Consider the following 1,153,433-nt stretch of genomic DNA (forward strand, 5'->3'; position numbering starts at 1 on the left):
TGCTGCCATCTCGTTCCGAGCCCAGGCCACGCCCCCATGTTTTGACGTTTCATACCTCATATTTAATTATGCATTTTTTTATTTCCTTCATTGGGTTTATATCTAAAACTGCTTGCAAATGCTGCTTATCTCTTGTATGAAGCCTATACCAGCCATCCCTTTCTAATCAAGCCCAGATTTTATGTGGCTGTCCAATCACAGATTTCCCAAAGTAGCTCATTGAGAAGTATTTGTAAGACAGATGCTCTGAGCAACTGCTGCCTCTTGAGTTGAGCTCCACTGTGCTAAACAAACCCGGAAGTAATAGAACTGTGTGACTGCAAGGGGGCATAACAAGGTTAAGTTATAAAAGTGACAATTTCTAATAAAATACGAATTAACTTTTTTTGTAAAACATAAAAAAAGCATAAAATAAAAATAATAAATAAGAGAATCAAATATAATAATCAGTGAAAGGGCAGTTTTTTTGTGATAAAAACTTTTAAAGTAAGTTACATCTGATTGAAAATGAAACAACAAGTCAGTCACAGCCATAGGAGATGTGGCTATGGCTGCATAAACTTAAAACAACGGGGATTTAACTCCTAAATTACATGCTACTGTAGATGCATTTTATTTATTTATACTAATAAAGGAACTTTTTAATACCTTCTTAATCTGGCATCCTGATTTTACCATCTCAAACAAGGACTAATGAATCCTAGGTGGGGATTATGCCACCAGTGCCCCAACTCATCGATCAATAAGCCTGCTCAAATAAATATGAGGACATTTCGTATACTGTGAATTATTTTAAACATCTATTTCTACAGTAAGGACTATATTTGACATTTTTTTATCTTCCCAGTCTAAAACATCTATCATTGAAAATATCTGAACAATCTATCTTCGACATATATCCCAGAAGTGGGGATCATTCCATTTTCACGTCATACACACCAGAGCAGGATATAGCTCTGGTAAATGTGAGTAGAATAGACTCTATATAGAATTTAATATATCTCACTATATACTGTAGCATTGGAGTCTTCTCTCTTATGTCTTACATGTACTTCTGGAATCACAAGAACTCTACCTCCAAGAACTTTTGATTTTATCCAGTTTGGCTGTTCCCTTCAAGACTTTTATGCTTTATTCTATACCATTATATTTGAATTATATCTGTTTTATTTGATATTTTATTTTTATAATTTTGGTATATTCCATTTTTTTTTTTAAACACAGCCTTGTTCTCTTTTCCTTATTTTTATTTCAAATTATGGGGTATCAAGGGGGAACCCCTTTCCACCTTGAGGTGTGCTGCCTTGTAATACATTACTTTTTTGTGACCTTATCCAGCACGGATCCTTCTGTGACAACACTTAATATGAAAGTGGCAAAATATGGTTGAATAGACTTATAGTCAAATTCCAGGTATTGTTTTGGTTTTGTTTTGGTCAGAACCTGTACAATTTCCTCTATCCTTGAGGGGTTAACTTTATTGATACCTGCTTAATACCATTCCATTACTGCCTACACACAGTGTTATTTGACTACTTTATGTTAATTATTTATTTTATCTCTAATTACCTAAGCTTATGGTGTAACATATGAAAAGTATAAATGAGCATACTTGTACAATTGTCACCACAAAGCGATAGTCCAGCATTTATATATATTATATATAAATGCTGGAATATCGCTTTGTGGTGACTTTTTGTTTGAACTTCTTAAAGACTTACCATAAAAGGGACTCTGCAATGAAGGGACTCTGCTCCCAAAGTGTCATTATTTAGTCATAATCATTCTCTCCCGCTTAAAGGCCAGAAATATTAATGTGTAACTACTGAATGGCGTTATTGGCACATTACGTGTCATAAAGGTGTTCATTTGAGATTTTTTTTTTTTTTTAAAGAACTAAATGGTAACACCGCGGAAGGCACTGAATCTAGCAAAGATCAGTTAGTTTAAAGTTCCTAGATAATGATGTGGTGGACTGTTTACCTGGTAATAAATAGATGAAAAAGGGAAATAAATAAACATTTAAATCATTGAAATGGGATGTCTCTAAGGAATATACCAGAATTACATAGAGTAGCAAAGAGACAATAAACAAAAAATCTTCCACATTCTAGAAGTCACAGAACTGATTAGATTTAAAGCATCATGAAAGTTGGACAGTTGAGAATCTACCTTTTGGACACCTTTCTGTGACGACTAAAAGATAGATCGTCAACTGTTCAACTCTTGTAGTAATTCACCAGGTATCATTTGCCATCCTTGCATCACTTCCTTTGTGTGCAGAAGTTTGTTTGAAAGCAGGTTTGCTTTTGTAAAAAGTCTACCTGTAAGACACAGATGCACAATGCACACACATGGATTCAAGTGCCTCCACACACAAATAAGCTTCTAGACTCATAGTTACTCATAATTGGGTCTAAATCAGAATTGATTAATATTTAATGATAATATGATAGATTAAGACTACTTTTTGATCCAGTGACCACAATGTTTTAACCCCTTAAGGACACATGACATGTATGCCATGTCATGATTCCCTTTTACTCCAGAAGTTTGGTCCTTAAGGGGTTAAACACTAAATATCTGATGTGTTTTGATGTTGATTTACCTATAGCTTAATTTGTATGAAGTGAGCTATGTATATAGATATATGCTTATAAAATAACTACTTTGATTGCCTCTATTCTTATTTAGGAGTAATTTAACAGATGTATATAATTTCACACTGTAGTACTATGAAAAAAAATTAGAATGGCCAATGAGCTGCACAAAAGATTTATTTATTAATTACAATATTGTAATTTTAATTTAGGTAAAGATTATATTAATCTGCTAACAGCTAATATGTTAATGCCATTGATAAAACAGTTCAGCAGATATAGATATTTGCCTGGCTTCATTTACATACAGATTATTTTCTTGTCACTTTCAACTTGGTGTAATAGCCTGCTGAGGGAGCCTTATTATAAATATATAGAAAAATAAAATTTGTATCCATAAACAAAAAATAAAATGTGCTTATGTTTTCAGCCTCCATATTTATGACAGCACATTTGGAAGGATTGTACCCATAATAGTCATAAGATTTGAAAATTATGGAATAAGACAGGATAAATTAAATGCAATGAAACAACAGCTGTTTATTACAGAGAAATTTCAGTGCTGTGCAAACATGAAGAAGAATATTTTAGCTTAACAAATATCTAATCTGCATTTAGCTCTACAAATTGCTTCCCAGGTTGACAGGTTTAGGATATATACCTACTTTGTACTGTTTTTTTTGTTTGTTTTTTAAAGTTTAGTTAGTTGTGTCATATGCCTACCCGAGCACTGCTAAATAACGGTATATGGTTGTTTAAACAGTTAATGGATATTTACTTGAGAGGGTGGGAGTTTTATGAAAGTTTTATGTTCTAAAAAGTGGTCTAAATTACTGAAAGTTGGGCAATCACTTTGGAAACCAAGTAGAACCAGCAGCCACATTCCATTGATAACTCCTCCTTTTTCACATATTTGCACCACTTTTCAGAACAAAAATACTTTCATAAATTTCCTCCTAAGTGTTCAACCCTCATTTGATTACCTTGCCTTCTGTTACTCTGGATTCAACTTGTAATCTCATGTATCTGACCTCTGTGCTATAGACCTTGACTTGTTCTTTGGTATTACCCCTCAGCCTTTCTATGGACACTCCATTAATCCAGCCACTAATAACAGTTAATATGGACTATCCTGTATTTTCCTATACATTTTCATTCGGGATTTCTTAGGACGACATCCCTTAATGTTATGTTCTGCTCCCCCTCCCCTCAACTTTATCAGACCCCATACCCTCAGAAAGTTCCTCTAAATCAGTGACCTTGTTCTACCATGTGCTCCAGCAACCCTCAAAGAAATCCTGTCTTCCTCGTTCAGGTCTCACTTTAGCAACATCATCCATTTCCTCTCCCTTGCTTATAAGTCCAGCTACTCTCTTCAACACATCTTCTTACCTCCTGACACCAGTTTTGTTACTGCAAAATGTTTTCATACCTTCTCATATTACATCAGTTCAGCAGCCAAGAAGAATACTCTAGTGAAAAGGAATAAATATTTGTGCAAATAATTGAGTCCTTCTTTCATTTAAATTTAGACTTTTGATTTGACGTGGAAAAGGAAGGTAAGTACATGAGCAAATGCAGAATTCTGTAAAAGTAAATGGATCAAGCCGCAAATACACTAATCCAATAAGCAGATATCCCACCATGAAGTTCTTCTGAATGCCACTCATATCTGTAGTTTGCAACTGTTATCACATCAGTATGAGGTTAAGTAGAATTCCTAGGTCAATGAATGGCTTGTGTTTGCAGTTAATATGTTGTGTGGTTGAAAGGGGAAATTAATTTTATTTTACCATATTGGTCACAGTGAAAACAAGTATGCATCAGATGCGGAATAAGTGATGTGTTCTTTTCAACTGGCTAGATTAGAATGTTCAGCTAATGCATTCTACTACTATATAACTTTGTGCTGCATGTATGCAAATACAAAAGTACAAAATGCGTTTTGTAATTTGTGTAGGGAATTGTCTAATATATGAATGGGTTATCTAATTTTCCATATTTAGCTCATATACTCACTGTGCCATTTGCGATAACACAGAAGATGCAAAATGACAAATGTTTAGACCTTGAGGCATAACTAAGAGCTATGTTATTCACATTATGAAACAACATTTCTCTCCCACTAGTGTTCCATCATTGTATTGTATTTTACTTTAAAAACACATGCATTATTTAACAGGAAGACGACTGTTTATGTGCTATATTTGAGAAAAACAAGAAACACAAATAAAATAAATGATAACCAGATTGTAAACTTAATTGGATATGGCCAACATTAATTATACCATAAAATAAAATGTTGAACAACATATAAAAAAAAGAAAACAAAAAACAAGAAAACAGGTATTAAATCCCTGTCTTTTGGCATCATTATAGTAAATTTTTTTCAGAAAGAAATGTGTATATAAAATAACCTGTACAACATTCTTTATGGTAGACATAAGATATTACAATATATTTTAGATATATATGAAATCTTGTTAGATGAAAACATTTACACCTGGATAAATTCTAGACTTGGCTGTTCGGTAGTGATGACAAGTAAATATAGCAAAACATAACAGAATATAGAAGCTGTAGTACAGGGGTCCTCAAACTTCATCCCCCCAGATGTTGCTGAACTACAACTCCTATGATTCTCTGGCTATCTATGTAATTCAAAGAATCATGGGAGCTGTAGTTCAGCAACATCTGGGGGGCTGGAGTTTGAGGACCCTTGCTGTAGTATATAGTTATTGGTGGGAGGTTTTTCTATTGCCATGTTTTATTTCATGTTTGTATCTAAAAATCTGCCAATATTTTTTTTACATTTAAACAATAGCTAACAGTATAAATATGCTAAAAAAAAAAAACTAATGTATGATAAAATGGGAAAAAAGTGTGTTTTAAGTTTGCGAAAAGATGGAATTACCTGTATATGATTTTGTTTTACAGTTCAAGGGATCTTGTGTAATAAAGAGTTATAAGGGGTATAATGTCAGCTAACGCCTTTTGCTTACCATAACAAAAATATTAATGAATTAGCCACTAACATATATAATAATATATATTGTAGATTGGATTAGCAGTATCAGTCCAGTAAACAAGATGCCACAATACCAGAGTATTGCAGTATGCAATGATACCTTTCTTTTTTATTGGACTAACATGATATTTGAAAGACAAGCTTTCGAGAGTTTTCCTCTCTTACTCAGGTCTGAAGCAATACTGATCAACAACTGATGTTAGAGCAGGGGAGGTGAGTGGGGTGTCATGAGCAGAAGATGTGCCTGAAAGTTAAAAGTGCAGGTTGGCTGAGAATAGCCAGAAGAAGGAAATAAACAGAGGCGAGTCAGTAAGCTAGTTAAAAAGAAGAAAAATAAACCACAAAAAAAACCCCCAAAACAGAGCAGGGCATGCAAGTATATAGTTGCATTTTAGGACCCCCCAATACAGTAAAACTGCACATTTTAGAGTGGCCTTTTATTGTGGCCAGCCTAAGGCACACCTTTGCAATAATCATGCTGTCTAATCAGCATCTTGATATGCCACACCTGTGAGGTAGATGGATGATCTCGGCAAAGGATAAGTGCTCACTAACACAGATTTAGACAGATTTGTGAACAATATTTGAGAGGAATAGGCCTTTTGTGTACATTGAAAAAGTCTTAGATCTTTGAGTGCAGCTCATGAAAAATGGGGGCAAAACAAAAGTGTTGCGTTTATAATTTTGTTCAGTGTATGTATATAAATTGATCCGATAAAGGTAAAGTGAAAATATTGAAAAAGTACTATAGGAGACATTAAGATGTGTGTTTTATAAAAAGTTTGGTGGTTTGTGAGAAAGCCCGAGTCTCCATGAAGTCCTTCATTTCTGGTGTTGAAATGTGTGATCATTTTAATCTCAAATGTCTTTTGTTCATGAGAGTCTTTGAAATTCTCTTTAGGAACTTTAATCCTGAGGTTTTGGATGGAGTGAGCAGTCTTGGTGAAGTGATGACCAAAAGGGTTCAATATCTTTTTCCTTTTTCTTGATTGAGTTTCTGTGTAGATTCACTCTGAGATGCAGCTTAATCCAGTTTCTCCAATGTAGCAACCTTTGTCACACACTGTACACTGTATCATGTACACTCGCAGATATGCGCAAATATGATCCTTTAATGCTGTCTGATTTGTTATTGTGTCTGGCTGTGTTATTGACACATATATGCTGACATGGTTTGCAGAGTGATTTGTTGCAGCGTACAGTGCCATTCTTTGTGAGCTCCTGTTCTGTACATTACTGCAGAGATCCCCAGATAGAAATGATTTCCCCAAGTAGTGGGTTAATCTCATAAGAGACATAGGTTGTTAGAGTAGGACCTCCCAAAATGGGATACATTGACCTTGTGGAAGGCTTATTCAATATATGATCATATACTGTAACTTAACCCCAATATTTTTACTAGATTAGATCTGTGAGCACTGAAGTTGCTGTTTAGTGGATGAGTGAGTTTGCTGGATCTTGTGTATTGTATGAATTGGCCACAGCAGCACCCCATTTATGCATGTTCAGTTGAGTGCAGCCCTGGTTTTATATATATATATATATATATATATATATATATATATATATATATATATATATATATATAAATATATATATATATATATATATATATATATATATATATATACTTACAAGAAACTTGGTACTTGCCTTTAAAATATATATATATCTCTTATAACATTGATCTTGTTTTGATCTTAACCCTGATATAATGTTTCAGTTACACAATTTCTTTTCATACAATACAGCATCATAGTGATGGAAGTTGCCTCCTAACATGGCCATCTCAGATTTATCTCACTTTCTTTTGGTTCACATTTCACATATTTATGACATGAGTATGGTGTACGTTTCACTGCCACAGTTTTCACACCACTCACATACATTCATCTCTCTGATTAAGGTAATCATACATATGTTTCACAGTACTTAGATCTCCTCTGTATAGTATAACCTATATTTCTTTTTTGCTGTATTTCACTTTGTTTCCTTTGCTCCTGTACACTATAGGTATTCTGACAGTTGTATACATGCGTTAGCTCTACGGAGGTCTGCTTCCCATGTCATCACGTTTTACATTGGTGTCACAAGTCCCACATGAGCACTTCCAGGTTTGATCGGACAGGGAGTCATCACAGGGATTGGTAAGTCACGTTAATGTTTTGTCTATAAATTGATTTATAACACATCACACTGTTGATCTTGAAAAAGACCCTCAGGGGTCGAAACATCAATCAGGACTTTGAATTTTTGAAGAAGTAAATTAAACTTGTCACATTGATTGACAATCCTTTGAGTGCACCCATTTCTTCAAATATATATTATATATAAATATATGTGAATCACACCTCTTACACACACATAATCAGCAACATACACACTAATGAGAAGGTAGCTGTGTATCAATACATTATACCTACATAAAACATAGCAGAGTCATTCGTCAAAGGTTCTGACTTATCAAAGTGATCCCATCATCCATCATTTGTATTTTATTAGTTATAGGTTCAATTTATCCACTGTTCTATGTAAATTACCAATAAAAGTATAGGTTCAATTATCATAAATAAATAAATACATGTAAAGCTTAAAAGAAAGTAAATACCCCATCACAGAATAATGTGTTTCTGACCCCCAAATGATTGATATATAATAGCAAGGGCATTAAGGTTTACATTTACAATGTTAAGTAAAGTGTATTATTACAGTATAAAGAGAACTGTGAAACGAACAATCTATTAAAATGTAAATATTAATAAAGATGGACTTTTATAAAGTGTGAGGCTGAATGATAATCAATTGATCAGATGTTGTGATATCAATCAGTGCAGAAGACTGTAGCAAATGAATACACAACAGCTGTTAATTAAAATATAAACAATTATCTTTATTATAAAACTTTTAGTAAACCAATGTTGGATTGTACACTAATATATGTTTTTTTCTCACTTTAAAATAAGGTAAAAAATAAAAGTAAATACACAACAGCAAGTATATTAGTATAATTAGGTATAATGAACAGCATAACAGAGTAGCACAACATACAAACATAAAATGTCAGTGTAACCCTACCATGATCGTTACACATAACCGGTTACCTAACATTAGCAAACCGCATAGGTAAAAAAAAGTAAAGTATAAATGTACAAAAGTATGGCTAAAAATAACTTTCACAAAATGGTTTCAGTGGAAGCTTACTAAAAGTGACAATTGCAATTGCCCAAAACATTGAGTCTACCTATTCATATGAATTGGTGTTGAAGTCTATAGAAGAATACATCATTTAATTGTTAAAAACTTATTTTCCAGCTTGGAACAGTATATGACTATTGCAAATATTTTTTTTTTTATCCTTGCAAAATTTTCTATTTCAGTAAATACATAGGGAGTATGAACTCAGATGCATCTCTACTGCAATATTGCTTTGTTTCTTATAATAATTGAGAGAATGGTCCCTCTAATATGATTAGGATCCATAATCCAGGAACAACCTGATACGTTTTGGTAGTGGCAATTCTGTCATTGGGAGTGTATGGAGATGATCCAGCACTTGGTCCACAATAATAGCAATGATGCAATCAGACAAAGTGGAGGATCTTAAAAGATGATTTAATTGAGTCACCTCAAGTCTTCTGTGAATGGGAGGTAAATGTCTAAACTTTTAATTAGAAAAACAGGGCAATGTTAAAAGGAGTAATATGTAGAAAGTATCAAATGGAGGACAAATCTTACCTCTGGTCCAGAGCTTGGAAAATGGCAAATAATTATTCAAATTACATGAAGAAGCCTTTGGGTAGGTCTTCATATATATATATATATATATATATATATATATAGAATCTACAGCTTGAATAAAAAATTCTAGTTGCACTAATGTCATGACAAATTATAAAAAAAATTAAGACAGAATATGGGTTAGTAGTAACAAAATATCAGAGCGCCATTACACTCATAACGGATATAAAATTAATAATGTGTTGGTATAGTAAAGATCAAAGTAAACGATTAGCTAGAAAAGATAATATGAGATAGTTTTAAATAAAAGTAGATAAAGAGGCAGTAGTCCCACATTGATCAGGAGGTGTCCGTTAAAAAAAGCTATCAATTGCACTGTTTATGGTGATCTTAAAAAATCTACTCATCAATATGATATATATATATAATAAAAAACTTTGTATGATGAACTAGAGTTATTGGAGAAACATAGCCATGCAGTTGACATTAGAGAAACTTCATGACATCCAATTTAAGAATGAGCAATTATTTTATGCTGTTATATACACTTATAGGTGATGCAGTGACCAGAAATTGTAAAGGATTACATTTATCTTTTAAAATTTAGCCGAATACTGAATATATATAAAAAAATTGTTACATGGTGACACTTGTTATCATTTAAAACTCTTACAAAATTAAAATAACAAATTCAGTAGTTGTATGAATTTCCCAAAAAATAAATCCCTAAACATTGTATCAGTTAATGATTGTTGATATCATAATTTGTGATCTACAGAGTCCTTTAAAAAAATATAACTAAGGATTATTTGCGCAATAGTTAATGTAACAGTATGCTATATGATCTAAAAATTAAAAGTTATGTAACAAATTAATATGTGATGCATTTTAATGCCAAATTTTATGCAGGTTAATTCAGCATTAAGGACTTTTTAAATTATCTGCCTTGGTTATTATTTTCTAAGAACATACACTGAGGTTTGATGTATATTTTAGCTAAAATTCTATAAATTTAGTAATAGCAACAAAATAAGTAGCGTAGTGAATTTGGAATATAAGAAAATGTTGGTTAAATGATGTATGTATGCCAGCACAATAATACCTAAATACAAAGATAACAGAGGAAGTCAGGAAATTACATTTATATATTAGAAACTAAGAAACCAAAATCATTAAAAAAGGGAAAAAAATTAAAATACAATAATGCAAAAAAATAAATAAAAATTATGCCCACTAACAATTTAATTTAGTAAATGGACTACAGAAGATGAGGAAAAGAGAGACACTTGCAATTAAGGTTTTTCTTAAAAGGACACTGTAGGCACTGTAATTGCTTAATTTCATTGAAGTTGTTACAGTGTCTTGAGACCCCTGGAATTATCCAACAGAGTTTTGGGAACCAGTTTTTTGAGACGGACATTATAGAAGTAGAAAATGATTAGAAAGGAATTAAATATTTTATTTTTGAAAAAAAAAAACACAAGAGAATGTTTACACCAGAAAGAAAAAATCTATGTAAACATTTAGAGATCTATACATGGATAATACAATTTCCTTATTAACAGGACTGTGCAAAGGGAAAGGAGTCTCCCAATGAGGAAGGAGATGAGATTTAACTTAACAACAGAAAGGCTTCTTCACAGTAAGAATAATAAATATATGTAATTCAATTTCTGTAGATATTCTTTCATTAAAATAAATGCATTTACGTTTCAGTGCTTTATCAGCAACACAGAATTTATAGAATAATCACACTGTGGGAAATGATTAATTATAACTCATTGATCCAAAGAGATATCTAATTACTATTTTTTTTGTTTTGCAAACGTGAAATTCTATCATGTTTTTATTTTTCTCATGAGCTGTTGCAAAATATAAATTGTAAAAAGGTTGTACTTGTTGGTCTCTTGTTGCTGTTTTACTTTGTCACTAGCTTCTCCCAAACATGAACTGATTTTAAAATTTCATAGATTGCATTACAATGATTCAACATTCCTAGATTGCATCTTTATCTACTCATTTATAAACAAGTAAGGGATCTACATGATCATGTTATGTTGATGGTTTTTATTTTTTCAGATTGAGACTTATCAGCACATAAGAAAACAATAACAGTAATTCTATGTTTTAATGATTGATATCGGGTGCAATCTATATTTATTGACTTTATTTTTATTCCCATAAATAAAACTTTTTTACTGAAAATGATATGGTTTTCTACTATTTTTATTGAGGCAATTATTTTCTTTACTTTCCTCAAACATCCTATGCTCAACCTACAACAGATCCAGAGGGACTTATCCTTATTGGCTATGAAACACAGAAAAGTAACATAATAGACAATTTGTCAATTGATTCTAAATGTTATGTTTGCGTATACCAATGATAAACATGTAGTAATGATTGTACCTTTTTTATAACTAAATATTTCATTTATAAGAAAACATATTGGACTTTTAAAACTGCTGCACGAATCAGTCTTCTCACTAATAGTGGAGTAAGATTACTTCCAGTAGGAAAGTGTTGATGCATACACTTGGCACATTGTATTTTATTTTCATGTATTTTGCAGTATAAAATGTAATCCATAAAGTCTCACTTACCATCATATATACTCTAGTTACGATTACCAGTGTGTAGATGAACACATTTATCTGCCAGAACCCACTAGCCATTGATGTAATGCTTGTATGTTTGCTTAAATTATAAGCTTACCCCCTGCTTTCAAACAGTACAGAGGGTTTCAGGGGATCATATTATTCCTACAGTCGGGGAGGGGATGGAGTGAATGAACTATTTCTCTGTTGACATTACATTAGGAATCCAAGATATTGATAAATATTGTGAGATGCTTAAATGCAGACATTCTATTTAAATTATGTTGCCATTTTTTGTAAACTGTATTGCTAATAGTTGTATCCTTACAAATACATTAAAGTAAGATATTTTACCTATTTTATTTATCTACTTTTGTCGTATATTCTGTGCGAAAACGTGAAATTTTGATTTTATACTAAAATTTTTGACCTTATATGAAGAAAAGATAAAGAGCACTGTATACTGTCTAAAACCTTTCATTTCCCAAATATTTTGTAAAGGATGAATGTGTTAGTAAAAAATAAGCATTGTGTAAATGTACATAATTCAAGTTTTTAAGTTTATCTGCAAAGTAATCTATACATAAAATAGCAGTGTAATGATGTTTATGTGCTAGCTATGCATGCCTTGTTTTAAATAAAAAAATCTATTTTTTTCAATCAAAAAGTGATTAATAATGAAGGGGTTAATATTTCTCTCTCAGTACAGTACACACAAAGGATAATATTGGGTCGGATCAACGGGTGTATTTCTAGACTATTCTATACATCTTCATACAGGTACATTAGAAAAAACTCTGGCATTGACTAATTGCATGGAAAAGGAATGCTTTGCTGGATGCCCTGTTGATTTACTAGAAATCTACGGAATTTGTCTAGGTGTCTCGTTCCCATTTGATTGTTTTGGGCACAGTAACAAATGAGCTGTTCCAATAATCTAAACTTCTTTAGACAATCAGATATCATTCATCAACAAAACTTAGTATGCTTTTAGTAATTTTCATTTTTCTAAATGGATCAGCAACTCTAAATAACATTGCTCCATTTTCATTTAAATAGCTTGTTTCTTGAATTTAGCTCAAAATATTAGCCAGAATACAGCTTTCTCACTAAATTTGCTTTTTTTTTGTAATCAGCTTTATAAATGAAAGATCAAGTTGAAACTATCATTTCAAACATCCTCAAAAGGGTAGAGAATGTATTAGAAATGCTAACACCATATTTAACTGTATTTTAAACTGCTTTGATTATTATCATTACTTGGTGATCTTCGCTTTCCCATACAATACAATTTAAAGGGACACTATAGTCACCAGAACAACTACAGTTTAATGTAGTTGTTCTGGTGAGTATAATCATTATATGCAGGCATTTCCATGCAAACACTGCATTTTAAGGGGAAAGTCAGTATTTACATTGCACCTAGGGACACCTCCAAGTGGCCACTCCCCAAATGGCCACTGGATGTGCTTCCTAGATCAGTGCTGCACAGTAGGCAGCTCTGCCATTCAGCATCCCCGCGCTCTGCACGGGGACGCTGAATTTTCCTTATAGAAATGCATTGATTCAATGCATCTCTATGAGTCTATGAGGAGGTGCTGATTGGCCAAGACGGTATTTGGCCCTGATTATTGCTGATTTTAGCCAATCCAATGCTTTCCCCATGGGAAAGCATTGGATTGGCTAAAAATTGGCAATTCTGATGATGTCGCCAAGGGGGAGGGGGCGGGACCAGTGTCGGTGGACCCACACAGCGCTGGAAATAAGGTGAGTTTCTCATGCTTTAGAGGGGAGTAAGGGGGAGAGGGCAAGCCACCTTAATGGTGGGTTTTGCTCTATAGGGTCAGGAATACATGTTTGTGCTCCTGACCCTATAGTGTTCCTTTAAAAAAAAAAAAAAACAATATTAAAAAGAAAAAAAAATCACTAAATGTTCTTTGAAAAAGAAGTGAAATAAAAATAAACATAGTGGAACTTTACTGTGAAATATTGTTTTGATTCTAAATGGGTCAAAGAAGAGCAATAAGCGGATTTTTTCTTTATTTTATATGCTGGTTTTCTAGACATGTCTAACAAAACATGTTTCTACATTCTCTGCTGGCATAGAAAATATATGATATACTTTGAGCCCTTTTGTAAGAAATATTGAATAATACATGACGAAAAAGTAGACATTTCTATTTTAACATAGATTTTTTGATTGGGTATTAAATCAAAGATGCCATGACACAGTGAGTATAGTTCTTTGTTTCCTTTAACAACTGCTAAACTCATTTTAAATTTTATAGAGATTAGTTTTAGCTTCGTATGTTTAGAGTGACCCAGTTCTGCAAAATGAATCACAGACTTGTCATAGTAACCAACCAGTTATGTGCGTAAAGTCTTTCTTTAATATTTTCTTTATGCTACCCATCCTAATATAATTTGGTGTACAAGTTTTGCATTAAATAAAGGTTATCAGATATAAGACATACCAATATAAGAATCTGTACAAATGCATATTAAGCATGATTGTAAGATAAATTAAAAATAAAAATTTCTGCTACAGCCGAGGAAAAATTAAATGTTTTAAGAGAAGTAATCAATCGGTCACCCCGGATTGAAGATTCACTATATCTCCAATCCCTGAGCAGAAACTTATATAATGTAAGTAGAGAGGTAGAAAAGACAAATCTCAAAATTCTATTGCCAACCTAGAATATCATGTTTGAAAAGTGCTCTTGACCCATAGCTAAACTACAAACTATTCAATATTTTGAATTACGCACCCTTTCTTTTTAAAGGTATAATGCTGCAGCAAACTTGTATTTTTGTACTGTGTTTTATAGTTGCAATCATAATTACTATTCACATTGCATTTGCATTAGATAAATAATTAACTTGATGCATCATTACGTAACTTGACCTTACAAACTTGCAAATTGCAAAAAGAACTGTTACAAGTCTTTAGCCAATAAAACTGATCATGTTGATAACAATAAACTCTGCAATACTTATTTTATTAGTGTACATTTCACCCATGTAATCACTGGTTTGGAGAAAGCAAATTGCCTGTCTAATGCTAAGATGTAATAACACAATCTGCAAAGGTTCATTTTTTTCCATTTTTTGAGGTTCTATGTACTTAATCATCATAAAAAACAATGAGATGTTGATTTTCTCAAATTCCCCAGCATACTGTTTTGCATACTAGACAATTTTGACTTGATTCAGTAAATTTAACAGCTCCTACCCGTAGGCTATATTGTTATATTGGCAGTGAAAAGCACAACTGTGGAGTTAAAACTGCTAGTGCATGGGCAGAACTGCTTATTACACTTTAACTCATAAATGGCATATTTTGCTAATAAATCGCGTGAACTATTTTATAAAAAAAAGTATCAACAGCCAAGCTAAAAGTTATAAAGCTCTCTATAATTTCCATTAATTCTAGATAATTTTGCAGTAAAAAAAGGCTAACATTTTGAATTTTTGAGTAGCAGCTAAAGTCGACACTGAAATACCATTGTATTGATAATTACACAAATTAGCAGCATTTTTATGTCGTTTATTTGCAATGATTGGTCCTATAGAAATGTAAATACTGGTTCTGATTTTGCTTTTATTCAAATGTGTATGCATGTAAAAGTTAAAATAATAAGGTACTGTCCTGCTATAGCTATCTATATGATTTATATGAGTTAACAGAGATATATCGTTATCAGATTTATTTATTGTATGGTCAGAGGTTCTCTGACTAAAATAGAAATTTTCCCCCAAAATTTTTTATTTGGAATTATTCACTGTGTTAACTGTTATTTACGGAACCTTATACTTTTCAAACTTTAATGGAGGTTTCAATATTTAAAATTAAATTATGTTTTCAGAGTTCTCGAGGTTAAGTCATTTGTCTTTCCTCCTTTTTTCTGTTGTGTGAGACATCAGCCTCTATTCAAATGTACAATGAAAATAACAAAAGTTGTAATATACAGTGGGACCTCGGTTTACGAATTTAATGCGTTTTCCGGGACATTTCTTACTGCGAAAATTTAGTAAACCGAAAAGTGGTTTCCCATAGGAATGCATTAAAAAAAACAATTAATCCGTTCTGGAGGTCAGAAAAAAGTCAAAATGAGCTGGCATGGAAACCAACCCACAATGCAGAACACACAATAAAAGTAATGCAGACGACAAAGCTCAGCTCCCTACCTTTCCACCGCTTGAGAAATGCACCAAAAAGTCCCAAAACAACTTTAAACAATTTCCAGAATGGCTCCAAAGCTCGATGCAACAGCTACTCCAACACCACATGCTACCCACAGGCTCCAGCATGCAGGGGGCGGAGCTATAAACCGCCCAGGTGCAATGCATCCTGGGGAAACTTGCTTTGTATTGCAAAAGAAAAAATTGTAAACCAAGGCATTATTTTCAATGGATTTTCATTTGTAAACCAAAAATTATGTTAGCCGAGGAGTTTGTAAACCGAGGTCCCACTGTATGTTAAAATTTTAAATTCTGTCAAGTTATAGATATTGTTACATTTGTAAAAACCACAAGATATTTTAGATTTCATTAACTTCCACTAGCATATTTACCTTGGTTAGTAAAACAAATGGACAATATGGAATTGCAATTATGTAGATTGGACAATTAACAAAGCACTCATGTAAAAGTAAAAAAAAAAAATAATACTTATACATTTTATAGATTTTAAATGGCACCTTGTTCCTAAGACTAAATACAAAAGCACGTTTATACACTTTGATGAACTAATTACAGGAATTTTCAGAAATACTGAATATTTTTTTATGAGAATTTATGTAGCATAAAGTACTTTTATGACAAATATATCTTACTAATTATAGTAATATTTACCTATGTTTGGAAACAATACTAGCTCAAGAGAAGCATGTTTCCATAGGATCTTATATATATCTGATAGACTGATATCATCTTTGCATTTGTCTTATATATTTCTTGACAAATACTGATAAATACATAACGATTTAAATAAAATAATAACCACAATATTTCTGTTATTTAAAAGACATACAAATGCTGATATTTGTGGGGCTTGTTTGTTGGTGCTGACACAACATTATGTTTATACAGAACATAGTTTGATGAGTTTGTAAATACACAAAAAAAAGGTTATTTATTATATATTATATGTCTTTTCTTGGCATTCTGTACACCCTAAGCATTTCATGGCCATGGTAGAAAAGCAATAAAAATCAATTTAATATGCATGTTTACATTACATTATTTAACTTTCAAAATGTTTGTCATTGTCATACTTGAAATATCAATCACTGCTAAATCGTTAATTTTGGGGAATTACTTTTTATAATTACAGCTGTGTGTAGTCATAATTTCTGCTTGACATAATATTTTGTATGTTGATTCCATCCTCATGTTTGACTTCCATTTGCAATGATTGTCATATTTAGTCATTGTGCTTTTGCATAATGCCTGCTATTTGATGTAAAGGCAGTTCAAACGCAAAACAAGGACATTGAAGGAAAGCATGCTGGGATATATAAGCACACTTTACGACCATGCACAAAATAGAACTTGAAAAATATACAATAACATCAACATGCGCTTCTTATAGAATGTTTCCTGGAATGACTTCTCACAGTCACTTCTCTTGAAAAAGTTTCTTCAGTTTTGAAAAAGAGCCGAGTGCAAAAATAGAGAAAGGCATATTGTGCCCCATCTTTGCTGTTATTTAATAATTTTACAGCATGCATTCTGGTCTCTTCCAAGAAATGTGTCTTCGTTGATTAATTAAATCACTGTCTTTTGTTTCAAAGTTTAATGTTTCAAGGTTTTTCTTAACCACTGAAATAGTTCTTCTCTGTACAGTAATTGCCATCGGACATTGGCATCGACTGTTTCCACTGCCCTGGATAGAGATGATACAGATGACCCTCCTTTGTGGAGCTGTATAAAGTTTTTAAGCTGTGGGAAACAAATATAAATGGTTATATGTACAAGTCAAGACCTATTTGAACTAACAAATATGTATCACCTTTGTAGGTTTAGCCATCCTATTAAAAAAGCATTGCCAGCTATTGAAATGTGTTGCAAAGTCACCTATTGCAACTGACCCTTAGTGTATGTGTCAATTTGGTGTTAACATTCATCTTGGTGCTTGTGGAAACAAAAAAAAAACAGGAAGAGTATAATTGGAGAAGGGAAGACGAGTAACAAAAAGTTAGAACTTTATACAGCATTTTGTGCACATGAGCAAATGCTTGTTTGATTTGCTTGTTGACTGCTAAATTATGTTCTAGAACAGTCTAATTGTGAAAGCTGAGAAATTAACAAAAAATAAAGATTGTCTTCAGGACATACACAGATATATATTTTCCAGAGGCTATGCCAATAGAGATTATTGATCGCCTTTTCGGCCGATTGCCAGTATACAGTGCAGATATTCTTCACATTTAATGTTTTGGAAAAGCAACACAATTTCTGCACAAATCTGGCATTAACTGAACATGCTGACAGCAATCACACTCATATCACTCTCAGCCCAGCCCAGTACATTACCATAGATTATTCACTGCCTCACCTCCCTGCTTTTAGCTGAGCTCAACATGCAGGTAATTCCAAGGATGGGTGACATGAGGTTGTGATGTTGTGCCTCATTGGCTGCTGGGTGACGTTTCTGGATGCATAATATGGTGTGTGGTGACTGGGATAGGTGAGTATGTTATTGATAAGATTGCTATAAGACTGATATTGATTATCAGAAATATGTTGGATATTAGCTGAGGGTCCTTACAGGCAGTGGAGGGAGGAGAGGTTCATGGATCACTAGCCATGCCTAAATTTCCACTCACAGAGCAGAATGTCCACTTTCCAATGTCTTGTGGCTGAAAGGGAACTTTGAGCCAACCCTAAATCATGCACTTCTCTAAAACAACTGTGGATACCATCATATATAAGCACACAGCCCACATAATGTATTTAAGCTGCTATTTGTAAAGAAATGATTCCTGCATTTCATCCTAAAACAATAAGCAAGAACTGTGACTAATGTAGATTGTATTCTTTGTAATTCTCGGATGTGTAGTTGTGTACGTGTAAATATTTAATGCTAAATAACTTTTTGTTATTAAGCATTTGTTCATCATTTGATTACCACAATATATAGGTAAAATGATTAGCATTCTGAAAGGAGACACAAGACTAAGAAGATGATTCAACCCCATATTTTGTGTTCCCCACTGTTTAATAACTATAACATACAATAATAGTTAACTTTATTTTTCTGTAATAATTTTTAAAGTGCAAAAGTGTATTAAACTACCATTTAATAATAATAATAATAATAATAATAATAATAATAATAATAACAATTATATGAATATGCACTAAATGATGCAACATTGCAGTATAATGTTTTACTGTGCATGTATTTATATGTCCATAAGAAAAAAAGGTTCCCCTTTCTAAAGATTTTTTTAATATGCTATATATCAGAATGCAGAAATACATATTAAGCATTTACCTCATTCAGCTCTTCTTCAGTGTTGAGAAATTCTGTTACTCCACTTATAAGTTTGGAATTCATAAACAATGCTTCTCCATATCTTGAAAAGATTAAAAAAACAGTATTTAAAGACATATAAGAGATTAAGCTCCTGTAACATCAAAACGTTACTGCACAATATACCCTATTGTAGTATCTAACTAAAACAAAACAACAAAAACAGACTTGGTTCATTTAGAGTTAAAGCAACATTATAGTTAGCAAAACATCAGTAGCTTAACCCCTTAAGGACTGAACCAAATGTACACGTTGTGAACAGAACAAAACGTAAACAAAACCTGGCATTTGCGCTATATGTCTGTCCAACCGCAATTCACCTCTTTTATATTAAATGCACCCCCCTTATTATATATCATTTTATTCAGGGGAAACAGGGATTTCATTTAATATTAAATATTTAGATATGAAACATAATTTAATATGAAAAAAATGGAAGAAAATAAGAAATGTTATTTTTTTAGTTCTACGTGACATTTTAACTGTCAATGTCATAATACTGTTTGCTTTTACTGCAATAAAATACACATATTTGTATTCAGCAAAGTCTCAAGTGTATAAAAGTACCCCCCATGTACATGTTTTATGGTGTTTTGGGAAGTTACAGGGTCAAATATAGCGTGTTACATTTGAAAATGAAATTCGCCAGATTGGTTACGTTGCCTTTGAGACTGTATAGTAGCCCAGGAAATAAATTTATACCCATAATGGCATACCATTTGCAATAGTAGACAACCCAATGTATTGCAAATGGGGTATGTCTAGTCTTTTGTAGAAGCCATTTGGTCACAAACACTGGCCAAAGTTAGCGTTAGTATTTGTTTGTGTGTGAAAAATGCAAAAAACGCCAATTTTGGCCAGTGTTTGTGACTAAGTGGCTACTAAAAAAGACTGGACATACCCCATTTGCAATACCTTGGGTTATCTACTATTGCAAATGGTATGACATCATAGGGGTAATTTTCATTCTTGGGCTACCATAGGGTCACAACGGCAACGTAAGCAATCTGGCGAATTTTAGTGTTAAAAAAATGAAACACAAGCCTTATATTTGATGCTGTAACTTTTGAAAACAACATAAAACCTGTACATGAGGGATACTGTTGTACTTGGACTTCGCTGAAAACAAATATTTGTGTTTTAAAACAGTAAAAAGTATCACAGCAATAATATCGTCCGTGTAAGTGCTGTTTGTGCGTGAAAAATGCAAAGAAACGTCACTTTTACTGGCGATATCATCGTTGTAATACATTTTACTGTTTTGAAACACTAATATTTGTGTTCAGCGATGTCTCCCGAATAAAACAGTACCCCCCATGTACAGGTTGTATGGTGTCTTGGAAAGTTATAGGGTTAAATATAGTGCTAGCAAATTAAATTCCCTATACTTTCGGCATGGGTTGTCAGGCAGGTCCCGCTAATTGTAATTAATTAGGATACCTAATTATGTAAAAATATTACATACATATATGTGTAGAATTAATATATATATATATATATATATATATATATATATATATATGTGTGTATATATATGTATATATATATAATTTTTTTAAATGTTTTTTTTTATATATAGGTGATATATACGTATATATTTATGTATATAGATATATATATATATATTATTTTGTTCTACGTGTATTTGATATAAATATATATATATTAATATCAAAATACAGTTAGAACGAAATAACACACATCTATATATTTTTTAATAATTTATTTTTATTTATTTTATTATTTTATTTTTTTACGTATTTACATATTTATTTTTTTGTATTATATATAAATATATATATAACAATAATTATATATATATTTAATCAGTATCAGCCTACATGTAATTTGATAGTAATATATATATATATATATATATATATATGATCTAAGTATATATATATTTTTTTACACTTATTTTAATTTAATTTAATTTCCAGCCAGCAGAGGGACTAACTGTCATTACAGGCAGTGCCCCTGCTGGCAATGCCTGAGCCAGCTATCCCGGCCATGTGATTGTGAGGTCCTGACAAGGACCTCACTCTCACATGGCAGGGGGGCTCCCAGGAGGGATGATCTGCCACGGGGGGCTCCCTGGGAGTCCCCCAACCGTGATCGCCGGCGTGGAATCGCCGGCGACTGGGTAAGTAAGAAAAGACCGGAGGCGTTTAGAGCAGCGTTTAGAGCCGCTTAAAATAGGGCGTAATTGTACGCCCTCCGGTTTTAAAGGGTTAATGAAGCAATGTTTGCGTATAGATCATGCCTCTGAAATCTCACTGCTCGATTCTTTGCCATCTAAGCATTAAATTACTTTTGTTTTTGCTTATGCAGTTCTAGCCACACCGCCCCTGTCTGTGACTGACACAGCCTGCGCGGAAAAAAGTTAACCTAATTTAGAAATTTATCTCCTACTCTGTAAATGTAACTTTAATTACATACAGGAGGCTCCTGTGAGGTATGGAAGGTTATTAACAGAGCAAGAGATGATATTGTAAATTAAACAGATTGCAATAAGGGAAGTGAACACATTGGATGCCTCTTTACAGGAAGTGTTCACAAAGGCTGTGTAGGTCACATGCAGGGAGCTGTGGCAAAGGCTGCATAAACAAAGTGATTTAACTACTAATCGGCAGATAATTGAGCTGTGAGACTGCAGGGGTGGGATCTATACATCAAGACTGCTTCATTAAGCTAAAGTTGTTTTGGTGACTATCGTGCCCGTTTAAGAACAGTTCTTCCTTGAACATTAGGGTAGTTGCAACAATTTATACTAATAAAACCAATGTCAGGGTCTAAAACCTACTCCTCTTACATTCAGTCACTTTTTAGAACTACTAAAAGTTTTAACCATATAAAGTGGGAAAAACAGAGGATGGAAGGAGATGGAAGGATTTATAACAGAGTACCACTTAAATAGTACAGATGCCCAAACATTAGATCCCCAGATGCTATAGAACTAGAACCCCCATCATGGTTTGGTAGGTATTAGAATGCCAAAGCATAATGGAAGTTTTGTGTTAAAACTTCACCTTTTGGGCACATCTGCTTTGTAGTCTGGAAGTCTTTCTATTCATTCTCATCACCTCTATTATTGTCTACCAAATGTCACAGGTGAAGATAAAGAGCGTCAGGTGAGTTACCAATCTGGATTGGATAATTCATTCAATCACTAAGTCTAATAGCAAGATAAGCCAAGCATAAGGAAAGAGATTATCAATAAATATTTATATAAATAAACAGTATGGCTTATTTAGATTTTTGTATATAATAATGCAATCCTACCAGCTAACAATTTTTGGGCAGCTTGAGGTAGTTAGATGTGTTTCATAGTGAATCCACAAAAATATAGGTAATAGCAGTAGCATGTAAAGAACCCAAGCAATATGAGAACCTAACTCCTCTGGTTTGTCTTCCCTTGAAATTATGTGAGTAAATCTAAATTGTCTTTTACTTATCTAAGTCTGTGATGCAACATACTACATTTTCCAGGCCTTACTTAGGATCAGCATGTCACTAGACCACGGAGTTGAATTTAAGAATATGTAAGAAGTGTATATGTTTCCCTTTGTTTCACTCTTTTAACATCTTGACCTTGTGACCAGACCATTTTTCAATATATTACCGTTAAGGACCAGTGCTGTTTTTACATTTCTGCTGTGTTTGTGTTTAGCTGTAATTCTCCTCTTGCTTCTTTACTGTACCCACACATAACTGCAATCTTTAAGTTTGGATTCCAATATTGTTGAATGGGTGAGGCAGTGGCTGAGTGACAGACAACAGAGGGTTGTAGTCAATGGAGTATATTCGAAGCTTGGGCTTGTCACCAGTGGGGTACCTCAGGGATCTGTACTTGGACCCATTCTCTTTAATATTTTTATTAGTGATATTGCAGAAGGTCTTGATGGTAAAGTATGTCTTTTTGCTGATGATATTAAGATATGTAACAGGGTTGATGTTCCAGGAGGGATAAACCACATGGCTAATGATTTAGGTAAACTAGAAAAATGGTCAGAGTTGTGGCAACTGACATTTAATGTGGATAAGTGCAAGATAATGGATCTTGGACGTAAAAACCCAAGGGCAGAGTACAGAATATGTGATAGAGTCCTAACCTCAACATCTGAGGAAAGGGATTTAGGGGTGATTATTTCTGATGACTTAAACACAGGCAGACAATGTAATAGAGCAGCAGGAAATGCTAGCAGAATGCTTGGTTGTATACGGAGAGGTATTAGCAGTAGAAAGAGGGAAGTGCTCATGCCATTGTACAGAACACTGGTGAGACCTCACTTGTAGTATTGTACGCAGTACTGGAGACCGTATCTTCAGAAGGATATTGATACCTTAGAGAGAGTTCAGAGAAGGGCTACTAAACTGGTTCATGGATTGCAGGATAAAACTTACCAGGAAATGATCTTAACATGTATAACTTGGAGGAACGACGAGACAGGGAGGATATGATAGAAACATTTAAATACATAAAGGGAATCAACACAGTAAAGGAGGAGACTATATTTAAAAGAAGAAAAACTAACACAACAAGAGGACATAGTCTTAAATTAGAGGGACAAAGGTTTAAAAATAATATCAGGAAGTATTACTTTACTGAGAGGGTAGTGGATGCATGGAATAGCCTTCCAGCTGAAGTGGTAGAGGTTAACACAGTAAAGGAGTTTAAGAATGCATGTGATAGGCATAAGGCTATCCTAACTATAAGATAAGGCCAGAGACTAATGAACGTATTTAGAAAATTGGGCAGACTAGATGGGCCGAATGGTTCTTATCTGTCGTCACATTCTATGTTTCTATATTATGTACTGTTTTTCTTGCCATTAAATCATATTTCTAAAGATACCATTATTTTCATCATATAATTTAATTTACTATATAAAATATGATGAAAAAATATTCAAATACACACTTTTTCTACAACCACCAAAAAACACCCATGCTACATAGTTTCTAAGTTTTGTCATGAGTTTAGAAATAACCAATGTTAACATGTTCTTAGCTTTTTTTGCAAGTTATAGGGATATAAGTACAAGTAGGACATTGCTGTTTCAAAATATATATATTTTTAATTTATCGATAGTGACATTGTAACACTGTTATCTGTCATAAATCTTTGAATCACAACTCACATGTACATATTTTTTTTTAAAGTAGACAACTCAGGGTATTTAATATGGGGTATGTCCAGTCTTTTCTAGTAGCCACTTAGTCACAAACACTGGCCAAAGTTAGCATTTATATTTGTTTGTGTGTAAAAATGCAAAAAACTATTATGAACCATAACTTTGGGCAGTGTTTGAGACTAAGTGGCTACTAAAAATGACTGAACAAACTCCATTTGCAATACCTTGGGTTATCTTCTTTTGCAAATGGTATGCCATCATGGGGGTAATTATCATTCCTGGGCTACCATACGATCTCAAAAGCAACAACCAATCTGGCAAATTTCAATGTGAAAAAACGGAAAATCAAGCCTTATATTTGACCCTGTAACTTTCAAAAACACTATATAACCTGTACATGGGGAGTACTGTTATAATCGGGAGACTTTGCTGAACATAAATATTAGTGTTTCAAAATGAGGCATCCCTACAATACCGTTAGAGGGGCTGTAAGCCATCACGATCGCTTCCAGTGATCGCTTCCAGTGATCGCTTCGAGGTTTTTAACGACCATTGTTTTACCCATAAGATCTTTGAGTTAGTAAGATACAAGGATATTTTTTCTGAGTATATGTTTATATTTGGTAATGTTTGATAATATCCATAGATTCATCTCCAATCAATAGTGCATAGAACCATTAATGTTTATTAGTGACGTACTTCTATTATTAACTATAGATTAACCTTCTTTCACAAATCAATACTGGCTAAGGATTTTGTGAAATTTAGTGGATGGTTTTCTATATTTAATAACTTTATTACTGATGGGCTATGTTGTTGATTAATTATTAACCTTATACAATCATAATACCTTCAGACATGCTTGCAAAAGAGTATGAATGCATCTCACACTCTTGGTCTTCAATTTCCTAAGATCTAATGTCATTTTTCTCCTTCTGAATCTGAAGCTGAAGCTGAACTTGGCTGTTAATAAATGGTCTGATAATGTGACAGTAGATCTTTCACAAAACTTGCTGTAATTGCTATCTGTCTTTTTTTTATATTTATATATATATATATATATATAAACTTTAAAATGTGCTGCTTGCATAATAACCATACATACAAGTTCATGTGTCGTTTTAAGTCAAGATATTGGACCTTTTGTGTCACCCATTATATGTGGAAATTTGGTATTGCTTGTGTACTTTTTAGCATTGTCTCTGTAAATATAATTAAAAGGACACTCCAGACCGCTAAAGCACATCAGCTTTCTGAAGTGCTTAATGAGTCTATGTTTTTATAAATTAACCTTGTTACACTCCCCTGGCTGTCAATCAGATAACATGTTGTTACTTCCTGGTTGTATAGGTCAGTGGAGCTAAACTCAAGAGCATTGGGAAGTCTATGATTGGACAGCCACAGAAAGCCCAGGGTATGTCAGAAGAGGAGAGCTTGCAAAGGCAGTAGACAAGAGCTATGTAGCATATCAAGCTGTTTTATATTTAAAAAAATAAATAACAAAAAGGCTTAATTAAATGCACACGTGTATCATATTTCCTAAAATATGATTTTTATTTATATATACAGGTGTTTATTGATACTAAACAGTATAATAAAACCTACCTCATCTAGTTTTACTGAAGAAGAAAAGGAGGACTTGCAATGGCTTCAGACAAGAGATTTTTGTTTTTGCAAATTGTTTTTGATAAACCCCCCAAAAAATGCATAATTAATAGTTTAGTAGTTTTTATAAGGGGGATATTCCCTAAACAGCAGTGGTGTATCCTGGTTTTGTGACAAAACTCAGGCGCCCCCTCCCCACCCGCGCCACCCTCACCCAACCCTTCCCCCCGCCTTCTAAATACACACACACACACACACACATTCACTGACAGATACGCATACACTAGCTAACAAAAACACACAATCAATAACAGACACACACACTCACAGGCAAACACACTCACAGACACACACTCACTCACTAGCAGACACACACTCACTAACAGACACACACACACACACTAACAGGCAAAAACACACACAGTCAGAGACACACACACACACACACACTAACAGACACACACACTCACACTAACACATTTTTTTTAAATGTAACCCCCCCCAAGCCTCCTTACCTTTGGGAATTCTGGGGGGGTCTCTATCTCCCTGGGGTCTAGTGGGGCTGCCGTTCGGGCTGCTGGGCGGCGCAGGCGGGCGGCTGGCGAGGGAGCACTTCCTCTGAGCTGTCTGCTCAGCTCCCTTGCGCACTGCAGAGTGAGGCAGGGAGCCGGAAGATGACGTCAGAGCCTCTCTCTGCCGCGCGCGAGGGAGCTGAGCAGACAGCTCAGAGGAAGTGCTCCCTCGCCAGCCGCCCGCCCAGCAACCAGCCCGACCAGCATGTCGGTTAGCGCAAGGCTAACAAGACATTTGCCCTGGGCATTTGGGGGCGGCTTTTTTGACGCCCCCTGGAAAATGCTGCCCAAGGCAAATGCCTTGTTTGCCTCGTGGCTAAAACGTCCTTGCTAAACAGTGAGTTTTCATGTATTTTATTAATTCTTTTATTCATTTATTTTAAGCAGTGGAGTATCACCTTAAGACTTCACCGTAAAAACATTTTAAATTATTTCTTAACATTTTAAGTAAATGACAAAATAATAGACTATTAGCATTTGTTTCTCATACCTTGCATTCAGAATTTTCCACTTGTCTCTGAAGAATTTCCATGCTAGATCTCGCCCGTGAGGGTTTCGTGCCACATGAATGATAACATCAATTGCATCTTGATCCAAAACTACTTCTGAATTCAAGGATAAGTTAAGAAGCCTTAAATGGATAGATCAAAGAGAATAATTAAGTAAATTTAAAGAAGAAAAAATGAGCTTTAAAGAATACAAATATTTATGCATAGAATACATACCTGTTCAGCAAATTTCTATTATCACTGCAGGTAAGAGCTTCCAATAATATTTTCTTTTCTGACACAGCTGTGGAAGAATGAAATTTCATCCAAATAAATTCCCATACGTCTTCATCCATTAAGGAAACTCCAGTACAGTAGACAATATCTCGGACATTTGGTGGAATTCTGGGGAAATAGTAAACATTAATAATGTATGCATATAATATAAAAAGTTATACATGTAAAGTTATATTAAATTGATGTTACACCTAAGCCCCTTCGTTTTTTGTTTTTTTTTCCAAAGGAGACAAAATCACATGCTAACTGGCTTAAATAATAATATAAATAAAAACTAATTTACTACAATTTTACACAGCCCATGTAGACAAACACATTTTATCAGCATAATAAAGAAAAAACAATGATGTCACTCTAAGAAATATAATCTGGAACTGTAAGGTTCAAATAGTAGACAGATTTTATAGTAACCAGTTGAGATGATCATCAACACAGTGCAGTGGTGCATATACAGAATAACTGAGCATTGCTCTATGTAATAATTACATAATTAAACAGGCTTTTAGGAAATGTATCCTCCTTTTATTAAGTGTAAGTCAATAGTGAGCAGTAGGTGGTATAGTCAAGGATCAATGTGCACAAATGAAAAGGAGTGCGCATTACTGATTTTTTTTTTTAATAGACTCAGTAAATGAATTTCCTTATAAAAGATATGACAGTTTGCACAAGGACAGAATGAAGGACAGAAAAGTTTCAAATCTCTTTTTATTTAAAAGAAAACAATTCATATTATTCAGGGCTATCATAATTTTATATAATCTCTTATTTCATATAAAAAAAAATTACCATTTATTTCATGAGTTTTATCCCTGTCTTTAATGACTGCAATGCTACTTATGTCTGTTTCCACTGGTATGACCAACCTTTGATTTTACTATACTTGTGCTTTAATGCTTTTAAGCTGGTATGAACAAATCATATTACATTTAATCAAACTAAAGACTACATAAATAAATAATTTGATAGATTTCTTGAGAGTATACAGTCCTCTTTACACCTTGTTGAAGTAGATGAATAGAGTTGAATGAATTACAAAAATCACAACCAGATCGGGATACGGCTGTAAATTCTACAAAGAGAACATACAAAAAAAAACACAATAGTGTAATACAGTATGTACAATAAATCTTGCGCTAATAATGAATGCACTCACAAGATGGTGTAGAAAAAAAGCGCTCATAGGGTGCCTCCCCTGATGGTATGGGGGGCTAGTAATCCCCTTTCCAATACGAAGTAGCTGAAAGCTACACGGGACTCCGAATAGGATCAAACTTCAGATGTTTTTATTGTATAAAAGGTGAAACAAACACCATTAAGATCAAAGCTAACTTTGATCTTAACTTTGATCTTAATGGTGTTTGTTTCACCTTTTATACAATAAAAACATCTGGAGTTTGATCCTATTCGGAGTCCCGTGTACCTTTCAGCTACTTCGTATTGGAAAGGGGATTACTAGCCCCCCATACCATCAGGGGATTCACCCTATGAGCGCTTTTTTCTACACCATCTCGTGAGTGCATTCATTATTAGCGCAAGATTTATTGTACATACTGTATTACACTATTGTGGTTTTTTTTGTACGTTCTCTTTATAGAATTTACAGCCGTATCCCGATCTGGTTGTGGTTTTTGTATTTTGTAAAGATCGTTTGTTGTGGATAACGATCCCGGGAGGCTGCATATTAATTGAAGCTAAGTAATTTACACTATTTTGTGGTGTTTATATATTTTTTTTCTTTAGTTGAATGAATTAGTAATTGTATTGTGGTATGGTATGGACCTGGTGTTAGTTTTTGCCATATAGCAAGCCTGTGGCCGTTTTTTAAACTTATATTACTTTAATCAATCTCTTTGGGAGACATTCAAACTTACAGCAGCCAGCTGCTCTTAATGGTTATTAGAGAAATATTGCAGCATGGAAAAAGCCAGGAGCTGCTAACTTCACCAACAGGTATTCTAAAGATTAATCGCTTGTCAGTAACTGATTGAGACAAGTTTAGAAATGTGATCTCGGTTATCATTATCAGGGATTTGGATTCAATTACATGTTTTCATAACGGTTTCATTTTGCCCAGTTGGGTCAAGTTGGGTACAGTTATGAAGCTAGCTGACTTGCTATGGTAGTCTGTCTCTATAAGCACCCAAGTTGTACCTAACTCAGACTATTGAGCTGTATTGGAAAATATGGATATTCTTTTACTAACTGTGGTGGGACCTAGATAATAGAAGGATGCCTATTCCCTTACTCCCTTTGCGTTTTACTCACTTTAATGTACTGTCTGTGCTTCTCAAATAATGAAAATGAGAGAAGTTAGTGAAAATATTAACTAGATATTTTTCACAGTAGAAACATTTGTAAAATAAATCAGTGGTGATGAGCACGCTGTGGCTGTTGTATCAAATTATAATATTTTGTGAAGGCAAAATTTAAACTATGGTATATTGTGTCATTAATGGAACAAACATCTTTAATTAGAGTATTATAGTCACCTGTCACTAAATAGTTTTCATCCCTCTTTTTGAAATACCAGAGGAATCTCCAGTCTCAGCAGTACAGTGATGGCTAACCTTGACATCATAAATTGTTTCTGGACTACATTTCCCATGATGCACAGCTAGCTTTTACAGTCTAAAAGCTAGCTGAGCATCATGGGAAATGTAGTCCAGAAACAATTTATGGTGGCAAGATTAGCCATCACTGCTCTAGTACTATTAGTGCTCCAACTAATTAATAGCATACCAAAGGGAGGGTCAGCCCTCCGTATAAGTACTTCAAAAGAGCCCACCTCTACTTTCCATTTTACTGTTTTATACATTATATTGTCTCTTTTAGTTCTCTTCAAATCCGGTGCATTTCAAGTACTATGTAAACAGAACAAAACAACTGTGTGATTAGTTTTTGCATACAGTAAAGAGGAGCCACCCTGTTACTTAATATCATGCCATGGGTTGTACATTTTTTTTTTTTAATCATGCAAACATACAAGTTTGCAATATTTAATAAGATATGAACAATTTAAATGAAAATAAATTTGGCAGCAAGTCTATGAAGTAAACATTGTGAATCAAATATATTTACACATTGGGCTAATCAGTCTAACAAAAGTGCTAAGCTGAACATTCCAGTTAACAAAAGCGATACATTAATAATTGTCTAGAAATATGCACAAACATATTCGTTAGGTGATTTCTGAGGCGATTGCATTACAAAAAAATAAAACATATGGTGTGACAGGTTGAAAGCAGAGGAATGCAATGAAGGCTGCTTGATCATGAGTCCATCAACAGATGGAACACCAAGGTTATCTCCATACAGTCTACTCTAATGGTGTTTCAAGAATAAGCATTGCAAAACATATAAAGTCATATTGAATATATGTTTTTTTTCCCCTAAACATTTTCTTTGGGCTGGGGCTATATGTGCTATGAAAACTGTTTTCATTTTTTGGGGTGCTATTTGCATGTCAAAGGAGCTAAGCAACTGCCGATAGCTTCCTTTACACCAAGCATGTCAAACTAAAAGGCTAGCAAGGGCCAAATAAACAAGGTTTATAAACAAGGCCACAAAAAAACAAATGTAAATTTTCACCCCCTCTACTAAACCCCAGCCCCCCCATGTCTACTAAATTTCAGTACCCCCCTTGTCTACTAAATCCTATCCCCCCCTCGTCTACTATATCCCAGTCCCTCCGTCTACTAAACCCCTGTCCCTGCTTAGAATAAATAAATACATTAAAAAAACAACAAGCAGTGTCTGGAGTCTGGCCTCTGGCATACCCCCAATGGCCCCTTCCACACCTTTAAATGTGGATCCTCCCATTACTCCTTGAAACCCTCACACACACTCACTGACAGACATACACACACACTGACAGACACACAGAATCACTCTGACACACACATACACTCACAGACACACACATTCACTGACAGACACACAGGCTCCCTCACAGACACACACACAGACACACACAGACTCACTGACAGACAGACACACACACACACAGTCATGCACACAGACAGTCATGCACCTATACACACAGACAGCTATACAACTTTACACAGACAGACACACACACACACACACAGCCATACACATACACAGCCATACACTTATACACACAGACAGCCAGACACATATACAGTCATATGTAGACAGCCATACACCTATACACACAGACAGCCACACACACACACACACACAGAGCCATACATACAGACACACACCTACACACACAGACAGCCATACACACACGGCCATATGCATACACAGTCATGAACCTATACACACAGACAGCCATACACAGACACAGCCATACACACACAGACAGCCATACACAGACAGCCATACACATACACAGCCATACACCTATACACACAGTCATACACACACAGCCATACACCTATCCACACAGACAGCCATACACCTATACACACAGACAGCCATATACACACACACACAGACACACAGCCATACACACAGACTGGGTTGGTTTCTTACCTGGGGTCTAGTAGGGCTGCTGGGCAGACAAGCAGGCAGGGGAGCAGACAGGCAGTGAGGGAGCGTTGAGTGTAAGCTCTCCCTGCTCAGCTCCCTCGTGCGCTGCAGTGATGCCGGGAGCCGGAGTGATGTCATATTCTGGCTCCTGGCATCACTGCGGGGAGCTGATCAGGGAGAGCTTACAATCAGCGCTTCCTCGCCGTGGCCCAGAGGCCGCATAAATATTAGTTGTGGGACTCATGCGGCCCATGGGACGCATGCGGCCCATGGGCTGCGAGTTTGACATGGCTGCTTTACACATTTCACATACTACAAAATGATAATAGGTATTTATATATCTTCTGTTATCTGGATACAATAACAATTACCAGAAGAACCTGAACTTAAACATTCATAGATAACTCCTAACAATGAATGCACTTATGATAATTTTTACTTAGACCTTAAAGTCCAGCTTACTTTCTTCACTGTCCTCTTTTATGTACAGTGTAAAACACAGTGCTTTTGTAGGGCACCATTCTGTCCCTATGAAACTCTGCAGAGGTACTGTAGTTGGCATCCCATCTATCTTCTGTCACACTCTAGAGAAACTGTGGTTGGCTAAAATGTATGACTGCATGCTGACATTCGTGGAAAGAGGATGGATTGAGGGCACATTGAGCACAGTAGAAAATCAAATGTATTCTACAGATGCTAGATGTGACTACACTTAATGTATTTGGAAAATATGCCCACACACAAAATATATTTTTTACATTATATTGGCATTTTTACCAAGCCCTGAAATTGTTCATTTATTCTCAAGACTACTGTCAAAATAACCGTCATTTTCCTTCTTTGCAAATATTTCAGACTTTTTTGAAATATGGCTCAGCAAGTAATACCCTATTATCCTCATAAAATTACTGGTTTATACTATATTTTTGTGATAGCCATGCACTTCATGTTTCACAAAAATGCTAAGCTAAAGTTTTTAAGCACAAAAGCTTGGTTTAAATTGGTGAAATTTGATTATAATGAAGGCTTATCAGATGACGTAGAAACTGAACTATAAACTATAAGGTCCTTGATCTTCCACAATTTAAGTTAATCAAGTTTTTATTGAACAGCAATAAAAAAGCAAAGCAGGTGGGCGCGCAGGCCCTCAATTATTCAGTGTCAGATGAAATACAAAGATTATTAACATTGAAGTCGACCTGACAATCAATAGAAAATTAGTGTCGCTTTTGATAGTATTTATACAGGTATATTTTAACAGCATATGTCCTTTCATACAGTTCAAGTGCGTTATCGTGTCCCACATGAGGGGGTGATGATGTGGTGCGTGAGAGAAGTGTCATCTAGTGTTGTGTTAATATGGTAGGTATGTTGCGTGTGGTACAGAGAGGGTCTCATGCCCCATAGTGAGTGGTAAGTGTCGTGTGAGTGCCATTTGTATGGTAGCGTCGATGTGTGCGATATCCCATTGATCTCCGTCATACTGGAGTCGTTATTATTGGAATAGCGTATGTGTGTGTAGGGTCGAGTGCCATTGTGTGGTGGGTATTTAACAGTCACAGTATAAACTTCGGTGGGCACGCAGGCCCGCAACATTAGGATTTGAACATGATGCCGTAACACGAAGGAGAAAAGCTATCGTATCATCTAAAGTCAACAATAGTATCATCTCCCACAATAATGTAACGTTTACAATTTACCAAGCGTGATCTCCTATGTATCCCTGGTGTGTTTTCATTCTCCCATCGGTATGATGGTGTCATAGTGTTTGAGCAGTGTGTAGTTGTCTATTAGCTCTGACGTAACTGTGAGGTATTAAACCCCCGTTTTTAGGGAGAGCAGGTCTTGAGAGCACGGACTCGTGATGGAGCTCAGGCGCGCGGACCCATCCTGTGAGTGATATGTGCCTTAATAAAAGTTGTGAGCTAAGGTTCCGGGGTTTCTCGCGGTGGGTCATTCGTGGTCAGTGTGATGTTTCGGTATACTCGATGTGTCCCCGGAGGCGAGCTATCTCGTTGTGCGCTATGGGGTGAATGTCTAGTGCCAACCCCGGTTTGCTAAATCTAGACCTCTATGGTTAGTTCCAGGAGTGTGCTATCCCCTATTGCGCTGTGTTGTTGCCCTGTATTATTGTCTACGGCTGGTGGCCGAGTGTGCGCGTGTAGCTCCATGTGTTGCGTCCTGCGTGGCTCTATGGGTAAGTATCAGTATAGTGGTGGTGTACAGGTATGGTTCGGATCCCGGGACCAAGTCTGGGGGGGGGTTGTGGCGTGGTTGAAGCATACGGAGGCGGACCCCTACGGGTCTGAAGTTATGTTACCCGTCCGTGGGATACTATTGTGTCCGTACCCCTCCCTGAGGTCGTCCGTGTTAAGTTCCTTCAAGTCAACGATGGGAGCTCGTCATGAGGGTGGTTTGCGGGGTCTCCAGGTTGGTGGGGTGTCCTTCTGTGTTGTCCATGTGTCTAGTGGTGTGAGTCCCTTCCTAGTCAAATGTTTGTGAGCAGGTGGAGGGTCGGCAGTCATGTCAGTCAGTACGTCGCGGGGTCTGGTATCCCGGTGTGTTTAGTGGCTATTATGGGGGCCGCGTCACCCCATCAGCTCCCGGGTCCCAGCGCACCCCCCCCCCCCTTATTGCCCCGCGCGGAAGACAAACCACGGCGTCCACATTTCTGTGTGTTTTGTCATCCTGTCCATCAGGGTTGCCTGGACTGCCTCGGCTGCCCGAATGTCCTCCACCCTGTGGAACCATTCTTCTCGGTCGGGGATGTCCGTCTTCTTCCAGTACAGTGGAATGAGTGATTTGGCAGCGTTCAGCAAGTGTCGCAATATAGACTTCTTGTAAGCGGGCAGTGGTTGTGCAGATATATGGAGTAAGGCCAGTTCGGCCGACCACTCCACATCGTCCCCGAGGATCGTCCGGATGTCATATTCGACCTGGTTCCAAAACGGGGCGATGAGCGTGCATTCCCACCAAATGTGGAAGAGCGTGCCCCTCTCCCCCGCACACCTCCAGCACATTGGTGAGGCATCAGGGAAAATCCTCCTGAGCATGGCCGGAGTCCTGTACCACATAGCTAGCAGCTTATAATTCACTTCTTGATAGTGTGAGCTGGAGGAGCTTTTGTGCTGCCATATGAGGGCTTTGTCCCATTGTGTTGGTGAGAATGTTTTGGACATCGCCTCCTCCCAGCGTCGCTGGAACGTGGTATTCTCCACGGTAAGGTCTGTCAGCAGATATTGGTACAGGCTCGAGATGGCCTTTCCCAGTGTCTCATTGCGAGAACAGAGGTCCTCGAACCAGGTAAGATCTCTCCGTAGTTTATCTTTGTGGGGGAGGGAGTCATAGAAGTGTTTGAGCTGCATGTATCGAAAGATTATCATCGGAGATCGCGGTCGTCCGCCCAGCAGCGCGTCCAGTGTGTCTAGGTTGCCGCCATGAGTGACCTTGTATATCGGGATGTATGTCATATCTCCGATAAAGGACCAGGTGTCGGTTGGTAAGCCCCCCCCTATATCTGGGTTATGTGCTATCGGCAGTAGGGGGCATGGGGTCGGGGATATTCGCGGGTCCTCCCTGAGGGTTTCCCAGGTGAGCAGAGTTTGGGATACTGGGTCTTCATCATGTTGTCTACCGTTTCTAGTCGCTCTCCTCCGCCACACCGTAGCCTTCAGCTTTGCGGCGTTCCCCTCCTGGTCCAAGTGTACCCACTGCTTAGGCGAGTCCGCGTTATGCCAGTCCAGAATTCTTTGTAATACTGCGGCCTGGTGGTATTTTCTGAAGTCCGGAAGCGCCAGACCTCCCCTGTGTCTGGGTCTGCAGAGGAGGTCATGGCTTATTCTGGACTTTTCTCCTCGCCACACGTATTTAATAACCATTGTCTTTAGCGTCGAGAAGAACGTTGCTGGTAGTGCGATTGGGATCGTCTGAAAAAGATAGAGAATCCGTGGTAGAACGTTCATTTTCAGCACCGCGACTCGGCCATGCCATGTGACGTGTGGGTATGCCCATCTTGCCAAGTCTAGTGCGATTTTTTGGAGTAAAGGCTCGAAATTACGTTGGTAAATCTCCCCTGGGTCTGTGGGAATCCAGATTCCGAGGTATTTCATTGCTCCCGTGCACCAGTGAAACGGGAAGAGCGACTGAAGATCCTCGTATTCCGTTACGGGCAAGGTGATATTTAAGGTCTCGCATTTCGCTAGGTTAAGCTTGAACCCAGATATTTGGCCAAATTTGTCGAATTCCGCCAGTAGGCTCGGGAGTGTGAGCCTCGGTTGGGAGACAAAGAATAAGAGGTCATCCGCGTACGCGGCCACTTTGTGTTCCGAATGATGCCATGAATAGCCGTGAATGTCAGGGTTATCCCGGATCGCCTGTAGAAGAGGCTCCAAGGAGAGGGCGAAGAGGAGTGGCGAGAGGGGACAACCCTGCCTCGTCCCGTTCGTGATGTTAAAGCTCGTGGTCAAGGCTCCATTTACGCGTATCGCTGCTCTCGGTGAGCTGTATAGGGCAGAGATCCACGCCAGTAACCTCTGCCCCAGCCCCATGTGTCGGAGGGCCTGGATCATGTAGGCCCAGTTTACCCTATCGAAGGCCTTCTCTGCGTCCGTGGACAGCAGTAGAAGGCGCTTCCGATATTTCCGGGCATGGTGCTGTATAGAGAACAGGCGTAGTGTGCTGTCCCGCGCTTCTCGGCCCGGGATAAATCCCGTCTGGTCTGCGTGGACAAGACTCGGCAGGAGACGCTGTAGTCTGGATGCCAACGTTTTCGTGAAGAGCTTCGTGTCCACATTCAGCAGGGATATCGGCCGGTAACTACCGCATTGTTCTGGGTCCTTCCCAGGTTTCAGTAGGACCGTTATTGTGGCCGATAGGGATTCTGTGCCAAAAGTTCCCCCCTCCGCCACCTTGTTCACCGATTGTGTTAGCCAAGGTAGTAATATAGTGGCGAACTTTTTATAATAGCCCGTAGAAAGCCCATCCGGGCCCGGTGCCTTCCCGGTTTTCGTGTTTTTTAGGGCAGCCGCCAGTTCCTCTGTGGTGATTGGGTCGTCTAGTGTGGAAGCCGCCTCTTGGGTAGCCCGTCTCCCTACGTGCTCCTGTAGATACGTTTGGGCCCTTGTTGACATTTCCCTTCGTTGGATCGGGTTTTCCTCTGAGTGTAAGTTGTATAGTGAGTTATAGTATGTCCTGAATTCCCCAGCTATGTCCTCCGGGTGTTGTGAGACTCTGCCGGACGTCAGGCGAAGTTTCCTCACCTGGGTGCGGACCACGTCGCCCCTCAAGAGGCGAGCGAGGTACTTCCCTCCCTTATTCGCGTGGGTGTAAAAGAAGGATTTCGACGATTGTACTGAGCGGAGGTACCGTTGTGTGAGAAGGGCTCTCAAGTTCCGCCTGGCTTCCATCAGATCTCTATAGATGGCAACCAACTGAGATCGCTTGTGTTGTAGTTCCAGGCGTGCAATGATGTTATAAAGTTCGGTCATAGCTCTTGTGGCCTCTTTCCGTTTGCGGGTAGCAATTCCGATGAGAGAGCCGTGAATGACACTTTTGTGGGCCTCCCACACCGTCACTGGGGACATATCTCCCGATCCATTCTCCTCAAAGTAATGTTCTAGCGCCTGAGAGATCTCATCTCTCACTGAGGGATCTTGTAACAACGTTTCATTAAGGCGCCATGTCCGAATCGCTGGTTTAAAAAGCGGGGATTCTAGCTCCACCTGGACCGATCCGTGGTCTGACCACGTCGCAGGGGCTATAGAAGCCTTTCGTAGTCGGGATAGCCCGTCTTGTTTGATTAGAATATAGTCGATCCTGGAATAGCGATCGTGTATAGCAGAGTAGTGGGTGTAATCCCTATCGTCCGGGTGCATGGCCCTCCAGCAATCGACTAGTGTGAGCTCCCCCAAGGATTTGCGGATGGATCTGAGCTGCGTTTGCGGGATGCAGCAGTGGCCGGTGGAGGAGTCTATGAGTGGTTCCAGGGGGACATTGAGGTCTCCCCCCACTATTAGCGCCCCTTCGGAAAACCCCTGTAGTTTACGTAGCGTGTTTCTAAGGAACATCGCTTGCCTGGAGTTAGGTACGTATATAGACGCCAGAGTGTACACTCTATCGGCTATCACCCCCTTCAGGAAGAGGAATCTTCCTTGGTCGTCTGTCAGTCTATCCAATTCTCGAAACCCCAAGTTAGCCGCGATCAGGATAGCCACTCCCGCTCGGCGAGCTAACGGGTGATTATTGCAATAACTTAGAGGGTATTGTGCATTGCGAAGCCTAGGAACAGCTCCTTCTTTAAAATGCGTTTCCTGTAGTAACGCTATTGATGTGCCTTGTCGACGCAGCATCCTCAGGAGGTGGGTGCGTCTTTCCGGGATGTTCAATCCCCTGCAGTTGAGTGTCAATACAGACATGGGAGCGCTGCGGTACGCCATGTTGTCTCCTCTCTAGGGTCGGGCTCAACCACTAGGGGGGCCGCTGAGCGACACCCAGCCCCGATGCGGCGGCGCGGCCCAGGTGTGTTGTGAGTTTCTGTGTGTCTAGCGTTTTATCTGTAGGTCACCCGCACTGTTTTGTGTGGGTAAGGGTCCAAACGTCTCGTCTGTTTCTGTCTACAGGTGTACCGGTCAAGCAGTTGGCAGCCGGTGTCCGAACCAAGTACCTGTATGTGTTGTGTGTGAGTGTGTGTGTATTAGTGTATCTGAGGAGTGAAGTAAGTGGGAATGGTAGGTAAAAGTTAAAATGAGGGTGGTCCGTCACTACCCCCCTCCAGGGTTAGTCCCTGCAGGGCTAAAAGGTGGTGGCGCCCCGAAGTCGCCTTCCGATAGGAAGGACACCTGCGCCCCGTTGGGAGTGGCCAGACGCCTCTCGCGATCGCCTGATCAGCGTGAGAGTACGCCCGTGGCTCCGTCGGGGGAGTCGCGCAAGTGGGTGTGTAGAGCAGTGATTGGCGTCTACGCCAGGAGTATTACAATATGTGTGAGTGAGATGTAGTCCGATCCGTCCAGCTCCATCCGAGTCCGAGCCCAAGTGCGACATGATTATGATGTATGGGTCACGCTAATACAAAGTCAACTGTATTGCATCAAATAAGTTATATCAAAAACAAGCATAACGTTATTAACAGTTTTACCCAACCGGTAACTAGAGTACATCTAACGTGTCCTTCCGGGCCATCCCGCCCCGTGTCCCCCCTCTTTGGTTCCCCGGACCTGCACATCTGTTTCCCCCCCCTTGAACCTCCCCTCACCCGCCAACACCCCCTGCGCCCGTTATTATGCGGAACCTATGGGTGATCTGGTTAGCTACGTCAGGTGAGTGGGCACCCGCCCATCCCCCCCCCCACCCCACCCCCCCCGTAGCCGCATAGACGCGGGGGAGCTGCCTCAAAGTCCATGAGCCGTGAATCCCCAATGAGGAAGCTCGTATCCCGCCCCCCAGCCCCCCCCCACCCCCCCCCACCCCCCCGTACAATATTAAACTTGGTGGTATTCAGCTCCCAGTCCTAAACACTGTGCGTGATGGTGTACAGCAACATATCTCCCGACTATGTCTACCCCTATTAACGTGACGTATGTTTCCATTTATAAAAATTACAAACCCCACATAATGCTTACAGTAACAAGAATATGACCGGAGTAGCAAGATGAACATTTTACGTTACATGTCCGTAGGAGGTGGACCCTCTCGACCAGGCGATTCAGTGCTGTACGTGGCCAGTATCGGTGATGGCTGGTAGAGAAGTCTCATGTCCCCGCCCCTGAGTTAGATGAGTCCCGGTGGGCCACCTCCAGTGTATAGCGGAGCAACATACCCACAGCCACCCCCTCTCCCCCCTCCCAAAGGTCCACCATGGGAGTCCCAGCTAATGTCCCCTCGGGGGGAGGGGGGGGGGAGGAGCGCTCCACGCCGTAAGTTCTCCAGGAAAACAACATGCATGGTGATAACCTCTGATCGATTGGGGGGGGGGGGGGGGGGCCCGAAGCCATAGGTAGGATATTGCAAAATCACCCCTCAGCCCTCCCAAAATGCAGGCAGTCTCAGATCCCACCCGTTGGCAACCCCAAGCATGGCCTCTCAGGAACATAAGTAAAGAGGGGAAGGTGGAGGAAAGAACGGAGGGGGGAGTCGGGTGAGGGGCAAGCGAAAGCGAGAGCCAGCCCGCCAGAGCTCTTGCTTGCCATGTCTTATGTCGGGGAAACAGTACCTGTGTAACAGGGCAGTCCAGAAGGGGACTTGTTTCTAATGTTGTGCTCGGGCCTCATGGTCGTGGTTTGCATGCTCTCGTGGTGAGCGGCCTCTGCAGCGGCGGAGTGCGCGTTGTGGTCCCCGGCCTGCCCCCAGGGGACCCAGGATCCAGTCCGGGATCTGCACAGGAGGGAGATCCAGCGTTTCCAGGAAACCGGGAGCTTCTTCTGGTCCGCGGAGTGGCACCCAGCCATTCCCGTGTCTCGCCAACAATGCGAATGGAAAGCCCCATTTGTATGGTATGTTGTGGGACCTGAGCAATGCGGTGATGGGCCGCAGTGCGCGCCTTGCTTCTAGAGTTGTTGGGGACAGGTCATTAAACAGGGAAATAGGTGTGCCGTGAAAGTCCCATGTAGGTTGCGCCCTGGCAGCTTTCATAATGGCATCCTTCGTGGCAAACGAATGGACGCAGCAAACAATGTCCCTCGGGCCCTCCTCGGCTGAGCGAGGCCTTAGGGCTCTGTGTGCTCTGTCATACCGGATTTCCAGCGGGGCATCTCCAGGTAGGATCATCCGGAAAAGTGCAGTTAGGGTGTCTTCAATGTGTTCCTCACCCTCCGCCTCCGGCATGCCGCGTACGCGGATATTACATCTGCGGCCACGGTTGTCAAGATCTTCCACTGCTCTGCGCATTTGTAAGAGCAGTTCGCCTTGTCGGGATAGGGCCGTGTCGGTTGCCGCTTGTCTGTTTGCATGTGTCTCTCGGGAACGTTCTAGTTCCTGTATCCGGGTCCCTTGTGCGGAGACCTCCGTCCGGAGGCCCGCTATCTCGGCCCGAAGAGCATCCTGGATTGTAGTGGTGTGGACCAGGAGGTCGGCCTTCGTGGCCATGGACGCCATAGATGCCGCAATCGTGCGGATCTCCTCACCGATGCTCTCTAGGGTAGAGGCTGGGGGATCTCCCTGTATCTGGGGAGCGGTCGCCATCTTGGGGCCTCCGGCCTCTCCTCGTGCGTCCGTCATTGTAACTAGGAATCCGTCCATCGGACCTAGGGATTGGCTATTCTGCGTGCCTCTGGGGGTCCCGGGAGGGTCACCCCGACGATTACGACCCATAAGAGCGAAAGTAAGCTTATAAAAAGGGCTTTAGGCGGACCGGTGGAGCGGAGCTCACAGTTTATGCGTCCATCCTGGTCGACGTCCAAGCCACGCCCCCGATCTTCCACAATTTAAATGCTTACACATACTTGGGCAGGATAAGTTATTCTTGCTTTATAATGTCTTTTCAAATAAAATGTATAAGTTATGAATTCTTTGACAGAAATTCTTGATGTATAGCCCACTATTTTTTTTTTATTTTTTACAATCCTACACATGCAAATGATATGACTGAAAATTGTCCTAATGATAGGTAAGTGCACACATGTTTTACCCTGATTCAATAATCATTATATATTAAAAATAATTTTGATGATTTACTTTATATTTTATGTTTATTTTCACAAATTCTTTCTTTGTTCACCTTTGTACATTTTGTAATCAAACATATATTGAGTCTATATTTATTTGTTTTATAGAACTGTGGATGTACTTTCTCCAGTACTGAGATGTTAAGTTCTAAACCAAACCTCACCATTATTTAGATTATTATACCTTAGTAGATATGTGTCATTGCTTACTGAATTAAATGCATTCAAATCAGAGAATTGCAGTGGTTTATTTTTCTCTCTGAAAAATGTTGCATTGAAACCCGTATATTGTACAAATGTGTGCTAATAATTTATTTTGGTACAAACAGAAAAGGAATCTCAACTGTCTGCTTTTAAGAGATATTGGAAGGAAATAATACCACCTTTCAAATTGTAAGCAGGCTATGCAGAGAAAATTAGGACTTTGCAAAAACACGCTGTTAGTGTTCCTAACCACTTATCATCAGCTGGAAAATGTATTACGTAATTTCATGTCTCCATTCGTTTACTATATATATTTATATATTTTTTTTACATTTTTTTTTTTTACTTTATATGAGCCTCCATCTGTAATTCCAATAACAGGCCAGCTAAACAGCTGCATAAGCAACCCTGAAGCAATCCTGACATCACCAGTCTTTCTTGTCCATCTCCTTTTATCTACCCAAGCTTACATGAACATCTTTACTGCATGTCAGACACAGAATGTTTCAGCAATTTCATTCGGATTACAGGATTGGCTTTGACATATCTTTACATAAGCGATATTGTGCACATTATGTGTTTTTTAGAGTAAAGTTTATTCCACTCTATATTATCTGCAGATCCTTTCATTTGAAATATATTTTAGCAACTGCAATCCAATTTTTTTCTTTCCGCATTATGTTATCACTTTTTTTCAGTTTACAGCAAATGTTATATTTGTTATGAAAGTAATAAATAAATATATATATATATATATACATACACAACAACTTTTCCTGGTTAAAATTAGGTTACAAAACTTATATTTTACAAATATAAACATCTCATATATTATTAAAGGAATGCATAGGTGTATGTATAAATGTACATGATACATATTGTAAAAAAATCTGCCAGTTATTTTTACATACTTTCTGGGTTTCACACTCTATTATTCACGGAAATCATGTTATTTTGTGAGTTATTTTCCATAATACACAGAGTTGAGGTTAACTTGTGAATTATAGTTTAGTGCATAGTGCTGGCCTAGTGGAAGAGGTATGGTACAATAGGTATGAAAGTCGAAAAGAGACCTACACCTAAAAAAAAGAGGATAACCCTAATATTAAATATACTGATAGAGAAGGCTAAGAACAGTGAAAAGAGCAAATACAATAGTTTTATTAATGGGACTATTTAACACAAATATTAAACAAATGCACACTAGATGAAAACCAATAATGACAATTCTTTAAACTTGGACAAAAAAGTATCTCAAAATTCCCTATCCCCCCAATTAGAAACTCCCAACTGGTATAAGATGATTGATTTGAAGAAGGTAACAAATGGAAAGAAAGAAGTCCGAATATATGTATAAACTCCTAGATAGGTAATGAGTGTGAAGGTAGTCACCATCACCAAGAATTTAAGATGGACAATTCAATTAGGTATCTGAATAATTCCTATGTTTAAGTTATTATATGTTCATTGTTGGTGCAGGGTGTGTGTGTGCGTGTAATGTGGTTGTTTGGGATTAAATGTTAGTGTGCTCTCCTGTCTTGCCAATGCTTGCAATCAACTAGGTGAATTTAGCTGTGGAGACTGTACAGCACCACCTGTTGGTTGCAAGAATCTAGCAACAGCAATATGCACTACCTGAATAACAAAGATTGCTAATTTGCATATTCGGGTAGATTTGCATATTGCTAATTCTGAAGGCAGGAGAGATAATTAATGTCTTCCCTACCTCTTTATAGATATGTAATTGTGTTATAATAAGTTGCTGTATGTTGTATATGATTTGACTGTTTGTATTTTTATTTAGCTGTCACATTAATCTAAATGTTTTGAGCATATTGGCTAGTCACGACTAAAAGTAAAGAATTTTATATTTGTTCCTTTTGGAGCTTGTGTCCTGTGTGGATTTTAGGGATCCCAGTGACAGAGTCTTCGGACCTGTTTGCTGGCTGAAGGAACCCTCTAGTTAGAAGAGCTACTCCTGAGAGCCGCAAGTGCCTTTGTAAAGGTAATAGCAAGCACTGTAAGAAGAGCTTTAGAAGAATAGGCAGAGGGGACAATACCTGCCTGGAAGGAAAGCTGAAGAGGAAGTGGGAGAGGGGATGATCCCTGCCTGGAAGAAGGGAAGCAGCGGGAATAGATAGAGGGGACAATACCTGCATGGAAGGAGAGCTGCAGCTTAGTCGGGTGGAAGAGCTCCAGAGGGACCCCAGTCAAGCTTTGACAAGTGAGGCTGAAGGGTTCCAGGGTCCCTGCAAGCGACTAGTAAGCGGACTGGGCGGAGGTACTCGATTGGAGTACAGGACCTCCATCACAATGAGCTTATACTGCATATATGCTCAGGAGTTCCTCATCCTTTAATAGTATAAATGGGTGGTTAATATACCAAATCTACATTGATTCTGCACTTAACTCATAGTCCAACACATCTATATAATGATTACTAAGTGGGTGTGAGAAACAAGTCCCCAAGACTACAACAGCACACACTAAAAAATATCTGCCTACCATACACAGAGACAAAAGGACCAATGTGCAAGGACAAACAGAAATTAATCAAAAAACTGTGTATTAAAATGTGCTACCCATTGCGAAAAAAAATACACAAGTGAGAGACAAGGTCCTCAAAACCTCACTGTTCTTATGCTTCTCTCAGCTTGGACAGCCTGTCCTTGTCACTATCATTGCTCCTCTCTCTACTTGTTCACCAGGTAGCAGAAGTAAGTAGAAGTGTAGACCATTTGAGTTTTCCAAGGCATTCGATATGGTTCCACACAATAGGTTTTGGTTAAACTTAAAGACATTGGTTTGTTCTTGGTTAAAATATTGGCTTAAAGATAGAGTACAGAGAGTTGTCATTAACGTTCAAGTTGGACAAAAGTGGTAAGTGGTGTCCCTCAAGGTCCTGTTATGGGACTGCTTCTATTTAAATGATCTTGAAATAGGCATTGAAAGTAGAGATGTCCCGAACAGTTCGCCGGGAACTGTTCGCCGGCAAACATAGCTTGTTCGCGGTCGCCGCGGCGGGCGAACATATGCGATGTTCGATCCGCCCCTATTCGTCATCATTGAGTAAACTTTGACCCTGTACCTCACAGTCAGTAGTCACATTCCAGCCAATCAGCAGCAGACCCTCCCTCCCAGACCCTCCCACCTCCATGACGAATAGGGGGCGGACCGAACATTGCGCGTGTTCGCGACCGCGAACACGCTATGTTCGCTGGCGAACGGTTCCCGTCAAACTGTTCAGGACATCACTAGTTATAATGTTTAAGTATTTACTTACCTCCATTACACTACTTTGTTCAGGGTGACATTATAACCCCGTGATGCACCTAGTGAGCTCATGCACACATGGGAGTCTGCCAAGATGTGGTGTATAAGGGCTTGCAAGCTCAGAAATTTCTTTCACAATGCTATACAAGCAGAGTTTAAACAAATGTATAAGGATGTGGCACAACAGTCACGCATGCAATATAAATTATAAAAGAAAAAAATTATGTGAATTTATAAAGGAACAAGCCACCATTACCTTCTGGTTATCTATTAGGGTTTTAAAAAAGTTACACTTTCTCTATGAAAGCATTGCCTTTCTTAAAGCTTAAATGAGATCCCCTCTTGCATTTCTAAAAATGTTTAGTGAATATAATAGTGCACAAAATGCATTTTCATACATGACTGAGAAAGGTCCGCCACTGAATATTTTACCAACAATGTCAATCACGTTGTGATTTAAATTACACAAATTAATTTGAATCCATATTTATGTAATTTAGCTTTGTTAAATAGATCTTATATAAAGAGATCCAACATAAAGAAAGACTAAAATCTGCAAAAGATTTGATTAATTAGCATCTTTTTAATTTCAGCCAAGTTACAATAGTAAGTTATACATTTGTAAAATACAAGCTATAATAACGTATCTCATGGACAAATTGTGCTCTAATTTCATAAAACTTAATTGAATGCATTTTATACCATTTTTTAATTAAATGGTATATTGTAATTCCTCTTAGAACTGCAACTTTTTAAAACAAGAAAGAAAATATGAATCTGTAAACCATTCTTTAAATAGTTTAAAACGATGTGTCAGTTTTAAAAATTATGAATAACATAGATCATTAATATGTTAGGCTAGGAACTGCAAATTGTGTAATAAAAAAATAAATGGAAAATTCAGTCTGCTTATTACAGATGGGGGACTTCTCAATATATTACTTCAGTAATAAACTTGATATCCAATCAAAAAAATAGTATAATTGCTAGGGAGCTGATAGGTACTAAGACTCTATTGCTGCAGGGAGAAAGTATAAACTAAGTAGTTTAAAATATTTTTTTCCATGTAATTGTATTATATCTCTGCTGTGAATACCAAAAGGTTCCTCACATATGTAGATTGTGCTATCAACAGAGAGGTAAACAGACATTAGGCAGAAATACATACTGTAAGAATGTTACTTAGGCCTCTATTCACTAAACTTAGTTGTAGCAAACTGAAACCAGAATGGCAAAATGTATGCAAAAATATTTGATCTGGAAAAACACTCTGACTCAAATTGACTCTAAAGAAAAACATCAGCAAGCATAACCACTTCATCTCTTTGGTCATAAAAGCAATAGGCAATATACCAATAGGAACTGCACTCCTGCCACATAAGCCAAAAGGTGCTAAACTAGACCATGGGCCAGCACAAGCCTAACAACAGTAAATACCAGTAAAAGAGAAAAGGTCCAGGTACTCCATTAGCCTCAGGAGCATTTATTAGAACCAATGGAACAGGCCGAACACGCAGAACTATGTAAACACAAAATACTTATACCAGGCCTTAGAATGGCCAGACTTAACATAAGAGAATAGTCAGAAACAATCCGAAGTCAAGGGTACAGAAATATACAATAAACGTAGAACTAGCCAAAAGTCAGGATACCAGAAGTAGGGAATGTAACGGCTACCCAGATAGAGAGAGGGTTTCTGCCGTTGAAGGTGTCCTTTTTCCCTGCAAGCTGCTGTGGAGAAGTAGGCTGATGTAATCCCATCCACGATATCCAGAGTGAGGAGCAGGTTCAGCTGTAAACAGGAGCAGAATAATATTCCCAAATAATCCCCTTCCAAGAACGAGACGAGGCTACGTTTTGAAGGGTCAAGATGAACTGAGGACTGGAACACCCAGCCTGCTTTTTATTAGAAATAGATACACACAGAACACTCCCAGGGGGAGGATGAAAACAACCAATAATACAGATGGTAACACCCCCACGTCTCCTCCCCTCAGATAACTACATAACCCAATTAAAATGTCCACATTTTTCCACCAGTTCTGGATGTACCCCAAAAACAGGGGGTACAGCTTTAAATCCGGTAGCGCTGGATAGCTCTCCTTCAGGGGGACAATATATCCAAAAATCACCCCATTCGGATGTACAGTTCGGGAGATACAACGTTCCAAAGTTTTGACCGACCGCACAGACCAACTAGCCGAAATTAGTTCCATGAGTTTTGGCCTTGCGGTCGGTCTCCGTTCGCACGGTAAAAAGGTATGATACTCTGGCCATCCATGCGAATCGCGGGGTTCGCTGGAATCCCCATAGATGATTGCATATAACTACCGAACGAGGGGACGTTCGGTAGTTTCCGTACGAACTTATGGAGGTCTGGAGGATTCAGCGGTGTTCGCCTGTTTGCGTATCCGTTTTCAGTTCCATGCGGTTACAGGCAAACACCGCTGTTCGCACACAAGATGGCCGCGAACACGTGGAAAGTCCCGAAATGGCGGCCACCTCTGCATTACACGTGAAATTCGCACGGAACCAGACGAACAGAGGAATGGAACGAATGGATGTGTAAGTTGTAATTCCCTTGTTTGTTTCACATCCACCAGAGGTTGGTAGGGATCTGTTACACTGCTCCCCTTTTGTGGAACACTCCGGCAGACCCGGATTGATCCTTTTCGGGTCAACTTGGGGCTGTCCGGTCCTTTGTTAGGGCAATAGTTCTGTTTGTCTGGACAGACCGTCTGCGTTCCCATTAAACTTGCCAGGGCGGTATTGGATGGAGAAATTGTATGGCTGTAGTGCGAGACTCCATCTCAGTAAGCGTCCATTATCTCCAGCTACTCTGTTCAGCCATACAAGGGGGTTATGATCAGTAATTAAGGTGAACTCTTGACCGTACAGATATGGGGTTAATTTCTTTAGGGCCCAGACCAGGGCTAAGCACTCTTTTTCCACTGCCGCGTAACTCACTTCTCTAGGTAACAGTTTTCTGCTGAGATACGCGACAGGGTGTTCGCCCCCGTCTTCGCCGACCTGGCTTAGCACTGCCCCCAGTCCGTACATGGACGCATCTGTGTGGACGACAAATCTTTTGTTAGGGACGGGGGCAGATAAAACAGGTGCATTGATCAAGGCTTGTTTCAAGGTTTGGAATGCTGTTTCACAGGCGGGAGACCACAGGACTACTCTAGGTAAATTCTTCTTTGTTAAATCTGTCAAGGGTTTGGCGATGGCGCTGTAGTCAGGGACAAATCTCCTGTAGTACCCTGCTGTCCCTAAAAATGCTAACACTTGTGTCTTAGTGTGGGGTGTGGGCCAATTGGCTACGGCCTCTACTTTAGCGGGTTCTGGTCGTTGTTTCCCACACCCCACCCGGTGTCCCAAATACTGGACTTCAGCCATGCCAAAGTTACACTTCTCCGGCTTTAGAGTTAGGCCGGCGGCCCTAATCTGATCCAACACAGTCTCTATGTGTTGTAGGTGTTCCCCCCAAGTCTCGCTATAGATCGCAATGTCATCCAGGTATGCGCAAGCGAAGTCCTGGAAGCCATCAAGGAGGCGGTCCACTAAGCGCTGAAAAGTAGCTGGGGCGTTTTTCATCCCGAAAGGCATGACCTTAAACTGGTACAGGCCAAACGGGGTGACAAACGCCGACTTAGGGATCGCGTCCTTGGCCAGGGGAATCTGCCAGTACCCCTTGCACAAGTCAATGGTGGTCAGATAGCGTCCCCTGGCAATGCGATCCAATAGCTCGTCTACTCGGGGCATGGGGTATGCGTCTGTCACAGTCCGGTCGTTGAGGCGTCGGTAATCGACACAGAACCGGGTCGTCCCGTCCTTTTTGGGGACTAGGACGACGGGAGATGCCCAGGGACTGTCGGATGGCTCTATAACCCCTAGTTTTAACATCTCCTGAATCTCCTTCCTCATCTCTTCTTTTACAGCCTCGGGAATTCTATAGGGGGTTTGTCGGAGCGGGGCTTGTCCTGGGGTTTCTACGTAATGGGTCGCTACAGGTGTGTAACCTGGCTCCTGGGAAAAGGTTAATCTCTTTTCAACTAGTAGTTGCTGGAGTTGTTCTCGTTCTGGGGGAGTTAATCGCTCCCCTAGCTGTACTGTATTAAGCAGAGTTTTGGACTCGGGGTTGGCTAATAGATCAGGGATGGGGAGACTGTCAGGGTCCTCAGTGGCGGGGATGCATATGGCGGCTATGTCTTCGGGCCGTTCTTGGTATTCCTTTAATAGGTTTATATGAAAGGACTTCTGTATCTTTTCGTCCTTGCTACTGGCAATGATATAGGTGGTGTCACAGACCTGGGCTACTACTTTGTAGGGGCCTTGCCAGGAGGTCTGCAATTTATTTCCTCGAACGGGTTTAAGTACTAGAACTTTCTGTCCTACCTGGAATGTTCTCAGCCTAGCGTTCCGATCGTACCAATGTTTCTGCCGACCCTGGGCCGCATGGAGATGATCCCGGGCCATCCGGGCTAACTGTTCCATACGGTCCCGCATTTCTAGCACATATGGTACGATGGGGACACCTTCGTGTTCCGTCTCTCCCTCCCAGTGCTCTCGGATGAGGTCGAGAGGGCCTCGCACCCTCCGTCCATAGAGCAGTTCAAAGGGAGAGAACCCAGTGGACTCCTGCGGTACCTCCCGGTAAGCAAACAGGAGGTGTGGCAAAAATCGCTCCCAGTCTCTGTATTCCGCCGTAAAGGTCCGTAGCAATTGCTTTAGGGTACCATTAAAGCGTTCACAGAGACCGTTAGTCTGGGGGTGGTACGGTGAACTAAGTAGGGGCTTAATACCACAGACCTTCCACAACTGCTGGGTTAAGTCTGCGGTAAACTGGGTCCCTCTGTCCGACAAGATTTCCTGGGGAAATCCTACTCTGGTGAATATCCCGACTAGCGCACTGGCGACAGTGTCAGCCTGGATATTCGTCAGAGCGACGGCTTCTGGGTAGCGGGTGGCATAGTCCACCACGGTAAGAATGTATTTCTTACCAGAGGGACTGGGGTTAGGTAGGGGTCCTACTAGATCGACTGCCACCCTGCTAAATGGTTCCTCGATCACAGGCATAGGGGACAGTCGAGCTTTCGGATGATCCCCTCTCTTCCCCACCCTCTGGCATACATCACACGTGCTACAGTAACGGCGCACGTCCTTCGAGATTCCTGGCCAAAAGAAGGTCTGAGTGATTCTGTAGGTTGTGCGGTTACCCCCTAGATGTCCTGCTAACGGAATGTCGTGGCCAATTCGGAGAAGCTCCAATCGGTACTTTCTAGGTACCACTAATTGGCGCTTCTGCGAAGGAGCACAGCCTCTCTTCCTGCCTTCGGTTAATCTGTATAATCTGTCCCCCTCCCATATAAAACGTTCCCGCTCATCCCCTCTATTGTCAGCTAGTTCTCGGTACTTTCGGAGGGTGGGGTCCTGTCTAGTTTCCCTCCCAAACTCCTCTGGGGTGTCCCAAGTTAGCGGTCTATCTGTAGTGTCACTGCTAGGTGTCTGTCGGGGGCTTACCTGGGTCTCCCGACCTGTTGGCGGATCGTCCTCGATACGGGTCTGTGAGCGGGTGGTCACGGGGCAAGCCGCAGCAGTAGTGGGTAAAAAGGCCGAGGCTAGAGGGCCAATATCATTGCCCAACACGACCTCAGCGGGTAGGTTGTCCATAATGCCCACCGTGGTCTTTCCTGACCCGACTCCCCAATCCAAGTGTACCCGGGCGGTGGGTAAGCGAAAAACAGCCCCCCCTGCGACCCGAACAGCAACAGTACGGTTAGACACAAGTTCTGGTTTCACCAGATGCTTTTGTATTAAGGTGATGGTAGCGCCAGTGTCCCTTAGGCCTTGTGCTATCTGTCCATTTACACGCACCTCCTGACGGTGGTGCTGGCGATTATCTGGGGAAGCCGCTTGTATGGGGTTGGCCTCATATAATATTCCCAGGCATTCCTCAGGGCTCCCTTCAATCTCCAGGCAATGAGCAGCAGCGGGGCGTGAAGATGGGCTTTCGGTGTTAGATGTGCGCCTCCAATTATTATTGGCTGATCCCAACGGGCAAACACGGGCAATATGTCCCAGGTTGCCGCAGCGATGACACGTCACTCTGTAGGATTCCCGGGGGTGGTTGTTAGACCCTTGAGGACGTGGAGGTCCTGGGGGTACCGGGGCCCGGAATTCTGTGCGTGCAGCGTGGGTTGGGTTGCGGGCCTCTGTTCTAGGTGCTGGTCGCGTAGTACCTTGGCTCACTTTTCTCGTTTCCACATATTCGTCCGCTAGTCGTGCTGCCTCATTTAAGTTGGCTGGGCGGCGATCTCTCACCCAATCCTGTGTATCTGCCGCCAAATCTTGGAAGAAATGTTCCATCAGGAACAATTGTAGCACTTCTTCTCCGGTGTTAGCATTGCACCCTTGCATCCAATGTGATGCCACCCTTTGTAGCTTGTTTGCCCATTCCATGTGGGAGTCCGCTGCCTTCTTTTTGGACTCCCGGAAGCGACGGCGATACGCCTCTGGGGTGACTGCGTATCGGGTGAGTAGTGCGGCTTTCACCCGCTGATATTGTGTGATATCTTCGGCCGTGAGTGCCCGAAAAGCCTCATTTGCTTTTCCTGAAAGTTTTCCAGCCAGAATAGTAACCCATTGGTCTGGGGGTATCTGGTGCAGTGAGCACTGCCGCTCAAAATCTGCCAAATACCCATCAATCTCTTCCTCATTTTCTGCAAATGCTTTAAATGCAGTAAATGGTATTTTCCTCCCTGCAGCAACGGGAGGAGGAGTAGGAACTATATGTGTACTAGCTTGTTGCGCCAATACATGTTCCGTGTCTTGCCTCCTCTTAGTCTCGATCTCCTCTTTTGCGTTCTTGAACAGTCTGTCTAATAGCTCCGTGGTCCTTTCCGGATATAATGCTAATCTTCGCTGTACAATAGCAGTGAGTACATCGTTCTCGCTGACCGGTGCAATAGGTTCAGTTACCTCCATGGATCTATCCATTTCGTCCAGCTCCAGTAGGTCAGCTATCAGCTCTCTCCTTGGTCTGTTACTGGCACTCCTACCACGATTTTCCAATAGATCTTTCAGTGTGGGTCTTTTCAGCTTGGCATACTGAGACTCCATTCAGCACTTGCTCCTTGGGCAAAAAGAACCATCCCACCGCTGCCAACCAATGTAACGGCTACCCAGATAGAGAGAGGGTTTCTGCCGTTGAAGGTGTCCTTTTTCCCTGCAAGCTGCTGTGGAGAAGTAGGCTGATGTAATCCCATCCACGATATCCAGAGTGAGGAGCAGGTTCAGCTGTAAACAGGAGCAGAATAATATTCCCAAATAATCCCCTTCCAAGAACGAGACGAGGCTACGTTTTGAAGGGTCAAGATGAACTGAGGACTGGAACACCCAGCCTGCTTTTTATTAGAAATAGATACACACAGAACACTCCCAGGGGGAGGATGAAAACAACCAATAATACAGATGGTAACACCCCCACGTCTCCTCCCCTCAGATAACTACATAACCCAATTAAAATGTCCACATTTTTCCACCAGTTCTGGATGTACCCCAAAAACAGGGGGTACAGCTTTAAATCCGGTAGCGCTGGATAGCTCTCCTTCAGGGGGACAATATATCCAAAAATCACCCCATTCGGATGTACAGTTCGGGAGATACAACGTTCCAAAGTTTTGACCGACCGCACAGACCAACTAGCCGAAATTAGTTCCATGAGTTTTGGCCTTGCGGTCGGTCTCCGTTCGCACGGTAAAAAGGTATGATACTCTGGCCATCCATGCGAATCGCGGGGTTCGCTGGAATCCCCATAGATGATTGCATATAACTACCGAACGAGGGGACGTTCGGTAGTTTCCGTACGAACTTATGGAGGTCTGGAGGATTCAGCGGTGTTCGCCTGTTTGCGTATCCGTTTTCAGTTCCATGCGGTTACAGGCAAACACCGCTGTTCGCACACAAGATGGCCGCGAACACGTGGAAAGTCCCGAAATGGCGGCCACCTCTGCATTACACGTGAAATTCGCACGGAACCAGACGAACAGAGGAATGGAACGAATGGATGTGTAAGTTGTAATTCCCTTGTTTGTTTCACATCCACCAGAGGTTGGTAGGGATCTGTTACAGGGAACGTCGAATACAAGCGAAAGTCAAATACCAGAAAATTCAAATGAACAGGAACGCACTCTCAGACAACCAACAAGTGGAAACGATGACAGGGCACTGAGAAAAGGCATAAGAGGGTTTAAATATGCCTCTCAGTGCTGTAATTGGTCAGTACATGGCCTTTGACCCCAAAATGTGCATGTGTGTCGACATCGTGACGTCAAACGCAGGCCGGCGCCATCTTTAATGTGCCCTTTTTCATTAAGAACGGGACCGCAGCAACAGGCGTCCTTTAGAATGCTGCACCAGCCGGGACCCGTCTTCAGGGTGGATCGGGCGGCAAGCCGCCGTGATCCAGGCAAGGGATCCTTTCCCCTGTTGGCGTGACCGTCCAACCGAGGACTTCAGTGCGGCTAGAGTATCGGCGTGATCGTACTGATCATGCGCCATCACACTGATACAACCTTCCAGCTTTGTAACAGCATGGGAAGAACAACAAGTGGCTATGGACCCTAGTTCAATGTTAAACCACAAGTAAGTGGTTTGAGGGACGGCACCAGGGTACTCTAGCCATCATAACCACTTCAAAGCAGTGAAGTGGTTATGATTTCCACCCACAGAGTTACATTAGATTTGGATATAAAAGCAGGAAAATAAGGTTATCACATGATGAATTCATAAATTATATCATCTCTACTAAATAGTTGATAAAATAGAAAAGAAAAATAGAGTTTTGCCTAATCCAATAGTTAACACAAAGTTAGTGATTGGTTGTGCATTTGTGAAAGATTATCTATTTTTGTTTTTTATTTTACTTAAACAATATGCCAGAGCATATATAGCATCAATGTATCCCTTATATCATAATCCAATAGATGACCATGGGATGATGGCATTGCCCTGGACATGTGTTTAAAAGGTAAGTTCATTTAAATCTGCACTATTCACATTAAGTCAATATTTCCAGGGGTGAGGGATAGAACATGCCATTTGTCTTTCTCTGGGGTTTGCATTTCACTTAACAAATCCCAAATACTGTGATCCTGCTAGAGAAGGGATCCACCAAAACCTATGCTCCTCTTCTTACAAGTCTACACTAACATCAAATGTTAACCTGATATCTGTCAGAATGTGTTGTCTTGTTAAGTAGCAGAAGGAGCAAACGGTCTTTTTTTTAATCTCTCTAGAAGTCGTTACTGACATTAGTTATCAGACTGATGTTAGTTGTTAACCTCTTAAGGCTCATTGACTGTCTATGCCATCATAACAATCTCTTCTTTAAAAGGACAGCCAAAAACACTAAAGGCGAGTATATTTGTGCTGTCTATTTTCTCTGAGAAATTGAAATGTTTACAGTTTTCTGAAAATAAAACTCTAGTGGCTGTCAACCATACAGATACTAAAACCACTTCCTCTTCCAGATCTTTCTGTTTTTGAAGCATGCTTGGTGTCAACATGCACCGCACAATGTACTGTATTTCATTTATTTTTATGATATACCTTCTTTATGCTGATATTATCCCACCCCTATCTCCACTCTTCTTGGCCTCTACATTCTGTTCTATATGAATTATGTAATCTTCCCCTAGTATTCTCAGTTTAAAGTCCCCCACAACCATCTAACTATCGTGCAACCCCAGCACAGCAAAACCTTGTCCAGTCAGGTGCAATTCATAAAAGTTGTACATAAATGCAAAATGATCGCAGTAATCAAAAATCCCTAAATTCTCCTTCCGTCTCCTTATTCTCCAACTGCATTTAAACTGTAGCATATGCTACAGGTAATAAATGTTGCCTTGGAAGTCCTCTTCTTCTGATTACTTCCTTATTCCTTTAATTTATTCTTTAGGACTCTCCATCATCCTCTGACTGTCAGGGGTACCAGTATGAACCACAAAAGCTTGGTTATCTCTAGCCTGTTTTAGTATTTTTTAAAGATGAAAGTCTCCAAAGCTCTTCAACTTTTCAGTAGATAGAGAAAATAGAGAATCAGCTTCTCTCTCATAATTATAAGATGGATCATGTCAACCAAGGATTTCTGTGGTTCAAGGTATATTCAGGCTTCCAGAGACTGCAAGCAGAGTCTACCAGAACACAGACATTCTACTGTATTTATAATATATATTTATATTATATATTTCTAATGATAATTATGATATTTTGGGTTATTCAGTATTGCACATTTTGAGATGAAAGCAGGAAAATACCTTATATTTAATGGAAAAAACATCGAAATAACAAGTGGGAAGTATAACCTTATTACCAAACATGCCTCAGAAGGGTAACATTGAGATACCTAAAATTCAAAATTGGATGTGAACACATTGCATTTCAGATGTATATTCAGAGATTAGCTCAATATTTTCAAATTATGCTCAGGGCAGCTTCATGTATGCTAAAAAAAATATCTGAATCTCATGCAAAGTAAAGCAAAGTATTAATCAAATTTGTCAACCTTGATGCATTTGTAGACTGATTTGAAAAACCATTTGCTCTATTTTAAACCATGTGAAATAATATCTTTCACTCAAAAGTGTTATTAAAATATTCATTTAATAACACTTTAATCCATATAATGAATCCATATAATTTAGAATGTCTGTAAATAACACCAATCCGCTATTGGCTGTTTGTATCTCTATGGCAAAACAGTGAATTCATATCACTGATCTTTTACGACATCCTAAGAAATGTATTTCGCGGGTACAAAAATATTTAGGTTGATTAATGACCAAATAAAGAATAATTGAATTATCAGTTTGTAAACATATTGTATTTGCGTAGGTTATATAATTTATTATTAACCCACTATATCAACATTATTGTGACATTTTAAGAAGCACATCCTTATGTCACAGTGGAAAGTAAAAACATAAAATAATCAATAACATGGCAAAGAAGACTACAGGATATTTTTACAATAACCTAGAGACAAATATGCTGATTTATGAAATATATGAGTAATGTGCAAATGTAACAGAACATGAAAACATAAAAAAACATAAAAAAAACAATACAAAATGTACTGCAAGTTAAATCCATTACAAATACAGAACACAACCCATTAATGCTGATATGAAAAGCATGAAATGAAAAATGCTGATCACTTGCTGTAAAAACTAAAAAGGGGCAATCACAGTTTTGACATTTTATTCACAGAATCCAATCTGGTGACTAGAGGACAATAGACCTCAAAGCTACATATCAGCTCTAAATATATCTGAGTTTAGGTTGACAGGAGGTTCACAAGTACAAGAAAGCATAATGGTATAAATGATAATATTACATATTAGTATATATACTCGGCTTCAAATAATGTTTGATATATAGAAACATAAGAATATATATAGTAATATTATCATATTTTACATATATTATATATTTTACATATACTTGGCTTCAAATAAGGTTTTGAGATATATATATACACCTAGTAGAGAGCACTCTGGAGTCTTGGTAAATTAAATTTAAACTGCTGCTTTATTAAGCAAACACAGTGATAAACACAATAGTTGACGTTTCAGTCTATGCAGACTTTTTTCAAGACTTCTGACTATTAGTCAGAACGTCAGAACGTTGACTATTAGTTTGAATTTACTTTACCAAGACTCCAGAGTGCTCTCTACTAGGTATATATATTTTGGTTGGAGATTGTGTACCAGAGCACAAAAAGACGGGGAACATCGAGTGCTGGGATCTGGAAATATATATATATATATATATATATATATATATATATATTTATTTGAGGCCAAGTATTAAAGTGTTAAAGAAAAGTCAAGTGTTAAAGAAAAGGTATGTAATAGTGATACAGGTGAGAATGCAGAAGTCTTAAGAGAAGAAATTTGCAGGAACCAGGGCATGTTCATTGATAGTAGAATTATGATACAAACCCCCAAACATACGCACCAATACTGGTGGCAAAGAGCAACTGCTATCTTAAGTTAATACAGTTTTTCCCTGAAAATAAGACATCCCCTGAAAATAAGCTCTAGCTTATTTTTAGTGGATGCTTGTAATATAAACTCTACCCTAAAAATAAGCCCTAGTTGAGATCAGCACTAGTTCGCTAATCTATGTTAAGGGAATTTTCCCCGAACATAGATTCACAGGATTCCATGCGCTAGTAAGCTAATCTATGTTCAGGGAAGTTTCCCTGAACATAGATTTGTGGGATTGCATGCACTAGTAAACTAATCTATGTTCGGGGAGTTAAGGAATCAGTTTTGGTGTATAGAGCATGCCCCTGCAATCTCACTGCTCAATTCTCTGTCATGTAGGAGTTACATAATTTTGTTTCTGCAGCCCAAGACACACCTCCCTGCATGTGACTTGCACAGTCTTCCTAAACACTTCCTGTAAAGAGTCATATCATGTTTACACTTCCTTCATTGCAAATTCTGTTTAATTCATAATTTCTTATCTCCTGCTCTGGTAATAGCTTGCTAGATGCTGCAGGGGCCTCCTGTATGTAATTAAAGCAGAAGATTACCTTTTAAAGTAAGTTACATCTGATTGAAAATAAAAACCATTTTGTTTTCATGAATGCTGTGTCAGTCACAGCCAAAAGAGGTGTTGCTAGGGCTGCATAAAGAGAAACAAAAGTGATTTAACTCCTGAATGGTAGTGAATTGAGCAGTGAAACTTCAGAGGCATGATCTATTCACCAAACCTGCTTCATAAAGCTAAAGTTGCTTTGGTGACTACAGTGTAATCACTCTAAGGCACATACAATTTATAATTATAATATTAATTATAGGGACACTTCCAGCACCCATAAGTACTACAGCACACAGTAGTGGTTAGACATGCCCAAGCATCCTCCAAAATGTAGGTATTTTAATTAATTGGTAATGGTTTTACTTCTTACCTGTTGTACACCAAGCTGTTGCTCCCTGCGTCCTCACAGCTGGAAAAGAGAGCTAGAACCTCTTGCAATGAGCTAAACCCCACTCATCTGATCACTCATAGACAGGGAGCTAAGCCCTGCACTGCAGGGAGTAGCTCACTGAAGATAGCATTTGACTTCCTAGGAGGGTTCACCTAGTGGGCCCCATGTATTTAGTCAAGTCATTAGAAAACACACAGTATTTCCTTAAACAAAAACAATATAACTAATAACAATAAGATACATATATTTTTTTTTAATATTTAAAGTTTATTATTTTTTTCATTATTCAGAATGAACAGGGTACAGAAAGGAAGAGGGGAGGGGGTAAATATCCATTCACAATGTATTTCGAACAGTGTTCCACATACAGTCATATGAGCCTTTTCCTTTTTTTTTTTTTTTTCTTCACAGATCATATCACAGTTGCTATACCTAATCCTTGCTGCAATACTTTGATTCAACAGAGCTGTTGGTCATGGTTAGTGTGAGTTTACAAAGTCATAATTAGTGCGGGTTTACAAGGTCCTTGTTCATGAAGAGACCTCTCATCTCAGAGCAGTTTCTGCAATAGCATAGTTCTATAGTACCTGGGCAGAGGTCCTAGGTCGTAGATCCTATATGAGTCTGATAACTCACTCCTAAACCTAAGTGTTTCATGTGTGGGTTTGCTCTGCAGGAGGGATTTTCTGGTTTGCGAGGGATATCCACCTTTGCCAGTTTGTATGTGTGAGTGTTCTATGTTTGGAGGTAGATGTGGATAATTTTTCATATTTAAAAAATTGTTGGACTTTGTTGTATAATTGTGTTTTTGTCGGACATTCTTTTTTTTTCCAATGGCCTGCTATGAGATTGCGTGTCGCTAGCATGATAAGTATGATTAGTTGTTTATCAGTAGGAGAGGTCTGTTTGGGGATCAGTAGAAATAGGCTTATTTCTAGCGGTATACTGCTCTTGAGTATTCCCAAACTATTACATAGTTTTTGTGTTTCTTTCCACAACGTTTCAATATTAGGACAGTGCCACCATATGTGGCTCATTGTGCCTCTATTTGCTTCGCATCTCCAACACATTGGTGAGGAGAGTGGGTATATTTTGCTCAACCTATCTGGTGTGAGATACCACCTATATATCAATTTTTTATGGGCTTCCGTGTGGGAATAGCAAGATGTGGAACCGTTTAAGGACAGTAGTGATTGTAGCCATTGCTCCTTAGAGATGAGGAGATGGCAGTCTTTGTTCCATTGACCTATGAATGAGAATTCAGGGTGAGGGGTGTGGTAGTCCAAGGCTACATAGCTTAGAGATAATGATTTAGTTTTGACCGGGGCCTTGTGGCATCTATCGTAAATGTGGAGTAAAGCTTTGCTATCTCCAGTCTCTCGTTCTGTGGGTTGCAACACCTTATCCATATATATGCTCTTTAATTGAATATATGGGAATATAAAAGATGGTGGAAGGTTGTACTTGGTCTGTAGCGTAGGGAACGTTAGGAATTTATCTTGGGAGCATAGATCTGTAATGTGGGTGATGCCTCTCTCCACCCATCCATTTAATGATAACCAGGGTGAGATGGAGTGTAGTGCTGTTAATGGCGCCCATTTCAAAAATTTGGTATTATTGGCGTACGGGCGGTGTAGCTGGTCCCATGTCTGTATCGTCAATTTAGTAAGTGGTAAGAACACACTGGATTTGTCACGGAAATTTATAGGTGTCCATATATAATTAATAGCTGAGCCGGTTGGGAGGTATTCATTCTCCATATCTACCCACTGTAATGTTCCCTTGGGAGCATGAAGTTTAATGGCGTTTTCTAGGATGGCTGCTTTATGGTAACGTTGTATATTTGGAAAGCCAAGGCCTCCCAAGCGTGTGGGTGCTTGTAATAGATAAAGAGGGAGACGAGGTTTTTTGTTACCCCAAATATAGGTGGAGAGTATTTTTTGTAGTTGTTTGCCCAGCGCCGGTGCTAATGGTAGCGGTAACATCCTAAAGATGTATAATATTTTCGGTAAGATTATCATCTTAACGGCATTTATTTTACCTAGCCACGTAAGAAAGGCATCGTTCCATTTAGAGAGTTGGTGTTTGCACATTTGGGGTAGTGAGGATACATTTTGTGTTATAATCCCTCTTGTGGTGGCTGCAATTTTAACTCCCAAATATAAGTGGTGTGTCTGACTCCAATCAAAAGCGAAGCGGTTTTTTAGAAGTTGGACCATGTCGTGTGGGATTCTGATGGGGAGTGCTTGGGTTTTTGTCTGATTCAGCTTATAGTATGATATATGGCCATATTCCTGCAGGGTTTACATTAAATGTGGTAGTGATAGTGCTGGTTGTGTCAGCGATATGAATATATCATCTGCGAACATAGCTAATTTATATACAGCGGATTTGACCGGGACCCCTAAAATATTCGTCATGTTTCAGATTTTATATGCTAGAGGTTCAAGAGATAACACGAACAACAGGGGTGACAGAGGGCACCCCTGTCTCGTGCCATTCGTTATAGCGAAGGGAGTGGACAGAAACCCTCCATTCATGACTTTGGCAGAAGAGCTTGAGTATAAGGCTAGGACCCCCTTTATGAACGGTCTAGGAAATCCAAATTTCTTAAGGACCAGTTCCATGTATTTCCAATTTAGCCTATCGAAGGCCTTCTCCGCGTCCAGCGCTAAGAGAAGACCTTCCATTGAGTGTGTTTCCATATGGGCTAGAATATTTAGGATTTTTCTTGTGTTGTCCGACCCTTGCCTATTTTTAATAAAGCCTGATTGGTCATTATGAATTATTCTCGTTAGTATGTCTTTCAGTCGCTCTGCCAGGACTTTGGCATAAATTTTGGTGTCGCAGTTTACCAGGGAGATAGGGCGAAAATTTTGACAAACATCTGCCGGTTTGCCTGGTTTCGGTAGTGTGGAGATATGTGCCAAGAGCATGTCAGGTGGCATGGACCCTGTGGTAAAGCAGTGGTTCATTAGGTTTGTGAGGTGAGGTACCAATATATCTGCGAATGTCTGGTAGTACAGGTTAGAGAAGCCGTCAGGGCCTGGGGATTTGTGTTTAGGCAGTTTGATTATAATTTGTTGTAGTTCTTGACTAGAGATAGGACTTTTAATTGTCTCAATTTCTGCTTCTGTGAGTTGAGGTAAATCAATCGTTGATAGGAAAGCCTGGATCTGTGCTTCTGTAGGTGTGTGAGTGTCAATTTGTTCGTTTAGATTATAGAGCGTGCCATAGTAGTTCGCAAACTCTTCTACAATATCTTGAGGGTTCAATAACTTCCCTTTTGTTTGGGACGTAATGTATGCCACTCGGGAATGAGCGTCGCGAGCTTTGAGTTTGGACGCTAGTATTGCTCCTGATTTATTGCCTTGTGCAAAAAATTTATGTTTGTGCTTCTGCAGGATGTAATTTGTTTTATCTAATTCTATTTCATTGAGCTGAGATTGCAGTGTCCGTAATTGATCATATTGTGGTTTTGTCGGGTTTTGTTTGTTGGCATGGGTAATGTTCTGTATTTGTTGTATAAGGTCATTGTATGCAGTCAGTCTTAGCTTTTTGGCATGGCTGGCGTATTTTATAAGCGAACCTCTAATCACCGCCTTGTGCGCCTGCCATAACGTGTCTATGTTCATAGATTCAGAGCAGTTAGTATCAAAATATTGTGTCATATCATCTTTTATTTTTCAATTATTTGAGGGTCTCGTAGGAGTGAGTCATTAAGCCTCCACGAGCCTCTCCCTTTGTGTGGGAATTGTTCAGTTAAGGTCAGGGTGATGGGAGCGTGGTCAGACCACGTTATGTGTCCTATGCGTGTGGTTTGTACATGTGGGATGAGGGATGTGGGGATAAGAAACCTGTCTATTCTAGAATATGAGTTATAGACATGTGAGTGAAACGTGAAGTCTTTGTCTGCAGGGTGAAAAATGCGCCATGCATCTACTAGGTATGCGTCGTGTATACATTGTCTGAGTCGGGATGAGGCGGAGGATCTCTTTTGTCTGGTTTTGCGAGATACTGTTGCATCTGAGGACGTGTCCAGAGTAGTGTCCAGTAGAAAATTTGTGTCTCCGCCTATTATCAATTTACCATATACATGTTGTTGTGTGAGTAGAATGATCTTGTTAGTATATTCTAGTTGGTTTTCCTGAGGGCCATAGATGTTCACAAGGGTATACTGTTCATTATTGATCTGGCATTGGAGAAGGAGGAATCTACCGTCTCTGTCGCCAATTTTTTTACACAGTGAAAATGAAACCTCTTTACTAATCAAGATTGATACACCTCTTTTGCGTTTCTTATATCCCACGTGATAATTGATAATGTTTAGAAAATAATTTAGGCGTATTAGATTTTAAGAAATGAGTTTCTTGGAAGAAGGCTATGTGGGCATTCAATTGTTTAGCTTCCTGTAATGCTAGTCTCCTTTTATGAGGGGAATTTAGCCCTTTGGAATTGAGTGAAATAAAGTTCAAAGCCATCTTTTTAATGTTGTAATATGCGTTATACGCCCTGAGCTTGTGGTTAGGGTAGGGAGTATCATGGTATGTAGTAAATCTGTCTGCTCGAAGTTTCTATTCAGTCTGTGAGACCATAGGATATGTGAAACGGATGAGGGATGGATGTTGGGGGCGGAGAGGGAGAGGTACTCAGGATTAACTATATACAGAGGGAAGAATGGGTAAATACCCTTCTTGTTCCCAGTAAGATTTAGTGGCTCCATGAAGCCTATTTGGGGGGGGAGGGTGCATAGCTTTTCCGTAAATAACCACTCTTAATGCGAGTACAACCTGTTATACGGCATTTCAATAAGCCCTGCCTGAGAATTAAACATTTGCGCCAGTCACACATTTGCATTCATGGCGTCTCAATTGTGGACTGGAGCAGTATAGGAGTAAATATAAAAAAAAAAAAGAAAAGAAAAGAAAACACACAAACAAAAACAAAGAGGAACATATAAAAGGAAACTAAACCATTAATGTGGCATCAACAATTTAGATCATAATCTCACGTGTCTTCACAACAGGGGACCTAGGCCCTGTATTGTTATTCGAACCATGAGAGTCCAGTGTTGACAGTCACTTATGTTTGGACATGAAAGACCATTCTCTTTGGATCTTCATAGGTGACTTGCGACGTTTGTCATGTGGGTCTTTAGCTTCTTGTGGAGTTACATTCAGGTTCCAATCTTTTAGCAGGTGAGCGCCTTCAGCGGGTGTACGGATTTGGTGTTCTACGCCTTTATGTTTGACGATTATTCTTGTCGGATATCCCCATTTGTAAGGTATGCCCGCGTCCCTTAGTGTTTTGGTTATAGGAGCCAATTCTCTGCGTTTAGCCAGTGTTTGTGCGGAGAGATCAGTAAATAGTTGAATGTTCGCATATTCTCTTGGGATGGCGTTTGTGTTCCTCGCTGCTCTCATGATGCTTTCTTTTGTGGTATAGTAGTGCACTCTAGTCAGAGTGTCTCTAGGTGCCGTGGCCGTTAAAAACCTCGGTCTGGGTAATCTGTGTATGCGGTCTAGGCGTAGTTCCTCATCTGCGAGGTCAGGGCATAGTGCTTTAAATAGTGCTGTGGCATATTCGTGGAGTTGTTGGGGAGTAACATCCTCTGGTATGCCGCGCAGCCTAATGTTATTCCGCCTGTCACGGTCTTCATGATCGGCTATTTTATCTGTTAAAGCTGCTAGTTTTTCTTCAAAAGAGTCAGAAGCTTCCACTAAATTGTTGTGGGCTGTGATTATTTCGTCTGTTTTCTCCTCTAAGAGGGATGTGCGTTCTGCTATGTCTTTAATGTCTGCTCTGATGTCACAAGCCAGTTTTGTGAATTCTGTTTGCAGGTTTACCTGTAAATCATGAAGCATCCTCTGCAGGGCTGTTTCAGAGGCTGGGGCAGTGTTCCCTTGGGAAATGGAAGTGCTGTCACTTCTATCAGATCGTGCCGCTGGGGATGAGGGGCTGCCGCCGCCATCTTGATTTCGGCTTCTGGTAGGGGTAAGCGCTTTAATTTGTAGCGCCGCCGGGCGCAGCTTAGATTTTTTCGCCGGTTTTTGTGACATCTGCAAACCGTGAGGGTGGATAATGCCTTCGGTGATGTTTTAAAGTGGAAATTGCTGCTCTAATTGCTGTAGATCGCTGCACCCTCGTTGGAGCTAAGCACTCAAGCGACCATGTCCGCGAGGTGCTAGGCCACGCCCCAAGATACATATATTTTAATGACATAGATATAGAGTTTTTATTAAGAAATCAAACTATTAAGAAAAATAGGTAAATATAGTACAATACATTTTACATAAAATAATGAAATTAAGTATATTTAAAATATGCTAAATAAATCATTAGCATCTAAAATTTTCAACGTTTGTCAAATTTCCCTAAATTGCTGGAGTGCAGGATTATGAGAATTTCCATCCCATTATTAATTATTAGAATAATGTTATTGTGAGAAAACAACGGCACAAGTAATTGATACTATCTGTACTATCTGTAAAAATTACAACTTTCAGAAGATGGCCATTTAATAAATTTAACAAATGTCCAGTTTACATATAAATAACTTATACACTAGCACTATTATACTAACACACCTGTGGCGAAAGGGACCTCGCCACTTATTTTTGGAGGGGACTGATTGCCAGCCTCATGCCTTGGGACGATGGCCCCTGGGAGATTGGGCACTTTAAAAACAGCATTTGGGGCTTAAGGACTTCTATTGGACTGTGTATGGCCCTTGTTAAACTTAAACACCATGGCGATTTTATATTATTCTGTTCATGGGATCTGAGCACTGTTCGGATATATTGAGCGCTCAGATCCAAGCTATCTGGAGATAGGTTGAATGTGGGGGATCTGTTCAGTATGATAGGAATTATGTATTTTTGTGTGTTTTTGCTGTTGTTGTAAATGGAGATATTTTCTGTATGCTGAAGATAATTGGCTTACCACACCCAAGCCATGCTTGCAGTCGGTCAAATAGGTCTTCCATCTATCTTTTGAACCACTGGACCAATTTGTATGATTTTGACATATGTTTGTATTTGGAGTATGCTGATTCTGAAAATGTAAGTGAATGTGATGTATACTTTTAAAGTTATGAATATTGTGCAAAACGGTGTATTTTCCTGCCTGTGATAATTAAGTTAGCCCATTGTGTTCAGTAATTGTATCACAGACAGAGGGGAGGATTTATGCTGGTATGAATGGTAGTGTTTCGCTGTGTTGTAATGTATTGATTGGTTGTTCTTCAAAACCCTGTAGGCGGTACTATGTTTGTAAAATGGGCATTGTGACGAGACCAATCTCGCCACTGTGCATTGGAGGAGCCTGGTTGCCCACCTGCTGCCTTTAGATTATGGCCCCATGTTGAAACGCTTGATTTTCCCCTGCAAAGACATAAAAAGCCGGGTCATTCGGTGCTTGCCCTGTTTGGGGATACCCCAGATAGCTATGCCATGGAGCCCATTCATATAATGAAAGACTATGGGAAAGACTTTGGCTCCATGGCAATTGAACTGTATGTGTGTGGTCTGAGCGCCATTCAGTAATAATGTGTGCTCAGACCTAAGCTATCTGGGGATATGTTGCATGTCTGTATTTTATGTAATAAATGTAACCTTGTGTATTTTACTGTATGTTACTGTATTTTACTGCCATGTGTTCAATGGAGTTTTGCCTCTGTCCTTGGAGATAATTGGATTACTTCCCAATTATCTCCAGGATAGAAGACTCTGTAGAACTGGTTTTGGGCAGAAAAGCCATGCTTCCTTTGGTCACAAAGGACTATAATCTATCTTTTGAACCACTGGACCAATTTGTATGATTTTGATGTATGTTCGTATTTGGAGTATGCTGATTCTGAAAATGTAAGTTATGTGAATGTGATGCATGCTTTTAAAGTTAAGAATAATGTGGAAAAACATGTATTTCTCTGCTTGTGATAATTACATTACCCATTGTGTAAGGTAATTGTATCACAGGCAGAGGGGAGGATTTTGTGTGGGAGTGTCTGAGTGTATTGTACGTGTTTATTGGTTGTTTTCCAAAACCCTGTGGATGGTACTAATGTGTATATAAGAACAATAAACCCACAGCTCTGTCTGTTCCTGCTTGACCCTCAAAACGGAGCCTTGTCTTGTTCTTGGGGGGATTTACTGTATGCTGTTCCAGTTTGACTGCTAGGAGTGAAAACCTATTAGTATGTTTTTTCCTATTCGGCTGTTTACAGCATTCGTATGGTTCCGGTTCAGCTGTTTACGGCATTGATATGCTTCTCCGGTTCGCTGTATTGGTGTCTACAGTAGCTGTGCCTGTGTCTCTGGAAGGGAAGATCTACTAAACGGCTTTTAACCACTTTTATGCCTGGGTGTGCCGTTACAGGCATAAAAGCAGAGTGTTTGATTAAAAGCTTCAGTTCTACTTCACCCTCAATTTGGAGTGCCGTCTCTTATTGGGGGAATCTGCTACAAGGGACTGCTATGCTCTGCATATTTCCTTGCTATAATCACTACTAAGCTCTTTTAAGAGCTTGTTCCTGCTTCGCTCTGAAGGAAGTGAAGTTCGGCCTGTGGTGGTTGTGGTGTCTGCTAGAGTGCGTGGAGCCCTCAGGAAGCGCTATGAGCATCCTTCAATGGGGTACCCAGTCGGGGTGCCAGGTGATCCGTTACAACACCCTGCTCTCCTTTCCCTAGTCAGTATATCTCTTGCGTTTTGAAGGAGCATTCCAATAATAATAATTATCATCTTGTCCTGCACTGACACCAGGTAAGACAGTCAAACCACTACTAAACCTTCTGATTACTTACATGGGGAGGGGTGCTGTTTGCACTCCTGGAATCATATACAGTACAGCAAGCTACAGCAATATCTAACATTAACACTTATACAGGGTTATTCCTTATATTCTTCTGGTTATGAGTGAGAATTGACAGACATATTTGCTGGATATTCAAATTGAATCAAAAGTGAATTTCAAATTAAAGAACAAAATAGTGAGACTAAAAACAAACAGAAATAACTTTTTTTTTCTAAATCCTCTATTGTGGCCTGAATTTTGAAATTCACTTTGAATTCATGGCAGTTGTCACTAGTGAATAATCTTGTAAAGTCCATTAAATTGATCAACAAATTATAGAAATCCTTTTTTATATGTATTGATTCAATAAAAAAAATATCACTTGGTATTGCATAATTTAGTTTATATTGTAATGCAATACAAGAACAAAGATGCATATAAACATGACTGATAATTAAGAAGGGTGGAGCATATTTCCCCCAGAATTGTTGTGAACATAACTAATATTTATATAACTAGTATATAATTTAGTTTTGCTTGAAGATGTAACATAGTGATAAATCTATTTAAATGTTTTGTTATGTAGTTAAATGTTTTGTTAGAATGTTGCAATGTGCATTATAACTAAATAGTGTTTTGCTCAGTGGTACAATGTTTGATGTGCTAATTGACTGCAGCCAATTCAACATTCTCTTCCCAATGGAACATATCATCAAAAGGGTCCAACTTATATATATTTCTACTTTATATAAACAAAAGCATAAAAACATCATTGTCTTAAAATATTTTGTTCCATAGCAAATTTGTAACAAAGCTGCACAGGCGTCCTCATGAGAAATAAGAATTGTTGTTTTGCATGCTGGTATAGATCTCTAATATACATAGACTTGTGTGTTTGCCACAAAAAAATAAACTGGGGGTCTTTTGCTTACTAAACCAGAAATTGTTGAAATTTGGCAAGGAAATAAAAAAATGTCGCTCATTTTTTAATTTATTTTTTATTTCTGTGACTTTGACTTACAATTCAAAAATTTACAATCTCCATATTTGTGGCATGAACATTTTTGGCACTAATAATCTAGATTTTACACAAAATGACAGCTTGCAATAAACATGATGAATTATGTTAATTACTCTCTGGGATCTATTTACTAAACAGCTGTTGTGCAAAACTGTCAAATGCTTTCTTTGGGCACAAATTACTGAAATTGAAAAAGAGCTGCAATTTGGCTGATTTTGAATTTTATTTTTTTTCTGACTCGATTGGTATTTCAATGTAGATTTTGCAAGGAGAGAAACCAAGAAAAGTGTGTGCTTCTTCTTGGTTCTGTGATATGTGGATGGTCGCCACACTGAGTAGAGGGATATTATACTAATATAATGAGCTCAGCCCTTGTGGATTGTTTTTGTGTGGGGAGTATTGCCAAACTCTTCCTCAAAGCACCTGTCAAAAGTGATAAAGTATTCCATTATGGAGGATTTTTACACCTGAGCTGGGGTGTATTTGGTTTATGCTGAAGTTCTGCACTATACAAAGGGGCAGGCATCAGCTCTCCTATGGCCCAAAAGAGATTGACATATTTTTGTTGCTGCAGACCCTAAGGACCTTTAGAATGATCTAAGAAAACAGAAACAGAAGGGGATTGGTCAGGGCATTTATCTGCACAACCCTAAAGTGTACCCCCAGGTGGATTGCTATTCCTAATAAATGCTCGGTAGACTAGAAATGTGCACCGGTGAAATTTTCATTTCGTACAAATTAATTCGTACTAAATAAAAATGTAATTTATCCATTCCAAATTTCATCCGTAAACCATTCGTTTTCGGATGAAATTCAGTAAAAAAAAATATGTTTTCAACCATTAGGACGAAAATACCATTGCGCATGCGCAAAAAAAAAGCAAGGAGGGAGCTGCCAGCGCTGCCAGCTCCCTCCTTTGAATAAATAATATTAATTCCTAACCCCCCTTCATTAAAAAGTATGGGGGTCACTATGACCCCCATATTAATAAAAGGGAGGTTAAATCCTCCCGCATGCCCCTACTCATGGCATGCAGCATGTAGGGGCATGTCACCTAAACAGTGAGCACATTTAAAACTATTAGTGACTATTGCTATTCCCCCATGGTGGGGAACCACATTTAAAACTATTAGTCGCTATTGCTATTCCCCCATGGTGGGGAACCTAAATAACAAAATGGGGGGGACAGTGCCCCCCAACCCCCTTCCCATGACACGTGGGTGGGGGCTATTAATATAAACAGGGGACATAGTTTCCCTCCAGGCCCCCACCCATGAATGGCGGGTGGAGACCTAATTAAATAAATAAGGGGGGGACCTATTGTCTCCCCCCAGGTTCCCACCCATGAGCAACAGGTGGGGGCTCTAACAGACAATGGGGGTACCTATTGTCCTCCACCCATGGCCCCCACCCATGAGCCGTGGGTGGGGGGGCCCTAAATGACAATAAGGGGGGACCAATTGTCCCCCTGACTCCCACCCATGAGAGGCGGGTGGGGGGCAGTAAATGACAATAAGGGGGGATCTATTGTCCCCTTCGGTCCTAACCCATGAGCGGTGGGTGGGGACCCTAAGTAACAAAAGGGAGGGGGAGATATTGTCTCCCCCTAGGCCCCAACCCATTGAGCAGCAGATGGGGGCTAAATATAAAAAATACCCCCCAAAAGTGACTAGGGGTACACAAACCCCTAGTCACCCCCCTCCCCAATAAAATTAAACCCTACCTACCCCCTCAACCTAAAAATAGTGAGGGAGGAACATAAAACTAACACCCTGTAAAATAAAATTTCAAACTTACCATTAGATGTTTTCTTTTTTCTCTTCTTTTCTTTCTTCAGTCCCAAAAAAGGGCAAATACAAATCCATAATTGTCTTGTCGCAACTGTTAAATTTAAAAAAAGGAGCGCAAAAAAAAATACGCAGAAAAAAACAAAACCCGAAGCCAACAAAAATAATACATCTTCACCCAGCGAGGGCACTGCACAGACTGAGCTCTGCAATTTGACTCGAAATGCTCTGATTGGTTGGTTTATGCAAACCAATCAGAGTGCTCTGACAGGTAAATTAAGAGACTGACAGGTAAGTCTCTACATTTATCTGTCACAGCACTCTGATTAAATGGCTTGGAATCCAACCAATCAGAGTGCTCATTTACACAGTGTGGGAAAGTTCTTTCGATTTTTTTTTTTAAATGCTTGTAGGAGTCTTTTTGCAGCCCTGCACGGATTAAGTGTCCGACTGTAGGGAGAACCAGTGGTGTTAATTTCTCCTCTGTGCTGTGGTGGTTAATTCCGGAGTCTATTAAATTAAAAAACTGAAACAAAAAAGTAATGCATTCGGCATTTGCCCTTTCGTTTCATTTATATTTCACATGCAGGACTTTGTTTACGATTTAGTAAATGAATACAAAGAAGTCTGAAATTTCAAACAAACTCAAATTAGTCTGAAAACGAATGCACATGTCTATTCTAGACTAAATGCTGCTAATTACTGAAGAAGTTAACAAAGAAATGCACAAACACAAAAACTAAAATTGAGGAGTTTGAAACTAAATAACAGCTTGAGTTAGCTGCTCCTTAATGTTACAAATTGATAAAAACATCAGAGACCAATTTGAATAATGACAAGCAAGATCTTGTGAGATTCAAGATTCCAGAGACAGACACTACAAAAAGTTAACCAGTTTTATGCAGAGCACTAGGTTTACTGCTGGCTCTCTAAAAGCTTCGCTTATCCTATGTTTTATAGACTAAGGCAGATAATTAGGGAGTCCTTGGCATCTACTATTGATCTAACATTTGGAGAGTTGGGCTCCAACACTGACACTCAAACAGCAACACCCGGTGTCTCAAAACCCTCCTCAGACAAACACAAGACTGGACATATGTCTTTTTTCAGATCGTGATCTAGGGCTAATCCAGGAGGTTCAATACCTCTGCCTGGTGATCATGAAAGAGACCATTAAGAAGAGGCCAGAAGAAGCACAAGGTGGGCACAAAGAGGCAAGCCACACAGGACTGCAATATGGTTCCCATATTTTACCTCTCCAAGAGATATTTGAACCCATTTGAGATAAGCATATTGTCTAAAAGTATATAGAAACATTTAAGTTCTCATGGACACTTCACTTGGATTAGTTTTTCAAGTTTAATATTCACCCTATGAGTGATGGGGATAAATTGATTGGACATGCTTGAAAACCACATTTGATCCACTGGCCACCTATTGAGATTTTTTTCATCACTGCTTCACATTGAATAAAATACAATCTTTAATAGCAAAATACTGATGCACTCCAGTATATCTGAAATGGGAAGGATGGTATTATATGATATTGCAAACAATGATTACATCTGCATTTGCCCTGCAGACACAGGAGAGGAAATTGTGATCCTTGGTTATACTCACTACAGACAAGAGCTTCTACACCAGTTGAATGACCATCATGTACACCGACTTGCCAGTGAGGACCCGGATCAACAATTCAGTAAAATAATTGAAAAACTCTCACTGAAGGGCTCTAGACTGAATCAACCTTTGTTTAAATATTTGCTACAAAAGCATTCTAAATGTCCACTGATTTACACATTGCCCTTGGACAAAAACATTGTAACAACCCCAGGGAAGCCTACAGTAGCTGCTATGGGAAGCCCATTTATTACAACCCAAGGAACATTGCCTTGTATTACCACTAATTTATAACAAAGTGTCCAGTAATATCTGCATGAATTGGAGAATATTGATGGAAGACCAAACTTTGCTGCATATCTTTAGGAGTCCACCACTCATCAATTATAAGAAAAACCCTAACCTATGGGGTATTCTATTAATTACAGAACAGCTTAACCACAAAAGCTGCAATTACACTAATGTGGGATGTGTGAGACGTATTGGCCATGTAATCTGCAGCCACATGATCCCAGGTAAAATCTTACACCACCCACATATGGGTCAACAGTTCAGGATTCACCGTCAAATAACATGAACAACTAAGTTTGTTACATACAAACTGCAGTGCCCATATGGATTGGTGTATGTGAGCAAGACAGTAAACAAACAGAACATTTCTTCCACATGCTGGTTATGATGGGATTTGGCCATGTTCCCTCTTGCCCTGTGGTCACAAGTGTGAGAGGGAACTCTAAAGTCATAAGGCATTATGGGTTTTCAGTCATAATAAAGTTACCCACTAGGACAGGCATAGGCAACCTTCGGCACTCCAGATGTTTTGGACTACACCTTCCATGATGCTTTGCCAGCATTATGGATGTAAGAGCATTATGGGGGATGTAGTCCACAACATCTGGAGTGACAAAGGTTGCCTATACCTGCACTAGGATATAAAGGGAAAAAAAACACCTCCGCTGCTTCTTAGACAGTAGATCTCAAAATAATTTTCGCTTTAATATAACTTGAACATCTTCCATGTGTAGAGGGTATTTTATCTGTTTTATTTATTTTGAATCACACATTCTTTTTGGATTGGTGTATTTTCACATCATCTATTCACACAGATTTTTAAGTACCCATGGATATATCCAATTTATATATTTCCGTGTCCTGCATTAACAGATATTTGTTGAAGTAATATTTTAATCTGTCTCCTTTTCACATGTGTTCACTTCTTGTTGTCACTTTTGTCTGTTGACAAAGGTCTCTTGTAGAAACAGCATTAAAACAAATAATTCATAATTCACTATAACACTAATCAACAAGTGGCAATTTATTGGACATATCAAAGCAGGAATGCTGTTTCTCTGTGATCTTCTTAAAATAGGTCTTATTAAAAATAACTTGCGATGAATTGTGAAAGAAAATTGTTTTTTCATATTTTCAATATCAGAAATCTTTTCTTATAATAAGTCTAATTTTTATGTGATTTAAAAAAAAATATTTATATTAAGAAAATCAGGAATCTATAAGGTATTGATTTGTTTAAGGGCAAGAATGAATTACAGAAGCCACGAAGTGTGAATAACATGACATAATCAATATTCAGTCAACATGAAAAATGTCACAATATTTCCTATTCTTCATACACAATAGTATGCCTGTTGTTTTACGCAGCATAGCTATCAGAACTGAGAAGGAGTGCAAATATATTGCTTACAGTAAGTAAACTCTCTCTGCTCATTTTTTGCAGTATGCAAATAGAAACTGCTACCTTGTTTACCGTACAGGATTATATAAAAATAGAACGAACAAGCAACAATCCTATAAATGCTGTTTACATCCTTTGTAAAATAGAAAATAGTTTATATTGAGCTATTATGTCTTGATAATAATTTAATACTCTATTTATTTGACTGACTAACGAACAGAATACGCTATATTTATGAGTTAATTGGATATTTAAAAAAGGGTACTTTGATATTTAAAAAAAGGGTACACCTCAATGACTTATGTGGTATGCAACGAAGGTGTGATGGAAAAAAGACAGAACATGGTATTCCTAGCAGATGTAGGAACTCAGGGTTCCAATTATATAAACCAATACAAAATAATACAAATAATGGTTCATAAGGTAAACAAACATTCATAGTAATGCTTATAGAGCAGATAGCATAAAAAGCATCATCATTGTGGGATATCATTTTGATGTCTTATTCTTACCCAAATGCCTCACCAATGTCTGTTTGCAATGGATGCCCAAACTATTAATATTGCCACAAACATATCTTAATCAGAATCTTTCTGCTGTGCTGCGGATGCTATGGCTCTACTTTGTTTAATCTATAATTCATAATCTCCTTGTAAATATTAAATATAAACATACCTCACCTTATCACAAGGTTTATCGTTTCAAATTAAGGTAATATATTCCACCATTCCTGCTTGTACATGTTATGTATAGTGAAAACCAATATAGTTTAACCCCTTAAGGACCAAACTTCTGGAATAAAAGGGAATCATGACATGTCACACATGTCATGTGTCCTTAAGGGGTTAAACAAGTTATACAGAAATATGGAAAATTTAACTTTGATGATCCCTAAAACGGTTTCTTGAAATTTGTTCCACTAGGAAACAACCAGACAGACGGATCCTCAAATGACCACACAATCTGTCTGAAAAGTCAATTCCCTCCCTGTACAATGACCCCATTACAGAGTGCTGCAGAAGGGTATGGAATACCACTGGAAACCAAAGTCTGATTGAAAGTTCACAACTGCCCTTGGATATTTTCTAAGGCTACACTAAAGCAGTCTTGAGTAATATGAGCTGTCATGTCTAAACTACAACCAGAATGTATAATGTATGTCTTCATTCTAATTTAATAAACTTGGCATCTCTGTTATACAATACATTGCCTAGTTTATTAAATGGAAATACAATTTTTCCACTGTTACCATTGCATCCTGAAAAAAATGTCTGTCTCCTAAAAAAATGTCTGTCATGTGCGTCATGTTCTGGGTTAAAGAAAATTAGTAATTTTCAAAAGTATGTCTGCTCTTTCACTCTGTCGTTTCCCTACCCCAATGAAAGGATACATTTAATATGGCTATTAATCAAAGGCATGTTTAAGTGTGGGGTAACAGGTGCAAATGCTACTGATCTGATTATTAATGCAAGTTCTTTATCTTTTCAGATCCACAACAATTGTTGTACACAGATATATTAAATAATCTTAGTTTTTCCATTGTAATTTGTCACTGCCTACTAGAGGTCAGATTTGTGTATGCTCAAATACTAAATTGAAAAATAACACAGATCCTCTTTTTTGCTTCTTGATACATACTGGTACATATGAGAACATATTCTAAAGCACCTACAATTTTAAAGAATCTGACATTTTATTCTCAATAATTATGTATTGGCAGTTTCTCAACTCCCAATAAACATTTTATTGATTAGAATCAATTCCATTAACACAGTTAAAGGCTTATTGGGAGCCATAAACATTGGTGTGAATAATATACATTTTGAAAAAATATAGAAAATTGATAATATACTTATGGTTGAGGGATTCAATGCCATTTCTCAAGGACATAATCCTCAATAAATTGCCTTGAAAACATTGTCATTAAGAAACATGTCAATAAAGGTGCTTCTGATGCACAATTATCAGGGTTTTTTTATCCCAAAGCTGAACCATTTATCAAGCAAGGCTTCTAGAATTTTGGCTCAGATTAATACTGCTTCTTGGCTAGGACTATCAATAAAAACTTCCTGGTTAAACAGGTTAAACAGTTGTGGTGGTCTAGGAACTGGCTGTAATACAACAATAAGGAACACATTAAGATCAAGATTTTGGTGGTAGTGGGGAAAGAGAAATAAGTCAAAATCAAGAGCAATTGGTGTCTATCCCAGTAACATAACCAAATAGAGGAATACAGCATTGTTCACAACAAAATTAAGAAATGGAAGGAATTAATATAGTCATTGCTCAAATAGCTCTACCTCAGCTTAAAGTAAAAAAAAGCTGATATCTCTCCTTTCCTCATCTCGACTCCTCGTGTTAATGAGCAGAAGGAGCATATGTATTAGTATTGCAAATGGGAATAGACTATCCCACATTATTGTACCTTTAGGATTGAGTATTGAGGATTTATGGGCACATATATAGACTTGTTGATTTACACTTTAGAAAGTCACTCCATAAAAAAGTCCATAAAGTGCCTTGATGTGACTGTTGAAATGTTATGTTATTAACCCATAGATGGTTAATAACCAAAAATGACCACAGCTGACAGAGGGGAGCATGCGTCTCTAGGTTACCTGGGTCTCCTGCAAGGATTTAACATTGCAGTCAATGGGCATTTAACACCCCAAAGGGGTGTACATTGTTCAATTTGAGCACTTCATAAAGGATATCTGACAGTCTGGGGCCATTAACAATTACTTCAGTTGACAAAGGGTGGCCCCAGGTATCAATTAAGAGTTTAACCTTGCTCACACCAAACTTTTATAATATATCTATATGTCCTAATGGCATGAAAGCCTGATATTGTTAGGACATAATTGCATGACCTAATGTTGTGAAGTGTTTAAATAGTTGGATTAAATAGAACTGCTTTAATCATAATCAGAATGTTGAGACTGTCAGGAGTGTTTTTAGTTGGCTAATTAATTGTCTGAATGTCCCTAGAAGTTTCCAATGTTAATAAAACCTGACATGTTAACATTCATAATTTGAAATACTAGAATTTGCATTTTTTAATCTAATTGTGCTTCCTTAGTGACTCAATACGTAGACATAGTATTAAAGTGTATATTTACTATTTTACATTAAATTATACTGGGAACTCCAGGATACCCTGCTCTGCATATTATGATCTTAAGACTGTATACATGTGATTTATCATGAATGCCTTTTCAATGTTTTCACGGATTGCACATTCATAGTGTGATTAGGATGGGATAACAGAGAAGTGATGAGTTATGTATAAAAATTAAGAAGTTCCAACATATCTGGCCCAGTGTTCACTTTATAATGCTTGCCCTTGTGTGTACTTTCAATGGAAATTGCAAAACATTCATGGTCTCTCGATATGACATTGGTGTATTATATTTACATTGAAGAGTTACTAAAACAAGAAACTAGGAACCTAGTAAGGATTTAGGTATAGAAAGGTAAAATAACATTTGGAAAGTATCAATGACACATGACAATGTGAAGTGCAGATATTTGGATGTATGTACACAGACATTTCTGGTATTTTGCTTATATATGTTAATTTGCTATAAAATAGTTAAGTCCAAAGAAGATCAACAGAGATCAAAAACAAAACAATAGGAAAGGACCCTGAAATAGACCTTAACACTGGACGTAGGACTGTTGAGAGGTATGTAGTGTGCATCTATCACTGCAAAAAGGTGTCTTTATGATTGGCTGCATAGGACTATATCTAATATTGCTTTTTTTTTTTTTTTTAAGGAAGGGCTTAGTTTTTAAACTATTACAAGCATTTAAAAAAAATGCCAACATATTCTGCAGCACTGTACAATTAGGGAAAAAGACAGTCAATATAAACAGACCAATACAAAAGGTAAATGAGCAGAGATCTAGTCCCCGAAGATCTTTTATAAAGAGTACATTTTAGTGACCTTTATAATCAACATGATCATTGATCATTGATCATATTGTTTACTGCAATGATTCCTGGTTTTCCTGCCCAGTCTGCTTGCCAGCTAGCAGCAGACATCTTTCCTATCACCCGAAGCATTGCTGTAAATTGGAAGGTAGAGCCTCCATTACTGTGGCACAACAGGTGGGTGGAGACTCGGCAAAGACCAGCCTCCTTGGGCATATGCACACTGGAGCAGTGCTCTCCTAAAGAAAGGGGGGCAGTCCTAAGCAGGATGTGTTTGGGACATGGGGTGATGTTGTGGGATGTGCCTTTTCTTCCCTATTTGACATCATTCCTCTTGAACCTCTTTGCTCAGTTATACTGTACTAAAAGTGGTGTATATTTCTATTCTGACTGTGCTTGTAATCTCTGGTATTTGACCCTTGCCTGTTTGACTCTGTCTGACCTGACCTACTGCATTCCTGACCTTGTTTTTGTCTGATCCCTACCTGATCTTTGTATTTTCAATCCAGCTTCCTACTGCATTGAGTGCTTCTTCTGCTAAACAATACACAAATTCAATTATCTATGATTTTGTTTTTTAAATAGGGCTGCCTAATTTTTTTTTCATTAATTCCTCAACAACTGAAAACAGGTCCAAGTTTCCTTTAACCTGTAGTGCTAATCCATTACTCTCTTCTCTTGTAATGCATTAGACCTGAAACAACATTAAAATAAGTAAAAACATAAATTGTTGAATGAAGCAATGTTCATTCTTCATTCTTTAACACAATCAATAAACAAAGGATTGAACTAAAGGGAGAGACGGACAACATAAAGAATTGAGATGATTCTATCTCTATGCTATATGAACTAAGTATATCACTCCTTAAATCTCAGTTTCTGTTTCTAGGAAATATTTGCTTTCTAGAAAGCAATGTATTTATGTATTATTATTTAACCTATCCATTAAAAAGGGTTAATAAGCGTTCTTGCTCTTTTTGCAGTTTCCCAAATTTTTTTTTTCGTATTGAGCCTTTTTAATGTATCATATGACATGCATGATGCTAGTCTTCTTCTGTTGCTATGGGACTACTAACAAGCAATTTGTATGTATACTGCAGAATTCAATTTGAGTTTGGTATGGATTGGTCAACACAAAGTGCATATATATATATGGGAAAGGTTGATGAGAATGACCTGAATATTAATTTAGCACTTACATTTAAAATATAATGCATGAGATAAATATTGAACAGTAAAACAACCGATAATATATTTAATAACACACCAAGAGAAGGAAACTAAAGAATGCTACTAATCATTTATTTTAAGTGCAGGGAATTTTTATTTTTATTATGTACTTGTTAACTTTTCGTGATATATTCATTTTTAAGAAATTAAAATGAAAGATTATAAATCAAATTTAAATATATTGTAATAATGTATTCATTTTATATCAATGTTTATTCATATCTAAATAACACATCATTTCAACTATATGGAAAACAACTTCCTAGATATGTTAATTAAATCTAGCATGTACATATCTTTATATTTTTAATACTTAATACAAAAACCATAAGCTGTAATTGGAGACAAGGGATATGTAAAGGAAAGATGTAGCTGGGGAGATACACAAATACATAAATAGGATGAGAATATCTGAAGAGCACCAAGAATAAGCAGAAACGTATTCAAATTAATGCAAGTAAGTTGGAGGAAGAAAAAGTAAAATTAATAGTTCACCTTGGAAATGGGGAGGGGAGTTTAAATGAATATTCTAGTCACCCCAAAAAATGAAGCAGTTTTGGTGTATAGATCATGCCTCTGACATTTGACTGCTCAATGAACTGCCATTTAGGAGTTAATTTACTTTATTACTCTGTATGCAGCCCTAGTCACACCTCTCCTGGCTGTGACTGACACAGCCTGCATGAAATAAAAAAATGGTTTCACTTTAAATCAAATGTAACTCACTTTAAGAGTTTTTATCTCCTGCTCTGTAAATTGAACTTTAATTACATACAAAAGGCTCCTGTAGGGTCTGTCAAGCTATTAACAGAGCTGGAGATAAGAACATGTAAATTAAACAGAATTTACACTACAGGAAGTATAAATATTAGATGACGCTTTACAGGAAGTATTTATGAAGGCTGTGAAGTCACATGTAGGGAGGTGTTGCTAGGGATGTATACAAGTGATTTAACTTCTAAATGGCAGAGAATTGAGCAGGGTGACAGCATGGGGAATGATATATACACCAAAAATTGCTTCAATAAGCTAAAGTTGTTTTAGTGACAATAGTGTCCCTTGAAGTGGATAAAACAGCATATACAAATTGAATGGGAAAAGCCAGAGTTGAGATAGGGACTAATAGCTAGAAACATGGATGGATGGATTTACCTGTTTCTGTTGCTAGAAATCCAGTCTGAGATCATTGTTGCTGCTTTTTGATGACATTGCTTGTTCCCAAAACTGCAAGCCAACATGATAACTTCCCGTCTGAGTTCTCTGTGCAGTCACAGAAAAAGAAAAATAGTATATATTAATCTTTAATCTAATTCTTTGAAAGATTTTTTTTAGAAAGCAGTACTGAGTTTATTGTGTTCGTTTTATTGTTATGCATCATTATGTTCTAACTACCTCAATTATGATTATAAAATATAGTTCGCATTGCAGACTTTTTCCAGCATTTAACTTGTTTCTAGACTTGTTTTATGTTATTATTGTCATTGTTTAAACACAACAACTATGAAGAGTTACTGTTTTATGTGTCTCGAGCCTTCTTTTTAATTAACAATTAGTAGAAAGCAATAGGGTCCATTAATATATTAATCTCTTGATATTACTTTGTATTTTATTAATCTTACAGGTATAGCATTAAAACTACAGTTAATAACACAGTACGCCTATAATTCAGATTTTGTTTGCATTCAATTACAATCTAAATATGCTGTTTGCCAGACAACAGCTTTGACAAAAATGTGTTTGCTAAATGCAAGTATAATCTAAATGTACAAAAACGAATTGCTGAAATGTCAATATTAATTCCTGAAAGAGAATTATGACTACAATGGTTTAAAAAAAAAAAGGGCTTCATTTGTCTATAATTTGCTCTAAAATACAAATCATCACTGGTAGAAATGTAACAGAAAGCAACCTATTTTAACAACATATTTGATTAATTAGACATAAAATGTACCTTTAAAGTTACAATTTATTATTATAACTATCACAGTTTACTATCATATTACTATTGTATCTAGCTATTTTGATGTTCCAAAATCAGATGATTCCAAATAACTGGTCTTTTCAGTTTTAATATTTTGGGGGCATTACTACTATATTAGTGTTTTCTTTTTTTTTAAATGCCAATGAAAGGGAGGTATAACATACTTTGATTAATAAATAAAGGATATCAGCTGTTACGTTTAGTCGTGAAAAATTTATATCAGAAACCATGGAGACATGTAGATTGTTGTAAAATATATTTCACAAAACATTTCAAAACAATACTTTAAAAGATGTTATTTTGTGACATGTAATGGTATAGCCAGCTAACATGTCGTGAACATGCACAGGATAGCATAGAATCCGCAGTTGAGAGAAATTTGAGTACTCTTAATATTTTCACCTACAAAAACTGTGCTCTTGAAGGGTTGAGCAACGAAGTTTATGGAATAGCTGTATATAGATGTACTGAACAAATTAGAATACAACTCAATGCAGTTCCTCTCTAAAGGATTTGCATGAATATTTACATGGATTTACAAAGAATACATGTAAAATAAGTATTCTGTCATGATGTCTAACCTACGAAAGGTGCTGCAATATTTGAGAGGACAGAGGTACATTGTCCTTTGTACTCTTTATGTACAATAGAGATGCAGATGTACAGAGTGTATCCCTTAAGGAGAAAATAGTCTCATGTTTGGTGAAAACTATTTTTGGAGCAAAATGAAAGGTAAATGGGGATTCAAGTTTAAACATATTACTGAGAGGGAATGGTGACTGTAATTATACTTTAATTATATAATTAGTTTTTTTAGGAGCCTAAAAAAATCTTGCATTTACGATTTCTTTCAATTAACAATTAAAGGCAGGCAGCATTACTTTCTTGCCTTTCCAATTTGAAAGGGATCTATCTTAACTCATTTGGTACCAATGACATTTTGAATTGTCATCACAGTAATATCAAGAAATATGGGATATTCATTTAGGATAAAGGTTCTTTAAATACAGATTACGGTGATGGAACTACACCAATATCATTCCTCAAGGAGTTAAAGTGGATTCAATTGGAGGCACATGTGGAATGTTTATCACAATACAAGTCTAACAGTAATTTCACAAGCAGCAGGGAAGCAATCAGAAAACAAGACATATGTGTTAGTCCAATTTATTTTAGGCTGACATTTTTCTAACTTGAACCTCAAAATCGGTATTAATAATAATGATTTCTCTGGACGCACATTACACAAAGTAATGCATTATAGATAATATAAATTTCTATGTTGCAATTGGACATAAATCATTCATAATTCATTCTAATGAATTTTCACAAGATGCTTAAGGTAAGACAAACATTAATGGACATTTGCTTTACATAAGTATCGCATAGTTCAAAAACACTAGTTACAGAGATAGATACAGATAGTGAAAGACAAAGTTCAGGCAACCTAACAGCTTTATAAAAGTAAAGGTCTCTAGGTTGATAAAGGAAGCAACATCTCTTGTACGCGCTGGCATTCTGGTACCCAGTGATAAGCATAAGATCAAATCTCAACACCACTTTGAGTTTGTAACTAAAGAGATAAGCAGAACATTGTTTGCTTTAAAATGTCATGCAGGGGAATATAAATCTCAAAGATGCAGGGCCTTAGAGAAATGAACTATCAAACAGGAAAGACAGGAGAAAGGTGGATCATGCTGCTCCAGTCACACTGTGTAACAGTAATGGAGCTTTTTTTCTTTTGAAACTGTGTTGTATGGCTTAGTATAAAGGATAAATTCTCTTAGGAGTCAGAAGAGTAACTACAGAAAAAAAGGAGGAAGGGTATATAGGATGCTTTTAACTAATCCTGTCAAAACATTTTTCTCCTGACTCTCTATGTTTGATTTGCACATAGAGGTGAATGGTTTTACTATCTTTCCCTTTCACAGAGATCAGTATCATATTGAGGTACATCACTGGGGAGAGGAACACAAATTATATGAATATTTTTGTATTAATAATTGCTTCATGTAAAACACCATTTTGATATGAAAGGAGATTTAACAACAGGGGAGATATTCTGAATAGAATCCGCTATCTTCTAATCGATTCAGTGGGAAATTTAAACAGTCAAAAGTAGCTATAATTCACTCTGTAGTCTACCACCTCTACACTACTGAATGAATGAATGAATGAATGAACGAACGAACGTACTCAGCCTGGTAGGAAGTCTGAACTATTGATCCATTGTGTCCATTAGATGGCCATCCAAGTCGAAAGTACATTGTTGCCACTTGTTTTAATATGTATTCCTAAAAATAATACATGATTTGTAATAGCAATTTGCACAAGTTCTTCAGTTTTTCTACATACTTCTTTAACTGAGCAGACATTAAATACAAAAGTAACCTGTTAATGAATTAACATCTCTAAATGTGTTTTCTACCATTAGACATATAAAAAGCCTGAAACAGACATAAAATATCTTATCTTAAAAACCTTCATCTGATACATTTACACATTATTGTGAAACTTATGTTGCAGATGTCTCTATTCCTTGGGGGATTAGGGTTGGTTAAATCTGCTTACACTGCTGGTAAATGTTTTTACAATACTGGGATGGGTTAGGGTAAGGTCATATATATCTAATAATGGATCTATACATAATAGTAATAATGGGATGTATACATCATTATGTGTCTTACAGACATTTGCGTACCACCTGCCTTCTGACACCTTGTAGAATAACTGGAAGTCTGAGAACAGGCACATCTTAAGAATTTAGTTGTCCAAAAATCTTTTGCTAATGAATGTAAAATATAGCGAACAATTAAGGATGTGTAAATTATTTTTAATACCTCAGCAATGGGACTTTAACACATTGAATTTCTTTACATGTGTAGTATCTCTATAGTAATGTTAGCACATCAATTTAATTTTAACAAAACAACATCCGACACTCTTATTAGTGATTAAATCAGCGTAGTGATTAAAACATTTTTTAAGTAAGTATTAATAAAGCATGTATCATATATGTTTAATCAAATTAGGGTAATATATTGACATTACATAAATATTGGATATAGCTGTTGTAGGCCGTATCATTTATAACATGAATTGTTTTCTTCAAGTATGACCCACAGTCTAATATAAAATAATCTTAACCCCTTTGCTGCCTTAGTGTTGTAAATTAATAAAGTTTAATATTTGTTTGAATCACTAAACAGTTTGCTAAACATATAATTAGAACAAAACCAGAATTTTACATTGTTATCCAAGGATAGCTATTTAGATTTAAATATGAACATTTATAAATATCATTTGGCTTGGAGTTCTTCAGAAAGGTTCAGAAATATTAGTGTAGAAAATAAATATATCAGTGTATTGATGTTATATAGGTGTGGCACACTAACAGAAAAACATTTTCTTGCTCAGTAGTATTTGCAAACAATCTTAAGGTGAATGAGCATAATTACTGACCAAATGCAAGAAGCGTGTTTCTATGTGGACATCCTCTCTCATACACAAAATGTATTTTTCAGAATAAAAACAGGTAAAGTATTCCAAGTTAACGTTTAATCTGACTCTGGTAATTTTCTGTTACATTTGACCACTTCATAGTAGATAAGATGCAACAAACAGGAATGAGGGGGGAATCAATCAATGTACATTAAATATTAACTAAATGATCACAAACCATGCAGTAAAATCACAACACTTTTCTAAAGGAACATATGCAGTTGCCATACAATTCCCAAAATTCTAAAGTGGAACTGTCGTGTCCCAGCATTTAAAATTTTGTGTTTATTTAGTCCTTATAGTTAAAGAAAAAATATAGTAATACAAACATGTATTTCTGTCACTATATTCACTATTTAGGCTCCTGGCCCCCCCTGTAATCAAAGTAAAAGGTGAGTTTACTTACCTGTAGTCCAGCGGCTGAACGTTTGTCACGTCTTGCTCCACCTACACACCGCCTCCTTGCGATCTCATCCAATCTAATGCTTTGCCACAGAAAAGCATTGGGAGCCTAATGCGCACCCACAGCAAAATGCTGCAGTGCACCAATCAGCATCTCCTCATAGAGATGTATTAAATCAATGCATCTAAGTGGGGAATGTTCAGTGCCTCCATGGAGAGTGTGAAGACAATGAACGTCAGTCCTGCACAATGCAGTGTTTACAGCAAAAAGCCTGCAGGGACTGACTATATTCACCAGTATAGCTATATTAAGCTGTAGTTGTTTTGGTGACTATAGTGTCTTTTTAATACATATGTCTAACAATGTTTGTGAGCTTGGAAAGATAAAATAAAACGTAGAAATCTAGAGAGAGATATTTGTTTCTATTCTGGTGCATCCATATTGGCGCCCTATCAGTCATTGTTAAAAGCACTGCCCTTTCCTGACATTAAAGGGACACTCCAGGCACCCAGACCACTTCTGCCCATTGGAGTGGTCTGGGTGCCAACTCCCACTACCCTTAACCCTGCAAGTGTAATTATTGCAGTGCTTTTTAAACTGCAATAATTACCTTGCAGGGTTAAGTCCTCCCCTAGTGGCTGTCTATTAGACAGCCACTAGAGGGAACTTCCTGGTCCCTAGCACAGGTTTTCTGTGCTAGAGCGTCGCTGGACGTCCTCACGCTGTGTGAGGACCTCCAGCGTCGCTCTATTCCCCATAGGGAAGCATTGAAATTCATTTTCAATGCTTTCCTATGGGGTGCGCTAATGCGCATGCGCGGCATTGCCGCGCATGCGCATTAGGTCTCCTCGCCGGCGGGCGAGATCAGTCTCGCCCACCGGCCGACGTAAGCAGAAGGAGGAGCGGCGGGGGAGGAGGAAGCAGCGACGTGGGACCTGTCGCTGCCTCTGGTAAGTCACTGAAGGGGTTTTCACCCCTTCAGCAACTGGGGATTGGGGGGTGGGAGGGAGAGGGACCCTCCAGTGCCAGGAAAACGGATCGTTTTCCTGGCACTAGAGTTTCCCTTTAAACATATAGGCACAATAATTATGTTTGTCCTTTTTGAATTCAATTTGTGTCTTGGCTGTTCCTGACTTGAACTGGATTGCGATATCAATTGTTAACTCTTTAATATATATTTAAAAGACAATGGAGCATCATATAACAAAAAGGTTAACATAGGTCATTTTTAAAGTTTTATTCAATGGTTTAATTCCCAGAAACTTTTTTTTTTTTTTTTTTTTAACAGGACTGTAAAGCCTGTTACCTCTGTATGATTTGGCCTACAAGTCCAATATTTCTCTACTAGATACATGATACTCTAATGGACACTAGGTTTAAACAGTATCTAATCTATGCAGTTTCATAAATCTGACTAAAGTCACAGTAAACTGGTACTTCAGGGGAGAACACATATATTTTTTTTAATCATTAATGTTTTTTTTAGCCATAAGTATTTATATGAACAACATACTTTGACTACATTTTGCTATGCATTTGTGAAATTTTAAAATAGGATATTGGTCTTATGCTCATGTTTAAGTTTGCATTAGTATTTTCTTATCATAGCATTTTACATAAGTCCTATTTTTAAGTTCTTAACTTTCTCTACCTGGAATTCTGTGCGTAGGATGTTCTTTAAATTGTTTTTGTTTTAAATTGTTTTTGTTTTAAACTTCATCTAAATATTAGTTAATAAAATATTCTTTTGAATAATAAAATATACCTAAATTACATATCTGTTGTAGATCAAGTCTTCTAGAAATGAAAGAGTATGAAATTAAAATTCAAGGTTCTACGTGAGAAAAACTAAAACATTACTTCATAGTAGAAAATAGTTTATCTTTTACACTGAATATACTGTAGTCCTCGGTTCTGTCTAGCAATTTATCTAGAGGATAAAGAGCTCTGCTTGCTGCATGCCACGGAAGAAAATCCTTCTCGTCGGAAAGGTATCTTAAAATCTCCAGGGGAATATTTTGAGTCAGATAGCCAGCTCTGTAAAATTAAAAAAAGGAATGTTAAACATGATTTGTAGAGTTGAATTTGAGGTTATTTTTCATTGTTTTTAAAATCCATTCTATAAAACAAATATAATAGAATAAAAAACAAAGAAAGAAACTAAAAGAAAAAAAGCAACAGAATACATAAAAACAAACAAAAAACATAAACAATAAGGCTTCCATTCAGATTTACAAACCTACAGATTTGACCATCAGTTCATCTAAAGATCCATCTACCCCTCTATCCATCAAAACAACTGATAATTCATATTTTTTTCTATACATTTGCTTGTCAGTTTATTTGATTTTCTTTTAGTTAGCTTGATGGAATGGTTCAATCCAGTGTGTGACTACTTTAACCCAATCAGAATTAATTGCATGTTGCTGTTTTCATGATAACCTGAGATTTGATTACCCTTCGTTTTAAGCACCAAAAAAACACGTTCTATGTGCATCTATCCATGCTATACTATGATTAGTCCACATTGTCATATTGATAAATAAATCAATAGAATAACACAGTGAACACACTTAAGTGGTTTCAATGCCATAGCAGGATTGATGGAAATGATAAAACAACTTTGACCTTTAAAATGTTACACAACTGTAGCTATAACTAGTGAAATAGAATAATTGCTCCGTATCTAGTGCCATTATTTCCATTGAATGGTAAATACATAAGTGTATCAACTAAAGGTCAAGATGCACCCCCTGTCAGCCGAACGAGTCATGCTGAAGAAGTGAGTATTCATGAGCTTGTTATCAACTCTAGAAACTGAAGAAGGATTTCAAGTTTACATGCTTCTGATATCTCAAACCAAACAAGCATACAATGGAAATAAATAAATGTGAACAAAAATAATTGTATTAATTTAGATAAAAAGTCAAGGATGTAGCAGTTCCAAAACTATAATTATTATTTTTTTTTTTAAAGACCTGGGATGCCCAAATAAACATTATAATTGTTTTGCTCAAGTTTTCAAAATACCTGTCTTTAAAAAAAATGTGTTAAGTTGGTGAATATAAAGGGTACTTTAGTGACATTTTAATAAGTTTGTGAATATTTATGTGCTGGTAAACACATATGGAGAATTTTTCTGCAGTCAAAAATTCTCAAACTGTAAATGCTGTTTTCATACAGTGTCTAGACTCTAGAGTATCCTCACTGAGGAATTTGCATTATTTACCGATATAATACTTGAGAAATTAGAAAGTGAAAGGCATTTTAAGGATAGGTCTGTCTAAGGGAGAACATGTAGCTTTGTTTCAAATATATATGAGCAGTTCAGAAACTATATAAGTAAGGATTCCGGGTTGAAACTTTCCAGTCAACAAAAAAGATGTCCTATTAAATAAGTTTGTAGAGATGTTTTGGGTAAGCTTGAAGGGCATATACCGCACTCATGTTGGTAGGATACCGAGTTAGGTCTTATCGTCTCAGAAATTAAGGCACAAACAAAATTGGTCCCCAGTACAACAAGTAAGCTGGAAACTAGCATTTGCTTTACCATTCTATAAACCGGGGTGCCTACTAGGTAGATCCCCAGATGTTGTAGAACTACTACTCCCATGATGCTCTGCATGCCTTTAGAATGCTTTAGAATGACAAAGCATTGTGGAAGCTGTAGTATAAAAACATCTAGAGATCTACCTTTTGGACACGCCTGCTCTAAACCATTCATTCGCAAAACAGTCATCAAGACACAGCAATAGCCTAAAAACCTGAACTGTTTTTGACTGAGATCCATTGTTTTAAACTATACATGTAATGCAAAGGCTGAAAAAATTGTCATACTCCATTTAAAGTAGTATGCTATTATAAGAATAGTTTTAGCCAATATAATCAAATAAGAACTATCAATGTATTGGCAACTTTTTATAGGTAACTATTCTTTACACATATATTCGTTATTAAAGCAAGCCTGAAGATGGTTTATGTGTGACTTGAACTACCTAATTATATTTAAAAAATAAATCAGCTTAAGACAGTGTTTAGTAGATCATTTTCATTAATGTACAAATCAAAAGAACAAGCACAATGTCAAATATTTCACATAGTTATTAGAAATAAATGTTAATGTTATAATTTTATGAAATAGACACTTTTATATTAAGTTATAAATAGTGTAAAATATCCTACATTATTACTTTATGAGATATAATTATCAGAATTAAAGTGCTTCTTCATTTATTCAGATTCATTTGTGAATGTAATCATATATGCAGAAGTGTTCAATGAAGCAGTAGCGCATTTGTTATACTTTTTATCATCTCTCTGCAGCAGGTATGAGGGCTTCTTTCACACCACATTAAAGGCACATTGAGGAAGATTTCTGACAGATCCATGCAGATATCCAGATATCATTAGGAGTTTTTTTCAATAAAATTTGAATTGTACTCTTAATAGTTGATAAGAATGAGAATGAGAATTCTGCTGACTGTTATTTACATCAATTATTTAGGTAAATGAGAAAAATATAATTTACATAATAATTTGGAACAGGGTGTAAAGTGAAAAGTGTCCTGGGAATGAAAGTGATACAAACAGTGACTTAATATAACCTTTTTTTTTTGGATAGTCTAATTTCGCCTATATTTTTATCGGTTTGCATTTCATGAATGGAGAGCAACTTCTGCCTGACCCATTTACTGCTTAAAATGTCAGCCCTTATTCGATAGGATAAGCTAAGCATGATAATTAGTGATGTCCCGAACAGTTCGCCGGGATCCATTCGCCGGCGAACATAGTGTGTTCGCGGTCGGGAACATGCGCGATGTTCGGTCCGCCCCCTATTCATCATGGAGGTGAGAGGGTCTGGGAGGGAGGGTCTGCTGCTGATTGGCTGGAATGTGTCTGCTGACTGTGAGGTACAGGGTCAAAGTTTACTCAATGATGACGAATAGGGGGCGGACCGAACTGCGCGCGTGTTCGCAACCGCGAACACGCTTTGTTCGCCTGCGAACGGTTCCCGGCGAACTGTTCGCGACATCACTAATGATAATTTTACTTACGCTTTTGCTTTTTTTGATGATCATATATACTTGTTTCTTTTCTCAGATTAATGTACAATGCAACAATTGAATCCAATTTGGGAGGGGGGCGTAGCTAAGCAGCGAGCATTCAAGTCGCATGGCGCCTGAACTCCCGCTCAGACACACCGAAACCACGCATTCTACAGTGGTTTGGCGGTGCACCAACTTACCAAAGCCCACCTATTGCTCTAGGCTACAATAGGGAAAAACCCCAAGAAATCTCGGGGGCTCAGCGACTGGCAAACCCAGGATATCGGGCAGCTCCTATCCCAGCCGAGTAGACATCCTCCGTGACTCACTATCAGCTTCAGAAGAGGAGGACTGAGAGCTAGAGGAGGCTACACCTCCACTGCAGCGGAGCAAAGTGCCACACGCACGATGGTCAGAACCACTCACGGTCACGAAAGTAGACCTGAGCTCCATGGTCAGGGAGCTCAAGACCTTCTTTGCATCTGAAATGGCGGTCCTGAAAGAGGATCTGAGTGCTCTGACATCACGTATCAGGGCCACTGAAGAAGATGTACACAACCTCAGGGTCAAGCAAGACTCAACCACGGTGCAACTACAAGAGGTACAGTTTACATGTGCACAACTAAGTACCAAGATGGCGCACCCTGAACATACAGCGAGACAATGCAACCTGAAGGTTAGAGGGGTCCTTGACACCACTGACCCAGCGGAATGGCCACAGTTCATGAGGAGACTGATCTCCGCAACTCTGCCACCTAAGCAGGTCAAAAGCCTAATCCTAGATGGAATGTACCGTCTCCTGGGCCAACCTCACAACAAATCCCCCATATCTTGGATGTCATCATGAGATTCAGGTCCAGAGGCGACAAGGAAGCATTCCAAAAAGCAACCAGGGACCAAATGCCTTTTATATTTGAGGAACACTCTCTAAGATTCTTCCAGGACTTAAGCCGCCCCACACTGCAATGGTGGGCCTTCTTAAAGGGAATGATGACGAATCTACGGGCAGCAGAAATACCCTATAAATGGGGTTATCCATGGGCTCTGATAGCCAAACACAACAGCCAATTATTCAGTCTCCCAGCAGCAACAGAAGCAGCTCAGTTTCTGCACTCGATAGGACTGGAAGGGAGACATTGCTAAACTTGCCCTACGGGCATCTTGACCCACATTTAGGCTTTAATGCATAACTCCCCCAGAGTTCCATGGTTAAGGATCTTATTAACATTGCACTCCACCGTGCTTATGACTATCCAGGCACCATGCCAGAATGTCACACCGTGTATACTCATAACCCGCATAGCATAAAATCTCTGCCCCCTTAGTCCCCCTTTCAGCCCTACACGGGCAGTAACTGACAAAGACTGTTCAGCAAAACTCTACCTTTAGTACCTGGGGTAGGGTGCAGCCTACCAGGTCATGGGTTTTCCCAGCACGGACACACCATACAACCCATGCACCCACATATAAAAAAAGGGGCCCTCAACTAGTACCAACGTATTTCTCACAACGCTATGTCGTACCTTCACAATGTTATTTTACTATGCTGCCATCATTCCTGGCGTACTGTACTTACCATACCCTTGTAACCATGCCATGGCACTCTATCCTATTGTTAATTGTTGTCGCTGTCGACAGTTACTATTTGTGCAATGCTTATGCCTTGATAAAAATATTACGATTACATTTTTTTTTTTAAAGAATCCAATTTGGGACTTTCATTATTGTCAATCAATAGTCAATGAGTTCAGATATTTCAAGCCTGTCAGATTTAATCATTAAATATATGTGCCTGAATGAACATATATGGTGAGTTTGGTTGATTATTTACATCAGATATACCAGCTTACAAAAATAAATATGCAAAAACATGTTCATCAAAACACTTACATTTGCAGTGTAAAGTCTGCAAAAGTTTCATGCTGCTTTTCAAAAGTTTAGCACCATGATAATTAAAATTGAAAACTTTCCAATCATTAAAAAATGTAAACTCCAACTGTTTTTGGCAAGCACCCGTGCCTATCACTGTTGTCAAGCTAAGTTGTATAACTAAGCATTAACAAAACACGAAAGAAATGATCATTACATTTTGTAAATAAATATATATCTCATCCATTTTTAAAGACACATATTCCTTACTACTCCCATATCAAACAGTGTAGATTATAACATTTTATTTGTAGAAGGCATTAGTCAGCATTTTGCAACAGGTGCAAAAGATTTTGGTAATTTATCATTTAATTTACTAATTAAGACTATAGTTTAAGTTAGTAAAATCTATTATGAACATAACTGTTTAACTTTTTTTTTATTTATTTTTTGAGTACAAGGGATTACAGACGATCTTACATTGCCACAATAGCTGTAGTAAGCATTAGATTGTCATGAAATATGGAACAGTAATATGGCAAACGATGAAACTGCACATTTTTATAATTGCAGTGGAAGCCTATTAACATACATAGAGATTGCTTAGGCAAGATATAAGAGGCTAAAATAAAAAGCTGTACTCGATTGGGACATGTTAAGTAAAGAGAATTAGGTTACATGCTAGGCAAATAGATTTTATAGTAGTAAAGACCACTGGGTTCGAGCTAACTGTTGTATAGATATTGAAGTCTGTGGAGGATCATGCTGGAGATGTGGTTAGGTGAGAGCCGTAACAGGGGTTGGAAAATGGCTGGGTCATGGGCTGTCAGTGGCATCCCCTACACCGCTAGTCTCTTGTTGTGTGTACCTCTGTGGTGTCTTGAGGTGCCTGGGAGTCGTCGCTGGAGACTGAAAGTCCGAGTAGAGATTGCAGGTTTGGTGAGGTAATGCAAAACTGCACTTCTTGGTGGGTATTACTGGGTTCCCGTTGCTCATTATTGTTGACAGGGCTTCCCCTCCTCGGTTGTGAGGCTTGTCGGCAAAGTTATTGGCTGTCTGGGGTTGCCTGGCTTTTGCCCTGCTGAGCTCTCCCTCTCGAGGGTTAACGGTCTGGGTTGTGCAGGTTGGTGAGCTGCAAGGCTCCTCTCCTCTGTGGCCTCATGAGGCAGGGACCATCAGTGTTGGGCTTCATCCTGCCGCCATCTTGGAAGACAGGTCTGAGGGGTGCCGTGCCTCTCCTTCTCCATTCCTCCTGATCTACCCGCAGTGGGGGGCCAGGATAACCCCCCACAGGGGGGGGAACGGGACCGGCAGGCGTCTCAGGGAGTCGGCGTGTGGCAGCCGCGAAGGGAGACAGGGCAGCTGCCGTCCACCCTTCTCCCCTCTTGAGTAGGCCGCAGTTCTCAAAGCTTCATTCAGGCCCCAGGGTCTCAAAGCTCCAAATCTCGGGGTCTGCCACCTCGACCACCGCCGTGTGCGAGTTTTTCGGTCTCTTTGCGGGTGTCAAATCTGCAGGATTTGCCTCAGAAGCCAGATTTCTCTGGAGCCTCTCCTGCATGTGACCAGTCAGCATGGCGGTCCGGCCCCACCCCCCAACTGTTTGCTTTTAATGTGTGTGTTTTATCTAATTTGTCTATTCTTCTATCAATCCTTTATTACCAACAATGTATGTACAAGCAAACTTTTATTTTCATTGTAAAGTACAGCAACATTAAATTTCACATCCCTTTTCACATCCCTTTTTGCATCTATTGACTACTTTGTGTCCTACTGATTTCTGGAAAAATATAAGCTGTAGCTCCTCCCATCAACGTTTGTAAGCCACACTGTATGGGCTTCATACCTGAATATATATTGATAATATTTCTTTTTCTCTTTCTCCGCATACAGAACAAGTCAGATAATCTCAATTTTTTTTACAAACTGGACACTAACTCCCTTCACTGAGATTCAATGGCACTGAACATATGGCTGAATCCTCTCCTCCTGATAGAAAGAGGTCACTGGAATTACGGAAGAAAAGCAGTTTGGATAACACCGCAGATTGTTTGTTTCCCACGGGTTCAAACAAAAAGTATAATTTTCACAAATTCCTGCTAAAATATTAATTGATATATTTATTTAAAGTCTGAATTTATGTTTTTTGCTCTTTTCTCTTGCATAATTGTGCACACTATGTGTTTCCAAATTTTTTATTTTATTTTATTATTTAGTTATTATTTAGTTTATTTATTTTTCCCTTGCTCTAGTTTGGCAACAGGTACTTAGTTTATTATCGACATTGATCTCTCTTTGCTCACTTGTCATTTTCTCTTTCCATTTTGTTACTATGATGTTTCACCTTTTTTTGCTGATTATTTTTTGTTTGTTTCTTAGCATTATATTTATTAAGTTTAAAAGTGAACCATGTAACCATGCATCAAGTGGTTCTAAAGACATCATAATAAATCATAAGGCCAAAGGATTAGTTGTTTATGAATTTCTTCAGACCCATATTCCCCTGATTTACCCTTCACTGTTTTGTCTCTTTTACGACAAGATATTTTTCTGTATATACACATTTATGGTTGTGCTCCTTATTCAATCTGTTTTTGTATGTATTTGGGCTTTTGGGAATAGAGCCTTATGTAAGTGAGCACCCTATATCTAATTTCTTTAGAGAGCTCCATTTGGGGACAGTCTGTATTTAATATTGGAGTGTGCCTACCTTGGTTCATTTTTTTTATTGTTTCTTTTATGTGACAGTGTTTCTACGCTTGAGATAATGTTTTAGAGTTTGGAATCGGGGTTAGTTAACGGAATGTAACTACGACTTCTCATTCAGACCATCGTGTTGTGGATTTCCTGGACCTGTCCAAGATTAGGGCCCTCTGCCCTGTATAATACAACATCATCAGGATATATTTAGGTATATAAATACCTGCTTTTCAAGTCTAATAAATATTTGGTGTTGCTTAAATTTAATAACCTTTTAAAAGACACTTTTAGAAGATTAGTTAAAAAAAAAAAAACTGTGCTGCTATCTTTTATGCCAGATTTCCCAGCAGTTCGGAGATGCATTTAATTGTCTAAAATTGGAACTGCCCAATATTTTCGATGCAGACACAACTTGAACTGAAATACTTTAAAGTTTCTATATTACTCTACAGCAATTTTTTTAATGCAGAAACACAATCATAAAAGCTATAACTATTGAATAAAATAAAGGCAAACTGCATAAATCCATCTGTATTATTTGCAACAATGTGATTGCCGGAGTATCTAAATTTTGTGACTTTGTAAAGCTCATTGAAGTCAAAATCCTAGGGTGCGTTAAGAGAGCAGTCTTTTTGTCATTCTTTGAAAAGCAAGAGCTTTATTGCTTTGAAATGAACAATTTGAAAGCTATTACAAACCTTTTGCTCATTTTCATACAAATAGGAAGCAATTATGAGAAAAGCTTGAAAACATCATCATTTCATTATATTATAAAAGAGCACCATTAATTGTGATGAGCACATTTCTTACATATAATGCAGCAGGAATATGAGACCACTCCAACTTTACATACCAACCCCTATGGCTCTTTAGAGTTTATTTTTAAATGTAACTTTCTGGCACATGAATGTGCTCTTTGCAAATATGTTTAGTTAATTTAGTTAAAGGGACACTCCAGATCCCTAAATCATTGCTCAGTTTGCATAAGTTCTTTAGTGGTTAACTCAATGTCCCCTTTATCCCAGTTCGTGAAGATGCTAATTTCAAGAGAAATTTGCACTTTTATGAATTAATGAAGGAACATCCCATGATGGACAGACTGATAGTCAGCAAAGCTTCCTTATGCACTCCACTTGTTTTTAATACATGTTTATTTTAATGCAAAATAAGGTATAAAATGATACAGGGAGATATCAAAGTCAGTCAAATAAGTAGCATGAAGCAGATACTCTCAGTTATGTGACCAATATCGTCACAAATTAGAGTGCAAGTCTGCACGCAAAATGGAAAATAAAACCAAGACATCCAAATTGAAGAATTCAGATTCTATTATAAGGCCACTCAATCACAGAAGGTGGGAGACACATATATATATATATATATATATATATATATATATGCCTAATATGCCAACAATCAGAAGGAACCAATGTAAATCACAAACGTACATACAAGAGATACAGGGACACAAAAGAAGAGAAAGAGAGAAGAAGACTTAAAATTAATTATTCCCTCCACTTGAACAATTGTGAGAGCTTCTACAGGGAAGCATTAGTTCAATACTTCCCTATAACAAGCATACTGTTGAGTGGTCACTGTGATTACTGCATTTGCTGTGAAGGGAGGTGGGTGGAGTAAAGAAGTGTTACGAGAGGACTTGATACCAGATAAAAAGATACATATGTATACTTATATTTAATGTTAAAACTAAATATTGAACTTTTAAAGGAAATATAATATATATATTATATATTATATTTCCTGATAAACATGGCAACATCTACTCATGGGTTATCTCCTCCCCTCACAGCAGAAAGGACAGGAAATAACACTTAGAAAATGATATAAATAGATCCTCCCCCTTCCCATCAGGCAGTCTTTTTTCACGTCCTTCAAAGCAGTCTGGAAGCAGTCTTCTTAAGCAGGCCTAGATTTTTTCTTTCATGCTCACGAGGACAATATTTTTGTAGGCCCAGCCAGGGTTCAGCCTCTAATTCCTGAAGACCCAGCAACAGCACTGATGTTGCCTACCTGGGTACCCCCTTTAGTGACTGAGGGTCTAACCTAACTCTCTCCCTGAGGGTTACTCCTATATTTATTATTGTGGAATAAAGCCATAATTTCTTTACAGAAAAGTAGACCTGGAAAAAGATCCCATGGAATTTGGACATTGTGATACTTAGTTTTTTACATTCTGAATATGCATTTATTATAGTTAAATACCAACTTATTGTCAATAAGTAGCACAGAAACAATACATTCTGGCTAAAAATATGACACAATGACTGGAAGGTATAGGGCATAACACTTCTTATGTATAAATGAATATACAATTGCTTCTAAAATGCTTTTTCTAGAAACACTTGACCTCTTAACATTCTATTTTCAAACTGTGTGAGCTGCTAATGAGACAGACAGAAGCAGAATTAAGCCTCAATATATTCTGCTGCATTTTGACCTTGCTTTGTTATTTAAAACAAGCTACTGAACTCCAGGATTTATCCTAGTGAATTCATTTTCCCTCTGGGGACAAAGTACCAAATGGTGGTATAATTGTTAAAATAAAAGTTATCATTCACGTACGAATTATCTGTTCCATAAATGCAGACGATGTAAATCACACCCTGTCATTAACCCCTTAAGGACACATGACATGTGTGACATGTCATGATTCCCTTTTATTCCAGAAGTTTGGTCCTTAAAGGGTTAAACTGAACTACACATGCACTATAATAGACAATATGCAACAATGCACCAGCCTTGTATATGTTACTGGAGGAAATTGATATTTTGATACTGATTATCATTCCATCATGTATATATATCCCCTTCAAAACCACGGACGTATCAGGTATGTCCGAAAAAAAAACGGTTCTTAGGGACCACGGACGTACCTGATAATGTCCGCTGCAAATTTGAGCGCTGGAAGCGATCGTGACATTTAATAGCGAGAAAAATGGTACATAATATGTGTGGGTACAGTAAATGAGTAAGAGGAAAATTACAGCTAAACACAAACACTGCAGAAATGTAAAAAGAGCCCTGGTCCTTCACGGTAAGAATATTGAAAAATAGTCTGGTCACTAAGGGGATGAATGTAAATTACATATATTATATACATTTTATTTTACACATTATAGAAATTCATTATAGAAAACAATAATTTATCCTAGTTTTACCATTTCTTATTAATAAATTAATATTCTATAGTTGTAGCTAGCCAAAAATGAAAGGTTTACTTAAAAATAACATTAGAAATAATCATTAATATAAGCACAAGAAAACCATAAAACAAGGACATATAAGAAGAATATATTATGTTGTTAGTACAAATACGTGTTCCATGTGGTCTCTTTATAATGCAAAACATTTGACAAAGTGGGCAGCTTGAAGACCTAAATCAAATACAAAATTGCCCTGTACATGTGATTTCAAATGTTGGGTCACTACCTTCAGGGACAGAAGAATTCAGTTAAGTGGAGCACTTCCTCAGAATTGGAGGGTTATATGAACAGCACTCAGTCATTGTACTTTATGAAAGAAATAACTAATCTGAATAATTATATAGACATATTAGTCAAACCATGCGCCAGGTCTGTAGACCAGGTATCAGTTAATAGATATTTGATTATAATCCAAATTTGACAAATATTAAGAAATATCAACTGAGCATTGGGATCTCATTAGTTTTTCTTAATATATTAAATCTCCGTAACGTTTAAATGCATCCTTATGGTACAATATAATACTCCCGCAGCGCTATTTGCTTATCTAAATGAAGGCATTAATACAATGCTGAATTCGAAATTAACAGAGGCGTAAAAAACAACACATAATTAATTTAATTTTCACACCTTTCATTTATTTCTTGCCTATAGGCACCCAATGTCACCTACTCGTGTCTTTTTTCTCACCCGAGACTGAGGAAATGAGAAAGACAAATATAATGTACATGGAATGATTGCAAGAGTAGATCTTAAAAAAAATTGCATTTTCTGCTATTTTCTCTCATTGTGATGATTTTTCTTAGTCACCTCTCCCATGTAAACGTTTTAATTGCTTTGAAATGTTATGAAATATATGATATATACAGTTTGATTAAATTAGGTCCAAGCTCTGCCTGACATTTACATAAAATTACATTTACTTACACTGGCACAAGACCTGTGCAATTATAAGTTTAGTTAACTTATATTGTACAATTTTCTTATTTAGATAGTAGATAGTAATGACTTGTTTGCTCTGTATACCCATCAATATCATCATAATACTATGATGCAGTTTATATATTTTTTTAAATAACCACTTAAGGACCATGTCTTCACACAGTGCAAGGCTTAAACACCTGACTACAGCTTTAAGTATATTATGCCGACATGCCTTTTAAATATCAGCACATTTAGTCCCTTACTTGTAACTGGGAATCATAAATCAAGGTTTCATTTGAAACTTGGGGCTCGTCTCAACTCTGTCTGCTGGGGTAAGATCTAGTGGCCCTTGCCTGACTTATGAACTGTGGACAGAGCTCACACACTTAGTGCTGCATACAGTCCTTTAAAGTATCAGTGAAGGAATGCAGACATTATCAATGATGTCCCTCTCTCAAATAGCCTGTAGCTAACCACACATTGCAGAGGGTGATTGGTTATATAGTATGCATGCAGATGAGGCTGGTGACAGGTATGATTTAGCAGCTAAGAGGGAATTATGTGATTGCACATAACAGAGCATTCAGTGATCGGTTAGTGTAAGGATAGTGTTGGTGTTAGGTTTAGTGCATTTAGGATTAGAGGTGGTTTAAGATTAAGAAATGATTTCTAAGATTTCGAAAATACCTGCCTTAAAGAAGCAATGAACTATAGCTCCCATTAACTCACAATATTCTCAGTAAGTGATGGGAGTTACAGTGTTCATCATCTTTAAACTGGGCATGACTAAGCATCCTATCAACAAACCCTAATGATATTGTAAGGACATCGGACTACAAGTTTATAGGTACACCGTTGAACCATGTGTTATTTCTAGACTTGTGACAGTAACAAATGTTGGTTTCTGTTAATCAACTTTTAAGAATAAAATTAATTTTGGGCTAAAAAAAATAGTTTCAGTTGCAAAATTTAAGGAAGCCTCAAAAAAAAAAAAAAGAAATTGAGGAATTCTGAAATTAAAGGAAAAAAATCCCTTTGACAAACAAACAAAAAAAATCTCATACTGTAAATTAGTGATTAAACGTTGATGATAACTGACTCACTCCTATGAAATTCCAAGTTTGAAAGCTGAAATTGACAGGTATCTAATTTAATCAAGTAGCATGTCAACAATCTAGCAAAGGCATACAAGTGGAATATTGTTACAGGTAATGTAGATAAGCACAACACATGTGCATGTCTGTGTGTGTGTGTGTGTGTGTGTGTTTGTGTGTGTGTGTTTATGTGTGTGCATGTGTGTGTGGCTGTGGGTGTGTGTGTGTGTGTGTATATATATATATATATATATATATATATATATATATATATATATGTAAATATATACTTTTGTGTGTCACTTTTCGAAACTATAGGGTCAAAAATCCCAAATTCTGAAATGGTTAAACTTTGAAAGCTTATTGTGCTCCTCAGAATATGGGTCTTGTAACTAATTAGAATAGCCTGATCATAGGCAGATGATAAACTGCCAACTATAGTAAACTACAAATAAGGATAAGTACGTGAATTTATTCTGAAAAACTTTTCTTCAACACTTTAATTTGTGTCCTTAAAAACAGTATATATGGGGGGCGTGGTTTGACCACCAACGAAGATTGCCGCATAGAGCGAGTGCTCCGCACCCCGGCGCTCAAAAAAGCACAGAAACCTGCTATTTTTCCCGAATACGGGTACACACACCCTGACCTGAACACCCCACTATCACTACCGGACAAGGGGACCGGAATGACCAACCGCAGACCGGCGAAAAGAGCCTGAAAGAAGCTCTGTCAGTTGTGGACATGCTATCAGCACAGAGGCCTACAGCACGTGGGGCGCCTGCGGCCGCGAGCCCGAACTCCACAGACCCCCTAGACCGATCTGGCAAGGGAGACCCCCCCACGGAGGCATCCTCAAGTGCCATATTGCAATCCCTGGCCGAGGTAAAGGGCTACCTAGCCAAGGAAATTAAAAGAACGGCAGCTGAAGTCAAGGACGAAATTGCCGCGATAGCCGCGTGGAGAAGCAACTGGGCACCGTGGTTGAGGCCCACAATACAGCAGCAACCCTTACGAATAAGCTCCTAACAAAAATGACCAACCTGGAGCTGGAACTGGAGGATATATCAAATAGATCACGGCGGAATAATCTGCGCTTTCGAGGCCTGCCGGAATCAATTGAGGAAGCAGACCTCGAGAAAACCCTGGTAGAATGCTTCAAGCAAAGCCTGCCTGACATACCCGACCACCTCTGGGTCGTGGATCGCCTCCACAGGGCGCTGAGGGCCAGAGGGCCTAAGAACAGCCCGCCGAGAGATGTTATAATGCGGCTGCATTATTTCAAGACCAAGGTGGCCATACTGCGTCACAGCAGAGTTAAGGCCTACGAGCCAGAGGGCAACGCCATACAGATCTACCAGGACATCGCGCCAGCCACCCTCCTTCGGAGAAAGGAATGGAAGCCTGTTACAGACCTGCTGAGGACCAGCAGAGTCCGATTTTCCTGGGGATATCCCTTCAAAATCCTCGTCTTCTGCCCGGCCATTCTAAACTCTATAAGAGTCTGGAACACCACGGCACATAAATACGCACTTACCTACTCCACATCACCCTTAACTCCATACCTTCAAAATAAAGCGTTCCCACCGGGTATGTCCCCGATGGACTTTCGAGGTCTGGAGGACACGGAAGTCAAATGCTATTGCCACCTCTTTCAGGCGGACACGTTCCGCACATTTGACAACTTGAAAACTCTGGCCCCGCTTGCCTGCAAAGACTACTTTCGATATATCCAGCTCAGGGATTTTGCTAGAGCACCCAACATCGCAGAGACAGCTAGACTTAAACCCACATTCTTTGAAACACTCTGTATGGCCGAAGGACCGTGTACCGGCCTCATCACACGCCTTTACATACAACTAAGCGCACCTACAAAAGAAACTAAAACACCCTCTTACATACTGCAATGGGAAGCCGACCTCCAACAGACACTAGAGGGAGGGGTGAGTGGCAGGACATATGGGAAGCAGCAGCCAAATCCTCAATATGTGTTATACACCAAGAACAGTGCTACAAAACGCTCATGAGATGGTACACGACCCCAGTGAAACTGCACAGAATGGGTAAAACTCCCACAGACACATGCTGGAGGGGTTGCGGGGAAAAGGGTACATATCTAGAGATATCGTGAACATCAAATTTTCCGTTAACGAACTGCGAACGCGAATTTCCACAAATGTTCGCGAACGGGCGAACCAGGCGAACCGCCATAGACTTCAATAGGCAGGCGAATTTTAAAACCCACAGGGACTCTTTCTGGCCACAATAGTGATGGAAAAGTTGTTTCAAGGGGACTAACACCTGGACTGTGGCATGCCGGATGGGGATCCATGGCAAAACTCCCATGGAAAATTACATAGTTGATGCAGAGTCTGGTTTTAATCCATAAAGGGCATAGATCACCTAACATTCCTAAATTGTTTGCAATAACATGCTTTAAAACATCTGGTATGATGTTGTATCGATCAGATAGTGTAAGGGTTACGCCCACTTCACAGTGACAGACCAAACTCACCGTTTAACGCACCGCAAACAACCGCAAACAGTCCATTTGCACAACCGCAAACTCCCCATTTGCACAAGGTTGGATACCAGGTGAGCCATGTCCTGTTCCTTGTCCTCACTGATGTCATTGAAGGTCTCTTCCTCCACCCAGCCACGTACAACACCAAGGGTCCCCGAAAGGTGACAACAAGCCCCCTGGGATGCCTGCTGTGTTTGGTCTTCCACCTCCTCAAAGCCACCTTCCTCCTCTGACTCCTCTTCTTCAGACTCCTCTCTCTGCATTGCCTCTCTCTGCATTATTATAAGGTGTGTTAAGTAGTACTATTCCTATCAGTTTAATCCCTGTTACGTCCCCTATCAGGGGACGTGTATATGGCATCGATTTTAGGAACCGGGAGATGCTTGGTTGGTCCTCCTACTTTAAATTTGGGGCACTGCGCATGTAATCTAATGTGCTACCAGATAGGAGTGGTGTGTTAAGTAGTACTATTCTTATCAGTTTAATCCCTGTTACGTCCCCCTCATTAGGCATTTTTTAGTCAAATGTATCGCCCACTGTCAGTCCCTTCGGGATCCATCCCTCATTCATCTTAATAAAGGTGAGGTCATCTAAACTTTTTTGACCTAGGCAACTTCTCTTCTCATTGACAATACCTCCTGCTGCACTGAAGGTCCTTTCTGACAGGACACTTAAAGCGGGGCAGGCCAGAAGTTCTATCGCAAATTGGCATAGCTCAGGCCACAGGTCAAGCCTGCACACCCAGTAGTCAAGGGGTTCATCGCTCCTCAGAGTGTCGATATCTGCAGTTAAGGCGAGGTAGTCTGCTACCTGTTGGTCGAGTCGTTCTCTGAGGGTGGACCCCGAAGGGCTGTGGCGACGCGTAGGACTTAAAAAGCTCCACATGTCCTCCATCAACAACACGTCTGTAAAGCGTCCTGTCTTTGCCGGCGTGGTCGTGGGAGGAGGAGGATTATTTTCACCTCTTCCCCTGTTAGATTCCCGTTGTGCTGTGACATCACCCTTATACGCTGTGTAAAGCATACTTTTTAATTTATTTTGGAACTGCTGCATCCTTTCCGATTTGCATTAATTCGGTAACATTTCAGGCACTTTCTGCTTATACCGGGGGTCTAGTAGCGTGGACACCCAGTACAGGTCATTCTCCTTCAGCCTTTTTATACGAGGGTCCCTCAACAGGCACGACAGCATGAAAGACCCCATTTGCACAAGGTTGGATGCCGAGCTACTCATGTCCCGTTCCTCGTCCTCAGTGATCTCACTGAAGGTATGTTCTTCCCCCCAGTCACGTACAACGCCACGGGTACCAGATAGGTGACAACGAGCACCCTGGGATGCCTGTTGTGGTTGGTTTCCTCCTCCTCCTCAAAGCCACATTCCTCCTCTGACTCCTCTTCCTCACAATCCTCTGGTGGTTTCTGGTGGTGATGGTGACCACAACTCTTCCTCTTCACGCTCATCTACGGCCTGATCCAGCACTCTTCACAGGGCACGCTCCAGGAAGAAAATAAATGGTATGATGTCGCTGATGGTGCCTTCGGTGCGACTGACTAGGTTTGTCACCTCCTCAAAAGGACACATGAGCATACAGGCATTGCGCATGAGCATCCAGTAACGTGGCAAAAAAATTCCCAGCTCCGCAGAGGCTGTCCTAGCAGCCCGATCATACAAATAGTCGTTAACGGCTTTTTCTTGTTGGAGCAGGCGGTCGAACATTAGGAGTGTTGAATTCCAACGTGTCAGGCTGTCGCAAATCAAGCACCTCACTGGCATGTTGTTTCGCCGCTGGATATCTGAAAAGTGCGCCATGGCCGTGTTGGAACGCCTGAAATGGCCACACACCTTCCTGGCCTGCTTCAGGACATCCTGTAAGCCTGGGTACTTATGCACAAAGCATTGTACGATCAGATTACACACATGTGCCATGCACGGCACATGTGTCAACTTGCCCAAATTCAATGCCGCCAACAAATTTCTTCCATTGTCACAAACCACTTTGCCGATCTCCAGTTGCCGATCCACCTGTGCGTTCAGGGCGGACAGGAGTGCTGGCCCGGTGTGACTCTCTGCTTTCAGGAAAGTTAACCCCAAGACGGTGTGTGGAATAGTACCTGGGGAGCTGGGGGGGTGCCGTTGATGTGGAGCAAGACGCAGCAGCAGAAGAGGACTCAGCCGAGGAGGTTATGGAAGAGGATGGAGTAGGAGGAGTAGAGGAGGTGGCAGCAGGCCTGCCTGCAAGTTGTGGCGGTGTCACCAACTCCTCTGCAGAGCCACGCATTCCATGCTTGGCAGCCATCAGCAGGTTTACCCAATGCGCAGTGTAGGTGATGTTGTTTTTAAATGTACACTACTGTTACACCAGATATGAGTTGCACTGGTGTGACACTGTGCCCTGGCAGGCCCTGAAACGCACACGTGTGAAGGAAACTGACTGCTATTATATTACAGTCAAAAAAGTTTTTGTTTTTGTTAAATGCAAGCTATTGTGACACCAGATATGAGTGGTGGCACTGGGCAAGTGGGCACAGTATAGGCTCTGAGCCTGACACACATGCTGGCAGGCAGGCAACTGCAATAAGATTACACAGGAAAAAGAAAAAAAAAGCAGACTGATGTTCTAGTCCTAAAAAGGGCTTTTTGGGGTGCTGTCCTTACAGCAGAGATCAGATGAGTCCTTCAGGACTGTAGTGGACACTGAATACACTAGCCTAGCTATCGATTTCCCTATTAAATCAGCAGCAGCTACACTGTCCCTCCTCTCACTAAGAATGCAGCTTCCGGGGTGCGGGGCCTAGCTGTCATGGAGGAAAGACGAACTTCGTGTGAGCTCCCTCAATATCTCACTTAAAGCAGCTATCAACAAGCGAATTTCACCCCAGAAGGGGATGACCCAGCAATGTTGCTCCTACCTGACCGACCCGACATGCTTAATAGCGGTCAGCAACTCGACAGAGTCTTACTTACCTCCGCGTGGCAAGTGTGGCCTGGTGCTCACCGGGCAGGAGAGGCGGCCGATCTCCCGATCCTGGGAAGCCCAGGAGCAGCTACTTCCCGGCAGGAGCTCCTTTACCCCCCCCTCGGACCGGTGGGGGTTATCCCGGTCCACCCCTGAAAGTCTGCCTGGAGCTAATGGACCCACAGAGCACAGCCGCCCAGGCTGACATACTCATCAAGCATGTCCCACTATAGCCGATCCTCCACACCATGCCTTTGATCACATGAACTGCTCTCTGCACATTAACTAATCATAAAGTAGCAAGCGTTTAAACATGTCATCATTTCACCTCCTAAAGAGATTATTGTGGTAGTTCCTTACATGCCTTTACCTTAACCGTTCATGCATTATGTTATTCACTAGTCTCATCTCATGGGGCGACTCACACTTGATTTATAACTAGTGGTGGAGCTGCGGATATAAATACACAGTTGATAACGTGCAAGCTACACCCTAAACATGACAGCCATCTTTCACAACAATGTACTGCTATATACTCATACCCTCAGTGCAACTAGCCATGATATACGCACGTTCAGCCTAGCATGCTCAAATATATCACACTTCTAGAGTAAAGAAAAACAATACACAATACGTGGGAAAAGAAAGTGTTAGCAATAAGGGAACCCCTTATACCACTCTAAATATCAAAATACAAATACATACAGTAGGTGGAACACTTTAGGAGGATCTGTAGAGGAAATATATCACATAGGGTAATACCATAAGATTGAATGAGATTATAAAGAATCAAGAATAAATACTCTCAATCATGGAGCCAAATAGAATCATAAGGCTCTCATGAATAGCACAGGAGGACTCTTTTAGGACGTCCTCAATCCTGCTTCCTGAAGGATTAGGTGGAAGTAATAGATGAAAAAAGACATCTTTTCAAAAATAAACAATTCTTTATTGGAAAGATGTGCACATATATCTATGTGCTTATAGTGCATAAAAAGATATATAATGAATATCTGTATATGGGTGCTGTCTATAGCCAGATCAGACCCAACAATAAAGTCCCAATAAAAGTCCAGTATATAATAAAAAAGTCCAAATGGTACCTTTGGTAGCTTCTGTACCAGTGCCGATACGCGTTTCGCCCCTATAGGGGCTTCCTCAGTCGGTGTAGTGTTGTGACGAGTCCTCTTCGCTTTATGTACCTGGTTGCTGGCATTCATTTCTGGATTCTGTTCTTCTACTCATTACTTCCGGGTTTCGGCATTGCGAGCACGTGGAACGCATTGTGCGTTCCAACTCGTACGTCGTGCGCTCCCTTTCCTGGTCGCACAGGGTGACTTATTAATTGTTGCGACCCTTGCGTCTCTGGAACGCACAACGTATCTAATGTGCGTTCCAATACATAATCTCTACCCAGATAATATATGGTGTAGTTACAGTAATACATATTACAGTTTCTTATTTCCAAAGGGCAATAGCAGTAATAAAATCTAAATTTCATGTAATTATATAACTGAATATTTATGATATATATTAAATTGAATCTTCTCCATCTATACTAAAATGCATATGTTTGAAATAATCTTATTGGTATAATATTAATTTAAATACAAATGTGATATACCAAGATAACTATTAGATAAACATGTTGGTGTTTAAAATAACATTTGATCCTGGACTTAATTGTCATATATTTAAAAATAAAATATAAAGTCTAACTATATACACCAATAATAAAACACTAAGAATTATTAAAAATCTCAAAAATATTATAATATAGTTATTATAATATTTGGGTCCCTATGAAAACCAAATCACAAAAAATAAAAAAATAAAAAACATTTTAATTTTTTTTTAAAGTGACACAATTCGAAATCTGAATTAAGACCATGTGGTATTAAAGTATTAAAATTAAAAATAAACTTAATTTCCTCCTTTCCTAGTTTGGTGATATAATTCCTCCTTTCCTAGTTTGGTGATATAATCTCCACCTCTCCACCCAGAGATTTTCTGGGTTTTGGTTGTAATGTATTTTGAAGTGGTTAGAGATTTAATATATATCATAAATATTCAGTTATATAATTAAATGAAATTTAGTTTTTATTACTGCTATTGTCCTTTGGAAATAAGAAACTGTAATATGTATTACTGTAACTACACCATACGTAGTGCGTTCCAGAGACGCAAGGGTCGCAACAATTAATACGTCACCCTGTGCGACCCGGAAGTGGAGCGCACGACGTACGAGTTGGAACGCACGATGTGTTCCACGTGCGCACAATGCCGAAACCCGGAAGTAATGAGTAGAAGAACAGAATCCGGAAATGAACGCCAGCAACCAGGTACATAAAGCGAAGAGGACTCGTCACAACACTACACCGACTGAGGAAGCCCCTATAGGGGCGAAACGCGTATCGGCACTGGTACAGAAGCTACCAAAAGTACCATTTGGACTTTTTTATTATATACTGGACTTATTTTTATTGGGACTTTATTGTTGGGTCTAATCTGGCTATAGACAGCACCCATATACAGATATTCATTATATATATTTTTATCCACTATAAGCACATAGATATATGTGCACATCTTTCCAATAAAGAATTGTTTATTTTTGAAAAGACGTCTTTTTTCATCTATTACTTCCACCTAATCCATCAGGAAGCAGGATTGAGGACGTCCTAAAAGAGTCCTCCTGTGCTATTCATGAGAGCCTTATGATTCTATTTGGCTCCATGTTTGTGAGTATTTATTCTTGATTCTTTATAATCTCATTCAATCTTATGGTATTACCCTATGTGATATATTTCCTCTACAGATCCACCTAAAGTGTTCCACCTACTGTATGTATTTGTATTTTGATAACACACTTCTGTCTAAAAAAAAAAAAGAATGCAGCTTCCGAATGAATCTAAAATGGATGCTGTCCAGGAGGTGGGAGGGTCTGGGAGGGAGGGTCTGCTGCTGATTGGCTGATATGTGTCTGCTGACTGTGAGGTACAGGGTCAAAGTTTACTCAATGATGACGAATAGGGTGCCTGCCGTTGCGAACGCGAACACGCTATGTTCGCCAGGAACTACTCGCCAGCGAACTATTCAGGACATCTCTATACATATCTGCACATGTGGTGGACATGCCCAAAAGTTACCCATTACTGGAACGACATAGCCAGACTTTTAGCAACGATACTTAAAACACCAATCCGACCAGACCCCTGGTCTTTCCTCATTGCCAAACCAATAGATAACTTAACCAACAAAGAAACAAAGCTACTAAACAAAATAAACCTAGCTGCCAGGAGGGCTCTAGCACTGACGTGGCTCCAGGTTGACACCCCACACATGGACAAGGTAATTCACAACATCAATGAAGCCTCCCTCATGGACAAGCTGACAGCTCAGGTGCGAGAGACATACCCGCGCTTCCTTAAAGTGTGGGAACCCTGGGAGGAATATATTGACTCACTGGAAACAACACTGATGTGCAGCCGTCTCCCCTCCCCCCCCCCCCCGACAGCAGAGTCCACACCCCCTCCTAAAGGGCACAACTTCCTCCGCCCGCTCACTGGCCTTCCTCACCCCCCATCCTAAAAACACATACGCACCTCAAATTGAAGGCCCCCCTACAGAGATGCCTGAGCCCAAGAACCCACATAGACAAAAACGTAAAGGGTACATGGCCATAACCCACTCTCGCTAAGATATCTAGACAACAAAGAGGTCGGCCTGCTCTCCCCCCCACTGAGCCAAGATGGGAGAGCGACGTCTACCCCCCCCAATCCTTTTTTTTTTCTCTTCACTCTTTGCAGATTACTTTCATTTTCATTATTTCTTCTCCCTTAAGTTGTTCATAAGGCATGTAATATGCACCTGATTGTTACTGCTTGTTACCTAAAACACAGAAAATGACAGACGATGGCGGTACTTGTCATGCTCCAAACAAACCGACCACGATACAAGCAAAATAAAAGTATGCTTAGGCTTCTGCGTAAGCCTTGAACTTATAACTGTTACTGCAAAGTTTCTCATGATAAGGTTGGTTTCTGCACAAACCGAAATATTGTACAAGAGATGACTCTCACTGTCTGTCACAACCTAAATAAAGAATAAAAAAAAAAAAAAAATAGTATATATAATGTGGGTGCAGCATATCAGTATAAAGAGAGAGATGTAAATTATGGTTGAACAAACACATAGCAAAAATTTCAATATTGTTTTGATGTTTATGTAGCAAGTAGGAAAAATTAACTAATCACTGTGTCAGTATATTTCATAGTCTTGTACAATAGGTAAATATAAAAATAGTGACAACACAAATATGACATACACAAGGAGATAAGGGCCTTGCTCAAACAAGATTACAATTAAAAGAAAATGGGCTGTAATTATGCAAATGTAACGGTGAAATTGCAATGTGTCCAGAGGGAAAGTTAAATATATATTTAAGGTTAAGAACATTCCATATGAATAGAGCTGTCTTAGAGGAATACTGTATGAGATATTTGGGGATGCAAGTGTGAACAGAGGACAGATGGAATATACTTGATTACTTAAGATAAGTAGACCTACTTTGAAGGTGATCACCAAGGACTAAATTCTCTTAACAGAGTAGGGGTTTACTATTCTTTACTTTTCTCACAAAGTTCAATGAGGGAATTGCTATTCAGAAAGCAGAGTAAAGCCTTTTGTTTGTTATGTTTAAGGTAAAAACAGACACATTTAGAAATTCAAGAAGCAAGGGAGATACGTAAAAAAATATGTTGTTGCAATTTGCTTTATACATAACAATCATAAATGAAGCTGCAGAACAAGATAATGCAGGGCATGTCGCAAGTACCATTACTTTGCACAAATAACTTTCACATTTTGTGAGTAAAGTGAACTGTGTCTCTGTTTACCTTGCTTTATAGAGCATTACAGAAAGAAGGACAACTGAGTTACAAATCTAATACAAATATTAAAATACAGAGTTATGAGAGCTCCGGAGCTGGCTGTAAGGTTTCAGTCAATTCCTCACCTTATGAAAACTTGTAAAAAACCTTTTAGCTAAGGCTCACAGCAAATATTGTAAAAGTAAGATCATAGAAAAAAAGAAAGAAGGCACGATAATATTTATAAACTGGTTATAGCCTGTACCTTAATACATTATATTCATTAACAGATTTCATTAATATTCTACTAATCTATATCAGTATTCTTAGAATCAATCTGATATGCTTGCTGACATAGTAATCATTTTATTATGGTCATACTCAATTTTACCGTCTTAGTAAAAAGATAACAAACAAAAAAAACTACAGTAAAAAGACAACAAAAAAGAGTGATAGGCAGACAGACTGGATACATTTTGTTACAATGTTTTTATTGAAAAGTAGAAAAACAAAATAACTTTAGCCTCAATTTTCTCCTGGAAGAGATATGTCTCAACTGAGATATTAAAAGGATTAACCATTAAAGCGAAAAATCTAAGTGAATTTCAAATTTAAGGCCAGAATAGCTAAACCGAAAGCATAGCTGTCTTAGAGAATGTCTCCAGTTTGGTAATTTGACATAAACATTTGAATTTATTTGGAAATCTTACTTTAGTGAAAAACCCTGTATGTTCTCCATATTTGACAAATAGACTGAAAAAGAAAGAGATAGAAATATAAGGCAATTATCCTTTCTCCGTGAGCCTTTGGATTAAAGCCAAGTTTTTATTTATTTTGTAGTATTTATAGCATCCTCAATATGCCACTGTATTTATCTAACATTCACAATTATCTCTGCTAGTATATCTTCTTTTTTTTTATTGTTATATGATGAGCTTCCTCTTTTTTTTTTTTTTTTTTTTACGTTTCAAAATTATTTTTATTAGGTATATATATATATATATGTTGTACATTACAATTTAGAAAATTACAAATGAAAAGATACATTTGGCAGGTCTAGTCGGAAATGTGAAGACGTGTCACAAATTTATCGAAATTACATTATGTGGATAACATACATTACATAAAGAAAGTACAAGTACAGATGACTGTATTAAAAATATGTCTACCAATTCACAGCAACCTTGGTTAAGTTGTATAGACTTCTAAAAAGTTAGATTTGCAGTCTGCGTGATGTTTCTGTGTGTTAGTCAATAGTTTGCAATTGATTAAGTGTAAGATTGCGAGATTATAGATTAATACATTAATAGATTAATTTAGCCTTTAAATAGAAAGTGTATTTCGAGAATGTAAAAGTCATATCATATTAGTCATTTAACACGTTTCAGACAGGAGTCCGAGATCTTAGGTTTTTCTTAGGGTAATACTGACTGAGAAGTAGTTCCTTCAGCTAGGAATGTAACCCACTTTTCCCATATCTGCGTGTGTGTTGTCATGTTTCTGCGGTAAGCGGCCGAAATTTCTTCCATCTGCCTAATGCTTTCCACTTTGTGGATCCATTCTCTAATGGTTGGGGCCTCAGCTTGTTTCAGTGAATAGGGATCATGAGATTTGCCGCTATCAACAAGTGTGTAAGTAAGATAAGGTTTAGTTTCCTCGTGTTGCTGTTTGAAGGGGGCAGCAGGAACAGCATATATTCTGGGGCATAAGGATACTGTACGTCCATTATAAGTTGTGTTAGTGAGTGGATGCGTAGCCAGAATTTAGAGATAACTGAGCAAGACCACCACATGTGTGATGAGTGAGCGTTAGGAAGCGTACATCTCCAGCATTTGTCTATGAAGTCCCTGTGCATAAGGCTAAGTTTTGTCGGGGTGTAGTGCCAACGAGTCAGCCTCTTGTAATTACTTTCTTGAGTCGCTAGATTTTGAGATGTGGTGTGTATCCTACTGATAATTTGTTGCCATTGGGAGTTAGATAGTGAAATCGGCAATTCTGACGACCATTTGTTGATATATGTTGGGAGTGTGTTGGGTTGTTTTGACTGTAGTAATTTATACATTGTCGACAAGGTTTTCTTCTTTAATGGGTGTGTTTGACATAAACTTTCGAAATGCGTGAGGTCTCTTGCTCCTCTAGGGAGAAGAGAGAGGTGTCGGACAAAGTGGCAGATTTGATTGTGGAACAGGTGATGTGTGCTTGTGAGGGTGGAGTCAGGTAGAATGTCTTGTATGTTCTTGGGTGACATCCTGTAGTGATCGATATGAGGGTGTCTCGTGTATTTGTTGTGTCCAACGAGGAGTATCTATTGGTAGAAGTGGGTTGTGAGTTATTGGATATAGGGGTGAGGGAAATGGGGCTATTCTAAGGCGGTTTCCTGATGACCATGTTTTGAGCGTAGCTGTTATAGTGGGATGTTGTTTGTGAGATAGTAGTAACTGCCCATTTTCGTGCCAGGGGATTGTGCAGATGGGAGCTTTCATAGATGCTTCCTCTATTGAGACCCATTGATGAGAGGGAGTTTGTTTTGACCATTCATAAATTCTCACTAAGTGGGTGGCTTTGTGATATGTTTCTATATTGGGAAGGCCAATACCCCCATCTCGTCTTGTATGCGTGAGGAGGGAATATGCCAACCTCGGGTGCGTGTCTTTCCATAGATAAGAAGAGAAGGTTTTTTTGAGATTGACAAAGAACTTTCTGGGGATGAGTATAGGCAGGGCCTGTATAAGGTAAAGGATGCGTGGAAGAACGTTCATTTTTAGAACGTTTAGCCTGCTGAACCAACCGTGTTGCAGATTTCGCCATTTAGACAGGTCCCTATTTATGCTTGTTAGTAGTGGCGGGAAGTTTAAGTGATAGGTTTGGGATAAGTGACGGGGAATTTGTATTCCTAGATATCTAATGGAGACTGCAGCCCAGGAGAAATGGAATTTGTTTCTGAGTTGGTTCTCCACATCTTGCGTGGTTTGGAGTGGGAGTAATTCACATTTCGTGAGATTGGCTTTGAAATTAGAGAGTTTCCCATATGTTTGCATTTCCTGGAGAATGTTTGGGATGGCTTGTGTGGGGTTTATGACCGAGAAGAGGATATCATCGGCGAAGGCCGATACTTTATATTCCAATTTGTCTATTCTTATTCCTTGAATTAGGGGGTTTTCTCTTATACCTTGTAGAAAGGGTTCTAATGTTAGGATGAAGAGCAGAGGTGAGAGAGGGCATCCCTGTCTTGTACCGTTCGTTATCATGAAGGGGGTAGAAAGTTGCCCATTAATACGTAGTCTCGCTGTTGGTGTGGAGTATATAGCTGACATCCAGTCTAGCCATCTAGGTCCAAATCCTAATTCTCTAAGTGTTGTTAACATAAAGGACCAGTCCACTCTATCAAAAGCCTTCTCGGCATCTATAGCTAGGAGAGCACTCTGATAGACGTCTTGTTGTGCCCAGTGTATTAGATTTAGAATTTTTGTGGTGTTATTTTTTGCCTCTCTGCCTGGAACAAAGCCAGCCTGATCTGAGTGAATCAAGTTTGGGAGAAGATTTTTAAGTCTGGATGCGAGGATTTTGGTGAATATTTTGACATCTACATTTATTAGCGATATGGGTCTGTAGCTACTGCATTGAAGAGGGTCCTTCCCTGGCTTTGGAATGAGTGCAATTGTGGCCCCTAGAGTGTGTACAGGTAAGGGTGCATTAGGGGAGATGGAATTGTAGGCGTTGAGGAACGGAGAGGCTAATACCGGAGCTAGTTGTTTATAGTATTTAATGGTGAAGCAGTCTGGGCCCGGACTTTTACCTAGCGGAGTGTGTTTAACAGCTTGAAAGAATTCGTCTTGCGTGATCGGGTCATCAAGGAATGAACTAAGATTATTTGGGAGTGTGTGTTTAATCCTTTTTTGCAGGTAGGCCTGAATCTCGGCATGTGAGGCTGGGGTTTTTCTAAGATTGTAGAGTTGTGTATAAAAGTTTTTGAAGCCTTCAGTGATTTCAGGTAGGATGTGAGTTAATGTTTCTTTATGCCTTGTATAAAGGTTGTTTGCCTTTCTGGTTTAAGGGATTGTGCCATCATTCTGCCACATTTGCCTCCTCGTGTGTAGTATGAATGTTTAGTTAGTTGGGTTTTCTTTTTCGAGTGTAAATGTAATAGGGTGGTTAGTTCCGTCCTTTTGGCAATCAAGTTTTTGTACGTCACAAGGTTGTTGTCTGTGATATGTTGGTTCTCTAAATTTTTAATATCAGTGGTTAGTGTTTTAATCTTGGCGTCCCTTTTTCTTTTTTGAATGGACGCCAGTTTAATAAGTTCCCCCCGCAATACACTCTTGTGGGCTTCCCAAATTACCGTATGTGGCGTGTCTGGGACTGTGTTGGTAAGGAAGTATGACTTTGCTGTCTCGAGGAGTTTTGCATTTATTTCTGACACATTCAATAAGAGGTCATTTAGTTTCCATTGTGCCTTAGTCTAGGGTAGGGAGGGAATGGTCATTTCGAGGATCAGGGGAGCATGGTCCGACCAGGTGATCCCGCCATAGGAGGCCGAGACTATCAATGGCAAGAATCTATGATGTGTAAATAGCATATCTATGCGTGTGTAGGTGCCTGTGGGGGGCGAGTAGAAGGAGTAATCCCTGCAGGAGGGGTGTAGTGTCCGCCAGCAATCGAATAATTGTGCGTCATATAGGGTTTGCCTAATTTTGTCTCTTGTGGTTGATAGGTAGGCACTGGAGGGTGCTGTAGTGTCTAGAGAACCATCTATCGAGATGTTCATGTCGCCCCCTACCAGGAGTTGGCCTTCCTGGAAGTCAGAAAGATTCCCCAAAATTCTGGTCAGTGTGCGGTTTTGTTTCTTGTTGGGGAGATAGAGGTTAGCTAATGTAATTTTGGTATTGCCTATGGTCCCTACGAGAAAAATATAGCGGCCTGCATCATCTGTTTGTTTCTTGTGGAGTGTGAAGGGGACCTGATTACCTATCAGAATTCCCACTCCTCTGGATTTTTCTCTGGTGAAGTGGCTAAAGTATCTCACTGGGTAATGCTTATTACGTAACTTTGGGGCTGAGTCTTTCCGGAAGTGGGTTTCTTGTAAAAATACAATCTCCGCTCTGTGTCTATGGAAATCTTGTAGTGCCAAAGACCTTTTTTCTAAGGTGTTAAGGCCTTTTACGTTTTGTGATATAAAGCGAAGTGTAGTCATGTTGTTTGAGGTGCGACAATGATATTGATAGATTTCAGTACAGTCAGGATGCGATGTAAATTGTGTCACTTTGTTACAATTTTATGGTTACGACTAGTAAAGTATATAGATAGAAAACAATAGAATATACAATACCAAATAGTATCTGAGTAGTAGATGTTATAGTACAACAAGTGTAGTTAATAAGGTAGAACAATTAAAACAGGATATAACAATTCAAACAATTGAGTGCTGCTCACTCCCCCTCCCCGACAGAAGGGCCTGGTTGAGGTGAGAGCAGATCCACTCCTGGACCTACGCCTGACAGAAGCTGTAGGACCACCAGCTAATGTGCCGGATCTGGGTACAGCCCCTGCCCTGAGCTGCTCCGTTTGTGGATAAAACCTGAGGACCAAGCAGGGATTAAAGCAGAGGGCCTAAAACAGATTAGTTAGTAGATGAGATTCGGGTGTTATAGCCTCTACTATGGTCCTTCACTTACACCTATGAGGTGTTTTGCGTCTCCAATCTCTGTGCAGGAGATAGGGACAGTTTTCACGTTTAGTTGGACTGATTGCAATCCTTAATGGGCTTTATCAGCTATATGAAATGATGAGTATAACGGCTGACAGGGCATAAAGTCTTGTCTGTGGTTTGTAATTTGTTAGTAATGGGAAGTGGGGGGGAGGTGGGGAGAGGGGGGGGAGGAGGGTAAATCATATTGTTGGAGTTAGTTCCCCAAAGATAAAGATACAGTTATAGTACTGGTAAAAATATTATTATATGTTAGGGACTCTAGCAACCGCTATCTAGCAAGACGATATCCGAAATCTAATTTATGTAAAATTAAAAATCAGGATATATATTTATATATGTATATCTCATCCTAATATCACTACAGGCCTGTAGTTTTTCTATAATGTTTGTAATAGTTTAGAGTAAGGCAGGGGGGAAGAGGGGGGGGAAGGAGTGGGAACCAACGGGAACCAGATGGGAGGGCAGGTAGAAGGGCACATCAGTGGAAACATATCTCAAGGGTGAGTTTTGTGAAACACGGGTCAAGAACAAGAACCAATAAGACTCTTCGATGTGTCCGCCCAATATTCTGGCCTAAACAAGGTTACCGTTCCCCTCTATGGTTAGCACCCACCCCTCCTCCATAACTGCGGAAGTCCATAGTGAATCATAATACATTTATAGAAACATACGACCTGTCTCTGTAGAGTGAGATAAGGACTTGTATCTGTGTTGTAGTGCCATCAAAATCTCTAAGTCAAAGTCCCAGGTGTGGAGGTCGGTCTCTTGGGCCGAGTTTCAGTCTCTGAGATGGTGACTATATCGCCCTATGATTTCCATGTAGACGTCGATCCTGCTTCTGTCTTAGCAATTGCGGTTGTTGATGACAGGATGAGGTGTGTCCCAATAGAGTTTATGGTGGGTGATAAGTAAAGGGAGACTGCATAAAGAAGGGGAGGGGAGGTGGGAGGGGGGGGGAATATATGGGTGATTGAATACAGCGACTGGGTTACTTCTGCACCAAACCGTCTATTTCTTCTCTCGTATCGGCGTCCTCATTGGGGAGGTGAGTCTTGGGTCCGCTCTCCTTTTCTTCATTGGTGTAATTCCCTTTGTGCGGTGCAACGAGTCCTGATGCGGATAGGGGGCATACCAGTCCATTACTGGCGTTTCTGGAATCTCCAATGCTCTTAAAAATGGTGGGACGTCCAGGTGTGACGTGATTGAGTGTGTAGTACCTTTGTGGGTTACTATTAAAGCAAAGGGGAATCCCCACCTGTATCGGATGTCACGGTTGCGTAAGTGTTCTGTTATTGGTTTCAAAGCCCGCCTCGCTTGTAGTGTGAGCCATGACAAGTCTGGGAAGATTTGTACTGTGTGTCCTCTGTATAGTAGGGGAGGATTGGTGTCTCTCAATGCCTTCAATAAATTTTCTTTTTCTGTATAGTAGTGTAACCTACAGATAACATCACGTGGCAGTTCTGCTGCAGGGCCCCTTGGTTTTAAAGATCTATGCGCTCTATCAATGATAAATATATTACCAGGCTCTTTTCCTAGTATTAAATTGAATAAGTCAGTTAGCGTGGTTGTAAGATCTTCCCCCTGGGATTCAGGGAGCCCTCTTACCCTCAAGTTATTGCGCCGTCCTCTATTATCGAGGTCATCTATTTGTCTTTGCATGTCAGTCATAAAATGCATTTGAGAATCTACCAGGGAAGAAAAATTTACCATTTGGGCTTGTTGTGCATCTTTCTCTTCTTCCAGATCAGTAACTCTGTGATTTATCTGTTGCAGATTGGAGTTGATCGCATCCAGTTTAGCTTGGAAGGAAGTCTCCATTTTGTTTATCATAGAAGCTATATCTGCTTTGGATGGTAAGTTTTTAATAAGTTCTCTAAGTTCCAGGTCCCTAGGGTGTTCATTGGATCTATCGGAGGTATCCGATGCCGCTGGACTTTGTGGTATGGAGTCTAAATTAGTGTGAGTGTCGGCCGGCGCCATTTTGTGGTTTGCGGCCTCCGTCTCGCGGTCTGCCGACTCGGTAAAATAACCGGTTAATGTGCCCAATTTATGCCCACAGGGCTTCCCTGGGGTGCGCTGTGTACCTTGATTCTTTTTAGGGTTTCCCATTTTCGCTTATTGCCTCGGATTGATGCGGATTGCCCGACGGATTGCAGGGAGCTGTATCAGTGCACAGCCATTCAGCTCCGCGGTCAGGCCACGCCCCCTGATGATGAGCTTCCTATACTGCTAGTACATCTTCTATATCAGACTTTATGATAATTATTTTTTTATTACTCTTGGAGCTATTTTGTGATATAGTTACACCATCCCTTTTAAGTAATGGAGTAGGCAGACTCTAGACTAATTATTTAACTCTAAATGCAAAATGGGCTTAAAGGCCAAGACGTCATTCATTCAGGGTTAATCACTAAAGTGTGGATTCAATGAGAATTCAAAGTGAATTTAAAATTCAAGGTCAAAGTTTTCAAACTGAACAAAATCTCTAAGTCAGCTATGATTCCCATTCAGGTACCCCAGCCTTAAATTTTAAATTCTCTTTCTGTGTTTCTGTTACTTCTCTTGTAGTTGAATGCCTGCCTCTATTATACAAATGTCACAGTCTACTTGACATGTTCAGGTTGAAATCTAGATGGTTACTCTTGCCACTAAGCACTATCACGTTTACAGATAAAATGTTCCTCTCACGTACCACCAAAATAAAGAATGTCAAAAAAGTTAAAATAATAAATTTGAAATTCACTCTGAATGCACTTGTAATTCTTACATTAGTGAATAATCCTAATTATTTTAACCAGTCAGGATTTGGAAAACTGTTAGCTGTCCCCTGTGTATTTGGTCTTTTGAGGGATATGTACTTTGTGAATTGACACATGCACCAGGTAATGTAGAGCAGAGGTGCCCAAAAGGTAGATCCCCAGATGTTTTAAAACTACATCTTCTATGATGCTTTCTCATTCTTTAGGCATGCAAAGCATAAAGGGAATTGTAGTTCTACAACACCTGGGGATCTACCTTTGGGGCACCCCTGATGTAGAGCAACACAGAAGTGTTCCAGAGAAGACAACATCGTAGGAATGCTTCTACGATGAAAGTGTGCTTTCATACTGAGATATTTGTACAATAGTGATTTTAATTAAATCTTAATAATCCAAAATGCCAGGTGAAGCATGGATGCCTAGAACTACTTAAATAAGCTCTGGTGATTGGTGGAAGTATCCAAAATTATGGAATATTAAGGATTTTGCTTTAGTCACAGCACATTCTATGGAATCTAAAATCTGTTTGGGATGGATCATGCATTTCCCAGTGGATGCTGAGTTGCCTTTCTACTACTTTCAGTTCCTCTTTATTGGAAAGTTATTAGCACACCATGGAAGTTAAGTAGTAGTAGTAATATAATTATGACAGTAATAATCCGTTTTTTCCTCAGTCTCAATATAAAACTATTTGCTTCAGGAGAATGCCATTAACTAGAATCGATTTAAGTAATTTTTTGCATTTCTGATGTTTTGAAATGTAAAAAAAACCCAGAAACAAATAAAAAAAAGTTCATTGACTTGACACTGTTATTTTGTTCATATGGAACGCTAACATATGGTATGTGCAGCTATAGCTATTGCCATGTATGTCCAATAGGTTTAGTAAAGTAATCGCAGCCAAATTAAAAAAAAATTACAGATTTTTTTTAAATAAATGTGTGCCTGGGAATAAAAAAAAATGGACTTAAAATTTGTAAAGAAAGAGAAAAAAACAACATTATTTTTCAGCAAAAAGTTGTAACTCCCCTACTGCGGCATCATTGGCCAGCCTGGAATGAGAGTTCTGCACTGGCTAATGGGAATTCTATAAATGAGTTTGCCATCTATGGTAACAGACAACCCCTCTGTGCTGCCACTAACACTAACTTCCTTTGCTCGATCTTATCAATAAATTTACTGCTATCAGCCTCATCAGTATATCTGCACAAGGTCGGTTCTTGGCAGCATGTCCAGATTGCATACAAATACATATTGACATGCATTCTCTATTCTCTGAATGTTGATCATGTTTTATCTCTCACAACCCAAAGTCCTGAGCCCGGCTGCAAGGTTGAAAAGGACCAAACATTCTGAAGCCTCACTATTCCAATTTTAAAATATTAAAAAAAGATGTTAGATAACCAAGATCCTTAAATTTGCATTGCAAAGTATCACAAGGTCTGACAAGTAGGGTCATAATTTGTATTTATGGCATTTAAAGAGATACTTTAAGCACCAAACCAACTTTATCTTAATAAAGCAGTTTTGGTGTTTTGATGTAGTCTCACTGCTCTATTCTCTGCCATTTGGGATTTAAATTACATTTATTTCTGTTTATGCAGCCTCAGCTACACCTCAGTTGACTTTGACTTACGCAGTCAACATTATTTTATTTTTTTTAAATTTCAACAAGATGTGATTGTGCAATTTGTTTACTTTAGGAGGTTTTATTTCCAGTTATGTAAATTGAACTTTAATCACACACAGGACGTTCCTGCATGCTCTAGCTGGGTATTAACAGAGCAGGAGAATATAAATTCTGAATTAACCATATTATGCAATAAAGAAAGTTACTGTGTAAGTTCAAACATTAGCTTTCTCTTCACAGGAAGTGTGCATGGAGACTGTGTTGGTAACTCCTTAATAGCAGAGAATTGAAGTCAGACTACAAGGGCATGATTTATACACCAAAACGGCTTAATTAAGCTAAAATTGTGTTAGCGCATTTAGTATTCTTTTAACATACACTGCATGTTATTTTATTTGTGGTACTGCATTATTACACAGCTAAGCAGAACAGGTTTCTACAAAAATGCATAAAGTTAAATAGATTTGAATAGAACATGAATAGATATATTGTATCCCATAGTCTACCTAGCGTAAATCAAAATAGCAATGAAAAAGTTGCACCTGTTATGAATATATTACATCACAACAATATGTTTTACAAAATAAAAAAATGCGATCTATACTTTATACTTACCATTCAACTACCATGATAAGCCCACAATATTCTGTAGGCCACGATAGGAATGGTTAAAAAGAGCTTTTACTAAAAGATGCGCTAATCAAAATTATGGTAAATAATTTTGTGCTGGTGCTTACAGCGTCCATTGAAAATACACTGCATGCCATTGGCCATTATATTTGTGACATTGTACTATTGTAAGGCTTAGCAAAAACAGATTCCTATATAAATTCATAAAGTTGAATAGAATTAAAATGAATTGATAATAACATAAACCTAAATAGTAATATAAAATTACATACAATTGCACCTGCTACAAAAATATGTCATCATTACTCATTTTTTTTACAAGAAAAAAATTGGATCTATATTTTGTGCTAACAATTCATCTACCATGATATCAGTAACTACACCCACAATATTCTGAAGACCACAATAGGAAATGATAAAGGAGCTTATTCTAAGACTTGCACTATCCAAAATTATGGAAAATGCAGAGAAAAAAAATTACATTTTATTTTAACATGTTTGCTCATATTATGTTTATTGCTGTGAGTATGTCTCACATGGTACTTAAAACGGAAAGTGAAGGTGAGCTTATTATTTTTTTATTTCTACATCAGTATGACATTTTACTAGAAAAATATAAACAGTATTTTTTTTATCTGATGCAGACTTTGCCATTTATATATTTTGAATACAAGTCTACTTAAAGGGAAACTGTTACTTCACAGTTTTTTAATTGTATGTTTACTAATCCCTTATATTGAACAAATATGCATTTGTAAGGCCTGAAAAATAAAATTAAATGTAGAAGTTCACACTGCTATGTTTTCCCTTATCCATCTCAATGTATGGCTTCATGTCAATAATCATTATAAATGTTGCTCTTTTCTGCCTTTGAACATACTATAAGAGAAGAAACAGAAAAAAAATATTATTTTTTGTTCTCCTCCTCATTTGCATTGTATGTCCTGGCTATTCTTGGACTGAACTGGATTGGGATGTCTTTAATATAACAGATTAAAACAAGTTATACTTCATTTTTAATGGTGGAAATTCCAGAGAAGTTGCAATTTCCCTTAAAAAAACAATATATTTATATAAAATTGAGATGTCATAATGAGAATATAGCACTTCTGTCCCAGTATCTGAGGGCAGGACAGGACTGAAAAAAAAATCAACCAGGGCACTTATTTGCCCCTCCTTTGCCAGCTTCATCAAGTATTCCCCATAGGCCCATTCTGCTTCCTTCCATTCATTCCAGCGCATATGGTGTTATCAAAAGCACTGTAGGGAACACTATGGGCCTTTATTGTTGCACACATCATGGCTGCAGTAGGCAGAGGAGTAAACCGTGGCCCAAGATGGAAAAAGCCAGCTGATTAACAGACTAGGAATATCGAGTCCAGTTTCAGATGGCCCTTGACCATTTCACTGCACATTTGCACAGTTAATCCCAAATCCTGCCTGGGCCTCTTTGTATGAGGTGATCATGATGTGCTTGTGCACACTGTCTAATGAAAGTTTCTGACTGCCAGGGTATAGGTTGATTCAGTTTAGTGCAGAATTAATTACTGGAGCGATTTCAAACTGAATCAACCTGTACTACAGCAATCACTGACTCTCACTGCTCTGAGAAAGCATTCACTGTATTGTCATCCAAGTGAAACACTTGGATAATGAGGAGTGGCAATCCTCAATTTTGATAACTTAGATTTAGGGGATGGGCCTTAGCAGCTGTGAAATCCTCAGGTTTTTGAAAAACAGTTTGCAAGTGAGAAATAAATACCATCTGTCACAATTCCTCTGTAAACGCCAAAAACAAATCAACATGTTAATGGATTCCCGATCTATACCAAATAAGGCCCAGTAGAATTAGCTTACATTTTTGAACAAAGTTACACTAATATTGTTTTGAACCCCGTGTTTTAAACAAACCTCCCACACAGGTGATTTAAAGACAATGACTACATTCTACTATTATGTATGTAACGAGGACTGCATCTTTTACATGTGCATTATTCAGTCTAGTTAAATAAAATTGATCATTTTCAGTATTCATAATAATGAAAAACTATAGTTGCCTTTTTTATTCTAGAACTGAAACACAGGAGAATACAAACAGTATGCAGACAGAAAATGGGTTAACGGAACATCAATTTCTTATTATTTCAGACATGTGTTAAGTACCAAACTGGGCAAACAAGACCACTGTGTATTGAAATACGGATAGGGAAGTGGAAGAGTGTGAGAAAGTGGAAAGATCTATATTCTCAGCCTGCCATGCCCTTGTCAAAGAGCCTTCACTAACAATAGAAAACAACTGCAAACATTAGAAATACAGAAAGAATATTGCTTTACATGTTAATTAGGTCATCTTAGAATAAGTTTATAAATGTTGAAACACCAACAGGTCTAGATCCATGTACTTTCAACCCTTTAACTTAAACCATCTAGTATTTTACTATTTGGTGAAATTTAGTTGAAATAGTTTTATTAAAATAGTTTACTGCTTGCCGAAAAAAAAAAATATATATTTTTTTTTTAGACGACGCCGCTCTCATGAATCAAACGAACATGGTTGCCCATTGTGCAAGTCATATGTTTCAGGATTAGTCCATATGCAGGTTCAGAAATTGTAAATTCAGATGATTACCCGATCTGTAAAATTTGGACACATTGCACTTTAAGGTGAAACAAATATCCACATCTCCTAGTCCACTATTAACCACAAAAGGGGAGACCTATGGTCTCTCCTCCTCCTCCACAACCAGGGAGCAGCAATCCACTGTGCTCCATCCAACACTTCTTCCACCCTAATTACAGTGCATTTTCAGGCAAATCTAACTCCTCCGATCCTTTACCTAGACATACCTGATACTTGCTTGGGAATACCCTTACCTTCGTTGACCTTGTAAGCCAACCAGTCACATTGTGCTAAAAGCAGGGACATATAATTGCCCTTGCTGGTTGAATAGCTCTTCAATAAGCTGAAAGGTCTGGATTCATTTTGTTTCTCAATTTCTTTTTTTAAAGAGGTTTTTGTGATTGCTTTTTAATTGAATTATATTTTACAGTTGTGCCAGGTTGTGATATTTCTTTTGCCAATGTTTTGCGGATGAATATAGAAAATATTTTAGCAAGGCTATGATAGGGAACTACATGTTTTTTATTATAACAACTCCAGGAGGCAAGATATAGATTCAATAAATGCTTATTGGTGGTTAAGGTAAGCTGGGTGTGCTGGTGGCTTAGAGATTTAAACTGACTGAGTGGTCATCTCCTGGTTTCATTTAGGTAAGAAGGTTGGTGAATTGTTCTGGCTCAGTAGGGGCAAAGGGATTGGGGGATATGCCCCTTTAGCTATTTGGTCCATTGGAACTGTGCACTTCCTGGTTCAAATATTATTGTCTCATTTACAATTGGTTTGCCTATACCTTGCCTATACCAGTTGGGGAGAGAAATGCATACAGGCTATGCACTGGGTTTTCCTCTACCCCTGCACATTTGGTGAAGAAATAGGGGAATGATTTTCCATTATCTTCTGATAGTGGTTCTAAAGGGCCCCACATTTTTACCTTTAAAAAAATAGCAAGTAAGAGAGCAATTTGGTTCTCTTTTGTTAAGTACCGGGACTTATAAACCACAGACACATATGCATTTATTAATGAGCATGTTTCTTTTCAATTTCAGCAACACAAAAGAGAATACAAATCATTCTGCTATCTGATATGGCACTAAACGGGGTACTTTTAATACAACATACATACCAAATGCACAATAGGGAGGGCTCTCCTAACTGGAGATAGTTGAGCTGCAGACTGTCAACAGTCCATGGTTTACTAAATTAGTGTATAAACTTATGGCAGCCACAGAATGGCTGCTATCAGTTTACAATACAGTTGTAATCAAAATGATTCAACCACCATCCAAAATCAGTTTTATTGTCAAAATGTACATACTTTCAGCTGTTTGCAATGAACAAATCAAACAAAAGTAAATTGAAATAGCTCAACACAACAAATGCTTCAAGTGGTTTCCCCAAATTCAATTGAAAATGCATCTTATAATGATGTCTCCAGTCTCAAAATGATTCAACCTGTTAATGGCAAGTATCTTTAGTGCATAGTAGAGCACCTTTTTGCTGTTATGACCTACTGACACCAGCTTCTGGCAGTGTTCCTGAGAAGTCTTTGCCCATTGCTTATGAGCAATGGCTTTCAGTTCAGTAATATTCTTGGGTATGCTTGCTGCAACCACCTTCTTCAAATCCAACCAGAGAAGTTCTATGGGGTTCAAGTCAGGTGACTGTGATGGCTACTGTAGAATTTTCCAGGACTTCTTCTAAAACCAAACCTTTGTGAAATGTAAGGTATGCTTGGGATCATTGGCTTCTTGGAAGGTCCAATGACACCCTAGTGCCACAGGATGCAAAGCAGCTCCAGAGAACCACCAAGCCACCGCCATGCTTAACTGTAGGCAGAGTGTTTTTTCAGCATATGCTTCATTCTTCTTCCTCTCTGATCAGTTGGGCCGAACAGTTCCAGTTTTGCTTCATCACTAACAGAACAGAATCCCAAAACTTCTGTGGTTTATTTTTTATAATTTTGAGCATATTAGAGCCAATGTTTATTGTGCTTTAGGGTCAGTAGTGGTGTACATCTTGGAGTTCTGGCATGGAAACATTCTGCGTTTAGTACACGCCTTACTGTTCTCACTGAAATATCTGTGCCAGTTGCCATTAAGTCTTACTGCAGGTCTTTTGCAGTCATTTAAGGGTTTTTCACAAGCTGCCTTCTCAAAAACTTGGTTGCAGCCATTGATAGCTTTTTTTTTTCTGCCCTGTCCAGGTAGTGTAACCACTGTTTCTTCAACTTTAAACTTGCAAACTATGCTTGCAACGCTGTCTCTAGGTACATTCAGTGCCTTCGCTATCTTTTTGTAACCTGTTCCTTGTTTGTGAAGGGCAATAATCTCTTCTCTTTACTATGTGGACCATTTTTTGTACTTAGCCACATTTCTAACATGCAGTCAAATGTGATACTCCACAAACCTCTAGCCAGTTTAGGTATTTCAAGTGTTCCAGTTTAAGCACACCTGGTGTGTGCTTGAGCTGGAACACTCAATCAAGCACTTGATTAGTTGCATCAAGTGTGCTTGAGACAACACCTGTTTTGGATATTTGTGCTGTTGTGAGGGATTCTATTCAGGAGATTGAATAATTTTGAAACTGGAGAAGTCATTATAAGTTAATTTTTCAGTTGAATTTGGGGAAACCACTTGAGGCATTTGTTGTGTTGAGTTTTTTCAATTGCCTTTGTTGGATTTGTTCGTTGCAAACAGCTGAAAGTCTGCAAATTTTTACAATAAATTGCATTTTATGGAGGTTGAATAATTTTGATTACAACTGTACAATCATCCAATGTGATGATTGGAATTGTGGGTAGAGGATAAACTACTCATCCCATAAACCTCCCATAAATCAGTCACCATAGACCAGAATAAGCGACTTGTGATTGGAGGGACACTTTAAAGGTAATGTTTTATTTTTTTCTTGTTTCAATTTTCAATATTGTAATGCATTAAAATAAAATACATTTTTTGTTACATATATTAACCCTCTAAGTAAAGGCATGGCTTATCAGAACCATTTAGAGCAATGGGTTAAAGTATTTTTGCTAATAAACTAAAAAATAATTATATGCAGGTTATGAAACTGGAAACAAAACATCAGTAAATTAATAAATGTGTTGTAATAACAATTAGTTAATGCTTGAAGCAAATTTAATTATGGTTGCAATGCAGATACGCTTTCTTAGTCTCACACAGCGACACAATCATTGTAATATCTATATCTGTCTGCCTGTTTTTTTTATTTTATTTATTCTGAATAAATGTATTCCATTCATTCGAAAACATCCTGTCATCCTGTTAGAAATGCAAAGCACTCCTAAAGTATACTGAATAATTCACTATCCTAGGTTTATTTATCACTTACACTTTATTATTATCATTATATTGTTAAGCTCTGTAATAATCAAATGAAACAATCAATCTTCGGAAGCTATGTGTTATGCAAAAGCAAAATACAATAACTGGAGCTTGAAGGTGATTTCCCTTGAAAAAAATGTAATACAGCAACATGGTCATTTTTAAAAAAGTTCATTAGCAAAGGAAAATAGGATAGATCATTAATCTTCAGAACAAACCTGCTGAAAAATTGATCAAGCCTTTCCAACCACGGAAATACCCTGAAGCTGTTATTGATCAATATTGTGGATGGTGCTTCAGACAGTGGTAGCATGGTGTAGAAAGAAAACCTCATGTGTGGAGCGCCTACAGAAAACACTTTGTCTCATCAAACGTGAAACCCCTGTGTAGAAGTTGAAAGCAGCAGAGGTGCAGACCCATTCCCCACCGAAGCATCCAAACAACAGTTGACAAGACTGCTCATTAAGTTGGACATTTGCAAGAAAACATACCTTGCCAAATTGAAAGCATCATCGATCAGTCCTGCTCGATTACTGACAGAGATGACCTATGAGAAAAATGGTATCATTTAAAAAAGATAATGCCACTAGGGAGTTTCAGATCAAAACAAATACCCGTAAAAGCAAACATAATACGAACTTACAGTACCTCAGAGTTCTTCATTAGCTGGTCAATTAGTAATCTCCAGTTCTTCACATCGTAGTTAACCCTAAAGTAGCCAATCTGATCAATGTTGCCCAGCACCCAATTATTTTCCTCTAGTGTGGGAATTCTGTGATATTCTAAAATGTAAAGAAATTGTAAATCATTAGACACACCTTCACATCAACAGTTTTCTAAACAATTAGTAAAAGCAAGCTACATTAGGAACAAAAATGAATGATTAACAGTACTTTATGCTCATTAAACTTACTAATTGTCTAAGGTAATTACTTAGTCATTAAGGAAGAACATTTTCTCAGCCCAAATAACAGTGTATTTGAAATTATTTGTACAGCAGCTGTCTCCACGATCACAACAGTAAATACTATATTTACACTATTTCATGAAGCAGTGAAATTATGATAACACTAGTGCTAGTTTTATGTTATTGGAAACGAAAATGAACTGGCAGCTATATTTTACACTGAATAGCTGATTACTGATTAACTCTGAGTTAAAAGCAAATAAATGCAAAAGGAAAAAAGACACATTGGTCACATTTGATAATCCTATCATGCTGCAAATAATCATAAAAACATGTGAAGAGCATCTGTAAATGGAAACACATGCTTAGCAGTCAGGTGAAGAAAGCATCTATCTATCTATCTATCTATCTATCTATCTATCTGTCTGTCTGTCTGTCTGTCTATCTGTCTGTCTGTCTGTCTGTCTGTGTATCAGTCTATCTATCTATCTATCTATCTATCTGTCTATCTGTCTGTCTGTCTGTCTGTCTGTCTGTCTGCATGCCTGCCATTCTGTCTGCCTCCCTGTCTGTCTGTCTGTCTGTCTTTTCCTTTTTTTAACAGAATGCTGAATGAAACCTATTATTAGAGTAAATGAGAGATAGGGAATTGTGTCTACATACTATAGAGCTGCAATACCTAGAGGTAATCTAGCCATATATGCAGATGAGATATTATTAAAACATCATGACATTAACTACCGTTTGTTCTGTCATGTTATTTTTTAATTGTAATGACCCAAGGTCTTACCTTAGTAGAAAGTCAAAAGAGGTCATGGCATAAGGGTAAAACAAATGTATGCAGGTGATGAACTGTCAACCTACGTTTGCATTATAAAAGGGTCACAAATTTTCAATGCCTATTCTAATAACCTGGAATGCAATGAGCCGCAAACATGCAATGACCTGCAATTATATGGCCATGTAATAAATGGTCTTGAAAACCCAATTAGTTTTGATACATTGTGGGATTAAAAAAGGAATACTTTGGGTTGCAGAGGGTTGATTTGGGAATAAGATAAATTGAAGTTTCAGGTTAATGTATGCTTTCCTGTTGCATAATCCTCAACCAATCAAATTGTGTTTAGAAATTGTGTTTAGCAAAACATGGGATACATAGTACATAAACACCATAAAACATCAGATTGTTGTTCAGACAAACATTAGAATTCAAATTATGCAAATTAACTAAACAAAAAAACATGCATTTGTTAATCTTTACATACATATGTGGGGAAGGAAAACCTAAATAGTATACAGAATTCCTTTTCTTGCAACAGTAAATGCTATAATATAATATAATAAGCAGTGAAATTATGATGACACTAGTGCTAGTTTTTCATTATTGGAAATGAAAATGAACTGGCAGCTATATTTTACACTGAATTGATGATTACTGATAAACTCTGAGTTAAAATCAAATAAATGCAAAACGAAAAAAGACACATTGGTCACATTTGCCATTCCGTTCTTGCATATTTTTTCTAACATACAGTAGGTGTGACAAAAAAAAGATCAATTACACCCTGCTTGTAAGTATTTGTAAGTATTTGTAAGGACAAGACCTGTGTATGGTGAGAAAATGTTGCTTAGATTAATTAATTTACCCAAATCAGAAAGTTCTACAGGAAGATCTAACGTTCAGCCGAATGGCAGTTTTGCTCGGCTAAATTTTTTTGTAGCAGAAAACTGATTTGGATCCGAATCAGACATAACAAAGGGACCCAAAATGGTCCAATAAGTGTACTGCAAGATATATACACAATGTAATATTTGGCTTAGATTTTTCCGAGCACTGATTTGAGTATTTTCCTGCTATTTGGTTCACAGGTGAGGAGCAGTAAAAAAAAAATGTCTATCTATATATTATATAGTTATTAAATATATAATATAAAAAAATGTATATTTTTACCACTTCTTCTTTTTTCCCCCTTCTGCACACTTCCTAACCCATATCCATAATAACTTTTATTCCCATTAATCATCTCTTTTTTTGGAGCCAAAGGCAGAATTCAGAATCACAAACCGAAAAGGATATGCTCGGCCGTTGTGTGTTTCGGTTGGTTCATCATTCGGATACATTTTGACTCAGAGTTCAGGAATTTGAGCAATCACCTGATCAGCCAAATTAGGACAAATTACAGTTTGGACTGAAAGAAATCTCAAACTCTAGCAAAGACCTAATGACAGAAGTGCAGCTACTAAAATAGAGACAGAGTATCACAGGGATGTCTGTATTTGGGAATGATAAAATATAAAAAAAATTGAAATCTGTATCAATAGTTTTTACAAGTATCTATAGAACTAAATGCATGTGGTTTATAAAGAGTAGGGTTTAAATATATACCTTTCAAAACTTCAGCATTTTTTTGCCTTTCAAAACCTTCTATTTCTATTTATTTTGGTGTAAAGGTACTTGTATTACATTTTTGAAATCTTTTTATTTTTTTAATTTTTTAATTTTTTTTTAATTTGACAATTTTTATTGTTTTATAAGAACAAGGGAGGTGGGGGGAGGGGGTACAGAAGACAAAATAGGTGGGGGGGTTAGAAATCTTTTTAAATGTGTTTTATTTATTAATTTGGCAAATCAGTTAGTATAATTTGTTTTGATATAAATAATGATTCGCTTAATAAATCATTATAGAACTAGTTAAGTGACAAAACATTTAATGTCCCATAATTAGTAGTCATTAAATGGATTAGTGATCGAGACACATATTTAATGTGTTGTAGCAATCAATGGCCATATTTAAGTGAAGTGCCTAATTAAACAAATTGTATATGATTGTTCAGTTGTTAAACAAAACTAAATGAAATTTACTATTGAGTTAATTTCAAAATGAAGCTTAAAATTAACCTGTCATGGCAGGTGAATTGTAACATAAATCCCTCATTTGCATTGAATACATAATTTATCATGGAGATAAATTACGCATTAAATTAAAAATATTAAGATATAGAACTCCAATTGCAGACATAGATTCAATACCCTTGAAGGTTAACTTGGACTTTCATCATTATGAGCTTAATAAATGAGTACCAGACAGTTTGCTAACGTTTTGATTCCAGGACATATTTGAAAACTTGCAAAACATAAATATATCTTTCTTGGTTAAATATTTTATATAATGTGTCATTAAACATGGGGAACTAAAGTGTCAGGAAAACAAAGTTGTAACAAAAACATTGTACCAAATGTCACCTAGCGACCTGCAAATCCCTCTTGTGGCTGTCTGGTAGACAGCCACTAGAGGTAGAGTCAACCCTCAAAGGTAATTATTGCAGTTTGTTAAAAAACTGCAATAATTACCTTTGCATGCTAAGGGACCTTCACCCACATCAATTCAATGAGCTAGAGCGGTCTGGATGCCTACAGTGTTCCTTTAAAAACTGGAAGACCATGTATAAAAATAATAGGATAGTCCAATAAGTCATGCACATTTGACATTACCATAAAAACATGGTACTGCATCAGAAACATTATCAATCCGTTTACAATTTCTATCACTTCTTGTCTTAATTAAGATTAGAATATTAATTTAAGCTTTAATATTTATATGGGGTTTGGATCATCTATCTATCATACCAAATAACTTCAAATTATATGTAAAGTTAAATAATTTTTTGACAAACATGTCTTTCTAGTTAAACAATGTTTTAACAGCACCACCAGATTTTGTTTAAATGTTTAAATCTCTAAGTATACAATAACCCCTCCTCCCCCCCCCCCAATGGGGAGGGATATTCTTAATGCAAGTGCTTAATAGTAAGAGTGAATATAACTGTTAATGGTAGAAAAAAAAATCACCTCTAACTGATGAAATATATAAGGATTTACTAATTTCCCACCTACATTAGATACATCCTGCTGCACATTGAGGGTATGGAAATAAAGGAAGATCCCTGGGAACTCAAGTAATTCCATGAGTTCTTCTCACTGCACAGAAACTGGCGGTAGGAACAGGTAAAGTAGAGATTATCCCTCCATTACTTTACCACCCTCACCCAGATAGGCAATAGAAGGGCAATGCCACCAGGCCCTCAGTTATTAGTGAATAATATTTCTAAGGGTTCCACGATGATATGACATAACAGGCTAGACAAAGTGTGTGTGTGTGTGTGTATGTGAGTGGGTGTGTGTGTGTGTGTATGTGTGTGTGTGTGTATGTGAGTGGGTGTGTGTGTGTATGTGTGTGTGTATGTGTGTGTGTGTGTGTGTGTGTGTGTGTGTGTGTGTATATTTTTAATTTAAATTGTTCCAAAATTAATTGACCCTCTTAAATATAATGTGTTACTTTTATCCAACTTACAATTGTCAGAGGGTAAGGCTGCATTCTGTACCTGGATGTCGGATTAGATTAAGGCAATCCATAAATTGCTATAAATACTATGCAGTATTTCAGATGTGCCACATTTCATTATAAAGTTGCTGCTCTTAGCTCCAATCACAAGAATTTTTTAATGTCACAAGTCTGCTGAAGCACATTTTGGCTTCGTGTCAGAGAAGTTTAAACATAATTTATCTCAATGTCATGTTGCCTATCTCACTGCTGCATTTCTTAAGACATAAATATATGAATATTTAACTCTGCCTTGTCATTTAACCATGTACGAACAGATAAACCCCAGTGGTTTTTTTATGGTTTTAATCAATTATATAACTAAAAAAAAAAACAGCTGATAGGCTGATGGGATGAAAAAGGTAATTTTTCAATTCACAAGGATCATTTACAAGTTCTCGTCATCCCATAGCAACACATGTAACGACAACTTTTTTTTTTTAATCAACATTTATGCATAGTTTTTACTACATTAAACCTAATTTAACTCGACTAATTCCAGAGTTTCAACAAATCTCTGGAACTTTAGTCATTCAGTCTGCGTACTGCATAGAGGCTATAAATGAATGTTACCTTTCTTCTCTTGATCCTAATAGAACTCATGTATATGATCTGGGTTGGTAAAGGAATAATATTTTATCTCACCACCCACAGTATTGCAGAAGTCAAGCAAGTGTCATCATTATTTATAAAAAATAAAAATAAATACAATACAGTAATAATAGTGTATATGTATATAATTTAACATAAAGCAAGCTCTGCTGACAGCAGTGCTTATTTTTATACAATATACTTTGTTTGAATACTAGCACTTTGATAAAACCTAAGGGAGATATATGTAAGTTCTTTTTAATATATGTATTAGATTTATTTTCATTATTTTATTTTTTTAAATAAAGTGTTGCAGACACTTTATGTGGGGAATAAATAATCCTGGATTGGAGTGATTTTGAGTTGCTGTTAGAAGCATCTGTATAGAGGAGATTTAACTCACCTAAGCACTATTATTCTGAGTACAATTTAGTGCTCCAGAAATTGTGAGTATAACACATATTTATTTAGAAAAACCATCCAAAACTATTGGTGTTTTATGTCTACCTTTTGTGGGTCTCCGAATAAGCTGCAGCTCATTGCATTTCTAAAGGAAATACTGCACATAAAACTTAATACTGAGCTAGTCAAATAGCTCTTTTTTACGTGAGTGTGACTTCTTACACTTGATACCAGATTTAAACTATATTTACTTTTGGTTTTTGAGGTTGATACAGAATTCATACTTTCAACCAACATGATCACAAAACGTGTTACTTTGGAAAAATTTAAATGTTTGTGATTTTGCATTTCCTACTCTTTGTGACAAAATTATAAGGTTTAATTTGTCTTTGATTTTGCTTCTAAACCACACAATAGTGCTGTTTAAAAAAAAAAAAAATAGGTTAACTGTTTATATATATTTTGATGTGAAAATAATCCTTGAGAGTACTTCTACAACAGTGAATGATAAACTTAAAGGACACTATAGCCACCCAGACCATTTCATCTCATTGATGTGGTCGGGGTGCAATGGCCCTGTCACCCTTAGTCCTGCAATATAAATCTCTGCAGTTTTAGAGAAACATTGTAGGACTAAGACTGCCTCTGCTGGCTATCAATCAGACAGCCACGAGAGGCACTTCCTGCTTGATCAGTGGGTTTTGGCCATCTAACTAAAGCTAGACGTCCTCACGCTCTGCATGAGGACATTCATATTCAGTAAAATCCCCATAGGAAAGCATTGCAGCAATGATGTCCTATGGGAAGGGCAAAAAGTTCTTGCACATTAGCCATAATTCCGCTTACGTCAGAGGAGGCGGAGAGCTGACCCAGCGCCAAGGGAGAGCAGCACTGGAATTGCCTAAGTGCAACAAGGGTTTTCTAAGCATTGCAATGTCGGGGGAGGGGAGGGCTGAGAGGGACGGGGATGCCAGAGGGAACTATAATGTAAGGAATACAGCTTTGTATTTCTTACACTATAGAATATAGACTTCGGCTTTGTAATTAGTAGATTTGAAAACATTGCAACCACTTACTTTGAGAAGTATGCCACAAAATAAAGTCTTCTATTATTTTAAACCTAGCGGTTACAGACAGGCCGCGAATTATGTGTTTTGTAGAGGGTTTAAATAGTGTAGAATACATTTTATATATTAATATTTTTTATATAAATATATTTTTATATATTTTAATATTTTGGAAAAATACCTTTAAAAGTTTATATAAAAATATTAAATAATTTGAAACGTGTATCCAAAAATGTTAAATTAAGGCCCTGTTCAGGCATTGCACTGAGTGCATACAATAAGCTGCATAAACAGACTTTCTGATGTGGTTTGAAAATCAGCTTACATTATTTTCCAATACAAATATACCTTGTAAGTGTTCCTAGCAAGCTACCCTCATTGCCAATATGTATGGAAATCCATTAATGGATTTATTTAACCAATCATTGTCAACAGGAGTAGTGGAAAGAAGAATCCAGAAGATTGGAATGTTGTACTATCTTGTACTAATTCAGAAGAAAGGTAGTAGGGAGGAGTCAGGCAACAATAGGTCAGTAAGACTTACTTCCGTAGTGGGGAAAGTAATGGAAACCATGCTGAAGAATAGGATTGTTGAACATCTAAAATCACATAGATTTCAAGATCAGAGACAACATGGGTTTACTTCAGAGAGATCATGCCAAACTAATCTACTGATTTTTTTGATTGGGTAACTAAAATAATAGATCAGGGTGGTGCAGTAGACATTGCTTACCTAGATTTCAGTAAAGCTTTTGACACTGTTGCTCATAGAAGGCTTATCAATAAACTGCAATCTTTAAGTTTGGATTCCAATATTGTTGAATGGGTAAGGCAGTGGCCGAGTGACAGGTAACACAGGGTTGTAGTCAATGGAGTAAATTCAAAGCAAGGTCTAGTTACCAGTGGGGTACCTCAGGGATCTGTACTTGGACCCATTCTCTAATATTTTTATAAGTGATATTGCAGAAGGTCTTGATGGTAAGGTATGTATTTTTGCTGATAATACTCAGATTTGCAAGAGGGTTGATGTTCCAGGAGCGATATGGCAAATGGCAAATGATTAAGTAAACTAGAAAAATTGTCAGAGCTGTGGCAACTGACATTTAATGTGGATAAGTGCAAGATTATGCATCTTGGACATAAAAAACAAGAATATTTGATACAGTGCTAACCTCAACATCTGAGGAAAGGGATTTAGGGGCGATTATTTCAGATGACTTAAAGGTAGACAGACAATGTAATTGAGCAGCAGGAAATGCTTGCAGAATGCTTGGTTGTATAGGGAGAGGTATTAGCAGTAGAAAAAGGGAAGTGCTCATGCCATTGTACTGAACACTGGTGAGACCTCACTTGGAGTATTGTACACAGTACTGGAGACAAAAAACTATCACAATTAGAGGTCATAGTCTTAAATTAGAGGGGCAAGGGTTTAAAAATAATATCAGGAAGTATTACTTTGCAGAGAGGGTAGTGGACACATAGAATAGCATTCCAGCTGAAGTGGTAGAGGTTAACAAAGTAAGGAAGTTTAATCATGCGTGGGATGGGCATAAGGCTATCATAGACTTAAGATAAGGCCAGGGACTAATGAAAGTATTTAGAAAATTGGGCAGACTAGACGGGCCAAATTGCTCTTATCTGCCGTCACATTCTTTGTTTCTTTGTCTCTATGTGTCTAATTTATGTAGCAAGTGGACAAGCTCTTTTTTGCTTTAGAAAATAGTAATTCTGAGTTTTTGGATTTGCAACATAATTACAGTGAAATAGGAATTAAACATGAACAGTGCAAACATGTATGCTACTTTTAACAAAATTCTTGCTGTATTTATTATATTGTAGTGTTATTAACGAGCACAGTGTGAGTTATGCTCTATTACATTTCTCATTGTACAATGTAATATTTTTGTAATTCAAGCCTTATATGAACAAAAGTTGGTTTGAAAGATGCACAGTTCTTTCATATTTTAATGAATACAAATTATGAATAGACTTCAGACTTCAAAATGAACACTATAAAATGATAACCAAAATAAGAATATGACAGCCTTCGGAAAAAAAAACATATTTAATTAACTGTACTGAAAGAAATGAATGACAACTTTTTAAGAAATAATTTGTCACATATACAAAGTAAAATCTCCCTCACATACATTCAAGTATGAACAACAAATGGAGGGAGCACATCAGTACTGTTTATGGGTCAATTAAACTACCCCACAGTTGTGGAGATGATAAATTATTAGTTATACTTCCCTACTTATGTGATCTTGTCCTTGCATGTGTGTGATCTCACTGGGCTAACTTCATACTTTGTGGGTGTTTGACATTGGCTATCAAGCTAGTTATTTTCACTTATAGCTACTGAGTAACCTCTATTTCTAATGGCTGTGTATGGATTCTGGGTTAACATTACTGCATTTCACATCTCAGTTGCATTTGACTCAAGAGAAGACCCAGTTTTAGGTCCACAGCATGTCATGTCATGATTTTACATATTCATGCTCTGTAACTATGCTAGAGAACTTGTCATCTACAGTCCTGTGGTTCATACACTTCATCGCCATGAGACCCTAGTTATATGACCCAATATATGTGCTAAATAAAGTAATTGTAGTTAAAAGAGTTGCCATTATGTGCAAAAACTAAATTTAGCATTTCTAACAAATGGTAACTGTAGAATTAATGGGCTTGTGTTGTAACCTAGCATAGAAATATGCAGTTATGGTATTTAAAGGACAACAAGACCCCAGAATATTTTTTGCTATTACTCCCGACCCAAGTAATATCAAAGGATGTAAATAATCTCTTTCTCCATATTTTAAAAATAGCCAAACTGTGTAATGCCAGAACTTGGAAACCCCAAGAACTTCCTTCCTTCCAGCAAGTGGTAGAAGGAATTAATGATAGCAGGGCATGGAACATAATGTCTTTCTACCTTACAACAACCAGATGTTCTACAGCAGTCCACAGTCTACTGGGACTTATGGCAGTTATATGTAGCAACCCAAACGGGCACATAGGGATTGCTTCCACACGGTTCTGTACCGGGCTGGGGCATTATTGATAGATGATAATTAACTACACAGGGTGTAGCTTTCTTAGGGAAGGACAGGACCAAATTTATACATTCAGTCTCTGGTCATTTAAGTATATGATCAAGGGAGGAGCGTGTTTGTGCTTGGTATACTGGATGCTTTATTTAATTTGTTTTGTGCGATTTTGTGCGATTTTCAGTATGTATGTAAAATAAGACTTGATATTTTTTCATGGCATTATTGCATGCCCACATATGTTCTTGACAGAATTGTGTATCTTTATTACTTTCTATATGCATATCCCACTAGTCTTTGAATAAACTAAAAGTTATAAAAAAGTACCAATTGGCTAGATTATTTAAGCAGAGTAAGAGTTTACCCTGCTAACCAAATGGAAATTTTCCTATAGGCTTTAATAAAGGACTTGTTATTCAGTAAGCAGAGTAAACCCTTACCCAGCTAAGTGAATTAAAGGGACACTATAGTCACCTGAACAACTTCAGCTTAATGAGGTTGTTCAGGGGGGGGGGGGGGGGGGGGGGAACTATAGCTCCCTGCAGCCTTTATCATGTAAACACTGTATTTTCTGAGAAGAAAAACGTGTTTACATTGAAAGCTAGGAACACCTCCAGTTGCAGTCACTCACAGTGAACCAAAGGGACTTCGGATTTGATGGAGGCATAATATGCCTCCATCCACTCAGATCTGCTGGCACGAGCATCCTGTGATTCAGTATCTCCTCCCACTGCATGCAGACACTGAACTTTCCTCATAGAGATTCATTGATTCAATTCATCTCTATGAGGAGATGCTGATTGGCTAGGGCTGTGTTTGAATCAAGCTGGCTCTGCCCCTGATCTGCCTCTTTGTCAGTCTCAGCCAATCCTATGGGGAAGCATTGTGATTGGATCAGGCTACAACTTCTGATAATGTCAGCAGACTGGATTTTTTTAGGCAAACAGCAGAGTTACAGCTTCTGGCTTGAATACTATATTTATGGAGACATGAGGGGCCCAGGGGGGATAGATGGTGGTGTTAACACTATAGGGTCAGGAATACATGTAGTTGCACTGGTGACTATAGTGTCCCTTTAAGCACAGAGAAGCAGGAGTACACTTTTGCTCTGCAGCATTTGGTTAATCAGATACTTTAAAATTAGGATATTCTTAATTGTCAAATTATAAATAAAGTAATATAAGCTTCCAAAAGAGTTTACAAAGTTTCTCTCATCACTCCACACATATTGTGCTATTATTTATCTTTATTATTAACTTTATAGACAGGAGCATGTGTGAAAATAGCAATCAGAGAAAAAAAAGTTGTATGCAATTACTGACAGTAAAGTTTACATGTAATGATCCTAAATACTAATAATTATGGTTTTATATCAGTCTTACTTTTTATTAAACAGTTGCATCTATCCTCATTTTTTCTTGCTGAATATGGCATAAACAGCCTCCTACATAGTTGTGCTATGGAAACTATGTTCCTGTGTAGAATAGCTGTGATTGAAAGAAAAAAAAAAAGTCTACTAAAATAAATAAAAACACATCTAGCTAAGGCAGTTTTACCTTTTCTGCTTCCTCTTATGTGTTTATTGAAAGGTCAAAGCCAGATAGCTTTGGGTGCAACTAGAGAAGTGCCACCTGGAACCCTCTTCCTAAGTTATTTATATTTAAGTTAGTTTTTTATTTGATTAACTCATCCAGTGTTGTAACCTATCATAGAAATATGCAGTTATCCACTGCACAGGAGTAGAATGTACACAAATACAATTAACATGTTGTTTAGAGTCTATAGGACCTGCACAAGACCAAAGCAAACCCATAACAGGTCCCCACTAAAACTAGGGTGATGTAAAATTAATAAGGTAATTCGGAATAAACTAGAAATGCCCCTATTTTATTAAACATTACCAAAACTGTGGAGTGGAGGGCACTAATACATAATTGAGTTCAGGTTCCCCTAGTCCTATATGCACAAAGGTTGAGGCTTATTATTCAATCATAGATATGATTTTTGCATTCCGATTTCAAAAACATTGATTTGTTTGTGAAATATTTTTGGGAAAACACAGCATGTGCACTTTTATAGATGGCCAACAGAGTGTGTAATAAATGCCTCAGTTGGGTTTTAAATCAACAAAAACAGATACACAGTTGGTAATGTTGCCACTGCAATAAAAATAAACAACTATCAACGTGAAAGCTGGAAAAATACAAAGACGTATGCAAAACATAAAAGCTACAAATAACTAAAATTGCCATTTATACATGGACAAGGTCTATCTTGTTACTGTGAATAAAACAAAAATAAAATAAAGAACATTGGATCAATATATTCAAGTGCTGGCAGGACTCCAAATAGTGCATCAATCCATTTATGGCACTTAGAATCCACTGTATTGAGATGTTAATTATAGTGAGTGTTCTTCTATTCAGTCAAACAAGAAAGCATCCAACTTTCAAGTATTAGCATGATAATGCTGTTAAAATGTTCTACTCTGTAATGTTTCCACCAGATATGTCTGTGTGGATAATTAATATCTTCAAAACAATGGAGTAAGAGTAGTGAATGACTGATACCGTACAAGAACACTGTGTCTATGTAAAGACAATATTTATTGGATGTATGGTAGCACAAATAATGTAATTGAAGACAAATAATGTTTTAATTATTAGAGCAAAATGTAAGGTATGTTTGGGTAATATCTGATAAAGGTCTTAATTTAACACTTCTGGATACTTTTTTTTAGTTTGATGTATATTTACTTATTGATGGATAGTTTAAATATGGTTTTGATACTTTAACATAATAATCATAATAATATGATATGGAATCATTTGAAATGCTTATCCCAAAAAATTAAATCGAGCCTTAAATCTGCTTATCTAATGCAGATATTTATATAGATAGACAGCGGACTCCGGCTAATAGTACAAGATGTGAAAAAATGAAGTGATTAAATATATAGAAACTTTAAGAAAGGGCATAAAATGTGCAGGACTGGCATATCAATAGATCCTATATCTCAATGCAGTGGCCTAAATGCCATATCTGTCTGTTTAACCCCTTAAGGACCAAACTTCTGGAATAAAAGGGAATCATGACATGTCACACATGTCATGTGTCCTTAAGGGGTTAACCCTGTGACTGAAAACATTGTCATTTTGCAAGAACAGCACCGGTTTCATTGCAGGGTTAACATGCCTCTAGTGGATGTTAGGAAGACAACTGCTTGATGCACTACCACATCCATAGCCAAGTTAAACCCGGTTATAGCTCAAATTACACTCATTGATAGTATTTGATTGCTGCAGCACAACATTTTTCTGCGCAGTAGCGTCCCAAATCTTTCCTATGGGGATACTTTGGATTGTCTAAGATCATCTAGACTGATGATATCAGCCAGGTAGGTGGAGCACCAGCTTGAAGATCACCGTGCTGCTGGATGTAAGGTAAGTAAAACTTGCCTAGGGGCGTGGACACCTACCAAAGTAGGGGAACATTATATCATTAGGAATACATGCTTCAATTTCTAATGCTATATTATTATTTTATCTGTTAAGACACTGCCCACCAGATCAGATGTCATCACTCACATCTCATCTGATGGTGTTGTGTTATTGACTCATTACTGAATTTCAGATAGGAAATCATCATGGATTTATTTATTTATTCAGCTCCCAAATACAAATATCATTGTGGTGTGTCTTTGCTATGTACCAGTATCATCTAGTTCTGTTTAAGAAAAAAAAAAAAAAGTACAATTTTAAGTCCCTTCTTAAGGGTCCCTGGTAATCATGCTGATGTTCTTCTTCAGCACTCAGAGAATCACAGAGGTTGAGTCCTGAAGCCCGTGTTGGCAACACATTTGTGATCTATGTGAATATGAATATGTATATAAACATTTATGTAAATTAGCAGAAAAACTCGTACATAATTATAATTCTATGTTAAGTGGGTTCAATAAGTATGACTTTATCCTACCATCCAATGCAGATCACTTTATTATCTAATGCCCTGGAAACGGTTTCAACAATAATGTAAATGAATACAGGAATAGCTCACTTTCAAGCTAATAAACAGTATAAAAAGACATTATGAGGAGAAAGATTTAGAATTTGTAAGAATAATTTAGAATAGGTTTTAAATGACATTAATTGATTATGAAACAATATGCAATCATATTTTTGCACTAATAGTAAAAAAAAAGTTAAACGTTAAAAAAGTACTGTATGTGAGTTAATTCTGCATAGTTTAAATTAGTATATGTGAGTGGGATAGTGTAAGCATCAAAACAACTTTAGCCTATTGAAACATTTTCAGTGTGTAGATCATGCATTTGCAGTGTTACTTTTGATGCCGGTCTAGCCACATAGTCTCTCGTAGTAACTTGCATACCCTCCACACACACAAAAAAAAACCTTTCATTTTCATAGCACAGTGTGTTTACTTTAGAGGTTCTGATCCCCTGTTCTGTTAATTTAACTTCAAATACACACAAAAAGCTACTGTAAGCTCTAGCAAGCAATTGTCAGAAGAGGATGTATGGAATACGAAATTAAATACACGGAAGCTAAGTAAATAAGTATAATTTTAAAGAAGACTAGAACTGCATACATAAACAGGGTTATTCACTAAAGTGAGAATTGTCAAAAATGTAAATGAATCCAAAGTACATTTTAAGTTTAAGAGCAAAGTAGTTAAATAGCAATCATTTTCCAAGTCAGCTGTGCTCCCAGTTCAGTTAATGTGGTCTAGAATTTATTCAAAATTCCCTTTGAATTCCTGACAGTTCTCAGTTTAGTAATTAATCCTGTATGTTATTTAACTTCTCAATGGTAGAAAATTGAGAAGTAACACTGCAGACACCTAAACAGTGTAATTATGCTAAAGTTTTGATGCTCAGAGTGTCCTTTCAGAGGAGAAATCTCACATACATTTTTGGGAAGAGTAAATCTTGAGTTCATAATGGATTAATTGTAGGGGACAAATAGATTAAACTGAACAGTAATTCAGCAACATCTGGGGGGACTGAGTTTGAGGGCCCCTGGATTAAACTGAACAGTAATTTTGATAATATTTCACGTTTTATATTGCTGATAAAAATGCCATTATACTATTCAGAAATCTTCCTGGAATGTACAAATCATCCCGGGTGCTGTGAAATGTCACAATAAGTGACATCAATTTCTCCAAAAGATGTATTTAAACATAGGCTTGTCAGCTATGTGAGATAGTTGTGAACTAAAAGGTACACAGTAGCTGCTTTAGAACAGAGACCAATGCTTTGCTAGTTGTGAGACTAGACAGATTTAACTTTTTAACATTGTTGGAGACTTCCCTAAGTGATTTTTTTATTTTTTATTTTTTTTTGTCGTGCATGGGATTACAGGTATTAACTCATCCTCAAGTGGATTTAATGTAATCCCGTGTTGTCTACAGAGCTTGTGGCTTCTGTTATAATATGTCATCAAAAAACATGAAACAAAAAAAAACCGCAAGATGTCTTATCATTAATCTCCTACTATGACTTCAAAGTTCATAATGACCTTTAGTGAATGAAAACCCAATAATGCTTTATCAACATCTTGCCATTCATCATCATACATTCTGAAAGTCTTATGGATTTTTGTTTTTATTTATTTATTTTCTTTGGTGGTGACTTGATGAAGACTCGTAGATCTTTTTATTTAGGATAATGCAACAATGACATATACAAGTTGGGAGTTTTACTTAATTATACATTTCTGGATTATTTTTTTTTAAATATAAATTACTTGTTTTTTCACTTTTAGGTATTGCTCTATAAAAAAAATATATCTTGATAACCTAGTATATAACAAGAGAGACTCTCTTAATGATGCTAATAAAATATATTAAAAAGTGTGAGATCACCTAGACCCCACTTTTTATCTGGGGATGGTCTCAGCTCTCCATTCATATTTTGTGTGGAAGGTTGAAGGGAAGGTGTAACTAGGTATAGGTTAAATTAATATCTACTACCCTTACAGCCACCCCACTGGCAGGGCAATTTATTACTGGTGCAGCACCTCAGCTTGATAGTATAATTGTCATTATTTGCCTATTGGAACCCTATACCTGGTCTCACTAAAAGCACCATTCACACCAAGCAAAACCCTTTTACACCTGCAAAATTCCAACTATATCTGTTATATATGAAATACCATTGAGACTTTATGGTTTTCAATGTAACGTTTTTTTTTTTTCTCTAGTCAGTCAGGGTAGTCAGAAGTCTTTTTGGGGTTTTGCAGATAAATTATGGCAGCTAGTAAGTTTGCAGAAAAGTATAAAACAAACAAAAAAATAAATAAATACATAAATAAATAATAAAGGGCAAACAGAACAGTACACCTTTCAAGTAAACTTTGCATTTTATATAAGGTCCTACTTGTGTATGAAGTGAGTACAATTATTCCCTATGTAATAAGAATCTTGTTTTAGTATCCATTTTTTGTATGGAAAACATTTAAAATATGATATACTTATATGAGAGCAACACTTAAAAATATGAAACAGATCTGTGTGTTTGGTATGTACCGTATATGTTTGATGGATATATATGAGATATGATATAATAAAATGAATATTGAGCTTGGAATTATAATCTAGAATGAATACCTTGATATGGCTCATGTTTATTATGAATTACAGTATTATGTTTTCCAAAGAGATTTAAACACTACAACATATTTTCGCAGTGTGTTTTCTAAGCAAGTGAAATATTAGCAAAATGACAATAAAATTTTATGTTAACATTTCCTGTAAACTATTTTCCATTATTCCTCATTGTTTTATTACTTTAGTATATTGGCCAGTCTCTTCTCACCTGATTTGTTAGACACCCATATAATTGTCTGTGGAGAGATGTGACTTGTATTTCCAACTGCAATTGTTAATGGAATCTGCCAAAGGTAACTGGAAAACAAAGAACATTGAATAAAAAAACACTCGAATGGAAGTGATTATTTTCAGCGAACATGAAACCAAGAAAAAAAAAAAAATCAAATCTTATTTTCTCACAAAATGTACAGTAGCCACTCATGATGTGAAAATGAACCTCTAATAACTTAGAGAACAAATGTGAAAATAATCTCTAAAGAAATCAGAATGATATAAAGATGTCATGCTGCAGCTCAAACTTCCCATAAAATTTTCTGAAATAATCTAACAGCAGAGATATAGCATGTTTGGTCTATCAAGGCACACAGCTGAAATTAATTTAAGAAAAAGGAAATTAAACATTAGTGAAATGCCCGAGGCACAACATGATGAAAGTACAAGACACTAAAAGAATTAGAACTTACAAATGGCACAAAAGCAACAGAATGTTTCGAAGCTTTATTGTGATTGATACGTAACCGCACACCAAATATCTGTGATATCTGGTTTTCAAAAGATAGTTTCAATATTTAATCTAATGGTCTACAGGGAAAAGCAAGTAATAAACCGTATAGCTTACCATGTCATTTCAAAACATGTAGTAGCTATTAGAATTTGAAGAAGTAGAGATTGAAAAGAAAATAGATGCACTGTGGCCATGGTTAAAATAAAAATAAATAAAAAAACATATATATATATATTGACAGGCAGATCTTCATTTAGATCTGATCTTTTGGCATGTTTGCCCTGCCAATCACAATTTTTAAACCTAGGACATCCATCTTCTAAAATCAGTACTGATATTAACATAGGGAATCCCTTAAGTATACTTTGCATTAGAGGTATGGTTAGGTATGGTTAGAGGTAAGACTTGTGCAGCTATACTGTTAGAATTAGTGTAAGCATAGGGCTAGGGATGGTATAGCATTGAGGGTGGTTGTTATAGGGTTAGCATGAACTAAATATAAATGTATTTTGAGTTATTTTTCTATAGTTGCACTAGATGTGTTCAAATTATTATAAGAAAAATATGAAAATAATGATTCTTATTCACAATCTTTTCCGTATTTTTTACATTTTGTGCACACTTAATGTTGTGTTAGGTATACATATAGAAGAATAACGAAAGCAATTTCTGTCCTTTAAAAAACAATATATAATATGTATGGGGGCACTTAAAGAGAACCTTTAATTTAGCAGAACAAACACAAAGTAAAAATTATAGGTTTTGTTTTGGTTCAGAATTTGGACAACAGTCTCCATCCTTAAGAGGTTAAAAAAAAATAACCTTATCATATTCTACAGCATGCTACATTGCTCTAAGGAATGGTTTATACTGGATATACAGGAGTTAAGCACAGTCTTGAGGACATAAGGTCAGCAATAGCTGCTGATAATGAGAATGAATTCATAGATATAATTGGCTCCATAAGGAAGACTTGAGGGAGAAGGAATGCGTATGTATTTCTTGTATTAAAGAAAATAATATACCCAACAGATTTTTGAAGACCAAACTGTAAGTTTTGCTTGAGAAACAGTGCGAATCTCCCAAAAGCAGGAGTAAGAAAATAAAAAAAGGGTTAGTTTAATGAACTTTGACACAAGGATAGTTCTGAATAGAGGAACTATTAAGACACAGGAGACCCACACAGAAACAGATCGTGCAATGTGGCATGGAGCAAGATAGGTCAATGCTGACAGGAGGTAGATGAACCTTCCAAACTGATACACAGATGAGACAAACATAAAATGTTGGTCTCTAGGTCATGTTTCTTCATTGTACTTATTCACTAAAACATTAATGTTTATACTATACAATAATTTCAGTTGGTTATTTTTTATTGTATTAGAAGCATGAAACAAAAACTTAAATAAAGGCAATTTTGAAACATCTTTCTAAAAAAACAAAACCTATACATATACATTATAATTTATATATACATATATATATAAATCACAAACAAGTCATCCAATTAAAAGTAAGTGTAACCTATGAATGGATGTATGTGATGTGACTTTCTAGTATATGGTAGAATAAATCTCATTATTATTATACTTATTTAGTATTTTTCACTGCCATTTCAGTACGAATTTAGACTGCTTTATCAACAGATAAAGAATATATATCTTGTAGAATAATGTATTAATAATAAAATCTATTCAACTGCATATTTATCAAATTGACTATCAATGTATCAGTCCCCATATACTAAGGCATTATCTAGCTACATATAGTTTGTTTGTTTTTTTACCTTTTTTTTTATTTGACATTAACAGTGAATTCATTCATGTAACACAACCAAACATACAGCTTTGCACACTGGATCTTGTCTCTTTATGATTGCAGAATCTTGAGGGAACGTGCACCAAGATAGATTACTGTAAAGTGAAACATATGATCTAGCTATTCGACAGAGAATACCTTGTGCCAATAGAATAAATAGTGCAAAGAAGTGGTGTTAAAATGTAAAGTATAAAGCCTAAAATAAAGTAGATAGAATTGCACATAGTAATTCTTACTAAGGATAAATTCATAATGGGTGAAAGAATAAGACAATCACAAAAAAACTACAAACTAGAGGATGGGCGACTGTCCTGCTCATGAAATTATGAGATACATGCTGACACGGACAGCTTAGTGCAGGGGTCCTCAAACTGTGGCCCTCCAGATGTTGCTGAACTACAACTCCCATGATTCTTTGAATTACATAGATAGCCAGATAATCATGGGAGTTGTAGTTCAGCAACATCTGGAGGTCCACAGTTTGAGGATCCCTGGCTTAGTGTCTGAAATCATTATCAGGTAGTGAATGTCATCACCAAGCATGCCATCTTTCTCATAAAGCAATCACTTGTTGGGAAATGCTAACAAGCACATATCACTAATCATGCAGTGTGTGCTTTTTCGCTAGTATACTTACTTCCTCCTAATTATTATAAGTGAGCAGGGAGGCTTGGATTAAAGTGTATAGCCTCTTAGTCTCCCTTATCATACAAACAAACTAATATTTTGGTCACAGTATAAATTACTTCAAAAGAAGTCTAATTCTAGTGTTACCAATTTACAGTTTTTTTTAAGTTTTTTTTTTTGCAAATGGTTTGTATAAAGAAAATATGTTTTTTGTGGGAGTGTGTTTGTGAAGGAATACCACATCACTTTCAGCTCCTTTCATTTGATTGGATTCTGTCACAGTAGTGTACCCCAACACGCAAGATTTAGTCCAACAAGAGACAAGATAAAGAAGATACGTCTTACCGGGCCTTAGAATGGCCGGACTACAACGTAGTACAGAGAAGGGAAACGAGCTGAGGTCAAGGGAACAGAGAGACAGCTAAAACAAGAACTAGCCAAGGTCTGGTACACAGGAGTCAGGAAGTCAGCAAACAAGACAAAGCAGGGATAAAGAGAAAAACGGAGTCAGGTATAAAGCCAAGGTCAAGCACGAAAAAAACACCACTGAACGATACAAACACTAAAGGGAACTGAGGCAGAAACCACAATAGGGCAGGGAGCTAAGGGAAAGGTGAGTATAAATACCCAAGTGTTCAATTTGATTGGCCACTGTCATATCCACGCCCCTAAAATGTTAGTGTATGGGGAATGTGGAATGACATGGGCCAATGGGAGACCGTTTCACATTTCGGCTCCCACTGTCCCTCTAAGAGCGCGCCCAAGACGCGTGGCGCGCTCTTAGAGCCAGGCGAGTCACGTGACTGCGTCTCGCGGTCAGTGCTTGCCTTTCTGATAACTCCGTCGGACGAAACCGCGCGTGGCTCGTGCAGATGCAGGACTGCGCGCGGCAGGAACAGAGGACCTTGCCCACCCCCCGGAGAGGGTAAGTACCACTACAGACTCGTGCTTACGTTTACATTTATTCCATCTATTTTGTTCGGTTCCGAAACCGAGACCACCCCAGAGACCAATTAGGACGTGGAACATTATGTATCTTGTACGAAAACCGCAAAGGTAATAACTAATAGAATTCTCCACTGGGTGGCCGCCATTTCATGCATGCGAACGCACGTGGTTGGGACAATGGATGGTGGTCATTTTGTCTCCTGAACGCTGGCAGCGGGACTTGGTCATCGAGTGCCTTAAACTAATTTTAGCCAGGCACTCCTGTGAACACCGGTCATCATGGATCTACGGCCGTTTCACTTTCAGTTCACCTATACGATTGGCTTTCGGGAGTTACAGACTACCGAACATGGGGAGCATTCTACACGAACCAGCTTCCATCTACCTTGTGTGGTTTTAGTACAAAACCCCATGAACAGAGACTGGCTATTGCCACAATTTCCCTGGAACAATTTTGGGCTTCAACCTCATGGCAGACCGGTCAGAACTTCCCCGCGATGGTGATCCAAAACTACCAAAGGGATCTGGGTGATTTTTGGATATATTGTTTGACCAGATCCAGGCTAGCCAGGAATGTGACTTGTGTGGGGTTTCCATGTATTTTGGGGGTACTTTTGGGGTGGTTAGGAAATGCTATTTTCTGTCCTGATAGATAATTTAATTAGTGATGTGTATTCCAAAATGTTATCTCTCAGGCACAGACGATCATTTTAGGGATTTCCTTGCATTTTCTGTCTGAGAAACCCTGTGTTGGGGCTTTTGCATTAAAAAAAAACATTTGTGGCTTCCAATAAACCTGTCTTCTCCCAGCATTAAGCCTTGGCTCCTTTGTGGGGGGTTATGGAGCAGCTGTGATATTCTTACCATTGGGATTTTTCGGGTTGTGTATTGGGAAAAAGACATCCGTGGCAGTGATATTCTGGCAGAGCGGCACAGTGTTGTTCAGTAAAAAGAAAAAGGTAAAAAAAAAAGAAAAAAAAAAAGAATGTTTGATTTGTCTATTTATATCATATTAGCAATCACTCAAACTTTGCGTGGTAGATAGCCTGCTTCATTCATCCTAGTGTAAGACTGGTAGTTATGATTAGTGCAGTGTCCTTCTGCTAGAAACTGCCATTTTACAAAGAACATAGAATATTCAATGTACACAGTTTGTTTTGTTGTGTTTGTTGAATTTGTTTATTTTATTTTATTGTCTGTGTGTTCAGTGCAATGTTTGCGGTGCAAGTATGCAAGTATCGTGCAGTGACTGTGTGCTATGTGCAATGTAATGTGCAGTGTAAATTTTCTTAGAGTCAAACACAATAATGTTGCTGTTGTAAATCCACCTAGTACCAACCCAGTTTGTAACACAAGCATCTATATTTGCTGAACAAAATTGTGTTAATTTACACAATACACAATTGTACATATGTTGTAATAAGAAAAACAAACCCACCATCATCAATATTTCAATATAATTCCAAGAAGAAATTGAGGAAGGCACAGGAAGGGGTTGTGTTCCCTAATCCACCATTAGCAGTAATGCCATGGCTTCTGAGAGTCTGAAAAACTCTTCTTTGACCATGAGGCATGCTTACATATGGTTTCCCGGAGCAAGGGATCGGTTAAACTTTTTGCCTTTGCCTGTGTTGCCCTCTCATTCTTGTAGCCTCTCCAAAAAGTAAAGCAAAGAAGAGTCAGTGTCATCAGAACAAATATTTACTGAAAGGGTAGAGCAGAGTACCCAAGTAGTGTTTTAAACAAAAATGAGAAAACGGCTAAGAATTAAAATTATATACTTGAAAACTGAACATTTTTTTGCTTGAGTGACTTAGAAGCACACACATGGTAGTTTATTACTGCAGCAGAATAAATTAGGTTCACTAAATTCCTAGCAAAACTGCAACTTTGTGTTTGTATATGTTAATAAAACTATCTGCATTATGGCTGCATTAATCACATCAAAAGCCCCATTGGTAGATATCTTGATGTATCTGTTTTTAAAAAGAAATATACACTATTGTTATAAATGTCAGGTTCAATGGCCCTGATTGAACCTGAAATTGTATTAATCCGAGCTACTCTCTATATATATAATTTGAAAACGTTCATCTTGAAACGGAAATGCACTCATTTTGGTAGAAAACAAATGTTTGGCAAATAAAAAGAAAAAAATATAATTTTAACATATCTTACTTGCACTATCTGTGGACTGGGCACTTTTAGACTACTTGGTTTATGGATTATCCTTCAGGATAGTCTTTCTTGTTGCGCCTTTCCTCAGGGTTCTGTGATCAGGGTAGCACACAACCATGACTTGGATTTTGTGAATAGTATATCATTTTTCTATTTGTACTTTATTTGTAGATAGGATTTATAGTCTTGATAATTGTATCATGTTCTAAGAACCAAAAACAATTATATCTGTCTTAAACAAGCTACAATACGAGTTATATTCGAATTCTACAAAAGATTCCTAATTTTCTCTATTCTCTCTCTCTTTATGGTGGATGTATCTGTTGCAGTGTTTATTAGCTTCAAAACATCTGTGTTCCCTATTAAAATGAAGTGATCAAAGTCAGCGTATCACCAAGTCATTTGATATTTTATCATTGAGTTATTTGTTACTTGTTTTCTCTTCTTTTTCTGACATTTATTTTATATCAGAAATACAACCCAGTACCTACAAGAAATCAAGATTTCTCCCATTTACCTCTTGGATTGGCAGATAGATGTGTGCAACATAGAAAAAGGTTTAGGAGAGTATGAACTTTTAAAAAAAAAAGAGCAGATAATAAGCTGTCATGTTCTTTGGTGGCATAAGACAAAGAATATATGCCAAGTGACAGCTGTAAAAAGTGAAATGGGACTCTATGATCGTATTGGATAACAGAACATTTTTTTATATACACCACAGATTTGGACTTCCAACATGCATGTATAAAGACTAATATTTTAAAGTAAATATATTTCCTGAACTGTTCTTAACAGCCTAAAAGTATCCTGAACTAATTTTTACAACATAGACAACTATGATGTAGACAACTTAGCAGTTATTTGCATATTTGCCATTGTACAGAGTAGAGATGTTATCTTTAAATTGAATTACAATTCCAATTTTCAAATTCTCATTGATGGCTCAAACATGCTGCACAGTACTCATGTGAGAAATTGACAATGGTCAGCTCATTCCTGTATCTAAAGAAGAAGGAATCTCGTTGATGCAATTAAACACTAAGTATACCCATAGGAATCTCCAATTTATTTGAAATTATGTATTCCTTTTATCAAATTATGTTTATTAAATGTGAATTTATGAATACTACGTTTAAGGAGTAGAACATAATACCTTGAAAAAAATGTTTGTTGGCATGGACAGTTTAAAGATAATTTAAGAGATCTAAGAGAATAGTTTTTGTCTTGCTCAATAAAAAAAAAAAATTATCGTATCTTTAATTTATAATCTGGACCACTATAAATACCTTTAGTCTAATAATTCTGATTCGTGTTGTTTCGACCCAACCGTTTCTGAATATGCCGTTATTAAATCAGATATTGATTACCAATATTGAAAATTCTGCCCGTTACTAAATTACTAAACGTTCCGTTAATTGTTGCTCAATCGTTTTGTTATTTTCATCCAGTCTTGCTCTCTTACTATGCACTATTATATATTATTGTAAAAACAATACATTTCTTTGTGGTAAGCATTATTTATCATTGAAGAAAAAAAGCTATTACTGTAAAAATACTACAATTTATACACGAGGAAAGTACGTGCAATGGTGCAAAAAAATAAAATAAAATATATTTCTCTGGTAGACATAATAACTATTAATAATAAATAGTCCAGCCCTGCTTGGGATGTTAACAACCAGGAGGGTATTCTGCCCTGTCACAATCAGAAAATTTCAATCAAAGACCTTTAGTGTCTATAAAAAATCCCATATATATCGTTTGAGCAAATCAAACAATATGATTGAAGCAGTTGATTATGGCAATCTGCCTGAATTGACAAAGTGACAGACTGGCAAATACTGTGTTACTATTGCCAAATGTTGTTACATGGTATAATGTCATCATAGAAAACTTACATAACACGGAATGATTATTAAACAACGGAATAATTAATGGGACAATCCACTAATGTGTTTGCAATCTTGCAATCATGCAAAATAAACAGGCTGTACTCTCAAAGCAAAGTGTTTATTTCAATGCATTTCCTTAATTGTATACTCAATGGATTTAAAAGAGATTGTTTTAGAGATGGGAACGTTTCCTAGACATAGCATCAGGTATAATGTTTTTCCTAAATTAGTACAAACTATTAATGACTTTTAAATTAGCATCTTTTTGTCTTCATCTATTTATTTGTATACTTTCCTAACACATGAAAAAAACATCTGTAAACACTATGCCCTAATTATTTTGCTATTACCGAAAAATAACTATCATTATGCACTTTTCTGCGTAGTTTGCTGGGCCATTAACATTTACCTTGCACTCACGTGGCATAGATTAAGATTTTCACAAGATATGAAGAAACGATTGTAATGTGTCAGCATAAAAAGTTGAGTTTACTAATGCTAAAAGAAGAAAGATATGGGAATCATTTATCATAATTAACCTGGGAAAAACAAAATCTAATTAGCTCATTAAAACACTCACATAACGTATTTTAGTGCATCGTGATAAAGGCATGTGTACTCAAGCCTTATACCGCGATGATTCAATGCCTTCCACATAAAGGTTAAAACATACAAATCTGATGTTACAATAGTAAAAAAAAAAGGTTTGTGAGTCTCTTAGGATTATCACATTGTCTCAAAGTATGTGTTGAAATCTGTTTCTTAATAGTAAAAATATACATAACATATATTATGTAGAACAAATAATGGGGAGCCATGTATTATGGGAAAATAATGCCATAAAGAAGTCCCTGGACTGTTTGACATTCTGGCTTGTGGTTTATTGTAATGTCTTCTGAATCTCAGAATGGCATTATTTCTCCAAAATATGCGGTTCAACTTCATGTATTCTCTTCATTTATCCATCTGCATTCTGAAACAAAATCAAACAAATCCTGCTCATTTGGATGAAGCACGTACAATCGTTTTTGAGATCAAATATCCCAATATTTATACGTTTCTTTAAAAGGATACCCCTGGCCCCTAAAGCACATTAGCTTGCTGAAAAGCCTTATGTGTGAAGAGTGTGTCTTTTTTTTAATTTTATTTTGGAGAAAAATGCAGATTTCAATAGATATTGACACTTTTATAAACTATACTGGTTTCACTTCCCTGACTTTTTAAGCACAAAACAGGTCTTGTTACTTCCTGGTTTGCTTATCTTATTTGCCCTGAACTTGAGAGGCAGCAATTGCACAGAGCACCTGCATTGCAAAGGCTTCTCATTGAGCTGCATTGGGAAGTCTGTGATTGAACAGTCACATAAAGTCTGGGCGGGGTTAGGAGAGGAGGGCTTGCAAAGGCAGCAGACAAGAAAAATGCAGTTTTTGAAAGCTGTTTTTAGAGATAATCAATTAATGAACTCCAATGAAAAAATGTTTAATTAAATGTACTCAAGTTTTAATTTGGGGTATATCTGCTAAATTGTGATTTGTATTTATTTTGTATTTGGGTAGTGGAGTGTACCTTTAAACAAAAAGGTAATCTGAATATTTTGACTACAAAACAATTTTCTTGAACAAAAAAAGTTTCCTTTAACCCCTTCAGGACCGGCCTGTTTTTGCGATGTTTGTACGTTAAGGACCAGAGCAGTTTTAACACTTTTGTGGTGTTTGTGTTTAGCTGTAATTTTCCGCTCTCTCATTTACGGTTCCCATACAAGTTATATACTGTTTTTTTCACGACAAGAAGGGCTTTCTTTACATACCAGTATATATATTATGTCATATATTGTATTTAAAAAAAATAATAAAATATGGTGAAAAATAAAAAAAAAACATGTTTTTGGACTTTTACTTGAAAAATCTTTTACTTATCTACAAAAGCTAATGAAAAAAACTGCTAAATAGATTCAAAATTTTGTCCCGAGTTTAAAAACACCCAGTGTTTACATGCTTTATTGCTTTTTTTTGCAAGTTATAGGCCTATAAATACAAGTAGGAAATTGCTGTTTCAATATATATATATTTTAAATGTATCAATAGTGACATTGTTACACCGTTATCTGTCATAAATCCCCGAAACACACCTAACATGTACATATTTTTTAAAGTAGACAACCCAGGGTATTCAAAATGGGGTATGTCCAGTCTTTTTTAGTAGCCACCTAGTCACAAACACTGGCCAAAGTTAGCATTTATATTTGTTTGTGTGTTAAAAATGCAAAAAACGCTAACTTTGGCCGGTGTTTGTGACTAAGTGGCTACTAAAAAAAGCTGAACATACCCCATTTGCAATACCTTGGGTTGTCTTCTTTTGCAAATGGTATGCCATCATGGGGCTAATTCTCATTCCTTGGCTACCATACGCTCTCAAAGGCAACCTAACCAATCTGACAAATTTCAATAAAAAAAAAAAAAGTAAAATCAAGCCTTATATTTGACCCTGTAACTTTCACAAACACTATAAAACCTCTACATGTGGGGTACTGTTATACTCAGGAGACTTCGCTGAACACAAATATTAGTGTATCAGAACAGTAAAATATATCACAGCAATAATATCCTCAGTGAAAGAGCTGTTTGTGTGTGAAAAATGCAAAAAACTTCACTTTCACTGACAATATCATCGCTGTGATATGTTTTACTGTTTTGAAACACTAATATTTGTGTTCAGCGAAGTCTCCCGAGTAAAACAGTACCCCCATGTACAGGATTTAGGGTGTCATAGAAAGTTACAGGGTTAAACACAGTGCTAGCAAATTAAATTATCTGGACTTTTGGCCTGGGTTGGCAGGCAGGTCCCTCAAATTGCAATCATTAAAATTACTTAATTAGGTAAAAATATTACATAAATATGCACGTAGAATTTTAATATATATACATATTTATATATTTGACGTCTACGTGTATATTTATGAAATTATTTATGTAATTATGTATGTGGACATATGTATATTTCGTATTATTTTTATTTATTTATTTATACATAGATATATATATCATTACATTCTAAGTGTATTTTGATATAAATATATATATATCAATATCAAAATACTGTTAGAATAAAACTGAATATATATATATATATAATTTTTTTGTAATTATTAAAAATTATTTTTATTTTTTGTTATTTATTTTTATTAACATATTATTTGTATTTTATAATAATATATATATACCATATATATAGTTATTATATATATTGTATATATCCGTGTGTAATTTAAATATAAGTGTATTTTTATAATTATATACGTATATATAAATATAAAAATACACTTAGTGTGACATTATATATATATATGATATATATACATATATTATATATAGGTATATATAGATATAATACATGTATATATAGCATATATATATACACATATTATTATTTTTTTTACACTGATTGTTTTTTTTTTTACACTTTATTTTTGATTTTACAGATGCAGGGAGACTGCCTGTCAGCACAGACAGTCCCCCTGCAGGCAGATACACAGACCCCTATTGCGGTCATGTGATCGAGTGATCACATGGCCGTGGGGTCCTGATCTGCCGAGGGGGGACTGCCCGGGCAGACAGGCAACCCCCCTGGACCGGGAGGAGAGCTGATCGCCGCCGTGGGACCGACGGCGATCAGGTAAGTAGCCCAAAACCGTTATGACGGTTCAGGACCGTCAGCGGTCCAAACGCACGTTTTACCGCTGACGGTCCTGAACCGTCAGCGGTCCTTAAGGGGTTAATGACAGTATTTGTATTTATTTAGTATTTGGGGAGTGGAGTGTCCCTTTGAACAAAGAGATAATCTGAATATTGTGACTACAAAAAATTTATTGGGGGGGCGGGGCCGGCTGCCGAGCCGAGTGGCCGCAGGAGAGACCAGCTTCTGCACAACACGATCCAATATACCCATTAATCTGCTTTCTCGGGAGAAAAAAATACTCACCATCTGCGGCCCTCGATACACAAGGACTACCGGAGCCGAGGAGAGGCTTGCCGCGAGGGTTTTAGTCCCTCGGAGGAGAGGCCCCTGCTACACCAGGTGGGCGCCTGCCTGGCGGTGAGTGGAGTGGACAGCCACTGCTCCACTATCCTGCCCAACGGAGCCCGACAAGCGCACGGAACCCGGCGGACCCAGTTCGCCTAGCCACATAGCTACGCTTGGAGGCTCTGCCCGATCACCAAGCAGGCCCAGGGCCCAACCTAAGATGGCGGCTGCCGAGACAGCAGGAACCAGACTACAGAGTCCACTGCAGTATACGTGCACCATCTGGCCTGGCACACGCGACAAAAAGCACCAAGCAACCCATACCTTGCAGAGGCACCCAGGACCGGAGACACACCGGGAGCAAGGCGCTGGTAATCCGGCTTGTACTGGAGCAGACCTGCATCCCAGCAAAAAAACAAGCGACAATCACCCCGACACACAACGCAATGCCCCGACGAACAGAGCCAGCAAAGGACGCCAAAACGGACGGGGCTCCCGGCGGGCCCTTAAACCCAAACGACTGAACTTGCTACAGACAGGGCACCGACGAGACAACCACCCGACACACTCCAGCTCACAATATAGGCAAGCAAAGAGAACCCTCCGGGCCCCACACCCAGCCCAGCGCTCGAAACCAACACCATTGAAGGGTCTCGGGCGGCACCCTCCATGCCTCCTCCACTTACCACGCACAGACTCTACCGCTCCACCAGATATGCAGCTGGACTCATCTCTGGTGCGACCACTGGACTCTAAAACACCCCAACAGGATATCGTCTGATCCTGGCACAGTGCGACTGACCCCCACAACTATAACTCGCAAGGACTACACCGCTTTGTTATATTTACTTTAGTCTCAACACATTTTGTTTCGCAAAGTTTTTCATAAATTGAGTTGCTCACACTTGGAAAATGCCCTAAGCGCATCCTAAAAGTTAGCCTAGATCTCCCTGGGGGTCCCCACAACTGCAGAAACCCCAAACATAGTATAACATGTGTGTCCCACGGTGCCAACTAGCCTGATATTCAACAAATGTAGTTATGCAATACCTGTTCATTTTTGTTCTTCATACATTGAAAGCCTACTTTAACATATTTGAACAGGCATATATGTCTCTTGACAAGCTTGTTGCTCCAACGTGACCCACTACATTAGACATATTAATTCAGCTTGTACCACATCTAATATTGCATGTTTACTTTAATACATCTCTCTACTGCAAAACACAGCTCACGCACTCTCTCAGTGTTTTCAAGTGCTGGCTAAACCCAGCCTGTATCCATCTATTTCTATATTACAAAAAAGTGGCAGTCTTTCTTTGGAGTCTACTCCAACGATTGTAGATACATTTATTTTGTTGTACCCTGCAATGACTCTTTGTTCTGTATGTAATGAATCAAATGCCACAATAAAAGAAAGATTGCCAAAAAAAATGTATTGAACAAAAATGTTTCCTTTAAGACAGTATCAGTTCCACACAAATGACTAACATTTAATTAGAGTTGACCACTGATTGAATTAAAATCTAACCTCTATAATCTTCAAGAAAAACAATTGTTTAAGATTAAACAGTTCATTAATGTAAAGGAATTAGTTTTATTAATAGTTGGCACAATTTGTAATTGTTATATTCACTAATTATTTTTTAATGACAAGGTAGTGTAAGTGATGGATTTACATCCCATGAGAAACATGGCTACATCTGTTCAAGTACCTACATGACTTTTAAAAAATAGATAGAATTTGAGCAGTTCTGGGCACAACCACAGGTAAAAAAAATCTTCAATGTAGTTTCACAATGAAATTTACAAATTGTGTTGTAGGTCTTTAATGTGTCTTAAATCCTGGATAGTATGCATATAGGTGGCATGCCTGTTTTCTTGACAAATTATACAAATTATTATCTTGATTTGCACTCTTAAGACACACATCATTTAAACATATACTATACTATAACTTTCATCCCTACTTTGCCATTCTCACTATGGGCTAAATTTTGTCAGGATGATTTTGTGTTCTTTTGAACAAAATAAGCACATTATTGTGTTTCAATAACAGTGGGGACAATCTACCATATGATAGAACACTTAGGGAATAAAGTGGAAATTATTTAACTGAGTTCACAAGACAACTGTTCGTTACCTTAAAGCTAGCTGGTTCATTTATTTTATTAATCTAAAATGAATCCACTCGGTTCCGGTCGCTGTATATATCTGCCAAGGAAATCTTGATGGCAAGTTAGCAGTTATATACATTAGTAAGCATTTAGGGTTTTTGACAAACGCAAAAAGATAAATATTTTCTTTGAAATATATCAGCATTCATTGTATACTAAGTCATTAGTATAGATTATGCACCATACAAATCAACAATAGGTTTAATTCTTAAGTGATAGAATGTACTTATTAATGAATTAATTGATCACGATGTATATAATTAGTGTATAACTAATAAACCAGATTTCTAACATGCAACTTGGCTTGTTTATACCCAACTTTACTCTTGGCTTCTAGATGCCCATTTTTTTGTTGCCATTTTTTCTTGCACTTTCACTTATCATTTTTACACTCCTTTTCTTTTTCTTTAAATACAGACTTTTTTTTTCTTCTCTATCTTTTTTTTTCTTCTATCTACCTTCTCCATGTCCATTCACTTTGCAATGTCATCTTTTGGCTTATCCTAATTTGAAGTAAAATCTCACACCAGAGATCTTATGTCACTTACACTACCGTACTCACAGTTATAGGCATGAATATGATATAAATACAATATATATAAGGCTCACATAATAGCTCAGTGAAATAAAGCATGTTCACTGTCTACTCTTTACAATTTTGGCTGAAGGGATCTTACAGGATACACTCAGTAAGGAGGTGTCACCTTTAAATAGACATACTACCCTGTTTTGTGGGTAATTTTTTTCACGCTCACTAAAAATGTGAGTTCAAAATTGTTTCGTAAATCTGCAAATTAGTTAAAGGATAAATTGCGCAAAAAATGTGCTTTCTGTATGTTTTATTTTCATATATCAAAACTCAGACAAAATCCAACAAAGAGAGCATAAGAGAGAGAGCATAGAAATATTCCAGATCTACTCACCATAGTGGGTTGCACCTCCCTCAGATAGGTATAGAACAGTAATAACTCTTGATCTGAGCTGAACTTAAAGAAACACTCCCGCTCCTATAACAACTTAAGCTCAATCAAGTTGTTATGGGGTAGGAGTGTCTAGGCACCTACTTGCAGTCAGAGGTAAACTGTTTGGCAAAGGCTTAATCCCACATTTAAGGCTCCAGCACTACTGGTTATCACCTTCCTTCCTCTTTGTGCTGCTGTATGAGGAAGGTTTGCCACGCAGACTGTGATAGGCTGAACCAGACAGCTAACACTCTCAACCTAATATTGCTCGCCCTCTTAAAAGAGATAGTGCATAGTAATTCTCTCAATGGGAAGTCAGTGATCTCCTGAAAGCATCAGTAGTATATGATGCCTGAATGAAGAAAGTTATAAAGTTAGCAATTCATTAAACCCAAATACGTTTAACCTTTTAAAGACCAATGACAATATAAGTCATCACAGCAATCGGTTCAATAAAGATCATATGCCAAAATGGAGAGACATGCTTAGTGAACAAATGCAATGCTATATGGAGCAGCAAATGCTGAGTACACAGAGCTTTCCAAGCTGGCATTAAATGTATTTTAACCAATTAGGATGTCAGCAAAATATAATTTGGTAGTTAAGGAGTTAATATATTCCTCTATTTTTCATGGTATTGTTTCGACAATGACAAATATACCTATACTCTTTGTGCTGTTTTTTTTGCTTTGTTTTGTTGCCTGTGATGAACTATGAACAGCTGCTCATAGCTCTTTAAAAACCATGACTGAGTGATTCTCAGTATTTCTTTCACTGTCAGTCTGCCACTTAAAAAAAGGGGGCCATAGTCAGTTGGGGCTGTAGTTTGCGCTTAGTTAGTTAGTGAGTGCTGCTAAAAGCCCTTTACACAGTTGATGATCGTGCCCTGCCTAGAGCCTGGATACTTTACTATATTGCGATCTTAATCAGGATGTGGGGGGGGGGGGGGGAGGGGTTGCCTGACAACCAGCAAATCTCAACCTTCAATGTATTGTAATCGCAATCACACCATGATCACATGATCAGATTGGCAGTTTACATCACTGCCTGCAGAGGGACTGCCTGGGTTGTTAGGCATATTCCCCAACATGGAAACAAAAAAATCACTGACAATATAATGTTTGTGTGTGGGTGTGTATATTAAAGGAGTTGTGGTGGGGGGAAAAGTGTGGTAAGCAGATAATTAATGCATTGTTACACACAAATCTACACACAGCAGTCAAGCAATAAGACTTGATTTTCCCAGATGAATCTCACCTTAACACTACTGCAAGGGATTCTGGTTAGGTGCATGCAAATTAGTTCAACAAAGAACCAAATTTTTGTCTCATAATTCCACTTTATACATTGATTCCATGGGGTATGTGTCTGCTGTATGCAACAGCTTTGAAACACTACTTCAGGTGTAAGAGGATTTCATCCACACTTTTTTCCCCCACCACAACTCTTTTGGTATGTGTCACGGGTTCACTAGGCTATTGTCGCCGTTCCTTCAATCCTCCACTAGTCCTAGTTCCAGATGTGCTGAATAGTGTGATAGCTCTCTCGACAGTGTAAAGTTTCCCCAATATAGTGGATGCAACCAGTCATATTGGGTAGAAGATAAACTGTTTTATTAGGGCCAAGTTGCCTGTTTATATACATGACCCTCAGCATGGGGTCTCAATACAATACAACAGCAATCCCGCCCAGGCGTCTCTGTGTCTGGGAGATAAGTGAGTTTTCCTTTGCTTAAACTAATTATCTCCCTGGCACTAGATACAAAACATTACAGCATAAAACACCCCAAAATACATATAAGACAGATAGTAACCGCCACAAATATTATATCCCAAGATTGCCCAGATCTGAGTGCCGAAGTTGTCCAAATAGTGCTCAGATCCATGTAGTATAGCCAAATCACCACCGGGGTAAAGTTTTGGCCGACCGCCCACGTGACTGTTGCCTAAATTAGTTCCACATGAAAAGAGGTAGCACCTGGTCAACTTCCTAGATGTTTCTAGATTAATGTAACCGAAGGCTCCCCCTGGCTCGTAGGGAGCAAATGGTCTCACCATTCAGGAGAGTCTTTTCCCTGAAGAGCTCTCTCCTGGCTTGTCTGGGGACGGAGCAGAGCAGGCAACGGTATGATTTTCCCAGTGTTCAAGAGGCAAAGCATCTGAATTATAGTTCCATGCACTTGTTGATCAAGTACCGCTGCTATCGTTTGGGATACAAAATGTCCACCATTTACTAGAGCACGTGTTTTATATATATGTGTTCCATGACAGCACTCTAGGGACTTCTCAAAATTGTAGAACATTAAAACATAGCTTTTATTTACATATTGAAAAATAATCAATGTTTCAGTTTATAATAAACTTTCATCATGATTATCTGAGCTAAGTTTTAATATTCTGCCCTTTTGAGAAGTCCCTGAAGTGCTGTCATGGAACACATGGTTTTGTATTATTGTGGATAAGCACCAGGCATTGGAAAAAACTGACTCTGTAGTGCAGGCATTTTGTTTTGGTCAGAACTTGTACAACTGCCTCCATCCTTACGGGGTTAATATATTCCAGCATTGTTAGGTTTCATTCAAAATGTATTTTTATTTAAATGTATATTGTTTTTTATGTGTTTGTGAAGCTGAGACCTTGACAAATCTGAAATTTAAAAATCTTAAATAGATTAAATTGATTTGTAAATGTTAGGATTTTTTGCTAGGTACAGTCATTTGCCAAAGGGTCATTGCCTTTCCTTTTATAAAATAGTATTGCTTTGCACTTGAAATATTGGTTGGCATTGAATGTGCCTCTTGTTTATATATTCATAATTTAGATGTTCTAGAGTGCTAAATACTTCGGAATTGTCATCTTAAATTCCTCACTTGTAAAAGCTCTACACACAAGGCTAGCATGTGCTTCTTTCTAGCTTGTATGAAATATCACCTTTTTGCCCTAGCTTGTCAGAGAATGTGAGAATGTAAGTTACATTATGTAACATGTGATCAGTAAAGTACTTGTATACACAAGCAGAAAAAAAGTTGCATGCTTGCTATCCTCAATCCTCACGCACATTTAATTAACAGAGATTTTTAGTACAACTGCAATGGTATTAGGAAGCCTTAATGTACCTTGGACAGCATCTTCATTGATGGTTGCACTCATGACACTGTCTGTACTAGCCAAAGTGGAGTGACAGTGATCTCGGAAGCCAAATTCAGTGCCAGCGACAGCTGTAGTGAACTTATGGTAGTGTGAACTTATGGGCAGAATTATAACTGCCGAAATTCACAATCAAACTAACGTATGTACCCACTGACACCATAGACAGTGCCTTATCACAGTTATTACTATTTTGTAGTGTTTTTGAGTCTTAGTATTTTGGTTTTGACCCAGCTTAACTGACTTCCTTATTTCTTTTTTTTTTTTACTGAGTATGATATTTTATTTGACACGTTATTTTATTTTTAAGGATTTACCATCTTGGCTAAAATTTACTACAGGAGGTTTTTAGTTGCACTCCAATGGCCAATAAAGTGCAAGTTCACCTGCCCAGCCAAGGCAAACCTCTCGGTTGCTGATTTCAACTAAAAGACAACACTTCTACTGAAATAGAAAGGGGTATTTTATGATCCACAAGCAGTTGTAGCATTACTGCTGCAAGGCTGTGTAATACAAAAGCAAATTAAAAAGAATAAATAAATAAAAATACAAACATTTATATACAGCCAAGGGGGTACAGCGATGTGTGTGAAATGAATGATGCTCAAAATATTTGACATGATCTCTAAATACGGTAATCACACTAAGGATCCCTACTATCTAATTACTGTGCATTAAATCTGTATATTACACTCAGATTTCCAATATTATAAATGCTGGTCAACAACCACGGAAGCAAGACAAAGATGTTTTATGTGAATATTGTAAGATGATTTAGAAAAAAAGAAAATGAAAGAAATATAATCTTCAACACTACAATGTAAGCTTATTGAACAATGCAACACAAAGAGTTTCGTACAGGAAGAATTAAAAGAGTTTATTTTATTAGAGAGAAAATCCCTGCTGCACTGTTGTTATGGTGTCAAATTCTGGATTAGTAAAGAATGGAAAGAAATAAGATTTGTACAGATTATGTGAGTGGGCAGAAGGGTATTTGAACCACTGAACCTAGAAGCTCATTAGCAGCCTTGAGACACCGACATGAAGATTCTTAGCATTATCACCCAACTTTGACATCTTTAAGTGTAATGGAGTGACACATCTTTTACTATGATATAAAATGTCCTTCTTCCTTATAAAACAAACACTAACCTGAAGAAGGTGAAAAATATATTTCTTATAATTGAGGTTATACACAGTCATAGTAGTAGCAAATTCAGTACCATATCACTCCAAATTTAAGGAGATGTTTCTGATTTATGATATATATTTTTTTGAAATAAATTAATTTGATGTGTATTAAAATATATTGGAAACAAATGTATCACATATGGGGATTGAAAATATTATATTTCACTAAAAGATAGAAAAAAACATAAATGTGGATTATAGAAGTACATGAACAATTTTCTATTTAAAAAAAAAACACACCAAACAATAATTGTTTAAAGGTTTTAAGGAAAGTGCTATTTCACAGTATTTTGAATAAGAACAATTGAGCTACCCTGAAATATCCATAAAGCTTTATGGGGATGCTGATTTGCACTAAATTGTTTTAATAAAACTATAGACAAACATCAGAAGTGTAATTAGGGTGCTTCAATACGCACTTTAATTTTGAACACATAATAAAGGCAATGATTTTGGACTATTGTAATGCAGCTCCGCTTTGTTAAATTGCTTGTAATTTATTATGCAATGCCTGGCAAAAGTATTCAGACCCTCAACCATTTCTCACATTTTATTCATTAACTTGTGTTACGTGAAAACAGCTAAACCTGCAAAAAAAACTGTTTACATTAGATTTTGTAATTAAAGAAATATATGTGCTAATATTTGTTTGCTTTTATTATGAAAGAAAAAAAGTCAATGTTGCACATTTATGTAACTTTACTGTGAAAGCTCTATATTTACGCAACAGAAAAAAAAAGTCTTAATGGCAATACAATTCACTAACAACTGGCCCATATCAATGAGCCATTAAGGTACTAAGCATTTTCTCTGAATAAAAGTCTCACTCTGGATAAGGTTTATTGGCTAGGCTGCAGATCTGACAGAAGCTATGACAATGAAGAAGAAAAAGTATTCTACAGTAGTACAAGAAAGAGCACTCAAACTGTGGTATATCAGTTAGGAAAAAATAAAAAAGTTACATTACAGTGTTTGAAAATCACAGTTAGCATTATTGGATTCATTATCTGTAAGTGGAGACCTTATCACACCACCCAGACACGGCCAAGGAAAGGTTGTCCTCAAAAATTAAACGACCAAGCAAGGGAGATCTTTGTAAGGGAAAGTAATCAGCCACTTTAAATTAATTGCAGAGGTCAGTAGATTAGACAGGAGTAAATGAGCACCATGCAACTTTTTCAAGAATGAAACTGTCATGTGTAGGAAGGTGATAAAACTCAAAATCAACCATATGAAAGCTCATCTAGATATTTTTACAAAATCTTGACTCAGACCGACTCAAGATATAGAAAAATGGTTTGTGTTCAGAATGTTTATGTGCCATAAACAAATCATTGGCAAAATCTCAACAAACACTATCCTAACAAAGGAGTATCATGCCGTGGAGGTGGTTTCATGGGAATCTTGTAATAATTGAAGGGAGGACTGAAAAAGACAAATGTTAGGAATACTGCAGGCAAACCTTTTTCAGTCTTCTAAAAAGCTGAAACATGGAAGAAAGTTGACCTTCAAGCAGGACAACAACCCCAAGCACAAAACAAAAAACAAAAAAACTTTGAAATGACTCAAAACAAAAAATGCCAAGGAACAAACTGGTAGATACCTATCATTAATGACTTAACATGTGGTTCAATTGACTGTTCACATGAGCAATTTACTAATGATTAGTGATGTCGCGAACATAGACTTCATTCAGCAGGTGAATTTTAAAACCCACAGGGACTCTTTCTGGCCACAATAGTGATGGAAAAGTTGTTTCAAGGGGACTAACACCTGGACTGTGGCATGCTGGAGGGGGGATCCATGGCAAAACTCCCATGGAAAATTACATAGTTGAAGCATGTCTTCCCCCCGGCACCCACCCCTGAGCGGTGGGTGGGGGCCCTAGATAAGAATGGTGGGGGGGACCTACCGTCCTCCCCCCCAGCCCCCACCCCTGAGTGGTGGGTGGGGGCCCTAAATAAAGAGAGGGGGGACCTACTGTCATCCCCCCGGCCCCCACCCATGAGCGGTGGGTGGGGGCCCTAAAAAAACAATAAGGGGGAGACCTACTGTCCCCCTAGCCCCCACCCCTGAGCGGTGGGTGGGGGCCCTAAAAAAACAATAAGGGTGGGGACCTACTGTCCTCCCCCCCTGGCCCCCACCCCTGAGCGGTGGGTGGGGGCCCTAAATAAAGAGAGGGGGGGACCTACTGTCCTCCCCCCGGCCCCCATACCTGAGAGGTGGGTGGGGGCCCTAAATGAAAATCCCCCCAATCAAGGTCACTAGGGGTCCCAAGCCCCTAGTCACACACCCCCACCCAAATCAAATTATCCCCTACCTACCCCCCTCACCCTAAAAATAGTGAGGGGGGAATAAAATAACTAACTTGTAAAAAAAATAAACTTAACATTTGCCGTCTTTTTTTTTTTTTAAATCTTCATTTTTCAGCCCCCAAAAAGGCCAAATAAAAAGCCATCATACCCTTCTTACTAGACACTGCTTACTAGACATGCCCCTACTCGCGGTATATCTAGTAGGGGCATATTATTTACTAGTACTAAGTAATCTTTCGGTTACTGGCTATGGGGGGATAGTGTATAATAAACACAGGTTACTGGCTATGGAGGGATAATGTATAATAAACACAGGTTACTGGCTATGGGGGATAATGTATAATAAACACAGGTTACTGGCTATGGAGGGATAATGTATAATAAACCCAGGTTACTGGCTATGGGAGGATAATGTATAATAAACACAGGTTACTGGCTATGGGAGGTTAATGTATAATAAACACAGGTTACTGGCTATGGGAGGATAATGTATAATAAACACAGGTTACTGGCTATGGGAGGGATAATGTATAATAAACACAGGTTACTGGCTATGGGGGGATAATGTATAATAAACACAGGTTACTGGCTATGGAGGGATAATGTATAATAAACACAGGTTACTGGCTATGGGAGGATAATGTAAAATAAACACAGATTACTGGCTATGGGGGGTAATGTATACTAAACACAGGTTACTGGCTATGGAGGATAATGTATAATAAACACAAACACAAAAAAAATAATTAAAAAAAATGAATGCAGCTTCAGAATTAATCTAAATTGTATGCTGTCTAGGAGGTGGGAGGGTCTGGGAGGGAGGGTCTGCTGCTGATTGGCTGGAATGTGTCTGCTGACTGTGAGGTACAGGGTCAAAGTGTACTCAATGATGACGAATAGGGGCAGACAGAACATTGCATATGTTCGCCATCCGTGGCGAACGCGAACATGCTATGTTCGCCTGGAACTATTCGCCTGCGAACCGTTCGGGACATCACTACTAATGATATAATGCAAGCAGCATATTTCAGTTTTTCTTTTTAATATTTCTTAAACATCTACTCAAAAAATACATAATTTTGACTTTAAAATATGCACTTAGAAAAGTTGATTTTGCAGTAACAATATTAGGAATTTATCATTTATTAGGAATTTATTTATCATTGTAAGCAAGAAAAAAAAGGATATTGGGGGGGCGGGGCCGGGCCGCCGAGCCGAGCGGTCGCATGAGAGACCGGCTCCCGCACTACATGCCTAGATAGACACATTAATCGGCGGTTATGGGAGAAATAACTGCTCGGCATCCACGTACCTTAACGCGCATGGGCTTCCAGAACCGAGGAGAGGCTTGCCGTTGGGGCTCTAGTCCCTCGGAGGAGAGGTCCCTGCTGTACCGGGTGGGGGCCTGCCTGGCGGTGAGTGGAGTGGACGGCCGCCACTCCACTATCCTGCCCAACGGAACCCGACAGCCAAACGGAACACCGGCGGATCCGGTCCCGACCCCCCCCCTCTGGACCGGGGGGGTGATCCCGGTCCTGGCCATAAAGCCATGTGGCCATAAAGCGGAGACACTGCCACCGTGCAGGCCCAAAGCCCAACTTAAGATGGCGGCAGCTGCAAGAGCGGGAACCAGACTGCAGAGACCACTGCAGTGTGCAAGCACCACCAGGCCTAAGCAACAACCAGCACCAAGCAACCCACACCCTGAAGCGGCACCCAGGACTGGAGATGTGACAATCGCCCCGCAGAACATGCAGGTTAGCACACAAGCGGGCCCCGCTGGGAAACGCAGATCTCCAAACACCCAAGATGGCGACAGTCCTCACCAGGCTACCTCACATCAACAAGCAACACCGTCGATGCATGGACTGATCCAGGGTTTAAACCCTCCAGAACAGCGAGGAAAGCTTGCAAGAGGACTGTACAGCTACATGTCCAAGCGACTGTTATCGGGACTGCTATACTAAGCTCTCAGTGTCAGCAACAGTAAAGGAAAGCATGCATGCATAAGCTAAGTTAACTTGAGTTAGCTTATAACCAATGTCATTACGCATAACCTTTCTGCTGACCATGCGTTTACATCTTGTTTAAAACAAAACACGTGCAAATCAATCCTATCAATCTGTGATATACGTGAGCATAGCTAATCTAGCACAGTTAAGCGATGATTATCGTACGACATAGGCTCATATGCCTAACCTGTAATCCCCAAGGATACGCAATTACATTGACCGGATTGCCCATAACAGGGTTATTGCACTATTCTAGCAACGCTATTGAGTTTCAGTCTCATACGTATAGGCGTAACTAATCTAGCAACGTGAAGCGATGAATAACTAAAGTCATATGTACATGTTTCCAGCGTGTTACTACTACTGATATGCAATTACACTACTCAGATTGTTTATAGCATTGTTATAGCAACATCCTAACATACTTATAATTTCCATCTGTGTTTAAAGCTAAATGTTTAAGCCTGATTTAAAAACAAAAATGTGCCTGTCATTCATGTGCCCCGCATGTTAAGCGTGTAAGAAGCCGGAGGATTGCTTTTGGGGCACCTCTCGCCAGCCTGTACAATTTACGTGCACAGTAAAAATAAAGAATTAAAAAAAAAAAAAAAAAAAGGATATTTTTCAAGTGGTCTGTATATTTTTATTGAACGCATATAAAGTCAATGTTAATATGATACCTGCCACTCTATTAACAGTTTGTCACAATACACACAGATTATGTAAATCTATGTCATTTATTTTTGTTGATAATTATAAGCAGATGTTCTGCAATGTCTCCCTTGATTTGAGCAAAGTCAGCAAATGGGAAATAACACTAATCATTATTTGACAAGCAAGATGCATTGGAGAAAACAATTTGAATATTTCTTCCCCCAATACATTAGTGGATGTGGTTGTATATTTTTTTATTTATTGATAATCCCTGTTTTTGTTTGTACTTCACAGGACTGATTTACATTTTAAAAGTATTTTTTTAAACATTTTTTTTGTTCTTTTGTCTATCCATCAAAAAGTGTGGTGCTAAATTTATATCACACATATTACATAAAAATATGAAGACTGAAGAAATGCATACTATAAAACTGCAATGTTTGGTATTTACTGATGTTCATGGATACACAAAAAGCTTATGGGCATTTGCAAGGAACCTTTTTAACTTCCTAAAATTACATTAAAGGTAAAATATAAGTAGGTGTCATGCTCATGTGCAAGAATTTTCATGATACAGGGCATTGCAGGTTATTATTGCACCCTGCAAAGAATTATGTAGTGTACAAATAATCATACTCAATGTAACCATACTCCTTCCCATTTATCACAACATACAAGGTTTACTATCGAGAGTGAATTGAATTATAAAGAACAACAGTTACAATATCTCAGCAGAGATGTAGAGAAACAGAATGTAACACGGGCAGAGACGTATTTCTCTGCAGGTTAAAATATTGTTGGAGCAAGTGAAATATGGTTTTGATGGTCTAAATTCACTTTACTGTTGATCAGTGCAAAAATGTTTTTAACATGTGCATACACATTATTGAAAAGTATAGGGTTAACAGTCCATTTAAATTTCACTTAAAATGCAAATTCTGACAGAAATAGCTTAAACTTGGCCACCTCTGGGGGTTGTTAGAAAATCCTGGCTACATTCCAGTTGATAGAATGTGTTATATTTCAGAACCAGCTTGAGTCATATCTTGATGTATATCATAAGATGTTTGCTCAGTATGGTGTATTTCACTGAATAAATACGTGACATGAATGCAATGGGGTGTATTCACCAAATTGGGAATTGTGTAGAATTAGAGCTAAGCAAGACATTATAAATACACAGCCTTCTCAGATTTACTATGAGAATAAATAAAACACTAAATTTAAGGACTGTTTCCAGAGAATAGAACTGAGATTCTTGTACAAAAAATATAGAAACCAATACTATAAATATATTTATTTTTGTTAGAGAAATGCAGCGTGCTGTTTAACAATACTAGCCATATATTTGAAGTAAAAAAAAATGTTTGACTTTCATTACTAACCTAACTAGACTTTCTAACATGTTCTTCTAGCAATGATCTAACAGGTGTGGACAGTTTTGTCTTTTAGGAGGCAACCATTGTGACCGTGGTTCTCTGTAAAGCCCTGCTGGTACCAAGGAACCCCAGGTGTCTTTCAATACCTGGGAGCAGGGCCGGCCTTAGGCCATTAGGCGCCCTGTGCGAAAATTCTTCACGGTGCTCCCCCCCAATCCTCCCCAGTCATACACGTTCATCCATATATGTGTGTGTATAGGGGTGTAGGTTTGTATTGGGGATTTATGAAATTAATAATGATTTAAAAACAAATATTCATTCCCCCTTCCCTGATGTTACCTTGCAGTGAGGGAGGAATGCAGATCTCTGGTGCTCCAGTGTGCTGGGAATCTGGTCTGCCCCTTTACCAGGTGCAGACTATGAGTAACTGTCTCGTTAGCTCAGGCATTTACATTGTCAGAGCTTTCCTCTGGTAATCCGCAGAAATGCACCAATTGGCTGGAGCTCGGAAGAAAGCTATATGATCTGCAGCCAGCAGAGAAGTGTAGGCCAGAAGTGCCTGACTGCCTCTGCTGCATTACAGAGGGGCAAACTAAGTATGTCACATAATACTGTGATGTACAGTTACAGGCAGACAGTCACACACACACACACACACACACACACACACACACGAACAGGCAGACAGTCACACATGCTCAGTTACAGGCATTGAGTCACAGAGACAAACACACAGTTACAGGTAGACAGTCACACACGCTCAGTTACAGGCACACAGTCACACACAGTTACAGGCAGATAGTCACACACACAGTTACAGGCAGACAGTCACACACACACAGTCTCAAGCAGACAGTCACACACCCTCAGTTACAAACAGATAGTCACACACACTCAGTTACAGGCAAGCAGACACTCATGCCCACAAATAGGCACACACACACACTCGGTGAAAGGCAGAAAGTCATACACACAGTTGAAGTCACACATACAGGCACAGGCACACACAAAGGCACAGCTTCAGCCACACACACAGTTACAGACACACACATATACAGTCACACACAAGCAGACAATCACACAAAGGCAGACAGTCACACACACACACACACACAGGCAGAAAGTCACACACAGGCAGACAGTCTCACACACACACACACACACACACACACACACACACACGCACGCAGGCAGGCAGGCAGACAGTCACACACACACAGACAGGCAAACAGTCACACACACAGGCAGACAGTCACACACAGACAGGCAGACAGTCACACATACAGGTAGACAGTCACACTCACACACACACACACACACACACACACACAGGCAGACAGTCACTTACAGACAGGCATGCAGTCACATACACAAGCAGACAGGCACACACAGGCAGGCAGCCACACACACAATCACACACACAGGCAGACAGTCACAGGCACACAGGCAGACAGTCACATACACTTACCTTGTTCCAGTATGGCTAGAAGAGAAGAAGTGGAGGGAGTGCAACTGTAGCCTAGTTATTGGGGAAGCAGGGACTCCTTCCTGTGCAGCAGTTACCAGGAGCTTCTGGGAGCTTTTAGCTTCACAAACATCTAACCCTGCCTCTCCCACTCACAAGCCCCGCCCCTGCTGCCATCCTATTTACTTTCATAGTCCCGGGTGGAGAATAATGAAATCCTCCACCTGGGTATTTAGCTGCACTCCTGTCACCCGGCCATGTGCGAACTGTGCGGCTGCACAGCTCACACAGCCCTGAGGCTGTGAAAAGAACAGGAATTCCTCTTAATCACTTAAAAGGTAGGAAGACAATGTAATAGAGCAGTAGGAAATGCTAGCAGAATGCTTGGTTTTATAGGGAGAGGTATTAGCAGTAGAAATAGGGAAATGCTCATATCATTGTACAGAACACTGGTGAGACCTCACTTGGAGTATTGTACGCAGTACTGGAGACCGTATCTTCAGAAGGATGTTGATACTTTGGAAAGAGTTTGGAGAAGGGCTACTAAACTGGTTCATATATTGCAGGATAAAATACCAGGAAAGGTTAAAGGATCTTAACATGTATAGCTTGTAGGGAAGACGAGACAGAGGGGATATGATGAAAACATTTAAATATATAAAGGGAATCAACACAGTAAAGGAGGAGACTATATCTAAAGAAGAAAAACTACCATTGTCTTAAATTAGAGGGGCAAAGGTTTAAAAATATGCACTACATAGAACTATAGTTGTAATTTTACCTCTTATTCCTGGCATCAGGGTCTCTGATATTTGCATCCATGTTATATAAGAAGTGTTCCTGAGTAATTGTTATTACATCATCAGTAGTTTCATTCCTTAGGATCGTTATGACAGGATAACCCATTTGTAGAGTCCACTGGTCCATTACTTCCTGGATGTTCACAGATTTACCTTCATTCTTCATGGCCTAAAAGACACAATGCGGTAAATTATCAGAGAGCTGCAGGCTCAATTAAGATGCAAGAAAATAAAGCATCCATTTGTGTGTCATGTTTTTGTGTTGACACACATTTTTCTACTATGATCCAATTAATGCAATGTATCTGGTGGGTATTTGGTTTTAAAATAATGTTAGGGCATTTACCATTTTCATGTATATGAAGAAACACGGAAAATATAAATAATATAAACTAATTTACGCAAATTAGTAAATACCATTATATATTATGTACAGTTGTGTTCAAAAGTTTGCATACCCTGGCAGAAATTGTTAAATTTTGGCATTGAATTTGAAAATATGACTAATCATGCAAAACATGTATTTTATTGAAGGGTAGTGATCATATTAAGCCATTTATTATCACATAGTTGTGTGGCTCCTTTCTAAACCATAATGATAACAGAAATCAACCAAATGACCCTGATCAAAAGTTTACATACCCTTGAATGTTTGGCCTTGTTGCAGACACACAAGTTGACACACACAGGTTAAAATTGCAATTAAAGATTAATTTCCCACACCTGTGGCTTTTTAAATTGTAATTAGTGTCTGTGTATAAATAGTCAATGAGTTTGTTAGCTCTCAGGTGGATGCACTGAGGCTAGATACTGAGCCATGGGGAGCAGAAAAGAACTGTCAAAAGTCCTGTGTAACAAGGTAATGGAACTTTATAAAGATGGAAAAAGATATAACAAATATCCAATTCCTTGAAAATGCCAGTCAGTACTGTTCAATCACGTATTAAGAAGTGAAAAATTCAGGGATTTCTTGATACCAAATCAGGTAGCTCAAGAAAGATTTCAGCCACAACTGCCAGAAGAATTGTTTTGGATACTAAGAAAAAAACCTCAGGAGAAATACAGGCTTCTCTGTAAAAAGACGATGCAGTTATTTCAAGAAGCACAATACAACAATACTGGAACATAAATGAGCTGCATAGTCGAGTTGCCGGAAAAAAGTATTTACTGAGCCAATGCCACAAAAAAGCCCAGTTACAATATGCCTGACAACACATTTACATGCCTCACAGCTTCTGGCACACTGCATGCTTTATGCTCACAACCATAAGCACTATGTTTAGAGAGGGGTCAACAATGCCTATAGTGAAAAAAATCCCATCTCCACTGTGAAGCATAGTTGTGGTTGTGTGATCTCTTAAGGCACGTGGAATCTTGTGAAAATTGATGGCAAGATGAATGCAGCATGCTATCATAATATACTGGCAGACAATTTGCATTCTTATGCACGAAGGCTGCACATGGGAGGCTCTTTAACTTTCCAGCATGACAATGACCCTAAGCACACGGCCAAGTTGACTCTCCAGTAGTTACAGCAGCAAAAGGTGAAGGTTCTGAAATGGCCATCACAGTCTCTTAACCTTAAATGGACACTGTAGGCACCCAGACTACTTCAGCTAATTGAAGTGGTCTGGGTGCTGTGTCCCTTTTGCACCTAGTGCTGCAATGTAATACATTGCTGTTCCAGAGAGCTGCAATGTTTACATTGTAGCTCTAAATCTTCCCTCTGTGGCTGTCTAACAGAAGGCCACTAGAGAGCTTTTGGAATCCAAACAGACTTTTGGTCTGTTATCTGAGGCTGAACGTCCTAACGGACCTCAGGCATCAGATTTTTCCCATAGGAAAGCATTGAATAATGAAAGCATGCGCATTAGGTCTTATTAGCCGGCGGGGGAAGAGCATGGGCAAAGCCTGACCCAGCACCGAGGGCGCTGGATTCAGGTAAGTGGCTGAAGGGATTTTAACCCCTTCAGCCCCACAGAAGGGGGGTGTTAGGGAGAGACCGTTTAACACTATAGTGCCAGAAAAACGGCTTTGTTTTACCTGGCACTATATGATCCCCTTAATATCATTGAGCCACTCTGAGGAGATCTCAAATGTGTGGTTCATGCAAGACAATTACAGACTTTGCATGACCTGGAGGCCCTTTTCCAAGACAAATGGGCAGCTATACCACCTGCAAGAATTAGGAGCCTGCACGCTGTCATTGATGCTAAAGGGGGCAATGCATAGTGTTAAGAACTAAGGGTATGTAGACTTTTGAACAGGGGTCATTTAATTATTTTTTTATTCATTCCCATGTTTTGTTTTATGATTGTGTCCATTTTGTTATAACCCACAGTTGAATATGAATCCCATAAGAAGTAAAATAAATGTGTTTTGCCTGCTCACTCATGTTTTCTTTAAAAATGGTCCATATATTACAAATTCTCCAAGGGTATGCAAACTTTTGAACACAACTGTGTGTTTCAACATGTGTAATGTCTATGTGTGCAGTGTCTCCTTGGGAACTGTTACCAAGAACAAGCCATGAACCATTTGTGGAAATTAAAAGACTGGACTGCTGTGAAAAGACCTGCGAGAAGTAAACCAGCTCAGCCTTTAGTTTTATTAATTTATCTGCAGATTTACTTAACAGTGATCTGTATTTTTTATTTTATTTTATTTTTTTATTTGGGCAGTGGAGAGTCCCTTTAACCCCTTAAGGACACATGACGTGTGACATGTCATGATTCCCTTTTATTCCAGAAGTTTGGTCCTTAAGGGGTTAATGCAGGGTTGACTAGAAAGTAGATCCCCAGTGCAAAAACTTATTATAACAACCAACCTAACAACCAGCTTCCCTATACTTTATAATTAATTATGTTACTTGGGAGCATTGCAAGGAACAGGTACATTTTACAGGTGTTAATTCCTTCACTACCAAGCAGTTTTTGTTTGAAGAAATGTTTGCATAATATGTATTTGAAACATGCATTGCATAGTTAGTGCATAAATGTATGCCAAATCAACAATTTTCTGTATAGATTGCTGTTCGGCCAAAAATAAAATGTAAATATGCAAATTTACTCAATGCATTCATTCAACCATCATGGATATGTTGGGAGTATCCCTCATCTTGCAATATTTCACACAGGGTCCGAAATATAACTATAAAAGGAAAAATCAGTTTTTCTCACATATAGCAGGTTTGACAAATATATAAATAAATACTGTCAAATACTAATCTCGTCTGAAGTACAGTTAAAACATATATTTCTAAAATAAGATTTTTTTAAAAAGTGTTATAGAAATCTCTGTGATGTTAATGTAATGCTAAAAGGCATATGAGCGATACCATTGACTTTTCCCCCTTTCTGACTATAGTACGTTTATTTTACTGTTGAGAGAAAGGGTTGTGACTTCTATTTTCAGGATATTAGGAGTTTAACTTGGTGGAATGGCCTCTTGGCGGAGAACCACTCATGGACAGCTGTTTATGAGTGGTTCACTGGCTTTGCATCTCTTACTGAGTTGCGTTTTAAAGCTGTTGTTTGCAGCACACATAAACTCCAAAGAATCCATGTTTAAAATGGAATAATGAGGCAAAAAAGGTGATTCTTTGTTGAACCTATTTGCATATGCCCACCCAGAATCCCTTGCAGTAGTAAAATCACTACAAAGTTGAGATTTCTGTGGGAAAAGCAAGTCTCATGACTTGACTGGTGTGCAGATCTGTGTTTAACATTGTATTAACTATCCACTGACTTCAGGTGGAAGGGGTTTTCAATCACATTTTCTCCCCACCATAACTTTCTTGATATATTCATAGACTTACTTCCTAAAAAGAATGTATAGTTAGTCAGGAAAAGTATTTTGTTAAGGTGTTCTATGGAACAAGTATATGTTATATGCATTAAAATATGAATATGAATATGAATGTGAATACACTACAAAATGCTAAAATGTTAAAATGTTTTCACCGTTATTCTGTCACTATGATCAAACCACATTTTTGTGAGCAGTGTTTTTGCATGACAAATCATCTTTCAAGGGAATTTCACTTTGCCCTTAAAATAAATAGTATTCCAAAATAGGAATATAGGGAAGGGCACAATTATTTGTAAATTGTTGATTTTGTTTACCTTGGAGAGTGTGTTCCACAGATCTTTTCTTGCCGCATTTCCATATTTGTGTGTTGTTAAGTAATCCTATGGAGAAAATTACATTGAATATAATTAAAACAATAATACAACTTCTAATCATTCTATATTGTTATTGTAAGCAGACGTTTCTCCGTCAAAACACACAGTTTGATTTTTTTTTTTTCAGTGTTTCTTTTTGACAGGGACCCAAATATGTATGACAGCCTGGTAATCAAGAGAATCCTGGCAGATGGGGCACCTCAGGAAAAAGCAGGGTCGGGGGGAGAGGCAAAAATCCCTTCCTGGCTGCGAATTGTAACAGCTTAGCCAAGTGGGACAACAGCAGAGAGGGTGAGCATGTTCTTACTTCTGGTTTATCAGAGTAGCACAGAGTGCACAGTGCCCGCTGTGAGTGAAAGGAGCATAATATAATATCCTACCTCTTCCTATTCACTGTGTGCATTATGTGCAAAGACATGTACCCAGGGCCGGACTGGGAATTAAAAGCAGCCCTGGAAAAAAATTATTTACCAGCCCCATAATGCGTCGCGCCAGCATAGTGTGCAGATACAGAGTTAGAAAAGATAACTTAAAATTAAAATTATTACTCCAACGTGAAAAAAGGCACATATAGGCTAAAAAAAAAAGAGTGCAGATTTATTTTAAGCAGACGTGCCTTTGCATATAACCAATGTTTCAGTCCAACTACCATGACATATTAAGGAAAGCTTGGTAATGGGACTGAAATAGTGAATGTATGTAGGGCACAACTGTAAAAAATTACGTTTATCTTGTTTATTTTGAAGTCCTGTGGGTGCACTCTTCACTTTAAATATGTTATTGTGCTGGATTATGCACCTAGAAACAAGACTGGGCCAATATCTGCTCATTACATATGGTACATATTAATGACATTTCTTAGTGTATTATGCATATATAAATGTACATTAATATATGTGTAAATATTATAGGCATAATTATATATATATATATATATATATATATACACACATATAAAATCAGTGGCGGATCCAGAGCCTGATCTCAGGAGGGGCACTTATAGATTATTTAAAGAAATAATCCATGCACAATAACCACTACAGCTCTGTGTAGTGGTTATGGTGCCAGGAGTGCCGGGACCCGCTCCCAGAGTAAATAGTCAAACCGTTGGGATATGGGGCTGTAGTAGGGTATAGGAGCAGTGGTGCAATGTGTGAGGGGTGCAATGTGTGTAAGGTTTAGTGTGTAGGGTGTGTGGGGCAATGTGTGTATAGGTGGCTGTGTGTGTGTGTAGGGCAATGTGTGTGTGGGGGGTCTGTGTGTGTGTATGGGGGGCAGTGTGTGAATGTGTATGGTGTGTGTGTGGGCAGTGTTTGTATGGGGCTAGAGTTCACTCTCACCACTGGGAACACCAGGAATCCCTGGTGGTCGCAGTGGTGAGAGTGAACTCTAGCCCGTAGCTCCAGGGCTAGAGTTTCCCTGTGGCACTCTCCCTCCCCCTCTGTCTCTCTCTATTCGCCCCTCTTTCTCCCCTTGTGTCTCACTCTCCCCCCTCTCCATGTGGCACTCCCCCCCCTCTGTCTCTCTCTCTATTCACCCCCCGTCTCTCTCTCTCTATTCACCCCCCATCCCCTCTGTCTCTCTCTCTATTCATCCCCCCTCTGTCTCTCTCTCTATTCACCCCCTCTGTATCTCTCTCTATTAACCCCCCTGTATCTCTCTCTATTAACCCCCCCTGTATCTCTCTATATTAACCCCCCTCTGTATCTCTCTCTATTAACCCCCCTCTGTATCTCTCTCTATTACCCCCCTGTATCTCTCTCTATTAACCCCCCCGTATCTCTCTCTATTAACCCCCCCTCTGTATCTCTCTCTATTAACCACCCCCGTATCTCTCTCTATTAACCCCCCCTGTATCTCTCTCTATTAACCCCCCCTCTGTATCTCTCTCTATTAACCCCCCTCTGTATCTCTCTCTATTAACCCCCCCTGTATCTCTCTCTATTAACCCCCCCGTATCTCTTTCTATTACCCCCCTCTGTATCTCTCTCTATTAACCCCCCCTGTATCTCTCTCTATTACCCCCCTCTGTATCTCTCTCTATTACCCCCCCCTCTGTATCTCTCTCTATTCACCCCCACCCCACCCACCTTAGAGGAGTCGAGGAGTCAGGGGGACGGCCGCGTTCCACACTGCAGCCTCGCCGGTCCGGCTGCACTCCTACTGCTGAGGGCTGAAGGGGGAGGGAGCATATCTCTACCATGCTCCCTCGCGGTTCCCACAATTCACAGAACGGATGCTGCTGTGAATTGTGGGAACCGCGAGGGAGCATGGTAGAGATATGCTCCCTCCCCCTTCAGCCCTCAGCAGTAGGAGTGCAGCCGGACCGGCGAGGCTGCAGTGTGGAACGTGGCCGCCGGCCCCCCTCTGAGTGTGCCACCGGACCGGCCACCCGGTGGCACATACTTGCGCAGCCCCCAGGTGCCGCGGCCCACCGGGAAATTTCCCGGTATCCCGGTGGGCCAGTCCGGCCCTGCATGTACCAATCCTCTCTGCTGCAGTCCCATTCAGTCACAATGCAATATGAGTTAGTGATAATAAGTGTAAAGGTTTCGTGGGTCAGGGATGATGAGAAAGAGGAGGGGGTGACTGATGGGTAAAGAGTTGGAAAAAGGTGAGGTGAAGGGAGGTTAATTTGATAGAAGAAATAAGATTTGGAGAGAAAAGGGGATTAAAGGTAGAGAGAGACACACACACTAGGAGCTAGGGATGAAACAATTAAGGGAAAAGGTCAAAACTGGGGGAAAGAAGCATATGCAGGGAGCAAAAGTGGAAAGAGATGGGTAGGAGACGGATGTGGGAGTGAGGTACAAATGGGGGGGCATAAGTGAGGAGATGGGGTGTTGGAGACAAATGTGAAGGACAAAAAAGGGAGATAGATATACGTACAAAGGGGTGCGCTTTGAATGGCAGAGAAACCATTTATTTTTTTTACAAATCATTTCAATGTGCTTTGGCAAAACAAGAGAGACCACACCCATAGTCTTTCAACACCGTAACAACTACAAATAATTGTAGCTGCAATAGATGTTTAGGTTGTCCCTTCAAAAGTTATAATTAAAGGGGAAAGAGGTGCCTTTGGACATATTGATCCCAAGTGCCAAAAATACAGAGTTCTGTCACTAGGGCACTTCAATTCCCAAATAGCACAGAATCAAAAAGCAGAGCAATTGCATAACTGATTGATAATATAAGATTTATTAAGAGACCAATAGCCAAAAATACATTGTTTCAGCTAGCTAGGTCTTCTCATGCATCAGCTGTGCCATCTCTACTTTAGCATGTTATAACATTGTAGATTTTACCTTCACCTTACTGGTTGTTACCCAAAACTAAGTATGTATTTCAAACAAGGGAATACTTTATAACAATACCTTAGTCTCATAGTTAGATACACATATCCAAGAGGCAATATTTGGGTAACTCTAGCTGGGTGATCCTCATAGTAACAGTTAAAATAGACAAAACATATAAATAAATGTGAGCCTCTAAGAGCTCTGCCCTTCATAAAGAGTTAGGATTTATATAATAATGACCCATAAAAACAAACATACAGAATTTACAATAAATAATTGCATAGTATATTCTATATTTACTATTTCTACTGATGTGAATTCAACAATGTATGAGATAAAAATATGTTTTCTTTCTCGAACTTACTTAATCCAATATATTCTAACCCGTGTATAAGTTCAGAGCTTTTCATGAGCATAGCAGCAGTAATAAATTATATTCACTGATTGACCAGTTCAAATAACATATGTGAGCAATCAGAGGAGGACTATATTTGAGGCACACTATCATTGACATAATAACCATGATAAAAGCTATCCATCACAATTCATTCTGGGTTTTTTAAACTTGAGTATGCATTGTTATTGCAATCCACTTATAAGGATGAATAAAGTAAACTGATTTAATAATATTAAAATCAAGGTTTTAAATGGTGCTGAGTGCAATGTTTTCAAAATGCACTGCTTAAATCATGCATATTTATACACAAACATATTGTGTTTTTGTAGCGTTACTTACCTGGGCCTCGAGCCAGCGGAGGTCCTCTGTTCAGGCCGCACACAATTTCACAGCCATCGCAGGGAAGGGATCTCTGATCCGTCTGCCATCGCACAGCTTGCCCCTTAAAGTAGTAAGCGCTGCTCTCAGTACGAGTGCATTCTTAAAGGGGAAATGGACACATCTGGATTCTAATCAGGCCGTGCCAGTTCGGCGCCTTCATTCACATACATTTTGGGGTCGCCGGCATGACATGGACCCCTATATGACGACCCTATTTGCCCTATTGTGGTTTCTGTTCCCAGTACCTGTAGTTTGTTCCTTGATTCACTCCATCCAAAACCTCAGGATTAAAGTTCTTACAGGGAATTTCAAACACTCCCATAAATGAAAGACATTTGATATGAAAATGATCACACATTTCAACACCAGAAATGAAGGACTTCATGGAGAATTTGGCTTTCTCACACACTACCAAAACTTTATATAAACACACATCTTAATGTCTTATATAGTTCTTTTTCAATATTCTCGCTTCACCTTTATTGGATCAATTTATATACATACATATATGCAGCTATACTTGCATGCCCTGCTCTGCTGTTTTCTTGTTGTTGTTTTTTTGTTGTTTTTTGTTTAGTTTTTTTCTTTTCAACTAGCTTTTTGGCTCTCCTCTGTTTATTTACTTTTTCTGACTATTCTCAGCTTTTCTGCCAGAGGACCTGGACATTTTGTATTGGAATGGCCATGGCAAGACCTTGCTTTTGTGGTCAGTAAACTATTTCTGTGATTATGATGTATGTTTTGTTTCATTGTCCTGCTGGAAGACCCAATCACTGCCCATGTTAAGCTCTCTGTCCGATGCAGTCAGGTGTTCATTTAATATCTGTTGATATTTGATAGAGTCCATTAAGCCATGTATCCTAACAATATGTCCAGGTTCTCTGGCAGAAGAGCAGCCACACAACATTAAAGAGCCACCACAATATTTTACTGTGGGCTTTTATTACTATATATCTGTGTGCGTGAAACCCAACATTGGAATAGAGCCAAAAAGTTCTATTTTATTTTCATCTAACCACAGAACCTAATCCCTGTTGAAGTTCCGGTAGTGTTTGGAAAACTGAAGATGCTTGAGTTTGTTTTTGGATGAGAGTAGAGGATTTTTTCTTAAAACCTTTCCAAACAACCTGTGGTGATTTATGTGACGTTGGATTGTAGTTTTGGAGACTTTATGATCTCAAGATGTAACTAAAATCTGCAATTCTCCAGCTGTGATCTTTGGCCACTCGTACCATCCTCTTCACTGTGCATTGAAACAATATAGAAACATGTCCTCTTCCAGATTGATTCATAACATTACCAGTTGACTGGAACTTCTTAATTATTATTACTGATGGTGTAAATTGGCATTTTAATGCTTTTGCTATTTTCTTATACACTTTTTCCACTTTGTGAAGCTCAATAATCTTCTGCCGTGCATCACAGCTATATTCCTTGGTCTTCAGTAGTGGGGAAAGTGATGGAAACCATGTTAAAGGATAGGATTGTTGAACATCTAAAAACACATGGATTTCAAGATCAGAGACAACATGGGTTTACTTCAGGGAGATCATGCCAAACTAATCTTATTGATTTTTTTGATTGGGTAACTAAAATTATAGATCAGGGTGGTGCAGTAGACATTGCTTACCTAGATTTCAGTAAGGCTTTTGACACTGTTGCACATAGAAGGCTTATCAATAAACTGCAATCTTTGAGTTTGGATTCCAATATTGTTGAATGGGTAAGGCAGTGGCTGAGTGACAGGCAACAGAGGGTTGTAGTCAATGGAGTAAATTCAAAGCAAGGTCTAGTTACCAGTTGGGTACCTCAGGGATCTGTACTTGGACCCATTCTCTTTAATATTTTTTATAAGTGATATTGCAGAAGGTCTTGATGGTAAGGTATGTATTTTTGCTGATAATACTCAGATTTGCAAGAGGGCTGATGTTCCAGGAGCGATATGGCAAATGGCAAATGATTAAGTAAACTAGAAAAATTGTCAGAGCTGTGGCAACTGACATTTAATGTGGATAAGTGCAAGATTATGCATCTTGGACATAAAAAAACAAGAATATTTGATACAGTGCTAACCTCAACATCTGAGGAAAGGGATTTAGGGGCGATTATTTCAGATGACTTAAAGGTAGACAGACAATGTAATTGAGCAGCAGGAAATGCTTGCAGAATGCTTGGTTGTATAGGGAGAGGTATTAGCAGTAGAAAAAGGGAAGTGCTCATGCCATTGTACTGAACAATGGAGTATATTCGAAGCTTGGGCTTGTCACCAGTGGGGTACCTCAGGGATCTGTACTTGGACCCATTCTCTTTAATATTTTTATTAGTGATATTGCAGAAGGTCTTGATGGTAAGGTGTGTCTTTTTGCGGATGATACTAAGATATGTAACAGGGTTGATGTTCCAGGAGGGATAAGCCAAATGGCAAATGATTTAGGTAAACTAGAAAAATGGTCAGAGTTGTTGCAACTGACATTTAATGTGGATAAGTGCAAGATAATGCATCTTGGACGTAAAAACCCAAGGGCAGAGTACAGAATATTTGATAGAGTCCTAACCTCAACATCTGAGGAAAGGGATTTAGGGGTGATTATTTCTGAGGACTTAAAGGTAGGCAGACAATGTAATAGAGCAGCAGAAAATGCTAGCAGAATGCTTGGTTGTATAGGGAGAGGTATTAGCAGTAGAAAGAGGGAAGTGCTCATGCCATTGTACAGAACACTGGTGAGACCTCACTTGGAGTACTGTACACAGTACTGGAGACCATATCTTCAGAAGGATATTGATACCTTAGAGAGAGTTCAAAGAAGGGCTACTAAACTGGTTCATGGATTGCAGGATAAAACTTACCAGGAAAGGTTAAAGGATCTTAACATGTATAGCTTGGAGGAAAGACGAGACAGGGGGGATATGATAGAAACATTTAAATACATAAAGGGAATCAACACAGTAAAGGAGGAGACTATATTTAAAAGAAGAAAAACTACCACAACCAGAGGACATAGTCTTAAATTAGAGGGACAAAGGTTTAAAAATAATATCAGGAAGTATTACTTTACTGAGAGGGTAGTGGATGCATGGAATAGCCTTCCAGCTGAAGTGGTAGAGGTTAACACAGTAAAGGAGTTTAAGCATGCGTGGGATAGGCATAAGTATATCCTAACTATAAGATAATGCCAGGGACTAATGAAAGTATTTAGAAAACTGGGCAGACTAGATGGGCCGAATGGTTCTTATCTGCCGTCACATTCTATGTTTCTATGTTTCTATGTTTCTACCCATTAGGAATGTGCATGGGCAAAAAATTTGGTTCGGTTCGGCACTTCCGAAATTCGGTACTTTGGCAACTCGGCACTTCCGAAATACGGGACTTAGGGTTAGGGGTAGGGTTAGATTCCTGTCAACATTCATGTAATTTTCCCTCCCGCTCTTGTTTTGACACTTTTCAGAAATCCGAAGCACTTCCGCACTTCCTCAAATCGGCACTTCGACAGTTCGGTTCGGTTTGCACTTCCGAAATTCGGCACTTCGCAATTTGGTAATTCGGCAATTCGGTTCGGCACTTCCATAATTTGTCAATTTGCCAAAAATCAGCAATTCGCCAATTCGGACATTCGGAAGCATCCGAATGTCCAAATTGCCGACATTCGTCAGAATTTACATTCAGAACTAAACGAATTGCACATGTCTATTACCCATTGTAATGGAGGACTAAGTAAATTTGGCCTGTGTGTTAACTCTTATTTATACCCATTTGAAACAGAAAGACATATTTGAACAATTTCTTGTTCCTATTCATAGTTACATAGTTACATAGTTACATGGCTGAAAAGAGACTTGCGTTCATCAAGTTCAGCCTTACTCACATTTGCTTTTTGCTGTTGATCCAAAAGAAGGCAAAAAAAAACAGTTTGAAGCACTTCCAATTTTGCATCAAGCTAGGAAAAAAAATGTCTTCTTGACCCCAGAATGGCAATCAGATTTATCCTTGGATCAAGCAGTTATTACCTTACATTGAAAGATTATATCCTTGAATATTCTGTTTTTTCAAGTGTGCATCTAGTAGCTGTTTGAATATCTCTATGCACTCTGATAAAACCACTTCTTCAGGCAGAGAATTCCACATCCTTATTGTTCTTACAGTAAAAAAAACCTTTCCTTTGCCTTAAACAAAATCTTCTTTCTTCCAGTCTAAACGCATGACCTCTTGTCCTATGTAAGTATTCAATTTCATTTTCCTATTCACCCAAAAAATGTAAAATATCAACGGGAATGTACTTCAAATATATTTTTGTCATATTCATAGGAGTGCCAATAATTGTGCCAGACATATATCTGCAAAGATTTTTTTTCATAAACCTGGGTTGTGTTTGCAATTGTTTGATATCCATGAGATCCATGATAACAGAACACAGACCATAGAATATAAATAATAACTAAACTAAAAAAAAAAAATTGAAAGTTTTTTTAAAATGGTCAATAAAAAATATATATTTGTATTATATTCTCACTAGACTATTACTAACATCTAATAATGATATGATATAAGCTATTATAAAAATGTAAGGTATAATGTAAATCATATTGGGCCAAACTCAAATAAATAATTGCAAGCTTTAGGGTTACTCATGGTGGGAATTAAGACTAGTTTAAATTCCACCACTTAAATTTCAGGTTTGTATTTTTTGCCTTTAGCTTTACATTCTAGTCAATTATGTTGTTCATTGGCTAGCATATAAGAAAATGAATCTACCCTCAGTTCTGTCTTTGCATGTTACAGTTGACTATTAAATAAGTAGTGAGTAGTGATGACATGGGTACTAGCTTGTGAAATGTATGCCAAAAATCTTTTTTTTAGGCTAATTTAGATTAAAATTTTAAAGTTAATTCTGGAGTGACCAACATTTGCTGCATATAAAATAGATCCCATTCGGCTTATGCTTTGAATTGTACAGAAAAAAGAACATTAATCTGAAAGTTCTAACTCTACCCCATGAGAAAGTAATCAGGGTACAACTATACAAAGCCTTTATGTATGAAATATTTATTACTTGCTGACATTAGGCTTTTCCCATCTTTCACTCTCTGTACTGAGATTTAATTTTTAATAAATGTCACTAATGGATAAGTAACTCAAAATATATTTCATGCAGCCATATGTATGTCACTAAGTGATATGTAATTCCAAATACAGCCATTAATTAACAAGCATTGTAAATCCAGTTATAGGTCACCAAATGACTGGTAACAAAGGCTTAACATTGATAAAATATATCAGAGTTTTTTATGCTATCTACACACGCAGTTGAAAAAAATCATTTCATTTGGATGTATCTGATGGGAATCTCTTTAGTGAAGTGTGCACACGTTATGTCCTGTTTTGTGGTCTATTGCCAAGTGCGTTGGCCTTCCACCTATATCTTATTGCCTTTCAACAGACCAAAACTGAACAACTCGACTCACTATTGTGTTATGACAATTAGACTCTCTTTTTTACAATAAACAGGATGCAAGAGAATACTGAGAAAGGACAGCAACTGAAATAACGTGCTGCCGGTACCAAAATAGAGAGAACCTAAACCATTTATAAATCAGACTGATTCCTCCCAAAAGGGTGGTCCAAATTGAAAATGCAGGCTGGCACCCTATGCTTGAGAGATAGAGCAACCCAACTCAACATTGTTAGGCCTCACCAGTGAGATGTGGATGATATCCTGCTAGGTACAGTTAATAAGCGGCCCAAGTTGGAATTACCCTTTTACATTAGGAAGACCCTATGCAATTTGCAAATAAACCAAAACAAGGTGCATAAGAACACTGAGAACTGACAACTCAAATAACTTTCCCTTTGGTAGATGCCCACCCAGTTCTCAAGATGGTTTTTGCTCATCTTACAGAGAGAGTTTAAACAATTTGCATATCAGAACAAACCAACCCAAATGGATCTCCCTATGGTAAAAGAGTAATCCACACATTGACCCATCACTGCACTCACTGTGTGACGAGGAGTCCCTGCTACACTTCATTGATGAGGCCCAACATGGCTGAAACAACTGTCTGATTTGCTGTAACTCTCATGCAGGGGGGACCAGCTTGCATTTTGCATCTGGACCACCCTTCTTATTGAAATTCACATACATAACACTCAATACATCTGATAATGTTGCAGTACAGAGAATATAAAATGAATAAACAAAGATTTGTTACATTATAGACTTTACTTTTTTTAGTACCGTGCTTACAATTAAGAACAAGCCTTTAACCCCTTAAAGACAAAACTTCTGGAATAAAAGGGAATCATGACATGTCACACATGTCATGTGTCCTTAAGGGGTTAAACAAAATGCTTTGTTTCACATAGTTACAATTCTAATAAGTTCCTTGTATATTTTAGTCATTAACCAGACTGATAATCAGGAGACAGTGTCTCAAGGGAAGCAGAGGAAAATAATTCACTCTCCACATTAACAGTCTGTGTGCCTGCAAAGGGCACGCTGACTGAGTACCACAAAAAAGGATATGTAATGTAGTTCTCCAATAAGTGTTATATGTAGGTTACCATAGCACTAAATAGAATCCAATCCAATTATGACACTACCCTTAGGGTAATTTGGGGATCAATGGCACAAGACTGTGATTTAATTTTAATTAAATTAGCAACAACACAAGGAAAAAACATACACACGGTCAGCACATGTTTCACATACATACATAACCTAAACTCTTGAAGGCAATTAATGATCAATATTTCTCTTTATTATTCTTACTATTACTCTATTGTTTACTGTATAATAATTATAAATATTTGTAAAATATCTATTTTATTTATGTTTATTTTTTACTAAGAAAAAAATATTTTAATATATATTGATAAAAACAAAATTATATATACTTAACTCTCTTCCTTTTTTATTTCCTTATATATACCAGTAGAAGAGATGACCAGCACTCACGGATTCCAATAGATGATTAAAAGTTATAAATTTATTAATCCATTAATCCAAGCTGCTTCAACGTTTCAGTCCACGTTTGGGACTTTCATCAGGAACCTATATATATATATGTAGTTAAAGGAACACTATAGTCACCTAAATTACTTTAGCTAAATAAAGCAGTTTTAGTGTATAGACCATTCCCCTGCAATTTTACTGCTCAATTCACTGTCATTTAGGAGTTAAATCACTTTGTTTCTGTTTATGCAGCCCTAGCCACACCTCCCCTGGCTATGATTGACAGATGAAAACAAAAAACTGGTTTCACTTTCAAACAGATCTAATTTACCTTAAATAATTGTATCTCAATCTCTAAATTGAACTTTAATCACATACAGGGGGCCCTTGAAGGGTCTAGCAAGCTATTAACATAGCAGGGGATAAGCAAATCTTAATTAAACAGAACTTGCAATAAAGAAAGCCTAAATAGGGCTCTCTTTACAGGAAGTGTTTATGGAAGGCTGTGCAAGTCACATGCAGGGAGGTGTGACTAGGGTTCATAAACAAAGTGATTTAACTCCTAAACGGCAGAGGATTGAGCAGTGAGGCTGCAGGGGCATGTTCTATACACCAAAACTGCTTCATTAAGCTAAAGTTGTTCAGGAGACTATAGTGTCCCTTTAATACATTGCTAAACACAAATACACACCAGTCAAGCCATAGGACTTGCTTTTCCCAGAGAAATCTCACTTTAACATTGCTCTCACTACTGCAAGGGATTCTGGGTAGGCGACCCACCACAACTCTCTCGGTATGTATGTATAGTATTACCCTAACATTTGATATATCAATATCAAATGATAAGGAAATAAAAAAGGAAGATAATTATATATTTAAAGATTTCCCAGACTTCTATAAATAATAGACAAACCACAATTTTCTCAGTCTCTATTTACACTGTGCATATTCCCTTCATATATACACCAAGAACAACAAACTAATTAAATAGTGGAGCTCTTCAAATACAGTAAGCTCTTATATATCTTCTTTGAGAGCAAAAATGTAAGCCAAACTGTGCACTTAAAGTGCAATATGAGTCTTATATAGTCTTATAATCAAAAAGTGTTCAAAATAAAAATAAAGTGCTATAGTAATTTTAAAATAATCTGTGCAGCAATAAATTAATTAACAAATATTACGCATGTGCAAAATTAATAGAAAAATTAGCATGGCTAAATATAAGTGCAAATCTAGAGAAAAAAAAGTGCTTACATTCCTTAATAACACACATCTGCAAAACCCCAAACTGTGTGCAAATATATGTGTACAATTGTGTAACAAGTAATAAATAGATATAACACCCATGTTGCACTCTTCTTATTTGGAGGATATACCTCAAAAGGAAAAACACATACAATCGTATAGAAAGTCTAGACAGTTTAAAAACAATAAATTTTAGTAAAAAATATTTAAAATGTTTCCAGTACGCCTACTCACATTCTATAGAGTCCCAAATTGACTCTAAGATAACAGTGTTGGAGTTTATTTGGTGTAATTCCCCCCTCCCTTTCGACCAAATATGATAAAAAATACCATGAAAAAGAGAAAATTGAAACAGAAATAGTGCAATACCATCAAATAATAGGTAAGTAAATACACAAGCAAGTTAAACTCATGTGTACCAGAGCCTACACACCAGCTCTCTTAATGCAACTTCCACAGTTTCTTCTAAAAACAATGAATTCTTACCTTCCTCTCAGTGACCAGTAACTTGTATTAATACATTTTAAATGGCTAGCTTACTCACAACTTTAAAAAAATAAAATAAAAAGCAAAGAGATAAAAAGAGTTTCACCGTATGAAAGCTTCCTCAGTTAGTAATTTTCTCTGCTTTCTGTGGTTTAAATCCATTTTGTTTTGTATCAGCACACATTCCACGCCTCAATATATGGCCAGCTTAAGTTCCTCCTGGATTCTAAACCTAACTTCCGGTAGCATTTCTGGTGGTGATTCGCTGGTAACCATCCTCCCCTCTTCCCTGACAAGGGGTGTGTGAGAAAATCAAGATTTTCTAACTTTGTTCGTGTAATATTTCGGATTTTTGTTTATATTTCAGTTAGTTGTTTGGAAGTTTCAAACTACCGAAGGACCGACCACCCCTCTGGCTCATTATTACTAGAGAAAACCTTTAATTAGGCGCTCTCTATGTGTGGCCGCCATTCTTATAGTCGAACGCCATGTGGAAGAGAAAACGGCGGCCATCTTGTTTGCACGAAAGGAGGATGCGGAACTTGGTCGTTGTCAGGGTACCTGAAGTCTCTACCTCGGAGGAGGTTAGACTTCCCGACGGCCGTTCTCTCAGGGGGGCTGATTCATCCAATCCTCACAGCTCTCTTAGTCATTCCCACGCCGGCCGCGATAGCCCCGCTTCCTTTTATGACACGACGCTCAGGAGCCGACGTCATGACGGCAATCACATCCCGACCTGTCAATCTAGTTCGGAACAACGAATCAGGGCTCGGCAAGGGCGGAGTCATCAATTAGAGAACCAGGGTATAAAAGAGGGATGTGTGTAATGGTTCATTGCCCTGTCGTGGTTCTAGCTTCTCTGGTTCCTCAGTGCTCTTATGTCTATTGTTCTATTTGGTTTTGACTCGGCTTGTACTATCGTTCCTGTTTACCTCTCGTGTCCTTTGACCTCGGCTTGTCTCTCGCTTACCTGTTCTCTCGGTCCCTCGACCTCGGCTTGTCTCTGACCATTCTTTGCTTTCTCCTTACGTTAGTCCGGCCATTCTAAGGTCCGGTATACGTACTCCTCTCCTGTTCGTACTCTGCGTGTTGGGTCCCTGTCCCGATCCTGACAGTCGTCTAGTGTCTGGAACTAAAATCGGACACTTGACTTCCCAAAACACCGGTCAAACTGACGAACGCCTGCTTCCTTTTCCTGAACAACTAGGAGAGTGCTGTTCGGTAGTTTGGTTCCTACGAACTAGGGGAACAATCACTGCTATGAGCCAAAGGGATCCATTCGTGCATTTGTTCGGTTTTGTGACTTAACGAAATAGACTGTCCGCACAGCCTAAACACATGGAACTGTTCTAAACAGGAGCCTCGTGTGCGGTCGGTCAAATGTTTTGTTATTGGTTGTAATAAGTTGTGTCCCTGTTTTCCACCAGGTCCAGGGGGTGTTCCTCTGTCCTGGAGAATTGCATAAAAGCCCATGTGGCACAATAAAAGTTCTTTCCTGTTACACCCTTCATCATGATTCAGCTGATGTTTGGGTACCTGATTACTGCTCTGGGAAATTCTGCTTGAACGCTGCTTCTACTCTGGAATGATAGACAAATGGAAATCCAAATGGCAAGCTATAATCACTCTTGTTCTTAGCCGTTCAGGTAAAAAACGACAAACCCCTAGCTACCACTTCAGGGTTCATCACAGGGTGCAACCAATTCCATTCTCCACTCCCATATGCGAACGGAACTACTGTCTCTAATTTCGTCACATTGACAACTTGACAACTTCCATCTTATTTTGTTTTTCAATAGTTAAAGTGGCCATTCTGATTTGTGTTTGAGTGACTATGGTAACTGTTATGATCTTGACAAAAAGTCTTAATGACAGTTTTAAACAGTTCCATTCATCTGTATATAAATATTTTCAAACCATTTCTAGTGCTCTGAATTTGTACATGTATACATGATCAGTCCATAACCAATCAAGTCCATATTATTTTCTAAAATGTTTTGCAATTATCATAATTAATTGTATTCATATATTTATTCATTCAGCATAACATTATAGCTTAAAACAACAAAACACATTTTCTCTATTTTTTTTTTCTTCCTTCCTTCTTTCCATTTTTTACAGGAAATTTGAAATCACTATTAAGACCCTTTGGTATTAAAGTGTTGAGCTCAAAGTTCCACCTAATTTCTGCCCTTCCTAGTGTTTAAAATAAAAATCCTCCCCCTCCAGTATTTTTTAACTTTTTAAAAGCAAAAAAAAAATAAGACCAATAGGATTTCTATTGTGCTGATTTTTAAAGTGAGACAGGACACTATGCTTCTCCATTCCATTAAGGATTTCTTATTTTCCTTGATTCTTAAATATAAATATTAAGTGGTTCTATTCACACAAAACAATCCACATGGGCAAATTAGCAGATATTTTTTTTTTAAACAAAAAGTAATTAACTCTTCAATCATATTTATTTTTTTTGCCCTCCAAAAAAAATGTCTTTTAAATTACTTTTTATGTTTCCTGTTCTTTTACATGTTAAGCAATTTTTGCACTCCCCAAAAAATCTGATGTCCTTATTTAAGAAATGCATATGGGGTGGATAAAATGCACAACTTTTCACTGTCTTTTTTATTTGACCCTCTAAAAATTATTGATGGTTTCTCTGGTAAAATACTTATGAACTATGTTTTTCATTACATAGTTACATAGCTGAAAAGAGACTTGCGCTCATGAAGTTCAGCCTTCCTCACATATGTTTTTGTTGTTGATCCAAAAGAAGGCAAAAACCCAGTCTGAAGCTATTCCAATTTTGCAACAAACTGGGAAAAGATTCCTTCTTGACCCCAAAATGGCAGTCAGATGTCTCCTTGTATTAAGCAGCTATTACCCCACTAATTAGAAATTATATCCCTGCATGTTATGTTTTTGGAAGTATTTATCCAATTGCTATTTAAACATCGTATGGACACTAATAAAACCACCTCATCCGGCAGAGTATCCCACACCCTTATAGTTTTACTGTAAAAACGCCTTTTCTTTGCCTTAGATGAAATCTCCTTTCTTCCAGCCTAAATGTGTGACCTCGTGTCCTATGTATAGCCCTGAACAGATTTCCAGATAATGGTTTGTACTGGCCCCGAATATATTTGTGTAATGTTATCATATCCCCTGAGGAGCCGTTTTTCCAAACTAAAGAGATTTAAATTTGTTAATCTTTCTTTATAACTAAAATGCTCGATTTCTTTTATCAATTTTGTAGTCCGCCTCTTCACTTATTCCAGTGCCAATGACATCCTTCTTTAGAACAAGTGCCCAAAATTGCACAGCATATTCAAAGTGTGGTCTTACCAGCCATTCATAAAGAGGCAAAATTACATTTTCATTCCAAGAATTTATGCCCCTATTTATACAGGACAAAACCTTACTGGCCTTAGCAACTGCAGACTGACATTGCATATTGCTGCCTAATTTGTTCTCTATAACAATTCCCAAATCCGTCTCGTGTGTTGTTATCCCTAATACACTACCATTTAGGGTGTAAGTTGCTTGTGCATTCTTGACCCCGAAGTGCATAGCTTTGCATTTCTCTACATTAAATTTCATGTGCCATTTTAGTACCCTGTCCCCCAATCTATCTAAATCCCTCTGCAGCAAAGCAATATCCAGCTCACATTTTATTACTTTACAAAGTTTTGTGTCATCTGCAAACATTAAAACATGGCTTTCAATGCCTATTTCAAGATCATTTATAAATATATTAAATAGAAGCGGTCACAAAACCAAACCCTAAGGGACATCACTTACCACTTTTGTCCATCTTGAAAATGTACCATTAATGACAACTCATTGTACTCTATCCTTAAGCCAATGTTCTACCCAAGAACAAGAATATTCATCTAGACCAATTTCTTTAAGTTTGAAGACTAACCTATTGTGAGGAACTGTATCAAATGCCCTGGCAAAATCCAAGTAGATCACATTCACTGCAACACCCTGATCTATACTTCTACTTACTTCTTCGTAGAATGCAATTAGGTTAGTTTGACATGACCTATGTTTCATAAAACCATGGCAATTATTGCTATAAAGTTCTTTCCGGGGGGGCGGAGCCAGCGCCTGAACGAGACAGTCGCAACTCACTGAAGCTCCGTGAGCTGACCCGATCAAACTGCTGTAACGGAGGGAAACCAGCCCCGTGATCCTGAGGAAAAGGTCCCCTGCGTGCCCCACGCCATGGGGAAAAAAACAAATAAACATAGAACGGACCCCTGCTCCGGATCAAAAGATATAGGCATTTACATGCGCCCGACTCAGCGGCAGGAGCACGCAAGATGGCGCCGGCTAATGCCTACACCACACAGTCGTCGGATGAATAAAGCCTGTCAGACCTCCTGCCTGCACAACCTAAGGTACAATCTAAGCCCCTACAGCCTGCAGACTTAGGTGACCTGGCACCATCCACAAAAGCTGACATTAAAGCAATAATGCAGGAAATTAGGGAGATGTTTGACGCTGATATGGCGCTGGTACGCAGGGACATTAACGCGCTCACAGGCCGTGTAGCCTCGGCAGAGGAGGCTCTTACCAGCCCCAAGGTGGCACAAACTGCTACAGATGCAACCTTAAGATCCCTACAGAAACAATGCAATACACTGACAGCACAGATAGCAGGCACAGAAGATAAAGCTAAGGCTCGAAATGTGCTCATACGGGGGGTACCCGAAACGATCAACGCAGGGGAATTACCACATCACTGCAGAAGACTCATAGCCACGATGCTGATCCCAAAGCAAGCTACGCAGGTCGGAATTGACTCATGCTTCTGTCTACCCAAGGCCATCAAGGCACCGCAAGATTCCCCAAAAGATGTACTACTTAAATTGGTTCGGGACTCTGACCGAGGGGCCCTTATGGGAGCAGCACGTGGCTCCCCCACGATTACCTTTGAAGGCTCGAGTCTGATCCTGTACCAGGACTTATCATGCCACACTCTCACATGGCGCAGAGCATTCAGCCACATAACACAGCACCTCTGAGAGAACTCCCTTATAAATGGGGTCCCCACAGGCTGATGGTGGACCATGATGGAAAGACGCACCTCCTGATAAACGCTTCAGAGGCCCCGACCTTCTTCCAATCATTGGGTCTTCCAGCGCCAGAGAGCATCACAGATGCCCGTCCAGTGTGGAACATCACAGCCATCACACCCTTTGCGCCCAGAGGAACGGTGCCAAGAGCTGCAGCCCTCCCAACTTGAGCCGAGCAGAAGCTCACCTCTATAACATATACGCACAACTGCAGGACGTTTTCTTATGTTTTTTTATTAGATACAACATTTATGTTTTTTTTTATCTTGATCTCATATTGTCTCTGTTTAGGAGATACATTCTCAACCTGGCTCCGTAAGCGGACAGCCATTGACGTGACCTATGCAACTCCAGTACCCCCCCCCCACCACTCAACCCAGACCATGTTGGGTCCTAAACTATTAGACGACAGCCCTCACCCCGAGGCAGACAAACTACCTGACAGAAGGGGACCGACTGCGAAGCACGCAATGGCCATGGGCAACCACAGGCCACACTATCTATAGATCCCCACGTACTCACCCTAAATAAGACATATTGCCCAACATCCTCTTGCAGGGTACATCAAGCATCCCGCTCAAACCTTCCTCGACAAGCCCACTGACCTTCTTCCACACAGACTAGAAGGGGATTAGCCGACTCTTAAAATAAAAACCGGGTAGACATAACTGTGTTAACTGTGTAACTCCAAGTCCTACAATGACCATTTAATATATAATCTGTTAAATACCGCTCTTTCGAGTACATGTTGTACCTTGATTTATATGCTTGCTTTCAAAGTGCCTCAAAGTATCCTGCAGAGCGTTTTTTGGATCTTTCGGTCTAGTCTTCGTCTCGCAATTGGTCATGTGTGTAGCTATCAACCATGGTTTCCATATGGATTCTAGTCTTGCAGTTCTAAGATGGGACTCCGAGGAGAGTATTTCATACCTGTAATATTGGTGTACTTTCCGTGTTAGCTCTTTGTTTGTCGGACAGTATGTGGATTTCCAATTGAGTGCCAAAAGGTTTCTAGCTGCTAGAATAACTATAGTAGCCACTTGTTTGGAGTTTCTTGGCCATTCATCTGAGAATAGGAGCAGCAAACCGGTTTTGGGGGTGAGAGTGCGGCATCTCCCGATGCCTAAAGTTATCAGGGTTTCGACATGTGTGTCTATAACGGCTTAATCAACTCGCACTCCCACCATATGTGGGTCATGTGCCCTAAGGCTTTCTGGCATCTCCAGCAATTAGCTCCGATTGTTGGATAGATCTTGTGCAAACGTTGTGGTGTGAGGTACCATCGGTACACGATTTTCTTGTGAGCTTCAATGTGTGTGAGTGAAGCAGGTTGTTATACCCCTCAAGGCATCCAGCGATTTGAGCCATTGGTCATCTGGAAGCTTGGGGATACCCTCCTTTTCCCATTGGGAAGTATATTTGAAGAGTTGCGGTGAACGGCAATCTAGCAGCGTTCGGTAACATGTTGATAGAGTTTTTGGTTTTGTCGGGTTCTTTTGGCATCTGTTAATAAGATTCGCCTTACACATCTGACTAAAGTTAAGCCCTATGTGCGGGAACTCTACTTTAGTGTTAATTATACTCTTCAGTTGTAGATATGAGAAGATAAAGGAGTTCGGAATTTTGTATTTCTCTTGGAGGTCGGAGAATGGTAATATCTGGGCCTTATCGCATAGGTCATCAATATATTGTAAGCCCTTTTCAGACCAAAGCTTCAGCGACAGCCAGGGAGAAATTGCTTTCAACGCCAATAGGGGAGCGCGAGAATCGAAGTGATTGAGTTCGGTTGAGTCTCTGTGGATCAGGTCCCAGACTCTCACCGTCAGTGCAGTTGTGGGGTATAGTGAGATTCCCTGTGGGCGATATGGCTTGGGGGTCCATAGAAGATTTTTTGGAGAGAGTGGGTGCATCCTCTCTCTTTCCATATCTACCCATTGGTATGTGTTTTGCTGTGCATGGAGTCGGACTGCTGATTCCAGTATGGCTGCTCTATAGTATGTGAGCAACTTGGGTAATCCCACCCCTCCTTCCCTGGGAGTCATTTGCAGTAGGGATAGTGGCAAGCGCGGTTTCGTTTTGCGCCAAATGAATCTGTTTAGCTTACTTTGCAAGTTCCTAAACCACATTATTGGGACTTGTAACTGTAACATCCTGAATACGTAGAGTATTTTCGGAAGTATCATCATCTTAATGGTTTGTATTCTACCTAACCAAGAGATGTGGGCTGCCTTCCATGCTTGGAAACTCGAGATGCGCATGTTGATCAGCGGTGTATAGTTTAATGAGACCATTTTCTGGACGTGGAGTGCCAATTTGATTCCCAAATAAGTGACATATTCGCGCCTCCATTCGTATTGGTAAGCGGACTGTAGAGCTTGTAGGCGGTGTATTGGTATGTTAATCGGTAATGCTTGTGTTTTTGCTGTGTTTAATTTATAGAACGAGACTAAGCCGTATTTGTGTAACAGACTCATGAGTCTAGGTAACGAGGATTCTGGTTGACTGAGGGATAGAAAGATGTCATCCGCAAACATTGCTAAGCGGTAATTATGCGTGTGAATCTGGATGCCTTCGATCAGCGGATCTACTCTAATTTTATGTGCCAGGGGTTCTAGTGATAAAATAAACAATAGTGGTGATAGCGGGCAACCCTGCCGTGTGCCGTTGGTGAGGTTGAAAGGGGTGGATATAAACCCCCCATTTGAAACTTGAGAGGATGGTGAGCCATAGAGTGCCATTACACCTTGTATGAATTCTTGGGGGAAGTCGTACCTTTCTAGGACAGTTGTCATATAGGACCAATTCAGACGATCGAAGGCCTTCTCTGCGTCTAACGCCAGTAGCAGGCCTTCGGAATTGTGTGATTCCATGTGTGACAGAATGTTTATTATCTTCCTTGTATTGTCGCAGCCCTGTCGGCCTCGAATAAAACCTGATTGGTCTGTGTGTACAATTCTGGGGAGGATTGGCGCTAGTCTGTTAGCTAAGAGTTTCGCGTAAATCTTCGTGTCACAATTAAGCAGAGAAATAGTCCGGAAGTTAGAGCATTGGGTGGGGGATTTTCCTGGTTTCGGGAGTGTCGATATATGCGCCTGGAGCATGTCAGATGGCATCTTACCCGTGCAAAAGCAATGGTTGTATAGTTTAGACATATATGGAGCTAGGATATGACCAAAGGTGTGGTAGTACAGGTTTGAGAACCCATCTGGCCCTGGTGATTTGTGCTTTGGGAGTTGAGCTATGGTTTGGAGAGTTTCTTCTACTGTGATAGGCTTGGTTAGGCTCAGGCATTCCTCTATTGTTATCTGGGGTAAGTCGACATCTTGTAAAAAGTCATCAATGTCTTCTTTCCTAGGTTGGGAGGAGGGATCCTCTGTGCCCAGATTGTACAGTTTGCTATAGTAATTGCTAAATTCATCAACTATGTTTTGTGGGTTCGTTAATTTGTGACCGCTAGTTGTTTGAAGATAGGCTATTCTTGTGGCTGCCATTCTAGTCTTGAGTTGTGCAGCCAAAATCTTCCCAGCTCTGTTGCCTTCTTTAAAAAATTTGTGTTTCATTTTCGTGAGGTAGAAAGTGGTCTTTGCTGTTTCTAAGTCGTTCAGTTGTGTTTGTAATTGTAGGATCTTCGACGTTGTTTCGAAGGATGGGGTTTGTTTGTTTGTGCGTGTTAGGTTATGGAGTTCTGTGAGTATATTTGTATATAACATGAGTCGTTGTTTCTTGTTGTAGCTTGAGTGCTTGATGAATTGGCCTCTAAGAACGGCTTTATGTGCTTGCCACAGGCTTTCGGTCCCGACTTCTCCATCGTTATTTATTTCAAAGTAGGTTTGTAGTTCTTCTTTGATTTGTGCTACTAAATTGTGGTCTGTCGTTGAGGCGCCATGTTCTTTTGCCATGGGTAGGGTGCTGTGTCAAGATTGCTAGGGTAATGGGAGCGTGGTCAGATCACGTTATATCTCCAATGCTGGTCGTTGCTACTTTTGACAGTAACGTGACTGATAGAAAAAATCTATCTATACGAGAGTATGAGGTGTGACTTACAGAGTGGAACGTATAATCTCTAACTGACGGGTTTAGTGTTCTCCACACATCTAAGATGCCATGGTTTGTGAGTGTCTAGTCTATCAATGATGCGGACCTTAGTCTTGTCTTATTAGTTTGTGTGTCTACTGTGTCTGTAGATGTAGTGTCTAAGGTGGGGTCTAGTAGACAGTTAGTGTCTCCCCCTATGATGATATCTCCATACTTGTGTGCCTCGGCGATGGTGAAAATTTTATCTAGAAATGCGTGTTGGTCATTGTGAGGGCCGTATATGTTAACTAAAGTCATTTGAATATTGTTTATTATGCATTGTATAAGAAGATATCTGCCTTCTTTGTCTTTGATTAGTTTGATTAGTTGAAAGGACACTGTCTTGCTTATTAAAATTGATACTCCCCTTTTTTTTGTTTTGTATGTGCTATGAAATCCCAAGGGGAAGTATTTGGAAGTAAATTTCGGTTTCTTGTTTGTTTGAAAGTGAGTCTCTTGGTAAAATGCAATATGGGCGTTCTGTTTTCTCGCTTCCGCAAGAGCTAATCTCCGTTTATGGGGTGTATTCAACCCTTCGGTGTTTAGGGAGAGGATGTTAAGCGCCATTGTGTCTGTGTTGGGACGCAGTAAATTTTTTCGGCGTCATAGGGGATACGGGTTTATTGAAGCCAGTGATGCGGGCCCAAAATCTTCTTGCCATGGTTCGTTGTCTTAAAGTTGCGGTCTGTCTGTAATTACGAGTATCGATTTAGCAATTGAGTTTCTTCATTTTCATAAGTGCGCTCTGGAGGACGTTCTGATTCTGGAATTGTGGTCCTGAGAGAAATGGAGGGGGGAGGGAGGGAAAACAAGGAACTAGAAACAAACTATATACATTAAACAATAAGCCTCTAAGGTGAGGCTGGAAATAATTTCGGCTTGCGCCGATCATATACATAGGTAAGGTCTCCAGAGTGGGACCTTTAAAAACTTAATTACCTGGGCGTTGAGGCCCACAGTGGGGGTATAGACTCCCCAAGTTGCAAAAAGAGAGACTATCCTTTGTTTCATACATTACTACGGTCAGTTAGGTACCTGAACTAGTGTAACTGTTGAAGTGCCGATTTGCAGTGGTGGATGGTGGTGATCTACTAAGGTGACAGACAGATAGGGTGTAATTAGTTATGAATTAGTTCGAATTTTTTTTTATTTATTTATTGATGTATTTTTAATTTTATTTATTTATGTATTTATTTATTTATTTTTATTTTTTTTTATGTTTTTTTTTTTTGTCTTTAGAGTTAATTTAATAGATAAGCTTTAAACATTAAACATTCCCATTAAAGCCACCACTTGGATAATTTCGCCAGTGCTTCAATATCGCATGTGGATCATTTATCCCATCTCTATCTGGGCTTCTAGTATTATTCTGGCTATTACAGCATGCACAGTAAATACACCTCTATTGTCAACCTCCGAGGCCACCGATCTCTATGTTGCACGGCTAAAAGTTCAAGCTGAAGGGCTTTGTGTGACTATAAACCCTTAAAGTCAATTAGGTAATCTGTGCTGCTCCCATCCTGGGGTTATTTTCTGGGGTGTTTTAGCTGCCAACTGGCTTCCTGCTGGTGCTCTCGGGTCTTCTGGTATCGGTATGTTCCATTCTGCTAGGGTGCGTTGTCCATCTGCTGTTGTAATGATGTGTGTTTCGGCTCCATCTTTCTTCACAATGAGACGTGTCGGGAATCCCCACTTATATGGAATCTCCGCTGCTCTCAGCGCTCGAGTGATGGGAGTGAGGGACCTTCTTGCAGCTAGGGTGTTTGCTGATAGGTCTGTATAAAGTTGGATCTTGTGGAAAGCTTCAGGGAGAGTAGGATTCTTCCTGGCGGCCAGCATTATTGATTCTTTGGTGGTATAATAATGCCCCCTTGTGATGGTGTCGCGGGGTGTGGAAGCTGGCAGGTGTCGAGGTCTGGGTAAGCGATGTGTCCTGTCCAGCAGCAGGTTTGACTCGGGTATATTCGGCAATAAGTGTCTAAAGAGAGTAGTAACATAGGTGCCTAATTCGCCAGGGCTGACCTCCTCTGGAATCCCACGTATTCGAATATTATTCCTCCTATCCCTATCCTCTTGATCTGTTAACTTAGTGAGAATATATGACAGTTTAGAATCCACGCTTTCAAATGATGCTACAGCATTGTTGTGTGCTGCGATTATCTCCTCTGTCTTATTCTCAAGACAGTCCGTGCGTTCTCCCAGTGATTGTACCTCTGCTCTAATTTCCCTGACTAATTTGTCAAAATCCGCTTGTAGGGATGATTGCAGGGCATTAAGCATTTTTTGTATAGAGGCTTCAGTGGCTGGCGTTTCCCTGCGTGAGATGGAGGTAAGATCACTCCTGCCGGAACTTGAGGCCGGTGATTGAGGCCTACCGCCGCCATCTTTGAGGTCTCGCTGCGATGGGGCCATGGCTGCGATCTGGAGGGTAGGTGTTTCTTTTACCTTCCTTTTAGAGGATGAACGCTGCGCCATGCTGACGGGTGATTTCTCCGGTGTGTGTTATGGTTTTGAGGGTTAGTCTCTCGGTAAATGCTCGTTTATTTGCTGTGTTAGGGGAGTTTGACTCGGAGCCCGTCTCTCACACGTCCATTCACGTCCGCGGTCAGGCCACGCCCCTACATTAATTTTTTTTAACTGCTGTAGCACCTTTTCTCGAGTCATCAAATCACAAGTCATCAGCAAGTTTTTTGCAGCAATCATTTGCATATCTCTTGCCATAGGATCCTCATTAATACATGCTGAAGAAAAATAGTTATTTAAAATGTCTGCCTTTTCCTGATCTTCATTAACTGACAGATCCATCTCTATTTCCTGTGTAACTACACTTTCATGTTTTGTTTTTTTAGAATTGATGTACTTGAAAAAAATGTGAGGGTTGGTTTTGCATTTTTTCTCTCTCAATTTCTCATTTTCTAGTTTAGCAACTTTAATTGCCTTTTTGCAAGCATTATTGGATTCCTTACATCTTATATTGGATGCCTCTGATTTGTCCAATTTAAATGCTTTAAATGCCCTTTTCTTATTTTTAATCTCTTGTTTTACTTCTCTACTAAGCCACATTGGTTTTAATTTGTTTCTTTAATATTTATTACCCAATCGCACATACTAAAAAATGTACCTTTCTAATATTTGTTTGAAGAGTTTCCATTTATTCTCAGTGTTTTTTTCACTAAGGAGTTAATGTCAATCGGTATGTTATATAGCTGCCCTAATCTCATTGAAATTGGCTTTTAAATAAATTATACGTTTTTGCTTTTTTGAGTTTATTTTAAAAATTACCATATTGTGATCACTATTTCCGAAATGCTCCTCCCACTTGAATGTTGGTCAAAATATCAACATTGTTTGTTATAACGAGATCCAGACAAGCATCCTTTCTAGTTGGTGCTTGTTCCAGTTGTGACATAAAGGTGTTATTTAACACATTTAAAAACCTGATTCCCTTTGCTGAAGTGCTAGTCCCTCTATCCCAATTTATCTTATAACTGTGTCGGTTAAAATCACATATAAAAGATACTCTCATTTTTCTCCCCTCTCTTTTTATACTTGATTAAATGATTTATATATAATAATACAAATTCATCCTCTAAAGTGCTCAGTCTATCTTTATATCATTTTTCTATAAAATCTAATTTTACTTTCCTAATCTGATTTTATGCTACCTTTTTATCACTACAATTATGGACTATTCTTATAAACTGACTCTTTGGAACACTTCGTAACCATGTTTCATTGTGACAACTGGTTATATCTATATAGCTATTTGTATATTTCTTTTAAAAAGTTTTAGTTTTTATTTCATTATTTTCTATTGAAATAGTTAAATCTAAACACTGAACTTCTTGATTCAATTTACTTAAAGGACCACTATAGCCACCCAGACCACTTCAGCTCAACTTCAGCGTAATCCAGCACAGGGATCTCTCGGCGCTGGTGACTTTGTGACCTCTCCTCTTCAGGGAGACAGCCACTAGAGGCTGTTTTAACCCTCAATGTATGTTTCACTGAAACTGCTATGTTTTCAGCTGCAGGGTTAAAACTAGGGGGTTTAACCCTGCAGCTGAAAACATAGCAGTTTCAGTGAAACATACATTGAGGGTTAAAACAGCCTCTAGTGGCTGTCTCCCTGAAGAGGAGAGGTCACAAAGTCACCAGCGCCGAGAGATCCCTGTACTGGATTACGGTAAGTGGCTGAAGGGGTTTGAACCCCTTAAGCCAAGCAGGAGGGGGGCCCTGAGGGAGGGGGACCTAATAACCCCATAGTGCCAGGGAAATGAGTTTGTTTTCCTGGCACTATAGTGTTCCGTTAATTGTATTCCCCAATCAATTTTTTAAAAGGTTCAAAAAACATTTAAAATACTAATACTTCCCTTTCTTATAAACAATAGGCCATATAAACAAATGCCATATATAATAGGACATCCTGTTCCGTTCTGTTCAGCTGTCTGGACTTGGCTTCTGGTATCCAGTACTAATTTTGCAATTCTTCTTTCATTTTTCTGGTTTTCTATTCTATGTCTTTTTTTGTTGCCACATCCATTCCTGTGCCATTAATCCTTTTTTGTTTTAGTCTGTTCCTGCAAGCAGTGGTCTTATTTCCTCTGCTCCTTTCTTTGCAGGTAAGTACTGTGTGTGTTTTATTGTTGTTTATTTAGTCATGCATATCTAGGCAGTTAGGACCCACCGTAATTGGAGTACTTTGGCGCCGTAGTGGGCTGCATACATCTTGGACATTTATGTATGTCTAAATCTCCAATGTTTATTACATAGTATAGTTTTGTCTCCTCTTGTTTTGCCTTGTATCTTTGTCTCGTTTTATTTGTCTTGTATTCCCAGTTCATGTACTCATGTACAGTTCTGTCCTGTCCTGCCCTGTCCGTGTTTCCCTCATGTATTGTGTACATGTTCTGGGTTCTGCTCCGGTTCTGGTTTCTTCTAGTCTTGTCTTTTTTGGTGCCTGTTCTAGCCTTGCCTTGTTTCTAGTACTGGATACATATCTGCAATATATCTTGCTCCTAGGATCTGCAGAAGCTGCATCAGGGCCCTGGTATGTGGTCGCACAAACCCTGGTGTTCAACACCAGGGGGCGTGTGGTTACCCTGCTCCAGACCCTGGAGACTCCTATCCTCTTCATCAGGCGCGCAGGGATCCCGGTCTTTGGACCGCCACCCGTGACAGCTTGTTGGCATCTTTGTGGACCTAAAAATCTGGATGGGCTATATTTAAAAAAATCAATTCCTGCTTTGTCAGGATACCAATTAGTTTCTCTATCTAAGTATTCTACTATTTTGTTCTTAACCCGTTAAGGGTGGAGGCAATTGTACACGTTCTAATTAAAACAAAATGTAAATGAGCTACATATCTGTTCCACTACCTCTTTCAGTACAACACCTCTTGTACAATTACCTCTTTCAGTACAACAGTACCCCCCATTTACAGATTTTATGTGGTTTTGGAACGTTACAGGATCAAATATAGGACTACCCATTTTAAATTTTAAACATTGATGTTGCTAGATTGGTTATGATGCCTTTGAGACTGTACGGCAACCCAGAAATTAAAACTATCCCATCATGGCATGCTATTTGCAAAAGTGGACAACACAGGGTATTCAAAATGGCATGTGTCCAGTCTTTTGTAGTAGCTACTTAGTCACAAATTGTGGCCAAAGTTAGTGTTCATATTTGTTTTTTGCATTATCTCACAAAAAACTCAACTTTCACTGATGATATCATTGTCATTATACATTTTACTGCAATATATGTGTTCAGTGATGTCTCACAAGTGCAACAGTATCCCCCGGAACATACTTTTTGTTTTTTTTGGAGAATTACAGGGTCATGATAGAACTTTGCCCATTTCACTTGTTACATATGAAATTTACAAGATTGATTTGCTGGGCCTATGTTGCCTTTGAGACTGTATGCAGCGCAGAAATTAAAATTATCCCAATTATGGCATATCTTTTCCAAAATGGTGTATTTTGAGATGTTTCCTAGCCACTTTATCAAAAATGCAGGGCAAATATGGCAGTTATTGTTTTATTTGAGCTTTTTCACACACATTAACTCATTTTTTTACAGAACATTTCATATTCCTGATATCATTTAGTGCAAAAAAAGCCTCAGTATTTTGATTTAACATTGTCTCCTGAATATAACAGTACCCCCCTGTTATGGACATAAACTATGACTATCATTTTAACACAATATTTGTGCTTTTACGCCCATAACTCTCAAAGTTATTAGTTCACCATTTAACAGATATTCCCTGCAAAATGCCAGTATTAAGCACTAAAAAGGTTAATTATAAAACGAGTTTAACCAGTTCAGAGTCAGGAGGCAGGCTGATGGGTAGGGAACAGGCTGGAAGGAGGGACATGTTACTATGGTTATTGTGAAGCTGTTTTGTGGATGTTTGAGAGTTGGTTTTTGGAGTTCGTTGGGGATAGCAGCGATGTAGCAGTACAGGGGCACAGGCAGCCTTACTAATTTTTTAAGGCTGCAAGTTTGTGCTCTAGCCCCATATTTTTATCCTGGGTCATGAAGTTTGATCTATCCAGAGCAGCAGAAACCTTGATCTCCATTTCATCTGAGACCCTGGGACATTAACTATAAAACTGTATAATTTTGTTATAGCTTTTATACTTGAATTTAGATTAAATTGATTGGATAGCCTTTTATATGTTTTAACTGCAATCATGGGGATTATACAATTAGTACTGTAAAGGATAATTGTCTAGTTAGTATTACACGTGTTTAGCTAGAACATGTTTATTAATATTTGTTATACCGTATATACTCGAGTATAAGCCGACCCGAATATAAGCCGAGGCCCCTAATTTTATCCCAAAAAACTGGGAAAATGTATTGACTCGAGTATAAGACTAGGGTGGGAAATGCAGCAGCTACTGGTAAATTTCTAAATAAAATTAGATCCTAAAAAAAATATATTAATTGAATATTTATTTACAGTGTGTGTATAATGAATGCAGTGTGTGCGTATGTGTGTGTGTATGAGTGCAGCGTGTGTGTATGAGTGCAGCGTGTGTGTATGAGTGCAGTGTGTGTATGAGTGCAGTGTGTGTGTGCATGAATGCAGTGTGTGTGTGCATGAATGCAGTGTGTGTGTGTATGAATGCAGTGTGTGAATGCAGTGTGTGCAGGGCCGGTGCAAGGATATTTGCCGCCGTAGGCAAAAAAAATGTTGCCGCCCCCTCCCCCCCCATATGTCCTGACTTCCCCTCCTCCTCCCTCAGTGGTCCTTACCTCCCCACCCCCGGGTTCCTTCACCCCCCCCCAGTGGTCCTGACTCACCCCTCCCCTAGTGGTCCTTACCCTCCCCTCCCCTAGTGGTCCTTACTTCCCCCTCCCCTCCCATAGTGGTCCTTATCCCACCCCCTCCCTCTCATAGTGGTCCTTATCCCCCTTCTCCCTCCCATAGTGTTCCTTATACCCCCCCTCCCTCCCATAGTGGTCCTTATCCCACCCCCTCCCTCCCATAGTGGTCCTTATAACCCCCCTCCCTCCCATAGTGGTCCTTATACCCCCCTCCCTCCAATAGTGGTCCTTATCCCCCCCTCCCTCCCATAGTATTCCTTATCCCACCCCCTCCCTCCCATAGTGATCCTTATCCCACCCCCTCCCTCCCATAGTGGTCCTTATCCCCCCCTCCCTCCCATAGTGGTCCTTATCCCCCCTCCCTCCCATAGTGGTCCTTATCCCCCCCCTCCCTCCCATAGTGGTCCTTATCCCCCCCCTCCCTCCCATAGTGGTCCTTATCCCCCCCCTCCCTCCCATAGTGGTCCTTATACCCCCCTCCCTCCCATAGCGGTCCTTATACCCCCCTCCCTCCCATAGTGGTCCTTATACCCCCCCTCCCTCCCATAGCAGTCCTTATACCCCCCTCCCTCCCATAGTGGTCCTTATACCCCCCCCTCCCATAGTGGTCCTTATACCCCCCTCCCTCCCATAGTGGTCCTTATACCCCCCCCCCCCCTCCCATAGTGGTCCTTATCCCCCTTTTTTTGTTATTATTAATTTTTTTTTATTATTATTAATTTTGTATTATTATTTCGTATTTTATTTATTTATTTATTTTTCGTCCCCCCTCCCTGCTTGATATATGGCAGGGAGGGGGGCTCTCCTTCCCTGGTGGTCCAGTGGCAGTTCAGTGGGGGGGAGAGGGGGGCTGGCAGAGCTGTACTTACCTGTTCTGCAGCTCCTGTCAGCTCTCTCCTCCTCTGCGCCATCCGTTCTGCTCTTCTGTCAGCTCCCAGTGTAAATCTCGCGAGAGCCGCGGCTCTCGCGAGATTTACACTGGGAGCTGACCGAGGTGCTGACCGGACGGCGCGGAGGTGGAGAGAGCTGACAGGAGCTGCAGAACAGGTAAGTACAGCTCTGCCAGCCCCCCTCTCCCCCCAGTCTGTATTATGGCAATGCAAATTGCCATAATACAGACCTTGACTCGAGTATAAGCCGAGTTGGGGTTTTTCAGCCCAAAAAATGGGCTGAAAAACTCGGCTTATACTCGAGTATATACGGTATTTATTTATATTTATCTTTTTAGTAAATATTATCTTTTGCTGCACTCTAAGCGATTGTCATTTGTTTTTTACCTATTAGGAAATAACACTGCCCAAATATCTTATGCAGCCAATAATCTAAATTTATAGCTGTACAAAATTAAAGGGTTGGTTTTGAATGCTTGCAAATATAGATGGGCTCCCATTTCCTCTATTGTTAGTGTAACTAGGTGATGTCTATTGTTAGTGTAACTAGGTTACATCAGGATATATGACTGGTGGCCATCTTGATGCTCTTTGAAGCACATAGTCGGCAGCCATATTGGTTCTCCTAAATGTCTAACACAGTAATTATTGTGAAACTCTTTGAATCGCGTAAACTAATACATCCAAAACCACGAACCACAACACCCCTTGTATCAGTTTTCCAGGTTTTTGTTGGAAGTCACGGGGACAGACGAATTAGATGCCCATTTCAAAGTTGGAAATTTGACAGTGATTTTATGGGCCTATGTCACCTTTGAGAAAGTATGGTGGCCTGAGTAATAACATTTCCACCATTATGGCATACTAAATCGAAAACGGTATTATTTGAGATACACTTTTTACAAAACAAATGAGTTATTGCAATAAAGCCTTAGTATTTTGATTCCATATTGTTTCATGAATATAACAGTATCCTCACATACCATTTTTCAGTCACACGGCTATATATATTAGATGCCCTTTTCAACTTGTAAAATTGATACAGTGATTTTCTGGCCTATGTTGTCGTTGAGAGAGCATAGCACCCTAAGAAAGACATTTTTCCTCAAGATGGCATACCATTTTAACAAGTACTACAAATATCCTATGTTGTGTTGTTTGGTGTAACCACTTTAAAATGGCTGAGCATACCATAAACAGGGGCAGGCCAAGTTCAGGGGAATCCAAAAGTCGGAGTAGTCAGTAAAACAAGCCAATAGCTTGGTACAGGCAGCTAACAAAGCATCGTCAGGACAAGTCAAGGTCATAAATCCATAAAAATCAAACAGACTGGCAAAATCCCATACAGAGTGATTTAATTAATAAATTCAGCTCTGCATGATAGACTTTGAAACAATTTGTTATGCTGAGAGCATGCCAAGATGGGCAGGAAGGGCAATAATAAATGAAGTGCTTTCTGACTTTTTTGTAGCAAACATGGCACTTTCTCTGGGGTGATTATTTACAAGGTGTGGGGGGATTCCTTTTAAATCTGTTAAGGTTTATATACAGTATTTTTCAGGCTTATTAAAATTAGTTGTGTGAGCAAACTTTAAACCCTTCTTTAAAACTGCCATTTAAAACCTATTTAATAATTTGTCACTTTTAAAAAATAATACCTTTTTCCTTTTCCCATTAACTGATCCCAATCATCCCCTCTATCTCTGTTCTTGAGAGTATCCCTTCTGAAAAGAATCTTCCTCGGTCTAACTGCTTAGTCTTTCAAATCTATGTATTAATGGAACTCTATCTGGGGAATATTTCCTTATTTTATATTTTTCTTTTTTGATGTCTCTATCTTGTATTCAACTTCTTCATCTAGCTCTTCAACTTCTTCATCTTTCTCTTTCCCTGCGGTATGTTGTGTATATCTACGGACTCCAATAATTACTTCTAGCATTTTCTCTTAGCCAAAAATATTGATGGATGGGTTGATCATCTGCTTACCTTCTCTGATTTTGTATCTTTTCTTCCCTCTGTCTATCTTGTCTATAATGTTCTCTTTCTACTCTATCCTGTCTCATTTTACTTTCCATATCATTTTCGGAGTGAGATATTTCCAAAAATATTTTTTGATGTATTTATTGCTACAAAGATTATTTCAAAAGCACTATAGCACTTATTTTTTTTGTATTTTTTATTTTGAACACTTTTTGAGTGAAATACTCATTTTGCACTTTATTTAAATTTGATTTCCATTTTGGAACTGAAATAGATTTGTAAGAACTAAGTATATTTGAAGCACTCAACTAGTTTATGTATCTTGTTAAATATATATAAAATGGTCTAGTGTTTCAAGAAAATTTTAAAAATGCAGTAGACTAGTTTAGATGTTGCAGTTTGTGACAATTCTAAAGCAACTAGTATCCAGACGGCAGATTTTTTTTTTACGTGCAAATTGTTAAGTAGGCTAAAAGATTTGGCTTTTATGATCACACTCACACAGACACTCCCACTTAATCACTGGTTAGAAAAATAAAACAACAACGCTTCCTCAGGTAACTGTCACTGGTGGTTTTAACATAATAACAGTAAACATGTATCTTATTTCTGTTTTATCATTAACCAATGATTGGGGGCAGAAACTTTAAATTCTTTGATTCACTGATTCACACATATTAAATGTTCTGGTTACTAGGTGATTGCAGGAATTGTTTACATACACATGCATAGTGAAAGGATTACACAGTAATGGTAATTTTACCATTTCTCAATTTTTGGACAGACAGACATACAGATAGACAGATAGAATGGCAAGATATTCCAGAGTAAGAGGCGTCTTTAATCACATATTGTTGCTACCTAGCATTACTTATGCAATATTACCAAATGTAATTGAGCTTTTTAATATCATCCATAAAGTTAAAAACTAAACATTGGCACCCTAGATTCTACTTCATTATTTTTTGGCAATTTTTCCTCTTTGCCATAGCTGTGTCATTCTGCAGCTTTTATTTTGTGATCAATTTATTTTTATTATAGTATTATGACTGTTGATATACGTTGCCTATTTTTGGCTGCAGAATATACAATTGAATAAAAAAAAAAGAAGATAGAAGAAAAAAGAGAAAATATAAATCAGATGGTAGATGTAGAAAATCTTTAAGCAAGACATTACAGAAGATCTTCAATTAAGACTTTAACCCCTTAAGGACCAAACTTCTGGAATAAAAGGGAATCATGACATGTCACACATGTCATGTGTCCTTAAGGGGTTAACATCGCCTTCCTGGTCAAGGCAAAACTCCTATGTACTACTATAATAATGCACCTTGCTTTCGAATGAGACAAAAAGGAGTAGTTTTATGAACTCCTACTACACACTTTTATTAACCCTTAATAGGGTACACACTGGGTGGGCTACAGCACTGCAACCTCATGTTATTTAAATGTGCATTGGGGTTTGGCATAGTGAACAAGTAACTTTTTTGCTTTTGTTCTATGTATTTGGGCTGATGTATACTGTAACCATTGCTGCCACCCAGGAGTAATGGGAGTTTGAGGGCTTAATTCTGTGTGTTAATATTTATTACATGAAGAAAATATGGAGGGTAATTAGTAAATGGAAGAAGAGAACTAGGGACTTTGGAATCCCTATCCACTGGGGCAAGACATGTTAAGGTGGACTGGGCACAGTCTGAACCTATTCCATTTAATTCGGCCTTAATAAAAAATAATGGAGTCAAAGGGATTGGTACCTTATGGCTATGGGTTTAAGGGCTTGTGAATTATCTTCCCCAATTAATGTTATAATTACTCAATCCACATAAGCATCGCCTACACTCAACTGCACACAGGGTGAAGGAGGGACGAAAGAAGACCATTCTGATACACAACTTTTTTTAAATTATAAAAGTGTGTTAAAGACCCTCGTGTCTATCTTGCTCAAAGACCTCAGGGTGTTTTACTGTAACATCTTATATTTAACTTTTAGTGGCTCAGCATAGAGTCAAACAACATGATGCTTTTGGCTGTAGCAGTGAAAGGGTTAATTCAATGATACACATCACTGGTTATATTCTGGTGGCTTTCTTACCTTATAGATTTTTTTTAAGACTTGTTGGTGTAATAGCTGAAAACCGCAAAGATGTTTTGTTGTTTGATGCTATAAATAAAATTAAAAAATTTTCATGCATGTCAACAATATTTGACTATTTAAACCTTTGCTGTGAAATGCTTTGTAATTGTAAGAGTTAAGGAGCTGCGCATTTAAGAAAAAACATTTTATTACTTAACACTGTACTCTGGATTTTTATAAGTAGCTTCTGTTTTATAAAATGCTTTTTAAGAGAAATAAATTATACTGCATTCATTCAGTTTTAATACTGTTCTAAACACAATCTTGTTACTAATTGTTTTAGTTTCACCCATGAGCATAGCCTCTTCTGGACCATAAACTTGATAGATTAGTGTGAAAGACAATCAAGGATAAACTATAGAATAAAAAACAACATGGACTATGCTGCAGCTGCTCCCAGTTTGCCCTTCTTGCAATCCTGAAGAATCCTTTATGATATATATATATATATATAGTATTGTTCTATTTTTTTTATATACTACAAGGTGTATATACTGACTTAAGTAAAATATTACCTATATTTTTCTCCATGCCACAATGCAAATATTATATAAAGTCTAAAGCATCCAAAGTGGAATATAAGGATTATCATAAGCCGTTTATAGAAAATTAAGAAGCTCCATTTCCCTGAAATCCCTCCCCCCCAAAAAAATACAGACATTCTGAGAATATGATGTAGTGTGACAAAACATAAAGGGACACTATAGTCACCAGAACAACTACAGCTTATTATATTTGTTCTGGTGAGTATAATCAGTCCCTGCAGGCTTTTTCCAGTAACTGTCTTTTCAAAGAAAATGCAGTGTTTACATTACAGCCTAGGAATACCTCCACTGGCCACTCCTCATATGGCTACTAGATGTGCTTCCTGGTGCAGTGCTGCACAGTGTGCAGCACTGACATTCAGTGTTTCCACCCTCTGCATGGAAATACTGAACTTTCCTCATAGAGATGCATTTCTATTAGGATACACTGACCTGAAAAGACAGTGTTTACAGCAAAAAGCCTGAAGGTAATGATTCTACACACCAGAACAAATTCAATAAGCTGTAGTTGTTCTGGTGACTATAGTGTCCCTTTAAACTCAAAGTTTGCAAATTTGGGTCAATATGGTGATTATATCAAGTCCAGAACACCGAGCCTAAATGTAGCCACTAACCAAATGGAATGCACAATAGATGCGCATATTTGTTTTTGATTACTGATTCAGATTTCTACCTGTAAAAAAGATGATTGTTTGGAAAAAAGATGATTAATATCTAGGACACAACCACCAAGTGTTTATTTAATTTACAATTACTTGATTTTATTCAAGTAAGAAGTGACTTACAAAGGTAAAAAAGTAGGAACAGTAAACAATTTCATTTCTCTATTTATATATTGTATATTTAATAATTGTATGATTTATAAATATGGACACTTTTTTAACTTTTTCTCCTCTTTTCCATTTTATTGATTACTTTTCTCACTTGAACTATGAACGAAAAGGTGGATAATATTTGTATTATGTATATATTTTGCAGTACAATGATTGGCCCTTTCCACGCCCTCTTGGTCTTTCTAATCATTTTCAGAATCTTTTTTTCTTTAATGATATTCAGAGGAACAGAACTGCCAAATGGTCGAAATTCAGCCGTCCCAAAAAACGTATTTTTGGAGGCAGTGCTTTAAACAAAACACATTGTTTCACCATTTGCAAGACTATTAACTTATCAAAAACTTGGTAACTGTGCTGTTTATTCTGGTTCTATACACTGTGATCTCTGATTCATAAAAATGAAGCCAAGTATCATTTTCATTAAATTTATGATTCAAGTCAACATAAAATTATTTGTATTTTTAGCCATTATTGTGAGCATATGATATTTTTTTCTTTTCCTGTAACAAATACCAAGAATTTCTAAACTATAAGTAAATCTATAACTCTCATATAAATACACACACACACACACTCCTCTCTCTCTCTCTCTCTCTCTCTCTCTCATTCTTCTTTCTCTCTCTCTATCTCTCTCTCTATATATATATATATATATATATATATATATATGTATATATATACATATAAAATTCATATTTATTACATTTAATCATACATCAATTTTCAGATATACTGTTTAAGTCATCCTAATCAAAACAGAGAGGAAGGGTATCTACAAGTATGCCATTTATATGAAAACCCTTTCATTCACTACCGCATTATTCATGCTTATAGTCATAGAATTACTCATAACGCAAAAATCATAATCTACCTCTCATAATTGGAAAAGTGCATCTGTCTATCAAATAATGGACTATGAAGGTTATTGCTATAAGCAGGTAAAAAGGAAATATACAATAACAATACTAATAAGTTAATTGAATATATATATTTTTTTTATAGTTGTCCTTGTTTCTCCATTGTAGCAAAGTATGCTTCAGTAGCACCAATACGGGTAATAGAATTATATGATATTGTTCAGAATATATTGGTGGGATGTTTTAGGGAAATATATCGGTAACTTATCAACATGCCAGTGCACAATGTCACTCCGTAACATGTTATCAAGCAAAGATGATTTATAGTGCTCTTCCTGGTTTAGAGCAAGACATAAAAATCAGCGTGGGGGATTCTAGACTATTATTATGATTGCTATTTTATATTCCACAGTACCTTACAAATAAAGAAAAGGGATATTTAGAGGGGAAGATGTCTCTGCACAAATGAGCTCACAATCCCAATTCTAATGCAGTAACATTTCCACTGTTCCAACCAGCCTACATATAAACTAATATAAAATAGTAAACAAATAAAGTACAAATTTTTTATTTATGTAAAGTTCACCATAACATATTGCAAATGCAAAGAATTAACTAAATGCACAGTAATGTCAATGAAAAAGTTCTTAATTAAACTGCAATCATAAGCAAGAAATTAAAAATATATCAACACTTAGAAAAAAACTTCTCAATTTTATTTTGTGCATTTTGTAGTTTATATGTGGAACTCCCTTGCCTTCTCTGTTAGACTTTCACTCAGTCTCCACTCCTTCAAAAATTCTTTGCAAATTCACTTCTTCAGGAAAGCATATTCATTAAACAGGTCTTTGCCCCGGCCCCCCAATGAGTTATCTTCAGCAATTGTCAAAAATAACCTACTAAGCCCTCATTGAATACTTTTCTAGCAACCTACTTCGTTAGCCCTACTTATACCCTTTGTGTCACTATACCCCACTCGCATGTAAGCTCATTGAGCAGGACCCTCAACCACTCTGTTTATGTGAGTCCACTTGTCTAGTTACAATTACATTCCCCTTTGTTAGTCCACCCATTATACAGTGTTATGGAATTTGCTGGTGCTATAAAAATAATAAAATAATAATATTTTTAATGCACCAGAGGAAACATATTTAATTCAAAACTGATAGTGTTACTGATTGCAGCTTTGCATCATGTCGATCGGCAGATGCTAATGCTAGTAAGGTATTGTCATGCATTAAAAAGAGCATTAATTCTCTTCATAAATGGTAAGACCATACTTTGAATATGCAATGCAATATTGGACACTTTTTCTAAAGAAAGATATGATCGAACTAGAAAAATTGCAGAGGCGGACTACAAAAATAATAAGGGGAATGGCAGATTTTAGCAATGCAGAAAGGCTTAATAAATGTAAATGTTTAGTTTAGAAAAACAGCACCTCAGTGAGGATATAATACCAGAAATATATTTAGGACCAATACATACCATTGTCTGAAAATCTATCATAAATTGGAATATACATAGGACTCAAGATCACTCAAATACACTGGAAGGAAGTCAAAGGAAATGGTTCTTTACAGTAAGAACAATAGTGGAATTATCAGCCTGAAGAGGTGCAAAAGTGGAAAGAACTTCAAACTGAGTTTTTTGCTTAATTTTAAAAGAGTGACTCTACAAAACTGCAATGTTTTTCATTGAAGGTTTGAAACTGCAGGACCAATGCACTTGGGCCACTTTTTTCAGATGAAGATATCTAGGTGGCTTTAGTGGTCCTTTAAATAATAAATAACGAACCGACAGGTAACTCTGAACAAATCCCACAGTATAGCTTGAAAAACGATATATTATTTTAAAATCAAATTCCAAAGGCTGCACAGAGTAGTGCGTATAGAAAGGAGTTTTATTCAGGATCAGGAGAACAAAATTACATACTTGACGCCAAAACTTTGTTTATAATTTAGTTCTCCTGATCCTGAATAAAACTCCTTCCTGTTTATACTAGCCTGTGAAGCCTTTGGAATTTGATTTTAAATACTTCTAAGGGACAGCGAATCCCTTCCATGGTGATACAGGTGTGGCAGTAGACTTTACTGGGTTCCCTGAGTGCAACACTGCATTTGGAATTGGAAACTATATATTAATTGTTCATTAACACTTTTAATTTAAAGCATATCAAATGAGATATATGGGAAAAACAAGTATCAAGTGAACTCTTATAAAGTATTTTATATTCATAATTATTTATATAATTAATTGCACATTTCTGTTTCCCTTTCATAGTAAAAGGAAAAGGAGAATGCACACCAGAAACCATATAGAATCTCTATCTTGGTTTAATAAGCCAATATGAGGCTTACAAATGTAATACAACAATGAGTGATAGTAAACAGGCTAGACATAATAATCAACAGTAAATATTTACCAAAAATCCACAAACATAATATGGCAGCAATATGGATCAAAAGAACCCCCTCCCCCCCCCATGTTTCGGCACCTCCTGGCTGCCTTTATGAAATGCCCATGATAAAGGCAGCCAGGAGGTGCCGAAACTTTGGGGGGGGGGGGAGGAGAGGGTTTCTTTTGATCCGTGTCTCTGCCCTAATATCAAAAGAAAAACCCCTATTAACCCCTCTGCCCTATTATCAAAAGAACCAACCCCCCAATGTTTTGATGTTTCGGAACCTCCTGGCTGTCCTATTATCAAAAGAAACCACCCCCCCCCCACTAATGTTTCAGCACCTCCTGGCTGGCTTTATCAAGGGCGTTTATGAAACATCTTGATAAAGGCAGCCAGGAGGTGCCGAAACGTTGGGGGGGAGGGTTTCTTTTGATCTGTGTCTCTGCCCTATTATGTTTGTGGATTTTTGGTAAATATTTACTGTTGATTATTATGTCTAGCCTGTTTACTATCACTCATTGTTGTATTATATTTGTAAACCTAATATTGGCTTATTAAACCAAGATAGAGATTTCATATCGTTGCTGGTGTGCATTCTCCTTTTCATTTAACCATTGTTTCTTTCGGTATTTGAGGGAATACCGGTGTTGAATAGCACCCAAGTGTTTATAGTTTATTGTTTATACCATTAAGTAGTCTCTCCATACTTTATATATTATATTCCTTTAATAGTAAAACATGCATTGCTGGCAATATAGCATCCACTTTAGCTATTATCCCTCTCTCCTATTTGTTTTTCCTTTGATCCCTTTCACCTAAGTTCCATGGTTTTGCTTCTTTCTGTGTTTTTTGCCTGCCTCTATCCCATGCTCTCTCCAACTTATCTCAACTGTGTTGTGTCGTGTGTGTGTGTGTGTGTGTGTATGTACTCATGATGGAATGCAGGACTGTGAGGGAATTGTAAAATTTGTCCTTACCAACTAAATGTGTTAGTACATGTAGACTATTTATTTTGACATTCCTCCTTGAGATTGTTCAAACCTCTAGTCAACAGTGGAAAGACGTTTTAATCTTCTCACTTGACCCACAAATCTGCAGAGCACACTTAATGTAGCACAGTCTATGTTCACAATACAAAATTGGTTTTCCGTCCTTAACTCTTACTTGAAGCCACTCAAACTTGTGGCATTCTAAAAAAAAATGATTTACACACCAATTGTGAATCATGACATGCACATAATTTATTACATTCACATTATGTTATATGAGACTCACGGATCACAAAATGCAAGTTTTAAATGCCTGTATGATAACCACAGACCAAATTGCAAAATATAATTACAGTAAAGCAACATGTTTATAAATTGAGCAAAAGTTACTCACTGCAAAATCGATGTAAATGGACGACCGTTATTCAGATGAAACATTTTATAGAAGCTGAACCTGTTTGCTGAACTATTTCTGGCTATTCTACCTGCTTACATAAGGGTGATGATAGTAAATAATATCCTTTTTTTTTTTGTCCAGTGAGACTATAAATAAGATATGTAATAAAGAATAACTTGCAGTGCCCACAGAAGCCGCTGTCATATTGAAACATGTCTGGCACAATGGTTACTCTTTGCTGTGGAGAATCAATCAAACTACCCAGTGCCCAGTGGTATTCATCATACTGACTGATACCATCTAAGCATAAAAAAACTAAAATCTGGAACATGTCCCACTGTTAAATACTAAGAAAGAATTTGTGAAAACACAGCACTAGTAGAAAAAAGTACTTTTCTTAAAAATATAACCAATTGTCCTATCATGAAGTTTCTTCTCTTCTCCTCTGAGGACAATAAGTACTTTTCTGTAATTTATTCACGCTAGTTCATTTGGGGATTTATCCTTAAAGTCAAAATAAACTTGTAGCTACTAAAAAAAGAGAAAGGAAAAGTGGCAATTATGGAACAGGTCAAAAATGTAGTCTACATGTAGAATGTAGATATAACATGTACTTGTATAGTTCATTACTCTCACAAAAATAAAGGAGAACACTGTATACTTTATATGAGTAAACCTTCTTAAATTAAACAGTGCCAATGATAATAAGTGTGCCCTAGATTATAATACATTTAATGAAGAAGTGTGTATTTTGATTATGGCAGCAAACATAATTAATTATATACTTTCCATTGTTATTTATTATAATCAAAGAAGAATGATATTTCAATTTTTTTTTTAGATAGAATACAAGTTTGTTGTTATAATTTCACAGAATCGTTCTAATTCTAATTTTTTAGCATTTCTGATATTTAAAGGCCAACTTTTTAAAATGAGAGAACATTATTTTGAAACTCCTGGTTTAATATCAGGCTAGGATCTGTAAAAGCTTAGGTATGGTATTTGGAAAGGTAACTCAAGCAATAGATTACTAAATAAAGAAAATCAATAGAACTTTTTACTTACACGGAAAATATAGATATCACTTACCGTATATACTCGAGTATAAGCCGACCCGAATATAAGCCGAGGCCCCTAATTTTACCCCAAAAAACAGAGAAAACTTATTGACTCGAGTATAAGACTAGGGTGGGAAATGCAGCAGCTGCTGGTAAATTTCTAAATAAAATTAGATCCTAAAAAAATTATATTAATTAAATATTTATTTACAGTGTGTGTATATAATGAATGCAGTGTGTATGAGAATGCAGTGTGTGTATGAGTGCAGTGTGTGTATGAGTGCAGTGTGTGTGTATGAGTGCAGTGTGTGTGTATGAGAATGCTTTGTGTATGAGTGCAGTGTGTGTGTATGAGAATGCTGTGTGTATGAGTGCAGTGTGTGTGTATGAATGCAGTGTGTGTGTATGAATGCTGTGTGTGTGTATGAATGCTGTGTGTGTGTATGAATGCTGTGTGTGTGTATGAATGCTGTGTGTATGAGTGCAGTGTGTGTGTATGAGAATGCTGTGTGTATGAGTGCAGTGTGTGTGTGTATGAATGCAGTGTGTGTGTGTATGAATGCAGTGTGTGTGTGTATAAATGCAGTGTGTGTGTATGAATGCAGTGTGTGTGTATGAATGCAGTGTGTGTGTATGAATGCAGTGTGTGTGTATGAATGCAGTGAGTGTATGTGTGTGTAATGCAGAGTGTGATGCAGAGCCTTGGTGGGGGGTGGGCATTTTTATTTTTTAATTATTATTTTAATATTTTTTTTGTTTCATTAAATTTTTTTATTATTATTATTTTATTATTATTTTTTATTTTATTATTTTTATTTTATTATTTTTTTATTTTTATTTTTTTTATTATTATTAATATGTATAAATTTTTTGTCCCCCCTCCCTGCTTGCTAGCTGGCCAGGGAGGGGGGCTCTCCTTCCCTGGTGGTCCAATGGATGGGCACTGTGTAGGAGGGGGCTGTGGGGGCTGCAGAGAGATGTTACTTACCTTTCCTGCAGCTCCTGTCAGCTCTCTCCTCCTCCGCCGGTCCGTTCAGCACCTCGGTCAGCTCCCAGTGTAAATCTCGCGAGAGCCGCGGCTCTCGCGAGATTTACACTGTGAGCTGACAGAAGAGCTGAACTGAGCGGAGGAGGAGAGAGCTGACAGGAGCTGCAGGAAAGGTAACATCTCTCTGCAGCCCCCACAGCCCCCATTGTCTGTATTATGGCAATGCAAATTGCCATAATACAGACTGACTCGAGTATAAGCCGAGTTGGGGGTTTTCAGCACAAAAAATGTGCTGAAAAACTCGGCTTATACTCGAGTATATACGGTATGTCTCTCCCAAAACAAAGATATCTGGTATTTCATATCTGCCTACAAAACAAATTTATCTATTGCATTTGTAGTATTAAAGCGGTACTGTCATGGCTGAATTCTTTTTTTTTACCCCCCTCCCGACTCTACTACATCTAATTGTCCCCCTAGTCACCCCCAAATACCCCTAAGCCCCCCATATTACCTATTTTTTTATCTTTACATTCTGCCCTGCCTAGGTCCTGGGCGCCGCCATCTTTGTGTAGGTAGATGAAGTCCCTGTGGGACACGTCATCTGCCCACACTAGATAGCACTGTGAAATTACTGCGCATATCCAGTTAAACACTTGGGCATGCGAACAGGAATTTCATCTATTCATTCTTCAGAAAGACAAATAAATCAATAGAAATTTCAAATGAATGAACAAAGACTTCTTGGTTCGTTCGTTTGGTTTATTACAAGGAGGGAGCTACCGGCGTGCTTCTGTAAAAATAGAAGCGTCAGGGAGCAGTGCTCACCGCCACTTCCTAAACTGCCCATGTCCTCTCTCACTCCATGGGGGTCAGTATGCCCCCATAATAGCATAAGGGAAAATAAAATCTCCCAAATGCCCCGACTCGCTATGCTGGGAGTAGGGGCATGACTACTAAACAGTGAGCATACTGTTGTAAAAAAAACAATAAGCTCACTGTTGTAAAAAAAAAGCCTCCTCCTTCAAAAAAATGGCCTCATGGTGGGGCCTCTATTAACTAGCGGGGGAGGACATAGTGTCCCCCCTAACACCCACCCGTGTCCCCAACCGTGCCCTGTGAGTGGTGGTTATGCAACTAAACGGGGCCCCCATGAGCGGTGGGTGGGGGCCCTGAATGAAAAGGAGACGACAACCTATTGTCATCCCCCTGGCCCCCACCCCTGAATTAAAATTAAAATGGGGGGGGACTTATTGTCCTCCCCGAGGCCCCCACCCATGAGCGGCGGGAGGGGTCCCTAAGTGAAAATGTGGGGTGACCTATTGTCCTCCCCCCCAGTCCTATCCCATGGGTAACAGATGGGGGCTAAATGTGAAAATATCCCCCCAGGTGACAAGGGATTCCCAAGCCCCTAGTCACCCCTTCAACCCCCCCAAAAAATGTTTTTTGAAAACAACCAATCAGAGGATTATGAGTCTAATTACACAGCATGGGAATTCAAAGCCAACCAATCAGAGTGCTGTGACAGGTAAATGTAAAAACTTAACTGTCAGTCTCTTCATTTACCTGTCAGAGCACTCTGATTGGTTGGCGTAAACCAACCAATCAGAGCGATCTGAGCCTAATTGCAGGGCGTTTCCCTGCCCTGCGGAGCTCAGTCTGCACAGTGCCCTCGCTGAGCGAAGATGGATTATTTTATTAGCGTCGGGATTTTTCTTTTTTATCTGATTTTTTTTGCACTTGTTTTTTTTTACGGGTATTATGTTTTTTTATTTGGCCTTTTTTGGGGATGAAAAAATAAGGTTTTAGAAACAAGAAGACATCAAATGGTAGGCATTTTATTTATTTACAGGGATTTAGATTTATGGTCTCCCCCCCTCACTTTTTTATGGTGAGGGGTGTAGGTAGTAATTTCTTTTGGGGGTGGGTGACTAGGGGTTGGGGACTAGGGGTTCCAAGCCCCTAGTCACCCACCACCAAAAAAATTGTGGGGACCAGGGGGGAGGACAATAGGTCCCCCCCACCATTTTCATTTAGGGCCCCCACCTGCCTCTCAGGGGTGGAGGCCTGGGGGAGTAGGACAATGGGTCCCCTCTCCATTTTCATTTAGGGCCCCCACCCGCCACTCATGGGTGGGGGCTGGGGGAGAGGACAATAGTTTGACACCCCATTTTCACTTAGGGTCCCCACCTGCCACTCATGGGTGGGGGACGTGGGGAGGACAATAGGTCCGCCCCCCTCATTTTCAATCAGGGCCCCCACCCGCCGCTCATGAGTAGGGACCGGGGGAGGACAATAGTTCCCCCCCATTTTCACTTAGCCTGTGGCTGCTCACTGTTTACTAGACATGCCCCTACTCGCGAGAGAGTAGGGGCAGATTAATTACTAATACTAAGTAATCTTTACTTAGTATTAGTAAAGTTGGCTGAAAGACAAATCTTGGTCTTTCAGCCTTTTAGTAGATTGCTCCCTAATACCCTGGTATCAGGGAGCTATCTACTAAGCGGCTGCAAGTCTTGAATTTTGTCCTAATACAAATCGGCGAACTGCTCTAATTCTGTTAGGACGAAATTCTGTAGTTTGGCCAGCGTTTGGGAATAAGGAAAGGAGGCATTGCGAGAACACGTAGTAAAGGGTACTCCCCTGGGTCAAAGCTGGTCAAGAGTAGGAAAAAAATACAAAGACAAAATAGTCCCTACTTTGTCTTATGTTTTAAAGAAAACTAGAGCAAACAGGAAGAAATGAAGAACAGATCCTGAGAGAGGGAAACAAAATGAAGATATTGGGGAAAGGTAAGTTCGGCATTACAGTGCCGCTTTAAGCAAGTTAATTTTGAGAAAAAAATGTATACAAGCCAAAAGTAAAGTGGAAATAAATTAGGTCTATACAACTTTTTCAACTGGTGACATCCATAAAACACTCAACTTTTGTTTTTATAGATTATGATGTCTTCAGAGCTTATCGATGTCATTATTGGCCCATAATACATTGTCTCATACATTATACACACTAACACAAATATTGTATTGCACATTGTACTCTGCTTTATTATTTACTTTAGCAACATGAAAGGCCAGTATATTCTCATATACCAGTGCTATGTTGTGCCTATAACAGTACATAAATAATTTAGAAGATTGGTCTGGTAATCATTGTATTTGCACTCAATTTATATCTAGCAGCCAACTTAGTTTGTAATTGACACATCTTGTGCACAAAAGGAATTTATTTATAAGGCTTCTGGAGCCTGTGTCATTGTGCATTAACCATCTACCAATGTAATTACAGTAGGACATCAGAGACCAAATCAAATAAACATAAAGACACAAACCAAAAATACCTAACAAAAGCATATTTACTCAGTTTACAAAGGAATTATACTAATTAACAATGTTAAATATTCCCAAACTGTTAGAAAGCTTTATTTAATATTTATGTATGGATGATTATCATAAATATTTGAGGACATAAATTAATTAACTACATTTTATAGTTTGCCTTGAGATTGCAGAATCAGATGAATGGAATTTCATTTTGTGTAAAAACCATTACGACGAAGGGTTCTGGCATAATTTAATTGTATTATAATCACTTATGGATGATCCAGATTTGGATAGAAATATTGGAGTTTAGTGCCCTGACAAATGACTTTAAAATTAAGAACAAATAGCTCATTTTTATTTTTTTTATTTCCACCATTCTTATATTGCAAACCATGAACATTTCTAAAATATGTAATTTTGACACAAATAAAAAGTGTGTCAGCTGTAGATAAAACTGGGAGTTATCTACTAAACAATTGAAAGATAAAAAAAAGGCTTTTCCTATTTTTGATCTTTCAGTTATTTAGTAGAAAATTTGGTACCCTTACTTAGGAATTCCATACATTAGGGTACCATTTTAGGGCAATGTTTAGCAGATAGCTACCTTATCTGGAAATGATAAAACAATTGAAAGATCAAAATTGTTGTTAACCAGTCAAGAATTCTGGGTGGCTAATGTAAATTCTGTGCAAATATGTTGCGTGAATGTACATGCTAGCGCCAGACAGCCAATGGCGGCAATTTACCTCACCCCCTAGTGCAAATTATTAGTGCACTCCCCTCGTACCCCCATATATTATGTGCCACCCCCTATATATTGTTCCTAGAGTTACCACTGGATGAGTGGGTGTGAAAGTGACACACAAAAGTTAAAAATTTGGAGGAGTGGTGCTGCCACCATAGATTTCCACCCCTGGGGACAAGTGGCCACAGAGATACACCTCTTTTGAGAGACAAGTTCTTACCTTCTTTAATTTGATCTATAGGGTTCTCACACTTTTAAAATACCCTAATATTACCATTCGATAGTAGTTTCAGAGAAGTTCCAGTGTTCTACCTATCTGTGAAAACATTGTGCCATATTCCTGGTTAATTAAGCATCTACCAAACTCTTGTACTTAATTATTCTACATCCAACAGGAAATAAGATGTGGAAAGTAGAAAATGGAAAACCATGGCACCTGCCCACTTATATACTGTCACTCAGCTCTTAACATATTTGTCTGGGTGACTATATTAACAGGGAGTCATATTTTTCAACAAACCTGCACGATGTGGTGTTTCTGAAAAGCCAAATTAAAGATTATTTTTAAGACGGCCGATTCCATTCACAATCTGCTAAAAAGATGCCACATTGGTGCACCTCAACCTTTGTTAAGTAGTCCCCTAAATGTTTTTATATACAATCCTTGTAATTGTTTTAAAGGGCAGGCTAGCAGATATGAAAAAGTCAATTAAATAGTCAATGCTGTTGAAAAGCACAATACAATTTCAACAGAACACTCACTGCTTCATCATATATCCTGTTCAGAGTTACTATACAAGATCAAAGCATGCCACAGAAAAAATATCCAAAACCATTTTAACCCCTTCGCTACCATAATTGTGTATACAATATAAAAAGTAATCTTCAAAGCTACATATTCATGCACACACACCTGGCAAACTTGCAAAGGAAATGTGTTTACTGCAAACAAAGCTCAAATGCCATATATGTACTCACTAAATCTAGGCAGCTCACAGCACTGTGACACCACGGGTTGTGGAAATGTGAGCACCGGGCTGACCACTGTACACAGTGAAACAAGATTTCTGTGTTCTGGCAGATCAAATTTACACTGCAAATAAGATAATGAGAATCTGTCAGGATTCTGGACGAGGGATGTTGTCTCTTTGTATTTATTGAGACCAGCCTCTTTAGTGCTTGGTCATGCAGATAATCCTACTTGCAGTACGACTTGCGTGAACAGGATCTCCATCACAGTGCTGCCTGGACACAGAGAGAGGATCTCTCTTTTTTTGTACCACATTTGTGAAGGTGGCTTGTAGCGTGAGATACAGGGAGTGAGGAGAGACAGAAAGTGTGAATGTCTCTTTCTGTGTGTATATGTGTGTGTGCCCAAAGAGACAATGTTGCAATGTTAGACAGTGTAGGATAATGAAATGGCAGTGTGACAACATTTTGTCTTTATACACAATTTAAAAAGTTGTTGAAAAACTTCCCACAGTACAAATAGAGAAATTACTTTTGTGCATCACTTGCATATCTTAAGACTGTTTGATATCGAACAGGTGAATAATACCGTGCCTTTATAACCAACCGGATATATCAACACACTTACAAGAGACAAAAAAGGTGCTCAAAATAACTAGAGATATTTTGGTTCAGTTTTATTTCACAATGGAATTGTTATAGAATCAGTTCTTTATAGTCAACAATTGTAGATTATACTAGCTTTAGTGTAACTATAATCTTAATTTTATTAATGACAGGAGGCGAATATTTGCTTAAGTCTCTCTTTACTAGAACTCCACAGCAGCACATTAACATAGAGAGATAAACACCAAAGACAAAAACATAAGGTATCTATATAAGGCTCCTCCTAAGCCACCATTTCCTCTTTCACGCTGCGACAAAGTAACGTACACAACAATAACAATAACTAAAGAAAGACAAATTTTAACATAACAATGAAAGCCATCTGGAAAAAAACTTCGGATAATGGATGAACTTGATCTTCATCCTGCCAAACAACCGATTCTATGAACTGAAGTCGAACCATTAAACTGAAACGAAATAAACAGAGTCGAAAACACTGATTAGTGAACGAAATGTACTGATAAAACATAAATCCCACGACCCAGTACTGATAGAATAAAGGCATGAAAATCATCACCAATGACCGTCAATACAATGTAACATGCACTTCCCATAACATCACCCCAGACTACCAAACCTAGCCCAGATAATCAGACAAATCAACAGAAATACAATCAATGCAATCCATGCAAAACAAGGGAAGGGAGAAACCAAACTGGGTGGGAAATATTCGCCTCCTGTCATTAATAAAATTAAGATTATAGTTACACTAAAGCTAGTATAATCTACAATTTTATAGCATGACAGGAGGCTTCATATTTGCTGTTTTAATGCTCCGACAGCAAAGCAAAAGAAACATAGTCCGACGGTCCAAAACAAACTGGCGCAAAAACTCCTCACGGGACCGGACCGCCACCTACAAAAAACGTCCCAAGGAAAAACGCCCATCAAGGAAAAAACTCGGAAGCCGTAGCGCCGTTAGCCGAATGCACTCCAAGAGTCGCATTCACCCCTGCCAGAGACAATAACCATCTCATCCGCCGAGATTGGACAGGGGCGAAGGATCGGACATCAGAAACACGTCTGAGCGAAACCAGACATAACAAGAGGGCAAACACAGTAGAAAGCTGGCGAAGGGAAAAATCAAGGAACTCCGGTCGGATCTCGAAGAAAAACGCTAAAACCATACTTACCTCCCAGAGGGAAGAGTATCTAGGCGCCGGAGGACGTGCCAGCCTCATCCCACGTAGAAATCTGCAGACCAGCGGGTCCTGACCGATGGGAAAAAACCTCCAAACGGAACACGCGCCGCCTAAATAAATGACTAATCACCAGAAACAGACGGCACAACCGTCCCAAACCATCGAGGAGGGACAAGACCCTCAGCAAGTTGGTCACGGGCCGGAAAAAAAGGGTTCAGCATCCTGCCCTAAGCACCAACGACACTATGAAATCCATGCAGAGAGGGGAACGTCTCCTCGTCCCGGGAGCTCAGGGATCCCAGAGAAGGTCCCTGGCCGATAGTGACAACGCCTCGACATACCAGGCACTCCCGAAAGAGTCCAAGAGGAGTATTCGAGAGGACGGTAAGAGAAGAGGATCCCGACAGGAAAACATCCAGAAACTCCGTGAAACTGACCGAGTCAACAACACAAAGGACACGTCGACCACCAACTAGTAGTAACACCCGGGGAACAGAGGCGAACGGAGGAAACACCTATGCTTCCTGAGAAAAATAACCGCACCAGTCGAAGCGCGACCACTACCGCGTACGCTGGATCCGAGAGCCAACCAAAGCACGTCCGAATCCGATGGTCGTCCCGGAAGTGAGTAGACCCACCATGAACAAAACCTAGCGACGCACGAGTACGATGAAGATGGGTCGAAAGAGTTCCCAGTCACTGGCATCCTTCCAAAGTCTGGAGAAACGAATCCGCAGGCAGGTTCGACTCACACGGTAGATACTCTGCCTGCAATGCGATGTTGCGCTGGAAGCATAAGCCGGAAATCTCCTTCGTCACCTCCAGTGTGCGAGACCGAGCGCCTCCCAAGTGATCGGTATATTGTACCGTTGAGACCTCGTCCCTCCGAGGGAGGGCACAACAGTCCGACAGGTGACTTGTCAGGCTCCGAACTGCCAACAAACCCGCAATCAATCCAGGCAACTGACGTGTAACTCAGATTCCTTGTCCGACCATGGGCCACCCGCGGACCCGGACGTGTACGTGGCACCCCAACCCCAATACTTGCAGTCGATTCCAGAACGAAATCTGGGGTCGGTCTGAATATAGCCTTGCAGTTCCATGCGGCCATGTGCAGGAGCCACCAGCCCAGTCCGGCCTTCACGTCCGGGAACAGGGAAACCATCAGGTCTGAAGAGGGTCACATGCGTAGAACAGGGGGCGTCAGCTTTTGCATGGTCCCGCAGTGTAGTGGGTCCGTGTATATTGCCTGTATCGAGGCTGAGAGAAGGTCTACCATGCGAGCAAACATTTGATGGGGAATCCGGACTTGCCATAATATTCTTCTCACCTCCTGGGCGGATGCCATCAGTGACAAAGGCAGACGAAGAGCGCAATCCGTCGCATTGACCACGACACCCAAGAACTCCACCGTCTGGGAAGGTTCCAAAGCCGACTTCCTCCGATCAAATACGAATGCCAGGATCTCCAACAAGGATATTGCCGAACGCGTGTAAGATCTGAGCCCGGAGGGATCTTCGTAGAGGATCAGCAAATCATCCAGAAAAAACAGGGAGCGGGCGCCCGCTGGCCAGGATCGGGCGACCACAGGCGACAGCAGCTCGGTGTAGCACAAAGGGGCCGAGCTGAGGTCGAACGGGCGGCATGTGCATAGGCGAGGGACGCCCTTCCAGTCGAAGCGAAGCAAACCGCGACCACTCTTGTCCACCAGGACGGAGAGGTAAGCATCCGTCAGTTCCAGTCGCAAGAACAAGACTCCCGGCCGGGGAAGGTCCCGAAGGAGCTGAATGCCCTCCAACTTGAAGTGGGTGCAGACAACAAAGGTGTTCCAGTCCCGAAAACTGACCACCGGGCGGAGCCCCCCGACTTAATCTCCACTAGAAAAAACGAGCTGGGAAGGCCCCCCAAATCCGGGGCTCGCTGGATAGCGCCAGTGGCGAGCAGGGTCCGAACCTCCGAAGCTATCAAAGAACGTTGAACTCTCGCGATGAAGGAGACACTCAGAGGTCCAACCTGTGTCGGTGGGGAGGGGAAGTCCATGACCTAATCCCGTACCGTCTGACGGGTCCCTGCATTGGAAGGCACTTCCTGCCACCTGTCTCTGCAGGGAAAACAATCCGAATGTATGCAATAGAGGTGGATTGAAAAACGGCAGGAGATCTACTGTCCCGTAGGAAATCCTGCCCGTCCTCTTGCACAGTCTCCACGACCTTCACCCGCTCTTCGAGTGTAGGGAGGTCTGGGCCAGTACGACGGGAAAAGGGGATGGGCCACGGGATCTGTGTGGTCCGAAGACCAGCCGGGATAACAGTGAGCGAAAACACCTTCTTTATAGAGGACTGTGCTTTATCCAGGGATGCAAAGAAATTGAAGCGTTTCTGTAGCTCCCTAATGGCAGGTGCCCTGAGCAGTAGGTCTCATTGCCAGAGGGGCCCAATTCTTTAGATCCTAGTTCCGATTGGTTGGCGTCCATACGGAACAGAGCCGTTTACCTGCGTACGGTGAAGAACCACAGTAGCATCGCCCAGAAGGCACATGGGGCGTAATGCCCAATCCCGCATGATGGTCGGGTCCAGGTAGGTACTTACCATGTAGACTCCGTCCGCCCGGGCTCACATTCCGCACAGGGGACCCAGCATATCCCGTTGTCTATCCAGCGCTGAGCGGAGGCTTTCCTGGGGTCCCGACCCATGGGATTCACGTACGAGGCCACCAGGGGTTCAAAATCTGGGGCCGCTGCCACCTCGTCCGGCAGGACGGGTCTGGGGCATTCCGCCGGCAGCTTCTCGCGGGCCTCCTCTTAAGGGATCTGCGGATCCAGTAGCGCATGAATCGTGCTGAGTGGTCGGGCAGGGACCATTCCGAGGGTCTGTGGTGTCTGATAGACCGAGGGATAAACAGAGGCACTCCTGTAGCATCCAAGAAGCATCGTTCCCCAGCAGCGCCGTGGGGGCCTCTGTCGCCGGCGCGTCTTCATCCTCCCAGCGCCAACCGGGACCCTCCCCACGGTCCTCATCCAATCAACTCCCTCATCCGAGGGAGACTGGTCTGCCCGCCACTCCTCCAGCAGGCCAAAGTAAGGGGGGTAAGGAGGCCACCTCCCCTGCGCCCGAAAGATGGCGGCGCTTGGCCGGTGAGGTTCGATAACCTCGAATCATGCAGCTTCGCCGGAGACTTTTCCTTCCGGGAGCGTGGTTCAGGGCCTTCACCCTTCCAATAGCGCATTTGCGCACTTGCCTGCTCTCTTCCGTGAGAGTCTGACTCAGCCGAGTCGTCTGCCAAGCAGGGGGAACCTCTCGCACCCCTGTCCAGTCGTGATTGCGGGAGGGCCCTAGCCAGGGCTTTCTCCACAGTGGCGGGCACCGCCGCATTAATCAACGCCTGCAAAATCTGCTCCTGTGCAGAGGCCTCCATAATGTCCGAGATGATTGTAGGTGATACCGGAGGGATAGATAACAGGTATCCCTAGCAGGCAGTAGGGGCCGCACCCCTATAATTGGCAGAGGCAAGTATTAATGCATGCAGGCTCAATAACAGGGGCCAGGAATGGGTCCGCCAGGCCAGTAGCATGCGTAATATGGCACAGACAACGCAGGCCAAATCATGGGGCACAGACAAAGCAGGCCAATCAAGGGGCACTGAAAAAACAGGCCAATCATAAGGGCACAGACAAGGCTGGCCAGTATATGGGCACGGGTTGAACCGGCAGTGACAAATGGAGGCAGGGGAGCAAATCCCAATAGTTGACATGCAGGTAAACCATGATATAGGGTGTACAGGGTAAATGTACCAGGTCCCCAGGCCATGCCCAGGCCAGTGCGGGGGTAGAGTCCCCAAGCAGGGTCCCATGTAGGAAACATGCAGATGCAGGGCAGAAATCAATCTTCTCTAAGTCCAGGCAGCTTGCATAGAGAAAGTAGAAAAGGCACAGAATCCATGACTGAGTGTGACTGCAGTTAATAGAGTTACCAACAACGTGCATGCTATTGCACATGCATAGAGACAGGGGACACCAAAAAAGAACATATTTAACCCAGTATAGCAGGGTATATGGGTAACACAGTATGGGTGCAGAAAGGGATAACTGAACGATACAGGGCTGCCTGGAAGGCAGAATAACGTTTCTAAGCCACAGCAGAAAGAAAAAGGCTACCAGGAACACTCTACACAAGCCTTAACGAAAATACTCATGGCCTAACCCTCTAAACACCAGGGAGAATAGACCCCAGTGACGTGAACTGAGTAAAACGAAACTGAAGGAAAAGAGGCCCTGCGCCTTTAAGTGCAGGGCGCACACGCGGCAGGGACAGCCGAGAGCCGCGCACCCCCGGATCCGACCATGCGGTCACGGGGGAGAGGGCGCACGGAAGCCGCATCCCACGGCACCAGCGAAGCTCCCTGTACCCTCCCCACGCCGTCCGTGAATAGCCTTAGGAAGCGAGGCGAGGGAGGGACAGGGGAGCAAGTAGGGGATTCCCGCCCGGCGGACGAAGCCGGCGGGCGGGAATCGATACACAGCGCACGAGGGACCGCCGGAGTCTTTCACCGCGGTCCCGACGGTCGGCACGGGAGGCGGTCGAAAGACCGCTTCCCGGCGACCGCAAAGCAAACAAGCACAAGAAAAGGCAAAGGGAAAAAACCAAAGGCAGAAAAGAAAACAGAAAATGGAGGAACAAAAATACATATGAAGGACCCAAAACATAAAACGGCATACAGAAAAATAGAAATCAAGCAGTAAAATAGGACAAATACAATTCAGTAGGATGGAGGAATAAAATTATACACATGAATAAATTGCATTTCCCAAAATGTCATATATAAAGACCCACAGCCACCCATATAAAAACAGGAGGCAGTGGTACTCTGACCTGTACTGTTCTGCGGAGCAGCAAAGAAAGAGGAAATAGTGGCTTAGGAGGAGCCTTATATAGATACCTTATGTTTTTGTCTTTGGTGTTTATCTCTCTATGTTAATGTGCTGCTGTGGAGTTCTAGTAAAGAGAGACTTAAGCAAATATGAAGCCTCCTGTCATGCTATAAAATTGGAAATAAGAAAGATGCAAAAATTCAGAGCATTTTCTTAGCATTGAAATCAATAATCTATGTCAATACAATAGTTAAAGTTTGGAAAACAAATGAAGAAAAAATAAAATGTTTTATTTTAGGTGCTCTTTTCAATATGTTTAGCACCTTTTCTAGAAATATGGTATATGCATGTAATCTAATCAGAAATGTTCTGAACAGACTGCCGTATAGAGATAAACACACATATTATTATAGATAATTACTTATGCCACATGTTTTAGTTACTTGCTTATAATTAACAGCTATATTATTCAAATGTATGTTTAGGGATTGTATAGTATGCCTTATCGTGTAGTCTGCTTTACAAACCTGTTGTCAATTTATGCATATACATTATTGGAAATGAAAGGATTAACTCAAATAATATTAGATGTAAATTGTTATTGTGTATCTTTAATTGGGTAGATATTTCTTGTTTTTTTCCCTAGTATTGTGCCTTGTTATATTAAAATCCATTGTTGCATCAAATCCACAAGGACCATTTTAGATACAAATTAAAACTAATTGGGAACACACAAATCTACTATTCAGAGAACAAATATAAACAGTTGGAACTAAAAGTAGAACAAAGTGGGACATAACACATTACACTTCAGATTATTTTATACTAACATTTTTGCTATTCTAAAAATTAAAAAAAAAAATTACAATGTTTTATATTGCAAGATTAAAAGGACATGCTCACTGTACAAAGAGAACTTTATTGAGATGAATACATTCTAAATGCAAATAGATAGAAGATTGTGGCGAAACAATAGTTAAAAAGTAACTTTTAATATATAGAATTAAAAATAGTTTGCAAACAAATGGGTACTAATGGGTAATGCAATATATACTCACAATATAAAAATGTTAAAAAAAATTGAAAAAGAAAATGTGGGGGTACATAAGTGACGCCTGTGATACGTGCAAGTGAAAAAAACAAATAATAATAATAGTAGAAAAAGATAAAAGGTAGTATAAAACAATCTGGTTTCTCCTAGAAGGTTTGGGGACTACATAGGTAAGAGATAGTTTGATACAAAATCAAACAAACTATCTGAAAGGAATTAGAGCAATGACAGGGTATATATATACATCTACCTCCTGGATTGGGGGGATAACCCCTAGTGAATAAAATTCAGCAACAATGACAAAACTAGAAGGAGAATATTAGGAGGGGAGGGATAATCGGGTAGATAATGACCCTAAAAAATGGAACCAGATATCTGCTAAAATAAAATAAAACATAACTTTTAATAGTAAATATGCTAAAATGTAGTAGAACATCATACAGTGCCGCCACCCTACATACCAAAATGATGAAATATGTACATGTATACAAGGGGAAAAACACAAACATAGAAATAGTAATAAATCATGGACTAAATGTGGCAGATGTCTAGACAGTAACTGCTATAGGATACTCAAAGGATCCTCGAACAGCTGGGCAAAAACAGTAACTGGCAGGTCCAAAATAACAATGTTGCCGACCTAGGGAGATTATTCACTCCACAGTGCTTTAGCAGATGTCTAGACAATACCTGCAAAAGGATATTCAGTCTCCTCAAATAGGTAGGCAAAACTACCTGAAAGGTATCTAACTGTAAGTATATAGATATAGATAACAATGTTTCCAACACATTTTTTTACATAATAATTGCCATAGAAACACAAGCATTAAAACTGGTGGAAAAATGTTTACAAGTTTATCCTTACACACATACTCATTTCTGCAGTGTGTCTGTAATAAAGGAAACATTCTAAATGAAGTAAAGTTAATTTTTTTTTCTCCAACAATTATATTTTCCCTGGATCAATTTATTATTGATATCTAATGTATGTATGTTTAGAAAGTGTCATACAAAGGATACATTCAATGCTTCTTGTTTTTAAGCATGTCCTGGGGCACACAAACAATACAATGCAGTTACAAGGTTACACATCTGAAACAAGAATGTAAAGTAACAGCTCTCAGGTGTAAAAGAGTAAAAATATCTTCCTTAATCAGAAATATGTAAAGAAAGATATGCAAGGATAGTCTACTGGGGGAAAATATTGAACATGTTTCATGTCCAAGTGTATGCTTAATAATAGATGCTCCCACTAGACCCTCCTTGCTTTCACTGTAAAGCAAACACACATATACAACTCAATTACTTTTAACTTTTTGAAAACCAAGGCCTTTGACTAAATAAATCTAACCTAGTAATTATAATTATTAACACTCTGAGCACCATAACAACAACTTTCCTTAACCATTTTATCTTATTTAGGCCTCAATTGAATATTTTTGGATACACTTTCAAAATGATTAAATATTTTGAAAAATATATTAATTTTGCAATATCTTGATATTTTTCTAATATATTGTTTATATATGATATATTATTTGATATATTATGTTGGAAATCATTTTAAAGGTTTATTCAAAAATATTTAATCATTTGGAAAACATTATACCAAAATATTAAAAGGCCTAATTGGTTATAATGCCCGGAGGCCCCTGGCACTCTCTCTCTCTATTTAGTGTTAAACCATTTTTAATGAGTTTGACACTAAATAATGGTCCCTGGCCACTCACATCCGAGTCCCCACTGGAGGTATGGCTAAGGCAGTAATTACACACTTCCTTCTAGCCATACCAATTTATAATGGTAATGGGAGTTGGATAGGCAGAAACACTCTTCCACCCTCATATTATTGCTATGGCTAATGCTTCCTCTTTATCCTAAGAAGCCTAAGTAACCAATCAGAGTGTTATGAGTCAAATTACACAGCGTGGGAAAATTCCAAAGAACTTTCCCACGCTGTGTAAAATGACACAGAGCACTCTTATTGGTTGATTTCAAACCAACCAATCAGAGTGCTGTGACAGGTAAATGTAGAGACTTACCTGTCAGTCTCTTCATTTACCTGTCAGAGCACTCTGATTGGATGGCTTAAACCCACCAATCAGAGTGAGCCTAATTGCAGGGTGGGACAAGGCTTTATAATACTTCCCCCGCCCTGCAGAGCTCAGTCTGCGCGGAGCCCTCCATGGGTGAAGATGGATTATTTTTTTTTATTTTTTTTTTTAAGTGTGTCGGTTATTATGGCTCTTTATTTGGCCTTTTTGGGGGTTGAAAAAATAAGATTTTAGAAGAAAGAAAACATCAAATGGTAAGTTTTATTTTATTATTTTTTTCAGGTACCCCATTAGTTTTAGGGTGAGGGGGGTAGGTATTGGTTAATTTTTTGGGGGAGGGGGGTGACTAGGGGACCCCTAGTCACCCAGGGGAGGGGTTGGTTATTTTTTTTTATTTAGGACCCCCACCGACCGCTAAGGGGTGGGGGCCAGGGGGGAGGACATTAGGTGGCCCCCTAATTAGTATTTAGGGCCCCCACCCACCGCTCAGGGGTGAGGGCCAGGGGGGAGGACATTAGGTCCCCCCTAATTAGTATTTTAGGGCCCCCACCCACCGCTCAGGGGTGGGGGCCAGGGGGGAGGACATTAGGTCCTCCCCTTCATTCTAATTTAGGGCCCCCACCCACCGCTAAGGTTTAGTGGCCAGGGAGAAGGACATTAGGTCCCCCCAATTAGTATTTTAGGGCCTCCACCCACCACTCAGGGGTGGGGGCCAGGGGTGAGGACATTAGGTTCTCCCCCTAATTAGTATTTTAGAGCCCTCAACCACCGCTCAGGGGTGGGGGCCAGGGGGAGGACATTAGGTCACCCCTAATTAGTATTTTGGGGCCCTCACCCACCGCTCAGGGGTGGGGGCCATGGGAGAGGACATTAGGTCCTCCCCCTCATTCTAATTTAGGGCCCCCACCCACCGCTCAGGGGTGGGGTCCAGGGGGAGATCATTAGGTAACCCCCTCATTCTAATTTAGGGCCCCCACCCACCGCTCAGGGGTGGGGGCCAGGGGGGAGGACAATAGGTCCCCCCAATTAGTATTTAGGGCTCCCACCCACCGCTTAGGGGTGAGGGCCAGGGGGAGGACATTAGGTCCCCCCATAATTAGTATTTTAGGGTCCCCACCCACCGCTAAGGTTTAGTGGCCAGGGGGTAGGACATTAGGTCCCCCCAATTAGTATTTTAGGGCCTCCACCCACCACTCAGGGGTGGGGGCCAGGGGTGAGGACATTAGGTTCTCCCCCTAATTAGTATTTTAGGGCCCTCACCCACCGCTCAGGGGTAGGGGCCAGGGGGAGGACATTAGGTCACCCCTAATTAGTATTTTGGGGCCCTCACCCACCGCTCAGGGGTGGGGGCCATGGGAGAGGACATTAGGTCCTCCCCCTCATTCTAATGTAGGGCCCCCACCCACCGCTCAGGGGTTTGGTCCAGGGGGAGGACATTAGGTAACCCCCTCATTCTAATTTAGGGCCCCCACCCACCGCTCAGGGGTGGGGGCCAGGGGGGAGGACAATAGGTCCCCCAATTAGTATTTAGGGCTCCCACCCACCGCTTAGGGGTGAGGGCCAGGGGGAGGACATTAGGTCCCCCCATAATTAGTATTTTAGGGTCCCCACCCACCGCTCAGGGGTGGGGGCCAGGGGGGAGGACATTAGGTTCCCCCTAATAAGTATTTTAGGGCCCCCACCCACCACTCAGGGGTGGGGGCCAGGGGGAGGACATTAAGTAACCCCATCATTCTAATTTAGGGCCCCCACCCACCGCTCAGGGGTGGGGGCCAGGGGGGAGGACAATAGGTCCCTCCCAATATTTTACTTTAGGGCCCCCACCCGCCGCTCAGGGGTGGGGGCCGGGGGGAGGACAATAGGTCCCCCCCATTATTTTACTTTAGGGCCCCCACCCGAGGCTTAGGGGTGGGGGCCGGGGGGCAATAGGCATTTTTAAAAATATTTTTTTTTTAACAGTGAGCAGCCACTGGCTGCTCACTGTTTAATAGACATGCCCCTACTCGTGGTATAGCGAGTAGGGACACAATTTACTAATACTAAGTAATTTTTACTTAGTATTAGTAAATTTGGCTGAAAGACCAATTTTGGTCTTTCAGCCTTTTGGTCGATAACTCCCTAATACCGTGGGAATTAGGGAGTTAACTATCAAGCGGCTGCAAGAGACATTCCGAAATTCCGAAGTGTCGAAGTTGCCGAAGTTGCCGAAGTTGCCGAAGTGCCGAATTGCTGAATTGCCGAAGTGCTGAAATGCCGAGGTCCCGAAGTTCCGAAATTTCCAAAGTGCCGAAGTTCCGAAGTGTCGAAGTGTCGAATTTCGGAATGCCGAACCGAACTGAAAAATGTTCCCATGCACATGCCTACTTTGAACTGGATATTTGTTCTCAGTGCTTTTCTATGAAGTATTTGATTGGACATTACGCAACAGTAGGAAGGAAGGAAGTGCTGGCCATAAAGTGACCTGTTTTGCAGCGAATGAAATGTAAGGTTATACGGCTTCAGAAACATGTTTGAAATTTTTTGTTAATGTATCATTTTTTAATGATTAATTCTTTGAGACATAAAATATGGACTTTTGACATGGAGTTTGCATATAAGCATTCATTGTTTCTCGCACAAAAATAGATATATAACTGAATGCTCATTATCAGCCACTGTCTCACACATACACAACTAAGCACACACACTGCCTCATGCAAACCTAGATATACTAACTTTTACACAAGGAAGCACTCTCGCAAATTACCACTTAAACATCTTAGCAATGGGGGCTAGGCAGTGCACTGACCGGTGGCTGCATGGCACCTTGTTATAGAGTTTGTGAGGTCCTGGTGGGACTGTTACTGATTACATCAAGTTGACTCATTGAGATATAGCAGTACTATGTTAAAAACAAAACAATCCTGTCAATCACCTCTACTCTTCAACCCTGGTATCTGAATATGGGGCTAGTGAGCAATGCTTATAGGGTTTCCTCCCCAACTAGTGACACCTCTGCTGGACACACTCAATGCGGGTCTCCAGTACAGATATAGAAAACAATGTTTTCTGATTTAATGGATAATTTTTTTTGAGATACAAAACTTTTGAACCTTTCCCTGTTTTAAACAATAATGTCATTATGCACTTATCAACCTACCTTAATAAAAATGTTTTCATTTACCCTTTAATCAATTCTTGCTACTCTGGATGACTCATATTGTATTATAATTTAGCTGGTTCCCAAGCTACACTTATTTCTCTACCTGTGGATTATAATTGTTATTTGTATATTCTTCTGGTTGTGCTCTGACTGTATTCAGATCTAGCCTGTTAATCTTTTATCCATCTTTCTATTCATCTTTGCATTCCGTATTTTTTATAAAACAATCTCCTATATACCATACAGACTTTAGATAATGTGCATACAGGACTTATACCACTCAGTTTGCAGATGTGCTTGTGTGGATTGTTAAGGTAATCTCTAATTTAGATGGGGCATAGGGTATTTGAAAAGAACAACTAACAAGTTACTACAGACTGGGCAACATTACTGGCCCACTAAATGTTTTATTACAGTGAGCAGCCACTGGATCCTTGCTCTTTAGCAGTCATACCCTCACTTGTGGCCTGGCGAGGGGGGAATTGGGTAGGTATATCAGTTTTATACCTACCAATGCCTCCACTTGCCATGCCACAAGAAGGGGTATAACAGCTATCAACGAGCAGCCAGTGAGTGCACCTTGTGTGTACATTGTATCCTCATATTTTGAAAAGATTGCATTTCAATTTTGCATGGGACCCAATACATACTGTTGTAATAATTTATTAAAAAAGATAGATGACCTTTCTTTCCAACAGAAAGAGTTGACAAAAAATGACCCCTACTACTGATGTAGAATTATTATAAAATCTTTATTGTACTTGTGTTGAATTATTGTACTAACTCCATTTTAACTTCATACTGTGACAAATCCTCCATTTTGTCCTCCTAACCTGACTTATTCATTCCTCCATTTTGTCCTCATAACCTAACTTCTCCATTTTAAAACTACATTACATGACAGAATTTCCCAGTACATTTAACAATGGACAAAGACTGTATTTTCTATAAAGACATGACTAACTCAGGAACTGCTGACTTTCCCCTAACTCGCAACATAGTATAATTTGAAGGCCATGAGAACACAGTAGTAATGAAATGTTCTATTCATAAGAGACCTTGCACCTGGCCACGAGATCTGAGATCACTGACCGTGTAAAATGACGCTCCAGACCCCCTTGTCCCCACCCGTGTCCAAAATAATACCACCTCTTGGTGGGTGGGCACGGGACTAACCACTTAGTTTTTGAGCCAATTAATTATATTGATAGGAGGACACTAATTCAGACACTTAACAATTAACCCAATTAATGATGTTTATTCACTAATATATTGATAATCAATGATGACGTAAAATGCCTCTTAAAAGGGCCTGCGCGCCCGCTTTGCTTCACTTGCCAATAAATTTTCTCGAAGTTATTTTAACCTGAACTCCGTGTGTCAGACTTAATTACTTCAGCGTATATACGCAATTCAATTTTCTTAATTTGGACAGGAACAGATAGACATTTAAACATTTTGGTTTACTGCTAAAAAGTACCATAACACTACTATCATCCTTTACATCACATAATACATACATATATGATACAAAGAAATCATACGCATCCCTATAAATATATAATAGTGTGTATGTGCATTGCAGTGATTATAATTATGTGTTAAGGGCATTGAAAGTTCAAAGGTTGTTTTCATGCATGATGCTATGATGCAACTTATACTGCAGTCATTTTACATGATAGAAACTGACTCATATATATAAATTACATCTTTAGGCATGGTGTATCTTCTAATATATTTATAACATTTCCTTGCCAGTTTATTAATAAGAAATTATCTGAAAGGCAAAAACCCAGGTAGATTCTAGCAAGGTGTAGAAAAAAATAAAACTATATCTTAGGAACGTCAAGAATTGCAAACATGAATTTAAAAATAATACCGCAATACATCTATCTGTACTGACAAATGTCAATATTTCTATAGAACATAAATAACAAGATAAATAATGTATTTTTTGGCTTATTGATACCTATATTTGTGCCTATTTGTTTCTGATGTGCCTCTTTCAAAGGATTGGGGTCATGTGTCTCTGTTTCTCTTTTGAATGAGCATAGAATTCATTGTTTTTACATCATTCTATAAAAAACATATACTATACGTTCAAAATAAAAATTGGTTCTCTGAAAAATACACAATACAAACTTGAATGAATTGTATAAATGTCATACAGCAATGTACTGTAGCAACGTGAGACTCAACACAACCTATAACTATTTTTACATGAAATTAGAGGATTCAGTCAGGCTAAATGTATAGAAGGGAAAACGAGGGAGTGAACGTAAGAACAATTCATTTAAATACAGGAATCATACAGAGTTAAATACACTTCAAGTTTAAATGTACGAAATGCTGTATGAAAAAATTAAAAGAGAGAAATCACTTGGAAGCCCTCATTTATATTTATAGGTAAACTTGATTTATATTGCTGCATTTTTATTTCCTTATGCAAGTTCTTTTTGTTAGACTTGCTGTCAAGTTTTTATTTCTATATATAAATACAAATATATGTTTGTTTTTATATGGATCATATATACCTATATTTTATAGTATATACATGTTCTATTTGTCATGGAATGTCTGACAAGTATATACTAGATAGGCAGGCAGACATGCAGACAGGTTGATGGATGGATGGATAGATGGGTGGATGGGTGGATGGGTGGATGGGTGGATGGGTGGATAGATAGATAGATAGATAGATAGATACTTTTTTTGACATGTTAAAGTTCATGTTGGACACAGATAATTATGTTCAAAGTCTTTTCCATGACGAATCTTCAAGTTAGATTTTCCATGGAGAAATATACTTATTTAACCAACACACCTTTCTATCATTAATTTCCTATTTTACAGACTTAGCAAAGAACAACTCTCTTTTGTTGGTTGTGAAAACCCATTTCCTCTTATCTCAAAAGGATATGTTCGCTGAACAGCCTCTGAAAGATACTTATTGCACATTTTAAATACTTGAACACAATAATCATAAAATCAAAATGGTTTATAGGTTATTTTATATTTTACCTAATCGGTTACGTCCGCTTCACAATTATTACCATGACTTTCATTTAATAGTCTGTCTCTCCCCTGTGCCCAGAAAGTGTACATCTAAGTTGTATACCACAATGATGCAAAATAAGATGTGAAAAATAATTTTTAAATGGTCCAGATTAATGCTTCTTATCATATAGCCATTTTTGGAATTAGGTTACTGGCCCTTGATGTAGTTGTAGAGTTAATATGCTGTTTTGCTCCTTGCTGAGTAATGAATAGCACAACAGAGAATGGAATGTTTGATATTCATATTGATCATTTCGGTATAATGACTCCTGTGGGGCCAATAAATATAACATGTGCTACAAATGTATCACCCTGTCATTACAGCTTATGTAAGGGAAGCTACATATTCATGATCAGCAGAGGTAAATGTAATATGATTGAAGTAGGTCTGGCAGCTCAAACTAACAGGAGCAAATGTGCATGTATTGACTTATGTTGTGAATATTGACTTTGTGTCTTTCCACAAAATCACAAAGCCCCATCAGGGATATGAATATGTATGTACAAAAAAATATATATCTATACATTTATATGTGTGTGTGTATTTAGTTGAAACATTAGTTTTATTAGATTATTAGACTGCTTCAAATTTAAAAATGAGTTAATTGTCGTATACCTTTTTATTTAAATAACTGAATTTGAGAGCACCGAGATTTAGGAGAGGATCACTAGAAAGCTTGCCGGTATAACATTTTGGCAATCCAATTTTTTTAATGTGATCAATACAATTACCTGTAATTCTCCTGCCATTGCAATGATAATAACACCCACTATTCTCAGGCAGGACTGGTACATGTATATTTCAATGTTGCCCTAACAGTAAAAATCTCTCCTTAACCGTTACACTACCCTACATACTATACTACTCGTTAATGCCTACTCTGACACTCTACATCAGGGGGTAATGCAAACCAGATGTTGTGGACTAAATCTTCCATAATGGTCTTTGGTTTTTATTGTATGTATTGGGGGCTGATGTGTACTATGGTCATTGCTGCCACCCAGGTGTATTAGGAGTCTGAGCGCAAGACTTATTTTTGTGTATTTAAATCTCCCATAATGGTCTTAAAAAAATACTGCTGGCAAAGCATCAAGGGTAATGAAGTCCACAGCATCTGGAGTGTCAAAAGGTTGCCTACCCATGTATTATACTATCATTAAACATTTATTGAAACACTACACATTGACCCCCTACACTGCACTAACACTAAATATTACCCCCTCAGCTATACATTAACCCCTTGATTATACCGACTCTTAATATTAATCCCTACAGTACCCTAACACTAACTATTAAACCTCTCACTTAACATACTAACACTAGCCATAACCTAAATATATAGTCTATATTAATATATTTGCAATTATTTGTATCTATTTTTTAATTTTAAAATAAATGGGAATCAAAAGCAGTATTTTGCGGCTATTGATGTTCCAGTCATTTGGTTTACATTATAATCTTTGTGTAACATATTGTAACAGTGTTAATCACTTAATATTTCATCTCACAATGGATTTTTAGGAGTTAGCAAGGAACACTATATTTTCCATCATTATATTATACAGTTCGTAATCGGCTTATAATAAACTAGCTTTGCAAACAATAGACCTTTATTCTTGTTAGTTTCCTTATTGAAATACCCTTGTGCAGAAAATTGGATTCTCATATTGCTTAAAACAAGGCATTAGGATGAAATAAGGAGTAAACACCAGTAGTCACCACTTAAATGTGCCACTTCATCCAAGGAAAGAGACGCAATTAAATTAGAGATAAGCTAGTTCGGAAAGTTTTCTAACTAGCTCAAACAGCATCCTGTCCTGACTTGCTACAGTATTATTTGCAAGAAACAAGTAAACATGTTGAAGGTTTTGACAAATGCATCATTCTATTTCAGACATATTTATTATACAAGTTCTCTCTGTTATTGCCATGGAAATATCAAGTTTAAGAATACCATATTGCTTAGATGAAGAATGGGCAATGGGTAACAAGGCATGCATTATCAGCTCTGTACTGTTCAGGGACCCTAATTTTGTGCAGACCTGGACACACATTCTCTTCACAGTCTGCCTGAGATTAGTGGGAATTACATTCCCAAGTGGTAACCCAACATTTTAATGACTGAAGCTGAAATCTCTACCACCCATGATTGCAACTCTCAATAATCCCAACCAGCACTTAGACATGTTGCCCTTACGTTAAAGACATCCCCCTAACCTCTCCCTATCCTAACACACTAAGCTGCACATTAAACCCGTCATTACCCTACCACACTATACTAAAGCCCTCACGCATCCCTACATTACGTTAGCAAACCACTCTACACATTAACCTCTATGTAAGCCTAACACATTATGCTATCACTAAACATATAGTGGTACTAAAAACCTCCTGTTATTTAAATGCACTACGTAAATGGATTTTGGATAGTGCTCAAGTAACCTTTATTTCTTTTTCCTCTTGTTCTGTGTATTTTGCCTGAATGCTGTGCCATCGCTACGACCCAGGAGCGGTGGGAATTTGAACACCGGGCTTAATTTTTTATGTCTGTATTTACACTCTGAAAGATGGTCTAGAATATCGTGGAGAATGGCATGTTTTCTTTCAAGACTTAAAAGCAAGCTGTGGAGGCAAGCGACACAGCTAGAATGCTAAAATTAGAGCTTCAGTGTAAGATAACATAACTGTATCCATTTTTAGTACGGTTTTAGTATCAAATCACATAGGTAGCACTGTATCACCAATTAATTCTATCTGTACACATTATATCATTGATAATTTATAAAATTCATAGCCAGTAATGTTGCATACTTAGTACAAACTGGGATTAGAGGAAACAGTTTATGTAGAATTAGGTCCATGGTAGTTGCATTCATTAAACATTGTGTAAATTGAATGCCTATGTTTCATTAGTCTATCCAACTAATACTATTAGAATAATTAAATCAAATAAACATCATTCACAAGAGTGCCAGGTATAATATTTCTATAACAAGATATACTAGTTTGCGTGATTTCTTTGCTTCCAAAGGTGAAGAAAGACTTTTTCTACCATTTTTATAAATTATATTTGTACCATGCCTTTGTTTTAAATTAGAAATAAACATTCATGTTTAGAATGTAAATTGGAAAGTATTTTTTTGTTAATTAGGAGTTAGTTAATTAATTGATTTCATAATTAAATCATGTATTTTTGTCTTGGTGTAACCAAGTGAATCTTGCACAGATTATACATATAAAGTGAATTTGGAAAAATATTGATTAAATCAATTCAATAACATAATGGCATGGAGGACAAAAAAATAAAAATAGCTAATTAAATTGTTAAGTGTAAAACCTCATAGCCTACTGGGACAGAACACGAGTCACCAATCCCCCAACGTTTCGGCAACACTCCTGCTGCCTTTCTCAAGATTAAATCAAATCCAAACATTTTTAAGTCATTAGAAAAATATTTACTAAAGTTAGGTTTATGGAAGTGAATACAATCAATTTATTGTGAAGTTCCTTCCCGTTATATAATAAATTCTATCAGCAGCTTGACTGTGTTACTCTGTAAACTTGTCATAAACTTGTTCATGAATGTCGGGTATCACGGTTGATACGATTATTCTATAATAACTCAAGGCATTTCAATATTATCTATGGGAAAAGGTAGAGTGACTGACATTAGGTGTTGATACATTTTTTGAGTGACAGTTGCAAGTGAAGTATTGAAAGAAGCTGAGCTGATTGTCTGCACCATGCTTTGTTGTATAAAGGAAGCTGTGAATGCAAGTTTAATGTCTCCTAAAAGCTCATCGGCAAGATGCAGAATGTCTTAAAGGGATACTATAATGCTAGGAATACAAAGTTGTAATTCTAGCAGTATAGCTTCCTCGCACCTCTCCCCTCTCTCGTGCCCCTTCGCCCACACTATAAGTGTTAATAATACCTTACAGTACTGTACTCAGTTCCTGCACCGATCTCCCTCTGCATTGGTTGCGCTATACCTCTTCCGCATTCACCCAGTAGGGGGCACTAATGCGCTTGCTCTTATTAGTTGTGTCCTGTGCTGCTCTGTCTACGCTTATTTGTTTTTTACAAAGAGAGGAGCAATAATCTAAAAGTAGGGGATGCTAACATTCCCAATAAATAGATTTGTTTTAAGTGTTTTTAGTGTTACTTAAAGGAGTTAGAAAAACTCAACAGGTAACAGTAACATTTTGCTAATTAAACATAAAGAATGCTGCAATAGTGATGTTCAACAAGTGTTAATTTTAGAAGGGAAATGTATGTCAAAACAAAAGTTGAAACTTTCAAAGGCAAAGTATATTTTATAAGGATAGATAATTCCACCAGAACACCATACAAATTAAATACATTTAAAGCATCAGAGAAGTAAACTCAAAGTATCTCTCATTGCCATCCCTTTCCTGTGATTGATATATGGACCCATTAGGTATTGCTCTCAAGATGAAAGCTTTTCAATAAAGAAGGAGTATTCTGCAGATCACAGAGGGAACATAGTAACTGCATATGATAGAGCAGAAGAAATCATACATTTTGCTCAAAGGTAAGATTTTTGTTTTATTATAAAGTAACAAAAAACACAGAAAGAAAGTTTTTCAGCATATGCAATAGAATGAATAATAAATGCAGTCATTGATACAGTGTATCCACATTGCACACACTGTTTCCTCATTTAACTCAGTTAAAGCTGCATGTGCATATATACACTGATCAGCCACAAGATTAAAACCACTGGCAGGTGAAGTGAATAACATTGATTATATTGTTACAATGGCACCTGTCAATGATTGGGGTATTTTAGGCAGCAAGTGAACAGCCAGTTTTGAATTTAATGTGTTGGAAGCTGGAACAATGAGCAAGTGAAAAGATCTGGGTGTATTTGATAAGGGAATAGAATCTCCAAAACGGTAAGTCTTGTGGGATGTTCCGGTATGCAGTGGTTAGTTCCTACAAAAAGTGGTGCAGGGAAGGACAACCAGTGATGCACATGGGGAACAAAGGCTAGTCTGTCTGGTCCAGTCCTACAGATGAGCTACTGTAGCTCAAATTGCTGAAAAACCCAATGCTGGCCATGAAAGAAAGATGTCAGACCACACAGTGCATCGCAGTTTGCTGCATATGGATCTGCGTAGACTCAGACTGGTCAGAGTGTCCATGAAGACCCTTGTCCACCACTAAAAGCACATTCAGCAAGGACATGAGCATCAGAACTTGACCATGCAACAATGGAAGAAAGTTACCTAGTATGATAAATCATGTTTTCTTTTAGATCAGGTGGTTGGCCGGGTGCGTGTGCATTATTTACCTGGCAAAGAGGTGGCAGCAGGATGCAGTATGAGAAGAAAGCAGTTTGGTGGAGGCAGTGTTATTCTATAGATAGTGTTATTCTGAGTAATGTTCTGATTGGAAACATTGGGTCCTGGCATTCATTTGGATGTTACTTTGGCATGAACCACCTATCTAGAGAATGTTGAAGACCATGCACATCCCTTCATGGCAATGGTGTTCCCTGATGGCAGTGGCCTCGTTCAGTAGAAATATGCACTGTGTCACACTGCAAAAAATGTTCAGGAATGGTTTGAAGATCATGACAGAGAGTTCAATGCATTGCCTTGGCCTCCAAATTCCCCAAATCTCACACATCTTTACAACTTGCAGGACTTAAAGGACTCGCTGCTAATGTCTAGATGCCAGATACCACAGGAAATGTTCAGACATCTTGTGGAGTCCATGCCTCGACACATCAGAGCTGTTTTGGCAGCACAAGGGGAACCTACATGATTTTAGGCAGTTGGTTTTAATGTTGTGTCTCATCAGAGTATATAAGTGGTTCACTTGGCTTTGCATCTCTTCCCGAGATTTGTTTCAAAGCTGTTGTTTACAGTAAACATAAACTTCAAGGAATCCATATTTAAAATGATTTTTTTTTTTAAACTTATTTGCATATGTCCACCCAGACTTCTTTGCGGTAGTAACATCACTGCAAATTTGAGATTTCTGTGGGAAATGCAAGTCTTATGGCTTTGACTGGTATGTGCAGAAACTATGTATTTATTTATTTTGTATATATTCATATTTATTGACTTTGAAATAACTGTATGGTACTACAAGAAATTCAAGTAAGCCTTAGTACAATAATAAAAAACTTTAATTTCCTTTCCGATGGTTATTGATATCTTGCCAAGAAACACAAACTTGTTTCTTAAATATTTCCTAGAGTGATTTATGATCTTCGATCTTTTGGCTTACATGTGTTTTACAGTTTTATAGTATTCTTTCCTTGAACTTTACAATGCAAACAGTGTTACACTTCATTTCACATGCACTTTCATAAATCTCATCAACAATCTTCAATATTTTTTGTGGTTCCAGAATGTAGATGTGCACTACTTTTAGCGTGTTGTTTGAGTACACATGATTCTACACCGTTAGGTGCAGATTGAAATTGTCCAGATGCCAAAATTCTGTTAATTGCTTCCTTTACCTAATTACTGTTCACCTTTTTCTTTTGCTTATTCTAAAGTTCATTTTAAGTATTCTGCTACACTCAATAATACTAATCGGCATCTGTTCTATACTATTATCTGGTATTTGTTATAACATGGAACCTCCCTTTAAACATTGCCTTCTCATCACAAAGATAATGTCCTTGGTAATCTGAGAAGCATAATTCACACAGTTAGTTTATTTGTTCTTCCTATTTTCTTCCTAAATTAATTGTCTGCAAGGCATGTTTCCCTGTTCACCACATTATGGCTCAATTCAGCTATTGCAGAACTACAACCTATAATGCAATGGTTGCCAGTGCCAGCACAGTCCTCAAGGCACATCAAGAGTTTTGTTTTTGTCAGTATCCCCATGTGAATGTAATTCAGAAATAGACTTGAGCACAGTTAAAAACTATTTGGTTGATCTGATTTGGTATATACGAAGTTATCAGACAAATTATCAGACAAACTGAATTTTGTTGTTAAATCCATTCAGGTCATTTAAATTATATTCAACAATTTTAATCATTACCAAAATTCAGAAATACTAAATACATTTTAACCCCTCACCCATTACTAGGGTTAAAAACTAAAGAGGCAGAGGTCAAAGTTCCTTCATATTTACAATAACAAACAACAAATAATCAAGTTGCATCGTGAAACTTCCACCATGAATCAATTGTTTTTATTTTTTTAATTAATCAATTGATTTGTTTATTTGTCTTTTTGGATACATTAACAAAATCACCCAGAATTTGAAAGTTTCGTATTTATCCCAAAACAAGTAATTTATGAAGATTTTTTCATACTGAAATACTCTAAAAAGTGACCAGGGATGAGAGCCTTTTTAATTAAGTGCATGTTTACTGGGCAGCACACCATAATAAACTCTTGTTTTCCCAAGCTTTTCTCTTTTTTTCAAAACAAAAATTAATAACACGCCTATTTTTTCAGTTTATCTATTTTTATTCAACATTTTCAATTAGCTGCTGAACATTTTGTAATTATTATAAACTGGAGAAAAAAGAGCAGTCAATTCAATAATAAATTCACAGGTAAAAAAGGCACACTAAATTGATCTTTGGTTGAATTCTTACTGAATGATACTGTGATACATTTTGAGACATATGAATGAAATATGTGATTTACAGAGATGCTCTGCGTACACGGTACCAGTTATCCCCATTGTGCCTATACTTCTCTGTTATAGTCCAAGTGCATAAAAAGTTTAGAACATCAGTCCAAGTAACTGACGGACTTTATGACTACATCATTTTCACCTCCTCAGTAATCGGGAATCCAATTTATGGGTTGTTATTTTAACTATATCTTACAACTTGTAATGATTATATTTCACTGTATGTTTTATAATGTTCACGTTTTTTATACATGTTTATATTGTTGCTGATGGAGAAATGTTTTTCCCTAATTGATGCTCCCAAAGTTTTTTGAATTTTTTTTATAAAAATGATTGTCTGCTTTTACAGTGTGGCAATGAATACAATTACCCTGACAAGTAACACATCTCATCTGAACTAGTGGACCCTGCAGCTACTGCACAGTTGTCTACTCCAGTGTAAGAAAAAACGTGAAGCAGAAGATGAACAATTGTGCACAACATATCTCTAGAAAATGATTATTTTATGGTAGCAGATTAAGTGAAAATTGGAGTGTTAAGTTATTACAACCTCCTAGTTATGCTTTTGTGGGAATGGTATGATTTATAATACTGAGTACAATAAAGTTTAATAATATTCAATGTATAATATAAATTGTATATTTTCAAGTACCATAAAGTGTGGAAGAAATAAATATATATATATATATAATAAATTCACGACTCAGGCACTCACCATTAACGTTATAGCTGTTCAACCGGGAAAACCCGGGTGCTTCCAGCGCATATATAAATAAAGAATAAATAGAGCACGCCTTGGTAAACTTTTTCAAAGTGTATTAAAGTTTACAATCAACGTTTTGACCCTCCTGGGTCTTTATCAAGATCTTGATAAAGTTCCAGGAGGGTCAAAATGTTTATTGTAAACTTTAATACACTTTGAAAAAGTGATATATATGTATATATATATATGGCTTGGCACTCACCCTCTCTTTACATGAAAAAATAAAGATTATTGCCCTGGTGCAATCCCAAGTTGAAAGTATATATAAAACAGAAAAAAGAGATGCTCTCTGCGGTCTTCAATAAATGAAATGGTATTTAATCCATATAAGAGTTTACATATATGTCAGATCAACTTTTCGACCCATTAGGGTATTCATCAAGATGCACAGGAGTGCAGTACGATTCTTCTTTGTGGCGTTTAATGGAGTGTCTGTGCATATTCATTCTGCCATTTAATTGCTGGATGGTTTCCCAAATGAAGCATCCTAGGTGGCATTTGGTGCATTGACTCATGTATACCACATTGCTGGATGTGCAGAAGTATGAACCTTTAATGCTGTAGATTTTATTGTTGTGTTTGGCTGTGTTGTCTGTGCATATGTGCTGACACAGTTTGCAGCAAGGCTTTTTGCATTGACTGGTCCCGTTTTCTTTATTCTACCCATCAGTGGGTAGCTTCCTGTTGCTTAATTTTTTGTTGGAGGTTTGGTGGTTGTCTAAAGGCAAAAATAGGTGTTTCAGAGAAAATGTTTTTCAGAGTATCATCTTCTGTTAACATTGGTTTCAGGTCTTTAATTGTTTTCCGTATTTCTTCAAGAAAGAAGTTTAGTTGTCCTCCATAAGATATAATTAATCAGTTCTTTCTTCACTTATTTTCCCAGTGGGCTGCGGCACCTGGGGCCGGCAGGAAGCCCTAATGTTTTATTTAAATAATTTTCCCTCAGACTGGGACAGTTTCTGTCAGTCCGAGGCAATTCAGGAGGCAGGTGCTGTGGGCTGGTGTGGCCGCATTAAGGCCACTGACAGCCAGAGGGAGCACTAGGTCTCCCTTCTGATTCCCAACACCTTCCTTAGCACTTATGCCCTGGCCCAGCATTGAAGCTCCGCCCCCTGCATGGAAACTCCACCTCCACATGGAATCTCCGCCACGGTTTGGAAGCCCACCTCCGCACATAAGCTCCACCTCCTGCACTCAAGCAGTAGACCTTGCTGCGGGAAGAGGCCTTGAACTTGCCGAATTCATTATAGTTTATACTGCCAAATGTTCTTGTCACATCTTACCAGCACTAACACTATCTGCAATTCCAATTCGTTATCTCAGCATCAAAGAATGTGCTTGAGTAAGACAACAATTGCAAGTGGTACATGTGAATTTAAAAGTGCAGACAGAATTGAATCTATAGTAAATGTTTACATATAGCTAGGGGTACACTCTATAAACTTCATAGATTATACTATAAAATCCTTGTAAAGAGGAAAGATAATTCCATGTGAATTCTCAGTTTTGCATATCTTCTATGGGGTTTAGAACAACCAAGACACAGACAGCCAGAAACAATGAATTCATTATTGCTTTTCCATTCTTAAGCAGAGAAAAAGCACAGTATGTGTCTGATGTAACAAACATTAAATATGCAAAACTGCATCGACCCTGTGCTGGGCACATATGTAATGTGATGTGCACACACATACATACTAAATTACTTTTACTTTTAAAATACTTTTCAATAAAAGATAATTATTTTTGTGAAAATCATTAGAAACTAGTGTGCCTATTAGAGATGTCCCGAATAGTTCGCCGGGAACTGTTCGCCAGCGAACATAGCTTGTTCGCGGTTGCCGCTGCGGGCGAACATATGCGATGCTCGGTCCGCCCCTTATTCGTCATGGAGGTGGGAGGGTCTGGGAGGGAGGGTCTGCTGCTGATTGGCTGGAATGTGTCTGCTGACTGTGAGGTACAGGGTCAAAGTTTACTCAATGATGATGAATAGGGGGTGGACCGAACATCTCATATGTTCGCCCGCCGCGGCGACCGCGAACAAGCTATGTTCGCCGGCGAATAGTTCCCGGCGAACTTTTCGGGACATCTCTAGTGCCTATTTTACATCTTGTACTTAACACATAGTTATGATTATTATAGTTATGATTATATAGTATTAATTAATTGGCATATGAAATTTCTTTTATGATTGTAAAATATATAGCCCTTGCTGCTTAAATATTTTTTATATGGTCTCATCACTTCCCACAAGTAAAATATAATCATCTGACAAATACTTCATAATTAATTCCAGGAATAAAAATATGTACATGGTGGTATGCAACACATCACTTATGTTTTCTTATTGGAAATTGTAATATTTTGCATATTTACATCTCTAGCGATACAAAAAATCTCATATAAAACAATGCAGACAAAAATATCTAAGACATTTTGAAAATTGCTCCAGTGCAAAACTAACCAAAAGGTGACCTTAGAGAGTCACCAAGGACCCAGCGGTAAGACAGAGATTTGGTCGATGAATTTGCTTGGCCCCATTCACCATTCAGGTGAAGAATGAAGGTGGAGTCTCAAACCAGTAATCTACATAGGGCCCTGTGGAACTTTAATTCTTCTCTGAATTGCTCACAAATCAGAAGGAAAATTAACGGACTATGAATTGGCTATGCATTGATCAAGTGATTGCTACCACAAAAAAAAAAAATCAGAAATGCGGCAGCTGATTGCAACCTTGATTTATTATTTTTGGATAAACTTCGCAAATTATCTAATATATTGAAAAATATTTTAATAATTTGATATTTTTTTACCTGTGATATATTTTGCTATATTTTTATATTTAGATAAATACATTTTAAACGTTAATCCAAAAATACTGAATCATTTGAAAATGGAATCTAAAAATATTAAATTGATGCCTATGTTGGAATGTCGATGTGTAGTGTCAATCTTATATAAGATGCTGCTTTGTAATGTATGTTCTTTGTTGTTAATCAAAGGCGTGGATAGACTCCCACTAAAATTTAAAAAAGCTCTAAATATTTTTATAAATGTTTTAACTTACATACAACTTGTTTTAACAAAGTGTTCATAAAAATGATCTTTTCTCCCTGTCTTTTGATTGTACTTGAAAGCATGAACTGCACACTAGAATAGATTTAAGAGAGAAGAAAATAAGCACAATAGCTTTTGTGTTTTAGTTTTACCCTTTTTGTAGCACGTGAGACAAGTATACGCTATGGGATTGAGTGTAACATCATAAAAGAATGTAGTTCTCATGATATGTGCCTATAAAAGCTTTAATTAGGCTTAGCTTATCAGAGATGCTTATTTCTACTGCCCCCTTCGGGAAACATCTAATAAGCAGATTTATACAGCAATTGCTGCAATGTATTCCAAGAGATTACTGGAAGCAATTCAACAGCAGTCTTAGCAAATTATATTAAAATTGTAATTTTACACAAGCAACCATTTCTCATTTGGTATAGACCTTTTGTGTGATTGACATCTCCAATCCCATTTTGTTTTCTATTTTATTTAGCATTGCAATAAATTTTAAAGGCTAAAATAAGGGTGCTGAATTGCAACCTGAACCCAGGTGTAGTTTATTTAAATTTTAAAATGAAAGGCTTAGTAAGAACAGATAAGATTGATTGCTCTCTCCATCTTAGAATAATTGTGTTTCAGGTGAACATCAATTTACTTTAAGGGACATTTCTAAGTAGCATACCGCATTATAAATAATTCATCATTCACTGCTGCCTATAAAATGATTTCCTAAAAACAGATTTCAACAGAATAAATGACTTTCATTGTTTTTGTTTATTTTTTAATGTTTTTTTTTTTTTGTTTGTGTTCAGATTGGTTAAAGTATATTTGTTCATTATGAAAAAAAATAGTCTGGAAAAGAGAACAGAAAACAATCACAAAGTTAACTTTTAAAAAAATCATGCTGATATAAAAAGGACAGCTAAATTGGAATAAGTAGCATTTTTATCTAGTTATTTATTTATGTTTAGATGTAAGCAGAATCACACTGCTATGCTTACTACAGGAATAAAGTTGTACCATTTTGTATAGTTTATTTGATGGTTTAATTTAAAGAACAACATACGAGGGTTACATTTTTAGGATATTGGTTTGTCTATGTTAGTATGTTATGGTTTATATTGTATTAATGCTATTGACAAATTCACAGAATGAGTTGAAATTCTGCTTCAGGTGCAAAAATACTAAATAGCTTGAAACATTTAAAACCGCCAGTAACCAATCAAAAGCAAAAAGTAGAATGTAGAATGTACCTATGGTACCAAAACTAGAAAGCAAATTGTGACTTTAATGTTGCTTTGCTGGCAACAACACTAAAGGAAAGAAACATTTTTCTCAATATTTAAACGCATTTAAAGCAAGCACATATTGCTGTAAAGCATACGGTAAAGATAACTGCTGATCTGTTGTAATGCAGAGGGATTTTAAAGGTTGCAAACAAAAATCAGGAGTGTGCATTGCAAACATAGCTGGGGAGGCATGTTGTGCCGTCCTTATTTTAGACAAACTACCGCCTCTATTTCTGGCATGACAGTAAGCAGAAATAACCAACGCCCCTGCCCCCGTTCACTTTTAATATGTTAAATAGATAATAGTATTTAAAAATATATGAAAAAAATATATATATTTGAGCTATGTAACTATGAAACTATAAAAAAGGAAGCAGCTCCACCAATCAGAAATCTATTATTCTCTCACGTATTTATTTATTTGTCATAAACCCATGCCTAGTACTCTACTTATAAGCCACTATCCTCAAGAAGGCTAGGTACAGTGTAAAACCATATAAATCAGGGAAACCTCGTGTGATAATCCCTGGTTTGGTATTTCGTAAAACTAAGTAATTGAGTGAATGAAATGTCTTCAACAGTAAACAATGTGTGAGAAGATTGCGTCAAAAGATAACCATTTAACCGTCTATTCAATGATATAACAGGCTTTATTATCCATGGCCAAAAATAAACATAAAACTGACAGTTGTATCTATATGCTAATTAGATATAGTGATCCTAAAATTCAAGCCAACAGGTGATATATTGTGTCTCTATATATTCCTTATTAGTATAATAAACATCCCTTCAGAATCATTTCATAATTACAATGTCCAAATAATCTGGAACAATCATTAAAAAAGGAGAGAGGACATTTAATTGAAAAAAAAAAACAGTATTATAATAAGGAGAGATCACCTAAATTGTCAGTTGGCTGTAACGGTAGTACAGGGGGTTATTAGAGTAGAAAAGTAGGGTAATAATTGTAAGATAAGTATACAAAGCGAGATGATATTGGAAGATCTGGAGAGGTACAAGGAGGGAGAAGGTAAGTAACTTTAGACACTGCTTAGGTAAGTAAGACGGTAATCAAAGGTAGTAATTATCTGGAGGCTTAAAAGTGTCTTATTTTATACATATATGCTGCTCCGTATCCTGCAAAATGTCCACTTATCTATAGTCTGGACTACTAAATACAATCGCCAAAATCCCTCAATTACTGCAACTTTAAGGGTGCAAAAAAACAGAATTAAGTTGAATCTCCTGCACCTATATGGTTCTTTTAGGGCCTGATACATATATCCTATAGCGCCTTCATGGATGCTAATGGTATAAATCCCTGTATAAATGGCTGCAATTGAGTCTCCTATCTCCTAGAATACATAGGTAAACCCTAAATTAACCCCCTGGAGCATCCTCACAATAAAAACAAAAGTAGTGATCAATCTTAGTGCATAGTGAGTAAAGTGCTAAGTGAAAAAGTAAATAAAAATAAAGTCCCAACACACATTTTGGTGCTCTAATGGCACCTTTGACAGTGTAAAACCACCATCACAACTTTTACAATAATACAAAGATGTTTTGGTATTTAAAATTACCTTTCAGGTTACGGAGTCTGACTCTTGAAGTGGTTGGTCGCATGTCTCCAGAGCCCTGAGACAATCAGCTTAATATAACACTAAATTTGCTTTCTTGTCTGCTGTAGACTTCACCTGAAGGACCCCAAAACACACCCAGACCACATGGGACAAAAAACAAAAAAGCCTAACCCCGACAGGCCCCTCAAGAACATGACCATCGGGGACATGTGGCAGCAGGCCAATAGCGCACTTAAGCCCAAGATGGCGTCCCTAGAGGGAGACTGCTCAGACCTCTCAGATGAGCTGTCTTTAGACATGGAAGACAATCTGCAATGCCGCCGTGGACCCCTCAACTGCTGACACAGCCAGGCCCTGACAGTGCGCCGGTGACAACGGCAATCGTGAAGGAGCTCCTGGTGGACCTGTGGAAAAGCATCTCGTCGGATGTAGCCACGCTGCGCGGGGACCTGCAGTGCCTGACAGGCCGCATCGGGAAGCTGGAAGTTGTGACCCACATGGGAGCTAAGCAGATAACATCGCTCCAGCGGGAGGTTGAAACTCTGCCACAATAGACCCTAAGTTATGAGTCATGATTAGCGGCACAGGAAGATTGGCGTCGCCGTAACCACCTTAAGATCCATGGGATCAAGTAGAAGATCCCAGAGGAAGAAATACCACACCTGGTCAGACTTATTTTGGTGGCCCTACTTGCACCTAGACAGGCTAAAGCAGTGATATTTGAGTCCCTAGACCGACCAAAGCCATGTCTACACCCGGGACCTGGTGGTCCAATTTCAGTATGAAAGGGACAAGTCAGCGGTTATGACGGCAGTCCGCGGACAACCACACTATTTATTTAAAGAAATGACACTCGGATTCTACGCTGACCTATATAACAGCACCCTGGCGTGGCGCCGGTCGATGCAACCACTAACCCCCCTTCTGCAACAACAGGGCATTTAATACTGCTAGTGCCCCTCTCGTGAGCAGGTGATCATCCAAGGAGATACACAGCATGTACTCCAGGACCTTCAGGGAGCTGCACAAGTATTGGCAAACTTGGGTCTACCACAGGATTCTATGTGTCAACCTCAGTCAAAAGCACCCTCCAAGCAACAACATAACTGGGACCCAGCGAGGGTAGCGGCTTTCGTGCCCCAACCATCCACATCGGACCTTTACGCACTTGCGACGACCTGACATGGGACTGATTGGCAAATCTTGGGACTAGTCTCAGTGGAACCTCAAAGTTCCCCACCTACCATGGACATACCCCATATGATTTACCACACTCGGTCCATCCCCAAAAACCATCCAGGGAGAGAGGCATGCTGCCCAACTACTATCCATCACCCCCCTAGCCTTGGGGTCATTAAGGCTGGACAAGGTTCTGTCCTCTTTTATATAGTTCATCGTTTTTGTTTTCTAGTTTCTTTCTTGTTGTTCTTATTGTTGTTACTGAATCTATTTTTAAGCCTTCGCCGGGCAAAAGAAGTGTAGCTCTAGTGGCTTACTTTGATCCTCATACCCTGTTGTTTTCTATCTTTTTCTTTCTCTTGATTTGATAAATGAAAGTTACTCCATTAAGGCATCACTTACCCGGTTACTCCATACATTGTATAACATGATGCTAACACTGTCTAGCATTTCTATTCTGCGGGTCCGAATTGCTAGTCTACTGCACCTAGACACGTTGACTTAGTCTGCTTATTCAAACACAAAAAATGTCTCTAGCGTTCAGGATTTTTTTTTTTTTCCTTTTTAAACTGCATTTAACTACAATGCAACTTAGTGCACATAAGCATCTCCTACTCACTATGTCTAGTATTTCTGTTTTAGTATAAATATAGCCTGGTTCTCAGACATGATAGACTAGCTTGTTTATTACATTTATTACATTTATTACATCTATATATAAAAATTGTGCTACATCATCAAAATGCCACGAAATGTACCGTCACTCAATGTAAATGATTTCCTGCAACATGTTTCTTCTGTGTTGATTATTATTCTTGTACTCGCTGTTGTGGCATTGGAAGATTCGCTGTACATTCAAGAACAGCAAAAATAAAGAATTATAAAAAAACAAATTACCTTTCAAACAAACACTATTGCTTTAGGAATGCAAACAAGTATTCCTAACAAGTATTGTCCTCACTAGTCAGATACAGTTTTTCCCCTAAATTAAATCATAGTGGAAAAAAAGGTTTTTAGTTACCTTTTCTTCCAGTACCAAGACTCACTTAACGTCCTCTCTTGCAGGTTATCCTCAAGGCATCATTTACTGGCTTCCTGTCTAGTACAATGCTTCCCACAGTGAGGCATTGGGGAAGTGATGCTTATGTGCAGAGAGTACCACTCTCATTTAATAAATTGCTTCTCACAGGGAAGCATTGACTCCAATGCTTTCCTATGATCAGCATTTGATGAGTCGAATGTCACAGAACCGATTTAGGCTCAGTTTTTAATGGGATTGTACCTCTATGCTGATAAGAACACAGCCACTCGAGATGTGTTCAGCCCTGCAATCATGACATTGCTGTATCTACTGAACAGTGTTTTAGAATGAAGGACTGAAACTCCAGGAGCACTACACCCAGTTCACATTATTGATAGGAATTGGTGCATTTTGTGTACCTTTGAAAGGAAGAATTAGGCAGTATGAATCTTATAAGCTGTTTGTGGAGAAATACCTTTGTAGCAGAGGACCATATTGACTTTTTTTCAGCCAGCAGATGGAGAGCAGCAGGTTGTCTACTCTGCATTACAATATAAACTGCAGTTCAGAAGATCACACAATTAAATTAGAGAACGCTGTGAGTAGGGATACTATTATATTGCATGCCAAAGAGATACCTTGTGTGTATCCTTAAAAAAAATGAATACATTTGTAGAAAACAATAAAAGATAATGGTAAACTGAGATTGGAATGATGAGATACACACAACATACACATAGGATGTAACAAGTAAACAGATTGGAATTTAGTTTTAAGGTTAGAAGGAAATCCGAAAGGCAGCACATGGAAAAATTGGTTTGCAAATTACTTATATATATTTTCACTCATAAAGTATGATCATAATTTTTGCTTAACAACCATATCACATTATAACGTTGAGTTTGTTCTAAAGATTAAAATAAAATGTATTTTTGACATGGTACATACACTACGTGACAACAATCACATGGCCACCTTTTCTAGTTAGGGGAGTCAGCAAGGTCAATGATGCCTATTGCTAAGATGCGCTTAAACAGACCATGCCCAAACAACTGAAGTGATCAGTGTTACATTCTCAAAGCATGTCATCTCTTTAATTCAAGAGGATTGTGAACTATGGGTCATCTGGCTGGAGTGAATACGTTTAAAAAAAAGTGAATTTGCGGAGTTTGCTTTAAAGTTGTTTTTTTGTTCTGTTTGCATGCATTATATTATCTATATGAAAGCATAGACAGCATCTATGCATAAAACAAGAATGACAATGTACTAATCACCATGGACTGTATTTTAAGAGTGAGAACAAGGGTATGCTATCAAATATGTTATCTAATTTTTACAATGACTGGTTGAAGACAAAAATAAATACCCACAATAATGTATTACTAAGCAAAATATATTATTATTATGTAACTAAAAACTTGTATAAATGGTGAACACTCGATGTAGGACCAAATTACTCTTCGTATCACCTGTTTAGGTCGCTATTAGCACTTTTTTCGTGAGTTTGGGTTAGCTTGTTTTTTTTATTGTTGTTTTCTTTTCCAATGACTATCTCTTTGAACACCTGGTTATTACCAGAGTAAGATTGTTTCCTTTTTTCAGCCTAATTTTTTAATAGAATTGTAAACAAAGTTCAGATTTACTCTGGGTGCACATACTCATGTAGTTTAATGTGCAAACCTGGACATGCAGCATACATTTTACAAGATTCTGTGCATAGAACTTTGTGACAATTATTTGTAAAATTCCATAATTCAGCTTGACAGTGCTCCTGTGCACAAAGCAAATCCCACTCTTTCTAAGACTGTACCAAGTCTGTAACAATGCCAAACTCCATATTAATTGTATGATTTTTTTATGTAGTGTTTTTGTTTATATTTGACATGCAGGAATGCACAATATTTTACCATATAGCGTCCTCTTTCTGCAAATGCTACCTGTGTTTATGTATGTAACAAGTTACTATAGAATTGCCAGGGTTCTTGCTAAAGAAAGTTTTAGATTTTTTTCTTTTTTGGAAAACACTCCATTAAAATAGCACTCAAAGTGGGGCAGAGCTTGACCAGCGAGCAGAGAAGACGTGCTCTGCAACAGCTCCTGGAAAACCAGCACAAAAAAGACAAATAAATCGAGATAAAGCGCGCTCACCCTCCTGTAAGTGTGCTCACTGGACCAGAGTGGCCGGCCCGAACCCTGAGACACCAAATCCGATGTCTGGGACAACCAGGTACCGCATCAGCGGATTGAGGCCTATCAAAGGAGGAGGCGGAGAAAGACGTCCGCTTTCCCGCCAGACGCACACATCCAAAAGTAAGCTGGGAACACTACCTTCCCCCCCCCCCCATGGACCGGTGGGAGACATCCCGGTCCCCGCCAGTCGGAGAACCCAGCACCCGGCACTCACCGAACAAGCCTGTGGCCTCTACAAGCAGTACAGGGGCAGGGGCCTCCAAAATGGTGGAAACGTGCACCTCAACCCTGCGACCCAGACATGAGCCTGCATGGTCAGACACTACAACCCGATCCCCGCCGAAAGGGTTGACCCACACACAACTAAAGGGACTTACTGCAATAGCAGATCTGCAAACTCAAAGCCCAGTAAACACGGCAGAGATAGCAAGGCTCCCGCATTTCAACGACATCCTCACCCGGCTGGACAGCCACGTTCAAGCATTCTGGCAGCAACTACTAAGCAAACAATGCCCACCTGCATCACCACAACACCGGGAGGCCCTGCAGTACCGACGCATACTCAAACCGGCACAACCACGGAGGGCAGAGCGGAGAGATGAGAGCCGGAGGGCGCAAAGAACCTCTCGGGCCCAGCAATCTCACAAATGCATATTTCTCCCACTACTAGCATACCCGGGTCTCGCAGCCCCGAGACATCGCCCACGGTGGAGGAGGGCTCGCCGACGCACTCATCGGCCGACCACCAGAACCCCCACCACTCCCAAAGGGAGGGAGACTCGGCCCCTCGTGAAAGCCGGGTCGGTGGATCCAAGATGTCGGCCTTACCACTGGCCTGGGGCAGGAGGGTGGACTTACCCAGCTCCCAACGAGCCGCCTGCTCCGAATGCAGCCCAACTACCTGCGACTCCTGCCATGAACAGAAGAATGCCACACCGTTGCCTGACAACAGGGCACTGCCCAAAGGACTTACCTGGAGAGCAACGCCCAACACGACCGGACTCAAAGGTCCTCAACCTGTTTGGATCCTGCAGGGCATCAGCTGAGTAGACTGTGGAATTCGGGACCATATTCATGCTTTACTCTCGCCATGTACCCACATGACAGGCAATAGCGATGATCCCACTGTACCTCTCACTAATTAAGCACCACCTTCTGTATACTCTGATGCTAGGCCCGTAAGAACACCATGATGTCCTAGTATTGCATGAGTACATATAAATCTGTATCTGACGCAAACTTACATAGCCTATAATCCATTATACTTAAACCCTATTACATTCTAGCTCCTTGTTAATAGTGAGCATGTTACGTTAACTCCTTTCAGCTAGTCTAGCCTGTGTTTAAAGGCTTGCAGTATACCAGCCCACTTTGATGAAGTATAAATGGTAACCCCTCTTAGATAAGCAATGTCATGTACCTCATCATACTCTTAAGCGTAAGTAACTTCATCACATGCATGTCTAGCGTAGAATGTTTACCACGACTACTAATGTTAAAAAGCCTGTAATTTTACAGTTAACCAATAAGCCTGTTTAACTTTTAATGAGCACTCGACATGTATTCACCTGTTAGAATCATTCCAAATAGACAAAGCGGATTATCAATCTTACGTTTAACTATTACAATGCCTGAATACTTCAGCATATTATACCATATAAGCAATGTTTACTAGCCTGTTATAGGCATTTTTAACAAAAAAATGTGCAAATGTAAAATGTCACGGACATGTCTGCATGAACCTGCCTGTGTCTGCTGTCGTGGCTACACAGGCCTGCCTGTAAAATCTTTTGCACCAAAAATAAAGAAAAAAAAAAATAGCACTCAAAGTCTTCTTTTAAAATACAATGATGCAGGCAGCATCGATAATTATGCAGGCAGCATCGAGAAAAGTTAGGAGAAAAGGTTTAAATAAGAAGTAACATAAAATTTGTAGCAAAGGAGGAAAAAAGTATATAAAGACAAACGGTAAAATAATGGATAAGTAAATTGCAAATAATAATATTCTAGAGACAGACTTATTGTTAAATTTCAAACATCAACTCTTTGCAACTTATTACAAATGCATTACAGATATCTGCATCTTTAAAATAATCTTGCATTTATAAGTATTAAAACTTTAAAAGCAAGAAAGATACGTGAAACAAAGTGGAACTACGATTCTCTCATGCATAGATGACCATTTTATATTGGGCAACTTTACATTAAACTAAAACACCTAATCCTAATAAAAAACACACACACATTTCAGCTACATCCTGCAGTTTGTTTGTTTTTTATCCTATAACATCAGAGTTTTAGATTATTATTTTTTTGGAAAACACTCCATTAAAATAGCACTCAAAGTCTTCTTATAAAATATAATGATGCAGGCAGCATTGAGAATGCCATTTGAAATTTAATCAAGATTGATAAATAGTGCCTGCTAACACTTCTACGCCCACATGCATTCCTAAGATGAGACTTTTACTTGGACTCTAATACAAGTTAAGTATTATATTTTTTTTATAAAATATGTTTTAAAAGTTAAATATTATGTTTTATAAGGTGTGTTGTGCTTTCCAAAGAATGAATCATAACTCTGACCTTACAAAAGTTTACATCGAAAAAAGGAAGTATATTTGCTAAGAAAAATAGAAAAATTTGAATGGATCACAAGATGGTGAAATGTCAGAGAGAGACCATAGAAAAGTTAGGAGAAAAGGTTTAAATAAGAAGTAACGTAAAATTTATAGCAAAGGAGGAAAAAAGTATATAAAGACAAACAGTAAAATGATGGGTAAGAAAAATGCAAATAATATTCTAGAGACACTGGATATGCATCTGAGTAGTTCCTGTTCCATAGCAAATAAAAACTTAAATAAATTAAATAAAAACTTTCTTTAAAATAGTTTCTCCTGAAGGCAGTAACCTGAAAAAGTCAGTCAGTCTTTTATGGTTTATTATGACATAATATAGATAATGATCTTTTACATTCCATATAGTAGAAAACCTATTTGACTGATTGGATGTGTGGACCATGTCCGGTGCTCCCATAAACTTTTCAGACTCATCAATATATGATGAGAACTCTCTATTTCTCAAAGATACAATGAGGCAAGAAAGTAACATATGTCAGCAGTTTTGATTATACAGTCAGGTCCATAAATATTGGGACATCAACACAATTTAGCTCTATACACCACCACAATGGATTTGAAATGAAATGAACAAGATGTGCTTTAACTGCAGACTTTCAGCTTTAATTTGAGGGTATTTACATCCAAATCAGGTGAACGGTGTAGGAATTACAACAGTTTGTATATGTGCCTCCCACTTTTCAAGGGACCAAAAGCAATGGGACAATTGGCTGCTCAGCTGTTCCATGGTCAGGTGTGTGTTATTCCCTCATTATCACATTTACAAGGAGCAGATAAAAGGTCCAGAGTTAATTTCAAGTGTGCTATTTGCATTCGGAATCTGTTGCTGTCAACTCTCAATATGAGATCCAAAGAGCTGTCACTATCAGTGAAGCAAGCCATCATTAGGCTGAAAAAACAAAACAAACCCATCAGAGAGATAGCAAAAACATTAGGTGTGGCCAAATCAACTGTTTGAAACATCCTTAAAAAGAAAGAACGCACCGGTGAGCTCAGCAACACCAAAAGACCCGGAAGACCACGGAAAACAACTGTGGTGGATGACCGAAGAATTCTTTCCCTGGTGAAGAAAACACCCTTCACAACACCCTTCAGAACACCCTTCAGGAACACTCTCCAGACTTCACCAGAGTGAATACAGAGGGTTCACCACAAGATGTAAACCATTGGTGAGCCTCAAAAACAGGAAGGCCAGATTAGAGTTTGCCAAACAACATCTAAAAAAGCCTTCCCAGTTCTTGAGCAACATCCTATGGACAGATGAGACCAAGATCAACTTGTACCAGAGTGATGAGAAGAGAAGAGTATGGAGAAGGAAAGGAACTGTTCATGATCCAAAGCATACCACCTCATCAGTGAAGCATGGTGGTGGTACTGTCATGGCGTGGGCATGTATGGCTGCCAGTGGAACTGGTTCTCTTGTATTTATTGATAATGTGACTGCTGACAAAAGCAGCAGGATGAATTCTGAAGTGTTTCGGGCAATATTATCTGCTCATATTCAGCCAAATGCTTCAGAACTCATTGGACGGCGCTTCACAGTGCAGATGGACAATGACCCGAAGCATACTGTAAAAGCAACCAAAGAGTTTTTTAAGGGAAAGAAGTGGAATGTTATGCAATGGCCAAGTCAATCATCTGGCCTGAATCCGATTGAGCATGCATTTAACTTGATGAAGACAAAACTGAAGGGAAAATGCCCCAAGAACAAGCAGGAACTGAAGACAGTTGCAGTAGAGGCCTGGCAGAGCATCACCAGGGATGAAACCCAGCGTCTGGTGATGTCTATGCGTTCCAGACTTCAGGCTGTAATTGACTGCAAAGGATTTGCAACCATGTATTATAAAGGGAAAGTTTTATTTATGACTGTTTATCTGTCCCATTACTTTTGGTCCCTTAAAAAGTGGGAGGCACATATACAAACTGTTGTAAATCCTACACCGTTCACCTGATTTGGATGTAAATACCCTCAAATTAAAGCTGAAAGTCTGCAGTTAAAGCATATTGTTTGTTTCATTTCAAACCCATTGTGTTGGTGTATAGAGCCAAAAAGATTAGAATTGTGTTGATGTTCCAATATTTATGGACCTGACTTTATATTCTATTCTAAAACAAGCTCAAAGTAAGCTTCTTTTTGCAGCTAATATGGACATTTTTCTATGTTGCAAATTTTTCCCAAAAGGCAAGAGTCCTTATTTTTAACCTTGGCAAAAGCAATATTAAACCAACCTTTCTTTCTAATTTTGCTCTCTAACTCCCAGAGGTGACACTAAAATGGCTGTTTCAGGGACAGGGAGCAACGTTTACAGTGTCAGACAAAATCATGTGGGAGTCTAAGCCAAGTGAAAAACTGATCTGAGCCTTTGCCTTAGGCAGAGTGTAGCAAGCCAAGTACCAGACTAAACACGACTTACAGTAGATTATAAATGTTCATAGTGTAAGTTCAGGTTCGAGAAATCTGTGAGCATTATCCTGCGTGAGGAATACAACAGATCTGTCTGCTTCCATCTTTTATTCCCTGCCCTGTCAGAGGACATTAAGAGATTAAAGATTTCACCTAACGCTGCATTCCCGATACAAACGGATGTCCACATGTTTACAGTATATTAAAGTTACATGCACATATATTCATCAATAATAAAAGTTAAGATAATAAAAGTTTTGCATACAACCTAATTCTTAATATGAATGGATGTATTTCTCTGTTCCAATTGAATAATACAATATGTATTATAAATGTTGCTTCAAAATTAGCTACTGCATTTTTGTATTAAAGGTTAGTAACATGCAGACCATTTTATGGATAATAATTTTGTGAATTTACAATAATTGTAATATATAGTAAAAAAAAAAAGGGGGGCGGAGCCGACCGCGAGCCGAGCTGGACGTGCACTAGCCGAGCTCCGTAGGGGACCGCGGGCAATCCTCGACCATCGGGCACACAGAGCAACATGGGACACCCCAAAAAAGGTACCACCCCTGCCCAAGCATCCCACAAACAGTCCGCTGTAAAAACGGGCACCCTAAATAATTTCTTTAAAGAAAATCCGGCGCAAAACGCCGAAGAGATAGGCCCCAAAATGGCGGCGGAAGCTCTATACCAGCACCCTTCGTCCTCATCCCCATTAAGCCCAGCCATCTCAGACAGTGCTTCCACCAACATAGATGCTGACCTGAAAGCTATACTCAGCAACTTACCAACTAAACAAGATATAGCAGCTTTGATCCAGAAAATGGAATCCTCCTTTAAAAAAAAATTAGACAACATGGCGGCGGAAGTTAAAGGGGTAGAGGAACGAATTGAATCATTATAGGATAATCAAGATCACACACTTACACAAGTTAAACAGGTCCAACAAGCACTAGAAGCACAAAACACGCAAATGGCGTTAATGTACAGAGCTATTGACGACCTAGACAATAGGGGGCGACGTAACAACTTAAGGCTGAAAGGCATGCCAGAAATAGAAGGGGAAAATCTCCCTAAAACACTCCAAGAGCTATTCAATTACCTACTACACAAAGATCCAGCGGAACATATCCTCTTTGACAGAGCTCATAGAGCACTTAGACCAAGGAGTCCAGCCTCAGATGCCCCAAGAGACATAATTTGTCGCCTACACTATTATGGGGTGAAAGAAGAAATCCTCCGCGAACTCAGAAAAACGACTCAACCGCTACTATTTATGGGGGCCCAAATACAAATATACCCGGACCTGTCTTGGATGACGCTGCAAGCGAGACGAATCCTTAAACCCCTGACAGATATCCTGCGTACTAGGAACATCAAGTACAGATGGGGTTTCCCCCTTTCCTTAACAGCCACTTACAACGGGACCTCCGCTACCGTAACCACATCGGATGATATTGCCACGTTCACCTCTACTTTAAACCTCCCGGACGTACAGATCCCAGATTGGTACGGCCCGATTCAAGCTCCTCATAATTATCCACGTCCTCAGAGAACAAGATGGCAAACTCCATCAAAGAGGCGTCGCAACGACAACCAACCTCATCTCCGAAACACACAAAGGCAACAGGTGGAACCACACCGAATCTGAAACCTGAGACGGAAAGACGACATAGAAAAGAACTGAAAACCATATAAACTGCCAGAAATGCATCTTTATTCACAGGTTACCACACTTTTTGGAGCCCGCTCAAGACTGCTCACAAAGGGACTGAGACATTGGTCTCAAACAGTACATGGCTTTATCGGCCTTCCCTCCGAACAGCACGTCTCCCGTTCAAATAGACTTCTCGGGCCTCACATGAAGCCTCAACTCTTAGAGAATCCCGTCATGACTTGACCCACGTGAAGCCTGGGCTTAAGACGTGGCAGCTCTTCTACAATGCCTTGTACCGAGCCGGAGAAGAGACATCGGAACTATCCCAGTGACTTTCACCACAAGGCCGAGATAGGCACCACAGAACTTGGCACCCACACCTGAAGGGCTCCACTCACCCCCGAACTTACCTGACCAGGGAGCATACGATCTTGCTGTATACCAAAAGGTTCCTGGTTGTGGGGTTATGCAATCCACTAGATAAACCTAATGTACTCCTCTGCTCCCTCTCCTGTCCTCCCTCCCTGCCCTTTGGGCCGCAGGCCCGCTCTCCGCCCTGTTTTTTTTTCCTTGCTTCCCACGGGCGGCGGGGGGTCGGGGTGGCCCCGGGGGGGACCCCGGTTCCTCCCCTCCCTTCCCCGCTCTTTTCATCCTTCACACCTTTCCATTAATGTATTTTGACATGTATATGGGGGTGTCGGGGTGGAGGGGGTGGTGAGGGGGGGGGGGTCGGGGGTCCTGAGAAGTTACTACCAGGAGAAAGCTTTCGAGAGTGCTGACCATAACTGAAGCCACACACAACATAACACACAAACGGGCCAGGTGACCCGATCATGGCAAATAAAGCCCACATATGTCCCAACTCCTTACTAACACTTTAACTTAACACTTAACACCCTAAATCCATCTCCAAACATAAGTTGACAGGTGGATTGCTCGCCACCTCTCCCTAAACCACTCAAAACAACTTAGACTTACCCCCCCACCACAGACTGCGAGATACTCTGCAGCAGCATTACAAGCCCCAGCGGTGCCGTTTCTGTATCCCCGAGACCACCCAAGACACTCGGGGAAAGCCACCGGCTAAAAGGGCTTACCCACCCACAAAACAAACGCACTCTCAATTGCTCGCTCCAGAGTTTATCCAAAGTCTTTGTATATAGTTGGATTAATCCGTTTTTTTCATTGTTACATTGGAATCTGCACTTAATACTCTTTTTATTTCAGTCGATCTCTCTTATATATTGTTTTTAGTGTATCCACTGTTACCACACTTACATTAATCAATACTCCCGGAAGCAGTGACATCACATAGATAACCAAACATGGCAACCATTCACATAACGACCCTAAACACGAGGGGGCTTAACTCACCAACCAAAAGATCCCTAGCTCTACGGGAACTTCACACTCTCAGAACGGACATAGTGTTTCTACAAGAAACACACTTTAAAGCTAACTCAGCCCCAACCCTTCGCAATAAACACTACCCAACAGGGTACTTTAGCAATTATGAAAGCTCCAAATCTAAAGGGGTAGCCATTCTGATAGAAAAACACGTACCCTTCACATACCTATCACACCAATCAGTCTCAGATGGTAGGCTTTTGATAGTCAAAGGGAAGATAGGGAACACCGTAGTGACACTTGCCAATCTATACCTCCCTAATAGCAAACAATGCAAACATACACGCAAATATCTTAATGCAGTGGACAAAGCCACGGAAGGGATTCTTATAGTGGGGGGAGACTTCAACATCTCATTAGATTCTGACTTGGACACAACCTCCAAATCCACTAAATACAACGAGACCTCCAGGTCTAGAATCGTTCAAATCCTAGACAATCATCACCTTTTTGACTGTTGGCGAATAACACACCCCACCTCCCGGGATTACTCCTTTTTCTCAGCGGTTAAACACACATACTCGAGACTGGACATGCTCTTCCTACAGCACAGACACCTACACCTCATACATTCATGCGAGTACGGCCCCATTACATGGTCCGATCATGGTCCCCTATCTATGTCAATTCGGATACCTAACCTGATCCCATCTAGATCACAATGGAAACTTAATGACTCACTACTCAACGACCCGACACATGTAGCCCAAATACGAGAGATGCTCAATAACTACTTTGAGGAAAACAGTACACCTACAGTTTCACCCACAGTAATCTGGGAGGCCCATAAAGCCGTAGTAAGGGGACACATAATTGCCCTAGCGTCCAGGCACAAGAAAGCGAGGGAGGCCCAAATTGCCTCTCTCACAGCGGCCATTAGACGCTTAGAAAACGCTCACAAACGACACATGAACCTAGATACCTACAAAGAACTCATAGACAAGCGCTATACCCTCCAAACACTTCTGAATGCGAAAATTCAAAGGTCGCTCTTATATACTAGACACAAGTACTACACCCAGAGCGGAAAATGCGGCCGCATGTTGGCCAGGGCGATACAAAAAGAGAGGCAACAAACGTACATAACCCACGCTAAAAAATCCTCAGGGACAGTAACCCATCTACTGCCAGACATAATGCGGGAATTCCACTCTTACTACTCAAGCCTATATAACCTAAGACCCCAACCACCAGATCCAGGCGACATCCAAAATTTCCTCACAAAGAGACTAGCCCAGACAATTCCCCCAAATGCCAGGCAAATACTAGACTCTCCACTCACATCCGAAGAAGTCTCCCTAATTATAAGACAACTACCGCTGGGAAAAAGTCCCGGGCCAGATGGCTTTACAGCCAAATACTTCAAAACTTTCTCCACAATCCTGAACAAACCATTCCTAACGGCATTCAATTCCTTAAACCATGGGTACACTCTACCGCGAGAAACATTAGAAGCGCACATTACACTTATTCCCAAGCCAGGCAAGGATCTCACGGAATGTGGCAGCTACAGGCCCATTTCGCTAATAAATATTGACCTAAAATTTTTTACAAAGATATTGGCTGTCCGCCTCAAACCATACTTGCAGGGACTAGTTCACCCCGACCAGGCCGGGTTCGTGCCGGGGCGAGAAGCCAAAAATAATACCACCAAAGTGCTGAATCTCATGTATCATGCAAAGACGAAAGGGGACCCGAGCCTTATCCTCACGATCGACGCCGAAAAGGCGTTTGACAGGGTGGACTGGTCCTTGCTAACAGCCACAATGCAGGCCATGGGCTTCGGTCCCAACTGGCTATCGTGGCTCTCCGCTATTTACTCCAAGCCCGGTGCAAAAATAAGGGTCAATGGCCAACTCTCGGACACAGTTCTCATCTCTAATGGCACGAGACAAGGGTGTCCTCTATCCCCCCTTCTTTTCATCCTAACACTAGAACCCTTCCTTCAGGGAATCAGAAACAACCCGAATATCCAAGGCATACAAATAGCCGACCGGGAATACAAAGTATCTGCCTTCGCAGATGATTTACTATACACAATAAGAAACCCTGAAACATCACTACCCAACCTGTTACAAGAGATTGACCTATATGGCCTAGTGTCCAACTACAAAATGAATAGTAACAAAAGTGAGATCATCCCCTTGAACATTTCAAAGGGGTTGGAGACCAGACTTAAACAGACATACCCCTTCCATTGGCCACAGAACTCTGTGAGGTACCTGGGAATACAATTGACGAACTCCCTAAATAAAACATATGACCTCAACTTTCCCCCACTAATGGCCAGCATAGACAGGGACTTAAGAGCTTGGAACAAACCTTGGAACAAACCTCAATTCAGCTGGCTCTGCAGAGTACACATCTTAAAAATGGCCATCTTGCCGAAATTCCTTTACATTTTACAAACATTACCCATAAAGATTCCAACCTCATTCTTCAAGACGGTAGAGCACTACTTCTCCAACTTCCTGTGGGCTGGAAAACACCCAAGGACTCAATACACAAACTTAACAAGACACAAAACACAAGGCGGCCTGGGGGCACCAGACATAGAGACATACCATAGGGCAGTAATTCTATCCCGAATCTACGATTGGACAAACAATTATAACCAGAAACAATGGGTACAAATAGAAGCGACCAGCTTACAAGTTCACATTAGAACACTACCTTGGCATGACTCAGGCCTAGAACTAGTCCGCCCGCACCACAAGAACCACCCGACAATAATCCCTACACTAAGATACTGGAACAATATCAAGAAACTCGACCATATCGCCCCGCATCCATCCCCATTGTACCCAATTAGGTGTGGCGGAACCCACCTCGCCACTGGGCATTGGAGGGGCCTGGCTGCCTGCCTCTTACCTGCTGACTATGGCCCCTGGAAAATTGGTACATTTAAAGAACTATATTTGGGCATGATGTACTTTATATTGCTGCGGCTGGCCCTTTTAAAATCATCTATGGACATATTGGGACTTTTGGGACTACTGTCCCTTTAAGACTGTGGAGCATATTTCAATATACTGCCTTTAATATTACATATGTTACAATGTGTTCGGTTAACCTGGGTTATATATATGCAGCATTCATCTGATTGTTCGGTAGAATCACTCCATTCATTATATTGAGTGAAACTACCGAACAACCAGACCACCCAGGCATAAGTGTGCCTCCAATTACCGGGTAATTGGCAATCCGTGCAGTGTGGTCTTTGTCCTCTGGGTGGCCGCCATTCGGGAGCCGAACACGTGGCGGCGGCCATCTTAAACTCCCGAACAGCGGTGTTTTGCCGTCGAGTGTCTGGAACTAAAATCGGACACTCGACTAGGCAAGCACCGCTGAGACCTCCAGACTTCCAGGATTTCGTGGGGAAACTACCGAACAGCCCGCCGTTCGGTAGAAAGAAACCCACGAACTAGGGGATTCAGGCGAATCCCCCTTAGGCTACATAACACAAGTAATTCGCCTGTTTCGATTCCCTTGTTTGTGACCGACCGCAGGGCCAAAATGCATGGAACTGTTTTCGGATACTTTACCCATGCGGTCGGTCAAAACTTTGCCTGCTCCTAACTCCCAAACCCCTGGTCCGATCTGGGTGATTTTTGAGTATGTTGCTCACCCAGATCAGGGCTATCAGGGGATACCTGTTTTAGGGGTGTATCATATGTATTTGGGGTACATCCAGGAATTGGGGAAAAGTATGTACTGTATAATTATGTTAAGTGTTAATCTAAGGGGAGGAGATGTGTGGGAGGTAACATCTATGCTATTGGTTACTTTATGCCTCCCCCTAGGTGTGGCCTGTATGTGTATCATTGTAATAAAAGCCAGGCTGGATGTGCCAGTCCAGAGTTCCTGTTTTACCCTCAAAGTGAAGTGTCGTCTCATTATTGGGGGAAGGATTGATTGCATGCTGTTCCAGTTGACTGCTAGGAGTGTAAGCCTATTCGTATGGTTCCTATTCAACGGTCTACAGCATTCATATGCTTGAAGATTCATATGCTGAATCGGTTCGGTGATTGTGGTGTCTGCCAGAGTGCTTGGAGTCCTCAGGAAGCGCTAGGAGCATCCTTTAACGGAGGTACCCAGGCGGGGTGCCAGGCGATCCGTTACATTGGTGGCAAGTGGTGGGATGGCATCCTGGTGTGAGAGGAACAACACCCTGGAGACACAGGAATTATTATGGAGTGGCATAGAACCAGCGAGTCCCTGGACAGTGCTCCAGGGGGAAGAGGAGTTTAACCGGAGGTTACAGAACCTCTTGGCGCCACTGGTAAAGCCAATAGTAGAGGCAACCAGGTTGGACTGCAGTGAGAGCGCCCGACAAGAGATGTGGGAAGAAACCCTAGAGGGTGTCCAGCGTTGGCGAGGGGAGCGTCTTCCCAGCAAGGAGCAGCGATTACAAGCCAGAGTGGCCCTACGGATACCTATGCTGGGAGAACAGGCTCAGGAGGAATGGGTGATGCAACTTGATTCACTGGCATGGAGGGAACTGGGTCTCGAGGATGCATACCAAGCGCTACGTTGGTATGCGGTTCAGCGGGTTCCCGGAATGGCAAAATTTGACAAACCCAAGGGCAAGGATTATAATGGCCCTGGCTTATTATGGGGGACATTTGCAGAACTGGAATTTGGGAGTGCAGCAGAGTCACGGCTTTGGGACATATTTGACCACAGAGAGGCCGTACTGGATCTCCCTATGACCGACGACCTAAGGCCAGACCTGACTGAACTGGCTGTCCAGGAATGGGAACTGGAGCAGGATTACCAGCACCTGTTCAGCGCCAGTCAGTTACCCTATACCCCGCAAGTACCACCAGAGCAGTGGGAGATCGAACAGAATTATGCGGACTTATATGATCCAGTGACACCGCCTGTCTCTAACCTGATGGGGCTTATGGACTGTACACCATTGGGAGCAGTGAGTTTTGTTTCCCCTCCCCAACAACTAAGCCCGTCAGTAGGAGACCTGCATTTAGTATCTCCTACTACCCAACCAGCCCCAGAAATGAGGGACCTTATCGACTGGTCCTGGGAAGACCCACAGATGGCAGGTGGAGATGGGACCGTGGTCTCTCTACCGGCCCTACAGAGAGGCTGGGCAGTTGGCCCAGATCCCCAGCGGCAGTGCGTGTTACAGGGGGCTGAAGGTGCCGTCCTTGCTCCCCAGCGGCAGCCTAACACACCAAGGGGAGACAGTAAGCCCCACACCAGCACAGATGGGACCGTGGTCTCTGTGCCCAAGTTACAGGGAGCTGAAGGAGCCGTCCTTGCTCCCCAGCGGCAGTCTACGGTTCAGGGAGAGGAGTTTGTCATTCCCTCTCCCCAGCGGCAGCACAGCTCACCAAGGGGAGACAGTAAGCCCCACAACAGCACAGATGGGACCGTGGTCTCTGTGCCCAAGTTACAGGGAGCTGAAGGAGACGTCCTTGCTCCCCAGAGGCAGTCTACGGTTCAGGGAGAGGAGTTTGTCATTCCCTCTCCCCAGCGGCAGCACAGCTCACCAAGGGGAGACAGTAAGCCCCACAACCATGCAGATGGGACCGTAGTCTCTGCACCTACACCACTGGGGATAGGGACAGGCAGTCCTGGTCCCCAACAGCCAGTCAAAATATCGGAAGGGGAGACAGTCGTTTTTCCCCCACAACAGCTGGGTTCAACCAGGGGAGAGGACACCCTGGTTACTTTTTCCCCAAACCTTGGACCTACAACTGGACACAAGTGGCAGGGGGCCATCTGGACCACTACCCCCTGTGAGAAAGGACAGCCGACTATCAGAGCCCCAGACCGACTGGAGGTCTGGAGTCTGGATAGTCTAAATGGGAAAGGGGAGAAATGTGGCGGAACCCACCTCGCCACTGGGCATTGGAGGGGGCTGGCTGCCTGCCTCTTACCTGCTGACTATGGCCCCTGGAAAATTGGTACATTTAAAGAACTATATTTGGGCATGATGTATATTGCTGCTGCTGGCCCTTTTAAAATCATCTATGGACATATTGGGACTTTTGGGACTACTGTCCCTTTAAGACTGTGGAGCATATTTCAATATACTGCCTTTAATATTACATATGTTACAATGTGTTCGGTTAACCTGGGTTATATATATGCAGCATTCATCTGATTGTTCGGTAGAATCACTCCATTCATTATATTGAGTGAAACTACCGAACAACCAGACCACCCAGGCATAAGTGTGCCTCCAATTACCGTTTGCAACAATGTTGCAAATGGGTAATTGGCAATCCGTGCAGTGTGGTCTTTGTCCTCTGGGTGGCCGCCATTCGGGAGCCGAACACGTGGCGGCGGCCATCTTAAACTCCCGAACAGCGGTGTTTTGCCGTCGAGTGTCTGGAACTAAAATCGGACACTCGACTAGGCAAGCACCGCTGAGACCTCCAGACTTCCAGGATTTCGTGGGGAAACTACCGAACAGCGCGCCGTTCGGTAGAAAGAAACCCACGAACTAGGGGATTCAGGCGAATCCCCCTTAGGCTACATAACACAAGTAATTCGCCTGTTTCGATTCCCTTGTTTGTGACCGACCGCAGGGCCAAAATGCATGGAACTGTTTTCGGATACTTTACCCATGCGGTCGGTCAAAACTTTGCCTGCTCCTAACTCCCGAACCCCTGGTCCGATCTGGGTGATTTTTGAGTATGTTGCTCACCCAGATCAGGGCTATCAGGCGATACCTGTTTTAGGGGTGTATCATATGTATTTGGGGTACATCCAGGAATTGGGGAAAAGTATGTACTGTATAATTATGTTAAGTGTTAATCTAAGGGGAGGAGATGTGTGGGAGGTAACATCTATGCTATTGGTTACTTTATGCCTCCCCCTAGGTGTGGCCTGTATGTGTATCATTGTAATAAAAGCCAGGCTGGATGTGCCAGTCCAGAGTTCCTGTTTTACCCTCAAAGTGAAGTGTCGTCTCATTATTGGGGGAAGGATTGATTGCATGCTGTTCCAGTTGACTGCTAGGAGTGTAAGCCTATTCGTATGGTTCCTATTCAACGGTCTACAGCATTCATATGCTTGAAGATTCAAATGCTGAATCGGTTCGGTGATTGTGGTGTCTGCCAGAGTGCTTGGAGTCCTCAGGAAGCGCTAGGAGCATCCTTTAACGGAGGTACCCAGTCGGGGTGCCAGGCGATCCGTTACAACAAGAAACCCTTACTTCGAACCAGGCATTCCACAGAATGCATACCGTGACTTTGGGAACCAACAGGAGCAATTACTGAAAGACGTACTAAATAGCCAGGGAATGGTCCCAATCTCAGATCTAATCCCCACACCTACGCACACACCAATGCAGAGTTACAAATACACGCAACTCACGCACTTCCTACAAACGCATCCTACCCTCTCACAGGGTGACAGACCATTGACGGTATTTGAAGCTAGATCCTTTTTGGGGACTATGACAATGAAACACATCACCGTGTTCTATAAAATCTTACAGACGGATCTCCACGCCCACCTCCCAGAATTCACAAAGTCCTGGGAAAAAGACTTAAAGATCACACTAACACCTGACGATTGGGGAACTATATTTAGAAATACCTTTAAGTCCTCTAGCAATACTACCACCCAAGAGAGTAACTATAAGCGCATATCTAGATGGCACTTTACCCCAACCACAATTTGCAAATTCTTTCCAAATTCCTCCAACCTCTGCTGGAGATGCAAAAATGACACAGGGACCCCAGGCCACATCTGGTGGTTCTGCAACATAATACAATCATGCTGGAGCAAAATAACCACCATAATAACACTTATAACTGGCTACGCAATCCCACAATCTCCTGAGGCTCTCCTATTCATGCTCTTCCCCAACCCTCTACCAAAATTAACGCGCATCTTGCTCTATCATCTGCTTACAGCAGCAAATAGTCTAATTCCTCTCAAATGGAAGCAAACCAAACCCCCATCCATCAGGGAATGGATAACCAAAGTAGACACCATCAGGCAGATGGACGAGCTCTCACATTCCTTCGCTGGCACGTATGACGTGTTTACTTATACTTGGGCACCTTGGGACAAGTACATTAAAGACTCTGCTTTATCTCCACTCCACGATACATAGCCCACTTGGTCTTCTGTGAGATAGACCGATGACTACCTAATCTATCTGTAGCCACACCATTGCACACTACTTTTTCTACCTCACCGAACTAATGTTTACTGTTATCTAAGTTGACATCAATGTATTGTAGAAATTTGTCATGCTATGACCACTCCAAAGTACGAAACTTCTGTAACACTCGTGCACATTGTAACGCATTACCTGTTATGAGATTTTTGACTCCTTCTTCCTTTTCATACGATGTAAAGTGCAAAGTTAAACAATAAAAGTTTATAAATATTAAAAAAAAAAAGTGAAAGACTAGTGCTGGGTTTTAGCTAGGCAACTATATTTAGAATATATGGACATAATATCTATATAGATTCATAATGCTACAATCTTGAGAATCTGCAGTCCCCAAATAACATATAAGTACTTTATTACTGCAAACATTCTTATGTGCATGATATATGTATCTCATACATAGGGTATTGCAAGACTATGGCTGCTATATCATTTCAAATATTTATAAAATGGATCTGATAATGGTATCAGGGAGTCATATCGGACTTGGGAAAATGATGTTTGTATGCAGTAAATGGGAAATAACGTTCAGAAAGCTGTAAAATCAATCCTTGATAATTAATTACATGTTAATTACATCCACAACAATTTTATCCACAACTTTGATCACATTTACTTAATATTTCCACTAATTTATTGTATAATATTTCATCTCAAATACATAATGCAAGGCAAACATTTGAAGGCTCAATGCTTGGCAGACATATTGAAAATTAACCCTTTATTTTCTCTCTATATATGATTTTATATGATTATCAATCAACTTATATGATCTCAAATGTGCACATGTAGGCTGACAACACCATGATATATACAAGAATAATTAAATCATCATAACTTGAAGCTGTGATACAAAAGGCTTTCTCAGATCTTGATGTCAAACTGTTCTTAAATACTGACAAACCATCTTAGTAGACCATCTGACAAACTCAGATTGTAACATGAACCCGGATAATATCAGATACTAGACCTGGACCATCTGTTTTCCAAACTTTGTAATAAAAATGATGGTCTGCACAGGAACAAATATTGTCTAAATTCAGTGGTGGAGATAGCAGCATTGATTGGCATTATGGGTGAGGAGTTTGCAGTATTGATTCCAGGGCTGAGTGTTCTCTGATATTTGTTTTTTTAACCTTTATTAAAAACATTGTTTTAAAATGTACAAACAAAGATATTGTATGAACTATTGCATAATATATGTTCTATGATTTTTACATAGTTATATTATTATTATTATTATCTTGCACGTAATGTCGGTATTAACAGTAAAGAGCATATGATGTTGAATCAGATAAGAAATTATAAACATAATATTGGTTACATGGTTAAAAGGAAAACATGGATTTAAATAGCTCAATGGACATTAGGGAATGGAGGTGCCTTTTGCCCCATAGTGTTGATCCCAGCTGACCAGATTTGTGTGAAATTCTGGGCCACCTCTTCGTGAATGCATTGCCTATTCATGAAAGTTGCTTGTAGTGCCTGCACTACAGTGTAGATTGACGGTGGGTCGTGAGATTCCCAAAGTTTAGCTATGGCATTCTTGGCTGCAGTAAGGATGTGGAGGATTAGAGCTTGTTGCACCACTGAAATGGACTGAGATAGCATGTCTTAAAGAAAGCATTGATGTTCTTGTGGTAGCTTTGTAGACACGACCCTCTCAATAAGAGACTTTATTTCTGACCAGAATTGCTTGAGGGAAACACATTCCCAAAAGACGTGGGTTAATGAGCCATTAGCTGATTGACACCTCCAACATAATCCCATTAGTCACAGAAATTTGGAAAAATGTGTTACAGACATGCAGAAGTCAGATATCAGCAAAACCACAGCTTACGACTGCTTTTCCAATAAGTCATGCACTTGAATACTCTCATAGACCTTAGGGACTTCCTCCGCTTCCCCATAAGGAACAATCTTCAAAGTTATTTTTCCTATTGTTGAATAAAAATGGTTTCTGGTGGAGTGTCTCATATATGAGAGCTTGATAGCCAGTGGAGAGCGTGTTAATCTTTAATGAGGAACCCATGCACAATTTGTATTTGAGAATGAGCTGATGCTAATGAGCCATACAAGAGGCAATAAAATTCTGTATATTCAGATAAAAAAGTAATGATTTGTTCAATATCCGAGAACTTCTCCCCTTCCCAGGGAAAGCTGCAGTCATTTCGATCAACAGAGGAGGATGGCAGGACCATATAACTGTTGCTGAGAGAACTGGTTAAATTGTGGGCATGAGGCATAAATCTACGAGGGAGTAGTGTTTGCTAGTGAATAGTAAGAGTAATCTCTGCCTTGTGGAAAGCATTCTCACCTTGTGTCATGTAGTTAGTGTGCAGTCAAAACTTTGCTAGTTCTGATTTGTTTTTAAGTCAAATTCAAAAGGCTTCACAGAGTAGTGCAAATAGTACGGAGTTCTATTCAGGATCAGGAGAACAAGATTATATACAACATTTCGGCATCATGTCTTAATCATGTGTTTGATAAATTAGAATCCATACTCAAATTCAGAAGTTTTTACTTGAATTTCAGTAATGCATTTAATGAATTAAAATGAAGAGTTTTCTCTGGAAAACCAAACATAGAAAGTGTGATCTCTTATGTCGTTTCAGCAAACAACAGTTTAATACAATCTTATGCATCTCCAGATTTTACCTTTTGTAAAAGAAGCACAGGTTATTTTCTAACTTTAATAAATGTTTAATTATTTAAGTCGTTGCATAAAGGAGAATATATATTTCTTACATTAGTACATTTCAATGGTAATTGAAAGTATTTTCAATAATTTTAATTTCACATTCTCCTTTGAAATTTTTAATTACAAATATTCTGGTCTAGGTTTGTAAAATGGGTTATTCATGTAACAGTTTAAATAAAAGAAAAACATTTGTAATTTAATAAAAAAATACCTCTCCAGTCAAATGCTCAGAAATACGTTAAAATCGTAAGTAAACTTTTGACTTACTTGTAATCCTCTCTGAAATACTTTATGGCCCATAAAATTAGCCAACATTCGAATTAAGGCTGCCCCCTGTGGATAAAATATACTGGTTAGTATTTTATATTCAGCATCGTGGAGACAATATATCAACTCTATTCGTTAATAAGAATGCAAACACAGCTGGCTGTATTCCAGAACTCATTGCAATAGATTGCCGTAACTCTTATGCCCTGCAGGCATTCTTACAAAGAACTCTATGATGCGTGTGGGCTGGATATCCTGCTTCTTGCAGAGATATTGGATACTAAAACCAATTTCAGGATAGAGAGGACATCAGACCAGGTGAGTTGAAATAAAAGAAAACAACTGTATTTGCTGATCTGTAAAAGCAGATCTATCAGCATGTACAGTAATTAAATCACACAATAATAAGAAATAACCAAAGTAACACTCAACGGCAAATAATATACCGCTGATAGCTTTATCGGCGGTAATGATATATAATGGTTTCTTAAATATTTACCTACTTCTAAAAGAGTAATGGATTTATTAACCTTAGAAGAGTTTATAAAATCAATGAAAATATTTTTAACAGTGAGGTCATATGTATAGCATTTATTTGCCTAATTAATCAATTAGTAGAAAAATCGATATCAATTTCTAGAAACCATGCATTATTTTGTGTCTTTCTGAGCAGTTAGGTCCATATTAAGACCATATTTTAACCCACTAAGAAGACCACAGAAGTTAATAGCATGACGTAAGGAGACAGTAATGCATTCTTATAAATAGCTTTTTTATGAAAAGGATAAAGTTCAAATATGTGTATAAAACATTAGACACTAGTGTAATACATTTCAGTGCTCTATAAAGCTGGGATTTAGAGAAAGCAAGCAACGAGAGCTGCAAGGAGACTTGGAATAAAATAACCTTTTCCATTTAAAACCACAGCTGATTGGGTGGGCAGGGTTCTAAGCCGATCTGAATCCAACTAAAAACAGTTAGTGACAAGAAAATGCATAACTGATAAACTAAAAAAAAAAAATAAATAATAATAATAATAATAATAATAATAATAATAATAATAATAATAATAATAATAATAAGTGCACATGCCCTATTCTTTTTACCATAAATGTAAATGTTATTTTTTTTTTATTTAGATTTAAAAACTATGAATATTTTATTTGATTTCTTTTTTACATTTTGACAATTTTGAATTAAAAGAAGAAAACGGAAGCAAATTTATGGAGTCAGAGGCAGACATTTTTCTTATCTCTATTATGTTACATTTTAAAGGGTTAATCTGGCCTTCTTGATGGCTTCTGCTTTTAGAAGTGAGCATGTAGTCATACAGAGAAACGTGCCTTTTTGTGCAGGTGCCCAGTGAACTGGTAACAAGTCCTGGGAGTGTGCCTGAAGGGGGAAGCCTATTTATCCTTTCCATACCACTATCAGCCCTCCAATGCCCTCACTGCTATGCCTCCCTCCCTATATTTCTTATTATTCCTCCATTTTTTCTACTCCCTTCCCTCCCTTTTTCATCCCCATTCCCTCCCCGACTAAATAGTTACTTCCCGAGTAAATAGAGATTTGACTTTATTTTTGTCTAATTCGTCACTGATAAGATAACACCAGATGCCTAATTCAAAGCACCAACCAGAATGGATGATTGTCTGAACCTCATAATAGTTACTAATGTGATATGGAATCACTTGTAAAATAGTGAACATAATATGACGACATTTGAAATTAACTAAAAAAACAAATTCATAATTTTTAAGGATATCTTGCCAACTCATTGACTGCTGTGGATTTTTCTCTGGGACATAAATGGATTGTATTTCCCATTAGGAATTAAATATAAAACAAATAAATTAAAACTGATATGACTTATTTGGCATTAAAAATTAAGAAAAAGCCATTTAAAACATTTAAGTTAGCTGTTTTGATGGCAACACATGTAAAATGTCCCTCTACCATTATAGTGTGAAGTTGGACATTGATGAGAATGCACTTTGGTTAGTCCCTGGTTGGATCTCAAACAAGTTTTTGCTCACTCAATTAACAGTTATATTGTTTGATCCTAATAAGATATGTGGGATTATTAATTATAACAAATAATTTATATTGTTGTTTTTAAATATTTGAGAAGTATTTTGTGAATATATATATATATATATATATATATATATATATATATATATATATTAAGTTTCTAAAGCACTCATACCAATTCTGATTTTTTTTTAAAAAAGATTGAGCTAATGCACAGTTTGGTTATTTTTTTCTTTTTTCTTTTTTTTCTTTTTTTTCATTTTTTTTTTCATTATGCACCTTCAAGGGGCTTTGACTTTTTCCATTCTGTGAGTGCTTCCAGTGGCATTCCAATAGCATTTGCTTTTCCTTTCTAAGTGTGTTTTGTTCTTACCAGTAAACTAATGAGGGTGCCACTGTGAGGTTAATGCTAAAGGAATATTAAAGACTTCTCTAGGGCTGCACCATTCTTGTGAAACTCCCTTCCCTTTTCCGTTAGATGCTCACCCAGTCTCCACTCCTTCAAAAAATCACTAAAAAAATCACTTTTTCACAAACGCATATCAATTAAACTGTTAATGGATCCTAACTAATTCCTCTCCTGCAACTGTCATTTAAAAAAAAAAGCACCAAGTCTTCAGTGAATACTATTCTACCAATCTACTTCCCTAATACTATCCTTCCTTTTGTCACTTTACCCCACTCCGTCTAGCACGTAAGCTCATTGAGCAGGGCCCTCAACCCCCTCTGTTCATGTGCGTCAAACTTGTCTGGTTACAACTACATGTCTGTTCGTCCACCCATTGTAAAACGCTATGGAATTTGTTTGCGCTATATAAAAAAAAAAATAATAATAATAATAAAGTAAAATAAAGTTTAAGCAACCCTGCTTGACATCATAACCTCGGAGAGATAAGAAATATGCAATGTTTTACACATACGATCCTGCAGATTGCCCCACTTTCCCAGAATATAGTTGGAGGAAGACAAATAGTACCTCGTAACTATGACCCAGATCTGCACTCATAGTGCTATCCAACAAAATATTTCCATGACAAAGGAAGGCTTACTGAAAGGAATCCATTTTTCCCACTGGAAAATATCAAAGGACGGCTATCTGAGCTAGTGCTGATCCGATTAGATTTTCTGCATATTCAAAGAATGTTATGATAGCTTCTTTCATGGTATCAAAAACCGTGTTGTGTTTGCATTTTTTTTTTACTTTTTTTTTATTTTACAAAGAAACCTGTAAAAGGCTGTTTTCACAATACTACGGTGAGAATGTACACATGTTATCCATTACCAAAGCAAAATATCAATTAAATGGATTAAAAATAGGTTTCACACAGACAGCATTAAAATTTAGGTCAGCAATAGCTAGCAGAGAACTCAATGGTTATTGTTATCATGTATTACGCATCATTTTAAGGATGCTAAAGGTGATTTTAGATATGTAAAAAGGTCTTAGAAATGTGGGTATTTTGATATGAGTTTGCTATTCCAAACTTTCATCAGGACAAAAAAAAATTTGATATATCAAACGGAAACAATGATTTTTATTTGGGAGCAATAAAAGCTACGTTTTAATACTATATAAGTCCTGGGTATCAAGCTATCTGAATACTGGCTGTTATACTCTGACTGACAAGCACCGGGCAAGTAGCCTACAATACATGGAGTGCAGGATCCTTTGGTTTATATATATATTTGCTAATGGCATATATTAGCATAATGGTAATATTGTTTGTGTATTTTATCTAATTAAAGGTTTTTTGGTTACTACCCTATGCCAATTATCTTTTTTATACACAATTTAATGTTTTTTATATTTTTACCTGGCTTCTATTTATTTTATCGTTTAAATACAAGTTTATCAGAGGTGGAGATCATACCACCAACGCTGATATCACTTGCTGATCGCTGATACTTGTAAGTACATTTTTATTTACATTCATTTTATACCATGAGAGCACAATCAGTTGTTTTTTATATACCCTTCTCCTCAGTGTCGTACATCACCCCTTCCAGAAGACTACCACCACATATCCTATAAGTGGGGATCATACCGCTGTACGCCCTTCCCACCTGAGCTGGCTATAGCGCTTTCAAATGTCAGTTGAATATATATATATATATATACTTATTTCTCTTCACTCATATTGGTCCATGCATTCTATACGATTGGTCTCCTTCACTTTTTGTCTTTCAAACAAGGGGAACAATAGGACTACTAGATGCACTGAGGATATCACATCTCTAAAAAGCACCCTAAAAGACATTTATCTCTAGAGTGCAATTCTGAACCGTTTGAACTATTTAAGTGTACAACTAGTATCCTCATTATTACTCCTCATATTGCACTTAATTTATATACTTTATCTCTTTGCTGTTATAAGATACAGTGCATTTTATTATCTGCTGATACATTTTTAAATACATTATATTATTATCATATTTGGCACAGCCCTGCACTACTGTTTTCTGTGTTTTACATTTGCTCCACTTAGCCTGCTATTTGGAGAATTTCTGATCTAATAATTCCTGTTTTCTGACTCTCAATTTTCTGACTGTGATCCTTTAATGTCCAATTTTTTGGGCTCTTCTTCCTGCCATTATTCTTTATTTACGATGTAGATGTCTGTTCCGCATTCAGTCTCAAGATGTAGATGTCTTTTCCGCATTCAGTGTTTTACTTGTAAATGTTTATTGGACTCTGCATCTGTTCTTCTGCATACATAAGCTAAGATTTACATCACTTTTCCTAGTAAACGTTTGACTCAACTCTAATCTGTACAGAATTCTGCTTCCTGCCCTCTACATGTTCCTCGCTGCACAACTTTCTGTCACTCAGCATTCCACTAAGAATAAAGTTTAAACCCAAGCTTCTACAGACAAAGCCCTCTATGCCACTATCAAGTCTAACACCTACAATTATTAAGTTGACTAATAGTCATTTCCACTACTCTTCACGGTCCAAAACTCTTTACCTGTCTTCTCAAATACTCTCTTTTCCAAATATGCAGAGGGAGAGAAACGTGCCCTTGCAGAGAAAAATATTTGAAAACCAGCAATGGTAGACAAGCTGTACTTTATGAGCTAAATTTTAAACAGTTGTACTACTATGCACATTTTTGGAAAGGGCTAGCCTAGGTTACAAATTTTGTTACGATAAAACCCTAATATAAAATATATCCCAAGGTATAATTTGTACAAGATAGGTAACTACTGGCCTAAAATAATGTTTCAAATAATAATATTATTAATAAATAACCATTTGTTTTCACGTTCACCAGATTTGTGGTCTTTTACCAAGTAAACATGAAAACGGTGTTAATACAAATAAAAATGGGAAGATGCTTTGCTGTATGTCAAAGAATATAATAAGATATAATAACATAGCTATTTTTTACAATGTTAAAAATGCTTACTCTACAATCACAGAGAGAACATTTTCCAATATCGAAAAAGTAATAAAAATGTAGTAGAATATGCCCAGAAAATTAAACAAAACAAAACAAAGAAATCTTTGAACAACAAACAAAATTTCAACTACATATTGTCATATGTAGTTTTCAAGATATGGACATTTTAGTTGTCATATAGTAGACAAATGTATGCCATTTTTCTACCTGTATAAATTTGTTTAGCTTATAATAGTTTCAAATAAGTTAGTTGTTTAGTAAATATATAAAATATATTTTCCTAATGGTATAATTTATACAATTTGTTCACATGCCTGGCATTATAGTCATTAGATGTTACGTTTACGTAACAGTAAAACTTTGTAACATGTATTTTTTTTTTTACATTTAAGGAAATACTGATGCTAAAATTTATAGTAACATGTTTTTAATAAAAATCTATTCTTGAGCTTTATTTGGGAGACTAAATTTGATACACACAGGAAGCCTTTGAGAGTGCTTTGATACAGTCCATAAGGCAGTCTTAGCTAAACAGTTATAATTCAGAAAGGTACATCATTTGAGTCAATTTGAGTGACACTTTATAGATAGTTAACCCACGATGCAAATAACTAAAAATAATAAAGTTACATGGCATGGCACACATACTCCATGCTCCTTTTAAACAATATAAAATTCCATGTATGCACTGTGCCAGCAGAATTTCTACCAAATATGTAGATTGAGAGAAAAATGTATTTCAACATATGTCATTCTCCACCTGTCAAGCAATTCTTTGGCATTGATTTCCTACATAGTGGCACATGTGCTATATTTATTCTCGTTATTCCTCCAGCCAGTAGTGTCTTGCTTAGTCTAGAAGAGTATAGGAATGGAGAGAATGGAGGAATGGAGTGAATGATGCCACTCTGTTCAGGCACAATATCCTGGTAATGAAGTGAGCATGTCAGAATCATGTAGAAGGATTGTCCTGGGGATAATGGGGAAGACAAGGTGTATACTTTTTCATCAGCAATCACCAGCATCCTCCTAACAAAAGGACTATGTTACTTTGATGGATCTCCAGTGAATCCTATGTGCAGGTCCCACTTGGTAAATGGAGCTGTGAAGGTGTAGGAAGGCTGCTTGTCGTTTTGTATTTGTTCAGTGTATGCCTGTGGGATTGTGTGTGTGTAGATGGGGTGGTTTGTGATGTAGATCATGCAGTATATGTAAAGGGGCTCTGGGTTTATATATAGGGGGTATAGAGTGTGTATATAGGGGGTAGCATGTGTGTATGTGGGGGGTGTAGTGTGTGTACTGTGACAAAATACATTTATTTGCCATCCCTGCTTTTACCTTGCAGGTACCTGATTGTTAGGTAGCTGTATATCTGGTCTGCACCTCTGCTGAGGACAGACCATAAGATTCTCTCTCATAAGCTCCCACACCTACTGTGTCAGAGCATTGCCTTGGTAACCTGTTGCAATGCTCTGACACTAACCTCCAGATCTGCAGAGGTGCTGGCTCGCCCCTCAGCCTGGTATTAGGGCATCATCCCAGCATTAACATTTGGTGGGGCCAGTGAGAGAGATGTGTGTTTGCCTCAACCTATGGCCACTGCAGTTTGCATGGAGGCCAGTACAAACCTGAGACTACTAATCCAACAAGTAAAAACATGACTTAGCTACAATCCAGAACAAGTGCTGGGTGGCTTATTAACCCCTTAAGGACACATGACGTGTGTGACACGTCATGATTCCCTTTTATTCCAGAAGTTTGGTCCTTAAGGGGTTAAAGAGTATCAAGTATTCCTGCTTATGTTTTTTTTCTGCATAAAGTACAATTCTTTAATTTTGTTTGCTGGGTCCCTATCATTGGTAAAACAATAGCAAAACATCTGCTAAATTATTTACATTTATTTTTATCCAGAAGATGCAAAATAATTAAACATGGAGGTCATTTCTACATCAGCCATCGCCAAAATACTGTACATTCTGTAGGTATTATCTACAATACATCACACAAATGGCCTACCTATCCTCCTGAGTGTACTGCAAAAAAGCTTCACTAAAGACGTATTTCATCAGATGAACTCTAAGCAGGTTTTGTCACTGCCATGTACTGCTGTTACTGACCATTTTAATCTGTACAGAGGGATACTGCAAGCTGTTTTTAGACAGCAACAGAAGGAGATATTTAAAATTAATGATGATGCCGAGTAAGCGTAATGTAGTTTCTAGCCAATTGGCGAGAATACTAACCTCCGTGTAACAGTCACCTTGACACCTCTTGAACCTAATATGTTTGTTATGTTGTATATAAAAAGGTAGGGAACACATTTGTGTAAGTGCCAGTTGTAAAATAACCACTTGTCAGAAATCATGCAACATTTCCCCTACCTCTTGTAACAAAATAACTGACATGTATCAATCAGCATATAAACATTTCAAATTTCCATTCTTGCCAGAAACAGAATTTTATTTTATTCTTGATTAGACAGACAGGGGTGTATTCTGGTTATGTGCGGCCTAAGGCATGACTAAACGTGGCAACCCCTCCTTCCAAATTTTTCTTCCTGACCCGCACCCTCACTGATGCATGCACTGACATATACTCACTGACAGATACACAGTCATTGTCACACACACTGTTTAACCAACACACACTTTCAATGAAACCTACACATTCACAGACATACTCACTCATTCACAGTTACACTCACTCACAGTTACACACACTCACATTCACCGACAGACACACATGCACACTAAGTGACAGACACACATTCACTGACAGACATACACACTCACTGACAAGATACACATGCACATTCACTGACAGACGAACACATTCACTGACAGACACGCATACACACATGACAGGAACCCTGAGGTGGCCAGCCAGGGCATTTGAGGGGCGGCTTTTTTTGCTGCCCCCCCAAAAAAAATTACAGCCCAAGGTAAATGCCTTGCCATCCTTGCGCTAAATACAGTGCTGCATACAGACTTTATTTAAAATAATATACAAATGTAAATAAATATAACTGAAATATATTTATCTCTAAATATCCCACATTGTGCAAGTCTGTATGGAAAATGGTATATGCTCCATCTTTCATACAGACACCAGGATTTGGCAAAGATCTCTGGGCTAATTCCGGCTCTCTGGCTTTCTGTCAATCCTTTTCCACAGTGGTGCTCAGTTGGGAAGAAGATATAGTTACCCGAACCTCTCTCCCTGGAGCTGCTGTATTCCTCTTCTGCCCCATCTTCAGCTCCTGGAGGTGTCTCCAGCCAGGAGTACATATCTCTAGTGTGCACCTGTGCCTGAGCTAAAATATAAAATATAGGCTCTATAACAGATCCTCCGAGGCCACATGGACCACCATAAAATATCTCACACACTCATACCCTACAAACGTTTATGTCAACTCCCTATTATTATCTTTACATTGAAAGCTCACAAGTTATCTTGCTAAGCACTTTGTATGAACGTACAGCATTTGCAAGATTGCAAGCTCACGGGCAGAGCCCTCTGTTCCTTTTGTATCAAGTATGACTTCATTATTTGTCTCTATTACCTTAATTGAACAGTGCAGTGATATATGTTGGCACTATAAAAATGCCAAATAATGATAATAATAATAATAATTATAAAGAAATACCAAAGCCATTTATTTATAACACCAGAAGATGCCTGCTCACATCATTTGTTATAGGTGGCTTGGGAAATGGCAGAAGCTGCTTAAAGGAATACTATATCATTAGGAATATAAACTTGTATCCCCAAAGCCATATTGTCCAGCTACCTATCTAGAATCCCCCACCCTGTGTGAGTGTTTGGAAGGTGAGATTAAGTTACCTTACAGCCCTCGCTGTGCCTATCTCCACAATGATACTCCACATCCTCGGCTGAGATCATCAAGATTGACGATCCCAGCCAATTCAATTTTTCTGTATTAGGAAGCATTGGGAGGCTAGTGCCCATTCGCTGCAAAATGCTGCACTGCACCAATAAAATGCTGCTCTTGGAGCATTTGATCTATAACTAAGTTTTACTCAGATATAGCAGAGGACAGCCACAAGACAGTTCATGAGAGCCACTAGAGGCGTGTTAACCCTGCAACGTAAACATGTTTTACACTGCAGTTTTTTTTTTAAAAAAGTAATACTGCACCCAGAATACTTCATTAAGATGAACCTTCATGAAGTATTGGCAGAAATCAGCTCTTATATGATGCAAACTAGTCATTACTTTGTATCAGAATTTTTCAAGCTGTGTTGGAATTTCAACACAATAAAAATGTATCAATAAAAATGCTATGTTTATTACACATCAGATGACAGTGCTCAGAAAAATGAATACACACCTCCAGTAACTTAATTTTATTTTATTTGCACAGGTGCTCTCATTCATCTTTCCTAATGAATGAGGTGCAGCTCTCAACTAAATTTCACATCTTTTTCTTCTATTAAATCATAAAATCTTTTAGAAATCAACAAACTTGCTTTACTTTTCTTTTCTTTTTTTAAGTGAGATACTATAGAACAGGATTTTTAATTTAATTTAATTGTATTATGTATGTTATGTTTTATCTTCTTTTATTGTTCTTATCATTTATTATATTATTCATTTTAGTTTTGTTTCTTTTCAAAATGTGTCAAACTGCATATTATACCAAGTGAGATATGCTTTAATTTGCATCAGCGTTGTCTAGGTGACTGTAATTTTCGTTTACTGAGTCATTAATGTATTGTTGATCTTTCAGAGACAGTGTCCTCAAAAACGATCACACAAAGTCTCTGTAAGTGAGATGTAAGAAATTAATTGGTAATGTATTATTCTTCGTATTTATTAGTTAAAGCAGCACTGCCACGTTCATGCGTTTTTTTTTTTTTTTTAAACAAATCCTTTTTTGTCCCTCTAGTTTTCTCTGTGTTTATTTATTGAAATTCTCCTTAGTTTTCAGTTATATCAGAAAATGTGGGGACTACTTTTTTTTTTGTGGTCTGTGGGAGTGTGGTCTATGGGACTCTTTTGAAATGGACAGAGGTTAAGTAAAAGTCCATTTCACTTGCTAAGTTAATTTACCCACAATCCATCAGTAAAAAGAATCCCACAGATGGGCAAACCACAGACATAATTGATAGAGGATAGCAAAATGGTGGTACCAAGGTTATTGAGATCTCTCCAAAGGAAGAAAAGATAATAAGTATAAATAAAGAAAAAGTTTCAAGGGGTGAGTATATTCTTTAAAAATAAGGAAAGAAAAACTGAAACAAAAAAAAACACATGACAGTACTGCTTTTAAAGTGTAAGCACCATAACAACTTTGCAGCTTCGTAAAAGTTATAATGGAGAAAAAAACCTATTCTTTCCAGAGTGGCTTTATAATAGCAGTCATTTTCAAAAATTGCTGCAGCCAAAAGACTGTCTTATGAATCAGTTATCTGGAAATTATAAAATTGACTTCCGTTTTTTGACAACCAACATCTGTTCAATATGTACATTAGATGCACAATATGAATGGCCAACAATTCTACCGCATACTCCTGAGAGACCGAGAGCCACAGCCACAAGCATGTGACAGTGTGGAGATTGCTGCAAAGATCCTGGATTACAAAAATATGAACCAGATTAAGAAAAGATTGATAGCTGCCGCAGTTGGGTTGCTTTTAACCTATTCAGTGGTTTCACGGATCTTTCTGGTGAGTTGAACATTGACCGGGGGATAACTTAAATATATTCGATAAGAAACAAAAACATAGTGCAGAATGAAACTTCTGATTGGTAGACCTTATTTCTGATCTGCAAAGAGTTTGTCTTTAGAACTTGTAGAAATTAGTATTTTTCACTTTTATCTATTTATTTATTTTATGTATTATTATTATTAAAATGATTACTTTTTATTAAATTATTTATTTATGCAATAAATCAAAATGATCCTGATGAAAGTCCTAAGAGAGGACTGAAACGTTGATCCTAGACCTTATGTTTTAATTCTTGTTGAATAAAGAAGATTTTTAACTGAAGACCGTGAGTGCTACCATCACTACTTTTCACTGGATATTTAAAGTCCCAGGTTAAGCACCCGGCAAGTATACTTTATTATTAGAGCCTGAGTGTAAGGATTCTTCATTATTTTGTATATATATATATATATATATATATATATATATATACCAGGTTTCTTCACTTTAGCTAGCCTTGACATTCATTAGTTATTCTTCTTTGAGTGACATTTAAGAAGTGAATAGATGAGCTATACATATGGCTCCAATTGCATTATTCAATTTGGAAATACTTAATAGTTTCAATCAAATGGGAAATCATTCAATATTGAGATAAGATAAGAGTAATCAGCATTAGATATGAGTGTTGTAGTCTGTTTTAAATGTTTCAGCACTCTAGTACCGAAACCACACATGAACATGGCACAAAAATAAGGAAAATTGGACACAAACAAGAGAAAAGCAAGTCTGATTCAGACACCCTGTTCTTTTGTTCTCTTATTTGTGTTATAAATTACCTGCTACAATACTGGAACTAGGGATTTGTAAAAAACTAACTTGATACAATATAAAAGCAATGTATTTTTTGAATCACTGGTCTTGAAAGAATTGTTTCTGTGAACCTTCAATACTTAAAGTACTACTCACTTTGGAGGGAGAATTCTAAAATGTGTTTTTGTATTCAACTACTCTTTCTTTATTTTAACTCAATTTCCATTAATGTATTTACTATTCTGTTTATTTTATTCATTGTACACTAATTTTCTCAAACAATATATTTCTATTTCAGTTTTGTTTCTATTACTCAAATATTAAGGATATTTGAGTATTAATTATTTCTTCTGGGTCTTGGGTCCCTCTATATATAAATGATTCACAATAAAACATAATGAATTTACTTTTTATAGCAATTTAGTTAATATTTGCTTCAGTAGCAACAGTAAACATTTTTAAAGGTAATAGTAATATATAAAAAATAACTATCCATTGCTATCATCATGTTATAATGACATACCCTACAACCAAGTAAGGCAATGACTCCCCCCAAATAATATAAGCAGACCAAGGCCTGATTTAATATTGTTGGATATGTTTTTCAAATAATTTTACATTTTTTGGACACTTTAAAAAATATATTTTTTGAAAAATATTAAAATATCATACAATATAGCATATATAAAAAATATGCCGCAACCTGAAACATTTAGCAGCTTTGTTCACCAAAAACAAAATTAGGATTTGGGGGTGTGTGTGGGGGGGGGGGGGGGGGGGGTAGGGAATTGAGCTAAAAACATTAAATATGTATTATTTGTTTTTCATAATATTTCAAAATTACTTTAAAAATGTTAACATTTATCCAGCAATTCTAAAAGGTTGTACAGACCTGCCACTGTAATCAAAACAAACTCTTATTTTGAAATTTCAATAATACTCTTTTATTATTACCCAAATCTACACACTTCAAATAGTAACAAAATGGAGTAATAGATCTGCTTCCTGTTATTGTATGTACTAGGTGGCTGGACATCGTACTGGGTGAGGAGAACAGTTTACTCAGAGAGTCTGCGTATGGCCATTCATGGCTAATGGTGGCCAATGGTCTGGAGACCTCTCGGACCACTGCCGAACATGACTTGGAATGCACTGTTATATTAACCGCTAACTATACCCCACATTTCTTTCATAAAAAATTTTGATTTTTAATTTAATAGTGGTCCAAGATCAGAGGGAGATCTGTCCTGTACTAAGGAAAAGCATCCATAAGGCAGTCTGTGCTTTAAGTAGTCTACAGGACTCTTTCTCTACATAATTTATAAAATATTTAAAGTGTGCAATACAATACAGCTGCTGTCAGACTGCTGTTTTCTGTATGAACTGCATTAATTCTTTATACGTATGGCTTTACTTTAATAAGATGATGATTTATACCTTTTGTGAACACAAAGCATGATAAATATAGTGTGTTTCACATACTTAAGAAAAAAGCTCAGAAGAATAACAGGCTTTAAAATGATGTCAGTTGCGCATACTAGTAATTGTATACCACTGGGAAATAAATTCAAGATAAATAAATCTAAACCAATGTAGTTCCATACTTTAGCTCTGTAAGATGCAGTAAAAAAGTCATAATGGAAAGATATGAGGAATATAGTGATATAAAAACAATCACAAGTTGTCTAAGATGGGAAAGAGAAAATTATTACAAAAGAAAGTAGGTCAAATTGTTAAATGGTCTGCAAATATACACTGGACATAACAAAAGTATACTTGTTTTAAGCACTTAATGGTTTATTTGATTAACAGGGAGTTATAGTGAAATCAAGTTTTAAAGGGATACTGCAGTGCCAGGAAAACAAATAGTTCTCCTGGCACTGCAGGTTCCCTCTCCCTCCCACTCCCCATCCCATGTTGCTGAAGGGGTGAAAACCCCTTCAGTGACTTACCTGAGACCACCGCTGATGTCTCTCGGCGCTGGTTTAGGGTCCACCCATGCTCCTCCCCCGCCGATGTCAGCCGGTGGGGGAGACCAATTGCACATGCGCGGCTGTCGTCGGGATGAGACCCAACGCGCCTTAGACCTCCCCATAGGAAAGCATTGAAAATGCTTTCAATGCTTTCCTATGGGGATTTTAGCGACACTGGAGGTCCTCACATAGCGTGAGGACATCCAGTGACGCTATAGCACAGAAAATCTGTACTATAGACCAGGAAGTGCCCTCTAGTGGCTGTCTACTAGAGGAGGAGTTAACCCTGCAACTAGAGGTGGAGTTAACCCTGCAATGTAATTATTGCAGTTTATGAAAACTGCAATATTTACAGTTGCAGGGTTAAGGGTAGTGGGAGTTGGCACCCAGACCACTCCAATGGGCAAAAGTGGTCTGGTTGCCTGGCGTGTCCCTTTAAGAAAATTCTGGTTAAAATAGCCAAGATGAGAGTAACATGGAGTATTATCAACTGACATGAGCTAAATGTTGTAATTTGACTCTCAGTTTAAAAAACAGAAGGGGGGGCGGGGCCTGACCGGGGAGCTGAGCAGTCACGCTTTCTGTGAGCTCCCGAGCCTGGGCCCAATTTTCAGCAGAAAACGGAGGAAAACTCACCCAAATTGGTCTTTCAGCCCACCGCAACTGGCACTGTGAAAGCATACCAACAAACCCACTGGGAGTCCGGGCCGGGAACTTGGGGCCTACAATGCATGGTGGTGGGGAGAGACGGCTGCTCTCCCGACTCGCCAAACCAAGCGGCACCCGAAGCATCGGGCCTCCCTACCCCCCCCCCAGGACCAGTGGGGGTTATCCTGGTCCCTAAAAGCATGTACCTTAAGCCTAAATTAACTGCAATTGTTGAAGACAGCCAAAAGCACGAAACACAAAGTCAAGCGGACGCTAATAAAATGGTGACCTCAGGCCTAACTGCAGAGCATGCTTCCACACAGCCTCTACATGAGCGTCTAGATGCACTGCTCAGCTGGTTCTGGGAGAAGCTGGAAAGACGGATGGCACATTAAACCTTTAAACACCAAGAAGAGGTGAGGCAGACTCAGGCTGTAAGGCAGAGCGGGCAGACCCAGGGAAAAGCCGCCGCGCACCGACGGGCGGAACACCCATCCAGGCAGGGGAACATTAGGAGACTCCCTCCTATCCACCAACCACACCACAGGAGAGCCGCCCGTCGCTGGCAGTGGACAACCACCAGGGCCCTCCACAGTGCCCATCATGGGAAATACCCGGCCCCGAGAGGCAACCGAGTCTGTGGCCACATGGTGCCAACCCCACATGATGCTGGGAATATGGGAGAAGCCCCCTGCCGCAACCACCTCCACTCCTCGCTGTCCCACCTGAAAACACTGCCAGAACTCCCGCCCAGAGGGAGCCTGAGCGGCCTACGCTTACCCAGTCGCACAAGCAGAGCCACCAGAACGGGCATAGGGTGAGGCAACCCGGACTCATGCAGGCCGCAGCCCGCAACCAACAACCCAGCCCACAACAAAGAGACTAAACTATTAACCCACCGAACTATAGACTTTAATGTATGCCACCTACCATGGTAATCAGACCCAGCCATAAGCAACACATACTTCATCCCTGCCAAGGAAGTACACTCACCCGGCACAGCTGGCTGTACGCAGGCACCACACATAAGACCAACACTACCCTCGCCACCTGCATGGCGGACACAACAGCTTATAACCGCACACATATATCGACATACCAGCCTGACCCCGAGAATGTCCATCACAGCAGTCTCGGATAGTACAACTCCATCCTCACAAACCACTATAGTGCCGAAGCATGTTTCCACACTATAACACACACCTGTGTTACTTTCATTGTCATGCAATGCCTCAACCCACTCTTACTTATGACTGTGATTTTTATCAATATGCAGCAGTTCAATAATCATAACGCAATAGCTTGTTATAAACTACCCTAATGATTGGCAAAGGCACACCAGCTGACTCATGGTTTAACCTACTCGGTATCATACTGTTGAAATATTAAGATGAGTTCATGCACTGTTAAGTTAGCATGTTACATACTGGATCTTATAATCCATAGCCTGAATTTCCATGCTACAGTTTAAACTTAAAAAATAAGGCATCGTTACCCTGGAAATGATACGTAATGAGTGCTCATAAGTCGCAGATATGTCTATTCTGCACAACTACGCTTACGCAAATTGTGTTAGTTACTTTGAAATCGCATGTTTACTACCTACATAGTGTATCAGCAGGTTGCTTCGTACTGAATAGCTATCTAACAAGTTTCTAGACACGCTGCACTCAGACGATTCCAACGTATTAACTAATATCTAGGTGAATAGCATGACTGTATTTGCACTGTATCAATGTTGATTGCAGGGCTCCAAGCGTGGCTCCAGTATTATGTTAGTAACTTAACATAACCGTTGTTTGCTTACCTTCAAAATGCTTTATATATGTTTTCGTTAATCGACTTAACAACAAAAAATGTGGCATTACTAAACAAGGAAATGTATCTACCTAATGCTAACGATGTATTAACCCCATCCTGTGAACAAACCGTACATTTCCCCTTTTCTCTCTTCTGTATCCCATCTCATATGCCTCAATAAAACAAAGATTGACAAAAAAAACAGAAAAAAAACAGAAGGACCACTGAAGGCACCAAGATCACTTAATCTCTGAATGCAGTTTTATCCAGACACTTTATTATTTGTTACACCTTTAGTGGACTTATTCCTGACAGCCACTAGAGGCATTTGAACCAAGTCAAGCTAATTTCTGAATCACATGCTCCAGGAGACCATTAGATTGGTGCAGCAGAGCAAGTTGCTGTGCATGCACACTAACCTCCCAGTGCGTCTCTATGGTGAAGCATTGAATATGCTGAAATTACGAAGATTGAGCAATTCAACTAATGAGGCAGGACCAGCAACATGAAGACCAGCACTGCTAGGACTACTAAGTGAGTAAATCAGTTTTTTTTATTTTTATGAAAATGGTGTGGGGCTGGACACCTAAATAATTTGTAAGATATATAGCAATAGAATACATGTTTGTGTCCTAAAAGCTATAATGTTTAAATATGTATAGTAGCTCAAGGCTCTTTCTGTAGAAACCAGTTTTTATTGCTGTATAATAATCTTGAAGATGGTAGGAAGACTTATTTTACTTCTTGCATAGGGCACGCAATTATGTAAGATAATAAAACCTGAGCAGGCTAACATATCTATCTATAGAATGACAAACAAGCAGTTAGAACATAAGTTTGGTTTAACGTAAAGTTATGAATGTAAGAAAGGAAATGTAGCCTGCTAATTATAAACTAAATGAAGAATAGAAGAATGATCTGGAAGTTCTACTGTGCAGAAATTAAAGGGGTTTCATTACTGAAATCCAAGTTGCACAATTTAGGCGTATACTAGACAATATATGAAGGTGAGAATTTTTTCACAATAGTATACTTTGTAAAAAAAACTTGCAATTCAGTTTTTAATTCACTTTAATTCCGGGTTAATTCACTTACCCGGTTACCCGGCCCAGGGAGCCTCCCGCGGCACGTCCGCCCTCCAGGAGCCCTCCCGGCCATGTGAGAGTGAGGTCCTTGCGAGGACCTCACAATCACATGGCCGAGATAGCTGGCTACTGCAATGCCAGCAGGGGGACTAACTGAAATGACAGTTAGTCCCCCTGCTGGCTGGAAATCAAATAAAAATAAGTTCAAATAAGTGTAAAAAAATATATATATATATACTTAGATCATATATATATATTATATATATGTGATCTAAGTATATATATACACATATACACACATACACATACACTGTCTAGGTGTATTTTACTATTAATATATATATTATTATATATATATATTAATATCAAATTACACGTAGACTGATACTGATTAAAAATATATATAATTATTGTTATATATATTTATAAATAATATATAAAAAAATATGTAAATACGTAAAAAAATAAAATAAAAAAAATTATTAAAAATAAAATATTAAAAAATATATAGATGTGTTTTATTTCATTCTAACTGTATTGTGATATTAATATATATATATATTTATATCAAAATACACTTATAACGAAATAATATATATATCTATATACATAAATATATACGGAAATATCACTATATATATACCTATATATAAATAAAAATATTTAAAAAATTATATATATATATATATATATATATATATATGTATATATACATATATGTATATATATATATACATATATTAATTCTACACATATATTTATGTAATAATTTTACATAATTAGGTATCCTAATTAATTACAATTAGCGGGACCTGCCTGACAACCCATGCCGAAAGTAAAGGGAATTTAATTTGCTAGCACTATATTTAACCCTATAACTTTCCAAGACACCATAAAACCTGTACATGGGGGGTACTGTTGTACTCGGGAGACTTCGCTGAACACAAATATTAGTGTTTCAAAACAGTAAAATGTATTACAACGATGATATCGCCAGTAAAAGTGACATTTTTTGCATTTTTCACGCACAAACAGCACTTACACGGACGATATTATTGCTGCAATACTTTTTACTGTTTTGAAACACAAATATTTGTGTTCAGCGAAGTCTCCCGAGTACAACAGTACCCCTCATGTACAGGTTTTATGGTGTTTTCAAAAATGACAGCGTCAAATATAAGGCTTGTGTTTCATTTTTTTCACTTTAAAATTCGCCAGATTGCTTACGTTGCCTTTATGACCCTATGGTAGCCCAAGAATGAAAATTACCCCTATGAGGGCATACTATTTGCAATAGTAGACAACCCAAGGTATTGCAAATGGGGTATGTCCAGTCTTTTTTAGTAGCCACTTAGTCACAAACACTGTCCAAAATTGGCGTTTTTTGCATTTTTCACACACAAACAAATACTAACGCTAACTTTGGCCAGTGTTTGTGACCAAATGGCTACTAAAAAAGACTGGATATACCCCATTTGCAATACCTTGGGTCGTCTACTATTGCAAATGGTATGCCATTATGGGTGTAAATTTATTTCCTGGGCTACTATACAGTCTCAAAGGTAACGTAACCAATCTGGCGAATTTTAATTTCAAATGTAGCCTGCTATATTTGACCCTGTAACTTCCCAAAACACCATAAAAACTGTACATAGGGGGTACTGTTTTACACGTGAGACTTTGCTGAATACAAATATGTGTATTTTATTGCAGTAAAAGCAAACAGTATTATGACATTTACAGTTAAAATGTCATGTAGAACTAAAAAAATAAAAAAATATTATTTTCTCCCATTTTTTTCATATTAAATTATGTTTCATATCTAAATTTTTGATATTAAATGAAAGCCCTGTTTCCCCTGAATAAAATGATATATAATAAGGGGGGGTGCATTTAATATGAAAGAGGTGAATTACGGTTGGACAGACATATAGCGCAAATGCCAGGTTTCGTTTACATTTTGTTTCGTTCACAACTTGTACATTTGGCTGCGGTCTTAAGGGGTTAAGCAGGTTTTTTTTTATCAGACTTATAAACATTTAAAGTTCTTGCAACTTGCAATCTTTAATCAGCTTTGCATATGATTACAGATGAGCTATAATTTACCGGTATTGGTTATATACATTATTAAATGAGATAATTAAATCAAACATTTAATTAATAATAAAAAAGAACATCCATTTATTTAAATGTGCACATATGCATGTATTTGTTTTTGCTTGTTTCGTACAAGAAAAAATGCTTAATTAATATAAAACACAGTTATTAGTCTTCCTACCTTTTTATATGCGATCCAGTCAAACACTCTGTCAATATCTGTCGCTTTCAATACTTCTTGGGAAACTGGATGAGAACTGACTAATCCATCAAGCAGCATTACCTCATGTAAGACATCAGTTAAAAATCTTTGTTTTTCCTGAAATCATATAAAGAAATATATTGTGGATATTTTATAACTTAAATAACATCATTATTTTTTATTGATAATTGCATTTAGCTTCCCTCAGGGATCAAAATGCTGAACACAGAATGTGACATATTCCTTTTCACACTACAACTCTCACACTCACACTGACACTCATGTATGGTTCCGTAAATTAAAAAAAAGTGACTTGTTCACAATGCAAATATTTAATAGATAGAGTAATATATATAGTATTTTTTTTACAGTCTTTATTTTTTTTTTTTTTTTTTTTTTTAAATTCTTTATTTTTGTAGTGCAGGGATACAATACAAGTTGGCAAGAGGTGCCCCAAAAGCAGTCCTCTGGCTTATCCACGCGTAACATGCGGGGTACATGCATATCAAGCACAATTTTTGTTATTTAGTCAAGTTTAAACATATAAAATAATACTTAGAATGGAAATATGATTAAGTTAGAACAGTGCAATAACCATGTTGTGAACATTCAGATTAATGTGGTTAAGTTAACAGGTAGATTTAATAACGGACCTTGCGCTTTGTAAGATAGGTATGCACGCTAAGTAGATACTGTTCTAGCAAGTAACTGTGTGAACCATAAAGTGAAAGCACTAAGTTGAAAAGCGCAAGTAAAAGTGCTGAACGGTATTCGCAAGGGTGTCGCTTGTAAGTAAATCATACGTTAATTTATGTTATTCTAGGCTGTATTCTGTTGTGTCAGGCAGAGTTTCAAGTGCAGGTGTGTACATATAGTGGTTTACTGACATATGGTAAACTGTTAAAATAACAAGCTCAGCTGAATCAAGCATTTAAAGCAAAACAATATTAGTGTCCACCCCATGTTGGGCCAATACAGTTAGTCCTGCTTCCTTGCCGGGATGCCGGACGATCCGCCTGTTGGTAGTGCGGTCTGCCATAGTGGGAAGATCGGATTGACGTCTTGGTGGCAAGTGCAGTCTCCTTAGGTGTCCGTGCAGGGAAACTATCTTCTACCCAGGGGTACGTGTTGTCCAGCCTGATGCCCGCCGTGTACAGGGGGAGAGAGTTGTCGGGCAGTATGTTCCAGCCCCTCTGCGGTGAGTGAAGCAGTTCAGTAGGGTAAGTTAGGGCCTTAAACCTTGGTCCCGTGGTGTGGTCAGTACCCGCTGATGCTGTGGGTGGTAGTGCTGCTCCCCCCTGGCTTGTGGTACCTTGGAGTTCCTTCTTTGGCTCCTGTCCATTCAGGTCCTGTAGTCCGCCTGTGCAGTAAGAAGGGGATGCGTCCGGCAGAGTCGCCTGCCACGCGGTCTCCGCCATCTTGGAAGCGGACCCTCAGCAAGTTAGTGGCACTCCGGTGGGACACAGGGTGGGGGCCGGGATCACCCCCGCCGGCCCATAGGGGGGGGAACAGGGCCGGACCCGCCTAGCTTCTCGGTTCCGCCGTACCTCTGGCGGGCAGGATAGCTGGGCAGCGGCCGTCCACCCCGCTCACTCAGTCTTTATTTTTTTATTTTAAATTTTCGCAAAACACAAAGACAAGACAAAAGAAAGATCAACAAAACAGATCTCGATTAAGAAATAGATTATTGAGAAATATCGATCAATTGTAAACCCATAAACCATCTTAAGTAGGAATCACAAACTCACCACTGTGCAAGGTTAAGCTGTATTCATATTCATAATATTAATGTAAATATAATGTAAAATACAAAAACGTTTCTGAAATGACTTAAGTCCAAGTTATTTAAAAGCCTAAAATCTGTTAAAAAAAAAGAGTTAGAAAATTGTCTTAGGAACGAAATGTTCGTCTTAGATGGTCTCTGAGCAAGTAGTAGGGCAGAGTAAATGGTCTTTAACTATTATGGCAAAGACCATCAAATTGTTTAAAGTAACTGGCATTCATAAGGACCAAATAAGGACAGAATAACCAAAGGAGACCACAGTATGAAAAGTTGGTTCAGGTTGCTTCTGTGCAAACCAGAGATTAAGCAATATTACAATGAAGATCAACTACATTTTGCTCGACATGATTTAATATGTGTTATCTGGTATAGTATGAATGATGCAGCCCAATTTTTTTTTTATAATTATAAAACTTTGATAAGAGTTAAAAATAAAAAGACATATACATAATCAAATAAATCATAATCAACTAAGAAAAGATACCAAATATTTGAGAATTGGAAACGTGTCTTCTACATTGAATCACCATTTGAAACATGCTGGTTCAACCAAAATATGAATTCGTAGAAAGGGTGAGGAATATGTTTCAAGACTCCTCAATTCATGAGAGTAGGTACCATATATCATATATATTTGCTCATATTCTGTTTCATGTCTACAGTGTCTGTGTTCGAACTTAAGCAAATACTTGCAGTGCTTGCTTGTCATTTATAAAAACGGTCCTTCTTAATTTTTCAGGAGGATCATAGTATAGGTAAAGTATTATCCCACATTGGGCAAAAAACAGTTATTAGGAGCTGAAATGTTATCTCTAAGACAATAATATGATGCTCAGTATGATGCTCAATTAGGTAAGTATCCATGACAAGTGTCTACGCTGTAAAAATATTAAGCACAGCTCACACTATTTAGCATTGAATATAGGCACCCTGCTACTGTTACTTATACATTGCTAAACCTTTTACTAATTTCCTCAGCAGCATAACCTGTTTTAATATCTATACATTTTATTGCTCACCAATATTGATCATCACCATCAATATTTTTGTGTCACCACCACCACCACGTCTGTCCTGAATAAGTCTTCCTTGGATCTGATGTTGGTCATAATCCAGGATGTCAGGGAGGATTTACAAGAAGTCCGTATCAAAATACAACAGATAGAAAGTGAGCATGCCGTGCTCCTCAACTCACAAGAAGGTATTGGTCAACAATTGAAACTCAGTGAGGATATTCTCAAATATAAAAACCAACTAGTAAAGTTCAAACGGCAAAAGATGGAGAGGGTCAGAATGGATTACAGTGAGAATCAAGTATACAGATGGTTGATGGGGGACCAAAGACAGAGACCTAGACGCTTCCGCAAAAGAATTATCAAACCTAACGTCTCCACCATAGATATAACTTCGGGAGAGTCGGCCTCAGAAAATGAGGGATCTTCATCGCAAAAGTCGGTCACTTTTTTAGGGATAAGCGACCAAACAGAGACGACTTCTCCTCCACGCAAAATCACCAGGAGTACGTTAAGAAACGAAAGAGACATGTCACACGGAGGGGCCAGAGGGGGCATCCCCACTGGACTCAGGGACAAACCACCCCTCCGGAAATAATTCCGGTCTTTAATTTATCGGATAGGGAGATGTCAAGGGAAGAAATTGATATCCTTAATAAAGGTCTCTCCTACATCCCCACCACATTACCCAACCAGTTTCTATGGGATGTGGAACTTTTCAAATTTGGTAGACAATTAAGATTAAAAGATTTTTTTTCAGAAACCATCAGTAGAACGACCATTGGAACAAGAGCAGGGTGCCATGCACAGATTTAAAATTGCGAGCAAATTTGATCCACCTGTTTGTCATCCGACCATTAAAACTTTCCTTACACTAATGAAAACTGAAATGGAGGAAATAGTATTGAATCAGCGTCCAACACATTCTAACCTCTCAAAAAAACAAAGAGCGATTGTTCGACAACTATCTCAAGATGCCTCAATCATAATTCGACCGGCGGATAAAGGAGGGGGAATTGTGATACAAAACTACAAGGATTATGCTCTGGAGATATACAGACAGTTGGAAGATACAAACACCTATCAAGTTCTTGAAGGCGATCCCACGAAAGAGATAGCGCAGAAAATTCAGGATACTCTGAGATTTGGAGTGATGGCAGGGTTCATCGATATACAATTATCACAGTTTCTGGAGAAAAGAAATCCCCGGATACCCGTCATTTATACTCTCCCGAAAATCCACAAGCACCCCTCCAAGCCCCCCGGAAGACCGATTGTATCGGCAGTGGATGGAATCTTAGAGCCCATAGCTAAATACTTGGACTTTTTATTTAAAGTACCGGTCTATGCAATTCCTACATGCATAAGAGACACGGCACAATTGATAGAAGAGTTGAAAAAGATAAAAACGGTGAATGAACACATCACTTTAATCACTTTGGATGTCTCCAGCTTATACACAGTGATACCCCACGATGGGGGCATTGAGGCCATGAGAACACTATTATGTGAAACTGAACACTATCGAGGTCCCCCTATAGAGTTCACGTTGGACCTGCTAGCCCTGGCTTTGGAAAATAACTATTTTAGATTCGAAACCAAGTGGTATCTACAAAAAGCGGGGACGTCCATGGGGGCGGCTATGGCCCCCATGTACGCGAACTCATATATGTACCAGTATGAGAGGGAGCATATCCTCACAAAATATTCGGGACACATTCTCAAGTATTTTCGATACATAGATGATATCTTAATCCTATGGAAGGGGGTACCTGAGGAGGCAATTAAATTTGTTGAAAATATTAATGGGTTAGAATCACCAATCAGAGTGACATCACATATCAGCAATGAGAAAATACAATACCTTGATTTGGAGATCATACTCGACCAAGGAGTGATAGAATACCAATTATACACGAAACCCACGGACCGAAACACGTTACTTCATTACGAGAGTGCGCATCCTAAACACGTGAAGGACTCATTGCCTTATTCACAATTTCTGAGAGTTATCAGGAATAACTCTAGGGTAGCCCAGTGTGAAGTACAGCTACAACAAATGTACAACAAATTTTTAATTAGGGGCTATACACGGAAAATTTTGGATAGAGCCCTTAAGAGAGTGAGGGACCACGCAACAGAGAAAGCGCAGCAACCAAGCGATAGGATATCTAGGATCCCTTTCCCGATGACATATAACACTTCCACCTCTAGGGTTTGTCAAACGGTGACCAAGAATTGGCATATGATGGAAAAGGACTCTAGCCTCCCGGAAAGCATCCGAAAGAAACCAATGTTTTCCTACAAAAATAGCAGGAGCCTGAGAAATCTGCTGGTACATACGGACCCAATTCAAAGTTACATGCCTACCAATAAGAACAACATCAGTAACGGATGTGTGAGGTGCTTGGGGTGTGTCACTTGCGGACACCTTATCCCATGTAAGAGCTTTAATCATCCTCATACAGGTCAGGTATTTAAGATTCTACATAGGATAGGTTGCCGAACAGATTTCGTAATATACAAATTATCATGCCCATGTGGACTGCATTATGTGGGCAAGACAGAAACTGCCCTATGCGAACGGATAAGAGGCCACAGGTCGAGCATTCGCCTGGCCTATAGGGATAAAAAGTCGGACAAACCAGTGGCTCGCCACTTTTTGGAGAAGGGCCATCCTCTAGCAACACTGAAATGTGTAGCGATTGACCATCTCCCTCCCTCTAGAAGAGGAGGCAATAGACAGGAAAAATTGCTACAGAAAGAGACGTGGTGGATCAAAAAGTTGGGAACTCTTGCTCCCGATGGACTCAATGAAAAATTATCGTATATCTCTTTTCTTTAAACATATGGGTCCTAATAGGTATATGTTATATGTATTTCCATTTTTATATCATTTTTATTCAAAGTGCTGGAGCTTTTAAATTTTCCCCATTATTGTATATTCAATCATGGTTCCAATGTTTTTTTCAGTTTAGAACAAATTGATACATCTTTGCACGACATACGAATATACAGATGCTGATTTACGAATCAGGTATATCGGGATACATTAGAATCTGGATTCTCCCTGCTTTCCCTTCTTCCTTATGTAGGATACAGTAGTACCATGTTTCACTCGAAAGGAGACTAGTGTCCATGATGACAATCTCCTGTTATAGTATTTACCACATGTTAGATGTGGGCATGACAGAAGCCATAGGCTATATGTACACTTTTTTGCACATGACAATATTTTCACCTGTTTTTATTTTTAGATCTTTCTTTGTTCACTTGTTTACACTATTTTATATATATATAATAATACATTTGACATTGGCCATCAGTGGTCGTGCATTTCACGTCCAATCCTTTTTTCTTTTGTTATACTATTTTGTATATATGTAATCATACACTTGATACTGGCCATTAGTGGTCGTGCATTTCACCTCCAATCTTGGAGATTGGTGGGTTATATTATATTCTATGGCACTGAGTTCCCTGCCCCTGTAGGATCCTTAAGATTTTTTTGATTCTGATTGTCCAAGAGCAGGCTATACCTTACAGATTAGATATATTCTTATTTTTCTTTATCTACCTTACAGTCCGTAGCAATAGGCTATGGTCTATGCATACACATTTTTTTGGAACACATAGGTAGGGATATGGGTTTCTGTTTGATACATGGAGGATATGGGGATGGGTAGGGAGAACTGCTATAATCCTGTGTATGACTTACATATGATGTGGCATCTGGTTAGATTTCAAATCCGTTCCGGGTACTAACACTATACCGAGGGTCTGTCTCAGACGCATGCGCGTCAATCTCCGTGGTTACACAGAATGCAGGAGCTTGGAGAATTAGCCAATGGGGGAAAGTTAGACGCCTCGCGTCAATATCACCCTGGCAACCAGCCCGCATACGAAATGATACGGCGCTCGCTGAGACTTAGACCTCAGGTGGTGCTGACCCAGGGGTTCGGCGATCGGAATCACCAGATAGCACAGATAGGACAGGGTTGCATCCCTGACACATGAAGGTACAATACTTGCATGTAAGTAATGTGTGAAATGGCTATATTTCAAATCCACATCGGGTAGTGGATACTATATCGCAGTCTCTTGCTCTATACGCATGCGCTTATCACACGTAACGTCATCACTGGGAGAGTTAGCCAATGAGTGAAAGCCTGGCGTTTCACGTCAGACTCACCTTGGCAACCAGTGTATACACGGAAGTGAGCGGTGCTTAAGGAAACATTGACTGCAGATGGTGTCAGCCCGGGAGTGTGGTAATTGGAATGGCCGGCCCCCCCACACACAGCTGATCTGTAAGTATGTCGTGATTGTTGTTCTTATTTAAACACAGTTTTTGCTTCATTTGTTTGTTGCTTGCTGTCCTGATGAAAGTTCCCTAGAGGAACTGAAACGTTGACATTTTTCTTGGAATAAAATAGAGATTTTTCTACAAATACCTGGGAGTGCTGATTATCATTTACTTCTATATATATATATATATATATATATATATATATATATATATATATATATATTGTGAATACATTTGGCAGAATGGAAAGAAATATTGATTTTTTTTATATTAGAAACATAAAACAATATTAACAAAATTTAAATATGTGATAAGGACAAAAATGTAAATGTAACAAAGAAAAAGTGATTTAGTTACAACTTGAATTAATTAGGTTTGGGGCAGCCTTAATAGATCACAGTTATTGTTAATTTGGATAGTGAAAAACGTATGAAGAACAGACGTCTTAGTTAAAATTTTATAATGAAAAATAGAAAATAAAACGTTGAATAAGACCAGTTAAATATGATGAATTATGATGAATTTGCAATTCTACTATATTCGACATAGCCTAATGACAAATTATAAAACAGCAATAAATGAAATACGGCTGCCCAGATATTCTAGAGAAACATTTACCTTTGCTTATTTTTGCAAGTATACTTGAGACTTATTGAAACCTTTGCAGCTACTTGTATTCTGACATTTTCCCGTATTAGGGCTCGTAGTGCTTATATTTAAAACTATGCTTTTTCCCAGTTCTACCTGTTCTGTGCTGGGCAGTTAGAATAATGTGCTCCTCTGAAACATCTGGTGTCTTTAGTAATCTTTGTCAATGCCACAATTATTTCACACAATCTTGGATACTTGTTATCTGTATATGTAATCCTTCCTTTAAATCAAGTTGTCTCTATTTGCCTTGGGATTTGAAACATACCAAGTCTATACCTAGTACATAGAAAGTAACTGATCCAAGCACATCAGATGAGAATTGCAGACCTCAATAGGAAACAGTACATAAAGTTTAGAGAGGAGCCAAAACATTGTCTCCATTTCCTTGTTTCAAATAAAGACTATGTTTTAGAAGAAACCTTAGGTGTGCCTAGATATTTCTTTTTTTCCCCATATGTGTTTTTTTTCCCCATATGTGTGCCTGGATATTTATTTTTTTCCCCATATGTTGCAGGTAGTAACTTCTGTTATTTGTTGCTAGAGTACAGCTTTGTGATATACTCCATTTACTCCAAGTTTCTGTGCCTTTTAGTTAATTTTTGTTACAGGCTATTGGTGCTATCATTTTTGAGCCCGAAACGGCTATTCCAACTGCCAGGCTAGACAATGAGGTCAAAGTGCCACCCAATGTCCAAACTGGTGTCCTGCTAGGCTATTGCCTCCAGCTAAGTCCCCATATTGTACCAGCAACCAAAGCAGTCGTTTATTCATTGCAATCTTTTCTAGTTTTCTATATAAAGAATATATTAGATCCAATGTCTGAACGTGTAGGAAAACTGCTTTTGAATGTAAATATCAAATAAAATGTAAATTGAAAGAAAAAACACGTGACAGTGTTAGTACTTGATTAGAAATGCATGCCTTGTAACTAAAGAACACTACAGCAATTCAAAATATGAGCTGATAAGAATTCATTTATAACAGTTTTCTTGTGAAACGCACAGTAGGAACCTCTGGAAAAAAAGTTTTATATTTGCTTAATCTATTTTTTTCTTTGCATTGTAAAGTAGCTTTCAGATTTTAATGTGAAGGTGATTTAAAATGTGAGAACAAATATTGCAATTGTATTTGAAAACATAAAATCATTGATGAGTCGTTGGGTTTGATTAACCATACTATAAATTATTTTAGTTTAGTTAACAGTATGTAGAGGTACTCAATTCTATATTTTACTGCTTTTATATTATAGATATCCCTACTGCATGCGTATATTTTATTTTACATTTTTATAGTCAGACTTAGCCCAAAAGCTTTGGATTACTATTCTAACCACAACCACGTTGTGGTGAAGTGTTTTAAACTTCAGTATATACACTTTAGTTTCCTCTCTGGTGGGAGTTATAACTTTATTTAATTGATGAATAGGGTTAAGCCCCGAGACACTACGGGAGTGTCTTTTTGGTGCTCTAGTTTCAGAGTGGGAGACTCTGCATGAGCAGACCTCTCTACTTTGAACAACCTTTTGTATATTTTTCTAGCAAATTTAAACATCATATTTCAGTCTAATGTTAAATAAACCTAAACCTATAGACATAAAAAAACCTTAATGAAGCATTTTTGGTGTACAGATCATCCCCTTTAGTCTGACTACTCAATTATTTGCCATATAGAGGTTATATCACTTTTGTTTCTGTTTATGCAGGTCAAGCCACACCTCCGACACAGCCTGTATTTATTTTCAATGAGTTGCTAACTAGCATTACAATTTTTTATCTCCTGCTCTGTAAATTGAACATTAATCACAAACAGGTTGATCATGCATGGTCTAGCAAGCTATTAACAGTGCTGGAGATAGGGAATTCTAAATTAAACAGAATGTGTTATAAAGGAAGGTTAAACATTAGCTCTTTCTTTACAGGAATTGTTTAAGAAGGATGTGAAATTCATATGCAAGGAGGTGTGGCTAGGGTTGCGTAAACAAAGTGATTTAACTCTTAAATGGCAGATAATTGAACAATGAGACTGCTGGGCATGATCTATACACCAAAACCACTCCATTAAGCTAGCATTGTTTTTGTGCCCATAGTGTCCTTTTAAAATGCCAATTAAGACAAAATTCCAGATTGTCAACATGTAGTTTTAGCATTTCTTGACTAACTAGAAAATATATTTTTGGATTACAACATCAATATCACAAGCAGAGTATCTAATAGGATAATAGAACATAGGGTCAAGATAATAAATAATAAATATGTTAAAGGAAAAATACATAGCAGACAACATACTTTGCAAGCAGTGGCATGTATGCTATTTTTCCTATAATTTCATACACTCCAGCTCCTATTCAAACTTTATTATTTGTCTATGTATGCCCTAAGATGTATTTTTTCATAGATAAAATATAACTTTTTTCAGGTTTCATGAGTGCCTTTATAGCTTCTATGAAAAGTATCTCTTAGTAATACTCTTTTCAGTTTAATCATTCTGAAATGTTGAGCCAAGTTTGGCTGTTGTGTAGGATCAGCCAAGTTCTGATGGAATCACATTATTTAGTATATTTAGGACCATCTGTTTTGAGTACCTTAGATGCAACTCAGAAAAGATGTAAGTTCTCTTGCCATCACATCACAAGCAATGAATAACCAATTAAAAGCAAGTTTGACATCCCATTCACATCCTGCTATTATTGTAGTGCAGTTTGCTCTACTGTCAAATGTCAATGGCTTATGTTCTTTCCTTCCCTAATAGGGTAAATATAAATTATGGAAGAAGTACATACTGTGAAATTTCCAGTGATGTGCTTGGAAGCATTAAAAGGTTTTCTATATATTTTTTTTTATATAATAAATATGTTAGTTTACAGTCAGCCATACTATTGGTCCTCCTTGTAAAGGAATTATAAATCAATCTTTTTTTTAGTCAATCTTTATTTAGTCATTTCAAAAAATATAGAATGTATTATAGAAATAAAAGAGACATCACACACAGGGGATGATATAAGAGACATACCATGTTGGAGCAATATGTATACTGTAGTAAACAATGTAAACAATGTAAACAGTATAATAGAGGCTCACAAGAACAATAGCAAAGAAACATACAAATAAGAAGTAGCAATTAGTGAACAATATAAATTGAATATTGCAGAAGTAGCCCTAGATCACGCTAAATCCTAGAGGTATATGTGCGTTATATGGGTACCAAGAGCAAAAGAGAAACAGCAGTGAAAGAATGAAAACAAAACAAGCAGAGGAAGAATGTAAAAAAAATGGTGGGTAAATGGGAGGAAAGAAAAAGAGTTATGTGTAAATAGAATCAAGGAACAGGAAAGGCAATGTCTACCCCCTCCATGGCTCCAACACCAGTCTCTCCACACTACAGATGTCTCTCAGCAAGGAACTCTTGACAAGAGGCCCAGGTAGAGTGATAACTCTTCTGTCTCTGGTATATGGAGGTAGTCATCTCCTCCATTGTCCTAATTTCCTCAACCTTTTCCACCCATTGTTGAAATGTGAGTGCTCTGCCAGGGTACTGGGCAGCATTCAAAAGGTGTTTGATAAGAGATTTTTTGTAGATGCAAATTAGCAATGTGGTGTAGTGAAGTATTCAGCAGGGTGGAAAAGAGGTGGGCTTTGCAGTAGATGGCATCAGGAAGCCTGAATACTCTTCAAAATAGCACTATATCTGAATACTCCCACAAGATTTTAGTTCCCCCTCAGCACCAACAGGGATCAAATTTGTTGAGATGTATAGGATGCAACATGTTTTGAGTTCTGTACCACCCAATAGGAGTTTATAATTTGTCTCCTGTATTTTTGAGGACATAGCGCTCACACGTTTAAAACTATTCTTTTGCCCACTGTTTTTCATAAATCAATCTTTAATGCAGACCTGTCACATTTGAGATTTATATATAAACCATTAACACAATACAAGTTCTGTACGGTTTTGCTTATATTTTGTTTTAATTCCAAGCATACTTTATTTGTTAATTTACATGATATATCTAGCTGTTGTGGTACAGCCAGATCATTCCATTCCATTAATTTAACCTCCACCTTCACTATAGAAGATATACCCAAAATGTTCTTGTGTGGCATTTCTGTGCAGATACCCAAGCATGCATGAGTGCACCTGGAACATCATGTGATGATGATGTCCCCCTAATACAGAAGGGCTATGGAGGTAATAACGTTTATAATCATCTCCACTACATAACTTACCCCACCCAGAACTTCAACTGCATTTACTGAGGTGAGGAAATGAGGAAATGTCACTTAGAAAGCAGCGATGGTTCCACTTTAAACATATTGTTGCTTCTCTAGTGATTTCAATCATAGTTTGAACACTCCAGAGTGGTAACAGATATGAACAACATCAACTGTGATAAGCATCCACTACCCTGTGGTAGAATTGTGAATAATATGTATTGTATATTAGAGGAAAACGGAAATGACTTCCAGATAACAGTACCTAGATTCATACCATTCCTGGAAAATTGGAAATGGTGAGGTCGAATATTTACAATCCTAAAAAAAATGCAATCTCTATTGTTTTTGGTGGCACATAGCAAATTGCTTGGTTATTAAAGCAAATATTAGCACTGTTAGAGAAAATGTGTGTCATACAGCTTTAATGCAGATAAAATATATGTACAAATAGTTACAATGCCCAGACATATGAAGTGTGGTTTCTGTAGAACAAAAGGGGACAATACACTTGTTATTTAGATACTCAGAGAGTGCAGCACTGCCTGCTTTGCCTACTGATTACAATATGAAGATGAATGGAATGGAAAAAGGAAGGTTAGACAGAAGTGTGGCATACTAAAAAGCTTGCAATTTGTTTAATGGTTGCTTCAGGAAAAATCTCCCAGTATTATCAAGGATAAGGGGTTTTATCAGTAAGTAGTACAAAGTAGTGAATTGCAGAAATTCCACGTTTTGTATTTTGCCAATAATTTTACAGTTTGGTTTTCATATGTATAGTAATTACATGAGCTAACATGAATAAATAGTCCAGACACCATAACCACTTCAGAGTGCTGTTGTGGTTAGGAAACCAGGAATGTCCTGGTGCCTCCATTGCAAGAATTCAAACTGTTTTACAATGGTTTGACTTCATACTTTGGCTTTGCCAGGCATCGCTCCCAACCACACTACATTCACCAGAGGGTCAGAAGCTCCAGCTGTTAGCAGTAGGTCCTAAGCCCTGCAGCGCAGGGCTAGCTCATTGGCTGAGACTGTCAGGAAATTGTTCTTAGCCAAAGAACTAAGCCCTGTATCACATGGCTTAGTTAAGACAGAAAGCTCACAGTTTTTTGTTGATTGTTGTGGAGGCGGGGGCCAATGCCCAGTATACCCCAGGTAGGAAGTCAAACCATTCTAAATTGGTTGACTACTTACAATGAAGTGATGCCTGTACAATCCTGGCAATATAGCCCCTATAGCATGCTGTAGTGGTGATGGTACATGGAGTGTTCTTTTATTTCTTTATATGTTACAGTTATTTATGATTTTTTTTTCTTTCTTTCTTTCTTTCTTTCTTTTTTTCTTTCATTCTTTCATTCTTTATTTAATTAACCTCATCCCAACCGCGGACGTACAAGGTACATCAGACAAAAACGGTCATTAAAGACCTCGGACGTACCTGGTATCTCTCTGACAAATAATGGACTTACCTGGACTGGCGATCCCGGTCAGGGACGACGACTGCCCGAGACCCCAGCTGTCCCCCTGGAGCAGTTTCAGTCATATATATATATATATATATATATACACATTCTACATATATGATTAACTATTAACTACATAATTATTTGATATTATTAATTATTTGAGGGTTCTGTCTGACAACTCAGGCAGACAGTCCAGAGAATTTAATGGGCAAGCCCTATATTTTACCCTGTAACTTTCCAAAACACCATAAAACCTTCACATGGGGGTATTGTATACTCAGGAGACCTCGCTGAACACAAATATGAGTGTTTTAAAAAGTAAAACTTATCACGGCAATGATATCACCAGAAAAAGTGAAGTTTTTGTTTAAAAAAAATGCAAAAAACTAAAACGCTGAATGTGGTCAGTGTTTGCGACTAAGTGGCTACTACAAAAGACTGGGAATACCCCATTTGGAATACCCTTGGTTGTCTACATTTGAAAAAGCTATGCCATGATAAGGTTAATTCCCATTCCTGGGATACCATATGGTCTCAAAAGGCAGCATAGACCCAGCAAACAAATTTGGCAAACTGAATTGGGCAAGCCCTCTGTTGACCCTGTAACTTTCCAAAACACCATAAAACCTGTACATGGGGGGTATTGTTATATTCAGGAGACTTTGCTGAATACAAATATGAGTGTTTAAAACAATGATCACAATGATAAAATAACCAGTAAACCAGTGCTGCTTTTGTGTAAAAAAATGCAAAAAAAAAAAACGAATATGAATGCAAACTTTGGCAAGCGTTTGTGGCTAAGTGGCTACTACAAAAGACTGGGCATACCCCATTGTGATCAGTTGTCTACTTTTTAAAATGGTCATGGTGGGGTTAATTTTCTTTTCTAGGTTGCCATACTGTCAGTCTGGCAAATAGCAATTTACAAAAACAGAAATTGGCAAATCTTATGTTTGATTCTGTAACTTTCCAAATCACCATAAAATCTGTACTTGAGGGGTACTGTTGTACTCGTGGAACATTACTCTACACAAATATGAGTTTTTTTAGAGCAGTAAAATACTATTGTACTGATAATATCATCGGTGAAATGGCAGTTTATGTGTGGAAAAAAAAATGCAAAAAAGCAAAAAACATGGAAAAGGTGAATGCCCTACATTTGACCCCTGTAAGATTGCAAAAAAACATAAAACCTGTACATTGGGGGTACTGTTGTACTCATAAGATGTTGCTGAACACATATTGGTGTGTTCTTTGTCAGTAACACATAACAGAAACTGAGAATCCATGCCTAACTACAATGTGAGAGGAAAATAACACAAAAAAAATTACTACTTGACAAAGACTGGTGGTAGAATTAGTGCATGGAAAATGTTAAAATACCACCATTTGAAATACCCTAGGGTGTCTACTGACTTACTAAAAATATATGGTTTGATGGGGGTAAATTACATTGGTCGGCTTCAAAAAGGTCCCAAAAGGACATGGGTGCATGATGACCAGCTGTGAAAATTCCAAGTTGGAAAACTGGAATGCGCACCCTCCAAATAAGGTCTTTTAGCCCCCAGAGAACCCGACACACCTATACATGGGTGGTATCACTGTACTCAGAAGATGTTGCTGAACACATATTGGGGTTTCCTTTAGCAGTAACCCTTAACGTTCTCAGTAAATGTATTCTTAAATTGCTGTGTGTGTAAAAAAATCACCAATTATTATTATTTTTAAAAATTTGGTATAGATTGGTGGTAAAATGGTTGCATGAAGAGAGTCCAAATACCCCAAGTTTAATACCTTAGCTTGTCTGCTTTTAAAAAAAATATATGCATGTGAAGGGTTATTCAGGGATTCCTGACATATATCAGTGTTACAATGTAACTTTCCATAATTTTGAAATAAAATGGTTTGGGAATAGCAAGGTGCTACTTGTACTTATTGCCCTCTAAATTTCAAAAAAGCTAAGAACCTGTTAACATTGGGTAATTCTAAACTCAGAACAAACTATTTATCACGGGTGTTTTCTGGTGGTTGTAGACGAATAACAGATTTTGGGGGTCAAAGTTAGAAAAAGTGTATTTTTTTAAAATGTTTTCATCATATATTATAATTTTTTTATAGTGAATTATATGATATGATGAAAATAATGGTATCTTTAGAAAGAACATTTAATGCCGAGAAAAACGGTATATAATATGTGTGGGTACAGTAAATGAGTAAGAGGAAAATTACAGCTAAACACAAACACAGCAGAAATATAAAATAGCCCTGGTCATTAATGGTAAGAACATTGAAAAATGTTCTGTTCACTAAGGGGTTGATATTCATCAGTATTTTGTTTTCGTGCAAGCTGAGCCTTGTTTCACTTCCCTCAAAAGTCCCTCTATTATATCCTGGAGTGTTTAACTTTTATCTTCAAAAATACTTCTGTATATGATGTCATGTCTTATAAAGTAGACAAGTGACTATGGAAAACATTTCTGAAATACATGCTGTGGCCATAAAGGTACTGTTTATGGGATAGGCTCAGCAATGCAAATTAAATTGACACTATAGTCACAGAACAACTACAGCTTAATATAGTTGTTCTGGTGAGTCTAGTCAGTCTCTGCAAGCTTTTTGCTATAAACATTGCCTTTTTAGAGATAATACAGTGTTTATATGGCTGCCTAGGGACACCTCCAGTGGCAGGTACTCAGACTCAAAAAGCATGTTTGCATTTCTGTCCCAATAGTGCTCCTTTAAGCATGGATAATTGGCTGAGTCACTCAGTTTAATTATAGCACACTTCAGAAATTGCAGAGTATATCGATTTACAGCGAATAAAGCAACTTCTGATTTTTATTTTATTTTTTTGTAATTAGTTGTTTATTGTTTTTGCCTTTATATACAAATGCATTATTTTTATAATACCGGTAAAATAACAGGTTTGAACCTATAATTACCAACTTCAACTTTAACTTCAAATCTCTTATTAGTGAATAAACTACAGCATAACTATTTGTTTAAATAAAATTGTTATTACTAAAGTGATCATCTTGACAACTACCCCATCCCTTTCTTTAAAATGTTGTCTCCCTTATAGCCCCACCCCTTTCAAATATAATTTTGCCCCTCTAATTATTGTATTCTAAGCACAGAAACTATATAAGCAAGCAAATCATAAATGGTATCTAAATGATGAGGTTCAGCGTAGTGTGCACAACAGGAGCAGCAGCTTATATTAGTCATATTTCTCTGATGTTCATTCATGCAGACTCTCGGAAATAGAATCTCCATGTATAATTATTATGAAAATGAATCACAATCCCATTCGTTTCTTTAAAATCAGAGGAATTGACCAAATCCTATTAACCTGCCAATAAATAAAAATAAGATGAATCCCTCAAGGAACATGGTTAAGCAAATCCTGTGTTATAGTGACAGTATTGGCATGTATCTCCGCTGAAAGGGTTAATGACTAAATTATTCTAGAATCTATATTACAGTGTGTATAAACTCGATACAAATGTGTTACACTCTCTCTTATCACATTAATACATACTCTCATGAAACCTGTTTCCCCCATGTTTTTTGGGGTGTGAAATTTAACCAATCAGTTGATTTGACTAGTTCAGTTCTACACTAGAAGATTTAAAAAATCAATAAAATTGGCTTTACCAACCTCATAAGAAAGGTATTTGTTGCAGTATATTATTGTAAAAACTTAAGAAAATCAGATTACATGCCCTTGACTTTGAAGACATGAACTGCTAAGGCAAAACACAATTTAAATACTTGTGGACACTATTTAAGCAAATTCACTGAATATGTTGGGGCAGATGTCTACGGCACCTCTGAAAGTTAGCAGTGACCACATTTTTAATTATTTAAAGTCATCTAATTTGAATAAGCCATGAAGAAAATGACTACATAAACATCTTTTGCAGATTGGATGAAAATTCTTGCCTTGATATATTTGAAATGACAGACCACTCTACTGATGAATTGTCTAGCTACACTTATATAATCTAAAGACAGGTAGGTAAAGCATTTTAGTTGGTGGTAACATTTATGTTTTTGTCATGTGGTTGTAGACCCAGTGGCTAACTATAGATGAGGATATAAATAATATTAAAAATAAATCAAAGACCTAAGGTGAAATTTGAATAGCCACTTGCAGCAGTATAGTACTGTTCTAAAGAGGATATGCATTTTAAAAGATATCATACGCTCTCTGAAAACATAGAGTCTAGGACAGGTGCACTGCTCACTCTTGCTGAAGGACAACCCTATTGAAGAGAAACTATAGTGCCAAGAAAACAAACTTGGTTTCATGGCACTATAACTTCCACTTCTGTCAAGCCTTCCACCCTCATTTGGGTTAAAAGCCCTTCCTATCACTTATCTGGGTCCAGCGCGATGTACCTCGGCACTGGCTCAGGTCTGCCTTCATTTCAATGGCTGCGCCCGCATTTGAATTAACTTTTGGAAAGCATTATACAATAGCAAGAGGATGGCCAGCATCAGTTAGGAACCAAAATAGTTTTTTAGGCAGCCACTAGAGGAGGAGAAAACCCAGGGCAAGCTATTGAGTCTCTCTAAGCGCATTGCCTGTTCTCAGAGTTCTTATCCTTTCTTTTTTGCTTTAATTCATTAACTTGGCTCACCACAAGTTAAAAGGGTAATCCATGCGTGGACCCAATGCTCACTGTGCTTAGAGTGATGTCAGCTACACCTCACTGAGAGGCCCAAAGGAAGGCCGAAATGATTGTCTGGGGTTGCTGTATCTCCGTAATGGCACAAGTGAGCAAAAACTATTTTGAGACCTGAGCGGAGACGTACTGCAGGGCAAGCTATTGAGTCTCTCTACGTTTTTGCCCGTTTTCAGAGTTCTCATCCTTTCTTTTTGTTTTCATGCATTAACTTGGCTCACCCCAAGTTAAAAGGGTGATCCAGACGTGGACCCAATGCTCACTGTGCCTAGAGGAATGTCAGCTACACCTCACTGAAGAGGCCCAAAAGAAGGCCGAAATTATCGTCTGGGGTTGCTGTATCTGTCATTTGGGATCTGGAATGCCTGTACGGGTGGGACCAGTCTTATATGCTTCAGATATGTTCTCTCTGTAATGGCACAAGTGAGCAAAAACTACATTGAAACCTGAACGGGGACGTACTGCAGGGCAAGCTATTGAGTCGCTCTTAGCTTTTGCCCATTCTCAGAGTTCTCATCCTTTCTTTTTTGCTTGAAAACCCATAAAGGTAATTATTCCAGTTTATAAAACTGCAATAATTACCTTTGCAGGGTTAAGGGTGCTGGGACACTGTGCCCAGACCACTTCAATGAGCTGAACTGGTTTGGGTACCTATTGTGTCTCTTTAAATGTATTGTAAAGAGCATTATTTGTGAAGTCAGTCAAAGAACATGTAAATTATATGGGATAATACACTGATAAGTTAGACTGATTGTTAAAAACATTTGTATAGTAAAGACTAAAGCTTGATAACTATATGGAAGATACAACATCATGATATGATATAGCTATAATATGGAAGTTACGATTATAAATATTTATGATGATAAATAACGGTTGGTAAGGGCTAAGGGTAGGGTAAAGGTTAGAGGCATAATTAGATGTGAAGGATTGGAATTATATTTATATCTTGAGTTTAGAAGTAGAGTGAAATATATGGATATAATCCGATCAGAATTTGATTAAAAGGTAAAGTGCTAAATCAATTTAATAAAGTAAAAAAATTCTCCATGGCCAAAATAGTTGTAAATCACAGGTACTTAGGGAGCTTAGGGAGGAAATAGCCATACCTCTGGTTTTAATTTTCCAGGTCTCCATTCTTTTACCAGAGTATTGAAGAAAAGTAGATACAGGAGTCCTGATTGGAGAGTCTCTACTTGGTGTGGGAGGGTTCTGTCTACAAAGGGAAACTTTACAGGAAAGTCCCTTTATGTATTTATTTTTGCAGTATTTTTAATGTGTTATTGATTGCAAACAAAGGGGGGATTTTTAACCTAGGCTAACTCTTACATGGAAAAATGTGAAGCTATGGTAGAAAAAAAAACACACAGCAAAAGCACCAATAGGTCTCAGTTTTAGAAAAACCTCACTTACTAATATGTGTAATTTCTTATTATTTAATCAAGACAATATATCATACTGTTTTTGCATTTTACATTTTCAGTTTTTACTATCCAGTATAGCAGTATAAAAGTTAGTAAGTTCAAAGACACTCTATTTTACTATTGTAAAACTATCCAGAGATATCAATTTATATTTTATTCGGAATTAAAATGATAACATTGTAATTCAGGATTTGTTCTCCATAAAAATGAACAAGAGTAATATTTAAACTTCAGTAAATTAAACACAATCACCTGGAATATATGCTGATGATATGGTATCTAATAATGACTTCTTAATGCATTTTTTCCAAAATCCAATTATAAATCATTAAAACACCTAAAAAGGAAAAAGCCATAAAGCAAATCAGAAATCAATCCTCATAAAACAATGGCAATGGCGTTAAAGTTCAGACTTTCAATTATCCAAGGTTGTACAGCATCATTTGTGTTCACCTTCATTCTACTAGATATTTTTCCCATATAAATACCACTTTGCAGTGTAATTGTATATGTGAATAAATGTGTCATTTGAAAAAGGGACAGTGCAAAAAGCTGTATCTGTAAAAATAGTTTTATTTGCTGACAGTTATTATTTTTTAATATCTAGAACAGCAATGCATCATCAAACCAAATCTGACATAATAACTTGTGTCCTGTTTTTCTGTAAGATTCCATAGATACAATCTTTGATAAAAGAACGTGTGAATAGTGAGGTACCAAATTGCTTTGTCATGGATATCACTTAAATGCCTATTATAATTCAAAGTGAAACTGTCCACTAGGTCACAGGAAAAAAACAGCAAGTAGATTACATACCTACCTGAAGATCTCTTCAACTTCTGTCATTGAGACCAACATTTATACAAAACACAGATTAAGAAACAGTGGACACACAAGCATCATTTAAGATCTTACAAGGCTACTTAAAATCACCTACCTCAGCAAACAAATATGGGGATTCAGATCCACCATAGAGCCATATTGTGTTAATTACACCACTATGTCACAGTATCCCAATATTGGTGTGTCCTATTCTAATTTTAACTTTTTGCTGAGATAGGCTACTTAAAAACTTTTTGCTGAGATAGGCTACTGATGTGTCCTATTCTAATTTTAACTTTTTGCTGAGATAGGCTACTTAAAATCACCTATCTCTGCAAACAAATATGGGGATTCAGATCCACCATACTGCCATATTGTGTTAATCCCACCACTACGCCACAGTACCCCAATATTGGTGTGTCCTGTTCTAATTTTAACTCTTTTTTTTTGTGCTGAATGAACTAAAATATATTAATTAATATGTTTTTAAGAGCATTCTGAATATATATAATGCAAAACAAATGAGCTAAAACTTCAATTAAAAATAATATAGTGTCAAAACCAAATAATTAAAGTGGTAGCGCTTTGATGTATATACGCACAATGCAAATATCTGATTTATATCAAATAAAAATGATTGAAGTGACATTGCGATCCAAAACCTGTCCTGTAGTCACCTCCAAAGTGACATCTATAGATGCCCCTTTGGAGATGACCACAGCAAGTATAAATCAGATGAAGTTTTAGATGCAATATTAATATTCATTTTTATGATGGTGGTGATTTTAAGTAGCCTTGTAAAAAAAATATAAAAACTGTATTTCTGTGTGCACTGTTACTTAATCTGTACTTCAATGGGTGAGATGACTTTCCATTTGACAGTGGATGAGATGATAAAAGAACCTTAACTGTGTTTTTTACACAGACAATTAACATGTGTTATTTTGCTTTTGTTGCTATATACAAATTCTATGGTGACCAGTGATGTTGGCAGGGAGAGTGGGAATAGGGACAGATTTGCATCAGTGCAGTTTTCACATTACCTAAAAGCTGCTTACATCATTGCACACCTTAAGGATTTATGGTCCAGCTCTTCTGAAATGATTATACCTCTATTCGCAGCTGTGGCATGTCAAAACATTTACCAGCTCTTGAGTCATCATTTATCCACCTGATACTTTAAATAAAAAGACCTTAAAGCAGGTGAAATTACAACTAGAATAACAGATTGAGTGTCTGGGACTTTTGGTTGTAGACCTCTCACCTAGACTATGCATAGTACCTCAAATTCTGTTCTATCTTCTAAAGCTGGTAAAAGCGTCAGAGGATGCGATCAGACCTCTTGAAAGTGGTTATTGCATCCCAAATAAGTATATGTAAATGTGTACAGTGATGAATAGGGTATAACCTCTTACTGTGATTGACTATATAGAAATAACTCAGAAGCAGCCCCCCATCATCTATACATTTTACCAGCCATCACTGATAACGCACTCCTTCAACAATGCGTATTAATTAAACTGTTAAAAGCTTTCCTTCCTGTCACCCTGATTCCTCTCCTGCAACTGTCACAAATGGCAGTACATACTTTTCTAGTAGCCTACTTTTTCCCCTAACCTTACCCTTTGTGTCACTTTACCCCACTCCCTCTAGAATGTAAGCTGACTGAGCAGGGCACTCAACCCCTCTGTCCCTGTGTGTCCAACTCATCTGGTTACAATTACGTGTCTGTAAAAATAATAATAATAATAATTAATAAAAACTAAAAACACTACAAAAATGATTGAATAGGCCACCACTATAGTTACCACAAGCACACACCTCATTTTAGTATTGTGTCTTGTTGAACATATTTCTACAATACTACAGAATACAGCCTATGTCAACAGTGGGCAAAGAACTCGACTGACTGACAATCCTATCATCAGCTACGTTTTTCTCATTGCCTCCTTTGTTCAAGCCTCACTAGGATGTCCATAAATGTGGGGCAACTTTCAATGCCTTTTAAAATGACTTTAACAAAATGCCTTCGCTGGGTTAATTCACAATTTGGACTCATTTGCTTATATGATAATAAACAGGTTTTAGCTTATCTAACATCAAGTCACTGGCCCTCTTGCCATGGCTGATGATATATAGTGTAATATTGCAATGCAAATGGTTTACCATAGCAATAACGGTTTTATTCTCAGAATACCATACAACACTGTTAATTAACAAATAGCCTCTTCACTAAAATGTATTCAGCAAGTTCAGGGTAGCTAAAGTCTAATGGTTTTCCTTTATTTATATCCGATAATAAAAGTGAAAGAAATTGTAATATTTTACATTTTAACCCCCTCCTCATTACCAAAAAATGATTTACACATTTTGACTCTCATTATGAGTTTTAGAACATCTCAAATTATTTTATTTTAGCAGTTAAAGCACAATATTGATTACAGAGATTCACATACGTACATATTTTCCCCATTTTGTCTTTCTTTTCGTCTCGATCAGAAATATTTAATGTTTCTTCAATTACAGTAATTTATTAACGGTACACTGTAATTGTATTCCTTGTATGTACGCTATAGTGCTAATGCCTACGTTTCCATACTGAACATTAATTTCAATTTATTTTGTTATGAATTTCACAGCTATGTGCCATTGAACACATATAATTGAAACAATACATTTAATCATATATCTAAAATGAACACGAAATTCTGAAACAGTGGGTGTGCATAATATACTTCAATATTTTTGAGCGACCTCAAAAGAAATATGAAGATATATATTAACAGAATTTCCATCTCCTATATTTAAAGACCACGTGCATGTCTAAAGCATCAGTTAGTCAACAAATTTATAAATTATTAAAATAAAATAAAAAATCAGAAAAACAGTGAATAGGGTATATATCCCCACAGGCACAAATCTCGATCTAGGAACAACTGAAACATGACATGTTAATTTTAGGAAACACCTTTTTTAAATAAATAAGATAAATGTTCACATTATCATGTTAATTTATGCCAGATGAGGTATAGAGGATGTAAAAGAAACCACAACATCTCATTGTGGTACATATGTCTGTGTATATATACATGTTTTCATATTTCCTTTCTGCTAAATTGTTAATAAAGTATAAAGAAAACAACCATAAAAAAAACTTGTTTAGATGGGTAGACAAGTTTGCATCTACCTTGTTTGAATTATGCGTTTGTGTTGAGCTACAATCCCATTAATAATGTTCTGAATTAGGATGATGTGTGTAAAAAGCAAAATAATAACAAACATTTTAAAATTAGAATTAATATTAAATAGTAACCACATATATAAATTTTAGACTTATGACCTAAAATACCCTGAAGAAATGCATTGAAATGAAAAATGACAAACTATTTGAATCGTGAGAATTTAAGGAAAACATGATTACTTGATTGCTTTTAGTTCTTTCATGAGTTGTGAATCTGTGCAAATTCATTAGTAAAAGTTAAAGGGACACTATAGTCACCAGAACAACTACAGCTTATTGAATTTGTTCTGGTGAGTAGAATCAATACCTGCAGGCTTTTTGCTGTAAACACTGTCTTTTCAGAGAAAATGTAGTGTATACATTACAGCCTACATTACTTAACTGGCCACTCCTCAGATAGCTGTTAGAGGTCCTTCCTGGGTCATGGCTGCCTAAAATGCATCCAAACATTCAGTATCTCCTCCCCCTGCATGCAAACACTGAACTTTACTCATAGAGATTCATTGATTCAATTAATCTCTATGAGGAGATGCTGATTGGCCAGGGCTGTGTTTGAATCGTGCTAGCTCTGCCCCTGATCTGCCTCTTTGTCAGTCTCAGCTAATCCCATGGGGAAGCACTTTGATTGCATCAGGCTACCACTTCTGATGATGTCAGCAGACAGCTTTTTTTTTTTCGGCAAACAGCATGCAGATCCATAGCTTCTGGCTTGAATACAATTTTGCTATATTTATGGAGGCATGAGGGGCCCAGGGGGGCTAAATGGTGGTTTTAACACTATAGGGTCAGGATTACATGTTTGTGTTTCTGACCCTGTAGTGATCCTTTAAGTCAAAATATAATTTACTAGTTTCCATATTTAATTACTTATGCTGATATGAAAAACTCTCTGAGTGACTTGAAAAACTTTCAAAATAGTAAGAAGGAAATTTGATACATTTACTCTACAAATGCCTACTTAGCTGTCAGATCTGCGTACCTGTTGCTACATTCTGCTGGCAGGCTGCTAGATACTAATGTATGTGTTGATTTTTTTAAACAAGCAGTGGCTGTTTCACGAGTAGCAACAGGAAATTACCGGCAGCAGGAACTACAAAAAATACAGCAAATCAGGAAAAGGTTTTTGCCAATTGTGAGCAAATGAGTTTCAAACATTAAAATAGTAAAACAATAAAACAAATAAACAAAGAACAAGTAGCAAATATAAAAGTCCAAAGTCAGTGTGTAAACTTGCAAAGGTAACAGCCAAATCCCATAGAGGAGTCTTTTTGCCCTTTTCTATAGGGATACCAGATCCAAAGTTTCTTGGGAACCATATAGATATATAAGATAAAACAAAGAAGAAAGCCAAGTGTAATATGTTCCAATATTTTGTGGTTCTTTTAAAGTGCAAGACGTATATGGTACCACTCACGTTTTGTAGAGCTAAGTCCAGCTCTAGTTTGATGGGTGTACAGTGGTATGATCCCCACTTGTAGGATATGTGTAGTAGTGAAGTAAGTAGCACCGTTTTCACATGTATAAGGACCATGAACACAAAAAATGACAATAGTGATCACTGTGTACACTAAATCAGGAGTAATAAATAAAAATAAATGTACTCACATTTGATTGAGCAGACACACCACTCAATGAATAAGGTGTGATTGGTATAATCCTCACCTAGGATTCTTTTGTGAGATCCTCTCTGGAGTGATGAACAGGATGCCAGGCCAAAAAAAATGCAAAAGCAATAAAAAAGGAAAATAGCACAATCACAGCATAAAAGTAGCCCAAATCACTTTAATTAAAATGCTTTAAAATCCACAACATGTTCCACTGCATAGGGCTTTATCAAGTGGTTTCCTAATTTTTTTCCACTTGATAAAGTCCTATGCGGTGAAACTTTCGATCTAGTAACCCTATAGAAAAGGACAAAAAAAATGCTCTGTGTGATTTGGCTGTTACCTTTGCAAGTTTACACACTGACTGTGGACTTTTATATTTGCTACTTGTTCTTTGTTTATTTGTTTTAATATTTTAAACTCATTTGCTCACAATTGGTGCAACATTTTCCTGATTTGCTGCATTATTCTATTTCTGTTGGGTCTTTAGGGAGCCCCATCTTTTAGGTTTGCTGACGCTTTTTCTTTATTATTTGGTTGTACAGCGTTGATCCTTCTGTACAGTTGCCAATATATAATTACATTGTAACATAGTAATCTAGGTTGCAAAAAAGACTCAAATCAATCAAGTTTAACCTCTAAACATATTTTTATGGTGTTGATCCAAACGAAAGCAAACAAAAAAACAACATGAATCAATCTGCCAAAAAAGGGGGAAAAAATCTTATTGACTCTATAATGGCAATCAGATTTTTCCATGGGTCAAGAACCTCTTCACATGAATATTAATTATATCCTTTTCCATTATTCTTCATGGGAAGAGTTAGCACCTAGTTTCAATCCAGTTGCTAACTTTACCAGCTGCTGTTACGTCTCACATTGACTAATTCATAGCTTGTGTCTAATCTCACTGTTGGTAAAGTAGTGAAGGCAGAGTTTCAGAATTCCTTTGATGAATACAAGGCTTGTCTGGTGTATCTAATATTATAGATACCTTGAAGGCTTAATGCGGGGAAAATTATTATGCTGGAGCTGTATATTTATTAGACAGGTGCACTTATTGCACTCTTGCTTAAAGCAATCAATTTGTTTGATGACTAATCTACTTGATAGGCATAGAATCCCTTTTGAGTAATTTTTAGACTGATGAATCGGTTTTAATATGAATCGAAAGGGGTTCTATGGTAGATTCATTGCCAAACTAATAAATTTGTTTAAGGAGGAGTGCAACAAATGCAGATGTTTAATATTTATGCTATTTTCTGATACCGCAAGCTAGTATATCTCACAGATCTTTTAAAAGAAATACGAGTGTAATTATTTTTCTTGCTTCTATGTTGGTTCATGCAGTACACGTGCTATTAAGCCAAATGTAACAAGGGGTACCTTATATAAGGTTTAAGAAAGGTTAAGAAATTTTTGAAAATTAAGTCCAATTAATAAGAAAAAATAAAATTATTATACCCTTCCTTTACTTCATCCTACACTGAGTACAGATGATATTTTCTATAGCTTGTTTTATTCCAATTTTTCGCAGCATGTTTTATCATGGAAAATAATATATATGGGATAATCATTCCACTAGGGAATGATTATCTCAGCTAAGGAGGTGGAGGCCGGAGACAAATGCCTCCCTGGCCAATCAACATCTCTATGGGGAAAATCCAGCGTTCAGCACGTTGTGCAGCACTGACCCAGGAAGCACCTCTAGTGGCCGTATGAGTGACTGCCACTGGAAGTGTCCCTAGGGAGGAATATAAACAATGACTTTTTTTCTGAAAAGGCTGTGTTTACTTTAAAAGTCCTGCAGGGATTGACTCACCATAACAACTAGATTAAGCTGTAGTTGTTTTACTGGCTATAGTGTTCCTTTACAGGTTTTGGGACGAATACCACAATTTTTTTAATTATTAGAAGTGAGATGTAGATAGATACATATATATATTTGATATATGTTTTATAATTAATAAGGAGGTATGTTTAAATGAAGGTCAATGGCTTGGACAACCACCACATAACATCACACAAGTGATGAAGAAGGAATGACCATGTCTTTCATTATTACTGGAGTCTTCTGGAGACCTCAACACAAATTGCAACCAAAGGTGAGGAGTGCTATTAAAAAAATACAATTAATAGTACAATATCATCACTCTGGTCTGTCTACTTTAGCAAATATTTATTCAGAGAAAAACACTCAGCAGCATACAAGAAAACGCCACACAAACTAAATGGAGCAACAAACCCACTATCTACAACTAATCACAAAACATACAGCACCATGCAAGTAAATGGCACATACACTAAAGAAACACACCTAGTATTTACAAAAAAATCACATAAAGCACTATTATACCAAACCCACAGCAAGACTTTATTATACACAAATACCTTTCCATTATTACACACAGGGAGAGAGAGAGAGAGAGAGAGATAAAGGAAGTGTGCAGGTATACTTATCGGCTCTCTGACCTAACTAGAGGTGTCACTGAGTTTAGCTCATTTACATATGTCAAGTTAAGAAGTCTGAAGCAAGAAGACTCATATCCATAACATGCCATGCCATTAGTTTGACAAGAAGTCACCTCACAGGGTTCTGTGGATCCCAGCTCAGCTTTGTTCACTGATAGATTCCCTCTGCTGATATATAGATACTGCTGAACCACAACACGATTTGTCATTGCATTCATTTACTTTCTGTGACAATTTCAGTGATGCCATGTAGAGCTACACCATGTGACTTTTCATCGCAGAAGAGGTTGTGGAATGACACATAGGTATTTTATAATTTAGAAGTGTAGACCAGGTTAGAACAGACTCAGATTTGGCAACACCTGTATGGAATGTTTTGAGTTAGACATTGGTTCAATGCATTGAATGGTTTTTGCCTCTTTATTTTCTAATGAAAATGTCTGTGTGTTTTGAATTTGGAGGATAAAGTCGTAGCAGGTGGTATTAAATAGCAAAACTCAAGATAAGTTTGTAATAGGGGAATTTTTTCTCTGTCGACAGAACACACTAAATAGACCCCCTGGTCTTATGTTTAATAAGCTTTCTAATCAGGTTAACATAATAGAACATTTCAGCAAGTAAACAGCAATGCAAACTCTGATCAAAATAAATGTGTATTAGTTCTTCCAGATTATGTTATGCATGATGTTTCCTCGTGAGAGGAAGAGAAACATGTTAGCAGCTGGTGTTTGTCATTTTAGACTAATGATAGTGAAGACCTGGAAACGTTTTTTTGCCATTGAGTAAAATAGATCTCCAGTGCAAAACATAGCTTATTTTAATTTCCTTCGATCGAATTTGGGTCTCTGCCGGCATGGTTGACATTTATAGACTGGGTAAATTTCATGTTTTATTTTGTTTGTTTACTTAGTTGATCAAAAACAAATGTAAGTACTTAACTGGGATTGTGTATGGTCATATGGGAAAGAAGACACTCATCACTGAAGAACAATTAACAAACAAGAAGGCATTTTAGAAGATTTGATTTATTGCTACATTTCAAATTCTTGCTCATACTCGATAGTTATAAGGGTATATTGCATAATTTGTAAAAAATCACAATCTGTTATAAATGAAAAACATTTTTTAACATAAATATATATATATATATATATATATATATATATATTAACACTTTAAGGATAAACGACAATCAATGTCACCATAACAGGACATCCATATCCCATATTATGCTCATTTAACAACAGGGCTATTTATAGATCTGCCGCAACTAAGCAGGATATTATGTTCTACAATAAATAAAGCAGCACTGGAAGAAGGCTTATTGCCGAAACGCGTTGGCTGCATATTGGTTTTATTCATTTGTTTTTATACTCACTCTTGGTTACTAACTATAGGGGTAAGTGGAACTCCAGCCTTTCTTTATTATATTGTATTTATATGCTGGGTTCCACTCCCATAGTACCTTGAGGTGTCGTTTTTAATACCTATAATAATTTTTTTTAAAAACCTATCTGGAGTCTCATCATCATCTTCTACTAGCATCAGTGGGATCGTTAGCCTGTATTGGCACCTTTGAATCTGTCATACAGAGCCTGGTACAGCTCTGGAAAATGTTACTGGTAGTTGAATATCTGTTCACCACTTTGTTATATTATACAGTTCACACTATGCTGTATTTTATTTTTTCATTTTAGGTACCATTCTATTACAGCTCATCATATGGTGATATTATCTGATTTTTATATTTGCACTGGGTAGGGTTTATACACTGATATATTGTATTTATTATTTGTTTTCTGTGTTTGGCGTACATGGGAAGCACCATTATATCAGTCACCCTGGCTGCAAAGTATTTTAGCTATGTATAAGGTTTATTTTAATACTGTGAAGCGCCTACACACTATCTGTTTTTACTATACAATAAATAAAAGTCTTCAGGAATGGAAAAATGTTAATGGTCCTTAAAGCGTTAATAAGTTGTCCATATGTTGTGTGTATATAAACAGAGAATCGAGCACTACAACATTTGCTTTTTGTGATGGAAAATAACATATGTTGGTGCCAGATAGGTTAGCTGAAAGCAAAATATATAAATGCATAGAGGTGGTTTTATGCTGAAATCATGATTTGTCCCTCCTGCACCATTACTCCAACAGAGTTTCTGCGTTTTGTTATATAGTAGCTATGCAGATGGTTGCTCTCAGAATGGCTTAGCTATAGCACACACTGCTAGGGAGCATTTAATTTTATTTCCATGTGTAAAGCTTACTCTCATTCAAAAGAAATGTTCACCCCCTGCTCTCGGCTGACTGCAAAGTGAACCAGAAATATCACGTAGCACAGTAGGGAACACTGAGAGATTTTAAAATGCCTAAACAAGTGCATTAAACCATGCACCCAAATGAACGGATACCAGCATCATTTCTTTTTATTAAATTGTGTACTAAATTTAAAAAAAGTCTATTTAATGCTTTAAAAAGCCTAGCTTTGGAGATTACCTTTGTCTTATTGTATATCTGGCGTGTCACTGGTACTTTAAGGGTTCCTTTACATTTGAATCTCAAGTACATATGCTTCTAAAATCTACTATTTTCATTCTGATGTGTAAAATAAAAACCAAATTGGAATTGTCCTGCAAAGCTCTGCTAAACTATAGACTTTAAATGTTCATTGCAGTCACTTCATGATTTGTTTATATTTTTTCATTTAATTTGCAAGGCATATTTAGATAGATAGATAGTTAGATAGATAGATAGATAGATAGATCTTCACCATTTCTACTATGCTGAAAGAGCACCATAATTATTTTTTTTTTGCAAAGCACTAGCTATCATATTGAATACGGGCAAATGTATCATCTCTGCAAAATTCAATCAAATCCACTGATATCACTCTACTAAAGCCAATCAGTACAAAATACATCCTATTCAAACTCAGAATAATACTCTATTATTACTTGGATTAGATTTAGATATATGGAATTTCTAGCTTCTGAAAGTGATCTGTAACCTAGATATCCTCTGCAATCTGCACATCTAAACATTGACTGTTTAACGGATTAATTGTATTATTATTTCTATCTGAATTCTGAATCTGACCTTGGATTGGAATATTGAATTTTAATGCTTTATGATTATTTGCCTCTAAGGCAACTTGAATTGGGGTATTGCACTGTGCAGGTTGTTGATTTCTTTGACCTAGTCTGTATTACATAGTTACATAGCTGAAAAGAGACTTGCGTCCATCAAGCTCAGCCTTCCTCACATATGCTTTTCCTGTTGATCCAAAAGAAGGCAAAAAACCCAGTCTGAAGCGCTTCCAATTTTGCAACAAACTAGGAAAAAATTCCTTCTTGACCCCAAAATAGCAGTCAGATAACTCCTTGGATCAAGCAGCTATTACCCCACTAATTAGAAATTGTATCCCTGTATGTTATGTTTTTGCAAGTATTTATCCAATTGCAACTTAAACATCTGTATAGACTCTGACAAAACCACCTCTTCCGGCAATGAATTCCATATCCTTATTGCTCTTACTGTAAAAAAACCTTTTCTTTGCCTTAGATGAAATCTCCTTTCTTCAAGCCTAAATGTGTGACCTCGTGTCCTATGTATAGCCCTGTTTATGAATAGATTTCCAGATAATGGTTTGTACTGGCCCCGAATATATTTGTATAATGTTATCATATCCCCTCTAAGGCGCTGTTTTTCCAAACTGAAGAGATTAAAATTTTTTAACCTTTCTTCATAACTAAAATGCTCCATTCCTTTTATCAATTTTGTAGCTCGTCTCTGCACTTTTTCTAGTGCCATGATATCCTTCTTTAGAACAGGTGCCCAAAATTGCACAGCATATTCAAGGTGTGGTCTTACCAGCGATTTATAAAGAGGCAAAATTATATTTTCATCTCGAGAATTTATGCCCCTATTTATACATGACAAAACCTTACTGGCCTTAGCAACGGCAGATTGACATTGCATATTGCTACCTAATTTGTTGTATTGTTTTTATTGTTACCCAATCCCTGTCAACTGAAGATCAGTATCCAGATCATCCTTATTTAAAGTAACACTCTGCTCCAGTGACCTTCTCATATACCTTCACCAAGATTGCAGAACGTAGTATGTTGTCCATCCCTCCTGAGATATGTGCAGTGTTATACATTAAAAGCTTTAGAAGGGCTATGGTATCATGCAAGTTCAATCAGGTTATCCTTAAAAGAATTTAGGTTAAAGGCAACCTACAGGTCAGCATCTATGAGCTTGCTCCATGGAGGAGGAGAAACAAGTAACATGTAACATTTGTAAAATCTATATTTATGCTTTATTGTCGTGTTTTTACAATATATATTTTACAATATGCACAACAGTAACATATACATTTGAACAAATAATATGCATTATGACTGCAAGTATCAAATGTGTTTTAATTATTAGTTTTGGTCTTACCATATGCCATCCTGGATAGAGGAAGTCGGTCCCAACAAATTCAAAATAGTGTGCAAGTCCTTCTTTTAACCAAACATCTTCCCACCACACCGGTGTCACCAGATCTCCAAACCACTGCAAGACACATTTAGTAACAAATTAGTTAGATACTTTAAATATTTTTAAAAATTAATATTTATTCACAATTTTGATTCAGTTTCATAATTTATCTTTCTCTAGGGAACAATTCACAACAATTTGGCAGCAATATTTTTTCAGGAACAGTTGCTTCTTCAATTTGATATTTTCCAAAAATTAGACCAATACAGTTTACCGTATATTAAAAACATGCTATGTCACCATCACTTTCACCTTTATAAAACTGTGGCTAAGAAAAAAAGTCCACAAAATGCATAGGTCCAGAGAGAGGTATAATAAATTTAAATCAAAAATGAAAAAAACAAACAAACAAAAAAACACTGTTTAGCAGATATACCCTTAATGAAAGCATGCATGCGTTTAATTATGTATCTTTTCATTGGGGTTCATCTAAAAAAAGAGCTGCCTCTGCAGACCCTACTGAACTAAACTACCAGGAAGTAGCAGGACTACTTGTCTGATTGACAGGAAGGGGATGTAACAAGGTTAATTTATAAAGCTATTGAAAATTGCACTTTTTGTAAAATAAAAAAAAGAGGACACTCTCTTTAGACGTAAAGCACATACAGTTTCCCTTTAAAGTCACCAATTTAAATGAAAGAAAGCAAGGTTGGTGATTTTGAAAGTGTTAGATCTTCGGCATATATACCAGCGAGATGTCAATTCCCTTTTTATAGTGAGGGTCTTGTTATCCTGCAGTACTTTCTGAGCTTGTTACGCAGTGTTAAGAAAAGAAAACACCTGACCCCAGGATATGGAGTGTGGGGCTCATCCAAAATGGGGACCTTTAGTACCTTGGATTTTGTACTGTACACTCTAATATATTTGTTTTCTCATAATGAAATCTAACGTAGCATGAACATCAAGGGATGGGCACATATGTTTAATTTGTTTATAACTGTTCTTCCCCAGGCATCCATACTTTTCTCGTCACTCATGAAATAGGCAGATATTGCTTGAATTTAAAACATGAGGAATCTCACCAATTTTCCACCAAGCAGGAACCTTTTCAGCAAAAATGGTATATTACATTTTTTTAAGAAAGTCCTTGTCTCACATGTAGTGAAAACCTTAAGATGTCAGAAATATATAACAAAATGTAGTCTATTTCTGTGATTCTTCAGTAAATGAACAAATCCACAAACCTTTCCTTTCTTGCCACTTGGCTTCAGTTTTAAACATTAAGTAATGAAGGGAAAGAAATATTTTAACGAAACAGGAGCTGGATCGCATGATCAGTTTATCTCTAAAAATTGAATAGCAATATTCCATTTGGTCTCAATGAACAAATTGCTGTTCAGTTTTAAATTCATCCTATCATTTTTAATGTAATAAATGCCCTAGATATGCAAGTAACATATATAACTATGTATCTATTCTATACCAATTTAAATTTTAAAAGTAATGTAAAAGGCTTTAGTTGATTTTTAAATGTAATGACATGTCACCAGACCACCTAACTACTGGGGACCCTCAAAGCTTGATGGAGATCCAGCTAAGAGGCTAAATTGTCCGTAAATGTTTTGCCCCATTACCAGAGAACCAGGCAAGGCTACGAAAGGCATCAAAACCACTACGGTTAGAAAAATTACTTAATAATTAACACAAGTATTGCTCAGATAAAAAAAGTTGAAATTCTGATTTCTTTTTATTCCTTTCTTTAAATATTGGTTGAAGAGTTAGCTTTTTGAAAACATAATCATATTTCCCTGCTTTCACATTTAGTGCATCCATAAGAGTTATGTACCACTATTTGGAGGGGTGAAAAAGGCTTTCATTATAAAACATGTATCTATTTAGCATGGATAAAGATTTTTTTTTTTTCATTCTTTATTTTCTTTTTTTTATGATACAGTAATAGCATGATGTGACACATATGCATCAATGAAACACGTAACAATAAGCAATAGGTGTCATGGTTAGGTTGCACATTTTTTAAATACATGGCAAGATTATGACCCTAGGTGACCCTGATGAGATAGACATTAATTACTTTAATGTAAAGGAGATTGTGAGGTGTCTTCCTAGGGAGATCTTAGTGGCATATGTGTGGTTAGAGGCAGGACGTAGAGGCATTATATGCAAGATTGCTAACTTGTAGGTAGTACATTACAAGATGGTGTCTTGAGGTGATTGGGTTGTATGCTTGTGTCGACAGATTGACTAGGAGTTTGCCTTGCAGGGTTCTCGCCTTTGTTAGAAGGCATGGTAGTTAGGGTCTATTGTGGGCTTGCTCGTGAGGGGTGGTCATCCCTGACCAGGGGGGGTGTGCGTGTTGGCTTAGATTGGCATGGGTTGCGAGACTGGTATGGGTCTGTGTGTCATGTTATTCAGGGGGGTCACCATTGGTAGATGTCTCCCCGTAGTTACGGAGTGCATTTTGGTGCTCTAGAACAATAAATGAGGAAGAGGTTTAAAAGAACAATGTGAACATGTAAAAATCATAAACTTAAACAAACAGCTTGGGTTGTGGCTTGTGCTGCTGATTTTCGGGGTCGTGGTCTGCCTCCTCAGTCGGGGGCTGCGGGGTGTCCGGTTCCATTTCTAGGCACAAACGGCACCACTCGGGTTGGGTCCCAGGTCTGGGTAGGCATCTGGGCAGGGGTAGTGGGTGTTGAGTCCATGAGGCCCAGAGCGGAGAGGAGTGCAGGAGCCTCAGTTTCAGAGGAAAGTTTGTGCGTGGTCCCATCGTGGGTGACGATTAGCGATCTTGGTGCCCCCCATCTATATGTCACTCCTGCGGAGCGCAGTTGCCCTGTAAGTTGGCTCAGTGATTTGCGCCACTGAAGTGTGGCTCTGGTTAGGTCCTGGTAAAAGGATAAGTTAGAGTCCTCGAATGTGAGTGGGGTCCGACCCCTCAGGGCAGCCATGATTTGGGCCTACTCCTGTGGTAAGGAGCAGCGCAGGATTACATCCCCATCCAGGGGTGTTGTTGGTGATGCCCTTGTAGGGAGGCGGTATAACCCTGCCAGGGTGATCTTTTTGGCTACCTATGGAGGCAGTACGGAAGCCAAGAGCCTCCTGATGTAGTGCGGCATTTCTTCAACAGTTACTGTTGCGGGTATGCCCCGGATTTTAATGTGGTTCCATCTATATCTATCTTCATAGGCTGCCAGCTGTAGTGAAAATGCCTGCTGGGTAGATTGTAGTTGTAGGGTTGTCTTGTTCATTGTAGCCATTCCATTCTGCATATCCTGGATGGCACCCTCAGCTGTATGCACCCTGTCTGTGACCTGCTGTATACCTGTATGGAGAAGTGCTAGCTCTGCTGCCAGGATTCTCTGGAACTCATGCAGCATATTCTACAGGTCTTGTTTTGTAGCAGGAGCTGAGCCATCTGATGTGGCAGTAGCTGGGAGTTGGGAGCTCCGAGGTGCAGGCTGTTCCGGTGGCTTGTTCGGGACTGGCTGTGGAGAGGGAACAGAGGGGACTGGGCCTTCTGCGGCAGCCATCTTGGGGCGCACTTGGCGTTGTAGTAGTGTCCCTATATCCCCCTGTTCGGCCGGAGTACCTGGCTGAGATTTTTGGGATCGTCTCCCCATTGCTGCTTCAGTGCTGTGGGGGGCTGTCGCAGTCTTCCCTGTAGTAGCGGGAAGGTCGGTCAGACGGGACCCGAGGAGGAAAGTCTCCAGGCAGGGGAAGGCCGAGGGCGTGCAGGCTCCTGGCGTGCATTTCACTTTGGTCTGCTTCGGTGCGTACTTAAAAGGCATCGATCGACGCGGCAAGGGTTCCTGAGATTGATGAGGGTGGTTTGGAGGGTGAAGGGCTCCCGTCAGAGGTCTCAGTTTGTGGATTAGTATCGGCAGATCGGGAGCCGTTGGAAATGGCGTCTGTCTCGTCTCGCTCCCAAGCTCCGCCCCTGGATAAAGATTTAATGTATATACACTGAACAAAATTATAAACGCAACACTTTTGTTTTTGCACCCATTTTTCATGAGCTGAACTCAAAGATCTAAGACTTTTTCTATGAACACAAAAGGCCTATTTCTCTCAAATATTGTTCACAAATCTGTCTATATCTGTGTTAGTGAACACCTCTCCTTTGCCGAGATAATCCATCCACCTCACAGGTGTGGCATATCAAGATGCTGATTAGACACCATGATTATTCCACAGGTGTGCCTTAGGCTGGTCACAATAAAAGGCAACTTCAAAATGTGCAGTTTTACTGTATTGACTTACATTTGCCTTACACAGTGCAACACATATCCTTCACATAAAGTTGATCAGGTTGCTGATTTTAGCCTGTGGAATGTTGGTCCACTCCTCTTCAATGGCTGTGCGAAGATGCTGGATATTGGCAGGACCTGGTACATGCTGTCGTGTACGCCAATCCAGGGCATCCCAAACATGCTCAATGGGTGACATGTCCAGTGAGTATGCTGGCCATGCAGGAACTGGGATGTTTTCAGCTTCCAGGAATTGTGTACAGATCCTTGCAACATGGGGCCGTGTATCATCATGCTGCAACATAAGGTGATGGTCGTGGATGAACGGCACAACAATGGGCCTCAGGATCTCATCACGGTATCTCTGTGCATTCAAAATTCTATCAATAAAATGCACCTATGTTCGTTGTCCATAACATACGCCTGCCCGTACCATAACCCAACCACCACCATGGGCCACTCGACCCACAACGTTGAAATCAGCAAACCGCTCACCCACACAACACCATACACGCAGTCTGTCATCTGCCCTGTACAGTAAGAACTGGGATTCATCTGTGAAGAAAACACCGAACACCTCTCTAAAGTGCCAGTGTGAGCATTTGCCTATTTAAATAGACGTGCCGGTGTAGGGCTTATGTGAACAAAGGAAGGTGTGAAATAAAGTAAAATATTAGAGCCTATACCTTAGACTTTAAAATCCTCTTTTAGTATTATTAACCTTCCTGTATGTACCTTAAATAATGCATAAGAACATACATAGTGCAACCTATATAATAAAATTGAATAGGTATAGAACGAAATGCCAAATGGCAATTTACACTTTTCTGAGCTAATACATTTAGCTCAGATTCTTGCGCTTTGGGGTCCGTTAAGGCGACCCTCTCCCTTCTTTGTTATCCAGTGGTCCAGTCCTAGATAGGCATAGAGGGTGGCATATAGTGTAATACAGTTTTAGATTTAGTAATTAAATAAATATAGTGAATAGGTACTTACAAACCCAGAGCCAGAAATTAGGGTCACTTTTTTGACTGTAATATAATAGCAGTCAGTTTCCTTCACACGTGTGCGTTTCAGGGCCTGCCAGGGCACAGTGTCACACCAGTGCAACTCATATCTGGTGTAACAGTAGTGTACATTAAAAAAAAAAAAAACTAGAAATTTGACTGTGAAATAATAGCAGTCAGTTTCTTTCACACGTGTGCGTTTCAGGGCCTGCCAGGGCACAGTGTCACACCAGTGCAACTCATATCTGGTGTAACAGCAGTGTACATTTAAAAAAAAAAATACAGGGGCTTGTTGTCACCTTCCGGGGACCCTTGGTGTTATACGTGGCTGGGTGGAGGAAGAGACCTTCAATGACATCAGTGAGGACAAGGAACAGGACATGACTAGCTTTGTATCCAACCTTGTGCAAATGGGGAGTTTGCGGTTGTGCAAATGGACAGTTTGCGGTTGTTTGCGGTGGTTAAATGGGGAGTTTTGTCTGTCACTGTGAAGCGGGCGTAACCCTTACATTACCTGATTGATACAACATCATACCTGATGTTTTAAAGCATGTTATTCCAAACAATTTAGGAATGTTAGGTGATTTATGCCCTTTATTGATTAAAACAAGACTCTGCATCAACTATGTCATTTTCCATGGGAGTTTTGCCATGGATCCCCCTCCGGCATGCCACAGTCCAGGTGTTAGCCCCCCTGAAACAACTTTTCCATCACTATTGTGGCCAGAAAGAGTCCCTGTGGGTTTTAAAATTTGCCTGCCTATTGAAGTCTATGGCGGTTCGCCGGGTTCGCCCGTTCGCGAACATTTGCGGAAGTTTGCGTTCGCCATTCGCGAACGGAAAATTTTATGTTCGCAACATCACTATCCCTCAAAACTTGAGACATCTGTGGCATTGTGCTGTGTGATAAAACTGCACATTTTAGAGTGGTCTTTTATTGTGACCAGCCTAAGGCACACCTGTGCAAGAATCACTCTGTCTAATCAGCATCTTGATATGCCACACCTGTGATGTGGATGGATTATCTCGGCAAAGGAGAAGTGCTCACTAACACAGATTTAGACAGATTTGTAAATAATATTTGAGAGAAATAGGCCTTTTGTGTTCATAGAAAAAGTCTTAGATCTTTGAGTTCAGCTCATGAAAAATGGGGTCAAAAACAAAAGTGTTGCATTTATAATTTTGTTCAGTGTATATATATATATATATATATATATATATATATATATTTAGCTCTGGTTTCCCCCTCTGGATGTTTTTCTTCCAACAGAATAGATGCCATAGATGTGTGTCATATTGTATCTGCAATGATTCATTTCAAAGCATTCTATCGTCAGTCAGAGTGGGAATGCATGCTGATTGCACAGCAGGGTTTATTCTTTTCAGGTTTTAAAAACTGTGATTATGGTTGCAAACCAGTAACACCCATTCCTATAGCAATTTCACTAGATAACATGTGTGTTTAACTCGAAATTACTAAATAGTCACATAAAATGAAATGGGTTTAGCTGAATAAAAAAAAGAACAAAACTTACTTTAATAAATCACTTTAGTCAAGTTGGAAAACTTGCATGAAGTCAAAGGTGGAACATCTTGTACATGTAGAAGAATGATGTCCATCAATTATGGATGGGTTGGATAGATACTGTAATAATTCAATATAAATTTCTGCTTTGAGGGTGGGCTGATGTCAGACTGATTGCAGCCAAAACAAAGTTTGACATGTGCCCAAAACTTGGCCAGCACATAGTGTAGCAATAAATCATTTTCTTATGCTACCCTGGTACCTTTTCTAAAGCACAAGCACCGTAATTGGAAAAAAGTTTTTAAAGAGTATTGATTTAAGTCTATGGGGATTGGTGCATAGTAATTCAATCACATTCTCATTTTAACGCAGACACTCCATCTCCCTGAAGAGCTATTAAATTCTAGAATGTAATAGTTTAAAATGAATTAACAATTATCCTTTACATCCTTTTAAAAATTCAGCTGCAATTATGAACTACCAGGTGAAAATTACTTAATTTATCATTAGTGGGTGTGTTCGTGAAAGATGAACAAAAAATTATATATATATATATATATATATATATATATATATATATATATATATATATATATACACAGTGAGGGAAATAAGTATTTGACCCCCTGCTAATTTTCAAAGTTTGTCCACTGACAAAGACATTATCTTTTTTGACATGCGTTTTTCTTTTTTTTGTTGTTATTCTGTCTCTCACTGTTAAAATACACCTACCATTAAAATTAAAGACTGGTCATTTCTTCGGCAGTGGACAAACGTTCAAAATCAGCAGGGGATCAAATACTTTTTTCCCTCACTGTATATATATAACTAGAGTTGTCAACAGGGCTGGTGTACAAAAAAAAAAGCAGAGTGTCAAATATTTTTTATTTATTTAAAGTGTCACATAACAGTTTTGAAAGTTTGCCTAAAAGTTGCTTTGGAATTTCATCAAAGTTCCACTGCAATTATAATAAATACATAAAGCGTAAGCCTTACAACTTCATGTATGATTTGGAAAATGGCAAATATGGCAAAATTGTAATATGACTTAATTTTCAACTGCCTTGTTTAGTCATTGTTACTGATATCTGATGGGAAAAGGTCTTGAAATGCTTGCTTGAAGTGTATATACAAGAATATCTATAAAATAATATCCTCTAAGACCCTCTAAGACCCCCGCTTTTCTCAAGTCTTTACCAGAAAACATTAACAGGTGGCGAGCAGTTAAATTTTTTTTTAAAAAGCACTTTCCTGATTGGTTGGGGACACCAACCAATAAGGGAGAGTTATCTTGCTATCGATCTTCTAAACTAGGGTTCTCCAAACTCTGGCCCTTCAGATGTTGCTGAGCTACAGCTCCTATGATTCTCTGGCTCTCTATTTTATTCAAAGAATCATGGGAGCTGCAGTGCAGCATCATCTGGAGTGCCATTGTTTGGAGAACCCTAGTTTAGAAGATCGATAGCAAGATAACTCTCCCTTATTGGTTGATGTCCCCAACCAATCAGGAAAGTGCTTTTTAAAAAATATTTAACTGCTCGCCACCTGTTAATGTTTTCTGGTGAAGACTTGAGAAAAGCTTGCTTTATAGACATTGTCTGTATGAGGGATGGCTTCAGGCAACAATAATTTATACTGAATGGATGTGTGCTGGACCATTTATTTTTGTTTAGTTCTTCTTGGAGCGGAGCGCTTGTTGAGAGCTGAAATTATTTACTATTAAAAAAAATGTATAAAGAATAGCTAACATGTTTACTTACCTGAATATCTATTCCCACAACATCTGATATGGCACCAACAAGAACATTGAGAAGCTCTATCCAGTCCTGTCCATTTAAAAACGATGGGCTTGGCTTTCTACAATTCCCAAGTTGCACGCATACCCTAGAACTATATCTATATATTTCTAGTGAATGAGTGCAACTTGAGAATTGTAGAATTGTAGAAAGCCATGTCCATCAATTTTGAACAGACAGGTCTGGCTAGAGCTGTTCAATGTTCCATGTCGGATGTAATGAGAATAGATCTTTAGATAAGTAAGATAAGTAGATAAGTAAACATTTTAGTTATTCTTTATATATTTTCAATAAGAAACAATTTAAACAACAGAATGTATTTTTTTTTACTTAAACATTTCATGGTTTAAAAAAAATATGTATAGGGTATGGTGGCATTTGGAGTTACAATTAAGCACCCTAACAAATATTTATGCTGTTTTCCTAACACTAAAGTGTCCCTCGGCTCCTGCAGCCCCTCACCAGTCCCTCGTGCGGCCATGTAAAGGTTTTTTTAGTGCAAATGGCCCTTGGTGCAGGGTCAGGCTTTGCCACCTCCAAAGTTAGACAGTTGGGAAAATCTAATTTGACCTTCCATATCCTGTGGCATCCCCAGTATTCATCAAAACACAAGGTATAGAGAGCACAATATAAATCAAAATAATCTAGTGGAATTTCTAAGTCAATGCTCCAATTCTATTATCCACAAGTAAATTGGTGTAAAGAGCTGCTAAATACAATAAAAAACCTTCCCAAGTTTTAAAACATCTTATAAGACACAAAATAGAATCAACTATGTATCAGCGATTAGTGAATATACCCCTATCTTTGAACTTAGGGGTTAGCACAGAAAATGTCTATCATACAAAGAGTTCCAATTCCAGTCTTATTTTGTGGGTATTTTCAAAAGTCCGCAGGGATTAGTTGCTGCAACAGTAGCTTTAGTAGTCTTTATACGTATCCAAAACCTTTAAAATAGAAAAGATACTGACATAGCGTAATATAGTTGCAACTTTATTTCCCATATGAAAAAAATCCCACATAAGAAGAACTCTTACTTAAGTAAAACAGTCAATTCTCTACTAGCGAACGGCGAATGCAAACTTCCGCAAATGTTCGTGAACAGGCGAACCAGGCGAACCGCCATAGACTTCAATAGGCAGGCGAATTTTAAAACCCACAGGGACTCTTTCTGGCCACAATAGTGATGGAAAAGTTGTTTCAAGGGGACTAACACCTGGACTGTGGCATGCCGGAGGGGGATCCATGGCAAAACTCCCATGGAAAATTACATAGTTGATGCAGAGTCTGGTTTTAATCCATAAAGGGCATAAATCACCTAACATTCCTAAATTGTTTGGAATAACATGCTTTAAAACATCAGGTATGATGTTGTATCGATCAGGTAGTGTAAGGGTTACGCCCGCTTCACAGTGACAGACCAAACTCCCCATTTAACGCACCGTAAACAACCGCAAACAGTCCATTTGCACAACCGCAAACTCCCCATTTGCACAAGGTTGGATACCGATCGATGGTTCGATATTCTAAGCCCTCTCTGATTTACTGTACACGACTATTCGATATTCCCACAAATTTTATATAGCATTTTATGTTTGTTTGAGACCACCTTAAAAATATTGTATATCGCTAAAAATCATGATCACTATATACTTTCTCTACAAACCTCTAAAACGAACCAAACTACTCATCCATTCGCTATACCACTTTATCCCACCTAGAACTAGTGCCCAGTTAAAATACTTGACTCTTACTTACCCACACTCAGTCATGCCACACACATTTCACCACTACTCTCACTGAATCCCTCTGACTATGGCTAAATTCATCTTCTACATCAGAACACTACTCCTAAGATTGGGTTGTATCCATGTCTCGGGTCTTTCATTTAGAATAGGGGCAGCTTCGGTCTCCTTCAACACTGACACTCCAGTGCATATTATTAAAAGATTGGGCAGATGGAAATCCTCAGTCTACAACCGATATATTCCTCATCCCGAGAAAGAAATGAGGAAAGCTTTTAAAAGTTTGGCTTTGTAAATTTTATGCAATAAGTGTGTTTTTCTTTAATACCTTTTCACCCTCTTTGCATGAACCCGATTTACATATATTACTAATATGTTTCTGAACATTTATATTATATTATTCACTCACTCACTCTCTTGGCCTGCCTAAGACATCATGCTGCCTAGGTCCAACAATAAATGACTATGGGGATAATGTATAATAAACACAGGTTACTGGCTATGGGGGGGATAATGTATAATAAACACAGGTTACTGGCTATGGGAGGGATACTGTATAATAAACACAGGTTACTGGCTATGGGAGGATAATGTATACTAAGCACAGGTTACTGGCTATGGGGGGATAATGTATAATAAACACAGGTTACTGACTATGGGAGGATAATGTATAATAAACACAGGTCACTGGCAATGGGGGGATAATGTATAATAAACACAGGTTACTGGCTATGGGGGGATAATATATAATAAACACAGGTTACTGGCTATGGAGTGATAATGTATAATAAACACAGGTTACTGGCTATGGGAGGATAATGTATAATAAACACAGGTTACTGGCTATTTGGGGATAATGTATAATAAACACAGGTTACTGGCTATGGGGATACTGTATAATAAACACAGGTTACTGGCAATGGGGGGATAATGTATAATAAACACAGGTTACTGGCTATGGGGGGATAATGTATAATAGACACAGGTTACTGGCTATGGGGGATAATGTATAATAAACACAGGTTACTGGCTATGGAGGATAATGTATTGCAACTTTCATTGAAGTTGGGCAAGTTGACAAATGTGCCGTGCATGGCACATGTGTGTAATCTGATCGTACAACGCTTTGTACATAAGTACACAGGCTTACAGGACGTCCTGAAGTAGGCCAGGAAGGTGTGTGGCCATTTCAGGCGTTCCTACACGGCCATGGCGCACTTTTCACATATCCAGCGGCAAAACAACATGCCAGTGAGGTGCTTGATTTGCGACAGCCCGACACGTTTCAACACTCCTAATGTTCGACCGCCTGCTCCAACAAGAAAAAGCCGTTAACAACTATTTGTATGACCGGGTTCTAGGACAGCCTCTGCGGAGCTGGGAATTTTTTGCCACGTTACTGGACGCTCATGCGCAATGCCTGTAGGCTCATGCGTCCTTTTGAGGAGGTGACAAACCTAGTCAGTCACACCGAAGGCACCATCAGCGACATCATACCATTTGTTTTCTTCCTGGAGCGTGCCCTGCGAAGAGTGCTGGATCAGGCCGTAGATGAGCGTGAAGAGGAAGAGTTGTGGTCACCATCACCCTCAGAAACAGCCTTATCAGCATCGCTTGCTGGACCTGCGGCAACACTGGAAGAGGATTGTGAGGAAGAGGAGTCAGAGGAGGAATGTGGCTTTGAGGAGGAGGAGGAAGACCAACCACAACAGGCATCCCAGGGTGCTTGTTGTCATCTATCTGGTACCCGTGGTGTTGTACGTGGCTGGGGGGAAGAACATACCTTCAGTGAGCTCACTGAGGACGAGGAACGGGACATGAGTAGCTCGGCATCCAACCTTGTGCAAATGGGGTCTTTCATGCTGTCGTGCCTATTGAGAGACCCTCGTATAAAAAGGCTGAAGGAGAATGACCTGTACTGGGTGTCCACGCTACTAGACCCCTGGTATAAGCAGAAAGTGCCTGAAATGTTACCGAATTACCGCAAGTCGGAAAGGATGCAGCAGTTCCAAAGTAAATTAAAAAGTATGCTTTACACAGCGTATAAGGGTGATGTCACAGCACAACGGGAATCTAACAGGGGAAGAGGTGAAAGTAATCCTCCTCCTCCCACGACCACGCCGGCAAGGACAGGACGCTTTACAGACGTGTTGTTGATGGAGGACATGCGGAGTCCTACGCATCGCCACAGCCGTTCGGGGTCCACCCTCAGAGAATGACTCGACTGACAGGTAGCAGACTACCTCGCCTTAACTGCAGATATCGACACTCTGAGGAGCGATGAACCCCTTGACTACTGGGTGTGCAGGCTTGACCTGTGGCCTGAGCTATCCCAATTTGCGATAGAACTTTTGCCTGCCCCGCTTCAAGTGTCCTGTCAGAAAGGACCTTCAGTGCAGCAGGAGGTATTGTCACTGAGAAGAGAAGTCGCCTAGGTCAAAAAAGTCTAGATTACCTCACCTTTATTAAGATGAATGAGGGATGGATCCCGAAGGGACTGACAGTGGGCGATACATTCGACTAAAAAAGGCCTGATGAGGGGGACGTAACAGGGATTAAACTGATAAGAATAGTACTACTTAACACACCACTCCTATCTGGTGGCACATTAGATTGCATGCGCAGTGCCCCAAATTTGAAGTAGGAGGACCGACCAAGCATCTTTTTCTATCTCCCGGTTCCTAAAATCTATGCCATATACACGTCCCCTGATAGGGAACATAACAGGGATTAAACTGATAAGAATAGTACTACTTAACACACCACTCCTATATGGTGGCACATTAAAATACACGCTCAGTGCACCAAATTTGAAGTAGGAGGACCAACCAAGCATCTTTTTCCATCTCCCGGTTCCTAAAATCGATGCCATATACACGTCCCCTGATAGGGGACGTAACAGGGATTAAGCTGATAAGAATAGTACTACTTAACACACCACTCCTATCTGGTGGCACATTAGATTGCACGCGCAGTGCCCCAAAGTTGAAGTAGGAGGACCGACCAAGCATCTTTTTTCTTCTCCCGATTCCTAAAATCGATGCCATATACACGTCCCCTGATAGGGGACATTACAGGGATTAAACTGATAGGAATATTACTACTTAACACACCTTATAATAACGCAGAGAGAGGCAACACAGAGAGAGGAGTCTGAAGAAGAGGAGTTAGAGGAGGAAGGTGGCTTTGAGGAGGTGGAAGACCAAACACAGCAGGTGTCCCAGGTATGCTTGTTGTCACCTTTCGGGGACCCTTGGTGTTGTACGTGGCTGGGTGGAGAAAGAGACCTTCAATGACATCAGTGAGGACAAGGAACGGGACATGGTTAGCTTGGTATTTAACCTTGTGCAAATGGGGAGTTTGCGCTTGTACAAATGGACTGTTTGCGGTTGTTTGCGGTGCGTTAAATGGGGAGTTTGGTCTGTCACTGTGAAGCGGGCGTAACCCTTACACTACCTGATCGATACAACATCATACCTGATGTTTTAAAGCACGTTATTCCAAACAATTTAGGAATGTTAGGTGATTTATGCCCTTTATGGATTAAAACCAGCATCAACTATGTAATTTTCCATGGGAGTTTTGCCATGGATCCCCCTCCGGCATGCCACAGTCCAGGTGTTAGTCCCCTTGAAACAACGTTTCCATCACTATTGTGGCCAGAAAGAGTCCCTGTGAGTTTTAAAATTCACCTGCCTATTGAAGTCTATGGCGGTTCGCCCGGTTCGCCTGTTCGCAAACATTTGCGGAAATTCGCATTCGCCATTTGTGAACGGAAAATTTGATGTTCGCGACATCTCTAATTTGAACGGATCAGGTCCATCATATGTAAAAGGACGGTCTGATCTCAATTAAGTAAAAACAGTTAATTGTATTTCAAAATGTATGTAAGGGGAATTAATCTGAGATCTATGTTTCAATATATGCACATGTATAAATATGAAAGCCGTAAGGATGAAAATGTATATTTATATGTAATTTTGAAGATGAAAATATAACTGCAATTATGGAGCATAAAGAATTACAAAATACTTAAATACATTAACGGTTTTCTAATTGAAAGGTGTTTATATACACCTACAGTCCCCCAAGACACTTCATCTTGAAAAAGCTCAGATTAACGAGCGAAACGCGTAGATCGTGTTTTTGGCAGGACTTTTGAATCTGCAGTGATTATAGTAGTACCTGGGAGTTGGCGTTTTCGTGAGAGACCGATCTAAGTGCACAAGACTGGTTTGAAAAATCTACATCCACGAAGCGGTAATAATCAACTCTCCAACCAATACTCTGTTTAAATCACGCTTTTACTGTGAATCTTAGAAAAAAGCTTCACCATATTTCATTGTAAGAGTTCTTCTTATGTGGGATTTTTTCATATGGGAAATAAAGTTGTAACTATATTACGCTATGTCAGTATCTTTTCTAATTTAAAGGTTTTGGATACGTATAAAGACACATATGTGCTACTGTTGCAGCAACTAAACCCTGCGGACTTGTGAAAATACCCACAAAATAAGACTGGAATTGGAACTCTTTGTATGATAGAGATTTTCTGTGCTAACCCCTAAGTTTAAAGATAGGGGTATATTCACTAAGCGCTGATACATCGTTTATTCTATCCCCAGTATTCATATTGGGGGGGTGGGGGCACATGAGGGGCCAAGGACAAAAGTAGGGGGGCAATTATAAAACGTGTATATATGTGTGTACATATATATATATATATATATATATACACACACACACACACACACAGGGTTTGACAAATTCCAGGCACCAGGTCACCATGACGATGACGCTAAGCTGTGCAGGAAACACTGAAGCTGGCCGCCGCTTGGAGCAGTAACCTTCCTGCAGTTCCTCTCTGCTCCCTTGCATGCTGTTTAGTGAAATTACGTTACTCCAGCCTGGGCATCACTACAGAGAGCTCGCAGGGGAGCAGAGAGAAACTGCAGGAAGATTAGAGAGGAGCCCCACTGGACACCAGGGAAAGATACACTCAGCTCTCCCAAAGGTATGGAGGCTGGGTGGATTTAAATTAAAACAAAAATAGCAATTTGTAAGTGTGTGAGAAAATGTGTGTGTCTGTCAGTTTGTGTGTGAATGTGTCTTAGAGTGTGTGTGTGTGTCTCAGTCAGAGAGTATGTGCCTGTCAGTGAGTGTATGTTTAGGTACCTGCCTCCTCTGATCGCATGAGGAAGGTGTTTTTGCAAACCTTTTTTCTGACACCATGCCAGTTTCGTTGCGGCTGGACCCGCCTCCATGGCTGAGTTTATCAATGACAAGACAAGCTCACTGATACACACACAAGCTCATTAAAGACAAGCTCACTGATACACACACAAGCTCAGTAAAAACAAGCTCACTTACACACACACACTCACTACAGACAAGCTCACTGACACACACACAAGCTCACTACAGACATGTTCACTGACACACAATCTCACTACAGACAAGCTTACTGATACACACACAAGCTCACTACAGACAAGCTCAGGTACAGGGAAGTTCACAAGATGAGAGGTATCTCTCTTGGAGCTCAAGCACTTACACAGACTGACCCATACAAACCTATACAAACTCACCGCATGATGAAGGGGGGCCATGGCCCCCTCTGCCCCCCTCCCCCCTAGTGACGCCCCTAAATACTTAAATACTTCTACTAATAATAATAGTAGTAAAAGTAATAATAATAATAATAATACCTGCAACCCGGAGAGAGCACAAGAGAACCAAACACGATCCTCACTGATCAAGCTGACTACACAGCAAGGCTAAATAAAATCTTTGTGGCATTCTGGCGCAGGCTGGCACGGCGCCTACACATCCCAGACGAAATCAATCGTGACAATCACTCCTCACTGCAACCACGAGGTGGGCACAAAATGGCCTGCGCAAAGCGAGTACAACAGAGCATACGTTCCTGTCCACCCCTACAAGCCCGACCGCAATCTCGCTTAACCACTCGGAGTAACAAGTCTCCTTCTGGGCAGGGGAGCATACCGGAACGAAATCCGACCCACCGTCCACATACCCACAGGAGCATCGGGAGAACGAGGCTCCGGAGGGCCCACGGTCCCCCCACGTATGGGAAAGGGACCCGAGGACACAGGGAAGTGCTCTCTGCTACAACCCGGGCAGGAGGATCTGAGCAGGTGCAGCCCCTTTATGACAGCCGGTCGGGACGGAACCGACCGAGGAGTCCACGCAATACACCCACAGCACCCTGGAGAACACTCACCCAAGAGACTGTACTACTCTGCAAGCAGTTGACCATAACAGCTCCCAGCCAGACACCTGCATCACCTGCAACACCCACGCACAAGCGGGGCATCGGCTGAACGGGCCACACTGGTAAGGCTCCAACCCTCCAACGCGAGTAGAGGGCAGGTCGGAGGACTGACACGCGAGCCATGCATACTCGCAAGCCGGGACTTTCTCCTGCAGACACCGCTGACCAGGTCTTGCCTAGTATGCACCCCTCAGAAGCACCTGAACTAATGCTACCTTACGTTAGTTTATATTTTAGGTTTGCATATATTACATGTTTAGTTGATGACAATATGTCGCTGATTTAATGCCATGCCTACAAGGAACCGTGTTCACACTTTCCGCCAGCTAGGCAGGGTAATGACCGACCTAATTGCACATTAGAATTAAAGCTTGTTGATAGACCAAAGCAGGGTGACTTAAACCGTAACCCGACTCAGTGGATGGGCGGTGCTAGCCTGCACTCGGAATGTTTATGTACCTATAGTATGTTGTTAGCCTATGTTTTCCATGCCTAATAGCCTAAACACGTACAGTAAAAAGTGTCTAGACATAGCTATGTAATCTTAAGGATATAACTGTTCAAACCTGTTTATAGCTTAAATACACTACTGATAATAATGCTTAAAGAACATATCTCCTAATGCTGATACTTGTATGTCGAATCACTAGACTGACTTACGTTTTAAAAATGCTAAAAAATGTGCTTACACTCTATTGCCACATATGTGGAAACCTGTGATATTGCTGTGGTTATGCTTGCTGTTGTGGCAATGTATATCATCTTGTCAAACCATGCACAACAAAAATAAAAAAAATAAAAAAAATAATAATAATAATACCTGTGAATTATATATGTAATTTATTTAAATACACGTACCTGATGGCAAATCTCATGCACAATAACCATAGTGACGTCAAGTAAATAGGAAATTGAAGAAATGCTTGCATCAAGTAGTATTCTTTGCTCCACAAACACACTTAGACCCCAGTTTTCCATAGCAGCATACGGATGTTTAGGCACAGCTAGTAAATCTATAAAACATTAAAAAACAATGCAAAATACATTATTCAGTATTTTTAACCTATACAAGTGGTAATGAAGATGTTAAGTGACATGTCTACCTATTTTCACACAAAAAACGATAGTTATATGATGTATTTCAACTAGCAATTTGAAGAATATGCTAAAAAAAATATGTATTACGTTAATACTAAGAAATCTATGGGGTCACATTCATGAACAGATCTTCACAGAAAATGAGATATTTTACTTACTAACAGTACTTACTTAGTGTATAATGTGCTATTACCAGTAAATAAATAACACATTTACTAACTATTGAGAGCATTCTATTAAATATAATAAATATCTAAAAGTCCTGTACATTTGTTTTGTGTAACATGATGTAACACAGTACAATTTAGCAGAATTTAGTATATAATCTCCCAAATTGTACGCAAAGACATAAACTTTTTTTTTTGTATTTGTATTTTTTTACTTATAAGATTACATAAGAAAATCTAAAATCACCTTTGGTCTCTGAGTACTGCTAATGTGAAAAAAAAAAAATTATCACAGTTGTAAGTCTCAGAACCTTGTCTATTTTCTGCATTAATATATATTTATCAATACATATATTTTATGTATGCATTCATATATATTTATTAGGTAATATGTATCTAAATACATATTACTTTATAAATAGTAATATATATATATATATATATATATATATATTTATATTTGCGGTCGGGAACCAAGGCCATGCAGCTACCAGTCCAGGACACCAGTGGTAGACGGTGCCAGGTACCAGGAGAGTGACAACCCATGATAACTGGCCTCAGATTGCACAGATACTAGTGGTAGAGGCAATGCCGTGCCTTGAGAAAACATTGGGGAAAAGACTCGCAATGCAGGGAGTCTTCTCTACACACCACCTTGCACAGTATGCCATGACCCTTAAGCATTGAGGACTGGAAGTGAAGTTTGCCCAGGATTCCCATGGTCTCGAGATATGAGCCATGAGACATGTTTAAGACTGGATTAACAACTACAGGGCTACAACCTTAACATGGATAAATACTTATATACTTTTATGCCTCTAAGGATTTTTTGTAACACGATTAGTCACTAAGGAGAGAACGGCTTGAAATTCAAAGTTTAAGCAAAAATAAATGTAAAATCGAAAAATTCTCTGAGTCAATTCTGTTTCAGTTTGTCTATTTTAGTCTTACATGGTTATTCACTAAAGTGATAACTCAAAGTGAATGCAAAGTGAATATCAAAATTTAGGACGAGTACAAAGTATCACTGACTTTTTCCAGTTCCTTGCAGTCACCATGAATTCTCGGTTACATGAATAACCATGTTAAATATGAAACTCACTTTGAATTCTCACTTTATTAAATAGCCATGCAAGTGTGATACAGCTAGGATTCCTTCCATCCAATGAGATGGGAAGATAATAAAGAATCCAATGGTGTCCTAAACTTATTTGTAACTAAGGGAGAGCAATAAATGACTGCGTAATGCTTTGCCTTATCTGTATAGCTCCTTGTTTCCCCTCCCCCCCCCCCAAAAAAAGATATCAAACAGTATTCTAAGAAAAAATGAGAAATTAATGCAGCAAATAGGAGATAGAGATCACTGCAAGTGATTTTTGTAAAGACACCAGTCTGTGCAAAATTAGACTTGTTCAACATCTGGATCATGGCAAAAACCAACAAGCGCTGCCGAATAAGCTGGCATTATATAAATACCAATAATAATAATAATAATAATAATAATAATAATAATAATAATAATAACAATAATAATAATAATAATAATAATAAAAAAGAAGCTGCAAAGTTAAAAGTTACATTATGTAAATGAGAGGATAGAACTGGATGGGATCCTTACATTTAAAGTCAGAAATATAACATGCAGGTAGTAATTTGAATTGTAGTGGGAAAGGAAATTCATCTGATTATGCCTATTATTGTTACATCTAGTATTTGCATGGTTTAAATTCCAGAAGAAATTAATGGAGTGATAATGTAGAGTGTGTTATGTGAATAAAGTGTTACAGTTTATAGATTACACATATACACAAGATTTAGTATGCATGGAACACTAGTTTAAGGACCACTGAATGTACATGTACAACTTTAATAAATATTAAAACAGGAAAATTGCCTACCTTAATTGTATGTGCAAACAAATATTTAGTTAGTAACTTAGCACACCACACCTTGGTTTCTCACTCCCTATGGACAATCAAACAGGCTTTCTAGAAACACAGTAAATTTACCATATCAAATAACCCCTTGTTTTAAAACTGTACTTAACCCCTTCAGGACGGAGTCAATAGTGCACGTTCTGATCAAAACAAAACGTAAACAAAAACTGGAATTTGCGCTATATGTCTGTTCAACCGTAATTCACCGCTATCACATTAAGTGCACCCACACTGCATACTGCATACTGCACAAAAATGCACATATTTGTAATCAATGATGTCTCACGAGTACAACAGTACTCCACATAAAGGTTTAATGGTGTTTTGGAAAGTTACAGGGTCAAATATAGAACGTTCCATTTTCAAATTGAAATTTGCCAGATTAGTAATGTTACCTTTGAGATGGTGTGGTAGCCCAGGAATGAGAATTAACCCCATAATGGCATACAATTTGAAAAAGTAGACAACCCAAGGTATTGAAAGTTGGGTATGTTTAGTCTTTTTTAGTAGCCCCTTAGTTACAAACACTGGCCAAAGTTAGCGTTCATATTTGTTTTTGTGTGAAAAAAGCAAAAAAATTATATTTGGCCAGTGTTTGTGACTTAGTGGCTACTAAGAAAGACTGGACATACCCCACTTGCAATACCTTGGGTTGCCTACTTTTGCAAATGGTATGCCATCATGGGGGTAATTCTCATTCCTGGGCTTCTATACGCTCTCAAAGGCAACATAACCAATCTGGCAAATTTCAATGTCAAACAAATAAAATGTAAGCCTTATATGTGACTCTCTAACTTTCAAAAACAACATAAAACCTGTACATGGGGGGTACTGTTATTCTCAGAGACTTCACTAAACACAAATATTAGTGTTTTAAAACAGTTAAACATATTACAACAATAATATAGTCCATAAAAGTGCAGTTCGTTTGTAAAAAAATGCAAAACATTTTTACTTTAAATATCATCGTTGTAATACAATTTACCAGTTTGAAACACTAATATTTGAGTTCAGCGAAGTCTCCCAAGTACAACAGTACCCCCTATGTACAGGTTTTATGGTGTCTTGGAGAGTTACAGGGTCAAATATAGTGCTTGCAAATTAAATTCTCTGCACTTTCTCCCTGTGTTGTCAGGCATGTCAATCAAATTTTAATAAATCAAATCACATAATTATGCTAAAAGATTACTTAAATATACATGTAGAATTTTAATATACATGCATTTATAGGTATTTAAATTCTACGTGTATACTAATGTAATCTTTTATGTAATTATATGTATTTATCTATATATATATATATATATATATATATATATATATATTTGCGGTTATTTGTATTTTATATATAGATATATATATATATATATATATATATATATATATATATATAGAATGTCATTGTGAATGTATTTTGTTACCTATATATATATATATATATTAATAACAAAATAAAGTTAGAATAAAATTACATATGAATATATAATTTATATTCAATTTTGTTTCAATATTTTATTTATTTATTTTATTATTTTATTTATTTTTATATTTTAATTATACATATATATATATATATATATATATATATATATATATATATATCTATTATATATATAATATATATATATACATATTATATATATATGTAACGTCATTCTAAGTGTATTTTAATACTAATATATGTACTTATATTAGTATTAAAATACACTTTGTATGACGTTACATGTATATAATATGTATATATATTATATATATATATAATATGTGGATCTGCCAGTAGGGGGATTGTCTGAAATGTCAGACAGTCCCCCTGCTGGTGGGAAAGTAAAAAAAATAAAATAAACATGTTTTAAAATAAAATACATTTATTTATATATATATATAATATATATACACATATATTTTATATATATATATAAATACATTTATTTTATTTTAAAACATGTTTAATTATTTTTTTTTTACTTTTCCACCAGCAGGGGGACTGTCTGACATTTCAGTCAGTCCCCCTACTGGCAGATCCACAGCCAGCTATAGGGGGCCATGTGATCGCTCTTTGAGAGCGATCACATGGCCCCCGGGGGCCTAATTTGCTGGGGGAGGACTGCCTGGGCTGTGAGGCAGCTCTCCAGAAGAGGATCGTGGTGGAGGTGAGTACGCCGGACCTCCTGGGGGCTTAAGCCATTACGGGGTTCTATGCTGTCGCAACGGCTTTAAAGTCCTTTTAATGCGGGATGGCATAGAACGCCGTAACGGCGTTAAGGGGTTAAACATTTACTATAAGGTCAGCCATGACTCCCGCCCATTTTCATTAATTTAAAGAACAATTAACATCATTCACAGAAATGAAAGGAGGTTGCTGCATGCTTTCATTCAACTTGCACAAATCAAATTGCACAAGCTGGTGAGGTAGCTCAGTTGGTAAATATCCTAACTACAGAGCCTGTTCAAAAAAATACAAAGTCACAAGTTCTAATCCTGCCAGGGTCAACTCAGCCCTTCATCCCCCTGAGGGCAACCAAATGAGTACAATTAATTGGGTAATAATAACATCTATTATTATTCAGCTGCCGCTTTGGTTAATTCTGAGAGTGTGCACTAAAAAAGTGCTTTGAGTCCCACTGGGAGAAAGGTGCTATATAAATTGTTAATTTATTGATTTTGTTTTTCAATGACTGAAAAAGCAGTATTATAACATATGGCATGACTTATTTTTTATTTAGCGTGTATGCAAATAAAATATCCAAAGAGTTGAATTGAGATAGCTAAAAGAACTTAGCCACTCTCTGGTGTCTGAGACAAAGAGGAGAGATAACAGATCTTGGGGAAACAACAATTCTATCTATTCACCAAATAGAGAATATTATTGTTACTATTATTCTTATCGCTTTAACTAATATATTTCATGCATGCATTATAAAAACACTGGAGTAAAAAGAAATCCCTCTCAGTCTAGTGGTCCTTACAAAATATTACATTCTGATTGCAAACACATAACTAGGGATATTTCATTCACGCTGTTTCAAGAAAATCCCAGATGGATGATTCATTAACCTGTGGAAGCAAAAGTATTTATTCCAAATGATTCTGATTTGCTTATGAGCATCTTAGGAGTGGAGCATTGTACTTGATCTGACAAGCTCCTGCCAGAGTTAAGGTTATTAGTGAGTGCACGGCAAGTTCATCTTGCTGTTGCATTAGTGTGTACTTATCCATTCCATATGCTTTTAAAAATATATTTTTTAACCCTTTAGTGACCAGACCGTTTTTCAATTTTCTTACCGTTTCGGACAAGGGCTGTTTTTACATTTCTGTGGTATTTGTGTTTAGCTGTAATTGTCCTCTTACTCATTTACTGTACCCACACATACTGTTTTTCTCGTCATTAAATGGTCTTTCTAAAGATACCATTATTCCCATCATATCATATAATTTAGTATAATAAAATCATAAAATATGATGAAAAATGTATGACCTCCAAAATCTGTTACGCATCTACAACCGCCCAACAATACCCATTATAAATAGTTTTTAAATTTTGTCCTAAGTTTAGAAATACCCAATGCTAACATGTGCTTTTTTTTGCAAGTTATAGGGCAATAAGTACAAGTAGAACATTGCTGTTTCAAAATATATATTTTTTTGAATTTATCAATAGTGACATTGTAACACTGTTATCTGTCATAAATCTCTGAATCACACCTCACATGTACATATTTTTTTAATGTAGACAACCCAGGGTATTCAATATGGGGTATTCTCAGTCTTTTTTAGTAGCCACAAACATTGGCCAAAGTTAGCATTTATATTTGTTTGTGTGTTAAAAATGCAAAAAACAATTATGAATGCTAATTCTGGCCATTGTTTGTGACTAAGTGGTTACTAAAAAAGACTGAACATACCCCATTTGCAATACCTTGGGTTGTCTTCTTTTGCAAATGGCATTCCATCATTGGGGTAATACCCATTCCTGGACTACTATACGCTCTCAAAGGCAACATAACCAGTCTGGCAAATGGAAAATTATGCCTTATATTTTACCCTGTAACTTTCAAAAACACTATAAAACCTATACATGGGGGTACTGTTATACTCAGGAGACTTCGCTGAACACAAATATTAGTGTTTCAAAACAGTAAAACGTATCACAACAATTATATCATCAGTGAAAGTGCCGTTTGTGTGTGAAAAATCCACAACATTTTACTTTCACTGACAATATCATCACTGTGATATGTTTTACTGTTTTGAAACCCTAATTTTTGTGTTCAGCAAAGTCGACCGAGTAAAACAATACCCCTCATGTAAAGATTTTAGGGTGTCTTGGAAAGTTACAGGCTTAAATATAGTGCTAGCAAATTACATTTTTTGGCCTGGGTTGTCAGGCAGGTCCCCCAAATTGCAATCAATAAAATTACTTAATTATGTAAAAATATTACATAAATATGCACGTAGAATTTAAATATATACATATTTATATATTTGAAGTCTACGTGTATATTTATGAAATTATATATGTAATTATGTTTATGGACATATGTATATTTCATATTATTTATTTATATATATATATATGTATATTGATATCAAAATACAATTAGAATAAAATTATATATATATATATGTATTTTTTAAAAAAAATATTTATTATTTTTACATTTTTTATTTCTTTTTAATTATTATTTATTTTTTATAATATATATATATATATATATATATACAATATATAGTTATTACATATATTATGTATATACGTGTGTAATTTTACTCTAAGTGTATTTTATATTAATATATGTATCTATTAATAAAAAAAATACACTTAGTAAAAAAATACGCTTAGTATGATGTTATTATATATGTTAAAAGGCCTGAACTTGTGGAGGCCTGAATTTGTGGGAGGAGTAAGTCCCCTACTTAAACTCCCAGCCCCTACTCACCTCTGCCGTTCAGCTGATTGTCTTGTCTCCATAGCAACCAGCACTTCCGGTCCAGCTTCCCGCCAGAATTTCTCGTGTTTCCAGCAGTCAGACGTCCTGATACAGCTCTCCGTCCTTCAAGGCCCTCCAATCGGTTTTCCGGTCGAGGTACCCGGCTTCCGGTCACGAGACCGGCACGTACACGTGAGTTAGGCGAAAGAAATAGCGCTTCCGCTATTTCCCGCCGTTCGGGCCTAAAAACGTGGGGGTAGGCTCCCTCTAAACTTACTCGTACTATTACATGCTCATTCAAACAATTCAGCTTTCACACTAAACAGTCAAACGCTCGGCACTTTTCTCACCTCGTTTTACATTTTCGTACGTAATCTACCGAATTAGCATATACAGTCATACTCCATATTATTACCGGTATTCCGTTCGGTCAACCAGGACCTATGTATTTCGTATTAATTAAGCTCGAACACTATGCTCTAACACATATTCAGTTAAATATTATTATAATTGGCTACGGTATGCACTTAGGCGTATTTTACACGATTTCTACCTGCTTTTACGTATATTCCCTGTTCGGTTACTACTGATACCTACTCACCAGTTTGAAGATATATTTAACTTATTTAAATACCAGCCTTTTGATTTTTCATCTATGTTAATCAGTTACAATTATTTTACTAAACAAACATCCACTACCATTATAAAACTTACGGTTCTTATATATATATTTAACCTATAAATTCATACTGTCATACGTAACATATACAAATAAATTCTTTGTCTAAACATAATACCCGGTACATCGACATATGCACTAATCATTTCCCATATAATCACGCTGTCACATATTTTTGGGTTTTACAGAGTGCATCGGTTTCTCGCTTTTCTGCGCAAAAATTGTTATTTCAAGGTCTTTATTACAGGAACAGGTATGGTATTTTTATCACTTTGAGTCATCAAGGTCTAGGCCTAAAAATTTAATTTAAACTATTAAGCTTTTATTACATACTACCACATCTGTTGTTAACTACTATAATTTTTCTTCGGTTAACCCTTAGCTCCTTTATTTACCTAGGCTTCCACCGGTTCTACACTGGTAAAACCTACTACGTTTAACACAATCTCTGTACGTCTAACCAAGGTATAGTTCTCTATTCCAACTTACAACTGTTCATACTAAGACCTCACGTGGTCTCAATTTTTATTACTACTTTGTCAAAGGCTTACGCCCACGGTACGTTAACTCTTTTATCTTCTACCCAGACATACGGTCTTACGGCCTTCATGCTCTGGAAAAACACCAAATCCTGACCCGGTACTCAGCCATACCTTCAGGTAATTACGCCCTTCCCAAATACGTCCATTGTCCAACCCAAGGCCTCATTCAGCCTTCTCAAAATATCTAAATCATCCAATTCACACACCCCAAACCTTCCAGATCCCTCAACGCAGGATCACGCGTCACGCCCCTTACAAATACAAATCATCCGCCACCACGATACGTTTAAATACACCAACATTTGTCTTAAATCCCCAGGATTCTTCCTCGAGGACAACTACAAGACAAGACTCACTACATTAATATTACCAAAAGGTTCCAGGGACCATTTGCGACCAGCCAAGGATAGTATCCACATACCTCTCCAGTCCTCGCACTTTACCCTTTAGTATACAGTCGAACTGGCTACAAGGGTCTAGGCTAATGCCTTAGCTCACCCTATTAGGAAATCCAATCCCGCGAGGCATTCCACCCCCACCCCACCTCAACACGGAGGTACGGCCCCACGCCCAAATCATAGTTAGAAACCTCGCATGCCCTACTATAGGGCTCTAGTCAGGGCCTCACCTGTCATGGCCACACGACGTTTTGAGCTCTCTTTACTGTCACCGAGAGGCCAACATCCGGCCACCACATCTGTGGCAACTACGTCATAAGCCAAATCATAGGTAGAGCCTCTCACCGCCACTTGGCATTAGCAGGGCCTCACCTACCCAAACATTCAACAGTTAAACTCTTCGCTTCGGCATCTAGCATTACAGTCCAGTTCTTCCTTTTACTCCACCCCCCACACACCCCCAACTTCCTTACTCCCTCACTAATATATCTTCACATAATAATTCCAATGCCAACTGAAGAACTGACAGAAGATATACCGTTCACGACAACCAGACCCGAGTCTCCAGGCGATTCACTCACCCTTTCAACCCCCACGTCCTTGAGAGCATGGACTATTCCCAAAATTACAGCCGAACTTAGGCTCAGGGAAATCCCCTTTCCGGCCACAGCCAGAAAGGCTGAACTTTATAGGCTACTGACCCACCAAGCCCCCGAGCCTAGGCCAGGCACTAGCTCTCAAGGACAACCACCAAGCTACAGCTTGGCCAACCAGGATACCCTGGCAGAGATCTTGGCCAATCTACAGACCCTCAATAACAGGCTATCTAAGGTGGAGAGCGCCATCTCCTCCCCAGGTACTACCATGGTAGTCCCAGCCCCTATCACGGTAGTCCCAGTCCCTATCACGGCTGTACCCGACATACCAACAGGTCCTCCCATACCCCCCCCCCCAGCACCAGGCACAGCCATTACACCATTTGAGTCACCAGCACACTCCGTTCCTGACTCTATCAAGAAAGATATCCTAGACGGGAAGGATGTGTGTCTGGTGTCTCTGCTCATAGCCTCTCAGGAGGTTCTTGAGAACAAGGCTTTCAACTATGGTGACATTTATGTGGTGCTCAAGACAAGGGATCCCAGGCTTAATAAAAAATTGTCAATACCCCAGTTTGTGATAGCCTTCGGGATATATCGAGATGTTATTTGCACGGTGTACCCCCACAGGAGAGAAGAATTAGACCTTTATCTGCACAAGGTGGTGGATCTAGGCATCAAGTACGGGGGCTCCTCTTTCTATGACTACCACAAGTCAGTGTCAGCGAAGGCGGCGACCCATCTGAAGCAGTTCAATATTAAAATGAACTGGGGTCAGATGGACACAACAAGCCAGTACTAAGCTGGACACAACAATCGACAAGAACGCCCAAACGACCACCTAAACCGGAGAGACAAGCAGGAGAAGCACATGAGACTCCCACTTACAAAAGGGGCAGAAAAAATCGTACCTCACGACCCGTACCACAAGCCCCTCACACACGCAACAGCAGAGGGGTTCCATCCAAGCAACCAAGGACGGCACAACGCTCCCCAGTAAATGGGGCCCAAACTCCTCCACAGAAACACCACCGGGCATCCCCCAGAGGGACACTGACCTGCACACCACTCACTGAACATGGCTGTCACGGAACTATGGGCCCAATATCGGGAACCTCGGACTGGTGGATCCCCCACACAAAGCCAGCGGCCTACACGCACTCCCAAAAGACCCACAGAGCAGGTGTTGGATGACTGCGGACCGAGAACGGAGATCTGAGAGCCGCACCCGAGTATGGGGGAAAGTTTCCAGAGCTGTAACAAGAACTCTCAGTCTGTAACTAAATGCTGTTTTGCTGTCTCCTTTTAACTATTCTCACATCCTCTCCATGCTTAAGACCAAATTGTTAGCAACTTTACTAATGTTAATGCTACTCCTAGCTTACCTTACCTAATAACAGCACAGCCTTAAGATGTCTCTCATAGTTTATTTTGTCATACAAATGGGGTACTAGGACCAGTTTTAGGGGACACCGCTCCAGATAAACATCAAATCTGGCAGTTTTTTTGTTTGTTTTTTATATCATGTACTTTGAGCAGCTGAATTTCTCTGCAAGGTTTAAACTATACCCTGCAATGTATATCCTGCGCATAATACCCACAAAGGGTACCTCTTACTATTACCTTAATTGCCAAACAACGCTAAACATCATAGGCACAGGATAGCCTTCGGCGGGCTTACAGAAGCACATAATGTACCCTTTACAAGTGAGTGCCTAGACCACTACCCTACGTTTACCTATGCTTTTTTATTCTTTATGTTTTTTGCTTTCTTTTTTCCCCTACTGCATATATGAACTTTGGACACGTTCACTAAGTTGTAATAACCCACTCGCCTCATAAACGACTCTGTTATCTGGACAGTTAGTCCCCCATTCTCTAAGAGCAGGACACAACAGAATGATCTGCAACACTATTATAGTTAACATCTACTAAACTGTACAGTAATCACATGGGTGCCTGGCTTGCTGACTCTCCCATAGTGCCAGACTGCGCTAAGTTAGCAAAACATCGTCTCATTCTTGATTGCACGCTATACCTTCTTAATAACGATGGTCCCCTAGCCTGTTATTATTCATATGTTACACTACTATCTATGCTGAAGCCTGTCTCTTAAACTTAAAAAAGTGCAATTGTCTATCTTGCCATGACACTGTATACAAATGTTTGACCACATTGAGCCTGTAGCTGCTGTTGTGGCGCTACTAGCCTGTATGTTATTTCTTTGTTGCACACCAAAATAAAGAATTAAAAAAAAAAAAAAAGGCCTGAACTTGTGGAGGCCTGAATTTGTGGGAGGAGTAAGTCCCCTACTTAAACTCCCAGCACTTCCTCACCTCTGCCGTTCAGCTGATTGTCCCCACCCACCTACACCCTGTTATAATTACATTCTCCTCGGTGGGCCCTCTTTTATTTACAGGCCCACTCGTACGTTGGTTTCGGCACACCACAACCAACTTTGCTCACAGTTACTATCCATTACGTATTTAAATTCCGAGCACAAATATATATATATATATATATATATATATATATATATATATATATATATATATATATATATATATACAGTTCCAAATGGATGCTAGCACTCAGGGACTCTTCATACAGATAAAAAGTAACAAAGCCTTTTATTCCAGTGGTCAACGTTTCAGTCCACCTCTGTGGACTTTCATCAGGACATGAGGTACATAACAAAATATTCAACTTAAATAAAGGAAAGGATAAACTTACCGAACTCCCTTCACCTGTGTGTCGGCGTGGTCCGCCACCCATTGCGCATGCGTGTCTGATCACACTCCCCTTCCGGTGCGAAAGTGTTCGTCACCCGTTGCCATAGTGATGTAAATAAACAGATCGCGGATAGCGATATATTGCATGTGTGGACACATACTTCTTTGTGTGAAATAAATAAATCACTAAGTGGTGATCTATAAGAGTATATTAATGTATCTGCCTTAGGTGGTGTGAATCTTCAAGCTCGATCTAGATTTCGAGCGGAGAAGTGAATATACTTCAAGAAATCTCTTATGTGGACTGAAAGTGCCCATATTATAATGAGTGTGTCAGGATCGGGTCAGGGATCCAACACGCAGAGTACAAAGAGTAGCTGATACGTATACCGGTCCTTAGAATGGCCGGACTAACGTATAACTACAATAGAATGGTCAGAGACAAGCCGAGGTCGAGGATAACAGAGGACAGGTAAGCGAGAGACAAGCCGGGTCAAGGATAACAGAAAGGTAGGAGAGTAAACAACAAAGCCGGGTCAGAACCAAAAGACAAGTGAATAATAAAGCACTGTGTGACTAGGCGGACTAGAACCACGACAGGGCAATGAGTGAATGAGAGAACCACCGTTAAGTATCCTGGCTAGGGAGAGGGGACACGCCTCCGGCGAGTCCTGATTCGTCTCCCGAGATTTGAGTGGCAGGATGTTTCGGGTTAGCGTCATGACGTCTACCTCCGGTCCTTCTGTTATAAAAGGAAGTGACTCCCTCGCGGCCGGCGTTAGCAAGACCGAGTGAACCGCGGGAGACCGAGGAGACATGGCGTCCGGACGGATAACCTTCTAAGTCTCTACCTCTCTCAAAGGTAGAGACTCCAGGTACCCTGACAGTACCCCCCCCCTCAGATACGCCCACCGGGCGGAAGGAGCCGGGGCGAGATGGAAAGCGGGAGTGAAATGCCCTGCGAAGACGAGGAGCATGAACATCCTCTTGTGGTACCCAACTCCTCTCCTCAGGACCATATCCCTTCCAGTCAACTAAATATTGTACTCGTCCCCGGGAGACACGAGAATCAATAATGGAGTTAACCTCATATTCCTCCTGACCCTCCACCTGAACAGGGCGCGGAGGGGCGATTGTGGAGGAGAATCTGTTACAGATTAGAGGTTTCAACAATGACACGTGAAAGGAGTTCGGGATGCGTAAAGTAGCTGGAAGAGCTAGACGATATGCCACTGGGTTAATTCGAGTCAAGATCCTGTAGGGACCAATATAACGAGGAGCGAATTTCATGGAAGGAACTTTAAGACGAATATTCCTAGTGCTCAACCACACTCTATCGCCTGGAACAAAATTCGGAGCCGCCCTTCTACGTTTGTCAGCATGTTTCTTTACCAGTACAGAATTGTGTAGAAGAATCTGTCGAGTCTGATCCCACAACTTCCTCAAATTGGCCACATGGACATCAACCGACGGCACTCCTTGGGAAGGAGAAACCGGGGGAAGAATGGATGGATGAAAGCCATAGTTCATGAAGAAGGGACTTGAATGCGTGGAGTCACAAACAAGATTGTTGTGCGCAAACTCTGCCCAAGGAATCAAACCGACCCAATCGTCCTGGTGTTCGGAAACAAAACAACGTAAGTATTGCTCAATCTTCTGGTTAGTTCGTTCAGCAGCTCCGTTAGACTGAGGATGATAGGCGGACGAAAAATTCAATTTGATGCCTAATTGAGAACAGAACGACCTCCAAAAACGTGAAACAAATTGGGAGCCTCTATCAGAAGTGATCTCAGAAGGAATCCCATGCAAACGAAAAATCTCTTTAGCAAAGACCTCCGCCAATTCAGGAGAAGTCGGGAGTTTAGGCAAAGGTACGAAATGTGCCATCTTGGTAAACCTATCGACTACGGTGAGGATAACAGTGTGTTTTTTAGAAACCGGCAGATCCACAATAAAGTCCATTGCCACACAGGACCAAGGTTTGTCAGGAATTTCCAGCGGTTGTAGAAGGCCACAAGGAAGCGTATGCGGTAGTTTGGTTTTAGTACAGACCACACAAACTCCGATAAAATCCTTAATATCCTTCCGTAACGACGGCCACCAGAAATCCTTGGAGATCAAAGAATACGTCTTGCGGACACCCGGATGACCAGCCACCTTACTCTCGTGAAGACACTGTAAGAGCTCCAATTGAAGTTCAGGGGGAACGAAAAGTCTGGAAACCGGAGTCAGTCTAGGTGCCAGATGCTGCAAGTTCCTTATCTGATCAAGTAGCGGGGAATGAACTTTGAGAGTAGTGTTAGCGATAATGTTACACTTGGGTACTATAGAGGACAAAACCGGCTCAGATACGGCAGCAGGTTCATATTGGCGAGATAAGGCGTCGGCTTTAGAATTCTTAGAACCTGGCCTATATGTGAGTACGTAGTTGAAGTGAGTGAGAAATATGGACCAACGAACCTGTCTAGATGATAGTCGTTTAGCCTCCCCAATATAGGATAAGTTTTTATGATCCGTCAAAATAGTAACAGGATGCAAAGTACCCTCCAATAAATGTCTCCACTCCTTCAAGGCCATTATAACCGCTAGTAGTTCCCTGTCACCAATGTCATATCTGCTTTCAGTACCGGACAATTTTTTGGAAAAGTATCCACAAGGATGTAATGGTTTATCTACACCCAACCTTTGGGACAGAACAGCACCTATACCTGTCTCAGAAGCGTCTACTTCGAGTAGGAAAGGTAGAGTAGTATCAGGGTGAACTAAAATTGGTGCGGAAGCAAACAGCTCTTTGAGTGTCTCAAAAGCCCGAAGAGCTTCAGTAGACCAATTCTTAGTCTCAGCCCCTTGTTTGGTCATGTTAGTGATGGGAGCAATGATAGAGGAGTATCCCTTAATGAAACGTCTGTAGTAATTAGAGAAACCAATGAATCTCTGGATAGCCTTGAGACCCTGAGGTAAAGGCCAGTCTAATATGGATTGGAGCTTCTCCGGATCCATTTCAAACCCTTCCCCAGAAATCACATAACCAAGAAACGTAGTTTGGGATTGGTCAAAGCTGCATTTCTCTAGTTTGCAGTACAAGCCATGCTGAAGAAGTTTGTGTAAAACCCTCCTGACTTGCCTGTGGTGAGTCTCAATATCCCTGGAATGTATAAGAATATCATCAAGGTATACAATTACACAGTCATCTTGAAACTCCCTAAGAACCTCATTAATAAGGTCCTGAAATACTGCCGGAGCATTGCAGAGACCAAAAGGCATTACAGTATACTCATAGTGCCCATATCGAGTATTGAATGCAGTTTTCCACTCGTCACCGTCGTGGATTCTCACCAAATTATAAGCACCTCTAAGGTCTAACTTAGTGAAAATTTTAGAACTTTTTAATCGGTCAAAAAGCTTGGTGATCAAGGGAATCGGATAAACATTTCTGATGGTTATCTTGTTAAGACCTCGGTAGTCAATGCAAGGTCTTAAAGAACCATCCTTCTTTTTAACAAAAAAGAATCCAGCCCCAGCAGGAGAGGAGGATCTTCTAATGAACCCCTTGTCTAGGTTTTCACGAATATACTCTTCTAGAACTAAGTTTTCATTCGTGGACAAAGGATATACATGACCCCTGGGGGGCATGGTACCAGAAAGTAAATTAATTTTGCAATCAAAAGGCCTATGTGGTGGTAAGGTATCAGCCTTTCTTTTGTCAAATACTGCCTTTAAATCTTGATACAAGGACGGTATCTGTACTTTGGTAGAGTCAGTAGCGTTATTAAGTGGGTTGACACTACAAAGAGGTGACACTTTCTTTAAACAACTCTCTTGACAATTCTGGCCCCAAGAAACTATTTCCCCTGATCTCCAATCTATAACGGGGTTATGTTTCTTAAGCCAGGAGTATCCCAGGACTATGGGAACAGAAGGGGATGAAATGAGTAGTAGGGATATTTCCTCCTTGTGTAGAATACCAATAGTTAAGTAAAGAGGTGTGGTCTCCCGGGAAATCACAGGCTCAACTAAAGGTCTACCATCAATGGCTTCAACAGCCAAGGGTGTCTTCCTTAACTGGGATGGGATAGTGTGTTTGGTGAGAAACTTTTGGTCGATAAAACTCTCAGCAGCGCCGGAGTCTATCAATGCCATAGTTTCTAAAGTTCCCTTCTCCCAAGTTAAAGAGACCGGTAATAGGAGTCTATGTTCTTTGTAGCTATGAGTAGAGGACAAAATCGAAACACCCAAGGTCTGTCCTCTAGAGAAACTTAGGTGCGAGCGTTTCCCGGACGGCTGGGACAGCTCAAACGTACATGACCTCTGAACCCACAATACATACACAGTCCCTCTCTTCTCCTGTACTGTCTCTCCTCCTCTGAGAGACGAGTAAGGCCTAACTGCATAGGTTCTGAAACCTGTGGATCTTTGGTTTCAGCAACTTGAAATGATGGTACTAGTCTAGAGAAAGATTTAGCGGTTCTATCTCGAGTATTCTGTCTCTCCCTTAGGCGTTCGTCAATACGAGAGATAAAGGAAATTAAGTCCTCCAGATTCTCGGGAAGTTCTCTTGTAGCTACCTCATCAAGTAGTACATCAGATAATCCATTTAAGAATACGTCTATATAGGCCTGTTCATTCCATTTTACCTCTGCCGCCAAAGACCTGAACTCTAGTGCATAATCCACAAGTGTTTGGTTGTCTTGTCTAAGGCGCAACAGTAATCTGGCTGCATTGGCCTTCCTGCCAGGAGGGTCAAAAGTTCTTTTAAAAGCAGCTACAAAGGAATTATAGTTATAGACTAATGGATTATCATTCTCCCACAACGGATTCGCCCATCTCAGAGCTTTCTCAATGAGTAAGGTAATAATAAATCCCACCTTTGCCCTATCAGTAGGGTATGAACGGGGCTGTAGCTCGAAATGAATACTGATCTGGTTCAAAAAGCCACGACACCTCTCAGGGGAACCAGCATAACGTACAGGTGGGGTAACTCGGGAAGAAGCACCTACAGTAGCTACCTCTAACCCTGAACCCACAGAAGAAGCAGAAGTGTTACGCCTCTCCTCAGGTGGATTAATAGGGCGAGACAGCAGCGCCTGTAGTGCCAGAGCCATCTGATCCATCCTATGATCCATGGCGTCAAACCTAGGATCAGGAGAACCAAGCTGACAATTTGTACCTGCAGGATCCATGGCCCTGTCGTAATGTCAGGATCGGGTCAGGGATCCAACACGCAGAGTACAAAGAGTAGCTGATACGTATACCGGTCCTTAGAATGGCCGGACTAACGTATAACTACAATAGAATGGTCAGAGACAAGCCGAGGTCGAGGATAACAGAGGACAGGTAAGCGAGAGACAAGCCGGGTCAAGGATAACAGAAAGGTAGGAGAGTAAACAACAAAGCCGGGTCAGAACCAAAAGACAAGTGAATAATAAAGCACTGTGTGACTAGGCGGACTAGAACCACGACAGGGCAATGAGTGAATGAGAGAACCACCGTTAAGTATCCTGGCTAGGGAGAGGGGACACGCCTCCGGCGAGTCCTGATTCGTCTCCCGAGATTTGAGTGGCAGGATGTTTCGGGTTAGCGTCATGACGTCTACCTCCGGTCCTTCTGTTATAAAAGGAAGTGACTCCCTCGCGGCCGGCGTTAGCAAGACCGAGTGAACCGCGGGAGACCGAGGAGACATGGCGTCCGGACGGATAACCTTCTAAGTCTCTACCTCTCTCAAAGGTAGAGACTCCAGGTACCCTGACAGAGTGAAAGGTGGTAAAAAAATAAAAAGTGCTATGCCCAAATAAAGAAAAAAAAGTGACTGTGCTCCAAAGTGCTAGTACATACTGTGATAAGTTAATCTCTTAAAGTGAGAAGTGCAGATATTACTGGGATGAATTCATCTCTTAAAGTGACCAGTGCATAATTCCTAATACTTTACTAACACTTAAACATCAGATGAAAATAGGAAGGGGGGACATTTCGCTAATTAAAGGGTGGCGATATAATGTATAATAATTACAAAAACAATTTCTATTTAACTGATTAAAAAACGTATTGTTGTACTGCTGCGTATCAATAGATCGACTTAATAGGGGACATTTGATCTCTATTCAACATAGACTCATGGGATAATCCCTTTTGATGAGTCATAAGATTATCCTTTTTCCGCTACCTACTCTAAATATCAAATAGAGAAAATTTTAGAAAATAGCATTTAGAGTACTGATCCTGCCCCAAGTACTATGTGGCCAAGGTCTATGAGCCTATATTCACATTGTTATAATTTCCATACTGGGAAAGTTTGTTGATATGCTTGCAGAAGCTAACATAAAATAGAAACTTGCTTATCAAAAATGATTAAATAAAAGAAATAAATGTCAATTTCTCATTGAGGCCCAAGGGAGCCATGGTATTCAGTTCTCGAATCCAAAACACTTCTCTTTGCAACAGTGCCCTAGATCGATCTCCTCCACGTCTGGATAATGGGACATGGTCAATAGCGATGCATTTCATTGCCGTCAAAGGATGTTTTTGTTCCAGGAAATGGCGAGCGACTGGTTTATCCGTGGTACCATCTCTGATCGCCATCCAAATGCTCTAGCGATGTCCCCTTATTCTCTCACATAACTGTGTATCCGTTTTGCCAACGTAATTTAATCCGCATGGGCATGATAGTTTGTAGATAACATGATCTGTTTTACAGGAGATACGGTGCCTAATAGTATATTTTCTCTGGGTATGGGGGTGAAGAAACGATTTAGTTGGGATGAGATGCCCACATGTGACGCACCCTAAACACCGATGACAGCCTAGATTGAGGAATTTCTTCTGATCCCGCAGATAACTCTGTTCCGGATCAGTGTGGACTAACAGGTCTCGTAAATTCTTCTCTCTCTTGTAGCATATCATCGGTTTCTGAGAAAATATTTTTGGCAATGTCGGATCCCCCGTCAGAATGTTCCAATTCCCCCTCACTGCTTGAACTAGTTTAGTGCTAGCTGAATTGAACTTCATGGGGAAAGTCAGTCTCGGTGTCTTGGGTTGTTGCTGAGTATTCATAGGTTTCTCACTTTCCACTCTTGCTTTGTGTAGAGCAGAGTCAAGTACATACCGGCTGTATCCCCTCGTTAGGAATCTATTGTACATGGCTTCTATCTGTTCTTCTGCCATTTCAGCTAGAGAATTATTCCGGAAAACTCTTAAAAATTGAGTATATGGCAGAGATTTTTTACTATGCTCAGGATGTGCACTTCCGAAGTGGAGTATAGTGTTTCTATCCGTCGGTTTTGAATAGAGTTGGTACTCAATTTTATCCTCTTTGATGTAAATCTCCAAATCAAGATATTGTACAATTGTCTCGCTGATATTAGCAGTGATTTTTATGGGGCTGGATAGACTGTTTATGTCCTTAACAAATTGTTCGGCTTCAATAATCGTACCCCTCCAAAGTATTAATATATCGTCGATGAATCGTACGTATTGTGCAATCTTATCGTTGTATGGTTGTAGGATATTTTCCTTCTCGAATATATACATGTATGCGTTAGCATACATTGGCGCCATTGCTGCGCCCATCGATGTTCCTGAGCATTGCATATACCACGAGTTTCAAATCTGAAGTAGTTCAATTGTAGGGTGAGCATGAGTAGTTCCATCGTGAATTCTATTGGGGGGCCTTGGTAGAGTGGGGATTCTGAGAGTACTTGTCTCATCGCCTCTGTGCCATCCTCATGGGGAATTATAGTATAGAGGCTTTGCACATCTAGTGTGATTAACACCAGATTCGTAGGGAAATGTTCGATCTGCCTCAACCTGTTGATTAGATCCTGTGTGTCCTTAATGCATGTTGGCAAATGCTGTACCGGTTCTTTAAACAGTGAGTCGAGATACTTGGCAATAGGCTCTAACACCCCGTCAATCGCCGATACTATCGGGCGTCCTGGTGGGGATTGTAGGCTCTTGTGGATTTTAGGCAGTGTGTATAGGATTGGTGTTCTAGGGTTGCTTTTTTTCAAAAAGTTAAAGAGATCCAATCCTATATATCCAGCTCTTAACCCTGTGGTGAGCGAGTCTTCAATTTTACACATCACTGTCAAAGTAGGATCATGGTTCAAAGGGGTATATGTTTTTTGATCTGCCAATTGTCTATTGATCTCAGCTACATAGTCCTTATAGTTGAGAAGCACGATCCCCCCTCCCTTATCCGCCGGTCTCACTACGATAGAAGAATCCTTAGATAGACCCTGTATAAGGTTATGTTGTGCTCTAGACATATTACTATGTCGAACTTGATGCTCCTTCAATATAGTATCAGTATTGGTCTTTAGGGATGTAAGGAAAGTCCTAATCGCAGGATGGCTTGGGGGAGGGTCAAAAGAACTTTTCAATTTAAATCTGGATATTTGGTCCCTCTGGTCTTGTTTGCTCTTGCCTTTTTCAAAAAATTCTTTGAGTCGTAAGTTCCTACCAAATTTGAACATTTCTACTTGCCATTGAAAAGTATTCGGTTGAGAGGTGGGGATGTAAGTGAGTCCTTTGCTCAAGATGTCCAATTCCGAGTTCGTAAGTATTCTATCAGAAAGATTAAATACCGGAGTTAAGGCCGTATTGGGGGTTTCCCTCCTTGACCAATGCAAGTGCCCCTTTTGACCTCGCCTGGTGTTCCATCGTTTGCGTTTCTGTTTCTGCTCCTTGTGATCGTGCCCTGTATCTCTTGCGGGCTGCCTGATGCTAAAATATATATATATATCTCAAGCGATAAACTGGAGCACTCAAAATGTATATGTATATGTATATGTATATGTATAATTATATTTAGATTTATTAAGAATTTTTTATTTTACTGATGCAGAATATTTTTTATATTATTTTTTCACCAGCAGGGGGACTGCCTGTCTGTTCAGGCAGCCTCCCTGCAGGCAGTACTATGGACACGATCACCTGGCCCGCGGGGTCCTAATTTGCCACGGTGGGATTGTCTGGGCTGTCTGACAGTGCCCCTAGATGGAGAGGAATACCGATCGCCGGCGGGGGATAAGAGGAGATCGGGTAAGTGAATAGGCATACAGCAGATGTACTAGGTACGTCCGAGGTCCCCGGCAGTCACTCGGCAGCCCGGCAGTCAGGAGAGGTATTGCAGGATGCCTCGACATCGAAGCGATCACGATTGCTTCCAGCGTTCACACTTGCCATGGAGGGCATACGTCCGAGGTCATTAATGACCATTTTTTGTTGGACGTACCTGGTACATCTGCAGTCGTCAAGGGGTTAAAGGAGCAAAACTATGATCTCATAACACTTACTGATAGCAATTGAACTTCAGTGCTATGGACACTGAAAACATTGTGAATAATAAATCATTTAGATTTTACGATCCCTAATGCATTTATAATTATTTTACTGCAAAGGTGAATACTTAAAAGTTTAGTGCAAGATTCTCTCCTTCTGTCTGAAATTTAAAATGCTACAATATAAAAGAATACTGATTATAAGTCTTTATTTTGATTTATGTACAACTTTTGAGCAAGTTGACACCAAAAGATTTACAGATTTAATTTTATAAGATTTTATAAGATTAGAATCTAACTCCGAAAGAATATATTTTCAGTGCTGGTATTAAACTTAGTTATGTGTGATTTTATCGACATTGTCTTTATAACTGTTGATTAAAGTTGGTTTGCTATAAATATTAAAGATTCAAATTTTATAGAAGTGATGTAGTTGATGTGCTTAGAATTAAAAGTACGCACCTCTACTTTGTGAGATGCAATCTGCTTTATCCTCGGACTTTGCCTGCCTAAAGCAGTAAGAGACCTAATGATGAAACCTTAATAGCAACGATATCAACTACATATGTCATGTATATACACCATTGTAGCAAGTGTTCAAGTGTAAGCTACTATTGAAGATAATGTGAAGCTAATGAAAATGTCATTTAATACCAAAAACAATGCAATTTCTGAGAATTGCCACTGTTTACATTGCAATTTTTTACTTCACTATCCGACAGTCAGTCATTAGAGGCCTTGGACTGACATACATTCAACAACTGATATTTTTGATCTGCAGCATTGGATTTGATGATCCTCATAGATATACATTTGGTTGGATATTTCCGTGCATCTATTGTAAGTAATCAATGCTTCTTTATGAGAAGCATTTGATTGGATACAGAACATCACGCTTAATAATATCCACAGAGGAGGACCAGGCTGCAGTGAGAAGATCATCCTGGTGACTGTCTAGATAGCTGTAATGTTTTTTTTTTTATTTGTTTTTTTTTTTTAAAATAGAGGACTTTGCAATCTAAAGTAGTAAAGGAACACACTAGCCACTGGTGGGTGAAAATTTAGCCCTGGCAAGTAAAAATACACCTCTGAAATGCATACTATTGCTGGCAGTGGCTTTTTAGTAACTGATGTGTCTCGGAAGAGGATACTGTTCACCAGACAACCTTTTTTAAGTTTTTATTTATGTCTTATTTTACATTGTTTACATGGTTGGTTTTATTAATAAATATGTGAAGGTATCTTGCCAGTCTGGTTGCATCCACTGTGTCCAGGTGACAATGCTGTATTTTGACACAATACTCATACCTTATACAAGCCAGGCATCCCTTTGTCTCCTTATAAGGTGAGTACATTTTTTGTCATCTATTTAATTTTGGATTAGGAACATATTGCACCATTGGTTTGACCTATGTCTTCTGTTCTCTTGAGATCCAAGAAGTTATAACTAGAAGGTAGGTGGGGTGCTACCAGAAAAGCACAACAGTACACAGAGCCAATCACATATAGACTGATATATATGTAAGTATAATTCCACCTTGTTTTATAAAAAAAAATAACTTTTACAGTTAGAGTCTACACTATTTTTATGTGTTTTTCTTTATTTTTATTTACAATTTGTGAGGAGCTTACCCTTACAAATTACAACTATAAAACTATTTTGTTGGAATTAAAGGTGTGGGTTTGAGAAGGTATACCTACGCAAGTGGTTTTTGAGCAGCTAGTCCATTCCAAGGTCAGACTTAAAAACTGGAAATATGTCTGAAGCGTGTAAACAGAGAGGCAAATCCTAGTAACACAGTCAGGGTTTGCAGGTTAAGAGTCATAACGGGAATCATATACATAAGTACAGACTAATAACCTATTTGAGAGCACAAAACAACTGAGAAACTTGCTCAGGTCATTCTGTGCATTTGAAGAGAATGCCTTTTAAGGTCACTCCCCCTGAAAGCCTCCCTGTACTACCATCAACTCGCAGCATGAGCCGGGATTGGTGCATTTTTGTCCACTAATGCCCCGCTCATTGTCCTCAGTGGCAAGAAATGCACCAGTCTGGGTGTAGGTTTGAGCCCTGCCTCCTAGAGAGGTCCAGGACCCTGCCAGATGCCCCGCTCCTCCTCCATGGGAAGTATACTGTCCCAGATGAGTCCTCAGACTTATAATGAAAATAATGCAACTAAAAATATGGAAAGAATATAATAATAATATGTAAATTCACCTATAAGTGTCTCTTACTTGCAGCAAATATATTGGATTTGCTACATTTGTTGAGTAACTCTGTATAGGCTTATTAACTAGAAAGGTAGCTTCATTAATGTTTTTTCAGGAATTAAACTACAAAAAAGCTGTCTTATACAGGTGTGAGGAAAGCTACAGCTCCACTGGCTGACATAGATAGATGGATGTCCAGGTGCTTCTCCTAAAGTAATTTTCTTAACTAACACACTACATTAAACAATAAGCCTTCAATATAATACAGTAACTTTACTAACCAATAACATCTACACTAACCTCATTCTAAACATTACATTCTACACTAGGGTAACTCTAACCACTAATCTTTATAGGACCTTAACATTGTCCCTAACCTAAAATATCATGTAATATGCCTCATACATTATGGTGAAAGAGTGTTAGAAGAATATAATTCCATCTAAAGTTTCTGGAGACATTTATAAACCACTCAGCCAACATATACATTACTAATTTTGAGGAAAAATTCCCAGTTATCCAGTAAATATTTTATTTTTACAGCTAATTTATTTAGGCTTTTAAATTCAGCACAGAAAACCCTGTTTGCAATGCAATTTACTAACACCATTGGAGAGACAGCTTCTCTACAACCATTAGACTCAATATTACACAAAATGAGGCTATAAATTGAAAAGGAATGGAAACAGAATAACTTAATTTTATTAGATTACCTTAGAAGCGCTTGACAGTGGGGGAGAAGCTTGAAATATTGCAAAGTGCACAAATGGAGCAATGTTGTTTATAGTGCTGTCATTTCATTTCCCTTATCATCCCAACTCCTAATATCATGTTTATTGAAGTTATGACATTATAAACCGCATGCACAGTTAAAAGAAATCATTCAAGTGATTTGTGTTACCGCCACGTAATATATTACACATTTTATTACTAATATTGTCACTAGTGACAATCCGGTTGATCATCTGAAGGACATATCATTATTATTGTGAGTATATCATATTGAATTATTTAACAAAAAAAAGGATATACCGGTATTTAACTTTCACTAAAATGTGTCCTGGGCTTTAAATATTATTATTGCCCAGCTTAACACTATTTATATGATCATCTCTACATGGATAAAATGTTTTGCTCACACCTCTGCCTATATCAGAAAAATAGCCATATATTTTGGTCAGATAACGGATATGGAATTCTAATGGAAAAGAAACTGCATCATTACCTAATCATATTATTCTTACTATTCTTAATATTTTTATTACTTTTATTTCTAATTAGGCTTTTATCTCTAGTAATAATAACAGAAAATTAAATCTGAAATTCCATGCCCCATCCTTGATATTTGAGGTTTTATGACTCCTTGCCACAAAACAGAAGGGATGTCCCACTCTAATCTACTTAAATGAATGGGAACTAACTCTCTGAAGTCGTACAAGAAAACTGTCATTTTTTTTTTTTTTTTACTAAATGTAAAAGATCACATTATATAGCCTTATAAAAGTGCTGTTTATTATTGTGAAGTGAATAACTAAATAGTGGATCTCTAAGATATTATTATTATTATTATTTTATTATTTATATAGCGCCAACAAATTTCGTAGCGCTGTACAATGGGTAGATATATATTGTATCATTGAGGCACACGTCAATAGTCCTCTTTAGTCAAACAAACCACCTATCTGGTAAAACCATGCAAAATTTAAAGATCTGAAACTGCCCCAGAACTTGCAACACATATGCTAAATATATATTTTTTTATATTTTAATTGTATTTATATTTTATTTTTAATATTTAAAAAAAATGATGACAGTTTTTCTTTAAGCAAAAGAAAACTGTGAAAGAAATAAGTAACAGAGCTGTTCCTTGCACCATAACTTATGAAATGAACATAGGTTGTTAAGGTTTATGGAGTGTTCCTTTATCTTCTAGAATAAAACAGGTTGAGAATCATACTGAGTTACCATGTAAAATATAAAGACTGAAGACAGTAAGACAGTATATTAACAGACTGGAATGAGTTATTTTTTTTTATTATTATTATTTATGTTTTTCGCTAAAAAAATTTAAGCAAATAGAAGTATCAATTATCTTTCTTGTTTTTGCTGTGACATTGTTTTAATGCTCTGTTAAAATTTTAGATTATAACAATTTAAAGAATGCATAGCATGGTAGATTAGTAAAATCACCATACGCATATTTCTAATTTCCCAATACTGTAGCATTATTATTATTATTATTACCTTGTTAATTTTGTTCATATATAACAAAAGACAGCAACGAACATAAAGTGCTTTAAAGTACAAAATGTATTAAAAGACTCAATAAGTGTTTAAGAGTTGGCTTTAACATTCCTATCTACAATACACATAACAAGGATTATCATTTGAACAAGAGAAAGGAGTGAATGGGGGAGGGGAGCATGCGACAATATTTCAGGAGGTGTGACAGTGCATTACAGACATTTAGGAAATAGTAAGGTCTGCAGAGATTGCCTCCTCTTGTTAACTATGTACTGATGGTATGTTTTCACCAATAAAGTGATCATGTTTTTATTTGCTGTCTACATACTGAAAGGAACATAATGTGTCCTTTTGACTCCCTTTGGGAAAAACATGTTTCCTTGTTAATATGTTGAAACGTTCAACACATTCCCAAAACGGTCAGTAGGAGATGTAATTGTAATGAAAATGAACCCACACTATCAGATTTACTAGCGTACAGAGTGCAAATGCAGACAAGATACTGAACAGAACCACTGTAACTTTTAAAACAACTCCATTGGGAGTGCTGCAGAGCTAACAATGTAACCAGAGCAGACACATGAGTACCAATATTTTACAAGTGTCTTTTATCCTTTACACCTCCCAATTCACATGTGTATGTTACTTTATAGTAAATCAATGATACTCGACAACTCTGTAATTGAATTTTTTTCACTCTAACAAACAGCCACCAAGCTAACTTTTCAAATATGTCTCTTGGATAGCTGCCCATAGTCCACTGTGATATGTTTTGACCTCTCCTTATCATATTATGTGCCATTACTCACTTTTACATATTCCCCTGGATACAAACTCATGCCATCATCCATTATTAATTTATATAAGATAAATAATAGTTTTTTTTGTTTTTTTCTGATGTTGTTATATAGATACTTTTTTTTACTGTATCCCGCTTGGCATTCCATAATTGAGGCACTTAGTCAAACATAGTTTTTATTGATAAAATACATTTGTACTCTTAAAGGGACACTCCAGGCACCCAGACCACTTCTGCCCATTGGAGTGGTCTGGGTGCCAACTCTCACTACTCTTAACCCATGCAAGTGTAATTATTGCAGTTTTTTATAAACTGCAATAATTACCTTGCAGGGTTAACTCCACCTCTGTCTACTAGAAAGCCACTAGAGGTCACTTCCTGACTCATAGCACAGATTATCTGTGCTAGAGCATCGCTGGACGTCCTCACGCTGTGTGAGGACCTCCAGCATCGCTCATTTCCTCATAGGAAAGCATTGAAAATCTTTTTCAATGCTTTCCTATGGGGAGCGCTAATGCGCATGCGCGGTTTTGCCACGCATGCCCATTAGGTCTCCTCGGCCGGTGGGCGTGATCAGTCTCGCCCACCAGCCGACGGAGACAGTAGGAGGAGCGGCGCGGAGGAGGAGACAGCGACGAGGGAAATCGTCGCTGCCTCAGGTAAGTGACTGAAGAGGTTTTCACCCCTTCAGCAACCGGGGATTGGGGTGTGGGAGGGAGAGGAAACCTCCAGTGCCAGGAAAACTGATTGTTTTCCTGGCACTAGAGTTTTGCTTTAATTATGAATTTTTAATTATTTTATAGTATTTATCGTGTCATGTAAAAAATTGACTATATTATTTTATTGATAAAGCTACTACATTGCAAGAGGAATAATTCGAATATACTTGCAACCAAAGCTGTATGGCTTTCTCCTTTCTCAACAACAAATCAGAAGCCCAAATAGCTCAGAATCCTATCACAATTTAGTTGGAACATTACCTATTATGCTATGTAGAATGTAACCCTTTTACTAGAAGGCATTATGTGTTAAAAAATATTTCTTTGGATTTTATTAGAAACATGTAATGCATAGCTAACACATAAATGTCAGCCACAAAATACAGTTTCTACATTTAGACCTGTTTTTGAAGTTTCTTTTGAATATGTATATTTTTAGGTGGGACTATTTTTATTTTTAGGTATGGATAGTGCAATCACAAATCTCCCAACCTCCTAGCTGTCACAATCCTAAATGTAACTCCTATCCCACCATCCAAAGTTTGTTAAGTGCTTTTCCCAGGTAAAACCACATGGCAATTGTAGCTAAGTATGATCGGTGAGTTTCATTTTGTCCCAGCTCTAGAGCTTACAGCTAATTTCCTTCCAGGTTTCCTCTTAAGGGAATACTTCTAACATTATTTTTGAAAAAAATAAATACCAATAACCAATTGATTCTACGTCATCATGTCACACTTTTAATGGAAAGAAAATGCACTGCCACGTATCAATTTATAAAACACTTTACTCATGTATGTTATTGAGGGTGTTTTACCAATCCATCCAATGTGCCAATTGTGCTTCTTATGAAAAAAACCCACAAGAAGCGATTATATGGTACCACTTTATCCACCTCTCTGGTTAAATTAATATCAGTCACATACATACCCCTGTTTGTCAGTTGTAGAAGTGAGATACATTGTCACTAACAGTCGGTCTTTTCTTCTTGACATTTTTAAAGTGTATGAATTATTTTTACTTTTAAGATATGTGTATTTTAATTCTGCTATGCCAGCAAAGTGGTACCACAATTATAGTCTTAGCCTGACAGACTGTATGAATTCTTTAGAGCTGTAAAAATAGAACAGGATAAGCTCATGCCTCCCAGTGATTAAGAATTATTTAGCAATTCAAGTGGATACAGTGGATTGTACAAAGAGTTTGTTCAATATTAAATGATGAATGTAACCGTTTCACAACTAAAGACAATAAAAATAAAACATACAAAAATCACTATCCTACTTGTAGCTATTGTAAGAAGGACAAAATCCTCTCAGAGATAAGAATGTTTTGAACAAATCCCAAGGGGGGAAAATAAATAAAACTAAGAGTGACAAATCATGTCTGGTGTGTTGAATATGTGTCCACTTACAAAAGAATGGTATATGGAAGGATTGTCAAAATATAGACAATGACATTTTCTTCAGACAAGTTTCTCTTCAATAGCCATTCCTATAAAACTCAAAGACACGTGAAATATATTTAAATGTCAAGCACAATTTGCATGATGCAGAAGTGACTGTTGAAAAAAAGAGTGCTATGGTATTAAATCCAATTAAAACAATGCAGCTGGGGTAAAGATTTGGGTTGGAATGCATAGCTTTAGGAATTGTGTTATGTTAGCAGGACTATGTGGTGTTTAAGGTTAGGTTAGATAAGAAACATAGAAACAAAGAATGTGATGGCAGATAACAATTGTTTGGCCCATCTAGTCTGCCCAATTTTCTAAATACTTTCCTTAGTCCCTGGCCTTACCTTATAGCTAGGATAGCTTCATTCCTATCTCACGTATGCTTAAACTCCCTCACCTCTACCACTTTAGCTGGAAGGCTATCCCATGAGTCCACTACCCTCTCAGTAAAGTAATACATCCTGATATTATTTTTAAACCTTTGGCCCTCTAATTTAAGACTATGTCCTCTTGCTGTGGTAGTTTTTCTTCTTTTAAATATAGTCTCCTCCTTTACTGTGTTGATTCCCTTTGAGTAGTTAAATGTTTCTATCACATCCCCCCCATCTCGCCTTTCCTCCAAGCTATATCCTTTAACCTTTCTTCATAAATTTTATCCTGAATGGTTATCTGCTTATGGTTACTTATGGTTTTCTGCTTTTAAGATGCTGTGGAGTGGACTAGAACACATTTGCATACATACTTTTGTGTCCAATATCAGTACAGCACTAGGTATAGTAGTTTACCCCATGATGTCTAGGTGCAAATTGTTTAAAATGGAGCTCTAATGTAGACTGTCTGTTATTAAGGTACTAACATTAATGTCATTACTTTTTAAAGTAACAATTTGCAGTGCATAAAAAGAAAAAGCAAAGAAATACGTGTGATTTTGTGGAAATCTGAGATATTATTCTTTATGGTACAAGGTATGCATTTCACATTTATGAGATGTGTTCGAAAGAAAACATGTTTTAAGAATTTTTTATTTATTTTTTAAGAATGATAAAATATTTAAGCATACACAGTGCAGCACATGGATCACAGTATTTGAAAAACAAAACGAAAAAATAAAACAAAATCTCTTGTAAAGGCGTTCTTATTAGTTCCCAAATATTTCTGTGTTAAGTGTTTCTAATATTTTGTTAACTAGTGTAGGTAAATTTGTATTGCCAGATTTTACAAAGACTTATTACAGACTCATTCACAAAATTGTTTGAAGAAAACCTTTTAAAAAGCAATTCTGTCTTGATTCGGTTTTATGAAGCACAAAATACACTGTTACATAATCCAAAGAGCAATTAAACAGTGACTTAAAACAATGAGCAAAAAACACCTGTCATGATAGTGACATGAACCACAGTGACACACAGTAGACAAAACATTATCATGGTCATTAAAACATTAAATGACAACTCATGTCTCAGAAGGTGAGTCCCTAGCAGAAATAGAAAAAAACATTAATATGTTCGCCATATAGAGATGAAGATTGTGTGCATATCAAGATTAATAGCTTTAATAGTTATATGAATATAGAAAATGAAGAGGACAACCCCCATAATAGGTCCGGGCACCAATCCAAAAAAAACAGTACCTGTTTAATATCATTAAATAAATTAGACCACATCTACTCATAGTGGACAATAATAATTATAATAATAATTAGCGATTTTTATAGTGCTTTTCTCCCTGTGAGACTCAAAGCACTTTACAAATAAACAAACATAAAGGCATAAAAGTTAGGAATTTCTGAAGGTCAGATGAGTGGACTAAATGCATGAAGGAAAGGTAGGTCTTTAACTTTTTTTTTTAAAAAGACTGTAAGGATGGTGTCTCTCTGATTGTGCATGGTAAAGAGTTCCAGAAGGTAGGAGCAGTGTGGCTGAATGCCCTGGAACCTGAGTCTGTCTTTATTCTTGGCACTGACAGGAGGGATTTGCTGGCTGGCCAAAGTGAACGGGATGGAATGTAGGGTGTCAGGAGCTCTTTCAGGTACTGTGGGCCTTGATTGTTTAAGGCTTTGAAGGTTAGCAGGCCAATTTTAAAATATATTCGCCATTTAATTGGAAGCCAATGGCGGAGTGGAGAACAGGTGTTATGTGGCAGGAGCGAGTTTGATTGTTCAGTAGTCTGGCTGCTGCATTTTGTACCGTCTCAAGGTGATGGAGTCCTTTTTCTGGGAGGCTTAAGTAAAGTACATTGCAGTAATCTAGCCGTGAGGATACAAATGCATGGATTAATTTTGGCATATCATCCGGGGAATTAAGTGTTTTATCCTGGCTATGTTTTTCAGATGAAAGTAGGCAGATTTTATTAGAGGAAATCTGCTGTTTAAATGATAGTCCAGAGTCAATCAGCACTCCAAGATTTTGTACCTTTGATGAACTAAAGTTTTCAGAGGCTCCAAGCTCCAGGCCAGTTGGGTGATCATGGGCTATTTTTGTTGCCCGGGGTCCCCTCAGCAAGACTCTGTTTTGTCCGGTTTCACTTTAAGCCAACTAGCATTCATCCATTCTATGAGGTCTGCTAAGCAACTGTTGATGCAGCATATTAGGTTTGTGGTATCTCGAGCAAAGGAGAAGTAGAGTTGTGTGTCAACAGCATAACAATGATACCTTAGGCCATTTCGCCTAATGATGTCCCCCAGTCGTAGCAAGTAAATTGAGAATAGCATGGAAGACAAGATGACCCTTGTGGAATTCCACAGGTCAGTTCCATTGGTGCCGATGACCTTGATCCTGATGTTACTCTCTGTGATCTACCAGTGAGGAAAAATTTAAACCAGTTAAGGACTGTTCCTCCTAGACCACAGATCTGCTGCAAGTGCTCTATTAAAATTTAAATGGAGTCAAATGTAGCTGAGAGATCCAAGAGGATTAGGATGGATCAATCCCCTTTGTCTCTCGCCATAAGGAGATCATTTAGCACCCGGACTCGGATGTAGTATGGTGTAACTTTTGCATGGTTCTTTTAACTCCCTCTATAACCACATTTGTAAAAGTGGACCATAAACTGGGGCAATCTGGCATTCCATTGTAGTAATTCTGGTGTGTAACTGGTTGGCCTGCTATGGTAGAGGTTTGGATTGAGGTAATCTTGTCTCTGAAGAAGATTGCAAATACTTCACACTTATCCTGAGAAAAGCTGGTGGAGATATGCATGCATGCTGTGCAAAACAGTTGCCTGGGTCTATTGTGGGAGAGTGCAGTTATCTTGAATTGATATTCATTTAGATGTTTAGTAAGATCCTTTATCTTCTGGATCATATGTCCTGCACCACTTTCTCTTGAGTTTACGGCCTGCTCTCTTCATTTCTCTGATGGTGCTATCAAATCAGGGTGCATTGTCGTGGGTTTTGACAGTGCGTATGCATGTTGGTGCAATGCTTTCTAGGGTGTCTCTCATGGTTTTGTTGTAGAGTCAGACTAAGGAGCTGGGGTCTTCACAGGTGCCCATTAGTTCACTTAGATCTATATGTGATGTTACATCCAATAGCGTCACCCCTTTTAATGAGCTGTGTTTGACCAGGTTCTGAGGCTGGGGTCTGGTTGATTGTGATACAATGGAGAAGTAAATGGAGTTGTTGTCTGACCAAACAACGGGATTTACAGTTACTGGTGACACTTCTAGTCCAGACTGGAACACTAGATCAAGTGTATGACCTTTTCTGTGGGTGGAAGTGGCGACTATTTGTGTAAAGCCAAGTGCACTCATCAAGCTGAGGAGATCCTGCCCAAGCAGGGATAGGGTGACATCAATTCAGGTGTTAGGGTCTTCCAATATAAGCCATCTGGGGTGTTCAAGGATTAAGGCAGCAAAAAGGTCTGAGAGTTCCTAAAGAAATCTCTTCCTATCTCCTGGGGGTCTGTATATTAACAGTATCCGGAATCCTCTATCTATTGAGAGGCTAGCAGCTATGCATTCCAAAGATTGAGGTTTGTGGACTTCTATTGGTATGGGATGTGCGGATGATTTTGCACAGATCAAAACTCCACCTCCCTTGGAATCTTGTCTCGACCGGTGGAACAACCTGTAATTGCCTGGAATAGCTGCCTCTAGAATACTCCCCGCATTTTCAGCTAGCCATAATTCAGTAAAGCATGCTAATTTGCATGTTTCTATAAGGTCTACAATAATATCGGTTTTGTTCCTTATTGATCTGGCATTGCACAGGATTGATCTGACAGGACAGTCTTGGGATTCCGAGTTTTTGCTCTGTACTTTGGAAACAGCGTGTCTTCTAATGGGGATCACACAAAGAGGTTTCCTTGATTTTAATGGTGCGTTTTTTGTGGCTTCTAGGTTGAATCACTTGAATTGGGCTTGCAGGTAGACAGGGTGGTGGGGCAGCTGTGATAGTGTCAGGAGATTGAACTTTAAGTTTTGAGTTTCCTCCACGACAGCCCCTGTCAGTCCCTATGAAGATGCCAAGCGATTTTAGGGCAACCACTAGCGAGGGAATGAGTGCATTGACTGTTTTTGGGGGTCTTAGGGAATACAGCTATGAGGGAGTATAGGTGATCATTCCCTCAGCAGTGAAGGAGTTAAAATAGCTTCTAGTTTTTGTAGGGATGTTAGCAGTGGGGGCTGGTTACATTGCCATGCCCTATAGGCTTCAGGCCAGAGTGAGTGTGAGATTATGCACTTCAGGCTGCATTGTAGATAACAGATAAGACAGAGAAACTGAAATGTAAAAAGGAACTGTAGAAAGCAGGAAAAATGAATGATGCTTAAGACCTCTGTGGCCGCCATAGAAGTCTTAAGCATCAGAGAATAACGGGTACGAGTTTTAAAGCCATGCGGTGCTATATTTTATGGGAATCTTTAGACATGTCTTGTACCAATGCTATCAGCCTGTCTATCTCAGCTGCCAACTTTTGTATAACAGTAGCTAGACTAAGTATTTTAGTTATCCCACACAATTCCCCTTCTAGTGGAAATCCCTTCTTTCACCACCAACTTGTAAGAAACAAATTGGCATTAATCATGCTAAGCAATAAGCAAAACTGATTTTTTTTTTGTATTCTAATTTTAATATTCTTTTCCTCTGTCTCACATGATTAGAATTAGAATCATTAGGAATTCAACTGACCCAATTTACATTAAATTAACTTTTTTTTTATTTTGTTATTTTGGGATGGAAATGAAAGAATGTGCAAGAAAGTCATATCTGATTTCATCCAAATACAGTTAGTTTGAAAATGCAAAAAAAAAAAGTGTTGCAAACATTGAATATATATTCCTCTGTATTTCTAATAAACTTTATAGTTTTTTTTTCTTCATATTTTCTTATAGCATTCTAAAGCAAAGCCCTTTTTGATACAATTTTAACTCGGTATATGAGTAGAGTTATGCAAGATTTCTGGACTTTTTATATTTTCACGCATTAATGTCAACTCCATTCTATTTACTTTCAAAGCAACCAAATCCCGGTATGTTCATAACTATATTCTATCATATCAAGTGAAATTTGGTGTAGCATATCCAGAAGAAATAGTAGTGACACAAAGGAGTTTATGGGTGCATTTTTATTGTTCCTTATTACAGCACAAATGTATTACCCAACATTAAAGGCAGAAACAATGGATTGATTTCTCAAAGCTTTTGATATAAACAGCAGCTGCTGTATGCATTGTGAATTTTAAAGGTCTCCGGAGAAATACCTAAAGTGGAAAAAAGCCATCAGGATAGAAAATAAAATAACAACAAATAGTCTGTAAAGGAAAAAAAAATATTCAATGTCATGCCACAGCACTGAATCTATGTCTTTGTAAACAAAATGCAGTGTAGTCGTTCGGGCGAGCGAATGTTGATTAATTCCATGTTCCTTTACTTAGATTCACTTAGTGAATGGGTATAATAATAATGATATACTGGCATATTTGAAACATACGTAGTGTAATACTGGATGACTATATCAACTAACCAATTAGTTTCTTTCCCCAGGGACATTCTCCATTTTGTTTTTATTCACACTTGCTGCACTCATATACTGCTCACATACTGTGTTGTTAATACACAAGTCATTTTTTTATTTTTTTAAATAGAATGTACACTACCATTAAAGGACCACTAAAGTAAGCCAGACTACTTCATCTCACTTCAGCAGTCCTTGAAGGAACACTATAGTGTCAGGAACACAAACATGTATTCCTGACACTATGGTGGTAAAATAACAATTTAAGTTACTGGCCCCCCTCTCGTTACTTTAAAAAAGTTTAAAACGTATCTTATTTCTCAAAGTCGTTGGCCCCGCCTCTCTAAACCTGTGTGGCTGAGATCATCAAATTTGGTTATCTCAGCCTACCCAATGCTTTCCCATAGGAAAGCATCATGAGGCTATTGCACATGCATAGCAAAATGCTGCTCTGTGCCAATCAGTATTTCCTCATAGAGATGCAATGAATCAATGGGGAGTGTTCAGCATTGCCATGCACAGCGTGAAGACGGTGAATGCCACTGCTGCACTATGTGCAGCACTGACCCAGGAAGTACATCTAGTGGCCATCTGAGTGACTACCACTACAGGTGTTACTAGGCAATAATGTTCCGATAAAGTAATATATTTTTTTGAAAAGGTAGTGTTTACATTAAAAAACCTGCAAGGATAGGCTATAGACACTATAACAACTACATTAAGCTGTAGTTGTTCTGGTGACTATAGTGCAGTGTAAAGTATTGCTATTTATTAGATATGACACTGTCTACATTGCAGGGTAATACACCTCTAGTTACTGCCTTGGAGACATCTACTAGAGGTGCATCCACTGTGAGAACCAAGTTAAAATCATTTCTCACAGCTAACCTCATTTTTATTGGAGGCGTGCATTGTTTGTGGAGCTTTGGAGTGGACAAAGTGAGGTGTCAGTATGATGTCATGGGAGGCAGAACAAGTAGATGCAGGAACTTTTATGTTTTATTTAGATTTGAAAAAACGATCTTATGGTACACACAGAGGAGAACACTAAATGAATGCTATAGTGTTCACTTAATTTTGTGTATTTTTACTCAATTTCATTTACATTAAAAGTAAATGTCGGCAAGGCCATCACTATATAATCTTGTAAGTAAAAATGCACATTATTAAATTATCTTTTAAATTTATGTTTCGTGAACCTGTGTACAATATATTTGCTTTATAAATAATACTAATAATAATGATTTTTCCAGCTGACATACATTTATAATATATAAAAATAATATGTGGACACTTGCTCACCATAACATCTTGTCCAAAAACTTTAATGTGAAGTTAGTCCTCTTGCTGCTATAAAAGCCTCCATTATTCTTGGACTTCTTGTGAGATATCATAAAAATTGTATTTAACGTACTTTAAGTCATAGCTTATTACAAAGATTAGGTGTGCAGCTAATTGTGACAATTAGGCCGGGCTTGTACTCAGCATTGCAATTAAATATGTTTAATATAGATTAGGGTCAGGATGGACAAGTTAACTTCTTCCACAGGGATATCAACAACAAATTCCTAAATATATGTTGATCAGTGCAACACTGCAACAGGAAAGGACCTTCTCCAAACTGTTTTTAGAAAGGTGGAAAAAAAAGTCCCCTATAGTATGTTGTCGTAGTAGGATATCCCATCACTGCACCAAGAGAAAAAATGCCCCACACAATTATTCTTCCTATACCAAGCATAATATGGAAAGGGAGATAATAGCTATAATTCAAGACAGAAGCATGATTAAAAGAATAATATAGTGTTAAGAGTACAAACATGTATTCAGAACACTATAATGTTGCTCTACTTGTAGGTGGCCGCCCCCCCCTGCTGTCATTGTGACAGCCACTAGAGGCATTTTAGCCCTGCACTCCAAACATTGCCATTACTGGAGAACAGCAATACTTGCAGTTGCAGGGCTATACGACAGAGCATGACACATAGACCACTTCATCTCAATGAAGTGGTCTGGGTGCCTATAGTGTCTCTTCAATTGTTCCATAAACTACATTGCCATTGCTCCAGAGTCCAATCATGCAAATATTGTTAAAGCATCTTTGATATTATTAAAAACATTATATTAATACATTTTGCCTTATTGTAACATATGGGCTGCAGAAAAAACGCTATAGGCCATTCTTTTGAGAGTCAGGGGAAGGATAAAAGAGTAAGAGAGACACAAAGAGACAAACATAAAAAATTACAACAGTGCGGAATTTAATGATCAACATCTGGATGTTATGGATTTGTCAGTTTGAAAAATGTAAAAAATAGTTTTCCTGAAAGATTTCATTTCAGGAAACAATAACCATATTTTTTATTTTTCTGTTTGCAAATGACATATTTTTATGTGGTTCAAGATGTTGAAATGAAGCTGTTCTTAAAATAAAGCATGAAAAATGGACACAGCAAATACTAAAATTGAATTTGAACTGGTTCTTTTTTTCTTCGGTGAGAAAAGTTTTAATACAAAAAAAGAGCAAAAAGGATAACCACAACATATAAAAATAGTTATTGTTATAAAGAAGTTATTTGATACAAAAAAAACAGGTTTCTGTAATGGCATAAAGGGTCCATTTCGAAAGACGTGTGATAGGTTACTCTCCCCTGACTTAACAGAGCTACCAACAAAATAATGAACACACTGGAAGGGGAACCTACAAAGGACATCACTGCCAAGGCTTCTATAAAGAGTTAGTGATCATTAAGCATTTGTATACAGTGCAAATGGGTGGTAATGATTTTGATGCAATGATTGTCATTTAATGGCTACAGGAAAAATGAGCTTAAATAAAGAAATACATATTGTCTTCCCAAAAATGTGTCTGGTCATCCCTCTATTTCTGTTAAACTCCATTTAATTTTACTGTTAAAAGGAAGTGAAAGACTTCCTTCTAGCCCAAACCCTGTGGTTTTCTGATGGTATGTGAGATGCTGTCTGCTGCTTTCTTTCCATAAATGTACGTGCTGTGGGATTAAGGGTTAGGTGATTTCATATATTAAGAACTTAGTGTAAGGTACTCCATGCCCCTCATTCATTCTAGTGAGGGATACATTTTGAAACAGCAAAGCAGTTTTACATTGAAAATGTAAATGCCACACCTTGCAGACAGCAGTGTTGCCAGAGTGAGAGGGCATGCCACTCTTTCACTCCTAGTATTTGAGGGTGAGGAATTTGACCTGGTCCCAGATAATTTTGTTTTGTTGTTTTTTTATTATATTTGTTATTTGTGTCAGGCAGCAAAATCAGACAATTTCAATAATCATAGTATTATACCAAATGTATGGGCATGCATCGCTGTCCTGCAATTTCATTATAAGAGAAAAGGGAGAACCTTGCAGGCAAAAAAAGGGTAGGTATAGATTGAAGGGAATGTTGATTGAAATAGATATGGATAGATTAAATGGGCAAACAGAAGAGAGAAAAAGGTGCACCAGTGCAAGGAAAGAAATCCAAGAAGCACCACCCACCTACTGGAGCCATATCTTTTGAAATGAGGAATGGGTAATTCCTTATAAGAGCTTCCAAATCACACACAGAAGAGAAAATAGCACAGTCAATAAAAAAGGGGACAAAACATTTTTAGATACATAAATGAGAAAAGGAAAGTAAAACAAGGATTAGTTAGATTAAAAACAAAAGAAGGAAGGTATGTAGAAGAGGAGAAAGGTCTATCTGACTGCCTCAAAGAACATTCTTGTTCAGTATTTGCAGATGAAAATGAAGGAAAGGGGCCTCAGTTAGGAAAAGTCATGAGTCATTTGTTACATGTCAGTCTACAGAGGAAGAGGTTCTATTTCAACTGTCAAAAGTAAAGACAAATAAGTCAATGGGACCTAATGGAATACACCCAAAGTTATTAAAAGAGCAAAACCATTAACATATTTATTTAACCAATCATTGTTAACAGGAGTAGTCACAGAAGATTGGAAATTAGCGAATGTTGTGCCTATTCACAAGAAAGGTAGTAGGGAGGAATTGGGCAACTATAGGCCAGTAAGCCTTACTACAGTAGTGGGGAAAGTAATGGAAACCATGTTAAAAGATACGATTGATGAACATCTAAAATCACATGGATTTCAAAATCAGTGACAACATAGGTTTATTTCAGGGAGATCATGCCAAACTAATCTTATTTTTTTTTTTGATTGGGTAACTAAAATAATAGATCAGAATGGTGCAGTAGACATTGCTTACCTAGATTTCAGTAAGACTTTTGACACTGTTGCACATAGAAGGCTTATCAATAAACTGCAATTTTTAAGTTTGTATTCCAATATTGTTGAATGGCAGTGGCTGAGTGACAGGCAACAGAGGGTTGCAGTCAGTGGAATATATTCGAAGCATGGGCTTGACACCAGTGGGGTACCTCAAGGATCTGTACTTGAACCCATTCTCTTTAATATTGTTATTAGTGATCTTGCAGAAGGTCTTGATGCTAAGGTATGTCTTTTTGCTGATGATACTAAGATATGTAACAAGGTTGATGTTCCAGGAGGTATAAACCAAATGGCAAATTATTTCGGTAAACTAGAAAATTGGTCAGATTTGTGGCAACTGACATTTAAGGTGGATAAGTGCAAGATAATGCATCTTGGACATAAAAACTCAAGGGCAGAGTACAGAATATTTGATAAAGTCCTAACCTCAACATCTAAAGGAAAGGAATTTAGAAGTAATTATTTCTGATGACTTAAAGGTAGAAAGACAATGTAATAGAGCAGCAGAAAATGCTAGCAGAATGCTTGGTTGTATAGGGTGCTCATGCCATTGTACAGGACACTGGTGAGACCTCATTTGGAGTATTGTACGCAGTACTGGAGACCGTATCTCCAGAAGGATATTGATACTTTAGAGAGAGTTCAGAGAAGGGCTACTAAACTGGTTCATGGATTGCAGGATAAAACTTACCAGGAAAGGTTAAAGGATCTTAACATGTATAGCTTGGAGGAAAGACGAGAGAAGGGGGATATGATAGAAACATTTAAATACATAAAGGGAATCAACACAGTAAAGGAGGAGACTATATTTAAAAGAAGGAAAACTACCACAAAAAGAGGACATAGTCTTAAATTAGAGGGGCAAAGGTTTAAAAAATAATATCAGGAACTATCAGGGTAGTGGATGCATGGAATAGCCTTCCAGCTGAAGTGGTAGAGGTTAACACAGTAATTGAGTTAAAGCATGCATGGGATAGGCATAAGGCTATCCTAACTATAGGATAAGTCCAGGGACTACTGAAAGTATTTAGAAAATTGGCAGACTAGATGGGCAGAATGGTTCTTATCTGCTGTCACATTCTATGTTTCTATGTTTCTATGTTTCTTACTTGAGCAGTGAGTTTATCCTTCAGAAAATTGTCAATTATTTTAAGCAGAAATGACAATAGGAGCCACATTCAATCTCAGCAATCCCACAACGATAAGGCAACACAAGAAATTCTCCAGGCACGCAAGGTGTTAAAGCCACAGGCAGTTTTAATAGAACAAAAAAAGGAGCAGCAATGTTTCAATCTGCAAAGAGGTCTTTGTCAAGCTGAAAATTTATTGAGTTGATTTATTTTAAGCAGAACCATCTTCCTAGAGGGTAATGCTATTTGTAGCAAAGATTGGGCCAAGACTCATCTATGCGCCAGTATAATTTATTAAGAAATATTTGCTCTAGAGAGCTCATGCCTTCCATTGGTCTGAATAAGAGATATACCAATAGATCATCATGCACTTATCTATTAAAAATTATTAATACAAAAACAAAATGTTATAACCTTAGGATGTGACCACCACATATGCACGTATGTGCTAGTAATGAAACAGTATTTTGTAATATTGTTCTTGAATTGTAATACATACAGAGGTTTTTGGGCTAGTTGTGAAAAAGCTACCCTGTTTTATTTGTTAACTTGGAATTTCTCGCTCAGTAGATAAAACTACCGAACACTGACCACCCCCCTGGCTCATTAACTACAAAGGAAACCGCAAATTAAGTGCTCTCCCTGTGTGGCCGCCATTCGAATGGCCAAACCCCAAGTGTTGGAGAAAATGGCGGCCATCTTGTTCGCACAAAAAGAGGCAGCAGAACTTGGTCATCGAGTGTCTGGAACTAAAATCAGACACTCGACTTCCCGAACACCGGTCAACTTCGTGAACGCCTGCTTCTTTTCACCGACCAGCCAGGACAGCGCTATTCGGTAGTTTTGTTCCCACTAATTAGGGGAACAAACGCTACCCATGAGCCAGGAGAACAGTTTGTTAATTTGTTCAGTTTTTAGACTTCCCGAAATGGACTGATCGCCACCTCTGAAACTGTGGTACTATTTTGGGCACAAGATCTTGTGGGCAATCGGTCAAAGTTATGACTTCCATGGAAATTCCGAACCCCTGAACTGATCTAGGTCCTTTTTGGATATGTTGGTCCCCCAGATCGGGGCTTTCATGGAAAATTTACTTATGTGCGGTTTCCATGGGCTTTAAGGTACTTTCTGGGTTTTGTAGAAATTTATGTTTTTTTGTGCCTGGAGATAATTGAGTTTAGTACAATTATTATTATTTCTATTATTGCTCTCACATCATTTGTTTATTTCCAATATATTTTACATTTTAAATTTTACATTGTGAATATAAAAAAGACAATACACAAACAAAATAATATCGGCAGAACCAAAATACGCAGATCTGTGCATAAAAAAACTGACATAAGTGTTTTTGTAGAAGACACTCGCATGGATGCATCAATGGGAAGACACAATTTATGCAATGAAAACTAAACATGGTTTTGAAAAAGGTCTGTAATATAAAAAGATTGTCATATTATTGTTTGTTTATTTTGTGCTATTTACATTTAGCTTGTTTTGCCACACATCTGAAGTTCTAGTACTTGATTTTGTTTCCCACTGTTAGATGAGAAAATAAAGCCTCTTACATTTGTATGTCAATTAAGGCAACCAATACTGAATACTTACAAGGTAAAGACTCATGCTGTCCAACAAAAGATAAACAAAGCCCCAAGGGAACCATTTACCAATTATGCCTCACAACAAAGAACTCCTATCTGGCTTTAGTAAATAGCAGACAACTCCATAATCAATGCACAGCACTGGTGTTAAAGTATTTAGTACATCCCATATACCTCTCTAAATTATGTGTTTTATTAGAAATACAACATCATTCTACACCAATCTTATGATACTATATCTGTATGAACTGGGTTATTTAAATATTTATAAAAATAATAATCTGGACTACCAACCAAGCTTGAATATGTAATGTAACGATCTGGTTATAACTACATTTAAATGAGCACTTAAGAACTCCTGGGCAAAGGTCATTGGAGTCAGGTGCTTCATTTGCATTGATTTTCTAATTCACTCTTTGAATATTTTGCAGCTGCTGGTTTATTCTTTGTTCCTCTCTTTCTCTCTCTGAGTCTGTGTATGTAAGAGCCTGTGTGAGTGCATAAGTATATACACACACACACACACACACACATACATTGACACGCACACACACATTTAAGGCCCATTTAAGGTGAATTATATATGTGTGTGTGTATTCAAGTTATAGGTAGATTATGTTTTAGAATCCCATACTATATGCATTTTGATATATTCCATGTGGTTATTCCTTGTAATTATTATTATTATTTATAAAGCACCAAGAAATGTAATACCATAGGTGGACTATGGATGCACAGAAACAGACTTCGTTTATTTTTTGTGAATGTCACAGTTGCAGGAGAGGAAGCAGGTGGGGTACCAGGGTTTGGGGAGGGTATATAATAATAGTTTAATTGATATCCTTTATAAAGAAGTGCATTGTCAATGCATCTTTGAAGAAATGGAGACTGGGTGAGAGTCTAAAGGACCAGGGAAGGGAGTTCCATGGAAATGGTGCCACCCTAGCGAAATCTTGAATGTGGACATCAGAGGTGCAAGTATGTACAGAGGACAGACACAGATTTTCAGCAGAGAGCAGGGACCTACTTGTGTGCAGATAGGCAGGTAGGAGTAGTGTTATGTAGAGATGTAGAAGCAAGTTCCAGAATTTTAAATTGAGCCCTATATCTTACGGGAAGCCAATGCAGGGACTGAGAGCGCAGGGTGGTGTGGCAGGTGGGGGCAGACAGGATGATAAATCTTGCTGCGACATTCATTACAGACTGTAATGGGCCAAGCTGTGAATGAGTAAGCCCAATAAGAAGTGGATTACAGTAGTCAAGGTGAGAGAGGATAACCAGCACCTTAGCTTCATTTGGCATTATATAGGGATGGGTGTGGGCTATATACTTAAGATGGAAGCAGCAGGGTTTGGTGATTGAGAGAACACCTCTCATGAAAAGCAAACTCAGGTCACCCTGCTTAAATAATTAATATTCTTCTGATGGAATTTTGCAGAGCAAGATTAAGAAGTAGTTAAATTAGTTATGTTGTCTTACAATAATAATAAATGTGCATATGGCGATTCATTTAATGGCAAAAAACAAGACAACAAAACATCTACCCAGATTAAAAGCTGATTTCTTACATGATTAGCTGCAAAATACATCTGAAATAAGCCGGGGTAAATCTGAGGAAAGAGTCCAAATAGAAATAGCCAATCCTAAGCTCATCTCCCCTCACTTTACCATAAGCAAACTGCCTAAAACTGTTTTGTTAATCATTGAGTTCAGTTAAAAAAGCATAGCTCTGCTTTAACCAGTAGAATTTAAATGCTCCAATTACCCTACAAAATGTTAGTAAAAATAAAATACCTTACAGATCAAGTTCCTTACAGATCAAGCAGGAAAAATAATATATCAAATTGCACAAACTTGTCCTGGCAAAAAAAAAAAAACATGAAGGTTTTTTTTTGTTTTTGTTTTTGTTTTTTTAAAACAGACAGTTTGAATCAGAACCTGATTTTGAACAAAATAAAGAAAAATAGAAATCAGCCCTTGCTAAATAAAATAGGATGTTTCACCTTGTAAATTAATTAGCCAATTAGTAGTAGTAAAACAAACAAAGTTCATTGAAGTTTGTTCAAATGTAAAAAAGTAACAGAAAATGGGGATTTACCCAAATCTTGAGTCAAATCAGTGATTCCTGCAAAATAGTATAACATATGGAAAGCAAAATCGTCTGGCTGTAGCTGAGTACAAAAATAGAGTTACTTTAGCTTTCAGCAGCTGAGTTGGAAACATTTCAAGCCCGATGGAGAAATGCAATAAACAAGATGAGTATAAGGATCAAATTTGTAGATTCTGAAAGAATTCCCCGTAAAGGTAAGTGGAAAAGCAGTGCTGAGTTAAGCTGGATATTCTGAGACCCCAACAATTGGTTAGTAGAAACATGCAAGGCACATAAGCTTGACAGGTTGGTGCCAGCTCATGAACAGTGCACAGGCTCATTGACAGGGTGGTCTTAAACAGGTTGTTTATTGTCAGTGGACCTGTGAACCTAAAGGAAAAAAACTGAATTATTTAGAGACAATTACATTAAAATACACATTCATGACTACACAGCTGTCATGGTAACTATAAAACCAGAGAAGAGAGAAGAGGTTCTTTGCCCTCTATATCCCACCTTAACATATACAAAGAAGGTAGAGGAGTAAATAAAAGGAGTAGTTCCCTGCACCCCTTTTTAGACAGAAGAGGCCCGGCCTATTATTGTGAAGGTTGGCAATTAAAGATGTTAAAGTGGGCAGAGAATGCTTTCAATTTCCCTAAAAAAGGGTATTATATTATGGACTATTTTTTTATTGCCCAACAGAAACAGTCATTTCCAGTGAACTTCCAATGTATCTTCGCTCTAAAAAATCCAAACTTTAAAGTCCACAATTAGTGGATTGGGAAGTTACAACCACATCCCATCCTGTAAAAAAATAATCAAGATATGACCTACGCCCTTCTACTGTAACCCCCAAAAAATAAGTTACCTACTCCTATACAACCTTATTGTAGTTAGAAAGGAACTTTTTTATTGTTCACTGTGCATTAACCATTTTAAATCTTATGATGAATAATAATATGAATTATATTGAAGTCTAGAAGGGTTTCTGGTAATTGCTATCTATTTTAATTTGGAAGCACAAATTTCTTATGCAATTTTCACATTTAAGCTGTGATTAACATTTTAGAAGTTGTTCACAGTAAAATAAAAGCACTACCAACCAACAGTCCAATTATTATTATTATTATTTGATTTTATATTTAATTAATGTTTTTATTCATAATTTTTTTGGATACGTGTGTGTGTTAACCGTGTAAGAAAACATGCATTAAGTGTCTAAATAATAGTAACCCAAAGCTTTGTCCTACCCAAGAAAGGCAAGATAGCTTTTTAAAATTTGCAAATAATCAAGTAGTGGTGGATAGTCATACATGAATGCGACACTTCTATAACAAAACATGTTGTGCTAACATTGGAAATCTGTGACAACGTGATATTACCGTACATTTTTTAAAAAATAATTAATAGCTGACAAAAGACTACAAGGTACAATGCAGCCAATGTGAACATCTCTAAATATATTTATTAAATTCATTTCATGAATTAAAAACATATTACTTTGTTTAAAAAGCACATGCTTAGGGGTATTCCCCATTACATTTCTTGAGACTTTGTATGCTAGGAAGAACAATTTTTCTTTTTGGTTTGAAATGAGAACATATTACTTTGTTCCCCAAGCACCTCACCATGGCTACTACTTTTAGCATAGATATACACTTTGTCTCTCGAGATGTGTTAGTTTGGTATCCATCAATGAGATGCTATCAACCCTGTGAAGGTGATGAGTAGCATAGGCTAAACTATTAAAACTTTGGTATTGTTTGTTACATAAACTATAATTGCAAATAACCGTATTCAAGGTTGAAAGTACATGTTGAAGGTTTACAGACAGGTATTACTTCTTAACAAATGCTTAAACTAGAATATAGCATGAAAGTTTCAATGAAGGCCTTGAAGACCATTTTTACTCAATTCACCCAAATTTATGGGGGGATTCTCTAAACTTTGACTTTTCAAAAATTGATTAGGGAATTTAACATTTTAATCCAAAATATTCAAATTACAAAAAAAAATGTATCAAGTACTTAAATATTAAGTTCTATAAGAAACCACAATACTGTCAAAGAATGCATGTATTACACGTTTCTCTTGTAATCAATTATTTATATTTCCTAGTACATTTTGATACAGTCCATTTATAAAACTGGCACCTGCAGTGACTTGTTGTAGGATAATATAGGAGAGATTGTAGTCAATGTCTTTACCTTAGTAAATATCAATAATGACGTGTTATCACCTAGTAAGTGCATCAGCACATTGCACGTAAAACAACTAACTGGTGGTGCGCGTAATTAAAGTCTGCTATAGAATTTGTTTTCTATTGAAGCACACAGAAAATAACTGTTTATTTTTCTACCTACCTAACTAACTCATACTATATATAATTCAAGAATTAGAAATTTTAAGAGTATCTACCTGACCACTTATTTTGAACTTTCAAGGATTTTGCCTAGCATTAAAAGTATTAAATATATTTTGTTTGAATACATATCAAAAAAGCATTGCAATACATATGAATGTTTACCTTCACACAGGCTGTCCTAATAAAAAAAAAATAAAAAATATAAAACTGCTATTTTAAGAGTGCAAGATTCTACAAGTTCCGTAGATATTTATCTCATTGTGATATTTACCTACATCCTCTGGTAGATAACCTCTGGTAGGTCTAAATACTTTATTATTGATTTACTTCTTAATCACATATTGTCTCAAATTCTTATCTTTTGTTTTTCTCCCTGATCACAGTGTGACAAACCCTCTATACAATGCCATGCCATATCCAATTAGAAGATAATTATTAGTTTCCCTTTAAATGGTTTTAATTGACTCATGTAAGCCAGGTAGTGTATGAGTAACTCCATCTAGAAGTCTGGGTTAAAAATTGCGTGACCTGGGATATTTTAACATTTTAAAATAATCCCAGACCGCACTGCTAGTATTAGTACATTCTCTATGGTGTCAGGGCCCAGATGACTGCATGAAATGTTCCAGACAATTTCTGTTGTATATTTTGGGCTTCACGTTGCCTGAAGGTCTACAGTTGTAGCTTAAGTCATGCTCTCATAACTTTGGGTGCGTATGGGTCAATAGCAAGTGAATTCACCCACTAAGAAACTGATGATTGGCTGAGAGATACACACCTACAGAGGGAATGTAACTCTCACTATTCAGGAAGTTAAATACAGGTCTATGGGAGCTGGCAAAATACATTTTATTCTTTTTCAATTAAGTTTTTAATTAAATGTGTTCTTTTTGTTTTTATTTTTGTTGTTTTTATTTTGTATGGAAGTCAATTTTTACTTTTTTTAGTCATCTTTCTGAAGGTTGAAGGTCTAGCCTACTGGATTTGTTGAGCAGTGTAACCCTTTTTACCATAGATATATTAATATATTATTGTGTTAGACGATAATCTGCCATATAATACTATATATCTATATAATACCATGAATATATACAGAAAAAAATAGTCTTGCACTCCAACTTACTGGTGTCTTTGCCTGGTGCTTGTCAGCATAATATAACCAAGTAGCATAGAGATAGCACTCCCAGGACTCCAAAGGTATTAAAAATAAAATGTAACTTTTATTTTCTTAAATTAAGATCAACGTTTCAGTTTGTCACCCAAACTTTCATCAGATTATCCTTCAGGAAGACAGCTACTAGAGGTTGAATTAACCCTGCTATGTAAACATAGCCGTTTCTCTGAAACTGCTATGTTTACATCTGAAGGGTTAAAACCTTAGGGACCTGGCCCCCAGACGACTTCATTGAGCTGAAGTGGTCTGGGTGACTATAGTGTCCCTTTAAGAAAATAAAGGTTACATTTTTTTTTAATACCTTTGGAGTCCTGGGAGTGCTATCTCTATGCTACTTGGTTACACACACAAACACACATATATTTATTTATTTATTTATTTGTTATAATATATTGTGTTTGTAATTTTTCACAAACCTGAGGACACTTTAGTATACCTTTTAGATAAGGTAATCATACTACTATATGTTTTGTATTTGCTCCATCTTTTTGGTATTCACACTTCTGCATATTGGTTCAACAATTCCGGAGGAAAGTGTTAATTTGTTTACAGCTTAAATATTTCAGGAATGTTTATTACTATTTGTTCTTGAGCATCGTGGTGTCATTAAATGTTCTGTACAACAACTACATGCATTTCAATGGCTAGTAATACCTAATAATAAACTCTTGTGAGCTGAATCAATGGGGATATTTATTCTACCCAAATTTCATTACATTACAGTAAGTTATACAGAGTACAAGCGACACGTATAATGGAAAATCACATTCAGTATATGACGGTACGAAATTGACATCGGGTACAAGATAAAAAGCTGTAGTTTAATAAGTTTAATAAAGTATAGCATTGTGTAATTGGTTTGATAAAATGTAAATAGAATTAATTTAAACTGAATTCCTAAGTATGCTTGGAAGACTTAATACAATTCGTGAAAGCAGGACAAGATAAAGGAAAGAGTCAGCGTGATAAAAGCCATAAAATAAATTCATTAATTAAATAAAGAGGAAAGAAACATTCATTTTAAGTTTTAGTTTGGAAGACTCTAAAAAGAGGTAATAGGTACCTGAAATACCCTAACATACTGAATGCTAACAGTGTATGTAAAACAAGTATGAGATTTAAAAAAGTGACGGCCAAAACGAATCGGTGGGTTGTTACCTAGTACCACAATCTATGTTCAGTTTATATAGATCAAAACAAACAGCTTTCTGGTCTTTTACTACCTGTAAGATTGTGTGAACATTACCACTGTTTCATACTATCCTCTTAGAGAGTGTTAATGATCTGTGTAGCTAACACAAAAGAGCAAAACAAATTAGGTTGTGCAAAAAATATCAAGTTGGATGCGAAATACAAAAAGTGTATTGGGTCAACCCAAAGTACTAACTGCAAACAAACAAAGGGGTTCTATCAACAAAATCTAAATTTTTTTTAATTGCTTTTATAGGAATGTCTTAATAAAATAATTTATGTCAGATCAAGCAAGGTGCTACATAGCTGATTCATTTTGTATTTGTTCTGTTCAGTAACAAAGACTGAAAGTTAAATTTGTAACAGTTTCCAGAATCCCAAAATGGCATTATTTTTAATGCACTCTTAAGACACCATTTTGTATTCTGTATTATCTTTGTATCCATAGTATATTCTTTGTGGCTCTGCAGCTTTTATATCACGAAATAACTAAATTAGGGCAAGTTTTTTTTAAAAAAATAAAAATTTAGGGTTGTGGTTAGAGCTAGTGTAAAGGTTACCGCTAAGAATCTGGTTTGGTTTCCTTAATCTCAAAGTAGCAACAGGTCATTGGTTCCAGGAGAAATGCTGCTGCATCATACTGTACCTGTCTCACCCCACCCCTACCCTACACCCCGACCACCATTCTGTTCCACTATCAGCATATCATTAACTGCGAATATTGAAGCCCACTTATCTTGCCAAGACGAGGACATGAATGCATCTACTTTAGTTAGGTTTGGAGAACACAATCTAGCTGTTGAAATAATAGTCCCATCATATATAGAGATAATATTATATTATAATATTTTAACGTTGGCACACAGATTGAAGGAACTAACATTCCCGACCTTAATCTTTAACTTTGTATCTCCAATACATGTTTTTATTTTAAGTAGCACGCAGCTTATTAATGCAGTGTTAACATTTCATTAAGAGGTATATTTAACATGCACATTTTTTAATGGTTACTTTTTCAGTTAGAGGTTGCGCTGTTTTAGTATCAGACAAATTACTTAATGAGGTGAACAGAAACAGATTTCTTAATGTGACCTACGTATAATCAAGGCAAGCAAACCTAATGAATCATGAATGAACTGAGCACTGCATGCATAACATCCAATATCTAATTTTAACAACTTTTAAAAATTAGATTTTTGTTGAATCAGTGGCCAAACATTAATATCATACTAGAAGGGTGTGCTATTACAATATGCTAATATAACCAGCACTGGGAAATATATTCTCTTCAATATGAAACATCAGCTCTCAAATCAAAGTGTACTTGCTATATATACATATGCAGCTTAATACTGAAGAATCTGCTTTAGTTACCATACAGTGAATCCACCCTGACGATACATTGGGGCTTATTCACTAAAAATGAAATACTAAGAATCTAATGTTATTGTTTAGATTACAATGGCAGACTTGAAGGCAATCTCTAATTTAGCTAGCCTAGAAAACGGCAAAGGCATGACAAAGATCCATTTGGTTGGTCCAAATGTTGCCGGGTCTAGAATTTAGTCGAACGTCTGATCTGAAAATAACATGCAGTGTTTTTCCATTACTTTTATTCTGCTGTTTGATGTCTTTCAACTTCTTCAATGCTCTCACCCTACCAAATTTCCTTGATCCCCTCACCTCCCAACTTATTGTTATCATAATTATTATTTTAGCATTTATATAGCGTTTAAAGAGCTGTACAATGGGTGGACTAACAGATACGTAATTGTAACCAGACAAATGGACGCACAGGAACAGAGGGGTGGAGGGCCCTGCTCAATGAACTTACATGCTAGAGAGAATAGGGTATAGTGACACAAAGGGTATAAGTAGGGGTAAAGAAATAGGTTGCTAGAAAAGTAATCCCTGAGAACTTAGAAAGTTATGTTTGACAGTTGCAGGAGAGTAGTCATGAAGGGGGGTTGAAAACTTATCCAACTTCATTCCCCTAGTCTGGTCCTGCCAACACATATTTTTAACCTCTCTATTTCTACTGTCAACTTCCCTTCTCCCCTTTATAATACCTGAATAAATAAAGAAAAAGATAATTCTGAAAGTAAAGATAGAAGTATTTTTGAGCAAAAGCTTTAACTAGAGAAATGCCAGCAACGTCCCAAGGGAATGCTTTTCAAGTAATTTACAGTATGTTTGTGGGATGATGTATTATTTGCTTGTCATGATTAAATCATTTAGCATATTTGCAAATGAAAGTGATCTCTCAATCTCACACATATAAGCAGACAATAATGTAATCAAGATAAACATATTTTATTTGTGGGTTGGCTTTAATTGACACAACACAAATGTTCCTGTCTGCCTAATTCGATATATTAGCATTTTTTATACATACACATTTCACTTTCATTCAGCTTTATATATTGGCTATCTTGGAATGGAGGGTTTTATAATATAATCATTGTGAGGTTGTTTTTCTTTTTTTTAAGATCATAATAATTGCTTTCTGTAGCTAATTCTCCAATCCAATAAATAATTGAACATAAAAACCACAGTCTCTAAAATGACATTGATGTAAAACATAATTAACCCATTATCCTAAATTTCTTGGAGACAAAAAAAATCAATTAACCTGACCTTAATGGACCATTTTTTTTTCCTGTTACTTACATTATTAATAAGCCTTTTTTAAGATCTGTATGTATTAAATATTTGGATAGTAGTTATGTATTCAATTGAACAGCCACCTAATGCTTTGATGTTTTCGTATGTTAAATTCAATATAATTTTAATAAATGGTGCTCTACATTTTGTGACATGATTACATTTTAAAATGCTAACAATATAAATTAGTAGAAATAAAATATACTTAAAACTTAATAAGTAAACCTAGTTACTTTTTTCTGTTCAACGTATCTTATTTGGATGACAGAGGTGTCACAAACATTTTGAAAACAATGGTCATGAATATAGCCTCTGTATATTATTTTGCAAGACATACATATAAGTAAAAAAAAAAAAACTCATCTCACTGGAATTTATGGTTTACCCGTGTTCCACAGAGGCAGCAATTTGGAATACTCTTTGATCAGAAACAACCCTCACTTGATCAAAAAGTGTAATTGTGAGCTAATGTGCCTTCACAAATCCCAACATCTTTTGCAAGTGACTGGCAACTCAAAAATGTACCATGGGACCATTTCACAACTTCAGATTGTGCATGGTATCATTTCTAACCAAAGATGGTATAACTGCCTCCATTGAGCAGGGGTAAGTCAAGAGATATGTTAAAATAATTTCTAACGTACATGTATTCAGTACACAATAATACACAAAGAGGATAAATTACATGTAATGTTTTATTTTACAGTAATAAATAAAAATGATGACGGGTCTTATCTTTCAGAAGATACAGCTTCCTCTCCTTAGAAGATGACAAAATGATTCCCTTTTGGGGAATTGATGTGTTTGTTTTGATTACATGGCCCAGTTTTTGACCAGTTCAGTTGCAGTTCAATTTTTTTTTTTTATTGTGAAATGGCCATCTCAAAAATACAGAGTACAAACTGGAAAACATTTATATAAGGAAAAGGTACTAAAACATAGACATGTCTTATATACAACAATTTGCTCTAACAGACTTGCGGTATTTTATAAAGAAAATCCCTCCAGCTGAATTTTATCTAGGGTCCCATTTGAGTTAATGATGGTCTATTCTAGCCAGTACATATGAATACAATTGTTAAAAAAAAAAAAAAAAAGAGGGCTATTGTGCTTCCTAGCAGACTGTAGCTTGCATGTTGATGTTACTGCAAATTAGAAATTAAACAATTATTCTTTTTGTCATATCATTGGTCTACTGATGTTAATTATCTTGCAGTCCATATATAATCATTAAAACAATATTATAACGTAAGCTGCTAAAATGATTTTTAAGGAACATAGAACAACAGCATTTTTTGTGGTTGGTTTATTAAATAGCGATTTACTGCAAATGTAACATTTTGTTGCATAGTTCTGCTACTTCAGTTTTAAGACAGAAATAATGATCTTGAAATATTTATTTAACAATACCAAGGCTTTATCAAAAATATTAAATCAAGGGCAAAGTATCTTATTTCTAATCTATAATTTTTTTAATCTTCTAAGAATTGAAAAGGTATTTTAGTACTATATACTTTTAGCTAAAGTGCCCCACCCTTCGCAGAAGAATATCTGATACACAACCTGCTGTATAAAGTGAGAATGACCCATAGTCCAAAATCTTGCCTCTAGTGATGTAAGGTTAGACTCTGTCCCAAGACTAAATATATTAAGTCCAACATAATCCCTAGACACACCGGTAAAGTGTGTCATATAATATATTTCCTGGAGACCTTTATTTTCTTTAGTATTTAAAACTCTAGGTGCCCAAATGAGTTCAAATTTTGAGATTTTTTATACAAGATTTTTTAATTCTATTGATCCAAGGGAGAAAATTATATTTGGAGTCTAAACTCTGTATTAGTTTATTTGGTATCATTGTTTGTTAGTACGCTTAATTTACATACAGTTTTTGCAGCTATATTCATGTTATTGTGTGTTATTTGTGAGACGTTTGGCTTGATAAAGATCATGTAGAAGTTTAAATGATGCCTTTCTGTTACTTGCTGAGCTATATTCTTATAAATCAAACTTTCTCTATGGGATCCTGTTGAACCTAAGTGGAGAAGTAAATAGATTGCTGTGAAAGGTTTGAAATACACCTATAGGTCATTGTAGGTCATAGGCCCGCTTAGGCCTAGGAGTGATAGGGGCGGTGAAGGCCCTTTCCTGCAATATAGTGCATAGCTTTAAACAAAAATGAAACGAATTATTCGGCAGATATGAATATGAGAAAGGCTGGCACCATGGGGGTCATGGGCTCTAAAATATAAAAAGATAAAACATAAGAAAAGATAACCGCCAAAGTCAGGTAGCTGCCCGGCTAGTTGAGTTCTTGGTCGCCTGGGTGAATGGGCCGATTTTAGCTGGGTCCCACATTGTAGGTGCAGGCGTTGCATCAAGGCTTAGGCCTAGAGTAGTAAGAATTGCTTCGATCTCTGATGCCTCTGTCACCCTGAGCTCCGTGTTCTGGTGTTGAATGAGGAGAAAGCATGCTGATCCCCAGCTGTACTTGATACCCTTAGATGACAATATTCTGATCTATATGCTTTTAAAACATAAGGCGACATAGAAAGTACTTTGTCCTATATATTTTTCCTATGCCTGGCAAATCTTGACAAAGTGTGGGCCTTAAGGCAAACTCTACTTGCTTGGTTAGCTTAACAAACTTGACAAATTAAGTAGCGCTTACCTTAAACACCATCCTTTGTCAAGATTTGTCTCTACTACGTAATATGTTTTATAGAGAAATAAATCAGAAATGAAGAACAGAAGAACATAGTCTGAGAGAGGAAATAAAGAGGAAGCAGTATGAGAAAGATACGTTTGAGGTGACAGAGACACCCTTTAATTGTCACAGATTTTCTTTATTACCAATTACATCTGTGTTGCTCAAACTCGTCCCCTTCTCTCTGATATTGTGAGAAAATCTAGATCACATATTAAGCCTTTAAAATATGCTTAGCTCACATTTTACAGGAATTGGCTAAAACTCAATTATAGAATATGAGATAGAGGGTAAGGTACACACAGTTCATGGTCACAAATTCATGACTTAAAATTGAGGTAGTTAAACAAATTTTGGAATTGGTAAAACTTTTAGTAAACAGTCATTGTAGGTAAAATTACGTGTCAAAAATATATCACATTTTGTAGGATCCACTTTCTTTTAAACCTTTTATAAATTATTTTAAACATTGTTTATGGAAACATAGAAACATAGAATGTGACGGCAGATAAGAACCATTCGGCCCATCTAGTCTGCCCAGTTTTCTAAATACTTTCATTAGTCCCTGGCCTCATCTTATAGTTAGGATAGCCTTATGCCTATCCCACACATGCTTAAACTCTTTTACTGTGTTAACCTCTACCACTTCAGCTGGAAGGCTATTCCATGCATCCACTACCCTCTCAGTAAAGTAATACTTCCTGATATTATTTTTAAACCTTTGTCCCTCTAATTTAAGACTATGTCCTCTTGTTGTGGTAGTTTTTCTTCTTTTAAATATAGTCTCCTCCTTTACTGTGTTGATTCCCTTTATGTATTTAAATGTTTCTATCATATCCCCCCCTGTCTCGTCTTTCCTCCAAGCTATACGTGTTAAAATCCTTTAACCTTTCCTGGTAAGTTTTATCCTGCAATCCATGAACCAGTTTAGTAGCCCTTCTCTGAACTCTCTCTAAGGTATCAATATCCTTCTGACGATACGGTCTCCAGCACTGCGTACAATACTCCAAGTGAGGTCTCACCAGTGTTCTGTACAATGGCATGAGCACTTCCCTCGTTCTACTGCTAATGCCTCTCCCTATACAACCAAGCATTCTGCTAGCATATCCTGCTGCTCTATTACATTGTCTGCCTACCTTTAAGTCATCAGAAATAATCCCCCCTAAATCCCTTTCCACAGATGTTGAGGTTAGGACTCTATCAAATATTCTGTACTCTGCCCTTGGGTTTTTACGTCCAAGATGCATAATCTTGCACTTATCCACATTTTATAGTTTACCTAATTTATTATGTATAATGTACATACTTAAAAACATCTGTTACAAATATATATTATTAATTCATTATTTTATATACAATACACAAAATACAGGTAGCGGGGCTGTTTTGGGACATCTCGTATAACTTTATGACTTAGTAGTAACAACATATTTAAGAAAATGTATTTACACACCGTAATTTCTAACAACATTTAAAAATAGTTTAAAGACTCATTACTGTGAACTTTATACTATGAAACTCACTAGTACAGTAAGTTATGCCAAGAATCCAGAGTTCTTAGAAAAGAGGGACAAAGTTAAAAAGGAGGAAAATATTTGTTTTGGGTAGCCGCTGAATTACCTCCCACATGTTCCAAGTTTCAGAAGGAGTCTATTAACAATAGAAAACTAAAAACAGATAACATCGAACTTTCTGTATTATAAATATGTTGTTAATGTATTTAATACTTCTATGCCAACATACTCTGAATATATATTGAAAATTAAGTATAAAAAATAACTTAAATGCTATAGGAAAACTACAACATATATTATTATTACAGTTGTGTATCAATCTATTAACATTATTTCTCTTCAGTTTTAGGCCTTTATTTGTACTGTTCTTTATACAAACTGAATACTATAACGTTTAAACAACACAGTTAATTACTATGTCTAAACATCCATTTAGTTGCATGGAAAGCTGCCAATATGAAAAACAGATGTAAAGCTTACAGAATTACGTGTAGCAAGCTAATAAATGTTTGAGCACCTCCTATGCATTTGCAAGAATAGCCTAAGATTGGTGTCAGACAACTCTAGAAGTTTTATGTTTGGTGATAGAATTATATAAATCACCACCATTTAGTTTCCTAATCAGTCAGTGTCAACAATTAAACAGCACTTCAATTCTTTAACTAAATATAGATGAACAGTAGATTACATCATGATACCAATTCAGACTGAATACAAATGAATATAGTTGACTACTTCACAAAGGACCAGTTGTACACACTTTTTGTACAAACTGCCTTATGTCAGATGAAGCTATCTTGGAGAAAAATCTATGAGCTTCATCTGACATCAGGCAGTTTGATTGAAAGCTTGTACAACTGGTCCTAAACTCCACGATTAGCTATTAAAGCAGCCATGTTACTTCTACATTTTAGAGTCTCAACAAATAAACTGTGCACTTAGGAACTACTTTGTCTTACAGGTGCACCCAAAAAATGGCATGACTAATTGATCTCTGCCTGACTTACTTTGTCATTTCACAAAGCTTCGCAAAGCTTATAATGAACTACAGGTTTCCGAAAAGCCTTTTCTGAGCAGACCTTGCGGATGTTCACAGAGAGACTTAAAATCAGCCCCCGACACAAATTAATTGGCCATGTTACTTCTAGGAGTGGAATAAAGCTGATTATGTAGAATTACAATACAAATTACATTTATTCCACAACACTGTACAACAGGTAAAGCAAGACAAGCCATTCAAATAAAACACATTTGATTTACAGGGACAGTAGATGAAGAGGGCTTTGCCTAAGCACGTGTATAATCTAAAAGGCTGAGGGACAAATACACAAAGGGGAATAAGGGAATTATATAATCTGCATATATCTGAAATGATGGGAGGGTTGTTTGGAGGAAGGAGCACAGTGGATGGGAAACAGCAGAAGAAGGTTGTCAGGGATGAGGCGTTAAGGGACCAGTCGATAGGCTTCTACAAACAAAACTTGCTTTGAATTATTTATTTCTTAAGGAAGGCTGTCATTGGGAGTTGAATAAGGCAAAGAAGGGCATTCCATTTCAAAGGGGCAGTCCTGGAGAAGTCCTGCAGATGAGAGTCTATGGTGCAGGGTGAAAAAGGCCAGGCACGAACCTATCTGCTAATGAGGGAGGAGATATAAGCAAGAGCACTGTTATGCAGAGCTTTGTTAGTAAATACAAGAACTTTGAACTGAATTCTAAATGAAACAGGAATCCAGTGAAGAGACTGTCAGAGGGCTGAGGCTTGAGAGTTGTTTTCTGAAGTGTTCATTACAGACTGTAGAGGGACAACCTGGGCAGCTGCCAGGCCAATAAGCAGAGTGTTACAATATTAAAGGAAAATAGCAACAAGACAATGGACTTGTATTTTACTCATATCCTGAGTTAAAAAGGTGTAAATGTGAGAAATGGCTTTCATGGAAAAGCATTTGCTGAAAGACATTAATTAAGGTGTAAAAGAAAGATCAGAATCAAAGACCACATCAAGACAACGTGCTTGTTGGGTAGAGGTTATGGTTGTTCTATTGACCTTAGAGGAAGAAAGACAAGGAGTTTAGTCTTGGAGAGGTTGAATTATAGGAATCATTATGTCATCCAGTGAGAGAAAGAGAATAGGCAGTTGGTAACACAATCCAGCAGATGGAGAGAAAGACGAGGCAAGGAGAAATCGATCTGGATTTCATCAGCTTACAGGAGATATTAAAAGGTATATGATGATATCAGGTAACCAATAGGGGTCCAAGTACAGAGCCTTGAGAAACTCCATCAAAGATAGGTAGAAAAGTTAGAGAAGAATCAGACAAGGAGCTACTGAAGGAGCGGTTAGAGAAGTAAGAAGAGAACCAGTAGAGAGCAGTGTCACTGAGGTCAAGATTGTGGGGAGGAGAAGCAGAGGATTAACAGTGTCAAAAGTGGCAGAAAGAAAAATAAGTGGGGAATAATGGCCTTTTGATTTTGCAATCATTAAGCCATTTGTCACTTTGGTTAGAGTAGTTTCTGTGGAATGTTGGGAGCGATAGCTAGATTAAAGGGACATTCCAGGCACCCAGACCACGTCTGCCCTTTGGAGTGGTCTGGGTGCCAACTCCCACTACCCTTAACCCTGCAACTGTAATTATTGCAGTTTTCATTACCTTGCAGGGTTAACTCCTCCTCTAGTGGCTGTCTACTAGGCAGCCACTAGAGGGCACTTCCTGCTTCATGTGCTAGAACGTCGCTGGACTTCCTCACGCTGTGTGAGGACCTCCAGCATCACTCAATTCCCCATAGGAAAGCATTATATGCCTTTTCAATGCCTTCCTATGGAGAGCTCTAATGCACATGCGCGCCATTGCCGCACATGCGCATTAGGTCTCCTCAGCCGGCGGGCGGGATCAGTCTCCTCAGCCGGCGGGCGGGATCAGTCTCCCCGCCGGCTGATGTAATGAAGAGGAGGAGCGGAAGCAACCCGAAACCACCGCCGAGGGACATCGGCGGGGGTCTCAGTTAAGTCACTAAAGGGGTTTTCACCCCTTCAGCAACCGGGGATGGGAGGAGGGAGAAAGAGGGGACCTGCAGTGCCAGGAAAACGGATTGTTTTCCTGGCACTGGAGAGTCCCTTTAAAGCAGGTCATGCAATGTAATCTGAGATGTGCAAGGCAACTAATGTAGGAATTTGCCCAAAAGATGGAACTTTAAAGTGAGTATTTCTGTTTAACTTTTTTTTTTAGTTTTCGTTGGTTATTTTAGATAGTTTTGCATTTTCTATGGTGTTTAATAAGAATGGATCAATTCCAACCTGGTGTGAACCTTCAGACTTTGACCTCATTCAGTGTGAGCTCTTCTTACTCCATTCACTAGAAATAATTTATTGTCTTCAGACCAATGGGAAACTAATTTAGCTTATATTGCACAGCTCTTGAATTAAATGTCTTCGGGCAATTTCCAGGTATTGATTTAGATGTCAATTTGATACAGACACACAAATATGCAAAGGGTTATTTTATGTTTGCATATAGATGAAAACAACATAATTAAAGATAAACATTATTTACTAAAGTTAAAATTGTTGGAAATTCTAAATTAATTTTACATTTAAGGCAAAACCGCTGAATTAGAAAAATTATCCATGTCAGCTGTACTTCAGGTTTGGCTATTTCATCTAAAATTACTTTTGGTGATTGGAGTGTCCTTCTACACATATAGGTCCTAATTAGAGGCAGATAAGCTATTGCAATTGATAATAATAGAATAGCAACAATGCTATATACACACATTAAAATTATCATAGTTATTCACAACAGGGAGAATTGCCAGGAATTCAAAGTAAATTTAAAGTGAATTTTACATTTAAGGCTAGTGCGGCCAAAATGAAAATAGACTTGACTTGGAGTATTTTGATATTTTGGCCTAAATTAATCCACTTTGGATTTACTGCAACTAGTGAACAACCATGAAAGAGTTTACTAATTGCCCCAAAAAAGACAACACATCTCATAAAATAAGCTATTGATGGGGGATAGAAAAAAAACAAACAATTTAGTATAGTTTTACAGGATTCAAAGTATAGCTGTAACACAGTTGAAAGAGATACTTATAGTTATAAACAGCAAAATAACCTTTTTCTGTTTATATCTAGAACACACTGAGTCTAATAAACAGTCTAATAATCTGTAAATATGGTGGATTATGGTTAAAACAAAATATAAAATCACATGGACCTAATTATTAACCCTTTCTCCAGCCTATGGTTGGTTTGGTGTAAGGTAATGATATATCATGTAGGGAGCCCAGATAATGGTTCATACCCTTTCACCCATGCCTAGGTTGGTGGGGGAGGGTAATATAATTACAGCACTAGGCAGTCCCCAAACCTTCTTGTTAATTAATAGCAGGCATTGAGGATGTTCAATCCTCTGGTCCTAATACCAAAATGGCTAAAGAGATCTTGTTAAATTATCTCAAGCCTATCTAAGGCCATAAATACCTGAACTGTTAAGGTCACAAAGATCAAACATGCTCTTGCAATCTTATTGTTAGCTCTGAAATGCTCAGAGGTATTTTACCTGCATTTCTAGAGATGAATGGTGGTTTGTGATGTGATTTTAGCTACATTATTTATAGGCATATATTGACACAATGTTAATAGGTTTAGATGGATGGTTACCTGCTGGGAAGGGTCATCTCCATTAGGCAAGAATGCAGATCAAAACCAAACCACTAGCATTGCTCATCAAATAAATCTATTGATATTTATTGATGTATTTTCACAAGTAAAGGTGGCAATTGTTAACAAAATTTGGTCAACTTACATGCAGAAACATTTATATTAAAGAACTAGTTTCAAAGTATAGGTATATGTTTTACTAATTGTTGCACATGTGCAGATACTTTATATCTAAATTTGTAGTCTGATATATAGATAATGCATTAAATATTTGCAAAGAATGTAGTGAAATGTAAATTTAAATAATACTACATTCATAAACAGGGAAGCACCACTTGTTTAGGTATGTATCAAATGTGGGGGTGATATTACAACGTATTATTGTTATAAGGGTAGTAGGATTATTCACTAAAGTGAGAACAGTCAGGAGTTCAAGTGTAAGCCTGAGTATCTGAACTGGAAAAATCTGACTTGGAGAATATTTCCCATTCATTTACTTTGGCCTTAAATTTGTAATTCACTTTGAATTTTCTTTGAATTTATGACATTTCTCAGGTAAGTAAATAAGCCTGTCAGTGGTTTTTGAAAATTACAGCAGCTTTATTTTTTGGTGTAAAAGTAGTCCCTTTAAAAAATGAATATACACAGCAAACATTAAAGGAACACTATAGTGTTTGGAATGCAAACCCTTCCTCATGCCTCTACCCCACATGCAAAGTGTGAGGATGTCCAGCATGGTTTCACAGAATCAAACTCTGTGAAACAGCAGGAAGCGCCTCTAGTGGCTGTCTGGCAGACAGCCGCTAGATGCATTTTAACACTGCAATATTTAAGCTAACAGAGACACTGCACCCTGACCAATTCAATGAGATGAAGTAGTCTGGGTGCCTATAGTGTCCCTTTAATAGTACCAGAAATTAGAGGTGTCTCAACTGTCCTCAGGTGAGTGGGGATTTAAATTTCTTAGTTTAAAGGCTTACTATTATAACATGTCCTATACACAATAACAGTGCATTTGGAAAATTGTCAAGGCAATAAAAAGCAATATATTTTGAACATAATCTCAATCCATATTTTTTTTTATATTAACTGGAAACAGAGAACAACAGAATCTGTTATAAGAGATTTCAAAAGTAACATCCATGCTTTATTACTAGGACAATATATTCAGGTTATTTCTAATTGACATTTAGCTTGAAGGATGGATGAAAGTTGACTTCCATTATCTCAGGGTGAAACCTGCACCTCTCGCAGAAGAGAAGTTAACATTGTGTTCAAATCAGGGGCCCATAATAATTGCTATAAAGCATGGATTAGATTTATGGAAAGGTCATGTCAGGTTATTATAAGGTTAATTACTAGCACTTCACATTGTGTGTGGCACTGGCTCACTGACAGCACCAACTTAGCGTGCAGTATTTTAATAGTTCCTCCCGTGTTTCGATAGTGGACACACAAGGCCAAAACCACTTACATTTGAAAGAAGAGGACAAAGTAATGCTGACATACAGTCTTATAGAGAAATAAGGTACTTCATCTTTGATTTATCAAGCATGACTTGCTAAAGTATTTGAACAAAAAAGCTGTTCTGTTTTGCTGTGTGCATTGTATATTACAAATATAATCAATAGTTGCATATCAAATAATATCGAAAAAAATATAAAACAGTAACAATATCTTATAATATTACATGTTGAGCAAAGATTTGTGTATATTTACTGAAGTATATTTATTTAATGAAACATTGATTTGTTTGATGCACATAATAATATTTACAATAAATAAATCCCCTGCCAAATAATTTAAAATTTTAAGTAAAATCTAATTTCAAGCATTTCAGTTATGAATATGTTGTTTTTTATGTTTCATGACTTATTCCAGTACAGAGTAGATCACAGTAATCAAGTTGAACATTACAATAAAAAGAAATGTCAGACATGTGTCACACCTTAGTATAACAGACTGCTGGAATAAGGTTTTTCAAGCTAAAATATATGCAACGCAAAACAGTAATCAGCTGAAAGCTATAAAGCCAACTTGTGAAATCAGTCGAAATAGAGGTGGGAGTATAACAACATAATGCTAAATTCTAAAGAGTAACAGTAACGAGGGGGAATAAAAAGAAAATTACAGGTTATCAAAGATATTCAAGATATGCTTGCTGTCCCCGAGCCAATATCCACCAATACCTAGGAGGGCAGAGCACAGTCCTAAGGTAGAATAGCAGTGCAGAAAGGTACAGTCCCGTTCCCTCTGAAGTGTGTAACAGTGAGTAATATTTCAAACAATGTATGGTGTATGCCAGGACCCTATTCGCCACCACGTACTTGCAGTATTGCTATAATTTTCTGAGGGTTGGCAGCGTGTTTCCAATTCACTCATTCTTTCTCTTCATAAGTGATGACCATACCTGGCACTGGATAACTCAAAGAGCTGGCTGGCCTGTACAAGGGATGCCCATACCTGGCACTGGGGACAGGCAAGTCAGCTCTTTGAATTCTCCAGTGCCAGGTATGGGCATCAATTATGAGGAAGAAGAATGAGTGAATGGGAAACATGCTGCATGGGCACAGAGGTAAGTTAGGAATCTGCTGCAATGGGAGGCTGTAGTTAGTGGGAGAGCTTCAGACAGAAATCCACAAATTATTCCAAGCAGCTTTTCTACCACAGGATTATTTGGAAAGTATTGCCAGGATTACCCCACCAGCAAGGGGGTAATGGGTTCAGAGCAGTGACTATGAATTACAGGAAACCACAAAGCATCCGGTAGGCAACAACACCTGAACTGAAAATGATGATCTTATCTTGGGTATAAATGCTGCCAGAATGCTTGCCTGCTGAGCACACAAAGTTGTTGTTTAACTTTAGTAGGTAGTATGTCTGCTAAATCAAGGAACCAGTCCTCCATAAACATAAAATTTTACTTGCTTCTCAGAGCTCAGACAATGTATGGCTGTTCAGTAGGCAGCAAAGACCCACTTACTAATATAGTGTGTTTTAGTACTCACTGTCCAATATTTAATCATTCATAATGTGAAAAATTCACTAAAATCTTATGTGTCTTTTTCATGTAATAATTAAAAGAAAATTACACATCATGTGGTGCAGTTCTTGTATAGGGATATTTAACCACTGTTTCATAAACAAAATGTAAGGTCCTCATAGTTAATAATGTAAGTCAAACATCAGAATCCACCAAAAGTCTGTAGTGTGAATATTTGAAGTTAATAATCAAATTGAAGTAAAACTCTGGGCACTATAACCACTTCACCTAAATGAAGGAATTATGATGCCTGAAGCCCCAAGTTGCTGTCTTACTTTCTTGTGTTTTAACACAGAAGCTGTTTTCCCAGGTGCCCATCATCTGACTCACATTTGGTGCTAAAGCTAATGTGGACGTAGTAGTTTGAGCAATAAAAGGGCAGCGGGGATTAGTGGCCACCCATCTCAAGTACCTGTTAATATATGTACATATATATGCTTGTTATGGACAGCCAGTAATAGGCCAAGATCATCATTAAAATGAGGCTTCCTTTAATTTTAGTCTCTAAGATATATGGTGGCACCTTGCAATATTACCAACAAATAACCTGGATACCCATTGTATAATATCAGATTTTTAGCGGTTTCTTCCTAACATTCGATTCACCCATATCACCCCAGAAATCTGTAGAAACATTTCATAAATGATCAGCAGCTGTGATAGATTTGTATGAAAAGATGTACATGATGAACATGAGTCTTTTTTTTAGCCTGTATTGTTATTTAACTATGTATAATCACGTACAGATGTTATTCTGTGTTACGTCTAGTTAGCTTAGACTCATTTTAAGCTCTTGTTTCTCCTAAAATAAATCAGATTCTCCTTTTGACATGTCTGCAAGGTTGTGTCACATTGGAGAATTTTAAAATTATCCTTGATTAGTTTAAAGTAATTTGATAACATGTAATTTAAAAAGTAATGTGATAATTTTACAATATTTCTGGATTTTTCTTTTTTGTGATCTTTGATAGAAGTCTTCACTAAGCTTCAAATGTGCTTCCATGTTGCCAGAAATTGTGGGAATTCTTTAAATTAAACCCCAAATTGCAATTTGCACCTTGGGTATTCACTAATGACAATTGGAGGATATAGCCCTAAAAATGCTGAATATATCTAGAGCAAAAAAAAACAACAAATCCCACATAAATTATAGGAATTTAAATATTTATCAATCAAGAATTGGTTACAAAATGGCAACTGGATTTAAAAAAAAAACGTACAGTGCATTCAGATATCTTTTTAAACAACTTGTTCAGCAAGAGATGAATATGAAAAGTAATATCTTTATTTAAAAAAATGGTGGCCCTTTACTTCCTAATACCCATGGGAGAAGTGTATTTATAAAGTTCTGAGTGGCTAGGCAAGAAATTGTCAATATACACATTCCTTTATCCCAGGCTAAAAGAGAATAAATTCAACAAAGCAGATTTGCTTAATTGTTCTCTGCACTTTTACTTTATACAAAATCTCATTATCCTTGAAGGTATTCTGTAAACCTACAAATTATATACAGGGAGCTTTTTCCTTGTACAGTGCATGCACATTACAATGTAAGTCAGATAATGGAGTGTTTGGCTTGTCTATACTCACTGCTCATTCCCTTAATACATGTCTCCCTATTAGAGTGCAAAGAAATGCTTATTCTACCTAGGCCAGGGGTAGGCAGCCTTTGGTACTCCAAATGTTGTGGACTACATCTCCCATAATGCTCTTACAGACCTAATGCTGTCAAATCATTAGGGGGGTGTAGTCTACAACATCTGGATAGCCGAAGGTTGCCTACCCCTGCCCTAGGTATTAGTAATGCCAACCTTGCATTAAACAGTCCATGACCAAGTTGATGTGCTTTCTAACTCAGTCTCTACATACCCCGAAATACTCACTGAGCTATCTCTCATTCTTACTCATTGTCTGCTATTCAGCAGAGTTGTAACTCATCAGCTAAGAAGGCTCTTGTACATTGCAGAAGTGAGGAGACATTGTTTACAGTCTCTCTGCATAAATTATAGGAACAACTTGAGCTGTTGCAGAGATACATTTGTCTACTGGATAAAGAATAAAACATTAGGGAAAGAAAGGGCAATTATGGTTTTCTTTGTTTTATTGTCTAATAATGCAATAAATAAATAATAATTCCAATTCATAGAAGATAATTGGGAACTGGGCTAAAGGTTATAGCATGACTGGTTTTGAAAATATGTATGTTAAGGCATAATAATACATTAAGAAAAAAAAGTTTGGTTATGTAATAGTCTCGTCCCGACAATGCAATAATAAAAAAAAAAAAACGTTATTTTGATTTAGAAAAAATAAATAGCACATCATATATTTTACATTTGCATTCTGTATGAGATTTTACACGTTCACTGTGGAAATATGGAAAACCATATTATAATTTCATTAGTATGCATTACGGCAATAGTCTGTGTGAAGTGTTCACAAGCCTTTCTTCATATGAAATGCAGATGAATTTATTTAGAAGTATGCATTTTACGACTATCACTGAATTGATCTCTCTATTGACTGATAGAGTTGTTTGTATTATTTTATGTGTCATCTTTCTCCTCAACTGTGACATTTCTCAGTCCAAATAGGTACTTTAAACAGCAAAATCAATGTGTACCTTGCTGCAGTCCCGGGAGACCTACACTGACATACTGTTCTAGCTGGTTATATTTTATCTGAGCAAACTAATCACATTTTTCACAAACATGCAAGAGCTCTTAATTGTATAAAGGTTTGGAGGTGAACCAAAACATAAAATTTTATATCTTCTTCTGTAAATCACTCTAATAACATTAATTAGTGATATTAACTGTCAACATTAAATATCACCAGATGAAAACAAATTACAAATTGTTTTTATAGTGCAAACGTAAGCTAAAAAAGTAAACTTAAGGATAAATGTAGGTAGGCGGGTGATTGAGATTGTCTTCAATTTAGATGCTTAAAGGAGCACTGTAGTGCTAGGAAAACAAACCCATTTTCCTGGCACTATAGGGTTTGAGGTCCCCCCTTCCCTTGTGGCCCCCCTCCTGATGGGCTGAAGGGATTAAAACCACTTCAGCCACTTACCTTAAACCAGTGCCGGGCTCCGGTGCTGGTGACCTCTCCTCCCCCTGTTGACATCAGCTCCCGAGTGGAGCCAAGTGTGCATGCGCGGCCAGAGCCGCGCTCTCATTCAATCTGCCCATAGGAAAGCATTACTCAATGCTTTCCTATGGGCATCTGAACTCACGCTCCATGAGTTCAATGTGATTTTCACACTGAGAATCGGGGAAGCGCCTCAAGTGGCTGTCAGGGAGAAAGCCACTAGAGGCTTGATTACCATGCAGTGTAAACATAGCAGTTTCTGTGAAACTGCTATGTTTACAGCTGCAGGGTTAAAACTAGGGGGACCTGGCACCCACACCACTTCATTGCGCTGAGGTTGTCTGGGTGCCTATAGAGGTCCTTTAAGTGTGTTCTCTATCTGCAACACACACAAAAAAAACATCAAAACTACAGGCAACACTTATTTTTGCCACACTTGAAATGTATTTTTAACAGTCTAAGCCATAATCCTTCTGAAGTTCACATAATGATCATGCATCAATTTCAGAACATGAACAGCAATTATGTTCTTATTGTTCTGATTGCCATACTTTTATTTATGATATTATCCATATTTCTTCAATTCCATTACACCACTAATAGAAACAATATTTTTTGTAATTAGGTTTGAAAATCAACTCCATGATTATAACTTTTCTTTCTTTAAAATTAAACTTTTTGTATTACTTGGAAGTGTTTTGTTCTGTTTTAAGGTTATTCTTCAATTTCTGTTTCTTTTTTTGTTTTGTTTTTTGATGCTCACGAACCTTCACTTTCATTTTGCATAAATGCTTTAATAAAACTGCCTTTCAGCCATGCTTAGTGTGTATTTATGTCATAACTGTTTTGAATTGCAAAGCAATGCAAAATGAAACCTAGCTCATAAAGTCCTGTTTTTTTAGGTCTTTGCAGGTTAAATGGTATGAATGTATTCTAACTAAACACATTTTCAAGTCTAGATAACACAGCAAAGACTACTTGGTCTCCAATTTTTAACACAATGTAGTTAAAGCTTCTGCTGCCACATCCTGACACTTTGCATCAGATGTAGATTGAGAGATTGAAATAAAAGTATCATCTTGTGCAATATGCAACAGATACCTATAGCATCTCGCTGCTCAAACACAATATTATCTACAGAAAATGCTGTTATCTTGTTGTATATTCCATAGATCCTGGTTAGTACTCCCAGACATACACAAGAGTACTTGGAGCCACCAGGAGCTGAATATATGAAGATGGAAGAAGATGGTAGCACTGAAGTGTGAGAGGTAAAAAAAATATATATATCTTTGGGGGCTTTTTCTGAAATGCAAAGACTCCAATATTTAGAGTGCTTTCTTGATACTGATGTGGAATTATTAAAAATTACTATTGTACTTGTATTGAATTATTGTACTAACTCCATTTTAACCTTATACTGTGACTTCCTCCTCCATTTTGTCTCCCTAACCTGACTTCTTCAATCCTCCATTTTGTCCTCATGACTTAACTTGTTCATTTTAAAACTACATTACGTGACTGAACTTCTCAACCCAATTAGTACAGTAGACAAAGACTGTGTTTTCCTACAAGGACAAATACCAGGAGGTGCTGGTTACTCCTTAAGACTTGCCGGCTACTCCTTAGAATTTGTAAGATAGTATAGTTTGAAGGCCACAGAACACAGTGGTAATGAAATGTTCTATTCATAAGAGACCTTGCACCTGGACATGAAGTCTGATATTATTGACCGTGTAAAATGACGCTTAGGACCCCCTTATCCCCCCCGTGTCCAGAATAATCCCACCTCTGATGGGTGGGCACGGGACTAACCTCTTAATTTTATGAACCAATAGGTAAGATACTAACCCCGTCACTTAACAATTAATCCAATTGATGATGTTTATTTGCTGATATTCTAATAATCAATGATGACGCAAAATGCCTCTTAAAAGGGCCTGCGCGCCCGCTTTTACGGCACTTGCCAATAAACTTTCTCGAAGTTATTTTAACCTGAACCTCGTGTGTCAGACTTAATTACTTCAGCGTATATACGCAATTTAATTTTATTGATTTGGACAGGAACAGATAGACTTTGAACATTTTGGTTTACTCTCAAAAAGTACCATAACAACTTGGCGCCCAACGTGGGGCATCGGGCTATGTCCGGCCGGTGAGCCGTCCTAAGGAAGACAAGGGTGGACGGAGGAATCCGGGGGGAAGGAAAGGAGACTGATCACCTCCAGATACACGGTAGAGACTTCTGCAGAGCCACCGGTACGTTCCGGCCCCTTTGATTGACCCGTCCACGTGTCTGTGACTGCTTCCCGGGAGGACATCAAAGACAGGTAATATCTTGCCCGGTGTCTCGTTACTCACTTGTTTACCTGCATTTTAGTCTATCTGTTGCCTGGGTGTGTTTGAATTGTGTTTGAATTGTTTGCCTGTTTCCCCATTTTGAGATAAAGGGGGGGTGGACCTGCAGGGGATTTGCCTGGGGTTCTGTCTTGCTTGTTTTCCCCTTTTTGGGATAAAGGGGGGTGGACCTGAGGGGACTTGCCTGGGTCTTCAGTGTGTCTGTCTATCTGTTTGTATTTTACCCCATTTTGGAATAAAGGGGGGTTGACCCGTGGATGTGTTCCTGGGGGGTCTTCTGTTGCCTGTTTTACCTCTTTTAGGAACCACGGTGCTGTGGTTGTAAGGAAAAAGGGGGGTTGACCCGTGGATGTGTTCCTGGGGGGTCTTCTTTGCCTGTTTACTTCTTTTAGGAGCCTCGTGGCTGTGGCTGTAAGGAAAAAGAAGTTTGTGGAACTGTGGGATCTGTGTAGAATCATAGTTTCCTGTGATCCAAGTTTGTGTCACTTTGATAGCCTAGCTAGCTTCACTGTGCGCGTTCGGACTATCCAGCTCTAGTTGAGTTGGGGACGTCCTGACCCGGACCATCCAGCTCTAGTTGAGTTGGGGACGTCCTGACCCGGACCCTTCGGCTCTAGTTGAGCTGAAGGTCCACTGATTATTTAATTGTGGTAGGAGACCTAGCCTTGTGGCAGGGGACTTTGTTTCCTGGGGGAATTCAGGCAGGTATTGCTTGTTTTTCGCATCACGTGGTAGTGAGACTTATAAAGTGGGTTTTATAGGGGCACTACGGGAGTGAGGATAGACGTGGCCACATTCTTGTGGACTGCAGAGTAGAGAGAGGCTGACGGAACTCGGACCGGTGTCAGTTGTTTTCCGTGGCCGCTGGTAGTGAGACTTATGAAAGTCGTTCTCCGAGCGGGGACACTACGAGGTTGAGAAAGGTGACTTTGGAGTAAGCACATGTAGAAGGAAAGGGATTATTGTTGATTTTATTTGAACTGTAATGCATGCACTGTATTTCAATTGTATTGTTGTCTTGTCTGGTTTATTAGGAGTCTTATGAACTCCTGTGTCTGTCTCTAAGGATTTTTCCTTGCCTTTCATCTTTTCTAAACTTCCTATATTATTATACTATCCACTCCCATTTCTCTTGAAAAGAGAAGTGATTGGTCACACACTTCTCACCTCGCTCCAATCCGTGTCTACCACCCCGGGTAGGCGGATTCAGTAACTAGTCTACGTTTTGGGAAGACGCACCTGAGAAAGTCCCACGATTCTCGGGTGGCAGTCGAGCATTGTAGACGTTCTTGTTCTGTTTTCCTTCTCTCTCCCTATATCTAGGACGCTGGTATAGGGGTAAAGGGATTATGGGACAGGATTTAAGCAAGCCCAGTAAGGGCTGGTTAGCATGTGATTTAGTCGAAGACAGAGAGGGTGAGGAAATGGTTAAAGGTGTTGAAAAGATTGCGAAAGTATGTAGAATTGCTGTACCGACATGTGGAAGATTGCAACCAGAAAGTTGGCGTAGGTTACTGACAGAAAAGAAAGGCAAACTTACAGATAATGGTTTATTAAAGACTGCTGAAGCATGGTATAGAGTAGCGAAGGCTATTCAGCTAGAAGGTTGGGTTGAGGAAGAGATAAATCACAAAGGTGTGAAATTGTTTGTGTATCATAATAATTGTGTTGCTGGGGTCTACCCTCAGCCAGCGCCCAAAACCGGCGCCCAGGGAATGTCTATCCCCAAGGTTCAGTCAGCCATAAGTGATAGCCAGCTGACTATGTTCCCCACTCCCAATCCTCCTAACACCCATCCCATTACCTCCCCTGTCTGCCCAGTCCTGAATTCTGATGGATCTTTCTTTTCCCCTTCCCCATCTTTGACATTCCCATCATCCTCATCCATCCCTACGCTACCTGCTATACCTTCCCCTAACATTTCATCTGCCATTCCTTCCCTACAATCCCTCTCCATTAATGATCCCCTCCCCTCTGCATCCGCCCAGCTAACCACCTCTTCCACCCTTACCCCGGCTCCTCCCTCTACACCCACCCCTACCAATCCCTCTCCGTCCCCTCCCATCTCCGCCCCAGTCCAATACCCCACCTCCTTTCCCTCCCCAGCCTGGCCCTACCCCTTCCCATATCCCATGGCCCTGCCCTATCCCGGATATCCACTACCCCTTCCCCAAGCCACTCCCCAGGTTCCGGTTATGCCCAGTCCGGCACAGGTTGCTCCAGGTGTGCCCACATCTAACATGGCCGCCACTCCTTCCCTTAACCCTAATGTAACACCTTTTCCGGCCACCAATATGGCGGCCCCCAGTTCGGCCCTGATGCCGGTAATTCCCGGTGACTAACTATCCCCAGGTTATGACTCGCTAGCCACCCCTGCATCTGGGGCTCGTTCCCAACCACCGACCCTTTCACCTCATGCGGGCCCTGCACCGCGCAAAAGAGCCAATATCATAGAATTCGATGATGACGAGATGGACAGGGTGTCCCATGTCTCATCGGAGCTTGCCGCGGGAGCCCCAACTCATCGTTCTATCGATGACCCCTTTGGCCACAAGGGTCGGGGAGAACAGGCCCCTCCTAAATATGTTGCTTTCAATCCCACTCAAGCTAGTGCTCTAATGAAATCACTCCCTGACCCAGAAAAACAGCCTATGCCCTTCTACCGAGGGATAGTTCAAATTCAAAAGACTTATTCCGCTGCATGGCGTGATCTACTGAGCATTTGTGCTATAAAAGCAGGGGATGCATATTGGCCAAGTATGGCCCGACACCTCAGTACAGATCTGCTCAGCAGTGATGTTGATTACCCCTCTGGAGTAACTTTTTGCACCCAATTAAGAGAATGGGCTAAGGACAAACTTGCAGATCAGGCTGCTGGCCTTACTGATGTTATTCAAGATAAAGGAGAATCAGTGGAAAGGTTTCATGCAAGACTGTATCAAATGTTCACAGATTTGGGGTTTGATCTTACAGACAAGATTCATTCACAAATGCTGTCAGGTGCGTTTGTCCAAGGTGTTAAAGACTCTATACGCAAGGGAATCATTGCTGCACGTCCTGAATACAAGGTTGTTCCCTTGGATACCCTGCTTTTAGTTGCTAGAGGTCTGGAATCTGTTCAGACCCCAAGAAGACCCAATCCAGCTCCACTCATGGTGGCCCGCGCTACCCCCATCACCTCTGGCACCAAGGGTGTCAAGTTAGAGGATGTAACTTGTTTTAATTGTGGGGCTCAGGGACACTACAGAAGTGATTGTCCGGAACCTAAAAAGGAACCTGGGGCACCCAGAAAGTTCTCTAAGCCTGCCCCAGGCCCCAAGACCGAGAAAAAGATTCCAATTATTGAAGAACCAGATGATTAGGAAACTGGCAAGCCTGTGTCTGTAACCCCTGTAATGGCAGCGTCTACAGGGGATAAGGGAGGGCCACTTGCCACAGTGACTTTGCCCATTGAAGACCATCCTACTACATTTCTAGTTGACACAGGTGCAGCCCGTAGTGTTCTACGAGAACAAGACCTGCCAGACCCATCCTTCCTGTCCAGTATTGATGTCTCTTGTGTTGGAGTGGATGGCCAGCCAAGACGTAGCCCTTTAACAACTCCACTACGAGTTGGCTCTAGCCTGCTTGCTCGCTTTGTAGTATCCTCCACATGCCCCATTAACCTGTTAGGTGCTGATGTTCTCTCACGCCTGCAAGCATCCATCACCTTTACCCCGGATGGGCAGGTAGAAATGTTTACACCTCTATCTGTATCAGACACTTCAGCCCTGTGCTCCTTGCCTCTGATGCTACATTTAGAAAAGCCCCATGAGGAAGCAGCAGAATTAAGGTCTAACTTCCCAGAGGAGTTAAAAACACAAGTGCCCGCCAAGTTATGGTCCTCAGGCCCAGAGGACATAGGTCACCTAAATGTTCCCCCTGTGGTGGTAAAACTTGTTTCAGGAGCTAAACTACCAAGAAAACCACAATATCCATTAAAACCAGCACAGTCTGCTGCAATTTCTGTCCACATCAAGGCACTCTTGGAGAAGGGTGCCCTTGTCAAATGTAAATCTGAATGCAACACCCCGTTATTTCCTGTGAAAAAGAAAACTCCAAAGGGTGAGCCAGAAAAGTACAGGATGGTCCAGGATCTCCGTGCTGTTAATGAAGCTACCGTCCTGGACACCCCTCTTGTACCAAATACTCATACTCTGCTCTCTGGAGTCCCACCATCTGCAAAATTCTTCACAGTTATTGACCTGGCCAATGCCTTTTTCAGTGTCCCACTGGACCCATCCTGTCAATACCTGTTTGCTTTCACTCATGAGATGCAGCAGTATACCTGGACTGTCATGCCCCAAGGGGCACAAAATTCTCCAAGTCAATTTGCAAAGGCCATGGGCACCATCCTTGACCCATGGCAAGCTGACCACCCAGAAGTTGTCCTGCTTCAGTATGTGGATGATCTACTGCTGTGTGGAGATGAGATGCCCACTACTGAAAGGTGTTCACTTAGTCTTCTTTCCTATTTGGCAGAACAAGGATGTAAAGCTTCACTCATCAAGCTACAATTCTGTCAGTCTTCAGTGATCTTCCTTGGACATTGTCTATCTCAAGGTACCAGACATCTTACTCGGGACCGGGTGAGAGCTGTGCTGGACATTCCGCCTCCAAGGACTTCTAAGTCTCTTCATGCCTTCCTAGGCCTCATTTCCTACTGCAGAGCATGGATCCCAGAAGCCTCTCTGCTTATGCAACCTCTCTATGATGCTCTTAAGTCCGACCCCTTCGGTCTGACCAATGAAGCTCTGGACAATTTTAATGCCCTCAAACGTGCCATTGCTTCTGCTCCTGCCTTGGGCCTACCTGATTACTCCAAACCTTTCAAATTATTTGTCTCTGAAAGACAAGGCCATGCAACAGGAGTTCTCACCCAAACTAATGACCTAAGAGGCCGCCAGAGACCTATTGGATATTTCTCATGTCAACTGGACATTGTGGCCAGAGGGACTCCTTCCTGTCTCAGGGCTGTTTTTGCTGCGAGAGAACTCATAGAAAGAACCTCAGACCTGGTCCTTGGCCACCCTCTGGTTGTTTTGGCCCCTCATGACATCTCTGCCATCATCAACCAAGTCCAGCTCAAGCACGTGTCTCCAGCCAGACACCTGCGCTTACAGTGTCATCTTCTTTTGCCTGACAACATTTCCATCCAAAGATGTCAAGTGCTTAATCCGTCCACTCTTCTTCCACTCCCTGAGGGGGGTATCTATTATGGATTTATCACAGATGAAACCTACATCTACCTGCTCTGTGGATGTATCAAGAAAGTCATGCATCCACACTTGTCATTTCATGAAGATGAGACACCTCTTTGTGTAAGCCCGGATTACGCCTTCTGCACCATGTGGTACAAACCGAACATTACTCCTGAACCTTGCTATGAAGATGAGCTTTACCACCGGACCGATGTAAAGCTCACTGCACAAGACTTCTATTGTGACTCTGAAGGCAATAGCATGGTCTTGATCCAGCTACCTCAACAACTTAACTACCTTTACCGTCATTGGGATACTGCTATCCCACATATTCCTGTTACCAAGTTGAAGACAAGGTCATGGAATGATCTTGGGCCCATGGCAAAACTATGGGCCACCATGAATGAAGAACAGCTACAGGAAAATGGTATTGTCAAATACCCAACAACTGACCTTCTAGAAGCATGGCCACGCCACTTCCTGGAAAAGGAATTTCAAGATCTGGTCATAAAGAATGATTATGACCCAGAAACACCTCACGACTGTTTTGAACAGATGAAAATGGAAACAGTGCACTTACCAACTGTGCATGAGAACCCATTACCAGATCCGGATTTTACCCTGTTTGTGGACGGATCGAGATATGCCGATGAAGGAGGAACATATCACACAGGATATGCCGTAACCACAACAGATGAAGTTATTAAATCATCATCCTTACCGCCAACAATGTCTGCACAAGAAGCTGAATTACAGGCTCTGACTTCAGCATGCAAAATTTCCGAAGGAAAACGTGCCAACATCTATACAGATTCAAGATATGCTCTGGGTGTGGCACATGACTTCGGCCTAATTTGGAAGACTAGAGGATTTCTTACCACCGCCGGTACACCAGTCAAACACAGCACTGCAATCAAGGAGCTAATGGATGCCCTCCTACTCCCCAAAGAAGTGGCCGTTTTGAAAATTAAGGCCCACGGGAAATTGGATACAGATGAAGCAAGGGGCAACCATTTGGCTGATCAAGCTGCTAAGTTAGCGGCCAGGGATCTGCAGGAAGTGGATGAAGAAGTGTCCGGACAAGAAGAAGAAGAAGAAGAAGTCCCTATTTTTGCTTTGCAAACTCTTCCTACTGATTTGCGAATTTTACAAGAACAACAAGCTGCAGTCACTCCTGAGGAAATCCAGAAATGGAAAAAGAAAGGAGCTGTCCAAAAGGACGGAATATATTACAACAACTTCAAATTTTGTCTTCCCAGAAATTTATACCCAGCAGTGGTCCAATGGGCACATGGGCCTGCACACCTGTCAAAAGAACTGATGGCCGCCCTCATACAGAAGTATTATGAAGCACCCGGAATCACAACATTGATAAGCAACTTCTGCAAAGCCTGTGTTATTTGTGCAAAATGCAATCCGGGAAGACCAGTCAAGGTGCCTGCAAAGAACCTGGCAAAGCCCATGTACCCCTTCCAACGAATTCAAATTGACCACATCCAAATGCCCAAGAGTGGGCCCCATGAATATGCACTAGTCATAGTGGACATGTTCTCAGGATGGCCAGAGGCATACCCAGTGGCCAATATCACTGCAAAAACAACCGCAAAGCGCCTACTTACAGATATTGTATGTAGATTCGGACTCCCAGAAGTCATTGAGAGTGATCAAGGCCCAGCCTTTACAGCAACTGTGACTAAAGAAATTTGGACTGCTCTAGGGGTGACTCTAGCCTTCCATACCCCTTACCACCCACAAAGTAGTGGTAAAGTGGAGCGCATGAATGGCACTCTAAAAACCAGAATGTTAAAAATGTCACAAGAAACAAAGATGCCCTGGCCAGAAAGCCTACCAATAGCTCTATTTAGTGTTAGGCACACACCTAGAGGGAAGCATTCACTGTCCCCATATGAGGTTCTATTTGGGACAGCACCCAGACTAGGTTGTTATTATCCGCAGCAGTTGCAGCTCCAATCAGATGTTTTAGTAGACTATGTAACTGAACTTGCAAATGTCCTAAACAAAATACATGCCCAAGTTTTCTCTTCAATTCCAGATCCCGAATTGGATACAGGTTCCCATAACCTACTCCCCGGAGATTGGGTCCTGGTTAAGAAGTTTGTGCGGAAAAATACCCTAGAACCGAGATTTGACGGTCCATTCCAAGTTCTCCTGATTACCGCAACCTCCGTCAAATTGGCCGGTAGGCCAAATTGGGTCCACGCTTCCCACTGCAAGAAATCTCCTGCCCCAGAGGAAGCGAATATCGCACAAACATGTATCTCTGGTACATCTTCTCCTTAATCAGCCTTATGAAGGCCCAGCAAGTAGCCATTACCAAAGACATTAGTGGGTACACCTTCTGGTATAATTCATCATGCACCCAGGTGGCTACTTATACCTTTGACTACTGTGATATTGTAGAATGCCCATTTCCCACACCACAAATCCAGAGCATCTATAGAGATATCCCTCATTCGAAAGACCCATATGTTTGTGTAGTTGACAAGCAATGGGGGCACAATTGTGACCATTGGGGGGCGGCGGGGTGGAATGCCGGACCTGCCTGGGGTTACAAACCAAAAAGTGCCGTAGCTAAAGTAGATGATCATGGTAGATCGCTTCTCCAGAGAATGACTTTAAGAAAGCCTGGGGGGAGCACACCAATGAAATTAATCCTTAACATTGAGCACCCAAGCCCAACAGATGCAGACCAGTATGTGATGGGAATGTATTGGAAAAGGGGTTCCTACCAGAAATTAGGGCATTTCTACCTCAAAGATATGTGCAACTCTTCTGAGTGGCAAGGGGCCACCCATATGGTCCCTAACCCATTAAAACCTCATATCCAGACCTTTCAGGACATGATGGCCATTGCTAACCCCACTTTTGAAGATACCATGGCCGCTGAAACAGGTTTTAATGATGTAAATTTATGGTTAGAATGGATGAAATATAATGCTAATAAGCATAATAGAACCGCATGTTATGTGTGTGGCGGTGCCCGGCCTCACCTGGGTACCGTACCTTTAATCCTACCCGTAGATATAGAAGAATGTGTTTTAAGCCTTTTTGCCTATCACTATAATTTTAACAGGTCCATATGTATTGCATGGACAAAGGAGTATCCTCTTCTAGCCAAAGACGTCAAACCCCCTGATGGTATTACCGTATATAAAGGTAATTACACTTGCTATGCCATGTACGATGGTATTGGTAAATTTGTAGGTAACTTTTCCAAAGGTTATTGTGCTACATACAGAACTGTCCCTGTACGCTTGCTGCAACATCACACTAGGTCACTAGGAGACATTTACTGGTTGTGTGGGGATTTACAGCTAAGATCCAGAATGGACACGGAATGGTGGGGGGAGTGTACTTTGACTAAGGCCATTATGCCTATACACATTATCTCTGACACACACCTCAACACCCATGAGTCCAGCCACACTAAGGTTAAACGTGACGCCCCAGTGAAAGGAAGTTTTGATCCTCATGTGTATATTGATGCCATTGGAGTGCCTAGGGGGGTGCCCAATGAGTTTAAAGCAAGGGATGAAGTTGCTGCAGGATTTGAATCAATTTTTACCATAGTTACAGCAAACAAGAATTTAAATTGGATAAATTACATTTATTATAACCAACAGCGTTTTGTTAATTACACCAGAGACGCCCTCCAGGGGTTGGCCGAACAGTTGCAGGCCACATCCCAAATGACTTTCCAGAATAGAATGGCCCTAGATATGATCTTAGCCGAAAAAGGAGGGGTCTGTAAAATTTTGCCCGACACCATGACATGTTGTACCTACATCCCAGAAAACACAGGCCCTAATGGTAAAGTCACACTAGCCATAGAAAAATTAAATGACTTGTCTGAAGAGTTAAAAAGGAATTCTGGGATAAAAGATCCCTGGGAAAGATGGTTTGGTTGGATGACAGGATGGCAAAAGGCTTTAATGCAGATTGGTATGGCTATACTAATTTTTCTTTTTATTTTTGCTCTTCTCTTTTGTTGTGTCCTCCCATGTCTGAGAAAATCCCTCATGAAGACTGTTGACCAAGCAGCACCCACTTTGACCCATCTCGAAGTTGATGACCAAGAATTCCAAGACATCAACTCACCCTGTCTGCCGCTGCAAACATTCCCTTTTGTTGATAAAGTGCAGGAATTCTAGGAAGGGACTAGCTCAGGGACAGCATCTGTCAGTGAATGGTAAAGGCCCCGTGCGGAGAAGTGGTGGGTTAGCTGCCATGGGACACCCATGGGTGTGAAGTGTTCGAGAGCCATACTGATGGATGAGTTAGCCTATTAGGGTCAGTTCTAGGGACAGACTTGCACTTTGCATTAACACCTAGCTAGCGGCCACGGGGTTTCTGTGCCTTTGGGTTAACACGTCTTCTGATACTAACATAATAAAGTTTTTATCTCTTAGAATCTAACATTTCATAGGGGGGACTGATGTGGAATTATTAAAAATTACTATTGTACTTGTATTGAATTATTGTACTAACTCCATTTTAACCTTATACTGTGACTTCCTCCTCCATTTTGTCTCCCTAACCTGACTTCTTCAATCCTCCATTTTGTCCTCATGACTTAACTTGTTCATTTTAAAACTACATTACGTGACTGAACTTCTCAACCCAATTAGTACAGTAGACAAAGACTGTGTTTTCCTACAAGGACAAATACCAGGAGGTGCTGGTTACTCCTTAAGACTTGCCGGCTACTCCTTAGAATTTGTAAGATAGTATAGTTTGAAGGCCACAGAACACAGTGGTAATGAAATGTTCTATTCATAAGAGACCTTGCACCTGGACATGAAGTCTGATATTATTGACCGTGTAAAATGACGCTTAGGACCCCCTTATCCCCCCCGTGTCCAGAATAATCCCACCTCTGATGGGTGGGCACGGGACTAACCTCTTAATTTTATGAACCAATAGGTAAGATACTAACCCCGTCACTTAACAATTAATCCAATTGATGATGTTTATTTGCTGATATTCTAATAATCAATGATGACGCAAAATGCCTCTTAAAAGGGCCTGCGCGCCCGCTTTTACGGCACTTGCCAATAAACTTTCTCGAAGTTATTTTAACCTGAACCTCGTGTGTCAGACTTAATTACTTCAGCGTATATACGCAATTTAATTTTATTGATTTGGACAGGAACAGATAGACTTTGAACATTTTGGTTTACTCTCAAAAAGTACCATAACAATACTAAAAAACTATTTAGATATAAAATCAGAATATTAGAACTAAAATATTTACTAAGCCTCCAACTCAGTGGCGTACACACAACCCATGGGGCCCCGGTGCGAAAACTGATCCGGGGCCCCCCATCCCCCCGTGCGAGCGCTTACTCTGCGCAGGCTGGGGCCGCAACACATGGCGGCGGGCACCTGGTCGCAGGGCTGCGACCCGTGCGACCGCGGTATGTATGCCAGTGCATGCATAAACACATACACTTAAAGGACCACTACAGACACCCAGATCACATCAGCTCAATGAAGTGGTCTGGGTGCCAGGTCTCTCTAGTTTTAACCCTGCAGCTGAAAACATAGCAGTTTCAGAGAAACTGCTATGTTTCACTGAGGGTTAATCCAGCCTCTAGTGGCTGTCTCATTGACAGCCGCTAGAGGATTTTCTGCGATTCTCACTGTGAAAATCACAGTGAGAAGACGCTGAACGTCCATAGGAAAGCATTGAGTAATGCTTTCCTATGGGCAGTTTGAATGCGCGCGTGCCACGCATGTGTATTCGGAGCTGAGAGGCGGATGGGGATGGAGAGATCCCAAGCGTTAAGGGAGTCCGGCGCTGGAGAAAGGTAAGTGCTTAAGACACACACACACACACACTCTCATGAACAGACGCACACATTTACTGACAGACACACACTCAGTGACAGACGCACACAAACATACTCAGTAACAGACACACACACTAACACACACACTCTAACTCTAACACATGTCTAACACACACTCTAACACTAACACACAATCACTAACACACACACACACTCACTAACACACACACTCACTAACACTAACACACACTCACTAACACTAACACACACACTCACTAACACTAACACACACACTCACTAACACACACACACTCACTAACACACACACACTCACTAACACACACACACTCACTAACACACACACACTCACTAACACACACACTCACTAACACACACACTCTAACACACACACACTCACTAACACACTCACTAACACTAACACACACACTCACTAACACTAACACACACACTCACTAACACTCACTAACACTAACACACTCACTAACACACACACTCACTAACACTAACACACACACTCACTAGCACTAACACACACACTCACTAACACTAACACACACACTCACTAACACACTCACTAACACACTCACTAACACACTCACTAACACACACACACTCACTAACACACACACACTCACTAACACACACACTCACTAACACACTCACTAACACACTCACTAACACACTCACTAACACTAACACACTCACTAACACACACTCACTAACACTAACACACACACTCACTAACACTAACACACACACACACACTCACTAACACTAACACACACACTCACTAACACTAACACACACACTCACTAACACTAACACACACGCACACACTAACACACACACTAACACACTCACTAACACACACTCACTTACACTAACACACACACTAACACACTCACTAACACACACACACACTCACTAACACACACACACTCACTAACACTAACACACCCACTAACACTAACACACCCACTAACACTAACACACTCACTAACACACACACACACACTCACTAACACTAACACACACACTCACTAACACTAACACACACACTCACTAACACTAACACACACGCACACACTAACACACACACTAACACACTCACTAACACACACTCACTTACACTAACACACACACTAACACACTCACTAACACACACACACTCACTAACACTAACACACCCACTAACACTAACACACTCACTAACACACACTCACACTAACACACACACTCAAACGTTTTTTTTTTTTGTTTAATCCCCCCAGCCTCCTTACCTGTGGGAGAGCTGGGGGATTCCCTGGGGTCCAATGGTGTTGCTGGCCAGGCTGTCACCCGGATGGCGGGCGCACGAGGGAGCACTGTCCCCTGGGTGCTCCCTCTTCAGCTCCCTCGCGCGCCGCGTACTGATGCCGGAGCCGGAAGATGACGTCATCTTCCGGCTCCGGATTCAGTGCGGTGCGCGAGGGAGCTGAAGAGGGAGCACCCAGGGGACAGTGCTCCCTCGCGCGCCAGCCAGCCGGGTGACAGCAGGGCCAGCCTCGGGGGGCCCGGAGGTGGCCGGCTCCTGGGCCCCCCAGCAGAAGAGGCTGGCCCTGTGGGTACATACCTGGGTCGCAGGGCGGCCGGGCCCCCTGGTGGGCCGGGCCCGGTCGCAGCCGCGACCCCTGCGACCCTGGTATGTACGCCACTGCTCCAACTGTTGCAAAGTAAAAAACGCAAATCGTTTTCTCAGTGAAATTCAGGCATGGATTTCGGGAGTTACTGATTTGAACTCTAATCGGTGTAATAGCCTGGTGCCAGAATTGGGCTTCCAATTGGCATAAAGTTAAAAGTTATGAAACTAAATACAAAAGAAAATACTAAGCTAAAACCTGAAGAAACAGTAATTATTGTGTTCATGGGAACACATTTAGTTAGCTTGGATGGTTAATGTTAATTTTGTGCAAAATTGGCATCTGACACCAGGACACACATTATGCTGGTGCCACCCCTGTGTTTTTCTCAATCCGTCTTCCCTAACTCCCCCTCCTGTTTGATTTTTTTTTCATGTTTGAGGGGACAGATCAGCAGGGTTACTTTAACCAAAAACAGTGTTCTAAGTGACATTAAATTCCCATGCTTGACTCATTTCACTTATTTTGTTTTAAGAGTTGGGGCTTTATATGCCAAGCACAGTGCAGATTTTGCGAACAGGGCATTTGATCTTTTTTTTTTTTATATACTTTCTCAATTTCTTAATACTGCAGTGTTTTACATGAAATTGATGGTTTGAACCTATATCAAATCCAGTGAAAGTGAATTTCAAGTAAGTTGTATGCAATATGTCTCAAGGCACTAAGGAACAATGCTTCAGAAGATTGTTGTTTTAACATGCATGTTAGTTAAAGGGTTAATACCTTTGGTGTATGCCATCTGGTCCAACTCTTTATCTGCAGTTTATGCACAGAGTTCTAAAATATCTCATCTTCACTGAATAGATTTGCACATCACGCTTAGCTTTAAAAGATCTCTCTTTTAGCTTGAGTTATCTACCTTCACATTACTCTATAAAATCTGAGAATAAATAACTGTTTAAGCAGTCTGCTATACCTCTGCATTTATTGCATTTTTGACTTTCAGTCTCAATATATTCAGTATATTTCCTTTTGATTTCTTTACGCCGCCTTTTCAACTTATGTCTATGTTTTGATTCCCAATTATCAACAGACATTTCAAGTCTGGTTATGTATATTATACCAAAACTATTATCATACATTTATAACTAGTATTCACGTATATGTGTCATTTGATTGTGAAAAGATGATTCTTAATTTAGTTTTAACATGCACATTTGCAGGCCAGGTCAAAAGATTTGGTTAAGAATATATGCACAACCAAATTACATAATAGTTGGAAAAGGAACAGCAATATAATAAAAATGATTTAACCCTTCTCTCTGCGATAATATTTATTCTCACGTTAAAGTTTATTTAACATTGCAAAACACTAGAAAGGTAAATTTAGCACATACAAACAAATTGTCCTTTATCTTTGATTCTGTGTTGTCTTTTTCCCTGCTGATGAACTATTTTCTCTGCCAGGAAGTTAAGGCTGTTGAAATAATATGTGACCTCTTAGATTGTGAGGATTGAATAATGCCCTGATTACCTCCCCTCTGTGCCAACACTGGCATTATCTACTAAGGCTCTAAAATAAATGAAAGCATTAAAAAAGAAATACTGACTTATTTTTACAAAAATACAATTATCCTAGTATACAAGCAGACATCAGCAGTATAATATGAAAAAAACCCTCACAAATAACTTAAAGGTAAAGCTCTAAATAAAACTCTAGAGCTCTAAAAGCTCTAAATAAAACTAGAAGAACCCTTTAAAAGGAGAAAAAATAATAGAGAGAAAAGGGAAAGTAAGGGAGAAAGTCATGTCGGGGAAGCTAAGAGGTTGCAAAACATATGAAAATGTATAAACAATATGTAAGTTTCAGGTGGAGGTAAAGAATAAGTAGGAGAGAGACTCAGTCAATGGGAATTAAATTAGGCCAACCAGACTAAACAACCCTGAATAGAAACAGTAAGAAACTCTGTAGAACACAGTTCCTCAACTATGGCGTTCCACCGCTGGATGGTGGGAGACACAGATGTCCTCCAGAGAGAGAGGTTAAATAATTTAGCAGCATCTAAAAGATGTTTGGTTAGGGAATTTTTTTGTAATTAGCTATTGACATGGGAGAAAGGTGAAAGAACTTGGCTTCTGGAGTGAATGGGGAGTTCAGATTTGTAATGTCATGTATCTTTTTTATGTATTGCTTTCCAGTAAGAAGTGGTGAGAGGACAACTTCAATAAATATGAAACTGTAACAGTTGACTTTGTAACTTGCCACCATACTCAACATTTTTTGGAATTCATACTTTATTGTTTCCTTTCTAATAGCAACAAGATATTTGACCATTTGTATTTTATTTTGCTTGTGGCATACCTAATACATTATTATTATTATTATTATTATGATATTTATAGAGCGCCGTCAAATTCTGCAGCGCTTTACAATGGGTGGACGAACAGACATGTAGTTGTAACCAGACAAGTCAGACACACAGAAACAGAGGGGTTGAGGGCCCTGCTCAATGAGCTCACATGCTAGAGGGAGTGGGGTAACATGACACAAAAAGGTAAGGATAGTATTAGACTAGTGACAGTTGCAGAAGAGGAATCAGTTGGGAGCTATTAACAGTTTAATTGATACGCTTTTATGAAGAAGTGGGTTTTTAACGATTTTTTGAAGGAGTGGAGACTGGGTGAGCATCTAATGGAGGAGGGAAGCAAGTTCCACAGGAACGGTGCATCCCTCGAGAAATCATGAAGTCGAGCATCAGAGGTGGGAGTACGGACAGAAGATAGACGTAAGTCTTCAGCAGATCATAAGGGCCTAGACGGGTCATACTTGTATATAAGGAAGGATAGATAGGTGGGAACAGCATTATGTAGAGATTTGAAAGCAAGAACCAGAATTTTAAATTGAGCTCTATATTTTATAGGAAGCCAATGTAGGGATTGACGGAAGGGTGAGGCATGGAGGTGCGGGCGGACAGGAAGATGAGCCTCGCCGCCGCATTCATTATGGACTGTAACAGCGCAAGTTGGGAGCACGTAAGACCACTGAGAAGCGGATTACAGTAGTCAAGGCGAGAAAGGACAGTAGAATGGACCAACACCTTAGTCGCATCTGGCGTTAAGTAGTGGCGGATGCGCGCAATGTTTTTGAGATGGAAATGACAGGTTTTGGTGATAGATTGAACATGAGGCTTGAAGGCGAGGTCGGAGTCAAAGAGAACACCTAGGCAGCGAGCCTGCATGGTGGAGCTGATGGTAGCACCATTGACTTGGAGGGAGACAGACACAGGAGTAACAACACTTGAGGGAGGAAAGACCAGAATTTCAGTTTTGGTCAAGTTTAGTTTAAGGAAGTGGGCAGCCATCCAGTTAGAAACAGCAGAGAGGCAGTCAGAGACACTCGTCAAGAGGGACGCGGAGAGATCAGGAGAGGACAGGTAGATTTGTGTGTCATCTGCATAGAAATTATATTGGAAGCCAAAGGAGCTAATTAGTTTACCAAGGGAGGCAGTATAGATGGAGAATACATCAATGCAAATATTTGATACCCAGTCTAAAATATTACAAGATAAAGAATAACAGATACTTTCTAAAACATTTAATCTTCCAAATATTTATGTAAAGGATGAACAAATTAATTAAAAATCACAACTTTTTAAATTTAAAAAGTCAATTTTCTTTTTGTATGCCAGACCAGCAGTCTGTGTTAAGCCTATGTTCTTATGGTGTACATGTATATGATTTTAGCATGTGAATAGTTCAATGGCAGGGAAAATGCACCAAGTCTGCTGTCACTTCCATTTACCAGACATAATTACTCTATTGCATTATATAGGATTTAACCTGGACTTGGTTTGTACATGATACTTCTCCCAGGTGATACCTCTGCAATTTGCACCACTGAATAAAACATTGAAAATTTCCTATAACTTGTGTTTACCCTTTCTTCATCAAATACTCTTTTTATTTATTTTGAACATATATGAAAGATTTAGCAGGTCACATCATAATATTCACTCTATTGTACAGTGCTCTAGGGTATGTTGGTGCAGCATTTATACCAGATAATAATAATCTAGTTCAGACAAGGCAAAGCCAGGACAAACATTGCAAAGGGGGAAGTTAAATGAAAAGGTTGAGGGTCATGTAAAAAAGGGCCATGTTCACTGTTTTGGCAGTTTTTCTGAGGTTTCTCCTATTTGCACCCATTTATTCATATATTTGCATCAAAGTATATTATAATATATTCCTTACTGTGCCTCATTCATTGTTCTTTTCATGTTTCATTTTGGTTCTTTTTTGGGGGGGTTCACAAAGTTGTTGCTTCCAATATATAAAAATAGGTGCAATTGTGCCTTTTCTTCCAACATTTTTCCGCCATTGTCAGATTAGTGGTTTTCTTAAACAGGTCAACATTTTTCATTGTCTTCTTTTTTTTTAAATTCTTTATTTTCAGATTTTATCAATGGTATTTATGGAGTACAGAATGAAAAATAGGGAGGGGGTACAAGTCTTTTTACGTCATAGAATTTTTCAACAATTGCGTTAACAGTGGTGGTAATCACTTTGTTTCAATTTCTAGTTGAATTTGTAGAGGTGGGTAGTATCCCCATGGGATCTTTGGCATACAGCTCGTCTCTTCTGAAGGTGTAGGAGAGTCTCCCTGAGTTATGTGAGCTTTCGTTGCGTTCAAGTGGTATTTGAGATGGAGTCTGGGGTATTGGGTTCGTATCAGTTGAGTGTTGGGGGGTGGAAAAATAGACTTTGGCCCCCTGTGAAGTTGTCTTCAGGGTCGGGTGGTGTGTACTGGGTATTTTCAGGGCAGTTCCTGCCCTCTATCTATGTGGGCGGTAGTTCATGGCAATTGTATGGGTTGTAGCGTGTTGGGTGTGGATGTTGTGTTTTATTGTTTTTGCATGTCTGATTAGGAGTCGTTATTTAGTCAATTATTCTCTGGGAGGTTGTGTGTTAATTGGGTAGGGTTTCGGTCTTAAAGTGGGATTGGTAGGTTTGTGTTTTGAGTGGGGGGCTTGGTGTTTGACATAGGGGAGGGGATTGGAGATTAGGGGTATTGGGGGCAGGGAGAGAGGTAGTGTCGGGGGGGTCAGCAACGGGGTGTTTCCCGGTTGGCGTTCAGTCACCCCTCTCAAGTGACAGGTTGGTGACCCAGGATCCATGGGTCCCAGATTTTGTGGAAGTTATGTGTCGTGTCGTGTAGTAGGGCTGACAGTTTATCCATCTCCATGGTTTCTGTTGCCTTACGGAGTATGGTCGTTAGTAGAGGTGTGGATTGGTTGCCCCATTGTTCCACGATCATTCTCCTGGTGGCCAGTGCAATTTTTGCCACCAGTTTGTTTTGTTTTGTGCTCTGGTGAGGGGCTTGGATAGCAGCCAGGTCCACGGATCTGTGGGTATGTCTGTATGTAAGATTCTGGAGGTGAGGTCGGAGACTTCAGCACATAGTTGGGAGATGCGGGGGCACTCCCACCACAGGTGAATATATGTACCTTTATTTCCGCAGCCCTTCCAGCATGTGTCTGAGTCCGTGTGGCCCATCTATTTGAGTCTAAGGGGTGTAAGATACCAACTGAGTATCGTTTTATAAGCTTGCTCTTTGTGATTTACACAGAACGTGAGTGAGTCCGTGGCCTCCCAGATGTCACCCCAGTCCGAGGGGTCGTTTGGTGGGCCTATGTCTCTTTTCCAAGCTTTCGTGTATGCAAGTGCATCAGCTGGGGAGTTGGAGTTTATTTGAAGGTAAATATTGGAGATTTGTCCTTTGTGAATGGGGGCGTGTCTACAAGCGTATTCAAATTGTGTTAGTTTGGTGGTAGCTGTGGCTTTTTTTGTTGTTTTGTTTAAACAATATTACATTTTTCAAATTACAAATGTGTCTTTTTTTCCTAGTTATGTTACTCATCTGTCTTTTTTGTAATCAATGGTAAAATCATCATAAAAAAATGAGCAAAACATTAAAAATGGAAAAAAGACGATTATCACGGGGCATTAACCCCTTAAGGACACATGACATGTGACATGTCATGATTCCCTTTTATTCCAGAAGTTTGGTCCTTAACCAGGCTAGCGGTATTCCCGAGCGTGACTCGGGGTTAATTTTCACTGCCAGAAGCGGTAACCCCGAGTCACGCTCGGGGTAGATAACAGAGCTTACCTTCTCCTTGCGATCCAGCGATGTCCCCGCGCTGTGATTGCCGGTGAGAGCCCCGGCAGATGCCTCCATCTGACTTCCTGGTTCCGTCTCTGTGAGCCGCAGAGGCTCATGGAGGCGGAACTGGGCGGGTAATTCAAATGTTTCAAGCATAAAAGTGACACACACACATAAAGTTAGGTGATACAGTGAAATCCTGTCAGATTACATTGTATCACCTCAGATTTGACACAGTATCACCTCAGATTTGAAATTTGATCATCCTACACTGCCCTGCCTGCCCTTTTTGCTGTAATTTCTGCCCATAAAATAAATGTTTTACCATGGCATCAAAGCGTCACTTTAGCATCTCCAAAGCGGGTTTGGATCAGATGAGTGACAGCGGCAGCGACACAGAGCCCCTCGCAGAATTGAGCGACTGCGATAGCGATTCGTGGCAAGATTCGTCATCCGACTCTGACAGTGACCAGAGAAGTGGCGACAGCGCCGATTCTGCACCCGAGCTCAGTGATGTGCGCACTTGGTGCCTTATTGATTGCGGTATGGATGAGGTACCGCCGCCAAGATTTCCGTTTACTGGATCACCTGGGATGAAGGTAGACGTTGAGCACAATGATCCTTTGGCATACCTAAAATTATTTCTCACAGATGACGTCATTGAAAAGATTGTCACGGAGACAAATCGCTACAACGAGCAGCAATCAGCTACTCTGCATAGCAAGTTTTCCAGGAACAGAAAATGGGAACCGGTATATTATTTATTAGATTATAATTCATGATTTTATGTTTTGAACTTTATCACATCTGAGAGTACTTTTGGTCAGGTTTAAGAAAGTAATTACTGGCCTACAATACATAACACCAAATTTCCATGCAAAAAAATGTTACCGCTTTTGGTACAAAATTCCTGACATAATCATACCGCCAGGGAGGTTAAGGTGTTAAGAAAAATAAATCAGCAATAATGAAAGGTTGATTAAGAGTTTTATACATAACAAAATGGCACACATGCACAAACATGAAAGCAAACATGAAAGCGAATGAGACAATTATTATAGATAGACCCCCATTCTTTCATATATCATTCTTGCTTCCTTGTGCTGACTGCAAGATGCAAAGGGCAGAGTTTATAATGATTGGCAGGGGATAAGATGGAGAATAAAGAGGTGTGGATTTATAAATGTAATTTTATTTTTCATACACTACCGATACATATTTCTCAAATATAAGGATACGTAAACATAATATTAAATTCATGAGAAGTGGCCATTCCTATTCAATAAAAAGCTACAAAAAAGTAGTTGCTGCCTAATTCTGTGACAATTATACATTGTTAAATGAGGGTGTGAATAATTACAATTCTAAAATTACAATGTGAGCACTCCCTGCTAAAAGATGGTGCTATATCCCCTACAATCAACCATAAAAATTAAATTTCTAATCAGAAAGAAAAAAATCTAACATACGCCATGAACTCAAAGAGCTGAAAGCAGGAGGAAAAGGCCAACAAAAACTTTGAAAAGAAAAAAAAAAGAAACAAAAACTTGAGAGTCCTCCATACTGTTAAGCAACACATTTTCTTGTTGGTTACATATCTTAAAACATCTGTGCATACACACAAAGAAAATAAAGCCAGTTGTGAAAACATGGAGGGCCTGTGGAATCGATATTCGGAAAATGGGACAAACAGTCAAATAACTGCATGAGCCTGTTGGTTATTCATGGAATGCAGCTGTGTAGCTGAGCATGTGGAGGAAAAGAAATTACGTTAAAATAATCAAAGGTTATTTGCAAGTTATTCAGACCTATGTAGGTTATATGTAAATGGCATTTGACGGCTTGTGCCTAAATCATTGACGCTCAGAAAACATCACACTTCAATTTTAATTGACCTGGTATTTTTTTATTTATTTTTTGTAGCTCATGTGTATAGAATGCTTCTTTGTAAACAGAGTGGAGATTAGTATTCTATTATCTACTCACGTTGTGCTCAGATAATAGCAAAAAGCAGCGATTTCAATAGACAGATGCACCTCTGCATGAATGAATGTAGTGAACCCCATAGTAAGGTTTAATACACACTGAGTCATAGACATTTATGGCCACATTTACTAAAATGTGTTATGTAGAATTCTCATTATTCTGCTGGATCCCTGATGGTGCTAGTAAGCCCATGAACTGATATCTCATAGCCATGCTGTCTTGAGCTTGCATTTTGTGTTCATAAAAACATCCATTACTGCATAGGGGCATTTGTTTGGCAATTTTCAGTTCTATTTGTTATATTTTGGTAAAAATATTCCGGATTGTATAATTTTGATTTTCTTAAAATATGTGCTGGTGTTAGTCTGGTTTGTAAAAATGCTGGTTGCAATATTCTTTTTCTTTGTAACATTAGTCACAGCCTTCCCGGCTACTTTTGCAGTTTCTGACAATACATTTTTTAGTACATGACCTGAAAAAACTAGCTCCTTTGGGATGATTGACAAGCCATGCCAGCATCACAATCTAATCCTTAACGTCTTAATTATCAATGACACACCATACACGCCATGATGAATTGCTTGCTTTGAATAGGTTAAAGGATTTATGCTGACATGGAGCACCTTACTTTTTACCATTATCTGTTCTACAACTGCTGATAGTAGGGCATTTCATGTCAAAGTATTGTTTGTAAGGAACAGAGCGTTATGAGAACATAGACTGGTATTGTTCAGAAAACAGATAATATGAGATCGTAAGTGAGTCTATATTAATTATAGAGCAATATAATACATTATTTTTTATAAATGAAACTAATAAAGTTTCTTGGAATATATATTATCATACTTATAGCTTTTTTTTATATAGAACAGCTTCTCTTTAAAATACATTAAAGCATTTTAAGTGCATTCTATTAGAATTATCCATACCAAACACAGCCTCACTTTAATCTTTTTGGATAAGATTTTCAAATAATCTAATATTTTTGATAAACCATTAAAATTATTTAATATTTAAAAAAGAAAAAAGTTAATATAATTTTATATATATTACATTTAAAAATAAAGAAGATTGTGTACGTAGTAAGTTAGTAAGACAAGCCTCTTGTCTATCCGCCAGGGTAAAATACATTTTAGCTTGGGTATGATTTGGTTGAACAGATGTAGAACTTCTGCTGCTACCGCTACAACTGGTTTCCAACACCTTTGCTATTCTAACCCCAAAATCTTAACACCAACCTCTGACCTGTTGTACAGAGGTTAAAATGGCTACATCCCTATACATCCTGTTGAAACTAATAGCATTGTTCTAAACGGTGTGATATTTGTTGTGTCCTAACAATGGGGTGGATTAGTAGGTATTCAATGCAGAGCAGGCTTGAGTAAGTCATGTGCCAAGCCCCAATTCCTCAACATGGTCACTGCATCATGCCTCGTGGGACAAAATATGGATGTGTGATAGACTTCAGCAGTATTGAATAGCATGTGCTCTCAGTAGATTTCTTCTAAGCCAGGGTGTTGCTGGAGAGATCCCAACCATCTCCACTGATGATAATCTCTCAGTTATGAATAAACTATTTAAACTTCTTCCAGTCGCTCAATACTAAGTGATGACCTATTCAAACCATTTTAAGTGTGGGGACATGACATACGCCACTGTTTTTCGGGATGTGCATGGATCAGAGTTTTGGCGGGAGGTGTGAGAATACCTAGAGTCCATGCTACAATTTTGAATACACTCTCCCTATAGCTGTCCATATTTAGAATCTTTCCTGACAGCACCCCAAGACACACTAGCTTTATCCAGATGGTGTTGGCAGTGGTCAGGAAAACCATTCTGGATGCATATATCTCAATTGACAAGCCAACCCTGACACTGTTCCACACCAAGCTATACCATCTATTTAGATTGGACTAGATTGAAGCATCCCAACAGATATAAAATAATATCTTAAACATTTGTTAAGAACTGGGAACTCTACATACAAACCTTAGACATTGACTATAGAGCACTCATTGAAAAAACATTTGAATGTACTAGATGGTACTAGCTGGCCCCAATCAGATTTTGATGGTGAGGAGGGATGGAGCACTAGGACATGGGTCTTGATGGGGATGCTACCACATCCTCTTTTCCTAACTTGGGGACAATATTCCGATATTCTACAAAGGGGCCAAACTTGTTCAGCCTACCTATGTTATCCTCTATGAACTGGCACATGGTTACTGTTTGTTTGCTTGTTTGTATTTGTTTCACTACAATTTCCCTAGGGTCTCCCTTACGGAGTCCCCAACTTCAGATAGATAATGTATGATGTTTTGCTTTGTTCTGTTTGTTTGTTTATCTTGTTTAAATTAAATCAGTCATCTAGGGTGTTCGGTAATATAATCCCAAAAACCATACTTCTGCTGACACTCTGCATAAATTCCAATAAATATTTTGAGATAATTAAATGTGTAGTTTTTTGCTAGTCTTTAGGCAGAAAGGATACTTTGATGCTGAAGTCCTGATGATCCTGTGCATGAAGCATGCAGTCTGCAATTCCAGTGGATGCTGATCACAGTCAATGTTCCTTCTCGTCTAACACACCAAAATGACAAAGGCACCCAGCAGCCCTCTGAGTCATTCAGAGGCTTTGGGACTGTGATGGAGCACTAACAGTGAGCTACATCCATCAGAGGAGCAGATCATATACTTTATTGCAGTTGTAGCAAAGGTCCTTATTAAACCTCAGAGATTGATTCAGTTTTAGCTAAAGGCACTTGTAGTTCCTCTTTTGCTAGAGAAAGTGAATTTTACAGGATATATTCTTTAAAAGATTAGATGTTCTGACCATTATGTGTTTGAAGGCTTTTTCATATTTACATGTTTATTTCACACATTATTTTTGCTGCAATAACATTACCATGAAATCCTACTTATTGGAAACATTTTAATCTATTACACTTATTTTGTACTACATTTACTGAATGCTTTTGTATTATGTGAATGCCCTAAAATACTGTTCCTTTCCAGTGCATATTCCAAGTATAATCTGCTTTTGAACAAATGCAATCAATATCCTTGGACATAAATAGACTTCATGAGATAAAAAGGTAATAAATACCTTAACAGCATAATAGAACCAATAGCTTTTCCTTAGAGTTAATAAAGAGGTTTCATCTGATTTATATGAAAATGAGATGGACATGCTCTCTAAAGCAGAAAAGTGTTTAACTAATAATATTAAATATGTACTTCAATGTTTAATACATTTGCAGATAAGAAACCATACAAAGTGACAAAATAACCTAATAAAAAAACAAGCATATCTTGAAGAAAAATAACCCTTCCAAAATGCTAACTTGTAAATGTGTAAATATGTAACAGTAAATCAAAGCTAAATCTATATGCATGTTATGATTTATGGTAGCTGTTTAATATAGAAAAGGCTGCCAAATCTCTAGCAAGTGTTTCTACTATCAACTTGAAAGAGCATCATTCATAATTAACTTTTGAATAAGTTCTATGTACTGTACGCCAAAGGATGATTTGAAAAAAAAAATGTCTATTTAATTTTCTTATCCGCAGCTGTATGAAACAAAGAATAAAACAAAACAGTTCTCATACTTTTAATTGTTCTGGAAATAAGGGGTTAATACATTTGCATGTATTTGTAACTGATAGCACTTTGCATTGAAAATAAATCGATGTATAGAATTTAAATTTTTTTCTGTAAAAACTGACTTAAAAATTAGGATACAGGGTAAGTTTAAAAAAAAAAGTAAATATCCAATTCAGATCATTTGTACATTTTTATTAAGAACTATTTAGCTTACATTTCGTATGTCATCATAACTTCTAGAGCAGTTGGCTCTTAAAAATAATAAAGCGCTTGTCTGGAGTTGAATGGATTGAATGGATTCCAAGTGATAAATAGAAGTTAATCATCTATTTTATTGCATTTGAAATATATTTTTAAAGGCCTTTGTGTTTTAAACCGGTTATCAGGACCCATAAACAGTCACGGGATTTAAGATATTTCTGCATTTTTTTTAAATTGACTTTTTATACAAAGGTTTCATACCGATAGTATTACTTTACATCATAATAAGAATTGAGAAGAGGCACTGGATAGTTTTAAATTGATATGGTATCCCTTATCTTGCAATATTTTAGACAAGTCTTGAAATATTTCTATAACCCTGCTTATATTAATAAGTTTTCAAATATTAGCATAGTAGCAGAAGTATCATTTTTGTCACAAAAAAAGTCCTAGATGATACCTTGCCTATAACTTTTTTTATTTATATAAATGTATATGTCATTCACTTTGACTGTGTTTTAATATCTTTCTTTCTTGAAACTTATATAGCTGAAGCCTGAGCTACTTTTTTTTATCACTTGATATTTTATTCCAAAAACGATCTACTGGAATTGGTGAATCCATCTGATACATTCTTGAATACTTTATATTGCATCTATAATTTGTTTGACATTTTTTGGTTGTTATCATCTCTCTTAAGGGAATTTTGACATTCAGGAAAAAACTCTGAATGTACTTCCAGATTAATTTTGAGACTTAATATTTTGAGTTCAAGTTGTTTTAATTCATATTAAATTTTGGATACAGATCCAGTAGTAAGTTTTTATTCCCCAAAATTTTAAAAATAAACAGAAAATATATATTGAAACCATGAACCATAAAATTATTTTTAATACTAGTAAACTACTAAATCAATTGAATTACTGAAAATGTGGTACATTGCGAGAATTAGCCCAAAATTTTGCAACTTGTATTTTAATTTTATAATTCCATATCCCATGAATGACAGCTGTCTTTTTATTGCATATTTTATCTCGGTGCAAAATCTCATTTTCTCAATTTTACATTTAATAAACGTGTTAAGAATACTAACACTTTTTACTGTCATAATAGTCTTTTTCACATTTGGATTACGATTTTTAGAATTTTTGACTGAGTATTAAGATCAATCACATAATTACACTTGGTTTTAATTTACAGAATTACACTTAGTCTTAATTTACACTTGGTCTTAATTTATGTGAAAATAACTCATTTAGGGTACTTATATCAGAGGGTGTTTTTTACACTCAATAATGAGAACACCAAAATGAAATTAAAGCATTCTAACTAAGTGCACAGAGTTCAAGTGAGACGTTATTTTTTTGATCCTAGTTTAGAAGGCAACCTGGCTCTTAGATCTGTAATTAGTTTTTTCACACTCTTTGTGAATAGCATAAAGGTAAGCCAAGCTGAAATCCTAAACTAACCTGAATAACAACTATTTTTTAGCTGTCATCTCTTTAACAGTCAGTTAAAATATCTGGGTTTCGTGGATAACCCCCAAAGTCTCCACATTGCCCTTAGTTATTCATGACTTTGTAATTTGCTCCTGAAACATTTTTTCAGTTGTTTACAGACCATGTTAACAAATGTATTTGTTCAACTGTTTCAAAGCACTAAAACATGAGATAAATTAAGACATCCATTACATCACTGCTAACAAAGCCTTTGTTATATTGGAAGGCTTCAACATCTACTGGTATATACTTTTATTTCAAGCAACGAACAATGCAGGAGCTGCCATATTTGTTCTTATGACTTAGGTGAAGCACTACTGTTTAGAGTTCTTATTCAAAAACAAGTAAAAAATGACCCTAAGCACACCACAAATATTTTTATGAAGCTTATTCTACTATCAATAGAACAGACAATATTTCCACATTCGGGGGTGTCTTTTGAAGTCTTTCATAAAAAAGAAACATCAGGGTGATATGTCGGAGTGCTGAAACATTGTCTGTTCTATTTTTGGTTGCAAACATTTTTTAAATTATTTTTTTAAAGTGTACTAAAAATGCTGATGCCACATTTGGTATTTAGAAATGGTGGCTGCTCTATTTTCTCTGGCAAAGATCAGACTCATCAAACCTCTATTCTCTTTTTTGACATTTTAGCGCAGTCTCCCATGTTTCACCAACTTAGTTTTTGCTTCGTAGACTTAGTCATAGTCCTCATTATCACCACCACTGTTCCACACACTGATTACCTACAGCCCCTTACATTCACTGCTGTTAACCATAGAAGTGTCCTTACTGTAAGGTACATTATATTATAGATTATATTATACTAGCAATATTCTCAGGATAATAATTACTGCTAGGGAAGTTTAAAAAATATGAAGTAAAAATCAGTGCAGGAACAGCAAGTTTCCTAAATCAAATGCAATAGTTTTGTAAAAATCTTTTTATAGATTTTAGCCAATATATATTACAAAGTTTGAGAACCATTTAGCTTATCTCTGACTGTGTTCTTTTTTTACTTCTTTTATTCATTTATGGCACTGTAAACCATTCAATGTGTGCTTTGACTCATCCTAGCTTCAAACTGGCAATTGAGATTATTACCTTTAAGTGCAATGGTGAGCATTCAGTAGCAAAAGTACAGTAAATTAGCTACATTAAAGATGTAATATTTAGGGCGAAAATCTACAGAACTATTAAAGAATCTTAACTATATGTTTTAGCCTATTTTACATGCTAGCAATAGTCATTGCTCCTGTTAAAATACCACGATCAAGAAATAAACATTTGTGAATCAAACTACAAATAAATAAAATCTTAATGAATAAAGACCAAAATGTAAAAAATACATTTGTGAATAGAATCACAATTAATGTAATCTCCATAAAGATAAATAGTATTATTTGTTGGCCTCACAATGTGGTCCCTAAAACTGCATTTTGCTTGGAATGCCCTCAATTAGAATAAGCAGAGCTAAACAGTCCAGTTGTCTACAAAAGAATGGTGTTTTGTACTTTGCATTTCCACTTTGGAATCTAATCCTTAAAAGGCCAGATTGCTTTGATACATCGGACGTCATAGGTGCTTATGGGGTTAAGGAAAGGATCATTCTAAATGTTAGTGGTAACAAGAAATTAAAGAGTTTTAGCAGAAGAGTCCTTTTATATACAAAACAGGTATATCGAGATCTTGAGGAGATGTACTTATCTGAATAGGAGCACACAGGTGTGAAGCAGAAAATATTTGTGTAAAGTAACACTTTACTGTAAGAGGAAACCGGATTATGGCTTACAACGCGAGAGATAGGGAAGTACATTTTAAAATTGAGGTTATAATCATTTTTAAAATGAGAAAAAAAATAGTAATGTTTGGTGCAATGCACGGCTCTATATAAATGATCTGCAGAAATGTGAATATAAAAAAACCTGGCATGGCTGCCTATTCAGTATGTGCACCTAGATCACCAAGGATAAAGGGATTATGAAGTTTAATGAAACAGTCAGGAGAGCAGAGCAAACCCCTATTGGATGCTGAATAAACATAACTCCTACCTCAGCGGGCGATCACGGAATTCTCCTTCTCCCCCAAAGCTGTACAAATACAGTCGCCATACTAAATAACCAAAAAATGGAGGTGGAAAGAAAAGAAACACTCCATAGAACATGGTTAAAAAAAAGTGCAAATAGTAGAAAAATGTTAAGTTCAATAAAAACACTTGGCACACAAAAATAGGAAAACACAATCTTAAGTATACAAAATCAAAAGAGCTGCCTAACGCCTTTCATGCCAAATGGGGCACTTACTCATTATTAAATACCCCACTCTACTTACCTCCTATTTCTGTTTGCCATATATTATTACTGAACATTACATTTTCTACTATTTGCACTCTTTTCCTTTTCTTTAACACCCCCTGCTTCCCTTTTGCATGCATTTTTTACTAGGTTAGTATAATTTATTATGATTAAATTAATCAATGCTTCATAAATTAAGTATGAAGTGTTTTATTCTTTTTTTTTTATGTATGAAAGAGATATATTATTCTGTCTTGAGTTTAGATATTTGAATAATATTGGTTTTATTTCTATAATTAATACAATTCTATAAGCAGCCTGGAAGAATGGTATTATAAGTAGTCTTAATTAGGTTCTGGGGAACTGGCCTGGGGTTCTTGCCTTCCTAATTTCTATCTCTTGGTAACAAACCATGCTACACACTAATGTAATACACATATGGAATATAATTAATCTCTCCAGCATTAGTTACCATATGAACTGTACAGTGTCGTGATGTATAATTACACTGAAGTTCTGTTTTGATTTTTGTAGGTATGAATATTATATGCTTTGACGTCAATCGGTGTCAATTTTAGTATTGTCCCTGATATGCTGACAAATACAGAATAAGAGGTAGTGTTGTTCTCTAAAGTGGGGATTGTCAGGAATTTCAAGTGAATTCAAAGAGCATTTAAAATGTAAGGACGAAAAAGCTACAAAAAAACTGAAAAAAATGCACCAAATCAGACCTATTTCTAGTTCGGCTAGATTGGGCTAAAATGTAACATTTGCTTTGAATTCACGACCATTCACTTTAGTTAATAAGTCTGTTAGAAACATACATGTGTATACATGGTATAATAAGTCTTGCAATCAGCCAGAGTGGCTTACATTAAAAAGAAATAAATAGGTAATCTAGTTTCATTCTTTTAATGTCCCATTAACGCTGCATTGCTTGATTGTCGTGTTTTCAACTAATTGACTTACGTAACATTTTCTGAAGATAAAAACTACAATATGTCACAAAGTTGCCCCTTGAAGTTAGAAACAATTTTAATTGAGGTAGCGTCCATGCTATTTAATTACAATGTAGCTCCGTCAAACCTCTTGTCCTGCACCTTGTAGGCCTTAATTATATTACACTACACATTATAATTATCACTCTACCTACCATACCCATGACTTCTCCTCTAATCTGCTTTGTGTTCACAATACCTATTTACTTTTGCTTAATAAATCTGTAATCAGCAATATATTGTTTTCATTTTATGCAGTCTTATAGAATATATGAATCCCGGTGATTTATTCACTAAATTGGAATTCTAAAGATTTGAGATAAAAATGTTCTCATTTAAAACAAAATAGCTGAACTGGAAATATTCTCCAACTGAGTTATTTTTCCAGCTTATCTAATTTGACCTAAAAAGTTCAATTCCTTTGATAATTCTCTACAATTAGAACTTTAGTAAATTTACCTTTTTTTGCAAATATATAATACAAATTTCTTAATTAAACATGGCATAGCAACTCCATAGCAACTACTGAACATTTACTATTGAACAGGTCACATAAATGATAACACCAGGTTGATATAACCAAGAACATACAGGGGTATTTACAGTCTGAATATAGTGTAGGTTAGAAACCAAATAATGAGAATTTCTGAATTTTCACATTTGAATGTTTACAAAAGGCAAAACCTGTGTAAATTAATTGATTTCCACCAAATGAACACATCTTGTTCAATAGAATCTTATGTCTGGTTTAAAAACAACATTTCACACATGCAATCCAACACAATATATAGGTTTTGCAGATTTCTATGGATTTCCCTCAAAGACGTGGTAGATCTAAAATAAAAACATTAACCTAATAACCATCCCTATGGTTGGCAATCGGTGTGGGAGTAGAGAAAGACTACAGGCAGGTTAATCCTGTTAAAAATTAAATGCCTCCATTTTAAAATTAATGGATCAGACTGTAATTAACAGGTGAGCCACCAATTATAATTATTTATATAGCAACAACATATTCCACAGATATATAAGACAATGATTTAATTCTAACAAAATATGTTTGGCTTACAGGAACAGTAGGTCAAGTGGGCCCTACCAAAATGTGCTTACAATCTAAAGTGCAGGGTGCTCATCTGTTTCTTTAGCAAGTCCTTCAACCCACTGGGCACAGGGAGGTCTAAAAGGAAGGTCGGGAGATTATCCATCCTATTTTTTATTCATATCCCATCCCACTACTTTGGGCTAGCGGATCCATCATATAGTATTTAAACCCCCACCCACTACATAATGGTTGTGTAACGACACTACTTAGTTGATTTGCCCTCGTGCAGTACTCATACTCACCACTGTTTCTGTTTGGCACTGTTCCTGATTTCTTTTCATTAAGCACTTCACCTGGTCCTTGTTTAGCACCTATTTAGTTTGGGTTCTCCCCTCACTCCTTGCCAGATCATTGCCTTTTGTTTCCTGTTTCCCTGGTTTCCTATGTTCCTGGCTCCTGGCTCCTGGCTCCTGCATACTGTGACTTGGTCCTGTGTCTCCTGGTCTTCATCCTGTGTCCTCCTGATCCTGCGTTATTGTGTCCTCCTGGTCCTTCGTTGCTGTGTCCTCCGATCCTGTGTTCTGGTTCCGTGGTCCTGGCTTTACTACCAGTGATCCTGTCCCTGCAGACTTGTTCATTTATTCTCCTTTTGATCTTGATGTCACTATATTAGTCTTGTGACTCTGGATCTGTGCCCTACCTGATACTCGTGGTAGCTGCACAATCCTACCCTTATACCAAAGGACTGTTACAGTATTTGTTGCCTGCACAATTAGTGCTTATTTTGATTTACTGTATATATTTTGTGGCCTTGTCTGTCTGTGTATGTGTGTGTGTGTGTGTGTATGTATGTGTGTGTGTATATATATATATATATATATATATATATATATATATATATATATATATATATATAAATATATTGTTTTGCTTTCTCCTTTGGTTCCCTGCAAATATATATATCTCTCTTGATTTACCCTATTCATTTGTGTCTTGGAATTTATTTCTCTGCTGTATGGGTTCCCACATTTAAAGTGACAGTGCTGTTCCAGGGCAGCACCCCTTCATGTCATTACTGGTTGGGGCTTTAGGAATGACCAGATCCTCTTGATAGTTACTTAGGGTCATCTTAACCCTGTATAATTTTTTAATATTAAAAGGGGCTGGATAACAGTAGCTGGCAAACTGCATATATTTAACCCACTGAGAGGTGGGAGAGTAGAGGGAATATCACAAAAACTGGTCTTACCTGGTTTAGGGGAGTGACTGGAAAAAATGTATAACCGGATATGTAGTTTAGTTGTGAATTTAGCCATTCAGTAATATACAGATGGGGCTGAAATTCCATGGACATTGATGTCTAAGTAGAAGTTCCTTTGCTAATTCTGCACTTTTATAAATATTGTTAACAATGTTGATTTTAGCTTTGGAAAACCCTTAGCTGAAGGTATGCAAGACCACCATCCATATCCTGAGTCTATAGCATATTAAACCTGCTTTTCAGGCCATTGTGCTTTTTAAAACTTTTTAAAGTTAGGACGTATTAAACCAAAAATCTGCAGCTCAATATAAAAACATATATCAGAAGCCCTTTATGACTGTGTCATTAAAAACCCTCAGTCCTTAGTGCTTATCTCTAGCTATATATGTCAATGGGTTACTCCAAACACCACTTCAGTGACTTAAAGTCACGTAGCTGCCGTATGTGTAACTCTACCAATAGTAGCATAATTGGCCAGCACGGAATGAGAGGTAATGTTAAATGTAATCATACTGTTGAGGTGAGTATACCCAAACATGCAAACCCAGAGAAAAAAATACAAAAACAGCATATGACCAGTCCTTAGAGTGGCTGGGTTTTATAAAGAAAAAAGACAATCTTAGAACATATTGAGAAAGTAGTCAGAGCCAGACTTGTTACAAAAAACATAATGTCAGTGACCATGCCAAAGTCAGGGAGCAAGAGATAAGAATAAATGACAGACAGAGCCATTCCAAAACCATAAACACCACTAACTAAAGGAACTCACTCTCAGGTATCAAGCACCACGTCAGGGATAGGAGCAAGTCATGGTCTTAAATATTTCCTAAAATGACACCATCGGCTAGCATCCAAAGGGACACTAAAACGCATCGAAGTAGCATCACTGGAAGCACCCCAATCACTGCATCACCAGAAAATGGTGTGGGTTCAAAATGATAAAAGATGCCTGAGGAGTGAAGTGTTCTACATCAAAACTGACTCCAGTGTGATGCATAGTTTCAATTAGTATGCCATAGTGATGTCCTGATGGAAGGGGCTTTACTGGGAACAGATGACCACACACCCCTATCTGTCCTCCCCTCAGCTCATCTTTGAACCAAATGGCGCAACAATGCACCAATCAAAATACTCCAAAATACAAGTCATTAAAAGTGGCATTTTCAGTTGAATTTGGGAAAAAAAATTGAATCATTTGTTGTGTTGAGTTACTTTTAATGCTTTTGTTTGATTTGTTTACTGTGAACAGCTGAAAGTCTGTAGATTTTGACAATAAACCTGATTTTCAAATGGGGTTGAATCATTTTGATTACAACTGTGCATACATAATAATTATGGTATGTTTATATTTTACAGTACATTGAGTGGACAATTTTTGCATCATTTTATTTCGATTGAAAATTGTTTTTTTTTTTTTTTCAATTGCATAAATGACATTCTTCCAAGCCAAAACATCAAATGAATGGAATCCGAACCGACCCAAATCCATAAAAAAATTTGGAAAAACTGATATTTTTTTTCACCAGGCACAAGCCTGAATATCAGTATATGAAGATGCTGCAAAAACAAGACATTTAACATCAAGTGGTCCTGTTCTTCCATATCTGAAGATGTCATATATATGACATAAAGCACAGCATGTGAGAGATGTTATGTTGGTGCAACAAGTAAAAAAATGCAATTAGAATGAACACCCACGGATATTCAATCAAACAACATAATGAAAGAGACTCTGATGTCCATTGAGGAATGACATCTCCTTGACTGATCATTCAATAGAATATCTTAAAACCTAGGTAATTAAAGAGAATTTCAATATGACCCAAATAGAAAATTAATAAATAAGTGTCATTTTATTTAATTCCAGATTTTCTAGTGCCAAAGTAGATCTTATATTTTTAGACAATATATTTTAGTAATAAATCTCAGCAACTCTTTTACATTTTAACCTTTTTATGTTCAATGCATGCTCTAGCGCAAATATAGATGTCTTCTGCTTCTACCACTCTGTATGCAAGGGGTTTATCAAAGCTGTCATATTTTTTTTTGTATTGTAAATTAATTGATTTTTTCTATACTATAAATATGTGAATTAGCTTTTTGTGCATCAATGGTCCTCCAATTTTCACACAACCCACAACACTTAAGTATTGATTTATTTATATGTATCATGTGTATAAGAATGATGTATGTATATCTATGTGGGTGTTATCTATCTATATCCTTTATCCTTTTAAACTTTTTGACCCAATGACGGTTATTAATATTTAAACTGCTAAACTAAAATGTGTGTGTCTTTCTTTCTTTCTTTCTTTCTTTCTGTCTGTGTATTAGTTTACATTTTACATGTTACTCAAATATAAATGATGGATTGCTATATATATATATATATATATATATATATATATATATATATATCTCCTAAACTTGTATTTCTTTTTCTTTTATTTTCTTCTTTCGGCAAAGCGAGAGAGAAGTCTTTTAGAGAAAGTTTGTTTGGCACTTTTTTTTTTAATGAAAATTAGTCACCTGCAGACACTCATCATCCCTTTAATCTCTCTTAATGATGAAAGTGCACATTTTTTTAGCTAAATGGAGAAGATAGGCCTTTGACATTGTGGAAGGTTATTTTAAGCATTGCTCTTGTTAGCTTGTAACTTATTTAATAGCTTTATGGGGATGCCTGCTGAGAATAGAATGAATGGCTGAAAATATTTTATAACAAGAAGGAATCTTGCCAAAAAGTAAAGGTAATGATATATGGGTATCTTGTGAGGTTTTAATAGAGTGAAGCCAAAAATAAACACGGGTAGGTCAAATGTTGCCATATTTAACTCTTAACCACCTTGATGCTGGAACTCATGTATACGCAATTCCAAAGGTATGCACACAAACCTCAGAATCATGTATACACAAGTTTTAACATGGCAAATGAAAATATTTAGTGCAAACAAATTTAATTTTCCAAATTTAACCTTTGCTATAAAAACTGCAAGGGACATTGTGTGCTGAGCTGCCATGGAGAGATTAGCCAGGAGGTGGTGGATCCAGAGTCTGGTGGTGAGTGCGAGAAGAAGCATGAAGACCTAGTGACAGAGGAGAGGAAGGAGAGCAGCAACTGAAGCCACAGCAAGGACGGGTAAGTATTTTTTTGCCACTTGGGTAGTGGATGGCAAGTGGGGGTGTAAGGAACAATGAAAAGTTGGGGACAAAAAAAGTTTGAGATTGATGAAAACTGTATGGAGGTGGACAGTCACCTCCACACACAGTCACCCCCCCCCCCCCAAATATCCAGTCACTCCCATACACACATTCTGTCACCCCCCCTATATACATATACAACTCATACACAATTCACAGCATTGCAAAAAAAAAACCTACACAGATATCAAGACTACAAACAACCCCCCACATGCACAGAAGACAGCACAACCAGCTCCCACACGTAAATATACACCCAGACACAGACATACACTGACATTGATATGCACATTCACAATCATACACACACACAAATATACATTCCATACACACTCAGAGATATACAATCGCAGACACATACACACAAGAATATTCACTGCCAGACACACACTCTCAAGCACATGAACAGATACAAAATGCTAGACATGAACACATCAATACTGACACAAGCTGCCAGACATACTCTGTCAGTATGTGTGTATCAGTGTGTGTCTCTGTGCATCAGTATGTTTGTGTGATGCACAGTGGCATCTGTTATATATGAGAGGTAAATTATACAGTATATAGCAGGAAATATTATTTATTTACAACACTGTTTTCATATCTGAAGTTTTATAATTTGGTAAGCTGTGTTTTTAAATATTTTTCTTTCTTATTAAAGTTGTAGTTTTTTGTTTAAATTAAATATTGTGTTCCTGAAACAGAAAATGTATTTAGGCATTATGTTTCAGAACTGTGGGTGTTTTGTTTTTTTCAAGCAGCTTAACAATGAAGGGGTTACTGCCAGTGGTTCAATATACGCTTACTAAAAATTCTGTAAAAAATCTGAATTCTGTAAAAATTTTGAATAAAAGGACTAATACAAAGAAATAAATCAATTAGCCCATGCATTGTGGGGGGAATTATATAATCAGGCTCTAAATTACTTGCATATTTTACCACCACTAGATAATTGCTGCCAAATATTTGTCATCGAAAAACAACTGACAGATTGTTTAGGAAATGGTTAAATAAAATCAACTTATGGTATTTTAATTTTTGTCACACTTTGGGGATTATCTTTATTTTACGTTATTATTAATTAGTTATTCGCTTGCTTAAAATAGATCTGATGAAGAATAACAAATAGAAATATGGAACATTGTTGAAGAAAAATGCACATAAACAATTTCTATGAAACCTTGTAAAAAGGCAGAAATGTTTTGTTCTTTGAGTTTGACATGCAAACATGAAGAACCTTTTTCTCTTGACAAAGAATGTACAATTCTCAAAAAACAAAAAAACAAAACACAGGGTTATAACTAAATTCTGAATTTTATAGAATAAAACCTAAAAGGCAAAAATAAGCTAATTTGTATAAGCAAAATTCTCAAACTTATTTTCACAGCTTGGCTAGCTTCACAGCTTCACAGGCTAGTTCAGCCTAACTTTTGACGTTTAGATTTAATTCACTAAAATTCTATGTTTAGTTAACAATCTTGTTAAAGGGATATCCTAAGTAACATAAGTAATACCACACTCTCAATTAATGATGTACAGGTTCTACATTATCAAAGTGGCTGAGAAAAGTACAGCCCAGAGTGTCAAGAAGAGCACCAGCTTTTTCAACAAATCATTTTTTAATGGTTTGATATTAAATTGAAGGAATGTGTTCAAGTAATACAAGCTACATAACGACTACATTGAGTTGTAGTGGTTATGTTGCTTGCAGCACCACTTTAAGTACATGAAGATCAACCTTTCAGGGATCCCCCTGCTGCTCTGGAACCAAAGAATGCAATACACCTATTTTTTTCAAGCAATTTCCAAGTGTAACTCAAATAGAAGAACAACACATCTTCTTGAGTGTAAAATTGTACTGGTATTTCTCTCTTGGTCTACAAGTTGTTATTATTTCTCTTATATGACCAATTACAACTAATACTATATCTGAAAATTGGATCTTGCTCCTTTTTGGATTTTACATCACAGTTTACCTAGGTAGTGATTTCCATAAATGTATACAATGTAAATGAATGTTCTTCATTCACATCAGCATCTATTTTATGTATCATAATAAGTTACCGGCCCCTGTAGTTTATCATCTGAACACTTTTGTTTTTTGTCTTGTGATATTTATCAGAGTTATTTACTAAATTCAGAATTCAAAGTCAAAATAAGCCAAACTAGAAAAATTATCTAAGTCAGTAATGCTTTAAGTTTGGTTACTCTGACCTTAAATTTGAAATTCATTTTGAATTTTCATTTAAGTAAATAAGACTAGTTAGTTTCCATAGCATCAAAACATTAAATGAACACTTTAGGGTCAGGAACACAAACATCCCTATAGTGTTAAAAGCGCCATCTAGCCCACTGCACTCCTAAATATAGTAAAATCTTACCTTTATTGCAGTCTGCTGCTGCTGGCTCTGCCTCTGATCTGCCAGCTTGACTGACATCATTAGAAGTGGTGATCTGAGCAAATCACAATGCTTTCACATAGGAAAGCACTGGATTGCCTGAGCTTGTCAATGAGGCAGATCAGGGGCAGAGCCAGCTCAAGCCAAACACAGCCCTGGCCAATCAGCATTTCTTCATAGATATGCAGAGGGTGAAGACATTGAATGGCACACTGTGTTGCACTGACCCAGGAAGCACCTCTAGTACCCATCTCAGGAGAATCCATAGGCTGTAATGTAAACACTGCCTTTTCTCTGAAAAGACAGTGTTTACAACGAAATGCCTGAAGGGAATGATTATACTCACCATTATAGTTAAGCTATAACTAAAATGCTATCTAAGCATTTATAGCAAAAACAAATATTCTATAATTTATACAGCAAACAATATTGTAGAAGGTGCATTATACAGTGCATTTAAACAGATTATCATATTTTACATCAATTATGTTTTTTGTATATAGAGAAATATCTTTAATAAAGGTATGCTAATCTGTCCTCTTAATTATGCATTAAATTGAACAAATATAAAAAGAAAATAATAGAAAGAGTCAACTTTGCAAGAACTGTTTTTAAAAGTATGAGTTGCTTATACACATAATGCATATACACCTATGTGAAGTTCATATCAGGATACATTGTATATGCCAAACACTACAAATATACTTATGTACATATCCAAGGTAACATTATGAATCACCTGGACCACACGTGACTGAATATGGCAAACCTCAAACACCATATTCTATAGCTTCAAAATAACTGCTAATTTGAAAGACAGAGGAAAACGATACTTATCATGTGGATCTTCTTTGCGTAACTTAAGGGATGTTTAGAGTATGCACAGCCAAATTAAGACTGGAGTGTGGAGTGTCTTATTTTAAAAATAAAGATTTACTCTTCCACTACAATATGGGGGTGGATTTTTGACCCCATTCCACCAGTATTATACTTTTATATACATGTTTACCATATCACAGTATTTGTTTTTAAAACACCTTTACAGATACTGTTTATTTGAATAATAATTCTTCCAATTAAAGTACTGTATAGTCAGATACTGTGAAACTCTGTGCTTAATTTACACCTCCAAGAATGAGAGCATCCCTCACTAATTCTTCAGCATGCCTTGTTGTTATTTATCTGCTTGCTAAAATGATATTACCCATCTATTGCTATACTCTAATTACTACTTTGGGATGGTGGTTTAAAGCTTTAATGCTCTTTAGTTTGCTCACCACTTCCTGCCTCTCTATAGTAGAAGCCAAAGCCAGTATTTATTTAACCACCATTTTATTTTGTTTTTAAATATTGCTACGTATGTTGACTCAAGCTGACCTTGAATTCTGAAGCTACTTCTTAATTGCCGACTTTCTGCCTTGTGGTTCTGCTCCACGCCACCATGAGACTCTTTCCTTCTCATATGTAGGAACATCACCATTGGTGGTGGGACAAGCAGTGGGCCTGGTATAAGTGCCTTACTGGTAAACATACATTTGCGTAGGGCATGAACTTCTTTTTTCTTTCTTCCTACTGCTACTCTTTATGATCTTATGGTTATGGATGTCTGGACAAAATCGGGCTGCTCTTCACTTACAATTGCGTTTCTTTTTTTAGTTGTGTATTTTTGTTTCTTAACTGCTCTACTTGCATTTTATATGCCATTATTTAATGGAATGTTTTCCTATTACATTAGTACGAGTGGCCTTTTTGTGATTCATTTTGCATTTTGATTTTTATGTCTAGCACTGGTTTGGGTAATTTAATTATGTGCTTTACACATGTCTGTGATAGTCATAAAATTATCCAATAAAACCTAAATTACAATAGAAAAGAAAATTGTGTCTAGCAGCTGAGAAAAAGGCTTGGCACAGGGAAAACAGCAGTTTCACAGGGGCCAAAGGGAGGTAAGGTCTGTTTGTGGGTAGCATTAAAGGACCACTCTAGGCACCCAGACCACTTCAGCTTAATGAGGTGGTCTGGGTGCCAGGTCCCTCTCGGATTAACCCTTTTTTTAATAAACTGCTATGTTTATACTGAGGGTTAATCCAGCCTCCAAAACATCTAGTGGCTGTCTCATTGACAGCCGCTAGAGGCGCTTGCATGCTTCTCACTGTGAAAATCACAGTGAGAAGACGCCAGCGTGCATAGGAAAGCATTGTAAATGCTTTCATATGCGACAGGCTGAATGCGCGCGGCTCCTGCCGCGCATGCGCATTCAGCCGATGACGTTGCGAGGAAAGAGGAGAGAAGGAGGAAAGCTCCCTGCCCGGCGCTGGAGAAAGGTAAGTGTTTAACCCCTTCCTCTCTCCAGAGCCCGGCGAGAGGGGGTCCCTGAGGGTGGGGGCACCCTCAGGGAACTATAGTGCCAGGAAAACGAGTATGTTTTCCTGGCACTATAGTGGTCCTTTAATATGGGTGGTTTTGATTTTCAATGACAAATGGAAATATGTCCATTTGTGTCTGCTTTTTGCCACTGTAGCAAAAAGCAATATTAATGAACAATACACTGTTCCTTATTATATTATATTCTTAGCCACACTTTATGGTGATACAAATGATTAACATTCTATCTGTATTCTGGTAGCAACAAGATGCTAATTAGAACACAGCTTTCATTTCAAATGTGTCTGTGATTTTTCTCTGTCTGCCTTTACACCTACCATTACTGGCCTTTACTAAAAGATGTTTCGCAGCAGTAAAAGTCAGAACAAGCTAATCCTATAACATTTACACGCATATCTGAACTTCTCTGTGTGCTGTTTCATACAAAAAACTATTACGTTGTACTGACACTGACTTTAAAGAGAAGATATGCAATTTTCCTTTTTTGTCTTACTGTAAACAAAGACATATACTTATTTTTTTCCCCTGGCTCTCTAGGTTGGACGAAATTATTGTTTACTGGTCAGATACCCAATTACATAATGTTAGGAGCTTGCCACTCCTAATGCCAAGTTGGAGAGACAAGGTACTATAATGTTAAATTAAATTCCTCTGTATATTTACATGTTAAACAGAGCTTCCATATTGAAAAGTACACACAGAATAATTTGTGATAGGTCAAATGGACTCAAATTAATCATGGATTTCCCAGCTCAGTAATTAATTATCATTACCTCTAAACATATTTAAAAAAAAAATCCCAGGTCTCTGGTCCAGTAACCTCATTTAACTATCACCAGTCAAAGTCCAAAATAAATAATTCCGACATGGATCTCAGCTGATCAAAATTGACAAACTGTAGGTTAATTTCTTTAATACTGAGATAAATGCAGAAAGTTAACCTTGCGTATCAATACAAAACCACATTGCATAAGCAATATCAATGTGAACCTAACCGCCCCCCTTTTTCCTTTCTGTATTCCCCTCCCTCTATGCTATCTTTCTATGGTATTCTTACGTTTTAATGAAGCTAATAAGGCTACAATTATCGAAAGGACAACAGCATAATATGTTTAAGCAAAGCTTTGATGTGAATCTAGGAAAAATTGTTGAAAAATTGTCGTATAGCAATTGTTTACTCTATTATATGAAAATGTTACAGTTTTGATATTATATGCATTGATAACATTCTCTAATAAAAATGATATATGGAAAAAAAATACAAAACCACAGGGACCACAGCAAAGATATGACTGCCTCTGTGTGCCAACTTGTTTTATATTACTTGCTTCTTCATTCGAGATTAAACCTTTTTCAGTTATTATACATTTTAAGTAAAACATACTTTGTCCCATAACAAATCCCATTTTTTGTTTTATTAAATAGTGTCTCCACTAATAGAATTAAAAATATTATTGTAATCAAGATCTTGTATCATAATATACTGTGCCATACATTTGTAATTCCCTAGTCTCAAAGGTTTCCCTCAAACCCTACTATATACTTTAGAGATTATCCTATAGGAACTAACTTAAAATTCAAGTGTTTGCAATGAGTACAATTGCTCACATCAAGACTTTTAGAATATAATGATGTAATATTCCACTAAAATAAAAACCACTAAAAACAAATCTGTAGTTCTGTTAAATTTACAGGCAGCATTCTACCAAAGCCCACCTCTACAGTTATTCTTCATTTGTCAGTAAGTCACAAGGCTAAGCCAAAATACAAAAAAAATAGCCAGTTCCAGTTGATAGGCGTATTTTATATTTTGTCGATTACAAAATACCATCTACTTGTTTCTGTAAACAATCAGAATGTATAGCAAACATATCTGAAACAAGGTGGATCTATAGAGACTATAAAACTGAGCCTTAAGCAACGTTTCATAAATTATTTCTGTGTAACACCATATTGGTTATTTATAAAGAGTAATTCTCGGGAAAAGTTCTAAAGTGGAGCAAATAGCAAGAACACATTTGTTACCATGGTGACTGCTCCGTGCTCAGGCATTCACCCACAACTTTGCTAATATCTGTCCAATTTTATGAGTTCAGTAAATTTCATATTAAATAGGTTTATCTACAGGGGTCTTTTCTTGCATGCCTTTGCATAAAAAGTCAATCTGAATGTTCATTATATGCCCATGACTAGGGTCATTGGATTCTTCGGGAAAAGGATGAAGACACGGCATGAGCATTTGAAATACCGTAACTTGGGTTTTAATGAACCTCATTGAATCCACCCCCTGGTTGCTACATCTATGACATTATCATTTGGATGTCTCAAACAGTGAAGACAATCCCAGTGTGTATGTTAACTATTATTCATGTACACTTGCAATCCCTGCTAGTTTAGGGGAAAATCTTATACATCTTATACCGTGCCTTCGCATAACTAAAAATTAAGTGGCATATCAATGATTTAGCTGCTTTTTATAGCATATAACTGAAATAATTTGAGCACACAGCTGGGAAACACATTCCTTGTCAAGAAGATAAATGTTTACAACTGCATATAATAATTGTATTGAAATCTTCTAATTCTAAATAAAATGCAGCACTTTTGAAACAGAATGAGTGGTGCATTTGTTATATTTGCCAGTACTGTAAAATATAAACATCTGTGACTTGCATTCAATGAAAAATATTCTGGGATGAGTATTTTATTTTTACTATGGGGATAAACTGTCATGAATACCATAAACAAGTTTTAGTCATGTAGTTATCACAGGGGAAGCATTTCCATAAGTAAACTTGGCAGCCTCAAATTTGCAAATCCACTACTCAAGAGAGAGATAGTAAACGGCAATTTACATGTGTCTGTTTGTCTGTTCTGAACTATTGCTTTCATCAGATCGAGAATCTCCCATGTTTCTGATAATCTGGTCTAGAGTCTGTTTTTAATAATATATTTTATTGCCATTTTTGCATTTATCCATTTGGGTGTCAACCACATGATATTTGCATAGTCAGCACAGGTTTAGATCCAGAGGTGCACTTTTTTGGGGCAGAATTTAAAAGGTGGGTACACACTACATTCAAATAAACACAGATATACACACGTAAACATACGTAAAATGACAACTATTTATACCCACACCAAAATTCATGCACAGACATATACAACAATGCAGATATAGGTGCACAGATTCATACATGCAACATAACTTCAGGCATTTTTGGATACAGAAAATATCTGCTCATTTATTCAGCCTTTGCCAGCCAAACATACGTGACCATGGCTTCTCAGAAGAGTCTGCACTGGTACCCCTCTCAGGATCAACCACCAGACCAGCAGAGTGTGACTAATAGGCAACTATGAAACTCTCACATTGCAAACTTTTCTAAAAAGTGTTTCCCATCTCAGCCACAATCAGATTCTTGTCTATCATGCAGAAGTGGTAGAAGGACTTAAACAAAAAGTTAAAGATTTTTAAAAACTGTATTTTATTTAAAAAGTTAACTTTTTTCTTAATTTATCTGTATCCTGTCTGCTAATTACAGAATAGTGATTGTTAATTGTATTTGCTTATGCGATGAGTGGGACAGATAGAATCACATTGTCTGATAATAGAGAGGCACCGACACAATAAAGTGAGCTGTAAAATTGCAGATGTTGCTTAGAAATGTAACTCCCACTAATCTTGGGCTGGCATGTATATTGTAATATTGTCCTACAATGAGATTATGGGTCGTCCACTTTATGGTGATGCAACAATAAACTTCCAAGTTTCAATTCTTCTTCAAGCCTTGCAGAAAAATAATATGCAGGTTTGTTTTCTATACATACACATACATGCACAATGACGTGAATAATTCTGTGTAGGTTGTGATGATACATATCACAAACCTATTTGAAACTGAGCTTGCATTAAACCTCTTGTAAAATAGGCTAAGCATACATTTTGATATATTCTGCTAGATAGTACATGCATGTCTATTGATGCTACTCTTTAATTGATGCCTTCAGTGATTTAAGACATTGTCCATACAGTTTTAAATAGTGAGTCCAGTACTTTTCAACATCAAGATTTTGTTAAAACGGTTCATTTATTTTTTTAATTATTAAAGCAAATACACACAGGTCATCAAATACACATCAAACATCTTGTTACAGTAAATAATGATGTAAAATAGGGAATTAAAGTGCATAGTCACTTTTGAATTAGATGTTTTTTTTTTATTTATTTTTATAAATATAGTATCTTTAAAAAAAAAAAAAAAAATAAAGCTCTGACTGTATTGGAATGGCAATATATCTTAAAACAATCAAAATATATCCAAAGACAAACTAGGGCTACTTTCTTTTTCTTAGTGTTTGGCAAAGTTTGATCAAAGGCATCTTCAAACACCTTCCACTACAACATGTTGCCATTTCCCACAAGAAATTCGGTTTAAGAGTACAAGATGTTCTCACAAGGTGTGCAATAGTGGCATGTGAGAGCATGTGAAGAATCCCAAGGTCTCACAGTATCTTCTATAGATATTTGTTTGTACTTTTGAGCATAAGAGTACACCAGTGATGCATCTCCAGGCTCCTGGCTTTAAAAAGTTCAGCTGAGTAAATCTACACTCCCCTTTGTCTTCAAGTTTTCAACACACATGCAGACACGTCACTTTGGTGGATATTTGCAAAAGACAAACTTGCTTTAAGAAATAAAAGTTAAAACTTAATGGCATTAACAGGTTATGTTTCCTGTGAATTTCAGATAGACCTTTTTCACTCAAAAACATTTTGGGAAATTATTAATGATTTGAAATAAATTCCATTGGTCAAATCAGTAGTACAAGAAACAGAGGTTATCTCAGCCGCAGAAGTTATCTTTTACAGTATTTTGATCCTAACTTTCAACTCCTCACTGCTTAGTTTCAAGCACCCTAGAAAAAAAACAACAACTGTGTTATAACTTTACAGTTGAATGCTGTCTTAGTGTGTCAGATTTTGACAGGTCAAGGTAACACACGGCTAATTTGACACTTGGATAGGAAATAATTTGTGAGCAATTCCTGAGATACTTGACCCGAATGTATTGCATATTCAGGAAAATTCAGCAGGAGTATCAAATTGTCACCCCCAAATATTGTTGGACTCTCAGAATTTTCCAAAACACTGTGACTCACAGCTTGGGATCAGTAAATCAGCAACACCACCCCCATGACTCAGATTTTGGTGTTTTCTATTCACATGACAGTAAATATGGTTTGGGCCATAACTGAACTCTAGAAAAAACATGCCCTAATATGTTCAGTTAATTTATTATCATAAATATTTGACCTTTAGTGAAAACTTTTAGGGTGATTTAACCCCTTGAGGACCGATGACAGTTCAGGACTGTCATCAGAAACATCCCCTTGAGGACTGATGACGGTCCTGAACCTTCATAAGGTTAATTATTACTTACCCGATCGCCGCCATTCCTCCGCCGGCGATCGGTGTTGCTCCCGGTCTGGGGGGGACTGCCTGACAACCCAGACAGTCCCTCCTCGGCAAATTAGGCCCCCACGGGCCATGTGATCACTCTAACATTGGTCACATGGCCGCAATAGGCATCCAGGCATCCAGGGCCAGCCTTAGGCCTTTGGGCGCCCTGTGCGAAAAATCTTCACAGCGCCCCCCTCCCTGTCCCCTCCTCCCCCACTCCTTCCCCCCTCCATCCCCCTTCCCACACACCCTGTCACACACACACACACACAGGCAGACAGCCATACACACGCACACACACAAACACACGCAGGCAGTCACACACAGACAGCCACACACAAACACACACACACACAGACATAGAATGTGATGGCAGATAAGAACCATTAGGCCCATCTAGTCTGCCCAGTCAGTCACACATAGGCAGTCACACACACACACACACACAGGCAGACAGCCACACACAAACACACAGGCAGACAGCCAAACACACAGAGGCAGACAGACACACACACACAGTCACACACACACACACAGGCAGACAGTCACACACACAGACAGTCACTGTCAGGATCGGGACAGGGATCCAACACGCAGAGTACAAAGAGTGGAAAGGTACGTATACCGGGCCTTAGAATGGCCGGACTAACGTACCGAGAGTAATAGAGAATAGTCAGAGACAAGCCGAGGTCGAGGGAACGAGAAGACAGATAAGCGAGAGGCAAGCCGGGTCAAGGGATAACAGAGAAGCAGGGTAGTACAACAAGCCGAGTCAAAACCAATAGAGCAAACTAGAATACCAGAGCACTGAGTGACTAGACAAGCTAGAACCACGACAGGGCAATGAGCTGAAGTGAGAAGTAAGCTTAAATACCCTGGCTCTGGATAGTAATCACGCCTCTGACAAGTACCGATTGGATATCGGACACTTGAGTGACAGGTCGCTCGTGATAGCGTCAAGACGTCACGTATTGAGCGTCCCGCTAGAAAAGGATGTGGACTCCTCGCGGTCGGTGTTTAAGTGACTGGATGAACCGCGAGGAACGAAGGAAACAGCTCGTTTGGACGGATAAACTACTAAGTCTCTACCTCTTTTAGAGGTAGAGACCTCAGGTACCCTGACAGTACCCCCCCTCTCAGATACGCCCACCGGGCGGAAGGAACCGGGACGAGATGGGAAGTGGAGGTGAAATGCTCTGCGAAGGCGAGAAGCATGAACGTCCTCCTGAGGTACCCAACTCCTCTCCTCAGGACCATATCCCTTCCAGTTGACCAGATATTGCAATTTTCCCCTTGAAATTCTGGAATCAATGATGGAGCTGACCTCGTACTCCTCCCGACCCTCCACCTGAACAGGACGAGGTGAGGAAACCTTAGAGGAGAATTTGTTGCAAATAAGAGGTTTCAACAAGGAGACATGAAAAGAGTTAGGAATGCGTAAGGCAGGTGGCAGAGCAAGGCGATACGCAACCGGGTTGATACGAGTGAGAACCCTGTAAGGACCTATGTAGCGAGGAGCAAATTTCATAGATGGAACTTTTAGGCGAATATTCTTAGTGCTCAGCCACACCCTATCCCCAGGAACAAAGACCGGAGCCGCTCTTCTATGCTTGTCAGCGTGTCTCTTGAACAACGAGGAATTATGTAACAGAATTTGCCGAGTCTGATCCCATAATTTCTTCAGGTTGGCGACATGATCATCAACCGACGGTATCCCCTGAGAAGAGGAAACCGAAGGAAAAATTGAAGGATGAAAGCCATAGTTCATGAAGAAAGGGCTAGAGCGAGTTGAATCACAAACAAGGTTATTGTGTGCGAACTCCGCCCAAGGAATCAAACCGACCCAATCGTCCTGGTGTTCGGAAACAAAGCAACGTAGATACTGCTCAATCTTTTGATTGGTGCGTTCAGCAGCTCCGTTAGACTGAGGGTGATAGGCAGAGGAGAAGTTCAATTTGATTCCCATTTGAGAACAAAAGGATCTCCAGAAAAGTGAGACAAATTGAGAACCTCTATCAGAAACAATCTCCGAAGGAATCCCATGTAGGCGAAAAACTTCTCTCGCAAAAATCTCTGCCAATTCAGGGGAAGTCGGAAGTTTAGGTAATGGCACGAAATGGGCCATCTTTGTAAATCTATCCACCACCGTGAGAATAACAGTCTGTCTCTTGGAAGCAGGCAAATCCACGATAAAGTCTATGGACAGGCAGGACCAAGGTTTCTCAGGAATGTCCAAGGGGTGTAACAGACCACAAGGAGATGTATGAGGTTGTTTAGTCTTAGCACAAGTTTCACAAGCTGCGACGAACTCCTCAATATCTTTTCGTAGTGAAGGCCACCAGAAATCCTTGGATATCAGAGAGTATGTCTTGCGAATACCAGGATGGCCAGCTACTTTACTTTCGTGAAAACATTGTAAGAGCTCCAGTTGGAGTTCAGGGGGGACAAAGTTTCTTCCCTCAGGAGTGTTTCCGGGTGCCAGATGTTGTGACTTCAAGATCTGGTCAAGTAGCGGAGAATGGATTTTGAGACTGGTATTAGCAATAATATTGCATTTGGGTACAATGGAGGACAAAAGTGGTTCAACTGAAGCAGAAGGCTCATATTGGCGAGATAGCGCATCGGCTTTAGAATTTTTTGACCCAGGTCTGTAAGTCAGAACGTAATTGAAATGGGTAAGAAATAACGACCAACGAGCCTGTCTGGAGGACAAACGCTTGGCCTCTCCGATATAAGACAAATTTTTGTGGTCCGTTAGAATGGTAACAGGATGTAATGTACCTTCCAATAAATGTCTCCACTCTTTCAAAGCCTTGATAACCGCTAGTAATTCTCTGTCACCAATGTCATATCTGCTCTCTGTACCAGACAATCTTTTAGAGAAAAATCCACATGGATGTAATGGTTTATCAACACCCAACCTTTGAGATAGGACAGCACCTAAACCAGTCTCTGATGCGTCTACCTCAAGTAGAAAAGGCAGAGAAGTGTCGGGGTGAACTAAAATTGGAGCGGAAGCGAAAAGTTCCTTGAGAGTTTTGAACGCAAGAAGAGCTTCAGTAGTCCAATTCTTAGTATCAGCCCCCTGTTTGGTCATATTGGTGATAGGTGCGATAATTGAAGAATAACCCTTAATAAAGCGCCTATAATAATTAGAAAAACCAATAAATCTCTGTACGGCTTTAAGACCTTTGGGTAAAGGCCACTCTAGAATGGACTGGAGCTTATCCGGATCCATCTTAAATCCCTCCCCCGAGATCACATAGCCGAGAAAGGTTACCTGGGTTTGATCAAAGCTACATTTCTCCAACTTGCAGTATAAGCCATGCTGGAGAAGCTTGTGCAAAACCCTCCTGACTTGCTTGTGATGAGTCTCAATCTCACTAGAATGTATGAGTATATCATCTAGGTATACAATGACGCAATCTTGCTGAAATTCCCTAAGAATCTCATTTATCAGATCCTGGAATACAGCTGGTGCATTGCATAACCCAAAAGGCATGACAGTATATTCATAGTGGCCATATCGAGTATTGAATGCCGTCATCCACTCATGTCCCTGCTGGATTCTCACCAAGTTATATGCCCCTCTGAGATCTAACTTGGTGAAAATTGTAGAACCCTTCAAACGATCGAAGAGTTCGGTGATCAAGGGAATCGGGTAGGCATTCTTAATGGTTATCTTATTTAGGCCTCGATAATCAATACACGGTCTTAAAGAACCATCCTTCTTTTTAACAAAAAAAAATCCAGCCCCGGCAGGGGAGGAGGACCTCCTAATGAATCCCTTGTCTAAATTTTCGTGAATATACTCCTCTAGAACTGAGTTCTCTTTCGTAGATAACGGGTATACATGACCTCTGGGCGGCATGGTACCAGGGAGTAGGTTAATTTTGCAATCAAAGGACCTGTGTGGAGGTAAGGTATCGGCTTTCTTTTTGTCAAACACTGCCTTTAAATCTAGATACTGAGACGGAATTTGTGTCACTGTAGGATTGTCAGAGTTAGTCGCGGTGTTGGTTAAGCAGAGAGGTAAGACCTTCCGCAAGCATTTCTCTTGACAATTCTGTCCCCATGAAACTATCTCCCCTGACTCCCAATTAATAATAGGGTTATGTCTCCTCAACCAGGAGTACCCCAGGACTATGGGAATAGACGGAGACGAAATGAGCAGTAAGGATATGTCCTCTCTATGTAGGATGCCAGCAGTTAAGTTAATCGGTATGGTCTCACGGAAAATGACAGGCTCAAGTAACGGTCTACCATCGATGGCCTCAACAGCCAGTGGTGTCTCTTTTAACTGGGATGGAATAGCATGCTTGGCAGCAAAACCCTGATCTATAAAACTCTCAGCAGCTCCAGAATCGATTAGTGCCATAGTCTTGACTACTCCCTTTTCCCACTTTAAAGAAACGGGTAACAGAAGCCTGAACTCTTTGTAGTTGTGAATAGAGGACAAAGTAGAAACACCCAAGGCCTGTCCTCTAGAGGAACTTAGGTGCGAGCGGTTCCCGAACGATTAGGACAATTTAGGCGTAAATGACCTCTGACTGCACAATACATACATAAACCCTCCCTTCTTCTGTACTGTCTCTCCCTCTCTGTGAGATGAGTACTGCCTATCTGCATAGGTTCAGAAATACGTAAGTCCTCGAACTCAGAATTTTGAAAGGTAGGCGCTAGTTTAAAGGAGGGTCTACGGGTCCTATCTCGAGTGTTCTGCCTCTCTCTTAGGCGTTCATCAATACGAGATATAAAAGAAATTAAATCCTCCAAATTCTCAGGGAGTTCTCTAGTAGCGACCTCGTCAAGAATTACATCTGATAGCCCATTCAGAAACACATCTATATAAGCCTGTTCGTTCCACTTAACTTCTGCCGCCAAGGACCTGAACTCTAGTGCATAATCCACAAGTGTTCGATCGTCCTGTCTAAGGCGCAACAGTAATCTAGCTGCATTGACCTTTCTACCAGGAGGGTCAAAAGTTCTTCTAAACGCAGCTACAAAGGCATTATAATTATAGACTAGTGGATTATCATTCTCCCATAAAGGATTGGCCCATCTCAGAGCTTTCTCAATGAGTAAAGTAATAACAAATCCAACCTTCGCTCTATCTGTAGGATAAGAGCGGGGTTGTAATTCGAAATGGATGCTAATCTGGTTCAGAAAGCCACGACACTTCTCCGGTGACCCGCCATAACGTACTGGTGGGGTAATACGGGAAGAAGCACCTACAGTGGCTACCTCTAGACCTGAGACTGCAGGAGAAATAGAAGGAGTACGTGTCTCCTCAGGTGGGTTACTAGCACGAGACAAAAGTGCCTGTAGTGCTAGAGCCATCTGATCCATCCTATGCTCCATGGCGTCAAACCTGGGATCAGAAGAACCAAGCTGACTGTTTGTACCTGCAGGATCCATTGGCCCTGTCGTAATGTCAGGATCGGGACAGGGATCCAACACGCAGAGTACAAAGAGTGGAAAGGTACGTATACCGGGCCTTAGAATGGCCGGACTAACGTACCGAGAGTAATAGAGAATAGTCAGAGACAAGCCGAGGTCGAGGGAACGAGAAGACAGATAAGCGAGAGGCAAGCCGGGTCAAGGGATAACAGAGAAGCAGGGTAGTACAACAAGCCGAGTCAAAACCAATAGAGCAAACTAGAATACCAGAGCACTGAGTGACTAGACAAGCTAGAACCACGACAGGGCAATGAGCTGAAGTGAGAAGTAAGCTTAAATACCCTGGCTCTGGATAGTAATCACGCCTCTGACAAGTACCGATTGGATATCGGACACTTGAGTGACAGGTCGCTCGTGATAGCGTCAAGACGTCACGTATTGAGCGTCCCGCTAGAAAAGGATGTGGACTCCTCGCGGTCGGTGTTTAAGTGACTGGATGAACCGCGAGGAACGAAGGAAACAGCTCGTTTGGACGGATAAACTACTAAGTCTCTACCTCTTTTAGAGGTAGAGACCTCAGGTACCCTGACAGTCACACACTCACAGACAGTGACACACACACTGGCAGGCAGCCACACACACACAGGCAGACAGCCACACACACACACACACAGTCACACACACAGGTAGACAGCCACACACACACACACACACACAGACAGTCACACACACACACAGGCAGACAGTCACACACACACACACACACACACACACAGGCATACAGTCACACACACACACACACACACACACACAGGCAGATATTCACACACAGGCAGACAGTCACACACACACACACACACACACAGTCACACCTAGACATACAGTCACACACACACACAGTCACACACACAGACAGTCACACACACACACAGGCAGACAGTCAAACACACAGACACACACACAGACACACACACACACAAGCAGACAGTCACATAGTTACCTCTGTTAATTATGGAGACAGACAGGCAGTGCAGCTCCTGGATTCTGGTTGTTGGGGGAAGCAGGGACTCCTTCCTGCTTCCCCTGCATCAGTTTTCTGGTGCTTTTAGCTCCGCCCCGCCGCACAGTAAGCTCCGCCCCCGCCGCACAGTAAGCTCCGCCCCCACCGATTTTTTTTTTACATAATTAAGTAATTTTATTGATTGCAATTTGGGGGACCTGCCTGACAACCCAGGCCAAAAGTCCAGATAATTAAGTGTTCTTGCATAGCAAGACCACTTAATGTTATCTCACATATATATTATTATTATAATTTGCCACCCTAACTCCTCCCACAGTTTTTACACTACATAGACAAAAATATACCAAAACGTGCAGATTGTTCCGATCGGATTGCTATTACTTTGTGGAATGTTTCGCCGAATGGTTCTCGGAATATCGTCGTTCTTGTGGTGAAATTTGTCCCATAGGAATGAATGGCAAAGCTAGAGTGGGAGCTGGCAAAAGCTGAAAAATCAGGACAACTGCCACCACTCCCTCATTTTCAGGCCCACCTACACAAATCTTATATCAAAACGTTCAGCTATCCCTGCTGCCACTAAAAATGTCCACAGCTAAGTCATAGTCCTTATAGCTTTCACAATATGACCATTTGTTTGTAACTCACGCAGTCCATTGACATTCATTGAAACTCCACTCTGCAAAGCTCACATTTGAAGGGCAATTTCTAAACTGCGACTGTGCCTTCAGTGTTAATATCTCAGAGACATACTATACATCAAAATGTAGGGCTGGGTCTTGTGATTCTCACAATATAAAGCTCTTCACTGTAGGATTTATAGTGTTTAAAATACGACCGTTTGAAGATGGCAACCGCAAAAATACTCTGACCTGTGCCAGGCTGCAGCAGCAAGTGATGTCATAGATAGGGCCTTTTGCACCTGCGAATGTTTTTATTACTGTATGTTTTAACCCCTTAAGGACCAAACTTCTGGAATAAAATGGAATAATGACGTGTCACACACGTCATGTGTCCTTAAGGGGTTAATGTAACTGTGAAGAACTTTGGGCAACAACGTTGCAATTAAATGTGCTATATAAATAAATTATAACAGTTACTCCGCCCACTCCAGTTGTAGACTACTGGTGGAGGCAAGAACACTTCACACAATTTCCCAAGAAATTGTAGCTTTTCTAGTTTAATTTGCTAGCACTATTAACCCTGTAACTTTCCAAGACACCATAAAGCCTTTACATGGGGGGTACTGTTTTACTCGAGAGACTTTGCTGAACACAAATATTAGTGTTTCAAAACAATAAAACATATCAGAGCGATGATATTGTCAGTGAAAGTAACTTTTTTGCATTTTTCCTACACAATTGGCACTTTCACTGATGATATCCTTGTTGTGATACATTTTACTGTTTTGAAACACTAATATTTCTGTTCAGCGAAGTCTCCTAAGTATAACAGTACCCCCCATGTACAAGTTTTATAGTGTTTTTAAAGTTACAGGGTAAAATATATGGCTTGATTTTCCATTTGGTCACATTGAAATTTGCCAGATTGCTTATGTTGGCTTTGAGAGCGCATGGTAACCCAGGAATGAGAATTACCCCCATGATGGCATACCATTTGCTAAAGAAGACAACCCAAGGTATTGCAAATGTTCAGTCTTTTTTAGTAGCCACTTAGTCACAAACAGTGGCCAAAGTTAGCATTCATAATTGTTTTTTGCATTTTTAACACACAAACAACTATGAACGCTAACTTTGGCCAGTGTTTGTGACCTAAGTGGCTACTAAATAAAACAGGACATACCCCATATTGAATACCCTGGGTTGTCTACTTTATAAAAAATATGTACATGTGAGGTGTGATTTAGAGAATTAAGACAGATAACAGTGTTACAATGTCACTATTTATACATTTAAAAAAATATATATTTGGAAACAGCAATGTCCTACTTGTACTTATAGCACTATATCTTGCAAAAAAAAAGCAAAACAGCATGTAAACACTATGTGTTTCTAAATTTTTTTGTTTTTTACATTAGCTTTTGTAGATGAGCAAAAGATTTTTCAAGTAAAAGTCAAGAAACGTTTTATTTTTCAATTGTTCACCATATTTTATAAAACAATTTAAAAGTAAATTACATGACATGATACAAATAATGGTATATAAAGAAAGCCCCTCTTGTCCTGAAAAAAACAATATATATCTTGTATGGGAACAGTAAATGAGAGAGCGGAAAATTACAGCTAAACACACACAACACAAAAATTTTAAAACAGCCCTGGTCCTTAACGTACAACATGGCCTAAACAGTCCGGTCCTTAAGGGGTTAAAATGTTCTGTTAATTCGATTGTCACAAAGTCTAAGTATAGCTAATGTTTCATAACATAGTATAATATTCCCACAGCAACTTTATGGTCAGATAATATGTAAAGCTAATGTGATCTGTCCAGTACAGGTTAATTCCCCAGTTGATCCTAATTTGAAGTCACAGTTGAGTTTAATTAACTCAGTCTGGAAATGGATTAAAAAAAAAGAAAAGAAAAAGAAAGGCAGATGATTCTTCTTGTGGCATTTTATTATTTCAGACAAATTTTATGGTCATGTATTACAAAGGCCTTCTACATATGAACTGTATCACATCTGTCCTCTTATTTGCCAGCTAGCAAAAATTTAACATAATGCTCTTTACTGCTGATATAATCATTTCAATGACAATTGTCAATGACAAAGTAAGTACTGCTTGTTCTTCAAAAATGTCTCATCAAGTGTAACAATTAATAACTGCATGGCTTTTCGAGCAGATATATGTTCTGCTAATTGTTTCTATGTCCTGAAACAAAATCATAGACGTTTCAGTGAATGAGAGAGAGGCTTAGAGAGCACATCAAACAGTTGGACTGGAAAAATATCCAACTCAGATCATTTCCATAATTCCCAGTTTAAAGGGCCAATAAAGCCAGCCAGTCCTCTTTATCCAAATGAAATGATTTGTATACAGAGGTCCTGTAATTTTAACCCTTCAATGTAAAATATTGCAGTTTTGTTGAAACAGCAATGTTTATATTGAAGGGTTAAATGTGTCTTTCTCACAGTGACTACAGGTGCTTCCAACTCCAGAACCAAGCCAAACTTGGTCGTGCAATCAAATGCTGTTCATAGCAGAAGTTGACTGGAGGAATTCGACATTTGGCAAAACATTTGTATGTCATCTACCAATGCTTCACTGGGAGAATTGGATTGGATGAGACGAAGACGTCAGCAAGTACGCTGCCGAAGATGGATGCAGAGTGAGGCGGCTGCAGCGAATGAGTCTAGGTGTTGGAAACAAGATGAGTAATCTCTAGTTAACACTAATTTCTATTAGCAAAAGCTATAAGGCAACCTGTAGCACTGAAAAAAAGCAATGTTATTTTCAGGACTATAAATGTCATTCAAAAACCATTTTGTCAAGGTTATTCACTAAAATAAGACTTTTCTGAAATTAAAAGTGAGTGCCAAGTGAAACAAAATTGAGGGTGGGAGGAGTAGGAGGGGGTATTTATAGGTATTATGTCCTGTCTAATTAGGGATATGGAGGAACGGCACTTTGTTGTGCTGCCATGGCCTATGATCAGGAAAAGAAAAATACAGTAAGTAGAAATACATTTTCTGTTATATGCAATGTTTTATGTGTTTACAGTCTTTTATGCATTTACTGTGGAGAATGATTTGTGATAAAATAACTAAATATACAATCCAGTTGTAAACATTTAATAAACTAGAGATTCCAACAGAGCTCTGTTGACCCCTAAATTATACATTACACTTACAGTACAGTTTTACAAAACAACATGTACTCTACATGAAAGCACACTTTAGCTTAAAATTATTGTAAATGTAGTATTAAGATAAAATTGTATATTCCATAAATAAAGTCTTAAAATAATAAAGGGTGAAGAAAGGATTGAATTTGGCATCGTAAACAGAAGGACGGATAGTCAACAACTTGATATCCGCTTAACCCCTTAAGGACACATGACATGTCTGACATGTCATGATTCCCTTTAATTCCAGAAGTTTGGTCCTTAAGGGGTTAAAGGAACCCTATAGCATATGTAATAAAAACTGGTACTCCTAATGCTATAGAGTACTTCCCTGCCTTTATTTTAGGTCCTTCCAAAATTGAAATAAAAAATGGATTATCGGGGACAAAGGCAAATGTGCACCTCCATTGAAATGGAAGTTTACTGTGAGACCTGAGTTTTTACAACAGTTTTTGTCCACTAGACACAAACTACAGTCAGATATAAGGGGACACTGTATACACCCAGACCACTTCAGCTCATTGAAGTGGTCTGGGTGCAATGTCCCATCACCCTTAACCATGAGCATGTAATTCTTGCAGTTTTATAAACTGCAATGATTACCTGCTAGAGTTAACTCCTCCTCTAGTGAGCATCTACTAGACAACTTTGTACCGCTACCTGCTTCTATTCCCGACAAGCCAGGAGAGTGCTATTCAGTGGAAAGGTACGCACAAACTAGACAAACAATCGCTACCTATGAGCCAGGGGAACAGTTCAGTATTTTATTCATTTTGGTACTCCCAAAAGTGACCTACCGCTACTACTTTTCTTCTGAAACTATTTTGGGCAGACGCAAAGTGTGCGGTCAGTCAAAGCTTTACCCTGGTGCAGATTCATCTGTATTCGCGGGATCTAAGTGCTATTTGGACAGTTTGGGCATTTAGATCCAGGCTATATGGGGATATAAGACTTGTGGGGGTCCCTGTTAAAATTATGTATGCTTTGGGGTGTTTTATGTTTTATTCATTGTACCTCTACTGCCTGGAAGATAATTAGTTTAAGTAAAGTAAACTCATTTAGCTCCCAGACACAGATGCCTGGGTGTGTTTTGCCCATATTTTTGCTGGAGACCCCCTGCTGTCTGTGTATAAAAGTGGGCCATCTGGCCATAATAAAACATTTCTGTTGTACCCTTCGTCAAGTCTCGACTGATGTTTGGGTATGTGAATGGCGAAGGGCTATTAATCAGATGACCTTGCTGGAGTTTCGGGAGAGGGCGAACGAACGTACTATACAAAGTACAGGGGGTTCATTACAATCTCCCCTCCATCTGACGTTAGCGAAGGAGGAGCATGGGTGGAGCCGAGCCAGCACCGAGGGACAGAAGGGGTTATTGACTCCTTATGCACCATGGGGTGGGCTTTAACAGAGGGGGAAGCTATAGTGCCAGGAAAACAAGTTTGTTTTCATGGCACTATAGTTTCCCTTTAAAACTGCAGAGTAATTATTGCCATATTTACTAAATGGCAATGCTTTAAATTACATGGTTAAAACTGAAGGAACACTGCACCTAGACCATTCCATTGAGACAAATGGTCTTGGTGCCTTTATTGAGCCTATAAAATTAATTTGATGGTATTTTCTGAGAATACTCTGTACTTATGCAATCTTCTTTTATTTTCTTTTTTCTAATCAGATAATTTATTAATCATCAAGATGTACTGAATTGGAAATATATTTATAAAATGTAAGCGGTAATAGCTAAACTGGAAAACAAAATGTAACTAATTTTTTTTTTCCCCATTGATTTTTCCCTTTCTGCAACTTTCCGTTTTGTGAATAGACTCTAAAATGTTATGTTTGTTGTTGTAATGGTATCACGACATCTTTATATTCAGGTATTGTTTTCTCTTCTGTTTATTGTGTTACCTACAATAAATTTATTGCTATCACTCTGCGAAATAAATTAATGGAAAAGAATGAAAATGAAGCAGGTTTCAATAATTTAGAAAACTTGGCTGTAAACAACAGAGTAATGCATGGCTTGTTTAGAATTAGAAAAGTTCAGATTCACATGACATTATGAAAATGTAAAAATAAATTGTTCCTTTTTACTTTGAAAAATATTTTCGAAATGCATCATATAATATTCATAAACCGTGAATATTATTTCAGTTCTCAGCTTCAACAGAGAACGGCAATATGTAATTTGCCTCTGCTTTCTGAAAATTATAGTTATTATTGTTGATTAGTATGAATGCGACTGCAGCAGTCCCTAATATAGAATTCCTTAATATTTTTTTTCAAGCTGAAACAACAACATTTAAACTGCTAAAATGCTTCAAATTTCTTTATATACAATTGAATTCATTAGCGATTGTGTAACACCAGGCATGTCACAGACAGAGTTGAAAAAAAAAAACATTGAAATATAATAAGTTATCATTTAAATGATTTACTGATAATTTATGTTTATGGTATAGGATTATGTTTATGGAACATTTTAATAATTGATCTGCACTTTATGACTGATTTTAATTGATTTAATATTCTGTGCACATATTTGATATTCAATGTAAAATTACTAGTTTGTTTCATAACCAGATACGATTATGCATATTGCCCATTTCCAGGTGCATGTTTATCTATTTAAATTAAAGGGGTAGACTGAACGCTGTAACCACTAAAGCACAATGTAGTGATTATGGTATCAGTGTCCCCAAATGGTTAAGACTCAAACAGTTTTTGAGCCGTTTGACACTTACCTGGGTCACTCAAATGCAATTCCTGAGTAATTCATCATTACAAAGCAGGTGTGGTGCTTAGATCATCCCTTAAGGTATATAAGTGCTGTACATTTAAAAAGGAATATTCACTTTAATAAGTGAAATAAATAAAATGAAATCATTATTACCAGGTACTATTTGTATTGTTCCATCTGTAACAACAGCAATGTGAAAGCAATGGACAATCCAGGTATCCACATACCCACATATGTTAGTTGGTGTGGGTACATATGACTGAAATTCTGTGCAATTAAATTTGCACAAAATCAGCATTAGCCATGCTAGAATTCTAATAGCAGACTAGGTGATGACACCCTAATGTCAGTTCTGTAGGTGGAGTTACCCCGCTGCCTGCAAAGGAATAAACTCCGTATATGCAGCGTAACATAGCAAAGCATTGCACATGCAGACTCATGCAGACTCATGCAGACTCCAGGCACCATGACCACTACAAATAATGTAATTAAATTGTCATAATTTAATGGCTTTCCAGTCACTAATCATCAATGATTTAAACCTTATAGTATTCTGATTGTTTACATGGTTTTCCAGACAACTAGGACATCACTTAACCCCTTAAAACTGGAGGGCGTACTATTACGCCCTATTCTAAGCGGCTCTAAATGCCGCAGGGTGTAATAGTACGCCCTCCGTTTTTTTTTTCACTTACCCAGTCGCCGGCGATCACGGTTGGGGGGACACCCAGGGAGCCCCCCGCGGCAGATCCGTCCTCCTGCAGCCCTCCCGGCCATGTGAGAGTGAGGTCCTTGCGAGGACCTCACAATCACATGGCCGGGTTAGCTGCCTGGTGCATTACCAGCAGGGGGACTAACTGTAATGACAGTCCCCCTGCTGGCTGGAAATAAAATAAAAGATTTAAAAAAAAAAGTTAAATAAGTGTAAAAATATATATATATATACTTAGAAGGCTTGGCCTGTAATTGTGGGAGGCACTTAAGTTCCATATATAAACCGAGTGAGCCCCTGCTTACCTGTCTTCGACGTTCTCGGAAGTGCTTCAGTGTACTTCCGGTTCAAGCATCCGTGACGTCAGTTTCCCGCCCGCCGGCAGCCCGGTTCAAACGCTCTGCGGCTGGACTTGTGAGTATTACTGCTTAGCTTTACACGGACGGAAAAGAAAACGTAAGTTTAGCCCTGACTCTCGCAGGCTCGGGCTTTTTCTCCGCTCCGTGCAATCTCTCGGTCTGTGTAACACGTTCAGTTACACGTTCACCTCGTAGTCTCGTTTCGCATGTTTCACCCGGCCTGGGTTGTCGTACGTTTTTCTACAAATGTTGCCAGTTCGTCTATACTGTTACATTTGCGTGGGTAGTGGTCACATTTTCACAGTAGCATAAATAGATAATTTTGTTATCCGTATTAACTTGGTTTCTCTCTGTTGTCCGGTCTAGTATTTCTAAACTTTCGTTCTTAAAGTTATTTAAGTGATCCCCTTAAAGGTATATAATAAAAAAAAAAAATAAAAAAAAATTATATACAAATAATTGAATGGCTGTTTGTGTCCCATTTTCTGTTATAGTCCTTAATAAGTTCTGACACTACTTGCAAGTGGCCCTTCGCGGGTATACGTGTTCGCAGTGTTATTAAAGAGGTAGGCCTCCAATTCACCTAGTTCGTTTGTGTGTTTGTTTAAAGTAACAAGTACTTTACATAAATAGGTCACGTTTCTTCCCCTTTAGTTCCGTTGGTTCCCTTCAGGACAAGTAGTCAAATATTAGGTCAAGTAAAGTCTATTCCTTCCTCTACCCATCAGCAGGTATGTTTACTTGTGCGCCCTGGGGGGTTTTAGGACTAGTTGTAGTTCTCCCGCCAATTTAGGTATGTTCCCATAGGCCTCTTTGCCTATAAGTTTAGTGGTCCCGCAAGGCATTAAGTCAGCCCTTCCGTTCGGAGGTTCAGGCCAATCGTCCCAACGCTTAGTTAAAGCCTTGCTTCAATTTATAGTTAGGGCCTCACCCGTCACGGCCAAACGTTTTGTACATTCTTTTACGTGTCACCGAGAGGCCAACACCCCGCCACCCACCTCAGTGGCACAAAGGCCCCACGAGCCAAACCATAGGTAGTGCCTCTCATAGCCACTTGGCAAGTAGTTAGGGCCTCATCTTCCACCAACTTAAGCTAGTTAATACAATTTCACCGGTAGGCACTTATCTAGTTAGCGGGGTCCCTCCGGTGCTGTACTAATTCAACCTCTCTGCCTCACACCCTTAGAATGTCCAACGCTTCTGTACTAGAAGACAATCTGTCGGTTACCAGCACCCCTCTCAGGTCAGGCACGCAGAGAAGGCAACCCATACCTCCGAGTCCAGCTTCCAGCTATCGGTCCTGGACTATCCCTAAAATCACCGCAGAACTCAAAAAGAGGAATATCCCTTATCCGGCTACAGCCAGGAAAAATGAACTTTTTCGTTTATTGAACTCTACTGAGGATAACGAGAGGCCTGGCCCTAGTTCAGAGGTCAACGTACTAAATAGCCTGGCTGAATTGCACGCCATGATGTCCTCCCTAGTGTCCTCAGTAGCTACTATAAATAATAGGTTGGATAACCTGGAGGCTAATAATGTTCCAACAGTCCCCGAGGTTCCCGGGCCGGTTGCTCAGCCCGCGCCTAACCCTAGAGGTAACGATAACCCTCTACCGGCTAAAAAAGCTACTAATGTAATCAATCCTATTCACCTCATACCGCAGACTCTGAGACGGGACATCATAGAGGGCAAGGACGTTAACTTGGCCTCACTACTGATAGCAGCTCAAGACGTGGTAGAGAACAGGGCGTACACGTTTGAGGATCTGTCAGTAGTGATGAAGACTAGAGATCCTAGACTAAATAGGAAACTTAACATTCCCGAATTTGTCTTGGCATTTGGTCTGTACAGGGACGTAGTCTGTACAGCTTTTCCCCTCCGCAGAGAGGAGCTAGACTTATATCTGCACAAAGTGATAGAGCTAGCTTATAAGTATGGGGGCTTTGCCTTTTACGACTATCACAAGTCTTTCTCCTCCAGGTCAGCCGCATCACTATCTCAATATAATACAGTCACAGACTGGGGACAGTTAGACACTGAATTATTTCTCATGCATTTCGCAGGTCTCAAAACTCCTTCCTGTGCCATTTGCTCATCTGCAGCTCATTCGATTAATTTCTGTCCTGAAAATGTAGCTATCCCTTCTACCAGTAGCGCCAACTCCGATTATCAGTCCACCTCTACCCAGAGGGAAGTAAGAGACAAATTAGGCAGGCCAATTGTGTTTTTGGGTAAAGCTCAGGTCTGCAATAATTTCAATGCTGGGGGTTGTAGTTATAGTGCCTGTAGGCTGCTACACGTGTGCTCGCTTTGTTTCAGGGCACATGCCAAGACGATGTGCCCAAACAGATTGTACCCTAAAAAGGCTTCCACTCCAATAAACGTACCTAATTTGCAACGTTACCTGTCTAATCATCCTTCTTTACATCTGGTGGAATTTCTCATGTCAGGGTTCACTCACGGGTTTCACACAGGCTTTGTGTCACTCCCCACAGGTATCTTGGAATGCCCCAACCTTCAGTCAACTCTCACAGACCCAGACGCCTTACAAGAACTCTTACAGAAAGAAGTCACTAATGGGTTCATGATAGGCCCTTTTTCTACACCACCTTTCTCCTCCTGGAGAACTAACCCACTAGGTATCGCCACAGGGAAGTTTAACAATAAAAAGAGACTAATTATTGACTTTTCTGCACCCCACGCATCTCCCACACCTAGCCTGAATGCACTAATCCCATCAGAAGACTTTTCACTACAGTACGCCAGAATCGACGATGCCATTCAAGCTATCATTAACTCCGGGAAGGCGTCCTGGTTAAGTAAATCAGATATTACTAACGCCTTCAAGTTACTTCCCATTCATCAGTCACTCTGGCATCTGCATGGAGTTAAGTGGCAAGACAGCTACTATTTTGCTACCAGGCTTACTTTCGGCTCCAAAAGTAGCCCCAAGTTATTACCTTAAAGGTATATAATAAAAAAATAAATAAAAAAAAATTATATACAAATAATTGAATGGCTGTTTGTGTCCCATTTTCTGTTATAGTCCTTAATAAGTTCTGACACTACTTGCAAGTGGCCCTTCGCGGGTATACGTGTTCGCAGCGTTATTAAAGAGGTAGGCCTCCAATTCACCTAGTTCGTTTGTGTGTTTGTTTAAAGTTACAAGTACTTTACATAAATAGGTCACGTTTCTTCCCCTTTAGTTCCGTTGGTTCCCTTCAGGACAAGTAGTCAAATATTAGGTCAAGTAAAGTCTATTCCTTCCTCTACCCATCAGCAGGTATGTTTACTTGTGCGCCCTGGGGGGTTTTAGGACTAGTTGTAGTTCTCCCGCCAATTTAGGTATGTTCCCATAGGCCTCTTTGCCTATAAGTTTAGTGGTCCCGCAAGGCATTAAGTCAGCCCTTCCGTTCGGAGGTTCAGGCCAATCGTCCCAACGCTTAGTTAAAGCCTTGCTTCAATTTATAGTTAGGGCCTCACCCGTCACGGCCAAACGTTTTGTACATTCTTTTACGTGTCACCGAGAGGCCAACACCCCGCCACCCACCTCAGTGGCACAAAGGCCCCACGAGCCAAACCATAGGTAGTGCCTCTCATAGCCACTTGGCAAGTAGTTAGGGCCTCATCTTCCACCAACTTAAGCTAGTTAATACAATTTCACCGGTAGGCACTTATCTAGTTAGCGGGGTCCCTCCGGTAATTTACAGTGCTGTACTAATTCAACCTCTCTGCCTCACACCCTTAGAATGTCCAACGCTTCTGTACTAGAAGACAATCTGTCGGTTACCAGCACCCCTCTCAGGTCAGGCACGCAGAGAAGGCAACCCATACCTCCGAGTCCAGCTTCCAGCTATCGGTCCTGGACTATCCCTAAAATCACCGCAGAACTCAAAAAGAGGAATATCCCTTATCCGGCTACAGCCAGGAAAAATGAACTTTTTCGTTTATTGAACTCTACTGAGGATAACGAGAGGCCTGGCCCTAGTTCAGAGGTCAACGTACTAAATAGCCTGGCTGAATTGCACGCCATGATGGCCTCCCTAGTGTCCTCAGTAGCTACTATAAATAATAGGTTGGATAACCTGGAGGCTAATAATGTTCCAACAGTCCCCGAGGTTCCCGGGCCAGTTGCTCAGCCCGCGCCTAACCCTAGAGGTAACGATAACCCTCTACCGGCTAAAAAAGCTACTAATGTAATCAATCCTATTCACCTCATACCGCAGACTCTGAGACGGGACATCATAGAGGGCAAGGACGTTAACTTGGCCTCACTACTGATAGCAGCTCAAGACGTGGTAGAGAACAGGGCGTACACGTTTGAGGATCTGTCAGTAGTGATGAAGACTAGAGATCCTAGACTAAATAGGAAACTTAACATTCCCGAATTTGTCTTGGCATTTGGTCTGTACAGGGACGTAGTCTGTACAGCTTTTCCCCTCCGCAGAGAGGAGCTAGACTTATATCTGCACAAAGTGATAGAGCTAGCTTATAAGTATGGGGGCTTTGCCTTTTACGACTATCACAAGTCTTTCTCCTCCAGGTCAGCCGCATCACTATCTCAATATAATACAGTCACAGACTGGGGACAGTTAGACACTGAATTATTTCTCATGCATTTCGCAGGTCTCAAAACTCCTTCCTGTGCCATTTGCTCATCTGCAGCTCATTCGATTAATTTCTGTCCTGAAAATGTAGCTATCCCTTCTACCAGTAGCGCCAACTCCGATTATCAGTCCACCTCTACCCAGAGGGAAGTAAGAGACAAATTAGGCAGGCCAATTGTGTTTTTGGGTAAAGCTCAGGTCTGCAATAATTTCAATGCTGGGGGTTGTAGTTATAGTGCCTGTAGGCTGCTACACGTGTGCTCGCTTTGTTTCAGGGCACATGCCAAGACGATGTGCCCAAACAGATTGTACCCTAAAAAGGCTTCCACTCCAATAAACGTACCTAATTTGCAACGTTACCTGTCTAATCATCCTTCTTTACATCTGGTGGAATTTCTCATGTCAGGGTTCACTCACGGGTTTCACACAGGCTTTGTGTCACTCCCCACAGGTATCTTGGAATGCCCCAACCTTCAGTCAGCTCTCACAGACCCAGACGCCTTACAAGAACTCTTACAGAAAGAAGTCACTAATGGGTTCATGATAGGCCCTTTTTCTACACCACCTTTCTCCTCCTGGAGAACTAACCCACTAGGTATCGCCACAGGGAAGTTTAACAATAAAAAGAGACTAATTATTGACTTTTCTGCACCCCACGCATCTCCCACACCTAGCCTGAATGCACTAATCCCATCAGAAGACTTTTCACTACAGTACGCCAGAATCGACGATGCCATTCAAGCTATCATTAACTCCGGGAAGGCGTCCTGGTTAAGTAAATCAGATATTACTAACGCCTTCAAGTTACTTCCCATTCATCAGTCACTCTGGCATCTGCATGGAGTTAAGTGGCAAGACAGCTACTATTTTGCTACCAGGCTTACTTTCGGCTCCAAAAGTAGCCCCAAGTTATTTGACCTTTTTGCCGAAACGTTAACGTAGCTTCTCCTGAACTTCTGCAGATGTCCAGTTGTCATACACTACTTAGACGACTTCCTCACCATTGAACCACACCACTGCACTCCACACAGCCTTAATCACATGCTCACTCTCTTCAAAGATTTAGGAGTCCCTGTAGCCCAGGACAAAACTGAAGGTCCCAACACGGAGATTACTTTCCTGGGGATTACACTCAATTCTGTCTCCATGCAAGCCAGCCTGCCCCAGGAGAAAGTAGACAGAATTCTTTCTTACATTAACACCTGCACGTCACAAGGCACTTGCACCAGGAAACAGCTACAGTCACTACTAGGTTCACTTAATTTCGCTATGAGAATAATTCCACAGGGCAGGTCTTTTATTTCCAGAATCCTCTCACTTTTGCACGGTCTCCCTGACGATGACTCCACGACACCCATAGACAAATTAGCTACAGCTGATCTAAATATGTGGCAGCTGTTCCTATCCTCTTGGAACGGCAGGTCGCTGTTTGTTCCCCCCATTTCCGACGATTCCCCAGTACTCTGGACTGACGCTTCAGGTGCCATAGGTTATGCGGCCATTTTTGGCGATGAATGGCTATACGACTCTTGGCCGATCGAGACCGCATCGCTCGAAAATTTCAGTACCACCTCGGCACTTTTCGAGATTTACCCTATCGTAGCAGCAGCACACACGTGGGGGGTAGAGTGGAGGGGGCAGTCAGTCAGATGTTTTTGTGATAACTTAGCTACGTGTAACATCATTAACAAAGGCCGCTCTCAGTCCCTCACGGTTATGAACCTGGTCAGGAGACTCACTTGGCTAGCAGCTAATCTCCAGTTCTGCATAACCTGTGTCCACGTCCCAGGTGTACAAAATACTGCTGCTGATGCTCTGTCACGCTTTAATTTTCAGGAATTCTTCAGACTGCATCCTACAGCAACCCAGCAACCCAGGGTACCTCCAAAATTCGAAGACCTAATAATGCGTTAAGCTCTCTCTTACAACATAGTGGGACGCTCGCTCAGGCGGGTTTATCCCTTAATACAAGGAAAGCTTATTACAGAGCATATGAACTGTTTAAAAGTTTTGTTCGTAATTACTGTATAATAAATGTTTTTTCCATTGAAACCATGGTTGCTTTTACAACTTTTTGCCACTTTTCGCTTAATCTAGCTTACAACACTATCAAACTCTACTTAACGGGAATTCAACACTACATGTTAACCTGCTTTCCCAACAAATATCCATTCCTAGCTTCCTACCCAGTTAAAAGCGTCCTCAAAGGTGTTCAGAAATTATCAGTACACATACCCACTAAGCGTCTTCCCATAGATAGTAAGCTATTTAAGAATATCTCCGATGTACTCGACACGTCCCCTTTCGAACAAATCACAAATCTAGTTATCAAATCCGCGGCTTACTTAGCCTTTTATGGTTTCTTGAGACCCAGAGAATTTACTGTAGAGAAAGCTTCCGACTCCAGCTCTTGCCTCCAAAAGAAACACTTAGTAAAAATACAGGACCACTACATATTGTCTCTTACTCATACCAAAACGAGCCAAACAGGTCCACCAGTGCAAATGAACTTTTATCCCACATCGACCAAATGGTGTCCCGTCCGAGTATTGGATAAACTAGTAGGTTCCCAATTTAATTCCAACCCTGATTGCCCACTTCTAGCTATTTTAGGGAAGCCCCTAACCACTAAAAACTTCATGCTTTACATACGCACGTTACTACTCCGGTTGGGACAAAATCCACATTCATTCTCGGGCCATTCTTTTCGCATTGGAGCAGCCACAGCTGCCTCCGGTAATCATGTACCAACACACATAATTAAAAATATGGGGAGGTGGAAATCGTCTGAATACAACAGATACATCCCCAATCCGGAAAAAGAGATAAGGTTGGCTTTCTGTGAAATGGCTAAATGATGTATTGCTTAATAAACGCATTTGACTTAATCGTTTCTTATTTTTGCCCTCTTTTACAGGCCTAACCTCACGTCAGTTTCGGCACACCTCAACTGACTTGCTCTTAAGGAACTACTTATTTTAACTTTGCTTTCCTTACGTCCTCGGAATGTGCCGGACACAAATAGAAGGCTTGGCCTGTAATTGTGGGAGGCACTTAAGTTCCATATATAAACCGAGTGAGCCCCTGCTTACCTGTCTTCGACGTTCTCGGAAGTGCCCCTCCCACCGCACCCTCAATTTTATCATTTTACCTAGGTGGGCCCTCTTTTACAGGCCTAACCTCACGTCAGTTTCGGCACACCTCAACTGACTTGCTCTTAAGGAACTACTTATTTTAACTTTGCTTTCCTTACGTCCTCGGAATGTGCCGTACACAAATATATATATATATGATCTGAGTATATATATATACACATATACATACACACACATACACTGTCTAGGTGTATTTTACTTTTAATATATATATAATTATATATATATATATATATATATATATGTGTGTATATATATATATATATATATTAATATCAAATTACCCATAGACTGATACTGATTATATATATATAATTATTGTTATATATATATATATATATATATTTATATATAATATTAAAAAAATATGTAAATATGTTAAAAAATAAAATAAAAATAAATAATTAAAAATAAATAATTACAAAATATATAGATGTGTGTTATTTTGTTCTAACTGTATTGTGATATTAATATATATATATATATATATTTATATATATATATATATATATACATATATATACACATACGAAAATATATACATATATTAATTCTACATATATATTTTTGTAATATTTTTACATAATTAGGTATCTTAATTAATTACAATTAGCGGGACCTGCCTTACAACCCATGCCGAAAGTATAGGGAATTTAATTTGCTAGCACTATATTTAACCCTATAACTTTCCAAGACACTATAAAACCTGTACATGGGGGGGTACTGCTTTACTCGGGAGACTTCGCTGAACACAAATATTAGTGTTTAAAAACCATAAAATGTATTACAACGATGATATCGCCAGTAAAAGTTACGTTTTTTTTTGCATTTTTCACGCAACAGCACTTACACGGACATTGTTATTGCTGTGATACTTTTTACTGTTTTGAAACACAAATATTTGTGTTCAGCGAAGTCTCCTGAGTACAACAGTACCCCTCATGTACAGGTTTTATGGTTTTTCAAAAGTTACAGCGTCAAATATAAGGCTTGTGTTTCATTTTTTTCACATTAAAATTCGCCAGATTGGTTACGTAGCCTTTGAGACCCTATGGTAGCCCAAGAATGAAAATTACCCCTATGATGGCATACCATTTGCAATAGTAGACAACCCAAGGTATTGCAAATGGGGTATGTCCAGTCTTTTTTAGTAGCCACTTAGTCACAACACTTGCCAAAATTGGCATTTTTTGCATTTTTCACACACAAACAAATACTAACGCTAACTTTGGCCAGTGTTTGTGACCAAATGGCTACTAAAAAAGACTGGACATACCCCATTTGCAATACCTTGGGTTGTCTACTATTGCAAATGGTACGCCATTATGGGTGTAAATTTAATTCCTGGGCTACTATACAGTCTCAAAGGCAACGTAACCGATCTGGTGAATTTTAATTTCAAATGTAACACGCTATATTTGACCCTGTAACTTCCCAAAACACCATAAAACCTGTACATAGGGGGTACTGTTTTACACATGAGACTTTCCTGAATACAAATATGTGCATTTTATTGCAGTAAAAGCAAACAGTATTATGACATTGACAGTTAAAATTTCATGTAGAACTAAAAAAATAAAAAAAAATCTTATTTTCTCCCATTTTTTTCATATAAAATTATGTTTCATAGCTATTTGATATTAAATGAAAGCCCTGTTTCCCCTGAATAAAATGATATATAATAAGGGGGGGTGCATTTAATATGAAAGAGGTGAATTACGGTTGGACAGACATATAGCGCAAATGCCAGGTTTTGTTTAGGTTTTGTTTTGTTCACAACTTGTACATTTGGCTCAGTCCTTAAGGGGTTAAAGTCAATACAAACTCAACAGATAATCGCCAAATATGCATAGATTTTATGTAAATGTCTGAGCTTGTCCCAGTGTGACTTGTTTAAGCAAAATCCATTTACATTAAAATATTATTGATACTTTCTAATTTTTAATCAATCAGCTTATTGTTTGTTAGATTCTATGACAACCCTGGCAGCATTTCTGCACTAATCGGCTGTTAATTTGCTTAAATGTCTATATAAAAGTTACAGAACATAACCAATTTCACTCCTACTACTCCAGAAAGTCTCAGTTCTCTATCACACAGGCTTACAATTATTCTGACCATGTTATCAGTTCTCACTGCATTCTTGTTGTCTGCTCTATGCTTTCAGATATGTTCTAACCAGAATACAGTTTTAGCAGTTAACAGTAAAATGTCATAACTTTTCAATGCATGCCCAAACTTGTCTCATTGTGGCATTTCAATCCAGTTATTTGAAGGCATTACTCTCTCTTATTATTATTTATTTTTAACTGTTTTTTTTTTCTGCCAGCTGGTGTAGCCACCACTCCACTAACAAACTAATGATGAATCAAAGCTTTACAATTGGAAATGCAGAATGATACACGATAGTGATAATTTTATTTCATCTTACATTTCAACTTTTTCAATTTCACACAGGGTCTGCAATGTTAGTATAAAAGCAACATTGTGTGGGGGCGTGGCCTGACCGCGAGCCGAGATGGACGTGTAAACGATCGGCTCCGAGAGTTTCATCCCAATACAGCGATTAGCACAGCGTTACACGGGAGAATTCCGCACACAAAATACTCCAGCCGTCGAAGATTAACCCTGACACCATGGCACAAAGATCGGCGCTGAAAAAAACCCAGAAAGAAACGCCTATACTCCAGATTTCAGCGATGGCGTCGCCACCGCGAAGCAATAAAGATGGCGCAGATAGGCCTCACTCACCGGCCTCGAGTTCCGGACGGAGCGACATCACAACGATTTCGACTAGAGAAAACCCAGCTACAGAAGCCTCCATACAAATAATGCTAAATCATCTGCAACAGTCGATACAGGCAGACTTTGCTAATTTAGCCAAGGAAATCAGAGCTGATGTCAGAGCGCTGGGAGAAAGAACAGACTACTTGGAATGCAAGACAGAGGAGATTATCACCGCTCACAACAACATGGCGGCGTCTTATGAAACTATAGATGCTAAAATATCCTCCATACTTACCAAGCTCACAGATCATGAAGATAGAGATAGGAGGAATAATGTCCGCGTCCGCGGTATCCCTGAGGAGGTCGGCCCTGCCGACCTGGGCGCATATATCACCAAGCTATTCCATCTTATGGTACCAGACCTCCCGGAGTCGCAACTACTGCTGGACAGAACACACCGCCTGCCCAGGCCCAGACATCTGCCGGCGACTGCGCCTAGAGATACCATAACCAGACTTCATTACTACCCCGCTAAAGAATTGATCATGGCGGCATCCAGAAAAGACCAACCCTCCCTGATCTATACAACAAAGTCCAATTATACGTAGACTTATCAGCGGCGACACTGGCGGCAAGAAGAAACCTCAATCCCATCACCCGAGCACTAAGAGCGGCGGAGATACCATACAAATGGGGTTTCCCGACCCGGCTGATTGTTAAGAGGAATGGCATAGAAAAACATCTTACCACACTAGCGGAGGGGAAGACCGTCCTGGAGGAGTGGAATATACCGATGCTGGAAGAACCGCCAATGTCCTCGGAAGGCAAACCGACAGCCAAATCACCATTGCAGATCACACAAGGATGGGTCAAGCACCAAAATGCCAAATGAACTGGTATCAGTTTCAGTATTGTACCATTGATTCACCCATGAAGGGTCACAGTGTCGATCACAGACTCTTCGGTCCTGGCGACAAGCAAGTAGTCAATACGTGTGTAATCAGCATGTTGTGCAAAGTTAATTATATTGTTGTTAATTGAATGTTATAGAGGGGGAAGTGGCTAGGCCACGGGACAAATGCCTTTATTCTATGCAATTTATGTATGTCATGTTTGTGGTACACACAACCTGGGAACATACTTTAATTCTCAAGGTAGAACAAGGAGAGATCGTACTACCCCATCCACTTGTTCGATAATTAATGCGCCATATAAGCCACATTGTCCATAACAGAGAGATAAAACAGACATGCGCATTGCCCATAGATAATTCGCCTAGACATCTCACGTGTCAGAAAAGTAAGAGACCAGGAGATATAATTACACATGTCCCCCCCCAACGAAGATCATAGGAGTACAGTCCCAGACTGGAATAAGAAATGGCAAGGAGTAATACGCTCCACCTGGAAACGTACTGTTAAATACTCTCCCCACCGAAGTGGGAGCTCTCTACCCCCAATAGGACTCTAGTGCCCGAATAACACCGATTGCAAGGGCCCCGATTAGAGTCCCGGACTCAAGTTTACAGTTGGTTTGATCCAACATATGACCAAGTCTCACGTTAGAGACCTTCTGGTCGCTGTACATAGTTTGTTTATGGTTGTATACCTTCCCACCCCCCCCCCCTCCCCTTGTAGCAGGAATGCGATTTTGTTGGATTGACGACACCCAGCTCTTCTTCTCTACCCAGTGCAACTATGTGATAACCACCATTATAGGAGCACACCTAGGGGTCGATAAACAAGTGAACTTGTGCGATAAAAGTACCGACACAGCCCTCCCGCACAAATGGAAAATAGACAAAACACTTAGGATCAGTTATAGGACGCTAGGTAACTGTGAGATCCTATACAGTTGTGATGGCACTTAACATTTTATCATTAAATACAAAAGGGTTAAATACACCCCATAAACGAAGGTTAGCTCTTCAGGAGGCCAAGAAACAGAAAGCGCATGTCGCATTCTTCCAGGAGACCCATTTTCAAACTAGACGGTATCCGAAATTTGCCTCTAAAAACTTCCCCCTGGGTTTTCATAGCACATTTAAATCGAAGAAACGAGGAGTTACGATTTTAATAAGTAAGGAAGTCTCATTCCAATTGGTCAAGCAGCTTAAAGACAAAGAAGGCAGATACCTCCTCCTACAATGTATCATAAATAACACACAGTTAACCCTGGTCAATATTTATGGTCCGCATAATGATCACCATACTTTTCTAGATAAAATTCTCACTCTTGCAAAGGCCCATAAATATGGGGACATAATAGTGGGAGGAGACACTAACTGCCTGTTAGATGCCACTTTAGATACTTCATCCGCCCACACAGTTAATCAAAGTACCATACGTACCAGACTACGATCCACCAAACTTTTGGACAAAACACTTACAGACCACGGGTTCTTAGATGCCTGGAGAACAACTAATCCTAGTCATAGAGATTATACCTACCACTCAATAAGCCATTCATCTTACTCGAGAATAGATAGGTTTTTGATACCCAAATCACTAACAATGAAAATAGCTAACACCCTCATTGGAGACTTCTCATGGTCAGACCATGCCCCTATAATCTTGGCATTTACAATGCAATACCCCACACAGGGCAGGAGACCATGGCGCCTCAATGATACGCTGCTAACAGACCATAATATAGTTGCACAACTAACGGAAGAACTCGACACATATTTCTCACTTAATAACGATGGGGAGATAAGTACTGAGAGTTTATGGCAGGCACATAAAGCCGTCCTTAGGGGGCAACTCATTAAACACTCTAGTTATAATAAAAAACAGAGGCTTTTGAAATACACAAATATTCTCACAGAACTTAACACTCTTACCAACAAAAACAAACATAAACCAAATCACGAAACCACATCGGCCATCCTTCGACTCCAGCCACAACTAAACGACCTCGAAACGGCAAAAACCACTTATCTGCTCACAAGAATGAAGCATAGATTTTTTAAAGAAGGAAACAGGGCTGGAAAAATCTTAGCCTCACAACTCAAAACGAGAATGGCGGCTTCGAAGATAGCGTACCTTCAATTGAAAGGAGGCAACAAAATCACGAACCCACAGGACATAGTAAATGAATTCAGTAAATATTACAGTAAATTATATAACCTTGCCGAAGACACTTCCTCTCCTACCCCCACACAAGAAGACATTGATGACTTTTTACGAGATGTCGACCTCCCACAGATCTCTAGGGAAGAATTTTTGATTCTCACTCAACCTATCACAATAGAAGAAACGCTGCAAACCATAGCCCAGTTGCCTGCCCACAAATCACCGGGCCCGGATGGTTTCTCCAATTTATATTATCGCACATTTAGCAATATCTTGGCCCCCCACATGACGAACCTATACAATCACTGCTTCCGAACTGGCAGAATGCCCAATGAAATGCTACAAGCGCACATCTCTACGCTCCCTAAACCCGGGAAATCTCCCATCCATTGCTCCAACTTTAGACCCATATCTTTGCTTAATTGTGACAAAAAAATCTACGCCAAAATTATAGCCAATAGATTAGCTCCGATCCTCCCCAGAATAGTCCATAATGATCAGTCAGGCTTTATTCGGGGTAGACAAGGCTGTGATAACACCAGAAAAATCTTAAACATCTTGTCACATATAGAAAAACACAATACAGAAAGCCTCCTGTTGGCCTTAGACGCAGAGAAGGCCTTTGATAGACTCAACTGGGCATACATGACCACAGTCCTAACCAAATTCAACTTTCCCCCAGAATTCATCCAGGGAATCATGGCACTCTATGGCAATCCCTCGGCACAAGTTTCTAACTCAGGCTTTATCTCTACCCCGTTCAATCTCACTAATGGCACAAGGTAGGGATGCCCACTGTCTCCCCTCCTATTCATTTTATCATTAGAACCATTAGCACATAAAATCAGACGAGACCCGCTGATCACGGGAATACAAATCCACACACACAATTACCGTCTAGCGATGTTCGCAGATGATATCTTTCTCTCCTTAAGCAAACCAGACTCTTCACTACCACAATTGTTGCGCTTATTGAACTCCTATGGTCAAATCTCCTATTATAAGCTAAACACCTCGAAAACCCAAGCGTTACCGATCCATATGCAACCGCAACAACTGAAAACCCTGCAATCCTCATACCAATTTGAATGGAGACAACACCATATTACATATCTCGGAGTTAAACTAGCGTTACATAGGCAGAAGATGATATCTCTAAACTATGCACCATTCAATAACATATGCATCTCGAGCTTCCAAAAATGGAAAGATGTCCGAATTTCATGGATGGGACGTCTACAAGCTATCAAAATGATGGTACTTCCAAAAGCCCTTTACTTATTTCGGATGTTGCCGCTTCCTATTCCACCTCTATGGTTTAAAAACATGCAGCGTACATTAAATACGTATGTATGGGATAAGAAGAAGCCTCGCTTACCCCTCTCCCTCCTACAGTTGAACCCCAGGGAAGGGGGACTGGGCCTACCTAAGCTTTATACATACTACAAAGCGACATTACTCGAGGCAGCAGTTCGACTTCACGCACCTAGCAACACCTTCCAGTGGGTGGATATGGAAAGGGCAACCGTAGAGACGAAATTATTAACAAATGTCCTATGGACACCGAAACATTACAGAAAACAAGGGACATCACTATACCCGACAACTGCTTTAACCATGAAAATTTGGGACAACCTTCGCATCAATCACACACTAGACAAACACTTCAGCCTACAGGCCCCTCTGACAGCACTAGAGGCAATATCACCGTGGCTCTCACTCAAACCATGGTCGGACCTAGGTGCACAACGTATTAAAGACTTATGCTACCATTCGAAAATATTGCCGTTTCCTGAACTACAAAACAAATTTAACCTACCACACTCCTTCATCTTCCCCTATCTTCAATTGAAAAGTATCATCAACTCCAAAGTCGACTTATCAACTAAAAAATCTGACCACAGTCTGATACACCAAAACCGAATCATTAATAGATGTTTTTCAGCACCGACAGCACCGAAAACTTTAACTCTATGTTACCAAGCCCTACTTGAGAGACACCCACCACGCCACTTTAAATATGTTTCACAATGGGAACAAGAAGGAATACCCAAGCTCACAGAAGATCAGTGGCTGAAATCATTAGATGCATTGCGAGGTACCACAGCCTGCTTCTCTCATATAGAAGCCCATAAGAAATTAGTTTACCGCTGGTACCTTACACCGCATAAGCTTCATAAGATATATCCAAAAGTAGGAGACGAATGCTGGAGATGCAACGCTGAAACGGGCCATATGACGCATATATGGTGGGATTGTGACCTAATCAAACCACTGTGGTCCTATGTTTCGACTGTGATAGCACTGGGTACGGGAGATAACGTCTCCCTCACCCCTACAATTGCCTTACTACTGCTATTCCCAGACACTTGGTCACGGAAAGACAGGCGACTAGCTACTATAATAATTTTGGCGGCCAGAAACCTCATAGCACTCCGATGGAAGTCCACCTATGGCCCGACAAACAAAGAGTTGAAGGACAAAGTGTACCAGTACTATCGATATGAAATCCTCTCCTCGGACTCTCACACCCAAAGGAAGAAACTGGAAGAGACGTGGAGACCTTGGCTGGAAGCCACACATCTAATTAACTTACAAAGCACTGTGGGATAGATACCATAGAGGAGACAGGCGGATATCTCATGAAGATGCTTCTCCATAGGCTCTAGAAACATACCTACCCAACTTACATGGCCTTGAACAAAGGAATACATAGACAGACAGGGATAGACAAGCAAACACACCAGCGTAGTCATAGGATTAGGTCTGACCAGAAAGGTACGCACACACCAATATAGCGCAATCTGACTGTTAAGCCATTCATTTGGGATAAATGGAGCAGACTGCAACAATACTATGAGGAACACATATTTATCTAAGCCACACAAACTAGGCCATTTTCGAATATACTACTTCAGTTGCTCCTTTCGGAACACTTCTCCACAAAGGTAGCTCCTGTACTTTCACCTGTATTTTCACTTGATATAGATTGTAACAAAGACATTCCCACTTCTTATAAAAAAAAAATATATTAAATAAAAAATAAAAATTGCAAACATCATCAGAAATATGAAAAAGTTAACAAAATAGGTATCCCGTACAAGCCTAGGTATCCCAATAGCAACGTTGTAGGCAAAAGTGACTGTGCATAAACAAGGATTGTGCAGGGGCGGGAGAAAAAGTTTGGAACTATACTGCACTACTCTGTATCGCACTATATTGTACTATTGCACTGTTGTCAGTAATTTATGTAACGATCTCGGTCATTGCCTGCTATTCTTGTCTTATTTTGGCTTGGATTATTGCAATGTTTCCCCCCCCCCCCTATTTTCCTTTCTGTACCCCCTTATTTTTTTGAAAAAATAAAACAATTCATGGAAAACATTACAGAAAACAAGGGACATCACTATACCCGACAACTGCTTTAACCATGAAAATTTGGGACAACCTTCGCATCAATCACACACTAGACAAACACTTCAGCCTACAGGCCCCTCTGACAGCACTAGAGGCAATATCACCGTGGCTCTCACTCAAACCATGGTCGGACCTAGGTGCACAACGTATTAAAGACTTATGCTACCATTCGAAAATATTGCCGTTTCCTGAACTACAAAACAAATTTAACCTACCACACTCCTTCATCTTCCCCTATCTTCAATTGAAAAGTATCATCAACTCCAAAGTCGACTTATCAACTAAAAAATCTGACCACAGTCTGATACACCAAAACCGAATCATTAATAGATGTTTTTCAGCACCGACAGCACCGAAAACTTTAACTCTATGTTACCAAGCCCTACTTGAGAGACACCCACCACGCCACTTTAAATATGTTTCACAATGGGAACAAGAAGGAATACCCAAGCTCACAGAAGATCAGTGGCTGAAATCATTAGATGCATTGCGAGGTACCACAGCCTGCTTCTCTCATATAGAAGCCCATAAGAAATTAGTTTACCGCTGGTACCTTACACCGCATAAGCTTCATAAGATATATCCAAAAGTAGGAGACGAATGCTGGAGATGCAACGCTGAAACGGGCCATATGACGCATATATGGTGGGATTGTGACCTAATCAAACCACTGTGGTCCTATGTTTCGACTGTGATAGCACTGGGTACGGGAGATAACGTCTCCCTCACCCCTACAATTGCCTTACTACTGCTATTCCCAGACACTTGGTCACGGAAAGACAGGCGACTAGCTACTATAATAATTTTGGCGGCCAGAAACCTCATAGCACTCCGATGGAAGTCCACCTATGGCCCGACAAACAAAGAGTTGAAGGACAAAGTGTACCAGTACTATCGATATGAAATCCTCTCCTCGGACTCTCACACCCAAAGGAAGAAACTGGAAGAGACGTGGAGACCTTGGCTGGAAGCCACACATCTAATTAACTTACAAAGCACTGTGGGATAGATACCATAGAGGAGACAGGCGGATATCTCATGAAGATGCTTCTCCATAGGCTCTAGAAACATACCTACCCAACTTACATGGCCTTGAACAAAGGAATACATAGACAGACAGGGATAGACAAGCAAACACACCAGCGTAGTCATAGGATTAGGTCTGACCAGAAAGGTACGCACACACCAATATAGCGCAATCTGACTGTTAAGCCATTCATTTGGGATAAATGGAGCAGACTGCAACAATACTATGAGGAACACATATTTATCTAAGCCACACAAACTAGGCCATTTTCGAATATACTACTTCAGTTGCTCCTTTCGGAACACTTCTCCACAAAGGTAGCTCCTGTACTTTCACCTGTATTTTCACTTGATATAGATTGTAACAAAGACATTCCCACTTCTTATAAAAAAAAAATATATTAAATAAAAAATAAAAATTGCAAACATCATCAGAAATATGAAAAAGTTAACAAAATAGGTATCCCGTACAAGCCTAGGTATCCCAATAGCAACGTTGTAGGCAAAAGTGACTGTGCATAAACAAGGATTGTGCAGGGGCGGGAGAAAAAGTTTGGAACTATACTGCACTACTCTGTATCGCACTATATTGTACTATTGCACTGTTGTCAGTAATTTATGTAACGATCTCGGTCATTGCCTGCTATTCTTGTCTTATTTTGGCTTGGATTATTGCAATGTTTCCCCCCCCCCCCCTATTTTCCTTTCTGTACCCCCTTATTTTTTTGAAAAAATAAAACAATTCATGGAAAAAAAAAAAAAGCAACATTGTTTTATACATATAGTAAATGTGGCAAAAATAGACAATGGTGATGGTTATATACAATGGTAAAAATGGTCAAATACCTTGCATAAGGGAATTCATAAGGACCCTAATGGTATTATTAGCCGTACAGCTTAATGAAAATGGTAGCAGGATTTAAAAAGAATGTCTACATTTGAGCATAATGCCCACATAGAGTAAATATAGTTAAATGGTATATGTCTAAAATAAAGGTATTTTAAACTACTATAGTATAGTAATCACTCTATAAAAAATTAATGTAATGCTAATAGAGAAATTTTAGCATTCCATTCGTTCCTTCCTCCCCCTTCCTCCCCCCTGCTGACTGTAGGAATAATACAATCCATTGAAACTTTCTTTACTGTTTGGAAGCAGGAGGTGAGCTTAATTTTTTTGCAAACCTATAGGTATTATATCACAGTGACTTGTGGCTTTTGACAGAGAAACGTATTCCTCTACAGGCAGGTTATCTTAAGAGTATAAATGAGGGTGAGTGTGGTGTTACAGACCAAATTTCAGTTAAACAAAATAAATTAATATACTCAGATACTCTATAGTCTTTGTTTATTGAATAAGCTTTAAAGCTCTATTGTTCATTTAGTCTATGTATGTATATGTACAAACATGTAACCCTGCTTATATATAATACTTGCAAATAATAACAAAATATATACACTATTCTTTACTGACTATTTTTTATCTTCTTTACTAAAACATTATACATTCTAATTATGGCGCTAATATGTACCATCGAAACAAAACAATATAATGGTTTTAGCTCTGTTACCAAGCAGAAGATAGTGTAAGAATAAATGAGTTTAACTTAATTACAGTTAAATTAAAAGAGCTATCAAAATGGCATAAAGGATCTTGAAGATGCAAAAAGCAATGCTGTGGAAAATTATCTAAACAAGAATCCCTGTAATTGCAAAACACCAACACAATATTCTTTCCCATTTATATGAAGGTATCTTCGTGGCATCACTAAATAGTGTACTGGGACATGGACAGTTCAATAAAAGAACATATTCCTGGTTCATTAAGAGTTTGTTAATTATTATCATTAACTGCAACTTCATTGCTCTCACTTAAACAACAATTTAACCATACAAATTTATTCAGAGACTTTACATTTCTTTAATGAACTATCACCCACATAAGATGTTTTGCTGACATCTGTAGGTCAGAAAATCTTGTAATTAAACTAGTTCATATATTTACACAGTGTTAAAGCTCAGATCCAAAAAGAAATGATGTGTAGCTTGAGTGTAGCTTATAGGTTAGCTTATTTAGAGATTGCATTTTCTGCATTACCAGCAGAGCAGAGAACATCATTTTATTTTTTAAGTAAAATCATATTTGAGGACACCAATGTCAGGAAGTATGAAAAAAAAAACAACTTCAGAATACTACAAAAAATATAAAGAGCTCCAGTCCCCTAAAGCACTTTAGCTTGCTGAAAAGCTTTAGGCGTGTTTTTTTTTTTTTTTTTTTAATTTAGCAAAAAGTGTAGATTTTAATAGAAATTGAAACATTTATAAATTAATCTGGTTACAACCCCCCTGATGGTTTTCAAAGAGACAACATGTCCAGTTACATCCAGGTGTGGCTACCACGGTGGAGCTAAACTCAAGAGGCAGCAATTGCCTAGAGCCCCTGCCTTGCAAACAGTTCTCATTAAGCTGCATTTGGGATGTCTGTGATTGGACAGCAACTGGTAACCTTTTTGTTTGAGTACATTACACATGTTTGTTTGCTTACAAGAATAAGACATTATACAGGTGGCCTAGAAATTATACCATGTAGAAAAGGAATCCAGGCACTCCAACAAATTCCAAGAATTTGAAAAATACCCTGAGGGGTTGAAATGTCGCTGTGTAGCTGCTGGTTCTAATAAATTGCCTATTTCTTGGAATTTGTTGGAGTGCCTGGATTAATTTTCTACATTTTATAAGTTTATATTTGGTCCATTCTGGTACTGGGACTTGTCCAGTGAAAGCACCCTGGATCTCTGGACAAAGGGTTGAGTGCACTTCCATAATTTCTCTATATCTAGATATTATACCAGTCACTAATAATTTGTTCTGTCAGCAGCGGGTCTGACATGTCTAGCATTATTATAGGACTACTGTATCATTCTTGTTGAGTGAGGTTTGTCACAAAGTGTAGGTAACACCCTGCCTTCCTGTGTGCCTCAGCTGAAGGTGTGTGTCAGTTTGGTGAGGGGTTGTGGTCTCTGGTATCTCGGTGATCTGCAGGTTGCGCTGGTCTGGCTTGTTCTAGCTAGGGTACTGGCTGTGTGGGTTTTAATTTGGTGCCCTCACCTACTTTTTGGGTGACCAGGGCAGGGTGTGCGTGGGTTGGGCAGTGTCACGAACGCACCCTAGTCCAAGAGTGTGCGTGACATAGTTGTGGTGGTGAAAGGGTTAAAGTTCACTATTTGTCTGCACTAGACCTGAAATAATTACAAAATCCCCCTTTTACACCACCCACACTTAAACATAACAATATACCTATTACTATTTTAACGCTGCCACCACCAAGACAATTTATAAATGGGGTGCCTTGGTCCCCCAGGTAAATCAATAATAAAACCCACCAAATATTACTTATTACAATATTTAAGGAATTGCCAAAAATACTAACTAGTCTCTTCAGGTAATGCGATTCTTAACCAGACAAAGGCAGAATTTAAATGAATGTTTATTATGAGCAAAAAATAGTCACACTGCACATAAAAATATATGATAAAAAATTATTTACACCAACTACAGATAAAAACAAAAAGGATAAAATACAGAAGTCCTAATTACTCACTTATGTTTTCAAAGTACAACTACTGCCCAAGGGGTCTCTGGCAAGGAAAGATGGTGACTCACTTAAAATTAGATTCTGACCCCCATGCAAGTACACCAACCCCGCTCCAAATCATTAGATATATACCCTGTGGATTATCAAGTCTTGCCCAGGGGTGGAGTTAAGGCGTACCTACAGAAATAATAAGTGACCACCTAATTTCTTCCAGACCACCGTCAATCCAAATGGAAACATTTGGCTCTATCTTCTCTTATGTATCTGCCATAGAAATAATAATTGCATCTACAAATTTGTTATTATTTTCCCATTCCATAGACATGTCGCAAGCCCCACCCACGATCCAATAGGACGGATATCACAATTCCTGCCACGCGGTTTAAGTTGTGCAACTCATGTATAGGCTTAATTAAGAGATTGGGCTTGTCCCATTCCAAATATAATAAAAATAATGCTTAATTATTAAGCTGTGGGTAAGTATTAATGTTTCTCTTGGATATGATACTGGAACACAAGAAAGGGTCTTCATGAAACTAATATCATTACCATATCAAAGTATTGCACTATCAATTTTCCAGAGTTTCCAGACATATGGTCAAAGTCAGTTAATTTACATTGAAACTAGTCATACAGGTGGCTTAAGTGTAAAATGTCTCACCTTGCAGGACCTTTAAAAAGTCAAAAAGGGCAATCTGTGTCACACCTTGCAGAAGCCCCTTTTGATCAAAAGAGAAGTTTCTTCCATTTGTCCTCCAGTTAGGGGTCCAATTATTGATGCACTGCACAAGTTATATTAAATAGCAATATTCCATAGTGCAATAATAAATTATGCACCTTTGCCGTGGCAGGCAGTATGCTGTTTAACTAACTATTGTCAACCCCTAACCAAAGGGGGTTATGGGGGGAGATTAAGGTGCTCAGGCTCGAGCCGCAAGCTTGGGAGGTGTTGTCTCCTAGACGGGCCTCAGGTGGCTACCTGTTCATGGTGTGACAGCTGAAAACAAAACAAAAAACAATTAAGGATAACATTGCATGCAGATAACATAAACAAAGGTGAACATGAGTAAAGGGGAGCTGTATGGCTCTGTCGCTGCCACAATTCTTAAGTAACTGCCTCCTTAATCCTTTCCCTTCTAGGGATGAATGGGACTGTTCTGCTAGGGTCCACAGTGTGTGTTGGTGTCGATGTTGTAGGAGTCAGAGTCCTTTGTGTAAGTCATAATGAGTTGAGGAAGGTTGAAGCTTTAGATGCTGAGGTTAGCTTCAGATCCATGTTGTTCCGAGTGACTGCTAGGGTCCTAAGCAGGAGCTACCTATATTACACCTTAGCTTTGCGGAGTTGGTTGGTGATGTGCATCAGCAATTTCCTCCACTGGAGAGTGTTGCGTGTGATGTCCTGGAAGAAGATGAGCTGGGAGGTTTCAAACGCATATGGGTTTTTATCTCTGACCGCTGCTAGTATGCAGCGTTTGTCTGACAACGAGTGGCATCTCACGATGACGTCCCTCGGGAGTGCCTGCTTAGCCTTGTTAATTTGGAAATGTCCATCAAATTCCAGTTTCTTGGCATGTGTGTGTGGCAGGAGCCCAGCAGTGAGTCGTCTCCATGCTGTCCAGTTTGCCTTGGACCACTGTGTCGACAGAGTGCAGTTGTCAGAGGGTGTCCCCGATGCTATTTATCTGTTGCCGTAAGTCCATCAAGTCTTCATCCGTGGCTTGGATCCTTGTGGTTAAAGAGTGTATCTCCATGTGGTCTAAGTTTATGTCGGAGTTGAACATTTGCTTCATCTCCTGTAGTAGTTGTCGGATGTCGTGCTTTGTGGCTGGAGCCAATTCATCATTTCCGTTTGGCGTGGTTGTGCCTGTTGGGGTTGGTGGTAGTCCTCCAGGTCCTCTGGACTCACCTCCGAGCTGTAAGAGCTGGTTTCTGGGTCGGGTCCAGCCACTATTTTATGGCCTATGGGGCATTGGAAAAGGGTTCTGATGTCTCAGGTGTCTTTGGGTGTTCCCAAAGGCTGTTTTTGTGTTTTTCTCCCCATAGTGTTGCTGACAGGCTGTGTCTGCTCGCTTGTGGGTGGTGATAGGTTTGCGAGGTCTCACTACAACCTCAAGGCCTCTGCTGTTTGGGGGGCTGGGTAGGCCCGACCTTTGCGGAGGGTTTTTCTGTCTGTTTGGGCATTTAAGAAAGGTGTCAGTGGGTGGCCCTTGGTGCCTGGATGGTTTGTGTGTGCTGCTCGCCTGAATTTGACCCTGTGGGGCCCTGGATGGCTGTGGATTTGTCATTAATCTTGAGAAGCTCTGCGAGGTCGCGTCCATGCGTCCATGCGGCTCAGTTGTTAAGCTCCGCCCTCCTAATTTCAACACTTTTAGCCAGGTCTAAAAATTACTCACCACTGCAATCCTGGAGGGTCAGTGGCACACTCAACAGGAGTGATTTTTTATTCTCCAAGGCTGAATTTCCACTTGCAATAGCCAATAGATGAGTGGTAGTTTTGAGCTCTGCTACTATTTTATCAGGAAAACAAAAGATGGATACGTATTTTTAATATATGAAGATGGTAAATACATTATATCAACTCTGAAATATAAATGATAAGTAAAGAGCAGGGGTATAATTGTAAACTCAAAATTTGTTTATTTGAATTCTACATTAAAGAGAGATTATCCAGTCTACTGCCTAAAGTAGTACTGTGTGGAGACGTTTAACAAATGGCTTAGAAACTCCTTGATATTTTTATTTTGTTATATACTAGTATTTTTATTTCAAGATCATTTGCCATACCTTGTCTTCTTGTTTTATTTGGTGGCAACTACTTGACACATGGGATCGGGCCATCCATTGCCCATTATTATCTCCTGTCAAAAAGCCACATTGGTTCAGAAGAAAATGTGAGTTACTTGGGGGTCCCTGACTTATTATTGAGTCCTCCAAACTATCAATCATGGAGGGAGGATGGAAGAGGAGAATTATTCGACTACATGAGGGTTGCCTGAAGAGGACACCTATCATTGCATTTTATTAATAGTGGGATGAATACACGGTCTAGGAAACTATTAATCTAAATAGTCAATGCCAGGGTTTTTATAACACCTCTGCTGTCCAGTCTGCTTTTTGATTTAAAGGAATACATACTGTTGTTTTAACTTTTGATGGGTTTCAGTTCTTCTGTAGATTCAACCTGAGAGTAGTTTTATTAAGTCCGCTAAGGATTTGAAGGAAACACATTAGTGCCCAAAAGATTTTCCATGATTAATTAAAGTACTTAATTAATCTTAAATTATTATTATTTTTATATACTGGGTGCATTTGAGTAAAAATATCTGAATCACTACAAGGTCTCTTTAAAATCAAAGCAGGTAGATATTGAGACTAAACACCAAGGGAGATTAGCATCAGAGCAACCTGCAGAGATTTAAGGCATTTACCAAATGTCACTACATGAAAAAAATAACATTTAGCATGGATTGAATGGTCAATAAAATAAAACTGTGTTTGTTATCATAGCAATAAATTGATTGGTAAAAATCAAAAAGATAAACTGGGATGTAGTAATCTCTGCTTAAAAACAAACAAACCTCTTATGAGAAATAATAAATAATCTACTGGTTCTAAACAAAAAGGAACTGGTAAAAAGTTTGATTTAAGTATTTACACAATATAATATATGTCCTATATTATTTTGACATATTGCCAATGCAGATATTTATTTATGATTGTTGACATTCATTTTGCCCTTACTGAAAATGGCTTAAATGTTTGTATATGTTTATTTCTCAACATCAAACACATATAGAAACTATGTTTGATAACACCAAGACCGCAGTTAAATCAGCAATTATTGAATTTGCCCTTACATGGTGTCCCATAGACAGCAGTGCTGTATTTTGTTTGTCTTCCAGATTAAAATACCTTGCTGTCACCTCATTTAGCAAACTTTATCCCACCTGTAAATTTACTATCCTAAGTCCACCATCTGCACAAGCATTTCATTAGATGAACCAACGCTATGCTCACGGCATCAGGATCCTCCGAGCATGGTTCACCCTTGGTAGGCTGGTCTACTTGATTGGCAGGCAGCCTGTCATGCTTTAACGCTAGGTTGACCTGTCAATTCTACGGGCAGTCCTAACCCCTCTTCAGTGCAGATCTACTCCCTTTGGGCAGAGCTAGTGATACAAAGCATGTCACTCGCCCGTACCCTTTTACACCTTCCACAGCATCACTGGATGCTGCAGTCGAGAGGTATGAAAATGTGGGAAAGTCATCAAGAACATTTGTGGCTAGTTAAAGCTTGGACATAACTCTTGGAATAGTAATTGTTCAATAAAACAACATTCTGTAGTAAAAGACATACATTCAATTTGACCCATGGCTGGTCAAATAGTCTAGTTTAATATTCACTGTAGAATGGATCTTCAAGGATCAACAGATATTCCACAATAATTATATCCAGTTTATTTACCAATGCTATAAAAAATAAACCTACCTGACCATTATATTATACTAGAAAAATTATTTAATCAGACTTTCCAAATTCAGAGAAAGAGTGTGTGGTGTGTGTGGTGTGTGTGAGTTTTCCTCTCTTCCTCAGGTAGGAAGCAATACTGATCAATCTGAGTTTAACGCTTAAAGCAACTGATGTAAGAGAATGGGAGGGAGGGAAGGCTGAGATGTGTGTCATAAATGACCAATGAAGAAAAATATATATATAGTGTAGATTGGATTAGCCGTATTATAAAGTAAACAGGATTCTAGCATATATTCAGCCCGACATAGCATAGTTTGCTATTTATTTCATCTTAATTAAATTTAATAGTAACTGCATCTTATTAATACAGGGGAATGAAAGTAAATGCTGGTTAAAACATGGCATTCCATTACAGAGAAAATCAGAACAATTGCAGGAATGTTACCTATAATAGTTTATTGCAGGCTATTACCTAGCTATATCCTATTCCATACTGTATCAATAGCGAACTTAGATGTTACAATTCATCCATAATAAGAATGTAATGTCCCACATATAATGCATTTATTGCATCTTATATCTGTATATTATAGTTTCCTAAAATCAGGAAGGTTAATATTGTCATTTATTTAGACAGTAATACTTAGCCAAGCACTAAATTATATTTGCCCAGCCAGAAGTACAACTCACATGCATTCAATTTAAAGTGTTCAACCTCTGTGTTATGTCAACTATTTTTAAGCCATGGGTTGCCTGCCCTTTACTTTACATTTGCTTGTTGTTCCAGAAGAAAAAACAAACTGAAATGTACTAATCTATTTATAAAAGGACGTTATTGTAACTGTATTTTGTTCTTTTCAATCTAAATATAACAATTCCATTACAATCATTAAATATTAGATATAATTATAAAGTTCTGTAAAATTTAAAAATGTAAAAGGAATTTAAAAATGGAATTGTTCTTTTTGTTAGATATTCCTGTTGGATAAAACAAATGAAATATAAAAAAAATGTCAAAAATAAAACAATGTAATATAAATGCTTAATATTTATAGCCAAATGTAGTAAATAATTTTCAGATACAGCGTGCCAGGAGGTTTTTGTATGGCCCCCACCTACATTAAATACCTGTTTTTTTATTGCGTATTTTTAATGCAATATTCGGCCATCCACTGCTGTTCTATATACTATATAGAAGTGATAAATACTAGTTCGCTTAATAAAAATTAGTAGCTTTATTTATATAATAAATAATATAGATTAAATACTATAGTACTAGTTAAATTAACTGAAACATTTTTAGCAGCGATGCATATGAAAATGTTAATTGTCATATGCAAATAGACATTGAATCTACAGATTCAAATTCTGATACCAAATATTGTTCATGGGTAGTGATGTCGCGAACATGAAATTTTACGTTCGCGAACAGCGAACGCGAACTTCCGCAAATGTACGCGAACAGGCGAACCTGGCGAACCGCACAATCACAATAGCGATGGGCCCTAAACAAGAATAAGGGGGTGACATAATGTCCTCCCCCTTGGCCCCCACCTCTGAGCGGTGGGTGGGGGCCCTAAACACACCTAATGTCCTCCCCCTGGCCCCCACCCCTGAGCGGCGGGTGGGGGCCCTAAATACCAATGGGGGGGACCTAGTGTCCTCCCCCCGGCCCCCACCCCTGAGCGGCGGGTGGAGGCCCTAAATACCAATAGGGGGGGACCTATTGTCCTCCCCCCGGCCCCCACCCCTTAGCGGCGGGTGGGGGCCCTAAATACCAATAGGGGGACCTAATGTCCTCCCCCCGGCCCCCACCCCTGAGCGGCGGGTGGGGGCCATAAATACCAATGGGGGGGACCTATTGTCCTCCCCCCAGCCCCCACCCCTGAGCGGCGGGTGTGGGCCCTAAATACCAAAAGGGTGGGGGCCCTAAAAAAAATGTCCCCCCAGGTGACTAGGGGTCCCCAAACCTCTAGTCACCCCCCCAAAAAAAATGATCCCCCTACCTACCCCCCTCACCCTAAAAATAATGAGGGGAGGATATTGGTTACTTAATCCACCAATCAGAGTGTTATGAGTCAAATTACATAGCGTGGGAAAATTCCACAGAACTTTCCCACGCTGTGTAAAATGACACAGAGCACTCTGATTGGTGGATTTCAAACCAACCAATCAGAGAGCTGTGACAGATAAATGTAGAGACTTACCTGTCAGTCTCTTCATTTACCTGTCAGAGCATTCTGATTGGATGGCATAAACCCACCAATCAGAGTGCTCTGAGCCTAATTGCAGGGCGGGGCAAGGCTTTATAAGCCTTCCCCCGCCCTGCAGAGCTCAGTCTGCGCGGAGCCCTCGCCGGGTGAAGATGGATTATTATTTTTTGCGCTCGTTTTTTATTTTTTTTTATTTTTTTTATTGCGTCGGTTATTATGGATATTTATTTGGCCTTTTTTGGGGCTGAAAAAAGAAGATTTTAGAAGAAAGAAAACATCGAATGGTAAGTTTTTTTTTTTTTTTTACAGGTTCCTAGTTAAATGTCCCCCCCCCTCATTATTTTTAGTGTGAGGGGGGTAGGTAGGGGGATCAATTTTTTGGGGGGGAGGGTTGATTAGGGGTTTGGGGAACCCTAGTCATCTGGGGGGACATTTTTTTAGGGCCCCCACCCTTCGCTCAAGGGTGGGGGCTGGGGGGAGAGGACAATAGGTCCCCCCCTACTGGTATTTAGGGCCCCCACCCACCACTCAGGGGTGGGGTCTGGGGGGGAGGACAATAGTTCCCCCCATTGGTATTTAGGGCCCCAACCCTTTGCTCAGGGGTGGGGGCCTGGGGGGGAGGACAATAGGTCCCCCCATTGGTATTTAGGGCCCCCACCTGCCGCTCAGAGGTGGGGGCCGGGGGGAGGACAATAGGTCCCCCCCATTGGTTTTTAGGGCCCCCACCCACCGCTCAGGGGTGGGGGCTGGGTGGGAGGACAATAGGTCCCCCCTATTGGTATTTAGGGCCCCCACACGTCGCTCAGGGGTAGGGGCAGGGGGGGGGATAATATGTCCCCCCATTGGTATTTAGGGCCCCCACCTGCCGCTCAGGGGTGGGGGCCGGGGGGAGTACAATAGATCCCCCTATTGGTATTTAGGGCCCCCACCCGCCGCTCAGGGGTGCAGGCCGGGGGGGGAGGACAATAGGTCCACCCCTATTGGTATTTAGGGCCCCCACCTGCCGCTCAGGGGTGGGGGCCGGGGGGAGGACAATAGGTCCTCCCCTATTGGTATTTAGGGCCCCCACCCGCCGCTCAGGGGTGCAGGCCAGGGGGGGGGAGGAAAATAGGTCCACCCCTATTGGTATTTAGGGCCCCCACCTGTCTCTCAGGGGTGAGGGCCGGGGGGGAGGACAATAGGTCCCCACCTATTGGTATTTAGGGCCCCCACCCGCCGCTCAGGGGTGGGGTCTGGGGGGAGGACAATAGTTCCCCCTATTGGTATTTAGGGCCCCCTCCCTTTGCTCAGGGGTGGGGGCCTGGGGGGAGGACAATAGGTCCCCCATTGGCATTTAGGGCCCCCACCTGCCGATTAGAGGTGGGGGCCGGGGGGGAGGACAATAGGTCCCCCATTGGTATTTAGGGCCCCAACCCGCCGCTCAGGGGTGGGGGCTAGGGGGAGGACAATAGGTCCCCCCCTATAGGTATTTAGGGCCCCCACCCACCGCTCAGGGGTGGGGGCCGGGGGGAGGACAATAGGTCCCCCCTATTGGTATTTAGGGCCCCCACCTGTCTCTCAGGGGTGAGGGCCGGGGGGGAGGACAATAGGTCCCCACCTATTGGTATTTAGGGCCCCCACCCGCCGCTCAGGGGTGGGGTCTGGGGGGAGGACAATAGTTCCCCCTATTGGTATTTAGGGCCCCCTCCCTTTGCTCAGGGGTGGGGGCCTGGGGGGAGGACAATAGGTCCCCCATTGGCATTTAGGGCCCCCACCTGCCGATTAGAGGTGGGGGCCGGGGGGGAGGACAATAGGTCCCCCATTGGTATTTAGGGCCCCAACCCGCCGCTCAGGGGTGGGGGCTAGGGGGAGGACAATAGGTCCCCCCCTATAGGTATTTAGGGCCCCCACCCATCGCTCAGGGGTGGGGGCCGGGGGGAGGACAATAGATCTCCCCTATTGGTATTTAGGGCCCCCACCCGCCGCTCAGGGGTGCGGGCCGGGAGGGGAGGACAATAGGTCCACCCCTATTGGTATTTAGGGCCCCCACCTGCCGCTCAGGGGTGGGGGCCGGGGGGAGGACAATAGGTTCCCCCCCTATTGGTATTTAGGGCCTCCACCCATTGCTCAGGGGTAGGGGCCAGGGGGAGGACAATAGGTCCCCCCATTGGTATTTAGGGCCCCCAACCGCCACTCAGGGGTTGGGGCCGGGGGGGAGGACAATAGATCCCCCTATTGGTATTTAGGGCCCCCACCCGCCGCTCAGGGGTGCAGGCCGGGGGGGTGAGGACAATAGGTCCACCCCTATTGTATTTAGGGCCCCCACCTGCCGCTCAGGGGTGGGAGCCGGGGTAGGACAATAGGTCCCCCTATTGGTATTTAGGGCCCCCACCCACCGCTCAGGGGTGGGGGCCGGGGGGAGGACAATAGATCCCCCCTATTGGTATTTAGGGCCCCCACTGCCGCTCAGGGGTGGGGTCCGGGGGAGAGGACAATAGGTCCCCCCCTATTGGTATTTAGGGTCCCCACCCACCGCTCAGGGGTGGGGGCAGGGGGAGGACAATAGGTCCCCCCTATTGGTATTTAGGGCCCCCACCCGCCGCTCAGGGGTGGGGGCCAGGGGGAGGACAATAGGTCCCCCCTATTGGTATTTAGGGTCCCCACCCACCGCTCAGGGGTGGGGGCCGGGGGGAAGACAATAGGTCCCCACACCTATTGGTATTTAGTTCCCCCACCCGCCGCTTAGGGGTGCAGGCCGGGGGAGGACAATAGGTCCACCCCTATTGTTATTTAGGGCCCCCACCTGCCGCTCAGGGTTGTGGGCCGGGGGGAGGACAATAGGTCCCCCCCTATTGGTATTTAGGGCCCCCACCCACCGCTCAGGGGTGGGAGCTGGGGGAGGACAATAGGTCCCCCCCATTGGTATTTAGGGCCCCTACCCACCGCTCAGGGGTGGGGGCCGGGGGGAGGACAATAGGTCCCCCCTATTGGTATTTAGGGCCCCCACCTGTCTCTCAGGGGTGAGGGCCGGGGGGGAGGACAATAGGTCCCCACCTATTGGTATTTAGGGCCCCCACCCGCCGCTCAGGGGTGGGGTCTGGGGGGAGGACAATAGTTCCCCCTATTGGTATTTAGGGCCCCCTCCCTTTGCTCAGGGGTGGGGGCCTGGGGGGAGGACAATAGGTCCCCCATTGGCATTTAGGGCCCCCACCTGCCGATTAGAGGTGGGGGCCGGGGGGGAGGACAATAGGTCCCCCATTGGTATTTAGGGCCCCAACCCGCCGCTCAGGGGTGGGGGCTAGGGGGAGGACAATAGGTCCCCCCCTATAGGTATTTAGGGCCCCCACCCATCGCTCAGGGGTGGGGGCCGGGGGGAGGACAATAGATCTCCCCTATTGGTATTTAGGGCCCCCACCCGCCGCTCAGGGGTGCGGGCCGGGAGGGGAGGACAATAGGTCCACCCCTATTGGTATTTAGGGCCCCCACCTGCCGCTCAGGGGTGGGGGCCGGGGGGAGGACAATAGGTTCCCCCCCTATTGGTATTTAGGGCCTCCACCCATTGCTCAGGGGTAGGGGCCAGGGGGAGGACAATAGGTCCCCCCATTGGTATTTAGGGCCCCCAACCGCCACTCAGGGGTTGGGGCCGTGGGGGAGGACAATAGATCCCCCTATTGGTATTTAGGGCCCCCACCCGCCGCTCAGGGGTGCAGGCCGGGGGGGTGAGGACAATAGGTCCACCCCTATTGTATTTAGGGCCCCCACCTGCCGCTCAGGGGTGGGAGCCGGGGTAGGACAATAGGTCCCCCTATTGGTATTTAGGGCCCCCACCCACCGCTCAGGGGTGGGGGCCGGGGGAGGACAATAGATCCCCCCTATTGGTATTTAGGGCCCCCACTGCCGCTCAGGGGTGGGGTCCGGGGGAGAGGACAATAGGTCCCCCCCTATTGGTATTTAGGGTCCCCACCCACCGCTCAGGGGTGGGGGCAGGGGGAGGACAATAGGTCCCCCCTATTGGTATTTAGGGCCCCCACCCGCCGCTCAGGGGTGGGGGCCAGGGGGAGGACAATAGGTCCCCCCTATTGGTATTTAGGGTCCCCACCCACCGCTCAGGGGTGGGGGCCGGGGGGAAGACAATAGGTCCCCACACCTATTGGTATTTAGTTCCCCCACCCGCCGCTTAGGGGTGCAGGCCGGGGGAGGACAATAGGTCCACCCCTATTGTTATTTAGGGCCCCCACCTGCCGCTCAGGGTTGGGGGCCGGGGGGAGGACAATAGGTCCCCCCCTATTGGTATTTAGGGCCCCCACCCACCGCTCAGGGGTGGGAGCTGGGGGAGGACAATAGGTCCCCCCCATTGGTATTTAGGGCCCCCACCCACCGCTCAGGGGTAGGGGCCGGGGGGAGGACAATAGGTCCCCCCTATTGGTATTTAGGGCCCCCACCCGCCGCTGAGGGGTGGGGGCCGGGGGAGCGGACAATAGGTCCCCCCTATTGGTATTTAGGGTCCCCACCCACCGCTCAGGGGTGGGGGCCGTGGGAGGACAATAGGTCCCCCCCTATTGGTATTTAGGGCCCCCACCCGCCGCTCAGGGGTGGGGGCCGGGGGGAGGACAATAGGTCCCCCCATTGGTATTTAGGGCCCTTACCCGCCGCTCAGGGGTGAGGGCCGGTGGGAGGACAATAGGTCCCCCCCTATTGGTATTTAGGGCCCCCACCCGCAGCTCAGGGGTGGGGGTAGGGAGGGAGGACAATAGGTCCCCCATATTGGTATTTAGGGTCCCCACCTGCCGCTCAGGGGTGGGGGCCGGGGGGGAAGACAATAGGTCCCCCCACCTATTGGTATTTAGGGCCTCCACCCACAGCTCAGGGGTGGGGGCAGGGAGGGAGGACAATAGATCCCCCCCATATTGGTATTTAGGGTCCCCACCCGCCGCTCAGGGGTGGGGGCCGGGGGGGAAGACAATAGGTCCCCCCACCTATTGGTATCTAGGGCCTTCATATGTTCGCCGTCCGTGGCGAACGCGAACACGCGATGTTCGCCAGGAACTATTCGCCAGCGAACCGTTCTTGACATCACTATTCATGGGTCCTTCAAAATTGCTGTAGAGTTTTGGATCTTGTTATTCGGATAGATTTCTTCTACTTTAGTTTTATTCTCTTCATTTTTTCACCAAATAAACCCAACCAACAGTGAATTTTTTTTGTACTTTTTCTGTACACTTTCTCCAACTCCTGTGCTTCACCTATTAAAATTTATTTGTTCCTTCACCATCTGACCTATCTCACCAGGAATGGTACAGCAGAAACCTATACACCAGGTGTAATATGTTTCTATCACATATGGTGAAATGGAGCAATAGCAACACACATTCACGTATATTACTATCATCCGTTAGGTCCTATTTAATGTCAGAGGGAAACAAAAACCATCCTTCCACTCTTCACATTCTCTTCTCCAAAACTCCTTACCACCCCATTTTCCTTACCAGTTTTTACTACTGAAATTATTTCCTTTTTTGGCTTTCTTCAATATTCCATAAACCCATATTAACAATTCTATAAGAATGTCCATCCTTACCTCACCATCTTGCCTTCGAAGATTGGTGGGATCCTGCTAATTTTCTCCCCAGCTTGCCTCAGACTGCTCATGTCACCCCTTTAGTACAAAACCTTCACTGGCTGAGATCACAAAGAAATACTTTTACAATCTCACACCTCAATCCACTTTCTTAACCCCTTTGTGACTGATACGCATTGGATATCAAAAGGAAAAAAAATCTCAGGCACTCACTGTGATAACTTTAAGCAGATTTAATGGACACGGCAACGTTTTGACCTGTTCCCAGGTCTTTATCAATCTACAAGCTATTCCCAGGTCTTTCTTAAGATTTTTCTTCTGATATGGATGTCATGGTCAGTTCAATACTTAGTGACCAACTGTGTATACTGTACGCCAGAGATCAAAGGTGTACTTAGAAACCCAACATTGCTGTTGTTAGCTAGACTATGCTATGTCTTTATGTCACACTAATGAAATATCTCTGAATAGCCATCTGGAGGTTGACTTAGGCAAGCAGGACAATCAAACCCAATGATCACATGTTTATCAAATACAGACACCCTGGGGTTTCCCATTTAAAATTATTCTCTTTGCAATTGTCACAATGAAGGCAAACTAGAACATGAACGTTTTCCAGTAATAACTCCATATGACCACCACTAACATAGGATTATAGTTACAGCTAATTGAAATGACCCCATGATGTGATGGACAGTTAATGTCCACCTGTAGTAGTGCAAACTGTAAAACAGTAAAACAGTAAAGCAATAGTGACTGTAAAATAGTCAAGCAATAGTGACTGACTGGCTGATGGGATGTTTGATTGTCCTGGCAGTAAGTCATAGCAATTACATACCCTGTTAGGGTTTGTATTTTCCAGAATGTATTGCCCATTCCTCACAACTAATATATTCACCCAACTTATCTCCTACACATTCATCATTCTACATTCTACTTTATCTGGCATTATTAATTCCCCTTTTATCCTCTTCTCCCCAATGGAGTACCTAATACCCTGACCTCAACATTAATATTTTTTTCTTTGAGGGTTCCATTAAGATACAATCAATGTCAAACACTCAGGTTGACTACATTAGAATTTAATTGAAATAGCATAATAAATGGATATTAAAAGACAAAGTAAGGACTACTTGGTCTTATGGCAAAACCCAAAACTGGCAAAGGTTAAAGGGACACTATAGACACTAAAACAACTTTAGCTTAATGAAATAGTTCTGGTGTATATACCATGCCCCAGCAGTTTCACTACTCAGTTTTGTGGCCATTTAAGAGCTAAATCACTTTGTTTATGCTGCCCTTGTCACACTATCCTGTGTGTGAGTTCCACAGTCTTCCTAAACACACTGGAAAGATTCATCTAATGCTTGTACTTCCTTTATTGCAAATTCTGTATAATTTAGAATTTTTATATTTTTTTATCTCCTGCTTTGTTAATAGCTTGCTAGACCCTGCCGAAGCCTCCCCCATGTAAATAAATTTATAGAACAGGAGATAAAAACTTTTAAAATAAGTTACATCTGGTTATAAATGAAACCATTTTGTTTTCATGCAGGCTGTGTCAGTCACACACAGGGGAGGCAGAATTCCCAAAAGGCAGAATTCCCACAATCATTAGCGATGGCCGTTGGAAAGAGATATCTTCTCACACATCACACAAATTGGTCAATGGATCCTGTGATCTTGCAGGATTCTCAGTAGACTTTTGAAGAATCATTAAACATTTTCCTACACTGCAGTGAATATTGTCCTGCTTATCAGACCGTAATACACTACCCTCACTGACTGTAAATATAGCGGTAATTACTAACAATGCAATGTGTTCTCCAGAGTGGACTATATGTTACAGTCTTTTAAATGAACTTAAATTGATAATGTGAAGTTATTTACATCCTCCAGTAAACACTGGTAGACACAAACTTGCACTAACTGCACATGCAGCATTATTAAAATACATAAAAAAGAAAACTTAAAATATAGTGTATCAAATAATAAGAATAAAGGCACTCAGTTAATGATGACAAAACCTTTAAGGAATCACCTTGAAAACAGGAATTCCAATTGGTGTCTCAATTGTATATTCTGTTACCAGTAAGTGTTACTATGCATACTAAATGGGATTTTTACCTTCAAATTGTAAATGAGAACACAGAAAACATTTTAGTCAATTGCTCTGAGAGCCATTAGAGTTTCTTCATTAGTGGGTTTTGTTGATGTCTGCTCACCACACTAATGAGAAATGTTAGTATAAGGAAGAATACATCAAACGTGACAATGCAATGGTTTAATCAAGCAAGTTCTCTCCATTAATCTTTTAACTTAGATTTGCTAGTCGCTACATTCATTAACTCTGTTTCTTCTAAAACAGAAAAATATATATGCATAAAACAAAATGAGCAAAAAAGCTGCCATGCTTTATGACCAATAATTGTATCTATTTCTTTCAATCAATCATAAAGGGATCATACAAGTAAATTTTAGAGGAGTACTCACTAAAGCAAGAATTTTGTTAAACTAAACAAACTTAGGTATATTTCTACACGTTTCTTTCTTTATGAAAGGGAGACTCCACTGTCCAAATACAAATAAATAAAAAAATCATTGTTTAGTAGATATAACCCCAATAAAAAATTGTATGCAGTTAATCGTGCATTTTATCATTGTGGTTATATCTAAAAACAGCTTACAAAACCTCAATTTCTCTTGTCTGTCCAATCACAGACTTTTCCATGCAGCTTAATGAGACATCTTTGCAAGGCAGGTGCTCAGGGTAATTGCTGTCTCTTAAGTTTAGCTCCACTGAACTAACCAAACCAGGAAGTAAAATTACCTGTAGTCTGCTTGAAACCCAGGGGGGCGTTACTTCATAAAAGTGAACATTTTTATTAAAATCTAAAGTTTTTCCAATTTTTTTTTAAAAAGGACACACTTCAGATATAGAGCAAGTTCACATGCTTTAGGGGTTTGGAGTGACCCTTTAAGTAGATTTCTACATTTCTACACTATAGTTGGTTGTTATGATTATTCACTAAACCAAGAATTATGTTAAACTGAAAGGAAAAGTAAAAAAAGTAAAAAAACAAACAAACAGGTGTATTTCTAAATACATTTCTACACTACAGCTGGTTATTATAAGAGTACAACGAATTTGTGGACACTATCTGCCTTTTTGGTTCCAACTATTTGTGAGATGTTTGATAAAAATAATTGAGCCTCCCTCGTGGCTAACGTGTACATCAGGGGTTCCTGAAAGGAAGATCCCCAGGTGTTCTAAAACTACAATTCCCATGATGCTTTGCATTCATTTAGAATGCCTTTAGTATGACAAAGCATCATAGAAGCTGTAGTATTAATGAATCTGGGGATCTACCTACCTGTACAATTTTGTTTGGCAATGATAGTCTGAGATCATGGGCTAATTCACATCCACTGTCTCAGCTAATTATTCCTGCACAGAATTTTAAAGACTAACGTAGAAGTTAACTTTTACTTTAGCCAAGTGGCAAGTTATGGTTCATCTGCAGATGTCAGGAAAACCTTGTTTTTGGCAAACAACTCTCAAGCAATTTCAATTAAATGGGGCCTGTTCACTGACTTATACTAGAAGTTGTAGTGTTATTGCACTTAAAGTGCTCTTTTAATCAATTTTTCAGATTTAAATTTAATTTTACAAGTGAGGACAAGGGAAGCAAGACACTGTGTAAAGTAAGCTTTAATAATTGTAATATTACAGGTCTGGCATTATTTGTATTGACAATTAAAATATCTGGTCCTTGTCTAGAGAAGGGGATATAATGTAATGTGATGTGTTCAGTCAATCATCGCAAATTTCTCAGTTAAATTGTTTGAGATATTGATGTCAACTTTTTTTCCTTTAGCTAAATATTTAAGTAGGTGTATTTTTGTGTGAAAAAAAAATTATATATTTCCATTTCACTCAAAATACAATCAACGAAGAAGCAGTTTTGAAGTTAGCAAGGGAAAAGATCAAATAGTGTTTTAATTAATCTATAAAGATACAGAACACAGGCTCGCTATGAAGTACTATACGAAGAAGCATTTAGAAGACTGACAGCATCTGAAATTAACCCCTTCAACTAGAGTACTTTTACTTTTAGACATGGGCTGCATAAATTGCATTTAACAATGAAAAAAAGGAATATTGTGCATAGATTACTTTTCAAAGATAACTGAAATATTAACACTTGATCTAATTAATAAGTGATGAAGCAGATAACCATATAACCAATACTGAATGCTGGCCCTGTACATCTAACAGAATATTTAATAGTTTGTTATATAATATATAATGTTTTATTTTTGTAAATCACTTAAAAATAATACTATATTGTTCTAAAATGTCACTATTTTGTTCTAATATATATGTATATATATATGATAATGATATATTATATTTGTGTACAGCACATTTAGAGAAACGTATGGTTATGATATGATGTAAATTAATAAGAACAAACGTCGGTTGAGGTGTGTCGAAACCGACGTGAGGTTAGGCCTGTAAGAGGGCCCACCTAGATAATATGAAATAATAAAGGATGAGGTGGAAGGGGGACTTCCGAGAATGTCAACGACAGGTAAGCAGGGGCTCACGGTGTTTAAAAAGGACTAATAGTCCCTTCCACAATTTCAGGCCAAGCCTTCCATTTGTGTATGGCACATTTAGAGGAACGTATGGTTAAGATATTATGTAAATTAATAAGAACAAAAAGCCGGTTGAGGTGTGCCGAAACCGACGTGAGGTTAGACCTGTAAAGAGGGCAAACAAAACAACAATTACACATCTTCTATTATAACTCTAATAAACACACATTTCAACAACCCTGATCTCATCCTCTTCTGCTTGTTTTCATTTTCGGTTAATTCAGTATTACTTTTGCTCACTTAGCCCTACACTGCCTGATGTATCTCTCTCCACTATCTTCACTTACTCCCTCCCAGCAAGTCTATTTACTCGTGCCTCTCCCTCATCGATATGATATCAAATTAGTAACTTGGTACTTCTTGCTCCTTCAGTCTCTCTAGAACCATCTTCTGTGACATGTGTTTGTTTTACTGTGCTGTTCCTAAATTGTTTTCCTGATTCCTCGTTAATTTCTATGGTTTTGATTTTCTTATTTTATTTGGGTTCAGCCTGGATCCTTCCATGGTTCCTGTCTCCCGAGTTCCTGATATCTGTTCCTGTTATTGTGCTCTCTGCTGTGTTGCTGTTTTACCACTGATGACCAGTTTCTAACAGTACATAATGGACTTTGCAATTTACCTCAAATTAGAACATCTTTCAAATGCAAGACATGGCAAGAGGGCCATCGCTAATTAGAAGGCTTAACTTGGGTTGAATGGTGGCTGCTATGCAAGACAAAATATGCCAAGCCTTTCCCTACATCCTGGGTTTCAATTGTTTCTTCGTGTCTGTCATCTCTTGCATAAATATTAATGCCAGTTTATTTAAACATTAAAATAATAATTAAGATTCCATGTCCTGTTAGATACCATGTATCATGCTGACAAGTTTTCACACATTATCTTTAGAAAGAGAAATGTTTTCAAGTGACTCGGTCATGCATAATATGATAGACTCGAAAATTCTATTACCCTGTAATAATTTTTAATAATTTAGCAAAACTCTTAATCTTGCAAGATTTTTCTATAACGTTACCACTCTACTTTTGGAGTCTCCTGCCTTCTTTCAGTTGTGTGTTCTGTGACAAAAGTAACCTCATTACTGGCCTTTGGAGAGGCCTGTTTGCCAGCCTCCTACCCTGTGATTATGGCCCTGTGACAAACTGAACCTCGAAAAGGGTTCTTGGAGGGGCCTGCTGCCCAGCCTCTTGCCTCAGGACTATGGGCCCTGTAATATACCTTGCCCAATGCACTTTAAAAGACTCTGTTCCTGTGAAGTATATACTTTTGTACTCCAGACAGAGAGACCGACCGGTAGCCCTAATTCTCTGGAATTGTTTTGGGCATGGGACCATGTGCAAGGTTGGTCAAAAAGAGACTTCCAGGAATTTCCTGAACCCCTGCTCTGATCTGGCTGAGACTTTATGGGGATATGTTATGTTTTGAGGTACTTTCTGAACTTTATGAAAATGATAATTGAGTTACTTACAGGCCTTTACTCACTTATCTCCCAAGCAGAGGGGAGGGATTGTGTGCTGTACATGAGCGTGTCACAGGTGGTCCGTCACATGTTCTATTACAAGTTGTTATATAAACTCATACAGAATCTATGAACCTTCCACATTGATAATTTTGAATATGGAATGATATCACTTTGGTTACTGCATATGCATTAATTAAAGGTTATTCCCTCTTATATTTTCAATAACTTTTATCTTTACTGATATGTTCCTGGCATTTATGGGTTGTAGCGTACTGGCAGAATCTACAGATGTAGGATATTGTTGGGCTATATATTGGTAGTTCATAGCCAACCAATACATTCTCGTTGGCCAGCTTGACAGAAGAGAGAGCAATTTTCAAATCTATACATTTGATTTTTATCTTTGGATCATATGCTTTATTTGTGATCTTTAACACAATGTGTTTTTACGTAACATTAACAAAAACTGATCAGATAATGTTAAGTAAAAAACAAGCAACAAAACAAAGAACTTGAAAAAAATAGTTTTTACAAATAGCCTGGTAGTCCGGATATTATATATTCTGTAGAGAAAACAGTGGGAGAACTAAGCTGCCAAAATAGCTTAATTAACATATGAGAGGCAGTTTAAACTGTCCTAATTATAGTGAAATTAAATTAATGACATTATTTAATAGTGTTAAAGCCACATCATAAACTAACTGAATGGCCTAAGAAATATTAATATATGAGGTATCACAGGATTTTTGAATCTCTACATTTAAATTAAACAAATTACATATTCCAATTCACTTTCACATGTGTTCCTATTAGGTAAACATAACACTATGGAACCATAAATTAGCACGTAATAATTTCTCTGAATTTGATATAGAACATCTTAAAGTGAAAAAAAAAGTTTATGTTTTTTAAACTTTTTTAATGAAATTGATAAAACATGTATTTGCCTCTAAGTTTGAGGTATGTTATTTTACTAGTAATTTCCATATAAATACTATTAGAGTAGCCTCATAACTGAAACGTCAATCTCTGTATTGTGTATTTAGTGATGTGGATTAAAAAAAAATCTAAAAACTCACTATGAATTTTCAACTGGAAGACTGAGCCATTTAAGAAAATACAATAATTGATGTTCTTTTTAAGTCACTCCATTTTAGCTTTAGATTCGTCCTGCAAAGTATGTACATTTGATCGTTGGGTGACTCAAATGGATTTTTAAATAATTCTCCTGTATGTGTGATTGTTTCTTTCCCTTTCAACACTTCTATCTCTAGAAAATGCCACTGCAATTTCTGTGCTGTTAGACTGAGTATGAAAGTTCGGGTTTTTAGTAAGATTTTAAGTGCTATATTTTATTTGAAATAAAAAAAAATGTATTTCATGCTGTACATATGAAATTATTCTATTTACAAACATATTTGTTTTACAGAATTTCAAAATAAGAAAATTCTAAATTTGCAGCATTAAGTCAAAAACCAATGTTTTCTATTTTGAAAAGTGTTTGGAATGAGGTCATATTTTTGAATGTGCCTGTTTTCTGAATCAGTACCTATACTAAACTGAGCCTTTCTTGCGGGTTCGTTAATAGCATGCCTGTCTATAGTGTTAATTTTTACCGGAGTTTAAAAGCATCCTAGAAGCTATAATGTCATCACTGGCTGCAAAATCACCACAAAACAAAACAACCGGTAGTGGAGGTTATTATATATTCATAATATTAACTTGGATATGATACAAGTCATAGCTGAGGTGAGTTGAATGAAATAGGTGACTTTGCACCTGAATTGGCTTTAATGGATAGTCAAGACAACTGTTTAACCCCTTAAAAAACACATGATGGAAAAATTCATACTCAAAAAAAAATAAAAAATACTCGTTTTCTGGCACTATAGTGCCCTGAGGGTGCCCACACCCTCAGGGACCCCATCCCGCCAGGCTGGGTGGTGAGGAAGGGGATAAAACTTACCTTTATTCCAGCGCCGGGCGGGGAGCTCTCCTCCTCCTCTCCGCCTCCGATCCTCCCTTTCGGCTGAATGCGCATGCGCGGCAAGAGCTGCGCGCGCATTCAGCTGGTCTCATAGGAAAGCATTTACAATGCTTTCCTATGGACACTTGCGTGCTCTCACTGTAATTTTCACAGTGAGAATCACGCAAGCGACCTCTAGCGGCTGTCAGTGAGACAGCCACTAGAGGATTTGGGGGAAGGCTTAACCCATTTATAAACATAGCAGTTTCTCTGAAACTGCTATGTTTATAATAAAAAGGGTTAATCCTAGAGGGACCTGGCACCCAGACCACTTCATTAAGCTGAAGTGGTCTGGGTGCCTAGAGTGATCCTTTAAGGGTTTAACCTGGAATTATGCAAGTCAATTACACAGTCTTTATATCTTTAACTTATTTAAATTATAAATTATATATATAGCCAACCTTTTGACTAGCACATCAAATATAGCTAAAAGACATGTACACAACTGTATTATTTTGTGCAGCTCTTAATGTTATTTTGTATGTACATAATGAACACTACTTAGTGCTGCTATTTTCAATCTTTATAATCAGAATGTGTTGAAAGTGAAAGATAGCAAATGTAGATGTTGTTATAAAACTGTGTAATAATATAAGCTTACCCAGGATTTGCATATGAATATCAAAACTTCAAAATCATTTGTAGAATATTAAAAGGTATATGTATTACTCACAAGTAAACTATTAGTTTGGTGAATATTGAAAAGGTATAGGTATTACTCATGAATAAAATATTCATTTGATGAATACTAAAAGGTAAAAGTATTACTCATATGTATTTATAGATAAAAAAATTATTTGAGCAGAGCCTTCTTCACTGTTAATATTTTTTGTATGTTAACTACTTGTTGTCAGTTATTCCCATTCTATGATTGTAAAGTGTTGCATAATATGTTGGCGTTATATAAATAATAATAATAATAATAATTTAATGCTGATACCTTGTGTGAGAGACACTAAGGAGAGAGGAACGAAGACCAAAACAATTGTAGATATTAAAGTTGCACTGCCATGAGAATGTTAATTATATTTCTTTATTTATATATCAAAACATTCTATTCTTTTTAGAATGTGTGTTATTCTATGAATTGTGGTATTAAAGTATTTTATCAATTCTATTTTATTTAATTGTTATTCTTACTCTTTTCACATTGGTGTTCGTTCACCCGGTTCAATGCACTTCAACCTTACTAGACTCTTTTAACCACAACTAAAGAAGCTAACATGGTTCACATACACAGACACATACTAACATTCATAGACAAATACTAACATTCACAGACACATGCTATCTACAGCAAAGAAGTGGGGCTTACAATCAGGATACAGAATGAGCCTACAGCAGCCAGGCTTGTTTATCCTGGAACCATCTAGAATATCTCAGGGAAAGCACTCTTCATTTAAGGTATACACGCTGGTTTGAGTTTACAGTGCCTACACTGGTATTTTATATAAACTGAGAATTACATGAAATGACACAAATACATTAATACACTTGCATCCATTCACAGACCCATACTAACACAGATCCAGTCACATTATAGCATGCATAAATAAACACACTTACCATCATTTTCACAAACTCTAACACATATATAGACACACACATATACACTTTAGCACACATACTTGTACAAATACATAGAGACATTTTCAGACACATACACATTATAGAATGCAAACACAAACTGTACATTAGCATGTATTCATAAACATAGACAAACATATATACACTATCATGCATGCATAGACACACACTAAAACACATTCATATGAATACACGAGCATACATACACAAACAACAACACAATACATACTCTAGCACACATACATAAACACACGATTGCATATATACACACTGTTGCACACATACAGAGACTCACACCAGTGTTTATCCATTGACACACACTAGCACACAATTAAGCATACACACTAGCATAGTTTCTTAAACACATATTCGTAGATTCAACGGGCATCTACTAGCAGATATCCAAAGGCACAAACTAGCACATGTCTATGCACACTGCAACACTTGCATACACACTCACACACACATATTATAGTACACACACTAAGACATATACATAAACTCACTCAAACTGCTCCATAAACAACATACGCCCCCAGACAAGAACATGTACCCTGTTTGCCATGTCCAGAGTTCATGCCTCATTTTATAAAGGGAACTCATGTTTTAATGTTTAATGGTTAAATTGCTTTGTATATGTAGTGATTACATATCAGAATTAGAAACAACATTTGTCAAATTGCCAACACAACCGTAGTTGACGTGCACACTATTGCTATTTATTGAAAAACTAAATGGATAAAACATTTTGTCCCTTTTAGAATATTTGTGTACTGTGTTGCAATGCATTTAAGTTTCAGCATTGCACTTTCATTGTTGTTATTTATCCGAAATCTTTACTTGTATGGATTAATTTGTTTCTCTAAGATCAATGTGTCTAGCATTCCTTCTCCCTGAGGTGCTGTCTGATTATCTTACTTAAATTAGTGTATGGGTCACTTTGTAACATTTAAAATTCCCCAGACTTGATCTTTTTCAATACCACCTTAATTAACAAGGAACAAATGCTTCTAAAATTTTACAAAATAATCATTAATCATAACTGAGTTGTAATTATTTGTAAATAAATAATTGATCAATATAATTGATAAATAATACCAAAACATTTGCAATAACGTGATTAGAAAGTATTCTAAAATACAGCCATACTTAGCAAACTGATACCATAAATTACAATCTCTTTCTAAAATAAAGGTCAAATCCATTAGGTCTGGGGTGCCCAGAGGGTAGATCCCAAGATGTTTTAAAACTATGGTTCCCACGATGCTTTGTCATTTTAAAGGCATGCAAAGAATTAAGGGAGTAGTAGTTCTACAACATCTGGGGATCTATCTTTTGGGGACCCTTGCTTTATGTTGTCTATTCTCGGAAGTTCAATATTTTGATCACCTATTGGAACAAAATGAGCTGGTCTCTTGAAGGGACCACAGAAAATTCAATCTAGACAGACCAGTGTCCTTGATAAGAATAGGCACTTTAATATGAAGTAGCAATGTTTATGCTAAGGCAGGCAATAACATTGTTCTAATAATTTCTTATTAGCTATTTTTTTTTCAATGTGGATTTTATCACTAATGCCTTCTTCAGGTCAGGTCATCAAGAGCATCTGGCCGTAGATACATTCTAAGTACAAATTATCTACAACTTAATAACAAATATGTTGGAGTATAGATCCCGTGTCTGCAGTCTTATAAAAGTCAGAATGTCTCTCGTGGTTGTGATCAGGAAGCCACAAGAGGCACTTATTCGTGAAGACTTTCAATAAAATATTTATTTTCACCATGGCTGATACTTTGAGCAGTGATTCGATCTATGGATTGGACAACTCAAATTATCCAGATGGATGACTCGGAAGAGGAAAAGCAACTTCCAAATGGACTTCTAAAAGGACTGTTCAGTGCTAAATAAAATGTTATTAAAAATGTTTTGCTTTTCATTTTATAGATTGGGGGGTGGCATACTCTAAACCTGAATAACGCTAAGATAAAAATACATATATTTATAATGTTAAAGTGTTCTAAACTCTAAACAATGTTACTATTAGACTCTTGAAGGCAAGTTAAGTAGTGCAGATGTCAACTGGAAATTAGTTACATTTTGTTTTTTAAGTACATATACCAATAAACCAAACATATTTTTTTTGTTCTAATGTTCGTTGTATTGAATTTTGATTGATGAACTTTTATGAAGTATTTTGTGTATACATTTTGGATATATAATTCTAAAAAATATGCAACACATTATTTTACATTGATTGATTTTTTGGGGTGGTATAGAGCACATTTGTGTTTAGTGTCTTTTAATATAGATTGGCAGCAAAATCATTTCATATTCTTTTTTATATAAATATAATATGTTTCAAAATAATATGCAAAAAAAAAGGATTGCATATATTTATTAACTCTTAAATATAAACTTTAGTATAACTCTTTAAATATTAAGCACAAGTAAAAGCAACATATGCCGCAGAGAACTACATTTATTTGTATAACAAGTAATGAAGGTAAAAATAAATTATAAAAAGAAATTAAAAAGAAAGCTAAAACATACCTCCATTCCAGCGCCATAGAAGTTCTACCAGTAGCCTGATGCTCTTTTGTTGATATCACTTACTCTTGGAGACTGTCGGCAACGCAATCTAATAGGAGGACATGGGCAACATGTAGGTAGGTGGTGCCGCCATTGAACACCTGTCCCCACCAGTTTGTACACTGTGATGTTGGACGTTCAATATGGACAGAATTGATATAAGCAAGCCCAGAATAATATATTAAAACTTCACATTTTTAAATAAAGCGTCTTATAAATATATACAAACATAGATGGTTAAATGTTCAAATATCATCAAAGAACAGTGTTGTCACTCAAGTAACAATAGTTTGAGGACAGTTATCACATATACCTGCAACTTTGCTGCATGATAAATTAACGCAGTACATATTTAATGAGAGGAGTTACAAAAATAAGAGTTGTGAACATGGAGTAAAGAAATGCAAATAAACACATCAAAGTTTTTGCTAACTTACACTAAAAAAGTTTTTAAAAAAAATTGGACTGTGTTTAAATGGGAGTATATTAACACATGTGCCATATGATAAGATTTAAAATGCCAGCCACACAGTTTATTTGGTTTATGATTTATATGCTAAAATTATATTAATAATGGATAGTTAAAACTGGTGTTACTTCTCTGTAAGTGAAAGTTTCTCATATCCTCACCTAGTTAGCTCAATTAAAGTATTTCTTAGGGTGAGCAGTATTGCAGAGGTAAGTAAAAATCATACCTACATTCCTTGCATGTACAGATCGTGCTAATATTACCTAATATATGGCACTGCAGAAGTTGATTTACGTTAAATGTACAGGTTTTAATTACCATTAATTAACATGGTATGCCTTGACTGTGCCCTGAAAGTAATGATGCCCTGTGAATTGAAAATTAAATTAATGAGCATTTTAGAAAAATAAAAGCATGAATGCCTTCTCCAATTTCTTAAGTCATGAGACATGTGTAGATATATTATATATTGTTCATGAATATATTTGCAAATAGATGTGCAAGGACGTCTCTAAGGACTATGGAGGCTACTTCCTTCTTCAATAAAGGGACTATAGTCATCTTGGTTTCAGCACCTTTATTATTATTATTATTATTAGTGACATTGTCATTGCTCTTATGACAATGCAGGCAATTTCAACAAGTTAAATTAGATTATCAAGACTATCATAACCCAGTAGGATGCAGGGAATTCGACTGCTACTGGCAATGTAGGAACTGATCTAAGTTTCAGAATGGAATTCTGTTTTTTCCTGGGGTGAACCACAATGGTAACATCCAAGTACATCCAAGTATGCATTTTGGGACCTCACACAGTTCCCCCAGTGTCTCTTCCATTGTTCAAAACACTCTGCAAAATCCATGGTTGGAATTGCCATCAGATGAAATCTCTTCCATTTCAAGGGTGATTTTAGTTTTGGGAAAAGCCAGAAGTCGCAGGGCACAAAATCTTTCAACAGATTCTCGACCATCTTTGAAGCATTTTAATTCACTCATTGCACTCATTGAATCGTCCCCGAAAGCCTTCTGAATCAACTGAATAGTTTCTGCAGATGAATGTTCAAGCTAAATACAATATTTTATGCAGATTCATTGTTCTACTCACCCATTCATTTTGAATTCAACAGCCTCACAGTACACATGCTCACTAAACAGTGTCTAGCACCCCCACTGACTAGTACAATGAAGTCGCCATTGGTCACGCATGCACATTCCAGTCAACTGTCCTTGTCTGCCGGTTATATTGATTTTTCGCAAACCGTTCTCGTCAAATTAACAATGGCTGGACTTTTTCTGAACAGACCTCGTATATTTGCAGCAAAGGAGCTAAAGAAAGGTATGTGAGTCCAGTTCAGCAGTCAGATCTCACCTCTCACAATTCAAAGATAGCTACTGGGTTGTTCAAACATATTAGAAGTGACGGTTACCTTCCAAACATAATGGGAAACTGGTAACTAAGATATGATATGATGAATAGATATGTTATAGAAAAATGATATAGAGAATTAACATGTGTATTTTTTTTTCTCCACTATTAACAGAGTTTTTTTTTTGTGTATCCAACATTGTCAATGTTTACAAAATCCAAAGAAAATGTATATCTAACTAAAAAAAATAAGTCTGAATTGGTTGATACAGTCATACATTATATATGTATATATAAAAAAAAAAGAATACAAAGTTTTATAAAAGTGAAATATTATATTCTCACCCAGTTTTGGTAGGGAATAAGGAACTTTGAAGTAATCTTCATAAAATTCCAAGAGTCTCTTTGTGATGTTGAGGGCATAATCACCAGACCCTCTTCTGATTGCATCAGGGCGTGCATACAGTCTCACCTAATAGAGAAAGATAGATTTTTGTAAATTAATTGAAATACCTTCCACTACAGGAACAAAGTAAAAGAGAAACCAATCAGCAAGTGCACTTTCAAATAAATAGTAATATTGTTTAGTTTTTTGGTTTTTTTTTTTGTATTAGCACCAGCTTGATTCATCCAAAAGAGCATTGCAATATATACTTTTTTCGGTTGCCAAAAAAGGATTAACCAGTTTACAGTCAAGAAAATATTTCAAAGGAATTATTTAAATGTGTTTGCAAAAGATATGATGCTGCTCTGGATTACTAAAATGGTTGTCATTTTAAATGGAAATAGGGTGTAACAGAATATTTTAAAAAGGAATCTTTTTTCCGAAGATTGAAAATAACACTTAAAACTTAAGAACAATAATAAAAATAATAAAAAAAAACAGGAAACTAAGGATACCAGGTTGGTTGTTGTTTTGTTTTTTTTTCGTACGTACAAGCTAGTTACATTTCGGATTAAAATACTGTTGTTATTCTACTATTTTAAATAATTTTACAAATGTAAATGTAAGCAGTCCGGGTGTGGTGCAGGTTCCCAGGGAACCCTTGTTGGTTGTCAAACCACACTAAAACAGTTTGACTAATTGATGTAGAATAGTAACAGGGCACTTTTGGCACCATAACCACTACAGTGGGCTGTAGTGGTTAAGGTACTTGCAGTGTGTTCCTTTAATATACGTATAATATTTGGAGATAATACTGTTTACGATCGTCTCCTGCTGCTTTGATCGGAGAGTGGAATGTTGTCCCCATAATTTACTTCTCTAATTTACTTCTACCCAGATCATAATGATATTTTCAGCAAATTAAACAGATTTTAGTTTGATATGCACTTCTACAAGGAAACTAAAGGATGCGAGTAACGTAGTCACAAACCCATAATCGATTACCCATCAAAGAGACATTGTTTTTGTTTGTGGTGTATTTAAACATTTCAGTAGTGGATGAAAAAACAACAAATCACTTCCAAATATATTTACAGCTCTAGTTACACAGAGAAATATATAGAGGGGATATTGCCAGCTTGGAATACAGCATAATTATAGACATGCTCTCTGCATTTAAGCAAGAGCAGTTGTTATATGATTAGCCATGCCTTTACTACCTCCAGCAGAGAAACTATCATCAATGGCATTCCATTTGTAAATACTATCTGGAAACAGATCAACCCAGTGCAAAACACAATGGCATTAAAAGCATATATAATAATAAGGCTCTTAAATGTATTTGCATTTACAACAGTTCACAGCTGGATATAGCATTTTACTGATATTTCACAAAGCCAAGCTCACAAAGATAATTAAAGGGACACTCCACTGCCCAAATATAAAACAAAACACACTGTTTAGTAGATATACCCCCATGGAAACATACATGCATTCAATGATTTTTTTTTTCATTGGGGGTATATCTGAAAAAAACAGTTTGCACATGCTGCACTTCTCTTTTTTAAAGCCTTTGCAAGCCCTCCCCTTTTTCCCCAGCCCAGACTTTTTGGGACTGTCCAACACAGACATTCCAATGCAGCTCAATGAGAAGTCTTTCCTACGCAGGTGCTCTAAGCAATTGTTACCTTGAGTTTAGCTCTACGGAGTTAAGCAACCAGGAAGTAACATAACCTGTTGTCTGCTTGACAGCCATTTATAAAAGTGTCATTTTTTTATTGAAATCTGCACGTTTTGTAAAATAAAAAAAGAGGACACACTCTTCACATATAAAGCATGTCAGCAAGGTACAGTGCTTTGTGGGTTTGGAGTGTCCCTTTAAATGTATGACTGCACTCAGTATGTGGTGTATTCACCAAACTTTATGATGAAATGGCAAGAAAATTGCAAATGTAGGCAAAACTAGATGGATTTGAAAACTTCAATTTTAAATGTGACAATTTTCCATAATTCACTGCGTCAATATAAACATCTATGGATTGTAGGATAAAACTTACAAGGAAAGGTTAAAGGATCTTAACATGTATAGCTTGGAGGAAAGACGGGACGGGGGGATATGATAGAAGCATTTGAATACATAAAGGGAATCAACACAGTAAAGGAGGAGACTATATTTAAAAGAAGAAAAACTACCACAACATAGTCTTAAACTAGAGGGGCAAAGGTTTAAAAATAATATCAGGAAGTATTACTTTACTGATAGGGTAGTGGATGCATGGAAAAGCCTACCAGCTGAAGTGGTAGAGGTTAACACAGTAAAGGAATTTAAGCATGCGGGGATAGACATAAGGCTATCCTAACTGTAAGATAAGGCCAGGGACTAATGAAAGTATTTAGAAAATTGGAGCAGACTAGATGGGCTGAATGGTTCTTATCCGCCGTCACATTCTATGTTTCTATGTTCTATGTTTCTATCTATTTAATCTCATAGTGATCGTAAAGAACATTATCTGTGTTTATAGCACCAAGACATGGCTAGTAGTCACCCTAACCTGTTTCTAAACACTTAGTGAACAAGGTGTCAATGTTTGAATTTCACTTCAGGCTTAAAGGAACCAAAAAATATAAAAACAAGCCGAAACAGAATATACAACAACACTAACTAACTAGCTTGTCCTTCAGTTATGGAACTAGTACTCCCCGGGGCAGATTTATCAAAATATTGTGTTCTAAAAAGTGGAGCAAAAATGTTAACTGGGAGGAATCACCAATGGTCTTTACTTGTCGATTCTACTGGTTTCTATGGTGATTGCCCTGCTTTTGGAACTTATAGTAGTACAGAAGACTGATAATTATCCCCACTGTGTCAATAGGGGTATCCGTTATACTTCACTAATGAGATTGAGATAAGACTACACCTGTGGTTGCTATAGCTCACCTACATGTTAAAATTAGCATGATTTTTTTCTATAATAGCACAAGTTAAATAAAACCTGTTTGAGCCGTGAGAACAAACTAAATGCTAAGCTACTGAGTTTTTGTTCATGTTCTGTGTTCCCATATAGCTACATTATATCCTACATTATATCCTACATGTTCATAATATTGCGAATCCAGAGCTTGATAACTGTCATAAATGTTTCCGAGCATTATAACCGCTGACAACACATGACGCGCGGGCTCAGGATGTTTAAATAACAGGCGGATCATGTCATACACATTAGGGGTTATTACAAAGTTGCATATAGAAAATGGGTGCTATGTATTTACAGTTGTCATTTAGATTAGTGTTTTAGCATTGTATGCGTTGTGGATAAGTGGTGTGTACATGATTTGAGTGATTATGGGTTGTGTGTAGTATGACTGCACTCTCTGTTAGCGATGACTGCTGATGCATAAATGACACATAGCAGGTGATGTACAATCCAGAGGGATACGCCATTTTGGGCTGGCTCTTATATTCTTTGAATTAGGCAGATGAAAATAGAAGAAGGAAGAAAAAAATAATAGAAGAGGTTATACGCCATGCAAAAACTAAGAAGGAGAGACACGCACCAAGGCACCCGCGCTTTGCTCAGTTTACCCTGTGGATGCACATGCTATGGACTAGGGACTTCATAACATAAATATGATCTGGCAAACATAATCAAAACTGACATTACATGTTGACTCCAATATAAGGGTAAAAACCAGCAATTAGACAAATACGAGGACCAATCATCAATCACGGAGGAGTTAACGTATTCAGAAATTATTTAGTAAGTGGTGTAAAGAAATCATTTTCACCAAGCTCCAAGTCTGCAGCCAAAAATATGCTTTAGAAAATATGGACCGTTCATATAAACAAAGAATTACCGCATTTAACTGAGAATGTATCATTCCATTTACCGTTTCTCTGCTAGTTGGCAACTTTCTAAGTCTTTTCTATCTACAATCTGCTTCTGTTATTTGGAATGTAAATAGCATTTTGGTCATCTAGACTATTAAGCCTTGTTTGAACAATATATATCTTATAAATATGCTATTATTTATTTAATAATTTTCCTCTACAAATGGATTTATCTGGCTGTTATTTGCAGGATAATATGGAAGTTATTTACCCGTAATAATTATTTTTGGTGTATTTTTGTTTGCTTTACACTTCTTGAATATTGTATTTTATTTTATTATGTGTCTATATATAAATATATTTCTCTCTACCTATTTATCTACACACATACACAAACCAAAGTGTAGATGTCGCACATTGCTTTAAAACTGTATTTTGAGTTTGTTTTTGAATATTTAAGTCAAATAGACAACCAGGGAAACATGTTATATTAATTGATCTTGTGTTCATCTTTTACAGTTTAAAATAATTACCATTGAATATTAAAACACAATGTAATAATAATAATAATAGTCCTAAAAGCATTCAAAATTGCTTTCTCTTCTCTAAATATGAGAAAAAACACATACGAAATATAATTGACTCCACACTTTAATTCTTGGATTAAAAGTGTCATTCAAATTAAGAAACAGACGTTGTTATTTAACACTATGAAATGATTCTGTTAGCACCCTTCATGCTTATTTAATGTTATGATCAAAACTGAAGTTGGTAGTTATGGAATAATCATTGACTATCAAAACTACTTCTCATGGTCTTTCCATTATGCTGAGTAAATTGTCAGGCACTGACCAAATGAAAGTCACATATAATTTTTGCATAAGAAAATTAGTAGAAGCCAATGGTTCTTGGATCCACTTAGCTAACAATGGCTGCTGAAACTTTCAAAACCCTTGTATGTAAAATAAAATTATTGCATATTGATCAGGGCTTAAAGGGACACTCCAGGGCCTAAATAAAAAAGTAACATCCCTCTTTAGTAGATATTCTGTCCAATCACAGGCTTCCTAATGCAGCTCAATAAGAGGTTTTTATAAGACAGATGCTCTGGGCAGTTGCCTGCCTCTTGAGGTTATCGTCACAGAGCTAATCAAACCAGGAAGTAAAATAACCAGTTATCTGATTGACAGACAGGAGGGTGTAACCAGGTTCATTTATGAAATTTTCAATTTGTGTTGAAATCTGCACTTTTTAAAAAGTTGTAAAATTTCTCAGCAAGTTGAAGTGTTTTATGGGTCTGGAGTGTCCCTTTTTAAATTCCACTTGCCACTAGACATTAGCAAGTGAAAATGTATCTCTGCCAAGTAGAAATCCAACCCTAGGGAGTGTGCAATGTACTCTCCAGGCATGAAGGATAGGTCTTTAGATTTTAGGCCTGGTTTATATTACTTAGCATTGTCAAAGGAAACATGTTTTCTTTGTCTGCTGCTCATTTATTCTCTACTTTCTGCCATTCTTTTATTTTGCATTATGAATTTTATTAGGTTGAAGTTATTTTAATTCAGAGATTCTGGTGCCAGGAAAAAAGGAAATCCATCTGACATTGTTCTTCTGATAAAGTTTGTAAACTAAGCAGCAGTTTGGGCAACCCATGGCACTGTAGTTGGGGATGATGTTAACAATACTTATTCATAACATATTGATCTTCAAATCAATTATTAACTTAAAATCTCCACCCTTTAGGTCAGAGGTCAGGGGTGGGCTGGTCATTTATATATTAACCTTTGCCCATTTACTGAACCGCATAGAGAAAAGCAGGAGGTCATTAGCTAATCACAAACATAATTTATCTGATCCCTGCATAAGCGTTGTCAGGATACCCTTGATTACCCTTGATTACCATGCACATCTTTACATAGAATTATGTCATACTGCTGTAGGCCGGTTAGATGGCCAACAATCTTAGATGTCCTCTTAGTGGTCATTTATCTCCAAATCATAGAAATTAAGGTCAAGCATGTGAAAAAAATAACATTTGAGTTAAATTAAATCTATAAATGTGTCATCAATTTGCCTAGCAAAATGTCCATGTGAAATGTTATTTTCCATACTATGCCCCTATGCTATTTTTTCCACAAGAGAAGCAGTTTGAAGTTAGCCAAAAAAACAAAACATATTCCATATTAGCAGGTAGTTTAAAAGGCAACTATTGAGAAATGTTTATCTCACTCCGATTAGAAAAATGTGTGTATAACTGATTAGCACCTCCAGAAAATGCATGCATTAATACTAAACAGATGACATTAAAATAAAACCTGTCAACACCATTCACTTCATGAATGAACATTGACTACGAAACCGAATACAGAGAACATCCTGTGCTGAATATTTTTGGTTATGAAAGAAATTGGAGACAGTCAATTGTAATATAAAACAACGTCTACAAATTTAGTAGACAGAAACAACCAACTTTAAGATACTGGAACACTTGTGCTGCATACTTTGTTTGTCACAGCGTTCGACTGGGACTACTTACCACATGAAGGTTCGTAAAAAAACACTGCATTCCTAATTATATCGCTCTGGTTGTTACTGATTCCATTATTTTTACATAATGTATATGAGCATATAAAAGAACTCCGTATTCCTAATTACATATACCAGTTGTTACTGTACTCATTCCCTCAGTGCATTCTTTTTAGATGGGATACCTTTGAGAATGCATATCATCACTACTAAACTAAACTTCCTTCTCTATTTGTAGCTTAAATTGTTTTTTATTAATGTTTGTGTTTGCATTTTTTATATAGCAGTGTAAATGCAATCTTTTTATATATGGGTGTGGTATGTACTGTAACTATTTGTTATATATATATATATATATATATATATATATATATATATATATATATATATATATATATATATATATATATATATATATATATTACCATTTTATATATAGATGTGGTACTGCAATTATTTGATTTTTAATTAATTTAGATGTTAATGTATTTTTTTCACAACTTAAATGTTACGTGCTGTGATTTTTTTATATATCCATATATCTCATTTTCTTTTTTTATGGCTTCTTTTAAGAAAAACATACCATACACTTTTCATCCCTTTACATAGTATATTTACCAGTGTTTAAAATGAAAAATTCTAAATCAGTTTGTTTCTGTCCCGTCTATTAAAATACATTTATAATACTACCAACACCTATGCCCCCTTCAAGAGGGTCCCCAGCACATTAAAGGCATACTCAAAGGCATATTAAAGCATATATAAGGCATGTAACACCAGCTTGGCTTTTTTTTACTTTTCCGTAGTGCTGTTAGAGAATCACATTTCTCTAAAGATTCACCTTAATGCGGCACTATCACGACAAACTTACCTTTCTCCTATTGTTTCCCCTTCTCTCCCTTTCTCAGAATCTGTTCTTCTTCTCATTATTTCTGTTTTTCCTATGCTTGAAAGAACTCACCCTTCTCTTTGACACAGAAAATGGAGCTTACTTAAGCTCCTCCTTTGGTCATAGAAAGTCATGCGTAGGAAATATCCATAAGACAAAGTAGTCCATACTTTATCTTATGTTTTTAAAAAACTATATCAGAAATGAAGAAAAGAAGAACAGATTCTGACACAGGAAGAGAAGAGGAAACAATATGAGATAGATAAGTTTAACGTGACAGTGCCGCTTTAAGTCAGCACATTTCTTATAAATGATGGCATGTGACTCATGTGTGTTATGACTGCATAATAATCTTTGTATTTCTGCCTATGTATAATGTATGTCATTGAGCTTGTCTGTGATGTGTTTATTTTATTCTAGGTGGCTCAATCTGGCTGGGTGGATGTGGACCCGTGATTGGGTAGATGAATGTGACTGGATTAGTGGATGAATGTAAGTGCATCGGTATGTAGCTGGATGAATGACTGTGGAATATTGGATGTGTAGCTAGGTGGGTTACTGTAGCTAGGTATTTTGGTATGTGACTGGGTGAGTGTATGTGAGTTGTCAGATTAATGAGATTGGGGGAGTGACTGCCTGGTTGGTGGTTGTATGTGATTGAGTGGTTTTAAAGGGCTATAACTGAGCCATCCCTTAGACTCTTGTACTCTCAGTGATCTACAACCTAGTACCCCTTACTCTTTACCTTCCTTTATATACTGCTCCCACACTCACAGTCTGACACCTACCCATAAGCATGCAACCTTAAACCTACTTACACCTACACATACACACATTTTCTTACTATACTCATACACTGATGACTATCCATTGTGACACCTAAAATATATACATATACATAGACTATTTTACCTTCTTCTACACACACTGACACTTACACACATTCATGTATTTTCACACTGACACATCAAAATACATGTTTATTAATATAGTTTGTAGCAATAGAACCCATCATCTAAAACACATCCTAAATTACTGCTTCCTTCAATGTCTGACCCTGATATAACACCAATAAGGCAGACTCACTGTTCTTATGAGTGGCAGTCATGTTTAAGTTGTGGAGATTGAGTGGAGGGGAAGGGACTGCACCCTAGTATACCCACAGCACAAAGCTGGTGACAGGGGTCACTGAGATGTGACCAAGTCATATTTATATATATATATGGAAAAAGTTTAAAATAGTCTGATCACTATCAAGACTTAATGAGAATTGGGCCTTAATAAATCAGGGGCACAGTGGAATTTATTTTATTTTAATGTTTTCTTGCACTAATATTTGTACTTAAAATTACTCTATCCAATTGTATATTGATTCTATTTCGTTGTTTGTTTTTTTCACCACAAATTCACCCAAACTAATAGTTTTATTTCTGTGTAACATTTATCTGAAATTAGACCTTTCCATTATTAGAAACATCACTGCAACATTAATTGATTTAATTTATAAATAGAAAAAAAAACAATCTGTAAAATAAAACTCCTGCTTGTAGACTTAATCTGTCGTGCGACTTCTGCATACAGACACAGACATACAATAAATGTCTAAAGATTGGAACAATGAAAATATTTTAAAATCTAGTGTTTGATAACATCCTTTTATTTACTTTCATTTCCTCAAATAAACGTATTATGCTTCTGATGGGAATCATTTGTACTTTTTTTCAGACTTTATTACAACAAAACACTTTGTAAGGGAACAAAACAATCCAAGTATTTCTAATTGATTTTGGTCAGTGACAATTTGCACAAAAGCATGAGCCATAAACAATTTTTATGATAAAAAATACATACGTTACATACATAAAATATTTATCATTTTGTGTAAACAAACTTAAGAATACACACACCATAAGATGATACCACCATTCCATTGTAGTCAAAAGATATCATAAGGCAAAGTAAGGACTACTTTTTTTGATGGTAAATACCTAACTCGACAAAACTTGACAAAAGGCTGAGTTATCGCCATCAAGTTTTATTACTTCCAACTTCTATCACCAACGATGGTTGTAAGAATAATACTTTATTTCGCTAATCGCGAGACTCCTGCAACCTCGGGGCATCCTCCACAGACATCAGTGTTAGAGTAAGGCACTGATATGGGCTCCTTGCAGTTGAAGAGACTGGAACTGAAAATCAAAGATAGTGACAGCCATTGGGGGAACTGCAAAATATGCAAAGACTCCCAGAAGATAACAAAGCTGCTTTAACCCCTTCAGGACGGAGTCAATAGTGCACGTTCTGATCAAAACAAAATGTAAACAAAAACTGGAATTTGCGCTATATGTCTGTTCAACCGTAGTTCCCCTCTTTCAAATTATATGCACCCACACTTATTATATATCATTTTGTTCAGGAGAAACAGGGCTTTAATCTATCATTAATTATTCATATATGGAACATAATTTATTATGAATAAAATAAAAAAAAGGATGAGAAAATAAGGTTTTTTTTTTAAATTTGTATTTCCGTCTGCCATTTTAGCTGTGAATGTCATAATACTGTTAGGTTTTACTGCAAAAAAATGCGCATATTTGTAATCAGCGATGTCTCACGAGTACAACAGTACCCCCCATTAACAGGTTTTATGGTGTTTTGGAAAGTTACAGGGTCAAATATAGAACGTTCCATTTTCAAATTGAAATTTGCCAGATTAGTAATGTTACCTTTGAGACGGTGTGGTAGCCCAGGAAAGAGAATTACCCCCATAATGGCATACCATTTGAAAAATTAGACAAGCCAAGGTATTGAAAGTGGGGTATGTTTAGTCTTTTTTAGTAGCCACTTAGTCACAAACACTGGCCAAAATTAGCGTTCATATTTGTTTTTGTGTGAAAAAAGCAAAAAACTAATATTTGGCCAGTGTTTGTGACTAAGTGGCTACTAAGAAAGACTGGACATACCCCACTTGCAATACCTCGGGTTGTCTACTTTTGCAAATGGTATGCCATCATGGGGGTAATTCTCATTCCTGGGCTACCATACGCTCTCAAAGGCAACATAACCAATCTGGCAAATTTCAATGTGAAAAAAATGAAATGCAAGCCTTACATGTGACTCTCTAACTTTCCAAAACACCATAAAACCTGTACATGGGGGGTACTGTTATTCTCGGGAGACTTCACTAAACACAAATATTAGTGTTTTAAAACCGTAAAACATATTACAACAATAATATAGACCATAAAAGTGCCGTTCGCTTGTAAAAAATGCGAAAAACTTCACTTTTACTTAAAATATCATTGTTGTAATACAATTTACCAGTTTGAAACACTAATATTTGAGTTCAGTGAAGTCTCCCGAGTAAAACAGTACCCCCTATGTACAGGTTTTATGGTGTCTTGGAGAGTTACAGGGTCAAATATAGTGCTTGCGAATTAAATTCTCTGCACTTTCTCCCTGTGTTGTCAGGCATGTCAATCAAATTTTAATTAATCAAATCACATAATTACGTTAAAAGATTATTTAAATATACACGTAGAATTTTAATATATATGAGTTTATACGTATTTAAATTCTACGTGTATACTAATGTAATCTTTTCTGTAATTATATGTATTTATCTATATATATATATTTGCGGTTATTTGTATTTTATACAACGATAGATATATATAGAATGTCATTCTAAGTGTATTTTGTTACCGATATATATATATTAATAACAAAATACAGTTAGAATGAAATTACATATGCATATATAATTTATATTAAATTTTGTTTCAATATTTTATTTATTTATTTTATTATTTTATTTATTTATTATTTTAATTATACGTATTTATATATAATATATATATGTACATCTATTATATATAATATATATACATATTATATATATATGTAACGTCATTCTAAGTGTATTTTTATATTAATTTATATACTTATATTAATATTAAAATACACGTTGCATGACGTTACATATATATAATATGTATATATATTATATATATAATATATATACATATTATATATATATTAAAATATATTTAATTTATTTTTAAACATGTTTATTTTATTTTTTTTACACCTCCTACCAGCAGGGGGACTGTCTGATATTTCAAACAGTCCCCCTGCTGGCAGATCCATAGCCAGCTATAGGGGGCCATGTGATCGCTCTTTGAGAGCGATCACATGGCCCCCGGGGGCCTCATTTGCCGGAGGGGGGCTGCCTGGGCTCTCAGGCAGCCCCCCAGAAGAGGATCGCGGCGGAGGTGAGTAGTTGCTGGCTCCTGGGGGCTTAAACCGTTACGGCGTTCCATGCCGCCGCAACGGCTTTAAAGCCCATTTAAAGCGCGACGGCATGGAACGCCGTAACGGCGTTAAGGGGTTAAGCAGAGTTAACACCAACCTATAAAATATAGACCATAACAGAAAAGTTTAATCAGGTTTTTTTTTTTTTTTCATTGCAGTTATTTTAACTTACATTTTGTAAGCTGGTTGTCAGATCTCCACAACTTGCTGTTTAGTCTCTAGACACCTTTGTTTGAATTTCCTATTGTTTCTTGTTTGTTATAATGATACTTAGACAAGAGACTGTCTTCTTTCTGTCTCAGTGTTTTGCCTTTTTTAACATCAGTCAATGAACTGAAAGATATCTGAAGTTGTTTCGCATCCACAATACTTGCCATGTCAGGATTACATATTCACCGTATGATGCCATAACCCAATTTCCTCTATAAAGATTACCTATTGTGTCTGTACCTGCTAATAACATCGAGAAGTCTATTCGAATCATCTTTCTATTGGTGTAAAAGATTTTTTTTAAATAAGTACCACATAATTACATGAGGATATGAAACAAGCTCCAGCATATTTATTGTCATTGCATTTAATGTCAGAGCATGGGGAGTTGTAAATCAAGTGCCATATTCATTTTCACTTCAAGAGGTATTTAGCAGGCAGATAATATTACCTCGTCTAATTTAATAAAAATTACATTGGGTTGAATACAGATTAGAGAGACCCTCCAATTGATCTAGCATATATTTATTATGGAAAAATAATTCCACTCAGAGACACCATCCTTTATATTACATGATAAGTATTTTTAAGAAAATGTTAAACTTTGTATGAGTTGAGTACCAGAGACTAGGGTATGTACTGTAATAAGGCAGATCAGCTGATATTCTGTTTAATATCTGGCAACAATCTGAGCAATTTCCTCAAACTCCCCCAAAATATATGTGATATCAGGCTCACACATCATGAGCAAATGCTTTGACAAATTTCTGTGATGAGCTCTCACAGACGTAAAAGGAAAAATGCAAACAGACCTACACCTATAAGCAGATCTTAAAAACGGTTATATGATAATCAATCAGAATGGATACATATAAACACATTTCTAATGTACTGTTATTACTAAAGTTGTGAAATTCTCTGTGTTTCCTGAGCACATATAACATGAAGCGTGACATTTTCATTTAATACCCATTAGCATAAATAAGTTATAGGTACATAGCTACATAGGCTGAAAAGAGACATGTGTCCAACAAGTTCAGCCTTTCTCACATTTTACTTTTGCTGTTGATCCAAAAGAAGGAAAAAAAACAAGTCTGAAGCACTTCCAATTGTGCAACAAATTAAGGGGAAAAAATCATTCTTGACCCGAGTATGGCAGTCAGATCTCTCCTTGGATTAAGAAGCTATTACACCACTAATAAAAATGTATATCCCTGTATATTGTGTTTTTGTAAGTATTTATCCAATTGCTATTTAAACATCTGTACAGACTCTGATAAAAACCACCTCTTCTGGTAGAGAATTCCATATCCTTATTGTTCTTACTGTAAAAAAAACCTTTCCCTTGTCTTACACTAAATCTCCTTTCTACCAGTCTAAATGCGTGAAGTTTTACTGTAAGTCAAGGAAAGCAACTGGAGTTGTTATATCACTTGTGTTGCGGTCACCGGCCCGCCGAGCCTCACGGTCGTGCCCGACCGGCACGACCGCTCCGACTACACGAGCTTACCTGCTCGTCGGCGAGCCGGGAACCGCGCGTGTAGTTCTTCCGGGCATCACGCCCGAATCCAATATGGCGCCGACCACGTGGTCGCGTCTATGGATAGCCCCGCCCCCGAGAATTATACTAACGTGTGCGTGACGTCACGACGTCAACGCACACGTACGTTCTGGGGTCAGAGGTCGCCCTCTGACCAATCATAGCTTAGAGAGGGGTATTTAAACCCCTAATTCACCCTAGTACTTTGCCATGTCGTGGTTTCAGTTTCCTGGTTTCCTGAGAGTGCTGATTCTGTGTTTCTGATTTCCTGGTATCCTGATCCTTGGCGTTTCCCTGGTTATTCTGATCTCTGGTTTCCCTGACTTGGCTTGTTTTATCGGTATTGAGTATTTTCTGGCTTCCTTGACCTCGGCTTTCCCTTTGACCATTCTCTGTCTCTAGCGTATTAGTCCGGCCATTCTAAGGTCCGGTTTACGCTCTATCCTATTATTTTCCTTTTCTTACTTATGTATATGTTTACATAAGTTCTGCGTGCTGGACCACATTACTAGTTGTGACATTACGACATGGCCATGGATCCTGCAGAACTATGCAAGCATATGATCGCATGTGAGAGTAGGGTGGAGGATATGGACCACAGGTTAGACCAATTTGCCCAGGCATTTCAGACCTTGCTCCAGAGGACTGCCTATTTAGAGGTTCCTCCGGTACCACCTGTGGTTCCGCCACCTGTAGTGGTTCCCGTACCACATAAACCACCGTCCATAACCTTGTCACCGCCCCCTCGCTATGGAGGTGATTCCAAGGAATTCAGAGGTTTTTTAAACCAAATTGAATACCACTTTGAGGCCTCCCCAGGTTCATTCCCAACAGATAGATCTAAAATAGGCTATCTGATGAACCAATTAACAGGAAAGGCCTTAACCTGGGCTAACCCCTTATGGGAAAGTGGTGACGCAGTAGCCCGTGATTACAATACTTTTCTTACGGCCTTTAAGGCTACGTTTGAACCTAAAGGCAGGGAGAAGAACGCTGCCAAAGCCCTTATGAGAATCAAGCAAGGCAGTCGTTCTGTAGCCGATTATGCAATAGAGTTCAGGACATTAGCATCTGAGGTTGATTGGACCAATAGTGGTCTGGTGGCTGCTTTCTCTGAGGGTCTAGCTGAGAGTATACAAGATGAGACTGCAGCTAGAGACCTTCCGGTTAATCTTAACGAATTTATTGCATACATGATAGACATTGATAACCGGCTCAGAGAGAGAGAGAAAAACAAACAACGTAACAGACGTTCTAATTTGTCCATAGCCCCTCGTTTCTCTAACCCAGTGGTGAGTAGCCAAACGCCTCTTCCGGAACCTGAACCCATGCAATTGGGTAGCGCTAAACTCACTGAGGCAGAGAGACAACACAGACGTAACGAGGGGTTATGTATGTATTGTGGCAAGAAGGGACATCTAAGATCGTCATGCCCGGTTCGGCCGGAAAACTTGCACACCTAAGGCACGTACGGGGACCGACCTTAGGTGTGATGTATATGTCCCCTAAATTGACTAAGAACCGTTTCCTTGTCAAAGTAACCTTATCTTTCAAGAACACTACTGTTCAGTGTGAGGCTATGATTGACTCTGGGGCAGCGGAGAATTTCCTAGACAAAGAATTCTCTGCAAAACATCTCCTGCCCTTAAGACATAAAGAGAAACCTATAGCAGTCGAGGCCATTGATGGAAGGCCTCTTACCCAGCCTTTCATCACACACGAAACTCTGCCAATCACTGTTTCAGTGGGTATTCTCCACTCTGAAGAAATGACCTTTCAAATTATATCTTCACCTACAGTTCCGATAATACTCGGTTTCCCTTGGCTCCTGAAACACAATCCACATTTGGATTGGATTGAAGGAGAGATTGTGAGTTGGGGTGAGAGATGCAAAGGTGTTTGCTTTAAGCAAATCCCACAACCTATTGGCACCATTAATGTTCCTGTTACACCTCCCTTGACCACACAAATTCCACAGCAGTATATGGATTTGAAAGAGGTATTTAACAAGGTCCAGTCAGAAGGGTTACCTCCTCATAGACCTTATGACTGTACTATAAACTTATTACCAGGGACTATGCCTCCCAAGGGAGGAGTCTATGCCTTGTCCCCCCAGGAAAATCTTTGTTTGGAGGAATATATTAAGGATGCTCTCAGAAAGGGTCATATCCGTAGGTCCTCCTCACCAGCCGGGGCTGGATTCTTCTTTGTCTCTAAAAAAGAAGGAGACCTACGCCCTTGTATTGATTATAGGGGTTTGAATAGGATTACCATAAAAAATGCCTACCCTATTCCCCTTATATCAGAGCTATTCGACAGATTAAAGGGAGCTCGAGTCTTTACCAAGCTCGATCTCCGTAGTGCCTACAATCTAGTCAGAATTAAGGACGGTCACGAATGGAAGACCGCATTTAACACCAGAATGGGACATTACGAATACCTGGTTATGCCGTTTGGATTATGTAACGCTCCAGCGGTATTCCAGGATTTTATCAACGATGTCCTAAGAGAGTACCTTCACATGTTCGTTCTAGTGTATTTGGACGACATTCTCATCTATTCCCCAGACCTAGAGACACATCACGAACATGTGAGAATTGTACTGAAAACCCTGTTACAGAACGGCCTTTACTGTAAACTGGAGAAATGCCAGTTTGACCAAACGGAGATACAATTCCTTGGATACGTTATATCTCCGTCTGGTTTCCAAATGGATCCTCGTAAACTGGAGGCAGTCTTACAGTGGCCATTACCCAAGGGCCTTAAAGCTACTCAACGCTTTATAGGTTTTGCGAATTACTACCGCAAATTCATAAGGGGATTTTCCTCCGTGATTTCCCCTATAACCAATTTAACAAAAAAAGGAGCAAATTGTATATCTTGGCCCAAAGAAGCAAGAGAGGCATTTGAACGATTAAAATCTTTATTTTCCTCAGCACCTGTCCTGACCCATCCTGATACATCCAAACCATTTATCCTAGAGGTGGATGCATCAGAGACAGGAGTTGGAGCCATTCTGTCTCAAAGAGAGAGTCCTGATACGCCTTTACATCCCTGTGGATTTTACTCTCGCAAACTCACACCTGCAGAGAGGAATTACGACATAGGGAATAGGGAACTTTTGGCCATTGTACTTGCCCTTAAGGAATGGAGGCATCTCTTGGAAGGTTCCAAAGAGCCACTTTTGATCTTTACTGATCATAAGAATTTGGCTTATATTGGGGACGCTAAGAGACTGTCCTCTCGTCAGGCTAGGTGGTCATTGTTCCTCTCCCGATTCAATTTCGTAATTACATACAGACCTGGTACTAAAAACACCAAGGCAGATGCTCTTTCTCGGCAGTTTGAGACAGATGAAGTTCCGGAACAGGTGATATATCCTATTGTACCTCCTGAATGCCTCATTGCCACTACAGTTTCCGAAGTGTCTTCTCCACTCTTCTGTGCCATAATAGCAGATCAAACTCAGGCACCTGTGGGAAAACCTCCGGACAAACTGTATGTGTCACCTCAGTTTCAAAAGAAGGTACTAGATTTGTTCCATGACAGCCTCACAGCGGGCCATCCTGGAGTCCATAAAACTCTCTCTGCCATCTCCAGGAGATTTTGGTGGCCTGCTCTTAGAAACGATGTCAAAGATTATGTTGGGGCATGTCAAATATGTGCTGTTTCTAAAGTTCCTCCCAGGTCACCTCCTGGACTATTACAACCACTGCCCATACCTGGTGCTCCATGGACCCACTTGGCCATGGATTTCATTGTGGATCTACCCAGTTCAAACGGGTTTAATACAGTCCTTATGGTCATTGATAGATTCACGAAGATGGCACATTTCGTCCCACTTAAAAAATTACCATCTGCTCAAGATCTAGTTCAAATATTCTTGAGAGAGATCTTTCGGTTGCACGGTGTACCCAAAAGCATAGTATCTGACAGAGGTACCCAGTTTGTTTCTAGGTTTTGGCGTTCCTTTTGCAAACAATTGGGCGTCGAACTCTCCTTTTTGTCAGCATATCACCCTCAAACAAATGGAGCAGCAGAGAGGGCGAATCAGTCTTTAGAAGCCTATTTACGTTGCTTTATAAATGCCAATCAATCTAACTGGTACGAGCTCTTACCCATGGCTGAGTTCGCCAGAAACAACGCCACTCATGAATCTTCTAATCACAGTCCATTCTTTGTTAATCAGGGTTATCACCCCACTGTTTTTCCTTCTGCATTCTCAGACACAGAAATCCCCGCTTTGAACACCCGTTTAGATTCGATTCATGATACTTGGGATTCCGTCCATTCAGCTCTGCAAAAAGCCTCATTACGAGCGAAGGTCCAAGCTGACAAGAAACGGGGCGCTAATCCTGTCTATATTCCAGGTGACAGGGTGTGGCTCTCCACAAGACATATCAAGCTTAAGGTCCCGTCCATGAAATTTGCCCCTCGGTACATTGGTCCCTTTCGAGTTACCCAACGTATTAATCCAGTGACCTATACTTTGGCACTACCGGCTCATATGAGAATAGCGAATACTTTCCATGTGTCTCTGCTCAAGCCCCTTACTTGCAATCGCTACACAAGGGTATCCACTCCTCCTCCGCCCTTGGTAGTGGGTGATCAAGAGGAATACGAAGTCCGTTCTATCATGGACTCCAAATTATCCAGAGGTGTCTTGTCCTATCTCGTTGACTGGAAGGGTTATGGTCCCGAGGAACGTTGTTGGGTTCCTGCTGACCGGGTCCATGCGCCCCGTCTTATCCGGTCGTTTCACAACCGCTTTCCTCTTAAGCCGGGTCCTTCCCGCTCGGTGCGCGGTCTTCGAGTGGGGGGTACTGTTGCGGTCACCGGCCCGCCGAGCCTCACGGTCGTGCCCGACCGGCACGACCGCTCCGACTACACGAGCTTACCTGCTCGTCGGCGAGCCGGGAACCGCGCGTGTAGTTCTACCGGGCATCACGCCCGAATCCAATATGGCGCCGACCACGTGGTCGCGTCTATGGATAGCCCCGCCCCCGAGAATTATACTAACGTGTGCGTGACGTCACGACGTCAACGCACACGTACGTTCTGGGGTCAGAGGTCGCCCTCTGACCAATCATAGCTTAGAGAGGGGTATTTAAACCCCTAATTCACCCTAGTACTTTGCCATGTCGTGGTTTCAGTTTCCTGGTTTCCTGAGAGTGCTGATTCTGTGTTTCTGATTTCCTGGTATCCTGATCCTTGGCGTTTCCCTGGTTATTCTGATCTCTGGTTTCCCTGACTTGGCTTGTTTTATCGGTATTGAGTATTTTCTGGCTTCCTTGACCTCGGCTTTCCCTTTGACCATTCTCTGTCTCTAGCGTATTAGTCCGGCCATTCTAAGGTCCGGTTTACGCTCTATCCTATTATTTTCCTTTTCTTACTTATGTATATGTTTACATAAGTTCTGCGTGCTGGACCACATTACTAGTTGTGACAACTTGATTATGTTGTTCTCTGTTTCCAGTTTCACTCACGGGTTCTGTCTTATTGACTCCTGTCATTAAAAGGGACATCATATTAGCTACAGGCACCCCTATATTTTCCATTTAAAGCGGCTCTGTCACAGAAATAAAATTGATCTACTCTACTTTCTGAGCACTCTAAAATAACAAGGAAAAGCAGGGACCAATTTAGTCTTTTCTGTAGTAGCCAAGTTGATAAAACTTGACAATGGATAGAGCTTAAGCAAAGTTCTTTTTCCGCTACAAGTCTAATGTATCCATAGTCCATCAGTACAAACAATCTCACAGCAGGGAAAACTGCCGACAACATGGATAGAGAATAATAATATGGTTTTGCCCAGATATTGATATTCAGCATGAAGAAAAGATAATAAATATCAATAAAGGTAAGTGGAAGGGGATGGAATACAATTAGTAAGATACAGGAGGCATAAGGAAAAGAAAACCAAAAGCAAAATGGATGTTTTCTTATGAAAAGTTTTTAACGTTGACTTAAAGTTTGATAAAAAAAAACAAGTTCAAAAATGAAAAATTCAAAACCCTTTCAGCGTTTTTCACAATTCACTTACAAGCACACAATCGCAGTTAAAAATTCGTTAAATACCTCAAAAAAGTGTGAAAACAAAAACTCAACATCAAAAATAATTGTCTTCTTCCCGCTGTAGTAGAATTTATCAGTCCCAGTCAGGATGTCCCCTGACTGAGAAGATTTTCAGGCTGTACTGAAATTTGCAGAGATGGAGCAGTAAGAACTTGGTTTGACTGACATATCCACCTGTGTTCCTGAGGCTATATCCTAAAAACTCCTGCTTGAGAGCTCGAGAATGGCTTTGAAATCCAGCCTTTTCAGATTATTTTGTATAGATCACACGTACCAACTAGTAACATGACCTCCACAGTCAAAAGATCAAACATGGCCAAAAATTATGCATATGGCTTTGAGGTTTTATTTTTATTAATGTTAGATTCCAACATCACAAAAGTCATCCAAATATTCTGAGCAAAGCAAGAATCCCATGACTCTTGTTGTGTTATCTATCTATCTATCTATCTATCTATCTATTTATCTATCTATCTATCTATCTATCAATATCTTGCTGTTGTAATTTAATTTGCAAATTGTTGCATTTTAGTAAATTTAAAAGGTCGTCTAAGCATTATAACTACTACAGCATGTTGTTGGGGTTATGGTGCCAATAGTCCTTTAATGCTGTCCTGCACTATGTAGTATAACCTTTTTCTTAAAAAATGATTTAACACTTACATGGGTCAATTGGGTGCTTTTGGGCTGACTCCCTCATCAGATAACACCATCTCTACTTCTTCATTAGTCACATAATTCCACCCGTCTTTGGATTCTTTCAGCCACTGAATTATATCTAAATAAGGATGTAATCGATATAGGTAATACAGAAGGGGGATTTTAACTTTAGTTTTTACTGAATAAGGGCCAGACCACAGGTGTTTGAGAGAGGTGAGACATTTCCAGGAGAGTGGAAGAGGACTCCTGTCTGTACATGGTATCTCTTTAATGTATACTACATTCTGTAGACATGTTTATTCTGCTGTGGTGAAACTAGGGAAAATGTCTGTCAAGAATTATATATAACAATTTTCTCATGTTTTCCCTGACATGTAATTACTTAAATGTATTAAAATAAAATCTTTATATTTATGGATAAATGTCAGGATATTCTTAAGTAAAAACTTGCAGCAAATTTATTTTGATAAATTATCTTTGTCTTAATGCCACATTGATGAACAATCGTTGAGCAAATAAACCTCAACTGTTCTCTTAACTTGTCATTGTGGTTTTCAAGATATATTGTGTCCTGCTTATAAATACAGTTAAACAATTCTACATGATTTATCATTAAAAATAAAGTATACTTATTTATGAAATACTACTTTGTTCTTTGCAAAAGGATAGCATATACTATAGACTATATTAAACGGATACCGTAGGCATCAAAACATCTTCAGCTTAATGAAGCAGTTTTTGTTTATAGATCATGTCCTTGCAGTTTCACTGCTCAATTCTCTGTCATTTAGGAGTTAAATAACTTTTGTTTCTGACACTTTTTACTGAAAACAATGGTTTCATTTTTTAGTCAGATGTTAACTTGTTTTAGAAATTTGTATTTCCTGCTCAATAAATTGAACTTTAATCACACACAGGAGGCACATGTGAAAATGTCAAAAGAAATTACATGGGTGGAGAAGTTAGGAAGACAAACGTATGATTTGAATGAAGCTCAAATTTCCACTTGCAGCCTAGCAAATGTCACGTGGGAATTGAGTCAGAGCATGCTAGGTGTGGAGTAAACGTTTCTGCTACTTACCACTCACAGCAACTGGATCTATAAAATTTGGTAGGAAGTCTGGAATCTCGAGGACTAGAGTTGCTTCTTGCAGCATTAAGTTTAGTGTAGATGTTAGGAGTAGAACTTATGGAAGTTTTAAACAAATCTTCCAATGTAGTTATGCATTATGTCATTACAGTGTAAGCTGTGAGGGAGATATCCTTAGAACTTGCTACTGGATACCAGTCACACAGCATCCAGAAAGCCAGAAGGAGAGCACATCAAAGAAAAACAAACAAAAAACAGGAAGGTGAGAGATAAAGACATGGATAGGAGAGATGGTGACATGAACAGGGACATAAGCATGGACAGGCAAATGAATGGGCATGGAATGGGAGGTTAAGGTGAATGGGAAGAAGTAATAATGGGGAAAAATTACAGAGAAAAACAAGTGGAAAATGACCTGGAAAAGGGCATCCATACATATATATGCACCCATGCATTCAAACACATACTGACACCCCACATAGATACAACCTTGCTTTAACACACACTTATACACTGACAGTCCACAGAGATAGATACACATCTGCTTTTACACACACACAGTCATTCCACACAGATAGATACACTCATGCATTCACACTGTCTCTCCACACAAATACACACTTCAATTTGTGTAATAACCTGAGATACCCTTTCAATACAAAGCAGTTTGCAAAAAAAAGAGCACACACTGATGGTCCACAGACTCCAAGTATTTTAGGTGTCCTGGAAAGTGATGTTTAATTGTATTTTTCATTTCAGTATGTACAGATTTCACACCATTTAATAAAAACTAACATTTGGGTAGGACAGAAAAACTTGAAAAAACTAATTTACTAAATAATGAAGTTACAGGCAAGGAAAAAGTGTTGTAAATAAATATATACATATTGTATGATTATAACATATGATGTCACATTGTCATGACGTTGCCCATACTATATCACCCCCATACAGCTATGTTGCTTCTTTGAACACACACACACTAATTTATAGACATATAAAAATACATATGCACACCGATATATGCATGTATAGACACAAACAATAGATGCACATATATACATATGTTCATGTTCACACACATACATATACACAGATATTCCAGGCACACTCAATAATACAACTGCTAGAAAGACAAACACACATTCATTCACTGCCACTACACAGACTGACATTCTCAGGCAATATATATAGACTTTATTGCCTGAGAATGTCAGTCTGTGTAGTGGCAGTGAATGTATGTGTGTTTGTCTTTTTATATATATATATATATATATATATATATATATATATATATATATATATATATATATATATACACACACTCAAATAGATACCAAAGTACACTGTCAGACGCACACACAAATATGCTGACAGACACAAACACTGACACACAGACACAGTTAAAAGCACACACAGATTTACCACTGTGGTGTTGTGGTGATATTGTGTAACTCCTGACAGCAGCCATCAGGCAGGCAGCACATTGCATCCCTGCTCCATTATGATGTAATGTGTAGCTTGAGACATAGTAATGAAGCAGGGGCAACAGTGTGCTTCTGGTCTGGTGGCAGTTGTAGGATTTACAGTACACTGTGCCAGCACCCTATCAGCCTCAGTCACCCTCCACTTACCCACTTTTCCTGGAGGGTGGCTTGGTTTTCTTTTTTTTCCAGCAACTCCCCGAATGAGCCCAGAATGGATAGCACAACAGCCAGGCATTTTAAACTCCTTCCATAACTGGTGAATGGAGAATAGGTCCACAACGATATACGGCAGGTTGCTTCCACATTGTCATTCTCTGAAGTTCTGCCTGTGCATAACACTCAGAATGACAGGCGGATGCGTATTAGGGACTTTAACTTGTGGCTTGGTGAATGGTGTCGGGAGCAAGGATTTGGCTTTATTGCTCATGGTAGCTCTGTTTGGAATGGAAATAAACTGTACAAAAAAGATGGTTTGCATCTTTCTCAAAAGGGAACAAATGTTCTCAGTGAGCAGTTCAGAGGTTTTGCTAGGATGTATTTAAACTAGGAGGGGGGGTCAAAAGGGTGATAAAACATCAATCCAATTGTCCCCCAAAACAAGGACAGAAGGTGCCTGTAGCAAGTGTGTTAAAAAATGATAAGCTTAGAGTCATGTCTACAAATGCTCGCAGTTTAGGGAATAAGATCCATGAACTTGTGGCAATAATGGCAACTGATAGTGTAGATTTAGTCGCTGTTACTGAGACATGGTATAATGAGAAAAATGACTGGGACATAGCAATACCAGGGTACTCTTTATATAGAAAAGAAAGGGAAGGCAAGAAAGGGGGAGGGGTGGCCCTGTATGTAAAGAATAGCATAAAATCTAGCCTAATAAAGGTTAGTGAGGCGAACATAGAGTCAGTTTGGGTTACGTTAGAATTTGGTAATCACACAGTAACTCGTGTAGGTGTGATTTATAGGCCCCCAGGACAAATTGAAGAGTTAGATAATCTACTAGTTGAAGAAATAGCTAAAATGACAATGAAGGGGGAAGTTATCATCATCGGTGACTTTAATCTTCCTGATGTAAATTGGAAAACAAAAATAGCTACTTGTGCCAGGAGCACACATATTCTAAACTCCCTACTGGGATTGTCTCTAAAACAAGTCGTTGAGGAGCCAACTCGTAAAGAGGCCATACTAGATTTAGTGTTAACAAATGGAGATTTGGTATCAGATATTACTGTAGGTGAAAGTTTAGGATCCAGTGATCATCAGTCAGTGTGGTTTAATATAAGAACAGTGACTGAGTCACACCACACAAAAACAAAAGTTTTAGACTTTAGAAAAACAGACTTTTCCAAAATTAGAATATGTGTAAAGGAGTCATTATCAGACTGGAGCAATTTAAATGGAGTCCAAAAGAAATGGGATTATTTAAAAGTTGCACTACTGAAGGCAACAGAAAATTGCATTAGGCTTGTCAGTAAAAGCAAAAAATTCAAGAAACCACTGTGGTACTCCACAGATGTAGCCAAAATAGTAAAAAACAAAAAGTTAGCATTTAGTAATTATAAAAAAACCCAGAGTGAGGAAGACAGAATGACCTATAAGATTAGGCAGAAAGAGGCTAAGCAAGTTATAAGAGCTTCCAAATCACACACAGAAGAGAAAATAGCACAGTCAGTAAAAAAGGGGGACAAAACTTTTTTTAGATACATAAATGAGAAAAGAAAAGTAAAACAAGGATTAGTTAGATTAAAAACAAAAGAAGGAAGGTATGTAGATGAGGATAAAGGTCTAGCTGACTGCCTCAATTAATATTTTTGTTCGGTATTTACAGATGAAAATGAAGGAAAGGGACCTCAGTTAAGAAAAAGGATAAATGAGTCATTTATTACACGTGAGTTTACAGAGGAAGAGGTTCTATTTCAACTGTCAAAAGTAAAGACAAATAAGTCAATGGGACCTGATGGAATACACCCAAAGCTATTAAAAGAGCTTAGTGGTGTACTAGCAAAACCATTAACAGATTTATTTAACCAATCATTGATAACAGGAGTAGTCCCAGAAGATTGGAAGTTAGCGAATGTTGTGCCCATTCACAAGAAAGGTAATAGGGAGGAGTCGGGCAACTATAGGTCAGTAAGCCTAACTTCAGTAGTGGGGAAAGTGATGGAAACCATGTTAAAGGATAGGATTGTTGAACATCTAAAAACACATGGATTTCAAGATCGAGACAACATGGGTTTACTTCAGGGAGATCATGCCAAACTAATCTTATTGATTTTTTTGATTGGGTAACTAAAATTATAGATCAGGGTGGTGCAGTAGACATTGCTTACCTCGATTTCAGTAAGGCTTTTGACACTGTTGCACATAGAAGGCTTATCAACAAACTACAATCTTTGAGTTTGGATTCCAATATTGTTGAATGGGTAAGGCAGTGGCTATGTTCTCAGTGAGCAGTTCAGAGGTTTTGCTAGGATGTATTTAAACTAGGAGGGGGGGTCAAAAGGGTGATAAAACATCAATCCAATTGTCCCCCAAAACAAGGACAGAAGGTGCCTGTAGCAAGTGTGTTAAAAAATGATAAGCTTAGAGTCATGTCTACAAATGCTCGCAGTTTAGGGAATAAGATCCATGAACTTGTGGCAATAATGGCAACTGATAGTGTAGATTTAGTCGCTGTTACTGAGACATGGTATAATGAGAAAAATGACTGGGACATAGCAATACCAGGGTACTCTTTATATAGAAAAGAAAGGGAAGGCAAGAAAGGGGGAGGGGTGGCCCTGTATGTAAAGAATAGCATAAAATCTAGCCTAATAAAGGTTAGTGAGGCGAACATAGAGTCAGTTTGGGTTATGTTAGAATTTGGTAATCACACATTAACTCGTGTAGGTGTGATTTATAGGCCCCCAGGACAAATTGAAGAGTTAGATAATCTACTAGTTGAAGAAATAGCTAAAATGACAATGAAGGGGGAAGTTATCATCATGGGTGACTTTAATCTTCCTGATGTAAATTGGAAAACAAAAATAGCTACTTGTGCCAGGAGCACACATATTCTAAACTCCCTACTGGGATTGTCTCTAAAACAAGTCGTTGAGGAGCCAACTCGTAAAGAGGCCATACTAGATTTAGTGTTAACAAATGGAGATTTGGTATCAGATATTACTGTAGGTGAAAGTTTAGGATCCAGTGATCATCAGTCAGTGTGGTTTAATATAAGAACAGTGACTGAGTCACACCACACAAAAACAAAAGTTTTAGACTTTAGAAAAACAGACTTTTCCAAAATTAGAATATGTGTAAAGGAGTCATTATCAGACTGGAGCAATTTAAATGGAGTCCAAAAGAAATGGGATTATTTAAAAGTTGCACTACTGAAGGCAACAGAAAATTGCATTAGGCTTGTCAGTAAAAGCAAAAAAACTCTTTACTTAAAGAATGGAGAAATATGCAGATTACCTGGTGGGGCCGTATAAATGTTATTAATTCCTATATTATTCCTAAATGGAATTATGTATTCCAAATGATTCCTTTAAAGATCCCAGCAATATGGCTGACGTTACTTCAAAACAATTTGGAAAATTTTATCAATAAAGCAAAAAAAAATAGAATTAATAGAAATATTCTCTCACTGAAAACCAAGGAAGGGGGATTAAATTTCCCCAATATAAAAGTGATGTATTGGGCAAATGTGATCACACATATGTACAGGGCCCAACTAGCGGGTGCCATAGAAGAAAGTTGGTTTAATATTGAAATGGAAGATCTAGGTTTGAAAACCCCTGAGGGCATGATATGGAATACGAAAAGTCTAGATAAAATGGGGATCGACATTAACAATAATAGGATATGGGCCCAAATGATGCCAGTTTGGGAGGAAATTAAAAAGAAACTAGATTTGAAATTTACAATAATGGATTCGGCAAATCTGAGGATTGTAGAAGCCAATCTGTCCAATTTGTCTTTAGAGAGCTGGCGAGTACATGGTATAATTAAAGTGTCACAGATATTATCTTCAGACAAAATAATGACTTTTAGTTCTATTCTACAAAAATATCACCTCTCTCAACGAGAGAGCTTTAATTACCTGAGGCTTAAATATTTTTTGCAAAAACATCTTAGTAGAAAGATAGGAAATTTATTTACTATGTTGAAACTAATATTCTCAAATCAGGCCATACCTAAAGTCCTGGCTAAAGCTATAGAGGTAATTAGAAATATTAAAGAAGTGTCTAGTTTTCCACAAAAGGATAAATGGGAAAAAGACTTAAGCTGTACTTTGGAACACCAAGATTGGTGTAAAGCCATAAATAACACACGTAGTCAGGTCCAATGCTTAAATCTCTTGGAGACCCACTATAAGGTGATTTATAGATGGTATTTAGTCCCGAGTAAATTATCTCAGATATACCCAGGAGTTACAGCTAGATGTTGGAGATGTGAAAAAGAGGTTGGTTCATTTCTCCACATATGGTGGAGCTGCTCAAATATTCAGCTCTCAATTGTGAGATTGATAAGGTTTATTAAAGATTTAACAGGAATAGAACTCGAAAGGAAACCAGAGGTAGTTCTGCTACATATGCAGTGGCCGAATATGTCACACTCAATAAGAAGTTTTATAATTCACTGTTGTATCGCATTTAAAATTGTGGTGGCACGGAATTGGAAATCAAATCAAATTCTGCCCTGGGAGGTTATTAAAAATCAAATTAACCTCCAGGCGAGGATGGAAAGAGATTTAAGTATACCATATCTGAATTCCCCAAAAAGATTTGATCTATGGCAAAGTTGGGTTAATAATTTAGAAACTATTCCCTGAATCATTGAGCGAAAAGAGCTCAGTTGTTTCCCATTGAATCAGTGGCCTGAGTATAGATAACCCCCCCCCCCCCCCGGTTTACCCTCTGGCTTACCCCCGCAGATAATGTTGTACTATGTATTGGGTTTGTTTGTTGGAATAAGTACTGACCTGTTTTTTATGTTTATTATTATGCAAAACAACCCATGTTTTGTTTGTCGGTCTTTTTGTATAAGTGTTTTGAAAAAACAATAAAAGAATTTATAATAAAAAAAAAAAAAAAAAAAAAAAGCAAAAAATTCAAGAAACCACTGTGGTACTCCACAGATGTAGCCAAAATAGTAAAAAACAAAAAGTTAGCATTTAGTAATTATAAAAAAAACCCAGAGTGAGGAAGACAGAATGACCTATAAGATTAGGCAGAAAGAGGCTAAGCAAGTTATAAGAGCTTCCAAATCACACACAGAAGAGAAAATAGCACAGTCAGTAAAAAAGGGGGACAAAACCTTTTTTAGATACATAAATGAGAAAAGAAAAGTAAAACAAGGATTAGTTAGATTAAAAACAAAAGAAGGAAGGTATGTAGATGAGGATAAAGGTCTAGCTGACTGCCTCAATTAATATTTTTGTTCGGTATTTACAGATGAAAATGAAGGAAAGGGACCTCAGTTAAGAAAAAGGATAAATGAGTCATTTATTACACGTGAGTTTACAGAGGAAGAGGTTCTATTTCAACTGTCAAAAGTAAAGACAAATAAGTCAATGGGACCTGATGGAATGCACCCAAAGCTATTAAAAGAGCTTAGTGGTGTACTAGCAAAACCATTAACAGATTTATTTAACCAATCATTGATAACAGGAGTAGTCCCAGAAGATTGGAAGTTAGCGAATGTTGTGCCCATTCACAAGAAAGGTAATAGGGAGGAGTCGGGCAACTATAGGCCAGTAAGCCTAACTTCAGTAGTGGGGAAAGTGATGGAAACCATGTTAAAGGATAGGATTGTTGAACATCTAAAAACACATGGATTTCAAGATCAGAGACAACATGGGTTTACTTCAGGGAGATCATGCCAAACTAATCTTATTGATTTTTTTTGATTGGGTAACTAAAATTATAGATCAGGGTGGTGCAGTAGACATTGCTTACCTCGATTTCAGTAAGGCTTTTGACACTGTTGCACATAGAAGGCTTATCAACAAACTATAATCTTTGAGTTTGGATTCCAATATTGTTGAATGGGTAAGGCAGTGGCTGAGTGACAGGCAACAGAGGGTTGTAGTCAATGGAGTATATTCGAAGCTTGGGCTTGTCACCAGTGGGGTACCTCAGGGATCTGTACTTGGACCCATTCTCTTTAATATTTTTATTAGTGATATTGCAGAAGGTCTTGATGGTAAGGTGTGTCTTTTTGCGGATGATACTAAGATATGTAACAGGGTTGATGTTCCAGGAGGGATAAGCCAAATGGCAAATGATTTAGGTAAACTAGAAAAATGGTCAGAGTTGTGGCAACTGACATTTAATGTGGATAAGTGCAAGATAATGCATCTTGGACGTAAAAACCCAAGGGCAGAGTACAGAATATTTGATAGAGTCCTAACCTCAACATCTGAGGAAAGGGATTTAGGGGTGATTATTTCTGATGACTTAAAGGTAGGCAGACAATGTAATAGAGCAGCAGGAAATGCTAGCAGAATGCTTGGTTGTATAGGGAGAGGTATTAGCAGTAGAAAGAGGGAAGTGCTCATGCCATTGTACAGAACACTGGTGAGACCTCACCTGGAGTACTGTACACAGTACTGGAGACCCTATCTTCAGAAGGATATTGATACCTTAGAGAGAGTTCAAAGAAGGGCTACTAAACTTGTTCATGGATTGCAGGATAAAACTTACCAGGAAAGGTTAAAGGATCTTAACATGTATAGAATGGAGGAAAGACGAGACAGGGGGGATATGATAGAAACATTTAAATACATAAAGGGAATCAACACAGTAAAGGAGGAGACTATATTTAAAAGAAGAAAAACTACCACAACAAGAGGACATAGTCTTAAATTAGAGGGACAAAGGTTTAAAAATAATATCAGGAAGTATTACTTTACTGAGAGGGTAGTGGATGCATGGAATAGCCTTCCAGCTGAAGTGGTAGAGGAACCCATTGAATTGAAAAACCCATTGAATTGATTTCAAATGTTGTAACAAATTAAGAAAAAACTATTCTTCAGTTAAGGGGGTGGTTATAGAAACATAGAAACTCCGGAGTTTAAGCATGTGTGGGATAGGCATAAGGCTATCCTAACTATAAGATAAGGCCAGGGACTAATGAAAGTATTTAGAAAACTGGGCAGACTAGATGGGCTGAATGGTTCTTATCTGCCGTCACATTCTATGTTTCTATGTTTCTATAACCACCCCCTTAACTGAAGAACAGTTTTTTCTTAATTTGTTACAACATTTGAAATCAATTCAATGGGTTTTTCAACTTCAACAGTAATTAAGATGTGTGAAAAATTGACCTTGATCAACTTGGCCAATATTACTATGTAACTATGCAAGAGAAAAATATTTATGATTAACTGAGTATGTTTGTGTATGTATTCTCTGTTTTCCATAATGTCAGCACGAGAATGATTTTATTACATATAACAGCTAGTTATTAACAGAGATCACAGTGAGATCAACATAGGGGATCTTCAAGCAGTAACTTCAAGCCCATGCTTTGAAATAGGCATAGATAAAGCAACATCATTATTTATCTATTGTATTTGTCTATTTATTATGTCTAATGTATTTTCTATTAAATTGGCTGTTGCTGTTACAGTGGTCCTCCACTTGCATTAGACTGTCTATTTTATTTATTAATGACTTCTTAGTACTCAGCTTGTACAGTGCACGAAGGCTGGGTATCAAGTCGTATCCTGGACCAGTAGAAATGTAACATATGTAACATGCGACACATGTAGTCTATAACTACTATGAGAACATACATTTAACAACACCTACCCTCATTAGATTCATGAGTTTTTTTCTCTCCCTATATACGTAAACCTATTAACATCAATAAGGGACTGTTAGTTTAAAAATAAACTGAAAAAAATACCTCTTGTGCCAGTTTACCCCACTCACTCTAAAATATAAGCTTGTTTGACCAGTGCCCTCTACATCCTCTGTTCTTGCTTGTTCAGCTCGACTTGGTACAAATGTCTGTCTGTTAGTCTACCTATTGTACAGTCCTGCAGAATTTGTTGGCACTTTTTAAATAATAAAAATACAAATTTTAAATGCTTGATACCATTTAAAAAAATAAAAAATACATTTAAATTGATGAAGTAGACTAATTTAATTCCTTTATGAAATTTCCTGTATATTTCTAACATCTTAGTTTGCTAAATATGAAACTTCTCAGAACTAGACGTGATCAATGTGATTTATGTGGGCATCTATTAATTTGTACAAACTGTTCTGATAATAATAATAATAATAATAATAATAATAATAATTATTATTATTATTATTATTATTGTTATTATTATTATAATAATATTAATACAATGGCTATTATTCCTTTATAAAAAAAAGTATTACTTTATAAAATAACAATTATATTTTCTATAATCACATTTAATACACGGATGAAGCATTTTTTGTAGTCCTAGTGTTTGGTTTATGTATAATAATAAAAAATGTCATCAAATCCCCACGGATGTATGAAGTGTTGAGTCCTGTTAGCTGACAAATAGAAGCTTGTTGTACAATTTCCATGATACATTTTCAGTACAGAATAATATAATAGTTTATTAAATTCACCAGATACTAAATATGCGCTACTGGAACACTTTTCTCAAGCAAAATGGTTCAAAGGTGCCTTAAAATCATTTTATTTATTTAGAGCACTGTTTCTACTTCCACATACATACAACAAAACCTAGTGAAGAAAATTATGATCCATATACCCAGTGACACAGATGTCTCTCTGTACTGAAATATATCAAACGTGACAGACATTGATGTCAGATGTTATATATGTAGTGTTTCAAGCCGCGAGACATATTAAAGGTGCAAGAATTCTGTGGAAACTTTAGCTGAATTCTAAATACTTTGCAGTGAATTGTCCGATTCACATATTGTTCAATTGGTAAAAAAAACAATGACAGACTTTTTCATTAAAGTAAAGTTAATTTTTGAGGATTCAAAGTGAGTTCAAAGAACATTTCTAATTTAAAGTCAAAATGAACACAAAACAAATTAATTGGTCAGCAAAGTGAACTTAAAAGTAACTTGAGCTGGATTCTCTTAGCAGAGCAGCTAGTTACTAAATGGCAAATCCTTAATTTAAGTCTATGGGAAATCTGCTATTCAGTACGCATCTAAATTTATACCCTGCTAAAAAAATCCAGCAAATTTAATTCACTTTAAATTCAAAACAATCCACACCTAAGTGAATAACCTTGTTAGTTTATACATATCTGAAGACCTCTTTCATACATTCAAAAATTACACCTAAACATATGTAAACTGATTTGGTTGGTTACTCGTGTCTAGCAACAGGCATATTCTATTGACTCCTGTAGTCAAATAAATTAATAAATAATAAGAAAAATAATAAAGGGTCCTGAAGAAAGTCCCGGCAGAGGACTGAAACGTATATATATATATACTCAAAATATTATAACAGAGCACTGAGTAGTGTCTCTAAGATTCTATTAGTTTAGCTATAGATTGAGTGCATCCAGAGGCCTCACACTGAGATAAAGAGATAGGCAGGACATTAAAGGGTTATCCAGGTACCATAACCACTTCAGTGATTTAAAGTGGTCAAGCTTCTTGTTTTTTTTGTACAACGTTTTTCTTTGAAAAGCTGCACATACCAAGTTTAACCCTATTAGAGTTATATCTTCAGAAGCATTATTGGGGTGTCATCAGCCAGCCTGGAACTAGAGTTCTGGGCTTGCTAATGTCATAACAGAATCATATTCATTGGGTGAGAGTGGTCAGCTGATTCTCACAACCAATGAATGAGTAGCAGAATCGGCATCAGGCTTTTGCAGAATCCGGATGTTGTGAACTCCGGATGTTACTTCAGAGGATACCCGGAGCCATGCTTTGACATAAGCATAATTAAAGCAACCACAGTTTAACGGTTTAGTTTTATTTAGATTTTTATTGTTTTCATTTATTTTCTATGAAATTGGCTGCTGCTGCAACAGTGGTCCTCCACTTGCTTTAGACTGTTTTTTTTTTTTTTTTTTTTTAATGTATTAATGACTTCTTAGTACTCAGATTGTACAGTGCATGGAGACTGGTTATCATGTTGTGTGCTGGACCAGTAGTCTAACACATGTAGTCTATAAATACGATGATAATAGAAATGTAACTACACTTGTCCATCATTAGGATCTTTCAATTTTTCCTCTGTCGAAATACCTAAATTCATCAACAACAATAAGGAACTGTTAGTTTGCAGATAAACTGATAAAAATTACCTCTTGGTCCTCTTTACCCCACTTCCTTTAGAATGTAAGCTCATTTGAGCAGGGCACTGCACGTACAACTCATAGTGTTACAAATATTTGTCTGTTAGTCCATCTATTTTACAATGCTGTGAAATGTGCTGGTGCTTAATAAATAATAATAATAATAATAATAATAATAATAATAATACAAATTTGAAGTGCATGATACCATGTTTTTTTTTAAAAAAAAATGCTGGTGTAGATTAATTTCTACTTGTGAAATTGGCAGATGATAAAGAGTCTCCTACTAAAAGTAGTGGGGAATACATTAGCATGAAGAGGCTGACTGGTGAAAAGTAATGATGGGTATGAGATAAGTTAGTCCAACAACTGCCTAGAGCAAGCATATGATTTCCGGCCTAATCGTAGGATTTTTTTTTTTATACGTAAGTTGCTTAGTCTGTCTAGGCTGTTGCTGTTTCTTTTTTTCTTTATGAAAGTTTTTCAACTAACTCAGAGATTTTTCTATGCCAGCGTAATTGATTTGGTACCAAGACTAGTAAATGTCGTTTTTGTGAATCTTTTAACATGTGCTAAAAGTTTTTAAGCTAGACTCTAAGACAGGCATTGGCAACCTTCAGCACTCCAGATGTTTTGGACTACACCTCCAATGCATTGCCAGCATTATGGGTGTAAGAGCTTTATGGGGGATGTAGTCCACAACATCTGGAGTGCCGAAGGTTGCCTATCCCTGCTCTAAGAAATCAAAAAGACCCCAAAAAGACTCTGTGTGGATTTGAGCATGACCTAAACAAAATGAGAGATTAATAAGCACATACCTAAAAATATTGCTAGATAAATATTAATGTTTTACTAATGTACAATGGATAAAACCTTATATCATGAAAAATAAATAAATACATTGTGTTTATTTAACATATATTTATATTTCTTATAAATACATAAATATATCATATAAATATATGTCCCATCCCAATTTAAATGCACACCACATAAAGCCACCACAAGCCTCACTCATACAACATTGTCCACTGGTCTAAGTGAACAAGAAAAGGTTTGTAGTAATTTCAGTAAGATTAATAATGCCTAATAGAATTCTAGTACATAGTTAAAAAGCCATTACAGCCCCGGCTGTACTAATTTTAATTAACTTTTTATTTTTAGCTACTGGACTTAATTAATTTGTAAGCATATACCCTGTCAAATCAAATGTATTTTATATAGGACAGAAAGTGAAAAGAGAACTGGGAAGCAAATTGCTATGACCATTACATTACATTATTGCCAATATTGCCGTATAGACAGTAGTAAAAGAGCAAAGACCAGCGAATGACGCATTTATCAAAGGCAGCCAACATTGTTTCCGGGTCCATTCTTGCTAATGTAAATGTGAAAATTGCACCAAACAGAAATATTGTTAGCATGCGTTGTGTTTTTTTTTTTTTAGATTATAAATGACAAATGATTGGAGGGTAAGATATGTGAATGAAGCTAGAACAACTTATTGGATTATCGGAAAAAATATATTTAATCTATGTCCTGCAAATACTTTTTGTGATATTTAATCTCTGTTTGGACATATTTTGTTAGCTAAGAAAAATGGCTGCCCAAAAACGGGGCAGAATTGATGTAACTTATGGTAAATATTAATTTCTGCTTTAGTAATTTCAGAAGAAGAAGCCAGACTAGAGAAATCTGGGGATCGAGGTATGTGTTAAATTATCTGAAAACATTTTGACTTCTCACCATGTGATGACACAAGGAGACTCCCTGCAACATAACCTACTACAGAGTGATAAAGTAGTTCTGGTGCTTAGAATATCTCTTTAAGATACTAAGAGCATACGGGGGCGTGTCCGGCTTCCGGTGTGAGCAGCCGCATGGAGTAGGAGCTCCGGCGATAAACCGTCCTGAAAGCCACAAATCAAGCTACCTAAAGCGATAACTCAACTACCTACCTTGCCCTAACATAGCAGAACCTCGGCGTCGGCAGTATGTCTTATCCCAAGCAGCCGAGAACTCGTGAATCGGCCAAAATAAAGAAAAAAGACCGCCAAGTACTTATCCAAGATGGCGGCGAGGAGACAGAAACTATGTCGGACGGCGCTTCCGACCAGGAGTCGATCTCCTCCAAATATACAGACTCTCCAGTAACAGAGAAGAGTCTCCACAAAATGTTGCAAGAGCTGAGAGCTACCATAAAAGCTGATTTCCAGCGTATTGATAAAGAGCTGCGGAAAGAAATTACAAGCCTGGGCGACCGGACTAGCCACTTAGAAAACAAAACGGGCGACCTATGCAATGCCCATAACGAAGTTGTGGACAAGCTCCAATCACTATCGGATGAAAATGAAGCACTGAAATTGAAGTTGGCTGACCTGGAGGACAGGTCCAGGCGGCAAAATATCAGATTCCGGGGTATTCCCGACGACATTTCCCATGATGCTCTCCCAGCGTATATTCTTTCTATTTGCAAGGCCTTGGTCCCGGACTTACCCAACTCTGCATGGGCCTATGATCGTATGCACAGACTCCCTCGACCATCTCGATTACCTCCTGAATCGCCCAGAGACGTGATAGTCAAATTTCATTACTATGTACACAAGGAATCCCTACTGTCAGCAGCGAGGAAAACGGCGAACCTTCCTGACCCACACACCACAATTGCTTTATTTGCGGACTTGTCTGCCGCCACCATGGCGAAACGCAGAGAATTTATCACCATTACAAAAACTTTGCGGAACAACAATGTGAATTACAAGTGGGGTTACCCTACAAAATTGATTGTCTGGAGACAGGGAACAACCCGTGTTATAAGCGACCCTAAAGAAGGTATGAAGACTCTCTCTGAATGGGGACTCTGGCGACCAACAGGAGAACGTCAAGTGGCACCCGGGGAGGGTTCTCCGAAGAAAATCCAAAATGAGTGGCATATGGCAGGAGCCCAAACTACAGCGAAATGAACTTTTACAATCATCATGCACCATATATTTCGAGCAATATTGGTATAGTATTACACTGTATGCTCCAGTGGGGTTTTTATCCCGTCTGTAAACACCCACCTGATAACTAATTGCATATACCAAGCCTAGGTCTGTTGAGGGGACATAGTAATGAGAGTAAGAGTGATTGTCAGCATTTTCACCCTGACCATATGGTTAAGGCCTCCCTCATTTATTCATTTATTTATCTCTTGGTCAGTAATGTTAATTCACTTTGACGGCCTTGGGTTGCAGCTACCATTGTATGTTATATCAATTATATTGTCCCTGTAAAAGGTGTGTAGACGCTTAAGTCGGCCCGTACCCTTTGCCATGCTGAAGGTTTAACCTTAAGCAAAAGTGTTCATGCTTTATTTATATTGTTTTATTCTCCTGCTGCCGTGGTATATGTAACATGGGTCCTTTCAGTGTGCTCTGCGAGTACATAGGTCACGTTATAACTCATGAACTATACCCTTAAGGCTACGTCTGTTATCCAGACTTTTCGTTTAAATTTTAATTTCCGTTCAAATTTTAGGTCTAAATTTAAGGCTAAGTTTAGTCAGAGAGCCACTTCGACCAATACAAACTAACGATTATAACTACTCCGTACTCAGTCCAAAATTAACTTGTTGCAATATACTGTAGTTCGACCCAGGCTTATTTGTTGTGGCTACCAACTGCACTCTATTCCAATCACTCGTTATGCTGATGTTTAAGGTTGTTGTTTCCAATCATGCTTAGGGCACGGCATATCCGCCATGATACTACCCTTTATGATAATACGTTCTCTCTTTTTCTGCTTTTGAGTTATACATCATCAGGGCGGTAGGAGCTCCACGTTCCCACGTTCCCGCCAACTTTCAGGTCACCTCTTGAGTTCATCTTTCGGTGTACTCTATATGACCTTTTCTCATCTCCGTCCCAATGGAGATAAATGTATATACTTTTGTTTGTTGTTTCCCCTTATTTTTCCCCCTTCTCCCCTCTCCCCCGTAATTTCCACACTCTTATACATGTTACCAGTGGAAGATGCATTCATCACCATTGGCTTAAAAGGAAAGCACGAGCACAGCCCGACCACTTTGCAGGGCGGTTTATTTGTAAAGCAAACGTTCACTCAGATTTTAGTTCAATATTATCATTTGTCCATTGGACATTATGGACATGTCTTTAGCACTTTCTATATACTGTTGTTGATATGACTCGTAATACAATGAAAATTTTGTCCCTCAACGTTAAAGGGCTTAATAGTCCAAACAAACGTCGGCAGGTGCTACGGGACATGCATGCCTCTAATGCAGCAATCGTTTGCTTACAGGAAACTCACCTCCAAAAAAAAGGCCCGCCTAGGCTATATTCAACACGTTACCCTACTGGGTTTCACGCACATGCACCAAATAAAACCAAGGGAGTTGCCATATTCTTCCATTCAGACTGGGCTTTCTCATTGTATAAACAATATGCAGACCCAGCGGGTAGATTACTAATTTTAGTGGGTGAATTGAACGGTATAAAAGCGACAGTAGTATCCCTATATGCACCTAACGAAGCTCAATACCCTTTCTTAAAAAAAGCCTTGAATAAAATCTCCAAGCTTAAACAAGGACATTTAATAATTTGTGGCGATTTCAACTGCGCCTTAGACCCCCAGTTGGACACCCAACGCACCCATAACAAACCCCCTACTAAGACATCTATACATAACGGCAAACTATTTACCCACCTTCTCCATTCATCTGATTTATATGATGTCTGGAGAAATTTATATCCTACAGGCAGGGATTACTCCTAATTCTCACATGTCCACACGACTTACTCGCGTATAGATCTTTGTATCATAGACAAATCTACTCTACCACATCTGGTCAGCCAAACAATAGGTCAGCGCACCTGGTCTGACCATGCCCCAATTGAAACCATTATTGAGGTCCCATACCCCGCCAAGGGTCGGGGAAAGTGGAGGTTAAATGAATCACTTTTAGACTATCCGGAAAACCACAAAGCGATTGCTGCTGAATTAGACCACTATTTTCATACTAACTCTACCGAGCACACCTCCGTTGAAACACAATGGCTTGCCCATAAAGCAGTCATTAGGGGTGCATTCATAAAATTGGGCTCAAAAAACAAAAAACGCATCCAAAATTCCATGGTTAAGCTTACCCAACAGCTGGAATCATTGGAAAAATCCAATAAAGCCTCCCCCTCGAAGTCCATATCTAAACAAATAGCCAAAATACAAGAGGCCATTCACCATCTACACGCAGACGACTACATTATTCACGCCCGTAAACTGAAACAACACTTCTACCATATGGGTAATAAAGCTGGCAAACTGTTGGCGCGCCAATTAAAATCTAGATATATCCAGACTAAAATTCCCTATATTACATCCAAAGACGAAATGAAATTGTATAATCCTAATGATATTGTCAACGAACTGTCTCACTATTACGAAGACCTATATAATCTGGGAAAACACACTGACACGCACACACCTACTATAGAAGAAATTCAGCACTTTTTAACACGGATAAATCTCCCACACGTCACACCGCAGCAAAACGAGTTGTTGAGCACACCGTTCACGACCGAAGAAGTTGAATCAGCTATCCGCTCCCTCCCCAAACATAAAGCCCCTGGCCCTGATGGCCTCTCCAATTATTATTACATTAAAATGGCATCACATCTGTCCCCTCACATTACAAACATATTTAATGCAGTACAAAAATCTGGGTATTTCCTGCAAGAAATGTTGGAAGCATTCATCATAACTCTTCCCAAACCAAATAAACCCCCTACGATTTGCAGTAACCTTCGGCCAATCTCACTCCTAAATGCTGATGTTAAATTATATGCTAAGATCATCGCCAACATATTGAAACCTTTACTGCCCAATCTAGTCTCAGAAGAACAGGCAGGTTTTGTTCCAGGTAAACAGGTGGGAGATAACACCAGATATTGCATAGATATACTGGAATGGGCTATGAAGAAAAAAGAACAAGGCGTTTTTATGGCATTGGACGCTGAAAAGGCGTTCGATCGCCTCAATTGGTCATACATGGAAAGCACATTATTGGCGTTTCAATTCTCCAGCCCCTTCATTAATAGCATTAAAGCCCTATATTCAGCGCCCTCTGCCAAGGTGTTCAATACCGGCTTTCTCTCTCGCAGCTTTCCTATAACTAATGGAACCAGGCAAGGCTGTCCCCTTTCTCCCCACATTTTTATCCTATGCCTGGAACCACTGATCAGAGCGATCAAACAAGACCCCTTGATCCCTGGCATACTCACGCCCGCAGGTGAAAAAAAGGTAGCACTTTTTGCGGATGATATCATGCTATTTCTTACCAAACCGTCTCATTCGATTCCGCATGTTATAAACAATCTGCTAGAGTACGGCAAAATATCGTATTATAAGAACAATATAGTTAAAACACAAATTCTCCCTTTTAACCTAGATACACAGCTGTTAAACACACTTCAGGCCCAATATCCATTCGAATGGCGCAAAACTTCTATCTCCTACCTAGGTGTCAAGATAGCTCGATCAACGAAACAAACTATTCTAGAAAATCATGAAGTGGTTCTAGCAAAAATTTCAAAACAAATTGCATCCTGGGACGGGGCAAATGCCTCCTGGTTAGGTAGGATTAACTCCCTAAAAATGATGGCTCTACCGCATATCCTATATCTGTTCAGAACATTGCCTATAGCCCTTCCTAATGCCCTTTTGAAACGTTTTCAAATGACCTTAAACGCTCATGTATGGAAAAAAAAGCCCCCAAGGGTATCCTTCCGTTCCCTGTGGTACCCCATTAAAAAAGGTGGCCTTCAAATTCCTAACGTTAAAAACTATTATATAGCGTCTGCTTTAGCTCAAGGTATAGATATAATGACACTCAAAACGACGCCTGTGTGGCTGGATCTAGAAATAAAGTGTGGTACTTCACTCCCCCTAAGTTATAATTTATGGTCAATGACACATCCAACATCACCAACCATGTTGTCTACTACAACATTTTTATTAAAATCGTGGTTGTCTTGGAGTTCATTGCTGGGGCCCTGTTCGGAGCTACTCTACGCGGCTCCTCTGCAGGCGCTCACGGCTATCTCCCCGGATTTACCATTAGCACGTTGGGTCTCCAGCGGTATTTCACATGTGTCTTCTTTATATACAAAGTCAGGTTTACTGTCGTTTCCTACCATACAAAAACTGTTCCAGTTGCCACCAAAAGACCTTTTTGTGTACTTACGTTTGAAACATATTCTGCAATCCAGATCCATCAAATATATCAACCCACTAGAGTGGAGTAGACTAGGGCATTTGTGTTTTTTGGCCCGCCAGAGCACATCCCCTATAAAATCTTTATCCTTTTGCTACTCGTCCCTATCATCAAATCCAGGCGAGAATAAATTGCCATACATGGTCCGTTGGGAACGAGACCTAGGTGAAATATTTCCCCTATCTACTTGGGAAGCTGCTATTACATACACTAAAAAATCCTCACGATGTGTTACTCACTGGGAAGCATATTTTAAATTATTAATGAGGTGGTATTTGACTCCTTCCAGGCTAGGTTTAATCTATCCAGGTTCGACCCCTAACTGCTGGAGATGTGCCGATCCCAATGGTACGTTGAAACACATATTCTGGGATTGTACAGCTCTACACACATTTTGGGACTCAATACGACTTTTGATCAAATCAGTTAGTGGTCACGATATTCCACTTCAACCAGCCAGTTACATTCTACATTTATTACCTGATTTAGGTGACCTCTCATCAAGAGCAGCAGTATTAAACATTCTTGTAGCAGCGAAAACTAGCATAGCCGCTCATTGGAAGAGTGTAAAATGCCCCATAGTTCAGGAGGTGATAAACAAAGTTAACTCCACTTATGTCTTTGAAAAAAAGTGGGCAATGGGAAAACACTTAGATTCCTTTAATGTATTGTGGTACAACTGGGAAGCCATTGGTAATCCGACTACGGACTTCACTTAATATCTGGTATTAGAGTGTAATTCCATTCTCTCCCCCTCACCCTCTTTTCTCCTTGTTCATCGCCCTATTTAAGTAAAAATTTTGTTTCTGTTTAATCTCTCGTTCAGCTTTTGCAACGTGCTCTGGAGAACTAAGTAACTGTTAGGTCAGAACTGGTTACACACCAGACAGCCTTCCTACAGAGGAAGCAAGTTAACGGCATTACAGCCGCAATACATATTCCAAGGTACAATCTATAATTAGGCCATGTGGATTGTTCATCCTGTTCTGCAGACTTTAGGCCCACCTTGTACACCATTAGACGTCAGACGTCTCATGCAGATTATACTTCCCAATTTGAAGCGTCATTGAGCTTCACATGGTAACATTGAAATTTTTTTTTTTCTACCAGCGAACAATTACGACAGATTGCTATAAAATATTGTAATTGTATATTTGTAATTGTATATTTATATTGTTTATAATGTATGTCTACTTCGCTATGTTGTCATACACTGAGAATTATCAGTCACCATACTATATTCTGCTGAACAACTTGTATCTTGTATTGTGCATTGTATTCCTCATATTCATGTCAATTTTTGAAGTCTCTGTATGCATTATAGTTTCTCACTACAGTATTGTTGTACTACTGATGTGATTGTTCTTCCTTTGCACATTTGATTTCAATAAAAATTATACATTGAAAAAAAAAAAAAAAGATACTAAGAGCATTGCGCTTCACAATGCAAAGATAGAAAGATTATTAAATATCCAAAATTACTAGTATCAAAATACCAGATTCAAAATTATGGCCATGAATCTGTGTAGTAGGGTCATCAGTTCAGTGTCTAGTTGAAACAATGTTGGTTCTTACGAATAATGCTTATGTATTTAATAATATAACCAGAATAGTTTCCATAAATTGTGAAGGAAATTAATATTCTCTAGCAGGATTCTTTGAACTTACCCCAGACTTATTACATTCATGGCACATAGTACCTTGACCTTATTATTATGGCTTTCCTATAATATTTAAAATGGTAAGCATATTTACTTCTTACTCATTACTTAATACATTACTTAAGACACAATCTTTCTGATTTGTGGAAGGGTATAGAGGGATCCCCTTCACTAGGGTTGCTGCCCACCCATATAGGGTTGCTGCCCACCCAGGACATACTTAAAAACCCCAGGGTATACTTGAAAAATCCAGGACATACTTAAAAACGAGAGAAATCTCAATGAATCATTCCTGGTAAAATATTTTATAAATAAATAAATATAAATAAATAATTATAGTTTGTAGATTAGCACTGGCCCTCTGTTGTATTGTGTATATTACTTAAGCCACGCTGTTTTACTTTGCAGAAATTACTTACGATTAATAACTACCGTATATACTCGAGTATAAGACGAGTTTTTCAGCACATTTTTTGTGCTGAAAAACTCCCACTCGTCTTATACTCGAGTGAGTGTCTGTATTATGGCAATTTTCATTGCCATAATACAGACTGGGGGGAGAGGGGGGCTGGCAGAGCTGTAACTTACCTTCACAGCAGCTCCTGTCAGCTCCCTTCTCTCTCCTCCGTCCGTGCAGCTCCCAGGTCGGCTTCCTCTGCAACTCTCGCGAGAGCCGCGGGGTCAGAGCGTTGCCACGGGTTACCGTGGCAACGCTCCGCGCGGCCGCGAGAGTTGCAGAGGAAGCTGACCTGGGAGCTGCACGGACGGAGGAGAGAGAAGGGAGCTGACAGGAGCTGCTGTGAAGGTAAGTTACAGCTTCCTGCCAGCCCCCCTCCTACAGCCCATCCACTGGACCACCAGGGAGTGAGAGCCCCCCTCCCTGGCCAGCTAACAGGCAGGGAGGGGGGACGAAAAAATAAAAATATTAATAAAACAAATAATAAGAAAAAAATATATTAAAATAATAACAACAAAAAAAAAATAATACAATTAATAATAAAAAAAAAATAATTACCTAAAAAAAAATAACAAAAAAATATTAAGATAATAATTAAATAATAATTAATAAAATGCCCAACCCCCACCAATGCTCTGCACACACACACACACACACACACACACACACTGCACTCACACATACACACACTGCATTCATACACACACTGCACTGCATTCATTATATACACACTGCATTCATACACACTGCACTCATACACACTGCACTCATACACACACACTGCATACACACTGCACTCATACACACACACTGCACTCACACATACACACTGCACTCACACATACACACTGCATTCATCATTCATTATATACACACTGCACTCATATACACACTGCACTCATATACACACACTGCACTCATATACACACACTGCACTGCATTCATTATACACACTCATATACACTGCACTCATATACACACACTACACTCATACACACACTGCATACACACTGCATTCATACACACACTGCATTCATACACACACACACACACTGCACTCATATACACACACTGCACTCATATACACACACTGCACTCATACATACACACTGCACTCATACATACACTGCATTCATACACACACTGCATTCATACACACACTGCACTCATACACACACTGCACTCCATTCATTATATACACACTGCACTCATACACACTGCATACACACACACTGCATTCATAATATACACACGCTGTAAATAAATATTCAGTTAATATAATTTTTTTAGGATCTAATTTTATTTAGAAATTTACCAGTAGCTGCTTCATTTCCCACCCTAGTCTTATACTCGAGTCAATACGTTTTCCCAATTTTTGGGGGTAAAATTAGGGGCCTCGGCTTATATTCGGGTCGGCTTATACTCGAGTATATACGGTAATTATAATAATAAATTATCAGCTATATAATGAAATATTTTTTTCTGTAAATACCATGGGAAGTGTAATTAATCCTAAGGTTATTAAAATACTCAGAGGAGAGATACATGTAGCAGGTCTTATGGTAGTTAAAATATTAAATATCCAAAGAGTTTTATATCAGATATTGACCAATTTTATTTTAACCCCTTCACGACGGGTGACGGACGAGGTCCGTCATCCTGGGGATGCCCTTAACGACGGGTGACGGACCTCGTCCGTCACGCGGTAAAATTAACCCCAGATCGCCGCAATCGCGGCGATCGTGGGGTTAATGGTGCTCCGGTCTGCCTCTGCATTAGAGGCAGACCGGGAGCACCGGATCGGGCTGTCAGAGTACATGTGCCCGCTCTGACAGCATGCCAGAGCGGGCACATGTGCTCTCTATACTCACCTCCGCCTCCCTGCACTTCCGGGTTCAGTGTGAAGTGCAGGGAGACGGATCTTCAGTGATCCTGCCCCCTGCTGTTAAAAAAAAAAGTTAAATTAAAATCCCACCCCCCCTTTACCCATATTAATAAAAAATTAACCCCTTCCCTGCCAATTGATCACTGACTACAGTGATCAATTGGCAGGGATTACATTTTAATATGATCTGATTTTTTTTTTAACCCCTGAGGGTTAATTCTTTTTTTTTTTTTAACCCTCAGGGGTTACATTTATTTTATTAATTAATTTAAATATTTTAAAATTATAAATTTAGCTAGCTGGGGAGGGTGGAAGTTAGTGGGGAATTGGGGGATTTAGTGTTAGGCTAACTAGGGGTTAACGTTAAAAAAAGTTTGAAAATAAGCTTTAAAAAGTTAAAAAATTAAGTAAAAGTTTTAATAACGTTTAAGTAAAAAATAAAAAAAAAATAAACCCTTTACCCAGTCCAAATAAAAATTAACCCCTTGCCTGCCAGTCTATCACTGCCTACAGTGATCAAAATACAGATCACAGTATTATACTGTGATCTAATTTTTTTTTAACCCCTGACGATTAACTTTTATTTATTTTTTAACCCTCAGGGGGTAAATTAATTTAATTAACTAATTTAAATATTGTATAATTCAATATTTTGCTAGCTGGGGTGGGTGGGAGTTATGGGAAAATGGGGAATTTACTGTTAGTGCTGCTTACTGCTAGTTAGGGGTTAACGGTAAAAGAAAAAGCTTAGAAAAATGTTAAATCTGTAAAAAAAAGTTTTACGAAAGTTTAGGAAACTTTAAAAAAATGAATAAGCAAAACAAAAGTTTAAAAAATAGTTTTAAAAAGTAAAAAAAGTTTTAAAAAGTAAAAAAATACATTTAATAACGCTCATTACCACTACACCTGGTACAAGCTAGCGGAAAAATGATCCCACGCTAAGGTTCAAAATATGCCTTTTGAAATACCCTGGGATGTCTTCTTTAAGAAATGGTATGGCTTTATGGGGTATTTGGATTATATAGCCTGGTAAAATACTCTAAAATGGGACATGGGCACAGCGTAAAAATTTAAAGTTTGAAAAAAATGGAATGGCTGTGTCCCAAATGTGCCCCTCCGATGTCCACATATACCTGGCAAAGGTACATACGGGGGTATTTTTGTACTCAGCCGACATAGCTGAGCAACATATAAAGTATTATAGAGTGGTGGTACACAAAATGTTTGCAAAATATACTGTGCAAACTCACTTTGTGTGTCAAAAAGGCAGAAAAAACGCTTATTACCACTACACCTGGTACAAGCTAGCGGAAAAATTATCCCCCACTAATTTTCAAAATATGCCTTTTGAAATACCCTGGGATGTCTTCTTTAAGAAATGGTATGGCTTTATGGAGTATTTGGATTATATAGCCTGGTAAAATACTCTAAAATGGGACATGGGCACAGCGTAAAAATGTAAAGTTTGAAAAAAAATTGAATGGCTGTGTCCCAAATGTGCCCCTCCGATGTCCACATATACCTGGCAAAGGTACATACGGGGGTATTTTTGAACTCAGCCGACATAGCTGAGCAACATATAAAGTATTATAGAGTGGTGGTACACATAAGGTTTGCAAAATATACTGTGCAAACTCACTTTGTGTGTCAAAAAGGCAGAAAAAACGCTTATTACCACTACACCTGGTACAAGCTAGCGGAAAAATTATCCCACGCTAAGGTTCAAAATATGCCTTTTGAAATACCCTGGGGTGTCTACTTTAAGAAATGGTAGGCCTTTGTGGGGTAGTTTGAATTTAAAACTTACGAAGATGCTTGGAAATTGCACATAGGTCCAGCGTCAAAATTCAAAGTTCTGTAAAAACTGATATGGCTTGGTCTCCAATATGCCACTGTAGCTTCACAAAATAGTGCCAAAGACATTCATTGGGGATGTCTTTTTACTCAGAAGACTTAGCTGAGCATAATTTGAAGGTTTTGAACTTAGTGGCACATATGAAATATACAAAATGCCCAGCAAAAATGCAATCCGTATGTCAAAAAATGCACAAAATTATTTTTTACCACATACTTTGGCATATATTGGTGAATAAATGGGGGCATGCTAAGGCACAATATGCACCTTATGATATACCCTGGAGTGTCTACTTTTACAAATGGTAGGCCTTTGTGGTTTTTTTTTTGAACAGTCAAACTGTTATAATACCCCAAATGGAAGCATAGGCTCATTAAATCCGTCTCTCAAAATTCTACTGTGAATACTGAAAAGGACAGGTCTCCTGTATGGCACTGTAGCTTCACGAAATAGTGCCATAGACATACAATGGGGGTGTCCTTTTACTCAGAAGACTTAGCTGAGCATAATTTGGGGGGTTTGAACTTAGTGGCACATATGAAATATACAAAATGCCCAGCAAAAATGCAATCCGTATGTAAAAAATGCACAAAATTATTTTTTACCACATACTTTGGCATGTAATGGTAAAAAAATGGGGGCATGTTAAGGCACAATATGCACCTTATGAGATACCGTGGAGTGTCTACTTTTACAAATGGTAGGCCTTTGTGGGGGTTTTTGAACAGTCAAACTGTTATAATACCCCAAATGGAAGCATAGGCTCATTAAATCCGTCTCTCAAAATTCTACTGTGAATACTGAAAAGGACAGGTCTCCTATATGGCACTGTAGCTTCACGAAATAGTGCCAAAGACATACAATGGGGGTACCGTTGTACTCAGCAGAAGTAACTGAACACATAATAAAACTTTGTACAGGAATAGCACACACCAACTTTACAAAATACACATGAGAAGTTCTTTGTTATACGTTTGTGTGCGAAAACCCCCAAAAAACACAATTTTACTCCAATATTTAGCAGAGGTTGGCGGTAAAATGGCTACGTAGAAAGTGTCAAAACAACCTTAGGTAAATAGCCTGTGATGTCTACTTTATATAAATATATACTTTTGTGTGGCAATTTTGTTTTATTTTATGGCTATTAGGCTTACAAGACAAACATACCAAATTCTAAAATCGCTCCACATTAAAATTTTATTTTACTCCTTGTGCTTTGTGACCTGTAACTACCAAAAAAAACTTAAAATCCCAGACACATTATATATTCTGTAAATCAGAACAAATAAATGAATTTATTTTTAATTACTTTCCTTAACCTGCACTAATTATGCACACATTATGATTGCAAAAACTGTAAAAAAAAACCAATATTTTTCTTTTTTTTGCATTTTTCTGTATTTTTTTTTATAATAAGTAAGCATTTATATATATATATGTTATATCAAATTAAAGCCCTTTCTGTCCTTTAAAAAACAGTATATAATATGTGTCGGTGCAATAAATGAGAGAGATGCAAATTGCAGTTGAACGCAAACAGCAAGAAAATGCAAAAATTGCTTGTGTCATTAAGCGTAAGTCAAGCTTCTGAAGCTCTGTCCTTAAGGGGTTAAAGAGTGTTTGTGTAGTTATGATCATGAGTGAAATATGTACAAAATGAAATTATGGTTCTTAGAAACTGTTGGGACTTTTCCTGTGGGTTCACACCCTCTCCCTTTGTGCCATGGACTTTAGATTCGCCCAAACTGAAATTCTCCACACAAGGCTTTGGGATACCCCTTGAAACAGACACTAAAACAAGGTGAAAGTTCACAGAATACCACATTTTATTGTAAAAAACACAGCTTATATAAGCTAGGGGCAATATGTGGTGCAAGCTATGCTTCCCAATAGAAAACAAATACATTTATTACAAAGGAAGTGTGGGATGCCTAGTGCTTGCTTAATGTAGTGTATGGGATTAAGGAATGCAAGCCCATCCTGTGGATGTGTTTATTATTGTTATGATATTTATAGAGCGCAGTCAAATTCCACAGTGCTTTACAATGGGTGGACGAACAGACATGTAGTTGTAACCAGACAAGTTGGACACACAGGAACAGAGGGGTTGAGGGCCCTGCTCAATGAGCTTACATGCTAGAGGGAGTGGGGTAAAATGACACAAAAGGTAAGGATAGTATTAGACTAGTGACAGTTGCAGAAGAGGAATCAGTTGGGAGCTATTAACAGTTTAATTGATACGCTTTTATGAAGAAGTGGGTTTTTAACGATTTTTTGAAGGAGTGGAAGTGAGTTACACAGGAACGGTGCAGCCCTCGAGAAATCTTGAAGGCGAGCATCAGAGGTGGGAGTACGGACAGAAGATAGACGTAAGTCTTCAGCAGATCGTAAGGGCCTAGACGGGACATACTTGTGTATAAGGGAGGATAGATAGGTAGGAGCAGCATTATGTAGAGATTTGAAAGCAAGAACCAGAATTTTAAATTGAGCTCTATATTTTATAGGAAGCCAATGCAGGGACTGACAGAATGGTGAGGCATGGGAGGTGCGGGCGGACAGGAAGATGAACCTCGCCGCCGCATTCACTATGGGCTGTAACGGCGCAAGTTGGGAGCACGTTTAGAATAAGTTATTCTTTAACTGAAGGAAGGTGGTCAAGCTGGCTCAAACTAACCACAAGAAGTGTCCTTGAAGGACATTGCAGCAGAAAAGGATATTTAAGCTTCAGAATTAATTCTCCAGGGAAGTGGAGATGGGCACACAGCAGACCCAATGCAAGTTTGTAAAGTTGTCACACTGTTTGCAAATAGTTAGATTACTTACTATGAGAGGGTGTCATGACACTCCTGACACCATAACAACTACAATGTGCTATAGTGGTTATGGTGGTTGGAGTATTTCTTAAAAAGACATGTTCAGCAACTTTCAATATGTGAAATTACTGAAAAGAGAGTTTAGGAAGATAACAAGCACCTGGAGAAGAATGCACTAAAATAGGTGGAAAATGGTTGGTCAAGAGAAGGGTTGGTTAGATACTATAATGCTTAAGGAAAATAAAGTATTTTTGCTGTGTGATGGAGTGAAAAAAGGATAAAAGCTAGGTGAAAGAGTGTACTTAATGCATGGAAAAAGGAAGGTGTAAGAAAGTGATTTAATAAAGGGTTTATATTTACACCCCAATATCAAATACAGAGTGAACTATATATAATTCCTTTAAGGTCTGACATGACAAAGAACATTTTCTGCATCATCACTGAAAGTCTTTTGAATATTTAGACAAATGCATCTATGTATATCACAGGTATATAAATGGTTATATAATGTCTGTCTGTCCGTCCGTCCATCCATCCATCTATCTGTCTATTGGTCCGTTTATCTATGCCTGTCTGTCTGTTTTTTTTTGCTTTTTTTTATCCAAGTGCTCATACATGCTTGAGTTATTATCGAGTGTTAATCATTTATGTACATACATAAACATTTAAAAACAGAAAACATTAAAATTTAATTGTTCAAGCAATATATCACTATGCTTTTTTCATATTTGTTGCATATGATTGCATCTATCGAAGAATAGTAGTTTGACACATTTATTTTCTATAGACTCAAAATATAAATTGTGCAATCATTACTACTATAGCACCGTAATAAAATGTGTCAATGCTTAAATTATTATCTTAAACTGCATTATTTCTTGCTATGCTTGCCCGATGCCCTTCTGTAGGTTTGCTGATCTAGATTTATAGTCCTTACCACAGCTCAGAAAATGCCATTAATTGTGTCTATTTGACAGGTCTATCAGAGCCCTATATCCACTCCATCTACACTTCTATTTAGAAAATCTGATGTGTATCAGTACTGCCCATGTTTTCCTGTACACATGGTGTTTGGTTGCACTAATAGAACAGAACCTTCAATTACATTATCAGTTTCACAGTAATTACATTATCAGTTTCATAGCGGTCCCAGTAAATCTTGGTAATGTGCATTTTCTAAGATTGCCGTATAATAATGAAATTAATGCATTATGACATTAAAATACATGCCGTAAGTTAGAAATTCAATAGCATTGCATGCATTTAAAAAAGAGCAAATAGAGAATGAAAAGATGGAAATTAAAAAAAAAATGACAGAGAAACTAAAACAAAGAAAGGCAAAAAGGGCAGCATTAATGAAACAAATAGGAGACTGAATAATGTAAAAAGCAGAAGGTAAAAACTGTGAATCAGTGACTTGATAATGAGAAAGGAGAGAAGATGAATATCAGTGAGTAGGTCATTAAATGATAACAGAAATGAATGGGAATATATTAGTTATAAAACACCAAAAAAGTATGTTTGGGGGATAGGGGGGATATATATTACAATGTGCAATGCAAAGAAAATGACTATATACATGAATTGCACATCTAATTACCTTGTGTAGTCCATAGAATATTATGTTCTAGAGGTGCATTAAATGTTCTATTGTCATGTAGAATTTCTAAAAAGTTTACATTACAATCTACGTCTGTTTTAATTTTCCTGGGATATGAAAGGATTCTATTTTGTATAGCTGTGGGTATGTCATGGGGGTGTTACCTCACTTGACTCACATGGTCACCCTTCAAAAAACACTGGGTAGCACAGACAACACCTCCAGCACATCAGATTCAAAACACAGTATCCAGATATCAGAAGATAAGTTTATTTTACAAACCCAGCAAACTTTCAGAGGGTCTACTTCCACCAAACCATCCAACATAAAAAAGAAAAAAAATAATTCACAAATCACCCTGAAAACTTTCAGACGCCTTTCATCAACTAAACTTCCAAACCAAACAAATAAATAAACGTTATTTATTTAACCTCACCCCGCAAATGTTCAAAAGCCTTTCATCAACCAAACCACCCAACAGAAAAAAGGAGAAACTAAATTTTCATCTCACCCCACAAGCTTTCAGAAGCCTTCCATCAACCAAACCTCACAACTGAAAGAAAAGAAGCTACGTTTCACCTCATCATCAAAAGTTAAGGTATTAACAAATGCTTGGAAGATAACCCACTTGTTATATTTCCTGTCACCATACTTGTAACAGATCTCCCTGTACCCCTGGCTGGGTACCTCTGACAAGGACCACTTCCTAGCTGGAACAGGGGACAAACCACAGCACTTCTGCCCACAGTTGCTGTGGCTTGACTGGGGTCCTGAAACTGCTCCCTCCTGGAGCCAAATGGGGGATTCGCTGTAGACACCCCCAGGCACTGGACAATACTTAGTCCTGGGAGCTCTAGTCTTGGAACCGCTCCCTCCTGGAGCCGAATGGAAAATTTGCTCTAGACACCCCCAGGCACTGGACGACACTCACTTGGAGCTCTTGTCCTTACAAGGACTTTCCCCCGTTGAATCCTCCACACTGGAACAGTGATTAAAGAATAGCCCTTTCCCCCCCAGTAACCAGACGACACATAGCTCTGGAAGTACAAGCTGAAATATGTTTATTGGAAGCCACAACTGGCCTTATATGCAGGTCCCCATGCAAGGGGCACTCCCCTCTGAACCTGAGAGTAGACCACATTAAAAACATACACACAATTACATTGGCTCTTAGGTTCAGGACACTTCCATAAAAAACAAGATAATCCCTCCCCTGTGCCTGGGAGATAATTGAGTCAGGAACTGTACAAAACACAATTATCTCCAGGCACAAAAAACACACATTTCACAAACACCCCAAAAGTACCTTAAAAATACATCAAAACCCCACAACATCCCCTGATAGCCCTGATCTGGTTGACCAACATATTCAAAAATCACCCAGATCGACTGTTACTACAACAGCCAATGGAAAAATGGAATTATGTTATTTCAGTGGTTAAATTACATTTTAGCCAACTTATCCAATCTGAACATCTACATAGCTAAATGTATTTCTTAAATGCTGTATTTGGTCTTTTTAGATCTTCCTTTTTTATGTTTCTCTTTTCTTTACTTAATTTAGCCAGAATCAGTAACATATTTGGAAAGACAGAGCCAAACAATTATTTTGAATATAGCTTCTTTGTAACTATGCAACAGTTCAGGAGGCAATTTTACTTATTTTGGAAACAATTGTTATACATTATGTTACCTTTTTGCATTTAGATTACATTTTGCATTAGGGTTACTTTAACTACTAACCCATTCATATATAGTACCGCATCTTGTTTATTCCTGAATAGTATATTGCATTTGTTGATTTACTGGCTGATTGCATTTCCTCACTTTACACCATTTGATTTTCCAATTTAATCTACATCTGAAATTTCACTGAGTAAAACTATATACTAAGCCTGACTAGACTGACTTCTAGCATCTTAAATATCTGTGCGAAGTCACTGTAATAGTTATCTAGTCATCTCCTAAAAAAGAATGGAGGGAGAAATTAAACCAAACCCTTAAGGATGGAATAATGGTCAAATATTCCTTTGTTAGTTGAAATTATCGAAAGCATGGCATGTATAGTATCTGCAAGTAGATTTAAAAAGCAAATAAAATTTTTTGAGATTTTAACTGACAAACTGACGTTTTGAATCTTTACTCTATAGCACACGAAAAGAAGGTAAAATTGAAGCTAGCAATTAGCAGCATGTGATCTGATAAGATCTAAAGGGAGTTCTATTCTAAAGGTATTTACATTTGAAACATTCAAAAGATCCATTTTCACAGATTCATTTCCTAACATCAGAAACATTTTTTAACACTATTTACAATATCGGTTAAAAATGACAGAAATAGACTAGCATATAGACCACTATAGCACCCAGGAGACTGGGCTTTTACTGGAACTTAAAATGGCTATTATTAATTAATATTAACCTGAGACTTTTGATAAAATAATAAAATTTATCTTTCTACTGCCTCTTTAGTAGGAGCTACTGAAGAAGCAGTAGAAAGATAAATTGTATTATTTTATCATAATACTCCGGTTCCTCCTCCCCTTCTGTACCTCTCTCTAAAGTGGGACTCTCTACTGGGACCAGGGACGTATTAGCCGCGAGGCAAACAAGGCATTTGCCTTGGGCGGCATTTTCCAGGGGGCGGCAAAAAAAAGCCGCCCCCAAACGCCCAGGGCAAATGCCTTGTTAGCCTTGCGGCTAACTGGCATGCCGGCTGGGCTTGCAGGCTGCTGGCTGCTGGGCGGGCGGCTGGCGAGGGAGCACTTCCTCTGAGCTGTCTGCTCAGCTCCCTCGCGCGCCGCAGAGTGAGGCTGGGAGCCGGAATATGACGTCATATTCGGGCTCCCAGCCTCACTCTGAGGCGCGCGAGGGAGCTGAGCAGAGTGCTCAGAGGAAGTGCTCCCTCGCCAGCCGCCTACCCGCACTGCTCAGCAGCCACTGGACCACCAGGGAGAAAGATATCCCCCCCCCAGCATTCCCAAAGGTAAGGAGGCTGGGGGGGTTAAATAAAAAAAATTTGTTAAATATGTGAGTGAGTGTGTGTTTATGTCTGTTAGTGTGTTTCTGTTAGTGTGTGTGTATGTCTGTTAGTGTGTCTGTGTGTGTGTGTGTGTGTGTGTGTGTCTGTTAGTGTGTATGTGTGTGTATGTCTGTTAGTGTGTGTGTCTGTGTGTGTCTGTTAGTGTGTCTGTGTGTGTGGGTGTATGTCTGTTAGTGTGTCAGTGTGTGGGTGTCTGTGTGTATGTCTGTGTGTGTGTATGTCTGTGTGTGTCTGTTAGTGTGTTTGTGTGTTAGTAAATGTGTGTGTGTCTGTTAGTGTGTGTCTGTTAGTGTATGTGTATGTCTGTTAGTGTGTCTGTCTGTGTGTGTGTCTGTTAGTGTGTGTGTGTGTATGTCTGTTAGTGTGTGTGTGTGTGTGTGTGTCTGTTAGTGTGTCTGTGTGTCTGTGTGTGTCTGTGTGTGTGTGTGTGTGTGTGTATGTCTGTTAGTGTGTCCATGTGTGTCTGTTAGTGTGTGGGTGTCTGTGTGTATGTCTGTGTGTGCGTGTCTGTTAGTGTGTGTGTTAGTGTGTGTGTGTGTGTGTGTGTGTTAGTAAATGTGTGTGTGTGTCTGTAAGTGTGTGTGTGTGTCTGTTAGTGAGTGTGAGTGTGTCTGTTAGTGTGTGTGTGTTTCTGTTAGCGAGTATGTGTTTCTGTTAGCTAGTGTATGCGTATCTGTCAGTGAATGTGTGTGTGTGTGTGTGTGTATTTAGAAGGCGGGACGGGGGAAGGGTTGGGTGGGGGTGGCGCGGAGGAAGGGTTGGGTGGGGGTGGCGCGGGCTGGAGGGGGGCGCCTGAGTTTTGTCCTGCCTAGGGCAGCACAAAACCAGGATACACCACTGACTGGGACCTCTTCTTTTCTCAATTTACATTGCCTCTCTGACCTGATATCATCCTATGGCTTTTAATATCACATGCACGCTGATGATACCGAACTCTGCCTCTCCTTACGTAATCTTTTTCTCCACCTGCTGGATCATGTCACTAACTGCCGGTCCTCTGTTTCAAGCAGAATGAATTCACGAGTTCTAAAGCTCAACCTCTCCAATGTTGAGCTATTTGTCTTTCCTTCCTATGACGCTCTGTCTGTGGCTGTTTCCCTTATGATCAATTGAGCACGTTGCCTTGGTGTTCTCGTTGTCTTTGACCTTTCCTTCACCTCTTACATAAAATTTATCCAGCCTTGATTATTGTAATCATTTGATTGCCAATAAGAAAAGTGATCAAATTGTCCCGTTTGTGGTTTGTAATGAATTCCTCTGCCATACTCACCTACCTAATGTCCAACAATTTCTACACCTACTGTTTAATTTAGGTTTTGGTTCAAGGTTCTCACTTACAAAGATCTCCATAACCATACCACCACCTTCATCTTCTCCCTGATTGACAGATGTGCTCCAGCCTCTTTGGTATGACAATCACCTGTAACTGTCCCATTCTCGCACCGCTACCCCAGACTCTTGCCTGCAGGATTCTTCATGGTTGCCCCCTCCTTATAAAATACCATCCTATAGGACATCTGACTCTCTCTAGAGTGGCTTCTTTCAGAGGGAGGAAAGCGGCCGTCCCTCCTCCACTTGGTCTCCAGTAGGCTGCAGCCTAGCGCTGCAATTCTCTGTGCCTCAGGGGGTCAATTTCTAGTGTCAAAAGGTATTTCAAGGAGCTCCTAGAATGGGGGTCACCTTGGGTTGAGGTCTCCGATTTATTAGCTTGGAATATCACAGTGTAGACAGGGTTGGCAGCAGGAGCTCATGCGATGCATGTCTTGCCAGCTTGCAGGTCAAGCTCCATTTCTCTTATTCTTAAGGCTCTTATAAGAACATCTTTCATGGTGTCTGCAACATATATAGCATAGTTTCCAATTGTTCTTTAAATTGTGATAATGTTTCCTCTATATATCAAAGCATAATGAAGCAGTAAGAAAAACTATCGCTCTAAAAGGTTTTATATTCAATGTCTTTTAAATGTTACATTGATTGTCATATTACCTTGATACTTTTACACCCATGTGTCCATTTCCCTTTGAGCTTATGAATATGTGCGCTCTTATGCAATATGTGTTAGAATAGATAAAGATCCCACATGTACAGCCTCCTTTTATAGGTTTACAATTCTTCAGTACTCGTAGCTTTCATGAGACCACATTCTCTATATTTTCTGTGCACTTCCCACTTTTACTGATTTGCTGTATAGAAGCATCAGGAACTGTGGTTTGTGATGTCCAACAGGAACTGATACACACATTATTAAAGCATTGGTCTAGTATGTACAAGAATATCTATCATGCTGGCTAGCATATAATAAAATGTTTTCTCTGTGTAACAACCCTCTTTTTTAACTTCCTATTTAATAAATCCCTATTTAAAGTTTTTGGTAAAAGAGGGAAGCTAAGGGAATATAAATAGTTATTTGAACTATTTAAAGTGGGCCTATCATAGTATACACAATTTCAGTTAAACTAACAGTTGAGAAAAGTAATCTTTAGATTGTGTTAGCAGAAGCGCCACAAAATAAATGTTTATTCTGTTTGTTTTTTTAAAACGTTTGTGAAATTATAGTGCCACCAACTGTCAATCAATTGTTGGCATAGTTCCAACAAAGACCTCAAAGTTAATAGTGACATGGGAAAACAGGAGACATATTCCTCTTGTCACTCCATTTTGATCGTTGTGCTGGCAATGAAGCTGCCATATTGGCATCATCAGATAGTATTTCCCTGCTTGGGGAAGTGTCCTTAAAGGGACACTATATGCAGCCAGAGAGTCAGAGAAGCTGCAATATTTACATTTCATGGGGTAAGACAACTCTTAGTGTCTGTCTTCCAGACAAATGCTAGAGGTGCTTCTATCATTTTCATGGAGTTTAACTCCATTAAACTATGTTGAATGTTCTCACGGTTTGAATGAGGATGTCCAGCATCTTCAAAATCCCCATAGGAAAGCATTGATTCAATGTTTTGCTGTGGGGAGGCTCTAATGTGAACACAACACTTGCTGCGAATGAATGATTCTACTCCCCCGAACAAATTCAATAAGCTGTAGTTGTTCTGGTGACTATAGTATCCCTTTAATGTAACATCAACAAAGATGGCTGTTCTGCTGCTGCAAGATGGGTGGTAAGTATTCACCTAACATTTCCTAAAGCAATTAAATATATAATTCATCACTACAAAAATGATATATTCAATGCATAATTGAATTAAATAATGCAGGTGGAGGAGCATAAATACTGTTCAGTTATCCTAAAAGTGTTAGCTACTGTTGTGACAGATTGGGAAAGATTATTTCAGAAGTGATGCTTTTACTGTTAGGAGTGAAATGGGAGGTATGGAGGAGCTGCAGGTGGCTCTGTGAGGTAGTCACACTGGGAACAATTAGGTTTAAACTCACGAACACTGCAGTTTACTAATTTTAGATGCACACATTAGTAGAAATTTGAATTAAGCTCATGCAGACTGCATTATCACACAGGATCTAGATCCCACTGCGGTTACAGGCAGGATTTTGTGAAATGCACAATGCTATTGATGTTTTATGGCAGGTATTAGTATATATTAAAAAAAAAAATACAGAACAAAACCGAGAGCTTCATTGGAAGTTTGAAATATGATTTCACAGTGGTAATTCTACATCACACAAATGTACATGTAACATTAGTATGATTTGAAAGGGACACTATAGTCACCAGAACATCTACAGCTTAATGTACCGGTTCTGATGTCTATAGTCTGTCCCTGCAGGCATTTTCATGTAAACAATGCCATCAGAGAAAAGTAAGTGTTTACAATGCTGCTTAGGGACACCTCCAGTGGCAGTCACCCACACAGTCACTAGTGTGCATCTTGAGTTGACGTTCAGCGTCTCTATGCTCTGCATTGAGGTGCTGAACTTTCCCCCACATTATGCTGATTGGTCAGGGTGGCATTGCCCCCCCCTCCCCCTGCTTCCTTGGCTGAGATCATCCAAATTGAAAATCTCAGCCAATCTAATGCTTTATTATGGGAAAGCATTGGATTGGCTGAGATTGTCAATTCTGATGATCTCAGCCAAGGAGGCGGATAAGGCGCAAGGCCAAAGAAGGCAGGCCCATGCTGTGCTGGCATAATGGTGAGTTTTAACACTATTTAAGAGGCAAGAGGGGTGGGGGCCTAATATGTGTTTTTAAAACTATATGGTCAAACAAACAAGTTTGTAGGATGTATAGATAATTAGCTGTTAATTTTTTTGTACTAGGCAAGAGACTGTTTTTATGTTTTAAGAGTTTGTGGCAGCCATTAAAAGTAGCAACAGAGTCAGAACCAGCCAATAAGTGGTAGCAGCTGGATACTACATCATTTTCAAGGAAACTATCTGGTTATGACACTGCTAACTGTAGATTTTAAAATTTACTCACTTCAATCAAAAATGTTTGTCTAATTAACTTTTTTTCTACTAAAACCCCCTAATCAAGGGTTTAATTAGTTGCACCAGATGTGCTTGAGCTGAAACACTTGAAATACCTGAACTGGCTAGGGGTTTGTTGAGTGTCACATTTGACTGAATGTTAGAAATAAGGCTACGTCATAAGAATGTTCGACAAAGTTAAGATAAGAGATCATCACCCTTCACAAACAAGGAGCATGATACAAAAAGAAAGCAAAGGCACTGAATGTCCCTAGAGACACCATTGGAAGCATAGTTCAGCAATGTGGGCTAAGATTCCACAGGAACGCTGCCAGAAGAAGGGGGCTCTACGAAGTACTAAAATACTTGCCATGAAGGGGTTAAATAATTTTGAGACTAGAGAAGTCAGTATCAGTTCCATTTTCAGTTGAGTTTGGGGAAACCACTTGAAGAATTCTTTGTGTTGAGCTATCTACAAGGTAGATATATTTATGTTCATGTGCAGTGCAGGGTTCTATGAAATGTGTGTATAGAACACACACATTTCACAGAACCCTGCACTTCACATGAATCACAGGTCTGACAGCACACATGCAATTACTTCTTAGTTATGGAACTTTTTTTACTTTTTCTATCTAGTGATACACATAAATCTGTAGACATAAATCTGTACAGGCATTTTTTTTTCTAATGTTTTCTTTACTCAAGTTTAAATCAGATTTTTTTTTTATAAAATAAAATGTAACATTTGGGATTTATAATCAGTCACCAATTAATGCACTTACCAGAGTTTCTTGTAAACAAATAAGTAACAGTTTAGTATTAATTAGAGCAGCTGTAAAGCGATAGGGAAATTTACCACTAGTATAAATTAAATAAAAACATCACAATACGAGAATAACTGCGTACAGTCTGCAATGTGCGAACTCTAGATGTTATTGAAGAGACATATAAAATTGTTGTGACCACAATGGTTATTTCAAAAGAAAAACATATATTTAAAGATTCCTGTTTATAAAGTAGTTAAACTGTGTAAAGAATTTTGACAAATGTTAAGAAATGCCAAGGAATAGTAAAAGTCTATATTTGTAATGAGAAGTCAGTACGCAAATAAATATTTATTATATTTGAAAGTAATGAATACAAATCAACATCAAAATAAACCTATTGCAGCGTTAATACTCTCCAATAAGTGAAGATGCATGACTGGATTTAATCCAATGATTCAAAATATATTAACAAGAAGAAAATGAGACGTGAATATCAAATCTAAAGTGTTTGCTGACCAGAACACACAAACATACTCCAGAACTCCTTTACAGATTTTTGCAATACATTTACGATTGGCTGCACATATTCTAAATGTTCAGATTATAATTTGCATGCTGTTTGGCACAGAACTACATTATTCTTAATCCATGCTAAACAACTCAGGACATTAATACATGATTCAGTTATTTCAATTGATCACGTAATCCCCACAAAATAAAGAACAATGTGTGTTCCGCAATGTGATCAAAAGTCAAACTTTTTAACCCAGTGAGAGGTGTCTAAAATAAAAAAGATAGTTTCAGGTGGGTCCACATCAGGTGCTTCAAGACGGCTAATTAGGGTTCTCTACACTAACAAGCATGTATAATATTGATTTATTAAATCATGCTGATTTAAGTTGTATTAGACTTATCCTGACAGTCTTCTTGATGCTGATTGGTTGAAAGCTATGTTTTGTTACAGTTACCTGTTGGCTGTTAATGACCAGCTAATTAAAGAGATATTCTATTCCAGATTTATCACCTATTTTTAGCCTTGTCTCTAAATTTGAGGCAAATCCCCAAAATATTATTTTAATGAACTCTGCCCAGGCCAGGAGAAAGGGGAAAAGTGTTCATCAAATCCTGGCTCTCCAATTATATTCATTCACATAGTCGATTAAATTATTCCATAAACCTTTGCCCAGCAGGCGCTTATATGACATGTAGTCTATCACTTGAAGCAGTTTCAGTCATAAACATGCCCAGTCTTCTCACATGAATAGGGCCCATACCCCATCAACAAAATAAATGTATGTATAATACCACTAGCACATGACACGTTAAAACCTCCCTAGTCTACCACCATGCATCTAAATTTATGTGGGCATGAGTGGGTATCCTTCCAAGTCTTTCCCTGTCAAATAGATTAATGTTAGACTATAAGAGCCTGTTTCAAACCCTTTCTCTTCACAGAAAAGGCAGTATTTACATGTGTCTCTAAAAACACCTTTAGTGGCTGATACTCATATAATTACTCAAAATGCTTCCTATTACAGTTCTACAATATTTTGTAGGCCTGGCATTTAGTGTCCTCACACTCAGCATGAAGACCCTGTACACTCCCAATAGAGATGGGTTGGTACTGTGTAATGCATCTCTCTGAGAAGATGTTGAGTGGACCAGTACTGCAATAGTTACATATGTGCAGTAGACCCTCAAATGCTTCTCTAAGAAGAAGTATGGGATTATGTATGATTATCAGTACTAATGTTCGTAGTGAGTGGTGGAGAGGTGTTCAAAGCAAGGCCAACATGATGACGGAACTTTTTTTATTTTGCTCTAATAGGGGAATATTTAACCCCTTAAGGACACATGACATGTCTGACACGTCATAATTCCCTTTTATTCCAGAAGTTTGGTCCTTAAGGGGTTAAAATGCAGGACACAAACTCTAATGTTAGAATGAACATTTGTTAGAGTTCCATTTCAGTAATATTTACATTATTTACTTATCTACCACAACAGATATACTACCATCTTCAGTCCATGGAAATAGACATCTTTTTAAATATGGTGGCAATATGGGTATTTATTATACACTTAAAAATTTACTAACATGTAGACTTTAACACGTCTTCATAATGGTGCCTAAAAATACTATCATTCACGGAGAAGATTAATATGTATAAAGCTCGAGGTTCAACATTAAAAGAACAATCAGAACTATTAAAGCACTTCAGTAAGCTATTTTAGTTATATTTCCAATGAGAAAAATCAAGATTAAATGCATGCATGTTTTCAGTGTGGGTATATATACTAAGCAGTGATTTTTTTTAACTTGGGCAATGGAGTGCCCATTGAATCAATTAAATTAGATTCATACACTCCTCTTTTGGGGTATTCTGTCACACTGGCAGGCAACAAATTATAAAACATATAATATAAACACATTTAACTTAATTCTCATTTTATTTCTGGCTATATATCAAAACATATACACACACTTTGTGGTGCAGTGAGGATGTGCACATATTGCAGGATACAACTGGAAAAAGCCCCAGCGAGAATAACTAAGCCTTTCATCTTTCTCGGGTTTTTAAAATCAGTAATACCGAGTTAAATAATAAAAGCAATTAGGCCTCAATGCATACTTCAAACCAATCAAATTCTAAAGTTCTACTTGCTAGCAATGTTTTAATGTATTACTACTGCACACCATACATACACAAAGAATATTATATCCGATTAAAAGCCAGTTGTAAAAATAATGTTGGTAGTGATAAAGTGGACAGTTCAATATGATCAGTTTGTGTATGTTCTGTCAGTCACCAATAACAATATGCATCAGTGAAGTTTGTCAGTCTTAAATAAATGTCTTCCTTTGAATAATAATTTCATAACTCCGAATTGATAGCACACACACTGTATCATTATGCATGAACTTTTTAAGTATGTTCAAGTTTTGTTTTAATCCAGTTTGGAATATCATGATATAAAAAGAATCCACGATGAAACAGAACAGTATTATTTCAGGAAAGGGGGAGAGGGTAATTCTGGTTTACAAGATATTTAAAAAAATGTCTACAATTTTAATTCTAGTACTGATCTATTTAAACACAATGTTATTTTGAACCTCTTAAAATAATTAAGATTAATGTAATTTTCATAATTAGAATAGAGATCAATACATACCTATACCTAATGTCATAATGCATGTCATGTGACTCTATCATCGAACCATGTTGACTGTCTATTTTTGAAATATATAATAGAAGTCATTTTTAGGAATCAAAATATAGAAAACAAATGTAATATTAATTGTTTACTTCATATATGCTTGTGTTTCTGCTAAAATATACATTCCATAATATAAAGTATACTTTATGGGACATGTAGCCAAAGGAACACTATTTAAAAATAAATATGAAACTTGTGTGTAGCAATCTCTACGCTCCACCAATTAGATGCTTCTTAAAGAGTAGCATTCAATTCAGCATTTCCTTATGGAAATCTTTAACATTGTTTTGTGTCATCATATTCTGTGATTTTTCAAGGTTATAAATGGACACTTGGAGCACCAAAAGACAACCTCAGCTTAAAGGAACACTATAGTCACCTAAATTACTTTAGCTAAATAAAGCAGTTTTAGAGTATAGATCACTCCCCTGCAATTTCACTGCTCAATTCACTGTCATTTAGGAGTTCAATCACTTTGTTTCTGTTTATGCAGCCCTAGCCACACCTCCCCTGGCTATGATTGACAGAGCCTGCATGAAAAAAAAAAAAACTGGTTTCAATTTCAAACAGATGTAATTTACCTTAAATAATTGTATCTCAATCTCTAAATTGAACTTTAATCACATACAGGAGGCTCTTGCAAGGTCTAGCAAGCTATTAACATAGCAGGGGATGAGAAAATCTTAAAATTAAAACAGAACTTGCAATAAAGAAAGCCTAAATAGGGCTCTCGTTACAGGAAGTGTTTATGGAAGGCTGTGCAAGTCACATGCAGGGAGGTGTGACTAGGGTTCATAAACAAAGGGATTTAACTCCTAAATGGCAGAGGATTGAGCAGTGAGGCTGCAAGGGCATGTTCTATACACCAAAACTGCTTCATTAAGCTAAAGTTGTTCAGGTGACTATAGTGTCCCTTTAGTGAAGTATTGTTTTATAAACCATGCCTCCAGTCTCACTGCTCAATGCTCTATGGTTTAAGAATCATATCCCTTTTGTTGGTTTATACAGCCACACACCTCCTTTGGCTGTGACAGACACAACTTTCATGAAGATATGGCTAATTTTTTTTGTCACATCTTACAGCACAGTGAGTTGTTTACTTTAGAATTTCTCATCTCCTGCTCTGTTAACTTTAATCATACACAGTAGACAGGAAACTAACAGAGCAGGCGATATGAAATTATAAATTAAACACATTGTGAAATAAGGGAAGCTAAAACAATGATCCTTTTTTTTAGGATGTATGTAGGGTGGCTGTGTGGGTCTCAGCCAGGGCTGGATAAACAAAGTGATTTAACGCCCAAATGGCAGAGAATTAAGAAATGAGACTATAGTGGCATAATTCTTCCACTAAAAACATTGCATTAAGCTAAAGTTGTTCTGGTGCTTAGATGGTCCCTTTAATGAGGAAATGCCTTTAGTGGCTACCAGATTGCTAGCCAGTAGATTTCTCTGCCACTAATATTATCTCTTGTATATTCTCTTACAAATGTAAACAAACAGCAATGTTTATATATGTGAGAGAAAAGGGGAGCATATATGCACTAAATCCACTATATTTAGCTGTAATGGTTTTGCTACCTAGATTGTTTCTATAGACCTAGATTGTTTCATATCACTGTCCATCTGCATTTCCACCCACAATGTATCCTTCTCAGTCCATGAGTTGCAGTTGCCCCGTACAAACCCTTTTGAGGTAACAAGTAATCTGAGCTAGCATTACATAAGGCCTACTTACATAACCCTCACAGTTCCTTGCATTTATTTATTTCTTTTGGCAATTATCGAATATTCTCAATAGCAAATACTGGTAAATATCATACGTAGATGCAATATAACTCAAGTAAGTTATAATATATATTTTTTTAATGAAAATGGTCAATTTCTTACTTTGGATTTTTATTTGTTTGGCATTGTTTCCGAACTTTATTTCACATCGGATATAATATTATTTTAACTGCAGAAGCGTTTTAAGCCTCTGGGCGTGATAGATTATTTGCACAAAAGTATAAATATAAAATACACTGTTAAAGGCAGAAAAAAAATAGTTCAAACTAATCAATACACTATTCCAATTAATCCTTGTGTCAAAAATGGGTTATTTAGTCATAGAAAACTCTTATTTGCAAAAGGCGACAAGCTGGTTTGAAAAACTGATTTAATTTGCCTATATTAATTGACTTTCTGTACAAGGTTTGGATTTTAGGCTCTCGAGGGGATATAAATCATGACTTATTTGCAATGATTATATTTCTCTGAACACCTGAACAGCAGACTTTTTTAAATATTGTCAGCATTTCTTGTATTGCTTACCATAGAACAGATTAAGCCCTTAAAATGCATTCTACCAGAATACTAAACTCAGCTCATGAAGAAATTGGCTCTTTTATTGGTAAAAACTGTTAAGGCTAAATTTTATCTTCTAGCATTTTGTTTTCTTTTTTCTTTCTTTCTTTCCTTTCTTTTTTTTTTTAAATTTGACCTTTTTATTAAAAGTCTATAATATTGTCAGCATGTAATATGGCAAGAATGTGGAACTGAACTCAAACCCATTTGAAATGTATCCGGGTGCACCAGACCTGTCCGAGTACCAGGAACCAAGTATTTGATGAGAAAAAATAGAAGTCCAGGCACTCTCAGGATACAAATCTGAAATCTGATCTGTATTCAAGGTGATTTGGAAAATTAGAGGTATTGATACATCTTGAGAATAGTGTCTGTATTGGCAGTTTAAATGCCTCCATATACAGGGCGAAACTTAAACATAAGGCCCCACTAACACCAAAAGTGAAAAAAAAAATAATAAGGTTGCATTTTATGTGACAGGATTAGAGGCATTAATGTGACAGGAAAGTGTGGCAGGGTTGGGGGGGAGAGTATGACAGAGTGGTGAGTTTGGAAGGGTTGAGATAACAATATTAGGAGTGGTTAATGCGAGTGTAGATGCGTATAGGGGCTGTAAGTGTGGGGGGGATGACAGTGTGAGGGGAGGCAGACAGTGTATATGGGGAGTCTGGCTATGTGAGAGTATGGTGACACTACTTTGTGGGGGTGACAGTGTGTGAGGGGTATGACAATATGTGTGAGGGAAGGTGACAGTGTGTGTGAGGGGGTTACTGTGAGAGATGGTGGTTGATACTGTGTGAGAAGGGGGGATATTGTGTGGGACAGTGGCTTGCTGGGGGGTACTGGGAGAGAGAGGGTTAATGCTGGGGGGAAATTGGGAGGGAGAGGGTTAATGCTGGGAGGAATTGGGAGGGAGAGGGTTAATGCTGGGGTGGGAATACTGGGAGGGAGAGGGTTAATGCTGGGGGGGATACTGGGAGGGAAGGGTTGATTAAATATTTGGATAGCTAATCTTATAGCTAATCTTTTAGGCTCTCTGGCGGTCCTGTGCGCTCCCTGGTGGTCCTTTGGCCATGGCCACCAATCTGCAGCTCCACAGTGTGCAGAGCTGCAGACCATGTATCTTGCGAGCTGCGGAGCTGCAGACCGGTGTTTGTGATGGGAGCTCTCCTCCCGGGCAGAAACCCGGCGGCATATCGAGCAAGCCACCGGGCTCCCTCCTGGTGTCGGCCCTCGGTCACTGACCGAGGACCTGACACAGTCTTCCCTAAGGTGGTTTAGGCGGCCGCGAGGCCCCAGACAGCGCAAGGCCTTAGGCTGCCGCCTAAACCGCCTAATTAGAGAGTCGCCTCTGCCCTTATAGTACTGCATTATTTTTGATAATCTGGAATTGGGCGTTCAGACTTTAATAAACAACCCTATTACACAAAAAAAAAAAAAAAACCTTTGGATTTAATTATTAATCTGTTTAATGAACTATTGTAAACATCCAAACAGATTGGAGATTGTAAAATTAATGGGCTTCATATCAGAGAATAATATAGAAACAAACTGTGAAAATAACTATTTTGCACCTCTGCATTAATGAACATGTAATTGTATCCTTGTTACAATTATCTAATTAGATAGACCCAGGTCATTTTACCTCTAAGCAGGCATTCCATCACCATAGTTAATCACCCCTATCTTACATTGATTCTGCCTTGTTCTGATAAATTACTTTATATAGCACCTTTACATAATATTCTGTATAAGTATTACCAAAACTTTTTTTGTTTAAGGGATAATCCCGGCACTGATATATGTTGGATGTGATGGCAAATTAGGTTATATATATTTTTATTTTTATTTTATTTTTTATATTTTTTATTTGTTTGTTTTTTCTAATAATTTACACTCTGTTTCTTCTTAGTAGGAGGATGATTAATTCATCAGGCAAAGAACAGCAACAAAAGACTATGGGAACTCATACACGTGTCCCCAGATATTAATATTTTAAAAGGCAAATACACTATGCAACTAATGGAATACACATTGTATTATACAACATAACAAGTCACCTCAGCAAAGACTTCTTTTTAAAATCTTTTGGGAATAACAAATATAAAAGCAATTAAACTATTTATAATTCACTTTACTATATCCATATTAAAACATCAGCAGTCTTCCCATCATAAACATACTGCAAACATATATGGTCTATTTTAGATCAACAAACAGCAAAAAAACAGATGTAAGGAAGGCAGAACTTGATGGACACATGTCTCTTTTTAGCCTATGGAACTATGGAACTATGGAATATTTATGGTCTCATATTTATCTTTTCTGTAATTTTGAAGTGATCGTACTTAGTTCTCGCAAAAAAGACACATTACTTTGCCAAAGCTTTATTTAACCATTCTTCCAACGTATCTCAAGAAGAGAGCATCGGCACACAGCGGAGTGATAAATGGTGGTTTATTCAGCCATTAAACACATAGTGTCAACACTAAACGTGTATTTCTCAACACTATTCTTGACCATATCACATTTCCCATCAGACTGCCACAGTCATATACCTAATTCCCTTATAATTATTATTATTATTATTATTATTATTATTATTTGTTATTATTAGCATGTATATAGCACCAACACATTCCACATGTTGGGGATATAAACAACAAACAAAGTACTGACTTAAAAAGTAGTATTGGCAAAGACAAGAGGTGAAGACGTCCGTCTTCAAATAAGTTTGCTCGAATTCATTTCCCTTAATATCAACATTACAAAAGCATTGCCTCTTTTAATATCATTGCCATATTCCCTGCCCCCTCATTGTCATATACCATAATGTATTCCCCCAAGGTCATACACCTGCATTTCTTCTCTCTCCATGTACATTAGGTTAAACTAAATACATGTATAAGGCATGAGCTAATTTCCAACAGTAGTTCAGACTGAATGGGGTTACTTAACAGATAGACGTTGAGTATATTAGCTCTTCAACAAGGCATAAAATGTACTCTTTGTATCAAAGAGTTAAACATGGTAGGTGCCAATGAAAACTGCACATGTTTAACCCCTTAAGGACCAAACTTCTGGAATAAAAGGGAATCATGACATGTCACACATGTCATGTGTCCTTAAGGGGTTAAGGTAGTGACTATAGAAAGCAACGATTATATGCATAATTCATCCAAAGTTATTATTTTCTTCCAAAGTATGTTGCTTGTTTTTACATGTTCAAGCACGTTTTGAAAGCTTTATGTGTAGATTACAGCTGGGTGAGCAGTTTAAATTTATTTCTATATAAACATTATAAAACTGATCATAAAAAAGCAACTTCACCAGCAATATGCAAAGCTAGCTATTAATGGACCAAGGGAATCAAATTTACCCGAGGCAAAATGTCACTGAAGAATACATGACTGCATCTGTAAATTAAAAGTAGAAATAAAAAATAAAGCCTGGCAAATGTGCATCCAAATTCTAATTAATGTAGAAAGAATTGTTTGACTGCATAATCATCTGGCGTTTTATAAGGGCGTCAAAGAAAACGTTTAATCATTTTTCTTTCTTTCCTTTTTTTTTTTGATTGCCATAATTTTCTTGTTCTTTAAAATGCAGACTTCTTACAATAGTCACTTAGTCATTCTTTGAATTAATATATTGTAAGAAAAAAAATATAATAATCTACACTGACAGCTATAGTGTTTGAAATAATTATCAATTGGAAATTCCTTTCTTGTTCTCCGATAATTGATCACTAGGGATGCTGTTAGTTGTGTTCTAGGTAGCTGCTGTTACAGATTCTTTTATGTAAAATCCTTCATCCATATATATTTTTTTAATTTGTCATGCTGTGGTTTATATTCACTCGCAATGTTTTTTTTTTTTTTTCATTTCAGTATGATTAACATTAGAAATGGCAGTTTTATTGTTTTGATTTTTTATTCAAGTCAGTGTAAAGTATGAAGCCTATCCAATACGATGAATGGCATCAAAAGCCCATAACGATCGGAATCATATTTACCATTTTATGACAATTGAATGGTTTGTTTGAATGCTGTGTTAAATTGTTCGTTAGTGGGATGACCACCCACACCTGTTTATAGCTGTTAATGCTACACTGCATGATCAAACTTATGGACACCTGATCATGGGTATTTCATGGCGTTGTCTCCAATATACCAATTGTCTGGTAAGTATTTTCACTGGATATTAAAACATTGTTTAGGGCTTAGCTTCCATTTAACTACAAAACCATAACTGAGATAAGACACTGAAATTAGGCATCTGGGAATGCCTATTGCTAACTGATAGCAGGTGGTTAATGGGATAAATATGCTTCTCTTGGTGGGAGTATTTTAAATCACTTAATTCTGCATATAACATTGAGTTGTCAGACTTAGCAAAAAAAAAAAAAAAATACTTCATGCATTTTTGCAAGTTACAGCGGTTTCTCAATCTCTCTAGACATCTCTAACACTGAGTATTCAAATACCAAATCATTACGAACGTGTTTGATAATATTTTGTATAGGCCTTTGTGCGAACCAGTTAGATTCGTTCACACCAGTCTCAACATTCCATGAGGGAGCTAATCTATGTACATCTACAGGTGCATCCTCCTCCTCCCCCACTGTGATGTGTCTGGGAGGAAATCTTGTTGAGGAAAAAAGCAGGTTTATGTTGCCCCCCATCCCATGCACAAAGCACACCAAGATAGCAGTGACAGAAAATGCACCAAGCCTGCCTCTCACTGCCTCCTTGTTATACAAGTCTCGAAAGAGGGTAAGGTAAGAAAAGGATGTAAGCATGGCATCAATGCCACTTACAACTAATGCTGGTGCTGATGCACAGTCAAACTGAGGATCATTTATAAATCCTACCCTTCTTCCCTCAGACAAAATGAAGCCTTGACCTCTCACAATTCTCCTGGCATCCCCTCCACGAAAGCACATAGTCATTAATCTGCTGTCAGATAATGATGTATACTCAAGCACTCCAGAGTCCAATGGTAATGGGTTTTGCACACTGCTTGTGTAATGTTTGTGGATTTCTAATATATCTTAATGCAGTGTCCCACAACCCAGTCCTCATGTACCACCAGCAGTCCAGGTTTTGTCAGTATCTCCATTGGAATAAAACTGGTAAATACATAAATTATGGACTGTTGGTGGTCCACGAGGACTGGGTTAGGGAACACTGTCCTAAAGGACATTACTAATATTGGTTGCAGAGGTGTTGTGGAACTCAGCTGTTAGTATTGCAAACTGAAATAGTTTGTGAGCTTTACACTTTAACATTTGTCAGAACCATTCTGTAAGCTGATGGATAGCCTACAGCTTTGTGACTGAGGTCATATGTCAGTTCAGCGAAGCAGAATTTTGTTAATGAGAAACTGATTTAGGGATCAGAGGAACCAAAACAATACAACATTGGGCAAATCAGTGTGCTTCAAAATATATAAATAAACTATATACACGGATTACACTACAAGGAGCATTTTCCCACCATTTGGTTCACAGACTAAGTGAGGAAAAAAGTAACTAATAGAGAGAAAAAAGAAGGATCAGTAAAAAAAATATCTATACGTATACAATATATTTACTTAATATATACCATAAAAATATATATTGTATTTACTTCCCCTTTATTTTTCTCTTTTGGTTACTTCTCATTAAATCAACATTGAGAGAATCTCCCCTATCTTCTTTTCCCATCAAATCAAAACGGACATACTCGGCTATTGCCTATTTTGGTTGGTTCATGATTTGGCTACATTTTGGCTTTAATCACCCAATCTGCCCAAATTCAGACTATAGAATAACAAGGCAAAATAATATGATTAATATTTTATTACAAATATGCATTGGTAAAAAATAATGACTCATTTTTGTTCACCTAATGTGAAAGTACCCTGGTTCTGGTTGATCCTATCCCAATTCATTTATAATAGTTACAGTTGTACACTTAGAGATTTATTTAACATGCACCACATATCCCTAGATTTATGATAGCCTTGAGCCTTCTGCTAGACATCATGATAGCCCTCCTATATAATTGAAGTTATCACATAAACCTACTCAAATGAAGAGCACAACTTCTTTATTCTTGTTGATTTTTGGATTCCTGTTAGCAAATGGCCATGGTACTACTGGTACCCATTCACAGAGGGCATACACGTTTTTAAATCATATGCTTCATGTAACTATTTTTTTTTTCTACAAGAAAAAAAAAAACATTGAGCCTCATATTTTGGCAGTGTGTCATTATACAGTTGAGTTATTATTTCCCTAAAGTGAAAATCCAAAGTGAATTCAAAGTGAATTTAAAATTTATATTTTAGAGAGGGAGAACATTTCCTGTTTACCTTCAATTTAAAATTCACTTTGAATTCTCACTTTAGTGAATTACCCTGATATTTTATTTATGTAAACCATGTCTTACTCCGCTTTACATTTCTTTCATAGGTTTCACTTCACTTTGTCGCTTTTCATAATTATTCTACTATATTTGTTCAACTTTATGTTTTATTTATTTTTTATTTTTTTCATCATTTATATTAATTCATTATTGTAGATTCCAAACATATACCAGTGTGCTTTGTGTTAAACATTACTGAAGAGATTTATCAAAACGACTGCTATTTGGGTCATAACCTGCTAAATGTAGAGAAACATTCTTTTGGTTTCCATGGTAATTGGGCCCTATTTCACACTTTACCTCCGTACATCACCTGTTATTGACTTGATAAATCTCCCTTTACATGTAATTAGTTTACTTATATGACCTTTTCACAGTCATTTAACTACAGCCAGAATGAAATGGATAAGTTACAGTGATTCCTTTTAAATTGGCCACATTTTTGACAGTGACCATTAACTTTTTACAATCTGTAATATGTGGTCAGAATGAATGACTAATTTTTGTTCATAACGTAACAGATCTTCAAATAATTATTTCCAGGCCTGCACTATTTCTTTTTCTTTTTTTTTGCTCAGCCTATTTGGATATGTTAGAAGTTGTATTTGTTTTGCTAAGATTTCTTCTAATTCATTTCATATTCAGGCATTCCATTCTCATGGCCAAATACACTCATCACCATCAGACTTAATTTCTTTTTTTCTGTTTATTGATTGTGTGAGCATCTTGATAAAAGGATATAAATACTGATCCCCCTGATTCTGCAAAAAGAGATATAATGTGTTGAGGCATGGACTCCACATGAACTCTGAGCATGAAATATTGTAGCTGGCACCAGGAATTAAATGGCAGATCCTTTAAGTCCTGCAAGTTGCAAGGTGGGGCCTCCAGGGATTGGATTTGTTGTCCCAGCATATCCCACAGATGTTCAATCAGATTGATCTTGGGGATTTGGAGGCCCTAGCAACACCTTGAACTCTGTCATGTTCCTCAAACTATTCCTGAATATTTTTTGCAGTGTGGCAGGGTGCATTATCCTGCTGAAAGAAGTCACTGCCATCCGAGAAAAACATTGCCATGAAAGAGTGTACACGGTCTGCAACAATCTCAAGGTAGGGGGTACATGCCACCGTAACATCCACATGAATGTCAGGGCCAAAATTTTTCCCAGCAGAACATTGCCCAGAGCATAACACTGCCTTCTCCCCATTGTGCTTTCTGCTGCCATCTTATTCCCAGGTAAACAACAAACATGCACCCGGCCATCCACCTGATCAACTTTCTTCCATTGCTCCATGGTCTTTTTCTGATATCCATGTCGCCATTAAAGGTGCTTTCAGTGGTGTATAGGGGTCGTCAAAGACTATTCTGTGGCTACATAGCCCAATACGCAGCAAATTGTGATGCACTGTGGCCAGCATTAAGTTTTTCAGTTTGAACCACAGTACCTCTTCTGTGTTATGGGACAACTTGTCTTTTTTCCTCACATGCATCAATGAGCTTTGGGCACCCATGACCCTGATGTCCGTTCACCAGTTGTTTTCCTTGCACCTTCATTGCCGTAACTATTTGGCCCTTGTTAAAGTCACTCTGATCTTTTCTCTTATTCGTTTTTCTTGCTTAGAACACAATAAATACAAGAATTAACTATTCACTTGCTCCCTGATTTACACCATCCCTTGACAGGTGCCAAAATGTAAAGGAATAATCAATGTTATTCACTTCACCTGTCAGTGGTTTTTCTGTTGTGGCTGATCAGTGCATATATATAGATGGGAACGTTTGCATGCCATAAAAAAAAAATAACATTAAAAAGTAAGTACGGTATGAGATTTGCATAAAACTATTCTGTAAATAAAATAAGAAAGAGGGATAAAAACAGGAAGACAAGATGGGCCAGTTGATTACATGCATTTACAGTATATTACTTTTAACTATGATTTTGAATGTACACCATCTTTATATTATGGTAATACATATCATACTTTGTACGTGTAATTGAACTATCAAATCTTCATGCTGACTTATAGGGATTATCTGCCTTAATTAATTATATTATCCACAAAGGTTTTACAATAAGAGAGACAAGAGCTGTCATGTTAATTACACATTTTGTTTTATGGATTACATTCTATGGGAAGTACATCATTCCAGTACATTTGGATGTTTTTGACAATTTATTTCTAAAGTTTACATTAATTCGTTAAATCTAATGAATGGTAATTCAACAATATTCTCATGTATCCTGTCTGGATTAATTAGTGTATTATTCTGTCAATATAAGTAAAAGAAACAAATACATCTAGTATTCCAGATACAATTTTTTAGAGTATCTAATACAGTATGGTCCAGTAGGGTTATTGATAAAACTTGGAATTTTGTAGAAGGTATACAGGAATGGTAAACTGTAATAATAAAGTAGCATCCTGGAATAATGCTCTATCACAGCTATATTTCTACCTTGACTATTTTGTACTAAAATTTAACATTTTTATTCCAGTTTTCGACAAAATTCATGAGTCAGCTTAATAAACACACAGAACATCTACATTAGTATTTTTAAGTCACTCTTTTACATAGAAAATCGATGTCTTATTTATGAAAAGTAAAACATGATTTGTTGCAAAGTTAAAAATTGAGAAACGTTATAATGTCTTTCATGATGACAGCTCATTATTTATAACACTTCTCCAGAAGAGCACTTGAAAAATGTGGTGCAAAAACTCTAAAAACACTTCCTGTGTACCGTATCTCTGTTTGTAATGAAATATATTTTCACATTTGTTTTTAATCCCTTTACTTGTTTGCCTTTAAGTAGCATTATTAATATTTTTTTTTTCCATTGTACCATTTATAATTAACTGTAAATCCGCAGGTAATTGTTCGGAGTTTTCTCTGTTTAGCGCAGATTTTGTCAGAGTCATTATGTGCTGTATTTAGGTTCATGAGTAATTCCAATAATCAAGATCCATACAGTTTTTATTTCATTTCCCTCGTCCATCTTAGTTATTGTCTGTGGCAAAAAAAAAACTTTGATCACTAATAAAGTGGCTCTTCACATTATTCTGAATGCAAACCTAGGTCTAGATGTTCCATTCCACTTCCTCTCAGGCCACCAAGAGATGAGTGGAGGATCAAGAACTCTTATTTTCTTCTACTATCCTGCCATTTGACCTGACATTGAATTTGTTTGCCCTTTTAGGGCAACAAATTACGTCTTCTCTATCCATCATGTAGAAGTTCAGAAGATGTGGAGGAAAGATCTAGAAAAGATACCTTGGTGAGGTACATATAGGTTCCCCTCATCCTTCTGCAGTGTTAGGAAAGCTTCATCAGGGTCAAGAATTCTTCTATTGTATTTAGACACTGTGACCCTGTGATCCATGTAGCAGAATGCAGGTCTAGTGGTCCCTTCATAGGTTTGCAACAGGTCTAAGCTGGATCAGCTTTCAACAGGTATTTTTTTTAGAATTACACTTGCTGCATAGAACAATTTTCCATGGGAAAACAGTCAGCAATTAATTACCACTAATTTGTGTAGTTCACACAATCCAACATGAAGAAAGGTTTTACCTAGAAACTTAGAACTTCGATCACACCTAAATGAGGTACTAGATGTCTAGATATTTAGGAAGAATAAAATGGTGAAACATAAAATCAGAGTTTAGTGGAAATTCTTAATTTGTTCACTTGTCCTTATAATTCAAAAGAGACTGATAATATTTGCCAATATCACATCTATGGTCAGATGTTCTTTTCATGTTCTTTTTTTTATTGATTTAATTCATCTTGTGAAGCATATTTCATATTTTAATGGTACAAAAAAATGATATATGTAGTACACTTCTATTTATGTCAAATGTGCTAGCACTGTTTATGTGCTACATAAATCCAAGCATAGATAGACATACAAATGACAAATATAATTCCATCTGCTAGATTGACTGAGGATATTGAAAGTTTATGGCAATAAATAATACAATATATAATAAAAGGGACCCAGACTGCCAGGATGTAATATCCTTAATACACATGTAAAGAGGTGTCCAGGTTTCAAAATGCAAAGCACAAAAAAAAGACAAAAAACAAATAACAATACAGGCAGACAGACAGTCGGACAGACAGACAGACAGATATATAGATAGATAGATAGATTAATAGATAGATAGATGAGGCAAAATATATACTTTAGCCCATCAGTTGTACCGAGTACAATTACTATTAGTGCATAGAAGAAGAAAAAAGACAGTAAATGGCTACATTGTTGATATAAAATACATATATCCAGCGAGATTTGCATGTATTATTCTGGAGACACTGAAAATAATTTTGTAGTTGGAACTAGGTCAATGTTTAGTAGCACCATAGATCTGTGAACATTCATTAGTCTACATATTTTCATAGCTCCACGTGCATCAGGATGAAAGTGAATAAACTCTCTCTTATTTCTGTGTCATTAGCTCCTCACGCTCATTGTTGTTCGAGGCCTGAAAAAATGGTGGTAGTTCCAAAAACTCCTGCTAATGTAGGGCAGATTGTGGCCTGAATGTAATCGTTTAAAACCTGAAAGGCTTTATAATAAACAAGGAAGTGCCAGCTATTGACATATGTTAGCCCAATCTATCCAAATTGAAAGAAACTTTTCATTGTCTGAAGCGTCACAGAAATTAACCAATCACAGAGCTCTATTCTAATGCAATAGAGGTCTCAATGTGCAGAACTGCTCTAGAACCACAAGAATACACTGTAACTGCAGCAGCTTACATTGTAAAATATTACAATGCAAATATGTATTAATGACATGGAAACTCCTCTACCAAAGTCATCCTATGTCCCTTATTGCAGGAAACAACAGTGGGAATGATTGTGTTAACTTTTTCCCTCCAACCCTTTTTTAAAAGGAAGAGGTTAATGCAAAATATTGGGTTCATTTCATCCTGCTTTTAACTTCCATACAAATAGATTTAAAAAAATTCCCATTTACCTTCAACTCCTTCGCTGGCAAAAAAAAACACATTCTGTACATCTAAAGTATCTAATTTCGTAGTATACACTGAACTTTGATATATTGAGAGTAAGTGCATCAAACAATGTTATAACTATAATTTAATTTAATATGCTGTTACTAATGTATTCAGGTTTAAAAGATTAAAGTAATTTCTTAATAGAGTCAATAAATAGAGAAGAAAGAAAGAAAGAAAGAAAGAACGATAGAAAGAAAGAAAGAAAGACGATACGTGTCTGGCAAGATTTTAAGAAGAAAAACAACTCAAATAGATACTTATCTCGGGGGACATATACTACCTTATACTACCTTGATATAATTTTCTTGTACAAATCTGCTTTCTTGCCTTTACAGCAGATATTGTTTGAAATTGTTCCCCATGTCGGCAACTACCAAGTTTGTAAGCTAAATGATTTTAACTGTTTCATGATCGTAACTAAACATAGTCAAAAGTAGAAATACTATACTTGAAGTCTTACTTTTATAATTTTCCTATTTGCTATTCAAAACACACAGAGGTTTATTTATTATATTACTTACATTTTATATATTAGGGATGGTCTGGGCACTATAACCATTTAATCTCATTATAGGATCACTATAGTGTCAGGAAAACAAAGTTGTTTTCCTGGCACTATATAATTTTTAGGTCCCTCCCACCCCCATGCCCCCCCTCCTGCTGGGTTGAAGATGTTAAAACCCCTTCAGACACTTACCTTTATCCAGCGCCGGGCTCCCTCGGCGCTGGTGAGCACTCTTCTCCCTCCGACGTCAGCTCCCGAGTGGAGCTGAATGCGCACGCGCGTCCAGAGCCGTGCGCATTAATAAAACGCCCATAGGAAAGCATTTCTCATTGCTTTCCTATGGACATTCTGCGTGCTTAATGCAATTTTCCCATTGAGCATCGGGGAAGCGCCTCTAGCGGCTGTCAGGAAGACAGCCAAAGGAGGCTGGATTAACCCTGCAATGTAAACATAGCAGGTTCTCTGAAACTGCTATGTTTACATCTGAAGGGTTAAAACCTGGGGAACCTGGCACCCAGACCACTTCATTGAGCTGAAGTGGTCTGGGTGACTATAGTGGTCCTTTAAATTAACTATAGAGAAGTCCCCTGTCACAATCCCTCCATTCAGTGTGAAACAATTTTCGAATGGTTTAACACTGAATGAGGGTCCCTGGCTGCTTACAAACCAAAACCTCTTCTCCCCCAGAGTTTTGACTAAGGCAAAGATCATACTCTTCTTTATGCTTACCAATTCGACTGTGATAGGCTGTGATAGGCTGAGAGTGGTCAGCTGACAATCTCGGCTAGTCATCTCTATAATTTACTGTCCAAGTTAATACTTCCTCTTTAGCCCAAGCATCACAGAGGGTATTGGGTTGTTGGCGACTTAAGTGTAGTGTTTAAACAATTAAAAAACAGTTAAACACTAACTGGAAGGATGGCTCCTTGTAAGTCCAGACACTGTAATCACTTCAATGAGGTGAAGAGGTTACAGCACCAAAAGTATCCCTTTAAACTGTAAATTGTATAAACTGAAAATATATTTGCGAAATTTGTGCTAAAAAAACAAGCTGTAGCAAAAGCTGAAATGAAGATTTTTTTTCAGTTTATTTCTTTAATTGGACTATGAAAAAGAATCTACATTTGATATTAATAATCAGCTAGCAATTGAATGAAAAAAAGAAGAATCCTTATTATTATTTTTTTATAAACCGACATAAATTCAACAGAACTGTACAATATGACATTTGGGCTTAAAAACTAAATAATTTGTAAATGACTGTAAAATATATATAATCAGCTGAAATTATCACAATAGATGAGAAATATATAGTGATATATAACCATAACAATTTATAACATCGCTATTCAGGTACCTGATTATGGATTTATGAGATATGCCTTCAAACTAAATTGTGTCTACATTTGCAGAGGTTTCTGCAGTGATATCCCCACATCCAGTTGTTTTATTAAACTCCTGTTTTGTGACTTATTTTGACTTTAAACTGTCACTTTCTAGGATTTTAAACTTTACGTTGACTTATTCCTATAATTAAGACGTGTGTTTATGAGGTGTGGGGATAAAATTAAATGTAGAAAGGCACACAGCTGCATGTATCTATATTCTATAACTTAGTCTATCCATCTTTGCTTGCTGCCAATAAGCTCTGCCCTTTTCAGTAATTGAACATGATGTGTGGTTGATGATAAATAAAAATATTGTTTCTATTCCAACAGAATTTGCAATTTGTGCCCTTCCCATGACTGGACTTAAAGGAACACTATAGAGTCAGAAATACAAACATGTATTCTTGACCCTACAGTGTTAAAACCACCATCTTGCCCCCAAGACCCACCCTTGTCCCTCTAGATATAGTACAATTTTACTTTTATTCCAGTCTTCTGCTGCTGGCTCTGCCCCTGGTCTGCCTGCTTGGCTGATATCATCAGTGTTGATCAAAAGCCAATTACAATGCTTTCCTCTAGGATTGGCTGAGACTGTTAAGGAGGCAGATCAGCGGCAGAGCCAGCACAAGCCAAACACAGCTCTGACCAATCAGTATCTCGTCATAGAGTTTAATTGAATCAATGCATTTTGATGAGGAAAATTCAGTGTCTCCATGCAGAGGAAGGAGACACTAAATTACACTCACACTGTGCAGCACTGACCCAGGAAGCCCTCTGAGACGTGGAAGTGGAGGTATCCCTAGGCTGTAATGTAAACATTGTATTTTTTTCTCTGAAAAGACCGTGTTTACTGCAAAAAGCCTGAAGGAAATTATTCTACTCACCAGAACAAATACAATAAGCTGTTGTTGTTCTGGTGACTATATTGTCCCTTTAAAATGCTGCAAGGAGACAGTTCCCCTTTAATGTCAAGGTTTGTATATCAACTAGAGAAAACATGTTCATTCTTACCTTAGCTGCATTAATTTGGATGAATTGACTTCTCAGCTCTAAATGGAAAAATAACTATTTAAAACTTTGCGAATCAGCCTGCTAAATAAAGCCAATGTAAATCTAACACTTTATGTTGTTGTAGGGTGTTTGTACGGTTTATTTATGGATGTGAGTTTTTAGATGTGTGCAGGAAACTCTAAATATAAATTATTATTTAAGTCTTATGTAACTAGTAATGTGGAATGTTGCAGAGGTACTGTGAGGTAAAGATTCCACTAAGCCAAGAGGCATAATTTATGGTTACATTTATGTTACTGTGGTCATAACATTCATCATCTTCCATCATGTTGCAGTTTTTTGCAATACCTAGAAACTGCTCACTTGTCACCATCTATTCTAGCCTCTGTCTGATTCTGGAGATTATTTTCATTGTCAGCTCTATATGATCACTACTCTTTCTGTGGTCCACTTATTAAGGACATTCTATAAGATTTCTACAGTACATTTTCATTATTTAAAGAGAAAGTATTTTGGGACATTCTTCTGAGCTCTATCTAGTCTCCTAAATGGGATAATATGTCTTGGATTTTTTTTCTTCTGAGTTCCAATTTTAAGGGTAAATATTTCATTAAGTACAATGTAAGTGTGTTAATAAGTGTGCATGTGTTGTCTGACTTTGTCATGCTATTTTCTACATACCAAAGCTCTTCAGAAGAGTTTGTCTAGGAGTAGATATGATTCAGATTTTTAGGGATGCATGTCCACACTAGGATGCTTACCATCTTACAAACCACACAGCATCACCAGTGATTAATTACATGCCTTGCTCATCCCACTGCCTACCACCCCATATCCCCTACCACCCAAATTACAGACCTCCCAGCATTGGTGTCCATGCTCTGAGAGTGGTATCTTTGCATTTAAAGATTTGTTTAAGTAATCTCAACTAATTCTCTACTAAAAAACAAACAAAAATACCCTATTGGTTGTTATGGCTAATTTTTCATTCATTTCACTTTCATTTGATTTGCCAATTTTTCTCTAAAACGATTTAATGTTATTGTACTTATTAAATCAATAGGAGCACAATGACCTTCCCTTAATCCAATATTCCAACCCAAATTGAATGTTTTAAGGAAAACACATTTTTGAAGATCCAGTGCAGTTAATATTAAATGGTGAAATACCATCTAAAAGCAAATCAAGGAAATAATACTGAAATACAATGCATGTTGAACAAAGAGACAGCACATGGTTCCAGCTCTGCCAATTTGCTAGGCTTCTTAAAAGCCTCTTGAAGTGGAGGCAAAAGATAAAGAAGCCGAGGCAATCAGCAAAAAGAAAAGCTAGGATGTAATTGGTAGTTTGATATTTCTCTGGCTTATTCCTCTGTGAAAAAATACATTCTTTGTTGTATTTTGTGCAACTTTATTATCAGATTAAAACCCACATTTTAGTACATTTTCGATCACTAATAGAAGATTTATAATATTTATAACATTCATGAGTCCAGCACTCTTTCTGATAATGGATTGATTATGTATGATTCTAGAACAAAAAATTCCCAAACCTCAGGAATCCAACTCTTTAAGACTGGATGTAAATCTGCAATAGGCATTAAGAGTTATTAAAATATGTAATACTTCTGGTGCAAAGAGGCACTTAGTTTACAGCACTTTCAGTATTTAAGTCATTCTCGTAAATGCTTATTGTAGTGAAGAAAAATATTAATGTGATAAAATATTGCATATAGTGATAATACGTTGTGCGTAGAGGATCGGGCCCTTACATGGTACTTTAAGTTTAGAGGAGGAGTACTAGTATTTGTTTCCAGGATTTTCATTCCTTTGTAGGGAGTAAATAGGAGGGTGATCACGTATCCCTGCTTCATTGTCCACAGGAGAACACATTATTTTTAATCATGCAATGGGGAAGAAGGGGCTACAGTATCCCATTTTCTGCCACTTACAAGGAAATAATGTTTTTTTATGTATGTTTTGCAACATCAGATCTCCTATATAATAAATAAAATGTACAGACTAGACAGAACTGATACATATCTAGGACCACTCTTGATCTTACTCTCTGGTTCTGTTCATGATCTAGTCCCCGTTGTTTTTTCTACCTCCAAAGCTTACTCCTTTCCAGTGTTGAGCCCACACTCTTTTTTAGGGCCACCTCACTTTTTAACCTTGAAACTCTACTACTTTTTCTGCTTATCAGCTGTTTGAACTTGCTTCCCATGTTACTCTTCTTCTTGTGTTTTTATGTTCCACCTTTTCTAGTTTGCAATTCTATTAAAGCAGATTCCTCAATAACCTATTGTTTCTGGTTAGCAATTATGATCGTATGTTTCTTATTGTTTCATATACACTTTTATATCCCCACATTAAATTTGTGGAAAATGTTTGCACTACATGAATACTAACAGTAATAATAATTATAATAATCTCATTACCCTAGAACAGGGGTTCCCAACCCAGTCCTCAAGTACCCTATACCAGTCCAGGATTTAGGGGTTGCCCTGTTGTGTCTAAAGTGTTTTTTGTCTTTTCCCAAATACAACTTAGACACAATTGAGTAATCCTTAAATCCTGGATTGTTAAGGGATTCTTGAGGACCGGGTTGGGAACCACTGCCCTAGAACATACTTTTGACTCAAACTACTAAATTCCCCTGCCAGACCTGGGACACAAACCAAGACAACACCATTACAGATAAACAATTTGATAATATCTGTGTATTAGAACATCATTCTTCCATTTTGACATATATGAAACATACATAAGAAATGAAATAAGCTATGATACATTCAAACCAAATTCTCACATATCTTCACTGAATCGTACATGGAAATGTAAAGGAAAGAATGGTATTATCCTACAAATTCAGTGGAACTGCTTAGCTATTCAGCCCTACTAGAAATATATCCACAAAATTAAAGTTACTGTAACAGTTTTAGACATGGCATACACACAAAACACTAAGCTGATAAATCACAACTCAATATGCCACTCCACCTACAAAATATTACTTACAATATGACGAATGAGGAACCAAAATCCCCAAATGCTGAAAGAGTGGATAAACAAAGTGGAATTGGCAAGGATGTCAGACAAACTAATACACCTATCAAATGGAACAATACGAACTTATATTCAAAGTTGGTACCTTCCATAGTTTTTGGATGTTGTACAAAAACACTGCTCTAGGCTATAACACCCTTGCCCTCAGCCACTGACAGTGATACCTTCAATACATGTCTAGCAGAGAGGGTGATCTTCACTTAATATAACTGCACAACAAAAGTGATATATTGTTTACATTTGTTACAGCTAAGACACAAGTGGATGTTACATTTATTTGGTGGGAAAAAACAACAGGACACAAATTGACTTCAGTATGAGGATAAAGTCTTCATTGGTGATGGGAAGACCAAAAGCTATTGATTTTTTAGTGCATCACACTATCAGAGTTTCTTATCACCAGTAAAATATATGTATTTATTATAAAAATGTTCAAAGAAACATGTTACAACAACAAATTAGGATGAATAATTAGTTTTAGAGGTTATGGTTATGAATTGATTTTAACTAGACCATTTTTTAATTTTCTTACCATTAAGGACCAGGGCTGTTTTTACATTTCTGCGGTGTTTGTGTTTAGCTGTAATTTTCCTCTTACTCATTTACTGTACCCACACATTATTTGCCATTTTTATCACCATTAAATGGTCTTTCTAAAGATACCATAATTGTAATAATATCATATAATATACTACAAAAAATATAAAATATCATGAAAAAATGTAAAACATTTTTTAAAAACACACTTTTTCTAACTTCGATCCTCAAAATCAGTTATGCATCTAAAACTGTCAAAAAACACCCATGCTAAATAGTTTCTAAATTTTGTCCTGAGTTTAGAAATACCCAATGTTAACATGTTCTTAGCTTTTTTTTGCAAGTTATAGGGCTATAAATACGTAGGACATTGCAGTTTCAAAATATATATATTTTTAAAATGTATAGTGACATTGTAAAACTGCAATCTGTCATAAATCTCTGAATCACACCTCACATGTATATATTTTTTTTAAAGTAGACAATCCAGGGTATTCAATATGGGGTGTGTCCAGTCTTTTTGAGTTGCCACTTAGTCACAAACACTGGCCAAAGTTAGCATTTATATTTGTTTGTGTGTTAAAAATACCCTTAGAGCATCTGGAAGTGATCACGATTGTACCAGGTATGTCCGTACCAGGTATGTCCGAGGTTGTAAAGACCATTTTTGTTGGACGTACCCGTAAACATTTTTACATTCTTTAAGTATGACTGAGCTTTAAATAGAAGAAAAAATAAATAAAATAATACAACTGAATGATCGAAAAGAAACTCCTCCAGATTACTCCATGAAAAACACAAAAGCAAAAAAGATAAAAATAATAATGTTAAAAAATAGATATTCGGTGTTCAAGTATTTTGACTTAAATGTGTTGAGTACATTACATTTTTGACCTCATGAAACTGGGAACATTCACAATGGATTCCTTCACAATGCTCTGTCATTTACTAGATCTTTATTTTACATATGTTAGTTCAGTACCATATTAGTACATGTAATTAACCCCTTCAGGACGGAGTCAATAGTACACGTTCTGATCAAAACAAAACGTAAACAAAAACTGGAATTTGCGCTATATGTCTGTTCACCCGTAGTTCCCCTCTTTCATATTAAATGCACCCACACTTATTATATATCATTTTGTTCAGGAGAAACAGGGCTTTAATTTCATATAAAATATTTGTATATGAAACAATTTATTATGAATAAAATGTAAAAAAACTGTGAGAAATTTTAATTTTTTTTTACATTTGTAGTTCCGCCTCACAATTTAGCTGTAAATGTCATAATACTGTTAGGTTTTACTGCAACAAAATGCACATATTTGTAATCAGCGATGTCTCACGAGTACAACAGTAACCCCCATTAACAGGTTTTATGGTGTTTTGGAAAGTTACAGGGTCAAATATAGAACGTTCCATTTTCAAATTGAAATTTGCCAGATTAGTAATGTTACCTTTGAGACGGTGTGGTAGCCCAGGAATGAGAATTACCCCCATAATGGCATACCATTTGAAAAAGTAGACAACCCAAGGTATTGAACGTGGGGTATGTTTAGTTTTTTTTAGTAGCCACTTAGTCACAAACACTGGCCAAAGTTAGCGTTCATATTTGTTTTTGTGTGAAAAAAGCAAAAAACTAATATTTGGCCAGTGTTTGTGACTAAGTGGCTACTAAAAATGACTGGACATACCCCATTTGCAATACCTTGGGTTATCTACTTTTGCAAATGGTATGCCATCATGGGGGTAATTCTTATTCCTGGGCTACCTGTCAGGGTACCTGAGGCCTCTACCTCTAAGGGAGGTAGAGACTTGGTGGTTTATCCGTCCAGGCGAGCTGTTTCCTCCGTTCCTCGCGGTTCATCCAGTCACTTAAACACCGGCCGCGAGGAATCCACGTCCTTTTCTAGCAGGACGCTCAATACGTGACGTCATGACGCTATCACGAGCAATCTGTCACTCAAGTGTCCGATATCCAATCGGTACTTGTCAGAGGCGTGATTTCCATCCAGAGCCAGGGTATTTAAGCTTACTCCTTACTTCAGCTCATTGCCCTGTCGTGGTTCTAGCTTGTCTAGTCACTCAGTGCTCTGGTATTCTAGTTTGCTCTATTGGTTTTGACTCGGCTCGTTGTACTACCCTGCTTCTCTGTTATCCCTTGACCCGGCTTGTCTCTCGCTTATCTGTCTTCTCGTTCCCTCGACCTCGGCTTGTCTCTGACTATTCTTTACTCTCGGTACGTTAGTCCGGCCATTCTAAGGCCCGGTATACGTACCTTTCCACTCTTTGTACTCTGCGTGTTGGATCCCTGTCCCGATCCTGACATTACGACAGGGCCAATGGATCCTGCAGGTACAAACAGTCAGCTTGGTTCTTCGGATCCCAGGTTTGACGCCATGGAACATAGGATGGATCAGATGGCTTTGGCACTACAGGCACTTTTGTCTCGTGCTAGTAATCCACCTGAGGAGACACGTACTCCTTCTATCTCTCCTGCAGTCTCAGGTCTAGAGGTAGCCACGGTAGGTGCTTCTTCCCGTATTACCCCACCAGTACGTTATGGCGGGTCACCGGAGAAGTGTCGTGGCTTTCTAAACCAGATTAGCATCCATTTCGAATTACAACCCCGCTCTTATCCTACAGATAGAGCAAAGGTTGGATTTATTATTACTCTACTCATTGAAAAAGCTTTGAGATGGGCCAATCCTTTATGGGAGAATGATAATCCACTAGTCTATGATTATAATGCCTTTGTAGCTGCGTTTAGAAGAACTTTTGACCCTCCTGGCAGAAAGGTCAATGCAGCTAGATTAATGTTGCGCCTTAAACAGGACAATCGAACACTTGTGGATTATGCACTAGAGTTCAGATCCTTGGCGGCAGAAGTTAAGTGGAACGAACAGGCTTATATAGATGTGTTTCTGAATGGGTTATCAGATGTAATTCTTGACGAGGTCGCTACTAGAGAACTCCCTGAAAATTTGGAGGATTTAATTTCTTTTATATCTCGTATTGATGAACGCTTAAGAGAGAGGCAGAACACTCGAGATAGGACCCGTAGACCCTCCTTTAAACTAGCGCCTACCTTTCAAATCTCTGAGTTCGAAGACTTACGTATTCCTGAACCTATGCAGATAGGCAGTACTCATCTCACTGAAAGGGAGAGACAGTACAGGAGAAGGGAGGGTTTATGTATGTATTGTGGAGTCAGGGGTCATTTACGCCTAAATTGTCCCAATCGTTCGGGAAACGCTCGCACCTAAGTTCCTCTAGAGGACAGGCCTTGGGTGTTTCTACTTTGTCCTCTATTCACAACTACAAGGAGCTCAGGCTTGTGTTACCCGTTTCTTTAAAGTGGGAGAAGGGAGTAGTTAAGACTATGGCACTAATCGATTCTGGAGCTGCTGAGAGCTTTATAGATCAGGGTTTTGCTGCCAAGCATGCTATTCCATCCCAGTTAAAAGAGACACCTCTGGCTGTCGAGGCCATCGATGGTAGACCGTTACTTGAGCCTGTTATTTTCCATGAGACCATACCGATTAACTTGACTGTTGGCATCCTGCATAAAGAGGATATATCCTTAATGCTCATTTCTTCTCCGTCTATTCCCATAGTCCTGGGGTACTCCTGGCTGAGGAGACACAACCCTATTATTAATTGGGAATCAGGGGAGATAGTTTCGTGGGGAGAGAATTGTCAAGAAAAATGCTTGCGGAAGGTCTTACCCCTTGGATTAACTAATACATCGAATACCTCTGACAATCCTACAGAGACACAAATTCCGCCTCAGTATCTAGATTTAAAGGCAGTATTTGACAAAAAGAAAGCCGATACCTTACCCCCACACAGGTCCTTTGATTGCAAAATTAACCTACTCCCTGGTACCATGCCTCCCAGAGGTCATGTATACCCATTATCTATAAAGGAGAACTCAGTCCTAGAGGAATATATTCACGAGAATTTAGACAAGGGATTCATCAGGAGGTCCTCCTCCCCTGCCGGGGCTGGATTTTTTTTTTGTTAAAAAGAAAGATGGTTCTTTGAGACCTTGTATTGATTATCGAGGCTTGAATAAGATAACCATTAAAAATGCCTACCCGATTCCCTTGATCACCGAACTCTTCGATCGTTTGAAGGGCTCTACAATTTTCACCAAGTTAGACCTCAGAGGGGCATATAACTTGGTGAGAATCCAGCAGGGACATGAGTGGATGACGGCATTCAATACTCGATATGGTCACTATGAATATACTGTTATGCCTTTTGGGTTATGCAATGCGCCAGCTGTGTTCCAGGATCTGATAAATGAGGTTCTTAGGGAATTTCAGCAAGATTGCGTCATTGTATACCTAGATGATATACTCATTCATTCTAGTGAGATTGAGATTCATCACGAGCAAGTCAGGAGGGTTTTACACAAGCTTCTCCAGCATGGCTTGTACTGCAAGTTGGAGAAATGTAGCTTTGATCAAACCCAGGTAACCTTTCTCGGCTATGTGATCTCTGGGGAGGGATTTAAAATGGATCCGGATAAGCTCCAATCCATTCTAGAGTGGCCTTTACCCACAGGTCTTAAAGCCATACAGAGATTTATTGGTTTTTCCAATTATTATAGGCGCTTTATTAAGGGCTATTCTTCCATTATTGCACCTATCACTAACATGACCAAACAGGGGGCTGATACTAAGAATTGGACTACTGAAGCTCTTCTTGCGTTCAAGACTCTCAAGGAGCTTTTCGCTTCCGCTCCAATTTTAGTTCACCCTGACACTTCTCTGCCTTTTTTGCTTGAGGTAGACGCATCAGAGACTGGTTTAGGTGCTGTTCTATCTCAAAGGTTGGGTGTTGATAAACCATTACATCCATGTGGATTTTTCTCTAAAAAATTGACCGGTACTGAAAGCAGGTATGACATTGGTGCAGAGAATTACTAGCGGTTATCAAGGCTTTGAAAGAATGGAGACATTTATTGGAAGGTACATTACATCCTGTTACCATTCTGACAGACCACAAAAACTTGTCCTATATCGGAGAGGCCAAGCGTCTGTCCTCCAGGCAGGCTCGTTGGTCGTTGTTTCTTACCCATTTCAATTACGTTCTGACTTACAGACCTGGGTCAAAGAATTCTAAAGCCGATGCGCTATCTCGCCAATATGAACCCTCTGCTTCAGTTGAACCACTTTTGTCCTCCATTGTACCCAAATGCAATATTATTGCTAATACCAGTCTCAAAATTCATTCTCCGCTACTTGACCAGATCTTGAAGTCACAACATCTAGCTCCCGGAAACACTCCTGAGGGAAGAAACTTTGTTCCTCCTGAACTTCAACTGGAGCTCTTACAATGTTTTCATGAAAGTAAAATAGCTGGTCATCCTGGTATTCGCAAGACATACTCTCTGATATCCAAGGATTTCTGGTGGCCTTCACTTCGAAAAGATATTGAGGAGTTCGTCGCAGCTTGTGAGACTTGTGCCAAGACTAAACTACCTCATGCATCTCCATGTGGCCTGTTACACCCCTTGGACATTCCTGAGAAACCTTGGTCCTGTTTGTCCATAGACTTTATCGTTGATTTGCCTGCTTCCAAGAGACAGACTGTTATTCTCACGGTGGTGGATAGATTTACTAAGATGGCCCATTTCGTGCCATTACCTAAACTTCCGACTTCTCCTGAATTGGCGGAGATTTTTGCGAGAGAGGTTTTTCGCCTACATGGGATTCCTTCAGAGATTGTTTCTGATAGAGGTTCTCAATTTGTCTCACGTTTCTGGAGATCCTTTTGTTCTCAAATGGGCATCAAATTGAACTTCTCCTCTGCCTATCACCCTCAGTCTAACGGAGCTGCTGAACGTACTAATCAAAAGATCGAACAGTATCTGCGTTGCTTTGTTTCCGAACACCAGGACGATTGGGTCGGTCTGATTCCTTGGGCGGAGTTCGCACACAATAACCTTGTTTGCGATTCAACTCGCTCTAGCCCTTTCTTCATGAACTATGGCTTTCATCCTTCGATTTTTCCTTCGGTTTCCTCTTCTCAGGGGATACCGTCGGTTGATGATCATGTCGCCAACCTGAAGAGATTATGGGATCAGACTCGGCAAATTCTATTACATAGTTCCTCGCTGTTCAAGAAACACGCTGACAAACATAGAAGAGCGGCTCCTGTTTTTGTTCCTGGGGATAGGGTATGGTTGAGTACTAAGAATATTCGCCTAAAAGTTCCATCTATGAAATTTGCTCCTCGCTACATAGGTCCTTACAGGGTTCTCACTCGTATCAATCCGGTTGCGTATCGCCTTGCTCTGCCACCTGCCTTACGCATTCCTAACTCTTTTCATGTCTCCTTGTTGAAACCCCTCATTTGCAACAAATTCTCCTCTAAGGTCCCCTCGCCTCGTCCTGTTCAGGTGGAGGGTCGGGAGGAGTACGAGGTCAGCTCCATCATTGACTCCAGAATTTCAAGGGGAAAATTGCAATATCTGGTCAACTGGAGGGGATATGGTCCTGAGGAGAGGAGTTGGGTACCTCAGGAGGACGTCCATGCTTCTCGCCTTCGCAGAGCATTTCACCTCCGCTTCCCATCTCGCCCCGGTTCATTCCGCCCGGTGGGCGTATCTGAGAGGGGGGGTACTGTCAGGGTACCTGAGGCCTCTACCTCTAAGGGAGGTAGAGACTTGGTGGTTTATCCGTCCAGGCGAGCTGTTTCCTCCGTTCCTCGCGGTTCATCCAGTCACTTAAACACCGGCCGCGAGGAATCCACGTCCTTTTCTAGCAGGACGCTCAATACGTGACGTCATGACGCTATCACGAGCAATCTGTCACTCAAGTGTCCGATATCCAATCGGTACTTGTCAGAGGCGTGATTTCCATCCAGAGCCAGGGTATTTAAGCTTACTCCTTACTTCAGCTCATTGCCCTGTCGTGGTTCTAGCTTGTCTAGTCACTCAGTGCTCTGGTATTCTAGTTTGCTCTATTGGTTTTGACTCGGCTCGTTGTACTACCCTGCTTCTCTGTTATCCCTTGACCCGGCTTGTCTCTCGCTTATCTGTCTTCTCGTTCCCTCGACCTCGGCTTGTCTCTGACTATTCTTTACTCTCGGTACGTTAGTCCGGCCATTCTAAGGCCCGGTATACGTACCTTTCCACTCTTTGTACTCTGCGTGTTGGATCCCTGTCCCGATCCTGACACTACCATACGGTCTCAAAGGCAACATAACTAATCTGGCAAATTTCAATGTCAAAAAAATGAAATGCAAGCCTTATATGTGACTCTCTAACTTTCCAAAACACCACAAAACCTGTACATGGGGGGTACTGTTATTCTCGGGAGATTTCACTAAACACAAATATTAGTGTTTTAAAACAGTAAAACATATTACAACAATAATATAGTCCATAAAAGTGCCGTTTGTTTGTAAAAAATGCAAAAAACGTCACTTTTACTTAAAGTATCATCGTTGTAATACAATTTACCAGTTTTAAACACTAATATTTGAGTTCAGCGAAGTCTCCTGAGTAAAACAGTACCCCCTATGTACAGGTTTTATGGTGTCTTGGAGAGTTACAGGGTCTAATATAGTGCTTGCGAATTAAATTCTCTGCACTTTCTCCCTGTGTTGTCAGGCATGTCAATCAAATTTTAATTAATCAAATGACATAATTATGTTAAAAAATTACTTAAATATACACGTAGAATTTTAATATATATGCATTTATAGGTATATAAATTCTACGTGTATACTAATGTAATCTTTTATGTAATTATATGTATTTATCTCTATATATATATTTGCGGTTATTTGTATTTTATATATAGATAGATATATATAGAATGTCATTCTAAGTGTATTCTGTTTCCAATATATATATATTAATAACAAAATACAGTTAGAATGAAATTACATATGAATATATAATTTATTTTATATTTTGTTTCAATATTTTATTTATTTATTTAATTAATTAATTTATTTATTATTGTAATTATGCGTATATATATATATAATATATATATGTAGATCTATTATATATATAATATATATACATATATATATGTAACGTCATTCTAAGTGTATTTTAATATTAATATATATACTAATATTAATATTAAAATACATTACGTATGACGTTACATATATATAATATGTATATATATTATATATATAATATATATACATATTATATATATATATATAAAAAGGCATTTATTTTATTTTATAACATGTTTAAATTTTTTTTTTACACTACCTACCAGCAGGGGGACTGTCTAATATTTTAGACAGTCCCCCTGCTGGCAGATCCATAGCCAGCTATAGGGGGCCATGTGAACGCTCTTTGAGAGCGATCACATGGCCCCCGGGGGCCTCATTTGCCGGAGGGGAGCTGCCTGGGCTCTCAGACAGCCCCCCAGAAGAGGATCGCGGCGGAGGTGAGTACACCTCTGCTCCTGGGGCTGCAAGCCGTTACGGCGTTCTATGCCGCCGCAACGGCTTTAAAGCCCTTTAAAGCCGCGACGGCATAGAACGCCGTAACGGCGTTAAGGGGTTAAACATATTTCTATTCTTTACAAATTAGAACTATATAATGATAGCAGTATTCCTAGTATGAATGCAAAAACAATGCAGAATATTTGTTGAAAGATTTTTCTGGGTGTTGAACTGAGACAAAAGTGCTTTGTAGGAAAGAAGAAATTGCAAAAAAAAGATTACATTTTCTTTTTAATTACATATATTTGTATATGTGTCATCGAGATGGTTTATCACTATATACCAGTTAGCTGTAAGCTTGTATTTACACATATTATCTCAACATTTTTCTTATACCACATTTATGAATGCTCTCCATAAAATGTGTTAAATATTCCCTTTGAACATTTAATAATTAAGACTTTATGAGCGGTGACCAAGCAAACTGAAAATTAGCACAAAAAAATAGGTGTCAGAAAATAATTGACAATAATTAGATACTGGTTTAAAACAAGTGGAACAATAAATATTAAAAATGTGGTTTGTTTTTAAAACAATTTATTACAATCTACAGTTGTGCTCAATAGTTTGCATACCCTTGGAAAATTGGTAATATATGGACCATTTATTTAAAGAAAACATGAGTAAGCAGGCAAAACACATTTCTTTTACTTCTTATGGGATTCATATTAAACTGTAGGTTATAACAGAATGGCACAATCATGAAACAAAAGATGGCAACAAAAAAAATAATAAAATGATCTCTGTTCAAAAGTCTGTTCCTAATACTGTGTATTGCCCCCTTTAGCATCAATGACAGCATGCAGTATTTTGTAATAGTTGTCTATGAGGCCCCTAATTCTTGCAGGTGGTATAGCTGCCCATTCATATTAGCTAAATGCTTCCAGGTCATGCAAAGTTTTTGGTCGTCTTGCATGAACAGCACGTTTGAGAGTGATACAATGATATTAAGGTCAGGAGGCTGTGATGGCCACTCCAGAACCTTCACCTTTTTCTGCTGTAACCACTGGAGGGTCAACTTGGATTTGTGCTTAGGGTCATTGTCATGCTGGAAAGTCCAAGAGCGTCCCATGCGCAGCCTTCGTGTAGAAGAATGCAAATTGTCTGCCAGTATTTTCTGACAACATGCTGCATTCATCTTGCAATCAATTTTTACAAGATTCCCCGTGCCTTTAGAGCTCACACACACACCCAAAACATAAGTGAGCCACCACCATGCTCAGTGGGGATGGTATTATTTTCACTATAGCCTTGTTGACCCCTCTCTAAACATTGCGCTTATGGTTGTGACCATAAAGCTCTATTTTGGTCTTGTCACTCCAAATTACAGTGTGCATGAAGCTGTGAGGTATGTCAAGGTGTTGTCCGGCATATTGTATTTGGGCTTTTTTGTGGCATTGGTGCAGTAAAGGTTTCTTTCTGGCAACTCGACCATGCAGCTAATTTTTGTTCAAGTATTGTCGTAATGTGCTCCTTGAAACAACCACACTGTCTTTTTCCAGAGCAGCCTGTATTTTTCGAACAATTCTTCTGGCAGTTATGGCTGAAATCTTTCTTGGTTTACCTGACCTTGGCTTGGTATCAAGAGATCCCCGAATTCTCCACTTCTTAATAAGTGATTGAACAGTAGTGACTGGCATTTTCAAGGCTTTGGATATCTTTTCATATTATTTTCAATCTTTATAAAGTTCCATTACCTTGTTACGCAGGTCTTTTGACAGTTCTTTTCTGCTCCCTATGGCTCAGTATCTAGCCTGCTCAGTGCATCCACGTGAGAGCTAACAAACTCATTTATACACAAACACTAATAAAAATTTAAAAAGCCACAGGTATAGGAAAGTAACCTTTCATTGCCATTTTAACATGTCTGTATCACCTTGTGTATCTGTAACAAGGCCAAACATTCAACTTTATTTGGCTTTATTTCTCATGGTAGCTCTGTTTGGAATGGAAATAAACTGTACAAAAAAGATGGTTTGCATCTTTCTCAAAAGGGAACAAATGTTCTCAGTGAGCAGTTCAGAGGTTTTGATAAGATGTATTTAAACTAGGGGGGGGGGGGGGGGGCAAAAGAGTGAAAAAACATCAATCCAATTGTCCCCCAAAACAAGGACAGAAGGTGCCTGTAGCAAGTGTGTTAAAAAATGATAAGCTTAGAGTCATGTCTACAAATGCTCGCAGTTTAGGGAATAAGATCCATGAACTTGTGGCAATAATGGCAACTGGTAGTGTAGATTTAGTCGCTGTTACTGAGACATGGTATAATGAGAAAAATGACTGGGACATTGCAATACCAGGGTACTCTTTATATAGAAAACACAGGGAAGGCAGGAAAGGGGGAGGGGTAGCCCTGTATTTGAAGGATTGCATAAAATCTAGCCTAATAAAAGTTAGTGAGGCGAACATAGAGTCTGTTTGGGTTACGTTAGAATTTGGTAATCACACAGTAACTCGTGTAGGTGTGATTTATAGGCCCCCAGGACAAATTGAAGAGTTAGATAATCTACTAGTTGAGGAAATAGCTAAAATGACAATGAAGGGGGAAGTTCTCATCATTGGTGACTTTAGTCTTCCTCATGTGAATTGGAAAACAAAAATAGCTGCTTGTGCCAGGAGCACACATATTCTAAACTCCCTACTGGGATTGTCTCTAAAACAAGTCGTTGAGGAGCCAATTCGTAAAGAGGCCATACTAGATTTAGTGTTAATAAATGGAGATTTGGTATCCGATATTACTGTAGGTGAAAGTTTAGGACCCAATGATCATCAGTCAGTGTGGTTTAATATAAGAACAGTGACTGAGTCACACCACACAAAAACAAAAGATTTAGACTTTAGAAAAACACTTTTCTAAAATTAGAATATGTGTAAAGGAGTCATTATCAGACTGGAGCAATTTAAATGGAGTCCAAGAGAAATGGGATTATTTAAAAGTTGCACTACTGAAGGCAACAGAAAATTGCATTAGGCTTGTCAGTAAAAGCAAAAAAATAAAGAAACCACTGTGGTACTCCGCAGATGTGGCCAAAATAGTAAAAAACAAAAAGTTAGCATTTAGTAATTATAAAAAACCCAGAGTGAGGAAGACAGAATGATCTATAAGATTAGGCAGAACGAGGCTAAGCAAGTTATAAGAGCTTCCAAATCACACACAGAAGAGAAAATAGCACAGTCGGTAAAAAAGGGGGACAAAACTTTTTTTAGATACATAAATGAGAAAAGAAAAGTAAAACAAGGATTAGTTAGATTAAAAACAAAAGAAGGAAGGTATGTAGAAGAGGATAAAGGTCTAGCTGACTGCCTCAATGAATATTTTTGTTCGGTATTTACAGATGAAAATTAAGGAAAGGGACCTCAGTTAAGAAAAAGGATAAATGAGTCATTTATTACACGTGAGTTTACAGAGGAAGAGGTTCTATTTCAACTCTCAAAAGTAAAGACAAATACGTCAATGGGACCTGATGGAATACACCCAAAGCTATTAAAAGAGCTTAGTGGTGTACTAGCAAAACCATTAACAGATTTATTTAACCAATCATTGATAACAGGAGTAGTTCCAGAAGATTGGAAGTTGGCGAATGTTGTGCCCATTCACAAGAAAGGTAATAGAGAGGAGTAGGGCAACTATAGGCCAGTAAGCCTTACTTCAGTAGTGGGGAAAGTGATGGAAACCATGTTAAAGGATAGGATTGTTGAACATCTGAAAACACATGGATTTCAAGATCAGAGACAACATGGATTTACTTCAGGGAGATCATGCCAAACTAATCTTATTGATTTTTTTGATTGGGTAACTAAAATTATAGATCAGGGTGGTGGAGTAGACATTGCTTACCTAGATTTCAGTAAGGCTTTTGACACTGTTGCACATAGAAGGCTTATCAATAAACTGCAATATTTAATTTTGGATTCCAATATTGTTGAATGGGTAAGGCAGTGGCTGAGTGACAGGCAACAGAGGGTTGTAGTCAATGGAGTATATTCGAAGCTTGGGCTTGTCACCAGTGGGGTACCTCAGGGATCTGTACTTGGACCCATTCTCTTTAATATTTTTATTAGTGATATTGCAGAAGGTCTTGATGGTAAGGTATGTCTTTCAACAGGGTTGATGTTCCAGGAGGGATAAGCCAAATGGCTAATGATTTAGGTAAACTAGAAAAATGGAGTTGTGGAAACTGACATTTAATGTGGATAAGTGCAAGATAATGCATCTTGGACGTAAAAACCCAAGGCCAGAGTACAGAATATTTGACAGAGTCCTAACCTCAACATCTGAGGAAAGGGATTTAGGGGTGATTATTTCTGATGACTTAAAGGTAGGCAGACAATGTAATAGAGCAGCAGGAAATGCTAGCAGAATGCTTGGTTGTATAGGGAGAGGCATTAGCAGTAGAAAGGGGAAGTGCTCATGCCATTGTACAGAACATTGGTAAGACCTCACTTGGAGTATTGTACACAGTACTGGAGACCGTATCTTCAGAAAGATATTGATACCTTAGAGAGAGTTCAGAGAAGGGCTACTAAACTCTACTACACTGGTTCATGGATTGCAGGATAAAACTTACCAGGAAAGGTTAAAGGATCTTAACATGTATAGCTTGGAGGAAAGACGAGACAGGGGGGATATGATAGAAACATTTAAACACATAAAGGGAATCAACACAGTAAAGGAGGAGACTATATTTAAAATAAGAAAAACTACCACAACAAGAGGACATAGTCTTAAATTAGAGGGACAAAGGTTTAAAAATAATATCAGGAAGCATTACTTTACTGAGAGGGTAGTGGATGCATGGAATAGCCTTCCAGCTGAAGTGGTAGAGGTTAACACAGTAAAGAAGTTTAAGCATGCGTGGGATAGGCATAAGGCTATCCTAACTATAAGTTAAGGCTATCCTAACTATAAATAAGTATTTAGAAAATTGGGCAGACTAGATGGGCCGAATGGTTCTTATCTGCCGTCACATTCTATGTTTCTATGTTTCATTCAAGGGTATGTACTTTTGATCAGGGCCATTTGGGTGATTTCTGTTATCATTATGATTGAAAATCATAACTATGTGATAGTAAATGGCTTGATATAATCACTATCCTTCAATAAAATAATTTGTTTTTGCATGATCACACATATTTTCAAAATCAATGCTAACATTTCACAATTTCTACCAGGGTATGCAAACCTTTGAGCAAAACTGTAATAGTTTGACAAACTGGCATAGATTTAGGGTTGTAGGTAGCAGACAAAAAATAAAACACATTTAAACACAACTAAATACAACAAAAAACAGCTCAATGTACAACAAATAATAATAAATCACTCCCACCTGTGTGTATCCCCCAAAAGTAAATATCGCTGCAAACAACCCACGTGTTTACTATCAATCAAAACAATTCTATAAATTATTGCAAGTTGTGTTGTTTAATATTTTCTTTTAAACAAGCATTAGTACATGCCAAATACATGCAGCATTGACGTTCAGCATGTCCACGATTTGCATGGAGATGCTGAACATTCCAGATAGAGATGCATTTATTCAATGCATCTCAATGAGGAGATGCTGATTTATCAGGGTGGCATTTGGCTCCACACCCAGGCTACCTCCTAAGGGAAAGCATTGTGATTGGCTGAGATCATCAATTCTGATAATGTCAGCCAAGAAGGCAGATCGGAGGCAGAGCCAGCGGACCTGCACAATGCTGGAAATACAATGAGTTTTTACTCTATTTAGATGGGCTCATCATTATAGGTTGTAATCAGTGGCAGAACTAATGTAGAGAATGCCCTGGTGCAAGAAATGTTTTTGCTGTCCCCCCCCCCCCCCCAGCTCAAGGGAAGCCGAAAGGTAGATCCCCATCTGTAGTACAACTCCCATGATGCTATCCCAGTTGGGGATCTACCATTTGCCCATCCTTACAGGGTTATATTTGTGAGCAGTGTTTGTTCGTTTGCATGTAAGCATGCTTTTGTAAAGAGTATATGTGTGCATGTAAATCTGTGTTTGTATGTATTGTTGCCATTGGAATATGGTGGTGTGCTAGTGCGTAGAGTTTACGTTTGAATACTGAGGTGTATTTGTATGTAGTGTATGCTTTTAAATGCAGGTGTATATTTGTATGTAGTGTTGGTATGTGATTGAATGTAATTTTGGTGTTTTAATACATGGGTGTGTTTGTATGCACTGCATGCGATTGCAGGAGTGTCTTTGTATGTTGTGTTAGTGTTTAATTGCTGGGATGTATGCATATACACATATACATACACAGATAAACATTCACATTTACCTGCACACAGATATGCACATATAAACACACCGACACAGACACCTCCAGATGCACACTGAAATGCACATATACACAGACTGACACATACAAACATTAGCTTATACAAACAACCTGAAACACACATACACACACACAAACACCTTAACGCACAGATACACAACCTGACACACAAATACCTACTGACACATACAAAAACATTTACACATACAAACACCCTGACACTTAGATACACACATTGACACATACACCGACACATAGATACATACACACATATATGTCAGAATTTCTAACCTGCCTCCTGTTATTATAACTTTTATGTGCAGGAGGCTGGCTTTCCTGAGTCTTGCTGCTGGCTGAGTTTGATGGGAGTTTCGGTCTAGAGCTGGGTCACCCTTTGATTCTTCCCCTCCTTTTGTGCAGCCTTACCTAACTTCTCCTTTGCCTTCTCTCCCTCCCGCATGGCTGCTCCTATAGCTGGGAGGAAGTTATCTGAACTCACTATTACTGCAGATGTGACAGGGGCCAGGTTTTGCTGTTAAAGGGCCAATTTTCACCCATACTCATAAGGTAGCCCTAAGTGCATGGGCCTCCTGATGGGCCCCTTCAGTGTTCAGGCTCCTGTGCAGCTGGTAAGGCTGCACCGGGGCCTGCACATGTAGGGGTGGTAGTTCTGCCACTGTTTGTTATCTTGGTGGGTGGTGGGTGACATGTTTCGTCAGAAGTCATGGTTTGCCTTGGTTTATCTATCGTAGAGCCCTGCTGAATATGTTGGCACTATATAAATAATTGTGAACATAATTGAGCCTGAGGGTTTGGGCATGTACACATACGTAATTAAATTAGCTTCCAACGCTCCAGCCAGGCTGTCCGTGGCTTAAAGTTAGTTACTGTCAGCTTTTGTGGTAATACTGAATTCCATAGTGCAGAAAAGAATGAAAATGTTTCTTAATCTATTATGCAGTAACCCACTCATACACTAAGCTCATGAACAAGATTACAAGTTACAAGTGCCATACAATATGCATACAATTCACAACAGCAATAGGTAGTTCAAATATCAAAAATAAATCATTACCAAACTGCTGATTTCAGCAGCAGGATCAGTGTTATATTAGTATGTGTTTTGTGTTAGAACAATAATGTAATAATGTCTTCATGACTTGGAATATGAATTACCATTATTCACTGAACATTGAGTTGTGATGAATCACAAACCAACTGGAATCATAAACACAAAAATAGGTTAGGCTCTGACAATATACAACTCTCTTGACCTGAGGTATTTATTCGGCTATTTTAGTGTTAATTTTACAAGCTGGCAGTCAATGTTAATTATGCTTGTTCAAAGAAACTGAGTAGGACTTTAACTGAATTCAGGGCACTAAAGGGGCACTATATGCATCCAGATCACTTCAGCTTTTAAAGTGGTCGGCAGTGGTATATTCTGGTTTCTTGCTGCCCTAGGCACAACAAAAGTCAGCCCCCTCTGCCCCCCCTCCAAGTTTATCTTCCTGACAGACACATGCCCTCACTGATGCCTGCACTGACATACACTCACTTACAGATACACAGCCAGTGTCACACATACTGTTTAATCCACACACTTTCACTGAAACATACAAATCTACAGGCATACACACTCACATTCACAAAAAGACACACATATACACTGACAGACACATACACACTCACTGACAACACACACATGCATACTCACTGACAGATGCACACTCACTCAGTGTCACACACACACACACACACAGATACAAATATACTCGCTGACAGATACACACTGACAAACACACATTCACTGACAGACACACACTCTCAGTGACAGACACAGATACACACACTGACACATGCATACACACACTGATAGACACACATACATACACACCCACTGACAAACACATATACACTCTCAATGACAAACACACATACACACACACTGACAAACACACATACACACTCACTGACAAACACACATACTCACTAACAGACACACACACATTCACTAACGGGTACACACACTCTAAGAGGCACACACACACACTCTAACAGACACACACAAACACACACTCTAACAGACACAAACTCTAACAGACACTCCCTAACACTCTCTTATAGACACACACTAACACTCACTAAGAGACACACACTCTCACAAACAGACACACTAACACACTCACTAACAAACACACACTAACACACTCACAATTTTTTTTTGCTTAGATTTTAGATTTTTCTTTGTGGTCCAGTGGGGCTGCTGCTGGCTGGGCTAGAGGGCGGTCAGGGAGACCGGAGCAGAGTTCAGACAGGCAGTGAGGCATCCTCAGCTCCCTCGTGCACCTCTCAGTAAAGACGGAGCCGGAGTGACGTAATAATCTGGCTCCGGCAGGGAGAGCTCAGGGGACAGTGCTCCATCACCACCCGTCTACATCAGGAGATGCTAGCCTCGGGGTGGGCACTGAGGTAGCTAGCCGGCCAGTTGTCTGGTCTCACAGGGCAAGAAGCTGGCAAGGCATTTGTCAGGGCGTTTGGGGGGTGGCTTTTTTTTTGCCACTTCCTTGAAAGGGCTGCTCAAGGCAAATACCTTGTCAGCCTTGCGCTAAATACTGCGCTGGTGGTCTGTGTCCAGTGTCCCCATTGCTCTTAGTGCTGTAATGTAAAACATTTTTAAAGAAACTGAAATGTTTACATTAGCGCCTCCTCGTCAAGTGATGTCGGAGTAGGCAGAGCCATGACCCAATGCCGAGGTCACTTGGGGATCTACTAAGCAGCATGCAAGAGGAGTGAGTTAGGAATAGAGGCCAGATAGGTTTGGGTACAGCAGATTTTGGTAGATGAAATATATTTAGTGAACTTTAAATATTTAATGTGTTGTAGGATTGTCATTGTGATATGAATATTATAAGTTTTTATTCAAACTACTTCCAGAACACAGAAACTGAGAGGCACTACCTGTTAAGAATGATGGCTGAAGGCCTGTTGATAGTAACCTTTGACCTAAGCTTTGCAAGCCAGACTCCCTGTGAAGGCTCACATTTATTCATTTAACCATGTATATAGAACTTTGTTGTGTAACTTCTATTTTACAGACTAAATATAATGTATGGCTTAAATTATAGATTGGACAACCCTTTTTCTATAATAGCCACTTATTTTAAAGTAGCAGGCAAACCTTGTATATGCCCCGATGTAACTAAATTTTAAACATATAAAAAACCTTTGCAGTTAGAATTTTTACCAATACATTTTAACATCAAGCTTGGATTTGATCTAGAAGTGAATATACATTGCCTATCGGTTCATATGTGTTAGATAAGACGTTTGTTAGTACCGGATGATGTGTATGTTTGAATTAATATATGTTTTTAGCTGCAAGACATTCCGATTCATTTATTAGAACACTGGAGTGTGAAAAACAAACATCTCAAGAAAAGCTAATTTCCTAGAGTAGAGAGAACAGTAGAGAGAGACATGCAGAGAAGCAATTCAGACCATGAGTGAAACAGAGTCTATAAAATGAATGGATATAGCAATAAAATAACAATGGAGTTTACCATGAGTGGAACACCTAGAAACAATGTTTGCAATAGTAAGACAGTGGTTGAATGGATGATCTAAAAGTATAATTATTATTATTATTATTATTGCAATTTATATAGCGCCAACAAATTCCGTAGCGCTTTACAATATTATGAGAAGGGATTTAACTATAAATAGGACAATTACAAATAAACTTACAGGAACAATAGGTTGAAGAGGACCCTGCTCGATCGAGCTTACATTCTATAGGAGGTGGGTGTAAAACACATTAGGACAGGATCACAAATTGTGAGCTGGGGTCTGATACCAGAGTTGAAATGACAAAGTATTCTATAGCATAGACAGATAGTATAGAGCAAGGTCTGAATCCTGGAGGACGACAGGCATAAAGAGATGATCAAAAGAAGTTGTCAGGAATGAGATCCATGTTCAGGAGCCATCACCGGAGGACAATGACAATCTGAGAAAGTAGTGAGAAACATGAACCAAGGTCTGTAGCCAATAGCAAACAGGGTCACTAGACATGGTACTGAGATAGCAAGGCAACGAGGTCACACAGGACACAGGAAAGACAGGGTAACTCATAAACTGAGCAATGAGGCAAGCCAGGGGCAATGGCTAAGAAGGTAACCATTAATTTTAAGAGTCTAAATCGATTAAACATAGAATTGTGACATAACAGAGCAAGAAACATAAGTCTAAGTTAGTCCTTCTTTGGGCATTCTGACACAAACACACTCATGATATATGATGGCTATTGTTGCTACTCCAACACCCTTTGTCATTAGTTTATCCACCAACATCTCATTTTCAGCTATGTCTGTCACTGTCAGTTGTGTTTTACTTTGAAAGAGCTCCCAATAGTTCAATCAGTAGTAAGCTGAGAGATTTGCATGGGGCGTAATGTGTGATTGGTCTAGTCTGTGAAACTCTTTTAAATTCTCTTTACAGTCAGCCACCAAATTAATATTAAAATCCTATATGGCTGTAACATGAACCCTATGAAAAAGTGCAAAATCCACCTACATACACCAGTAAACTAAATTGAATACATACCAAAAATGTTTATATATTTGGTATATCTTTCATTATTGTTTCCTGTCTAATTATCACGTGTGGGGTTTTCATTGTCTCAGTACTGCATGTTTCCCAAGAAGTTTAAAATCACTGAGTAGAGGTACTGAAAATTAACTTAGTCAGGATGTGCACACTCACTGCCCTGGTGGAAAGTGTAAACCTGCCATGTCAAGAGTGATTACCTAACCTGCACCACCTTCACTCAAGATAAGGGATTGCTGTATACATGGCATATGTATACTGGGGAGTGGGGACCTGTGTCCTACAGCCAGAGCTGGCTTACTCATTAGGTGGTACTGCTGGGACACCTGGGTCCCAGATCAACAGATGGACATGCACTTATGAAAATTATTCCATGGTTTTCCATATTAATACCCCCATGGTTCTGTCAGTCTGTGAAATAGTGAGGGCACAGCCTGATGGATTCCAAGCATACCTTCTGACATCCTCATAGAGCATTGGACAGGAATCAGCAATTAATATCGTCTGCTCCATGCACTCCATCACAGACCCCACCAGACCATCAAGGATCCCACCAGACCACAAGTAAATATATTAATGCCCTTCCTGCACAGGAGGCAAGCAGGAGGGAAACAAATGTTATATACACTTAAAAAAGGCCTTTATGTGTGGGGGAACTGTGTGTCCCCACACATTGTCACGCCTCACTCAGCTTGCCACAGTCACCCCCTTCACCCTATCACACTCACCCCCAATTCTCTTACACTCACTCCCAACCCTCTTACATTCACCACACAACCTTTTCACACTCACCCCCAAACCTTGTTATACTCACAACCCTTCTCCCTGCCACACTTCAATTTCCGCAATGCCAGTGACAGACACACTCTCAAGCAAATGCACAGGTACATAATGCTATACACACAGATACACTCAGCAACCCCCCCCCCCCCCCCTCAAAGCAGCTATCATGCTATCATCTGCCCCAAGATGGCTTATATAATACACACACACACCATTCACAGAAACAGAGCCAAGGATTCTAGGAGGGGTTGAATTCTAACACCCTGTCTAGGGCCCTGGGCCTTAATCTGGCTCTGCCTACAGCCTTTACTGTAAGGTATGTACAAGTGCATATTTGCTAAGACTTCCCTCTTGTTTTTAAAGGGACACTATAGGCAACTAGACCACTTTAGCTCACTGAAGTGGTCTGGGTCCAGTGTACTTGTTGCCCATAGCCATGCAATGTAAAACATTGCAGTTTTAGAGAAACTGCAATGTTTACATTGCAGCACTAAGACAGCCTCTAGTCGCTGTCTACTAGATAGCCTACTAGAGTCGCTTTTGGAATCTTACCAGACTTTAGGTCCCTTAATTGGCGTTGGACGTCCTCACGCTGTGTGTGAGAACATCCAGCGTCAGTTAAATATCCATAGGAAAGCATCGCTCCAATGCTCGCCACGCATATGCATTATCAGAAACTGTCAAACACTTTGGCCTTGATTTAATACTTTTGTATAAACTTTTCACATTAATTCATAATTTGAACAATATTGTAATATTTTCATATTTTTTATATTTTGATATATTTTTAGATAGTATATATTCTATAATATTTGTTTTGATATGACACAATACATACTTGTTATATTTAAATATTTTGAGATTTTAAAAAAAAGTAGTTTAAAATGTTTATCAAAAAATATTACATCCGAAGGCATATCCAAAAATATTAAATTGGGTGTTTGATAGCTGATATATAACTGTTGTTGTGTCTACTTAGTTCATCTCATTTATTATTTCATAAATCTCTAAAAATGGCTCTGGGAATAACACTGGAAATATCACCACATCAACAATTACTATTAATGCCTAGAGCAGATCCAGAATTAATTAAATCACACAGATATTTTGCACATTACTATTTTCTCTGAGCCAAATTAATTTTAGCATCTAGACGTTTGACACATGGAAAGGGCACTGTTTGGTTGAAGGCTGTTGACCTAGCAGTAGCAAAGGGCCCTTCAAATGCAGTTTTTTATGGTTCTAAAACTAACGAGAAAGGAATAAAACATATAATTTATTTTCTTAACATACTACAAAATGATATGTAGTTTTATCTAGATAATACAAAACAATACAAACCGACTTTTTCCATCTAACTTAAATATAGGCTTGATGCTGTTATCTGAGGTCCTTATATATTAGTAGCAACCAAAATCGGGGTGTTGTTTCACCCAGGCTTGATGTGATGCTGGGGATAAAGTAATAACAACAGCTTAAAAAATTGTTAAATTGCAATCTAGAATCAGGCAATTAGAATTGTTATGATGTAATTAGGATTGCTTTCCATGTAACTTTTTATCAAATTGCTCGTACAGGACAACCCCCAGAGCGAATAGGGAGGGGAGAGCATGACTGCTGCCCTGGAGGGTTGGAATAGCAACCAAATGGATACAGTTGGTTTTACATTTGGAATCAGAGGATTTTGGGAAAATTATCAGACTACTGGTGAACAACGTTGAAGGAGTCTGGCATTGTCTTTCCCCACCCACGTTCCTCAATGGTTTTGCTCTGGAATTGTTGTTTTGTGTTGTGTTTTCTCTGTTGTGTTGTGTTTTCTCGCGCCAGAGAGCCTCAGCCTGAATTTGGTTGATGACAAAGGACAAGCTGAAGAGGCTCGGGAGGAAGTTTTAAGTGTACCTGTCTGTTAAAACCAGCAGCTGACAGTATTTGGTTATGCTAGTTTCTATAAAGCTGTGGCCGTTGCCCTTACCCACTTTTCATGGTGTTGTGTTACTTATTGGGAATGGAAGGGAACCAGGATTTGGTGATTGAAGGAGTCAGCAGTCAAGCAAAAAGAAAAATCATGGCATCCCACTTTTTCTTTTATTTATTCATTATTAATAAGATGATGGGCTCAACTGATACCTATCTCAAGTGTCCTGATTTTATAATTTTAACTGTACCAGGATATTTAGTTGTAGATGCTCCACCTCTTCACTACCCTGTCTCTACACATTGTTTTATATTCATTTTTCATTGCATAGCAATTTAAAACATATTCGTTTCTAAACCCCCTTCCTTTATACAACAGGATTTTCAGCTTGGAGAGAACAAGTTTAATTGCAGGACTCCATTATAACCATGTGAACGACTGGAAACAGACTGAAAATGGCGCAACCACACATTTTAAGGTAAGTTTCAAAGTAGAAATACCGTATATACTCGAGTATAAGCCGAGTTTTTCAGCACATTTTTTGTGCTGAAAAAACCCAACTCAGCTTATACTCGAGTCAATAGTCTGTATTATGGCAATTTGCATTGCCATAATACAGACTGGGGCTGTGGGGGCTGTGAGAGAGCGTTACTTACCTCTCCTGCAGCTCCTGTCAGCTCTCTCCTCCTCCGCGCCGTCCGTTCAGCACCTCGGTCAGCTCCCAGTGTAAGTCTCGCGAGAGCCGCAGCTCTCGCAAGACTTACAGTGGGAGCTGACAGAAGAGCTGAATGGACGGCGCGGAGGAGAAGAGAGCTGGCAGGAGCTGCAGGAGAGGTAAGTAACGCTCTCTCACAGCCCCCACAGCCCCCCCCCACTGAACTACCAATGCCACTGGACCACCAGGGAAGGAGAGCCCCCCTCCCTGCCATGTATCAAGCAGGGAGGGGGGACGAAAAAAAAAATCTAAATAATAAAATATTAATAAGTAAAATAATAATATTACAAATAAATAAAATAATAAAAAATAACAATACAAAATATAAAAATAATAAAAAATAATAATAATTAAATAAAATAATAAAAAATAATAAAATAAAATATTAAAATAATTAAAAAAATTAATAATAAAATTGCCCACCCCCCACCAAGGCTCTGCAACACACACACACACACACACTGCACACATACTCATACACACACTGCACACATACTCATACACACACTGCACACATACTCATACACACACTGCACACATACACACACACTGATCACACACACTGCACACACACACTGCACACACACACTGCACTCATACACGCACTCATACACGCACTCATACACACACACACACACTGCACTCATATACACACACTGCACTCAAACACACACTGCATTCATACACACACACTGCACTCATATACACACACTGCACACACACACTGCATTCATACACACTGCACTCATATACACACGCTGCATTCATACACACATGCTGCACTCATACACACACGCTGCACTCATACACACGCTGCACTCATACACACACGCTGCACTCATACACACACGCTGCACTCATACACACACACTGCACTCATACACACACACTGCATTCATATACACACACTGCATTCATTATATACACACACTGTAAATAAATATTCAATTAATATAATTTTTTTAGGATCTAATTTTATTTAGAAATTGACCAGTAGCTGCTGCATTTCCCACCCTAGTCTTATACTCGAGTCAATAAGTTTTCCCAGTTTTTTGGGGTAAAATTAGGGGCCTCGGCTTATATTCGGGTCGGCTTATACTCGAGTATATACGGTAATTAGATGCTAGATTATGTGTGAAATATTGCAACTTAAGTAATACTGTATAGTGTCTTAAGTGTTCCATCTCCCCCAACATTTCTGCAATGGGTGAGCAAACAAATAAAAAATAAAAATATTTGTATGTTTTATGTACTTTATGTTTCAAATAACGGTTATGCTGCTAATGTTATTAAATAAAAGGGCCTTGACAATGAAAGAGTTATATTTTCACAAGTTTAATGATTAAAATATGACACATTATCACCAATAGAAATTCATAATTCCAATCTTCTGGTTTGTGGACATGTACTCATCCATTATATTTAACATAATATTTTTTCTTTGAAGGAAAAATTAAGTAATTGTTTTATTATAATTTAAAATAAAAGTCTACACATATTATAGTCTCTGTGTGCATTATTTCGTAATTCATATGTATACAAGTAGATACATCTTTTACGTGAATCTCATGGCTGACCCATGCTCTATAAGGGAGACCATTTTCCGGGACTCTTTGGTCAAAAGCACCACTTATAAACCAGGACTATTTGTAATTTGAACAGCTGAAACCCACTCACAATGGATTTTTAAAAAATGCCATGAATTTATGAATGTGCACTCACTTTCAATAACCAGCACTTGGGTGGATAAACAGTGCTTTTGACCTCAGAACACATAAAATGGCTGTCCACATGGAGCAAAGGTAAGCCAGGAGAAATAAGGAAAATAGATATCTAACTAACATGTATGTGTTAGAATCTTATACATATAGAGGTCATAGTATACATAAAACTTTATTTAAAATAAAAATAGAAAACAATGACAGTTTTTCCTATGCTATGTTGCCAATAAATGAGAAATAAAAAAAAAGCTATGTGCAAAATCAGTGTTTATATTTACCAATAGAACACACAGCAATGAAGAAATATGCAATATGGTTGAAATTCATTTCTGATGGGACAACTGCTGTGAAAAAAATAAATTTACCCATTTTCCTTCATAAGGTGCAATCACACATATGTAAGACTGAAGTGGGAAGAATCACATACTGCTGCAGTTATTTATTTTCTACCGAGGCCACCCACAGTGGCTCACTGATCTATCAAAATGCAATGAAGCCTAGATCCTTAGAAATTATGTTGGATATAAGGTAGGCTAGCAAAGGTTTCAAACCCGTTAGGTATTCAGTTCTATAAAATGTGTATAGCATGAATTTGCTTAGTGATAGATTTTATATTTCACGTGCATTCATGAGGAACATTTGAAATGCAAGCTATAGGTTTGCATGAGTGATTTTCAAAGGGACACTATAGTCATCTAAACCACTTCATCTCAATAATGTGGTCCTGGTGCAGTGCCCCTGTCCTTTTAACCCTGCAAGGCAAAACTTAGAATTTTTTTAGAAACTGCAATGTTTACATATATCGTTACATTGCAGGGTTAAGTTCACCTCTAGTGGCTGTCACTAGAGGTGGACTTAACCCTACAATGTAACAATATATGTAAACTTATTTTTATTTAAAGGCAGACACGGAAGGGGCAGACCTAATACAAGTAAGGTCAGGGATACTATAGTGTTAGGAATACAGGTTCGTACTTCTAATACTATAGGGTTCCTTTAACCCCTTAAGGACCAAACTTCTGGAAAAAAAGGGAATAATGACATGTCACACATGTCATGTGCCCTTAAGGGGTTAAATAAATATTTAACAAACAATATGTATTATGATTTGCCATATATGATATAAGTGTAATGTCACCATATTTATAGGCGTTTGAAAAAAAAATATATATAAAAAAAGAAAAAATTCTTGGATTAAACCTGACTGCAAATAAAAAATAAATAAATAAAAATCAATAAAACATTTGATTCAGCGTGCTTTGGGTTTTGTTACTTGATTTGGAAACCAGCTTTATATGGCCACTGGTTCCTAATTGGTATGTGATATAGAAGTAATTGTATCTGCTAGCCAATATGTGAAGGTGCTTAGATCATGCTTTTTATTTGAACTTTTTCCGCAGCTACCCCAGCACATAAAGACCGACTCGTAAAAAACAGCATCAACTTTTCACTAATGATGTATAAGGTTTAATGCTAAAAAGTAAAAAGTCAGCAAAATACTTTTTTTTTGCTATCTGGTGGATGTTGTACAAAAAAAGGTATTTCTCATTGCCTTGACACCTCTGCATAACACGCGCACATCTATCTATTAATTCACAGTGTGTGACTATTTAATTAATAGGCAATATTCATGGTGATGTAATTATTAAACACTGACTTGATATGTGTTAAGTAGTTACTCAGAAAAAAGAATGTGGGCTATGTACACATATGGTCAGATGGTAATAATTACACATAGGAGATGTCTTGTAAAACAAATTCCCGTTTAGAAGGGGGAAAAAAGCATTTACTGAATTCTGTTACTATTAACATCCTGTATGTGACCTCTTTAGCGTGTAATGGCTAAGGAGAAGTCAATCATTTCTTACTGACACATTTCTCTTACAACAAACAGAGATTCATTATCCTCTCCAACGTTCCTGGTTTCATTTCTTGACATACGTGTTCAGATTGCTAAGAAATTAGGTGCTGCCTTAACCTGCTTTTTGGAATTTCTTAACTTGTTTTATATACTGTTTGTACAGTGCTGAATGTTACCTTGCTTTTCTAGAATAGTGAATTATTATTTTTATAACATGTCTCATCTCCCCATTCTGTACATTAACACTTCCACCTTCTTCTTTACATATGCATAATATTTATATATTTATATATTGTAAATACACTGCAAACAATCTTTTATCAAGATAAATTGTATTTTCCACACCAACCCTATATATCACATAACTTGTTCATTTGTTTAGTCTAATTTAGTCATTTATGTTCTCAGTCTACACCACAGAGGGATATGTTGGCACAGAGTAATATTAATACATAGTACATAAACATTAATATAGTTTATTAATAAAGCAATAATATTTAAATTATGCGCAGGCATAATATTGTAATGGAACTTTGCTCTGCGTAGTTTGATTGACTTCTCAGTTTTCATAGTGTCTATGATTCTACAAACCGTCACAAGATTTATGTTAGTCTAATTGGCTTATTTTGCTTTCAATACCGATTTTCATTGACGCCTAAAAATTCCTACCTACTCCTGAACTCCATCTTACGTCTTGCCGTTTTCGCTTAAAGGCATACTATAGTGCCAGGAATGCAAAGTGGTAAATAAACAGTTAAAAACCCTTAATTTATTTACCTGATCTCAGCGCCAACGTCCCTTAGTGCTCAGTTGCGGCTCTGCCTTCTCAGACGTCCTTCGTCGAGTGGCCGCTAATGCGCATGTGCGGCAAGTGCCATCCGTGCATTAGACCTCCCCATAGGAAACCATTGATTCAGTGCTTTCCTAAATTGAAATAGCTGACGCTGCATGTTCTCATGCAGAGCGCGAGGATATCCCGCGTCAGTTATCGGACCAAAAGTCTGTCTGGATCCAGGAAGCGCCCCTAGAGACTTAGTGCTGCAGTGTTTCTTTAGAACTGCAATGTTTTACATTGCAGCACTAAGTGCAATAGCGGCTTATGAGCAATAAGCTGAAGTGGTCTGGGTGTCTATAGTGACCCTTTAAAGAACATAGCTTGCAAACGTTGACTTTTTCTTTCTCAGGAAACTAAATAGTTAAATCGAATAACTCTCATCCAAGCCACATGCCCTCTTCTTAATGACAGCTTCACTCAAAATGCTTCAGATGCTCTCATCTTTCTTGCTTGTTTCTGATCTTAGGTTCAAAATTGCTAGCCTTAAATTGCACTAGGATCAAGCTTAATACAAAATGAACACACTTCTTAAAGTCCTGCATGGTTCAGTTTCTTTACACATTTCTGTCTGGCTTGAATTGCTGGTGTCATACAAATAAATAATAATAATAATTCCTCTCAAATTAAAACAACACATATAATCACTATTCTAACTATGTTATATGACTTACGCTTTTCAAAGCTGGTCAAAAATATATATTTTTATTCCCATGCTGATAGCTGTTGAGAAAGATGCTGTACAGTCATTATTCATATGAGCTCAGTGCAATGTACTTCCTCTCCCTTTATCTTCTTGATGTTATATGATTATAGGCAGATAGGTAGTAACAGTGAATATAATTGATGTTCAGTATGGCAATTACAGACACTAGCTGAGATTTCCCCGAGGCTGTCCCACATCCACCCACCCACACACTACACTATAGAATCACTCAGACTCCAATAAGCAACTGGGTTATATCTTCGGAGTCTCATTTATGGTATTTTCTGTAAATTGATTTTAGGAGAAAAAAAAATATTGCAAGAATTATCACAAATGACCTTTCTTTAATCAAAATATCCATAAAACTGATTGCATCATTTACCATGTGTTTAACTTAAATCTTAAAGCAAATAAGTACTTAACTCTTTTACTGCCTGAAAACGGTCAAATTCCTATCCGAGAATTTCAAGGCTGCATGCAATCGTTTTGATGTGCAAGTTATAGAACCCTTGGGACTGTTAGATTATTAATAATGTTTACATTAATAATGTAAAGTGAAACTGTCTGTAATTTAAGTAACTTAGCCCTTTGTAACAGATGACATGACAAATTCATCATGATGATTTGTCTAAAATGTTGTCATGAAGGGGTTTAATGAGAAAATAGATACTTTTGACTTGGTAATAGGTACATATGTTGAGTAACAGAAGATTCAATGTATATAAACTGCACTCCAGAGACTTGATGATACAATGATTTATTATTCCACACATGTACTGCTCAGAATAAGATGGATTCTAACGTGTTTCAAGTTTCTACAGACTTTAACCCATAGGAAGTCTAATATAGTTCTGATCCATGCATGCAATTCAATCTCTCATTCCGTCAACACTTTACTCAAGGCTGCTGAAGCATGCATGGCCAATATATATGATTTCCTGAAGTTGCTATACAATTTAGTTCATCAATAGACGTATACTCTATAATTAAATAATCAATGCCAAATCTGAATTCTGAGAAGGATACAAAATACATGTCAAACTGTCTTCCAGAAGAGCAATATTTGCATGGTGTAAATTAAATAAAACAATTAGTGATGTCCCGAACAGTTCGCCGGGAACCGTTCGCCGGCGAACATAGCGTGTTTGCGATCGTGAACACGCATGATGTTCGGTCCGCCCCTATTCGTCATGGAGGTGGGAGGGTCTGGGAGGGAGGGACTGCTGCTGATTGGCTGGAATGTGTCTGCTGACTGTGAGGTACAGGGTCAAAGTTTACTCAATGATGACGAATAGGGGCGGACCGAACATTGCGCGTATTCGCGACCGCGAACACGCTATGTTCGCCGGCGAACGGTTCCCGGTGAACTGTTCGGGACATCACTAAAAACAATTTGCAAGTTAAACTTGAGCTGAAATTACTGAATAGGTTTTATCTGTTTAATGAATGAATTACTACTACTTTATTTCTGCTCATTGGATTCTGCAGCAGTGAATCTACAACATTGATCTCATTTCAGGCTAGTGGTCTGTAGACCATTTGTTATGCTGTCAAAGTGTTTGTGGGTTGCCCATAAAGTGCCCATGTTTGATTTTCAGCAACTGATTTCACGCAGGTCATTTAGCTTTTTATATAGGTATAGACAATGTACTTTTTGTCAGAGTAAGTATTTTTACAGATTGTGCAACTGCTATAGGCTGCCGATCCCCCAGCTTTGCTAAAGAAAAGAAATCATAGCAGATCCACCATAAATAATAAGTGTGGGAGTTATTTTTTTTTAATATTTAGTTTTTATTGAAGGTTTTCAAGATTATGATTCCAGTACATAGTTGGTTTACATAACAAACATAATCGAGTATACAAAAATGTACGGTTTGGGTATTACAGTGGTTAGTAACGTAATACAATGTCTATGTCTGTTTTAATTTACACTTTAGCATTCCATTCTTGTTGCACTGTGGTTTACAGTTATTTCCTTCAGTAAAATATATGGTAAAATGAAAAATTAACTCAACAAATGTATTTACACAAACAGATTTTCAGACAACCATTGAGTTTCCTCCTTAACGTTGTTATATATGTTGTTTCTTGTTGTGGTATAGACGTCCCTTCCTTGTACCAGTCCCTCATTTGGTACCTCTTATGTCTCCCGAGATTTCCTTCCCCTGTACCACCTATTCCAAACCTCCCATACCTCTCTAAACTCTTCTGTGGCTTTAGCGGGCTCAGTGGACATTTTTTCATAGATATAGAATTGTTGGACCTTATCTATTAGTTGTTGTTTATTTGGGCACTTGTGTGATTTCCAATTTAAGGCAATTAGGTGTCTGGCAGCCATGAGGATTATGCCCACTAGTTGGGTATGGTTCCGGCAGGTGTTATCAGGAAATCGTAATAGCAGGCATGATGCCATGTCCATAGGGAAGTTGTTAATTGCGAGTTCAGTTAGTAGGGTTTGGACGTCCCCCCAGAGCGGTTGTATCCCCCCACATTTCCACCATATGTGTGGCAAAGTCCCTTCGTCTATATCGCATCTCCAGCATTTGGATGAGACCTCTGGATATATTTTATGTAGCCTATCGGGGGTCATATACCACCTATAAAGTAATTTGCGGTGTGCTTCAATATGTGAGTAACACTTGGTCCATTTTCTGATCCCATTAAGGGCTAGAAGCCATTCCTCTTCAGTTAATGTGATTCCCACCTCTGATTCCCAATGTTGTTTGCATGTCAGTGGTTTCTGTGGGGCTAGTTCTAGCAATGCCTTATAGCAAAGTGAGAGGGCTTTGGGTTTCGTTGGGGCAGTCCAACATCTGTGAGGTATTAATCTGGCTGCAATCGTAGTGGCAATTGAGGTGGGCGTTATATTCTGAACGTGGGCTGTAATAGTATGTTTCAATTGTAAGTAGGGGAAGATATCCTTTTCTGGGATTCCCCATTTAGTTTGTATATCGGGGAAGTCCATGATTTGGTGACCTTTACATATTTTATGAATTTGGGATATGCCTAACCGTGTCCATCTAGCTAGGGGGATTGTGGGGTTCACCGCTTGGAGTGCGGTTAGGGGGGCTTCTGGGTGGAAGAGCTTCTTCCAGCCCAGGGAGGACATATAAAGATCCCATACTCTGATCGATGCTTTTGTGGTAGGGTAAAGATCTACTTTAGGGCTTCTTAGGGAGCGTGGTGTCCACATGTAATTGGTTAGAGACGTGTGTCGGATTTGGTCTTGTTCCATATCTACCCACTGTGTTGTTCCTCTTTGAGCGTGTAGGTGGATGTTCGTTGCGAGTATAGAGGCTTTGTAATAAAGTCCAATGTTAGGCAGTCCTATTCCTCCCCTTTTTGTTGTCTGCTGTAAAAGGCTCAGGGGTAATCTGGGTCTCTTGCCTCCCCAAACGAAGGAGCTACAAGTGGCCTGCAGTGTTTTAAAGATTACAGTTGGGACCTCTATTGTGAGCATGCGGAATATATACAATAACCTCGGTAGGAGCATCATCTTATAGGCATTTACACGGCCTAGCCATGACATTTTTGCGTTCTTCCATTTGTGTAATTCTGTATTGCACATATGTATGAGGGGTTTGTAATTGAGTTTTATTATATTGCCAATAGAGGTGGCGATTTTAACTCCTAAATACGTTATGGATGACGACCTCCAGTCTAGGTCAAAGGAATTTTTAAGCGCAGTGACGGCCAGGTTTGATAGGTTAATTGGTAAGGCTTGTGTTTTTTCTTTGTTTAGGCGGTAATAAGAGACTGTACCGAAGTCTGTCAGTAATGCCAGCAGTTGGGGTAGTGATCGTTCAGGATGTGAGATAGTAACAAAGATGTCATCTGCGAACATCGCTAGACAGCATTCCTTGTCTCTCAGTTTGATGCCGGATATGGAGTGGTGTTGTCTTATCTTCCAAGCTAATGGTTCTAGGGAAAGTATGTATAGTAAAGGGGACAATGGGCATCCTTGACGTGTCCCATTTGTTATGTGGAATATTCGCGATAGGAAGCCTCCATGAGAGACCCTAGCGCTGGGTTTCGCGTATAGCGCCATTATCCCTTTGATAGCCCCTTCTGGGAATTTATATATGCGTAGTACCTCCGTCATGTACTGCCAGTTTAGCCTATCGAAGGCCTTTTCGGCGTCTAACGCCAGAAAAAGACCTCCGAGTTGCCCCTTTTCCATTCCCGCTATGATATTTAGTACCTTCCTTGAATTGTCGGAGCCCTGTCTACCCCTTACGAATCCCGACTGGTCATTATGCACTAATTTTTGTAGGAGCGGTGCCAGCCGTTCGCTAAACAGTTTAGCGTAGATTTTGGCGTCACTATTAAGCAGTGAAATAGGTCTGAAGTTCTTACATTGGTCTTTGCTTTTGCCTGGTTTAGGAAGCGTGGATACATGTGCCATTGTCACCTCTTCAGGCAATGCTCCCTCTTCTCTGCAGTGATTGAATATTGCCTGGAGAGGTTGAATTAACGTGGGTAGGAAAGTACGATAATATATATTAGATAGGCCATCTGGGCCTGGAGATTTGTGTGGCGGGAGTGTGGAGACCACTGAAGTGATCTCTTCTAATGTAAAGGGCTTATCAAGCTGTTCTGCGTCTGTGATAGACAGTGTTGGGAGGTCTATGCCTGATAAGAAGGAGTCAATGTCTGTCTTGGAGGGGTGGATGGTCTGTTGGTCATCTTTCAGGTTGTAAAGTTTTTCATAATAGTGTGCAAATTCGTCTACTATTCCTTGTGGGTTTAGAATGGTGGCACCTTTGGGGTTTTTTATGGATGCGATCTTGGAGCTAGCAGCCCTCTGTTTTAATTGGGCGGCCAGCTTGGCTCCGGCTTTATTACCTGCTGCAAAAAAGCCATGTTTGTGCCTGTGCGTGAGAAAGGTCGTTTTTGCTAATTCTAGATCTCGTAATTGTGATTGTAATGATAATAGTTTAGCGTGAGTGGTTGCTGTGGGAGAGTGTTTGTTAGAGTGTGTTAGGGCGGTTAATTCGGTAAGTATGGCCGTGTATGCTGCGAGCCTCTTTTTTTTTGCAAAGCTAGCATGTTTTATTAAACAGCCTCTTATGAAGGCTTTGTGTGCCAACCAGATTTGGGGGAGAGGAGAGTCCGGAGTCTTGTTCTCTTTAAAATAAAACTGTAAGTCCTGTTCTATTTGTTTGACAACGTCAGGGTCTGTTAGTAGTCGTTCATTTAGTCTCCAGCTAGCCTTTCCTGTGTTTGGGAATTGTTCTCTGAAATGTAACGTAATTGGGGCATGATCAGACCAAGTGATTAATCCTATATCGGTATGTTCAACTTTCATAAGGGAAGAGGAGTGTAAAAGGAATCTATCAATTCTTGAGTAGCTATTATGAGCTGCGGTATGGCATGTATAGTCTCTTTCCGTGGGATGATTAATTCGCCACGGATCTACGAGGTTGTGTGCATTTAATTTGTTGCGGATTGCCGCGGTCAGTTTGGACCTGTTCTTTAGTGTTTGTGCGGTCAGGTTCGTGCCTCCCGAGGAGTCTAATTCGCTATCCAACAAGAAGTTCGTGTCACCCCCTATGATTACTTCCCCTAGTGAATGAGCAGACATCAATCCCATCAAAACATCAACAAAATCACCTTGATTAACATTAGGACCATAGACATTAATTAAAGTGTACACATTATTATTCAAAGAGCATTGTAGGATAAGATAGCGTCCCTGTTTATCCCCGATTTTGCGTATTAAGGAGAAGGCCACCTCTTTACTGATGAGGATGGATACTCCTCTCTTTTTCGCGGAGTAGCAGGAGTGGAAATCTATGGGGTACTGCGGGGAATTAAATTTTGGTCGTTTACTCCATAAAAAATGGGTTTCTTGGTACAGCATTACATGGGCACCCAGTGACTTGGCTTCGCGTAAGGCTAAGCGGCGTTTATGAGGGGAATTTAACCCTTTGGCATTCAGGGAGCATATTTTGAGTGCCATCTAGGTGGTGGGTTTGGTTGTGGCTGGTTCTGGTAGCTGGGGTGTCTTTTTATTACGGTCATACCCCAGACTATGGGGCCAGCTGGTGGTAGCGGCATGGGACTTATTATCCGTGGGTCTGATTTTGAGAGAAATAATATGCAAAAGGAAAAAAAAATCAATAAAACACTTGGACCTTAGGTCAACTATGTACATTTTTCCGTTCACTGCGCCCTGGTAGTGCAGTGTCAATTATAACGGGTTCTCTAGTGGCTCTGAGTTGCAGCCACTTGGGGGTGGGTAAAGAAATCTGAATATCAGGTTTAACAGCAACAAAGGTAAAAACGGTTGCTAAGTGTCGTAGGTTGGCTCTCGACAGGTGCGAGTAATCTATAAGTCCGGCATGGTATAGTAAGGAAAGGATACGTATGAGTACAGTTTATGTATACGACCTGTCCGTTATATATGCAGTATAGTCCATGGGCAGTTAGTTGTCCTGGGCCTTCCTGTGGTATCTGTGTGAGCTCGTGGAGCGCGGCCTTTTCTGCCACTCGTTGTGGAGTTTGATTGTAGATCCGATGTCTGTGGATCGGAGGTGGACATTGGGTATAGGGATGTTCCAGTCTTGCAGCTGTTTCGTGCCCGATTCTGGATCAAGGATCTGGTTTTCTATGCCATTGCGTTTGACCAGTAGTTTAGTCGGGAAGCCCCATTTATATTGCACCTCCGCTGCTCTTAGGGCCGCTGTAATGTGCGCAAAGGAGCGCCTTTTGATCATGGTAGCAGAGGATAGGTCAATAAACAATTTAATTTGGGAGAATTGCTCAGGAGGTTGCGTCTGGCGTCTGGATGCTTGCATGATGCGCTCTTTCGTGGTAAAATAGTGAATGCGCGTAATAACATCTCTCGGTACTGTTGTTGATAGGTGTTTTGGCTTGGGGAGACGGTGTGTTCTATCCAAGATCAGTTCACTGTCAGTCAGAGTAGGGACATAAGCCTTAAAGAGATCTTGCACATATTGGGACAGTTCCTGAGAGCTGATAGATTCTGGTATTCCCCGAATCCGAATGTTGTTACGGCGGTCCCTATCTTCGTGGTCTGCAATTTTAGCTTCTAGGCGTTGAACTTTATCGCAGAGTGCTGTATGGGCTTCAGAGAGACCATTATGTGCGTCAATTATGTCTTCTGCCTGTTCCTCCAGGCAAGCTGTCCTTTCACCCAGTGCATGTATGTCTGCCCTGATTTCTGCAGCAACTTGTTGTAAGTCCGTTTTAAAGGAGCATTGAAAGCCAGAGAGCATGTCATGTATGGAGGCATTGGTGACCGGAGTGTGCATGTTGTCTGTGGTGTGATTAGACTCACCCATTGTTGCACACGTGGCTGGGGTTTGATGCCGGCCGGCGCCATTTTGTTCCTCTGCTCCACTCTTCGGCGACGCTGCTGCTTGCAATTGGAGCGTTTTCTGCCGGAATTTTTTGGTAATTTTAGTGGACATAGTGTAGTGAAGGTGTACCTTCGTTTTGTGCTCGGTTGCCGGTATGTACACGCTGTATTTTCTCGCTGTTGCACCCGTCGGCGGGAGAGCTCCGTGATCAGGCGACTGCTCTCATTCGCCGCTAAGCCACGCCCCCGTGTGGGAGTTATTTTAATAAATTTCATTTAGGTTTACCTCCAACCGAATGTAATCTAAAATGCCCATTTGATATTTCGTCATAATTGTAAAGTGAAATACTTATATTTTAGAAAACATTTCTTCTTGTAATAAGTAGAATTGTGGATTCAGTTTCAAAGTAAATATGATTCGTCTAAATTTTGGAGGATCTGTGGTTTTTCTGAATTAGGCAACCGTGAAACACCACATGAATAAACCACAAAACAAATTAAATGGACAATGGACAGTTGTGTTTGTTTTATAAGTCAGAGTTCTGTCAGTGGCGTTAAAAATACATTTAAAAAAGTTTTTAAAAATCTCTATTTATATAAATGTAAAGTTTTTTTTTTTTTGCTGCTCCTCCTTTTTCCCCCCTAATGGCTGGTTCTTTGCGCTTGATCAACGAACCAAATGTAGTATAGTAAAATGACTAACTTTTCACAACTTTTGGTTCTTTCAAATAGTTTTTCCCAAAATAAATACGTGGGTTATGTGACAAATGCTCCTTCCCATGTACGTTTGCCACGGACTCCCGGAGGAGTGTGGAAGCTGGCCTCCTGCCCACTGACTATGGTCCAGGTCTGGGACACCATTTGGGAGTTACCCAGCCTTGTAGCTTGCCCTAGGTGGCCCTGGTTTGGCACTTTCCCTTCATGCGAATGGAACCGAACGTTCGCTCTCTGGCGGCCGTTCGCATGAACCAAAACCATGAATAGTCCTCAGTGGTACTTAGCCCCGACTGCTATGGAACAGATTTCGGCATGAGGACTTCATGGGTTCCTGGTCACCTCAGCCGGACTTTGCCACGAATATTATAGAACTGTTTTCAGCAAGAGATGACCGTGCGCTTCCCGGACTACTTGGTTCGCTGTTTTGAACCACTTTGAAATCACCCAGGAGAGTGCTTTTTGGAGGAGACTAAGGAGAACAAACGCTACTTGAGAGGACCCCGTATTGTGGCCGCAGAAGCTCCCGAAAGTTGACCGGCAAAAGCACCAAACGCCCTGTAACTATTTGGGGCATAGGACCACATGTGCAGCCGGTCAGATCTTTAACATGGTGGCGTTTCCTCTACGATGCATGGATCTGAGCGCTATTTGGAGAACTTGGACACTCAGATCAGGGCTATTTGGGGATGTATTATTTGTGGGGTTATTGTATGTTTTTATGATATTTTGGGGTATTTTTATATTTTAGGTTTTGTGTTTGGCTCTCTGTTCCTGGGAGATAATTTGCTTACTGGTCTTTAATGCAATTATCTCCCAGGTCCAGAGATTCCTGGGAGGGCTTGTGTTGAAGACAATGGAGACCCCCTGCTGGGGTCTGTGCATAAAAGGTTGAGTTTGGCTCATTAAAATCAGTTGACTCCCAGAACTATGTGTCGTCTAGTTGCTGGGGGAAAGGGTCTTGGATTACTATAGTCTTTCTTTCAGCTTCGAGGAAGGAATAGCGGAGATACCAATGCTAGGTATTGGAGCTACAGGTGACATTCGTCCAAACATGTTATTGATTTTTTAATTATTGTGGGGAAGATTATAAAATGTATTGTTTTTCCAATTAATTCCATTGAAAAAATCTGTTTATCCTTTTACAAACACCATGTCTAGATATCTACATAATAGTGTTTAGAACTTTATTTTCCCAATGATCCAAAAGTTTTACAATTACCTATTGGTTCCCGTTCTAGATCAACTGTGTTTTCACTATAACAACTGCAATAAGAGAAAAAAATGTAACGGGTATAGCATCAACTTCGACTCGATTTATATACCTTTACCCTGTTAAATACACTTGATATCTTATGCTGTCATGACAGTTTGGTACCCCAAAAAACGCTCTATTAGTAAATAGTTATGTTCTTATACAGTGATGACAGCAGTGTTTACAAATCTTCTAGTCTAAACAGTCATGATTTAACCTTGAAGGGGTTAAATATAAATTCAAGTTGACATAAAATGTCAAAAAGAACAGATCATCATGATGCACTGTATAAATTACCATGAATTCTAAAATATGTTCTTTTAAACCCTAAAAATTCAAGTAACGCAAAGATAACTACCATTTATTTTTTTATTTTAACCCCTTCACGACGGGTGACGGACGAGGTCCGTCATCCAGGGGATACCCTTAACGACGGATGACGGACCTCGTCCGTCACGCGGTAAAATTAACCCCAGATCGCCGCAATCGCGGCGATCGTGGGGTTAATGGTGCTCCGGTCTGCCTCTGCATTAGAGGCAGACCGGGAGCACCGGATTGGGCTGTCCCAGTACATGTGCCCGCTCTGACAGCATGCCAGAGCGGGCACATGTGCTCTGTATACTTACCTTCCGCCTCCCTGCACTTCCGGGTTCAGTGTGAAGTGCAGGGAGACGGATCAGTGCTGATCCTGCCCCCTGGTGGAAAAAAAAATAAAGTTTATTTAAAATCCCACCCCCTTTACCCCCCCCTTTACCATTTTAATAAAAAATTAACCCCTTCCCTGCCAATTGATCACTGACTAAAGTGATCAACTGGCAGGGATTACATTTTAATATGATCTGATTTTTTTTTAACCCCTGAGGGTTAATTCTTTTTTTTTTTAACCCTCAGGGGTTAAATTTATTTTATTAATTAATTTAAATATTTTAAAATTATAAATTTAGCTAGCTGGGGAGGGTGGAAGTTAGTGGGGAATTGGGGGATTTAGTGTTAGGCTAACTAGGGGTTAACGTTAAAAAAGTTTTAAAATAAGCTTTAAAAAGTTAAAAAATTAAGTTAAAAAAAGTTTTAATAACGTTTAAGTAAAAAATAAAAAAAAATAAACCCTTTACCCAGTCCAAATAAAAATTAACCCCTTCCCTGCCAGTCTATCACTACCTACAGTGATCAAAATACAGATCACAGTATTATACTGTGATCTAATTTTTTTTTAACCCCTGACGATTAACTTTTATTTATTTATTTATTTTTATTTTTTTAATTCTTTATTTTTTGTGTGCAAGATTTCACAAAACGGGTCGTGATGCCACAATAGCAGTCACAAGCACAGTGTCTACATACATTTCACATATGGCATATAGATGATCTGCACAATTTTTATATTATGATAACATTAGAGTATTACGCATTTGGTGCTCCAGCTGTTTTCACCGCTAGTATAATCAGTTTATGCTATAGGTACATAAAGACAAGCATGGCTAAGAATTACAATTTGCTGCACTGGAGTTAGCATGACATGAAGTTAGTCGTTTGCTGGCTATAGTCATATGAGTGTTTGGTCTCTGATAAGTCGTTTGGTCTAATGAGTTAAGCTCTACCTCAGGCGCCCCCACGGAGCATGTGGAGTTTTGTGTGGTTAGTTGCTGTCAGGCCTGGGGTCTACGTAGTTAACATTAATGGGGGTATTTGTCAGGGCTTATGTGCGGCATCTTTGTCTGCAGTGGCCTGTTTATACCAGAAGTTGTCAGGTTGTGATGTCAGGTTAGTCAGAGTGTGTGTGAGTCAGTGGATACCGTTTTTTTTTCAGTGTTTGCAGGTACGGCATTATAGCGTCCATAGTTAGTGACCAGAAATTAGCCGAAGCCTAGGCTTGGTTGTGGACATATAGGGCGGTAGGAGACCCGGCTGCAGAGTTCAATTAAGCACTCTTCAGAGCCCTGGGTAATCCTGGGGGCCTGCTTCTGCGGCTTGCGGTTTCGAGTGCTTCAGCTGTGGGTCGCTTTCCTTCCCTGTGTGGGAGTTGTCGAGGATCCGAGTATGAAGTTCCCTCCAGTGGGCTCGGGTCTTCCGTGCCGGAGTTTGGTGTTCAGGGCAGGAGCTCCTGGATGTCTGCTGCTGGATTGGGCTTGTTTGGTGTTGCTGTGTGGTCCGTGCGTTAGGGATGCCTGAGGGGAACCCTCTCTGTTCCCGCCGTTTGTCTCTCCACTCGCGGTTCTTTGCCGGAACTGGTAGCTGCTTAAGGTGGGTTGCTGGTGGGCATGTGAGGTCCACAAGTCGGCTCTGCCTTTGGGGGGCTTTGGATTATGTGGCGGGTCGCTCTTTGTATGCCCATGTGGTTGCGGGAAATCCGCCATTTTGGAGCTCTCCCTTTGGGCTGGGTTCTGCGGCCTGGATTGTGTTTTGGCTCGGCAGTCATCCGTGGTGGTCGCTCGCGGGGACCGGGATAACCCCCGCCGGTCCAGGGGGGGGGGACGGGGACAGCCGGCCACCGTTCGGAGACCCGGGGGAGCGGCCGTCTCTCCCCGGCTCAAGCTCGAGTAGGCCCCAGGCCGTGGTCGGGTTACTCCGGCGCCATACCGTATCTTGAGAGGTATCGCTGTGTGTGCCCTCATCTTGTGGGCAGTTTAGGTGCCAATTTGGGTTGGTGGCTACTTATGGTGCGGAGTTGGCTCCGATTTTCCGGTCCAGATCCCAGAGCTCAGACGAGACACGTCTGATCTGTTCGGCGGTCAGGCCCCGCCCCCCCAACTTTTATTTATTTTTTAACCCTCAGGGGTTAAATTAATTTAATTAACTAATTTAAATATTGTATAATTAAATATTTTGCTAGCTGGGGTGGGTGGGAGTTATGGGAAAATGGGGAATTTACTGTTAGTGCTGCTTACTGCTAGTTAGGGTTTAACGGTAAAAGAAAAAGCTTAGAAAAATGTTAAATCTGTAAAAAAAAGTTTTAAGAAAGTTTAGGAAACTTTAAAAAAATGAATAAGCAACAAAAAAAGTTGAAAAAATAGTTTTAAAAAGTAAAAAAGTTTTAAAAAGTTAAAAAATTAATTTAATAACGCTCATTACCACTACACCTGGTACAAGCTAGCGGAAAAATGATCCCACGCTAAGGTTCAAAATATGCCTTTTAAAATACCCTGGGATGTCTTCTTTAAGAAATGGTATGGCTTTATGGGGTATTTGGATTATATAGCCTGGTAAAATACTCTAAAATGGGACATGGGCACAGCGTAAAAATGTAAAGTTTGAAAAAAAATGGAATGGCTGTGTCCCAAATGTGCCCCTCCGATGTCCACATATACCTGGCAAAGGTACATACGGGGGTATTTTTGTACTCAGCCGACATAGCTGAGCAACATATAAAGTATTATAGAGTGGTGGTACACATAAGGTTTGCAAAATATACTGTGCAAACTCACTTTGTGTGTCAAAAAGGCAGAAAAAACGCTTATTACCACTACACCTGGTACAAGCTAGCGGAAAAATGATCCCACACTAAGGTTCAAAATATGCCTTTTGAAATACCCTGGGATGTCTTCTTTAAGAAATGGTATGGCTTTATGGGGTATTTGGATTATATAGCCTGGTAAAATACTCTAAAATGGGACATGGGCACAGCGTAAAAATTTAAAGTTTGAAAAAAAATGGAATGGTTGTGTCCCAAATGTGCCCCTCCGATGTCCACATATACCTGGCAAAGGTACATACGGGGGTATTTTTGTACTCAGCCGACATAGCTGAGCAACATATAAAGTATTATAGAGTGGTGGTACACATAAGGTTTGCAAAATATACTGTGCAAACTCACTTTGTGTGTCAAAAAGGCAGAAAAAACGCTTATTACCACTACACCTGGTACAAGCTAGCGGAAAAATGATCCCACACTAAGGTTCAAAATATGCCTTTTGAAATACCCTGGGATGTCTTCTTTAAGAAATGGTATGGCTTTATGGGGTATTTGGATTATATAGCCTGGTAAAATACTCTAAAATGGGACATGGGCACAGCGTAAAAATTTAAAGTTTGAAAAAAAATGGAATGGTTGTGTCCCAAATGTGCCCCTCCGATGTCCACATATACCTGGCAAAGGTACATACGGGGGTATTTTTGTACTCAGCCGACATAGCTGAGCAACATATAAAGTATTATAGAGTGGTGGTACACATAAGGTTTGCAAAATATACTGTGCAAACTCACTTTGTGTGTCAAAAAGGCAGAAAAAACGCTTATTACCACTACACCTGATACAAGCTAGCGGAAAAATGATCCCACACTAAGGTTCAAAATATGCCTTTTGAAATACCCTGGGATGTCTTCTTTAAGAAATGGTATGGCTTTATGGGGTATTTGGATTATATAGCCTGGTAAAATACTCTAAAATGGGACATGGGCACAGCGTAAAAATTTAAAGTTTGAAAAAAAATGGAATGGCTGTGTCCCAAATGTGCCCCTCCGATGTCCACATATACCTGGCAAAGGTACATACGGGGGTATTTTTATACTCAGCTGACATAGCTGAGCAACATATGAAGTATTATACAGTCGTAGCACACATAAGGTTTGCAAAATATACTGTGCAAACTCACTTTGTGTGTCAAAAAGGCAGAAAAAACGCTCATTACCACTACACCTGGTACAAGTTAGCGGAAAAATTATCCCACGCTAAGGTTCAAAATATGCCTTTTGAAATACCCTGGGGTGTCTACTTTAAGAAATGGTAGGCCTTTGTGGGGTAGTTTGAATTCAAAACTTACGAAGATGCTTGGAAATTGCACATAGGCCCAGCGTCAAAATTCAAAGTTCTGTAAAAACTGATATGGCTTGGTCTCCAATATGCCACTGTAGCTTCACAAAATAGTGCCAAAGACATTCATTGGGGATGTCTTTTTACTCAGAAGACTTAGCTGAGCATAATTTGGAGGTTTTGAACTTAGTGGCACATATGAAATATACAAAATGCCCAGAAAAAATGCAATCCGTATGTCAAAAAATGCACAAAATTATTTTTTACCACATACTTTGGCATATATTGGTGAAAAAATGGGGGCATGCTAAGGCACAATATGCACCTTATGATATACCCTGGAGTTTCTACTTTTACAAATGGTAGGCCTTTGTGGTTTTTTTTTGAACATTCAAACTGTTATAATACCCCAAATGGAAGCATAGGCTCATTAAATCCGTCTCTCAAAATTCTACTGTGAATACTGAAAAGGACAGGTCTCCTGTATGGCACTGTAGCTTCACGAAATAGTGCCATAGACATACAATGGGGGTGTCCTTTTACTCAGAAGACTTAGCTGAGCATAATTTGGGGGGTTTGAACTTAGTGGCACATATGAAATATACAAAATGCCCAGCAAAAATGCAATCCGTATGTAAAAAATGCACAAAATTATTTTTTACCACATACTTTGGCATGTAATGGTAAAAAAATGGGGGCATGTTAAGGCACAATATGCACCTTATGAGATACCCTGGAGTGTCTACTTTTACAAATGGTAGGCCTTTGTGGGGGGTTTTGAACAGTCAAACTGTTATAATACCCCAAATGGAAGCATAGGCTCATTAAATCCGTCTCTCAAAATTCTACTGTGAATACTGAAAAGGACAGGTCTCCTGTATGGCACTGTAGCTTCACGAAATAGTGCCATAGACATACAATGGGGGTGTCCTTTTACTCAGAAGACTTAGCTGAGCATAATTTGGGGGGTTTGAACTTAGTGGCACATATGAAATATACAAAATGCCCAGCAAAAATGCAATCCGTATGTAAAAAATGCACAAAATTATTTTTTACCACATACTTTGGCATGTAATGGTAAAAAAATGGGGGCATGTTAAGGCACAATATGCACCTTATGAGATACCGTGGAGTGTCTACTTTTACAAATGGTAGGCCTTTGTGGGTTTTTTTTGAACATTCAAACTGTTATAATACCCCAAATGGAAGCATAGGCTCATTAAATCCGTCTCTCAAAATTCTACTGTGAATACTGAAAAGGACAGGTCTCCTGTATGGCACTGTAGCTTCACGAAATAGTGCCATAGACATACAATGGGGGTGTCCTTTTACTCAGAAGACTTAGCTGAGCATAATTTGGGGGGTTTGAACTTAGTGGCACATATGAAATATACAAAATGCCCAGCAAAAATGCAATCCGTATGTAAAAAATGCACAAAATTATTTTTTACCACATACTTTGGCATGTAATGGTAAAAAAATGGGGGCATGTTAAGGCACAATATGCACCTTATGAGATACCCTGGAGTGTCTACTTTTACAAATGGTAGGCCTTTGTGGGGGGTTTTGAACAGTCAAACTGTTATAATACCCCAAATGGAAGCATAGGCTCATTAAATCCGTCTCTCAAAATTCTACTGTGAATACTGAAAAGGACAGGTCTCCTGTATGGCACTGTAGCTTCACGAAATAGTGCCATAGACATACAATGGGGGTGTCCTTTTACTCAGAAGACTTAGCTGAGCATAATTTGGGGGGTTTGAACTTAGTGGCACATATGAAATATACAAAATGCCCAGCAAAAATGCAATCCGTATGTAAAAAATGCACAAAATTATTTTTTACCACATACTTTGGCATGTAATGGTAAAAAAATGGGGGCATGTTAAGGCACAATATGCACCTTATGAGATACCGTGGAGTGTCTACTTTTACAAATGGTAGGCCTTTGTGGGGGTTTTTGAACAGTCAAACTGTTATAATACCCCAAATGGAAGCATAGGCTCATTAAATCCGTCTCTCAAAATTCTACTGTGAATACTGAAAAGGACAGGTCTCCTATATGGCACTGTAGCTTCACAAAATAGTGCCAAAGACATACAATGGGGGTACCGTTGTACTCAGCAGAAGTAACTGAACACATAATAAAACTTTGTACAGGAATAGCACACACCAACTTTACAAAATACACATGAGAAGTTCTTTGTTATACGTTTGTGTGCGAAAACCCCCAAAAAACACAATTTTACTCCAATATTTAGCAGAGGTTGGCGGTAAAATGGCTACGTAGAAAGTGTCAAAACAACCTTAGGTAAATAGCCTGTGATGTCTACTTTATATAAATATATACTTTTGTGTGGCAATTTTGTTTTATTTTATGGCTATTAGGCTTACAAGACAAACATACCAAATTCTAAAATAGCTCCACATTAAAATTTTATTTTACTCCTTGTGCTTTGTGACCTGTAACTACCAAAAACAACTTAAAATCCCAGACACATTATATATTCTGTAAATCAGAACAAATAAATGAATTTATTTTTAATTACTTTCCTTAACCTGCACTAATTATGCACACATTATGATTGCAAAAACTGTAAAAAAAACCCAATATTTTTCTTTTTTTTTGCATTTTTCTGTATTTTTTTTATAATAAGTAAGCATTTATATATATATATATATGTTATATCAAATTAAAGCCCTTTCTGTCCTTTAAAAAACAGTATATAATATGTGTCGGTGCAATAAATAAGAGAGAGGCAAATTGCAGTTGAACGCAAACAGCAAGAAAATGCAAAAATTGCTTGTGTCATTAAGCGCAAGTCAAGCTTCTGAAGCTCTGTCCTTAAGGGGATAATGAGAAAGTACATTTACTGCATCTTTGAATATGAAAAAAAGTTAATTTCACCTTGTATGTGAACTTACCTATTTCACATGGACCGACAAATAATTTACCAGTTATTGAGTCTCTGATGTCTTATACTTGTGACATATTTTCATTAAATCATCAGGTCTATTTGTATCAACAAATTACATTTATGTTTTCATATTTCATACTCAGTTACATCAAGAAATCATTCTATCATAGTTGGGTTTTTTTTACAGGCCAATGCAGAAATTAGAAAAAGAGACATTCTACTCATCTCAAAAACTGAATTGTGGCATTTGTGTCCTGTGTACTAGGTAACTAACTGAGACATCTGAAGCATTAAGTTGAAGTATAATAATAATAATAATAATAATAATAATAATAATAATAATAATAATAATAATACAATGTGATAAGATATTTACACCGTCCACAAAACCAGAGTGGGTGACTCTCTGAAACTGTAAACAGTAATGTAATTATAAGGGCACAAATGATGAAATTAAAAATGTCATATACAAAAAAAAAATAACAGAGGAGAGGTTTATTCACTAATCATCAATTTTTGTCTGCATGAGTAAAATTCTATAAAAGTGACTGGATGCTGACCGGATTTGCAATATTCATATTATTTTAAAACAAATCACAGTGAAAATGTATGTCTTTAATGTAAAATTTTGAGATATGTCCCCCTTACCTCCAATCTAGCATCACCATTGCTTCTGCTTAGTGGGTTTGTGCTTTGTGGATGTAACTCTTTTGTAACACCCACCTCAAATCACCCTTCACCCACCTGCTGTCTTATTTTATCTGCCTGCTTCAGGATGCTTTCCCAAGCAGGGCAAACCTCCTGTGCGACTCCAACTTTGTTGCACTGTGTAGAGAGTAGAAGGACCACCTGTGGGAGATATTTCCTTCTCACCCATGTCAAGTTGGAGAAATATCTATTTTTAACTAGGTTTTTCTCTACATCTATACATTAGCTAGCTAGTCTACTAGCACACGTTATAGATATAATTTCTTGTTCTTCATAAAGAACAAAAGTTGTATTTCTCATGATAGCCACCCTTTAACCCAATGTTAACCTGGTAGGATGAACGTTCACAATTGATCAATTGCTTTCTTTTGGCTAGTCACTAATAAAAATATGGAATATTTGCCCATTGGCAGTACTGGTTAAAGATGTCACTAATGTCACAAGGTTATTCACTAAGTTGATAAATCAAAGAGAATTGAAAGTGATTTGTAGAATTAAGGAAAAATAGTCAAAGTGCTTCCAAAAATGGCCTCCATTTGAAGCAGCAATATTGTAATACATTCCAGTACTGCTCAGTTCTGATGGGGTCCTGTAAAATAATGTGTGCCAATTTGCTGTAAAACTCCAATTTGCCCATTTGCCTGGTAAAAATTGTACGTGAACTTGTCTATTTCATGTGTACCAAAAAATAATTTACCAGCTACTGAGCATCTAATGCCTTATGCTTGTGAAATATATTCATTAAATCACCAGGTCTATTTGTATAAACAAATTATTTGTAAGCTTTCATTTTTCATACCGAGTTACATCAAGAAACCATTTAATCATATTTGAGTTTACTTACAGACCAAAGCAGAAATTTAAAAAGAAAACGTTCTATTGCTCTAAAAAAAAAAACTGATTTGTGACTTTTGTGTCCTGTTACCCTGAGGGAAGTGACTATATATGAATGTAAACTACTTTTATCCTCAGCCAGAATATATTTGTCTGCTTCTGACAATACACTGGCATAGCTAATATTTTTGGGTAAATTTAAAGAGTCTCACAACCATATAGAGAACTTCATATTCTTAAGTGTCCCTATTTAAGAAGGACAGTCATTATTGTGAGCCCAGATACCTACATTCCTCTTTTTTAACACTAATTTTCCTCTTTTCTAGGAGGCCCATCTTATTGGTATATCTAGGTGTACAACAGCAATGATACACACAGTAATATGTCTTTAAATTACAATAAATATGTTTATCAATCTTTTTGTGTAAATTAGATATGTTGTCCTTGTTCGAAAATGTACTTTAGTTCCATCAATTGCTATCAGTAAGTCACCTAAAATGTCTTGCAACAGTCCTGCCCCTGGCCACACCCACACCCACACCAATAAAGTTAAAGAGTTCCTCTTTGTCCATTTGAAATATTGTAACCGAACAGCAGTTCACTCTAATTTGAATATAAATTAGTTTCTTTCAAAATAAAAATAAAATAAAATAAAATATAAAGTGGTGAATGGATTTAGGGAAACTCTAAATGTGTTTAGAAGAACAGCAAAAGGGACATAAGTGAAGATACGCTGATTCACTTGAACAAGTGCTAGCAGTTTGAATCTTCTACATATAAAATGAATTCCTTTCAATGAAGTGGCCAGAATTATGACATTGGTGCTCTTTTGCTGATCTACTTACTTGCTACATTTTAATATCAAACATTTACATTTTAAAGTTAAAATGAAGACACATTGACACAAAGACACTTGCAACACATATAAAATGATTTCAATAGATTTGAAAAACATAATGAAAACAAAGTCCTTCAGCCTTTATTTCCCAAATAGTTCATCCATCCTACAGCATCATGATGCAAGTATTGCACAATAAGATCTCCAGGAGTGTACTGACAACTCACAGGTCCCCTGGGCAATTGGAGATCAAGGGTCTCCCTTGTGCACCACACACATACAAGCACCACACATGTTCAAACACTGTTACATTCAAGCACAGCCCGCTAGAGGCGTGTATATGCTGCCATTGATTGTCTGTCGGTAGCATCCAATATGTGTTGACACCGGACTCCCAGTTAGCATACATTTAACATTAACTAGCCCGGAACTATCGTTATAGGCTGCCACCTCCAGCAGGAAGGTGCTTTAACTTTGTATGTGCAACATTTCTTATTGAAATGCTGTACATAAAGACGCTATGTACCATAACCAGTTAAATTCAAGTGGTGTGCACATGTAGGCACAGAATTTGGGAAGAGTCCCCTGCCCAATCCAAAAGAAAATATACACACATTCACATACACATACACACACACACACACACACACACTCACACACACACTACCTGTGCCTGAGAGAGCTCTAGTGGATCTTTTCCCTGGTGGCCAGTGGGTCTCCTGGAATCACTGTGTTCTTCCTGCACAGCTCTTGTTAACTCATTGTAGTGATTCTGGGGCAAGGGTGATGTCACATCCCAGCTCCAGGCATTACTGTAGCATATAGTTTGCAGTGGTGGAAGAGCACAGTAGCACATCCTCCCCCAACAGGTACATTTGAACAAAGTAGACACCTTTCATATGCTAGGTAGACGCCTACTCTATCTTAGTGAAAGTGCTTGCAAGTGTCCTGAACCCAGTGGGCATTGGGCAAGCTACCGGGTGTAATTTCCTTGGTCTATGAACAAATTGATACTGCCTCTATTGTATTAAAGGGGAATAGTAATGTATCTGAAAATTGCACAATTAAATAAGTGTTTGAAAATCACCTAGACATTGTGTAAATCAATCGACATAAAAAATGTAACAATTAATGTCCCAACCCATTTAAGTCCAGACACACCCAGAGCACACATTGCACTATTATTATTACTATTATTATTGGTATCTGAAAACAATATCAAGATGGCAGCACTCAATTTCCAGAAGAGAGACAAATACAGTGGCCTGGATTCCTACAACAGGACTACAACAATACTTTTTGTTTTCAAATAAAGAGGACACAATCGGGGAGTCACAAATAGAATGTACCTGCTGGTTCCATTGGTGCACATGCAGGTTTCTATGGTGACTGCCCCACTTTTAGTACTTTAGACTAATTTTTAGAACACAACAAGTTTTATACATAGACCCCTATATGTCTTCCCTGTATGAGCCGTGTCTGACCCCAAGCAAAGGAGCTGGTATACATTGAGAATACTCTTCACTAGTCAATCTTTTTTCATTCTTTTGTTTAGGAACTTCTTTTTGTAATTTCAGGAATACTTTCTCAAAGAAATTAGATCAAGGCACCTGCCATGGATTAGTGCCCCCTTGCCAGCTGACGTCGGCAGTGGAGGAGTGGAGACGGAGACTGAACAAGCGCCGAAGGACATCAGCGCCGGATTCAGGTAAGTGACAGAAGGGATTTTTAACCCCTTCTGCACCATGTGGGAGGGAAGCAGCGAGGGATGGCTGCACTATGAAGAGCTGTAGTGATAGGTAAACAATAATGTTTTCCGAGCACTATAGTTCCCCTTTAAAAACATTATTTGCTTTCGTTATATAAACATTTACATTTTCATATAATTTAATACAGTCCTGTAGTTTACTTTTATTGTTAATTAATTTGATTCTTGATCCATGGTCAAAGATTTGACACACAAGTGGACCAAAACACATTTTATATGATATAGACTAAGTTGTCTTTAATTAAATAATCTAACATTGACAAATAATATGTAACCCAAGTTATTGAAAATGAATAAACATAGTAAGTATCTATTATAGTATAGCACTATACTGGTAAATATGCTATTTGCGGTAGATGTAATGGTGATTATGCTAATAGTGTTCTTATGTTAAGATTTAGAGTTTCCAGTTCTTGGTATTTTATCTTTTTATGAAACATATGTCACCTTGAAAGATAATTAGGAAGCCATGAGAGGAAAAATAAACACTAAATGTTCCCATAGGTTAAGGATTTTTCTTGTCATTGACAGTTTTAAATGCTAATGAACAGAAAAAAGAAAACCAACAAATTAAAACCTTAAATTTAAAACCATTTTAAAACATTTCCCTCCTTACAGATTTACTAAATAAATAGCATAATTGGAGTCCCCACGAGGAGACCTATAATTGGTACCCTCTGTAAAAAGAAAGTAACATGTTGTTTACATTTTATTTCAGTAACTGTGGAGGAACCTATACAGTGACACTCCTCTTGAACAAAGAATAAATATGGAATAGCAAAATTCCTTCCATTGAATATGAGGATTCAGTGAGGTGTATGCCATTATACTGGGTCACGGATCGATGAGTATGGGAACCTCTTGTGCTGTAGAGTCCGGGAAAAAAATATTCATGATATGTTTTAAAACATTTAACACATAGCCACTGGTGATGTCAAGAATAAGTCCCGCTCTACTGGTGCCCTGAAATGAAAACCAATACACATCCCCGCCTCTGATTATTAATAAAAGAAGGGAATGTATTGACCCTTTGCCTATGGGAGCAATTCACATGGGCAGAGTGACCGCATCAGTATCTCATTTCTTGGTGTGTATATATTCTAGTCATTTGTTTGTGCATCACATTTCCTTAGAATGTGTAGATGTTTTTATAAAAGATTAATCTCTATTGATTACATAATTATAAATGATTTTGTTTAAAGCAAACTTTAAAGAACTAGTCACCAGAACAACTACAGCTTAAGAACGTTGTTATGGTGTCTATAGCCTGTCCCTGCTTTCTATGGGAAAGCATTGGATTAGCTGAGATTGTCAGTTTTAATGATCTCAGCCATGGAGGCAGATTGTGTCGGAGTCTGTACTGACGGAACCACTTGGCGCTTGTAGAAATATATGTTTTATACCTTTTCAAGGAGTGGAAGGTGGACTATAGGGACAGGAATACCCATTTGTATTCAGGACCCTATAGGGTTCCTTTAAATACCAAGTCAATAAAGGTTGCACAGAAAATACGTTAATGTTTCTTTATTTTCTTTATTTTGAACTTTATCTTTTGATTTTGACAAACCAGCCCATTGTCCACACCTACGATTCCAGGGCACATGGAGAATAATAGCTTTTTATAATGCGTTGGACATAAGTAGAAGGTTTTTTTTTTTTGTTTCCGTATGTTTCTATGCACAATTCCTTAAGCAGCAGTTTGGTGTTTTAAAGCAGGATAATGCATCTTAACAGCTGGAACAGAACAGCTCAAAGTCTGATAATGTCACTGTCAGACCGTTCCTTCTCTTATTATGGCATTAAAGCCCCCAGTAAGTACTTACTCACTGAATTGCCACTTGCTGAGCCTAGTGAAAAGGTACCTTGTGCAATAACTTCCCTTCTTATTTATATTCTCAGTGTGAAAAGGCAAAATATTACACATTGATCATTTTCAGTTAAAAAAATAGCAATGCTTAATGTTAGCGTTCATTTTTTATTTAAAAAAAAATGTTTATTGTTCCCCCCCCCCTAATAAAAGTCAACATACTCATTTTTTAGCTAAAAAAAAACCGTAGTTTTTTCTCAGGACACATTACTGATGGTTTGGTTGTAATTTTATATGAGGCACGTGGTTTTCTTAAAATTGATTCACTATGAAAGTTTTATAATAAGAATAAAATAATATTGGCAGATTAAAAATATGTCAGCATCATTGTACCGACATTTATGATAGGTGCAATTACAGTATGTAGTTGTGTTGTTAAATGGTTTCAGTGCATGACCAAACCTCTAATCAGTGATATCCATTGGGTGGCCCAGATCAGGGGCATTGGCAGAAGCTGCAGACTTGAATACAAGTAAGATTTTACTATATTTAGGGAGGCAAGGGAGGCTAGGGGGGGGGGGGGGGAGGGTGGTGGAGGGGGCCAGATGGTAGTTTGAACACTATAGGGTGAGAAATATATGTTTGTGTTCCAAACCATATAGTGTTCCTTTAAATAATGTAAAAAATACATTTTTATTTTTTAAACTATTTAAAATTTACACGATTAAAGCTTGATAAGGTGCAATTAAAGGATTAGAATCAAGTAGGTTTATGAGACATCGAGTACAGTAAGTAGTAAATGTTACAGGAAGCTACTCACTACATTACTGGCAAGTAGGGATATTTACCAAGGTGTCTGTTGAGTGGCATTCACAGATATTTATCTTTCTTTGGCATTACAATTATCCACGTTGCTAGTTTCCACGAAGGAACAAAAATAGGTGCCTCCAGCAGTGTAGTGTTATAAAATCAAAATACTTTTATTCCATAAATTAAATTAATAAGAACGGCTAGAACAGGGGGTGGGTCACTGGGTCAGGTGCTAATGCATTTCATGCCTGATATCACTAACTCATAGTAACACAGATCAGACCTGTAGCTTCCTCAAATGAATCTTCCACTGATGGTTTTTATAATCCTTATAAATGCCCTTACATTATTCAGTGAGACAAGTCAATATATTCAGAGGATTCCTAGAATCACATCTAGAATTAGTTTAAACTATAGGTAACACAATCCTGAATTCAGCTATAAGTAAATCATAAACTTAAACAAGTGTTCACTTAACCTTGATCTTTGTAGCAAACTGAATGTTCTGAATATAAAGGAAACTGGATGTGAGAATAACAATTCATGGCAAGAAAGATTGACTTTCTCCTTACGGCTATTAAACTAATGTTGCAATCACCAGATAGGGTATAATGAGCTAAATACGACAAGACAGATCACCTGTAACTTTCGCAAACAGACCTTCAACTGATACCTTGCTGCATTCCAGATAAATTCTATTATACACCATTATTTTGTGACAAAAGGCTAAACTGCCCCGAGGGTCCTACGTCTGAAATTAGTTCAAACTATAGAAAATAATCATTCTGAAATCTTCCATAAGTGGATAACCATTTTAAATAAATGTTCACATAACCTCCAGCAAGTGTAAATGTAAATGAATTGAGAAGGAGAAATATTTGGCCTTCTATTTATAGCCAACAATATCTATACAAAAATTACTGCATTTACAAAAACAATAAAATGTATGAGTTTGAGGGACCTTGATAACTCTTCCAACCCCATGGAGTAACATTTTACTCCCTTTTCGGTCTTTGAGCTTGCCAAGTCTTTTCTCTTTCCGGGTTCTTAGCCCTGCTGTTTATCATTATGAGTTGAAATTGCTGCAGAAAATTTGATATTCTTACAACATGCTTTGCAGAAAGGTTCTGAGTATGCGTGTTTCACTATACATGCTATGACCTTTGCAGCACTTAAATAAAAACTTTGGGAATCTTTGCAATTGGGAGTACCACCCTGTAGTGCTTATTACGTCAAATATTTTTGCAAATTCCCTATGATGTTACAACTTGCTATTTGATAGGGTCTGTAATAAAGCCATTATGTGTAGCATGTACTTTTTTTCTCTACTTTAAAAAACAAACAAAAAAAACAAAAAATACAAAACACAAACATATATGGTTAATGGGCTATAAAATAAATAAAAATGCAATATTGGTCAAACCCAACCTGGATGTAAAAATATGCATTGATATGTCCTAAACACTTTTTATCAATTCATTTAATCAAAGAAAATATATATTTTTTCTTCATAGAACATGCATTTCCCATTCTATCACAACTAAGCACATGCTTGCAAGACATATCCTAAACATTTGAAAATGAACTATACCCACTTTGGGTTATCTGTCTTTAAGAATTAATGAACATTCCACTGTGAGTTCTGTATTTAGTGCACCCTTTTTCATAATGACAGCTATTCCTTCAAGATATAAGGATATTTTAGTAATCTCATTATGATGTTATGCCTTGATGAATTTGAATAACATTCATCAGTGGGATTAGCTACACATTTAAACAACCAAACTGAATAATTTAATCCATCTATCTTTGATAATTCAAAATGAATATACTTTATATAACATCAATATTAATATCATTAATTATCATAGTACTGGTTAGAATCTCCTTTGTTATTTAAATAGGAAGCAAAGGCAAGTTTGCACTTGAGGCCTGCATTTGAAATTTTTAAAAAATGTACGACTTTTGACAGAAGTAATTTTTTCTAGTATGACATTTACTCATATTCATTTTAAATACTGTTAACATGGAGATGTGATTAAAGAAAAAATAGATTTTGAAGCTCACATACCAGGTGCACCCACCAACAGGTTAGTTGAGGATTATAATATCAAGATTATTATTTTTTGCAATATTACAATTTACAGCCAGGCAAAGCCTTGAACACACTGCCTTGAGTATACTACTGTACCTGGGATTATTATTGCACTGTCATATTTTTTCCAATGAAAAAAGCTCAGCAAATTCAAGGGATTTAGCGGAAACATATATTTTTCCTATGGAAAACAAAGAGACAACTAGGAGAGGATGAGAAATATCAAACAAGATTTCCGGTTGAAGAGCTCTTCACTGTTGAGCCCTAAAGACTTTTTTGTCTTATTTTTTTTTTTTTCAGCAAATTCAAGGGATTTAAGGAAATAGATATTTTCCTAATAAAATCAAAAAGACAACAAAAATAGGATGAGAAATACCAAACATGAGATTTTCTGCTGAAGAGTCCTTCACTGTAGAACCTTGGACCTGCTGTAAGAAAGGGATATTCTGAAAACTTTTACAGCTATATATAAGTATACATTTCAGAATAACTATTACTCTTGGAACTTCTAAAAAATGTCTTTCTATCCTCACATACTATTTGCACCCACCGACGGGTTAATTGAGGATCATAATATCAAGATTATTTGGTACTGAGTACTAAGTGTATAAACACATATAATGTCTTCCATTTATTTGGATGACTTTTGTGTCTTGGTTTTCTTTTCCTTTGAAAGAAATTCAACAAATTCAAGGGATTTAGAGGAAATATATATTTTTGTAACAAAATCAAAGAGACAACAAAAGTAGGATGAACAATATCAAACAAAAGATTTTCTGTTGAAGAATCCTTCACTGCAGAACATGGGGCCTTCTTTAGGCAAAGGGTTTTCTGAAGAATTTTAAAGATATGTGTAAGTATACAAACCAGAATAACTAGCACTCTTGGAACTTACTCACAGCTGACATATTGACTCTGGTAAAAAAAAAAAAAAAAGGATTTTTATCAAAACTGCTCACACTTCTGATATAAAGTGGAAATAATAACCCATAAATATTTTTGACCCATTATTACACTTCAAAAAAGAAATGCATATCTCAGACTGCTATTCATTTTATATGGAGTTGAGCAAAAAGTGGATACAAAGTATATAATTTAAAAAAATTAAAATAAAAAATGATGTAATATCATGCCATATGAGCGACTTTCAGCAGCACTTTAGATATGTATAGTTCTGTATGGCTGCTCTGAATGGTTGCCTATCATACTGACATATATGTGCTGTAGCATGACACACTCTTTTTATTGCTATAATGTCATCTTTTATGCAACTTACCTCACTGGCATAAATTCATGCCACCCCATGGTCATTACCTTACTTATAGATAGTGCAAATCAGCTGGTTTCCTAAACACACCAATCAAGTCACTAAACCTCTCCTCACCTGAAATCCTCTGTTAACACACTGCATCCTTACAATGGTTTAAACACTCATTGATATTTGTGTGTGTGTGTGTGTGTATATATGATCTACATATCTATATAATACACTTTCTCTAATGTTCTCACTTCTATTTTTCACTTTAACACTAACTTCTCTCATTACTAAAATATCCCTATCCTTTCGCTCACCTATCCCAGGCAACACCATTGTCATTACTTCCACCTTACTCCCCTCCCCTCTCTATTCATCCCATGCACTCTACACATACTTTTCCAGCCTATCTCCACCAACTCCTCCGAAATCCTCTACATACATACCCTCCTACAAAACTTTCAAATCCTACTCCCACCTTCACTTTCTTTCTATCCTTCTGCTCCTAGCAGCTGGTGATGTCTCTCCAAACCCCGGTCCCCTTTCGGCAAACTCACCACATACTAACCCAAGGATCCACACTAATCTCATACCCATCTCATGTTCCTCTAAATCCTCCTTCAATACTGCCCTCTGGAACGCACGCTCTGTTTGCAATATTACTAAATCCACTGCTGTCCATGACTTCTTCATCTCTCGTTCAATAGATTTACTAGCCTTAACAGAAACCTTGCTCTCCCCATCTGACACTGCTACCCCTGCATCTTTGTCCTTCGGTGGTCTCCAACTTACCCACAAACCAAAAACTCTGAATGTAAATTTGGTGGTGTTGGGCTTCTCCTCTCCCCTCACTGCTCCTTTAAAACTCTACCCACCCCCCTTCCCTCTCTTTCCCATCATTTGAAATACATTCAATTCACCTTTTCAAACCCTTCTCTGCTAACATTGCTGTTATTTATCGTCCCCCTGGTTTCCCTCTTCTCTTCCTTGACCACTTTGCTGCCTGGCTACCCTATTTCCTTTCTTCTAACATTGCATCCCTAATTCATGGGGACTTCAATATTCATATTAACCCACCTTTGACCTCTTCAGCCTCTAAACTGCTTTCAATTCCTTCCTTCCTCGGGCTATCACAGTGGGCTAATTCTCCCACCCATGTAGCTGGCAATACCCTTGACCCAATCTTCACTTATGCATGTACAGTATCTAATATCTGCAACACTCCATTTCCTCTCTCTGATCACCACCTCTTATCATTTGCTCTCGTGTACCCCCTCACCCAACAACCTCAGTCTAACCCCCCTCAACTCAGGAGGGACCTTAATTCTCTTGAACTCCAGCAGTTGTCAGCTGATATTGATTTACGACTGCTGTCCATCCCTTCCCTCTCCTGTCCTTCACTGGCCATCTCCACATATAACTCTACCCTTACATCTGCCTTGAACGCTGCAGCACCGCTCCAAACAATCACCTCGAGGAGGACCTGCCCCCAACCATGGCATACTAAATCAACACGCTACCTGCAAAGATGCTCCTGTTGTGCTGAACGCTCCTCGAGGAAGTCTCGCACCCAGTCAGACTTTCTTCATTATAGATTCATATTGTGTTCATATAGTGCAGCCCTTGCCCTTGCCAAACAGTCCTACTTTTCCTATCTCATTAGTTCATGCTCCCGCAATCCCAGGCGTCTCTTTGACACCTTTAATTCTCTTCTTCGCCCTGCTGTGGCCACCCCCCAAACTAACCTTACTGCTGATAACTTTGCATGTTACTTTACTGATTGAACAGCTAAGGAAATAATTCTCCCCTCCTTGCTATTCTGTTTCTCAACCACACATAGATCATGCCTTTCCTACCCTTCAAACATTCTCCCCAGCTACTGACCAAGAGGTGGCTGCTCTTCTCTGCTCCTCTCGCCCCACCACTTGCCCACTCGATCCTGTCCCATCTTACCTCATTAGATCTCTCTCTACTTGTCTCGTGACTTCTTTAACACACATCTTCAACTGCTCTCTCTCTTCTGGCATTGTCCCTGCTGACCTTAAACATGCCACTATAGTACCTATACTAAAAAAAAATCCCTCGACCCGTCCACCCGCTCTAACTATCGTCCCATATCCCTGCTCCCTTTTTCCTCAAAGCTTCTGGAAAGACTTATCTTTACCCGTGTGTCTCATTTCCTCAATTCCAACTCTCTTCTTGACCCCCTTCAATCTGGATTCCACCCTCTCCACTCTACTGAGACTGTGCTTATCAAAGTTACTAATGACCTAATCGCAGCTAAATCCAAAGGTCACTACCCCATACTAATTCTTCTTGACCTATCAGTGGCCTTTGACACCGTTGATCATGCTCTCCTTCTTCAAACTCTTCAATCGCTCGGTCTCTGTGACTCTGTCCTCTCATGGTTTTCCTCTTATCTCTCCCAACGCTCATTCAGTGTCTCTTTTTCTAATGATACCTCCTCCCCTCGTCCTGTCTTGGTTGGAGTCCCCCAAGGCTCTGTCCTTGGTCCCCTTCTATTTTCTCTTTATACTGCCTCTCTTGGCAAACTTTTTACCTCTTTTGGATTCCACTACCACCTGTAAGCTGATGACACCCAGTTATATCTCTCCTCCCCGGACCTCTCCCCTGCCCTACTGCAACGTGTCACTGCTTGCCTTTCTTCCATCTCTGACTGGATGTCCTCCCGCTTTCTGAAACTCAATCTCTCTAAAACTGAGCTCCTTGTCTTTCCTCCTCCTAATACTGATCCTCCTCTTTTGCTCTCCCTTCAAGTTTGTGGTACCCACATCAGTCCATACTTGCTGTCTTGGCGTCATACTTGATTCTGGCCTCACCTTTGAGCCTCACATCCAGCATGTTGCCAAATCCTGTAGATTCCATCTTAAAAACATAGCCCGCATCCACCCCTTTCTTGCACCACATACTACCAAGGAGCTTGTCCATGCTCTAGTAATTTCCCGCATGGATTATTGTAACCCTCTCCTGATTGGTCTTCCCAAAAGCCGGACTGCACCGCTACAGTCCGTAATGAACGCTGCTGCCAGACTGATTTTCCTCTCTAGTCGTTTCTCTCACACCTCACCCCTCTGCCAGTCCTTACATTGGCTTCCTGTATTCTATAGGAGTCAATTCAAGGTACTAATTCACACCTATAAAGCACTGAACAACTCTAGCCCCTCTTATATCTCCTCACAGATCCATAGGTATGTCCCTTCTCGGTCTCTCTGCTCTGCCCATGACCACCTCCTGCCCGTTGTCCGCACCCGTACGGCCATCTCACGCTTGCAGGACATCTCACATGGGGCTCCCTTCCTATGGAATAGCCTGCCTACCACCATCAGACTCTCCCCTAGTCTAGCATCTTTTAAGAAGTGCCTTAAAACCCATCTCTTTAGGAAAGCTTATGGGCTCCAAGACTAACCTCTACCTCACATACCTGTCTCTTGCTTTCTCCTAAAGGGCAGCCCACCTTATTTGACTGCATATTCCTGTCCTAATGTGTTTTACACCCCACCTCCTATAGCATGTAAGCTCAATTGAGCAGGGTCCTCTTCAACCTATTGTTCCCGTAAGTTTATTTGTAATTGTCCTATTTATAGTTAAATCCCCTCTCATAATATTGTAAAGGGCTACGGAATCTGTTGGCACTATATAAATGGCAATAATAATAATAATAATAATAATAATAATGCTGACCATCTACCTACCACACACTACTCCAGTGCATTGGCAAATCCTTATGCAAAGTTAGAAAATTTTGTGAAACAAAAAAAAAATCAAACAAGGCCAACTACATGTTTTTAACATTTTTAGGGTCCTTATTTTTGATGTTTAGATTTTGGTAAACTTCAATTAAAAGGAATTTCATTCCACATGAAAATTTGGCATAACCTATTCCATCCCTACTAATAGTATATAACGGATTGATTGTGGCGTACATTATTTGATTAATTCAATCTTTCTCCTTCACTTTTCTCTGCTGGGTTCCATTAAGGGATATGTACTCCGCATTAAGGGATATGTAGTCCATAACATCTGGAGTGACGAAGGTTGCCTTCCCCTTGTTTAGTGTAATATATAACCATATAATTGTTATTATTTTTGTAATTTATATAGCACTTACTTAATCTGCAGTGTTTAACAATATGATATATATATAAATCAGGAAGTAGTACCAAGAGTTGATCTGCCTACTTTTTGCCCAGCACAAACTTTATAAGCATTAGATCTTATCTCACACAGAAGGCCGCTGGCAGGGGTCAATGCTTTATGTTTGCAATAACTGGCATTTAACAGAGCTGTGAATTGCTTCCGATCTCCGAGCAGGGAAATAAGGAGCCCCCTCCCCAGCATCAACTCAAGTAAGCACTGGTTTTGACCCTGAAACTAAGTTAGGGAGAAAATATACAGATAAAGAAACTCTCCTTTATCCATCTGTCATCTAGGTTGAAAAAGGGAGGGGCAAGCTATGTGATCTATTATTACTTTGACATGCTTTTTGTTTCCTTTTTCACACATTCACACTGAGAAAATATAGCGTTTTACTGTTACCATGTGTGCATATTTATTTGCAGCCACTTACCGAATTTGGCAGTGCTGTATTTTCAGGTTATTTTTCCATAGCGTTGTTAATGAATTGATGTAATTGTGCATGTGTTTGATTATATTAAAAGAACACTGCAGTCCTTTAGCAAAACATAAAGCTATTGTTATGCAAATGATTTGAACAAAGCAAAGTTCCATTGTATCCCATTAGCAGTCACACAATCATAAAAGGAAATGATGATTGCCTCAACTGACCTTTCTCCCTTAAACAGGTAGATATATTTAGTCTATCTTCTATCTATCTATCTATCTATCTATCTATCTATCTGTCTGTCTGTCTGTCTGTCTGTCTGTCAATCTATCTATCTGTCTGTCTGTCTGTCTGTCTGTCTGTCTGTCTGTCTGTCTGTCTATCTGTCTGTCTGTCTGTCTCTGTAGAATTACAGGTTAATTAATTTCTATTTAGACAATATCACATCTATGCATTCTGATAGATGTTGATTACTTTAAAATAGATTGCAATAATTTGTCTGAACCTTCAAAATGTTTTAGTGCAGCATTTTGTCAATTGAATGGTTGTTTGATAGAAAGAAAACAAGGGAGCTGATCTTGAGTTTGAATGTTAATTGGCAAGATACCACTTACTGATCTCCCTCCCAGAGCTAAATTACATACATAAGTGTGTTATGTGGAGGGTGAGAAAGCTATAAAATCACGTTGCATTCTAAAATTCCCAGAAGGAATTGAAATGTTTGCATGGAGTTACACCAAAGCAAATGTTTCTTATTTTACTGAAATATTTCTAAAATTAATGACATTTATTCTCCTTTTGAAATGCAAAACTGATTGAGGAAAATTACATTCACGAGAAATGTAAGGTTCTCAGCTGAAAAAGAATTGAAGCTTTAATAATTAAGGCTGAAAGAAGAAGTATCTAAGATAAGAATGCAAGGTTTAAAACTATTTATGATTCGGCTAACGTAACTAACAACGTTGATGACGAGCTTTGAGGCTTAGAATAAAAATACCTTTAACAAAGGTTTCTGTCAATCAAACTAATGTTCCCTTAGTTCAACAAACTCCTTACATGGAATTTCTATCTCACACATAGACAAACATATTATTAGTCATAGTAGGTTTAGTAGTGGTCATATACATAGAGCCATACATGGTTTTATCATGTTTAACCCCTTAATGACACAACTTCTGGAATAAAAGGGAATCATGACGGAATATATCCGTCGTCTGTCCTTAAGGGGTTAAAGTGAACTTCTCATGGCAGATTTAGGTTTGCCATTTTCTAACCATCTGGATTGACTCAAGTTATACAATTAAGTGTTTCTATCATCACTGTCTCCTACTGAAACCATTAATTATGTTCAGTGGGTGCTACACTTGATATAAGATACACCTCACCTGCATAATCCTGTTTGGGAAGCACAGACTTGCTACCTATAAAAGGTTAAAAGTCCCAAACATATTATGTTGGCTTTATGGTATGTAAATAAAACTTGTTATTCCTCTGTCTCTCACAAACAACTTAGAAGCTCTTACACTTAACTACCTCACTCTCAAACACTTTTATTAACTAACTGCACATTCTTACACATACCTACACAAAGTAAGTACACAAAAATACTTCACATTTTTATACATGCACATACTATTTTATTTAGCCCCAACCACATTTATACCTAAATATTCACACTCATACACTAATAGCAGCATCTTAATGCTTCTGTCGGTTTTCTTTTGGGCTATATTCTGAACTGGAACAAGGCTGATTTTATGATATAGAAACATAATTAAAGGGGGAAAGTTGGGAATAGCTATGATTATGGATTATTTGTATTTAATTAATTTTATTTATTGATAATATTTGAGATAGAAATCTATTGGCTGGATAAGGCTGGTTTTATAATATAGAGACATGATTAAATTGGGGAATTCAGGAATAGTTATGATTATGGATTTATTGATGATCAAGCATTTATTGATGATATTTGAGGTATCTATTGGCCAAGAAACAATAAAACATGTTTTAATGAACTTATTAAAAGTATTTTTTTAAATGATTTAACCTATATCAGCGTCTTTTGTTTTCATTAGTTACCTGGAGTTGAATCAGGTACAGGGTTTTGATTTAGAAACTTTACATTTTGTGTCTTGCACTCATACACTAGCAACTATAGGAAAAATACTTAAATCAGCTGATTTAAAGGATGGTAGTCTTTCTAAATCTAGAACAGTTTTATTCTGCCACCAAGCATCCCTACGTAACCAAGGACATTATATGAACAGTAAGAGATTTATAGATCTTACAGATATATAATTTCACTTTATAAACCTCACAATTAGATAACTATTATTTAATTATAAAATTATAAGCTTCACATTCCAGTTTCTAAATATCAATGCATTCTTTAAGAACGAGAGTCAATTTTTGCTAGTTTATTTGCAAATATAAAACAAATAGAAAAGGAAAAATTAGAACGATAAGCAGACCACAATTTAGTCTCATATATTTAACACCACGCAAACAAATGCTTCCTTTCTTCTAATTTTTTGAAGTATGAAATATAATCTGATCTCATTTAATCAGCCAAATGCTTTAAGCAATACACAGTTTAATGTAAATTTAAGCAGAAACAAATGATAAAGCAATTTTCCTTAATTTAAAACAACATTAAGATGAAATCAGTTTTTCTATTTTTTAGTCTGACCCATACATATTTTTTTTCAAATTGCAATGAAAACAATTTATTTTGCAAATAAAATATTCTACATACATTCATTTTTGATCTCTTAAATTTTGAATGTAGTTTTTTTTTTTATCTTTTTTTTGCCAAGTGTATTTACACATTAAAATTAGACTTGAGGGAAATAGTATTTGCAATATTTGCAGAGTCGCCTGAAATAACAAACTTGCCAGATTACAGTTACATTCCGAGATCAAAGGATAAAAAGAATGGAACAGAAAAATATTACCCTAGCAGTTTTTATAACAGTGAGCCTTGCCTCTGTGATACTAGATTCTTACTTCTAGCACTTCCAGAAAATTTTGAAAAGACTATTATGACCTTTTACAAAGTAAAACTGTGGGAAGACATTAGTACTTTGAAAGGATCTAGGACATGGATTTAATACATTACCGGCGAAGTAAATGAAAACCTTGATTTACAAAGGTTAAAATTGAGGCAATTTTGACCAAAAGAATACACAGCAGTATCAAAATTATGTATTTTGTCTATTGTATTGAAATATCTTATTATGAAGTCATATTTATGTGATGGGTAAAATATAAAATAGCTAAATACATATTGTAAATTCCATAGAAGTCTAAATATTAAAAATATTTATTCAACTTCAGAAAAGATGTTTGAAGCCACGATGCAGCCCTTTCCAAATACTCTTTTTTTTTTTTTAGAACTTCACAAATATCAATGGGTGTTATTACTTTAGCTCAGTATTAATGCAACTTGGTTTTGTTTTGTTTTTGACGTACACATTGTATTGTACTGTTTGTAAAAGCTACAGTGCAGAGAAAACAGTGAGACATTTTAGATAATAATAAATAATAATAATAAATACAACGTGATGATGACAGCAGCTCTCGTGATATGCAGAATATGTCTCAACTCTCTTCCCACTGTAAGTGATGATGGTCACTTAACCTGGCAATCATTTCACATCACTGGAATCCTGCCATGCCTTTGAAAAAAAGTATGGAACTGCACTCACTCCCATCAGTCAGAGCCAGGGTGCTTTCTGTGACTGGAACCAAACACCAGATTCCCAGGATCAATTAAATAAAATAAAGGGGGTCCAGGCACTCCTTGGTTCAATACAGGCACTTTATTGGAACCACAGCAACGTTTTGACCGTGAGGTCTTTGTCAAGAATCCTGCCATGGACCCTGTAGCAAACAATGATAAGGCTGAGATGATGCTTCACCTGCCCAGTGCTACTCTTTTCATATGTGCATTTGCTCCTTTATGATTTATGTGCCCACATCTTGCCCATTGTACCATATGTGCTAATTTTTTGTTGGCACTTTATGTATATGTTATGTTCTCACACTTTGCACTTCATGCATGTGGCCTATGTTCATTCACCAGGGCCCCATTTTAGCCCCATATTGGGTTAACCTCGTGATGGTGTTAGCCCCTTTGATTCAAAGACTGTGGAATATTGCATAGTCTACGTTCCTATTTATATTAAGTATACATGAGGTGCCCATTATTGACCTCTTATCTATATATTATTATATTTATTGGTGAAACAGATAGACTTGCTAATCATATTACTCTGGCTGAGCATTCAAGGTGAGGGGGTCTTTATAAAAGCCTTTCCCGCCTTAAGAGCTCAGTCTAGGCAGTCTTTTTCTAATCATCTTTTTTATGCAAATTGAGCATTTTGTTATTTTCATTAGTTGTGATTGGTTAATATAATGTTTTTGCCTTCTTGGGTTAAAGAAAGAAGAATTAAAGAAGGTCTTCAACCAAGAGTCCAAATTCAATAAACATAACATTTTATTAGATGTATATTTTATTAACTGGGTCCTTCACTATAATTGTATGGTGTAGGATAGCTTAGCAGTATATTATTGAGGGTGACTAGCTAGGTTGAGTGTTGAGGGTGAGAGCTATGAGGTCCCTAGGCACCTTAGGGATCCAATATTGACCTAGTAAACTGGCAAGTCATCAGCATACTTTCATTTTGAGCTGCTTGGACATAAACAAGCATAGAAACAAGCTCAATTAAAAAAAATGATTATATTGGATACTATGCAATCTCAAAAAAAAAAATTTCCTATCAATATTTCCCTGAGAAGCAATCTATGACCACTACTGCCGTTTTATCCTAAGTATGTGCTAGATCCCACTACTGCCGTTTTATCCTAAGTATATGTGCTAGATTACATGTTTCAAATAAATATCACAACATTTTTAGTGAAAACAATTTGGTAGTTCTTAACAATTTTGTGTCCAGAAGTGGGAGTGGTCTCTGAAGAATTGGTGAGTATTATTGGCTTTGTTTAATTATTAACAGTTTTCTTCAGACTCTGACTGATCGGGAGGTCTGTAGATCTGTGGTTCTTGTTGCTGACGGTTCCACCCATGTATGGAATACACGGCTGTCTAAAGGGTACAGTGTGCTCCTATGACAAGTGACTTGACTTCACCTTTAGAGGGGTAAAAATAAATCATTTTGCTGAGTATGGGACATTCTTCAGAGAAATGCTTTAGGACAACCAGAGTAAGACTCTAGTTGGGATGATTGTTGCCCCTTTGAGCAGCGTTAAGTTGCTGTCACATAGTGAGGAATTGAGCAAAGAATGACAAATATAACTCTTGTAGATTAATGAAAAAAAGTAATAAAAGTCACAAGTGGTGTATAAATGTGATAAACTATGTGAATCAGAATTATAAAGTGCATACTTGCTTCCTCTAGATAGAAGTTCCATATAAAGTTTTGGTAATTTTTGATATGTGCTATTTTATATTTTTCCTTTTTTCCTGGACTATATAAATATTCTGAAAGCTGCAAATTCAATTTTAATTAGGATGGCTGGTTGTTCTTTGTATTGCACCTCTTCACTTACTTCAATATTGGGAAAAAACCTGTTTCAGATTTTGTATTCCTTTATTTTGTTAGTAAAAGGAAAATGTTGTGTTCTTAAAATTATTGAATAGTATGTTTCAGAATTCAGAACAAATTGGATGCAACAAAAAGAAAAGTGAATTCTAGAAATATATAAATTATTCATTTCTAAAAAGCTATTTAGACCCATTTGTCGTGAGAAGCCTAACATTTTTTTTCGCAGCATGAAAAAATGACTAAGTGCATGAGCAGTAGAAAAACACAACAACTAGCTCTAATTGTAACTTTTAAGAAAGTTGTGAAAAAAAACATTTCATCAAGTATAATAAAGGATCTCACTTAATCTTGAATTAACAATGATAAATAGTGCATATTTATTTAACATATCTATGATTTACAATGACAATAAACATTGAGTGTCATCTGCATTCTATGTTGATAGTTAAATAGAAACCATCATTTAACTACTTTTAACTTTAAGGGAAGTTGTGAAGAAATTTAGATATACATCAAGTGTAACAAATTATCTCAATTAATCGTATAATTAAAGATATTAAATGGTGAATATTTATTTAAAATATGCAGGATCCACAATGACAACAAATATGGCATGTCACCTGCATTCCTTGCTGCTATTTCAGTTGGAACCATTGAATAAATGCCATTGATACATGCATTAAAATACAATGGTAATAGTAGTGATAGCATGATAACATTTAAATATCATAAAATGGATGTTTGTTTTAACCCCTTAAGGACCAAACTTCTGGAATAAAATGGAATCATGACGTGTCACACACGTCATGTGTCCTTAAGGGGTTAAGGATCAATTGCAATTATTAGGTATTGCTAGTAAATTCTTGTTTGGAATATTTATCAGGTTAGCTGAGTTTTCAGAATTGTTTATCTTTTCATTTCATTTTTAATTGGTGGAGAGTTTATATTTATTGTGAGCATTTGGCAGTATCGATTTCGCGGACTGTATCCATTCTCTGTAGATTATATTGATGAGTTGATTATAACTGTTGATAAGATGTCTAAAACGCCTTTTTATCCACAGACTGTCAGAGCTGCCCTGGCTAAATGTGTCCGAATGAATGCATTCGTGTTTTTAATATTGTCTTACTTTTTACATGAATATGCATGTACAAGTATATTTGATTTGTTGAAAATGGAATTTTGATCCACTTTAAAGTAAATGAAGGGTGAAAAAATATTTCTTCTTTTATTGATTTTCTGCCATTTGTGGACAGTTTGTATGTAGAACCTCTCCAAGATCCAGTGATTTCGCTACAGTGAACTTTACTTTGTGTCTTGAACATTTATGTGGATAGCAGTTTGCATGCCAATCAAAAATAAAAAAAATCATAAAAAAATAATTTATGGACAAATTGTACAGCTAAGAACATTACGTATATCATGCAAAAAGGCAATGTGTGTATATCACTACAACTAAGAGATTTTTGATGAAAAAGATGAGCTGACAATTAATAGCATTGAAGTAATTTAAATGTATATAAAGGGATGATTTTATTTTAACAAATATAACAAGCAATAATAATTTCAGCAGGATGGTTTTGGAAGTGAAAGGTCATGTTAAAGTATCCTCATTAGTTTCTCAGAGGAATAGAGGACAAATATAGCTAAAAGAGAGTACATCAAGCAATTTGCTTGATGATCATCGATTCGTTTGCGACAAGGCAAAATGAGAAGCTTTGTGGGGGTCTGTTCACTGAGTAACTAGGTGTGATGATTTGAAAAATGATTTGCAAAATCTAGACCAACATAGATGAGTTTAATTAAATCTCCCATTATGCCAGATTAGATTTTTTTTTTCTGCTTTGCAGTTTATGTCTTACTTATGCTATATGGTTTCGTAAAAGTCAAACATCTACCTTTTATCTGTAAAATAAAATAACAGAATGCTCAGACAGACAGACAGAATGTTTATTATATTCAATTTTATCTATACTAAGACTGCATTTCATAAGCATGTTCCTTCAGAGAAATACAGCAATAGTAGGCAATAAACACCAGAAAGGACTAAAGCTGGATACCCAGAATTATGGATATGGCAACCAATGGAATAGAAAAGTTGAACATGTGTAATTATGGAAATTGTAGCCAGACAAAAGGATTGTGGGTCACAGTTGGATATGTCTGATTATAAACAAAAAATAGCAGATATTCCTGATCAAAGTAATGGAAGTCCAACAAACACACTAGAGCCATGGTTGGACTAATAGTGCTACAGCCACTGTAGGTCTAAAGCTGGACATCCATAATTATAGATATAGTACTCCAAAATCAACTAGACTACCATGGATATACTGTTCATCTATGGTTATAGACATGGTAGTTTGACAACCACTGGAGGACCAAAGATAAACATTTATGATTAGAGATATGGTAGATTGACAACCACCAAAAGACCAAGGAGGTACATCTATCATTATGTAAATAATAGCCAGATTACAGCTGGAGGACCAAGGTTGGACAAGCTATATTAACAAACTGTGATTATGCGAATGGATTGGTAATCAAACAACTGCTGGAGGACTGCCATTAGACACCACTCTTTCATATCCATTTCTATAAACAAGAAACAAGGAAGGCAATGTGTGTGACCATGTTTTCTGATAAATGCATTGACAACTATATACAATCAAATTTTTAAGGGACCCTCCAAGAATCAGAACCACAACAGCTTAGATGAGCAAATATGATGCTAGGAGTACCCTGATGCCCTAACTTGGTAATGTGGCAAAACATTTAGCAATCGTTTGCCCTTTTACCTTCCAGTGCACCAAGCCTCCTAGCATGCCTACTGATGTGCGTCCAGAGGCTCGATGACAATCCTGTTGGTCATTGGTGCTTTCAGCCAATGATTGATCCTCTGTGCAAGGAATATGCATGAACCCTGAAGATGTTCAACACTCCCCACAGAGATGAATAAGGTCACTATGTGGAGGTGTTAATTGGCCTGTCATGGCTAATGCTGTGTATGTACAGTAGGCCCTCTAATGCTTCTCTGCAGAGAAGCATTAGATTGTCTGAGATCAGTAATGAGGTAGAAATGTGGCTGCGGCAAGACAAGCATGGTGAAGGATACATTGTGAGTGATTCTTTATTTTATTTTGAAGGGATCCCTGTAAATCTAAATATTATCTATATAATCCAAAATTCTGTTAGCAAATAGGAATACATATTTTTCAAGGTACGCATTTTAATTCAATATATCAATATCACAGAACTTAGCACTGATTTTTGTTTCATGAATTGCCTGATTATATACCAGACATTTATCACAACAAGAATTGTTGTCTTTCCCTCGTTAATATATAAAACATATGATTATGTCATATAATTCTGTTTCCTAGTCATTTAAATAAGGCTAAAACATTAATGGATTTCAATAAATGCTTTTTGCAAACTTGGTAATTTTGCCTTTGACAATAAACACAACAACAAATATCAAACTCTTTATGTTTATAAATTATAATTCAGCCGCTATGGCATATGTAATAAAAATAGACAGACAACTAAGGGAATAAAATTACAACCTGCTAGAAAGTCTCAGTGCATCAATATACCTTAAAATTATGCGTGTCTGATTATTTGCTGCATCGATGAAGCATTTTAAGTTCCTGTGTTTAAATTATTATGCTTGCCTTGAGATATGTGATTCTACCCCGAGCAAAATACGTACAGAAATAATTGAAAACACGGTTTGTGTTCTAAGTGATGTACTGAGCTTAAACTGGTTAAAGTGATGACTCTGAGCGCAATGGTGAACTTTCTATCAATGTACAAACAGAATTGTACACTAGTGTTGTCGCGAACCCGGAATTTTCGGTTCGCGAACGGCGAACGCGAACTTCCGCAAATGTTCGCGAACCGGCGAACCGCGCGAACCGCCTTTGACTTCAATGGGCAGGCGAATTTTAAAAACAACAGGGACTCTTTCTGGCCACAATAGTGATGGAAAAGTTGTTTCAAGGGGACTAACACCTGGACTGTGGCATGCCAGAGGGGGATCCATGGCAAAACTCCCATGGAAAATTGCACAGTTGATGCAGAGTCTGCTTTTAATCCATAAAGGGCAGAAATCACCTAACATTGACACCTGCCCTCAAAGCCCAGCCCTGATACACACTGACACAGAGCAGAATAGGGACTGTTCCCACTACATAGGGTCACTTGGCAGATATGGATTGACACCTATCCTAATAATCCCTGATACACACTGACACAGAGCAGAATAGAGACTGTTCCCCCTACATAGGGTCACTTGGCAGATATGGATTGACACCTGTCCTCAAAACCCCTGATACACACTGACACAGAGCAGAATAGGGACTGTCCCCCCTACATAGGGTCACTTGGCAGATATGGATTGACACATATCCTAATGATCCCTGATACACAGTGACACAGAGCAGAATAGGGACTGTTCCTCCTACATAGGGTCACTTGGCAGATATGGATTGACACCTATCCTAATGATCCCTGATACACAGTGACACAGAGCAGAATAGGGACTGTTCCTCCTACATAGGGTCACTTGGCAGATATGGATTGACACCTATCCTAATGATCCCTGATACACACTGACACAGAGCAGAATAGAGACTGTTCCCCCTACATAGGGTCACTTGGCAGATATGGATTGACACCTATCCTAATGATATCTGATACACAGTGACACAGAGCAGAATAGGGACTGTTCCTCCTACATAGGGTCACTTGGCAGATATGGATTGACACCTATCCTAATGATCCCTGATACACAGTGACACAGAGCAGAATAGGGACTGTTCCTCCTACATAGGGTCACTTGGCAGATATGGATTGACACCTATCCTAATGATCCCTGATACACACTGACACAGAGCAGAATAGAGACTGTTCCCCCTACATAGGGTCACTTGGCAGATATGGATTGACACCTATCCTAATGATCCCTGATACACACTGACACAGAGCAGAATAGAGACTGTTCCCCCTACATAGGGTCACTTGGCAGATATAGATTGACAAATCCCTGACAAACAGCTACCACATGCAAGGAAGGCAGTAGGGGCGCAAATGACCCACTCCCGACGCGGGAAGGTAGTGACGACAAATAACAATACAGGACTCTTTAGAGGCCCTGTAATTGTAATCAGTCCACTTGAAATCCTTTAACTTTGATCAATTGGAGGGAAGTCTGGTGCAGAGCCACTGACCCATGCGCAGGGCCAGCCTTAGGCCTTTGGGCGCCCTGTGCAAGAAATCTTCACCCTGTCACACCCATGTGCAAGAAATCTTCACCCTGTCATAGGGTCACTTGGCAGATATGGATTGACAAATCCCTGACAAACAGCTACCACATGCAAGGAAGGCAGCAGGGGCGCAAATGACCCACTCCCGACGCGGGAAGGTAGTGACGACAAATAACAATACAGGACTCTTTAGAGGCCCTGTAATTGTAATCAGTCCACTTGAAATCCTTTAACTTTGATCAATTGGAGGGAAGTCTGGTGCAGACCACTGACCCATGCGCAGGGCCAGCCTTAGGCCTTTGGGCGCCCTGTGCAAGAAATCTTCCCGACGCGGGAAGGTAGTGATGACAAATAACAATACAGGACTCTTTAGAGGCCCTGTAATTGTAATCAGTCCACTTGAAATCCTTTAACTTTGATCAATTGGAGGGAAGTCTGGTGCAGACCACTGACCCATGCGCAGGGCCAGCCTTAGGCCTTTGGGCGCCCTGTGCAAGAAATCTTCCCGACGCGGGAAGGTAGTGACGACAAATAACAATACAGGACTCTTTAGAGGCCCTGTAATTTTAATCAGTCCACTTGAAATCCTTTAACTTTGATCAATTGGAGGGAAGTCTGCTGCAGAGCCACTGACCCATGCGCAGGGCCAGCCTTAGGCCTTTGGGCGCCCTGTGCAAGAAATCTTCACCCTGTCACACCCATGTGCAAGAAATCTTCACCCTGTCACACACACACAGGCAGACAGCCATACACACGCACACACACAACTGCGACTGACTAGGTTTGTCACCTCCTCAAAAGGACGCATGAGCCTACAGGCATTGCGCATGAGCGTCCAGTAACGTGGCAAAAAAATTCCCAGCTCCCCAGAGGCTGTCCTAGCACCCCGGTCATACAAATATTCATTATCATTAACAGCTTTTTCTTGTTGGAGCAGGCGGTCGAACATTAGGAGTGTTAAATTCCAACGTGTAGGGCTGTCGCAAATCAAGCGCCTCACTGGCATGTTGTTTCGCCGCTGGATATCGGCAAAGTGAGCCATGGCCGTGTAGGAACACCTGAAAAGGCCACACACCTTCCTGGCCTGCTTCAGGACGTCCTGTAAGCCTGTGTACTTATGCACAAAGCGTTGTATGATCAGACTACACACATGTGCCATGCACGGCACATGTGTCAACTTGCCCAACTTCAATGCCGCTATCAAATTTTTTCCGTTGTCACACACCACTTTGCCGATATCCAGTTGCTGCGGAGTCAGCCACTTTTCCTCCTGTGCGTTCAGGGCGGACAGGAGTGCTTGTCCGGTGTGACTCTCTGCTTTCAAGCAAGTCAAACCCAAGACGGCGTGACACTGCCGTATCCGGGATGTGGAATAGTACCTGGGGAGCTGGGGGGGTGCCGTTGATGTGGAGCAAGAAGCAGCGGCACAAGAGGACTCAGCCGAGGAGGTTATGGAAGAGGATGGAGTAGGAGGAGTAGATGAGGTGGCAGCAGGACTGCCTGCAATTCGTGGCGGTGTCACCAACTCCTCTGCAATGCCACGCATTCCTTGCTTGTCAGCCGTCAGCAGGTTTACCCAATGCGCAGTGTAGGTGATATACCTGCCCTGACCATGCTTTGCAGACCAGGTATCAGTGGTCAGATGGACCCTTGCCCCAACACTGTGTGCCAGACATGCCATGACTTCCTTTTGCACAATCGAGTACAAGTTGGGGATTGCCTTTTGTGAAAAGAAAGTCCGGCCGGGTACCTTCCACTGCGGTGTCCCAATAGCTACAAATTTTTTGAACGTCTCAGACTCAACCAGATTGTATGGTAAAAGCTGGCGGGCTAATAGTTCGGACAAGCCAGCTGTCAGACGCTGGGCAAGGGGGTGACTTGGTGACATTGGCTTCTTACGCTCAAACATGTCCTTGACAGAAACACATGACTGTGGGCAGATGAGCGGGAACTGCTCAAGGCGGGAGACGGAGTGGCGGATGGTTGAGAGGGGGCAAGAAGGACAGCAGTGGTTGACTTGGCTGAAGATGCTGGACCAGGAGGAGGATGGCGGCTTAGAGTAGGCGTGCTGCTTGTACTCATGTGTTGATCCCATAGGCGTTTGTGATGTGAGATCATGTGCCTACGCAAAGCAGTTGTACCTAGGTGGGTGTTGGACCTCCCACGACTCAGTTTGCTTTGGCACAGGTTGCAAATGGCATCGCTGTTGTCAGAGGCAGACACACAAAAAAAATGCCACACTGCTGAGCTCTGCAATGACGGCATTCTGGTGGTGGACACAGCATGCGTTGATTGGCGTGCTGTCGGGCTGACCCCGGGTGCCGATGCATGCTGTCTGACTGTGCCACTAGCTCCTTGCGACGACCCCCCCTGCTTCCAACTGGTCTCCTCCTCCTCCTCTCTGTCTCCCCATCTGAACTTTCGCCCTGTTCTTCTTCTCTTCTAGCGGGCACCCACGTGACATCCATGGACGCATCGTCATCATCAACCGCTTCGCTTGTATCTGACAACTCAGAAAAGGAAGCAGCAGTGGGTACAACATCATCATCATCACACCGTACCTCCATGTGTTTAATGCTGCCTGCCTGAGACATATCCCTGTTATCTACATCCTCTAGCAATAATGGTTGCGCATCACTCATTTCTTCAAACGGGTGTGTGAATAACTCCTCTGACATACCAAGTAAAGCGGCTGTGGTGCTAGTTTTGGTGGTGGTGGCAGGCGGGTGAGTGCTATCTTGAGAGGTGCCTGAGCTAAGCTGGAGGAGGATGGTGCATCAAGGTTCCGAGCGGAGGCTGTACAAGATTGGGTGTCCTGTGTTAGCCAGTCAACTAAGTCCTCAGAACTTTTCAAGTTCAGGGTACGTGGCTTCTGAAAACTGGGCATTATTCTAGGGCAAAAGGGAATCACAGCACCACGACCACGACGGCCCCTGCGGGGTGGCCTGCCTCTGCCTGTCATTTTTTTGGGGATTAGTGGTACTATGCGTGCAAGCTACTGTGAGACCAGATATGATTGGCAATGTGCACTGGAACAGTTCTGCAGAGCACACGCTGAAGGAAGGACTGACAGAGCCGCTTGAAGACAAGTAACTGCTATTCAATCTATAACAATGAAAAACAAATTTTGGTTGTAAAAGAACGCTATAGAGACACAAGATATGAGTGGCAACTGTCAAAGCACGCTGGCACAGGTCTGCAGAGCACACGCTGAAGTAGGCCTGAAACACAGACGCTTGCAGACAACTAACTGCTCTTCTATTACAGTGAAAAAAAATATTTCTTTTAAATCTAAAGCTTAACCAATTGTTAAAACAGATATGAGTGGTGGCACTGGGCAAATAGGCACAGTATCCAATGTGAACCTCACACAGAAGCTGGCAGGCAGGCAACTGCTCTTCTATTACAGTGTAAACAAAATTTTGGTTGTAAAAGCACGCTAAAGAAACACCAGATATGATTGGCAACTGTCAAAGCACGCTGGCACAGGTCTGCAGAGCACACGCTGAAGTAGTCCTGAAACACAGACGCTTGCAGACAACTAACTGCTCTTCTATTACAGTGAAAAAAAAATATTTATTTTAAATGTAAAGCTTAACCTATTGTTAAAACAGATATGAGTGGTGGCACTGGGCAAATAGGCACAGTATCCAATGTGAACCTCACACAGAAGCTGGCAGGCAGGCAACTGCTCTTCTATTACAGTGAAAAAAAAATATTTATTTTAAATGTAAAGCTTAACCTATTGTTAAAACAGATATGAGTGGTGGCACTGGGCAAATAGGCACAGTATCCAATGTGAACCTCACACAGAAGCTGGCAGGCAGGCAACTGCTCTTCTATTACAGTGAAAAAAATATATTTATTTTAAATGTAAAGCTTAACCTATTGTTAAAACAGATATGAGTGGTGGCACTGGGCAAATAGGCACAGTATCCAATGTGAACCTCACACAGAAGCTGGCAGGCAGGCACCTGCAATTACATTACACAGGAAAAAAAAAAAAAAAGCAGCCTGATGTTATAGCCCTAAAAAGGGCTTTTTGGGGTGCTGTCCTTACAGCAGAGATCAGATGAGTCCTTCAGGATTGTAGTGGACACTGAATACCCTAGCCTAGCTATCAATTTCCCTATGTAATCAGCAGCAGCTAAACTTTCCCTCCTCTCACTAAGCATGCATCTTCCGAATGAATCGAAAATGGATGCTGGGAGGGAGGTTGGAGGGTGTGGAAGGGAGGGAGTGCTGCTGATTGGCTGTAATGTGTCTGCTGACCGAGAGGCACAGGGTCAAAGTTTGCCCAATGATGACGAATAGGGGGCGGATCGAACTGCGCATGTGTCCGCCCGCCGCGGCGAACGCGAACACGCTAATTTCGCCGGGAACTGTTCGCCGGCGGACAGTTCGGTACATCACTATTGTACACAGACAGGCATACGTTTAAGGGTTTCTATCATAAGGTACATTGTGCAATTTATAGTATGGCTTCTGCTTCTTCACGTTAATATAAATTAAAGAACCTGTAAAGGCACCAAGACCACTCCATCTCAATGAAGTGGTCTTGTAGTGGTCCTCTAGCTGTACCCATGCAATGTTCAATGAAGCAGTGCAATTTAGTAGATAATGCTTACTTTACAGAGTTAAATATGAAAACAGCAAGGTGGATTGTGAGTCTTGGGATTCGCCTAAGATGTTTTTCCATGACGTGGCAGGTGAGCTTACACTTTAATGGCCACTGGAGTTATACTCCAGTTATTTAAATGTGCAGATATGAGATTTGGGATAGTTTGCAAGTAACTATTTTTCTTTGGTTTTTATTGTATGTATTTGGGCGGATCTGTGTTATAGTCATTGCTGCCGCAACAGAGTAGCGTGAATTTGAGTGCATCATTTTGAGAACATAATTTTGTATTTTGTAATGGCTAGGTGGCTACTTATATTTCTTGATTAAATATTAACAGGTGCTTGAATGAGTGAAAGAACCCTGTAGAACCCTGTATCAGCTTTTATTCACCCACGCGACTGATTCTCATTCACATTTTGTTTATGATAATTAAGTAGCAAGTGAATCAGTGGACAAGTTTGTGCTTCACTGTAGGATTGGTACCTGTACAGTAAGGGTTTATGGAAAACTATAGAATTCTCTTTAAAACCAATGGGAAGATGGGGATTGGATAATTTATTTATTTAGTTATAAAATATTTTACCAGGAAAGATACATTGAGATTTCTCTAGTTTTCAAGTATGTCCTGGGTCCATGAAACATTGCATTGATACATTATGGTACAATAAAATACAAAAACAATATTAATACACAATATATGCAAAATTGAACATAGAACAGGTAGGAAATATGTAATCAACCATGACATGTGGTTGTTCTAGAATAATTCTAACTGGTATCTCTAAACTAGCTACAAATCTTGGGTGTTTCGAGTAAATGAAGTACATTTTAGAGGTGAATATTTCTAATTGAATTTTTTATATTTTATTATAGTACCTGCATAATGCACTCCAAATAACAGTAAGAAGATTCCTTTAAGGAACATTTACAGGTGATACAGCTAAAATATTATATAACAAAACTAAATCTGAATTCATACTTGAAGCATTTTCACAGTTTCTTCAACAAAATAGATACAAACTATATTGGAACATTTGCAAGCTGCTAGAAAATTGTGGAGAATGGTTGCATATTTCAGCAAAATTTGACATTTTCAAACTGTTTACCCACTCACAAAATAATTGGCCTGTGCTGTAAGATTAACACAGGTTTCTACAGGGCATACTTTGAAGTCTAATTCTGTATATTATGATTAGACTAGAAAGCTATCAAAGTGAATGTATCAAAATTCAGGTTGTTTTGTATATACTTGCAAGGGCATCGTTTAAAAAAAAAATAGGTGAATTTACTAGTTGCAAGACTTCTTCGATTTTATATATATAAAAAAAAAACGAAATACAACAGAGTACATGAAAAGTTAGGTCGATTACCAGATAGTAAAATGCATAATTTAGTCTTTACAGAACACATCATATTAAAACATGTTTTAGTTTCAGTAGGATAAAATAAGTGGAGTACTCTGTAAGAATGGTAATAAAGTAGATAGGATCCTGAACAGTAAATGATAGCTGCTAGATATCTGTAATAGAACATACAATACAGATCATAGCGCAATAGGTTACAGAATGCAGAATTTAAAAACAACAATGGGTCAGACTCACATGGTGCTGAGCCTATTACTAGCAGGCTCAGACTTTCAAAGCTCTTCAATGTATGGAACCTCCGGATTACTGCTCCCTGGTTCTGCTTTCTCTCAAGGATATAACTTCCAGACGTCGGTAAGTGCAAAACATTTATTGGGCATACAGTGCAGGAGGTATCACAGCAAGTTAAAAAACAATATACTAAAAAATCGATCATCATACATATAGCACAACGCGTTTCGACTATGAAATAATTTCTTTATCAAGTGCATACTTTCAGTCTGTTCATCTCTTCTTTTTATATCCGGGTCCGGTCTTTTTCCCGCGTGTATTTCAATTCTGTAAGAATGCCCCCAGCACACATTTTTCACACTCCAATCGGGGTAGCAGTTGTTGGACACACAGTCAGCTAGAGGGAAACTGCAATTGAATCCAAAAACAAGGAAGCAGTACCTACCAAACAGTGTGCATGGAATCTGGATCCTCCAAAGTCAATGCAAATATTCCTGAGAAAGAAAAGAAATTCCAGACCTTCCTTTCGAACAGTGTCCGTTTATTCTTTTCAAAATTCTTTATTGAATACATAATGTCCTTTCTACCGTGTCCCAGATACAGACTGATTGTATGTTAAGATTTAATAATATGTGGCATGTTATGACAGTCCATACCATTAGTATAATACACTAGAGTAAATGCCAAGCATAGCTGATAATGATGCTGTCTTTATTTGGATTCATTCTCAAAAGCAAAATGTGCACAATTACATTAAGATAAAGTCACTTAAAATAAGCCGCAATGTCTACAGAAATATCTTTCACGTTTTCTTAGAAACGTCAAAAATATATTTATATTTAGTTCTGCATTCACATTCTCTAGTTTAGCATGTATTCTGTGTTTTAAAATTTTGAACTTGTCCTGATTTTAGACAAAAAAATTTAAATATATACATATTGTGTGTCCTGCTTCTCTGAAGCACTGGTGGAAATCTATGAGTGCCTGAATTACCTGCATTACAACTCTGCTCATCTGAATGTCTTTTCTTTAAATGGGAAGTATGTTTGATCCCCTACATTCAATGTTATGCAGTATATGTTTTCTCTAATTAGTTGACATAAGGTTTTTCACCAATTCAGGATACTGAAAATAAAATATGATTTATATGATTTCAGAAAAGCTGAAAGGGACACTATAGTCACCAGCACAACTACAGCTAAATGTATTTGTTCTGGTGAGTATAATAATTACCTTCATGCATTTTCATGCAAACACTGCCTTTTAGAGGCAGTAAGAAGCACTGCCATTTAGTGTCTCCATGCTCTGCAAGGAGATGTTGACATTTTCTCATAGAGATGCATTGATTGAATGCATCTCCATAAGGAGGTGGTGATTGGCCAAAACTGCTTCAATTTCAGCCAATCCAGTGCTTTCACTATGGTGTTCCTTTAACATAAACAAAGAAGTGCAGTATTTAACATCACATGTCAAATTAAACGCCATGTTAGAAACTTAAAGGAACACTATAGGCTCAGGAACACAAACATGTATATCTGACCCGATAGTGTTAAAAACATCATATAGTCCCCCTGCCCCCTGCTTTCCCTCATAAATAAAGTAAAGTTTAACCTTTATTCCAGTCTGCTGGTGCTGGCTTTGCCCCCCAATCTGCCTCCTTGGCTGACATCATCAGAAATGATGATCTGAGCCAATTACAATGCTTCCCCATAGTAAAGCATTGGATTGGCTGAGATTGCCAAAAAGGTGGGACAGGGGGCAGAGCCAAACCACATTGAATAAATGCATCTCTATGAGGATCAGTTTCTCCATGCTGAATGTCAGTGCTGCACAATTGTAAACACTGCCTTTTTACTGAAAAAATTGTGTTTATTGCAAAAAGCCTGCAGGGACTGACTATGCTTACCAGAACAACTACATTAAGCTGTAGTTGTTCTGCTGACTATAGTGTCCCTTTAATCTTCTCTATTGGCTGATACAGTCTATCTTACGCATGAAAAATTAAAAAAACTATCAATGAGGTTGCCAGATTGTCATTAAAATAAAAAGTGAATATATTACAACTCAGTGGAAGCTAAGATAAAATGATAATGTGCACATTATGAATTGAGTGTGTTTTATGCATCTTCAGGCATTCTTCAGAGCTGAGAAAAAATAAACATGAAATGTTTCTAGAGCCTTGCTTTGCACAACACACATGGTTACATTATGGCATGCATTAAGAAATAATATGATTTTATACATCTCTTAGAATGCTGAGTGATGCCATTACAAAAAGCATTACTGATGCCATTTGAAAGGTTAAGCTGCTGCTACGGGAATGGCTAAGTATGTGTTTTTCATATACATTCCAACAAAATAAATCCACATAAAAACTTCACTATTTTTTCTTACAGGGACGATTATTGCTAAAAAAAAAAATTTCACTAACATTGTTAGGGATTGTGTCATTGACAATGTTTGTTTGTCAATTCTGTAGATGGTCGTTTGACTAAAGCTTACACTACTGACAGGACAATAATGAATACAATTACTAATATGGATACCACACTCTCCTGGATCCCATGGTGCAACCGGGCTAAGGTTGGCCAATCCTCACAATGTGATTTGCAAAAGCCCTGACAAAGCCTTAACAAAGGCCGTGTTGTGGGCCGAAACGTTGTTTTGATTTTGTTCCAATAAATCTGCCCACTGGATTAAACTTGAGTTCCTGGACCATCATAACTTTTTTTACAGGACAATAACTAATGTCTCAACTTATTATACAGGTAAGAGATAGTTATAAAAGGTGTATGTGTATTATTTAAAAAAATATGCAAACGGTAGAACAAGGTTGGGTACAGAAATATAAGAGTTTATTCACTAAATTTTGAACTGTGAAAAACTGACATGCAAATTACAAATTTTCAGTTTCATATTCTCCAATTCCACCATTGAATCCAACTCACTCTTTTTCATATTTTGAACTTAATCATTTCTCCACCTGATTCTCGGTTTTATTGAATAACCCCAACAGGAAACAATTAGCACAAAGGTTAAGTGCATACTTTTAAGATTACTTCTCCGGGAAAGCTAGAACCTAGTAAAGTGTGAAGAAAAAAATTATCCCTGCACTATACGATTTCTGCTAGTAAGTTCATTTCAGAAGTAGACTTAAAAATTCCAAAATGTATTTTACATTCTTTAACACAAAACAGGAACCGCAGCTAATAACTAATGTTTCTCATCATAAAGGCTCAATCTTATGATGCTATAACCTGCATGAAGTAACCTGGTCATAAAATGTTTGCTCTCAAAATCTGATCATTGAATCACATTGTAACATCGAGGTCTGGATTCTCTTTGTCAAAGTAAAGGTTTATTATGCTTACTGAATAGCAATTTCTCTATAGACGTCAATGAATGAATTGCCATTCGGTAGGCATAGTAAGCCCTTACTCTGAATCCATCCCCAAATCTTCATGAATTCAGAGTATTATGTAATTTATAAATGTAACACCTGCGGTTTTAACCCTATACCATACTTTATTAAGTATTATCATTTCCTGCAGCATTAGCACCTACATTTCAGACTTAAATATACACTCATTGCATTTGTCACTATTCCGGGAACCCAACACGCTAACACACACACACACAGAAAAGGTGCCATACCGGACCTTAGAGTGGCCGGGCTAAGCACACACAGAATAGTCAGGAGACAAGCCGAGTCAGGGGAACCAGAAGACAGGAAAACGAGAAACAAGCCGAGGTCAAAGGGTAGGAGAAAGTCACAAAGTCAGTTTAACAAGCCAGAGAGTACGTAACCAGAAATCACAAGTTCAGTATCAATACTATAAAGCAAAGACCACAACAGGGCAGGGAGGAACAGGAAAGGTAAGTATAAATACCCTAGGTTTAATTCTGATTGGATAACTTCCAATCAGAATTAACAATCACACGTGGGAGATATCTAAGCCTCCCACTGTGATTGTGGTACTGTTGCTTTAACGCTGGGTCACTCACGTGACCCCGGCGTTTGCATAAATTAACGACCTTCCAGCGTGCAGCGTTATACATGCTGCCGCTGGGAGGCGTGAAGGATGCGAGCGGTGAGCGTCGGAGAGGAGACGCCGCTCGCCGACAGGTAGGAGGAGGAGAGACCTCAGGCGGCAATGGACTGAGGGTGAGTGCTGCAAGTTGCGTGCAGCCTCCCCTCCTAGCCGCCTGCGGACCCCTGACAGCATTAAAACATTGCACCCACAACCATAAACCCACATTGAGCAATAACTGCAAATATGGTGCATGAAAATGTTATTGAAGGACTGAGGAGTGGACCTACTCGAAGGAGGACAGGCTTTCCTGGACCACGATCCTTATGGGGTTGTTACCCCTCATGAGGCTCACATGTTGTAGGAGACCATCAGCCTGCGCTCACGGCAGAATGTTGGAGGAAAATCGAGGGGAAGTACTCTGGTCGCTGGACACATCGAGACCAGTGGATTGGATCGGAGCACAGTCTGAAGCTGGTGATTGGGTCCAGTTGGGACTCCTGTTTTACTGCTGCCAAATGAACAGATTAGATGGCATAGGCTGATCTAATACTTGTTACTTCCTTATGCCTCCCTTACTCTTATGCATTGTGTTATTCCCTTATTATGTCTTATACGGTGACCAATGTATTTTCTCTCTGTTGAATTTACTCTCAGTGTATAGGCTATGCTTGTGTACTATTCTCTTGCTCTCCATACCTAACACTCTTCCTCATATAAAGGGCAACTGTGCAGTATCTTATGACTAAGCTTGACTTAATATTTCATATTATTAGATATCACCATGTCTAGCAACTCTATCTAGCCGTAAGCTTGTTATACCAGCTAGGACCATACATACATACTCAGCTTCTTATTTTGCCTGTATTTCTCTTATTATTTTTCTTCATGGTCACTCATATTTATTTCTTGTTTTCCTCTCTCTCATGCTATGTGTCATTACTGAAACTTGCATTTCACTCTGCTCTTAAAAACAAAAAGAAGGTAAAAAAAAAAAATAATTGCCACAAATTATGTAACTGGAGATATAGTTTTCTCTATGTTACAGGAGAGGAGAATTAATGCTACCAATGAAAAGGTATTCGTAACAGGTCTAGGTCTTATCAGGACCAAACTTGGGGCTCCACTGTAGTTAACCTCTTCCCTGACAACACCCAGTAAATAATAATACAAATAATTTAAAAGATTGGGACAAAGGGCACAGTAAAATGAGTGAATGAAAATGGCCCACTTGTACAACCCCTAAAATATCAACGTCTAAATCTGCTTAGTAAATTGGCCATTATTATGCTTGATTCATTATAAGAATTGCAAAATATATGATATTGGTAGGCTGTTTTTATTTTTGGATTTTAGAGTCAATTACTGCTTTGAAAAGAAATAGATTTATTCCAAAGTTACAGGTAACTAAATGGGTACATAATTACACACTTGTCAAAAGAATGAAACTCTCTGAAAAAGTTTTGAGTAAAATAAGAATTATTGTAAGAAATATAATTGTCCAAATGAATTTGTATCCAGTACCACTAGTGATGAAAATTGATGTCAAAGGACAAAACATTGAATCTATTATGGTACATTACTAGGAATTCATCAGCTCCTGTGAATATAAAGGACTATTGTTCCGTTTGGAGCTCCTGATGTCATGTCAAATAACACCTCATTCTCACTGAACAAAATGTATGTGCTTTCACCTGTGACTTACTTTTACAATTGTATTCTTTATTTTTTAAAAGTAAAATTCCTGTACGTAATACAGTTTAATGAAATAGCATTTAAAAAATGTGATGCTTATTGGGTTGTGTACAAATAATATAACCATGCAAGAAGAATTTACTATTTTATGCACATCAACAATATTAATTCATTTGGGAAATATTAAGCACTATTCCTGACTAGTGAGATTTTATGAAAGACTGACCATTCTATTTTAGACTCAGTAATTTTCAGGCGCAATTGACTAGTAAATCAATAGATGTGATTATCCAATGCATAGTTTATAGAGACCTTCTTGACAGGATTTATGTATGGAAAGCTCTTTTCATGATCTTTGATATGTAAACTTATAAAATGATTTATTATACTGTTCAGCATGTGTGCTCTAAACTTTAAGACAATACTCAATATTTCTATATGTAACCAATTAAAGGGGAATTGTCACTTCTCGGGAAATTAGACAATTGGGTAAATCATGTTAAAGGACCACTTTAGTGCCAGGAAAACAAACTTGTTTTCCTGGCACTATAGTGCCCTGAGGGTGCCCCCACCCTCAGGGTCCCACTCCCATGGCGCTGAAGGGAGAGGAAGGGGTTAATCCCTTACCTTTTTTCCAGCGCTGGGCTCCCTTGGCGCTTGGACTCTCCTCCCTCTTTTCCGTCATCGGATGAATGCGCATGCGCGGCAAGAGCTGCGCGCACATTTAGCCAGTCCATAGGAAAGCATTATCAATGCTTTCCTATCGATGCTGGCGTCTTCTCACTGTGAAAATCAGCGAGGAAGCGCCTCTAGCGGCTGTCAATGAGACAGTCACTAGAGGCTGGATTAACCCATAGGTAAACATAGCAGTTTCTCTGAAACTGCTATGTTTACAGCAAAAAAGGGTTGAACTTTGCTGGACCTGGCACCCAGACCACTTCATTAAGCTGAAGTGGTCTGGGTGCCTATAGTGGTCCTTTAAACTTTTTTATTTTCATGAGACACTGCAATTTTAACAAGGCAATTCATCTTTAATACTGCATGAATGTAAGTACAGTTTTAGACTACTTTGGAAGTAGAATTATCAAACGTAATATTCTTTCAATCATCTGACATACAAACATAGACCCCGATTTAATATTTTTGAAAAACGTTTTTCAAGTGATCACAATCTGTTATAAAAACCTTTTAAATTATGCATCTACAGAAGTCACCTTTAAATTCTATAGGCATGTCTGTAGGTAGAAAAACTTTCAAATAATGTATCAACAAACATGCCCATAGACTTTAATTGTGACTTATGTAGATACATCATTTGAACAGTATTTCTATCAGACTGTGTTAAAAAATATATAATCGGGGCCATAGTTTTAAAGTACATGCCTGCTGATTTAGGATCAATTTCTACATAATGTACATAATGTCATTTAGAGTTATTACCTTGTGCAGTGTTTTTTTGCATGCACTGTACTTGCCTTTAACATAAAAAAATCCATGGATTAGACTAGAGCACTTGTTGTCACTTCTGAGGATGTAAGTGTTGGGTCTGAGATAATCCGCAAAGACATTGCCAGCAGCAGCATGAGTCACTCCATACTTTCCAATACGGAAAGACAAGGAGACTCGTATGTCAGCTGATTTACCAATTATTGTAATATTTTAGTCAGATTCCACCTGGATTTAATCTTTAGTGTGGATTGTATTTTTCTTAGAAAATGATGAACCTGTTGCTTCTTACCATGCATTGGCCTCAACTAAGCTAAGTATAAACTGACACAAACAAAAACAAAGTTACCATAAATGACTGTTAACATTCCTCTATTGTTAATATACCAAACAAAAGATACAAAAACTAAACCATCGACAATCAATGTAACACAAGATAATTTTCTAATTAAAAGAAAAAAAAACAATTAAAAAGCACCTCTCAAGGATGGTCTTGGACTTATAGATGCCAAATAAACACAAACAAACACCAATTCACATGCATGCACACATGCACTCACACATACACAAACACACACACACACACACACACACACATCCCATACTTCTATAAAATTCAAAAAGATAAAAAGTAATAGTTTTTAATGAATCAGCTAAAACTTAATTAGAATTACAAAAGTATGTACAAAAATATGTCAGAGTTAACACATTACGTACAATACATCCGGGCACTTGTTATTTTATATTATCCTGCACAGATGTTATGATGTGCATTATATAAATGTAGTAACCCAATGACAGGCCTACCAACAGTCTTACTTTGGGCGTGTAGTCCCTGGATCTTGTTCTGAACTGTCCCCTGGCAGCCCTACAGTGGTCATTAGGTCCAAGCAGTGAGTGCTGCTGAAGTGCTTCCTGAATGGTTCTGCAGCCTGGGAAAGCCAGACAGAATTTTAGTGGGTGGAAATTAGCTTTCTGGGGGGACTCACTCATTATGGGCACTGGTGATGTCTCGTCAGGACCCAGTCAGGATCCTACCAACCTGTCATAATTCCATACTTCCCATTGTTGGGAGGTATGCAGTGGTAGCATGGGTGACTATACCTAGTGGTACTGCTGTGCATCACAAATAAAAGGGTTAAACTGCTGGAATGCACATGAGATCTTTGTGAGAGTGTTTGCATACAATTTGTCTAGCATAAGTTTTATTTTGAGTGATTAGTGCTGTACACAACCAGAAAGCTGATCTGTATTGCGGTAGTTTGTATGATTTCTCCCTTGATAAACATTGACATGCATGCTGACTCGCTGGTGTTGTTTAGACCATTGATTGCAAACAGTTGACATGTGGTTTTGGCATGTGCAAATGTATCATTGACATGAGCTCTTTCCTCACGCTGTGGAAACATAAAATCTGACCTTTTGCAGGATGGATCTTCTGATAATGTGCATTTACTATACATGGAATTATGTCTATAGAATTGTGAATTTTGCATACATTGTATTGTCTTAGCTAGTAGTGGATTTAGCCATTTAGTCATAGTCAGACGTGACTCCTGATTAATTACTACACTGGCAAGAAATTGATTTCTATTGCTCTTTTATTTAGAAATTGTTTTATTTAGATTTTGTAACTGCATGTTTACAGATGGAAAGAAATACTAGAGAAATGATTTTAAGATTATTTTGTTTATAATCCAGATGCTGCATTAAGAATTACCGTATATACTCGAGTATAAGCCGACCCGAATATAAGCCGAGGCCCCTAATTTTACCCCAAAAAACTGGGAAAACTTATTGACTCGAGTATAAGACTAGGGTGGGAAATGCAGCAGCTACTGGTAAATTTCTAAATAAAATTAGATCCTAAAAAAATTATATTAACTGAATATTTATTTACAGTGTGTGTATATAATGAATGCAGTGTGTATATGAATGCAGTGTGTGTGTATGCAGTGTGTGTATGAGTGCAGTGTGTATGAGTGCAGTATGTATATAATGAATGGAGTGCAGTGTGTGTGTATGAGTGCAGTGTGTGTATAATGAATGCAGTGCAGTGTGTGTATGAGTGCAGTGTGTATGAGCGCAGTGTGTATGAGTGCAGTGTGTATGAGTGCAGTGTGTGTGTATGAGTGCAGTGTGTGTGTGTATGCGTGCAGTGTGTATGCAGTGTGTGTATAATGAATGCAGTGCAGTGTGTGTGTATGAGTGCAGTGCAGTGTGTGTATATGAGTGCAGTGTGTATGTATGAGTGCAGTGTGTGTGAGTGCAGTGTGTTTATAATGAATGCAGTGCAGTGTGTGTATGAATGCAGTGTGTGTATGTGTGAGTGCAGTGTGTGTGTGTGTGTGTGTGTGCAGTGTGTGTGAGTGCAGTGTGTGTGTGAGTGCAGAGCATTGGTGGGGGGTGGGCATTTTATTAATTATTATTTAATTATTATTTTAATATTTTTTTTAATGTTATTATTTTTTTTCTTTTATTATTAATTGTATTATTTTTGTTATGTTATTATTTTAATATTTTTTTTATTATTATTATTTGTTTTATTATTATTTTTATTTTTTCGTCCCCCCCTCCCTGCTTGTTAGCTGGCCAGGGAGGGGGGCTCTCACTGCCTGGTGGTCCAGTGGATGGGCTGTAGGAGGGGGCTGTCAGGAAGCTGTAACTTACCTTCACAGCAGCTCCTGTCAGCTCCCTTCTCTCTCCTCCGTCCGTGCAGCTCCCAGGTCAGCTCCCTCTGCAACTCTCACGGCCGCGCGGAGCGTTGCCACGGTAACCCGTGGCAACGCTCTGACCCCGCGGCTCTCGCGAGAGTTGCAGAGGGAGCTGACCTGGGAGCTGCATGCACCGGAGGAGAGAGAAGGGAGCTGACAGGAGCTGCTGTGAAGGTAAGTTACAGCTTCCTGACAGCCCCCGGTCCATGTCTGTATTATGGCAATGTAAATTGCCATAATACAGACAACTGACTCGAGTATAAGACGAGTGGGGGTTTTTCAGCACAAAAAATGTGCTGAAAAACTCGTCTTATACTCGAGTATATACGGTATATAATTGTTTAAGCTAATATCCCTAGACTTTTTACCATCAGCTTTTCACCTTCAGATCCGCCTAGACTTTTCTCTCAGCCATTTTCATTACCATAGCTGACAACATTTGAAAGAAAAGCCTAGGGACACTATGCAGCAGATCAATAAAGTCAGCCATTTACAAAAGTGTTGACCATGTAAAATAATTGGAGCCATTAACCGCTACTTAGCAACTGGCTTTATGTAGCGGCAGCGGGTAAATCCCAGTCACCCGCTGTTGACAATGAAAATGCTGCCTATAAAAAAAAAAAAAAAACCCAACCATTATAGTAATTTTAACGATGTTAAGGTTCTGTTTATGTAGCAGGATCTAGAGCAGGCATCTCAAACCGTTCCCTCCCAGATGTTGAAAGCCTACAACTCCCAGAATTCGTTGGAAATATTTGATAACCTTATAATCATGGTTCATCAGCATCTGGGAGGGGTAGACAGAATTTGAGTGTTGCTTGAAGAACTTTTGTTTAGCGGTATCTTCTTACTGTTACTGTACACAGCATCATGGAGGAAGGTACCCTAACCAGCATCACGTAGGAAGGTACCATTTGGTAACTTTTTGTTGGAGTTAGAGAAGACTTACGGTTAGGTTACCTTCCTCCATGATGCTGGTTAGGGGACTTTCCTTCATGATGGTGTGAACAATAACTCAAGCAAGCAAGACACCGCTAGCCCAAAGGTCTTCTTTGTTAGAGTTGTGTTTGTCTTATTGACCAGAAGGTGGCGGTATAGCAAATGTACATAGTTCCAAATTGAACAAAGATTAAGCCTGTTCTTAGCAGATTATGCCTCTCTCTGCCAATAGCTTTCTTGTTTCTGTTAATCTATACAAATACTTGTTGCTTCTTTTTGCTCTGCATTTTTTTGAATCCTACTAATGTACTTTTAGCATGCATAATTAGCCACAGGTCTTGCCTTCCAGCACAAATACTAGACCTGTGGCATAATTTTAAATAGACCTGTTTTTAACTATGTTGTAATCTCACTGCGCTCTTCTGTGAACAGGGACATTTCAGCTTCTGTCAAACAATGCTCAGCATTTAAAACATTCTGTTTTGACTAGAAACCATTACATGCATACCAACTTCAAATAGATAGAAATATATACTGTGTTCATGTATAATCACAAAATGCATATATTAAAAGTTACACTTAACTAAAGCTTGCTTTCACCTCGTATAAATCGAATGCTGTAAAGGATGATGGGAGCTGAAGCCCTCACATACAATGCATAGTGTTTAGAAGCCGCACAATGCCACAATAGTGTTTTTAAGCTCACGATTTTTAAGTGCTAAATTAACAGTTAAATGATTTGCTAATGATTCACTTAATCCAACACTCTAGAAAACACTCTTAGATGAACCATTTTCTAGAGTATAATAAAATATTCAAAAACAATAAAAGAAAGGTGGAGCATGCAAATGAGAATACAAATACCTGTTATTTACAGTTTTAGACTCTTACAAATGATCAAAAATGTGCAGTATACAATGATCAGCCACACCATTAAAACTACTGACTGGTGAAGTAAATAACAGTGATTATATTGTTACAACGGCACTTGTCAATAGGTGGGATATATTAGGCAGCAAGTAAACAATCGGTTCTTGAATTTCATGTGTTAGAAGTAGAAAATATGACCAAGCAAAAAGATCTATGGTTTTGACAAGGGCCATATAGTGATGGCTAGATGACTGAGTCGGATCATCTTCAAAATATGTTTTGTTGGGAGTACCTACCAAAAGTGGTGCAAAGAAGGATAACAGATGGACCGTAACAAAAGAGCTACGGTAACTCACATTCCAGAAAATGTAATGCTGGCTATGATAGAAAGGTGTCATAGCACACAATGCATCACAGTTTGCTACGTATAGGGCTGCATAGCTGCACACCAGTCAGAGTTCCCATGATGACCCCTATCCACCTCAAAAACCACCTTCAATGGGCATGTGAGCATTATAACTGCACCATCGAGCAATGGAAGAAGGTTGCCTCGTTTGATGAATCACATTTTTTTTCCGATCAGGTAGATTACTGTGTGTGTGTGCAACACTTACCTGGGAAAGGAATGGCAGCAGGATGGACCAGGATGCACTATGGGATCGGTAGAAGGTAAGTCAGCAGAGGCAGTGCTATGCTCTGGGCAGTGGTCTGCTGGGAAGCCTTGGATCCTGGCATTCATGTGGGTATTACTTTGTTGCAGACCACATACACTTATTCATTTCAATGGGGGGCCTTGATGGCAGTGGCCTCTTTCAGCAGGTTAATACACTATGCCACACTACAAAAAATTTTCATGAATGGTTTGAGGAACATGACAAAGAGTTCAAGATGTGGCCTTGATCTCCAAATTCCTCAGATCTCAATCTGATTGAGCATCTGGGGGATGAGCTGGAACAACAAATCCAATCCATAGAGAACCCGCTTCACAACTTACAGGACATAAATGATCTGCTGCTAATGTCTTGGTGCCAGATACCACAGAACACATGAGAGTTCTTGTGGAGTTCATGCTTTGATGCATCAGAGCTGTTTTGGCAGCATGAGGGGGACCTACATGGGCAGGTGGTGTTAATGTTATGGCTCATCAGTGCATATATAAAAAGAAAAAAAGAAATAGCAACACATTGAAATTCGGTGCAGATTGCCCAAAAGTCTGATTTAATAAAACAAGTTCAATTCAATTACCAGGACTTCAGCAAAAAGCAAGAAGGAATCCCAAAGTGGCATATGCAGTAAAAACAAACAATATAAAAATAAATGAATATAACAAGTCCCACGCGTTTCGTACTATCAGGACGTCTTCAGGGATGTGTGTGACAGGACGAAACACGTAGGACTTATTATTTTATATTCATTTGTTTTTATATTGTTTGCTTTTACTGCATATGCCACCTTGGGATTCCTTCTTGCTTTTCGCTGGATTCCTGGATACCACCTTCTTTGTGGAGATATGTTGATTGTCATCTGACTTCTTGTAAGTGCATCTGTATCAAATAAATGTGTTACTTTTATACAATCTGCACTATCTCTGTTCTCTCTATCTTCTTATTTTGTGTTATATCAGAAGATACTCACTTTGTTTTTCTATATCAACATGTTCCACCCTATTTAAGAGGGAGATATGCCTGAATTTGCAGCTACCTAATATACATTTCTATAGCGTATTTCATCATCAATATACAGGTTGTATTTCAACTGTATGTTCAAAGCATGCACATTTCATCATGTATGGGATCTGTCTCATCCAAAAAAGGAGCAACACCTTGGTAGAAAGCCCATTGCCATTCTTCTGCATATATCTTGGGTGCAGCTCGCCTCAGAGTAGTTGTATAACCTGGTTGTATTTGCAGATGTATGAAAAATATTCCCTGCTCTGGCAGATGCAGCTGGGTAGAGGGTTGTACGCCACATATAAGCATCTTCCGGCCCTAGAAGATTGCCCTTCAGTATTTTAAACATTTCATAGAAACCAAAGTTTCACAATTTCTGCATTAAATAGCCAATTAACGTTGGGTGACAGGAAAGCCACTGTAGAGGTCCACCTGATGCAACATTTCACCAAATCCAACAGTACAACAGCAGTGTGAGTTATACCACAACTGATGATGCCAACAAAGTCACACATTGCATAACATTTTGTTGAGCCATATTCACAGCTTAAATCACCATCATGTACAGCAGCAGCAGCAGCAGCAAGGTGACAAGTGGGTTTTGCCTGAGGGTTGGCACATTTTCTTGAAATTACAGATTCTGGTCCCAGCTGGAAGTGAGGAGCACTGAAGGGATTTACCCGGGCTAGCTGCTCAAAAGATAAATACATTTTGGTAGCACCTAAGATGGAGCTCACTTGCCCCCTTACTGGCTCAGAGAGAAACTCCATACTTTTACAAGGCATAGTCACTAATTGTATATGTTTCCATCAGTTTAAAAAAATAATATATACATATATATATATATATATATATATATATATATATATATATATATACAGAGAGATAAGAGATGCACTCACAGGGCTTGATACGAAAAAATAAATCACTACTTTATTTTCCAAACAAGGTTTACATCATCTGATCGGATGATGTAAACCTTGTTTGGAAAATAAAGTAGTGATTTATTTTTTCGTATCAAGCCCTGTGAGTGCATCTCTTATCTCTCTGTATATATACTTCACAACGTGGGATAGCACCCAGGCATTCTAACCTATAGATTTGGAAAGGGTGAGTGCCAAGACAAGACTTTAATTTGTATATATATATATATATATACATATATATATATATATATATATATATATATATATATATATATATATATATATATATATATAATTCTTAGGAGAAAACATATTAACAAGTGCTAAAAAAAACTTTTTTTTTTCACCTTCCTGAATTAAATTCCCTGAGTACTTAATTTCCAAAACTCTAAATATTGGTTCCTTAAACTGATACTGTGGTTCCTATTATTTGTCTGTAATTAGTATAATATGATATATTCACTTAAAAATGACATTTTAGAAATGATACTTAAATACATGCAGGAGTGTTCAAGTAGATAATGAGATAGTTACTAGCTATATTTATTTATTTTAACTAAAATGGCCATATATATATAAATGCATTTAGTGTATGTGCTGCGTAATTTTACCTGTTTTTTGACACCTGCCTATTTTCTCATCACAACTTGCTAGGACTAAGTGACTAAACCCCCAGTTAAATTAAATAAAAGTCCCCTGTGAGTAATTCCAACAGCAGTTTAATACATTTCATATGAACAACACTAATTTGGCTTTAAAGGAATTTCTCTTTCCCTCTGCAGTAATCACTACTGATGCCTTTATTGTTATGAGGTGTGCAGTGGAGCTAAGTATAAAACACAAACATGTCTACTGCATTCTAGTCCAACAAAATTAATAAAAGGAATGGAACATTTTAGCTATGAAGAAAGGTTAACAAATTTAAACCTCTTTAGTTTAGAAAAATTTCACCTCAGAGGGGATATGATAACTTCATACAAATATATTAGTTGCCAATACAAACCATTGTGTGGAAATCTATTCACAAACAGGACTTTACATAGGACACAAGGTCATAAGTTTAGACTGGAAGAAAGAAGATTTTGTCTAAAGCAAAGAAAACTTTTTTTTACCGTAAAAACAATAAGGATACGGAATTCTCTGCCTGAGGAAGTGGTTTTACCAGAGTCTGACAGATGTTTAAACAGCAAATAGATGCATACGTGCAAAAGCAGAATATTCAAGGATATCATTTTTAACTGTTGGGTAGCTGCAGTATAGCTTCTTTATCCAAGGATTAATCTGACTGTCATTTTGGGGTCCAGAGGGATTTTTTATTCCTAGTTTGTTGAAAGTGCTTCAAACTGTTGTTTGTTTGTTTGTTTGTTTTTTTGCCTTCTTTTGCATCAACAGCAAAAAAACAAATATGAGGAAGGCTGAACTTGATGGACACATGTCTCTTTTCAGCCTATGTAACTATGTAACTATGTAACCTATTCCCAGAAGCAATATTCAGATGGATTCATATCCATCCTTCCCAATCTACCTCTCTTCAAGAAAAATATTACTAATGAATCATTTTCATCTCTTCACATACATGCAACATTTTCTCCACCCAAAAAAGGGTGTTGCAATGTTCCTCTCCTCTCTCCTTGCCAAGTCTTTCTGGACCTTTTTCCTTCTCCAGGTCCGTTCTTCGTCTTCCATTGTTTAATTTTTGCTATCCTTTCTTATTTCACTAGTTTCTATCATAATGATCTCCTCACTGTCAGAAAGCCATTCCACCCACATTCATTACTAGCTTTTTATTCAGCTATATATTACCTAAATCATTTATCATTAGATATTTCTAATAGATATTAGATATTTATATTAATTGGCTAATAAAGATTATCTTAGAATTAGCATGACTTTTCTGTTACATGTTGACATTTTAGTAAATATTATCTAATGAGCTACTTTGACAAAATTGCCTACAAGAACACTGAACTTCAGAATTATCGATGCCTGCAGGTTCCTATGTTATTATCTCCATAACATGTAGAACTGAAAAAGCGGGCAAGGTGTATTAAAAGAAGGCTTGCCTCTAGCTTCAAAAGATCATACACTGGATCATTTAACATAGCAATTAGAAAAGGCACTGATACAAAAACTGAAGTCTTGGTGGGATTTGTGAAATACACAATTGCACTTCTGCCATTATGAGAACTGCCTTGAGGATAACAAAATGCTAGTGACATCAATAATCGCCTAAGGTTCCATGTATCAAACTCTCTGTTGTTGCTGTTTGGAATTATTAAGAATGCTGACAATATAGAAAGAAGAAATGTCTACTTTATGTAATATCCTCCCACTAAAACAAATCATGCCGGGACTACTTTTTTTAAAAATTGCTAAATTAAAAATACAAATACATGTTTTATTTTATTTTTTTAATAAGAATTGCAAATCTCTGAAAGTAGTGCTTACATTTTTTAAACAAGCCATGGAGAAGTATCAAAAGACTACAGTGCCAAACTGATCTACATTAGAAACCATTCTTGTTGGAAGCAAGGATAACAGAAATGAAACGTGTCATCCTGCCACAATTGCTGGTCATTTTGGTTTTACGTTTGGCAACGACGTGACGAGGCAATAATTTGAGTAATACATTTAAATATTTTTTTCTGTAATAGACTGACATTTGAGACCATACACACTGTGACTTGGGACCAAATAATCACAAAGTCTTAAGGTTTGAAACACCACACAAGGTTGTATTTCTTTAGAAATCAATGTCTTTTTATTAATAGGTCTGGCAAACAAAACAATTTAAATAAAGCAAACAAAAAGAAAAGCCATGAGCGCTAACTAACATTTTTCAACTAACTATAGTAGGGCAGCTTAGTCACTGCCAACAAGACAAAACATACAAAATGGAGCACAGACTTTTTTTCCAACATTTTTTTCTCCTTAAGAATTTTTCTCAGAAGACTCTTTTGGAGAGAAATACAGTTTCTCTCTTTGCCTGTGTCCCCCATCACGGAATCCCTGACAGGGCAATTAGTATTGGCAGGGCTGGTGCAATACATTTTGTCTACACGGGTAAAGAGGGTATAGGGGCTGTAGTGAGGGGACAGGGGCTGTAGTTGAGAGTTAGGGGCTGTAGTGGAGGGTATGGGCTGTAATTGGGGGTTAGGAAAAGTAGGTTGATGGCTGCAATTGGGAAAAGGGACTGCAGTGGGCAGGAAATGGGACTGTAGTGGGAGGTAAGGACTGTAGTAATGGAAAAGGGCTGCACATGGGGGGATAGAGGCTGTAGTTGGGGGGATGTGTAGTAGGGGAGATGGGGGCTGAAGTTGGGGCAGGGGCTTAGAGGGGGCACAGGCGATGTAGAGGGGGGACCAGGAGCTGTAGAGGGGTCACAGGAATTGCAGAGGGGGACAGGAGCTGTAGAAGCTGGACAGGGGCTGTAGATGGGCCAAGGGGGTTGTAGAGGGGAGACTGGAGCTATAGAGGGAGGGACAGGAGCTGTAGAGGGAGGGGGGGCAGTGGCTGTAGAGGAGAGACATTGTCTGTTGTGGGAGCACAGGTGCTGTTGAGGGACAAGGACTGTGGTGATGGCCTAGGGCTGCTTAATAAATGTGATTAAAAAAACAAAACTAAAGTGTATTCCCCCCTCCCTGAGGCTTACCTCAGGTAAGGGAGGGGGATAAACCTTATCCCTGACGGTCAGGTGGGACAGCAGCAGGAGTCTGTTCTCCCAGGGAGTCTGGGAGAACAGCAGTGGAAGTCACGCACCCTCCTCCTGACATCATCAGAAGGAGCTGGCCGGCTTCATTGGCTGCTGAGTGCTGGTGGAAGAGTGAGGAAAATTGAAAAATCTGAGTCCCCAGCCAGAGGCAGGGTATTCAGATTTTTGTGTCCCTCCCCCCCCTCCCTTCCTGCTTCGTGCCGGGTCTGAGTATCAGCCTTGAGCTTCTCATTGATAACTGGTGAGAAAATACCTGGGTGATACAGAAACCCTGAACTGAATTTCTTATCTGCTCTGCTGTGTAAACTGTGGAGTGGTGCACTGGCCTTCCTTTCTCTCAAAATGATCCACCTCATGGACCCATAGTAAAGTACAGAATTTCCTTTGTTGTGACTAAAACAAAAAATGTTTAGCCTCCCCACACATGTATAACATTGTCCATGTTCCACTTTTGTCCTCTGGTATCCCCCTTATTGAGACCAGAGACAAGTCACTAGCAAACATAAAGCTATGCCATGTAAAACAAGCACTTGATTGACAGCAAACTAACATGCTTACTTTGAAGTGGCGTATGTGTGATTGTTGATGACATGACATGCCCCCTCTATGTTACTGCTCCCTCCTACTGGGTTTCTCTGCATTTTAATACGCAGCTGAATTTGTTTCCCAGTCAGGCACTAAAACAGGTAATTTACAAACAATAGAGCAACTATACCAAAAATAGTTAGCAATTAATAGTTAATTTAGTCACTCTCCTGATAATGGAATAGAAGGAAAGGAGACACATGCTAAGGGAATCTGTCTTAATAAATCTTCTCCCAGCATATTATTTTTAGAACAGATGGAGAATTAAATAGACATTAAAGGTACCTAGACCACTTAATTTCAATGAAGTGGTTTGGGTGAAGTCCCCCTCTCTTTTTAAGCTTGCAACGTAAAGCAGTAAACTAGAAGTGCCAATGTTTACATTGCAGGGTTACACACCTCTAGATGACATCCACTAGAGGCACTTCATCTGTTATAACCAAGTCAAACTCAGTTATAGATAAAACGCTGTTTCTAGAGCAGCATTTGATTGGTGCAGCACTGCGTTTTGCATTGGCTTGACTTGATGATCTCTGCCAAGGAGGCAGAATGGCATCATAGAGAGCATAGTGGCGACTGCTGAAAGGTGAATATATCTGTGAATAAAGGTGAATAAATCTCACGTTTCAAACCCTCACATGGTTGGCTGACATGTATATAGGTAATAGCACTAGGAACACATGTTTGTACTCCTAACACTATAGTGTTCCTTTAAGTACAGTTGCAATAAATAGCAGTTGTTGTCCAGGTGTAACTACCATCGATGATCAGCAGACATAAATATGTATTTCGCACTCAACATTTGGTCTTGTGATTAACTATGATATTTGCAGAATCACTATTCACTGTTCACATATATACCTGTGTGTGTGTGCGTTTGTGTGTGTATTTAATACATATATTCTATTATTTTGTTTCCTCAGGAGAATTTGACAGTTTGAAAAGTATTCTAAATACTATGAATTCTAAAGAAAACATTTAAATCCTGACTCATCAGGTGAGAACTCAAGTAGCATCAACGAATACAAACTGAAATACTTTAATCTGATTTTGATAGACAGAAATGTCTTGTCTAGTGACGGTTGACAGACAGTAATCTGATGTGCCGAAATAAAACAACCAGCAGCTGTGAAATCCTCATTTTTTTTCCCCATCACTACAATACCATGTGTTTCAGTGGGTGATAAAATACATCTCAGGGGATAATCTGTGAATTCCATTATTGATTTCTCTTTTACTGACCTCTCAGCTAGTAGTTTGGAATAGTATGGCATAAAATATTACACAAGGTGTGCATCCAAGGAAAGACGAACAGTATTCAATTTAAAAACAAATTATACATTTTGTATATATTATCATACCATTATAGTTAGGTTAATTTTACATCAGCTAGCAGTTTTCTAACATTGCCAAGATTATCTATTAAAGTCGGAATTGCCCCATACCAAATGGGGCAAAACCATTCACTGCTGTAAGGGGCCATTTGGACTGCAAAATTAACAGTATTTAACTACCGTATATACTCGAGTATAAGCCGAGTTTTTCAGCACATTTTTTGTGCTGAAAAACCCCAACTCGGCTTATACTCGAGTCAATTGTCTGTATTATGGCAATTTGCATTGCCATAATACAGACTGGGGCTGTGGGGGCTGCAGAGAGATGTTACTTACCTTTCCTGCAGCTCCTGTCAGCTCTCTCCTCCTCCGCCGGTCCGTTCAGCTCTTCTGTTAGCTCACAGTGTAAATCTCGCGAGAGCCGTGGCTCTCGCGAGATTTACACTGGGAGCTGACCGAGGTGCTGAACGGACCGGCGGAGGAGGAGAGAGCTGACAGGAGCTGCAGGAAAGGTAAGTAACATCTCTCTGCAGCCCCCACAGCCCCCTCCTACACAGTGCCCATCCACTGGACCACCAGGGAAGGAGAGCCCCCCTCCCTGGCCAGCTAGCAAGCAGGGAGGGGGGACGAAAAAAATGTATATATGTTAATAAAAAAATAAAAATAATAAAATAAAAAAATAATAATAAAATTAAATGTAATAATAAAATAAAATAATAATAATAAAAAAAATGTAATGAAACAAAAAAAAATATTAAAATAATAATTAAAAAATAAAAAATGCCCACCCCCCACCAAGGCTCTGCATCACACTCTGCATTACACACACACATACACACACTGCATTCATACACACACACACTGCATTCATACACACACACACTGCACTCATACACACACACTGCACTCATACACACACACTGCATTCATGCACACACACTGCATTCATACACACACACTGCATTCATACACACACACTGCATTCATACACACACACAGCATTCTCATACACACACACTGCACTCTTACACACATCATTCATACACACACACACTGCACTCATACACACACACTGCACTCATACACACACACTGCACTCATACACACACACTGCACTCATACACACACACTGCACTCATACACACACACTGCACTCATACGCACACACTGCACTCATACGCACACACTGCACTCATACGCACACACTGCACTCATACGCACACACTGCACTCATACGCACACACTGCACTTATACGCACACACTGCACTCATACGCGCACACTGCACTCATACGCGCACACTGCACTCATACGCGCACACTGCACTCATACGCGCACACTGCACTCATACGCGCACACTGCACTCATACGCGCACACTGCACTCATACGCGCACACTGCACTCATACGCGCACACTACACTCATACGCGCACACTGCACTCATACGCACACTGCACTCATACACAGCATTCTCATACACACACACTGCACTCATACACACAGCATTCTCATACACACACACTGCATTCATATACACACACTGCTCTCATACACACACTGCATTCTCATACACACACACACTGCATTCTCATACACACACACTGCATTCTCATACACACACACTGCATTATCATACACACACACTGCATTCTCATACACACAGTGCATTCATTATATACACACACTGTAAATAAATATTCAATTAATATAATTTTTTAAGGATCTAATTTTATTTAGAAATTTACCAGCAGCTGCTGCATTTCCCACCCTAGTCTTATACTCGAGTCAATAAGTTTTCCCAGTTTTTTGGGGTAAAATTAGGGGCCTCGGCTTATATTCGGGTCGGCTTATACTCGAGTATATACGGTATGTCAGGATTTTGCAAACTAGGTCCGAATGAGCCTGAATTTGGTACAGAGTTAAGCTTGGCCAAAAGCTGCAGGATAACTGGAATCTGAATCGAAATTATTAATATTGTCCTAACGCAATACAATTTACAAATTAAGATAGCTGCTAGTAGTTGTTCCCAGAAACTAGTTATTTTTTAATAGTCAACTTACTAAACAATTCTGTTATTGTAATCCCTTTTTTTTGGCTCAGAACATATTTCTAAATAGTTTAAATATCAAAGAGAATTTGCAAATGTACTTACTAAAATGCCACTCCTTGTTCTAGCCTCTCGATAGGTGAAGTTGCACACAGCCCAGGCAAGGTAATATGTCGACATTAGAGGAGTCTGTGAAAAATGATCTGTAACCCATCCACCTTCTTCAAAAACTGATGTCTCCACTGGCATATTCGATAAAGACAAGTAAGAAGTTTGATGCCTAATGCTTATTTTAAATGTGGCTTTGTAGATCGGTTCATCAAAACAAGGGAAGGCTTTTCTTGCATGAATAGGAGAAAACTGGGTAACACCTAGTGACCTAAAAACAAAAATGACAATGATTAGATATTTCATATATAAATTTACACTCTGTAGTAGTATCAATACTTTGTATAAAAAATACATTTAAAAGGCTCAGTTATCTGCCATTTAGGAGTAAAATCAATTTTGTGTCTTCCATTCAGCATTAGCCACACCTCCACTGGCTGTGACTGACAAAGCCTGCATGAAAAAAAATGGTTTCATTAAAATCGGATGTTAACTTACTTTAGAAGTTTATATCTCCTGCTAAATTGAACTTTAATCACACACAAGAGGCTCCTGCAGGATTTAACAGAACAGGAGACAAGACATTCTGAATTAAACAGACTGTGAAATAAAGGACGTTTAAACATTAGAGTTTACTTTACAAGAAGTGTTTGGGAAGGCTGTGCAAGTCACATGCAAGGAGGTGTAACTAGGGCTGTATAAACAAAATTGTTTAACTCCTAAATGACAGAGAATTTAGCAGTGAGACTGCAAGGGGCATGAGCTATACATCAAAAATGCTTCATTAAGCTAAAGTTGCTCTCAATTTCTTATGGCATATCATAAAAGGTGATAAAAATCTCTTCAGCCAAACCTTTTTCCCCCAAAACAGAAAAATGTTTTGAACACCGTAATTTCAGCCAAATGTCAGTTCTGCTCAGCAGAATTTCCTATCGAAAACCCTGAAACCAAATATAATAAACAATAGTGAGTACACCCCTCACATTTTTGTAAATATTTTATTATATCTTTTCATGTGACAACACTGAAGAAATGACACTCTGTTACAATGTAAAGTAGTAACTGTACAGCCTGTAAAACAGTGTAAATTTGCTGTCCCATTAAAATAACTCAACACACAGCCATTATTGTATAAACCTTTGGCAACAAAAGTGAGTACACCCCTGTACCCAATTCGTTATTTTCCCTCACCGTGTCATGTGACTCGTTAGTGTTAAAATCATTGTTAACAGGAGTAGTCCCAGGAGATTGGAAGTTAGCAAATGTTGTTCCTGTAGCGGAGAGCTGATATCCCACAGCTATTCTCCACTGACGATCCCAGGAAGGCTCAGGAACAAGGCAATAGTAGATCCATAGGCAGAGTTTCCAGCAGGCAAAGTAACACAGCGATATCCCCACAGCAATCCCAATAACTGGACGACACACAGTTTCAGGAACAGAACTGCTGGCTGGTACATCCAGCCTGCCTTTTATTACAACTGTACACAGACAAGCCACACCCAGGGGGAGGCATAAAACAACCAATGGTATCTTGGGTACAACCGACACATCCCCTCCCCTTAGTGTGACACATAATCCCATTATTGTACAGTTTCAAACATAACTTTTACACCATATTCATAACTTCTATAATATTTGTGCTACAAACATAAAACATGCATTTTCAGACTCAGCAGCCTTTAATTAGTAATCCTCTCAAAAATCGTCCCAATCCCTCCAGCAGATCAAAAGTTAGCTGGAGGTCCCTTTATGACCGACCGCACACACATTTTCCTGCCCAAAATAGTTCCATAGATTTGAGCTGTGCGGTCGGTCAATTCCTGGCATAAAAATGTCTAAGTCCCGTTCGAAGTGCGGCCGGTACTTCAACGTTAGTCGAAGTGGAGTCGATGGTACGGGTCGGCGATGTTCGGAGTTAAAATGGCCGCCGCCACGTGGTCCTTTGTTCGATGCCGTGCACTTCGACGACTTCGACAGCTTCGACGGTTACTTCGGCACTTCGACGGTATCCGAAGTGCCCATTTGAAATAGCACCACTGCCCTGAGGTAATCCAAGGGCCAGGCACAGTGTTTGTCTTTAGGGCCAGGGTAGGGTAGATGAGGGCAATCCATAATACAGGGAGGACAGCCACAATAGGGTTCCGCTACAGTTCCCATTCACAAGAAAGGTAGAAGGGAGGAGTCGGGCAACTACAGGCCAGTAAGCCTTACTTCAGTAGTGGGGAAAGTAATGGAAACCATGTTAAAGGAAAGGATCGTTGAACATCTAAAATCACATGGATTTCAAAATCAGTGACAACATGTGTTTACTTCAGGGAGATCATGCCAAACTAATCATTTTGATTTTTTTGATTGGGTAACTAAAATAATAGATCATGGTGGTGCAGTAGACATTGCTTACCTAGATATTAGTAAGACTTTTGACACTGTTGCACATTGAAGGCTTATCAATAAACTGCAATCTGTAAGTTTGGATTCCAATATTGTTGAATTGGTAAGGCAGTGGCTGTGTGACAGACAACAGAGGGTTGTAGTCAATTGAGTATATTCGAAGCATGGGCTTGTCACCAGTGGGGTACCTCAGGGATCTGTACTTGGACCCATTCTCTTTAATATTTTATTAGTGATATTGCAGAAGGTCTTGATGGTAAGGTATGTCTTTTTTTCTGATGATACTAAGGTATGTAACAGGGTTGATGTTCCAGGAGGGATAAGCCAAAGGGCAAATGATTTAGGTAAACTAGAAAAAATTGTCAGAGTTGTGGAAACTGACATTTAATGTGGATAAGTGCAAGATAATGCATCTTGGACGTAAAAACCCAAGGGAAGAGTACAGAATATTTGATAGGGGTAATTATTTCTGATGACTTAAAGGTAGGCAGACAATGTAATAGAGCAGCAGGAAATGCTAACAGAATGTTTGGTTGTATAGGGAGATGTATTAGCAGTAGAAAAAGGAGAGTGCTCATGCCATTGTACAGAACACACCTCCAAACACACCTCCAAGATGACAACTGCCTTGATAAAGAAACTGAAGGTAAAGATGATGGACTGGCCAAGCATGTCTCCAGACCTAAACCCTATTGAGCATCTGTGGGGCATTCTCAAATGGATGGTAAGGTCTCTAACATCCACCAGCTACGTGATGTTGTCATGGAGGAGTGAAAGAGGACTCCAGTAGCAACCTGTGAAACTCTGGTGAACTCCATGCCCATGAGGGTTAAAGCAGTCCAGGAAAATAATGGCGGCCACACAAAATATTGACACTTTGGGCCCAATTTGGACATTTTCATTTAGGGGTGTACTAAATTTAGTTTCCAATGATTTAGACATTAATGGCTGTGTGTTGAGTTATTTTGAGGGGACAGCAAATTTACACTGTTATACTGGCTGTACACTTACTACTTTACATTGTAGAAGAGTGTCATTTCTTCAGTGTTGTCACATGAAAAAATATAATAAAATATTTACAAAAATGTGAGGGGTGTACTCACTTTTGTAAGATACTGTATATTGCAGTACACTGATATGAGTATTTTCCTGCCATCTGGTTCACAAATCAAGTGAGAAAAAATAACCAATAAGGAAAAAACAGGAGAAGCAGTAAAAATAATTCAATATTTATCATTTATATATGATATATTTATTAAATTATATTATATATAAATACAGATTATCACGCTGCTCCTCTTTTTCTCTCTATTGCGAACCACTTGATCTGTTAATAAAATAAACATTTAGTAACTCTTCCCTAACTATCATTCATAATTTTTTTTACAAATATTTCTTTTTTTGTTTTTTTTGGTGCCACGGCGAAATTCAGAATCATGACATAATATGAACATGCTCACCCATCGTGTATTTTGGTTAGTTTGAAATTCGGGTACATTTCAACCTCAGAAAATCGACTAATAATTGCATTTTAAACCAAAACAAGTCTCCAAGTGTACAGCATTTACTCTCATGCTGTTAATTTTGGCAGACAGAGAAGGATTTTTTCTGTGTTACATGTATCAGCCTACGCAGTGTACTTACATAGACAGCTAAGTATCCTCAATAGGGAAATATGTTTCAACAAAACCACTCCTGCTATGCTTTTTAGAATTAGTTTTCTTTTAAAATTGAGAGTGACCACATTAATCGGAACAGACACAGAAAGAATCAATGGAGTACTGAAGATCTGTATGGATTTGCTAAACAGCTACATTTACATCATAATAGGATACCAGTGATGTAATCAGTCTATTAAAGCATGGGGAAAATATTTATTTGAATTTAATTTAATGTATATTTGTGTTTTCAAGCTAAGCATTTCTTTTGATTTTAACATACTGTTATAGTTTACTTTTGATTTTTGCACTACCTACAAACCGTGGTAACTAAGGTTTCTATTTGATCAAGAAAAGATATTATTTACAACTTAAATCATATTTACAGATTCCATTTTAGATTAACTTTGATGAGCCGAAAGATGAAACGCACGTCAGGGGTATAGATGCTGCAATCCACCTGAGCTATTAAGATGCTGACTTAGTTACCGAACACATTGTGGTTTTGCTCCACACACTCCTTACCTATTTAGATACCACACTGGTTTTTAGGAGGTTGGTTGTCTGGGTGGTATATTTATTATTTACAGATTAGGGACAGATTTTTTACTAAGGGTTGCCCTTAAAGGCACATTAGGGAATATTTAGCAGCCATTACCTCACGGTATTTAGACGCTATTTGCGAGTTTTGTGCTCTGTTATTTCAGTACAGCTACCACACCACTCGCTACATGTATCAGTTTGTATTTTACTATTCCCTACTGAAACATTGATGCACTTTAAACTGCCCAGTCCTACTTTTTACTGTAGTTTAGTGTCAGTGGTTTCCAGCGCCTGTCAGTTTCTATTATTTACCTAGATTGTTTTAGAGTTTTTTAAACACATTAACCTCTTTAGACCATATTTATCTGGAGGCTTGTAGGTTTATTTAGTAGAACTACCATTCCTACTCTATATTTCCTTTATCCATAGGAATATAGGTAGGCTAGCCGTCTATATCTAGTAAATCCTCCCTTTGTGATCTATCAATTATTTATTTTTGTTTGTGTGGTTTCTCCAGTTGGTGAGTGCTTATTTCACTTTAGTAAATCCCACTTTTTAAACAAGAATTTATTAAAGGTTAAGTCTTATTTATTTATTTATTATTCAGTCATTTCCTGACTGAATTACGTATCTTTCCACTCACATCAATATCACTATATTAATATCATTTTCCATTACTTTTTTGATACTCAGTAATCCTCCTATACTATTATTATTAATATTGTTTTATTGTGCGAGTAAACTGTGGTGTTCTATCCACAGGTAACCTGGACATCGATGCCAAGGACTACCTTTCCCCTTTAGTGATTAGCTCTGAAGTGTCTATTCTCCATTCCCTAATCATTACCCAAGGCTTAATGTCAGGGTGAGCAAAAGACAGCCTTATTGTCATAAATGTCACACTTATACCTGGATCCCCATCTGGGGGTCTTTATGAGAACAACAACATTTTGCAGCATTAGTCACCTTGGTGTCTGTACCTGACTAGAAAACATTATTAACAGCTAGACACCTCAGCACTACACCAAAAATTCACCCTAAAACCATGGGTTCCTAAGCCTGTATCCCCAAACAAGTGTCACTACAGAATAGCTCTCGTCAAGCCCAATTTTCAATCCAAAAAGTGCTCTGAGGTGTCTAGCCCAAATAGTCTGGATGCGGAGGTTTGACCAGACTGCAAGCATCCTCCGATCTGGTGCAGAGTTTCATAGGGTAGAAAAGTCCTGTTCACTTTTGATGACTGCACTTTCTGCTGATACATTGAGCTCCCTCAAATCTTTGGTGTCAATTCGTCACCTGCCTAGAGAGACTCTTCCTAGTTCAATCTGTCAGCAGCTTTGCACTTAAGCTGTAGTCGGGAACAAAACGCTGGTAATAGCTGTTCCCAAGAAAGCCATGACTTGTGTCTTGGTACGGGGGTGGACCAATTAACTATGGCCACGATCTTAGCTGGCTCCGGCTGCTGCTTCCCACACCCTACCCAGTGCCCTTTAAGGTTAGCCATTGTCCCTAATCCTTTCCAAGACCATCCCTGCATGTTCCATGTGGTCCTCCCAGGCATCACTACAGACCGCTATGTTATCCAGATACACACATGTGTAGTCCTGGAGGCCATCGAAGAGTCTTTCCACCATGCGCTGGAGGTAGCTGGGGCATTCTTCATCCTGAACAGCATGACCCGAAACTGGTACAAGCCGAATATGGTGACGATGGCTGACTTGGGGACAGTCTCTTGTCCAGGGAGTCTGCCAGTATCCCTTACACTTCCCCTAACTGTTATAGGGATCCTGCCTGTGCTTCTTCCCCTAGAAGGTTGGGGTAAGCTCTCTAGGTCCTCTGAAATGGGGGCACATAGAGCGGCCACCTCTTAGTCTCTTTCCTTGTACTCTTTTAGCATGTTCATGTGTAAAGTGTTCCTCTCTTTTTCATAGGCACAATTTGTGACCACAAAGGTTGTGTCATACACCTGCTCCACCACCTTATAGAGCCCTTATGAGACAGCCTGCAGTTTATCATGGCAGACCAACTTCAGAACCAGAACCTTTTGTCTGACCCGAAGGCTCTGGTTACCAGTGCCCCAATCATACCATACACACTTCTGCCACTGGACTAACTGATTCTCCTGAACATTCTGGATGAGCTGCTCCAGGTGGTCCCTCAGCTCCAACACATAGGGCATGATCTGAGTCCATTCCACCCTGATCTCTTCCCAGTGTTCCCTGGGTCCCTCACCCTCCTCCCATATAGTAAATCAAACAGGTAGAACCCCGTGGATTCATGCTGCACCTCAAATCTGGCAGCCATTCATTGGCTGACCACTCTCATCTAATGAATGCAATCCTGTGCATTGATGCACATATTTGACATAAGCCATTCCAGAACTCTTGTTCTGGCTGTCTATTGACACCCCAATGACGCTGCCAGAGGTGGAGTCACACCTTCAAAAACAGGACAGTTAAACTGTGTATGTGCAGCATTTGACAGTGAAATGCTGCACATAAAGACTCAAGGTACCATGATCACTTCAGATCACTGAAGTGGTTGTGGTGCTTGGAGTAACCCTTTAAGACTGGCCACTCTGAGGTCTGGTAATATACCTTTCTATCCTTCCTAAATGTGTTGGGTTGCTGACTTTAATTTATATATTGCTGAGAATTGTCGTATCCTGACAGTGATCAATTTAAAACTCTCACGTAACAATAGTTTACAGCATGGTTTCTCAACCCAGTCCTCAAGTACTGCCTACCAGTCCAGGATTTAGAGATTACCCTGTTGTGTCTAAAGTTTTGTGTTTCTTTTCTTTCTAAATACACCTTAGACACAACTGGGTAATCCCTAAATCATGGATTGGTGGGGAGTACTTGAGGACTGGGTTTGGAACCACTGGTTTAGAAGAATGGTTAATTCTGGGTTTAATAACTTGTTCTTTAATCATTTCACATGTGTACATTGTCAGAACATTTATAATTTACTTTAATCTTTGCCTGAACATTTTATTTTATTTTTTTTCCTTTTGTATCCCACTTTGATTGATAATTTGCTCTTATAAATTAACCCATTCAGGACAGATGTTAAAAATAAACTATTTTATAGTGAATCTAGGTTACATTATACAGAGACCCTATACATTTAGCATTAACTTTGGCAAGCTGAACATCATTGTCTGGTGGAGCTTTCTACACCTCTTATTTATTCTGTTCTGAGTTAGAAAAAATACCTAAATTGTATCTGTATCTTTAACATATCTGATAAAAATATAAATATAAAATTAACAAATTTAAAAAAAACAGTTATTATTAAGCCATTTATTAGTGTCATAATTTGCATTTTTTTTTAAAATAACAAAAGACTATTGTGATGAAAAGCATAACAAATAATTAAGGAAGGTGTTAGTCATTATCATTGCATGCGCATGCAAATTGTTTGTTTTTTAGAAGAAAGGCAAAAAGAAACAGAAAGAGCAAGGTCATATATCTGTGTTCATTGTTACTCATGGTATATCACAATAATTAATCTAAAGACATGTTCTGTCATCCTCTAAATATCATGCCATATGCTCACTGAAAAGTACCCTAAATTACTTTATCGCTATCACACCTTTTAAAGTCTGCTGACAGTAACGCTACAAAACAATGGGATGCATAATACCGTGAATTAAAATGGCACACAAAAAAAATATTTTAGGCTAACTAGATTCTATTAATGAGAAAAGGTTATCTCTTGTAAGTGAATAACAGTTTTAACATCCTAAGGTAAAAATGATACTCATAAGAGATAAGCTTATCTAAGTTAATAAAATGTATCTCTCCATGTAAAAAATTATTAAATACAATAATTGTTTCTAATATATATGACAAATGTTACCAATTCACATTGCTCTTTGATTAACAATTTGGTATTAGTTGTTATATGTTAAAACACCTCTAAAATATATATCTAAAATACGAGCGAATGATAAAACTGTTTTCCATTAAGAGTGTGCACCTTTGCAGACTATAATGAGTTGAAAAATACATTTTACAAGTTCTAGATGAATTGCAGCTGGATAAGCAACACCAACGTTTAAAATGCTAAAGTTTATGCAACTGAAAGATATCATATTAAGCTTTGAGAACCATCTTGAAAAGGATAAACTAATGCATGGAAACTGAAATAAAATGTCAAATTTAACATTCTTCAGTCTACAATTTTTTAAATACATTTTCAACTTGCCATAATACACTTTTTAGTAAATAGAACAAATGAACTAGCTAGAATTTAGAGAAAATGCTGAGGATTTGAGGGAAGTGAGACTTTAGTTTTGCAAGACAGCGATTCTCTAATGAAAAATCACGTGCTAAAGAATAGACCCTCCCCAACATTTTTTATTTACAGATTGTATTGCCATATCAATTACAATATACTACTATTAATCTGTGTTGCAAATGACCCCTTTTATTCCCACACATTGAGCAGAATGTGTTGCCTGAGAAGTGTCAGCTTAGAGTTTAACTCACAATTAAAATTTGAAAGCAAATCTTTGATCATTAGCAAAATGGACTTCTGAAGCTAGAAGAGATCCCCAAACAATAATAGCAATCTTTTTTTGTAGGTTGTTCATGTTTTACCTAATTAATTAAGTTTTGTTACACACTGTAATAATAGTCTTTCCCTGGGCTTTTGCACATATCCCGCTTTTCTCCAGAGCTACGGCATCTGATGTCAAAAGGCAGATTTGTAACTAGGCAACAATGCAAAATGGTCTAGACAGATGTCCAAAAAAACAAAGCAATACGTTTATTCTTTTGTTTGAAAAATAGCTATTTTAAATTATTACTTAAATCAGTGAGTCTCTTGTGAAATACCTAATTTAATTATAGGTAGCTCATTTGTGTTGTTGCTCAAAGGTATACTCCAAGGAACTAAAGATCTTTAGCTTGCTGAAGTTAGGACCCATAGTCGTGGGAAGAGGGGTACTGTGAGGTAGTGATGGGCTTGACATAAAACGGCCATATGGTGTAACTAAATATGCATATTTGTTTGCTAAGATAGGTGATTTTAAAGAGACACTCCAGGTACCAAAACAACTTAATCTAAATTAAATTGACATGGTGCCAGGAGGCCTTGGAGGCACTTCTACCTTAAGGGGTTAAACCGTTTTTGTTCTTTGAGAACGGTTTAACCCCTTGAGGTATGAGTACTTCTATGGGGCTCCTGGCCCCGTAACAACTTTGTTTAGATTATGTTGTTTTGGTGCCTGGAGCCTTTAACCCTTTAATGACGGATGACGGACCCGGTCCATCATGCGCCCAAATTAACCCCAGATCACCGCTATCAAGCTGATAGCGGGGTTAACGCTCCTCCGGTCTGCTTCGGTATTCGAGGCAGACCGGGAGCACCCGATCACACTGTCCCTGCAGCTGTGATCGCTCTGACAGGCTGTCAGAGTGAGCACATGTGCTGCATGGACTACTGGTCCAGCTCCCTGCGCCTCCGCATTCTGTGTGACATGCAGGGAGATGAATCAGTGCTGATCTTCTGCCTGCATAAAAAACAAACAAAAGTTAAAGTTAAATCCCACCCCCTTTCCCCTGTTTTAATAAAATTAACCCCTTCACTGCCATTTGATAACTGACTACAGTGATCAAAATACAGATCAGGGTATTTTACTATGATCTAATTTTTTTTATTTAACTTATTTTATTAATGAATTTAAATATTTTAAAATTATACATATATCTAGCTGGGGTGGGTGGAAGTTAGTGGGGAATTGGGGAATTTGGTGTTAGGCTAGCTAGGGGTTAACATTCAAAATGTTTTTTTAAAAAGCTTTAAAAAGTTTTTTAAAAGTTTTAATAACGTTTTAAAAAAGTACAAAAAATCCCAACCCCCCTTTATCCGGTCATAATAAAAAATAACCCCTTCCCTGCCAGTTGATCACTGCTTATGGTGATCACAGTATAATACTGTGATCTGTATTTTGATCTGACTTTTTTTAACCCCTGATGGTTAACTGTTATTATTTCTATTAACCCTCAGGGGTTCAATTTATTTCATTAATTAATTTAAACATTTTTAAATGATAGATTTTGCTAGCTGGGGTGGGTGGGAGTTATGGGATATTGGGGAACTTAATGTTAGTGCTGCTTACTGCTAGTTAGGTATAGTGATGTCCCGAACGGTTCGCTGGCGAATAGTTCCTGGTGAACATAGCGTGTTCGCATTCACCACGAACGGCGAACATATGCGATGTTCGGTCCGCCCCCTATTTTTTTTGTGTGGTCTTTCAGCCAAATTTACTAATACTAAGTAAAAATGACTTAGTATTAGTAAATTGTGCCCCTACTCGCAATACCTACTCGCAATACAGTGAGCAGCCTGTGGCTGTTAAAAAAAAAAAAAAATTCCCACGCTGTGTAAAATGACACAGAGCACTCTGATTGGCTTAAACCAACCAATCAGAGTGTTCTAAGCCTAATTGCAGGGCGTGGCAAGACTTTATAAGCCTTGACTCGCCCTGCGTAGCTCAGTACGCGGCGTGCCCTCGAAGGGTGAAGAAGGATTAATTTGTTTTGCGCTCTTTTTTTTTTTTTTTTTCAAGTGCGACGGTTATATTGGCTTTTTATTTGGCCTTTTTGGGGGCTGAAGAAAGAAGATTTTAGAAAAAAGAAGACATCTAATGGTAAGTTTATTTTTTATTTATTTACAGGTTTTTAGCTTTATTGACTCCCCCTCATTGTTTTTAGGGTGAGGGGGGTAGGTAGGGGGACCATTTTTTTGGTGGGGAGGGGGTGACTAGGGGTTTGGAACCCCTAGTCACCTGGGGGGACTTTTTTTTAGGGCCCCTACCCACTGCTCAGGGGTGGGGGCCGAGGGGGAGGACATTAGGTCCCCCCATTGGTATTTACGGCCCCCACCCGCCGCTCATGGGTGGGGGCCAGGGGGGAGGACATTAGGTCCCCCCCTATTGGTATTTAGGGCCCCCACCCACCGCTCAGGGGTGGGGGCCAGGGGGAGGACAATAGGTCCCCCCCACTATTGGTATTTAGGGCCCCCACCCGCCGCTCAGGGGTGGGGGCCGGGGGGGAGGACAATAGGTCCCCCCATTGGTATTTAGGGCCCCCACCCGCCGCTCAGGGGTGGGGGCCGGGGGGAGGACAATAGGTCCCCCCCTATTGGTATTTAGGGCCCCCACCTGCCGCTCATGGGTGGGGGCAGGGGGGGAGGACATTAGGTCCCCCAATTGGTATTCAGGGCCCCCACCCGCCGCTCAGGGCAACATATGAAATATTATACAGCCATTGCACACATAAGATTTGCAAAATATACTGTGCAAACTCACTTTGTGTGTGAAAAAGGCAGAGAAAATGCTTATTGTCACTACACTTGGTACAAGCTAGCGGAAAAATGATCCCAAGCTATGGTTCAAAATATGCCTTTTGAAATGACCTAGGATGTTGTCTTTAAGAAATGATATGCCTTTATGGGATAGTTGGAATATATAGCCTGCAAAAATACTCAAAAATGGGACCAGGACACAGCGTAAAAATTCAAAGTTTGAAAAAAACTGGAATGGCTGTGTCTTAAATGTGCCCCTTCAATATCCACATATACCTGGCAAAGGTACATATGGCGGTATTGCTGTACTCAGATGACATAGCTGAGCAACATATGAAGTATTATACAGTCGTAGCACACATAAGGTTTGCAAAATATACTGTGCAAACTCACTTTAGTGTCAAAAAGGCAGAAAAAATGCTTATCATCACTACACTTGGTACAAGCTAGCGAAAAAATCATCCCACGCTAAGGTTCAAAATATGCCTTTTTAAAATACCCTGGGATGTCTTCTTTAAGAAATGGTATGCCTTTATGGTGTAGTTGCAATATGTTGCTTTCTGAAGTGCTCCAGAATGAAACACGGAGCCATCAAAACCTTCCATGAAAATTCACAAAAACCTGAACTTGTCACATCTCTTTTACAGCACTGTAACTTCACAAAATAGTGTCTAGATCATACATTGGGCTTATTGTTTTACTCAGCAGATGTAACTGAGCATAATTTGGGGGGTTTTATGACAGGGGCACATATCAAGTGCAAAAATGCAACATGTATGTAAAAAAAAAAAAGGGGGGGTCCTAAAAATCACAATAAGAGGGGGACCTATTGTCCCCCCCTGGCCCCCACCCCTGAGCGGCGGGTGGGGGCCCTAAAAATAACAATTAGGGGGGACCTATTGTCCCCCCCCGGCCCCAACCCCTGAGCGGCGGGTGGGGGCCCTAAAATTAACAATAAGGGGGGACCTATTGTCCCCCCCCCCGGCCCCCACCCCTGAGCAGTGGGTGGGGCCCTAAAATTAATAATAAGGGGGGACCTATTGTCCCCCCCCGCCCCCACCCCTGAGCGGTGGGTGGGGGCCCTAAAATTAATAATAAGGGGGGGACCTATTGTCCCCCCCCCGGCCCCCACCCCTGAGCGGTGGGTGGGGGCCCTAAAATTAACAATAAGGGGGGGACCTATTGTCCCCCCCTGGCCCCCACCCCTGAGCGGTGGGTGGGGGCCCTAAAATTAACAATAAGGAGGGGACCTATTGTCCCCCCCCCAGCCCCCACCCCTGAGCGGTGGGTGGGGGCCCTAAAATTAACAATAAGGGGGGGGGCCTATTGTCTATTTTACGCTGTGTAAAATGACACAGAGCACTGTGATTGGATGGATTTCAAGCCATCCAATCACAGTGCTCTGTGTCATTTTACACAGCGTGGGAAAGATCAATTTTCACAGGGGTGGGGGCCGGAGAGGGGGAGGACAGTAGGTCCCCCCTCATTATCTTTATGGCCCCCACCCGCCGCCCAGGGGTGGGGGCCGGGGGGGGGGGGACAGTAACCCCCCCTCATTATTATTATGGCCCCCACCCGCCGCACAGGGGTGGGGGCCGGGGGGCGGAGGACAGTAGGTCCCCCCCCCCTCATTATCATTATGGCCCCCACCCGAACCCAGGGGTGGGGGCCGGGGGGGGAGGAGAGTAGGTCTCCTCCCCCCCCCTTCAACCACTATTGTGGGTTTTAAAATTCGCCTGCCTATTGAAGGCTATGGCGGTTCGCACGGTTCGCCGGTTCGCGAACATTTGCGGACGTTCGCGTCCGCCGTTCGCGAACCGAAAATTTTATGTTCGCGACATCACTACTTCACATTGAAATGTTGTTTTAGTCCTAATTATGGCAGTAACAATACTAAGAAATACATGTACCATGTGTTCCCCAATTCTACTATTTTCTATATATATATTTGGAATCCAGACCAGATTCTTACTGGATTGAACACCTGACCCATCAACTATCAGTGCCACCTATGGTGGTGACCACAGGAAAGCATAACTTGAGAAGTCTCTGGAAGTATTTAAGCAGTAAGTATTAAAGTTAGCATGTTAATCTCACATGTTAAAATTGAGTGCATGTAGGCCCACCAATACCGAGCCTTTATATGTAAATGTGGAATCTGCCGCTGTAATGCAAGAAGTCGACTTATCTTTGCAGTGACTACTTATTAGAATACTAATTCAATCTCAGAAGTTGAATCATGTCTGTACAGCTATAGAATCTGTGAATTCCATTAATATTAAAACTATGCAAGTGATAGATTATAATATTTTTTAGGTTATTAGTTATTAAACATAACTCTTAAGCACCTTAGGATCGTGATGACTGATATCTATAGTATTGTCCCAATCATTCTACTGCCTCAGGCCAGAAGATAAATAATGTCTTCTGAACCAAATCAACCTGTACAATGCTATGATGTGGAGTTATCCTAGAGCAAATACTGTTCAGTCAAGATTGACAGGAGAGTTATGTGTTTCCAGCAGTACTGCCTAATTCATTCATTATTCATTCCTAAATCCATGACCTGTAGAGTAATGTATCACTGCACGGGGCATTAACAGATAATTGCATAGAGCAACTGTAAGGTCAAAAATGATATCCCAGATTGTTGTGTGCAATAGTTTTGGGCACCTAATTATAGTTATATTCCTCAATAAACAATAATATTAACAGAGAGAGAGAGATAGAGAGAGAGAGAGAATACAGATGGACAGACAGAGAGATTATGAATAGTATTAAGATAGTGTAGTGTTTAAGGGTTAGGGATATGAGAATGTAGTGGGTTAAAGGTCAGTGTTTGTGTACGTATTATGATAGTGTCATGATTAAGGAGGGTTTTTTCCCTATTATTAGGGCAGCACTGAGATATACATGTCCCATTGTTGCTGAGATTAGATTTTAGTGGCAATGAAATGATTATACCAGCTGCTGTTCTGGAACAAGCTAAGGTAACATGGAGGCTGCTGCCACTCAGGAGTGTAACTCCAACTAATCTCGGTAGAATGGGTCATGTATGTTTTGATTCGAACAAAGATTATGGCCTCTAAACTACAGCATTAATGCAGTTTTCCCTGTGCATTACACATACAACTCCAATAGTCCAAGAAGCCGGACACTAGTGGGAAGGGGGTAACTGGGGCAGGCCAGTCACGCGATTGTGCAGCTGGTTTCTCCTAAAGGGACGGCGCTGCTCAGAAAGGATGCAGGACTGCAGGTTCAAGATCTCACAGGCATTCTTTAGCTCAATGCAAGCTGTTTTTGCAAAATGTATACGGACACACAAAACATCGCATATCAACTATCCAACACACTGCCCGCCTCTGGCAAAGGGTGGACTTGAATTACCCGACCTGTACCACTACTATAGGTTAACACAAATCTTCATGTGGACTGGGTCAGATATGACTAAACAGTGGTTAGATCTTAAAAAACGGTAACACCTCTATTTGATACCATGGCACTCTTTACAGATATTTGTCCACTATCCCATTCATCTATCATCCCGACTGTCGCACTCTGGAGATGGATTGACTTGGACTTATCCACACCAGCAACACCTGTATTCCCAGTTTCTCATAAGTCCCTCTTTCTACTGGGAATGTGGGACTTCTGTTACTAACATCAGATGGAAACCCCTACCACAAGCTGCAAGATATCATACAGAATGCACAAATACCCCCTTGGAGCAACTAGCACACTCTAGGGATATAACACAACTACTGCACTATCAATACTTCCAACTGTGTCACTTTCTAAAACCTTATATTACACATATGGCAAACCCTGCATATATTTTAAACATCTTTTGTTTGGCCCAAATGTATCCTTAAGCACCTCTCACCTCTGCTGTACTCTAGTTGGGGTAGCAGCAACAAAGGGACACCCATTCTTCACAATTGTTTAAGTTAATGATCTATATCAATTTATTACTCACAGAGAATGTGGCAAGGTGTGCACACACATACATGCATCTTCAGTGGATTCATTAATGCAATTAATAAACTATAAATTACTGAGCAGGTGGCACCTCACTCCACAGGCTCTAGATCGCATATTCCCTACTACTTTTAAGCAAGATAAGACATAGTATGGGAAACTCATTTGATACTCACACCCTCACTTGGTCCCCATGGGTGCATTTCAAAACTTAAAACTATTCTTTGTATAACTATGGTGGTGTGCCATGGGTTGAGAAGTCCACCTGTTGCCACTATTTAGCTTTGTTATCCCCTACTCCTTCCCCCAACATACTATAAATTGCTGTATTCCTCTAACTCAGTGTCATAGGCATTGCTGAAAAACTTTGAGGTGACTTGAGAAGCTGAATCACCAAATGTGCGACTATTTAGCCCTGTATCTATACAGGTAGTGCAGGGGTCATGAAGATAGTAGTTTGTTGTTCTATTATTCTTAGTTTTTCTTAAGGCAGCTGCTTCTCAAAGCATCCACATATTTACATAGAGTTTTTTAAGGCTACTATGGGGGTGCCTAACAGGTGGCTGCTAGGAGGTGTGCTGTGGAATAGGACTTTTGTTGTACATCCCTCTGGTAGTCAGTTAGTTGGTTAGTTAGTTAGTTAGTTAGTTAGTTTGGTGGGATTGTATTGAATATCTAGCTGTATAACATGTGCCTATTTCTGGCTATGCTTTTATTGAGATACCGGAGAGCATCAACTGCAGGCTGTTTAAGAGTGGTAAGGACGGGACAAAACAAAGCAAGGCAGGGATATGTCATGACATATCCAGCAACCCGTCTGTTATTGTAAAGGTCACCAAGTCTCTTTTTGGACATAAGTCCTAGGTATTACTGGAAATTCCCTAGCTCAGTGCTCAGACTTGGTGATTGCATCTGTGGCGTGCATTTACTTTTCCATTGTAAGACACTGTAAATGTATTGTACATGAGAACATGGACCCTTGAGTGATTCTTATACTTTTTATATAGTTGACTTTAATTGCAAAAAGAAAAACATCTTTGTCTAATTTTATATCTTAATGCTTTTTTTGTAACCAACAGACAACATAATATATATGTTATTTACATTTAAATAGACACAGCCCCTAGCTTGCTGAAGTGATTTACGTGTGAAAAGTCCTCTTTTTTATTTAAAAAAAAATGAAGATTTCAATAGAAACAGACAATTCCATAAATAAACCTTGTTACACCCTCCCAACTGTCAATGAGACAACCGGTCCTGTTACTTCCTGGTTTGTGTAACTCACTTGAGCTAAACTCAAGATGCATCAATTACCCCTGACACCTACCTTGTATGACCTCTCATTGAGCTGCAATGGGAAGTCTGTGATTGGATAGATATAGGAAGTCTGACCGAAGTTAGAAAGGGAGGGATTGCAAAGGCAGCAGACAAGCGATCTGCAGATTTTGCAAGCTGTTTTTAGATATACATCCAACTAAAAAAAATGCATGGATGTTTTCATTGGGTGTGTCTCTACTAAACAGTGACATTTAATTATTTTGTATTTGAGCAGTGGAGTGACTATTTAATCCAAAACATTTTGCATTGAAAAATGGGGCATTTGAGGGCGTGACCAGCTGAGCACCTACCCAGACAACTATCCACGGGGCTCTGATGAGACCCCACAACAAACCGATTCTGGTTACAATACTTACAATCCCCCCCAGATGACACAATGGGGTCAAGAATAAGAAGACAAACCGTCTGGGAGGCCATCCCCTACCTGAAATCAGACTCTCCTTCGAGAGGCCCGCACAGCCAGCAACACCTAAGATGGCACCCGAGGCCCGGAGTGAACTACAGGCCTCGGAGGTCTCCCACGAGGAGGAGGAAATACTTACCTCTCCACGAACCAGCAGGGTATACCAGTCCTCTGAGTCGGACAAAGACTCAACCCCATCTACCAATGGAGACATTAAGAGGCTCCTGATCAATCTGAGAGAGTTCTGGAAGGCCGACCTTCGGGAAGCAAAGACCGAAATCGACATGATCCATCAAAAAATCACAGCTGTGGAAACAAGGGAGACAGCCAGAGACAGCTAGCTACGGGTGGCAAAGAGACAGATTATGGATCTCACCCAGCAGGTCCACCGACTGAACCTCACAGTGGCTGCAATGAAGACTCCCCATAGACGCCGAAATGTCCGAGGTATCCCAGAAATGGTGGGAGGAGAAGCACTGCTGCCATTTGTCCAGGGACTGACAACCTCCATGGGCATTAAGGGCTGTGATGGCACTCCACAGATATCAGCTGTGTTTAGAGTCCGCAAGTCCACCACAGCACCAGCCAACACGCCTAGAGATACCACTAGAGATATAGTGGTGAGGACCACAAAAATAAACCACTCCAGAGTACTGGGGAATGTCAGCTAAGAAGGATGCATGTTGTCCATATATGGGGATCTCCCAATCTCAGCTTTTTATGGAGAAAAGGCAGCTAGTACCAGTCGCCAGGAGACTGAGGGACCAATCAATCAAATACAGGTGGGGAGTGAAAGGCTCACTACTGGTTCCCAATGGTGCGGAGACACTTACATTAACGTCTTCCGGGGACCTGGAGACGTTCTTCCAGACACTGGGTCAGACGATCACGCCAGACACTGAAGCACCATCCGGGGGGAAATCTACTAAGAAAAGAAACTCAAGAGGGGATAACCAGCAGCCACCTGCTGACTTACCAGGAGAGACTGTCATTTAGAAGTGATCCCTGCCCAGCGGCAATAACTTGCTGATGGACTCTGCAAAATGACCTGCTCATGCTTCCACACATGGAGGAATACGCTTAAAGAGGACATGCTTTGGCACTGCCTACAGCTGATCTCTTTCCCTGTGATTATACTCTATGCTGTCCCAACTCCAACCATTTGAGATATCTGTCTCACTGTTGAGAAATGTGTCTCTTTGTACTATTACTCTCATTGTCATACAAAGAAACAGATGTATTTTTTTATATGCAAACCTTAATAAAACATCAATTGGAAAAAAAATGGTGCATTTAAAATGAAATATATTAAAACACACATGTATGTAAAGTTTGTTTTCATAACTTCTTCTGACAAAATTTTTAATAAAAGAATTGTATGATATCTTAAACAATACTAAAATAGCAGACATTTCATAAATTCTGCATATCTTAAAATACAAATTCGAAATGTCTCTTATTCAATGATTTTTCAGTGTATCTATTTTAAACACAATTTGCATTTCTTTTGTGGGTGAAAAGGGAGATTTATGACAATTTTAAGTTCACATTTTTACAGAAAACCAAAATATATATTTATATCAATGACACAGTATAATATTTCCTTCATCTAAATAAAGTAGGAAACATTATAATATCCCCGAAAACCAACCTCAGGGAATTACATTTTTAAAGTATTTGCTATCATACAGAATACTCCATATGGATCCCTGTGCATTTGCCATTCTTTTTCATATTATAGAATTTCTGTGAAATATGAAAAAAGTATGTATAATGTAAATGGTATTTCAGAATATATTTTTCTTTGCATAAGACCTTGTAATTCCTATCGTCTCTCATGTTGAACATTTCTCTGTGTTCTGTCTTTCTTTCAAAACTAATCAATTTCAAAAAAAGGATTCTGTATCTCAAAGATGAGATATAAATTGGTTTTGATTTTTTAAACTAATGTGTGAGTCCGGGAGAAAAAACTCTTGTTATGATATGATATATTCTTATTTTACGCTTGTGGCGAATTGTAAAATAACTTTGATACAACTTCTTACCTTGCATAAACATAAACAACACTCTATAAGCATATTGCAGATTATCTTAACCCCTTAAGGACACATGACGTGTGTGACATGTCATGATTCCCTTTTATTCCAGAAGTTTGGTCCTTAAGGGGTTAAATTGTTTGCTCATTTCACATAAAAATAAACTACGGTATTCTTATAACATTTTTTTTTTTTAAAAGCTAGTGATTTCTTCTATACTTAGTAGTGAGTTCTGGTGATTTGATGTGTGACTTTAGGTCCAACTAAAGTACTACACCAAACTAAAGACCTATTCGAAACTTAGTATTTTAATTCACATTTGGAAAATCACTTTGCAATTCACTATAACTAGAGTTTTAGTGAACAGACCAGTAATGTCACTTCCAATGGTTATATGGTCACACAGGGGTATTATCAGAATGATGGCAGCCTTTCACGGAACTACAAATAATTTACTCTTTTACGCAGTATAATATTGTGGAATGAAGGCTTGAAATGGCTATGTATACTTCTTATTTGCTTAGTTATTATTGATTCTGTGCATATGTGACCAGAGAGAGAGCGGTAGTAATAGGCTACAGCTGAGTCAACACATTCCCTACAGGCATGGGCTAAATGCTAATTTTAAACATCAGGGCTTAGTCCTGGAATGCATATTTATTATATACACCGCTTACTCATTATAAAGCAATAGAATACAACTGAGACCATTGACTCATTCAAGAGAAAACAGGGTAGCCAGCCACTCAGCAGCGTCAGAACTCCATATTTACCTGGAGCATACACAATGTGCATAGGTCAATAAAAAGTACATCAACACATTCCCTAGCTTGACTATTAAATTAAACATGATAATTTATACAAATAACAAATGAAATGGAAATATATGTAATGATATTCAAATCGCAAGAGCAGAAAAGAGAAGAGATCGATAGACAGAAAATTAAGGTAATCAAAACGCAATAAGGAGACAGGCACTCACTCAAGCAGTTATTTGAAGCTGTGGTCTCCACCAAAACCAAACTAGTCAGTAACCAAAAAAGAATCATTGTGTTCCATTTCATATACTTGTATTTTGCTATAATACAAATGATCCATGTTGTTAAAATCATCACTCATTGCCTGGGGTAGTTTTACTGGTGGTAGAGGTGGTGGTCATTATCAAATCAATGGCAAGCTCAACTAAAATGACTAATATATAAAAAAAATGTTTTGTATTCTTAAAGCAAATGCCTCTCTCACTACTCCAATGTTCTTTTAAACATCACTTTTGACATCATCTCTTTGGTGAAAGGGAGTCCTATACCATACATTAAGCAGTCCAGCTAACTGTAATCTGTGTATCAAATAAAACACTTAAGAGGGCTTGATATACCACTGAACATAGTTGTTAAACAATTAACCTATATCCCAGAAAAAGCACCACAAATAACACTGCATGGTGTATGCACTGTTACACTGATATAACGTATAACATCAATAACATAACAAATACAAGACTAGTGTACAGTGAAAAAAAATCAGTTTGCCCATGTGTATTTTCAGGAAAAACTATTTAGACAAATCAAAAGGACCAATCGGTATACTGCAAAAAAAAAAAAAAAAATATATATATATATATATATATATATATATGTATGTGTGTAATAAAAATGTAATGTGTATATATATATATGGTTCACAAATCAAGTGAGAAAACATAACCAACAGAGGGGGAAAAGAAGGAGATGTAATCAATTCCATATTTTTTATTTTTTTTTTACTGATTCTCCTATTTTTCCCTCTATTGGTCACTTCTTACTTCTCTGTGAATAAAGGCAACATTTAGTGGCTGTGCCCTAGAGATCAATCATATTTTTTCCATCAATTATCTAATTTCTTGGCCCCATGGATGGAATTCTGAATCATGATACAGCAAACATGCTCATCCCTTATTTGTTTCATGTTATCGTGATATGTCCATATAGCACTTCAGAGTTACAGAAAGTGGACAATCCAGCGATCACCCAAAATTTGGCTTAAATACAGTTTAAAACTGAATGCACCAGTCTAACAAATACACAAATAACACAAGACACACAATACCCCAAATGTCTGATTTTAACCATGTTTAATGTTATCAACATATCAGTGTTGATTTTGTACACGATTTACCTATTATCATCACCAGAACGCTATGAAAGAGATCAAAAAAGGCTGGTATTTCCCAATTAAATACATGTAACAATCTTAGAGCATCGGTCTCGAGATATCAATTTATTAATGATAACAAGTGAAGTCATGCCCAGGTTTGAGTTGAAAGCACTCCCTAACCTTTTGTCCTTAGCAGAAAAAAAAAGTTTTACATGTTGGGATTGGGATTGCAATGAAAATATACACGAAAATTCAGCCAAAGTTAAGAAAAGCTATCGAAAATGAATGCTGGTTTGTGATCAACCCCATCAACTCAGAAGAAACTGGAATTATCTAAAACATTGGGTACACATCGCAGGGAGAAGTAGTTAACTTGTTAAATTGCTTATTACAGTAGGACATGCATGGATATAATCTATTCCCTTCTGTAGATATTTTCAGTTCTTATTGCTGTGTATGTTTTAAATTCTTTTAGTGCAGCTTTGTCTAATATAAGGGCTTGAGAGCCAGAAAAAACATAGGTCCCTTTGTTACCCTGATGTTTTTCCTTTGCCTGACTGTTATCCTGTAAAAAATATTAACACAATGAGAAATGACTTGCATCATGATTATCAATCATCAATGGCTCCCAAATATAATGTATTGATAGGTTTGTATTTGGAAACACTGTTTTATTTTATTCATAAGCACTAAGATTTTTAATGAATCCTGAAAAGTTATAGGCGTAAGTGTAAGGACTGGCTGAGACATGAGGTTTGGGAAGAAAAGGAGGCCAGGAGGTTGAGAAGCAGGCTGTGGTTTTCAGTGGGTGATAATTTGCACAGAGAAGTACTTGAACTGTATCGTGTGTTAAGGAGGTAAATGCTACAAATATCATTGGAAAAGTTTTTTGGGGAAGGGCATGGGGGGAATTAGAAGTTCACTAGATTTTATTTTCCATGGTCTTTATGGTCCGTGTGTTATTAATTTGTTACCAAACAATGAATTAGATAGTAGTTTAGATCAATGTTGGATGTCAGTTCAATATTTCATTAGAGATAAAAGCCACATTGTCCATTGAGGTTCTTTATTTCCCACCTAAAAACCACATGCTGTTTTCATATTTTGTTCCTTCTCAGGAAATCAGTGTATATATCCCCAAATCCTTTAACCCCTTAAGGACCAAACTTCTGGAGTAAAAGGGAATCGTGACATGTGTCCTTAAGGGGTTAAACTATTCACTGTATCAATAAAATCATATAAAGGTGATTGCAGATTCCTGTTTGCATATATTTCTATGAGCATTTTTGGAATAATATGATAATATGATAATATATAATACGGCTGTATTTACACGTACTTCTCTAGGTTATTGGAAAATATGTTTATTTCACAAATATGCATTGAGGTTTAAATAATCTAAAAAAGTAATAATATAAATATATGTTTACCTGCCCTCTTTCCTCAACCTTATCCCAGTTTCCATATGTCTGTAACCAGCACATACACTTACTAAAGCTAATAACATTGCCAGCAGCATCTTAAATGTTTATTTCTTAAATAAATGATAAGGTTATCTTTAAACGTAGATATAAAATGGGTTCATGTGGCTACATAATATTCTATAATATTCCTAGGTAACATACAGGTTCCTGAATAATACAGAGAAAGAAAGAGACCAACAGAGGAAATAAATATCAAACACTACATTCTGTTGTTGGACCTATATTGTGCGAAAGCAGAAAACAGTTAAGTGAACAGCTGTTTAAGTTGGTGGAGATTATATTTTATTAGCTCGAAAACCAGGTTTAAACTCATTCTGAAGAATGTTAGTTAGAGTGAAAACAAAAAAACAGCGCAATTTTGTGAACAAAATTGAAGGGAGGAGACGACTACAACAGAATGATGAGCATTGCCAGCTCACTAAAGAAAAAAGACCAACTGGAGCAGAGGCCACAAGAAAGGGATAAAAGGCGACATTAGGAAGGAGGAGCAAAACTAGACTAAATTGTTATTTTATAGCAGTGTTGCACTCTCCTCAATTTCGCACAATGAGAATTCTGGCAAGATTTTTACTTGACGTTCGAACATGAAAAGCATCTACTTCCTACTATGTTAATTGGAAATGTGTTTTTTAATTCATGTGCACAATACTATTAAAACATTTTTTTGTTCTTTTTTTTTCTTATGTGAATCATTTTAAGACACATTGATGGAATTGCCATGCATTTTTTATTTTATTTTTATAATTTTTTTAGTAACATTATACTAGTATACAATATTTTTAGTACACTAAAAATAAACACTTTTATTTAGAAAAGGTTTGTAACAACAAGGTGTTTGATGATAATTTGAAATCAGCATAATAGAAAAATATTTTCCTGTAATATGTTGCTATGTTAATGTAAATCTTTTATTACCTCCCTATATCTTTTATAAGTGTGTGCTACCATATCTGGCTCAGTTTTTTTTTTTTTTTTTTTAGAGTGACAGCTTATCTGATAACACATATAGCTTCTTCCAGCTTGTTAGTAAAGGGGCTTGTGGGTCACTTATTGCAAAATGCATTTATCCATATTGAATCACATCTACCACTTGACCTCTCACTTGACTGCCCTTGACAGTCCCCAATTTATTCAAATCCCTTTGTAGAGAAGTTATATTATGTTCAGATGGTATTTTCTTAAATAGGTTTGTGTCATCTGCAAACACCGACACATGACTTTCAATGCCCACTTCAAGATTATAAGATGGAAATAACTGAGAAAGAATTATATATCTGTGCTTATCAGTTGGGATATACAGTGTATCTGGACAGAATGGTTCAAGTTGTATAAGGCATGCTGAACGGAATACTCTGAAGTATATTTTTATAGATGCTACAATATTCTGCTTAAACAGTAACTACAACATTATAGGGGCATGCAGTGAGATACTACCTTAGTGTAGTTCTAACTTTAATGATAAAAAGCCCAAACTAGTGCACTAAAAGGTATAACATGGTACATGCAATGGATAGAAATGGATAGAAACAGTGCTTTGTTTTACAGAGTGAATATATTAGATAGAATCTAGACGGTTAAAATGTTATAAAATCTAATTCAAATTGCTAGGTTTGTAAATGCTTCACATATATCAAGAGATTTTAATCAATTGTAATTTCATCACATGACAGGAGGCTTCATATTTTGCATTATCTTAGCTTTACTACTCCATAGCAGCAAAGACATATAGAGAAAAAAACGAACCAATCAGAGACGGGCAGAGAGTATAAAATATGCCTTCCACTGAGTCATTTCCTCTTGATAATGGCAACATCACAAGTCACACGATCAACGGAATAATGAGGACAGTTCAAATTCCGGGAACGATGAAGAACGGCTGGATTCATTTAAAACTGGGAACAACGAATATCCTTGTACGCTTGATGTAGAGGATCTCTTTGTGTCTTTTAAGCTTATTTATGCAAAATACTTGCCTACTGTCATTATTAAAATTAAGATTATTAGTACACAGAAGCTAGCATACTCTTCAATTGACTTCTAAACGGGGATGGAATGAATTATATTCAAATGATTAAATGTTTTAATTGGATCTATCTTCCAATTTAAATAGTTTCATACAATTATTCCAATATCCTAATAACACAGGAAAAAATTAGCCTCAACTCTAAATTTATATATATAGCAACTGAACCTGCTCTCAAAGTGCTTACAAGTTTCAAATAGAGAAATTGGGAAAATGCATTTAGCCCATGATTTACATTTTACATTTGCGTCTTTTATCAAAACGTGTGGTAACTGAATACTAAGAATCTCATTGTCTTGGGGTAGTTGATCACTTGAGACATAAGGATGCTCGGTGTAAGCATTGTTCGTATGAAGAAGTTTGTTTGAAGAAGTAAAAAGCATCCAAATTTATATTGAGGAGGCACAAGCTCCCGCAAAGACCCTCCGATTGAAAAACTTGAGGATCCCAATACCATCAGTGTGCAGTAAAACAAAGGTTATAGTGACTCAATTTACTCATAATCCACAATTTGTGAACTATAGTAATTTCGTAAAATATTTATTCTGTGTAAAGGTTATGTATGCAACATTTTCCCATGCAAGATAAATCCTAACAGGGTTATTCACAAACGTGAGAATTGCAGGGGATTCCAAGTGAATTTCAAATTTAAGGTTCATTTTAATTTGAAGACTGCAGTCTAAAGGGCCAGTTTTACATCCAGCCCTGCAAGAAGCCCCATTTAATTTAAAGACTGCAGCTTAAAGGTACAGACCGAGAACCAGAAACTATTCTACCGGATATCCTTCATCTTAGTTACTACATTATTATTTTACTATAACAATGTTACTATTTGTACCTGTAGTATACTACAGTACTGTATAATTTTGTACTTGCAGTTACATGTAATTATTAATAATCTGGCTGATAGTATTCTGGTTGGCAAACATTGTAATTGTATTAAACAAATGGCAGGTCTGCTCAACCATTCCCCCTCCCCCCTGCCACTGCACGCCATAAATTCCTTTAAATAACTGTGTTTCTCTACTTTTTGGGGCTAGTTTTACATCCACCCCTGCAATAAGCCTATTTAATTTTACTCAGCTCAACCCACCCTTGTTCCTTGTACCTATATAGCATGCTCTTCCAGCTGTTTGGAACCAGAGCCAATCACCTCCTTATTACCTTCACTTGCTATCAGCTGCTGCAGTTATGCCATTAACTCTCTCTGCCATCTCATGCAAATTCCTCTGTTACCTTTTGTCTCATCTCCACAGTTTAACCTTTAGATTGTAAGCTCACGGGGAGGGTCCTCTAACTATTGTATTGGTCTGTTCTTATTGTATTGTCTTTTTCCCAGTTGTACAGCGCTGCGAAATATGTTTGGCCCGTTATAAATACCAGTAATAAATACATAAATAAAAATAAGGTCAAAATAGCTGAACTTTCAGTTCGCCTACTTTGGCCTTCAATTTAAAATTTACTTTGAAGTCCCTGCACTACTTACTTTAGCAAATAACCCTGTTAGTCTCTTGAACTTGGTTAGTTTCTATGTGATAAATCGCCTGGTTTGGCTGTAAAATCCACAAGATTCTAACATGTTTTTAAAATACGTAATTCTGTAAGCACATTATGAAACTCAGACCATAAAGCTGAACTTAAAAGAGGATCAAATGAACTGAGATTTTAGTTCTTACCTTAATTGTTGTCATCCCATTGTCTGCTGAAATATAAACCTCTACCAAAGTAGAATACTTGTGTCAGTTTTTGATTTACTCCTTTTAATAGTCCCCATTAAGCCCCTATTAAGCCTACTGGCTTTATTAAAGACTTTGTCTAAAACATTTTGGCATTTGCACAAATTGGCCAAAGGGAACCTCATTAATGTGAGCCCTATGGCATTTGCAGGAGGATATTAAGAAACTGTGATTTTATTTGTAAAAGTGTGGTCAAATGTTGTACATTTAATTCTAAAAATAAACAGAAGTAAAAGTATTGGCAATTCTAGCCATGGGTTTGAAGAATAATTAAAGACAATTATAATTGTTTTATTGCCCAAGACAATGACCCGAGAATGAGGAATAAACATACCACCCAGGAGGGGTGAGAAAATCAGGTATCTGGTAATATTTATTGTCTATTTTTTTTTATATATTGCACCGTAGACAACAAAAATCAACTACATGACCAAACATATGAATATGATTAACAAAATAGCACATAAAATAAAATAACCTTTTTATCAATTTTGATATTCAATTCTTGTTCCCATTTTTTTTTTAAACGTGTTGGCAGATGTTGTCTGCCTCTTTACTTATCAGTGTTATAGAGTCACACACTAATCTTTTCAATGAATTGGTGTAAGCATTGTCTCTAACTTAATAATCTTATTTGACCTATTAATGTCTAAGTGATCATCTAGATAACTCTTTACCCTACGGTAACTAAAAAGTTCTCTCGTCTGCAGTCGATAGTTTATAGAGAGAGGTGTAAATTCCTGGATATGTTATCTTTAATACATTTTCAATTATAGCTATTCCAGAAGAAATCCAATTATGCAGATCTAAATAATCTATGTTATTCATTAGATGAATTAATGGTAATACAGCTATATATTTTTTCATTTTAGGTGACAATCTCTTCTAAATTTGTTCCAGATAGGAGATTTTTTAATTATAATGCTTTTAGACATCCTTCTTTCTGAATATCATTTATTTTTTTCCCCTACCGGCCAAAAAATTTATTCTAGCGCCATTATTCCAATGGATTTTGTCAGTGCTGACTCTATTTTACAGCCCCATTTCTAACACAGTCTAATTGGGTAGTAATAGCACGTGCTAAGCAACAGGCCTTCCAGATTACTTTGAACTAAGGTACTCTTACCCAGCTGATTTGTTTTTAATGCAAAATGATTTGCACTAATACGAGGCTGTTTACCATGCCAAATAAATAAATCGAAGATAGATTGTGCAAACTTCAACCAACTATCTTAACAAAACACTGGAATAATTCTAAATAGATAGACCCACTTGGGGAAAATATACCACTTATAATAATATAAATATAATAATATTACATTTATTCTCCCCCCAACACGAGAACTCTTTATTCTTTTAGCTTTTCTCTAGTATAATTCAATAGAGGCATGAAATTAAGCTCCCTCAGATTATAGGGGTCGTTATTTAATTCAACTCCCAAATAGGTGAATGAACAAATAGAGCAAACATGTACAAATTTGTCTAACAGTTACTTCTAGATTAAATTTAACACGAAAGCAGCTGATTTTTCTTTAACTTATAGCCGGACAGAAGTGAAAACTCATCAGTAAATATCATAAGTTGTTAATAAATACATAAAGTCATACGATTGGGACACATATAATTAAAACCATGTCATCTGCATACATTGTAGTCTTTATACTATCAGAAAGATTCCTGTAGCCCCTAACCTTTTGATCTGTTCTAATTGCAGTTGCAAGTGGTTTGATTACCATTACATACACCAAGCGCAAAAGTGGGCAACCTTGACTGGTGCCGTTTTTCAAGGTGAACCTGTCAGATACAAAACCACTCCCAACTACCCATACAGAAAAGTTGGAGTAAAGGGCCATTATTGCATAAATGTAAATCTCCGGAGGTCAAACACCTGCAGGGCACTCCCGAGGAATTCCCACCTAACTCTGTAGAAGGCTTTCTCAGCATCCAAACACAGATTCAGGAGAATCATTCCCTCTTGGGAGACCAAATCAACCACATTGATAAGCCTTCTCACATTAAACAATACAGATCCACTACTCATGAAACAGATGTATGATTGATGGCATAACTATATTTAATCTGGCAGCTAAAATAGAGGAAAATATTGTAATATCTACATTAAGTAGGGAAATTGGTCTGTAGTTTGCAATATTTTCAGGATTTTTATTTTGTTTAAGGATTGGTATGATATGAGCTTTGAGCATCTCACCTGGCACTTTACAGGTTAAATGATTAAATGTCTTTGTAAGAGAACACTTAGGATCCTTAGGATTTTCAAAACAGAATAGAGGAAATTATCAAATCCATCTGGACCAGGTGCTGTTTTTGCCTTTAGATTTTTTTATTGCGTGTTTTACCTCATTTTCAGAAATAGGTTCGTTCAACTTAGATAAGTGCTCCACTGAAACTTGGAAGATTATAGTTGAGAAAAAAAACATTAAAACTTAATTTAGGAAAACACTAGATTATTCCAATGTACCCAACATAACTAATTAAAACAACGGGAGTAAATATTAGAATGTACATTTGTAAATAATTTTAGAACAATTTAATGTTTAGTGTATTTCAGCAATATGTTATAAAATACAATAGGTGCCTTTAAGACCTAATAAATTAATAAAATCAAATTAGTTAAGATCTTTTAGGGGATAGAGTTTTAAAAAGATCTGTGTCCCTTTAATTTCTAAATTAATTGTGAATTATAGTCTTAGTATGTGTATGTGCATATAAAGCATGTTTGTACATTGCAGTGTGGTCTGTTACCAATTGGGGTAAATTCATGAGATATTCATATACTTGCACAGCAATGTTTAAATAAAGAGTTTTGAGAAGAACAAAACACAGTGAATCATCTGAACGCTGGCAATAATGAACAGCAGCCATTTTTAAACAAAGTAAGCAATTAAGCAAATAATTTAAGCAAATATATGAATTGATCTAGTTCTTTGCATTAAATTTCTAAATTTACTTATGCAAATTAATGCTGACTGGGTCAAATGACCTGCCCATCACTACTCCTCAAAATTGAGTTCAATGGAACTGCAATGGAATGGTAGGCTATTTTGTTGTTATCACTTACACTTATTGTGTCAAGACACACATCATTTTTCTGAATTAGTACAAGTAGGGATTGTACAATTTTTTTAATGCATTATTTGTGTGTGTTTTTTGATAGTAGGTTACAGTTAATTTGCTCATCATTTTTAATCAGTAGTGTAATTTTTCCACTGCATTTTTACAACAAATCTACTGTTTTCATGAATTTTGTGGGTGTGGCAAAATGGTGCATAAAATTGTAAACTATGCTTGTTTCAGACTTACTAAAATTAACATTTACAATTCTATTTTATATAAAGTAAAAAAAGCTGGAATTTTGAGCACTGTTTACTATATTTTTACAATAGCAACTACTGGCACAACATTAAGTTTGGCAATAGTTGTAGCAACAACTAGACCCCATTTGTGGGTCACTTCTCTGATAGACTAGACTCCATCCTATCTATTCTACTTTTGTGCTGTCCAGACCATGAAAGTGAATGCAGATATGAACATGCCACCAGAATCTTAATTCACTATTTTCTATGTGTAAAGCATCGACAAGTAAAAAACTCTAAACGCTGGACTACGAGTATAGTCAGATCTGTACCTTCCTTTCTACTACCTTATATAGAACATTATACAATCGATAATACATGCGGGATCGCAGGAGATGTTTTAGCATAATCTTCACTTAATTTGTAATTCTTAATCCCACCATTATGTGTGGGGGGTATGGGTATGTCCTTTTAAAGGAACACTATAGGCACCCAGACCACTTCAACTCATGGAAGTGGTCTGGGTGCAGTGGCCGTATCCCCTTAACCCTGCAATGTTAATTATTGCGGTCTATGAGAAAACACAATATTAACATTGTAGGACTAAGACTGCCTCCAGTGGCTGTCAAACAGACAGCCACTAGAGGCACTTTCTGCTTGCTAGGCAACTTATGGTCACCTCCCACTCTGCATGAGGGTTTCCTGCATAAGTGAAATCCCCATAGGAAAGCATTGAAGCAATACTCTCCTATGGGTGGGCTTAATGTGCTCGCATTAGCGTTCCCCCATCACGTGAGGTTGGAGGTGGCAGAGTTCCATCCCAGCAGCGAGGGAGATCAAGTATAGTAATGGTTTACTAACCCTTACACTGCTGGGGGAGGTAGTGTGAGGGAGGGGCAAGGGGAGGGGGAGGTGGCAGAGGGAAGTATAGTGCTAGGAATACACCTTTGAATTCCTAGCATTATAGTATCTCTTTAATAAAGTCTTTATACCAAAGGAATTTCAGAGTGCCCCACTCTTGAACAATGATCATTTTTACAAGATTGACACAGTTTACAAATAGTGTGTGGGTTACACTTTATGATTCCATAATCCAGACAAAATTACCAATTTAAAAATATTAGTCATTTCATTAATCTGACATATTCAGTAGCAAAAACATACATATAGGTTGATGAAATGAATGAAAACAGAGATTTTGCTATTGCAAAAGCCAATAAACTAGTATTCACTTTTGAATAGTATAAAAACAGTATCTGTTCAGCAATACAGTGGGCATAAAGAAAGCACTACATCTACATGTGATGCAGAAAACAACACAAAATAAATAAATTTAATTGATTAAAAAGTGACATACCCATGAAGCTCTGTCTAATTGGTAAATTAAACATACAAGTATAAGATGACAATCAAAATTAAAATAATAACAGAGATAAGGATGATATTGTCATCGGTCAAATAATTCTGTTGAAATTAAAAAGATTCAGAACAAGTTAAATCCATTCATGATATGTAAAATTGACAGAAAACCCCTCCGAATTACAGTTGCAAAATATGATATAAGCAAAATATAGCAAAAAAACACCAATAACAAAAAGAAAAAGAAATGGTAAGTTTTTTTGATCTGTCACTGTTATTCCAGCAAGAAATGTAAGCCATTTGTCATGCCTCTCCTGTAGCCTTTGTTGGTGTCAAATGTTTGTCACAACAGTGAGACAACAACAATGCCTTCAGTAGTTGCAACTACTGCTATGTTGACATTTAACAACCATATACAAACAAAATTCAGAAATTTTTGAGAAAGAGGGAATGAAGAGGGATAAGTATGCAAAATATATGCCTCAATAACTGATACTGAATAAACAACCTCAGGCTAACAAGAATTTGTCTTTTACTCTAACATTTTATCATGCATTATATGCGTTTACAACACCACACAATGTATTAATTAGTGAATAATCTTGACCAAACAAGTACCTAAAGTATTTAACCTTCACCTCATTAATTAATTTTAACCTTCACCTCATTACTTGATTTAAACCTTCACCTCATTAGTAAATTTAAAATCTAAACATAAACAGATTTTTTTTCCAAGTTGCAGAAGTACAAATTTCTAATAAAAACAAATGCAGTAGAGAACATATACAGTCTTAACAGGTATTGTTTTTAATGTGTATCACTCATTCATCCACTAATGTGAATTCTATATATATACAGTTGTAGCCAAAATATTCATCCCTCATTTAAAATCAGGTTTGTAATGAACAAATCAAAGGTAATTTAAATATTTCAACACAATAAATAGTTCAAGTAGTTTCCCCAAATTCAACTTAAAATACAACTTATAATGACTCTTTGTCTTAAGCACATATGATGCAACTAAAAAAGGGCTTCATTTGTTGCACCAGGTGTGCTTGTGGTAGGGGTTTGTTGAGTGTCACATTTGATTGCATGTTAGAAATGTGGCTAAGTCAAAAAAATGGTCCATAAGTTTAAGAAAAGAGATCATCGCCCTTCACAAACAAGGAACAGGATACAAAAAGATAGCGAAGGCACTGGATGTTCCTAGAGACACCTCTGGATGCATAGCTTGCAAGTTCAAAGTTGAAGGAACAGTGGCTACACTACCTGGATTGAGAAGGCAGGATGTAAAAAAATAAACCTCAAGCGTATGTAAAAGGCCTGCAGCAAGACTTGGTGGCAACAGGCACTGAGGTTTCAGTGAGCACAGTAAGGCGCGTACTAAATGCAGAACGTTTCCATGCCAGAACAAAATGAAAAATCAGCTCCAATATGCTCAAAATCATATAAATAAGACACAAAAGTTTTGGTTTTCTGTGTAGCAATATGTCTGGAGGAAGAAGAATGAAGCAAATGCTGAAAAGAACACTCTCTGTACAGTTAAGCATGGTAATGGCTTGGCAATGTTCTGGGGATGCTTTGCATCCTCTAGCACTAGAAACCTGCAGTGTTTGGAAGGCAAGATGAGATCGCTTAAGTATCATGCCGTCTGTGCATATATAACGGTAAGTACTTGATAAGTGTGATAAGGCATAAAAAACACATTTTGCCTGATATATTTCATTTTGCAGTGTATTTGTATCCTTGGGATGCTGCAGAGAGGCTGAATGCACTTGGAGAATTGGTATTGGAAGAATTGTGATTCGGCTGAATTGCAGTCAATCAACAATTCTGCTGAAAAAATAAACTCCGAGCAGGGTTCTGACGCTATGCCGTAATAGGGAAGGAAGAAGGTTTTATTTTGTCACAATTTTTATTTTCATTTTAATGTTTTTGCAGCTTTTCTTTCGCAAATAAGTCTGTTTTATTATTTCTAATAGTAGCTTCAGTTATAGTTGACTTTTATTTTTGGCCTTTAATGCAGCTGAAAAAATAAAATTTATTGTCCCACCTTTTTTTATAGGGAGTGGACGCAATTCTATTGTCTAACCCCCAGTATATTTAAGAATAGCCCTCACCTGCTGCCAATGCTGCCAAACCTGCTGCCAATGGCTAGTGTCTAGGGGAACATTAGGTATTAATGAGAGCCCCCAACCACTGGCCATGGGAGGGGCCCGTGCGTATACTAATTCCCCCTGGTTATTTTCATTTTAGCCTTTATGTTTCCCCCACATTGTAATTTAATTAGAGCCCCACTATGTCATCCTGTATTATTTAGTTTATTGACATCCCCACGGTGTTCTGTCCACTGCCCATTGTTTAAATTGAAGCCCTATCCGATGCCTTGCTACTGACTGAGCAGCAATATCTACCTAGTTTCTAATCTTTTAATTCAGAGAGCAGCCAACAACATGGCAAGTGGAGACATAAGGGAGTTTTAACCCCCCTTGGTTCAAATGTAGAGGTCAAACTGAGGCTTTTTTAAATGAATTATTTATGTGCTGGCTGGCTTGCAAGTAATGCATTTGATTAACCTCTGAGGTGTCTGGTCCAGTCGATTTTTAGTTTTCCTAAAAATTTCAGCTGATATGGTTTAGCATCACGATGCAATACCAAGAAACAGAAACATGGGTTTGAAGTGTGTAAGTCCCCTCTTACTCCCCCTCTTAGTCCCCAAATCTCCTGACAGCTGTGAAATACTTTAACCCGTGTATTACCAGAAGTAAAAGATGAAAAACAACCCATACTGTAAAGGCCCCTTATTCCTCACCCCGAGATCCAGCATAGAACTCAGTACCCACAACACCTACATATGCCCCCAGCCTCCATCACTTGGTTGTAACAAGAAGCAGTAAACCAGTGACCCTAACTGAATATATATATTTTGCGATAAAAAATATTTTTTTTTGTTGTTAAACAGGACAAAAGCACATAAAACAATTTCTAAAGATTAAAAAACACAATTTCTGTGTTTAGAAGAAGCAGAAAACTGATGTATTCTTATTTCTGGAGCAGTTAGGTACGGTAAACAAGCAATATGTGTCAAGCTGAACTAATCACTCTTAGCAAATGCTGTGCATCCTTGCTGGGTTCTAACAACAAATCATTCCATGTAATTCAAGACCATTAACACTAAATTACTACAATTTTTTTTTGTGTTTTTATGTTTATTTAAAATTACTAAAAGAAATTCATAACAAATAAAATAAAAAAAAATCCTACTGTGTATTGCTCTAGAGGCATCAAATATAATTGAAAAATGTTCTGACTTACTGATTTGCTGAAACAAAATCCACTATCTTGTATGACAGCTCAAACATGTTGGGAAAGATGATATTGAGAAATACAGATGAGGTTCTGTACTCGACTTACATATGAATGTTAAAGATAAGTGGGATTTGAAAAGGACTTACATAAAAGGTGTTATCACTCTGTGTCTTACTGAGATTAGAGGATTTTCCAACGAGATAGGGAAGCAATATTTACAGTATGAAAGGCAAATTCTTAAACCTAGGAGGTGATGAGGTCGCTCCTGATATAATGTATCTCACTGCATGTCACAGTATTCTGCAATGGATTAAATTGTTCTGATAATATCATTTGTTATGAATATATAATTTATTTTCCTTACACACTGAGGCCTCGGTTCATTTCTCCTTGGGGCCAATTTTGAGTAAAGCAAATGGAATTCATATCACTGGCTAGAAGCTATTTTGTCAAACCAATCCTTGGAGATGCAGCTTTCTACAGTAACCAAGAACACTCAACAAGGTCACAAAAAGTAGTAGTGATTGAGCTTGGTGCACTTCATCATTCTAGGCTAAGTGGATGTTTTTTTTTTTTTTTTGCAGTAAGTAATCTTCACATTTGTCCAGATTTCGAGTAGACAAGTGATGATGCAGTTAACAAATTCCTTCCCACCCTCAATTACACACATGAAAAATTTTGTTTTATTGCAAAATTATTCAAAGTTACGTTTATTTTTCAGTCCACTTATCATTCCCCCTAAAATTGCATGTCTTCATCAGACACAGGAACTCATTTCATTTTTTGATAATTTTTAATTTGATCCTAATCCTGATCAGATATAATTTTGTGCTCTGTGTCACAACATTTACCTGGCTGCATTTTTATTTTGACTTGTACTTTTATTAAATACATACATACATTAAATTGAATAGGTGCATTTAATTCCATATGCGTAAGTCTCTGATTCTTGAAAAACAAACCATTAGGAATATAAATGATCATTTAAGTGTAAATTTGTTTGATTTTTTGTTTTTAAATCGTATTTTTTTTGTCAGCTACAGCCATTGTTGTTGGTTGGCTTGCACCAATAATAGACTCAATTTAATATTTTTGATAAATGTTTCAAATGATCAAAATATTTTCAAATTATTTATCTACAGAAGTCCCCATTAAAGTCGATGGAAATATAGTATTTTTTTTTTGATAAATCATTTTAAAAGCTTATCCAATATTATGAAATCAAACTAATGAATTTATATTTTGGGAAACATTACTTTTAATGATCTCATAAACTGAATTTGGGACGATGGAATACTTATTTATTTTTATTTTGTCTTTTGTCACTTGGAGTTATTTTTTTATGTTACAGTTGAGATGCAAGAGTTTATGATTATTTTACATTTCACCTTTAGAGCATGGTATAAATTTCCCAGTAACAATCCCATAGCTATATGACATTCTATTTATCAACACAATGTTTCTAAAATAGTTCTTACTGCCAGAGGAGGACAATTAGCCTTGTACGTAGGTTTTATCATGTATGAACTAAGCAAATATCAGAGTGTGGTTATCACTGATATAACTCTTACTGCCAAAAGGAAATTCACTATTTCCAAGCTACAGTGCCTTTCTGCTCCAAATATAAGACACGCTATATACATTTGCAAAACAGAAATGCATGATCTATCATTATTATTGAAAAATTGAATCCTTCCTTAGCACTTATGTTTTAGAATGAAACAGAATCTCGTATGAGCAAACCATTCAATTGATTTACACCACTTCATTGATTTTACATTAGCTATCACAAGAGTTCCATGCTTAAAGCGTGTATGTAACTATTTATTTTACCATGCATAAGAGTCAAACATTTTCTTTATTATATTTTCTATGGTGATTCAACTGATACAACATGAACTGTCTTATGAAAATCCAGGATGAGACTTGATTTGATTAGTCAAGTGCAACTCCCGGCACGCTCTGTCTTTAAATACAAGGTGGAACCAACTGAGAATTATTTACTAAACTCCATAGCAAATGGGAATCTGAAAAGTACAGTTTTGGTTAAAATAGCTGTAGTCAGAGCTTGACTAATTTTGCTTAAATTGAGCTATTTGGATTTTAGTTCTCTATTTAGATTTAGAGCTTTTTTCAGATTTTCTTTAAACTTATTGAATGATTGCTATATTCACCTAAACCACTTCATCTCAATGAAGTGGAGCTGGTGTGGTGGTCCTGTCCTTTTATCCCTGCAATGTAAAGGTTTTTAGAAACTGTAATGTTTACATTCCAGGGTTAAATCCCCATCTAATGGCTGTCTTTCTGTAATGCTGACTGAGTGAAACTCAGTCATGTGATGCGGAACCTCTTCCATTGGAAGAGGACAGGTAAGCAACACCAACAGAGCCTGAAAAAGGTAAGTAAAAACCTTATGTTTATTACTTTAAAGGCACAAAAATCTCTATAACTAGGGACAGGGACAATAATGTGTTATGAATATAGGTTTGTATTCCTAACGCTTTAGTGTTCCTTTGATGTTAAAATGCTAATGTTGGAATTGAGCATAGCACTATTATAGTCAGGGCTGGACTAGGACAAAAATTAATTCAAGACATTTCAAGCCATAATGGCCCAGTCAGATAGGAAATAGCCAGAGTAAAGGGTGTACAGAGTGTGTGTGTTTACAGGCAGCGATGTGTGTATAGGGAATATACTGAGTGTGCATAGGGGATGTGTACAGGGGATGAGGTGTGTGTTTGTGTGTGTAAAGGATGCAACTTGACTGTACAATGACTTGTGTGTGAATGGAAGGAGTGTGGTGGGGTAGGGACCTTATTGTTGGGGTTAAGTTATGGACTTTCAGTCCATTGGGGGGGACTTTAAATGCCAGGGTGGTGGTCTCTTTTTATTAATGAATCCCCTTTCCCTCATTCTTACCTGGGCCAGGAAGGGGGAACATTCCCTGGTGGCCCAGTGAGTGCAGACTAAGTATACTTTTCTTGGTAAGCCGCAGCAATGCTCTGATTGGATGTGGCATGAGGGAATAATATACTCAGTCTGTACGTGGCAGTGATGCAGACTACAACAAGCCTCCCTAGGGCCAATGAGGGAGATCTTTGGTCTTCCCACCAGCCAATGAAAAAGTACAGCCCTAAATGGCTGTGAAGGAGACCTTTGATCTTCCCTGTCTGCCTCGACCCCTGGTCATAGTGTCCACTGGGCATTAGCTCGGTTTGAGCAATTACACATCTTGGCCTGATTACAACTCAGTTTAAAAATGCTGTGCATCACTACCATGCCCAGTATACAAATGTACACCTAATGTTTATTGATGATTGATATTTTGGATCTATGGTCCAAAGCATCTTTCATTTAGTTATTCTGTAACTCTAAAAATGTTTTAGTCCATATGACTCTAATACACCTTCCCTAGTCAGGCTTTAGCATTTATTCTAGCACAGAATTGCCTGGCTATGTCCAGTTGGCATTCATTTTCCAGCTCTTCCTTTTCCTTACCTGCTCCCTCCTCCATTCGAGACCCTAGCTGATCTAAAAAAAATACAGTATCCATGACATTCCAAGCACCCAATCACTGTCAAAAGATCATGTGTCCAACATGCAGACAAAAGTGGCTGTTAAGATTATATAGCCTTAATTGGCAGTGAGGATCAAGCCATCTACTCCCATTTGGATCACTGTAACAATGAATTATACGTTGGTTCATTATATGGCACGGAATCCTGTAGGGACCCTGTAGGCACTATAAACATTTCACCTCACTAAATTGGTATAATTTAGTATTAAAATATCAAAACATTGCATAAAAGGACCGTGCCAGAAGACTTCAGATACTGCAACCACTTCAAAGAAATAAAGCAGTTAAAGTGCCTATAGTGTCTCTTTAACCCCTTAAGGACTGGACTTTTTTTTTTTTGCGATGTTGTACATTTGCGACCAGGCCTCTTTTTACACTTTTGTGGTGTTTCTGTTCAGCTGTAATTTTCCGCTCTCTCATTTACTGTTCCTATACAAATTAAATATTGTTTTTTTCAGGACAAAAAAGGCTTTCTTTACATACCATTATTTATATAATCTCAAGTAATTTAATTTAAAAAAAACAAACAAATATGATGAAAAATTTAAAAAAATACATGTTTTTTGGACTTTTACTTGAAAAATCTTTTACTCATCTACAAAAGCGAATAAAAAAAACTGCTAAATAGATTCAAAATTTTGTCCTGAGTTTTAAAATACCCAGTGTTTACATGCTTTTTTGCTTTTTTTTTTTGCAAGTTATAAGGTTATAGGTACAAGTAGGATATTGCGGCTTCAAAACATACATTTTTTAAAATGTATCAATAGTGACATTGTAACACTATTATCTGTCAAAAGTCTCTGAATAACACCCCACATGTACATTTGTTTTTAAAGTAGACAACCCAGGGTATTCAATATAGGGTATGTCCAGTCTTTTTTAGTAGCCACCTAGTCGCAAACACTGGTAAAAGTTAGCGTTCATATTTGTTTTCTGTGTGAAAAAAGTAAAAAACTAAATTGAACGCTAATTTTGGCCAGTGTTTGTGACTAAGTGGATACTAAAAAAGACTGGACATACCCCATTTGCAATACCTTGGTGTCTTCTTTTGCAAATTGTATGCCAGTATGGGGGTAATTCTCATTCCTGGGCTACCATACGCTCTCAAAGGCAACGTAACCAACCTGGCCATTTTCAATGTAAAAATATTTGACCTATATATTTGACCCTGTAACTTTCAAAACGCTAAAAAATCTGTACATGGGGGGTACTGTTATACTCGGGAGACTTTCTTGAACACAAATATTAGTGTTTCAAAACAGGAAAACATATCACAACAATTATATCATCAGTAAAAGTGCTGTTTGTGTGTGAAAAATGCGGAAAAAAGTCACGTTCACTGACAATACCATCGCTGTGATAGGTTTTACTGTTTTGAATCACTAATATTTGTGTTCATTGAAGTCTCCCGAGTAAAACGGTACACCCCATGTACAGGTTTTAGGGTGTCATAGAAAGTTACAGGGTAAAATACAGTGCTAGCAAATTAAATTCTCTGGAATTTCAGCCTGGGTTGGCAGGCAGGTCCCTCAAATTGCAATTAATAAAATTACTTAATTATGTAAAAATATTACATAAATATGCACGTAGAATTTAAATATATATGCATATTTATATATTTGAAGTCTACGTGTATATTTATATAATTATTTATGTAATTTTGTATATGGACATATGTATATTTCGTATTAGTTTTATTTATTTATATATACATAGATATATATACAATTTCATTCTAAGTGTATTTTGATATATATATTTTAATATCAAAATACAGTTAGAATAAAATTTCATATAGATATGTAATTTATTTTAAAATTTGTATTATTATTTTTAATTTTTTTAATTTAATTTAATTTACTTATTATTTGTTTTTTATAATATATATATATATATATATATATACAATATATATATAGTTATTATATATATTATATATATACTTGTGTAATTTAATTATAAGTGTATTTTTATATTAATATATGTACATATAATAAAAAATACACTTAGTATGACAGTATATATATATATATATATATGATATATAGACATATATTATAAAATATAATATATGTCTATATATCATATATATACACACATATATAATAATTTTTATTTTTATTAGCATGTACCTTTATTTATTTTTTCTGATTTTACACTAGCAGGGAGACTGCCTGTCAGCACAGACAGTCCCCCTGCAGGCAGACACATGGACACCTATTGTGGCCATGTGATCGCCCTGTTGAGCGACCACATGGCCACAGGGGTCTTAATCCGCCATGGGGAGACTGTCTGGGCTGTAGGCAGTCTCCCCACACCGGGAGCACCTCCCGGTGTGGGGAGACTGCACATTACAGTACATTGCACCGTTAGGACGGTTCAGGACCGTCATCGGTCGGCAATGCAAAGATGCCGATGACGGTCCTGAACCGTCCTCGGTCGCTAAGGGGTTAATGAAAAGTTATGAAAAGAAGATTGTTTAGCTTAAGAATTAAACCATTCACCGACCATATGCTTCATACACAGTTTCCTAGAAAACTGAGAACACAGATATTAACAAAAGGAAAAATAAGTCAACAATTAAATTCATGTATGTGAAGGTTGAAGTTAATTTCCCAGAGTCAATTCTAAATTATGAACAAAAGAAAGTTATTTCTTCCAATACTAATATTATTTCAGGGGTCACTGTAAACATTATTTGAACGTTTCTCTTTTGTCTCACATTTTTAGCAATCTATTTTTGCTAGTTAAAATAACACAGGCACAAATTAAAGAATATCCTTCAAAACTATTTATACAAATGATCTACAATTCAGGGCTTTAGTAGAGAACTCTACAAAAGACAAATATTTTGGGAACACTTCTTAATGTGTGATGTTTCTATACCTGCAGCTATCATAGATGTATTTATGCGATTCTCCACCTCACCATTTCAACATTCTATAGTTATGTGCTAGTTGTGCATCCTATGATTCATGTAGCATTATGAAAATTGTTTAAACAAACAGCCAAAAAATAATAATTTTACATCACTTTAATGGGATTTCAGTTAGGATGCTACTGGATACATGTTCAGCTTGTTCTCATAAATGGCATTATAATAATTATAGAATGATTTTGCATTTAATACATTATATTCATAAGGAAATTGGCCACTCAGAGAATACCAAGTTCTCCTGGCTCACAATTTGGGTTTATTTACAAAGCAGTACATGTATAATTAATTTACACTTCATGCTAAAACAGTCAAATTGTGAATAAATTCATAGTGAGTTTGGATAGTTACTTTTTTAGTTTTTTTTTTATTGTATGTATTGGGGATGATGTATACTATAGCCATTGGTGCCACCCAGGAGTAGTGAGAGTTTGAGAACAGGGTTTAATTGTGTGTCTTTGTATAGGTTTTGTATTACACAACCATTTACAGTGCTGCTGCCCACCCCATGTGTTCCCTATTTAGGTTTTAATTATTGTATAAGGGTTTAGAAAAATACCCATCTCTGTCTCTTTATAAATTTTACCTTTCAGTTTAAAGAAGCAAGGTGAATTGTTAGTGTAGAACTCACCTAAGAGGTTTTTCCCTGACGTGGCAGATGAGCTTACAATTAAATGGCCATTGGCGTGATACAAAAAAACCCCACCAGTTATTTAAATGTGCATAGGGATTTGGAATAGTGCGCAAGTAACTTTTTTGTTTTGGTTTGATTTTTATTGTATGTATTGATGCTGATGTCATTGATGTCATTGCTCCCGCACAGGAGTAGTGGAAGTTTAAGCGCAGGGCTAAATTAATACATATAAATATATTCATGTTGGGCAATGGTTTTCTAATCAGGGTTATGTTTCTGATTGAAGTGTTCTATTGTTTTTTTTATAATTCTTAATTTTTCTGTGCACAGTTGTACATGAAGTTACATTCAGCATTTCATGAGATCATTAGTTTGCAAGTATTCTGCGGTAATAAGTGTTCCCATAGCATTTGAGGTTAGTTTCAGGATATACAGTGAAATGCGTTTGTCAAGCACTTTTTAATTTTAACCGTGTTTGGGGACAAGCCCGGGTTTAGTTAGATTTCGGCAGGCTAGTGATTGGTGTGTGTTGCACTCCCGGGGTACTACAGGCTTGAGGTGTGAAGTATGCTCCTTTGTGTTGCATGAGGCTGCAGTGTTGCGTAGGATCCTAAGCTTGCGTGGTCTCAGGTTGGTATCTATATGCGTAGATAGTGCCAGGGTGTGCGTACCTTCTGGGTACTATGCGATGGTCATGTTTGTGTGGATGTTTGACCGTTTGATGTCCTGGTGGTTGTCTGGCATGCTTAGTGTTGCCCCTGCCCTAGGGGAGTGGCGGGGGGGGGCGCTATTTAAGGCGCATCTTGTCGCCAGATTGCCTGGGTCTTGAAGGCCAGTGGCTTGCTGAGTGAGAGAGGTGTGTAGACCCTGTTTTGTTTGGGGGTTGTGGTACCTTTCCCAGGGGTTGGGGTGTGTTGTCTGCATGAGCATACTAGAAAATAAAAGTGAAAGGTAGGGTAGGAATAATAATAAAAAAATATATATATATAAGTAACTTAATAAAAATATAATATGAGATATGCATGGTAGCATAACATTAAAGACTCTTAATCGGTTTGGATCTAAGTCCAAGCGAGTAGTTGGTCAGTGTGGTTTAGATAGCCAGATGGTTGCTCGGAGGCAAGGCTGGCTCAGTCCCAGATTAGGGTCGGGTGTGCGGGCGCTGAAGGCAGTTCGCCATTTGTCCGGCTGAGGTGCTGGCTGCTTGGTTCTGGGTTAAATTTTGATTATCTTCTGTATTAGGAGGTTGACTCGGTTGCATTCCCAATGCAGACAGGAAGGTTGGGGCCCCATATGTATGGTATGTTTGCTTTGCGTAGGGTGGACGTCACTGGGCCAGTAATGTGGCTCTGGTGAGGTCTTGAAAAAATAATAACTTTGCGTCCTCAAATTCTAGTGGTGTTTTGCCTTTCAGGGCAGTCATTATTTGAATCTTGTCATGTATGGTTACACAACGTAGGATGACATCTCTGGAGGTGTCAGGTGCGATGCGTACTGAGCTTGTTACACGGTATATACCATCCAGTGTGATTTTCTTAGCTATTGGTTGTGGTAGGATGGTATTTAAGAGTCGTCGCGTGTAGTGCGGCAGTTCTTCAGTGGTGATGGTGTTGGGTATGCCACGGATCTTTATGTGTGTTCGGCGTTGCTTGTCTTCAAGGGACATTATTTGGGTTGCTAGGACATGTTGTTCTATGTGTAGCTGTTGGACTGAATCTTTCAGGGTAGTTATAGTATTGTGTATTCCAGCTATGTCCTTTTCTGTGTTTGTGATATGGTCTGTGACCTGTTGCATGTCCCTTTTAATTAGGGCTACATCTGCAGCCAGTAGCTTCTAGATGTCTACCAGGAGAGCTTTCAGGTCCCCTTTAGTAGTGAGGGCTGAGTCCTCTGGCGAGGCCGGGGGTTTTGTGGGTCCCCCCTGGCGTTTCTCTGTGTGTGAAGCCTCCCCTCTCTCTATCTCCTGGACGGGGGCCATGTTTGGCGGGGGGTCTGCATGTGCTGGCGCGGTCTGCGCTGGTCGGAGCAACATTTCCCCAATGTCCCTACCTTGGATACGGTCTCCAGCCGTAGGTTTGGGGGGTATGTCGGCCCATGGTAGGTGCGTCCTGCAGGGGGTAGACCGGATAATCGTGACCCGCTCTCTGTCCGCCGAGGAGTGCCTTGAGGCTGAGGATTGGTGAGGCACATAGGCCACGGTTTGGCGCCGCTGCCTGGATTGGTTGGCGGCTTGGAAAAAGGGCATCAATCTGTTCGCCCCGATGTCATGGTGCTGGGTATGCACTTTGTTTTAGTGGATGGCCCCTGTGTAGGGTGATTTTTCCAGGATTATATTCAGCGAGCTGGGTAAGATGGCATCTATTCAGGCTGGTCGTCAGGCTCCGCCCCGTGTTCTATTTTTTTTTTTTTAATTCTTTATTTTTATTGTGCTTAGAGTAACAAAACACGCTTATATTGCCACGACAGCAAATACAAGCCGATGGGATGAAACAAGAGTATTGACAACATGGCAAACATTATCAGCACATTTTGTGTTTTAAAACAAGAGAAGTCAGGCTTGGTAAAACAATCTGTAGCTTTAGGTTAATTCAGGCTGGTAACTAAGTGAAGCAAAATTTATATTTCGAGTAGTGTCTGCAAACGCCACAACCGCGTACAGGTATATATAAACTTGGGTACAATAAACAGTGGCTCGGTAAAGGTGCACATTTCAGTTATAAAAACACTTATGCATCTCGTCTGATATGTCTGATGCTGGAGTATCCTATGTAGCAGGGCTAGTGAGACCTGTGTTCGGTGTACTAGCGATATGCTGCAAGTAATGCAAGTTAAGTGGATCAGGCTTGTAACACGTGAAGTCTACCTGTGGTGTCCTAGTAGCATCCTGTATAGTAGCTTTAATGGGTTGTAGGGTTGGATGTATGTGCATGGGTGTATGACACATGCTAGGCTCGTTGTGCTAGTGTAATATAAACAGTAGGCTTAATATACATGCTAGATAGGCTCTACACAAGCTTAATCTTAACGAAGTTATGCTGCAATATAGTTAAGTATTTGATCATAGAGCCTGGGCTACAACCTTATACAAAGAACACAGATCTCAACAAAATAAAGATGAAAAAGTAGCTTATCGAAAGTCATAACAGCTATAACTGAGTGCATCCTCGCTAAAGTTACTGCGAATACCAAAAGATAGCATATGAACTGATTGATACAGGCTAGGCCTAGCTGCTGAATATGGGTAAGTCACATGTAGCATTAACAGGCTGAGTGTGTGTGCTTGCTGTCTGCATGAACCCAGTCTGGCTGGCCCATGTGAGACCTATATGGAAGTCCCGGCGGTGGTAATTTGTGTAAGCGGTTAGTCCCATATTGGCGGTACAGCTTTAGGCAGCGGGCTTTGATTCAGCCTATTCCCAAGGATGGGAAGTGTGAGTCCTGTGGGCTGAGGGCGAGGGTGGCTGTTGCGGTCCGATGGCTCTGTTGGGTATCTCTCCTGCCCCAGGCCGGTTGATAGGCCGACATCTTCATGCCACGGACTTTTGGGCTCCTGGGGTCCCTTTCCTCCCCTCTGAGGGGTAAGCAAGAGGATTTGGTGGAAGGTGGCTGCTTGTAGCGGGTGATCCTCCACCTGTGTGGACGATGTCGTGGGGTTCTGCCCCTCGTGGCCCTCGGCTTAAGTGATCTCGTAATGGGAGGAGGTTTATGTGCTTTAGAGCTGTGGACTTGCATAGGGAGCCCCCTCACCATCCGGCTCTCAGCTTCCCGGTCGTCCTCCCTGTGTTGGGCCTTTGCTGCTTTTTGGCGTGCCTCCAATCCTGCCCAGAAGCGGGTAAAAATGTCATCCAGCCTCCTCTGAGTGATCTGTGCCGGGCTTAGAGGTTCCGGTTCGGATTGCTGGGAGTCATTTACTTGTAGGGTATGTTGGGCCGCCATCTTGTGTTTCTGCTGTGGCAATGACTAGACAGGGCGATAAACTTAAGTTGCTTGGTTCCAGGTACAGGCTAGGGTGGACCAGGATAACCCCCACCGGTCCGGGGGGGGGGAACAGGGCTCTATTTCAGGCTTAGGAGGGCACTAGGTCGCGCGGAGCAGGGGATCGGCCGCCTCACCCGTCCGGCGATACTGCTAGGCCTCACTCCCGACACCCTCGGCGGACGCTCCGTGCACCCGTGGGCGGCAGACCCGGGGCACCTCGGCTGGCTCCTGAGGTAGGTACGATCAGGCTTCAGGCGTTTTTGCGGGTTCTGGCTGGCTGGAGTGCAATTATTCCGGCTAGGAAAGAAGATTGAGCTCGGAGCTCACACGAGGCACGTCCAGCCGCCATGTGTTCTATTTTTTTAAGTTGCTAAGTCCATCTTTAAAAATGTATAATAACATAAAACAAAGATATGAAAGGGAGATCAGTTGTGTGTTGTTGAATACTTGCCGTCCTACTTTCAAATACAATTGTTTATTATTTTTAACGGTATAGTGTGCACATCATAAATAATCCTGAGAGTGCAGCACAGAAAGAAAATATGTCCACAGTTTATTGTAGAACAATTTAAAAAAAAATGTAAATTACAATACCAGTGATATAAAACCATTTCAACTTGAAGCTGAATTCTTACACTCTTTTACTTAAAAGGATATTGTAAAGTGTATTTAAAAATACAAAAAAAAGGTATGATGTACTCAGTTCTGAATTGTCCTTATTTAGTGTAAATGTTCTGTATCAGAGATCAAGAGCAGTTGGGAATTTGCAGCTAATACGGATCCTCTAATTGTATTCATAAGCTAAGTAAGTCTTCTATCCTCTTGCCAAATAGCTTGATTCATGGTTTTCATGAATGAAGCTCATTGCCTTTCATGCTCAGACTCTGTCACTTTAAGATACAACATAGCCAACACAAGTTAGTTACTAAGACATGTATGTTCTGTGAATATTGTGTATCAATGGGGGGAGCTTGCCTTGTACCTCTCATATCATTGAACCGTAGATGGGTCTATAGGTTATAGAAGCAGCATCTATTTAACCAATGCAACCACAATTAACAGAATGAAGGGAGACAGGCACAGGAGCTTAATGCACTAGAACTTAAAAAAGAACATAGTTGGCTGCGGTATTTGGACTGACCATTTTGAAATAGTTTGAAAAATTCGTGAAATTCTTTGAATCAATATTAGTTAATCACAAATTGCATTTTTCTCATGGCCAAACTACATGAAATTTCCCTATGCTCACTATTTCTGATTCTGATATTTAGTTGAAGTTGGTCATATTGGAACTGCATCACAATTTGTAACCCCAAAGACAGTAATTGATTAAAAAAAAAAAGAGGGCAACTGGGAGCACAAGATGCCTGCAGCTAATCAGGACGGTCTAGAAGCAAACAGGCCAAAACAGATTTAAAAAAAATAATTTATTAATATTTTATTTTATTTAAAAGAGAACTGCTGAAGAGATTTAAGATTATCATTATTGTCACATATTGATCTTAAAGCGCTGTATGATGATGTACAGGACATTTTTGATAACTTGGTATCCATAATCCTGATATGTGTACATGTGCATATTTTTAAAATGAAAATTTTTAAATACAAGTGATGCATACAATTGGGTGTTTTAATGATTCATATACTGTCCATTCCTTTCTGAATCCTCTACTGGAGCAAGATTGCAGCTTGGAATCTTACACTACACCCTCATCCAAATAATTGAACTTGCTTTGCGTTTAAAAATATTAGTCAAACCAATTCCAAATATCCTCATAATTGAGGATAATTTTACATACAACTGTCACTGTGTACACTGGAATTTGATGGAAATCCCAACGCAATCAAAATATATAATTCTTAAGATAAAGATGAATTCTGGAGAATTTTAGTGAATTGCAGCAAAAGACAGAGCTATAGCTTTATTTAGTTGCATCTTGGCATTCCAATAATCTGTTAACTAGGACACAAAGAAGTCTTGGGAGGGAGATATACCTGCCCTTGCTCTATCGCTGGTCACCACAAGACAGACATTTCAAAAATGCTTAAACCCCGCAAGTAATAATACTCCTTTAAAGAACCCGGAGCACTTGTTACTTGTGTCACTCAATATTAATTCAACAAGAAGTATAAGGAGCTACATAAATTAAATAAAATCTCTGGCTGAATTTCAAACATCATTTGGTTTAAAAATCTTTGTAACCATGACAACATAGACTGAATTTAAAATGAACTGTGCTGATTGAGTTTTATATTGATGTTTCCGCATAGTTCACAAATTGTAGGCCACATTCACTATAGACTGTTAATTATACCTTAACTGTTCCTCTTAAAAATATGGCAAAAACCGCTCTCTGTAGTGAAATAGGTTATCAGAATAAGGCTTATTGGACTGCTTGATCCTATGTGTGTAGGACTTCCTAACTCTATGTCAACTGGATAAAAAAAAGCTAAATATACATTTTTCATTTCAGTTGCCAGATCTAACGTGCTTTCCTGGACCCATATGACTCCTTTATGCCATTAGTATGTAATAATTATAAGCAGCTATAGAAAAATCAAATAACTCATTAAGTACACCTTCAAGATCACGCCTTGATTAACTATTTATACATAATGCAGGGCAGCACTTTTCATGTACTATGTGTCACAGTACTTACCCGGTCGACGCACTGCTCCTTCGGCTCGCCAGATCGACGCTTGCATTCGGGCTAACTGAACATGCCGAGTATGCCAATCAGGAAGTGAATGCTATTCTACAGTGTAATAGAAAGAGGGACACTTGCGGCACCTCTCTATTAATAATAAAATGATGCCTTGCAGTGCCACGTCTTCAATACGACCCTTTTCCTACTCTTTTTAGGGTTGCAGGGGTGGCATGGACCATCAGTGTCCACCATAGGGTTTAATGAAGTTTTAGACCATTTATGATATTCTCTTGGTTCCTCGTATAGTGCGTTATATTGTTCCCTGGTTTCCTGGTCCTTCGATTTTAACTTGTTATACTGAATCTTCTGGCTTTTGGAATCCTGATTTGGCTAAATATATTGTATATCTCTATTTCTGTTATTCTGATCTAGGCTTTCTCTCATTCCAAGGTCCATTCCAAGGTCCGGTAATTTGGCCTTTCTGTCTATTTGTTCCTGACCTATACATGTAAGTCAGATAGGGTAGCTGTGACACAATGAAACATCTTATAGAAGTGGAATATATTCAAGTAAATATAGAGGGTCTAGCAACCTTAATTGATAACCTAGTTTTGAATAAAATGTAAACTTATATGGAACTGTGTTTCATTTGAGATATATATATATATATATATATATATATATATATATTGGAAGGCGTAGCCTGAAGTTGTGGGAGGGGTTACCCGGCTATTTAAACTCAGGCCCCCTACACCACAGGGCTGATGCTGCCTGGTTCATTTCTACTTCCGGTTCAAAGGTCATCAACACAGACTGCCTAAAACTCCAAACAAGCTGGTCTGGGCCTACTGTGGCTCCCATGCCGATCGGACCAAGTTTTTCCCTGCTCCAACAACTCCCATCCTGCTGTTCCAGCCACATGCGGTCAAAGACTCCCACGCCAATTGGTCCAAGTTCTTCCTGCTTCAACAACTCCCATCATGCTGTTCCAGCCACATGCGGTCAGAGACTCCCACGCTCATTGGTCCAAGTTCTCCCTGCTCCAACAACTCCCATCATGCTGTTCCAGCCACATGCGGTCAGAGACTCCCACGACGATCGGATAAAGTTCTCCCTGCTCCAACAACTCCCATCACGCTGTTCCAGGCACATGCTGTCAGAGACTCCCAAGCCGATTGGACCAAGTTCTCCCTGCTCCAACAACTCCCATCACGCTGTTCCAGCCACATGCGGTCAGAGACTCTCACGCCGATCAGACCAAGTTCTCCCTGCTCCAACAACTCCCATCGCGCTGTTCCAGCCACACGCAGTCAGAGACTACTCATCTCCTCTCCAGAACTGGCTGTTCGTTCCCGCCGGCGCTATGAAACCCCTTACCGGCTTCCCGGGCCTTTTCCTGGACCAAACCTCTGTGTCCACCAAGTCTGGGTACTCTCCACAGACATAGCTGACCTCTCACCTCACCGCAAGCTTCCGGGTCAAGTCGTTTGTTTCCTGTACCAGTCAAATCCACGAACTGCTATATTCTACTCAAGCAAGTTTATCATCGTAACCGACCCAAACTATTCAGGCATAGTATCACCAAACCTACAGCAACTCCACTCTAACTGTTCTATGTTACATCAGCCAATGCTGGCATGCAATTCCTCTGCCAGGCCGTACACAGGCCCACGCCCGGGGATCCTTAATTCCCCACACATACACCCCACGTCCTATAAATCTTGTACGCACTATCGTAGGGTCAGGATTCTAACAACTATGTCCTCAGGTTACCAATTCATAGACCAGCCTCAAGAACAACCACCCTGATTATACAGGCGTATTTCGTTCACAGTAAGTCAAGCCCAATTCCAGTTCCAACTTGCCTCCAACCATCATTTCCCTTTAGGTTCTCCAATATATCATTCCTCTGGCAAGGAAACCACATTCTACCCAAAGCAAGGTATGTTTACACACCTCGCTACTACCCATCACCCGTCCCATTCATGGATCTGGTATGTCAACTGGCGGCCTGGTTCCCAGCTATGCCAGTAACTAGCCTCATCATTATCAATTCCGTAAGGCCAACACCCATCTTCATCCGCATATGGAGGTATACGCCACCTCGGCCCAACGCCTCACATCAACTTCTCCAGGTGACGAGTTAGGGCCTCACCCAGCATGGCCTCTTATATTGACTCTTTTTACAGTTCCCAAGAGGCCAACATTCTTGCCACACCTTTCAGTGGCCCCTGCCCACAAGGCCAAATCACATGAAACAAACAGTCAAACAGTTGATATCCACTCTACTTGCCTCCATACATAACCTCAACGATGGACTACAGAGACTGGAATCTCCACAGGCACTGACGCACATCCCAGCCACAGGACTCCCAAATCCCTCTCATGGTTATGTTATCCTTTCAAATCCCGCCCCTAGCACATCGCCCCTAGTTTACATTATTACTTCCTCGTACTTTGTGTCTGTGACCATACGCAAAGACATCCGGAAAGGTTAATTTTAGTCTCCTTACTGATTGCCTCCCACGATGTCTTAGAGTACAAGTCTTACTACTACGACGATCTGTACATCGTTCTATATACCAGAATCCCAGACTCAATCAGAAACTCACTATCCCAGAATTCATCCTAGCCTTCAGACTTTCGTGACTGAAGTGGCTCCACTTCTCCTCACCATAGAGAAGGTTTGCATCGACAACCTGGAGTTTTACCTCTAAGCACACCCTTTCCGTCACTCAGTCGACTTCTACATCAAGGTTTCCACACACCAGTTCCACACAGGTCTGGTCACACTCCTTTCAGGTATTCAAGAGTGTCAGAACCTTCAGTCCGCATTAATAGACCCCGCAACACAATCACGTTGATTAAGAAGGTATTTGATAACCATATTAACTACCCACCCCTAGCCTCAACTCATTGATTTTCTCTAAGGAATTATCCCAGCACTATGCCAAAGGGGTTGACTGGAGCTTGGGTGGGCAAGACAGACATTTCCTATGCCTCCAAGCTTCTACCTATTCAGCCATCCCGAGGGCATGCTCGTGGCATTTTATGGAGGGATTGTCATGACTTTCCCACACGTGTAACTTTTAGAGCAAAGAGTAACCCCAAGTTGTTAGTCTTATTTGCTAACACACTTGACTAACACTCAATATTAGCGAATGTCCTGCAGTCACCCGTTATCTTAGATAACTTCCTCGCGATAGAACGCCCTCACTCCGCTCTGGTTAGTATTCACAAGACAATGGCACTTTTCCTCACTATGGGTTCCACTTTCACAAACTGACCTTCTTAGGCATTCATCTTGTCACTAATACGCTAAAGAACATGTCCACCTACAGAGAAGGTACAGGGCATCCGAGTCCTGGGAACCTTTCCTTCTGAAAAACACGCAGGGGGGAGGGGGAGAGGATGGATCTACAGTCCTACTAGGCACATTGAAGTTCGCCATGAGAATTATTCTGCACATTTATTTCCCGACTGCTGAGTCTTCTTCCCACCGACAGTTGCATTCTGGCACTAGTTGTAAGCAGACCTACACATATGGCTCCGGTTCATACCACACTGGAATAGGAGGCCAGGTTATTCCCGCCATTTCTCATAATTTCCCAGTTACATGGATCAATGTAATCAATTACATGGATCAATGCACACACTGATTTCCCACCCAATTTGGTGACTTTTGGTTCTGAGATGCCTAGCCAGTTGAGACTCTTGGGGGAAAAACAAAAATAAAAAACCTTTCCATTCCTCGTCAGCATTTCTTTGGAATCTACCCCATAGTGGCCACCTAAAAGGCCTGGGGAGGTATGAGTGGGTAGGGGAACCTGTCAAGTGCTTTTCTGACAATAAAGCAGCTGGCTATACCCACATTCAATGGCTTAATCCTGCACTAACTCGCCTCATGGCATTTGGCAGATTTCTGGATTGAGCTGCACTCTCTGATTATACATCACGAGCATACAATAGAGATTTCACCTTTACAACAAGTTTACCACCGATTACCATAATACCGATATTTGTTCACTAGTCGCCATTGCGACACTCCTCTCCTTTTTGCCCACACAATTTAAAAAATCTCTCTTAACACTACAAAACTTACCTGGCTGGAATACAACACCATATCTGAAGTGCCTATCCTAGTACCAAACAGTTCACATCCTCTTACCATATGTAATACGTAGGGACATAAGGACTATCCTATGGACAATAAGGTGCCGGTCAAAATGTCAGACCTTTACAGGTTATCACTCACTGGACCAAATCTCAATATGCCCCTATTTAACTGCAGGGCAAACCACTCACTACAGCTAAATTTATAATGTACCTCAGAACCCTCTTAAGGGGCTGGGACTCAACCCCATTGCCTTTTTGGGACATTCCTCCAGAATCAGGGCAGCATCAGCTGCTTCCAGACAAATGTCCCTGCTCACACCATAAACATTAGGACGCTGGAAATCCACAGTATATTACTAGATACATTCCACAACCAGAGCTAGATTTGAGTAGGACAAGCCTTTACGAATCTTGCAACGTAAAGATGTGTAATAAGGTATCTTATTCAACTTTTTGCCCTCTTTTATTACAGGCCTACCCGATACGTCGGTTTCGGCACACCACAACCGACTTGCTTATATATCTAACTTATCATGTATACGGCTTTTGTCCCTGACTACAAATATATATATATTTACAATGTATATTTTTACATGGGTTGCTGCTAAATTATCAACTACTATGGCAATGACTACTATGGCATATTCCTTTCTATGTGTTCATTATTAATAATTGCTATCAGCTGATCATTCTTAGTAGGCAGAATCACTTTTGTAAGAAGGTAGCAAAGGAAATGTAAACACCTTCATTAATCTTGAATAAGTAAGCATGCTTCTAGAGTCTGATCTTGGATGCTTTTCTTAGATGCTGTGCTCTAAGGAACTGCTTAATCTTTCCATTTGAAAAGGCAAAAAATAAATAAGAAGCACTATGCCGAATGCAATAAAGAATTCAGCCAACACAAACATCTATATTTAAAAGGAAAAAAGGCAAGCCCTCACACACAATGAATGGCAATGTTAACATTAACAAATATTCTAAACAATACACAAGGGAATCTGTACACAACAACATAAAAATCTTTTAACCATTTCACTGCAGTTTTTTTTCTCTGGAAGAAATTGGTTTACTCCATTTTTTAACAACAAAAGGTTGTCATTTATTTTTCTCAAAACATTAAATGGATAGCAAACTCATTAACCCCTTAAGGACCAAACTTCTGGAATAAAAGGGAATCATGACATGTCACACATGTCATGTGTCCTTAAGGGGTTAAAGGGATACTCCATTGTCCAAATACAAACATAAACACAAATCACTGTTCGGTAGATCTATCTCCAATGAAAACAAGCATGCATTTAATTATGCATTTTTTTAATTGGAAGTCTATCTAAAACCAGCTTGCAATGCTGCACGTCTTGTCGGAAGCCTTTGCAAGTCCTCCCCTTCTAACCCAGCCCAGACTTTCTGTGGCTGTCCAATCACAGTCTTCACAGTGCAGCTCAATGAAATTAGCTCCACTAATCTAAATAACCAGGAAGTACCAGTTGTCTGATTGACAGTCAGGGGATGTTACAAGGTTAATTTATAAAAGTGCCAATTTCTATTGAAATCTGCACTTTTTGTAAAATAAAAAAGAGGGCACACATCGGGAAGCTAAACTGTTTTACGGGTCTGTAGGGTTACTTTAATTAAGGATAAAACAGCCACTTTATCCCTAAACTAATTACAGTGACTGATGAAACAGGTTGTGAGCACCTTGGTTAAACTGCTTGAAAATAGTTTCACAAAGAACCCAAGGATGGTGCATGCAGTCTACTATAATGGGATATGGTTGTTTTGGTGCCTAGATCGCCTCTTTAAAGATCCTTCTAGAGATTTAACTTTCAATGATAGATGCATCAGTGGTGCATAAAAAAAGACAATTGATGAATAATAGATGATTGATGGTTAGGGAGCGGCCACTAAATGTTTATTTTATTCACAGATTAAGTAAGGAGTGGACAATAAGAATAAAAAGGAGGTGCAATAGAGCATCTATATTGATATGTTTGGCCCACTCTTCTTTACAACGCTGCTTCAGTTCCTTGAGGTTTGCTGGTATTTGTTTATGCACAGCTCTCTTAATATACCTCCACAGCATTTTAATCGGGTTGAAGTTTGGACTTTGATTGGGCCATTGCAACTCATTGATTCTTTTCTATTTCAGCCATTCAGTTGTAGATTTGCTAGTGTGCTTAGGATCATTGTCCTGTTGCATGATCCACATTTGGCCAAGCTTTAGCTGTTAGATAGATGGGCTCACATTTGACTCTAGAATACTTTGATATGCAGAGAAGTTTATAATTGACTCAACGACTGCAAAGGTCCCAGGTCCTGTGGCTGCAAAACAAGCCCAATTCATCACGACTCCACCACCGTCCTTGACAGTTGGTATGAATTATTTGTTCTGATATGCAGTGTTTGGTTTTTGCCAAATGTGGTGCTGTACTTTATGGCCAAACATCTCCATTTTGGTCTCGTCTGTCCAAGGGACATTGTTTCAGAAGTCTTGTGGTTTGTTCAGATGCAACTTTGCAAACGTAAGCCGTGCTGGTATGCTCTTTTTAGAGACAAGATTATTTATCCTAGCAAACCATACTTGTTTAGTCTTTTTATAATTGTACTGTCCTGAACTTTAACATTTAACATGCTAACTGAGGCCAGTTGCGTAAACTCTTGGGTTCTTTTGCAATTATTCTGAGCATTGCATGGTTTAAACTTGGATTGAATTTGCTGGGATGTCCACTCCTGGAAAGACTGGCAACTGTCTTAAATGTTCTCCACTTTTTAATAATCTTTCTCACTGCAGAATGATGAAGTTTAAATTGTTTATAACCCTTCCCAGTTTCATGGGCATTGTGTTAACATACCAGAATGCTCTAGACCAGCAAACTGCTAAAACTTTGGCTTTTATAGAGATGGTCACACTTGGTGAAGATCAATTAATCAAGGGCATTTGAATAGCAGCACCTCTTTGCTACTTAGCCTCTTAATTCCTATGGAACTAGTGAGGGTGTACTTAGTTTTTTACACATGGCTTCTACAGTTTGGCTTTATTCGTTAAATAAAACACAACACAGAACAGATGATTGTTATCATGTCCTGATGTGTAAAACCATAGAATTAAATATGGTGTACTTTCTTTTTCCCATGACTGTAAACATAGATTTCAGTACTTTCCCTCCTGTTTATCACTCTATTGGTGACTTATTCTCACTTAATCTGTGATCCGAATGGCACAACATTTGGTTATCGGCGTGCACTAATAGGAGTATTTTTGTTCATTCTTCTGGATGTTTTCCCAAAATAATTTTTGGTAATTGATGTAAACACATTTTTTGTTTGCTGTGCACAAGAGTACTGTAAGCTTACTGTAAGTACTGTTTCTATTATTTTTGTTGTCTTGTTCTTCAATAGTCAGATTTTGAAGATTAAAGCTGTTTTATGTAATAAGCCATGTATTATTTCCAAGATGATTAAGTGGTGATGTGACAAGTTCTCCCAAGAGTGGTTACCTGTTCTTTCATTCTTTTAGGTCAGGTAAAAGGTGTTTCCAATTTCAGATGAGGTAAAGCAATAGCATATGCTGAACATGTTATGTTGTTTTACTTAGGTCCACAAGATTAAAATCCAGAAAAAGTCAAACCTGTTTTGCGATATTCGCTTTTGATGGTCATATAGGAAAAGCTTTTTGAAGTAACAGATTGTTTCTGCTTTTTTGTGTGCCTGGAGCATATGGAGGCTGATGATTTATGAAGGTCTGAAAACCCATACCACCGTAGCAATATCTTTAATTTGCTTGTCTTGGATTTAACATTCCAGTTTTTCCATTTTTTGCCAGCATTGGTACTAAATGTTTGTGTAGCTTCTAGTAATTTACAAGTAATATTAATAATGTATTTCATTCACATGGATTGCCTAATTTGTTAACGAATATGGAATAGAGTTTTATTAAGGAGGGTGGTAGTACATTTATTCTTTATTTTCAATGCTATCAGTTGAAGATGTAAAACTGCCTTTGTATGGTGCTGGCTATGATTATATTAAGAATATAGCTACTGTGCATTTAAAACAGGTTTTTTCAAAATACATAATTTCTCTAAGGTAATTGTTCACTGTTACCTATTCTTGGGTTTTATGGTATGGAGTTATGGTGTATGTCTTTCGGGCTAATTAAAAAGTACTATAAATTCATGTAAATGGTCTCACTGTACTCATACTTTAGTTTGGCCAGAGAATAAAAGTCACGTACTTTCCTTCTATTGTGAACCTAGATCTTATATTAAGTTACTCAGACAGCAGTCACTTGATGGGTCATGTATGAAAACAAGCATGCATTTAATTATGCATTTTTTTTATTTGGAAGTATTTCTAAAAACAGCTCGCAATGCTGAACGTCTTGTATGAAGCCATTGAGGTCCTCCCCTTCTAACCCAGCCCAGACTTTGTGTGGCTGTCCAATCACAGTCTTCACAGTGCAGCTCAATAAAATGCCTTTGCAACTTTAATGAGAATTTCATGTATTTAATGACGTATTTAATGAGAATAATGATGTTTGATAAGGACGTATCCACAGTTTAAAATTAACGTATCCAAAGTCTTCTCTCAATTCAAGTCTGATTTTGAATTAGGCTTAATGTATTGGGGATGGTGAAGAGATCCATACCAACTATGCACATAACATGTTATGATTCCAAGTTCCCTTTTGTTAAGTGTCTGCCCTAAATTCCCCAAAAATCTAATTAGACAAAGTCGAAGGACAAAACTTGAGGATAAAACCTAGAACAACTCACCTCTTTGCTTTAAGTGGCTTATTTTTTTAAAGATGTCTTGTACGTGATCTACCCTTATCAGCAACACCAGCAGAAAACAGACGTTTGCATTAATTTGCATTATTATTGGATTCCCTTCTTTATAGTAGCCTCAGTTATGTCTTGTGAGTTTCACACCCAGTCTAATTCCATCTAAAGTCAAGAATCCTTTTCATCAATTATATTCAAAAAGGAGCCACACTGTAAGCTGTCAATACATTTCACGCAGTTACAATGTTTTCTTCCCACAGTTAGCGTGCATGACCATGTTCTAATGGTAGGATTCAAGAAATGAAGAAATTCATTCGGTACATGTATAAGCATTACATGTTCCTACAGATTTAGATCCTGAAATGATGTGACTGTAACTCCAATTATGTATTATCATCGCACATAGGTGGACTCATGTGACCTACCTTGCAATTTTTACATAACTGGAGGCTCTGTAACAATTTCCATCTTAGATGTGACTCTACTCAAACCTGCGGGGGTCTGCATACTTAAATATATAGATTAACTGACAGTAGAAGGGTTACATTTATATTCACACAGAATCCAGAAAATGATAGAATATCTCCTTCTGCCGATTAACATTTTTTGCTGTTAGTTGAACTAAAATAAAATATTTGTTTAACCTAAGGTTTGCGTTGTTGACACTCTATTCAATCAAACTGTGTATGAATTATTGGTGTGCTCTCTAGGGAGTAGTTTAAGTAATACTATGTCAGCCCGAGATAGCATTTAAAATTGACTTTTGTCATGGAATTCATATTGTAAATGAATATCAATATGATTGAACAGGTTTTGACTATTTTTTAAGCAGTGCTTATGTTTACTCTGTGCCCATCCTTAAATTCCATGTGGAAAGATCATTTTAGCAATTTATAAAACCTTGCCTGCAGTATTTTTATTCAAAATGCTTAACATTTCAGCCTTCTGAATAACAAAAAATATTTTTATAAGCCTTTTTCTTGGCAAACTCAGATAGTTGTTAGCTACAGTTTTCAAGGTATCTTCTACGTGTAATAATTTAATTCTATGGAGAAATACGAAGACTAAAATGTTAAATCAAGGTTACAGATTAAATAAAATAATTGTAATGTTAAAATACCATTTAAAGCAAACAATGCAAAAAAATGCATCTTTAATCTACTAATTGGGGTCTTTATTTTGAGTCCCTCGTCACATTACAAATGTTTTAGTATCAACTTTAAAATAAAAATATCTTACTTTTCATGGACTTTCAAGAACATATCAATACACAGTTTGAAAAATAATGGGCACATAACCTTGAAATTCATTTTCTTATTTTAGCAGAGCTTAATGAGGACTTTTTTCAGGGTAGTCAGCTCACTGATACGAATAAACCCACTAAATTTAACTATCATTTTTAAATACCAAATAACCAAACTTAAGCTTCCAAGATAGCTTAAGTGTACAGTTGTGTATGGCTCTTACCTTATATTTAACATCCTTTCTTCCTTCCTCTTGACAAATCTCAATATTTGGGCACAGCGATAGTGTTGTCTTCTGGCTATGATGTCTGCCATTTGCCCTTTTGTGGGATTTTATTTTTACTAGTGGATTGTGACTAAATTTGTTTGGCAGCTGATATAGAATCCAGCTCAAAGGAAAACTGTCAACTCAAAACTATTTTAATATAATAAACGAATGAAGATTAATGAAGATGAAATTATTATTTTTAAATCAATTATGTTTTAAAAAAAATTGAAAAACTCACCGCTACTGTTAGTACGTGAAGGGGTCATTTACCATATTCATGAACATTGGGTCAAGAAGTGGTTAAAACCGATAGTTGCAGGGAGGGACGCAGGGAAGACCAGGGAGACTAACTGTTTAAATGCATATGGCTGAAAGATCATGTCGTATACTAAAAGTAGGGGTGAGGGTTTCTAATTTTATTTTTATAAACATATACTTAATTTTAAAAATCTTGTTTAAAAGGATTCTTGTATTAAAAATAAACATACATTTTGATGTGACAGTTGTTGTTTAAAGGGAAACTGTAGGCACGTTAACATCATCATCATATTGAAGTTGTTATTGTGTCTTCAGTCCTGCCCACATCCTACCCCGAAAAAAAACCAAATATTATACTAATTAGAAGTCTTGGAAGTGTGGCCTCAAGCCATGCCTTCAAGCCCTCTGGGCATGAGAGCCTGAAATCTTACTTCCTGACTCTCATACCGTAACATAGCATGGCGTCGCAAGCGCAGTGTATTCAGTGATTCTCTATGGAGGAATCATAGGCCCTTTATGGAAAGCACTGCACATGCCCCTACATTCCCTAATTCTTCTCCATGAGAAGCCCTGGATTGGCCCATCAGCCTGGTGGCATGCCTCCACGATGACACAACCCAAGGAGGAAGTAGCAGGAGTAAAAAGGGAGACTCTGCACTATAAATAAGGTGAGTAACTTGCTTATTATTTTATTTTGTCGTTTTATTTTATTTTTGCCTAGATGGGGTAAGAATGATAAGGGGAACCAGAACTGTAGCGTTAGGAATACAGATAGTCCTAACGCTACAGTATACCTTTAAACTCTGTGAACTTGACTGCTATTGATGAGTAGAACATAACATCCCTAAGTATTTTATGAGAACTTGAACAATCAGGAAAAAGATTAAAAAAGAGAGATTCAGGAACAGCGACCTACATATAAGCAGATGACACAAAGTTTATTTTGATGACAGAGACACTTTAAAGACGTGATCAAGTTTAAAATGTATTCGGCCAACTGGACTGATTCTTCAAGATCTATGACATTAAAAAGCGCATACCTTTCTTTTACTATACTATACATCTCATTGCAAATGCCCCTAACTAAGCTATGTGATTACGAAAAATATAGAAAGGGACTTCTCAATATTATAAAGTGTCCAGTGATAAAAGTACAGTTTTGATAGCAATTAAATGAATGACTACCCTTGTAGAGACCCTGAAGATCTCCTCAAAAGTGATCTTCAACAAACATCAATGTACAAAAATAGGGGTATTAGCAACCAAGTAACAATGCAAAGTGTAAAATTTGCATTGTGCACTTTACTTGGTTGCTATTTTATTGGATTGCACTTTGTCTATTCTCATTTTTAGATAAATAGAGCTCAAGACCTGGAACAGATCCACACCTCTTACATTGAAGGCTCTTTATCCATATTTAAATTGTGAGTGGCCAATTGACGTATATAATTAACTATTACCTTGCGGTATGCTTTTGCACTGTGTTTTGTCATTTCTTCCCTGACAGAATTACCCCTATTTTTGTACAAGCTATTTGATTATTTGTATTTATTTATTTATTTCAAATTTCTCCAAATGATTACAAGATACGGATTGCTATATAAGGTGTAAATCATTTTATTCTTGCACAATTTCTGTAATGCAGGAATAAATAACAGAAATATAATTCTGTAAATCAACCAAATGCAATTCTTCTAGGTATCCCTGGACAGCAAATTATACAAAGATTGCGATTTTTGTCCTACAGTGTGAGGCTACGATTGCATATAAATATCACTCAATTTTTATTTTTTTTTAAGAGGAAAACTCTCTGGTGCCATAGGGGTTGTATGTGAAGTTTATTTAGTTATACTATTAGTAATTCGCTTTCTCAAGCCTGTGGATAAAACTCCCAGCGCATCTCACATTTTTTTTTCCCACAAAATACTGAAAATAAAGTGTTCATGTTATGACTTTTTTTTTTTTTTTTTTTTTTTAGCAATCAAACAGGTAATTGTAAACATGAGAATGGTTATACATAGAATCTATTCTGTACATACTTTAAGCTATTTGTCATTTTGCTTGAATTCAGCATTGATTAAATACCGGGACTGCTATACAAAGATAAACAATTAATAACGGTGATGCTTTAAAAAAAAAAAAAATTATATATACCTAGTAGAGGGCACTCTGGAGTCTTGATAAGGTAAATTCAAACTGCTGCTTTATTAAGCAAAGTCTGCATAGACTGAAACGTTGACTATTGTGTTTATCATTGTGTTTTCTTAATAAAGCAGCAGTTTGAATTTACTTTATCAAGACTCCAGAGTGCTCTCTACTAGGTATATATATTTTGGTTGGAGATTGTGCACCGGAGCACAAAAAGCCCGGAAACATCGAGTGCTGGGACCTGGAAATATATATATATATATATATATGAATTTTCTCTTGAACACAATAACTTCCTGGCCTTGAAATAAATTATTTTAATAATGGCAGTGTGAATCTACTTTCTTTACAGTAAAATAGCTATTATCAGTTTGTATTGAGTGCACAATTATAGCACACAATGTGTTTCAACCATTTGAATTATACGTTAGACAATTCATAATATATGTGGACAGGTATACAAATTATCAAGATGAATAATACATATGTAACCTGTCTGCAGGGGCATTTCTGGATTTTTTTCAGGAGGAGAAGGGAAACATAATGGGTTTTTAACTAAAGTGAGAATTCAAAATGAATTTGAACTGAATTTCAAAAGGTCAGAGCAGTTGAACTGAATGCATATTTTGATCTTTAATTTAAAATTCACTTTTAATTTACTATGAAGTCTCACTTTAGTAAAGAACCATGTTGATTTTATATTGAACTGGAGTACATAATATAACCTATGCTAAAGGAAAAATATTGCAAATGTAAATAAATACAATGTAAGGACAAGACAAGCGAACTGCAGAGTATTTTGGAAAAATTACATTTCTACTACACACAACACACACAATTGAGCACATATTATTTCTTTTTAGATTCTAGATGAATTGCTATGACATAGATAGATAGATAGATAGATAGATAGAAGTAGAGATTGTAGCCGTATTAGTCCAGTGATGTAGATGTAAAAAAGAGATCAATTTGTTATCTTGTAATACCTCTTTTATTGGACTAACAGAATTTTTTAATGACAAGTTTTCGGGAGAACCTTTCCTTTCTCAAGTCTAAAACATTTCTGAGCAAGACGACACACATATATATATATATATATATATATATATATATATGTGTGTGTGGTATACTAAAAATTATATTGTATATAGCAATTATATAAACATTCAGGTATGGTCAAGAGGTTTAGTTTTACTAACCCATATATTAGGATTAGTGATGTCCCGAACATTTCGCCAGGAACCGTTCGCCAGCGAACATAGCGTGTTTGCGGTCACGAACACGCGCGATGTTCGGTCCGCCCCCTATTCGTCATGGAGGTGGGAGAGTCTGGGAGGGAGGGTCTGCTGCTGATTGGCTGGAATGTGTCTGCTGACTGTGAGGTAAAGGGTCAAAGTTTACTCAATGATGACGAATAGGGGGCGGACCGAACATCGCGCTATGTTCGCCGGCGAACGGTTCCCGGTGAAATGTTCGGGACATCACTAATTAGGATGCATAGAACAAGTGTTAAGTGATTGACAGTAGTACAATTGGTGCATCCAATATCTCAGGGAAGATCTTTGCAGTAGATGTGTATACACTGCAATATTTAGAGTCATATCCTAACATTTGTATGCTCATTGAGAATGATGCGATAAAATAAACATCCAGTGTGCAGCAGTTCTACAGCCTCGATTGATTTGTTTATAATCATCAATGGGAATTGACAGCTAGCAGAAAAGTCATATAAACTTAATTTATTATGCTTTTTACTGTGGTGTTTAGAAGTACATTGTAAAATGCTTAAATCATTTGATCCTTGATGAAGTTGGGCTACAGAAGCAGAAGACAATACTTGGTTCCATTTCTGTCAACTAAGAGGAAGATGAAGCTACAGATGGCACATGGTCACTAAATTGGTGGTAGCTGGTCAAGTCATCGATCCAGAGTTTTGAATGAGTTCAGGTTAGTTGATGTCAGGTGTATCGATTTAAGTACTAAGCTTATGGAAAAAAAAAATCCCTAAATACATTTTTCTGCTAATACAAAAAAATTGTGATGATTAGTCAAATATAAAACATTGGAGATCTCAGGTTTAGGGACTTCCTGTGGTGGAAAATGACTTTCTTCAGCTTGAAGTGATGCATTTTTTTTATAACATTTTAATCATATTTCTATTTTATTGCGAGTGAATGTGAATGAGCACGTTAAGATTTTCTGTCACAGTAAAACAAATACTGCACCAGCCAACAAAATACAGATAGCAGGATCAGTCTAGAAAACAAAAATATAAAACACAGTGCAAACGGTAAATACACATAATAAACCCCTATATAGGATAAAATTCACAGGATGGAGAGCCGTCCCAGGCTCTATATGATGCACAGAAGGGTGCCTAACAAGGCTATAACAATATCCTGGATTGAGAGAAGCACAGGAATCAGAATAGTTAAACTAAAAATTATTGGTGAACAATTAAAAGTAAGGGACAATAAAGCAGTGTAAATAATATACAGTAAATTTACAGGGCAAAAAAGCCTAAGTAGTTGAGGGATTCCTGGACTGCATAAATAAGCCCCTAGATTGGGCCCAAAGCGGTGGTGCACGCACCCTCCCTCCCCACGACCACATGCTCAATCATATACGCTTACACCCTGTACCTTTGTAGATCCCACTTTAGCAATAGCAGATCACCTACCAGGCCACCCAGTGGAACCTCACTTCACGTAGATAGAGAGGCAGTAACATGTCCTGTTTGCCTTTACAACCTAAGAATTAGCCGCTGACTCCACCTGTCTACATTGTTTTCTAGAGATCATTTAACTACAAAAATGTGTGACCAATCTATAACAGTCTCATACCTTGTGTTTTGCAATGTACTAGCCGTTAAGCTATTATTGCCTGTTCTTCCTATCGTTAGCACAGATAGACCAAACATAGTTAAAAAATAAGCGACTAATCTCTAACAGTTTCAGAACTTGTATTTTGCTATGCATCAGCTATTAAGCGACTATTGCCTGCTCCTCCTATTGTTGGCACAGTTAGATCAACCATGTCCCTATGTTTTTGAAGCGATATATCTTGCCCCAGCTTGTATGTTATTCTAGAGAATGTTCTAGCCTGCTCACGTAACTAGCGATGTATACTTGTAATAATTGAGCAATTTCTTGTTTGTCACTGCATGTATATTGTTTTACACTGTAGACAACACCAACTTTGCTAAGACAGTCTCATAAGACCTAGCTTGAATGTCATTATATGTTTTAATAGCTTTATAACATTGAGCGAGATCAATCTTAACATGCACACATTTACCATGAATGTATTATAGCTTATCTTTAAAAAAAAACAAAACTGCGCTGTTTAACCTGTCACGATTTGTAATGTATATGAAACTGCTTGCAGCAGCTGTCGTGGCGCTGCACGCTTGCTGTTATTTCAGGCGCAAATAAAATAAAGCATTTAAAAAAAAATAGTCTAAGTAAACACCACAAGAGGGCATAAAAAGTCCCAATACAAAGTATATAAAAGCGCCTACACACCTTTATATTTTTCAACTGCTTGAAAAATAAACATTAACATAGATTTAATTCTTTATTTTTTTTGACGATTTACCAAATAAACTTAGCTTTTGACATTGTAAACACATAGTAAACACAATTAGCCTGACAAATTTAATGTATCCATGTAAATTCTACATTTGTACACTTGGCTAATTGACTAAAACTGTCTTGAAGCTATATACAAAAATCAAGCTTTTGTTTTGACCATTCTCTTTGGTTCAAAATAATTAGTTATTTGACTGGCATGATGTGTTTGTTTAATCAACACAGAAATGTTTCAGGGACAAAAAATAACACACTATATGGTTATTTACTAAAGTGAGAATTCTAAGTGAAGAGTTGATAATATCTGAAACTGAAACACTTCTCTAAGTAAGCTATGCTTCCAAGTCAGCAACTTTGGTCTAAAGGATCCCCATAGGGTCAGGAACACAAACATGTATTCCTGACCCTATAGTGAAAACCCACCATAGCCCCCTCAGAATGGGTTAAAACTCACCTTATTTTCAGCTCTCCACGGGTTCGCCGGCATTGGCCCCGCCGCCTTGGTAACATCATCACAATTGCCAATTTTTAGCCAATCCAATGCTTCCCCTAAAATCAGCAAGGGGCGGGGCCAAACACAGTTTTGCCAATCAGCACCTCCTCATAGAGATGCATTGAATCAATGAGAAAAATTCAGCGTCCCCATGCAGAGCGTGAACGGCAGGGCTGCCTACTGTGCAGCCCTTAGCTAGGAAGCCCCTCCAGTGCCCATCTAAGGAGTGGCCACTTGGAGGTGTCCTTAAGTGCAATGTAACATGCCTAAAGGGAGTGTCCCTTTAATTTGAAAATTACTTTGGATTCATTTAGAATGTTCATTTTGGTAACTGGCTCTCTGTGGGCCTACTTCTATGCTTGGCTATACAACATAGTTGTTAAGCATCATTAGAACCAACAGCCAGTAGATATCTGTGGATACAAGATTTTGATAGGTATCATTGTCCACCCTTATCTTTAATGTCTGCACACTACTCACGCCTGCCTCCACTGATACCGACTACTGCTCAGCATTTACCATTTTGCAAATTAGACAAAAAGGCAAGTTATATAATTTTTTTGCTATAGCAATTCTAGCAGGATACAATGAACTGCTTCCATGTGCACATTACCTGTGATTGTCTGAGGAAGTTTCCTTATGGGTTTACTCACTAAACAGAAAATTCTAGTTAATTGAAGATAAAAATACAACATTTAAAGGAACACTATAGTGTTAGGAATACACAAATGTATTCCTAACATTGTAGTGCTGCACTATCTATTTAGATGCCTGACATCTGTCCCTGCCTCCATTACTGAGATCATCAATCTTGATGATCTCAGCCAATCCAATGCTTTCCTAAATGTAAAGGCAGCCTTTACATTGAACAGCATGCAGGAACATGCTATAGATACATGAACCACTATGCGATATAGTGGCTTAGGCGACTATAGTGTCAATTCAAGCCAAAATAGGCATACATACTGCCTGGCTATTTTAGTCTCAATTTTGCAATTTGTCTTTCAATTCACTAAAATTACCTTTTTTTTTTCACACCAACTAACATTTCACAAGTACACTGTTTATTGTAACCTTCATCATGCTTATAGAAAGGCTTTAGTGCTTGATGTGTCCATATATGGAACAAATGTCTCTTTTCCTATAGGATATATTGCCAGAGCGCAGTCAGTAACTTGTCTTGTACTTAGCACCTAGCTGACATTGAGTGAGGGACTGCTTCCAATCTGTTGGTACTTTGTACTGTCTGTAACAGAAACTTGGTGTTAGTTAGCAAAGTTATAGCAGCTGCTAATTACCAAGAGTGATATATTTTATGGAAACTGCTACGAGTGAGATTTCTCTCATTTTTCGTATGCCCTTAAGACATAGGGAGATATTAATAAAAGACCTTTCAAGCAATTCCCACAGTTCTAAAGAATTATAAAAAAAAATTTTTAACCCACATGTGCAACTATTTTTACTGCTCATGACCCAATTAAAACCTTTCAACTGTACCTTATATGTACAGTCTAATGGACAGCAACAAGTGAAATTGCAGAAAACAGTGGGATAACTATATCTGATACCAACATACACCACAAAATAACCAATGATTCAATTAATTTTCATTTTACATTATGGTTATGTATATTGAGCAACTCTCATAGGTTGAAAGTGCTAGTTCTGCAGTTCTTTATTCATTTACGGGTATTTAATTATGGACAACTACCATTCTTATAATGAGATATTTGTATTTGTTGGTCTTGTTTAACATGGATAAAAACATATGATTGGGTCTTAAACATTGCAGAGAAAATGTTCTCGGGTTGAGTGCTTTCATTTCAGTAATATTGATTGGTTTGAACCATTTATGCTTAGAGGCTTATTGTAAATCTCAGCTGGAAGTGCAGACTTCATTTATAAAGTGATATCAAATCAATCTAATGATTGTATGGAGACTGCAGGTTATTTAGATAAGAAATTGTGTGGATAGGTCCACTTAAAGACAGCTGAAACACAGTTTTCCATTTTTATTTCATTGTATCTCATCTCACATCTATAACAACTTTATGTACTCATTGGGGAGACAACAGAAACCCTAACAATATAATATTCTAATCAAGAACCTCTACTGAGAAGATCAACAGTTTGTTCTCAAAAGAGATTCAGAGCTGAAATCTACTGGGCACTTTGCACTCCAGAAATTCAATTTAAAGCTTAATGATTCCTTTCTGGTGTTCATGAAATTACTCTTTAGCTGTCTATGTAATTATTATCATTTAAAGTTTTGAAACATTGCAGTGGATCAATGCTTGCACCATAAGGGGGCTCTCTGATTAGTCAAGTTTGGTGGCCGCCTAAGGCCTCGCGCTCTCTGGGGACCCAAGGCTGCCTAAGTCTCCTAAGGGCAGACTGATCAGATGGTCCCCCAGTCTGTGACCCAGGGCCCAACACAAGGAGGGGGCCTGGCAGATTACCCTGTGTGCTGCCAGTTGCCCATTTCACTCTGTCTGGGGGAAAAAGAGCAGAGACCAGCATAGCCTCTGGTCTGCAGCTCTGCTGGGTACAGTGCTGCAGACATTTCAAGGAGCTGTCAGCAAGCTCTGGATAAAGACAACATTGCCACTGGTTACCCCCAAAATGATCTGACACTTCAAGTGCTGGAGCTTGCGGGACAACAACCTCATGGTCTGTAACTCTGCACCCAGCAGTTCTGCAGATCAGAGAGCGAACCACCACACCACCAGGGAAACCATTGGACCACCTGTGAATAGAATACTGAAGAAAAAAAGGTATAATGTCACCCTCCCTCACATATTGTTGCCATCCCTCACACTGTCACTCTCCCACATACTGTCACCTCTCTTCACTCTGCCACATTCACATTAACCCCCTAATCCTGTCACACTCACCCCCTCCAACCATGTCACACTCACCTCTATTTGGTCTACCGCATTCACCCTATCATATTAATGCCCCTAATCCTGTCATGCTAACCTCCACTCGCCTTGTCACACTCCCTCCTCCAACCATTCCACACCCACCCTATCACATTAATGCCACAATCCTGTCACACTCACTCCCCCAACTCTGTCACACTCACCACCTCACACTGCCACACTCACCATGTTAGATAATTTCCCCTTAAACCTGTCACTCCTACTTCCACCATAAACACATTGGCACAGGCAACCCCCCATTCACAACACACTGCAAGCACTACGCCACACACATACGATTCCAAAAACAAACATACACATGCTCACAGAGACGTACTTTCACACACAAGTATACTCACTGTCAGACACACACTCTCAGACATGTAAACAGGTAGACAATGTCAAACATACTCAGAAATACACACAGCCCAAAACACATTGTAACTTAATCTCTGTATTTGTCAGTGTGTGTGTCTTTGTGCATCAGCAAGTTTGTGTGCATGTAAATGTGTTTGTATCAGAGTGTGTATATGTGTTTGTGTAACAGTGTGTATATGTATACATGAGTTAGTATGTGTGTGTGTGTGTGTGTGTGTGTGTGTACAGGGCTGGTATGATATGGGCAATGCACAGGTAATATGTAAACATATATAATGTACATAAATGGAAAATGTATGTGGCAACACATTAAGAACATAATATATATGTAAAAATATATATTGTAAGCACAGATATTATATATGTAAAATGATTATGGAATATTTGGGGAAGATTTATTATCTGTAACTTTATTATTTGGTAAGATCATTTTTAAAAGCTTTTTTGCCTAACCAATTTTTTAATTTTTGTTTCCAATATTCCCTTTACACCAGCACTTATATATACATGATTGCCAGACTATATGAAACTATACCCTGCAATTGTGTATAAACAATTAGCATAATTGCCAATTAAATGTTTGTTGCAATTTAATTTTGTTTGCATATTATGTCATACAACTACTACAATCTGAGAGCTTTCAATGATGCCACACAGGGAGCCGTGACACAGCAAGCCTCTGAACAATGAATACAGAGACTAGCTTGCTGTATCCAGTGCTTCAAGCCTGTCCTTCAAAATAATTGTAACCCTTATTACACACACACAAGGCAACTCCTATTTTGTTTCACTATCGGTGTTAGTGGAGGCCTCATGTTTGAGTTTCGCCTAAGGCTTCACAAAGTCTAGAGCCGCCCCTGAATTCTATTCCTTCCTCCCCTGTTCAAAAGCTTTCAAAGGATATTGTGGACTTAGGGTATCATTTAGCTATCTCCAAATTTAGACCTGCCCACATGTAGGAAAAGGAAAGATGATGACAGCAGCTGTGCATTTAGCAGCCATTCTGTATTGTGCCTGTCAGTGAGCTCCAGCTTGCAACCTCTGTTCCTTCATGTGATTGCAGTTTGACAATGCGTTGCGCATGACGTGATTATTTTTAAGACTGCTCCCCTTGACATGTAAAATAAGTTTGCAGTTTGGGCATCCACTATTTAGCCTCTTTGAAACTCTGTTATTCCCCTTATATTTAAGTGAAACATCACAAATCCAAGTGCTAATTACTAGATGTCATACTGTTAATTGGCAATTAACTTAAAATGTCTCACCTTTGTAGCTGTACTTGTGTTGGGATTTAGTTACATAAAAGAACTTTCCAAGCTTGTATATATATAGCATGCTATCTAGATAAAAATAAAATAAACGCACTAGTTAAATGTATTCATACCTCCCAACATTGGGCGTTATGAGATCAGGACTGACGGCGGGACCTGAAGAGGGAGTCGCTAGTGATATGACTCACATCACTAAAGAACAGGAGTGTGGAAATGCACTCAATCCCAATATGATATGTATCTGGGTGCAGCCAGGCCGGTCGCAGTACCAAGAACCAAATACTTGATGAGGCAGAAATAGAAAAAGGTCCAGGCACTCCAGGATACAAAAAGGCAAATTTATTGAATCCACCGCCACTCACAACGTTTCGACCTGAACGGTCTTTGTCAAGCTCACATCACTGACGACACTTATAATGGTCAGGCCAGTCCAAGAAAAAGGGTCAGGTCTTCCTCTGAAGGGGCGTGTTAGCCTGGCATCAAGTACACGTGACTGACAGCCTGTTTGGCTGGCTGCCAACATGCAGAACCATGCAGAGAGCGGTGCAGAAGGACTCTCTGCATGGTCCAAATGTGCCGATTCACAGTGCCAGCACAGCTAATGATGTACTTGCACCATGCTGCTTCAGAGAGTTAAATAGTGTTCCCAGATGCAGGACAAGAAAAAACTAAATTGGGACAGTGGGGCAGGACTCATAAATCGTGACAAAATCAGGACTGTTGTGTATATATTAAATTAAAATAATATACATAATCATTATCACTGTTATCAATCATTATTCACTAAAGTTGTTAGAATTGTCAAGAATTCAAAGGGATTTTTAACTTTAAAGGCTAAAATAGCTGAACTGGACGATTTTGCCATGTCACCTATTATTCTCGTTTGGCCTTAAATTTCTCTATAAAATATTAAGCATTTTGTATTCAGTGACTGTGCTTACGTTTAGTGTTGTCAAAGTTAATGTGTTCCACTAGGTTATTAGAATAATTGTGTAAATCAACTTAATTCAGCAACAGATTATATTGGAAAAACGTTATGTGTTGAATGCAATGGGCTATTGTCACTTTTAGAAACCAATGGCATTAGAATATCAGGATCTGCATTGAGCATGAAACCATATACATTTTAAAATGTAAAGGATCAAAACCATTATCTGCCTTTAATCATTATCTCTATATACCCCTGGTATGTTCTAGGTATAGTGCACTCTAGAACTCTCAGATAGAACTCTCAGTCCCAATAAAGTGAAGACTCTCTGCACTCACATTTAATGTTGCAGACATTGTTTGATTAGAACAGAAATATGCTCTAAAATATTCAGTCCAGATTTGTTCAGAGAAACCTTGCAGACATGAAGTGTGTGAAGGGGCATGCTATACCTCTCCCTCAGTCCTCTTCTGTCCACCAATCTCTCTTTCTTCACTTTTGACCTCTGAATGGACATATGCGTCATGTAACTCTAGTTGAGGCAGAGCATCCCCTTGTTGTGGATTCTATGCTCACAAACTCCAAGAGCTAGCTTCACTCATGAAATATATTAATTGTGCTTTTTTTCCTGTGGTCCCCACATAATATAATATTTATCCCTCTCTCTTTCTATATCTTTTCTCTGCTGGTTATGAAATAGAGTCAATAGTGGCACCATGTTGAAAAATGTATAATGTATATGTATAATGCTTCACATCATTACAGCACAGGATTACATAGCTGTGTCGGTTTTGGGGATGATCCATGTTACAGGTTAGGAGGTTTTATGGTTAGATAAGAGTGGCTAAGGTTTAAGAAGGAATTAAGGTTAGAGGGTCCATGTCTTTAAGGTGACCCATGATTCCTGGCCCGAGGACACCCTTACACTGCCTTAAAACTAACCCCTTGATTTAAATAGAAGAAAAATCTAAAATCAACTTAACCCTAACCTTATTTTATAAGCTCCTTTTGACAGTAAGATTTTATCTGTATAAAGGCTAGTAAGGCATATATATATATAAGCATGTATACCATGTATACTATATGTGTCTACTGTCCCAACCTCCTTTCTCCTAAAGTTTGGTAACATGTTACATGCATGCACATATACATGCACATATACAGATGTTAATATATATATAGTCCATTAGACAAAATGCCAAAATACCAGAGTATTGCAGTATGCAATTATACCTTTTTTATTGGACTAACATAATATTTCAAAGTTTCAAAGACAAGCTTTCGAGAGCTTTCCTCTCTTCCTCAGGTCTGCAGCAAGTATTGGGGACAGTTCCCTGTTGTCCCTGCAGGACACGACCCTGAAACAATTACTGTCCCACCATAATCGGGAGAGTTGGGAGGTCTTAAAAAGTTAGTGCCTGTTTTAATGCTCAGGGTTCAGAATAAGGTTTAAAATGTAAAGGCTTAGGGAACGTTCCACTATTGATGGGAAGACTGTTTTACATGTGTCATATGCCTTGATTGTCTTTTGGGACATTATGTATTCAAATTAATAAAAAATATGTTTGCAACTCAGTATTTTAGAGATCAATTTGCTAAATGGCAGTTTATATATCTTTATCTATTTTTTTCTATTTTAATCTATTTTTATTTAGAGTTTTTCATGCAAAATATTGTTGTAGAATTGCACAGTTCTGTAATTACAGTATTGGTAGATCTGGTCAAGGTTCCATTTTAAAAAGCTTTTGTGCAAGGCTGTAATTCTGGGATGTCTAAATCAATTCTCAAGGGTTATAATTCCACCAAAGATTCAGGACATATTTAATTAAAATGTAATTAATTTTATGCCTCACTAAGCAATGAGTAAGTACTACCAAAAATCCCTGACCCTCAAGGTGTGGATTAAAACAGCACTACTTTAATATACCCCTGAGTCTTGGCTCAAAAGCATGTTTATTGCAATTATGCAGATATTTTATTTCATAATTAGTGTACGAACAAGGAACAAATAAGTAATTTTAAAGATACTGCACTCTGTGACTGAATTGGTTATAGACAGGGAAGGTAAACAAAAGGGACAGGCTGTTTGGAGCTTTAGGACAGCAACTGAGAACTAGAATTGGGTAGAGAACAGTCTTGGAATTGGAAATGTCAGCCTCTCTACTGTAGAAGTGCAGTCGATAGCAGCTAGAGTGCCAGAGATTTCATATTACAACATCACTTTTCCGATTTTAGAGGAGTCATACAGTGCCTCTAAGTGACAAAAGGGGAACAAATCTGGACAATGTTAATCATTTTTTTTTTTTTTTTTTTTTTTACTAAGCTCTATTTAACTGTTTGGGTACAGCTCCCTCTGATATACTAAGGAAAAAAGGGGGTAACCCTTGGTGAAAATAGAATGGAAGAGAGGACGAGTAGTATACCAGTATGGGGTATTGGGAACATGGGAGGTATTTTAATATTAATACCAACAAAGGCTGAGGCATTCTTGATTGGTATCCTCAGCCTTTGTTGGTATTAATATTAAAATACCTCCTTTATGTTCCCTATACCCCATACTGGTATACTACTCGTCCTCTCTTCCTTTCTATTTTACTGTGTTCAATCAATACCAGTGTTCATAATACACTCAACAACCAGATATTTACAAGGATGAATATCACTCTCTAGGACCCACTGTGAGTGCAAGAAAAATATAATAATTATCTCGGCAACACCAGTGTTTCAACATATTGAGGCTGGCCAAAGACCCGCAATAGTACAGAGAAAGGACACACCATAGCCAGGTCCACTACTTGGATCAAATAAACAGCAGTAACAATTAAGTTTCTGACTTGTTCAAAACATATTGTTATCCTTCACTGTTCATGAAATGACCTCTCACTTTGTTCTTTCTTTGTCTTTTAAACAATTTTAGTAGTTCTGCATAAGGGATAAACTACTATAGAACTTTGCATCAATATCCAGGTATGCTGGAAGACCCGGAGTATATCTCTAGCTTAAAAAAGGAATTATAAAATGCAGCTAAAATAGCCTAGCTGTGACTTTAGCTGAACAGGATTTTATTTTTCCAATTTAGCTTTTTCTTTCTAGGTTTCGCAGTTTAGTTTTCAATTCACTAAAATAATGTTTAGTGAATAAACACTTTAGTTTGTTGTCCTACAAAACGAGAATTAAATAAATACCTTGAGTTTCCATACAGTAGACGCAGTGATACATTTCAAGAATGCTTGAGATGTGGGTTATGTTATTGTGATGAGCACGCAATATAAAGAGGCATTTGTATGGATAAATAGGTCAATTTGAAATCATTGTCTGTGGTTTTATGTTTTGTAACTATATATTTTAGCAAATGCTGGAAAGTATTACATAGGGGGACATGGGGTGTGTGCGTGTGTGTGCGTTTGTGTGCGTGTGTGCGCATGTGTGTGTTTAACGAGTTTATTTCGCTGAAAAACTTAAAAGAAAATTGAGAACTTTCAAACATTTAAACACAAGAAGAATCTTTGTTTTTTTTGCCATTTGTTAGACTTTCCAGCGAAAGAAGTCTAAAATGTGCCTTAGTTTTGTGCATATTTTGTTTACTTTTCATTAAATTGGTAGCATATTTTTAGCCTTCCTGCTGTCAGTAATTTTTATTCAAAACAAATATATTTTTATTACAATTATTACAATTTCCAGTAAACCTTTAATTGTCTAAATCCATAACAGTCAAAGCTTTATTTACTGAACGTTTTCTTTTTTTTTTTTTTTGTAAAGGAAGTATGTAGCAAAAAGAATGGTGTATATTTCTAGAGAAACGACACCTGAGCCTATTCCTAATGGCAACTTCTACATAGAAATACATATTTATTACAGTGAATGCGACTGATGAACCAAAATATTTTTCTTGTATAAATGCAAAAGAGCTTGAGAGGGAGATAGACATAGAGAGAGAGAGAGAGAGAGAGAGAGAGAGAGAGAGAGAGAGAGAGAGAGAGAGAGAATTATTTTCGGTTAATATACACTTCACCATTGTATCTTTTATATTACATGATTATTTTATGGTTAGGACTAGGCTTAGAACTGGGTTTAGGGCTAGGGTGCCTTTTATCCACATTTAATGTGCCCAAGATTGGTGGGAGTTACATTCCTGGACAGCAGCACTCAACATGCATTTCACCCGCTATGCCAGGATCATTAGAAGTGGCACTCCTGATGATCCTGGCATAGAGGGTGAAACGCGCGTGGAGTTTGTGTATTTTTTTGTGTTTTACTCTTTTTTTCATTTTCTTTATGTTTGTCTAACTACTGGTTCAATATCCTAGAGGGCTGGCAAATAAATACAGATATTGTGTGCTGCTTAGCCTACTAGCCAAGGCTAGTGAAGGGAACAGCCTCTCTAGAAGAGCCTCTCAGCCTCTGAGCCTCTCAGTTCCCTAACTAATGGGGTCAATAAGGCGCTTTACACCCTGCTGAATTATTTCCTTATCAAAGCAGAATTTCCCAGAGGTGAAGTGGGGATACTACACCTTTGTACCATACATTGGACAAATGATTTATTAGATTGCAGCACATTTATCTTATGCTGCAGCTTTGTGATAATGGAAACCCTAGTGATTAAATTGAGGCATTATACTTTGGCTGCAAGATGGCTGTTTTGTGAGCCTAGTGTGAGACAAGAGTTAGGGTTAGGGCTAGTGTAATGGCTAGGACTAGAGTTGAGTTAGGATTAAGGCTGAGGTAGTGGCTTGGACTAGAGCAGGGCTGTCCAGTAGGTAGATCCCCAGATATGGTAGAACTACAACTCCCATGATGCTTTGTCATTCTAAATGCATTCTAAAGGCATGCAAAGCATCATGGGAGTTGTAGTTCTACAGCATCTGGGGATCTGGCTGTTAGGTAGCCCTGGACTAGAGTAAAAGTTAGGGATAGGGCTAGAGTAATGGCTAGGACTAAAGTTAAAATTAGGGTTAAGGCCGGGGTAGGGGATAGGACAAGAGTTAGGGTTAGAGTTAGGGTTCAGGTTTTTCTTAATCTTGAGACACATATGTATAGCTATGTAGAACGCTGCCCAAAATTGATGTAAGTTCTATTCAGGGGCAGCAAATGCTGTTTGTGGCTGCTGAGAGTAGTTCAACCATGCTCTTAATATTTATATGCCAGGAGATGATTGCTCTATCTCCACAAACTCTCTCACAGCACATCATTGTTGAGAGACAGACTGAATTAATGCTGTTACTAGCAGCTGCTGACCAGGAGTGGCCACTGATCTCAGGCATGTTTTATACCATGCGTTATTGTGTTTTAAGGTGTTCTGTGATGTCTGCCCTGCAATATAGTGTTTGAAGACATAATCTGCTTGTAGAAATAACATCTATCTGTCTACCTGCCTCTCTATCTGCATGTCTCTCAGTCTGTCCATCTGTGTGTACATGTAAGTACAAATGTTACTCGCATCACAGACACAGAGTCCAGTAATATAATATGATATGATGCCCAGAACATTGTCTGTTTCTGAAATTAGAAAGCGAAGGTGTTTACAACGACCATGCCAATTATTCATTATAGCCCTATTTTACAGCAGATGCTGCCTTACCGTCCTCATTCGATAGATTGCCTTGTTGAGCATGCTTTAGTTTGTCTGACCATCATTTAAGTTAATGTGCTGCATTGTGAACTTTAAACAGTTTCATTTTCTGACTTTGCTGCATTACGATGAATGGGTGAAATACAACCAATACAATTTAAGTAGAAATAAGACAAACCAAGAGCCAGTTTGACCTAGTTTGCCTTTAAAACTAAATCAGCCCTAAAGTCAACAGACATAAAAGCAGAGCATTACTGTTCTGTCAATATAACTCACAAGTTTCCAATTTTAGAGACACAATTTCATCGTAAGATGATGTTTAACCAATTTAAAAACTAGAGATTCTGTAATAGCATTTGTAATACTTGTTCTACTGTTTTCATCAGATAATGGAATAGGATTTATAGAGAGCCAGAGAGGGGGGGGGGTGGCTTTGCAATCCCTTCTAAAACCCAAAAGGACACTATTAAACTACACACATACTCAAAAAACTAGGAACAACAAACATAGAACTTACAGCAAACAATATGCAAATTGCCTTATCTCCAAAACTATTTCAAAATTATAAAGTTATAAAAAGTAAAGATAGCAAATTTGTAAATCGGCATTTATTTATGTAGCAGTGAGTTTTGGCGATTTGATAACCAATTTGCAAAAATTAGGCTCAGATAGCTGGATTGGATACAACTCAAACTTTTTCAATGTGGTCATTTGTGCATAAATTATTAAAGGTAGTTTCACTAAAGAATGAGTTTGTGACTAAATGGAAAATAAAAGGTAGGTCAAACATGTCAAGTTGTGACCATAACAGAGTTACTTTTTTTTCAGTTAAACTATTTTGTCCTAAACTTTGCAATTAGTTGTCATCTCATTACAAATCGCTGTTCAGTGAATAAACACTAAAGTGACAGATATGTTTTTTGTAGGTGTATTTTCTATTTTGTTACATTGACCAAAATTCAACACCTCGAGTATAGGTTGTCTCATTTCTTCCTGTTTGTGTTTGGTACAGGGAACATCATTGTACATTGAACCTTTAATTTGAGTCATACTGTTAGGAGAATTCTTTAAAGATGTAATGATGACTTCCAGAAACTGACATTGAATACTTAATCTCTATTCTCAAGCCCTAACAATTTTTCCACACTTAAAACATAGTATAAAAGCGCCAGGATTTTTAACACAATTGAAACTTTCTAGTTAACACAGAATATCCATCTCTTGCTCACTGCAAAACATAGTTTCATTGTTTGGCTGATCATAGCTGGGAGTTCATTTTTTTTTTTGTTTCTATTATTCTTCACAAACAATGAACTGTAAAAATAACTTTGTATAGTCATGAAAAATATAGTCGGCAAGCAGACAGCATTTGAAATGATATATACCTGTGCGAAACCAGGAGGAAATGTTCTACTTAATATGTCTTGCAGAAATGTTATTTATGCTAACAAAAACATGTTTTTTTTTTCTATATCACAAAACTGAAATGAAAAAATGCCTTCGTAAAAATGTATTTTCAGCTACGGATCAAATATTATTTTAAACCATGCAAAATGTTACATTACTATTCTTAGGTTTGACAGTGGGATTGTAGCTAAACTTTGACAATCTGCTCTCACTGAATGGAACACTTTACATCGATGGTTCCAAAAAGGTAGATCCCCAGATGTTGTAGAAGAACTACAACTGCCATGCTGCTTTGTGTGTCTTTGCATGGCTTTAGAATGACAAGGCATCATTGGAGTTGAGGTTTTAAAACATCTGGGGATCTACCTTTTAGGCACCCCTGCTTTAGATTGTGAGGTGCTTTCCCGGGGCCCCCTTCACTGACTGTTCTCATATGTCATACATGTTCTGATAGAATTAAATGTTTCTCTTGCTTCCTATTGTACAGCATGGTGGAATATGTTGGTGCTGTATAAATAGTTGTAATTGGCTCCGATGCATTAATATTTCAACTCCTATTCTTACATTACTTCCAGGAACAACTTGAAATACTGGTACTTCCTGGAGCAACTTAAAAATACATAGCTTTAAAATCAATGTACATGTCTGCATATTATCTACTCTGAGTACATACTGGTTAAAAGCACATAACTAAGTGTTAGTCATCAGCACTTTATGGTCCCTAGATTTTAACTGTAACAAACATGATCACAGTGATATACATTAAGTATGGAAGGGCTTTAGCTACAAACGTAGGGCAAGGTGCTGTAAATTTTCATTGGGTTTGTCAAATGCAATTTACAATAGCTGTCACTTTTACACTCTGTGGCATGCACTGTGTGACACTGCGCTGGAGGCTTTTCAATTATATGCAAATTATACAAATTAGGAGTAGTTTATGCAGATTTTAAAAGTCTACCCCAGTGCAGTAATTAAAACGACGGCATGGCAAATAGAATGCATATTAATAAGCTTCCCTAGAAATAAGTTTGCCTGTTACTCAGGGTCATTTGAGACCTGAAATCAAAGAGGTCACAGAGCCCCTGTATATAATAAACAATAATAATAATAATAATAATAATAATAATAATAAATAATTCCATTTGGTCTATTTTGGAAAGTATCAATATTTTTCTCTTAACAAGGTGCTATACTGTGAGAATTGCCAATTTTAATTGTTACAATGTTCTATGTAATTGTTCTAAAATGCATATATTAAAGGTATGCATGTTAAATATTATACACAGGTTCACCACAAAAGCTTAGCAGGATACATTACTCAAAAATTGGATTATTATCACAATATGATTGCAAGAATGATCTATATTCAACTACACTGAGTTTTAGAAACTTTCTGGACTGCAATGCACTGCACAGTGCATGGTATGCTGGCTCATGTAGTATACTGCAAAACATTATCTATCTATCTATCTATCTATCTATCTATCTATCTATCTATCTATCTATCTATCTATCTGTCTGTCTGTCTGATTGTCTGTATCTACCTCTGTCTGTCTGTATTAAAGTAGATGTATGTATATGTGTGTTGTTTTTTTTTAAATCCATTGCATTCCATTTTCCAGCAAAGTGTATTATAATAAGCTTGTGTTTATCACCCAGCAACTCAAACAATGTGATTTTGAGATTAAGATATTCTTTTTAAACTCGTTACCTTGATATGGACCATGTACAATAACCTAAGGAATGTTTTTTTCACCACCTCAAAGTCAGAGCTGGACCATGGATAAACATCATTTGGTACCCTAACAGTTCTAGACTTAAAATCCTTCCACACTCATCTAGCCTCAGTGACAGGATGCCCACCTCAGCTGCAGTTTCAGAGTTTGCCTTCCCCTCTCTGCAGAGTGCCACCTGGAACCCAGGACATCCATGAAACTAGAAGCCTACAGAAAGGGCATGTAATAAAACAAAATATGTACCTTCTCTCTCCATGTATCACATAGGAGCTCCGAAAGAAGCCAAGCAGCTCATTCTCTATGATGGCATTGTAAATGATTTTTAGATTATAACTTTTCTGTGCATCCAAGGTTCTGTTTAAAACCACCACCAACACTTGATTAGGAGGGTAAGCAAAATAGCTGGAAACTTTCACATCCCCAGCAACCCTGTCCTCTGCCACTTGCACCTTCTCCACAGTTAACCTGTGCGCATGCAGGACAATGTATCTGCTAGCGTTCAGGCACTCAATCTCCACATTAACTTCTCCAGAGAAAGTAAAGTTGTCCATGAATGCTGTGATCATCAGATTATAGTGTAGGGGTCTCAGGTGAGTAGGAAGCCTCAAAAAGGTCCATGGCTTCCAGCTTTCTTCTGCATCTTTTTCAGGCAAGTGGTGTGGACCATCCCCGGCATCCTTGCCGGTGTCCAGGTTTTGGTTGAACCTGGCTGCCTCTAGGAGGGTACTATTGATGACCCTGTTTGAGCCATCACTACATTCCTCAAACCTGACACTAAGCATGACAGCTATGATAGTCACCACAATCAGAGCCAATATAGAGATGGCAAAGCCCAGCACCAGTTTTCTGTGCACAGTGATGTGTCTTTCGGTTGTCCTGGGTCTCACTGCTACTGTATCAGCCCACTGATCCTGGAGCCCCCTGCCGTTCCTCATCCTGGTATCTTCTCTGATCCTACAGCTGAGAAAGAATTCTATTCTCCTTCTTCTTATTATTACAGTCCACAGCCATAGGAGCTCACCCTGTAAGTCCGTGAGTAGCAAGGTACCAACAGAGCAAGCAGCACAGACAGGGTTCCCTCCTGGACCTGCAGCTTGCCAACTCGCCTCATCTTGCCTGTGTCGTGCTAAAGTTGGTTCCTGGTACAGATTTGTTACATCTCTCGGAACGTTCACAGGCTGTGTGAGGCTCTGAGAGGAGGGGAGGGAGGCTGTGTGAGGCTCTGTGTGGAGGGAGGAGGAGGGAGGCTGAGTGTGGCTGCCGAAGCTTAGCTCCCCTGCTTGTAAAATCCTTAACCCTTTCTCCTGCAAAATACATTCAGTCCCCTGCAGGCAATAAAATAGCAACTGTATCTGTATCTGTTATAACCACATTTAATCAGTCTGCTCTCTTTTTCTATTCTTTTCTATTCTATTCTAATCACCAGCTGAGTAGGAAACATTTCCCCTCCTCATGCATTCTTTTTATGGAATGTGTGTTCATTAACCCTTTCAGTCCTGCATAATCACCACCTTTTACAATCCCTTTGGGACTGACAAGGATTAATATATGACTATTCCACTTCTTTGGGACTGAAAAGGTTAACTCTCTCTCTCTCTCTCTCTCTCTCTCTCTCTCTCTCTCTCTCTCTTCCTCTTCCATTGATGTGTGCCTTTTTTTTTTTACTTTTCAGTCCTAGAGGAATCACCACATCTAATCATTTAACCCCTTGAAGGGTTAATGCATGACCAATTCACACATTGTCACTGAGACTGAAAGGGTTAATATATGCATAATTTCTCTGATTTTTGTCTTTGTTAACCATTTCAATCCCACAAGGATTGTAAATTGTTCATTACCTCTATTCTCCTGCCCATATGCCACAGACTTATACATATATTTTGCTCATACACATTGTGCATGCCTTGCTGGGTGGACTAACTGCCCCAAGTAACACAATTTGACAGGTAAAATATCATTGCATTATATTCATACAGAGGCTTACAATGCATGAACTGTGCCAATATGTTGCCTTTAATTTTGGGTTTCCTAAAGGTCCCATGAGTAAGTTAGATTATCCAGTTATACAAGCACTCTCTGTGTCCTCCCTCTTCATATACCAGCAGATGAGAGAGAGAGAGAGAGAGAGAGAGAGAGAGAGAGAGAGAAAAGAAAGGAAGGAAGGAAGGAAGGAAGGAAGAAAGAAAGAAAGAAAGAAAGAAAGAAAGAAAGAAAGAAAGAAAGAAAGAAAGAAAGAAAGAAAGAAAGAAAGAAAGAAAGAAAGAAAGAAAGAAAAAAAGGGTATGGTGGGGAAAAATGTGATACACAAATACACACACACACAGACACACATTTCAATCACATTTTATATATGTGTGTATGCGTGTGTGTATTGCATATCTATCTATTGCAAATCCACACACAAAGGGTTAATAAATACACATGTCATCAAAAGTGAGTATATATTATCCCTTTCAGTTCCACAAATGTCAAGTAAAGTGGACAGGACATGTATTAACCTTTCCAATCCCACGAGAATTAGGAAATTCCTGTGCGAATGGAAGGGTTAATAAAGGCACACACTGGTGAAAATGTCTATATATTAACCCTTTCAGTCATAGAGATGTCATGGCAAATGGTCATGTATTTCAGCATGTGAGAATGGTAAAAAGTGGTGCTTTATATGGGACTGAAAGGGTTAATGAATACAGATTATATAATGAGAATTTATGTGGAGGGGAAATGTTTTATTTGCAGGTGTTGAATAGTATGGAAGAGAGTTCGGATAACTATATCTGCTTTGAAGAAAAAAAATGCAGACTTTCTATTTATTGATTGTAAGTCACATCAAAGGGACTGCTTGTATTTTGCAGGAGAAATGGTTAAGGATTTTATATGCAGGGGTGATTTATTGACCTTCCAGGACTTTCAGCAGCCACACTCAGCCTCCCACCTCCTTCTTCCTGACAGTAAGTCTGCATGCATGTTCCCAAGGGGAAACCAACTTTAGCTGGATACCTCCTAGCATTCAGTGACAAGGACTGCTTGAAATCTGGAATGCATCTATAACCTGAATGATTCTAGAACAGTGTTTCCAACAGTGCTACCTGCCGAACAAAGCTGGTACTGCAGCCAGTAACCCTCTAACTTCCCTGGAGGGATGGCTTGCAGGAACTGACAGCTTGGGGTCTCTTTCTAAAGCAGGTGTTGTGATCATGGTTGTTACCTGTAGATTATAGGTGCAATAGGGTTGCACAGGTCATCAAAACATTCTAAAGTAAAATCAATCTCTCTCTGCAGGTTTTATTACAATGGAAAAATCTGTCTAGCCTGTCAATTAAACATTTCCAAATTTCTAATTCTGTCTGTTTCGATAGTATACATTGTATTAACAGTATATTTTCCTGATTTTCTCTTTCTCTCCTCTTTTCTACCAGCCCCAATCACCATTTGTTGATGAATAAACAACAAGCACAATGTACACCAATTATGTCCCCCCACACTCAGTATATACATTTGCATATCCCAATACCTAATCCTATCTGCTACCACTTAAAGAGTTAATTCAAATCCCACCTGCATCCACTGGCACAGGAGTCATTAACACAGACCTCATCTTGCATGTATTTATTACCCCATATCTAACTTTTCCCAAAGTGAGAATTGTTGGAAATTGAAAACGAATTTGAAATGTAACCCCTGAAGGACACATGACATGTGTGACATGCCATGATTCCCTTTTATTCCAGAAGTTTGGTCCTTAAGGGGTTAAGTCCAAACTTAAAACACAATTGAATTGGAGAATTTGTACTACTCATCTATTTTGGGTTAAATTTTGCAATTCGCTTTGAATTCACTTTGGATTCTTGGCAATTACAATTTTATTGAATAACCATGAAAGTGTTAATCTGTTCTCTTACTCTCTCCTCGGGAACTCAAAAAGGCCAATTGAAGTCTGTTGCAGCACATAAATTGTTGCACGTAGCCCCTTACACACTAAATGTAAAAGTCAACACAAATTCTTTCTGCATTGCTACATTTAATAAGAGACCCCTGTTGTTCCCTTCTGTATCCCAAGAAAAAAGCTAGTAAAGGTTAATACCATAAAATGGATAATGCAGAGAGCCACAAGAGGCTGAATGATGCTGGACGTCGTCACGCTCTGCATGAGGACATCCAGCATCAGCTAAAACCCCTTAGGAAAGCATTGATTCAATGCTTTTTCATGGGGTTGTCCTAATGGGATGGCGGCGCTCGCCGTGCATGCACATTTGGTCCCCATCATTGGGCGACGTGGGGGGTAGGAGCAGAGGGAGATCTGGCTTAAGGAGGGATATCAGCGCTGGATTCAAATAAGTGACAAAAACCGTCTGCACTGTAAGAGGGGTGCATGTGAGCGAGGGGGGCACTATACGGTACTATAGTGTTTGGAACACAATTTTGTATTCCTAGATAATAGTTTCCCTTCAACTGAACACTGTAGTGTATTGAATCAATGTTTTCCAATTGGATTTTTAACACACTGGGCAAAGCGTGAAGATATCTAGCGTCATTTCAGAGAGTCTAACTCCGTGAAACAGCAGGAAGCGCCTCTAGCGGTTGTCTAGTAGACAGTCACTAGAGGCAGTCTTAACACCACATTTAAACATTGGAGTTTCTCTAAAACTACAATGTTTACAGTGCAGGGTTAATGGGACAGGGACACTGCACCCAGACCACTTCAAAGAGATGAAGTGGTCTAGGTGCCTCTAGAGTCCCTTTAATTAATCTACTGGCATTGAATAAGTTAATACAAACCCTTTTAGCACTTCATAGTAATATCAATATTAACATAATCATATTCTACACTCGTTGCCTTGAACTGATTAATACACATCACTAATGCAAACTGAAAGGGTTATCACAAGTCTTGTTTAGTCAAATTAAGATAGCCTCATGTTTTCCCAGATAGATCAGCGAGATGTGTGAAAGGCTTTTTGTAAGGAAATGTTGTAACTTCACATAGAGTTAGTTCTATAATAAATACCTGATTTAAAATGTTGCTCCCCATAATTTCATCAGAGTCTCTGTGAAATCATAGAAAAATAATTATGGCATATTAGTACTGACCAGTAAATTCTCTATTACTATATCTGAAGAGTGCGTATGGCTTCTACGCACCTATCGATATCACGCTGTCCCGTAGTATAAAAAGGAGCAGTTTCAGTATGTTTGGATTTCTCCATTTTTCATAAAACCATATGAGAAATCCTTTGTTCACATCCTGCAGCACAAGAGAGGAATTGAGTGACAACATCATTAAACCTTCCCACAGCATCTAATCTTCATCCATATTCGGTAACAGGGAATATGTCGCCTGCAGCCTGACAACTGCTGAGTTAAAGAAAAAGTACAGTAAAATAATTATTGCACGTTTTAATGAAGAAATACAGTTTGTTGTCAATCCGACAAATCTACTGCATTCATTTGATTTGATATAACGTATTAAGTACTACATTTCAATGTAAGGGAAAATTAAACCGAATTATTCTAAAATGATAGAAAGTAAAGAATCAGATACTGTATCAGATTTTTGTGATGATAGAGGTCGTAAACATTCACCCTGTATCTCATTTACTCTCAAGCACATCCTTTGGTACTATGGTGCTACTAGAAAAAAAAGTGTAGGAGAGGGCAACCTTTGGCACTCCTGATGGTGTAGACTACATCTTCCATGATGCTTTGCCACCATTATAGCTATAAGCGCATTATAGGAGACCTAGTCCTCAACATCTGCAATCTAAAGGTTCTAATGGGCCAGTTGCCATGGAAAACAATAGAATGTCCTGTTGATTCCCAGTCCATGGTAATTGCTCTATATTTAGGACCTTGACAAGCTTTTCTATTGACAATCCTTTCATAACCCCCACCAGCCTATATGAAAACCGATTCAATATGCATCTGTATGACCCAACATGATATTAATTTATCCCACCTATGGATGATTGGAATATTTGAATTTGGTATGCAATGGTATTAATTAGATTACGGTATGTTTTGTCTAATTCTAAAGCAATGGAGCAGTAAAAGGGAATATAGAACAGACTGGGAATATAGAACAGTTTTTAGAGTAAAGATGACCCAGACACTTGGCAGTGTGTCTTAAATATTAAACCTTTATTAAGACTTTTAACATCATTTTAAATTCTATTTTGGTTAAGATTGACCATTAGGATGAATAGACTTATATACATCTTATCATATAATGTGCCTTAGTTACCTCCTGTAAGCTTGTGAACCTTCTCCAGATAATTAGTAGAAGGTCACACTAGCAAGAACTTCTTAAAGTGTGTTTAGTATTCTTGAAAATAAAGTGGTGACATCTCACAATAAGTGAGACTGCTAGGTGTTGCAGGGTGATTACGGCTGTTGGGAAACATAGTATGTAACATCTTCCCACTCCGACTCGGCTTCCACTCTTCACTGCTGACATTAAAAATGTGTGTTTTACATGTGAATGTAAAATACACAGAGATGACAGGTCTGCTTTAAAACAAAGTAAATCATTAATTTAATTTGTCTATTAAATGCCGGTGGCAGAGTCGACCTTGGTCCACAGATCTCCTTGCCCAAGGGTCACACAGCGTCGATGCACACGCATGTTCTGGGGTTAGAGGCTAAGCTCTGACAAATAACAGCACAAGGAGGGGTATTTAAACCCCTGAAGTTCCCTTGCCCATTGCCCTGTCATAGTTTCAGTTCCTGGTTCCTCAGAGTGCATTTTCCTTGTTCTTGTTATTTGATCTTCCCGGTGACTTTGGCTGTTACTGACTATTCTTATCTCTGGTTTCCCTGACTTGGCTTTCCTTATCGATTTAGTGTATTTTTGGCTTCCTTGACCTCGCTTTGCCTTGACCATTCTCTGTCTTTCAACGTATTAACCCGGCCATTCTAAGGACCGGTTTACGTTATGTCTATCTTCTATAGTCTATGTAGATGTTACATAGTTTTGCGTGTTGGACCACACTGGTACTCGTGACACTGGGATTGACCCTTCCTTCAGCGTGCACTCGGTTTGGGGTGCGGCGGCCTCTTCCAACTTCACAGAAGGGGCCTCCTTATCAGATATAATCTCCTAATTATAATTCTGCAGTTGAGTTCCACTCCACATCTATAGGAAGTATTACAGGGAGCTAGACACATGGCCAATGGAAAATGAGAAGGGGGAGCTGGAAACATGGCCAATGGAAAAGGAGAAGGGGGAACTGGAAACATGACTAATGGAAAAGGAGAAGGGGGAGCTGGAAACATGGCCAATGGAAAGGGAGAAGGGGGAGCTGGAAACAGGGCCAATGGAAAAGGAGAAGGGGGAGCTGGAAACAGGGCCAATGGAAAAGGAGAAGGGAACTGGATCATGGCTAACTGTTGTCCCAAGAATGAAGAGGTTTGGAGATTGGTACACACACTACACAGCCTCTTGTGATCTGGCTATGATTAGAAAGGGTATTTAAAAAAAGCTTCAAGGCGTTCAAATTAGTGTATTGCATTTTTCACACACAAACAAATATTCACACTAATTTTAGACAGTGTTTGTGATCAAGTGGCTAAAAAAGACTGGACATACCCCATTTGCAATACATTGGGTTGTCTACTATTACAACTGTTATGCCATCATGGGGGTAATTCTCATTCCAATACGGTCTCAAAGGCAACGTAACCAATCTGGCGAATTTTAATGTGAAAAAACTGAAAAATGTAACATGCTATATTTGACCCTGTAACTTCCCAAAGCACCATAAAACCTGTACATAGGGGGTACTGTTTTACACATGAGACATCACTGAATACAAATATGTGTATTTTATTGCAGTAAAAGCAAACAGTATTATGACATTCAAAGTTAGAATGTCACGTAGAACTAAAACAAATTAAAACATTTCTTATTTTCTCCCATTTTTTAAAATATTTTATTCATATTAAATTATGTTTCATACCTAAATATTTGATGTTAAATGAAAGCCCTGTTTCCCCTGAATAAAATGATATATAAAAAGTGTGGGTGCACTTAATATGAAAGATGTGAATTACGTTTGAACAGACATATAGTCAAATTCCAGATTTTGTTTATGTTTTGTTTTGATCACAACGTGTACATTTGGCTCAATCCTTAAGGGGTTAATAACCACTTATGTGAATAAAAAAAAAATAACAACTTAAAACTCAGCTCTTAAAACTCAGAAATTCAGCTCTCAGACAATCTCTTGGCGGTAGCCAAATCGGAATACGGTAAGGCCATCAATCCTGACAGTTTCTGGTCCAATCAGATGATTTTCATAGATAAGCATAGAGGGCACATAAAGCATGCATGAACATCGCTGCAACCTGCCAAGTCAGTGCCTGTCACAGAGAAAAATAGACTCCAGTACTTAGTGTATTAGCCTCGTTTCTTGTCATAATGCTGTGTGTGATAATGCCAAATGTGAAAACCTTCAAAAATCAAAGGTATTAAGGAGGAAGCTATCTGGCTGACAGCCACTTGAGATTTTTTTTCTGTTATTTAAGATGAAGTGGTTTTGGTGCTTATAATGTTCTTTTAAGTATTAGTGTACAGTGTTTGGCTCACAATTCTTTCCTATAGTCATGGCCTTTAAATGTGACTTCATCCTGCAAAATCAAATATAAAAATAGCTATAAAACCTGAAGTACAGGTATTTTGTGCCTTGATCATAACAGTTGCTATCTAGCTTAGCAATTGTTAAACAACAGTTGTATCTCTCTCTCGCTTTTTCTCACTCTCCAAACATACGTACAAATTGCTTTTTCCTTTCAATATAAATAGGAGACTTGCTGAGAATTCCATGGCTTTTTCCACTTTCCTCACTCCTCAAATAGAAAGCTTGCATGGTTGCCCACCTCCTCTCCTATATGCTGTTAAGTGAGGGATTGTAGAGTAATGAAGACACCACACAGCAAGACAATTGAAGTGACTCTTATTTTAATGCAGAAGTGGACCGGGTAATATTTTGACTATCTGACAGCCTTTGAGCTACAGAAGTTTGAGCTACATTTTTTGGTTCTGTACTCTATGTAAATGAATATATCAGAGTGGATGAGTAAAATCGGTAAATCTTGTAACACAAAATTATTCACAATCTTAATACTGTGCAATCTCCACCATGCTCACCTTGACACATCACCATGAGCCAAAACAATTCTTGGAATGTGGAACTGTTTAAAAATCAAAACAAGTTTCAACTTAATCTTTACCATACAGTCTTAAATCAGGGGAGGTGTAACAGGATTCATTACAAAGATCAGTGACTAATCCATGGGATCCTGGGTCTCCATAATGAGTTCAGCTTCTGACCAGATAGTTAATCAGTACATATGTACCTGTATGCTGAAAGAAAAAGCAGGTGAACCAATGTGAAAAATCTCCCAAAACGGACCTTCTCTTAAACTGCACATCAAGCTGTCAGTCTATGTCATTCAATAACAAAAAGGAAAAGCAGGAGTGATGCTGGCTGCAGTACTGGCGTAAGTACTGTCAGATTAAGGAGCATTTAGACTTCAATCAGTCAGTGGAATGACATTGTTTCAATAAAAATGTATTGTTGACTGTCATCATTGGAATTCCAGCATCCCAAACTGACTCTATCATAACATGTTCTTTTCATTGAGATTTTTGTCAGAGAGCAATAGTGGCTTTCCTCTTGGGCAACTTACTTTATTGTACCTGAAAAACCTTTCACACCTGCAGGGCCTGATTTACATGTCAGCTGCCCATAGGCACAACATTCTAATAACGTTTTTAAAAAAGTAAGTATAATGAATTTAATAACCAGACATTACAGGCCTAAAAACATCTTAAAAACCTCCATATTTAAAAAGAAAATACAGATGTATAAATGTGTGGTATGTATATATTTCTGCTTGTACTGTATTGTATTTGAATCTGTTAGTATTGTCAGTGTATGCACCTTGCAAACACATGCAGGGTTAAAAATAATGTTAGATGTGGTTAGTTGTAAGCGGGTTTAACCCCTTAAGGACCAAACTTCTGGAATAAAAGGGAATCATGACATGTCACACATGTCATGTGTCCTTAAGGGGTTAAAGGTTAGTGAGGGGTTAATGTCAGTTATATTACATAGGGTGTTTAGTATTAATATGATTAACATCCAGAGAGGGGATACAGTTGTAGAATAAAGTCTGTTTAGGATTATTGAGCTGAGGCCTGGAGTTGGGTTAAATTTAGCAATGGGGTACATGATGTGTTAAGTGTTTAACCACTTAAGGAAACGATGGAAATATTCCGTCATGATTCCCTTTTAATCCAGAAGTTGTGTCCTTAAGGGGTTAAGAGGATTTAAACATAGAATTCAGGTAAAAGGTTTATTTTTAGGTTTATGGTTTGATTGCTGGAGTTTAAAGGGTTATTTGTAAATTACTTACCCTCCAATGTCTTCTGTAGACCAGTTAGTCCCCTGTGACTGATATTAAAGCTGCGGGAGTGGTTAAACCAGGCCTGTCCAACATGTGGCCCCCCAGATGTTGCTGAACTACAACTCCCATGATTCTTTCAATGAAACAGATAGCCAGGGAATCATGGGAGTTGTAGTTCAGCAACATCTGGGAGGCCGCAGGTTGGACAGCCCTGGGTTAAACACTGTGTATCAGATAAAGCTTCCCCTGCTCCTTAATGCAAGGCTATTCTGATGCGAGAGATTACTAGTGTGCAGATGGGAAGTGATACCTTCTACTTCCTGTCCGGCCTCATCGCAGATACCTAAAGGGAAATCCAGCCCTTCACTCCACGTCGCTAAGCTATTTTCATGTAATTATTTTTAGGTTAAAGTATACTGGGTTATTAATTAGCTTTTTTTCTATTTTAAGTCATTAGGTTTAGTGAAATTTCTACGTTTATGTACATGCCAAATTAGGATTTTTAAGAGCAGAGAAGGTGATATTTGTTTGTTAATCTACTATCTAGAATGCAAATAGATGGTTTTGGTTATTTTAACATTTCAAATAAAGAACATTAACAATGTTTGATTTAATTCTTCAACTTCATTTTAAAATGTTTTTGTTTCTGTATTGAACTCCAGTTCACTATTGTTTGTGCTGTAGAGGTTATAGTGCTATATTGAAATGGCTATTTCAATAACAATTTTAGCAGCAGTATGATCCCTGTAGTTTATGTATTTAGATAGTCAATATATAACAATATTAGCAGAACAATGCTCAGTTGGGCACCTCAGTCATTCCCCTACATTGTGATGCCTGTGGACTTCTCCTTTTATACTATTCCTGGTGGATTGCAGACCACGCTCCACAGGGTTCCAAAGTACTTTAAACTTGTGTGTAGTACGCATTGGATACATTGATTCTGTTTTGTTATAAACTGGTATCATTCTGGCTTGTACAATGGATTTGATGTGTCTGTTTCTTTTGAAAAAAGCCAGTTCTTTCTTGCATATAATGAAAAGTGTCATACCACCTGCTCCAGAAATCCAATATTTAAAAAAAAATCAAAATCAAAAGACTTCTCATTAGGATAATATTCCTTTCTGAAGGAAATGAATTAATACGAGAAGGTGAGATTGTTTGCTACGTCTTTTTTTTAATTTACTGTAGACAGACGGTATTATTATTATTATCATTATTATTTATAAAGCGCCAACAAGTTCCGTAGCGCTGTACAATAGGTGGACTAACAGACACATATTTATAACCGGACAAGTTGGACGCACAGGAACAGAGGGAAGAGGAAAATGTACTGTTGAACCAGTCTGGAGTGTTAGTCTATACCAGTGGTTTTCAAACAAGCAACCTCAAAGTATTGGGCAAGGGCATAGTCTTCAGCACTGTAATAGGTTGCAGTTCTTAGAATTCATTTTTTTTTTTAAATAACTGTCAGCATTAAAATTGGGATTCTCATCCTTCAATTAATTAAGTTAATAAGAGGTATGCATATATATTGAACAAGGCATCTAGTAAATGTGACATTTATAAACAGATGATTAAGGTAAAAAATTAAAAAATAAAATAGCTTTGTCCTGGAAATTTTCCACTCATTGAAGTGTGGACCTAGCAAATTTGAGAACCACTGGGCTATACTAGAGCATTAACATACAGAAGATTGTTTAGTGTAGGGGGACAATAATCAGCAATCTAGAATATTACAAAATTAGAACCACTCGCTAAACTGTGTCAATTTCTCATATATCTCAATTCCTGCATTCTAATGTCCGTTTCTTAACCTTTATATCATCCCGGAACTGACTCTCATCCATCTCTCTTCTTTATTCTTCTTAATCTGCTTTTCTTTCTCTCCCTCCTATTCAGTCCCTGTGCATATGTCTGGCAATAACAGGATATGCAGCTGGGGGAAACTGTGATATCCTTTGTGATACGTCTATCTCAGCTCCAGTGTCTAATTCTTATCAGCTGGAATATGATGTGTCAAATCACAGAACATGTTTCTCTTCTTGTATTTCTTGATCTTCTTCACATAGCCGATCTAGGAACATCATATATGCAGAGAATGTGTTGTGTTAATAACAGCTTCTTGTGTAGCTGCTAAACATTGATATTAAACTAGTCACAGAAAAAAAACGATATATTTTGCAGTGTGCTATTTTCAAGCATTATAAAACTGTTTAAATATATCAAGTGGATGCATTAGACGCCGTACAAGCAGAGAAGCATTAGCTTAGTAATAGCTTTTCACCACATACATCACTGTTATGAAATATACATCTATTATGTATGTAACAGCTTAAGGGAAAATTAAGTCAGACTGGCTGATATTGCATCTGCCAACTAAAGGTTACAACATTGTATCTGCTTTTCGTCACAACACATAAAGACACTGCAAACACAAACAAAATACTCAATGCCGAAGTCAAACTAAAAGCTGTGGAAATTATATATAGTTCAATTGAAATTCAAACAGTGAATGGGTTCATTGTGAACTTGTCAGAATGGTTTAACGTGTACAGATATAGAAAGATATCACAGATTATGTCAATATAAGAATGGGAACCAAGGAACTGTCTTTTTGTATACATAGTGGATGTAATCATGTATATATTGGGGGTGGCGGATGTACCGTACATCCGGTACAGACCATATATGGAAATAGGTGTATCCTAGCATTAAAATGTGTTAGCAATTATGTTTGATTGTTTAATTGTTACTGAAACATATATAAGCATGTTTGTCTTCAGTATAACATTCAGCATCACCTGATGAAGACCATATTTTGTGGTTGAAACACGTTGAGCATTTGTGTTTTTTTTAAATATATATATATAATAATAATTTACTTAAAAACAAATATTTTTAATTTGTATGCTCCTGATCTCAACTTTCTACCAACTGTGGAAACCCTACTACTAACTGTGGGACCCATCATATGGAGAAAAGCTGTTTATGTCCATAAAGGAGACATATATGCTCTATAAGTCCAGAACCAACTTTAATGGGCTCAAAAAACTGTGAGTGTATCGAGTTCTAAATCTCTTCTCACCTAATACTCATACAGATTACACTATGTTGTGTTTTGTTTGTATTTTTATATAGGAAAATCATAATACCTTTTACAAAGTGTACTGTGTATTTAAGGTAATATTTATTTCATTTTGTGTGCGCTCTCACCTTATATCTTTGGAATGTATATAGACTAGTGATTCTTTGGTCAAGACGCAAAACTTGGACACCAAGCTGTTTTTATTGGGTCGTCCCACCCACCTATTTTGGAACAGGCACTTGATATTTACCAGATCTGCCTTCCCCAGTGTACCAGAGACTCTCGGCGCTGTAAAGACTGTAAAGGAAGGTGTCATGCAGAACTGATGTAAGTATTTGCTCTAAAATAGTTGGAAAATGGCTCTCCGATCTAATGCTGTATACAGGTTTTGAGTCCCTGAAAAAAAAAAAAAAACAATGAGAAAAACAGCTGTTGGTTTGCCAGATAATTGATCAAGATAATTGAATAGCCAATATTTTTATTTTAAAAAAAAAAGGAAGGATCCAAGCACTCCAAGTAGGCTTATGTAGACTTTAATTGGAATCGATACACAAGATAATGTTTCGACCACGCTATGTGGTCTTTTTCAAATGCAATTAGACACCCTGGGTCGATAGTTGCACAGTGGGGATACAAGGTATACACAAATTGGATAGAATGCAATTCCTACTTTTTTGGAATATTTTTATTTAAACCTTTAAAACTGCCAATTCACAAACATTTTCCTCTAAATTCTGAATGATTCTTGTCTGTTTTGTTAAAAATGAATAAGTGTACATGTTCCTTGGAAGAGACACTGAACAGAAAAGTGTATTAGGGTATATGAACATCTTACTGTACATGGATAGTAAGTCTTATTAGCCCATAAAGTGGATAGAGAGTAAAGAGGCCACAGCTGAAGTAATATGCACCTTTATCAAGTCAGTGATGCACATTACTAAAATACTTTTGACGTTTTTTTGTTGTATAAAATATCCAATTTTTACAATTTCTCTCTTTAGCTTTTTTATATAACATTTAAACTCGGTTCTCTGTTTTGCAATAAGAGGTATCCAAACAGAAGATATGCCAGATTGAATAAATGTAAATGTAATTTAATGTTTCTTTAGCCCAATATACCATCACAGCTAACATCCCAGTTCCAAAATTGTGTTATCTGGGCAAAGCACACGTTGGCCGAAGCTTGACGTGGAGTGCTGTATACTCCGCTACCTATCAGCATAAAGTAATTACCAAAAAAAGATAGAGTAGCAATACAAATATATTGTCTCTTCACTACAAGTCTCAATGTGTCTCGGTACTCAATTCACGCTAAAAACGAACATCAACATGCTCTATGCCTTTAGCTTTTACATTGTTGAATCTATTCATAATGATTAATAAAACATATCTTTATGTTCTATCAGTTAATTATTTTATATCAGTGTTCTAATTTACAAAGGTGATGATAATAATAATAATAAAAGTGGACACTAAAAATGTTTTCATGGAAGCCTGTTTCCGACCTACGTTGTAATTAAGGAAGCTGATCATCTGTAGAGGATCAATAAAAAGTAATTTATTGAGGACCTTGGAAAACAAAGGGTCATTAATTTTTGTTCTTTCCTGTAAAATGGATGTCAGACTGCTAGAAAAATGTATGCATACCATGCAATGGTCAAAAATGTTTAACTCTGAGTAGTTTGTAAGCAAGATAGTGTTTTAATTCAGTTTTTTGTTTTGCATGATAAAATAAACCCCAATAAAACTAATGAAATAGACATTTTAAAAGAGTATTCTGATAATCTTATATCTGTGACTACCTTCTACAACAATGCATCTATCTTTACAAATGTGGACTTTTTTTTTGAGAACAGAATACATTGTTTTATGTTGATGTTTTCAGCCCAACATCATAAAAAGTATTGTTGGAGCACAGTTAGAATGTCATTTAGTAAAGGGTTTTAACTGGAGCAAATGCGCTATAGGCAACTACAGAAACCACAATGCAATTTGTTATTTGCTTAATGGTCTTGTGGTTCCAGAGTCTGAAAAATATTTCTGGCATAAATGCTACAGCTGGTGAGACCTTGCCATAGGTGAGCTATGGCAGCAAAATTAACCTGGTAGTCAATATGCAGTAGAACTTACTTTAATCTCTACAATCCCATATTTATGGTGAACTTAACCCACAGTGAGCTTATCCACACAGCGCATCCCACATACATATACACTACACTTCCAAACAAACACTATACACACACTACACCCCTATACACTGAATATATTCAGTATACACACAACACACTTTATACAACAAACAGCCCTTACACATGAAATCCCACAGGTAGACCCCCTCCATACACTTAATCTCCCAATTGCTGCCCCTTCTATACACACACAATCCCACATGCAACCTCCAATCACATAAAACACCATACATGTACAACACTGTTTATCACTCAAACAGCAAAAGCAGTTCATTTAATTCACTTTCTTTTTCTTCCCCCCCCCCCCCTTCTTTCTTGTTTTTATTTTTCTTTCTCACTTTCTTTCCTTCTTGTTTTTTTTTTTGGGGGGGGGGGGGGGTGGGGGGAGGGGGAGTAATGCTAGAAAATTGAAGATTATGCTAGCTTTAGTGTACTAATAATCTTAATTTTAATAATGACAGGAGGCTTTGTATTTTGCGTATCTCTTTACTAACTCCATACAGCAGTAAAGAAACACATAGAAAAAAGAACCAATCACAGGAGAGCAGGATGTACATAAGGCAATGTGACCTTATCATTTCCTCTTTCAGAAAGCGACAACAAGCAGAAGTAAATATATAGCAAACAATAAAACTAATAATAACTCCAAGTTCCCATGTGCGAAGGAGCAAACTAAAGAATTCTATACGATTAACGAAAAAGAGTTCAGGGTTGAGACAAATCCGAAGGATAAAATCTCCAATAGTTTCACGTGAACTGCCAATTATCTTCAGAGACGAATCATACTGAAAAGAGAATGTGTGACAGGTTTAGACATAGCCACGAACATGTAACTCCAATTAACGCACCACCTAACATCCCATTGGATAATATAGTAACTATAATCTGGTAACTGAGTAATTGTAATGAGAACTCTAATGAGGATTCCATATTAATGGAAGTACAAACATATCATATAAGCACCAATGTGAGAGGCAAATCTACCTTAGAACCTGATGTCTGCAAAGCAAATGAATAGAAAGGGTGGGCAGCGAAGCGGGGGGGGGGGGAAATGCTCACCTCCTGTCATTATTAAAATTAAGATTATTAGTACACTAAAGCTAGCATAATCTTCAATTTTACCACATGACAGGAGGCTTCGTATTTTGCATTTTTAACGCTGAGAAAAGAGTATAGAACTAAATAAGAGTCCTACGGTGTGCTGAGAGACCCAGTATTCAGCGTTGTGGGGAGGTCTTCCCCGTTGAGTGCCCATGTATACACCATCTAACGGGAAATTATACAAGACCAAGTCTGACCGCTTGTCAGCAGGATGTTTAGTCCCGTAGAGTGAAAGGAGAATGACCTCCACAGCTGGAGAGGTATGACATTGGCAAGTTGGTATCCTAGATGATCCTAGTCCCTTGCGAATCCTCAGGTAGTGATACGGGCTGCAGTTCCGTCTCCATCCTCACATAAGGGATCAAGGTGCAGGACCAAACCAGACAGGCTGGGAATGTCCAGATGTATGGGTAGGGTCGTCGCATCCCTGGGTTCCCAGATTCCCAAGAGGTCCCCGGCAGCCTGCAATCGTCCGCTGACCTGTCAAAAAACAAACAAACCGGGTCCAGGTCCCCAGGTAGCCGACCCTCCTGGGATAGAAGATGTGTGTACCCTACGGCTCTGTGAGGAATTGTTTGCCATGAATGAGGTTCCAGCTGGTTCTCGGATGAACGTGGGTGTTGACGAGTTTTCAGTTCCCTGGAGTGATCTGAATGAGGTTCTCCTGGAAGAGAGTGTCTCGTCTTCCCCGCCTGTATTCATTACTTCTTGCGGTAGTTTATCAGGGCCCATCAGGCTCCAAGCTACTGGATCGAGAAGGAGTGGATGTCCCCTGAAAACTGGGTAAGGTGGTCGAGCGGGAAGCAAGAAGACCGTCCTGATGTGTCTTTAGGTCCTGAAGGCAAGTCGATTGACTACATGAAAGTGGTCTTCCCCAGGATTGAGTGCCTTTCACCTAGATGTGGTGAAATCCCCTGTGGATGTAGTAGAAGGTATATTGATGGTATCTGTGTGTACCGTGTTCTCTGTCCGCTTATCTGGAGCACCATTGCTTGACTCTCGCTCTATATGGGTAAAAGAGCTAGCGGTAGTGGATCTCGGGCATCCTATGGGAGAGGCCAACACTGGGGTTTCCTGCGAGGAGCAGAAACAGTTTTTTGAGTCCATATACCCAAGTTGTATGCCCGTTCCTGGACGATGTTTGGCGTCGTCCAGCATCGCCCATGGTAAGGTTGTGAATCCTGAAAGACCTCCTCCATTGGTCACTATAGTCGTCTGAGCTGTTCTGACCGGCATGGAAGGGCATGGGTTTGTCCGAATGTCAGCGGATATGGACATTCTAAGCAAGAGGCTGCAAAGCCATGAGTGCATAACGTTGTCAAGTAGGTTTATCGTAGTAAGGGATGCCCTTGTGTAAGGCACAAACCAGTATTCAGGCACAGGATGCAGGGCAAACAGATCAGTCTACTATGACAGTAGGCAGTGTTCACGGAAACCCTTGCAGGTCTATTCCGAATCGTGGCCAAATAAAACAGACTGGGGCTCACCCAGTACATAGAGGTTGCCATAGCATTGCCTCCGCTCAGCAGCACCGTGCAGCGCACGTATAGTGGGGGCTCACCCCGGGTGCACAGGGTATGAACCCTTAAGTGCTGGCCATCGCCCTGATAGAGAGTTTCAGTCACCTCATCCATTATTAAATTCACCTCAAGGGGAATATATATCTTTAAGTAGGCGGCTCGGAACTCCTGTTCAGCGGTTGTAACCGCATGCTTCTCTTCGGCATTTTAGTGCAGTGCACGCCTAGCCAGGCCCGGTGCATAGGGCGTGTGCCTTTATCTGCAGGCCGCAGAATAGGTACAGGGCATAAACCCGTACCGTATCATGATTCATTATCAATGGAGGTATTCCTTCAGCTGTAGGTAGAGGCTGTTGCCGTAAGACTTCCTTCGGTCGGGTAGTGTGACTCGCCTATCGTAGGGGTCTCACCCCAAGAGCACCGGGTCTGATCCTGTAAGTGCTGGTCCCAGATCTGAAGTTCGGATTTTCAATCCTCGAGCTCACTCTTGAGAGGGGTAGGAGTAGAAGCAGCAGTGCTGTAGGGGGCTCACCCCGCTTGCACATGGTATGAACCCATCAGTGCTGGCCATCAGTCTGATAGAGAGTGTCCCTACAGCTCTATCAATAATTAATGCACCGCCATGGGGGATATTCTGCGCTGAAGCTTGCGACCCCTTTTTTGCCGAATAGATTGACTTATACCTAGTCAGAGATCACCTAAGGTGCGCGGGGTATGTACCCGTCCAGCGTGGGTCGCGGCCAAATAAAACAGACTGGATGAGAGCACAATCCGTTTCATTGTGTGCAATGCACCATGCAGACCCCATCAGGGTGTAGTAGTGTGCAATTTATTGTATGCAATTTATTGTCTCAAAGTATCAAAACAACCCCAGCAGGGTGTGTGATATGGGGTACCCCAGCAGGGTATGTGTTGTAGTGTAAATAATGCCAGTGGACCCCAGCAGGGTCTGTATAAATGACAGTAAGGTGTAATAACCCCGGTAGGGTATTCTGTATCTGTCACTTGTTGTCAAATTGTCCAGCAGGGCAAACCACAATATTGGGATTTGTATAACTGGGCCTCACCCAGGATCACAGAGGTGGCCACAGGGCGACCTCCAAAAAGAAGTACGGTAATAGGGGCAGCACCCCAGACAGGCACAGGGTAATAAGCCCTTTAGTGCCTAATATGGCAGTAATGAGAAAAAAGTGAATGACCTCTGACAGGTAGTCTTAAGTGATAGGGGTCATCCCTTTGGTTATCCATCACCAGACATAGAGTCTTGCTGTAGATTCCTGAACCCTGATCCAGGTGATATCCCTTCAAATCTCCCATCACTGATATGTATTTATACAGTACCATCTTGATACTCCGTGTCCAAGGGTGCTATCCCTTTAAGGAATTCAAGGGTGATATCCCTTTAAGGATTTAGTATCCCTTTAAAGCAGTTCCAGAGTGGTATCCTTTTAAGGAGTTCCCTCTAAGGGTCCAAGAATGGTGCTATCCCTTTAAGGGATTTTTTGGGGGTGATATCCCTTTAAGGTTCCAGTACCTCGAATCACTATACATGAGTACGACTGTAAATCTGTAAATAATAGGCCAGTTAGAATACTTACCTTTGCCTGGATTCGAACTTGGGACCCTGGGGTCCAACGTCTGTGTTAGAGAATCGTGAGCCACGAGAGCAGCAAGGCTAACTGACAGCCCAGGTATATGTTACTCTTGAGTGCCGAAATCGTGGTGGGCGAGAGTAGCAAAACGGCCGCCCATAATCTTGCGAGACGCAAGATTAAAGATGGCCGCCAAGGGTAAAGGAGGGGGAACATGGGCCCTGGAGTCTCGGTAGATGCGGGATCAAAGATGGCCGCCGCGTCATGCTCGGTTGCCCCACAGACTGCCCTGCACCAAGGTAGTGAATGTTGGAAAGCATCCAGCACATTACCGGGTGCACTGTATGGGGCAGCCTGAGAGAGCGAGGGCAGTGAGTCTGGCCGTCCCCCTGAGGGTTGTAGGAGGAAGGGGTCGAACGGATAGGCCGGAAGAAGGGGTTAATGCCCGGGAGCCAGTGGGAGCCGACGGGAACTGCGGGAGGGAAGGGGTGAATCCCCATGAGACCCTGGGGGGAAGGAGGAAAGCGGGAAAAGAGGGTCCCCAGATGCTCCAGGTATTGAAGGCCAGGAAAATCGCCAGAAAAGTCATGATACATATGGTATAAAGTACATCTACCATAACTATACATAAAATCTATCAAGTCAATAATAACATTTACAACTAACACCTATAAATGTTATAAAATACATATGACATCTATTAAATACATATAAAGTACATTTAATACTTATCAAAACAAAGGATGGAATGCCTTTAAAACTGATAAATTACACGTGATATTAATCACAACTAAAGGTTATGAAATATGTATAACATTAAATCTACATAATATCTATGAAATAACATAGAAAAAACCACAGCTGCACATAGTACAGAAGCACAGCAAGAACATACAGCAAAGTATATAAAAATATATAATACAGAAACAACCTCAAAGAGGCAACAGAAACATAAAGTAATGGAGGAGAGTAATACTCTGACCTGTCTGCTTGATGGAGCAGTAAAGAAAGAGGAAATGATAAGGTCACATTGCCTTATGTACATCCTGCTCTCCTGTGATTGGTTCTTTTTTCTATGTATTTCTTTACTGCTGTATGGAGTTAGTAAAGAGAGATATGCAAAATACGAAGCCTCCTGTCATGTGGTAAAATTGTATTCCTTCCCAAAACAGTCTTTTAATAAAACATTGCTTTTGGTCAGCAGTGACCCCCGTAAATGTGAATCTGGCTCTGTTTGCAGGCCCTGTGGGTGTGTAAGTAATGACTGTGTGACTCTCACACTGCCATTCTTGGTGCTGTACAGGGCATTTGTACAATATGTGTCAGAACCACACAACTAAAGGGAGAAGATAGAGGAGTGTGAAGGGGGCATGTCAACATGCATCTTCACCTGCGTAGCCTTGTACTGGGAGGGGGGGGCTTTGATCTCTTAATTGCCCATGGGTCACTGTGTCCGTCTGCCCCTGAATAAGAGTGTCTTAGATTGGTCCAGTAAAATCCTAGACATCAATCTAATTAAGAATCTTCGGACTTAAGAGTTGCTGGTCACTTTCAGTTTCCATCCAACCTGACAGAGCTTGAGATATTTTGACCAGAATAAATACCAATAACTGCACTTTCCAGACACAGGGTTGTAAGAAACTTACCATGAAAGACTAACAGCTATAAATGCACACATAGGTGATCCTTCCCGGCATTTACTCAAGGTAGTAGGCTGGGGTGTGTATTGTTATGCAATGCCCTGTACTTTCCAATAGTTTTCTGCATGATGCCTGGCAGAAATTAAGGATTGATTTCATAATACTAAAGATGGGTTCAATTGGTTGTTTTCACCTTAATGGGAACGAGTAATAAAACCATAAAAAAAGAAAAAAGAAAGCAGATTTACTTACCTTTACTACACACTGCCGACTCATTATGGCCGCTGCTCCTCCCTACCTGAGATCATCAGAAACGATGATAGCAGCCAATCCAATGCTTTTCTGTAGAGAGGCATTGGGGGCTGTTACGTCTTAGAGATACATTATACCAATACATTTCTATAGGGAGCATTCTGCATCTTTATAAAGAGCGTGAAGACACCTAATGATTGTCCTACAGATTGCAGGGTCACAACAGGATGCACCTCTATTGGCAGTCTCAGTAAAAACACAGGGTTTACACTGCTGAGATTGCAAGGACAGACTCTTTCCACCAGTACCCTTACACTAAGCTGAAGTGTTCTATTTATATAAGACAAAATATGGCTAGGGGACAGCAGTTGAAGGTTGTATGGGTGTCACAATTTGACTGGTATAATGCATTTGCAAAAGGAAATTTGTAGTTTGGCAAATATCCCGTCAAAATTAGAAGGAAAGAAAATTGTGGATCTGAATAAAATTAAGAGAAAAAAAGAAAGGGAAAGAGAAAAGCAGAAAGTCGCACAAGGCTTACCTATTCCACATCCAAGGTCCATCTCTTCTGAGGTGTCATTAGGCATCTCTTCTTTAGGCTTTTAAAATAAAACTACATTGTATAGCGTATAGATAGTGCAAAAGTGTTTATAAGCATCTATCGGGTACAAAGGCTTATTTACTCTCTGGTTTTCTACCATTGCTTGTGAATGCTGATTCAAGATTGATGATATTTCATGTTTCTACAAATCCTTGAATACTTTCTGCTAAAGCTCCGGCACACATTTTATAGCTATGACAATGTATAAATGGACTAATTGTGTCTGCACCCAGCCAGAATAACTCATTCGTACCTCTTTATTAAAACCCTGTTGTATTGAATGACCTGTAACTGAGCCAATGAAAAAGAGTAAGTCTTTCACAAAATGTCTCAGAGTCCAACAGATAAACAGATTAAAGGCCATGTGTTCAGATCTAATTGTTTCTCTTTACTTCATTGAAATGCAATCAATTAATATTGCAAAAGGCTAGTATTTTGCATGTATTATGTGAAATTCATGTTTTAGGGAAAACAATTCTCGTAGTCTAAATGCTTATTTTTCTACACAAAAAATAATAATGCAAAACCAAAAACAGTAATTGTGCAAACCATAAAATGAAAATTATATCATAACTAAAACATACGAGTATTTCCAAATAAGGTTTAAGCTTTAAACTCTGAATTGTGACAAATTAACACAAAACATTTTTTTCAAAGTAATTTATAATGACAATTGTGTACATATGTATATACATATTATTATTATTAGTTTCAATCATAAAATATCATTGATGGGGTTCTTTGTGCCCCAATCGTTGGAAAAGGCTGGTGGTAAAACATTAGTCTAAGATCCATCTAGATGCAGTGTCATAGCATGTGAGAAAGATGCACATTTTTATGGTATTAATACACAGGCTAAACTAGAGGTCTCAACTTGGGACCTGAGAGAGTATACAGTTAAAGAAAAATAACACGAATAATCACGTGTGTCAAGCGTGAAGGTGCCAGTGTTAGTATGTTAATAATAAAACATGGCAGCTTGTAAGGACATTGTAGCAGACAATTATAAGAGTGTCTTGAGCGGTATGGCTAGAAAATGTTGCGAGATAAAACATTGCATTGTTATTGTAGTAAACATGCTATGCACCTAAGACATATAGGCAATATATGCAGTTTAGTAACCTATGCTTTAAGTAAGTGTCAAGTAATGAGCTTGGCTAGTAGGTTCCATGAGAAAAAAAAATACACAAAAAAAAAAACAAGGTGTGAAGTATATAGCATGAGTGTAGAACAAGATAAGTCCCCTTGGAGGCTTCAAGCCAGACAGAGGAGTGGGTATGTAGCCTGAACAGCGGCATAAGAGCTGGTGAGGTAGGCAGACTTGGCCCCGATATCCCCAGAGGGTAAGGTGGATGGCCAATGAGTCCTGTAGGCCCAGGTTAACCTATGCCAACCCGAGGATGTGTCAGGTTCTGTAGCCAGGAGGAGTGTTGCGGGCAGTCATAGCTTGAGGAGCGTTGGCAGTTTAGGCCTCTCAACCCAGTCAGGGTTGCCCCCGGTACCTCAAAGAGGGCATGAGCTATGGTGTTAGCCCGCTGTCTTTGTTGCTGTCTGACTGCTTTGCGAGGAAGTAAGTACTTGCAGAGAGTCTGATCTTTGTGCCGTCGAGTAGGTTTGAGACGGGATGCCAGCATGCTTCGGTCCAGGGACTGCGTGTCCGCATCGGGAGCTTGTCGATTGCATATCAGGCAAGCAATCGTCCGCTGTGTGTGCTGCAGCTTGCTTTAATCTGTGTGCCAATTTCCTCCAGAAGGCATCGAAGGTGCTTTCCAGCCTTGCTAGGATATCGGGCGCTTCCCCACAGTGGGTTGGAGTGCACGTGGCATCCGCCATTGTGCTCGACTCTGGTACTGCGAGGTGCTTGCGTGGGCCCATCTCCTGCCTCTTGTATAGCCGGGCTGCCTCCCAGGGTAGGACCGGGATCATCCCCGCCGGTCCGGGGGGGAGGGGGGAAGCATGGTGTCTGTGGGGCTGCCGATGTATGGACAAGGAAAGTTGCTGTCTCTCCCCACTGCTCAATTCTCCCCAGTTCCATCACCTGCAGGCCTCGCCAGACTTCTCGGGCATTTGTACCTTAAAGTGCTTAAGTGAGGTATCTGAAGAATCACCAGGGCCCCCTGAGTACAGGTAGGGCATCCCGACGTTTGTCTGAGCTTGTTGCTGGTAGTTATATTTGATTAATCAGTATATGCAGTGGGAGCCCAGTGAACACGCGTCTGCTCAGTAAGCTGGTCAGGCACCGCCCCCCAGAAACAAAAGTGATTTAACTCCTCAATGGCAGAGAATTGAGCAGTGAGACTGTAGTGATATACCAAAACTGCCTCAAGGAGCTAAAGTTGCTTTAATGCTTAGACCAGTGGTGTATTGCGGTTTTGTGTTGCCCTAGGCATGAGAAAACTCAGGCACCCCCACCTCCCACTTCCAAATTTATCTTCCTGACAGACACACACCCTCACTGATGCATGCACTGACGTACACTCACTTACAGATACACAGTCATTGTCACACACACTTTAACCAACACGTGCACTGAAACCTACACATTCACAGACATACATTCACTCATTCACAGTTACACTCACTCACAGTTACACACACACTTACATTCACTGACAGGCACACATATACACTAACTGACAGACACATACACACTCACTGACAAGATTAATATTAATAAATAGCAACAAATGAAATAAACCAAAAGCAAAGTCCAGGAGGCAAGCAGCAGTCAGACACCGAAGTGGGTAGTCAGACAAGCAGGAATCAGGAGAACAGAGAGCAGCAAAGTCAGCAACAAGGCCAGAAGTCAGGAACCGGGAATACACAGGAAACAGGAAACCACGCAAGGGCAAGGAGGTACTAGAACTTGCTGCTTAAATAGGCTACACTGATTACCAACAGGGCTGACTATTGACAACCAGGTGAGTAACCGTGGAAACGGTAATGTAGGAGCTGATCGTTAAAAAGCAGCTGAAAAGCTCAGACACAGAGAGAGGAAGGGTTGCTGTTTAAAACAGCAGAGAAACCCTGACACAGACACACATACACTAACTGACAGACATACACATTCACTGACAGACACACATAAACACACTCTCAGTGGCTCTGCTGAGCCAAAACGTTGCACTTTTCTGTGGTGTGGTTCACTTGTTAATAAAATATCATCTTTGCTATTGGAGTGTTGCCTGTGTTTCCTTTTGAAGACTTTACTTGTTGAACCAGCGATGTCCGCCTGACACGGAGCACCTCTGCTTTGGATGGCCGAAGAATTTACACGGTACAGGTGTGCATGGTTCTTTGTTTATTTGAGATACACACATACTGACAGACACACATACACACTCACTGACAAACATGTATACACTCTCACTGACAAACACATACACACTCACTGACAAACACATATACACTCTCAGTGACAGGCACACACTCACTAACACACACACACTTTAGAGAAAAGAACACTGAGGATAAATGGATCATCTTCCAACACATATTAGAAAGGTATGTTTCTCAGTATGTACCATTGGGAAATAAATATAAAAGAAACAAATTAAAACCAATGTGGCTTAGTAGAGAAGTAAAACAAAAGATTAAGAATAAGAAAAGGGCATTTAAAGCATTTAAATCGGACAAATCAGGTCCATCTTATAAAAGATATAAGGAAGCAAATAATGCGTGCAAAAAGGCAATTAGACTTGCTAAACTTCAAAATGAAAGAATGATAGCTAAAGAGAGCAAAACCAACCCCAAAGCATTTTTTAAGTACATAAATTCTAAAAAACCAAAACATGAAAGTGTAGGTACACTAAAAACTGAAACGGGGGTGTTAGTTAATGAAGACCAGGAAAAGGCAGGAATTTTAAATAACAATTTCTGCTCCGTATATATTAAGGAAGAACCCATGGAAATAGATGTGCAAATGATTGCTGCTAAAAAATTGCAGAATAATTGTAATTGGTTAACTCAAGACAAGGTGCTGCAGCAACTAAAGAAAGTTAATATAAACAAAGCTCCAGGGCCTAACGGTATCCATCCAAGTGTGCTGAAGGAACTAAGTGTAGAAATAAGTAAACCTCTGTTTTTAATCTTTCAAGATTATTTTCTTTCAGGAAGTGTTCCGGAGGATTGGAGGAAGGCAGATGTGGTTCCTATATTCAAAAAGGGTTCAAAATCCTTGCCTAGAAATTATAGACCTGTGAGCTTAACTTCTGTGGCTGGTAAAATATTTGAAAGGTTATTAAGGGATAATATTCAAGAATTTCTTGAGAAGACCATGGTTATCAGCAAAAATTAGCACGGTTTTATGAAGCACAGGTCATGTCAAGCTAACTTGATTGCGTTCTACGAAGAAGAAAATAGAAGTATAGATCAGGGTGTTGCAGTGGATGTGATCTATTTGGATTTTGCCAAGGCATTTGATACAGTTCCACACAATAGATTAGTGTTCAAACTCAAGGAAATCGGTCTAGATGAAAATGCTTGTTCTTGGGTAGAACATTGGCTTAAAAACAGAGTACAAAGAGTTGTCATTAATGGTAAATTTTCAAGCTGGAGAGAGGTGGCAAGTGGTGTCCCTCAGGGGTCTGTTCTGGGACCCCTTCTATTTAACATGTTTATAAATGATCTTGAAGACTGCTTTGAAAGTCATGTTTCAGTGTTTGCAGATGACACAAAACTCTAAAATAATACAATGTGAGCAAGCTATTACTTTGCAGCAAGGGGATTTAGATAAACTGGGGGACTGGGCACTCAAATGGCAGATTAAATTTAATGTTGAAAAATGCAAAGTTATGCACTTCGGCGTAAAGAATACACAAGCAACACAAGTATACCCTTAATGGAAGCGAATTAGAGATAACAACACATGAAAAGGACTTGGGAATTGTTATAGACAACAAACTATGCAACAATGTGCAATGTCAATCCGCAGTGGCCAAGTCCAGTAAGGTATTGTCATGCATTAAAAATGGCATTCATTCTCGGGACGAGAATATCATTTTGCCTCTATATAAATCACTGGTAAGACCACATATTGAATATGCTGTGCAATTTTGGGCACCTGTTCTAAAGAAGAATATTATGGCACTAGAAAAAGTGCAGAGGCGGGCTACAAAATTAATAAAAGGAATGGAACATATCAGCTATAAAGAAAGGTTAACAAATTTAAACCTATTTAGATGAGAAAAACGCACGGGAGCAGGTGGGCAGTCAGGAAGGCAGGGTCATATTGGAGACAGTGAGGGAGTAATCTTCCCTGAGCTCTTCATGCTCAGCTCCCTCACGCACCTGTTGCATGGGCCAGAGTGAGGTCATATTCCATCTCCTAAAAAAGATAAAATGGCGGGTGGTGAAGGTGGTGATAGGTCACAAATCTAGTGTAGGCAAGCCACTGTCATGAGGTCACTCTCAACCTCTATATACAATAAACACAATGTCTGAACACTACTTCAGACTACAGGGCGCCACAATCACTAAGATATATAGTACTATAATTCAGGAGAATCCCATAAATGAGTAACAGTAGGTGGAAATACAAAAGTCCACTTTATTGAGAACAATAGTGCACAATAGTGCAACATGCACAATGTATACAGAATAATAAAATAGTTAAAAATAAATACACAGCCAAATTGGCAAAGAACCCCTAAGGATAGCAGCTATAAACATACAGGAAACTTGAATCATAGTAAGGTGCCAAGTGCTAAAGTGCAGGGATGCAGAATACTAGTAATACTGCTCCAAGAGCTGGAAACAGCACTAGGTACACCAATACTACAAAATAAAGTGCATGCAGAAAAAAGACTGCTATACCAAAAGTACAGGGATCTGGTAGATGCTCAACGCGTTTTGCAAGCTCCTGAGGAAGTCGAAACCGACCAGATCCCTGTACTTTTGGTATAGCAGTCGTTTTTCTGCATGCACTTTATTTTGTAGTATTGGTGTACCTAGTGCTGTTTCCAGCTCTTGGAGCAGTATTACTGCGGTGGTTGTAATGTCACATACATTGTGTATGTGTATATATATATATATGACAACCTCTATCTTCTTCTACCTAAGATCTAGTCGGTGATACAGTAAAAAATATTTTTAGGTGGTGATGTCCAGTTTGCCTCTAAGAACTACAAATTCAGACATTTAGACTGGGCACCTAATGGGATTTTTTTTGTCAGAACAGGTTTATGATCAGTGCAGGATTATTATGGAAGATAATTCCTGTTTACAGAAAGAAAACCTGCAACCAAACGCCATCCTCAAATATATACATGGTTTTGGGATCAGCTGCACATATAACAAAATTTATGTTCGTGTAGAAGATGTTTATAATATGTTAAAATAATTGTTGTATCTGTAAGGTTTATTTTGTAAGACTACGCTAATCTATCATCATGGCTGAATTATCAAATGTTATAAAAGCTAAATATTAATATGATGCTGAACAATGCAAAATCTACCGATCTAGAAAAATATTAGAATTATGAAAGTATTACCTTAATTTGCTTTAAATGTTTATTTGCAATAGCAGAAGCAGCAACGAAGACGTGCACAGCATACTGAACTCATATAGAACCCATTATAATGCTAATTGAGAAGATAAAGTGTAAAAATAAATATTGCATGTTAAATCATGAGTGCATCTAATAATAGAATGCATTGTTAGGATGGAGTCTTCATATAATGTTCTACTCTTTCATATTGTAAGTTTTTATAATACACATAGTATTCACCGGAGACTATTCAAAAGACTATAAGTGCCTTTGTTGTTCATTAGTGACCATTACAGTCTATGGATGTTAACAATGTATGCTACCTGTTGTTGACTTCATAGAAGCATAAGAGAAAAATAATACTTTAGATGAATGACCCTTTTCAGAACATGTACTGATAGGGGAAACATTAATATAAGGTTAATAATACATGTAACTGAAGGAAGAGAGCTTGAATTGGTTTTAAAATACGCCTATTATTAATTAGATATTAGATAGAAATGAGCAAGTTGTTAGCAGATAGAACGTGTAAAATAAGCATTTTGCTTAAACTGTACATAAATCTTCACTTTGTTGCAGGAAGAGATTATTGATTGATTGTTATGTATGTTTATAGTAGGCTAACTTGATATGATTGATGATGGTTTATTTTACTGCTTTCAGTTGGAGATATCCTGAGATTGTTTCACTGGTCAGGCATATTGCTCCTATTATATAAAAATATAATACTTAAAAAAAATATATTGTGTATTGCAGGTTTGCCTGTTTTTTTTTTTTTTGTTTCTCCTGCTGTGTTGAAATTGCAATGCTTGCAGAAAAACTTTAATGGCTTGCTATATATAGCTATATATTGCCCATACCTGTTGTTTTCAATAAATACAGTAACCCATGCAAGATTCATTCATTCATTATCTATTGTTTTTTAAATATTGACGCACACATTTTGTTTGAGCAGTTATATGATTTCTGCGTTCAAGAATTCAGAATTGTTTCTGCTATCCTGTGCGTGGAACTTATTACAATGGATACTGTAACCACAGAGCCCAATTCTCATTCTCATTCAGCTTTGATTGTAAATCCACATGTAATTTTAGCATTCCGTGGATTTTCTGTTGGAAAACAGGTATTCCGGCAGCAGATAGTGAGGTGTGATGGTTATTACTTTCCAGGATTTTTTATTTTTTTGGTAGTTTGTTTTGAACACTTGCATTCGTTTTCATGTTTTCTGATATGCATTACTGTGATACATCGTCTCTTTTAACTAGAGTGGTCTCATTAGGTCATCTAGTAATGCGTACTAGACTTGAATTTAGTCATGTTTGCTGAATTGCAATTCATCTGAATTTAGGCAGATTAGAAGCTGAATTTCATATCTCCAAAGTGCTATACAGATGTAAACATCGCCCGCATACGCCCCTTTCTTACGCAAGATGTTGCTAAGGAGCTTGTTCATGCTCTAGTAATCTCTCACATCGATTACTGTAATTCTCTCCTAATTGGTCTCCCCAGAAGCCATACTGCCCCCCTACAATCTGTGATGAATGCTGCTGCCAGGCTGATCTTTCACTCCTGTCGCTCCTCACACCTCACCCCTCTGTCGATGCTTACACTGGCTTCCTGTACCCTACAGGTGTCAATTTAAAATACTAACCCTTACCTATAAAGCTCTAACCAACTCTAACCCCTCTTACATTTCTTAACTGATTCATAGGTATACCCCCTCTCGGTATCTCCGCTCTACTGGTGACCTTCTCCTGTCTGCTGCTCGCACCCTTACTGCAAATTCATACCTGCAAGACTTCTCACGGACGGCTCCTTTCCTTTGGAAAAGCCTGCCTACCCCCATCAGACTCTCCCCTAGCCGTCAATCCTTTAAGAAGTCCCTCAAAACCCATCTTTTCAGGATTTCTTATGGCCCCGCAGAGTAACTTCTGTCTCTTAAACCTACCTCTTGCTCTCGTTCCCACCACGTCTATTTACTGTCTCCCTCAATGCCCCTTCTATTGTGTTTTTATACCCTATCTCCTCTAGACTGTAAGCTCGTTTGAACAGGGTCCTCAACTACCTATTGTTCCTGTTACATTTTGTTATTGTCTCATTTGGTAAATTCCCCTTTTATTGTAAAGCGCTGCGGAATAAGCTGGCGCTATATAAATACCAATACTACTACTAATAATAATAATAATAATAATATTAATAATAATGTATAACTGAGCAAACAACTAGTGCAATGGACAAACATGTTTATTAGCGTTTTGGATTTGGAGTTCTGTCCATATTGCAAAAACCAAAAAGAGATGACTGACAGGAAAAAAGCTCATTGATGGCTAGGATACAGACATTCAATTTTAGCAGGAAACTAAGCCTGCAATATACATACTGTACTGCTAAATATATACGTAATACAAATATTATATACCTATCCATACAGTATATATATTATATACCGATACATAGGGTGCTTCTTCCGATTCACAGGCTGAGAACAGGATGCAGCAACGCTTTAATCAAAGAGTTCCGCCACTGGTCTGCAGCAGCGAATAGGTCCAGGGAGGTGTACACCAGCATGGTGCCTCCGTGAAGAGTGAGGGAGACGTGGAGGGAGAACGAGGTAAAGAGGTCAGGGAACGTGGGCCTGACAGCTCCTTTAAATTCATTCTTTTATATGGTTTTCATTCTTTTATATGGTTTTCATTCTTTTATATGGTTTTACACTGTTCAGGTTTATTAATGGTAATGAAATAAGAGGCTACTGGATTTATATCGGATTTATATCGAAAACAGTGAAAGAAGGTAGTGATATATTTTATGGCATCAGCGAAGGATTTTGATCTGCTGTTTTAAAAATGAACAAGAGCATTGTAATTTGCACAGATCTGCTGGAGTACTCGCATCTCCCACTGAGTTACAGCTATTTATTATACATTTGTAGAGGTCAAGTGAAGAAATTGTTAAATTGGCACAGGCCACCACAGATTTATTAAGTGGAACAGGTGTTCTTCAGTCCAACATGTCGCTCCTGGAGAAAAAGAAAGATTTGCATTGCATTTCTATAAATACAATGGAGAAAAATAAAATTCTAACAAAATAATTGACTATTTCATGACTATTGCATTCACGCTGTGCTGCAAAATTATAACTGCCTTCTTTACTTCATGCATATTTAACAGGATTCGCTAAAATATGAACATGAAATATGTGACATTGATAAGATGTACATGGGCAGACAAGATATTTATTCATGACCATGATATTTGTGCATGATATGGTAATAGTGTAACAAAGTCCTTGTCATATTTAAATGCATTCAAATTGCAGTTATAAAAATGTAGCACATGGTTTAACTTACGTGCTAGCACATGAGTTCCAGTAGTATAACACCCAACATTTCCCTGCATTTCAATGTTGGGATAAGATAAGTAATATTTCATGTTTGTTTTAATTTAATATTTTTTTTTTACTTTTTTATTGCCTTTTTTTTTTCCAAAATGAAATGTATTTATTTTTGATCTACAGAATGCTACTTGCTTACATTGCCAAAAACAATCTTCAAAAGAACACCTCAATATCTCTTTAAAATATCTTAATCAAATGGAATGCAATTGACCAGGCAGTCTGGCATATTGCTACGCCATGTTGACATGCCCAATTTTTAGATGGGCAGGCCCCTTTGTGGGTAAGCCTGGCTTCTTTAGGCATCACCAGTAAGGCAACTGCACCAATGACATTCCCCTTTAGTCCCATCTCTCGTTTAGATCTGACAACATGTGGAACCTGCTACTGCTTTGCTGTCAGCCATTTTGCTACTATGAGCCATTTTCTGGAATATAATCAATGGAGTACAAACTTTTTTTACCTTTTTCTGAACTTTGCTGAACTACTGAACTGTTTTGTAACAACAGTTTTTCCTTTTTTGCAGGGTTAGCCAGAGAGAGAGGAAGTGTAAGCAGACCCAAGGACGGGTGCAGGATGTGTGGTTTTGATGTACGTTGAGTCTATAGTAGTAGCTTTAGGAGGGGAGGGGGTACTGAAGAATTATCAGACCATATTAACCTGGGCGATGCTCAGTTTAAGACTCTAAACTTACTTGTTCAATTGTAGCTTCTTGTGCAAAGACATATGTCCAGGAGAGATTTTGTATCTTTTAACAGTAACATAAACTTAAATTGTAAGAACAATGGCCATATTAGGAGATGGCTTATGTTCCATTTCCCCATTTTCTAATGTATATACATCCTTGTTTGTATTACCATGTTAGACTTGCTTGCTTAGGTTTCACAAAAATTCTTTGCTTCACCTGGTGGTTATTCGATTATTACGCTAACAGATCCATACAGCCAAATGTTGGGAGGTATATGATATCCTCATTTGTTTTCAAAAGTTCAAATGATAACATATCATAAGGTTATTAATGCTGAATCTAATTAAATTATGTGTACATTATATGTATCTGTAATGTTTATATAAACCAGTATTATGCAAGTATGACTGGAGGGAAAGTTAACGTTGATAAAAGATTATAGAACATTTTCATTCTCAAAAAAAAAAAAGCAGGAAACAATGTACACATGCACCTTTAGTTGAACTTCCTTCTAAAAATAATTACTGTGATCCTGTTCTATTTTCTTTATTTGAGCTTGTTTATTATATTTTATCTTTATTACTATTATTATTGACACTTTTAGTAGCCAGTTGTGGGAAATCATACAATTTCTGCATTTGAAACAACTGCCTTACTTGCCCTTGGGAGTCACTCTAACCTTTGTGCAAATGGACAATTGGAAAATGTTAGGTCTTATGTAACGTTGTGATGGTGAAAACAACAAAAATACTGCTTCAAACCAGTTTCAGGCTATTTCCATCCCATCTGTTGCTTGGCATAATACAGGACATTATACTTGGCCAAGACGGTTATGCAGTTTGCGAAATGGTTATGTTGGAGTCAGAAAAATGTTCTCAACACATAATCTCTCTTTTTTTTTTTTTAAATACAAAATTTCCTTCGAATAACCAAAAAGAAAAGGACTAATATTGACATCTACATAGTTTTATTAAACATTATAAGATTTTCCAAAATGATTGATGACTTAATATGTACTTTTACTTTTTAAAGCATTTTTATATATATCGTTTTGTACTATTTTGATAGTTGAATTAAAATATAAGGGTTCAAAAAAATAACGTAAGATGTAAAAGTGTGTGTATGTATTTTTAGGTAAATGTGTAGAGGTATGTTTGTGTGTCTGTGCGTAACCATTTTTACCCGTTTAGCCACATCTGTCAGTTGCTGTCAATATGTTGAAGGGCATAGACAGAAGCAATACTGTTATGTTACAGTTATAATTCATGGCAATGTAAGATAATAGTCATATAGAATTGAATGTGCATTAATACATCTTATGATCAATAGCATTATGGCCTGAAATCAATTTTGTTATCAGTCTGATGTTCTTTTCCCAATATGTTTGCGTGCTTTAGAACACCATTATTTTGATATATTGCAACACTGCTCGTATACCTTATCATCCATGCTATTACTAGAGCTTGATCACTAGTTCATCAGCAATTTCTCCTCCTTAAGCAGCTGGTACAAATACCTAATTCTAGGTTACAGTTACAGTTTCCAGTAGACATATGCATTTGGTTACAAACAAATCTCGATTCTTACAAATTTTGGTCGATCTGCACATTTCACAACTCTAAAAAATGCAAAATGGGCAATGAACGAGCTATTTCGTGATTCAGAGATCTTTTTGTGGTGCCATAAAAATTGAGAGGCAATAAAGAAGAAGCTGATATTTGTATTTTTTTGGGGTGGAGGTGAGGGGGGGGGGGGGGTGAGCAAGTAAACTGATTAGTTTGCCAAGATGGACAAGATGCCTGCCCAATGATGTGAGCTGTATCTACTGTTCAATAAAGAGGTGTTAAAAAGACATGATTGATAGAAAAGGAGATTTTTTTCACATATCAAGTGAGAAGTGACCAGTAGGGGGGAAAAGGAGGAGCAGTGTAAAAACTTTCATATATTTCCAAGCTTATTCTTCCAGACACTTTCACTTCAGCTGTAAAGAGAGAAAAGGCCTGTGTCATTTATTCTTGTGTGAGACTGGTGAGGTAATTCGGTTACTGCTGTACCTGGCCACTGCCAGTGCCAGTTACACCAACTTGGATTCACTGAGAATTATGGGGGGTACTGTTACACTTGGGAGACTTTGCAGAATACAAATGTGTTCAAAACAGTAAAACGTATCATAACAATGATATCGTCAGTGAAAGGGCCGCTTGTGTGTGCAAAATGCAAAAAACTTAATTTCCACTGACAAGATCATCGCAGTTATGTGTTTTACTGTATTAAAACACTAATATTTGTGTTCAGCAAAGTCTACTGAGTAAAACAGTAACCCCCATGTACAGGTTTTAGGGTGTCTTGGAAAGTTACAGGGTTAAATATAGTGCTAGCAAATTAAATTCTCTGGAATTTTGGCCTGTGTTGTCAGGCAGGTCCCCCTAATTGCAATCAATAAAATGACTTAATTATGTAAAAATATTACATAAATATGCACGTAGAATTTAAATATATATACATATTTATATATTTGAAGTCTACATGTATATTATTTATGCAATTATGTATATTTCGTATTATTTTTATTCTAAGTGTATTTTGATATAAATATATGTATATATTAATAAAAAATACACTTAGTATGACATTATATGTAGGATCCCAATGGCCATGTGATCACTCTGAAAGAGAGGTCACATGGCTCATATACAGTATATACATATATATATATACACATATATATATATACATATATTTATTTCTTTTTATTTATTAATACAGGCAGCAGTATGGATGCCTATTGCAGCCATGTGACCTCTCTTTCAGAGTGATCACATGGCCATTGGGATCCTAATTTGCCGAGGGGGGACTTTCCCATGCTGTGTAAAATCACACAGAGCACTCTGATTGGTTGATTTCAAGCCAACCAATCAGAGTGCTGTGACAAGTAAATGTAGAGACGTACCTGTCAGTCTCTTCATTTACCTGTGAGAGCACTCTGACTGGATGGATTAAACCCACCAATCAATTAGTGCTCTGAGCCTAATTGCAGGGCCGGGCAATGCTTTATAAGCCTTCCCCTGCCCTGCAGAGCTCAGTCTGCACGGAGCCCTCTTTGGGTGAAAATGGATTTATTTATTTTTGCGCTGTTTGTTTTTTTTTAAGTGTGTCGGTTATTATGGATTTTTGATTTGGTCTTTTTTTGGGGCTGAACAAAAGAAGAGTTTAGAAGAAAGAAGACATCAAATGGTAAGCCTATTTTTTTTTTTTACAGGTATTTAGATAAGGGTACCCCCTCTTTATTTTTATGATGAGGGGGGTATGTAGGGGTTATTTTTTGGGGGGAGGGGTGTGACTAGGGGTTTGGGGACCCCTAGTCACCTGGGGGGTTAAATTTGTATTTAGGGCCCCCACCCGCCGCTCAGGGGTTGCGGCCGGGGGGTAGGACAGTATTGTTATTTAGGGCCCCCACCCGCCACGCAGGGGTGGGGGCCGGGGGGAAGGACAGTAGGTCCCCACCTTATTGTTATTTAGGGCCCCCACCTGTCGTACAGGGGTGGGGGGAATAGGTTTTTGTTTACTAGACACGCCCCTACTCGCGTCATAGCGAGTAGGGACTGAATTTACTAAGTATTAGTAAATTTGGCTGAAAGACCAAATTAGGTCTTTCAGCCTTTTGGTAGATAGCTCCCTAATGCCGTGGTACTTAGGGAGTTATCTACTAAGCAGCTGCTTATTTTATGTATTTTATGTTATTTTAAGTGATTTCTCTATCCACATTTGTTTGCAGAGCACTTGTCCTACTCTTACCCTCATTTTATTTCCTTTTGCAGCCCTCTAGCCCTTTCCAGGAGTTTTTTAGAGGGATTTTTGTGGCCAAAAGTTTGGGTCCCCATTGACTTCAATGGGGTTCGGGTTCGGGGTCAAGTTCGGGGTCAAGTTCGATCCCGAACCCTGACTTTTTTCCGAAGTTCGGCCAAACCCGCCGGACCCGAACATCCAGATGTCCGCTCAACTCTAGTTATAAAATATTAATATAGATCTCTGGTTTTGCACCACTCACAGGTGCCTTATTCCTGGACCCTGTTTAACCCTTCTCTGCAGAGAAACCTTGGAGGAAGGACTTCCTAGATAAGTAGGTTAATATCATAAGAGCAGGCAGGCCCGGCCTTAGGGGTGTGCGAGCTGTGCGGCCGCACAGGGCGCCATGGAGCAGGGGGCGCCCTGACAGCCGACACAGCCCGCACATGGCCGGTGTCAGGGTTTATTTTAAAAAAAAAAAATCGCGGCAGAGGGGGCGGGGCTTACGGAGCTGCAGGGGCGGGGCTTATCTCGAGGCAGAGGCGGGGCTAATACCGCCCGAAGCCCCTGCTGCACAGGAAGAGGGAAGGAGTCCCTGCTTCCCCATTAGCCAGCTGCATCCACTGGATAGAGGTAAGTGTGACTGTTTGCCTGTTATCCCTTTTTTCCAGCCATCTATGTGTCCCACTATTCCCCCCTCCCAGCCCTTCATATGCTCCTATACCCCCTCCAGCCCTTCATGTGTCCCTATAGCCCCCCCCAGCCCTCCATGTGTCCCTGTACCCCCTCCCAGCCCTTCATATGTCCTTATAGCCCCATGTGTCCCTATAGCCCCCTCCCCAGCCCCCATGTGTCCCATTATAGCCCCCATGTGTCCCTATAGCCCCCCACATGTCCCATGTGGCTGTGTGACTGTGTGTGTGACTGTCTGTCTGCCTGACTGCCTGTGTGTGACTGTCTGTGTGTGTGTGTGTGACTGCCTGTCTGTGTGTGTGACTGCCTGTGTGTGTGTGTGTGTGTGTGACTGCTTGTGTGTGTGACTGTCTGTGTGTGTGTCTGCCTGTCTAACTGTCTGTCTGTGTGTGACTGCCTGCGTGTGTGACTGCCTGCCTGCGTGTGTGTGACTGCCTGTGTGTGTGTGTGACTGCCTGTGTGTGTGTGTGACTGCCTGTGTGTGACTGCCTGCCTGTGTGTGTGACTGTCTGCCTGTGTGTGTCTGTCTGTTTGTAACTGTCTGTCTGTCTGTAACTGTCTGTAACTGTCTGTGTGTGACTGCCTGCCTATGTGTGTGTGACTGCCTGTGTGTGTGTATAACTGTCTGTCTGTGTGTGTGACTGTATGACTCTAATTGTGTGTGTCGCTGTAGCTGTGCCATTGTGTGTGCTGTGCCTGTATGTGTGACTGCCTTTAACTGAGTGTGTGTGTGTACATGCCTGTAACCAAGTTTAAATTTCCCCCACCCCTTCCTGTCAAGGCCGCACTTTGACTGACAGACGCTCACTCACTGACAGACGCACACTCACTGACAGACACACACTCTCATATACGCTGACAAACAATGACATACACACACACTATTACTTGGACACACACTGACAGATGCACACTCTCACTGACAGACGCATGCACTCACTGAAAGACGCACGCCCCCACTGACCGACACATACACACTCACTCACTGATACATACAAACTCACTGACTGACACACACACACACACATAAACACTTACACACACACACATTCACTTACAGACACACACACACACACTTACAGACACACACACACACATTCACTTAGACATACACACTCACAGACACACACACACACACAGACATTTCCACTAACACTCACAAACTAATATTATTTTAATTTTATTTTAAATCCACCCAGCCTCCATAGGAGAGCTGGAGTGGATTTCTTGCCTGCAGTCCAGTGTGGCTGCTGGGCGGGCGGGCGGGCGGGCAGGCAGGGGGCGCACAGACTGAGTAGGCGGCTCTTAGTGATGCCTGGAGCCGGACTGACGTCATATTTCGGCTCCCGGCTTCATTAAGCGGCGCAGAGGGAGCTGAGCAGGAAGAGCTCAGGTGAGTATGCTCCTTCACTGCCCGCTGCCAGCCTCGGGGGGGTGGGGCTCAAACATGCCAGCCGGCCAGCTCTTGAGCCCCCCAGGACGTGAGGCAAGCAAGGGATCTGCCTGGGGGTTTGGGGGCGGCTTTTATTGCCACCCCCTGCAAAGTGCCACCTAAGGCAGATGCCTTGTTTGCCTCACGATATACACGTCCCTGGTGCCTGTGTGTGTTACTGTATTCAGGCAACTTGGTGGGTGGTGGGGGGGCGCCATGAAGACTTTTCGCACAGGGCGCCTATTTGCCTAAGGCCGGCCCTGAGAGCAGGCATTAGGTTGCTAAGGTAGGGCTTGCCAAAAATAGGGTACAGGATTATGCAATGTAAGGGCCACATATTCTAGTTGCCTAGGTTAGGGGATTTAAAAAAAAATAGTAATAAAAATAGGCTAAGGCAGAGATTACACACATGTAGCTGTACTGATTTGTACCTGCAGTGTCACTGTGATAGTTATACACTGCTAATGTGTTTAGCTGACACTCTCAGCCAATCACAGCCGCCCATTACTGCTCCTCATTAATGCTTCCTCATTATCCCCCTAGATAGAAGCTCACAGGGGATGGGCTGCTGGGCACTGTTTTTTAGCATCAAACATTAGAAATGGTTTAATGCTGAATGGAACAACAGCACATGGGTACTCCAGACACTATAGCCACTTCAATGATATGAAGCAGTTATGATGCCTATAATATCCATCTATGTATGTAGCGGAGGCCTGATATTCCACAGGTTAACTCCACTATAGATCCCGGTGAGGCTCAGGAACAAGTAGTAAAAACACCATGAAGCAGTAATTCAAGCAAATAAAGTAATCCACGAATATCCCGATACAGATCCCAATGACTGGACGACACACAGCATCAGGAGCAGAAGTAAATTTTAATCCACACAGTCTCCTTATAAAGCATTCTCCCATGCAAGGGAGGGATTTACATTAATTATGACAGTATCCAATAGTGTAACCGTTACCTCCCACACATCTCCTCCCCTCCAGTATGACACTTAATCCCATTATACATACTGTAGTTTTCCCCAAGTGTCCGATTTGAGTTCCAGACACTCGATGACCAAACACCGCTGAGATTTTCGTGCGTAAGATGGCCGCCGCCACGTGCGCCTCGTGGCCTCGTGCGCTTCGTGCGTAAGATGGCCGCCGCCACGTGTTCGTATACAGAACGGCGGCCACCCAGATACAGCACTAAAGTACCGATTAACCTGTGGTTAGAGAAGTGTGAACGATTAATAAGGTACACACTTCTCTCTGGGGTGGTCTATTGGTTCGGTAGTTTACATTCGTATGGAGTACGAATGGAAACTACCGAACAATCATACGAATCCCACATACATTTTAACCATAGAAACAGAAATAACACACAAATTGCAATAATATTACAGTCTTTTAGGACAGCCCTGGTAGCATCTGCTACAATGTAACATTGCAAGTATGAAGATAACCTCCATCATAGCTCTCATCAGCGAAGCTTATTGCAGTAATTATCTGCCTTATCTGTACAGCTGTCAGTAGAAACCCTGTGAGTGAGAACCTTCTCCTTCTAGTCGATCCCATCCTTTGAATTTTTCTGCTCCATTCTATTGCAGTCAAAGGATTCACTCCTGTAGACTTTTAAAGCAGACTTGGATAATTTTTAAGCATTCATTTAGTTCACAACTGTCTGTAAGTATTTACAACTTGTCTTGCACTTTGAATGTTCTGTACTTTTATGTTTACAGGATTTTTTTTCTTCTGATCTCTTACTGCGAGATAAGTGCTACAGAAATAACTATTATTCTTAGTAACACATCTCTCCCTAACGCAGAGCTTCTTCAGAAGATTGTATTAGAACAGAAAGTATGCAAGGAAAACATTAATATGGTACAGTTTAAAATAAAAAATAAAAAAAAAAGAGCAAGTTGTGTTTATGATTATATTCCTCAAATCGAGCGTGGTTTATCAAGACAACACAGGTGCTCTTCTGGATGCTAAATGTTGAGATAAATTCTCATGGTTTCCATTATAATTGCTCCAGTTTCAGTTCTGTCCCTCCAGAATAGCACATGTTTATGACTAGATATGTCTTCCCCATTGTAGGACAACAGAACTACAGAAAACATGACGGGGAATCTTCATCAAAGCAAAACAGGTGCAGTTCTGTGTGGGGTGCTAGAAGTTTAGAGATAATTTTAAAGTTTTCCATAGTGATTGCTCCCAGGTACTGAAATAATGAAACAAATATCAATAGTATATCATCTATGGGGTATAAATTCACAGTTGACACAATATAGCAACTAGAGTAACTCTAAAATGTATGCACTGGTAATCTAAGTAATAAAGATGAGATACTGCTGAAATATAGTTTCGGGAAAGCAGGGTATGAATAATGTATACTCACTACACCCTCCTTGGCCTCCCCCTCCCCCCCCCCCCCCCCCCCACAAGCAAACTCCATAGTGAAGTCTTGTCCTGTTGTTGCGGTCCATAAGTCCTGGGAAGACGGCGACAGATGTCAGACAAAAATAGGAGGGCAGAGAGCTCAACCCTCAGCTCCCGAGTTCAAACTGCCAGAGAATCTGCCACAGCTGAACCTCCTGTATAGGAGGGAGGCTAATAGCACAAACAAATAACCCTGTTCATATCAAATCTCGCCGGGCTGGGGGAACACACCAATCTGCACTCCGATCTGCACACCAATAATCTCTTCACGCTTCAAACACTGCTGCCAGTAACTTAAAAAAACGCCAGGGTAAAATGACAAGAACAGTTCCTGCTGGGTGATGACGGACCTAACGTCTACGCATTTCGTCCCATTAAGGGACTTTCTCAAGACATAGGTCAATCCATAACAGATATATATACCAATCCAACTACACGTGGAGTGGGTACAAAACTCCTGAGTAGACTCTGGGGTACTTCAGGTGCTACTACCTCCCTCCACCACCAATGCTGAGAGTTCTTAGAACAGCTCCTTGGTGTAAGAAAAGGTAGGATATACTGAATTATAATTGCTAATAAAATTGTGAAAAATGTTAAACAGTTAGGAATAGCTTCAAATAGTTTAATTTGCCTTTGATCATCACCAGCAAAGGAGATCGATCTATCTTATGTATGTATGTATCTATCTATCTATCTATCATTAGCAGTACTACCCATCTTTGCACATACTCACCTAGCCATGCATATATCAGCATTAAAATTATATATTAATAGCTATCAAAAATTAACACATCACTAAATATCAAATGGGGTATGACTATTTATTGTCTTTAGAGAAAGAGCAGGTCAAAATATTACATTTGCATAATTGTATCCATTCTAATGGAACCTTTCTTGGGGCCATTAATTAGAACTAACAACATTTCTCCAGAGATTGACATGTGACGACGTTATCCAAAATAGAACCTTTACTGTTATATGAGCTTAATTTGGAAGTTTCATTTTATTTGGTTAAAAAAAGTATACTGATAATAATAATGCACTTTAAGACATTAAAAATAAGAAGATTGTAAAGACAAAAGCAAGAAAATCTTAAATATTCAAACATTCCCGTCATATGTAACTTCAATCCAATTATTCGTGGTTTGGTTTATGTCTGTTTCACATAGCAATTTCATATTCAAGAAGTCAAACTAAATACGTGGGTCTGATAGAGACATCAAAGAAAATGCATGCAGGAATTATGAATCAGTAATTCGACACTTAAAATGACTTTTGAAAGTGCAGACTATAGGAGTAATCTTTGGTTGATCTGTATCTTTTTGCCTTTAACAGGTATATATTAAGAGGCTAGCGGTGTTCACCTTAGATATGCTGCCAGTTCATGTAAATTACCTATTTCTTTTCACTAATAGAAGAAAATCAAATATATATTAAAGGATGTTCTGGATTTTAGAATTTTAGAAACTCTGTCTGTACTTCCTCTGTGAAAAGAGAAAATACAGACGTGTTCAATCACATCAGCAGTACATAACAGTGAGTAAGATGAAAAACAAAGTTTAGTATTCAGTGGGGTTTATTTACTAAACTGTGAATTGTACCAAATTAAAAAATATAATGTGGGAAAGCATTGGATTGGCTGAGATCGATAACTCTGATGATCTCAGCCAAGGAGGTGGGTTAGGGGAGGGGGCTAGCTCCTGCAGACGTATGTGGCCCTGGAATCTATTTAAGGGTGATAAGGGGGAACCAACCACCTAAATAGACATGATTCCCTTTGGTATTAAGCACCCTGCCCAGCCACCCAGCTTCAAAGGCTCATTTGAAGGTGACCACAGGTATTTATTTGAGGAGGTTTTGGATAGTAATGTCACTTTAATTATTATTTTCACAGAGCAGATATATGATATGCATCGTGAGTATATATATATATATATTTGTGGTCAGGACAATAACAGCCGTAAGTATAATTGATACCTTCTCATACTAGTAGGAGTATGACTAATTAGGTTGAGGTGTGCCGAAAGCAATGTATTGTAGACCTGTACATAAAGTGGGCAAAAGATGTATGCCAAAAAGATTTTTTCCATCAACAATAACTTAATACAACATAACATCATAATGCCAAATGTCTGAAAACTTGTCTGATTTCTCTCTCAGGTTGGGGTATGTATCTACAGTATGCTGTAGACTTCCAGCGCCCCAAAGACTTGATAAATGAATGGGTGTGTTCCGTTGTGATGCTGCTGAAGCTGCTCCAATACGGAAAGAATGCCCTGAGTAGTGTGAGGGGTTAAGGCCTAGCCTCATCAACAAGATTCTAATATGTAGCATGAATTTGCTAGTCGTGAGGATGGTGCCTTGTAAGGTGAGTAACGGGAGATTTGTAGGTGCTTGTAAAGTAAATTGATAGGTGTCGAAAGTCTTAACCGGACACCATTTATTAACCCCTTAAGGACTGGACTTTTTTTGCGATGTTGTACATTTGTGACCAGGCATCTTTTTACACTTTTGTGGTGTTTGTGTTTAGCTGTAATTTTCCGCTCTCTCATTTACTGTTCCCATACAAATTATATATTGTTTTTTTCAGGACAAAAGGGGCTTTCTTTACATACCATGATTTATATAATCTCATGTAATTTAATTTTTTAAAAATGAAAAAATATGATGAAAAATTGAAAAAAATACATGTTTTTTGACTTTTATGTGAAAAATCTTTTACTCATCTACAAAAGCGAATGAAAAAAACTGCTAAATAGATTCAAAATGTTGTCCTGAGTTTAAAAATACCCAGTGTTTACATGCGTTTTGCAATTTTTTTGCATGTTATAGGGCTATAAGTACAAGTAGGATATTGCGGTTTCAAAATATACATTTTTAAAATGTATCAATAGTGACATTGTAACACTATTATCTGTCATAAATCTCTGAATAACATCCCACATGTACATATTTTTTTTAAAGTAGACAACCCAGGGTATTCAATATGGGGTATGTCCAGACTTTGTTAGTAGCCAGTTAGTCGCAAACACTGGCCAAAGTTAGCGTTCATATTTGTTTGTGTGTGAAAAAAGTAAAAAACTAAATTGAACGCTAATTTTGGCCAGTGTTTGTGACTAAGTGGTTACTAAAAAAGACTGGACATACCCCATTAGCAATACCTTGGGTTGTCTTCTTTTGCAAATGGTATGCCATCATGGGGGTAATTCTCATTCCTGGGCTACCATACGCTCTCAAAGGCACGTAACCAACCTGGCTATTTTCAATGTAAAAATATTTGACCCATATATTTGACCCTGTAACTTTCAAAAACGCTATAAAACCTGTACATGGGGGGTACTGTTATACTCAGGAGACTTTGCTGAACACAAATATTAGTGTTTCAAAACTGGAAAATGTATCACAACAATTATATCATCAGTAAAAGTGCTGTTTGTGTGTGAAAAATGCAAAAAAAAGTCACTTTCACTGACAATATCATCGCTGTGATATGTTTTACTGTTTTGAATCACTAATATTTGTGTTCAGCGAAGTCTCCCGAGTAAAACAGTACCCCCCATGTACAGGTTTTAGGGTGTCGTAGAACGTTACAGGGTAAAATACAGTGATAACAAATTAAATTCTCCGGACTTTCGGCCTGGGTTGGCAGGCAGGTCCCTTAAATTGCAATCAATAAAATAACTTCATTATGTAAAAATATTACATAAATACCGTATATACTCGAGTATAAGCCGAGTTTTTCAGCCCATTTTTTGGGCTGAAAAACCCCAACTCGGCTTATACTCGAGTCAGAGTCTGTATTATGGCAATTTGCATTGCCATAATACAGACTGGGGGGAGAGGGGGGCTGGCAGAGCTGTACTTACCTTTCCTGCAGCTCCTGTCAGCTCTCTCCTCCTCCGCGCCGTCCGTTCAGCACCTCGGTCAGCTCCCAGTGTAAGTCTCGCGAGAGCCGCGGCTCTCGCGAGACTTACAGTGTGAGCTGATAGAAGGAGCTGCACGGACGGCGCGGAGGAGGAGAGAGCTGACAGGAGCTGCAGAACAGGTAAGTTACAGCTCTGCCAGCCCCCCTCTCCCCCCCACTGAACTGCCACTGGACCACCAGGGAAGGAGCCCCCCTCCCTGCCATATATCAAGCAGGGAGGGGGGACGAAAATAAATAAATATATAAATAAAATAAAAAAAAATAATAATAAAAAAAAAATTAATAACAAAAAAAAGGGGGATAAGGACCACTATGGGAGGGAGGGGGGTATAAGGACCACTATGGGAGGGAGGGGGGGGGATAAGGACCACTATGGGAGGGAGGGGGGTATAAGGACCACTATGGGAGGGAGGGGGGGGGGATAAGGACCACTATGGGAGGGTGGTGGGGGGGATAAGGACCACTATTGGAGGGAGGGGGGTATAAGGACCACTATGGGAGGGAGGGGGGGATAAGGACCACTATTGGAGGGAGGGGGGTATAAGGACCACTATGGGAGGGAGGGGGGTATAAGGACCACTATGGGAGGGAGGGGGGTATAAGGACCACTATGGGAGGGAGGGGGGTATAAGGACCACTATGGGAGGGAGGGGGGGGGTATATGGACCACTATGGGAGGGAGGGGGGGGGGTATATGGACCACTATGGGAGGGATGGGGGGGGGTAAGGAACATTATGGGAGGGAGAAGGGGGATAAGGGCCACTATGAGAGGGAGGGGGTGGGATAAGGACCACTATGGGAGGGGAGGGGGAAGTAAGGACCACTAGGGGAGGGGAGGGGGAAGTAAGGACCACTAGGGGAGGGGAGGGTAAGGACCACTAGGGGAGGGGTGAGTCAGGACCACTGGGGGGGGGGGTGAAGGAACACGGGGGTGGGGAGGTAAGGACCACTGAGGGAGGAGGAGGGGAAGTCAGGACATATGGGGGGGGGAGGGGGCGGCAAAAAATTTTTTGCCTACGGCGGCAAATATCCTTGCACCGGCCCTGCACACACTGCATTCACACACTGCATTCATACACACACACACTGCACTCATGCACACACGCTGCACTCATACACACACGCTGCACTCATACACACACGCTGCACTCATACACACACGCTGCACTCATACACACACGCTGCACTCATACACACACGCTGCACTCATACACACACGCTGCACTCATACACACACGCTGCACTCATACACACACGCTGCACTCATACACACACACTGCACTCATACACACACACATACGCACACACTGCATTCATTATACACACACTGTAAATAAATATTCAATTAATATATTTTTTTTAGGATCTAATTTTATTTAGAAATTTACCAGTAGCTGCTGCATTTCCCACCCTAGTCTTATACTCGAGTCAATAAGTTTTCCCAGTTTTTTGGGATAAAATTAGGGGCCTCGGCTTATATTCGGGTCGGCTTATACTCGAGTATATACGGTACGCACGTAGAATTTAAATATATATGCATATTTATATATTTGAAGTCTACGTGTATATTTATATAATTATTTATGTAATTTTTTATATGGACATATGAATAGTTTGTATTCTTTTTATTTATTTATATATACATAGATATATATACAATTTCATTCTAAGTGTATTTTGATATAAATATATATATATATATTAATATCAAAATACAGTTAGAATAAAATTTCGTATAGATATATAATTTTTTTTTATTTTTTATTATTATTTTTAATTTCTTTTATTTAATTTAATTTACTTATTATTTGTATTTTATAATAATATATATATATACAATATATATAGTTATTATATATATTATATATATACGTGTGTAATTTAATTATAAGTGTATTTTTATATTAATATATGTACATATTAATATAAAAATACACTTAGCATGACATTATATATATGATATATAGACATATATTATATAGGTATAATATATGTCTATATATCATATATATATACACATATATAATAATATATTTTTTTTATTAACTTTAACTTTAAATTTTTTTAATGATTTTACAGCAGCAGGGAGACTGCCTGTCAGCACAGACAGCCCCCCTGCAGGCAGACACTAGGACACCTATTGTGACCATGTGGTCGCCCTGTTGGGCGATCACATGGCCACAGGGGTCCTAAACCGCCATGGGGAGACTGTCTGGGCTGCAGGCAGTCTCCCCACACCGGGAGCACCGCCGATCGCCGCCGGGGGAACGACGGCGATCGGGTAAGTACATTTTAAATTAAGGACGGTTCAGGACCGTCATCGGTCGGCAATGGGAAAATGCCGATGACGGTCCTGAACCGTCCCGCGTCCTTAAGGGGTTAAAGGTGGGATAATAGGGTATTGTGATGGTTTGCCCTAGTTGCGTAGTTTCGGTATGTAACAGTGAGAGGAGGAAATGGTCTCCATGTTTAATTAGCTGCCCAACGTTAAGACAGGATCTAGTGTCGGTAGTAAGGATTGTGGTAAACTCTCTGGGCCTAAGGAACCCGTAAAAAGCTAAATATATGGCTACTTTTAAAGTCTGATTTGTTTTGGGTTTGAAAGGAGAGTTATCCAATAGGTCTGATAGTGATCTACACACATTCCCTGTAATAGGCAGTCTTTGTGGTGCTTGTGTAGTACTGCTCCTCTGAATTCCTTTTAATAATGTCTTGATTTGGTAGGAGGAGAGGAAGGTCTGTTTGTTTGGAAAAAGGGCTAACATGTGGTGTTGTAGGCCCGTGAGGTAGAGTTTTATTGTATTGTAAGACAGATGTAAATTCAAGTGGCAAAAAGAGGCAAATGCTACCAAAGTTTCCATAGCGAATACGTCTGCCACCTAGAAGTCCCTTGTGAATTTTACAATTTTACTTTTGTATGTATGCCTGGAGTTTTCGGACAGAGCTCTCTGTGATAGTAATCTGCCATGCTCTAGGAGTTGACTTAATCCAATATGAGGTCTTGAAACTGGGGGGCCGGAGTTGCTATCAAGGAGGCATAGGGATGGAGTAGGTGAAATTCCTGAAACCGAAATCGTGACAAATGGTCAGCTGCTATGTTCTGAATACCTGGTACGTGTGTGCAATACAAAAATAACTGATGAGTTGCCCCGAGTCAAGTTAATCTCCTCATGAAACTCATAATAACTAGAGAGGGGGACCGGCCTTTGTTAATAATGTAGCATGTTGCTTTGTTATCTGAGTAACGATGGACCGTGTGTCCCACCCAGGAGTGTCCCCAAGTTGCTGCTGCGGCCTCGATAGGGTATATTTCTAGCAATGCTGACGTATGACCAAAAGCCTCCAATGTTCTGGTCTCAAGCGGCCAACTGCCCAATAACCATTGGTCTCCACAGATGGCCGCGAAACCAGAAGAAGCTTCTGCATCTGTCCACAGTATTGGGGAGTTGGGGGACAGTGGAGGTATGAACATGGACTTCCCATTCCACTGGAATAGGAAATCCTGCCACATTTGTAAATCAGCTGTGGCATGGGTATCCAGAGAAACTATGCTGTCCTCTGAGGGAAGGTTAGGTAATAGACATAAAAGCCTAGAAATAAAAGACCTGCCCTGTGGGATGATTCTCATGGCAAAATTAATCGACCCCAACAATGACTGTAACTCCTTCCAACTACAACAACCTCGTTGCAGGTAGTTACCAATGTCTGTTAGGATACGTTGAATTTTGTCATGCGGCAAGCTGGCCTCCATGGCCACCGGGTCCAGTTCAATACCCAGAAAATTGACCGTAGTATCTGGACCTATAGTTTTGGAAAGGGAAATAGGGACCTCCAACCTCCCAAACAGCTGTTTGGCGGCCTGAAGACTTGAAGGTGGGTTATGATTACTCGCTATAAAGAGAAAATCATCCAGGTAGTGTAGTACTGATTGGCATCTACATGAATTTAAGAGTAACCAGCACAATGCCTCCGTGAAGGTCTTGAATATCCTCGGGCTACTTTTAGACCCAAACGTCAGCCTGTTGAAAAAATAGTACTGGTTTCTCCATTTAATACCATGCAGATGCCACAGCGACGGGTGAATAGGTAGCAGTTTAAAGGCGTTAACAATATCTGTTTTGCTTAACCATGCTCCTATCCCTGCCGCTATGATGGTTTGTACTGCGTCATCTATCGTGGTGTACTGCAATGAGAATTCTTCCGAAGGGATTAATGAATTTAAACTGGGAATAGTGGAGGAGTGAGGTGCAGAAAGATCTATGAACAGTCTCTTCTTTGAAGAGTGTTTCCCTGTTACAATACCGATCGGGTTTGTTCGCCAACTAGAGAATGGGGGTGTGGAAAAGGGGCCTCTGACAAACCCTTGATTCAGTTCCTGTGTTAACAGTGAATCAACTGTACTTGGGTCGTTGACAGCAGATAGTAAATTTTTACTTTCAGTAATACCGACTGGTAATGCTACAATACCCGTGTGAAAACCCTCTGAAAACCCTGTGACCAAGAAGTTAGTGAACTGTGGTGAAGGGTGAGATTCTAATAGTTGAGACAACTGGAAAATATCAACAGATGTGAAAAACTGTTTAGCATTTAGTTCATTAGGGCACATGGTTTTTGTCACGATTCCGGGGAACCCAACACGCTAACACACACACAGACACACACACAGAAAGTGTGCAGTACCGGTCCTTAGAGTGGCCGGGCTAAGCACACACAGAATAGTCAGGAGATAAGCCGAGTAAGGGGAACCAGAAAACAGAATAACGAGAAACAAGCCGAGGTCAAAGGGTAGGAGAAAGTCACAAAGTCAGTATAACAAGCCAGAGAGTACGTAACCAGAAAGCACACGTTCACAATCAATACTATGAAGCAAAGACCACAACAGGGCACAGAAAGACAGGAAAGGTAAGTATTTAAATCCTAGCCTGAATCCTGATTGGCTAACCACCAATCAGTATTAACAAACACACGTGGGGTATATCTATACCCCCCACTGTGTTTGTTGCACTGTAGCTTTAACGCCGGGTCACGTGAGTGACCCCGGCGCTTAGATAATAGTGCCGGCTCCCAGCATGCAGCGTTAGACATGCTGCCGCTGGGAGGAGGAGAGGAGGACGCGAGCGGCGTGTCAAGAGGAGAGGACGCCGCTCGCTTATCGGTAAGGGGAGAGGGGAACGCCCTGACATAACCCCCCCCTCGAAGACCGCCCAGAGGGCGGGAAGCCGAAGGCTTCAAAGGAAACCGCGCATGAAAGGAGCGGATCAAGGAGGGGGCGTTCAAGTCAGAGACAGAAACCCACGACCGCTCCTCCGGGCCGTAACCCTTCCAATCAACCAGATACTGCAACCAACCTCGAGAGAAACGAGAATCAAGGAGAGCAGCCACCTCATATACGTCACTAGAGACTGCGCGAAGGGTATCGGAATGCCTGAGAGACCCAGAGAACCGATTACAGAGCAAGGGCTTCAAAAGGGAGGTGTGAAAGGTGTTAGGTATGCGCATGGAAGGGGGTAAGGCCAGGGAGTAGGATACAGGATTCACCCTACGCAACACCTTATAGGGACCAAGGAACTTGGGCGCGAACTTCATCGAGGGGACCCTGAGGCGGAGATTCTTAGAGGACAACCAAACCCTATCACCAGGAGCATAAGAAGGAGCCGCACATCTGCGACAATCAGCAAATCTCTTTTGAGTAGCAGCAGCACGACAAAGATCAGCATGGACCTGATCCCACATCTTCCGTAAGGAGGCGAGGTGCTCGTCCAAAGCGGGCATTCCCTTGTCGGAGAACACACCGGGAAGGACAGCGGGTTGGAACCCATAAGCCACCATAAAAGGACTTACGCCAGTAGAAGAATGAGACACAGTGTTTCTGGCAAACTCAGCCCAGGGAAGGAGATGGGACCAGTTGTCCTGGTGTGCATTCGTGAAACAGCGTAAATACAACTCCACAGACTGATTTGCTCGTTCGGCAGCTCCATTAGATTGCGGATGATAGGAGGAAGTAAATGATAAGGAGACCCCCATCTCAGCACAAAAGCCTCTCCAAAACCTAGAGACAAACTGAGGGCCCCTGTCAGATACGACATCTTGTGGTATACCATGCAAGCGGAACACTTCTTTGGCAAACACCTGAGCCAACTGAACCGCAGAAGGTAGCTTCTTAAGCGGAATGAAGTGCGCCATTTTGGAGAACCTATCCGTTACAGTCAAAATTACTGTCTGCCCATCAGATGAAGGAAGATCCACAATAAAGTCCATGGATAAGTGTGTCCACGGTTTCTTGGGTACAGATAGGGGCATAAGGAGTCCCAGGGGTTTAACATTAGGGGACTTACACTACAGACACGGCAAGCCTGCACGTAATCTACCACGTCTTTTTTGAGTGAGGGCCACCAAAACTGTTGGAAAAGACCCTTGTAAGTCTTGGTAACCCCTGGATGACCAGCCGTTTTGGCTGTGTGAAATAAAGTTAACAACTTCTTTCTGTCTTTTACTTTCACGTACAGCTTACCAGTAGGAGTCTCAGAGGGTGCTTGGGATTGGTATGACTTGATCATCAAGAAAAAGAGACGAGATAACCAAACGGGTAGTAGCTATTATTTTAGTTGTGGGTACAATGGGCTCAGGAGTGGAGGTAATAGAATCTACAGGTTCGTACTGGCGGGAGATGGCATCAGCCTTGACATTTCAATAACCAGGCCTGTATGTGATTAAGTACTGAAAACGTGAGAGAAATAAAGACTATCTAGCCTGACGAGAGGATAACCTCTTAGCATCTGCGATATAGGATAGATTTTTATGATCGGTTATAACCAGAATCTTGTGTCTAGCTCCCTCTAACAAGTACCTCCATTCTTTAAATGCCATCACTATAGCTAATAATTCCCTGTTCCCAACGTCGTAATTCTTTTCAGACTCTGACAAGCGTTTTGAAAAGTAACCACAGGGAAGGAGGGGTTCGTCATACGATTGTCTTTGTGACAACACTGCTCCTATACCTGATTCAGAGGCGTCTACTTCCAGTACAAAGGGAAGGGAAGGATCAGGATGGTGTAACACAGGGGCAGTGGCAAATGCCTTTTTTAGAGTCTCGAAGGCCACAATAGCATTAGGATTCCAAACCCTGGGGTGTAAACCCTTTTTTGTCAGTTTAGTGATAGGGGAAATAATGGATGAGAAGTTTTTAACAAACTTTCTATAATAATTGGCAAACCCTATAAATCGCTGTATTGCCTTAAGTCCTTGGGGAAGGGGCCAGGACAGTATAGCTTCCAATTTTGAAGGATCCATGCTGAATCCTTGTTCAGAAATAACATAACCCAGGAATTGTACAGAAGTTTGGTCGAATAAGCATTTCTCTAATTTACAATAAAGACCGTTCTGCAACAACCTTTTAAGCACCATCCTAACATGAGTATGATGTGTCTCCAAATCTGGAGAATATACCAGTATGTCATCAAGGTAGACTACGGCACAGACATGCAGTAGGTCCCTAAGGACATCGTTTATGAGATCCTGAAATACGGCAGGAGCATTACACAATCCAAAAGTCATGACTAGATACGCCGTTTTCCATTCATCGTTCTCTTTGATACGAACAAGGTTATAAGCCCCCCTGAGGTCTAGTTTTGTAAAATATTTAGAACCTTTGACACGATCAAACAACTCCGTAATGAGAGGGATCGGATAGGCATTTTTAATCGTTATATTGTTTAGTGCTCTGTAATCTATACACGGTCTCAAATCACCCTCCTTTTTCGCCACAGAAAAGAAACCAGCACCAGCCGGAGAGGAGGACCTTCTAATAAAACCTTTAGTTAAGGCCTCCCGTATGTACTCCTCCATGACCTGGTTCTCTTTCTCAGAAAGAGGGTAGACCTTACCCCTAGGAGGCATAGTACCCGGTAATAGGTTAATGGCACAGTCATACTCACGGTGTGGAGGTAACTTATCTGCCTCCCTTTTTTCGAAAACCAATGCAAGGTCTGCATATACAGAAGGGACAGAAACAGAAAGTGGTTTAGCTGTGGGCACGTTGAGTAAACAAACGGGACGTACCTGGGCCATACAGTCTCGTTGACAAGATTCCCCCCAGGAGAGTATATCTAAACAACCCCAATCAAGTACTGGGTTGTGTTTAACTAACCAGGGAAAACCCAGAACGATGGTAGCAGTAGGGGAGTCAATTATTTGGAAGGTTAATCGTTCCTTGTGTAAAGCACCCACAGACATAACTATATCTTGGGTTTCATGGGTCACCAGAGGTTTCTCAAGTGGTCTACCATCTATGGCCTAGGTGTGGCCTTTCGGATCAAAGTCAGGGCTGCGGTTTTGGCAAAGTTCTCATCCATAAGGTTGTCTGCCGCACCTGAATCGATCAAGGCTTTGGTTGTTATAGTGGTTTTATTGACCAAAAGAAAAACCGTAATAAACGGTCTGGAGATGGACACATGAGGGGACAAGGTCATAACACCCGAGGCCGACCCCTCTCTGGGCCTTAGGTGCTGTAGTTTCCCTGTAACTTAGGGCAGGTATTACAGTGGTGCCCCCTCTTACCACAATAAAGACATAACCCCTCCCTTCTACAATACGTTCTTTCAGCCTCAGTTAACCCTGTAGCACCCAATTGCATGGGTTCGGGGGATGATTGTCTAGGAGCGGGTAATGCTAGTAATGCAGTACTGAGTAGAGCAGGTAACACCCGTGTATCCAGCCGTCTTTGAGTACGCCTCTCTCTAATACGGTTATCAATAAGGATTACATAGTCTATAACATCATCCAGAAGAACAGGCAGTTCCCTGGATGCTATTTCATCCAGTATGTAAGCGGCCAAACCCTCCTGAAAGGCTGTTACGAGGGCGTCATTATTCCAAACTACTTCAGCTGCTAGAGTGCGGAATTCGATAGTATAATCCGCTACAGATCTGTTACCCTGTCGAACCCTAAGCAGAGCTTTGCCAGCAGAGGCAACCCTACCGGGTTGATCAAACGTGCGTTTAAATGCTGACAAAAAATCTGCAAAGGACATATGAGACATATTTTCCCACATGTGGTTTGCCCATGCTAAAGCTCTCCCAGACAGGTGGTTTTATCAAAAAGGCAATTTTGGACCTGTCGGTGGGATAGGAACGTGGATTCATCACCAAATGGATGTCAATTTGATTGAGGAAACCACGACACAAAGCTGGGTCACCACTATAGCGCTGTGGCGGTGTCATATGGACTACATGAGTAGGAACGGGTACTGGAGTGGTAATGGGTTCGGGCACAGCAGTAACCGCCTCCTGGACGGCAGGCTGCAGGTGTGCAGTACGAGCCAGTATGGTCTGCAAAGCTTGAGCAAACTGATCCATACGGTGGTCCAAGCCATCCATTCTAGCCTCCTGATTAACTAGGAGCTGTGGTATGTCAGCAGGTTCCATTATGGCCCTGTTGTAATGTCACGATTCCGGGGAACCCAACACGCTAACACACACACAGACACACACACAGAAAGTGTGCAGTACCGGTCCTTAGAGTGGCCGGGCTAAGCACACACAGAATAGTCAGGAGATAAGCCGAGTAAGGGGAACCAGAAAACAGAATAACGAGAAACAAGCCGAGGTCAAAGGGTAGGAGAAAGTCACAAAGTCAGTATAACAAGCCAGAGAGTACGTAACCAGAAAGCACACGTTCACAATCAATACTATGAAGCAAAGACCACAACAGGGCACAGAAAGACAGGAAAGGTAAGTATTTAAATCCTAGCCTGAATCCTGATTGGCTAACCACCAATCAGTATTAACAAACACACGTGGGGGATATCTATACCCCCCACTGTGTTTGTTGCACTGTAGCTTTAACGCCGGGTCACGTGAGTGACCCCGGCGCTTAGATAATAGTGCCGGCTCCCAGCGTGCAGCTTTAGACATGCTGCCGCTGGGAGGAGGAGAGGAGGACGCGAGCGGCGTGTCAAGAGGAGAGGACGCCGCTCGCTTATCGGTAGGGTGAGTGCTGCGAGAGGATTGCAGCCTCCCCTCACTGCCGCCCGCGGAGCCCTGACAGTTTTGGAGTGAGCACGGAAACATTGAGTACACACATGTAACAACCTGCAAGCACTAAACCCGCAACCCCCAGCATTGAAATTGTTACATATCTGGGATTTCCCGAGAAAAACAATGGGCCTGCCAAGCTTGTCCTTTAGCACTCTCTCTGACCTTACAGGCGCTCCGGGGTTTTGTTGCACTGCAACCGAGGTGTCAGCGGGACAAAAGTTGGTACTGTGGGAGGTAGATGAACACAAGGCACAAGCTGGTGTCCTGAGGCCGGCGAAATGCCTGCAAAACAACTCTGTATCCAGCCTACTCCAATTAATCACTGTATTAAACTGGGCCAGAGTTGCTGCCGCCTTAGCTGAAAAAGACCTATGGTAATCATAGAAAGCATATCCGCCGTACTTGTGCCCCAAGTCAACCAGCTTGTGCATGTATATATCCAATTCTTCTCTTCTCTGAGGAGAATTGGTACATACCACATCTCTGTAAATCCCAAATGCCAATACAAACTCAGGAATGGTCAGTTTTTTATTGAGCCTGGGATCCCTGGCCTTGAGGACTACTGATAGATCCCCATAAGCCTAGGTCTTGTTCTCCACTATATCCTGGGAAGCAATGAGGAGTGATATAAGATTCATATCCTTACCTTCCAGGATATCTTTACGTAGCTGAAGGGGCACCATGTGGGCAGGTGTGATCATTAGTGTGTCTAACTGTGATACTGGAGACACAACATTACCCTGTAAGATTGCCGTAGCGGCCACTAGGGACATGGCGTTGGTCAAAGGTGGGTCAGTTGTTGTATGTCCCGCCTCCAATCTATCAATCCTATCCCTTATCTGGCCCATGGAGGAGAGAAGAGTGTCCATCATGGTTTGTAAGTCAGGCATGTTCCTGGTGCCACTAGACCCTTCCCCAGCTCCGGTGTTATCGGTGTTCGTATACATTAATCTGAACAATTCCACCTTCCTGGCAGTAGCCGGGAATGGAACGCTCCTTCTTTGTAGTTAGGCCTGTATGCGCGGAATGGTCCATGATCTGATTGATGATGGACTGACAGATTCTCGTCCTCTGGAAGGTGAACCAGACCTAGTTGGGGAGTGAGGGAGAGAAAGTTTGTCTCCACCTTCTGGAGCTTGAGACATACTACAAAGGAAAATTGAGATTTAGAATGTTTCCGTGTAGGTACTGGCTGCTGACTAGTGCCAAGCGGCGAAGAAATTAGCTTCATTGGTGATAGGTGAGGTCCTACTAATGCCATGCGGCTGATAATTTGCGCCCCTAAAGAACGTGGAAGGGAAAATATAACTAAGGCACTGAGTCTTTGGACCGTACGTAGTCAAAAGAATGATGCCTACCTGGTTTGACAAGAATTCATTTTTTAGAAATCTTCAGCCAGGTTAATAGTTGCGGTAATCTAGATGTGTCTGTGCGCCGATGCTAGTCTATAAAATATGCAACATGGATGCTATAAGATGCATGACAATCCCCCCATGCTATACAAATTAGCTTTTGGGATTATTTTAATCTCTTTTCAAACAATAGTGAATATTTAATATTAATAAATTACTATGTTTTGAGTTAATGCTTAATTCCATGCTGGTATCTCTACATTTAATGTGTACATCAGTTTAAGAGGGTGGGGGGGGGGCAGCCCGTATGACAACTCACTGTACTGCAGAACGGAAATAAAGTCCGGTCGGTTGCTAGGCTTCTAACACAGCCCTCGCATCTGTTTGCACGCTGGTGAATATCCGGAAGTGACGTCACACTCAAAATGAAACGAAAGCCTAGGAGGAGTATAGGGCAGGGGGTGAGTACCTATACCCATCCCACAACTCCAGGCTCTGCCTTTACATATATTAAAGCACCTTTAATTGTTTAGTTTTGACACTGCGTTGTGTTTAATTGTGTTCATCACATTAATTTATATATATATATAAATATATATATATATATATATATAAATATATATATATTCACAATGCTCATACAATAGATTATTCAAATACACTTTAGCTTATTTAGCACTAGTATTATTTTTACTTTGTCTCCCATGTTGGAATTAGTGTAGGACCCACCAATATTGGGGTACTGTGAAGTAGTGGTGGGCCTAAAATAATATGGCCATATGATAGAACTGAATTCCCATATTTGTTGGCTGAGAGGTGATTTTAAGCAGCCTTTTAAAATTGAAAAAACTATTTTAATGTGTATGCTGTTCCTTAATCTGAATTGTTTAACACTACATTGTCAGGAATATACACTTGCATTACTGACCCTTTACTGTTCCTTTAAGCAATGTCCCCCCTTAATATGGCAAAGGTGAGATTAGGGTGGATTATAATGTGTAGCCTAGGACTTCATGCAACACAGTTTATATCACTTAGAAGAATAGTAAGCTGCCAGAAATTCCCTGGTTGTCAAATGCTTTGAGAAGCAGTTGGGAAAAAAACATATGTATTTTTTGTCTCCCAGCAGCTGAAACAGCAGTATTTTGCTTAATATTTTCATTGTTAATAATTCTAATTATGATTTTCTGTAACTTGCAGTAATATGTCATCTCAAGTTGATATAGCACAGTTACAGCATTGCCCTGCAATTTATTGAGAAGTCTTCTATTAGACTACACGCAGTCAAGCAAGATAACTATTCTCTACACAACCATCAATCACACTTTAGAAGAGTGTTGGATCATTTGAGATATATACACGTTTTCTCATGACGATGGCAAAGTTACAAAGCTCTTTAAATCGCAGAAGATAGAAGTGTGTTCTTCATCAGGATTATTCATGAGGAGTGTGAAGAATTGTCACAAGAACAACACAGCTCTAGTAATAATGAATAATGCATTTTGATATACAGTAGTGGTCAAAATGGCAGAACGATAAGGTTTTATAAAGGAATAAGTTATTATACTGAAGGAAAATGGAAGAATAAGAAATATGTTCAATACAATAAATGAGAAAAATGTTTTAAAAAGGAGTAATATTGGCATAACAATACAGATGGTATGGATTGAACCTTTGACATGGTTTTGGAAACCAAGGAGCCCTGAGTACCTTAATGTGTCAGATATATCTATTTTCTCTTTACTTGCTACCTGCTAGAGATTACAAAATGAATACAATAGTGAATATGACAGACCAATTTAGAACATCCTTGTTAAAAGCACATAATTTGTGTCTGTTAAGCTTTATCTGCTCAGTTGTATGGTAGACTCCAAAAGTGATCTAGAACTCACGGGCATTGCTTGGGATTTAGGGTTTATCGTCAATGAAAAGTCTTTACATTTCCATACCAAATCTACGGAGTTGTTTATCTGTGATTTTTGCATCAAAATTGCATAACTGTTACTCATTGTACCAAAATGACACAGTTTTTGATTAATATGATACATGGTTGCTAGGGCACAGTTGATGGGCAAACTGCAATATTGGCACACATGCTGAACACAGTAGGTTTTATGGGAAGTAAATCAGAATCGAGCAAGGCTGCATAGTGTTCTGCTACGATAGTGAACATATAGCTGTGTTTTGTAGCAATGGCACACTTGCTGCACACAATTGTTGTAGAAATTGGTGCGCTGGCAAATTAACCTCCTATTTTCCTACGGCCGTAGAAGCTGTAATCCATGAAAAGTTTGTGTTGATCTATAAATCTCCAACTTCCCTGCAGATTTCTCTACTAGAAGAGAATTAAAGAAGTTGCAATCCAACAAACGTTGGTGAATGCAGATTGACATTTTTTGGTATAAGGGATACTTAAATATAATTTTTGGGTAAACAACATTTCAGAGAATAACTGATATCTAAAATATATCTGGCTGCCAAAAGGACAAGTTTAAAGGGACACTCTAAGGACCCTTAACTCTAAGGACCCTTAAATTTACCTTAATTAGGCAGTTTGGGTGTATAGATCATGCCTCTGCAGTTTAACTGCAAAATTATCTGCTATTTAGGAATTATATAAGTTTGTTTATGAAACTCGAGCCATATCTCCAATGTAGAAAAGGAGGAGAATGGGCTGGGAGACCACCGAAATACACGGGTGGAATACCTGCTCAGTCTCAAATCTATACCTCTCTAAGTGAATGTATTTACATAAAGGAAAAAGGAGGGAAGAGCTTGTTTTTAAACCTTTAATAGAACAAAATATACGAATTATGCAATATAAAAAACTGGTTTAGAAAGATTGCAGACATAAATGTTACAGATTAGTGAGATAAATGCTCACAGGTACGGGTTCTTAGACCTTTAATAGAACAGAATAGTAATGTGTAAAACTGGCTTAAGGAATTGCCAGATATAAATACTGCAGGTCAGTGAGATAAGTGCTCACTGATTAGGGTGAGATAACAGGTTCAATAGACCACTTAACAGGAAGGACCCTGTAAAGATATATAATATATATATCTTAACAGAATAGTCATACCTGAAACCCTGGTATAGGGTCGAGGGGGAGGGGGGGTTATAGGTGGGGATAAATAATATATAGATAAACTATGCCTTGGTAGTAATGGTACCCCTGGGGACAGTTGTGTAGTTGCTAAGACAGGCCAATTACTATTGCCAGGGGAGGGGGTGGTAGATAGAGAGTAAATTACTCAAAAGGAAATGGCTAGACCTTCAAAGTGTAGATTCCACATTTGAGTAGAAAGGGAAAGGAAATAGCCAAAACTTCCATACACCACACCCACACCTTGTAAAGCCCTGAGCTTCCTAACTGTCTCTCAGAATAACAGGGGGACCAAATTAACTACCTGCTGCTTCAAGGCAGCCTAACGGCTATCCCCACCACACAAGCCCCACACCACCCAAAAAAGATCCTAGCTGGTCATAAGAGGAACCAAAAATTAGGCAATATATACAACTGGCTTAGAAGGATTGCCAGACACAAATGTTATAGGTCAGTGAGATAAGTGCTCACGGGCACGAGTTCTTAGACCTTTAATGGAACAAAATGATAATGTGTAAAACTGGCTTAAGGAATTGCCAGATACAAATATTGCAGGTCAGTGAGATAAGTGCTCACTGGTTAGGGCGAGATAACAGGTTCATTAGACCACTTGACAGGAAAGTCACTGTAAAGATATGAATAAATATCTCTTAACAGGATAATCATACCAGAAACCCTGGTATTGGGTTTGGGGGGGGGGGGGGGGAGTTAATAGGTGGGGGGAAATAATATATTATGCCTTGGTAGTGCTGGTGCCCCTGGGGATAGTAGTGTAGTTCCTCAAACAGGCCAAATACTAGTACCAGGGGAGGGGGTGGTAGATACAGAATAAAAATAAATGACTCAAAAGGAAATGGCTAGGTCTTCAAAGTGTAGATTCCACATATGAGTAGAGAGGGAGAGAAATAGCCAAAATTCCATTACAGAGGTCAAAAATACACCACACCCACACCTTGTAAAAGCCCTGAGCTTCCTAACTGTCTCCCAGAATAGCAAGGGGACCAAATTAACTGGAATGGGGTGAAGAGTCAGCGCTACGTAGCCACAGAGAAATATAGTTCAGAACGGCTGCACACCTTAAAAGGGGAGTTCCCCTAATCCCCTTATATAAGTAACATAAAACACGAAAACAGAAATGAAAAGGGTGCGCCTAACTTACATAAAAATAATATTATGCATAAATAAAATAATAATAAAATAATAGTCCAAAGTCCTACAATAAGTCCGAAGTGGTAAGTTCCACAAAGTATGGAGGATGCTTGAGGATGATGTCAGTCTTTACGCCTATGCACTTGTAGTTCGGTGATGATATGTGAAGATAAAAGCAGGAAAACAAAAATCCCAATGGTACAGTATGTCAGCAAGGTGAAAGGGGATAAAATAGTGATAATGAAAATTACTCACAATTTTCAGAGCTAAAATCCAGCTCTGATATTATATGCGTGAAGTGGAATGATCCCCACTCAAGGATATATAGGGTGACGCTGGTCAGCAAGTAGTGCAGGTTAAAAGTCCAGCGATGATCCGGCTCGGCCAATAATAAGAGAAAATAAAATATAGTGCTCTCTGTATGGCAGATAAAAATGCTAGAAGAAAATAAAAATATACTCACAGTATATAGAGCAGGCTGAACTGCTCGGTGTAAGCGTATGGGTGGTATAATCCCCACCTATGGATTCTTTGCGCTATTGCGTGGGTTTATAAATTATAAGTAAGGTCAGGTTAAAAAAGGTAAAAAAAAAAAAAGGATATTTAAAGGAATATGGCAAACAAGATATTTTGGTGCCAAAAATTCCTTTATTACAAATATAAAATATAAAATATAAAATGTATAATATCTAGACGCGTTTCGCCTAAAGAGGCTTCTTCAAGTAGATAATAGAAAACATAACCTGACATACATGAACTTATATAGGGTACAATAGTATTAGTAAAATTTGAATATCCCGCCAAAATGGCGTCATTACCATAATTAGCATAAAACATAAAATATAATAAAAGTGTTTTTTAAACACAATAGGATAAAATATTATAAGAGGCCAATCTTATGGGACCAGAAAGAACAGGAAAAGAGGCTTTAATCCTGTAAAAAATGATATATTAAGAACGAATTCGGAAATTAGCATAAAAAAATAAAAATGACTTTTACAGGTATAGAAGTGAAGCTATAACCCAAACTAACTGAGTGGTAATATTGGTTTATAAAAACGAAGCTTGTAGCTTGATAAATTAAAGAAAGAAAACGGGTCATGTGACGCGCGACTAGAATACTTCCGCGTCACGTGACTGATGTTTAGATAAATTAACATACTCCCTGGAGGGGATAATGGGGATATAAACAGGGAGGGGGGATAAAACTTAGGCACAGTGAGGGAAATTATAATTGTCAACAAATTTGATTAAGGTTAACATCATATATACATATCTTGGGGAAGGTTAACTAAACTGTGAAATACAAAGTTTATAAAAACATAATAAAGATAATAAAATTAATAAAAATATATATGAAATGTAGTTAGTACATACTCATATAAGTAATATTTGTGTAGATAAACAATGATTGGAATGAGGAGCAGAAAGTAGTAGAAAAGTTATTGTTGCTGTGTAATAAAAAGTTATTGTTACTGTGTAATAAAAAAAAAATTATTGCTACCATCATTAATATCATAAAGGATTAGAGGGGCATTTTTTATTTTTATAAAAAGTTAAAAAGGTCAAAGTCTATATTGAGACCTTTTGGAGTAAGGGTTTTTAGGTTATAGACCCACTCCATTTCTTTTTTTCCCAGAATCTTTTTGATGTCACCTCCTCTCCATGGGACATTACATATATCTATACTAAAGCATTTTAAAAGTTTTGGATTTTTATCGTGTTTCAGAAAGTGCTTAGATACCGAATGGTTATCATAGCCTTTTGCAATGTTGCGACAATGTTCGGCCAGTCTTGTTTTTAGATCTCTAGTGGTCATACCTACATATTGTAAGCCACATGGGCATTCTAATAGATAAATGACGTTTTTTGTATTGCAGTGAATAAAGTGTTTTATCTGATAGTTTTTTTGTGTAATTGATGATTTAAAATAAGTAGTTTTAGACTTAATCATGTCACTGGTGCGTTTACATACTATGCACTTGTTGCATTTAAAAAAAACACTAGGTTTAGGTAAAAAAGTAAGAAGGTTAGGAGGGGGTTTATCGTATTTTTGTTTGGTATAGTTAGTTGTGAGGATGGACTTAAAGCTGGGTGCCCCTCTGAATATGACATGTGGATTATCTGGGATAACGCCAGCTAGAGTTTCATCCTGTTTTAATATATGCCAATGTTTCTTAATAATCTTCTTCATAACATTGCTTTTGTTATTGAAGTCGAAAATAATTGGCAAAGATGGTGCATCTTTAGTGTCTTTTTTATTTTTGTATTCAAGAAGTTCTGATCTGTTTTTATCTTTAATATTTTTTAGAGTGAGGTCTAAATTTTGTTTGGGGTAATTTTTCTCAGAAAATTTGTCTAACAGCGTCTGAGATTGGGCTTCAAAGTCTTGGGTAAGGGAGCAGTTCCTCCGAAGACGGAGGAACTGGCTTTTTGGTATGCCTTGGAGCCAGGGTTTATGATGGCAGCTAGTAACATCAATAACATTATTAGTGCATACTTTCTTAAAAAAAGTTTTGGTGTTAATTGCATCATCTTTAATAAAAATTTCTAAATCTAAAAAATGAATGGAAGAGTTACTGTATTCCCAAGTTAAAATAATACTTCTGTCATTTTTGTTTAGATGCTGTAAAAACTGGTTCAAGGAATCCTCCGTCCCTTCCCAAATAAAAAACAGATCATCTATATATCTAAAATATGTGACCAAGTTTGCCCGCCAGTCATGCCCTCCCAGAATGGCAGTGGATTCCCAATCTGCCATAAAGAGATTGGCATAACTAGGGGCAAACCTGGTCCCCATAGCCGTACCCTGTTTCTGTAAATAAAAAGAATCTAAAAACCAAAAATAGGTTTTTTTTAAATAATATTAATACCTTGTATAATAAAATCAATTTGGTGGTCTGGAATATTATTTTCAGTTCTTAAAATGTTCTCAACTGCATAGCAACCTTTATCGTGAGGGATGATTGTGTATAAAGATTGGACATCGCATGTAACTAAAAAGTAAGTGTTTTTCCAAGTAAAATTATTTAAAAAGCGAAGGAGAGTCATGGAGTCTTTTAAGTACGACTCCATACGTTTAACTGAAGGTTGTAAAAGGATGTCCAGATATTCAGATAAGTTAGATAAAATAGAATTAATCCCTGACACGATAGGCCTGCCTGGAGGGTTTGTCACATTTTTGTGATTTTTTTTTTTTAAAAATAAATTACGGGGATTTTGGGATGGGATACGTTTAAAAATTCATATTCTTGTTTACTTAAAATATTAGAGTCACGGCCATTAGTTAAAAAGGAGTTTAAGACTTGTTGGATTTTTGGGGTGGGGTCTTGTGTAAGTTTTTCATAAACATTTGTATCTTTAAGTTGTCTCATAGCCTCTTCTATATACATGTCTTTAGTTAATATTACTATACCTCCCCCCTTGTCAGCCGGTTTGATAACAATGTTATCATCTTTTTGCAATTGTTGTAGTGCTTCTCGTTCTAATTTTGTAAGGTTGTCCTGATCATATTTTTTCTTTTGAATTTTTTCAAAATACTATTGTACCCTATATAAGTTCATGTATGTCAGGTTATGTTTTCTATTATCTACTTGAAGAAGCCTCTTTAGGCGAAACGCGTCTAGATATTATACATTTTATATTTTATATTTTATATTTGTAATAAAGGAATTTTTGGCACCAAAATATCTTGTTTGCCATATTCCTTTAAATATCCTTTTTTTTTTTTTTTTTTTTTACCTTTTTTAACCTGACCTTACTTATAATTTATAAACCCACGCAATAGCGCAAAGAATCCATAGGTGGGGATTATACCACCCATACGCTTACACCGAGCAGTTCAGCCTGCTCTATATACTGTGAGCATATTTTTATTTTCTTCTAGCATTTTTATATGCCATACAGAGAGCACTATATTTTATTTTCTCTTATTATCGGCCGAGCCGGATCATCGCTGGACTTTTAACCTGCACTACTTGCTGACCAGCGTCACCCTATATATCCTTGAGTGGGGATCATTCCACTTCACGCATATAATATCAGAGCTGGATTTTAGCTCTGAAAATTGTGAGTAATTTTCATTATCACTATTTTATCCCCTTTCACCTTGCTGACATACTGTACCATTGGGATTTTTGTTTTCCTGCTTTTATCTTCACATATCATCACCGAACTACAAGTGCATAGGCGTAAAGACTGACATCATCCTCAAGCATCCTCCATACTTTGTGGAACTTACCACTTCGGACTTATTGTAGGACTTTGGACTATTATTTTATTATTATTTTATTTATGCATAATATTATTTTTATGTAAGTTAGGCGCACCCTTTTCATTTCTGTTTTCGTGTTTTATGGACCAAATTAACTACCTGCTGCTTCAAGGGAGCCTAACGGCTATCCCCACCACACCAGCCCCACACCGCCCATAAAGATCCTAGCTGGTCATAAGTATAACGATAAGTAATGTTGATAAATAAAGTAAACAAAAAAATAATAAAGGAAAAAACAAAAATAGAAAGGACTCAAAATGAATGCATCGGCATTATTGAGTGCTCTAAATGCTCGACGCGCGTTTCGGCCTATAGAACCGCCTTTGTCAAGAGCTAAACGGTGTCTGCATGAATGCTCCTATTATAAAGGGGAGTATGTCCTACCTCTAAAGTCTGGGCCACCAACCGCTCTCCTGGACGCCGCCCTGACTGGGCGCGTCACACTGCTACCTAGCACTGCATTTATGTCTGGCAATCTTTCTAAACCAGTTTTTTATATTGCATAATTCGTATATTTTGTTCTATTAAAGGTTTAAAAACATGCTCTTCTCTCCTTTTTCCTTTATGTAAATACATTCACTTAGAGAGGTATAGATTTGAGACTGAGCAGGTATTCCACCCATGTATTTCGGTGGTCTCCCAGCACATTCTCCTCCTTTTCTATATTTTATGCCGGGGTTAAGCCCCCTATACCCCTTGTAACCTCTACAGAGCCTAGAGAGCTGGTCTCTTCCAACTCCCTATACCCTCTGTTTCTTTTCCATATCTCCAATGGTTTTGACTCTTTTTCAAGAAGTGTATCACCCTACACATTTTAAGAAAAAAAGCCCAACATTTTTAATTCCCCTGTTTTAAAAAAGATCTTCTCTTGTTCTGTCAGTTGCCTGCTAAAGCCTACAGTGGCCTTCAGTGTGTAATAAAATGCCAATTAAAAGAGCTGGAGATAAAAACTTTTAAAGTAAACACACTGTGCTGTAAGAGATGATTGAAACTATGTCATGCAAGCTGTGAGGGAAGGTGTGGCTAGGGCTGTATAAAGAGAAACAACGTGATTTAACTTGTGAATGGCAGATAATTGAGCAGTGAGACTACAGGGGCATGATCTATACACAAAAACTGCTTTATTAAACTAAAATAATTTTAGTGCTTAGAGTGTCCCTTTAATTATACCCACATTTATTTTTTTCAATATGATTTCAAGAAAATATTTTGAGTAGCAGAGAAGTAACTTTGTTTGTAACATGCTGCTCATGCATCAGACACCTTAGGTGAGATCTCCTTTATTTTTACTAAACTATAGATTGGATTTTCATTATGACTCACAACACTAGATCCTGTGCAGAAAATATAATATGCTGAAATGTGTTTAATCCCTGCCAAAGTCTGCTAATGCAGTTTTAATTGTGACTAACATCAAGGGTACTATGCTATTTATGAGCTTTAAATTCTGCGGGAAACATTTTTGTATTGCTAATCTTATTCATTGTTAATTTTTAGAAAGAGTATATTTATTACGCAGTTTATTCTAATTGTTTTTTTTTTTTAAAGATAATTGGAACTTTACATAAAAAGCACTCAAAAGAAATTTAAGATTACCATAAATAAAAGGAACTTTTTAAGAGTCATTTCTTAAAGTATTAGTGAAAATACTAAGTCATTTAACGCATCATAAATTGCGTAAAACAAAATCAATAATTCATTAAATTAATTATTAATGAATTTGGAAAATATTGGGCACATTTTATTGATCGCAGACGCTCAGTTGTATATTTGGAACTCATAAACTCATTTATATATTTAGTGATTACCATCAATATGTTTCAATTTCATCCCTTTACTGCATTCATAAAATGTCACATTTTATTAATATTCTCTCCCATCAATCTAGCCAACAGATTAATTAAATTATATTTGTATAGAACCACTCAGTCCCGAAATCTAGGGAGTTTTGGTTCCATATCCCGTCCCAACTCTTAAAGTTCCATATTATCAATAACGTGCATTTGTTTCCTCTCATACTTTGCAAAACAATTGTCTGTTACCTGACGTGAGACACCTATTTGCTGTTATAAGCTGTTGCCACCTTAAAGCCTTCCCCACACCTCAGCTATTTGAAAGTGGCATGGACCCAGAGACCATCATTGAATGTGCTATCTTCTTCATTGCCCGATACTCACCAAGATGAAAGATTCAACTGCTTGCATAAAACTGTATAGACCTGAAATCGGCTCCATTCCTAGGTGATGTGTAATGTACAGCGAACGCATGTTAATGGTGCATCTCATGGCTTAAACTATTTGCATGACTCATTTTAGCTGTTTTTCTGTCTCCCCTAATACTTTTAGTCAATCTATCTTACTTTACCTACTGTAATATTATTATGACGATCTGAACTTTCTCCTACCCCTAAGTTCTAAACGTGTAAGACTTGCATGAGGAATATAATATTAACTGCCTTTATTAGTCCACCAACCTAACCTCAGACTAAATTAGTCTATCATACCTCAATTCTCTATAAGCTAACTAGACAATTTCCTTTCACCCCTCATTCTATATATTTTTTCCAAAAGTTGCTTTCCCTGCCTCCACCACCTGTCACCTATATATAAAAAGCAAAGCATTCTGAGTTTTGTTTGGCTTGTAACACATTCATTAATTCCCAGCTTATATGCAAGTCTTTCTTCACAAGGAAGTATAAACTGTACATATATGGCACATGCATATTCCTAAAAAGGTGACAAATATTCTAATGATGTAAAAAAAATAAGTGAATTTTCTCTTTCTTCTCCCTCCATTGCCCCCGCGGCCTTGCCATCTCTAATGCAGAAGAGATAATGGCTAAAGACTGACGGCATTTTCACAACAAGCATTAGAAACTGCCAATGAGTTGTATAATGTAAATTCGCTTTTATTTGAAAAACAATTTCAGCAGCTGAAAGCTTCTATCTTTTCTACACTGACTCAAATCAAAACAATAAATCAAAATGACACAGAAGACCTGTTTCAACTCATCCAAACTGATCTTCACAACCACCTAGTCTTACTTTTGGATCCTTAAGTAAAACCTGGTGGCCTTGAGAATCACACAGACATAACAATCCACAGTTCCTAATCTTCTGTGAATCAATCAAGTCCCAATCACTGTTTCCTACTTGACTTGGCTATCTGTTGCGCTGCATCTGCCACTAAATATGTCAGATGGAGAGCAAACATCATAATGTCTATAGGGTGCTTTAATGATTATGATTCCTCTAGTCTCCTGGTGCCATCTCACAGGAAGTAATCAAACTGTTTTTAAATGGATTTATAGTTAGCTGGGTTTCACAAGCAACTCCCACCCAGACCCCTTTTCAGATATCTAAATTGGAAGTTCTATTCTGCATTAAACATATTAAGTTTGACCTTATTTGAATTGAATCATTTGGCTTAAAGTGTCAGCTGACATTGTCAGTCAATAAATCTCATCCGAAAACAGGTGGAACTGATTTCACTAATAGTGATATCTAATGAGGGTCAGACCAGAGCCAAGAGACAAGGCATATATTCGAAATTTACTAATATCAAAAAAGCAGAGACCACCAGCATTGAGGCAATTCTTTTGGAGTCGCAGCTGTGCTGGGCAGGGCTTGTCTCCAGGATGGCCCAGTGAACTCACCACTGGGCATCACAACAGAGGAGCACCAAAGAAGAGGTATATGGACTCTCTAAAGAAATCACTTTGTGTCTGACTCATTGACCATTGTAACTGGTCTGCTCTAACCTCTGATCACAAGAGTTGGATACACACCATTCATCAGGCTACCTCCTCCTTCAAGAACGCATGCAGTGCAGATATTGATATTAAAAAGAAACAGTCTAAGCACTGTGACATTGTGGCATCAAAGTCAAACCATATTTTCCCTTGCAGCTACTGTGACCTGAACTGCCGGTCTTGCATTGGCCACCAGCATGTCTGCAGCATAAATGGACAACCCGTTTCCTAAATCTTCTTTTACGAAGTCAAGCCAAAACTAATATGTTAGCATGTGCTTGTGCACATATCCAATATTTTTTTTAATATGTTAGCATGTTGTGGTGGTTATGATGCAAAGAACACCTCTTAAACATCATTGTACAAGTTTGTTACCTTAGTACCTATTGTGAAAGCTTGTGGCTGCTTATTACAGCAAACATTTTCAGAATTAAATTGCTTAGGTAAATGTAGAAAATCACAGAATCCTGCTTAAAATAACTACCGGTATGTCATATTCATTTTCTAAGATTTGTCTGCTCATTAGAAGCTGAGATGATGTCTGTTCCTCTTTGCTCTTACCTGTTCAACACACAAATCTCATTACATCATCAAGCCAAGCTGCTTTAAAAGTTAAAGGTAAAAACTATATCATAATAAAAAAAAAAACACAATAATTATTTATGCCTGGTAAAAGTACACAATGTGAATGTCCTGCAATCAATCAGGACCACTTTTGTTTGTTCTTAATGTCCTGTAAATATACTTTTAATTAACATACACAATGCTGTGTCAATATTGAATGCAATAGGTTAAAGACACTTGTTCCGTACTAGATCAGCGCATTTGGCTGTCTGCAACTGTGGCAGTACCTTCCTTATGTCCCTAACAGACTAAATTACTCCCACTGGCTTTCCCTACCTTCCCTCCCTGTACTACACCAAGCCCCTCCGTATCACATACCATATTGTATTGTACAACGGACTAGATAAATCTCTGTTAATACTTTCTTCTAAATATATTTTTTTGTCTTCTGAAACATTTACCAGCACCAGTAAAGGTACTTCTTCTTTCAATATCATTTCTGAAAATTCCAGACATTGCATAAAATATAAAACTCCTCCTGAAGGCATTTTTACATTATTTTTCAGGCTTGTCTAGTTATACAGAATCTCTGGAAGCCAATTTATCCATATGCCACCACTAATCATCTCGCTAATCTTACTCACACACCAAAATTGGCCATAATTGGAATTTCCTCCTTCTCTGACTATTTTAAAAACATAAATTTACTATTTTCACTGATGTAACTTGTACATTTGCATCTGCATCTGTCTATTTTACATGTTGAGATTTTTTTCATGGAATTTTTTTTTTAATTCTAATTTCATATTCCATATTACATATTACATATTACGTATTATAGATATATTACAAGTTTGTACACGACAAGCACATACATGAACACATTTAAAACAATTTTGCTTTAAACAGTGGTATACTTCTTTTTGTTGATATATGCATATCAATCAAGAGTAAGCAAATAATTTTAAGGCTATATTTATTACCATATTATATGTTATTTGCTTCTCATACAGATGATAACAGGGCGGTACATTTGGAGCCAGTGTACATATCAAAAACATTTCACTAAACCACATAATCCCATAATCCATCAGAGAAAAAATAAAATATAATTTCTAATTAACTCAACACAAACAAACAATAACACGATGCTTCAGTGCAATGTGACAAAACAAACATGATTTTCTTCAGCCCGAAAGACTGGCTTGGCAATGGTTCAACCCTAGATGAGTCTTTGTACTTCAAGTGGTGGACCTTTCCTCATCGTTCTGGCGGCTGCATGCACAAAAGGATTTATTTTTGTCATTTCACATTGAGAATGTTGTTTTATCATATAATGCTTTATTCTTATGAAAGTCTGCCAAATTGCTTTAAAGGGAAATATTTGAATTATCATTGTCTAACAGCCTACATGTCTTCCCCTCTTGCATGATGAGAGTCTGTAAAGTAGACCTGTGCATTTGTTTTTATACTCTTTATATTCTTTATCTCCGAAGGGCAATAAGGATGCAGTATACATAAATGCCTCTCCACCAAGGTCATTTTGCAATTGTTTGACTAATTCCTCAAATGTCATCCTTGCTGGACCCCTCTAAGACTTTAAACTCCCTGCCATGCCATTGATTTCCTTTTTTATTTAAAGAGAGGTCTAAAGGTAATGATTCATGACTTTGGTGAAGAGTATTTTTTATATCAAATAACCTTTATTGGAGCATCATGTTTTCCACTTCTGCAGTAGAGATAGAGTTGCAGATAAGTGCCCAACCAACTATGTCCATAAGTTTGTTTGTGGGGATAATTGTGTGGCAAAATATAAAAACATCATGTTTTGTACAAAAAAAGTATGAAAATTATTTTCTCAGTAAGAAGTTATTTTGATCTTATTGGACCACCTGTTAAATATGATGCTTAACAAAAAACAAACCACTTAAATAGGAGGACACTCGTATAACATAAATACTAGTCAATGCACGAAGTAATAATACAAAAAGCAAAAAGTGTGCAAACTTAATAACTCAATCCTTCCAGAGTACAAAAGTAAATCACAAAGGAGCACACCCAAAAGGAAAATATAACACATTTATTGCATCTATTCAGTACATATTATATGTTCATAAGAACTAAATACATCAGGAAGACAATATTGTACAATATCCAAATAGGAAAAAAAACAAGAATAGGTGGTATATCATTGGCATAATAACACATAATAGAGCAAAACAGATTAATATACAAATAAAATAACAGAACTGACAAAGACCTAAGAATAAATAAATAAAAAACAAATAAAAAATAATGTAACCACTATAGTACCAATATATAAAATAATATATAGTATGCAAACCATAAAATATAAAGGAAATATAAGTGCATGGAGTTCATAGAAGAGGGAGAAACGAAAGGTTTTTTAAAAAAAAAAGGATAAAGCCCCAACGTTTCGACGTCAAGCCTTTGTCAAGGAGCCTCCTTGACAAAGGCTTGATGCCGAAACGTTGGGGCTTTATCCTTTTTTTTAACAGAGAATAGAAGACTTGTGCAAATTTCTTTTTTTATTTCATTTTGTTTTTCAGTATATTTTTCTCTGTTTTTAGTTTCTTCTTAAACATTAGTATACCAATTAAATCTATACCTTTTTTCATTTACTTATTGTCGTTGATGAATATAAAATTGTAAAAACATTATTATTATTATTATTAAGATTTTTTTGATAGTAAACAAGTGCTCAAAGGCAGCATCAGCTGTGTTGTCTATAGATTCTGTTGCAAAGATCCGGTATAATTAAATAATTTATACATTTATTCATGAAATATTTTACTTGGAAGGGATACATTGAGTTTTCATTTCTAAGTATGTCCTTAACAGAGCTACAAGCCCATGATTTAATTACTCATCCATGATTTAATTGCCCACCTGAGCTAGCCTCTCTCAACCACAAATTTATTCTAAATGAAACAAACTATGTAGAACCAGCTCACCACATGCGTTGGTGCAAACTCCAGGACCCCACTCTAAATACAGCAATACATCCAACAAAAAAAACAACCTATAAAAGAGGAAGCAACACAAAAATAATTTTAATGTAACTTTAATAAGAATGGACCCTTCAATGTTTGGACCTAAACATTCTTTGTCAAGCTTGGCAAAGACCATTTGTTTCAAACTGTTGGCAGGTCCATTCTTTGATGATGGATTAAAGTCCCGTTAAAATTATTTTGGAATTTCTCCCTCTTTTATTGTATGTGCACCATTTTTAAAGAGAAGACTAACTTTATTAAAGTTTTTTTTTTTTTTTTTTTTAAGAGTGTCCAGGTTAACTGGTGCTAAAAAAATAGCCTATATGTTGGGCAAACACCACCTCTCACTGTACCCAAACTAAACTTTTGTTCACAAGCTGTCATGTATAATGGATTCAATAACCGATAATAGCAGATAACCATTATTTCTTTAACAATGCAGTAGAAACAACTTATTATGCTCACATACTTATAATTAGACTCCATGCAAAAACATTTAGTGATATAACTTCATTTTTTTTTCCAAGTGAATGGCAAAGTTAGACCACACATTATTACCTCACTTTTACAAGTCTTTGGCTAGCACACGATTAATTCACAAGGAGATCAGATGAGCTAGATATATATTAGACAATGGCGGAACTTAAATTGAGAGGGCCATGGTGAAATATTTTTTTGGGGGTCCCTTCTATCACAAGTATGGCCAAAAGGTAGATCCCCACCTGTCGTAAATCTCCCACAACTCTGTCAGTGAGAATGTGTGTCAGTGAAAAGAATGTGTCAGTGATTGAGTTCATGCTGCAAATGATTAAAATGTTTTTTTCAAAAAGTAGCTTCACTCAATTCATTTTGTATGAGATTTGTATGAGATGAGATTTGTAATATGATTGATATGTATATATACATAAAAATATGTGCATACACATAGTAGACATTGATCAGCCACAACAGTAAAACCACCTGCATAATATTGTGTAGGTCTCCAACTAGGCAATTAGCAGGGGCCCTTTTTTATTCTTAAACCAGGACCCCATTATTCCTAGTTACGACCCTAACATATAACACTACAGGCAGCCTCCCTACTAGGGCCGGTGCTTGGATTTTTAGGTACATAGGCGAAGATGCATTTTTCCGTCCCCCCCTCCCCCCCCAAAAAAACATCTTCACCTATGTGCCTCTTAACCAGCCCCTCTCCCCTCCCTGACCATTAATGGTCCCTTCGCTGTCCCTTAGTGTTCTTCTCCCCTACCCCCTCTTTTCCCTGTCTCTTGGTGTTTCTCTCCCATTCCCTCCCTGTCCCTTGGTGCACCCCACACCCCTTTAGTGGTTACACTCCCCTTCCTGGTGTGTCAGTGTGTACAGAGTGTAGCGGAGCGGAGCGCGGTACAGGAGCTTCAGTTTTCTGTACCCGGCCGAACTGACAGGGAGTGCTCTCTCTGTGAGCACCTCCTGTCAGTCTGGCCAGGTACAGGAAACAGAAGCTCCTGTACCACGCTCCGCTACACTCTGTACACACTGACAGTCACACACTCAATGACAAACACACAGACGTCACTGACAGACACAGACTCATTGATCTGACACACACTCATTCATTGACACTGACAGACTCACACTGATTGACACTCATTGACAGACACACTGATAGTCACACACAGACTCAATGACAAACATACTCTCACTGATTTGACAGACATACACTCATACACTGACAAACACACTCATCATACACTTACAGACACACTCATACATTCACATGTACACACACAGACGCACCCACACACACACGCTGTCACTCACAGACACACGCTGTCACTCACAGACGCACACACTCTCACTCACAGACACATACTGTCACTCACAGACACACACACTGTCACTCACAGACGCACACACTCTGTCACTCACAGACGCACACACTCTGTCACTCACAGACGCACACTCTGTCACTCACAGACGCACACACTCTGTCACTCACAGACGCACACACTCTGTCACTCACAGACGCACACACTCTGTCACTCACAGACGCACACACTCTGTCACTCACAGACGCACACACTCTGTCATTCACAGACGCACACACTCTGTCATTCACAGACGCACACACTCTGTCACTCACAGACGCACACTCTGTCACTCACAGACACACACTCTGTCACTCACAGACACATACACTCACACACAGACACATACACTCACACACACAGACACATACACTCACACACACACATACACACACACACACACACACACAGACACATACACTCACACACACTCACACACATACACTCACTAATTATTTTATAAATAAATATTTTCCACCCAGCCTCCCTACCTGGAGAGCTGGTGTGGATTTTCCACCCAGCCTCCCTACCTGGAGAGCTGGCCTTCCATGGGGTCCAGTGGGGCTGCTGGGCGGCGTGCGGCTGTGCTGAGATCAGACGCGGCGAGGGAGCTCTAACCGCTCTGCTCTGCTCCCTCGCGCGCTGCCTGTCTGCTGATACCGCGGGAGCCGGAATATGACGTCATATTCCGGCTCCCGCGGTATCAGCAGACAGGTAGCGCGCAAGGGAGCAGAGCAGAGAGGTTAGCGCTCCCTCGCCGCGTCTGATCTCAGCACAGCCGCACACAGCACCGGGGGCCGAGATGGTGGCCCGGCAGGAGGGAGAGCTTCCCTCCTGCCGGTCACTGAAATCTTGCACCCCCAGAGCCCGTGCACCCTAAGGCGGCCGCCTTTGCCGCCTTATGGACGCGTCGGCCCTGCTCCCTACACATGCACAACACTTTTTTTACCAACTCTGTGCCACTTTTTCTACTGGTTTCCCACTTATGGGAACACCAGAAACAAGTCACAAGGAAGCACAGTGCAAGCATAACATTACATTTGCTTGTGCTGCACAAGCACAAGACAATTTCCTCATCCAAGATTACTTCAGGATGGATTTGCACATTGGGTGCCTTTTAGAGGCATCAAACTAACCTTCTCATTTTGGGGTAACCATCACAAGTCTACTATTCTCTGCCAAAAAAAAGTGTAAAGCCCCAACGTTTCGGCATCAAGCCTTTCTCAAGGAGGCTCCTTGACAAAAGCTTGATGTCCAAACGTTGGGGCTTTATTCTTTTTTTGTTATTGGTAATCACACAACACGCCCTCCTTATATAGGGCTGCTCCGCTTTTACATTCCTGGCCCGAGTTTTCATTTCAGTGCAGCCCTAAAGGACATTAAATGTGGAAGTCAGTTGCAAATACAATGGCATCCACCTGTGCAAATCTACCTTGAGAACTTAAATTATCACAAACGCTTGTGGATCTTTCTTAGAAAAGCATTGAAATCTGCTGAGTATATTCAGTACTCTCATTCAATTGTATAATAGAGTATTGACCACTCACAATGTTCAGGCAATTAGTGTTTGCTGCCGAAGTGATCAGCATGTGGGAACAGAGTACTGAAAAGTGGAACCTTACAGGTGAATCCTGTTCTTCTTTTCACAAAATACACCTGTGTAATGCATTAAATGAGTTTTATTTCCAGCCTATGGTGTTTTCTCCATGATTTAGCTGACCTATTATAGGATGTTAATGCTGTAATAGAAAAGTAGCACATTCGATGGAAGATTAGATACATTAAATGAGAGGCAATTACTTATATCTAATAAATGTTATTTAGGGGTTTATTCATACATATAATAGAAATGCCCCTCTAATTCTCAACTTTATCGTGTACTTTGTTAAAATATATCATAATGAGCCAGATTCTAGATTCAGAGATAAGGTTTTCAATGGTAAATGAGTAACAGTTTTCTTCAGTACTTCAATGGAAAAATTGCTATTTAACTGGCAGAGTTAAACTTTTATCTGATCATAGAATTCAGCTCGATGATTTTAATTATAACTCTCATTTGGATCAGTTGTAAATTGTATTGTTTTGCTTAGCTTTCATGTCATTCATGGACTGCCTCTGTGTTCTGTGGGATTTTTTTTTTTTTTTTTTTTAAATGTCTTTATCTAGGGTCAAATAATTTATACTGTGGTTTTAGTGACAAAGCTTTGAAGTTCTATAATTAAATTCATTCCATTATGAGCAGTTTTTTTAAGTCTGCAATAACATAGAAAACTCCAGAAGGTAGCATAAGCATTGTTGTTACTTAGTATATTTTAATACACGATTCATTATTCATAAATCAAAATAATTAATTAGCAGATGTTGACTATGAAATAGCAAAAATGGCAAACACTTATAAAAAAAAAAATTGGCAATTTTAATGAAATTCAAAAAGAGCACATTATATCTGGATTATGCAAAACAGCGGAGACAAAATAGCACCAATCCGAATCCTCTCCAAAACGACCCGTATATGCTGTAAACTGGATCTGAATGCCATGAATGAGTCCAAGAAAGAGAGAACTAGCTTAGGAATTCTTTGTAAACGAAGTCCCGAACTGCTCTGAAATCTGGGCACAAAAGAAAAATAAATGTAAAAAATAAGTGTGATCTCTTGAATCATTATAATGGCAGCGGTCTATTCTACTAGAGTAATATGATGGTTTAGCTGTTAATCATTCCATAGCGTCAACGGGCCAATGGGCTTTTTAAGATTGTATTGTTATATATTGTTCTCAAGGTATTGAATAGCAATGGTGCAGCCATTACAAGCCTCAGGATAGTGGTAGTTCATTGTTGTTTTTTTTTTTAAAGAAACTAGTAGAACTCAACTAGTCATTTTTTCATATGAACAAAGCACACAGTTTTTGTTCATCTTATATGACATTACAGGCTTGAAATGTAATGACATTGTAAATGCATCTCCAAGAGGGGATTCCAGGGTAATAAAAGGTTCATTTATGACTGTCAATAACTGACAGGGAAAAAATAACTAATAACAAGACAAGTTGGGGAAAATTGAAAAACAACAGCTTTCCCTTTTCAGTTTTCCTGTTAATTCCTACTTAGAGTGCGAACAGCAACCCACATCGTGATCTTCACTTCACTGGATGGCAAAGGCTAATCAAAATTCTACTTGTAGCTGAGCAAAGCTACAGCTGTGCCGAGGTTCATTATCACCGTATGTGTCAAAGTCTATGCCATCGTTACAATTAGATGAGATGTATCTTTTTGTGCTATTAGAAGTGTTACTGACAATTAGTTTTGACATTTTTACCAATGCATTTTACCCCAACATTCCCTTTAATGTTACTGGTCAACTGAAGCTCTAATGAATGGTAAAACTCCCAAACTGACAATAATGGCTCTTAGCACTTGTAAATGATGACCGTTTAAATGGGGCCTTATATTTTCTCTCCTGTAGATTTTAAGTAGAGTAACAATGATCACCCAGTGCTTGTTTTTAGTGTATATTTAGTCATTTTAACAGGAGTCGTAATGGAAGTATGCAAATTACCATTATTTTAATCATGTTTTGTTTTATCAGGTAACGGATTTAAATCCAACCTTTAGTTTTGATCAACATTTGTCTGATATTGATTTTCCTACTTCTTATATGACTGTAGTGCAATATAGAGCTTATGTTGTAAAAACAATATATATATATATATATTATTTTACTATTTATATAGCGTTGTACAACGGGTGGACTAACAGACATGTAATTGTAACCAGACAACTGGACGTACAGGAACAGAGAGGTGGAGGGCCTGCTCAATGAGCTTACATTCTAGAGGGAGTGGGGTATAGTGACACAAAGGGTAAAAGAAGCAGTACGAAGTAAGTTGTTAGAAAAGTGTTCATTGAGGGCTTAGTAGGAGATTTTTGACAGTTGCAGGAGAGGAGTCATGGGGGGTGGAGGATAAAAACCTGCTAACAGTTTAATTGATATGCTTTCTTGAAGAAGTTAATTTTCAATTATTTTTTGAATGAGGGGAGACTTGGTGAAAGTCTTACGGAGAAGGGATGGGAGTTCCACAGAAGAGGTGCAGCCCTGGAGAAATCTTGGAGGCGATCATTAGAGGTGGGCGCACGGACAGAGGATAGATGTAGGTTTTTGGCAGGGTGTAGGGGCCTTGACGGGACATACTTGTGTATTAGGGAGGATAGGTAGGTTGGAGCAGCATTCTGTAGGGTCTTGTAAGCAAGCACCAGAATTTTAAATTGAGCCCTATATCTAACTGGAAGCCAATGCAGGGACTGACAGAGCGGGGAGGTGTGGGAGGTGCGAGCGGACAGGAAAATGAGCCTCGCCGCCACATTCATTATAGATTGCAGCGGTGCAATCTGGGAACACGTAAGACCACTGAGAAGGTTATTGCAGTAGTCAAGGCGAGAGAGAACAAGAGCATGGACCAGCACCTTAGCCGCAGCTATGTTTTTCAGATGGAAGCGACAGGATTTGGCAATTGATTGGACATGAGAGGTGAAGGAGAGGTTAGAGTAAACAAAGAACACCCAGGCAGCGAGCCTGCGAGGTAGAGGTGATGGTAGCGCCGTTGACTAGGAGGGAGACAGCCACGGGAGTAGTAACACTTGAGGGAGGAAAGACCAGAAGTTCTGTTTTGGACAGGTTAAGTTTAAGGAAGTTAGCAGCCATCCTGTTGGAAATCGAAGAGAAGCAGTCAGAGACGCAAGTCCAGATGGGCGGAGAGAGATCAGGAGAGGACAAGTAGATTTGCGTGTCATCTGCATAGAAATGATAACGGAAGCCAAAGGAGCTGTTGAGTTTACCAAAGGAGGCAGTATAGATAGAGAACAGTAGGGGACCAAGGACAAATCCTTGGAGGACGCCGACAGAGAGTGGTTGGGGGGCAGAGGCAGAGTCCGAGAAAGAAACATTGAAAGAGCATTGGGATAGGTAGAAGGAGCATCAGAAGAGAGCAGTATCCCGTAGACCAAAATTACGGAGAATGCAAAGAAGCTGTTGATGATCAACAGTGTCAAAGGCAGCAGAAAGATCAAAGAGAATTAGGATAGAGTAATGGGCGCAAGATTTAGCAGCAATTAAATCATTGGATACTTTGGTCACAGCCGTTTCGACAGAATGACCAGCGCAGAATCCAGACTGAAGGGGGTTAAGCAGAGAGTTGGATTTGAGAAAGTCAGTCAGTCTGGTGTAAACTCTCTCAAGGATCTTGGAGGCAAATGGCAGTAGCGAGATAGGGCAGTAGTTGGATGGGGAGTTGGGTCAAGGTTGGGCTTTTTCAGAATTGGGGTTACAGTTACATGTTTGGAGGGTGAGGGAAATGTGCCAGAAGAAAGGGAGAGATTGAAAATTTTAGTGAGAGGAAGAGCAAGATATATATATATATATATATATATATATATATGCAAGCATAAGTCTTTGAGGGGTTAAACAGCAATTCATTAGGCCATTTGTGTGGATGATGTTAGGATTTTATTTCTGCTAAGCTACTTTTTAAATAAAATTGGAATCTGAGAGAAGCTCTCCAATATTTCCAACTATCTATTTAGAATAGTGCAGTAAGTAGTTTTGCAAAGCATTGCCTGTTTTGGAATCCAGTCTTATCTTATGATTATTGCTTAATCTCTCTGCATTTCTGTTCATATACCGTCAACAACATCAGCCTTTGGTGTTAGACAAAGGGCAGCCAAAGGGCTGGACCATTTACTGCTGAAAACCCTGACTGATTCTCGTCTGGACTGTAGCAGTAACAGTTTAGCCTCTGCAATGTGCTGTATATACTCGCCATTTGTATCGGTAATCATTTTCTCTTTAGATTTGCTTTTTGTTTGTAGACATTACACACTCATTGTAACCTGATTTAAAACCTCTTTCTACTCAATCGATTGATAGACTCCTTACATGAATATCATTTGGAACGGATATACGGACCCATAAATATTCATACATTCTTACATTCGAGTAAACTCACTGGAAAACATGCTTCTCTTTTTTTAAATGTATCCAAATTGCAAATTATTATGACACACATTGTACGTCTGTGTTCATTCTCTTGGTCCTTAACCAATCACAGTATTTTTCTGTCTTCAATTACTTATTTAATCCAGCAAAGAGCCCATTTGATACTTTATGCTTCAACAATGCCATATCCTTACTAAACTATAAGCTGTCCCAGGCTGTCGGTACGTCTGAGTTTTTTTTAATATACATTTTTAATTAAATATAATTTTGTTAGAATCCGCTCTAATTTCCACTCAATAACTCTGCCTAACAGGTTATCTATTTAAAAATACATGAGCAAACCCGATATATATTTTCTATTTAACTTACTGGGGTATCTTAAAAATATATAAGCAGATGCAAATGTTTTTTTTTATTTATTTTTTAATTACGTAACAATATAAAATAGTTGTAAACTTGCGATACTGATAGATGTTTTTAAATTCACAAATATTAATGCAATTTTTTTTGAATAGTAACAGTCTACCTTTCTCTGTTTTATAAAAGACAGACAATCTGTATTTATTTAAATTATATTTGGCTTCGGGTGATTTAGAGTCTGATTCTTCAATCAAAGAATATTTTGAATAAGCGCATTTGAATCATGTGGCAAACAATATATTTCCTACCCTTTTAACACAGTTTCAGAGTTTTGCAAAGCGAATTATTAAACAAATACACAGAGTAATCTGACATTTAAACTTTAAATCTCTGATTCATCTATCATTCAGAAGGGCTCAAAGGCACTATTCCAAATAATGTTTCATTTACAAATAGCAAAGTCAGCAAGCTATTACAGTACTATAACAGACTTAGCAGTTTGATGGAATATTTAAACAACTGGACAAAGTCCCACAATTTCTGTTTTTAGTCTCTTTGCTGTCAAGAAGAAAGGAACACTGGTTTATTAAAAACCGAAAACAAACTCATGTTCATTCTCATTAGTATGTTCTAAATAAACTCATTTAGTGTTGCATAATTTTACCCCATATAACCCAACGGTTCCTCTAGTAACAGATGGCAAAATATAATTTTTTTTAGAGAACTCTAGGCAAATGTCTGTTCTGTTTTACTGATTATAATTATTTATTAAAAATTTGTAAATGTTTCATTGCCTACACAGCTTCATAGAATTGATTGAAGCATTTAAATGCTAAATATGAATAATACTGGTAACAAACACAATCACTGGATCAATTTAGAATACTATTCTTGAAAGTATAAATTTGTTTTCTTGTAGACAGAACGGTACCTAGAAATGATAACAGTAATTATTTAGGTTGTTAAAAGAATCAGTCTATCATGTTCAACCTTCCAGACATACCTCTGATAGTGTATCTTGAAAAAGGTCAATACTTTGTCACTGAAAAAAATGATATATGATATATGTTTGGCAAATATATATATGTTTGGCAAATTTAAATTAATTGATATTCTTCTGTTTAATGCTCAGGAGTTTAATTTAACTATTTCATATATTGAGAGCTAGGATTTTCTACTTAATCTATATTCCTTTTATTGTTGTTTTGCAATAATATTTTTTTAAAAAGAAACAAAAAACTAAACAGAAATTATGTATTCCTACCCATAAAAAATGTTCCAGGGGCTCAAAACGCATAATGAAATAGGACCAGGCATACATGAATCCTAGGTGGGGATCATACCACCAACGCTGTCACCAAAGAGCAGTTAGTCTGCTTTTCGCTTGTGAGTACTATTTTAGCTAATTTATATTGTTACTTTTATTTGGTGAGCACTATTAGTTGTCTCTTTTTACCGTTTTCCTGAGTGTGGACAATACCCCAGATGGAAGAAACTTACTGCATATACCATAAGCGGGGATTATACCGTTGTACGCCCTCCACATTAGAGCTAGCTTTAGCTCTATCAAATGTGAGCTTATTTCCATCTATTCCACTAATGAATATATTGGACTGTTCATATTGCACTATTGGTTCCTTGTATCTGGTTTTGTCTTTCATATGAGCGGATTCATCCGGATAAAGACAGTGAGGATATTACTCCAGATCAAGCATTTTATTCAATATTTGATCTGAGTAAGATCCTTCCAATTGGACTCTTTTTACTGATATTTGAATATTTTATTTCTTTTTTTTGTGTGCTGTTGTATTCTCTTATATATACAATTTTTGCAGCTCATTGTATTATATCTTAGTGCAGGATTTGGCGCAGCCCTTATCTCCTTTTTTCACTATCTTTTTGAAGGATCTCCCTTTTAGTTTTGCTGCCTATCTGTTAATTAGCGCTCACTCTCTTTTCTTGTTATACATGAACCAAAAATTGTATTCCATATATATGAATTGAGAATTGAATACAGAGAAACTGTTTGCAAAAGGTAGATAACGCTACACTCAAATGGACTACAGCAAATAGAGATGCTGCGTTAGGAGGTTCCAATCCTTAAATCTGGTAATGATCACTGCACTGCAGATAGCACCCGTGAGCCAAACTCTCTGATTAATGACTTAAAGGAGCACTATAGGGTCAGGAACACAAACATGTATTCCTAACCCTATAGGGTTAAATCCACCAACTAGTGGTTACCAAATAATTGTACGCCCTCCGCTTTTTTCTTACTTACCCGGTCGCCGTCGATCCCACGCCGGCGATCGTGGTTGGGAGGACTCCCAGGGAGCTCCCCGCGGCAGATCCTCCCTCCTGGGAGCCCCCCCGGCCATGTGAGAGTGAGGTCCTTGCGAGGACCTCACAATCACATGGCTGGGTTAGCTGGCTCAGGCATTGCCAGCAGGGGGACTAACAGTAATGACAGTTAGTCCCCCTGCTGGCTGGAAAAAAAATTAAAAGAATTAAAATAAGTGTAAAAAAAAATTATATACTTAGATCATATATATATATATGTTATATATATATATATATATATATATATATATATATATATATGATCTAAGTATATATATACACATATACATACACACACATACACTGTCTAGGTGTATTTTACTATTAATATATATATAATTATATATATATATATATATATTTTAATGTCAAATTACACGTAGACTGATAGTGATTAAATATATATATAATTATTGTTATATATATATTTATAGATAATATAAAAAAATATGTAAATACGTAAAAACATAAAATGTAAAAAATAATTACAAATAAATAATTCAAAAATATATAGATGTGTGTTATTTCGTTCTAACTGTATTGTGATATTAATATATATATTTATATCAAAATACACGTAGAACAAAATAATATATATATATATATCTATATACATAAATATATACGTATATATCACCATATATATACCTATATATAAATAAAAATATTTAAAAAAAAATATATATATACATATATTATATATATATATATATATATATATATATATATATATACATATATTAATTCTACACATAGATTTATGTAATATTTTTACATAATTAGGTATCCTAATTAATTACAATTAGCGAGACCTGCCTGACAACCCATGCCGAAATTATAGGGAATTTAATTTGCTAGCACTATATTTAACCCTATAACTTTCCAAGACACCATAAAACCTGTACATGGGGGGTACTGTTTTACTCGGGAGACTTCGCTGAACTCAAATATAAGTGTTTCAAAACAGTAAAATTTATTACAACGATGATATCGCCAGTAAAAGTTACGTTTTTTGAATTTTTCACGCACAAACAGCACTTACACGGACAATATTATTGCTGCAATACTTTTTACTGTTTTGAAACACAAATATTTGTGTTCAGCAAAGTCTCCCGAGTACAACAGTACCCCTTATGTACAGGTTTTATGGTGTTTTCAAAAGTTACAGTGTCAAATATAAGGCTTGTGTTTCATTTTTTTCACATACAAATTTGCCAGATTGCTTATGTTGCCTTTGTGACCCTATGGTAGCCCAAGAATGAAAATTACCCCTATGATGGCATACCATTTGCAATAGTAGACAAGCCAAGGTATTGCAAATGGGGTATGTCCAGTCTTTTTTAGTAGCCACTTAGTCACAAACACTGGCCAAAATTGGCATTTTTTGCATTTTTCACACACAAACAAATACTAACGCTAACTTTGGCCAGTGTTTGTGACCAAATGGCTACTAAAAAGACTGGACATACCCTATTTGCAAAACCTTGGGTTGTCTACTATTGCAAATGGTATGCCATTATGGGTGTAAATTTATTTCCTGGGCTACTATACAGTCTCAAATGCAACGTAACCAATCTGGCGAATTTCCATTTCAAATGTAACACGCTATATTTGACCCTGTAACTTCCCAAAACACCATAAAACCTGTACATAGGGGGTACTGTTTTACACGTGAGACTTTGCTGAATACAAATATGTGTATTTTGTTGCAGTAAAAGCAAACAGTATTATGACATTGACAGTTAAAATGTCATGTAGAACTAAAAAAATAAAAAAAATCGTATTTTCTCCCATTTTTTTCATATTAAATTATGTTTCATAGCTAAATATTTGATATTAAATGAAAGCCCTGTTTCCCCTGAATAAAATGATATATAATAAGGGGGGGGTGTGTATTGAATATGAAAGAGGTGAATTACGGTTGGACAGACATATAGCGCAAATGCCAGGTTTTGTTTACGTTTTGTTCTGTTCACAACGTGTACATTTGGCTCAGTCCTTAAGGGGTTAAGGGTCTGAAACATGTAATGCTGTTTTTTGTTTTTTGTTTTGATGCCAACAAATCTTTTTTTCTTCCACACTGAGCGCTTGTCTCAGACAATCTTCTTGCAGTACTGTGACCATCACCAGGGGACCAAAATTTAGGATTTTGCATATAAATATTAAGGTGAAATATGGTAATCCAATGGAGAGAAAGGAATAATGAATGGCATAGTATCTCACTATTTTGTATATTTCTTTTGTAATAATGTATTATTGCTGTTTTGATTATGATTATAATTATGATTATAAATAGCTAATGTGGCCTCTAAATGTAACCTACAGTGCATAAATATTGTATCCAAATTCATATTAAGCCATATATAAGTCGAGACAAAAGCAGCACTTTCACACATTGAGATAAAGTGACATTTATTGTCTTTGGAAACATCAGGAATCAAGGGCATGTTGCATGGTCTATACTAAGCACTTGCTTTAGCAAACTTGCATTTGTTGGATTATGGACTAATATTACAAAACATTATTCCTAGACAAAGGAATAATCTATTAAACAATCTCTGCAAACACAGATGGAATAAAAAATTAGCATGAGACACTGTTCTCATCCAAACAATATTTTTTATAAATCAATTACTTTATTCCAATTCAAGAGAGTCAAGAGAATTGTGAGTGATTTCTGACGGGTTGAGTATAGATTAACTGAAATTATATCTAAATTTAAAAGAGTGGAAAGATGAAAATATCAAATCAAGAAAAGCTCAGAGCAAATATGATTTGAAGAGATGAAGATCTTAAACCTAATATTCGTAAGACACAAAACAGGATACCGATTGTAAATAAATACTCAGCGCAAATGTTTGTGAAATATTAAGAATCACTAACAGCTATTGAGACAGACAGTGACTAAGATCAAAGAGTTAGAAGGAAAATTCTAATCAGTCCAACCAGTAAAGCTGTCTGTCTGATCATGGCCCAACAAGGGGATTGTAGACTTTAACAGCTTCAAGAGTATTGACAGTTTGCTTGTTTGTTTGTTTGTATTCTCTTGTTCAGACATGAATGGCACAAAACTGTACTGTAAAGAAGAAATGCTCTAGTAAGAACCAAAATTTTTGTTTTCTTCACAAATTCAGGCTCTTTTAGTCACATCCCTTATCGTCATCTTATTGATTTAAATATTTGTCTCAAATCCATTGCTTCTGAGAACCGATTATTTTAAGATTCAAATTTTTATGCCAACAAGACATGTGAATGTTGGTTCAACATTTTATACTTAACACCAAAAATTATATATTGCAATATTTCTTTGAGGTTTAGGTTGTTTAAAACCCAAAAAGACATAACTTCACCAACTATGCATACTATTAGATGTGTATTACATGCAAATTTTATGATAGAAAATGTATCCTTGCTTTAAATACATCTTGATGATGAAGCCATTGTATGTATTTAGTAACTTCCTGTAGCCTTCATGTATCTCTTTTAGACAATTTCTCTAATGATCGAGTTTGAGAATATATTTCTCAATTTCTTTTTGGATTTATCTTGTTTCATATTTTTTTTCTGTGTTATCACTAAATGTATAGTGAGCCCTAGCTTGTGCAGAGATTACAGTGGAAATTTCACTTCTAGAAAAGTGTCAGTTCTTTGTTCCTGCACCCCATTATATGGTAGCTCAGCGTTTATTGGGTTGAACAGCACTGCAGAGGTAAGTATAAAACTTGCTTTTACTGTATATTCATATGTGCACTGAATCTAGTGTTAGTTAGAATCTAACACAATGCAAAATAAAACCTTACACATATACATATAAAAAAACATACCGACACAGATACGTGCATGAAAAGTCTGTGGTCTTTTATTTAGTTTACAAACATAATGCAACAATAATTTTAACCACTTTAAAAATTACATAACTTTAAATCATGCACAGGGAGGGATGAAAACCCAGGGAGTTTGCCTGGACTCCAAAATGTATTTTTAGTTAGAAACCAAGAGGGCTGCACTCACATGAACATGCATAAATTATGAGTGTTCTACAGTGGTCAATTCATCCAATATAAATAAGTATTGACAGTAAGTTATATTATACAATATAAAAGATTTAAAAAAACAAAACAAAAAAAATCTATCAGACTCATTGGCCTTGTGATATGTTTATGCAATGTATCATCCTTTATTTAAATGATCCTAATAATTTTTGCCTCAGTCAGGTGTTTTTAAAAAAAGACTATTACATTTTGTGAGCCTGTAGAAGCTGGTGCTGGTTTCTGTATGTTGTATTAATTACCGCCAGCATTACAATTATCACGTATGCATATTTAGGTGAGTGGACCCACCGTGGTTAACTCACCGTGGTTAAAGATAGATGATAGATAGATAGATGATAGATAGATACCTTCCAACATTTCAAATGGACAAAGAGGGACACTTCAATTTTTAGGGATGTGACTTGTGATGGACCTGGGTGGGGTAAACTGAGGAGTTTAGGTAACTTACTAATAAAATTATTAGCGACTAAACTGTAATTTAGAGACATTGGCCTCACATACATTTCTAATGATTCTCTACCATCAGACGGAAGGGTTTTAGCTCTCATTGGAAACCGAGAGCAAAATAATGTGTTGATGTCTAAAACTTAACTTTATAAGCGTAAAGTCCTAAACGTTGGTCAAAAATATATCATGAAAAGTAAAGTTTGAAAAAAAGTAATTAAAATTACTAATAATACTACTAATGCTTCCAAAAAGAAACACTCTGTAGTCTCTGACAATTTAGCTAAATATGTAAATTACAGTTTAACAGCACTCAAAAGGCTGACAATCTGTAGTCTATGAAAATGTAATTACCAAAAAACCTTTTAAAGAGGCAATCTGTAGTCTTAAATATAGACTGCCCCTTTTCATGTTTTTTTGTTAGCTAATTGTTACAAATTACAGGTTGCCCTATTTAAAACTCCATATTGTCTATTTAAATGATTTATTTATTTATTTTGTAATATAATCGTCATAGATTACAGATTGTTTTATTTAGGACAAAATTATCAGCATTTTGAGTGCTGTTAAACTGTACTTGACCTATCTAGCTAAATTGTCAGAGACTACAGATTATGAGCAATGACTTTTTTGAAACTACACTTTTCATGATATATTTTTAACCATTTTTAGGTTAGGTTAGGTTAGGTGGCTGCTCACTGTTGTAACCCCCCCCCACACACACACACCCCCTCTAAAAAATGACCCCATGAATCCAACCTATCAGATTCCAAGCAAACCAATCAGAGTGCTCTGAGTCAAACTGCAGGGCACAGGAAGGCTTTATGAGCCTTGCCCTGCCCTGTGGAGCTCAGTCTGCTGAAGTAAGAAGGTTTTAGAAAAAGAAGACTTCTAATGGTAAGTCTGATTTATATATATTTTTTTAGCTATTTAGTTTTATTGTTTCCTCCCTCATTATTTTTAGGGTGAGGGGGGTAGGGTAGGGATTGATTTAATTTTATTTGGGTGGGGGGGTGACTAGGGACTTGGGGTCCCTAGTCACCGGAGAGGAGGGTGTATTTGTACACTTAGCCCCACCCCTCACCCATGGGTGGGGGCAGACGGGAGGACAATAAGTCCCCCCCTTATTGTTATTTAGGGCTCCCACCCACCGTTCAGGGGTGGGGGCTGGGGGGAGGACATAGGTTCCACCCCTTATTGTTATTTAGGGCCCCCACCCGCTGCCTTTTGCTAGATAGCACCCTGATACCGTGAGAATTAGGGAGTTATCTACTAAGTTGTTGCCGTGGCACGAATAGGATCGGAGTTTCATTCATTCTAATGAAATTCCGATCCGAAAAACGCCTGAATTGCGCCCTAACAGGAATGAACAAACTGTTTTCATTCTCTTGACATTCTCGTGACAGGACGTTCGGGAATACTGACAGGAAGCATCGCAAGATCACGGATCAAAGGTGAGAATTGTGGGGAAATTTCTCTGACCACAGGAAACGGAGCACACTTTGCTCCTCCGCTGGTCAGAGATGGTCAGGCGTAGGAAACCTCCATAAGACAAAGTAGTCCCTACTTTGTCTCATGTTTTAAAGAAAACTACAGCAGACAGGAAGAAATGAAGAACAGATCCTGACAGAGGAAGAGAAGAGGAAGCGATTAATAAAGGTAAGTTCGGCTTGACAGTGCCGCTTTAAGATAACTGATGTCACAATACCCAATGCAATGAATTGCCAATTTAAAAACAATAAACCTATTTACTTTCCCCCCGACTTCAAATTAGCCTGCCGTGACCCCAACACATAGTAGGACTTCTTGATCAAAAATAGCATTCCTCAAACTAGCTCCCCCCCAGGAACAACTACAGCACAATAAAAAAAAAAAGGTTCAGTAGTTCTATCAATTCAGTTTGGTGAACTCTGTTAGTATTTCGAGTGAATCAACAAATAGATTTTAAAAAATAATAGAAATATGATTCACACAGAAGCCATTCTCCTGAAGAAAATGGATTACAAGAAAACATATTGAACTGTTGGGAACATTGATACATTTTCCAGAATGTGTCCTGTCTGGTTTTAGCTGCCGCTACTACATGTTCTGACCTGACTACCTATGGACACATCGCACTCTGTTTTACTAACTTGAAATCAAACAATATTTTTTTTTTTTATCAACAAGTCTGGGAATTAAAGGGCATGAAATAAAAACTACTGTTCTGATCTATAGCTAGAAGTGTTAGCTTGATACTGATCTGTCTAAGAATATATTAAATAATCTTGTGCATTGCAGTATTGGTGACATTTTGCAGACAGCTAGCTCTCTATACAAACCCAGGATATCCTTGAAAATTTCCTTTTTGTTTTATTAATAGCTGCCCATAGAGGTGTATTATTACTCATATAGATCTGGGAGTATATAAATCGTATTTTATTTTTCGTACATGTACAGTTCGTGTTGATAGTAGAGCTGTGTTGATCTGTTTACAAATAAAATTACAAAATCTCCCTATTTGTCTTAACTACAGCGATTTGGTTCTGCACTGGTACTGAAGTGTGTGAAAATAAATCTTCTAAAATTTGCGCACAGAGACGTTATTTGCTGGAAGATAAAATTATTCACAGGCATTTATAAAATCTGTTTTAGAATGACACGAACGTGAATGCCGTATTGCTGCACAGACAAAATAGGGTTCTAAGTAACAGCAGCGTTTTTCAAGCTTACTAAAGGAAAAGTGACAATGATACAGAAATTTCATGTAATCCTATACAGAAAATGAACAAAAAGGTCATAAGAGCCTGGAAGCCAGTACCAGTTAACTGAGTGATGGATGATGAGGTGGTGGATAAGACAAATGAAACTTAGCGGTATATCAGCAGTGCATATCTTGTCTTTACTGGATGCTGACAGTGAAGGAAATTTAATGTTACTACATACTGCCTATATGAAGGCTCTGCTGTTTATTTAGTTATTTAGTTTTTTTTTTTTTTTTTTCTTATGCCATAATTACTTTCTGATTGCTTGCTTTCATTTTAAAGCTTGCCAGTTTAACTGCGAGTGCATGATATATGCTAAACTGGAATATATGCTCAGAAAGTCAGAAAAGACAAAAAAGCAGAATGATGGCACTTTGTCATACTTGAAATTAGTTAAGCTGCGTAATATCATGCTGATACCCACACCTATTAACAGGTAGAAGCTTGGCTTGTCTCCTCTCTTATCAAGCTAGCCTCAGGAACAGGAGAAAGCATTGATTTCAATACTTCAATACTTCAAGCATTCCCAGTGGATAACGGTGATTGCCACAAATGTGCTTGCCTCCCAATCCTTACTCTATGAGAAGCACTGGCTTGACCAGGGGGTAAACAGGAGATCGCTAGGGGATAGAAGGAGCAGCTTCAAGAAAATTATCTCACCGCCAGATTACAGGGAAGTAACTTAATTTTTTAGGAGACATGGGGTGCCTCTTATATCTAAAGTAAGCAAAGGAACCTTCCAGTACAAGAAAGGTATAAAATAAATGTATTTAAAATAGTGGTTTACCTTTCAGAACTTGCTATTATTTGATATTGAACCTTGACTTTGCCTTATCTGGACTATGTTGACTTCTGTTGTTCTCGAACTTTGTTTATGGACTTTTACCTTCCTTTCTTCATTGCGTTTGGCTTAAATTTTTCAGTTTGGAATGTCTTCTTTCCTTATCTCAGGATTTCATTTCCAACACTTGTTCACATGCTCCTACGAATTTGCACCTTCATTGCGAGCTTAAAGGGACACTATAGTCACCAGAACAACTACAGCTTATTGAATTTGTTCTGGTGAGTAGAATCATTACCTTCAGGCTTTTTGCTGCAAACACAGTCTTTTCGGAGAAAATGCAGTGTTTACATTACAGCCTAGTGATAACTTCACTGGCCACTCCTCAGATAGCTGTTAGAAATCCTTCCTGGGTCATGGCTGCCTAAAATGCACCCAAACAATCAGTGTCTCCTCCCTCTGCATGCAGACATTGAACTTTCCTCATAGAGATTCATTGATTCAATTCATCTCTATGAGGAGATGCTGATTGGCCATGCTGGTTCTGCCCCTGATCTGCCTCTTTGTCATTCTCAGCCAATCCTATGGGGAAGCATTGTGATTGGATCAGGTCACCACTTCTGATAATGTCAGCAGACTGCTTGTTTTTTTTTTTTAGGCAAAGCGCATGCAGATCTACAGCTTCTGGCTTGAATACAGTAAGATTTTGCTATATTTATGGATGCATGAGGGGCCCAGGGGGGCTAGATGGTGGTTTTAACACTATAGGGTCAGGAATACATGTTTGTGTTCCTGACCCTATAGTGATCCTTTAAATAACAAAAGCCTATGGCCCTGTCAACTAAGAAGTTTACTTTTTGTCCTCCTTTCAAATGAATTATTAGCCAGCCTTATTTATAGATCTTTTTGCTGTTGTGACCGACTTCATTTTACGGCATGAAAAGTCTTCTTGTGCTAACCTACAACTACCTGACAATCATATCTAATAAAATACTTCGAAAATTGTTTTCATCTAAACCTTTAAAATCCTTTAACAGCCTAATCGAATAGCCAGACAAATACATCTAGAAAATCTGGTATTAACTGGAGAATGACAGTGATGGCAATTGTATGGTAGTAGATATTAGGTATATAATTTCATTACTGTTTATTTTTCACACCCAATTCACTCTCTCTTTTCTGTCTCAGACATTTCCAGCTGTATGGTACAATACTAAAGTGAAATCGATGACTGGAAGGAAACAAAAAGCAAACCAAACAGTTATTTAGTGCATCAAGTTTGGGAAAAGCATTTTAGAATAAAAAAAAACAAACTGAAACATTGATGCAAATTTAGTTGCGGAGTGCAATTCAGCATTGTAAACTTTGTTATGTGCCTAACTCCGCACTGCACATTCAACCAAAGCCAGTAGAGTGAGAGAGAAACAGACAACGGATGGTCAGACAGACAGACAGACCGATTGATAGATAGATAGACAGACACACACACAGAAAGATAGACAGACAGACAGACACACACACACACACAGAAAGATAGATATACAGACAGGCAGATAGATAGGTAGATAATCAATGCTGTTGATATCATGCCTTGTACCTTTTTTCCAAAGATGGCAAAGCAACTTCTATAACTCTATAAGCATACTGAATGATTTAATACTCAGCATTGCCAACCAAGCTCTTTGAGAGTTTATTGTTAATGCCAATGTTATTCAGTAACTTATTTAGTTTAAAATCATGACAATGGGAAAAAATCCCGATCAGAGAAAAACAACCCCACATAAAATTTTGTAAGGCGTTTGGAGCGCTATTTCCTAGCGGCACATGCAGTAGAAGACGCAACGGAGGCATGCAGCAGCATCAAAATCAATTGTCCCTCTAGGCAGATATTTATGATAACCAGCCAGCATATTGAGCTAGGTTTTAGGCTGTAGTGAGTAGGAATGTAACTGTATGTCACCAACATCTGTATAGTCTGTTATCCTAAAGGCCATTACTGACCTAGATGGACGGTGGAATAGATTTGTTAAGGTATAAAATAAAATCTAAAATATTTGCTTGACATGTAGATGATATTATTGGTGAACACAGGAGTCTGTAACTAGGCTGGCTTGCCTTAAGCAGCTTTAGCTTTATGAAGCAGGTTTATTGTATAGATCATGCCCCTGCAGTTTCACTGTTCAATTGTCTGCCATTAAGGAGTTAAATATACAGCCCTAGTCATACCTCCCCTGGTTGTGACTCACATAGCCTGCATGCAAAAAAAGTTTCATTTTCAATCAGAAGTTTACTTGCTTTAGAAGTGTTTAGACATTCTGGATGACTATAAGTATTAATACATTTTATGTGGAATGTGTGCTGTAAGCGTGTATTTATGATGCCATGTATGTCTATGGACACATATTCGTGTGACTGTTGTAAGGGTTAAGATGTGTTTGCTAAGCTGCATTACATGTTAAAATGCAGGATTATTGACTTAATTTGTGTGTATATGTGGGCATCATAGATGTTCTATCTATCTATCTTTCTTACTATCTATCTTACTATCTATCTATCTATCTATACCACGGTGGGTCCACTTACCTAAACATGCATATGTTATAAGGGTACTGCTGGCACCAACTCTATATATTATCTATCTATTCTAATAATATCGAAATGCAACCATTAATAATATTAAATACACTAGATTTGTGTGTGTTTGGTTATATTGTAATGAAAGTTTAGCAAACTCTTTATTTTATTTTTTTATAAACTGGTATCCAATTTGTCTTTCATGTTATTCCTTTCATCAAGTCACAAAATCAAATTGACAAAGTCAGCATCACTTTGAGAAGTATTGATTGGATTTGCCTTTCAGTAGAGTTGTTTATAAGGGAGAAGAGTCTGGTAGCTGTGGATCTCCTGGAGCCTGGTACAGGTGCAGAGCAGTGTCTGGGCTGATTAAGCAGAGATGGATACTGGTTTATAAAGCAGAAACACAGATTTTCTCTGTACACTGAGCAAGCAAGCTGATGTAGCTGTGGTTAGGCAATTTATGTGAAACTATTTCTTCCTTCGATTTGCAGCCTTGTCCATGCTTATTCGATTTATTTTCCGTATTATAAAAAAGGAAAAAGAAAAAAAAAAGAGAAGCTTAACCAGTGCTTTTAATGTGTCATTTGAAGTGGGTTTTTGTGGCTAGTTAGTGAAAGTTTCACAATTTTGCCTATTTATTTATATATTTTAATTTTATTTATTTTTTTAATAATAACTTATTTTCATTCGTAATTTCACTTTCCAGCAGCGAGCTGTTACCCAAGGGTCATTGTCACCTGGGGAGGAATTATTTTTTCTTTTTTTTGTGAGCCTCCTGTTAGTGTAAATAATTGTATGACCCTTCTACATCCATAAACATACGAAGTAGTGTGGCTAATCAATATTTACTAGTGACCTTACTTTGTTAGATTTCTGTTGGCTACAGTTCCCCCAATGTGTAGCAAGCTTTTACTGTAAAAGAAACATGAAAGAGGCATGGAATGTTATTGCATTTATGTGTATGTGACTCCTTTTTAATTGCATGTGTGTTTTTGTGTTTATGAGAACTTTTGCTTAATGTGTATTTGCACTGATGGTGGATGCGACTGGAAAAATGTTTGTATATCATTGGGTGAGTGGCTGGGTAGGTGGATGTTACTGCAAAAAGTCAGTGTTTGCACTTGCACGGTTAAACGGTGAGGGGAGATGGGGGTGCATGGCCCCCTAACTACTTTATTGAGATTAAATGGTTTGGATGCCATACCCATACAAATATAAAATAAATCAAAAAGAAATAGACAAATCTGACTGCCCTGACTGGGTCTCCATCTGCAAAATATATGTGCATCTTTTACTTTGTCTCTACTATGTGTTCCTTCAAGTAAATAATCCTCTGTGAAGTTTTGGGGGTATTTTGCCTCCATCCTTCTTTCCTGCTAGTCATTTTCCCACTGTCTCATTACTATACGCCCTGCTGTTTCTTATATCCTATGAAACTGAACGTTAGACGTATGTATTTTAAAGGAACACTATAATGTTAGGAATACAAACATGTATTCCCAATGCTTTAGTGTCCTAATCACCGTTTAGGTGTCTGCCACTCACCCCATTTGCATTACAAAAATAAGTAAGATTTACTTACCTTTATTCCCCCAGCAAAGGTTGCAGGACCTCATCCAGGAAGACCCTTTAGTGGCTGTCTAATTGAGTCCACTAAAGGTAGTCTTAGGCAGGATGGTAAACACTGCCTTTTCTCTGAAAAGGATTTGTTTACATTGCTGAGCCTGCAAGGACAGGCTATGTGTCACCAGACAAATGTGAAACTTAAATTGAACCTGTAATGAAACATTTGACTTACCTTAAATTGGCTTCAAATACGATGAATACATCATTGATCACAGAAATACACAATATATTTATTGTAAAATATCAAGAAATAATCATCTCACCCCAACACCACCATATTCTGATCTTCACTGGGGTTAATCTTTGTGCAACACCAACATCCGGTTTGCTCTCCACTCCTCCTCCATTTACCTGTGATCTGCCCAGCTTGGGAATGCTACCCCAAGCAAGACAAACCTCTTAAGTCATACTGACACACTGGCACTGTTGCCAGCATGCTGTAATCTGAACAGTTTGACATCAGTCATTCCGTTCCGATACTGCCTGGCCAGTAATAATGTTTTTTCTTTTTATTGTTTGGCTAAGGAACTTCCATAGCAACCACGTTATATTCACTTTAGTTGCTATGCTTGGGAGAGCAGAATGACTGTGTGTGCGAGGTCTTTTCTGCTCTCCCTTGTTGGTTACGTTGTTGGCATAGAGTCTATGCCAAATAGTTTACTGAAATATCTATTTTCTCTCCCAATTTGAATTAGCTAGCATAATGTATAGATGAAGTTTAATGCTCTTTCAAAAGTGCATAAGTAGTTTGGGGCATGACAGGTACCCTTTAAAATCAGCGTAGATTATTGTGAATATAGTGAATTTCATCCCAACTCAAGGTTCCCAATTATCTTATTATTTTATGGACATTTACAACTATCCCATAGCTTTCTATGAAAGATGTTGGTTCATGAAAACATAATTGAGGGTTCTCTTGTCCGTATTCCCACATCCGATGCTCGCCTCCAAGACTTCTCCAGGGCTGCACCTTTTCTGTGGAACTCTGTTCCCTTCTCCGGTAGACTTTCACCCAGTCTCCACTCCTTCAAATGATCCTTGAAAACACACTTCTTCAGGAAATCATATCAGTTAAACTGTTAGCGGGTTTTCATTCCCCAACCCCCCATGACTCCTCTCCTGCAACTGTCAAAAATAACCTACTAAGTAAATATTTTTCTAGCAACCTATTTCATTACCCTTACTAAAGGGTTTAATTTGTGTTGCTATAATGTACTCCCTCTAGCATGTAAGCTCATTGAGCAGGGTCCTCAACCCCTCTGTTCCTGTGTGTCCATTTGTCTGGTTACAATTACATGTCTGTTAGTCCACCCATTGTATTGCGCTACATAATTTGCTGGTGCTATATAAATTATAAAATAATAATAAACTAAACAGTTTTTTCACTCGACCAGCAGGTCCAGTGATAAAGATTTAGAGAGGATAGTACTAGTCTACCCTGGGCATGAACCCTGTAGATTAGACCACTACAAAATATTGAAACACTAGGTTCCAAAAACTGGTAAATGTATACATCATAAAATAAAGTATCAAAAAGTGTACGGTGGTAGCTTACCTTAGCTACCCCCGTACACTATTTGATACTTTATTTTATGCTGTATACAGTTACCAGTTTTTAGAACCTAGTGTTCCACCATTTTGTAGTTCTCTTGTTAATAGAAGTATCTTTGCACCATATGCACTTGAAGGAGAAACGCAACACTGTATGCCACAAATGGAGGCTGAATGCATTTAAGAACAACCATGAAAGTGATCTCACATCCCATTAGTAGTTCTGTTAGTAGAACCTTCTAAAAGAACCAAACAGAAAATGAAATGTTATGATTTGAAGGTTTTGCAAAACTTATACATAGGTTTATTTTATGTTAATTAGAGAAACTGAAATTATTTTTCTGATGAAAAAACAAATATAATAATTTACATATGTTAAAGTGTACACATACAGGAGTGAGAAGTTAATTCTAATATACCAAGAATTCTATGGACCAAAAACTTTGAAACAGTGCACTTTTAGAAGTTCTTTATATTTTTAAATATATTCAATAGAGAAAATCTATACTGCTCGTTATTTTTTAAATGCATAAATGGCATTTTTATCCCCAGGACAAAATTTCTTGGATTGAGGCATATACAATTAGGATTGACTGGATCTGTCAAAAATCTGTGGATGTGTAGTAGGAAAATGTTCCTGTCAGTTGCATCAAACAGACATATTCAGCAATGCAGCGGCAAGTGCATTATTGGGTTACCAACAATTGCTTAGTCTGTTCTGATATTATATCGAGCTCTAGAGACAGGGAAAAAATTGAGAAAGTGTAACACCTAAACTTCTCTTCAATGTACTTTTTGTGTAATTCCGAAGCTAATATTTTATGGAGCATGGTAAAATTAATTTAAAAAAATAAATAAATAAACTTAAAGTGTTGTTATTATTATTGAAATATAGTTCATGATAGAACCAAACATCTAATGTATTATTCATAATTTTTATTCTTTTATTTATACATTTTTATACATTTACATTTATACAGTTTTACACACGTTTAAGCTCAAGTCTCTTATAAAACCTTACTTAATTAAACAGGTCTAAGTAGCAGCAGCACACCACAATAATTGTTGTTTCATTCAAAGAGAACATCCTTCGTGGCCAGAATCTGCAGGTTTCGGAACAGCAGTATTTTCTCTATATTTTTTTCTGCCTCTGAGTCCCCTTAAGCGTTGTTATATTTCATAATGTTTTTCATGATAAAAATCTGTGATCTCAGTCATGCTGCTTTGTATCTTAATGTTGAGATGACAGAAGACTGGCAAACAAAACAGTGATAGATTGGTATAAAAAGTATAGATTTATTTAGCATTCTTTTGTAAAGTCTTAGTGAGGGAAATGCATCAATAAAAACATGGAAAAGCTAACAATGCGAAAACAAAATGTGACTTTATAAATATGAGAATATAAATGTTCACCCCAGCATGTTTTTTTTTAAGCTGCAAACTAATATTACCATAATAAACACATTTCTATTATATTATTTCCATTTATTAGAACACAAGCATGAATACTCAAAACCACCATATAAATGTAAATATATTGCCTAAAGAAAAGGTCCACAAAGTACCCAGGGAACAGGGGAGCCACGGGTATAGAGGCTGAAAAGCAGGTTGTGGTCTACAGTCTCAAACGATGAAAATTAGTTTAACGGGACCTGTCCTGTGCTATCAGGCTTTGACTAGCCTACGGTCAGGATTACTGTTTGATCCAGCACGTAGAACTGTACAGCACGGATGACAAATAAGTAATGTATTATCGGTCCTTAGAATGGGCGGATTTAACGTACAAAGAATAGTCAAAAATACTAGCCGAGGTCAGGGAACACAGAAAGGGACACAGCGATGAGGAAAGCCAGGAGTCAGGATACCAGAATATTGAGAAGTCAATAAACAAAGTCAAAAACCAGGTAGAAAACTATAAACAGGAACGCGCTCTCGGACAACCACAAGGGAAACCACGACAGGGCACTGAGTAGGATGAGATTTGGGCCCCTCCTCATATCGCTACCTCTAAATACTAACTATATAAGTACAAAGTCTGCCTCTAAGGCACTTTAACCCTGTAAGGCGATATCTGGATAAATTTAAATGATTTTATCCACTATCCACTATGAGATATATATAGATTAATAGGTGCTGATATCTGTCCTTACTAACTGAGCAGTTCCCTACGTACCACCATTCTGTTTTAAACACAGAGTGGCATTATAAATACACACTCTCCTCTAGCTCATTCTAGACTCTATACGACTAATATCAATCTGGACGAACACTATATGATTACACATGGATAACTTGTATTTGTTCCAAATTGTTTAAATCTACCAAAATGCACTAGAGTCTGTAGAAAGGAGCTGTGGGTCCACGTCTAAAGCCGGGATATCTACAAAGCCCTCCACTTCTGTAGAGTTAGGGTGTATAAGACATCTGACTGAACATAGACTGTACTATATATTGTACTTTTCACTTAATACTGTATTTCAGATACTCTTTTGCCATATATATATATATATATATATATATATATATACATAAATAAAAACACCATTACTGAAATATAGTGAGAAATATTGATCTAAAACCAATGTAAATCAATGTGAGGTAGTTGCTTATTGGTTCACAATTAGAGCTTTGACCCAGATTTGCACTATATATATATATATATATATATATATATATATATATATATATATATATATATTAACAGCTGTATATTCATAAGAGCAAATCCAAAACAAGTATTTCCTGTGATACGGTTTTTGTGGGATGTATGATGCCTTTTATATACCACTGCCTCAGATTTTTTCTTTGTGTTTAGCTGACCTCTTATTTTTCTGACCTTTGCCTGACACTTATTTGAAATCAATCACTTTCTGTACAAACCTGAGCCTTTTATCAAAACTAGAATGAAATCACATTGCATGTTCAAGATTCATAATCACCTTGACAAGTGCTTAGACTGATATTTCCAGGAAACAGTCTCTTTACTTTAGAATAGGCAACCTACGGCACTCCAGAGGTTGTGGACTACATTCCCCATAATGCTCGTACACACATAATGCTGGCAAAGTGTCATGGGAGGTGTAATCCAAAACATCTGCAGTGCCGAAGGTTGCCTATGTCTGTCCTATGGTATCACAAAGAAGAAGAATCCACCCCAGCATCATCACACCCCAACGAAGATAATTTTAATGAAAAATATCAACTTTTAATCTATATTTCATACTCCATGCAAGTCGAGAATAAAAAAGCACAACAAATTACCATTTGCAAAGATGTTAGCAAAACCGTTATATGGGCTTCACTTGCATTTTATTTACTTTGATCATTTACAGTTCAGCGTATAAAAGTTTGAAGACCTTACATTATTAAAACAAGTACAAAGTATATCTCGCAGGATTCATAATACTTTAATAAGTGACTAAATTCTTCCAGCATGCATTTATAGTTCATGGCAGTACTGCTAATAAGTTAAATAAAATTAAGCAATATAACATAACCTTGAACTGTGATAATAAAATGCAACTAGTAGAGATATAGTCCCTGGTTAAAACCTGGTAACTGTAAATAGTGATATGTGTATAAAATCAGTGTTATATCTGACTGCATGTGTTACTTGTACATCTTACTATTAGGTCGGAGACTCTGCAAGTATCTGCTCATTTGCACAAATCAAATATTCCAAATCGGATTTCCGCAACTGAAATCAACAGCAGTGTCTAAGCAGATTGCTTGGTATTTTTTTTAAAGGCTTATGTCATAATTGATAAATTGAAAATACAAAGGGAAATTTGAATATGTATACAATTATATACATATTTAGTGGTCTTTATGAGTTCATCCACGTAAACATATCCAAATTGCTTTAATGTTTAATTTATGCTAAAGAGGGGATCTCAAATCATTTTAACTTTATTAAAGATAGTTGCCTACTACCCACGTTCTTCTTTCACAGGTATATATTAACTATATTTTCTTAAAGTATTACTCCAGCCACCGTGGCCACTTGTGCTTTTAGAAGTGTTCATGGTAGTAGGACTCTTTATGTGTAGCTTTTCTGCTTGAAATGCTGTAGATACAATTATATTTGCTAGTTACACCCCTGGCACTCGTGACTTTGCCTAATGTTAATTCTGTGCAAAAAATACATCTATCATCAGCTCACAGTACGTGCTAGTGGAAACTTGCTCCTCCTTCACTCCCTCCATTTCTCTCTCCTTACCCTTCCCTTCCTTCCAGGCCTCCCGCCTCCCTGCATTCTTTTTTTACATATTTGTAGGCATGCACTCAGAACTGGTTAGAATGGTCCCATCAATTGCTTCTCTTTGAGTAGCACTTGTATAGACTGTATGAGGGAGCCTGTGACATCAGTAATGGAGTGGAGAGGGAAGCCGGGACTGTTGCCCGGCGCTGGATTTCAGGTAAGTTAAACACTTTATTTGATTATTTTTAAGGGGGAGCTTATTGAGTAATGCCCAATAGGGAAGGGTAAATTGAAATAAATAATTTTTAAAACTGTGTTGGAGTAACACTTTAAAGTTGTGGAAGATTAATGAAACTGACTTTCTATTTTCTATGAGCAGTCACAAATGTATCACAAAAATGCTCGCCAATACAATACATCTGCATCTTACATTAAATTGAGCTTGTAGATTTACTGCTTTTAGGAGCTCGTTCTGTCTAATCCTACATGGCTCAATGGAGTTGAGACTTGCATGCAATCACCACCAGGTTGCATTGCTGACCTCTAGTAGAATGGATTACCTCAAGCTACTCTGATTGTAGTTGTGCCCTGCTAGAATGTTGCAATGAAGACAATCTTATTTATTTTCTTTCGAAAAGGTTTTACCAGGAAGAATACATTTATTTCATTTTCAAATACTCTGGCAACATTTTTCTTAGTAAATGAATAATCGAGTTTTCTGCAGGGATTGTATTGGTGGTTTTGTAACAAGGTTTGAAGACTTGTGTATTTCAAAATGTCTTTCAAATATCCCCTGCAGTGGTTGCTTCACATTGATTTTGCTAGCTACCTTTTCGTGTATTTCTTAATGTCTAGTAACTGATGCTGCTCACCATTTTTTAAATACATATTACAATTCACTGACTTTACCATTACTTTAGTTGGATTGTTTCCTGATTGTTCCGAACTCATAATTTTTTTCTATACAATTAACTCCAGAGGTGTCTTTCATGAAAATCAGGTGCCGGGAGATGACATGTCAAAGGTATAATTAGGGGCTTTACATTTGTGGCATCTAACATAAGGGAATTTAAGCTTTTTTTTTGTTTACGTGATATGCCCCACCCCATAAACCCAAAAGCGTGAGTGCATACGCTGACCTGTAAAATATACAGGAAATTGAAACCATATATGTATAGACATAGAAATAAAAAATGAAAAAACACAATAGTGCAATATATTTAAGCGAGTGTTCTAAAACTCACATTTATTAGAATATTTTTTGGTATAGGCTCTAAACAGCCTTTATAGGTGGGAACCACTAGCTTCTTATGAGAAGTTCTCTCAAACACTTTTACTCAATGGGCATTTAAAGGTAAAACAAAAAGGAACATAATCTGGGTGCAATATTTTGGGTGCAATCCAAAATAAGTGTGCAAATATATGCAGATGTATGCTTGTCTTGATTGGAGCCTTTTAAATAACTGTCTCTAAGTATTTAAGATAGGTGTCAAATTTCAGGGGGACACCTGCCTAGTAGAGCCAGGTTGTTAGTAAAGCAGATGTGAATAGACTTTTATTTGAATAAAACAACAAAATGAAAACAACGAAAACAAGTAAAAAGCCATAATGTCTAAGGCAAAGTTCTGCTTCCCTTTCTCCAAGAAGCGTTTCGTCTGTAGGGCTTTTTCACATATGGATTAAATCAAAACTTCCCATTTCTTGTATTTAGCTGTGAAAGTTCCATGCCTTAATATTAGTATATCCCCCAATAGAAATCCGCTGCTTATAGGTCGCGGTCATAATCCTGCAGTTCGACTTTGATCGAAAACCAGAAGTGACGCGTATGTATCTGTCCTGTCGCCTTACTTCTAGATATTCGTTCGTGACTGTGATACCCACAATGTACTCAGCATGCATTGTGGCACGTCACATCCAGCTACAATAGCTATATGTCAAATTCTCTATCTCAGACTTGCCTATTTATAGGTCCATTCATATTGAAATCCATGTTAATCTATATAAAAAGCCCTCAATTATACATGAGGGCATAAGGATTAGCAGAAAGAAGAAGAAAAATATATATTAACACATACTAAAAATGTACTTAAATGAATAAATGAAAATTAAATATATATATATAAAATCCAAAATACTAATTTAAGTTATCTAAAGGACACTCTTAATGTCCAACAGGTTCCTCTTAGTCACAGCAGACGTGAATTCCTTCTATACAATCATAACACATGAGAAAGGCTGTGAAACCACAATTTACTTATTTTCTGAATCAATAAGATATCCACCCACACCAATAGATTTTATTATGCAAGGAATAAAGTTGATTTGACTTCAATAAATAATTATTTTTAGCTTCAGGTTTGTGGAAATATGATGGGAACCAGATTTGCACCCAACTATGCCAATCTTTTTATGGCATTTTAAGAACATTCTTTAATATAATAATAATAATAATAATAATAATAATAATAATAACTGGAGTGCAAATCTGGTCTCCTTTCAAGGTTATATTGACAATATTTTTTTTTTTTTTTTGGAAGGGGAGCAAAGATAATTGAAATTCCTTTTTACATTTTTTTTATTCAAATGAGTGGGCATAGTTTTACGTACTAACTCCAGTGATATCTACACCTGTTTTTGCATATTTGTATTTATATCCAAAATGGTCTAATAAAAACACAAACATATTTTAAACCTGTGGATATCAATAACTACATTCATTTGAAAAGTTACAATTTCTCACCGTGGCTGAGAAATGTGCCAAGGTCACAGAAGTGAGCAAAATAGACTGGATATCCTTTTAAAATATAAACCAAAATTGGACAATGGGAAGATTGTGACACTATATATATATATATATATATATGTATGTATGTATTAAGGAGGTGTCACCATGGAATTTGACACCTAGCTTAAATACTTGAAGCCAGTTATTTAAAAGGCTCCTAACAAGTTGAGCATATAACTGCATATATTTGCACACTTAATTTGGATTACACCAAAAATATTGCACCCAGATTATGTTCTTTTTTGTTTTGCCTGCATATACCCATTGAGAAAAAGTGTTTGGAAGATTTTCTCATAAGAAGGTAGTGGTTGCCACCTATAAAGTCCCACAAGTCCCAGAATGCTTCTGATTAGAGCCTATACCAAAAAAAGGCTCTAATAAATGTTAGTTTTATACCACTCACTTAATATATTTAATTTTATAACATGACAGGAGGCTTCGTATTTGCTTAAGTCTCTCTTTATTAGAACTCCACAGCAGCACAGAAAAACAACCAATCAGAAAAAAGTTAGGTACTATAAAACTCCCCTCCCCATGCATCATTTCCTCTTTCTTTGCTGCTCCGCATCAGTACAGGTCAGAGTACCACTGCCTCCTGCTTATAGTGGGTGGCTTTGAGTTTTATTTTGATTTATTAGGATTAATTTTTGGTATCTTAGTATATTTACCTATTTGTTGTCTGTACCTTTTATTTAGTATCATATGTTTTTCTACAATTTTTGGGACCTCTATCCGAACTCAGAGGTCCCCGTTACTCATTCAATACCCATTGTAAAGCGCTACGGAATTGGAAGGCGCTATATAAATACATGTTAATAATAATATAATGGTAATACACAACCCATTGATTGGCCTGCTATGTCTGTGCCCATATTAACGGCCTGCTATGTCTGTGCCCATAAGAACGGCCTGCTATGTCTGTGCCCACAAGAACGGCCTGCTATGTCTGTGCCCATAAGAACGGCCTGCTATGTCTGTGCCCATAAGAACGGCCTGCTATGTCTGTGCCCATAAGAACGGCCTGCTATGTCTGTGCCCATAAGAACGGCCTGCTATGTCTGTGCCCATGAGAACGGCCTGCTGTGTCTGTGCCCATATGAACAGCCTGCTGTGTCTGTGCCTATAAGAACGGCCTGCTGTGTCTGTGCCTATAAGAACGGCCTGCTGTGTCTGTGCCTATAAGAGCGGCCTGCTGTGTCTGTGCCTATAAGAACGGCCTGCTGTGTCTGTGCCCGTAAGAGCGGCCTGCTATGTCTGTGCCCGTAAGAACGGCCTGCTATGCCTACTTGAATGGCCTGCTATGTCTGTGCCTATCTGCTTGGCTAACCATTCTGTGTCCATTCGTTTGGCCTGCTGGGCCTGTGCCCTGCTGATGGGCTTGCACTATTGATACTGAACCCCCTTTTGGCCGCAGGCCTGGGGGAATATCTCTGAGGATAACCCAGTGCCCACCAGTGACATGGAGATAGGCAGGTGTCCAGACAAACGCCTTTGCCATAGTGTCCAAGAGGACACCTGTATACGACCATCTGAATATGGTGGGAAGGGTGAAGACCCTAAACCTCATGCCTGAAGGACAAAGTTTCTTATGAATACCCGGACACATCCACGGTTTATTCCAAACCGGTGTTGGCACATCTCCAAGGAGAACTTCGCACAGGCAAGGACCGGTACTCAGACACCCACTGGAGAAAGCGGTGTTTTTTTCCTTGTCTTTACCAGCTACTCCGTATCTGCCTCCCGGAATCCCTATAGGTGTCGGTATTTTTTTCCCGCGTTAGGCTAGCTCCTGGCCCTGTCCAGTGGAACTTGCTTTTATTACCTTCCGGCCCGCTATTTGCCTTCTATCTGTGATAGAACTGGTGTATTTACTCTTATCTACGTTTATTGTTGCCTTTTTGTTCTTTCATGACTTCTTTTCCCTTTTCGCTCGGGTCGTCGAGAGGCCTGACTTGACCTCCTCCGACCTCCCGGGCACTCGTGGATTGCGGAGAACGTCTCCAGCTTTCCGCAGACTACCAACGGTCGTCCCGGACCCCGCGCGCGCGCACGGGATCCGGATAGTCGGTTGATAGTTTTTTCCATCGTTGTTTCAGAAAATTGCCCCTGGGCTGGATACAGAGGACAGGTTTGGAGGACACATCCTCATAGAGAGGACCGGTCACGGATGTAGACGCTGCTTTTGGTTATTAACGGGCGCGGCCCGCTCAGGCTAGCAGCCAGACGCTATCACGGTGTGCGATCACATTAGTAGAGAGCGCAGCTCTCATACACTCGACGCTCTACAGCACCGGCCATTTGTTCATCACACAGGCTTGTACCTGTGCAAGACATTGATGACTACATAGAGGGACGTCCCTCCTGCATTCAATTAGAGATGACATCCATGCTATTGTCTTCGTTCTAGAGGACTGCCTGGTCATGCAAGATATAATTATTTAGACGGGATCCCTCTATTCTATCTCCTGTAATGGATCTACCGGATCCGGACTGCTGTAACACACGCGAGAAATACTCACAGAGGTGTAACTTATTTTCACACACTCCTGGAGATGGTTCGGCTAACGGATGGTCCTCCGGTATTACGGAAATGCAGTTTTTTTGGTACATTCTGCACCATATAATACAGAGCATTGCTTCTGTTTTGGATATCCGGACCATTACGAACAAACTGCGCAGACACTTTCTCCCATGTCAAGATGTCAGGAGATACGGAGACCTTCATGGAGCAAATGGGCACTGCCTTGCTCGGGTAACGGGATTAAGGAAGGCCTATTACCCGCTCTGAAGGTAAAACCGTACGTATGGTTCGCATGGTAAGACCGGAAACCCCGGTTTGTCTTGACCTCCCCGGTCATCAGATCTTGGGATAAGATGGCAGGACTGCCCCGTCTCCTCGAAACGCATACCTGATGATCAGGGTTCGGAGATGGAGGACCCTCCGTCTATACTCTAGTTATTCCTCACGGGAGCCGTTTTTGTTGGATTCGCGCTACCCTACTTTTCAACTATTGTCGAGGAGACCTACGAGACTTTATGGTGGTACCTGGTATACCCCGACTCCTACACAGACATCTTTCACTCTTGGACGAGGGCATTTCTGGATGGAAATCTCCGTTCCTGTTTGCATTTCCCATTCCTTTGAAGATTTCTGGGATTCCCTATTCCCAGAATAGTCGACCACGTTCCTCCACTCAAGTTTAGTTCGGAACCCTGAATGGACGTCCTTTGGAGCCTTTTCTCTACGGCGTCCGAAGATTACACAGTCCATTTGGAATATTGGAATCACTTAGTATACGGCTGGTTTGGCTACACTCTTGCCTGCATTATGAATTTATGCTCGGATGAGACATCCCACCGGGTAGGACAGGAAGGTACGAAAGATCCTCCTCGGTTTCTATTGCGTTTTTGGTGGTGGACTTAGGCGCATTCCTGGAGATTGGAGATCTACCAGCAAAGCCACATCGCCGAATGACCCTGGCACGGGCGGAGGAGACGCCTTACGGATCATGAGTTAAGACATGGTGCAGTTTCTTCTCGCGATCCTAAGCCCGAAATTGACCTTCGATATTATACTACTACAGGAATATGGCTGATAGGTCAGCTTGCCAGCTCGCGGACCGACTGCTAGGAAACAGGTCGCAACACCACGTACAATGGATCTATCTTGGATGGTGTTTTTTTCCGTATCTGAGATGCTTCGTCGGCTGGCATCTTCTTTGATCCGTCTGTCATTTATCGTACTTGGACTGTCCAATTAGGATTACTCTATTTCCTGGGATAGGTACCAGCGACACAAACAGTGTTGGATTGGTGAACTGAGCGTTGAAACAGCAAATACGAAGCCTCCTGTCATGTTATAAAATTGTAGATTATGCTAGCTTTAGTGTACCTATAATCTTAATTTTATTAATGACATGAGGCGAGTATTTCCCACCCTTTCCTATCCCTCCCTCGTTTTATGTTTTAGTTTAGATTAATCAGGTACGTATGCAACTGTTTGTTGTCTCTGCTACCTGTCGCTTGTTTCTTAGATCTGTTTTTCATAGTAGGGTTGGGTTATCTACTTATTAAGGTTATTTTTGGTTGCTACATTGGGTACCTGCATGTTTATTCAGAGTACATTTCATTGGATAATCAACCTGTTCGATTCTGTTTTTTCTCTCGTTTCAGTTTACAGTCCATCAACACTATCTAGTTTAACAGTTACTCTCGGATGGTGGACATCGTTATATTCATCGTATCTAGGACTTCGTTTCTTCCCCATGATGTTCTCTGCCTTTTATTCTGTTTTTGTCGCAGCTTGAAAGAGGAAATGATGCATGGGGAGGGGAGTTTTATAGTACCTAACTTTTTTCTGATTGGTTGTTTTTCTGTGCTGCTGTGGAGTTCTAGTAAAGAGAGACTTAAGCAAATACTCGCCTCCTGTCATTAATAAAATTAAGATTATAGGTACACTAAAGCTAGCATAATCTACAATTTTTTATTTATACAATATTGCACTATTGTGATTTTTCCTTTTTTATTTCTTTGTCTATACATATATGGTTTCAATCCCCTGTATATTTGATGGGTAAGTGTATATACTTTAAAATATACTAATAAATGAGTTTCATACCACTCACTTAATATATTTAATTTTTTTATTTATACAATATTGTTATTGTTATTGGTATTTTTATATTTAATTTAATTAATTTGTCCAACAGTTTTCAATCCTTCAATTCCTGCGTTAGTGAATAAAGTAGTCTACAAAATATATTTATACAATACATACCATAGCATGGCTATTTTTATAAGAATACAGAAACTAAATTGTTTACAGATGTCCAAACTGTGGAAAACAGTAAGCCACAAGAAGTATGATCAAGAACCCCATATCCAATTTTCTACACCATACATGATTATCTCTTCAGTAATGCTTTCTCACATTAAAGATGCTTTGAAGTCCAGTTCTGAGACTCAAAATTTAATATTTTTTACCCCAAGGAAGCCCTGGACATTGAAGTTGGAGATTGGAGTTTGCTGTTGAAAGTTGTCAATAAGCCTTTGAAAAATAACATAGGTAACAAATTCTGTATTCTATTGCTTACACACATTTTGATTGTACGTTTTCTCATATCATACATGTAGCATTTCTTTTTTTAAAAGGATAAATGTCATGGTTCTCACAGGGACATTCAGACATGGTGGCCCCAGAAGTATCCAACAAGGGAATAGAACGTTGGTCCATCTCTGTCCTAGTCTTGCTATCTTTCCTCTAGGCCACACATCACTTCTTATTTCTGTGTCATGTTTATCCTTTCCTTGTCTCCAGCACCGGGGGGCTGGACACTGCCTCTCCCTGAGGCTGGTCAGGAACGGAAAAATCTTCAGCGCCACCCCCCAACCTCCCCGATCATACACCTTCATCCATGTTTGTGTGTGTATATAGGGGTGTAGTGTTTTTATAGGGGATTTATTAAACTAATAATGATTAAAAACAAATATTAATTCCCCCTTTCTTGTCACCTTGCAGTGAGGGGGGAATGTTGACCTCTGATGTTCCAGTCTGCTAGGAATCTGGTCTGCACCCTTTACCAGGTGCGGACTATGAGTAACTGTCTCGTTAGCTCAGTCATTTACCGTGTCAAGGCTTCAATCCGCAGCAACACACTGATTGGTCAGAGCTTGGAAGACAGCTACTTATGGTCTGCAGCTAATAGAAGTGCAGGGCAGAGGTATCAGACTGCCTCCCATGCATTACAGAGGGGCAGACTAAGTATGTCACATATTACTGTGATACCCAATTACAGGCAGACAGTCACACACACTCAGTTGCAGGCATACAGTCCCACACACAGGTACCGGCAGAAAGTCACACACACACACACACTCAGTTACAGGCAGACAGTCAAACACACAGTTACAGGCAGACAGTCACACATGCTCAGTTACAGGCAGACAGTCACACAGACAGGCAGACAGCTACACACAGTTACAAGCAGACAGTCACACAGACAGGCAGACAGCTACACACAGTTACAAGCATACAGTCCCACACACAGGTATCAGCAGAAAGTCACACACACACACACACACACACACACACGCGCACACAGTTACAAGCAGACAGTCACACACACTCAGTTACAGGCAGACAGTCAAACACACAGTTACAGGCAGACAGTCACACATGCTCAGTTAAAGGCAGACAGTCACACAGACACACACTCAGTTACAGACAGACAGTCACACACACAGTTACAGGCAGGCAGTCACACACACACACGTAGTTTCACGCAGACAGTCACACACACTCAGTTACAGGTAGACACTTACACACAGGCAGAGACAGACAGGCACACACACACACACACACACTCAGTTATAGGTAGACAGCCACACACAGGTACAGACAGACAGTCACCCACACAGGCAAAGTCACACACACAGGTACACACAAAGGCACAGGTACAGACAGACAGTCACACACAGCTACAGTGACACACAGTTAAAGTCACAAACAGACAGTCACACACACACACACACACACACACAGGCAGACAGTCACACACACACACACACACACACACACACACACACATGCAGACAGTCAGTCACACACACACACACACACACAGACAGACAGACAGTCATACACACGGGCAGAGAGCCACACATACACACTTACCATTGTGGGCTGGCAGGAAAGAATGGAGGCAGTGCAGTTCCTGTATTCTAGTTGTTGGGGAAGCAGGGACTCCTTCCTGCTTCCCCCATCCTGTGCAACAGTTATTATCAGGGGCTTCTGGTAGGTTTTAGCCCCACCTCCGCTGGCATATAAGCCCCGCCTCTTCCTCTCATTAAGCCCCGCCCCCGCTGCCTAGCTAGTTTTTTTCATATACCCTGGTGGAGAATAGTGAAATTATCCACCGGGTACCTGCTTTAGCTCCCCCTGCACAGCTGTCACCCGGCCATGTTTGAGCTGTGTCGGCCACATGGTGCCCCCTGGTCCATGGCACCCTGTGCGGCTGCAGAGCTCGCACACCCCTAAGGCCTGCCCTGACTCTGGTTCCTGTGTTTGTGTTCGTGATCCAGTGTTCTCCAGTCAGCTCCTGACCTTGGCTTATCCTTATCGTGTGTCGTGATCTCTGGCATCCTCTGGATTTGGCTTACCCTGATTTATCCTGACTTCTGGTACCCTCTGACTTTTGGCTTATTCACAATTCTCCTGTTTGTGTCTTTGCCTGTACTGCTACTTGGAGCAATATCCTGTCCGGCCCCTTGCACAGACTCACAGGCCAGGTGGTTCCTTATCTGGTCACCTTAGTCTGTCTTTATTTGCAATGGTGAATGTATATCTCTGCATATTTTCACATATCCATCAGACATACTCTTGTATTGATCTATTTTTTTTTTTTTTATTCGGTTCTTAATTCAAAAGTAGGCTCAATTGTCTGATCAGATCACTACCCAGTTTTTATTAATATTAAAACAAATTCAATATTGTATAAATACAATGGATATCATTATCCTAAGAGTTATACTTATTCTCCAGGGAATTATTCCTTAATGTGGCTTCATGCTGGGGTCTACTAAGAAAGAGAGACTGAACTGTCTTAGGGTAGCCAAAATAAAATTGGCTAAGAAAAACTTAAAATGGGGGCGTGTCTGAGACCTCAATGTGAGCAGACGTGCATAGCTCGAGCTCCCGATGGAACACAACTTTAAAGGTCGAATTTTATACTACAACATAGGCAATAAAAATATATATACTGCTTCCCAGGATGTCTCAAACTCAACTTCGCACAAAAAGGCGGGAAACCTCAACAGATATTTCCATGATAAAAGCAGGATTATGTCGATGGAGGCCAAAGATAGCTTGGAGCCGCCATCTTTACCACGCGACTCCCTGCCACAGAGCCCAGCATTTTCGGAACCGTCCGCGAGCAGCAGGGATACAGATCTGCACATGTAAACACAGAATTTACCTTCCAAGGAAGATATTGCCTCAATGCTGGGTAGACTGGAATCCTCCATGCAGGAACAGGTCTCCTCCCTTGCACAGGACATTCGCCATGTGTGACACAGGGTCACTGACATGGAGGGAGAATGAGACGTGTTCCAGGCTCGCCTTCACAATGTAGAGTAACTTCAGTTTTCTACTGATGTTCGGATCACCCACATAATGAGATCACTGGAAGATTTGGACAAGAGAGGACAGAAACAATCTCCAAATCAGAGGCCTACAAGAATCTCCAGACTCACAGAAAAATGTATCCCACACTCTGCAGGCCCTATTTAGCAAAATCCTACTAAGACCATCATATTCTCCAGTACTCCTGGATAGGGCACACAGGGCTCTTAAACATAGGGAACAATCCAGAGATTCACCAAGAGATGTAGTCTGTAGAGTCCATTACTTTGCACTTAAGAAGGAAATAGTGCGCAAAGCCTGATCTTTTCCATTCCTCAAAACCGATAAAGGCCAAATCTAGATTTTCCAGGATCTGTCCTGGACAACTTTACAAGGAAAAAGGGCTCTTTGACTGATCACCATGTCATTACAGGAAAGGAACATCAGATACCACTGGGGATATCCATTCTCTCTCAAAGCTACTTACGCAGGGAAATCTGTCATGCTGACATCCCAGCCTTCCTCAACAAATTGAATCTACCTACATTCCCATATACCAATACAAATGGTATATTTAATAGTGTTACAAGCTCAAACACCTGTGGGGTATCCCCTATACCTACACCTTAAAACGTATACAACACAAGCAAATTAGGTGGAGCCAAATAGTATACTTCCCTCTCTTCTTATGTATCTGGTAGTACTGTAAAGATAGAGAGGTATATAATAGAGCAGCTATCTTAAAACACACACATATATATATATATATATATATATGTATGCAGTAGTTACAAAACAAAAAAAACACTCACAAGGGTAGAGCCATATACTAAACCTGGCTCTGCATGCATTCCCTCACTTTCTAATACCACCCAGACTTTCTTTGTATGGTCTACATGCATTAGGAACATCATTCAGCCATGTTCAAGTTTTATATCTGATGCTAATATCACTGAGATACTCTACCATTATTCTAGCATTTCCTGTTGCTTTCAACTCTGATCTTCCATGCCAGCTGTGTATGCATAGGTATTTTTCATCCTCCTAAGCATTCCGCATGTAGGTCTTTTTAATGTATGTCTTATACCTCTTGTCTTTTCCAATGTATTATGTACGGCCATCACGGCCACTAGCCTGTTCAGCTACTATAGCTAGTGATGTCCCGAACGGTTCGCTGGCGAATAGTTCCTGGCGAACATAGCTTGTTCGCGTTCGCCACGGATGGCGAACATATGCGATGTTCGGTCCACCCCCTATTCGTCATCATTGAGTAAACTTTGACCCTGTACCTCACAGTCAGCAGACACATAGCTGATAAGCTGGAGGTAATCCGAGGTATTCAGGAGGATAAATAAAAAGTTAAGGTTTGTTTGATTTAAATTATTCACCTCATTGGAATGGCAGACTTAGTTCAGTGTAATAGTTGCTTTGCATTTGTTTCACGTTCCACTTTTTGGAGGTTTGGTTGTTGTCTAATCTGTAGACAGTTCTCTATTTTGCGGCAGGAGATTGTATTTTTGAAGTCTGAGATTTGTAAATTATCTGGTAAACAAACTCAGGCTGGAACTGCTGCAAAGCCACTGCCGCAGATACATACTAGGAATGGCAGATGGATTACTGTAGGATCTGGTAGACTTGGAGTTGTGGATAAAAGGCATATTGCACAGTCTGTTGCTCTACATAATTCATTTTCTGCACTTTCAGAGTGTAGTGGTGTCATGGAGAGAGGCACTGAGGCTAGTGGTGTTGTGCAGAGAGGCACTGAGGCTAGTGGTGTTGTGCAGAGAGGCACTGAGGCTAGTGGTGTTGTGCAGAGAGGCACTGAGGCTAGTGGTGTTGTGCATAGAGGCACTGAGGCTAGTGGTGTTGTGCAGAGAGGCACTGAGGCTAGTGGTGTTGTGCAGAGAGGCACTGAGGCTAGTGGTGTTGTGCAGAGAGGCACTGAGGCTAGTGGTGTTGTGAAGAGAAGCACTGAGGCTAGTGGTGTTGTGAAGAGAGGCATTGAGGCTAGTGGTGTTGTGCAGAGAGGCACTGAGGCTAGTGGTGTTGTGCAGAGAGGCTTGAAGACTATGGTGAGGCCTAATAGAAAGCAGTTGTTGGTGGGGGATTCCATCATAAGAGGTGTGGAGATGGACAATGGTGGTCTTGTGAGGTGTCTTCCCGGAGCTACTGCTCACAGAGACAGGAGACGTATCTGTAATATTGTTAAGCAAGCAAAGCAGGAAGGGGAATTGGATGTACTTGTCCATTTAGGGACAAATGACTTGGCTTGCAATGAGGTTTCAGAGGTTAAGGAAGTTTTTAGTGTTTTTGCCAATGATATACGGCAGGTTGCTTCCACATTGTCATTCTCTGAAGTTCTGCCTGTGCATAACACTCAGAATGACAGGCGGATGCGTATTAGGGACTTTAACTTGTGGCTTGGTGAATGGTGTCGGGAGCAAGGATTTGGCTTTATTGCTCATGGTAGCTCTGTTTGGAATGGAAATAAACTGTACAAAAAAGATGGTTTGCATCTTTCTCAAAAGGGAACAAATGTTCTCAGTGAGCAGTTCAGAGGTTTTGCTAGGATGTATTTAAACTAGGAGGGGGGGGCAAAAGGGTGATAAAACATCAATCCAATTGTCCCCCAAAACAAGGACAGAAGGTGCCTGTAGCAAGTGTGTTAAAAAATGATAAGCTTAGAGTCATGTCTACAAATGCTCGCAGTTTAGGGAATAAGATCCATGAACTTGTGGCAATAATGGCAACTGATAGTGTAGATTTAGTCGCTGTTACTGAGACATGGTATAATGAGAAAAATGACTGGGACATAGCAATACCAGGGTACTCTTTATATAGAAAAGACAGGGAAGGCAAGAAAGGGGGAGGGGTGGCCCTGTATGTAAAGAATAGCATAAAATCTAGCCTAATAAAGGTTAGTGAGGCGAACATAGAGTCAGTTTGGGTTACGTTAGAATTTGGTAATCACACAGTATCTCGTGTAGGTGTGATTTATAGGCCCCCAGGACAAATTGAAGAGTTAGATAATCTACTAGTTGAAGAAATAGCTAAAATGACAATGAAGGGGGAAGTTATCATCATGGGTGACTTTAATCTTCCTGATGTAAATTGGAAAACAAAAATAGCTACTTGTGCCAGGAGCACACATATTCTAAACTCCCTACTGGGATTGTCTCTAAAACAAGTCGTTGAGGAGCCAACTCGTAAAGAGGCCATACTAGATTTAGTGTTAACAAATGGAGATTTGGTATCAGATATTACTGTAGGTGAAAGTTTAGGATCCAGTGATCATCAGTCAGTGTGGTTTAATATAAGAACAGTGACCGAGTCACACCACACAAAAACAAAAGTTTTAGACTTTAGAAAAACAGACTTTTCCAAAATTAGAATATGTGTAAAGGAGTCATTATCAGACTGGAGCAATTTAAATGGAGTCCAAAAGAAATGGGATTATTTAAAAGTTGCACTACTGAAGGCAACAGAAAATTGCATTAGGCTTGTCAGTAAAAGCAAAAAATTCAAGAAACCACTGTGGTACTCCACAGATGTAGCCAAAATAGTAAAAAACAAAAAGTTAGCATTTAGTAATTATAAAAAAAACCAGAGTGAGGAAGACAGAATGACCTATAAGATTAGGCAGAAAGAGGCTAAGCAAGTTATAAGAGCTTCCAAATCACACACAGAAGAGAAAATAGCACAGTCAGTAAAAAAGGGGGACAAAACCTTTTTTAGATAAATAAATGAGAAAAGAAAAGTAAAACAAGGATTAGTTAGATTAAAAACAAAAGAAGGAAGGTATGTAGATGAGGATAAAGGTCTAGCTGACTGCCTCAATGAATATTTTTGTTCGGTATTTACAGATGAAAATGAAGGAAAGGGACCTCAGTTAAGAAAAAGGATAAATGAGTCATTTATTACACGTGAGTTTACAGAGGAAGAGGTTCTATTTCAACTGTCAAAAGTAAAGACAAATAAGTCAATGGGACCTGATGGAATACACCCAAAGCTATTAAAAGAGCTTAGTGGTGTACTAGCAAAACCATTAACAGATTTATTTAACCAATAATTGATAACAGGAGTAGTCCCAGAAGATTGGAAGTTAGCAAATGTTGTGCCCATTCACAAGAAAGATAATAGGGAGGAGTCGGGCAACTATAGGCCAGTAAGCCTAACTTCAGTAGTGGGGAAAGTGATGGAAACCATGTTAAAGGATAGGATTGTTAAACATCTAAAAACACATGGATTTCAAGATCAGAGACAACATGGGTTTACTTCAGGGAGATCATGCCAAACTAATCTTATTGATTTTTTTGATTGGGTAACTAAAATTATAGATCAGGGTGGTGCAGTAGACATTGCTTACCTCGATTTCAGTAAGGCTTTTGACACTGTTGCACATAGAAGGCTTATCAACAAACTACAATCTTTGAGTTTGGATTCCAATATTGTTGAATGGGTAAGGCAGTGGCTGAGTGACAGGCAACAGAGGGTTGTAGTCAATGGAGTATATTCGAAGCTTGGGCTTGTCACCAGTGGGGTACCTCAGGGATCTGTACTTGGACCCATTCTCTTTAATATTTTTATTAGTGATATTGCAGAAGGTCTTGATGGTAAGGTGTGTCTTTTTGCGGATGATACTAAGATATGTAACAGGGTTGATGTTCCAGGAGGGATAAGCCAAATGGCAAATGATTTAGGTAAACTAGAAAAATGGTCAGAGTTGTGGCAACTGACATTTAATGTGGATAAGTGCAAGATAATGCATCTTGGACGTAAAAACCCAAGGGCAGAGTACAGAATATTTGATAGAGTCCTAACCTCAACATCTGAGGAAAGGGATTTAGGGGTGATTATTTCTGATGACTTAAAGGTAGGCAGACAATGTAATAGAGCAGCAGGAAATGCTAGCAGAATGCTTGGTTGTATAGGGAGAGGTATTAGCAGTAGAAAGAGGGAAGTGCTCATGCCATTGTACAGAACACTGGTGAGACCTCACTTGGAGTACTGTACACAGTACTGGAGACCCTATCTTCAGAAGGATATTGATACCTTAGAGAGAGTTCAAAGAAGGGCTACTAAACTGGTTCATGGATTGCAGGATAAAACTTACCAGGAAAGGTTAAAGGATCTTAACATGTATAGCATGGAGGAAAGACGAGACAGGGGGGATATGATAGAAACATTTAAATACATAAAGGGAATCAACACAGTAAAGGAGGAGACTATATTTAAAATAAGAAAAACTACCACAACAAGAGGACATAGTCTTAAATTAGAGGGACAAAGGTTTAAAAATAATATCAGGAAGTATTACTTTACTGAGAGGGTAGTGGATGCATGGAATAGCCTTCCAGCTGAAGTGGTAGAGGTTAACACAGTAAAGGAGTTTAAGCATGCGTGGGATAGGCATAAGACTATCCTAACTATAAGATAAGGCCAGGGACTAATGAAAGTATTTAGAAAACTGGGCAGACTAGATGGGCCGAATGGTTCTTATCTGCCGTCTCATTCTATGTTTCTATGTTTCTACATTCCAGCCAATCAGCAGCAGACCATCCCTCCCAGACCCTCCCACCTCCTAAACAGCATACAATTTAGATTAATTCTGGAGCTGCATTCTTTTTTTTTTTTTTTATATTTTTTAATTTAATTTTTTAGACAGAAGTGTGTTATATTTGAGCATGCTAGGCTGAACATGCGTATATCATGGCTAGTTGCACTGAGTGTATGAGCATATAGCAGTACATTGTTGCGAAAGATGGCTGTCATGTTTAGCGTGTAGCTTGCACGACTGCACGTTATCAACTGTGTATTTATATCAGCAGCTCCACCACTAGTTATAAATCAAGTGTGAGTCGCCCCATGAGATGAGACTAGTGAATAACATAATACATAAACGGTTAAGGTAAAGGCATGTAAGGAACTACGACAATAAACTCTTTAGGAGTTGAAATAATGACATGTTTAAACGCTTGCTACTTTACGATTAGTTAATGTGCAGAGAGCAGTTCATGTGATCAAAGGCATGGTGTGGAGGAACGGCTATAGTGGGACATGCTTGGAAGGCTGCTGTTTACTGCTTGTGCTCATCCGATCCCTTCTGGGCGCCAGGTGCAGACCCTGGGAGTCCCTGATACCTGGAACAACAAAGGCAAGTCTCTGGCTGAGTGCCGGGTTCGCGGCTTGAGGTGGTGGAAGCTTGTTTTGTCGGGTGGTCAGATCTGTCCCGGTGGTGCTTCACGTCCGGTGCGGGATTGTGGTGGCTTAAGGTGGAGGCGAGTGCTTGACGTGGGGCAGGCTCTGCATTTCTGTTTGTGCCTCCGGTCCCGTCTTCGACGCCTTTTGCGTTGGTGGATTTTAATGGGGACTGTTTCACTTAGCTGTGGTGGAGCTTGTTGGGGCTGTGGTGGAGCTTGTTGAGGCTTCCTGCTTGTTATTTGCTTCCAAAATTGATTAAAGAGTCTGTCCAGCTTAGACTCAATATCCTGCCATGCTTTGCTGGTACAAGGAGGACACGCGGCTGCCGCCATATTGGGAGAGTCGCAGATGAGTATGTCAGCCTGGGCGGCTGTGCTCTGTGCATCCATTAGCTCCAGACAGCCTCTCAGGGGTGGACCGGGATAACCCCCACCGGTCCGAAGGGGGGTAACGGAGCTCCTGCCGGGAAGTAGCTGCTCCTGGGCATCCCAGGATCGGGAGATCGGCTGCCTCTCCCTCCCAGTGAGCACCAGGCCACACTTGCCTTGCGGAGGTAAGTAAGACTCTGTCAAGTTGCCGACCACTATTAAGCATGTCGGGTCGGTCAGGTAGGAGCAACATTGCTGGGTCATCCCCTTCTGGGGTGAAATTCACTTGTTGATAGCTGCTTAAAGTGAGATATTGAGGGAGCTCACCCAAAGTGCGTCTTTCCTCCATGACAGCTAGGCCCCGCCCCCCGGAAGCTGCATTCTTAGTGAGAGGAGGGACAGTGTAGCTGCTGCTGATTTAATAGGGAAATCGATAGCTAGGCTAGTGTTTTTAGTGTCCACTACAGTCCTGAAGGACTCATCTGATCTCTGCTGTAAGGACAGCACCCCAAAAAGCCCTTTTTAGGGCTAGAACATCAGTCTGCTTTTTTTTTTCTGTGTAATCTAATTGCAGCTGCCTGCCTGCCAGCGTGTGTGTCAAGCTCACAGCGTATACTGTGCCCACTTGCCCAGTGCCACCACTCATATCTGGTGTCACAATAGCTTGCATTTAAAAAAAAACAAACTAGAAATTTGACTGTGAAATAATAGCAGTGAGTTTCCTTCACACGTGTGCGTTTCAGGGCCTGCCAGGGCACAGTGTCACACCAGTGCAACTCATATCTGGTGTAACAGTAGTGTACATTTAGAAAAAAATACAGGGGGCTTGTTGTCACCTTTCGGGGACCCTTGGTGTTGTACGTGGCTGGGTGGAGGAAGAGACCTTCAATGACATCAGTGAGGACAAGGAACGGGACATGGCTAGCTTGGTATCCAACCTTGTGCAAATGGGGAGTTTGCGGTTGTGCAAATGGACTGTTTGCGGTTGTTTGCGGTACGTTAAACGGGGAGTTTGGTCTGTCAATGTGAAGCGGGCGCAACCCTTACATTACCTGATCGATACAACATCATACCTGATGTTTTAAAGCATGTTATTCCAAACAATTCAGGAATGTTAGGTTATTTATGCCCTTTATGGATTAAAACCATACTCTGCATCAACTTTGTAATTTTCCATGGGAGTTTTGCCATGGATCCGCCTACAGCATGCCACAGTCCAGGTGTTAGTCCCCTTGAAACAACTTTTCCATCACTATTGTGGCCAGAAATAGTCCCTGTGGGTTTTAAAATTCGTCTGCCTATTGAAGTCTATGGCGGTTCGCCCGGTTCGCGAACATTTGTGGAAGTTCGCGTTCGCCATTCGAGAACGGAAAATTTTATGTTCGCGACATCACTAACTATGGCACCTGTCACGGCTAACTTATTTTGAATCTCTTTAATCCTCACTGAGACAACGCTTGGTGGCAAACATACCCAACGGGCCAAATCATAGGTAGAGCCTCTCATTGTCACTTGGCGACTAGTTGGGTTCCCAAGTCACCAATTTACCTAAATTGTTTAGCCACTTGGCATAACATAGGTCAGCCAGTATCTTGGTGTTATACAGTATCTCCCACTGACACATTTTCTCTTTCAGGTATGGTTATAAATGCTGATAACATGTAAAGTATTGATTGCGTAATGTCGACACGTATTAAAGTGTTAAGCTATTAACTTTCTGCCCTCTTTTTACAGGCCTACCCTAACATCGATTTGGACACACCACAACTGACTTAGGCACCACTAACATAACTCGGCTTATTGTCCCCGACCACAAATAATACATATCTATAGGTTGTTGTTTTTTTTTTTTTTTTTTTAATTACTCCTCATTTTTTCCTTCTGTTGGCCATTTCTTTTTTGATCTGTGAATAAAATCAACATTAGTGGCTGTCCCCTAAGCAGAACAGCCAAGTCGTCCAAATCTGAAGGCACAAGTTTAATTGTTTTAAGATAATTTACACATAAATGACCATCATTTAAAAGAGAAAAATAGGCTAATGTATTCAAATGATTCAATGCTTTAATTACCTGGAAAATATCTTGAGATTCCTTATGTTTTCAGTTGCATTCTGGTGAGAATGAACAATACAATACTGTTACAAGGTTATATCTTTGAAACAAATATATACAAAACAAAATAATTAAACATTGACAGTTTTACAGTTATGGCTTTATTCAAGAAACAGAGAGGAAAACCAATTTCAGAGATTTTAAAGTGGACGTTTTTCTAAGGATACAAACAGAACTATTTGAACTTCTTGCAGATTTTTAGAGCTGCTTGACCACTATGTATATAATTAGGGCTAACAGTGTATTAATTATGCATGTGTATGATATATAATTGGAATCTGTTTCCTGAGAGGTGACAAGGAGTATGTGACTTATTGTTAATATTGGACCAAGGAATTGGACTTCCGATGAACAACGAGATCACTGGCAAAGCCAGGGATACCATCTAATAGTCAAATAAATGGATGACAAAGCAGAGAAAGAGAGCATAAAATGTTGCCCTGCTGGGGGGCGGAGCTAAGCTACCAAGCAGCCCAGACGTGTCGGGCGAGAGCTCCCACGTTTGGGGACAATAAAACGGGGAATTCTGCATGAAAATCGTGGCTGACAGCCGGCAAACCACGACGACTGCGACTAGGAGAGGCTGCTGCATCGATCGGTGCCTCTTCCAAGCTCCGGCACAGCCAAACGGACACACCGAGGCTTGCGGCCTACCAGGGTCTGAGCCACGGGGAGACGGCCGCTCTCCGGGCACAGGTACGGCGACTGCAGCCTCTTACTCACTCACCTCCCCCCCCCCCCCCGGTCCAGTGGGGGTTATCCTGGACCACTCAGAACCGCAGTGGAGAACTTCTACCACCAGCATAAAGCAAGGCCCTAAACAAGCTCGCCTCGTGGCACGTTCAAGATGGCGGCTACAGATTCACCTCACACTCGCAGCCAGCCTCAAAACTACATGCCCAGCCACAGTAATCACACAGACATCCTGCAACGTCTTGAAGAAACCTTTCTCCGGTTTTGGGAGAAGCTGGATCAGCGCATGCAGTCGGCCCAGTTCAGCTCACAAACCGAGCTACACGCCGGTGAGTCGGGGCACACGCGACAGGGAGTGAGGAGGGTGTCCTCGGGCACAGCGGTCTCACAGCCGAACATCCCTACTCCACGTAGCCCACCTGGGCTGAAGGCCATCAGGGCTAAAGCCCGAAAGCATCTCCCACATCGGCGGAGGTCCCAGCGCCGTAAGCGGCAGCACAACACCAGACCCCCCGGCTCTCCCATAAGAGGAGTAAACTCGGACTCTGGCAGTCACCGGGTTTGTGGCACAGTGATGCAGGCCTGCTCACCAGCCTGGGGCTGGAGGATCACCTCTCCCCGCACCCGCACAGCAGTGGCCCTATACAGCCCGCCAGCGTGGACCAGCGCCCCACCGGAGGCGAAAATCAACAGCATGAGGCAAACTCCTGCAATGGGTATAGGCTGAAGCCGACTACTGTACTAAAGACAGGCCGCATCTACACTCAGAAGGTACACTTATGGCCGCCGCGGCATAGACTCTTGACCCAACAACCACACGGAGATACATCTTCTACGAGCAAACAAAGGTTTTGGAGAGTTTATCTCCCTAAGCACACCCGGACTGATATACAGCTAATGTTTTGTCTTCATTGGACTTGATCGCTTAAACTTGGTATCCTATTTGATCAGACGAACTAGCCTGTAACAACGGCGACACTGACACTTACCAGATCAAGCATGCTCAATAGAATTATATTGCCAGACCGGCATAGCTAGTTCTGCAAGATTAAACTGTTTATTCCGTTTATGCTGTTTATCTCTCCCTGACGTCAGCTGAAATTCTTATGTCCTTGCTAGCTTGAGTTTAATCTGTCATTTATGCCATGTTACATAACTTTATAGAAAGAATCCCAGGCACTCACTGTGATTGTTCTTCAAGCAGGTTTATTGCAACGTTTCGACCTCAATGAGGTCTTTTTCAAGCTAACACCACTGTGACAAACTTGAGCTTATATACACACACAAATTAATGAACAGATAATCCATCAATTAGATGATCAATTACAGGATTTCATTAAACAAACATATGTTAAAAATAATTCAATTAATAGATCAATTTAATACATAAAAGTAAACAAAGACATGTTGTGGAATAAATAAATGCATGGCTGTAAACAAATAGCTGAAAGTAAAGAGAAAAATCCCGGTTTTGGAGGTAACCATATACACATTAGTTCATGCACAGATCCTTCAAATCAAGCTTAATTATTAAACTTAAATTGTATGATTAATAATAGAGAGTTGTACCTGGGAGGCAATCAAACCTATCGCACAAACCGGAAGAGACCGGGACGCCTAACCCACGTGACTTGATGCAGCAGCGTCATCCGCTACGTTACAGAGTACGGTGGCCGCAGAGGGTATACAGCGTCTGGCACTCACGGCGCATGCGCGACAAGAAGCCCAATCGCGCATGTGCGGGAAAAGACTCAGTCACGCATGCGCGCGAGACACAGCATGTATAACCACGGCGGCAAACAGTACAATCTACACTCATATGTGAAACCTATAAGGATCCCTAGGTTAAACGAGCAGTTGAATATCATAAGTAATTGGCACCAGGAAAAAACAAAAGAAAAAAAGAGAAAATATATACAGTAACACAATAAGAATAAAAGAAAAATTAGAATATAGAAGACAATACATAATATAAGACAGAAAATAAAAAAAATAAAAATAAAAATAAAAGTAAAAATAAAAAATAATAAATAATAAATAAAAAATAAATAATAAAATATGAAAAATAATAATAAATAATAAATAAAAAAATAGAAAATTAAAAATTAAAAATTAAAAAAAAAAAAAAAAAAAAAAAAAAAAAATGAAAAATAAATAATAAATAATAAAAAAATAAAAAAATAAAAATAAAAATATAAAAATAAAAAAATAAAAAAGTAAAAAATTATAAAAATAGAAGATAAAAAATAATAAATTAAACAAATAATGAAAAATAATGAAAAAATAAGAATAGAAGACTACATAGAAAAATAAAGAAAATAAAAAATAAAGTTAAATAAAAGTAGTAATAATAAAAAAAAATAGAAATAATAATAATAGTGATACAAATGAAAATAAGAAAACATAAAAGAAGGAGAAGAAGAAATGAAAATACAACATAACTAAAAGTCAGCCAAATATTACAGCGTATACCAAAGACGAAAGAGGAATAAACATCCTAACACTCAATTTAAGATACATATATATATAAATAGATATACACGCAAAAACATATATGTGTATATGTCCGCAGAAAGATACACATAGGTTTTTTAGCATGTAATATAAGTAAAAATAAAGCATAGTGTATATCACAAAAGAATGAAGGTTAAAATTAAGAGACCTAGAATACATAAGTCCAATCTGATCTAACTGTAATAAGGGGTCCAAAAAGAAAACCCTTTTGTTTGGACAGTTCACTATTTCCTCCATCAGTACAAAGGAACATATTCATCGTTATACCACTCAAAAGTAATAGAGAAAGGCTATACACCTGTATACATGTGTATACACATGTACACATATGTACAACACAAAAAATGTAAAGCTAAGTGTTAAAGAACATGCAAAAAGTTAATCAACAGTGTAAATTATTTAATAAAGTGCATCAATAGTTGATATAATACACTAAGGAGAAAAGTGCTTAAGTGACTAATAAAGTGCATATAGTAGCTAAATGCCATATTACAATAAAGTGTACAAAACACATGCAAAGAAATAACTAAATGGGTACAGTAAAAGTACTCTCAGTGATCAATTCGTTTGTATAGACCATAGAAATTGTGATTAATATGACATATAATACGTATCCTATCTGTGAGGGAGTGTGTAATATTGACAAAGTCCCAATAGCAAAATTAGTTGATCAGCAGATGTATAACTTCTTGTAGACCAACGGGTGATCAGAAGAAGGTCTCTTAAGAGGGTGAAAAGAAAAAAGAAGAACCCAAACGAGCAAGGCCATAGAGGAGCCTGTAAAAACAAAAAATTGATAATTTAGTATAATACATGAAAGCAAGTCAATTGAAGAGAAATCTTAAAATCAAAGGTAACAAGTCATATTCTAGGTTCAGCCCTCTAGGTGATATTGTGTCCAGTTCCCTAATCCAAAACGCTTCCCTCATTAATAGCCTTTTAATCCTATCTCCCCTTCTGGGAGTTTCAGGGACATAATCAATAATTTGAAATTGGAGCTGAGAGATGTTATGAAGCGCTTCAGAGAAATGGAACGGTATGGGCAGATCAATCATTTTGGTACGGATTGTGGATTTGTGTTTGGAGAACCTCTCTTTCATCTTTTGTGAGGTCTGGCCCACATACAACAAACCACAAGGACATTTGAGAATGTAGACTACATATGAAGAGTTACATGTCCAAAAGTGTTGTAATACATACTTCTTGCCACTACGTGGATGATAAAGCCATTGGCCTTGTATCATAGAGTGGCAAGACACACAATTATAGCATGGAAAATTACCCTTCCTGGTCGTTTCAGGTTTGATTAATGGTAATTCCGCTCTCACTAATTTATCTTTTAATGAAGGACATTTCTTGTAAGCTATCATAGGTTTTGAATTAAATTCGGGAATATCGGGGTGGCAATCAGACAAAACGTGCCAGTGTTTAAAGATGATTTTGTTTAGGGAAGATGAACATCTCCCAAATTTAGAGATGAACTTAAGTCTTACATTTTTATTATCTTTCCGTCTTGGGTGTAGACACTCATCTCTGCTTTTATTTTGAACTTCGTCTAATTGCTCTTTCAAAAGAGCCCTAGGGTAGCCCCGTTTCAGAAATCTATCAACCATGTTGTTCAATTGAATATCAATCTTATCAGTATCTGAGACCAGCCTTTTGACTCTCATGAACTGGCTTTTGGGTAAAGCCTTAAAGACAGAAGAGGGATGGTAACTCTTAAAGTGCAAAAGAGTGTTTCTATCAAGTGGCTTACGAAAGACATTAGTCTCAAATCCCTTAGATCCCTTGGTAATTAATATATCCAAAAAAGGAAGTTCGCTGTTACTATGAGTCATAGTGAATTTGATGGTCTGGGAACACGAATTGAGAAAGGAAAAGAACTGCTCTAAGGGCTCCAATGTGCCAGTCCACAACACCAGTATATCATCGATGTACCTGATCCATTTGTCCACATGTCTCTTAAACAGTACATTATCATAGATACATTTTTCTTCGATCTCGGACATGTATATACCGGCGTATGTGGGTGCCACATTGGAGCCCATAGATGTTCCTCTAAGCTGCAGATAGAAATCCTCCTGAAAAAGAAAATAGTTATCTCTCATCACCATTTCCAACAGTTGAACAAGAAAAAGTAAAGTATCACCTTCAAAACCCAATGTCGCAAATGCATTTTTTGCTGCCGACAGACCCAAATCATGTTCTATGGAGGTATAGAGACTAGTTACATCAAAGGAAACCAGAGTATAATTCTCAACATTCCTCACTTTCTCTAATATTTTTAATACCTCAGTCGTATCCTTCACGTATGACTTGATGTTTAAGAGGAAGGGTCTTAACAGGCAGTCCAAAAATTGTGCAAGGGGTGACAATACCGAGCCTATCCCTGCTACAATTGGCCTACCCGGAGGGCATATTAGACTCTTGTGGACTTTGGGTAACATATAGATTACTGGCACTATAGGTGTTTTTTCATATAGGAACCCATAGGTATCTTGATCAATGATTAATTTGTCTAAGGCAGACTTAAGTAATGTATCAATTTTAATTTGCAGCATATTAGTGGGGTCAGAGTCAAGTTTTTTATATGTCTCAACATCTCGTAATTGTCGCAGTACTTCTTGTACATAGTCACTTTTATTCTGAACCACAATGGCACCACCCTTGTCCGCTGGCTTAATAACCAGATCCTTATTATTTTTCAATGAGTTCAAGGATCTCAATTCTATTTTAGTAAGATTTAAAGGGCCAGGGTGGTGTTTGTGGCCAGATCTCGAGTGAAAAAGGGAATCAACATCTCTTTGAACCAAGTTGACAAATGTTTCAACCGCATGATCATTACATGGAGGACTAAACGAGCTCTTCTTCTTGAGCCCAGTATCACTTAACTTAATATCTGTACCCCTTATAGGTTCCTCGGTCAAAACAGGGAAAACATTTTTAGAAAAGAATGCCTTCAACCTAACATTGCGAAAAAAACGAGTTAGATCTAAATCAACATCTAATCGATTAGGGGTATAGGTAGAGCAAAAAGTCAAACCTTTAGATAGTAGAGACACTTCTTCAGTAGATAATTCAACAGAAGAAAGATTAATCACTATATTTTCTTCCGTTTGGATCCCACTTGTTTCTGTCTCCATAATGATGGTAGAGTTTTGCTTCTTGTGTTTACCTCTTCTGAGCCTCTTTCGCTTGAGTCCCCCCTGAATGGGGGGGTTTCCCCTAAAAAAGATGAGGAACTCTCTTGTGTTACTTCCAAATCTGTGTTTGATGATGTACCATCAGTATGTCTTACTCTTTTCTTGTTTGACTTTGATGTCTTATATTTAGAGAATCTTTTCGTGGGATGTACATTCATCTGTGTTTTTGATTGCCATCTGTACACATTACCCATTTCATAATCAATTAGGTCTCTATGGAACTTACTTCTCTTGCGCTCTTCGATTGTTTTCCTAAGAGATTCCACATTAGTAGAAATATGTTTTTTAATTTCAGAAGATCCTCTCCCTTCCAACGATTCAGTAAGTCAAACAAGAAAAGAGTAAGACATACTGATGGTACATCATCAAACACAGATTTGGAAGTAACACAAGAGAGTTCCTCATCTTTTTTAGGGGAAACCCCCCCATTCAGGGGGGACTCAAGCGAAAGAGGCTCAGAAGAGGTAAACACAAGAAGCAAAACTCTACCATCATTATGGAGACAGAAACAAGTGGGATCCAAACGGAAGAAAATATAGTGATTAATCTTTCTTCTGTTGAATTATCTACTGAAGAAGTGTCTCTACTATCTAAAGGTTTGACTTTTTGCTCTACCTATACCCCTAATCGATTAGATGTTGATTTAGATCTAACTCGTTTTTTTCGCAATGTTAGGTTGAAGGCATTCTTTTCTAAAAATGTTTTCCCTGTTTTGACCGAGGAACCTATAAGGGGTACAGATATTAAGTTAAGTGATACTGGGCTCAAGAAGAAGAGCTCGTTTAGTCCTCCATGTAATGATCATGCGGTTGAAACATTTGTCAACTTGGTTCAAAGAGATGTTGATTCCCTTTTTCACTCGAGATCTGGCCACAAACACCACCCTGGCCCTTTAAATCTTACTAAAATAGAATTGAGATCCTTGAACTCATTGAAAAATAATAAGGATCTGGTTATTAAGCCAGCGGACAAGGGTGGTGCCATTGTGGTTCAGAATAAAAGTGACTATGTACAAGAAGTACTGCGACAATTACGAGATGTTGAGACATATAAAAAACTTGACTCTGACCCCACTAATATGCTGCAAATTAAAATTGATACATTACTTAAGTCTGCCTTAGACAAATTAATCATTGATCAAGATACCTATGGGTTCCTATATGAAAAAACACCTATAGTGCCAGTAATCTATATGTTACCCAAAGTCCACAAGAGTCTAATATGCCCTCCGGGTAGGCCAATTGTAGCAGGGATAGGCTCGGTATTGTCACCCCTTGCACAATTTTTGGACTGCCTGTTAAGACCCTTCCTCTTAAACATCAAGTCATACGTGAAGGATACGACTGAGGTATTAAAAATATTAGAGAAAGTGAGGAATGTTGAGAATTATACTCTGGTTTCCTTTGATGTAACTAGTCTCTATACCTCCATAGAACATGATTTGGGTCTGTCGGCAGCAAAAAATGCATTTGCGACATTGGGTTTTGAAGGTGATACTTTACTTTTTCTTGTTCAACTGTTGGAAATGGTGATGAGAGATAACTATTTTCTTTTTCAGGAGGATTTCTATCTGCAGCTTAGAGGAACATCTATGGGCTCCAATGTGGCACCCACATACGCCGGTATATACATGTCCGAGATCGAAGAAAAATGTATCTATGATAATGTACTGTTTAAGAGACATGTGGACAAATGGATCAGGTACATCGATGATATACTGGTGTTGTGGACTGGCACATTGGAGCCCTTAGAGCAGTTCTTTTCCTTTCTCAATTCGTGTTCCCAGACCATCAAATTCACTATGACTCATAGTAACAGCGAACTTCCTTTTTTGGATATATTAATTACCAAGGGATCTAAGGGATTTGAGACTAATGTCTTTCGTAAGCCACTTGATAGAAACACTCTTTTGCACTTTAAGAGTTACCATCCCTCTTCTGTCTTTAAGGCTTTACCCAAAAGCCAGTTCATGAGAGTCAAAAGGCTGGTCTCAGATACTGATAAGATTGATATTCAATTGAACAACATGGTTGATAGATTTCTGAAACGGGGCTACCCTAGGGCTCTTTTGAAAGAGCAATTAGACGAAGTTCAAAATAAAAGCAGAGATGAGTGTCTACACCCAAGACGGAAAGATAATAAAAATGTAAGACTTAAGTTCATCTCTAAATTTGGGAGATGTTCATCTTCCCTAAACAAAATCATCTTTAAACACTGGCACGTTTTGTCTGATTGCCACCCCGATATTCCCGAATTTAATTCAAAACCTATGATAGCTTACAAGAAATGTCCTTCATTAAAAGATAAATTAGTGAGAGCGGAATTACCATTAATCAAACCTGAAACGACCAGGAAGGGTAATTTTCCATGCTATAATTGTGTGTCTTGCCACTCTATGATACAAGGCCAATGGCTTTATCATCCACGTAGTGGCAAGAAGTATGTATTACAACACTTTTGGACATGTAACTCTTCATATGTAGTCTACATTCTCAAATGTCCTTGTGGTTTGTTGTATGTGGGCCAGACCTCACAAAAGATGAAAGAGAGGTTCTCCAAACACAAATCCACAATCCGTACCAAAATGATTGATCTGCCCATACCGTTCCATTTCTCTGAAGCGCTTCATAACATCTCTCAGCTCCAATTTCAAATTATTGATTATGTCCCTGAAACTCCCAGAAGGGGAGATAGGATTAAAAGGCTATTAATGAGGGAAGCGTTTTGGATTAGGGAACTGGACACAATATCACCTAGAGGGCTGAACCTAGAATATGACTTGTTACCTTTGATTTGAAGATTTCTCTTCAATTGACTTGCTTTCATGTATTATACTAAATTATCAATTTTTTGTTTTTACAGGCTCCTCTATGGCCTTGCTCGTTTGGGTTCTTCTTTTTTCTTTTCACCCTCTTAAGAGACCTTCTTCTGATCACCCGTTGGTCTACAAGAAGTTATACATCTGCTGATCAACTAATTTTGCTATTGGGACTTTGTCAATATTACACACTCCCTCACAGATAGGATACGTATTATATGTCATATTAATCACAATTTCTATGGTCTATACAAACGAATTGATCACTGAGAGTACTTTTACTGTACCCATTTAGTTATTTCTTTGCATGTGTTTTGTACACTTTATTGTAATATGGCATTTAGCTACTATATGCACTTTATTAGTCACTTAAGCACTTTTCTCCTTAGTGTATTATATCAACTATTGATGCACTTTATTAAATAATTTACACTGTTGATTAACTTTTTGCATGTTCTTTAACACTTAGCTTTACATTTTTTGTGTTGTACATATGTGTACATGTGTATACACATGTATACAGGTGTATAGCCTTTCTCTATTACTTTTGAGTGGTATAACGATGAATATGTTCCTTTGTACTGATGGAGGAAATAGTGAACTGTCCAAACAAAAGGGTTTTCTTTTTGGACCCCTTATTACAGTTAGATCAGATTGGACTTATGTATTCTAGGTCTCTTAATTTTAACCTTCATTCTTTTGTGATATACACTATGCTTTATTTTTACTTATATTACATGCTAAAAAACCTATGTGTATCTTTCTGCGGACATATACACATATATGTTTTTGCGTGTATATCTATTTATATATATATGTATCTTAAATTGAGTGTTAGGATGTTTATTCCTCTTTCGTCTTTGGTATACGCTGTAATATTTGGCTGACTTTTAGTTATGTTGTATTTTCATTTCTTCTTCTCCTTCTTTTATGTTTTCTTATTTTCATTTGTATCACTATTATTATTATTTCTATTTTTTTTTATTATTACTACTTTTATTTAACTTTATTTTTTATTTTCTTTATTTTTCTATGTAGTCTTCTATTCTTATTTTTTCATTATTTTTCATTATTTGTTTAATTTATTATTTTTTATCTTCTATTTTTATAATTTTTTACTTTTTTATTTTTTTATTTTTATATTTTTATTTTTATTTTTTTATTTTTTTATTATTTATTATTTATTTTTCATTTTTTTTTTTTTTTTTTTTTTTTTTTTTTTTTTTTTTTTTATATTTTATTTATTTTTTAATTTTTAATTTTCTATTTTTTTATTTATTATTTATTATTATTTTTCATATTTTATTATTTATTTTTTATTTATTATTTATTATTTTTTATTTTTACTTTTATTTTTATTTTTATTTTTTTTATTTTCTGTCTTATATTATGTATTGTCTTCTATATTCTAATTTTTCTTTTATTCTTATTGTGTTACTGTATATATTTTCTCTTTTTTTCTTTTGTTTTTTCCTGGTGCCAATTACTTATGATATTCAACTGCTCGTTTAACCTAGGGATCCTTATAGGTTTCACATATGAGTGTAGATTGTACTGTTTGCCGCCGTGGTTATACATGCTGTGTCTCGCGCGCATGCGTGACTGAGTCTTTTCCCGCACATGCGCGATTGGGCTTCTTGTCGCGCATGCGCCGTGAGTGCCAGACGCTGTATACCCTCTGCGGCCACCGTACTCTGTAACGTAGCGGATGACGCTGCTGCATCAAGTCACGTGGGTTAGGCGTCCCGGTCTCTTCCGGTTTGTGCGATAGGTTTGATTGCCTCCCAGGTACAACTCTCTATTATTAATCATACAATTTAAGTTTAATAATTAAGCTTGATTTGAAGGATCTGTGCATGAACTAATGTGTATATGGTTACCTCCAAAACCGGGATTTTTCTCTTTACTTTCAGCTATTTGTTTACAGCCATGCATTTATTTATTCCACAACATGTCTTTGTTTACTTTTATGTATTAAATTGATCTATTAATTGAATTATTTTTAACATATGTTTGTTTAATGAAATCCTGTAATTGATCATCTAATTGATGGATTATCTGTTCATTAATTTGTGTGTGTATATAAGCTCAAGTTTGTCACAGTGGTGTTAGCTTGAAAAAGACCTCATTGAGGTCGAAACGTTGCAATAAACCTGCTTGAAGAACAATCACAGTGAGTGCCTGGGATTCTTTCTATATGCATACATTTCTTGGGTTTTTTTTGCTGACCCTTGCCCAGTAGCACCCTGTGTTTAAATTGATGTGATTGAGTGCGACCCTATCTCCTTTTTTCATGTTACATAACTTTAGCCGACATTGTGTTTTTCACGCCTGCAACAATATCATAAGGCTGTATCATCAATAACGTTGCATACCCGCAGCCGCACATAATAAGCATGTATCATTTAAGTTTATTCATGTATGCTATGAGGCCCTGACTATCCGTATTACCTGGCAGGCACTGTAAGTGAGGAGCTATATATTACTACTCGGAATGAACAGTATGTTCTGCTTTACGTGTATGATCATAGTTAATCTAGCAATGTTTTTGTTTTTCTCTTTTTCTGACTCACCCTAGCTAGTGAATTGAATACAGTTATGATTTACGCTTACAGCTAACACGTGCCTATCCTTAAAACTGGCCCATCCCGTACCAAAAGCGCCAGTGTTACCAACACTCTAAACCTTACCATTAATTTAGGCCTTCTTACGTGTGGTGATGCTTCAACTGGCAATAGCCATACATTGAGAGATTATGCCAATATAACACTCTGATGTTTCTTAGCTGCGGCTACTTGAGTGTCACAAGTATAACTGAAACTCCGTTACAGACCAAACTACAAGGTTTAATAGCCTGCTATCCTCTTGTTGTTAAAACTCTGTTTTAAACATGTTTGTTCAACCGTTTCAAAACCAAACGTGAACCTAAACTCGTTAACCTACATAAAAATAAAAAATTAGGCATTGTTTAGCAGGAAATGTACTTAACGCTGTATTAACCCTTATCTGTATATCACTATTGCATTTCCCCTCTTTTTTATTCTGTACCCTATTGCACATGCCTTAATAAAAGAAAGATTGACAAAAAAAAAAAAAAAAATGTTGCCCTGCTTGATGCTCACCGCTTACCTGTTGAATGACCTGTCCAACTTCAATACAATTCTGATTTGGGAGTCTATGTGTGCGCAGGTATTCTTTATTTGGTTGACAATTCATAAGGTAGTGGTAGTCGCCCTGGTCTGTGTGGCACTGTAGTGTTGAACGCCCATATTGATTGGTGAGTGCCATATCTTATCAAAATTTTGAAATGCCTCTTAACTACAGACATATTATGTGAAGGCTAAACCTTTCATGGATTTTCTCGAACACATACTTGTCCTAAAATCCACATTTGGTGTGGTGGAAATGGCAAGAGTAAACACTGATTTCTTGATAGTTTAATGGAGAAAACAATTAATCTGAAACATTTTTATTATTTGGCATTATGTCTGGATTCTTTTAAGCTCTTATATAGTTCAATTGCCCTATATAATAAATGGAACTGCTCTTTGTAGACAAACTACTTATCCCACAATCTCATGCTGCACAGAGAATCATAGGATTCAGTCTCTCATAGTTCAGTCTCTATAGATTACAAGGAGACAATCCTGACTGGGTTGTCTCATCGTGTTGTGGAAGGGGTCTGCCTGTAACTATTAAAGCTGTGAAAATTTGTCTTACGTTTAAATGTAACATTCTACCAATATTGTAATGCTATATAATACATTAAAACTGTTTGCTTGGCTTTTGTAAAAAAAAAAAAAAATCACTTCAATTTTCAGCTCGACAATTTTTTTTTTTTTATTTAAAATTAGAACAACCAAGAAGAACAGTGAGTTTCAACACAGCACATAAATAAATTATTTTAGCATCAATTCAGTAAAATGCATGAATGCTACTAGCATATATTTATTTTTTTGGCTGCTGTTACTAAGAAGTTTACATATTTTATTTTTTAACCAAAATTTTACAGAGAAGAGCTGGCTGATTTAATCATAGCTCTTAATGGCCAGGACAGTATGTATATTACTTGGAACATCAAGATTTTTAATGGGGTTATTTTAATTATTGGCAGTCAACAATTCAGGGATTGTGTTATAGATTGGATTCCATATGGCAATGGACCAGAGAAGCCACAACAGATGCATTTAAAACAAGCAGCTGTCGTGAAATGTTTGTCAGGATCCAAGTAAACTAATATTGTAACAAAACTGATTGAGATAATAGTCATACATTGTTTTTCTCAATTTTAAATGTAACCATACAATATAACTCATATTAAATACAATCAAACTGCAGTCTGTGAGTATATCAATAATTAACTACTCTATGTATGAGATTTTTGTTTTTTAATTCTTTATTTTCGTGGTGCTTAGAGAAAACATGCGCGCTTGTGATGCCACAACATCGACAAGCAAATTGTAATTTTATATGTGAATACAGTGTCATGGCAAATGAGCAAATAGCAAAAAGCATGATAAACAGGCTGAACATTAGATCCTAAACTTAAGATTTACAGGTGATGTCTAGTAAAGGTGAGTAAGGTTTATAACAGCTACGTTAGGCTTGAATGCTAATATTACAGTAATAATATTTGATTATTCACACTGCTAAAATGCTGGCATCTATGTCAGTAGTATGGCTACAGGCGAGAGAACATAAAGGTGAAAAGACAATGTGTCAAAATCAAAATAAAGCAATAGCTCTGGAGTTTAGTAGTAGCCAGTCCCCCGAGGATCAGGGTTATATCTAGAGCCGGAAACAGTGGTTGACTAGCCAATTATCTTGTTGGGGTGGGTGGGAGGTGATATACAAACCGAGTGGTCTGTACTGGATTGGCTAGGGTGTTGTGGGGGTAGAAAATTGAGTGAGTTCAACATAACATCTAGAAACATTAGTTTGTAAACAGTAAGTATCACCACAGGGGCCATTTGAGTCTCTCTTCATGTAGTGACACTCGTGAAGGAGTCAGGTGTTGTTCTTTTGGATCTACACCCCATTGTTCAGGTTGACCAGGTGGGCTCTCTCGGCCAAGTTGGGAAGGTAAGGGCTCTAAATATATGTTGTTTTTGTCGTTGTGAACTCGGAGCTGCAAGCTTGTGCGTCCGCTCGCCTCCATGTTCAGGCATCCGCCTCTCATGTATGACATTTTTTTTTTTTTTTATAATTTGACAATTTTTATTGTTTTGTCATTTTTCAAAGGTATAGGGGTACAGAAAGAAGAATAGGGGGGGAAGGGGAAACAAAGGGGGGGTTGCATGTACATTATAGACGTTACAGAATCACTTCTGTTAATTGCATAAATACAGTACACTTGTATTACAGTCTCGTTTGGGTCTAGTGTTGGCAAAGGTTATCACAGCTTTGTGAAGGTAACAGTACAAACAAGTTACTATGCCTATATGAGCCGTATTCCTCTATGCGATATAGCGTAGTGTGGTGCAGCTGAGCTTGGTTGTAGAAGGTCTAGTCCTTAGCTATGTATGACATATTTTAGGACTAGGAGCGCAGATTTTTACTCAGATTAATGTATTTTTTTGGAAAATGATTTATTTTTATTTGTGTGTTACACTAAACCAGTGACCTTTTGCTTATCCTTGCTTTCACTAGAAATACCTTATAATTATCATGCAATTTTTTAACTCATTGTTCTTATTGAAGAGACAACTTCTTAATGCCATTGTGGTCAATTACTGATAAACTTTTATTACTCCTTCCTTAGATAGACATTCCCCAGATTTTGAGGACTTACAAACAAGTGCTTTCTTTATTCTTAGGCAGTATGCAAAAAAAATACATCATATTTAAAATATTTATCAACATATGAAAATATTAATTATTTATTTTTATTTTAATTATTTATAATTTAAAAGTGTATCCAAAATTATAAATTATTTGAAAAGCTAATCCACAAATATGAAATCAAGGTCTTCCTTGGGTCCTCTGGTCTTTCTCTTCTTAGAACGCTAAAGTGTAGCATGTGTAACATTAGTAATGTCAGTTCTATTCATGTTTGTCAATAATTTATTGGCTTAGACTTACCAGGGACTATAGGAAAATTAAGTTCAAAAACAGTTTGACTACTAGACATGGAACTGTGGTAGGACTCTCCTTGCGCTATGACTACTACAGAGCACTATAGTGGTTATGATGTCTAGGTTGCCCCTTTAAGATGCTAATCTGCTCAAATCACATGTTTCTACTCATCTCTATTCATTCTCCAAACGTGGTCTAATTCATGCTACTGCTTTTGCATTTATGATATGCTTTTATAGCGACAATATTAATAAAGATAGCCGAATTGGGCAAACCTAGATTTCAGTATTTGACTATCGATCATGTAAACTGAAAAATAATTTCTATCACTTTGCTATCATGGTAGTATAACCACCTCTTTCATTGAATGAATTGTACTTGTTTTGTTAGAAAAGTTACAACTCATTTTATCCCAGGTGATAAAAAAATGTTCTATCGGTAAAATCACAACTCGTCTGCATCCACATGTGCTCAATCTGTCTGATGAAACCATTATTAGTGACTCTGTCACTTCTTTAAAAAAAAATGGTATTTCCATACACCCATACACTCCTCCACCCCCACCCCCACCCCCCCCCCACACCCCCCGTTTTCTGCTCTGTTTTTTTTTGTTTGTTTTTAAAGATGTTTTACGAAATTATATAAGGAAAATTAGGGACTATCTTATTAGAAGTTATATATATGAATCACTCAATAATCAGTGCCTAGTCCCACAAAAATGTAAATGCACAAAAAGAAAAAACAAATGTAAATGAACAAAGTCCTATCTGGCTAGCATAAGCCCTCAATGATAGGTTACCTCGGTCGAGTACAGAGGACAACCTACCAATAACTTCATTAGCCAGTGTACCTTGACTTAGAATGGGAATCACTTGAGGATAGTTTGTGATTCATGCTTTTTTTTTAAATTCTTTATTTTTGTGGGTTTACAGCAAAGAACTTAAGATACAACATGTGTATAAAATAATAGGATGTAACAAGTTACATATGCAAGGAACATTACGGCATGTCAAGTTACACAGGTGCTACGTCAACCCAATTTTAATTTTTAGTCTAGTTAGGTTAAGCCCCTTAGTCTGTGCGGAGCAAGTCTGTATTAATGTCAAGGGGTGTTTAGGTGGGAAGCTGGGTATACCCCGCCAAAGGATATGGAGTGCCACGCACTTCCTAGGGGAAGTTATAATAATGCGGCTTGTAGATACTCATGACCTTTCGCATGCTTTATGTCCGGTCCCTGGCTGTCTGGTGGTTCGCTTCCCTCGCATTGAGGGCCGTTGTCGGGTAAGCAGGGCCGGTGGGGGGGAGAGGGGGAGATTCGCTTAAGTCTTATCGTGGGCTGTCCGCTTACGGAGCCAGAATGAGATTATATCTCCTAATCAAAAGCAATATAGGCAATATAACAGTAACGTAGAAGGAACATAAAAGGAAAATAAACATTGCAACATGTGAGTAACATAGCAGAGAGTCCCATAGGTGTGTTTAGGAGCTGGTATATGTTAAGGGCCTGCCCGGCCTTCAACTGGGTATTGTAGTGCATATTTGCAAAGTCCTGTATGATGTGTCTTAGAAGTGGGTATCTGCTCGGTTCATGTCGGTAGGTCTGCAGCCCTCTGCAGCGTTCCTCTGGGCACAAAGGGTGTGATGTCCGCGACGTTCCACTGTGGACGGGAGTCCGTGTTGTTCGCCGGCGCTGAAAGGCCCAGTGTTTGGAAGAAGACTGGAGCTTCTGAAACCCTTGTCAGGAGGTGTATCTTACCGGCACGGTCTACCATCAGCTTGTGGGGACCCCATTTATATGGGATGGAGTTCTCTCGGAGGTGCTGCGTGATTTGGTGGAATGATCTGCGCCACATGATAGTATGTCTTGATAAGTCTCTGTATAGCGTTAAGCTTGTGCCTTCGAAGGAGATCGTGGGGGTGTCTCTTGTGGCAGTCATAAGGGCCCCTCGGTCTGAGTCCCGAACTAGTTTAAGCAGCACATCCCGTGGGGCATCCTGTGGTGCTTTTGCGGCCTTAGGGAGACGGAAGCAAGAGTCTATTCCGACCTGTTTCGCCTGCTTTGGGAGCAGCAGCGTGGCTATAAGCCGTCTGCAGTAATGTGATAATTCTCCTGCATTGATTGTTTCAGGTACCCCCCTTATACGCACATTCCGTGCCTTAGCTTTATCTTCCATGCCTGCTAATTGTGCTGTTAATGTGTTGCACTGTTTCTGTAGGGATCCTATGGTTGTTTCTGTAGCAGTTTGTGCTACCTTGGTGCTTCTGACAGCCTCCTCTGTTGAGGTTACCCTGCCTGCAAGCGTGGTAATGTCTCCCCTAATGAGTGCCATATCGGCATCAAACATTGCCCTGATTTCCTGCATCATAGCTTTAATATCAGCTTTTGTGGATGGTGCCAGGTCGCCTAGTTCTGATGTCTGCAGGGGCTGACACTGTACCTTATGATGTGCAGGCAGGGGGTCTGGCATGCTATCTTCGTCCGAGGACTGCGAGGTGTAGGCCTCAGCCGGCGCCATCTTGGTCGGGCGCATGTAAGCGCCGATATCTTTGGATCCGGAGCCCGGATCAGGTCTGTGCTTCTTAGTTTTTTTCCCCATGGTCTGGGGTGAGTAGGGAGTAGTTTTCCCCGGACTCCGACGGTTATTTGCCGCAGATGTGGCCGTTTTATTCGGACGGCGCACGGAGCTACAGGGAGTTGCGACCTTCCCGGTCTGAAGCTGGCTCCGCCCCCGTGATTCATGCTTTTTGATGTCCAGAACAACACCCCAGGTTCATCAACTTTATTTAATATATATATATATATATATATATATATATATATATACAGGGAGTGCAGAATTATTAGGCAAATGAGTATTTTGACCACATCATCCTCTTTATGCATGTTGTCTTACTCCAAGCTGTATAGGCTCGAAAGCCTACTACCAATTAAGCATATTAGGTGATGTGCATCTCTGTAATGAGAAGGGGTGTGGTCTAATGACATCAACACCTTATATCAGGTGTGCATAATTATTAGGCAACTTCCTTTCCTTTGGCAAAATGGGTCAAAAGAAGGACTTGACAGGCTCAGAAAAGTCAAAAATAGTGAGATTTCTTGCAGAGGGATGCAGCACTCTTAAAATTGCAAAGCTTCTGAAGCGTGATCATCGAACAATCAAGCGTTTCATTCAAAATAGTCAACAGGGTCGCAAGAAGCGTGTGGAGAAACCAAGGCGCAAAATAACTGCCCATGAACTGAGAAAAGTCAAGCGTGCAGCTGCCAAGATGCCACTTGCCACCAGTTTGGCCATATTTCAGAGCTGCAACATCACCGGAGTGCCCAAAAGCACAAGGTGTGCAATACTCAGAGACATGGCCAAGGTAAGAAAGGCTGAAAGACGACCACCACTGAACAAGACACACAAGCTGAAACGTCAAGACTGGGCCAAGAAATATCTCAAGACTGATTTTTCTAAGGTTTTATGGACTAATGAAATGAGAGTGAGTCTTGATGGGCCAGATGGATGGATTGGTAAAGGGCAGAGAGCTCCAGTCCGACTCAGACGCCAGCAAGGTGGAGGTGGAGTACTGGTTTGGGCTGGTATCATCAAAGATGAGCTTGTGGGGCCTTTTCGGGTTGAGGATGGAGTCAAGCTCAACTCCCAGTCCTACTGCCAGTTTCTGGAAGACACCTTCTTCAAGCAGTGGTACAGGAAGAAGTCTGCATCCTTCAAGAAAAACATGATTTTCATGCAGGACAATGCTCCATCACACACGTCCAAGTACTCCACAGCGTGGCTGGCAAGAAAGGGTATAAAAGAAGAAAATCTAATGACATGGCCTCCTTGTTCACCTGATCTGAACCCCATTGAGAACCTGTGGTCCATCATCAAATGTGAGATTTACAAGGAGGGAAAACAGTACACCTCTCTGAACAGTGTCTGGGAGGCTGTGGTTGCTGCTGCACGCAATGTTGATGGTGAACAGATCAAAACACTGACAGAATCCATGGATGGCAGGCTTTTGAGTGTCCTTGCAAAGAAAGGTGGCTATATTGGTCACTGATTTGTTTTTGTTATGTTTTTGAATGTCAGAAATGTATATTTGTGAATGTTGAGATGTTATATTGGTTTCACTGGTAAAAATAAATAATTGAATTGGGTATATATTTGTTTTTTGTTAAGTTGCCTAATAATTATGCACAGTAATAGTCACCTGCACACACAGATATCCCCCTAAAATAGCTATAACTAAAAACAAACTAAAAACTACTTCCAAAAATATTCAGCTTTGATATTAATGAGTTTTTTGGGTTCATTGAGAACATGGTTGTTGTTCAATAATAAAATTAATCCTCAAAAATACAACTTGCCTAATAATTCTGCACTCCCTGTATATATATATATATATATATATATATATATATATATATATATATATATATATATAGATGATTAATTTTATTTAAGGACCTAGCTGTTTTAGTAATCATTTTCTGCACTTTTTTTTTACATAGTTGCACTGTTGTAGTTGCAACCATTAACCACATCAAAGTAACTGGGCAAATGATTTTGAAGGTTGGGCAGGAGAAATCTAATTCAAAGTGGTTGACCTTAGAATATTTGGTATCGCATAGATAAAAAAAAAAAAAAACCAACACAATATTGTATAGGGAAACATGCTGTAAAATCCACTATGTGAGAAAATATGTGCATCGTTTTAGACATACATTTACTGTGTAATGTTATCAATAGCTTCCTGTGTGTTGCTAACATTTGTCCTTCAGCACTGCTTTCAATAGCAGAACAAGACCAATAATAGCAATAATAAAAATACCTCCATGATCTTACTGATAATTTGATGTTGTCACTGACGGTAAATTAAATAATAAAGAGGTCTAAAAGGTCAAAATTAGCAAGAAAGGAATTGTAAATTATAGGACAAAATATTAAAGCTGGAAAATAGTTGTATTTTTCATTCAGTTTAACTAATTTGGTCTACAGTTTTCAATCTGTTCTTCAATTCTTCATCCTTCAATTCCTGCGTTAGTGAATAAAGTAGTCTACAAAATATATTCATACAATACATACCATAGCATGGCTATTTTTATAAGAATACAGAAACTAAATTGTTTACAGAGGTTCAAACTGTGGAAAACAGCAAGCCACAAGAAGTATGATCAAGAACCCCATATCCAATTTTCTACACCATACATGACTTTATCTTCAGTAATGCTTTCTCACATCAAAGATTCTTTGAAGTTCAGTCCTGAGACTCAAAATGTAATAATTTTCACCCCAAGGAAGACCTGGACATTGAAGTTGGTGATTGGAGTTTGCTGTCGAAGTTTGTCAATAAGCCTTTGAAATAAAACATATGTAACAAATTCTGTATTCTATTGCTTACACACATTTTTCTTGTATGTTTTCCCATTGCATACATGTAGCATTTCTTTATTTTAGAAGGATAAAATACTACAGATTACAATTGGTCACAGTTTTGATGATAAATACACATAACTCAAAACAAATCAAAGTCATAAAAGAAAATTACAATAGCAACATTCTACATTCAACGTCTACACTCAGTTCGCCCATTCTACATTGTCATATTTCAGTAAGTCCTACAGAAAGCACCACCTAGAGTAGTGATTTCTAATCACTCAAGTTGGACAAATGTTCAGGATTTGCCAATATCCTCTTATGAACAGAATTAGGAAATTTCGAAAACCTTGAAATACCTAAGTTCTGGTATACCAGTAACCAGAATTTACCCCTGTCTACATGAACCTGTATATAGGTTGTAGTGAGGAGTCCCATGTCTTTAAATCCCCTTGAATTCTTGAATCCTTTTAATAGTTGTTTTGCTAAATGTTATATGGTTGACTTTTTCTTGACATGGTCTGTTACTTTGGGAAATTTTAATTTATTTTTTTAAGTTTCTTATTTTTAAGTTTTGCCAGAGAGATTAAGTTCTTAGAAGACACTTTGCAGTTGAGCCCTAGTGGGCTTTTTCGAGACTGACAGAAAGACAACTGATAGATGTTTATTACTTTATCACCCCTTTGGTATAAAAAAGGCCATTTCAATTGAACAGTTTTTTCCATTTGAAGTGCAACTGTTTGGATTGAAGAGTGATGTAGTACAGGCTAAGGATTTTCGAGAAGCAGTTATCCCTCATGGGTGATTGAGATAATAAGGACTTTCGGTGGGGTTTTCAATCAGAATGAAAAGGTTGTGTTTAGTATTTCTTACAGCAGACAGTTTAATAGGAATTAAGTCAATCATTGATAGGATTTTACATGTCTTATAAGGTGATGAAAAGATGCTCCCCATTTTACAAGGCAATATTAAAGGTACATTGTTAAAAGCCCTTCCTGGAGGTATAACAACTGCACCCTGCTACAGTACAAAGCCCTCCCTGAAGGTGTAACAACATTGCCACTTCAGGGAATTGGTTGAGCCTGCTTATAGGACTGCCACATGAGCATACTCTTTACTCAAAACCGTTCCATATGTTTAAATGCAACTAATTTTCTGTTCTTTTTCTTGTAGTATAATGAATTGTTGATGTGCTATACTGATGTTTCTAGTTCCAGAGATTAAAATCCCAGTGACTTCAAGCGGCATGATATTTCACACTTAGAACTATATATTCCTCACCGGATCTAGTGTTTATATTTATTTTTCCCTGTGTATCCTAACTTTTCAACACAAGCAGCCATGTTCACAGAGCCTGATAGTTATCATTAAATAATGCTGTATAATCTATTTATCTCACTATTCAGGCACCACCATTATTTTTTTTGACCTACTTAGACATGGTCAGCTTGGAAATGTTAACTCACTTTATATTTTATTGCCTAAACCGAATTTAATATTTCATATTAGTGAACTACATGTCTAGCAGCTCTATTCAGATGTACGCTTATGATTCGATCTTAACATGTATAGCTTGGAGGAAAGACGAGACAGGGGGGATATGATAGAAACATTTAAATACATAAAGGGAATCAACACAGTAAAGGAGGAGACTATATTTAAAATAAGAAAAACTACCACAACAAGAGGACATAGTCTTAAATTAGAGGGACAAAGGTTTAAAAATAATATCAGGAAGTATTACTTTACTGAGAGGATAGTGGATGCATGGAAAAGCCTTCCAGCTGAAGTGGTAGAGGTTAACATAGTAAAGGAGTTTAAGCATGCGTGGGATAGGCATAAGGCTATCCTAACTATAAGATAAGGCCAGGGACTAATGAAAGTATTTAGAAAACTGGGCAGACTAGATGGGCCGAATGGTTCTTATCTGCCGTCACATTCTATGATACCAACTAGTACTAGCAGTGTATACACAGCTTGTTACTTTGCCTGTATTTCTCTTATTATTTACCTTGTTTTGTTTTTCTCTTTGTTTTTTAAGTGCAGCTCATTGTGATCATTCATCTAAATCTCTATACCTTAATCTCTCTCATACAAAGTGTCATTACTGTGTAATGTTATTAGTAACGTGTGTATTTAAACCTGCACTTTAAAAATAAAGAATGTAAAAAAAACTAGAAACTAGAATCCCTCTTAGGTTAAATATGGAGTGGGATCTCTCTGTTGATTATTAAATTGGTATAGTATTATATTAGTCTCAAACATAGAATGTGACGGCAAAGAAAGAACCATTCGGCCCATCTAGTCTGCCCAATTTTCTAAATACTTGCATTAATCCCTGGCCTTATCTTAAGTCTAGGATAGCCTTACGCCTATCCCACGCATGCTTAAACTTCTTTACTGTGTTAACCTCTACCACTTCAGCTGGAAGGCTGTTCCATGCATCCACTACCCTCTCAGTAGAGTAATACTTCCTGATATTATTTTTAAACCTTTGCCCCTCTAATTTAAGACTATGTCCTCTTGTTGTGGTAGTTTTTCTTCTTTTAAATATAGTCTCCTCCTTTACTGTGTTGATTCCCTTTATGTATTTAAATGTTTCTATCATATCCCCCCTGTCTCGTCTTTCCTCCAAGCTATACATGTTAAGATCCTTTAACCTTTCCTGGTAAGTTTTATCCTGTAATCCATGAACAAGTTTAGTAGCCCTTCTTTGAACTCTCTCTAAGGTATCAATATCCTTCTGAAGATATGGTCTCCAGTACTGTGTACAGTACTCCAAGTGAGGTCTCACCAGTGTTCTGTACAATGGCATGAGAACTTCCCTCTTTCTACTGCTAATACCTCTCCCTATACAACCAAGCATTCTGCTAGCATTTCCTGCTGCTCTATTACATTGTCTGACTACCTTAAAGTCATCAGAAATAACTACCCCAAATCCCTTTCCTCAGATGTTGAGGTTAGGACTCTATCAAATATTCTGTACTCTGCTCTTGGGTTTTAATGTCAAATATGCATTATCTTGCACTTATCCACAATAAATGTCAGTTGCCACAACTCTGATCATTTTTCTAGTTTACCTAAATCATTTGCCATTTGGCTTTTCCCTCCTGGAACATCAACCCTGTTACATATCTTAGTATTATCAGCAAAAATACATACCTTACCATCAAGACCTTCTGCAATATCACTAATAAAAACATTAACTAAAAGAGAATGGGTCCAAGTACAGATCCCTGAGGTACCCTACTGGTGACAAGCCCATGCTTCGAATATACTCAATTGACTACAACCCTCTGTTGCCTGTCACTCAGCCACTGCCTTACGCATTCAACAACATTGGAATTCAAACTTAAAGATTGCAGTTTATTGATAAGCCTTCTATGTGCAACAGTGTCAAAACCCTTACTGATATCCAGGTAAACAATGTCTACTGCACCACCCTGATCTATTATTTTAGTTACCCATTTAAAAAAATTAATAAGATTAGTTTGACATGATCTCCCTGAAGTAAACCCATGTTGTCTCTGATCTTGAAATTCATGTGATTTTAGATGTTCAACAATCCTATCCTTTAACATGGTTTCCATTACTTTACCCACTACTGAAGTAAGGCTTACTGGCCTATAGTTGCCCGACTCCTCCCTACTACCTTTCTTGTGAATGGGCACAACATTTGCTAACTTCCAATCTTCTAGGACTACTCCTGTTAACAATGATTGGTTAAATTAATCTGTTAATGGTTTTGCTAGTTCACCACTAAGCTCTTTTAATAACTTTGGGTGTATTCCATCAGGTCCCGTTGACTTATTTGTCTTTACTTTTGACAGTTGACATAGAACCTCTTCCTCTGTAAACTCACAAGTAACAAATGACTCATTTGTCCCTTTCCTTCATTTTCATCTGTAAATACTGAACAAAAATATTTATTGAGGCAGTCAGCTAGACCTTTATCCTCTGCTACATACCTTCTTTCTTTTGTTTTTAATCTAACTAATGATTGTTTAACTTTCCTTTTCTCATTTATGTATCTAAAAATATTTGGAGTGGAGAGGAAAATAGGAGAATAATTTGGCGTGTTTTCTCTCTTCCTCTCTATTTATGTTGAGAGTAATCACTTGTGATGATTTGTCTTGATAAAGTTTTAAACGAAAAACACATATATGTGTATACTATGTCCATGCATTCAGTTCCTTGAGAAGGCATTTTAAGTACCTATTGGGTGGATAATCTTTTGGATTTATTTCAAATTGCTAGCAGTTCCAGTTGATTAATACCAGGATCCTCAGACTATAGGGAGTTTTTGTAGTTTGGCTCCCTTCTGTGTCTGTACCCAGCCAACCATGGAACAATAAAGATTTTTGATATTCACATTTTTCAGAAGGGAGAGGATGCATCTGGCTCCCTTTTTTAGGGTACAAATATATTCAGCAATATTGGGAGCGGTACCTAAGCCAGTGGAATCCCATTGGTTGTCAGTGTGAAAGGGTAGGATCACTTTCTCATTAATTTCATGTTTAGATTTGTAATTTACAGAAATAGTGAGGAATATAAATTACTCAAATTAATGGTATCCATTATGCAAATATTTTAAAGAGGGTCAGAAGTATTAGCATAGAAAATATTTTTGCTATACACAGTAGCCATAACAAAAGTAAAGTTGAAAAACGTCCATTTAAAAATATATGTTAGAAATTGGTGTCATTTGTGGGCACTTTCTTTCCTTAAAATACAGACAGACAAAGACATAGTCCAGTAGACCTTTTCGGCTATTGCAGCCTGTAACAAAAAAAAAAAAAAACATCTGTCCAAAGACATTGTGATTTTTTGAGGATAAAGCCTCTGTACTTTGCAAGACTTCTTTATAGCTTAAAACACAATTTAACCCTTGCATATACTCTTTTGGTAGGGAAAGAGTTCATAATATAAGAAATGTAAACAATTACAATTTAGTTTATATAATTAATATTCCAAAACATAAAAAAAAAACTACCTAAAATAAAGATTTAACCATTAAACATGATGAGTATGGGGCTTATTTGCTATGCAGTGTCACATATATGAAATAATCAGGAATTCTTGAAAAGCAAAACTACCAAGTTTGTAAAACCATTTACTCCATTTGTAAATAATAGTTTTTCCTCATAATTAAAATGTATCACTAACAGAAAATTATCTTGTCTTATTTGTTTCTGAATTTAATTTGTCAATTGGGATTTTCCATTAGCATTGCAATCTAAAATCATAAACAAGGCATTGTTTTGAGGTGATGCATTAGTGATGTAGGAATTTTAATTTACCTTAGACTTGGCACTCTTCAGTTTACATGGTTCGATGGACACAATGAAATTGGTATACACTCATATTTCACCTGCATCAGATATTATAATGAGTTTAGAATTTTAGAGAATTAATTAAACTTCAATATGTTGTTGCTTATCTCATTTCTACAAGGAGCTGTGCTTGGAAGATTAATAGCATGTTTTTTTTTCTTCTTTTTAACTGTACACTATAATCAACTCCTCATTTGCAATGCACAGGTTCGGTTAGTTCAATTAGGTTAGTACACTTTTAGTTGTGACACCTTTCTTACACTGGTTACCTTTCCCAAGCATTATCTTGATTGCCACATGCTCAGTTCAGGATAGTATTTGATGGGTGGAGACATAGGGGATATAATTAGACGGAGAGGCTTAGGCTTGGAGAGGTCACAGCATTGTATGAATTATCTGTTCTACAAAAAATATTTTACATGCTAACTGAGGTTACAGGTATGTCACAGCAGCTGAGTATCCACCGGGAACACCGACAAAACACTTTGAAAACCTTTTGAAAAAGTCTATTGTTTGTATTTTTTCTTCTATAGATAGAAAACGGAAAAGAAACCAACACACTTTATTTTGTTTAGAATAATAAATTAATCTAAAAGGGTAACTTGTTGTATTCTTAAAACTTGAAATCATATCACTACTTATGATCTTGGTAGAAGTATAAAAGACTACTTAGCCAAGCGCACTCAAATTTATAAAGTGACAGCGAGCTATAGAACGGCACACTAAATTATGTTGTATTTATTATACTCGCATAATATATTTTGATCATAATTATTTTATGTTTTCCCTTTAATATAGGGATCTCAAACTCTGGCCCCCTCATATGTTGATGAACTATAACTCCCAGAATTTAGATGTAGGGAGTTTTATTGTAGGAAGAGTTTGAGATGCCTGGTTTAATATATTACAATAGAATGTTATTTACCAGCCCTGCATGTGCATAATCTCATTTATCCTCATTTAGCAATCCAATGAACATTAATAAACGCCTCCTTAAGGGTAATTTCTGAGTGGGACATTAGGCTGTAGTGTGATAAAATGCAAAATGAAGCTACAGGTTATATAGGCTAAAATTTCCAGATAAAAAGAGAATCACATTAAGACTGAACATATGTTTTATGCCTCCTTTATAAAAACATATCACAAAACAATACACAAAATTTAGTATCAAAACGAAATTGATGCAGAATAGGACCAAAACCCATGAACTGGGCTCCATGCTGTTAGACAGGAAAGAATCCACTGTAGTACAACAAATACAGTTGTAATCAAAACTATTCAACCCCCATTGAAAATCAAGTTTATTGTCAAGTTTTACAAACTTTTAGCTGTTTGCATTTTCAGTTGAATTTGGGAAAACCATTTGAAGCAAGTGTTGTGTTGAGTTATTTAAAATTATTTTGTTTGATTTGTTCATTGCAAACAGCTGAAAGTCTTTAAATTGTGACAATAAATGTGATTTTTAATGGGGTTGAATAATTTTGATTACAACTGTAGCTGGGCTTGTAGAGTAAGAACATTAAACCAATGATAAATGAGCGATAAAAGAAGCTTTATTGGCATGTCTTAGATAACCATGCAAGCAGCACACAGAGGGCAGTAATAGAAAACCTAATGTGTTTCAGACAGTCTTTACAGTCTGTACTTCATACGACTAAGCACTTTTATAGTTTAGCTAGTAAAGCAGATATGTCCCTGATGCTGAATAAAAGGTTGATTAAAATCCATGTTGTAGATACATGTTGTAGAGTAATATTTGGGCACGGTTACTGACACAAGTTAATAACACAGCACAGAATATCAGTCCTCTTAACCATCCCAATTTCAGTGAGACAGTCCTGATTTTCTGGTTCTCTCCCGAAATACTCACTAACAGACAAAAATTCTCTAACACACACACACACACTGAGATACACACTCTCACTGATGTGCTACAAACTGACAAATACACATACTCACTGACAGACACACACTCTTTATTACAGACATTCTCACTGACAGACACACACCTTCACTAATATTATACACCCATATACACATTATGTCACACACAGTCATACATTCATTTTATTTATAGTGTTTTTTTTTTTTTAAGCCTATCCAGCTTCCAGGGATACGTAGGTGGATTCTCTCCCTGGGTTCCTGTGGAGATCCTGTTACTGGAGTCCAAAGTTATTACCCGACAATGAAAAATTAGATCCCAAAATATTATGTTTTTGCAAGTATTCATACAGTTACTGTTTAAACATCTGTACAGACTATGATAAAACCACCTCTTCAGGCACATAATTCTACATCCTTATTGTTCTTACAATAAAAAAAAACATTTCCTTTGACTTAGACTAAATATCCTTTCTTCAAGTCTAAATGCGTAACCTTGTTTCCTATAAATCCTATCACAGATTTCTAAACAATGGTTCTATTGGCCCCAAAAATATTTTAATGATGCTATCATATCCTCTCTGAGGAACCATTTTTTTAAACTAAAGATATTTAAATGTGATATTTCTTCATAACTAAAATAATTGTCTCTTGTGATTGCCTCTTACATCTTCACTTGACAATAAAGTAACTATTAAAGAAATTTCATATATACTTGAGGATAGAAGAAAAGTAGGTTTTCCAACTAGCAAAGTCATCTCATTTTATACAAACTTTTCTTTGTTGACCTTGCTGATTGTGTCACTTATCAATAATCAAAGAAAACATTTTGATCTATAGAAACTCAGAAACCAAATCTAGGATAGACTTTTTTTTTTTCAGTTGCTCAGCAACTGAAAGTAATGCAGAATCAGCTCATCATTAACTTCATTCTCTGACCATAAAATCCCGCTTTGTAAGATAGACAATGTGCAGACTGTTGTAATTGTGTAAAGGTTGTGAAAATCAAACATTATTTCGTAAGAAAACAATCGACTTAAAAGACGTTAGTGACCAAATATCACGTGAAAAAAAAAACAGTGTATTGGTAGCCAAACATTGTCTAATACTTTTGATATAAGCATTTTGTAAAAAGAGGGTTTGAGTTTCACATTAAAAAGACGTTATCACGATGCTTATAAAAAGCATCAGACATTGCAGAACATAAAAGCATTAGAGGAGAATATAGCAATGAGACACACAAGACACCTAGATATACCGAGTAAAATGCAAAAGCAGACTGTGTTTAATTTGAATGTAAACGGTGTAATAAACTGACTTCAGATTATCCTTTATTCTTTTTATTACAACCAAATAAAATGAAATCTGAAAGCAAAGTAGAATGGAAAAGGGTGAAATCATGGCGTACTAGAATGTGTAAACAGAATAATGTATACTACGTGACTAAATGTATATGGACACATCATATTAGAGTTGAAATATCTCTGCTAGAGTACTTGGTGACCTTCAGCACTGACAGAGAATTTATATTTTCCAAGTGAATTGGCTAACTTTCTGGACTGTTAGATTTGCCCTCTCTTAGCTGGTATTAAGGAGATTATATGTTAAAAATCAATTTGGTGCAACAATTCTTCAGTGATGCCACTGCGTACTTCTGCAAGAAGTCCTTAAAAATCATCAGTCTGTGATTGCAGCACTCACCTCTGAGCTCAAAACCACCTCTGGTAGCAAATGCGTTCTCTGACACTTCACAATCTAGGTTTGGAGGGTGCTAGGAAAGTGTGATTATGCTGATTCGTTAGGACCAGATGCTGTAATAACTGGCATTGCAACAAAATGTGAGAGAGACAATCAGGACTGTTATGGCATGCTAATGGCTCATGCAAAGGTCTTTTTTTTTGTGCCACTTATACAGTTTCTAGCTACAAGCAATGACAATGTGTCACTCTTTGCAGCTGTAATTAACAGGCTTATGCCTGTAATATCTCTAGTACCATGTTTTCCTAGCACTGACACTTGGAAAACAGTCCTGCTGGCTGAGCTCTGTTCTGCTTAGAAGCTAGCTTGTTACAGTAGATGAACTCAGTACTCCACTTAGTGGATCAACATGTATTTATCTGACTGCGCAGAACAAACTGTGGAATGGACTGTTTTCCCAACTGGACAACACGTGGCTACATTTTGCAGGTCAACTGACCGCTCACTACAGGCAGGGCTGGATTAACATAGGGGCTGGTGGAGCTGCAGCTCCAGCCCCAAGATAACAATGAAATGAGTTAATGCAAAGCTGACTTTGCGCACTATGTGAATGCTCTTGCTACTTCAGTCTCTCTAACACTGTGGCATGTTCCCTTTCTACTACACTCACTACATACATTTTTGTCTGTCCCAGACTGTATAACAGGAGCTTCTGCCTGCTAGTAAGTTGGTTAGTAGAGAAGTGGACCAGCAAGGGGACAGTCCTTAGAAGGCGTAGAGCTAGCGCAACATTGGACACATTTATGCCAAACTCAGGGTGTGGTCTGTACAGTATGCCCTTGGTTGGTCATTTGGCATGATTGGCAGGCAGCCGGATGTGCATTTATGATCGCTATATCCTGTGAGTTTCCCTCCAGCATCACCTTCAGCAGATACATGACACTTGGGAGGTATAACTGGTTTAGTGTTTTCTGTCGATAAGATTCTGTAATTAGGCCCATTGTAATTGTCAGCACCAGGTCCGATTGGCTCTTAATCTGACCCTGACTACAGGAGGTTGCTTAGTGAACGTACCTCTTTATTAAACATGCCTAATAAACAATTTCTGTCTCCTATATTAAAAGAGTTTATTGTTTAAGATAATATGTCAACTGGTTGTGCACCGTTTGATAATAGAATAAGTATGTAAAAAACATAATTGTATTTTCCCCCCACTATAGGTGATTATAAACTTCTTTTCATCAATCAGTAGGCATTTACTTATTTGAAGCATCTCTCAGATTGTTTATTTTTTTTTTAGAAAAATATTTTGTAAATGTAAATTTTTCTTTAACATAGTAAATGTTAATACCAGGGTGTAGTAGAGTGATTTTTTTTATTTTTTTTAGAATACCAACAAGAGTATTAGGCATTGAAAATCCAATATGCTAATAACAACACATTAATGCTGGACTTTCCATGTTTGAGATAAGCCTCAGAACTTTCTCATTGTCTGTGTTAAGCATATCAAACATCGCATAGAGATATTTAAAATGTACATGTCACATGTCTCACATATTCTGACTTTGTTCTGCTTTGCCATTATCTGTTTACAAAACATATGTATGTGTATTTTGTATTATGTACTTTCGTTGTCCTTTTGATTCTGATGTTCCAATATCATATAAAAATATTTTAAAATTAACAATTTCAGGATCATTCATTAAAAGAACACTGCAGGCACTTTAACAACTTCATCATGGAAGGTCTAGAGCAGGGCTGCCCAATAGGTAGATCCCCAGGTGTTGCAGAACTACAACTACTATGCTTTTCATGACTTTAAAATGGCAAAGCATCATGGGAGTTGTAGTTCTACAACATCTGGGGATCCACCTATTGGGCAGCCCTGGTATAAAGAATTGCTTCCCTTCTTCATTGAAATTTTGTTTAGCTGAGTAATGGGGAGATTTAACAAGTTGCAAATTAAATATATCCCAACTACTTGTCTCTTAAATGGTTAACTGATACAGGAGTAAGATAAACAGAATGCCCTCTTTTCAGCATCAGTGAGCTTTTCATCTACAGTCGGAGAGGTGACAGGTGCACACACTATTAGCAGAAAACACAAAGGCTGTTTAAGAAGCAGAAATTACTTTGATAAATGAAGACAAGAGAAAAATGCTACATTCAAGATGTTTTACCAGCCATTTTGCTCTGTGCTCAAGGCATTAATTGATCAATACAGGTCTTGATCCATTTAAATAGAAGCCAGCTTTTGCTCTATATAGCAGCCTGATTCATAGTGTACAGTGTTTGCTTTCTCAATTTGCATGATCTGTTCAATTTACTCTTCAAAACAAGGTCTGTTTCTCTAATTCAGGATGAATGATATTCTGTTTTATTTAATAAAGCATGTCATATATATGGTAGTTTATCCACATACAAGCCTGAACAGATGCTGTTTTGCACATGTTTAAATTAATGAAGAGTTTCAGATGAGATTATCCCTCGTGTTTCAAACGGTGTTGCTTTATGCTGGAAATGTATACAGAAATAGAAACTTCAATTTTTACCAAATCGTAAGAAAATTCCCAGTAGGCCTTTGCCAATTGCACATAAAATAGAAACAGAATAAATTGACACAGGATTAAAACTGCATTATTTATGGTGTGTTGTTGTAAATAGTTGTGTTTGTATGATAATATTAATTCTAGTACGTATCACATGTATTATCTTATATGGTTTTGTCATTTAACCTTGTAGAGTTTCTAAAGTTATGTTTTTGTTTTTTTTTAAAAAACATCTAGTGACAACAGTCCGTGTTGGTCATAAAAACATGGTTATTACCTTCCACCATTCTCTGACTGGCACAGTAATATAATAAAACATTATTAAGCCCCCCTAGCCATCTGTGAAATAATCCATGTTAAAGTTGTGAGATAAAGCAAGAAACACATTGTTGAATGGTGTTCTTCTTTTCAGATATGGTAGGCCCCCATATTGATATGGACAATGTCACGAGCAGGAATGTTGTGTGCTTATAATTTAGCTCCATTGTAGAGGAGCTCCTTTTGTGAATGTTATTGTTGCTTTAAATTATTTTTATTTGAAAGAAAATAATACGCTATTAAGGTTTTACGACAGTGAGAATTGCTGAGAGTTCAAAGTGAATTCCAAGTTTAAGGCCAAAATTGCCAAACTGAAAACATAATTTACTTTGTCTAACTTGGCTCTTTTGTCCACAGATCTCCTGGTCTACATGCAGTAAACCAAATGGGTCTAAAGGAGCAGTGGAAAGGATATCAACAAGAGTATGTTACTCAGAAGCAGGACACAGCTGGTCAAGATAGAAGCCATTGTTAACTGGCCCATCTTTGCCACTAATAGTTGTTAGCTTTCTGATGAATGTCAGTGCATTACTCATGTTTGTTTTTAATAACAACTCACTGGCCGTCAAGGCTATCCTTTCAAGCTCCCACGTACTTATTGTTAAGAATACCGATGGTTCATGACTCAAACTGATATCTCCACATTTAGAATTTGTGACATAATTCCTAGATAACCAGAATTAGATAGGAATATCTACTCATCTACCTCAGTCAAAAGTTCTCATAACGAGGTGGCCCATGCCATGGGGAAAGAATGTTTGGCTTTAGTTTATGCACTTGAAATGCTGCAAACTCATGTGTATGCATGAGAGTTCACTTGGCTTGCAGATTACAACCTTCTCACATGGCTGCAGAGGGTACCAGATGACAATGGTAAGCTTTTTCAGTGGAATATGATGCTTCAACTAAATATGTTACACCTTTCGGCATGACATGGCCAGAAATAAGTTAACACTGTTGGCCTCTCTGGGTTAAAGTACTCTTGTTCACCCTAAACTTAAGAGATGATGTGGGAGGGTAGGACTTACCTGGATCGAGTGGCCTGACCCATAACACCATTTAGGAGAAATTGAAATTCACAGAGGAATTGCCAAGAATGTAAGAAACCTCTCAATAATACTGCAAATAAAACATAGTGGTAGAAGTTACTAATAACACATAACAAAAGTATGTTGTTGTCAGAATTCTGTTGCTGTTGATAAAAGCAAAGAATGGTCCAAGACTCCATTAGGGATTGGATTCTTCTTCCCTTGACAATCTTACTCAATGTTCAATATCTGTCTGATTACTTGAGTAACTTTTCAGTGTCTGTTTTTTATGACATGCTGGCCTTCCTGGAATAAAGCCAAAGTGTATTCAGTCTTTCTCAATCTCACTGATTAGTGAAAATAATTGTCAGGTTGTTATATGAAATCCAAAATGCAGTACTCGTAGAGGTGAAATATAGAATGAAGTCAAAGGCACACAAATCCAGATAGGGGCAAGGCAAAGTCAATGCAGTCCAAAGGCCAAAATTCAGGCAGCAAGTTTTAGATGCAGAGAGACAAGCCACGAGTCATAAATTCCGAAAGCAGAGCAAACATCACTTATTCTTTACCAATAAACAGCACAGAACAGCTGATCAATGCTCAGCTGTTCACTGTTCAAATAGGCCAAGCCAAATTTGGCATGCCTCTCTGACACCCTATTAGTGTATTGCCTGTCAGGGGCTCTGGGGTTGCCATGGAAGCTAATTTGTTGTAAACTACACACACACACTCAGGGCTGCCTTTGGCATAATACTATTGCTCACATCTCTCTGATGTCTTGTTGCCTGGGAGACATGAAGCAAATTGGGTTCAGAGGTTGGAGGTGACGTCGGAGGTAGCCAAAGTAAGTCTTCATCATAATTCTTTTGAAATCGGTGATTGTTGTCATTACAGAAATTAATATAGATTTATTTTTTAAAGTGCCACACGAGGTAACTGTACAAAATCTAAATGATGTGGTCCCCTTGCCTCCATGCCTGGTTCTCCTTAATTTTACACCACATCACTTTCTCCCCTTCTTCAATACGTAACGATTATAGAAGCAACAAAATCCATCTATTATTATATTAGTAACACTCAAGGCAAAAGTAGACACAAGCTATATTGCTTATCCAGAGCTCACCATCACATCTCTAACCCCATTCTACTATGAGACACTAGTCATGATGGAGGACATGTAGACATTACAAGGGCCTCTTGTTTTTGAACATCATAACAGAATCCCTATAACTCTCATTATTTTACCACTTTTGGGGGGGAATGCAAGGTTAAAAGGGAATGTCCCTTTAAAGATTAAATTAAATGAAAAGTAGTTGTAGAGAAGCCATTTAGATTTATTGAGCTTGGGAGACTCAGAGAGATAACACTTAAATGCAGCAGAGTTTGCTTGAGATAAGCAACAGCTGCAGCCGGAAGATCTGAAGTGGAAAGTAGCTACTACCTGAATTGAAACAGGATAATCAATCAATGGCAGAAGTTTGGGTGTAGAAAACCTGTTATAAGAGATCTGATTATTACTCTGGGATTGGATTAAATTAACCCCAACTCAGACAATCAGGCATTATTCCACATAATTCCTAGAGTGAGTGAAAAAAAAATAATTGCCTTTTGAGATACAATTGTAATATTTCACCATAATACTATACTGGAATAATTCTCAGTATTAAAGAAATGTGTACTTAATGTATACAAAAATGGTCACAATAAGTTGTTGCTGCTGTTGCAAATAATATACAATAAAAATATTGTTTTTTTTACCCTTTTTTAAAATGTATAATATTTTAATGTGTGTGTGCATGTGCGTGTGTGTGTGTTATAAAATGTTTCATTAGGAAGGATACATTCTTTTAAAATTAGTTTTTTTGTGTATAATCAAGCTATTTTGCCTGTCTCTTTTTCTTCGAGGGGTTAATGGATTTTAAATACCCAATTCTTGTACTAGAACTTTTTAGATGGCCATTAACTCCAGAAAAAAAAGATAAAAAAAAAAAAGTATTTTTAGATAGGACACATAAAAGTTTACTAAGTATTTATCATATCATATGATTATCATAACATGATTGCCATTTTCTAAATTGCATGAACTGGACTTATTGCTAGATTCTTCTTCTTTATGCATTGTTCCATTCTAAAAATACTGAAAGGAATGTATAAACTAATAATGTGAACTCATTTTCATGAAATCTAAACTTCACGCACAGACACACAAAACTTCTCACTACACTCTGTCTTTTCAAGTTATTCCCTGATGCATCTCTGTCCGCACCTCCATTTGTCTGCAGTTACCCTCTTTATTACACATCTATTTTTTTTTCGCTTCTCGTTTTCTACCTATCACTCTCACATTCTCCCTAATTCATTCTAGAGCTTATAAAGTGCTCACTGTAATGTGATGGACTGTGTCTAAGTGCATTATAACATCAACCCCTGCTCTCACCTTTCTGCCCTCCCTCCTACCCCTTTGTCAGGATTTCAAATTCTCCATAAAAACAAATTTCATTAACAAGCATTACAATGAATTTGATTAACCCAATCCTCATTCGCAATGTCTGTAAAGTGTCAAGATCAGACATTTCTCCAATCATCTGATAACATAGTGGCCTTCTCAGCCCAGCCAATGTACATGTTGTGTGCCATTTTTATATCTGGCATAACCCTCACCGTTTCTCTATCAGTTTGTCTTTCTCTCTCTTTGAGCTTAGATATATACTTAATGTTGTCATCAGAAAAGTAACTAGTTTGTTATTTAGTGCTCCCCAGTAAAGCACATTGCTGACAGCTAAAACAATTCCAAGCAACTACTAGAAAACTATGATAAAGAAAAAAATATATCCTGTAAGCCTAGCGTGACGTTAAATGTATCCTAAAACCCACACAAATTTCTTTCTTTTTAAAGAATTAATGTGTTTCCAGGGTGAGAATTTTATCGATTTCCGTACTTCCCGTGACAACTCTAAATAGTGTAAATATAAAACTTTTTTTTTACATTTCTTACTTTTTTACAAGTTAAGAATATATGCCACCCTAAGGCAAATTGTTTGAGGTAAGAGAAGTTGGTAAACAAGTATATCAGATGAAGAAACTGGTCATCCCATATCTTCCTCTGGTACAATAAGACGCGTGGGATGTCTGCAGCAATGTTTTAGAGTAAAGGCCTACACATGACAAAACATAAAATCATTATTTATATAATTAAAGTACATTAATTAGATGAATAATTCACATAGCATAAATTAACATCCAAGTTATATAGTGATGTGTCTGACATAGCATTAAATTTACTGTTTAATACATTGTTTACACTATTACTATCTCCTGCTAAGGCCAATCCCATGGTCAAGTAGACATGCTCTGGTAAGGTGTAGTTGCTATGGTGACAACTAAAACAGTGTGTATTTTTTGTGGTCTATCAGCAGGTGGTCAGTACTAGACTATAACATTTTGATTTACATAATTTAGTCAGAAATAGAATACAAGCCCACCATATACAGAATGACCCAATTACTTAATGACCCATTATCAACATTTAATTTGGTTATTCTGTTCACTTGATAAATTGGTGATTTTTCTTGTGAATAATGTCCCCTTCAGGGGTTGTTGTAAGCATGGTATTACTGCACGTCACCCTGTAAAACACTTTATTATTTTGGTTTTATTTTTTTACATGACCTAATGAAGTTACTGACGTATTTTTCTGGGCTCATGTACAAAGTCTGCTGCTAATGCTGTTTTGAGTGAACCCCCCTTCTGTCAGTCGGCCATCTTTTTCTCGGGATCACTTCCACTTCTTATTTTATATGGCTGTGAGTGTGCTTTATGTATTATATATATATATATATATATATATATACATATATATATACATATATACATATATGCTGTATTTATTTAATTTGACTACATTTCAGCCAAAAAATTATAGTTATATGACTAAATATTGCATGAACTAAATATTTTTTTTTCTGACTGAAAACAACCGAAACTTCTTTCTGTACAATTTCAGTTAGTATTATTGCAATTAGATGTTATTGGCAGTCAGGGCTGCCATCAGAAATTTTGGGGCCCCTGACACAGCTCAAGTTCTTGGCCCCCGGAGTCTGCCCACAGAGCCTGTCCCCAAAGTCCATGCACAGGGCTTTTACTGAGTCCACCCACAAGGATGAAGTGTGTGTATACTGAATGTGGTGTGTGTATAGTGGATGTAGAATGTGTAAAGTGGATGCAGAATGCGTGTGTGCCATGGATGCAGTGTGTATGGTTGAAGCAAATTGAATGTTTGTGTAATGGATGTAGTGTTTGTGTGTATTAGATGCAGTTTGCATATTGACTGCAGAGTGTGTATAGTGAATGCAAAGTGTGTGTTTGTATAGATGATGTAGTGTGTATTGTGAATGCAGCGTGTGTGTTTGTATAGTGAATGTAGTGTGCATAGTGAATGCAGAGTGTGTGTTTGTGTAGTGGATGTTGTGTGCATAGTGAATGGAGAGTGTGTGTGTTTGTGTGGTAGATGTAGTGTGTATAGTAAAGGCAGAGTGTGTGTATAGTGACTTCAGAGTGTGTTTGTGTAAGGATGTAGTGTGTGTGTATAGTGACTGTAGAATGTGTGTTTGTTTAAGGATGTATGTATAGTGAATGCAGAGTGTATGTTTGTGTAAAGATGTAGTGTGTGTATAGTGACTGCAGAGTGTATGTTAATGTAAGGATGCAGAGTGTATGTCTTTGTAATAATGTAGTGTGTGTTAATATTGTGTACACTTTGTGGGGCTACATACTGTGGGGAGAATAGCATTCTTTTTTCATTTATTGCAAGATATTTAGTTTTATTCCCCCCTCCCTGCTTCTTACCTGTGGCCAGGGAGAGGGAGATTACATTCCCTGGTGGTCCAGTGGCATGGTACAGGCCCCCAGTTACCTGCTACCACAGGGGGTCCAGCATACTCCATGTTAACTTCTAAGCTGCTCTTCTGCCTCTAACTCCCGCGAGCCGCACGGAGCGGTGCCATGGTAACCCATGGCAACACTCCGACGGCTGCAGGTTTTGCAAGATTTAGAGACAGAAGAGCAGCTGAGAAGTGAACATGGAGTGTGCTGCCCCCCCACCCAACCCCCCCACAGTAACAGGTACACGGTGGGCCAAACATGCACATATGTATAGCGATAATTCATATATATATTTGCAATTAGGGAATGTGGGGCCCTGGACTACCAGATCAGTCAGGGCCCCCCAGGACAACCAGGCCCATGACAACCGTTATGGTTGTCAGGCCCTGATGGCGGCCCTGTTGGCAGTCAACTGGTAAAATATAGTGACAAGGTAGGAAACCAGCCTGTAACCAACACCTGCTACTAGTTATCAGGTTTTTATTAACATCAATAGTTGGCTACTGTGTTCGCCAATTTGGTTGGAACAGGGTCCTACTTTTTTTACTATGACTAGCTCCTCTTTCAGATAAAATTGTGCTGGATGTGAGTATCCATGATACTTCCAATTTGCACAGGACCAATTTATAGTTTCTAGAAACCAATATTTCACATTGAACTTTTTTCAATATGTATAATTTACTGCATTTAATTACGCTGTATTTGTGAGTGCTCTATACATAAAATAAATAACAATCAATGCATTGAATTATTACTACTAATCAGTACTTGTGAAATGTGATGCCTGTGCCTTATCGATGGAAAAAAGATAAACAGACATAAAATCAGAATAACAACATGGCCAGACTTCCACAAAGACGAAGCAATATTCATAGAGCTTCTTCTACAGTATACCTCAAAATTGCACTTTACGATTATCCAACTGGCTAACACTATGATATGATTCTCCATGACAGTTTTAATTTTGTGCATGCTTGAGTTGCCTCCTTTGACAGTTACAATATTTCCAGCATTACTGAAGACGCTTTCTAAGTACGCGTTGATAAGATGACAGTCCATAAAAAACACTGTTAGCCTTATCAGGGATGATCAAAGGCTTTTATTTTCTTGGAGTTACTGGGCTGTCATTTAGATAATTGTAGAGAGTAGGTTGTATGGAGCTTAGGAAGTGAAGTGAGTGTGCGTCGTCAATGTCCGGATAACATTTATTTCAGTTCTTCAATGACATGTTAATAACTAGTACTTTGATGGAACTGAGATGATAAATGGAACCTCCCAGTAATGCAAGTTTTTATGTTCTTTCCAACAATATCATAAAATAATTGTAATCATATTGAATTTATCACACTCCTGTATAAGTGATGTAGCCAAACTTTTTAAAAACCCTCTTTTTCTTATTAATGCTTCCATATTTAAAATAATAAATGCCTCATATATTTCAGCGAATATAAAACTGTCAATTTTTTTTGACACAACGGATGATAGAACTCATGTATTGCCCTGCATAAAAATGTCATGTATTTCCAGCCACTCATTGTCAAACATTTCTGATTTCAGCTCTTGATCCCTTTTTAAATAGTGTCAATACTTTGGCTTTTTTAATCATGTGGCATCGAGACATCGAAAATTGAGTCCCTGATGAGTAAAAGCAGAGATCTGGCAATTACTGTGCTAAGCTCCTCAAGAATCCTTGAATAAATACCATCTGGTACAGGTGTCTCATCATTTATTTTAATTTTGTATAGCCTATTCTTTTTTTTCTGCTAAATGACAAGAATATTTTTAAAGTTAAGGTTTATTTTATAAGATACAGTATATATTAGATATAAGATATATAGGCTTGGACCAGGTTCACCACTTAAACAATGTCCCAATGTACTCTCAGGGCTTAACCCTTTCAAAATTGGATACATGTTTTAGATAAACACAGGACCAGAATATTAGTGGGTCAGGAATCTTTAGTTTCAGTGACAGATATTTATGTTCATTTGATTATTTTATATTTAATTGTATTTATTTATGTGTCATAGTATCAAATATCTCCAGAAATACGATATCTTTGGAAAAGGCTTCAGGTTCCATATATATATATATATATATATATATATATATATATATATATATAGTAGGTAGAAAAGAGATGCACTCTATGGTCTTTGAAAAAAATCACTGGTATTTAATATCCAATATCATAGCATAAATACGATCAACGTTTCGACCTCTTCAGGTCTTCCTCAAGATCTTGAGGATCTTGAGGAAGACCTGAAGAGGTCAAAAGGTCAATCGTATTTATGCTATGATATTTATGATATGATATTAAATCACTGGTATTTAATATCCAATATCATAGCATAAATACGATCGACGTTTCAACCTCTTCAGGTCTTCCTCAAGATCTTGAGGATCTTGAGGAAGACCTGAAGAGGTTGAAATGTCGATCGTATTTATGCTGTGATATTGGATATTAAATACCAGTGATTTTTTTCAAAGACCATAGAGTGCCTCTCTTTTCTACCTACTGTCTATACCCAGCGTGGGATTTCACCAGGGCATATTTTCCTACATTTATATATACACACATTTAAATCTTTTGAAACAACTCCTAATTTATTAAAAAAAAAAATCTGCAAGGTTTAATTTTTGCAATACTGTTATGAATGGGTATCATTTAGCTAATCTTTTGGATTAAATGATCAGGACAGACACTAAGTTAAAAGTCCATATATATTAAATATTCCTTTTGAATTGTATTCATCTTTTTTTTACCTATTAATTTGCCCCTTTACAACCAGAGTCCAACATCCTCCCGCATGACAATGAATCAATTGTAGGACTAGAATGAACACAATAAGGGCAAAGATTAACAGATGTCATGCAAAATTTTATCTGTATCAATATTATAAGAAAAATAGTATGAATCAAATTTTGACTACGCTTTACAAGAGCTGGTTCATTGAGTACTGAATTGTAGTGAGTCGATGACTGAGTTGAACATTTTAAGCAAACATTGCTCATTTGCTCACATATTTAGCTTCATTATTTTAGCTAAAGTTAAATTGCACAATTGGGGTTTTCAATTAATTACAATTTATTGTACAGTGAATAGACTCCTTAATTTAGCAAGAATAATGCTTTTTTAGATACTGTAAGATAGTACTTTCTAGGATTCATACTATCCAGACAGGTAAAAAAATTGCTTACAGATTTTGTAAAAATCTTCATAGCATAGAAAATAAGAGATCTATTTCTAAAGTCTCACTGCAATGGGTGAATTGCAATCATCATCTTTATATTATATAGGAATCATAGAAACATAGAAACATAGAATGTGACGGCAGAAAAGAACCATTCGGCCCATCTAGTCTGCCCAATTTTCTAAATACTTTCATTAGTCCCTGACCTTATCTTATAGTTAGGATAGGCTTATGCCTATCCCACGCATGCTTAAACTCCTTTACTGTGTTAACCTCTACCACTTCAGCTGGAAGGCTATTCCATGCATCCACTACCCTCTCAGTAAAGTAATACTTCCTGATATTATTTTTAAACCTTTGTCCCTCTAATTTAAGACTATTCATTTCAGGAAAGGATTGTCGTTTACATGACTCATACATCTTGCCTGAAGTTGCATAATCTTTGTTCAATATTTTTATGCAACATTATGTATTTAGATCAATCATTTGGAGTTCAATAATATTGAATGAAATTCAAGGATAACTACACATAATTGTTGAATGTTTGCCCTGTAAACCTTGAATTTAAAGCCCAAGATGAACCTGCTTATATTACTGGCTCAATAAGGTAAGTATTTGGAATAGAAACGTGTCTTCTCTAGAACTCCATGGAGAAATACTCACTTTACCTTAGTTCTTTGTGCAGTAACTTATTTAGGTAAGAAATTATTTTCAGAGAACTCCTCCCAACTTTTTGGTATGACCGGTGGCATGCCAGTGACACGTTGGGGTACATTACTCGCCTGTGTGATGCAATATTATATGCAAACACACTGGACTTATACACGGGTTGTCCATCAGTCAGAAGCACATACACGGAGCACGGCATGCGTGCCTAATCATGCTGCAGTTTTTGTTGAGCCTGCTGAATGTTGCACTGTTAATTTATTTCTGATATATCCAGAAAGCAAGTCATTGATGAAATAAATCAGATGGCAAGACAGGGTTCCCAAACCAGGACTCTTCTGTCAGGTCCAGAATGTGTGAATGGTTTATTTATGAATTAAGAATGTGTTTAGTTGTGTTTGATTGAAGGTAAATAGATGATGATGCTTTCTTGGACTTCGGACTTGTGTTAGCTTGATATTCTCTGGCAAGCTGTTTCATGCATGTGGAGCTTTATTGGAGAAAGCTGTTCCGTCAACCTCCATGTGGTTAAACGAACACTATAGCAATAGGGATACAAACATGTTTTCCTAACGCTTTAGTGTCCTACTCCAAAATTAGATTCAGGGTCCCCTTAAATAAAATAAAATAAATGAAAAAATGTTTTTTTACTTAAACTTTTTCCAGACTGAGACTCAACCCACACAGCAGCCTGCTCCCTCACTAGTGATGTCATCCCACATGCTGTCTCATCTTCATCTTCTTGGTCAATCCAATGCTTTTCATGGAAAAGCACTAGGAAAAAGAAGCACTTGCGCAGCAGTGAGCACTAAACTCTTCCTGCCAAATGGTACTCAGAGGGAAGCATTGGATCGAATGCATCCCTATGATCAGCATTGGTTGATGTTCAATATCAAACATCACATAACCAAGTCCTTATCAACTGTACCAGCAGAAGCACCCTCTAGTGGCTGTCAGGAAGACTGCCAATAGAGGTGTGTTTAGCTCTGCAACAAAAATATTGCCGTATCTACAAAATGACAATGTTTTACATTGCAGAACAAAAAAGAAAGAGCCACTGCACCCAGACCGCTTCAGTGAGACAATTACTAAATGTTGATTTTAGGACAAGCGAGAAAAGACCAATAGAGAGAGAAAGTAGGTGAAGCAGTAAAAAAATCTATACTTATATAGCATATATTTAATAAGTATATAATATATAAATATATAAAAATAGATCTTTTTTTGCTCCTGTAATTTTTCCCCCCTATTGATTACTTTTGCTCACTTGATCAGTGTACCGTAAAATATTTACATAATATTTACATTATATATATATATATATTGCAGTACATTGATCAGCCCATTTTCACACCTTATGGTTTGTTCCCAAATTTTTTTGATTTATTTTCCTTTTCCCTTAATTACATTTGGCCATGCTAAGCCACCATACTGCTAAAATCCATCCATACAATTTTTTCCTTTTTTTTCAGCAGAAATAATTTGTCTAAAACAAATGTTCCCATTGTGCACAAGTCTACTATTAAATCATTATCGAATAATATATCTGAAGTCTCTAAGTAGGTAATGCTAGTGTCTATACATTTTAACATTTCTTGCATATAAACAGCTATAAAATAACTAATGTTTTATTAATAGTTCAAACATGTGCCCAAACTGATATGTTAACAAGCAATAACGTATTTTGGTTTACTTAATTAAAAGCTATAGATCCATGTCAACTATTTAAAGTATTACGGTAATATATTAAGTCCGAGAAAAGCAATTTTTTATTTTAGCCAATCAATATTAAAAAAATCCATCGCCACCATTTACCTCTCATTTGTCCACCTTGTTAATAACAGAAATCTTTCTTAAATCCCGAGGGGATTGTCATTACTATGGACAAATTACATTGTAGATTAATTTAATAATGAATGTCCCAAAGCCTTTTTATGTGTTTTACTACACGGCACATTTTGGTAAAAAAAAAAAAAATGAATTTTATCCTGCAAACAATATTAGTTACAGTTATACACTATATATATTCCATAATGCTTCAGTGAAATTAAATTTACATCTTACTGTGCCTTGTTTGTTTCAACATACTTTACATATGTAGAAATACTTTATTTGCACACACTGATAGCAAAACAACTACAACTGCGTTCAAGTACAAATGATTGCTATCCAATTTCCTTTAATACTCCTTTGGTATTTGTGAAGTATAGTTAAAAAATAATTACGGGTTTGCTCACTAAATATTGAATTCACATCCCAATGGCAATATGTAGTGTAAAATTGCCAAACTGTGACTATAGTTAGGGTTGGCTTTCCCTTCTCGACTATCTGAAATTCCTAGTTTAACGAATAAGTCTGCATGTGTGCTAGTTTAGCCACCACTGGTTTTTACGCTAAGAAACAGACAAAAGCATATTTAAAAAAAAAAAAAATGACAGTAATTAATTAAACTGTGTATTACTGAAATTTCAAAGGGAACTGAAAGTGAATTTCATATTTTAGGGCAAAAAGGCTGATCTGAAAACAGTTTTTCTTTTTTAGTTTAGCAATGTAAGAGTAAAAATATTATACACATAGCTAATTTTTCTACATGCATCACCAGATTCCTGCTTCCCATATTTGGGTATTTGGTCTGAAGACAACTGGTGAACATATATTAGGAATAAAAATATAGTCTGATGCCTTAGTCGGGTATAATGAACTGCCTCATTTGGAATCTTTAAATAAAATAAAGTGAGTATAACAGGAAGGAGATCAACATAAATGACATATTACAACTCGCTCATGCTTATAGAATTTTCTAGTCTCTATGGAAGTTTTGTTGGCAAGAAATGTGTAAGACATCTGTTCTGTTGGATTACCCTATTATTCTTAATATGTTGTTGTTGTTGTTGTTTTGCTTTTTTTGTATTGTACACTTCTCCACACACCAACTTGAGGAAGTTCATTTTCCTCAGTGGATTTTTTCTTATTACCTGGCTTATACAGGACGATGGCCTATGTGTCTCCTGCATTACCTGCTTCACCTATGGTTTTGTTGCAATTACTACTGTTTTGGCAAATATAGTGTGCATGGTGTGTTACTGAGAAAAATGTCAACTCTTAATCCTGGTCTTATATAGACAGTGTTTATGCAAGGATTTTAGGCCACCCCACTTTCATTCACAGTTTTCACGCTCGCCCTCTCCCCATTTTATTTAGCTCTCACACAGATATCATGACACATTGCCCATCACCCAGGTTGTCTATCCGAGAGATTCCTAATTCTGACTTACACACCTGCACACAAACAGAGCTAACTATTTTTGTATTTTGAACAGGAACAGCACAAACAAGGACACTATTGGGTATCTTTACACTACATGGGTATAGACAAAAATGGGATACAGCTGAATAACTAGAAAAAAAAAGAATGCATAGCACATAGTGAAGTACATTAACAATAATTGGATTTAACCCACAAAGATTGCACTCACGAGATGGTGTAGGGTAATGCGCCTTTAAGCCCACAATGGGCTGAAATAGTATTTGCCTTCCACGGATAGGTTGCTCTGTCTTTCACAGGAAATGGAAGAATGCCAATTGAAATGTAAAAAAAAATGTTCTTTCTTCAAAAGGCAATAAATAGCCTTGAAGAATTCAATCGATAAAATTTAAAAATAACTGCAATCTAACGCGTTTCGTCCAAACAACTTGGACTTCATCAGAGAAAATTCTGCAGTTTAAACAATCACATAAAATACAAAGCATGCATAATCCCACCCCCAACAGAGTCCCTTAAATACAACCAGTCCGTGTGTTGATTGGAGAACTCTCTCCTGGAACCACTTCTCCCATCAGAGTATATTGCCTCCAGATGGCTCTCATTCTGTAATTTCGCGGCAAAAAACTTAGCCGTTTTTCGTCCGTCTGGTTCATATAGGTTTGCGTTCCAAATGTCCGTTTCCGGTTGCGTTCCATGCGCATACTTCCGGTTGCGGACGGCAACGTACGTCATGACGCTAACGTTGCGTTCCAAATGCGGCATATGCGTTCCAGGCATGAAACAGCCGCTCAGGTAGTTAAATGACTGAAAATAATCTCAAAACAATCGCAATCAATCATCAGACTTTCACATTAAAAGTAAGGACTTATAAACAACAAAGAAATATATCATCATCAAATAGAACTATAGGACTTTCATCTTCTGCCAATTGCTATAGCATAAATATATACATAGACTACAAAAAAATATATAATAGGGGAAAAAAAATATATATATAATAAATACTATATGTATAAAAAAATAAAAATAAAAATAAATATAAAATAAAAAAATAAAAAAAATAAATAAATGAAAAATAAATATAAAAATGAAGATGGAAAATAAAAAAATGAATGAAAAATTATATTAAATATAAGAAGAATATATAATATAAAAAAAAATAAAAAAATTAATATATCAATTCTAAAGAAAAAACTATGTGGCAGAAGGTGGAAATCCCCCCTTGGATCCAAGAACATCTTTAGAAAAAACGAAAAATAATACCATTATACCATGAAACTGGCCAAATCAACATCTATATTTAAACCTTTGGGTGTTAAGGTATCCAATTGGTATATTCAATAGGTCTCCCGTTGTGCTAATTTCAATTCCCTATTTCCTCCTCTCCAGTGGGCGGGCACATGTTCTATACCACAACCCTTAAAATCTCTCCAATTAAAGGCCTGGCATGTATTGCAGTATACTGGCACTGAATGAGTTGTTATGCCTTTCCTTATATTATTAATATGTTCCATGAGGCGTATTTTCAAAGGTCTTTTTGTTTTTCCCACGTACTGTTTGCCACACGGACACTGCAATAAATAAATCACAAAATCCGTGTGGCATCCAATACTGGACTTCACTGGAAAACAAATTCCAGAGATATAACTTGTAAATTGAAGAGTTAGGCCTAGGTTCATTCTTGAGCAAGCCCGGCACATTTGGCATCCCTTAGATCCCTTTGTATGTGAAATAACTTTCTTTTTAGGGATATCCTTTCTAGGGAAACTGGGAGCAACTAGATCTTTAAGGTTTTGACCCTTCTTATAGATAATAGATGGACGGTCTGGAAGGATACTTCCAAGAACTGGATCCTGGAGTAATATGGGCCAATGTTTTTTAAGGCACCTATTAATTTTCCAATGGTCTGTATTGTATTTCGTTATGAATGAATGTCTAAAGTGTTCATTTGAATTATTTTTTGGACGTTTAATCAGTAAATCACTTCTATCTTTATTTCTTAATATTCTAATTTCTTTTTCAATCGTGTTTTTATCATAACCTTTATTCACCAATTTATTTTTTATATGTTTCGCCTGAGCTTCAAAATCTTGAGCATTAGAGCAATTTCTACGTACCCTTGTAAGTTGACTTTTGGCAATGCCTCTCAGCCAAGGTTGATGGTGGCAGCTTGACTTATGGACATAACTGTTCCCATCAGTTTTCTTAAAGAAACATCTGGACCTAATTTTATCTCCCTCCCAATATAAACTTAAGTCCAAAAAATTTATAGTGTCTTTGTGCCACTCCGGTGTGAATTTCAAATTAAAAGAATTAGAATTTAGATACTGTACAAACAATAAAAAATCCTCTTGAGTACCCTTCCAGATGACAATCACGTCATCGATAAATCTCCGCCATAGGACCAGGCTCGCCCGCCAGTCATGCCCGCACCAAACAAATAGGTCCTCCCATCTGCGCATATAGATGTTGGCATAACTGGGGGCGAACCTGGTTCCCATGGCGGTCCCTGTCAACTGTAGGTAAAATTTACCCTCATGAAAAAAATTATTATGTTCCAATATAAATTTAATTGCCATCAAAATAAAGTTTTGAAGTGCATCATCAACCTCAGGATCATTTTCTATGAAAAAATGAACTGCCTCAATACCTAGCTGGTGATGGATGACCGTATATAATGATGTCACATCCAATGTTGCCCAGCTGTATTCCTCCTTCCAATTTATATCTTCAAACTCATGTAAAATGGCTGTAGTATCTTTGATATATGAAGGAGCACCCTGGGCATATTTTTGGAGCTTTGAGTCAATAAAGGCTGACAAATTTGCTGTGATGGAGTTGATGCCACTGATAATTGGGCGTCCAGGGGGAAAAAACAAATTTTTATGTAACTTTGGCAAAAAATAGAAAATGGGGATAACGGGAAAATTATTAAACAAAAATTGGAAATTCTTTTGAGATATTACATTATTTTCTAAGGCTCTTAATAGCAAATCTTTACACTACAGCCATGGAGATATGATGATGTTGACGTTTTTGGTAGTTTTGCTAACTAGCTGTTTAAGTAGTTTTTGCTCTTGCATGTCACTCCCACTGCCACTATCATTCCACTGCCACTCCCATCTTTGCACAACTTTTGCTCCTACATGTATCTTGCAAATCAGACAACATCAGTATTTCAGAAATGTGCATTGCAAAGTATGCAAGGTTAACTTCCTAAAGCACAAGAGAAAGAAAGAAATGTAAAGTGTAATTGTCCTTTTTTTTTTTTTTTTTTTTTTTTTAGTAACTCCTTATTTTTGTGTTGGGTATGCTATTAATAGAGAATATTGATTAAATAAATGAATATATAAACACAAAGTGTTATATATATTATATACTACTGTACTCCTCATCTTCACTTAGCCAGAAATCCCTAATATTTACTTCATAGTTCAACTTTTTAATAAAAATATAACATTCATCAGATATATCAAGATGATTTCTAAGCTCTTTATCTCACGGGTGCAGTAGAAGTGCGAGTGACCATGAGATCTTGCTGCCTGCCTTGGAAAAGTCATTTGCTATTGAACACAAGAAAAATGGCTCACAATTCAACATCTAACGCTTTATGAATGAGTGAATAGACTGATATTGTAAAGTCGTATTTTTAGAATTATATCTATTTTCACTCTGAATGCCAATGTGGCATTGTTTGTAAGCTGTTTGTTTGCTGACTTTTTAGATAACTACTTATCTTATGATTTGCATTCTTCTATGACACTGCATGTTGTGTCCATGTGTATACTTCAGATGAGTCACACAACATAGTGGTTAAATTACAAATATTATCACTTCATTGATGTCAACCTTCAATTCTTGCACTATTATTGAAAAAAAAGGAAATATTAAGAATTCGAAATCCAAGGACCTAAAATGATGTATATTTGTTGCAGAGAATCGAGGTAACATGGAACTTTGTCAACCACAAAACCTGTGGATAATAGGTTATGTTATGTATACATTGTGCTGGCAAATTCTGCAATAAATGTATGGATTTTAAGATATAGAAGTTTTAATTGCTGGTTCTCTTACACTAGCCTGACATTCAATATTTAAGCCCCCTGGAAAATAATATCCGATTTTTACAGTCAATTTTTATATGTAGTATAAATATCTATATCTATCCCTATATATCTCTTACAGGTAATGTCTGCTCAGTTTAAATTAATTCAACCAAAATTGTTGTATCTATTTTCAAGCTTGACAATGCCTATGGATTCCAAAAACCTTAATAATCTGTAGAAATGTATTATTTAGGGATATAAAAGGCTCAACTGTAATGCATATCATAATTAGATCAAGCCTAAGGGGATGATTTCAGAGTTCCAGAGCTAGAACTGTTCATGGTTCATGGTATTAGAATCTTGCTGTCTAATTTCTCAAATGCTTGGTTAACATCAAGAGTTCCATGTGCCTCTCATGCAGCACTTGATGATTCCTGGACTACTGTTATAGTGTCCTGGCATTTTTCCTGCAATGCTTCACAACTATAAACTCTAGAAGACTGGGTCAAGGAGAGATGTGCAGTCCTTAACTAATTCTGCTGTGTTCCCTGTTGTGAGAAACCCAAAATTCCATTAAGGGTTTGTGGTATTAACTGTGAGAATTTGGTTGGTAAGTGGGATGCAGCTTTCTCCCTATCGGTGATATTGTTTATAGAGGTGTAATCCCTGATATGCAAATAATTTTACATGCCATGACATGCCCATGGAAGAGATTATTTTTTTTTTGAACAGGTGCAGAATTTTTTTTATGAATCTGCCTGGTGACCAAATGAATGCTTACTTGACTACTTTTGAGCATCTCTGTAAGTTCTGCTGAAATAAAGGAGCTATTTATCTCGAGTCCACTCTCTATTGATAGTAGGTAAAACAAACTATCGTGTGAGAGAGACTTGGAGGTGTTTGTCTCGGAGGACGAGTTAGAGAATATTTTCTCTGCTGCTGGACTGCTTGGAAGATTACAATCTGCACAGCCATAAGAGAAAATGTATTTAAGTGTTTCTCTCATTGGTAACATGACCTCAAATATTAAATAGATTATTTCCATCCCACTCATCACTTTGTTTCAATGTCTGTGGAGAGATTTATACTTTTTCCATACCTGGTAGTGGTACACTGTGATTGGAAATTTTTGGACTACTGTATTTTGCTTATTAAAAGATATCTTGGAAGTTGAGATCTACCCTGATCCAAAAATAACTTTGTTGAATAGCAAACAGTCTTATCTTGACTTTGTAAAAATTAACTGTGTCTTGCTCATAGGTTTTATACAGCTTTGTGTATTTGTATTCCAAAAATTGGAACTCTTCAACCAATACACAAAATAATAGCTATATTAAGACTATGGAAGATATCACTGCGAAATTACATGACACCCTAACACAATATAATATGATTTGTCTCCCCATCTGAGATGTTTCACAAACCCTCTGATGTAGATAGCTTTGATGGAAGCATCCTCTCATGCTGCATGGAGCCCTCATGATGCAAATATGATTTTGCATTAGGTTTTTGATTTTTTTTTCACCTTTTTTACTTTCAATAGTTGTGTCTTGTTCTTATAGATTTTATTTTTGCCTCTTTTAGGTGGAGATAACGTTACATTATTTTAATAAGGGGTGACTGGTAGATGGGGGATTCCTACCCAAAAAGAGGGACAATTGCACAAATTTAGGTGAAAAATGGTAAGCCCATCCCTTTTGTATATTTTATTAGTAACTCCACGCACCATCCAACGTTTTTTCCTTTTTTACCCCAATTACGGGTTATGGGTGTGGGAAGAGGGTGTACAGTGACTTATTGTTCATTTGCTCTAAAATTTGCACTTTATGAATACTCCAAATCATATACTTTTTATAGAGTTCTGATGCGAAAATCACTTATTTTATTCCGGATATTGAATGTACATCCCCAATTGGTGCAGATTCAGATGATTTGGGAGAATGTGGACTGGATTTGGCTTAAGTAAATATGAGAATTGCCATTGCTGTCTGCATCCAGACGTTTTTACAGAAATGTGTCCATCAAATGTTTATTGAATTACCCTGTTAATCGATTCTGTAAAATGGTTTTCTAGATTTTTCCTGTTGTTTCTTGACATTTTTTACACCATCTTTTACATCTGTATGCTGTCAGCATTCTCCTACACTGATCTATGTTTTACGATCTATTTTTTTTTAAGTGTGGGTTTTGTCATTATTTGCTTTCAGTGGGCAGGTTTACTAGGGCATTCCTCTACATATTTTTTTAATGATTTAATATTAATAAATAGTTGTTTATTTAAAACTGTCTGTGTCCTCATCGTGCTTTAATAGCTGATAGCTTTTGTCATATATAAAAGTGAGAATTAACCCCAAGCCATTTCTGTTCCACTGGTTCTTTTCACAGGAGTATATGTAAGCCACACGTTTACTTATTATAGAACATTTCTGAACACTTGATATTCATTTTTAGCCAACAGGTAATGCCTCTCTTCTCTAACCTGTACCCTTAAATCAGTATTATTAGCTGGCTTAAATGGACCCTGTGTCATTACATAACTCATGATTCACTAAGAAACACAAATGTTAAACTTGAAAAGTATTAATTGATGTTGCTTTTGTAAGCAATAAGTTATATATTTTTCTTTTTTTCTTTTAAGAATATTTGGCTTTTTATGTTCTTAGCTGTTTTAAAGATTTCAGATGCCTGAGTATTATAAGGAGAAAATAAATAATGCTTTGTCACATGATGACTACTATTATTGAAGAAGTACATTATTTGGTATCATAAGCAACTATTTATATTAAAAAACAGAAAGATTTTCAACCCGACATTCTACACAGATATTGCCCCAATGTTAAAGAAATGTGTATGTCAATGCTATATATTTTTTTCTTTCTAGGGACATTTGACTTTTTTAACATCACGAAAACACTAAAAATAATTGAATGCTCTGTGCATGAAAGAGAAACAATTGCATTTGCTATCTTCTGTCTGATTAGGGCATATCCTTCCTCTGTCGTTACGCATTTGTTCTTATTTTTTGATTTAGGTACTTGATAAGCTCTGCCAGCCCCTCAGCCATCCAACAAGCTACTTAATTTGTCCTTTGGTAATATATTTTGCACTAGCTATGTGCATCACTGAATAATAGGTAGAGTTTTCCATGCTTTGCTGAGGATGATATACGTTTTCAATTTATCTATAGTGACTTCTAGAAAGTGACAGCTATATTTGTTTCATACCATGTAAAGTGAATGATAATAGCTTGACAGTAGATTTATTTTTTTCCTTTCTCTGTTCTTATCTTTCTGTTCTGCTGTGTGAATATAGAACTATCTGCTTGGCTCTTAAGAACGGTGCACTCGTGTAAACCCAAGACATCATTACAAAGCAGCAGTAAGAAGCATAAATAGCCCTACAACTGTGTATATACTGTATGGACAAAACAGTTGCAGATAGAATGTTTATATATGAACTGAAGCATATTAAAACACTAATCGGTGATGTTTTTTCTCATCTGAAGAAAAGCAAGATCCACTACACAATTAAAAATTGTAATAAAATTGGAAAGATTATCTAATTTTTCAATTAATGACATAAAAATAAGACGTTTATGTATAGAATGATAAAACTGCACGACTAATGAATACTGCAGAATAATTGAATCCTGCTGTGATTATAAATGTTTCACCTGCATTTACTTAAAAACAATACCTCGAGCAATCTGCATTTACATACATTACCGGATCTTTAATTTTCTTCGTAAGGCATCAAAAAAAAAAAAACAAGGTTTCCAGCTTTTTAATTGGAATGCTTATTGCCTCAAAGATAAATACTTTCATTAATCTGTATTATATATTTTGTTAATTGAAAATATATCAATAAGAAAAAGAAAACAGAATGGCATTAAGTAAACAATACATAGAGTAAAAAAGGAATATACATCATTTTCCAAATGTAAACTGTGCATAGCAACAAATAACTGCCAAGTAATCAAAAGCACAGCTGGCATAGAATTACATCTGTGTATTTATAATATACTTGAAAATATACTCTACACATATGATAAAAAGGCTGTGCTCGGGAAGTCCACAAAGTCGTGAAATAGATGTACACTTACTTGGTTGATCCCACCCATGCCCATATAGGGCAGCATGATGAAATAAGTAAATCTACCAATAGGATTCTGAGTTTTGCTAACACCAGGATTAATTAATCATGTAGAGCAGTACATGGGTTTTATTCTAAGTATAAAGACTTCCTAAAACTCCACTTTCAGAAATCTAATTTAAACCCAAATGTATTAAAAAGGGATCGGGACATGGTCTAAGACACTGTGCACACAATGGAGGCTACTGGTGCAATGATGTGAGACATGTTTCTTGGAACACTTATGTCCCTTAACACAGGGTACAACCAGAACTCACAGATAAAAAAAAACCTTTTGGAATGGCACTGTAAGCCAAAGTATGTGACTGAAAAATCTAAAAATATTGTGATCGTCAGTGGAAAATGGACCAAAAAACCCTAGGAATATTTTCAGCAATATTTAAGGATCCATGACATAAGGGTTCTAATCAAGAACTAGGTAGATATACCTATGCAGTATGTATGTGAATAGATAGGTAGGTAGAAAGATAGACAGACATACAGACACTGTTTTGCAGTATACTACAAGAGCCAGTATATTAGGCAGCAAGTTTACATTTTACAAGGCTACTTGAAATCACCTATCTTAGCATACAAATATATAAATCAGTTACACCATATGGCCATATCGTGTTTAGCCTACAACTAAGTCACATTACCCCAATATCGGTGGGTCTTTCACTAATTGTAACATGGGAGATTAACATGATAACTGTAATACTTATTGCTCTAACTGCTTCCAGAAACTCTCCTTAATTTATGCTTTTCTGTGGTCACCTCCAAAGGGGAGTTCATAGTGGATGGATGGGGAGCTCAGGCCAATAGGGTTAGATTCCAAATCAAGAAAGAAAGAAAGAAAGAAAGAAAGAAAGAAAGAAAGAAAGAAAGAAAGAAAGAAAGAAAGAAAGAAAGAAAGAAAGAAAGAAAGAAAGAAAGAAAGAAAGAAAGAAAGAAAGAAAGAAAGAAAGAAAGAAAGAAAGAAAGAAAGAAAGAAAGAAAGAAAGAAAGAAAGAAAGAAAGAAAGAAAGAAAGAAAGAAAAAGAGAAAGAAAGAAGGAAACAAAGAAAGAAAAAAAGAAAGAAAGAAAGAAAGGGAATTGGGTACACACCCAGAACAAGCAGCACTGACATAGGAAGCACCTCTAGTGGCCATCTGAGTTACTGCCACGGAGGTGTCACTCTGATCAATGTAAACACTGTCTTTTCTCTGATGGCAGCAGGATGCACTTTATGAACAAAGCAGGCCAGCAGAGGCAGTGTTATGCTCTAGACAATCCTCTGCTGGGAAACCTTGGGCCCTGGCATTCATGTGAATGTTACTTTGACACATACCATCTACCTAGAGATCGTTGCAGACCACATGCACCCCTTCATGACAATGGTGTTCCCTAATGGCAGTGGCCTCTTTCAGCAGGATAAGGCACCCTGCCACACTGAACAAACTGTTCATGAATCTTTTGAAAACATGATAAAGAGTTCAAGGTGTTGTTTTTGGCCTCCAAATTCCTCAATACAATGGAGGATCTGTGGAATGTGTTGGAACAACAAATCCGATAACTGAAGGCCCCACAACTTGCAGGTCTTAAAGGATCTGCTGCTCATGTCTCGGTGCCAGATACCACAGAACAAGTTCAAATGTCTTGGTAGCATGAGGGGGACCTACAAGATATTAGGCAGGTGGTTTTAATGCTGTGGTTGATGAGTTATAGATATAGAGTGCATTAAGCAGAGTTGTGGTATGTGAGTTACTAATAACAAATCTGGTGGAGACAGAGCATTGCTGTGAGTTTCACAGGTCTAAAGAATATGACCTTTTTATTTTAAGGGTACAACTACTTGAAAGCGTCATACTTTCATGATGATAACCATTTTATAACTTTGCCAGGATTTCACAATTAATTCTGTCCATTCAATTATTTTTCCCTTTTTGTGAAATCTGAAGATGATGAAAAGGAATGACAGGAATGTAATTGGTTTTTAAGTATGAATAATAATTTAACATGGAACGGAATACAAATTGACATATTTCCTAAAATGTGAGTTCACTTGAATACAGTATTATCCTAATGGATCTTACTAAAGTTTCTAAAAGCACAATAAATTAACGTGTTTTTCCAAATTGCTTGGGGAATTCTGTCAAGGTGATTCTCCCATGAGATGCAGACTTGAGATGAGTGTGTAGTAAAGTCAGGGAAGACTCAGCTCTGACGATGGCAATTCTCTAGCAAACATAACATGTTTAATTTTAAAATTCAATAGCATTGGACTTGAAAAATTAATTTGAAGATTTGAAATGTATTGCCATGCAATTCTCTCAGATTCATACTTTCTGATGGAAAAAAAAAACCTGCAGTCGAGTCAATGCAACACATTAATCTGCATTTTCAGTAAAACAGGGATTACGCAGATCAGCAAACATTTTCAAGAAAGCCTCCTATTTCTCCTATACTGTATTCACTCAGATTTATCACTGGAACCTAATTGACAATTAATAGGAAATGCTGCAGTTGTTATGGTCAACTGTCCAAATATCTTTGGCCATAGTGTATCTTTTTTGTATAGGTTGATACTACTTTGAATATAGGTTATAAAATCCAACCAGAAGCTTTCCATTTTAATCATTTCTGTGCACTATAACTACATATACCAATATTTAAATAATTTTGCATCTATATGCATAATGTTTTAAATCAGAGTTTATTGGGTAGACAATGAGTAAAAACAATAGTAGAAATAGAAAAATGAATCCAGGCACTCCAAATGAATTCCAAGAAAAAGGCAATTTATGGGAACCAGCAGCTACTTTGTACTATTATATTTGGTCCATTTGGGTACTGGGACATATCCAGTGAAGCACCCTGGATTCCTTGGCAAGGGGTGGAGTGCACTTCCATCAATTTTCTACATTTAAATGAGTAAAAACAAGACTGAGACCAGCCTACATCATTTGAAACACTACAACAATTAAGGATAATCTCCATAACCGACATCAGATGTGACAATAAATAAGAAAAGAAACAAAATGAGTAAAAAATATAAAAAGAAGAAATACATGCAAATAATGAGTGACACCCAAGAATGGCTGAACAGAATCCTGTCAACAAAGCCATAACGGCAACAAAGTAGTATAGAGCTCAGAGATTGTTCTGGAGACCAAAGCACAACAAAATAAAGAAGGAAACGTAAGAGAGGAAAAGAAGAAAGGGAAGAAGAGAAAAACAGGAAAAAGTGTGGGTGGGGAGACTATATTGATATTGTTTGTGCCATTTGCTATTTAAAACTATATGCTTAGTATTTATTCATATTATTGTTATTTTGTTTGTATAATTTCTCGTTTGGCCTCTATTGAATTTTTAGTTAAGCACAAACCACAAGATCATTCTTAAATAGACATTCATTAAGTAACCCTTTTATAAGTGAGAAATTAAAGCTGAAAGTCCTTCTTGTACGTCAGTCTATAGTTTAGGATAGCATGTCTTTTATGCCAATTTTATAAAAGTATAATAATAATTTTATTTCTGTTAATCTACTAATGTTCATTTCTCATTACAGTTTGAATGAATTCACAAAGGTGTAATGAAAAGCTAAATTGGACACAATGGCAACTATTATGCATTGCAAAAGCAATGACATTTGTTGAATATTTCTCTAATTCTGACTACTTACCAAAATAATAAATAAAAAGAGAGATAGCCAGGACCAAAATATGTTTTATAAACTTTATAAACAGCTGAGCAAAATATGCAACAAGATGATGCTATGTAAATATGAACCACGGCATAAATGATATATGAAAACAAGTGAAGTAGCTATGAATTGTATTAAGAATAAAATATGGTGTTCCATTTCTATATAATGTATAGATTATATGATAATGGGAGGAAGATTTCTTAGTTTTGAAAGACTTTTATGGGGTGAATGGAATGATTTGGGGGGTACCTAATTACCTAACGAGGTAGAGAAAAGTAAATCTGTATCCAAGCTCACTTCTGCCATACAACAGCCTACTTTGTTTGTTTGTTCTTGGGGGGGTGGGTCACTTAAGAATAATCTTGTACTTTGTTGTTATTGCAATAATAAAATATTACTTCAACCAAAACTCAGAGTTTTCATAAAACATTGGTTTTATTTAGATTTACCCTTTCTGAGGTGGTCTGCCCTTCCCCTACCCGCCCCCCCCAAAAAAGAAAATTGCTGAAATTCATCTTTGTTTAATCGCTGAATCCAAGTTCCCCCTGAAGCCCAGTCACCCTTGCCTAAGGGAGGGAAAGGAGGACAGTTGAGTGGAGAAAAGGGCTGCATGTAAGTGAGAGGCATGCCAGATTTGGCTGTCTGGCAGCAACAGTTTTGCACAGAATTGACATTCTGTCGGAGGTGGAGTTACATCTATGGCAGATTATGGGTTAATCTCTATTTGTGCAATGCTTTTAAGTGAAATACTGCACATACACGATTTAACAGCCACTTAAAAATACAATGCAGCATTGTTTTCCATTTCTGAAATCAAACATATACTCCTACATTTCCATAGCAATAAGAAAAACATATACGCATCACACAAAGTTTACACACACATGCAATTCATAAATATGTCCCATACTCATCATATATGATAAAGGAGCCATGAACATATACACATCAAATGCAGTTCCCACACACTTGGATATCTTGCCTAGAGTCTTCCTTTAGTTTTGCATTTATCACTGGAATTATCCTTACAATTTAGGATTAGAATTTCATTTTAGAATAATCCATATAATTTACTGTTAGTAATAAAGTTTGAGGATATGGATAAAACGTAGGTGTAATGGTGATGTAGAAAGTTAGGGATGATATTTAGATTTATACTTTTGTGCATCATTTAGGGGTGGTATGAATTAAGAATGTGAAAGGGTTAAAAGGGTTAAAAGATAGTTGTAGAGACTTCCTGTTTCTAAGTGAATGCTAGAGATCTTTTTAGTATTCAGTTTGTACTCGCTTTTAACTGCATCCTGCATCCAGGTGCAAAAAACACTTTCTGGGAAAAAAAAAAAAAATATATATATATATATATATATATATATATTTTTTTTTTTTTTTTTTATTTTATCTGTCAACATTGAAGTTGCTGTTTAGTAGATAGGAGAGTGCGCTGGATCTTGTGTATTTATTGTATAATATGGCCCCCAGCAGCACCCCATTTAAGCATGTTTAGGTGAGTGCAACCATCCCCCCATGTTTCCTATATATATTTGGGAGTCTAGCCAACTCCTTGGTTCTGCACCCCTCCCTGTTACAGGTGCCTCATCTCAGGTCCCTATTTAGCCTTGTACTGCAGAGAGCCTCAGATGGAATTTTTTCCCAAGTAAGTGGTTAATCTCATAAGAGCAGACATTAGACTGTGAGAGTAGGACCTGCCAAAGATGGGGTACATTGACGTTGTGGCAGGCTTATGCAATGTATGATCATATAATGTAACTAAATTCCCATTTTTTTGCCTAGGTTAGGTGTTTTTTAAAAAAAAAAAAAAACTTTTACAAACTAATAAAATCTGTCAACATTGAAGTTGCTGTTTAGTAGATAGGAGAGTGCGCTGGATCTTGTGTATTTATTGTATAATATGGCCCCCAGCAGCACCCCATTTAAGCATGTTTAGGTGAGTGCAACCATCCCCCCATGTTTCCTATATATATTTGGGAGTCTAGCCAACTCCTTGGTTCTGCACCCCTCCCTGTTACAGGTGCCTCATCTCTGGTCCCTATTTAGCCTTGTACTGCAGAGAGCCTCAGATGGAATTTTTTCCCAAGTAAGTGGTTAATCTCATAAGAGCAGACATTAGACTGTGAGAGTAGGACCTGCCAAAGATGGGGTACATTGACGTTGTGGCAGGCTTATGCAATGTATGATCATATAATGCATTTTTTTGCCTAGATTAGGTGTTTTAAAAAAAAAAAAAAACTTTTACAAACTAATAAAATCTGTCAACATTGAAGTTGCTGTTTAGTAGATAGGAGAGTGCGCTAGATCTTGTGTATTTATTATATATATATATATATAAAGGAAAATTTGCTTCATACTTACCGTAATTTTCTTTTTCTGATCATTATTCATGGCAGCATTTACTCATGGGTTAGCTCCTCCCCTCACAGCAGAAAGGACAGGAAATAGAACTCTGAAACTGGTATAAATAGATCCTCCCCCTTCCCATCAGGCAGTCTTAGTAACTAGCATCACATCTTATAGTATATGGGTGGGACCGTAATGCTGCCATGAATAATGATCAGAAAAAGAAAATTACGGTAAGTATGAAGCAAATTTTCCTTTTTTCCTGACATTATTCATGGCAGCATTTACTCATGGGGATTACCCAAGCAGTATATATAGAGGGAGGGACAGAGTTCAAAAACAGCTGATAGCTATAAAACCATTATTGAGCTGCATACATTTTAGAAGACTTTAAAAAAGCCAAACAAGACATCCATAGGATATTGTCATACATTCTGCTCAGACAAGTAAATTAACCTAGAGGCTGCAAGGTCAGCAATCTCCTGGCATTCAATATCTGAAATATCCTGAATAATGATAGAGTCCGAAAGGAATTAAGGCCATGATAGCCTAAGTTAGATAAGGATAATGCCATTTTGATATAAAATTTAAAACCAAATTGATGACCTCATCAGATCAGAACCTTGACAAAGGCATAACAGAATGTTGGATGAGAACAGACACACCATGTTTTTCAAAACGGGGAGAATTACACTGAGAATCCAATTACTTCCTGGATGTAATTATTAAGGACTGTTCACACTGCTTCCTCTTGCCTTGTGAACTACTTACCTGTGGATACAGGAAACAAATCAATACCTGCCTGTCAGAAAGAGGCAGAGCCTAGTAGAGAAATAAGTTTTATTAAAACACTGCAATAACGAATATATATATATATATATATATCTCAAAAATCAGGCTCACAACAATACCTCACACCGTGGATGAATTGATACAGTAATGATCAGTCACAGGAGAGGTATAAACCAATGACATTACTAGGCGAAGGCAAGAAGAATCATATACAGATTAGTTAAGGATCAATCACATCAGTACCTACATTCAAAGAAACATATTGTAAATAGTACAGATTATGCCAAACAGTATAATCAAATTTATTAGAGACAGTTGTGTAACATAAGTAGGAGAAATGTAATTGGCAGGATACTGATGAGAAGGTGGTAACCAGAGGCACATGATCCATTGTGGTAACCGACACATAATAAGCAGGATAGTAGAGGATATTCAGTTATCCTTATGAGAATAAACAACCGCTTACTTACTCTTACCTTATCTTCATATAGTGATGAAATACTAGTGGCAGAGCCTATGGCGATAATAAGCAGTTTGTATTATCTGTAAGATATCAACACCAATACAAGTATATAATCCACAAGTATTACATCAATGCAATGTTAGGAGTGACCATAACTTATACCGATCTAGGTACAGAGACCATGTAAAAACATATCAGTCAAATGTTTGTCATCAACAAGCTGCATTACATTATTTTATGTAGGATGAATCAACCACTTAAAGCCATACATTGGTTGCAAATTCCACATATAAGGACCCCTAGAAGAATCCCCATGAATATCAGGAGAGAGGACCGTAATGGAGTTACCTGTTAAGGAGTTACCTCTCTTGTTCTGGTAGCAGGTGAATTTTACCTGAAATAGTAAACCTGGTAGAATGGCCCATTGGACTAGACCTCCCAGTGTCAATTAAAATACTTGCAATACCAAGTATCGAAAACTTACCTGGATCATATGAGCCCAAAAGAATATCTTTAATTGCAGAAAGGAAATTATAATATTCCCCTTCACAACAGGGGAATCTTGTCAGAAATTTCTGAACAAATAATTCCTTATGAACCAAATGCATGCCACCCCTGACATATCCTAAAGGGATTGCCAAACTCTCAGGTCCCCAAGGGATAAGAGAGAATACTGCATAAAAAAATTAGTACATTCTCCAAATTATAAAGATTATGTCTTAAGGAAATGTACTCAGTTCTAAAGAATATGTTAAACCAATTCCAGGGAATTTGAGCAAGAAACTGAATAAAAATCACAAACCAGACCAGTGAATTCTTCAGAGTAGAAGTTTGCGTAAAAATAAAATGATACTAAAGTTAAGACCAGGAGAGAAACAAGCCAATATGAACAGCTTTTAAATCAGGTAATGGCTTCAGAGTTACCTACTTATGAGAACGATTAATAGCCCAATTTGTGCTCCTGCAACCAGCATGAACTACTAAGCTGTGCATCAGTAACAGCATATATTTGAAGGTTACACACTGCCACCAAAATTGAAAGAAAAAAAAGAAAACATTCCCTATCTTGATAAGAGAGGAAAGGATATCTGGCAATAGAAAAACTTTTGAGAAATGGTCTCATGTATAAATACATAGGAGTGCACACAAAAAGGCCTTAAATTTGTTAAACAGTACCATGCTCCATTTTGGAAATGCAGGTCTCCTTCTCTCCTGGGAGAGGCACTCAGACAGGTTCAGAAACACCTGCAATCCATCTGAAGTGGTAAAATATGTTAATTGCTTATCCTGAAACACCTGTGGGAGAAGGAATCTAATACAAAGCCAAAAAGCAGCATGTTTCCTTATCTACTTCATTAAAAACTGAAATAGAGAATCCACAGTAGGCACTAGTTACTTACCCAGTACAACAGTGCATTTGCTAGAATTGGGCTGTATTACATTTCAGCGCAAAACAGACCTTAGATCATTTGTATATATTAAATCTACCAAGGCTGTGAATAAATTGGGGTTATATAATAATACCAACCTGCATCAGAATATATGAAACACATACATTGTGGATGTTTCTTAACAGCACCCTATGCACATATATATCAGTTACATATACTGAGTCTGTTTAAACAGTAATCATACATAGCCTACCTTTGCTATATACAGTGACAATGTGCCTGCACCCATATTAAGATTATATGAGTGAGATAAATTGAGGCTGTGTTTCCAACAGAACTTCATGCACATATAGCACTCACATATACTTAGGTTGTGACTAATAACCCACACATAGAACCATTATCAGAGTGGACTCAGAGGATGTGTCTTAAATAATTCACATATATTGTGTTTCCACTAATATATCAAGCATATAGTGAACAGATCCACTGAAGCAATGTCCACACCAACTTACAAATAGAGCATGTAGAGGACATATACTGAGGCTCTGTTTTCAGAGCAAATGAACACAAACTGAGGCAGATACTTACGATCAACTCATACATAGAGCATATAGTGGATATATATACTGAGGCTGTGCTCTCATAGTAACTCATACACAGAGCCTATAGTGGGTACATACACTGAGGCTGTGTCCTCACAGTAACTCATACATATGGCCTATAGTAGATAAATATACTGAGGCAGTGTCCTCATAGTAATTCATACACAGAGCATATAGTGCATACATAAACTGAGGCTGTGTCTCCATAGTAACTCATATATATATCCTATAGTGGATACCAATACTGAGGCTGTGTCCTCACAGTAACACACATAGAGCATATAGTGTATACATAAACTGAGGCTGCGTCCTCATTGTAACTCATGCATAGAGCCTATAATGTATACATATACTGAGGCTGTCCCCATAGAAACTCACACAGAGCATATAGTGGATACATATACTGAGGCTGTCCCCATAGAAACTCACACAGAGCATATAGTGGATACATATACTGAGGCTGTGTCTCAATAGAAACTCCTATATATATATATATCATATAGAGGATACTTATACTGAGGCGGGGTACTCACAGTAACTCTTATATAGACCATATAGCGGATCATATACTGAGGCCGTATCCTAGTAACTCCTACATAGAGCATATAGTGGATACATATACTGAGGCCGTGTCCTTATAGTAACCCATACATGGAGCATATACTGGACACACTGTTCATACGTTAGAGCATAAAGTGAAAACATACCGATGCTGTACCACCACCAGATTATGTATGGATACTGAGGCCCCGTGGTCTCATATGCAGTATATTCTTCCACTTTCTGGAAAAGCCTGCTTATTTGCAATAATGCACAGATAACAGCAATCAATGCCACATATCTTGATAGAAACAAGTGTGTGTGGACTTAGAGTTAGGTTTTTAAAACCTATCATATACATGTGTGTACTGCAATCAGTCACCCAGGAAAGTTCTCTTACCTTGGATATTTCTCTGTCTTCAGGACTGTGAAATTCCAGCAGACTTTATACAGCCAGGATATCCATTATTAGCACTCTTTTTCACAATGCCTCATTGCATTAACAGCACTCTTTTTTCACAATGCCTCCTTGCATTATCAGCACTCTTTTGCACCAAGCATCCTTTCATGTATAAACTTACCTAAATGCTCACCACACAAACCTCCTAAATGTGACCTATTTGTTAGAAGGAAGCCTAATGAAAGCAGCTGGGAGGGACTGAAAGAACAGAGACCCAGGTGCCTATACTAGTTTTAATCTACATTGCTAATGCACTTACCTGAACAGCTGCAGGCCTGTGTTTCAGCGGCAAAATGGGGATTTGATCAACTGACAGCCTAAACTGTTTAAACTATAGGCTTCCATCTGTACCCCATATGCCGTCCATCATCACCAGTGGGAGGAGGTTTAACCAACCCCATACAAGGTGGAACACATAGAAAAGGAATACCCAGGTAGTTACCTTATGGAAGTGCTGTTTACTGGGTCTTCAAGGATAAAGGCTTAGACTCGGCTGGGCCTCATGTATGCAGTGGACAGCTGTCATCCCCTCAGGGAGAGATATAGACCAGACTCCTGATTGCTGAAGGAGGTACCCAGGCTGGCAACTCTTATAGATGTGCTGTTTGCTGGGTCTTCAGGGGTAAAGGCTTAGACTCAGCTGGGCCTCATGTTTGCAGTGGACCGCTGTCATCACTCCAGAGAGAGAGAGAGATAGGTCAGACCCCTGGTTTCTGAAGTAGGTACCCAGACTGGCAATTCTTACAGATGTGCTGTTTGCTGGGTCTTCAGGGATAAGAGGCTGAACCCTGGCCTGGCTTCATGTAGGCAGTATATCACATTTATCCCCTGACAGGGTACCCAAGCTGGCCTGTTGCTGGGTCTTCAGGGATAAGAGGCTGAACCCTGGCATGCAGTGGACCATTTTCATCCCTTAAGGGAGAGGTTGGGTCCGACCCCCGGTCACTAAAGGGGGTACCCAGGTTTGCAGTATTAACAATAGTGCGCTGCTGGGTCTTCAGGGCTTAGAGGCTGAACCCTGGCATGGCTACAAAAATACTGCCTGGTGAGCATAAAAGAAAAATTCTAGGCCTGCATAAGCAGACTCCTTCCAAACTGCTGTGAAGGACAGGAAAAAAGACTGCCTGATGGGAAGGGGGAGGATCTATTTATACCAGTTTCAGAGTTCTATTTCCTGTCCTTTCTGCTGTGAGGGGGGAGCTAACCCATGAGTAAATGCTGCCATGAATAATGTCAGGAAAATATATATATATATATATATATATATAAAATGTCTTGTTGACTTTGGAAAGTACCTAACCATACTGCTGCTTTGTGCTTAATAATAATAATAATAATAATAATAATAGTATTTTTATAACCCATCCTGGGTGGTATGTTTATTCCTCATTCTCGGGTCCTGTACCAGAGACCTGGGAGTTTGAGGGTTTTGCGCAGTATCTTAGCTGTTCCTAGAACTGCACTCTTCTGGACAGCGATCTCAGATGTCCCACCGGGAATCTGTTGAAGCCACTCCCCCAACTTGGTTGTCACAGCCCCGAGTGCTCCTATCACAACTGGGACTACTACTGCTGATGAAGAATTATTAAAAACCTTTAAACAATATATGTATACAAGCAAAAAAAGGCGCTAAGTGATATAAATAATAATAAATGACTTTCAAATCAGTGAAACACTATATATTACTATAAAAGCTGCACCTCAAAGTGAAAAATAGCTCAACATCACTGAACATACAATAGAAAAACGAATAAGGTGTGCTATACCTTTAAAAATATAAATAAGTATGTAAGTAGTGCATAAATAACTTAAAGTGCAAGTGCAATGTGCAACACGTGAGGGTACCTTCAATAAGGATAAAGCACACTTTCAAATGGCAACTGGAACATATAATTCAGTATGTCCCTCAGGGTAATATATAAAATAAACACAAAGAGAAAACTCATAGGATAATATGTAGCACAAGATATAAAGAACTTGGATATAAAAGAGTAACACTCACAATGGTAGAGCAGTGAAAGTCTACTCTAACTTAGTTGGCATGAGTCCTCTTTTCTCAGGACTTAGAGACCTTTAGAATCCATAAAGCAGCAGCTCCAACCTTTAAAATTGGTTTATTGGTAGATGTACATACATAAGATTATTCAGAGTGATATGTCTCTTATAGCCCGTACAGGAGATGTCCCCAAAATAAAGCGGTCAGAGGAAACACAGTTCAAACTTGCCGGTTTTCTTACTCGATCGCCGCAGACAAAATACTTCCGGGTTTCGGAGAAATCACGTGGTAACGTCGTGCGTGATGACGCGTTTCGCCCAATCGGCTTCCTCAGATCACGTTCTGGATACTGCTGCCATATCGTTCTTATAACAGCCTCTATGGGAGTGTTTTATTTAAAAGTCAACTTTTATTGGATACCATTTAAAACCTACTGATGGATCAAATCAGTTTAAAGTCCGATCTTAATAAGGGGTATATCACCTAAACATCGTTATCAAATATAAAAAAAATATTCTTTTATACACAAACAATTTTACATCTTATACATAGCTTTACTAAACAAATATTAAAAACATAACTCATGTGTTCTTATGTTTTAAAGGTATATTCAAATATATTGGCACATATCTATAAAAATTTATAAAAATAAATAAAAATATATAAATATATAGATGTGCTGGGCATCATTTTACCAGCTTTACTAACACATTAAAATGTAAATATATTGGGTATTCATTTCCTGGTTTTGATAACACCCAATGGACAAACTTACATCCTACCATAAAAAGAGAAATAGAACAGTAATTTCATAATATTAATTGTGGCGAAACCAACTTCGCCACTGTGAACTGGAGAAGCCTGGTTGCTAGCCTCCTGCCCTGCGACTACGGCCCCTGGACATATTGCTCTATAAACACTATATTTGGGCATGTAATAATTTATATTGCTGCTACTGGCCCTTTAAAATCAGCGATGGACATATTGGGACTTTTGGGACTAATGTCCCTTTAAGACTTTGTAACATATCACAGTAATACTGTCTTAAATATTATGTAGGTATTTATGTGTTCAGTTAAACTGGGGATATGTAGAAATGTGTGTTTTATGTGTTAAATGTATCAGTATGTAATTTTATGTCTTTTACTGTCTTTTTGTAACCATGTGGTTAATGGAGTTTGACTCTCGTCCTAGATAATTGGATTACTTCTCCAATTATCTCCAGGGCAGAAGGGAGGAAGCCGGGATGCATTGTGGGGGATGTTTTACTTCTGTTTGAGCCAGATTGTGCCATGCTGCAAGCCAGGGCCCAAAAGATACTTTTACTAACTCTTGAACCCCTGGTCTGATTCATGCAATTTTTGAGTATGTTGTTCCCCCGAATGGATTGATTGTGAATATATTTTTATGCGAATAGGATGTATGGTTTTGAAGTTACAGATATTGTGTAAAAGTTGTTTTAAACTGTATAATAAGTGGATTATCTCTCAGGCTAAGGGGAGGGGATGTGTGGGTTGTACCATATCTCGGATTGGTTATTTTATGCCTCCCCCTGGGTGTGGCCTGTATGTGGATTATTGTAATAAAAGCCAGACTGGGTGTCCCAGTCCAGAGTTCCTGTTTAACCCTCAAAATGAAGTGTCGTCTCGTTCTTGGGGGGAATTGGATTGTAAGCTGACTGCCAAGAGTGTAAGCGGATTGTATGCTTTTCTTGTTCAGCTGTTCCAGTTCGGAGTGGTATTTCGTATCCAGATCAGGAGTTTGATGTTCTGCAGTAGCTGTGCCTGTCTCTAGAAAAGGGGATTATCGCCTAAACGGATTTAACCCCTTGTCTGCTAAAACGGTCCGTTACATTAATAAAAATAGAAAATATGTATCCAAGCCTCTATAAAAGATTATAAAAAATTAAACAGGTCAAATTCAATATTAAGACCTTTTGGTTCTAAAGTGCTTAATTTGTGAACCCATTTCATCTCTTCTCTACCTATGTGCTGTATATGGTCTCCTCCACGCCATGATTTTTTAACTTCTTGTATCCCTACAAAGGTTAGTCCACTTGGATCTTTGTTGTGACACCTTTTAAAATGTGCGGAGACACTATGTAATTCAAATCCCTTACGTATGTTGTTAATGTGCTCATAGATCCTCTTATGTAGTGGGCGTATCGTCCTACCTACATATTGCAGCCCGCATGGACATATTAGTAGATAAATTATGTTCTTACTAAAGCACGTAATAAAGTCCTTAACACTGAATTCGTAATCCGAATTTTTGCTTTTAAATTTATTGATGCCTTTGAGGGTCCTATTCTTACTGCACTTGCATCCTACACATGTCCCACATGAATAAAAACCTTTCTTATTAGTTGTTAAAAACCTGTCTAGCCTTTCCTTTTTAGGATGATTAAACGTTAGTATTTGTTTCAGATTGGTTGCACCTCTAAAGGTGATAAAAGGTTTTTGTGGAATAATGTTTCTCAGTTCTATATCTTTTTTTAAAAGGTGCCAGTGCTTATTTATAATAGATTTAATTTTATGTGAATCTCTATTAAAATCTAAAACTAGGGGTCGGAGGGTCTTGTCCTTGTCTTTTTCATTTCTGTTTTTGAAGAGTAACATATCTTGGTCCAATTTATTTACTTCCTTATAGGCTTTTAGCAGCAATTCGTTAGGGTATTCTTTTTGGGAAAACTTCTCCATTACAACCATAGCTTGTTCCTCAAATTTATCACTATCGGTGCAGTTCCTTCTAATCCGTTGGAGTTGTCCTTTGGGGATATTATTAAGCCACGGGGTATAGTGTCCGCTGTTATATAGGACGTAGCTGTTTGCATCCACTTTTTTTAAAAAAAAAAAAAATTGTTTTTTAAAAGGCCATCCTCAACATAAATATCCAGATCCCAAAAATTTACATCAGACTTGCTAAAATTACTAGTTAACTATATTTCCCAGGTATTAATATTTATATCTTTAAGAAACGTCTCCAAGTCTCTTTGGGAACCCCTCCATATAAAGAACAGATCGTCGATATACCTTCTGTATGAGACCAGGTTCGTCCCCCATGCTTCATGACCATAGATGACTTCTTCTTCCCAACCTGACATGAATAAATTTGCATAACTGGGGGCGAACCTGGTCCCCATAGCCGTACCCTGTTGTTGTATATAAAATCTAGAATTGAACATAAAATAATTATTCTCTAAAATCCATTTAATACTATCTATAATAAAATCTATATGTTCGTTAGATAAAATGTTAGACTTTTGTAGACACTTTCGTACTGTGTTGCAGCCTAATGTATGAGGGATAGAAGTATAAAGAGCAGATACATCCGAGGTGACTAAAAAATACCCTTCTGTCCAATGTATCTCTTTTAGGGCCTTTATCATATCTGTAGTGTCTTTTATATATGACGGCATATTTTTTACCATACTTTGTAACCATATATCTACATATTTAGACAGATTGCATGAAATCGAACCTATCCCGGACACGATAGGTCTCCCGGGAGGGTGATTAAAATCCTTATGTACTTTCGGCAGTGTATAAAAGACCGGTGTTCTAGGGGACTCTATCTTAAGAAATTTATATTCTTTATCGTTTAAGATACCTTCCTCCTTGCCTCTGTCTAATAGCACATCGAGGGATCCTTTAATATCTGTGGTGGGATCTTTTTTCAGTTCCTTATATATTTTTTTATCCTCTAATTGGCGGTAGCATTCCTTTAAATAATCTGACGTATTCTGAATCACTATACTTCCGCCTTTGTCCGCGGGTTTGATAATGATTTCTCTATTGTTTCTTAATTCTTGTAACGCTCTATATTCATTGGGGTTAAGATTTCCCTGAAATCGTCCCTTGCTATTATTTTTGTCTAATTTTTCAAAGTCCTCAATAACAGATTTCTCGAACATATCAATAGCACTAGTTCTGTAGTTTCTCGGATAAAAATTTGACTTACTTTTTAAAGTAGTATGAGTATCACATTTTTTGGTATCGGCAAATTTATTTATTTCAAAAAATCTTTTTATGGTAAGGGTTCTAGAGTATTTTAAAATGTCCACATATGCAGAAAAAGAATTGAATTTCTTACTGGGGGCGAATTTTAAACCTTTGTTCAGAATCTGAATTTGATCTTACTTAGGTACAAAGTCCGACAGGTTAATCACTCCCTCCAGTTTGACGTCCTTCCTCTTTTTCCGTCGTTGTAATCTGATTCCTCCTCTGCATCCTCTCTGTCTCGTCTCCTCTTCATGGGGGAGAAAGACACTTTCCCCCTCGGTTTCTCTAAAAAATCATCCTGTTTATTGGCCTGGACAAGTGGATCATATCTGTTGCGTAGTTCTATTTCTCTGTTTCTATTTATGGTAGGGGAATTTCTATTTCTATAGGGTCTATAGCCCGTCTGTTGTAGGGTTCAACTCTTGTCCATTCTTTTCTTCTGTTACTATCTGGCGTTTTACATTTAGGGATGTTAGGATCTGTATTAGATGGATTGTAGCTAGTATTAGATCTCTTTTTTTCATAGGTGTTTCTATGGTAACTGGGAAAATCTTTTTTCACATAACGGTGTTCATCTGTTGATCTCTGGAAGTTTCTAACTTTGTTGTACTTATAGTCATCCATGTCCCTTCTGTACTTTCTGTATTTATTTTGTTTAACTTGTTCTTCTAATCTATTTAGATTCTCTTTAGTTTGTTTAGTTAGTTCATCATAGTCCCTGGTTTCTACAGTTGGTTCTAATGTTTTTTGTATATCTTTAACCTCTTTGTCTATATCAGTCAGTGCTTCACTTCTGCACAATATGACAATATTCATCATCTCTATCGAGAATCTTTCTAATGCATCATTCCACATTTTAACATATTTCTGATTTTTTTCATTCTCGAAGGTCGGAGTTTTAGAAAATCTGAGACCTCTCGGTGTGATTTTATCTTGTAGATATCTCTCTATGGTGGCTATTTCCCATTTATATTTTATTTCTTTCGCCAAAATCTTTTCTAGATCTTTAAATGTAATCTCAATGTCGTCATTGTTAGAGATGTGATTATTGCCATACTGTGCATCATTAACTTCATCAAACCCACATTTCATTCTATCTCTATACTCAAAGAGTGACATTGTTGGAGCAGCCTTGCTTGTCAGGAGCTATACACGAAAAACAGTAAACAATATATGTATACAGACTTTCACTGCTCTACCATTGTGAGTGTTACTCTTTTATATCCAAGTTCTTTATATCTTGTGCTACATATTATCCTATGAGTTTTCTCTTTGTGTTTATTTTATATATTACCCTGAGGGACATACTTATATGTTCCAGTTGCCATTGAATTATATGTTACAGTTGCCAGTTGAAAATGTGCTTTATCCTTATTGAAGGTACCCTCACGTGTTGCACATTGCACTTGCACTTTAAGTTATTTATGCACTACTTATATACTTATTTATATTTTTAAAGGTATAGCGCACCTTATTCGTTTTTCTATTAAAAACCTTTATTAAACCTTTATTAAATTTTTGCACTCCATTTAACTTCATTATATGACAGATTTTCCTAACAGCATTTAGAATATTAGAAAGAGAATGCATTGTATGTATTTTCTAGAAGGATATGACTAACACCGGAATTATCAAGTTCCTGTAATATGTAACAAAGTATACCATAGCTAGCCCATGCTAATGAAATGTCCATTCTCTAAAAAGCCTGAGAAACTAACCTTGAAGCTAAACTCAAAATGGCTGGCTGCCAGATTCCCCCTCCCATCGAGTGAGCCTCGTGCTAAAGAGCAATGGCGACTGAATCTCATGTCTTACCCTTGTCAGAAATGACGACATCCCATGATGGGAGGATGCCCCACTAGCCACTCAAATCCCTAAGCCAATTACTAATATAGATGGGAGGGCATTTAACTTACCACTTAATACATAGACCAATTAATGATGTTTATTTGTTGTTATCTTTATATTCAATGATGATGTAATTTTGCTCTTATAAGGGTCTGCGAGCCTGCTTTTTCTCCAGATGCCATTAAATGTTCTGAAGTTATTTTAACCTGAACTGCATGTGTCAGTGTGAATTTACTTCTGCGTATATGCAATTTAATCATCTCAGATTTGGACAGGAACAGATAGTCAATCAAACATATTTGTTTGCTTAAAATAATCTATATCAATTTGGCGCATCCAACGTGAGGCTTTGGGTTATGACCTATCTGGCAGCCGTCCAAGAAGACCTGGGTAGATGAATCCTAGGGGAAAGAAGGAGATTGATCACCTCTGAATACACGGTGGAGACTGCAGCAGGCCCGGTATGTTTCTTTTCCCCTTTGATTTATCTGTTCAAGTGTCTGTGACTGCTGCCAAGAGGACATCAAAGACAGGTAATATCTTGCCCAGAGAACCTATACCTTATTTGTTAATACTTTTTACCTGCATTTTGACTATCTGTTGCCTGGGTGTGTTTGTATTGGTCTGTCTCTAGCTTAAGTGCCCGGGTAGAGTGTTTGTCTGTTTACCCCTTTTTGGGATAAAGGGGGGTGGACCTGTGGTAGTTTGCCTGGTTGTCCTTTGTTTGTCTGTTTACCCCTTTTTTGGGATAAAGGGGGGTGGACCTGTGGTAGTTTGCCTGAGGGTCCTTTGTTTGTCTGTTTGCCCCTTTTGGGATAAAGGGGGGTGGGCCTGTGGGTGTTTGCCTGGGGGTCCTCTGTTGCCTGTTTACCCCTTTTAGGAGCCACGTGGCTGTGGCTGCAGGGAAAAAGGGGGGTGGACCTGTGGAAGTTTTCCTGGGGGTCTTCTTTGCCTGTTTACCTCTTTTAGGTGCTGGGTAGCTGCAGCAGTAAGGAAAAAGAGGAGGGGGGAGTCTGTGGAAGGGTGTAGACTCACTGCTTCCTGGGGATTCCCCATGGTGTCACTTTGATAGCCTAGCTAGCCTCATTGTGCACCTAACTCTGCTTGCAGAGAGGTGGTACCCTCCAGCTTCGAGCGCTGAGGCTGGTGGCATTCCAGTTTTATTTGTGGCGGGTGGATTCAAGCAGGCATTGCTGTCTCCAGCACCACGTGGTAGTGAGACTTACGGGTGGGTTCGTAGGGGCGCTACGGGGGTGAGGATAGTGGTGGCCACACTTAGTGGACCGCTGTAACGTGGGAGGCTATACAGGATTCGGGTCGGAGATGGTTGCTGTTTCCTGTGGCCACTGGTAGTGAGACTTACGAAAGTCGTTCTCCGAGCGGGGACACTACGAGGTTGAGGGAGGTGGCTTTGGTCACATGAGTAAAGGAAAGGGATTACTGTTGAATTTATTTGAACTGTGATGCATGCACTGTATTTCAATTGAATTGTTGTTTTAATTGGGAGTCATTCAAACTCCTGTGTCTGTCTCTACTTTCACTTTACTTTTACTATTTCTCTACTTCCTTTGTTATTTACACTTTCCACTCCTATTTCTCTTTGTGAGAGAAGTGATTGGTCACACACTTCTCACCTCGCTCCAATCCGTGGCTACCTCGGGTAGGCGGAATTAGTGACTAGTCTACGTTTTGGGAAGACGCACTTGGGGGGACCCACCCTTCCAAGTGGCAGTCGAGCATTGTAGACACTCTGTTTCATTTTCCTTACTCTATATCTGGGACGCCTTTTATAGGGGGGAATGGGACAGGGATTATAAAAGCCCAGTAAGGGCTGGTTAGCGTGTGATCTAGTTGAAGACAGAGAGGGTGAAGAGATAGTTAAGGGAGTTGAAAAGATTGCTAAGGTGTGTAAGATTGCTGTGCCTTCATGTGGTAGATTACAGCCAGAAAGCTGGCGTAGAATACTGACAGAGAAGAAAGGCAAGCTTACAGATAATGCTTTACTGGTACAGAGTAGCAAGAGCTATTCAGCAGGAAGGTTGGGTTGAGGAAGAACTAGATCACAAAGGGTTAAGAATGTATGTATATCATAATAATTGTGTTACTGGAAGGCTCTCCCAGCCAGAGCCCTGTCATGGCGTCCAGGAGGTGACCACTCCCATCATCCCGTCAGTAATGACCGAAATGTAGCTGACCACGGTCACCATCCCCATTCAATCTTAAATGCTGTGGGGTTTTTGTATTTTGTGTTAGCCATTAGATGGTAGAAGCCCACCCTAGTAGAGGGTTGGGGTTTTGTATTGAGTTTCACTGAGAGTATTACTAAATGTTGTGTTTTTGTGTCTCTTTGCTTTTGCAATAATTGTAATGTAACTATCCTTCTGTCTTGTTACTGTACAGCAGTGACATGGTTAAATCTTATGCCTGTCTCTCTCTCCCTCTTCCCTCCTCCTTCTCTCTCTCTCTCTCTCTGGCTTCTGGCCGGAGGGGGACGGAGGGAGGGGGGGACATGCTTGCTCTCTCTCTCTCTCTCTCTCTCTCTCTCTCTCTCTCTCTCTCTTGCTTCTGGTCTCCGTGCAGGGGGGGGGAGGGGTGAGGAGGTGGCATGCTTGCGGTTCAGATTTGTCTTTTCAGTGAAAGTTATTCATAACTACCGATGAGAATTAGAGATGGAGTGAGTGATGGGGGAGATTGATTGCATTCCGTGAGTTTATTTTGCATCATGTTATCTTTGTAGAGACAGCTTTACGGGCTGTTAAATGTGTAATGTTTTTAACTATCTTATTTAATCCGTCAAGTCTGTCCATAGTTTAGTATTTCATTTTGCCGAACAGAATGTTGCTCCTCTGATTTATTTTATTAGGCTATAATTTAGTGTAAAGCTGAAACGCCCTAAAAGAAAATGGCCCCTAGAACAAAAGAAGGTTGTCCTTAAGTGACATCAGTCCTGGCTCCTGCCCTTACTTCTGCCCTTACCATATCAGTGAGGTCATATCCGCCCATATATCGTGTCACTTCTGGCCATGGCTGACGAGACCTACTCCTATTATGCTCATCCTATCTTAAGACATGCTGTCTTCCTTAAATCCCACATGTTATGAACAGGAAAGTTATAATTACAAAAGGGAAAAGCCAGAGAGTTTCAATAATTTAATTTAATGGTAATACAATTAAGGATTGGTTTCAAAATGTTTTGATCTAATTGAAAAGGAACCAGTAAACATTATAAGCCTAACTATTAACGAATGGATAAGGTGGGAGTGTGTTCCAATCTGTCTTTATTGGATAATGATTGCCTCCAAGATTAAAGACTGACTAACATAATTTTTGTTGTAAGCCCAGATATTTTATTATTGCATATGCATAGAAGTTGAGACTTTGGGCATTATAGTGTATTGATTCTAGATCTGTTACAAGCAGCAAGTGCTTTACATAGAAACATGGAATGTGACGGCAGATAAGAACCATTCGGCCCATCTAGTCTGCCCCGTTTTATAAATGCTTTCATTAGTCCCTGGCATTATCTTATAGTTAGGATAGCCTTATGCCTATCCCACGCATGCTTAAACTCTTTTACTGTGTTAACATCTACCACTCCAGTTGGAAGGCTATTCCATGCATCCACTACCCTCTCAGTAAAGTAATACTTCCTGATATTATTTTTAAACCTTTGTCCCTCTATTTTAAGACTATGTCCCCTTGTTGTGGTAGTTTTCCTTCTTTTAAATATAGTCTCCACTTTTACTGTGTTGTTTCATTTTATGTATTTAAATGCCTTTATCATATTCCCCCCTGTCTCGTCTTTCCACCAAGCTATACATGTTAAGATCCTTTAACCTTTCCTGGTAAGTTTTATCCTACAATCCATGAACCAGTTTAGTAGCCCTTCTTTGAACTCTCTCTAAGGTATCCATATCCTTCTGAGGATATGGTCTCCAGTACTGTATACAGTACTCCAAGTGAGGTCTCACCAGTGTTCTGTACAATGGCATGAGCATTTCCCTCTTTCTACTGCTAATACCTCTCTCTATGCAACCAAGCATTCTGCTAGCATTTCCTGCTGCTCTATTACATTGTACATTGTCATTAACAGCCAGAAACTGGAAAACAAGAAAGGTGAATTAATGTATAGCTGTTCATAAAGCTTAACAAAATCTCCATTATCTTTCTCATTTATTTCGCAGAAGACAATGTTATTTGTCTATTTTGTATGTTTTAATACATTATCAGTGAAGAGTAGAATAAGTTTTATCCCATTTGCGAGACATAAAATTGTGATAATGTATATCTGTGATATAGGTAAGAATTACATTTTGAGAAGTTAGATATAAATAAATAAAATAAAGAACGAGAGTCAGGGATAGCGTCTGTCTCCACGGGCACAAGTCTGGTGTGGGAGATGTAGTGGGTTAGCCACTGCGGGACACCCATGGAGTGAAGTGTTCGAGGCCTGTGCAGACAAGATGAGCATGTTAGCCTTTTATTATTTTTCTCTAGGGAAAGCATAGGGTCAGTTAATAGTTATTGTACATGGGCTATTTGCAGCCTCCATAGCGGAAGAGAATCCTACCTGCCTCCTGATTTCTACCTAGTCTTGATTTCTGATGTATCCTCCACTGCTACATCACCTGTCTGCTCCCTTACCTGCCCACACCCGCTTACTTCTTCCACCGATCCCTCCCCTTCATCTACAGTCCCCTCTACTCCACTTTCTCCTCCTACTCCTCCCTCTACTCCACCCTCTCCTCCTCCTTCTCCTCTACTCCTCCTCCTACTACTCTCTCTACTCCACCTTCTCCTCCTCCTACTCCTTCCTCCTGCTCTTACTCCCCCCCCTCCTCCTACTACTCCTCCCTCTCCTCCACCCTCTCCTCCTCCTTCTCCTCTACTCATCCTCCTACTACTCTCTCTACTCCACCTTCTCCTCCTCCTACTCCTTCCTCCTGCTCTTACTCCCCCCTCCTCCTCCTACTCCTCCCTCTACTCCACCTTCTCCTCCTACTCCTCCCTCTACTCCTCCTACTCTTCCCTCTACTCCTCCTACTCTTCCCTCTACTCCACCTTCTCCTCCTCCTACTCCTTTCTCCTCCTCCTTCTCCTCTACTCCTCCTCCTCCTCCTACTCCTCTCTCTACTCCACCTTCTCCTGCTCCTACTCCTTCCTCCTGCTCTTACTCCTCCCTCCTCCTCCTCCTCCTCCCTCTACTCCACCTTCTCCTCCTCCTCCTACTCCTCCTTCTCCTCCTCCTACTCCTTCCTCCTGCTCTTACTCCTCCCTCTACTCCACCTTCTCCTCCTCCTACTACTCTCTCTACTCCACCTTGTCCTCTTCCCCTCCTCCTACTCCTCCCTCTACTCCACCTTGTCCTCTTCCCCTCCTCCTACTCCTCCCTCTACTCCACCTTCTTCTCCTCCTACTCCACCTTCTCCTCTTCCTACTTCTCCTGTCCTTCCTACTCCACCTTCTCCCCCTCTCGCTCCATCCATTACTCATTCCTCCATCTCCCCACCACCATATCTATATCCTTTATATGCTTCCTCCCTTCTTATTCCTTACCAATTTCCTCCGCCCATAGACAACTCTGCCACTACCTGACAACATTATATTTTGAAGAAAAGTTGCTCTGGCCACTCTTCCGCCACTTCCCAGGGGGAATACCACACTACCCAGATACCCATGGAAGTAAGACACCTGTATCATCACTGGGAGGTGGCTGTCCCTCATGTTTTCTACACTAAGTCCCCAGAAATCTCATGAAAGGAACCTGACCCATTAGAACAAATAACATGAAACACTAAAGATCAATATCAGCTCTCTACAGAGGGGGGTCAGCAAGAGAACTGTAAATAGAAAGACAAATACCCCCAATCTCACACAGAAATAGGTGAGGAAACCTCTTCTACTGCTCCTCATGGTTGCTTTGAACAGATGAAAGAAGAAACAAGACACCTCTCAACAGGGCATTGTCAGGGTACTCACCTGTGAGACAGACGGCCAGACGTGGTCGCTCCTGGAATTCCCAACAGGGGACTTGAACCGGGGAACTTATCTATCCTAGTCCTGCTCTCTGCCTCTGAGCCACAGCAGCTTTACCAGAGACTACTGATTCCGGTCTTGTTCATCCTGGCATGGCTACTACACCGGGGGCTGCACCTTGACTTGTCTGTGTCTCACCTGACTCTGATCTATCATCAGCAGGGTATTTAAACCCAGCCTCGCCCTGTACTCAGTGTCAAGTCTTTGATCTTGTGTTGCTGTGTCGTACCAGTGTTCCAGTTTTTCTCCTTCGTTTATTTGACCTCGGCTTGTGACTACGTTTATTCTGACCTCTGGCATCCCTTGACTTCGGCTACTCCTTGTTGTTCCTGACCTCTGGCATCCTTTGACCTCGGCTATCCCTCGACTATCCTGCTGGTTCTGTCCTTGCCTGTCCTGCGTATTTGGTACTGCATCCTGCACAGCCCCCGTGCACAGACCCACAGGCCAGGTGAATTCTTACCTGACCACCTCGGCCTGTGGCTATCTGCAAGGGTGAGCGACATATCTGCGCTACAGACTCCCAACTCAGGTAAGACCCTGACAAAAGACTTGACCAATATGGAGTCCGCAGAAATGTGCTCACCCTCACTCCAGCAAGTGTCCAGCCTGGCCCAGACTGTTTCGGAGTTGCAGCAGGACATTTTTTCTCTTAAAGGCGCAGTACATCCAGCCCCGGAACCCTTTGTCATCATGCCCGACAGATTTGATGGTAACTACACGTCCTTTCAGTCATTCAGGATGGATTGCGAGGTATTGTTTTCTTTAAAGCCTCGAACTTACGCAACGGATTTCATCAGGGTCAGAGCGGCTATCAACCTGTTGTCTGGACGCATTAAAGTTTGGTCTTACCAAATGTTGCAGAGGAAGAGTCCTGTCCTTGTCAGCTGGGAATCCTTTATTATTGCTTTGGACTCACAGTGCAGGACCACTAAGCCCAAGCCAGCTCCACCTACTAAAAAATCGCGGAGTCTACGTTACCAAGGAACCGAGTACTATCACCACACCCCAGTGATGCCCTCTTATGATCCAGTTCCCAGGAAAACTCCAGAGGTATCCTGTGTTCCACTTGATCCTGAGGAACCTATGCAAATTGGACGTGTCCACTGCAAAGTCACACCTAGGGAGAGGGACCGAAGGAGAAGCCATGGTCTGTGTTTTTACTGTGGAGAAGGAGGACACTTCATCACGCTTTGTCCTGTTCGCCCTCCTAGACCTCCAGCTCTCCGACTGGGTAATAATATTCTTCGTCCAGTGTACACCGCTTATCAGCCTAAAGAGCTACAAGGGAGCCGTTATTCCTGTCCAGGCTTGGCTTCCATGGAAAATGCTATACCCCCTGCTCCAGAGTCGTCTGCATCTACTACCAAAGTTGCTTCCTGTAGTACCACCACTACTTCCTGCCCACTTGAAAAGGATTTACCTATGGATTGTGTAATTGCTTCTAATGGCACTACGGTCTGTAAAAAAGACCTAGAAGTGTTCGAAAAAGCACTGCTAGCTACGAGCACTGTCCCTCCCGAAGTTGTGGAAGTTTTTGTCACCCCTACCCGGAACCTAGACCGATCGTCAGCCGTACCAGAAGCTGGTACTGGGAAATCCCGAGCTAATCAGGGATTCCATACTGAGGACTTTCACTATGGGGACTCGATGGATTCTGAGAGTGACTCTGGAGAGACGGATTATTTCTATGAGGAGCCCAGAGGTCGTTTTTGAAGGGGGAGGTACTGTCAGGGTACTCACCTGTGAGACAGACGGCCAGACGTGGTCGCTCCTGGAATTCCCAACAGGGGACTTGAACCGGGGAACTTATCTATCCTAGTCCTGCTCTCTGCCTCTGAGCCACAGCAGCTTTACCAGAGACTACTGATTCCGGTCTTGTTCATCCTGGCATGGCTACTACACCGGGGGCTGCACCTTGACTTGTCTGTGTCTCACCTGACTCTGATCTATCATCAGCAGGGTATTTAAACCCAGCCTCGCCCTGTACTCAGTGTCAAGTCTTTGATCTTGTGTTGCTGTGTCGTACCAGTGTTCCAGTTTTTCTCCTTCGTTTATTTGACCTCGGCTTGTGACTACGTTTATTCTGACCTCTGGCATCCCTTGACTTCGGCTACTCCTTGTTGTTCCTGACCTCTGGCATCCTTTGACCTCGGCTATCCCTCGACTATCCTGCTGGTTCTGTCCTTGCCTGTCCTGCGTATTTGGTACTGCATCCTGCACAGCCCCCGTGCACAGACCCACAGGCCAGGTGAATTCTTACCTGACCACCTCGGCCTGTGGCTATCTGCAAGGGTGAGCGACATATCTGCGCTACAGACTCCCAACTCAGGTAAGACCCTGACAGGCATGCAGTAGCTTTACCAGATCCTGACTCCACTCTGTTTGCGGATAAAGAGGAAAGGTACCTTACTGGATTTGCTGTTGCTACAGAAGATCAGGTACGTCAAGCATCTTCACTTTCCTCACCCACATCTGCTCAAGACGCTGAATTGACAGCCTTCTCAGTGGCATACAAAATGCCTGAAGGAAGACATGCCAATACCTACACTGACTCAAAATATGCCCTGGGTGCGGCACATGATTTTGGATCAATCTGGAAGATAAGAAGTACCACTCAGCTGACCAAGCTGCCAACCAAGCCACAAGTGCACCAAGGGAAGTGGACAGAAGGATGTCCGCTGAAGAAACTTCTACAATCACCATGTAGATCCTATCCACAGATCTCAAGCTTCTGAAGAATGACAAGCAGCTGCTGACCCTGATGAAATACAAAGCTGGAAAACAGAAAGGGGCAACCCTTGAAGACGGGCTGTACTCCAACACTCTCAAGTTCTGTTTACCCAAAAACATGTACTGGGCAGTGGGCCCATGGATTTTTATACCTATCCAAGACCCTCATGAACTCTTTGATCTTTAAATACTCTGAAGCACCTAGAATTACTCCTCTAATCATCAGTTACTGCCGATCCTGTGTCATTTGTGCCAAGGACAGCTCCGGCAGAAGAGGAGGAGAATCCTAAGCACCTAGCTAACTCTCACTATCCCCTTCAAGAATCCAAGTGACTATATCCAGGTGTCGAAGAGCTGCCGGGTCAAATATGCACTAGTTATAATAGACATTTTGTCAGGATGGCCAGAAGCCTAGCCGGTCATCAATGTGACAACCAAGACCATATACCCAATAGTGCATTGTGAAAGTTGCAGAGATCACTCAGTGGATTCACTGTTCCAGATTCAAGACTCTCTCTGCAACATGGGAAGTAACATTTGTTGATTTTGACAAACCTTTGACTCTAAAGGAAAAATGACTTGTTAGAAAACAAAAAGATACCAACAAGTAGGTGTTTGACGGCCATAATAATGCCTGACCACTTGCCATCGATGGAAAGCCGAGGACCCCAAAAGGAGACCTCGTGAAGCTAAAGAAATTCAAACGCCAAGCTTCTTCAGGATTATCTGCCCATCCTGAGTTTGTGGTGATATTAATATTGACTAAATGATCCGAGTCCACCTACACTGATGTAGCGTGGGATAGGTTTAATACTGTGATGAATAAACAAATGTGCCCTAGCCAAGGTTATTGTGTCCATACACATAATACATGACAAGGTACTCTTGACACACCACATTCATGCTTCAGAACACAAAGAGGAGCACCCCTCTGAAGGGAAGTTTGACACATATATATATATATATATATATATATATATATTGATGCCATAGGTGTGCCAAGGGGGGGTACCAGATGATTTTACAGTTAAAGAAAAGTTTGAGTCCATTTTCCCAACCGTCACTGCTAATAATAATATTTTGATTTGCATTTATTATATCTATTGCAACCAACAACGTTTTGTCAACTACACCAGAGATGCCCTCCAGGGCTTGGCCGAACAGTTGTAGGCCACATCCCAGATGACCTTCCAGAACAGAATGGCTTTAGACATGATTCTAGCTGAGAAGGGGGGTGTATGTAAAATACTACCTGTCACCATGACTTGTTGTGCCTATACTCCAGATAACACAGGTCCATATGGTAATGTAAGCTTGTCTATTTTATGATGTCCCTCTGAAGAACTAAGAAGACTTTAAAAACCGTTACTTCATAGGGTTTTGTGCCTTTGGGCTAACATGTCTTCTGGAACTAACAAATAAAGTTTATCTTTTTAGAATCTAACATTTCATAGGGGGGACTGATGTAGAATTATTAAAAACCTTTATTAAACCTTTTATTAAATTTTTGCACTCCATTTAACTTCATTATATGACAGATTTTCCTAACAGCATTTAGAATATTAGAAAGAGAATGTATTGTATGTATTTTCTAGAAGGATATGACTAACACCGGAATTATCAAGTTCCTGTAATATGTAACAAAGTATACCATAGCTAGCCCATGCTAATGAAATGTCCATTCTCTAAAAAGCCTGAGAAACTAACCTTGAAGCTAAACTCAAAATGGCTGGCTGCCAGATTCCCCCTCCCATCGAGTGAGCCTTGTGCTAAAGAGCAATGGCGACCGAATCTCATGTCTTACCCTTGTCAGAAATGACGACATCCCATGATGGGAGGATGACCCACTAGCCACTCAAATCCCTAAGCCAATTACTAATATAGATGGGAGGGCATTTAACTTACCACTTAATACATAGACCAATTAATGATGTTTATTTGTTGTTATCTTGATATTCAATGATGATGTAATTTTGCTCTTATAAGGGTCTGCGAGCCCGCTTTTTCTCCAGATGCCATAAAATTTTCTGAAGTTATTTTAACCTGAACTGCATGTGTCAGTGTGAATTTACTTCTGCGTATACGCAATTTAATCATCTCAGATTTGGACAGGAACAGATAGTCAATCAAACATATTTGTTTGCTTAAAATAATCTATATCACTGCCTTCACTTTCCATATCCTTTCTAGTTCTTCTTTCATTCCTTGGTATTTGTCCACATTCTCATGTTCCTGCTTCCTGATGTTATAGTCACTGGGTATTGCCACATCCACCATGACTGCAGTTTTTAGTTCCTTGTCTACTACCACGATGCCTGGTTGGTTGGCCAGCACTTGCTTGTCTGTCTGGATCTTGAAGTCCCACAGGATCTTAGCCCTGTCATTCTCAACTACCCTTTGTGGTATCTTCCATCTGGACTTAGGCAGGTCCAATACATATTCTGTGCAGATGTTTCAGTACACAATCTCAGCAACTTGGTTGTGTCTCTCCGTGTATGCTGTATGAGAGCAACACGGTCATGCTGGCTCGGATGTCGTCCGGATTAACAAGGTCCACGTCAGATGCTAGGGAACCAGGGCAATTTGACGACAAGTGGGCTACTGGAACAAATCATGATATATATTATTTTTTTTTTCAGTCATATGTATTAAGGCCGTTTGGCCTGTATTTGTGGGAGGGGCTTAAATTAATTCACTCCCCTATATAAGGGACACCCCTTACCTGACTCATATCACTTGAGGTCAGCATCAGAATGATTTCCACTTCCGGGTCATCCAGACGCCATTTTACCTGATTACTCCATGAGGTTTTCTAAGCAGAGCTGTGTCAGGAATCCAGCCACAGGCTTTTCCGGCCTATCACCTTCTTTCTTCAATCCATCACCGTGGATGGTGTCCAAGTGACTCACAAACTGTAAGTCGACCTACCCGTTACGCCAGGCATCAGTCCCACGGCACAATGCACGGGTCAGGTCCTCACTTTACGGCTGCATTTTGTCTAAGTCTGTTCTAAAACCATTGCAAGTTCATTCGTTTAAACCCCCTACCGGTCATTCGGTGTACTACAGGCTTTTCAGACATTATTGCATTTCATGTACAAACCATCGAACCACTGCATTTTCGCCTACACACTGACCCCTACCGGTCATTCAGTGTACTACAGGCTTCTCAGACATTATTGCATTTCATGTAAAAACCAACCAACCACCGCATTTTTCACCTACACACTGACCCCTATTGGTCATTTGGTGTACTACAGGCGTCTTAGACGTTTTTTGCATTTTCATGTACAAACCAATAAACCACTGCATTTTCACCTACACACTGCCCCCTACCGGTTTTTGGTATACTACAGGCTTCTTAGACATTATCGCATTTCATGTACAAACCATCGAACCACTGCATTTTCGCCTACACACTGACCCCTACCGGTCATTCAGTGTACTACAGGCTTCTCAGACATTATTGCATTTCATGTAAAAAACAACCAACCACCGCATTTTTCACCTACACACTGACCCCTATTGGTCATTTGGTGTACTACAGGCGTCTTAGACGTTTTTTGCATTTTCATGTACAAACCAATAAACCACTGCATTTTCACCTACACACTGACCCCTACCGGTTTTTTGTATACTACAGGCTTCTTAGACATTATCGCATTTTATGTACAAATCAACGAACCACTGCATTTGCGCCTACATACTGACCCCTACTGGTCATTTGGTGTACTACATGCTTCTCAGACATTATTGCATTTCATGTACAAATCAACGAACAACTGCATTTTCGCCTACACACTGACCCCTACTGGTCTTTTGGTGTACTAAAGGCTTCTTAGATATTATCGCATTTCATGTACAAATCAACGAACCACTGCATTTGCGCCTACACACTGACCCCTACCGGTTATTCGGTGTACTACAGGCTTCTCAAGACATTATTGCATTTCATGTACAAACCAACAAACCACTGCATTTTTCACTTACACACTGACCCCTATCAGTCATTTGGTGTACTACAGGCTTCTCAGACATTATTGCTTTTCATGTACAAAACAATAAACCACTGCATTTTCACCTACACACTGACCCCTACCAGTCATTCAGTGTACTACAGGCTTCTCAGACATTATTGCATTTCATGTACAAACCAACTAACCACCGCATTTTCGCCTACATGCTGACCCCTACCGGTCAATCGGTATACTACAGGCTTCTCAGACTTTATTTCACTTCATAAGCAAACAAACTAACTACAGCATTTTCGCTTTTATACTGACTCCTATCTGTCAAACGGTAGGATTAACCCCTTAAGGACACATGACATGTGACATGTAATGATCCCCTTTTATTCCAGAAGTTTGGTCCTTAAGGGGTTAAAGGGTATTTTAACATACAATCAGCATTTCTGACCCCTACTGGTCAACAGCAAAACTGTCTTCACATGTCATATACAATTTACCAGCCAATATAAATTACACATAAGATTGTTTTAAACATAACCATAAACCATAAATTAAACTCCAGCATGGACTCAACTTCAGGTTTAATTCACAATAATTTACATTTCACATCAAGACCAACAGTGGTTCTATCAACACTGCCACCTACAGGTCTGTCAAGTACGTTGACAATTTTCATGGGGTTTTACAAACACCAAAACACTGACACCTATAGGTCAACAGACAAACAACATTTCACATACCAATCAGTATCCAACTACACTGCCACCTATAGGGCACTCGGCAGATCTCCAGTGCACTTGCATTTTGCAACACCATGTTCACTGACCCCTACCATTCAATAAGACATACAACAATTCACATAGCAAGTAGTATATCCACATCTGGTATAAATACATATATCATTACACAGTAGCAGACGCATCTGTATATACGTAACTGGTAATATAGTTCCCATACATTTTTCACAGCACGCTGCTCACACAACAGACTTTCCCCTAACAAGGGGACATACATCTTACAAAGTGGGGACAGACCACATTTTCACTTGTACATACGGCACTTAATGGGTTAAGATTGATACATATTTAACCAGTATGGCTATGATGTTTAATATTTACACATCACAGTACTTTACTTTTCACATATACTGTATGTATTAAGATAAGCTTGGTCTATGCCACATTTCCTTATGCCATACGGTTTTATCCATTCAGGTTACAGTTACTACTAAAAACCTATATGGATTGCCAGGTTCAATACCATACTACAAGGTACATACACCTGCTCACGTAGTTATTCATCTCTTACCTTCCCTGGAATAGTAATAGTGTACTGGCAATTAGGGTTCTAGGGCCCAATAAGTATTACCCCCTTTTTTCTCTGCATTATGCTTCGGTTAGTGGTCCCGCGAGGCCAACACCCCGCCTCACACTCGGAGGCATACACCCCTCGGGCCACTCATGAGCTAGCCGTCTCGCATTGTATCATAGAGAGGGCCTCACCTGTCACTCCCCTTCCTATTTTCTGGTTACTGTCACTGAGAGGCCAACATCCTGCCACAACATTCAGTGGCCACACAAAATCCCCTCGCGCCAAGCATAGATAGAGCCTCTCAAGCCACTTGGCAACTAGCAGGGCCTCACCAGTCACCAAAAAACACCAAGCCTAATCGTTTCGCCTTACGGCTTAGCTAGCAAGCCAGTACAAGAACCCTGGGTACAAATAATAATTGCAATCTTTATTGTTATTTAAGTATTTCTCCAAAAGATGGTGAAGAATCACCTCTTCCTAGCACCCCGGCTAGAATTGATACACCTTCAAGCAGAGGAGATGTTGCTAGTCCAGCAGCAATCAGATCCTGGATGATCCCACACATTACCACCGACCAACGGACAACACGGAGGCAGGGGAAGGCCCAGCTACATCAACTCAGGTGACACCCAGGCTATGCTAGCCTCACTCATAAACTCATGAGCAAAAAAAAAAAAAATTATGATAGACTGGCAATCTCAAGTTGGTCACCACAGCCCTCACAAGGCTGGGCCTCACGCTACTCTACAACCAGCACCAACCGAAACTCGGTTACCTGGTACAATCAATTCTTATGACACACAAGACGTTAACCCTGCGCGTATGATCCCAGCACATTGGGGAAGCAAGGCATATATGTATGATGATGTATCGGTGATGGTCAGATCCAGGGATTCCAGGTAAATGGGGATCTGATCATCCCTTGGTTGGGTTGGCATTTGGAATATGTAGAGATGTTTATTTGTGCAGGTACCCATACAGAAGGGAGTTTGTCCCAAACAAATGGACGAGCACTCTCAGGCTCCAGGTACCAGCACCTCTGAACTACCAGAGACCATTGATATGAGTAGTTGCATTGCATATAGACTGTTGCATATATGTTCAAATGGTTCAGGGCACATGACAAACCATGTGTCCCAATACAACTTACAAATAACGTACTCACCATCTGTACACACTAATGCATTTTCAACACTACTGACTCATCACCCTTCCAGACTTGTAGTAGATTTACTAAAGCTCTGGAGCTTCAAAGGGCTCCCTTACAGGTATCATAAATACACCTTCAAGGGATATAGCATGCCCTCACTTACAGTCAGCACAACAAAACCATTGGCTGTAAACACACTCATAGCCAAGATTTGCAGAGGGGTCTTCCAATCTCCACCATTTACAGCATGGCACCAAACACATTGGTATTGTCACAAGGAATCTTCCCTTAAACAAAGACTAACCATAGACTTATTGGCACCACACACCTCCGCTACCCCAAGTCTCAACTCCCTCATACCCTTCGAGGAGTTTTCTTACTATACAACACCATTGATCTACCTTTACAGCTATCACTCAAGCATGGGTTGAAGCTTGGTTAAGTAAGACCAATATCATCAACGCAGTAAACGGCTACCATCTACCCTACACACTGGCACTTACATGGCATAAATTGGGCAATCCTTTCCCTGCTCAACTTTCGAGCTACAGATTAGCCTACTATCGATATTTGCAGATACTCTGAGCTGGTTATGATAACATATCCAGAGGCCTTAGTCATACACTATCTAGAAGACTTCTTGTTGATCAAAGATAACATATTTTTCACTAGAAGCCTCACGGCAGCTTAGTCTGGTTGACCACTTGGGCGTCCCAGTACCCCATAAGAAACAGAAGGCTCAGACACTATCACATTACTGGGCATATGACTTGAGTCGGCATCCATACACGCAAGTTACCACAAGACAAATAGGGAACATTCTCAACTACATCAATCACTACCTCCTGCTTAGTACTTACAACTGCAAGGAACTACAATCCCTACCAGGTTCCTTAATTTTGCCATGCCAATCATACCACAAGACCACGCTTTCACATCCAGAGTACTTTCCCCTTTTTTCCACACTTCCAACATGACGATCAGAGGATGTCCCTAGACACCTCAGCAACAGCAGACCTGCACATGGGGGGGGGGGATTTCTTAACCACTTGGCATGGTAAAAGCATGTTCCTTTCAGGATTGTCGGACACTTCTCCAACCAGATGGTCAGATGCGGCGTCTACCACGGGTTTGGCAGCGATCTACCGGGAACAATTGCTTTGGAGCTGTTGGCCATGGCATCCAGGTTTTTACATTTTTCCACCACCTCAGCCCCTTTGGGAGATCTACCCCATTGTAGCAGCTGCTGTGGCATGGGGTAAATCAGGGTCATCAATCCGTTGTTACTCAGACAACTAGGCACATGTCATATCATCAACAAACGCCACTACTCATCCATAAGGTCATGATATTTCTGGGGAACTCACTTGGTTGGCCACTTATCACATTTCACTTTCATGTACCAGATGGGGGTATACATCCCTGCCGACAATTGTCTCATTTATATTCCAGGCATGTTCATCATATGCTTCCTACAGCCGCCCATACAGTCACGGCCACTCTTTTGTTCCAGAGACAAAATCATGGATTAGACATACTCATGCAGCATAGCATGCACTATCCCATCTAACACTTTCATCCCATACTTGTAGAACACATAACACAGCTTTTTACCTGGCTTAAAGAATCTCATTGGAACACAACATAGCTCAACCTGTGTCATAACATTTCTCCTAGGTTTTGCTTCTTTTTGCCACCTTAAACTATCTCACACACCATTAATTATATATTTTACAGGCATTCAACAACACAGGATAACCTATGGCCAAAACTACCATAACTTCATGCTATCATACCAGATAAGAATATACTCAGAGGTTTTCAGGAATCCATTCCCCCACGATACTCTCAGAGATTACCAATAGCCATCCAACTTTTCATCCTTATCGGACCTATTAGATCTACAACCATTCAATTATACTACCAAGTCGGCCATTACCAGCCATGCACATTGCCTTTTATGCCTTTCTCGGGCCAGAGAATCCACTACCATCACCACCACTCAGACAGATCATTGTCTTCAACAATCCCACGTACGTAAACACATTACTACCTATTGGCTCTACCACATTCCGAAATTAGTCAACACGGACCAACAGTAGAGATAACATACTATCCTACCCACAACAAATGGTGTCCACTTTCGGTCCTAGATTCCTACCTTCAAAATTCTTCCAGGAATTAAATACTGTAATGCATTTAAGGAAATGTCTGGTTAATTTGTATATATTTGTTGACTGTATTAAATCTTTGATTATTCATTTTTGCCCTCTTTATTTACAGGCCTACCGTATCGTCGGTCTCGGCACACCACAACCGACTTGCTCCCTTTATACTATCCTATGCTTATGCTGTATCCTTACTCCATATACGGCTATTTGCCCCTTACACAAGTATTAAGGCCGTTTGGCCTGTATTTGTGGGAGGGGCTTAAATTAATTCACTCCCCTATATAAGGGACACCCCTTACCTGACTCATATCACTTGAGGTCAGCATCAGAATGACCCTCCCACCCACTCCTCATTTCAACACTCTTTTCTTTCCATTTACTTTACTTTCTTATTCCTTGGTGGGCCCTCTTTATTTACAGGCCTACCGTATCGTCGGTCTCGGCACACCACAACCGACTTGCTCCCTTTATACTATCCTATGCTTATGCTGTATCCTTACTCCATATACGGCTATTTGCCCCTTACACAAATATATATATATATATATATATATATATATATATATATATATATATATATGTATATGTATATACAAATATATATGTCAAAATATACTTTCACTCTAGATGTATGTGAAGACCACCTATGATTGGTTAATAATGCTGTTAATATACACACCCATAACCCTATTTAATAGAAAAGCTTTTATGGGAGACCTTAATGAATGGGTCAATAGGCAAAAACATGCTTTCTACGACAAAATTAATGCTCTATCATTGGTCAAAATGGACTCCTAAATTGCTAAAAGGTGTAAAGCTATTAGTCTTAGCAGCATTATATGTAATAAAGTACTTTATACAAGATTTAAATTTGAATACTTGGGAAACTAATGGCATTAGTAAAGTGCATATGTTATATAATGAGGCAGGGCTCAAATCATATCCTAGTTTGCAGGCAGAGTTTGCCCTTCCGAATAAAGAGGTATTTTCGTATTTAAGGATCAAGAATTTTTTGTTAGAAAATAAGCTGTTAAAATTAGATATGGCCTTAGTGACTTGGTTGGGTAAATTCTGTTTGAACCCTAATATGGAGAGTAAACCGCTTTCAATATGCTACAAAAGCCTTTTATATGTAAATGGGGAAGAAAAGTTGCCTTATATGATATTATGGGAACGAGACCTATCAAAAACCTTTGATCTATCCCATTGGTATCAAACTATAAAAATTACTAAACAAATATCTCACAGCCTTACATATTGGGAAGCTTGTAGCAAAATATAAATGCGTTGGTACTTAGTTCCCGCAAAAGTGTCTCGAATGTATGAAGCTGCCTCTGACAGGTGCTGGAGGTGTCAAAGGGAGAAGGGAACTTTATTACATATTTTTTGGGGATGCTCTTGTCTTGTACAGTTTTGGAACGATGTTAAATTAGTAATTCAAATTTTAATGGATACAGTGATACCAAATTTCCCTGAGTTCTATCTTTTACATATATACCAAGAGTGGAGTCGAATAAGAAATAATGTAGTTATTATTCATATATTAATCGCTGCAAAAATAAGCATTGCTCAAAATTGGAAAAAAACAATCCCACCATATATTTTGGAAGTGCAGGAAAGAGTAGACAAGACGTATGAATATGAGAGAATAGTAAATAAAATAGAAGGAAGAGAAGGTGGCCATGAAAAAGCATGGCAAGATTGGTTAGCATATAGGTGTAAGGTATAAATAGAGGTTATAGCAAAAGGAGGAATAGCCTAAAACAGATATGAGGTTAAAGCATGTACATTATTGCATATTAATGAATAATTGATAGGGTATGACTGCAAAGCTGAAAGATTTAGGTAAAATAGTGTTAAAACTGTTAAAACAGGACGAATATGCTGAGCATTCCGCTTGTGAGTAAGAACTACGGTAATTGTCAATGTCAATTATTTTTACTTTGCATACTGGTATAAGTTGAATATAAGGATTATAAATTAAATCAAGGTAATAGCAAAGAAAAGTAAAATTGAATTTATTTTGTTTATGTATTTTTATTTTTATTTTATTTAATTTTATGTTATTGTGTTTTGTGTTGTTTATGGCTTGTGTTGTTTTTTCTGTGTGTGTAAGAAATAAAAAATTAACAATGAAAAAAAAAAAATATACACACCCATAGGCAATTATGTCCATAATCTTGATACTTTGTTTAATAAATTATTGCTTGATCAGGGTATATAGTACACTGTGTCATGTGTGTTTGGTCAAGTGTTCCCAGCACTGCAGAGAGACTGCAGGATTGCAGGATTGCCAGCATTCAGAACTTGGAGAGGAGATATTAATGAGAGAAAATGGATTACTCTAGAGCAGGTTCTCCAAGCTCTAGCCCTCCAGATATTGCTGAACTATAACTCCATGATTCTTTGAATTAAATAGAGTATCGTAGGAGTAGTAGTTCAGCAACATCTGGAGGGCCAGAGTACACAAAATCTTTTAAACTTGTCTCATACTTTAACATTTTATGATCAATGACATATGACACAACCATTGAATACGACTGCCACAATAGTTATCATTCTTTATATCTAAAAGATGGCAACAGATATTGTGGATAGAAAACATCTCTATGTATGAAAACTGTCCAGATTCAGTTTTGAGTTCTGTCTGACTCAGTGTTTTAATGTCATTTAGCAACTACTCTGTGAAGAGTACATTTATCTCTGACAAAAACTTCAACCTTGACAGATTAAATCATGTTGCAGTTTCTGTGACAGATGACCCTGCAATTTAGACAATGACTGTTTGTTTTCTTTGAAGCTATTTTAGTTGTTTTATGTTGCTTTTAAAAATGCACTTATCAAAGTGCTAACTGGCCAAGCTCTTTTGGTCTTCAGGTGAGCTGTAGCAGCAGTAGGTAGCAATTACCTTAACATGACTCAAACTTGCAGCTGTCTTCATAAACATGATTTACATATTTTATTTATTTTTTTATTTACTGTTATTTTTTCCATTCCTTCTATATTAAGGGACCAATAAATCTACTAAAGTCAAACATTTTTGGTTGAAAAAAATTTAGTTCAACTTTAGACAGCTACCATTCACTAATAGCAGAATGTAGGATAGCATTTATATTGAAGCTTCTTTGGGTCTTTGTAACAAGGAGTTATCAAAGAGGCACCCGGACCCCTAAACACTATAGCCCGTCTGGTGATTCTTGTGCAACAAGTGTGTCCTCTTCCTTTCACTTTATAAAAAGTGCAAATTTCAATAGAGTTGCCGCATTGCTTTGTGTGAGCATTATATGAAAAAGTCTGCTAGCCTGATAGCATTGTAAAATTTCTGGGCACTCCAAACATCCGTCCTGCCTTGATCTGGCCAAAACTTTCATTTTAACTCTTGGTTTCCTGCCGCCCCATATGAATTTAAAAAAAGAGGAGTGTAGTAAAGATAGACAGTTTTTTGGAAAATTAAGAGGAATCATTCGCCACAAGTACAGCCATTTTGGCAACATGTATGCTTTTAGGATGTTGATCCTACCCAACCAAGAGAAGCCCATGGCTTTCCAGTCCCTTAAGATTTTATTAATTTGTTTTAGTAGAGGTAGGAAATTGGTTTCTATTAAATCTTTTAGGTCTGAGGTTATAGTGATAACAAATATTTTAGCCTGTCCTTGTTTTCGGGGAGCCCAATGTTTTGTACAAGAAATTGAATTTTTATTTTATTCATATTTTTAGCTATAAATGTTGATTTCTCCAGGTTCATTTTGTACCCTGAGACTTTAGAATAGTTGTTTATGTCCTTCAATAGTTCTGGGACCAACATTTTAAGTACTTCTAATGTTGGTAAGATGTCATCAGCATAAATATTTAATTTGGTTTGTCCTAGCAGATTTGTGAATCCTTGTTTTTTTTTTGGTTTTGTCTTATTAAAATCTCTAGGGGTTCTAACACCATTACATACAGTAAAGGAAAAAGAAGGCACCCTTGTCTAGTCCCATTTTTGCTATTGAAGTTTTGTGATGTGAATCCTGAGCCTGTTACCTTAGCTGATGAAGAGCTGTAGAGAGCGGACACGGCTTGTAATATTGATCCGGTGATTTCAAACAGTTTTAAGGTGGCGAACATGAACCCCCATCCAACCCTGTCAAATGCTTTTTCTGTGTCTATTGACAGAAACATTAGAGGGGTTCCATTGTTCTCTGTTTCTTCTAATATGTTTATTATTTTTTGAGATTGTTAATTGGGGACCTCCCTGGTATGAATCCGACTTGATCATTATTGATTAATTGTGATATTACTATTTTTAATCTGTCAGCGAGAATGGAAGATAATATTTTAATATCTGTATTGGTTAATGATATAGGTCTGTAATTACCAATATGTTCTAGGTCTTTATCCAAAAATAAATGTTTTGCCCAAAATATTAATAACATACATGCAATACAAATAAGTAAATAAATTCACAAAGTTTAATTAAACATCATATATGCTGACTAATTCTTCATGAGAATTATGTTATCCACACATAACTTATTTGCAAATGATACTAAAGAGTTATTTATAATTCTAGCAGATCGTGGGAAGAATTGTGTAAAACATTATGTATTTACCTTTTTCTTTCTTCCCTAGTTTTATCCTAATATGGAGATTCCACTAAATAATGTCCTACAGCTAGATGTTTGTTAACAAATTACAAAATGTTTTGAATTTCGTAATTGAAACACAGATTCTACGGTTTTAATTGCTTAATTTATGCGCTGAACAAAACTCATGAGCCTGATTATATATTTTATTTAGAGTTCTACTTTTTTTCTCTTAAACTGATGTACACATTAAATGCAGAGATACCAGCATGGAATTAAACATTAACTCAAAACATAGTAATTTATTAATATTAAATATTCACTATTGTTTGAAAAGAGATTAAAATAACCCCAAAAGCTAATTTGTATAGCATGGGGGGATTGTCACTTAGCGTTATATTCATGTTTATTGTCTATGCTTGACTCTCAGTCTATTTTTTATATTCTCTCTTTTCATGGATGCCTTTGTAGCTGCACAATATATAGAGTTGCAGTAACAATTTGCAAATAAACTTGTGTTTGTAGTCGAATTACATATAGGTAAAATGTGTTGTGCTGCCTATCATATCCCCCCTGTCTCTTTTTTCCTCCAAGCTATACATGTTAAGATCCTTTAACATGTATAGCTTGGAGGAAAGAAGAGACAGGGGTTTTATGATAGAAACATTTAAATACTTAAAGGGAATCAACAACGTAAATGAGGAGACTATATTTAAAAGAAGAAAAACTACCACAACTAGAGGATATAGTCTTAAATTAGAGGGGCAAAGGTTTAAAAATAATTTCAGGAAGTATTACTTTACAGAGAGGGTAGTGGACGCATGAAATAGCCTTCCAGCTGAAGTGGTAGAGGTTAACACAGTTAAGGAGTTTAAGCATGCGTGGGACAGGCATAAGGCTATCCTAGACTTAAGATAAGGCCAGGGACTAATTAAAGTATTTTGAAAATTGGGCAGGCTAGATGGGCCGAACGGTTCTTATCTGCCGTCACATTCTATGTTTCTATGTTTCTATGTTTCCATGATAATTAAAACTAACGAGAACCTTTTCTTATATTAAGTTTAAGTGGGAGAGTCTGGATAGCAGAAAGCCAGTTTTCCTTGTGGAGTAAGTTTGTATGTTTCCGATATTACAAATTTTCCCCATAATTGTCTACACCATGATTAGGCAACCTTTGGCACTCCAGATGTTGTGGACTACATCTTCCTTAATGCTCCTACAATTACAATTCTGGCTATAGTGGAGCTCCTGTATCCCGGATAGATATCTCCGCTGGATTTCCCTCTTAGCTGGAAGAATCACTGGTTAGGGATTATAGCCCATATCCTTAGTAATTAGATTACACATGATTCTGGAACTACAACCGGTTTTATTGAAAATGATGAGGTCTTATACATGGAGTCTCCATTCAATGCATAGATGATCCCACCCTGGCTCCTTTTTTTCTGGTAGAAGATTGAGTTATCCATTACTTAAACAAATTATCTCCCAGTCACAGAGAGCCCAACACAAAATAATCCCCACAACCCCCATCCCCCACTCATTGTATATCCCCAGATAGGTCTGATTTAAACCCCAATCCTTGGAAAATAGCACCAGGGTCCAATGGAGAATTGGCAAATCACCACAGGGATAAAGATTTTATCAACCACTATCAAAGTCCTAGCCGAAATGAGTTCCTTAGTGGTTGTGCCATTTTCCAGTAAAATAACAAGAGCTTCTGTGGGTTGTTGCTACTGGCTCTCAGGGAGCAGTTGTTCAGCACAGTATCTTGTGCCTCTGCACCAATTATTGCATTCCTAGCTCCCTGGGAAGTGGGTGAAAATAGGGGGTGAAGTTGACCACGCAAGGTTGGTAACAGCAGCCGAGCCAGAGTTACAGGAAAATATGGCCACGTAATGCTGAAATTCTGGCTCCACTGAATCATCAGTAGAGGGAGCTCTGAGGGGGCTCTGAGGGGGCTCTGAGAGGCGCTCTTCAGTGTTTAACATGGAGGTGCAGGCAGAGATAGACAAGGGTAGTGTTATAGTCTTTTGGGTTAACATAACAGACTCTGCCGCACTGGCAAAGCATCAAGGGAGAATTTGTTCACAGCATCTGGAGTGCTGAAGGCTGCCAAGTCCTGGTCTACACTATACTTTCTTTCCTCTACATGTTTGTGAACCAATTTGTAAGGTTCCCTGTAGCAGTTTCTTCTTCCATGTGTAATTTTTTGTCAATTCCGATGCTAAAAATTTTCAGGGACATAGTCACGTCAATATTAGCACTGACAATTCCTCAGTACTGGTCTGCGATATGCTCTCATTAAAAATGACACCAACCAAGTTAGGTAATAATAAAATGCTCATGTATTTATTGCATTTCATATGTGTAGACTTAGCAAGACAATCTGTGTTCTATCCTATGTAGTTATCTTTTATGTTATACATTCTGCAGTAATTAGTATGACGAGAGGAATGACGATTTCACAGGTGCATACGTATTTCATTTATAGTTTGATTATAATAGTCTGTCTTTGTATGAAACAGCAACAGTCTTTTATGAAAGAATCATATTTTTTATTGACAAACAACAAAGGGAATATTGAATTTATTGTCTTGTTATTTTAATTTAAAAAACGCATAATTGATTGCTTTTGAAACATGCAATGCCAAGAGATATATAACTAGCTACTTCCTGCCAGTACAAATCAGAGTAGACCTTGATTCAGACTACGAAGAATTCTCTGAAGAGGAAATTGCATGACGGGTAATGACAACTTATGACTGACCTCTGTATATATTTTTTTTTTACTTTTCTGCTTAAAAGTAAAAATTTCAAAGTATAAGCAGCCATGTATAAGATACTTGAGCATCAATCAAGTAAGTGGAAGTCTAGTGCAGCAAATTTTATTCAGCTAGAATTCAACCTATTTTCAGAGTTTTATCAAGCTTGTAATACCTTATCAAAGATTAAAATGCTGCTGAGTTAATTATACGGTGGCAAAATAAGATTTACTACATTTGTAAAAAGGAGTAATTATTTCTACATTCATTCTCGTTTTTTGAGGTGTTGACCATGGATCCCCAACCACATACATTGACCACCTGTCTGCTTATATTAGTTCAATGCAGCATAACGACTACAGTGTATATCAAAGGTTTTTATGTTGAAAAAACTGTTCCTTGAAACTTTTTTTTTGTTTTTGTTTTATCACTACCCACTAAGAGTTATAAAAGTATCACCAGCAGGCTCTATAGTAGGAAGAATTCAAACTGCATTTCAATTTTCTATAGAGATCTTAACTATAGAAATTACTTATAACTAATAATGCTTTAATCTTGAGCGATACTTGTAATAAAAAAACGTTAAAACATTATGTATTAAAAATTCAATGTGGATTGTAACCCCCACTTTTTTATTTCCCTTTTCTTGGTTTTGTACCCTATGCTTTAAAATGAAAACTCAATAAAGATTAATTTATATAAAAAAAAAAGAAACCTTTTAATTTATTTTTGGTGAGTTTTCCCTTCATCTTCAGCACGCAAGCTTTACTCACCTTGCCCACCGAGCAGAACAAGCATCTGGATGGTGGGAGCATACTCACTCCTTTCAAGTCAGTCTCCTAAACTTGTTGGAGATGTGCTGTGAGTATGATTGTGCACAACGCTGCTCTCTGCTTTTGTTTTGTGCAAAACATGCCAAACTGTACTGTGCGTATGGCATTAAGATCTAAATCAGGGATAGGCAACCTTCAGCACTCCAGATGTTGTGAACTACAGTACTTTTACAGTCATAGTACAGACATAGTAGTTGTCAGGGTCTTACCTGAGTTGGGAGTCTGTAGCGCAGATATGACGCTCACCCTTGCAGATAGCCACAGACCGAGGTGGTCAGGTAAGAATTCACCTGGCCTGTGGGTCTGTGCACGGGGGCTGTGCAGGATGCAGTACCAAATTCGCAGGACAGGCAAGGACAGAACCAGCAGGATAGTCGAGGGATAGCCGAGGTCAAAGGATGCCAGAGGTAGAATAAACGAGTCACAAGCCGAGGTCAAATACACGAAGCAGAATAAACAGGAACACTGGTACGACACAGGAACAAAGATCAAAGACTTGACCATGAGTGCAGGGCGAGGCTGGGTTTAAATACCCTGCTAATGGAGATCAGAGTCAGGTGAGAAGCAGGCAAGTCATGGTGCAACCCCCGGTGTAGTAGCCAAGCCAGAATGAACAAGGCCGGAATCAGAAGTCTCAGGTAAAGCCGCTGTGGCTCAGAGGTAGAGAGCAGGACTGGGATAGACAAGTACCCCGGTTCAAGTCCCCTGTTGGGAATTCCAGGAGCGACCACGTCTTGCCGTCTGTCTCACAGGTGAGTACCCTGACAGTACCTCCCCCTTCAAAAACGACCTCTGGGCGTAAGCAGGCTCCTCATCGAAGTAATCCGTCTCACCAGTGTCACTCTCAGAATCCGTCGAGTCCCCATAGTGAAAGTCCTCAGTATGGGATCCCTGATTAGTTCGGGATTTCCCAGTACCAGCTTCTGGTACAGCTGACGATCGGTCTAGGTTCCGGGTAGGGGTGACAAAAACTTCCACCACTTCGGGAGGGACAGTGCTCGCAGCTAGCAGTGCTTTTTCGAACACTTCCAGGTCTTTTTTACAGACTGTAGTGCCATTAGAGGCAATGACACAATCCTTAGGTAAATCCTTTTCAAGTGGGCAGGAAGTAGTGGTGGTAATACAGGAAGCAACTTTGGTAGTAAAGGCAGACGACTCTGGAGCAGGAGGTCTAGGAGGGCGAACAGGACAAAGCGTGATGAAGTGTCCACCTTCTCCGCAGTAAAAACACAGACCATGGCTTCTCCTTCGGTCCCTCTCTCCCGGTGTGACTTTGCAGTGGACACGTCCAATTTGCATAGGTTCCTCAGGATCAAGTTGAACACAGGATACCTCTGGAGTTCTCCTGGGAACTGGATCATAAGAGGGTATCACTGGGGTGTGGTGACGTAGACTCCGCGATTTTTTAGTAGTTGGAGCTGGCTTGGGCTTAGTGATCCTGCACTGTGAGTCCAAAGCAATAATAAAGGACTCCCAGCTGACAAGGACAGGACTCTTCCTCTGCAACATTTGGTAAGACCAAGCTTTAATGCGTCCAGACAACAGGTTGATAGCCGCTCTGACCCTGATGAAATCCGTGGCGTAAGTTCGAGGCTTTAAAGAGAACAATACCTCGCAATCCATCCTGAATGACTGGAAGGACGTGTAGTTACCATCAAATCTGTCGGGCATGATGACAAAGGGTTCCGGAGCTGGATGTACTGCGCCTTTAAGAGATAAAAGTTCCTGCTGCAACTCCGAAACAATCTGGGCCAGGCTGGACACTTGCTGGAGTGAGGGTGAGCACATTTCTGCGGACTCCATATTGGTCAAGTCTTTTGTCAGGGTCTTACCTGAGTTGGGAGTCTGTAGCGCAGATATGACGCTCACCCTTGCAGATAGCCACAGACCGAGGTGGTCAGGTAAGAATTCACCTGGCCTGTGGGTCTGTGCACGGGGGCTGTGCAGGATGCAGTACCAAATTCGCAGGACAGGCAAGGACAGAACCAGCAGGATAGTCGAGGGATAGCCGAGGTCAAAGGATGCCAGAGGTAGAATAAACGAGTCACAAGCCGAGGTCAAATACACGAAGCAGAATAAACAGGAACACTGGTACGACACAGGAACAAAGATCAAAGACTTGACCATGAGTGCAGGGCGAGGCTGGGTTTAAATACCCTGCTAATGGAGATCAGAGTCAGGTGAGAAGCAGGCAAGTCATGGTGCAACCCCCGGTGTAGTAGCCAAGCCAGAATGAACAAGGCCGGAATCAGAAGTCTCAGGTAAAGCCGCTGTGGCTCAGAGGTAGAGAGCAGGACTGGGATAGACAAGTACCCCGGTTCAAGTCCCCTGTTGGGAATTCCAGGAGCGACCACGTCTTGCCGTCTGTCTCACAGGTGAGTACCCTGACAGTAGTAAAACACATCTGGAGTGCCAAAGGTTGCCTACCTCCGATCTAAATACTTAAATTGCTCAGGGGGAAAGCTTGATTTCTAGAGATGTCGCGAACATAAAATTTTCCGTTCCCGAACGGCGAACTCGAATTTCCGCAAATGTTTGCGAACGGGCGAACCGGGCGTACCGCCATAGACTTCAATAGGCAGGCGAATTTTAAAACCCACAGGGACTCTTTCTGGCCACAATAGTGATCCCAAAGTTGTTTCAAGGGGACTAACACCTGGACTGTGGCATGCCGGAGGGGGATCCATGGCAAAACTCCCATGGAAAATTACATAGTTGATGCAGAGTCTGGTTTTAATCCATAAAAAGCATAAATCACCTAACATTCCTAAATTGTTTGGAGTAACGTGCTTTAAAACATCAGGTATGATGTTGTATCGATCAGGTAGTGTAAGGGTTATGCCCGCTTCACAGTGACAGACCAAACTCCCCGTTTAACACACCGCAAACAACCGCAAACAGTCCATTTTGACAACCGCAAACTCCCCATTTGCACAAGGTTGGATACCAAGCTAGCCATGTCCCGTTCCTTGTCCTCACTGATTTCATTGAAGGTCTCTTCCTCCACCCAGCCATGTACAACATCAAGGGTCCCCGAAAGGTGACAACAAGCCTGCTGTGTTTGGTCTTCCGGCTCCTCAAAGCCACCTTCCTCCTCTGACTCCTCTTCTTCAGACTCCTCTCTCTGCATTGCCTCTCTGTGCGTTATTATAAGGTGTGTTAAGTAGTACTATTCCTATCAGTTTAATCCCTACTATTCCTATCTGTTACGTCTCCTATCAGGGGACATGTATATGGCATCGATTTTAGGAACCGGGAGATGGAAAAAGATGCTTGGTCGGTCCTCCTACTTCAAATTTGGGGCACTGCGCGTGCAATCTAATGTGCCACCAGATAGGAGTTGTGTGTTAAGTAGTACTATTCTTATCAGTTTAATCCCTGTTACGTCCCCTATCAGGGGACGTGTATATGGCATCGAATTTAGGAACTGGGAGATGGAAAAAGATGCTTGGTTGGTCCTCCTACTTTAAATTTGGGGCACTGCACGTGTAATCTAATGTGCCACCAGATAGGAGTGGTGTGTTAAGTAGTACTATTCTTATCAGTTTAATCCCTGTTACGTCCCCCTCATCAGGCCTTTTTAGTCGAATGTATCGCCCACTGTCAGTCCCTTCGGGATCCATCCCTCATTCATCTTAATAAAGGTGAGGTAATCTAGACTTTTTTGACCTAGGCAACTCAGCAAAGGAAGCAGCAGAGGGTACAACATCATCATCACACCGTACGTCCATGTGTGTAATGCTGCCTGACTGAGACATATCGCTGTTATCTACATCCTCTGGCAATAATGGTTGCGCATCACTCATTTCTTCCAACTGATGTGTAAATAACTCCTCTGACAGATCAAGTGAAGTGGCTGTGGTGCTAGTGTTGGTGGCAGGCGGGCGAGTGGTAACTTGAGAGGTGCCCGAAGCCAAGCTGAAGGAGGATGGTGCGTCAAGGTTCCGAGCGGAAGCTGTAGAAGATTGGGTGTCCTGTGTTAGCCAGTCAACTATGTCCTCAGTACTTTTCGAGTTCAGGGTACGTGGCCTGTGAAGGAAACTGACTGCTATTATTTCACAGTCAAATTTCTAGGGTTTTTTTTTATGTACACTACTGTTACACCAGATATGAGTTGCACTGGTGTGACACTGTGCCCTGTCAGGCCCTGAAACACACACGTGTTAAGGAAACTGACTGCTATTATATTACAGTCAAGCTATTGTGACACCAGATATGAGTGGTGGCACTGGGCAAGTGGGCACAGTATACGCTGTGAGCCTGACACACATGCTGGCAGGCAGGCAACTGCAATTAGATTACACAGGGAAAAAAAAAGCAGACTGATGTTCTAGCCCTAAAAAGGGCTTTTTGGGGTGCTGTCCTTACAGCAGAGATCAGATGAGTCCTTCAGGACTGTAGTGGGCACCGAATACACTAGCCTAGCTATCGATTTCCCTATTAAATCAGCAGCAGCTACACTGTCCCTCCTCTCACTAAGAATGCAGCTTCCGGGGGGCGGGGCCTAGCTGTCATGGAGGAAAGACGCACTTTGTGTGAGCTCCCTCAATATCTCACTTTAAGCAGCTATCAACAAGCGAATATCACCCCAGAAGGGGATGACCCAGCAATGTTGCTCCTACCTGACCGACCCGACATGCTTAATAGCGGTCAGCAACTCGACAGAGTCTTACTTACCTCTGCGTGGCAAGTGTGGCCTGGTGCTCACTGGGTGGGAGAGGCGGCCGATCTCCCGATCCTGGGATGCCCAGGAGCAGCTACTTCCCGGCAGGAGCTCTGTCCCCCCCCCCCCTCGGACCGGTGGGGGTTATCCCAGTCCCCCCCTGAGAGGCTGTCTGGAGCTAATGGACGCACAGAGCACAGCCGCCCAGGCTGACATACTCATCTGCGACTCTCCCAATTTGGCGGCAGCCGCGTGTCCTCCTGGTACCAGCAAAGCATGGCAGGATATTGAGTTTAAGCTGGACAGACTCTTTAATCAATTTTGGAAGCAAATAACAAGCAGGATGCCCCAACAAGCTCCACCACAGCCCTAACAAGCTCCACCCCAGCTAAGCGAAGCAGTCCCCATTAAAATCCACCATTGCAAAAGGCGTCGAAGACGGGACCGGAGGCACAAACAGAAATGCAGAGCCTGCCCCACGTCAAGCACTCGCCTCCACCTTAAGCCACCACAATCCCGCACTGGACATGAAGCACCACCGGGACAGGTCCGACCACCCGACAAAACAAGCTTCTATCACCTCAAGCCGCGAACCCGGCACTCAGCCAGAGACTTGCCTTTGTTGTTCCAGGTATCAGGGACTCCCAGGGTCTGCACCTGGTGCCCAGAAGGGATCGGATGAGCACATGCAGTAAACAGCAGCCTGCCAAACATGTCCCACTATAGCCGATCCTCCACACCATGCCTTTGATCACATGAACTGATCTCTGCACATTAACTAATCGTAACATAGCAAGCGTTTAAACATGTCATCATTTCACCTCCTAAAGAGTTTATTGTCGTAGTTCCTCACATGCCCTTACCTTAACCGTTCATGTATTATGTTATTCACTAGTCTCATCTCATGTGGCGACTCACACTTGATTTATAACTAGTGGTGGAGCTGCTGATATAAATACACGGTTGATAACGTGCAAGCTACACCCTTAACATGACAGCCATCTTTCACAACAATGTATTGCTATATACTCAACCCTCAGTGCAACTAGCCATGATATACGCACGTTCAGCCTAGCATGCTCAAATATAACACACTTCTGTCTAAAAAAAAAAGATAATAATAAAAAAAATAGAATGCAGCTTCCGAATGAATGTAAAATGGATGCTGTCCAGGAGGTGGGAGGGTCTGGGAGGGAGGGTCTCCTGCTGATTGGCTGGAATGTGTCTGCTGACTGTGATGTACAGGGTCAAAGTTTACTCAATGATGAAGAATAGGGGGCGGACCGAACATCGCATATGTTCAGCGTCCGAGGCGAACGCGAACAAGCTATGTTCGCCAGGAACTATTCGCCAGCGAACTGTTCGGGACATCTCTAAATGAAGTCAGTTGGGAAAATCTAAAAACATGCCATAGATCTTGCCCTGCTCCCAGGTACTTTGGATACAGTTGTGCTGAGGGACCTCTGTGCCAAAAACATGTAAGTGATAAAAGGTTTTAGTTGACCCTTTCATGATCGCAGATAGGTGGGGCCTAATAAGTTAGGGACAGGGCAGTTTTGTATTCCTAATGCTATGAGGCTTTTACGCAAGATACAAAATGCAGTATTTCTTAAGAACAAGGCATTATTTTACAAGTAACTCCTACTTATGTAAAATAAGCAAATGCTATTTTTAAACTTTAGTTACATTATGATAGCAACATAAAAGGGCGTATAAAAGTTAACTAAGCCATTAGCAATTTCAGATAAATTCCGGTTTCTTTTGTTATTTCAAGTTTATTGAGAACTCTATAAATATCTAAAATCTTTTAATCTTTAAATGCATTAAAGATGGCTTTTACAAAAAAATGTGTACTTATTTAGCACATTGTTGTGTGCTACCTTGTACTGCATCATATTTTATTTTAATCCAACTGGTTTATATTTTTGCACAAATTAATCTATTTTTGTATTAGTTTATTTTATTTATCTATGCACAACATGTTCAAATGCTAATGATAATCATTAAATCTTCCTACTCGGTTATGTATTGTTGCAGATGAACAATGCATACTGTTAGGTCTCTGAAAAGCAGACACTTCTTTCATTCTATATTTTTTGTATAGTATAAAGGACTATTAAATAGATTTGTGTACTGTGAGAAAATTCAGTCGACCGTTTTTTCTAAAAATGAGCCAATCAGTATACTGAAAAAACTATACATAATATAAATATTATATATATATTTTTCACTACACTGATCAGAGCATTTCCCCACCATTTTGTTCACAGATCAAATAAGAAAAGGGACAAATAGAGGGAAAACAGGAGGAGCAATAAAAAAATCTATATTTGTATTTTTCCTTCTTTTTGTCCCTTTTCATAGGATCTGTGAACAAAAACAACATTACGTGACTGACTCCTAACCATCAATCATTCTTTTTCCCCATTAATCATCTCTAGATTTGGAGCAACTAATGGAATTCAGAATCGCAAATCAAAACAAGCATGCTTATTCATTCTACATTTAGTTTGGTTCATGATTCAACTCCATTTCGCTTACATTTTGGCTTGGAGTTCGGGAATTTGGCACGTTCGACCCAAAATCGGATGAACTGCAGTTCGAAATGAAACTAATAATAACAGAATATTATAACGCAATGTACTCTCAAGTATTAGTTAAATCAGTGCATATCTTCCCTCTCCTCTGGGTACTAAAGTTCCAAAGTTTCCACTCTCCAGAGTAATCCATTATTTATAGACGTATGCAAGTTTTAAAATGTAATTAGCACCCTGAAAATGTTGCCAAGTGAAAATAGAATGCAACTGTACTCAAGTGAACAGGTGAAATTTTTGTGACTGACCCTCAATTTCTAGTTTAACATTTGTGTAACCAGCTGTCATTTCAAGTGATCTGATTTTAACCATTTCTCTATACCTATAACGCTCTTCAAGGTAGACTATCATTTGAAAGGAAATTTGATTTAGAAAAATACTAGAAATTAATATGAGAATGTTTTAATGGGCCAGTAGAATCTGTGCCAAGAGTGGCTTTGATGTTGCTGTCCCTCTACTTCAAAGTGGACAACCCATTGTGCCACTAGCAATCAAACAGACGTTTAAGATGTCTAGGCAAATATGAGACAGATGTACATTCTTTTTACCAGCAATCTAACAAACTGACTCAAACATCTACATGAAGATGGCCAAGAAATAAGACAATAAAAGAAGCTTCATGGATCCCACAATTTTGAACCAGACCATGAGATAATCTCAATACATTGTGCCAACATTAGGGATTTGACAGTTTTTAGATCATAACAGCAAAAAAAGGGAGGGATCCGCACTCTCATCAGCTGTATACCTCGGTGCACTGTACCTAGGACTGGCAAACCCCTAATCAATATAGTAAAAGCAAAGTAGTCCAGGCACTCAAGGTCTTTATACATCAGCAGATTTATTGGAAAAACAGGACAGATACAGCAATGTTTCGATCCCTTCAGGGATCTTTATCATGTTTTTTAGAGCATGGCATTGTGTTCACACATATCAGTGCACCATATGTTAAATTAAGAGAATAGATTTATGCACTTTAGGTCAGGAAGAAATATCAGACATTCTCTGAGCTCTTATCATGGTCATTGAACTCATCATTTATAACATAGTTATGGTCGGCAGTGAAGATACAATAAGGAAACCGAGCTTGATCACAATAGCAAGCTGATGGAACTGGCGCAAGTGAAATAGAGTAAGCTTAAAAGTCATAGATCACTGAGTTGGTTCATGCCATTCTCAGATGGTCTTGGAAACTGATTCAAAGGAGATGAAAACTAATGGATATGCCAAAATCAACTGAGTAAAGTACTGCATTGCTTCAACTGAATGTTCTATCTTAACTGTTCAAATTTCTGCCATGCTTGTCAAAATTATGTGATCACTTGACGAGGCTTCTGGAAAAGGATGCTATTTGGTATTATTGGCTAAATGGCATTTGAAATTTCCTAGACATGGTGGTGTAATACGGGACATCAAATGTTTGGTCAGAGATACACCTGTGCTTCAACATTTTGATTTTACAAAATGTACTATTATTCACGACAATCCAAGCTTTCTCTTACATGGCAATATTATGCAGAAACTGAAAATGTCTGTCTACATAAAACATTTGTTTCCCAGTGCCTCTAACATATGACATTCTATGTGACATCATGACATGATCATAGAAGAAGCCGACTATAAGCCATATATATATATATATTTTAAAGGGAATCTATGGTCTCAAAAATAACTATTTTTGGGGGGACTAGAGGTTCCCTTCTATCAATGTTATCACTGTCCACCCCTTTGCTCTATAAAAGTGATGTTTAAAAGCAATTACTCTGATAGTAAACATTACACTCACTATTTGGCTATCTGTGGTCACTACCTTGAATCAATCATATATTTACACAATAGGAACATACCCGGTCAGATCCTGGCCCAGTCCAGAAAGCTATGCAATCCCCATTATATAAATCTGTAGAATGGACGTGGAAACTCAATGAGACTTTACTTAATGATTTTGTGGTTGCAGAGCAGATAGCTCAGGTGCTTTTCACATACTATACGGACAATGTCTCCATTGAGGTGTCACATATGATTAGTTGGGAGGCTCACAAGTGCATTCTAAGGGGACACCTAATTTAGTTGGCCACACACTAAAACAAATATCTCATGCTCACTGACCACATTTTAGAATTAGAAATTTGCCATAAGCTTTCCCAAGTGGAGGCGGTATATTGGGAGAGTGCGCAATAACTATTTTCTTTGTTTTTTATTGTATGTATTGGGGCTGGTGTGTATTTTAGCTAGTGCTGACACCCTGTAGTAGTGGGAGTTTGCATGCAAGACTTATATCTTATTTTGGTATGTCAGGAGTTGCTGGCTGCTGGGAGGGACTTATCGGTGCACCTGACGCATAGACCTCCACAGCGCTCTCAAAAGTGGCAGATCCCTCACATGGATGTTGCAGGGTCAGAGAAAACCCACTCAAGTGCATAGTGTTAAATTGGCTCTTCTTATAGAACTTTTGTTTCAACCTTGGACTTTTAAAAAAACTTGCATTTTTGTGGCCTGGTTATTTTGGTCAACAATTTTCCAATTCCTTGGTCCTTATCCTATGAGCTTAGTAAATAATCCAATGGTTATCATGTGTGTACAGCAAACCTAAGCTGGTAGAGGCATTCAGAAATCCCTCTTTATCTTCCAGTCTTGTGATGTCAGACTTAAATTCTCAGTGAGTAATAGCAAAGACAGCTAAGGGATGGATGAAAAAAGATCTATGCCAAATCTTTTGCTCCTTCCACAGTTATGGAAAAAAAAAAACTTTAGGGTCTATTCACTAGATTCAGAATTGTAGCAAACTGAAACCCGAACAAAAAAATGCAGGTTAAAATAGCTGACCTATTAATGAAATTGAATTACACGCACAGCTTGACTGTTTTAACCCAAAGATTGGAATTTGGTTTTCAATTTGCTGAAATTGTGATTAGATCCTTGCTATATTTTTAAAAACTGAGTTTCAACTTCCATTACTTTGACATAATTCGAGAAAGGTAGTAGGGAGGAGTCAGGCAACTATAGGTTTACTACAGGGAGATCATGCCAAACTAATCTTATTGATTTTTTTGATTGGGTAACTAAAATAGTAGATCAGGGTGGTGCAGTAGACATTGCTTACCTAGATTTCAGTAAGACTTTTTACACTGTTGCACATAGAAGGCTTATCAATAAACTGCAATCTTTAAGTTTGGATTCCAATATTGTTAAATGGGTTAGACAGTGGCTGAATGACAGGCAACAGACAAGAGGGTTGTAGTCAATGTATATTCGAAGCATGGTCTTGTAACCAATGGGGTACCTCAGGGATCTGTACTTGGACCCATTCTCTTTAATATTTTTATTATTATGATATTGCAGAAGGTCTTGATTGTAAGGTATGTCATTTTTGCTGATGATACTAAGATATGTAACAGATTTGATGTTTCAGGAGGGATAAGCCAAATGGCAAATGATTTAGGTAAACTAGAAAAATGAAAACAATGATAAGGTGCGCTGTGTCTTTAAGACCCAAGTGATTCAAAAGTGCAACTTGTGCAAAATATTGTAATAAAGTGCAAAGTGTTAAAAGTGCACTCAAATGCGTAAATAAATATTATACATACATATGTCCTCTCGAATTATACATAAAAGAAAAGGAGAGACATAAAAACATAATAGTGTAAAATTGTTTTAAAAAATATATATAAATATTAAATGCCAGAAGGGTGCACTCACAAACATAGAGCAGAAAGAGCCTGCTCTAGCTTTAATCGCTTCTTGAGATATACGACTGCATGAACGGAGATACTTCAAAAGAATGTATTTGCCCAGCACAGCATAGAATAGTCACCTTCCTTCACATCCAATTTTCAAATACACACAAAGTCCGGTAAAAGTGCAGCTTCAGGGTGTCGACTGTCCCTTTGTATTGATCGCCGCTGTGGTTACCGTCTGTGTACGAAAAAACTACCGGGAGGAGGGACTTCCTTGTATGCGTGACGTAAGGTGCGTAGCTTTGCGTGATGACGCGTTTCGCCGTATTCACGGCTTCATCAGATCTGCCCATGCAAGTCTTGTTCGTTGTTTTATACCCATCTTAATGGGTAAACATAGGTGATTGGCAATCAAAGTCCTTTACCTTAGCGTTGGTGTCAATTAAATACATATTACAAAAAACAAATATACTTTATTATGAGAACTTTCTTAATTAGAAAAATAACTTTATATTGCTATACTTGTTTAAAAAAATCATAGATATTACTTAAAAAACTTATGAAAAAATGTATAAAAAATATATTATTATAAATCACATGATTTCCAAGGAATATATTCCGATAGACATATTTAAAGAGACATTTTTTTTTTTTTTTTTTTTTTTAAAAAAGGCATTTTTGAAAAATACATTTAAAGAGACATACTTCAGAATATACAATACACAAAAACCGGCACATAGCCTAAACTACGTGTTCACAGTTAATACATGTTATAAAAAGAAGAAAAAAAAATATTTTTCTAAAAATAGGAAATATCTCTAAAATAGAGGAAAAGGAAAGAAAAGAAAAAAAATTCTTTAAAAATGAGGAGAAAAAATATTATTGGGAGAAAAAAGAGGGAAGATAATATGTTTAAAACAAACATTAAATGGATACCTTATTCTAAAATTAACTTAAAAAGTTAAACAGATCAAATTCTATGTTGAGTCCCCTAGGTTCTAACGTTTTTAATCTGTGGACCCATTGCATTTCTTTTTTGCCTATATCAATAATATGATTACCCCCTCTCCATGATTTTTTTACTACCTCTATTCCTAGGAATACCAACCCTCTAGGGTCTTTATTATGACATTTCTTAAAATGTGCCGAAACGCTATGATTATCATAGCCCTTAATAATGTTATTTACGTGCTCATATATTCTTTTATGTAGTGGGCGAATTGTCCGCCCCACATACTGTAGTCCACATGGGCATATTATTAAATAAATGACATTCTTACTAAAACACGTAATAAAATCTTTGATATAAAATTCAGTATCTTTCGTATTATTTTTAAATTTACTGATCCCCTTTAAAGTGGCATTTTTACTACACCTGCATCCTGCACATTTATTACAGGAATAAAACCCTTTTTTATTGTCTAAAAACGTCTTGGTGAGAATTCGTTTAAAATTCGGAGCTCCTCTAAACGTAATAAAGGGTTTTTCGGGGATAATTTTACTGAGTTCATTATCTTTCTTTAAAATATGCCAATGTTTATTCACTATTGATTTCATTTTATTGCACTCTTGATTAAAATCAAAAACCAAGGGTAATATGATTTCTCTTTCTTTATTTGGATTTCTTATTTCTTCCTGGTTACTCACTAATTGGTTAGATTCTAAACTTACTATTTCATTATATGCTTTTTCCAGAATTTGTTGGGGATACCTCTTTTGCTTAAATCTATCCATAATTATCATGGCTTGTTCCTCGAATTTATCTTTATCGGTACAGTTCCTCCTAATCCTCTGCAGTTGGCCTTTGGGGATATTGTTAAGCCAAGGAGTATAGTGGCCACTGTTGTATAAAACATAATTGTTAGAATCCACCTTCTTAAAAAAGTTTTTTGTCTTTATCTCCTCATTCTCTATATATATTTCTAAATCTAAATAATTAATATTTGTCTTACTAAAAACACTAGTCAAACTAATACCCCAGTTATTAATATTAAGTTTTTCTAAAAATTCTTTAAGAGCTTCTTCATGTCCATCCCATATAAAAATTAAATCATCTATATATCTATAATATAGGACCAGGTTTGCCCCCCATTCCGGGCTCTCATACACATGTTTTTCTTCCCAGCCGGCCATGTATAAATTCGCATAACTTGGGGCAAACCTGGTCCCCATAGCCGTTCCTTGGCACTGTAAGTAAAAATGAGAATTAAATAAAAAATAATTATTGTGTAAAATCCAATTAATACTCTTAATTAAAAAATCAACATGTTCATTTGAAAATTTATTAGATCTATTTAGGGAATCTTCTATTACTTGACAGCCTTGTGCATGGGGAATGGAGGTATATAACGAAGATACATCACAAGTTACCAATATATATGTACTCTTCCATTTAAAAATTTTAAAAAAATTGATAATATCTAATGTATCCTTTAGGTACGAAGGCACCATCTTAACTAAATCCTGCAGCCATGTGTCTACATATTTCGAAAGATTGGCGGAAATGGAATGTATCCCCGAAACAATGGGTCTTCCAGGGGGGTTCATTTTATCCTTATGGACCTTGGGTAGGGTATAGAAGACTGGCATTCTGGGGAAATCATTATGTAAAAATTTGTATTCGTCCTCATTCAGAATGCCGTCCTCTCTTCCCCTATCCAACAATTCATACAAGGATTTTTTTATTTCCTCTATAGGATCTTTTTCTAAGACTTTATAGACATTTTGATCTTGGAGTTGTCTATAACATTCTTTTATATACATCTCTGAATCTTGTACCACTATACTTCCTCCCTTGTCCGCGGGCTTTATGATAATTGTTTTGTTACTTCTTAATTGCTGTAATGCCTCTCTTTCCTCTTTGTTTAGATTATTCCTCCTATTTTTGATCTTTTTTTCTAATTTCTCAAAATCTTCTGTTACTGATTTTTCAAAGATATCAATAGCACTAGTCCTATAATTTCTGGGGTAGAAACTAGACTTATTTTTTAAATTGGTATGGGTGTTATCTATAACTTTCTCTTTACATTTATTTAGATAAAAAAACCTTTTTAGTGTTAAACCTCTAGAAAACTTCAACATGTCTACATATGCCGAGAAGGAGTCAAACTTACGACTGGGGGCAAACTTAAGCCCTTTGTCTAAAACCTTACATTCGTATTTGGAAAGTTGGTGTTTGGATAAATTTATTATTCCATCCGGTTTCCTGTTCTTCCTTTCTTTTCGAATCTGTAGTTTGACTCCTCCTCTACATCCTCTCTGTCTCTGCTCCTCCTTCTTTTCAGTGGTGAAAAAACAACCCTCTCTTTTCTTTTCTCTAAAAAATCTTTTCGTGGATTTTGGGGTGTTTTCCCTGATAAAACTTCAAAACGATTCTTCGTATTAAAATCTCTTATATTCTGTCTCCTCTCTGGACTATAGTCCCTTTGTTCTCTATGATAAGGCCTATTCCTTGCTTTTACTTTCGTCCATTCCCCTTGTATCTTATGTTCTGGGGATCTCCATGTGGTTTTTTTATATGTTCCATAGCTATTTAGCCTTTTTCTTTGGGGATTATCTCGTGTATTAGTCTTTTCCCTGTTTGGATAAGGACCGTACTGATTACTCCTTGGTCTATCTTCTCAAATCTAGAAAAATTTCTAACTTTGTTATTTTTATAATCTGACATATCTCTTTTGTATTTTTTATGTTTACCAGACTTCACCTGTTCCTCAAGTCTACCCAGATTCTCTTTAGTTTTCTTTGTCAGCTCTTCATAATCTCTTGTTTCTGATGCTGGTTCTAGTCTTTTCTGAAACACTTCTATGTCTTTATCTAGTTGAGATAAAGCTTCTAATCTGCATGCTATTACTATATTCATCATTTCTACAGAAAATCTTTCCAAAGCATCATTCCAAATATTTACATATTTTTGATTGTTTTCATTTTCAAAGGTGGGTGTTTTAAAAAAAACGGAGACCTCTAGGCGTAATTTTATCCTTTAGGTACCTCTCCATTGTTGCCACCTCCCATTTATATTTGATTTCTTTTGCTAATAATTTCTCCAGATTTTTAAAATTCACTTCTATATCATCATTTCTAGAGACATGAATATCATCATATTTGAGACTTTCTGGTCCATCAAAACCAAATTTAAGACTTTCTCTAAAATCAAACAAAGACATATTACAGCAGCCTTACTTGGTGAGAGCTAAATGAACAATATACAAAAAAAACAAGTAAAAAGTAGGCGCTCGTAAAATACTAGTCTCCAATTAATGTAATCTACTTTAAAATGAAGCTGCACCAAAAAATAAGTGTAGAAACTCCTCAAAACACTCTCGTGAATACAAAACAATGATAAGGTGCGCTGTGTCTTTAAGACCCAAGTGATTCAAAAGTGCAACTTGTGCAAAATATTGTAATAAAGTGCAAAGTGTTAAAAGTGCACTCAAATGCGTAAATAAATATTATACATACATATGTCCTCTCGAATTATACATAAAAGAAAAGGAGAGACATAAAAACATAATAGTGTAAAATCGTTTTAAAAAATATATATAAATATTAAATGCCAGAAGGGTGCACTCACAAACATAGAGCAGAAAGAGCCTGCTCTAGCTTTAATCGCTTCTTGAGATATACGACTGCATGAACGGAGATACTTCAAAAGAATTTATTTGCCCAGCACAGCATAGAATAGTCACCTTCCTTCACATCCAATTTTCAAATACACACAAAGTCCGGTAAAAGTGCAGCTTCAGGGTGTCGACTGTCCCTTTGTATTGATCGCCGCTGTGGTTACCGTCTGTGTACGAAAAAACTACCGGAAGAACTAGAAAAATGGTCAGAGTTGTGGCAACTGACATTTAATGTGGATAAGTGCAAAATAATGCATCTTGGACGTAAAAACCCAAGGGCAGAGTACAGAATATTTGATAGAGTCCTAACCTCAACATCTGAGGAAAGGGATTTAGGGGTAATAATTTCAGATGACTTAAAAGTAGACAGACAGTACAATACAGCAGCAGGAAATGCTAGAAGTATGCTTGGTTGTATAGGGAGAGTTATTAGCAGTAGAAAGAGGGAAGTGCTCATGCCATTGTACAGAACACTGGTGAGACCTCACTGGAGACCCTATCTCCGGAAGGATATTGATACTTTAAAGAGAGTTCAGAGAAGGGCTACTAAACTAGTTCATGGATTACAGGATAAAACTTACCAGGAATGGTTAAGGATCTTAACATGTATAGCTTGGAGGAAAGACGATTCAGGGGAATATCATAGAAACATTTAAATATGTAAAGGAAATCAACACAGTAAAGGAGGAGACTATAGTTAAAAGAAAAAAATGCTACCACAACAAGAGGACAAAGTCTTAAATTAGAGGGACAAAGGTTTAAAAATAATATCAGGAAGTATTACATTACTGAGAGGGTAGTGGATGCACTGAATAACCTTCCAGCTGAAGTTTTAGCGGTTAACACAGTGAAGGAGTTTAAGCATGCGTGGGAATTGGACAGACTAAGTGGACCAAATGGCTCTTATCTGCTGTCACATTTTATGTTTCTATGTTTAAAAGCATAGTTTCTGCGTTTATCCATCTACTTGCCCATATACTGTAACCATGTGCTTTATGTCTATGCAAGTTGTGAGTGCATATTCAAAGCACTGTCTGGGACTGGCTCATTCAATCAGGAAGCTAAATGCATTATGTCTGTAATATTATCCTGTTATAAATAGAATACATTTCAAGAACATGGAAAATGAAACAAGTGAGCGGACTGGGCCTTTACTTTTCATCTGCTTTAAAATGATGTTTATATTCACTGGAGTTATATGCATTGAAATAAGATTTCATTTTATGTGTTAATGTAGATAAACATATATCAAATATTTGGAAATCTTGTTTTTCAGCCCTACAATTTATTGCAGGATAAAACAACGAGAAAAGAAGCATGATGCAATGTCTTTCCTTCATTCTCCTTTTCACTTTTAAATCTTATTTTTTTGGCTTGCTTAACCAACCGATAGATTACTGTTTCCTTGAAGCTGTGGGTGTGATAGGGATAATTAATCTCCTGCTCTGTGCCTCGACTTCTAGTCAAACTGAAAAGACTTACATTGTCACTCAATCTCAGATCTGTAGATTAAGTCACTGCAATCACAATTACATATTGGCTGACCACACAATGTAACCAGTCGGAAAGCATTGCAATCTAATTTATAAGGAGAAATGGAAACATTGTAAAAATTTGATGCAATATGATGAAAACTCATACGATCTTCACACTCAAATAATTATTATATTTTATTTCTTACAAAATGTTAAAAAAAATGTTTTAATAAAATATTGATACTGAAAAAAATGTCATCTGAACCTAGAGGAGGCAGGGATCCAAAAGTACATGCATTTATGGAAAGATTCTAGAGTGATCACATACCAGGAATTACAACAGACATTTAGCACAAAAATGGGAGTCAAAAAAGGCAGCAAATTCACAAACAACTCTTTGCTAAAATAGAACCTTATTTCTATTATATTAAATGCTCTTTGCACCAATTCGTCAAGGTGGTGGTCATTAAATTATATACATAAGTGGGAACAAGATATAGGGGAGGTGCTAGAGGGAGACTCATTGGAGGATATCTTGGAGGCAACTTTAGAGAATTCTATATGTGTCATATCCCAGGAGCAGATGTATAAGCTCTTTTTTTCTCTGGCATATCTTTCCAGTTTATAGTCACCTTATGAGTAGAGTACACTTCGACACCTGATGGAAAATATGTGGCCAGTGCAGTGCATATACCTCTAGATGTGGTGGTACCCTCCTGGAGAGAGGTGAGCAACCTACTAGCAGAGGTATTTCAAAGATCCTTTAAATTGGACACCTGGTTAATTTTATTGTCACAACCTTTGGAAGGTTTCTCAAAGAGAGCACAGAAGCTTGTCAATAAGATAACAGCTGCTAGAAGAGCCATTGGTTCCTCTGGCTAAAAAACACAGCCACGGAGAAGTAAGAGAGAAAATTCAAGAAAATGATTTAATGGACCACTTGACTGCATTTTTATATAACACTGTTCTTCCTTTAGAAAAATTGTGGTTGCCATGACCGGAATATATCACTGGGTATGGCACATCTTCTGGGTAGGTTTCACCTTCCCACCAGTATGACAGTTGGTACTCCACCCCTTTTCCCTATCCTTTCCCCTCTACCTCCTACTCTAAATCTGCTTTGTATTTGATAAAAGGATATAGGCTGTGGAGGCGATAAAACTGTTATTTATTTATTACTGGTATTTATAAAGTGCCAATAGATTCCACAGCGCTGTACAATTAGTGGAGGACGTACAATATACACAGACAAATATAAAAGGAAGAGAGGGCCCTGCCCGTAAGCTGAGATCTAGCCATTTAAGCTCTTTTATAGTAAGTGCCTAGCTAGATTGCCTGTGAGCTTACATTCTAAAGCATACCATGGGGATTTGAGACAAGAGGTAGCAGGGGAACTTTGGAAGTGATGGCTAAAAAAGTAAACAAAGAGTTGCAGCTATTAGTTAAATATAGAGGGAATGACAAGGTAATTAAGTGAGGATTTTAAACAACTGGAGGAACATGCTATAAATTTTAAGGGGAACCTGGGTGAGCGGGAGGAGGAGCGGGTTGGTGGGTTGAGCCGAGTAGAATTGAAGAGGCTTGTTTGCAGATGGTATGGGGATCTGGGTCTAAGGAGGGGTAGAGATAAATAGTTATTTCAAGGGATTTACAGCTAGGAGTGGCAAGCATGGCAGAGGAGTGGTAGGGCACAAGAAACATTTCTGGTTTACAATTCAGAATTTAGACAATCAAATACAAACAGCCAGATTATTTATTAATACATGTAACTGCACGTACAGAATACTACAGTAGTACACTATAGATAACAATGATAACATTATTATAAGAAAGTAATAATCTAGTGGCAGAGGGGAAAGAAATCCAGTGCAGCAACTTCTGAATTTCTATCTCTACCTTAATGTTGCAGCGTTCAATTGAAGAGGCTTGGTTGCAGATGGTTTGAGGGGATCTGGGCCTTAATGTTGCAGCATTCAATTGAAGAGGCTTGGTTGCAGATGGTATGGGGGGATCTGGGCCTTAATGTTGCAGCATTCAATTGAAGAGGCTTGTTTGCAGATGGTATGGGGATCTGGGCCTTAATGTTGCAGCATTCAATTGAAGAGGCTTGGTTGCAGATGGTATGGAGGGATCTGGGCCTTAATGTTGCAACGTTAAATTGAAGAGGCTTGTTTGCAGATGGTATGGAGGGCTCTGGGCCTTAATGTTGCAGCGTTAAATTGAAGAGGCTTGGTTGCAGATGGTATGGAGGGATCTGGGCCTTAATGTTGCAGCGTTCAATTGAAGAGGCTTGGTTGCAGATGGTATGGAGGGATCTGGGCCTTAATGTTGCAATGTTAAATTGAAGAGGCTTGTTTGCAGATGGTATGGAGGGATCTGGGCCTTAATGTTGCAGCGTTAAATTGAAGAGGCTTGGTTGCAGATGGTATGGAGGGATCTGGGCCTTAATGTTGCAGCGTTCAATTGAAGAGGCTTGGTTGCAGATGGTATGGGGAGGATCTGGGCCTTAATAATGCAGCTCTGTACAACAATACACTCTTTTAAATGCTCTTACTAAACTATGCCAGAATAAATATTGTTCTGCATGGTAGGGACAATGGAATTTTTCAAATGTCTAGATAATTTTGTGATTCGTAACATTCATAATGAAGAGTATGCTATGTTTTCTGTGGCTCATGTGAAAAATAAAGTATTTTTTAAAAATTCCATCTGAATTTATGTAAACATTTTGATAAGGTTATTAGTATTTGAATTTTGAGTATATTAGAGAATAAATATAGAATAGTGATATAGCATCGTAGGCAATAAAGTAAAGTGTATTAATGGTCAGATTGGTCCATCATGTGCCGTTAGACTTTCCTTTCACTGTTTTGTTTATCTCATATGCTCTTTGTCCAATTGATATTTGAAATGTTGTATGATCCCTACTGCTCCTGTATCTTACTATACCTTCTGGGCACTAATCTCCCACTTTTTTCCCTCTTTTCATACCCATAGAATTTTCTACCAACTTTTCTGAATTTATGAACCTAATTCCAGAAAAAACACATTATCTCCATGCACTTTCACTCTTCCTGATATATACCATCCATTTTAACCCCTTAGTGACCAGACCGTTTTTTTTTTATTTTCTTACCGTTAAAGACCAGGGCTGTTTTTAAATTTTTGCAGTGTTTGTGTTTAGCTGTAATTTTCCTCTTACTCATTTACTGTACCCACACATATTGCATACAGTTTTCGTGCCATTAAATGGTCTTTCTAAAGATACCATTATTTTCAACATATCATATAATTTACTATAAAAAAATTATAAAATACGATGACATTTTTTTCAAAAACACACTTTTTCTAACTTTGACCCCCAAAATCTGTTATACATCTACAACCGCCAAAAAACACCCATGCTAAATAGTTTCTAAATTTTATCCTGATTTTAGAAATACCCAATGTTAACATGTTCTTAGCTTTTTTTTTTGCAAGTTATAGGGCTATATGTACAAGTAGAACATTGCTGTTTCAAAATATATATTTTTAAAATGTATAAATAGTGACATTGTAACACTGTTATCTGTCATAAATCTTTAAATCAAACCTCACATGTACATATATTTTTTAAAGTAGACAACCTAGGGTATACAATATGGGGTATGTCCAGTCTTTTTTAGTAGCCACTTAGTCACAAACACTGGCCAAAGTTAGCATTTATATTTGTGTAATAAAGTGAAAAAGAGAGCGCACAAAAAGATATATGTATATAATCAACTTATATGAAATGGTACAAAGTACCTCTGAATTGTAGCTGCTAAACAGAAAAATAATTTTCCCAAATTCAATCGATAGAGATTTTTGATTGTGTTGTCAGCGCTTAGTAGATAATCCCCTTAGATTTAGTTAGGGGTATACACATTCTCAAATGTATCTGCAACAGTTGGAAACAGCTATGTGATACAATATAAAACATAAAAGTGTCAATGTTGCTAGTTGTAATAATAAAAGTGAGATAATATCACAGTCCAAAGTATGTGATTTTGTAGCAGGGTCCAAAATGTAGGGAAGTCCACAGAGTTGTTGAAAACACAAACTGGTGCTTGAGATCCCTTAAGAAAGACAGAAAATAAATATAGTGTAATACTGTATTTAATGTCTTGACATAAAAAGGGGAATCCCCCTCCCCAACATAGAAACCCTTACAGGAAAACGATGTGGTGCTTATTTCTAAGGACCACGTAAAAGTTTATTTGGCTGCAGTCTCTCCTCCGTTCCAAATGTGCCGTCCGATTTGCAGATGGAGACAGCGTTTGCCTTGTGCACTGAGGCAAGCTGTACGTGTGATGAAGTCCTCCTTTTCGCAGATACAAACTTCGGCTGGCACGGGAAACTGGACGTGTTGGCAGCCACACAAAATAAAAACAAAGTAAAACACCTAATCAACGCGTTTCGCCCTTCTTGTGTGGGCTTTTTCAAGATAGGTGTTTCATATACTCTTCGGCGGTTATATACCTTGCCGGGAAAAAACATTTAAATCCTTAAAGGCATATACATTAACTTGCACATATTAAATCCTTTTGTATAATGATTAGTAATAGCAAGCTATGCCTCTTTCTTGTTGTGATAGTTAAAAACAATTATACAAAAAATAAAGAACAGTAACAAAACTATTTTAAAACATATATAAATAGCTACACAAACATGTTGTATAAGAATAATATATAAATCATTCTATGAAATGTATCTAGAGAAAAGGTGATATAAAAAGGTAATATAAAAAGGTAATATAAAAAAATCTTGTTTAAAAATATATGTCAATAATACACATAAATAATATACAAAGAATGTTCAAAGATGCATTTCTATTTAAACACTTCATTTTCAAATATTTTTCCAAAAATGCTTTTTCAAGTATATAATGATTAATGAGATAAATAAATTAAAAAATAAATATATGTACAGTAGATGGTTATAGTGGCAAATAGTGCTGATATATGTCTAATCTGTTGAAGCCTAGAGATACATAATATCCATAGTTCCTCCATGGATATTAATTATATTCATAATATATTTGCTAGTTCTAATTCAGCATTTAAGCCCAAAGGGGCTAGAGTTTTTAAGTTATAAATCCAATACATTTCTCTATAGGTTAGGATCTTGTTTACTTCGCCTCCCCTCCAAGGTATTTCTATTTTTTGAATACCACTATATTTTAGTAGTGTCGGGTCACTATTATGGTGCGTTTTAAAATGACTCGAGAGGGAATGTTTATCAAAACCTCTTCTAATATTATAAACATGTTCTCTAAGTCTGATTTGTAGGATTCTTTTCGTTTGTCCTACATATTGGAGGCCACAAGGGCACTCAAACATGTAGATAACTTGTTTGGTATTACAGGTGATACACTCCTTAATATCAAACACTTCTTTCGTAACAGATGATGTAAAAGTGGTAGAATTTTCTCTTTTTGGATTCAATTTACATATATTGCACGTGCCACATTTGTAAAAAACATTTTTTCCTGATAGAAAATTATTACTTTTTTCAGGTTTATTATAACTGTGTACTAATTTATTTCTCAATGTGGGTGCACCCCTAAACACTATCCTAGGTTTTTTAGGCAAAATTTCAACAAGAAACGGGTCTTGACACAATAAGTGCCAATGCTTTTGTATACTCTTCTTTAAAAGGCCAGCTTGGGTACTGTAGTTAAAAACTAAAGGGCATGGATCTCCCATAGTTCCATTTCTTGCCTCTTTAGTTTTATTAGAAAAAAGTGTTGAATGTTCTATGGTCTGGATCTTTTGAGCAGCCGTTCTTAAATAATTCTCATCATAATTTTTTTCAATGAATTGTTGTTTAACTTTTTGCAGTTGTGAATCGCATACATCTGGATCTGAGCAATTCTTCTTCACCCTCAAAAATTGACTAAAGGGTATTCCCGATAACCAAGATGGATAATGACAACTAGAGGTCCAGCTGTAGCTATTCACATCTACACTTTTAAAAAAAAGTTTTAGACTTCAAAACTCCTTGTTGGTCTGTATATAAGACCAAATCCAAAAAAATCTATATTCGTGGGGCTGTATTTGTACGTAAAGGACAGATTGTATTCATTCTTGTTGATATAGCCAAGGAATTCCAGTAGCTCTGAATCCTTCCCCTTCCATACAAAAAAACAATCATCAATGTACCGTCTATAGAAGACCAGGTTCGCCCCCCACTGGTGACCCTGCCAAATGAACAGGTTGTCCCAATGAGCCATGAAGATGTATATGCCTTTAAGGATTTTTTTATTTTTTTCCCGGCAAGGTATATAACTGCCGAACAGTATATGAAACACCTATCTTGAAAAAGCCCACACAAGAGGGGCGAAACACATTGATTAGGTGTTTTACTTTGTTTTTATTTTGTGTGGCTGCCAACACGTCCAGTTTCCCGTGCCAGCCGAAGTTTGTATCTGCGAAAAGGAGGACTTCATCACACGTACAGCTTGCCTCAGTGCACGAGGCAAACGCTGTCTCCATCTGCAAATCGGACGGCACATTTGGAACGGAGGAGAGACTGCAGCCAGATAAGCTTTTACGTGGTCCTTAGAAATAAGCACCACATCGTTTTCCTGTAAGGGTTTCTATGTTGGGGGAGGGGGATTACCCTTTTTATGTCAAGACATTAAATACAGTATTACACTATATTTATTTTCTGTCTTTCTTAAGGGATCTCAAGCACCAGTTTGTGTTTTCAACAACTCTGTGGACTTCCCTACATTTTGGACCCTGCTACAAAATCACATACTTTGGACTGTGATGTTATCTTACTTTTATTATTACAAGTAGCAACATTGACACTTTTATGTTTTATATTATATCACATAGCTGTTTCCAACTGTTGCAGATACATTTGAGAATGTGTATACCCCTAACTAAATCTAAGGGGATTATCTACTAAGCGCTGACAACACAATCAAAAATTTATATTTGTGTGTTAAAAATGCAAAAAACAGAACCTGCACTTCGAAGGTCGTCTTGCGGCACAAGAAGACATACGACGCCGGAACAACATAAAGGTTCGGGGAGTCTCTGAGGATATACTTGAGACTGAACTGCCACACATGGTAAGGCGTCTAATGGGAGCCTTACTGCAACCAAGACAGGCTATGGCCATCTTGCCAGAGGAGATTTTCCGCATCAACAAGCCAGCCAAAGCCCCGGACACTGCCTCACGGGACCTGGTAATTCAGAGACAAAACTCTCTACCATTTCCAAAACATGCTTCTTATCTTCTATGCTGATCTCTCCGGAGACACCCTGGCCTGGCACAGGTCTCTCAGACCATTTAGTTCACTACTGCAAGGCCATGCTATTCGTTATCAATGGCATCTATCTCGCACACTCTGTCACTGACCTTCAAGAAACCATGGCTCTCCTACACACCCTGGGACTGCCACCAGACTCCCTTGACCAGAACAGACAAGCTACAACACAACAGACATGGGACTTGAAGCGGATCAACCCATTTGTCCCCTGACAATCCACACATGAGCCGTATGCTACCTGAACCCTAACTGGAGACCTCACCTATAGTGCACCAGGGGATACCCTGGATACTAATTAGCTTGTTCATGTTTCATGTTTTATAATATGTTTTATAATATTTTATGTTACTCAGTTACATGGTTCGTTTTCCTCAGAATCACGAGATTAAGCCTCTTCAGTCTAGGCCATTTTACACTACACCTACACCAACCAGACAGGTCGGCTTACTAACCATCATGCCCCCTCCCCCACCTCAGATGAGGCCAAATGGAACACCAAACAATGAAGGATAGAGGTGTAAACCACTCCTTTGTGCATGTCTGGTCCACAGGGAACCGACACAATGACAAGTAAACTCCCGGTACTCTCAGGTTCCCCATTAGGAAGCACTATTACTATTATTAATATTACTTAGAGCATATATTCTTATTTATGCATCTCCTTTAATTATTTTAGGGTAAGCCCTAAAGCATGAGGTTAGAGTGGAACTTAACATCTATACCACTTGAAAAATCCCCTCAAAAAGTTCTGGGACCTTACTTTAGACCTCACACTCCCAGGGATTGCTTAGCACTCCGTGCCCCAACAGACGTTGTTGTATCAGTATGTTCATCAACTATTATAACACTACTATTACTATATTAATATTGCACCTCCTATTCTAACATGCCTAGTGTTTGTAGTACACCCCATCTACTGAGATGCGAAACCATTAGACTAACGCACAGGAACACATCTCAAGGTCCAGCCTAGTTCATAGTTTGCACACAACCTACCATTCTAGACACGTACAATATGCTCACTCTTTTTCATCTAAACAACAACAAAACAACTTGATACTTGATATGCATGCCAAACCATTGTCTTACTTTGTACCTTCTTTAGGGATTGACTATGATGTTGTGGCATTGTCAGCCTGTATGTTATTGTGTTATACATAACAAAAATAAAGAATAAAAAAAAAAAACATAAAAAAAAAAAAACAATTATGAACTCTAAATTCAGCCAGTGTTTGTGACTAAGTGGCTACTAAAAAAGACTGAACATACCGCAATTGCAATACCTTGCATTGTTTTTTTTTTGCAAATGGTATGCCATCAGGGCGGGTAACTCTCATTTCTGGGCTACCATACGCTCTCAAAGGTAACATAACCAATCTGGCAAATTTCATTGTGAGAAAATGGAAAACCAAGCCTTATATATGACCCTGTAACTTTCAAAAACACTATAAAACCTGTACATGGAGGGTACTGTTATACTCGTGAGACTTTGCTGAACACAAATATTAGTGAACACAAATATTAGTTTCAAAACAGTAAAACACATCACAACAATGATACCAGCAGTGAAAGTGCTGTTTGTGTGTGAAAAATGCAAAAAACTTCACTTTCACTGGCAATATCATCGCTGTGATATGTTTTAACATTTTGAAGCACTAATATTTATGTACAACAAAGTCTCCTGAGTATAACAGTGCCCCCCATGTACAGGTTTTAGGGTGTAATGGAAAGTTAAAGGGTTAAATACAGTGCTAAACATTGTTTTTAATTTATTAATGTTGTATTTGAATAAATTTTGATACTATTCAAGTCACTATTTTGACTATTTCAGTAGTCATTGTATCTCAGTTTGTTTAGCACCCTCGTTTGGTGGGATTTACATCCCACCTCCTGTGTACTATTTGTTTAAATACAGTGTTAGCAAATTAAATTATCTGGACTTTCAGCCTGGGTTGTCAGACAGGTCCCTCAAATTGCAATCAATAAAACTACTTAATTATGTAAAAATATTAAATAAATATGCACGTAGAATTTAAATATATATATATATATATATATATATATATATATATACACACATACTTATATATTTGAAATCCACGTGTATATTTATGAAATTATTTATGTAATTATGGATATATGGATATATTCCTTATTATTTTTATTTATTTATATATACATAATGTCATTCTAAGTGTATTTTGATATATATATATATATATATATATATATATATATATATATATATATATATATATATATATATATATATATATATATATATATTACTTATACAGGGAGTGCAGAATTATTAGGCAAATGAGTATTTTGACCACATCATCCTCTTTATGCATGTTGTCTTACTCCAAGCTGTATAGGCTCGAAAGCCTACTACCAATTAAGCATATTAGGTGATGTGCATCTCTGTAATGAGAAGGGGTGTGGTCTAATGACATCAACACCCTATATCAGGTGTGCATAATTATTAGGCAACTTCCTTTCCTTTGGCAAAATGGGTCAAAAGAAGGACTTGACAGGCTCAGAAAAGTCAAAAATAGTGAGATATCTTGCAGAGGGATGCAGCACTCTTAAAATTGCAAAGCTTCTGAAGCGTGATCATCGAACAATCAAGCGTTTCATTCAAAATAGTCAACAGGGTCGCAAGAAGCGTGTGGAGAAACCAAGGCGCAAAATAACTGCCCATGAACTGAGAAAAGTCAAGCGTGCAGCTGCCAAGATGCCACTTGCCACCAGTTTGGCCATATTTCAGAGCTGCAACATCACTGGAGTGCCCAAAAGCACAAGGTGTGCAATACTCAGAGACATGGCCAAGGTAAGAAAGGCTGAAAGACGACCACCACTGAACAAGACACACAAGCTGAAACGTCAAGACTGGGCCAAGAAATATCTCAAGACTGATTTTTCTAAGGTTTTATGGACTGATGAAATGAGAGTGAGTCTTGATGGGCCAGATGGATGGGCCCGTGGCTGGATTGGTAAAGGGCAGAGAGCTCCAGTCCGACTCAGACGCCAGCAAGGTGGAGGTGGAGTACTGGTTTGGGCTGGTATCATCAAAGATGAGCTTGTGGGGCCTTTTCGGGTTGAGGATGGAGTCAAGCTCAACTCCCAGTCCTACTGCCAGTTCCTGGAAGACACCTTCTTCAAGCAGTGGTACAGGAAGAAGTCTGCATCCTTCAAGAAAAACATGATTTTCATGCAGGACAATGCTCCATCACACGCGTCCAAGTACTCCACAGCGTGGCTGGCAAGAAAGGGTATAAAAGAAGAAAATCTAATGACATGGCCTCCTTGTTCACCTGATCTGAACCCCATTGAGAACCTGTGGTCCATCATCAAATGTGAGATTTACAAGGAGGGAAAACAGTACACCTCTCTGAACAGTGTCTTGGAGGCTGTGGTTGCTGCTGCACGCAATGTTGATGGTGAACAGATCAAAACACTGACAGAATCCATGGATGGCAGGCTTTTGAGTGTCCTTGCAAAGAAAGGTGGCTATATTGGTCACTGATTTGTTTTTGTTATGTTTTTGAATGTCAGAAATGTATATTTGTGAATGTTGAGATGTTATATTGGTTTCACTGGTAAAAATAAATAATTGAAATGGGTATATATTTGTTTTTTGTTAAGTTGCCTAATAATTATGCACAGTAATAGTCACCTGCACCAGGGGAGGGCTGGCAGCCTTTGGCCTGGGGGGCAAATCCAGTCAAGTGGCCCATTGCACCAAGAGGAGAGTAAAAACACCTTTCCCATGTGATTGAAAGGGGGGGCGGGGGGAGCAGTCACCTAAACAGACACTCAATGACAAGCACACACACACTTGCTGATTTGGCGCACACTAAAAAACACAAACTCACTGACAGGCACACGCACACACTCACTGACAGGCACACAGACACACACAGAAAGACACACTGTTACAGGCATAATGACTCAGACAGACAGACAGACATACTGACACACACACACACAGGCATACTGGCTGACATACACACACACAAACTGGCACACACTGAGACATACTGGCGCACGCACACACACAGACATACTGGCGCACGCACACACACAGACATACTGGCGCACGCACACACACAGACTTTACACTTTTAAAACCAGTAGACAGTGGCTGAGTATAGGGACAGGGCTGTAGTGGGGGGACAGGGGCTGTAGTGGAGGGTATAAACTGTAATTGGGGGGTTTAGGAAATGTAGGTGGGTATAGGGGCTTAAGTAGGTTGATGGCTACAATTTGGGAAAGGGGTTGTGGTGTGGGTGATATGGGTTGCAATTGGGGGAAGAGGAGCTGTAGTGGGGATGTTATGGGGCTGTAGTGGGAGGCATGGGGCTGAGAAAGGGGGCAGGAGCTGAGGGGGAAAAAAGGAGCAGGGAAAGGGTGGGACAGAGCCTTACTAAGGGACCAGAGCCTGACTAAGGGACAGGGGATGGCTGAGGAGGGGGCCAGGGATTGAGGAGGGGGGGAAGGGGCTGAGGAGGGGGGGAAGGGGCTGAGGAGGGGGACAGGGGCTGAGGAGGGGGGGGGCAGGGCTGAGGAGGGGACAGGGGCTGAGGAGGGGGGGCAGGGCTGAGGAGGGGGGAAGAGAGGGGGCAGGGCTGAGGAGGGGAAAAGGGGCTGAGGAGGGGGGGAAGAGAGGGGGCAGGGCTGAGGAGGGGACAGGGGCTGAGGAGGGGGGCAGGGCTGAGGAGGGGGGAAGAGAGGGGGAAGGGCTGAGGAGGGGGCAGGGGCTGAGGTGGGGGGAAGAGAGGGGGCAGGGCTGAGGAGGGGGCAGGCGCTGAGGAGGGGGGAGGTAGGGCTGAGCAGGGGGAGAGGGGGGAGGTAGGGCTGAGGAGGGGGGAAGGGGGGCAGGGCTGAGGAGGGGAATAAAAAAAAAACCTAAAGTGTATTTCCCCCTCCCTGAGTCTTACCTTAAGCCAGGGAGGGGTGGGCAGCAGCCAGCATTCAGCAACAGTCAGTGAAGTCTGTAGCCTGCAGTCAGTGGAGTCGGCTGGCCTCTCCTGATGATGTCAGGAGGAGGGGGCGTGGCTTCCTCTGCTCTTCTCCCAGACTCCCCAGCGGTCCTGGGAGAAGAGCAGTGAAAGTCACGCCCCCTCCTCCTGACATCATCAGGAGAGGCCGGCCGACTCCACTGACTGCAGGCTACAAGAAGAGTGAGGTAAGTTGAAAAATCTGAGTCCTCAGCCAGAGGCAGGGGATTCAGATTTTCCTTTTTTTGGTGGATGTGGGCAGCCCTGGCCCCTGGGTTTAGGGCGGCCTGGGGGGCAATTGCCTCCCTGCCCCCCTTCCCAGCCCGCCCCTGACCTGCACACACAGATATCCCCCTAAAATAGCTATAACTAAAAACAAACTAAAAACTACTTCCAAAAATATTCAGCTTTGATATTAATGAGTTTTTTGGGTTCATTGAGAACATGGTTGTTGTTCAATAATAAAATTAATCCTCAAAAATACAACTTGCCTAATAATTCTGCACTCCCTGTATATTAATATCAAAATACAGTTAGAATAAAATTATATATATATATAATTTTTTTATTATTTTGACATTTTTGTATTTATTTTTATTTACTTATTATTTATATTCTATAATATATATATAAACAATATATAGTTAAGCTATATATATATTATATACGTGTGTAATTTAATTATAAGTTTATTTTTATATTAATATATGTATATATTAATATAAAAATGCACTTAGTATGACACTATATATATATTTTGAAAGGCTTGCACTCATGGTTTTGTTTTCTTTTAAAAGGTTCCTTTATTTCATTCCTTTAAAATATGATAAACGTTTCAGCCAACGTCCGTGGCTTTCATCAGGATCAATACAGCACAAATACATATTAGAACTAACACGCTTATATAGCTAAACAAACTAATAATATCAATCAATAAATCACTCACAACCTGTATTGCTATCACTCCTCCTCGGCGTTTCTCAATTCCCTCTGCGCATTCGCGAGCATGCCACTATCCGGAAGTAGCGTACTGACGTCACCATTCATTGCCAGGGTTACCCGATACCACTAAAGGCTCCCTGGCAAGCAGGTAAACAAAATCACTACGTGCGCTGGTCATATAGCATACATACAACCATACAGATCAAATATGCCTAATCATAAAAGACATTAAACCTTTAAATTGGCTAGAATGCACCTGGCATTTTGAAAAATTAAAGTGTGTGTGCAAGGACAAAGAGAGACTATGTGTATATATATATATATATATATATAATTGTTGTTTTCTAGTTACCAAACATTACTTTTTTTATTTTACACATGCAGGGAGATTGCCTGACAGCCCAGGCAGTCCCCCTGCAGGCAGCACTATGGGCGCCTATTGCAGCCATGTGATCGCTCATGGCCCGCGGGGGACTAATTTGACAAGGGGGGACTATCTGGGCTGTCAGGCAGTCCCCCCAGACCGGGAGTAACACTGAATGCTGGCAGGGGAACGGTGGTGATTAGGTAAGTAGTCTATTTGCCGCGGACATACTTGGTACGTCCGCAGTCCTTAAGGACCGTTTTTGTCGGACGTACCTAGTACGTCCACGGTCCTTAAGGAGTTAAACTATTGGTTTGTGGGAATAGATACAAAATACAACCCTCTTTTAATGGTTCTAAAATCACAAAACTTGCACAGGGAGGGCCAGATTTTTCACAAATCCACCGAGGCCATGACTTCCAGATGGCACTACTGGTGCCATTCTCATGCCATTGCAGGACTATGGGGCTTGCATTCTGCAATATAACATTTATTGCTCCCACAAGTATTGCCACAGCTTACCAAAACACTGAACAAACTCCTTGCAAGTACTACAAGTCCCTTAAATCTGTTCTTCTGCCAGTTTGTAACCAATGATTGCAAGAGAGTGAAGCCCTAACTGCTGATAGGCAATGCAAAAACCTAGAAGTGTGGCAGAACCCAAGGAGTACAATTATAATAAGACAGAAAGAGTGTGAGATGTACAGTATATAAGTGTTTGGAACAGAGTCTCAAGCAGTAAAGTAGAATCAAGTGCAAAGTGTGTCTCCGTAGATTGGATTCTGACTCATGTCCATAGCTGCAGGGAGAAATGTTGCAGGTAAGAGCAGGTTAAATCCCAACTGAATCAAACAGCCTGAAGTCCAAGGAGTTTGTGGTCTGCCCCCTAAGGCCCCCTCAGACCACAAAAAAAATGTCATTTTTTTTTAATAAGAGAATTATATATATATATATATATGAAATAATTATTCTTCGAAAAGTTCAAGAGTTACATATTCTGTATGTCTTTCCTAATTGTTCCCGCGTGTCTTGTGATCCCATGTCTAGCATTGCATTCAGCTTCTGCGCTTCATTGATCCCTAACTGGTGCAAATGGAGCAAGCTAAATCCATCGGAAAAGCAGGTGATTAAATCCTTGCCTGCTAAGAAAACCGATATTACGTTAGGGTGCATCAATAACTTGTGATTATTTTAAATACTTCACAAAAGTCTTATCATAATTCAAATTGGGGCTGGTTGTTTTTCTTTGAGAGGGTGTGGGCGTTGAGAAATTTCAGCCACAGCTGGGTGACAATTGAACATTATTTTTGGAGTCACGTTGAGTCATTGCCAAAGGAGGTTAGTGCATACAGTCGTTTAATTTAGTGAAAATAATGATGCTGGGCTCACTAAATTCTGTTTTGATTGTGTGCCTGTTCTTTGCATATTGTTGGATCCAATTGTACATTTACTTCTCTGGAAAAGGAATACAAACATTTTTTTTATGTCGCAGGCTTTGAAAGCTTAAATAAACATTCTGGGTACCATCAAATCTTAAGCACATTTGATTTTAGGTTTTGGAGTCATATTTTGCTGAATGCTTCTCTCTTTTCAAATCTGTTTACATTTACTTGGAAGGTAAACATATTTTGGGCTTTTTGTAGCACAACTAAACTCCCTTAGAGACACCTCCCATTTTCACAAAATATTTTCCTGATTGGAAGGTAAACAATAGACCTCAACCAATGAGAGATCAGTGTGAGCTGAGCTGCTCCTCCATCTACTACTGTCCTGTGATTATCTGCACATAATTTCAAAGCCATGTTAATATGAAAAGGGTTAATTTAAAAGGGGACTGTGATTGACCATGGGTCATAGCCTACACTGATCTCTCATTGGCTGAACTCTGTATGGAGTAAAACTAATACCGTATATACTCGAGTATAAGCCGAGTTTTTCAGCACATTTTTTGTGCTGAAAAACCCCAACTCGGCTTATACTCGAGAATTTGCATTGCCATAATACAGACACTGGGGCTGTGGGGGCTGCAGAGATCTTACTTACCTCTCCTGCAGCTCCTGTCAGGTCCCTTCTCCTCCGCGGCGGTCCGTTCAGCACCTCGGTCAGCTCCCAGTGTAAATCTCGCGAGAGCCGCGGGGTCATAGTGCGGCTCTCGCGAGACTTACAGTGTGAGCTGACAGAGGGAGCTGCACGGACCGGCGTGGAGGAGAAGGGAGCTGACAGGAGCTGCAGGAGGGGTAAGTGCTCCCTGCCAGCCCCCTTCCCCCCCCACTGAACTACCAATGCCACTGGACCACCAGGGAGTGAGAGCCCCCCTCCCTGGCCAGCTAGCAAGCAGGGAGGGGGGACGAAAAAAAATTAATATAAATAATAAAATATTAATAATTAAAATAATAATAATAGTACAAATAAAATAATACAAAATAATAATTAAAAAAAAATATTAAAATAATAAAAAAATAATAATTAAATAAAATAAATAATACAAAATAATAATAAAAAAATATTAAAATAATTAAAAAAAATAATAAAATTGCCCACCCCCCACCAAGGCTTTGCAACACACACACACTGCATTCATACACACTGCACTTCTATACACACACTGCACTCATACACACACACACACTGCACTCATACACAAACTGCACACATACACACACACACACTGCATTCATACACACTGCACTCATACACACACACACTGCACTCATACACACACTGCACTCATACACACACTGCATTCATACACACGCACTGCACTCATACACACGCGCTGCACTCATACACACACACGCTGCACTCATACACACACGCGCTGCACTCATACACACACGCGCTGCACTCATACACACGCGCTGCACTCATACACACACACTGCAAATAAATATTCACTTAATATAATTTTTTTAGTATCTAATTTTATTTAGAAATTTGCCAGTAGCTGCTGCATTTCCCACCCTAGTCTTATACTCGAGTCAATAAGTTTTCCCAGTTTTTGGGGGTAAAATTAGGGGCCTCGGCTTATATTCGGGTCGGCTTATACTCGAGTATATACGGTAAGTAGGTGGTATTGTGAATAGAGGGGGTATGGCTCAGAGGGCCGAGTTATACTGCAGAAAGTTGCAAAACATGTTTTTATTTTTCATGGGGCAAAATAAATAAGATATGAATGTAAAGGAAAATATACAGTGACAATGAGACCAATAGTTATTTTAATGGAACCGTTGGCACCCCGACCGGGTACCTTCTGCTGACGGATGCTCCTAGCGCTTCCTGTGGGCTTCAAGCACTGCAGCAGACACCACAACCACCGAATCTGAGAAGCATAGGAATCCTCTCTAGCATATGAATGCTGTATACAGCCGAATAGGAAAAACCATGCGAATAGGTTTACACTCCTAGCAGTCAAACTGGAACAGCATACAAGAAATCCTTCCCCAATAATGAGACGACACTTCACTTTGAGGGTTAAACAGGAACTTTTTATTCACTTTTTATATTATTTAGGATTTATTCACACAACCTCCTTTTAAGACATTCTCCCATGCAAGGGAGGGATCCACAACAATTAGTACCACAGCCAATAATGTACCAGTTACCTCCCACACATCTCCTCCTCTTAGTGTGACACATAATCCCATTATTCCAGACACAAATTCCCTGGGTTTCTGGATGTACCCCTAAACATAGGGTTACCCCTTTAAATGTTACATCCCCTGGTAGCCCTGATCTGGGTGAGACACATATCCAAAAATCACCCAGATCGGACCAGGGGTTCGGGAATTATGGAGGGTTAAAGTTTTGACCGACCGCATAGCAAAAGTATCCGAAAATGTTACATGTATTTTGGCCCTGCAGTCGGTCACAGAAAAGGGAATGAAAACACACAAATTGCCTGGTTTATAGAGCCTGGGGAGGGTTTGAATGAATTCCCTTGTTCGTGGGGTTCTTTCTACCGAATGGCGGGCCATTCGGTAGTTTCTACACGAATTCATGGAAGTCTGGAGGTCTCAGCAGTGTTTGCCTAGTTGAGTGTCTGATTTTAGTTCCAGACACTCGACGGCAAAACACCGCTGTTCGGGAGTTTAAGATGGCCGCCGCCACGTGTTCGTTTCCCAAATGGGAAACCAGAGGACAAAACTACACATTACACACATTGCCAATTACCCGTTTGCAACATTGTTGCAAACGGTAATTGGAGGCACACTTATTCCTGGGTGGTCTGGTTGTTCGGTAGTTTCACTAAATATAATGAATGGAGTGATTCTACCGAACAATCAGGTAAATGCTGCATACATATAACCCAGTTTAACCGAACACATAAATACATATATAATATTTAAGACAGTATTACTGCAATATGCTACAAAGTCGTAAAGGGACATTAAGTCCCAAAATGTCCACGGATGATTCTTAAAGGGCCAGCAGCAGCAATATAAAATACAACCTGCACAAATATTGTACTTGAAGGGTCAAATAACCCAAGGACCATAGTCAACAGGTAAGAGGCTGGCAATCAGGCTCCTCCAACCGCCAGGGGTAAAGGGCAGCTTGTCCAATAAACCCAGTGACAAAAGGCATTTCGTCACAGTTATCAAATGTGAAGTTGTGCTGGTCTCCAGAGTGTGCTCAAGATAACATTACATTGAGTTTCTCAGAGAAATTGTCCTGTTTATTCACTAAATAAGATGGAAAATAAAAAGTATCACTGGAAAAAGTATAGTGAAAAGTCTGATAATCAGACAGAAACATTGTATATGCTGGGGTCGTGTCTACTTAATATAAAGTTATTCTTATTAATATATTATATAAGTTGTTTGTTTATTTTAAAGGAACACTATAGTGTCAGGAATACAAATGTGTATTTCTAATGCTGTAGTGCCCTAGTCAAAACACTGCATACATTTTAAAATTAATTTGATATATCTCAAATTAACTATTTGAGGAATGGATGCACTCTGGCCCGTTGAACTTTAATCTGTGGATGACACATTTACTTCAAAGAGCAATAAGGATGACAGGTCTGACGATTATTTTTTTTTGATTATTCATCTGTTCATTCTATATTTTAAAATATAAAGTGAACAAAGCAATGCAGGTGAACAATGTAGCAGCTATGTGAATGTCATTGAGATAAACAATGGACTGTCTTCTATTTACGACCATTTCAAATCAATATGCCCTTTTCTGAAATACTTAATAGAAGAGTTCAATGTCTAAATAATTATAATGCTTCAACCACTATTATTCTATGCCAGTACAGTGAAAGTATATAATCAGCCCTAGCCACATATTCATGGTTGTTACTTTGTACTATTATGCTCTGTTACCTTATTGACTTTGGAGTGCTCCAATAAAAGAGACGATGTTCTACCTAGACAATGAAATGGCAGAGTGCTCTAGCATTGAAAACAATGACGATCTGTTATTGCCTTCTTTCCCTAATGTATTTTATCAGACAAAAACTGCACAGGACACTTCATCTTCATAACTTTTCTTCTATTTTAACAGTTCTGTTAAAAGATTCCTCTGGCACAAAATGTATTGTATTATTTGCAAACCGTGAGTCCCGTCATGAGTTTTTCCTTTTCTTTCTATATTCTTCCAAGCCCACTATGTAATTATTCCTGTTTATTCTGGATTACCTATTACGAACTGGTTTGAACGTTCCCATGAACGTACCTGTGATTTTCCAATATTACATACAAGATATATGAACAGAATCATGTTTAGATATGGTTTGCAACAAACAAGGAAACGTTATTTGTCAACCCCAGATTGGCAGTCAGATGTCTCCTTGGATCATGGAGCCATTACCCCCAAAATTAAAAATTATATCCATGAATAGGTTGTTTTTGATTGAATTCATCCAGTTGCTGTTTAAATATGTACAGACTGTTAAAACCACCTCTTCAGTCAGAGAATGCCACATCCTTATTGTTCTTACTTTCCTTATACTTAGACTAAATCTCCCTTCTTCCAGTTTAAATGGGAGAAGGTGTGTTCTATGTACAGTTCTAGACAATGGTTTGCATTGTCCCCAAATATATTTGTATAATGCTATCATAGGCAATGTTTTTCAAAACTAAATAGATTTAAATTTGTTGACCTTTCTGCATAACTAATATGATCCATTCCTCCTGTTAATTTTGTAACCTACCTCGGCACATTTTCTAGTGCCATAATATCCTTCTTTAGAACAGGTGCCAGCAATTGCATTTTATATTCAAAGTTTTGTTCTTCTACTGATTTATAAAGAAGAAACAATATATTTTCATCCAAAGAAGCAATGCCCCTTTTTATGCATGACACTACCTTGCTGTCCTTAGCAACTGCTGAGTGACATTCTACTTTGTTGCCTAGTTTGTTGTCCATAACGATACCCAAATCCTTCTCATGTGTTGTTATCCCTAATTCACTACCATTTAGGATGTAAGTTGCTTGTGCATTCTTCACACTAAAATACCCACTTTTGCATTTATCTATATTACATTCCATCTGCCTTTTGAGTGCCCAGTCAGTGTATTACCTTGCCTAGTTTTGTGTGACAATGACTATTTCAAGATGATTTATAAATATGTTGAATAGAAGTTTCCCCAGACCAGAAATCTGGGAGACATCACTTACCTTTTTATTCATCTTGAGAATTTACTATTAATAGGACACTAAATCATCAAACTAACTGCTTAATGGAGCAGTTTTAGTGTATAGAGCCATTCCCCCTGCAGTCTCACTGCTCAATCCTCTTACATTTTGGAGTTAAATCACTTTGTTTATGCAGCCCTAGTCACACTTCCCTGCATGTGACTTGCACAGCCTTCGTAAACACTTCCTGTAAAGAGTCATCTAATGTTTACACTTACCTTGTGACAAATTCTGCTTCATTTTTAATTTCTAATCTCCTGTTCAGTTAATAACTTGCTTGACCCTGCTGGAGCCTCCTATGTGTGATTAAAGCTCAATTTATAGAGCAGGAGATAACTACATTTAAAGTAAGGTACATCTGATTGACAGTGAAACCATTTTTTGTTTCATGCAGGCTGTGTTAGTCACAGCCAGGGGAGGTGTGGCTAGGGCTGCATAAAAAGAAACAAAAGTGATTTAACTACTAAATGGCAGAAAATTGAAGGAGTTCAGATGCATGATCTATACACAAAAACTACTTCATTAAGCTAAAGTTGTTTTGGTGATTATAGTGTCCCTTTAAGTTAGTTTGACATTATCTATTTATCATAGTCCTGTGATGATTTTGGTAATAACAATGTTCTTCCCAAGGAAATCCTAAATAATATCCCTTGAAAACATTCAAATACCATCCCAGCTACAGTTGTAATCAAAATTATTTAAGGCCCATTAAAAAAGCAGGTTCATTGTCAAAATTTGCAGACGTTCTGCTGTTAGCAATGAACAAATCAAACAAAAGCAATTGAAATAGCTCAATACAGCGAATACTTTAAGTGGTTTCCTAAAACTCAACTGAAAAAACAGCTCTTAATGATTTTTCCAGTTTAAAAATTATGCAACCCCTTAATGGCAAGCATCTTTAGTACTTAGTAGAGCACTAGAGCACCCTTTTACTGTTATGACCTGCAAAGCAGATTGCATAGCCAGACATTAGCTGCTGGCATTCAGTGCCATTGCAATCTTTTTGTATCCTGTTTATTGTTTGTGAAGGGCTGTTCTCTTAACTTAGTGGACCATTTTTTTGACTTAGCCGTATTTCTAACATGCAGTCAGGGCCGCCATCAGGGCATGACAACTGTGACAAAGTGCCCTTCACCACTTGTGCCTGGAGAGGACCAATTGCCAGCCTCCTGCCCTGCGACTATGGCCCCTGGAAGATTTTACCCTTTACAAACATTATTTGGGCATATTGGATTTTATTGTACTCTGTCTGCCCCTTTAAATTATATTGGAGCAGCCTGCAGCTTTAAATTGTGAAGACAACCCCTGTTTTATTCCTCTCCTCCCCCTCCTAGAACACCAGGTAAACCCTTAATACCTTGTTACATTCAAACTCTGTCTGACCTTATAACTGTCATATATTCAAACACTGTCTGACCTTATAACTGTCATATATTCAAACACTGTCTGACCTTATAACTGTCATATTTTCAAACTCTGTCTGACCCTTATAACTGTCATATATTCAAACACTGTCTGACCTTATAACTGTCATATATTCAAACACTGTCTGACCTTATAACTGTCATATATTCAAACTCTGTCTGACCTTATAACTGTCATATTTTCAAACTCTGTCTGGCCTTATAACTGTCATATATTCAAACACTGACTGAACTTAACTGTCATTTTGTTTTCCTCTGAGGAGGAGTTGTTTTGCTGCATGAGTGCTGTTGCTTTTGTGTGCTCATTAAACAGACCTACTTGACCCTTTCTTGAAGCCTTGGCTCATGCTTGGGGGATGCGATAAGTCTGCAGTGCTGATGGTGTCGGTTGGAGTGCTTGTAGTCCTCGGCAAGCACTAGGAGCATCGATTGGCGGAGGTACTCGGTTGGAGTGCCAGCGGGTCCGTCACAACAACCATAACGGTTGTCATTGGCCCGGCGATCCTGGTGGGACCAGGACTGCTCTGCATTCACTGCACACACCGCATCTACTACACAAACACACTCTCTGCATTCACTATAGAAACACTACATCCACTACACAAGCACAAACTCTGCATCTTATATAAACAAACACTTCATACATTAAATAAACATACAATCTGAATCCACTAAACATCTGCATCCATGACACACACCTCATCTATTTTACAAATTCTACATCCGCAATACACACACCACATTCAGTACACACACACTTCATCCTTCTGGACAGACTAGGGGGCAGGCCCCGTGCTCGGACTCGGGGGTGGGCCCCAGGGGCCCAGAACTTGAGCTGTGTCAGGGGTCCCACAATTTCTGATGGCAGCCCTGCATGCAGTCAAATGTGACACTCAACAAACCCCTAGCCAGTTCAGATATTTCAAGTGTTCCAGCTCAAGCACACCTGGGGGAGCTAATGAAGTCCTTGATTAGTTGCATCAGATGTGCTTGAGATAATACCGGTCTTGCATATTTGTGTAGTTGTGAAGGATTCTATTGAGGTGGTTGAATAATTTTGAGACTGGAGAAGTAATTATAAGTTGCATATTTAGATGAACTTGGTAAAAACACTTGAACGACCATTCGTTGTGTTGAGCTATTTCAATTGCTTTTGTTTGAATTGTTAATTTCAAACAGCTGAAAATCTGTAAAGTTTTACAATAACCCTGATTTTTAATGGGGTTGAATCATTTTTATTACAGTTGTACATGAGTTAAGCTCACAGGTCTATAATTATGAACCATTTTTTAATATAATAAACCACATCTGCCTCTCTCTTTCAGGTTCAATTCCTAAAAATCAGTTCAGAAGTTGTTAAAAACCCACAGACCACAGTGAGCTACCAGTGCACAATCAATTAAAATAACAAAAAGAAAAATGTATTCCTAGATCCCAATGTTTTATATAACAGTCGGGGAACCATATATTCTACGTTCCCCATGCCCAACCCATATACATAGCAGGTCAGGAGCATGAAATGCTAGCATTGATTCCATTCAGCATTGCATTGTGGGGAATCAATAAATGTTCCTTACTCCACTATTTATTCAGGTTAATTGACCCCTGACTAAGATTGGGATTGGGATTAGTCCCAAAATCCTTTTACCATGATTTGTGATAATCAATTGCTTATGCTAATAAAAAAAAAGCACGCCAAATGGTAATCAAAGCAGCAAACATGAATCACATTGACATCTTTAATTTTATTGTTGACCTAATAAACAGCCACACGATTGTGCATGAAACGCTGAAAATCTGTTCTAAAACGCATCACAATAATATGATTAAAATGTAACACATGATACAATTTTTCATCAAGCATCTAAATACAATTGATTCCATTCACTGTATAAGCATGGCATTTTTAGATCATCAGTTAAAAAAAAAAAAAAAGTCTTCATTCACTTACTTATGATACTTTTGACATGAAATCAGTGGCAATCCCAGAAAGCTGACATCCAAAGAGCTCTCCACTTGTAGGTTACCTAATGGTGATAAAAGGTAAGGATTCAGAAACCACTCATTATTGCTGTCAGTCTCTTCCAGTCTCTTTGTGCTAGTGATTTGTAATCATACACTGTGCTATTCACTGCTTAAAATCACAATAAAAGAACAAAGAGTTTGATGTAGAAGGCAGACTTTCTAGCAGAGCTGATTTGTTATTGTATAAATTATAAGTTGAGTCCCAAACTTCATCACTTACAGTTACATACACTTACTAAATGAAATGTATTATATATTGTTAGAATATGTATTTTTCATTATTAGGATGTCCTTTGTTTACTTATAATAATCTATTAGACCTGGCGATTTGCTGCTATTCGACCAAACTTGGGATGATCGGCCTTTTGAAAATCCAGTTTCCATGCCACCACTTGGCAGAATCTGGGGGGAACCAAATTGCATGAACCCGAACATGTTCGTTTTTTTCTTGATTCAGAATGCCAATCCTGGCATCAGATAAAAGTGGGATAGAATTGTGAAGAGGACTTTTTTTGGTTTGGGTGGGACAAATAAGAAGTTTAGTTTCCCAGGATGGGCTGTCCAGTCATGGCCGGGTCTCCTGTCCGATCAAGAGGTAACAAAAGAAAAGAAGATTGCTGGTTAGGGGACAGCAACTAAATGTCGATTTCATTCATAGATCAAGTTAATTGACTAAAAGAGAGGGGGGAAAAAGAAGGATAAAGAAAGGAACTATACTTTCAAGCAGGATTCTTCAAGGCACTTTGACTCCAGTTACTAAGGGAGACAGATCAGTAGGGATCATGTGAGTTTACCCTTGCTGTGCCTGTTTTGGAGTGGGAGATAGCCTTGGTCATTGATTCTAGTATAAGATTATGTTTAGCAGTTAGTACTACCAGCAGCATAGGAAATTGTCACCTGGCAGGCATTTTTATCATTCATCCTAATATAAGACTAATTACAAGTGTGCAGTTGCTAAAGTTTTTTTAATGTTCTTAAAGGAACACTATATTGCCAAGAACATAAACATGTATTCCTGATACTGCGTTTAAATAGTGTTCGACAACCCCCCTGTCATAGAAGTGAAAAGGTTATTTTACTCACCGTTTTTCCCAAGCCACACAAGTCTTGCCGCAGCAAGCTCCATCTGGCCCAACCTCCATAGCTGAGATCATCAAACTCAGATAATCTCAGCCAATCCAATGCTTTCCAACACCAAATCAATGCATCTCTATAAGGAACATTCAGCACCTCAATGCAGAGCGTGGAGATGCTGAATGTCAGTGCTGCACACTGTGTTGCACTGGCACAGGAAGCACCTCTAGTGGCCGTGTGAATGACTGCCACTATAGATGTTACTAGGCAGCAATGCGAACACTGTATTTTCTCCAAAAAGTTAGTGTTTGCATTAAAAATGCAGCAGGGACAAGCTATAGACCCCAGAACTACTACATTAAGCTGTAATGGTATGGGTGACTATAGGATCCCTTTAATTGTGGAGGAATGAAAATCTTTCTTTTGGGGACTGTGGTGTCAGGAAAAAAAATCCTAAATTCTTGTGTTGTAGTCCTTCTTGTATTCCAGCACAGTCATATACCCCTTTTTTCTTGCTGTTATGGCTGTCCAAAAGGCTTTTCAAAGTCTTTTTGGTACTATAATTCAATCGAACCAAAAAGCAACATGTACTAAAATAATGTTTTGTGAAAAACTACAATTTTTCACTTTGCACAACATTTTATATAGCATTGTATCTCATAAAAAAGACCTTTATTTAGTCCACAGTCTCTGAACAAATTGAATCTGTAGCTATCACACAACTCAATGGCAGTCAATGTATCATCCTTTAAATTTGCCAAAATTTTACCCTGTGACCCAGAGGCTTGAACAGATACTTTATTTGGCGCACTGAGCAACTGAAATATTTCACAGAGTATTTTCGGATATATCTAAAATTTTGATTCAAGCCAAATAACAGTTTGAGACAAAACATGCTTATTTTTTGTTCTGTTTTTGTATTCAACTAATTAAATATAAGGAAATTAGTGTAATCATATCACACATACAGAATGCTTTATTGCAATGTTAAAACATTTGTATATTGCATTGATTTGCTTAGTCTATAGAACAAAGCATTTTTTCCAAAATGCTCTGTACAGTTGTAATAATTCTATTTGGCAAGTTGAGGTCTATTAGCCTAACTGGAGAAGCCATGCCATTATTGTTGATGGAACACTAATGCAAAAAAGAGGGTCAGAGAGATAATGATTTCATGTTTTTAATGAAATGAAAAATAAAAATAAACAATGGCAGCAATTTTTCCAGACAATAAAAGCTACTGAAAAATATCATAGGGCTCTGAATTCTATAATTTATTATATATGTTTTATTGTATATGGGGGGGGGGGGGAGAAATAAAAGAGCATGCAGTAAAATGAGCAACTCTGATATACAAGGACAATTTAATCCACTGACTTTTATAGAGCTCAAAATTAAATTTGTTAAAATTTTACCTAGGGGATAAAGACACTTTAATTAATTAAATATCAAATTAAAATACCATGTATAGCAATAATTGAATTATTATACAGATATATCCTTTGGCAAAGAGTCTTGTAAAAAACAGAAACTATTAAAATCTGATGTATAACCAGAGAATACAATCATAAAAGGTTGGTCTGCCTTCTGCCAGGGAGTGATAATATTGAAATAGGTGTACTGTCCAATTAAAACTTATAAATGTAATTTATGTAATGAGCCACTAACTCACTCAAATGTCATGCTCTGTTGAGTTGTACTATATATTTCAATAATTGTAACTCTCTCTCAGGATTCTGAGTTCATGTTATCAGCTTTATCACATATAGGTATATATCTAACAAAAAAAAAGATGATTACTAAGTTGACAATTTTAAGGTTAAGAGTTATGACCAAAATGTCAAAATAATGAGAAATAACATCCCATGTTCGAATAATTAATCATTCCAAATGTGCTTATTCTGCTCTAAATTATAGAAATCAGGAAATATTAGCGTATGCATTATATAAAATAACCATTAACACTCTTATATTCTTTCATATCAGTGGCGGAACTAATGAAGATAGGGCCCTGGTGCAAGAACGTTTTTGGGCCCCCTTCTAGCACAAGGGTGGCCAGAAGGTAGATCTCAATCTGTTGTACAACTCACTACCATTTACACATCCTTGCTGGGTTTTATTTGTGAGCAGTGCATGTATGGATTTATTTGTATGTACTGCTGCCATTGGAATGCAGTGGTGTATTTGTATCAAGTGTTTGCGCTTGAATGAAGGGGTGTGTGTTTGTATGCAGTGTTGGCTTCAGGGGCGGACTGAGAACCCTCAGGGCCCCCGGGCAAAATAAATCAAGGGCCCCCTTACAGGCCCCACCCATACTCCGCAGCAAGCGCCACCCATGTCCAGCCTCCATGCACCGCCTCCAGCCACACCCTACACAATCTTTAGACACAAGGAACAAAAGTGCAATAATCCCTTCAAGGCCCCAGTAGAGACTACAATTGAGGGCTAATGGGCCATGGAGGGGGGTCTTTCTAGCAGAGGCTATCTCAGTGTCCTTTAGAGAGTGTGTTAGAAAGAATCCCCTCCAGGCCCTATTAGAGACTACAATGGAGTCTAACAGGCTTGGAAGGGGGTCTTTCTAACAGAGGCCATCTCAGTGTCCCTGCTGGAAACAGTCGCCTCCAGGCCCCAGTAGAGACTACAATTGAGGGCTAATGGGCCATGGAGGGGGGAGCATTCTAGCAGAGGCTATCTCAGTGTCCTTTAGAGAGTGTGTTAGAAAGAATTTCCTCCAGGTCCCATTAGAGACTACAATGGAGTCTTATGGGGCCTGGAGGGGGGTCTCTCCAACACTCTGGTTCCTATTCACAATATAGCAACACAACATAGCTGATACCTAGGCCAAGTTGGCTCCTCTTACCTTAATTACTGTTGCTGGCTGGCAGTCTGTGGGCTTGCTGGAAGGCTGTGGGCTTACTGGCTGCGGCTGGCAGGCTGTGGGCTTGCTGGCAGGCTGTGGGCTTGCTGGCTACTGCCGGCAGGCTGTGGGCTTGCTGGCTGCGGCTGGCAGGCTGTGGGCTTGCTGGAAGGCTGTGGGCTTACTGGCTGCGGCTGGCAGGCTGTGGGCTTGCTGGCAGGCTGTGGGCTTACTGGCTACTGCCGGCAGGCTGTGGGCTTGCTGGCTGCGGCTGGCAGGCTGTGGGCTTGCTGGCTGCGGCTGGCAGGCTGTGGCTTGCTGGCTGGCAGGCTGTGGCTTGCTGGCTGCGGTTGGCAGGCTGTGGGGTTGCTGGCTTTAAGCCTAACTGGTGGCCTGTAGGCTGGCTGGCTGTCTACTGGCCAGCCTGTGGGCTGGCTGGCCTGTGGGTTGGCTGGCTTGCTGGCTACTGGGGCACTCGTAGATTATTTAAAGAAATAATCCATGCACAATAACCACTACTACTCTGTGTAGTCGTTATGGTGCCAGGATAGCCGGGCCCCCCTCCCAGAGTAAGTAGTCAAACCGTTTAAGAACAGTTTGACAACTTACCTGGGGTCTGCTGGGATATGAGGCTGTAGTAGGGTATAGGAGCAGTGGTGCAATGTGTAAGGGGTGCAGTCTGTGTGAAAGGTTCAGTGTGTGTGAGGGGGTGTAGTGTGTGAATGTGTAGGGTGTGTGGGGCAATGTGTGTACGAGGGGGCTGTGTATGTGTGTGGCAATGTTAGTATGGGGGGCTGTGTGTGTATGGGTGGGCAGTGTATGTGTGTGTGTGTGAGGCAATGTGTGTAAATGTGTATGGTGTGTGTGGGGGCAGTGTGTGTGTATGGTGTGTGTGGGGGCAGTGTGTGTGTATGGGGGGCAGTGTGTGAATGTGTATGGTGTGGGGGCAGTGTGTTTATGGGGCTAAAGTTCACTCTCACCACTGCGACCACCAGGAATACCTGGTGGTCACAGTGTTGAGAGTGAACTCTAGCCCGTAGCTCCAGGGCTAGAGTTTACTCTTGCAAGAGCCGTAACGTTGCCGTGGTAACTGCGGCAACGATCTGTGCTCGCGCAAGAAGGACCCAGAGGAGCTGCAGGCTGAGCTCCCGGGTCCTCTCTTCCTCCCTCCCCTGCCGGCTGCCCGCACGGTGCCTGCGGACAGGGGAGGGGGCAATTGCCCTCCTCTTACTCCCCCCTCCCCCTCTTCTTACCCCCCTCCCCCTCTTCTTACCCCCTTCTTACCCCCATTCTTACTCTCCCCTCTTCTTACTCCCCCCTCCCCCTCTCCTTACTCCCCCTTCTTACTCTCCCCATCTTCTTACTCCCCCTCCCCCTCTTCTTACTCCCACCTCTTCTTACTCCTCTCTCTTCTTACTCCTCCCTCTTCTTACTCCCCCCTCTTCTTAACCCCTCACCCCTCTTCTTACCCCCCTCCCCCCTCTTCTTACTCCCCCTTCCTCTTTTTACTCCCCCCTCCCCTCTTCTTACCCCCTTTACTCCCCCCCTCTCTTCTTAATCTCCCCTCTTCTTACTCCCTCCCCCCTCTTCTTACTCTCCCCTCCCCCTCTTCTTACTCCCCCCTTCCTCTTTTACTCCCCCCCCTCTTCTTACTACCCCCTCCCTTCTTACCCCCTCTCTCTCTTCTTACCCCCTCCCTCTTCTTACCCCCCCTCCCTCTTCTTACCCCCCCTCCCTCTTCTTACCTCCCCTCTCTTCTTACCCCCTCCCTCTCTCTTCTTACCCCCCTCCCTCTCTCTTTTTACCCCCTCCCTCTCTCTTTTTACCCCCTCTCTCTTTTTACCCCCCTCCCTCTCTCTTTTAACCTCCCCTCTCTCTTTTAACCTCCCCTCCCTCTCTCTTTTAACCCCTCCTCTCTCTTTTAACCCCCCCTCCCTCTTTTAACCCCCCCTCCCTCTCTCTTTTAACCCCCTCCCTCTTTTAAACCCCCCTCCCTCTCTCTTTTAACCCATCTCTTTTAACACCCCCCCCCTCTTAACCCCCCTCCCTTTTAACCCCCCCTCCCTCTCTCTTTTTACCCCCCTCCCTCTCTCTTTTTACCCCCCTCCCTCTCTCTTTTAACCCCCCCTCCCTCTCTCTTTTAACCCCCCTCCCTCTCTCTTTTTACCCCCCCTCCATCTCTCTTTTAACCCCCCTCCCTCTCTCTTTTAACCCCCCCCTCTCTCTTTTAACCCCCCCTCCCTCTCTCTTTTAACCCCTCTCCCTCTCTCTTTTAACCCACTCCCTCTCTTTTTTTACGCCCCTCTCCCTCTCTCTTTTAACCCCCTCCCTCTCTCTTTTTACCCCCCCCTCCCTCTCTCTTTTAACCCCCCTCCCTCTCTCTTTTAACCCCCCCTCCCTCTCTCTTTTAACCCCCCCTCCCTCTCTCTTTTAACCCCCCTCCCTCTCTCTTTTAACCCCCCCTCCCTCTCTCTTTTAACCCCCCCTCCCTCTCTCTTTTAACCCCCCCTCCCTCTCTCTTTTAACCCCCCCCTCTCTCTCTTTTAACTCCCCCCCCCCCTCCCTCCCCTCCCTCTCTTTACCCCCTCCCCGTAGCGTGGCCGAGAGGCTCTGCGTCCGCGGTGCCGACCGGATTGATAGGAAGGTGCACACACACTGAGTGTGCACCTTCCTGTCAGTCCGGCCGGGTACAGGAAACAGAAACTCCTGTTCCGCGCGGAACAGGAGTTTCTGTTTCCTGTACCCGGCCGGACTGACAGGAAGGTGCACACTCAGTGTGTGTGCACCTTCCTATAACTCCGGCCGGCACCGCGGACGCAGAGCAGCTCGGCCACGCTACGGGGAGGGGAGGTGAGAAGCTGCAGCCACCTGAGCGCTCTTAAGAGAGCGCTCAGGCGGCTGCAGCATTTAAAGGGGCGGCCGGGCCCCCTGATGGCGGGCCCCCCTCCCGGCCGGGCCCTCGGACCATGTCCGAAGTGCCCGACCGGTCAGTCAGCCCCTGGTTGGCTTTTAAAAGCAGGTGTACATTTGTGGGCAGTATTGGTGTTTTAATAAAGGGGTGTGTTTGTATATAATTTTGATACACATACTTACACATACACACACCTTGACACAGATTCATGTACACACACGCTGACACACACATGCACACAGTCTGACACACAGATACATACACTGACACATACACACACCCTGAAACAGATACACACACTGACATATATAAACACCTTGACAATGATACATATACACACACCCTGGGAGGAAGGGATATGCACTAATTTCTTCCCAGCATCATCGATACAACAGACATTTGGTCGCTCTTGTGATGGTAGTCACCTCACTTGGAGACTATGGACTACTCCTATGTCTAAGTCACCCTGTGCCCATTATAGGTGCAGGGTGTGTATTATGTGTATGTTATTTATTAATTATTTTGTGTGCTCTCATGTCCTGCTAATGCTTGTTATCAACTTGCTAGGTGAATTTGGCTATGGTTCTTGTATAGCTCCCTCTGTTGGTATATATATACTACATGAAAAGCAAGACTTAATTTGCAAATTTAGGTAGATTTGCACATTGCTAATTTTGCAGGCAGGAGTTATATTTTGTGCTAATTATTGTCTTCTCCACCCCTTCCGAAATATGTAATTGTGTTGTTATAAGGTGCTGTATGTTATCTGATATGATTTGGTTATTTGTGAAGTTGTCACAGCAATCTAAGTGTAACAAACATATGGGCTAGTCCTGAGTATTTAGTTCCTTTTGGAACTGTGTGTCCTATGTGGAATTTTAAGGATCCCAGTAACAGAGTTGTCATACCTGGCTGCACGATCCCTCTAGCCCTGGGTCAAATCAAAAAGAGCTCTGTACAGCTTGAGAGCCACACATTGCAGGCAGATGTATATACCTGCCTGGAAGGAAAGCTGCAGAGGAATAGGCAGAAGGGACGATACCTGCTTTGAAAAAGGGCTGCTGAGAAATAGGCAGCCTGAAAGAAGGGATGCAGCCTGGTTAGGAGGAAAAGCTCCAGAAAGACTCCAGAAAGACTCCAGTCAAGCCTCGGTGACTGGGGTAGAAACCATCCAAGTTTCTACCGACTAGGAAGCAAACTGAGGCAGAAGTATTTGGTCAGAGTACAGGAGCTCAGTCACAGTGCTATTAAAGGATTCCTGTTCAGCAGTACACAATGGGTGACCATAAGTGCATGGACCATCCAATAGGCTGTTTGAGCTAGCTGCACTGGCTGTAGTTCTGCCATTGTTCGATGTAACTACCAAAACTAGAAAAGAGGTCCAGGCACTCCAATAGCTTCAGGCAAATTTATTAGAGCAGAAGATACATAGTACCTGCAGTGTGCCTTCTGTTCTAATAAACTTGCCTGAAGCTGATGAAGTGTCTGGACCTCTTTTCTATTTTTGGTATCTACATTTAATGGGATTGTGCTGGCCAGTGGTCCAGTTTAGTATCCTTGGCTTTTTTGTGAGTTGAGTGCAGTTCCTATGGATATATTGCTGTTCCATATAGTGTCTAAATATATATATATATGTGGCAGGCTTATGTAATTTTTATATTTTGCAACTAAAGCCCTATTATACGACCTAAGACAGAGGCTTTTATAAACCGTATAAGATTTACCAAGTGGGTATTGTGGAGAGCACTGTGTGTTGTATATATTTTAGCAATTGGCCTTAGACAAATCTTATATATATAGATTTAGAAGAGTCTATGTCTTTTTCTGCTGAATAGACATTCAGATAGAGAGAAAACAAACCAAAAAAACTAAATATCATCATAGCAAGACAGATAGACAGAGGGAGATATCTAGGTAGCTTTTATTTGTTAATTAGGGAATGTCCTATCATATACTCTTAGGAAAGACAGATTTGTTTGACATATGGTTAAAAAAAAATGAATGCACATTTTTTTTTCCGTTAACTATCCCCTGGCTAAACTGATAGGAGTTCACTTTAAGTGTTTTGGGGTTTTTTTTTGGTTTTTTTTTCGCAAAACAACCTGACCCAATTATATTGAGGCAATATAAAGTTCAATTTATATTGAAAACAAAAACTGCAGCTCTGTGCATCTGTTTATGATTCATTAAATTATCCAATGAATGCATGCATATACGATTATATTTCACAAAACTCAGTTACAAATCACTTCTTGAATTTGTTGACTCTTCTCATTAAAAAAGGAACAACCCATCGTACAATCCTGGTTTTGAAATACTACAGATTTAATGAGACTTGCTTCTAAATAGTATGCCCTAAAGATATGGTATGCAATGACAGAAGGCCAACAACATAAGATGGTCATATAATCTCCAAAGTCAGCTTCGAATGTCTGTAAAATATGTTTATAAAATGGTCATTTCAAAGAGGATGAAAATAAAACATGTACGGCATTCAAACAGTTTAGAGTCATACACACGGTTAATTTAAAGTGTGTCAGTTACAGTACTAAATTATTTCTAATGATCTTTAATAAAGTGGATAGAACTGGAAATGAGTCTGCCTTCTGAGAATAATAAAATTGACAGACAATACCAGTGACATTTTGGATTTAAAGGCAACTCATAAATGTAGATACTGAATGTTGGTGTCACTTCACACAGACACTTCGAATGACATTTGAACATTTCTAAACCATAGCTCACTGCTTGCATAAAAAATGGCCTTTATGTTTTGGGTTTTTTTTAACTTCAGAGAAATGTCCATCGATTTTTGGGTTGGGGTGTGCAACATTATCTTTTATATATGAAGTTACCTTTTTCCTCATGCGTGTAAAAGGAGCATTTTCATGATGCTGTCCATTTTATTCTGCTTCATTAATGTACCTATTCACTGTGCAGTGGTGAATCAAAAACTATTTTAATTAGGCTCTAGAAAACAATAATATCAGAAATAGTAGAATGTGATATTGATATATTATATATATTTAAAATCAGGAGGGCTGCGCTCACCTGAACATGCATACATTATAAGGGTCACTTGGCCCCAGTAGCACCTTTATAATGTATGCATGTTCAGGTGAGTGATTTCCTCTTGATTTCATATTGAACAATATTTGGGAATCCAGGCTAACTCCAATGGCTTTGTCCCCTTCTTGACACCAGTGCTTCATTCCAGGACCCTATTTAACCTTGCATTGTAGAGATTCCCAGGAGCAAAGATATCAAAAGTAAATGGATTAATCTCATAAAAACAGGCATTACGTTGCTGCCAAAAATAGCGGAATATTGGTGTTGTGGTAGGCTTGTGCAATATATGATAATACACTGCAATCAAAAGCCAATTATCACACGTTTAATTCTTATATGTTTTAAGCTTTAAAGTTGGTGTTTAGTGAGTGAGTGAACTGGATTTGTATATATATATATATATATATATATATATATATATATATATATATATATATATATATATATACACACATACACTTGAAAGAAAAAGGGAGACCAACCCTTAAGGGGTTATAATGGTCATCCCTAGCCCTTTACTAAAAATTCCTGAACATCTGGCACCTATGGATTGACTATTTTCAATAAATGTCTGGGGCGGGGGGGAGTGGACAGCCCCTAGGCATGGTCCTCTCTCTAAGAATTGTTATGGATCTGCAGGTGGAATACCAACGTATTAACGCTAATCAGTTTTAATTGAGTGCTTCATTAAAAATATATTATGTTTATTTAATGCAACTTCTCTAATTCATAGACTTGGAACAAGCCTGTCTCCTTTTACATACCATGATCTTGTTTTGCTTTTGTGTTTGGTTTTTAGTGTTAATGTTTCAAACAAAACTTTTCACCTTTCCAATGTACCACACACACAATAGTACCTATAGTACTTATACTCATTTCAACATGTATCAGAATATAATTTATCAACTCAGCCTTCCTTGTACCTCATATGATCTGTAAGATAGCATCTTGATGTAGAAATGGTGCCTTTGGCATTGTTACCATTTTTTTTTTATTTATTATTTTTTTGCATAATTGTTTGTTTATATCTGTGACATAATATATTATGTTTTTAAAAAAAAAATAAAATAAACAGAAACAAAAAGAGACCAAATTTTATTGGTGAATAAAAAGTTACGCCTACTGTATATAAATATGAACCATTTAACTATTTCTGGAGCACTAGTACTTGTATCTCTTCAATCAGTGTTTTGTTCTAAACTTAATTCGCTTCCTGGAAAAAAGAAAGAAAAAGCTTTTTTTATTTTTTTGGTTATGGCTCTCTATTTTGAACTTGCACCTGAGGCTTACCATATGCCTTCTCCCACTTATCATCTGCACTACAAGTCTTTGCTTTAAAATTTATTACTGTAAGTTTACTGTTAAAGATAATGTTTAGAGAGGCTCACTATCCATAAGTGAAGATGGTAAATACGAAATGGGTGTCCTGAGACATATATTAAGGACTCAGATTAAAAACAGTATAGATTTCTTAAAATGGTATTTAGCTTTCTGCTCAATAATCCTATTGCTCCTGCAGTATACTGGGGGATATTTTCCTGCTTAAGAATGGACTGAAAGCAAAATTAGACCCTGGGTTCCTTGCTGACGTTCAGCTTTTTTAACCTATGATTATGTACAGCACAAAACACATTAGCCGGTTTAGTTTGGGCTATTTTTTCATTTACATACACATTTGGTGTTTGAGATTGATGTCAATTTTTTTAATACTTTATTTTTTTTTAAAGAAAAGTTACGTTATACACCTTTGGAATTTTAGAGGAGCTTTTTCTTTAATTGGTTGAAGATTTGAAAGTGGGTGCTATTAACCGTTGATATGCTATTTTTATGAGGACTGCACTTGCTGGGATTGACTCTGCCTGGATGCCAAGCTCCAGTAACATCAGGTGGTAAGCTTTCAAAGGCCTGAAAGGACGCATCCAAAAGCTGATGCAGGATTATACCTCCACTTGGTCAGCTCCACTATTTATTACTATCAAGCTAAAGCTTTTATCCATCTGCCATAAGCATCTATAGATACTTATTTGTTGACATCTCAGTTAATATTACCGGTCCAATTCCATACAAGCTAAGCTGCCTGTGTATTTTCACCAGTCACTCACAGACTAGTGCTTTATCTTGAGATCGTCTCAAATACCAATAGGAACATTCCGAAATGTATGTATATATTACTGATTGTAGTACCTATTGGCTTTTGATCCAAGCAACCATACCCATCAAAACCAATAGTTGACATTCAAGCTAAGAACACCGGTTTAACTCTTTACAAGCTATACTGCCTGTAAATTCTCATCAGTCTATTACAGACCGGCGGTTCATCTTGTGATTTGTCCCAGTATCAATAGGGAATTTTAGTTAATGGTACTGTTCCTAGTACTTATTATTTTCTTCACCTTTTGTACACGAGCACGTATATATTTATTTTATTACAAATGCAGAAAGATAAGTCCTGCGCTCACTCCCATAACTGGGCGGCAGCAAATGACTACAGTACACATCAGCTCCAATATATAGTAAAAACCAAAGAAAAACAAGTTACCTGCGCTCTCTCCTTAATCCCTATGTATTTTTAAGCAAATGGAGGTTTTTTAGTTACCTCCAATGGCCATTAGAGGATGAGCCCACCTGCCAACGTCAAGGCAGACCCCCCCTAGGTGGGTCCTAACTCTAACCATTCACCTTGCTTCCTTGAGCCTCTGGCAAAACTCTCGACTGAGACAAAAAGGGGTATTTTTTATATACACCCCTATACATTATTAACCCTTAATAGGGAACACATGGGATGGGCGGCTGCATTGTAACAAGGCTGAGTGATACAAAAAATGGATACAAATGGAGAAAGATAAGTCCTGCGCTCACTCCCATCACTGGGCGGCTGCAAATGACTACAGTACACATCAGCCCCAATATAGAGTAAAAACCAAATAAAAATGAATTACCTGCGCTCTCTCCTTAATCCCTATGTATTTTTAAACAAATGGAGGTTTTTTAGTTACCTCCAATGGCCATGAGAGGATGAGCCCACCTGCCAACGTCAAGGCAGACCCCCCTAGGCGGGTCCTAACTCTAACCATTCACCTTGCTTCCTTGAGCCTTTGGCAAAAATCTCTACTGAGACAGAAAGGGATATTTTTTATATACACCCCTATACATTATGAACCGTTAATGTTTAATTTATTTTATTATATTTTTCTATTGTGTATTTAACTTAATAAAATGTTTTTATTTTTTGCTTTTATCATCATTAGTCCCTAGCCTGGAAGCGAGGATCCAGTGACATCTGATACTTATATTTGAGTTAATACTTTCCATCCCAGTCCCTTTTTAGGTACACTATCCTTGTCTTTCAGTTTTCCATTTGGGGTTACCCCCCATCCTTCAGTGTACCTAGTATTGGCTCTATCCCTGTTCTTTTTTTCTTTCAGTGTGTCGGTGAGTAAGTTCAGTATTTGCGTTTAGCCTCAGTGCTTGTCAGTGCAATGTGTGTGTTTATGCAGGTGCACATTTGTATATTAAAAGGACCCATTGGACCCATTGTGAGAAATCCATCCTTGTGCCTCATTTAATTACATTAGTTGTTGCTATCCAGCCATCCAGACACACACTGGCGATTGCTCGCTACACACAAAATTGTTATGGGTTGGAAATTAAATGCCAAAATTTAGTCCCAAATACAACAATTTGGCAATTAATCAATCAATCAATTAAAGGGACACTCCAGGCACCCAGACCACTTCAGCTCATTGGAGTGGTCTGGGTGCCAACTCCCACTTCCCTTAACCCTGCAACTGTAATTATTGCAGTTTTCATAAACTGCAATAATGACCTTGCAGGGTTAACTCCTCCTCTAGTGGCTGTCTACTAGACAGCCACTAGAGGGCACTTCCTGCTTCATAGCACACGCTGTGTAAGGACCTCCAGCGTCGCTCAATTCCACATAGGAAATCATTGAAAAGCTTTCCTATGGAGAGCTTTAATGCTCATGCGCGGCATTTCCGCGCATGCGCATTAGGTCTCCTCAGCCGGCGGGCGGGATCAGTCTTCCCCGCCGGCTGACGTAATGAAGAGGAGGAGCGGCGGTGACCTGAAACCACCGCCGAGGGACATCGGCGGGGTTCTCAGGTAAGTCACTGAAGGGGTTTTCACGCCTTCAGCAACTGGGGTTGGGTGGTGGGAGGGAGAGAGGACCTGCAGTGCCAGGAAAACTGATTGTTTTCCTTGCACTGCAGAGTCCCTTTAAATCCCAGTGAATTTGTGCTTTTACATTGGTTGTAGAATTAAATTACTTACTGTATTTTTCACATATACTCCCAAATGTATGCACTCACGGATATGAATGTAGGATGATAGATAGATAGATAGATAGATTAGTTACTTTTTTACAGATAGATAGATAGATAGATAGATAGCTCAGTTATGACTTTAGTGGGAATACCTTTTTCAGCATCACATGTTGGGCACAAAAAAAATGACTTCCACAGCATTTATCTATTTTTATTTATAGCGATCACAATATTACTTTGCTTTATCTTTACATATGCAACCAGTGTTATTGCACCTGCTGTGTTGCTTTAAACCTGATACGCTGAATGTGCCAGCAGGTGCTGTCTGCATTAACAATGCATTAGGCTCTTGGGAAATGGGCAAAGGGCGAACAACATCTGTATCTGTTTAGCTAATAATAGGATTCTAAATACTTCAAAATCCACAAATAAATGTTTTGTTCACAATCATAATGATTTTTTCTTCATACAGAATAAAAAAAAAAAAAAACATGCTAATGACCCAAAGGTATTTAATTCTTGTGGTCACTGTTTAGCCTCTTCAACATCTTCATTTTAATAAAGCAAAGTTTTGCGTGACCTTCTGGCTCTCAGATTGTTTCATTTATTCAAATGGAGACTGTATCTAAAGATTTAGTTACTTTTTTACAGGTGTAGAATGAATGATGGCCAACCCACGGAACCTAATACAGAAGGTATTTTTATTCTACGTATGCCAGAAGGTTGCCGTGCTCTTTAAACAGCTTGTTCTGCCGAAAAAAGCTAGCGGCCTACTGTGTACATCATGTGGATTCTCACACAAGCTCGCAGAGCTAGGCAGCTACTCTACCCATGCAATTTCAATTTTATTATAATAATGATACCTTTATTATTATATATAGCTGAAAAAGTGATCATTCACACCGAGATTGTTTTTAGAGAATGAATCACTGCCCCAAAGATATTCTAATCAATATTTCTGAAACGTAGGCAATCGGAATTACTGTGATTTGTCTGAAGCAGAAAGCTGAATTTCAGTCCTGGAGGGCCACATGGTGGGCTTATCTACTAAAAAGTGAATTATAATGAATCAAATGCTACATTTGCAAATATAACACCGGCATGGCTGAGAAGGGAGAATTCTACAATACAAATAGGTATAAAGTTGGAATATTTGTTTTTCTACGTTGAGCAGATCTCAATTTTTATTTCGCAATCCACTGTTTAAGCGATAAGCTCATATTTTTCAGAAAACTGATATACTGGTGATTATTGTTCTCAAGATAATTCTCTAAACACTGAATTTTAACCGAATGGGAAAAATCCAGTGAACGTGGCTGAATTTCGACCGTAATGGAAGTTCTCATATTTACTAAAGCTTAATCCAGTCAGAATTTGTCCAACCTGACTGAATCAGCACCAATCAAGCAGATGCATTTGGTTTCCGGATTAAAATCAGTGCTTTTGGATCTGAAAACTGTACAAAATATAGGATATTTACAAACCACTGATTTAAAAAAAAAAAAAATTGTAGAGAATGCATCTGATGGGATTTATCGTTCACTAGCTTTTTGCAAGCGGACGATAATTTAAAGTACTAGTTGCCTGCTGACAGCTCTAGCAAGTACTCCAGCAACACTCGTAGACTCCAGGCACTGTATCATTTTCATCAACAACTGAGCTGAAGCAGTTCCAGAGCCTAGAGTATTCCTTTAAAGATGTGCAAAAAATCAAAAAACAAATTGTAAGCATCCACAACAGGAAAAATCTTTAATTATACCTTTAACCCTGTTCCCACCACTTATAAACTGCAATTCCAAGCAGGTTTCTTACACAAAAACCTCAGGCAATGTTAAAGATTGTTGATGCTTTGACATATCTGGTAGCATCAAATTACCGGTATGTATAGACACTTGTGTTAAAATAGCTGCTTCATCTACTTTGCCACCTCTCATATCACTTGCATTTATAATATTGTTGAAAATCCTTATATCATCTTTCTGTGTCGAAACCTCTCTGCATAATAAAAACTGCAAACATTTACAAGTTTTAGAGTTATTATACCTGTTGTGTCTCTGTGTTCCTTGAAGTTACAATCTGTCATTATCATTCTGCAGTGTATCTTCCTTACTGCCTCTAACTCCCCACGCATTCCCTTCCATTGATCAAATCAAGCAGATCTTTTACGTTTATCTAATATTTCCTACTGTTTCTATCAAATATGTCAGACTGTCACTTTTAATAGAAGACTTGTGGAAATGCAGGGAGTTGAAAAAAATTAATGATAAATTTAGACAGTACAAATCAACCATAAATGTTCATAAAACATTCCATTAATATTGTAAGAGATAAACTGGGGTACAACAACTAAGAAGAGGTGTACAAAGGAAAGTTCTCCTTTGAAGATCATCCCGATCTACTGTTTTGTTAAAGTTGGTGCACTCATAGTCTTGTTATTTTATGTTCATTCTTTATGACTTTTTTGTTACCGTATATACTCAAGTATAAGCCGACCCGAATATAAGCCGAGGCCCCTAATTTTACCCCAAAAAATGGGAAAACTTATTGACTCGAGTATAAGACTAGGGTGAGAAATGCAGCAGCTACTGGTAAATTTCTAAATAAAATTAGATCCTAAAAAAAATATATTAATTGAATATTTATTTACAGTGTGTGTATAATGAATGCAGTGTGTGTGTATGAATGCAGTGTGTGTGTGTGTATGAGTGCAGTGTGTGTGTATGAGTGCAGTGTGTGTGTATGAGTGCAGTGTGTGTGTGTATGAGTGCAGTGTGTGTGTATGAGTGCAGTGTGTGTGTATGAGTGCAGTGTGTGTATGAGTGGTGTGTGTGTGTGTGTGTGTGTGTATGAGTGGTGTGTGTGTATGAGTTGTGTGTGTGTGTGTGTGTGTGTGTTGCAGAGCCTTGGTGGGGGGTGGGCAATTTTTTTTTATTTTTTTTTATTATTTTAAATTTTTTTTTATTATTATTATTTTTTTATATTTAATTTAATTATTATTATTTGTGTATTATTATTTATTATTTAAATTTTTTTTTTTATTATTACTAATTATTTTGTTTTCGTCCCCCCTCCCTGCTTGCTAGCTGGCCAGGGAGGGGGGCTCTCCTTCCCTGGTGGTCCAGTGGCATTGGCAGTTCAGTGGGGGGAGAGGGGGGCTGGCAGAGCTGTAACTTACCTGTCCTGCAGCTCCTGTCAGCTCTCTCCTCCTCCGCGCCGTCCGTGCAGCTCCCTCTGTCAGCTCCCAGTGTAAGTCTCACGAGAGCCGCGGCTCTCGCGAGACTTACACTGGGAGCTGACCAAGGTGCTGAACGGACAGCGCGGAGGAGGAGAGAGCTGACAGGAGCTGCAGGACAGGTAAGTAACGCTCTCTGCAGCCCCCACAGCCCCAGTCTGTATTATGGCAATGCAAATTGCCATAATACAGACTATTGACTCGAGTATAAGCCGAGTTGGGGTTTTTTAGCAGAAAAAATGTGCTGAAAAACTCGGCTTGTACTCGAGTATATACGGTAATTGTTTCTTTAGCTAGTGTTACTTCTTTCATTGATAGTCTTGTAAATGTATATTCAGTGTTTATGACTCACCTATCTGATCCTTCATATCTTTTTATCGCTAATGTTAACTCCTCTGGTTTTTCATCTCTAATTACCACAACATCTTCATGTCTCCCCACCCATAAGGGTGTTTTGTTTTTGTTTTTGTTTTTTCTAACCACTTACTTTATATTTCAGATTGGGCCCCAAATAACAGCATTGATTAGTAACTCCCAGAACTCAAAAGCAAAAAGGCACTGCAGAAAAGCCTAAGCAGAGGTATCATCTCTGGAAGGCTGTCCACCTTGCCCTACAACACTCCATTTGCTCTCTCTGATCACCACCTCTTATCATTTGCTCTCGAGTACACCCTCACCCAACAACCTCAGCCTAACCCCCCTCAACTCAGGAGGAACCTTAATTTTATTGACCTCCAGCAGCTGTCGGCTGACATTGATTCACAACTGCTATCCATCCCTTTCCTCTCCTGTCCCTCACTGGCCATCTCCACATATAACACTACCCTCACCTCTGCCTTGAACACTGCAGCCCCACTCCAAGCATACACCTCGAGGAGGACACAACCCCAACTGTGGCATACTACATCAACATGCTACCTGCAAAGATGCTCCTGGGGTGCTGAACGCTCCTGGGGGAAGTCTTGCACCCAGTTAGACTCCCTCCATTATAGATTCATATTGTGTTCATACAGTGCAGCCCTTGCCCTCGCCAAACAGTCATACTTTTCTTCTCTCGTTAGTTCATGCTCCTGGTATCTCAGGCGTCTCTTTGACACCTTTAACTCTCTTCTTCGCCCCGCTGTTGCCAACCCCCAAACTATCCTTGCAGCCGATAGTTTTGTAATTCTCCCCACCTTGCCGTTCTCTTTCTCAACCACACGTAGATCCTGCCTTTCCTACCCTTCAGACTTTCTCCATGGCTGCTGAACAAGAGGTGGCTGTGCTTCTCCTTTCCTCTCGCCCCACCACTTGCCCGCTTGATCCTGTCCCATCTCACCTTATCAGATCTCTCTCCCCTTGTCTTGACCCTTCCTTAACACACATTTTCAACTGCTCTCTCTCTTCTGGCATTGTCCCTGCTGACCTTAAACATGCCACTGTAGTACCTATCCTCCAAAACCCATCATTTGACCCGTCCTCCCCCTCTAACTATCGTCACATATTCCTGCTCTTGTCTTGTCTTTACCCGTATATCTCACTTCCTCAATTCCAACTCTATTCTTGACCCTCTTCAATCTGGCTTCTGCCCCTCCACTCTACTGAGACTGCTCTTATCAAAGTTACTAACGACCTAATCACAGATAAATCCGCCACTACTCCATACTAATTCTTCTTGACCTCTCTGCTACCTTTGATGCCGTTGATCATGCTCTCCTTCTTCAAACTCTTCAATCACTCGGTCTCTGTAACTCTGTCCTCTCCTTTTCTAATGATACCTCCTCCCTTCATCCTGTCTCAGTTGGAGTCCCCCAATGCTCTGTCCTTGATCCCCTTCTATTTTCTCATTATACTGACTCATTTGGCAAACTTAATCCCTCATCTGGATTCCACTACCACCTGTACTCTGATGACACCCAGATATATCTCTCCTCCCCGGACCTCTCCCCTGTAGATTTATGACAGATAACGGTGTTACAATGTCACTATTGATACATTTAAAAATATATATATATATTGTAACAGCAATTTCCTACTTGTAATTATTCATATAACTTGCAAAAAAAAAGCACATAAACATTGGGTGTTTTTAAACTCTGGACAAAATTTTGAATCTATTTAGCCGTTTTTTTTTCATTAGCTTTTGTAGATAAGTAAAAGATTTTTCAAATAAAGTCCAAAAACTTTTTTTTTTCAATTTTTCACCATATTTTTTTTTTTTTAAGTAAAATATATGACATGATACAAATAATGGTATGTAAAGAAAGCCATTCTTGTCCTGAAAACAACAATATATAATTTGTATGGGAACAGTAAATGAGAGAGAGGAAAATTACAGCAAAACACAAACACCACAAAAGTGTCAAAACTGCTCTGGCCCTTAATGTACAACATCGCAAAAATAGGCCGGTCCTTAAGGGGTTAAGGTGAGAGGAATGATTGCATTATTCGTGAACTGCTATAGTAATTTTACGATCTTTAAAAAAAAAAAACTATAATAAATCGATTATACACTTTCTTCTTCATTTTTTTCTGAAGTATTCTGTTATTTGATCTATTAATATAAGTTAATAAATATTATTAATGTTAAATATATTTATTTCTCAATATATTTTGAATTGTAAAGTAAAAAGGTTTAATAAGAATAAACAGAAAAAGTTATAACATATACATGTCAGCATTATCAAGTGCTATCCTGTCCATCCTGAATGACAGTTATAGGCTGCGACCTCTAGACTAGCCTGCTTACTCAGCCACTTATTGCTGTCCAGAGTGATTGGAATTGATTTTGGTAATGTGAAAGTGTATATTATATATTATAAAAGGGACTGGAGAGGGGTCAGGCTATGGGTGTCGGGGAAATCCCTGGCTTTTGTCAGAATGGCTTGACACAAATCATGGGATGGCATCCGAGGGCTCTTTGAACCATTACTGCTATACCGAATGGTAGTGATTTTAATCCTATTAAGGGTTAATAAGTATAGGGGTGTATATAAAAAATACCCCTTTCTGTCTCATTAGAGATATCTTTGCCAGAAGCTCAAGGAAGCAGGCTGAAGGGTCAGTGTTAGGACCCGCTTAGGGGGGTCTGCCTTGACGTTGGCAGGCGGGCATTCCCTCCAATGGCCATTGGAGCAACTAAATTACCTCCATTTGTCTAAATATACATAGGGATTAAGGAGAAAGCGCAGGTAACATTTTTCTTTTCTTTGGTTTTTACTATATATTGGGGCTGATGTGTATTGTAGTCCTTGCTGCTTAAGCGCAGGACTTCTCTTTTTGTATTTACTTTGTATCACACAGCCTGGTTACAATGCTGCTGCCCATCCCATGTGTTCCCTATTAAGGGTTAATAAGTATAGGGGTGTATATAAAAAATACCCCTTTCTTTCTCATTAGAGATATCTTTGCCAGAAGCTCAAGGAAGCAGGCTGAAGGGTCAGTGTTAGGACCCGCTTAGGGGGGTCTGCCTTGACGTTGGCAGGCGGGCATTCCCTCCAATGGCCATTGGAGCAACTAAATGACCTCCATTTGTCTAAATATACATAGGGATTAAGGAGAAAGCGCAGGTAACATTTTTCTTTTCTTTGGTTTTTACTATATATTGGGGCTGATGTGTATTGTAGTCCTTGCTGCTTAAGCGCAGGACTTCTCTTTTTGTATTTGTATTTACTTTGTATCACACAGCCTGGTTACAATGCTGCTGCCCATCCCATGTGTTCCCTATTAAGGATTAATAAGTATAGGGGTGTATATAAAAAATACCCCTTTCTGTCTCATTAGAGATATCTTTGCCAGAAGCTCAAGGAAGCAGGCTGAAGGGTCAGTGTTAGGACCCGCTTAGGGGGGTCTGCCTTGATGTTGGCAGGCGGGCATTCCCTCCAATGGCCATTGGAGCAACTAAATGACCTCCATTTGTCTAAATATACATAGGGATTAAGGAGAAAGCGCAGGTAACATTTTTCTTTTCTTTGGTTTTTACTATATATTGGGGCTGATGTGTATTGTAGTCCTTGCTGCTTAAGCGCAGGACTTCTCTTTTTGTATTTGTTAATCCTTCAAGGATTGAAATGAAAAAAACAAAACACTTTTTTGGCTCTTTGAAGAGCATGACCCTGATTTGTGTTGTTGAGGACTTAACATAAAACCTATTAGGTACAATAGTTTAGATATTGTAGTGGGATGCATGTTTGCCATAAGAAGGAGCTGTGGTCTATGTAATTATGTGCATTTTACATTATATACAGATTGTCTGATACACTTATGCACAAGGCATTGTTATGGTGAAGTCGTAGCAGGACCAGTAGTGCTATAATAAGTTGGTGTCCTCAGCTTTAGTAGATGCACCATATGTAGTGCTTATATTATTGCTGCTTCTATTATACAATGTAAGCGAGAGTTTTCTGTTGAACATCACTTTAAGGCATTTTACCTATTGTGATGTAATATGTGCAAGGTAGGTTTGAAGAGTTTATTTGATGCTGTCCTCAGTTCTTCTGTTGTTACTCTGACTTCAGGTTTGTCATCAGTTTGAATAGACTTCTTGTCATCTATTTGTGAATCACCCTCAAATACTGATGTGATGTTCCAAAGTAGAACTGAGTATAGCTAATACTGAAAGCTTTTATCCCACATGAGGTCTGCTTGGAGTTTGATACCAATGTTAAATTGTTCAATAAAGTATTACCTTATCTAACACATTTCTCCTGAATGGACTCAAAGTGCTTTACAATATATCAAATGTAATAACATGATATTATGCTATATTCATGACACTGATTTAAAAAAATGTTGAATTTAATCAACACTATTATTTTTATAAATTGCACAATGAAACTATAAAGCATTTTCTATGGCAACACAAAACTATTTAAATTGCTTTCCACCTTTTTTATTATTAACATGTGCAAATTATTTGCACTATATGTGGCACCTGGTGTGTTTGAGATTAGGGTGGTGGTTGCAAGTTAAAAAATAGAAATGGAGGTGTTGCATAGTCTGAAAATATATATATAGAAATGATCTGAAAATTCATAGTGTGCTTGTAACAACAATTCATATTGCAAACCTAAGGAGAAAACACAATTAAAGTGCATAACACAGTATGGTATATCAGCAACCAAACAATATTATTGGTTTCTCATATTTTCTAGAATTCACTTCATAATCATAAAAAAATACAACTAGTCTTGGAATAAGAACTCTTAAGGTTTGCATCAACAATTTATATACATGGACATTCTTGGGATCAGTTGATGATCTCAACTTATGATGACATCAGTTGAGATGAAAGAGAACACAATGAAAGGTTAAACATAGAACATCTAATGAAATCTGAAAACAAAAATGTTCGATCACATATAAAAATGCAAAGATAATCTCCGGGTTCCTAATCTGCCATCTTTTTGGGGTTTTTTTGCATGTAGTTTGTATTTAAGTCTTTATTAGATGTATTTTAATCAGCTTCTCAACCTCTAAAGCTGTTTTCAGTTTGCAGGCTCTGGCATGTCAACCAATGTCCCACACATTTCGTCATGGGGCGTTCTCAAAGTGGCTAAAGTGGCTACCTTTCCTGTTTGGAGAACTAAAGGTTCTTTTCAAACTTTTAGTTAATTGAATTTTAGCACATATAAGGGATCATAAAAGACAGGATCATTAGTGTACACATTGGGGTTAGTTATAAAATAACATACCAATGCAGTACTTCAATTGACATTGGAGGTCTTCAATAACTGTTCTTGTCCCTTGATTGAGTTCCATAGGATCCATTTAAAGTTCCTTTGGACATTCCTGTGGACTGTCACTCTTTGTGCTTTCCATACATTATGCTAGTCAATACAAGAGTTCTTAAACCTTTTATTGGAACATTTTAAGAAATGATTTTCAGGAGGTTCAATCACATCTAATCATAGTTACTGACATTCTGAAAGCAAAACCAAGTCATAGGAATTACATAGTTCTTGCATAAATGCTAGTTTTATGAATTAATACGTTCCGTGCCATAGTGCAGTGTTTATATCAGTGGAATAAATCTTCAGTTAGGTAAATGCTTCAGTGCTTGTATTAATTATTTGTTAATAGTGTGTTGAATTATTTATGAATAATATGAATAATTATGTGTCAGTGTTCTTAAAATAAAAACATTGTATCCTGCTTTACAAGGTTCTTTGCAAACTGCTGTCATTAAGATTCAAGCAAGGTATTAAGTTTTATTATCTATCTCTTGGTAAAACTATAGAAGGGTTGATTCACTAAACTATGAGTTGTGCTGTGTTTAAAGACACAAAAATATATGATTTTTTTCAAATTGAAGAATTTCAAGCAATTCAAGACAATTTAAATGCAAATTTTCTGGGGATTTTCACCTAATTCATAATTCTCTGAACTTTACAAAACCAGCCATTATCTAAATGAGCTCAAATTTAGAGAGCATCTAATTTGTCCCAACCTACATTAATAGGTATGTGAAGGGTGTCAATGGGAAGGTTAATCAACAGGGTATAGTATACTCATACTATGAGTGTCAATGGGAAGGTTAATCAACAGGATAAGTTGGCCAATATTTTTAGTGGACGTTTTGAGGGTTTTTTCCACTTAGGCCTTTGAATGGGATCAAAGAATAATATCCTTTGGTCCATCAGACGCTTTTAATAGGTGGTTACCGACTTCATGGCCCCTTCATTCATATTACCAATATGTTAACGAAGGAAAGTTGATTTATAATAAGCAAACTTGTTACAAGAGGACTTGATGGAGTAACAGGAGTTGACACAGTGCAGTAGGTGGTAAAATGGTGGTAATGTAATGGATGGTTGAGGTGATGTAGTGGATGCTGGAGGTAGACTTCTAGTAGTGGCACAGCAGGGTCTGCTTCTGGTGATGGTACAGTAGATGTCTTTGCTGGTAATGGTACATCAGAAACTGCAGTTAACGGTATTTGTACACTAGGGGCTCCTGTTGATTACTCAGCAAACTCTATTTCTGCAGAACCCATGAATTGCATTTACATGCCAAACATTTTGCTGTGACATAGACTAACATACAGGAAATGGCAAGGAGAAAGGTTAGTCTCTACTAAGTTTCTTAAGGCTGCTTCAGATATAAGATTATTCATCTATTCAGATCTTCTTATATCTGAAGCAGCACTAATTAACTATTGGGGGGCAAGACAAAGACGCAGATTCTGTCATTGACCTTTCATGGCAAAACTGTGTCCACGTATCAAATGGTCTTTAACACCTTAAGGTGGCTTCCTTTTGTCTACCTGTGACCTGAAGTGATTCTGGCCTTGTGAATGATCTCAACGAAGGAGTGTTATGTATGTGAAGAAATCCGTTTGTGTTTGTCTCTGTTTCCTTGAGATTCCACAGCAATTCCTCATGATTACAATTGTTAAGCTTGTATTCCTTAACTGCTGTTCCTCACACAACTCATGAATTATTCAAATCCTACACTGACTTTCTCCATCATGTAATACCAGGTGTAAACTTCTGATAATTGGTTTCACCACACAGTGACATAACCAGCCTGTGTACTCTGACAGTGGTTCAATCTACAACTTCAACTCTTGCCTAGAGGATGTATCTAGAAGCTACCATATTCTTATAGAATACTTTAATTCTTCATGCCAGATTTACCACTTCTCTCTAATCTCCATTTCAAGAAATTAGAAAATGATATCTTTGAAAATAGATTAATACTGTGGAAGACATTTTTTTGTGCCCAGTATGTGAAGTTGATAATTCAGCTGAAAATTTATTTTCAGTAAAGTCAGAAAGGAAAAATGTGCCTGTCTGTCTGTCTGTCTGTTTATCCATTGATGGTCAGAATGCTTTCTATCTGTCGAAAGGTATGTGTACCCAAATTCCTGAGATTGTAATATATATTTTGATAAAGATCTTCATACTGCAGTGCTCTATTTATTTGCATCTACATTACTGGACTCATGCAAATATTCCACAATTAATCTGATGCAGTTCATATTAAAAAATATAATATTTGTATTTGTTTACCTCTTAGTTATGTAAGGGAAAGACTTGCTCCCTTGACATTTTTGCTACAAGAAAGTTGTCTGTTTGAATTACTGACCACCCTTGTTATGCTTTACTTAAAGTTCTTCTGATTTTAGCCATCATCTTTTCTGCAACTCCTGCATAAAAAGCTTTCACGATTAATGCACATGATAGCCAGCATGCACCTAAGTACTTTTCCACATTGCAACGTTTGCTGTTTTATATTAAGATATTACAGATGCATTGACACTTTGAGTGTTCATTTATTAGAGTGCTTTATTGAGTTAAAATGTCTGCACGTGTTTGTTATCAATTCTTTTAACTGTTATACATAATTATTCTTATTATTATTAACATTTAAAGCTTTCAAACAGAACAAAGTTACATGGAAAGTGACATATTAGTACTGGTACACACTGGTGGAGTGGTTAGATACCTAGACGTGTGAGCTTACAATATTATTGGAGTTTGGGATGATAGATCCAGGGGTTAGAATAATCGTGGAAGACCAGAATGTTGTGGAAGATTTATTACTAAGATGGAATGCCTAAGGTTGGAATTAAACAAATATATAAACAAACACAAGTATTGCAATGGGGGGCATTATAGGCTGAAGCCCTGGATGTGAACTGATTAGGCCCAGATCTCTTCAGCGTGTATTTGTCCTTACCTCTTAGAATAGGACACCATACTTCATAACAATGCTTAATCTCAATGCAGTAACATTGTTGATTCTAGTCAGGTAGAAATGTTGAAGAGGGGAAATGAGGGAAAACGTCTCCAGGCACTCAAGGTCTTCAAACCATAGGCAGGTTTATTAGGTCAAAAATGTGACAGAGCAGCAATGTTTCGACCTGCTACGAGATCTTTGTCAAGCCGCGAGGGTTAGGGGGGAAATTAAGCATATCTGTGCAGATTTGTAGCCTTCAGGAACTGCAGGGCAGTTGCTTTCCCCATCTTCTCAATAAAGAAATAAGTGATAGAAAATTGTAGCCTTCATGATATTTCAGGCTGAAATCCCTAGTCCCTTACATCCCACAACTCATACTTTGCCTAACCTACAATACAGGTTACACTCCTGTACCCCACATCATTACAGCTCCATTACAGCAGTGTACCTAGCAGTGTAACCATGCCAAACATTTGCAAGTTGTGCTGTTTTGTTCCTGTATATTATATATTATAAAATCATGTGAATTCCAATTTAATAATAGGAATCTTTAAATCACATTCAACATTTTTCAATAGAATTTTCCTAAATGCGTAGTGTATAGATAACTGTCCATCATACATGTACTTTTTCTTAGCAGCTTTACTAGAAAATGTGTCAATTGCCTTGTGTAATTAACATTTAATAATTTGGCTAAAAAGTCCAATAATTTTACTATCAAGAACAAGAAAATCCTAAGGTAAAAAGGTGTAAAAACAATACTATACACAAACAAAAACGACACACATGAAGATAGATATCGCTTGATTGGCACCATAATGCATCCTTGTAAGAAACCGGGATCTGCAAACCTTTGGTAAAAGGTGTCAGAGCTCAATATCCATGGTGATTTGGTGCAATGAATAATAAAATGAATTGTAATATACCTAGTCTTGCAAGGTACAAAATGCAGAGCTAGTGAAGGTTAGTCCAATTAATTTTACAGTTTGCGCTTAACTTTCTCAGAGCCGTGGTATCTTACTGTGTATCGAGAGTAGAGTGTACAATGATTTTATCAAATTTGTCACAGTAACTCTGTACTACAATAGTGCTATGTTACGGAAATTATATGCTGATCTGTTTGCCAGTAAGATCAAATGATGAGCCCACATTAAGTGGAGATTTTGATATTGCTAGGTACCCCCGTGTTTGTCCTATGTACTATGCGTAAAGCCAAAAACATAGCATTAATATTGGGTACATTTTAGGATTAACCACACTGTGGTTGCACAGGGTTAATACGGGTATAACTAGATAAGCTTCTCCATATACGGTTACAAGCCCAAAAAATAAATAACGTAAATTCCTATCAATGATAAGGTCTGATGATAAATACATGTTTGTATTCCTGACACTATAGTGTTCCTTTAATGTTAATTGCGTAAGACATAGCAAATAGCTCATATAATCTACAAATCCACTGACTTACATAATTGCTTGGTGAAGTCCACTCCTGACCTACAACATTCACCTCTGCCGATCAGTAATGCTGACTTGTCCGAATCATGTTTATTTGTGTATGTGAAGCAGGGCCGGACTGGGAGAAAAATTCGGCCCGGGCATTTTTTATCACAGCGGCCCACTAATAAGGGGGCGGGGCAGAGAGGGTGTGTTTTGTCATCACTAATGACAAACACACCCCCTCTCAAAGTGAGCATGTTGGTTCAATGCTCTTCCAGGGCAGACCATGCGCAGAGCTCTGCTGAAGAGCTCTGCAGAAAAGGGCCCTGTATATGTTCTGCACAGCGCAAGCAAATTTAATAACATGCTGCGCTGTGTTTCCTTGCAATTTGTCTCTGGTGTCTCTATAAATGGATACCAGGAGACAAAAAGGCCAGGAAAGAGTATTGTGCATGTCGGTTTTAGTCGTGTTGTGTTTGTGGTGTAATGTAATGCATATGTGGCTAGGGGCTGTAGAGAATGTGTGTATAGGGGATGTAGTAAGTGTGTGCATACAGGCTATAGTGTGTGTGTGTGTATAGGTTGTAGAGAGTGTGTGTTTAGGGTTGTAGTATGTGTTTGTTTACAATGAATCTAGTGTGTTTATAAGGGATCCAGAGTGTGTATTTTAGGAATGTAGTGTGTGTGTGTAGATGGTGCAGTGTGTGTGTATACAGGAGTCTAGTGTGTGTTTGAAGGACCCAGAATGTGTAGGAGATCTAGTGAGTGAGTATATATATATATATATATATATATATATAACAGATTCAGAGTGTATAAAGGGATCTAGTGTGTATATGATCCAGAGTTGGGTAAGGGATCTAGTGTGTGTCTGGAACGTAATGTGTTTAGGAGTGCAGTATGTGTGTGAGGGGTGCTGTAGTGTGTACATATATATATATATATATATACAATATAAATATGTTCGCAAGTATTGTGAGTGTGTGTGTGTCTTTGGTGCAGTAGGTGTCTGTGAGGTATGTAGTGTGTATGTGAAGGGTGCAGTATGTGTGTGATGGATGCTGTGTTTGAGGGGTGCTGTGTGTGAGGGTGCTGTGTGTGATGGGTGTGAGAGTGCGTCACGATTTTTTAGGTCCCACCATCCCACCTTATTTCCCTGGTGTCCAGCTTTTGGGGAAACCTTGGAACAGTTCCCAACAAGTACAGAGAGATCGCATCATTAGATGCACTCGCCAATGCGTCTGAAGCAATATCAGGGCACTAGGACCATGCAGAGAGCTCTGAAACAGCTTTCCCTACAGAATCTGCTCTCAGTGATTTTGCCTGAATAATAGAACTGCCAGAAATTAAGGCGGGCCTGCACCCTTTACAGGTGGGTCCTGCTTCCTTTTGGGCAGAGTTGGTGGTGCAATCCTATCACTGGTCCTCCTCCTTACCCTCCTGCCAATGGCATCCAAATTCTCTCCCCAACTCCTCTGCCAGCACATCGCCACCACAAAAGGGATCTAAATTCATAAAATTTGGCAGTTGCTCCCTGGGTACATAACACCCACCAATCTAGAACACAAAGTTAGGTTTCCTTTAATCCCGGTTCTGTCTTAAAGGAACACTTTAGGCATCCAGACCACTTTAGCTCATTGACATGGTCTGGGTGCAGTGTCCCAGGTTCCTTAACCCTGCATAGGTATTTATTGCAGTTTTTAATAAACTGCAATAATTACCTTTGAGGGTTAACTTCACCTCTAGTGGCTGTCTGCAAGAAAGCTACTAGATGGACATCCGGGTTGTTAGGAGCTGTAATCAGGTAAGTGACAGAAGGGGGTTTTAATGGACAGAGGGGGGCATTATAGGGAGCTATAGTGCCAGGAAAACAAATTTGTATAGTTTCCCTTTAAGGAAACCTAACTCTAAATGAAATATGTTATATAAAAATGACATAACAGCGAAATATTTATTAAGAGAAATGAATGCCATCGTGGAGTTCTGATGAAATTCTTAAACTTTTTGACATTTGGTCTTGTGATTGATTACAATGTCTCCAGAATCTTCAAAGCTTTATTTTCCCATAATGCCTATCTCACCATTATACATCCTGTACATAATAGCATATTATAATATGAAAAGATCTCACAAACTCTCACAGTATAACTATTTAAGGAAGACTTAGAAAATAAACCATTAATCTGTACTATTTATTTGTAATGCATGTCATTTTTCTGTTAAATAGCTTGATTTGACTTATTCCCATGCTATAACCAAGTTAATGGTAAAACTAAACACAACACTAATCAGAAGCAAAACATTTTATTGGTAAATGCAGCACAGTTTCCTTCACATGAAATTCCTAAATTGCTGATTGCAACATGTGCTGTGTGTGATGGGTGTGAGAGTGCTGTGTGTGATGGGTGTGAGAGTGCTGTGTGGGATGGGTGTGAGAGTGCTGTGTGTGATGGGTGTGAGAGTGCTGTGTGTGATGGGTGTGAGAGTGATGGGTGTGAGAGTGCTGTGTGTGATGGGTGTGAGAGTGATGGGTGTGAGAGTGCTGTGTGTGATGGGTGTGAGAGTGCTGTGTGTGATGGGTGTGAGAGTGCTGTGTGTGAATGTTTGAATGGATTGTGTGTGTGTGTGGGGTAAAAAATAAAATTAAGCAGTTATAATGTCCCCCCCTCCCTTCTTACCTTTAGCCTGGGAGGGGGGGACCGGCACGCTGGAACCTGGGAGAGGGAGGGGGGGGGGCGGAACTCGCACTCCGACACCATCCCTGGTGGTCCAGTGGTGAGTGAACTCTAGCCTGCGGGCTAGAGTTCACTCTTGCGAGATCCGGTCGTTGCCATGGCAACGCTCCGGATCTCGCGAGAGGAACCCGGCGGAGCTGCAAGATAGAGCTCCGCCGGGTCCTCTCCCTCCCTCCCCGGCCGCAGGTCTATTTAAATGGGCCGGTGAGGGAGATCTTTGATCTCCCCACCGGCCCTCCATGGAAAACAGCGGGGCCGGCGCTCGGATAGTGCCGGCCCTGCATAGACCGGCAGGGGAAGTCCTGGGACCTTCCCCTGCCGGCCTCGGCCCCTGGCCACCGCGGCCCACCGGGCATTTGCCCGGTGTGCCTGATGGCCAGTCCGGGCCTGATGTGAAGCTTCTATAATTACAAAACACATACAATAAGCAATATGCATGTGAGAGAAAACAATAGTCTAAGTATTGAAATTGAAGATTATCTTCTCAAAAGTTAGGAAATTTTGTTAAAATATGCTAATACTTGCAAATTAAATTCAGACCCTCAATTCATAGAAGAGTTGGTTTAATAAATCAAAATGTCAAATCCATATTATCATCTTGTTTTTTTGATCTTTCGTTTAAATAGACGTATTTTAAGAAAACAAACATGTTCTTGTGGTTTAACCACATCTATTTCTAGCACTGGTGGTACAATGTTAGTACAATGTGAAAAGATATTGGAGTATTAGAAAAATGTTTTAGATTGGTTTTTAACTGGTAGAAGACAATAAAGAAAATGTATATATACTCTTCAGATATTTTTTTTCTCCCTAGATAGATAGATAGATAAATAGATAGAGAGAGAGAGATAGAGATACATGGCAGCATCACCATAAATATAATTTCTGTCCACTTGGAAATTTAGAACAGGAAATAAAAACTGTAGATACCACTCACCAACACTTAAACCAGTTTTGGCTCCAAGCTCTAAATTCCTAATATTCAACCAAAAAAATATAAGGAACAAAAAAAAAAGAGCAATCAACAGGAAATAATGCAAAAAAATACAAAATGAGGATATTATAGGATTCTGAAGTCTGAATATGCAAACCAGTGGTATTTGCAAGGTACCGTGCAGCAACCTTACAGATTAATATCATTATTATTATTTATAAAGCGCCAACAAGTTCCATAGCGCTGTACAATGGGTGGACTGACAGACAAGTATTTGTAACCAGACGAGTTAAACAAACAGGAACAGAGGGTTTGAGGGCCCTGCTCAATGAGCTACATGCTAGAGGGAGTGGGGTAATGTGACACAAAAGGTAAGGGTAGAGTAGAAAAGTAGGGTGCTAGGATAGTGCTCATGGAGAGCTTCAAGTGTGGTTTTGATAACAGTTTCAGGAGAGGAATCACGGTGCGCGGAGAGAAAGCTGTTCACAGTTTAATTGATATGCTTCCTAAAGAAGCAAGTTTTGAAAGAGAGGGGAAGGGCATTCCACAGGAACGGAGTAGCCCTAGGAAAGTCTTTAAGGTGAGCGTCAGTGGTAGGAGTACGAACAGAGGTTAGACATAGGTCACCGGCAGAGCGTAGGGGCCTAGATGGGACATATTTGTGTAATAGTGAGGATAAGTAGGTAAGCGCAGCATTGTGTAGAGATTTATGGGCAAGTTTCAGGATCTTAAATTGAGTCCTATATCTTACGGGAAGCCAATGTAGGGACTCACAAAGGGGAAAGACGTGGGAGGTGTGGGCGGACAGGACGATGAGCCTCGCCGCCGCATTCATTATACACTGTAATGGGACAAGTTGGTAACGCGTAAGACCACTGAGAAGTGGATTACAGTAGTCGAGGCGAGAGAGGACAGCGTCATGGACAAGCACCTTTGCCGTATTATGAGTTAAATAGTGTTGGATGCGCGCAATATTTTTGAGATGGAAGCGGCAGGATTTTTGTGATTGGACATGAGGGGTGAAGAAGAGGTCGGAGTCAAAGAGAACACCTAGGCAGCAAGCCTTAGAAGTAGAGTGGATGAAACATAGAAACATAGAATGTGACGGCAGATAAGAACCATTCGGCCCATCTAGTCTGCCCAATTTTCTAAATACTTTCGTTAGTCCCTGGCCTTATCTTAAGTCTAGGATAGCCTTATGCCTATCCCACGCATGCTTAAACTCCTTTACTGTGTTAACCTCTACCACTTCAGCTGGAAGGCTATTCCATGCATCCACTACCCTCTCAGTAAAGTAATACTTCCTGATATTATTTTTAAACCTTTGTCCCTCTAATTTAAGACTATGTCCTCTTGTTGTGGTAGTTTTTCTTCATTTAAATATAGTATCCTCCTTTACTGTGTTGATTCCCTTTATGTATTTAAATGTTTCTATCATATGCCCCCTGTCTCGCCTTTCCTTCAAGCTATACATGTTAAGATCCTTTAACCTTTCCTGGTTTTATACTGCAATCCATGAACCAGTTTAGTAGCCCTTCTCTGAACTCTCTCTAAGGTATCAATATCCTTCTGCAGATACGGTCTCCAGTACTGCGTACAGTACTCCAAGTGAGGTCTCACCAGTGTTCTGTACAATGGCATGAGCACTTCCCTCTTTCTACTGCTAATGCCTCTCCCTATACAACCAATCATTCTGCTAGCATTTCCTGCTGCTCTATTACATTGTCTGCCTACCTTTAAGTCATCAGAAATAATCACCCCTAAATCCCTTTCCTCAAATGTTGAGGTTAGGACTCTATCAAATATTCTGTACTCTGCCCTTGGGTTTTTACGTCCAAGATGCATTATCTTGCACTTATCCACATTAAATGTCAGTTGCCACAACTCTGACCATTTTTCTAGTTTACCTAAATCATTAGCCATTTGGCTTATCCCTCCTGGAACATCAACCCTGTTACATATCTTAGTATCATCAGCAAAAAGACATACCTTACCATCAAGACCTTCTGCAATATCACTAATAAAAATATTAAAGAGAATGGGTCCAAGTACAGATCCCTGAGGTACCCCACTGGTGACAAGCCCAAGCTTCGAATATACTCCATTGACTACAACCCTCTGTTGCCTGTCACCCAGCCACTGCCTTACCCATTGACTTGGAGGAGCACAAACGAGGGAGTAGCAACACTTGAGGGAGGAAAGACCCGAAGTTCTTTTCTGGACAGGTTCAGTTTAACCCCTTAAGGACACATGACATGTGTGACATGTCATGATTCCCTTTTATTCCAGAAGTTTGGTCCTTAAGGGGTTAATGAGCAGCCATCCAGTTGGAAATAGCAGAGAGGCAGTCAGCGACACAAGGCAAGAGGGGTGGTGAGAAATCAGGGGAGGACAGATACATTTGCGTGTCATCCACATAGAAATGATACTGGAAGTCAAAGGAGCTGATGATTTTACCATTTGTAGATTGAGAATAATAGGGGACCAAGGACAGACCCTTGGGGAACACCAACAGAGAGGGATTGGGAGACAAAGCCTGAAAAAGAAACACTGAATGAGCGCAAGGAGAGGTAGGAAGAGCACCAGGAGAAAGCGGTATCTCGTAGACCGAAATTACAGAGGATGAGAAGAAGCTGTTGATGAGCAACAGTGTCAAAAGCAACAGAAAGGTTGAGGCGAATTAGGATAAAGTAGTGGCCATGGAATTTTGCAGTGATAAGATTATTGGATACTTTGGTCACAGCTGTTTCAACAGAGTGACGAGTGCGGAATCCAGATTGAAGCGGGTCAAGCAGAGAGGTGGATTCTAGGAAGTCTGTCAATAGCGCATACACAACTCTCTCAAGGATCTTGGAGACAAATGGCAGTAGCGAGATAAGGCAGTAGTCAGACGGGGAATTAGGGTCAAGGCTGGGCTTTTTCAGAATCGGGGTTCCGGTTGCATGTTTGAAGCATAGAGGACATATGCTAGAGGAGAGGGAGAGATTGAACATTTTAGTGGGAGGCAGAGCAAGAGAAGGAGACAAAGTGCGGATGAGATACGAGGGAATAGGATTGAGGAAACATGTGGTGGGGCGGAAGGAATGGAGCAAAGCAGAAACCTCTTCTACTGTAGCGGGTGCAAATGAGCATAGAACATCTGAAAGAGTGTGGTTAATGGAATGGTTGGTAGTGGATGGAGGGAGATGAGAGATCGCTCCCCTGATTGTAGAGATCTTCTCAGTGAAGTAAGTTTCAAAGTTTGTGGCGGTCAAGTTGGTAGGAGGAGGAGGTACGACAGGGCGCAGAAGAGAGTTAAAAGCATGAAACAGTAATTTGGGCTTGTGGGAGAGTTGCTCTCAATATGATTAATATAATGTGCTTCAGCTGCCTAAGAAGAAGAAATACCCTGGTAGAGGCTTTCAATGCATATGGGACTGAAGACCTAGAAGAACCTCAAAGGTTTTGTGCATTTCCAGGACTATACATCTGTTGATAGATGACCCAGAGGCTGCTTGTCACTAATGGACTCCTAAACAAACCAGAAACAGTTACAAAGTCTTCTTCCAATGGTATTAGCTGACTAAGTTGTATAGCGAAACAAGTCTGGCTGGTGAAATTGGACTCTATTTTAAGCTTTCCAAGTTATATTACATCAATTGCTTAAGTGCATTGTGTCTTGGCTATCAACACGAGCAGCATGCCAAAGAGGAGACAGCTGATCCTAGCTGAGAATAAAAGAAAAGAACTGGGTTAGCTAATACCATCACCCTTCTGCTGGACAGATAGAATATTTTAAAGCAATGTGACCAATGTAAGAGTTTATTTTATTCTCCTTATTTTCTAATAAATGTTTATTAGAAAAAAATATTTATTACTTTACCCAGATAAACTTACATGAGCTTTTCTGTGCATTGTTTATTCCCTACCATCAATAGGCATTGGGATGCTCTGAGAAAGAATGGTGGAGGAGGGAAGAGGATACACGTTTTATTTAAAGAAAAACTAATGTGTCAGGAATGCAAACAGGTATTCCTGATACTATAATGTTAAATTAACTATTTAGATCTGCAGCCCCCCTTAGATCGGGGGAAAAATTAGATTTTACTTACCTTTTCTCCAATGATGTGACAATGTTGGCTCTGCCTGCATGGCTGAGATCATCAAACTTGATGATCTTAGCCCATCCAATGCTTTCTCATAGCAAAGCATTGGGAGGCTATTGTGCATGCATTGCAAAATGCTGCGCTGAACCAATTAGCAATTCCTCATAGAGATGCATTGAACTAGGAAGCATATAGCTGTAGTGGTTATGGTGACTATGGTGTCCCTTTAAGGATTTGTTTTATTATCCGATTTATATTTATTTGCCCTTACTGGTATCAGTTGTGGAATGTTTTTATTGTTTATAACTAGTGATGTCGCGAACATAAAATTTTCGGTTCGCGAACGGCGAACGCGAACTTCCGCAAATGTTCGCGAACGGGCGAACCAGGCGAACTGCCATAGACTTCAATAGGCAGGCAAATTTTAAAACCCACAGGGACTCTTTCTGGCCACAATAGTGAAGGAAAAGTTGTTTCAAGGGGACTAACACCTGGACTGTGGCATGCCGGAGGGGGATCCATGGCAAAACTCCCATGGAAAATTACATAGTTGATGCAGAGTCTGGTTTTAATCCATAAAGGGCATACATCACCTAACATTCCTAAATTGTTTGGAATAACGTGCTTTAAAACATCAGGTATGATGTTGTATCGATCAGGTAGTGTAAGGGTTACGCCCGCTTCACAGTGACAGATCAAACTCCCCGTTTAACGCACCGCAAGCAACCGCAAACAGTCCATTTGCACAACCGCAAACTCCCCATTTGCACAAGGTTGGATACCAAGCTAGCCATGTCCCGTTCCTTGTCCTCACTGATGTCATTGAAGGTCTCTTCCTCCACCCAGCCATGTACAACACCAAGGGACCCCAAAAGGTGACAACAAGCCCCCTGGGATGCCTGCTGTGTTTGGTCTTCCACCTCCTCAAAGCCACCTTCCTCCTTTGACTCCTCTTCTTCAGACTCCTCTCTCTGCATTCCCTCTCTCTGCATTATTATAAGGTGTGTTAAGTAGTACTATTCCTATCAGTTTAATCCCTGTTACGTCCCCTATCAGGGGACGTGTATATGGCATCGATTTTAGGAACCGGGAGATGGAAAAAGATGCTTGGTCGGTCCTCCTACTTCAAATTTGGGGCACTGCGCGTGCAATCTAATGTGCCACCAGATAGGAGTTGTGTGTTAAGTAGTACTATTCCTATCAGTTTAATCCCTGTTACGTCCCCTATCAGGGGACGTGTATATGGCATCGATTTTAGGAACCGGGAGATGGAAAAAGATGCTTTGTTGGTCCTCCTACTTCAAATTTGGGGCACTGCGCGTGCAATCTAATGTGCCACCAGATAGGAGTGGTGTGTTAAGTAGTGCTATTCCTATCAGTTTAATCCCTGTTACGTCCCCTATCAGGGGACGTGTATATAAGGCATCAATTTTAGGAAGCAGGAGATGGAAAAACAGGCTTGGTCGGTCCTCCTACTTCAAATTTGGGGCACTGCGCGTGCAATCTAATGTGCCACCAGATAGGAGTGGTGTGTTAAGTAGTATTATTCTTATCAGTTTAATCCCAATGTCACGACTACTAGTGTGGTCCAGCACGCAGAAACTATGTAAACATATACATAGGCAAGAAAAGGAAAATAAAAGGACAGAGCGTAAACCGGACATTAGAATGGCCGGACTAATACGCTAGAGACAGAGAATGGTCAATGGGAAAGCCGAGAGGTCAAGGAAGCCAGAAAATACACAATACCATTTACACAAGCCAAGTCAGGGAAATCAGATTCACAATGATAAAGCACTGTCAGGAAATCAGGAACATGAAACCACGACACGGCAAGGTACTGGGGTGAGCTAGGGATTTAAATATCACGCGGCGGGCCGGCAGCCGCGACACCCTGTTACGTCCCCCTGTTGCGGTCACCGGCCCGCCGAGCCTCACGGTCGTGCCCGACCGGCACGACCGCTCCGACTACACGAGCTTACCTGCTCGTCGGCGAGCCGGGAACCGCGCACGTAGTTCTTCCGGGCATCGCGCCCAGATCCAAGATGGCGCCGACCGCGTGGTCGCGTCTATTGCTAGCCCCGCCCCCGAGAATTATACCAACGTGTGCGTGACGTCACGACGTCAACGCACACGCACGTTTTGGGGTCAGAGGTCGCCCTCTGACCAATCATAGCCTAGAGAGGGGTATTTAAACCCCTAGCTTTCCCCATTACTTTGCCATGTCGTGGTTTCAGTTTCCTGGTTTCCTGAAAGTGCTATTCTCGTGTTTCTGATTTCCTGGTATCCTGATCCTTGGCGTTTCCCTGGTTATTCTGATCTCTGGTTTCCCTGACTTGGCTTGTTTAATCGGTATTGAGTATTTTCTGGCTTCCTTGACCTCGGCTTTCCCTTTGACCATTCTCTGTCTCTAGCGTATTAGTCCGGCCATTCTAAGGTCCGGTTTACGCTCTATCCTATTATTTTCCTTTTCTTACTTATGTATATGTTTACATAGTTTCTGCGTGCTGGACCACATTACTAGTCGTGACATTACGACATGGCCATGGATCCTGCAGAACTATGCAAGCATATGATCGCATGTGAGAGTAGGGTGGAGGATATGGACCACAGGTTAGACCAATTTGCCCAGGCATTTCAGACCTTGCTCTAGAGGTCCCTCCGGTACCACCTGTGGTTCCGCCACCTGTAGTGGTTCCCGTACCACATAAACCACCGTCCATAACCTTGTCACCGCCCCCTCGCTATGGAGGTGATTCTAAGGAATTCAGAGGTTTTTTAAACCAAATTGAATACCACTTTGAGGCCTCCCCAGGTTCATTCCCAACAGATAGATCAAAAATAGGCTATCTGATGAACCAATTAACTGGAAAAGCTTTGACCTGGGCTAACCCCTTATGGGAAAGTGGTGACGCAGTAGCCCGTGATTACAATACTTTTCTTACGGCCTTTAAAGCTACATTTGAACCTAAAGGCAGGGAGAAGAACGCTGCCAAAGCCCTTATGCGAATCAAGCAAGGCAGTCGTTCTGTAGCCGATTATGCTATAGAGTTCAGGACATTAGCGTCTGAGGTTGATTGGACCAATAGCGGTCTGGTGGCTGCTTTCTCTGAAGGTTTAGCTGAGAATATACAAGATGAGACTGCAGCTAGAGACCTTCCGGTTAATCTTAACGAGTTTATTGCCTACATGATAGACATTGACAACCGGCTCAGAGAGAGAGAGAAAAACAAACAACGTAACAGACGCTCTAATTTGTCCATAGCTCCTCGTTTCTCTAACCCAGTGGTGAGTAGCCAAACGCCTCTTCCAGAACCTGAACCCATGCAATTGGGTAGTGCTAAACTCACTGAGGCAGAGAGACAACACAGACGTAACGAGGGGTTATGTATGTATTGTGGCAAGAAGGGGCATCTAAGGTCATCATGCCCGGTTCGGCCGGAAAACTTGCACACCTAAGGCACGTACGGGGACCGACCTTAGGTGTGATGTATATGTCCCCTAAATTGACTAAGAACCGTTTCCTTATCAAAGTAACCTTATCTTTCGAGAACACTACTGTTCAATGTGAGGCTATGATTGACTCTGGGGCAGCGGAGAATTTCCTAGACAAAGAATTCTCTGCAAAACATCTCCTGCCCTTAAGACATAAAGAGAAACCTATAGCAGTCGAGGCCATTGATGGAAGGCCTCTTACCCAGCCTTTCATCACACACGAAACTCTGCCAATCACTGTTTCAGTGGGTATTCTCCATTCTGAAGAAATGACCTTTCAAATTATATCTTCACCTACAGTTCCGATAATACTCGGTTTCCCTTGGCTCCTGAAACACAATCCACGTTTGGATTGGATTGAAGGAGAGATTGTGAGTTGGGGTGAGAGATGCAAAGGTGTCTGCTTTAAGCAAATCCCACAACCTATTGGCACCATTAATGTTCCTGTTACACCTCCCTTGACCACACAAATTCCACAGCAGTATATGGATTTGAAAGAGGTATTTAACAAGGTCCAGTCAGAAGGGTTACCTCCTCATAGACCTTATGACTGTACTATAAACTTATTACCAGGGACTATGCCTCCCAAGGGAGGAATCTATGCCTTGTCCCCCCAGGAAAATCTTTGTTTAGAGGAATACATTAAGGAGGCTCTCAGAAAGGGTCATATCCGTAGGTCCTCCTCACCAGCCGGGGCTGGATTCTTCTTTGTCTCTAAAAAAGAAGGAGACCTACGCCCTTGTATTGATTATAGGGGTTTGAATAGGATTACCATTAAAAACGCCTACCCTATTCCCCTTATATCAGAGCTATTTGACAGATTGAAGGGAGCTCGAGTCTTTACCAAGCTCGATCTCCGAAGTGCATACAATCTAGTCAGGATTAAGGACGGTCACGAATGGAAGACCGCATTTAACACCAGAATGGGACATTACGAATACCTGGTTATGCCGTTTGGATTATGTAACGCTCCAGCGGTATTCCAGGATTTTATTAACGATGTCCTAAGAGAGTACCTTCACATGTTCGTTCTAGTGTATTTGGACGACATTCTCATCTATTCCCCAGACCTAGAGACACATCACGATCATGTGAGAATTGTACTGAAAACCCTGTTACAAAACGGCCTTTACTGTAAACTGGAGAAATGCCAGTTTGACCAAACGGAGATACAATTCCTTGGATACGTTATATCTCCGTCTGGTTTCCAGATGGATCCTCGCAAACTGGAGGCAGTCTTACAGTGGCCATTACCCAAGGGCCTTAAAGCTACTCAACGCTTTATAGGTTTTGCAAATTACTACCGCAAATTCATAAGGGGATTTTCCTCCGTGATTTCCCCTATAACCAATTTAACAAAAAAAGGAACAAATTGTATATCTTGGCCCAAAGAAGCAAGAGAGGCATTTGAACAATTAAAATTTTTATTTTCCTCAGCACCTGTCCTGACCCATCCTGATCCATCCAAACCATTTATCCTAGAGGTGGATGCATCAGAGACAGGAGTTGGAGCCATTCTGTCTCAAAGAGAAAGTCCTGATACGCCTTTACATCCCTGTGGATTTTACTCTCGCAAACTCACACCTGCAGAGAGGAATTACGACATAGGGAATAGGGAACTTTTGGCCATTGTACTTGCCCTTAAGGAATGGAGGCATCTCTTGGAAGGTTCCAAAGAGCCACTTTTGATCTTTACTGATCATAAGAATTTGGCTTATATTGGGGACGCTAAGAGACTGTCCTCTCGTCAGGCTAGGTGGTCATTGTTCCTCTCCCGATTCAATTTCGTAATTACGTACAGGCCTGGTACTAAAAACACCAAGGCAGATGCACTTTCTCGGCAGTTTGAGACAGATGAAGTACCAGAACAGGTGATATATCCTATTGTACCTCCTGAATGCCTCATCGCCACTACTGTTTCCGAAGTGTCTTCTCCACTCTTCTGTGCCATAATAGCAGATCAAACTCAGGCACCTGTGGGAAAACCTCCGGACAAACTGTATGTGTCACCTCAGTTTCGAAAGAAGGTACTAGATTTGTTCCATGACAACCTCACAGCGGGCCATCCTGGAGTCCATAAAACTCTCTCAGCCGTCTCCAGGAGATTTTGGTGGCCTGCTCTTAGAAACGATATCAAAGATTATGTTGGGGCATGTCAAATATGTGCCGTTTCTAAAGTTCCTCCTAGGTCACCTCCTGGACTGTTACAACCACTGCCCATACCTAGTGCTCCATGGACCCACTTGGCCATGGATTTCATTGTGGATCTACCCAGTTCAAACGGGTTTAATACAGTCCTTATGGTTATTGATAGATTCACGAAGATGGCACATTTCGTCCCACTTAAAAAATTACCATCTGCTCAAGATCTTGTTCAAATATTCTTGAGAGAGATCTTTCGGTTGCACGGTGTACCCAAAAACATAGTATCTGACAGAGGTACCCAGTTTGTTTCTAGGTTTTGGCGTTCCTTTTGCAAACAATTGGGCGTCGAACTCTCCTTTTCGTCAGCATATCACCCTCAAACAAATGGAGCAGCAGAGAGGGCGAATCAGTCTTTAGAAGCCTATTTACGTTGCTTTATAAATGCCAATCAATCTAACTGGTATGAGCTCTTACCCATGGCTGAGTTCGCCAGAAACAACGCCACTCATGAATCTTCTAATCACAGTCCATTCTTTGTTAATCAGGGTTATCACCCCGCTGTTTTACCTTCTGCATTCTCAGACACAGAAATCCCCGCTTTGAACACCCGTTTAGAATCGATTCATGATACCTGGGATTCCGTCCATTCAGCTCTGCAAAAAGCCTCATTCCGAGCAAAGGTCCAAGCTGACAAGAAACGGGGCGCTAATCCTGTCTATCTTCCAGGTGACAGGGTGTGGCTCTCCACAAGACATATCAAGCTTAAGGTCCCATCCATGAAATTTGCCCCTCGGTACATTGGTCCCTTTCGAGTTACCCAACGTATTAATCCAGTGACCTATTCTTTGGCACTACCGGCTCATATGAGAATAGCGAATACTTTCCATGTGTCTCTGCTCAAGCCCCTTACTTGCAATCGCTACACCAGGGTATCCACTCCTCCTCCGCCCTTGGTAGTGGGTGATCAAGAAGAATACGAAGTCCATTCTATCATGGACTCCAAATTATCCAGAGGTGTCTTGTCCTATCTCGTTGACTGGAAGGGTTATGGTCCCGAGGAACGTTGTTGGGTTCCTGCTGACCGGGTCCATGCGCCCCGTCTTTTCCGGTCATTTCACAACCGCTTTCCTCTTAAGCCGGGTCCTTCCCGCCCGGTGCGCGGTCTTCGAGTGGGGGGTACTGTTGCGGTCACCGGCCCGCCGAGCCTCACGGTCGTGCCCGACCGGCACGACCGCTCCGACTACACGAGCTTACCTGCTCGTCGGCGAGCCGGGAACCGCGCACGTAGTTCTTCCGGGCATCGCGCCCAGATCCAAGATGGCGCCGACCGCGTGGTCGCGTCTATTGCTAGCCCCGCCCCCGAGAATTATACCAACGTGTGCGTGACGTCACGACGTCAACGCACACGCACGTTTTGGGGTCAGAGGTCGCCCTCTGACCAATCATAGCCTAGAGAGGGGTATTTAAACCCCTAGCTTTCCCCATTACTTTGCCATGTCGTGGTTTCAGTTTCCTGGTTTCCTGAAAGTGCTATTCTCGTGTTTCTGATTTCCTGGTATCCTGATCCTTGGCGTTTCCCTGGTTATTCTGATCTCTGGTTTCCCTGACTTGGCTTGTTTAATCGGTATTGAGTATTTTCTGGCTTCCTTGACCTCGGCTTTCCCTTTGACCATTCTCTGTCTCTAGCGTATTAGTCCGGCCATTCTAAGGTCCGGTTTACGCTCTATCCTATTATTTTCCTTTTCTTACTTATGTATATGTTTACATAGTTTCTGCGTGCTGGACCACATTACTAGTCGTGACACCCCCTCATCAGGCCTTTTTTAGTCGAATGTATCGCCCACTGTCCATCCCTCATTCATCTTAATAAAGGTGAGGTAATCTAGACTTTTTTGACCTAGGCAACTTCTCTTCTCAGTGACAATACCTCCTGCTGCACTGAAGGTCCTTTCTGACAGGACACTTGAAGCGGGGCAGGCCAGAAGTTCTATCGCAAATTGGGATAGCTCAGGCCACAGGTCAAGCCTGCACACCCAGTAGTCAAGGGGTTCATCGTTCCTCAGAGTGTCGATATCTGCAGTTAAGGCGAGGTAGTCTGCTACCTGTCGGTCGAGTCGCTCTCTGAGGGTGGACCCCGAAGGGCTGTGGCGATGCGTAGGACTTAAAAAGCTCTGCATGTCCTCCATCAACAACACGTCTGTAAAGCGTCCTGTCCTTGCCGGCATGGTCGTGGGAGGAGGAGGATTACTTTCACCTCTTCCCCTGTTAGATTCCCGTTGTGCTGTGACATCACCCTTATAAGCTGTGTAAAGCATACTTTTTAATTGATTTTGGAACTGCTGCATCCTTTCCGACTTGCCGTAATTCAGTAACATTTCAGGCACTTTCTGCTTATACCGGGGGTCTAGTAGCGTGGACACCCAGTACAGGTCGTTCTCCTTCAGCCTTTTTATACGAGTGTCCCTCAACAGGCACGACAGCATGAATGACCCCATTTGCACAAGGTTCGATGCTGAGCTAATGTCCTGTTCCTCGTCCTCAGAGATCTCTCTGAAGGAATGTTCTTCCCCCCAGCCACGTACAACACCACGGGTACCAGATAGGTGACAACGAGCACCCTGGGATAGGCATGGTGGTGTGGTTGGTCTTCCTCCTCCTCCTCAAAGCCACTTTCCTCCTCTGACTCCTCTTCCTCACAATCCTCTTCCAGCGTTGCCACAGGTCCAGCAAGCGATGCAGATAAGGCTGTTTCTGGTGGTGATGGTGACCACAACTCTTCCTCTTCATGCTCATCTATGGCCTGACCCAGCACTCCTCGCAGGGCACACTCCAGGAAGAAAACAAATGGTATGATGTCGCTGATGGTGCCTTGACTAGGTTTGTCACCTCCTCAAAAAGACGCATGAGCCTACAGGCATTGCGCATGAGCGTCCAGTAACGTGGCAAAAAAATTCCCAGCTCCGCAGAGGCTGTCCTAGCACCCCCTTCATACAAATACTCGTTAACGGCTTTTTCTTGTTGGAGCAGGCGGTTGAACATTAGGAGTGTTGAATTCCAACGTGTCGGGCTGTCACAAATTAAGCGCCTCACTGGCATGTTGTTTCGCCACTGGATATCGGAAAAGTGCGCCATGGCCATGTAAGAACGCCTGAAATAGCCACACACCTTCCTGGCCTGCTTAAGGACGTCCTGTAAGTCTGGGTACTTATGCACAAAGCGTTGTACGATCAGATTACACACATGTGCCATGCACGGCACATGTGTCAACTTGCCCAAATTCAATACCGCCAACAAATTTCTTCCGTTGTCACAAACCACTTTGCCGATCTCCAGTTGGTGCGGAGTCAGCCACTGATCCACTTGTGCATCCAGGGCAGACAGGAGTGCTGGTCTGGTGTGACTCTCTGCTTTCAGGCAAGTCAACCCCAAGACGGCATGACACTGCGGGATGTGGAACAGTACCTGGGGAGCTGGGGGGGTGCCGTTGATGTGGAGCAAGACGCAGCAGCAGAAGAGGACTCAGCCGAGGAGGTTATGGAAGAGGATGGAGTAGAAGGAGTAGAGGAGATGGCAGCAAGCCTGCCTGCAAGTCGTGGCGGTGTCACCAACTCCTCTGCAGAGCCACGCATTCCATGCTTGGCAGCCGTCAGCAGGTTTACCCAATGCGCAGTGTAGGTGATATACCTGCCCTGACCATGCTTTGCAGACCAGGTATCAGTGGTCAGATGGACCCTTGCCCCAACACTGTGTGCCAGACATGCCATATCCCTTTTTGCACAATCGAGTACGGGTTGGGGATTGCCTTTTGTGCAAAGAAATTTCGGCCAGGTACCTTCCACTGCGGTGTCCCAATAGCTAAAAAAATTTTATATGGTAAAAGCTGGCGGGCTAAGAGTTCAGTCAAGCCAGCTGTCAGGCGCCGGGCAAGGGGGTGACTTTGTGACATTGGCTTCTTACGCTCAAACATGTCCTTGACAGACACCTGACTGTGGGCAGATGAGCAGGAACTGCTCAAGGCGACAGACGGAGGGGCGGATGGTTGAGAGGGGGCAAGGAGGACAGCAGTGGTTAACATGGCTGAAGATGCTGGACCAGGAGGAGGATGGCGGCTTTGAGTTTGTGTGCTGCTTGTACTCATGTGTTGATCCCATAGGCGTTTGTGATGTGCGATCATGTGCCTTCGCAAAGCAGTTGTACCTAGGTGGGTGTTGGACTTCCCACGACTCAGTTTCTTTTGGCACAGGTTGCAAATGGCATTGCTGTTGTCAGAGGCAGACACACAAAAAAATGCCACACTGCTGAGTTCTGCAATGACGGCATTCTGGTGGTGGAAACAGCATGCGTTGATTGGCGTGCTGTCTGGCTGACCCCGGGTGCCGATGCATGCTGTCTGACTGTGCCACTAGCTCTTTGCGATGAACTCCCCCTGCTTCCAACTCGTCTCCTCCTCCTCCTCCTCCTCCTCTCTGTCTCCCCATCTGAACTTTCCCCCTGTTCTTCTTCTCTTCTAGTGGGCACCCACGTGACATCCACGGACGCATCGTCATCATCAACCGCTTCACTTGTATCTGACAACTCAGCAAAGGAAGCAGCAGCGGGTACAACATCATCATCATCACACCGTACGTGTGTAATGCTGCCTGACTGAGGCATATCCCTGTTATCTACATCCTCTCGCAATAATGGTTGCGCATCACTCATTTCTTCCAACTGATGTGTAAATAACTCCTCTGACAGATCAAGTGAAGCGGCTGTGGTGCTAGTGTTGGTGGTGGCGGCAGGCGGGCGAGTGGTAACTTGAGAGGTGCCCGAAGCTAAGCTGGAGGAGGATGGTGCGTCAAGGTTCCGAGCGGAAGCTGTAGAAGATTGGGTGTCCTCTGTTAGCCAGTCAACTATGTCCTCAGAACTTTTCAAGTTCAGGGTACGTGGCCTCTAAAAATTGGGCATTATTCTAGGGCAAAAGGGAATCACAGTACCACGACCACGACGGCCCCTCTCTCTGCCTGTCATTTTTTTTCGATTTGTGGAACTATTCATGCAAGCTACTGTGACAACAGATATGAGTGGCACTGGTGTGGCACTGGTGTGACACTGTGCCCTGGCAGGCCCTGAAACGCACACTCGTGAAAGAAACTGACTGCTGTTATATTACAGTCCAAAAAGTTTTGTTTTTTTTAAATGCAAGCTATTGGGACACCAGTGAGTGAGTGGTGGCACTGGGCAGGCCCTGAAACGCACACGCGTGAAGGAAACTGACTGCTATTATATTACAGTCAAAAAAGTTTTTTTTTTTTTTAAATGCAATCTATTGGGACACCAGTGAGTGAGTGGTGGCACTGGGCAGGCCCTGAAACGCACACTCATGAAGGAAACTGACTGCTATTATATTACAGTCAAAAAAGTTTTTTGTTTTTTTTAAATGCAAGCTATTGGGACACAAGTGAGTTAGTGGTGGCACTGGGCAGGCCCTGAAACGCACACTCGTGAAGGAAACTGACTGCTATTATATTACAGTCCAAAAAGTTTAGTTTTTTTTAAATGCAAGCTATTGTGACACCAGATATGAGTGGTGGCACTGGGCAGGCCCTGAAACGAACACTAGTGAAGGAAACTGACTGCTATTATATTACAGTCAAAAAAGTTTCGTTTTTTTTTTTTAAATGCAAGCTATTGTGACACCAGATATGAGTGAGTGGTGGCACTGGGCAGGCCCTGAAACGCACAATAGTGAAGGAAACTGACTGCTATTATATTACAGTCCAAAAAGTTTTTTTTTTTTTAAATGCAAGCTATTGTGACACCAGTGAGTGAGTGCTGGCACTGGGCAGGCCCTGAAACGCACACTAGTGAAGGAAACTGACTGCTATTATATTACAGTCAAAAAAGTTTTTTTTTTTTTTAAATGCAAGCTATTGTGACACCAGTGAGTGAGTGAGTGGTGGCACTGGGCAAGTGGGCACAGTATATGCTGTGAGCCTGACACACAGGCTGGCAGGCAGGCAACTGCAATTACATTACACAGAAAAAAAATGCAGACTGATGTTCTAGCCCTAAAAAGGGCTTTTTGGGGTGCTGTCCTTACAGCAGAGATCAGATGAGTCCTTCAGGACTGTAGTGGACACTGAATACACTAGCCTAGCTATCAATTTCCCTATCAAATCAGCAGCAGCTACACTGTCCCTCCTCTCACTAAGAATGCAGCTTCACAATGAATGTAAAATGGATGCTGTCCAGGAGGTGGGAGGGTCTGGGAGGAAGGGTCTGCTGCTGATTGGCTGTAATGTGTCTGCTGACTGTGAGGTACAGGGTCAAAGTTTACTCAATGATGACGAATAGGGGGCGAACTGAACAGCGCATGTGTCTCGCCAGCAAACAGTTCGGGACATCACTATTTATAACTGTCAGGGTACTCACCTGTGAGACAGACGGCAAGACGTGGTCGCTCCTGGAATTCCCAACAGGGGACTTGAACCGGGGTACTTGTCTATCCCAGTCCTGCTCTCTACCTCTGAGCCACAGCGGCTTTACCTGAGACTTCTGATTCCGGCCTTGTTCATTCTGGCTTGGCTACTACACCGGGGGTTGCACCATGACTTGCCTGCTTCTCACCTGACTCTGATCTCCATTAGCAGGGTATTTAAACCCAGCCTCGCCCTGCACTCATTGTCAAGTCTTTGATCTTTGTTCCTGTGTCGTACCAGTGTTCCTGTTTATTCTGCTTCGTGTATTTGACCTCGGCTTGTGACTCGTTTATTCTACCTCTGGCATCCTTTGACCTCGGCTATCCCTCGACTATCCTGCTGGTTCTGTCCTTGCCTGTCCTGCGAATTTGGTACTGCATCCTGCACAGCCCCCGTGCACAGACCCACAGGCCAGGTGAATTCTTACCTGACCACCTCGGCCTGTGGCTATCTGCAAGGGTGAGCGTCATATCTGCGCTACAGACTCCCAACTCAGGTAAGACCCTGACAAAAGACTTGACCAATATGGAGTCCGCAGAAATGTGCTCACCCTCACTCCAGCAAGTGTCCAGCCTGGCCCAGATTGTTTCGGAGTTGCAGCAGGAACTTTTATCTCTTAAAGGCGCAGTACATCCAGCTCCGGAACCCTTTGTCATCATGCCCGACAGATTTGATGGTAACTACACGTCCTTCCAGTCATTCAGGATGGATTGCGAGGTATTGTTCTCTTTAAAGCCTCGAACTTACGCCACGGATTTCATCAGGGTCAGAGCGGCTATCAACCTGTTGTCTGGACGCATTAAAGCCTGGTCTTACCAAATGTTGCAGAGGAAGAGTCCTGTCCTTGTCAGCTGGGAGTCCTTTATTATTGCTTTGGACTCACAGTGCAGGATCACTAAGCCCAAGCCAGCTCCAACTACTAAAAAATCGCGGAGTCTACGTCACCACACCCCAGTGATACCCTCTTATGATCCAGTTCCCAGGAGAACTCCAGAGGTATCCTGTGTTCAACTTGATCCTGAGGAACCTATGCAAATTGGACGTGTCCACTGCAAAGTCACATCGGGAGAGAGGGACCGAAGGAGAAGCCATGGTCTGTGTTTTTACTGCGGAGAAGGTGGACACTTCATCACGCTTTGTCCTGTTCGCCCTCCTAGACCTCCTGCTCCAGAGTCGTCTGCCTTTACTACCAAAGTTGCTTCCTGTATTACCACCACTACTTCCTGCCCACTTGAAAAGGATTTACCTAAGGATTGTGTCATTGCCTCTAATGGCACTACAGTCTGTAAAAAAGACCTGGAAGTGTTCGAAAAAGCACTGCTAGCTGCGAGCACTGTCCCTCCCGAAGTGGTGGAAGTTTTTGTCACCCCTACCCGGAACCTAGACCGATCGTCAGCTGTACCAGAAGCTGGTACTGGGAAATCCCGAACTAATCAGGGATCCCATACTGAGGACTTTCACTATGGGGACTCGACGGATTCTGAGAGTGACACTGGTGAGACGGATTACTTCGATGAGGAGCCTGCTTACGCCCAGAGGTCGTTTTTGAAGGGGGAGGTACTGTCAGGGTACTCACCTGTGAGACAGACGGCAAGACGTGGTCGCTCCTGGAATTCCCAACAGGGGACTTGAACCGGGGTACTTGTCTATCCCAGTCCTGCTCTCTACCTCTGAGCCACAGCGGCTTTACCTGAGACTTCTGATTCCGGCCTTGTTCATTCTGGCTTGGCTACTACACCGGGGGTTGCACCATGACTTGCCTGCTTCTCACCTGACTCTGATCTCCATTAGCAGGGTATTTAAACCCAGCCTCGCCCTGCACTCATTGTCAAGTCTTTGATCTTTGTTCCTGTGTCGTACCAGTGTTCCTGTTTATTCTGCTTCGTGTATTTGACCTCGGCTTGTGACTCGTTTATTCTACCTCTGGCATCCTTTGACCTCGGCTATCCCTCGACTATCCTGCTGGTTCTGTCCTTGCCTGTCCTGCGAATTTGGTACTGCATCCTGCACAGCCCCCGTGCACAGACCCACAGGCCAGGTGAATTCTTACCTGACCACCTCGGCCTGTGGCTATCTGCAAGGGTGAGCGTCATATCTGCGCTACAGACTCCCAACTCAGGTAAGACCCTGACAATAACATATTGTTATGTGTATGTAGAAGAGGTACACTATCCCTTAAGACTGATATAATTGTTGGGACAACTTATGGTGGATATCAAATGTTCAGTTATATCCCTACAGGAACCGCAGTTCACATTTACATTCCACTTCTTTCTTTTTTATCTTCTGGTAGGAAGGTATTACCTTTTGTCAATATTTTCATAGCTTCATCAAAAGCTTTGCCAAATAACATATCAGCTTAAAAGGTCAGCCACTGAGAAGTACCCTTGAATTTAAATTTTCTTGACTATTTTTCTACTTATTTGTAAACAGATGAGAAAGTTACATTTTTTTTTCTTGGTGATCTCATACAAAATGCTTAAGATAAAAAGTCCCCTTGATGGGGCTCATCCTGCTTAAGACTATGACTGACTGGTTTATTTAATTTTTTCATCAAGTGATCATCCAACCAGCCCAACCCTGATTCATGTCCTTCTTCAGATCAGTACCTTGGCCCAATGCCTGCATATTTTATTTTCATTCAAGGATAGATGCTTACAGGCAGCACGGGAATCCAATTTCTGGATTTTATTTTTAATAGACAATGTTCTGAAGAGTCATTTCCATGACAACTATAAATTATATCAAAATATCAGCTAGCAATTCTGAATACTCTTTTTAAAACTCATAAACTCATAAACTTAACAGCTTACCGTGAATGCCTAGGTGGAAACCATATTGATGAAGATCTAAGAGAGCTAACCATTAGAGAGAAAATGAGACATAAACATGACATTAGGGTACTCCCAACCATATGAAATAAGAACAGTCTAAAAATACCAAGGTAAGCAATTAAATACATTTTCCCACACCCAGATGTTATAATCATATTCTCTATACTATTGATAAACTTTTCCAATATATTTTCAGTATAGAAGTATGTGCAAAAAGTGTCTATATCAATGGAGGGTTATGACAGGTCGGGTTCCAATATTACATTATTCACAATGATATCTCTAGACCTATTTCCCTCTACTCTTGTCCCCAGTTTGTAACATTTACATAACATCTTTGTCTACTTGTAAGGGAGGGGCTCGCTTTAGTTAGCTATAAGTAAGCTAGAGGTCTGTCACATTTCTGGTAATGATTTATTTTTTCTATTTCCGATCATAGTCTTCTTATGTGCTGTTCACAGATAGAGCACCAGGTGCTCAGTTCATAGGGTAAAGAAGGATGAGGTCCCAGAGGAATCTGAAGTGTCTACTTCATCAAAAATTAGTAAGTTTGAAGAATTCTGAAGGAACCAAGAGTTAAAGTTGAAGTTCTACAACATCTAGGGTTTAATTTGTTCAACTCTGCTCCATATATTTCATAGTTCTAGTAGACATATGCCTTTTTCTACTGTTGTATATGTTTACACAAAAAAAAAAACCCTGTTCATTGAGTTTATGCTCTTCATGTACATTATCTTCTTCAAAAAATAATATGTGTGGCACCCAATATCCCTGTCTAAGAAATTCATTAAGATGCATATAAAATAGGATGTGGAGATAGGAATGTGCCCCCAGAACTCCCATCCTCTCAGTATATCGATTTTTGTGAAAGTGCTGCCAAACAGTTTGACAAAGAACTGGGGGACAGCATCCTTGGCAACATGCCCACCCTTAGTTGGTTCTGATGTTTAACATGCAGCCTCTTGATCTCTGCACTCTCTTTTTAGCTAGACAAGTGTGCACTCTCTAGTGAGCTAGAATTGGTGTGGTGGGCTCGGTGGCACTTGCACGTTCTAGTTTCATTACTTTTTTCCTTATTGGAATTATGCTAAATTATAACTTTACTTTTACATCTGTATGTTAAATATATATTTTTGTTATTCATTAAGTTTGTTACATTTAACAATGCTATGATTTAATTCTCCACAAGTAGTTTCCAAATTACTGGGTATATGACATATTGATTTGTCTTATTTGCATTGCTTATTTGCTATAAAAAAAATCCATCTTTTAAAATAGAATCTGCTTCTGACATAAAACTAGAACATTCAAAACTACCAGTACATATTTTGCAGCCACCATTGGGAAATTGCTTTTGACAAAATCCACTAAATGGAAAAGGCAAACTGTTCTATTTTTATTATAAGTGACCCTCTTCTGCACTGATAAACACTCGTTTTAGATTGCAGCCAAATTATTTTTGTGAAAAATGTCTGCAGTTACTTTACATCTGCAAGACCTTTATCTTTCTCAGAAGTGTTTGATTTCCTAGCAAAATACTATCTAAACAATGTGGTCTGACAATGCTGGTTTTATGGTTGATGCTGAAACAAGATAATTGCCTTAGTAAACTGCATGCATTTCTCTCACTGTATTATTTTGCTAATTCTGGAAGCTTTTGAAAATTTCTACAAAGCTAAGAGACAACATGAAGTTCTTTTTTTTGGTCAGAGAATCTAATCACTAGTGATAAAATCTGTTTCATTATGCTACCTAACTTTTTACTTACTTGTATGTTTCACAAAAAAAGTTATCTGCATCTTTTTTATTCTAGAATAGTATTATTTTAAATATATATGTATAGTTGAAAAAAAAAAAAAACTTAAGTGTCTCTCCCGTTATTTAAGAAAGATGTTTTAATTTACAACAATCGAGTGTTGACCATAAATATTCTACGCTATTCAAATGTAGCTTTTAATTAAATAGTCAATTACACAACCCACTTTTAAAATGGGACAATGCCTTTTGCTCTCTTGAAGCCAGAAAATAAAACTAATGCAAGCAGTGAATAAAAAGAGGAATTTGTCTAATTAACAATACAACAAAACATCCCTTCTTCCATTATTCCTTTACAAGTAATAAGTACTTTGGAATTAATAATTTTTCAAGATTTTCTATAATTTGAGAATCTATATTAAGATGAACCCAAAGTGCTGTTTCCCTTAATCCCATATTCCTACTTGCCATTCATGCTGACTACTCTCAGAAAATAAATGCAATTCTGTGCATAGGAATATGCACAGAATTGATATGAAGTAGGCCGGAACTCTAGTTTAGGAATGACTAATGATGCCTCAGTGATGTAACTGGAGGTGGAGTTACAATACTGGCAGCAAAGAGATTAAATTCTGTATGAACAATATTTAAAAGTGAAATGCTGCACATAGACTCAAGACACCATGACCACTTCAAATCAATGGGTTTTCATGGTGCTTGGAGTAACCCTTTATCTAGAGAAAAAGCTTCTTTATAAGGGGCCATGAGATGCCAAGTGCCTATAAGGGGTTAGTGGCGGTCACTGTAATGCGTGTTCTGCATCTCGTAATGCATACTATTGTGACAGCATTGTAAAGTAGAGTGGCTGTTCAATTCTTGAGTCATTTTCAATGTTGCTGAATTTGTCTTCATTTTCTATGTCAAGTACATTGTGATGACACTTGTGTTCTGGTACAAAATATTGAAATATTGAAGGCATTTTCAAGTATTCTCTGTGACATTTTAGGCTCTGTATTTGTAGCATCTAATTGTAACCCCCAATAATATATATATTTTACTCTTCCAATGACAATAAACAGTGCCATTAAGTTAAATTATAGTCTTTTGTTTGCTCGGAACATCATTGACATATAACATCCTGCAGTTTTCTCTTGTACCAAAGAAGTAAAGAATTATGTCCAGAAATCATTGGGCACAATTGTCTTCAGTGGTTCAAATAAGCTATTCCAGATTCTCTATTAAGTCATTGGGGACTAGGACATAAACCTTTTATTATTTGCATCATAAGTGTCCATCATCAGTGCATCCCTGCCTAGACGTGGTATGCACGTCCAGGCAGAGATCTAATGAGACACTTTAGACAATTTTAGCATAATGAAGTCGTTTTGGTTTATAGATCATGCCCCTGCAGTCTCCCAGGTAAAATCCCTGCCATTTTAGCTTCTCTGCCATTTAATCACTTTCTTTATGCTATCCTAGCAACATGTTGCTTGTCTGAAACTCACAAAACCACACTACACACTTCCTGAAAAGGGTCTACATATCTTAGTTTCCATTATTGCACAGTGTGTTTAATGTATACTACAAAACACACTGTGCTGTAAGATCTGATTGAAAATAAAATCCATTGTTCATGAAGGTTGTGTGAGTAAAACAAAATCTATACACCAAAACTACTTCATTGCGCTAAAGTTGTTTTGCTGCTAAGAGTGCCCATTTGAAGACAGAGCATTCGTTTTATAAGATATCTGTTTTTTATTGTTCATGCCTTTCAGTGTAGTTGACATAATTTAGTCATCTTTTAACACTTTACAAAACATTTATTTCTAACATTTTTTTATAAGTTTTCTCTTTTGCCATACATTTCAGATTTATTTTATTTTATTCAGGAAAATATCCATGTAAAAAAAATATAGTTTTGCTTCAGAAACAAAGTGATTAATTTTACAGATTTTGCACACCATAATAGAAAGCACCAAAGCCCCTCCAGCATTGCACACAAACATGAAGGGTACAAACAGTCATTTTTGTCTTGTTGTATAGCAATAAATCATAAACTTCAAACTGTTACAAAGATTGATCTGTTTGTGCCAACTTGTAACAGCCGACAACACAAATTAAAATGTAAGGCCACATAAAAACTGTCCCCGCAAATTAAGTACATGACTTTAATTTTGCTAGAGTTCAAAAAGCACTTCAGACATTGTAGTTTTTGAATATTCATATATTAATGAGAAAATATTCAGAAATTCTGATAGAAAAGTACGAGATATTATTTTAATTTTCAAAATAAGTAATAGAACTGTACTCTCACCTTTTTATGGTATGCCAATATTTTCAGAGATTGCATGGCATGCTGTAATATAGAAATTGACAACATTCTGTATTGTCTGAGCATAATAAAAAGCAAATAAATGCTTTTACATTCAAGCAGAAATGCAAAAAGCAATTGTTTTTGAAAAAAAAATACACAAGTTAATTACTTGGTTATTACTACATTCCAAAGGAAAAATAAGATGGCATTATTGTTGTCCCTGGTAACTTAACGCAATACATTAGAGATCAAACGTATGACACGTCAAACGGACAGTAATTTTTAACTAAATCTTGGTTTCATAGAAAAGAGCATATTAAGGGACTGTCCTCAAAGGTGCAATTTGAAAAGAAAGAAATAGTTAAAAAAAATTGTGTAAGTTCAGTTCAAGGTCAGTGCTTGAAGTCAGGGCATGCATTCAATATCCACAAAGAGCCAAGAGTGGGAAAAAACAACTTAAACTGTTTAATGCTAAGTTACTGATAAATATCACTTTTTTTACTGCCAGCTTAAATGACCATGTCATCAAACAAAAGTGTGTATGTGTACGTGTGATCTTGTTTAACATTAGATTCATATATCAAATGTAATTAATAAAATATAAATATGTCAAAATATTTGCTTTAGGAGAAAATGTGTAGCTCTTTTTGACCACCTTTATATTATAATTATTATCAGTGCAATGCTTTCATTACAAGTTGAATTTAAAGGTTAACACTATGAACTATTTATGAACTGCTAAATAATACAATCAGAGGAAGATATGAGTGAGCTAAACAAGTAGTCATATTTCTCTGGAATCTGAACAACTAACACTGACAGAGAGGTAAATAACGTTGTAGGTCCCTATATGTATCTAGTGTTCAGGGGTGGCACAGCAGCCTAGAAGTCCTAGGTGGGTGCAACCTCTGGGTGACTGGCAGGATGGGAATGCACTCTCAGAACTCCAGCTGCTGCCGATCACTCCATGTGGTGTAACCTAGCAGACTGTGGTAGAGAATACTCTACCAGGTCTGACAGGAAGCTGAGAACAACAAGCAGCTTCCTGTCATACTGGGTAGAGGGACTGTAGGGACAAAGAGACACACATAAGGCTGGCAAGACAAAAATACACAGAGTAACTGGGGGTGACAATGAGACACATAGAGGGGATGGGGCAAAGAGACACATAAAGGGGCTATGGGTACAAAGGTACATATAGCAGGATGGGGGACAGAGAGACACATATAGGGGCTGGTGGGGGGACAAAGAGACACACAGAGCAGCTAGGGAGACAAAAAGACACATAGAGGGGCTGGGGCACAAAAAGACACAGAAGGACTGGGTGTGACAAAGAGGCCCAGATAGTAGCTGGGGAGGGACTGGAGGGGACAAAGGTGCACAGAACATCCCACAGATGATTCATCAGATTGAGATCTGGGGGATTTGAGGTCAAGGCAACACTTTGAACTCTTTGTCATGTTCCTCAAGCCATTCCTGAATCATTTTTGCAGTTTGGCAGAGTGCATTATATTGCTGAAAGAGGCCACTGCCATCATGAACACCATTGCAATTAAGGGATGTATGTGGTCTGCAACTATCTCTAGGTAGATAGTAAGTGTAAAAGTAACATCCACATCATCAATACCAACAGCAAAGGATTCCCAGCGAAACATTGCCCAGAGCATAACACTGCCTCTACCAGCCTGACTTCTTCCCATAGTGCATTCTACTGTTATCTCTATCCCTGGTAAATGATACACATGGCCAATCACCTAATCTAAAAAAAAAAACAGGCAACCTTCTTCTATTGCTCCATGTTCCAGTTCTGATGCTGACGTCCCCATTTAATGGGCTTTTGGCGGTGGACTGGGGTCATCATGGGCACTTTGGCCAGTCTGTAGTTATGCAGCACCATACGCAGCAAACTGTGATGCACAGTGTGCTCTGACATCTTTCTGTCATGTCCTGCATTGTTTTTAAGCAACTTGAGCTATCCTGCTCTTCTGTGTGATCGGACCAGACTGGCTAACCTTAGCTTCCAATGGCCATCAATGAACCTTGGGCGCCCATGACACTGATGCTAGTCCAGCAGTTGTCCATCTTTGCATCACTTTTGGTAGGTACTACTCACTACATACTGGGAACACCCCACAAGACTTGCCATTTTGGGCATGCTCTGACCCTGTTGTCTAGCCATCACTATTTGTCCCTTGTCAAAGTCACTCAGGTTTTTTCCCTTGTCAAAGTCACTCACATTTTTCTTGCTTCCAATACATGAAATTCAAGAACTGGCTGTTCACTTGCTGCCTAATATATTCTAACCTTTGACAGGTGCCATTGTAACGATATAATCAAAGTTATTCACTTTGCCTATCAGTGGTTTTAATGTAGTGGTTGATCAGTGTATATAGGACGGTGTGATAACGTACAGCAATGTGGCAATATGGGTTACATGGGTTATGTTTCATATAGGGCAATAGGGAGGATGCAACAGCAAATGCAAAACAACTTACTACAAGCGTTAACAGGAGATGAGGTTATTGAGGGCCCTGCTCAAATAAGCTTATAATCTAGCAGTGGTGAGGTATAAAAACACAAAAGGGGATAAGATCGGCAAGTAAGTATGTGGGATATGCTAATATGGTATTACTATAAAACGATTATAGACCTACGATCTTGTATAGCCATGTGATATAATAAAAGGATAAAAGGTGACATATATTCAGTTAGAATTAATAATATTTTAGGTTACAAGGGTAGGGAGCCCCTCATGTAAAAAACTAGGCAAGTGACATAGTGAGATATGAACCTTGGAATTCTGAGAACAAAATATTTTTTAATAAATAAAAAAATAAGAAAGATTTGTTATTTACAAGTTTGCAAGTTCAGTACTTTCTGTGTGCAGTCTAAGCAAACTCCCCACGGTTTAGGGATTTGAGACAGGCAATTATGAAGAACATTTTGACAACACAATATATAATATGTTATCATGGTTTTAGAGAAGACAGATCTTCATATTGTGTCATCTATGCTGTGTTTTAGGTTCATTAGGTTCTGGCCCTATCGAGAGTGGCAGACTGAATTTGTGTCTGAACATAATAACAAAAAGTGCCCCAACTGACAAATCAAGCAGGGAAATGTCTGAGTACTCTGAAGCCAAAAGCTGTTTCAGACACCAGCTGCATACTTAAGAGTCTGTCCCCAATACAACATGCTTGCTTTGTATTACTTAACCAGTAAAAATGGTGCAAGAATATAAAAAAATAAAATGGAACTCTCTGGGTTATTTATTAAAATGTGAATTATTAAATTCACCAGGGAATTTGCAAATGTTTGTCCAAAATATTCAAACTGGATTTTTATTCCACGTTAGCTATGTTTCGAGCTCAGCCAAAATGTGCAGTTCCCTGTTAAATTCTCAAAATTCATGGTTTAGTGAATAGACCATGTCTAAGAATAACAATGGAAAATGTACACATTATGTGCTTTAGTAGAGCAAATGATATCCTTATAATTAATCATAGACTATTTTCAAGATTTTCTTTTTTAAGAAATGTTTTTTTTTACTTGTTGCACTACATTTACAGTCTGTTAGTCTCTACTTTTTTTTTTTCTCATAAGTCTTACATGTCGATTCCTGAATTTTGAAATAGTGATAAAATCTTACTGGGTATTTTTTAGGCTCAATTCTTGAGATTTGTGGTCATCACATTACTAAGTGTTTTCAATGTGTTTATATACAGTGCCCTCCACTAATATCTGTACCCTTGGTAAATATGAGCAAAGCAGGCAGAAAATTGCATTCATTGTTTAGCATTTTGATCTTTTGTTAAAAAAAAATATACACAAGAATACTCTGCTCTCATGGATATTAAACAGTTGCAAACACACAAAAAAATGTGTGAACAATTATTGGCACCCTTTTAGTCAATACTTTGTGATAGTTCCCTTTTCCACGAGAACAGCTCTCAACCATCTCCTATAATGCCTGATGAGGTTGGAGAATACATGGTAAGAGATCTGAAACAATTCCTTCATACAGAATCCCTCCAGATTGTTCAAATTTTGAGATCGACGCTGGTGGACTCTCCTCTCGTGACCCTGATTTTGTGCTCCGTAAACCATTTTTGTTTTGATTTTGATGTATGTTTTGGATCATTCTCCTGCTGGGAGATCCAACCACTGCCCATTTTAAGCTTTCTAGCAGAGGCAGTGAGGTGTTCATTTAATATTTGTGGATATTTGATAGAGTCCATGATGATATGTATCCTAACAAAATGTTCAGGTCCTCTGGCAGAAAAACAGTCCCCAAACAAAGAGCCACCACCATAATAAAGAGTGGTCATGAGGTTATTTTCCATATGGCTGCATCTCTGTGTGTGCGCCTAACCCACCTCTAGTGTCAATTGGCAACAAGCTCTATTTTAATTTTATCTGACCATAGAGCATGAACCCATTGGAATTTCCAGTAGTGCTCGGCAAACTTAAGATGTTTGAGTTTATTTTAAGATGAGAGTAAAATATCAATGGAAATATTCTTCAAATATATTTTTTATGTAAATTCATAGTGATGCCAATAATCGTGCCACACATATATTTAGCAAAGATTTTTTTTTTTGGGGGGGGGGGGGGAGGATAAACCTGTGTTGTGTTTTCAATTGTTTGATATTCACAAGAGCAGAGTATTTTTGTGTATTCTTTGAACAAAAGATCAATAGATTAAACAAAAAGACAATTTTCACTGCCTTCTTTGCTCATACTTACCAAGGGTGCCGATATTAGTGGGGGGGCACTGTATATGTAGTTTTTCAAGGGTAAAGAATAATTACCTTTTTTTTCAGTGGTTGTGGGCTGAAAGTTTATTATCAGTTCTAAGTTCCCAGCAGAAACTATAAGCTAGGAGGGGGAATACAATAAATGTAAAAAAAAAAAAAAATGTAGAGAAAGAAATCATTTGTCTGAACAGAAAGCTTTGTACATATTTTTGTTAATCCCACATCTATGTACTAGCTATACATCCTATTCTTCAAATAAATTATACACTATTTTATAAATAAAAAGAACTTGGCAGCTGATGGTTTAAATGATAGACTATAATAAATGTCAAGGCTGAGTAAAATGTTAACTTTTATCTGAAAGTATTTTACTGTGGCATGGGGTAGGCGAATAATCTGAAAATGCAAACAATTTAACAAAGATTGCCATTTATAGAAAAAAACAAAACTGCATTATTGGAAGACATTGATATAAAAGAGAACAATATGTAACAAAGACAATGCTCCATGATTTACAGAAATACAAATGGAGAAGCCAGACCTTTGCAAACCATAATGGAAAATCAATCAAATGCAACTTGCTCACTCCCTTAACATTAAAATACTTAGCAAGTTATCTATATAGTATATGTCAAGAATAATACAAGACCTTCTAAATTATAACACAAAAGACAATATAGAGAAAGCACTTTTTTTGTATTTTTCATACTCAAGGATGTGAGTTCAGTGGAAGCAGAATTATCTATCCCTTGGATTCCTATATTTTTTGTTCTCTTACAAATGTATGCATGACTGACGGTGAGTCCAGCAGTTTATTTAGAAAGGGACTTCCAAATTTAGGCCGATCGAGTGATCGTTCAAATTCCTGAAATCAGAGCTGAAATGTAGCTGAAACATGCAGTGGCCGAGCATGTTCATTTTGATTCATGATGCTAAATTCTGCCTGTGGTGCCAAAAAAAGATAGCTGATGGGAAAACTATGATTGATGTCTAGGGAACACTTGTTAAATTTAGATTTTACTCACAGATCAGGACCAATAGAGAGGAAAAAAAGGCGGAAGCAGTAAAAATACCTATATTTCTATATTATATATTTAATACATATATTTATATATATAATATATATAGATATAGATATTTATCTATATATCAATTCTTTTTACTGCTTCTTCTCTTGTTCCCTCCGTTGGTTAATTTTTCTTACTTGATCTGTGAACCAAATTGACAAAATGTGTTTGTCCCTCAAAAAGATGTTATTTAAGAGCTCTTGTTAAAGCTGTTCCTTTCTGTGAGGGTAAAATAATTAAAACTTTACCACTCTATTTTTTTATTACACAAAACCTCCAAATGAGAGTTTAGAATTCTTTGATATGGCTTCACAATTAGTCTGTTTTAATGTCTTATTTATCCTTAGATACATTTTAACTATGAAGCTAGCATTTTATTTTAATGCTGCTGCTGTGTATTCTTTACCCATGGTTACACTTCTCAAACACACATCCCAATCTACAATCCCACTTACTTACTCTACTTGTGTATAAACCCACCTTTCCAACCTTCCCTGCTCTCTGTCAAGAGTAAGAAAGACTAGACAGCTTGTGGTTGTAAGGGACTCTATTATTAAGAGTTAATCTGCCACTCTGAACATCTCAACCAGGCAGTTTGCTGTATCCCAGGTGATCGGGTCCGGAATGTTGTGGATAGAGTGGATGGTTTACTGGGAGGGGCTGGTGATGGAAAAGCTTTCATGGTCCAAATTAGTACCAATGACAAAGTCAGAGGAAATGAAAGGTCCTAAAGAGTGAGTTCAGGGAATTAGGAAGTAAATTGAAGAAAAGGATCTCCAAGGTAGTATTTTCAGAAATATTACCTGAGTCACGCACTGCAGTAGAAAGGTATTAAGGAGGTTAATGTGTGTTTAAAGTCATGGTGTAGGAAGGAGGGTTTGGGCTATTTAGAGCACTGGGATGACTAGTCGCTTACATATAATCTTTGTAGTCGTGATGGATTGCACCTAAACGGAAGAGGGTCTGCTGTGTTGGGGGACATAATGGCTAGAAGGTTGGAGGAGATTTTAAACTAGTGTTGGGGGGAGGGACATAGACCATCTATAGAGATGAAGGGAGAGGCAAGTATGTAATAGTAATAAAAATGCAATAAATTAGAAGTGACCCATGATAATATTATATGCATGCTTACTAATGCAATGAGCCTAAATAACAAAATGGGGGAACTAGAGGCAATATCTATACAGCATAGCACCATGTGTCTATTACAGTACCCATCTTGACTCACAGACTCTTTCCCTTTTTTAATACTAAAATACCCTCCTGTCTTTTCCATATGGATAATGTATTATGCACGATCCTGTTTAGTGATTTACAGACAAACTAAAATATATTTTCAGGTTTTTTATTTAATATTTATATAACATATAGTTTATTATGATTTTATCCACTATTCATTCATTAACTTATCCCTTTCCCTGATGCCCAATATCTGTATATGGGAGAGACTCAAATAATCATTACCTGCCAATAGCAGACACAGACAATAAAATGATGCGAAAAGAAGGTGCGTTCCAAACATAGACGGAACAGTTATGTAGCACAGGATATTGCCGCAACGAATGACGTCACACGAAGAAGACGGAAGTTGAAGGAGAAAAGACCAGGTGTCCTTAATCTTCAATTAGAGACGGTATATAAGAGACCATTCACCCGAGAAGATCACAAGCAACTGAGGAAGCCTATTGAGAGGTGAAACGCGTATTGCTACCCACATGTGGACTTTATCATTATTAATTTTATTTCTGTTTACCACATAGTTACATAGCTGGAAAGAGACTTGCGTCCATCAAGTTCAGCCTTCCTCACATTTGTTTTTTGCTGTTGATCCAAAAGAAGGCAAAAAAACCCAGTTTGAAGCACTTCCAATTTTGCAACAAGATAGGGAACAAAATCCTTCTTGACCCCAGAATGGCAGTCAGATTTAAACTTGGATCAAGCAGTTATTACCCTACATGGGAGGATTATATCCTTGAATATTCTGTTTTTGCAAGTATGCATCTAGCAGCTGTATGGACTCTGATAAAACCACTTTTTCAGGCAGAGAATTCCACATCCTTATTTTTCTTACAGTAAAAAAACCTTTCCTTTGCCTTAGACAAAATCTTCTTTCTTCCAGTCGAAACACATGACCTTGTGTTCTATGTAAAGTCCGATTTCCACACAATGGTTTGTATTGGCCCCGAATATATTTGTATAATGTTATCATATCCCCTTTCAGGCAACATTTTTCTAAACTAAATAGGTTTTAATTTGCTAACCTTTCTTCATAGCTGATATGTTCCATTCCTTTTATTAATTTTGTAGCCGCCTCTGCACATTTTCTAGTGCCATAATATCCTTCTTTAGAACAGGTGCCCAAAATTGCACAGCATATTCAATATGTGGTCTTACCAGTGATTTATAAAGAGGCAAAATGATATTCTCGTCCCGAGAATGAATGCCCTTTTTCATGCATGACAATACCTTACTGGCCTTGGCCACTGCGGATTGACATTGCACATTGTTGCATAGTTTGTTGTCTATAACAATTCCCAAGTCCTTTTCATGTGTTGTTATCTCTAATTCGCTACCATTAAGGGTATACGTTGCATGTGTATTCTTTACGCCGAAGTGCATAACTTTGCATTTTTCAACATTAAATGTCATCTGCCATTTGAGTGCCCAGTCCTCCAGTCTATCTAAATCCCTCTGCAGCAAAGTAATATCTTGCTCACATTGTATTATTTTACAGAGTTTTGTGTCATCTGCAAACACTGAAACATGACTTTCAAAGCAGTCTTCAAGATCATTTATAAACATGTTAAATAGAAGGGGTCCCAGAACAGACCCCTGAGGGACACCACTTGCCACCTATGTCCAACTTGAAAATTTACCATTAATGACAACTCTTTGTACTCTGTTTTTAAGCCAATGTTCTACCCAAGAACAAGCATTTTCATCTAGACCAATTTCCTTGAGTTTGAACACTAATCTATTGTGTGGAACTGTATCAAATGCTTTGGCAAAATCCAAATAGATCACATCCACTGCAACACCCTGATCTATACTTCTACCTACTTCTCCATAGAAAGCAATCAAGTTAGTTTGACATGACCTGTGCTTCATAAAACCGTGCTGATTTTTGCTGATAACCATGTTCTTCTCAAGGAATTCTTGAATATTATCCCTTAATAACCTTTCAAATATTTTCCCAGCCACAGAAGTTAAGCTCACAGGTCTATAATTTCCAGGCCAGTATTTTGAACCAATTTTAATATAGGAACCACATCTGCCTTCCTCCAATCCTCCAATCCTCCGGAACACATCCTGAAAGAAAAGAATCTTGAAAGATTAAAAACAGAGGTTCACTTATTTCTACACTTAGTTTCTTAAGTACTCGTGGATGGATACAGTCAGGCCATGGAGCTTTGTTTATATTAACTTTCTTTAGTTGCTGCAGCACCTTATCTTGAGTTAACCAATTACAATATTCTGCAAGTTTTTAGTAGCAATCATTTGCAAATCTATTGCCATGGGTTCTTCCTTAATATATATGGAGGAGAAATAGTTATTTAAAATTCCTGCCTTTTCCTGGTCTTCATTAACTTACACCCCCGTTTCAGTTTTTAGTGTACCTACACTTTCATTTTTGTTTTTTTTAGAATTGATGTACTTAAAAAATGCTTTAGGGTTGGTTTTGCTCTCTTTAGCTATCATTTTTTCATTTTGAAATTTTAGCAAATCGAATTGCCTTTTTGCGTGCATTACGTGCTTCCTTATTTCTTTTATAAGATCCATCTGATTTGTCTGATTTAAATGCTTTAAGTGCTCTTTTCTTATTTTTAATCTCTTGTTTTACTTCTCTACTAAGTCACATTGGTTTTAATTTGTTTCTTTTATATTTATTACCCAATGGTACATACTGAGAAATGTAACTTTCTAATATTTGTTGGAAGATGATCCATTTATCCTCAGTGTTCTTTTCACTAAAGAGTTTATGCCAGTCAATATATTGTAAAGCTGCCCTTAACCACGAGTGTTTTATTTTATTAAACTACCATTAAAAGGATATTTTATAAATCTACCACCGCTTAAGTGGATCTATTAAGAGACCTAGAGGACGAATCAGCGGCAGGTGAATGAAATGGGAGTGGGATCCCTTTTGATATTCCCACAGGCATTGTCACGACTAGTAATGTGGTCCAGCACGCAGAAACTATGTAAACATATACATAAGTCAGAAAAGGAAAAATAACAGGACAGAGCGTAAACCGGACCTTAGAATGGCCGGACTAATACGCTAGAGACAGAGAATGGTCAAAGGGAAAGCCGAGGTCAAGGAAGCCAGAAAATACTCAATACCGATAAAACAAGCCAAGTCAGGGAAACCAGAGATCAGAATAACCAGGGAAATGCCAAGAATCAGGATACCAGGAAATCAGAAACATGAAACTAGCACTTTCAGGAAACCAGGAAACTGAAACCACGACATGGCAAAGTACTAGGGTGAATTAGGGGTTTAAATACCCCTCTCTAAGCTATGATTGGTCAGAGGGCGACCTCTGACCCCAGAACGTGCGTGTGCGTTGACGTCGTGACGTCACGCACACGTTAGTATAATTCTCGGGGGCGGGGCTATCCATGGACGCGACCACGTGGTCGGCGCCATATTGGATTCGGGCGTGATGCCCGGAAGAACTACACGCGCGGTTCCCGGCTCGCCGACGAGCAGGTAAGCTCGTGTAGTCGGAGCGGTCGTGCCGAGGCTCGGCGGGCCGGTGACCGCAACAGTACCCCCCACTCGAAGACCGCGCACCGAGCGGGAAGGACCCGGCTTAAGAGGAAAGCGGTTGTGAAATGACCGGATAAGACGGGGCGCATGGACCCGGTCAGCAGGAACCCAACAACGTTCCTCGGGACCATAACCCTTCCAGTCAACGAGATAGGACAAGACACCTCTGGATAATTTGGAGTCCATGATAGAACGGACTTCGTATTCCTCTTGATCACCTACTACCAAGGGCGGAGGAGGAGTGGATACCCTTGTGTAGCGATTGCAAGTAAGGGGCTTGAGCAGAGACACATGGAAAGTATTAGCTATTCTCATATGAGCCGGTAATGCCAAAGTATAGGTCACTGGATTAATACGTTGGGTAACTCGAAAGGGACCAATGTACCGAGGGGCAAATTTCATGGACGGGACCTTAAGCTTGATATGTCTTGTGGAGAGCCACACCCTGTCACCTGGAATATAGACAGGATTAGCGCCCCGTTTCTTGTCAGCTTGGACCTTCGCTCGTAATGAGGCTTTTTGCAGAGCTGAATGGACGGAATCCCAAGTCTCATGAATCGAATCTAAACGGGTGTTCAAAGCGGGGATTTCTGTGTCTGAGAATGCAGAAGGAAAAACAGTGGGGTGATAACCCTGATTAACAAAGAATGGACTGTGATTTGAAGATTCATGAGTGGCGTTGTTTCTGGCGAACTCAGCCATGGGTAAGAGCTCGTACCAGTTAGATTGATTGGCATTTATAAAGCAACGTAAATAGGCTTCTAAAGATTGATTCGCCCTCTCTGCTGCTCCATTTGTTTGAGGGTGATATGCTGACGAAAAGGAGAGTTCGACGCCCAATTGTTTGCAAAAGGAACGCCAAAACCTAGAAACAAACTGGGTACCTCTGTCAGATACTATGCTTTTGGGTACACCGTGCAACCGAAAGATCTCTCTCAAGAATATTTGAACTAGATCTTGAGCAGATGGTAATTTTTTAAGTGGGACGAAATGTGCCATCTTCGTGAATCTATCAATGACCATAAGGACTGTATTAAACCCGTTTGAACTGGGTAGATCCACAATGAAATCCATGGCCAAGTGGGTCCATGGAGCACTAGGTATGGGCAGTGGTTGTAATAGTCCAGGAGGTGACCTGGGAGGAACTTTAGAAACAGCACATATTTGACATGCCCCAACATAATCTTTGACATCGTTTCTAAGAGCAGGCCACCAAAATCTCCTGGAGATGGCAGAGAGAGTTTTATGGACTCCAGGATGGCCCGCTGTGAGGCTGTCATGGAACAAATCTAGTACCTTCTTTTGAAACTGAGGTGACACATACAATTTGTCCGGAGGTTTTCCCACAGGTGCCTGAGTTTGATCTGCTATTATGGCACAGAAGAGTGGAGAAGACACTTCGGAAACTGTAGTGGCAATGAGGCATTCAGGAGGTACAATAGGATATATCACCTGTTCCGGAACTTCATCTGTCTCAAACTGCCGAGAAAGTGCATCTGCCTTGGTGTTTTTAGTACCAGGTCTGTATGTAATTACGAAATTGAATCGGGAGAGGAACAATGACCACCTAGCCTGACGAGAGGACAGTCTCTTAGCGTCCCCAATATAAGCCAAATTCTTATGATCAGTAAAGATCAGAAGTGGCTCTTTGGAACCTTCCAAGAGATGCCTCCATTCCTTAAGGGCAAGTACAATGGCCAAAAGTTCCCTATTCCCTATGTCGTAATTCCTCTCTGCAGGTGTGAGTTTGCGAGAGTAAAATCCACAGGGATGTAAAGGCGTATCAGGACTTTCTCTTTGAGACAGAATGGCTCCAACTCCTGTCTCTGATGCATCCACCTCTAGGATAAATGGTTTGGATGGATCAGGATGGGTCAGGACAGGTGCTGAGGAAAATAAAAATTTTAATTGTTCAAATGCCTCTCTTGCTTCTTTGGGCCAAGATATACAATTCGCTCCTTTTTTTGTTAAATTGGTTATAGGGGAAATCACGGAGGAAAATCCCCTTATGAATTTGCGGTAGTAATTTGCAAAACCTATAAAGCGTTGAGTAGCTTTAAGGCCCTTGGGTAATGGCCACTGTAAGACTGCCTCCAGTTTGCGAGGATCCATCTGGAAACCAGACGGAGATATAACGTATCCAAGGAATTGTATCTCCGTTTGGTCAAACTGGCATTTCTCCAGTTTACAGTAAAGGCCGTTCTGTAACAGGGTTTTCAGTACAATCCTCACATGATCGTGATGTGTCTCTAGGTCTGGGGAATAGATGAGGATGTCGTCCAAATACACTAGAACGAACATGTGAAGGTACTCTCTTAGGACATCGTTAATAAAATCCTGGAATACCGCTGGAGCGTTACATAATCCAAACGGCATAACCAGGTATTCGTAATGTCCCATTCTGGTGTTAAATGCGGTCTTCCATTCGTGACCGTCCTTAATCCTGACTAGATTGTATGCACTTCGGAGATCGAGCTTGGTAAAGACTCGAGCTCCCTTCAATCTGTCAAATAGCTCTGATATAAGGGGAATAGGGTAGGCATTTTTTATGGTAATCCTATTCAAACCCCTATAATCAATACAAGGGCGTAGGTCTCCTTCTTTTTTAGAGACAAAGAAGAATCCAGCCCCGGCTGGTGAGGAGGACCTACGGATATGACCCTTTCTGAGAGCATCCTTAATATATTCCTCCAAACAAAGATTTTCCTGGGGGGACAAGGCATAGACTCCTCCCTTGGGAGGCATAGTCCCTGGTAATAAGTTTATAGTACAGTCATAAGGTCTATGAGGAGGTAACCCTTCTGACTGGACCTTGTTAAATACCTCTTTCAAATCCATATACTGCTGTGGAATCTGTGTGGTCAAGGGAGGTGTAACAGGAACATTAATGGTGCCAATAGGTTGTGGGATTTGCTTAAAGCAAACACCTTTGCATCTCTCACCCCAACTCACAATCTCTCCTTCAATCCAATCCAAACGTGGATTGTGTTTCAGGAGCCAAGGGAAACCGAGTATTATCGGAACTGTAGGTGAAGATATGATTTGAAAGGTAATTTCTTCAGAGTGGAGAATACCCACTGAGACAGTGATTGGCAGAGTTTCGTGTGTGATGAAAGGCTGGGTAAGAGGCCTTCCATCAATGGCCTCGACTGCTATAGGTTTCTCTCTCTCTCTGAGCCGATTATCAATGTTTATCATGTAGGCAATAAACTCATTAAGACTAACCGGAAGGTCTCTAGCTGCAGTTTCATCTTGTATATTCTCAGCTAAACCTTCAGAGAAAGCAGCCACCAGACCGCTATTGGTCCAATCAACCTCAGACGCTAATGTCCTGAACTCTATTGCATAATCGGCTACAGAACGACTGCCTTGCCTGATTCTCATAAGGGCTTTGGCAGCGTTCTTCTCCCTGCCTTTAGGTTCAAATGTAGCTTTAAAGGCCGTAAGAAAGGTACTGTAATCACGGGCTATTGCGTCACCACTTTCCCATAAGGGGTTAGCCCAAGTCAAGGCTTTTCCAGTTAATTGGTTCATCAGATAGCCTATTTTTGATCTATCTGTTGGGAATGAACCTGGGGAGGCCTCAAAGTGGTATTCTATTTGGTTTAAAAAACCTCTAAATTCCTTAGAATCACCTCCATAACGAGGGGGCGGTGACAAAGTTATGGACGGTGGTTTATGGGGTATGGGAACCACTACAGGTGGCGGAACCACAGGTGGTACAGGAGGGACCTCTAAATAGGCAGTCCTCTGGAGCAAGGTCTGAAATGCCTGAGCAAATTGGTCTAACCTGTGGTCCATATCCTCCACCCTATTCTCACAGGCGATCATATGTTTGCATAGTTCTGCAGGATCCATGGCCATGTCGTAATGTCACGACTAGTAATGTGGTCCAGCACGCAGAAACTATGTAAACATATACATAAGTCAGAAAAGGAAAAATAACAGGACAGAGCGTAAACCAGACCTTAGAATGGCCGGACTAATACGCTAGAGACAGAGAATGGTCAAAGGGAAAGCCGAGGTCAAGGAAGCCAGAAAATACTCAATACCGATAAAACAAGCCAAGTCAGGGAAACCAGAGATCAGAATAACCAGGGAAACGCCAAGGATCAGGATACCAGGAAATCAGAAACACGAAACTAGCACTTTCAGGAAACCAGGAAACTGAAACCACGACATGGCAAAGTACTAGGGTGAATTAGGGGTTTAAATACCCCTCTCTAAGCTATGATTGGTCAGAGGGCGACCTCTGACCCCAGAACGTGCGTGTGCGTTGACGTCGTGACGTCACGCACACGTTAGTATAATTCTCGGGGGCGGGGCTATCCATGGACGCGACCACGTGGTCGGCGCCATATTGGATTCGGGCGTGATGCCCGGAAGAACTACACGCGCGGTTCCCGGCTCGCCGACGAGCAGGTAAGCTCGTGTAGTCGGAGCGGTCGTGCCGGTCGGGCACGACCGTGAGGCTCGGCGGGCCGGTGACCGCAACAGGCATTCATATTGAGCCTAACATTACTGGCTCTTTCCGTGTGGGTAGAAGACTAAAGATTTCAAGTTTAACTGTATCTTATGATATTGCACTAGGTTTTTGTTATCCCCTTTGTTTTTACAGTGTACCTCATTATCTATCTCTACATCATTTAACATTGTCTACCCAAGATCCAATCACACTCTGCCTACTGTACTGTATGCATAATTTGTGTTAGTGTGGGCAGAGAGGTTACCACACAGGTGTTTCAGAGTGTGTTGGAAAACTAGGATTTTGTATTTTTTCTTATTACATTTGGTAGAACATTGGCTTAAAGATAGTGTACAGAGAGGTATCATTTAAAGTAAATTTTCAAGCTGGACAAAAGTGTGAAGTGGTGTCCTACAGGGCTCTCTTCTGGTTCCACTTCTATTTAACATTTTTATAAATGATCTTGAAATAGGCATTAAAAGCCATATTTCAGTGTTTGCAGATGACACAAAACTCTGTAAAGTAATACAATGCTTTGCTGCAGAAGGATTTAAATAGATTGGAGGACTGGGTATTTAAATGGCAGATGGAATTTAATGTAGAGAAATGTAAAGTTATGCAATTTGGGGTAAAGACTGCACAAGCAACTGACACCCTAAATGTTATTGAATTATGAATAAAAACACATGAGAATGATTTGGGAATTGTTTTAGACAACAAACTAGGCAACATTGTACAATGTCAACCCTCAGTTGCTAAGACCACACCTTGAATATGCTGTGCAATTTTAGGCACATGTTCTAAGAAAGGATATTATGGCACTAGAAAAAGTGCAGAGGCGGGCTACAAAATGGATAAAAGGAATGGTGCATTTTAGTTATGAAGACGTAACACATTTAAATCTCTTTAGTTTGGAAAAACGGTGCTTCAGAGGAGATATGATGGCATTATACAAATATATTCTGGGCTAATATAAACCATTGTCTGGAAATCTATTCACAAACATAGGACACAAGATCACACATTTAGACTGGAAGAAAGGATAGTTAGTCTAAGGCAAAGGATAGAGTTTTTTACAGTAGGAACAATTAGCATGGGGAATTATCTACCTGAAGAGGTGGTTTTATTGGAGTCTATGCAGATGTTTAATCAGCAATTGGATAAATACTTGCAAAAATATAATAAACAGGAATATAATTTTTAATTAGTGGGGTCATAGTTTGTTGATTCAAGGAGATATCTGACTGCCATTCTAGATTCAAGAAGGATTTTTTTTCTTAGTTTGTTGCAAAACTGTGTTCTTGCCTTATTTTGGATCATAGAAAAAATAAATGTGAGAGAGGCTGTACTTAATGGACGCATGTCTCTTTTTAACTACGTAACTATGTAACTTGGTAATCATTGTTATAAACTCTGCCCTTTCTACGTTGAAGTCAGAATAGAGAAAGCAAACAGAAGTGGGCATAAATTGATGTGGTTTCTATATATTCTATTCTTTAGCAATACCGGCCCTTGTTTTGCCTTATTTGGACTTGGATATGACATAATTAGCTAAATTTGAATACAAGTTTAAAAGAAAACAGCACAAAACGTTATTGCAAGCTATAGGTGGTCAAACAAACAAATGACACGTTATTGAATAGCCATGTGCCATTTTAAAGTCTGTTGTTTTCCCCTATACTGAACTATTAGTAAATAGATTGTAAATAGGTAGACTTAATCCTATGTGGATTTACTTTTTTTTTTTTTTCATTGACTTTCTTAATAGTTTTCAAATATTTCTTTTTTCTGGATAGACTTATAACATTTAATTTAATATGGTAAAATATGCAACAATAGTCATCAGGACCCAGTCTAAAATCCCCTACAGTTTCTGTATAATCCTAGTTGTTGTTCTCGTTTACTCATCATTTACTAATTAATGTTTTCTATGAAATAAAAAGAATCTATTTAATTGCTGTTATCAACTCTATTTTCCAGTTCTATCTAAAATAAGTACGTATTAACTTATAGCTTGAAACATATGATTTTTAAATGTATAATTTAAGTTTTTTTTTCTAAGTGAATTATCTTTTAGATATTTTTATATTAATCTCTTTTTATTTTATCATGAAACATTGAAAAATGATTTGACAGATTGCAAGTTGTGATTCAATTCTTGATTTTGACAGGTTCTAATATACTAGTTATTAATTTTCTGGTTGTCATCCTTACATATTTTAATTGTGCCTGTTTATACATAGATAATAAAATCACTATTATGAGCAGATTATATATTTAATAAAATTCAAATTTTCATTACTTTAAGGAAGAAGATCGGTATTAATTGCTTTTTACTATATGGCACTTGTAACGCTATGTTTCTAAATGATGAACTAATGTCAAATACATTAGTTTTATATATTCCTTTTTAATCTGTATTGGGAGTTTCACATTTTGTTATACTTTTCTTTTGGATTTCAAAATAAAACAGAATGTCAAGATATGGAAAAACATTTTCTTTAAAAATAATATTTGCTTTTTTGACGTTTTTGTGTATTTTATAGTTTTCATTTAGTTTCATTATGTTGAGTGTATATTTGCTTTTTACATTAGATACTAGAAACCATCTCAGAATCAGATCACATTTTAGAATGGCAAAAACACTCAAAACACGGGTCTGTGGTTCTTAATTTTGTGTAGCCACTTTTGTGGTACCTGATGATGTAATGGATTTGTTCTAAGTCATGGGATCCCATGGGCTTAGAAACACAGACCTAAGTAATTTTGTCACCATCCACATCAAGGATTCATGTATAGTTCCTGTATATCATGAGTTATAATTAATTTTAACCCATTAATTAGTGGAATTTTTGAAATTGTGGTATATACACATGGCACATGGACCTCATAATTTAAAGTTCTACACCAAAAGACAAGCCTAAAAGTTACTCCTCACTGCAAGCCCGGAGGATCCATGTCAACTCACCAAAGTGAATTATAACAATAATAATAATGATTTATGATTTTTACAGCGCTGTTCTGTATTCTGCATTTTACAAATATATGAAACAGACATAAAAGTTAAGATGAGCTGATTAAATGCCTGATAAAAGATGTGGGACTTTAGCTTTTTTTTTTTTGTTTTGTTTTTTTAAGTATGTAGTGATGGTGCCTCTCTGATTGAGCAAGGTAAAGAGTTCCAGAATGTGGAGGCAGCATGGCTGAATGTCTGGGAACCTGAGTTTGTCTTAATTCTGGGCACCAACAAGAGGGATTCATTGGCTGACTGAAGTGAGCAGGATGGAATATATGTGTGTCTAAAAGATTTAAACCAGTTAAGAACTGTGCCTTCTAGACTACATTTGTGCTGCAAATGCTCTATTAAAATCCTATGGTCAATGGTGTCAAATGCAGCTGAGAGATCCAGGATAAATCTCTCACCATAAGGAGATCATTTAGCACTCGGACTAACACTGTTTCCATGCTGTAGCAGCCTCTGAAGTCTGACTGCTATAAATCAAAGATGTTATAGCTTGATAGTTAGGCCTCCAGTAGAGTTGTCACTACTTTTTCAATGATTTTCCCCCAAAATGGAAGGTTGGATACTGTTCTGTAATTGGTAATGCAGTCTTGATCTAGTGAAGATTTCTTTAGGAGGGGTATTACCACTGCTTCTTTTAGAGAATCCGAAAAATTTCCAGATTTTAATAAATACTGCACCATTTTTGTGAGGGCTGCGGCAAGAGTGTCAATGCATGTGGGAATAAAATTAGCTTCTTTGCAGTCCTGAATATTCTGTATCCAATGGCTAGTGGGCAATTGGGATTTTCTTTAGCGTCCTGATAAAGGTTTATTTGTTGGCAAACTTGACTGTTGAGTTTGGGTTGGAACGAGTTAGATGGATTGGCCACTGGACTCCACTTTCACTAGTTGAAGGTCTCTTGACACATTCTATGGAATATGTCAAACATTATCACGATTACATACATTCACAGTTGAATTATTTAGTATATATCCAGTGTTGAGATTATACTCTTTGTAGGATTATTTGCACATTGTATCCTAGCTTTTGGTCTTGGTGGAGTAAGTGGAGCTATAATTTCACTGATGGTTGTAGATCAAAATCCTTTCTAAGCTGTTATATTTGTAATATCAGCATTTGTTATTTACTCTTTGTTTTGTGACCTCAACTTTTTTTATTCTGCCTGTGATCCTAAACGGTAACTCATCTGCTCTGCATGCGATATTGATATTAATTGATACCCTGTTTTTAAATCTTTCTCGTGAGCAAAACCTACATATATTTTAGTGTTTTCTTATTTTATTTAAACATTAGTTCCACGGGTTCTTATTTGTGGTACAACCACATCCAAGAACAATCATGTAACTTCTATTTTAAAAGGTTACTCTAACCAGTCCTTGCTGGCATGGTCCCCCGAAAGAAGAAAATATATACAATAAAAAATGAAATAATAAACTCATCTGCAATTAGACACTGAGGCCAAGCTCTCTTTTCAGCCCGATCCTACTCCACTAACATAATTCCCCCTTAACTACAGGGTTATGGACATCCCTGAATATGGGCTCAGGGGAGGACAAGGGTGTCATGGTGGAGGAGACCGTACTGCTTTTGGTAATCTGATGCCAGTATGCTATGTGATGCACAGTATTATCATTAGCCAGCCCAAAGCTCCTATTCCAGGCTGGCTAGCTACACTGCTGGAGATGACATTACTGCATTTTCTCTCTATGCTCAGGATTTTAGATACAGAAACAGAAAACAATGGTGGACAAAATGTTACTTCTTAACTGGAGGAAAAATGATAATTGTATTCTGAACTGTGCAAGCAAGTGCTGCAAACCAATACATATTTTGTAAAGGTTAACACATATTATAAAGAGACACTAAAAAATGAAATGTATAAAGACTGCATGGTAAAGATAAAATGTGAAGTAAGTTTAATGTAGACCTTCTTTGGTAATGGAAAATGTTAAGTATATATTAACGTAGAATAATAATATATTCACAATGACTACAACATAAACTTACAAGCCTTTAGTTGGAGACTTAAGCTAAAATAGTTTTTTTTCCAAACAATCTAAGTTACATTTTCTATTTTCATTTAGATGGAAATATCTATTCTCTTGAGCATTTCTCTAACTGCTCTGTTTACAAGCTTCCTTGCACATACTGCAAATTAAGAGAAAGTAAAAGTAATATTAAGTTAAGGAAACCACTTTTTAAAAGTAGTTTGTTGCAGAAAACAAATCAGGATATACAAACTGAAGACAGCTAAGTCTTTCAAGAAACCACAAATTCTTACTATCTATTAATCCATCCCCCCCTCCATTTTATTAAACCACCAGCTGAACTATATTAAATTAATTTCATACATATAATAATTCCATAATGAAGAAAAATCATACTAACTTGATAAGTGAAATCATTGAAGACTAAAGTTATCGTTTGGTACAAAACATTATTTTTTATTTTTTATTCTGTCTTCTATAGATAAATTAAGCTGTTACACTGGTGTTCAACGATCTTTACTAGGTTATTAATCTCACAACTGAAAGCAGACCTGAAGCGATATTATATTGATGAGTTAATTGATCTGATTTACTATATTCTTGGGGCCAGACATAACCAAAATGGCTTCTTGCTGATCTGATGTCGATAAAGTGAACACTTTCCTGCTCAATAAATATATAGTAAGTATAAGCAGAATAAGAAACACAATGAACTTGCTCTTTGTAAATACACAAAATAGAAAGCTATAGTAGGTATTTGGTATACACAAAGGACACAATTCAGAGAATAATGCTAATAAAAGCTGGCCTTTTTTTTATTAATCTATCATAAACTTATTTATATGCAGAAAGACAAACACATGTCTTACGCGTTTTACCTCATTGGCTTACTTGCAGTTTACAGAAAAGTATATATAAGTATAGAGTGTACACATGTATTTATTGATTAATCTACTGGGAAAAATACATACAACATACTGATACTGGATTCAAACTGTGGGCTTTTTACGAATTTGTCCCACAAATATAGATACGCTATTTCTATTGACTGGCATTACAAATTGTTACATAGTTGGATTCCCCACCATAAGGTTTTATAAAGTGTTTTTCATGAAAACAATTTTAGGGGAACACTTGGATCATAGTTTATCAACAAAGTCCAAATGAGAGGTCATTGTTTTGCTAAATTTATTTTTGGAGTTAATTGAGGTCATGTAGCTACATTTGTGCTGCTTAGATCGCCACTTAGGTGGTATAACATGCACACTGCGCATTAACTTGCATTTCTTTTCATTTAGATGCTACATGAAGTAGAGATATTGGGTTTTTTTCCTCCACGCTTGTAGATCCATTTGGTTATGCATCCAGGCAGCATGAAAGCAAACCATGCATAGATAATTTACAGGAAAATATAGCATAGTAGCATTTTGTAATTCCTCCGGCCCACTAGCCTACATGGATGCTCAATTATCTCTATTATGAATGCTTGCATCTAATGTTACAATTTGTTTTTGTTCTGTATAATTTTATTGTTGGTCCTTGAGGAAGTCTGCACTAGCAGACGAAACACATAGGACTTACTTAACTTTAATATTGAGTATATTTTATATAAATTCGTTCATATGCTACCTCTGAAGAATTTATGTAAAATATAGAGGAGTCCGGGAACCATACTGCCTCCAACACTGCCAGGGTAAACCCCCAAGGGGGGCTTATCTACTAAATGGTGATATACTATTGTCATTTCTTTTTTTTTCCTTTTAGATGCTAGCCATATTTCCATTTATTTGTAGTTTGATTATATGGTTCTGTGTAAGAGACTATAGGGATAAATGTCTGGAAAGTTTGCCACATCTTTTCAGGCACATAAATTAGTTAAGTACTATTTTTTATCAAATATTTTGGTATAAGGGTGCTGGGATATTTTATATTAGTGCATTCAAAGTCAGTGCTGTTTTCGAGTAATTGTCAGACATTTAGAAAATGAAAACTACATGCATGGTTGTAGAACATTTCATCAGTTTCATAATACATTCACTAAAAGTTATTTTTAGTATTTCACCATCGAATTTTGTGCTTGTGAACGGGTAATGGATTAAGGTTCTATAACTATTTTTAATATCTTTCAGAAATAGGGCAGAATAGATGGCTTCATATTTAGTCTGTATTTATAATGCTTGACATAAAGGAGTTAACAAGCTTAAGTGACCCTAAATCAAGTCTTGCATATTGGGACATGACTATAAGACCAACAGAAGTTGGACTTCAAGTTTCTAAATGCACAGTCTGTGTTAAGTACTAGATTTAATCTGTGCCATCTATGATAAAAAAAACATAAAGATCAAAAGTATGATTAGGAGCGCTTAAACCTTGGTAAAGTCCTTAGTCCTTTTCAGATGGAATTCCAAGTGTCCTGAATAAAAAAGGATTCTTTATTTAGTTCACTATAAAAATAGTTATATCTATTGGAGCGATAGATGTCCTACAAGGTTCTGCACACAGGGTTATTCAAAGACTTTACAAATATGCCTTTGGTGTCAAGTAAAACTCGAGTTTGCTTCTATGTCGCTACTGGATTTTTAAGATAGATAAAATATAGCATACTTTTTGTATGCATTGCTCTTGGAATCTGATCTCAGGTGGGTGCCAAGAATCTATATTTAACTATATCTGCTAAGTTTAAACCTTCTTTTGCTCTTTATTTTTTTTATCACACCTAGCACAGATTACCTCTAAAACCTAACCCAGATTCCGGTGTTAACAATTTACAGTCAGTCATTTTCTTAACCAGGTGTAACTGAATTCACAATAATTACTGCTTAATAATTATAAGTGCGTAATAATTATTGCTTAACACACTCCAGGATCTTGCTTAACCTTTCACACTGTTTTTATTCCTTATTTTTGTTGTCAATGTACATGTGGATATCACACATATAATGAGTAATAAGATGCAAAGAAAGGAACTTCACATGGTTTAACACAATAGAAATCATTGAAATAAAAGCAGGTCTGCATTGAGGAATGAAATGTGTGTGTGTATGTGTGCGTGTGTGTGTGTGTGTGTGTGTGTGTATATATATATATATATATATACACATATATATATACCAACAGAGTTGTGGGGAGAAAAAAGTGTCGATGAAAACTCCTTCCACCTGAAGTAAGTGGATAGTTAATACATTGCAAAACACAAATACACACACATGTCAAACCACAAGACTTGCTTTTCCCACAGAAACACAGAAATCTCACTTTTACAGTGCTCTCACTACTACAAAAGATTCTGAGTAGGTATATGCAAATAAGCTCAACAAAGAAGCCCATTTGTGCCTCATAATTTCACTTTATACATGGATTCCTTGCAGTATGTGTCTGCTGTATACAACTCAGGACAGTCATTTCGTTGTTAATGCAACTCATCAGCATGAGGTTGGTTACTGGCTTGTAATGGAGGTTTGGCATTACTTGTAAAGTACGTACCAAGAGAGTTGTGGTGGAGGAAAAAGTGTGGACGAAAACACCTTCCCCCTGAAGTTAGTGGATAGTTAGTACATTACTAAACACAAATGCACACACCTTGTCAAACCATAAGACTTGCTTTTCCCACAGAAATCTCACTTTAACAGTGCTCTCACTGTTAAACAGTACATAAAAACACAACACAACATTACACACAAATACACCCCTACATTTCCACACACATACTCCATACAAGAACATGCTTACATTCAAACATACAAACACTGCTCAGTGCTAAATACAACCCTACAAGGATGGGTGAATGGTAAATCCCCAGCTGGCAAAGCATTGTTCGAGTTATACAACAGATTTTTCCATCCTTACAATTGGGTGTCCCCAAAAGATTCCACCACTGAACATGCCAACACGGCTTAGATTTGAAAAGTTGCATCTGAAAAAAACACATGACATCTGGAACAATGTTCTTCAATGTTCTTTGGGACAGATGAGATCAAAGTGGAGTTGTTTGGCCATAATGTACATTTGACAAAAACTAAACACAGCATGTAAACACAAACCCCTCATACCAACTGTCAAGCACAGTGGTGGAGGGTTGATGATTTGGGCTTGTTTTGCAGCCACAGGACCTGGGATCCTTGCAGTCATTGAGTTGACCATGAACTCTTCTGTATACCAAAGCATTCTAGAGTCAAATGTGAGGCCATGTGTCTGACACCTAAAGCTTGGCCGAAATCGGGTCATGCAACAGGACAATGATCCCAAGCACACCAGCAAATCTACAACAGAATGGCTTTAAAAAAATAAAAGAATCAACATCAACCAGATGGAAATGCTGTGGCAGGACCCTAAAAGAGCTCTGCATAAACAAATGCCAGCAAACCTCAATGAAATGACGAAATGTTGTAAAGAAGAGTGGGTCAACATTCCTCCACAACGACTTGAGAGACAGATAAAGGTGTACAGAAAATGATTACCTTATGTTATTGCTGCTAAAAGTGGTTCCATAAGCTATTGAATCATAAGGTGTTCTTAGTTTTTCACACAAGGTTTCTCCATTTTGGCTTTATTTTTGTTAAATAAATCATGACACGGTGTAATACGTCATCTGTTGATGTTCATCTAAGGTTGTATTTACCTAATTTTAAGACCTGCTAAGGAACAGATGATTGTTATACATTTATATACAGTAATGCTAAAACACTGCATTTTTGACATGGCACTTATGGCATTTTTAATACAGTTAAATAGAATGTTTGTAGAACTTCACAGTAGCCATTTAATCAATGTATGAGCAAATCCTGCTCAAAATGTTGACGTCTTTTTATCTTATATGTGCACAAATACACCAAATAATATGATTGTGACTGTTTTTAATACGCTTTGCAAGGGTTCCCAATAAGCTTACCCCTTCAGCAATTTCATAAAAAGAAGAAATCATAATTGCCAGAATTTGATATCAGGCATCCACACAGCCTTTGCAATGTCTAGTTATGTTACAGAAATCTAAAAACGGAGAAATTGAGTTGGTGAGGAAATTCATCAAACGTTACTCGGAAATTTCAGTAAATGGTGCTTGACACCAGTAAAAGTGCTCCTTTTCTGAAGCAGGCATACAAAATGATCTTCAAAAGAATAATTCAATAGCTTCAGTTTTATAGTCTTAGAATTCTATTCTCTTGTGACTTTTTATGTTTTATTGCTCACAAAGAATTTCACACTTGAGTAAGCAGAAGGGTAACAATGACAGTGTTTTAGTGTGCACTAAAAATGTCTGACAAACAGAAGGGTGAAGAATATTTTTCACTCCTGGGAGAGAAAGCCCTAAGGGTCTGTTAAATTTTGTATCAATGCCTTTTCTCTGAAGCATATTAAGCAAAGATCCAGCTCAGTTGGTTTTAATAAAATATATTTTATTTTTTTTCCAAATGTATCATAACCTGGACACAGATTTATTGAGCAGAAAATCATGATGGGAATCGAGTAACATAGAAAGAAAATGTATTTCAGTGACCTGCAACTACTATTCAGCAGCTACTTGTTTCATTAATCGATTTTAAAATATCCCTCTAATATCCTCGGGTTGCAACAACTGCAGTTGTTAGACTAATGGACCACTAAATAACCACATACTGTCCTGAAAAGAATTGTGGGAACTGTAGATCTGCAATAGCTGGAAGATCAAGGTTGTGCAGCTCTAACCTAGCGTATTACTTATGCAGTTTATGTATGTTGAGCACCAAGTAAGATGCGAAACGCAGCATCCAAGGCTTTCACACTCTTTTTCAGGTTAGTCTTCTGGGTGGTCTCTCTCCTGTCTGGCAGTTGCAGGTAGTACGGCAAATTGATATTTTCCGAACATGTTTTTTTTTGTTTTCTCTCTCAGGCTGGGAAACTTGTGTCATCTCAATGCACTACAATATTTTGGTGTGATATGCCTGTACTACCTTTAGCATCTATGAGGGCTGCTTTGACAGTATGACACCATACATTTTTGATATGCATACTTTTTTCTAATCAATAAATGTGCACTCTTTTCGTATACATAATTTTTCTGTGGATTATTTGGGATTATCTATGTGTGCGCACCTATTGTGACGCAGTTTATATACCTGTACCAGAAGTCTAAAACTAAAGACAGCCCAGAAAACGAAACAGATTTATGCAGCAATCTGCATTTTGTAACCCAAGACAACTTAAGAACACATTCTCAAAAGCTTGCATTGAAAACATGAAAACAAATGAGACAAGAAAACAGGAGATAATGTGAAAAATATTAAATAATGTATATAGGGCAATATAACAATATGGAAAATGTAGCCATATAGGGGCCATAAGGTTTTGAATAATTTCTTAGGAAGAATTACAACATATATGAGAGGCATGTTGGATATGTGGGGGAAATAAGTCGCACGGAGAGAACTGTGGTATACTTTGAGAATAAAATTTTTTAAAATGTTTATATGAAAAAAAATAGTGTGTCATTATTATAGACAACATTTTATCTTTAAGGTGACAACTATGTCTCCACCAAGGATTGTGTCAACGTGCATTACAAGTTATTTATAGAACAGAAATGACTTGTGCATTCGGTTCCAGACAAATCGCAATTTGTCCGAATTTTGACCAATCAGCAGTTTGGCTGAAATTCTTTTCTCCAAAGCGACGAATACCTGAACAAATGACTAGTGCAATTTTATGTCAGACTATTGCTATACGGTGGCATCTTTGATCTATCTAACAAAAACTTGTGATGGTAATGAAGAGCTACTGTTTATTCATGAATCCTGTCATAAAGACAGGGCAACTCAAAATGTTACACTAGGTCTGGGTTTTAGACCTTCAACACTGATATAGCAGATAAGTGCTGCTTCAAAACAAAGAAAAAAACAAAATGTCTGCCTCAAGGCAATAAGGATAAGCAAGGAGACTCAGAGACAAGACTTAGTCTATGTCTTAATTAGACTTGAAGATTAATTTCGATCTAAAAACTATTCCAGTGTGGAATTTGATATATTGCCATGTTCTTTTTCATTATGACAGGATTCATGAGTACACAGTAGCAATTTTTTTGCAGATAGACCAAAGAAAAAAAAATTGGGGACCTCTATAAATCAAGGGTCAGCCATGATATGCACTGGGAAGCGGTATATGCATTGTATCTATATGCACTTATACCTGATAATAATACCTGATCTTATATCTATTTTTTTTTTCAATAATAAAAAAAGGTCACAAATTTTCATTTAAAATTAACACTTATATCTGGACTGTTTGTGTCAAGAAATGTCTATTTTGTTTTTAAAGAGTGTAACGTGTCACGGTCTTCTGAAATACAAAAGTAAAAACCGTATCTAAACATACCAAAAGACACAGCATGGTGACCCAATTAATTAATGTACTAAACACAATAATTGACTAAAAAACACTGTGTGGAAGATGTGTGAAAAGAGCATAAAATATTTGTTAAAGGCTAGAGTGGCTCGGGATATGAAATAATAACGTCCTTGGGAACATGCAATCTTTTTTTATTTTGAACTATAACGTTAAGCTAATGAAGTGGGGAAAACAAAAACTAATTTATTTCGTTAAAGGACCACTCTAGTGCCAGGAAAGCATACTCGTTTTCCTGGCACTAGAGTGCCCTGAGGGTGCCCCCACCCTCAGGGACCCCCTCCCGCCCAGATCTGGAAAGGGGAAAGGGGTTAAATCTTACCTTTTTCCAGCGCTGGGCGGAGAGCTCTCCTCCTGCTCTCCTCCTCTGATCCGCCTCTTCTCCTCCCCGTCGGCTGAATGCGCACGCGCGGCAAGAGCTGCGCGCACATTCAGCCGGTCACATAGGAAAGCATTCATAATGCTTTCCTATGGACGCTTGCGTGCTCTCACTGTGATTTTCACAGTGAGAATCACGCAAGCGCCTCTAGTGGCTGTCAGTGAGACAGCCACTAGAGGAAAAAGGGGAAGGCTTAACTAATTGATAAACATAGCAGTTTCTCTGAAACTGCTATGTTTATAAAACAATTAGTTAACCCTAGCTGGACCTGGCACCCAGACCACTTCATTAAGCTGAAGTGGTCTGGGTGCCTAGAGTGGTCCTTTAAGGTTCTAGATAAAAGAAAAAAAAGTATAGGTTAACATGTTAGCAGCAGTTGGTGAACAGATCTGTGCTATAGATTTCCTCAACAGTCTGCAAGACATAGATCTAAAAGAATATAAAATAACTTAAAGGATCAAGCAGAGAGGAGAGTGGAAAAAATAACAAGAATAATAATCTAAAGGAATAATGATACGCCCTGCTTAGAATGCTTGACAGGGCAATAAAGAATGAGCTAGGGATATATAATATAAGTGTAATTTTAAACTGGTATATCTATCAATTCCATTGTAATGTGCTACTGCCTGTGCTATTACTTTACTTTTTAAAATGATTTGCAATAATAAACAATCAAATGAAAGTACTGTATAATGCATGGAATGTTTGCAAACTGGATGGTAAATGATACTGTCAAACGGGCAATACAAGCCAATATAAGACTCTGAAAGTTCTCAAAATAAGTGCAGTTTATCCACACAAAGTGATAAATATTCTGGGGGGATATTTACCTTTTCGCTTTAAAGATCAAGTTGTCTGAGTTACTGGGTATTTATTTTGCATTTATATGAGGGCATTGAACTCTCTCACACCTTGTAAAGGTAAATTCTTACTCCAAGCACCAAAAGCACTTTACCAATTTGAAGTGGTCATGGTGCCTGGAGTTTGTATGTTCAGCGTTTACTAAATTAAATGCTGCAGACACAGAGTTTAAGCCATCTGCTGCTGTAGGTATAAATCCACCTCCTTCTGGAACAATGTTCCTGTGCAAATTTGGCATCTGATGCCAGCATGCTAACACCAGACAGGGATTTCTGGCATGCCATCCATTCATGCCATCCATGTTCTCCCCTTAGCCCTCTCTCTCTGACCTACCTCCCCCTCTGGTGAGGGAATAAAATCAGCCATGGACGATCAAGCTACAGAGAATTTATTTTGTTCTTTCTTTTTTTTTTCTTTCTTTCTTTTGACGAACAGGCTACAGGGAAACTTTCTTTCTTTCTCTCGACGATCAGGCTACAGGGAAAATGTCTTTCTTTCTTTCTTTCCCCAATTCTTTAAGTAGGAGAAATGGTAATGGAGGCAGATAGGTACTCACCATCAAGACTTAAAATTCTATCTAAACCTTTTTTCCCCCCAGTAACAGATTACGTGGGCGATATGGTAATGGAGGCAGATGGATACTCACCATCAAGACTTAAAATTCTAAACCACTGTTTGTGCTGTAATCCTTGCAATGGTATCATCAAAGTGGAATTGTATTCCGATCCACACACACAGAGCATATTTCAGACAGACCATGTAGTTTGTTTACTCAAATGCTCTTGTGGTCTAGGATATGTGGGCAAGACTATCAGACTTCTAAAGGAAAGTATCTCTTAACCTAAACTGGCATTAAGAATACTTCTTCTGATGCTTCTAACATAATGTCTAACCCCTGAGCTACTAGGTGCTAGTTGAAAGTATTCCCCCCTTTTACTAGTGGAGGCAATAAGGACAAAGTCCTGTTAGAAAGGCAACTTAGGTGGATGTATCTTCTACACAGAGTGTCATCTCATCGTTTCAACATGAAGCTTGAGTGACACTGTGTCACATCATGCCATGTTCTGCGGAGATGTCTGGCTTTGGCTTCTGGTATCCAGTACTCTTTTTATATTTCTTGTTTAGTTTTTCTGGTTTTCTATTCTATGTCTGGTTTTCTTTATGCTGGGTTTTTCTGGGTTCATTCCTGTAATCTGTCCCTGGAATTCCCAGTGTCCAGGTTTCCTTTAAATGTTTGTTTTGTGTTGCCACACCCGTTTGTTTTCCATTTTCCTTTTGTTTCATTCTGGACCTTCAGCAGTGTTTCAAGTCTCTGCCCTTTCTTGCAGGTGAGTTCTATATATGTGTTTCTTATGGTTCTTTTAGTATACATTATGCAGTGTAGTACCTGCCGAATATGGGGTACATTGACGTTGTGGCAGGCTTTTGCAATGTATGATCATATAATGTAACTAAATCCTCATACTTTTCATATATAGTGCTTAGTTATGTCTCCTCTTGTTTTGCCTATTATATATTGTCTTGTTGTATTTTGTAATCACAGTCCTGTCCTGTCCCTGTTTAGTTAATGTTCCCTTATGTATTGTGTACATGTTCTGGGTTTAGCTTCCTATCCGTCTCTGGTTCAGGGTTCTACTAGTTCTGTCTTGTTTTCATGTTTGGTGCCTATCTCTAGTCTTGTCTTGTTTCTAGTACTGGATACATCCCTGCTGCAGAGCCTCCCTATTCAGCTCCTGGGACGTCTGCTTACTTCAAGCTCCTAGTTCCTGGGATCCGCTGAAGCTGCATCAGGGTTCTGGTATGTGGCCACACAAATGCTGGTGCTCAACACCAGGGGGCATGTGGTTGCCCTGCACCAGGCCCTGATAGTCCACTTCAATGCTGAGACTCCCAACAACATCAGACACTCAGGGGTCCCGGTCTCGGTACCGCCACCCGTGACACACTGGTATCATTGCCCCCCTTTAGTTACTTGGAAATGTCTTGTATGCTTAAACGAACTGGTCCCACTTAGTTTAAGCTTAGATACAAGATACTTTTGACACCTGCTAGTGTCTGCTAACCTCTAAATAAACCTTAGCCAGACTCAGACATGAATTAAAGGGACACTATAATCACCAAAATAACTATAGCTTAATGAAGCAGTCTTGGTGTAAATATCATGCCCCTGCAGTCTCACTGCTCAATTCTCAGCCATTTAGGAGTTAAATCACTTTGTTTGTGCAGCCCCAGTCACACCTCCCTGCATGTAATGTGCACAGCCTTCCTAAACACTTCCTGTAAAGTGTGATCTAATGTTTATACTTCCTTTTATTGCACAGCCTGTTTAATTTAGAATGTCTTATCGCTTACACTATCAATAGCTTGTAAAACCTTGTGTATTCTATACACAAAATCTACCATTAAGGGAGATTTTCTGTCCTTGTTTTTCCACCTACTAAACCATGGTGTAGTATATTACATTTAAGTTATTTCAATTTATAAAACCAGTATAAAAAAATATAGATTTTTTATTTAAAGTAATACATTTTAAGATTAAGATATGGTTGCTGTTTTTACATATGGTTTTGCTGGGCAAATAAAAAGAAGAAACGTAATCTTTATGCTGCTAGTGTGTGTGGAAGATAAATTGGGTCTCAAGATTTCTGAAAAATATATGACTCCAGTTTAGGCATCTATAAATACTCATAAACAATTTCAAACCATTTAGAAACCAATTAGATACTATGCCTCTAATCATAAACTTAATCAATATGACATTATTTTGTCATCCCGGGCAGACAGACCTTCCGTCTTACTGAATAATTAATTTTCCTTTTATTTTATGTAATTCTCCTCATTAATGAATGCCGTTTTCTATAGTAAGCATTAAGAAAGTTCTTTTAAGCATGTTGTATCTTTATATATTATTTATTTATCTTATGGTTATTTTTTTACTGTTATATGTAATACTCAGTGATAATGCAATTTCATCACTGAACTAAACCAGTTATTCAGAAAATAAATATTAAAATTTGTTTAACACATTAGGGAATATATATAGTTATTAAAGTGTTCTGAAAAGTGATCATTACATTCTGTGATTATGTTGGTCATATGTATTAAAGTGGTCTAAAAGTGACGGTTTTCTTTCTATTAAATTCTGCCACTTTTTACAGAAATTTCCATTTAAAAAAAATGAATTCCCTGTTGCACTGGAAAAATGGAGCACATTTAAAAATTAAATGTAGAGTGAAAAAAAACCAGAGAAAAACAAACAACAGATTTAATAAATTGCACCAACATCTTTTTTTTAATTAGATGAAAAGTTGTTGGTGACAATTTAATATACCTACCCCAACATGCTGCATACATTTAGAATATGTATAAGTGGCTTCATCTGGCAAAGTAGAATAAGAAGACAATAAACTTGAATCCATATTAATAACTGGAGCTATTTTAGGGAAAATGTTTCCCAAGTTGCCATAAAAGAACTATCAGTTCACATTCAGAAACTCAGTGGGCTATTCTAACAAAAATAGCTTTATTTTACGATATGTATAGGCGGCTTCCATTTTTCTTATAACTTTATATACACATATAATGATAATATATACTACATAAACTAAATGATAACATGATTTGGTTACATAATTAAATGAATACCTTATAAACATTTGGTGGGGGCAATTCTCAGCTCACATTAGTATGACTCAGCGGATCCTTTCAATAGAAAGGGTTCAACATAAAGCAGAGTAGACTAATAGAGAGAGAGCTGGAGAGGCAATACAATTTAATTATTTAAATAACCTGGGCTATTTTAGGGAAAATGTTTTCCAAGTCAACATAAAAAAATTATTTGTTGACATTCGGAAAACCAAAGGATGGTCAATTCTAACAAAATTTGCTTTTCTTTATGAGGGTCAAATGTACTCTCTGCATTTCATAAAAGATCACTTAGTATCCTAATCAAAATAAGAATGGCGTCAGAAGGATGAAAAGAAGGATGAAAAATGTAGTAGGTTTGGGACAAATGTAACACTATCATGATAGAATATCATTATCTATATAGAGGATTGTGCCCTGGATTGTGTTTATATGGGAAAAAAAATAGGGCAAAAACCTTTAACAGTTTAGACTACACTTTACACTTTGATATCTACTGGATGATGTTATCTAGACACTATTTCCTGGAATATACATTTTCACTGCGATCACACATTAGATAGGGCAACTGTACCAGTTTAAGTCAACCCTCTTACAAGCTAAATTAGGAGAGCAACAGCAACAAATAACAGTAGTCTCCTGGTAGTGTCAATCCAACTAATCCCGAGCAGACCAGGACACGTATAGCAGAGAGCCAGATTGTCTACCTGACACTTGCTTGATCATCCATTTGTAATTTGTAAAAGTAGCATTTTTAATTGTACTGTAAATATATAACACAAACACTGTGGGACACCTTGATGAGACCCGTAACACTGTCATAGGGGTTTTTTTTTTTTTAACCCTGAGAAAGGAAGTGCTGTTACAGTGTATGAGTTAATATAGAAATAGAAAAAGAAAGAAAATGTGCTGGAAGTTCTAGTGCAGGGAGACCAAGGCCAACAAACTCTAAAAATGGGTACCCTTCTAAGACACAAGAAGTAAGCAAATATATATTAAACAACCAATATGCGCCAATATAAAAAAGACTAATAAAACATTACTAGATAAACAAGGGAGCAAAAAGTATACACTATACAGTATATAAAATAAAATTGAACAAAATACGCCAAAATAAATAATAATATGGAACAAATTAAAGTACAGAAAGTCTTCTAATGGCCTGAGTTCCTTTGCAGACTATTCTGTCCGCATTAGGAAATTGGGCAGACTAGATGGGCCGAATGGTTCTTATCTGCCGTCACATTCTATGTTTCTATGTTTCTATGTTTCTAGGTGTATATGTGGATAGAAGAAAGAAAAAGAAGAATACTAATAGTGTAGCAATTAGTAGACTGTGTTAATGACAGACAACAAAGTGCTTAAATGTCCATTATTATTGCCATTTATATAGCGCTAACAGATTCCGTAGTGCTTTACAATTTTATGAGAGATGGGATTTAACTATAAATAGGACAATTACAAGAAAACTTACAGGAACGATAGGTTGAAGAAGACCATGCTCAAACGAGCTTACAGTCTATAGGAGGTGGGGTGTAAAACACATTAGAACAGGAAATAGCAATCAAATAAGGTGGGAATGAAGCAGAGCTAGAGGAGAGAGTAGAGTGATGCCCTTTAGGGGCGAGCAAGAGACTGGTATGTGAGGAAGAGGTTACTCTGAGAGGCCATAAGCTTCCCTAAAGAGATGGGTTTCAAGGCACTTTTAAACGATTGAAGACTAGGGGAGAGTCTGATGGTGGTAGCTAGCCTATTCCATAGGAAGGCAGCTGCCTGTGAGAAGTCCTGCAAGCGTGAGCTGGCCATACGGGTGTGAGCAGCGGACAGAAGAAGGTCACGGGCAGAGCGGAGAGACCAAGAAGGGGAATACCTATGGATCTGTGAAGAGATGTAAGAGGGGCTATAATTGGTCAATGCTTTATAGGTATGGATTAGCACTTTGAATTGACTCCTATAGAATACAGGAAGCCAATGTAAGGACTGACAGAGGGGTGAGGTGTGAGAGGACTGACTAGAAAGGAAAATCAGTCTGGTGGCAGCATTCATTACAGACTGTAGCGGGGCAATACGGCTTTTGAGAAGACGAATTAGGAGAGGATTACAATAATCCATTCAGGAAAGTAGTAGAGCATGGACAAGCTCCTTGGTAGCATCTTGCGTAAGAAAGGGGCGGATGCGGACTATGTTTTTAAGATGGAATTGACAGGATTTGGCAACATACTGGATGTGAGGATCAAAGGTAAGGCCAGAATCAAGTATGATGCCAAGACAGCGCGCTTGCAAGGATGGACTGATGTGGATGCCACTAACGTGAAGGGAGAGTGAAAGAGGAGGATCATTATTAGGAGGTGGAAAGAAAAGGAGCTCAGTTTTAGAGAGATTGAGTTTCCAAAAGCGGGAGGACATCCAATCAGAGATGGAAGAAAAGCAAGCAGTGACACATTGCAGGACAGCAGGGGAGATGTCATGGGAGGATAGATATATCTGGGTGTCATCAGCATACAGGTGGTAGAGGAATCCAAATGAGGTAATACGTTTGCAAAGAGAGGCAGTATAAAGAGAAAATGAAAGGGGACCATGGACAGAGCCTTGGGGGACTCCAACCGAGACAGGATGAGGGGAGGAGGTATTATTAGAAAAGGAGATACTGAATGAGCATTGGGAGAGATAAAAGGAAACCCACGAGAGGACAGTCACAGAGACCGAGTGATTGAAGAGTTTGAAGAAGGAGAGTATGATCAACGGTGTCAAAGGCACCAGAGAGGTCGAGAAGAATTAGTATGGAGTAGTGGCCTTTGGATTTAGCTGCGATTAGGTCACTAGTAACTTTGATAAGAGCAGTCTCAGTAGAGTGGTGAGGGCGGAAGCCAGATTGAAGAGGGTAAAGGAGAGAGTTGGAATTGAGAAAGTGAGACTTACGGGTAAAGACAAATCTTTCCAGAAGCTTTGAGGAAAAAGCAAGCAGGGATATGGGACAATAGTTAGAGGGGGAGGACAGGTCAAGATATGATTTTTTCGGGATAGGTACTACAGTGGCATGTTTAAGGTCAGCAGGGACAATGCCAGAAGAGAGAGAGCAGTTGAAGATGTGTGTTACAGATGGCACAAGACAGGGGGAGAGAGATCTGATAAAGTGAGATGGGACAGGATCGAGCAGGCAAGTGGTGGGGCGAGAGGAAAGGAGAAGAACAGCCACCTCTTGTTCAGTAGCCGGGGAGAAAGTCCGAAGAGTAGGAAAGGCAAGATCAACGTGTGGTTGAGAAATAGAACGGCAAGGTGGGGAGAATTCTCTCCTTAGCTGTTCAATCTTGTCGGTAAAGTAGCATGCAAAGCTATCAACTGTAAGGTTAATATGAGGGGGTGGCCACAGCAGGGCGAAGAAGAGATTTAGAGGTATCAAAGAGTCACCTGGGATTGTGGGAGCATGAACTAATGAGAGCGGAAAAAAATGACTGTTTGGGGAGGGCAAGGGCTGTGCTGTATGAATCTGCAAGACTTCCTCCAGGAGCGTTCAGCACAATGGTAGCATCTTTGTAGGTTGCGTGTTGATTTAGTATGCCACGGTTGGGGGCATGCCCTCCTCGAGGTGCATGATTGTAGCAGGGCTGCAGCATTCAAGGCAGAGGTGGGGGTAGGGTTATGTGTGGAGATGGCCAGTGAGGGACAGGAGAGGGAAGGGATGGATAGCAGTTGTGAATCAATGTCAGCTGACAGCTGCTGGAGTTTTACAGAATTAAGGTTCCTCCTGAGTTGAGGGGGGTTAGGCTGAGATTGTTGGGTGAGGGAGTATTTAAAAGCAAACAATAAGAGGTGGTGATCAGAGAGAGGAAATGGAGTGTTGCATAAATCAGATACTGCACATGCCAAAGAGAAAATTAGTTTGAGGGTATTGCCAGCTACATGGGTGGGAGAATTAGCCCACTGTGATAACCCGAGGGAGGAAGTAATTGAAAGTAGTTTAGAGGCTGCTGAGGTCAATGGGAATATTGAAGTCCTCGAGAATTAGGGATGGAATATTAGAAGAGAGGAAGTAGGGTAGCCAGGCAGCAAAGTGGTAAAGGAAGAGGAGGGAGAAACCAGGTGGGCGATAAATTATGGGCAATGTTAGCAGAGAAGGGTTTGAAAAGATGAATGTCCACTTACATTTTATGGAGCTTACGTGCAAGCTCCAGTGATATCAACATAAAGTGGTATCATTCCCACTACTGGATATATGTGTGGGCAGAGTCGGTCTTCTAGGCCCCAGTAGAGCATGACATGACAGAGTAAAATCCAATAGTGCAAAATTATAACTACAAAATACATAAAATGTGCCAAAGAATATACTATGTACACTCACAAGTGTAGAGCTTTGTATTAAAGCTCAGATTTTCAGGTACAAAGTGGTATAATCCCCACCCAGAGATACAGTAGATACACTTGTCCTTCTGCTGTGCTCAGATATATCAGAAAAATGAGAACGAATCTAGTGTAATATTATATATGGAGAGAATTGGAAATGTACCCACAATTTTTTTAACAATGGATTTGTTTAGTATTCAGTCCAGGAAGATGTACTTCGTGTAGTGCCAGGAATAATGATAGAGTAATATAAATAACAATAGCAATAAAGGCTAGCAGGTTCCTCAGTGCTTTATTGATAATGACAATATAAAACAAATAATAAAATAATCCAACAATGCATTTCATCAATAAGAAAAATATATAGGTGTAGAATCCCAATATATAGAAATATATCCACAAAAATAGCAAGTATACAACCTCATATATAAAAGAATCCGTATATGGATTTAGGGAACCAACAAGAAAAATATAGACTGTACATAGTGTAGAAATGTATTATCAGTGAAGTGTAGGAGAGAGGGATTGGTAGAAAACTCACCGATGTGAATAAATTCCAGGCATATCTTCCCACTTGGGGGTAAATCTTGTGGATAAAATCTTTCTACTTGATATATCCTTGAATATTAGAGCAAGAGAAACACAATAGTGCAATATGTGTGTAAAAACATTAATTTAATAACAGAATACACTCACAAAATGAAAGAAAAGATAAGCATGTCTCCATCCCCAGTGGTATATAGCAAGAAGCATTACTGAAAAGCATCAGAGATAAGTAGGTTCTACTCCACGGAATGCTAAAAATGGACAAACTTTTACAAATACAACTACATAAAAACCAAATAAAATAAAGGAAAGTCGATCAATTCCAATATGGCTTTTTCAAGAAAAAACTGTATAACTAGAAGTAAACGAGCAGACAATGGTCAGATAACTTGGCAACACAAACACCTTCAAATTAAATATGTACTTTCCCTATTACACATTTAATTTACACATTTCTACCCTGTTACCTGTTTGTTGTTTGATATTAGGATATCTGTTAGAAAAATACTGCACTATAATAGATATTCTTAAGGACTGTTTTGGCTTGGCATATTGTTGCAGTTTAACTCTTCTCTGTTTACTTATTTTATTAATAGTATTAGTTTCATTCAATTATTTCGTATGATGAGATATTATAACAATATATTCTAAGCACCTTATATTTCTGCTGTATTGATTTATAAGGTTTCTTTAAATTACCTTCCCTTTAAAAAGTTACTTTTTTTTTATTTAAAAACCTGATTTATACTCCAATAAGCCAATACATTTAAAGTCTGCTTGTGCTCACAGAGTTAACACATGAAAACACAAACTTTGAGAAAATAAATTTGTGTTTCCAATAAATAAAATCCCCATGAAATATAACATTTACCGCTGATATTAAGGAGCAATGCACCACTGACATGTACCCACTGGTATTAGTGATACAGCCTGAGTCAAGCTGATTCTCTCTCAGTTGTGGCTTTTTGATTTGCTAGCATGCACAAATCCCAGAATTTAGGTGATATTTTCTTAGTATGGCAATAAGCACTTGGAAAGTAGGTCACAAATACATTTACGCTCTGTTGGTAACACGCTGTACACTTAAATGATCCATAATGCAAACCTTAACGGAACATGTTTAAACCATAGTAAAGCAAAATACAAATCTACCCAGAGTGAAGCAAATGTGGAATGATTTGCATTTTAGTTATACGCAGATCAGTGAATCTTTGTGAGATTATTATTTTAAATGGTTTCTCTGCTTTGTGTTATAAATTGTTTGCCCCATTTTAGCTTAAGACAAAGCTCATATTTAAATTATCTTTGTGTTTATAAAATATGTGTTTAAAAGCATGCAATTTTTTAATATATTGTATGTTTTTTTTTGTTTTTTTTTACTAGTTACACATTAATATCCCATTTTACATTTACCGTTCTGCGTACAGTAGCATTTACGCTCAGACAGTCATTGAGAGAGAAAGTCTAAAGTAACTTGTGTCTCATAAAACGCTGATCTTAATCCGTGTGTCTATGAAAGTGAATTAGTGTTGTGGTGGAATCTCGGTAAAAATAAATTTAGTAGGCCGAGATTGCCACGTGGTATGTGCACGTGCATATACTGATGTATCGGTCGGTTGGTTGCACGTGGCAACGATACAATCAGTAGTGTACGGAGCATGTGCAGGAATACAGGATATAGAGAATTCCCCTCCTCCATTGTGCTGGGCAAGCCATGTGGTCAAACAGGAAGTTAGTCTTTGTTCTGTTGATTGGGTAAGAGTATGTGTGGGTGGAGCTAATTATGGGAGGAGCTATATACCTATATAAGGGACCTACACTGTATGATCAGGGCTCAGACTTTGCTGTTTTTTGGTGACATTAGTCCCTCTGAGTCCCGGTCGGTGAATCGAATAAAGAATCTCTTCCTTCCTGAAGAAACCTGTGTCCATCTCTCTGTGCTTGGCTTCCGTCAGTTTCTCCGGTATCAGTGTGACTAAGTATTCCTAACCAGAGCTAAATGTTGGGAATGAAGTGTTTTTAATACAGATTCAAAGGGTTGGATTCTGTTGCAAGAAATAAACTTAACTCTAGTGACTGAAAGTTGTAATTCTCCCATTAACATTCATGGTAAAATTGTTATTCAATCACCATGGATATACCATATTTCATTTATAATTTAACCTAGCTCATAGTTTGATGTTAAAGAAATATAAGGAAACCAGAATAACCTTTTGACCCTTAATCTGTGAAATGCTTTGTTAAAAAAATGAACATCCAATCTGTATTTCTCAATGACGGGTAACTTCTATATAAAATACAGGATTCATAGCTAGGACATAAAATTGGGGCATGAGGAATGGCTGGATTGTTGTTCATATATATATATATATATATATATATTTTTTTTTTTTTTTATTCATTCTGGGGATCTGTTGCAGAATAATTAAAGGAGTATAAACTGTTAGCAATTATACAGTAATCCAAAAGAATTTCAATAATTAATGCAGAATAAAAAAAGGACCCTTTTCATGTACCCTCACAATATTTTCATAATTTTACTCATTGTAATCTAGGTATTTTGGTAATTTGTTATGACAATGAATTCATAGTCGTGGCTCTATCTTCCTATGATGAGCAGAGTAGCAGAGCAAAGTACTTAACAGCAAAATTATTAAAGTAAAACCAATAGGGTCATAATGAACTGGGGAGATAAAGTATTCTTTCATTTTTTTTTCTTTTCTCTAAACAGAAGGTTGAGATGTGCTAAGAATAATATTACAAAACTTTGACCAAGGCAGTAGAGTTGGAAAATATCAATGTCTGTGTGTTAGCAATTTTTTTTCTCAATTTTTACATATATTGTTCAATTGTGAATTTGCCACAACCATATTTTAGCCACTATACCAGGACCTCCTAAACATTTGAGACATGGACCTAAATTATATACATGTCCTTAGTTTGGGGACTGTATTTAGTATAATCTTAGTGTTATCAATCTTCCAACTGTTACAAAATATATTACAAAATGAATTCTGCAACAATCTGTCAATAAATAATTATAGCAATATATGTTTTAATGCTCGAAAAATCCTTTGTGTAGAAGGGATTGGATTAGACGGTTAACAAAACTGAATGAAACGTCTAGCACAAATGTTTTGGATAAGCCTACAAAAAAAAACATACCTTCAAGGTGTTGTGCACCTTTCATGTTAAGTTCCAGTCTGTCCCAAAGGCATTTGAAGAAATCCCTTTTCAATGCTTTGGCTTATTTGACAATTAATTTGCATTAACTTTCAATCTTCTAAAATAAGCCTCTCACAGCAAAGCAGAGCTTATCCACTTGTGCGTTTCATGGATAGAATTATCTGGAAAATACAAGGGATTAAGCCGACAGTTGTAAATATATAATATTAGTCATGTTTCTACAGAAAACATATGTTCTGGTAAGCATGTACACATAAAAACCTGGTAATAAAAGTGCACACTTGTAGCCTTAAGATTTCTAAATCCAAAAGGCACTACCAATATGGTTAGATGAATGTCCCTCCACTGCGAGAATCCAGTCACATCTGTCCTCAGCTGATGTGATATTTTTTATTTTTTTTTTACATAAAACTCAAGTTTCATATTGATCAAAAAATATATTTTTTTAAATTTTAGGAACTGAAGCTCTGCCATTTACTTGGCGTTTGGGTATATCCAATCCTTAGACTTTCTTTTAGTTGTCAATGTATACCTGCTTCTCAGATCGACTAATCTTTTCTAGTATGCCCACTGGTCTTTAAAAAAAAAAATACCAAACTGCACTTTATATCTTTTTGTTTGAAATATATGTATATTTTTTTATTTAATATATTCATTGTTTTGAGAACACATAAACTAAGAGGTAAAGTGGAACATGTTTCTGTTTCCTAATCACTATCTTGGATCTTTAAATTTTAGACGTGTAATAAAGTGTGTGCCTAAGGAGGAAACCTTCGTGGTCTAGAAACGATATACTTTTATTGTGTACTTTAATTATATCATAAGAATTTCACTTTTCCTGTAACTAGAATGTATATCATACATAAATATGATAGTAAATATGGAAAGATAATTGCACAGAGTATGCTGTCTCATTTAGCTCCCAACATTTGATTTTTATTTCTCTAGGAAAAGTCAGCCTTGTATTATGTTGATGCGAGTGATGTTATATTGCAATACTTTCAAAATGATTACTAAGAAGTATTTGCAGAAAGAGTTGAATATTTTTACTTGCAATATATCCATGCAACATTTTATTTGCAATTTATAGCTTATTAAATTTTATAGAAGAAAAGAACATACTAGTAAACAAGGCGTTTGTAACAAAGAACAACATAGTCATTACAATCAAGAAGAAACCGAACTTTCAGAGGTAACACGTATAGACCAGGTAACTGGATGACAATATGGAGCCTGGGATACAGAAAAAGCAAGGCAAAAAATAGTTTGGTGTAGGAAAAGAAGAGGAAAACATGAATAAGAGAGGAAAAAAACACAAACTCAAACTGTTATGTCTAAGATTTGTAAAACATATAGAATTCTACAAATTCTATCGAAATTATCTGCATAGTCTGGTATTATAAAGTGACAAGATGAGTCAAACACAATGAAATATTTAAAGCAGGAATATTATGTCCTGGCCTTCGATGTTGAGATATTGAATCATATAATCGAGTCTATTGTCAACAGACTTCCGCAAATCATCTTCATTAACAATTTCTTTAGCCTGTGTCTAAAAGCCAAATAGACTGTGTCCATTTGTTTACACCCTATATAATGTTATAAAAACAGTTTACGATTAGTGTGAACTTTTATGTTTTAATCTCACTCTCTATTCTATCCATAAATTTAAAAAAGAACCAACAAATTCTGACTTTAAATGCAGAAAGAAAAATCCTGCGCTTACTCCCATCACTGGGCGGCAGCAAAGTACTACAGTACACATCAGCCCCAATATATAGTAAAAACCAAAGAAAAACAAGTTAACTGCGCTCTCTCCTTAATCCCTATGTATTTTTAAACAAATGGAGTTTTTTTTAGTTACCTCCAATGGCCATGAGAGGATGAGCCCACCTGCCAACGTCAAGGCAGACCCCCTAGCTGGGTCCTAACTCTAACCATTCAGCTTGCTTCCTTGAGCCTCTGGCAAAAATCTCTAATGAGACAGAAAGGGGTATTTTTTATATACACCCCTATACATGATTAACCCTTAATAGGGAACACATGGGATGGGCGGCTGCATTGTAACAAGCCTCCATTTGTTTAAATATACATAGGGATTAAAGAGAGAGCGCAGGTAACTTGTTTTTCTTTGGTTTTTACTATATATTGGGGCTGATGTGTACTGTAGTCATTTGCTGCCGCCCAGTGATGGGAGTGAGCGCAGGACTTTTCTTTCTGCATTTGTATCCATTTTTTGTATTACCTATGGGGATTTTGGCAACGCTGGAGGTCCTCACATAGCGTGAGGACATCCAGAGTCATTTTAAAACACTTTTCGTGGCAGCCACGAGGAGGACTTAACCCTGCAATGTAAATATTGCAGTTTATGAAAACTGCAATAATTATACTTGCAGGGTTAAGGTTAGTGGGAGGGGAGTTGGCACCCAGACCAATCCAATGGGCAGAAGTGGTCTAGGTGCCTGGAGTATCCCTTTAACCCCTTAAGGACACATGACATGTGTGACATGTCATGATTCCCTTTTATTCCAGAAGTTTGGTCATTAAGGGGTTAAGCAGTAAGTATTGTAAGTTAGCATGTAAATTTCCCATGTTAAAATTAGTGTAAGACCCACCGATATTGAGGTACTGTGACATAGTGGTGGGCTTAACACAATATGGCCATACGGTGGAACTAACTCCCATATTTGTTTGCTCAGATAGGAGATTTTAAGGAGCCTCGTAAAATGTAAAACTTGTAAAATAGACTAAATCACTGATTTGCAATTTAGAGTATCTATTTTGTTCATGTTGTCCATATTGTATATATTTTCAGATCCTTTCTTTATAATGGAATGATCCGAGATCCCATCACTTTTTATTTTCAGTTAGTAACGTCAGTCTGATATTCCAGGGTATATAAGCAGAGGTCAGCATATGTTTTGGTGACACTTCATGCTATTTCCATACTGTAGTGCAGCATACATATAATAGGTTAAAATCAATAAAAAAAAAAAAACAATCCACAACAATCAACAAAGTATTTTGCAGTTGGTCATGTATCTGTATATTATCTTATTATATAATTGTTATAAAAAAAAAAAAAATAAGCAGACCGTGCTGGAATATATTTTTTTCAATGAAATGCACAATTAATAAATGGCAAATTTTTTTATCTAATGTCATTCATATGTAGTGTTGTGTATTACATTTTTAGTGTGGCATTACAATGTTGAACAACTGAGGTATGAATTCTCTTTTTCCTCTTTTTATATGTTGTGCTACCTTTTACATAGGAGTTGAACAATGAAGAGATTTTCATTGTTATAGTAGTGGACCCCAACCAAGACATGTGCCCAACAATATCAGAAAATATCAGAGTTTTTATTGAAGTGTTACAACTTTATTCTGTCCATCAAGACCAGAAAATTATAGAAAATAAGTCAGATTTTTTTCTCAACACAGGAAATCTAGAATATCAATGCAGTTCATAGTCACATTTCAAGAAATAGGAGCTTTAACATGCATCTTCTACTACTCAACTTAATGAAAAGACCAGATTGTGGTGAGGAACAATTATCTCACAAAGGGGGCTAGTAGATTTTGTCTGATGCTGATTGGTAAATAAAATCAGTTTGTCTCTTGCTATAGAACAACATATATCCGTGTATGATGATATAGTTATGGATTAGTATATTGATACAACATCTCAAGGAGTGACATCTAACTCCCAGAAGTTAATCAACATTGAATTGAATGCACATAGCACATCATTAGAGGCACATTTTAATTGAATAAGTGTGCATGGTCAATTGGAATTATTTAGTATCTGGTGCAACACAGTTGTACACTGTGTCTTGGTTTTCTGTTATGTTTTTCTAGAACCTTATCCCCAATTGGCTATATATTTGGATTAGTATATTGTAAGGACGTAGCCTAAACATTTTTGAAAAATGTTACTAATATAATTAAATATGTAGCGAATATAAAAATAATACACTGGATGGTTAATAAATTAGCAAGACCTAAACAATTAGGGAAGGTATGTTAGTCTGTATAGACTTTGATTTGTATCGATTTGTGATTGGAATCCATTATGTATTGTTGGTTCTATCTAAACATTACATTAACGTACATTAAACGGCAAAGATTTAACTGAAATTAAGCATCATCTGATGTATTGTCAAAATTGGCTTTTAGTGCATGTTCCCAAAGGAGCCATTACCGCGATAGTATTAGAATAAATCAAGGATTATAGAGGCTAATTCACTAGCATATGAACGCAATAGCTTAGGGGCCAAGTATACAAATATTGATCTAAATTAAACTCCATTGGCATAAATCTGTTGTCAATTATTAACTCTTTTTGGTCATCTTTTTAACTCAAATTTCAGCTGGACTAAATGGCAGCTGAAATTCAAGCAGCCAAATCTGATAAATGGGTCTACATCTCAAAACAAAAACACTGACAAATGTGAATCAAAAACACGATTATCAGCCTTTTTTAATGACTAACCCTGTTCCATCAAAAGTGGAAAAAGGGTCCACCTGTATTTTATAAGCAACTGGGCAGCAATAGCTGCCCCGTCTCTAATTTGTAATGGCAGTGAGCACTAAATGTTTGTTCAATGTTCAGGAGACATGCTCCCACTCACGGCATGGCAGCTGGAGGCATAAAATAAGTTTAAAACCTGCCTTATACTAATGTGTGGGTTCTTTTTCAAACAATTTGCCTGCTGGCTACTACTGCTGCAAAACAAGTATTTATCAATTACTTTTAGTTTTTGAATTCGCTGAGACCATTTATCTTTGATTATGTGCCAGATAAGTGGAATTAACTTGCCTAATTTTTAATTGCCAATTTTGCTTCTCGAGTTATGTGGACATTTGGAATGTTCCCTATAAATGTATAAACATACAAGCTAAAATATGAAAAAAATCACAAAATGTACAAATAAAATGTGTGCACCTAAAGCACAATACCCCTTATACCAGCTGTCCAAGAAAGTAATGGAAGCCTGTATTGTATACAATACTAATGAGCAGTGAAATAATCTGGCCAGTGTCTGGAGCTTCAAGCAGGGGAGAGTCTCCTAGTATCATATTTCCCAACAATCCAACATACTTCCCAACAATTCTGGAGAATTGGGATGGGGTGGGCATTGTCATGATCGGGCATTGCCAGTGACAGGACCCACATCACCAACAACGTCCACAATTGGCAGGTCCACATGAAATAGAGGTGGATCTACCTGAGATTAGGCAGACTTACCCATTGACAAGTCTTTTGGCCACCCCCCAGCTTTCAGGATCATGCAGGAAACACTCAAAGTGTGCTGACTAGGTACAGTTCCTTGGTGTCACCAGATGTGCAATACAAGGGAACTAAAGTGGAAATCTTGTGAGGCCTGTAGTGTGGTGTATTCTCCTTTTCAGACCTTATTGCCTGTCTATGTAGAACCAGATGTTTATTAACGTGAAACAGTAGATGGCCCATTGTAATTAGATTTTACAAGTTTGTGGACATATTTATATTCTATGCTAAAACACTATTTCATTATATTCTGTGTTAAATATTGTTTCGAGCAATAACTGACCTGCATTAATGTTTGTACATTTGTTCTTATATGATTTTACAAGTTGAACCTTAGAGAAAGTTACTGAGGTAGATGTTATCGGTCCTGTGAGGGAAAGCCAAAAAGCCAAAGAAATAAAAAACTATCCAGTTGCAGTATACCATAATAACATACATAAGGTAAATAATTACAGAAGGAAAACTATATTGAAATTAATCTTAGCTTAAGGGCTACATGAAGCACGAAAGGTTCCTGAGCCCTCCATGGCAAAGATTTATATATTGAACCTTCAATCCAGCCTGATTTCAGCTGTGTTGGAAGATGCACATGTACACAATCCGATGCATTATAAAGTGACTTAAGCCAGACTATAAAGAAAACAAACTGACACTTGCAGGATAGATGGCACATTATAACATCAAGATTGACATACCAGGAACCAGTATTTATATAAATTAGCTTCTTTTTTTTTGGCCCAAAACTGAGTAAATCCTTGTATGTCTCTAACTTTGGTACATCTTATATTGGATATGATGCCATTCAATGTCAATTATAATAATGCAAAAGTGATTTTACCAGTATACATTTTCTAACAAAATAAAATTTCTGCATACGGTGCTAAAAATCATTTAATTATATGCAAATGCATAGACAAAGCAGACGATGATTAGGTACCAATGTAGTTCAGTTAGTGTTTAATTGGAAATATATATAATACAGGTTAATGGGTTAAGCGGAAGTCAAATATTTAAACTCTGTCTCTGAAGCATAAGAATATCTGTGTCCTGACTCTAAGAAGAAATCAAATTTTCTGTAAAAGTATAAATGCATTTGTTTCTAGGGGACAGCTCAGTTTGAATATGTTATTTTTTATATTTATTTAGTGTCTTTTGTTCAATAGGATTAAGCACCCCTTAGATACACGCTGCTTTATATAATATTTCTGTTTTATGAAGTCTATCCAGGACTCGTTTTTTCCATTGAGTTAAGATTATCTCTATGCTGTAAATTGTTGAGTGCAATAACAATCTTTAGATGTTATATTTTCAAAAGAAGCTGAGCCATTGCACTAATATTTGCTGTAGGGTTTAGATTTGATTCCGTATAATATTTGTTGGTGAGTGGCACCTGAAACATTTGTAACTCCTTCTTCTTGGATAAACAGATAAAAAAAATTAAGCTTCCTTCAAAACCTAAAAAAAAATACATCAATAAAAGCTGGTCATTCTAAAGTTCTAAAGGATTATAATTCTGTAGGATGGTCTATTAGATGTTCGTTCTTTGCTGGACAAATAGGGACAGTTTCCATTTTTTTATGCACACTATCAATAACATTCATCACATTATCTCAAAGTGGATTACGGGTTTTCCTCCGCATAATCTCTCTGCGGCAGAATGCGTACTCCTAGTGAAGAAATCCCTTTTATAGGCTTCCCCATGCTATGCAGTATGACCAGTAGTACTCTGATTGGTTAATAAACCAACCAATCAGAGACCTCTGACAGCCAAGTCTCACTTCTCTTGAGACTTGGCTGTCAGAGCACACTGATTGGTTGGTTTACTAGCCAACCAATCAAAGCACTCTTGGTCATATTGCAAAGCATGTGAAATTTTCCCATGCCTTCGTGGTGCTGACTTAGTTTGGGAAGGCCTATAAAAGGGCTCTCCCTAATAGGAGCATTTGTTCTGCAGTGGGTGAAAATTGATAATTTTTTTAATACTTTGCATTTTTTTATTTTTCCAGTGGGATTTTTTTTACGATTTTAATTGGTGGTGTCAGTAAGAGAATTAGAAGAAAAAAGACCTCTGGTGGCAAGTATAATTCTTTTTTACAGGTTTTAGATTGTTTGGCCTCATCCTTACTATTATTAGGGTGAGATGGGGTAGTTAGAAACTTTATTTTAAGGGGTGGCTAGGGGAGTTGGGACCCCTAGTCACCTAATGTGAAATAGAGGCTTACTATTATTTGGTGGGATGGACAATGGCATGTCAATCCCCCATTCAATATATAAATAAATAGGGACAATAGGACTCCCTTTATTGTTAAAATTAAAGCCCACACCCAAAGGTATATGTGGGGCTGGGGAAGGGGTCACCAGGACTCCCAAATGTATTATACATATTAGGATCCCCACCTACTGGCACTGTGGTGAGCCAAGGGAGGAGACACTAGGTCTCCTACTTTATTATACATATAAGGATGACCACCAGCTAGCATGGGGGGTAATAGGTCCACCATCCTTTATTATATATATTAGGACCTCCACCTGCTGGCATAGGTAGGAGAGATCACTGGGACCCCTCTCTTTATTATACATTTTAGGGTACCCACTCCCTGGCATGGATGGAGGTCGGGGGTGTGCAACACTAGGTCCTTGAGAGAATTGTTGGATTCAGCGCTTAGTGACCAGTAGGTATCTGGGATAGCAGAAAGGTAAAAGGCCGCGACCTAAGATAATGATGTTCCCTCACAGACCGTCAACAGGATTGCAAACGTAGAAATAGAAGGTAATAGGTCACGCCACACAAAAAGTAAAATATAACAAAATAGAATAAAAACAGTAACAACAGTGAGTACTTACATAAAATGTATAAGGGAAAACAAAGTCCTGAGTAAATATGAATGAAGTAGAATAGTCCAAGTTGATTGAATAGATATAGTAGATCTTATAAATTCTGAGATAGTCCAATGTCCAGATGACAGAGGCATGTAAATGAAAAAAGATCCAATAGTGTAAGGTTGTAAACCAAAGACTGAATATGATAATCATGATAGTTGCTCCTACTCACCTAGCCAAGAGCTAAGACCAGCTCAGTTGTAAACCGCATTCAGTGGCGTTGATCCCCCACTGGTAGGATATCGGTGTTGGTAAGTAGGCGAAGATCCTCAGTATATGAAAAACATTCCCAGCAACAATGGCTGCCCAGTCGCTGGTTTTAAAAGTTTGGTAGATATGCCGTGTGCAACTGAATGGTTTTGCCCCATTTAATTCAGGGCCATTTGGACTTTACTAAATAACCATAAAAGTGGAACATTTGGTCCTTAACTGGTTCAGTTAAAAGTTTTTCACTTTATAAGATGTATGCTTTTGGGGTTACGCAACAATATTCCAGAGAATTGCAAAGGGAATCAGATTTAGGCGAAAATCTGAAGAAAAAAAAACCTTTAACTAGTTTTCTACATAGGCTATAAAATAAGCCACAAATCCTAGTTAAGTAAATAACTCCATAGGTGTGTTTAAACTTAAAGTGGTAGTGTTTAGTTTACCACAACCCATTACAATCTACTTAATATTATAACGCACCTCAATGCGTGCTGTAATTATTAATATAGTATGCTTTTATGTATGAATTAAAACTGTAGTTACATTATTATTCATCACCATATTACTAGAGTATTTTCATAAGCAGTCGGTTCTTATTTTTATTGGTTAAATATGAAAATACTTTTATTAAGATTCTATTTGAAGATATAGCCCGTGTCCACATAAATACATTTTTGAATATTATGCTACACAAATATATTGTTTAATTAAAGTGTGTTTGTTTATGTACACGAAGTGATAACATTTTTCTACTTTTATAACAGTGTGCTTATAGATAAGATAATTATACATGACAGCATTTATGGATATGATAATTAAATTTGACTGGAAAAGCTTTATCTCAGCAGTACCACATGCCTTAGAGGATGAAGGTCAAATAAGTAGACACCCTTCTGAGAAGAAAAGTGGAGAATGTTAACTAAAGCTGTCTAGTTCAAAGAAAATCTAATCATGTCTAAGGTAAACAAAGCCATGTTTTTGTTAAAGTGTACCTATGGGTCATTTACTTATGTTCTAATGAAAAGTAAACAAATTAATGTACACACTGTACTAGCAGAAATGTTTGCAAATGTTTTGATTTTAAGAAGAAAGACTTCTTATAACTAAAATCCTTTACATCCTGTCAATTAAATCTTAGCATACAGTTCTACATGCACAAGGTACACTGTACACAGAGTCTATACCATCAATCAAGTGAACAGGGAGAGCAAGAGAATACACTTATAGGCAGTTATCATGCTCGTAATTACAGTAACTATAGCACAATGCTCTCTAGTTACGCCAGGCCTGCCCTTCCTTGCAGAATACCTTCTACATTTAACTCTATCTTTGCAGTCCTTCAAAAAATACTTTAAAAATACTTCTTTAGAGACACCCTTTAGCTCACCTCTTAACTCTGTATCCTTGATGGCATGCTGCCTCTCATTTGCTGTGCTCCCATCTCCCCAAAACTCCACCAATACTTTTGAGTATTTCCATATCATAGATTGATTACGTCATTTCCCCCTGTGTATTTGTCCATCATCCTTTTAGATTGTAAGCTCTTTTGGGGGGGGCTATCTTCACATACTGTAGGTCAGTTGTGTTTTATTAAAACTGTTTGTCTTGTTTTACCTATTGCACAGAGCTGTAGATTTTGTTATGTCCGTATAAATAATTCTAATTCCAATGTATTATTCTTCTAGCAAGAGCAACTTGTACTTTTTAGAGGAATATATGAATGAAGGGATAGATGTCAGACTTTGATGCGCTTCCAATGAAGCCAGCCTTTTGGCATAATGGCGGAACTGTGCTCTGCTTGGGTAAATATTCCCAAACAGGGCAAATCACATGGCTGAAAAGAGACATTGGTAGGAGATTGTATAAATTAGCTGTATGTGTTTAGGGAATATAACAGTACAACAGTGAAATAAAGTTACTATATCACATTCATACACAATTTTTTTTTTATATAATAAAAAGTTTAGATTTTACATTACAACTGGTTGTGGGGGAAAAAAAGTTAATGTTATGCAGTAATTCTGTTCAAAATATGCAATATAACATGAGTTTTAAAAAGAGACTTCAAAGTACAAGTTAAATATTAAAAATACCAAGTGACACCTGTTGCATATAGTTGATTAAAGCTTGAGAAGTTCTGGAGAAAATATTGCAATATCCCAATAATGCATATTAAAATTATATTAAAATACTTTTAGAAAAAAAATAACTGTTTAACCTTTTTTTATTCTAAAATAATAAAATGTCTAGCCTCCAAAAATTGGGTGCATCAAGTTTTCAACCCACTAACAAATAGCCAGTTAAACAAATAAACAAAAACTGCCACATAGACAATTCATGACTCGGTCCCCCCCCCCAAAAAAAAAAAATCAGTTTGGCCAAACCAAAACAAGTGTGTCTGTAAATTGTGACCTCAAACAGAACTAAACAACCTTCATTAAGGTAACTTGCAGATACTATGCTTTTCTGAAGTTTAACCTTGTGAGTGACATTGACATCATCAATACATAAAATAACATAGAAGTCAAACAATCTCAGTACTTACTTAATCTAGTAATATTGTTACTGGTCTCTGGGATTATTTAGGTCAGTCCTCAACCCCAAGGAGAAAGCACTAAAACAAAATCTGAGACTATTTGCTAATTTACTCATTCTCATTTTTCATGATTTTAAGAAGAGTTTATTCTAAAAAAAAAAAAATCGACCAGAAATCAAATATCGGGCTTCAAGATTTTAGCAAATATCTGCAGTCAGATTATTATCCCAGTGAGCAAACATTTTAGGAATACAACTGACATAGAACTAGCCCTTAACAAAGAGCAAAAAATAAACATTTATACCATCACAACATTCTGTGCGTAATATATGAACACCGATAGAAATAGCAAATGTCAGTCTGTAAAGGTCAATGAATTTATTCAGACATCTACTTAATGGAAGACACAGAATGGAATTTATGATATTGTGGCTACCTTTTCATTCTGATTGGTTCAGTAAATACGTTTTGCGCACAGAAATGAATGAAGTGGAATTTTGTGGAGTTTGCAAAGCACATGTAATATATTAGCATATAATTATGATCTTCATTAATGAGTTCCACAAGGACCCATCAAAATGCTTAGCCTATATTTAAACTTGCCTAACATCAGTGGCTATTACATTAACTAGCACAGTCACTGCGAAATTCCTTGGCATATGCACATCAAATGTAAGATTTGTATGCCTTGGCAAAGCCTGTAGGGCATTTATGCTAATATTTTATACATCAGCAAAAATACTATCTTGTCCTGAAATATGATTTTAAAAAAAATGTAAATAGTTTGAAATGTGATAAAAATAAAGCCGTATGGCAAAAGTAAAATAAAAAAAACAGATAAATAAAACATCTACATATTTGTTAGATTTTTTTTTACAAGCAAATATGGAACTTGTCCACTATTTCATTTTGGTAGCACCATTTTGGATGTATCAACCTCAATATATGTGACAATACTCGAATATTATGCACACACTGACAACACAGTATGCTACAAAACAATTTAAAAGTGAAAAAAGAACAACTGGAATCTTACTCTAATTTAAATGGTTGATGGTATATTTATAGATTACAAATGCACTATACAGTACTAACCTTTAAAATCTCAAGCTTTAAATAAAAAAAATATATATTATGTACAGAAATAGGAGCCCTTCAATGAACTCATTGTCATTGCAGAATCACATATTGTAGTGTCGGTTTTTCTCTTGAACCACTGAGCTAGGAAATTTTCACATTAATATACATTGTTTCCATTTGCAGCTATATGTATATTTGTAGAGTCAAAGCACAAAAACTACAAACAAGACCACCAGAAATGGAATTATGTGCACACCCCTTGTTCACAATTGATTATTTTTTTAATACTCTGCGTTTTTTATTTTCCCAGTAGGATTTTTTTTTGCGATTTTAATTGGTGGTGTCAGTAATAGAATTAGAAGAAAAAAGCCCTCTGATGGCAAGTATAATTCTTTTAAATTTTTACAGGTTTTAGATTGTTTGGCCTCATCCTTACTATTATTAGGGTGAGATGGGGCAGTTAGGAACTTTATTTTAAGGGGTGGCTAGGTGATTTGGGACCTCTAGCCACCAAAGGTGAAATGGGGGCTTACTATTATTTGGTGGGGTGGAGGCATATGTGGTCACCAGATAACTATACCAACTAATCTATACATTTAATAGTGTGCAATACTTTCTTTAATAAGAATTCTAATTTTAATTTGATGTTCTGTCATTTGGTTTTTAAGAGTATGCAGCCAGCTATTACTAAGCCTGTAGTTCGTACCACAGATGTAAAGAAAGAAAAAAATGTAACAATAATACAAGTATAAACACAAGAAAAGAGCAATGAAAACTGAAATTTAATATATTTAAGTTTTGCGGTAATATAAGAATATTAATGCTTATTTTATATATAATATTACCATTCTTTCCAACAATTGCCAAATAACACAGCTGTCATTATTAAATACACAACATTTTAACACTAAATTAATATACCCAGACTTTTAGAAGTTATTTAACAGGCAAAAGTAATTTGTAACAATACACATAGGGACCCAATAACTAAGTGTATTTTTGTTTCCTTGCCATTAATTAATGGTTCATAAATATTTGGTTTACAGATCTCCTGCTAGTTTTTCATAGCATATGCAGTATTACATTTGTATTTTTGAATCATTATGTGCAATGTTTATTTTGAGGGTACTCGTTGCTAGATGACTTCTCAATACTTTTTCTCTCCAAATGCAAGTTTAGATATGTTTGTTTGGCAGAATTTTCTGTAATTAAATCAATTTAATTTGTTTTGCAGATTGATAATGCCAGATGTAATGCACATCAAAATGACACTGTTTATAATTTTATTATAGATTTTATTATATGACTGTTTTCTTATTTTTTATTTTATTGTTTGTTTTGTGTTTGCACTATGTGCTTCTGTAATTACAGAACTGCTAACACCCCCATCCTGCTTGACTTTGCTTCCTATTAATGTCAGAAAGTGTAATGAACATATACATTTTGTTTTTTTATTATAATTCAAATAGTATTTGTTGTGATATAATGTAATAATACTTGTCAGTTATTATGCGCTCTGTTAAATATGTCTCAATTTAAACTGTAATGAGATTAGTTTATCCATAACTTTCTTGTCTTTGTTATAATACATTCTAAACTGAATAAATAATGTTAATCAGGTAGTTTTTGTAATTCAAGTTATCCAAACAACCCAAGTCAGTGGTCACTACCCATTTATTACTTAGTCATTTTTTGTTTTTACGTTTAACTTTTAAGTTATGAACTTTCGATTTACAGCTACTGTATAGAATAGCATGGTATAAAACAACAATGTTGTTTATAGTTTGCTGTTAAAATACACCTCAGCAAATTCTCATAGATTGTAAGGTCAGTTGAACATGTTCTTCTTCTATAATTGTAAATATTTTCTGAATAGGTTGGCACTATATAAATACTACTCATAATAGAGTTTATCTGAATAAGTCTACCCTTTCTGCCACTTCCTCACAATCTCGAGGGCGGCTTGGTATATAACTTTGATACTTCTGTACATTTAATGAAACAAGTCGTTACCTAGGTTTTTTGACGTTGAAACGTAGTTCAGTTGCTACCCTATTACAGTACACTATCACTAGAACTAGAACTCCCAGACACCTTTACTCTACCCAAAATGCACTCCTGGTCAGAGACTGGTGATTGTAGAAGGTTAAGCAAGAAGCCAGTTTAGCTAAGTAATTTCTGAACATGTTTACTGCAGAAGTTGCAAAGCCTAACAACCTCAGAATATGTTTTTTTATATTTTACTTTCTCAATGTGTTGTCTTTGCATTTGTTTTAAATCATTACCGTATGAATACATTTAATAAAGGAATGATCATCTTCATCCTGAGATAGCCATTCAATAGACACACATATGTCTGTTTGGGTTGCACATCACCAGATGCATGGGATTGGGATCAACTTTCCTTCCCAACTCCTTTATAATATTGGACGATGGCCTTGATGCAATGTTTTTGGCTTATTTGTAGACTACAAATGTTACACTGTTACACCAAACATCAGTTCACCACTTTTGCTTGTTTAAAAACGCACGCTCTTAGTAACAGGAAAATTTAAAACATAACGTTTTAACTCATACACTTCACAAGACATGATCCATGCATAGCTCTAAAAAAGAAACAAAAGCAAAATTGTCATGCTCAAATAGTAGTGGTTACATAATTTTGAAGTATAGAAAAAAATGGTTGAATTTGGGGAGATAATGTGTCTATCCATAAAAGGTGAACACTGTATCATAAGAACAATATTTAAATGACGTCGATGTTGAGGCGACATTCCACTGTGTCCAGATTGTCAAACAATACAGAATTCTGTTTGTAAAGCAATTCATATCTTCTGAAAAACACAATTCTTCCATTTCGTTCACCTATACAAAATGGTTGTCACTGGAAAAAGGGAATTACAGGTTTAGCAACTTTTAATATACAAATGGTAAGGGATTTCTTGATTTCTGATGTTTAAATATTTTAAGTTGTAGCTAGAACATTGGCATGCATAAAGATAAACAAATAGTGGTAGTTGCGCCAAGGAAAGTACTATCAACATATGCAACAGTCTCCTTAGTGGAGGATCAAGGTGAAGTGGTGATCCTCACCTTAATGTTGAGTTGGTAGTAAATATCAGCCTTAAATGAGGTTATTCCAAACAAAGGAACGCATGTCACACCTCAATAAAACCATACATATAATACAAAGAAAGGCTTAAAGTGTAGTATCCAAAAGTAATGTATGGTGCAGTAAGAGAACAAATGGCCACTCACTTAGAAGGAGCTTCTTGAAAGCTTATTGAGAAGTATGACCTCCCACTCTGGGATATGGAAAAGGCAGATGTCCTCAGGGGAAATGTGGCATATAAAACACAAGAAAGATATATAGTGCTCTCTGCATATGTATAAACTCTTAAAATAAGATTAAATATAATTCTACTTACAATTTTCAGGCAGACCCTGCTCTCATTATTAGGTGGTAGGATCCTCACCATGGATATGGGATTAGTCCAGATGTAGCTGAGTGAAAATTAAATTAAAGGCCTGTTTCAAACAAGTGTTGATACGGGATGAAAACAGGCTTACATTTTAATTTAAATAGGAGCAACTACCACCCTTTGTTTATCTTTATTTGTGAAATTCTTGTGGGGATAGAGGGATCCTCACCTAACAGGTTGTTGGCTGCCTACACCCCTCTAGCTCTCCTCTACGCTTTATTGTTTTATCTTAGAAAATGAGCATAACTCATTGCAGATAGAAACAATTGAATCACCTGTTTTGTTCTTTTGTTTCCCTAAATTAAAGGCAAATTAACAAATATAAAATGCAATTACTACTGTTTTTTTAAAGTCAAGCTTTTATTTTTTCATTTAATAATATGAGGTGAACTATAACCCTCCCCCCTCCCTCCAAAAAAAAAGAAATAAAAATGTATATTTTCTGAGTTTTTGAGTTTGATCAAAAACTCAGAAAATTGCTTTAGGGTAACTCTAGCAGGCCAGCTCAGGTCTGTTTGATCTTGATCTCTGAGTTAGAAGCTGTCTTTAGGCCAATAGAGAAAGTAGAAATAATATTTTTGAACTTTACAAATGCTTTTGATATGGTTTTATATTCTGTATCACACAGAAGTCAGCTCCATTTTTAAGTAATTCCAAACATTTAAAATTCTTAGTAATGATTAAGGGGTTAGAAGCCATTGTGTGTTTTAGATAGGGATTCTAAGTATGACATAAGTACACACAAAAGAAAAGGGTAAATGGGTTTCTGTGAAGTTTATAAACCAAATAACCCTCCAGCAGAGTAGAATTTAAATTGTACAGAAAGTCACAGACTTGCTTTGTCTGCAAAATGTCAGGTAGCTGCAGGCAGAGAGAAACAGCATTACAAAACAGGTGAAATACACGTCATTGCCATTGTGTGATATATTATTGAGCATCGTTCTTTGGAAATTCTAGTTTGAAACAAGTCCAGAAGTCCACAAGAATACAAACAGATGGCTGAAGTTCAATGACTTAAAATGGTAATCTTCACAATGTATTTTTTTAATTCTTTATTTTAGGACAGCCAAGATACAATGCAGTTTACAGGCAAGACATTATGCAGATAGTCAAATGATGACCAATATACAGATAACAGTTAGGTCAGAGCGGTGTACAATCTAGTTCAACGCATCCTGCTCGTTGACTGGTTACATGAGTGCTGTCAGGTTGTTTGTTTTTATCATTGGGATCATGACTCCACAGGGAGCCAACCCCGCTGCC

At 38.6% G+C, this 1,153,433-nt stretch overlaps 1 protein-coding gene and 1 pseudogene across 1 annotated transcript; both read right to left on the reverse strand.

Annotated features, from left to right (window-relative positions):
* Nucleotides 1–16,827: 16,827 nt before the first annotated feature.
* On the reverse strand, nt 16,828–785,412 carry TRHDE (thyrotropin releasing hormone degrading enzyme). Its single transcript, XM_063446120.1, has 20 exons — nt 785,356–785,412; nt 783,615–784,696; nt 703,464–703,737; nt 522,599–522,725; nt 346,301–346,455; nt 328,768–328,881; nt 296,609–296,746; nt 276,905–276,970; nt 175,553–175,618; nt 171,410–171,597; nt 143,326–143,414; nt 126,737–126,870; nt 126,580–126,635; nt 86,084–86,231; nt 82,487–82,584; nt 79,462–79,569; nt 27,541–27,708; nt 27,306–27,446; nt 19,465–19,546; nt 16,828–17,906 (listed from the first exon to the last, which is right to left on the reverse strand). Exons 1-20 carry the CDS (start codon nt 785,410–785,412, stop codon nt 17,760–17,762), a joined length of 3,438 nt encoding a protein of 1,145 aa, XP_063302190.1. The 3' UTR covers nt 16,828–17,759.
* Nucleotides 694,818–695,494, reverse strand: LOC134603675 (solute carrier family 25 member 3-like; annotated as a pseudogene).
* Nucleotides 785,413–1,153,433: the final 368,021 nt, after the last annotated feature.

Source organism: Pelobates fuscus, chromosome 3 (genome assembly GCF_036172605.1).
Source record: "Pelobates fuscus isolate aPelFus1 chromosome 3, aPelFus1.pri, whole genome shotgun sequence".
NCBI lineage: Eukaryota > Metazoa > Chordata > Amphibia > Anura > Pelobatidae > Pelobates > Pelobates fuscus.

Excerpts from the sequence above, each read along its gene's own strand:
- TRHDE (XM_063446120.1), bottom strand. The coding sequence starts at position 785,412 with ATGGGACCTTTAGGAAACCCAAAATTAAAGGCAACATATTGGCACAGT. Across the intron at positions 522,726-703,463 it reads GAACAAGGAGTGGCATTTTA|GTGAGACTGTATGCACGCCC; the intron begins GTAAGTACATTT and ends TTTCTCTATTAG. Across the intron at positions 79,570-82,486 it reads CAGACTTCCTACCAGGCTGA|AGAACTCAGACGGGAAGTTA; the intron begins GTACGTTCGTTC and ends GTGACTGCACAG.